At 42.7% G+C, this 1,108,895-nt stretch overlaps 13 protein-coding genes, 7 long non-coding RNA genes, 3 other non-coding genes and 1 pseudogene across 108 annotated transcripts; 11 read left to right on the top strand and 13 right to left on the bottom strand.

Annotated features, from left to right (window-relative positions):
* Window positions 1-43,713: 43,713 nt before the first annotated feature.
* LOC139080391 (U6 spliceosomal RNA) lies at window positions 43,714-43,820 on the top strand. The gene has a single exon (XR_011534877.1). It is a non-coding gene; the product is annotated as a U6 spliceosomal RNA (small nuclear RNA).
* Window positions 43,821-53,909: 10,089 nt separating this feature from the next.
* On the top strand, window positions 53,910-61,363 carry LOC139080238 (uncharacterized). Its single transcript, XR_011534565.1, has 3 exons — window positions 53,910-53,979; window positions 59,021-59,148; window positions 60,971-61,363. It is a non-coding gene; the product is annotated as an uncharacterized lncRNA (long non-coding RNA).
* An 18,878-nt stretch (window positions 61,364-80,241) lies between these two features.
* On the bottom strand, window positions 80,242-95,082 carry RBX1 (ring-box 1). 3 transcript variants are annotated; one of them, XM_070599531.1, is made up of 6 exons: window positions 94,985-95,082; window positions 94,658-94,771; window positions 92,661-92,739; window positions 87,717-87,787; window positions 84,480-84,565; window positions 80,242-81,293 (listed from the first exon to the last, which is right to left on the bottom strand). In XM_070599531.1, exons 2-6 carry the CDS (start codon window positions 94,733-94,735, stop codon window positions 81,281-81,283), a joined length of 327 nt encoding a protein of 108 aa, XP_070455632.1. In that variant the 5' UTR covers window positions 94,736-94,771; window positions 94,985-95,082; the 3' UTR covers window positions 80,242-81,280. The 3 variants fall into 3 exon arrangements, 2 of the variants coding, with proteins under 2 accessions (XP_070455632.1, XP_070455631.1); XR_011534564.1 differs by having other exon boundaries at window positions 81,106-81,293; window positions 86,190-87,787; window positions 94,985-95,074; XM_070599530.1 differs by lacking the exon at window positions 87,717-87,787 and having other exon boundaries at window positions 94,985-95,074.
* A 14,894-nt stretch (window positions 95,083-109,976) lies between these two features.
* XPNPEP3 (X-prolyl aminopeptidase 3) lies at window positions 109,977-184,951 on the bottom strand. Of its 18 annotated transcripts, none has more exons than XR_011534526.1 (12): window positions 184,730-184,917; window positions 169,610-169,726; window positions 157,623-158,030; window positions 155,094-155,296; window positions 149,753-149,815; window positions 148,800-148,913; window positions 144,176-144,261; window positions 116,575-116,755; window positions 115,120-115,240; window positions 113,415-113,620; window positions 112,983-113,094; window positions 109,977-112,490 (listed from the first exon to the last, which is right to left on the bottom strand). XR_011534526.1 is itself a non-coding variant. In XM_070599456.1 (12 exons), the coding sequence occupies exons 4-11, from the start codon at window positions 157,972-157,974 to the stop codon at window positions 113,454-113,456; spliced, it is 1,287 nt and encodes a 428-aa protein (XP_070455557.1). In that variant the 5' UTR covers window positions 157,975-158,030; window positions 168,092-168,237; window positions 169,610-169,726; window positions 184,730-184,891; the 3' UTR covers window positions 109,977-113,094; window positions 113,415-113,453. The 18 variants fall into 18 exon arrangements, 16 of the variants coding, with proteins under 16 accessions (XP_070455557.1, XP_070455559.1, XP_070455563.1 ...); XR_011534527.1 differs by having other exon boundaries at window positions 113,426-113,620; XM_070599456.1 differs by adding an exon at window positions 168,092-168,237 and having other exon boundaries at window positions 109,977-113,094; window positions 184,730-184,891.
* DNAJB7 (DnaJ heat shock protein family (Hsp40) member B7) lies at window positions 162,539-178,996 on the top strand. 3 transcript variants are annotated; one of them, XM_070599464.1, is made up of 5 exons: window positions 162,539-162,757; window positions 166,054-166,132; window positions 167,183-167,385; window positions 168,130-168,227; window positions 177,901-178,996. In XM_070599464.1, the coding sequence occupies exon 5, from the start codon at window positions 177,995-177,997 to the stop codon at window positions 178,931-178,933; it is 939 nt and encodes a 312-aa protein (XP_070455565.1). In that variant the 5' UTR covers window positions 162,539-162,757; window positions 166,054-166,132; window positions 167,183-167,385; window positions 168,130-168,227; window positions 177,901-177,994; the 3' UTR covers window positions 178,934-178,996. The 3 variants fall into 3 exon arrangements, with proteins under 3 accessions (XP_070455565.1, XP_070455566.1, XP_008508044.1); XM_070599465.1 differs by having other exon boundaries at window positions 162,581-162,757; window positions 167,174-167,385; XM_008509822.2 differs by lacking the exon at window positions 167,183-167,385 and having other exon boundaries at window positions 162,587-162,757.
* Window positions 184,873-213,324, top strand: ST13 (ST13 Hsp70 interacting protein). Its single transcript, XM_008519783.2, has 12 exons — window positions 184,873-185,520; window positions 191,086-191,143; window positions 192,926-193,001; window positions 194,967-195,037; window positions 199,106-199,172; window positions 203,845-203,929; window positions 204,066-204,176; window positions 205,889-205,991; window positions 207,234-207,350; window positions 208,552-208,600; window positions 210,633-210,766; window positions 211,227-213,324. The coding sequence occupies exons 1-12, from the start codon at window positions 185,411-185,413 to the stop codon at window positions 211,353-211,355; spliced, it is 1,110 nt and encodes a 369-aa protein (XP_008518005.1). The 5' UTR covers window positions 184,873-185,410; the 3' UTR covers window positions 211,356-213,324.
* Window positions 210,282-216,925, bottom strand: LOC103550734 (uncharacterized). The gene is made up of 4 exons (XR_011534528.1): window positions 216,682-216,925; window positions 215,959-216,092; window positions 213,701-213,804; window positions 210,282-210,824 (listed from the first exon to the last, which is right to left on the bottom strand). It is a non-coding gene; the product is annotated as an uncharacterized lncRNA (long non-coding RNA).
* On the top strand, window positions 216,786-255,240 carry SLC25A17 (solute carrier family 25 member 17). 12 transcript variants are annotated; one of them, XM_070599467.1, is made up of 11 exons: window positions 216,976-217,165; window positions 221,718-221,839; window positions 223,350-223,443; window positions 233,662-233,722; window positions 236,205-236,271; window positions 237,667-237,818; window positions 246,778-246,894; window positions 247,849-247,994; window positions 248,086-248,181; window positions 249,833-249,915; window positions 254,420-255,240. In XM_070599467.1, exons 3-11 carry the CDS (start codon window positions 223,426-223,428, stop codon window positions 254,565-254,567), a joined length of 888 nt encoding a protein of 295 aa, XP_070455568.1. In that variant the 5' UTR covers window positions 216,976-217,165; window positions 221,718-221,839; window positions 223,350-223,425; the 3' UTR covers window positions 254,568-255,240. The 12 variants fall into 12 exon arrangements, with proteins under 12 accessions (XP_008518001.1, XP_008518002.1, XP_008518004.1 ...); XM_070599466.1 differs by having other exon boundaries at window positions 217,003-217,165; window positions 223,316-223,443; XM_070599473.1 differs by lacking the exon at window positions 216,976-217,165 and adding an exon at window positions 217,492-217,619.
* A 39,349-nt stretch (window positions 255,241-294,589) lies between these two features.
* Window positions 294,590-296,721, top strand: LOC103550731 (uncharacterized). The gene is made up of 3 exons (XR_544869.2): window positions 294,590-294,993; window positions 295,517-295,571; window positions 296,190-296,721. It is a non-coding gene; the product is annotated as an uncharacterized lncRNA (long non-coding RNA).
* A 7,060-nt stretch (window positions 296,722-303,781) lies between these two features.
* LOC103550730 (large ribosomal subunit protein uL29 pseudogene) lies at window positions 303,782-304,159 on the bottom strand (annotated as a pseudogene).
* Window positions 304,160-312,651: 8,492 nt separating this feature from the next.
* Window positions 312,652-343,952, bottom strand: MCHR1 (melanin concentrating hormone receptor 1). 2 transcript variants are annotated; one of them, XM_070600173.1, is made up of 5 exons: window positions 343,832-343,952; window positions 335,643-335,731; window positions 317,754-317,818; window positions 316,057-316,333; window positions 312,652-314,793 (listed from the first exon to the last, which is right to left on the bottom strand). In XM_070600173.1, the coding sequence occupies exons 4-5, from the start codon at window positions 316,328-316,330 to the stop codon at window positions 313,814-313,816; spliced, it is 1,254 nt and encodes a 417-aa protein (XP_070456274.1). In that variant the 5' UTR covers window positions 316,331-316,333; window positions 317,754-317,818; window positions 335,643-335,731; window positions 343,832-343,952; the 3' UTR covers window positions 312,652-313,813. The 2 variants fall into 2 exon arrangements, with proteins under 2 accessions (XP_070456274.1, XP_070456275.1); XM_070600174.1 differs by lacking the exons at window positions 335,643-335,731; window positions 343,832-343,952 and having other exon boundaries at window positions 317,754-319,542.
* LOC139080408 (U6 spliceosomal RNA) lies at window positions 330,029-330,135 on the top strand. The gene has a single exon (XR_011534893.1). It is a non-coding gene; the product is annotated as a U6 spliceosomal RNA (small nuclear RNA).
* Window positions 343,953-350,021: 6,069 nt separating the features above from the next.
* On the top strand, window positions 350,022-544,263 carry MRTFA (myocardin related transcription factor A). 13 transcript variants are annotated; one of them, XM_070600158.1, is made up of 16 exons: window positions 350,022-350,383; window positions 350,688-351,251; window positions 384,779-384,840; window positions 433,764-434,025; window positions 504,376-504,441; window positions 524,119-524,174; window positions 526,536-526,611; window positions 527,534-527,695; window positions 531,714-531,889; window positions 532,358-532,489; window positions 535,037-535,290; window positions 535,532-535,707; window positions 536,816-537,834; window positions 538,809-538,961; window positions 539,293-539,353; window positions 542,735-544,263. In XM_070600158.1, the coding sequence occupies exons 5-16, from the start codon at window positions 504,435-504,437 to the stop codon at window positions 543,247-543,249; spliced, it is 2,787 nt and encodes a 928-aa protein (XP_070456259.1). In that variant the 5' UTR covers window positions 350,022-350,383; window positions 350,688-351,251; window positions 384,779-384,840; window positions 433,764-434,025; window positions 504,376-504,434; the 3' UTR covers window positions 543,250-544,263. The 13 variants fall into 13 exon arrangements, with proteins under 13 accessions (XP_070456259.1, XP_070456255.1, XP_070456260.1 ...); XM_070600154.1 differs by lacking the exon at window positions 350,022-350,383 and having other exon boundaries at window positions 350,958-351,251; window positions 538,809-538,970; XM_070600159.1 differs by lacking the exons at window positions 350,022-350,383; window positions 350,688-351,251 and adding an exon at window positions 354,628-354,756.
* LOC139080310 (uncharacterized) lies at window positions 447,705-493,210 on the bottom strand. Its single transcript, XR_011534723.1, has 3 exons — window positions 493,100-493,210; window positions 448,155-448,349; window positions 447,705-448,008 (listed from the first exon to the last, which is right to left on the bottom strand). It is a non-coding gene; the product is annotated as an uncharacterized lncRNA (long non-coding RNA).
* A 179-nt stretch (window positions 544,264-544,442) lies between the features above and the next one.
* SGSM3 (small G protein signaling modulator 3) lies at window positions 544,443-583,186 on the bottom strand. Of its 8 annotated transcripts, none has more exons than XM_070600165.1 (25): window positions 583,039-583,122; window positions 564,144-564,211; window positions 563,922-564,050; window positions 563,248-563,438; window positions 554,649-554,768; window positions 554,042-554,127; window positions 553,503-553,569; window positions 551,312-551,520; window positions 551,118-551,225; window positions 550,362-550,505; window positions 549,906-550,101; window positions 549,387-549,532; window positions 548,833-549,057; window positions 548,423-548,477; window positions 548,086-548,213; window positions 547,779-547,934; window positions 547,460-547,514; window positions 547,220-547,269; window positions 546,892-547,044; window positions 546,674-546,744; window positions 546,507-546,555; window positions 546,345-546,430; window positions 545,408-545,530; window positions 545,229-545,289; window positions 544,443-544,973 (listed from the first exon to the last, which is right to left on the bottom strand). In XM_070600165.1, the coding sequence occupies exons 5-25, from the start codon at window positions 554,653-554,655 to the stop codon at window positions 544,893-544,895; spliced, it is 2,256 nt and encodes a 751-aa protein (XP_070456266.1). In that variant the 5' UTR covers window positions 554,656-554,768; window positions 563,248-563,438; window positions 563,922-564,050; window positions 564,144-564,211; window positions 583,039-583,122; the 3' UTR covers window positions 544,443-544,892. The 8 variants fall into 8 exon arrangements, with proteins under 8 accessions (XP_070456266.1, XP_070456267.1, XP_070456265.1 ...); XM_070600166.1 differs by having other exon boundaries at window positions 563,248-563,370; XM_070600164.1 differs by lacking the exon at window positions 563,248-563,438 and having other exon boundaries at window positions 583,039-583,128.
* A 3,884-nt stretch (window positions 583,187-587,070) lies between these two features.
* LOC139080389 (U6 spliceosomal RNA) lies at window positions 587,071-587,178 on the bottom strand. Its single transcript, XR_011534875.1, has one exon. It is a non-coding gene; the product is annotated as a U6 spliceosomal RNA (small nuclear RNA).
* Window positions 587,179-589,094: 1,916 nt separating this feature from the next.
* On the bottom strand, window positions 589,095-605,999 carry ADSL (adenylosuccinate lyase). 2 transcript variants are annotated; one of them, XM_070600171.1, is made up of 13 exons: window positions 605,754-605,999; window positions 602,932-603,135; window positions 600,102-600,146; window positions 598,989-599,068; window positions 596,249-596,420; window positions 595,991-596,037; window positions 595,068-595,158; window positions 594,539-594,608; window positions 594,249-594,396; window positions 592,794-592,884; window positions 592,064-592,153; window positions 591,354-591,530; window positions 589,095-589,739 (listed from the first exon to the last, which is right to left on the bottom strand). In XM_070600171.1, the coding sequence occupies exons 1-13, from the start codon at window positions 605,922-605,924 to the stop codon at window positions 589,653-589,655; spliced, it is 1,473 nt and encodes a 490-aa protein (XP_070456272.1). In that variant the 5' UTR covers window positions 605,925-605,999; the 3' UTR covers window positions 589,095-589,652. The 2 variants fall into 2 exon arrangements, with proteins under 2 accessions (XP_070456272.1, XP_070456273.1); XM_070600172.1 differs by lacking the exon at window positions 600,102-600,146 and having other exon boundaries at window positions 605,754-605,983.
* LOC139080312 (uncharacterized) lies at window positions 597,843-602,918 on the top strand. Its single transcript, XR_011534724.1, has 2 exons — window positions 597,843-598,006; window positions 602,626-602,918. It is a non-coding gene; the product is annotated as an uncharacterized lncRNA (long non-coding RNA).
* Window positions 606,000-624,754: 18,755 nt separating the features above from the next.
* Window positions 624,755-862,452, bottom strand: TNRC6B (trinucleotide repeat containing adaptor 6B). Of its 7 annotated transcripts, XM_070600145.1 has the most exons (27): window positions 861,764-862,001; window positions 831,006-831,072; window positions 802,335-802,408; window positions 795,452-795,542; window positions 764,226-764,293; window positions 691,220-691,307; window positions 686,839-686,860; window positions 675,979-676,320; window positions 671,104-673,452; window positions 669,365-669,523; window positions 666,350-666,525; window positions 663,091-663,165; window positions 662,198-662,243; window positions 660,230-660,378; window positions 658,996-659,166; window positions 654,665-654,790; window positions 644,279-644,410; window positions 643,901-643,996; window positions 643,530-643,722; window positions 636,799-636,936; window positions 634,446-634,622; window positions 632,691-632,837; window positions 632,337-632,432; window positions 629,812-630,036; window positions 629,282-629,352; window positions 626,247-626,386; window positions 624,755-625,261 (listed from the first exon to the last, which is right to left on the bottom strand). In XM_070600145.1, the coding sequence occupies exons 4-27, from the start codon at window positions 795,494-795,496 to the stop codon at window positions 624,874-624,876; spliced, it is 5,619 nt and encodes a 1,872-aa protein (XP_070456246.1). In that variant the 5' UTR covers window positions 795,497-795,542; window positions 802,335-802,408; window positions 831,006-831,072; window positions 861,764-862,001; the 3' UTR covers window positions 624,755-624,873. The 7 variants fall into 7 exon arrangements, with proteins under 7 accessions (XP_070456246.1, XP_070456245.1, XP_070456248.1 ...); XM_070600144.1 differs by lacking the exon at window positions 831,006-831,072 and having other exon boundaries at window positions 861,764-862,452; XM_070600147.1 differs by lacking the exon at window positions 764,226-764,293 and having other exon boundaries at window positions 861,764-861,991.
* Window positions 862,453-862,596: 144 nt separating this feature from the next.
* Window positions 862,597-868,327, top strand: LOC139080308 (uncharacterized). 3 transcript variants are annotated; one of them, XR_011534719.1, is made up of 4 exons: window positions 862,604-862,759; window positions 863,158-863,571; window positions 864,196-864,268; window positions 868,081-868,327. It is a non-coding gene; the product is annotated as an uncharacterized lncRNA (long non-coding RNA). The 3 variants fall into 3 exon arrangements; XR_011534717.1 differs by lacking the exon at window positions 868,081-868,327 and having other exon boundaries at window positions 862,597-862,759; window positions 863,335-863,571; window positions 864,196-865,938; XR_011534718.1 differs by lacking the exon at window positions 868,081-868,327 and having other exon boundaries at window positions 864,196-865,938.
* Window positions 864,151-868,022, bottom strand: LOC139080309 (uncharacterized). Its single transcript, XR_011534720.1, has 3 exons — window positions 866,946-868,022; window positions 866,243-866,380; window positions 864,151-864,604 (listed from the first exon to the last, which is right to left on the bottom strand). It is a non-coding gene; the product is annotated as an uncharacterized lncRNA (long non-coding RNA).
* Window positions 868,328-873,633: 5,306 nt separating the features above from the next.
* On the bottom strand, window positions 873,634-905,527 carry FAM83F (family with sequence similarity 83 member F). 2 transcript variants are annotated; one of them, XR_011534716.1, is made up of 6 exons: window positions 904,949-905,527; window positions 884,107-884,274; window positions 883,469-883,590; window positions 881,773-882,467; window positions 873,723-875,346; window positions 873,634-873,678 (listed from the first exon to the last, which is right to left on the bottom strand). XR_011534716.1 is itself a non-coding variant. In XM_070600149.1 (5 exons), exons 1-5 carry the CDS (start codon window positions 905,441-905,443, stop codon window positions 875,297-875,299), a joined length of 1,530 nt encoding a protein of 509 aa, XP_070456250.1. In that variant the 5' UTR covers window positions 905,444-905,527; the 3' UTR covers window positions 873,634-875,296. The 2 variants fall into 2 exon arrangements, 1 of the variants encoding a protein (XP_070456250.1); XM_070600149.1 differs by having other exon boundaries at window positions 873,634-875,346.
* Window positions 905,528-923,229: 17,702 nt separating this feature from the next.
* Window positions 923,230-992,681, bottom strand: GRAP2 (GRB2 related adaptor protein 2). 6 transcript variants are annotated; one of them, XM_070600140.1, is made up of 9 exons: window positions 990,515-992,681; window positions 989,637-989,723; window positions 943,377-943,468; window positions 936,626-936,717; window positions 933,238-933,357; window positions 929,657-929,825; window positions 927,604-927,792; window positions 926,266-926,388; window positions 923,230-925,582 (listed from the first exon to the last, which is right to left on the bottom strand). In XM_070600140.1, the coding sequence occupies exons 3-9, from the start codon at window positions 943,452-943,454 to the stop codon at window positions 925,403-925,405; spliced, it is 951 nt and encodes a 316-aa protein (XP_070456241.1). In that variant the 5' UTR covers window positions 943,455-943,468; window positions 989,637-989,723; window positions 990,515-992,681; the 3' UTR covers window positions 923,230-925,402. The 6 variants fall into 6 exon arrangements, with proteins under 6 accessions (XP_070456241.1, XP_070456242.1, XP_008517971.2 ...); XM_070600141.1 differs by having other exon boundaries at window positions 991,534-992,651; XM_008519749.2 differs by lacking the exons at window positions 989,637-989,723; window positions 990,515-992,681 and adding an exon at window positions 985,344-985,749.
* On the top strand, window positions 932,961-1,087,175 carry ENTHD1 (ENTH domain containing 1). 19 transcript variants are annotated; one of them, XM_070600138.1, is made up of 10 exons: window positions 991,563-991,692; window positions 996,530-996,696; window positions 996,837-997,031; window positions 1,010,232-1,010,474; window positions 1,012,714-1,012,812; window positions 1,028,977-1,029,095; window positions 1,040,987-1,041,110; window positions 1,077,469-1,077,527; window positions 1,077,729-1,077,876; window positions 1,084,378-1,087,175. In XM_070600138.1, the coding sequence occupies exons 3-10, from the start codon at window positions 996,842-996,844 to the stop codon at window positions 1,084,977-1,084,979; spliced, it is 1,584 nt and encodes a 527-aa protein (XP_070456239.1). In that variant the 5' UTR covers window positions 991,563-991,692; window positions 996,530-996,696; window positions 996,837-996,841; the 3' UTR covers window positions 1,084,980-1,087,175. The 19 variants fall into 19 exon arrangements, with proteins under 19 accessions (XP_070456230.1, XP_070456227.1, XP_070456232.1 ...); XM_070600129.1 differs by lacking the exon at window positions 991,563-991,692 and adding an exon at window positions 932,961-933,313 and having other exon boundaries at window positions 996,530-997,031; XM_070600126.1 differs by lacking the exon at window positions 991,563-991,692 and adding an exon at window positions 932,970-933,313 and having other exon boundaries at window positions 1,077,469-1,077,876.
* The last annotated feature ends 21,720 nt before the right edge of the window (window positions 1,087,176-1,108,895 follow it).

Genomic DNA, 1,108,895 nt, shown 5'->3' with positions numbered 1-1,108,895 from the left:
CAACATTATTTTTATGCAACCCAGCCATGTTGATGCGTGAAGCTGTGATTTGTTCATTTTATTGCTGTATGGTTTTCCACTGTATTAATAAACCACAATTTATTTTTCCACTCTACTAGGAGTAGACATTTAAGGTTTTCCATTTTTGTTTTATTAGAAACAGTTCTGATCTGAACATTCATCTACATAACGCCTGGTGCACATGGGCAAGGCTTTTTCAAGGAGTATAGATACTAGGAGTAGAATTTCTGGGATATAACGCACTCATAGCCTCAGTTTTTCTGAGCAGTTTACCAGTTTACACTCCTGCCAGCAGTGTCTGAGAGTTCGTATTGCTCCACGTCATTGACAACATTTGGTGGTGTTAGACTTCTTCATTTTAACCATGCTGGTGGGTATGCACTGCTGTCTGGGGGTGATTTGAATTTGCATCTCCCTTAATGTCCACTTGGATTTCTTCTTTTGTGAAGTGCCAGTTCAAGCTTTTGTTCAATTTTTCATTGATTTGTTTGTTTTTGTCTGATTGATATGATTTGTAATTTCCCACTTCGTCATTTGTCCTTTAACTTTGTGAATGGATCTTAAGTATATGATAAGATGTTCACCCTCGATTATAAAAAGAGATGACAAAACTACGATGGCATTCTTTTTGTCACCGTCAGATTGGCCAAAGATCAAGGAGTTTGATAATACTGTGTTGGCAAGCATGTGAAGCATGTTGAAGCATGTGAAGAAGAACATTAGAGATAGGTGTGTAAATTGGTGAACTTCTACAGAGGTCAGTTTGGCATATCTTACACACTATGAAATGCGTGCACAGTTTGACTCAGCCATTTCATTTGTAGGAATTTATCATATGGCTATATTCAATTACGTGTGAAATGACATGTTCAACAATATTCAGGGGAACATTGTTTATAATAGCAAAAGATTGAAAACAACTAAATACCCAGTGTTAGAATAAATTAAATAATTTAAAAATGTTTTGAGCTCCTAGTATGGACCAGACTTGTGCTAAATCCCAGAGCCACGGTGGTGAACAAAACAGTTTGCCTCATGGAGCTCGCAGTCTAGTGACGGGAGACAGTCACTGAAACCATCATTGTGGTGACATGTGATGAGTGTTATAATAGGGAACGTTGAAGCACTTTGGAGGAAAGTGACACATAGCAGGGACAGCAACAGAGACTTGGGGGTGGGCATGCTTCCTGACATTTACGTGGGGAACAGAAAGAAGAGGGAGCCAGCCTGTGGAGGTGGCTTACAGAGACCAGGGGCCCCAGCAGAGGAAGCAGGGTTTGTGGAGGGAGAGCAGAGTTCTGTCCATTTGAGGAACTGAAAGAAGTTTAGCTCAGCCGGAAGCTGACATGAGCTGAGTTAGTTTTCAGAAAAAGCCACACCAGAAATAAGGAGAAAAGATGGTAAAGCGGAAAGAATGGAGTGAAGAAGTCTAGTTAAGAAGCTTCTGTAGTCATCAGACAATAGAGGACAGGAGGCTGGATTGAGAGGGTGGCAGTGGGGACAAAAAGGATGGGACAGATTCAAGAGAAATTGAGAATGTAGAATCTACAGACTTAGTGGTTAGACTGTGGGGCGGAGGAGAGAGAGGATCTTATAATAATAAAGGCTAATATGTGGTGAGGACATACGGTGTGTTAGCACCTGTCCAGCACTTGGTTGATTCTATCATTCAATCCTCTCAGTGATCCAGGGAGGTAAGTATTGCCATGAGGAGTCTACAGATTTAAAGTCTAAGGAGGTTAAGGAACTTGCTTGAGATCACATAGGTACTGTGTGGCAGAGCCAGCATTGGAAGTCATTTGTCTGGCTGCCGAGTTCATGCTCTTAACCCATCTTTAAGGGTGACTCCCAGATGTCAGGTTTGGGCAACTGAGTGGTTGATGACGCTATTTATTGAAAGAAAATACAAGACAGGAAAAAGGTTTCAGAAGGCAAATGGACATTTGACTCCTCGAGTTTAAGGTCCCTGCAAGACACCCAAGTAAGTAAGAACAGCTGGGCATTTTATATATAAAACTAGAGAAAGTTCTGGCCTGGAAATTTGGGCCTCATCAGCATACAGATAGTGCCTGAGGTCCAAGGAATGGATGAAACTAGACTGTGACAAATTAAGTGAGCAAAGAGGAGCTAGCACAGTTTTTTAAGCAGGGAAGTCACGTGATCAAATCTTGTTTCTGGGAGAATTACTGTGGCAGCCATGTGGAAGCTTGGCTGATTCGGAGAGATAGGTAAAAGGAAACCCAACACATGCATTCATGTTTTCATTTGGTCATCTTCCAAGCATCACCAAACTATTTGTGCCAGGGACCACCAAGCCCAGGAAACACAGAAACAAACCAGACCCTGTCCTTGACCTCATGGAACTTTGGGGCCAGGAAGGAATGAGATTAGTGAGCCTTGTGCTACGAGAGGGGCAGGCGGGCACAGGGTGCTGTGGGACCACAGAGGAGGGAGAGGAGATCTAAATCCACCTTGGTGGGGCTGGCTCCGTGGTTAAGTTCACATGCTCCATTTTGGGGGCCCGGGCTTCTGTTGGTTCAGATCCCGGGCACAGACATGGCACCGCTCATCAGGCTGTGCTGAGGCGGCATCCCACATAGCACAACCCGAGGTACTAACTACTAGAATATACAACTATGTACTGGGGGGCTTTGGGGAGAAGAAGGAAAAAAAAAAAAGAAGACTGGCAACAGATGTTAGCTCAGGTGTCGCTCTTTAAAATATAAAAATAAACAAACAAACAAATAAATAAATAAACCCACCTTGGGCAGGGGGTTCCTTGGTAGAAGATGTGGCTGGTAGTAAGCCTTGATGAACAAGTGACACCTAGATGAATAATGGGCAGAGCATTGCGGGCAGAGCATTGCAGCAGAGCACTGCGGGCAGAGCCTTGCAGGCAGAGCCAGCAGTGCGGGTGAAGGTACTGCTAACTTAAAATGATGCATTCAGGAACTGCAAGGGGTTCAGTGAGCCTGGGGCCGTGGGTGCATGTGTGAGGAAGGGAAGTAGATAAGGCTGGAGATCTGACTAAGCTCCTGAAAAGCTGGATGTGCTTAAACAAGGAGTTTGAATTTTATCCTGAGAATGGTGGTGAGACTTTGGAGGTAAGCAGGGAGGAAATGTGGTTAGATTTGCCCTTTAGAAACATCCCTGTGGCTGCAAGGTGGAGAATGGGCAGGAGCAGGCTGGATGACAAGCAAGGAGGGGAGCTAGGAGGATGTTGCCGTGAGAGTGGGGAAAGAATGGTGGCAGCGATCCTGGTACAAATGATAAGGACCTGAACTGAAGTGTAACAGCTTTAAAATCTCATGGCATATGGAAACATATACCTGATTTTTGCTCATATAATATGAAGGTTGCAGGTTGGCTATCCCTCCACGAGATTCAGCTGCACATATCTTTTCATTCTGGAACCCAGGTTGAAGGAATAGCCACTATCTGGGACATGTTCTCCTAGCAGAGGGCTGGAGTGAAGGTACCACAGCCAAGCTACACAATTGCGTTTGAAGCCCTGTTTAAGGGGCTGGCTGGGTGGCGCAGTGGTTAAGTGCGCACGTTCCGCCTCTCGGCAGCCTGGTTTCGTTGGTTTGGATCCCGGGTACAGACATGGCACTACTTGACAAGCCATGCTGTGGTAGGCATCCCACATATAAAGTAGAGGAAGATGAGCACAGATGTTAGCTCAGGGCCAGGCTTCCTCAGCAAAAAAGAGGAGGATTGGCAGTAGTTATCTCAGGGCTAATCTTCCTCAAAATAAAATAAAATAAAATAAAGCCCTGCTTGAATGTCACAAAGGTCACAAATACTTACATCTCATTGGCCAAAGCATATCATGTGGCAAAATCCAAAGTCAATAGGCCAGGGAAACATGTTAAATATTGGAGGGAATGAATGATTGTGAACATACAAGATAGTTTATAGCAACCTGTCATTAAGGACAGAAAGGAAAAATAGATTAGAATCTTGGAATTACCTCAGGTGATTAAATTGGACGGGGTACCACTCAACAAGAAAAGGCATACAGGAAGAGTAAGCTTGTAGTAGGTGATGCCCAGCATCAGATCTGCCTTCTTGCGATAATGGTACCCTGGTTTTGCTTTTAGGGAACCATTCTTTCCCCACTTTCAGCCATTATGCTTTGGGTGAAACTTCTTCCAACCCTTACCAAGGTAGGGCACGTGACCTAAGCCAGTAAGAACATTCTGTACTCTTGACCACAATAATTGGTTCAAGACACATATCTGACCAATCAGAGCCAGCAAGGCTCCACTTTAGGTCTTTAATTTTCTGACTTGAATGAGAAAGGTCAGAGCTATGGCAACATGAGGGGAACAGAACCTAAGGAATCTAGGAATGGAGTCAGCACAGAGAAAGCAGAGCAGGGAGGAGCCATGAGACTGGTTCCTGGTGACATCACCTGGACTTTGACCAAGCCATATGTGGAGCAATCTCAGGGAAATATTAATTCTAAGCATCCGAAACTCAGAGGAAAAAGCTAGAGAAAGAGTGGTTCACTGAGGTAAGAATAGACTAAGCAAGAGATAATGAGGGCTGGCCCCATGGCCGAGTGGTTAAGTTCATGTGCTCTGCTTTGACAGCCCAGGGTTTTGCCAGTTCGAATCCTGGGCGTGGACATGGCACCGCTTGTCAGGCCATGCTGAGGTGGCATCCCACATGCCACAACTAGAAGGACCTGCAACTAAAAATACACAACTGTGTACTGGGGGGCTTTGGGGAGAAAAAGGAAAAATAAAATCTTAACAAAAAAAATGAGATAATGAGAGGTTGAAATAAATCAGTGGCTTTGGAAATGGATAGAAACCCTGAATGAGAAATATATTTGAAGACCATAGAATTTGTTGGCTCATAGTATATGGAGGAAGGTGGAGAGAAAGGTAAAGATGGTGACATGTCAGTGTGTAGCTAGGAATATTAATGAAAGTATTGAGATCAAGAGTACAGAAAGTGGGGCATACTTGAGGGCCAAAGAATAGGTTCCACTTGGAATATGTTAAATCTGAGGTGCCTATTTCACATCGAGATACTGATGCGGAACATGATTAATAGGTCAAGAATGGAGATACAGACTTGGAAAATGTCAGCATAGAGTTGAGTCAAAGCTAAGGGGTAAATGAGCTTTCCCAGAGAAAGCTGATAAAGTTGGAATGCAAGAGGGTCATGGACCTTGGAGAACCACATCATTTAAGGAGCTGGCAATGAACACGGAGCAATGAAAAGGCTGAGAGGCATGGTCATGGAGAAGGGAAGCGTGAAGTGCCACAGAAGTCAAGGAATTAGGGAGTCTCCAGAAGTAGAGGGTCTTTTTTAATCCCTCCACTCCCCTAGACTCTATATTCAATCCATTGACAGATGTGACCAATTCTATTTTAAAGATACATCTCAAATCCATCTACTTTTCTCCATCCTCACTCCCAGCCTGTGGTCTAAGCCACCATTTCACCTTCATTACAAGACTTCTTCACTGGCCTTCTACTCTTGCCCCCTTTCAAATCCATTCTCTACACAAATGTCAGAGTGATCTTTTAAAAATGTAAATTGAATCATGTCACTCCACTGCTCCAAGCCCTCCAATGGCTTCCCACTGCACTTAGAACGAAGGCTGCAGATAACAGGGAACCATTGGAGGACTTTAAGTAGGGGAGTGACACAATCAAATTTTTGAGAATTTGGAAAGCATTTTGGAAAGTTACTCTGAAAGCTGGGTGGAGGATATAGAGAAGAGGAGCAGAGATTACAGTGTTAAAAAGTAAAAGAAAATGAGAGGGGATGGATTTGAGGAATATTTAGGCAGTTGAATCTGTCAGGTTGGTGGTTGACTGGCTGGCTCCCTGTGGGGCTGAGGTTTCCAATGAGGGGACAATAGCACTATTAACCAGCAAAAGGAGACAGGGAGAGGAGGCAGTGATGCATCCAGACAGCTGTTCACTGCAGAGGCAAACTGCTATGGCTTAAAATTCAAGGTCACCCACCTCCCTGGGACTTCAACGCAGCTCTGGTCAGCTCTCTCTCCTGCTCTCCACAAGACTATTGCTAATCTTTCTGCTGAACTATGCACTCTCTTACCTTTCTCTTTCACTCTCAGTAGATGGCCTCACTTTCTACCTCACAGAACAAAGATAAGGCATCAGAACACAACTCAGCACATCCCTGCTACCAAATCCATGCACCCCTATGCCTCTGGTGCCTGTCCCTTCTCCCGGTTTCAGTGGTGTGGTAGAATGAACCCAACCCTCCCCAGATTAGAGGAGAATCTGGAGATCAGAGGAGATCTGGTTCAGAGTGGTGCCATCCTTCCCTGGTAGCTCAGATGGGGGCATTTTCGTATAATTCTTTTTGTGAAAAAATCCCCAGGAGGAAAGCAAATTCATTTTTGGGGAAAAAAGGCCAGGGAATCTTTATCATTTCACGGGGAACAAGGCAAAATCATATCAATAGGAAGAAATTGTGTTTTTCATCTGAAATTGTGTTTTCCACTGTGGAGCTGGAAGAAAACGAATTCTATGGTGATATGGTGAGTTTCCCTTCAGGAACTGAGGAGCGAAACAGCCACAGCTACTACTGACAGGGAGAGATCAAACTGAAGAGGAAATGCCTAAGATTTTACACCTCTGGAAGAGTCCAGAGCTCCCTTCCAGCCCCAATCTTCTTGGAAAGCAGGAGACATCCAAGCAGAGGAAGGCTCCACTGACATCTATCTGGAATGTAATGCCAGAAGGGAGATGGGCTGGGCCTGCTGTCACACCAGGAGAGATGGGGAGTCTCAAAGAGCAGAGGCGGGGGCTCCCAGTGTGGACGGGCTTAGGGAGGAGGCTGGCAGAAGACCCAGAGGAGAAGGGAGGACCCACATGCCAGAAAGGGGAGGCCTTCACTCCTCCTCAGTCTCATTTCCTGGGCCCTCCTCCTCTGCCTTTAAACTGTTGAGCCCCCCAAGCCCAGTCCTTGGCCCTCTAATACCACATGCTATCCCTGGGCAGGCTTTCAGCGCCATCTCCACATATGTTCAGTAAATGTGCATTGAATGAGTTGTGAATAAATGAAGGTGAAGCTTTCTGGAGCAAGATGATGTTATAGGCTCAGTTGTGTCCCCTTCACATTCATAAAGTCCCAATGCCCAGTATCTCAGGATGTAGCTATACATGGAATAAGATCTCTAAAGAGGTGATTAAGTTAAACTGAGGCCATTAGGATGGGGCACTAATCCAAAATGACTGGTGGCCTAATAAGAAAAGGAAGCGATGCCAGGGATTTGAGCACACAGAGAAAGACCACATGATGATACAGGGAGAAGGCGACTGTGATATCGTGATATAAGAAAATACGTGTTTAGTCTTTATCCCCAGTTGATGGCACAGAGCTCCTAAAATCCTTGTAATTTCCTGAGGCATAGGGGTGAGAGGAGCATCTTTTGTCATTCCTAATTAGCCCCTTTCAAGCATACCTGAATTTATGGAAATGAGGTGATTCTTGGTAGGCCCCTCTAGATAGCTTCAGGATGAGGGCTCCTTGCCAGAGGAGCCAACCATGTGATTAGAGAGTTGGAACATTCAACCCCACCTCCTCACCTCAGGGAGAAGAAAGGGGCTGGAGATTGAGTTAATCACCAATGGCCAATTATTTAATCAATCATGCCTGGTGATGGAACCTCCATAAAAACCCTAAATGATGGTGTTTGGAGAGCTTCTGGAGAGCATCAGTGTGCTGGGGGGGTAGCATACCTGAAGAGGGCATGGAAGCTTTGAACCCCTCCCTCCACATCCTGCCCTATGCACCTCTTCCATTTGCCTGTTCCTGAGCTTTAGCCTTTACAATAAGGAGATAATAGTAAGTAAAGTGCCTTCCTGAGTGAGCCATTCTAACAAATTCTTGAACCTGAGGAGGGGGTTGTAGGAAACCCCAATTTATAGCCTCTGTCAGAAGTACAGGAGGCCTGGGAATTGCAATTGGTGTATAGAGGAGGGGGCGGTCTTGCAGGGACTGCCACTAACTCTGGGTGGTTAGTGTCAGAATTGAATTGAATTATTGGGCACCCAGCTGGTGTCCAGAGCGTTGGAGAATTGGTTGTTGGTGTGGAAAAACTCACACATATGGTGTTGTAGACAGTTCAGAGAGGCCATCTGCTAGCCAAGGAGAGCAGGCTCAGCAGAAACCAAACATGCTGACACCTTGGTCTCGAACTTCTAGACTCCAGAACTGAGAAAATAAATTTGTGTTTCTAAGCCACCTAGCCTGTGGTATTTTGTTATGGCGGCTCTAGCAAATTAACACAGATGACAAAGCCCTTGGGACAGAGAGACTTGTCGAAGGACCATGCAGTGATGGCAGCGGACAGTTGGATAGAAGGGTGAGTTCTGGGCTGGATAAAAAGATTCTGGAGTTGTTGGGTAGAGTGTATCATAGTCTGTTGTCTCTGTCTCCTACGGAGACTGTGGCAAGTGAGAAGAAAGAAAATCAATCATCACCCTCGTGTATTCAGTCTGGGAGGTTACTGTTGGTTGACTTCCTAGTGTTCATGTCCCCCTTCTTCCTTCCTACCAGAACCTTGGTTTTGTTCAGGTGTTTGCCCCTTCCCCATGCAGCCCATGAGAATCTTTGAAATCTGATCCCATCCCCAGCTCCAGCTTTTGATCCTGTTTAGTTTGAGCCAACTTGGCAAACTCATTCCTCTTGCCAGTGATTGGTTCCAGAATTTAGGCTTAAGCTAATCATCTCAAGCCATGTCTCTGGTCACTGTCATTGTTCTAGGGGTTGGAAGAAATTGTAGGTGGCCCTCAATATCCCTTCCTTCCTTAGAACTCTCTATTTTTAGCTAGGCATTTGCAACCCTCTCCATAAAGGTATTTTTCAGTACCACTTACATTGAGGTATGGTCATGGAGTAAGTTTTGACCAATCAGTCTTAGATATAATTGGTGAAGGCAAATTCTGGGAAGTATTCTTAAAGAGGATGTTTTCATTATCTATTACTGCATAAAAGATTACCCTGGGGCTGGCCCCCGTGGCCTAGTGGTTAAGTTCCCGTACTCTGCTTCAGCATCTCGGGGTTTCACCCCTTTGGATCCGGGGTGCGGACATGGCACCACTCATCAGACCACAATGAGGCGGCGTCCCACATAGCACAACCAGAGGCACTCACAACTAGAATATACAAATATGTACTGGGTGGGCTTTGGGGAGAAGAAAAAAAATTACCCCAAAGCTAAGTGGTTGGAAACAACAAACATTTGTTTCTTGAAGTTTCTGTAGGTTAGGAATCCAGGAGGAACTTAGCTGACTTAGCCAGGTAGTTCTTTCTTGTGAGGCTGCAATCAAGGTGTCGCTTGGGGTTGCAGTCATCTCAAGGCTCTGGGGACCAGGGAGGATTTGCATCTGAGCTCACTCATGTGGCTATTGGCCATTTCCAAATTCACTCACATGGGGCTCTGCGCACGACAGCCTCACAACATGGCAGCTGGAGTCCTCCAGAGTGGACCATCCAAGAAAAAGTGAAAGAAAGCACCCAAAAGAGAAGCACACCATCTTTTTATGAACTAATCTTGGAAATGACATCGTACTACTTCTCCTGTATTCCATTCTTTAGAAGTGAATAAATAAGTCGGGCCCACGCTCAGGGAGAGGGATTTACATAAAGATGTGAATACTGAGAGGCAGGGATAACTTGGTGCCATTAGAGGCGCCCACCACAGGGGGAATGTACTCGCCTCTTTACCTTTCCTTATGCCTCCTGACTAGAGAATGGAGATGGTGGCTGAAATTCAGGCAGCCATTTCGCACCATGAGGTGATCTTGGAAGTAGAGGGTGTAAAAGGCACAGCAAAAGGATAGAAGGAGCCAGGGTCCCTGACAATGTGGAGAGCCATTCCCTCCATGGTCTATGTGTTTCTTGGCTTTTATTTAAAGAAAGGCAAACTCTTATCTTGTTAAAGCCATTATTGTTTTGGATTTTCCATTTCTGCCAGGCAAACCTAATCCTAATTAATACAGGTTCTCTTAGTGTGGGCCTGGAAAATACTCCAATTAATAAAGGGGCAATTTCTTATTATTTTAGCGCCTTAGATATGATAATTACAAGGGTTGGCTCTTGATGTATGTTCACTGAAATCTCTTCCAGTCTCCCGCCCTCTCCTTTAAATTCAGCCCCAAACTGTTCTGTGTTCTCTCATCCTCTCCCTTTTCAGCTATTTTCCCCTTGAGGCAGAGACTTGAACATATTTCTAGAACATGGAGAAGAAACTGGCATAGAAGAAGAAATTGAAAATCCAGAGGGGAGTCAGAAACGACTGGGGGAAAATGCCCAGAGCGGGGTCAGCAAACTACAAAGCTGCCTGTTTTTGTAAATAAAATTTTATTGGAACACAGCCCCACCCATTCATTTACCTGTTGTCAAAGGTTGCTTTCTTGCTATAGGGGAAGAAAGGCCAGCAGACCCTAAAATATTTGCTATGTTGTCCTTTACAGAAAGTTTGCTGACTCCTGCCCTACAGGAGGAGGGGATTGGGAGCCTAGAAGGAGTCCAATATGCTGGTAAAGCTGGAGAGACAATAAATAGTTCAAGAAAGTGACTGTGGACCCAAGCCCAGAAGGAAAAGCAGCGTGATTAAGGTGAGGCCGAGAGAGAGAAAGGAGAAAGATGCAGGGAGAAGGAATGGGAAGCTGCATGCTTCTGAAAGGCAGAGGACGGAGTGGGACAACTTAGAGGGGATATCAGACACCAAGATTTCCAAGGGGCTGAGGTCCTCATGCTGGCGGTGAGTTTAGACTGGACCCACAGTCAATCTCTGGCACCATCAGCTGGCTGTCCCCTTTTCCTTCCACTGCCTGCCCCTGCCTGAGGGCTAGATGCTGAGTTCTCAATGAGTGTGACAGAGTGACAGGAGAGGGCATGAGGAGACTGAGGAATAATGGTGAAGACTATCAGGGAAAGGCTGCAGAGTTAGAGCCCAAGGCATAGGTGAGGGAACCAGGAGCCTCTGCCTCTGCGGCTGTGGGGACACAGGCAGGTTCGCCAGGTGCCAATGACAATGAGCTGCTGGAGGGAGTGGGCTGAGTGTGGATGCTGAGGGGCTTTGTTTGCTACGGAACGCGGACCAAAAGGCCAAGGGGAGAAGGCAAGGAGGAGGTGTGAAGGGTGAGGGAACTCAAAATAGTCTAGGGCTGAACAAAGCAAAGAAAGCCAGAGACTGGATTGGATTTCCACAAACTTACTCCAAGATCAGTAACATGCAACTACTCCGTTTAGAACGTGAAAATAATCAATGACTAGCTACTAAGAGTACCTGTAAGAATTAGGGTTAGAAAACCTCAAGACAAACAAACAAGTATTTATTTCTTTCTCCAATAAAAGTCCAGAGGTAGGTGGTCCAGCCCTTGTATCAGGGACCCAGCCTCCTTCGACCCCCTAGCGCTACCTTGTGCATCCTCCTTTCCCAAGTTATCTCTGCTCCAAGATCTAGCATCCATCACATTTCCCTTCCAGCCAGGAGAAGGGAGATATGGGAGACGGAGGTATGCCCCTCCGTGTAACAACTCTCCCCCAAAGCTGCACTTGCCTTTAAGTATCTCATTGGTCAGAACTTAGTTACATGGCTACACTTTCCTGCAAGGCAGCCTTGGAAATATAGATTTCATTCTGAGGGGCCATGTGGACACCTACATTTTACAGACCAAGTGGAGAACATATATTGGAAACAATTTTCTCTGCCACATTACATCCATACATCTATGTATATACAAAAGATGACCATGCATCCCAGTTTGCATGCGATACTCCTGGTGTACCATATTATTCCATATAACTAGTAACAGCATTCTTTTTTACTCAAAAGTGAAAAAAAGGAAAAAATTTCTCAAAAAGTTAAACACAGAATTACCATATGATCCAGCAATTCTACTCCTTGGTGCATAGCCAAGAGAATTGAAAGTAGAGACTTGAACAGATGCTTGTACACTCATATTTGTAGCAGCATTATTCATAAAAGCCAAAAGACGGAAACAACCAAGTGTCCATCAATAGATGAATGGGTAAACGAAATGTAGAATATACATATGATGGAATATTATTCAGCCATAAAAAGGCGTGAAGTACTGACACGTGCCACAACATAGATGAGCCTTAAAGCTATCATGCTAAGTGACATAAGCCAGTCACAGAAGAACAAATACTGTATGGTCCCACTTATATGAAGTACCTAGAGGAGTCACATTCATAGAGACAGAAAGTAGAATGGTGGTTGCCAGGGGCTGAGGGGAAGGAGGAAGGGGGAGTCATTGTTTAATAGGTACAGAATTTCTATTTAGAATGATGAAACAGTTCTGGAAAGGGATGGTGGTGATGGTAGCACACCAACATGAATGAACTTAATGCCGCTGAGCACTTAAAAATGATTAAAGTGGTAAATTTTATGAATATTTTACCACAATAAAAAAAGTGAAAAAAAAAAAGTTTGAGGTCTTTACCCACGAGAAAAGAAAGCATATATAGCTCTATAAATACTGACGGTTCAAAGCAGCTTTATTTGTAACAGCCAAAAACTCAAAACAACTCAACATCAACACATGAAGAGATAAACAAACTGTGGGTATATCCATACAATGAAATACCAGTCAGCAGTAAAAGGAATACCCTGTTAATATACACAACAACATAGATGAACCTCAAAATGCTTATGTTGAGTGAAAGAAGCCAGACAAAAGAGTATATAATGTATTTACATATAAATTTATCTTTATATATTTTATAAATTTATTATATTTTAAAATTATATAATTTATGTATAAATTTATATAGAATTTGTATAACATTCTAGAAAGTGCAAACTAATGTATAATGACAGAAGCAGATCAGTGGTTGCCTGGTGAGGGGAGTACAAGGAGGGATAGGAGAGAGAGACAAGAGACGTAGGAAGCTTTGGAAGCGGTGATAGATATGTTCATTATCTTGATTGTGGTGACAGTTTCATGGTTATACACATATGTCAGAACTTCTCAATTTGTATACTTCAAATATGTGTATTTTTCTATGTCAATTATACCTAAATAATGCTATTAAAATAAACACGCATGCATACTTACGTTAACATACGAGTAAGTAGTATTAAAAATAAAGATTTTTTTAAAATGTCCTAGTTTGGATGATAAAGTAAACAGTCACCCTATATCTATACCCTTCTTCCCACGTATAAACCGTCCCACGCTCACCTATACAGAAACCCCCAAACCCCACTGTGCCCAGCTCAAAGACGATACCCTCAAAGTTTGCAACTATCCATCAGGTCCAGATGTAGGTACAAGCCGTAAACTAAAAGACAAACTATCTTTAAATATAGTAGTAGAGTAGAAATAGTATAATTACAATAAAGACGACCATTCTGAAAATTAGAGGACATGAAACACACAGCAGATGCTGGTCCAGTGCAATCAATAACGTCCTCTGGGCAGGCACAGGGAAGAGTTCTCTCTCTGGCAGTAGAATTAGTTCTCGAGTGCACCTGTCTGATAGCCCCGAGCTCTGCCCTCTGGGAGGTGCTTCCTTTTTCATTATCCTTCACAGACAAGGAGAGGTGGGCCTTGAGGGGGAGACGGCCTATCGGGGCTGCACAATTTTCAGAGCCTGCTTCCTACTGGTGCAGGTTTTGGAGGCTGGGAGTGGCTTCAAGGATTGAGTCCTCACAGATTTTTGCAGGCCAAGCTGGTAGTTTCTTTGGTAATATAATTCTTTCAAACGCTTGGCAGGCTCCCGGATGACTGGCTTCATGTGCAAATGACCACAGCCAAAGGTCTCACCTAGATATGACTTTTAATCCTGGACACTTTGGTCTTCTACAAATCAGCCTCTTTGCTGAGCCCAGTGGCAGCCATCTTCAGTCCCCCTGAAACACAGGCGGGAAAGCAACACCCTTAATCCCATCTTTGCCTTCAGGCTCAGGCCTCTGCAGGGAATATTAGTTTTATCTCTTGCTACTGCTCCCAAGCTACCCCTTATAATTCCTTAGGTTTGAAATACTGAAGCACTTGGCTTCTTTCAGCCCTGAGACTCTCCATGTGGTGGAACTCATGGACAATTTGGATTGCGGACCACCAGCAGAGTATATTCCTTTCCATCTCTGCTGAAGACTGGAGTGCTTCGGCCTGTACCATCCTCTCCTAGGACTCTTGAAAGCAGCAGACAGCACGCAACACACATGAAGACTGAATTTTCCCTACCACTTCTCTGGTATTCCTGCCTTGTTTGATACTTGGCTTCCAAGGGCAGTTGGCACTTGTGACCTATTAGTGGGTTGTGAAGTCAAGTGGGTCACAGCCAACTTTTTTTTAAATTGAGGTAGAATAGAGTAGACAATATTGGATGTATGCAGTGCAGGGCAGGAATAGAAGCTCCGTGCCACTAAATTCCCTGCTCAGGCTGCTTCCAGCTCCCTGGTCCACCCTTTACTGCTAATGGGTGGCTTTCATCCTTTTGTCCAGACAGAAGTTTGGGGAAAGATGAAGAAGTAGGCAAAGGGTACACCAACAGTCTCTTATTTTCTGTTCCCAGAAGCTGCCATATAACACTTCTGCTTATATCCCACCAGCAAGAGCTTAGACACATGGCCACATCTAGTGCAAGGAGAGTAAGAGATGTTATTTTTATTCTGAGTAGCCATGTGCCCATCTAAAAGTTACATTACAATGGGAAAAATGGAGAGAGGATGTTAATTATAAGGCAACTAACAGGATGTGTTTGTGTGTGTCTAGATTAAAAAAAAAATCTTAAATTCAAAGCATCATGGGTGGTAACCAAACACGTCTTTCTGTACTCTCCAAGCTATTCTCACCTAGGAAGAAGTAGACACTGGGTTCTTGGTCTGCGTTTGACCCATTCCCATCTGTAGTCTCTCCAGACTCCCACCTCTTCAACCACCAGATATATTGATTGACCTTAAAAGTGTAGTCAAGATTCCCAGGTTCAAATCCAGACCACATCACTTATGAGCTGTATGACTTTTGTTGGTAAGTTATTTTAACTTAGTCTCACTTTCCTTGGCTGTAGAATGACAGATACCAATGGTGCCTACAGCCGGGTATTTTTATGAGGATGAGACATGAATTTGCTCGTAAGGAAGTAGAGTGCCAGGCACATGATAAGATCTTAATAAATGATAATTCTAATTTATTATTCAGTAGGTCCTTGATGCCCAAAGGGTAATTTCTCAGCACATGAGAGTCTTCTAGAATGTGTCTGTGGCGCCCCGAGTCAGCCCCATTCTCGATTCTTGTTTATGTATTTTTTTTTTAAGATTTTTTATTTTTTTCCTTTTTCTCCCCAAAGCCCCCCCGTACACAGTTGCATATTCTTCGTTGTGGGTCCTTCTAGTTGTGGCATGTGGGATGCTGCCTCAGCATGGTTTAATGAGCAGTGCCGTGTCTGCGCCCAGGATCTGAACCAACGAAACACTGGGCCGCCTGCAGCGGAGAGTGTGATCTTAACCACTTGGCCACGGGGCCAGCCCCCTTGTTTATGTATTTTTTAATGTATTTTTTAATACACTATTTTCCAATTAAAAATAATGTAACCCAACAATTCCACCTCTAGGAATCTATCTTAAAGAGAGACTCCCATGAGCGCACAAAGATGCACCTGGTGGCCTGGCATTGTTTGTAATAGTAACAAATTTGAAAACAACCATCAATAAGAGAATATTTAAAAATTAAGGAACAGACGGACTCTAGAATCCTATTTCAAAGATCCAGACTGACTTCCTGTTATACCACTCTCCCTTTGTCTCAGTCTCCAGCCTTCCCAAGGGGTCTCAAACCTTGCCCTCTTGTTCCTACCAGGGGACCTCTGCATGAGCTCTTCCCTCAGCTTGGTATGTTCCATCACTGACAGATTTCAGTTAGATGTGGCCTTCTCTAACCCCGCTCCCTAAAGGAACCCCCAGCCAATCTCTAGTATATCATTCTGTTTTATTTCTCAATATAGCACTTTTCCCTTATTTATTACCTCTCTGTCTGTCTGTCCATCTGTCTCTCCTAACTGGAACATAAATTCCAAGAGAGTAGTACCCTTCTCTTGTTTACCATTTTGTCCCCGCTGATGAAAACTGAGCCTGCTACATAGTGAGGATTCACGAAATATTTGTTGAATAAATAAGGTTAGCTACACTAATTGAGTGTTTTCTATTTTCTGGGGCTTGTTCTATATCCTTTATGTATCTTGATATACAGAGAACACTTACAACACTTCTATGAGGTATTTATTATTATTATCATATCATTTTACAGATGAGGTATAGAAACTGTCATTTCCCTAAGGCCAAGCAGCTAACAAGTAGCAGAGCTTCATTTCAACCCAGGAGTCTGAGTAACCTTAACCCCTACACAACTCTTCTCTTAAATGTCAAGGGCCAAAACGTAGAGAATGCACCTAAAGCAGTACTCAGACCAAAATTTATAACCGCAAGTGCCTGTGTTAAAAAAGGAGAAAGGTTTCAAATGAAGAACCTAAACTTCCTCTTTAAGGAACTAGAAAAAAAGAGCAAATGAAAAGCAAAGCAAGAAGACAGAAGGAAATAATAAAGACTGGAGAAGAAATAAATGAACTAAAGAGTAAAAAAATAGAGAAACTCAACCAAACCAAAAGTTGATTCTTTGAAAAGATAGACAAAAGTGATAAACATTTAGTTAGACTGACCAAGAAAAAAGAGAGAAGATTCAAGTTATTAAAATCAGAAATGGCAGAGGGGACATAATGACCAAACTTACAGAAAAAAAAGATTATAAGAGGATATGATGGGGAGGTGCTGGTCAAAGGGCCCAAGCCTTCAGTTGTACAATGAGTAAGCTCTGGGGATCTAGCGTGCAGCATGGTGATGACAGCTAGTAACACTGTGTTGTATACTGGAAATTTGCTAAGAGAGTTGATCTTAACTGTTCTTACCACACAGACACACACAAAGGGGACCATGTGAGGTGATGGATGTGTTAATTAACCTGATTGTGGTAATCATTTCACAAAGTACGTCAAATCATCACATTGTACACTTTAAATATATGCAACTTGATTTGTCAATTATACCGCAACATAGATGGGGAAAAAGGGAATGCTATGAATAATTGTACTCCAACAAATTAGATAACTTTGATGAAATGGACAAATTCTAGAAAAACACAAATTGTCAAAACTGACTCAGAAAGAAACGGAAAATATGAATAGGCCTATAACAAATAAAGACATTGAGTTAAACGCTAAAAACTTCCCACAAGAAAAGTGTGGTCCCAGATTGCTTTACTGGTGAATTCTACCAAACGTTCAAAGAATTAATATATCAATTTTGGTAGACTGAATAATGGCTTCCCAGAGACATCCATGTGCTAATTCACAGAACCTATGAATGTTAATTTAAATGGTAAAAGGGATTTTGCAGATGTGATTAAGTTAAGAATCTCCACATGGGGAGATCATCCTGGATTATCTGAGTGGGCCTGATGTAATTACAAAGGTCCTTATAAGAGGCTGATGGAAGAGTCAGAGTTGGAATGCCATGTGAAGAAGGAAGCAGAGGGAAGCAGAGTCCAAGAGAGAAACTGCTATTTAGCTGGCTTTGAGGATGGAGGAAAGAGCCATGAGCAGCTCCTAGAAGCTGGAAGAGGCAAGGAATAGATTCTTTCCTGGAGCCTCCAGAAGGAACCAGCCCTGTTATACCTTGATTTTAGCCCTTCAGATTAATTTTGGATTCTCAATCTCCAGAATTATAAAAGAATAAATTTGTGTTATTTTAAGCCACTAAGTTTGTGGTAATTTGTTACAGCAACAATCAGAAACTAATATACCAATCTTCTACAAACGCTTCCAAAAAAACAGAAGAGGAGGAACACTTCCCAATCACTGTGTGAGGACAATATTACTCTGATACCCAAACCAAAGACATCACAAGAAAAGAAAACTACAGACCAATAGCCCTTATGAATTTAGATATAAAAATCATGAACAAAATACTAGGAAACTGAATCCAACAATATACAAAAAGGATTATACACCATGATCAGATGGATTTATCCTAGGAATATAAGGTTGGTTTAACATCTTATGTAGAAAAGAGTTAACATGTCAAGCTTAGACTGCTGTACTTAGAAATGCCTGCTTTCAAGGTTGGCACTTGGCTGGCATCTGGGAACATGGATTTCAGGACTGGCCAGAGTGGTTCACTGTGCCTACACTGTTTGTACAAATAATGTGGTTTATACTAAATACCTGCTTTCCTTCTGGGAGTCTGGAATTTTGGTACCTGCTAGCCAGAGGGTGCCAACATGACCAGCCCCTATTAAAAACCTTGGGCACTGAGTCTCAAATGAGCTTCTCTGGTAGACGACATTTCACACATGTTGTCGTGACTTGTTGTTGAAGGAATCAGGCGTGTCCTATGTTGACTCCACTAGGAGAGCACTCTGGAAGCTTATGTCTGGTTTCTTCTGGACTTTGCCCCATGTGCTGTTTCCCTTTGCTGATTTTGCTCTGCATGCTTTCATTCTAATAAAACTTAGCTGTGAGTATGACCACATGCTGAGTCCTGTGAGTCCTCCTTGTGAACCATCAATCCCCAACACACATTCAAAAATCAATTAATGTAGTATATCACCTTAATAGAATAGCAGACAAAAATCATATAGTCATCTCAATAGATGTAGAAAAAAGCATTTGGGAAAATCTAACACCCTTTCATGATAAAAATACTCAACAAACTAAGAATAGAAGGGAACAGCTACCACCTCATAAAAGTAAGCTGTGAAAAACTCATAACTGACACCAAACTTAATGGTGAAAGACTGAATGATGCTCCTCTAAGATCAAGAACAAGACAAGGACGTCCACTGTCACGACTTTTGTTAACATTGTTTTGGAGGTTCTAGCTAGGGTGCTCAGACAAGAAAAAGAAACAAAGGCATCCAGATTAGAACAGAATAAGTAAAACTATCTCTATTTACAGATGACGTGATCTTGTATATAGAAAATCCTAAGGACCCCTCTAAGAAACTATTAGAACTAATAAGCGAGTTCCACAGGGTTGCAGGATGCAAGATCAATATATGAAAATCAATTGTATTTCCAAATGTTACTAATGACATTCCCAAAATGAAATTAAGAAAACAATTCAAGTTACACTAGCAACAAGAAGAATAAAATACTCAGTTACAGATTTAACAAAGAGGTGTAAGATTTGTACAGTGGAAACTACAAAACGTTGTTGAAAGAAATTAAATAAGATGTAAATAAATGAAAAGACATTGTATGTTCATGGATTGGCAGACTTAATATTTTAAGATTGCAATACACCCCAATGAGCTACACATTCAATGCAATCTCTATCAAAATCCAGCCGACTTTTTAAAAAGGAATTGGCAAGCTGATCTTAATATTTAAATGAAAATGCAAGGGACCCAGAACAGCCAAAACAATCTTGAAAAAGAAGAGAACAGTTGGAGGAATCAAACTTCCTGATTTCAAAACTTGCAGGGTACTGGAATGAGGATAGGCCTATAGATCACTGGAATAGAATTGACGGTTCAGAAATAAACAGAACCAGGCCTGGCCCAGTGGCGTAGTGATTAAGTTCACACCCTCCGCTTCATGGCCCAGGGTTCACTGGTTTCGATCCTGGGCATGGCCCTAGCACTGCTCATCAGGCCATGCTGGGACGGCATCCCACATAGAAGAACTAGAAGGACTTACAACTAGGATATACAACTATGCACTGGGGCTTCGGGGAGGAAAAAAAAAAGAGGAAGATTAGTAACAGATGTTAGCTCAAGCCCAACCTTACTCACGAAAGAAAAAAAAAAAAGAAGAAAAAGAAAAAAATAAACAGAACCATTTATGGTTAATTGATGTTGGCAAGGGTGCCAAGACAATTCAATGTGGGAAAGAATAATCTTTTAAGAAATGGTGCTGGGACAACTGGATATGCACATGCAAAGGAATCAAGTTGGACTCCTACCTCATACCATACACAAAGATTAACTCAAAATGGATCATAAACCTAAATATAAGAGCTAAAACTAGAAAACATCTGAGAAGAAAACATAGGACTAAATCTTCATGACCTTGGGTTAAAAAGTGTTCCTTAGGTATAACACTTAAAGCACAAACAACCAAAGAAAAGTAGATGAATTGGACTTCATCAAAAATGTAAAACTTTTGTGTTTCAGCATCTCTTCTATCAAGGGAGTGAAAAAATATCCCACAGAATGGGAGAGAATATTTGCAAATCATGTATCCAGAATATATAAAGAACATTTACAATTCAATAATAAAAAGACAAATAATCAATTTTAAAGTGAGCAAAGGATTTGAGCAGATATTTCTAAAGAAGATGTATGAGCCGACCATAAGCACATGAAAACATTCTCAACGTCAATAGCCTTTAGAGAAATTCAAATCAAAACCACAATGAGATACCACTTCCCACTGACTAGGATGGCTATAATCAAATACAGACAATAACAAGAGTTGGTGGTGGGGCCGGCCCAGTGGCACAGTGGTTAAGTTTGCACATTCTGTTTCGGTGGCCCAGGGTTCGCTGGTTTGGATCCTGGGTGCGGACATGGTGCCGCTTGGCAAGCCATGCTGTGGTAGGTGTCCCACATATAAAGTAGAGGAAGACGGGCATGGATGTTAGCTCAGGGCCAGTCTTCCTCAGCAAAAAGAGGAGGATTGGCAGCAGATGTTAGCTCAGGGCTAATCTTCCTCAAAAAAAGGAAAAAAAAAAAAAAGAATTGGTGAGGATGTGGAAAGAAACTGGAACCCTCATACTCTGATGGGAGAAATGGAAAACAGTGCAGCAGTGTGGAAAAGTTTGGTGTTCCTCAAAAAATTACACATAAAGTTGCTATATGATGCAGCAATTCCACTCCTAGTTATATGTCCAAGAGAAATGAAAGTATCAGTCCATACAAAAACTTATACATGAATATTCATAGCAACATTATTCAGAATAGCTAAAAGTGGAACCAACATGAATGTCCATCAATGGATGAATGGATAAGCAAAATATGGTATAGACATACAATGGAATATTATTTGGCTATTAAAAGGAAGGAGGTATTGATACACACCACAGCATGGGCGAACTTTTAAGATGTTATGCTAAGTGAAAGAAGCCAGTCACAAAAGGTCACATATTGTATGATCCCATTTATATGAAATGTCCAGAGTATGCAAATCCATAGAGACAGAGATCAGATTAGTGGTTGCCAGGGTCTGCAGAAGTTGGGGGGAAGTGGGAAGTGACTGCTAATGGATAGCAGTTTTCTTTTTGGGGTAATGAAATTGTTCTAAAATGGACAGTGCTGATGGTTGCACAACTCTGTGGATATACTAAAAGCCATTGAACTGAACACTCTAAGTGGAGGAATTGTATGGTATGTGAATTACATCTCAATAAAGTTGTTAAAAACGTCAAGGGGACAGTTGGGTGTGCCCCCTTAGACAGAGGTCGGAGCAGGAGAAATAAGTTGGAAGTTACCAGGCCACAGATAAGGATGGGTTAGCTCTCACTGGAAAAGATGCATAGAGGGGTAAGAAGATTCAGGATCAAGTCCTGAGGCCCTTGCTTGTTGGAGGGAGGGAAGGGAGCGGAATTCAGGAAAGAAGGCGAAATAGGAGCAGCCAACGGAGTAGGAGAAACTTGCATAATGTGGACCAGCTGAGGCCAAGAGAGAAGTTTTGGGAAGGGGGAAGGGTCAAGTGTGTTGAAGGCAGGGGCGGGGCAGGAAAGTGTGGGCAGGAAGGCGCCTGCAGGAAGCAGGGCCAACCCCAGACTGTCCTGCACCTTTGGCAAAAAGTCAACAGTGGGCCCTGCTGAAGCCTCCCTGAAGCATTGTCGGGAGGAGGGGCGGTGGCTGTGTGGATAGGCTGAAGGAGCAGGAAAAAGAGCACAGAGTTTGGTGTCCAACACACCAGGGACAATCTCAGCTCTGCCACTCCTTGCCTAAGTGACCTCAGGAAAGACACTGAGCTTGCTTCCTCAACTCCCAGCTGGGGGTAGTACTGCTGGCCTTCTGGGGTTGACAAGGCGATTGAATACTGTAGCCCATGCAAACCGTCCAACACATAGTGGGCACTTGAGTTGTTAAAAGCTCTGGCTCCAGAGATAGGCAGCTAGCTGTGTGATCTCGGTCAGTTTCCCTCACCCCTCTGAACCTCAGTTCTCAGGAAGTTGAGGGGAGTATTAGTAAAATTGACCTCCCTGGCTTGTGCCAAGAGTTAGATGAGAAAGTGTGAGTAAAGCGTTTGGCACAGGAACCGGGCACGGTAAGGGCTCCACGAAGATCTGTGTTCACTTCTGCTCTCAGTGCTTGCCCTGTCTGATACCTGCCCTGGTTGAGTGACAACCACGTGGTAGCAGGGGCAATGGGAGCAGCTCTCACAACCTGGTGTTCCTGCAGGGCTGGGCCAAGCTCCTAAACCACCGCTCAGCTCTGCCAGCCTGGCATCAGTGGGCCACCAAGAAGATTCAGACTGAGAGTGAGCACTGGGACTCAGCTGGAGTGCGTGAGTGTGTGCATGTTGTGGGGTAGGGAGCCTGCAGCCTCCTCGTAGCTTGTATTGGCTCCCAGACTGGCAACATGATAGCCCCCTTGACCCCCAGAGGGAACAACTGCACAGGGGCCATCTCATGACTCGTGTCCCTCGCACACGGCCGCTTAACCTTGAGCAGCTGCCGTGACCACGCCAACAGCTGGGTCCTGTCGGCCATAAATCACTGATGACACAAGACGGTCAGCGTGGTCGGCACTGCTCCTGGCATTGGGGGTGGGGTGGGGGAACAGGCAGGGGCTCAGAAACACTCTCCCTCGCCCCCTGCAAACCCTACCCGTTCCATTCCAGCCAAAGGTAGCAGCTTTATATCCTTGCTGGGCAAACTTTTTTTTAAGTAACCAGAGGTCTTCGCGACACTGCACAACGGAAGCAGTGTGGACTTATAGGGAGAGGCTACATGTATAAGCTGGATTGGAAACCAGAAAATTTGACATAAAAGTCACTCGTTCACAAACTATGGGGCAGCAGGGAGCAGCCGGCCCGCGCCTCTAGGCTGAGGCTCCAAATCCACCTTGCCTCTCCCCTCGCTTCGAAAACTGGAACGCACAGGAAGCCAACGAATCCGACAGATTCCCCTAATGCGTAAAACACATGCTCCTAGCCGCCAGGCCAAGGCAAGGGAGCCACAGCCCAGGGCACTAGGACACACGCCCCAGGGTATGCTAGTGCAGGACACCAGAGGATGGCCTGGATTCTTCCCTTATCTGATGAGAGTGAATTCCTGGCAATTCACCCACATGTTTACTTTGCTCCCGTGTGATTTGTCTAGAAACGTCTGAAATGGCATTTTTCCTTTAACATCATAATAGGCAGCGGAAAGGAGAACAGTATTAATGGTTATTTGCCATTAGATTTGTAACGGCAAAGAATTGGCAGGGGTGGAAACAAACATGGGTGACAACTATATTCTCGCAACCCTCAACATCACTTACATCTTAAAAAGACTGGAAAGGGCCGCCCGGTGACGCAGTAGTTAAGTGCGCACGTTCCTCTTCAGCAGCTCTGGGTTCTCCCAGTCGGATCCTGGGTGTGGACATGGCACCGCCTGGCAAGACATGCTGTGGTAGGTGACCCACATATAAAGTAGAGGAAGATGGGCACGAATGTTAGCTCAGGGCTGATCTTCCTCAAAAGAAAAAAAAAAAAAGACTGGAAAGAAAAGTGCAGAGGGGACAACAGTTGTTTCACGATGCTGGGATGATTTACTTGTAATTGTTCTTGGCAAAACTAATTGATGGGGTCAGGATACTGGTTGCGCTAGGGGCGTGGTGGTGATAGGGAGGGACTCCTTGGGATGCAGGTGACGGTCTTCCCTCCGTCTGGGTGAGGGTTGGTACATGGGCATGTTCATTTTATACCAAGCTGCACACACTGAGGTTTGTGCACTTTGCTCTGTGTTATACTTCAATAAAACGTTTGCTTTAACAAATGTTTGTGAATGATATCTTCTTTTTTGTAAACAATAAAATATTTTCAAAGGTATTCATAGGGTGAAAGGGACTTAAGGATTACCCAATCCAATTCCACTGTTGTGCCGATGATAAAGGAAGGCTCAGAAAGAAAGCCGTCACCAGGCGCCGGAGCCCCTGAGTCAGAGGCAGGACCAGAACTGAGAACTCAAAACCTCCCCCTTCCATTCCACCCAACTAGGTGACCTCAGCAAGCCCGAATTAAGGAACCTTTTAGAGGGCGCATGATTTTACCGACTTTTTTAAAAGAGTGGTAACATTTCCATCTTTTTAAATTAAAAAAGCTGTTATTTTTTTAGTTAGTTTTTGAATTAGTTACATGTGCAAAAGCTGCAAAATTCAAAAGGTACAAAAAAAAGTATATGGTGCAAAGCCTCCTTCTCACTGTTTCTTAGGGACCCTGTCCCACCCTGCCACGGGCGCCACTGCAGAGACTTCATGCATCTTCCTGGAGACAGTCTGTGCGAGATAAACTTTACTTTCTTATTCACACACAGGGGAACATACTGGACATGCTGTTCCACACCTTGCTCCTGTCACTTAATAATACACATTGAATCCTGTTCATTTTAATATGCTGAGCCTCTGTCCCCACCCTTCTGGAAGATTACAGAATCCTCTTTGGTCTGGACTATTTAAACAAATCCCCTATTAGTGAACATCTAGATTGTTTCCAATCATTTGGCATAACCCCAATATTGCAACACATAGACGTTTTCATATCATTTTGCATAAGAGTAAGTAGATCGTAGGCTCAGTTCCTAGAAGCAGAATTAGTGGCTCAAGGGCATGTCCATCTTAAATTTTAGTAAATATTGTCGAATTGCTAGCCACAAATTGTACCAATTTACAGTCTCATAAGCAAAGTATGAGAGCACCTGTTTCCCTACAGTCTTGCAACAGTCTTGTCAAACCCCGTGGACGCTGCCAATCTGATAGATTTGAAAGGATGTATCAGGCTAATTATGATGCACATTTCTCTTATTGTGAGGGAGGCTCAACCTTTTTTTATTTGTTTGACTCTTTTGTTTTTTCACAATGAGAAGCGCAGCGCCTCTCCATATCCTCTCTCCATTTCTCTGTTCCATGTTTGCATTGGTTTGATGGTTTAGCATTACCAGATTTTTATTTAGCGAATATAATTTACAGAGTGAAAAATATCCCACCCCTTCAGCGCAAAAATCACAGTTATTTTTGGAGTGGTCCCTTGATAGTCTTTTCCGTAGGCATGCATGTTTTTACATTGTTGCAACTAGTTAATAATAATATATACCACTTATTGAGTACTTCCTGGGTTCCGGGCGTTATGCTAAACAATCGTAGCAGTACATGAAATTTCTAGTTCTGCTTTTTCACATAACATAACAGGAGTGGTTTTTCGTGTTGCAACATTGTCTTTATGATTCTCATTTGTAATGCCTGCTTAGCATGCTGTCAAGATAGTGTATATATCATCATGTAATTAGATGTTCTCTAATTGTTAACTTTCAGTTACTTCTATTGCTTTATAATTTCTGATTAGCAAACACTTCAAACCTATTTTAAAAACGAAATTCTTACACTGATGTTGTAAATTGCATCCTACTTAAATGTCAAATAAGTATTCTTAAAATATTTATAAATATTCAATCATTGTAATTAAAATGTTTACCCTATGAAATAGAGGGAAATAAAATGGCAAAAGTAACTATTGGGTCTAAAGGACACACACAAACACACACACACACACATATGCACATATACTACCTACCACAACTTCTTCTCCATTTGGTGGAAACCTTCCCCATAATTTAAAATTACAGATGGAAAATTACATCACTCTACTTGCTGCAAAAAGTTTTAATTTAATACAAACTGTTTGTAAGTACTTTAAAAACTAAATTGAGACATGTACACACTTTTTAGTGTGACTTGATCCTCAATATCAATATAAAAAGCAACTGTAATTTCCCTTCACATAGCGTAAAACTGTAATAAAAGGAATTATTTTGCCCTCTGCCACCTTTAAAAGTATGGTAGTGAAACTGAAGCAACCACCATTACATATGCTTATGTAAAAGCTTATTTTACAGAAAGGCTTATTTTCTTTTATTTTTCTAAGTAAAAATGCTTTTATATAATGTGAAGTGAGAAAAGATAAAAATCTAAAATTGCGCATACAATATGATTGCAATTATATTAAAAAAATAAAATATGCCTAATAAAGGACAAAAAAGACTATGAGGAAATACAACAAAAAGTTTACAGTTGTGTGTTACCAAATTTTCTGTAAGGTAATACTAGTTTTACAATGAAAACCAAGAAATAAAGAAAATAAATTTTTTTTTTTTTTTAAAGATTTTTTATTTTTTCCTTTTTCTCCCCAAAGCCCCTCCAGTACACAGTTGTATATTCTTCGTTGTGGGTCCTTCTAGTTGTGGTATGTGGGACGCTGCCTCAGCGTGGCTTGATGAGCAGTGCCATGTCCGCGCCCAGGATTCGAACCAACGAAACACTGGGCCGCCTGCAGCGGAGCGCGCGAACTCAACCACTCGGCCACGGGGCCAGCCCCAAGAAAATAATTTTTTAAAATAATTTTTGTTTATTCTTCTTCTCCCCAAAGCCCCCCAGTACACAGTTGTATATTCTGATTGTAGGTCCTTCTGGTTGTGCCATGTGGGATGCCCCCTCAGCATGGCTTGATGAGTGGTGCTAGGTCCACACCCAGGACCCAAACCAGCAAAACCCTGGGCCACTGAAGCAGAGCACGCGAACTTAACCATTCAGCCACAGGGCTGGCCCCTAAAAAAATAATTTTTAAGGAAAGAAATAAGAACAGCTACTGCATAATAATCTGACTTATGGACCAGAACATTTAGGGAAGAACTTCTGGGGTCCACTTGTCCCGAACTATATAGCAGGACTTCAATTCACCCCTCACCCACGCACAGCCAGTGTCAGAATTCAGCCTGCGCAGCATCGGCTTCCCTTGTAATAAAACAGAGCAGAGTTGATGTCAGATGTGGGCAGGGACAGATCTGAAAGGAGCTCCCCATATTGGAGGTTAAGGTTTATAGCTCCATGGACAGACATCAAAATGATGGGGACAGTGTAACCCAGCACCACAAAAATATTGCTGTATTAAGAGGTTGTGATTGTAGGCGATTCCCCACTCCCATGTTAAAGAGCATATTTTGTTTAAAAAGCGAGGACTTGAGGAGAGCTGCGGGCAAGATGAAGATTCCTAGAACGTGAAACAGAGGGGAGTAGAATTCTGAGGAAGAAAACAGATTAAAAAAAACACAAAACCTAAGAGTGGAGATTGTTCTGGTCAGTGTGACACACAGTAAGCCCACAAGGGCATGTGACTTGATTTTAGCGTAGAAAGGCCCCAGCTCTTGCCTACACACCTGGATGGCTTCAGCCAAGAAAAGACGAAACCCTGTAGGTCCCCAGTACCTTAGACTGAGGTGGTCTGCCCCTCGGAGCAGGGGCCCAGCAGTCACGTGGGGTTATTTCTTTGCTGCACCGGTGAATGGATGCTCAGCACCCCCAGGTCCTCATATCGAAGGAAATCACCTAGCTTCTTCCTGGAAATTCCCTCCCCAAATACCCAGGACTTGACTAGATAAACCTGCGAACAGCTTGTAGTTGCAGTTTTCCCTGTGTTGTGGCTCTGAGGTTTTATCACTAATGCATTTGGTTGCCAAGGTAACCATGCAACAGTTTAGTCTCCTGACACCCATCCACATAGGCTGGCTTAAGTGGCAGGAGTTTAGGGTTGTATTTGGTGTTTTGTAAACTGTACCACTGAATCCGCTTTCTCTCAAACAAGCACATAGTTATGGCCACTCTGTGGCTGTCAAAGTTCACACTTTGTCCTTCTAGGTCCAGGTCTTGCCTTCCTGCCTACCAGGCAAACGCAGAGAGACCGTCAGAAGGAAGGGCTGGAGTAGGAAGAAGGAGGGGTGCGGTGTGTCCACAGAGAGGTTCAGCAATGAGCTGAGGGGTGACCCTTCACTCTTTGTTGCTCCTCATAACTTGCTGTACAAACCCTTCCCTTGCTGGTGCCAAGGCTCAAGGTCACACAGCTCAGGTGGTTGACCTAGACACAAGTTCCAGCGTTCTGATGCTCAATCTGTTGCCCTTTTCATTGTGCCAAGCCGGGGACACTGGGAAATCACAGAGGAGGTGGGCCTCCAGGGAGTGTAGGAGCAGCACAGGATGGCTGCGTGCCATCACGCTAGGTGCCAGGCCACACCAGCCAGTCAGGTTTCCTTCAACCCCAGCAAGAAATGACAGGTCTCCGGAGTCCCAACTCACAGAACCCAGTACCCACCACATTGTGTTGAAATAATCCATCATTCATCTGCATCCCTAAAGTTGGGGCTGTTTTAGTTCGCCTAGCATCTCTCTTCTACTGGGGAACTGACCCCATCCCATCCCATGTGGGATGTCACTCACAGGGCCTTGACCACCACCTAACTGTGGGACTGGGCCCCATCATCAAGGTTTGGACAATAATGGCGCCCCATCTCCCGTCCAGAGTGACTGCTCAAAGGGGCACATAACCCAATCAGTTCTTCCCAGTCCATCTTGCTGTAAGGACACTAGGAGGGACAGGGTGCTTCTTTTAGGTTGTGGCCTTTGAGGGTGGAGGCTGGGGGCTGCCAGCAGATGCCTTTCCCACCAGGTGGAGAGAGTCTGGCTATGGCCAAAGGGAATGAGACAAATACGCAAAGAGAAATAGGGACAAGCAGGGTCAAGAATTGGAGAGCCTTGCCCAATCTGTGACATCTAACCACACCAACAGCCAGTACCTTCCCTGGGCTTCACTGTTTCCTGGGTCAATACCTTATCACCCAATGTCTACACCAGTTCCTGATTACAGTTCAAGAGGAAGCCCTGGTATATCTCTTCTGGCTGGGTTCCGGAGTTACCAATTATTATTTGGGTAAGTAAAATGCCCCAGTATCACTGAATAAGTAGAGCATAATGCTTAGCAGCATGGTTCTGAAGCCGGATTACCTGGGTTTGTAAATTCACTAGCGGTATAAATTTGCCTATATTACTTAACTTCCCCTAAGCTTCATTTTCTTTCTTTTTCTTTTCTTAAGATTGGCACCTGAGCTACATCTGTTGCCAATGTTTTTTTTTCTTTCTTCTTTTTCTCCCCAAAGCCCCCCAGTACATAGTTGTAGGTCCTTCCGGCTCTGCTATGTGAGACACCTCCTCAGCATGGTTTGATGAGCAGTGATAGGTCAGCACCCAGGATGTGAACTGGTGAAACCCTGGGCCGCAGAAGCAGAGTGTGCAAACTTAGCTACTTGGCCATGGGCCAGTCCTTAAGGTTCACTTCCTTATCTGTAAAACGGCGATGAGAAAGATAATAATACATGCACAAAAATTGCTCAGTAAATATGGGTTTTTATTACATGATTATTAGTTTGGTAGATTGTAATAGTAACTGACACCTATAGTGAAGTTTGACTTTGGTAACCCTTTTTCTTTTATTATTTTTATATTGCTAATATTTTTATTTTTATATTTGTTAAATACATACTTATTATAATCGTTGGTTACTATTATTTGCTACAATTAACATTTTTTGAAGGCTTACCGTGTGCTGGACACTGTGCTAAGTCCTCCATGTGGATGACCTCACAGCAAGTGGCGTGGGAGGGGTCAGAAGGAATGTCTACCAGCCGCTCCTCGCATGGCACCTCCACTGCAAAGGAGGGCGCTTCCATTGCCATGCCCACGAAGAACACTTCCAGCCTTTCTCCCTCTTCACTGCTCCCTCCTAAGGGAAGAGGAGCTAACCTAATGGTTAGAGCTTGACAATCATTTCCTTAGTGGGTGAGGTCACTTTAAAATGATTGCCAGGTGCCCATTCCCTTTCTGTTCCACCTGTGACAAGCCGTGTGAGACAGGTGGCTGGTCTCACTCTTTTGCAGCTTTTCCACCTACACCTGGTGGAATGTGAGTCAGGCCACACCGTGGGCCCAGCTGTCTTTATTTCTGGGAGAGAGAGTTGGCAGGCCGCACACAGGCCCAGGCCTAAGCCGAGTTCTCAGCACAGTTAACCAGAGTCCTGGATGACAGTTGCAGATTGCCCAGGTTGACAGAGTACTTTTTATCACATGCTAAGGTCACTTATGAAGATTCTGGTATGTGGGCTTGTCAAACACAGAACAGAGAGACCGAGAGAAAAACTAATGATTCAAATAATGTAGGTGATTCCACCCGCCCATTCACCCCAGTGAGTCTCTGGCCCAGAGTGGGGGGGGAGAAGACCCAAATCTGTAGTTTCTCCAATCTCAATACGCATGCTTACTGGAGTGTAGACATTTTACCATCCTAAAAGTGATCCAAAGTCTAACAGCAGGAATTTTTCATAAAACATTAGCCTTCAGATGCAAGCTAACTGCTTCCTCTGCTGCTCACCAGTGATTTTCTTTTCTAAAGCAGGAGGGGAAATTGGCTGAGTTGGACTCATTATGGGACAAGACAGTCCGTCACGTGGCCCCTTCCCAGGGATTTTGAAGAGCGGTTTTAACCATGAACAACTTTCCCCTTAACTGCTAGCTTGAGTGCCTGCTTTCCACTTCCAGCTTAGCCTTTGTGCCCACTCTGCGCATCAGAGCCCTGGAGAGGAGAAGAAGGGAGGAGCATCCCACACCCCTAAACGGTAAGTTACTTGTGCTCAGAGAGGGTGAAGCATCCTGCCCACGGTTGCACAGCGAAGTGGCAGAGCCTGGAATCAAACCCAGGTCTGACTGGAAGCACGGCCGATGCTCCCAACGGCTCAACTGCCTTGGCGGCCTAATTTAGTAATTTACTCAGTTTTCTCCACAGAAACAGCAAAGTGCAGACCATGGAAGCTGGAGGGAACAGGAAACCATCCAGCACAACCTCTCATCCAACATAGCTCCCCTCTTTCCAGCATCTTCAGTGGCTGGTCAACTCACATCCATTCAGATACCTCTAAGGATGGTGAACTCATTTCCTCCCTCTAGCTCACCCACCTCATGGTGAGAAATGCTTCCTTCTAAGAAATCCAGACCTGACAGTAAGGTCCTAGCTCTGCCCTCTGGATCCTACCCAACCTGTTTGCCAAGTCCACAGGACTGTCTTTCACAAGGAACAAGGCCTGTGCTCCTCTGGAGGCTTCATTTATGAGCATCCATTGTTCTCTTATGCGGCAAATGCAGAGATAGATACAACACTGTTACGGCCTTCATGATGCTCAAAGATGAGAAGGGGAGCCAGTTATGGACACAGAAACCAACAAATCGGTAAGGGAAGAATAGAGTTAAAGGAGGCGCTGCAGCCAGTGGGGGCACCTGGAAGCTGGCAAGAGCAGACACTCCTTCACCGACACATTCCCAGCATAAAACACAGCTCCTGGCACACAGCTGGTGTTTAATTAATGCTGAATGAACACCTGAGCCAGGGATGCCAGGTAAGGGTTCCCTGGGAAGGTGTTCTCCAGGCTGGGGCTTGTAGGAAAGATGGTATTGGGCCAGGTGAGACTAAGTCTGAAAACACCTGGTTTTGTAAAATCTTGATTTACTTCCAACATTGGAAAATTCAGGAGATTTCATGTTAAAACCTGGACTTGTGGCCTTTCCTGAAAACTTGGAGGATCTTGCAACACTGGGCCCACAATTCCTCTGGGTGACCATCTCTTCGTGCTGAGTAGCAGCTGATCCTTCCAGACACGAGCTACATTCTCCTCCAATCAGCTTCTTACTAACGCTTTCTTGCCTGGTCCTTACAGGCGTCTGTGTAGACTCTTATACTGAACCTGCACCTATGGTTATTTAGAAAGCTTTTAATTCAGTGATTCTCAGCTTGAAGGATGAAGGAAAGATAGCCTCTTAGGATTTTTCAAACTACTCTCATATACCAGAAAGATTCTCACACAGCTCCCTCCCACGATCCTCCCTCTCCGCATGCACAATGAAAATCCCTGTTAAATGCCCCGCCTCCCTCCTGCCACATTGGCAGAGCTCAAGTGTGGAACTTCCACCCACGAAGTTTCTCTGATCCTGCAGGAAGATGTGTAGACGCTTACTCTAACTCACATAACAGCAGTCACCACGCTCTCCTCTCTAATCATCACTAGAGTTTGTCACCTAGCAACACAGCATCCATCGGGGTAGCAACTGCTCACCAATTCATTCATCCCTTCAACAGACATTGACTGAGCTGCTCCCACGCCTGGGATAGGCAGAGACTCAAAAAAGATGTGTTGCATGAATGAATGAAGATACCGGGATGAATGAGGCCCCAAAGGAGGTCATACTCTGGGCAGGAGAAAAAGATTTTTAAAAAGAGTTGAAATACAGGTCATAATAGACGTGAGTGTGCATATGTAAATTCCAAAGAGGAAGCCCCTGTCCTGTTTAGGGAAGTCAGAGAAAGAAGGGGGGATAGTTCAGTTAGGTCTCGAGAGGGGAGCAGGAGTTTGTTAGGACAGGAAGAAGGAACAGGAGAAACCACGTTCCAGGACAAAGGAACAGGAAAGCAAAGGCCTCGAAGTATGGAGCTGCATGATATGTCTGGGGACATAGGCAAGGTCAATATCAGCAGAGCAGAGAGTGTACCAAGATTCCTAAAATCTATATCCACAAAGGTTCAAGCCAGTCTCAAAGTTCAGGCAGCAACATCAGAGTTCTTTTTTGATAGTGTTCAAGCACGCATTTCTTCATGGCCCATTCTGGACGGCCCTGGTCAGTAGAATGTTTGCAGAATAAAGCTGAAGATGGAACAGAGACAGGAAGGGAGAACAGGAGCCATCTACATGCTAGCCATGGCCACAATGCTGTTTCAGTGGTTCCTGAACATTTTCTCACTTGTCCTCTCAAGGTTGTTGCCTGGCCCACAGGACTAGGAGGTGGCCACTTCCTGCAGTTACTAGAAGGACTAGGAGCACAAGGGGTGGTTGTGATGGAGGACCTGCAAGCCTGGAGGAGGGGCCAATGGAGCTGGGACCTAGACTTCTGAGGAAGCTGTGTGTGACAGCACTGTCATCACCCCTCGTGTTTCCTTGAAGCACTGACTGTTCCTGTGCACCCCAAGGCTTCCTACTGCCAGCACTCAGGATTCTCTGCCCGAAGGACTTTCTCTGGCCACAGGAACATGCTCAGCCTGAACGTGAGCCGTATGGAAGTGGCAGGAAGTTAACACCCCCAGGAGCAGCCCTCAAATGATGGGAGGTGGAAGTTAGCGGATAAACACCAAGCTTCCTTCCTCTTAGGGTAGAACAATCCTGAGGAGTGCTCTGCACACCTCCTGGAGGGAGTCTGAGCTGGAGTCCTGGTTGCCCACAGTGGTAACTGCTCATTAATGTGCCCTGTGTACCAACCACACCCTGTGCATCAGCTGCCTTACCTTTCCTGTCTCACTTTCCCACTGCTCTACTAGGCCTTCCTGGGATCATTCTCACAATAAGCTACCTGCTCTCAAATCCTTGCCTAAGGATCTGCACTCGATGGAATCCAAAACAAGGTGTTACCAGAAGTGGTTCCAGGAAGTAAGCTCTCAGAAAGGGATTTTGGAATTGGATCATTTGCCAGCCAGATGGCAACAAGGACCCTGTTAGTGATATTAAGTAGGATGGAGATAACCCCAAGCATGCTTTACCAGCACCATTACTAAGACTCTCAGCTTTGATAGCTTGGGATGGGGTACAGGTGTGAGAAGTGCACTGGAGTCTGCAACAACTCACTCCATCACTTAAAAAATACGAGGATAAGGGTTGTTAGAAGGATTGCGGAGCTAGTTAAACGTTTTAACTGCCATAAAAGTCCAGAAGGAAGAAAATAACAGGCTCAAATCAGTCAATTCTCAATTCAGAGCACCGTGTGAAAGCCAGAAAGTTTCCATGGTGGGGTCTAAAGAGAACCTCATCTCCTGTAGCCAGAGGACAGACAGTGCTGAAAATCAGGCCCAAGATTTTATTCCAGAGTTACAAGGAGACTGAATTCACAGCCCCAGCCATTCTCCTCTGCTAGATACTAGAAAGGGAAGGAGGGGGGCCAGGTGGTCTGGATGTGACATTTGACTATAGGCAGCGGAGAATTTTCAAGACCCAGATTCACCTTAACGATCTGGGACAGCAGAAGTGGCCTCTCCCCTTCACTGGGGAAAGCAGCCTCCCTTAGTGGAGACCATGCGAAGGCCTCATCAGAGGCAGCTGTCTTGCACAATGATACTTGCCCTCCCTGAGATCTGCCCTTTCCTGCCCTCAAGGCTTCTAGATCAAAAACTAGGGTCAATTCTTACCAAAAGAGCTTTAGGACCTGACTAATATGTTCCAGCAGGAACGAGGGGAACATGCCTGGGAATGGATCCTGAGAGTGATGGACCCGGGATTATAAGGCTGGAGTGGGGAGAATTTATAGATGTGGGGGAACCCTCTCATGATTCAGGATTCAATATTCTGGTAAGAAAGTCTGGAGCCACTTCTGATACCCTCTGGAATGGCCCTTCGAGCTTGGAAACAATGATATCCTACAGAAAATTTAATGGAAATGCTGGACTTGCCTTGGCAGAGTGTGGAGAAAAGGGTCAAAAAGCTGAGAGAGGTGAGAATGTTAGGATGGATTTATTATGTAAAACCAGAGAACTTGCCAGCTGACCACCATCTCTAGAAGACGCTGTCTTCATGAAAGCACTATGGAATGCACCAATGAGGGGTCAACATTGTTGAGAAACTCAATGGTAGCCATCCTCTGTGGATGGGCCAGGGTTACGTAAAGTTGCAGCTATGGACCTGGGCTCCCTTGTGCCAATATAGATGATAGGATTCTGAAATACTAGAGGCCAGGTGATAGCACTTAGCCATCAGAGACAAGGTAAACACAATGACTGTAATGGGGAACAAAACTGGAATGGCACTCAGGTGGCCTTTAATACAGAGGTCTGTGGTGAGGGTTTTGGCAGATGCTGCTGTCAGCCATTAAACTAGAAAACCTCAGTCTCTCACTTATTTGGCAGACATGAGCTGGTTCTTAAACCCAGACCCGTCAAATGAAGGGGAGGCCAGGTCCCCTTGAGGAAGGACTCTGCAATGCCACAACAATAGAGGTTCCCCAACTTCTCCAAAATGACTTTTAGTCATTTACCAGAGTAAATGTACACTACAGAACAGAAGAATACCCAGATCTTTTGAGAGATGTTAGATACAGGTCTGAGTTGCCACTGATACAAGGAGACCCAAATGCCTTCATGGCCTTGTTAGGGGACGCCGGTGATAAATGGAGTCATGGTCCTCTGGTCATTTCCCAAATCTTTGAGTGAGTAATCAGAATGGATATACTTAGCCAGCAGAATCCACACATTTATTCCTTGACTTAAAAGTAAGAACCGTTATGGGTAGAAAGGCCAAGTAGAAGCTCCTGAAACTATCTGAGTCCTTCCCTCAGCCAACATAGTAAATCAGAAGCATTCCTGCATCCTAGATGGAATGGTAGAGATTAGCATCCTGTTGAACTCACTGGTATCTATATCCCTTGCAAAGGCCAGACAGATCGTGGTAGATGACAGTGGACTACCACAACTTAACCAAATGGTAGTCCTAATCACAGCCACTGTGCCAGATGTAGTATCTTTACTGTAATAAAGCAACACAGCCTCTGGCACTTGGTACGCAGCTACTGACCCGGCAAGTGCATTCTTCTCAATGGCTACCAGGAAGGAGGTGCAAAGCAGACTGCATTCACCTGCGAGCAACAGCAGGCCACATTCGTAGTCTTACCCCAGGGCTAAGTTAACACTCTCACTTTCTATCACAATATAGAATCTTGATGGGGGGCCGGCCCCCATGGCCGAGTGGTTAAGTTCACGCACTCTCCTGTGGCGGCCCAGGGTTTTGCTGGTTCGGATCCTGGGCACGGACATGGCACCGCTCGTCAGGCCATGTTGAAGCGGCGTCCCACATGCCACAACTAGAAGGACCTGCAACTAAGATATACAACTATGTACCAGGGGGGATTTGGGGAGATAAAGCAGAAAAAAAAAAAAAGATTGGCAACAATTGTTAGCTCAGGTGCCAAGCTTTAGGAAAAAAAAAACAAAGAATCTTGATGGACTTGACACCGATCCTGCCACATGTCACAACATCTTGAAGCTGCTGTTTTGATAGAACGTTAGCATGGTCTCTAAAAGGCACAGCTGTGGTGCAGAGCTGCGACAACTCTCTGTATCAGGTCTGTAACTGCTCACAAGGCACTGGTTAGTATCTATTAATTCCTTCTTCCACTTCCCACTCTGTTTCTTTTGCCCTCAGCCAGGACTTCAGCAGGTTAGGGTTCTTTACCTGGTAGAGTGCCCAAAAACTTCATTTCTAAAGGGTCTGAATTCTCAGTGGTCCTGTTTTGTTGGGGTTGCTCAAATTTCCCATGAACTTTTACATTTGGACATGGAAGTAACAAGAGGTGCCGCATAGATTCCTCTGGGTTCCAGACACAGTTTTGCTGTCTCCATCGTAAGCAACAATTTGACTTGGTTAATTGGGGTGAATCATCCCAGCCAGTAGAGTATCCTCTTTCTTCACCAATTGGAAAGTGCAACATGTCCAGGTTCCAATTCAACGGAAGCATAGCTGTGTCCCCCAATATTAGGAAATATTCCTCCCTTGGGAACTAAGACCACCCGTCAAGCTTAAAGGTGTGGGAGCAGGAATTCAAAGTAGATGTAGCAGTGAGAGGAGCTACTCCTATTCCAGACCTTCAACCAGCATCATATACTGATCACTGGTTCAAAGCATTGTCTGAGACAGACGCCATCTTTTCAGGGTCTTTTTCTCAACTGGTGCCAGAACAGCATATTCAGTAGGTCATTCCACCATTCTTTCAGGTCAGATGCTTCCACATGATGGGGTACATAATAATATTAGTGAATTCTAGGCACACATGCTCACAGCTGTGATTTTTTTGCTAAAAAATTATTTCCTTGATCAGAAGCATTGCTGTGTTGAATACCATGAAAGTGCAAAAGGCATTCCAAAAGACTATGGATGGGGACACTAGCAGAAGCATTGCTGGCAGGAAAGGCAAATCCTATCCAGAAAGCATATTCATTCTAGTGAGGGCAAATTGCTCTCCCCTCCATGATGAAAGGGATCCAGTGTAATCAACTTACTGACAGGTGGCTGGCTGGTCCCCGTGGGGATGATGGCAAATTGCGGGGTAGTCAGTGTGGGCCTCTGTTGTCAGAAGGTTAAACACTCAGGAATGGCAGTAGCCAGGTCAGCTTGATGAGGGGATGTCCTTCTTGGTTGGTCCATGCATATCCTCCATTGCTGCCACATGGACCCACTGAACAAGCACCAGGTGGCTGAGGAAAGAGGCTGACAGCCACAGAACGTGTCATTTTGTCCACTTGGTTATTAAGAGCCTCCTCTGCAACAGATGTCCTTTGAAGAACATTCACACGGGACACAGATATGTCCACACTGTGCCCATTCTGAAGGGTCCATCCATATACCTCTACCCCAGATTTCCTGTTACCCATCTTCCAGTCCTATCCCTTCAAGTTTCTGTTAGCCACTGCCCCTAACTCTAATTTCAGGTCATCTCTAAGTCTAAGTTCAGGTCATGTGGACAATTAAGTATTCTGCTCCAAGTGTTCCCTCTTGGGAGGATTTCTCTACACCACTGTTTTTCAAGAATACTCATGATTAGGGTTGCAATGCTGATGGGGTGACAGGTGAAAGTTGGATGGGGCGCTTTATAATGGAAGGATCAGGCTGAAAACACCTGATCAAGTCACAAAGAGAGACAACCGGACTTTATATGATGCAATGGCAAGTTCACAGCACTATTATAAGGATGCCATTGGCAAAAGCCAGAATGTGAGAAATTCTAAAAGACAAATGATGTGGTTTCTCAAAAAAATTTTTTAAAGGAGAGGAAATGTTTTAGATTAAAAGAGCCTTAAGAGACATACCAACCAAAAGCGATACATGGTTCGGATCGTGATTGTAACAAACCAATTACTTTTTTTAAAAAATCATTTATGGGACAGTCAAGAAAATGTGAACACTGATGACTGGATATTAGACGATATTAAGGAATTATTAATTATTTTTAGGTGTGATAATTATGTTGTGGTTATGTTAAAAAACAAAGTTCTTGACTATTAAGAATGAATCCTTATGTGTTAGAGATACATACTGAAGTCTGTTTATGATTGAAATAGAATGAATTCTGAGATCTGCTTTAAAATAACCAGGCAAGCACAGATGAAACAAAATTGGCTGTTGACAATCATTGAAATCAGATGATAGGTATGGGTTCATTACATTATTCTCTCTCCTTGTGTGTAAACTTTACATTTTCTGTATTAAAGAGTTGTTTTTGTTTGTTTTGCTTTTTAATGTGCCTTGACCTCATGCCCTCTATGGCCTCATTCCTCTAGTTTCTCTTCACATCAAAATTTCTTCAAAGATTAGTCCATCACTTCCTCACCCCTGTTCTCTCCTCAACTCTCTGATTTGGTTTTCTGCTGTCACTTCTTTGAAATTGCTCTTGCCAAGGTCACCAAGGGTGTCCAGGTTACTAAATCCAACGGTCACTTTTTTGGTCCTCCTCTTCCCTGACCTCTCAGAGGCATTTCACACTGTTGACCCCTCCCTCTTTCTTGGAACACTTTCTTCCCTTGGCTCCTGGGAGATCACACTCACCTGGTTTCTCTCTAACCTCACTGGCCACTATCTACACCAGCTCCAGTCCCGTGATTTTGAATACACTACACACTCTCAACCCTCAGATCTATATCTCTAGTCCTGCTCTCTTCTCTGAGAATTCCCCTTAAACCTCTACCTTTGCGACATCTCTACTTGGATATCTACATGGCAGCTCGGAGGAGACATGGCCAAACCCTATTTTGATTTCTCCCATTCTCTCATATCTGCTCTTTGCCCAGTCTTCCCCATCGCTGTTAAAAGCACTGCCGTCCACCCAGTTTCTCATCCTTGAAGCCTCTCTTTCCCTCAAACCCCCTGTCCAACCCATCAGCAAATCTGGTCACTTCTACCTTCACCCAGTGCCCTGAATCTCACCTCTCACCAGCTCACTGGCTCCTCTCTGCCCAAGCTTTCACCTGGGCAACCTGATGTCCCAGAAACATTGCTAGTGCTTTCATCTATCATTTCAGTCTTTCCACTCCTTTCACTGTTTTTATCTCTTTTATCTCCTTCTCCACTCCTATCCACGTCTTCATCTCCACTCCTTAACATTTTAATCTACTTAGCTTAAAATTTTTTTTCTAAACAAACAACGGGCTTTTCATCAAAACCCAGTAATCGTTTCAAGGGGCACAACTGAAACATGACTTGATTCCATGGATTTGTTTCACAATAATAGGGAGGGGCGGTGCGTGGGGAGTGAGGGATAGACAAAACCAGATTGTCCCGAGTTGATACTGAGTGATGCGCACCCGGGGGCTCATTTTACCGTCTTGATTTTCATTCATGTTAAAGATTCTCCACAATAAAATCAATCAGAAAACCCAAGACTACCAACTCCTCTGTAACTGACTTCATGGACAAGAACTCGTTCATCGGGCTTTTAAAGTCAGACCTAGTTCCTGTGATCTACAACAGCGACAATTTAGTGAGGGCTTACTGTTATTAACAACGATTAGCGCGGCACTGATAACTCATCATTCCTGAGCTCCAGCACGGCAGAGACCAGGGGTGTTTCTAGCTGGATCACCACTGCACCTCCCGCGCCCAGGACACCTTTGTGGAAGCCGGGCGAGAACGCAGCCCGCCGGCCTGAGCTCCGCCCCCGGCAGAGGCCCTGCACGTGCGGCCGCGGGGACTCGGGCGCCTCCCTCCCCTGCCCCCACTGCGGGCACGTGACCCGCCGTCCTGCGGCCGGATCAGGACTGTTTCCGCGGTTTGGCGAAGAGGATCAGCGAAGGTTCAGAGTCGACGTTCAGATAGCGCCCTGGGGTTTGGGTGGATGGGCCTCCGGGATCCCGAGTCTAAGCGCTAACAAAGGTTAGAAAGAGAAGAGCCCGGGGGCGAGGGGGCCCATCCTGCCCCGGCTTGGGAGGACAGGTGCCGCCTGGGGGGCCGCCCCCACGACCTGGACCTCGGCCCCCAGGACGCGAGCGCGGCGGGGACGGCCCAGCGCGCCGGGCCAGGTGTCTGGGCGTGGCCGGACGGAGCCGGCCCGGCCGCCCCAACTCTCCTACCTGCGGAAGTCCCCTGGGCGCCGGCCGGGCCAGCGGGCGAGCTGCGGAGGGGGAGCCGCCCCCCCCGCCCCGTGCCCCGGGCGGGGCGGGCGGGCGCAGGGACCCGCGAGCTACGTGCGCAAACCCACGCCTCCCTCCCCGGGCCGATGCCTTTGTGTCTCCGGGTCCCGGGGAACGAAACCACTTCGGTTTTGCTTTCCCCATCGCGTTCCCTTTGCAATTCCGCCCCCACGCCCGGCTCTCGGCGGGGCAGACGCCCTGGGAGTCCGGAGAAAAGCCTTCTTCGTTTAAAAACAAACGCGTCCCAAGCTGGGCTGCGGGACCGTCCCCTTTACGCGCCGCCTCCAGAAATGGCGCCGGGGTCCCGACACCCCGTGTCACCCACAGGAGACAGGTGGGACCGTGGGGGCCTGACTGCAAAGAAAGGGGGCAGAAGGGTGGTGTGTGCCGGTGGCCGGGGAGCCCGCGGCCCTTGCGGACATTTCAGAGCTGGGCGCTGGCCGCAGCGTGGAAGGCAGGGGACTCCGGCAGGGGCTGGGGTTGCCAGGGTGGCCACTGCAAGGGAACCCCGCAAAGCAGAAGGCCGGCTGCCGGAGACCTGGGCTGGAAGGTTGAGTCTTTCATTCCTTCCAACCACAGAACGGATGCTCCTCCCCCACCTCACTATTCAGGGAATGGGGCCGAAGGTACAGGGACAGAATGGGCGGGATTCTGTCTTAGGGGCAGGCGGCGCTTGCACAGGATCTGTGTGACCTCAGCAAGTCGCCGCACTGAGCCTTAGTTTCCTGGTCTGTGTAATGGGAATGGCAGTTTAAAATAGAGCATTTGTGCTGGGCACCTGCAGGGCTCAGCAAAACGTCCCTCGCCTCCTTTCTCCCGAGGGAAATGCACACACAAACCTACCACAAGTGCCATAATACACCTCAGTATGGGACAAAGCCAGTCACATGGGTTTCCGCTCTTTCCTCCCATGAGATGTTTTGAAGCTTTTGGTCCCAGGTCTGTGCTGCCAGGAGGCTGCAGTGATGAAGGCAGCAGGCTGGGCCTGGAGAACCCAATAGAAGGCAGCCTGCCTGGGGCTGTATCCTGTCCTGGGTCCTTCTGTGTGTCAGGGCCCAGGATCTGCAGGTAGTGCCTACACACGGAGTTTTTGCTCTCTATGTTTTTAAAAAGGCCAGGTGGCCTGAACTGTGTTGGTGCTCCTCCTAAACGATGGCAAAATACTCAGTGTAATCTCTGAGAAGCTAGACTGCGACCCTTCAGGAAGTAGACTGAGAGATCCTTCTTCTTGACACCTCTGCGTTATGCAGAGTTCCGGAGGGCTCCCCTTTTCTCCCCAACTTTCCTAAGTCCTGTGGTGCTCAGTGCCTGATGGCTTCATCCGTCCCTCAGTCAGCTCCAGCACTTGTGGTTTCCTCCGCCCTGTTCAGGGCCCTCCCCGGCTGTGGGGAGGGAACAAGGGTGTTCAGTAGGTGAGTACTGAGTGAATGGAGGAAGTCTTCTGTCTCCCCTGAGTGTTCCCCGGGGAGCAAAAACAAATTAATAATCCCTGTTACCACTTACTGTCTGTGCTGTGCCAGGTTCTATGCCAAGTGCCAAGTTCATACTCTCATATAAGGGGGGCATAGACAGGTCACTCGGGCGGTTCAGTCAAGCCCAGGCTGGCCCCTCATGTTGGATGGACTCAGGGCAGTGGGACTCCCACCGTCTCCTCCTAGGCTGTACAACTCCAGGGGCAGCTGAGTGGCCTGGGATTCCAGGTGCGGAGGCTGGAGTGAGCACAGGGGCCTAGGCTGTCATTCTGGAAGCTTTCAGGACCGTGAGCTCAGCCAGGGTCCAGGTCCTATCAATTCTAGCACTAAATCCATCCAGGTCTCACCATTTGTCCCCAGATCACCACGCTGAGCCTCACCCCTGCAACTGCCAGCTCTCCTTTTAAAATTCTTCCCTACCTGGCATCTTCCAAAAAAAGCAAATTCCCTCCTTAAATCCCCCGAGGAGCAGGCCCTTTGCTCTCTGAATAAAGTCTACACCCCTTCAGGCGGCTTATAAGACTCTGGGCCACATTGTTAGCCTGTTCTCTAGCCACTCCACTGCGGGCTTTCAGATGTGGCCAAACCAAACAGTTCTCACTTCCTCGCCTGGCCGCAGCTGGGCCCTCCACCTGGGGTAACCACTGTCCACATCTGCCTCCCGAGGCAGGGCCGAATAACCTGGATGCTGCCAGATCACAGCTGCCTGTTCACTCTTCTGGTTCCTCTGCAAGGACCGTGACCCTCCTGAGGGCAGGACTGTCTTATGACACATGGACTTCCTGACGTGCAGCACAGCATATATTGAGCGAGTTGAATGAATGAATGAAAAAATAAATGAATGAAGGGGCTGCAAATTGGACCAGCTTATCCCTGTGGGCTCCAGGGAGTTTCCAAGATGCACTGCAAGGAAATCATCATAATGTGGTTGCATGTCCACCCAACATTAACAGAGAAGACCGATGGCAGGTCTAGGGTGGGAGCTGTGCTGGCCACACGAGGGTCCGGGAGGCCCCTGGACTTGTCACAGGGAGCTGCTGAAGCCCGTTTGAGAAGGCCTGCCTTCCCCTTCTCAGACCACCTCAGGCCAGCTCTGTTGACTGTCCCAGAAAACTGTCCTGCACCTCACTGTGGCATCACTGTGTAAGAACACCTGTGGGTTTCCTGTCAAACTTTTCTGCAGAGGACAGGCGAGAAGCTGAGGCAACTTAATATTAGCTAACGTTTACCACATGCCAGGTGTGTGCTAAGGGCTTTCCACATAGAATCTCATTTAATCCTCACATTCCCATTTTACAGTTGAGGAAAATGAGGCACAGAGAAGTTCAGTAACTTGTGAGGATAGAGTGTCAGGGTCAGAGCTGGGATTTGAACACAAGTTGTCCCACCCCACTATGATTTGAATTTAGATACACAGGCGGGCCTTTTCTTGGCCCCCTGGCTTGCAGAGGCCATGGGCCACCTGGTGATATGCTGGCCTTCCTTCGCTCTCAGTGTGGTTTAGAAGCAGAGTCTGAGGGAACCTGCAAAAGCGACCTTGTTACCATGGCAACAGCACTGTCGCTGCCGCTGCGATTTTGAAGGCAGACTGTCTGTGTGACCTGCACACCCCCAAGGTGGCCCCACCTTCTGGGATCCTGGGGAGGTGCATGAAGCCAGCCAAACTGGGCGGGCCCAGGGGTAAGGGGCCCCAGACCAGGCCCAGGGCCCTATTGCCATCACACTGAGGCGACTTCCAAAATACAAAGCGTGCAGAACAATGCCCATCATGGAACAATTGCTCTTCTACTCAAAACCTTCAGTGGTTTCAAATAGTCTGCCATGCTGGCGTGTTACTCCTTTGGGACAAATAGAATGTGGACTGGCCATCATGTGTTTTTTTCCCCATTAGAAACAACCACCTAGTGCTCACTTCGGCAGCACATACACTAAAACCGGAATGCTGCAGAGAAGATTAGCACGGCCCCTGTGCAAGGATGACACGCAAATTCGTGAAGAGTTCCATATTTTGTGCACTGCCTGCACCTTCTGCCACCCTTGGCTGATCAGCTCAGAAAAAAATGATGAGTTAAAGCACAATGTGTGGCACTCAAAAGTGAAATTGTGATTTTTCACCATAAAAATAAGTAAATTAAAAAAATTTTTTTTAAACAAAACCAAACCACCAACCACCTAAATTCTACCTGTGCAGATCGTCTCCCATCTGGGCTGGTTTCTCTCCCCTACTTACCACTCACCTCCACCAACCCGGTGCAGACCTACTTTAATTTTCACCTTGACCACTGTAATAACTTCACTGTTCTCCTACTGCAAACATCCATTTGCTCAGTAACTACTTCTTCAACCTCTCGCTCTTAGCTGGAGGCTGGGCTAGGAGCTGGGGACTCAAGAAGGAGCAAAACAGCCCCGCCCTGCCTCCTGGAGTTGTCAGTCTAGCAGGAAATGCACAAGAAATTAGCCATTGTCAAACCTAGTAATGCTGAGTGTAAAGATGTGGGGAGCTCAAGTGTCTCTGAAATGCCTAGGACAAAGGTGAGCTGAGAAAGGGATAAAGTAGGGGACAAAGAGATGAGAGAAGAAGTTTGAGGGCTGGGCAGGGCTGGAGCCTGGAGGGCACGGTATACACGAGTCTGCAGGCAGTGAATGCAGGGCACACTGAGGGCAACAGAAACAGACAAAAACTTTGTCCAGGTTCCCACCTGGCTGCGCCACCACAGGGTTAACCAGGATAGCCCTGGGACCCGACAGCACACTCCAGCCTCGGTCTCCTTTGTAAAAACATAGGACGAGGTGAGATGGTCTTTCAAGCCTTTCAGCAATTTTAAAGCCAAGAGAAAGGCCAGGTTTGCAACACAGCAAGTTTTCTCCTGCTGGAGAAAGGCTGCCCCAGGCCTCCCTCGATTCTTCTCCCTAATCTGTCCCTGGGTAACTGAGGTTACAATAAAGGACCCCACCCCCTACCCATTAACTTGGAAAGCTGGACTTTTTTTTTTCAAAGTAAATTGGAAGATTAATGTATAATGGAATAGAGTTTTCAAATGTCAAGTCACTAGAACACTGGACATAATTTAATAAAAGGTAGAGAACTGAAAAAAAATCTGGTCCTACATTGGAGCATTACAGCCAAGTGCAAACGGGTGAGCTACATCTGTACATACCAACCAGAAGCCGTCTCTAAAACAGAATTGAGTAGAAGGTTTCAGGATGGCCTGTGGAGTAGGATCCCATACATTAAAGGGCTCAGTTTTTGTTTTCATCTGTAAAATGAGGATAAACAATTGTACAACCTTACAAGTTAGTTGTAAGGATTAAATGAGTTTGTGCTCACACAAGTGTTCGGAACAACACCCGTCACATAGTAACGGCTCACTAAGTGTTAGGCATTATTACTGTCCTCGTATAAAACTATTTTGGAAATGGGTGGAAGTAGATACGCCACAATCGTAACAGCGCTTGGTGGCCCAGACATTATAAGCAAGTAAACACTCACACAAATACATAATTATAAATTATGATAAAAGCAAAGAAGAAAAAGGGAACTGAAGGACAAATGTGGGCGTCAGCAAGTAAAGGGGGAAGGGGCAAACTTTGGGGGCCTCCCACCACTCACGGTTAGTCAGTGTTCAGGAATTAGGAGGGATGAGACAACACTGAAGGGAAAATGGTTCTTAAAAAGAAGCTGAGAACTGGACATCGTTGGGCGGCATCTACGCTTCTTCAGAAAAGAGTAGATGGACTCTTCCCCCAAATGCAAGTCCCAAAGTATCATTTCTAGGCTTAAAACCCCTCTGTGGCTCTCTGTCCTGGGACTAAAGACCACATCCCTGCCCCATCTCTCTGATGCCTGGCCTTTGCTGCCCAGCTTTTCAAGGGAAAACTCCTCTGTACAGGAGTACAGGAATATTCCTTTGGCCCAGACAGCTTGTCCTCAGGCCACACCTCCTCCCCCCTTCTCCCTTCACTCACCTTAAAGTTACCACTCTCTGATACCAACCTTCTCTGTGCCTTCCTAGCACTTACTCTGTGTGGAATTAGACATTCACTCATTTAACTTGCTCATAGCTCCCTGGTGATTGCAGGGGCTGTTCTGTTTTGTTTGCCCCGCTCCTCTTCCCCTGTCTCCAGGGCCTGGTACATGGGAGGCACCAGACACACACAAAGTGCTGAGGTTCCATGTCCCGGCCATCCAGGCCATCCACAATCCCCTTTGAGTGACCTGTTCCCTCTCACCTGTTTCCTGAAAGACTTTCTCTCCCTCACACGCCTCTATTCACCTAACACCTGAATAACCTTGAACTCTAGATCTAGAGGCTGCCTCTTCTGAGAAGCCCTCCCTGACCACTCCTCTGGGTTTTCACACTGTGTTGTAATTGTCCCCCTCCAATTGTCACACTGTAGTGCCTTCTGCTTCTCCTGGAGCTTAGATTCCAGTGGAAGGAGACAGAAAAGGAAAAATCAAATAAGAAAAAATATATAGTGCTATGGGGAGAAGGAAGTGGGAGGAGAGGTGGCCATTTGGGGTAGGGTGGTCAGAGAAATTCTTGCTGAGAAGGGTGACATTTAAGACCTGAAGGAAGAGAGGGACTGTTGAGCCACATGGACATCTAGGGAAAGAGCAATCCAGGCCAGTGCAAAGACCCTGCCTCGATGGAGTGGAGCCAGTGTAATTGGAGCTAAGTTACCTGACCAAGGGGCAGAGAGGAGGAGAAGAGGGCAGGGAGGAAGAAGGGGTGGCTCAGAGTATGCAGACCCTGAAACCATTGTAAGGCCTTCGGCTTTTACTCTGAGTGAGGTGGGGAAATTGCATGGCTGTAGGCTCAGGAGGGGCAGGGTTCGACTTATGGGAACCAGCATTCACTGCACTTGCCGTGGCCAGGCTGAGTCCTGAGGACAGAGAGTTGCCACTCAGACTCTGACACAGCCCCCCGGCGGCCTCCCCAGGCAATGGGGTGCCCCTCAAACGAATCAGATTTGCACTGTAGAAAAGTCACTCCCACCAGCATGTGAATGGACTGGAAGACTCTGTCTGACTTGTATAGTGTGTTCTGATAAAGATTTATTAAATATAAATGAATAAAACAGACAAGTTCCACTTTCAATTTCTTCTTCTCCTTTCTTCTTCCCTGCTTGTCTTCCTTTCTTCCAGAAACATTTCTTCAAAGCCCATTATACTAGCAGTAGGACTAGATTATAACCCATTGAAGAAAATATCCACAATTCCATACTGATATAAATGAATAATTGAATAAATAAATAAATGGGGGGTAGGGACAGCTCTTTCTTACAGAGGATTCCAATTAATAAATGCAGAAGGTGGCCGGCCCCGTGGCCAAGTGGTTAAGTTCACGTGCTCTGGGGTTCGTGGGTTTGGATCCTGGGGGCAGACTTAGACGTTGCTCTTCAAGCCATGCTGAGGTGGCATCCCACATAGAAGAACTAGAATGACTTGCAACTAAGGATATACAACTGTGTACTGGGGCTTTGGGGAGGAAAAAAAAGGAGGAAGATTGGCAACAGATGTTAGCTCAGGGCCAATCTTAAAAATAAATAAGTAAATAAATGCAGAAGGAATGAGGGAAATTGAAACTCACCATTCGAACACCTCAATAATGATCATTGCAGACAAGATCCATCAATGGATGCAAAAATTAGTGGGCAAAAGTTTGAGGAGAAACAGAATATTTACATTGTCTAAAAATATCTCCCTGAAGATATTTATTAACTACAAAGGGGAAAATAATCATTGGACAGTAGACAAATGTGGCAGACACCATCATAACCAAGTGATTAAGCTTAACATCTCAGGAATTAAACATATCAACATTGTGTACCCCCGATGCACCAAGAAGAGGGTCATTTGTGTGTTATTTTTCCCCATAAGGCATAACCTTGATCTAAGGATGAGAAAACATGAAACAAGCCCAAAATGAAGGCAATTCTACAAAACACCTGACCAGCACTCTCCAAAAGTGTGAAGGTCATGAAAGATAAAGAAAGATTGAGGAACCGTTATACAGTAGAGGAATCGAAGGAGACGACAAGCAAATTCAATGTGGGATCCTGGATTAGATCCTAGAACAGAGGAGGCAGGGAAGACATTGATGGAAACATTGGAGAAATTGGAATAAAGTCCGTAGTTTAGTTAATAGTTTTGTACCAATGTTATTTTCTTGGTTTTGATAATTGTACTATGGTTATGCAAGAAGTTAACCTGAGAGAAAGCTGGCTAAGAGGATATGCGGGAACTCTCTGTGCCATTTCTGCAACTTTTCTGTAAGTCTAAAATTATTTCAAAATAAAAAGTAAAAAAAGAAAAAAATTTAAGAAGCCCATTTTAAGCCTAGCATCCAGCTTATGATCTCTACATACTATTTCCCTCTCAAAGGAACCAGAGCTCCTTAGAGAATGGCTGACTCCAGGTCCAGGACAGAAGATAAGAGGAGTCTGGAAGATCTGGAAACACCAGCTAGCAAAGAAGCTACCGAGACTTATAGGGTTGTGTCCAAAGGACTCAGGAGCCTGGTTGAAGAGGTTTCCACAGACCGAAAATGGGAGAATTTGAACATCAATAAGAATAATAATCGTAGTAGACTAAAGCACGTCAAATGTTTAAACCCATGAATTCACAATAATGCTAAAAATAAGATATTTCTAAAAACACACTTTGTCCCTTTTGATGGGTGCTGGAGAGCCAACTCACTATTTTGAAGACTGGTAAACAAAGGACAAGGATGCAGTGTCTATCCTGCCCTTCCTCTACGATTCGTACCTCAGAGGAGTCCGCTAGACGATGAGGGGGAGTTCTCTTTGTAGACGTAGGCCAGCTAACAGGAGAGGAGACGATCAAACAGGATGATTTCCATCCTGCAACCTGTTATGAATTAGAGGAGCTAAACATCAAGCAACAACGGCTGCTTCGTCACCCAAAGAGAGACAGCCAGGCATCATTTGCCTCCTAATGAAATCACACAACACCTCCTACGATGAATCCTGTCAAAAAACGCTAAGCTGAACCTAATCAGCCTCTAGACGAAGCTGTCCATTTACGAGAAATACAAAGGACAGAGAAGCTTGTTAAATTATACCACAGGGATGCAATCAGCAAACTGTGGGATATGGTAGGACAAATGATGTATTTGCAAAGAAAATAACAAGAGATGGAGGGGAAAACTATGGATAAGAGAGACCTAAATGACATATCATCTAATTGCACAGTGCGGTCCTTATTTTGATCCTGATTTTTTTAAAAAAGTAACTGTAAAGTGGAAACATTTATGCTATTTATGAGACTATGGGAAATTTGAACACTGACTGGCCACTCGATACTATTAAAGAATAACCGTATATGTCCTTTTAGTTATAATGGTATTGTGGTTATGTATATATATTTTTTAAAGGCCTTATTTTGAGAGATACACACTGAAATATCTCGGGAAGAAGTGGTATGACGTGTAGGATTTACTGCCGTGGAATACGTGATGTGGGTGTGAATGGCACAGGGTCAGGCATTGGTTGATGGTTGTTGTGCTGACAGAGGTTCATTGTCCTATTCTGTCTATTTTTGGTGTATGTCCAATATTTTACATAATAAAAAGACTTTTAAAAACATTCGCAATCTACAACCTAGAGATAACTACTCACATTTTGTAGTCTATCAGTGTCAATCGTTTAAAAAATGTGTATGTGCCCGTGTACTGTATAAAATGTGGATCATACACTATATATCCTTTTAGCAATCTGTTTCTACAATAGATTATCTTTTTTCTTTTATAATATATTATCAATAAATATCCTACCACTGTATAATTTTTATGTCTTTTATGCCCCAGGTGCTGCAGATGCTGTTTTCAGCCTGATTTCTTACCTCCAAGGCAGCCTGCCACCTAGAGAAGTGAGCAAGCTCACCTCTGTGACTCAGTTTGCTCCTCTCTACAATGGTAATGCCCTTTCCACCGCCTGGCCGCATGGTTTCAAGGACAGAATATTCACTCAGCTGCCCACGCCGCCCTTCCAAGAGACACCCGGACTTGATGTAGGCAGCAGCCTCCACTTCTCCGAAGGACAGATTCCACTGCTTAGTGGGCACTTACTGAGTTAGGTTAATGAGCTCCACTTCAGAGCCTGGGGTCTCATTTGATTATCATTCCGTTCTTGTCATTCACATCTTTCTCTGGACAGTGTCCCTGCCTTCCAGGCTGCATCAGGGACTTCCCCGGGGCCCCAGAGCCCCCGGCTTCTCCCACGGCTGCACTGGCTTTACCGTGGCCATGCCAGCTTCTCCGGCGGACCCCGAGCTCCGCAGGCGCCAGCCCCGGGCAGAGGGACCGGCGCAGAGGAAGGTCCCCTAAGCGCGTGCCGACTAAAGGAAACAAACAGGAAAGAAACGCCGCGCAGAGTGCGCGACCGAGGGTGTGTGTTCCATCAGGCCCCGGAGCCGAGCGCCAACTCCCTAGCGCCTTTTCACAAAGCGCAGCGCCCCGGCAGTTGCGGATGAGGCGGCGGAGTTGCTTCCCGTCCTCGGGAGGGAGGGCAGAGGGGCCGAGACGCGGCGGCGCGGCCAGGAGGGGCACGGAGCGCGGGGCTCCGGGCGCGGGGCGAAAGGGAGCAGAAGGGGGGGCCCACTCGGCTGAGCTCAGGGAGCCCTGTGGTTGAGAAAAGGGAGAGGAAGAGCCGGCAGGGTGTCCGGGGCCGCCGTCTTCCCGGTGTGGCAATCCTGATTGCTCCAGAGCGAGCACTGCCCCTCGCCCACACTTCCTCCTCGTCTTCCCGCCTCTCGGCCGGCGCTCGCTCCGGTCTGGTTTGCTCCGGGCCTGTGCCCACACCCACGGCCTCCCTCCTTCGGGCTTGTTTACCTGGCGAGGCGCAGGCTGCTGTGGGGTGTGCACCTGCGGCCTCGCTCAGCCTGAGGGCCAGGGCTTACGCATGGGAGCTGTTTTGTTTCTCGAAAAATGAGGGCCATCAGTCCAGACGGACTCTGGTTTAGTGGAGCTGATGAGGCGTTGCTGGAGAGACGGAGCCCCCAGGTTCAGTTTACAAAGCCTGCAAAGGCACTTGTTCCCAGGCGGCGGAATCTGAGATCCTCTGGGGAGGACGCGGGGCCCATCCACGGGAGGGTCCTCAGTCTGCAGTACCAGGGCCTGGGATTTTGGTGGGAGAGGGGGTGGAGAGGCTTGGGAAATATTTACTGAACGAACGAATGAATGAGTGGACCATGTTAAATACAACTGCGGTGACCACCGGGCAAAGTAGGAAAGAACAAGCGTTCCAAAGTCAAGCAGACAGACCTGGGTTCAAATCCTTTCTCTGCCACTTACTAACTGTGTGACTCCGGCAAGGTGCCTCGACGTTCTGAGCCTCGGGGTTCCTCAACTGTAAAATGGAAGCCAAAAATTCTACCTTGTTTATGAGATTTTTCCTGGGATGCTTGTAGGGCATGTGGTCACTATTGATGTTAGTATTGTTGCTAATTCTGCAAATATGCGTCAAGCGCCCACCATGTGCCAGGTACTTTTGAGGCACTCGGACCAGATCACTGAACCAAACACCCCCAGAGCCTCCGCCAAGGGGTTTACATTCAGGCAGAGGAGGGACAAATGAGCATCTGAGCAGCATGTGAGAAGGCGATCAATGCCGTGGGGGTGACAAAGTAGAGGAGGCGTGGGCAGGGGAGTGCAGGGGAGCTGGATTGTCATTTTAAATAGGGTGGCAGTAGGCCTCATTGCGAAGGTGGCTTTTGAGCAAAGGCTGGAGGTGAGGGAGACAGACGTGCCGGGTACCTCGAGGAAGAGTATTTGCACAGAAGGAACAGGCCCGAGCAAGGCTCCCCAGGTGAAACTCGCCTGCAGCGGCAGGAGGGGAGTGAGCCAGGAGATGCAGTCAGAGGTCAGGTGGCCAGGTCACACGGGGCGTTGTGGGCCACTGTGAACTTGGCTGTTACACCCAGTGAGGAACAGCTCCTGCAGGGTGTTGAGCAGAAGAAGGACAGGACCCGACTTAGATTTTACAAGGATAGCCTGTGCTCCAGGGTTGAGCACAGACTGTACCGGGGTGAGGGGAAAGGCCCGGAGAACAGCTGCAGAAACCCCGATGGCTGGTGGGAGTGGGGCAGGGGAGGGGGTGAGAAGTCATCGGAGTCTGGGTCTGTTTTGACAGAAGAGCAGCTTGGTTTCCTGAGAGGTTGGATGTGGAGTGTGAGAGAAAGAGAGGAGTCCAAGATGACTGCAGGGTTTTGAACAAATGGAGGCTGCAGGTGAAACAGGTGTAGGGAGGAGATCAGGAGTTCAGTTTGGGATGTACGAAGATCTAGATGTCAGTTACACATCCTCACGAAGATGTCTAACAGGCTGCTGATGCAAATTTGGGAGTCATTAGTAAATGTCATGACTACTTTTCCTCCACTCTCACACTTGGTCCTCACACCAGCCAATGAGGAAGGCAGGGCAGGAATTATTCTCCCAGCTTGATGGAATGGAAATTCTATGAAGGGTGTCTTACCCCAAATAATTGAAAACAGGTATTCAAACAAATACTTGTACATGAATGTTCATAGCAACACTATTCACAATAGTCAAAAGGTGGAAACAACTCACATATCCATCAACTAATGAATGGATATATAAAATATGAGATACCCATATGTGGAATATTATTTAGCCATAAAAAGGAATGAAGGACCAATACATGCTACGAGGTGGATGAACCTCAAAAACATTATACTGAGTGAAATAAGCCAGTTATGGGGGCCAGCCCTGTGATGGAGTGATTAAGGTTTGGCACACTCCACTTTGGCTGCCCAGGTTCGTGGGTTTGGATCCTGGGCTCTGATCTGCACCACTTGTCAGCCATGCTGTGGTGGTGACTCAGATACAAAATAGAGGGAGACTGGCATGGATGTTAGCTCAGGGCAAATCTTGCTCAGCAAAAACAAAAAAAAAAGCCAGCTACAAAAGGCCACATATTGTATGATTCCATTCATATGAAATATCCACAATAGGTAAATCTATAGAGACAGAAGACAGCTTACTGGTTGCCAGAGGTTGGGGGGAAATGGGGAGTGACTGCTTAATGGGTACAGGGTCTCCTTTGGAAGTGATGAAAATGTTTTGACACTAGATAGAGGTGATGGTTGCACAACATTGAAAATGTACTAAATGCCATTGAATTGTACACTTTAGGAGGGTTAACATTTTGTTATGTGAATTTCATTTCAATTGAAAAAACAAAAACACCTCTCTGAAGAACCTAATGTCAGGCTCGGTGGCATTGTACCCTGTACAGTGACTCCCACTGCTATTCTCCATGAAGGCCAGCAGTCCGTGGCCTGTGAAGGACTCTCAGGGCTTCTCCAGCCCACTTTGAGAAGAGAAGCCAAGGGATGTGTCCCCCTGCAAGGTAAGTATAGGGCAACTGGATTTCCGAAACCCCAAACCAGGAAATCTGGTCTGACAAGCATGGGATTCACATCTGAAGTCAGCCCTGCCCTGGAAACCTGTGGCTGGGGGCTGCTGTTGTCAGAGGGAGCCTGTATTTCCGGGTTTGTTCTGCTTGGGGAGGAAGCAGGAGCCGAGCTGGCTTCTCTGAGCTTCCATATTTAACCCTTCAGTCCAAGACTTGCAGAGCTGGAAGGGTCTTTAGAGATCAACTATGAGGAACAGAGGCTCTCAGAAGATAAAGACCCTCTCTCGAGTCACACAGCCAGTAAACGGCTGAGCTGGGACTAGGAGGAAGGGACCGACGTTTATCTAGCACCTCCTCTGTCCAGGAGCCTCTCGGACGTTCTAGCACCCTGCAAAGCAGGTGTTAGTAGTTCCATTTTGCAGTTGAGATTCAGAGAGGTTTAGTGACAGGGCTGACACACAGCTATTAAAAGGCATGGGGGTCAGTGGAATATATGTCTGCCTGACTCTCACAATCTGTAATTCTTGCTAGGCTCTTCTCTGCCTTGATCACGTAGGTATCCCAATGCCGAGAGAATGAATGGGTGAGTCACACCAAGCTCTTTCCACTCTCCCACACCTTCATCCAAGTTCACCCTGCTCTAAGTAAACAGACTGCCCAAAGTTATCAGAGCTCCGGGACACTCCATGGTTGCCATGGTAACTGAACGTATAGAACTAACAGCTGCAGGCAATCCAGGACAAAACCAGGGAACCCTTTTCCTGACAAACTAGGTGAGGCTTTTCTGTCCAAGCTGACAAGGGTTAACACAAAGCAGCAAAGAGCTGGAGGAGAGGTTTCCTCACTTACCTTATTGTTATTGACCAAGGACCCTTTGTTTGTCCCACCACTGTCACCTTCACCACAGATCCATGGTTTAAAAAATGATATCTACTGAGGACATCTGCCTCTAAGCAGTAACTAAATTGTAACTCCACTCTTTATACATCAACAATTACAGAGCCACCACGAGCTTCAGATCAGCAGGAGATAACCACCGTTCCCCACCATTCCCCCACCGGTTTGGTAGCGTTTTAACCCAAAGTCGGGAACTTGACAGTTTCGCTAAGTAGTACGAGCTAGTAGGGTTTGGGCTTGTTGAAATATTGAAAATAGCTTCTTAAGGCCATTCCAAATAAAACAAAAAATAAGAATGAGGAAATAACCACAGCTACAAAGAGCCTTAAAAGAATTGTGAGGATTATGCAAGTAAATGAGAAAGCCAGCACTAAAGGAATGGTTTTCTAGGGAACCATAAATTAAGAAAGTTGATCCTTGAAGACAATTAAATTCTAAACAGACCAAATATCACGTAAGAAAATGAAAACATTACCAAATAGCTATTCTTCTGCCCACAAAGGAAAGGGAAAAAAAGGACCAGGTCCAAACAAGTCTTCAGGTGAATTCAATCAAAATTTTAAGGAGGGGCCGGCCCTGTGAGTGGTTAAGTTCCTGCCCGCTCTGCTTTGGTGGCCCAGGGTTTCACTGGTTCAGATCCTGGATGCTGACCTAGTGCCGCTCATCAAGCCATGCTGAGGCGGCGTCCCACACAGCAGAGCCAGAAGGACCTACAACTAGAATATACAACTATGTACTGGGGGGCTTTGGGGAGAAGAAAAGAAAAAAAAAGAAGATTGGCAACAGATGTTAGCTCGGGTGCCAACATTTAAAAAAAAAACTTTAAGGAGTGATGAATAAAAGTACCATTCAAATGGTTCAAGATCCTAGAAATGATGATAATAATAAAGCGGCTACATTTATTGAGTCCCCTCATGGCAGGTACAGTTCTAAGCATCGTATTCATTTAATTCTCACAATAATCCTGTGAAGAAGATCAATTATTGTCCCCATTTTAGAGATGGAATAACTGAGGCAAAAGGAGTTAAATAACTAGTCTGGGGCTACACAGCTAGTAAATGGCAGATCCAAATTTGAACCTAGTGAGTTTAGTTCCAGAATTCATTGTCTTAACTGCCAAGCCAGGTCAACTCTTCCAAATTCCTTTTATGAATATTATCTATCAGTACCCAAATCTATCAAAGATAGCACAAGACGGGAACACTACAGACTGGTCTCATTTATGAATGTAACAGCAAAAAGTATAAACCAGATGTTAGCAAATAAAATCCAGCAGCACATAAAAAAATTATATACCACAACCAAGCAGGGGCATACAGGAATACCAAAAGGCTCAATATCAAGAATCCAGTTAATATTACTCACCGTATTGATAAATCATTAGAGAAAAATTGCATGATTATTACATAGATGCTGAAAAGGTATTTGATAAAATTCAAAAATCTATGCCTGATTTAGAAGGAAAATTCCTTAACAATGAGAATACATCCTTAAAATACTGTTACACACACACACACACACACACACACACACACAAACTTATACCTCAAGCCCAAAAGCCAATTTGTAAGAATTAAATGCTAGAATACTGAAAGCATTCTCATTTAAGTTAGGACAAGATAAGAATATCCACTACCATCACTTTTTAAATTTATTTATTTACTTATTTATTTTTTTAAAGATTTTATTTTTCCTTTTTCTCCCCAAAGCCTCCTGGTACATAGCTGTATATTTTTAGTTGTGGGTCCTTCTAGTTGTGGCATGTGGGACACCGACTCAGCATGGCCTGACAGCTGGTGCCATGTCCACACCCAAGATCCGAACCAGTGAAACCTTGGGCCACCGAAGCAGAGCGTGAACCTAACCACTTGGCCACAGGGCCGGCCCCTCACTTTTTTTTTTTTAACAAGATTGGCACCTGAGCTAACATCTGTTGCCAATCTTCTTTGTTTGTTTTTTTTTCCTTCTTCTTCTCCCCAAAGTTCCCCAGTACATAGTTGTATGTATGTTCTAGTTGTGAGTGACTCTGGCTCTGCTATGTGGGATGCCGCCTCAGCATGGCTTGATAAGAGGTGCCATGTCCTCGACCAGGATGCCAACCAGAGAAACCCTGGGCCGCCAAAGCGGAACACACGAACTTAACCACTCGGCCACAGGGCTGGCCCTTACCGTCTCTTTTTCTTTAAAATGGTTCTAGGGGCTGGCCCCGTGGCTGAGTGGTTAAGTTCATGCGCTCCGCTGCAGCGGCCCAGGGTTTGGCCAATTCGGATCCTGGGAGCGGATGTGGCACTGCTCATCAGGCCACATTGAGGCAGCGTCCCATGTGCCCCACTAGAAGGACCCACAACTAAAATATACAACTATGTACTGGGGGGATTTGGAGAGAAAAAGCAGAAAAAAAAAAAAGGAAGATTGGCAACAGTTGTTAGCTCAGGTGCCAATCTTTAAAAAAAAAATTGTTCTAGAGGTACTTACCAATGTAATTAAACAAATGAACAAACGAAAGAGGTATGAAGATTGAAAAAGAGGAGATATATTTACAGGTGAAATGTTACAATTATATCTTAGAAAACCTAAGAGATTCAACTAAAAAAACTGTAGTGCAAAGAGAATTCAATAAGGTGTCTGAGTACAAATTTAATATGCAAAAATCAATAGCCTTACTGTCTACAAAAAAGATTAGTTTGGAAATATAATGGATGATTTACATTTTGACCCAGAAATCCCAGTTCTGGGAATTTATCTTACTGATATACTTGTGTATTTGTTCATTCATTCATTTAGCAAGTATTACTGAATGCTCACTCGTTCAATGTCAGATAGCTTTCTGAGTGGCAAGAATACAAATGAGTAAACAGATTGATCAAAAACAAAAACAACAAAACCCTTACAGTCTGGTGGTAGAAAACAGATAATAAACATAATTTTAAAAGTAAATGATAAAGTGTGTTAGAAGATGATGATTTCCATCAGAAAAAAATTGAGCGGGACAGGGAGACTGAGAAAACTGAGTGGTCAGGATGGGCCCCTTGGAGAAGGAAGGAGGTAAGGGGGGGAGCCATGTGAAAATGGGGATGTGAGGAGGGAACACAAAGTCTCTGGAGGGGAACTGAGCCCGGTGTGTGCACATAAAATGAGTCACGTCTGTAACAGCAGAGAATAAGTATTCATCTATGTTGTTGTGATGTCCTGGCCACCCTGTAAATGAGTCATGCCTGCAATGTTATGTCCTCAGCAGTCCTACTCGGCTTCTGCAGACTCATGCCTCTGGCTTCCTTTACCAAGTCAATCCATCTCATATTTGGTCTTCTCTTTTCTTGCTGCCTTCTACTTTTCTCAGCATTATTGTCTTTTCCAAAGAATCCTGCCTTCTCCTGATGTGCCCAAAGCAGGACAGCTTCAGTTTGATCACTTTTGCTTCCAGCGACAGTTCAGTCTTAATTTGCTCTGACATCCACTTGTTTATCTTTCTGGCAGTCCAGGGTATCCATAAAGCTCTCCTCCAACACCATATTTCAAATGAATCAGTTTTTTCCTGTCAGCCTTCTTCACTGTCCAGCTTTTGTGCCCATACATAGTAATTGGGGATATGAGGGTGTGGATAATCTTGGCCTTAGTCTCTAATGACACTTCCTTATACTTGGCGACCTTTCCTAATTCATCTATGAGGGACCAGTTGAATAGACTAAGGTGTGGCTACCAGTGGAATACTATGCAGCTATACAAAAGCATAAGGAAACTATGACATGAGAGGGAAAGATCTCCAGGATATATTGTTTGGTGAAAAAAATCAAGGAGCAGAATAAATTATACAGTATTTAGCTTTGTATAACCAAAGAGGGAAATCAATATTAGAAAGAGGTCAATTCTTTCTCAATTAATTTATAAATTTAATATGGGCTCCCCAAAAGAAACAGAAAAGCTAGTTTTTAAAAGCTAAGAAAATTCTTAAAAAGAAGAATAAAGATGGGGACTAGCTCAACCAGGTATTAAAATATAGTGTAAAATGATGGTTATTAAAACACTTCTGTTTGGGAGCATGAGTGGACAGGTCAATAGAGTAGAATAGAATACAAAGTCCAAGAAGAGATCCAAAGACACACAGGAAATAATAGATTAGACATAAATTGTTCTGGGAATATTGACTAGCATCTGGAAACAAATGCATTTGTATCCTTCCCGCATTACTGACACCAAAATAAGCTTCAAACAGCTCAAAGATATAAATCTAAAATATGCAACCATAAAAGTATCAAATTAAAAAAAATTTATGATCTTACAGTGGGATGGGCTTATTTAAGCATAACTCAAACCTCAGAAGTCATCAACTTTGACCACAATAAAAGTTTTAAAATTTTCCATGGAAAAATAAAATCAAAAGACAACAAACCGAACAATAATATTTGTACCACATATGACAGACAAATTTCCGTAGATAAAAACAACTCATGTAAGTCAAAGTGCAAAAGACTAAAATCCTAAAGAAAAACCGTCACGGGGTATGGACAAAGAGTTCACAGAAAAGGAAATTAACACGGCTCTTAAATATATTGAAAGATGCTTAACCTCACTTAAATTAAAACCACCATGAGATACCATTTAGACTTAAGGATTGGCAAAGATAAAAATAGTTTGATAACGTGTATGGCTTATATTCTGTTTTTATTGGGCAGTGCTGATGTAGATTGAGACAAATTCCCCCTTGAGCCACTAAGTCACTGAGCTATAGGGCCCGGAGGCCTGGTCCTTCCATCTCCGCCAGATCCTCTTTAGGAGCTGCCTGGCCGCAGCCTCAGAGGCCGAGGCTAGGATGCTCATCCCGACATACCTGTTATCCTCGGTCACTCCCAAAAATATCAGCTCCTCTGGCCATCTTTTTCTCCACACTGCTCTGTAATTCCGCTCTTGTCTTAGCAGCCCTCTGCTCTCCACCTTCCTGAAACCTTGTACTTGGCCCTTTGGAAAGCTGCTTCTTGGTCAACAACATCACCTACCCTCTCACTCGTCTCTGGGCGCAGCCTAAGGTTTACGCTGGGGCCTGACAGGTAAGGAAAATGTGTGAAATGTGAAGGGCTAGTGACAAGGGGTCAGTGCCTGTGCCTGCACCGTGCATGGTGAGAACTAGGCAAGTTGGAGAGTCTCTGTGCCCTGACCCGGCTCAGGGGGACTGCTGGCACGCAGGAATGTGGGCCCAGGAGGTCAGACCTTCAGATGTTTCAGGAGAGGCAAGAAGCCCTCATCCACTGCTGGAGGGAAGGTGAAATTGTGCAGTGCTGTGGAAACAGTTTATGGGTCCTCAGAAAGTTGAACGTAGAGTTACCATATGACCGAGCAATTCCACTCCAAGATATCTACCCAAGAGAACGAAACAAGAGAAATTCACACAAGAACTTGAGTGTTCAGAGCAGCAAAATTCATTATGTGCAAAAAGTGGAAACAACCTGAAAGTCGATTAATGGATGAACGTATTAACAACATGTGGTATATCCATACAATGGCATGTTACTCAGCCATAAACATGAATAAAGTGCTGATGCTGCAACATGGACGAACCTTGAAAATATTACGCTAAGTGAAAGAAGCCAGACATAAGAGGCCACTTATTGTGTGGTTTCATTCATGTGAAATGTTCAGAATCAGTAAGTCCACAGAGACAGAAAATGGATTAGTGGTTGCCAGGGGCTAGGGGGAGAAAGGGAAATGGGGAGTGATTGCTAACTGGTACAGACTTTCTTTGGAGGATGATGAAAATCTGCTAGAATTAGATAATGATGTTGATTGTACAACTTTACAAATATGCTAAAAACCAGTGAATTGTACGCATTAAAATGGTGAATTTTAAGGTATGGGTATTGTATCTCAGAAACAAAATAGAAAGAGGCCAGCAATCTGGGTCTTTGTGAGAAACCCCCGATATTTTTCATTTTGACTTAATTTTTGAGCAAGCAAAGCAAACAAGTTTGATGGGTAGGCTACCGATTTGGAACCTCTGTTGGAAGTGAAATGACACTCTCCTCTGAGGTCACCACTTCCCAGCACCCTTCCCTCGGGCTGTTCCTTTTTCCTCATTCCCTGCCCCTCTTGCAACCACCCCAAGGCTTCTTCCAGACCTTTCTCCTCTACTGCTGTTAAAGACCCTGTCTCCTCTGCAGTTCCCGTCTCTCAGCTATACTCATTCACTGGCAGCCTGAGACCCAGACTTGCTTTCTATTTTCCTCACCTCCCCAGTCGCTCCTTTGTTCTGCAGTCTTTATGGCCATGCTTGTGCCACACAACAGACCACTCATCTGCTCCGCTCCTTGCCTTTCTTCTCCCTCAGTCATGTCACCTCCCTCCGTCTCAGATGCCCGTTAGCAGGGGCAACATCGGATCTTACAATCTCAGCCCTGAGTTATGAAATTCAGGTAGCCCTTTCTCACTGCGGCCTCTACTTTCCACTGTTTGTTTATCACTCACACTTCCCGTTCTTTTACCTCAAGCTGATCTTTAACCTCACTCCTCCTGTCTTCACTTCCTTCCCCTCCCTCGTGGATCCCACAATATCTCACCTTGACCACTCTCTTGATAACATCCTGACTTCTCTTGACCTGTCTCTCTGTTGTACCTGCCAGGAAACCCCAACTCGGGTCAGTCTGATTGTCCTTCTTCTCCTGGGTATAGCTGGCTCTGAGCTCTGCTGGAGAAAGTCATGTCACCACAGAGTCTGGTGCCATTAATTCATGGACGTCAACAGCAACTGGGCTCCCCAATACCACACACCAACTGCTCCGCCTTGCTCATCAGCTCACCCTGCCATCTTCCACAGTGGCTGTTTAAAACCCTCTCCGTTTGCCCCAAACCTCTGACCTCGTCTTCTATTACACACAGAAACCGGAAGCCTTCAGAAAGGACAGGAACTCTGTCGTCATCCTGCTATCAAGGTGCCCGCCTGATTGCACTCATCGCCTCACGAAGGGAGGACATGTCCTTTTTCCATTTGCCATGGTCTGAATGTTTGTATCCCACAGCACCCATATGTTAGATCCTAATGCCCAGTGTGGTGGGATTAGGAGGTGCAGACTTCAGGAGGTGGTTAGGTCACGAGGGCAGAGCCCTCAAAAATGGGATTAATGCCCTCATCAAAGAGGCTCCAGAGGGGTCCCTAGCCCTTCCCCGGTGTGGGGCAGTCTGCAGGAAGAGGGCCTTCACAGACACTGAATCTGCCAGTGGACTTCCAGCCTCTAGAACTTCAAGAAATAAACGTTTGTTGTTTAGAAGCTACCCAGTCTACGGCATTCTGTTACAGCAGTCCCAATGGACTGAGACACCTTCTAAGGCCAATCATCCCCACTCTGCTGGATCCCATACCCTAAATTCCACCTTTGGCTCCTAGATGCTGTCTCAGGATTCTGTGATCTCTCTCTCTGCTGATTCCTTGGCAACAGCAAACAAAAATCCTCACACATCTACCTCCTTGCCTCCATCTTGTGTCTTTTTCTAGCAACTAGCCTCTTCCCTTCCTAAGCCAAAGCACTTTGTGAAAGCGTTATCTACACTGGCTGCCTCACTTTCCTCGTACACCACTTGCTCCCCAAAGCAACTTGGCTTCTGCTTCCAAATTCCACTAAAACTTTTCTTTCAGGTCACCACTAATCTCCTTATCACTCAATCGACCGACACTTCTGAATCATTAGTTTGTTGGCCTCTCTGCAGCAGCTAACCCCCTGTGGGCCTGCCCTGTGGCAGGTGATATGTTAGAGGGATCTGTGGGAACTCACAGGAGAGACATTTAATCCAGCCTGGGGAGGGTCAAAGAGGCCTTCCTGGAGGAGGTGATGCCAGGGTAGAGCCTGAAAGGGTAAGTAGAAGTTGGCCAAGCAGAGAAGGGGAGCAAGGGCATTTTAAAAAGTGAGCGGAATCTCAGAATTTGCGAAACTGCTAGCAGTTCAATGTTTCTGAGGTTGAACTGGGTGACAGGTTATGAAGGTCAAGTTGAAGAGTTTGTTGTTTGGATTTTATTTTGGAGGAGATAGGGGTACCTGTGTGACCTAAAGAAGAGGTAGGCAAATTTTTTATGTAAAGAGCCACATAGTAGACATTTTAGCCTCCTGCAGCTTCTCGACTGGGCCGGTGTAGCATGAAAGGAGCTGTAGATATACATAAACAAATTAGTGTGGCTGTGTCCCAATAAAGCTGTATTTATGGACACTGAAGGTCAAATTGCACATAATTTTCATAGGTCTTGAAATACTATCCTTCTTTTGAATTTTTTCCAACCACTTAAAAACGTAAAAACCATTCCTAGCTCATGGGCTATAAAAAAAAAAAACAGGCAGCAGGCTGGGCTGGGCCTGCAGACTAAAGTTTGCCAACCCGGAAGGAAAGCAAGAGAGTGACATAATGAGGACTGGGTTTCAGAATGGTGGATCGCAAGTAAGTCAGCCAAAGAGACTGGTGAGCAAGCGACCTGAGAGAGAGAATAAACGACGAGGTAAGTGGCAGTGAGGATGGAGCTAAGTGAGTGGATGAAGGAGACGCTTTGTGCAGAGAGGGTTTAGAAAGCTCCGCTACACACCTCACTTAGGGAAAGAATTGAATAAGATTGGTGCCTTTCCTACCTGCCTCACCCCTCCAAAAAGAGCATGACCCTTAAAAGCTAAGTGGGCGTAGGTATCACCACTGTCTCTACAAAGGGAAATAATCCCTAACTAGTTCTGCATAGATTCCCCCAAGAACAAATTCTGGGAGCCTTCTACTACCATGAGCCCCCTAGGTGTCCAGAGACCCTCCCTGTTTGGGGGAGTGTTTATGTGTGTCGTGGGCTGTTGTTTACACGAAATACTTTGGATGGACTGAGTGAGGCTTCGAGGCAGAAGGTTATCACCAGCTGGGCAGCCAGTGAGTGTTGTGCAGGCAGCTGGTGATGGGAGGCCCTCCTCTGAGGGCAAGACGCACAGCTCACAGTCTTCCTTGACATGGGTGAAATGCGCATGCGGTGCTCACTCAAGTGGTTGGTGGCTGATAGCCCCAAGAGCTGGTTCAGCTCCCCTGTGGAGTGCTGGCCTCCAGAGAGGATTCCAAGTCCTGCTCTTCTCCTGGGTCAGGAAGGCACCACCAAACCCCTCTCAACTCTCTTTCTCCACCCGTACCCCAGATATTATCTCCTCTCTCGCTCCAGGTGAAGCCTAACCCTTTATCCCTTCTTTTCCTACGCTACTGTTGATGGATAAATACCAGATCCTTCCCCATTCATGGGCTACCTCTCTAGACTCAAAGCCCAACTTGTGCAAATCAAAACTCTAGCCTCAGCACTTCCCACAGCGGGATGGGTAGACAGCCCTCAGATCTCCTTGCCTGTCCTGACAGCCTGCCCACTTCATCCGGACGTGACGCCTAAGGAACGAGTGCCAAGGAGGAGGCTGTGTTTAGTGCTGATTATTTCTCTACCTCTAGGAGAGGTGGGAGAAGAAACGGACCAGCACTTCGGGTGGGGGTTGCATTGCTGAGCAGCACTCAGGCCCTACTTGAGTTTTGTGTGATACAGTCCAAGGGAGAACGTTCAGCACAGCTGAGTGTTTTCCTCCAGCCATATTCAGCTGTTCGGTAAGGAATAGGTTAAAACAACAGACCACGAATCTAACATGTGTAAGGAGGGATGTAAGGCTAGGAAAGGAAGAGATGACCAGTTAAAAGATGGAGAGCCAGTGGCTTAGGAGTTCCAAACATGAGAAAGAATTACCATCTCAGGCTAAAGGAAGGAGCTAGGATTATAGTTGGAGGTGGAAGCCCAAGACTGGGATGTTTGACATGGAAGTTCTGGAAGTGGTGCTGTTCTTGCTAATGACAAGGTCTAGGGTATGACAAAGGTAACTGATGGCCCAAGAACAAATCCTTGGCAGCATGGAAGTCAAGGAACTGAGAGTTTAGGGGTTGGATGGACTGTCTCCACGAATGCAGAAATCTTGAAGAAAGAAGATGGGAAGGATTAAAGGTAGAGAGAGAGAGAGTGAGCCCTGGGGATGAGTTAGAATGCCCGAGAGGAAGGCAGGTGGCCTGTAACCAGGGAGATCATCTAAGGGCCTGTGTACCAAAGGTGTTGGGAGGTTTGAGGAAGGAGAGAGGAACAATGGTCAGGAAGAGGCAACGAGCAGCATGGTAATCCTACCTCCAGCTCTTCGGTACCTGGAACTTGGAGGGAAAAACAGTCCCCATTTAAGGACTGAAAGGAAATGCTGTCCTCAGGGGAGAGTCAGGTTAGCAGAGAAGAGGTTGGGCTAAAGAGGGTTTTACTGAGGGCAGGCTGTGGGTCCCAAGACACGGTGGGAGCACTTGGCAGGTTGGGATGAGTATGAGACTGGGGCAGATGAGGGGATGTTCAGAGCCATGTGGGGCTGGGGTCCAGGTGATGAGGGGTGGTCTGGGAGATGTGAGCTTGGGGCAGTGTCGGGCATAATGGTCTCCTGTCCTCTACGTGTTCCTTGAACTCCTTCTCTTCTCTGTTGAAACTCACGCCGTAGGTGACCTGACCCAATCCCATGCCTTGAAATACTCTCTTCCAATGAGTTCCCAGTCAGACCTTCACCTCCAGCCTCCCCGTAGAACTCCCAATGTGCACCTGATGGACGTCTCCACTTGGGTGTTTAAAAGACCTTTCAAAATGGAAGGCGTGAACCCTCAAATCCACTATTCCCTCAGTACATGGCACCACCATTGACCCTGTTGCTTAGGACAAAAACTTAAAAGCCACCCTAGAAACCTCTATTTCCTTTACCCTCCTTTATCCAACTCATCACCAAGAGCTAAAAGCTCTAGCTTCAAAATCCACCTAGAAGTGAACATAGCTCACGGCCTTCACCGCTGCTGCTGTAGTTGTCGCTGCAGTCACTTCTCGCCTGGGCCCAGCACAGCTTCCTACCCACTCTCCCTGCTGCCACGTCTACGGTCTATTTTCATGGAACGGCCAGAGTGAATTTTCTACAACTGGCTCAGAGCAATTACTCCCCTCCTTTGGCCTCCCAAAGTCTTTGGAATAGAATTCCAAGCCCATGACTCCAAGTTCTGCAGGATTTGGCTGCCCTCTACCCTCATTTCCCACTAAGCTCACCTGTTGCTCACCCCACCTGAGCCACACTGGCTTCCGGCTCTTCTCAAAAACTCTCAAGTCTGTCCTCAACTCCGGCCTCTGCCTGGAGTGCACGTTCCCTGCCACCTTCAGGGCCTTGCTCCAATGCCACCTTCTCAGAGAGGCCCTCCTTGGCCATCCTGCCTCAAATAGCCCCTTCTTCCACTCTGCCCCTTATTCTTTGTTTTTCTTCATATACATCAATGTACTTCAGATAAATCAATACTATACTTACTTGCTTATTTGATGATTTTCTCTTTCCACTGGAATGGGTTCTCTGGAGGGCATGTGTGCAAAACTCCACCTTTTTCATGGCTGGATTGCCACACCTCACACTGCTCCCAGCTCACTGAAGGGGCTTAATAATATTTTTTGAATAAACAGATAAACTAAAGAAGGCTATTTTATAAGATGTGGGCCTCAGGAGCTCATTTTGAAAGTCAAAAGGTGAACATTGGCCATTTCATTGTATGCATTCCTGCTACAGCAATTCTAATTCTCCCCTAAGGTAATTAATCCTCTCCGTTAGCTGGAGAGTCAAGGAGGAGCAGCAGTGAAGAGTGTATCAGTGAATATTTTCTTTTTTGGGTAATAGCAGATCTTGGGCAGGGCAGGAAGAGAGCACGCGTTTCTCAGCATAATAACAGACAAGTCCTTTTCCTAAAGGGCAGGGGCAAGTTTCTGCCTTCCGCAGCCTTAGCCTCTGTTCATCTCTGAAAAGAAGAAGGAAGCCGGCCTGGAGCTCCCACCTCCACCCCGGCTCGTGGATTGTATTTCGGCGTCCAGGGCTGGCTGTACATCGCTGTTCCTCTGGCTGAACCTGGGTTCAGGTGGGGGGACTGTACCTGAACTTGAGCTTGGGGGTGAAGAAAGGTCATTCTTGCCTGAGAAAATGACATATGGTATCTTAAGGAAGTGGCATGGGGATAGAAGCTTTCAGGAGAGAAGGAGCCGTAAGCGAAAAGGCCTCCAGGAAATAAGGAGCAGGGGAGGTTCGCTCTGAAGGCTGATCTTGCTGGAGAGCTGTGGAGACTATTACAGGGGAGAAAGAGGCTCCTGTCAGACCAGGCAGGGCCTTGTGGGCCACTGATGCTTTGTGCAGGAAGATGTGACAAGATCCTGACAGAGTGGATTGGAGGGGGCCAAACAGAAGCAGGCAAACCGGCGAAGCTGTTGGCAAGGGTCTAGGTGAGAGATGATGGCACATTAGACCAGTGGGAGAGATGGAGACATGGATTTGACCAGTATTTAAGAGGCTAAGTCATAAGTGATAAGTCAGATGAAGGAGAAGGAAGATCAAAGGAGATGCCCATGTTTCCCGCTCGAGCATAGATGGATGTGGTGCCACTTATGAGACGGGGAAGACTTCAAGGGAAGAGGAAGAGGAAGAGGAGGAAGATAGATGCTGAATCAGAGAAGCAGGAGGAACACGGGGAGTTTTGAGTCACAGGAGTCAAGGCAGACATCAAAACCAAAGTTAAAACGTGTGTGATAGAGAGCAAACCTTGCCACATGTAAAACAGAGTCATCATGAAAAATGCAGAGGATCCTGAAAGAAACAGGAAGATGACAGTCCAATAGAAAACTGGGCAACAGATATGAAAGGGTGATTTGCAGAAGAAAGCATCCAAATTTCCAGTAAACATATGAAAGGATGTCCAATATCCCTAGAAATCAGAGGAACGTAAATGTTATGAGTTGAATTGCATCCCCTCAAAAAAGATATGTTGAGGTTCTAACCCCCAGTACCTCAGAGTGTGATCTTACTTGGAAATAGGGTTGTCACAGATGGAATTAATTAAGATGAGGTCATACTGGAGCAGCGTGGGTCCCTAATCCAATATGACTAATGTCCTCCTTATAAGAAGAAGGCCATGTGATGACAGAGACACAGAGACACTGCCATATGAAGACAGAGAATTGGCATGATACACCAAAGATTGACAGCCACCACTAGAAGTTAGGAAGAGAGAAGGAAGGATCCTCCCGTACAGATTTCAGAGGGAGCTCAGCCTTGCCGACACCTTGATTTTGGACTGGACTCCTAGTCTCCAGAACTGTGAGATAAATTTCTGCTTTTTTTTTTTTTTTTTTAAGCCATCTAATTTGTGGTGCTTTGTTACAACAGCCCTAGAAACTAATACAATGAATTAAAACAATATTGAGATGATTTTTTAATTTTTCCTGTCAGCCTGGCAAAACCCCAAAAAGATTATGATATCCAGTGCTGGCAAGGATGTGAGAAAATTCCCACAGCAACTGCTGGTTGGATGGGGATTTAGTGACACTTATTTGGAGGGCAACTTGGCAGTATACCATCAATCAAGAAGAAAAGAGCCCGTGCCCTAGAACTCAGAGGTTCCAGTTCTTTCTGTCTATCCTAGAGAAATACTTACACAGGTTCTCAAAGAATTGCGTACAAGAATGTTCTCTGTAGTACTTTTGGCAAAAAGCCGACAAACCAGTCATGTCCATTGATGGAGAATGGTTACATCAGCTGCTTCGTCTCTTCTCAGGAAGGATTCACTGTGAAGTTTATGAAGTTTAAGTGTCAGGGCCCCTCACTTGCATCAGCTCCTTTGAATGTTCAGGGCGGGGCTCTAGCAATTTCTCTATGTAACTTTGTCTTATTTTCCTTAAAGAAGTTCTTCCCAAATGCATAAGCTTCAGGCCCCGTAAAACTTGAATCTGCCCCTGTCATACTATATAACACGTGACAACAGTGACAAAAGAAATGAGTCAGATAACTAGAGAGTGGAGCGTTTCACCAAGTGCAGTGTCTGAATTCTTACAGAGAAGGACTGAAAGTGACAAGTCAGTTTGTCATCCGGAAGTTCCTGGTCACCTTGGTGGGCAGTTTCTGTAGAGTGGTGGGTAAGAAATGGCAGGCTACTGGGAGGGACAGTGACAAAGCGGGGACTGTGAGTGGGGACAGGAAACCTGGCTGCAAAGGGTGATGAGCTGCAGGAGGAAGACTCATGAGGGAGAGTGTTTTTAAAAGGAAGAAGCTTGAACCACTGTGTCAAGGAAAAAGAACCAGGGAGTACCCAGTGTTGAGGCTGAATAACAGCAATTCTGAAAATATTTGTCTTTTTGGCTGCCCAGCCTCTAAACACTCTTCCAGTTTGGGACATTATCTCAAGCCCCCACCTCCCATCACAGAAGCAGAGATAGATCAGACATCAGTCCCTTCCACTCACCCTGGGCAGCCAGCACGGGCACGTGACCCAGGCCAGGCCTGTCCTGGGCTCCTGAGTTGAGGGTGGAGTTAGAGCCCAGCAGTGGGCAGTAGGTGTTCCAGAGCCGCCAGCCCAGCAGGGCGTAATGAGTGTCCAGGGGTGGCATACCAGCCACCATTCCTGTGGTTTGGTCTTGGCTACCTGTTGCTCCTCTTGGTTCCAGCCTGTTCTCTAATCTGCTTCTTTAGCCTTCCTGCCATTCCGTGAGCCATCTGATAGCCTACCAATAAATCTCTTTCCCGCACAAGCTAGCCAGTTGGTTCCTGCTGTTTGCTGCCAGAAACGTGGCTGATACAAGCAGCTTTCCCCCAGTTCTCAGGAACATTGAAGGCAATGGACAGAATCCTTCTCAAGCTCATGCTTTTCTCCCACAAAAGATGTTTCTCTTCCAAAAGATTGTTCTGAAATCTTTGATGTCTGCTACCACTTGCTTCAACTAGAATTTCATAAAAGGTGGTATTTGGTCTGCCACAAAAGGTGCGAGTTTATCCTGAGTGTAGTATTACCCTCGATCTCGTGCTCTGCCATCCAGGAACCCAGAGCCCTGAAAGTCTGGGATTCCTAGGCAGATCTCACTCAATGGTGAGATAACACACCAAATAGGAAGATCCTCATAGCGCTCAACACTTCCAGATTTTGTTCCCTGCGTAAGAGGTAAAATGATTGAGTGGAAAGAACACGAAATTTGGAGTCAGGAGATTGTGCTCAAGTCCAAGTTTGCCCTTAACTAACCATGTGTCCTTCAGCAAGTCTCTCAAATGCTGTGAACCCTATTTGTAAAGGGGGACGATTGTACTCCTAATGATGAGCAATCTGGGAGACCCTGGGTGTTGTCACACCACAGCCCCTACTGGAGGTGTCAGAAATGGTTCTCATGAGCAAGTTGTTGTGCTTTATTCTTTGGCCCTCAGAAATGCGGACCAAAGGAAGATCGGGGCCTGAGGCAAGGGCATTTGGGCTAGTGTGAAGAGCCCTGCTGAATCAAGATGGTGACTCAACCAGCCACCCAAGCTTCTCTCAAGGACGGATTAAATGCAAGATTTCTCTGGAGACTTGGGCAGCAGAGTGACACAGAAACCCAGAGATATGCAGAGATTAAGGCCAAAAGAATAAGTCTGGTGCAGTAGAAGCTTTGAGCATGCAGGAGTCGTGAGTAGTAAGGCGGCGAAACTGTTGTTAAGCACAGGCCGTTGGTGCCCCGTCCCGTATCCCCTTGGTCCTTCTTAGTCCACCTGCAGGTGCAGGAGATGGCTCCCTGCACATGGACGGCTTTCACCTCCAGTACCTTCATTGCTTTGCTTCTCAGCCTGAGGGTTTTTTCTGGAGCTGTGGCAACTTGCTCAGCCCTTGTGCAGAGTAACCTGGAAAGGCCAGAGATTTCAAACCTCCAGGGCAGTGGGAGTCAGAGGATAGATCCCCAGGGCTGCAGTGTGCTCTGCGTGGGTCCCTCAGCCAGCCGCCAGTGAGACTGAGAGCCAGCTGCCCACAGAGGCAATGAAAGCACTTGTTGGCTTTCCTCACTTCCCTCTCCCTCTCACTTCCTGTCTCACTTTCGCTCTCCCTCGCTGTGCTTCCGGGAATCTCCTCCGAAATAAACTCCCAAGTTCTTGTCTCAGGGGCTTCCTTGGGGGAATCTGAATTTAGACAGTAGCACTAGAATAGAGAAGCAGAAATGGAAAATCTATTTCAGGTGCTGAGAGGCAGTGGACACTTGCTCAGGAACAACCAGATGAAGGCCTCTTGGCTCCTGAGCGGCATTCCAGTCTCCCCAGGCTGATTGCACGCTTGGGGAGGACTTCCTGTCAGCCGAACTTCCCAGTGCGTCTGAGGGAACCTGAGTGAGTCTCTGGTCCTTTCAATCTGAAGGCACCTAGCTGGCCTCCTCCTAAAGAGAGCTACTGGTTGTTAAGCAACTCCTACGATCCAAGCTCTGGGCTGGGCACTTCACTTGCGTTATCTCTCATCCTCATGACAACTTGTGATGGAGGTAATATCCTCTACTAACAAACAAAACAGTGTGGTACAGGCGTAAAGACAGACATGTAGACCAATGGACTAGAATAGAGAACCCAGAAAGAAACCTTCATATATATGGTCAATTGATTTTTGACATGGGTGCCAAGACCATTCAATGGGGAAAGAACAGTCTCTCAAGCAAATGGTGCTGGGAAAACTGGATATCCACATGAAAAAGAATGAAGTTGGACCTTTATCTTATACCATATACAAAAAGTAACTCAAAATAGGTCAAAGAGCTAAATCTAAGAGCTAAAACTATAAAACTCTTAGAAGAAAATACAGGGGCAAATATTCTTGACCCTGGATTTGACAATGGTTTCTTAAATATGACACCAAAAGCACCAGCAACAAAAGAAAAACATAGATAAATTGGACTTCATCAAAATTAAAAACTTTTGTTCATCAAGGGAAATTATTAAGAGAGTGAAAAGACAACCCACAGGATGAGAGAAAATTTTTGCAAATCATATTTCTGAGAAGGATTTAAAATCCAGATTATATAAAGAACTCCTACAAATCATCAAAAAACAAACAGCTCAATTAAAAAATGGGCAAAAGACTTGAATAGCCAGTTTACCATAGAAGATATAAAAATGGCCAGTAAGTGCATGGAAAGATGCTCAACATCATTAATCACTAGGGAAATGCAAATCAAAACTACAATGAAATACCACTACACACTCCCTATGATGGCTATTATTTAGAAAAATGGAAAATATTAAGTGTTGGCAAGGATGTTGCTATGGACAGAATTGTGTCTCTGCTCCCACCTCCCCATTCATATGTTGAAGCCCTAGCCCCCAATGAGACTGTATTTGGATATAGGAGATAATTAAGGTTAAATGAGGTCATAAGGACTGGGCCCTAGTCCAGTAGGATTAGTGCCCTTACAAGAAGTGGAAGAGAGATCAGACCTCGCTCTCTTTCTCTCACTGAGTGCACACACTGAGGAAAGTTCATGTGAGGACATAGCCAGAAGCTGGGCAACTACAAGTCAGAAGAGAGCCGTCACCAGAAACCAAATTTGCTATCACCTTGATCTTGGATTTCCCTGTGTCTGGAAGTATAAGAAGGAAATTTCTGTTGTTTAAGCCATCCAGTTTATGATATTTTGTTATAGCAGCCCAAGCGAACTGACACAGACGTAAAGAAATTAGAATGACTTGATAGTGGGAGTGTAAAATAGTACACCCCCTGTGGAAGGCAATTTGGCAATTCCTCAAAAAGCTAAATATAGAATTTACCATATGATCCAGCAATTCCACTTCTAGGTATATACCCAAAAGGATTGGAAATAGAGTCTCAAAGAGATATTTGTAGACCTGTTCATTGCAGCAGCATTCACGATAGCCAAAAGGTGGAAAAAAACCCAAGCATCCATCAACAGATCAACACACAAACAAATGTAGTATATACATGCAATGGAATACTATTCAGCCTAAAAAGGAGTGAAATTCTGACATATGCTACAATATGGATGAACCTTTAAGACATGGTGCTAAGTGAAGTAAGTCAGACACAAAAGGACAAATGTTGTATGATTCCACTTATATGAGGCACCTAGAGTAGGCAAACTCATAGAGACAGAAGGTACAATAGAGATTACCAGGGGCTGGGGGGCGGGCAGAATGGGGAGTTAGTGTCTAATGAGGACAGCGTTTCTCTTGGAGATGATGAAAAAGTTCTGGAAATAGTTGGTGATGGTTCTACAACATTTTGAATGTACTTAATGCCACTGAACTGTATACTTAAAATTGTAAATTTTATGTTGTATTTCACCACAATTTTTAAAAACTTGTAAAAAGAAAAACCAGACAACAACAAAAAAGAGACTCAAAACATAGGAAATAACCCAAATGTCCTCCTGGGGTGACTGGATGAACACACTGCACTGCATCCGTATGATGGAACAGAATGGGACAAACGAGCCACACACGACCACGTGGATTAATCCCAAAAGCATATGTTGAATGAAGGAATCGAGTCTCAAAAGGTGACATACTGTATGACTTCATTATATAACATTCTCGAAAAGACCAAACTAGAGGGACGGAGAACAGATCAGTGGTCGCCAGGGGTTAGGGGTCGGTGAAAGTATGTTTGTAAAGAGAGAGCACGAGGGAGGGTTTATGGGAGGTGGAACTGCTCTATCCTCCCATTGTGGTGGTGATTACACTTATCTGTATATACGTTAAAATTTATAAAGCTCTTCATTAAGATTTTTTTAAAAGTCAAGTTCATCGTATGATAGTTTAAAATAAAAGATAAGTGAGAGATTCAGACACAGGGAGTGACCTGCCCAAGGTCACGCAGCTCCTCAGTGGTAGGCCGGGATGTGGACCCAGGTTCATCTCCCTCCACGTTGCCTCCTCTCCATCGGCCCAACCCGCCTCTCCGAGGCCTAGAGTACGGGAAAAATGAGATAATGGAGTGAAAGCTCTTTGTAAATAGTTAAGGGCTATACAAATGTCAGGCCTCCTTATTAATCAGGGAACCTGGCTCTTCCTCCAAGGCCCAATTTAATGAACAGTGTTATTATTGATTCGTACACTCAACTCTGACCTTCAATATATTAAGAACTGAGGTTCTAAAAAGCAAAACAAAACAAAGTAAACAAACCAACAAACAAGAAACAACAGGCGGTGTCTTCTCTCTTTCCCTATAAAGGTCATGTCTTTTGAGGAGAAAAGATCTGAAAAGGAATATCTGGCCACAATTTGAAATAAAAAAATTACCTACTCTGGATCTGGATGGTGGCGCTGCAGGGTGGGCAGGCCTCTGCAAGGGATGGGCTGAGGTGGAATCATCATCGCCAAGGACCAAGAGAGGGTGAGCAGAATCCTCTGGGTGGAAAGGGGGAGAGGGCTTGGTGTCAGCCGTGCGCCTAGGGAGGAGCACAGCAGCTTTGGAGTCAGACAGACCCTGGTTCAAATTCTGCCTCTGCCATGTCCTACAACGAGAACTTACACAGTCACTTAAGCTCTCTGAGCCTCAGTTTTCTGATCTGTATCATGGGGGCAGTAACAGCACTCATCTCATAGATTCTATTTTTGTGACCATTAAGTGGACGATAAAGTTCCCATCTATGGCTGGCACATCATTGACAGTCAATGAATAGTAGATAATGATAATAATAACACTAACACTAACTGCCAGGCTCTTCGTCTTATATATTAAAAAATAACACAAAAATAATTTCAAAGTGAACCACTCTGTTACAGGGATCAGAAAAAGTGCTCACATCTACACCATCAGTTTAAGACTCTTTCCCAGTGGACCACCAAACCCTGCTTAGACGGCTGGCTTGGTCCGTATGAGCACAGTGAAAGCAAGGGCAGTTCATTTGTTCATTCCTTCATTTTATTTATCCAACCAATGAAGGTACTATGGTAGGTGCTGGAGATTCAGGGGCGAACGGGACAGATGAGGTGTTTGCTCTCCTGGAGCTTCAGAACCAGGAGGGTAAACAGACTGTAAACAAGTAATCACAATGGTGGCCAAGACAATTAGAGAGCACTAAGTGCTGTGGAGACGTTAAAATGGGTGAACTGGGTGGCCATTTCCACAGAGTGGCAGGGAAGTCCTCCTTGGGGAGATGACACTAAAGGTGAGTTCTGAGTCTTGAAGAGGCCAGCTGTGCACAGATGTGTGGGGACGCCCAGGCCACAGGTCGGATGTGACTCCCTCCAGGGCGGCTGGAGCTCTGCGAACACAGGAGGGAATGGCGTTCTCAGATGAGATCAGGGAGGAAGGCAGAGGCCAGCTCACGTGGAGATGAATTGGCCTCGGTGAGAAGTTTCGATTTTAAGTACAATGGGATGTCAGAGTGGGTTCTTTAAAGTTAGTTAGATGATGCAAATATTTAAAGTTATCAGGCTAAGATCTGCAAACTGAGCTTTGCCAATGGGCTGGTAAGAGTCAAAGTCTATTGGCCAAGGCTGCCGCCTCTGCAGGGAGCAGGGGTGGGTGCTGCCTATTTTTGCCTCAGCGATGCTCCAGTTTTGGGTTTCCAAGATTAATCCCTTTTAGAAGTCAATACATTATTTATTTGGCTATATTAACACCCTCAATCCGTTTACAATTCCTTCTTGCTTGCCTGGGATCCACTTTCCCTCTGTCTGCCGACTCGGAATCCCAGCTCTGATCTGTTTGATGTTCATTTCAGTGGGCAATCTAATTTTCTTTATTTCTCACTCTTCATAGTATCCCAGGTATACCATTTTCATTCTCATCCCTGTTTTACGATAAGGAACCCAAACTCAGAAACTTGTTCAGAGTCACCGCATGTGTTGGTAGCAGAGCCAGGATTTCAACCTAACCTCAGCAGGGGGGACACTGGGGATCAAGGCGGCCTTAGGAGGAAATCTGGGTAGGAGTGTGAAAATACATAGATAATGGTGGATGCTCAGGAGGACAGGGTTAACAAAGTGAAATATATTGATAACAGAGGAGACGCTTGGAAACTCAGGTAAAGCGAGGAGAGAGGAGGACTCCAAAGACTTATAGCTTCTGCCATCTTTATTGCAACACACAGTGGGTGAGGAAGGAACAGAGTGAGGTTGACAATGTGACACAAGGAGCTAAATATAGTCTCAGGTGTCTCTCAGATGAGCTGGGATGGGAGTAGGGACGAGGAGTCCAGCAATTGGCTTTGTTCAAAAGCAAAGATCTGCTAGGAGGAGCAATTAGGCGATCAGATGAGATTGTCCATAGGAGAGTGTTACGGAAGCGGTGAGTCGCGAGGATAAACTTTCAAGTGATTGAGTCACTGATCTTGGTAAGTGGAGCCTTCTGGAGACTGTAGACAGTTTGGCTTCTTAGGGGGATTATTTTTTTCTCATTTTAAATGCAAGAAAAAACATAGCAAGAATAGGTGAAAAATGGTTATAAATGACCCATAATTTCATGTGTCTAACTGCAATCTCATTTTTGCATGTTGTATATTTTTTATATTGTTGCAATCACTATACCCATGATAATTCTATTTCGTCTTGGCATCATATAATAAACACATTTCTGTGTTTCTTATTGGTTTTCATGATTTTGAAAAATAATTATTCCACCCTGTTGAAGTTCCACCATCTAATTATTATATCATTTGATTAGTGTTAGATTGTTTTCATGTCGTTCTCTCTTTCAGGTAATTGATTTTTGAGAAGCTCAAAACTTCGGTGAGATTTAAACATTAGTGGAATTAAAACAATAGCTGGCAGGTGTAACCTCCTTCTTCCACTGTCTTCGCCATTTTCGTAGCTTTGGATGAACGGACATTCCTTCTGCAGACTCTTGAGAATAGCTCAGAAGAGTCAGGGAACGTGAATTTGCTGAAGGGGCAGCATCTTTAGCTACTATAGAACTGGGCCTTCTGGATTACTCTTTTATGATACTTTCTATCATTAGGGCTCCTAAAGCTTGTAGGTGAGGGGATTAATGAACCCATTTCAACAATCCAGGTGATGTAAAGGTTTAAACTGGGTAGAGGGGAGAGAGCAGATTTAAGGGATGTAAAATTGAAGTAGAATAGGGGCTGGGCCCGTGGCCAAGTGGTTAAGTTTGCGCGCTCCCCTGCAGGCGGCACAGTGTTTCGTTGGTTCGAATCCTGGTCGCGGACATTGCACTGCTCATCGAACCACGCTGAGGCAGCATCCCACATGCCACAACTAGAAGGACCCACAATGAAGAATATACAACTATGTACCGGGGGGCTTTGGGGAGAAAAAGGAAAAATAAAATCTTTTAAAAAAAATTGAAGTAGAATAGATGGGACATGGACATGGACCACATGGATATTAGGCTTGAGCGTGACGGTGGCGTTAAAGATGGCTTGAAGGTTTCTAGCGTGTTTGACTGGATGGCAGCATCTTTCAGCAAGATAGAGGCTATCAGTTACAGGAGGAGGAGTTAGTTCGGCAGAAAATAGAATATTTAATTATCAAGACATCTGAAAAAAGTTTAATTCTTCTGTAAGTATAGGATGATAGGTTCTACTTTTGTGTAATAGATGGTTTCATGTCTCAGGATGCACAATGTGGACACAATTAGTTTGAAAAATTGCTGCTCTGGGGTTACTTCTGGGGTTACTAAAGTGGAAGAAAGGGGACGCTTTGGCAAAAGTGACCATGCTGTTGCAGACTCCATCATAGCTGGGATGTAGGCAGAAATATGGCCTCACTTTGTGAGAGATTTCACAAAGTTCAAAGAAAAGAGGAAGCCTCCATGATGGGGGCCCTAAAGAGAGGCAGGTGCCCAGGCTTTATCTGGAGGAGGCTGGGGAGGACCAGCCTCTCAGGGCCAACACCGAGGTGAAGGACTGGGGAGCTTGATGGATCGGGCAGGAGGTATTCTTGGAAGGAGTAGAGAGGGCCAAACAAGACCAGCTGAAGCTACAACACAGCACTGTGATGGGGTCAGAGGGACTCAAGTAAGGCTGGAAAGAGATGAGCAGAAATGGGGATACACTGTCAAGGTACAGGCCATGTAAGGCTCTGCACACCATGGGGTGAAGGCTCAGTTTAGAGGACAGGGCAGTGGGGTCAGCTGGAGCAAGAGGCCCTCAAAAAGTGTTCCAACAGTAGGTCAAAAATTGGTCCAAATTGGAGGAAAATAAGCAGTTGCTAAAGAAAATAATGTTATGACACAGGGAATCGACTCTCTAGTGAGTTCTGATTTGAAAAGAACCTGATCAAAACATGGGACAAAAATAAGGAATAGAAAAGACAGGCAGAGCCAGCCCTCATGGCCTAGTAGTTAAAGTTGGGTGCACTCTGCTTCGGCAACCTGGGTTCAGTTTCCTGGGTACAGAACCAAACCACTCATCTGTCAGTAGCCATGCTGTAGCGGCAGCTCACATAGGAGAACCAGATGAATTTATAACTATACACAAGTATGGACTGGGGCTTTGAGGGGGATAAAGGAAGGGGAACAAAAAGGGGAAGATTGGCAACAAATGTTAGCTTATGGCAAATCCTCCTCTGCAAAAAAAAAAAGACAAGACAGGCAATGGACTCTTAGAAGAGTGCTCTGTTGGCTGATGAAATGAGAGAGAAATGTCAGATGACATTACAATAAAACGATAGGCTTTTAAGGAAGGTTTTAAAAACAAATAAGGAAAAGATGTGGGCCCACTGGTAGGGACAGTGGGGTATAATGATGAGAGCTGAGAACCAAAGAGCTGGCTGATTTCTACAGCAGAGTAGATACGGAAGGACATTTGAGAGCTCCCAGAGGCACTAGGGATGATGGAGAATCAGGCTCAGAAAATGGCCAGCAACTAGGACCATAGCCAAAATTATGCTACAAAGCTAGTCTGGGAAAGTGCTGGCTGTTGAAGCTGTTAAGTGCCGGATGTCATAACCCATTTTGCCACCTGCACTGGGCCTTGGGTGCTGCCAGTGCTGCTGCCCACGGCCATGACGGATGGCACTGTGAGTGTCTCTGATGGAGGTAAGGTGACCTACCTCGATCCAACTGCAAGGAAGTTGGAGGAGCCGGGATTAGGGATGTCAAAGTCTATGATGGGAAATGAACTCTGCTTCCATCAAGGTGGGGAACTTCTCAACCAGTGGAAGGGGCATCAGACCAAATTAAAGACTCACTCGAAGTTGCAGCAAGGGGACTAATGACAGAGAGACCAGTCAGTGGGAACTGTGATCGTTTTAGAGAAAAATGAAGAGGACCTGGGCTCTGTCAGTGGCCGTGGGAATGAAGAGGGCACAGATTTTAGTGAGAGTGTAACAGTGGAACGAACAGAGTTTAATGATGAATTAGATGCAGAGGTGAAGGAGAGGAGAGTATCTAAAATGCCTTTTGGATGCCTGTGGCTTGAAATTGGATGAGTGGCAACGCCGTTAACCAGATTAGGTCATCCAGGAGGAGGAGTACGTTTTGGGGAAATGATAGGTCAGTCACTTTTGACATGCTGAGTTTCAAGTGTCAGAAAGACACACAGCCTGGGATAGACAATGGACACGTTCGGATGCCATTTTCCTCAAGATGGTAACTATGCAGTGGTATGCTGGTAAATGACTAACAGGGTCTTCAGGGCAAAGCAGCTCTGCTTTGTAGCATTTCCCTATTTCTGTGGTGTAAATACACCCACTATGGCCAATTTCAAGCTACCAATGTGAGGTTACTGAAAGTGGATTTGGGAGGAGACGCACACAATCAGCGATCAGGAGCCCACTGGAGGGTCCGGCACACTATCATGACTCTGTGTGAGGATGAGTTCTCCCAGACAGAGCAGAACCCCAAGAACAGAATCCTCAGGGGCAGACTGGAGACGAGGAGCCCCGACAGGGCACAGGCATTGTCAGAAGGAAAACCAAGAGAATGGGCACTTCAAGATGAAGCGCAGACGTGGGACCTGTCAAGCTCTCCAGAACTAGCTTCCATCTTTCATTCATTCACTTAGCAATCTCCTACTAGGCTATTAGAGGGAAGAGACTTTTTCTAACTCAGCTGTGCCCTCTAGGTATAGCACACAGTAGGCACTCAGCAAATAATTCCACTGTCAGGGAAGATTTATGTCCACCAGTTTCAGAGGCAACACAAGAATAACTGGATATACATGTGCAAAGAGACATTTTGGCTCAACTAAGAAAAACTTCCTAGCAAGTCTTTAAGCAGACACCCTTTTGTCTGTCCCACATCACTCTCGTTCTTCCGGGAACTGTTCCAACAGCGAGGTGCTCAAGGCAGTCACTATTTTCTACATGATTCTACCAATTAGCCCAGCGCCTGACCCAGCTGGGATTTTTGGAATCAGAACTTGTAGTCAGTTTCTCTCCCATGGCAAGAAGCCGTGTGACAAGAGATAGCAGAGGAAGTGTCAGCATCCAGGATTTTCCTGCCACGTACGAAGCGAGTCTGAAAGAGCAGCAGTGAGGATCCCCGCAGCAAGTCCCTGGGTCCCCTCATTCCTTCCTAGGCCAGCTGTGTCCTGAGCCCTTTCTTCAACTACATTACATAGCCCCGCAGCCCTCCGATAAATTTCCCCTTACCTGAGCAGAGACTGGGTTTCTGTACCCTGCAACCGAGAGTCCTGATTAACACCCAAGGAGAACTCTCCAAACGTGTGTTGTCATCTGTGCCAAAGTAACGTGTTCTTCGCTACCGAGAGTATTTGTGTACAGTTTCAACGACCACTTGAAAGGGGTTTAAAAGAGGAGATTTCTGCCAAGGGTAGTAGCCCTAAAATAACAGCAGTAGGAGCAGCTACCCCATGTGAGTGCCTGCTCCGTGCCAGGTACTGTGTGGGAGCGAAGTGGGGAAGCTAGGTTTGATTCAGGTTTGTTGACTTCAAAGTCCTTTTTTTTTTTTTGAGGAAGATTAGCTCTGAGCTAAGTACTGCCAGCCCTCCTCTTTTTTTTTTCAGATTTTTAAAAATTTTTTTCCTTTTTCTCCCCAAAGCCCCCCGGTACATAGTTGTATATTCTTCGTTGTGGGTCCTTCTAGTTGTGGCATGTGGGACGCCTACCACAGCATGGCTTGCCATGCGGTGCCATGTCCACACCTGGGATCCGAACTGGTGAAACCCGGGCCGCCGAGAATTGAACGTGCGAACTTAACAGCTGTGCCACCGGGCCGGCCCCAAGACTTCAAAGTTCTTAATTACTAACCTAAAGGTTCTCAAATATTTGAGTCTGAGGATCCCATATGATCTTAAAAATGGAATATCTCAAAGAATTCTGTTTGTGCAGGTTATAGCTATAGCTATTTACCATAATGGAAATCAAGACCAAGAAACTTAAAAGATTTAAAAAGAACAAAAACTCATCACATGTTAACATAAATATTTTTATTAAAAGTAATTATTTTTGAAAACAAAAAAACTAGAAGAGTGGCATTGTTTTACAATTTTGCAAATCTCTTTTATGTCTGACTTAATAGAAGACAGCTGGATTCTCATGCCTGCTTCTTCATTCAATACGTTGCTGTGGTTGAAGTATATTGAAAAAAGCTGGCCTCATACAGACACGCCGTTGGAAAAGAAACTCCATGAACGTCCCCCCGAAAGGGTTTCGGGCACTACGAGGAGTCTTTAGACCACACTTTGAGAACCATGCAGTAGACTATACTGCCTCTCAGTTAAAGACTCTACATAACCATTGAATTAGTGCTAGAACCGGCAGTTCCTTCCACGGCCAAGTCATTTTAAACAAACTGCAAATTGTGGCGGTGGCGAAGGAAACTTGAATTTCTTCTGTTAATTCAGTTTTAAGCGACACCAATTTTCAACTTAAGTTCATAAATTATGCTCTTGCCGGCCAAGATTGCATATTGGATTTTTTCATGTTTACTTTTCTAAACTAAGAAGAGAAAACACCATCATACACAAAGTTAACATTTATATAGCGGTTTTACAGTTTACAAAGCCAGTTTTTGTCCCCCACATGATGCCAATTAGTCCTCAGAAGCCACTTTATAGCGAAGGAAAGCTCGGAGCAGAGAGGTGACCTGCCCGAGACTGCCATCAGTAACCAGGCTGTGGACCAGCTTCCTCCTGACCAAGCGAGTCGCTCGCAGGACAACTCTGCTCTGGCTCTGCGAGCAAACATCTCACTTTCAAAAGCTGGCTTTCCAACCCAGGAGAAGGGGACCCTCTATTTATGGTCACTTTTCTCACATACACAAGAGACAGCATCTGTTCTAGAATCCAACTGGATTTTATTTGACACAGGATACAATATGGCTGCAGGAATCGCAAACTGAAAAGACAAAGCAGAAAAGACACGGTTCTATCTAACTTATAACTAACAAGAAGGCAACTCACTAAATGAATAACAAAAGGGTTGAGCTTGATGGAAGAATTCTCCTTTTCTAGTGCCCATACCTGAAAAATAAAGTAAATCACTTTATTAATGCCTTAGTAATTTCCTGTTTGAGACCATAAAACCTGCTGAAACATATGAGCAAATTTAATCAAACTTTAAAAGATGTAAGTGACCACAGTGTGCTCCGAGACTGGGTTATGACACTGGCCTCTCCCCCTTTCATCTTATCATCCTTTGTAACATCTTATCTACTACCCACTTCTAAGTGACAGTCCCTCCCTGGGACCCAACCATACCCACCGGACTCTCCTTCCAGTTGCCAGACAGATGCTGGGCAGTATGAGGGAGGTGAGAGGAAATGTCAGAGCTGGTGGTTGGGAAAGGGAGCTCCACCTGTCGGCTCCAGTCAGCGGCTCAGACGCAGTTCGAGCTCTCAGCCTCCCCTACCTATTTCTACCTGAACTCCAGGACTCAGGCAAGTTGGGGGTGAGGCAAATACAGAGAACAGTAATCAGCCCTCAATTCCAAAACCTATCACTGGTTCCACTTACAGCCCTGCTTACATTCACCGTAACAGCAAGGCAACTGTGGAGAAACGAGGTATGGATTTCAGGTGGTTTCTGATGTTCCCAGAAGCCAAAATTTGGCTCTAACAAGATTATAAAAATAAACAAGGCCAGGAAATTTCTTCCACATATAAAAAGATTTCTTGAACACAAAATCCTTCATTATTATCTTACTTAATCTTTTGTCCAGGTACTTTTGGGGCAGTTAGTCTCCGATTAAAATACTCTGTTATAGGGATGGAAAGCGGGGCACTAGAACTCTGGATCACTGCCTCAGTCATCCTGTAAGCACTTCTCATAGGGAATCCACTTGAACGTTGTCTAAAACATTCCACACAGGGGAGAGCTCCAGAGTGTTAGTGGGCTGCAGAACCACCCAGAAGTTGTCTACCAGAGTAAAGAATGCTGTAATTTGTTTCTTACGAATTTGTTTCCCAATACGCTGACAAACACTGCCTGGCAAAGTCACCGGGTGGATAAAGCGGCAGTGACAAAGTCCAGCAGGAGGAATTCCTCACACCCCCAACTTCTTAGGCTCAGCCCTGGGCATATTTAAAGGGCAACACGAGACAGTGTTGGTCCCAAACGGAACCCTGAGCCTGCTCTAGGGCAGGGCCAATTACAAAGAACTCTCGGGAACTTAGAAAACTGCTTCTGCCTTGACATGGATTCCTGTCATGGTTCCACTCAGAGAGCAAGCTCCCCAGGGAAGGGAAGGCCAGTCTCACGTTTTTCTCTCTCACACATTACTTAGCAGACATTTTGTTGAATGGTGCACAATGCTGGGAGTTAGGTACTGAGTATTGGCAGGTTTCTTAAAAAATGAACATGTATTTGATGAGACTCCAAAATTCTTTACCAAAATAACCAAGTTTAAAAGCAAAATAACTGTACCAATAAGGGGGATTTATTTCAGAAACTAAAGAACACGATTTTTTGTTTTTTTAAACCTAAGAATATCCTATTAATCAACACATATTTAAATAAAAATCTTCCTTCCCATAAAAAATTTGATAAAGAAAATGACCAAGAATTCAACAGATAAAAAAAGGGTGTTTCATAGAAAAATATGAGGCATAAAAACGTATGAAAATAGCCCAACCTCACTCAAAATTCAAAAAATGCAACTAATTTTCACCTATCAGAGTAGCTAAGATGGAAAAGTTTGATAACGGAGCCTTGGCAAGAAATGAAGAAAGGGCCATTCTGCCTTGCTGTTCAGAGGGAGTATAAATTAATACATATTCTTGGGAAAGGAAAATCTGACACTATCAAAAATAAAAATGTTCACTTTTTTTCTTTTTGGTGAGCGAGATTGGGCCTGAGCTAACATCTGTTGCCAATCTTCCTCTTTTTGCTTGAGGAAGATTCTTGCTGAGCTAACATCTGTGTCAATCTTCCTCTACGTTGTATGTGGGACGCTGCCACAGCATGGCCTGACAAGCGATGTGTAGGTTGGTGCCCAGGATCTGAAACTGTGAACCCCAGGCTGCTGAAGTGGAGCACACAAACTTAACCACTATGCCACCAGGCCAGCCCCAAAAGTGTACATACTCTTTATCCAGAAATTCCTCTTTCAGGAATTACTGCTATAGATATACTTGCACATATGCACAAAGGTTCATGTATAAGGATGTTCACCCCTAACACAGTTTTTAACAGCGAAAAACTGGAAACTGACATGTCTATCAACAGGGACAGATTAAATAAATTATGGTACATCTCCATAAAAAAATACTCTGCAACAATTAAAAAGGAGGTAGTTTGATATATGTGGATATGGAAAATCTCTAAAGGTATGAAATGAAAAAGTAAGGTGAACTACTCTATAGGACGCTCATATTTATGTTCAGAAAAAAATTATATATATACACATATATACACACATGCACCCATATATGTGCAATGACATATAAAGAGACAGTCAAGAAAGCTACTAAGAAGCTGTTGTTGACGGTTACCTCCAGAAGTGAGAGTAGGAGACTAACATGGGAGACTCATTTCTTTGGTATATCTTTTTATTTGAGGAAGATTAGCCCTGAGCTAACATCCACGACCATCTTCCTCTATTTTATATGTGGGACGCCTGCCAAAGCATGGCTTGCCAAGTGGTGCGTAGGTCCGCACCCGGGATCCGAACCCACAAACCCCAGGCCTCCGAAGAGGAACATGTGAACTTAACCATTGCACTACTGGGCTGGCCCCTGGTATACCTTTTTGACTATTTGAATTTTTAAAAATTTACTATATGTTTTATTTACATAATAATAATTCAGTTGAGATAACTATAAATGCTCTATCAGAATTAGTCGGCCCGAGATAAACCAAGGAGACATGATAGGTGGATATAATTCTAGCCCAAAGCAAAGATACCTGACATTGTTAGCCTATAGAGGCTTATTATGGATTTTGGAAATATTTAATAGTTTGTAGATTTTCTACTTTCATAGACCCCAGACAGTTGGGAAACTCTAGGCTGCAAACCTCTAAAGTTGGCCACGACTTTATGCATTTTCTAGATAGGTGAGTCCTTGTTTAATTAATCAAAAACTAGTTTATAAAACAAGGCACGTTCCGTGTCTCCATGTTCCAAGACTATGCACTCTCCAGCTGGAGGCAAGTCAGAGAATGGCACTGATCACAAAACCCAGTCTTACGTCAGAACAGCCAGACACCTACTTTTGGAATTCCCACTCTCTGTTGTCCAACGGACACACCTGCCGTGTTTTGAGCCAGCGAGAGATGCAGTGGAAGTGAAAAGCATGCTGAAAGAAAAGATACATTTTATTAAAATTGACTCTGCAGGCTCAGCCATCTACTGACAGTATGTCTCCAGGGCAGTGGAGTGGTTACACAGAGAACAACGGGAGACAACAGGAGAGGCAAAAGGTCAACAACTGATCACACCTTGGTCAGGGACAAGGATTCTTCCAAGGAAACATTTGTTGGAAGTGTCGTCAGCACTAAGGGAAGAAAGTCTTTAGGAAGCGCGAGGTCGGTTCTGGCAGGGAGCTCTCCCCTCTCTTAAGGGAAGATGCAATGTGGCTCCTGGTCCAATTCGGCCTGTAAGGGAGTGCTTCTACTTTCCCTGGACACATGCCCTTAATCACACGCAGATTTCAAACTTCCCATTCTTGGTTCCCAACTGCCCTCCCCCAATCCTTGGAGAACGGGAACCCCTGGAGAACGGGAACCCCTGGAGAAGAGCCTCTCCTCAGCCCTTGGTGGTGCACTGGCACTGCCACCCACCCAGAGTTGAGACAGGCACTTCCCCAACCTTCCCACACCCAGCTCAACTCTGTTCAAAGGACTTAATCTCCAGATTTGTTCAAAGACGTCTTGCTATTACAAGAGAACAGTACTCAGTAAGCCTTTAATGGGTGAGGGACTTTATCTTAAAAATGAATGAGATAAAAAATTAGGGTAAAAGGAAGTATCACGACGGGCAAACCGCACACAAGCAGCTGAAAGAGCATCAAAGGGCTTATTTCATGAACAAGAGAGGAAGTAAAAGGCAAGAGTCCCAAGAACACTGGTAACTGACAGGGAGCGAGGAGCTGGCTTGCAGATTTGGGGAAAGGAAAGCCTGTGTTTGGTTTCCCGACATGACTTAATGACATGCGATGCGAATCACAACAGCTCTGCAATATGTTTATTCTCCTCCCCCTGCTCGTATGAGGAGAGTATTAAGACAGAAGCAGCAAGTTCCCCCTCATCTAATCTGCGATGGGTGGTGGAGGTGGGGACAGGGGAGAAACGCTGACACCCCAACCAAACTATGAAAGTTTTTGCAAGCTTGGTTTAATAACAGCCTTGAAATTCAGTCAGTATGTCTCCCAAAACATGCATGGAACTGAAAGAAGAATCATGGTGTGGACTGTTACCTCGCGAACTGTCTTTTGAGAAAGACAAAAACAGAATTCAGTAATGAAGAGTGGAATCCACAGCTAACACACTATCGCCTCTCAACAGGACAAACGTCCTCCCAGCATGTGGAAGACCCCTCTCCTGTTGACTCTCAGGCAACTCACAGTGAAAGAGAGAAAAACAAAACTTCCCAGAGGCAGAAAGCTCAGGCAGTTTTCTCATTCACCAGGGGGTGGGGACACGTTCACTTAAGTGTATTCAAGGTACCCTTCTTCACTGCCCCCCAAGCCCATTGGGCGCTCCGCAGCAGCACCGGGTCTTTGTGTACCCCAACTACCTCCGAAGATGGAGGGAAAGAGGGGCTGCAGACAAGGCTGCAGGACAGGTGACAGCATCCCTGACACTCCTGACCCCCACTTTCCTCCCGTTAATAATCTAAGTTACATTATTGGGTCTATCTAGCAGTCTCAGAGCACCCTGACGAGTGCCATCCAGTTCACAGAAGACGTTAACACGTGTTACCTCATCTGAGCCGCACGGCAAGCCTGGCAAGCAAGCACGACAGGTATCATCATCTTCACTGTATAGACAGGAAACTGAAACCCAGACAAGGTAAGTGACTCGCCTAGTTCATGGAGCTGGTTAGCAAAAGACCCAAAACGAGACCTGGGAGTAGTCCAAAGGTTTGTGCCACACCACGCCAGCTCTTCTTTATGGCGGGCTCTCGGAGGTAGTCTCTCCTTAGCCAAATTTAAAGGAAAGTTCACTCCCTTTTCTTCCACCACAGAGTAACACGGGTCTTAGGACATGCCTGAATGCCAGGGAGAGCAAACAGCCCGACATATTTTATTTCTTTATCCCCATAAATGACAAAAGCTGGCCCTTGGCCAATACGTGCTACTGTGAAACTGTCCAAAGGGCCCTGACGGAATCAGGAAGGCGCACCCCAGCGTGGGAGGGAAGAGCGCCTCAGCCCGATGGGGCTGGTACTGATAGCTACTATCTCCCCAGTAAGCACCACCCACCCCCCAAATTTGTATTTATGCATATTTATTTTAAAAAGCCCTTACGTCTACTATGCGCCAGGAGGTACTGCAAGCACTTTTAAACAAAATCATTTCATCCTGATTACAGCTCCATGCAGTCTACCGTCAGCCCTATTTCACACGAGGGGACCTGGAATTAGGGATGTGAAATCCCTTGCCCAAAGTCACTCAGAAAGTCAGTCACAGAGACAGGGAATGGTGGGCCGACCCCAGCGCCTCTCAGGCCTGCACCATGTCGGGAGCCGTGAGTCCTCTGTCCCCTTGGCACAGGAGGCCCGGACAGGACAATTTTAGCTCGCGTGACTGGGACTGTAATGCTATAGGATGAATTTTTAACACATGCTAGAAATAACATATTTGACGTTCGTTATCCTTCTCAGCTGTCACACCCTGCAAGGCTGTACATTCAGTCCAATGATGCTGTACAAAACATTTCTGGCAGGAGCCATGTTAAAAACAAACAAAAAAATCCCAACTTAGTACATTTGCCACACTTAAAACACACACACACATTTCTGGCATGAGCCACGTTAAAAAAAAAATTAAAAATCCTAGCTTACTACATTTGCCACACTTAAAACACTCACACACACACACACACACACACACATTCTTGAAGACTCAATTTATTCACCAAACTTAGTTCCACAAGACCTTTAGCCTTAAAAAGAAATCTGTTAAGAAGGTAAAGATTTCCATCAACAGGAGAATATTCCAAAGATGGCCACAGACTTAGAAGGTAATTCCCAAAGATGAATCTCCAAAATGTTGCTAAAAGTCCACTTTATAATTAAGACAAACTAGTCCCTCTACAATATCTAATAATTTTTACCCTCTAACAGATGAATAGCACAAAGATTTAAAATCTATTTTTACAATTTGTGTACCTTTTGGGAGAAAGGTGGCCTAGTCATTTTTTTCCTAGTTATTCTCAAGACGGGCAAAGCAGGATAAGTGGTAATGTGTTTATAAGCCATGCTGATAGGGAAAGGTGTTTCCTTACGTTACAGACTCCCCACGCAACGGTGCACTCTTCAGAAGTAGCAGACGCCTGGTTCGCTTGACATTCTATGCCTGTGAGAATAAGAACAAGATGACTGGACCTCAGGAGCAACCGCCTTTCCATCTATAGCAGCCCTACCTGCACAATGACACCATGACATGATTGCGGTGGGGTGGGGTGGTGTACACCTGAACAAAATCTCAAGTGGTGCATTAGTCATAATCGCTTTCTACTGAGCGGGGAAAGGGGTAGAGAGCAGAGGGGTGGGGACGGGGCTCAACAGGAGGCTCTGCAGTGACTTCCTATCCTCGACCAAAGCAGAGCAAGGAAGGAAAAGGCACTTCTTAATCCTGAACGTAACCTGCCTTGTCCAAATGAAAGTGATTTCTCCTAATTCGGTAAATTTAGTAAATTCCTGAAGCCACCTCAGAACGCTCACTGTTCTGAGACCTGGCGTCTTCTCCCTATTCTTGGTGAGTGCTTCCTCTTAGGCCCTAGGACACCCAGGCTCGCCCACATGAAGGTCTAGCCGGGCACCGAGTTCCAGTCCCTAAAGTGGGCGCGCAGACACATGTGAACTGCCACAGAAGCAAAACAAATGAGGGTGCAGAGATCTGTGGCAAACTGTAGGGGATGCCATGTGAAGGCATCAAAACTCGAAAGTTTTTAAAACACTGTCAAACAAAAACAATCTGTTAAGCCAGTGCATTAGAGATTTGGGGCCCACCACATCATGATGCTTATCGCCCGAGGTGATTCCGTCTGGTGAATGGAGCAAATTACTGCAAATGTATCCAAATATCAGTTTCACAGAGGGGGAAGAGGGGGGAACCGAAACAGAATGAAAATCTGAGATCGAGAACTGATGAGTAAAGCTCTGTGGGGGATAAATATTCAAAGAGCAAGAATTACTAATGTATAATTTGCTTTCTCTGAAGGTGGTAACTAAGTGGGAGTCTCCCTTCTGAAGAATAAAAGCTTCATGAAGGACTATTTAATAGGAGACAATTACTTCAGACTTCCATAGGTGGAAACAGTGAAATTGTAAGAAAATAATGCTGAGATGTTAATGGGTATATTTGGTCTTAAGGGAAGAGATATACCATAAGGTTTAGGGCTTCTTCCCCCAATCTTCAAAAATATGAAAGGCAAAGGATCTGAAATCACAGAACTTGCTTTTGCTACCCAGATTCACACTACAAAGAGAAGAGCTAGGTTTTTCTTCTGATAAGAGTGGAGAATTAGGGTTTATGCAAGAATGATTCAAAAATTTATCGGGGCTATGAATGCACTACCACATTCAAAGGTATTGCAAAAAAAATAAAATCTGATGTCTTTCAAGTTGGATCCTCTTACTCAGAGGAGGACTGTGTATTATGAAATTAGCTAAATAAGAGGCACAATTATTATTATTTAAATAAATAACAAAATTGTTTCAAGGTACATTATCACATTTAAACTTGTCTAGGTCTTGGTATTTGTAAGGGACTCTGGCTGTCTATGTCAAGTGCACAGGAGGCTCTTAGTGCTTGAAAAAGCAAACAAAAACCACTTCCATAAACACAGAATAGGAGCCAAATATATACTTATTCTTTACCAGAAAGTTCCTAACGAACAACAAAAATATATAGGAGGAATAGGATTACAATCTAGAATGCCAGATAAGAAGGGATATGGCATGGAAAATTATTAAATGTGAGTATAAAGTGTTCTCAAATATAACGTTTTCAAGCTTTTGGTGCAAAGAGTACAGGGGTTGAGTCGTTAAACAGGGGAAGGAACTGTTCACGTCAGCCTAGAGCAGACAGACAAGGAGCATATAAAGGTTGCTGTCATACCCACGCAAAGGCAGCTTACTTCAAGGTGATGGATACAGCTTGGGGACTTTTAAACTTCAGTACCCCCAAAGCACTGCTAAGGAAGCAAGAGCTTCATCTCAGAGGAGGACAGATTTCTCACTTTCAACACATTGGTGGACCTGTGGTTCTAGGAAGAGGCTAACTTCTCATGGCCAAAGGCTGGACCTAAGCCCTTCTGAATGTCCTCTTCATCTGGAACAAGATTACTGAGATAACGGAGAAAATAACACCTGCAGAGTGTGTATTTCAGCAACTCTTTAAAGCAAGCAAGAAATGGGGCAACGGATAATATATATGAAGCTACAGTAGGGGACGGAGCATTAATCTGGACTCAGAAGTCTAAGTCTGCAGACCAACAACGCTTCGTAGGCGAGTCCACCTGGGGCACAGCCCTGGTCACTCTTATTTATTTACAGCTATGTATATAACTATTCATTTAATGCCAGACCAGAATTTATTAGAAATGGCCATTGCTAAACCAATTCTTATTTTCATCTTTTACAAAAAATCTCTTTACAAGAATCATAATCCATTTATTTTTAAAAGGAAGACAAGCCCAGCGCAGCAAACAGACTTCTCTTTAGTGTCTACAATAAACAAAAGGGTAGGTTTCCTGAGGGTAAAGACTTGATCTCAGTCATCATTTTATCCCGGTGCCTAGCAAAATGCCCAGGATATAAATATTCACTGAATGAATAAAAGACGTGACTTGAAAATGCTTCCGAAATTCTTTGTTATAAGAGTTCAATATTCTACTACTTCATCTGATATTTAAAACATACGATAAAGCAGGTTTCTAACTGAAAGGCTACGCTGATCCCTCAAGCATTCAACTCTAAGAGAAGACACTATATCAGTGGCTTTTGTCTGTCGTGGCCCTCCCAAGAAGTGCATTCTCTTGCATCCAGAGACACAATGACTTCAATATAGAGGTAAAAAAAAAATCAGCGTTATATAAAATAATTAATTATTTACAGAAGACAGCCTCTAGAAAGTACAATTTTCTCTGGGCACAACTCCTTGAGAGAATGCACGGTAAAGGAATTGGCAACACGTAATCAAAGACCCCACCCAAACACATTTAAAACTGCACATGTGTTTTTCTGTGATGAGTTCCTTCTATCCATATTAAACATCATGGTAGCCGCTGATCTGCTTTGACTGTTGCATGAAAAGGTAAACAGCGTCCAACTCAAAGAAACCAAGAGCAATAAACTCCCGACATATGCCATGATTGCTTTCCAACCTCAAACGCTTGATTTGTGTTTCTCGAGTTTCCATGATCAGCCTATTCCCCCATTTTGTGTTTTTATTATTCACTGAGAAAATATTTAGTGAGAACCTACTATGTACTGGACACTATGCTAGATGCTGGGAACACAGCAGTAAATAACATGGACGTGAGAGAACCAACTAAGTGAAATGACTGCTACAAAGGAAACTAGAGGATATCTTGGGAATACTTAACGGAACGGTCATAGCCTGCGTCTGTGTGTGTAAGCATGGTCAGGGAAGACACCTTTGAGCAGGTTCAAGGTGAGGCCTGAAGACCAACTATGGGTTAGTTCTGCACTGCCCAATAAAGTAGCCACTAGCCACATTTCCAGTGTCTAGTCTGAGATGTGCTGTAAGTGTAAAAACCACTTCAAAGACAGTACAAAAAAAAGGAATGTAAAATATTTCACTTCAAAATATTAATTACATGCTGAAGCGAAAATACTTTGGATACAGTAGGAAAAATAAAATACAAATCATCTGTTTCTTTTTACTTCGTTAATGTGGGTATGTGGAAATTCTAGATTACGTACGTGCTCGCATTTATGGCTCACATTTGGATTAGGCAGTGTTTGTTTAGACAAAGGTAGCAGGGAAAAGAGGCAGAGAACATTGCAGGCAGAGGGAACAGTATATGCAAGGGCTCTACAAAAGAGCATGGACACTTCGGGAATGGAAAGAAAGCCAGAGACACTGCCAGAGTGAGCAGGAGAGTGGCTCAAGATGAAGATGGAGAGGGAGCCGAGTGACTTAAAAAGTAAGCGCCTACTGTTTCAATTCTAGAAAGTCGAAATTTCTTTGCCCCATTTCTGATCTCAATAACAAACCATTTTAGTACCTCAACTGTTCCTGGTGTGGTCATTCTTGCCCCTAGTACTACAAGGATGCTAGGTCAGTCCATCAACAGCTACAGTTGTTGTAATGAAATATGTGGAAATTTAAATGAAAATTCGTTAGTGCAATTAATTGCCTATTTAGATGTTCGCAGTGATACCCTCTTAACTCTGTCTGGAGCTAACACTGAAAATCCTTCCTTCCTAGGATTTTCTTTATAAATCTTGTCCAGCAAAAACTAGCTCTAGAGAGAATATTTTAGCTCAATTTATTTTCTTTCTTTCACTATTTCTTTCTTTTCTTTCTTTTTTTTTTTTTTTCACAAATGGGGCCTCCCTCTGAGGTCTCCCTGCTGCACCAGCCACGCCTGGCACTCACCAACAGGATGGATCACAGGTGCCCCAAACTTTTTTTTTTAAAAGATTGGCCCTGAGCTAACATCTGTTGCCAATCTTCCTCTTTTTTCTTCTCCCCAAAGCCCCCCACTACATAGTTGTGTATCCCAATTGTAGGTGCTTCTAGTTGAGCTATGTGGGTTGCTGCCTCAGCACAGCCTAATTAGTTGTGCTAGGTCTGCGCCCAGGATCCAAACCAGTGAAACCCTGGGCCGCCCAAGTGGAGTGCAAACTGAACCACTTGGCCAAAGGGCCAGCCCTTCTTTCTATTTCTGCCTTTGAGTCCAGGTATAAGATGGGAAATATAAAGGAATAACCAACAGTGCCTCTGTGTCCATAATTCATTCTAAATGTGGCCTTGCCATCTTTAGATGGTGTAGATTTATTTGAGAGAGAGGTATGCCTCCAGGACATCATAAAAACTACTCTATTTCAAACATACCAAGGGACTACATGCAGAAGAGCCCAAGTCTTCTGACTATACTTTACATCTCCTCGTGAAGAAGAAAATTGGTCACATCAGCATAGCCACAATCTCTGTAACCTTCTCAACTCCCTCCCATCCTCCTCCAATTACTTACAAAGATCCATAATGTGGTTCCTGCAGATGGCACAGTTATCAACCACAATATCCCAGGCCCAGAGGGCTACTGCATTCCACTGCAAAGAGAAAAAAGACAATGCACTCTACTCTCCTTGTAGCACACACACACACACACACACACTCTCACACTCTAGGATTTCATGCTGCAGCTGCAATTATCATCTCTTTGACCAGAAGGACCACCAAACAAGAGTTTGGGGATATTACACTACTCTTATTTATTATTTCCAAGGGCAACAGTAGGCTACACATATGCTCACCCATTCTCCGAAGAGTTGAGCATATAAATACAGAAATTAATGAGTCATCTTTTAATTTTATTTTTTCCTACAGATTTAAATAATTTAGTCAGCCATATCAATGAAAGCAAATCAGGAATAATTTGTAAGTGCCTGTTTTAGGTTTAATAAGCACAAACTTGAATTACTGTGCAGGTTCCCCAGACATTTGCAGAAGAGCTCAATTTCTGCATAAATAAATATCTGCTCTTCAAGGCAGCTTTGGAGGCATGAGTGGCGAGGTGAGAGCTAGGAACAGAATGAACTAAGATGATGATTGGATCATAAAATGGGTAATCGTGGGATAAGCTGGATAACAAATTACCCGGTATCAGTGCAGAGAACAAGGTCATCGCTTGGCTCTTAGAAGATTAATTCACAACAAACTCTAGAATTCACTAGAATTTTGTTTAGTTCCTAACATGAAATAAACTGATGTTCTCAACTTTTACATGCTCAGACTCTTAAATTTAGTTAAAATAATCCCATTGAGAGTTTATTTAAAAGTGGTATTTAAGTAATTGAACCTTCGGGCTTCTGCAATTATAAATAGTCTCAAACTTCTTTTTCATCCACTAATTGGGTGCCACTTCCTAAACCTACATCTCTTTCAAACCCAATTCTCAAAGTCTAGTAACTTCTTCAGCGCTTTTCACACGACAGCTTCTCAACTTGAAGGAAAAAACTACTTCTATTATTCCCCAATATGGCTGCTGGCTCTAATAAGTGAGCATGCAGTGCCCACAATGAAACGCCAAAAAGCACTAGGAGGGAGAATATTGTCAGTGTTCAGCCAGATGTCCCAGGAATAACATTTTTCCTATTTCAGAGTCTTCATTTTGAACATATTTACTTTATCTTAGGTGGGAATCGGCACTTTTCTCCCAGTGTTGGCAAACCACCAAGGCATTTCATGCAAAGAGACACGTTCCACATTTCTGCTTGCCTACTTCCACCAGATCGTTCACAACTAGTACTCAACCCTCGTTAAATGACACAAGATTTGGGTTTACGTTTTCTTTTTAACAAATTCTACCATGCTTTTTTTTTTTTTGGACAGGGGGATTCTGGATATGACCGTGGGACTGGGGCGGCTGTGTGACAAACCAACAGACCTCTCAAAAGAGCAAGAGTTACACTCGAGACACTAACTCGGGGAGGGCGAGGGCCAAAGAGACGGCTAATGGAGGCCTCGATTAGGTGAGGACCGGGTCGGGGGGACCCCAAGCTAAAGAAAGGGGCGGGGCAAGGAGATCGCCAGCCCGGCTCCTCCGAGACCTCCAATGCGGTAAAACCTCAGCTTCCCAGCTTTCGCCGCACTGCCCCATCCTCCACCCACTGCACCGCTCAGACTCCCCCTTCCACCCACCCCACCCTCTGCCTCCCCACCCCTCCACCACTCCAGTGACAGCTCAAGCGCTTGGCTCCCGCAGCCAAGTCGGAACCCAGCGTATCTCAATAAGCACGTCCGTGATTGGCCCTTCAGCCTCCTAGCGAAACCAATACTGCAAATGACAGTGGGCCGCAGTCACGCCGATCAACCCTAAGACCCGCCCCCCGGCTTCCTTTCGTGGTACCCGGTCCCAGGAACGCCCTGAAATGAAGCCCTTTCCTCTGCGCCTCGCTCATCCTCGGGCCTGCCAGCCAGATCCGCGCCTCTCTAGGTTCCCTGAGGAAGGCGCTGGCGAGACCCGACCTTTTTCACTTCAAAGCGCTTCTTGCCCGCGCCGCTGTTGGTGCCGCTCGGGGTATCCACATCCATCGCTGCCGCCATTTTGGAAACACACGGTCTGTCGGCCGGCCACTGCGCCTGCGCACCAGCGCACGCCTCGTTCCCCGTCCCGCCCCGGCACCTCCTCCCGCACCCCACCCCTTCCAGGCGCGCGAGGGGCAGGCGGGGCGGAGCATGTGGCCACGCCTCTTAAAGGCGCTGGCGCGGGTCCCCCCCCCCCGCAACCCCCCGTGGGCTGGGGCGGGGCCGGGCGGGGCCGAGCCGACGTGAGCCAGCCGGGTGGAAACGTACGAGAGGACTCGCTCTTGTCGCCCTCCCCGGGGAAGCCCCCGGCCGCGCTCGCTCAGCTGGGGCGGCGGCTGCTTCCTCCGCCTCGGCCGCGACCTGCCGCCCCGGCCCCGCCCCGCCGCGTTCCGCCGGGGAGGGGGCGAGGGTGGGTGCCCCGCCTCCTGCGGCCCAAACCCCAGACCCTACACTGGCTTTTCGCAGATCCCGACCCGCTTCCGAGGTGCAGCAGCCTCCTGGGGAGGCTTGGGACCGGGGCCCAGGCCCCGTCTGGTTTCCCGAATCCGATTCGACGGGGATTCGACGGGGAGGCAGGAGCTCCCCAATGTCCTCGCCACGGCCAGGCTGAACAGGCAGGCATTCTCCAGCCCTGCATTCGCCTGGAATAAGTAGAGGAGGCTTGGAAGATGCCATCTCCAGGCCGCCCCAAATACCAGTCCGTCCTAGAATGGCCTTTGGTTAAGGTACACGATTTCAACTTCACGCACGTTCCCCGCTGAGCACACATTCCCCGTTCCTCAAGTGGTCATCTAACTGTGGGGTCTTTTCTCCCTAATTTCCGTCGTCTTCCAGCTCCTTGTGCTATAGTCACATTTGCAGTCGCTTTACTTCTTGAATTTGTGTGAGGCGTTACTGGTCATTCCTTCCCAGCCAAAGCTCCTGTACTTTATGTCACCCTCCCATCTCTAGACCAGGCCCCCCTTTTGCGTCTCTCACCTTGCAGAGGTATAACTCAGCTAGAGCATCGTTATTATTATTTTTTGCTGAGGAAAAGTGGCCCTGAGCTAACATCTGTTGCCAAGATTCTTCTATTTTGTATGTGGGTGTCCCCACTGTGTGGCCACTGAAAGGCAAGTGGTGTAGGTACACGCCAGGAACTGAACCCGAACCTGGGCTGCCCGCCCAATCGGTGTGCGCCAAACTTACCCACTGGGCCACTGGGGTCAGCCCCCTAGATCACTCTTAAATCTTGTATTGGCTTATTTAAAATCTCATATTTTCTCTTAAAAGAAAATCGGAGAGTGATGGAGTCTAACGCCGTTGATAAACCAGAACTTCGATATGTTTCCTTGTCTTAGTCATAAACAAGAACAACAAATCCGTGAAAACACCACCACAGCTTTCACCCCACTTGGAAAGAAAAAAGTTGTGTGAAACCTTCAAGCGTTATAGGAACCCTACAAAGTTTTTCTTAGCCCAAGTTTTGTTAAATTAATGATTCCGTGTTAAGATTTCTGACATCTAATTTCGTGTGTTTCTACAAGAATACTAGAAACCCATAGTAAATTAAGTTAGTGAGGGCATATTTATTCATTCAACAAATTCATTGAGTGTGTACCAAGTCCTATTATAAATAGGAGAGACACAGTGATGGAGTCAAACTCCTAATAGGGAAATAATGCGTAAGTCAATAAATACATCAGAAAAATCTCAGATATCAAGTGCTATGAAGCAGACAAACAAGCTTGTGAGATTGAGGGGAGATGGAAGCAACATTAAATTGGGTGATTCGGTGAGGCCTCTGTGAGAAGTGACAGTTCAGCTAAAGTCCTTACCAGGGCCTAAGAGTCCTGTGTGCTCTGTAATCCATTCGTTCTACTATGCTTTTCTTCTTTTTTTTTTTTAATAGTACATGTACCTTCTAACACATTTTTTCATTTACTCATTTGTTAGATTTATTGTTTTTTGTGTGTCCTCACCAAGAGAGGGGATTTTTGATTGTGCTGTTTATTGGTAACAAAGACTCCTGGAACAGTGCCCAGTCCGTTGCAGGTGCTCAGGCTGTGTTGAATGAAGAAATCTGAAGCTTGTTGAGCAGGGGATGTGCGGTAAGAGATGTTGGATAGGCAGGCAGGGGCCAGATCAGGTAAGGATTTCACTGCAGATGTTGAGAGAAGGTATTGGAGGGATAAAGTAGGGGAGGGGACTACCGGTGACATAACTGAAGTTTTAAAAAATGTTTAAGCTTTTCATTTTTCATTTTCATTTTTCATTCAGTTGAATATATATATATATATTATTTTCCTTAAAACTTCATGTGTTCTAGGTGTTTGCCGAATTTCCTGTTATTTTTCTGTTATTACTTCTTTGATTTCATCATGATTGGAAAACACACTGTAAGAGTTCAAGTCTTTTAAAGTTTTTAAGATTTTGTTTTATGACCCAGGATATGGTCTGTCTTAGTGTATGCTCCATGGCACTTTAAACAGATTATATATGCTGCTGTTATTGGATGGAATGTTGTAAAAACTGATCAGATCCCATTGGTTGATGGTGTTGTTGAGTTCCATATTCTTGCTGATTTTCTGTCGAGGTGTTCTGTCCATCGTTGAGAGAGAGGTGTTAAAGCCCCTAACTATAATGGTGGATTTGCCTGTTTCTGCTTTCATGTCTATCAGGTTTTGCTTCACATTTTGCGGTGCAGTTTTTTGGTACATATACATTTAGGATTGCTGTGTCTTCTTGGTGGACTGACATTTTTAGCGTTATATAATGTCCCCCTCCCTCTGGTAATTTTCTTTGCTCCAAAGTCTACTTTATCTAATATTAATACAGGCACTCTTGCTTTCCTTTGATTATTTGCATGATAGATCTTTTTCCATCCTTTTACTTGCACCCTGCTTATATCATAATATTTGCAGTAAGTTTCTTGTACACAGCATATTTTGAGTTATATTTTTTAATAAACTGTCAGTCTTTGTCTCTGAATTGGTATATTTAGGCTATTTACATTGAGTGTAATTAATGATATCTTAAGGATTAGATCTGTCATTTTATTTTTTGTTTTCTATTTGCTCTCTTTGTTTTCCATTTTACTGTTTTTGTTTTCCTGCCTTCCTGTGAGTTACTTGAACAATTTTTAGAATTCTCTTTTGATTTATCTATAGTGTTTTTGAGTGTATCTATTTGTATATTTTTAAGTGGTTGGTCTAGGTATTAAATTATATATACATAACTTATGGCAGTCTCCTGGTGTTGTCATGTTACCAGTTTGAATGGAGTATAGATATCTCACTTCCCTGTATGTTCCTTTACCCTCCTCAGTTTATAATATAATTTTCTTAAATATTTCCTCCACATTTATTTAGAACCAGATAAGACAGTGCTATAATTTTTACTTCCACTGTCAAACATGATGTAGAAAACTCAAGTGGAGAAGAAAAGCATATTGCGTTGACTCGTGTTTTTGCTTGCTGTGTTCTTGCTTCTTCCTGATGTTCCAAGGATCCTTGTTTTATTGTTTCCTTTCTGTTTAGAGAACTTCCTTTAGCCAAAGGAAGTTTAGCCATTTTGGGGGTAGGTCTGCTAGTGACAAATTCTCTGAGTTTCCCTTCATCTGAAAATGCCTTGATTGCCCCTTCATTGCTGAAGGGTATTTCACTGGGTATAGGATTCTGGCTTGACAGTTTTTGCTTTTCCGAGCTGAAAAAATATTTTGTCACTTCTTCCAGGCCTCTATGGTCTATAATGAGAAATCTGCTGTTATTCAAATGACTTTTCCTCAATAGGTAAGGTGTTATTCTTTCTGGCTGCTTTCAAGATTTTTTTCTTTGTCTCTAGTTTTCAAAAGTTTATTTGCAATGTTTCTTGGCGTGGATTTCTTTGGGTTTATCCTGTTTAGAGTTTACTCAGTTTCTTGAATCTACAGGTTTCTTGCCAAATGTGAGATCAGTACATGAGGTTTTCATAGCTGAATGGAACCGCCCCATGATCTCCCCTCTGTAGCCCTGTACAAAGCAGACAACTTGCAAATTGTTGCTGCTTCCTCTCTTGTGTCCCTAAATCCCTTCTTCACAAAGCTTAAAACTAGGAACAAAGCAAGGAGGCTTCTCTTATCACTCTTATTCAATATGGCACTGAAAGTTCTAGCCAGTGCAATAAGGCCAAACACAAAAAAATGGAAGTAAAAGGCACACAGATGAGAAATGAAGAAATAAAACTGTCCCATTTTTAGGTTTATGTAGAAAATCTCAAGGAATCTTAAAAAAAACCGTCTTAGGACTAATATGTATGATCAGCAAGATCGCTGGATACAAATAAACAGACAAAAATTGTCTATACAATTTTTTGTAAATACTAGCTATGAATGTGGACATAGAAATTAAAAATAATGTGCCATTTATAGTCATCAAAAAATTAAATAATTAGATATAAACCGAATAAAACATGTATAGGACTTGTATGCTTAAAACTACACAAGACTGGGACCAGCCGCAGTGGTCTAGTGGTTAAGTTAGGCATGCTCCACTTTAGCAGCCCAGGTTCAGTTCCCGGGCATGGACCTACACCACTCGTCTGTCAGTGGCCATGCTGTGGCAGTGGCTCACATACAAAATAGAGGAAGATTGTCAATGGATGTTAGCTCAGAGCAAATCTTCCTCAGCAAAAACAAACAAACAAAACTACACAACCCTGATGAGAGAAACTAAATAAAATTTTTAAAATAAATGGAGAGACACACGTGTTCATAGATTGGAAGATTCAACATAGCAAAGATGTCGGTTTTCTCCAAATTGATATACAGTTTAACACAGTTCCTGTCAAAATCCCAGCAGGTTTTTTTTTTTTTTTGTAATTATAGACGAAATTATTCTAAAATTTATATGGAAAGACAAAGGAACTATAATAGCTAAAACAATTTTGAAAAGGAAGAATAAAGTGGGAGGGATCGCTTTACTTGCTTTCAAGGCTTATTACATAGCTACAGTAATCAAGACTGTGTGGTGGTGGTAGAGGAATAGACATGTGGGTCAATGGAACAGAACAGAAAACCCAGGAAAAGCCCCACCCAAATGCCCAACTAAATTTTGACAGAGATGCAAAAGCAATTCAGTGGAGGAAAGACAGCATTTTCAACAAACGGTGCTGGAGCACTTGGACATCCATAGGCAGACAAAACAAGACAAAACAAACAAACAAAACCCTTGACTTATTCTCATACCTTACACAAACATTAACTCAACATTCATCATGAACTTAAGTGTAAAACATAAAACTATAAAGCTTTTAGAATAAAACGTAGGAGGAAATCTGCAAGATTTAGGGCCAGGGTTCTTAGACTTGACACCGAAAACATGATCTGTAAAAGGAACAATTGATAAATTGGACTTCATCAGAATTAAAAACTTATGCTGTGTGAAAGACTATGCCGAAAAGATGAAAAGAGAAGCTGCAAAATGGGAAAAAGTATTTGCAAACCACATATCTGACAAAGCACTAATGCCTAGAATATAGAGAGGACTCTTAAAAGTCAACAGTCAAAAACCAAACAATCCAGTTAGAAAATGGGCAAAAGACGCAAACAGCTATTTCATCAAAGAGGATATATAAATGAGAAATAAGCACATGAAGAGATGTTCAACATAATTAGCCATTAGAGAAATGCAAATTAAAACCACAATGAGATATCACTATACACCTATCAGAATGGCTAAAATAAAAAAACTGATGACACCAAATGTTGGCAAGAATGCAGGGAAATTGAAACATTCATACAGTGCAGGTGGGAATGCAAAATGGTACAGCCACCCTGGAAAACAGTTTGGCAGTGTCTTTAGAAGGTAAACATGCGGGGCCGGCTCCATGGCTGAGTGGTTAAGTTTGCATGCTCCGCTGCGGCGGCCCAGGGTTCGCATCCTGGGCGCGGACATGGCACCGCTCATCAGGCCACATTGAGGTGGCGTCCCACATCCCACAACTGGAAGGACCTGCAACTAAGATATACAACTATGTACAGGGGGGGTTTGGGGAGATAAAGCAGGAAAAAAAAAAAAAAAGATTGGCAACAGTTGTTAGCCCAGGTGCCAATCTTCAAGAAAAAAAAAAATGCTGTAAACACTCTGGAAAAAAAAAAAAAAAGGTAAATATGCAACTACCATACAACCCAGCAATTTTGCACTCTCAGGTATTTATCCCAGAGAAACGAAGACCTCTGCCACGTAAAATCCATACACAGGGGGCCAGCCCAGTGGCATAATGGTTAAGTTCACTCGTTTTGCTTTGGTGGCCAACCAGGGGTTCATGGGTTTGGATCCTGGGCGCAGACCCACACACCACTCATCAGGCAATGCTGTGGCAGCGTCCCACATACAAAATAGAGGAAGTTTGGCACAGATGTTAGCTCAGCAACAATCTCCTTCAAGCAAAAAGAGGAAGATTGGCAACAGATGTTAGCTTGGGGCCAATCTTCCTCATGCACACACACACACAAAATCCATACATGGGTATTGGTAGCTGTATTTATATGTAATAACCAAAAAACTGGAAACATCCAGTTGTCCTCCAATGAGTGAATGGTTGAACTGTGGTACATCTATACTGCTGAGCAATAAAAAGGAATAAACTATTGATACATGCAACAACTGGATGACTCTCCAGAGAGTTACACTGAGTGAAAAAGGCCAGTCCCACAAGGTTACGTACTGTACGATTCTATTTATTTAACAGTCTTGAAGGGATGAAATTATGGAAATGGAGAACAGATTAGTGCTTGCTAGGAGTTAAGGAGGGAATGGGGGTGGGAGGGAAGTGGGTGTCCCTATAAAAGGGCAACATGAGGGGTCCTTGTGGTGATGGAGATGTTCGGTATCTTGACCGTATCTATGTCAATATCCTGGCTGTGATATTGTACTATCATTTTGCAAGATGTTAGCTTTGAAGAAAACTGAGCAAAGAGTGCACAGGATCTCTTTGTGTTATTTCTTACAACTGCCTACAGAATCTACAATTATTTCAAAATAATAAGGTTAATTAAAAGAAAGTGCTAGGCACCATTTTAAGCTACAGACAGCGCTGAATAAGGTATTATTTCTGCCTTCAAGGAGCTCACAGTCTGTCTTGTGAGGAGCTGGGCACATAGCTGCTTTGCTCAATATACACAGCATTAACAGTTTTGAACTTTCCAGCATCCCCTGACTTTATTTTGGTAGAAACGTTGCCCCCTGTTCCCCTTTCTCCTCCCTCACCGCCCATTCCACGTGATCAGGAGCAGCTGCATAATTTTCAGTACCTTGTGCAAAATAGAAATGAAAGGTCCTTGTTCAAAAATTATTAAGACTGTCAAGACAGCAACAGTAGAACACTAACCCACATGCAAGGCCCTTCTGAACTCGGAGCCCTGTGTGACTTCACAGGTCACACTCTTGTGATGCTGGCCGTACTTGTGATTCTGGTAGAGCTGTCAATCACCATCTCACCTCCCTGGCAGGAGGTGGTCCTAAATTACCCAGGAGTGGTCATTCATAGTATCTCATCACCCTGGTTATTTCTACTAGAATCCTTCCAGAGAAGTCATATATAATGAAGCAGGCAGAGAGAGAGAACTCTCTTTTTCCTCTGGGATGAGTTATTTATTGAACAAGTATTTATTGGGTACCCACCATGTGCCAGGCCCTGTGCTACATGTTGGAGATACAGTGGTGAGCAAAACACGTATAGAGTGTCCTAGACTTCACGTACCTTATATTCCACAGGTAGATGCAGATAACAGCAATGAGTTACAAATTGGGTTAAATAAAAAATAAAAGAATAAATGGAGATGTTGTAAGCAAAAATAACTGGAGTGGCCAGATATATACGATTCCTGTTCTACAGATGAGAAAAGTAAAGGTAAGAGAAGGTTAAGTAAATTGTCTTAAGATTGGAGAGCTGCTAAATGGCCAAAGAGAAATTCTCACCCAGGTGTGTCTGACACCAACTGCACCATGCCAGTTTGGGTAATTGAAGATTTAAGCACTTAACTCGCATAAGGATGGGAAATGGCATCTTGTAGTAGAGTCCTTAAGGGCTCAGGTTCTGAGTCGTAGCTAAATTCAAATCCTGGTTTGGACAAGTTACTTTCACTTCTGTAAGTCTTGGTTTTCTCATTTATAAAATGAGGATAAAATAAGAATTGTTGCCGCAGAGATTAAATGAGACAATGCACACAGAATGCTCGGCCCAGCACATCACGCCTTTACTAAGCGCCCAGTGAGTGTTAGGTTTACAAATTGTAGTTTCAAGTCCGAAGAACTGAATGCCGTCCAGATCTTCTGCGCACCATATGGCGTTGGGTGAGTCACACCTTCCCTGAGCCTATTTTCCTCATCTGTAAAATGGGGATAATGACGTGCCTCGTGGGGTCATCGTAAGTATAAATGAGATAGTAATGTAAATGAAAGTGCTATCCAAATGTGGCAATATTACTGTAAAACTCAGGAGGTATCTTCTCTGACCAGTGGTCCCGACTCCCCTCCCAAATGCAGCCCATGCCTTCTCCTTGGTGCTGACGCCGCAACTCTACTTTGATGTGGTTTTACCTTGTAATGGTTTACAAGCCGGTGTCTCTTAGCAGACAAGAGCTCTTGGAGGGCAGGGACTGTGTGTTCCCTCTTCACCTTTGTACCCCTACCACCTAGCTGAGCTGCAGCCTAGTATAGGTTGAGCGACTGACGATGAGTATGGGCCCTGCCCGCTGTGTGTCCGCCCCATAGAGCACTGTGCTCTGGTCCTCCTCTGGCAGCAGCTTCATGTGGCTGCTCAGTCAGTCCTGAGCTGCCCTCACGTATTTCACCCATGGCAAAATTTCAATTGTAGGTGGGCTGCTTCCTGTTGCCCAGCAGTATACATCTGCACCACCTCTCTCTTCTGCCAGCTGTTTGTAGAGAATACAAAACCACATTTATTACTAAAAAAGCAAATCTACAGAGTTCTATGCTGACCCTTTCTATGTTGTTTCCTTTATGCACCGACATGTTTATTTATTAGGGATACATTTGGGTGTAAATTATTGCATTTTGTAGTTATGTTGTACTTACGTGTGTTATTGTGAGATTCTCCAGGCTGAGATTTATTATAGAGAGAAATGGACACTTCTTCATTATCTTGAACAAAGAGGGAGGACTTTCAGGCCCTCAGTCAACTGCATGTTCTCACCCTCCCTGTGGAGCTGTCTCCTGGGTGTGGACCTGGGGTTGCCCAAGGCGGCTCTTTCACTCTTCCCGTCTCTCCTCACCCTTCACCTAATTCACCCTGCTCTGGGGCGACACTTGGGCAGTCATCTTTGGGGCAATGCCAAGAATATCTGCATAATCTTCTCTCAAGGCCAGAATCAACATTTTAAAATTAAGAACGATCATGTCATTCAGAGAGTTTGGGGACAATTTTTATAAGTATTATATTGGATGCTAGCTGTCTAGGAACACAGCTAGGCTTTTTATATTAATTCTTATGAAAATAATTCCCCTTTTTGCTATAATGTGGAGGTTTCCTGGAATATAATCTCAACATAAAATGATATCATCCCATAAAAAATTTCAAAGTAAAAAACAATTGAATTGGGGATTGTTTGTTCTTTAGGATTACAGATGTCACGGATCCTCTCCATATACATTTTTAAACACATGTACATGAAGTCACTCATGTACTTATGAAGATGCGTTTTGGTTGTGTGTTAGTCTATCAGGGAGTGTTTTGGTTGTCTACAAATGACTTAGGTAAATATAGTCAAATTGGTTGCCCAGGACCTGAATCAGATCTAAGATGGATTCTAAACGGTCCCAGAACAAAAAGGCGGGAAGAAACTGGAGAAGGAACTCAACCAAGAACTTATTTCGTTTTCAGGATGACCTTTTGCAAGTTAACCTTTCCAAGGTGTGTTGCATCAATTAGCAACTTGCTGTAAAACAATAAAGCGGTGGAAAAGCTGTTAACTTTTAGAAGCTAAATTTCAGTTAGAATGGTATCAAACCTTGTTATTTTCTTCTATATCAGGAGATCTTCAGATTTATCTTCTGAGCTTGCATATTAATGAAAACACTCATGGATTTTCTTGGAAGAGGGTTCATACACTTTGTAACTTTATTATATATACACTCATAAAATCACAAAATCTGTTTGCCTTCAGCTGTATTCCTTGCCCTTTCCCTGAGCTGCTTCACATCCAGGGGTGGGGGCAGGGCTGACCTAGAGGTCGATGTCAGCTGACTTTCAGCTCAGCCAGTGGGAAGCACTGGCGGGAGAGGAGAGGACGGCATGAACAGAGAGTCAGGGTAGTTCTCGCCCTTTCTTTGCATCAGGTGCTGCCCCTGGACGCGGCCCAGTCTGTGATCTCAGTCCCTGGCAGCCGGCAGGCCTCCTGTGGGCCAGGTTCAGCAGTAGACCTTGGCTCCCAGACTTGAGAAGCTCCACTTCGTTTTGTTGTCCTCCAGCCTGGGGTTGGTAGAAGCTTCCAGCTGTTGCTAATCTTTAGGATGCCTCACTGTCCCTTTTGGCTGTTCCTTCAGCTCCTGTGAAACCTTTCCTGATATTACATTTTGTTTTTTGTTTTGTAGCTTCTATTTTCCTGACTGGACTCCGACTGATACATACGTCCCCAAGAATTCAGAGGTTAAACATTAGGATAATGAATGCCTTTTGTCACCCTGGTTGGTTTCAGAGTTGTAGTTAATAGCTTAGAGAATCCATTGATTTACTCAAGAAATGTGACTACAAAGAGAGCAACAAAATAGTATGGAGTCTAGAGAGGTTGAGTGAAATTGAAGAATGCATCAATCTGTGGATTTCAGTAGGGGGAGGAAATAGTCTTTGAGGGAAAGGAGGAGGAGCGTTATTGAGGGGGTAGAGTCATAGAGGAGATGGAGAGAGATTGGATCAAGGACAGAGGCAGAAGAGAGATGAGTGAGACAGGAGGAAACGGGCATATTGACCTCTAAGAGAGTGATGGAGAGAGGTCAGAATGAGTTGGTATTTTCATTGAAAATGGGGGGGGGGGGCGGTGTACAAATTTAGCTGAGTCTGAGAAGGTAAAGGTACTGAAATCTCGAAATGATTGGACATGGTTTGGAGTGGGCTGTGGGAAGCAGCATGCTGTTGTGAAAAGCACCCCGATCTTGGAGCTAGGAAACCTGTTTATAAACCCAACTGTGCTAACCAGCTGTGTGATCTAAGGCAAGTCACTATCTTTTTAGACTCATCTGTAAGGGGGTTGGACAAAGTCGCTAACATCCCTTTTACTTCTAAAGTTCTGATTCTATAAGAGTGCTAGCTTCTACCCATCAGTTCTGGTTCTGCCTAATACAGCAGCATAACATGAAATGTTCTACATGATAGGTTTTCAGATATTCGGAGCCAGCCGTCATGCTTCCTCTTACCTTTCTCTTCTCCACCCAAAATAGCCTCCACTCTTTCAACTACTTTTCATGACACTACTTCCTGGTAACTCTCACTTGGGTATGTATTTTAAAAAATAGGTACCCCAAAATACACATGATACTTCAAACATAGTCTGAATATCACAGGGACCATAAGATCACAAACTCCTGTTATTCGGTGATACTGATTTAGCATTTTTCTTCTTATTTTAACTACTTAAATGCTGTCAACCTCAGTCTGCCTTTAGCTCTCCTCTTTCCTTTGCCCACATGCTAACATAGTTCTTTTTTTTAATTAAAATTTTTTACTGTGGTAAAACATACATAAAATTTAATATTTTAGCCATTTTTAAGTGTACAGTTCAGTGGCATTAAGTACATTCATATTATTGTGCAACTATCACCACCATCCATCTCCAGAACTTTATCATCTTCCTAAACTAAAACTCAGTGCCTGCTAGACAATGACTCTCTAATCCTCCTTCCCCTCCCCCTGGCTCCTGGTAACCTCTATTCTACTTTTTGTCTCTATGAATTTGACTATTGTAGGCACTTCATATAAGTGGAATCATACAATATTGGTCCTTTTGTATCTGGCTTATTTCACTTAGCATGATATCTTAAAGGTTCATCCACATTATAGCACGTATCAGAATTTCATTCCCTTTTAAAGTTGAATAGGTTTCCTTTGTATATATCCATCACATTTTGTTTATTCATTCATTCGTTGATGAACATTTGGGTTGTTTCCATCTTTTGGCTATTGTGAATAGCGCTGCTGTGAACGTGGGTGTTCAAATATCTGCATGAGTTCCTACTTTCAATTCTTTTGGATATATCCTCAGAAGTGGAATTTCTGGATCATATGATAATTCTGTATTTAATTTTTTGAGGAACTGCCCTACTGTCATCAATATTTTTGTCGCGAGCAGACTCTTCAGGCTTCTGCAGGTGGACTCTGCCTGCTCTAGCTAGTTTATGCGATGAATGGCCAGTACAATTCATTATGCACAGTGATCCCTATTGTAAAGGAGAATCACTCAAGTATAATGTATAGTGCACTGCCCAGATTATAATCAGTGCAGGGATTGGCTATAGTTTATTAGCAATTTTAATCTATGTAACATGCAGAGGAGCATACCCAAACACTGAGCAATAAGATAGCGAATAACATTTTTTGAGATGACTATTCCTACAAACATTTTTGATAAACCATTGTAGGCTTCCCAGTCTCAAACTTCCTAGGAAAAGAAAGACGGCTTTTAGTGGCTACTATCCAGAGCCACTGGGGTTTAAAAACTGGTGGAAATCTGGATCAATATTTACATAGTGCCATGAATTTTTATGTTCGAAGTAAGCTCTGGTCAGTATAATTCTAGATTTTATGATCCTAAATTAAATACCCTAAATGTGCCTTCAAATTGGTGTGCTGGGAGATACTGATCCCCTCTGTCCTCAGGATGGCCAGATGGATGGACGTTGGGGCAGCCAGAGCCCCCTTACCTGTCACCTATCACCAGGAGCCCTGGACTCACTGAAACATGGCTAAGGAGGGGTGCTGTCCCCTGGTCATCTACTTCAGCAGCAGCTCTTGAGTTCACTGTGGCTCAGCAAAGACAAGGGAGCCATGGAGTTGCTGGAGCAGTTAGTTTCATGATATCCAAGGTGCTGCTGGCCATGAGTGTCATGGGGCTGAAGACTGGGCCGGGGCTCCTTGCAGGTGCAGCTCTAGGCAGCCTGGCTTTCTGCTTCACATACACTGGATACGTCTGATCTTTGTGGTCAAAGCTTTGTGCAGAGTGACTTCTAAAAATACATGTACAGTCAGTGAATTATATAGCATCATTATCTTGAGATATTTGATATAAATGATTTCAATTTGATTAGAAATCCACATTATAAGAAATTTCACATTAGTAGATGAAAGGAAGAGTATTGGGTTCTTTAAATTTCAATTGTAAATTATTGAGATTTAATTCACATGCCACAAAATTCCCTTTAAAAATATACAATTCAATATTATATTGAGTTGTGCAGCTACCACCAATTCCAGAACATTTTCATCACCTAAGAAAGAAACTCTGTACCTGCTAGTAGTCACTCTCCATTTCCCCTGCCCTCAGCCCCTTGCAACCAATAATCTACTTTCTGTCTCCGTGGATCTGCCTCTTCTGGACATTTTATATAAGTGAAATCATACACTGTGCCTTTCGTGTCTGGCTTCTTTCACTTGGCATGTTTTCAAGGTTCATCCACGTTGTGGCATGAATCAGTACTTCACTCCTTTTTATGGCTGAAATAATATTTCATTGTATAGATATACCACTTTTTGTTTATCCATTCATCAGTTCAAGCATAAATTTTTGAATGATCATAAAAATGGTTTAAAATTTTTTTTATTATGATTATGATAGTTTACAACCTTGTGAAATTTCAGTTGTACATTATTGTTAGTCATGTTGTGGGTACACCACTTCACCCTTTGTGCCCTCCCCCCACCCCCGCTTTCCCCTGGTAACCACCGATCAGTTTTCCTTGTCTATCTGTTAACTTCCACCTATTGGTTTTAAATTTTTTGTCACCTCCTTGTGCAAACAAGTTTCTTGTAGACAGTGATTATGAAGAATCTGGACATTACCACTTAACAGTCTGGATCAGGAGTTGTATAGATGCTTCACCCTGATATCATAAAAGTCATGTTCCCAGAAGTAAGCTAAGTCTTTCATTGACATTTTAAAAATTATTTTTTTGGAAGTGTTATACAAATTCAAAAATTTCTATGAAACTGTATATATTATTTTTCTTTTCTTATCATAATTATATAAAGGATATGTAATGAATTTTTTTCTTTCAAGTCCCATGTACACATTCCTAGGTCCCCTCACATTTATTCCATTATGCCATACAAAAAATATCTTTATATGTGCCAAGATGTGAAAAACGTTGGAAAGCATGCCTTAGAGAGAGAGCCTCAGATTTTAAAAAGGATTCCTAATACGGAGAGATGGCTACACTTAGAATTGTTTATATGCCTCACAGAGAAAGTTCACATATGTACAATTTTACAAATCAATCCTACTTTCCCACAAAATTCATTCTTCATAAAATGCTCATGGCTATAGTTTAGTTTTGAGTGCTACAGGGGCTGTCTGGAGACCTAAGGTCAGTTTTATGGAGAGTCAACCTTTTTTCCCCCAGCTTTATTGAGGTATAATTGACAAAACTGTAAGATATTTAAAGTGTACACTGTAATGATTTGGAGTATGTCCCCCATCTAGTTAATTAACACATCCATCAACTCACATATGTTTTTTTGATGAGAACATGTTTTATTCTCTTAGCAAATTCCAATTACACAATACCGTGTTATCAACTATAGCCACCAGGTTATACATTAGATCCTCAAGAGTCAATCTTTTTTTTTTTGGCTAGGGAAGATTTGCCCTGAGCTAACATCTGTTGCCAATCTTTTTTCTTCCCCTCCCCAAAGCCCCAGTACATGGTTGTATATCCTAGTTGTAAGTCCTTCTAGTTCTTCTATGTGAACCACTGCCACAGCATGGCAACTGACAGACAGGTAGTGCGATTCCTCAACCGGGAAACGAACTCAGGCCACTGAAGCGGTGAGAGCACTGAACTTTAACCACTAGGCCATCATGGCTGGCTCTCAAGAGTCAATCTTTTAATGGCCTGGATCTCATCCGCTGGTTTTTCCCTCTATGACTGAAAAGACCATCTCAAGTTTGCTACATGATTTTGTGACAGCAGTTAATGAATACTTTGTAAAATAGAATATTTTGTAAGACAAAATGTTCTCACATTTAAAGCTGCAGACTCTAGATTCAAAATAACACATACACGCTATACACTTTTGTATTGTTTTATAGTTTATTTTTAAAATGATAGTAACAAATGCTTTTCCCTTGTTGGGGAATGACATATCTATTTTCTGTGCATGGAGCCTTAAAAAGTAACAGCGTTTTGTCCAAAGTGAACTTCTATAATTGCACAAAAGTCACACAGAGCTTCACGAAATGCTAACGAAGACTGCAGCTCTCTCAGGTCTTCCCGAAGCACACCCCAAGAGGCCTTGATTTTGGTGAGGACCCCTGATCCCAACAACACTCATGCTTACCCCAGGCAGGGTAAGAAGAGCAGCCAGGAGGGCCCATGTGCTTTGTGACAGTGAAATTCTGCTCTAATGTTAGGGTTTAATGATGTATTCACCTTCTCCCTATACCAGAAGCATTAAACACTTCAGCTTGAAGTATATTTGCCCAGGCTTAAAAATTAACCCTATCAGCTTAAGTTTTAGACTATAGATCCTACCTCAGGAAACTAAAATTTAAAATTAACCCTACCATACAAACCTCTTCCAAGCAGGGCCCTTCATGCTGCCACTGTGCTGAGCCCTCACTTGGTCTCTGACATACAGACATAAGTTACATTATCATCTATCACATGCCAATTGAGGGATGGCAGATAGGGTCTACCTCAAATCCCAACTCTGTTTCATTGGTAGCAGTTATTGGAAACAGTGTGTTACAAAGGACTCCGAGGTCATAGCCAGACTGGTGGGACAGTCACTATGCTTTACTCATGATCTCTGACGTGGGCACAGGAGAGGGAGGCATCCCTCATGCTTCAGATTTGGAATCTTTCTATTATTAAAAAAGCTAAAGAGAGTATTGGTTATGTATGTTTGGAAAAATCACCAAGCTCAACATTTTCTATTTTGATGAGTTACAATGTCTTTATCTGTGGATTTAATTGTTTTATGGAGCTTAATCTCAGTGAAGATATGATGTCTATGGCAGGAATTTTCCCTGTCTGACCTTATAAAAATTCGCAACAAAATAACAATATTTTGAAAGAAGATACACACAGAGAACTTTAAGCCACCATCAGGAGCACCTTCCTAGCTTGGATATTATGAGTATGAGAAGAGAAGAGCTTTTACTCCAGTATTTCTACTGCTGTGTTTCAAATAAAAATCACAGTCACAGTTTCCTGATTATGGGGAAAAACAGTGATTCCTGAAATAAACACATAAAAGCATGCTTCCTTCATTTAGATAGTATCGTTAATGATTCAACCATCTCTCTCCAACTCAGGGAGAAAAATTCCAGTGTAACATTTAAAGGGTTTTTCCTTAAATTAAGGTTTTCATTAGAAGAGCCTGTAAACATATGAAGTATTTATTTTACTTAGACATGGAGGGAAAAGCGGGACATGTCTGTGGAATGGCTAAGAATGACTGAGATTCCTGCACTGTACACAATTATCTGCTCAACAAATCCTGAAAATTTCAGACAGCCCCTAAAAGGTTGCTCTGAGATGTTCACCATGTCATCTCTTGATGGTTCTATAGTCTGATTCAAATGCCTACCTGCTGTGGTTAATCAGGGACTCAAAGGACCAGATACCTGGGTCAGGAACTGAAAATCACCAGAAGAATTCCACCACAGCCTTAGATTCCAAGTACTACTTACAGCATCTGCAGAACTTGACTGGAATCTAACCAAAAGAAATCTGTTTCATGTTCAAGTATGCTACGATACATAAAAGCCACCTAGGCTTTTAGCTAGAAAGTTGAAAACCACAGAAAATGATTTGCAGGAAGAAAAGGAAATTCCTTATTTCAGGATTGTAAATGAACAAAGGAAACTCAATCCAAGGAAAGGGTGGTTGGGGCCACAGAGACCAGGGAGTGAGAAGCCAGCTGTGGATTTTATTTTCAGCCCCCTTCTCTTAGAAAGTAGCACAGGACTGAGAATTTAGAGGGAGGAGGGGAGGGCAGGCACGGGGATGATGACTCCAGCTGTGCAGCCATCCATTCCCACAGCTGCTTAGAGAAGGTCAGCGAAGCCAAGCATTCGTGGGTGAGCACTGTCAGGACACAACTTGTATCACTTTGGTTTACAACACTGTCTTTGTCTCCTGATGAAGTCACTGCCTGCCTGCTTTGGGCTCTGTACCTTGGGTTTTCCTGGGAAGATGGGCAAACCTCTAGCACTAGAGGGAGTATTAATCCCCTAGCCTGTGCTTCCCTATTACAAAAATTTTCTTAAAAACCCTCAAATTCATGCTTTAACAATCAGCATGTTTTATACATCTGGGGCTCATCATAGCCAGGTTTAAAGGAGGTGAACACACTAATTCTTAAAGCTTCCCTCTATGACAGAAGCTTCTGAATAAACCGTCTGCAACAATCTAGCCCCATTCACTCTGCAAACTGAGTTGCTGTAGAACTGCATCCAACGCTGGGTTGAGGGAAATAGGACTCTTTACCACCGCCCTTGCAGTGCGAAGGTCAGAGAAAGAAAAGGATTACAGGACGTGTACAGGTACTTGGTGCGTTCCAGAGTTTGTTTTATCAGCACCTAGAGGAAATCACAGAAGGATAAGAGGGGTGTCTCTCTGAATACTGTGTACCATTCCTCTGACTTTAACAGGGTAAGGAGAGGATCCGCCCTTGGCCAGCGCAGCACCTTCAAGGGTGTGTTATGAGGGTTAGCGCATTAAGAATCTATAAAGCAAGCATGGATGTCTGGGAAAGGATCATCTTTAGACTGAGAACAGACAGATGGAGGTCTGGATCTATAGCAGACACATATATACTTTTCTTTCTCTTCCATTTCCTTCCTTATCAAGAATCTAAATACTTTCTAGGGCCCAGGGAATCAAATAGCCAGAAAGGCTCAAAATTTTTTGTTCAATAGTTAGTGTTGCTGGGATCTGGACTGTGGCTGAATGGTGGGACTGCAGGGCACCAGTGCCCATGAGGGCTCATGTGGCTCCAATAGATACGCAGGCTCTGGAATAGGTAGGTAGGAGTTACGGAAGGTATATATTGGCCACCAACAATCACTCACGGGTGACTTTTAGTGTAGGCAGAGCCCTTGGTGATTAGCTCAAAATATAAGCATCACACAAACATCTTCTGATATCAGGTGGATCTCAGCAAAAGTGCAGAAAGGGAAAGACCTGCAGAGAAGGAGAGAATTTTCTGTACGTTTAAATCTGCCACCTGGAATGCATGGATATATGTAACCAAGAACTTTCTTTACGTTTAAAAATTAAACTTGCGTGGGTCATTAATTCTACAGAATTAATGATACTAAAGTTGCAATAACATACAGTTCAAAAATTCAATTTTTCAGATGTCTAGCTACTTAAAACAAAAAAAACACCAAATACACAATTACATACATTCATACAGCCGTCTCACTCCTAAGTGGAACGTGAGTATAAACGCACACACAGAGACACTCAGAAAGCACATGTGCACAGACGCCAACACACACCCCTCTGAAACCTGAGATGCACATGGGCTGCCATGAGGGTCAAGAAGCCCTGCTGCATATCTGCTCAATGTCGTTCATCTCTTTGGGACAATCTGCAGAAAGGATGAGAGGTGAGTCCTGAGTCACCACTACGTCATCCTCAATTCGCACACCAAGACCACGAAACTTCTCTGGAGCATCTCTGTCATCCTCCGGAATATAAATGCCTGAGAAGTAGAAAAAAGAATGTGCTGCTCATAAATGGCAGGAACTGGATGATTTGGGGCAAGTAAGTTAATGTCTCTGTTTCAAATCATCTGTAAAATTGGGATCTTAAAGAGTTTGGGAGATTAAACGAGATAATACATATAAAAGTGTCTGGGACATAATGGTCAATGGAGGTTGGCTATCATTACTAGAACGATTATTATACTTTGTACATTAGACTACAGGCTCCACACAACTGCAAGAGTGCTGGTCATGACTCTGTTACATTTTAGTGGCTCCAGCAGATCACTAAAGTTACTTAGCTTACGAGCATATCAGTATATGCTGGGAACCAGCAATAATATAAATGCATTCTTTCTCTGCCTAATAGGCCCCTGGAAAAACGGAACTTTCCTAAAATAAAGACATAGGTATTTTAAAATGTACTAATAAAACCCCACTTACTTAGCGATTATTAGCCAGAACAACCAGAAGTTGAGGAAATACTCAAATAAGCCCTCTCAAACAAGTCATAAATGTAATTGCTACACATGATGTAAAGTAAGAGAGAAACAGGATGACTTTAAAGAACATTTGGAACATTCTAAGACCCCTTAGGTACCCTTTCTAATCATGACGTCAGACAGACAACAGGTCTTTTCATATTAAAGAAACTGTGAACTTCCTCTGCTACACTCACAGATGCGCTGTGGGATGAAAAGGAAGGGATCAGCAAAGGAAAATGGAGTCGAAGCCCCCATGCACCAACTAGATGGGACTAAATAGCACACAAGGCCACAGAGAGCAACATATGACTACGTTCAAAAGGTGCCATGGAAGAGGTGCCCCAGCCATAATTTAGAGATGAAAACACCTGAAATATAAGATTGAGATCCAGTTTCATGATAAAAACAGTATCAGTGTTTAAAAATTGACTCTTGGAATATCAGTCTTCACATTCCGCTGTGGCCACTTCTCTGCTGAATTCTGCCCAATGCCAGCATCATTCCAGCCAGGGGGCCAATAGATTGCCAGCTTTCTCTGAAGCTGAGGAGAAAGATTTTAATACTAACAAGCAGGATAATGCAGGCACTTCAATGCAGTTTGCAGAGGAGTTGCAACTGAGAACACGGCAAGTCTGAGGGTCTTTCTGCAGGAAAGCAATGGGGGCTTCCGGAAGCATGGGCAGCCGCCACTGCTACATGGGAGACTAGTATAATTTGGCCCTGGCAAAGGCAGGGTTAAAAAGATTTATTTCCTAATATCTACTTATAGAAAGTAGTCCCCATCTGTTGTTTATTGGGGAAGTCAAATTAAACAAATTGTGTGATGTTAAATAAGAAAGCTCCAGAAAATCTAAAATAAAGTTCCCTTCTACACTGGAAAGATTCATTTTCCTGTCTCTCCTAACTTAATTATATTGGTTCAGGTAAAAATAAACCATGTTTATTTTACTGTTCTATCTGACACGACTACTACATGTCCCAAGGAGTCAGAGGCTGCTCGCACCTCCCCTTACCTGGCTCCACTGTGATCACCATCCCAGGCTGAAGAGGGAGGGAACGGGGCATGTCTGGAGTGTCGTGGACATCCATCCCAAGGTAATGGCCAACATGATGAGGGCAGTATTTTCGAGCAGCCTGGAAAAGATAGTTACCACAGTGTTATTGGAGCAATGACCCCTTAAGGAGAAAGTTGGGCATGTATTAATTAGTGAGATATGTGTTAATGCCTCCCCAAGGTTCTGCCACTTGTTTAACCTATCCTTGGGCTAATGCTTAAGAGACCTGATAAACTACCACCTCTTGTATGCAATTCTGCCAATGGCATTCCAACTAATCCACATTTGCATTCCCAGTATTTAATATACTACACACATGCTGACTTGGGTAACCCCAGTAATGACTATGGAAAATGAAAATCGTTTTTCTTGAGGGAGGGAGGATGATTATGTCAGAATAGTTCTCTTTTCAATGTTCACACATCCCTCAGGAAGCCTACTCTGGAGACCCTAAGTATCTCACAGCAACTTGTAGAGTAGACATGAAACACCAAATAACACAGTAATTATTAGGCATTTACCAGCTTGGATAGTTCTACCTGTTAACTAAAGGTTTGTTGGCCGGAGCAGGAGGAATTTATAGCTTCTGTCCTACCGATAAAAGAAACTCTGGCAGCCTAAACTTGGAGATGGCAGATGCCTTAATGGTCTGTTTGGCTTGACCACCCGATGTCTTAATTTAAAGCTGAGGTTTCAGGTTTTTACTGAACACCATCACATTTTGGATGCAGATGAAACTCACTAAAGACGTGGCCCTTAAGAATACTGTTAAGGTCTCAAGATCAATGAAGCAACAAACACCCTCCCCTTCGACCTCTACCTCTTCAAAATCACAAAAGAACTAAGAGGGGGCAGGCCTGGTGGCACAGTGGTTAAGTGCGCACGTTCTGCTTCTTGGTGGCCCGGCGTTCGCCGGTTCGAATCCTGGGTGCAGACATGGCACCACTCGGCACACCATGCTGTGGTAGGCATCCCACATATAAAGTAGAGGAAGATGGGCACAGATGTTAGCTCAGGGCCAGGCTTCCTCAGCTGAAAAAAAAAGAGGAGGACTGGCAGTAGTTAGCTCAGGGCTAATCTTCCTCAAAAAAAAACAAAAACAAAAACAAAAAGAACTAAGAGTTAATCTCTCCTCCTTTTTGTGTCCTTTGCCATCCTGTCCGCACCAGTCTTCATTTTATGTTTTCTGACAATTGAGCTAGTTATACACTATGCAATGAACCAGAATGTGCTGCCATCTTCTGGGAGAAATAAGTACTGACTCCTTTTGTTTTAATCCATGTTCAACCCAAGGCCCTCTTACAGACGAAGAATCACAAAGACCATTTCTAAATCTAATTAGCTTTATATAGGATAAGAACTGAGCAGCATGTCAGGTGTTCTTGAGAACTGGCATCAAAAGAAGTGAAGTACCTTGAAGGCATTATCTTCCTTAATGTTCTTCATGATCCCCAATTCTTTAAGCTTCTGTCCTATCAGTGTCAGCATCATGGTGTAGATGTTCTCCAAGCTTGTGCCAGGGGAGCAGAGGGTCAGACAACCTCTCTGGATCTCTAGGACAGCTTCATAGAGTTCTGCCTGAGGGGCCGTGAACCTGTGTACAGGAAAACCAGAGAATCTGAATTTGGAACTATCTGATATTGCAAGTTTGCTTCTAAATTTGATTAGAAAGACTCCGAGGGGATGATGGGGCATTGCTGATATTTAACCCGTACTAATGTATCATTACTGACAGAACCTTAATCATGCTCTAGATGCTTCACAGCAAGAGCAATACTCCTTCAAGCTGGGGCAGCAACAGCCTCTCCTTCAAATGGTCAGCAGATACCCCTGAGGTGAGGCTAGAAGACCTGCCCAGCCATGAATGCACATGAATGGAGGGCCATACCAGGCTCACCCTTGAGCCTTTCCATTTTTTTTTACCATTAAAAAAAAAAGGCAAAGCCATTTTCTTACAGGCAAAGCAGACGCCATGGGATAAACTAGAGAATACTTTGGCTACTAGTAATTTAGTAGTTTCTATGTGTCCTTAGAAGAATAATTTCTTTAGCAATGATGGGGAAAAGTTAAGCTGGGGTCATACACGATGTGTATTTTCTTACACCATTGATGGGAGTATAAATTAGTACAGACAATTAAATCACACGCCTTAAAGATAGTCATAAACTTTGATCTCGTAATTCTGCTCTAAGAATCCACCCTAAGAAAATAATTGAAACTCAAAAAAAAGCTAAATGTACAAAAATATACACTGTGATTTTTTTTTTATTGAGTTATTGATAGGTTACAATCTTGTGAAATTTCAGTTGTACATTAATGTTTGTCAGTCATGTTGTAGGTGCCCCACTTCACCCTTTGTGCCCACCCCCCACCCCACCTTTCCCCTGGTATCCACTAAACTGTTCCTAGTCCATAATTTTAAATTCCTCATATGAGTGGAGTCATACACAGATTATCCTTCTCTCGCTGGCTTATTTCACTTAACATAATTCTCTCAAGGTCCATCCACGTTATTGCAAATGGAATGATTTTGTTCTGTTTTGCAGCTGAGTAGTATTCCATTGTATATATGTACCACATCTTCTTTATCCATTCGTCTGTTGCTGGACACTTAGGTTGCTTCCACATCTTGGCTATTGTAAACAGTGCTGCAATAAACACTGGGGTGCATAGGACTTTTGGGATTGCTGACTTCAAGCTCTTTGGATAAATACCCAGTAGTGGGATGGCTGGATCGTATGGTAGTTCTATTTTCAATTTTTTGAGGAATCTCCATACTGTTTTCCATAGTGGCTGCACCAGTTTGCATTCCCACCAGCAGTGTATGAGGGTTCCTTTTTCTCCGCAACCTCTCCAACATTTGTTGCTATTAGTTTTAGATATTTCTGTCATTCTAACGGGTGTAAGGTGATATCTTAGTGTAGTTTTGATTTGCATTTCCCTGATGATCAGCGATGATGAGCATCTTTTCATGTGCCTATTGGCCATCAGTATATCTTCTTTGGAGAAATGTCTGTTCATGTCTCCAGCCCATTTTTTGATTGGGTTGTTTGATGTTTTGTTGTTGAGTTGCGAGAGTTCTTTATATATTATGGATATTAAGCTTTTGTCAGATATATGACTTGAAAATATTTTTTCCCAGTTAGTGGGTTGTTTTTTTATTTCAATCCTGTTTTCATTTGCCTTGAAGAAGCTCTTTAATCTGATGAAGTCCCATTTGTTTATTCTTTCTATTGTTTCCCTTCTCTGAGAAGGCATGGTGTCCAAAAAGATCCTTTTAATACTGATGTCAAAGAGTGTACTGCCTACGTTTTCTTCCAGAAGCCTTATGGTTTCAGGTCTCACCTTTAGGTCTTTGATCCATTTTGAGTTTATTTTGGTGAATGGTGAAAAAGAATGGTCAATTTTCATTCTTTTACATGTGGCTTTCCAGTTTTCCCAGCACCATTTGTTGAAAAGACTTTCTTTTCTCCATTGTATGCCCTCAGCTCCTTTGTCAAAGATAAGCTGTCCATAGATGTGTGGTTTTATTTCTGGGCTTTCAATTCTGTTCCATTGATCTGTGCACCTGTTTTTGTACCAGTACCATGCTGTTTTGATTACTGTAGCTTTGTAGTATGTTTTGAAGTCAGGGATTGTGATGCCTCCCGTTTTGTTCTTTTTTCTCAGGATTGCTTTAGAAATTCAGGGTCTTTTGTTGCCCTATGTGAATTTTAGGATTCTTTGTTCTAATTCTGTAAAGAATGTCATTGGGATTCTGATTGGGATGGCGTTGAATCTGTAGATTGCTCTAGGTAGAACGGACATTTTAACTATGTTTATTCTTCCAATCCATGTACATGGAATGTCTTTCCATCTCCTTATGTTGTCATCCAATTCTCTCAGAAAGGCCTTGTAATTTTCATTATATAGGTCCTTCACTTCCTTAGTTAAATTTACCCGAAGGTATTTTATTGTTTTTGTTGCAATTGTGAATGGTATTGTATTCTTGAGTTCTTTTTCTGTTGGTTCATTACTGGAGTATAGAAATGCTACTGATTTATGCAAATTGATTTTATACCCTGCAACTTTGCTGTAGTTGTTGATTACTTCTAACAGTTTTCCAATGGATTCTTTGGGGTTTTCTATATATAAGATCATGTCGTCTGCAAACAGCGAGAGTTTCACTTCTTCCCTCCCTATTTGGATTCCTTTTATTCCTTTTTCTTGCCTGATTGCTCTGGCCAGGACCTCCAGTACTGTGTTAAATAAGAGTGGTGATAGAGGGCATCCTTGTCTCGTTCCTGTTTTCAGGGGGATGGCGTTCAGTTTTTGCCCATTGAATATGATGTTGGCTATGGGTTTGTCGTATATGGCCTTTATTATGTTGAGGTAGTTTCCTTCTATGCCCATTTTGTTCAGAGTTTTTATCATAAATGGCTGTTGGATCTTGTCAAATGCCTTCTCTGCATCTATTGAGATGATCATGTGGTTTTTATTCCTCAGTTTGTTGATGTGGTGTATCACGTTGATTGATTTGCGGATGTTGAACCATCCCTGTGTCCCTGGTATGAATCCCACCTGATCATGATGTATGATTCTTTTGATGAATTGCTGAATTCTGGTTGCCAAAATTTTGTTTAGAATTTTTGCATCTATGTTCATCAGTGATATTGGCCTGTAGTTCTCTTTTTTCGTGGTGTCCTTGTCAGGTTTTGGTATCAGCATGATGTTGGCCTCATAGAATGTGTTAGGAAGTGTTCCATCTTCCCTAATTTTTTGGAATAGCTTGAAAAGGACAGGTATTAAATCCTCTCTGAAAGTTTGGTAGAATTCCCCAGGAAAGCCATCGGGTCCTGGGGTTTTATTCTTTGGGATGTTTTTGATTGCTGTTTCAATCTCTTTCCTTGTGATTGGTCTGTTCAAATTGTCTGCCTCTTCTTGAGTGAGCTTTGGGAGATTGTAGGAGTCCAAGAATTTATCCATTTCCTCTAGGTTATCCATTCTGTTGGCATATAGTTTTTTGTAGTATTCTCTTATAATCTGTTGTATTTCTGCAGAGTCTGTTGTTATTTCTCCTCGCTCATTTCTGATTTTGTTTATTTGAGTTTTCTCTCTTTTTTTCTTTGTAAGTCTCGTTCGTGGTTTGTCAATTTTATTTATCTTCTCAAAAAACCAGCTCTTTGTCTCATTGATCCTTTCTACTGCCTTTTTCGTTTCAATAGTATTTATTTCTGCTCTGATTTTTATTATTTCTCTCCTTCTGCTGACTTTGGGCTTCATTTGTTCTTTTTTCTCTAGTTCAGTTAGATGTGCTTTAAGGTTGCTTATTTGGGATTTTTCTTGTTTGTTAAGATGTGCCTGTATTGCGATGAATTTTCCTCTTACTACAGCTTTTGCTGTATCCCATATGAGTTGGTATGGCATGCTATCATTTTCATTTGTTTCCAGGTATTTTTTAATTTCTTCTTTAATTTCTTCAATGATCCATTGCTTGTTCAGTAGTGTGCTGTTTAGTCTCCACATCTTTGTGCCTTTCTCAGTTTTTTTCTTGTAATTAATTTCTAGCCTTATAGCACTATGATCTGAGAAGATGCTTGTTATTATTTCAACTTTTTTAAATTTGTAGAGGTTTGCCTTGTTTCCCAACATATGGTCTATCCTAGAGAATGTTCCATGTGCACTTGAGAAGAATGTGTATTCAGCTCTTTCAGGGTGAAGTGATCTATATATGTCTATTAAGTCCAATTGTTTTAGTTTTTCATTTAGCTCCATTATTTCCTTGTTGATTTTCTGTCTGGATGATCTGTCCATTGATGTGAGTGGGTACACTGTGATTTTTTTAATAATTAAAATAGATACAATCTAAATGTCCCCAAATAAGAATGGTTCAATATAACAACAGAATGCTACAATGAACACCTACATACCCATCTCCCAGGTTCAGCCACTATCAACATTGTTATGTTTGTATCATCTATGAGTGTTCCTATATTCCACCCCACCACAAAATTACTAAATATTTTTAAGTTCTTTTTTTTTATTTTTTTTTTTTTATTTTTTTTTATTTTTTTTTATTTTTTTATTAATGTTATGATAGATTACAACCTTGTGAGATTTCAGTTGTACATTTTTGTTAGTCATGTTGTGGGTACACCACTTCCCCCTCCGTACCCTCCCCCCACCCCCCCTTTTCCCTGGTAACCACCAATCAGATCTCCTTCTCAATATACTAATTTCCACCTATGAGTGGAGTCATATAGAGTTCGTCTTTCTCTGACTGACTTATTTCGCTTAACATAATACCCTCGAGGTCCATCCACATTGTTGTGAATGGGCCAATTTCGTCTTTTTTTATGGCTGAGTAGTATTCCATTGTGTATATATACCACATCTTCTTTATCCAATCATTAGTTTCTGGGCATGTAGGCTGGTTCCACGTCTTGGCTATTGTAAATAATGCTGCAATGAACATAGGGGTGCAACGGACTCTTGAGATATCTGATATCAGGTTCTTAGGATAGATACCCAGTAATGGGATGGCTGGGTCATAGGGTATTTCTATTTTTAGCTTTTTGAGAAATCTCCATACTGTTTTCCATAGTGGCTGTACCAGTTTGCATTCCCACCAACAGTGTATGAGGGTTCCTCTTTCTCCACAACCCCTCCAACATTTGTCGTTCTTGGTTTTGGATGTTTTTGCCAATCTAACGGGGGTAAGGTGATATCTTAGTGTAGTTTTGATTTGCATTTCCCTGATGATTAGCGATGATGAACATCTTTTCATGTGTCTATTGGCCATATTCATATCTTCTTTTGAGAAATGTCTGTTCATGTCCTCTGCCCATTTTTTGATCGGGTTGTTTGTTTTTTTGTTGTTAAGCAGTGTGAGTTCTTTGTATATTATGGAGATTAACCCTTTGTCGGATAAGTGGCTTGTAAATATTTTTTCCCAATTAGTGAGCTGTTTTTTTGTTTCAATCCTGTTTTCCCTTGCCTTGAAGAAGCTCTTTAGTCTGATGAAGTCCCATTTGTTTATTCTTTCTATTGTTTCCCTCAACTGAGGAGTTACAGTGTCCGAAAAGATTCTTTTGAAACTGATGTCAAAGAGTGTACTGCCTATATTCTCTTCCAAAAGACTTATTGTCTCAGGCCTAATCTTTAGGTCTTTGATCCATTTTGAGTTTATTTTGGTGTGTGGAGAAAAAGAATGGTCAATTTTCAATCTTTTGCATGTGGCTGTCCAGTTTTCCCAGCACCATTTGTTGAAGAGACTTTCTTTTCTCCATTGTAGGCCCTCTGCTCCTTTGTCGAAGATTAGCTGTCCATAGATGTGTGGTTTTATCTCTGGGCTTTCAATTCTGTTCCATTGATCTGTGGACCTGTTTTTGTACCAGTACCATGCTGTTTTGATCACTGTAGCTTTGTAGTATGTTTTGAAATCGGGGATTGTGATTCCGCCGGCTTTGTTTTTCTTGCTCAGGATTGCTTTAGCAATTCGCGGTCTTTTGTTGCCCCATATGAATTTTAGGATTGTTTGTTCAATTTCTGTGAAGAATGTTCTTGGGATTCTGATTGGGATAGCATTGAATCTGTATATTGCTTTAGGTAGTATGGACATTTTAACTATGTTTATTCTTCCGATCCATGTGCAAGGGATGTCTTTCCATCTCTTTATGTCATCGCCTATTTCTTTCAAGAGAGTCTTGTAGTTTTCATTGTATAGATCCTTCACTTCCTTGGTTAAGTTTATCCCAAGGTATTTTATTCTTTTCGTTGCTATTGTGAATGGGATAGAGTTCTTGAGTTCTTTTTCTGTTAGTTTATTGTTAGTGTATAGAAATGCTACTGATTTATGCACGTTAATTTTATACCCTGCTACTTTGCTGTAGTTGTTGATTATTTCTAATAGTTTTTCTGTGGATTCTTTGGGGTTTTCTATGTATAAGATCATGTCGTCTGCAAACAACGAGAGTTTTACTTCTTCGTTACCTATTTGGATTCCTTTTATTTCTTTTTCCTGCCGAATTGCTCTGGCCAGCACCTCCAGAACTATGTTGAATAGGAGTGGTGAAAGTGGGCACCCTTGTCTTGTTCCTGTCCTCAGAGGGATGGCTTTCAGCTTTTGTCCATTGAGTATGATGTTGGCTGTGGGTCTATCATATATGGCCTTTATTATGTTAAGGTACTTTCCTTCTATACCCATTTTACTGAGGGTTTTTATCATAAATGGGTGTTGGATCTTGTCGAATGCTTTCTCTGCATCTATTGAGATGATCATGTGGTTTTTGGTTTTCATTTTGTTAATGTAGTGTATCACGTTGATTGACTTGCGGATGTTGAACCATCCCTGTGTCCCTGGTATAAATCCCACTTGATCATGGTGTATAATCTTTTTGATGTATTGCTGTAATCGGTTTGCCAAAATTTTGTTGAGGATTTTTGCATCTATGTTCATCAGTGATATCGGCCTGTAGTTCTCCTTCTTTGTGTTGTCCTTGTCAGGTTTGGGGATCAGAGTGATGTTGGCTTCATAGAATGTGTTAGGGAGTTCTCCATCTTTCTCAATTTTCTGGAACAGTTTGAGGAGAATAGGTATTAAGTCTTCTTTGAATGTTTGGTAGAATTCTCCAGAGAAGCCGTCTGGTCCTGGACTCTTGTTTTTGGGGAGGTTTTTGATTACCGTTTCTATTTCCTTACTTGTGATTGGTCTATTCAGATTCTCCATTTCTTCCTGATTCAGTTTGGGGAGATTGTAGGAGTCTAGGAATTTGTCCATTTCTTCCAGGTTGTTCAATTTGTTGGCATATAGTTTTTCATAGTATTCTCTTATGATCTCTTGTATTTCATTGGTATCTGTTGTGATTTCTCCTCTGTCATTCCTGATTTTATTAATTTGCGATTTCTCTCTTCTTTTCTTGGTGAGTCTGGCTAGGGGTTTGTCAATTTTGTTAATTCTTTCGAAGAACCAACTCTTTGTTTCATTGATCCTTTCTATTGTCTTTTTTGTTTCAATATCGTTTATTTCTGCTCTTATTTTTATTATTTCCCTCCTTCTACTGACTCTGGGCCTTGTTTGTTCTTCTTTTTCTAGTTCTGTTAGGTGTCGTTTGAGGTTGCTTACGTGAGCTTTTTCTTGTTTAGTGAGGTGAGCCTGTATTGCGATGAATTTCCCTCTTAGGACTGCTTTTGCTGCATCCCAAATGATTTGGTATGTCGTGTTCTCATTTTCATTTGTCTCCAGATAATATTTGATTTCTTCTTTAATTTCTTCAATGATCCATTGTTTGTTGAGAAGCGTGTTGTTTAGTCTCCACATTTTTGCACCTTTCTCTGCTTTTTTCTTGTAGTTGATTTCTAGTTTAATAGCGTTATGATCAGAAAAGATGCTTGATATTATTTCAACTCTCTTGTATTTATTGATGTTTGCTTTGGTTCCCAAAATATGGTCAATCCTTGAGAATGTTCCATGTGCACTTGAGAAGAATGTGTAACCTGCTGTTTTTGGATGAAGTGTTCTATATATATCTATTAAGTCCATCTGGTCTAATTTTTCATTTAATTCTATTATTTCCTTGTTGATTTTCTGTCTGGATGTTCTGTCCATTGGTGTTAATGGTGTGTTGAGGTCCCCTACTATTATTGTATTGTTGTTGATGTCTTCTTTTAGTTCTATTAAGAGTTGCTTTACAAATTTTGGTGCTCCTGTGTTGGGTGCGTATATATTTATAAGTGTTATGTCTTCTTGGTGGAGAGTCCCTTTTATCATTATATACTGTCCCTCTTTGTCTTTCTTTATCTGTTTTGCTTTGAAATCTACCTTGTCTGATATTAGTATAGCGACACCTGCTTTCTTTTGTTCATTATTAGCTTGGAGTATTGTTCTCCATCCCTTCACTCTGAGTCTGTGTTTGTCTTTGGGGCTGAGGTGTGTTTCCTGGAGGCAGCATATTGTTGGATCTTGTTCTTTGATCCATCCTGCCACTCTGTGTCTTTTGATTGGGGAGTTCAATCCGTTTACATTTAGAGTGATTATTGAGACGTGGTGGCCTACCACTACCATTTTGTGTCTTGTTTTCCGGTTTTCTTCAGTTTCCTTTGTTTCTCGTCCCATGGTTTAATCTGTTCTGATGTAGAGCTGCTACTCTCTGTTGTTGTCCTTCTACTTATCTCCTCTGCTCTTGGTTTTGTAGTCCCTTTCCTTTTTTGGATTTTTCAGGAATGAGGGTTTTCCTGAGGATTTCCTGAAGAGGAGGTTTTGTGGCAATGAACTCCCTTAATTTTTGTTTATCTGGGAAAGTTTTTATTTCTCCATCGTATTTGAAGGATATTTTCGCTGGGTAGAGAATTCTCGGCTGTAGGTTTTTGTCCTTCAGATTATTGAATATATCATTCCACTCTCTTCTAGCCTGTAAAGTTTCTGCTGAGAAATCTGCTGATAGCCTGATGGGGGTTCCTTTGTAGGTTAGTTTCTTTTGCCTGGCTGTCCTTAATATTTTCTCCTTGTCGTTGACTTTAGCTAGCTTCACTACTATATGCCGTGGAGTTGGTCTTCTTGCATTGATAAAGTTTGGAGATCTATTGGCTTCTGTCACCTGAAGATCCATCTCCCTCACCAGATTTGGGAAGTTCTCAGCCATTATTTCTTTGAATAGGTTTTCTGCCCCTTTCTCCTTCTCTTCTCCCTCTGGTATACCTATAATCCTTACGTTGCATCTCCTAATTGTGTCTGATAATTCTCGGAGAGTTTCTTCATTTCTTTTAAGTCTTGCTTCTCTCTCCTCCTCTGCCTGCAACAATTCTATATTGCCATCTTCCAAATTGCTAATTCTTTCCTCCATATTATCGGCCCTACTGTTCAGAGCATCTAGATTTTTCTTAATCTCCTCTATTGTGTTCTTCATTTCCAGTATTTCTGTTTGGTTCTTCTTTATCGTATCAAACTCTTTTGTGACATAGCTCCTGAACTCGTTGAGTTGTCGGTCAGAATTCTCTCTTAACTCAGTGAGTATTTTAATGATGGCTGTTTTGAAGTCATCATCATTTAGGTTATATATCTCATTTTCTTTGGGATTGTTTTCTGTGTATTTGTTACTTTCTTTCTGTTCTGGAGATTTGATGTATTTTTTCATATTGCTTGATGATGTTGATTTGTGCCTCCGCATGGAGATAGAGTTTAGTTGCTCCTTTCACTTGTTTCAGCTGCTGCGGTGGGGGGAGCAGCTGTTTATACTTCACCAACCAGGAACCCTGTCCGTAGTTGCTAACTGGGCCTGGGCCCCTCTTCGTAGCCACAGTGGCCCTTTGGATTCCCTCCTCTGCCGTGGGGGCCGTCACGGGGGGCTTCAGACTGCAGGTGCCTACTGTTGTTGCCCACCTAGATGCGCTCTCTCCTTGGGGTCTGCAACGGTGTTATGGGCTTTTCCAGCGGCCAGGGGTGGGATCACTTTTATTTGTCGCTCGGTTGCTGTCGGCACCCACCAAATCTCACTTGTCCTCTATGGGTCGCAGGAGAGCTATTGGCATCTTCTACAGTCTGTGGTTAGTACACCTAGCTATGCTGCTTTTGCCCTGGGGTCTTCCAGCCTTGTGGCTGGCGGCTGGGTGCCTTCTACTGGTGCTGTGCAGAGGCTTTCCCTAAGGCTTCTGTGCGCCTGTAGGGTTTCCCCCTAGGCTACTAAGCTGGGTCTCTGGAACTCTCTCCAGCCCCAGTCCTCTCCGAGATCTCCGGCAATCCCTAGCCTCACCTGGTGGGCAACGGCAGCTGGGGGTCGCCCCGCCCTCTGGGCTTCTCTCCGGGCCTCTGCCGGGAGCTCTGAATGCTCAGCGTGGCCCCTCTGCTACCGGCAGACAGAGAGTTTTGTCTGCTGCCCGGGCGGAGCTCCGGCGCTTCTCCACCGGATCGCCGGACCCGCCTTTGAAAGTTCCCCCGCCCCGGTCCTCTCCGAGATCTCCGGCAATCCCTAGTCCCACGGGGCGGGCAACGGCAGCTGGGGGTCGCCCCGCCCTCTGGGCTTCTGTCCGGGCTTCTGCCGGGAGCCCTGAGTGCTCAGCGTGGCCCCTCTGCTACCGACAGACAGAGAGTTTTGTCTGCTGCCTGGGGGAGCTCCGGCACTTCCCCTCCGGGTCGCCGATCCGGCCTTTGAAAATTCCCCCGCCCCGGTCCTCTCCGAGATCTCCGGCAATCCCTAGTCCCACGGGGCGGGCAACGGCAGCTGGGGGTCGCCCCGCCCTCTGGGCTTCTGTCCGGGCCTCTGCCGGGAGCTCTGAATGCTCAGCGTGGCCCCTCTGCTACCGGCAGACAGAGAGTTTTGTCTGCTGCCCGGGCGGAGCTCCGGCGCTTCTCCACCGGGTCGCCGGACCCGCCTTTGAAAGTTCCCCCGCCCCGGTCCTCTCCGAGATCTCCGGCAATCCCTAGTCCCACGGGGCGGGCAACGGCAGCTGGGGGTCGCCCCGCCCTCTGGGCTTCTGTCCGGGCCTCTGCCGGGAGCTCTGAATGCTCAGCGTGGCCCCTCTGCTACCGGCAGACAGAGAGTTTTGTCTGCTGCCCGGGCGGAGCTCCGGCGCTTCTCCACCGGATCGCCGGACCCGCCTTTGAAAGTTCCCCCGCCCCGGTCCTCTCCGAGATCTCCGGCAATCCCTAGTCCCACGGGGCGGGCAACGGCAGCTGGGGGTCGCCCCGCCCTCTGGGCTTCTGTCCGGGCTTCTGCCGGGAGCCCTGAGTGCTCAGCGTGGCCCCTCTGCTACCGACAGACAGAGAGTTTTGTCTGCTGCCTGGGGGAGCTCCGGCACTTCCCCTCCGGGTCGCCGATCCGGCCTTTGAAAATTCCCCCGCCCCGGTCCTCTCCGAGATCTCCGGCAATCCCTAGTCCCACGGGGCGGGCAACGGCAGCTGGGGGTCGCCCCGCCCTCTGGGCTTCTGTCCGGGCCTCTGCCGGGAGCTCTGAATGCTCAGCGTGGCCCCTCTGCTACCGGCAGACAGAGAGTTTTGTCTGCTGCCGGGCGGAGCTCCGGCGCTTCTCCACCGGGTCGCCGGACCCGCCTTTGAAAGTTCCCCCGCCCCGGTCCTCTCCGAGATCTCCGGCAATCCCTAGTCCCACGGGGCGGGCAACGGCAGCTGGGGGTCGCCCCGCCCTCTGGGCTTCTGTCCGGGCCTCTGCCGGGAGCTCTGAATGCTCAGCGTGGCCCCTCTGCTACCGGCAGACAGAGAGTTTTGTCTGCTGCCCGGGCGGAGCTCCGGCGCTTCTCCACCGGATCGCCGGACCCGCCTTTGAAAGTTCCCCCGCCCCGGTCCTCTCCGAGATCTCCGGCAATCCCTAGTCCCACGGGGCGGGCAACGGCAGCTGGGGGTCGCCCCGCCCTCTGGGCTTCTGTCCGGGCTTCTGCCGGGAGCCCTGAGTGCTCAGCGTGGCCCCTCTGCTACCGACAGACAGAGAGTTTTGTCTGCTGCCTGGGGGAGCTCCGGCACTTCCCCTCCGGGTCGCCGATCCGGCCTTTGAAAATTCCCCCGCCCCGGTCCTCTCCGAGATCTCCGGCAATCCCTAGTCCCACGGGGCGGGCAACGGCAGCTGGGGGTCGCCCCGCCCTCTGGGCTTCTGTCCGGGCCTCTGCCGGGAGCTCTGAATGCTCAGCGTGGCCCCTCTGCTACCGGCAGACAGAGAGTTTTGTCTGCTGCCCGGGCGGAGCTCCGGCGCTTCTCCACCGGGTCGCCGGACCCGCCTTTGAAAGTTCCCCCGCCCCGGTCCTCTCCGAGATCTCCGGCAATCCCTAGTCCCACGGGGCGGGCAACGGCAGCTGGGGGTCGCCCCGCCCTCTGGGCTTCTGTCCGGGCCTCTGCCGGGAGCTCTGAATGCTCAGCGTGGCCCCTCTGCTACCGGCAGACAGAGAGTTTTGTCTGCTGCCCGGGCGGAGCTCCGGCGCTTCTCCACCGGATCGCCGGACCCGCCTTTGAAAGTTCCCCCGCCCCGGTCCTCTCCGAGATCTCCGGCAATCCCTAGTCCCACGGGGCGGGCAACGGCAGCTGGGGGTCGCCCCGCCCTCTGGGCTTCTGTCCGGGCTTCTGCCGGGAGCCCTGAGTGCTCAGCGTGGCCCCTCTGCTACCGACAGACAGAGAGTTTTGTCTGCTGCCTGGGGGAGCTCCGGCACTTCCCCTCCGGGTCGCCGATCCGGCCTTTGAAAATTCCCCCGCCCCGGTCCTCTCCGAGATCTCCGGCAATCCCTAGTCCCACGGGGCGGGCAACGGCAGCTGGGGGTCGCCCCGCCCTCTGGGCTTCTGTCCGGGCCTCTGCCGGGAGCTCTGAATGCTCAGCGTGGCCCCTCTGCTACCGGCAGACAGAGAGTTTTGTCTGCTGCCTGGCGGAGCTCCGGCGCTTCCCCACCGGGTCGCCGGACCCGCCTTTGAAAGATCCCCCGCCCCGGTCCTCTCCGAGATCTCCGGCAATCCCTAGTCCCACGGGGCGGGCAACGGCAGCTGGGAGACCTCCGTGCCCACCGTGTCTCTCTCTGGGACCCTCCGGGCGCCCCGAGCACCAGGCCGGGTCTCCCCGCCAATGGCGGGGAGAGACTCTCCCCGCGGGCTCAGGTGTGCAACTCCAAAGTTTCCCTCTGCGTTTAGGAGTAATTGCGGGGGGTTTAAGTAGGGTTCTGGTCACCTGTTTCCACCGTCGCTCCTCTGTTGTGTTCTCGCTCCTGCCCTAGATGTGTGTGGATCCTCTGGGGGCGTCCGTTGGAAGAAAGCCGCCTGCGGGTACCAGGCTGCCCGTCGGGGTCGGAGAGTTTTCACCTATTTCCACATCCTCCCGGAGGAAAGTCCGTCCGCCTTCTGATGTATAGTCGCGTGGGTGTCTCAGACGTCCTGAGATGCTGTCTGGATATCCTTTGTCAAGCGATAAGTGTCCAAATAATTGTAGACTCGAAGGGCGAGAGACAAAGAGGACTACTCACGGCGCCATCTTGGAAGCTACCTTTAAGTTCTTTTTTTAATATAAATCTTACATACATGGAAACGCACAAATTTGAGCTGTACAATTTTGACAAATGGATGTACCGATACTGATGAAGTTGGGGACCCTGAACCCCTAAATTCTGCTCAGTCTTCTTTGCCAATAGAAGCAGCCCTTCCACCCTTGTCTGAGCTAAACCCTGTTTTGACTGAGAACTTAGAGGTACCTGCCCTGGGGTAGATGCCTTGGTAGTTGCTTCTAGACTGATAACTAGACTACTCCTAGCAGGTCCTGAAAGGTTAGGTACAAAGTGTGACCCACGAGGAGGTGCACTACAATCCCAAAAGGACTGAATGATTCTTCCTATTTATATAGACAAAAATCTAGGAAAGTGTGTGGGAATGAATATTAACATGTGGGATAATGGTAGAAGGAACATAAAGTTGGATCAGGCCAAATTTATTGATATGGGTCCACTGAGCAGAGATCCTGGATTCAATGTTATAGCTTGAGGGGCCAGAAAGGCTCTAACAGTTTATTTGGTTGGTTGGCTGAAACACAGAACAAAAAGTAGCCTACACTGAAAGAATTCAAATGTCAGAACTGCCTTGCTACACTGGAGAAGGAATTCTGCCTCAAGACTGCAACACCAACTTTTGCTTGTTTCTAGCCTGCTTGCCTGCTCCACAAAATTCAGACATGCCAGCCCCCACAATTTTGTGAGCCAGCTCCTTAAAGTCAATCAATCAATATCAATCAACCTACCTACATATATATATATACACACACACACACACACACACACACATAATATATCCTATTGGTCGTGTTTCTCTAGGAAATTCTTTTTTTTTTTTTTTGGTAAGGAAGATTGTTGCTGAGCTAACATCTGTGCCAATCTTCCTCTATTTTGTATGTGGGATGCTGCCATAGTACAGCTTGATAAGCAGTGTGTAGGTCCATGCCCGGGATGTGAACCTGCGAACCCTGGGCCACTGAAGAAGAGCACAAGAACTTAACCACTACATCGCGGGGCCAGCCCCTCTAGAGAATTCTGACTGATCCACATCCATATTCCTATGATGCAGAACACTGTCATCCCTCTAAAAGTTCCTTATATCTATTTCTAACCAATACTCCCACATTCAGAGGCAAATGCTGTTCTATTTTCACCTTAGTGTCGCCTATTCTAGGGCATCACATAAACGGAATCATACAGTATGTACTCTTTGGTGTTCAGCTTCCTTCATTGAACATAATGTCCATGGTGCTATTTTGGTCAGTAATTTGTTCCTTTTTATTGCTGACTGGTATTTCATTGTATGAATAGACCATAATTTGTGTATTCATTCTCCTGCTGATAGACATTTAGGTTGTTGCCAGTTTTTGACTATTGTGAATAAAGCTGTAATGAACATAGTCTTTTTGTGGACATATGTTTTCATTTCTCTTAATACCTAGAAGTGAACTTGTTAGGTTAAAGGACCAGTGTTTACATAACTTTATAAGAAACTGCCAAGTTTTTTCCCAAAGTGATCGTGGCATTTTCTATTACTAAGAGCAATGTATGAGAATTCCAGTTGCACTGCATCTTTGTCAACACTTGGTATGGTTGATCTCTTTTAGCCATTCTAGTGGATGTGTAGTGGTTTAATTTGGATTTCCTCAATGACTAACAATGATGAATAAACATAGTTCTTCCTAATTTTATCTTACTATCCTTTGGTATCTGTAGAATTTATCCCCTCTTTCATTCCTGATTATGATAATTTGTGTTTTGTCTCCTTTTCTCTTGCTAGGGAGTTTATTGATTTGATTAATTTATTTAGGGAACAACCTTTTGTTGTTGAGTGTTTCTCTACTGTGTCTTTTTTTTCTATTTCATTGATATTTTGGTCTTATCTTCCTTCCTTCCTTTCTCATATCTACTCTGGGTTTAATTTGCTCATCTTTTTAATAGCTTCTTAAGGTGGAAAGCTTACATTATTGACTTTAGACCCCTTCCCTCCTTTTAATACAAGTATTTAAAGCTATACATTTCTGCATTAGCTGATCCCACACATCTTGATATGTAGTATTTTCATTATCACTCAATTTTAAATACGTTGTGATTTCTTCCCTTTCCCTTGTGGTTTCTTCTTTGACCTACAGGTTATTTAGAATGTATTCACTAATTTCCAAATATTGGAGATTTAAAAATATATCTTATTGGGGCTGGCCCTGTGGCCGAGTGGTTAAGTTTGCGCGCTCTGCTGCAGGCGGCCCAGTGTTTCGTTGGTTCGAATCCTGGGCGTGCACATGGTACTGCTCATTGAACCACGCTGAGGCAGCATCCCACATTCCACAACTAGAAGGACCCACAACAAAGAATATACAACTATGTACCAGGGGGCTTTGGGGAGAAAAAGGAAAAAATAAAATCTTTAAAAAATATATATATATATCTTATTGTAATCACATTCTAATTTAATTCCATTGTAGTCAGAGAACATACTCTGTAAGATTTCAATCTTTTGAAATTAATTGAGACTTGTTTCATGGCCCAGCAAATGATCTTAGTGAATGTTCTATGCAGATTTGAAAAGAATGTGTATTCTGCAGTTGTCAGGCGTAGCATTCTACAAATGTTAGTAAAATCAAGGTGGTTATACAGTCATATACCGCATAACAATATTTCAGTCAATGACAGATCACAAATATGATAGTGGTCCCATAAGATTAGTATCATATAGCCTAGGTGTATGGCAGGCTATACCATCTAGGTTTGTGTAAGTATATTCTATGATGTTCACACACCAAAATCACCTAAAAATGCATCTCTCAGAGCATATCCCTGTCATTAAGCGACGCATAACTCTAGTGTCATTCCCACCCATAAACTGATGTCTTTCACCAAATTTGTTAAAGTTTTAGCTACTATTTCCTCCCCATTCTTTCTTTTCAATTTCTGGGGCTCCAATTACATATATGTTAGATTTCTTGAAAATGTCTCATAGGTCTCTGAGGTTTTATTTATTTTTCTACAATATATTTCTGTTCTTCAGATGACAATTTCTCTCTCTTTTCAGGTTCACTGACTTCTGCTATCTCCAATTGCTAAATCCATCTAGTGAATTTTCCATTTCAGTTATTGTATTTTTCAGTTTTAGAATTTCCACTTGGTTTTTTTAAAAAAATCTTTTTATTGTAAAACAAAAGAGAAATAGAGAAAGCCAAACCAAATATATACCTTGAGAAATTATTATAAGGTAGACACCAGCCAAATCAAAAAACAGATCTTGGCTAACTATCACAGAAGCCCCTTCTATGTGTCTCATGACAATTACAACTTCTCCAATATGTAACCATTATCCTGTTATAGTTATCAATTCCTTGTGGTTTTTATGTATATGTACGTTTATCCTTTTTACCGAGATATAATTCACACGTAATAAAATTCACCCACTTTAAAAAGTGTACAGCTCAGTGGTTGTTAGCATATTTGCAAAGTTGTGCAACCATCATCACTATCTAATTGCAGAACATTTTCATTGCCTCACCCCACAAAATTCCTGTATCCCTTAGCAGTCACTCCTCATTTCTTGTGTTTTAAAAAATATTTTGTCACTCAAATATGCAAGCCAAGACAATTTTCTTCCTACATATCTTAAATAAATTTGAAATGCTTTTAAGTCTCTTCTAGTCAACAGGTTCCTCCTCCACCCCTTTTCATTTCCTTATAATTTATGTGTTAAAGAATCCAGGCTGTTTGACATAGAATGTTTATCACAGTCTGGATTTTGCTGATTGCATCCATAGAATGAATGTTTGTGCCCCCCTCCCAAATCCATATGTTGAAGCTCTAACCCTCAGTGTGGCTGTCTTAGGAGACTGGACCACTAAGGAAGCAGCTAAGGTTACATGAGGTCATCAGGGTGGGGCCTTGATCCAATAGGATTAGTGTCCTTGTAAGAAAAACACCAGAGACCTCGATTTCTCCCTCCTTCTCTCTCTTTGTTTTTTTGAGGAAGATTAGCCCTGAGCTAACATCCGCTGCCAATCCTCCTCTTTTTGATGAGGAAGACCAGCCCTGAGCTAACATCTGTGCCTATCTTCCTCTACTTTATATGTGGGATGCCTACCACAGCATGGCTTGCCAAGTGGTGCCATTTCCATACCAGGGATCTGAACTGGCAAACCCCAGGCTGCGGAAGCGGAACGTGCGCACTTAACCACAGCGCCACTGGGCCGCCCCCCCCCCCCCCACCTTTTCCTGTGTGAGCACAAAGAAGAGGTCACGTGAGATGGCGACTGCTTACAAGGTAAGAGAAAAGGCCTCAGGATGAAATCTACCTTGCCAGCACCTTGATCTTGGACTTCCCAGCCTCCAGAACTGTGAGAAATAAATCTCTGTTGTTTAAGCCACCCAGTCTGTGGTATTTTGTTATGGCAGCCAGAGCTGATGAATACATATACCCCTGGTGCAGTTCAACATAGTCCTTCGTCTTTTTATTTTCTGCAAATTGGGAGCTGGATCCAGAAAATGAATCAGACTCAGGTTGAATTCCTTTGGCAAGGCTATATGTAGTACTGGCAAAATTACAGGAGGCATCTAATATCTGACGGTCTCTCTTTTTGTGATCTTAGCAGCCACTAAGGCTTAATGTTTATATCTATTCATTCATGGGTTTTGCAAAATGGTAATAATTTTAATTCTATAATTTCTTTTTCATTCATTTCTTGGAATATTTGTAGAGAGACACTTCCCCTCATCTATTTGGTTATCCAGTGATAGTTTATATAAAAAAGGTAGGATAAGGGGGCTGGCCCCGTGGCCGAGTGGTTAAGTTCGCGCGCTCCGCTGCAGGCGGCCCAGTGTTTCGTTGGTTCGAATCCTGGGCGCGGACATGGCACTGCTCAACAAACCACGCTGAGGCAGCGTCCCACATGCCACAACTAAAAGGACCCACAACGAAGAATATACAACTATGTACCGGGGGGCTTTGGGGAGAAAAAGGAAAAAATAAAATTTAAAAAAAAAAAAAAAAAAAAAAAAAAAAAAGGTAGGATAAATGATTCTTTCTTTTACTTACCAGTTTTCAATATAATAAATTGGTTCTTATCATGCTCTGAAGATGACCACTTTATCATTATGAACTCTTGGATTTAAATATATTTGATGGCTTTAAATTATTGTAGCTCAAAGTGTCCCATCTTTGACCTGTGGGACCTCTTCAAGTTGACTCCCAAGTCTTTTTGACAGGACTCTAGTGGTTTTTGTTAATTTCCTTGCTATTTAGCTTATAAGATGTTCCAGGCCTATCTTGTAAATTTCCTGACCCAGGTCTGGAATTAGCCAACTCTCCAAGAAGTTCTCATTTCTTTTAGGGAAAAATTGAATTTCAAGATGACATTCTGGGGACTAGTGATGTTCATTGCTACTAAGTTGGTCATAATTTCTAGCCTTTTCAGTAGACAGACTAGGGGAAGGGAAAAAAAAAAAACATATAGAGAAGAAACATCATGTGAGTTCATACTGATACTTCATTTCACATTTGAGACCACAGCTTTTATGTAACCTCTCTACATTTCATTTGTTATCTTCTTCCATACCATGCATCCTGGTTCTCAAGGACACAGGGAATGACAGGATTAAAATATCTCTTACTCTTTTGTTTTATTCCATATCATACACACAAGAGTCTCAGGAAAACAATACAAATACTATAACCAATATATTTTTGAAAATACTGAGTTTTTTGAATATGCTCCTTCTGTTCTCTCCCATTTAAAAAGATATTGTACTCTTCTCATGATCAGAGCACACAGCTATTACATACTATACTCTCTTCCTCTTAGCTTCATCTAGTCTTGGTTCTACAATTAATTGTTTTTAATGTTCACAGTGGTCCTTATATCAATGTCTCTAGTCATTTTGGTCATCAGAAGCTCCTTCCCTATCACAGCACTGACCAATAAACCTTCCTGTGATGATGTGTTGTTCTATGTATCTGTGTTGTTCAATACGGTACCCACTAGCCACATGTGACTACTGAGCACTTGAGATGTGGCTAGTTCAACTGAAAAACTAAAGTGTGAATTTGATTCAATATTAATTAACTTACATGTAAATAGCCCCATGGGACTAGCGGCTTTATATTGGATCACAAAGCTCTAGCAGACTTCTAGTGGGAGCAATGTTCCTTGAGTTTTACATGACAATTTGTCTGTGCCCATTACAGTTGAAAGTTGCTTTTGCCACATATCAAATCTCTGGCTCACACTTTTGTTCTCTGAGCATCTTCAATATGTTAAATTCTATTTTCTTCTCGCATAAAGCATTGCTTTTGAAAAGTCTGCTGAGAATCTAATTTTCTTTCCTTTATAAACCTTGTGTTCTTTTCTTCTTGATCCCCGAAGGAATTTTTCTTTTTCTTGCAGGTTCAGAATTTTATTAGAATTTGTCTTGGTGTTGCTTTTTCTGGGTTGGTGTTACATGTGCTCTTTCAAGGTAGTTTCAAATGTTTTTATTTCAGGAAAATTTTATTGATTTATAGTTTTCAGTATGTGTCCTGTACCTCACTTCAGTTTTCTTCTTCAGGGCTTCCTGTATGTGTATGTTGTAACTTCTTTGCCTGTCTTTAGTGCTTGCCATTTTTCCTCTAATCTTTTTTCTCTGTATTTCATTTTGACTTTCAAAGTTTTCTTCCCTTTCATCTTCTATTTCTTATTATGTCTTTATTGTGCTTCATTGGTATCTTTCAGTCTAAGTCTTTTTCCTGACATGATTTTTTATTTTAATTCTTTCCTGGGTTCTGTCACTTCACTTCCAAGATTTTCTAATTCTGATTTATATTGTTCTTTTGTGTCTTCAACGATTTGCTTAAAAAATTTTAGCTTGTTTTAGAATAGTAGGCCACTATTTTGATCTATTTTGTAGCCACGCCTTTCAGGCACGCTTTCATTATCTGTAGGGATGTTATTCTGCTCCTTATTCTTTTTGCTTTTAATAACTGTGTATGAGATTTAACCTAGATACTTTTCTTATTGCTTTTTTTAATGTGAAATTAATTTTCCTGAACTTTTAGAATGAGGCAGGATTTAGAAAAGATTTGTTGACTTCACAGAGTGCACTCTTCTGTTGTTCTGGGGCAGTGGTAAGAAAACTTGTCAGCTGACTTTCTGCTTTCCTGGTTCAGTTCATCTCCTACTTTGATTTACATCATCTCCTTCCTTCCTCTCTTGTCTCTAATTCATTCAATTTTTATTTTATTTTATTGAGGACACAATAGTTTATAACATTGTGAAATTTCAGTTGTAGATTATTACTTGTCAGTCACCGTATTTATGTGCCCCTTATCCCTTATGCCCAACCCCTAACCCTTTTCCCTTCTAGTAACCATTAAACTGTTCTCTTTGTCTGTATGTTTATCTTCCATGTATGAGTGAAATCATATGGTGTCTTTTTTTCTCTGTGTGGCTTATTTCGCTTAACATAACACCCTCAAGGTCCACCCATGCTGTAGCGAATGGAGCATTTTGTCTTTTTTATGGCTGAGTAGTATTCCAGTGTGTGTGTATATACATACATACACACACACACACCCACCACATCTTTATCCTGTCATTAGTTGTTGGGTACTTGGGTTGCTTCCACGTCTAGGCTGTTGCGAATAATGCTGCAATGAACATAGGGGTGCATAAGTTTCTTTGAATTGTTGATTTCAAGTTCTTTGGATAAATACCCAGTAGTGGGATAGGTGGATCATATGGTATTTCTATTTTTAATTTTTTGAGAAATCCCCATACTGTTTTCCATAATGGCCACACCAGTTTGCATTTCCACCAGCAGTGTATGAGGGTTCTCTTTTCTCCTCAACCTCTCCAACATTTGTTGTTTTTTGTCTTGGTAATTACAGCCATTCTAACAGGTGTTAAGGTGATATCTCACTGTAGTTTTGAATTCCATTTCTCTAATGATTAGTGATGTTGAATATCTTTTCATGTGCCTGTTGGCCATCTGTATATCTTCTTTGGAAAAATATCTGATCATATCCTCTCTCCCCCTCTTTTTTTTTGGTGAGGAAGACTGGCCCTGAGCTAACATCTGTAGCCAATTTTCCTTTTTCTGCTTGAGGAAGATTGTCACTGAGCTAACCTCTCTGCTAATGTCTGTTTTGTAGGTGGGATGCTGCCACAGCATAGCCTGATAAGCAGTGTGTAGATTTGTGCCTAGATCAGAACTTGTGAACCCCCCGCCACTGAACTGGAGCATGCAAACTTAACCACTACACCAGGCTAGCCCCATCTTCTGCCCATTTTTTGATTGAGCTCTTTTTTTGTTGTTGTTGAGTTGTCTGAGTTCTTTATATATTTTGGAGATTAACCCCTTGTCGGATATATGATTTGCAAATATTTTCTCCAAGTTGGTAGATTGTCTTTTTGTTTTGTTCCTGGTTTCCTTTGCCTTGCAGAAGCTCTTTAGTCTGATGAAGTCTTATTTGTTTACTTTTTCTTTTGTTTCCCTTGCTGGAGTAGATATGGTATTTGAAAAGATCCTTCGAAGACTGATGTCAAAGAGAATACTGCCTATACTTTCTTCTAGGAGTTTTATGGTTTCATGTCTTACCTTCAAGTCCTTGACGCAATTTGAGTTGCCCTTTGTATGTGGTGAAAGATGATGATCTACTTTCATTCTTTTGCATGTGGCTGTCCACTTTTCCCAACACCATTTACTGAAGAGAATTTCCTTTCCCTAGTGCATGTTCTTGGCTCCTCTGTCAAAGATTAGCTGTCCATAGATGTATGGTTTTATTTCTGGGTTTTAAATTCTGTTTCATTGATCTGTGTGTCTGTTCTTGTGCCAGTACCATACTATTTTGATTACTATAGCCTTGTAGTATATTTTGAAGTGAGGGATTGTGATGCCTCCAGCTCTGTTCTTTATTCTCAGGATTGCTTTAGCTATTTGGGGTCTCCTGTTGCCCCAAATGAATTTTATGATTCTTTGTTCTATTTCCATGAAGAATGTCATTGGGATTCTGATTGGGATTGCACTGAATCTGTAGACTGCTTTATGTAGTATGGACATTTTAATTACGTTTATTCTTCCAATCCATGTGCATGGAATTCTTTCCATTTCTTTATGTCATCATCAATTTCTTTCAAAAATGTCTTAGAGTTTTTATTGTATGGGTCTTTCGCCTCCTTGATTAAATTTATTCCCAGATATTTTATTCTTTTTGTTGTGATTGTAAATGGGACTGTGTTCTTGAGTTCTCTTCCTGTTAGTTCATTATTAGAGTATAGAAATGCAACCGATTTTTATAAGGTGATTTTGTACCTTGCAACTTTGCTGTAGTTGTCAATTATTTCTAATAGTTTTCTGATGGATTCTTTAGGATTTTCTATATATAAAATCATGTCGTCTGCAAAGAGCGAGAGTTTCACTTCTTCCTTGCCAATTTAGATACCTTTTATTTCTTTTTCTTGCCTAATAGCTCTGGCCAATACCTCCAGTACTATGTTGAATAATAGTGGCGAGACTGGGCATGCTTGTCTTGTTCCTGTTATCAGAGGGATGGCTTTCAGTTTTTCCCTGTTGAGTATGATATTGGCTGTGGGTTTGTCGTATATGGCCTTTACTATGTTGAGGTACTTTCCTTCTGTACCCATTTTATTGAGAGTTTTTATCATAAATGGATGTTGAATCTTGTCAAATGATTTCTTTGCATCTATTGAGATGACCATGTGGTTTTTATTCCTCAGTTTGTTAATGTGGTGTATCATATACACTGATTTGCAGATGTTGAACCTTCCCTGTGTCCCTGGAATAAATCCCACTTGATCATGGTGCACAATCCTTTTAATGTATTGCCATATTCTGTCTGCCAATGTTTTGTTCAGGATTTTTACATCTATGTTCATCAGTGATACTGGCCTGTAATTTTTCTTCTTTGTGTTGTCCTTTTCTGGCTTTGGGATCAAGGTGATGCTGGCCTCTTAGAATGTGTTAGGAAGTGTTCTGTCTTCTTCAATTTTTTGGAATAATTTGAGAGGATACGTGTTAAATCTTCTTTGAATGTTTGGTAGAATTCTCCAGAGAAGCCATCTGGTCCTGGACTTTCACTTTTTGGGAGTTTTTGATTGCTGTTTCAATCTCTTTACTTGTGATTGGTCTATTCAGATTCTCTATTTCTTCTTGATTCAGTTTTGGGAGGTTTTATGAGTCTAAGAATTTATCCATTTCTTCTAGATTGTCCAAGTTGTTGGTATATAGTTTTTCATAATATTCTTTCATAATCCTTTGTGTTTCTGTGTTATCTATTGTAATTTCTCCTCTTTCATTTCTTTTTCTTTTTCCTTTTTCTTGGTGAGGAAGATTTGCCCTGAGCTAACATCTGTTGCCAATCTTTTTTTTTTGGCTTGAGGAAGATTAGCCCTGAGGTAACACCTGTGCCAGTCCTCCTCTACTTTGTATGTGGGATGCCTCCACAGCACAGCTGATGAGTGGAGTAGATCTGCACCCAGGATCCGAACCCCTGAACCTGGGTCACTGAAGTGCAGCATGCGGAACCTTTAACCACTCAGCCACCAGGCCGGCCCCTTCTTCTTTCATTTCTAATTTTATTTATTTGAGCCTTCTCTCTTTTTTCCTTAGTTAATCTGGTTTGTCAGTTTTGTTTATCTTCTCAAAGAACAAGCTTTTGGTTTCATTGATCCCTTCTGGTTTTTTTTTTTTTTGGTTTCAATTTCATTTATTTCTGCTCTAATTTTTATTATTTCCCTCCTTCTGCTGACTTTGGCTTGCTTTGTTCCTTTTCTAGTTCTGTTAAGTGTAGCTTAAGATTGCTTATTTGAGCTTTTTCTTGTTTGTCAAGGTGGGCCTGTATTGCTAGGAATTTCCCTCTTAGGACTGCTTTTGCTACATACAGTTGGTATGGTGTATTTTCATTTTCATTTGTCTCCAGATATTTTTTGATTTCTCCTTTAATTTCTTCAATGATCCATTGGTTGTTCAGTAGCGTGTTGTTTAGTCTCCATATATTTGTCACTTTCCCAGCTTTTTTCTTGTAGTTGATTTCCAGTTTCATAGCATTATGGTTGGAAAAGATGCATGATATGATTTCAACCTTCTAAAATTTATTGAGGTTTGCCCTGTTTCCAAACATATGGTCTATCTTTGAAAATGTGTATTCTTCTTTTTTTGGAAGAAATGTTCTATATATATATACCTATTAAGTTCATCTGGTCTAGTTTTTCATTTAATTCCTCTATTTCCTTGTTGAAATTCTATCTGGATGATCTTTCCATTGATGTAAGTGGAGTGTTGAGGTCCCCTACTATTATAGTGTTGCTGTTAATTTCTCCTTTTAGGTCTGTTAATAGTTGCTTTATGTACTTTGGTGCTCCTGTTAGGTGCACATATATTTATAAGTGATATGTCCTCTTTGTGGAGTGTCCTTTCTATCATTATATACTGCCCCTCTTTGTCTCCTATTGCCTTTTTTATCTTGAAGTCTACTTTGTCTGATATAAGTATGGCAACGCCTGCTTTCTTTTGTTTGGAGAATTCAATCCATTTACATTTATATGAGGGCTTAATACTACTATTTTATCACTTTTTTTCTAGTTGTTCAGTATTCCCTTGTTTCTTGTCCCATGTATTTCTGACTGCCAATTCACTTTGGTGGTTCTCTATGATGGTTTTCTCAGTTTTCTCTTTATCATTTGTATCTCTGTTCTAATTTCTTGTTTTGTGGTTACCATGAGGTTTGTATCAAAGATCTTGTAGATGAGATAGTCCATTTTCTGATAGCCTCTTATTTCCTTAGTCTAAGCAACCAACCTGCTCAATTTTGATTCTACTTCAAGCAGTTTCTCCTTAGTGTGAGCTCCTGTCCTAGAAGGGAGCCCACCACCTTCAAACTTCCTTAGGCCATTGGAGTGGCAAATCCTCGTTTTCAGCTTCTGTTCTCAAACTGACTTACTATCCTTTCCAGTGAACAGCTGGGTGTTATTTGGGGGTTCTTCTATTCTCAAGTTTGTCAGATAGCCTCCCTCACCATTGTTGCTTCCTTCCTTCCCTTCACATACATACTAATACCATCCAGGCCTTGTGGTTGTACATAGTATGTTCATAATTGTTTGTATTTTGTGGTTTTAGTCATACCCTATTATGTAGTATTTGGTTTTGCTACCTAATGCTGTTTTTATTTGACAATTTGGAGATTGAAAACCTATTTATTTTGCTGCCATTTCCCCAGAATCCTTGATTCTTTTTATTTCTTACTGAGATTCTCCATCTGTTCACTCATTATGCTTATATCTTCCTTTAACTCCTAAGTATATCTATTGTAGCTGCCTTAAAGCCCTTGTCTGCTACTTGGAACATCTGGGTTGTTTAGGATCTGTTTTTACTGACTATGTTTTTCTTGATTATGGGTCACAGTTTCCTGATTCTTCCCATGTCTAGTCATTTTTTTAACTGAATATTGAAAATCATAAATGATACAATGTAGAGATTCTAGAATTCTGTTATGTTCTTCTGAAGAGTGATTTTTATTAACTTGGTTGGATTCAAACTGCAAACTCTGCTCTCAGTGGGAAGCAACTAAACTCTCTGCTCAGTCCATCCAACTTCTAGCTGCTGGTATCCTGCTGAGCCTCCTGGGTCTCTCCTCAACACAGTGATCAGCCAAGGATTTTGCAATACTTTATATTAAGATTTTGGAGTTCACCCTCTCTGCAGCAACCTCTCTTCCAAGATTTTTCCCCCATTTTTCTGGCTATTCTGCCAGCACCTAACTCTGTCCTCTGAAACCTCAAGGCAATAAAGCTCTGGCTTTCTGTTGCCCAAGCTGTGTGGATTGGGGCGTGCCCTCAGGCAAAAAAACCCTAACCACTTATATCTTACCCATTATAGTTCTTCTTTCAAGGACAGACTTATGCAGTTTCTGCCAGTTTTTGGAAGTTCTCTGGTACCTTCAAATACTTGTTTTTAATATTTTATGCAGATTTTATAATTATTATCTGTGGCGGATGAATCCTGGCCAAACTATTCTACCACAGCCTAAATATTATTTTTGATTAGAAAATAAAAACTTCAGGGGCCAGCCCGGTGGTGCAGCAGTTAAGTGCACACGTTCCACTTCGGCGGTCCAGAGTTCACTGGTTCGAATCCTGGGTGCGGACATGGCACCGCTTGGCAAACCATGCTGTGGTAGTAGTCCCACATATAAAGTAGAGGAAGATGGGCATGGATGTTAGCTCAGGGCCAGTCTTCCTCAGCAAAAAGAGGAGGACTGGCAGCAGATGTTAGCTCAGGGCTAATCTTCCTCAAAAAAAAAAAAAAAGAAAAGAAAAACTTCAAATTTATTTTTTAAAAAAATGTGGGGGCTGGCCCATTGGTGTAGTGGTTAAGTTTGCACGTTCTGCTTCAGTGGCCCAGGGTTTGCTGTTAAGATCCCTGGTGTGGACCTACACACTGCTCATTGAGCCATGCTGTGATGGCATCCCACATACAAAAGAGAGGAAGACTGGCACAGATCTTACCTCGGCAACAATGTTTCTCAAGCAAAAAGAGGAGGATTGGCAACAGATGGTAGCTCAGGGTCAATTTGCCTCACCAAGAAAAAAAAAAAGTGTGTGTGTGTGTGTTAACTGGGTGTTTTTAGTTGCCTGATCCTGTGACATGATGAATAAAACAGTTTTAGAAAATAACCAGGGGCCAGCCAAGTGGCACAGTGGTTAAGTTCATACATTTCACTTCAGCGGCCCTGGGTTTGCTGGTTCAGATCCTAGGTGCAGACCTATGCATTGCTTGTCAAGCCATGCTGTGGCAGGCATCCCACATATAAAGTAGAGGAAGATGGGCACAGATGTTAGCTCAGGGCCAGCCTTCCTCAGCAAAAAAGAGATGGGTTGGCAGCAGACAGTAGCTGAGGACTAATTTTCCTCAAACCAAAAAAAAATGAAGAAAAGAACCACAAGTTTTGCAAAGGCAGTTAACCTGAGTTAGAGGGGACCTGTATATGTCTTTAGTCATTTATTCCAAATATATCCATATTCCAACTCATACTCCTAAGAAGCAGTGGGATTTGTAGAAGCCTTACCTGCCATTGACAGGCCAGGTACGGGTGATGTCACTCACATAGCAAGAAGACTCACAACCTCCATCCAGCAGCACCATTTCCCCATCCTGAAACAAAAGCAAGACAGGTCAAAATAGGTGATCTCATGATTGTCAGTTGTTTCTTCTTCTAAGTTAAGCTCTTTGTGCCTTTCATTTTATTTTTTTTAAAAAGGCACTAATTTGAAGGAGACTAATCTTCCCTGGTTCCTTCTCACAAAAAACAGCATCTAAATTTTTCAAATGAATTCACACTAGTTCAAGAAAGTTACCATTGCATAGTGGTTAAGTTTGGAACCAGACCGCTTGGGTTTGAGTTACTGGGTGTAAATATCAGCACATCACAAATGTTACCATTATCACTATTAATTTTAAAAAAGTCCTATATAAGTTGGTATCCAGGGCCTTATTCAACTACAATTATCCATAAACATTTAACTGTAGAATATCACTTCCCCTTCTGCTCCCCATCAAAATACATGTGGAGAAAAAAGAAAACTTTGGGTAAATTTCAATCTTACTGCTTGCCATGTTATATAGAAATTATCAATCTATGCCCCTGAAAACAGGGCATATCTTATTTTTATCTAAATAAGCACAGAACTTGGCACACAGGAGTATAATGGTCAAATAAGCACATATATAGTAATGGCAACCTTGAAGAAGGGATGTGGTTTTTGTTTCTGGCAAAATGATAGAATAAATTTCCTGTTAGAAAACAACTAGATCCTGGATAAAAAATATATTTTATGAAAAGCTGACATTACACAAGGTAAGAGATATCTTAAAGATTTTTTCTCTCTTGAAAAAAGACAACCCAGAACTGAAACTAGAGCTGGGAGTAGTGATAAGGTAAGTGTTACAGTATATAGGAAAGGAGGTGTTGCCCCGAGATCCTGTAGCAAAGTAGGGAAAATGAACGGGAGAGCCCTACATTAATCCAGGACACTCACAGGAGATAAAAGGACCATAGGTTGTTAGGACACATTTGGCTTCTGGCAAAAGCATATGCAAATAACCTTTGGAGGAAATTTCCTCCAAATTTGGGCCTGCACAATTTCCAAAAAAATCATCAAGCAAGCATAAGCTCATAATCAAAGGTCTTCAAGCACACAAGGAGGTAGGTCACTAGGAGTGAAGAGTTAACAGGAACAACAAATACCAAATTTAGATCTTCCAGGACTTCAGACAATGGAATTATCAGATATAGAAAGCAATTATGAAATGTTTAAAGGGATAAAGAATGGAATCACAAAGATTAATAAGCAACAAGAGAAAAACAAAAATAACTATGTAGATTTGAAAGGAACCAAATGAAAACAGAAAAACAACTGCTGAAATAAAACACTCAATATGGATGGTTGAAGTGGTAGATTAGACAACTGAAGATAAAGTTTCCAGGAAGAGAGACTTACCAAAATCCCCTAGAATGTGAGAGAGAGAGACAAGTAAATGTAAATACAAAAGAAAAGTTAGCTTACTCAAAACAGAAAGAAGTCTAACATACATCTAACTGACCTCCTTGAAGGACTGAATAGAGAGAATGTAGGAGAGATGATATCTAAAGAAATAATGTCTGAGAATTTCCTAAAACTGATGAAGACATGAATCCACAGATACAGGAAGCAAAAGATATCATAATGAGGATACATAAAAATATATGTATTTATATAGTAAATACTGAGAAATACCAAAGAAATCTTAAAGCAGCCAAAAAAAAAAAGAGTAGAGGGGTGAAAGAGTAAAGCAGCCAAAGCAAAAGAGATCTCTCTTAAGGAATGATAGTGGGTTTTTTTGCTTGTTTGTTTGTTTTTCTCAGCAACAGTGAAAGTCAAAAGAAAGAAGAATAACATATTAAAACTGATGACTGAAAACAACTGTCAATCTAGGATGGTTTTGCTGGCATAGCCATCTCCGAGAGTGAAAATGAAATAGACAGTTTGGCTAAACACACAGTTTAACAGCAGCAGACCTTAATCTAAAGGGTGCTCTTCAGGTAGGAGGAAGGTGACCCTTCAGAAAGCCATCTAAGATGCAAGAAGAAAAGGTGAACATGTGGGTAAAATCTAAGTAAACCGTCAGAAGGGTTCTGCTTTGACCGATTCCTGAGGACTCCATATAGCTGTAGTAAACTTAGAGGCAGAAACACAGGGCAGCCTGTACTCTCTGACAACACTTCCGCCAGCTGCCTACTACTTGGTCCACACCAGAGCCCTTCCAGATGCCCCAATAGGACGCTACATTTCTCACCACTTGTTGACGACCTTGCCCACTGACTTCAGTAGAAGGGGCCCTTATAAACTTTCAGATAACCAAAGCCAGACCATGACCCAGAAGTTCTCAACTTACTTTCTTATGCGCCATTTATCCAGTAATGAAATATCAATACTTTTCTCTCTCTATATAAAGCTAGATTTGCGCTTGCTCTCCAGTTTTTCAAGAATGAACATTGTTTAAGAATAGACACATGGGTGATAAAACTACGAAGAAAAACAAAAAAATGATTAAAACAAAAGTCAAGGTGGTAGGAGTGGAAAGGGAGATGTGCTTGAGATGGCCCAGGGAAATTCTAAGGTACAAGTAATGTTCTTTTTATCGTTGATGGTGGATACATGGCTGTTCATTTTATTATTACTATTATTTTTAAATGGTACATTACAGCTATTGTTTTTAATATATATTTAACAACTTAAAAAACTTGTAGAATATAATGAAAATGAGAAATTTATTCTCAAATACTCATAATTAGAAAAGAAGAAAGGATGAAAATTAATGAGTTTAGAATCCAATTTAAGAAGCCAGAAGAAGAACAAGAGAATAAACACAAAGAGTAGAGGGGTGAAAGTAATAAAGACAAGAGTATAGTGTAATGAGATAGTAAACCAAGACAAAACAGCATTAATAATGTGAAAATTGGTTTTAAAAGACTAATAAAAACCAATAAAACTCTTTATTTCTTTTTCTTTTTGAGATTTCTTTTTTTAGCCAATGTTGTTGAGGTATTATGTATACACGGTGAAGTGCACAGATCTTATGTATATAGCATTAAGTCAGTTTTGTTGAATGCATACACCCATGCAACCACACCCTCATACCCCTTCCCAGTCAAGCCCCCATCAGAAGCAACCACTGATCTCAATCAGAAGGCTGCAACTTGCCAACACCTGTTTTATTTCTTGACCTGGGTAATGTTATACGGGTGTTCACTTTATAAGGACTCATTAAACTGTTCCTTTATATTTTAAGTACTTTTCCAGTAGTACGTACATTTTACAATAAGAAATGTTAAAAAAAAGTAAAAAAAAGCCTAGTATAGGAAAGAAATTGAATCATACTTAAAAAATCCACAAGGAAAATATCAGGCCCAAAAAGTTCTACCCAATTTTCAAGAAATGGATTCAAATTATTTCACAATATTAAAGAAAAAAATTATTCACTTTATGAGCTTGGTTTGACCTTGATATGGAAATCAGAAGAAGACAGTATGAGAAAAATTATAAGCCAATCTCTCTTATGAACACAGATCAGAATATCCTAAACAACATTTTAGGAAGTTGAAACTAGTTGTGCTAAAAGATAAGATGCTTAATTTCACTGGTAATGGAAATTAAGACCACAATGAGATACTGTTTTATAGCAACTAAAATGGTGGAATTTAAGAAGTGTGATAATATCAGAAGATGGAGAGGATGTGGTCAACAGAATTATACACTGCTGCTAGGAGTGCAAACAGATAGAAATACTTGGGGAAAAATTTGTATTAACTTACTATACTTAGGAGTAAAAAAAAAAGTTAAGCTCCAAAAAACTACATATAGCAGTATATAATTTTTATATAGCTCATAAACAAGCAGAACTAACTAATATTGTTTAGGGACTCGTGTATATGTGACAAAACTATTTTAAAAAATCAAGAGAATGACAAACAAAAAATTGAGGATGCCAGTTAAGTTACCTTTGGGAGGGAGTCAGCTGGATGGCACAGCATAAGGGTACATAAGTAGATGCAAGGTATGGTAATGTTCTAGTTCTGGAGTTGAGGGATTGGTTTATGGGTATTCATGTAAAAAGAAATTACGCTGTATAATTTACATGTTTGTTACATTTATTCTTTTGAATTTATTGAAAATTGAAATAGATAATTAAGAGTAGACAATAAAGGAACGCACAATTCTTGTACAATCACTTGGGAGAGAAAACCATAAAAGATACGTTCCCTCATAGCTAATAAGGTATTCTTAAAATCAGTCTGCTCCCAAAATATGCTTGGCCCACTGATGCCACAAGTCCTCAGAGAAGGAGTGTTATAAAATGAAATGGGCAGAGGCTTTAGAGTGATATACTTGGCTTTGCACTAAGTTGCCTAATTCTTTTAAGTTTATTTTCCTCATCTATTAAACAGGCATGTTAATAACTGCTCCTATCTCACAGTGCTAATGTGAGGACCAAATGAAATAATGTCTGTAAAAAGCATTTTATAAACTATGAAGTGCTTTATAAGTGGCAGTTACTTTGTGAAAGCTGAAGGTCAGGGGACCATGAGGTTAGTGAGTTTTCTACTAGGGCATCTGGACTCAGAGGAAGCAGCACTGAAGGTATTTGTGTACCTTGATGAGTTGATTATTCTTCACATAGTGCAAAGTGTTTGATCGATTACCTCCAGCAACCACAGGTGGGTAGGCTAAGATGTCTGCGCCACGGGCCCGGCATTCAAATTCAAACTGAAAAACAACACCAAAGTATGACTGAACACAAGATTTCCTTAGGGCAGCCTCAGCCCAGGCTCTCTTCAACAGCCCATACCTCCATTCAAGTACTTAAGTCATTAGTGGAAAATTATTCATAATTTCTAACCAAACTTATTATGCTGTAATTTCAGTCCATTTCTTTTATTCTCATTCCAATCCGGTTCTTCACCCTTACTAATAAATCTGTTCTTTTCTTCTGAGTGCTCTAAATTTCCTATGATTTTCAAATTGTTAAGCCCAGAAGAGGACAGAGATAACCCACGATCAAGGCTGACCACAGAGATACAGTCATATAAAGTTACTGTTTGTTTATTCTTATTTAGATAAACACTGGCATAAGGCTTGTATTTTTAACAACAGCTCTAAATTACTAATTTCAACCTTTCAAAAAGCTACCACCCTATGTGCCTAGGAAAAGTGAAAAAGGAAGCTAGGCAAATGGTAAGTTTACTAATTTCACTATGTCCTAGGATGGAGCTGGAGACTGGCAAGTGTCTGTCACTACCTATAGCACGACCCCAGATCCCCAGATTCTCTTCCTTTACATTTACCTAAACAGTATTAGTATTCTCATCTCATATTCGTTTAAGTCTTTCCCTCTTCATCTGTTCTACTTTGCAATTTTCTTCATTTAATTGTAGCCCTGCATGTTTTAGACTCATCCAATAAATTATCAGTGACATTTAAGAACCAAATCCTCTGCACAGATGTCCTGGTCACTTCCATGAAAGCCAAGTGGACTCCATCTGCAAATCAATGAAATTACTTTACATTTGCCTCCAACAAGAGTTTTCCAACCATTTAAAGCTCACCTTAGCATAAAGAAAGCCTTCCTCCACAGGGGCTTTACTGGCAAACATGGTCTCTATGAAAGCCTGCAAAGAGAAAGGAGGATGAAAAGAACACAGTCTCATCTTAACTATATTGCTTACTCAAACATTCAAAATACTGGAGCTCAAATGAAAAGCACCCTTCTACCCAGTTTTGTTGATCTTAAGTTGTGACTTTGTGGGCATGATAATATAGATTTCGGAAGGGAAAAATACTGCTTTCAGGAATATTTGATGCCAAGATTTAGTGGAAGTGTACCCAATCTTCCCACTCAGAATATACACTGTATGCTAGAATAAGCTACATGGAAACACATTTGTAATCCAATTACACATTTATGTAATCCAATGTCTCTACTGCCCTGGAATGTATCAAATTATGGATTGAATGGTCCCAACCTCAGCACTTTTGACATTTTGAGCTAGATAACTCTGTTGTGGGGAAGTGTCCTGTTCAATGTAGGATGCCAGTAGCACCCCCAAATTGTGATAATCAGATATTGCCAAATGTCCTCTGGGGGACAAAACTGCCCCCAGTTAAGAAGCATTGCACTATAGCATAAGTACTTTAATTAATTCTCTGTGATAGCCACACTACATGTGTCTGTTTTTCCTATTTTTATAAGCATCCATGTTTATAATTCACCACTGTACCTCGTTACCAAAAGGATGTTGATTAGCATACATAGATTCATAAACCATTACAAGAGAATATAAATTCATGGTTGAGTTAAAGAAAAGCAAGGCTTGGGGTGAATGGAGCTCAAAAAAATAAAAGTGCACACATACTGCCCTTCACAGTTATTAGGCTACTGTGGATGGGCTACACATTTGTTCCTGTTTTCTATCAGCCAATGTGACAAGGGAAATCCTGTCAGCCATATAATTTCCAAGTCTGTGAGATAAAAACAAATCAGTTGCACAGGGATATGACTATAGATACTATAACTAGAAAGGAATTTCTCTCAAGTTGCTACATTCTGAGAGTGAATGCATGGAATGTGTGAAGGAATGGTTTAAATAACATTTCTCAATACAAGATAATGACATGACCACAAAGCTCAGTAGAATAAAAAGCAAAGGGGGTGGCAGCGGGAACACCTGCATCACTGCTCCCTTTCTCATTCTGATCTCCCTCAAATGTAGAGAGCCCTTTCCTGACCACTCTATCTAAATTAGCATTTCACATCACACATTATCCCCTTTCATTGCTTCATTTTTCTTCACAGCATTTAATTCCACCTGACTATATAGCTTAAGTTGGTTTATTGTCTCTCCTCAACTAGACTGAGGGCAGGGACACATGGATAGCCTGTTTTGCTCACCACTGTCTCCTTAGAACCTAGAGCAGTGCCTGGCACCATAGTAGATACTCAATAAATATCTGCTGTATGAATCAGCAACTAAAATTAGTTAAAGAATACTTATTTTTTCTTATATACAAATGTTGGTAAATAGTTTGCACTACACTTTTAGCGTGAAGCTAAAATGACCAAAAAGAAAAAAGGAAAAAGTGTGGTAGCTCTAGTGAGGCTCATTCACTTAAAAGAGGGACTTGTCTTTTTATTAATTTCCTTTCAAACCTTATGGAACAGCAGAGAGAATTTTTGAAGTCAAGGCCCTTTCACACTGCTATGCAGACTAAATATGACAGAAAAGTTCCTCTTCCTTCCTGGTGGTCAAATGCCTGACCTTGCTTTACTTTTTTCCATTATGAACGTGCCTCCTATCAACCCATTTCTTCACAGATGATTTCAGGTATTTATGGTAATGGTTCAAATGCCACCTTTCCTTACCATGTGTGTGATGTCCTTCCACTAAAGATCAATGGGCAGACTTTATGACTGCCACTTCTTACTGGGGTTGTCTTGTCATAATGTACCCCATACTCTCCCAATCAACACTTGACCCCCTTACTTAACTAGATACTACTTAAATGTTTGTATTTTGATTCTTTAAAAATGTACAAGGGTTTTTTTTGCATTTCACTGTGCATCTCATAATCAGAACACATCATGAATGGATACTGTAACAGCTTATAGAAAAGGGAAAGTGGAGAGAAAAAGCATTTCAGGAATTATTTCATAAAGGTTTTATATGTGTGTGTCCACATGGGTGTGATGTGAGAGTAGGGAGACTGCGCCATTTGGAAACGAGGGGAAGTGCACTCCAGGCAAAGGGATGGCATGACAGTATGGCCTATCTTGAAAGCTCAGTATGGCTAGAGTGTCAAGCACATATGGAATAAGAAGAAGAGATGAAGCTAGAACGGTAGACAGAAGAGGCCAGATCATGAAAGGCCTTACATGAGCATATTGAAATTTAATCCTAAAAACACGGAGCCAACAAAAAACTTTAAGTAGGAGGACAGTCAGATTTATAAAGATCACTCTGGGTAGGGTACAGTTAGACTTAGGCAATAATGGAAGCAAGGAAACAGCAAAGGGATAGGAGGTGGCCCACCGTGCTAGGCACAGGCCAAAATAACACAGCTTGGTAGGTAAACCCAGGTCTGTCTGTTTTCCACTACACTATTCTGCCTCCCCAGGAGTGGACTTGGGGGGTGGTTAATTAGATATAAGGGTTGGGGAAAAGCATTTGTCTAGATAACTTCTATATTTCTATCTAAGGTAGCTGGGTAGATGTTGCTATTATTAACCATGAAAAAGAATATGCGAGGAGAGTCAGGTCCGGTTGAGGGCAGAGCACAAATCTAGATAATCATGGGAAATTAAGATAGAGATGTCCAGGAGGTAGGCTATATGCTCAGCCATAGGAGAGATCCGACCTGGACAAAGTCTGACTCCTTCCTCACTTTTCCTTCTGCCTACGTATTCTACCAACTCTATGTCTGTAAGAGTTACTTAACTCTGATGGCAAGGTCCTTTACTTAAACCAAATCAGACTGCAACAAAATCCAATTGATCAGTAGCACACAGGCACAAATTATATTTGGCTTGTCCCCTAAAAGAAGGGCAACTTTCATTTGGGCTAACAATACAATTACAGTATAATTGAATAATTATTCAATTCCTCAAGAATTTAAGGAAATTACTTTGCCCAAATATCCAAAAATCTTACAGAAACATTCTGGCCAGAAGTGGGAACACTTAAGGAACACAATCACTGGCAGCTAGTTGTTCATTAAGAAAAGTAAGGCCAAATTCCATCTCCCTGTCTGATGTCATTACTGGGTTGGTAGATAAAGAGAGTATCATAGACTTAATACTTCTAAATTTTAGCACAACACTTAAAATAGTCTTAGGATAACAGTGTGGACAAGTGAGAGAAGTATGGATCAGAATACTCCTAGGTAAGGGCTGCCCTGGTGGTGCAGCGGTTAAGTTCGAACGTTATGCTTCTCAGCGGCCCAGGGTTTGCCGGTTTGGGTCCCAGGTGCAGACATGGCACCGCTTGGCAAGCCATGCTGTGGTAGGCGTCCCACATATAAAGTAGAGGAAGATGGGCACAGATGTTAGCTCAGGGCCAGTCTTCCTCAGCAAAAAGAGGAGGATTGGCAGCAGATGTTAGCTCAGGGCTGATCTTCCTCAAAAAAAAAAAAAAAAAAAAAAACCCTAGGTAGATTTATAACTGATTTTGCACCTTATCCAAAGACATCTGATCACTGGACTGGCATCAATTCCTCTGGAGCCCTCAACATTGTTCCACAGATCTGTTCTTAGCCTCTTCTCTTGCTCATCTTAAAAATCAATGATTTGGGGGCTGGCCCCATGTCTGAGTGGTTAAGTTCATGTGCTCCACTTCGGTGGCCCAGGGTTTCACCAGTTCAGATAGGCGCAGACATGGCACCACTCATTAGGCCATATTGAGGCGGCGTCCCACATATCACAATTAGAAGGACCCACTTCCAAAAAAATATACAACTAAATACTAGGGGGATTTGGGGAGAAAAAGCAGAAAAAGAAAAAAAAAAGAAGATTGGCAACAGTTAGCTCAGGTGCCAATCTTTAAAAAAAAAAAATCAATGATTTGAAGGAAGACAAAGACATATGCTTATAACATTTGCAATTAGTCTTTGCTGGTCCAGCTGTGGCTGGAGCACTGGACACTGTACTTGAAGAAGGACCCTGACAAACCAGAGCGCATACAGAGGACGGTTACCAAAATAGGGACCATAACATACGAGGAAGAGTTAAGGAAAACAAGAATGTTGCACTTTGGGAAGATCAAAGGGAGAACACAGAAGAGCAGCCTTCAAATGTTTGTGTGCTGTGATGCTGTGAGGTTAAATCCAGCAGGCCGGGAATTAGCCTGAGCTGTTTTGCTAAAGTTCCTGCCTGGCACTGATTCTGGTCAAGGCCTGAAACATACTGATTAACAGTGTTGAGAGGAGTTTCAGAGCAGCTTATATCAGCTTGTCAGTATTAATAACAGTGAGATTAATGGCTTGTACTTGGTTTCCGTGAGACCTCTGAAGGCATTTGCTGTTACATAGCAGGAATGTGCCTATGTGACCAAAACCCCAAAATCGCTAGCTGAGGTTCCATTTTGGGCTCCCTGGTTCTGAGGTGTTCTGTGTGTGTATATGTGATTCCTGATCCATGAGAGAAAATGCATCCTGCCCAGCCCATACTGAGACGGGACATTAGGAGCCTGCACCTGGCTTCTCTGGACCCTTGTGTGAGACAGCCATTGTCTGTGACAGGTATTCCTACTTTAATGCTGTTGCTATACTGTACTCTTTTCCTATAATAAATTGCAGATTTACAGCATTGTCATTTTGAGTCCTATGAGTCTTCTTTAGCAGTCAAATTGCTTAACTGCTACTATTATTGCAGTTATCATAAGGAAAGGAAATAAAATTAATTTATGCTGTTACAAGGAGAAACAACTAAGATCATGGGTAAAAGATACTAGAAGGCAGATTTACTTTGCCTTGTAAGGTATTGAGCAAGTCTCCAGACATGTTCACTAAACACTGAGGTAGAAGCCAGATGTTCATCTGCTGTGAGACAAATTCATTGGGTACACAACCTTAAGGTGCACTCTGAACCCTAAGAGCTGAGATTCTTTTTTTTTTTTTTTTGAGGAAGATTAGCCCTGAGCTAAGTGCTGCCACTCCTCCTCTTTTTGCTGATGAAGACTGGCCCTGAGCTAACATCCGTGCCCATCTTCCTCTACTTTATATGTGGGACGCCTACCCAGCATGGCTTGCCAAGTGGTGCCATGTCCGCACCCAGGATTCGAACTGGCAAATCCCAGGCTGCCGAGAAGCAGAACATTCGAACTTAACCGCTGCGCCACCAGGCCAGCCCCTGAGATTCTCTTAATTTGGAAACAAGTTTTTAGTAGGACTATATACCTGTGATGTCAGCTTCCCAGCGATCTGCATTCGCTCAATTTCTGCAGGAGATTTGACCAGCCGGAGGCGCTGTACCAGCTGGTGGACAGCCCGAACCTTGTTCTTGCTCCTGGCTTTGACCTCAGTCACATGCTGCATGTAGTCAGAGTGAAGCTGTGCATGAGAGGGCCTCATCCAGTCATACCAAACCATATTTGTCTCAGCTTAAAATAAGAAGCCAAAAAATAAATTTAAAATAAAACTAATAGCAACAACAAGAAATATCACCTGTCACAATGACCTTAACAAGGGTCAAAACTACAAAACCTGTAGTGAGGAACTCTAAAGGGTTGAACACAAACTCTCTCAGGGCTGAAGTAACTGAAGGGTTTGATCATAAGTCATTGGAAGGCCATTCTCTGGAAATGGCAAGATTTTCTGGGACTGAATATACAGCTTTTCTGCCCCTAAACTTCAGTGTTCTTTACAAAGATGACAGATGGGACTAAAGCTTTATTCAAGTTTTGATTTTATGTATTATTTATTAACTGTTAAAGAGCAATTATAAAAATTGTTCTCCCCATCACAATTGAGCTAGAGGCATTACTGATTAATTGAACAAAAAAGGACAGAAAGTACTCAGATCATGAGCTTATGGTTAAAAGTTTTCCATCCCTTAACAAAAAATTTCAGTATAAGTGAAAGGAGGTTCTTCTCTTATTTAGGAACAATTATTCATAGCTTTAGAAACACTATAGCCGATAACAAGTGTTAGTCCACACTTGTCCAGGAAATCTCTCCTTTTCCATCTGCCATGTATTATCATTTTAGACAATCACGGTTCACCTTTTAATTTTAGAGACCCAAGGAAATGGTCTATATTTGCCTGAGACATAAGATAAGAAGGCTCATCATGAAAATGCTTTGCACTTACACCAAGTCTCCATTTGTTCCTTTAGTTTCTTTCTGACAGTAGTCTACGAGGGACATTCCCAACAATCTAAGTCTGAAGGGCTGTATGTTTTACACAAAGTACTTTGGGACAGAAGAGGGGAAAAAGAATCCTAAAAATTTTGATTGGATATGTATTAGTGATACAATCTCCTAAATATTTTCATTTTAAAATAAAAATGGTTTTAAATGTACATTACATGTGAAACATTAATTCTATTCTTAATATAAATTTAACTGTTGTAATTTTTTAAAAGTAAAACAGCCTCTACTACCTGTTATCATGTATGAAATCATAGCCCACCTTTTCTAGGTTTTTAAATTTTTAAATAAATATGATTTCATTAATCTTTTCCTTTGCTTAGTGCTTTTATCTAATAAACCACTAACATTAAGAATGGTGAATGAGAACTGCTTTTGAAAAATACATTTTATGTAAGACTTTAATAATACTGGGTTAACGCAATTTAGACTGTAGAACATGACAGCCAGCAACTAATTCAAGAAATAAAAAAGCTACAAAGAAAATGATTCTGTGTCCCAAATTTGTGAAGACTTTGAAGATATAAGAAAGTTCCACTAGTTTAGTTGGGTATTTATCTCTATAAAATAGGAAATATTAGTATAAAGTAAAAGAATTCAAACATATTGGAACTTACAATTCAAATGAGTATTTTCTTTCAAAGAAGTCCTTGTAGGAAACAAGTCCTATTTGATTGTTGTAAACAATTTTGGAATTATGTTTTAGAAACTAAGTTCACAAATGGTTTATAAACCATGCAAATCAGGCTAAAATTTCACATTATTTTGGTCTAAAATCAGTATTTTTCACCTTGATCATGTAGCTTATTTACCAAATTTGGCTCCAAGTGACTTTTGGATACTTTAAAAAATAAAACACTTCCCAGAGCTGTAGATTTACAAGAATCACTAAGGACAGTTTATAATATAGTGTAGGTTCTGAGAAGTTCCAGAAAAGGAATTCAAAACATTCTGAGTGATCATAATTCACTAGAATAAACATAGAGAAAGTGACTATTTTGAAGGGCAAGAACTCAATTGCACATATGAATCACCTGAGAGTCTTGTGAAAATGCAGTTTCTGCTTTAGTAGGTAGGAGTGGGGGCCTGAGATTTTACAGTCTCACTATCTATTACGCATTTGTAATTGGAATATGCATCACCAGGTCATTCTGATGCTGTGATGATGGATCACCCTTTGAGAGTATTGCCTCCTTTTGAAGAGTTGGCAAAAGCAATAAGATAAGAAGCAGTGGTCAAGGGTAAATAGACTGGTCAGTAATCTTGAAGTGGCCCATGCCCATCATCCACCATAAAAAGAAATTCTCTCTCTGGGATTTCAAACTAGGATAGTTAACAGTCTCTGTGAATGAATAACCTAATGAAGATTTAGCAAATGAATAAATGAAATCATTAAAGTAGCACAGTCTTGTGGAAAAGACTTACGTTCCTTTCATGGTATTCAGGGAAGCATTGCTAAGACAATCATTTTAGAAAATTAAGACCTTTGTCTAAATAGGCAAGGAAGGTCTTAATGGCGATCTGACCTGTGGTTTGACTTCTGCTCCCATTTGTTACCTTTCAGTTTCGGTACCAGATGTTGAAATTCTTCCAGCGTGTACGCTTCGTCCACTCCAGTTAGAGCTATTGCTCCATCAGTGCCAGATCGTGGGCCATCCCAAAGTTCTCGACTGGGGTCCCTCCGAGGCACAAACAGCATAGCCTTGTGTGCTGGTAACTGCTTGCCAGGGAGGCTTTGAAGGACCAGAATGCTATCGGGCTCTTGGAATCCACACAGGTACAGAAAATTGTTGTCTTGGTGGAAAGTATAGGGGATATCATTGCTCATGTAATATGTAGGGTTGGACAGCAGAACCACTGTCTGGTCTGTCCCACTCTGCCCTTGTGCTTCCTTGTGGATCAGAGACATTAGTTTGTGTCTGCGAAGTGCATATTCCACCTGGGATAGTCCTGGTGTCACCTCCCCTAGAAACGACAAATAACAGTGACACTTTGCATTTCTATAGTGCCAACGTACTTAAGGTAGCTTAATATTAGACGGAGACACTCAAGTTCATTTCTTCAATTTATGCCAAATCTCCTCAGAGCACAGGAAGAATTAAGGAGAAAACCCAGGTTTCAAATTTCTATTCCACTGTAAAAATTCAGAAAAAAATGATAGTTAAATGTGGTCCTACCTGAAAACTGGGATCATGACTCCTTAAGATCTCTTCCAGCTCTTTGGTTCATTCTTTTATTCATTCAATCAAATATTTACTGAACATTAATATGTGGGAGGCATTGTTAGGCATATAATCAAAGTTTCCCTGAAATTTTAATACGTAAGGTGAGGAGAAGAATCACATTATCCGTGTATGACTTCCCCAAAAGAATGTAAGCTCCAAGAAGACACAGATTTTTATATGTTTGCTCAATGTTATATTCCCAGTGCCTACAATAACAACTGGAATATAGTGGGCACTTGATAAATATTTGTTAAATAATCTGCAGTTTTTAACATATTAGCATTTAAGGCCAAAAAGCTTTCCCCAATTTCAAGAACTAGAATAAGTTTCTCCTTCTGAATCTCCAAAGAATAATAATACCTTTCTAATAGGACTTTTTAATCTCTACTTTGTATTAACAGTGAACTGGGTATACACAACCTCCTTGAGGGTCATGGCCATCTCTGTACTCTCCAAAAACTCTAATAATATTATCTACCTCTTTGCGCTGTCATGAAAATCAAATCTGATGAAGTATGTGGTTCTTAAGAATTGAGGGGCTGGCCCAGTGGCACAGCGGTTAAGTTCACGTGTTCCACTTCTCAGCGGCCCAGGGTTCGCCGGTTCGGATCCCGGGTGCAGACATGGCACCGATTGGCACACCATGCTGTGGTAGGCGTCCCACATATAAAGTAGAGGAGGATGGGCATGGATGTTAGCTCAGGGCCAGGCTTCCTCAGCAAAAAAGAGGAGGACTGGTAGTAGTTAGCTCAGGGCTAATCCTCCAAAAAAAAAAGAAGACTCCCTAAAGAATCTTTTGAAAGTTATGGATTCATTCTGTTTGCTAAAGTGCATGTAGGCACATAGAAGCTTTTGACATACAATTTTTTTTTAAGAGATTTTATTTTTCCTTTTCCTCCCCAAAGCCCCCGGTACATAGTTGTGTATATTTTTTTAATTGTGGGTCCTTCTAGTTGTGGCATGTGGGACGCCGCCTCAGCAGGTCTGATGAGCGATGCCATGTCCACGCTCAGGATCTGAAACAGTGAAACCCTGAGCCACCGAAGTGGAGTGCAAGAACTTAACCACTCGGCCACAGGGCCGGCCCCTGACATACAATTTCAAGAGTCTCTGATTCCCTTAAGCCTACCCAAAAAACCCAGATTAAGAACCTCTGTTAAGAAGTGTTATGTGTTCTTAATATTAGTACCTAGCAGACTGCCTGGCTGCTGGCCCAGTGATGACTGGGTGAATATTTCCCTTCTGAAATGGAAATTATGCCTGCTTTCACTTCAGGTTCCAAAGAAAAGAATTACTAAAACAATCACTCACAAAATCTATATCCTTTGGCCTACACTTAGTAATAATAATAGTAAGACAACATCTAACATCTACTGAACGCCTACTATGTGCTTGATACCATTCTAATTATTTACATGTATCAACTCATTTAATCCTTACAATGACTCTATGACTCTATTATCGTTCCCTGCGGTAGCCAGTCTCCACATGCAAGTATGGAAAGATAGCCATGAAACACTGCTGTCTGGAATAGTTACAGAACCAGATGGATAATATGATCCCGTTTATGTTCAAAAAAAAAAAAAGAGAGAGAGAAAAGAATTTAGAAAAGAATCAATTTTTACAGTGGTAATCTCGGGAATAAGATAAGACTGAATTTTTTTATTTAACACGCTTTTTTACATTGTTTGAACGATGTTTCAATGAGTATATACTTTTATAATTAAAATCCCAAATAAAGAGAAAAAGAGGCTAAAAAAGGGAAACCATGGACAGTCCATTCTATACTCATAATGTACAATGGCTCTCTGTTGTCCATTAGATCACATTCAGACTCTTAAGCTTAGATTTTAATGCTCTCTACCAGGTAACTCCAATTTATCCAGCCAACTCTTTTTTTTAACAGGTTTATTGAGATATAATTTACACACTATACAATTCATCCACTTAAAGTGTACAATTTAATGGTTTTTGGTATATTCACAGAATTCTGCAACTATTACCACAATTGATTTTAGAATATTTCATCGCTCCAAAAAGAAACCCCATGCCCATTAGCGGTCACTCTCCATTTCCTCCCAATCTGCCCCAGCCCTTGGTAACCACTAATCTATTTTCTGTTTCTATGGATTCATCTATTGTAGAGATTTCGTATGAATGAAATCAAACAATATGTGGTGCTTGATGACTTGGCCAACTTTCTTCTAATCATTCCCCTAATTATTTTGAAATTAATTCCTTCTTATGTCTTACATAACTCCAACCTGTTCTTTCCCTATTATCTTGCTTACGATGTGTCCCCTTTCTGAAATTTCTTCTCCCTCCATAGCAATTCCTTTCCAAGATCTTGGGCTCAATATGTGTTGGTTTTTAGACTCTTCGCATTCAAAAAGCTTTCTTGATTAGCCCAGATCATGTTGATTTGTCCTTGTGAATTATTTTAAATTAACTATTTCATTTCCTATATACATACATCCTATAGTCTTTCAATAATTAAATATTCTTCCTCTTTTCCTTCGTTGTTTGACTCCTTGCTCCCCTTCCCTCCTCCCCACATCAGCACCTTGCTGTTGTTTGTAATGTAGTATGTATCTTTTCCTATTTTTCTCAATACCCATATAATCATATACACATATACCTGCATTTAGGGCTTTGTGGGTCACTAGTGCTTTACAAAAATGGGATACTACGCACTCTTCTCTGTATCTTGATTTTCTAACTCAACAATACCTCAGAGATCCCTCCCACCAAGTCATCTGGCATAGCTTCAATTCATTCTGCTTGATGTCTCCACAACATTTCTTGGGGTGATGTATCATAACTTACTGATATATTTCCATACTGGTGAGCACTCATATTTTTCAGCTTTTTGCTTTAATAATAAAAATCTTTGTACCTATATCCTGGTACTCTTATGCACTATGTACTGGTGCTTTTATTTCTATGGGATAGTCCTAGGAAGAGAAACTGCTGGATCAAAGACCTCCGAATTTTCTTAGTACTCACATTCAGCACATATAACTCAGCTGTTTATGATTATTTTGGAAGTGTCTAGTTGTTTTATCTCTACATAGTTTATCTCTCCAGGAAATTCTGTAGTTCGCATTCTACTAATAAAATATTAATTTTTATGTAAGTTTTATTTATCTACATACAAAAAAATTACATTTTTGTTGATGAAGTTGGTAAGAAATAAAAGAGATAAATAAGAGAGGGCCTTATAGGACAGTTTAAACCAGGCAAAGCAACAGTCAGTCCTAGAAGAGCTCACATCACATTTCTTTCTTTCACGATTGAGCTAAGAGTCCCCAAGGGCTCTTGGGCAGAATAGTGAACTTTGTACCAGAGCCCAAGAACAGCTTACCTATTTAATCTCTCTGATAATTATTCATGTTAAGAGTGCCTCTGTTACCCAACATTGGAAACTTCCCAATTTACCCAAGCAGTAAATACTCTTTTATAAAAGCAGAGGCTGGTTATAATCGGTGGATTATCTGACCTTTCCCTCTTGTCTTTTCACTTTCTCCTTCTCTGTGCTTTTCTTTTGGTTATTTCACAGCTACAGTCCATGTAATGAAACTAAATAAAAAGTCAATTCATTTTGTGTTTTTGTCTCACAATTTTAATGACTTTAATTAATCTATGTGTTATCTCTCATTTTCATTAATAACAGAGTATACATATACATATGTTAGGAAATACGTCTGAAAAAAGATATAATTATTTGGAAATCAAAGCAGGATTGGAAAATCATCTTTTATATCCTTCAAAGTATTCCTCTTTGCTGAATCCAATTTCATAGAAATGACTATATGAGAAATATTTAAAACACTAGCTACATTTTCCCAATCTTATGAATTATCAACATTATGGAGTGATCATTAACTAAATGCTTCCAAACTTCTGAAATCTCAAAGTGACACAGAACTCTTGGTCATGACAGAAAAATTATCCAAGGAAAAAGATACCTTTTCTTACCATTTGAAGAAGGAAAAAAAAAGGTGTGATAAAGCAATGAACTTTAACCCTAAAAGTAAACCTGGCAGTTGTTATGGCCTTTGATCATAGAACTAACCATTATAGTCAATCTGGCCTGAATTTCTTCTGATAAAACTGTATCTGAATAGACATTCTGGCAACTGTCACATTGTAAAGTATTAAGAAACAAAGTCAGCATTTTATATTGTGGAGTTAATAAAGGACAGAGGGGGCTATTCTAACAAGCTTCTTTAACCAATCAATGCCAAGAAGTCACAATGTGGACTCTGCAAATAGCAAAGTCTCACAATCACTTCCGAGATTCTGCAGCCAAGAAGAAAAGCTCTTCCAGGACATTTAGGATTGGGCCTCTCGAGAGACTGAGAAAGATGTTCATCATATTTTATGAGCTAAGAAGAAAACCCAGAAAAGAAAGTTTTATAAAGACTGAAAATGGATGGAAGGATGCAGGTCTTTCCTATAATCTAGGTATGTATTTTAATTATGTCCTGAAACTAATTAGATTAGGATTTTAATGTGGTCTGATTTTGAAGGAGTGTCCTTGAGAAGAATTCTGTTTAATGTTACGTACTTTTATTGTATATAACGAAGTAGTTCATAAACTGATCTATTACTATGTAGTTGGAAAATGAGAGTAAAGAAAAAGCTAATAAATGTTTCCTTTATGAGGTAAAAGAAAGACCTCTCTGAAGAAATGAAATTACCAAATAAATAAAAAATACTTTAATAGATAAATGGACTTCATTTGTGTATATTGAGGTAAACAAGCCAGACAGAAAGGGTACATAGGGTATGATTCCACTTACATGAAATTCAGGAACAGGCAAAACAATCCATGTTGAGAGGAACGAAAGCAGTGGTTAAAGAGGGAGCTGGGGTTGGACTGGAGGAGGCATGAGGGAACTTTCCAGGGTGATGGACATGTTCTGTATCTTGACTGGGGTGTGGGGTATATTGGTTTAGACCTTTGTCAAAACTCACTGAATTGCACATTTAAGATCTGTGCAATTCACTGTACATAAATTTTACCACATTAAAAAAAGCATACTACTCTCTAAACTTGAAATAACTTACACTAAGACTCCTCTCAGTTGAATTTCTTATCAAAAATATTGTAATGAAAAGAGAGCTACAAAATTCCCAGATAATATTCTTTGGCACAGGTGTTATGTATTGTTTTGTGGTCAAGTGTGGACTCAGAGTCAGGCTTTCCTGAGTTGGAACCCCGGCTTAAGAACACTAAGCGACTTGAGGAGAGCTACCAAATTGCCTTGTGCCTCAGTTTCCTCATCTCTAAAATGGAGATAATAATAGCACCCACTTCACAAAGGTGTCAGGAGGATTAAATAAGTTAATAAGATACTTAGAACAGTAAAAACTATATCTATATCAGTTATAACTATTACCACAATAATGAATTCACACTTGAAGAGGTTGTCATCCTGATGATCCAAAGCCAGGTGGGAGCTTGGAAGGGTAAAATTTACATGGACAACCACTATCTGTATCAAAGTAATTATTTATATAGAAGCCCTGAAAGTCTTTGGTTTTCTCACACAACAAGAGCCTTGGGGGGCTGGCTGGTGGCATAGCAGTTAAGCTCGCATGTTCTGCTGTGGCGGCCCGGGGTTTGCCAGTTCGGATCCCAGGTGTGGACATGGCACCGCTTGGCAAGCCATGCTGTGGTAGGCGTCCCACATATAAAGTAGAGGAAGATGGGCACAGGTCTTAGCTCAGGGCCAGTCTTCCTCAGCAAAAAGAGGAGGATTGGCGGCAGATGTTAGCTCAGGGCTAATCTTCCAAAAAAAAAGAATGAGCCTTGGGGCCGGCCCAGTGGCGCAGTGGTTAAGTTGGCACACTCTGCTTTGGCAGCCCTGGGTTTGCCAGTTCAGATTCCAGGTGTAGACCTATGCACCGCTTATCAAGTCATGCTGTGGCAGGCGTGCCACACATAAAAAAATGGAGGGAGATGGGCATGAATGTTAGCTCAGGGCCAATCTTCCTCAGCAAAAAGAGGAGGATTGGTGGTGGATGTTAGCTCAGGGCCAATCTTCCTCAAAGAAAAAAAAAATTAAAAATAAATAAATAAAAATTTTTAAAAAATCATTAACAAAAAAAGAACGAGCCTCAAGTGATTCAGGAGATTTTTTTTATTCAGTTCTTTAAAAGATTATTCTTGCCTGGGACAGATTCTTGCTAATCTTTACCTTAGAGAATTTCTCAGTATGAATGAGAAATATGCACAAAGGTTAAAGAGAAACTAAAAAGTTATTTATTTTTAACGTACCAGTATTTAAACCACATGAAAATTATTATATTTCAAAATTTTCTTTTTTCTCTCAGTATTAAAAAACAGAAATAACTATAATTCTGCACTAGATGGCAGTTTAAGGAATTTCTATAAGCTAGTTATCTGTATAACAGCACCTTGAAATGAGTAGTTAACATGTATCATACATATAGGTTAAATATATAGATTTATTCACCTATAAACTTATATACATAAAGACTAAAGTCTTTGCATTAAAATCTAATTCAGAAGATGAAGACAAGAGGAAAATGTATAATCGATATAAATATACAGATATTTTTAAAATTTGATAGGTACACAGAGTGAAGAAGAAAATACATTACTTTATAAAAACAGGTGAACTTCACGGTGAAGAATCTAGGGAAAAAGTAGGCCTTGAATTTAAATTAAAAATTCTAGGAATATAAAACTTTTTTAGACTACTACTCTGCCTATCAAGTATAATCTATACAAAGTGTTTTGAAATGACTAGATAAATGTAAGTCATCATTCAGTAAACGTTTGATGGTGGTGATGATAAACGTGAATGAATTTGAGAATTAAGGCTTTGGGCAGGAGGACATCTGAGAGCCATGAGGAAGGCATGCTCTGCTTCAAAATGTGGCCTGTGGCCAAAGATCTGGCTTGTTCCTGTAAGTCATCAGGCATCTTCATGCACCCAGCTAAATGACTACCCATTAGGCCAGTGGTGTGCACAGAAACACCCAGGGAGCTCTTGAAAACACGCGGTCTAAGCCCTTCCCTCCAGATTCTGATTCGGCAAGCCCATGGGATCCTGGCACGTACTGTATTTTGAAAAATCTCACCTAATTGTCAAGGTAGCTTCAAACCACTTTCAGTTTCTGTCATTTCTTAGACAAAATTTTAATCTTTGAAATAATATAAAAACCTCACCCCACTAAAATAAATCTTGATCTTTTAGATATTATTAAAGTCAACCATGTTTAAGAAAACAACAACAAAAAATACACCCCTTGCTCAAGGCAGAACTACAACTAAACTACCAGTGAAAGATGGATACCTAAGTGATTTTGAAACATTTAAAGGAAGATTTGGGAATTATTATCTATACCCACTCTAGAACCAATCTTTTCATCATTTAAAATATTATACTTGACAATAACTGTATAGTCTCAGCCATTATATTTGATGATAAGGGACAAAAAAGTAAATGGCAAAAGCATTTCCTAAACTGTGGGCCACACAGTTATATACCGATTACTTCCCAATGAATCTGTTCACTGCTGGAGCTGAAAGCAAACAATGAATTGGTTCTGGATATGTCAGACAATTATTGACAAGCCCAACTCTCTGAATAGCCTTTTCTTAAAGCACTCCAAACTATATCACATACTCCAAAGTTAATTTTGCTTAGGAATGCAAAAATGTTAGAAATATAGGTTTTTGAAAATAATGCTTCACTAGGCACTAATTCTTCCTATTCCCTGATAAGTTTCAGTGTTTCTTTGGGCTGAGCGCCTTGCTGTTCTGCTAATGACAGCATGACTCCTGTGGCAGTGTCAGAGAACTAGGTAAGTGTCTTTCTTGTACAGGTATTATAAAAAGTAGATTCACAGTTAATAATAGTATATAGCTAAGAATGCCACTTGCCTTTCTACATGGAATCAGTTTTCTTCCCTGGGTGATACGTGGAAGGCACATTAGTGATTAAGGAGGATGAAGTGACATTTTCTGTCTCTATAAACAAGTCCTTAGCACAAGGATGGCAATGTCATAAAAAGAAGAAATGGTCTACAATGTTCAGATTTCTTTAAGGAAATAAGTTTTAAAAATCACTAGGAGGACTTGGGGGAGTCAACCTGACTCTATTTCCATCTAAAGCAGTATTAGCAGAGCCAGAACAGATTCCCTTTGTCTCCCATGTCATTGTGCTGAACATTTTTCAAGTTACTGTTGCTTCAGAAAACTTACATAGGTATGGTCGAGAGAAAATCCAAGGGAAACAGCTCTCAAAAATTAAGGAGCTGATCCAGTAATTTCACTTCTAAGAATTTATTTTAAGGAAATAATTGATCAGTATACAGAACGTGTACACGCACACACACATACACATTTCTATATAAGAAATAAGTCTAGAAAGATACACATACCAAATCTCACTAGAGGTTTTCTCTGAGAGATGGGATTATGAGTAATTAAAAAAATTTATGCTTATCTGTATTCTCTAATTTTTCTATAATATATATGGAACTTGTGTAATAATTAGGAAAGGGATTGAGATATTTTCCACAAGTTTTAAGTACTGGCAAGTATTGGGAAAATAACTATGCCAAACATGAAAACTTTAGGAGCAAATCAAGTAACAGGCAAAATAATTTTATACCCCAAACTAACAAACTGACTTTGGTTCTGTAAAAGAGATTTTTAAAAAAAGTATTACATGCCTTTTAATTTTTCTTAAAAATTTACTCTTCCTCCATCCCATAATCATTTGTTATATGTGTTACTTCCATAAGTTTTGCATCTCTACATTGAGAAAGATGAATGATTCTTTGGATTCTTATATAGTTTTTGCGTCCAAAAACTGTACAGTAGTCCCCCCTTATCCGCAGTTTCTGCAGTTTCAGTTACCAGTGGTCAACCTCCGACATCGGCTGCTCCCGACAGTCACCCATCACATTGCCATGGCTTGATGATCCTCCTTCTGACATACTGTCAGACTGTCAATAGCAGTCTAACGCTACATCACAAGGCCTACGTCATTCCCCTCACTTCATCTCATCACATAGGCATTGTATCATCTCACATCATCACAAGAAGAAGGGTGAGTGCAGAACAGTAAGACATTGCGAGAGAGAGACAACATTCACCCGTTTATTACAGTATACTGTTATAATTGTTTTATTTTATTATTGTTGTTGTTAATCTCTTTCTGTGCCTAGTTTATAAATTAAACTTTACCATAGGTATGTAGGTATAGGAAAAAACACAGTAGATATAGGGTTTGGTTTCAGGTATCCACTGGAAGTCTTAGAACATATCTCCCACGGACAAGGGGGTACACTACTGTATACCTGATGGTTTCTTTAACATTGATAATTCTGTTTTAAAATTCCATCTACTTTTGTTCCTTCTCACTTACCCCAATGTCCAAAACCCTAGATCCAGGAGAGTAAAAATTAGGACGGGCAGCCCTTTTCCCCCATAGGTGACAGGACCATATGTATATGTATGAAAACGTATGTGTGTACATTTACTTACACTCACTTTTTGTATATTTAACATGCACATAACATGCATAGCAAACAGTCTAGATACAGGGCCATCGTCTTGACAATATGTTTACTAGTTTCTGGGCCCGGAAAATGCAGCTCACTATGTAAAAGCATCTCACCATGAGAAATCAATAATTTTCAAAGCTGGTAAAACTTAATACCAATTCCACTTCAAAAAAAAATTGAAGTTACAGGTAGGCAGATAGGGTAGGGAAATACTTAAACTAATACCAACTGGATTGCTATCAAGCTTACCTTACAGCTTTGAAAAACTGATTTCTTGTGTGTTTCAGTGGTGAGCTGCATTTCCTGAGTCTCAGCCAACTTCCCAGCAGGAATTCCAGTCTGATGAAGAATCAGCAAAAGGAAGCCCTCACTGAGAGACACACTGGTATCATTCACTAAGTGGAGATAGTGACAGAGTAACATATTTCTGAAGGCAATTTAGATTATTAATATATATATGCTTACATAGTAAATACAGATTTAATTTCCCGTGGCAGAAGAAACAACTAATTTCCCTTGAAAACCTGACTGCTTTTTCTACAAAGCATTTGGTTTTACCCTACCTATCTCTTTGGGATGATATTCATTCACCATAGTTCACCCCTTAACTGTTTTTTTGTTTGTTTTTTTTATTTTGGTGAGGAAGATTGTCCCTGAGCTAACATCTGTGTCAGCTTTCCTCTATTTTGTATGTGGGCTGCTGCCACAGCATGGCTTGATGAGTGGTGTCCAAGTCTGTGCCTGGGATCCAAACCTGTGAACTCTAGGCCGCTGCAGCAGAGTGCACGAACTTAACCACTATGCCACTGGGCTGGCCCCTTAACTGCCTTTTTAACAAAACAAAACAAAACAAAAACCTTTAGGTATGAATTTGAGCAAGAGTGATGACACATCTTCTAGGAGCAACACTGGACTCTTATAGCAGAAAAAAATTAGTGAGGTAAACCTTTACCAACTTTTTGCATCACCTTTATCACTGTTATCATCTCTCAAAGATGTGACAATCAGATCTGGAAATCTTGCATAATCTATATAGAAATATTTTTGTTAAACAAAACTTTGAAATGTGCATTTAACACTTTCAAGAAAAACATGTTTTCTAAACTGTCTTTAACACAGTAGTTCACAAGGAATCAATAATTAGAACACAGTGGTAGAAACTCTTAGAAAGCAACAGAATTTTTTCTTTAAAAACATCCTGAAAGGGGCTGGCCCCGGGGCCGAGTGGTTAAGTTCGCGCGCTTTGCTACAGGCAGCCCAGTATTTCATTGGTTCAAATCCTGGGCGCGGACACAGCACTGCTCATCAAACCATGCTGAGGCAGCGTCCCACATGCCACAACTAGAAGGACTCACAATGAAGAATATACAACTATGTACCGGGGGGCTTTGGGGAGAAACAGGAAAAAAATAAAATCTTTAAAACAAAACAAAACAAAAAAACCATCCTGAAATACTTTTCACTGATAATTCTGAATTGTAAGACTTATAGTATTTATTGCTCTAGATGGTGCTGTCAACACAGTACCTATAGCCACATGTAGCTATTTAGGTTTAAATTTAAATTTACTATAATAAAATTAAATTAAAAATTTAGTTCCTCAGTTGCACTAGCAACATTCTAAGTGTACAACAGACACTTGTGGCTAGTGCCTACTGTATTGGCCAGCACAGACCTATCCATCACTGCAAAAAATTCTATTGGATAGCACAGTTCTAGATTAAACACCTAAAGAGTGAGGCAGTTATTACAGTTAAAAGGCCTTACCTGGTCTGAGCAGGTGTGGGTGTGTAAAGGGGCTGGGCTGGCCTAAGTATCGGTTTGGAACCCTCCTCTCTGGGATGGGCTGGAGGGAGTACCTTCGCTGTGAACATGACACGCATCCTGAGGGAAAAATAAAGAGGATGAAGTGGAACAACAAATTTAGAAAGTCCTCACAGTATATATACATTTATCGATCTCCAGAAGTTGGATGCTTTAGAAAAATGTAAATGAGTATCTCCTTCAATATCTATATGGCCCTTCTTCATGCCAGCCAGAGCCTGTGTTGGGCTCTAGGAATATAGAATGAAATCATCTTCACCCTGAGCAACCTTAGTCTACTATTGCACAGTAGAGGTGTATACATACGTAGTATGACGGAGCTAAGAACAGGGACCTATGGGAACAGAAGGAAGTCAACAAATGAAAGCAGGGGAAGGGGTTAGGAAGTATCTCACAGAGGTAGGGTGAAGCTGTGACCTAAAATTCAGAAAAAGAATTAATGCTTTTATTGACGATATGTGACGTATGAAGAAACATGCACATGCTATCTCATTTAATCTTGGAATGTTAAAGCTAGATAAAATAATGTATGAAAACGCTTAATCACGGCATACAATAAACAGTATTATTAGCACTTGTTCAACAAGATTTATTAACATATGATTGGAATACATGCTGGGAAAGATACAAGAATAAGACAACTATTTGCCCCGGTCTTCAAAGAATATGCAGTCTAGTGGAGGTGAGACAAAACAGAGCATTATAATACTACATGGTGAATGCAGTAGTGGGTTCAAACACAAGGCTTTTGAGAGCACACAGGCTAATAAAATGCTGTGGGATGGTGTAATGACAAAGATAGGCGTACAGTGCTCTGGGGAACACAGAGAAGCACACAAAAGGTGTTTGTGTGGGACTGCAGAAGTAGGTGAGGCCTACTCTGAATAGGAATCAGTCAAGTGAAGGAGACAAGGGGTGGGAAAGGTATCATGAATGAGATTATGAAAGAGAAGATACAGTGTTTATAGGTGTGTATGTGCATGCAGGGGGAAGAGGGAGAGAGAGTTTCAGGTCGGTGTTGCTGGAGGGAGATGAAAAGATTAGAAAATCTTTTAGATTGGACCATTGAAGGCTTTGTATGGCAAAATAAGGAATTAGATTTTTAACTGCCATGTGAGGTAGGCATTATCATCACTTTTTTATAAATAAGTAATCAAACCCAGAGAAGTAATTTGTGCAATGTTACAGTTAGTATTGGGGAAGCTGGTATTCAAATCCAGGTTTAACTCCAAAATCTTTGATCTTATCCCTCCACCCTGCTGCTCAGTAGGTCTTGTCTGTTGAATCCCAACAACACAATCAGTACTATAGAATCTCCTTGTGAACATACAATCACTACAACAGCAGAATGTGGTAAGTCAGGATCAAGGTAAAGGTCATTGTAGAGATTATGAAGTATGAATGATGGTGTATGTATTTGGAGAGTCAGGAGTCTTAAATGTCAACTCTGAATTAAATTTACAGAGGATCATTGAGAAAAATTATAGCTTCTGGGATGATTAAAAAGACAGACAATGGTACAGGTTTCTGGCAGTATGAAAATACGGTTAATAGTGAAAAATGAGAAAAAAGACAAAATATTAAACAAGGATTTCCTGGAATCTATCTTTAGAAAATGTATAGAATACATAGTAGGGAATATGCCCAGTCTATGCACATTGACAGCTTAAGAAAGATGAGGCAAGCAATTTACAGAAACATAGAAGACAGAGGAACTTGCTAAATGACACAACAGGGATGCAATCAACAAAGTCCAGACTGCGGAATACTACAAGACAGACAACTCAGTTTCTTCTACATAAATTCCAGGGGAGGTAGGGGTGGTAAGAGATGGAAGAGGGAATGTATAGACTAAGAAAACCTTAAAAGTCATTATCAACCAATTATAACATGTAGACCTTATATGGATCCTGATCCAAGCAACAAAGTGTAAAACAAATACCAATTCGCACTATTTATTACATTTATAGGATCATTAGAAATTTGGAGAGTCTGCATAGTTGACGGTATTATGGATGTAACGTTTATTTTTTTAAGGTGTGATAATAGTTTTATGGTTATGTTAAAAAGAATAACCTTATCTTTTAGAGATATAAATTGAATACTTACAGATGAAGTGATGTGATCTGGGATTTGCCTCAAAAAAAATATGTAGCAGGGGTGGATTGGCGAGACGATGAATGGGGATTTGGATGAAATGACTGGCCATGAGTTGATAACTGCTGAAGCTGAGTGACAAGTACATGAGAGTTCATTATACAACTCTACCTACTTGTGTATATGTTTGAAATTTTCCATAATAAAAGGTTAAAAAAAGAGGTAAACAGAAGAATGAAGGAAATAAGTATGCACTCTGGAAGGCAATCTAAGACAAAGAGTTAAAGGCAGCATAGTACAGCAGAAAAAAGTGCTAGTTCTAGCTTAGTTCGATTATCTATGTGATCTTGGCATTTTACATAATTCCTCTGCACTTATTTCTTCACTTGTGAAATAAAGCAGTTATAGTAGGTAATGGCTTTCAAAGTTTTAAAACTAAGACCCACAGTAAGCGATACATTTTACACAGCAACATAGTAAATATAGACCTATATATGTAAAAATTTCACTAAATACTACTCTATGACTAATATTTTTTCTGTCCTATTTCATTAAGTAAGTTTGTCTCAGTGCACTAAAATGATTTTACTACTGTAATGTCTTGAACAGTAGCCCCTCAAAAGATACACCCAAGCTCTAATCCCCCGAACCTGTGACTGTTAATTTAGTTGGAAAAAGGGTCTTTGCAGATCTAATTACAGATCTTGAGATGAGAAGATCATCTGAGTAGGTCCTAAATCCAATAACAAGTGCTGTTATAAGAGAAACACAGAGGGAGATTTGAGATAGAAGAGAAGACAGAGGAAGAGGAAGCAATGTAACCACAAAGGCAGAGCCTGAAGTGATGTGGCCACAAGCCAAGGAACACCTACAGCCACCAAAAGCTGGAAGAGGTAAAGAATGGATTCTCTCCTAGACCTTTTGGAAGGAGTGCAGCCCTGCTGACACCTGATTTTGGACTTCTAGCCTCCAGAACTCTGAGAGAATATATTTCCGTTGTTTTAAGCCCACCATGTTTGCTGTAATTTGTTACGGCAGCCTCAGGAAACTAATACAATGACCTACTAAGATTACAACTTGCAATTGGAAAAAAACTGCACTAAACGTCTGTGTCTCTATACTGAGATCAGCTCCAGCTAAGGGACAGACGGGAGGGTGTGAGGAGCCTCAATAATTTCTAAGAGTACAAAGGGATCCTGAGTCCAGCCTCTGCCCCACCCAAACATCAGATTCCCTTCAGTGTTATCTGCAAACACCCTCAGACCTTCACCAATGCATAGTAGCCTTTGGCCCACTTAATTTTTTAGTGACTTGACCCTTGGCATTTGCGTTTCTTGAAAGTAGAGAAGGCACAGGGAAGAGACGATAGTGCTTTGTCCATGTACAAGAACGTGTTGGTGGAGTAACTCGGATGTAGTAGTATGAAGAAAAGGAATACAATTACAAGTTTAGCAGAAACACCTGAGCTTTTTTCACCTGTATGCAAACTCTTGTCCTAATCAAAGCTCACACAACATAGGATGTAGCTCCATTTTTCCTTATTACAGCAAACAGTAGAGGCACAATACATTTAATGGTTTCAAAGCGCAGCTGGTCGATGATAATGATGATGATCATGATGATAGTTAACATTTATTCCATTTTTATATTCCAGAAAGTATTCTAAGCATCTGTATGTATTAACTTATTTAATCCTTATAGCTGTGTGAGGTAAGTACTATTTTAAATTTTTAACTAATTTTTGAACTGGTAACATATTCATATGGATCAAAGTTCAAATGCTACAGAAGAAATTTATAGGAAAAAGCCTTCCTCCCACACCTGGCCCCAAGTTACCCTGTATCCCTTCCTTGCAGCAGCCAGTATTATCATTTCTTTGTTGAAATCAAATCTATCTATTGATATCCCCTTCTTTACACAAATAGTAGTATGTTTATGTTTGAGGTTATCTATTACACTACTTCCGATTTAAAGATGATAAAAACACACACAGAAAGGTTAAGAAACTTGTCCAAGATGAAGAACTAGGACTTGAACAACAATCAATTTATAGAGCCCATAACCATTAGACTACACCGTCTACATTACAGCTTCAGCAGTAAAATAAGTGAATGTAAAAAGTTAACCAATTTTCTCTTTTTTAATGTTCAGATGAAATAATACTAGAATACCCAATCCTTTAATTTTGTACCACTTCTAAGCAGAGGAAGCTTAACTCTAACAAATGCAAAACAAACCAATACTTTAATGAGACGTAAATTAAAATGTTTATTCTCAGTAAGTTAAAAAATAAAGTCTTGATAGCTTTTTACCCACATTCACATAAACAGGATTTTTTGCCCCCAAAATTATATATTAGTTAGTAGCAAAGCTGGTATGTCAAATCCTACTTCTAAAATATCCAACTCAGTTCAAAGGAGGGTCATTCCTTACTTTAGACCGTCATCAATCCATCTGGACTGCCGCAATAGTCTCCTAACTGATCTGCCTGTCTTGGGTCTTGTCTCTCTTCTTCAATTCATCCTCTATAGGACAGGCTATTTTCAAAGCCATCCTTCTAGTGCTTTGCCTCAATCTCTTCAAAGGTATTGTCAACCAAATCAGGTTTAAATTCCAGGATCTGTCCTTAACTTTCCAGTTTCCCACACTAACTAACACTGTATTCTTCGAATTCTAGCTTACCACTCTGCAATGATCTGGGCTCTGCTCACTCCTCTGGCCTGAACCTCAAAAAACATTACTGCAGCCACACTAAACTACTTGAAGAGACCCAACTAATTAGACTGTATTGTAATAGCTTTTGCCTTCAAAAATGCAGTTCTCTCGTCTAAAATGGCCTTTGCCTGCTTCTATGACTACCCAACTTCTCAAAAATCAGCTTAAACATCACTTAATCTAGGAAGCCTTCTCTTATAACTCCCCACTCCTACTGTTTCTGATGCAAATTCCCCTCTTCAATGCTCTTGTACTGAATTCTATTTTAATACCTACTACACTGCACATAATTGCTAATCAGTTTGCCAGTCTACTATAAACTTTTGGAAGGCAGGGATCATTTGTTATTTGACTTTATTTCCCCAGTGATTAGATTGGGATATATTTTGAAGGTCAAAAGCCAACAAGTATGGCCTCTGATTATATGCAGGGAGTAAAGAAAAAAGAGAAATTAAGAATGATTCCCAGGTTTTTGGCCTGAACAAGTGGGTGGATGGTTGTACCATTAACAGAAACGGAAAGGACTGAGATACTTATTCGATATTCTACTGGAGAGATCAAATAGGCAATCTTAAGTTCAGGGGGAAAAGTGACAGGCTGGATATATAAATTAAGATGTCATAAGCACATGGAGGGTATCTAAAGCCCTAGGACTAGATATTACCTAGGGAGATTGCGTAGATAGTCCAGGTACTAAAATATTTTAGTGTCAGAAGGAAAAGCACAGGAAACTAGAATATGGTATTTAGGAAGTTAAAAAACAAGAGTTTTAAGAAGAGGGAAGCACCCACCTGTGGCAAATGCTACTAAATAAGAGGAAGCCAAAAGGACAACTACTGGATTTGGCAACATGGAAGTCACTGGAGACCCTGACTGGAGTTTTAGTAGAGTATGAAAAGTAGAAGCCAAAATGGGTGAAAGTGGTCAGAAGATACAAAATTCCAGTTATAAGGTAAATAAGTTCTGGGGATGTAACGTACAGCATGGTGACTATAGTTAACAATTCTCTATTGTATATTTGAAAGTTGCTAGGAGAGTAGATCTTAAAAGTTCTTATCACAAGAAAAAAATTGTAACTATGTGAGGTGATGGATCATAACTAAACTTATTTTGGCAATCATTTTGTAGTATATACATTATATCAAATCATTACGCTGTACACCTTAAACACATGCAATGTTATACGTCAATTATATCTCAATAAAACTGGGGAGAGAAAAGAAGATAGAAGCCAGATTGGAATGTGCCAAGGAAAGCATGAGATGGAAGAAAGCAGGCAAATAGAGACAACAATTCTGAGAAGTTTTATTGTGAAAGCTTCAGAGAAAACGGCACAACAGCTGGAAGAGGCGAGGGATCAAGTGGGGGGGGATAATTACAGAAGCAAATCCTTGTCTTACACTTTCACACTCTACTGAAATTAGTTCTTCAAGTTTTTGTTTCCAATTACACGAATTCCTTGAGAGCAGAATTTTCTATTTTCTAACTCCTCTCTGTACCGTAGGTTCTCAATACACCTTTGTGGAACGTCTAGACCCTAACTTCTTAAGTTCTGGTCTAAGAAGTGCAACAGAGTGGAAGAAGCATAATTTGGAATCAGACTCAAGTTTAAAGATCAGATTTTTCACTGAAAAGCTAAGTAGCCTTAGACAAATTACTTTATCTTTCAGAACCTTAGGTTTCTTATGGGCACAAAATATTTATTTTGCTGGAATACTGTGACAATTAAACGAGAAACTGCATGTAAGTCGCTTGGTACAGTATCTGAGCCAAAGAGGGTGCTCAAAAAATGCTCAATATTATTATTATTGTTGTTATTTTCAACGGTAGACAAATATGATCATGTGTAACCCATACATACATACATGTAAACATATACGTTCTGGAGAATTGAAATTATTTGAGTTTAAAAGTTTTGCAATTCCTCTAGTCAACCAGCATATCAAAACAAACACAAAGCAAAAAATATTTAGAGCCGGCAGTCTTGAAAGACTGTCTAGAAACATACACTATTGTTTTACATCTCATTAGAATATCATTTAACTGAGGGGTTTACAAATGTGATGAAAAATAAAACAAATACAACATAGGGGAGGAAAACCGACACAGATCATTACAGGGAATTTCCTGGGACAACAAAATGAGCCAGGAATAGAATACAAGTCTTTTTAGTTAAGGCCTAGCCTATTGATAATTTAAATTGCCCCACAAGAAAATCAACTTTGATCTAGTTTGCTTCTCCCTGGGTTTTCTAACTCTGCTTTCCCACATACAACTGATTCTCCAAATAGCAGCTACTAATGTAAGTCAGATGCATAAACCCCTTCAGTAGCTTCTCACTATACTTGAAATGAACGCTAGCTTTATTTGTAATAGCTCAGTACTGGAAACAACCAAAATTGTCCGTCAACATGACTAGTAGTTAGTGCACTGGATCATCACCTGGCTGACTCTGTCATCTAGGTCTCAGCTCTGGTGTCATCTCCTTAGAGGTCTTCTAAAATCAATCCAAGGTGGCTCTCTGCCCTCATCACACTATTCTTAAATTTTTTGCAGCACATATCACATTGTCTCAAATTATTTTGTTTTCTTATTATTTGTACTCCATTATAATGTAAACACCATAAAAATTGGTATTTTTGTTCAATACTGTTATCACTAGTGGCTAAAATTGTGTTCTGCACAAAGTAACCATTCCATAATTACATACTGAATACATAAATGCCTAATTGTCAAAATGTTTAACTATGTGTTTTATAGTAGTAAACTTTAAGTGGGCAAAGATACCATCATCTCAAATGACTCACCACTGGCAGGCAGAAAGCTTGTATATTAGGTTACTTCCTCCAGGAAGCCTTCCCTGATACCCCAAAGTCTGAGCTAGGTGTCTCTCACATGATTGCTTACCATCCAGTAATTCTCCCATTATAGCTCTTATTATATTGTAATTGAGCTACTTGTTTGTATCTCCTACTGAACTGTAAGTCTCTTGATTGAAAAAAACAAATATGTCAACTGCTTGAATACTTTTTTCCACATAGTTCATGAATTCTTCATTTTTCCAAACCAAAACATGGAAGAACTGAGCAGTTATTAAGGCTCAGTAACCTAGAGGTCATATTATGCAAGGGGCTTGCAGTGGCCATCAACAATAGGTTCCGCTGGTTTATGAGGCATTGTTTGAGGCTTCCAGGGAAACAGAGGGGAAGTGGTCCAGAGGGTTCAGGATGGCCTGGTATCACTCTGGACTAGCTCCATTTGGAAGGTCTAGTCCCTACTCAAGCCCCAGAATGACACAATAATGCAGTCCTCTCTGACATAAGCTTATAACTCTGCTTGCCACATAATCAGTATCTTAATGTCTCCTAGCAGTGGCCCATGGTAATAACATTGTCTTCAATGTAAAAATATGCTTATTGCAGTCACTGCCTCTACCACCACCACCAGCAGAGCCTGAGCTGAGGAAACCACGGTTCTGACTACGCAGAGCACCACTTTCCAACAATCTGTTAAAACATGGTGGATTACTATGAAGTTCTAGGAGTGCAGAGATACGCTTCACCTGAGGACATTAAAAAGGCTTATCGTAAAGTGGCACTTAAATGGCATCCTGATAAAAATCCAGAAAATAAAGAAGAAGCCGAGAGAAAATTCAAAGAAGTAGCTGAGGCATATGAGGTATTATCAAATGATAAAAAGCGGGACACTTATGATAAATATGGCAAAGAAGGATTAAATGGCAGAGTCAGAAGTCATTTTGATGATTCTTTTGAGTATGGCTTCACATTCCGTAAGCCAGATGATGTCTTTAAAGAAATTTTTGGTGAAAGGGATCCATTTTCATTTCATTTCTTTGAAGACTCACTTGAGGACCTTTTAAACGGTCCAAGGAGCTGCTATGGAAGCAGAAACAGAGGTGGAAGATGCGTTTTCTCTCCCTCCAGTGAATATTCAATTTTTGAGAGATTTTCTTCATGTGATACAGGATATACACCATATGGTTCACTGGGTCATGAGGGCCTTAATTCATTCTCTTCCCTGGCATTTGACGATAGTGGGATGGGCAACTATGTATCTGTTACAACTTCAGGTAAAATTGTTAACGGCAGAAATACCAATACAAAAAGAATTATTGAGAACGATCAAGAAAGAGAAGAAATTGAAGACAATGGCGAACTGAAGTCTTTCCTTATGAAGAGTGTGACAGGTGAAGAGGGCTTTGTGGAAGAATGCAGCTGGAGAAGACAGTCATTCAACAAGTATTCACCAAAGTCCCACAGCCCAGAACATGTATGTCAGTACACTTTTGTGGACAATGATGAGCAAGCTATACCCTGGGTCACCAGCAACTGGGATCCCCTGATCTTCTCAGCAGGATTCAAAGAAGGTGGTAAGAGGAAAAAAAAGAAGCATAAAGAGGTGCAGAAGAAGAAGTCAACCAAAAGGAATCGTTAAATTGACTCTTGAGACACATTATGTTCATATAACATTTGAACACGACACTTTCTGTGTTTTGGTTAATCAGAGTTTTGTCATAACATTTGTTTAATACTATACTAAGATTATGTTTTTAACATGTTCAGCAGGATTGTGGATATTTGGTCAGTGGTTTTTGGATTAGGTATGTCAGAAAAAGATGAGTTTGTGGTGACAGTTATGTTAAGAATTTGGAAAACAGCAAAGATTATTTTACTTTTTGTTTTTGAGCTAAATGTTTACGTATCATAGTTTTCCTTTAGTAGAGTTTACAATCTATTTCATTCTTTTTATCTACTTAAAACTGCTATACAAACTTCTGAAATATGTATAGCATTAGGAGCGAAAAATGTGTTAAGATACAAAGGTTCAGACTGTATACTTATTCATGAAATGACTTTTTTCCAAGAGGCAGAACATTTGACACATAACTTAAAGACACTATACGTTAAAAATTAAAGTATAAAGTATCTTCTTTTAAGTTAAAAACAGACACAAATTTGTACACCCATGTTGACAGCACTACTTATTCACAATAGCTAAGAGGTGGAACCAACCCACACGTCAACTGATGAATGAATGGATAAATAAAATATTTATACATACAGGCACATACAAACAGTGGAATATCATTCAGACTTAAAAAGGAAGAAAATCTTGTTACATGCCATAACATGGATGAACTTTGAGACATTATCCTAAGTGAAATAAGGCACTCATAGACAAATGCTTTATGATTCTACTTATATGAGGTACCCAAAGTCAAATTCATAGAAACGGGAAGTAGAATCATGGTTACCAGGGTCTGGGGGAAGGGAGAGCTATTGTTAATGGGTATAGTTTCAGATTTGCAAGATAAAAAGTTCTGGAGCTGTTTCACAAAATTTTATATTTAAAAATGATTAACATGGTAAATTTTATGTTATGCGTATTTTACTGCAATTAAAAAAAAAAAAAGCCAGACTTACCCTGGATTCCCCAGAGCAATCTGGCTATAGCATGTGTGGTAGGCCTTCAGTGAATCACTCCAGATAGGAAACTTTCTATTTTCTTTTTGACTATGCACACAGGATCTACAAATAGATTACTCTAAAATATTATCTTTAGCCATTGTAATTTAGGGTTATGATGGAAGGAAAATAAATAAGTTACAGATATATCAGATATTGAGCAAGTAGTTTGAGCTGAATGTTTGCTTCTTTTAATGAACTTAGTTTAATTTCAACACGATTACTTCTTAGCCTCCTGTAATTATTTCATTTTCAAAATATATTGCTTCTCAGCCTATTGTTTTTATTCATTCTTTCATTCATTCAATAGCATTTTTGAGTACATACTGTTTGTCAGATAGTGTTCTGGGTACCTGGGATACAGTAATGAACCAACAGCAAAAATCTTAGCTATCATAGAGCTTACAAACTGGAGAGAGACAATAAACAAATATTAATTAAAATATAATGTTAGTCATAGGAGCTAAGGAAAAAAATAAAGTACAGGAAGGGGATAAAAGTTTTAGAGTATGAGGGTTGAAATTTTAGGAAGGTAGCCAGGGAAAAGTGGTGGTTGCACCTGAGTAAAGACCTAAAGGAAGGGAAGGAGTTAGCCACATGGACACCCGGTGAAAGAGAATTCCAGGCAGAAGGATTAGCAAGTGAAATGTCCCTATGTAAGGCGGGCTGCAGTCTGGTTTGAGCAAGAGGGAGGAGATTGGTGTGGCTGATTAGGACAGCAAGTAGACCAGGTAAGAAAGGTAACAGGAGGTCAGATTATGCTAGAGCACAGTATGGACTTTGTTATTATATATGGGACAGGAAGCCACTGGAGGCTCTGAGCAGAGCGACATAATCTGACATATTTAAACGAGCCCACTCTGGCCTCTGTCATTGAAAACAGACTCAAAGTAAGCCAGGGCAGAAGCAGGGAAATCAGGCTATCACAATCCAGGCAAGAGATTGTAGTCGCTTGATCCCGGGTGATGGTGGTAGGGGTGGTAAAGAGTGACCAAATTCTGGATATATTCTAAAGGGAGGGCCAAACAGAATTTACTGACAGACTGGATGGTGGGTACAACAGAAGTCAAAGTTTTTGGCCTTAGCAACTGGAAGAAGGGAGCTGCCATTCATTTGAGATGGAATTGCAGGTGTTAAATTTGGATGTGCCACATTTGAGATGCCTTGCATCCTGCATGTTCCTCTGTCATTGAATTCTTCCTTTTTTTAGCAAAAAGATATACTGATCAGATTATTTTAATCTTTTATCTCTTAGAAATGTAATTACTGTAAATTTTAATGTGACTTAAAGATAGCAGCAAATAATCTAGCAGCACTAAACCCCAATCAACTTTAGCAAAATACAGTTCAGGGATATTTAGCAATGCAACAAATTTGGAAACCAGAAAAAATTATAATGTCTACTAAGTTAAAATGACTGCTGGTAGTAAAGCGCGAGCTTTTGTTTCACTTTGTATGATTTTTAGGGGTAGGTGGGTGGAAAGGTCATTTATTCTATAGGAGGGACTGAGGACAATTAGCATTTAAAGCTTATTTTCAGAAAATAAAATCACGAAAGTTTAGCGTATTTTAAATGCTACTTGTATAAAATGTGGTATTTAGCAGAGTTTATGTGTCACCATGTAAGTGGGACTAATCAGAGTTGGAAAAAAATGCAATTTTCCAACAACAAAAGCAAAAACAAGTGTCTCTGAAAATTTAAGAATGAAATGACTTGCCTTCCAGTCCATTTTTCCACCCTTAACAGATAACTAAAAATTCAGATTTAATCTTACTCCACAGCTTAAAATTACTCAATGGTTTCCCACTGCCTAAAGGAAGAAGCTCATTGTTTCTTAAGATAATATATAAGACCCTCCAGGAGCCAGCCACCAGCTTTCTTCCCAACTTGATTTTCTACCACCTCTTTCTATACATCTTAGGCTGGAGGCCAACTTTTTCCAAAATGTGTTCCAAGGGATACCAGTCTAAGACCACAGAAAAAGGGCTCCACAGTCACATACATTTTGGAAATTACTGCCAAATACATTTCCTTCTTCAGAGACTTAGAATTAGTCTATTATGGGCACTATGGAACGCAGCATTCCCCATACTTATTTGACCATAGAACCATTCTGGTGCCAACACATATTAATATGCTCTAGAATATGCTTCAAAAAAGCTCCTCCAGGCTTACCAATGATTGCAAAGCCTTGTACCAGGCATTCTGTTTCAGAGTTCTGAGCCTATACATTCCCTCAGCCAGGATGGCTCCATTACTCTAGACTGCTTGATGAAAGCCTTTCAAGTCTCAAATCTTATCTCCTAATCTTTAAACGCATGCCCACATTTCCTCTTTGTCCCTCCCTGCTCCTGGAAAATATCACTTTTTCTTTCTCCTCACCACTGGACCTCTATCGGTCTTGCTTTTTTGTCTGTTTCCCGTGATGTTAGAAACTTTGTGCTCAGTACCCATATGTGGTGCTCAACTAATGTTCGTTGAATGAATTAACTGCAAACAGACTTTTTTTTTTTGAGAAAGATTAGCCCTGAGCTAACATCTGCTGCCAATCCTCCTCTTTTTGCTGAGGAAGACTGGCCCTGAGCTAACATCAGTGCCCATCCTCCTCTACTTTATATGTGGGATGCCTACTACAGCATGGCTCCCCAAGTGGTGTCATGTCTGCACCCAGGATCCAAACCGGCGAACCTCGGGCCACCAAAGCGGAATGCGTGTGCTTAACTGCTATGCCACCGGGCCGGCCCCACAAACAGACTTCTAAAAAATATTCTCTACTTATTCTTTAATATTTTCAATATGTCCCTTCCCCATCTCAGACTTATATTTATCTTAAACGATTTATATTTTTAAAATACAACTTACTTATGCATGAGGAGTGCTTTATTTTGCTTTTTCTCAGATGACTACATGGTGTAAATAACTGCATATTCCAACTAATGAAATCCCACTCTTAATTAGGTTAACCTTTAGCTAGTCAAAACATTTTCACTTTAGGAACACATGACTTTCACAGATGAGAAAGTTTCCTATGGTACTCAATACTCCGTACCCAGAGCCTTTCTAAAGAAGGGCAACCAAGAGCACCACAAACATTCAACGTTCTATTTTATGAGCACCTCAAGTCAGTGAAATTTTCAAATTCTAAAACTTAGTAAAATCCCAGAAAGACATAATATTTACAACCCATTACTGCCTTTTTTGAGCTCCCATGTCACTTGAGTCAAGACTCTATTACCATCCTTTGCTGTATTGTCATTTAGCTGTTGCTTGTCTATCACTCTGACTAGACTGTGAGCAACTCCAAAGAAGTGGAGACTCATCCACAATGACTACTAATTCAAAAGTTATTGAATGAACATACATTCTTTCTGGCTAAATAGTTCCAAAAGGACTCTTCTAAGCCAGAGTAAGACCTAGGGTGGTATAACAGAAAAACGACTAGACAGCAATCATACAACTGAAATTCCTGACTTGCTACTTGCAATCCCGTGTTAGTTTCAGTTCTTCATCAGTAAAATGAGGATATCTGTCCTAACTTATTGGACTTATGAAGATCCAAGCAGATTACTCATCTACTCAAAAGCTAATATATATTTTATGATGTTAGTATAAGAAGTGGTTAGATTTATTTATTCCATTGAGGCAAAACGAAGCATAATGAATATTTCTTTCAAACATCTGGGTGTGTACAATCCAGTATCTAGTCCTAAACCTTGATTATTCAGGTTTTACACAAAGCCTCAACAAACCCAAAAAGTCACAAGCAAAGAATGGTTCCAGCTCTAAATCATAGGTTGCAGCCTCTGTGATTGACTAATTGCACATCTATTCACCTACTCCCACGGAGAGTGACAGCTTTCTGCAGCTTAACTATTAAAAGGAAGAGCAAGGTCTGTGCACTGGACAATGCTTACTTTTTATTTTCTTTTATTTCTTAAAGAGTAAGTCTTGATATAACTACTATTCCATTTTCAATAAATCCAAGTATATCAACATAGGAAACATACGCCAAGACAGAGCTTTGATGTCAAATACCACATGCTCTGTTTCACACATTGTTCATATATCAGCCCACCAAAAACGAAATATGATCGAATGGCAGATCTGCCTGCAAGGTAAGTGATTTGGCTTTCACTGATCAGGCTTTATGTTCATCAGATTAATTGCTCGCGATAGAGCACACCCTATAAAATGGTCCCCCTCATTCTGGGACTCCTTCATCTTACCTTTACACACAGGGCTTTAAGACATAGAAAGCCCGAAGAGTATTTCCAAACATAACCTCTTCTGAGAGGAACTGCTCAAAGGATTTGTGTTACTCAATATACGTTTCTTGTACCTTTTGGACCCAGCTCTCGTTAACTCTGAAAACACGAAAATAGGATTTTAAGTCAACCCAACAGAAACAAGAGCTACCTGATGTGAGACACTCTGTCACCTAAGCGTGCGTGACAACTGACACAACTTCTATGAGTCCGAGTAACTTTGAAGTCAGCCCCTCTGGGGGACGGTACACGAGTGTGCAGCCACTTCGCTTCCAAGAATACCTCAACAGCAGAGCGAACACAGGGCCCACGCTTTTCCAGGAGCAGCAGGTAAAGAAGATATCCGAGGAGCGCACAGAGGGTTTAAGAGTGGAGACCCCAGCAGAAGAGAGCTCCGCCGAACCAGGGATCGCCTGAGACCAACTTGGATGCCTGTGGGGCGCCTCAGGCTTCTCAGAGAGCAAGCCCCGGAGAGGACACTGTGGGAAGTGAGTCTAACCTGAGAGGCTGCGGGCGCTTACTACAGCGGGAACCAGCTTAGCAGCCGAAAGTAACCAAAGCATGACCGACTCGCTCACGCGTCAGGAACTGAAAGAGACAACCAGCGGGAGAAGCTGCCACCCGGAGGCCTGCGTCGCCAGGAAACCCGGCCAAACGCCCCTCCTCTTCCGGCCCGCGCCGCACGCCGGGCTTTCCTCCCACAGCGGCGCAGAATACTGACGTCACTGCCAGAGCTGTGACCGCTGCTCCGGCCGGGCGGTCCTTTTGGCGTCATGACGTCGTGCTCTACTTAAATTCTAAATGACTCACTGTAGGGAATGATATCTCCCGCCTCCTTGAGAACACAATGTAGCGGGTTCAGCCATCCAAGGAACTGGTTCAGAGTTAAGAATACTGTAAAGAATGCGTGCGTAGAGAGGCAGGCAACAACGCGAACAGCCACGCTTCTAGAAGGTTCTAGCCAGTGCGCAAGGGCAGAGGTAGAGGGAGTGGGAATAAACAGGCGAAGGACCCGGGTCACGAGACCGTTGGGAGGGAGGGGCCGGCGGCCAGGGAGGTTCTAGTCTGTTCTGCCTCGCGGCAGCCGCCCCCTTCTACGCGGTCACGCTGAGCCAGCACCGGGGCCTGGAATCAGGCAGCAACGTCGGCCGAGCGCGCCGTCTCCCGCCGCCTGCGCACCATGGATCCCCGCAAAGTGAGCGAGCTTCGGGCCTTCGTGAAAATGTGTAAGCAGGACCCGAGCGTTCTGCACACCGAGGAATTGCGCTTCCTGAGGGAGTGGGTGGAGAGGTGAGAGCGGGGCCTGAGGACCGTTGGGGTGGGAAGAGGGACGGCGGAGGGGGAGCTGGGCCGCGGCTGGGAGCGGGGAGCGGGGAGCGAGGGCCAGCGGAGTCGCCGCCTCCCTGTGATTCGACTCCTGGCTAGGAAAGGGGGGCGGCTTCAGGGGCTAATGGAGGATCGGGAGGCTTAGATAGTACAGAGGCAGGGAAGGAGGAGGCAGAGCTGGGTTCCCTGCACCCTGAGGTCGCCAGGGGTGTGTCTTGGGCGAAATAGAAATGCAGACGATAGCGAGGACTTGGGCACTGTAGGCGTGAGGCGGGGTGAAAGGTGCAAGCGTGGAGTTGTCTTTACATCTCTGGTGGTCTGCCTAGGTCGCAGTGAGAGGAGATCCTTTACGCGTTGTGCCTTTAAATAATGTTGTAGTAATGATGTTATTGTTTAATGAGTTATAATGAAACTGGTAACTGTGTTTGATTATAACTTAGAGCGATTCTAACTGCATGGAATTATTTTGGGAATTACTTACTAAACCACCGCAGTGGTAGTCACTCCAAACGCTTAAAAAAAAAAGTGATTTTTCAAGGACCGGCGTGTTAGCATGATCTCTTCTTGTTACCCTTAAATTTAGAGTACTTCGCTACGTGCATGGAATTAATTCAACAGGCATTGAGCTAGATCTAGGAAAGAGTGTAAGTACTGTCTGTTTAAGGATACAGATGAGTAAATAGAGAATTTTTTTTCAAGACTTTATTTTTCGTTTTTCTCCCCAAAGCCTCCTGTTACATAGTTGTATATTTTTAGTTGTGGGTCCTTCTGGTTGTGCTGTGTGGGATGCCGCCTCACCGTGGCCTGATGAGCGGTGCCATGTCCGCGCCCAGGATCCGAGCCGCGGAAACCCTGGGCCGGCGAAGTGGAGCCCGCGAACTTAACCTCTGGGCCACGGGCCTGACCCCGAAGTTCGTTTTGATATTTACCATGTGATAGTGGTTAATATTCTACATATTGGAGGGGAACTTATGGGAGAAAGGGAAATCTTCCTGGAGATAGTTTTTAGTCACTGCTATTGGTGGGTAATTTAAAAGAGAGAACATACAAATTGCACCTCATGGTGGTGAGTAGTGACAGTGCAAAGCAATGTGACTCCTAAGAGGTGGTACCCTAAACTTTGATGTTTGTTTTAGGAACATTTCCAAGGGGGAGGAGGAACCCACGATTACGAAATATTTGAAAGAGTATTTCTTCCAACAGGCTAGTTGTAAGGAAGAAACTTTAGTTAAAATCTGTCAACATTGTATATGGTGGTATAATAATTTTTTTCCTGTAAGAAGTTTCTCAATATTCTTTTTCCCCATCAGTTTTTTAGCTACTGTAGTGTAGGATTTTTGTTCATTTTATATAGGTAAAATTCTGAACACTTACGATTAGTTACTGTAGTAACTTAGTAACTATTGTTAACAATAGTTAACAAGAATACCGTTTTTGCAAATTCCTCGCTTTTCAACGGAAAAACCCACAAGATGCTGTTAGATAAATTTCAGGACTAGGCATTGAGGAGTAGGTTTTAGTCATTTTCTCTGCTGAATAACTTGATGATCCAAATGTCTTACTTATTTGTAGGCTTTTATCCTTTCATATCTACTCATTACAGGAAAGAGCCTACAATTAAATTGTTCCTAAAATTCCAGGAAATACCTGGCACCAAGAATGAAGGTTATACTGAGTGGATACAATGTTTTGTTCCACTCCTAGAGAGGAACAGGGGACGCTGGGAAGAAAAAGTTGAAACCTATCTAAGAATGATGTAATTTGAGCTGGAGTGATTGTAGCTATGTGGAGAATTCCAATTTAAGGTCTGGAAAATATTGTCAGGCATTGTTTTCCCCAAAATGGCCGTGTATCTTACTTTAACATTTCCCATAGGGAATTCCAGGGGTTTTTTCCTGATTCCATTTATATTTTTCTTGTAGCATACTTAATTGTTAAGTATGGGATGAAGCACCTTGGCCTGTGTAGGGGGCCTTATTCTGAATTTAAATTGAGATATTAGCATGGAAGCTTTTGCTGTCTCTAAGTTTAAACTTAAATTTTTGTAGTCTGAGGGCTTTGCTCAAGGTGTATCACTTCCTCTCTTGTCTGCTTTCATGTCAGTCCTCTTAAAGCACTCCAAAATTGTAAGAGATTGGGCTGAATGTGGAGACTTCCAGGTCTGGGAATATTACTGGACCTAATCCTACTATTAGGGTTCCTCAACTTGAAACCATTGCAGAGTTCTCCTCTCGTCCCCACTAAATTAGTCATAAATACCCAGACTTAGACGTTGAAGAACAGAGTATTTGCATATTTGCCATAATTTTTACCATTGTTCTTAGCTTAAAGTTTTATTTGATGTTATGAATTTATTAGCTTAACAACCTTTTAAATTGGACAAAGGGAAATACAAAGAAAAAATTTTTTGGCCCAGTATCAGTGGAGATCCAGGGAGACAACAATATTTTCAGCAAATAAGTTTGGGGTATTTTTGTTTTTCTAGAGGGAGAAGCATTGTCTGTTTCTCCCATTCAGCACCTTTTGTCTGCTTTGTATCTTGTCTGTGCTTTAATCATTTCATTTTATGGTAATTTAAGATCAAAGAAAGTAACTTTGTATTCTAATCTCCTGCCATGGCACATGGCTTTTCAGTAAATATTTTAAATGAAGTGAATATTTAAATGAAGGATGCATTTCTACCCTCAAGGAATTTACAAGATAGCACCCAGGTTTTTTGTACATGTGCATAAGTAATTATAGCACAAAGCAGATTGTATATTATCAAATTAAGAGAATTATGAATGAAGTCTTGTGTAATCCCATATGAGGAAGGTTTCTGCACTAGCCCTAGTTATTATATAAAAGCCTATACTGGCGATGTCCCAATTTGCCATTTTTGGCGGAGAACTAGCTTGTTTTAAATCTTGGAAGCATTACGAGAAATTTCTGTTACCTATAAATTGGTGTTACCTTCCAGTAGTTAACTAGAATTGGAATGTGAGAAACTCTAAATCTAGCTTATGAATAAACCCTCCTGTGCGCTCCTTCAAGCTTTAAAATTTTTTATGTTTTTGAAACAATTTCTGGCTTGCATAAAAATTGCAAGTACAGTAGAAAGAGCTTTTTTCCTGAACTCTTTCCAACATTGCGCCCCCAACACCACTGAGTATGTATTTCTTACACATAAGGACAGTCTCTATAATACAACCATCAAACTTGGGGCACTAGTACTGACACATTCATACTATCTAATTCTCAGAATTACATGTTGCATTTTGTTGTCATGTCTCTTAGTCTCTTTCATTTTGAAACACTTCTTCAGTGTTTCATGATCTTGGCAATTTTGAATATTATTGGGCCAGTTAAGGGATTTCCCTCAATTTGGGTTTGTCTGATCTTTCCTTAGGATTAGATGTAGTTTAATATATTTTCTGGCAGGAGTATCACTTCCCAAAGTTTTCACGTAAGTTAGAACGTTATAACTGTTTGAACGTCATCCTAAATACATTCCTGGATGCTGTATTTTGAAACTTGGGAAAAACACAACTTAAGAAACCCTGTGTCTTCATTAAAATGTAACTGCAAAGAACTAGTGTTTGATTACTGTGCTCTTTCCCTTGGAACAGAATTTTAAAAAATTTTGTTGTGTTTACATGCCTGTTCCTTATTAAATCATCTTACTTTTCTGAGTTGCAAACAAAGATGTTTTGGATCATGTAGTAATTTATTTATTGGCATATGGGAGCCATTTTTCCTTATTGAGGGTAGTTGAGTAACAAGGTATTTTTTTATAACTCTCACATTAAACAGAATGGGAAAAGTGTGCACATTTTTGTTGATTCAATGGTGCTTAATAAGAAATTCCAAATGTTTATTACGTTTGCTATTTTACATTTATACTTTTGTCTCATGTTTCCTTCGTCAAAAGATAACCTTGAGAGTGAAAAGGGAAGCCGCAGGGTGGGAGACGATATTTGCAACACATAAGACTGACAGAGGGCTCAGATGCAGAATCTACAGAGTACACCTATAAATAAATATGATAGACAACCTAATAGAAAGCTGGATGAGGGTTGAACTTTACCAAAAAAGGCTATTCAGATGGCCAATAAACATATGAAAAGGGACTCAACTACAGTGAGATACCACTACACACCTATGAAAATGGCTAAAAATTTGAAAGATAGACAATAGCTAAGGGTTGGCCAAGGCGTGGAACAATTAGAATTCTCATACACTGCTAAAAGAGGTATAAATTGTTAAAAGAACTTTGGAAGACCAATATCCATTTAAATCTAATGTACACAACCCTATGTCGAGAAATTCCACCCACCTGAAATGAATGTAAATATGAATGTGATAACTGCAGTTAAAAAGGATCAACACTTAAGGTATTTTGAAGTAGGTTCCTTTCTGTTTTCCAGGTTAATATGGTCTCCTTGTTTGACATAAAAGTTAATGGCTTTTTTTACTTTTTAAGGCGAATTTTAGTTGTCTTTGTTGTGTACAGCTTTCACTTTCCTTGAGTGAGTGCCCTTAATCCATTGAACATTTTAGTCACTGGACAGTTGCATGCAGCCCATATGCTTCATTGTCTACCCCAAATGGAGCATATAGCACTATTTTTTTGTGTGTGAGGAAGAGGGGCCTTGAGCTAACATCTCTTGCCAGTCTTCCTCTTTGTGCTTGAGGAAGGTTGTCCCCAAGCTAACATCTGTGCCATTCTTCCTCTGTTTTGTATGTGGGACGTTGCCACAATGGCTTGATCAGCAGTGTGTAGGTGTGCATCAGGGATCCGAACCTGCAAACCTCAGGCCACTGAAGCAGAGAGTGCGAACTTAACCACTACACTACCAGGCAGGGCCCATAGCACTAAATTTTTGTAGTCTTTTTTTCTCGTTTTTAAGTTATTTGTATGTAATTCATGGTGTTGCCCTGGAATCTTTGGGGAAGAAGGGCTTGCAAGGTCAAGAGGAAGTACTAATGGGCGGATTTTGAATGATAACGAGAAAATTTAGAAGGATAACAAGAAAATCTATAATATGAAGGGTCTATGAATATAAGCAAGAAGAATTCTCAGGTCCGAGTCGAAACAAACATTTTGAATGATTACACTGTGTCTTTATAATTATTTCATAGACTATTTTAATGAATTGACCTATTCAAGTTTTGAATTCAGCTATACCTACTGAATTCTAAACTAAACAACTTACACAAAAGATTTTGTTGTTGCGTGTTTCTCTGCCTCTTTTCTGTTTCCTCTGGGAATGGGCACAGAGAAGCTGTGTAATTTTGTTTGTTAGGCTTATTGAGGCAAGGTAAGGGTTAGATTTTCATTAACGAGTATGCTAAGAAAATAAATAAAATTTTAAGCTGAAGGAAACTTACTAGTAATACTGAAGCATTCAGATGAATTCAGCTTACTCTTCAGTGTTTGACAAGGTAACCATCTAAATGTCTGACTTTTCTTCCAGCATAAATGAATGTTGCTTGGCTCAGTGATTTTTAGCTTTCTAAACAAATATCTTTTTTCTCATCTTCCTCAAGCATGGGGGGTAAAATACCACCTGCTACTCATAAAACTAAATCAGAAGAAAATATCAAGGTGAGTTATGAATTTTATTTATATGTTTAGTGATAAATTATTATAAGGCTTTTTAGGGTTTTTTAACTGCTACTCAAATTACCACTCCTGATTTCCCCAAGATCACTTAGAAAAAAATCTTGGTAAAATTTCTGTTTGGACATCAAGTCTCTGGAATCTGACTTAAAACTGAGAATTTGGGGTTGAATGTTTACCATATTTTAGAATAAATGAAAATAAATGCTACGTGTATGTTATACGCATGACCTATGAATAGGAAGCCCTGTAATTGTGTGCATTTGTAGTCTTTGTCATTGTGTCTTTGGCACCTAGTACAGTGTTTTATGCATTATAGGTACTTTTATTGTTTAATAATGTCTGCAAAGTAAATGAACAATTAGCCCAAATCAGTGATTCTCAAGTTTTTCTTCCCTGCCACTACCTGAGGAATGTTTGAGTATGATTCATGGTGTTGCTTTAGCATATTTGCCGAAAGGGTGTGGGAGATAGGAGGAGGTTACTGGTAGCCGAAGTTGAGAGATGGGGGGCTATACTCTTATGAATGCTCCCTTCAGAATTCGTATTTCTCCTATTTTCTGCCTTCATGTCTAAAAAGATTTTTTCCACAGTTTTCTAATTAACTGTCTCAAATTGATAAGAAAATTTGCTGTTTTATTATTTAGAACACTGAACAAGGTTTATCTCTTTGGATATGAAATTAGAAGTTTTATCTTTGAACAAGTGAAATGAGAGAAGTTAAGCAAAAGCCCCAAAAGTAGTTAGTCTTTTTTTTTAGATGACTCATCTCTCAGAGTTCGCTAGTTTGTGAGCCCTGGATAGGATATTTTGCCATGTGATAAACATGGATGAAGATAAACATGCAAAATTATATTAAGCTATATCTCTGCTAATAACTTTTTATTCGATTTAGAATATGACTGGTCTTACTCAGAATATACTAAAGCATCTAGCACCTTGCACATGGTAGGGACTCAACAAATATTTTGTAATAAGGTAGGGCTTTGATTTCGATTTTCAATCTAAGTAACTGGTTACGTAACTTATGAAATACTAAGACAGTTTGAATAAATAGATCTACGTGGGCTGATCGTGGCATAGTCGCTAAGATACACAGCATTGTTAAATGGAAAAGTCAAAGTGCAGAGTTGTCTTATATACTTAGAGAATATCTAGAATGGGACACGCAAGAAACCACACTGGTTGCTTAAAGGATGGGCAGGAAATTTGGTTTTCGTCATGTGTGTATTTAAATTCTTTGAATTTTCATCATTTGTGTATTACAGTTTCATAGTGTCTTATTTACAATTTCAAAACTCAAAAACTCTTGAAAATGTAAAGCATTTTAGTAAATTTGTTTGGTAATAAAATGTGATCTGAAAAGACATGAGACTGTTCAGTCTTTTTCCCACTTACTACAAATGCCAAACTTTATTTTGCAGAAATAATGTGTTTGATTATGCAGAGTTGTGGACCGCAGTGCCTATTGAGGGTGTTACATAATATATGGTATATGCATTGTATTAATTTTCTAGAATCCAAAAGTTTTTAAATTCTAAAACTCATCATCTAAAAGATTTGGATGAGGGACTGGACCTATACTTAATTTAAAAAAAGAAATGAAAACAGCAAACTAAAACTAATTTACTAAAACAAACCAAGAAAGGGAGCATTAACAACTGAAATATAATGGATGTGAATAGTTTGTGTAAATTTGTGTAAATTAGTATATATATTAGGTGTGTTATTAAATACTAATAGCATTGTTTGCCTTTCCTCTGCTAGGAAGAAAAAACAGATAGTAAGAAGGTGGAGGAAAACGTAAAGACAGATGAACCATCAAGTGAGGAAAGTGATCTGGGTGAGGAGTTGGTAGTTTGTATTTGATGACTTCATAAGATCCTGTGTTGATTTTTACTAAATTGACTAAAGCAGCCCTATGTAATAGAAATAGAATGTAAGCTACATATGAAACTTAAAGTTCTCTAGTAGTCACATTTTTAAAATACACAGGTAAAATTAACTCAAATTATATATTTAAACTAATATGTCTAAAATACATTTCGATGTGTAAGCAATATGGAAAAATTATTAATGAAATATTTTCCCTTTTTTCATACTAAGTCTTCAAAATCCAGAGTGTATTTTATACTAATAATGCAACTCAATGCAGGTGTTACATTTTTTTGGGGAAATATTTGCTCCATATTCAAACATCATGAAATTTATAGTTGAAAAAGGTCATATCCCAGGTTGTTCTAAACATATGTTTAGAACTGAATTGAATACCAAAATATTATTTTCCTTTAGTACTTGCATCCATGTTAATAAAACTGGTTCATTTTAGAAGAATTGATTTCTCTACCAAGTTTGGTTGTATTGTTTTTTAGGCCTCAAATTGACAAAATCTCTTTGTAAATTTGGAAGTCCTTTGAGACTATAAATACATACCTCAGTTATTAACTGGGCAATCTCTTAATTCTCAGAACCTATCTAAAAGCTAAATAAAAGTACTTGAATTTTTCAAATTTTGAATAAGTTGATCTTTGATATGGTTAGAATGGGCTTGTTTTTGGGGGGCTTAATTGAAGATGTGTCACTGTTTGTAAAATATTGTTTTTAGTCGTACAATTTTCTGGCAATTCCATAACTATAATTTTTTTTTTTAGCGCCACATCTCCATTTAAAGCATTTTCTTTTTTGTGAGTGAATCAAGCTTATTTTATAATTAGATATAAAGTTAGCAGCTCAGTTCCTGTTAAAAATTGATTAAAATTTTTTTGTTGGATGTTAATTCTGATTTCAGGTAGCTGATTTTAATTTCATCCTTTTTTGACCGTTAAGAGGAAACTCATCAAATTCACTCTTAATGCTAAAAATGTCTCTGAATATTGTCTGTTCCTTTTAAAAGTTTTTTTATGTGTAACTCTTATTTTGTTTTGCTTTGCTATAGTAAATTACAGTTGTCCATCATGAAATTTGCAACATTCCTTTTTCCAGTCTCTTTCTTTACTGTTTTGGTTATAGTGATAGCTTTGGGGCTCATTTCTGCATCAGTAATATACCTTTATTTTAAAATTAAAATTTATCCATATTATTTTTTTGAAACAAAAATAATTATATTAAAATTAAATTTCATTATGATTTACATCAAATTATCAGTATAACTAGTCCTATCTGCATAAAATTTTTTTAAAAAAATAGTACATTGGTATTTAAAACAAAATATTTGAACTGGATCAGCTTGTTGATGCTGACTGAATCAGTGGTGTGTCTGTGTGTAATATCTAGAAACTATGCACTTGTCAACGTTCCCACTACAACATGATGGTATATATCTTACTGATGCAGCAGTTGAAACAAGATGTAGTCTTACTGAAACAATAAAGTTTTGTTTAATGGAGAAATATTTTACAGTGCATCAATTTAAATAAAATTAATATAAAGTAAAATATTCAGTTCATCGGTTGCACTAGCCTTAGTTCATTAGTGGGTTGTTTGTTTTTTCCTGGTGTGGAAGATTAGCTCTGAGCTAACGCCTGTTGCCAATCCTCCCCTTGTTGCTTGAGGAAGATTGGCCCTGAGCTACCGTCTGTGCCAGTCTTCTCCTATATTGTATGTGAGTTGCCACCGGAGCGTGGCTTGACAAGTCATGCAGGTCCGCACCCAGGATCCGAACCCACGAACCTGGGCTGCCCAAGCGAAGTGTGCCAAACTTAACCACTACACCACCAGGCCGGCCCCATAGCTGATTAGTTTTTGATAGTCTCATGTGGCTAGCATCTACTGTATTGGACAGCATGAGTCATATCATTTTCTTTGGCAGAAATTGACAATGAAGGTGTGATTGAACCAGACACTGATGCCCCTCAAGAAATGGGAGATGAAAATGTAGAGGTAAGTTTAATGGCTTATTTTCTGCTTGTTGTAAGGGATGTGAAGGTCCCACCTACTGCAATGATTTTGTGACATAATTCTTCCTGGAAAGCACATGTTAAATCTTTCTCTGACTTAAGGCATTTAGGAAAGTATTTATTTTACTGCTTAAAATATTTGCGAAAATTCCCATTATTTTTAATCATACTCTCTAACACTCTCTGATATCCTTATTTTCTGTTTACCTGCTTTTTCAATTTGCATCTGGTTTGACTGCTCTTTAAACTATAGAGTTCAGCTAACATTTATATCTATAAGGGGAATTGCCTATTTAATGAGATATCTAATGCCAAATTGTTTTCCAAAATGGTTTTGTCACGACAGATACGATATTGCCTTCCAGGTGGTGAAAATGGTTCTTGGGAGTTTGGGCCTGAAAAAAACTTAGATATTGCAATGGTTAGTAGTGCTCCAAAGGGTCGTAACACATTAACATATATGCAGTGTATCTGTAGTATTAAAATGGAGGGGGTGAGAATTAAGAAAAAATGTCTGAAAAGGCCCTTTGGGGGTTGATAATGGAAAAAAGCTTGAGAAACAGTGTAATATAGTAATAGCAGCTTAAAAGGTTGGTCCATATCCTCACCAACACTTGATACTGTCAGATTTCATCTTTGCCAGTCTTATTGTGTGAAATGGTATGTCCTCATGGCTTTTAGTTTGCATTTTCCTGATTTCTAATAAAGTTGAGCATATTTTAATGTTTATTGGTCATTCACAGGTATTTGTGAATGACTTTCCTAACTTTCCCCATTTTTCTTCTTGGTGGTTGTCTTTTTCTTACTGATTTATAGTTCATTTTATGTTCTGGATACGAACAGTGTGTCATCTATATGTACTCCACACATTTCCTCCTAGTTTATGGATTGTCTTTACTTTCCTTATGTTGTCTTAATAAACACAATCTTTTAGTGCAGTAAAATTGATCACTTTTATATATTATGCTTTATTACCTCAAGGTTATAATTGCTGTAATGTATTGTTTTTCTTCTGAAAATTTTGTTTGGCTTTCACGTTTAATCCACCTGTCAGTCCCATTAGTGAAGAATTTTTTTCCTCACCAATGCCAAAATACACTTGTTTCCGTATATGTGTGGGTCGGTTTTGGTGCTCTCTTATTCTACGTGTCTAATTTTTTCCGTGTGCTGATGACACATTGTCTTACATAGCTTTATACTAGGCCTTGTTATCTGGTGGGGAAGGACCCCCAGTGCTTCAGGAGTATCTGGGTTGTTCTTGGCCCTTTGTTCTTCCACATAAATTTTAAAATCAGATTGTCAAGCCCCACCCCACCCCCCCAAAAAAAATTAGGATTTTTTCCCCCCATTAGAATTGTGTTAAATCTAAATCAAGTTAGGGAGAAGATACATCTCCTCACTGTTGAGATTAACTATCCATGAATGTGCTATCTAATTTTTATGTCTTTTTTTTTTTAATGTCTTTTAATAACTTACTAACACTTTCTTCATAAAGATCTTGTGTGTGTTTAAGAACATATAAGTACCTTTCGTCATTGTCTGTAAAAGGAATTTTTTTAAGTTGTGTTCTCTTTATTAATGGTGCTGTGTCACTTCAATGTGTCTAGGTTTATAATGCTTTTTATTTATCCTACTTGGGATTTATTTGGCATCTTAAATTGTAGGGTTGTTAATTTTCTTTGGCTCTGGAGCATTTTCAACTAATATCTTTCAAATATTGCCTCTTCCCCATTCTCTCTACTCTCATTCTGGAGCCCTAGTTAGACATATATTAGACTTTTTCACTGTTCAGTTCCATCTATCCCTCTGCTGAATTATGTATGCTTTCTTTTTATAATCAGCTGTTTCATTGATGTTTTAATTCAATGCCTACGATTTTTATTTTGATACTTTTCACTTCGATTCTTTTTAAACTTCTCTTGGTTATTTACAAGTCTCTTGCTCCTTACTCATTTTCAGAACTTGCCTTTTTTCTCTTAAACACATTAATTTCTTTACCGGTCTTATTCTTCTCCTGTTTTTCCTGACTCTTGCTCCTTCAGGTACCTTGTGTATTTGTGATGTGTGGATATTTTGACCGTGAGTTCTTTGAAACTTCACCTGTGGGAAGTTTTTGAGGCCTGGGTAGAAGGTGTGTTCCTCCAAAGAGGGATATGTTTGCTTCCATCAAGACACTGAGTTGGTGCTACCAACTCAAGAACCACTTTAAATTCTCAGCATGGTCTTGTTGTGGTCTGTTTAACTATACAAGTAATGTGAATTCCAGCAGAAAGGCTGATTTGTGGTTATGAATTTCCAGGGGAGATTTTTTTTTCTTCTCTACTCATTGTCCCTTTCTTTCGAATAGGTTTACTTTTGGTTTACCATTATGCTTGCAGGTATAGGCATTTAGAGTTCTAGATTTATTTTAAAGGGTGTCTGATTAGACACCATACATTCTCTTTACCTGAATCTAGACTTTGTTTCATGTGTCCTGCACTACCTTCAAAAACAGAATTGCAAGGTCACCAGGTTCGACTCCTGCTACAAAGGTGAAAGCAGATGGAGCACTTGGCTACCTCGCTGAATTTCAAGCCATTATTTAATCTTGTTCCCTGAGGATTTCTACATTCTTAGGTCAAAGATGGTTATTTTTTTTTTATTTTTTTATTTTTTTTTTTAAGATTTTATTTTTTCCTTTTTCTCCCCAAAGCCCCCCAGTACATAGTTGTGTATTCTTCGTTGTGGGTTCTTCTAGTTGTGGCATGTGGGACGCTGCCTCAGCGTGGTCTGATGAGCAGTGCCATGTCCGCGCCCAGGATTCGAACTAACGAAACACTGGGCCACCTGCTGCGGAGTGCGCGAACTTAACCACTCGGCCACGGGGCTAGCCCCGGTCAAAGATGGTTTTTAAAAGGTGGTTTTTAGACTTGTTCAGGGTATCATGTGCACCATATTCCCATACCAGTCATCTTTTTCTTTTTTTTTTTTTTAGTTACCCTGGCTTTGTAGGATATCTTACTATCTGGTAGTCTGTCTGTCTTTGTTCTTTTGAAAAGTTTTTAAAGTTTGCCTAAAACTTATAGGAATTTTTGTTGGAATTACTTTAAATTTATTGAGTAACTTGGGGATACTTGAAATAGTCAAAATCTTTCCATGAACATGGTATATATCTTGTCTCCTTTAATAGAATTTTACTCTTCCCACCCCCGTAAAAGTCTTGTGTGCTCTTATAATGAGCTCTTATAATGTGCTCTTCTTTTATATTTTGTAATCGATTTTTGCTGATGTGGAGGAACTCTGGGTTTGTTTTTATGTTGCTGTTAGTTTCTGAGAACTTTATTGAATTATCCTGATAGATCCAGTAACTTGTCAGTTCCATGGGGTTTTCTAGGCAAATTAAAATATAATTAAAGACAGCTTGGTACTTTCCTTCCTATTCTTAAACCGGTCAGCTCATTTTCTTTGTGAATTAGCCAGCACCTCCGGTAATATTTTACACAGTAGTGGTGATAGAGTGGACTTTTTTCCTTTAGTTAAAGAAACTGCTTCTTAACTTCCCATTTTAGGTAGGATGTTTGCTGTAAGTTTTTGTTACTATTAATCGTACTCTCAGCAGTCTTGCACAGCGATTGTTCTGTCTAGTATAGGTACTCAGTAGATGTTTGTTGAAACAAAAGAGTTAGATGTTTCTTTTCTGAAGAATCAAGCCTAAAAGGAACTAGCTTTAGTTAGCCCTTTGTGAGGAGATTGAGTTTTAGTGTTTGTGAATAACCAAGAAGGAGTTGGTAAGGGCAAAACCACTTGCTCAGGTTAGGATGGAGGGCAGCAAAAGTCATGTGTAAGGCAGAGTGTACGGAGTGAAATTTATTGTTTAGTGTGAAAGATTAAAGCTCATCCTGTATAATTTCTTACAAATCAGTTATCATCATTATCCTCTTTGCTCCTTGGAGACTGGGGAAAAGGAATGAAAGTGGGAGTTGTGACTACCCCTTCCCTAGGAAAGTCCAAGTTCCTTCCTCCTCTTCTGCTTTCTCGACTATTTCTAAGTTGACCTTCAATTTCCCCCTAGATAACCGAGGAGATGATGGATCAGGCAAATGATAAAAAAGTGGCTGCCATTGATGCCCTAAATGATGGTGAGTGATTTTTTTTTCTCTTTGCTACATTTCTATGGTAGTCTGAATATTTTCTTCTCTACTGCAGTAACTGTTAAATAGTGGGAAAGTAAACTTAAATTTATTGAGTATCTTATACTGAAGAAAGTGTTATTTTCTGTATCCACCCCTTCCCCACTGATAGACATAGATGCTGAAATCACTGAGGAATTAATTACCTTGCTCAGGGCATGGACAGATCCTGATGGGACTCAAAGACTCTGCTTTCCTGACTGTATCATGGTGTTTCTTTATGGAGAAAAGGCTTTTAAAAAGGTGAAAGGCTTTCAAAAAAAAGTGGTATTAGAAAAGTGGCCCTCAGCTTTTTATAGTAACACACTTAACAAATAATGTCCATAGGCATAACAGTCTTGTTCTAGTCTCTGCATGTTAGAGCCTCTTCAGAAAGTCCTGTAAGAGTGGGAGAGTGCTGATACTATTAAGTATAATGTTTAATCAGTTATAATGTATAAGAACAAATCATTTATTAACTTGGGTACTGTGTAAACCCCCCTCCTAGCTGGATGGTAGTATATCACAGTGCCGTCGTTGAACAGATGCTGTTGTGTAATGCTGATGTGCATTTGGCCTTCATCCCTAGACTTAGAAGATAACTGAAGTTTTATTTTAGAATGAATTCAGTATTCATTACTGTTCCAAGTTGGCAAATACATTCACTTCACTTTTTTGTAATGCCACCACCTTCTTAGTTTAGGTCCTTATCATATGTTTATACTATTAAAATTGCCTCAGTAGTTTGCCTACCTGAGATATGTTTCCTTTATTGCTTTCTGTTCACTGTCCCTAGATTATTCTTACTTAGAAGTACTTTTTATTGTTACACACTCCCTTGCTTTTAACCTGCAACTTTGCGTACGTTTTGAAGGTCGTCATTGTAGCATTAGACTTGCCAGAGTTGGAGCCCATATTTTGCCTTCCCAACCTTGTTCTTTTCTTCTTAAATATTAACCTTCCATTCTAGCCAGGCCTCACTGTCCTGGAATGTTCCTTTTCTTGTGCTCTGCTGCTTCTCTGTAAAGGTTTTCTTCACCTGTTTCGACTTTTAATTCACACCCATTAATTGATCTCCGTCACTTCTCTTTCTGACTATTCCTTTTCCAGACGCTTTTCTTCTTTCCCCTACCACCTAAGATTTCTATTTATCTAGCATTTATTTTGTGCCTTCAATATGTCTGGCAATTTTACTATGTTTTAATGTGCATTATTTCATGAAAACCTCATACTACTACCATTTTACAGATTAATGAATAACCTGAGGGCTCAGAGGGGTTTCAGCTTGTCTGGGATCTTACTGTGCTGTACTGTCAATTCATTATTTTTGTCACTTATTATGGCATATTGTCTTGTATTTTTTTGAAATTCATTTTCTTACTTATTGCCTTAGCAATATTTAACAAAATGAAAATGAACTGCCAACACCTAATAAGTCACGTTCTTGTTTTTTATATTTCTTTCCAAGCTATGTTCATGTGTAAATTTAACCTCATTCTAATTTTAGAATAAGCGCAATTTTATAGTATATCCTAAAGGGATAAAACACTAGTACTCTGAGGTAGGGATTGGAGGTTCAGGCCCTCCCTGGGGTTAGAGAGGCAGGAATATAGTTAGACACTGGACTTATGGATCCAGAGTACCTGGGTTTGGATCTCAGCTCTGGCACTTACTAGCTAGGTAAACTTAGAGAATTTACTCTCTCTGCCTCTGTTTCCTCCTTTGTAAAATAAGGATAATGGTACCTACCTATTAGAGTCATGAGGAGTTTATTATGCTTTTCAGTTAATATATTTATTCAACAAATATTTGTTGAAGGTTTACCATGTTTCAGATGCTGATAAACAATGGGAAACAACAGACCAAGTTGTTTATCTCATGGACCTCATATTACTGGGGAACAAAACAAAATTGATAATAGAATGTCAGGTGGTAATAAGTGCTATGAAGAAAAGTAGAGCTGAGTAAAGGGATAGTGAGTGATGGAAGCTATATTTTACACAGGGTGGTCAGGAAAGCATCTGACGACATGAGAGGAGCAAGCCATGTGAAGAAGGGCTTTTGAGACAGGGAAGAACAAGTAGAGGGGCTAACCGGGAGAGTGAGTAGGATGATTACATATTCAAGGAATAGCAGAAAGGCCAGTGTAGCTGGAGTGTGGTAAGTGAAGGGGTAAGAGTGTTAGAATTAAGGTCAGAGAAGCGCCTGGGAGTGGGTGATGGGTGATGGGGAGGTGGGGTAGTGGGAAAGTGGTGAGGAGGATAGATAGATAAATCACTAAAAGAACTTTTGTAGATCCTGCCGACGGACTTAGGATTTTAGCATTAAGGATGATGGGAAGCTATTGAGGGTTTTTTTTTGACAAGGGGAGTTTCATAGTGAGGTGAATTTACTTTTGAAAAGGATTATTCTTACTGCTTTATGTAGATCAGGTTGTAGGGGCCAGTAAGGGTATGTTAGTTCGCTGGAGAAGTAGAAGCCAAAACATGAGTGGATGTGCTAGAGATACATTAGGAAAATACCTGTGAGGGAAAATGGGGAAGCAGGGAGAATCAGAGGAGTCTGGGAAGGCGATCATGTAGGTCTTACTCCTTTGTAGGAGAAGTCCTCTGCTGTGGATATGTTTCTTAAAAAGTCTTGGCAAGCCAAAGTTGCCATTACAGGAGCTGCACGTCTCATAAGAATGGCCCTGCCTTGGTATCCTTGCTGTGTTCAGTAATTAGCTGGGAGCAGCTTATGAAGTATAGCCTTGAGCACAGAAGATGGAGTTCTCAATCAGTTATGCTCCCCACAACAGATCAAAGGTGTGTTTTCATGACCCCACAGAGGGAAAGCAAGAAAGTGAGTCTTATTTTGTAGTCTAGGTGGCTAATGATGGTGGCTTGGATTAAGGCAAAGGTTCTCAAACTTCCCCTATTTACAGTGCTCTTACTATCTTGACTTTTTCACAGCACCCCTAGGCCAAAAGAAATGCCTAAGAGTTTCGTTTATAGTGTAGTCAGGTCCAAACAATTTAATAAATATATGTGTCCTAACAAGTTAGTGATTGTTTGAAAAAATAATACATAATTTGTAAGCAAATATATTTAATTTCATTCTTAAATAACCATGTTTATTTTCTAAGAAGCGGTGTAGATATGTTGAGCACTAAGCAGCTTCTCAGATCTCGGAATCAGATTGGACACTGCCACTCTCACTTCCTGTTCCACATCTCTACTTTTCTGCAATTCTAGCTTTTTATCATAGCAACTACTAAAAAAACAGTTTTTCAAAGACATAAAACGGAATGTAGTAATCCAGTATTGAAACTGTGAACTGTATTCAACCAGTAGTTTGTGCGGTGCTAACAAACCAATGGTCCTGTGGCCTCCTTGGTGCACAGTGTGGAAACCTTGGGGCTTAGGGTGGTAATGTGAGAGGTGGTTAGATTCTGGATATATTTTGAAAGTAGAAATAAAAGGTGTTAGGTTTTAGACTGAGGAGTCAAGAATGACTCCAAGGTTTTGGGCTTCAGGTAGATCAGGAGTTGCCAAACTATAGCCTCCTGTTTCCATAAAAATTTAATGGAACACAGTCATACCTATTCATTTGTGTATTGTCTGTGGCTGCTTTCCCACTACAACAACAGAGGTGAATTGTTACGGTTCTTATGGTCTGCAAAGCCTAAAATAATAATTATATGTCCCTTTCCAGAAAAGTTGGCCAACCTCTAAACTAGACTGAGTGGAGGAGCCATTTACTTAGTTGGGAATATAAAGATGGGGAATAGATTTAGAGATGGAGTAAAAATTAAGAGTTCAGTTTTGAACATGGTAGGTGTCAGTTGCTTGTTAGATCCAAGTGTAATAACTTGTAATATACACTATTTTCCTAGACTCCTAGCAGCGACTAATAAGACTGCACCTTTTTCTGCGTTGTTTCATGAGTTCTCATAAGATCCTTTACACAGTTAGTCGCTGGGTAAATATATTTTTCAAAGTGAATTGTAGCATTTACTTTAAAATTCTGTGTTTGTCTTGCCTCCCTGTTTCCTGTGTCCAAGAATTAGACTTTGTGCAAAGTGCTGTTCTAATTCTATAGCACGTTTTATCTGTTGAATGACTTCAGTGAAGGGACTCGTAAAGAAGCTATGAGAATAGTATACAATAAATGAATTTAAAATGTGGGTTGTGGTGTTCATGAATTCAAGTTTTCTTGAATTTTTATGCTCTTCCTGTGAATTCAAATAGTAAAATTTTTTTTAATCAGCGCTAAGGATTTAATATGGATACATTTTCCTTCATAAGTTTAATTTTATCCTTTTAACTCAATGGATAAAAGACAGTTTCATTAATAGAATAAAATTGATTTATTTTATCCTTTTATTTTTTCTTAATTAAAAAAATCAATATGAGTCCTACTAAGAATGTTGTATTCTACTGGTTTTTAAGGGGTTGTGTACCAAAAATTGTCTCTGTCTTGAGTGATTTACAGTGTAAGTGTGGCAAAGTTTGCTTTGAAGAGCCAGTTTTGTGTATTTAGAAACTAGTCTTTTTTTCCTGGACTAAATGAAAAATGTGAAAGACTATTTGGATAAAAGAGCAACAGTTTTTATTAATATTTTTTATCCTCCTATTTTTCAATAACTTTTGATTTACTTTAGGTGAACTACAGAAAGCCATTGACTTGTTCACAGATGCCATCAAGCTGAATCCCCGCTTGGCCATTCTGTATGCCAAGAGAGCCAGGTGAGAACTCTAAACAAAAAAGCATCCCCTAGTGAATAATTTCTGCTCATTTATTTAAATAGAATTGCTTCTGTGGCGATTCCGAAGGTGTTATTGTTTGAAATGAATACTTCTTAATATCATACTTATTTTTTAGTGTCTTCGTCAAATTACAGAAGCCAAATGCTGCCATCCGAGACTGTGACAGAGCTATTGAAATAAATCCTGATTCAGCTCAGCCTTACAAATGGCGAGGGAAAGCGCACAGGTAAATAGTGGAGTTTAATTATTTTCAGAACTCTTTAAATTTAAATCTGATGTTTTGTTATGCTTTCTAAAAAATCCCCAAAATTGCCTAAAGATTTAATTTTAAAGTAATACGTGCTCAATATGGAAGAATTCATGGTTCATTTTAGTGGGGATTATATTTATAGAAACTAAAGTTTGGCCAGTAGGTGTGTTCATTTCTTCCTAGATAGCATTACTCTGTTCATTTCAATGACAGAGTTAGAAAAAACATGTTAAAAATAATGGTTTTAAGGAAAAAAGTTACAAAATTTTGAGTTTATACTGATATGTTCCATTAGGATTCAACATTAAGTATTTTTAACCCTATTCTCCTAGACTCAAAATTTTTGTCCCTATTTACTTACTTGCATTATCCTTGCATTCTCCTTCGATACACATAAAATTGTTTTAGAATCATGCCTTAAAAATGATATACCTTCTAAGTAAAGTTTAAAGTTCTTTTTGCAGTTCTTATCCTTAGGATATATTCCATTTAAGATATACAGTCACAATACTGTTTTAAAAGTTACTTGAATTAATTTTTTCTGTATGGTTTATGTTGTCAATGTGAAAAACAATTAGCCTCTTTTTATTTCTTTTTATATTGAGGTTTAGAGTTTGCTTTATTTCCATCCTTTCTGATTTAATTTTCTTCTTTGAGTATGTGAAATGTTTGCAGGTTTAAAGAGCCAAAACCAAGTTAACAAATATACCCAGAGAAGTCTCATTTCCATTGCTATCCCCTCTACTCAATTCTCACCTACCCCGACCAACCTTTAATTTTTAATTTAGCCTTTCTTTCCATTTTCAATAAAATGTGCACACATCTATTGTTTTATCTTCTATCTTATAGAAGGTAGCATGTTAAATATACATTTTTTTTTTCTTTTGGAGGAAGATTAGCCCTGAGCTAACAGCTGCTGCCAATCCTCCTCTTTTTGCTGAGGAAGATTGGCCCTGAGCTAACATCCGTGCCTGTCTTCCTCTACTTTATATGTGGGATGCCTGCCACAGCATGGTTTTCAAAGCGGTGCCATGTCTTCACCTGGGATCCGAACCAGCAAACCCTGGGCCGCAGAAGTGGAACGTGCGCACTTAAACGCTGTGCCACCGGGCCAGCCCCATCATCATGTTAATCCTTTTTTTTAAAGATTTTTTTGGTTCTTTTTCCTTTTTCTCCCCAAAGCCCCCGGTACATAGTTGTACATTCTTCGTTGTGGGTCCCTCCAGTTGTGGCATGTGGGACGCTGCCTCAGCGTGGGTTGATGAGCAGTGCCATGTCTGCGCCCAGGATTCGAACCAACGAAACACTGGGCCGCCTGCAGCGGAGCGCACGAACTTAACCACTCGGCCACGGGGCCAGCCCCATGTTAATCCTATTTTTGATGAGTTGAAAGTTGTGGCTTCACATAGTTTTTTTTTTATTTCATGATATTCTGAGTTAAGAAAGCTACTTTTTTAAAGTTTTTAAACATTTTTTAGTAGAACAGATTTAGAGTTATAAAGGAAATTTAAATTTCTTCAAACTTTTATAGAATATAACATAGAAATTAGTTCCTGAAAATTTATAGTTCAGTATTTAGCTTAAAGCTCTTCTGTAACAATCCTTTTCTATAATAGGGAAGAAAGACACTATGCCACAGAAGTGAATATATATAAAAGGCTCCTAAAATGAATTTAAATCTTTTTTAGACTTCTGGGCCACTGGGAAGAAGCAGCCCATGATCTTGCTCTTGCCTGTAAACTGGATTATGATGAAGATGCTAGCGCAATGCTGAAGGAAGTTCAACCGAGGGTATGTTAAAGTAGAGAAAGGGAAAGTCATTACTGTAATACTCCATGGCTCTAGTCTTAGCCCCAGCAGTGACTTACCTTCAAAACAGATATACAGAAGCAGACATTTGGAAGTTGTAATCTGTAATCCATGAAGTTTGTGCTCAACTCAGGAAATCTTATTAGGTTTTCATGCTTTCATTTCTCATGGTGTAGTATAGCAAGCTCTATTACTTTGTTTGTAAGCTTAGAGTAGAATTATAACCAGAAAGTTAGAAACGGAAAAGGGGGCAGCAAGTTTACAGCAAGGAAAGAAATAGAAAATCTATAAAATGTGACCCAAGATTGAGTCTGGTCTATCCTTATATTTTATAGGTGTATAAAGCCACTGAATAAAGCATGAGGGCTCCGTGGAACTAAAAAGTTTCAACCTTTTTAAAATGTTAATATTGAATCCAAAAGCTGGAATATTCTATTAAGATAATTTCTGTCTAAAATTGTTAGTTAAAATGATTTTCATGCATTTGCATGGTAAATCCCTCAGCTGTGTGGCAAATTATACTACCAGGAATTTATTCTCAAAGATTTTATGATAGCAGAAATTTTATTGAATTTCACTTATCTACCATCAGAGACTATTTGATTTCTTTTTTTTTTTTTTCATAATAGGGCTAACTCAGCAAGGTTATTATGTGAGATATTCTAGAAAAAATTCTAAAAATAATCATAAACAAGCTAAGGTAAAAGTTGAATCTGAGTCTCTGTAGTTTATTCTCTGAATAAATAATAGATTCCAAATATTTGGCACGGACTATGTACCAATACCTGGTACATATACTTTCTTTCTTAATCCTTATAGCAGCTCTGTAAGGCTTACATATTTCTCTTCCCCTCTGCCCTTATTTTACGGTAGACTGTGGCAAATAAGTGATATATGCGTTCCAGATCTCTGCCTTCCCATGGCAGGTATTAGGCAAGAATTGTGATGCAATTTGAAACTTGATTGTCATCCTTGCACTAGTTAATTGTTTGAGATTTATAACACTTCTAACTTCAAATCCCAGCCTCTTTCCTCTGTTTCACAGTGGACTGGTTAAAGCCTGAGTTGTGTCAGGTCCTTTTCTATAAGGTAAATCTAACTGTCATTATTCAGAACTATGTTGAATTGAACACCTCTCCACAAAGAAAAGTAATTCTTTAACAAAGCTGTTGATTTGTGTTCACCTTATTTAGCTTTTATTTTTCTGTGGCTCTTTTTTCCTAGGCTCAGAAAATTGCAGAACATCGGAGAAAGTATGAGCGAAAACGTGAAGAGCGAGAGATCAAAGAAAGAATGGAAAGGGTGAAGAAGGCTCGGGAAGAACATGAGAGAGCCCAGAGGGTAAAGTTTCCGTAGCTAAACCATTAAGGGGGAAAATATAGTAGATTAGAGTTTTTAGGATGTCTTTCTAATTCCTGGCTCTTTCTTAATGCTGGCTGCAGTTCTGTTAGGCTAATGATGCTACTAAAAGGGAGTTTTCTTTCCCTTCATTATCCCGAATTTGTGAGGCTATGTTTAGTCTTTAAATTCTTAAGTGAGCTTCTATTTCACCAATTTATATTCTTATGTCCTTCTAAAATCAGGAATTTTTCCCAGTCAAGTAAGTAAAACTTTGCAGCATTGTTTGTTTTCTTGCGGGTGCTTGCCTTGATTTATTAAGTTTTATGATTCCTGCTGTTCCAGCAGTGCATTCATAGCTATTTAAAATTGACTCTAGCTGTTTTTATTTTTCGTTACAAAGTCATATAAAAATTAGGGTAAAAGTTACCCATAATTCATTCACAGTATTGTTGCTGCTGTTCTTAAGGTTTCTCTTAGTTTTTTTCTGTATTAGCTTTTTGCATTGCTATCAGTTTTCATCTACTTATTTCCAACACTGTTGAATTAAAGGACATACAGTTGTATTATAATTATATAATATTATAGCCTTATTTTTTGTCATTTAATATTTTTAAGCATCATGCTTGATTTTTAGGATTATAGTTTATAATCTTCAAAAGTAATTTTTACATTTATTTATGTCCTTGTTATAACTGGTTATGAGAGAATTTATGTGTATTTTCTTCAATTTTGTCTTTAACAACAAAACAAATCAGTAAATCTCCAGTTGTATTTGTTGTTGAGTCATGTAGGGAGATTATGGAAAAGATGAACCTTGGAAGCAAAAGTCCTGACAGTCTTAGTAATCTAAGCATGTGCTTTCATTAGAGAGTTTTAAAAGCAGTAAGAATTTACAGTTTTTATAAGCATGGACAGACTGTAAATGGCTTTCCAGGTTTTTTTTCCTCCTCAAAGTAGAAATAAAATGGCTCTTGAAACTGTTATCGAAAGTAATGCTCACTGAGAATCCAGTTGGAGATTGTTTGAGGGTGGGGTGGGATGGCCTGTGTCCTTTAGTCCAGTATTGCCATTTGAAACTTGCCATTCTTGTAAGTCCTCTACTAACTTCTTTTGTAATTTTTTCATCATTGTTCATGGGTAGGGGTGGACAGCAGACTGTCCCCGCTCCACTTATGTAATTTATTTCTTTTTTGTATCAAAGGAGGAAGAAGCCAGACGACAATCAGGAGCTCAGTATGGCTCTTTTCAAGGTATTTTTAAAGAAAAATTAAAACTATTAGTATTGTTAATAATTGGAGAATATTCTTATTTGGAGTCTCAGATATGTCTATTATATTTGGCACCATTAGTCCCTAGAACACTGAAGAATCTTAAGAATGTTAGCCTCTAGAAAGTTTCATTCTCATTAAAATTTTTATGTTAGTGGAAATACAGTATATTATTTTCCTCACACTTTGAGCAGTATGCTTTCTCAAATTAGCTGACATTCATTGAGGCCTGAGCATTGTACTTTATTAAAAGACTGTAAGTATTGATTATGATGTATTCTAAGTATTTCTAAATTGCCATAATCATTTTACTCTGTTATAAATTGATATTCATGAGATAGTAGGTAAAAGCACTGTAGGCGGTTATTAAGCACAACAAATGTTTTGAGTCCAGTGTAAAAATAATATACACTCTTCCCTTTTCTTGCAAATGTTAAATGATCAGAAATTATTAGTGAGGCAAAGCCTGGAATGATAGCAGAGGCCTAATACGATACAGGTAGAAGGGCAGTTAGAAAGGCACTCAGACTAATTTTTGAATATTTCCTGAATGAGGCAGTGTGAAATTTATATGAATTTCAGGAGGAGCTTTTTAAAAGTTTGTAATCCCAGTGGGGAATTAGCAGCCTCCAGCTATTTAGTAGTAACCAGCTTTCTCTTAAGGAAGGTTTATAGACACAGGTACACACTGCTTCGCTTATGCCACTGGCTAGAACTTTAGTTCTATGGGCAGTGGCTAGAAAAGGTAAAGGTAGCCTCTTACTCTTCAAGGTCAAGCAAGGGCCAAGCAACTAAAAAGAAAAAATATTGGGGATGACTTGCTGTTTGAAGAAAAAGCAAGAAAATAAATTCTAGTTCATAGCTTACTTCCTGTTTAAAAAATAAATAATCTTATGTCAGGTACCTTTGTTTTAGAAAATGACCACTAATGTGGACTAGAACTAGAGATAATATTTTGTTTTATGGATTTTATTACCTAGATTTGACTGGTTAACTGGTTAACTGTTGTTGCCCTGGGCCAGTAATTTTTTCTTGGGTAGAAACTAGGTTTTCAGAGTCAGTCGGGGCTGCTAGAGAAGCCAGTTGTTTTCAGGCCCCCTTAGATTTCCTTATCTGTGATTGTTAGTTATTTATCAGCATGTTTGAATTGTTGAGCCAGGTGGAAGTGACTGTTATCTGTGGTTCTTTTTTATGAGGGCTGTACTTGTAGAGACTCTTGATCTGGAGAATACAGTAATGTTACCTGTATTTCCCTTTAGGATGTCCCTATATTGGCAAAATTGTGATTTCAGAATATCTCCTATGGACATAAAGGTTTATGGTAGTGGAAAACTGAGTAGAAAATAATTCAGGTTTATAATCCAAAATGATACTGGGAGAATTAAATCCTTTTCGCTCTACAGAGCGTTGTTCTCAATGTAAAGAAGAAACACCAGGGAGTGCTTGTTAAAAATGCAGATTTTCAGTTTCACCCTCAGATATTTTTATTCTCTGTGGGGTGGAGATAAAAATTCACGGCTTTTTATAACAAGCATTTCATAGAGTTCTTGAAGGAATAACTGCACTAGAGGAGTATAGTTAAAAAAAAAAGAAAAACATGAATTAACTTAGTTGAAACAGACAATATTAAAGAATGAGAAGATAAGATATAACATAACCAAGATGATTTGTTAGACTTTTTAATTTTGTAATTCCAAGGGACGGTTAGCTGTCTCTTTGTTTTAAGGTAAGATTAGTTTTCTTTTTTAACAGTTTTATCCGTAGGAAAAAAATGAATCCAGAAAGTAGCAAAGTCTGATTTCTAGCCTTATTTTTTAAGAGAAAATTTGAAGGTAAAAATTGTCTTGTTACATCCAGTTAGAATGGTCAGACTGCTTTGTGTTTAGTAACACCCTTGTTCTTTGTGCATGCTCATGGGAGTGTGTGTTATTTTAATCTGGAAAGAAATAGTACACTATCAGACTACTTGTGAATATGGTTGGTGTCTATACAGTTCTTTCATTTATTCTTGCAGGTGGCTTTCCTGGGGGAATGCCTGGTACTTTTCCTGGAGGAATGCCTGGAATGGGAGGGGGCATGCCTGGAATGGCAGGGATGCCTGGGCTCAATGAAATTCTTAGTGATCCAGAGGTTCTTGCAGCCATGCAGGTAAGACTCAGAAGAACGTAGTTGGACTTCATGTCACTAAGGCATTTCTTTGATAATTCTGTGTGGAAACAAAGGTTACTCTGTTAGCCAGGTGTTACTGATCTAAATTACCAAATAGCTAATTGTGCAGTTGCAATGCTCATTTTCTTAGAGTGAGTAGCTTAAGTTTTTAAAAATTGGTTTATAGGAAATACTGTGTAATAGTTGGTAATTATTGCCATTTGTCCTTTTCTATCAAAATTGTATATTCTTTTTTCATTATCTTGTTAAAGTGATATAATTGAGTTTGACTTTGAAGTACACATTAATAATATTTATACTTCAGGAACTTGTCCAAACCCCTGTTAACTTGGCCATGACAAAATTATAGATCTAAATAGAGATAGGATTTGGGATAATAAACTTGTTGGCCCATAGAACACTTTTTTAAATACTAAAAAAAAATAACTTTCATTTGCAGGATCCAGAAGTTATGGCAGCCTTCCAGGATGTGGCCCAGAACCCAGCAAATATGTCAAAATATCAGAGCAACCCAAAGGTTATGAATCTCATCAGTAAATTATCAGCCAAATTTGGAGGTCAAGCATAATGCCCTTCTGACACATAAAGCCCTTGCTGAAGGAAAAGCAACTTAGATCACCTAATGGATGTCGCAATAATCCAAACCAGTGTACCTCTGACCTTCTCGTGAAGAAAGCTGGGGTGCTTGGAAGATAATCCCTACCCCTCTGCCCCAAATGCAGCTGAAAGATTTTACAGTGGTTTGCCATTAGGGTATTCATTCAGATAATGTTTTCCTACTAGGAATGACAAACTTTAAACACTTTTTAAACCTTAAAAATATTTAAAAACAAATTAAAAGGGTATGTTAAATCCCTCCATTTTTCTTTATTAATCATTTCAGTTTTTTCCTTTGAATTAATTGGGCGAGAAAGATACTTCGGTATGGAAGAGTTATTACTCAGTTTGAATGAAATAAAGGTTTATTAGCAGGAGGCAAATACAACATTTGAGTAGATAAAGTCTGAGTTGGGTATATACGGTTGCTGAGGCATTTTGATTTGTCCTTTTAAATGCTTTATTTTTTCAAAAATGATTTATTTCAATAAAACTATTGGGACCACCAGTATTGCAGTAGAACCTGGGTAGGGACTGGAAGTACTTGGCAGGGCATCCACAGTCTTACTACATTTTATGTAGCATGTACCCTTGTGTCAATGTGTTTAGATCTCACACTGTGGTGAAGGGATGATTTTATAATGCTGCAGTAGAGTTGGGTTTCTTAGTTCTGTTCTTGTCTGATATATAAAATAAATGTTTCATATTATTTCCACATAGGGGAAATAAGGGGAGACTTTTCTTTTTATATTTCTAGGTTTAAAATGACTTTTCCTTATCAGAAAATGCCCAACTCTTTGTCTGCTTTCTACTTGTTTTCACATTTTTTTCTCCTTACTCTTCTTGGGCTAAAGATCGTCCTTTTTCACTAGCATCATTACTGCTATCATTCACAGCATAATTGTGCAAGCATATTTAATGCTGGGTTTAATTTAATATGTAATACATAGAGTGACTATGTAGCATAATATCCGTAACAGCTGTAGTTTCTTACTTGGCCAAGAGATTTCACATTGGAGTGTTAGATTTCCACTTCAGTGAAATCTTACCATATCAAAGATGTTGGAAGGAGGGATTCCCTTGGGTGTTTGGTCTTCTACTTAGGAAATACTATTGCAGTTAGAGTTTATCTTCTAGTATGCATCTTTCTATTTTGGAGAGTATGAGGTTCGAATTAATTGATATACATAGAGGGGAACCTAACTTCTTGATCCACCATGAATTATAAAATTGATGAGATCCATGGTGGTTGTTCATTGTGGAGTTGTTGGCATTATGAAAGATTCACTGTTCTCCAGTTCAGCTCTTAAATACTGCAACCATAGCCTCACCTTTACTTTCTCTCTTTCCCTCTCCTCCAAGGATAAAGAAAATGATACATTTTCTGTTGTACATTCAATTCATATGTTAAATAAGACGGTCCAGGCACTCTACCAGGAATTGCTAGGTTTCTACCTATCTTTGAATTTAAAGTGCTAGTGTTTAAAAGCAACTGCAAGGGATGAGACGCTCTCTACTTTGCTTATTTCAAGAATCAGTGGTAGGAGCAGTGAAATAAATTCCATGGAATACACATTTCTGAAATAGCACATTTCTGAAATCATAAGTAAGTTGATTCAGGTTCTGACCCTTTGCTGTACCACAAGCAGATAGAAATGCATCTGTTATATAAGTGAGAAAAAGCTGTATGCTAATTGAGCATGCTTTTTAAACCCTTTAAAAATACTCAGCATATAAACTTGCGTTTGAGCTTGCCAGTGTTCTTTTTGTTAATGTGTGTTCTCCTTTCTCAAAATTTCTAATGTGTGCTGTGAATAACTCAAGAAGACCAGTTGCTTCTGGATTCATTTGATTTACTGAACTATACGTTACCTAAGTACATTCTGACATCGCAAATATTACTGGAAGTGGGTAAAAGTAAAATTGGTCTTTGGAAAATGTGTCCTGTGCTTTTAGACTTTTTAAGTTCCACAAATACAAAATACATTCTTCATTTTCATAGAAACTCAATATCATTTCTAAACCAGAAATGTTCTTTTCTTGTGCTAATAATGCTATAAGAAGGGAAAGTAAAGGAGGCTTTCCCCCCTGCTCAAAAATATATAGTTATTGGATATTTCTAGCCATGTTAAAAATATACTTACGGTCAAACTGGATATTTCCTCTTCCCATTTTCTGCCCCCTTTTTTTTCAGCACATGTTCTATTTTATGTCTCTAGCATTCATGTTATTTACTGAGCATAGTATGCTTAAGATTATAAAGTGCTATTAACAAGCACCCCTAAAAATACATTAGCTTATGTAAAACAGCTTTACTTTTCTTTCAGATAGCAGTCCAGAAGTAAGCAGTTCTGCCATACTCAAAAGGTAGCTTCCGTTTCTGGGTCCAAAGGTGCTTGCTGTGGTGCTCATCATCTAGCCTGAGGAAACAGGAGAGGGCGCCAGGGAAGCATATGCTGAGATCCTGAGGCTAATACATGGATTTAATGTTTTATTACTTCTGTTCATATCCCATTAGTCAGCTTTTTTTTGTCTTGACCATATTTAGCTGGAAGAAAAGCTAGAAAATAATAGCCCATAGCTGTGTGGTCACGTGCCCAACAAAAAAATTACTACTATGAAAGAAATGGGAACATGACCTGAGGTAACAACTAGCCGTCTGTCACAATAGGAAATACTGGCCTAAGGGGATAAGGGAGAAACACTTAAATTTTTTAAAGATTTGCTAATCTCTAAAATTAATGCACACAAGTAGGCACATAAATCAGGTAAGGAGTACTCAGTCTGTGTCAAGCACTTTAATCAGTTTGCAAGTATTGACTGATGATTCTGATAATGACCATAATGGTAAGTACTCTTATCCCCATTTTATATAGATGAGGAAACTGAAGCACTGTAAGTAAATTGCCCAGGATAACACCCCTGATTATATCTGGAGCTGGGATTGTCACCAGGCTTGGGGCTTCAAAAGTCTTCCTCCTAAATTCTATGCCCTGCTCCCCCTCTCTGTGTACAAGGTTGCCTCTTGCAGAATTGTTAGTTAATTTAAGAAATTGAAAACAACTAAAATGTATACTTGAGGGGAATTGGTTAAATAAGGACTATCACACACCACTTGGTGTGTTGATGTGCGCCTCCAATGGGTTTCTCCTGATAATGGGACCTAGCATAATGGAAGTGCTTGGTCCACTTGTGACAGGGATGAGAAAAAACTAGTTTTAAAAAATATGGTGCGGTAATTTTAAAAGTTCAATATGTACCAATATTTACAACCAATATAGTATACTTTAAATAGAGTTCATATAGTTTGGGGAGGAAAATACCCTAAATAGGCAACAAATACAGATAATTAACAATAGCTGTTAAACTTTAAAGAGGGCAAACTTAAACAGTATGCCATGTCAAGTTGGCACAAATTTTAAATATCTTGGCAATTATTCAGGAAGATCTTGTGTGTAGTGCTGGAGGGAGTGTAAATTCACAATTTTCTATAAAGTTGTCTAACAAACTAAAAATTCTGACATTCTCTTTAGGTGAAATACTGATTTTAAAATTGTGGATTCTAAGTATTAGGTGGAGCCAGAATAGCAAGGAGGTAAATAGGAGTGGTACAAACACATGTATGGTGCTCTGGAAATCTAGGTATCTGGTATGCAATCAAGATGTCCTTTAGTTCACTCACCCGGGTCACTGGGACATTTTCAGGTGGCAGTTTAAGTAAGCTGACCGTAAATATGCCAGTGTAGAAGCAACATACATGAAATGATTAGTTCTGGCTAGGTTCCTTTAACTCTTATTAAAATGACTTGGGGTAAACAGAATCATGCTAAATCTTTTATATTCTGTTTAGACTGTGTGGGACTTGGTGCTTTTATATAAGTGAGGGAGCCCTCTTTTAGGAAAGTAATACATAATTATGAATCCTAAGCTGTAAAAGTGAATGTTTAGAACATGCAAAGTTAGAATTTTTAAAAATTGGAAATAAGCATTACAAATAAAATTATTTTTAAAAATTGGAAATAAACAACTACACAAATCGTTCCATTTAATAAGTGCTATACCTGTGTAATTGCTACATTTTTCGCTGCAAATTCATTATATGATAACTCTTCAGTTGAATGAAATACCATCTTGATCAAAATATTTTTTGATAGCTGGGATGCAAAAGAATTCACACAAATGGACATGCTCTCTGCTATGCGTTTGTGCCCTACCAATGGGAATTCTGATAAATTCTATTGTGTTCTATTACCATCATAAAGGGAAGATATTCAAAAAGTGTTCATAAATCTGTATGCTACATAATCCAGTATGTTCTTGACAGGAAAGAGCTTCCAGTGTGATTAAGGGTCAATGAAAACTTCTAGTCCTCTGCTTAAATTTTACAATGGACCAGCTCTGTCTGTCCAGTGCCAGAATCCTGTCTTTGACTCTTGGACCTCTGCACCTTCATGTCATGACCCTAGGGAATGGTGGGAGTATCCTGGAAGCCATTCTTACATCAGGATGTCTAGCAGTAACTTAACCATATGTATAAATAGATAGCACTAAATCCAACTGTCCCCCCAACTCACCTTTCAGTTAGCTTGCAGTCGCTAGCATCACCTTACATGAAGAGTTCATGTGGAAAGAGATCTTAATGGCGCTTAAAATTTTTTCTGCAAATTTTGTGAAAACACGACCAAGTAAACATTGTTCGGGCCCTCTCCTGGGGAGTAAATTTCATAATGGGCATATAGCACTGATCCAGGCATATAGTAAGCACTCAAGAATTATCAGCGAGGATATTATAAAAGTAAATTTGCTGGTACTTGCTGGCAGAGACACATGATCATGGTGCCCCAATAAAGAAGTGGAGTCCTGACACACGCCTCACAATATGACCTAGGTTAGAGGTGAATGTGCTTTTCCTAGTTCTGTGTAGTTTGGTTCTTCACTTTACAACATGGAAAAACCTTTTCTTCAGTGTTTATAAGTGAGTCTACATAAATTAGCTTTTGTAATCCTTAAAGTAGCAAGTGGAGTTGTTAATATTAACACTGTCATTTTTCAAAGGAAACCAAAAAGGGTTAAACGATTTTCCCAGTTGCCTAGTGTGTTCCCACCTACATCTGATCATTTTAATCTCCTGAAGTTCAAGTTCTCTCCCTATCACACCCCACGATTTTTCAGAGGGGAGAACCCTGTCCAATCAACGTTTATTTCCTCTTGACCAAAATGTGACTTTCAAAATACTAGTGAAGGAAAATACGAGATAAGTCGCAGAGAAACAGGAAAACCTGAGTCCCGCATCTTGCCTGTCGTCAGCTTGTCAGGTGAAGGAGGGAAGTGGAGAAAGGAGACCACGTAGACTTTCTGCCGTCCCAGTGGTATGGGTTAGTTGTGAACCACGACTGGCTGGGTCCCGGAGTGCAAGGAAGTCCCGCGAGACTCAGGAGGCGACCGCGGGATTTCAGGCTGTGCGACCGCTCCACGTGGCGGAGCCGGCGCCGCACGGCCCCGCCCCGCGCACGCCCCCGGGGCCAACCAGAGCCAAGGGGCGTTCCCTGGCCCGGTTTCCCGTCTTCCCGTCCCAGCTGCCTTGGGCCCGCAGACCCGGCGACCTGCGACCCGGAAGCGGTTGCTCTGGTGGAGGCGGGCCTCAGAGGGTGGAGAGCTTTTTTCCTCACTGGGCTGGCTGTGGCTCCTGCGGGAAAACTGTGGCTAGGTCTGCGGGGCGCCGCACTCATGGCTTCCGTGCTGTCCTACGAAAGCCTCGTCCACGCCGTGGCCGGAGCCGTGGTGAGGCGGGCTCTTCACGCCCTGGCCACTGCGGGGGGTGGGGCTTCTCTGGGGCCGGTCCCGGGTATGGCTGGGGGTGGGGGATAAGAGAGAGATCTTGTGGGCTGGGGTCTCCTGTCGTGACGATGGCACTGAGAGGAACGGGGCGTAGGCGAGAAGTTGCCAGAAGAATCTGTGGTGAGGGCCGGCACTCACCCTCCGCCCCTGGCTGCCGCTCTGGCCTCTTCGAGAACCTCCGGGATAGAGTGCGGTGGCCCCACACACCCCACAGGGAGGCGGGAAGAAGCTGGTTACTGTTTTCTTTGCCTCCGGAAGTTTAATACCCCGCCTCCGGGGTCATACCCCGCCCCCGCCCTCACAGACTTGGCCTCGGTGGGGCCTGACGAAAACCTGGGTTGACGCTGTTTGGCTTCGTCACGTGCTCACTGCAGCCTGTTTCGCACACCTGCTGCCGGTGAGCGGCAGGACCTGCTAGGTCTCGGGCCGGTGTTACTTTTTAATCGAAATCAGAGCTGCTGTCTCCCCTAGGGGTGGCGTGCTGTGCGGTGTGTGCGTGCTTCTTGGGCTTCTGGGTCTCGGTCCCATTCGACCCCGCTCGCGTGGGTCTCTCCGTTTCTGCTTCTCCTCTTCTCTCACGGCCCTTTGTTCGTATCCTGCTCTGACTGTCAACGGGCGCCTTCAGAGGAATATCGCTGAGTCCTGCTGCTAACCCCCAAAACTTCACCGGGAGCTCGTGTGCTGTGCAGACTCACCGGGCCTGAACCCCAACTGCATCATTTGTTGGATAGGTGGCCTGGAAACCTCACTCTCCTAGTCTAAGGTGGCGCTGCCCGTACCTACCTCGCAGGGTTGTTATGAGAATTAGGTGTCACAATAGTTCGTGGAAGTGCCTGATTCAGGATTCTTGGTTCATTCAGTTAAACGGAAGAGCCTTTCAGCCAGTGTAAAGGTGCTGAGATGGAATCTTGCTTGACAGGCTCTAGGATGGGCGTGGAGGCCTGTGTATCTGGAGTGGAGGGAACAAAGAGGCAGATAGCTTTCAGGGGAACAGATTGTGTGAGGCTTGAGCTGTGAGTGGGAAGGAGAGCTAGCTGGCTATTGGGGTTTTTGACCATGCAGCAACTTGCTCGTTGACATTTTAAACACGATCACCCTGGCTGCTCTGTTGAGAGCAGACTATAAGGGATCAAGGGTGGAAGCAGAGGAACTGTCAGGGGGCTATTACATCGTCTCAGGCAAGAGATGAGGTGGCCTGGCCCAGGACGGTAGCGGTGGAGGTGGTGAGAAGGGATCATTAACCTGGTATATTTTTGTAAGCTAGAGCCAGCAGGGTTTGATGGTGGATTGGATATGGAGTGTAACAGAATGAGGGTTGGTTGACTCCCAAGAGTTTTTGGCTTGAGCATCTAGAAGGATGATGTTCTCATTTACTGAGACGGTGAAGACTGTAAAGGAGCAAGTTTAGGGGGAGAGATTAGGAGTTTGGTTTTGGTTTTGAACTAGTTAAATTTGAAATGCCCAGAGTAGTCATGAGACCAGATGAGCTCACCAAGGAAATAAGTGTAGACTGAGAGAAGAGTCTCGAAGACTGAGCCTTGGAGCACACCAACATTAAGAGGTTGAGGAAATGAGATAGCACCAGCAAAGGAGACTAAGGAAGGGGCAGTAGAGTAGGAGAAAACTAAGAGAATGTGGTGTTCTGAAAGTCACATAGAGACCGGCTGGGGGTAGAGATGTTAGATCTCGACAGTCGTGTACCTCCTAATGACGCTTCTGATCAAGGACTGACCGAGTAGACAACAGTGGTCCCATAAGATTAATACCGTATAACCTAGGTGTGTAGTACTATCTAGGTTTGTGTTAAGTACACTCTGTGGTGTTTGCACAACGACAAAATTGCCTAGTGATGCATTTCTCAGAATGCGTGCCTGGTGTTAAATGAAGCATGACTAATTAAGGTGCAGAGACATTTCTATTTTTTTCTCTCCTTGTTAGCTATTTTTCTCTTGTTCTCCTTGAAATTATGCGCCCTGAATTTGCTATGGTGTGTTATCCATTAGACCCTTTGTTTAACCTATATATTTGTGTATAGGTGTGAGAGTTAGCTTGATTGTTATATCAGGGGAAAGATTTCTATTAACTCTGATTAGGTGAATAACATGTTTTTGAATATGAAAACCAGAGTAAGTGGCTTTCAGTCTTTGGAATTTCATTAGCTCAAGATGTACCACTGAAAATGTATTTTAGTCGTTCTTCTTTCTTTCTTGTTAAAATAATCCTGTCTAACAATGCCATGTACCCCCTTAAGAGATGCTGTACACTGATTTCAGTGATGCTGCTGTGCCCCTCAGCCACCATTTCTGGACTTCTCTCTGGAAATTGACTTTGGAACTGGCATTGCAATTTTTTTTTTTTTTTTTTTTTTTTTTACTATTGTTATCCTTTGAGGGTGAATTAGCATTTTGGAAATGGTCATTTGGTGACCGGATTGGTAGGCCAACCCAAACACAATTGTTTGTACTTATAAAGCATGATACCTGCTTCTGTGTTTATGTATGTCCCTGTCTGTTATTCCCGTAAGTTGCACATGGTTGGGGGACCGAGTCTTGACCAGGTTTACCTGACTATCTCATTCTGACCATGTCTGTGAGATTAAGTACTTCAGCTCAACTCCGTGGATGTTTGTGTTAGCCAAATTAAAAAGTAGACATTTATTGACCTTTTACAGGAGAGACATAGCCCAGAAAATGAATAAACCATCTATGTTTTGGGTATGTAACCTGAAATGTAGATGCTGATAGATTATTAAGGAATCTGGGTGCTGACTATGGGAGTGTTCACAACAGAGAGAGCCAAAAGTGCCCAGGAACTTAGGCTGAAAATGATTTATGTGACTTTGCTTGCCATTTTTATCTCTAGCTGTGATCTGTTTTCTGGGCTACAGTATGGTATTGCCAACTGCCTAAAGATTTTTTTCGCCTATTTAGTCATTAATTAATTAATTAATTGTTAGGTTCCTGCCCTTGAGGTATCCATAGTCTCATAAGGAAGACAAACTCATTAACAATTAAATACAGTACAGTGATTGCTGTGTAATAGAATTTTGTACACAGGATGCATACCATTAAAACGCAGATGAGAGAATGGTTAATTCATCATCATCATCTGAAATTCACTACATCCAAGATTGAGCTAGTAATTTCTTTTTTCTTTTCTTTTTTGAGGAAGATTAGCCCAGAGCTAACTGCTGCCAATCCTCCTCTTTTTGCTGAGGAAGACGGGCCCTGAGCTAACATCCGTGCCCATCTTCCTCCACTTTATGTGTGGGACGCCTACCACAGCACGGCTTGCCAAGCGGTGCCATATCCGCACCCAGGATCCGAACTGGTGAACCCCGGGCCGCCAAAGCAGAATGTGCACACTTAACTGCTGTGCCACCGGGCTGGCCACAAGAACTAGTAATTTCTTAAAACTAGGTCCCTCTTTTTTTTTTTTTAAAGATTTTATGTTTTTCTGTTTTCTCCCCAAAGCCCCCCAGTACATAGTTGTATATTCTTTTTTTGTTGTGGGTCCTTCTAGTTGTGGCATGTGGAACGCTGCCTCAGCGTGGCCTGATGAGCAGTGCCATGTCCGTGCCCAGGATTCGAACCAACGAAACACTGGGCCGCCTGCAGCGGAGAGCGCGAACTTAACCACTCGGCCACGGGGCCAGCCCCAAAACTAGGTCCCTCTTTTGATTTTCCTATTTCTGTCAGTAGTATCTTCATTTCTGTGACTCTCCCTTCTCTCTTGTAATCCGTATCCAATAAATCAGCAAATCCTGTTGACTCTCCCTTTTATAGTTCTTCTGGCAGTTATCCCTCCTCTCTTTTTCTAGCCACCACTCAAACTGATTCAAGGCCTTACTGTTGTAAATCGGATGTACTTTCCTAAAGCAGTGTTTGTATTTGTGTTTTGGTCTTTCAGGTTGAAAGCTCTTGAGGTTACTTGGATGGCCCCCTAAAAGACTTTTGGTGTGTCTTTTGATTAGATACCTGTGCAAAGGCCCTTACTTCAGATTTCTGGGTTTTTTCCTCATGGATTTTGTCATTTTCCTAATTTTCATATCCAGGGTAAAGTGGTAGCTATTTTATGTTTGTTTTGATTTGCTTTTGTTTAGTATTTGTTACTCTACTAAATTTTATAAATTTTTTGAAGACAGGAGGATTAAGTTAGGAATACATTTCTTAGTTCACTCGTTAAATATCCAGGGAACATAGAAGAGTGGTGTTAGGTGCTATCAGGTAATAGATTCAAAATGTGAATATGTTACCAACCTGCCCTTAAACGATTTTATCATGAAATAAGAACAAAATAGATAAACAGCAAAGGAAGAGACACATTTATAAAGATTGTAAAATATTTGTTTGCTAAGATTATCAGTAGTCCATTTTAAAATACTTGATATTTCTATTTCTAACTAAGGAGCTAATGAAACCTTCTCCCGAAAACTTCCCTTTATAATAAAAAAAATCTGTATAAAATATCTTTTAAAATAACACCTTCTTAAAAGCATTAATAGGGGCTGGCCCAGTGGCGCAGTGGTTAAGTGTGCACATTCTGCTTTGGCGGCCCGGAGTTCGCCAGTTCAGATCCTGGGTGCGGACGTGCCACCACGTGGCAAGCCATGCTGTGGTAGGTGTCCCATATATAAAGTAGAGGAAGATGGGCACGGATGTTTGCTCAGGGCCAATCTTACTCAGAAAAAAGAGGAGGATTGGCAGATGTTAGCTCAGGGCTAGTCTTCCTTGAAAAAAACCAGAAAGCGTTAATAAGGTGACAAGAGGTAAAGGAAATCTCAGACTGGAGAATGAATGAAGGCAGGACCCAGAGCAGAGGCAAGGAGAGGAGTCTTTGCCCTGCAGGAATTGCTTAACTGAGAAAACATGAGGTTTAGACTTGTAGCTTCTGGAGATACAGGAAAGAAGAGAAAGAACCCAGTCTGTGCAAGATGAGAAGTCCAGTAAGGGATCACCCAGTAAACCTGGAATCCCAAAGGAATATACTATAAAGGTGGATGAGAGATAATTTTAGCCTTCCCCAGGAAAATCAGCTATGTCCAACCTTGACGCCGATTTGCATGGGGAAGTCACCACTGAGACTTTGAAGCCATAAGCCCTCCCTCAGGTTGCAGCCAGAATTCTCACTACTTACATGATTTGAAAACATAAAGCCAATAATTTAACTTAGAGTGATTCCAAGTTGATGGAGTCCCAAAGTGTCTGGCAGAAATCCTTTCCAGAGGTACTTATCTTTATTAGGTTTAAAAAATGCCCAAAAGTAAAATTCTAAGGGCAATAAGCAGCTCAATGCAAGCAAACTAAACTCGCAGAAACAAGGCATTATGAATAAGAACAGTAGACAGCAGCAACAATCAGGAAATGGAATTTTCCGTTACAGTCTAAAAAAGCTGTTGAGTATGTATAAGAAAATAAAAGAGAGGCCAGAAAATATGTGCAAGGAACAAGAAGCTAAGATTAGCCCAGTAGATTGGAAAGTTAACCAAATAGAATATCTAGAAAGGACAAGTAAAATAACTAAAATTTTAAAATTGATGCATGATAGTCATAGGAACACTGAATATTGGTTTAAGTGAAAATCATAACTCCTAGACGGATGGGAGAAGAAACAGGAATATAACAGCCAAATTCTCATTGTCCATAATAGAAGGTAAATAGTGTTTAAAACTGATGAATCAAAAGATAGGATATTTTTTAATTATTTGGAGATAATAAACATTCCAAAAGAAACAGACAAAAGAACTTAAAATAATTGCCTCTGAGAAGGAAGACTGAGTAAAATGAAGAGTGGGCAAGAACTACTATAGTTTGTCACTTATATTACATTACTTTTAAACTGTGTGCATGCTTTGCTTTGACCAAATAAAAATTTAAAACTGAAAAATTTAATGCATAGCTATGAATTGATGATTGTTGATGCTGACTGATGCGTTCTAACTTAAGCACAGGTTTATCAGTATATTAGGCACTGAAGATAGAATTAGTGCAGTAAAAGATAGCTGACACCTGATTCTCATTTGCTATTATTGTAGTCAGAGAACAGTGGAATGTTTTCTTCATTTTGCTAAGAGAAAATAAACTTTCTACCTAGAATGCCGTATCCAATGAAAATCTTTAAAACATAGGTGAAATAGAGACATTTTTGAACCATCAACAACAGTTTGCCACTAGCAAGATCCTCACTGGAAGAAATTCTGAAGGATGTTCTTTGTGCGGAAGGTGAGTGGTCCCAGATGGAAGGAATGAAGAGTAGAGAAAGTGATAAATATTGCATGTGGCTAATCTAAACAAACATTAACTATCAAATAATAAAACAAATTAACCCAGTGTTTTGTGGACATTAAAACGAAATAAAAGAAGTTAGAATTAAAATAGATGATAACAGTAGCAGGAAGGTGGGTGGGAGTGAATGGAATTAAATTTATATTGTTTGGGAGGAGGATAATCATACTGAATATTTTTAGAATTGTTGAGTCAGGAATGTATGTTGTAATTACTAGATAGCTTGTAAAAGAGTGGAAACTATGCATATAACTTCTAGAGGTAAAAAATTAGGGGGCTGGCCCTGTAGCTAAGTGGTTAAAGTTCCATGTGCTTCACTTTGGCAGCCTGGGTTCTTGGGTTTGGATCCTGAATGCAGACCTACTCCATTCATCAGCCATGCTATGGAGGCATCCCACATACAAAAAATAGAGGAAGATTGGCACAGATGTTAGCTCAGGATGAATTGACCTAAAAAAAAAAAAATTCTAGTCAAATAGGAGGAAAGGATAGAAAAAGCAACATAGGACATGTATGACAGCACAAAATAAGATGGCCCTGTAAGTCCAAATAAATGTTAATGAACTAAATGCTTCAGTTAAAAGAGAATGCACTAGATTGGTTTTAAAAAGAGGAAAATGCTATTTGTAAAAAATATGTCTAAAGGAAAAGGATGCAGAAACTTTGAAAGTAAAATAGTGAGAAAAGACATACCAAATACTAATCAAAAGAAAGCTGGTAAAACTATTAACATCAGACAAAATAAACTTTATAGTAATGTCATTACTAGAGATCAGGAGAATGACATCATAGAGAAAAAGGGCTCAGTATGTCAGGAAAATTAAGCAATTTTGAGTTTGTGTTCATCTAATAACATAGTTTCAAAATGTTTAAAGCAAAAAATAATACTTTAAGAAGAAATATACCAATCCATCATCAAAGTGGATTTTAATATATCTCTCAGTAATTGATAGAACAAGTGGGAGGGACAGAGACAACAAAAATATAAAGGATTGAATGTCTTTAATGAGCTTGACCTAATAGACATATACAGAACATTGTTCCCAACAACTGCAAAATACACATTCTTTTTCAAGCCAAACATGGAAAAGGTATCAAAACTGGCTTACTGGTATCAAAACTTACTGAGCTGTAAAGCAAAAGTTAAATTTTGAAAGTTTTGAAATGGTGCAAAATGAATTCTTGAAACACAGTGCAATCAAGCTAGTAACAATAACAAAAAGTTAACTTAAAAAAACGCCCAAAACAAAAACATATATGTTTGGAAATTAAACACATTTCTGATTGATCTCTGGGTTAAAGGAGAAATCATAATGGAAATAAGATATTTAGAACTAAATGATAGCACAGATAGTGCATATTAAAACTTCTAGGTACAGTGGAAACTACAGGTCATCATTGAAAAAAATTAAAGACCTGAAGAAGTGGAAAGACATCCCATGTTCATGAATTGGAAGACAATATTGTTAAGATGAAAATATTTGCCAGAAGGATCTACAGATTCAGTGCAATCTGTCACAATTCCAGTTTGATTTTTTGCAGTAATTAAGCTGATCCTAAAATTCATTTGAAAATGTGAAGGATCTAGAATAACTGAAACAATCTTGAAAAAGAACAAAGTTGAGGATTCATACTTCCCAATTTCAAAACTTAGTACGGAGCTACAGTAATCAAGAGAGTGTGGTTCTGGCATACAGATAGACAGCTCAGTGGAATAGAATTGAGAGTCCAAAAATTAAACCTTCAGATTTGTGTTCAATTGATTTTTGGCAAGGATGTCAAGACATATCAATAGGGAAAGAATAGTCTCTTCAGTAAATGGTGCAGGGACAGCTGGATATCCACACGCGAAAGAATGAAGTTGGACCCCTACTTCAAACCATACAAAAAAATTAACTCAAAATCAACCACAGACCTAAATCTAAGAACTAAAACTACAAAACTTTTAGATGAAAACAGACATAATCTTCATGACCTTGGATTGGCAATGGTTTCTTAGATAAGACACCAAAAGCACAAGTAATAAAATTAAAAAATGTTAGTTGGACTTCATTCAAATTAAAAACTTTGTGCTTCAAAGACACTATCAAGAACGTGAAGACAAAAAAAAAAAACTTTTTAATGGAAAAAAAAGTGAAGACAACACAATGGGAGAAAATGTTTGTAAATCATATATCTGATAAGGGTCTAGTATCCAGAATATATAAAGAATGCTTACAACTTTAATAATACAAAGCAAATAACCCAATTAAAAAATGGACAGAGGATTTGAATAGACATTTCTCCAGTGAAGATATACAAGTAGCCAATAAATATGTGAAAAGCTGCTTGACATCATTAGCCATCAGGGAAATACAAGTCAAAATCACAGGGGAATACCACTTCACACCCACTAGGGTGGCTATAATCCAGAGGGGAGATAATAAATATTGCAAGGATATGAAGAAATTGGGAACCTCATATTCTGCTGGTGGGAATATAAAATTTTGCAGCCACTTGGAAAACAGTTTGGTAGTTCGTTAAATGTTAAACAGAGTTACCATATGACCCAGCAATTCCACTCCTAGAGAATTGAAAACATATGTCCATAGAAAAACTTGTACGGGAATGTTCATAGCAGCATTATTCATAAAGCCAAAAACTGGAAACAACCCAAATCCATCAGTGGATGAATGGATAAACAAAATATGATGTATCCATACAATAGAATATTTTTCAACCGTAGGACAGAGTAAAGTTCTGATTCTACAACATGGATGAGCCTTGAAAAAAGTCAGTCACAGAAGATCATGTATTATTTGATTCCATTTATATGAAATGTCCAGAATAGGCAAAATAGAGACAGAAAGTAAATTACTGGTTGTCAGGATGTGGGAGGAGAAGAGAATGGAGAGTGACAGCTAATGGGAACGGGTTTCCTTTTGGGGTGATAAAAATGTTCTGGAGTTAGATGGTGGTGATGGTTGTACAACTTTGTGAATATATTAAAAACCGCTGAGTTGTAAAGAAAAGAAAAACTTGTCAGATTAAGCTAAAATACCTAAAGAGAAATGAATAGCCTTTAAATCAAGTTTGGAAAAGAAGAGAGACTTAAAATTAATGAGCTAAGCATCCATCTCAAGAACTTAGGTAAGAATATCAAGATAAATCCAAAGAAAGGAAAAGGAAAGTAATAAAGATAAGAAATTAATGAAATAAAAAATAAAAACAATGTCCTGCCATGTAGTATGTTTTCAATAATTGTTGAGAATGAAATTTTGATTATAAAAATAAGAATATATAATCACATATTGTTGGTAAAATAATGATCCCATCTTCCTTTAAGTAAACAAAAATCTGTTAAGTCATGGTACAATCATTGTCTTAAAGGTGAGGAAGTGTGCTGTATTCCAATGACTTCCAAATCTATGTTTCTATCCCAGAATCTTTGGAACTACAGGCTGTCATCGGGCTACCTGTGGATATCTTCAAGTAGAAGTAGTCTTTGAGGCACTTAAAATTCAGTTAATTCAAAGGCAAAATCAGTATCTCTCCCCGCAAGTTTCTCCTCCTGCAGTGTTTACCATCTCAGTTAATGACAACACAGCCTTCCTGGTTCTTTAAGCCAGAAACCTGAAAGTCATCTTTGAAATTCCTCTTCTTCCTCTCTACATGTCTGTCCAGTTAGTCACTAGAATGGTCCTCAATATACTTAGCAAAAGCCTTTGACTTGACCCCTGCATACTCATAGAGGCTTTCATTCTTCTTTTGATTTTGCTCTCTGTATTCTGACAATAATAGCCTTTGAATTTCCAGAATGTCCAGCTCTCTTCCAGACTTGCACTTGTTTCCCCTTTCAGCATCCTATTAGATGTTCTTTATCAGCTTTCTGGTATCCCTGTCATAAAAGAACAAGCCTCTAATAAATTATTGCCTCTAGGGTATTAATTATAGGCTATATTTATTCTTCTTAGTTATTTGCTTTTTGAAGAGTTTCCTGGGAGGACAATGGCCACCCAAAGGTAGTGTGATGTTTTTAACTGCTTATATCACACTGGTGTGATAACCTCTGTAGGGGAGGAAGAACTATTCCTCTACCCTCTAGGTTCTTCTTGCTGGTCTAAGAATTAAATTGACATGAGACAGAATAGCAGGAGAAAATCAAAGTTTAGTAACATGTATGCATGGGAGAAACCCAGGAAAACTAACTTGCTGAAATGCCTGAAGCCACCACCTTAAATATCTTCAGCTAAAGACAAAGCAGGATGTTTAGGGTAGTGGTTTGGGACTTCAGAGAGGAGGAAGGCAATCACATGGAGATGGGAAAGCGAATGTTTGGTAAACAAATGTTTGCCATACCTTGCAAAGACAATGGGACATGGGTAGGGCTTTGATCAAATGGGCCTTGCTAGGTTCCTCCCTGTCTACCACACCTAGTTCATATTATGTTATACTGTAGTTATCTATGGTGATAGCTCCTTCATGAAACAGGACTTCTGTCTTAAATTCTTTTAGGCAGTTAGGGGGAAAATCAAAGTTTCTTCCTGACTCTTGTTCTTAAAAATAATCAAGCCAAGGAGATACATTCTAGGGTAGTAAATTCTGATCCCCCGACACATCAGCTTAAAGGAATCATTAGAAGTGATGTGTTAAATAATAAAGTTTGTTAATATACTGTTTTTCATATATAATGGTGTGTTTGTAACAGCACTTCTCAAACTATTTGGGCTCTGGATTTCTTTATACTCTTAAAAATTATTGCAGGGACCAGCCTGGTGGCATAGTGGTTAAGTTTGCCTGCTCCACTTTGGTGGCCCTGGATTCACCACTTCGGATCCAGGGTGTAGACCTATTCACTGCTTATCAAGCCATGCTGTCGCAGGTGTCCCACAATAAAATAGAGGAAGATAGGCACAGATGTTAGCTCAGGGCTAATCTTCCTCAGCAAAAAGAGGATTGGCAGCAGATGTTAGCTCAGGGCTAATCTTCCTCAAAAAAAAAAATTATCACAGACTGAAGAGCTTTTGCTTGTAGGGTTATAACTATCTATAGTTATTGTATTAGAAATTAAAACAAATCATTAAGATATTTGTTAAAAATATTAAACTTGTTAATGTTAACATACTTTTTTTTTTTAAGGATTGGCGCCTGAGCTAACATCTATTGCCAGTCTTCTTTTTCTTTTTCCTTTCTCCTCCCCAAAGCGCCCCAGTACATAGTTCTGTATTCTAGTTGTGAGTGCCTCTGGTTGTGCCATGTGGGACGCTGCCCCAGCATGGGCTGATGAGCCATGATGTTCTGTGTCTGCGCCCAGGATCCAAATAGTGAAACCCTGGGCCTCCAAAACGAGCACGTGAACTTAACCATTTGGCCACGGGGCCAGCCCCTACATAACTTTTGTTAGACTCTATTTTCCCCCAAATAGTAAGAAGAGTGGCATTGTTTTATATTTATTCTCTCGTGTTCTTATGTCTTTTTAAAAAAATTTGGGGGCTGGCCCTGTGGCCGAGTGGTTAAGTTTGCACGCTCCGCTGCAGGCAGCCCAGTGTTTCGTCAGTTCGAATCCCGGGCACGGACAGGGCACTGCTCATCAAACCACGCTGAGGCAGCGTCCCACATGCCACAACTAGAAGGACCCACAACTAAGAATATACAACTACGTACTGGGGGGCTTTGGAGAGAAAAAGGAAAAAAAAAATCTTTAAAAAAAAATTTGCTTTTTCTCCACTTCAAAATTAGCACACATGCTTATTGTTAAAAATAATTATTATATAGAGATGCACAATGAAGGAAATAGAAGCTACTAAGAATTTCTTTCATTTTCCCAGATTTGTCTGTGTTTGTTTTGTGTACACTTTTGTAAGTGGAAGAGAAAAGTGTGAAGTTATTTATGTCTTGATTGAAAAACGGTTGAGAACTGAGGTAAATCAGTGACCAGTAGAACTAGGAGGTTCCAGCTGCTGCTCAGGCTTTGGGCAGCCCTCTTAACTACCCTGGCACAGACTCCTCAGTTCTCAGGTGAAGGGACTCCACTTTTAGGCGATCTCTAAAGGCTTTGCTGGCTCCAGGTGCCAGTGCGGTGTAGGAATTAATTCATTTTCCCAGCACCAAATGGTTAAATGCTAGAGGGGGGTGGTAGAATGTTGTGACTAAAAATATTTGGTTTTGGTGAGATATAAGAAAGTTGTTTCTCTGGAAATTGAATTCTTTTAACCTGTAATTGTTGTCAGCATAGGACTCCCACTCAGATGGTTAGAATTCTGTGGGACTCAAAATAATGGATTTATTTTTATGCCTCTCTGGCACAACAGTATTGTGCATTGTGGTTATCTTGGTATTTTGTGCCTTCTAATTTTGTATAAGTGAACAGACAGTCCTAAAGAAAAAAAAGAAGATTGAGTATTTATGAAAGAGGAATTTATCAAATTCTGAAGAATCGTGTACTTATATAGCTTGACATAAGACTTGTATATATAATAAATACTTTGCTTCCGGTTAGTAGATGCTTATGAAAACAGTCATTTGTATGTTTGCTTGGCAAGGAGACAAATATGGCAAGTCCCCAAGGTACAGAAATAGCTATGTTCCAAATTTACCTTTAGCATTTGGAATACATTTTCTCATGGGTGTTGTTTATTTGTAGGTGCATACAGTCATACATTCATTAATAAGTTCAGGGTTTATGCTATGCCAGGCTCTATGCTGAGTTTCCAGACTAGTCCACAGGAAAGTTTTGAAAGTTTTACTTACAGCAGTGGTTAAGAGTGTGGACTCTGGAGCCAGGCTGCCTGTGTTCAAATACTGATCCTGCCACTTGGAAAGTGTATGATTGTAGGAAAGTTGCAAAACCTTTTAGTATTTTCTTCCTCATCTTTAAGACGGAGAGAATAATAGTACTTAACTTCATGGAGTTGTGAGAATTAAATTTTTTTTTAATTGAGATATAATTCACATAGCATAAAATTAACCATTTTAAAGTATACAATTCAGTAGTAATTAGTACATTCACAATTTTATGCAACCACTACCTCTATCTCATTCCAAAACATTTTGAATGGACAAAGTGTGGTATATACACAAATGGAATATTACTTGGCCATTAAAAGGAATGAAGAACTGATAAATGCTACAAGGTAGATAAACCTTGAAACGTTATGCTAAGTGAAAGAAGCCAGATGCAAGAGGTCATGTGTCACATGATAGTTTTTTTCTAATATTTTTATTTACTTATTTATTTATTTATTTATTTTATAGGAAGATTAGCCCTGAGCTAACATCTGCTGCCTATCCTCTTTTTGCTGAGGCAGACTGGCCCTGAGCTAACATCCATGTCCATCTTCCTCTGCTTTATATGTGGGACGCCTACCACAGCATGGCTTGCCAGGCGGTGCCATGTCTGCACCCGGGATCCAAACTGGCAAACCCCGGGTGTCCGAAGCAGACCATGCGCACTTAACCGCTGCGCCACTGGGCCAGCCCTGCATGATAGTTTTTATGGGAAATATTCAGAATAGATTCGTCCATAGAGATAGAAAGCAGGTTTGTGGTTGTCGGGACTGAGTGGAGGGGGAAATGGGGCATGCCTGCTTAATGGATACAGGGTTTTCTTTTAGGTTGATGAAAATATTTTGGAACTTCATAGATGTGGCGGTTACACAACATTGTGAATGTACTAAATGTCACTGAATGGTATACTTTAAAATGGTTAATTTTGTGTTATGGGAATTCCACTTCAGTTTAAAAATAATAAAGGCCGGTGATCACTTAGCTGGCAAAAATTCCTCAGGCAACCAGAGCTGAAAAGCCTGCTTAACCCTGTGAGTTTCTACTCTTTCTGGCCTCACTGGATTTCCTTTACTTTCCTGTGAGCTCAACTGATGTTTGTTATATTTTTTTAGTATATTTTATATTTTATTTAACAGTTCTGTAGTTTAGAAGTCTGATGCAGGTCTCACTGAGCTGAAATCACAGTGTCAGTAGGGCTCTGTTTCTTTCTGGAGGCTGTAGCGGAGAATCCATTTCCTTGCCTTTTCTGGCTTCTAGAGGCCACCCACATTCCTTAGCTAGTGGCTGCTTCGTCCATCTTAGAGCCAGCAAATGATGGGTTTAGTCCTCACTCCCACCAACTCTTTCACTTTTAAGGACCCTTGTGATTACATTGGGCCTACTCATATAACCCAGAATAATCTCCTTATTTTAAGGTCAACTGATTAGCAACCTGCCAAGTAATATAACGTGTTCACAGATACTGAGGATTAGGACCCATCTTGGAGGAGGGGGGCATTATTCTACCTACCACACGTATCTTCTGTGGATTTTGGACTGTGATTTCTTCTTTCAAAACAGCCTCACTCTGCTATCCTTTTAATTTCCGGTCCACCAATCAGACCCCTCTTTGTTTTTCTGCACAACACTTTTATGTATAAATCTTTTCTGTCACTATTAGTCATTGGAATGGGGAGCAGGCAGTGGTGGGTTTTCAGTTCACCATCCTGATCCAGTCTTTCCAGTACTAATAACTTAAAAAGTGTTACTTAGTTTTACTGATTTGAATTTTTTTTTATGTTAGTCCTTAAGGAGGTAATAGACCATTGAGCTCTTTGGCCCAACTGTTCTGTTTATCTTGGTATAAGATATACTTCACTTTAGAATTTCAAGGTAGGTAGGGGGTAGAACAGGGGCTTCTGAGTTAGGAACCTTCAGGTGTCTATTTAAAGCTGGCAGGAAAGAGGGATGGAGGTAGCCCAGTTGCTTGAAAAAGTAGTTTCCAGACAGAACTTTTCTGCCTAGAGATGCCCTGACTGCCTGGTACTCTGCATAGACAGGTAGTACCATGTAATAGGAAATAAAAAACGCAGCCTTAATAACCTTAATAAGTGTTCTCCAGCTTTACAGCCCCCATTTTTTGGGAAAATTGTGTGTAAGGCAAGCAAGGCTGTCAGAAGCATAGATTTGTAGACTATAAACCTTTTTGGGTCTGGTGTTTCTTGAGACATTAAATATTATCTTGTCCTTACTAGAAAAGAACATTTATGTTGGAGTCACCAAAAAAGCATAAATAACTGTGAAAGTAGAGTGAATTTAATAAGCATTTAATTAAGAATCCATGATATACAAAGAGATAGAATGAATATTCTTACAATCTGGTGAAAGTTCGATTTCATTGGAATATAAGTGCTGTAAGAGACATATGAACCCGTGGTGTGGGAACACAGAGGAATGAACAACCAATTGTAAAGTGATGGGTAGGAGGTGGTGACATTTAATCTGAGTTTTGAAGAATATTAATAGGACAATACAGTATTCTTTGTTGACAAACAGGCTGACCTATTTAAATGGATGAGACCTAGCAAATTTTTGTTCTTATCTATAAAGTTGACCTAGTTTCCAGCTGTTACCATGATTAGAATGTTGTATGTAACCATTATTAGATCAGTAACCTAAAACTTGATCTTGTGCCTGAGAATATACAGCAGTGGGCCTGTATCTGGGTTGAGAACGGTAAACTCACCTGGAGATTTCATCTGTATAATTTCATCCCTAACTATATTCTTGTGGTTTTTATCTGTCATAGGGTCTTGTGAATGGAAAGATTGTTGGCTTATTTTTTTTCCTCTGATAATTTTTGTCATTGTGTTACCTTGGATGAATTATTTATTGAATTTTTAGCAAGAAGATTGTCCCTGTTTTATTTAAAACAAAAGCAAACAAAACTAAAGAACAATATGATTCTTAGACCTCTTTTACTTTGTCTTGAATGTATTGATTAAGCGCAGAGAACATAAATATGTATCTATTGATTACTGGATATTTTGGTTTCTGAGGGTATCAGAGAGACAGCATAGGAGCAGCAATTGACCTGTAAAAGGTTAAAAATCCATTTACCTGCTATCTTGGACATGTGTCCTAGGTTGCAAACCCCTAAGTTTGTCGTCTTCAGGGACCCACTACATTTTCAATATCAGAGAGCTAGAAAGAGACTTCTTCTGGAAAATTAAATACTTCTGTTTAAGTACGTTAACTGTAGAAGTTTGAACAATAATAATCCCAGTAGATAAAAATATTGTGTATATTTGCTCACTGAAAATCTGATTTGACCCATTGTTAATAATGAAATTTTGTTCATTTAAAAGTTGTGGCTCATTATTTTTGTGATACTTTTTTCAAACTTTCCAGGGAAGTGTGACAGCAATGACAGTGTTTTTTCCCTTGGATACAGCTCGACTTCGACTTCAAGGTGAGTATGTTTTGTAGTGATCGTATTCCTGTTCATTTGGTGTCAGGAAGTAAACATGTTTCTCTAGTAAGTTCTAAATTAACAAAAGGATATTCTGTTTCCGTTAGAGATCAAATGTCCATTTTCACTGACTAAATCATGGTCATCATTGCTGTTTGTTAATTGACAGAGAGGTGTTCATGGATGAGTCATAGCCTCAGCCATTTTCTAGTCCATGAGAACCTGAGTGGGCTGGCATTAGTAGTTTAGAATCATTGCAATTCTTTCTAATAAACAAATGGCTTTTTTAAGATACAGTGTGAAGAGTTTTTACTAGAAGTAGATTTTCTCAAAAGAAAATAGGAAACATAGTGGAGTCAAGTACCCAGTGTCATTGTCAACCTCGGCATGTGGTCCTAGTTTGCCTCTTTCTCTTTATAGGATTGCACAGCTCTCTATAACTCCTGCTTGTTTTTTCCTCAGTATTTTTCAACTTGAAATTATAAACCTATGCCAGAAATGTGAAGAGATGAGTAAGATTAGCTTTGAATAAACTAATGCCTGTGTTAAAAGCCTTTATGACTAGTTTTAAATTAATTTTAGAGTTTTTTGGATAGGTAATAATTTCATATATAAAAAGATACACAGAACAGTGAGAAATCTCACTCTAGTTTGTCCCATTCCCCCTTTCTCTCTCCTGCAGATAGTATCTTTATTAGTCTCTTGAATAGCCTTGAAGAGTTTCAAAAAGCATACTTTCTCTCTGTTACATACCTTGCATTTTTCACCTAGCAGCATAGTTTGGATGTTTTCCAAATCAGTGCATTGGGAGCTTCCTCATCCTTTCTTCTAACTGTAGAGTATTCCATGATATGGATACACCATAACCTGTTTACCCTTCCCTTATTGTAGATTCTTGAGTTGTTTCTTCTCTTTTGTAGAATAGACTTGTTCATATGCCACTTTGTTTCTGTAAGTTCTATGGGATAAATTCACAGACGTGGGGTTGCTGGATTAAAGGGTGAATGTATAATTTTGATAGTTATTGCCAGATTGTCCTCTATAGGAGTTTCCTAATTTGCCATCCTGTGAGTCATACAGGTACCAATTTTAATTCTTAGGGAATTGGTTTGTTTCCATGTTTTTATGTTTTCAAAATATTCTTCAAATGTGGGTAGGAAATTTGAAGTTAATTGAAGTAGGTTTTGTTTTCAGTGAAAATGCCAAGAAAAGCAGAGTTCTCATCCTTTTGAGACCTTTTATTTTTTAGATTAGGAAGGCTAAAACTTTGGAAATTCAGGTTTTAATCCTGGCTCTGCTGCTAGATGCATGTGTCCTTCACAGCTTTTGTGTCTATAGCCTCTTCTCTAAAAGGGTGATGGTAATTGATTTCAGCAATGACTTGAAACGACTTCTCATCAAAGTGAAAGAAGTGCCAAAGCAGGGCTGCATTTGAACATCAAGAAGACAAAAATCATGTCTACAGAAGAACTACACAACTTTTAACATAGATAGTGAAGACACTGATACAGTTAAAGATTTTGTTTGCCTTGGTTCCGTCATCAATTTAAATGGAGACTGCAGCCAAGAAATCAAGAGAAGACTGAGACTTAGAAAGGCAGCAATGAAAGAATTAGGAAAGATCATCAAGTGTAAGGAAGTGTCGTTAGATACTAAGGCCAAGATTATCTACACCCTTGTATTTCCAATTACAATGTACAGGTGTGAAAACTGGACAGTGAAGAAAGCTGATAGGAAAAAAATTGATTCATTTGAAATATGGTGTTGGAAGAGAGCTCCACGGCTATCCTGGACTCCCAGAAAGACAAACAAATGAGTCCTAGAACAAGTTAAGCCTGAACTGTCGCTGGAGGCAAAAATAAAACTGAGGCTGTCCTACTTTGGGCACATCTTGAGAAGGCAGGATTCTTGGGGAAGATAATAATGCTGGGGAAAGTACAACGCATCAAGAAAAGAGGAAGACCAAATATGAGATGGATTGACTCCATAAAGGAAGCCGTAGGCATAAGTCTGCAGAAGCTGAGTAGGACTGTTGAAGACAGGACGTTGTGGACATCACTCATTCAGAAGGTCTCCAGGAGTCGGAGCCGACTTGACAGCATGTATCAACAATTTATTTCCTCGCTACTTTATAAGATGTTAAGATAAAAATGAGAATATGGAACTTTGAAAATAAATGAGAGCCTTATGAAATATGAGAAATAAATTTCTCCTCTCACATCTTTTCCAGTGGAAATTAGGTATTGAATTAAAATGCTTTATGGTTCGTGAATAACAGATTAAAACCAAGGAATCTACAGTTGGGAATTTAGCACATGAGAACACAGGAGGATCATTGAGTTCTGAGGCAAACTAGGGAGCTAAAAGAATAGGGTGGGAGATTGCTCAGGTAAGGTGAATGGCATTTTAGTGAAACTTGATATTGTTGAAAATAATAATTCTCAAACGATTTGGTTTAAACATATGCTTTTTTGTCTTGTAGTTGATGAGAAAAGAAAGTCCAAAACTACACACATGGTGCTTCTGGAGATAATTAAAGAAGAAGGCCTGTGAGTATGACCTTGTTCATCTTTCTTAGACAAAGCCATTCATTAGGAGATTCATGGGCTTCCAACATACCTACTCTCACTTTCTCTACATTTTCATAGCCTCATAGTTTTGTGAATTTGTAATTGCCTGACTTGTAAGTACATAGTGGTTTCATTTCCTTAAAGTTGTGTGTTTGGCCATTTTGATCCTTGATCATAGTCTTCCATGAAACCAGTATTTTTTTTTAATGTACAGTAAACTGAAGAAGGTTGTAGTTGTTTATTAGCTCATTCCTATCAGATGCATTTGATCATGTACCTTTTTTTTAACTTTTCATTTGGAAATAATTTCAAATTTACAACAAGGTGCAAAACTAAAAATAGTACAGAGAATACCAGTATATGTTTTACCCAGATTCACCTATTGTTAACACTTTTTCCCATTTGTTTTACTATTTGTGCTCATTCTCTCTCCCTCCATCCCTCCCTCCCCCTTTCTGTCTACACACACCACACACAAATTTTTTCAGAATTATTTGAGAATAAGTTATCTACCATACATCAAAGCCCCTTACCCCTATAACATTGATATTTTTAAAGAATATATGCCCCCCCCTTTTTTAAATAAGATGTTTCTCATTTTAAGTTTGCCTCATGTTTCTTCATGATTAGATTGAGGCTAAGCATTCTTGGCCAGAGTAATGCATAGGTGATACTGTGTCCTTCTCAGGGTATCACCTCTGGAGTCACATATTATCTACCTGCCCTTCTTTGGTTAATTATGATTTCTTAGATTCCAGTTAGCCACTGAATAATTGTATTTTTCCTCTCTTGCAACTATGAGCAGTCTATGAGGAGATATTTTATTTAGTTTCAGTATAGACTTAGAAATTTCTGTTTTTTCAGTAGTTTACAATTGATTACTATACTTTATTATTTTGGTGCTCAAGTTGTCCCAGGTTTGGCCAACGGATACCCCTTCAGTCTGGTTCCTGTGCCCTTATAACTTTCCTGTGCCCCATCACTTTTTTTCTTTTGCGCTATTTTCTATATTTACTTCATTTTAAATATTTAAATGTTCCTGCCCTGTAATAAAATATGAATGATGCTATATTAATAGCCATGGGGGCATTGTCTCTAATTTTACATAATAATTTACTAATGGAAATCAAGGGGGAAAATCAGTAAATCAGTCATTGTATGTGTGTTGTTTCTTTGGTCTCATTAATTCTAGAAAAGATTTCTTGGTTTAGGCATCCTTCAGAATGTGAGATAAGTGTACAGTTTAGAGTACATTGTAGTGTAGGAATGAACTTTGAGAATATGTGAATGATGATCAGCCTTTCCTAGGACTTTGCCCATTTCTAGTGGCTTTTTTCCAGCATCTTTACTTTGCTTTTTGTGTTTTTCCCCTAGCCTGGCACCATATCGAGGGTGGTTTCCAGTTATCTCCAGCCTCTGCTGCTCCAATTTCGTCTATTTCTACACTTTTAATAGCCTCAAAGCAATCTGGGTCAAAGGTCAAAATTCTACTACTGGAAAAGATCTGGTAGTTGGATTTGTTGCAGGTAAGAAAGTTTTCTGAGTATAAAATCTTTTTATATTTTAATATTTATCTTGTGGTCCGTATGAAATAACCTCTAAAGTTATTTTTGCACAAAGTAGTGCTACAAAGAACATAATTAGTTTTCTGACTTGGCTGTGCGTGTGTACGTTAAAAACACATAACATGAAATTTATCATCTTAATTTTTAAGTGTACATTTTAGTAGTAAGTTTATTCACATTCTTCTGAAACTGATCTCCAGAACATTTTCATCTTACAAATGTGAAACTCTATATCCATAGAACATCTCCCCTTTCCCCACTTCCCCTAGGTCTTGGTAACCACCATTCTACTTTCTGTTTCTGTGAACTTGACTACTTTAGATGCCTCATATAAGTGGAATTTTGCAGTATTTGACTTTTTCTGACTGGCTTATTTCACTCAGCATAATGTCCTTAAGGTTCGTTCATGTTGTAGGATGTAACAGGATTCCCTTCCTTTTTAAGGCTGAATAATATTCCATTGTATGTATATACAGTATTTGTTTATGCATCATCTATTGACGGACATTTGGGTTGTTTCCACCTCTTGGCTACTATGAATAGTTGCTGCTATGAACCTGGCTGTACATCTCTTTGAGTCTCTACTTTCAATTCTTTTGGATATATAACAAGAAGTGAGATTGTTGGATCATATGGTAGTTCTTTTTGTAATTTTGTAAGGAAACTCCATACTGTTTTCCACAGCGGTTGTGCCATTTTATAATCCCACCAGCAGTGCACAGGTGTTCCACTTTCTCCACATCCTCACCAACACTTTATATTCTGGTTTTTTGATAGCCATCCTAATGAGTATGAGGTGATATTTCACTCTGGTTTTTTATTTGCATTTCTGTGATGATTAGTGTTATTGAATATCTTTTCATATACTTGTTGGCCATTTGTATATAATCTTTGGAAAAATGTCTATTCAAGTCCTTTGCCCATTTTTTTATTATTATTTTATTGAGGTCGTATTGGCTTATAACATTGTGTAAATTTCAGATGTACATTATTATAATTCAGTTTCTGTATAAACTGCATTGTGTTCATCACCATCCTTGCCCATTTTTTAATCCAGTTACTTAATTTTTTGTTGTTAAGCTGTAGATATTCTTTATATATTCTGGATATTAGCTCCTTATCAGATAATATGATTTGCATATATTTTCTCCCATTCTATAGCTTGCCTTTCACTCTGTTGATTATGTCCTTTGATGCTCAAAAGTATCCACCTTTGTGGAAGATCAGTTGACTGTATACACAAAGGTTTACTTCTGAGCTGACTTGACTTATTTTTATCTTTTTAATCCAGAGAGGAAGATCAGTTATCCCTGTTTAGCAGCCTGTACCCAGAATTTATGGAAGTTAAGGTCTCTTTTTTAAAAAATGAAGACTATAATGCCTTCCCTTCTTACTTTCCATGATTTTTTTTGACTGAGGTTCACATGAGGTGTTTAACATGAACAGGACTGGCTACATAATTTGCATAAATTCTAGTACAAAATGAAAATGCAGGACTCCTTGTTCATGATTCATTAAGCATTTCAAGATAGTTGACACCAAAGCATTAAACCAAGCACAGGACAGGTCACACACCTGTGAAGCGCACCCTGAGTATGAAAGCATTTAGTCAGAGGCGAGAAAGATGTTTTAGTGCACAGACCAGTATAGGTAGTATCACAATAGTTTTAATGCTTTAGGGTTTCATAGGAAGAAGAGAGGTCACTTTTGGCTGGGAAGTATCTGCTTATAGAAAGTGGTGGCTCTTGAACTGAGCCTTAGCAGGATTAGTAATATTTGTAGACAAGTGGTGATAGTTTCCCAGTGGAGGGAATAGCAGGGAGTTGAAAAGATGCAGGATCATGTTTAGAAGTTAGTTTAATTTACTTAGTGAGTGAAGTGACTATATAAGAACATAAGCAATAAGGTTAGAGAGGTGAGTAGGAGGCAGATTTTAGAAGGCTTTGGATCCTTGTCATCTGAGACTTAAGAAGCACTAGGGAGCCGTTAACCTGATACTGTGAATATTTAGTTTCTGTCTGTCTCTACTTAGTGAATGTAAGTTCCGTAAGAGTAGGTATCATTCATATACATATATATATATATATGTTCATATATATCATTCATATCAATATATATTGTATATAAAATCTTAAATATATTATAATTATATATAAGATATGTATACTTTATATATGGTTGTTAAGACATCTGCTCTGCATTTTCTATATCTTGAAATATTTTCCTTTTTATTGTCCAAAGCTGTTTATTTGCTGTATCTGACATCTCATTATCCACCAGGTACACACACCCCTTGTTAATCTCTCTCACTGTGCTCTCTGGTCATTTTCTTTCTAACTTACACAATTTATCATTATAGTAGATTCTCCCATACCTAACACAGCTAGACTGGTATAGTAGGCCAGTTAGTTTTAAAAAGTCAGTTGACACAGAGAATATCATAAATAGCCTACTTACCTTAAGTATTTTAACGTAAGATGTATGAATATATACTTCAACTTTTTGATGTTTGGCCAAGGCATATCGGTTTACTGATGAGGGTTTTGTGCTTTTTTTCTTGCATAACTGATACCTATAATGCTTTCCTACTGTAATTGATACAACTGAAATAAGTAGGTTTGAGAAAAGACACAATATGCTCTTGTGGGATGGAAGTAGACAAGCATGGGCATGTCGGAGAGTAGCCTGCTAGCCACAGGGTATTCAGTGTGCTGTGGGCATCTGTCAGTATGTCTTAGAAAGGGAAAGAGGAACACAGGTGTATCTAATGACCCCATTATTTGGAGATGGTTAAAAGAAATCTCACTGTAATAATATCATTCTAATTCACTTACGTTTTGAAATGTTTTCTTAAATGTGTGAGAAAGGGTGGAATTCCAGTTGACATACTGGGGGAGCAGATGGGTCTATGTCAGTTGTGAGCATCATCTGTTACATGTCTTGTCAGAGATGGTTGAGAACTGCTGTTCTGAAACCCAAATCTAATTATGTTATCCCCAGCTTCAAAACCTTCAATGGCTACCACTTCCATATAGGATAAAGTCATGGTGCCTCAGCATACAAGGCCCCCACTCCACACAGGATAAGAGCCTCACGTACAAGATCTGCCTTGATACTCCTTACCTCTCTAGCTTGATCTTTACTGTTCCCATCCTCTTATGCCAGACTGATTCCTTGAATATACCAAGCCATTTAGTAACTCCATCCCTCTACAGCTACTGTTGTCTGTCTGAAACATTCTTACTGCATATTTCATTGCCTGTCTGAAACAGTCTTACTGCTTTTTTTCATCTTATTAACTCCCGTTCGTCCTTTTGTTCTCAGTTCAAGCTACCTCCTCTTCAGGAAGCCTTCCCTGTTTCCCATACCCACCACCTCCAGGTTTCATTCTGGGTTAGGTGCCCATCCTCTGTGCTCCAACATAGTGTATACGTCTGTCTCAGTGCTTACTTTCCTCTATAGTAATAGTCTGCATATTTCTTTTTCTTCTACCGGACAGTGAATTCCTTAAAGGCAAAGATTACATTTTTGTTATCTCTGCATCCTCAGTATTTTAATACAGTGCCTGGTACATAGAAAGTGCTGATTAAATATTGAACAAATGAATTAAATTTAAAGGACTGCTCCTCCTGTAATCTCCATTTTACTAAGTGGCAGCTCTAGTCTTCTAGTTGCCCAACCAAAAATCCTGAATTAATCCTCTCTCCCTGACCGCACCTCCAATCTATGAACAAATCCTTTTGCCTCTTTCTTCATATGGTATCCAGAATTCAACCACTTGTCTCCACTACCACCCAAGTCCAAACCACCATCAAATCTTGCCTGGATTATCTTCCGAGCCTCCTAACTGATGTCCTGCTTCCTCCTTTCTCCCCTTCAATCTATATTCATGTTAAAACATAAGTGAGATCATATTATTTCTCTGTTCACAGCCTTCCAGTTGCTTCCCATCTCATTCAGAGTAAAAGCCAAAGTCCTTACCTTGTCCTACAAAGCCCTATAATGATCTGGCCCCTGTTCTTCTCTTCATTTATACCACTGCCATCACACTGGCCCCTTCTCGCTGAACACGCCCGGCGTACTTCTGCCTCAGGGCGTGTACCTGCTGTTTCCTCTGCCTGGTGACTGTGTGGTTCACTCCCTCACCTCCTTTAAGGTCTTTCCCTAAATGTCCACAATATCTGAAATAGTAGCCACTTCTACTCCCAGTACTCTGTCTTCTCTGCTTAAATTTTCTCCTTAACTCTTATTCTCTAACGTATGACATATTTTACTTTCTTGTCTTGTCTTATACCATCAGAATGTAAGCTTCATGAGGGCAGGGATTTTCATTTTTATTTATTGCTGTATCATCAGCACCTGGAACATGGCTTATCACATACCAGACACACAATATATGTTTGATGAGCAGACCATGGACAGATGACTTGTGGAGGAGGGACTGGACTTGTTCTATTTTACCTAAAGGAACTGGGCCAGGATTGCAATACATTTACTTATCCTAAAATACACACAAAGTCATTTCAGAATTGCTAATGCAGACCTCAGGTGAAAAACATCTACTAGCTAATTTCATGTATGTTTCCAATTGATTTAAGAAGGTAGATTTAATATGAGTAAAAATGAAATTTCTAACAGCTCTTGGAAAAAATAGGCCATTGGAGTGAGGGTAAATTTCTGTCTTTGAGATTTTCAAAAATAAAGTGAATAATCACTTGGTGATTGGATTAGATCAGTGGTTCTCAACTGAGGCTGATTTTGACCCACAGGGAACATATGGCAATGTCCGGAGACAGTTTTGGTTGTCACAGCTAGGAGGTGCTACTGGCATCCAGTGAGTAGAGACCAGGGATACTGCTAAACACCCTACGCAATAGCACACCCTCCCACTCCACCCTAAACAGAGTTATCCAGCCCCAAATGTCAGTAGTGTCACAGTTGAGAGACCCTTGGTCAGATGAATTTTACAGTCCTTCATAGTTCTGAGATTCTCTGATTATAGCTCCTCTCTTTTCTGAAGGTAGGGAATCCTTGGAAATTACTTTTGTGAATTTTAAACTTCTGCTCATAACGTATTTTCATATCTTAATATCTATGCATTCTTAGGATAATTAGCTTTTATAATAATTAGCTTTTTCTCTTCCTGCTGTCAGCTCTGTCATTGTATTATCTCTGTAGAAATGTTTTCTCTCCAAGGATAACTAGGAACAGTATTATTGTTACTCAAATTCTGCTTGAAACTTAGAAATTTATTATTATTTATTGTATTTTCACAGACAAAAGTGCATATAGCTTAATAACTTGTGGAAGAATTTAGAAATAGATGGCTTAAATAAAGAAGGTACTTGCTGTTTTTATGAAATTGGGATTTTTACCAGTAATTCTTTTTGAATGCCAATGGTGTTACTGTTGTGACAGTTCAAATTAATTTCCTGTCCTCGGGCCTTAAATCTGGTAAGGCAGGTTTGTTCCTGTTATGTATCAAGTTGCATTCTTTCATAGGAGCCAAATGGTTAGCTTTGTGGCCTTGATCTTCCATTTTCCTTTTTTTTTTTAATGTTCGCTTAAGCTCACTTTAATTTTGCTCAAGTAACCTATTAGACATATCTTTTTTTTTTAAAGTGTGCTTCTTGGTGAGGAAGATTGGCCCTGAGCTAACATCTGTTACCAATCTTCCTCTTTTTTTTCTTCCCCAAAGCTCCAGTACATAGTTGTATATCCTAGTTGTAAGTCCTTCTAGTTCTTCTATGTGGGACCGCTGCCACAGCATGGCTTGATGAGCGATGTGTAGGTCTGCAGCCAGGATCCATCCAGCAAACCCTGGGCCACCGAAGCAGAGTGTGCAAACTTAACTGCTGTGCCACTGGGCCAGCTCTGATCTGCCATTTTCTCGTATCAATGATCACTGCACATATTTCCTAGAAGTGCATACCCAGTTAGCATACTGCTTCTTTTTTGTGTGTGAGGAAGATTGGCCCTGAGCTAACATCTGTGCCAATCTTCCTCTATTCCATATGTGGGACACCACCACAGCATGGCTTGATGAGCAGTGTGTAGGTCCACACGTGGGATCCGAACCCACGAACCCTGGGCTGCCAAAGCCGAGTCCGCAAATTTAACCATTATACTACCAGGGATGGCACCCAACATATTACTTCATTCTTGTTGTCTCTCCTTAACAAAGGAAACTCACTACTGATTTAAAACTATTTGTTTTCCAGATTTCAAAAGTAAATAGCTATGTTCCAATTATTTCTTGTATCAGTGAATAATTTTAGTGAGTGTGTCAGTAACTGCTCTTCATCTCTTAATTTTGGTTCTGTTTCCTTGTAAGTGATTTTTCACAAAAGAAGGAAAGGGAAAGAAAAGAGATTCATTCAAATTAGAAGAAAAACAATCTCCTGTCCTTAAGTAGGTAAAGTATGAGTATTCCCATCTTAGAGCCAAAGTAACAGCCACAGCTTGGAACTGGCAGAAGAATTTTCTACACAGGGTCATAAATAAGCAGACAGCTTTCTTTGTCCTTCAGCCATATCCATCGTGCGTTAGTAAGATTCAGAAATCACTCATCGTAACCGTTTATAGCTTGTTTTTCCTCTGTGGAATGTTGTCCTTTGTTTGCTTATATAGGTTGCAAGTTTTTACTAAAGTTTTGGATCCTCAAGTATTTTGAGTATCTTTGCCCAGAAGTCATAAAATTGTAGCGGTTAAAAAATACCTCTCTATCTATTTTGGCTTAGAGGATGAACAAAGTACTTGAACTTCTCAAATAAAAAGCTTTGAAATACAAAATGTTTTTACAAGGACTTTATATTCTCTTCTTTAAATGATGTAGTACATTTTTGTACTTGAGCTTGTCCTTAGAATCCTCTCAGTCTTTCAGCTCGTGTTATTGATGGGGATTATGAAAACAGAATTTTAAATAATGGTTAAATCTTAGTCTTGGCTTCATTGCCTCTGAAGTGTCTTGTGTGTGCCTGTCTCTTAGAGCATGAAGGGAATTTTGATTTCTAAAGAATTTATTTAATGGTCAGTCTATTTCATTTGTTTAGAAAGGTATATACATGGTGCCTGTCTACAGTATCCATGGAAGCTTGTGATCTCTGGTTCTAAGCTCACTTCTCTTCCTCTTCTTCTTCTTCTTCTTCTTTTTTTTTTTGGTGAGGAAGAGTGGCCCTGAGCTAACATCAGTTTCCAATCTTCCTCTTTTTGCTTGAGGAAGATTGTCGCTGGGCTAACATGTGTGCCAATCTTCCTCTATTTTGTATGTGGGATGCCACCATAGCATGGCTTGATGAGCATTGTGTAGGTCCACACCCAGGATCTGAACCCGCAAACCTGGGCTGCCAAAGTGGAGCACACAAACTTAACCACTACGCTGCTGGGCCAGCGCCTCTTCTTCATCTTAAAAAAAATGCAGTCGACTGCTCAGTAGCACTTTCTAGTCTGATTTTTCTGGCTATTGATTTTTCTGTTAAGTCTTGTATACCTTGCGTTAAAATGGGTATGACGTTTAGGCAAATGGGCATGTATTGATATTCTTCTGTCTTGGCCTCTTGGGCACTGGCACTTTTTAAAAATGAGACTAGCAAGAGTCTAGGTAGGACTTTTTCAGATTATGATCGATGCCTCAAGTGACATTGTATGAATATAATCAGTCATAACTAAAGATAACTCCTTGGTGTTATAACAAATACAGCTCGTAAAATTATTTGATAATGTATTTTATTTTGAGAAATGTGTTGTCATAATGTTCCTAAGAGTACATAGCAAAGTATCTTACTTTTGCAACTGTATGCAACAAATAAAGAAATAGAATTTTAATCTCTTGGCTATTTTACCACATTTATCCTTCATCATACTGTGTTTTCTGTATAGTATATTTTGAGATTCCTTAAATCAAGACTTTCTTTCTCCTATTGTGTTTAAATGACTTTTAGTAAAAGATTTCTCTTCCTTAGGATTGTGTGTCTTGGTTCTTCAGAGCATGGCTAGAGCCAGATACCTCGATGTATGGTGATTTGCTGAGTTTGTTCATTGATTCATTTGTTCAATATTTATTTAACAAATATTTATAAAGTATATACTGTGTGTCAGGCACTTTGTTACAACTCTGTCTGGTTTTCTGTTTTTTTTTTTTAACCATTTCAGGACTGATGAGGAATATTTTAATATCTCAAGATGGTGTTAAATTGTGATCATGTGTTTTCAAAAAAGAAGCACCTGGCTTTAATTGTTCCACTCTAAGGCAACCTTGGGGGACCAAGATCCCCATCCTTAAGCTTGTAAGGATCATGATGCTTGTGAAGCTGTTTCAGGTGTTTTGTGACAGTTCATAACTACTGCTTGCTGCCTGCCTATCCTAATTCCCTAAATGATGAGGATCTCTTCTATGAGCCTCTAGTCTCTGTTGAAGCACTTTCCAATATCACTACTTTGTCCCACCTGTCACCCGTTGTACCAGATCTATACTCACCAAAACCTTGTGAACTACTTATATGAGAGTTGTAAAATGTGTATTTTATCTGATATTGTCATGGACTTAGCATGTAATCAGTAAGCCACTTCCCCTCTCTTAAAGCTGTTATTTAAAACTATATCAAATTGCTACCTTGGATGCTGTATAAATTGACAAATAGATTGCCTCCTGTTATACAAATGAGGAAACTCATTACTCTTCTCACATGGAGAGAGACTGTGCCATCCATTTTGCTATCAGCAAGGCTTCTGAATTGCTTCTAACAGTAGTGGCTTGTGTTGTACCCTGTCACAGATAGACACTTTTCCTTAGGTCTCTAAGTAGGTCAGTGGGGAGAGGTATAAATGGAGCAGTGATGTGTAGCTTTAACAACGTAGCAAAGCTTAAAACGTTATATTTTGCTTTCCCTTTGTCTCTCACTCTTTTTTTTTTTTTTTAAAGGAGTGGTGAATGTGTTGCTAACAACTCCACTCTGGGTCGTAAACACCAGACTAAAGCTGCAAGGGGCAAAATTTAGGAATGAAGACATTGTACCAACCAACTACAAAGGTATTATTGGTAAGTGTCTCTTGGGTGAGTTCTTGTTTAAGGGTTTTCTCTTCTCTTTGTATCTGGAATTTATTGTCACAATAATGCTACATAAAAGACAACCTCATATCTCAGCATCCAACAGTAAGCATTAGTTTTGCCCATGTGTCTGTAGAATGACAGAGATTTGACTCTTCTAGGCTGACCCCAGGCTGGGAGTCTCAGCTCCACGGTCTCTCGTCCTCTTCTGGGGACCAGCCTGAGCATATTCTTCTCTTGGTGATGGCAAAAGTACAAGAGGACAGGCCCAGTCATACGAGCATATTTCAAGCCCCTGTTTGCATCTTGTCTGCCAACTTCCTCTTGGCCGAAGCACATCATGAGGCCAAGGTCAAAGACAAGGGGTAGAGAAGTAAACTGCTCCCACAGAGTATAGGTGGGAGGGGAGTGAATACACTTTTTTTTCCTAGTGTTGTCTTTGGATAAAGATACCAGATTAGGGTGTGATATCTTTGAGTTTAATAGTACCACATTGCCAGGTTCTCCTTTCCCATGTTTTCGTCTCAGGAATGAGAACATTGGTTTTCTTTTAAGTTGAATCCTATATAATGGACTCCAGGGAACTCTCTTATCTTTTGTTGTACTGTACTTTGTTATGAAATACATGTGCTATCAAGTCACAATTCTTTGTAATATAGAGTTCCCAGTGGTGGTGACAATTAGGAAAACTTGACATTCTAACCTCAGATTAGCAGGAAGAATTGCCTGTAACTGAAGTTGGTCACTCAATAACTTGATGACTGTCAGTGTCTGATGATTATCGAAAAGTGGTTACTGATGAACTTGCCCCTAAAATATCATTGCAAGAAGGAAATCTTAATAGAACCAGTATGGTTTGTGCTCCAGGTCCATTTGAACATAATTCACATTGTCTTCTTTAGTTAGGAGATTGTCATCAAAAGTCCTTGATTTCTTCTTGCTCAGATGCTTTCCACCAGATCATTCGAGATGAAGGAATCTTGGCTTTATGGAATGGCACATTTCCCTCCTTGCTGTTGGTCTTCAATCCTGCCATCCAATTCATGTTCTATGAAGGTTTAAAGCGGCAGCTTTTAAAGAAACGAATGAAGGTAATCCCTGATTTTGAAAGTAGCAAGTAATAATCTCTGACGCTTTCTTGTTGTTTGGATTGATATGGTTCATTCTTTCTTTGCTTTCCAGCTTTCTTCTGTGGATGTGTTCATCATTGGTGCAGTAGCCAAAGCGATTGCCACTACAGTCACCTATCCCATGCAGACGGTACAGTCAATTCTGAGGGTGAGTGCTGGGGTTCTTCCTGCACTTAGTCAAACAACATTCTAAAATGCATGGTTTCTCTGTTTAAGGCAAAGTTAATAAAGCAATAAAGCAGTCAGTTGGTAGGCCAGAGCATTCCTCATCCATTTTTCCATTTCTTTGATATTCTGGTGACCAAGCTGGCTCTCTGTTGGTTTCCTATTTGGTTTGGAACAAAGTTTCATTTGCAATATCTTAGGTAACACAGTATGCCAGAAAACCCAAATGTGGAGGAAGGTTCTTTAAGGAATTCAGGGAAAGTATAAGTTTACTTTCTTCTCCTTCAAGTTGATTTACTTAGATTATCCTGTACAAATCAGAGATTGATTCCTTTAGTTCATCAGGAGGAATTAATGATGTTTCTGAGCACTTTCAAATTTCTGGTTTTTCATTTATTCAGTTATTTATTCACTGAGATATTATTAAGCACCCCCTCTATGTGAGGAGCTGGGTACATGGTAAATAAAACAGTCCTAATTCCTGCCCTCATGGAAGTGACAGATGAGAGAGTGAACAGGTAAATAACCAAAATACATAGGTAATTACAAATTGAGAAACCATAAAGGAAGTGAACAACATTCCGTGATTTAGTTGAGAGGGGCATGATGGGGATCTTCTTAGACAGGATGATGAGGGATAGTCTCCTCTGAGGAGGCATATGTAAAAGCCTTAAAGGAAGTAAGGACCCAGCCATGCAAAGAGCATTCTAGCTAGAGGAAACATGATGTGCTGAGAGTTTGGCAAATCCGGGGAACAGAAAGGAGGCTGCTGCAGCTGGAGAGTGGCTCAGGATGAGATTGGAAAAGTAACAGGGAGGCTGTAAGTGAGGACTGGATTTTATTCTCACCGTAGTGGGAAGCCTTTGAAGGGCTTTAAACTAGGGAGTGATGTGATGTGATTTAAATTTCAAGAAGATTACTGGGGCTGTTGTGTGATGAATCGGTCAGTAAGCTGAGAGAAAAGGGGGGCGATCAGGTAGGCGGCCATTTCAGTAATACAAGTGAGAGGTGATGCTGGCCTAGACTTAGGTAGTAGCAGTGGAGAGGAGAGGTAAGATGTGGACAGATTCTTGATGAAAAAATTCAAAGGACTTATTGATAGATAAATGGAGGTGACAGTGAAAGGAGTATTTCAGTTCAAAAAAATTATTACCTTCTGTTAAAAGTATTTTTACCAATTTACTATTTTAAAATTGGTACATAATATAAAGGAATTCAGTAGCATCAAATAAATGTATTTTGACGCTTTTGTAATGTGAAGAGCTTAAACTGTAGTGGTTCTAATTGATTAGCGTTTGTCAGAACTTCTTAATGGACTGGAAGTTAAGCCATACCACCAATATTTAAATCTTCATCTTGGGCATGTTTTTTTTCTTTTGAGGTAGAATTTTCCCCATAATTCTCTGTGAGCTGAAAATTCTCGTGCTTGCTTCGTTGAAATTTCTTATTTTCACTTATCTCATTGAGATATTTCATTGAAAAATAGAGGATTAATGAAATCTGCATACTAATTGGATATTTTTATTACCATATGCTGTAAGATATTACTCCAACATAATTTTCTCTACAGGTAGAAATTAAGATAAAAATGCAGTATAATAAACTAATTATTTATCTTTCTTCTTCTTCCCTAGTTCGGACGTCACAGACTAAACCCAGAAAACAGAACATTGGGGAGTCTTCGTAATGTTCTCTATCTTCTTCACCAACGAGTAAGGTGAGCTTTGTAGATGCTTCACATTCTCTCCTCTCTTTCAACAGCCTTCTCTGCCAGGAAGTGGTTTGATTTGCTTATCTTGTACTACTGCCTTGGCAGTGGCCACCTAGAAACCTCTCCCTTGTGTGTCGTGCTCAGACATTTCTCATTTTAGGGGCTTAGTGCAATATGACAGCATTTGGGGAAATTATGGAAAATTCAGGTCCTTATTCTTTGTTAGTTGAATACGCAGAACTCCTTTAAAAAGGGAACCCTTATATAGTCTAATATAAAGACCATCTGCCTGAGTGGTGCTTCCATCACTGTGACCTCTTTTGTAGATAGAAATAGACACACATTACAGAGCAGTAGTTATAGAGGGAAAGGGAGCGGGGAATGGGAAGAATAATACAGTTATCACCATAATGATGACAGTGACAACAATGGTAAGAGTAGCTAACATTTTTTAATGTTTGTTTTGTGGCAGACAATGAGCTCAATGCTTTACCTGGGTAATCTCACTTAATCCTGACAGTAGCCCCATGAGGCAGGTATTATCATCATTTCCCTGGTTCGCTTAAAGAAACTGACCCTTAGGGATGTCGAGTAAGTCAGGGGCTTCCTTTGAAGCAAAAGCTGCTGTAACTTTGTTACTGTTCCTGGATGTAAGATGCTCTGGAGATAAATAAGTTCATTATAAAAATAGAATATACTTGGAATAAAAAATAAAATCAAAGATAAAAAATTGATATAAAGTAAAAAATAAATGCTCACCATACCAAGTGTTGGCAAGAATGTGGAGCAACTAGAACTTTCCTTTACTATTGATGGGAATATAGAATGGTACATCCACTTTGGAAAGCAGTTTGGCATTTTCTTAAAAAGTTATACATAATCCTACCATAGAACCCAGCCATTCCACTTCAAGGTATTTACCCGAAAGAAATGAAATACACAAAGACTTGTACACAAATGTTAATAATAGCTTTATTTGTAAGAGTCAAAAATGGGGAACAACCCAAATGTCCATCTTCTGGTGAATAGGTACACAAGTTGTGATTTCTACTCAGAAATAAAAAAGAAAGAATTATTGATACATACAGCAACTTGGATGAATCTCAAAATAATTATGCTGAGTGAAAGAAGTCAGACAAAAAAGAATTCATACTGTATGACTTCACTTGTATAAAACTTAAAAAATGCAGATAATCTGTAGTGACAGAAAGCAGATCAGTGGTTACCTGGGGCCACGGTAGGTCAAGGTAGGGAATAATTACAAAGAGACATGAGGATACTTTTGGGGGTGATGGATGTCTTCACCATCTTGAATGTGGTCTGGGGCCGGCCCCGTGGCCGAGTGGTTAAGTTCTCGTGCTCTGCTGCGGCACCCCAGGGGTTCACTGGTTCAGATCCTGGGCGTGGACATGGCATCACTCATCAGGCCACGCTGAGGCAGCGTCCCATGTGCCACGATTGGAAGGACCCACAACTAAAATATACAACTATGTACTAGGGGGATTTGGGGAGAAAAAGCAGAAAAAAAAAAAAAAGATTGGCAACCATTGTTAGCTCAGGTGCCAATCTTTCAAAAAAAAAACAAAAGAAAAGAAATATCTGCACTGTCCAGTACAGTTGCCACTAACCAGATGTGGCTGTTAAGCACTTGAAATGTGGCCAGTGCAACTGAGAAACTGAAGTTTGTAGTTTTATTTTAATTGCTACATACATAGCTGCCATATTGGACAGTGCAGTATACCATGCCAGGCCTCTCCTAACTTCTGAACAATTAATAATCACCTAAGAGCTTCTTGAAATACAGGTTCATGCCTCCCCTCTGGAGTGGGGCCTGGTAATCTTTATTTCTAAATAGACCCTGGTGATTCTGATGTAAGTGGGTATAAAGAAAACCTACACTACTCCTATATATCTATCCTTTACTACTCACACAGAGCACTTCACTTCTGATGCTTCTCATCACCAAATATGTGGGGATTTTTCCCACACCAAGCAACTTCTGTGACACCAGCTGGGTGTCCTACAATTTAACTCAATCCTGATACATCAGGTCCCACAGGTTAAGGGCTCAGTCCCATAAGACTGACTCCCACTTCAGATGCCAATCACAAGTAGTGGGTCCCCACATTAACCACAACTTCTGTCTTACTTGGCTACAACTCAGATGTTGCCATGACCTCCTCCCCCTTGGATTCAATTGTTTGCTAGAAGAGCTCACAGAACTCAGGGAAACACTTAGGTTTACCAGTGTATTAAAGGATATGATAAAGGATACAGATGAACAACCAAATGAAGAGATACATAGGGCAAGGTCTAGGAGGGTCCTGAGCACAGGAGTTTCTGTCCCCATGGAGCCTGGGGTGTATCCACCCTCCCAAAACATAGATTTTCCAGGTTTACCAACCTGGCAGCTCTCTGAACCCCATGCTTTTGGTTTTTTAGGGTTTTTTAAAGTTAATTTTTATTGAGTTTATGATAGTTTACAATCTTGTGAAATTTCAGTTGTACATTATTGTTTGTCAGTCGTGTTTTAGGTGTACCCCTTCACCCTTTGTGCCCATCACCCACCCCCCCTTTCCCCTGGTAGCCACTAATCTGTTCTCTTTGTCTACATGTTTAAATTCCTCGTATGAGTGGAGTCATACAGAGATTGTCATTCTCTATCTGGCTTATTTCACTTAACATAATTTCCTCAAGGTCCATCCATGTTGTTGTGAATGGGACAATTGTATTCTTTTTTTATGGCTGAGTAGTATTCCACTGTATATATATACACCACATCTTCTTTATCCACTCATCAGTTGCTGGGCACTTAGGTTGCTTCCACGTCTTGGCTATTGTAAATAATGCTGCAATGAACATAGGGGTGCATGGGACTTTTGGAATTGCTGACTTAAAGCTCTTTGGATAAATACCCAGTAGTGGGATGGCTGGGTCATATGGTATTTCTATTTTTAATTTTTTGAGGAATCTCCATACTGTTTTCCATAGTGGCTGCACCAGTTTGCATTCCCACCAGCAGTGTACGAGGGATCCTTTTTCTCCACAACCTCTCCAACATTTGTTACTTCTTGTTTTGGCATACTTTTGGGGTTTTTATGGAGACTTCATCATGTAGACATGATCTATCATTAACTCTGTTTCCAGCCCCTCTCCCATCGCTGGAGAATATGGGGTGGGGCTGAAAATTCCAACCTTATAATCATGGCTTGGTCTTTCTGGTGAGCAGCCCCATCCAGGAGCCCACTAACAGTCACCTCTTTGAACAAAAGGCACCACTATCACCCAGGAAATTCTAAGGAATTTAGGAACTCTGTGTCAGGAACCAGGGTCACAGATCAAATATTTGTATAAAAGATGCTCCTAGTACTCGTATTACTTAGGAAATTATGAAGGTTCTAGGAGCTCTGTGCCAGGAACCAGAGACAGAGACCAATATATATGTTTTCTATCTTGCAGTGGACCTCACCTTAAGAAACACTGAGGTAGACTTTCTTGGGTTTCTTGGGGGAACATAATTCATGTTAGTCAATGAACTAGAAATTCACGGGTCAAGGCTATTCATTTCTATATCACATGGTTTTCCCAAATAATAGATTTTCACGCGTAGCAAATATATAAAATGTAGAATATCTTCTGAATAGAGCACTTGGTTAGTTTAATATCTCAGTCTGCATGATGTGTGTAGCCCTGGAGTTACTGATGAACTAGCGTGAGATTAATTCACTCTCAACAAATAATTTTGGAGAGATCATTTACTCTGGACTCCTGGTTCTAGTTAAAGCGTTCTTGTCTGTAGTTGAGCAGTGGTTCTAAAGGGCTAGTCCCCAGGCTGACATCCTCCTCCTCATCACCTGGGAGCTTGTTAGAAATGCAAATTCTTGGGTCTCATCCCAGACTTAATATGAATTGGAAACTCTGGGGTTGGGATCCAGTAATCTGTGGTTTAACAAGCCTTCGGGTATGCTTGTATGCTAAATTTGAGAAACAGTGAGTTAGAAGATCAAACATAGGGGAAGGCTGAGAATCAGGTAGCTTTTTATTTCTATCACTTTCTCTAGTTCTCTTGAGGCTAAAATGATCCAAACCAACGGGCAGCTTTCCTACCATTTAGACACTATTAAGTTGAAATAACTGAGTTGGGAGAGCATTAAAGTAAAGACCTAAAAGTTACTAGATTTCAAATTTTAGCGTTAAGATGGTTGTAGGAGATTTTAGGACCTGCCTCCTATCTGTGGGATATTGTCAGCATTCTGTTAATTAATAGTAATTATATAGAGAGAGTATTGGTGGCTCATGACTACTAAACTTTAATCAGTCCCCAGATACCTTTAAAGATAAGAAGTAATTTGACAACAGAAGTCTGTTAATAGCTAAAACTTCCATTGCTTGTTTTGATCCTAAGAATAAGCCTTTGCAAAGTAGCTATCAGCGTAGTATGTTTCTTTCCTGCAGGAGTTGACTTCTATAAAGAAAACATTTTATGTTTTTCAAACCTCTTTCCTTTCAGGCGTTTTGGAATAATAGGACTCTACAAAGGCCTTGAAGCCAAGCTGCTGCAGACAGTGCTCACTGCTGCTCTCATGTTCCTTGTTTATGAGAAACTGACGGCTGCTACCTTCACTGTGATGGGGCTGAAGCGTGCACGAAAGCACTGAGACACCTTACCCTGAAAAGTGCAGAAAGGTGCTCAACGTGGGAGGCTTCCCTCTGTGTGAAGAGACGTGGTTCTCCGTTTACTCTTGCTCCTTCCACCACGTGTTTTACCCTCCTGGGCTTGAAATGCATCTAAGGGTAAACGTGGAGTTAGCCAGCTGGACCTCTCGCCAACTTAATTTTTATGATGGTTGGTTGGATTTTGCAGGGAAGGTTGGACTAATGAGCGTACGAAAAGAAAACATTGTTGAAACCTAAAAACGAAAGTTTGTGGGGGTTCATTGGTTTTCTTAAGGGGGATGGACTAGTGCTCTCATGTGTAATCTTTTCCAGTTAATTTTTCTTAAATTTACCAGCTGTTCTCTTTCCCTGAACCCTCCCCCAGGTTCTAGGACAAATTTAATGGCATGTAATTCTCCTCATATACTTTTGTATATCTTAATCTTGGTCTGTTCCTCACTAAAAATAATATTATGACTGTGCCGTGGGCATGACTTTATTTTTGTTGGCTTTTTTACTCCTGCTTAAGGAAAGCTGTCTTCTTTAGTATATAAGCTATTTATTGTGTGGGGAAAATGAAAATTGTTAATTCCAAATGATTCTCTTATAAACTATTCATAAACATTACTTTTCATTAGTATTTGACATAATTAAAAAATATTTATTTTGAATCAACCCTTTTATTACAAAAGGCTTGAGGTTTTATGTTCATCCATTCAAGCCCCGTTCAAATCAATCCTCCAAAAAGTGTCAGCACAAAAGACATTCTTAAAAGTTGCCCTTTATTAAGGTATTACATTGGGTTTACAACGATAAAAATCACAAAAAAAGCGAGAGGAAGCAGATGCCTTTTTTAGACTCTGGAATATTATCTCCCTTTACAAACTCTTGGTGGAGACTGTATATTTTGAGAATAAACATCTGATTAAGGTTCTATTTGGAAACATTCCTTAGAGTCCTGCTACTCCAAGTGTGGTCCATCAAGCAGTAGCATTGACATCACCTGGGAGCTTGTTGGACATGCAGTCCCAGAGCTTCTGAATCATATTCTACATTTTAACGAGATTCCCAGATGATTCATGCTCACGTTAAAGTTGGAGAGACCTTAGAGCCCCTGACCCAACAGGAGATATGATTGGTTTCAATTACAATTTCAATTGTTTTAATGTATTAAAACAATCTCTGAAAAGCCAGGAGTCTGTGTCATGTACTTGCACCTCATTGCAAATGTTAAGGTGGTAGGACTTTCATTATGTAGCTAGGAGTGAATTTAGACATCTCAAGCCACTCAAGGAGCAACTCTCTTGACATTAGCAGAACAACATTTTGGGTTCCTGTGACTGAGTTTTTTGTCCCTTTAACAAAATGACAGGTTTTTCATTTATAAGTCTAAGTCAGAGAGAGAGTAATAATGAAGTGTCTGTGGACTCTGGTATTTAGTTCAGTTTTGAGAATGGATATTTCTTTCTCTTATTTTCCCTCTGGTCCCTGTGGTAATTTCAAAATATGTGGTTATCAAGCTAGTAATAACTGAAAGATCGTGGTGGTGTTCTAGAAAACAAGAACTAGGCAGAGCTAATAATCTGGGAACTAGATTGGACACTCATCCCCTATTTAACCCAGAGAATTGGCCCCATGAGCACTTTTTATTTTACTTTAAGGTTTGCATGTTTCTGTGGTGAGGCTTTTGTGGGAAGCACAGAACTTATTTTGATTTCTGTATGGAAGAATGATCATAAAGGTGCCATGTGCACTTTTGTAATTGTTTTAATTATGCCATTTGCGTTGGAACTTGAATTTTGAGTTCAGGGTATTGTGGGTTGATATGTTAGAATAATTTCCAAATCAAATTATATAGTTATATTAGGTATTTATGATATGAGAATGTATTTGGTGCTCTTTTTCTGATTTTATGAGGGAACAGTTTAATATTGAGGTTTTATATTCCCTTGGAAGCTTATAGACTCACTAGGTGAAACTAGGTAATGACTCACCCAGTTTTGTAACCTTTGATTAATAATAAGTTATTTGAGAAAACTAAAGAGCTGAAGTCTATACTAAGGAAGTGGAAAAATTTTCTTTTTGATTCTTTATGCAGTTTCTCTAAAATGTAAGGATTCAGAGCCTTGGAGATTGTATCAGTATCATTGCAGTAGAAAATTTAATTTCTTTGAGTATTTAATCTGTATTTTGAAGTGGACATGAATATTTCTACCCTAGTCTATTTTATAATTAAGTTTGAAAGGCAGAAATAGGATTTACCATAATAATATAAGCAGTGGGAGTTAGATTCTTGGATTTTATTCCCAGCTCTGCCACTGGCTAGCAAATTACATCATCTCCTTGTGCTTCAGCTTTTTGATAAGTGGAGATAATAATACTACCCACTTCAGAGGATGTTTGAGAGCTAATGATGTCAGCTAAATCCCTTTATGATCGTGGGAGAGGGAAGATCTGAGTGAAACTTGTGACAGTGCCTAGATTTATATAGCAATTTCCCTTCTTAAAGCTTATACAGTTTCTCATTTTATAATCCCAGTATCTCTGTGAAGCAGGTAGGGATAAGTAACAAGATCCCCATTTAATTAACAGGGAAATGGAGACCGTACTATTAAATGGCTCACCTGGTTGGAGCCAGGACTAGAGTTGAGTTTCTTGCAGTCTAGTATAATGATTAAGAGAATGGGTTCTGGAATTAGACCTAGGTTCAACTTTGGCCCTACTCCCTACCAGCCATGGGAACAAAGTAATTACTGAACTTGTATAAAACTCCGTTTCCTCAGCTGTGACATGGAGATCTTGATAAACCTACCTTATAGGGTGATAGTGAATATTAAATGAGATCATATACATAAATTGCTTAGCACAGTGCTTGCCACATGAGAAGAACTGGATAAATGTTAGCCAAGGACTATTGTAATAATATTATTATTATTATTGATGAGGGATATGGCTGTTTGAATAGATATATCTGTGGTTCAGTGGAAAACACTAGATTCTGAGCCAGACCTGGATTCAGATTTTCATTCTATCACTAATAGCATTGTGGTCACAGACAAGTCACTTCTTCACCTTTCCGAGTCTTTATGCCCTCATCTATCCAACAGAAATGATTACCTCACAAGGTTGTTGGGGCAACGTTTTCTCTTCCTATTTGTTTTAATTGTGAACATTTCTGGGAGCCTTTCGATGTATCTCCTCAAAAGAGAAGCCAAATTCAGTAATTTTGCTTTATTCAGTACTCAAATTAAGTCCCCCGGGAAACATTTATCCCTTAATCATTAGAATAAGAACTGGTTCCATAGCAGAAAGTCACTGGCTGAGGTGGTATCTCATCTTGGCTCTCTGGAAAAGCTAAAGAATAGTGACTTCGTGGAGCCAAATGCCACACATCTAAGGAGATCCTTCCCTCTGGGCAGATGAATTACTTATTTGGTAGTGTCCAATGTCACCAGAATACCAAATATATACAAAGACTCATTTGTAGGATATCTGTGTGTGCAATAAATGTAACTGAATGTGACCTTGCAGGGTTTTTACCACCATAGAAATGAAAGGGCCTAGGATTAGTGCTATGTTTGTGGGGTGTACTGGTAGCCCCTGAAATGTATGTTCAGTGGGACATAATGGACAAGAAAAAAAGTTTTCCACGGGTAGGGTGAGAGAAGAAAATATTTAAAGACTGAGAGTGAAAAGGAAATTAGGAGATGGATATGAGGTTTGGCGGGCAGTGGGGGGACAAGGCACCAGTGCCTAGCAGAGCACTCAAAGAAGAGATGCTCAAAAAATGTGTGACAGTTACATAGACCGGGCAGTGAACTGTGGAACCTAGCCAGTGATTTAAGTCCAGTCTGTAATGATGTGAAGAGGGAAGGAAAAATTCCATTTGGAACTAATCATGAGAATGAGTAATGGAACTTCTGTGCATTGAATGCCTACTAAATGCCAGGCACGACTGGTTTGTATATATCTTGATACCCTTGTAATAACTCTCAGTATGTGAGGTTCATTCCCATTAACAGATGAGTTAGTTGAGGCTTCAAGAGTAATTTATCTATGGTCATATACCTAATAAATGGGGATCAAGATTTAAAATTTAGGCTGACTCCAGAACTTTCTACACTGCCACACTACATCCCTCAGATGTCCTTAAAAGTAAGCCTTCTAAGCCAGTTTGTGGTTCCCTTTTACAATCTGGAGGAGCATATGACTGAAGATGTGTAATTCTTTCTGTAATGAACTGTCTGTACCCCAGTGTGCTGCTACAAGGCTCAAGGGTGTTGGTGTCGCAATCCAATGTACACATCAGGATAGATGCGGAGAGGGCTGATGGCCACTCTGAGTTTATTATAACCAGCGTTTCAATATATACATAGCTTACATCTGTTAAACATACACAGGTGTTCTGGATGAAGTAATTAGCGAATGCCAAGAATTCTTAGTGATTTCTCAAGGAGCCCTCCCTTGGCCTCTGTTTTGATATTATCATGTTATTGCTGTGCTCCTATATTTTTATCTCGGAGCAGGCAAGGTCTCTTAGGCAACTGTCCCTCCTGCTCCCGATATCGATATCGTTTCTCCATCTGTGCCCCTGGCTTAGGTTGCCCCCCCAGGGGGTCTTACCTGTCATTGGCTAACCGGCCTTCTCACCTCCGGGTCACAGTTTGTTGGCAAGCTTTTTCCAGTGATTATTAACCCTTCCTGTGTCAGGGGCGGCTGCAAAGGGAAGCCTGTGGCCTCTATCCACGGATGGCTCATTGAATCCATGTTGTTTCTTGCCTCAGTCCCTTTGTTTATGCTTTCTGGTGTGTCAAGAATCTCTGCCTACTATTCCTGGTGAATTCCTGCCCAGATCAGGCATCAGCTCTTCTTGGAAGCCTTTCTGGAACTTTGCTCCCTCCTACCCACCCACCCTCAAAGACTTTTGTACTCCTGGAAGATTTTGTACTTATGTCTAATATTGCACCTACTACATTGTTGTTTTTGTTTTTGTTTTTTTTTGAGGAAGATCAGCCCTGATCTAACATCTACTGCCAGTCCTCCTCTTTTTGCTGAGGAAGACTGGCCCTGAGCTAACATCCGTGCCCATCTTCCTCTACTTATATGTGGGACGCCTACCACAGCATGGCTTGCCAAGCAGTGCCATGTCCGCACCCAGGATCCCAACCGGCGAACCCTGGGCCGCTGAAGCAGAACGTGTGCACTTAACTACTGCGCCACCGGGCGAGCCCCTACATTGTATTTTTGAATTGCAGTAGTCTATCTGTATCTCTTTCTTACCTTAGATGCTGAGTTCTTTCAGGGCAGGAAATGAGTCAAGTAGCAGAGTGTTTCTTTCACGGTAGGCACCAGGTTGTTGCATGAGTGTTTCTGGCTAAAGACAGTGCTGACCTTTCTCCAGTTAAATTGACCTGTTAATTAAGAGTTTACATGTTTTTAGAATTATTGCACTCCAGTGTTTTCTTCGTTATCAGTTTTTCAAATTTCTTTTTTTTTTTAGATTAATTAGTTCACACTTTTTTGAAGTATATTTTGCTAGTCATTTGGCTTAAAGATTCATTATTTCTTTGCTTTAATTGGAGTCACCAAAACTGTCTGCCTGGTATTGTTTATCTAATTCTTTCATGTGTACTTCACTCTTGTTTTGCTTTAGTTTCTGTAGAACCCACTGGCAGAGTAGACGGCCAGCTAAGATGATTCCCTATGTGGGTGTTGTATGGAGGACCTTATTAAATTGCAAATTCCTATTTTAGGAATAACATCCTATTTATTTATTCAGGAAGTCATTTTTGATTACCTACCATGCCCAACACTATACCAGTTGCTGGGATTTTCCAGACCTGTAATACTCGGTCTCTGCTGTCATGTAGCTCATTGTTGAGCATGAGAGCCAGACAAAAAACAACTTGGAGTTCTATCACTGATGAATTCTGATGAGAAATCAGTACAAACGTTCAGGAGCCTTTGGGAGCATGGAGAAGCCGGGCTCAACTCTGTCTTCGTCTATGTGATCAGCAGGCAACATTTGAATTAGGAACACACCAAGTAGCGGGTAAAGGAGCTTCTTGACAGAGGAAATAAATGGCACTTGCAAAGTAGAAAAATGATGATGCTTTATTATTTGTGCATTGGTTTGCATTAGATCCGGAAGCTTCCCAACCTAGATCTCTGAGCTGAACACATGCTGGAATGAGGGAGGGGGGAAAAGCATCAGGTCACTGAGTGCCTGCCACAAGTAAGAAGAGGTAATCAGTACCCCCATCCTACTTAACAGCTTTGTCTACAGTTAGACTTGGGTCTAAAAAAAGAAGACACATTCCCTGTGCTCTACAAATTTAAACTCTAATTTGAAACATACTTTGGAAATTAGGTGTAATAACATGAATTGTTTCCGTTCTGCCTCTGTGAGATCAGCCAGCAAGAGCAGGTCAGGCTCACAGTGAACTGCTGTTACTGTCAAGGTCAGTACTTGCACTTTATCTCGATCAGTATGGAAATGTTTACTTGGAAAATAGTTCAGAGCCTAGTTGAGGCTAAAACTCTGGGTACTTCATCATACATTTGTTAGTGTATTGAAAATTATCAAAGGAGTGAAGATTAAGGGAAGGGGAATTTAAAAATCGAGAAAGTCCTCTTTGTTTTTTAATTTGCAGCGTGTTCATAAGTATAACATATGCAGTCTTTTTTCTAACACATTCTGTCTCATTTTATTCTCCCTATTGTGAGATTTGTTTTAATTACTTTTATACTGTATAAATGGAGAAATAGAGACACAGATTTGGCTCAGGTCACAGAGCAAAGGATTGGGAGTCAGAAACAGGAATTTAGACCTCCTGATATTCTCTCCAATTATCTTTCACTGGCTTGTACTGCTTGGAGATATCTGTGTTTTCTATTTTGGTTTAAAATTTTTTTAGCTTTTCTTTTTTCTTATAAAAATAATACACATCCATAAAAATTTCAGAAAATTTAGAAAAAATGAGAATAAAGTCCTATATATATGTGTATAAATACGTACCTATATTCCTACTGCCTAGAAATTACTGCTAATATTTCAGTATATCTATTTTCAGACTTGTTTAAATGTATACATACACAGATATATTTATAGGTAGGGTTGTGGTTTTTTGAGGAAGATTAGCCACCAATCCTCTTTTTTGCTGAGGAAGACTGGCCCTGAGCTAACATCCATGCCCATCTTCCTCTACTTTTTAATGTGGGACAGCTACCACAGCATGGCGTGACAAGCGGTGCGTAGGTCTGCACCCAGGATCTAAACCGGCGAATCCCAGGCTGCCAAAGCTGAACGTGGGCAGTTAACTGCTGTACCACTGGGCTGGCCCCAGGTAGGATTTTGTTTAATGATATCAAACTATGCCTAAGTTTATAAATTTTCATCTCAAATATGTCAATACATGTCTATGTCACAATTTTACTTGCTTCATAGAATTGCATAGTGTAAATGTATCATTATTTAGTTAGACTCCTATTAATGGACTCTTAAGTTGTTGCCCAATTTTTTGCTGTTATAAATAATATGATAAAATCCTTAATATATGCATCTAACTTTTTTGATTATTTCTTTAAGAAAAGTTTCCAGGAATCCAGTCACTGAGTAACGGGGTCAAAAGATATGCCTACTGGGCATATCTTATTAAATTAAAACTTCATGCTATCTATTCCTTATGTTCATTGTCACTTTGGACTACATAAACGTTTCTTCCTCTCTTCACTTCTACTTTAGCAAGCTGCAGGAGAAATTCCATTCTGAGTGTCATGGGAAGGAAGTGTTGTACACCAGGGCCTGGGCTTTATATGCTTTTTCATTTAATTCTCACAACATTCCTATGAAATACAGAGTAAAGTGAAGCATATCAAAAGGAAGTGTTACAGGAGTTCAGAGCTGAAAATCAGGTTTCTTCCAGCAGGTGGCTGAGATAATTAAATATCACATAGTAAAGTATAAGAATAGCTACCATTTATTGAGCTCCTACTATGCACCGCTGATCATACTAGATGCGTTACGTATGTTATCTGATTTAATCCTCCTACAAAGGTTCCAAAACCCATGTACTTTACACAGCCTCCCCTTCGGGCTTAGGTTCCAAGTCTGCATCCTAGTTCCTGTGCCTTTGTTAGATGGCAGGAACTTGCTATAAATCATTTCGGGAATCATCATAAACATGACCTTACATCAGCCAAGGCCTCTGTAAATCCTTTATAATTATGATGGTTATGAAAATCAAAGAAGACTGTGGCAATTTATCTTCGTTGACATTTTAATTTATAAATAAGCTCCTGTTTGATAGAAAATGGCTGTATTTTTGTTCTTTTAATTTTGCAATTGCAGATATGCAGAAACTTTTAGGCCACTAGAGGGCATTGCAATCAGCCTCCTATTTCGTCTTCATTATAAATCACTGCTGTCAGAGATGCCTAGTGAAATTTGTTCCCAATTAAACCAAAAAAAGAAGCATTCTTAGACTCAAGGAGCAACCTGAATAGGAACTGTGGCTTGAACTTGGTGGACCACTACCTCCAAGCACCCTTTTTACCTAAAAAAGCAAAGAATGGAGTAGGTGGTATTTTGCTGAATTTATATTCTTTTATTTTTTCCTTTCCCTAAGTATATGCCTAAACTTTTAGTTTGTCCATAATTTTTTTTAATATTTTATTTTTTTTTCCTTTTTCTCTCCAAAGTCCCCCAATACACAGTTGCACATTCTAGTTGTGGGTCCTTCTGGTTGTGGCATGTGGGATACCGCCTCAGCATGGCCTGACAAGTGGTGCCATGTCCCCGCCAGGGATCCAAACTGGCCAAACCCTGGGCCGCCAAAGCGGAGGGCGTGAACTTAAGCACTTGGCCACGGGGCCGGCCCCTGTCGTCCGTAATTTATAGTCTTCTCTTGGCCAGATGGTAAAGTCAGTAGCTCTGAATATCAATAGGAATTGAAGTCAGAGACACAAAACTCAGTTTTTGGCCAGTAGCATCTACCTCTTTGCTGATCTTTATTGACACTAATAAAAACTTGCAAAACTGATTGATCCACAGTTGAATAACTCGCTTGTTTCTGTTCAACTGTCTGGTGGAAGTGCCCATAGACAGAAAAATGATTAAAAGGCAGAGCAGGAGGGAGAAAATGTAAAAGGTATTTTTGACAACCCATGAATTTAAAAATCAATTCAAATCCTTATTAAACAAGTGGTTTTGATGTAAACAGATAAATCTTTCCACATCGTTTGAAATAAATGTAACTATTGAGGCTTTTAAGTTGTAGGCAACTAGAGCTCTCATTAATCTGTGCTCCAGGAGCACTTGAGATACTAATTTATTTCACAAACATTTATTGAGTACATTTGTACCAGGCACTTGCTAAGCACTGGCATACAGATATGAATAATAATCTTTATATATTGTTTTGTAGTTTATAAAACAATCTGGCATTTACTAGCTTATTTGGTACTCACTTCATACCTCAGAGATGGATAGGTGATATCTCCATTTTATAGGTGTAGAGACAGGTTCAGAATGGTTAAATGACTTGTTCACAGTTACACAGCCAGTGACAGAGTAGGACTCAAACAGAGGTCTTCTGACCCCAAATCCCATCCTCTGCCACAACACCATACTGTCTTGCTAGAAGTGAGCCTATTACTCTCAAAGGAGGGCTTGAGGGGTATGATTTTCTAAAGGACCCAAGGTTAGAAATAGATAGAGCCACTTGGTTTTGATTGTTTCGTTTAATAAGCAACCTAGCAAATAAGTTCAAAAGCTTATCAGCACTATTTCTTTTTTTTTTTTCTTCCCAAAAATGAAAGGTAGATTCAGTATGCAGGCAATGAAAAAAGATTGGATTCTTTTTTAGTACTTGGTTGATATATTTACTAGGAATTTAACTCTTTGAAGGCTGAGTCCCCACATCTTCTCCTTAAGAGGTGATTTATGCAGTAATACCCATGTTAATAAGAATGGGCCCATCATTTGAGTGTCAAGCTTGAGTAAGGATGTCCCCAACACAAAAGTTTCTTTGGTGGTTTTTGGAACATCATACCCTGGGTAAGCTCTATCAAGTACCCTCCACATTAAGTTGTGTTTCTCTGTTTACTTACCTACCTCCTTCAATAGATTAAGAACTCCGAATCCTCATCACCATTGCTATGTCCCAGGCATTGTTGTAAGTGCTCTGTAAATATTTGTCCAATGAGTATATGTATTGAGGGAGGTTGGGTATAGTGTTGAATTTGGGTTTGCCTAAACCAGAGTACCTAGATTTATAATTCCTATGATAATATGTATTTTGACAAAGGTAGGACTAGACTTCCCTAGGATTTAGTGCCTTAGTGATTTCACCACATTAAATACAATGTGGTATATGCCCTCCTGTCTTAGTCTAAACTGAATAAAGTGTGGGATATGTGCAGGCTGAAGACAGCTGAGAAATAAATGCATTAGCGTTGAGGCTTGTAAGCAGAAAAAGTACTCTAATTAAAATAGGAATGCTGATACCATCCTTATCACATGACATTGTTATTATGTGTTGGTCTGTTCCTCCTATTCCCAGAGTGCAGGTTTCACTTTTGTATCTCCAGTACCTAACAGGGGGACTTAGTAATGGTGCCTAGTAAGTATTGTTGTTTTATACCGAAGACACACTGCTAACGAAGAAGTCAACAAATAATTTTTGGGCATCTGCTATGTGCCAGCTACTTTGCTAAGCAATAGGGATACCCTGTGAACAAGACAGACAAGTCCCTGCTCTTGTGGGACTTGCATTGGAATAGAGGCAGACAGACAATGAGCATATAAGCCAGGAAGGTGATTTTAGGTGTGGATAAGTGCTGTCAAGAACGTAACATAGGGAGCGTATTCATCTAACATACCTTGAGATCTTTTAGTTACCACTATCCATGTAAGAGAGAAAGAGAGAGAGAGTAGTTACACAATATGTGCATATGCTGATAGGAGGAAGGTAGGAGAGTATCAGAGCAGGAGAGCACCAAGACATTCAGAGATAGGAAAGGGCTGGAATGCAGCATAGGATCGCCAACTAAGGGAGTTTATATATATTAAATTCGTATGTATATATATGTATTATCATTATTGAAAGCTCTCTCAGCTTTGGGTCTTTGTATTTGGCCGTGTGACGGATGATAGGACACTGCCCCTTCTTCTGCTCAGACTTCATATGTTCCATTTCTGAAGTCGATTCACCATCCTCACAAATAGTATCTCCTTTATCTGAGATGCTGATTGGGCTTTGCATGCGCTAAACTAAATTCCAAAATACTGTTTCCCTCAAATTATGGGGAAGCCGAAAAGTAGTAGGGCCTCCCTAACTACTCTAGGTGCAGCACGTAGTGTCTACAGATTGCCATGATTCTGATCCCACTCGTGAAATGATGCCCTTTCCCCCACCTACATCAGTATGTACCAATATCCCCAGAATTAGGACTGAATTCAGGCGTGACCAATTAAAATCTATAGTAAGTTGAGCAGGCATTTTTGTGTTATTTATTTTTTCTTTTTCTTTTTTTTTCTATTTTTGTTTATGAGCTTATCCCTAGTAATGCTGCTGCTTTTTTAAAACAGCTTTTATGAGATATAATTCACATGCCACATAATTCACCCATATAGAGTGTACAATTCAGTGGCTTTAAGTATATTCACAGGTGCATGGAACCATCACCACATTCAATTTTAGAACTTTTTCATCATCTCAAAAAGAAACGCCATACCCTTTGGGTTTCACTCCCCCATCTCCCAATTTCCCCTCTCCCATCCATAAGCAACTACTAATCTACTTTCTGTCTCTACAGAGTTCCCCATTCTAGACTTTCATATGAATGGAATCATATAATATGTGGACTTTTGTGACTGGCTTCTTTCATTAGCATAATGTTTTCAGGGTTCATTGGCATTGTAGCAAGTATCAGTATTTCATTCCTTTTTATGGCTGAATAATATTCCATTTTATGAATATACAACGTTATGTTTATCCGTTTGTTGATGGGCATTTGGGTTCTTTCCACCCTTTGGCTATTATTAATAATGCTGCTATGAAAATTCATGTACAAGTTTTTGTGTGGGTGTATGTTTTCATTTCTCTTGGGGGTATACCTAGAAGTAGAATTGTTTCGTCAGGTGGTAATTGTATGTTTAATCGTTTGAGGAACTTCCAGATTGCTTTCCAAAGTGGCTGCCCCATTTTACATTCCCACCAGAATGTATGAGGGTTCCAATTTCTTCACATCCTTGTCAGCGCTTGTCGTTGTCTTAATTATCCTAGTGAGTGTGAAGTTGTATCTTTTTTTTTCCTCCCCTAAGCCCCAGGGCATGGTTGTATATCCTAGTTGTAAGTCCTTCTAGTTTTTCTGTATGAGCCACCGCCACAGCATAGCAACTGACAGACAAATAGTATGGTTCTGTGACTGGGAAGTGAACCCAGGCTGCTGAAGCGGTGAGTGCACTGAACTTTAACCACTAGGCCATCAGGGCTGGCTCTTGTGAAGTTGTATCTTATAGTGGTTTTGATTTGCATTTCCCTGATGACTGATAATGTCATTTCTTTGCATGTGTTTATTGGTCATTTGTATATCTTCTTAGGCGAAATGTCCATTCAGATCCTTTGCCCATTTTTATATCTTTTTATTATTGAGTTGTAAAAGTTCTTTATATATTCTGGATACAAGTCCCTTAACAGATATATGATTTGCAAATATTTTCTCCCATTCTGCAGATTGTGTTTTCACTTTCTTGATAGTGTCCTCTGAAGCCCGAAAGTCTATAATTTTGATCTAGTCCAATGTACATGTATTTTCTTTTGTTGCTCATGTTCTTGGGTCATATCTAAGAATCCATTACCAAATACAAGGTCATGAAGATTTACCTCTATGTTTTCTTCTGAGAGTTTTATAGTTTTAGCTCTTACATTTAGGTCTTTGATACATTTTTAGGTAACTTTCCTATATGATGTGAGGTAAAGTTCCAACTTCATTTTTTGCATGTGGATATCCAGTTGTTTCAGCACCTTTGTTGAAAAGGCTATTCTTTCCCCATTGAATGGTTTTGGCACCCTTGTCAAAAATCACTTGTCTGTAGACACACAGGTTTGTTTCTAGATTCTTAATTCTATTCCATTGACATGTATATCTATCCTTATGCCAGTACCACACTGACTTAATTACTGTTGCTTTGTAGTAAGTTTTTAAATCATGAAGTATGAGTCCTCTAACTTTGTTCTTTTTCAGGATTGTTTTAGTTATTTTGAGTCCCTGAAATTCCACTTGAATTTTAGTGTGAGCTTGTCAATTTCTACAAAAAAGTCAGCTAGGATTCTAATAGGGATTGTATTGAATCTGTGGATCAATTTGGTGAATATTGCCATCTTAGCAATATTAAGTCTTTGGATCCATGAACATGAAATGTCTTTTCCACTTATTTAGATCTTTTTAAATTTCTTTCAACAACATTTTGTAGTTTTCAGAATATCAGTTTTATACCTTTTTGGGTTAAATTTATTCCTAAGTATTTTGTTCTTTTGATGTTATTTTAAATGGAATATGGAATTGTTTATTAATTTCATTTTCATATTATTCATTGCAAGTGTATAGAAATACAATTAATTTTTGTATATTGACGTTGTATCCTGCAACCTTGCTGAACTCAATTATTAGTTCTAATATTGTTTTTCAGTGGATTCCTTAGGATTTTCTATCCAAGACTGTGTCACCTTAGCATAGAGGAGTTTTTACTTCTTCTTTTGCTTCCTTTCTAATCTAGATGCCTTTTTTTTTCCCCCTACTTGCTCTGGCTAGAACTTCCAGTACGATGTTGAGTAGAAGCAATGACAGCAGACATCCTTGTCTTGATCCTGATCCTTGGGGAGAAAACATCCAGTCTTTCACCACTGAATATAATGTTAGCTGTGGGTTTATCATAGATTCCCTCCATTGCAATCAGTTAACTCAAATGGAGCACTTACTCTGAACTCACCGCTTTTAGCCATTCTCAGAAATACTTGCTAGCACACTAGTACACTTTTTCTAACATCATTTGCAATGCTACTTCTTTATGAACTAAAATGTTTTCATTTATTGCTTTGTTTTGTTTTAACCATTTGTACAAGAATTCTTCTAAAATACTAAACATCCCTGGCCACTTTAAACATAATAGAATACATACAATTCAACTGTTGCTTTAAAACATGGACATCATTGTGATATGTTACTGTACTGGCTAATAATGTGGCCATGGCTTTGGGAGATTATTGGGTGGTTCGTCCCTTCAGAGAATCATGCCAAACTACCGTGCGTTTTGCATTTCTGTGTCTACTTTTTACAAATACAGATTGTCCTATCCCTAGTTAATTGGGACCTTCTCTGACTTTAATGTGCATGCCTCTGAGAACATTCTCTTCTCATAGGCATCTTCTAATCTGCTGAGGATTAGTCTGCCCGAGAACCAAAGTATTTAGTTTTTTTAAATGAGAGTAAATAAACTGAGGGAGACATTCCCCTGTGAACAAAGTGCATGGACTTTGCAATACCTTGTTGGGCTGCTTAAATTCCTCTTGTTTCCCAGATTCTCAGCACTGTGGTAAATGAATCACTGTCAGGTGTGAGATATTACTGTATCATAAATAAAATTATTTTTTAAAGCCTTGTTTTAGTCCCCTCCAATTCCCCTCCCTCCTAGTCAGTTTTCATTAGTTGAATTCTCCCTATTTCTCTTATTCCTCCAGTACATGAATGTTCATAGCAGCCTTATTCATAATAGCCAAAAAAATCAAAACAACTAATGTTGAATAAGTAACAGTTGTCATATTAATTAGTACAACAGAATACTATCTACAGCACTAAAAGTGAACAAACTATAGCTATATTCAACAACATGGATGAATCACACACTGTTGGATGAAAGAAGCCAGACGTAGAACTTTACTAAATGTATGATTCCATTTATATACATTTTTAAAACTGTTGAAGTCAAGATAGTAGTTACTTTTAGGGAAGAGGGTAGGCGCAGGAAGACACAACTGAAATAAAGCGGAAAGGAAGGAGATGAAAATAGATACACCAAGCAAATGCTAAACCGAAGGAGAGCTGGTTGATATTAAAGGAAAAAGCATTTTGCAGAACAGGAAATGTCACTAGGTAATGACAAAATGGGTAAATCACCAGAAGAAATAAAAATCCTAAACCTAGATGCACTAAGACCATAGATTCAAATGCATAATACAGAGATGATCAGAATTACAAAAGTAGACATCCTGCAATCAGGTGGAGACCTTAACATACCTCTTTCTGCAAGTTTGATAGGCTGAAGACTATTTGAGCAATATCTCATGATTGTTCACCCCCAAATTAGAAAATACATTTTCAAGCACACTTAGAATGCTTATAACAATTCACCAGCATGAGCTGAAATCTGGCTCCCTGAGGTTTCTATCTGCCGGTCCTAGTTCTGGCCACTGAAATTATAAAGACACGTTATTTTTCCAGTGACAGCACTTCTGATGTTTAAAGACGGTTGCCACGTGCCCAGTGAGTCGAGTCTTCTTATTAAACGTTTCCATTTTTTCTTGTACTGTTCCTCCCAGGACATGGATTTACTTTCTGTCACCCTCCAGGGGGTTCTCTGAATATATCCACTTGACTGTTCTCTTTGTCTAAGGCTCATCTTTCATTTTAGGGGAAATTACACTATGCTAGATGCTTTATACATATTGCTTCCTTTAATCTTTGTAGTAACCTTACAAGGAAGGGGTTTTATTTTACAGATCTAGAAAGTTGGGCTTACGGAAGTTTTCCCCGTGTCATATATATATATATGGTTTGACCAAATAGGAGTTATCAAAGGATGACCACCACATCTGGGTGAATGGTGGTGCAATTTGTTGGAATAGACAACATTGATGATTGTGCTGGAATAGGCAACAAAGATCTCCCCTTTGTTGTCTAGTAGATTTCTGAAACTTACCTTGTCCAAAATTGGTCTCTATTCCTATGTAAAAATCTCCTTCATTCCCAATATTCCTCATCCCTGTGAGTGGTTCAGGTCAAAAACCTTGGACTCATCCTTTCTCACTCACTCCACTATCAGCAAATCCTTGCAGAATATATTGCAAATCCTACCATTTCTCACCTTCTCCACTTCTACCACTAGAGTGCAAGCCTCCATCACTCTTGTCTAGACAACAATAGCTTCTACGATCCCCCTACACATTCTCTTCTCAACAATGAGCCAGAAAGATCCTTTTTTCTTTTTTTTTCCTGATGAGCTGACATCCACTGCCAGTCCTCCTCTGCCAATCCTCCTCTTTTTTTTTTTTTTTTTGAGGAAGATTAGTCCTGAGCTAACATCTGCTGCCAATCCTCCTCTTTTTGCTGAGGAAGATTGGCCCTGAGCTAACATCTGTGCCTATCTTCCTCTATTTTGTATGTGGGACACCTGCCACAGCGTGGCTTGGTAAGGGGTGTTAGGTCCGTGCTGGGGATCTGAACCGGTAAACCTGAAGCAGAGTGCTCGAACTTAACCACTGCACCACCAGGCGGGCCCCCAGAAAGATCCTTTTTTTAATATGTCAATCCGATCCTGTCTTTCTCCTGCTTTCATCCCTACAACGACTTCCAACAAACTTAGAATAAAGTTCAGAGTCCTTTGCATGGACCCAAAGCCCTTCATGATCTTACTCCCGGCTACCTCTCTAACCTCATTCCACCCTTGCTCACACATACACACACACACACGTACACACCTTTAGCCGTGTTCATCAGACTTGAGCAAGTTCCTGACGTGAGGTCTTTGCACTGGCTGTTCCTTTTTCCACTTTCCTGTGTTGTCTCTCCACTCAGTAGGGCCCAGGTATCATCTCTTCAGCGGCCTCCCCTGACCACTCTCTCTAAATAGTACCAGTGTTCCCTGTTCCCTCAGTCTGCCTTATTTTTCTCCACAGCACTTATCACATCTTGATATTTTATTAAAAATCTCCAATGGCGCCTCATTGCCTGGAGCAGGGTTTCTCAGCAGGGGCACTGTTGACATTTTGGGCTGGATAATTGTTGCGGGGAGACTCTGCTGTGTATTGCACAGTGTTTAGCAGTGCCTCTGGCCTCTACCTACTACATGTCAGTAGTTCCCACCCCCAGTGACCATCAGACATACAGCCATACATTGCTAAATATCCTCTACAGGGTAGAAACTCTCCAGTTCAGAACCACTAGCCTAGAGCAAGCCAATCTCCAAATGGGATTCACCTGGAGAACTGCTCCTCCTCCTCCTCCTCCTCCTCTTTATTGGCAAGTTATACATGAATACATTCTTGTTGTACAGGCTTCAAACAATAGAAATGTACAGATTTTCTCTGCCCTTCATCCAGAAATGACCACCATCAATAGTTTGGTATAGAGCCACCCTGATGGCCCAGTGGTTAAAGTTTGGTGCACTCTGCTTCAGCATCCTGGGTTCATCTCCTGGGCGTGGAACCACACCATTTGTCTGTCAGTAGCCATGCTGTGGCAGCGGCTCACATAGAAGAACTAGAAGGACTTACAACTAGAATATACCACTATGTACTGGGGCTTTGGGGAGGGGAAGAAAAAGGGAAAGATTGGCAACAGATGTTAGCTCAGGGCAAATCTTTCCCAACAACAACAACAACAACAAAAAGTTTGGTATATAACCTTCCAGTTCCTTCTATGAATTTAAAGTGGTTTATTTTCTACGTAGTCATCCAATGTTTTTGATTCCTTATTTCCTAAATAATGTTCATCTAGCCTTTTTTTTTTTTAAAGATTTTATTTATTTTATTTTTTTCTTTTTCTCCCCAAAGACCCCTAGTACATAGTTGTGTATTTTCAGTTCTGGGTCCTTCTGGTTGTGGCATGTGGGATGCTGCCTCAGCATGGCCTGATGAGCAGAGCTACATCCGCGCCCAGGATCCAAACCAATGAAACCTTGGGCTGCTGAAGCAGAGCACGTGAACTTAACCACTTGGCCACAGAACTGGTCCCTCATCGAGCCTTTTTTATTGAGGAATTTCAAGACACACTTTTTAAAAATATCATTCTCAGGAAAGAAAATCCTGAAATTTTAGGTTAGAAGAGCCGTGTGGAATGCACTGCTCTTTTAACTCCAATCAGGTGTCTCCTGAGTTTGAGCTCTTGTTTTCCAAAGAGTGGTGAAAGTTGATTTTTCTCCCCTAGTTCTCTAGTAGTCAGGTTAAAGTTAGGTCAATCTATTTTGGAAGATAACCAGCAATACAAGATTGCTTAATTTTATGAATTTAAAAATTAGTGTCTATAAATCTTCCTATATTATTTCATGTGTCAATATCTTACCAGGGCAGCTAAATTGTAAGCTCCAAGAGAACAGAGCGTGCATCCTGTGTTTCATTGCATATTCCAAAACAGAAGCTCTCGGTTTGGGTTAAAGAGGATACTGAGTTATACAGATGATACATAATGTCTTTGACTTTAAGCCATCTTAGCAAGGAACGATGAGCTTATTTGGAAAAGAAATAGCATGAGTTGCCAGTGGTTTAATGTGAGGATTTGTGGGCACTGTCAGGAGGCGTTATTGACAGAACTGGATCTGTTGCAGAGCATAAATGACGTCTGGTGTGCTTCCTTTTCCCTTCTCTGTGGCTCCAGCCAAATGGGCAGAACCATACACGGCAGAAATTTGAAAAGGAAAACTTAGATTCAGCCAAGAGGGTCACAGAGGTGCTCTCTTGGTGACTTGTGTGAAACCACCCTCTCTCAGCATGTTCAGCTCTGAGCAGAAAAAAGACAGACTTTCCCAGTTATTGGGGTCAACGTGACACCTGGCACTGCCACCCACTGTAGTAACTGTGTGGTTCACTGAATGACAATCAAGGTTGTGTGCAATCCTCATATCCCCTTTTTATTCTTTCTTCCAAAGCTAGGCCACTCATCTGAGGCCAAGTTCTGGAACCAATCCCATTATAGCAACCTGAACTTTGCAAAATTTTTCTAGTCCACACTCCTGACTCCCAGGCAAGTTTTGCCTAGATTACTTCCACTTGTGACATGATTTAAAATTTCATACCTTCATTATACAAATTTCCTCACTGAAGAAAACTTGAAGCAATTACATGAACGGATGAAGAAAAAACATCACCCAGAGTTGTACCACTCCAAAAGAACCATTGTTAATATTTAGTGTACTGTTCTTTTATTTGTCCATCAGTGTGTGTGCATAAAACTATGATTGAGGTGGGGCTGGCCCCGTGGCTGAGTGGTTAAGTTCGCGTGCTCTGCTGCAGGCAGCCCAGTGTTTCGTTGGTTCGAATCCTGGGTACGGACATGGCACTGCTCGTCAAACCACGCTGGGGCGGCGTCCCACATGCCATGACTGGAAGGACCCACAGTGAAGAATATACAACTGTGTACCGGGGGGCTTTGGGGAGAAAAAGGAAAAAAATAAAATATTTTTTAAAAACACAAAAAACTATGATTGAGGTGTACATAATTAGAGTTAAATCATAGTGTAAGAGGCGATTATGCGTCCTATTCTTGTCACTCGACATCACATTATACCTCATCTTCATGTTATGGCAAGGGTTGGTAAACATAACTTTTAATAGTCCGCCCCATTGTTGATGTGGTGCAGTGAATGTGGGAGATCTCCACAGATTAGGAGCCAATGAGGGGCCAGGAGAAAACCCAGAATTCTTCTGTCCAAACTGCTCCCCTCAGAAAGTAGAGTCAAAGACCTCTCAGACTCGGTCTCACGGCGAAGAGCACGGACGGGCCCCGAGACTACCCGGGCTCCAATCTCAGCTCCGCCACATCCTGGCTGTGTGACTTCAGGCTGGCTACTTTGCCTTAGTTTTCATCCACAAAGTCAAGTTGATAACAGTTCCTTCCTCCTAGGGTTTTTGAGAGGATTAAGTGACAATATATGTGAAGTGCATGGGACAGTGACTGGCATATGCTGTGTTATGTAAGTGTTGGCTATTTTTCTCAGCTTTGACTGGAGATCCTACAGTGAGGTTGGGGAACTGTAATATTTTTATCTTGTCTGCCTCTGCTATGATTTAACAGTTTTTATGCCTTTAGATGGGGTTTTTTATTTTACTTAGGAACAAATGTATTGCTTCAGTATGAATATTAGAATTTAATATATTCAGAAGGAAAGAAAATAGATTCAGGGAGAAAATGATCCTCTCCTAAACTTAGCATATCATTAACTTTTTTCCTTCAAAAATGCCAAAAGCCTGATTCCTCTTAGTAATACGCCACAGAGCTTTCCTAGGGCTCTGAGATAGTTGTGTGAGCTCTATGAGGATTTCCATGATATTTGCCTCTAGAAAATTATTTCATCTAAGTTACTTTCCCAAGGATTCAGACAGGAAAGTGAGTTATTTTTTAAACTGTCACTGGGTGCAATAGCAAGCCCACTGGACGTAGGGTCAGGAGACCTGGGTTCAAGTCCTAGCTGCTTCCTTCGTTCTTTCACTAATTGGCTGGCTTTTGGCAAGTCGCATGACATCTTTGAAGCCTGGTTTTCTCTTCTGTAAATGGGAGTGGGTGTTGCACATAACAGCCTGGAAGGATGTTAAAGGATTAGATGAAATTCAATAATATGCAAGAAAGTGTAGTAGACGTTAAAAGGCATCCTATGAATGTGTCATTCTTATTATTAGACGGAGTCACATAAACTCGTTGCTATGATTCCCCATCTGAATAGGGTTTTGTTTTGTTATTCTCAACATGTCTCCTGTGTGCGCCTTCTGGAAGCATGCCGTGTCCAATAGCCCAAGATGTATCACAATGAACAGATAATTGCAGGGCCTGGCTTTGTGTTCTCTCTTGGTTCCCTTGATGGACTAGCTTGTTTATTTCCATCTGAGGAAAGCAGACCCATTATTTTTATTGCATTTTGTTCTGTCATGTTCACACTATCGAGTGTCGCTTCATTAATTATAAGTTCCAAGAGAAAACATCTCTATTTAGGCAGAGATCTACATCTCATATGACCGGAATGGCCTATTGAGGGGGCCTACTGTGTGGTGTGTTGTGCTCCCTTGAGACAGAAGTGTAGCTGTAGTAACTGAAATCTCGTGCAAGCCCGTGGTGTGGATGAGGAGGGGTGCTGACCTTGTTGATTTCTCTCTTCTTTATTGTGGTTCTAAATCTACTGGGGACATTGGTGGGATTCCTGAGAGCTGCTTCCCCCAGCCCTCAACTGTGCCTTTTGTCCTTTAATATCATTAGATGTAAAACTAAAGAAGGTAGTAGGTAGAGAATTGCATGTTTTAATACCTTTGTGCCAAAATGATCTTCGGGACTGAACACAGCACCTACACCTAGCAGGAATCAGGCTATGGTTATTCATTTGTTAAAAAACATTTATTGAAGGAATGGCTTTTAGATGAGTGTGAACACATTTGTAACATCCACCTTTGCAGAAACAATTTTCAAGCTCTGTTCTTTAGTGGATTCCTTTTGCACCAACAGTAGAACATGCACTTTCTTTTTCACAGTAAAGAGAGAGTGGCCGTGGTGATCTGTTTCCCTCCCTCTTGCCCAGTCCTCTGTGGGCTGGCAGAAGTTGGGAGTGAACCCATACTAGGACCAAATCTGGACTTGAACCCAGTCTCATTCGATCAGTATTCATGAAATATCCTAACTACGTTCCGGGCATATGCCAAGTGCTGGGAATACAGAAATAAATGGGACATGGCCTCTGTCTGTGTGCTCATGATTCTGTGGGGAATACAGATATGCAGCCAATGACTGTGAGGGGCTTGGTCAGGGATATAGCAGAGCCCTGCGGGGACACGCAGCCATGGTCTAGCCTGCCAGGCTGTGCTCCACGCCCCTCCTTCTTCATCTGCTGGTCCCTTACCAGGGATGCTCTTCCCTACCTTTTCCACTTGGATAACTCCTCATCTGACCTTCCAAATTCAGTTCAAAGGTCACCTTCTCTGGAAAGCTCCCCTAATATTCTGCCAAGCCCCAAATCTGTTTCCTCAGAACCCTGCACTGAATCGTTGGTTTGCTTATCCAGTTCAATATTTTTTTTACTACATATTATATGTTTAGCACCCTGCTTAACACAAAATTAATTTGGCCCTTGAGGATTGACTCATCTGATTCACAAAAACCAAACTCACAGGAATATGATAAATTAATCAAAATGACCAGAGGGTCATTTTCCTCATTTCCCGGGGGTGGGGAGTACAAAGGGGAGAGCAGAGGAGGAGACCACACCTTTCTAAGGCCCCTCATCCAGACTCCCCTACTGTCCAGTGTACACCTCTGTTCCGTGGCGGGAGCATGTGGGAGCCTTCTCCTAGCTGGACTGTGAGATCCTGAGAGGCAAGGGCAGGGGCTTCATGAGGATGGAAAGAAGAGAACAAGATTCTACCTGAAGGTTATATTGGTGTGGTGGTTAATTTTACGTCGTCATGGCTAGGCTAGGATACTCAATTGTTTGGTCAAACACCCACTGAAATGTTGCTGTGAAGATATTTTTCAGATATGGTTAACATTTCAATCAGTAGACTTTGAGTAAAGCAGATTACCCTCCATAATGTGTGTGGGCCTCCTCTAGTCAGTTGAAGGCCTTAAGAGAAAAGACTGAGGTGCCCAGAGGAGGTAGGACTCCTTCTTCCAGACTGTCCTAGGACTCAAGACCGCAATATTGACTCCTGTCAGAATTTCCAGGCTGCTAACCTTCCCTACAGATTTCCAACTTGTCAGCCCCCACAGTCACATAAGCCAATTCCTTAAAATAAATCTCTCTCTCTATAAATACATCCTATGGGTTCTGTTTCTCTGGACAACCTGTATTAATACAATTGGTAATACATGGGGGTTTGTACAGGAATTAGTACTCTGAAAGTTTTGGACTTTTAATCAAAGCCATCAAATCTTAAATTTTTAGACTTAGAAGCACTCTAAAAGGTTATAAAAATTACAGCTTCTGGGGCCAGCCTGATGGCATAGTGGTTAAGTTCTTGCACTCTGCTTCGGTGGCCCGGGGTTCACAGGTTTGCATCCCAGGCGTGGACCTAACACTGCTCATCAAGCCATGCTGTGGCAGCATCCCACATAAAATAGAGAAATATTCACATGGATGTTAGCTCAGCGACAATCCTCCTCAAGCAAAAAGAGGAAGGTCGGCAACAGATGTTAGCTCAGGGCCAATCTTCCTCACACACACACAAAAAATTACAGCTCCATTTTATTGAGAAAACCAAGGCTCAGCGAGGCCAAGTTTCCTATCCAAGGTCACCCAGCAGAGAAGTAATTGTAATAGGTGAGACCGGTCCCTGCCTTCTGACTTACTCCACTTTTTATATATACAAAGAATGTCAGTGAAATAATTAAATATGTAATGTCCTTATACTGTGCCTTGATTTTATGATGGCATAAGTAATAAATATCCTTTCAGGATTTGACTTTCATGTAAGAGAATCATTCTGGTTCCAATATGGAGAATAGAATGTGGTGGGGGTGGAATTGTAGAAGCAAGGAGATAGGTTAAGAAGCAGATTCATAAAGTAAAATAGATCGTAAAATACTTCTGTTACCTAGCGAAACCTGCTTAAGGAAATCCTCAAACTCTCAAAGATGGTGAGTTTGTTTACCCAACTAGTTCTAAGAGAACTGACTTCCTACCCTCATACTAAAATGGGGGCAGGTCCTGGAGCCTCCTGATCCCAGTGACCCCTCTGCTATTCAACACTTGCCCGCAGGGCAAGCTGTACACTTGGTGACACCTGTGGGTTTTGAAGGACGCCAGGAAGACATCCTCTATCAGTTACTCTTGTTAATGTCTGAAATTCACTCATCAGAAGCTGGATCATCTGTGTCCAATATTGTCCTGTCCCATATATTTATCGGGCACCTACTGGGCACTGGCCCTACACTTGCTATTGGGAACAAAGAGACAAATAAGACATGGTCCTTAACCTTAAGGAGCTCACAGTCTAAAGGGTGTAGGAAGACACAAAAATAAATAATGACAATACCATGTAGTAAGTTAAATTGTGGAAGTATACACAGGATGAGCACTCAGGCCAGCCTGAGGTGGATGGTGAGGGTGACAGGAAGGAGACAGAGGATGTTTCCTGGGAGAGGTAAAGCCTGTGCTGAATCTTAAAGAGAGGCAGGAGGCAATAGCCCAGCCGGGCGGAAGGGGATGGTGCTGGCAGGAGACATGGTGTATATAGCAACCACCAGCAGTTCAGGGTTGTCCGTGTAACAGGTAGGACAGGGAGCGGCAAGAGATGCAACTGAAGGGGCGACAAGAGAAGATTGTGGAGAGCCGTGAATAAGGAGCTTGGCTCCAGTGAGGAGCTGCTGGGAGGTTTTAAGGAGAACAAAATGGTCATTTTGGATAAATCACTCTACTTGCTGAGGGAAGAGAGATTGCGGGGTTTGAGACTGAAAGCAAGGAACCCAGTTAGAAGGGGCCTCCAGGAAAAATGCCAGGATGGATTTGAGAAATATTTACAGATAAACCTACCTGGATGTGGGTGCTCCCCCCTCCCCTGATTATTCTGAAGCAAATCTCAGACCTCATAACATTTCATCTGCGAATATTTCAGAATATCTATCTAAAAGATAAGGATTCTTTTTAGAAAAATAACCACAATGCTCATTTCACCCTCCTGAATGAACAGTCGTTCCTCAATATCATCAAATATCTAGTCAGTGTTCAATTTCCGTCATTATTGTCTCATTAAGTTTTTAAGAGTTATTTGGATCAGAATCAATAAGACCCATACATTGTGATAGCTTGATATGTCTGATTCTCTCTCTGTGCATGTCCATTATTTAAGAAACTGACCAATTAGTCCTATAGCGTTTCCCACGGTGTGGACTATGCTGATTGCATCCCCGTGATAGTGTTACCGCCTACAAAGATGGTTCTTTACCTGCACATAAGAGGGGCCAGATAAAAACTGGAACGCCAGGCTTATGGCAAGGAAAGGGTTTTTATTTCAAATGACATCAGCTGGGAGACAAGTGTGAGCCCTCAAATTTGTCTCGTTTCATCTCATCTCCCCGAAAGAGGGGAGGCGAGGGGTTTTAAAGGTTTGTGAGGAATGTGTAGAGGGGCAGGGGGAGTCAGTGGCCTTGCTGGTCAGAGGCTTCCCACCAGCCTGCCTTCCGCCTTGGGAGGAGGAGCAGATGATAAGGAATCCAGGTGCTTGTCCTTGGCGGTGTCTCTCTCCAAGGCGGATGGTGGATTCTGGAGGCAGGAAGCCAGGGAATAAGCAGGGAAAGAGTGCTTTAGTTTTAACCCCTTATATGCTGGGTTTAATGTAGGGGAACGGATATCAGGGAGGGCATCAATGGCGCTTGAATCTGTTCCTCTGTCCCCTGCTTTTTTCTGTAAAACGTTACTTGGATACAGAGCCCTGATTACATTCAGGTTTGACTTTTTTTTGGCAAGACTAGGTGGTGCTGTTCTTCTGTCAGGCCCGATTGTCTCTCTTTTTGTGATGTTAGCCGTTGACAATCATTGCCTAGATCTATGAATTTGGTTAGGTTTTGCAAAACGACAATACCTCTTTTGAAGAGGCTGTAATATATTAAGTCTATGGCTGCGGTGTGAATAAGCCTCTCCTGGCCTTCCTCTTGAGAGGGACAGAGAAGGCAACATGACACCTGTGCTTGCCAGGGTTAGGGAGAAAGGTGGCACAGAATCATCCCTTGCCTCACTGACAGGTCTCCCCTGTGCCAGCTCCTCTAAAGGGCATTCCCTTCCTCCTGGGGAGGGGGCACCCCCGGAACTGAGACACCCAGTTTCTGTCTGAGGATTTAAACTAGTAAAAGCATTCCTTAAGGGGATGAGATGAGACCGGCTCCTTCAGGGACATGGTGTCTTCTAAATCAAAGCAGGACTTCGCTGGAGTTAATCATGGTTACAAGAGTGTTGTCTCAGTAAGACAAAACAGAATGTAAAATTAACCAGGATCTAATAAATAACACTGGCAAGCTGAAGAAAGACCACGTGCCCTTTAGGAGAAGACAGCAAAAAAGAAAGAAATTAGCAGTAATTCCCCAGTACTAGCTGATGGAGGGAGATGCCGAATCTGGTGGGTGAGAATATGGTGGTTACTAGAGCAGTACACACTGCCGTGGGGCAGAGATAATCATCTACTCATTTATTCAGCACACGTATATTGAGTGCTTACTGTGTACCAGGTCGTATGTATCACACCCTTGGAGTTGAAGGGTAGGCTCTCCCCTCACCTTTCCCATTCTGGTGGGGGAGACAGAGCAATAAACAGACTGTTAGAGCTCATTGGGCACAGCCCCCTGAGGAGCATGTGATTCCAAGCTCACTAAGCCCTCTGGGCAACTTGATCTTGGAAAAGGGTGTTGCCAACATGGGACCTCCACTGCCCCACCTGTATCCCCATCTTTTTTATTTTTAAGTAATTCTGACTTCTTAGATCCAGGGTAGCAGAATGAGACACACACTTGCTTTGGTCCAAACACTCTTAATTGATCCTATGACATCCATTTTGCTGTGTCATAGGAACTGAGCAATGTTCTAGTCCAGACTTGGCCCAGAAAGAGAACTTATACAGATTTGTTTGTTTGTTTGTTTTTATTGTGACAAAATTCACATAACATAAAATTTACTATCTTAACCATTTTTTATGTATACAGTTGAGTGGTAGCAAATACAGCCAAAATGCTGTATAACCATCACCACCATCCAACTCCATAACTCTTGTCATCTTGTAAATCTAGCTCATTAAACACGAACTCCCCACTTCCCCCTCCCCCAGTCCCGGGCGACCACCATTCTGCTTTCTGTATCTATGATTTTGACTCCTCTAGGGACCTGGCATAAGTGGAATCACACACTATTTGTCTTTGTGACTGGCTTATTTCACTTAGCATAATGTCTTCAAGGTTCATCCATACTATAGCATGTGTTAGAATTTCCTTCCTTTTTAAGGCTGAATAGTATTCCATTGTCCATATAGACCACATTTTGGTTCTCCCTTCATCCATGGAAGGACACTTGGGTTGCTTCTGCTCTTTGGCTATTGTGAAGAATACTTCTATGAACATGGGATACAAATACCTCTTCAAGATCCTGCTTTCAATTTTTTTAGTTCTACACCCTGAGGTGGAATTGCTGGATCATATGGTAGTTCTATTTTTAAGTTTTTGAGGAATCTCCATACTGTTTTTCACAGTGGCTATACCATTTTACATTCCCATCCACAAGGGTTCTAGTTTCTCCACATCCTTACCAACACTTGTTAATACTGTTTTTGTTTTTATTTTTATTTGACAGGAGCCGTCCTAATGGCTGTGTGGTAATCTCTCACTGTAGCTTTGATTTGCATTTCCCTAATGATTACTGATATTGAGGATCTTTTCAAGTGCTTATCAGCCATTTGTATATCTTTGGAGAAATGTCTATTCAAGTCCTTTGCCCATTTTTGAGTGGGGCTGTTTGGTTTTTTTCTTGTTGAGTTTTAGGAGTTCTCTCTGTGTTCTGGATATGAATCATATATTCCTTATCAGATATGTGATTTGCAAATAGCTTCTCCGGTTCTGTAGATTGCTTTCCCTCTGCTGCAATTTAGCGTTGGAGCCTTACCCTGGAACAAGCCTCCAGTAGGCTGCGGAGTTCCAGAATAGTTACATCAGACAGACTTGCCAGTGCAGCTGTTGTCTAGGAGGGGAGACAGAGTCCCGGTACTTCCTATTCCACCATCCTTCCCAAATCCTCCCACAGGAATTTTATAAATGAAAACATGACGACAATTTTTCTGACCTCTTCCCAATAGCTGCCACATTTTATCATTCTGGGGAGCCACGTAACACACCCCTTCCCCACCGTCCCTCATGCAAAGGAAAATATGCTTTCTGCTTTCCGTATTTTGCCATACAGTATAGCACTTTCTGAGTTTGGTCATGTGAGTTCGATAGGTGTGAAGCAGGTGAGTGGGTCCCTAAGAACCTGATCAGTTTTGTGTGCACTAGAGAAGGCGTGTTTCCTCCTTCCTTCATTCATTTGACAGACACTGACGGAACTTACACTGGGCCAGACCCCAGACCGTGCTCAGAACACAGAGAAGAATAACGTGGTCTCTGCCCCAAAGTGAAGGGGATCCTATGTTAAGTAAAGAGATGAACTGGAAAACCTTTAAAGCTCCTTCTATAATAATAGGTTGTGTGATTTTATAAAAATCACAATTTCTTGGTGCTGGCAAACCCCACCATCCCTAGGCCTGGATCACTTCTCTCACCCAGCAGTACCAGAATTGTTGACTTGCCTCTGTCAGGTAAATGACGAGGGAGTCAGGGTCCAGCGGTCCTGAAGAGAATTAATTTTCTCACTGATACGATGGGGAAAGCAGAAATTATCATACTGAATATTGCTTTTCAACCAAGTTTGCCAGCACATGAGGAAACTCTTACAGCTTTGGAATGAAAGTATCAATGGCCATTAAACTGCGTATAAGGTGAGGTAGTATTTAATTTTTGTATTGTGGTTATCTTTTATCTCAGACTTTCATTAGTTCTCTGGAGAGCTATCTGGTTGTGGCAATTTTCCTTAACATTTTTAATTTCATTTTCAGCTAACCCACATTTATCCACCATGGCATAGCTCCAAGGACAGTACCTGAGGCTTGCTACAAGACAGAAAGGGGACTGTCCCTGGGCTGGCCGCGCGCAGGAGGAAGGGTTTGCAGTCACACACACCTGAGTTTCAGTCTTGGTTCTGCTCCTTTTATTAGTGAGTGACTTTGAACAAGTAGTCCACGTTCCTGAACCTCCATTTCAACATCTGTAAAATGAAAGAAACCACGCCCACCTGAGAAGTTGAAGGAAGGTCTCTGGGCCCACAGGTGACATTTGTTGGTTGTCTACCAACAGAACCTTGATTTTAAGTTGGGGCTGTCCCACTCTTAGCCGTGCATTTTGAGTGGGGGCATGGTTCCTCCCGGCTTGGGCCAGCCAGCGTAGCCCACTCTCTAGTCACAGGGGTAGGTCTACCGATGGGCACGTACCTTAGTCACAGCTGATGGGAGGCAAAGAAACCTGGGCTGGGAAGGAAAAGCTTCTCTCATCCTTGTGGACTTGAACAAGGAATCGAGCGCCCCCAGGGGCTGCTGATCCACGTGGACTAGAAGAAGGAATCGTGCACCCCTAGACGCTGCTGATCCGTGTGGACTAGAACAAGGAATCGTGGACCCGCAGGAGCTTCTAACAGCCCTTTCAGACCATGAGAGAAGAGCCTGCTGAGAATGGAGCCAGCTCTGGACACCTCGCCTGAAGCCAGAGCTCCCCTGGATTGTTCAGCTCCGTGAGCCCATAGATCTGCTTGGATATTTCAGCCAGTTCAAGAGTTTTCTGTGTTTTACAACATCATAAAGTCCTAATTGATTGTAGTGCGTTGAATAGTGGTCCCCAAAATGATGGGTCCACATCTTATCCCCTGGAACCTGTGAATGTGACCTTTTTTGGAAAAATGGTCTTTGCAGATGTAGTTAAGGATCTTGAGACGAGATCTTCTTGGGTTATCTAGGTGGGCCCTGAATCCCATGACAAGTGTCCTTAAAGGAGACAGAGGGACACACAGTGAAGGCCCTGTAAGGACAGAGGTTAGAGTCATGTGACCACAAAGCCCAGGCACCCCTGGAGCCTCCTGATGCTGGAAGAGGCAAGGAAGGATTCTTCCCCTGGAGCCTTCCGGAGAGAGCACCGCCCTGCCAACACCTTGATTTCAGGCTCTGGCCTCTAGAAGTGTAAGTGGAGAAATGTCTGTTGTTTTTAAACCACCAAGTTTATTGTTGTTTGTTACAGCACCCCTAGGAATACACTGATCAATGTGCATTTAGAAATATTAAAATCCCTTTCTTTATATCCATTTAACTGCTTTCCATGCCTTTCCCATTCTCCTCCTTAAAGGGGCTGAGGCAGTCTAGGCTCAAGCCAGGCTGCCTCGGTTACGTACCAACTTGGTCACTTCCTAGCTGTGTGACTTTCAGAGAATTACTTAACCTCCCTGTGCCTCAGTTTTCTCTTCTGTAAAGTGCTTTCACTAGGACTCAATGAATGAATACGTGTTAAGTGCTTAGAATGGTGCCTGGCCTGTCGTAAGCCGTACACATAAGCAGTGGTCATTCTGTATTCTCCACTGCTCTTGGGTGATTCCCTTTCTTCATCGGAATGCTACTTCTTCATGGTAATGAGTTCAGTTTTGTTCCTGACTAGATTTTTCAATGTATTCTAACTTGTGATTCATTCACCTCATTATGCTTTTAGGCCATTAAAATGGGGGAAATGTCACTCAGAAAAGTATAAACAAGCCAGGCCCAGTGGGATCTCACTAGATGGCCACAGCTAATGATTAGGAAAGTCAAAAGTCCTCACCATTAGCAAAACAGAAAGACAAAGAGCCTGGTTTCACATGAAGCTGTTCAGTACTGTGGCTTCTAATGGGCTGTCTTTCTCCAGGCTTCCCTTTGAAATGCTTCTTTCAACAGGTATAAATAATTTAATTGATTTTCACAATAATTGGCTTGTTTTTGGCAGGTACTTCTATTTTGGTTTGTGGTGGGGGTACATCCTGGGAGAAGGAAGGATTTCTAGATTTAAGGCACCCTCTGACTATCCTATTTTCCAAATTCCAACACAGCACTTTTTTTTTTGAGGAAGATTAGTCCTGAGCTAACACCCACCACCAATCCTCCTCTTTTTGCTGAGGAAGACTGGCCCTGAGCTAACATCCGTGCCCATCTTCCTCTACTTTATATGTGGGACCCCTGCCACAGCATGGTGTGCCAAGTGGTACGTAAGTCCACGCCCGGGATCCAAACCAGTGATACCTGGGCCACCGAAGCAGAACATGCGAACTTAACCTCTGCGCCACTGGGCCAGCCCCCACAACACTTGTTTTTAAAACAATCGTTGTCTCCCTTTCTTTAAAGGAATTTAAGAGTAGGCCTTAGTTTACAAATCACTTAGCTCAGACTGGCACAGAGCTTTTATGATCGTTCCTCATCCAGACACTGGCAGTTTCAGAAAGTGTTGAATTTACTGGCACAGCTGGCCCTCCCGAGCTCGCCTTTCACGTGGCGTTAGCAGCTGAATGTCCCTAACTCTGCCCATCCACAGAGCCTGCTCATCTTAAGATTGGACTTCGTTCTTTTCCTTTCACTGTCTCTCCTTCAAATAAGTGGAAAGGAGAGAAGGACAGAGACGTCTGCTTCCCAAGCGATTCCTTTACCATGTTTGCAAAATCAAGAGTCTGTCACGGTACACCTTGGCATGGCTGGAAGCATGGATTTATGCAACGTTAGATTTCCTAAAAGGGGGAGACCCACGTGTGGCTCTCACCTAAGACCTTCACGGGCAATTCTTGAAGCAAGTGGGAAGAAAAAGACGACTACGATTGTGTGCAAAAAAAAGAAGACGGCCCGGTGCCATCGTATCAATGCTGTCTTTGGAAATGGAAACCTAACATTGCACAGTGATATTATGGCATCTGGAGGCTCTTATCAGTGTAGCAGGGGAATTACGCATTTTGGAAAAGGCGTTTGCATGGCTCTGTGACCTTGGTAAATTCTGCCTTCTCTCCCTGACCTGGTTGGCCACCACCGCTAAGTTTTTAGGAGCAACAGTTCAAGGCTCTGAGATGAGCCCTTGTACCATCCTCTCCCGAGGCCTCAGGGCCAGAGGCCAGCCGTACCTTCCCCTGGATTGAGCAGCATCCAGCTGGCAGGGTTAAAGGATGGGAGAGGGATACGGTGAGGAAAATAAAGGAGAATGAAAAAGGAGGGTGGAAGGAGGAAGAAAAAAATCAGATCAAACTTTAGAGAGAAAGAAGCGCAGCCAGGCCTTTGAGAAATCCCAGAGCTGCAATGACAGTCTACACTTCGTTGTGTGGGTGCAGTTAGAGCAACAGAAGGAGTCCAGGATGGTGAGAGAACATTTTCCTAATGAATGTAATTCTAAAAAAAGAAAGATTATAAGGATAAAAACTTCTGCTTAAAATTGTTTTCTTGCTCTTCTTGCTTTTCTCCTTGGGCTGAGGGTGGTTAGGGGAATGAGAGGTGGTCAGCATTTCCTGAAAGGCTAAGGTCTAAAGCGAACATAAATATTTACTGATCTGTTACTTTCTGCCTCTCCCCGGTCTGTAGACTGTCTGGCGTTCCCGGCAGACGGAAGGCAGGTGGTATCAGCGAGGATTGAGTTTGGCTGCACATACTAGAAATCTACTCATGGTGGCTTTACCAAAAGGGAGTTGTTTTTTTTTTTTTTTAAGGATTTTATTTATTTCCTTTTTCTCCCCAAAGCCCCGCGGTACATAGTTGTATATTCTTAGTTGTGGGTCCTTCTAGTTGTGGCATGTGGGACGCCGCCTCAGCATGGCCCGATGAGTGGTGCCATGTCCATGCCCAGGATCCGAACCAGCAAAACCCTGGACTGCCACAGCAGAGTGCGCAAACTTAACCACTTGGCCATGGGGCCGGCCCTGAGAGTTATTCTTCTTATACACCAAATCTGGAGGAGCCAGGCTACGGCTGGCATTTGGGCTTTCTATCTTCTATTTGACCATCCTTACCGTGCGCTTCCACCCACATGGTTGTAAGATGGCTGCTGAGCCTTCAAGCATTGCATCCAAGTTCCAGGCAGGATGCTTAAGGGCAAAAGGTAAAAGAAACATGTCAGCTGAGTTTATCCCTTTTCCAAAAGCTTTTTATCTCATTGTCCAGAACTGAGTCACAGGGCCATCCCAAGGTGCAAGGTAGCTGCTACCCCAAATAAACTTGGGGTTCTTAACAGGGAAAAGAGGAGAATAGAATGTGAGTGGGCAATTAGCAGTGCCTGTCACACAGCGGTCTTTAACCCAGGCTCCCTGGACCTCCAGAGAGCTAGGGGGAGTATCCATGGAAACATTTGCACAAACGTGCTTATGTGCATTTTCCTGTAAATTCTCACCTTTTATCTCTCCAAATATTTCCTCTCCTCCATTCTCTTCTGTTTTTCCTTTTTGGACCCCAAGTAGACATATATTAGAACTTTCTTACTTTTCAAATTGACTCTCTTTAATATTTTTCATCTCCTTATCGCTGTTTTGTATACTGTGTAACAGCCTAGGGTCCAATTCACTAATTTTCTCTTCAAATTGTCTATAATTTCCACTTAACCCATCCGCCTGTCAGACCTAGAGATCTGGGGATGGGGTTTGCGTCCTCCTTCTCCATCGCCTCCCACAGCCAGGTAACCATGCCCTTCTGTTCCACCTCCTACATGTCTCTAATCCTCCCCTCCGTCTCCAGCCCCACCACCTCTGTCCTACTTCAGACCTTGTCATGACTTGTCCTGATTATTGCGAGACCCTCCTCACTGCCTCTCTGCCTTGTCTGGGCCTCCTTTCCATTCTCCACACAGCAGGCCATTCCCAGAGCGATCTTTCTAGAAGCGTAGATCATGTGGCCCCCTTCACGGTGGTTTACATGTACTGGGACGCCTCCAGGAACTCCCCCCAGGCAGCTAGGGGCTCTGTCCCTCCCGCTCCTCCGGCACCCAGAGACAATCTGGGTCTCGTGCTACCTGTCATGTCCCTGGCATATCTATCGACCTTGCAGAGAGGGACCATGGAGGTGTCGCTGTTCAAAGTGCAGTCTGTGGACCAGCAGCTTCAGCATCACACGGGGGCTCATTAGGAATGCAGAATCTCAGGCCTCACCCAGACCTACAGAATCCTGATTGGCATTTAAGAAGATCCCAGGTGATTCATTGCACCTTAAAATTGGAGAAGCACTGATGACTGACGAGAAGCTTCTGCAAGGTGAGAGAGGGCAAGAGCATCTAAAGTTCAAGTTAGTCTGTTCATTGCCTTTGTGTTGGTGAGCTTGGGGAGGCGAGGGGAGTGGAGACAGCCCATTGAAATGACCTACACACATCCTAGACTGAACAAAATCTGTGCAAGCTTTGAGACTTGGAACAGGAAGAGAACTGATCATTGTGGAAACAGCTGATAATTTCAGGTTGATGCTGTGCTGCCCTGAATAAGGCAGACAGATGCCAGGGTATGTCAGCAAAAGAACCTGTCACAGCATCAATTAAGGGAAATGCTGAACACTCACCCCTTTGTTGGGGCCCAGCGTGAAGTGGGTGCAGCAGCAGGCGGGCGAGAAGGGAGACAGCTCTGTCCTGGCAACAGGAAATTGCCTTGGGAAGATTGATTTGTGCGTAGTGCAAAGTCATTGTTAGACCAGAAAGGGCGGTGTTTTGAGCCTTTTATGCATGTTCGACTCACCCTGGTTGTCCCACCTGATATATTCTTAGCACTCTTATGGCTCATCAAGTAGTCACAGGCAATGGCACTTAAATAATGGACCCTGAAGCCTAACTTCCCAAAAGGCCCCAGTCATCTTTTATTGATACAGAATAGATCTCTGGGGCAGATCTAAGCTCTCCTACGTGAAGGCTGCTTGGTGGGGTGAGGGGGAGGCCAGGGGCTGTAACAATAGCCTTTGGGTACCCAAGAGAGCGCCACTGAGGGGAGCATCAACATTTGTTGAACATCTACCTCCAGGTACCAGGCACCATGGCGGAAAATGGATGTACATGAACCCACTCATTCCTCTCTCTGGCCATATCACCCTGGTATTCCCGTTCCTACAGCTGAAGAAGCTGAAGTGGAGGGAGGTGACCTAACTTGTGGCATCCCACAGCTAACATATGGCAGAGATGAGATCATGGGTTGAATCACGCCCCCCAAAAAAGATATGTTGAAGTCCTAACCTCCAATACCTCAGAATGTAACCTCATTTGGAAATAGGTCCATTGCAGATGTAGTTAAGATGAGGTCATACTGGGTTATGGTGGGTCCTTAAATATGACTGGTATCTTTATGAGAAGAGACACAAAGGAGAAGACCACCGTGTGACAACGGAGGCAGAGACTGGAGTGATGCGTCTGCTAGCCAAGGAATGCTGGGATTGCTGGCAAACACCAGAAGCTAGAAGAGGCAGGGAAGAGTCTTTCCCACAGGTTTCAGAGGGAGCATGCCCCTGTCGACACCTTGATTTTGGACTTGTAGCCTCCAGAACTGTGAGGCAATAAATTTCTATGTTAAGCCACTTGGTATTTGGCACTTTGTTACGGCAGTCCTAGGAAACTGATACAGGTACGAGCATGGTTTTCCCAATGACCTCCCCCTGCAGAGAGGATGCTGCTGGAGCCACTTGGGATGCTCCCGATCAATAGCGTCCACACTCACAGGCCCCCTCCAGACCCCTCCCACGTGAGATGGGGTCAATGCTGCATGGAGGGCTTTCAAGGTGGAACTGACAACTTGAAAGCAGGAGCGCCAAACTCCTGTCTGGTGGGACCCTTTAAACCCCATGATTTTATAAAGAAAGAAAGCAGGTGAGAGTGTTGCAATCAAGCTCCGGAGAAGCAGAACCTGAAACAGGGATCCTCGGGCGAGGGGGGTGTTGAGGGAGGGCTCTCAGGAGAAACCTGGAAGAAGATGCTAGGGAAAAATGTGGTTCAAGCAAAGTCTAGCCTCAGCCTGACCCCATGGGTAGCTCTGGAGCATGACTTGCCCCACAGAGGTGGTTCCTCCTACAAGGTAAGGGGCTGGGGGGTGAGGGATGGCCATAACCTCCCAGGCGTCTCCTCAGCCAAGAGCAAGCCTTTAGAGGAGGGCACAGGTGTGAGCCATTAGCAGTCAACAGCTGGAGCAGCTCGGGGTGGGGCGGCCTGGGAAGCAGCAACATGCGGGGTTGTTGCAGTGAAAGGAATCCTGGCTCTGCCTCTCACTGGCTGTGCTCAGGCTGCTGGTGTCTGCACAGCGTGTGTTCACACGGTGATGGGAGAAGACGGGGCGAGGGGTGGGGGTGGGGAGGGGCGGGGGTGGGACTAACTGAAGGTATTCAAGGTCTCTTCTTTTCCCCGGAGTGACTCTGGAGGAGTCAGGGGCGTAGGGGGATAAAAGATGGTGCTGGCAGAATTCCTCATTGTTTAATGCTCAGTGTTCCAAGAACAACACAGCCTTTGACTTCTTCTTCCTCCAAAACTCATTATTTAAACAGAAGTTTGACTAAAAATCAAAATACCTTAAAAAAAAAAAAAAAGACTTGAGCCAATTAATGAATGCAGGTTTTCTTCAGAAGTCATGAGGATCCAGCACATGGTCAGCTCTCTGCGATGACGGGATGCCCTCCTCCTTTCCCATCCTTCTGGCTCAAAAATAAAGCCAAACGAAACAAGGCCTTCCTTGGTTCTACCATCAAGGATGAAGTCGAGAGCTGAAGCCCTTCCTTAATTGGAAGTCAGAGGTGCAGGGGGAGGGGAGAGAGGCTTCTGTCCGCAGTGCAGGACATTCCCTTGGGGAGACTGATTTTGGGGACTGCAGAGTCCCACTATGGAGCTTCCTCAGGGCTGCCCTGGTCCTTTGTCCCTGCTTATTCATCTGATCTCATGCACTGTATCTGCTGCCTTCATGAGCTGGGCAGCCAGCCAGTTTCTGCTCTCATCTCTCTGGCAATGGAAGGAAGGACGGGGCTGGCCACAGACCAACCACAAAATGCTGTCACAGTCCCCTGCCGCTCCCTCACGGTGCCACCCACTCACACAACCCTCCAGGTGCCTCTCCGAGCTCTCCCTCTCTGCTTACCCTGCAGGGCTTCTGTGTTCTCCCTCACTTCCCCCACCCCATGCCTTTGCCTCGGATCACCTGATTACCCGGTTGGTAACCAGCCCAAACTAGAAGTCAGGTTCCTCTCCATCCTCCCCAGTCTCCCTCACACTTTCATTCATACTAAAGTGCATGTGGCTAAGAGTCTGATATTACTCTCCCTCAGAGGAAATTTCATTTTTTTTAACATAGTTTTTTTTCCTGAGGAAGATTCACCCTGAGCTAACATCTGTTGCCAATCTTCCTCTTTTTTTCTTTTTTGCTTGAGGAAGATTCGCCCTGGGCTAACATCTGTGTCCTCTATTTTGTATGTGGGACACCGCCACAGCATGGCCATCAACAAGTGGTGTACGTCTACACCTAGGAACTGAACCTGGGCTGCCAAAGTGGAGTGTGCTGAACTTAATCACTAGGCCACGGGGCTGGCCCCAGAAGTTTCATTTTTATACATCCATCAGAGTACTAAGCTGAAAAGTGAAGCTTCCCAGGGAAGACTTCTAGAACTCAGGCAGTGAGCAGCAGAGACAGAAGGCGGGAGGAGGGAGGCGCTGGCTTTCCTGGAGCCCCTAGAACCACACGGTGACTGCTGACTCTTTCACAACACTCGTTGAGCCAGCGCTGTTGGGGGAGGGGTACAAATAGAGAATTGGCAAAATTTTATTTATGTTTTAAACGGATCACTCGGAAACTCTCCTGCTTTCAATTTGTACATCAGGCCAGGCCTGAGTGAGACTACTCCTGTGTGTGTGTGCATGTGTGTGGGAGTGGGAGTCTGTGGTGTGTGTTCATGGTATGTGTGACGTGTGTGTGTGAGGCATATGATGTGATGTGTGTGTGTGTGTGAGATATGTGTGGCATGTGTTGGGGAATGTGTAGTGTTGTGCGTGATATGTGGAATGTATGGGTTGGATGTGTGGTGTGTCTGTGATGTATGTATGCTATGAATGGTGTGTGTGGCATGGGATACATATCATGTGGTGTATGTGTGCATGATGTGTGGGGTTTGTGTGTGTGTGTGTGTAAAGGAGAACCTTCCATGGCACTCTGGCTGGCACAGGATACTCACCTTTTGTCTACACCCCGGGCGCTTAGTCCAGCTTCAACCCTACCTTCCCAAGCTGCAGCTGGGAGGACTGGGACAAGTGGGGACACGCAATCTCTGAGCACATATTTATCGACTCTCTGCCCCAGATCAAAGATGCCCATTTTGCACTAATTTTTTGTATATGGTGTTATGTAAGAGTCCAACTTGATTCTTTTGCACATGGATGTCCAGTTTTCCCAACAAAATTTGTCGAAAAGACTGGTCTTTCTCCATTAAATGATCTTGGCCCCCTTGTTGAAAATCATTTGACCGTGTCTATGAGGATTCATTTCTGGGCTCTCTATTCTATTCCATTGGTCCGTATATCTGTCTTTATGCCAGTACCATATTATTTTGATAACTGTAGCTTTGTAGTAAGTTTTAAAATCAGAAAGTGTGAGTCTTTCACCTCTGTTCTTTTTCAAGATCTTTTTGGACTATTCAGGGTCCCTTGAAATTCCATACGAATTTTGGGATGGAGTTTTCAATTTCTACAAAAAACAGTCAGGATTTTGATAAGGATTGCATTACATCCGTAGATTGATCTGAGTAGTAGTGACATCTTAACAATGTTACGTCTTCCAATCCATGAACAAGGAATGGCTTTCCGCTTCTTTGTGTCTTTAATTTCTTTCAACAACATTTTATAGATTTCATCGTATAAGTCTTTTGCATACTTGGTTAAATTTGTTCCTAAGTATTTTATTCCGTTTGATGCTATTGTAAATGGAATTTTTTTTCATAATTTCCTTTTAGGATTGTTAATGTATGGAAACACAGTGAATTTTTGTGTTGACTTTGTATCCTGCCACTGAGCTAAATTTATTAGTTCTAACAGTTTCTTTGTGGAAAGGGAAGGTTTTGAATTTCCCAGCTGACGAGGAAAGCAATGGATTTGAATCGGCAATTCAGATCTTCTGCTCACCAGGGTCTCAGCAGAGAACATACTGGGTAAATGACTTTCGTGGGGGACTCAAGCTTGAAGAATGCAGGGGCCTTCCATTCTCTTGGGTGATTTATACATTATCCTCAAGCTTGACCATAAGGAGCATCTATTTAGAGCCTCTTGTGTATAGCCCCTCTTAGATTATTTTTGCTTGGATGTTTTTAATGGATTATTTAATTATATTGACTATGTAATACACTCTCATGGTACAAAATTCAGAAGGCACAAACGTCCATATAACGAAAAGTCAGTCTCTTACCTCTATCACCCTCCACAGAGTCCTCCTGCCCAGAAGTGAGCATTGTTACCAGTTTCTTGTGATTCCTTCCAGAAATGATCTGGGACATATACAAGCATTTAAGTATATGTACCCTTCTTTTTGGTTATAGACATTTTTCTGCTTCTTGCTGTTCTTCACTTCCCAATATACCTTGGAGATTATTTTACATGAGTACCTAAATTGCTCCTCTTTCTTTTTTAATAGCTGTATAGTACTCCATAGGATGTTTGTACCTTAATGTGTTTGATGGACATTTAGGCTGTCTCCCACTTCTGATATTACAGCTGGTGCAGAGTGAATATTAGGATTACTCTTGAATGACATTTCAGTGCCACAGGTCACACTGAGGAGCCTTATGAGAAATGCTTGTTATCGTATCTATTGTCAGAGTGCCATTCAGGGCATCCATCACCTTCTACATCTCAGGGGGATCTTTAAGGGGAAGGGTGGAGGAATTCCTCCCACATTTCAGTACCAAGGCTGAGGTGGTGCTTCTCCTGAGAAGTTCTGATTTTCTTCATCTTATGGACTCGGTGGTTCATGTATTTGACTGTTGTTCACTCTTTGCTTTGGCCACCAGGGTGCTCAGAAACAAGTTTATGGGCCTTGTTAGCAACTCTACAGGACTATTTACTATACATTTATGGATACTAATCTTACTCCTGGTTTCATTATTTTCCCTCCCTTTATTTTCCTTTCACTTCAATTCCCAAAGCTATTTGTTTTATACCTTGACACCACGTGCATTTTTGTAAGCCATCTCCAGTTCTTTGTATAATGAAGTGGGTATAAATAAACACATACAGACATAAATATATCCATCATACATAAATAAAATACCAACTTGAGTCGAGTACCCAGAGGCAGACTTGATCTCTCTTCACCCTCCCTACAGCGTGATCCACGGGCCTTCCCCTCCCTGAGCCTCTTGCAGGATCCGCTAGAGTCCCTCCTCAGCCTGGCCCCGCGGCCCAGGAGCCTGCTTCCCGGTTGCTCCAGGAGACATTGTAGTCCATCAAAATTCTCCCAGGCCCTCCTGCCCCAGACGAAGGCTGAGAAGAAAGTCGGGCTCCCACGCTCTGTAATATCTTCACCTGGAGCAGGGGCGGAGGGGAGGAGGGGAAGAGAAGCGTTGGCGGCTGCACCCTGCCCCGCATCAGCACCGCGGGCATCCGGTTGCTGCAGCCGCCCTCCCTCCCGCGCCGGCTCAGCTGCACGCCCCGGCACTTCCTCCCACACATCAGCGTTCTTTTGCCTCAGTGTGAGAAAGCAATTTGCATCCAGCCAGCAGGATTAAGACAGATGGAAGCAGCCTGCTTTCTCGTCTGAGAAACCCCTCTCATCTTGCGGAGGCTGCTGTGCGGAAGGCGGAGGGAGCGGTTTAACGTGGCCTCTGCGGGCTGAGTTTCAGATCTGTGGGTCAGCTGCCTTGGAGACGCCGAGTGAGTGACCTGCTGGGAGTGCTCAGCCTGGTGACCAAACACACGTGAACTCTTCCCGCGTGGCCTGTAGCCCCTGGCCTCTAGCCCCTGCAGCGGGCAGCTGTTTGAAGTCAGAGGGAGGATGGACCAGGGCTGTTGCCAATACCCGGGCTGGGCCTGGGGCACCAGAGCAGCGCTCCCAGAATGGGATTCAGGACGCAGAGACGCATCTGGAGTGCTGCTCTCTCCCAGGGCTTCTCCCTTGGGATGGAAAGCGCCGAGAGAGAGCAGAGAATTCAAAAGCCTGCGCCTTTTCCTGAGCTGAGTGCGATGTTTGCCATCCTCAGTGTCTTTATGTGCAAAATGGGTATTTAATAGCAACCGTGCTCAAAGAGTTGTTAGGAGGATTAGATAATAGAGGATTAGATAAGAGGATTAGATAATAATAGCCCTTATTACAGTCAGTCATCATTTTAAGTGCTTTACATGCAATAACTCATTTAATCCTTACAAACTCTTAGTTATTATTATCCCCGTTTTGCAGAGGAAGAAACTGAGGCTCAGAGAGCTTAAGTAATTTGCCCAACGTCACCTAGCAGGTGAGTAACAGAGCAACGATTTGAACCCAAGTAATCTGGCCCCAGAGTCTGTGCCCTTAAACTCTAGGGACCTAAGGCTTATCTGCAAAGATCTTGGGGGGCCGGGGGTGGGGGTGGGGGGGTGGCTGCCACTGGGAAGGAAGACACTCGTTCAAAGGTAGCACCTTGTTCTGGTGTCTGAGCCACTGGAGCCGGTTTCCAGGCTCCACCTGGGAGGTGAGCTCCAGGAAGGCTGATCCTCTGGCAGCCCCACCCTCCCCTCCCCCAGGGTGGGGGCCCTTCTCACGCTCCAGGTACCTACCTCCATCGACGCATTTAATACCGTGGGCTTAGGCTACATCTTCTGCTTACATCTCTGTCTCCCCTGCTTGTCTGCCAGTGACCGTTCTCTCCGATATCCCAGGACTTAACATAGTTCTTGACATCTAATGGTGCTTGATGTTTACTTAAAGATCGTTTCTTCTTTGTTTTGCACTAGAGCCGTGACCTCACCCTCCTCCTGGGGGCCTGGGCCAGAGATGTCACCTTGTAATCTGTTCTGTTTTGTCTGCTCGTGTCTCAAGCAGCCTGTTTTGAGGGCCCGTTAAAAATATCTTTATAATTGTTGTTGTTTTCCAGCACAAAAGCAAATCATGCTTCTAAAAAAAGAAATTGGAACCTTACAGCAACTTGGAAAATGGACGTCCTCCCTAACCTGCTATTCCAAGTGGGGTCCTGGCTTGGCATCACCTGGGAACGTGTCAGAAATGCAGAGTCTCAGGCCTTCCCGCCCTGCCTGGCTGAATTGGAATCTGCATTTCATAGGATCCCCCTGACTCACAGGCACCTGCAAGTGTGAAGAGCTGGTGCAACCCTCCTCCTCTCCCACCCCCGCGAAGACCACAAGTGTCCCCAGTTTTGTGTGCATTTGAGAGCCTTTTAAAAAGCACACTCTTCTAACCTCTCAGTAATTACCTGCAATTTTGCAGCCGCATCTAAAACCAAAATCCTCTTCAAAGCCATTCAGCAGGGAGCTAACAAAACATCATCATCTTGTCTGTCTGCTCCCACTCTGCCCCCCTCCAACCTGTCACCCCCCCAGTTGCCACAGAGATCTTTTAAAAAAAAAAAAAGATAAATAAATCAGCTCATGTCGCTCTCCTGCTTAGAATCCTGTGGTGGCTTTCCATTGCTCTGGGAACAGCCCGGCATCCTCGCCACCGCCTGTCTCCAGCGCCCTTCCTCCTGCTCCTCACTCCGGACACACTGATCTTCTCTCTGGGTCTTTGCCATCTCTGCTCCTGTGCCCGATGCCCTTTCTTCCTCTTTCCCTGGCTGGTTCCTTTTCATCCTTCAGGTCTCAACTTAAATGTCACCTCCTCAGAGGTGCGAGAGGAAATGCCCACCCTGGGACTAGCACACCCTTGCCTGCCAGTGCTCTCTGCCACAGCGGCTATGGTCAGGACTGTCTCCCCATAGATGTGTGAGTCCCATGGGAGCAGGGACCTCCTGCCTCACTCAGTCGCTCTCCTTTGTACGCAGTACTTGGCAAATGGCCTGCACACGGTAGGTTAATAATAAATATCTGTTGAATTTATGCCTGCTTTCTGGAGATCAGGCATAGTAATATCATCACCCTGTTTTTATAGGCTTGTTGAAATTATAAAAATAATAGATGCTAATTATATATTTTTAAAAACTCTTCAGGCAGGAATAAAATAAAAGGAACACCCTTTTTTCCTTGATTCCTTTCAACTGCAAAAGTAACCACTGATAGCATATTTTGTCTCCTTCCCAAATTGGATAACCTTTTAAAAACCACACAAATAAGATCATGCTATAATTACTAATTCTGTACTGCAACTTGCTTTTCTTTGTTTTCTTTGGTGAGGAAGATTGGCCCTTAGCTAACAAGTGTTGTCAATCTTCCTCTTTTTTTTGCTGAGGAAGGTTGGCCCTGAGCTAACATCTGGGCCAATCTTACGCTATTTTGTATGTGGGACTCCACCACAGCATGGCTTGTATATGACAGTGGCGCTAGGTCCACACCTGGGATCTGAACCTGTGAACCCAGAGCTGCCAAAGCAGAGTGTGTGAACTTAACCACTACACCACTGGGCTGGCCCCTGCAACTTGCTTTTCTTTAAAATTGTGGTAAAATTGACCATCTTAACCATTCTTTAGTGTAGAGTTAAGTAGTGTTAAGTATATTCACATTGTTGTGCAACGGATCTGCAGAACTTTTTCATCTTGCAAAACAAACTCTACACCTATTAAACAGCAACTCCCCATCTTCTCCTTCTATTTCCTGTTTCTATGAGTTTGAACAACTTGCTTTTTGGACTTGATGATACATCTTCCCAGACGGGCACGTCAGATCCAGCTCGTTATTCCTCCAGCCTCATCGTATTCCACAGTGGCTGCAGCTCATGTTTAACCAGCCTCCCGTCAGGGGACAGGGAAGTTGCTGCCAGTGTTTTGCTGTTACAGACCATGCTGTGATGCCAGGGTTAAACCCCCAGAGCTGGGAGGTCAGAGGGTATGCGCTTCCATTTTGCCAAATTGCTACTCAGAGAAGTCAGAGCAGTCAACCGCCCCACCCACAGGGGATGAGGGCTTGAAGGGAGGGGTCAGTGACTCTTCTGTCTGGTTTCCCGGAAAAGCCTGGAGGGTGACCTGGTGGCGGGACCGGGAATCAAGCTCCTAGATGTATACACAGGAGGAAATCTCATTCAAAAGCCACATAATGAGTGGACTTAGGAAGGAGCTCGTTGCCATGGCAACCTGAGTCCCCTGCTGCAAGGTTGCGGGGGGAGGTTTCTTCTGTCTTCTCTCTACCTGGCAGGAGCTCCTCTCTTCTCAACATCACTTGAGAAAGAAAGACAGAGTGTGGCATTCTTTTACTGAGGTCAGTGCGCAGTTTCTGACAGGGACCACCCTGTCACAGACAAGGTGTGATTCTCAGTCGTCCTCTCAAGGTGGAGAGCTGGCTGAGCCCCATTCCCGTGGTGGACAGAGGCACCTGGGTATCTCGCCTAAAACACTGATGTCATGGACCCCACCGACCTGCACTGTCTTTTCTCATACTCCCTAGAGGAGCTGGGTGGGCCAAGCTCCCAAGGAGATTGTTCTGTTCCCTTCACAAGAAGAGGTTTTCCAGATTTTTGTTTTTTCAGAATGCCGAAAGTCAAGGTCAGGGGAAGTGGCTTGAGCAGGCCTCTTAAAACAGTCCCTGGGGTCAGCCCAGTGGCAGAGCAGTTAAGTTTGTGCGCTTCACGTCAGTGGCCTGGGGTTTGCCGGTTCAGATCCCAGGCATGGACCTATGCACCGCGTATCAAGCCATACTGTGGCAGGCGTCCCACATATAAAATAGAGGAAGATGGGCATAGATGTTAGCTCAGGGCCTGTCTTCTTCAGCAAAAAGAGGAGGATTGACAGCAAATGTTAGCTCAGGGCTAATCTTCCTCAAAAAAAAAAAACACAAACAAACAGCAGTCCCTGGCTCTAAGTCACTTTCCTCTGCTTCCTTCAGGGCATTTAACCCAGAAAATGCCGATTGGAATAGAGCTGGGGGAGAGGCAGCAGCAGGCCGGGCAGAATTCAATTAAATTAATTTTACCTGTTCCTGCATTAGGCTGTATGCCAGGCACACAGTGTACACGCCCTCGTCCAATTCTTTTAACCGCTCAGTAAGGTGGGAATTTTTATCCCCACTGTTATAAGAATGAAATCTGAGGCTTCAAAGCTTCAGTGCAAGAATAGGACCCGGGCTTTGCCTGAGTCTCAAGGTCATGCTCCCCACTCCCCACCGGGAGATAATTTGGAGATGCTAAATTGGAGATGCGAACCAAGCTGGGGAGGGACGGTCCCTTCTCTTGGATGTATGAGACGGCAGCCAACTTTGTCTCCCTCTAAGCAAAGAGGTCTGTGAGGACTTGACCCACCAGTGTCACCTATCCCTTCACCTGACGTCCCCTCCTCCCTGACTCCCACGCCCCTCCTTTAATCGGACAGTGGGCTACAGTGGGGAAAACATGGAATGTGGAGGTTCATGTCCACACTAGCTGTGGATCCTGACTCTGTCTGAACCCCAGTCTCAAAACAGAAATACGTGAAAACGATGCCTCTGGGTTTTATTTGTTTGCTGTAAGAACACCTAGCACCCTGGGGCGGATTCAGTGAAGGGAGGGGAAGGATTCCCAGGACGTGACTTTGCTGTTAGACTCAACAGCCCAGGCCTGCAGCCTCTGGCTTGGGAGCCCTTTCCACTTTCTCGTACTTGGGCTTCCCTGTGAGGCACTTCCCCTGGCCTCCAGGGTATATGACAGTCTTGATTTGTACCTTGAATTTGATTGTTTTGCATCCTATCCCAGAGGCAAGCATCCCTGAGGCATTCCCAGGAGAATCTTGTCCCACTCACACACACATTCTGTCTCCACATTCCAGGCCCCCGAGGAACCCTTTTCCTCAAGTCCACCCCCTCCGGCAAGCCTCAGAAATTTGTTCTGGGCGCTCTGTGCTCCCCAGGCTTTGGAGCACTGCCTGGTGACAGTGGCCTGGGCAGCAGGAGCAGAGATTAATCCTCAAGGAAAATTGCAAAGACAAATGTTGCTTCTCTGGTTCCTGTTGATGAGGATTTTTAGGCTGCTTAATTTTAAAACTGCAGATGAGAAGCAGGCTCTGGGGAATGGAACTTGCCCTTGTTGGACACATTTACCTTTGTAAGGTAAATCTCTATCTGTAAAAGGTGCCTCCCTCTCTGTACCAGGAAGAAGAAGAGAGATGACCTTATCCCTAGAAACTCTTAATGTGGAAGGCCAGAACTTAAGTTGGTTACTGTCTGGCAACCTCATGTAACTGATTTAGGGTGGTGGCTTCTGGCCTTTACTTAATCCGATTTGATTCTTATCTAAAAGTCGTGGGCCCACTCAATGGCCAGACCCCACCTGCACTGATGCCATTTTAACTTTTTTCCATGTTCTTTCCTTTGTCTTGGTAAAGAGATGACTCACATACCCATGCCTTATAAAATTAGCCCTAACCCTCAACTCGGGGCAGCAGCAGGAGCTCTGACTGCCCATGGGCCCTGTCCCCACGCACCAGCTCTGCCTGCCCATGGGTCCTGTCCCCATGCTATCCTATTCTCTAAATAAAAGAGCACTACTGCCAGATCTTGAGAGTCTAAGAAATGTTTCTTTCGACTCCTCGGCTCACCGACCCTGCATCACTGTGACTGATCTGATAGGCCCCTGCCCCACCATGGGGAGGTGGGAAGGAACCCTAATTCGGCAATTCATGTGGCTGCAGCATCTTCTAGTCTAAATCATCTCTCTTGGATGACTCAGTCTCTGGAGGGTAAATGCTCAGTCCTTTGAATTTGCTCTCCTTCCCACTACCACGCTCCATGACGCTGGGGGCCAGGTCCGCTGAGGGGTGCCCCGTGGGCTTTCTGGGTTGCCTGCTGACATCCAGTGCCAGAATCATCCCTGAGCATGAGGGCCCCACAGACAGTGGTCTCTTTTTCCTGACCCAAGACTCTGAGGCCCTCCAAGTCTCCTTGTGGGATCCCAGAGAATTTCAGGATCTCCTGCAGCCGTGGGGAGCCACCACCTCAGTGTTGCACTTGCGCTCCTCTGACTTGGTGGACACAATGTCTAGCCCGCTATGGGCCTCCTCCTGAGGACCTGAATAGGAAAGAGGGCCAGGGCTCCCACACTTCAGCCTCCCCTCCACCCTCCTCACTCACCCCTCCCTCAACTCCCGGCTTTGGCCTGGAGGAGGAGATAAGACCATGTGTGGGAACCACCTGTGACCCTTGCCTCTGCCTTCCTTCACGGTTGTCCTGCGGCCACAGCCCTTGCGTCGTATCCTGATTTCCTTCCACTCCAGGTTCGTAAGAAGACTCGGTGATCTAGACCACCAGGCCTGGCTCTTGATATTTTTTTTTTTTTTTTGAGGAAGATTAGCCCTGAGCTAACATCTGCCAATCCTCCTCTTTTTGCTGAGGAAGACTGGCCCAGAGCTAACATCCATGCCCATCTTCCTCTACTCTATACGTGGGACGCCCACCACAGCATGGCTTTTGCCATGTCCGCACCCAGGATCCGAACCGGTGAACCCCGGGACCGCCGAGAAGCAGAATGTGTGTGCTTAACGGCTGCACCACCAGGCCGGCCCCCTGGCTCTTGATATGTTAGTGTGTTTAAGTTATTTAGGAAATTCTTTCTCTCTCGGCAAAGACTCACTTTCACGGCTGCTCCCCTGCTTCACATCCGGGAATATTTTTTTGGATATCCAGAGCTGAGCACCGACTTCCTCTTCCTCTTTGCATTCCTAATCCTCTCTGGCGCCAATGGATGCCTCTGGCAGAAGAGGGCCGTCACAGGAAAAGGGAGGACAGAAGAGGAAAGCATATTAATGTGTTCAACGGACGTTCTCCCAGTCCACTCGCTTGTGACTAGGCCTGTGTAAGGGTCCTTCCAGCCCTGAAATTCTGGGAATCTGTGAATTCCGCCCTTTCAATCTCGTCGAGGTAGGAGCTCCTTTTTCATTAGCAGTTTTTTTGTTTTTTAAAGGCCTTTCCTTTAAGCAACATTGCTTTATTCCTGCCATCACTCCTCTCCCCTCTGTGTTAAAGCTTCCTGGGAAAGATGTTCCTCCTGACGTGGGCTCCATGAGCCCAGGAGTTGAAAGAAAGATTTCTTGGACTCTCAAGTAGTAGTGCTCCCAAAGCAGTAGGGCTCTTTTCTTCAGAGAATAGCATGGAGTAGCATGGGGACAGGACCCGTGGGCAGTAAGAGCTGCAGCATGGGGACAGGACCCATGGGCAGTAAGAGCTGCAGCATGGGGACAGGACCTGTGGTCAGTAAAGAGCTGCAGCATGGGGACAGGGCCCGTGGGCAGTAAGAGCTGCAGCATGGGGACAGGACCTGTGGGCAGTAAAGAGCTGCAGCATGGGGACAGGGCCCGTGGGCAGGAAGAGATGCAATGTGTTGAGGGTTAGAGCTAAATTTATAAGGCATAGATATGTGAGTTATTTCTTTACAAGACAAAGGAAAGATCATGAAAAAAATCATTAAAATGGTAGCAGTGTAGGTGGGGTCTGGTTATTGGGTGGTCCTATAACTTTAGATGAGAATCAGATCGGATTAAGTCAGGATGTCCTATGCTTCCCGGAAGATGATATCGATCAGTATGTAGGGCAAGACACCTTAGACTTCTCTCCCTGGGGCAGCCTGGATCCTCATCATTTCCCATCTGCTCCTTTGCCTGTTCCATTTTCCACGCCACCCTCTCTAACTATTGAGACCCTGTTGGGATAGCTGTTGTTTTTGTCTGCGTATCATCCTTCTCTCTACTTGAGGTAATATAAATTCTCTTTTTCATTCAGGAACTAAAACACACACACACAGTGGGCTGCCAATGAAATGGCCCCGCTAGGATGAACGTGTGATCTATACTAACCAATAAGAGTGTCCCATTTCTCTGGTTCTCATGCTTGGTTGGGTGGGAAGGTATGTAACACACACAGGACTAATCAGAGGCTTTTTCGGGGTTTGAAACAGATGTTAGGGGGAAAAGTGGCAAGGATGTATGAGATGACAGGACAGAAGTCCTGGCTAATTCCTGCAGCTGCTGCCCATGAGGAGAATGTAAGTTCACACAGCTGCTTCTGGCCATCTTTGCTACCACATAGGAGGACATCTCTTGAGAAGGAAGCCGACGGAGAGGAAAACTGAGCCAAGCAATAGAGAGAGAGGGTGTGCGGAGGAGAGAAGGGAGCGTTTGTCCTGATGGCAGAGCTTGAGCCCTCGGAGCCAGTCATGACTTAAAGCCTTAGCTAGCCCTGAACTTTCCCACTTAATAGGCCAAAACATTCCCTTTTTTTGCTCAAATCAATTGTAGTTAGATTTCTGTCATTTCCAACCAAAAACGCTCTTACCAATTGTCTTCGCTCGGGCTACTATAACAAAATACCATAGACTTGGGTGGCTTGAACAATACAGATTTATTTCTCACAGTTCTGGAAGCTGGCAAGTCCAAGATCAAAGCGCTGGCTGATTCAGTTTCTGGTGGGAGCTCTTCCTGGCTTGCAGACGGCTGCCTTCTCACTGTGTCCTCACGCAGCCTTTTCTTGGTGTGTGCAGGTGGAGAGAGAGAGAAGCAAGCTCTTTGGTGTCTCTTTTTCCAGCCAGTTAGTTTGTGTTTTATTAAGTTCACAACGCTCAGGCCTTGACCATGTTTTCCTACAGTGGGTACAGCTGCTCCTTCAGCTGCTGCGTCTTGGTCTTCAGGTTCTCTTTGTACTTATTGAGCCAGCGGCATGTGGCACGTGTTTTCTTGGGCCGCAGATCCAGGGGCTTGCACCTCTTGCCCTTGTAGAATTTCCTGAGGTTCTCTTTCTGCATCTGTTTAATGACAGTGAGAACACGGGTGATGGATTTGCGAGCATCTCTACTCTTGGACAGCTTGGATACCACACCACCAGTCACTTTGGTGACATGCAGCTGGGACAGCTCCACCTTCAGTTCATCCAGCTGTTTCAGCAGCTCTTCCTTCTTGCTGTGAAGGCCTCGAGGCTTAGTCTTGGCCATGGCACCATGAGCTGCCGCCACTGCCACCTGCTCGGAGCAGGGTATCTCTTCTTATAAGGCCACTAATCTCATCATGAAGACTCTTGATTTCTTGATTCTTTATGGAAGAACCCAATAGGGCTGTCAGTGCAGCTTCCACAGAGCTCTGTGGAGCTGTGTGCTTCCGGTCAAGTCTAGAGGGAGATGAGAGAGGGTCTACCAGCAGCTCCGTACAAAGAAGAATAAAGACTCTCCTTCCAGAAGTCCTGGCTAATGACTTCTTACATCCCATTGGTTGCTCTCACATCCCTGAATGAACCACTGTGGCCAAGGAGATTGGATATGTTGACTGGTTAAAGCCAAATGGGGCCCATCCCTGGATCTCGGGGTGGGGTCCATACTTCCTAAACTGAAAGATTGGAGGTTCAGGATATTCTCAAGAGAGTTAACAGAACAGTTGCTTAAACAACAGGGATTGATTTTTCTTGCACAAGAAGAAGCCTGGAGGATGGTGTTGGTTCAGCAAGTCAGTGATAGCCTCGGGGACCCATGCTCTTTCTGTCTTCCTGCCCCACCAACCTTAGTGCACGGGTTTGCATTCTCATACTTGTCACCTCATGATCCCAAGATAGTGGCTGCAGCTCCAGAAAATGCATCTACATTCAAGGCCGAGAGAAAGGAAGAAGAGCCCAGATAGTACCAACCTCATGCGTTTCCTTTAATCAGGAAAGCAAAACTTTTTCCAGAAGTCCCCACAACTGACTTCCTTTTTAGGTCCTCTTGGCCAAAACTGGAGCCCATGTGTGCCCTTGGGTGCAAGGGAGGCTGGGAGAGCAGGAGACAAGGTGGTCCGATGGGCTTAGACTAATCACGACCCATCACCTGGGGGTTCTGTTAGCGAGGAAGAAGGGGGCATGGGTATTGGGGGGCGTCACAAATAATGTCAGACAGAGTTCCTTAAATACACGCAACTTTTCCCACCTCTACATATTTGCTCAGGTTTTTTCCACCTGCCTGAAACTTGCTCTTCTCTACCTTGCTTATCAAAGTTCTGTCCACCTTTCAAAATCCTTTTCAAATGCCCTGAATCCCCAGGGAGCTGTGAAGGCTTTTTTTGGCTTCTCATAGCACCTTCTACCTTTATTCCGGGACTTAATTCTGTCCTCTGGATGGCCCTGTGCATGAGGCAGTATTCCACTGCACACAGCTCTGTGGTTAGACGGGCCTTGATTCAGCCACTTTCCAGGTGTGCCTTTGATAGGTGACCGAAGCTCTGTAGGGCCTCAATTTCTTCATCTACAAAGTGGGAGCAATAACAGAACCTGTCTCATAGAGTTGTTGTAAGGATTGAATAGGACCATTTATGTCAAATATTTAGCCTAGTACCTGTCCCATAGCCGTCACTTGATAACTGTCAGCCATTATTATGACTGCTGCCCTGCTCTCCCCATCACCACCCTCAGTCTCTGCCTTCTAAAGCTTTGCATACTCTGTCACTTTTCTTAAAATAGAGATATAACTCACACACCATAAAATTCACCCTTTTAAAGTGTACAACTTAGTGGTTTTTAGTATATTCACAAATTTGTATAACCATCACCACTTTTTAATTCCAGAACGTTTTTGTCACCCCCAAAAGAAACCCTGTCCTTGTTAGCAGTCACTGTCCATCTTCCCCTCCCCCAACCCTTGGCAACCACAGATCTACTTTCTGTCTCTATGGATTTACCTATTCTGGACATTTCATATAAATGGAATTCTACAATATGTGGTCTTTGGGCTTGGCTTCTTTCATTTAGTATAATGTTTCTAAGGTTGATCCACGAAATGGCATGTGTCAGTACTTCCCTCTTTTTCACGGCTTAATAATATTCCATCATATGGATTTACCACATTTTGTTTACCGATTAACTAGTTGATGGACATTTGGATTGTTTCCACCTTTCGGTATTACGAAGAATGCTGCTGTGAACATTTGTGCACAAATATTTGTGTGGACATATGTTTTCAATTCTCTTGAGTATATTCCTGGACTGGAATTTCTGGGCTTTATGGTAACTCTTTGTTTAACCCTTTGAAGAACTGCCACACTTTTCTATAGCAGCTGCACTATTTTACATTCCCACGAGCAGTGTTTGAGGGTTCCAATCTCTTTGCATCCTCACCAACACTTGTTATTGTCTGTCTTACTCTGCCACTTTTAGCCCAGTGACTCACATCGTAGGTGCTCAGTTTGTTGAACTGAAGCTCTCTGGGGCTCTCACCCCCGCTGACGTCCTGTGAGGCACGAGAGGCATAGTTTATCCACTGGTGGCATTAACTGTGACACTGTGGATTTGGGGAGGACTGCTATTTACAGCTTCACTCGGTGCTTGCTGGTGTCAGGCCCAGAGTTGGACCCTGTAGTCTGTGTCTTCGTGGAACCGAGAGTCTATGGAGGCACAGATAAGTCAACAGAGTATGGAATCACAATCTAGCGAGTACACTCCTGGAGGGCAGCCCAGGGCGTGGTGGAGAGACGATGGCAATTCCCCGATCTGGGAGGGAGGAGGCTGCTCAAGGAGCGCTTCCTGGAAGAGGCACTGCCCGACCTTTGTCTTAAAGACTAAGTAGGAGTTACTCAGATCAAAAAAGGGGGAGAGTGTTCCTAGGCAAGGAGAGCAGCTCAAGGCAAGTGTGGCCATGGGACACACCTGCACTATGCCCTGGAGGTAGGAGGGGAATAAAGTGGAGATTCAATGGTGAGGTGAGAATAGAGAGCTCTGAGTGTGAAACGTCTAGGTTCCACTCAGGAGAAACAGAACAGAGGGGAGGTCTGCCTCAGCCTCCTCATCTGTAAAATGGGGATAATGGTGATATTAGCTCCCTCGTAGGGGTCTTGTATGGGTCTACCGAGCTTGGACGAAAAGTCCGTACAGCATGTGAAACAGTGCCTGGCACCTGCTCAGTAGGTGTGGGCCGGGCCTGGTGCTGTCTGCTGGGAACTCGGTGAGAAGTTCTCTGCATGCTCCTCTCCGGCTCCGAGAGAAGTGAATGGGCAGGGGTGGGGGGCAGGAGGGTGTTCACAGTAGAGACATAATGCTTCCATTGCAACCGTAAGGGTGGAGGCCGACTGTGGAGGGACAGTGGGCAGTTCCCAGAAAAGGAAGGGGGACTTGGCGGACAAAACAACGTGTCCACTTCTGGGAAGAAGTGATCAAGCTACCAGTCAAGCATTATGTGTTGAATTCCTACTGTGTGCAAGGCAACGTGTAAAAATTGCCTCAAGGTTACAATCGAGTTGGAGAGACAAGGCAATAATTCAAGAAAGGAGCCATCCAAGTCACACGATAGAGCAAGAGTGATCATCTAATAAGTGGCATAGCTGGGAAGATTTATAGGAGCCCCTCCTACAGGAGGCCAAAGTGGGTTTGGAAGGTTTCCCCGAGAAGCAGGGAAACGAGCTGGCGGAGAGGGGTGGGCAGGATTCAAGCAGGCGCAGGGGAGGAGAGGTCAAATAAGGTGGAGGAAACCACAGGGCAGCGGCAGGGCTTTAAGTCACTTACAGTCAACCAGAGAAGGAAGAGGTTCCAGAGCACCCCACGGAGGTTAATGGAGGACAGCACAGGAAAAGGTGGTATAATTAATAACTAACATTTGTTAAGTGCTAGGCAGAGTGTTAAGTGCTTTCTGTGTTTAGCAGAAAGAAAAATCACGCTTTTAAAATTATGCTGCAAAATAGTACTTATTAATCTAGATAAGGATCACAAGTATAAATGCTTCCAGGAGCCACACAGAATAAATAAATGAGTGACTCAGGGCAAGTGTTAGATAATAGGGAGTGGTAAGGATTGTGGCAAACTAAGGAGTATTTCTCTTCCCCTAAAAGGGGCAGTCACTCCTCAGCCCCAGCCAGATGAAGTCCCCAGTGACCACTATGATCTTAAATCCAACAGGCCTTTCCATACCTCATCAACCTGACCTCCTAGGCATCTTTGGTCCACTCTTCCTTAAACCACTCTCTTTTTCTTGCTTGTATGATGCCATACTTTCTCAGTTTTCCTTCTCCCTCCCTGGGCATTCCTTTGCTGGCTTGGCTATTCCTCCTCTGTTCAACTTCTGCATGGTGGAATTTCCCAGGACTCAGGCCCAAGCCTCTTCTCATCTGACTCTGCCCTCCCTCTCTCCTTAGACCATCTCACCTATCTGTAGGCCAATGATGCCCAAATTTATATTTCTAGCCTGGCTTTTCTGAAATCAATGGGATACCTTTGCATCTCACACATAAACAAACCCCATACTGATCTTTCGATCTCCCCTCATAAATCTGCATCCCTTTCAGGTTCCCCATGTCAATAAGTGGAGCCTCCATCCTCCCAGTTATACATGCCATCAACTCTTTCTCCTTCGTCCTCCACATTTGGCTCATCGCAGGCCCTGTGACTTCTGCTTTACAAATGCATCTCACATATGTCTACCTCCCTCACCTCCACTGCTACCACCCTCTTCCAGGCCATAACCACTGCTTGTCCAAACAACTGCTGTACACTGTCCTTTGCTTTCGTTCTCTTCCCCCTTCTAATCCATTCTCTATATGGATTCCAGAGTGATGACTTTAAAATACAAATATAATCATATCAATTGCATGTTTAAAAGCTTTTGATGGTTTCTCCTGGGTTTGGTATAAAATCCAAAATCGTCAGTGTGGTTCACAATGCCCTACATGAGCTGGGCTCGGGGCTATGAAATCAAATGTCTGTAGGGTCCAGGTGAATGACTTAAATAAATGAAACTAGGTGAGTCAGGGATTAATAGGGAGGAGTGTAGACTGTGGCAAACTGGCGTGCATGCCTGTTGAAGGGTGTAGTCTCTCGAATCCAGCAGATTGTTGGCATGTGGGAAGGTAGGTTCTGGAGCCAGATCTTCTGATATTTCAAGAGAAGCTGGTCATCCAGATTTTTAAGTAAATCTATGAATTTAAAAGTTGGCAACTGATTCACAAACATTTTTATCTACGCAAAATAAAAACAAAAACCAAAAAAATCACACCTGTGGGTCAGATGCAGCTCCCCAAGCAGCCAGATGTCGACTTCTGCTCCAAGGATCACGGACAGAAAACTTCTCTTAGAAAAATTGCTAACACTTTAGTTTGAGAAGCATTTAATGGGGTTGGGGGTGGGGTTTGCAAAGATAAAGTGTTTCTTCTTCCCCTTTCCTCAGGAAAGACTGAGACACAGAGAAACGCATTGCTCTGTGTAATAGATTAAAAGGTGTCCTCCTTGGAATGAACGGTTTTGCGTTTTGCACTGGATTGTGGATTTTCTCCAGGCTGTCCAGAGGAGAGGAGATTTGGAGGCCCTAAAGCAAGGAGAAAAGAGGAGATGGGGAAAGGGCCGAGGTCCAGTGTCCATGGCTCAGAAACCAGGCAGCAGGCCAAGCCTGCAGGGAGACGGCAAAGGGCCTCGCCGTGACCTGGCACCGCACACAGACAGCAGGAATCCTGCGGCCTGCTGGCCAGCTCAGTCCTTTCCGATTCTGGGCTCTCCCCTCCTCTCCTTCCCTGCTTTGACAATCCCTGAGCCCCACTAACATAGGCTTGAGCCAGCCCTGGCTGCCTCGGGGTGAAGCCACCTGCAGAGAGCTGGAGCATCTTGGAGAGGTGGTGATGAGCCAGGCAGAGATGATCCGAGCCAGAGGGGGCAGGTGACACACAGGACCTGCCACAACCACTTACAGAGATGTTGAGAAGGCACTGACCTGCCCACAGCAGCCCCCGCAATGGACACTTAAGTTGGTAGACGTGGATATTTCAGGTTAAGGTGACCCTGGAACCCTCAGGTTGCATATGTGACATCTCATGTAATCGTCCCAACAGCCCCGTGACGTAGGTGTTATTCTCCTCATTTTACAGATGGGGAAACAGGCCCAAGAGAGGAGGTCACTTGCCGAGGCCACCGGGTTCCTAAGGGCTAGAACCAGAAAGTCCAGGAATGTACCAGCTCTGCCCTCGCAGGAGGCGAAGAGGGGACAGTACTTCTGAAGATGGAGGGATCTGAAGGAAGGCCACTGGAGATGGAAATGGCTGAGGGATGAAAACTTGATTTGCTTTGGCCAGTTTCTGCATCAGTGGTGGGCCTTCTCCAGAGCCCCCCGGACAGTTCTGTTCACATCAGGCTGCACTAGAAGACGCTGCCGGGCCCCCCAGTCCCGACTCCGCAATGTTGGTTGTGGATGACGCGTTTATTTTAGAAACAGGGCTTGAGCATTTGTGCTGGGGGCCCTGTGAGAGAGGCTGAGAAATCAGGAGTGAATAAGACACAGTCCGTGCCGCGCGGTCCTGGATGGGTGAATGAGGGCTTGTACAGCGCCCTGGGAACCCAGAGAGGAAGCCATCGATCCTCCCCGGGAGGCCCGGGTCCTCCAAGATGAGAACACGTCTGAGGCGAGCCTTGGGGGGTCTATTAGTTTCCTGCGTCTGCCGTACATAACAAAGTACCACAGACTGAGTGGCTCAAAACAACAGGAATGTGTGTCTTACAGTTCCGGGGGCTGGAAGTCTGAAATAAAGGGGTTGGCAGGCAGGACCGTGCTCTCTCTGAAGACGCTGGGGAAGGCTCTGTTGCATGACGCTCTCCCAGCTTCTGGTGGCCTCAAGCATTCCTTGGCTTGTAGATGCATCAGTCCACTCCTCCGTCTTCTTGTGGCATTCTCCGTGTCGTCACATCGTCTTCCCTGAGTGCGTGTCTGTCTCGGTGTCCAAATTCCCTCTTTTTATAAGATCAACAGTCGTATTGAATTAGGACCCACTCTGAGGGCCTCATCTGGACTTGGTTAAATCTGTAAGACCCTATTTCTAAAGAAGGTCACATTCTGGGGTAGTGGGAGTTAGGACTTCAACATATCTTTCAGGGGATTCAATTCAACCCATAACACAGATCAAGCAAGAATTCCACCTGGGAGAGGAGAAGGGGCTCTTCAGCAAGGGATGCACACACAAAGGCAGGGACATGTGAGGTCCAGGGTGTGGTCACTGAGGGGATGAGGCTGGGGCCAGTTTGAGAATACAGATGTGATCTGAGGGGAGACACTATGGAAGGTGAACTTTGAGTCAAGCACACCTGGGTTTTGATACTGACATTGTCAAGCTCTATAACCTTGGGCAAGTCATTTAACTTCTCGAAGTCACAATTGACCCATCTGTAAAATGGGCATAAAGGGCTATCTACCACAAAATGTTTTTGGGAGGATTAAATGAGTTAATAAATAAATATAGTACTTAGCATAGTGTTTGGCACAAGAATGGCTGCAAAAAAATATGTTGCTCTTTTTTTCTTTCTTTCTTATTCTTTTCTTTTGTGGTGAGGAAGATTGGCCCTAAGCCAGCATCTGTGCCAATCTTCCTCCATTTTGTATATGGGACACCGCCACCACATGGCTTGACAAGTCGTGTAGGTCTGCGCCCTACAGGATCCAGGCAGGCACACCCAGGCCACCAAAGCAGAGCATGCGAACTTAACCACTATGCCATGGGGCTGTCCCCTCTTTTTTTGTCCTTTTAACAAACAATGTTGCCCTTCTGTGTAGTGTGAAATCACCACTATTCACCACTAATGGAGGAGATAGCTTTGCAGATAATTAAGTGAGCGGCTTCTCCATCCCATCTCTGACCATCTGGAACATTCTTCCCTCGGTTGTCCTCTGAGAGTTGGACCTGAGGCTGGGGCACTCAGAGTAGGTTGCCCATCACTGTTTAAACAGAAATCCCACCTCAAAGGTGAGTCGCCTCACCTCGCCCGTCACCATGACCACCGCCCCCCCCCCCCCCCCCCCAGGAAATGCTGCTAATGGTGATGATAAAAAGAGCTCTCCAGGACCCAAAGAAGCTGCCCAGAAGTTTGTTAAACAGGCTACTTGCTGCAGCTCCATAGTGAAAAACAACCTGCAGGAAGAGGCTGTGCTGATGCACCTGCTTTAAGGATGCATCTGGATAAGTCAGGAGCTCTGCACTTTGCTCCCACTAACTCATCAACGTCTGCTGAGTGGTTCATGCAGGACTCCTGGCTCCCGGCCCCTCTCGGTGAAGAAGCTGAGAAGCAGCAGCCTTGGCTGCCGCCCAGCGGCCCCATCTGTAATCTTCCTGCTCATCGTGGCTCACACCAGATCTTTGCAGCAGCAAGCTGCAGGCTCAGGCTGCCAGGAGAAGGCAGCCCTGCGACTGGTGACTTAGTGGCAGGGAGGTGGCGGGTGGGACTTGGGGCCTGAGGGGCCAGCACTGGTGACAACCAAGCACTTTGGAACAGAAGACAGGAAACTGAGTCCTGAGAACAAGCCCAGCAGCAGAATTGCAATTTAATGAATTCATAGTAATTCCATTTGTGTCACTGAATCCTCCCCGTGGGTTTAGACAAGCAGAGCCCCTGCTTCTTGCTTCCTAAAAGGCAGCCTGAACCAAGGTCGAGATTCTACAGACAGGGGAACCCTCCTTCCTTTTCTGCCACCCACCCCCACCCCTAAGCCCGAGCAATTATACAGGAGCATCCAGAGAGATGTGGGTGGAGATTGTCCTTTATTGGTTTTTATTTTGGAGAGTAAGGGCTAGAGCCAAAAGATGATGCCAACACAGCAGGCATCAGAATGACCCCTGCACATGCAGGACCCTGGTGGCTGCTCACTCTGGATCTGGTGATTGACAAATGTGACCCAGGAAAACAATGTCCCCTCAGCTGCAAAAGCTCCCTGGCCCCTCCCCATTTTTCTTAATTTCAAGACCCCCCCACCCACACCCACCTCAGGTAGCCTTGTCGTTCTCAGTAAGCAGATCTAGCAAAGGGGGCTTTTACTCCTGTGGCCTCAGCCCCACCCCCACCCCCCAAAATGAACATGCATCCCCTGGAGATAAAGGGAAATCAACACAGGATGCTGGAACACGGAAAGATGGCATTCTTCATTTTTCATGATCCTCCAGCTTGGGTGAAAGGCTGCCCTCCCTCAAACCAATGGGACACGGGAAAGAGCTGAGGCCATACCACCTTTCCCGTCTCCCCAGGGCCCTGTGTCGTATGGCCCCCCCACCCACACCCTGGCCCAGCCTGATTTCAAATAAACTCAGCCAGAAGCCTTCCATCTCTTCTCTTGGGAAAAAGACATTTGGAGGCCCAGCCCCATGGCCAAGTGGTTAAAGTTCCACGCTCTGCTTCAGCGGCCTGGGTTCTCAGGTTCAGATCCAGGTGTGGACCTGCTCCACTCATCAGCCAAGCTGTGGAGGCATCCCACATACAAAAAATACAGGAAGATTGGCACAGATATTAGCTCAGAGCGAATCTTCCTCAAGCAAAAAAAGAGGAGGATTGGCAACAGATGTTAGCTCAGGGCCAATCTTCCTCACCAAAAGAAAAAAGACATTTGGGAGCTAGCAGATGTAGGGCTCCACTGAACATTTAAACCAAAATTTTCTTCTTGCACAGTTTCTTTCAACCCAAAGGTCTCATCCTGCTCTCCCCAGGGGATTTTTGATGTGTGAAGCCTCCACACCTGGCTCTGAGCCTCCCCCAGCAATTGGTGGGCCCTGTGGAATGTTTCTAGTTGCATAAACCCCTCATCACCCAGACTCCCTGCATTCTCCCAGAGGAGTCTTGGGTTTTTCTCAGCATCTCTCCCCACGGTCTGCTGTGGTGTCCTGAGCTGGAGGTACCCAGGCTGGCAGGGGGAGTGTCAGGTGCCCTTGCTTTCTGTCCTCTCCTCATCAGCTGTCTGGGCGTTGCTGACGGCTCGAAGCTGCCCCTGGGCTGCGGGCTTCACCGACAGGACAAGGCGCTTGCGGAAGGTCTCACAGAGCACGATGTACACAAAGGGGTTGAGGCAGCTGTTGGCATAGCCCAAGCTGATGGCCGCGTTGTACAGGTAGACGAAGGTGAGCGTCGGGCGACTGATGGACAACTGGGTCAGCTGTAGCACATAGTAGGGCGCCCAGCACACAAAGAAGACCAGGCAGATGGCAATGGCCGTGCGGGTCACCCTCTTTGTCCGCAGCCGGATGCTGCGTTGAGAGGCAGGGGCCACTGAGGATGTCATGCGCTGCAGGATCCTCACATATGCGGCCGTGATGACCACGAAGGGCAGGGCAAAAGCCAGGAAAAACTGGTACAGGGTGAACCAGTAGAGGTCAGTGTCCGGGTTGGGCAGGCGGATACCGCAGCCCACTGTGCCCCCTGGGAAGGGGATAAGCCTGGCATAGAGCCACACGGGCGTGATGCTGATGAAGGAGAGTGCCCACAGGAGGCAGATCACCAGGGTGGCCACAGAGGGCTTCCGGAACTTGGTGGAGGAGATGGGGTGGACGGTGGCCAGGTAGCGGTCAATGGCCATGGCAGTCAGGATGTAGGTGCTGGTGAACTGACTGTTGGCATCCATGGCCGTGATGAGGGTGCACATGGTCTCTCCAAAGTGCCAGACGCCATTGCCCATGAGCTGGTGGATCATGAAGGGCATGCCCAGGAGAAAGAGGAGATCGACCACCGAGAGGTTGATGATGAAGATGTCAGGGACGTTGCTGCACCAGCGCAGCTTGGACTTCTTCACCACCGCGAAGATGACCGTGGAGTTCCCAACAATACCCAGGAGGCAGATGGTGCCGAAGACGGAAGGCATGATGATGTTGATGTAGGAGATACTCCCTGTGCGAGCAGGTGGCCCTGGGGACAGAGGAGCAAGCGTCAACTGTCTGACATGGACTCTGCTCTCTAAGGGCTGACATCCTACTGGCAGGCTCAGCCTCCAGTCATGCCCTTGCTCACCTCTTCACCCTCCCTCATTTCAGCTCAGGGCCCACCATTCATCTGGAACCCTCTTCTGCCATTCTCCCTCCCCACACTGCTGCTAATCCTGTCCCCTTGCCCTCCTCCACCAGTCCCTGGTTAATCGGACCAAATTCCCCTGCATCACCTGTTAGTTGAAGAACTCAGTCCTTTGCCTCTTGCATTTTCTCAGAAGGCACAGAGTCAAGAACCACATTCTCTGCTGTCTGCAGAGAATTATGGTGTGAGCCCCTGGGCTTTACCGGGAAACCTCACCAAAATAGCCAGAAGGACATGAAAGTGTCTGTGCGTGTGTGCGTGCGCGCGTGCACATCTATGTGGTTTCTCTTTTCCTATTTGCAGCCCTGATCATTTCATTTTAGAAATCGCTGGTTGGAAGCTGTGCACTGATTCCTGGGCATCTCTGTGGGCGCCTGCCTTGTGGAGGCTTTTGCCCATGGGCCCCAGAGCCCCCCATCCTGGGTTCCTTGGTCAGTATCTCTGAGCCTGGGCTTTCCCCAGGAGTGAGCAGACTGAAGCTGTGTGTTGCAGCCCAGCCGCCTGAGAATTTCCTTCTCACAAACCTTTCTTCTTTTTCCTTCCTTCCCTTCTCCTTCAAAGATAGAATTCCAGGGCATCTTAGCTCTGGAAATGTCAGGAAGCTTCATTCACCAGGAAAGTTAATCCCCTCAGGGCTCTCTGAGTTACCCCTTCCGGCGGCCTTTTCCAGGGGGCAGTGAGGATGTTTCAGACCCCATTACGCGAGTTGGAGTAAAAAGCCAAGGGGATCCGTGAGTGAGCAAGCCTCCAGCTGTCTCCCCACACTCTATCCTCCAGCTTCTCTTGCTTGCTTTTCCAGCCTGGCATTTTTTCTGCAAAGCATTTTTAAAACTCATCCACAAGCTTTCCCCTGTCTCCCAGGCAGCTGGCCACCATCTCTTGCCAATTCTGAACGTGCCTTTGCCTTCTCGTCTGCTCCCGTCCCTTCTGCCCCTGCCTGCCCCGCCCCCTTCTCCCCTTCCCCTCCGGGCAAAGCAGACTGCAGATCTCTTCCCTAAGAACTGCAATAAAGTTTCCCAAGCAGTTTGGCTCAGAGGTGAAGCCTTCCCATTTCCCACCCCCATCGCAGAGGAGGGAGCACTCCCCTCCAACACCACTCACCGGCCGAGGTGAGGTTCTCCGGGCCGTCCGAGGTGTTGCTGGCATTGGGGCTGGTGGGCAGCAGCGAGGCTTCCAGGTCCATCCTGCCGGCGCCGGTCGCCCGTTCCCAGGGCCACCCACGCAGGCTGCGGCAGCCTCCAGCGCCCGCCCGCCTTGTCCCAGAGCCTGAGCCCCGCAGTCCGAAAGGGGGTCTTCCTCGGCAGCCGGGCAGCTTCTGCTGCCTCCAAGCCCCACTGCGCTCCCTACTCCCTTCTTCCCCGGCTCCTACTGACATCACCTAGACACATTAACATTCGGAGGCAGATGCACATTAACCTCTTCAGTCCCGGATGCAGCTCCCACTTTTGACTGCCTGCAGAGCCCGGGGCCCTGAGGAAGCCTGGAGGGCCGGCTCAGGCACTCATCAGAGAGGGGCTTCCTCCCCCTGCCACTGGGGGCTGTGTCTTCTGTGCTCACAGGGAGAGCTGCTGGCTTCATGGCAGGCTCCAGGTCTCTGCAAAGGTGGATGGGCTGCCTCCCTTTGGAGGAGAGAACCAGCCTGGCCCGGCCCCTAGCCCCAGGTACTGGTGGCTGGGCCATGTGGCAGGGGCCGGGGTGACTGTTCACAGAGCTTGGGAATGGAAGCCTTGGACCACAGCATGCCTGCCCTCTAGGCGACCCTCAGCCCCTTCCCAGTGCCCCCATGGATTCCAACCATCCCGCTGGCTAGACTGCCAGTGTGCATCAGAGGAGTTCTTGGCTGGTGAGCTGTGCCTGACCAGCACTCAGAGGTGACTCAGGTCACTTCGTGCTGGTGATGGCCAGGATCTCAGGGACCAGAAGGGGACAAACTCCCTTTTCCATGGGATCAGCATAGAGCAGGCTTATAGAGGTTTTATTTTTCTAAATGCTCTGAAGTCTTTGAGGTGTTACCTGGGACTCCTTGAGACAAATATCAGAGCATAGGCCCCCAAAGATGGTCAACCAGGAAGCAGCCTCAGAGGGCAAAGCATCGGGTGAATTCTCAGCAGAGGTATGCTGCTGCCAGCCTCCAGTGCCCTTCACAACTGTGGGGGATCAGAATTGCCCACCCCCAAATATGTCTCTTTGGCATAAGGATTATTTTGGGCTGGTTACTTTTAAAAACTGCACACGCGGGAAAAGCTCTGAAAACCAAGTAGAAGTAGAAGTTACCCTTGTAAGAGACATGTACATTTGTAAGGGAAATCTCCATCTGTAAAGGTGTCTCCCTCTCTGTACCAGGAAGAAGGGGGATGACCTTATCTCCGGAAACTCTTATCAATGCGGAAGGCAAGGACTCGGGTCTGCATAACAACCCTACTCTTGTTTACTGGGCTTTTCTGGGAATCTCCCATACCTGACTCTCCCCACCCCCAACATCTTACTTTGTCTTTAGCTGAAGATAATATTTCAGCTGCAGCTCAGCCATTTTGTTGAGTTACTCAGTTTTCCTGGGTCTCTCCCATGTTACATGTTATAAAGCTTTGTTTGATTTTTTCCTGTTATTCTGTCTCATGTCAATTTAATTCATAGACCAGCCAGAAGGACCTAGAATGGGTAGAGGATCTTCCTCCCCAACAGTTTGGCAATGAGGGTAGGATAAAACTTCACTGGCTGCATGCTGCTTGCTCCTAGACTCCAGCAGCTGAGAGATCCTGGACCCCTGACAAGAGCTGGCAGTAGCTAAGAGTTCTTACCACGTCAGTCTCGCAGATCTCTGCCTGCAGGGTCCATTGGAAGCAAGAGTGGTGAGCTTTGTTTCCTTTTCAAAAATATAGGAGAAAATATTGGTGAAGCCAGCTTCTTGGACTCAGTGACTCTAGGATTTGGTTGAGTACTCATTGGTTAATTGATCCGTTTCCTCCCTGAGATAGTCGCTATTTTTTCTTGTCTCTGCCTTTTTTGTCATTTGTCATAAGACACAGGCATTTCTATAATCCTGTTGTCTGGGAATATGGGCATGAGGTGAAAGCTGTTGCTAAGGGCATCTTGGAAGCCAAAAAGGCCACAAATTTGGTGGGTGCAGGTTGAGCAGTTAAGAGCCATTAGGGTGCTCACCACCTCAAGGGGTCTCCAGTGAAAGAATGAGTTGGTCACAGGATGGGGTGGATGACACAGTTCCCCCCCCCCCCCCCAACTTCAAGAATGTCCATGCAATGACTAGGTACTCTGTAAAGCACACACAATCCCCAAACCCGCAGCACCTCCCTCCTAGGTATTATTCTGGCTCCAAGAGACCCAAGGCTTAGCTAAAACTCTTAATGTGCATATAAGATGAGGTTTTTTCTTTCATCTTGTTCTATGTCTTGGGAGCTTGGCTTTGTGATCTTTCTGGTCTCTGCCATCCAGAGGATGTACAAAGTGGCATGCATCTCAGCAGCCAGTCAAGTAGACTGGGGTTCTGGGACACATTCTCTTTGTCTGACTGTGTTAGCTCTCAGGGCAATTTGTCATAAGGGGTCCCAAATGCTTTCATTAGAGACCTTTGTCATCTCAACCTTCATTGCTTTTTCACCCTCCATGTGCAATGAAGGTCTTTGCTTTTCTTAGACTATTTTTGGGAGTGAACTTTCTGGATCTCTTTTGGGGACGCCTCTTGCATCCATGGTTAAACTTATTGATATGAGTTACTTTAAGATCCTACTCATCACTGTGGCCAGATGATGGATCATTTAAATTGGGAAAACTTTTACATTGGGGAAAAAAATTTATGAGAGCTCTCATCATAATTGTTTTGTTGGTACCTAGGAAAAGGCCAAATTGAAAAAGGAAATACAAAAAGAAAAAAACCCAAAAAAAAACCCTAATAGCTAGGCTTAAGTCCCTGACTAGGGCTTCAAGTGAATTGAGAAAATGTAAATGTATAAGTGTTGATAAGATTATAAAGGTTGGAATGTTTGAGCTAATTTTAGATAGAGAGGTTATATCAACATTGTCTGAGTATGTTTTTAAATGTCTGTCTGGGAATACTTCCCCTGTCCAAAATTATAAGACCAGGACCTATTTATAAAGTCCTAATGAAAGCTATGATGGAATTGAGATGAAATTTTGTAGAAAAATTAATGTATTTATGAGCTTTTATGTGACATGATTGCATCTCTTTTTGCCTTATTGTATTATAGATCGTATTGTGGGGATAGACATCGTGTCTCACTGGGGAAAGGAACGTTTCCCCTGCCTGATTGTAAGCCAGCATATAAATCCTCCCTCAGACAGTGTTAATTAAACTTACTAAAGGGAAGTGAGTGGGGTTACCTGAGCCCACACAGTATGAGATAAAAACTAGAGGCTAATATCAGGTGCTAATAAAAAAGGATAATAAAAGGACTTCCCCCATAAATGGGTCTAAGGTTTAACTGTACACTTAGAAAGAGGGCCTTTGTTAAATGCTTTGTGCACACTTCTTAAGGTGTGATACACTGTCCTGAAGTTTTAGAACATAAAAAAATTTTTTTAGCCACAACTAGAAAGACCCACAACTAGGATATACAACTATGTACCGGGGGGCTTTGGGGAGAAAAAGGAAAAAAATAAAGATATTTATTTTCTCCTCAAAGCCCCCTGGTACATAGTTGTATATTCTTCATTGTGGGTCCTTCTAGTTGTGGCATGTGGGACGCCGCCTCAGCACAGCTTGATGAGCAATACCATGTCCTCTCCCAAGATCCAAATTGGTGAAATCCTGGGCCACTGAAGTGGAGCATGAGACCTTAACCACTCGGCCACGGGGCTGGCCCCTAGAACATAAAAATTTTTTGATTAATCTCTTAAGTTAAAGATTTCCCTGATATAAAGAGATTAGAAACGGATAAGACAAATATGCCCCAGAAACTCCATCTTGAAGAAAACTTGACTGCTTTCTCTGTGTCTTTATGATGGAGATTTTCTGCTCCCATCTTCTCTAGGAGCTAAGAGTCATTCTTTGAAATGCAAATGTTTCTCGGAAACTAGTGAGTTTTATATTATACCTGATTCATAACAAAAATTTAACAGAAGCTATAAGGTCTCTGTCTGTGTCTGCTTGTGTGTTTATGTGTGTCCATATGTATGTCATATATGTGTAATATTTTACATCCAGATGGTATGACCAAAATTAAGAGCTCTGTTTAATTGGCCTAAATTAAGCACTTAACATAAATTATTTCTAAATGTAATAGAATCCAATCCAAATGTCTTTCAAGCTAACATGATATGAAATAACCTTTGGTAGATAAAAGCTTGTTTAAATTTGTTGGTTTGATTAAAATAGGCATGTCCTGAGAGTTATCAGCATTGGATACAATGCAGACATGCAGGCTGGGTTTACTAGTAAAATAAGCTCATGCTATCCCTGTTACAAATTTGTCAGCAAAATAGCTATGAATGATAGCTAATTATGTCTCATGAAGTTTTCGTGGGTAATCTAAACATAATTGTTGGAAACAAATAATTTAGGTGTAAATGAGATAAGAGTTTAAATTTTTAGCAATATTTATATTTTATGATGTGTATTTAATAACTTCCAAATCTCTTTGGTAGCTTGAAACTTTGAAGTTTTGCTCAATTAAATGATGAAACATTCATTGAATATCTACCTTATTTCTAAATAAGGTAAGATATTAGATGTTAATTACTAAATGTAAGTTTATCTACTTTTGGCTTCCTATTACAGAAAAACTAAAAGGTGTTTTAGGTCTATTGGTGAACATGTCTTGTGTTTTATTAAAAGATTGTACTATGAAGTGACATGTTTATAGAAATTATGAAAAGTGTTTATAAATTTTCCAAGCTACAGACAATTCATAATTGCTTACTTAGTTTTCGCTAAAAATTAAGATCTCTAAAGGTTAAAATTAAGGTTTCTAAGGGTTAAAAATTCTAGCACAACCAGAAGGACCTACAACTAGAATATACAACTATGTACTTGAGAAGAAGAAGAAAAAAGATTGGCAACAGATGTTAGCTCAGGTGCCAACCTTTAAAAAAAAACTTCTAATATGTGATTAAAGCTACTAAAAATTAATGAAAATATGTTTGTATTCGAGGAAAGTAAAATGTATGTTTTCAAATTTTTCCAACATTTTTATTTGAAATCATTGAGAACTGAAAATACCCTTGTTCCTGAAGCCCTGCAAACTAATGTAACTCAGATATGATAACTTGATATAAACTTTGTAAAGATCACCACGATAGCACACCTGTTGCTGTGTAAGCCCCTCAAAAGGATACCTGAACACCCAATGAATCATCAGAGACATTTCAAGCTGCAAAAGATGCTTCAATTCTGACAACTAAAAATCTTCTTGACTGGCTGTCTCCTGAGCTCAAAAACTGGTTTATAATTTGCTCCAACCATTATCTTTGTTTTTCTTTTTGTTTCTGTAGAAATACTTCTTGTTAACTACCTGACTGCTTGCTTCCACAAGATAGGGCTAACTTTGGGAGCCCACCTGTATCACTGCCTTCTAAAATGAACTTAACTGGACTGACCTATTATCAGGACTAAGAGATGTGTTCAATGAGCTGGAACAATCTATCAACTCAGCTTCTCAACTTTGAAAATTCTTAAAGTTTCAAAGGACCGTGAAACTTCTTAAGGTTTCAAAGGCAGGACTATGGGGGATCAGAATTGGCCACCCCAAAATGTGTCTCTTTGGCATAAGGCTTATTTGGGGCTGGTTACTTTTAAAAACTGGACACGTGGGAAAAGCTCTGAAAACCAAGTAGAAGTAGAAGTTGCCCTTTGTAAGAGACATATACATTTGTAAGGGAAATCTCCATCTGTAAAGGTGTCTCCCTCTCTGTACCAGGAAGAAGGGGAGATGACCTTATTTCTGGAAACTCTTATCAATGTGGAAGGCAAGGTCTTAAATCTGCATAATAACCTTATTCTTGTTTACTGGGCTTTTCTGGGAATCTCCCATACCTGACTCTCCCCACCCCCAACATCCTCCTTTGTCTTTAGCTGAAGATAATATTTAAACTGGCAGCTTGGCCATTTTGTTGAGTTACTCAGTTTTCCTGAGTCTCTCCCATGTCTACATGTTGTACACGTTTGTTTGATTTTCTCCTGTTATTCTGTCTCATGTCAATTCAATTCATAGACCAGCCAGAAGAACCTAGAGAGGGTAGAGGATTTGTCTTCCTCCCCTACACAGCCAAGAGCTGCCACCACACTCACTGCCAGACTCAGAAGCAGGGGTTCAAGTTCTACACAGTCTAATCCCTACACACTTCTTATTTATTTATTTGCTTGATCCAACAAATATTTATTGAGCACTTACTACTTGTCAAGCACTGTTCTAGGTTCTGTAGAAAAAAAAAATAATAATAAAGTCCCTGAGCCCCTGTACTCCTGGAGATTACATTTAAATGGGGGGCACAGAAACAGAAAATATATCCCCCAAAAAAGCAATTTATGATACATGTGATCAGGGCTACAAAAAACTTATAGCAGTGTGAGGGGCCAGGGAACACCAGAGGAGGTGGAGGTTGCTATTTTACATAGGAAGTCCTCTGGGAAGTGTTTTCAGAAGAGTCCTGAAGGAAGTGAAGAAACATGCGTGGAAATATCTGGAGAAAGAGGATGTCAGGCAGTAGGAATAGCCAATGCAAAGGCCCTGAGGCAGGAGTGTGCTGGGTTCTTTGGAGAACTATAGTGGAGCAAAGAACCCTGGTAGTGGCTATAGTAGAGCAAAGAGGAGACTAGCAAGAGATGATGACAGAGAGGAAACAGCAGGAGGGGCAGATTCTGTCAGGCCTTGTCAGGATTTTAGCTTTTTCTTTAGGGGAAGTGGGAGTCACCAGAGGGTTTTCAGCTGAGGAGGGACATGATCAGATGTGTTTTATTTTATTTGTATGTGTGGGTGTGTGTGAGGAAGATTAGCCCTGAGCTAACATCTGTTGCCAATCTTCCTCCTTTTTGTTGAGGAAGATTGTCACAGAGCTAAAATCATTCCAATCTTCCTCTACTTTGGTGGGACGCCGCCACAGCGTGGTTTGACAAGCAGTGCTATGTCTGCGCCCAGGATCCAAACCTGCAAACCCCAGGCCACCGAAGCAGAACACTCAAATTTAACCACTATGCCACTGGGCCGGCCTCAGAAGTATTTTAAAAGGATCAATCTTCTGCTGGGTAGCAAGAGAAACAAATTGAAAGGTAGTTTAGCTTGGGTTTCCTTGACAGTAGAGCCTGAGACAAGGACTTACGTGCACATGGCTTTTCTGAGAGATGAGCCCAGGAGCGGACATGAGGGAGTGGGGACAATGAGACGGGAAAGGAGAACAAGCCAACGTAGGGTTCATTATCAACGTCGCTGCTGTGGACAACAGGAGCTTGAGTTTACCATCCTTGAAAAGTGCACAGTCTGTTTCTCAGAATCATTCACCTGAAGGATGGGAAGCAGGAACATTTATCCAGTTGCCCTGTCCTCCACTGGTTGAGAGTTGCCCCCAGGGTGTTGACTCTGCACTTCTGGGTACATAGGTAGAGCAGGCTCCTACAGCTCTGCGCTTCAAGGGGGCAGAAAGCAAAGAGACTTGCAGCTCACACTTGTGGCAAGAGGCTGTCAGCACAAGATGAATCTTGTGAGGGCTCTCACAGCATTGAAGTCCAGGGCAGAAAGCAAATGGACACGAGGTGTACACTTGAGGCAAGACACTATTGGCACAAGATCAGCTGAGCTCACACACAACTGTCTTCTGCAGCTGGAGCTGAAGTCAGAGGTGGCTGAGGGAAATGTGACATGGGTTACCAGAAGCATCTTATATAGAAGATTATTGAAATAATCTAACTGAAAAATGATGGTATCTTAGATTGAAGAGGTGGGGAGAAATGGTGGGTTTCTAGACACTATGTAGAGCCCAAAGGATTGGCTGAAGAATTGAATGAGAAATGTGTGAGAGATAGAGGCGTCGGGGATGACTCCCAGGTTTTCGGCTCAAGCAACTGGAAGAATGGAGTTGTCATTTCCTGAGATAGGAAAGTCTGTGGGAGGAGAAGATTTGGAGGAGAAAAGAAGAGTTCTGTTTTGGATATGTTACAGAGCGGAAATGTTGGGTAGTAGTTGGATGTGAGTCAGAAGTTCAAAGCAGAGGCCATGCCTGGAGATATGAAGTTAAACTGATGACACTGGATGAGCTCACCAAGGAAGTGAGATGAGTGGAGAGGAGTTGTGAGGACTTGGCCCTGGGGCATTACAAAGTTTACAGGTTGGGAAAATGAGCCTACGGCCCACTATTTCCTCCTCTTCCACCTAGGCTAGTCTTCCCACATCCATTCATCCATCTACCGATCCAACAAATCATTCTTGAGCCCTTGCTATGCACCAGGCACTGTGCTAGGCTCTGTGGGTACAGTGAAGAAAATCAGGGAAGGGTAGGTTTTAGCCCACTTGCCTTTGCCTGCTAGGTGGGGGTGGGGAGGGGTGAACACTGAGCCAGTCAATCCACAGTAGCAGCCATGTAGGCTGATTACTTGTTGTAGTAGGTGTCACCAAGGGAATTAATGGGGTAATGGGAGTGATTGGGGTCTTTAGTGACTGGGGGTCTTTAGAGAGGAGAGTTAAGGATGTCCTCTCTGAGGAGGCATTTAGGTGGAATCTTCAGCATCCATTCTGCTACAAATGATTAATTTAAACCAATCACAGCAACCTCATTCCCTTTGCCAGTGACTTTTTTGGATGGGCATGTCTACTGGATGCCCATGTGCACATCTTCAAACCCTCCTGGCCACACCTAGTTTATATTCCATCCATTGCTGCAATGACCCGCTCTGCACAGTCCCCAACCAAGTTCAGGTGCGGGTACAGGTGCAGGTATGACCTGACGGTGCTGTGTCTCAGGCCTGCACCATATGCCTTTCACCCTCTTCCTGGATCGTCTCTGTTGATGCCACAACTTAGACTATGGGAACCCATGAAATGCCCATGCGTGAGCAACCTGGAAATGCAAGGAGAGTTAACACCCCTTAGAGTGAACCTTTGACCAATAGGTGTGGAAGCCATGGAAGGACGCTTTTCCCTTTTTCACCCAAGACTTATGGTCCTGAGACACATTTCATATGGCCTCCCAGTGGTCCCATGGGATAGTGTAACTGCTCACATGTAGCGGCCGCCAACTCAAAATCCTTACATGATGCTCCCTGCTTCTCTGCTTTGCTCCTCTCTCCTCACCCCTGATTCCTGGAATCACTTCCCAGTAAAATACTCCAACACATACTTTGTCTCTGGCTCTGTTTTCTGGGCTAAGGCAGCACATGACCCATTCTTACCAACAACAGTAAAGGGGTGGAGAATAGGTGTGGGCAGTGTTTGGCAAAGTTTTCCTTGTTCTTACAAAGAGGGTGCAGGAAGAGATGGTCTCCTTTGCCTCCTCTGAACTTTGCTGGGCCTGGGCGTGATAGCTGGAACACTTGCAGCCACTTCTAGTCCTTGCAGCAGTTGAAAGTATCCTCACTGATTGAACCAATCAGGGTGTCAGGAGGACACAGTACAAATGGGGAACTCAAGTAGGGGAATGGAAGAGCATTTAATAAAGGGCTTCTTTACCAAGGTTTGGGCATGGTTAAGGGGACTGGGAAGGGATGGTGCAGCTGTGCCCTGGAGTAGGAACAATGGGGAGCCAGGACCAGTCTTCAGCCTCAGGGCCAAAATGAAGGGAGCAGTTATGAGCAGGGGCTGTCTCAGAAGCTGTGGCCTTTGGTTAAGGATGCCACCAGCCAGCAGCAACTTGGCGGGGAAGGAGCCAGAGGAAGAAATAATCTGGCCTCAAGCTTGTCTCGCCTTCTGACCTCTGCCTGTTGCTGCTGTCCTTAAGGGTCAGCCTCCAGGGGCTCAGAGCGGGGTGGATAAGGGTGGAAAGTAGATTTGAAGGGGCAAATGGGAAATCAGTCCATCAACCCAGGGGGAGGCATTTGAGCTGAGACAAGGTATTTAACATACATCACTTTGTTATGAATCCTTGAAACAACTGCTTATTTAGTTATCCTCCTTTGACAGATGAGGAAGCAGAGAATCACAGGTTGGGTTTTCTGGGAGCAGACGCTGGGATGGAGCGAGGCGTGTAAAATGTTTATTGTGGGGTGACCACTGGGAAAGAGGAGGGAACTTGCATTGGGAAGTGGGGGGCCATAGATTGTGATGCAGACCTGACAAGGGCTTTACAGCCTAGTGGGAAGCTCCGGGCCCAGGTTGGGTGGGAATGGTGGGGCCCTTGTCCACCACCCTGCCCAAGTGGTGGCTAGGAGCCCCTCAGAGAAGAGTGTGAGTCCAACTGGAAAGCTGAGGCTGACCCTGAAGGGGCCAGGCACTGTCCACTGAACCACACTCCTTGAGCTGTGCAGCAAGTCCTTTCTTGAAGCAACATCTGAGCGACACAACGCCATGTCGGCTGTAGCTTTGTCCTTGGCGTTGTGTGGGTGAACTAGGCTGGCAGCTCATGGTCCACTTTCTTCACCTACACAAAGGGCTAATGACACAGCTCAAAGATTTGGGCAAATGTGCAGAGACTTTAGATAAAAGAATGTTCCCGGCTTTGCAAAGAGCCATTTGGGGGACAGCGTGGCACATCCCCTGGCAGATGTCTCCAGCTCTGACTTTTCCTCTTCCTCCCTCCATGGTGCATGGTACAAGGAAGACAGTCCACAAAAGTTTGCCGCAAAGCCAGCTGCTGGGGTTCAGAGCTTTACAGAGGATATCACCAAAGCCGGGACAAGGCCACACTGCCTGCAAACTCCTCCTGAGAACAGAACTTCTGACCTACTCTCCTCCAAGCCATCTGGCTCTTGACCTGTCGCTTAGCCCTGCCCAGCATCGTCCTGAGGAAGATCAAGGCTATGTATAGCAATAAAGCCTTTTTTTCTGCCATCTACGTGCCCCCACTCACCAGGCCCAACCCAGGGCACCCCAAGGGTTTGGGGTACCTGTCTGACTCCGCCAGTGCTGATATCCACCTGCCCTGTACTTTTCAGGCTGCTGTCTGCATGCTGTGAAGGCTCCCTGGGCTCATTGCATCGGATTCCCACTTGCTACCCTCGCTCCTGCCTTGCCTCTTCCACTAGACTCTCTGCCAAATGGCAGGAGTATTCTTGTTAGGATGTGAATCTCATCACCCTACCCCACTGGTGAAAACACTTTGTGGCTCCCAATTGCTTTCAAAATAAAGTTAACCCCCTAACAGAAGGTAACAGACATGGCTTTTTTTTGGTTACCCCAAAGTTGATCCCCCAGAAAACCAAGGCCTTGAGAAATTCTTTGGGAGGGGAAGTGCCAGCACCTCTAAACAGCCCTTGGTGCAGCTGCTGGTGGGAGAAGCATCTTCCTTATTTCAGTGGGGATGCATAGACCCTGGGGCTGTAGAAACCAAGGAGCAGCCCTTAATTCTCAGAGGAAAGTGAGCATGGTCACTACAATAAGCAGGGCCAGTGGAGTTACCAGGATGTCTGACCTGCGGAGATTGATGTGGCTAATTGATCACAGAGTCTCTAAGACCAAAACATATGAGCAGCCCACTCACTAAGCTTCTATTTGATTTGTATATCTGGAAAAAGCTTCAGGTCTAGTAAACAGAGGTCCGACTTTAGCCACCATGATTGACAGCACAGTCCCTGACCCGATTCCCAAGCCCAAGTCAGTCACTGATTCAAACCCTTGGAAGAAGTGGAAGCTAGATGGATGCTCACAAGAAAGGACACTGACTTAACATGACTGGGATGTGCTGTGACTCTGCCCCAGCCTTTCCCAGAGGACATGAGGCCGTCTACAGGGTAACTCTGCACAATGAAAAGATTAATACTCAGGCCTTTTGATGATAACTAGGCAATGGCTCCGAGCTAATATCAATTCCTGGGGACCCAGAACTCCACTGGGCTCTACTGCTCAGAGTGGGAATTAAGGTAGGTCAAGTAATAAATGGGGTTTGACTAGAATGACTTCACAATAGGCCCTGCAGATCTCCAGACCTATTTATTTCCCTAACGCTACAGCTATAATAGATATCCCCAGCAACTGGCAGAAGTACTGTATTGGCTCTTGGACTGGCAGAGTAAGGGATTTGATGATGAGAAAAGTCAAATGGAAATCCCTCCTTACCAAAGTGATAAGCCAAAAGCAATAGTGCACACCCTGGGGAAGTGAAGAGATTAATAAGATCATCGAGGCCCTTAAAGATGCAGGGCCAGTGATTTGATCACATGCCCACTTCACTCTCAGTTCGGCCAGTAAAGGAGGCAGATGGGTCTTAGAGAAGGAGAGTGGATGACCATAAACTTAGTTATGTGGTGACTCTAATTGCAGCTGCTATTTCAGACATGGTACCATTGCTGGAGAAAATAAATAGTAGTCCCCGACACCTGGTATGCAGTTATTGATCTGGCGAATGCTTTTTTCTCTATTCCAAGAAGCAGAAAAGATCAGAAACCCTGCTTTCATTCATCAGGGTCATCAGTGCAGCTTTGCCCTTTGCCTCAGGACGTCATTACTTCTTTTGACAGGTCTCCAATTCGCAGACTTTGAAGGCTTTATCATTACACAAGACAGGATGCTATTCCACCATGTTGATGATGCCATGCTGCTAGGGCCTGGACAGCAGAAAGGATCAGGTGCCCTAGGTGTGATATAAATGCCTTGAAAACACAAAGGCCTGACATCTCAGTCAATGTTTTGGGGTCCAATGCTCTGATCATGTCATTATTTTCCCTCCAAAGTAGAGAACAGTCTATCTGACATCCCCTATCACAAAAGAGGTGCCCCCAAAGATGCACAGTTGGAAAAGGGAGCAGCAGTTCCCCAAAGGAGAAGGGAGCAGAGTGGTCCTGAGATCATAAAACCAAGGGGAGCCCAGTCCACCCAGTTACCCCTGTTAGACCCAGCGTGCCTTGAGCACAAGGACTATGATTCTTATTCTAGTGTCAGGAAGAGCTGCCATGTCAGTCAGTGGGTTGTGAGTACACCCAGGGCCTCTGCTGCAGCCCGGTGCCCCCATTTAGACATTTGCATTGTACTCTGCACTTTTCCTTCATAGCAGGAAACATGTGATCACAACTGTAATCATACATTTATTTATTCGTGTAGTTAATTGTTTAATGTCTTTCTCTCACTAAATTATACGCTCCATTGAGGCAGAAACCATGTCTGTCCTACTCCTTGCTGTATCTCCTGTGCCTAGCACAATGCCAGGCACATGATAGGCATTCAATAAATGTTGGATGAATAAATCACTAATAGAGGAAAATATGTGAAAGCCCCTGGAACAGAGGTGGGCAGAGGGGAGGGGAGCATGAGCAGTATTGCTCCCTGACCCAGAGGCTCCACTCAGCCCCAGTGCTTCCCGGCTGGCCTGGCAGCAGCGGCTGCAATGCCTGTGACCAGCAGTGTGCATCCCTCAGCTGTGAGGCAACCCAGAGGCCACAGTCAGCCTCCTTTTTGTTGTGAGAAAGACCAGTGAGATTGCCTCCAGGGATGGGGATTCGACACAAGGATTCATGGAAATCCCAAGGAAGCATGAGAAAGCAGCTGAGGTAAAAACATTCACCTGAAATTCTGACAAATGCTACAGCTTGGTTGAACTTTGAAGGCATTGTACAAGTGAAAAAAGCCAGAGGCAAAAGGACAAATATTGTATGATTCCATTTATGTGAGGTCCCTAGAGTAGCCAAATTCATAGAGACAGAAAGTAGAATGGAGGTTTCCAGGGGTTAGGGGAAGGGGGCAATGGGAAGTTGCTGTTTAATGGATACAAAGTTTCAGTTTGGGAAGATGAAAAATTTCTGGAGATGGATGGTGGTGATGGGTGCACCAAAATGTGGATGTACTTAATGTCCCTGAACCGTGCACTTAAAAATGGTTAAAGTTAATTTTATGTTATGTATATTTTACCACAATTTAGAAATATGTTAAACAGTTTCTTTAAAAGGGTATCACATACAGTAATCCAGTTCAAGTGCTTTTTATAAGATTTCAAAAGCCTAATATAAATCATGTTCTTATAAATTGCAGTGCTTGCTTCAGCAGCACATATACTAAAATTGGAACAATACAGAGAAGATTAGCATGGCCCCTGCACAAGGATGACACACAAATTCGTGAAGCGTTCCATATTTTTAAGTGACGTATGAGGTTCAGGTGTTTCCAATTATGTCCCTCCTATGAGCTGAGGTTTTCTAAATCCAAAACATGTTTCAGCTGAAATCGTTTTCCTTATATTTGAAGACTGTGTTGTTTCAGGAGAATTTCATCTACCTATCTCTGACTCACTGACACTTCATCAATAACGTAATACATCTCGTCTGAGCTCTTCTACACGATCATTCCCTCTCTGGGTGGTTGAAAATAGGTACATTTAAGTATTGATTACTTTGGCGAAGCACACACTTAGAAGGTGTATAACCTTTTGCCCTTGCAAGAAAAAGAGAAATAAATGCTCAGTGCCAGGGGGGAAAAAAGTAAAAGATAAATTGCAGCTCCATTGTATGTTCAGTTAAATATCTTTTCTTAATATAACACAAAAAAGCTAAAAACAACACCACCTTTCTGGGTCCCAGGGATTCCAAGACATCAGGCCACATGGAGACCTGGGGCAGCATTCCAATATCTTTGGGAGAACAGATTGGGTAGGTCACCTGTATTCTTGGTGGGCACCCAGCCCTTGTGCCATCCAAAACAGAATCTGATTTTTTTGTCTCTATCAAGTATTAGGAGTCCATATTGGACACCAAGTCACCTTAAACCATAGATGCTGGCCTGAGGTGCCTGTGACCAGAAGAGAAAAGCTGGCTTTACCTGCCAGAAATCATAAGAGTTGTACAAACTGTGTATAGAAAGAAGAGATCAAGGCCTGCTTTCCTGAAAAAGAAACTGTGTGATATTTGACGAGTGCCAAGACAATTCTGTGAGGGAAAGAATAGCCTTTTCAACAAAGGATGCCAGGACAAATGGATATCCACATGCGAAAAAAGAAAATCGGACCCCTGCCTTACACCATATACAAAAATTAACTCAAAATGGATCAGAGACCTAGATGAAAGAAGTAAAACTATAGAACTCTTAGAAGAAAATATAGGGGTAAATCTTCCTGATGTCGGATTAGACAAAGCGTTCTTCAGTATGACGTCAAAAGCACAAGCAACAGAAGAAAAAAATAGATAATTAACTTCATCAAAATTTAAAACTTTTGTATTTCAAAGGACACTATCAAGAAAGTGAAAAGACAACCCACAGAATGGTAGACAATCTTTGCAAATCATATATCTGATAAGGGACTTGTATCTAGAATATATTAAAAAACTCTTGCAATGAGTTTTAATATCAAAAGTAATATGAACAGACATTTCTCCAAAGAAGGTATACAGATGGCCAATAGGCACATGAAAAGATGCTCATCATCACTGATCATCAAGGAAATGCAAATCAAAACTACACTAAGATATCACCTTATACCCATTAGAATGACAAAAATATCTAAATCTAATAGTAACAAATGTTGGAGAGGTTGTGGAGAGAATGGAACCCTCATACACTGCTGGTGGGAATGCAAACTGGTGCAGCCACCATGGAAAACAGTATGGAGAGTCCTCAAAAAATTAAAAATAGAACTACCATACGATCCAGCCATTCCACGACTGGGTATCTATCCAAAGAGCTTGAAGTCAGCAATTCCAAAAGTCCTATGCACCCCAATGTTCATTGTAGCATTATTTACAATAGCCAAGACGTGGAAGCAACCTAAGTACCCATCAACAGATGAATAGATAAAGAAGTTGTGGTATATATATACAATGGAATACTACTCAGCTGCAAAACAGAACAAAATCATCCCATTTGCAACAACATGGATGGACCTTGAGGGAATTATGTTAAGTGAAATAAGCTAGTTAGAGAAGGATAATCTCTGTATGGCTCCACTCATATGAGGAATTTGAAAATGTGGACAAAGAGAACAGATTAGTGGCTACCCGGGGAAAGGTGGGGTGGGGGATGGGCACAAAGGGTGAAGTGGTGCACCTACAACACGAATGACAAACATTAATGTACAACTGAGATCACACAAGATCGTAACCTATCATTAACTCAACAAAAAAAATGTAGCATATCCATTCAGTAGAATATTATTCAGCTATAAAAAAGAATGAAGTGCTGATGCACACTACATCATAGATGAACCTTGAAATCATTATGCTAAGTGAAAGAACCCCACCACAAAGACCACATATCTTATGATTCTTATATGAAATGCCCAGAATTGGCAGATCTATAGCAATACAAAATAGATTAGTGATTGCATAGGGCTAGGAGCTAGATGGGGATGGGGGAAAGGGCATGACTGCTAATGAGTAAGAGTCTTTTTATGGGGTGATGAAAATATTCTAAAATTTATTGTGGTGATAGTTGTACCACTCTGTGAGTAGACTAAAAACCATTGAATTATACACTCTAAAAGCATGTATTTTATAGTATATAAATTATATCTCAATAAATCTGTCTTTAAAAGGAGGGTGGCCTGTGGACATAAGAAGCACCGAGAAATGCAGTCTTGAGTACTCATGGCAAATGTCTACTCTTTATCTCCTTTTTGCCTTGCCTCCTGGGAACCTCATCCACCTACGTCTTGCCAACCATTTGGAGGATATTGGGGCTGCCCACTGGGAACCGCCTTGAACACGCTTTGTGAAAGGGACTTCCTGGGAACGCCTCCGACATCTGAACTGCAGCATGAAGTTGGGTTTCGGCTGATTCTGCTGATGACGTTGGAGTCAGTCCCTCAGATGAGTTTACACCTTGGCGCTGCTGCTGACTTGCTGTGTCATCCAGTAAGTCCCTGACCTGCTGGGTGCCAAATGGTAACTGGAGTAAACCAAGCCTGCCTCAGGATTCTCCTTGTTGCGGGTTTTTTTTTTTTTAATTTTTAATTTTTTAAGGTAAATTATAGTAACTAACAGCTGTATGGCCTTTTTTACATACATGCCTTACCTTATCTGACTCCATGGAACGGAACTGATCCCCAGTGACAGATGTGGATACAGAGGCTCAGAGAGTTGGGTGACTCTCCCAGTGCCACGTAGCTGGCACAGTGGAGCTGGGCCCCAAGCCTAGGCCTTCTGCTTTTCTGACTTCAAATTCTGCACTCAATCCTCTGCAAGGGACTCCAGTGGTTGACTCTTTCTGCTTCCAAAATGCCGATGTTGAGAAAACTTAATTTTCATTTGGTCTCAACCCCTGTGTTCTCAGGCGTCAGAGACAGCCCATCTCTGGGTGTCCCCCTTTGGCCTTTTGCCCACTGGCGGCCTCTTCCCCACCTCAGTTCTGCAGTATTTGGGTCCTGATTTCACCCAACTGAACAGGGCTGGGCTGGCTTGTCCTGTGACATTGGTAAATGTAAAAGGACTGAGGTGGGGACAGAATGAGAATCCAGTTCTTTTTAGAAGAACTTTGATACACAGTTTCTTATGGTACAGAGGACCCTTTAGGATCTGGCCTCTGGCCACCTGTCAGGCCTCTCCTCCCACCTCCCATTTCCACCCTATGCCCAGGGTCAGGCTTCAAGATCTTAGCATGTCCTGAAAGTGCTGCACGCTCCTACAACTTTTGCACATGTTGACTCCTCAGATCTTTCTTTGCTTGGCTGCTGCCTAAGCTGTGCTTCAAGATGCCCCAGAATGGCCTTCTCCTCCAGGAAGCTTCCCCTGCCCTCCCTTCTGCTCCCTACCCCACCCTCCACCAAACAGCCCGCATGGCACATACTGCAGCGGATGTTCTTGGTGGCCTCCCAGGCGACTTTACCAGGATGGTGCACCCATGCTCCAGCTGCTCTGAGTGTTGGCTCCAAGGACCCATGGCTACCCCAGCTGTCCCCTTGTGTGGAGAATTGCCCTTGGCTGACTGGAGCCTCCTGGCCAGGGAAGTTACCACCCTCCACAAGCCTTAAGGCAAAGCCCGAACCAGAAGTAGAAAAGGCCTGTCCCTTTGCCTTAAGGGGAACCATTCCAAGGTGCAGCTGTGTCCAGAACCACCCCCACCCCCAGCCCTCTGGACCTGGCCAGGGCTACACTGACCTGAGACCTCCTGCAATTTCATTCCTCCCTCAGGGGTACTTTCCCTCAATAACCCCCAGCACCCACATCCGTGCCATCACATGCCATTGTAATTAACAATTTTCTTATTCACTCCCAGACTAGACTCTGCTTCCTGAAGGCAGGGATGACGTCCTATTTATTTTTGTGTCCAGACCTCCTAGTTGGGGATCTGGCAGAGCAGGTACTCCGAGTTGAATTCTGTCCAGCTTCTGAGCGGTTGTAAGAAGCACTCCAGGAGATTCTGCACCGTCCCTGCCGCCTTGCCTTCCAGTCTCTATCTCCTCTGAGATCCCCTCCTGACCATGCCTCCCTCCTGTTCTTCCCCTACCCCGCAATGGCAGAGATACATTCCCCTTGTCCTGCATCTTGCAATTTAGATTTGAAGGAAAGAGACCGGCAGAGCAGGAGGAGAGCCTGAAAGACACGGCCACAGGCAGACTCTCTGGCAGAGCAGGTTCGGGGTTGAGGGCTGTGGCAGCTGTGAGCAAACCCTGGGACTGGGCAGCAGAGGCAGTCTGCAGAAAGCGCCCACAGCCTTGGTGGGCAGCCTTTTGCAATCGCTGCTCTTGACGTTTCCCTCACTCTTTCTTTTGGTACATCTTAACTTTATAAATGCTCTAGGAACTGCGGTGTTCTCATTCTTTTTCATCCATTCCCACCCACGCACGGCACCAACCCACGTCACCAGAGGAATATCTTGCTTCAAAGACTTATTAACTTTCCAAGCAGCATCCAGCTCACGTAGGAGCTGAGTCAGTGCCATCTCAGCCGGCCCAGGAGGTGTGCAAGGCTGACTCAGACGAGCTGGTGGGTCTTAGCAGAGGCCTTCTCCTGCTGTGCAAAGCTGTCAGAGAAGCAGAGATCAAATCTACCCCTGGGAGTGGCTCACCCTGGGCCAGACTCTGGGTTAATGATCCCAGAGCTAATCTTCCCTAATTCCCCACATCCAACCTATAAGTCTCATCTTCTGTTTTTGCTGCCCCATATCTATTCTCCTAGCTTCCCTCTGGAGACCCAGCAGCCCCTGGACTCCCAGTAAGGTAATACAGCGCCAGTGCATAGTAACTGACCTGGTAACTATGCTGATTGGTCCAGGGCTGGGCATGTGACCCGTTAGAGCCAATGAGAGGCACTGAGACTCAAGTTAAAAATTCTGGGACAAGGGGCCTGCCGGTGGCCAGCAGTTAAGTTCCCACGTTCTGCTTCAGTGGCCTGGGGTTCTTCGGTTGGATCCCAGGTGCGGACATGGCACCGCTTGGCACGCCATGCTGTGGTAGGCGTCCCACATATAAAGTGGAGGAAGATGGGCATGGATGTTAGCTCAGGGCTAATCTTCCTCAAAAAAAAAAAAATTCTGGGACAAGACACTCATTCCTCTTCTCTGGATGTGAAACCCAAGAAGACACGGGCGTTAGAGATGCTAGCTCCAAGTTGCTACCATATGAAATCTGAGACTGAAGTCATCCCTATAAAAGAAAGAGTGAGAAATGGCCAGAAACTGAATTCTGATTATATCCTGGAGTCCTGAATCCAGCCTTACCTGAAGCTGGAATAATACAAGAACTTTTGGACTTCTGTGACTCAATGTATCCCTTTGCTCAAGTCAGTCTGGGTTGAGCTTTCTGTCACCTGCAATTGAAAGAATTCTAATCAACACCAGTAGTTACTACTATATTTAATTCTAAGACATACATTTTTCCACATTTTAACATCTCTGATATTAGGAGTGTATATTACAGCCAATGGCAACGCCCCGATGGAGCCATCATTGTTTGCAAATTTGAGATATTGAGCACAGCTGCTTATATTGTCTTCAGCTGTGTTAGATACTCTGCTGGTACTGCCAAGTCCTGAATTTAGTGCTATCTAAAATGTCTTCAGAAAAATCCTACTGTGATTTAGCATTCGGATAAGAAGTGATTACGTAGAGAGAAAGGCAGGGCTACGGGAGCAACAGGGAGTGAAATCGGTGTTAGTGAAACAGAGTTTTCTCTTTGAAGGACTGACAGTTTTCTTCTTATAAAGCAACAGCAAGTGCTTTGCAGAACCTAAGATAGAAAGATAAACCAGGAGCAGAAGTTGTGTTACATTTTGTTCCTAAGCTATGGGTATAAAGATTGACTCTCATTCGCCAAGCAAGGCAACAGAAGGCAGGAGTAATTGCAAATCTCACAGAAGATGAGAGGAATTTTGAAGCAACGAGAGTTGCTGTGATTGGTTAATGGCTCATCCAGGACCGCTGTTAAGATGTTTTTTTTTGTGGGGCCGACCTGGTGGTACAGCGGTTAAGTGCTCAGGTTCCGCTTTGGCTGTCTGGGGTTCGCCGGTTCGGATCCTGGGTGCAGACATGGTGCCACTTGGCTAAGCCATGCTGTGGTAGGCGTCCCACATATAAAGTAGAGGAAGATGGGCATGGATGTTAGCTCAGGGCCAGTCTTCCTCAGCAAAAAGAGGAGGACTGGCAGTAGTTAGCTCAGGGCTAATCTTCTAAAAAAAAAAAAAAAGACGTTTCGTCGTAACACAGTTGCTGGTGTGTTTTCTTTCTCTTTCTCAATGGTGCATCTTACAGCCAGTGGAACACATTATCACCCCCATGTTGCAAAAGGGCTGTTAAAGTCACCTGCTCAAGGTCACGGCTTCATTAAGTCAGATTTAGGCCACAGCTTTCAGTTCTTTATTGTAATTCCCTGTGATTACCCTAACCCTTCCAGAAAGCACGCAACACACCATGGGATCAGGAAACAGAAACACGGGGTGAGAAAGGGAAGCGAGAACCTCTGGCCTGGAGCCTTTTGGAAGGAGGCAACACGCTTTGAGGGGCCTGGAGTCCAGGTCTTACCCACACCAGGGTGCAGTGTGGCCCCCAACAGAGCTGGGAGTGACGGACACGCAAAGACAGTGAAGACTCGGGAGCGACCCGGGAGAGAACTTCCATTTTCTCACTGGGCCAGAGAGAGCCAAGCCCACAGTGGGGCAGAGGCAGCAGGTTAGTCACAATAGGTATGTGTAGCCCTCATTTATGACAAGATTGAAACTCAGGGACACTCAGTAAATTACCAAAGGTCACCTGGCCAGCAGGGCACAGCCAGGCTTTGAAGCCATGCCCGTCTTTCTGCCAAGCTGCCCAGCCCCTCTTTGCTGTGAGTTTTCTGTGAAGTCTCTGTTCTTTACTGCTATCACGAGGCCCAGTTTGTTCACCTGGAGGGAGCTGCCACCATGAATGTAATATAATCATTTTGCTTGACTCTAATAAGTGTTTTTACTGCCGCTGTTTTGTTCCACGCTCTAGTTTTCTAAGATTTGGGAGCAGTGGGGCCTTGAGTATCACTGTCCATTCAGGCAAGAAAAAGTAATCACTTCAGAATGAGTTGGTAGGACAGCAGCACACACAGGCATGTAAAAAATTACTTCAGCACAAAGTTCTCGTCAGGTAGAGCTTTGGCAGGGAGAGAAACCAGTATTACCTGTTCCACAAACTCAGAGCACAAATAGAGTGCCAGCTAATTCCTGAAGTCCTTACCTCCCCCCACTGCCCCTCTGTGATTGGCCCCCAGACGCTGAGGGCTTCAAGCACAGTGCCATCCAAGACATGAATGATGTCATGAAGACTGAGCCCCTCTCTCTTCTCCATCTTTTGGTCCTGCTTATCATTATTGGGCTCATTCCGAAGTCTTCTCTTGCCATCTGACAGCAAGACGGCCACCGGCAGCTCCAAGCTTACACTGTCTTTATAGCTTATGAAATTAGAGGAGAAGAGAGAGCATCTTTTCCTAATGACTATGGTAAAAGTCCCAGGGAGCACTCTGATTAGTCTCGTTTGTGTACGTCCCTATCCCAAGGGTTTGAAGTACTTTGGTCAGAATGTGATTTTGTGGCCTTCTTGGGGTATGGGGAGCGCTCAAACCCACTGAAATCACATGGACTGAGAAGGATTTCTGAGAAATAAGTGTGAGTTATTCCCCAGAAGTTTTACTGAGCTGACAAAATACATCCACTTGACCTTATGTGTGTCATCTCCTGGCAACATGGACACCATTGACCAATCTGTTTCAGCTTGACTGCTTCTGGCTTCAAATAACAACAGAAAATTCAAATGAGCTTAAACAGTGAGGAAATGTATTATGCCACACAACTGAAAACCCAGCAATGGCTCAGTCTCCAGGAGTGGTACAACCAACTGCTCAATAATTCCATAGAGGTGCCTGGTTTTTTCCGTCTCTTCCCACTGCCTTTCTCAGTGTCACCTTCATTTTAAGTCTGGTTTTCCTCCTGGTTACAAGATGGCTGCAGCAGATCTGGATATTACATCCAAATAACACCTTCAGTCTCTTTTTTAGACACAAGAAAACCTTTTCCAAATACCCCCCAGTGGAGATCTGTCGTGTCTCATTGGCCAGGATTGGGTAACTCCCCCATTCCTACACCAGTAACTGTCAGGAGACCCGGGACATTACTGTGACTGGCTTAGAACAAACATTTCAGGGGGGAAATGGAAGACTAGGAGTCAACCAGGAAGGCCACCTTACCCTCCTCCACGGAGGGAGAACCTGAAGATTAAGAGATTTAAGCATCAATAACCTAAAATGTGAGGGGAGGAGAAGTAAAAGTATAAAATTTCTGCATGCTATCAAAGTTAAGTTATCAGCTTAAAATAGGACGCTGTAAGATTGGTCTTATATTTTATGTAAGCCTCGTGGTAACCACAAAGGAAAATTCTGTAGTAGATACATAAAAAATTATGATAAAGGAGTCAAAGCACACCACCACAAAAATGATCAAATCACAAAGGAAGTCAGCAAGTGAGGAAGCAAGGAACAAGAGATCTACAAAAGAGAAACAATTAACAAAATGGCAACAGTAGGTCCTTACCTATCAATAACTACTTTGAATGTAAATGGAGTAAATTCTCCAGTCAAAAAACATGGAATGGCTCAGTGGGGAAAAAAGCAAGATCCAATGACATGCTGCCTGTAAGAGACTCACTTTAGCTTTAAAGACTCATGTAGGGTGAGACTGAAGAGATGGAAAAAGGTATTCCAAGCAGATGGCAATCAAAAGAAAGCAGGAGTAGCTATTCTTATATCAGACAAAATAGACTTTAAGCTAAAAATGGTCACAAGAGACAAAGGTCATTATATAGTGATAAACAGGTCAATTCGTCAAGAAGATATAACAATGGTAAATATTTATGCACCTAACGTTGGAGCACCTAAATGTATAAAGAATAACTGACAGAACTAAAAGGAAAAATAATCAGCAATATTATAACAGTTAGGGATCTTAGTTCCCTACTCTCAACAATGGATAGATCATCCAGATAGAGAATCAATAAGGAAACAGTGGATTTGAACAACACTATAGACCATGGAGGTTCCTCAAAAAATTAGAAATAGAACTACTGTATGATCCAGCAATCCCATTTCTGGGTACATATCTGAAGGAAATGAAATCACTATCTTTTTTTTTTTCTTTTTTTGTAAGTCAGGCACACTAGAGTTGCCTGCCCTATCAGGACAGGAACAGTCCATTCTTTCTTCCTTTTTTTTTTTTTTTGTGAGGAAGACTGGTCCTGAGCTAACATCTATTGCCAATCTTCCTCTTTGTTTCTCCCCAAAGTCTGCCCATACATAGTTGTATATCCCAGTTGTAGGTTCTTCTATGTGGGATGCCACCTCAGCATGGCTTGACGAGCGGTGCTAGGTCTGTGCCTGGGATCCAAACCAGTGGACCTCAGGCTGCCAAAGAAGAGTGTGTGAACTTAACCACTCGGCCACAGGGCCGGCCCTGAAATCACTATCTTGAAGAGATAGTGGCACCCCAATGTTCATCGCAGCATTATTTACAATAGCCAAGACATGAAAACAACCTAAGTGTCCATTGATGAATGAATGGATAAAGAATGTGGAAAATAAAGAAATGGAATATTATACAATGGAATATTATTCGGCCATAAAAAAGGTAATTCTGCCATTTTCCACAACAGGGATGGACCTTGAGGGCATAATGCTAAGTGAAATAAGTCAGATAGAGAAAGACAAATACCATATGATGTCACATATGTGTGGAATCTAAAAAAATCCAAATTCTTAGAAATAGCGAGTAGATTGGTGGTTGCTAGGGGAGGGGGGGAGGAGGTGGGGAGTGGGTGAAGGTGGTGCAAGGATACAAACTTCCACTTATAAGATGAATAAGTTCTGGAGATAGTATGGTGACCATTGTTAACAATACTGAATTGTATATTTGAAAGTTGCTAAGAGAGTAGATCTTGAAATTTCTCAACATGCGCATACACACACGCACAAATGAGGTGATGTGAGGTGATGAATGTGTTAACTAACCCTATTGTGGTAATCATTTCACAATATATACACATATCAAATCACCACACAGTACACCTTCAGTTCACACCTTCAATTCACAGTGTTATGTCTTAATTATCTCTCAAGAAACCTGGAAAAAATTTTATAAAACCAAGAGAGAATTAAAAGACATGCTTTTAAAAATGCACAAGACTAAACTCTGTCTAGATATAAACCTCTGAGTAATAGAACTATGAGGAAGTGATTTTGATAAAAGTGAGGCTAGTGTTTACTTTTGGGGGGTGATGGGGCTGTGCTTGGAATGGAGCATACAGAAGTGCTTCCTGGGAGGCTGCCAAAGCACTGTTTCTTGACCCAGAAGGCGGTCTCAAAGGTATTTGCCTTATAATCATTCATTACGCTCATCGTTTGTTTTGTGCGGTTTTCTGTATCTGCGTTTTATTTTATAATAAAAAAGATTTTTTAAAAAAAGTAAAAATTGTACATCTGCTCAGGTTACTCACTTTACTGAAAATTCTTCCCCGTCTCCCACTGCCCACACGATGAAGTCTAAGTTCTTAAGCAAGGCCCACAGGACTCTGCCTGACCCAGTCTGCCCCGTGTGCGGAGAGGAAGAGAATACAGAAAACAGGTCATATGGCAGGGCAGGGACTCTCGGAAGAGGGACAGGGCCTAAGAAGCCAAAGGAGGAGGCCTTGACACCCGGAAAGCCAGGACTGGGCTGGCGGAGCCGGGGGACTAGTGGTGTGAGGGTCAGCAAAGGGGTGGGGCTCCTCTCTGCCTCCCACGGCTGTAGTGTCAGGGAGAGAAATGGGGACACCCCTGTCCACGGGGTCACCGCCACAGCGTAAACCCTCAACGTTCAGCGTGTTCTGGTTAGACTAGCTGCCTGGGCTTAATCTTCTACTCTATATATTTTCCCTGATCTTTATTATTTGTCACCTGTTTATATTTTTCCATTTTATTATATTGAGTCTCGTGAGAAGGTTATGATCCTGCAGAACAAGAGTAGGTAAAAAGTATACACTAATTATTTAATTTTAAAATAACAGCTTTGGGGCTGGCCCCATGGCCGAGTGGTTAAGTTCAAGCACTCTGCCTCAGTGGCCCAGGGTTTCACCAGTTCAAATCCTGGGCGTGGACCTAGTACTGATCATCAGGCCACGCTGAGGTGGCGTCCCATGTACCACAACTAGAAGGACCCACAACTAAAATATATACAACTGTGTACTGGGGGGCTTTGGAGAGAAGAAGAAAAAATAAAATCTTTGAAATAAATAAAGAAATAATGGCTTTATTTTTCTCATGAATGTAATTCTGCAGACTTAGAACATGTGCACTCTTCTCTAGTATAGCATACGTCCATAAAAACTGTCTTACATTTTACTGTAGTAACTTTATAAAATATAGAACATAATTGCAGTTTAGAAATGATTTTTTTTTCAGAAGAATAAAGTTGGAAGACTTACACTGGCTGATTTCAAAATAATCACGACAGTGTGGCATTAGTATAAGGATAGAGACAAATAGATCAATGGAACAGAAGAGAGTGTACAGAAAAAAACCCACACATTTGTGGTCAATTGATTTTCAACGAAGGTTCCAAGGCAATTCAGCAGTGGAAAGGATGGTCTTTTCAACAAATGGTGCTGGGACAATTGGATGTCCATATGCAAAAAAACCCCCAAAACAATGTAAATCCTTACCACACGCCATGCACAAAAATGAACTCAAAATGGATCATCGCCCTAAATGTAAGAACTAAAACAACAAGGCTTCTAGAAGAAAAGGTATGAGAAAATCTTTGTGACCTTGATTAGGCAAAGATTTCTTAGATATGACATGAAAAGTACAATCCATAAGAGAAAAATTTAGAAATTGGACTTCATCAAAATTAAAAACTTTTGTTTTTCAAAAGGTACCACTTAAAAAATGAAAGACAAGCCACAGACTGGGAGAGAATATTTTCAAATCAAAAATCCAGTGAAGGACTTGCATCTAGAATATACAAAGAAGTCTTATAAGTCAATAAGAAGACATTCCCCATGACCCTTCCCCCTACCCCCACAGCTGCCTCCAATGGGAAAAGCTTGGAACAGATACTTTACTTGGAAAAAGTATACGGATGGCAAATAAGCACAGAAGAAGATCTCAAATCATTAGTCCTAAGGGAAATACCAAGTAAACCCACAATGGGATCTCACTACACGCTCACTAGAATGGCTGTAATCCAAACGACTGACAACACTAAGTGTTGGTGAAGATGTGGAGGGCTGGAACTCTCTTATGATACAGGTGGGAATGTGAAATGACACAGCCACTTTGGAAAACAGTTGGCAATTTCTTTAAAAGTTAAACATACACTTATCATATGACCCAGCAATCATACTCCTAGGTATCTATCCAGGAGAAATGAAAATGTTCACAGCAGCATTATTCATAATAGTCCCAAACTAGAAATAGTCCAAATGTCCATCGACTTGTGATTACTAAATAAGGTAGTGTAGATAATGTGCCTCAATTAGTGTTCAAAATAGTCATTTATGGAGTACCAATTTTATTTGAAGAATTAGGGGAAAGTCATATAATTTTAACAGGGAGTTAATTTAATTATTTACTTTTATATGAAAACAAAAATAGGTATCACACATATATGGTCCCCTCACATATGAAAAAAAACGTATTTTGACCCTATTTTACACCACACCAAAAATCATTTCCAGAAGGATTGCAAATCTGAAGCTAAAATAAAATTTTAAGAACAAAAACATAGAAGGACATCTTTACAACCTTGGAATAGGCAGATCTTTCCCAAACAGGTAAGAAAAGTGTTAACCATAAATGAAAAAAATTATCAAATAAACTATATTAAAACTAAGAACCTCTATTCATCAAAAGACACCATTAAGGGAGTAAAAAGACAACCCACAAAATAGGGTGAGGTATTCTCAATACATATATCTGATAAAGGTCTCAAATCTAGAACTTAAAAAGAATTCCTTTAAGGCCACCCCGTGGTTAAGTTCACACGCTCTGCTTTGGCGGCCCAGAGTTTCACTGGTTCAGATCCTGGGCGCAGACATGGCACCGCTCATCAGGCCATGCTGAGGCAGCATCCCACATAGCACAACCAGAGGCACTCACAACTAGGATATACAACTATGTACTGGGGGCTTTGGGGAGAAGAAGAAGAAAAAAGAAGAAGAAGAAGAAGAAGAAGAAGAAAAAGAAGATTGGCAACAGATGTTAGCTCAGGTGCCAATCTTGAAAAAAGGAATTCCTTTCAATCAATAAGGAAAAGAGACAATCCAACAGAAAAATGGGCAACAGACTTGAACAGATGCTTCACAAAAGAAGCTATCCAAATGCCAAATAAACATATGAAAAGGTTCTTAACTTCGTTACTCACCAGGGAAATGCAAATAAACTAAAATATGATGCCTCTCCACTTGACAGGATACAATAAAAAGGGTGGCGAATAACAAGTCTAGACAGGATATGAAGCAACAGGAACTCTCACTGAGTAAATTTCTACAACTACTTTAGAAAGCTAACTGGCAGCAGATAGTAAAGCTGAAAATATGCCTCCCCTATGACCCAGCAAATATACTCCCAACAGAAACATATGCATGTCTATTAACCAAAAGACATGCCTAAGAAGATTCATACCAGCGCAATGCGTGATAGCCCCATACTGAAAACATCAGCAGAATGGATACATTTACTGTAATCTATGCATACAAAGCCAGGAGAATGAACCAACCACAACCACACACAGAAGTATGGCCTAATCTCACTAACACAGTTTTGAGCAAAATAGGCCAGACTCAGAATACTTTAGATCGTATCATTTCACTTATATAAAAAACAAAAATTGGCAAAACTAATCTATGCTGTCAGACGTCAATGTGGAGGTACCTTGGGCTGGTAGTGATTGGAAGGGAGCATGAGAGGGACTTCTGGGGGCCTGGTGAAGTTCTCTTTCTTGATCTGGGTGCTGGTTAAACACGTGTTCCATTGGTGAAAATCCTTCGAGCTGTATGATTACGATATATACACATTTCTGTACATTTCTGAAGTATATGTACTTCAACAAAAGGTAACAGAGCAAAAGCAAGAACGGATATATTATGAAGTCAAATTCAAAATATGTCTAAACAAGCCTCAAAGAACTTTCTTGCTTGACGCAGGCTTTCTGGCTTCCCCTAGCAGGGGACGTTCTCTCTTCTTTGAAGGTTCTTTGGTGCAAAACTCTGAAAGGTGTCACTTCCGTTTTCACATGGTGAGGTTTTGAGGTGCCACCTTCAGGAGTCCCTCACGGGAGAGCTTCGCAGTGTGGCTGGGTGTTGGGCTCCTGAGCTGGTGCTCACAGGATTAGTGATTAAGATTAGGGGGAGGCAAGTGAGGCAGGGTAGGGCAAGTGCACGGTCAGAGCCTGTCTTGTATTTTAAATTTTTATATTTTGTTCGTGATGGGGCGTGGAGGGGATTAATTTTGATTTTTTGAAATATTGAATTGAAATATTTATGTTGATTATTGAGTTTGGGGTTTTTTTGGTATCCACTTAAATTTTGTGTCTGATTGTCCATATCCTAGATTGCGAGAGCCTGGCCAGATTTCATTTAAGAAAAAAGAAAGAAAGCTCCGTTAGTTTTTATTTTTAAAACAAAATCTTTACTCTCCCCAAGCAGTAAGAACTTTCACTTGGGTTCCATCTCACCCCTTTACCTGGGGTGCCTGGTCTCTGGTGTAGGGAGTAAAGAAGGGGGTGACAGCCCTGAACCACTAGGGGGCGCCAGAGAACAGTTCATAGAGCCAAACCCTCCGGTAAGGGTGTCCTCAGGAAAAGACATTCCCCAGCCTGGATTCCTTTTCTCTGACAAAAACCCATCCATTTTGTGATTCTTTGCCGCTTTATACGCTCCAGTCTCAAATAGGGTCCAAATACACGAGCCAAATTCAGTATGAGAGTATGCTTGGATTCTATCCCCAAAATACCCAAATAAGATATTTATATTGGCTGCGTTGATCAGAAAGCCAAAATAAAATCCCATGGGGATTTATGTTGGTCAGACTGGTGTTTGAACCCTGGTGTATGTGATATGGGGTGTCTTGGTAGGGTGACTAACCTTCTCGATTTGCCTAGGGCTGTCCTGGTTTTAGCACTGAAAGTTCAGCTGCTCAATCTCTCAGTCCTGGCAAACTGGGACCGTTGGTTACCCTACTTGCTTGACCCTCAGTCTTTCTGACCTGTAAAATGAAAATAATGTCAGTACCTACGTCTGGAAGAAATGAATGAAATGATGATGTACATAGTAAGAGCTGAATAAAAATACTAGTTTAGTTTTGTTATCAAGTAACACTGTAGATGGTTGCAGGCATGGCCTGAGTCCTATAAAACCTTTTAAAGAGAGCCCTAGCATTTTTACCACCTTGATCATACATCCAACTCAATTCCCAAAATATGTGATGAGTGCTTATTACGTCTCAAGAAATTATTAGCAGTTTAGAGGTTACGGTATATTTTTAAAAAATGATTGACACGTCTCAAGAATGTAAGGGGACACAGAGAGTGTTTACAGGTATAGGACAAAAAAGTAATCCAAATCCAAGCCCACTGCCACCACCCTCGTAGGTCCTTATTTCCTCCCAGCTGGATAATAGTACTGGTCTGACTTATCTCCTCACCTCCAGTTCAGTGTCCTTCTACCCAACCAACTAACCACCAGGTAAATCTCAAGACATAGTTTAGACCCTGTTCCCAAAAGCCCAATACCTACATCACCGTGGCATTCTTTACCTTTTACAATAGGGCCCCATCAAACTTTCGAGTCTTAGCTCTCAAACAAACCGGACAACTGCCTTGCTCAAACATGTCCCATGTTTTCCTTCCTCATGCTATTACTCCCAGTGTTCCCTAAGTTGGAGTGCCCCACCTCATTCCTGCCTGTCAAACATAAACTCCTTCATATGGCCTGACTGAGTTTTCCACCAGACACTAGCTCTCCCTCCTCTTATTTCATTTCTACTGTCCTTACCGCATTGTTCATATTAGTGTAATTTATGGACTCTGTTCCTGATTGTGGGCAAGGATTGTCTATATCGCCTGTTTGTATTTCCTCTAGTTCTTTGTATGTAGCCAACAAATGTTTATTGAATTACATCCAGAATTCTAACTTTAGTACCTGGACCCTGCCTTTGCTAGTTTTTAGTTATGTGATATTGAGTTACTTAATTAACCTCTCTAAGTCTTGGTTCCCTCATCTGAAAAATGGGAATCATAACAGCACCCACCTCATGGCTACCATAAGGATAAAATAAGACAGTGCATTCTGAATGTGTTAGCATTGTGCTTGGCACAGTAGGAGCTATGGATTCTCAGAGATGGAAAAGATCCACTTAGGCTGGAAGAATGGTGGAGGAGGGCTTCCTGGAGGAAGTGGAATGCGAGTTGGGGGGTTTGAATAAAGATAAAAGAGAAGACATTCTAGGCAGAGGGACCAATCTGAACAGAGACTTAAGAAGAAATAGGAAAGAGCAGGATGTGCTGATCAAATCAGGGCTGGTCAAATCCCGGAAAATACCTCTGGAGAGATTCCCCAGGAAGAGAGAGAAAGAGGAAAAGGACAGGGCGAGTAATTTTTGCAGGAGTATGGATTGGCAGGTTGGCAGGAGGGGAAATCAGTCTCTGGCAGTTTGCTGAAAGTTTTTGTCATTGCACTTGCCCCTTTCAGCAACAGCAACAAGATTAGAAGTGGTGGCCAGTTAGATGAGTGGCAGGATCAGAGTGTGTTTATAGCAAGTTGCAGCAAAGGATGGAAATGGACAAAATGACAACTAGTTGCTAATTATCAGCAGCAATATTAAAACCCTACACTTGTGTTAAAGGATTAATTACAGAAGTCCATGAAAGAGTGAATTTGGCTTCGTATCAGCTCAGGGAGAAAAAGCTCTAGAGGAAAGGGGGTGGAGAGGATTGGTTATAAAGTCAGTTTGAGTCACGAAATTTTCTAACGCAATAGTCTAGTGGATGGAGGGAGTCAGATCAAGGAAGGCCGGGGTCTCACTGTGCTCTGGTGGGCACATCACACCTGAGTATTTTAGGTAGTCGCCGTTTGGTTGCAAGGAACAGAAACCCAACTGGGAAGAGAATGTATTGGTCCACAGAGGTAGACTTGGTGCCCCAGATCTCTCAAATAGGCCAGTGTCCCCATCCCCCAGCTGCTGTGAGTGTTGGCAGCTAAGGGTTCCCAGATGCCCGAAATTCCAGAGAATTGCCCTCAGCTGAAGGGAGGGGCTTTGGGGACTTTAACCCCCTCATGGCCCACAGACGCTGGCTGACCGATACTGGGATACACAAAGCTGCTCATTGCCTCATGAGCGGAGAACTCCACGGTGCGATTTATGTTCCAGAGCTCTCTGCTGTGGATCAGGCCAAACTAAGATCAAGTGGAACCTGGCTGGGCTCTTTCCGTTTCCCTGTCTTGCTCAACTTCCTCCTTTACATGTTTTTCCTCCCGTAATAAATCCTGTTCACCAGATCTCTGTTACAGGCTGTTTCTAAGGATCCTGACCTAAGACACCCACAAAATCAAATAGCCAGAAAACAGCTGGATCCAGGTTCTCAGTCATCAGCCATTGTAGCCTTTATCTGTATCTCAGCTCTGACTGACTGTGTTAGTATTGACTTTATCCTTGAGCAACTTTGTTTGGTGATCCTCCCTGTCAACTTCAAATGAGTAGCTGGACAGTTCAGCAGCTTCAGTGCAAAGAGAACTTCACGGTCCCAGTAGTTCCAACAAAGGTCCCAGGACTCATTCTGGTTGGACGGCCTTGGGTCACATGGCTTTCCCTAATCACTGCAAATGGCCGTAGTGGTATGGAGGGGAGAACAGCGCTAGACTGGTCGGGCTGGACTGGGTTATGTGCTCATCCCTGGAAAGGTGAGTAGTGAAGTCAGCCCTGTGGCAGCCATATGAACAGCGCACGGAGAGGAGTGGTTCTCCAGAGGATGTTAGGGTCCCTTTATGAGAAGAAAGAGAACGTTCTCTGGAAGGACAAAAGTAACACATGTCCCCAATAGATCTTGACAAACTGAAGGATGTCCACATGAAGTTATTAGGATACTGAGGCACATGGAAACCATCATCTGAGGAACGGTGGCAAGAAGAAGGGATTTTATCTCTGTTGCTTTGGGGGATGGGTAGAGGGCATGGGAAAGGGGGCATAACAGTTATCTTCAAATATTTGGAATGTTGTCATGATGAAGTAGGATTAGATGCGTTCTGTTAAGCTTTAGGGGATAACGTTAGAATCTAGGGTCAGAGACTAGAGGGAGCCAGATCCTCCATAGGAAATAGAGAGAGCCAGCCCTGATGGGCTAGTGGTTAAAGTTCAGCGTGCTCTGCTTTGGTGGCCCGGGTTTGGTTCCTGGGTGCAGAATGGAAGCACACCACTTGTCTGTCAGTAGCCATGCTATGGTGGCAGCTCACATAGAAGAGCTAGAAGGACTTACAACTAGAATATACAACTATGTACTGGGGCTTTGGGGAGGAAAAAAAAGAAATACATATAAACACTTTATATACAAATACACATGTATATATGTACAAAATACATACAACTTAAGGTGTCCAGAAAAAGAAGAGGCCTATCTGAGAGGTGGTGAGCTTGCCATGTCTGGGAACCTGTTAATGGGCATATCACTCATCACATGACTAATAAGATACGCTTGTGCTTCCCTCTCACCTTGGCTTTTTCATGAGAGCTGTGTCTAGGTGGACTTTATCTGGAATGCCCCACCTTGACCTTGTCTTAGGGAAATCTGCCCCAACCCAATAATAATAATAATTCCAACCTGCAGTACTTTCTTCTCTAAGCTGTACCTCTGCACCCTCTTGTTAGTCATGACACTTGGGATATGCCGCCTGGCATCACACTGATCTCAGCATGTGCCTTAACTTCCCCCAGTTTGGTGAAAGTGCCCCAGGACAGTGACTATTTCATTTGCCTTACTCCTTCAGTGTATTACTCAAGAAACATTTGTTGAATAAATAATTTCATCAGGACTTTTGTGGAAGGATTCTTGCCTTGGGGGAAGGTGTGTGACTAAGGGGCCACAAGGATCCTGCTGAACTTCCAAGACTCTGTGACCAGTGTATAGTGCCGAACTCGAAGCTGACTTGTAGATGAATAATTGGGAATACCCAGGGCTGTGGGCTTTTGCAGCTGGAGGGGGGCAAGAACCCTCTCCTGCTTTTCCTCTGAGAGTTACAGCAAGGGGCAGTCCTGAGAAACCTTTGGGGGAGAAGAGGGCATCATAGTAAGAATTTCCTCTGGAATTTGAAGTGAGTTGCCCCTCTTCAGTCTTCGTGCCTTCCCACGGCTCCTCCTCAAACCTGGAAGAATGCCCTAGCCCCTTCTTCCTCTAACTACTGTTACTCCTCCCTCCAACCCTGCCTGGTGACACCATCCCCAGGAAGCTTTTGGGAAAGCACTTCCCCCTCTTTTCCACCCCGCCAAGTTGGAGTTATTTCTCCTTTTCTGGGCTCCCTCCCATTGGTGGGGGAGGGGAGCAAATGGCCAGCTTCCACCAAGGCACTTACACAGCGGCCCTTCCTTTGTTTCTTTTTCCCCTTTAGCCTGCTTTCTTTCTCCTTGTTGAAGTCATGGACTAGGTCCATGTGTGGCCTCTGTGCTTAATGCAGGAGACTCGAGCGCGTGCACACACACACACACACCCCTTCACTACATGAGTGGATGCTGGAAAGAGTAGGATATCAGCATTTTAGAATTGCAAGAGTGGTCGAGAGTCCCCTAGGGCAGCCCTCCCTTTTACAGATGCTCTTCCTGGAGTCTCCGGATACAAGCTTTTGGGTTCGTTCAGCTCCTTTTCTTCTCGAAGCCGAAAGCACTTTCTCTGCAGATGATCTCAACCTTCTAGGCAGGTAGGGAGGGGCAGGTAGGTGTCAGCATCCTGCCTTTTACCTTGGGGAAACTGACTCAGAGAAACGAGGCGACGGGCCTCGGTGGGGCGGGGGCTGTAACGGGAATTCAGGGCTCCAGGCCAGTGTGGAATTTATTGTGTCTCCTTTTGGGAAGCGTGAAAGTCAAGCAACCGATTTACGAGCTCCAGGCGGGGGCCTTTCAGCCTCCTGGAAGGATCGGGATCGGGGTCGGGAGGATTAATGCAGTAAAAGCTCGCGGCATTGACCCCTTGGCAACTTGGCGAGTTCCAGCGGGGTCCACCGCCCTTCCCTTGACAGGGTGACCAATGGGCTGCGGTCTGTTTAAGGCCCCAGCGCCCCGCCTCCGGCTCGTCGGCGACCTCCCACCCCCTCGCCGCCGCTCCGCCAGTTCCAGACTTCCCTCCGCGATGAGGTCATCTCCCCGCTGCCCATTGGCTGCACCGGGCCGTCAGTCACAGGAAGTCCCGCCGCCGTCCTCGCCTCCCTCGTACCCCTCCCTTCCCCGCCCTCCCGTCAGTCCGCCGCTCCCGGCCTCCACAAGGCGTCTGATTGGCTAGCGCCACTGTCACTCCCCCTGCGGGAGGTGTGGGAGGCGGGAGGTGGCTGTGGTGGGAGGGCCCGCAGCTTCCGTGGCTGAGAGAAGCCGGCGGCGGCCGGGTCTGTGGTGTCCGCGGCGGCGGCGCGAGCGACCGTTCCATCCTCCCCACCCCCTGGGCTGCGCTCGCCACACGCCCTCCGCTCGTGCCGACTCCTCCCCAGGTCCGCGCGCCTTGGCTGGACGCTGAGCCCCGGGAGGGGACGCGCGCGCTGGGAGCCGGAGCAGGGACCGCCGCGGAGCCGGGCCGGGAGGCGAGCGAGGCGGTGAGTGAGAGTCCGGGCAGGGACCCCTCCCCCACCGCGGCCCCGCCCCGAGCATCCTTTCTCCTCGCAGCCCAGCCGCGCGCGCCCTCGGGGGTCGGGCGGCACCGGCCTCGCGCCCCGGTGCCCTTCAGGCCGGGGTCGCTGAGCCGGGGCGGGCAGCGGGGGCGCGGCCGTGCACCTGTGCGCCGCCGGGCCGGGCCGCGCCGGTGGGGAGGCACCGAGGTTCCCGCCCCCGTGGCGCCCCGGACGTGTTTTGACTGCAGGGACCGGGTGTCGGCGCTTTCCCCGGGATCCTGGGCAAACCCTCAGGATCCCTGTGCAGTCCCGGGGTTCCCAGGCGAGGGAGGCTCCCCTGGACTTGTTGATGCCTGTGTAGCAGCCCGAGTGCCGCCAGGTGCAAGGGCGCTGGCAGGTTTGAAACTTGACGGCCAAGAACTTTACCCTCTAAGAAAGTGTCTGTGTGTCAGGACACTTTGATGACATCCCCCGCCCTGGCCGGTACCATAAGAAAGCCTTGATACTCTGGAGTGGCTGGGGCTGGAGTTTGGAGTCAGACTCTCAAACCTGCGATTGGCTAGCGGTGTAATCTTGGGCCTCAGTGTCCTCATCGGAAAAATGGGGATAACACCTGTCACAGGAGGTCGTTGTAAGTGGAGAACGACAGGTGGACCAGTTTGTATCTAAGCACCAGCCCAACTGGGCTTTGTCAGGATTTCTCTCTGTTTTCTCACTGTTACGTAGCATAACTACAGGGCAGTTGGGTGGACAGTTAACTACTTACCAGCCTGTACTTGGCATGAAGTGTGTGTAGACAGGAATGTGAAATACGTCCCTTAAATGTACTAATGAAATTACACCCAGCTTCGTGTGTTTCTACATACTTTTAAGTCCATAAGATGTCTGAAATGTCCTCAAGTTGCCAGTTTTTGAGGTCTTTTCAAGATCTTTTCTACCTGAAGCCAAAGCTCGTAACATAATCTTTATTTTCAATAAGAAGTTAAATTTATGCATTTTACTTTAGAAGACCCCCCAAAAGACTACAGATTCTCTTATGCAGTTTTGCTGTTGAAAAGCAGCCACCTCCCAGGGGTGAGGTGGTACAGCCAGCTGGCCCACAGCCCCATGCCTGCAGGGTGGGGAACCTTGGGCTGAAAGTTATTAAACAAAGTTTTGCCTAATGTCGTTTGCATTTTTCATAGTGAATCAAAGGGCTTTATGATGCTCAGTTTCGTAATGAAACAATTTAATAAGAAGCAAACCCTTACTGCTTTTTTCAAAAACACGTGCAAAGAAAAACGGACTCTAGTCTAGTTCTAGCGTTTGCTCCAGTTCTTTGCCAATAACTGTTAAAAAGAGCCCTGTTTGAAAAGGCTTCCAAAAGTCACATCCATTAGGATACATTTTTTATTTAGACTAAAATCATATGAGATGGGAGAGTAATATGTACACCATAATCCAAAAGTATTTATTGCAGACCTACCATGGCCGTAAGACTCTGCCAAGTGCTATGAGGAAGGGATTCAAAAGAGGTATAAAACAGCATCTCGGCCCATAAAGGGCAAAACCATAAAGTTTGGGTCACCCATTGGTAATTATGGGTACTACTTAAGTAATGACTTCATTCATTCATTGATTCACTCAACAAACTTTTGTTCCATGTTTGTAGTGTGTCAGGTGTTTTTCGAAAAGCCGAGGATATGAAGACAAGTGAGAGGGACTGGCCCCGTGGCCAAGTGGTTAAGTTCGTGCACTCTGCTTCGGCAGCCCAGGGTTTTGCCGGTTTGAATCCTGGGCATGGAGATGGCACCACTCATCAAGCCATGCTGAGGTGGCGTCCTACATGCCACAACTAGAAGGACCCACAACTAAAAATACACAACTATGTACTCGGGGGCTTTGGGAAAAAGGAAAAATAAAATCTTTAAAAAAAAAAAAAGATAAGTGAGATATGGTCCTTGCTCACGAGGAGCTCACAGTCTGGTGGGAGAGGCAGAAAGTGACAGACAGTTGTAACACTCTGAAATAAATTCTAAGTACAAACCCAGAATTGTATGGGAGAGTCAAGGGAGCTTTCCCTTTGACTTCAAAGAGAAGATGGTGTTTGAACTGAATCATTAGATGAAGGAGAGGAAGACCATTCTGAACAGAAGTAACTGAGCTTGGGAGAATTTCCTGACATCTTCTGAATGCAGGTTCAAACCCTAGCGAAGAGGAAGGAAACTGATATCCTTGATGCCCACTGTGTAACAGGCATTAAGCTAGGCTTTTAATGTATTACTTAATCCTCACAACAATGCTATGAGGTAGATTTTAGCTCCTCTTTAGGATAGGGAAACTGAGGCTCAGGATAGTTAAGTAATATTTCTAAGGTGACACCATTAGTGACAGCCAGCACCTGAATCTCTTACTTAAAAGTATAGTAAACCCTTTTCCTTTTAACATTCTGCTTTGTAGAAGTAAATATAAACGAGGTGAGAAAGTTCCACCTACACGTCATTTTGCTACATCTATTCACATTTATTTGTTAGAGCTTGTATAACAAAGATTATCTTTATCAAATGATATTTATTTTATGCTTATAAATGTGATGGCATTTGCTGAAAAGTGTGACCCGTGGAAACATTTAGTAAAAATGGAGGACATTGATACATACAAGGAATGGGATCTGCAGACATGTGGCCAATTAAATAGACAATGAAAGGAAAAAAATAGTTTTGAATAATTAATTTTTACGAAGGAGAAATTAGAATTTTGAAGTTATATTAACAACGATTGTTGTGTTATATTTAGAGAGACCACTATAGCAAGAGCATATACTAGATTGTAAGTTCCACAAGGGCAAGGATATTTGTTTAATTTGTTCCCAGCTTTAAGAGCAGTTCTTGGGACTAGTAGAAGCTCAGTAAATATTTGTTCAATAAAAGATGAACTTGAACAAATATATATTTACGGTGAGTGGTGTATGTGTGTGTGTAAATGTTAGGGTTGATAGAATTGACTGACATAAGGAGCATTTTCATCTGCTGAGAAAAAACTTTGGTCAGGTGCTTGTATTTCAGACGGTCTTTGAGAGAGAAGGGAGGACAGTGATTGAGTCCAGAGGAAGTGCTTTAGGCTCAGGGAGTAGTTTATAAATGGATATAATTTGGAAGAAAAGGAACATTGAACAAAGGGAATGGCTCCCCGGCACACTTCAACAAATAAAAGCACTGTGTATTTCTAAGGCCTTAATGGAGTTTTGAGAATCAAGCAAATAGTCTCTGCTCTCAAGGAGGTTACAGTTTTAGAGAGTAATTAGTTAGCTCTCTATCGCTGCATAACAAATTACCCCAAATTTAGTGTTTAAGACAATAATAAACATTTGTTCTCTCTCTCAGTTTCTATGAGTCAGGAGTTTGGGAACAGCTTGGCTGAGTGGTTCATGCCCAGAGTCTCTCAAGAGATTGCAGTGGTGTGTCAGCTGATCACCTGAAGACTTGACCTGGGCTGGCGGATCCTCTTCAAGGTGGCTACTCATATGGCTGGCAAGTTGGTGCAGGCTGTTGGTGGGAGGTCTCAGTTACTTTCCGTATGGGCCTCTCCGTAGAACTAGTTGAATGCCCTCCGGGCATGGCAGCTGGCTTCCCCCAGAGCAGGTTATCCAAGAGGCCAAGCTGCCTTGTCTACTTTGGAAGTTACATATGATCTTTTCTCCAGTATTCTGTTGGTCACACGTTATAGGAAGGGACTACACAGCATGTGGATACCAGGAGATGAGGATCACTGGGGGCCATCTTGGATGCTGGCTACTGTCGTGGGTAGTGTAGAAAAAAATTAATGTTAGAAGAAGGTACAGAGTGCTGGGGAGGGGAGGGAATGATTTGGAGGAGGGAAGGATTGCCTTTGGGAAGATGAGGGAATTGGGAAAGATTTAATTCTTTTAATTGATGTTCACAAGTATTTATTGGGTGCTTACTATGTGCTTCCACATGGTAGGCTAATATGTGGAAGTGGACATTGAATTAGGGCCACATGAAATGTTTTAAGTAGTCTAGACCAGCATTGACACTAAGGACAAATATTTGATCTGTGTGTGTAAAATGAGAGTGGAGTCAGTTTTCTGATATTGAAGAGAACAGTGACTTATCAGAGTGATAGACAAGCAGCTACAGAGTAGAAGCAGTTAGGAGCATAAGTGCTAGAACCGTACTGCCTGAATTTGAATCCTGGCTCCACCACTTGCCAGCTGTGTGACCCTGGGTGTGTGATATGATACTCTTGCTACTTTCTCTTCTCAGTGACTCACTAACTGTAAAATGGGGATAATAATGTGCCTGCTGTGTATTGTTGCTATGAGGGTTAAATAAAAATATGCCAAGTCCTTGGAACAGCTTTACATACATCATTATCATCATCATCGTTATTATTTTTTGGCAGTAGCATAGAACTGGCATTGGTGAATGAGGTTGGAGTCAGAGATGAATGAATGTGAGTATTCAGAAAGAGGCATTTAAATGTCAGTCATTGCTGCTTCAGCATCAGTTTTTCTAGTTCAAGTACCTACGTCTAGATAATTTTTATTTTGAAAAGTAGAGTGACCCAGTGATTTTATTAGTTGAACTCCACAATTAAAATAAGACCTTAGGAGGTGCACAGGTGCCTGTTAAGGGTGTCTCATATCCTCTTCTTGTCCCTCTTTAAGTTACTGGGCCCTCTCTTTGCAGAATGGGTTTAGCCAGAAACAGTACTTAAAGATGCATGTGCTCCAGAAGAGCTTAGAGGTGGAACTAGGGCTCATAGTAAAAATATCTAGAATGATGGGGCCGGCCTGGTGGCGCAGCAGTGAAGTTCACACATTCTGCTTCTTGGTTGCCCGGGGTTCGCCAGTTCGGATCCTGGGTGCGGACATGACACTGCTTGGCAAAACCCATGCTGTGGTGGGCGTCCCATGTATAAAATCGAGGAAGATGGGCATGGATGATAGCTCAGGGCCAGGCTTCCTCAGCGAAAAAAAGAGGAGGATTGGCAGTAGTTAGCTCAGGGCTAATCTTCCTCAAAAAAAAAAAAATCTAGAAGGAGAGCTTTTGTGACTGAGTCACAAAAGAATCTGCAGATTCTTAAAAATACTGACAGTGTCACTTCTATGAAGAGGGAAGACCATTGAACGCCAAGTTGCTGCAGGTGTTAAAGTGGAAATTGGATGACCTGCCAGGGTGCCTTGGGTGGAGCTAATTGCTTAAGTTGCCTTTAGTTCTACGGTTCGCTGACTCAAGTCCAGCTCCCATTGGTTTGTTGAACAGTGGCACTGATAAATTAAATGTTTTGAAGTGCTGCAACAATCTAGTGGGTGAGGCTAGACCAGTTCCGTACCCTGTGCTTAAGGCCGGCTTACATAGCAGTAATAGAAGATGTGCAGAATCCGTGAAACACTGAGCGTTGTGAAATTTTCTTTTTCTTTTTTTCAGATACTGTAGTTTTATTTCTGTGGTATATCTGGTTCGTTTGCCTCCCTACTCACTCTTGTTAATATGCATTTAGAAATCATTCCCTGTATAAATGAGTGCCAGGAATGAGTAATCTGGATAGTTCATTTTGAAATTTGGAGTGTTTCCTCTGTTTGTTACTGAATTTGAAGATAGGTGGGCTATTTACAGGCCTTTGACCTCTGAAATTGTAAGTGGGAATTAAGGGTGACTTTGGTTTTTTGAAAAATCTTTATTCTGGTATCAAAATTTAAAGTATAATGGATATAATTTGGAGAAAAAAATCTAAACTCCTTGGTATGAGAGTAAAATAGCTAGTGAGGTAACATGTCAAGTTTAAGGGCAAGAGCAGAGCTGGGTAATGATGATTGTCAGCTGAGTAACCATGGGTTCACTACTTAACCTTTTTGTGACTCAGTTTCCTCATCTGTCAAATGGAGTTATTCTTACAGTATGAAGTTGTTATAAGGATTACGGAGAAATGTAAAGGAAAGTAACAGTGGCATCTGCTTTACGTTAGTCATCGTGCTACCTCCTTAACCTTCACACTAGCTCTATGAAATAAGTAGTAGCACCATTTTGCAGATGAAGAAAGAGAAACTTGGAGAGATGAATTAATTTAACTTAGGAAGATCACAGTCAGGATTTGAACCCAGGCCTGTCTTTGAATTAAAACATGCTGATTCCCTACGATAATGTGTATAAACTGCCGAACTTTGCGTTCAGTAAATGTCTGTTCCTCTTTACCTTCTTTTGCATAGCTATGAATTGTGAAAATGTTAGTATAGTGAGAATTCTTTATGATAATAATCAGGGTGTTGAAGCTCTCGAGATATTCTTTGTAATATTCCTTATATGTATTTTGTTGCCATTCCTGAAATGGAAAGCTATAATAGTGACTTCACGTCTTAAGTTGCTCAATAAATACTTACTAAATAAGGCCATACTATAATGTCCAAATTTTTAAAATTTTTTTGTCAGTGTTTCAGTATCTTTGTAACTGTAAATGGTGTAAGTGATGCCAGAGTGTCTTAATCGTGGTTAATTTGTGCATTTTTTTCACTACCACAAAACTTACAGGAACTTGGAAAGTTGTCCTCTCTTCATACTTTAGGACGCACCATGTTGCATTTTGCTATTAGAGTGGTATCATGGTTGAAACTGGTTTTATTGTTGATTTTGTATTTTGTAATATGTAGATATATTTAACATAGTCTTTTAAAATTTGCAATTGATGTGTTGTCTTTTTCATTAAGAGGTAGAGATAGGGAAACAATTTAGAAATGAAAAGTAAGAGTCATTTTCTTTCTTATCCTCAATACATATGCTAATCACTTTTTATGAAAAATCACTTCAACTAGAGCTTCCATTCAGGAGCCTTTCACTGTTTAATTCTAACATTCCAGGTTAATGCCCTAAGGTTGTGGCATTGAAGGCAAAGATGTAGCACTTTAAATTCTATTTTATAGATTCAGTGAGTCATTTCACATTATCTTGTTAATATTTCCTTTCTGTTCAGATTTTTTTCTTTTTTCACGGGAGGCGGGGAATCTTGGAATGGGAATAGGGAACCAAAAATATAATGAGATCGGGGCTGGCCCCGTGGCTGAGTGGTTAAGTTCGCGCGCTCCGCTGCAGGCGGCCCAGTGTTTAGTTGGTTCGAATCCTAGGCGCGGACGTGGCACTGCTCATCAAACCACGCTGAGGCAGTGTCCCACATGTCACAACTAGAAGGACCCACAATGAAGAATATACAACTGTGTACCGGGGGGTTTTGGGGAGAAAAAGGAAAAAAATAAAATCTTAAAAAAAAAAAAAAAAAAAATATATATATATATAATGAGATCATAGACTAGCAATTTGAAATTAAATAAAGATTTCTTTTACTCAGTAGAAGTTCATAGGATGGTATGGTTCATTTGGTATCTGTCGTAAGTCTTTGTATACATTGAGTCAAATGATTATTTATTTAATCATTTTCCTAAATCAGTCACACTGTAGCATGATTGGCCTTTGTTTTTTCCCCTTTTCCCTTTTACCTGAAAGCTGATTCGGAAGGTGAACCTGGCAGAAACAATATGTATGAAAACTGGGCATGACCTGTACAATTTGGACAAGCTATTCATGACATTTTATTTTCAACATGGTTAATAACCTGTTGGGTGCCTAAATAAAACTGAGTTAATTATAGTGTAACCTTTTGTTCTATTTGGAGAGTGCTAAGGGATTTTTGAATACCCTCCAAAGTTCACCTTCATCAAGTGAGCTTAGAAAGCTCTTTCTAGAGCGGGGATCCTCAAAACTTTACCTGCGTGACCCTCTCTAGCTCTTCTGGCCACTTCTTTGTTTTGTTTTGAAAAAAGCTTAGTAGATTTCCCTATGTTTGGAGATGGTAGTGTGATGAGTTTTGCAGTTGAATGCACCTGTTTTCAGTCCTGGCTCTACCGCTCACTAGCTCTGTGATCTTGGGCAAGGGAATTAATCTTTCTGAATCTCTCTTTCCTCATAGGATAGTTGTGAGAGGTAAATAAAATTACTTCTAAAGCATTTAGCACATAATAGGCATTCTATGCATGTTAATTTTTATAGCACCCAGAATTTTCCTTTTGTAGCACTAGCTATAATTACAGCTAAATAATTGTGTGATTATTTATGTTTTTCTTCTTATAAGCTTCATGAGGCCGGAAATCATGTCTGTCTCTTCACTGCTGTATTCCCAGCACCCAACATGGTGCTTGGCATGGCATGTAATAGAATAAATGCTCAATAAATATTTGTTGAATGAATGAAAGTGACCCACCCCCTCTCCTTACCCTGTCCTCCCTTGCCTTAAAGGACGGTGTCCTGAACTTATTTTCTTTGGCCCACTTGAGAACTAGTCAACTTTTTACTGGAACTTTGGTCTATTAAAGATTGGAGCTGGATAAAGGGGAGGGCAGTGAACAGATGAATAACAACCAGAAAGAGAGCAGAGTAATAGTCAAAGTAACTTATAATACTGTAAATATAATCATAGTACTCTGAACTTTCTAGCCCTCTCTAATCTGGTTTCCAGTCCCCAATTTTACCAAAAGTTTTCAGTGACTACACCACTGACTTGGATGTTGCTGAGCCAGTGGGTTGTCCCAAGCTTAGTAAAATGTTAACTCTTCTAGTTACTCAGGCAGGAACCTTGGAGTCATCTTCTCTTTCTTTCCCACTTCATATCCAATCCATCAACAAATCCTGTTAGCTCTGTCTTCTGAATAGATCCACAATCTGATCACTTCTCACCAACTCCATCATAATCATCCTTGTCTAAGCCATCTGTATTAGTTTAGTTTCTTGTGGTTGCTGTAACAAATTACCACAAACTTGGTGGTGTAAAACAATGCATATTTATTCTTTTACGGTTCTGAAGGCCAGATGTCTGAAATCATTTTCACAGGGCTGAAATCAAGGTGTCAACAGTAGAGCTGCACTCCTACCAGAGGCCTTAGGGGAGGGGCTGTTCCTCACCTCTTCCAGCTTCTGGTGGCTGCTGGCATTCCTTGGCTTGTGGCAGTATCACTCACTTCCATCTTCAAGGCCAGCATCTTCAAGTCTCTGTCTGCAAATCTCCTTCTCCTCTGTGTTTGTCAAATCTTTGTTTGCCTCCCTGTTGTAAAGACCTGTGATTGCATTTAGGACTCATCTGGATAATCCAGGCTGATCTCCTATTCCAAGGTCCTGAATTTAATCACATCTTCAAAGACCCTCCTCCTCTTTTCTTTTTTTTTTTGTGCCAAATAAGGTAACATTTTCAGGTTCCAGAGATTGGGATGTGGAAGATGTGGCTGTCTTTTAGGGTGCCGTTTTTCAGTCTACCACAGTCTGCCCTTTGGCCCCCAAAGATTCACATCTGTCCCACATGCAAAATACATCCATCCCATTCCAGCATTTCTGAAAGTCTCAACCCATTGTAGCATTACTCAAGCCCAAGATCTTATCTAAATAAAAATCATCAGCTCAAAAGTCCACAATCTCATTATATAAATGTCTAGATCAGGTATAGGTAAGACTCTGGGTATGATCCATCCTGGGGCAAAATTCCTTTTCATCTGTGGACCTATGAAATTAGAAAACAAGTTGTATGTTTCTAAAATACAGTGGTGGGACAGGCAAAGTATGATTGTTATAGACTTTCCCATTCCCAAAAAGAAAATTCAAGGAATAAGTATGTCATTAGTCCCAAGCAATTTCAAAATTCATCAGGGAGAATTTAATTAGTTTTCAAAGCCTAGGAGTAATCCTCTGTGGCTTGAGACTCTATCCTCTGGGCTTTTGGCTGTGTCTTCTGCAATCATGGCTTTGGCTTCTGGATCCAAGCCTCAGCTCTTGGAGTTATCCATATTTTTTCTTGAAGAGTAGCACGTTTGCAACTGAGTAGTTTTATTAACCTGTTTTTTGCCTGAAGAATTTTGCTAGTCTGACAGCCTGCCTTTATTTTGTTTTCTCTCTGTCCCTTTCAGGCCAAGCTGTCAGTGTTTCTGCTGATAGAACATTCTCAGAAACTTTGTGAATCTCCTGTGTATATGGTTCGATGATTTTTGCATTAGACAAGAGGGTCCTTGGGGGCTGGCCCGGTGGCACAGCGGTTAAGTGTGCACGTTCCACTTTGGCGGCCTGGGGTTTGCCAGTTTGGATCCTGGTACGGATATGGCACCACTTGGCAAGCCATGCTGTGGTAGGCATTCCACATATAAAGTAGAGGAAGATGGGCATGGATGTTAGCACAGGGCCAGTCTTCCTCAGAAAAAAGAAGAGGATTGGCAGCAGTTAGCTCAGGGCTAATCTTTCTCAATTAAAAAAAAAAAACGAGTGTCCTCCATAGATCTTTTCTAGGTAATCTCATGTCTTTTCCTAGCTTCTCCTTATTAGATGGTTGGTTGAGGAGATCCCTGAGTAATAGAGTAATCTCTTCAGCACTAGTAAAAGGTTGTACAGCTACACCCTTGCCTTTTTGTCCACAGCAGTGCTTTCTTAATAATGCATCTCCGTATTTTAGCTTTTTTGTGATTGAGATAAGCTGAGAATTTCCCAAATCATCAAGTCCTGGTTTCTTTTGTTTAGCATTTCACCCATCAGTTTAGCTTTCCTCTTGCATTTTATTGCAAGCAGAAAGAAGAAACCAGGCTGTACCTTCAACATGTTGCTTACAAATCTGCTTAGCTACATATCCAAGATCATCACTTACAAATTCTACTTTTCTTACAACCGTAGGTCATATTTCAGCTAAATTTTTTCCCCACTATTTGAAAAGGATCTTCTTTCCTCCAGTTTCCAGTAATGTTCCTCATTTCCTTCTGAGCTCTCATGAGAAGAACCTATAATGTTCATGTGTTTTTTTTTTGGGTGAGGAAGATTGGCCCTGAGCTAACATCTGTTGTGAATCTTCCTCCTTTTGCTTGAGAAGATTGTTGCTGAGCTAACGTCTATGCCAGTCTTTCTCTATTTTGTATGTGGGACACCACCACAGCATGGCTTGATGAGCACTGGGTAGGTCCATGCCCGGGATCTGAACCTGCGAACGCCCAGCTGCCAAAGTGGAGCATGTAAACAACCACTGCACCACTGGGCCAGCCCCTAATGTTGGTATTTTTACAAGCATTCTGTTTATGATAACATATGTCTTCTCTAAAAACAATATAGGCTTTCTCTTCTTTGCTTCTCACTTCCTTCTGAGCTCTCACCAGGAGTGCCTTTGATGTTCATATTAGTCTAACAGTCTCTTTAAGGCAATCTAGGCCTTTACTCTTAGCTTCTTAAAATTCTTCTAGCCTCTACCCATTATCCAATTTCAAAGCTTCTTCTACATTTTTAAGTATTTGTTACAACAGCACTCCACGTCCAGATACCAAAATCTGTATCAGTCAGGGTTAAACCAGAAAAACAGAACCAGTAGGATGGATATGTAAATGTCTGTATAGATCTATTATCTATCTCTCTATATATGTAAAGGGATTTATTGTAAAGATTTATTCCTTATATGATTGTGGGGACTGGCAAGGCAAGTATGGCATCCATAGGCTAGGCTTTCATAAAGGACGGGTTGGAATTCTCAGCAGGAGCTGAAGTTGCTATCCACAGGTGGAATTTTTTCTTCTTCTGGGAAACCTCAGTTCTACTCTTAAGGCCTTTTTAACTGATTGAATCAGGCCTACTCAGATCAACTAGGATAATCTCTTTTACTTAAAATGAACTGATTATGAATGCTAATCACATTTACAGAATACCTTCACAGCAACTCTTAGAATAGTGTTTGAATAACTGGGGACTATAGCCTAACGGAGTTGATACATACAACTGACCATTACACTATCATTATTATTCTTGCCTGGATTTTTGCAGTAGCTTCCTTTGAACTGGATCTACTGCTTCTGCCCTTCATTTTTTATGATTTGCTCTCCACATAGATCATAGATCTTATGATCTGCTCTCCAGAGTCAATTTCATGATCTACCACTCTTCCCCTTGCTTACACTACTGCTATCCCACTGGATTCCTTGCTGTTCCTGGGTCACATCAGGTCTTTGTGCTTGCTATTCCCTCTGCCTGAAATACTCTCTCCCTGGATCTTCATATGAGTTTATTCCTCACTTATTTCAGATCTTTGCTCAGATGTCTCCTTATTAGAGAGACCACCATATATAAAAAAGCCACTTCACTCCCCAATCCCAGGCATTCCCCATTTCTCTCATCCTGCTTTACTTTTTCCACAGGACTTATAACCACTTGACATATATTTGTTGTCTGTCTCCTCCCACTACATGATAGTCTCTACAAGGACAGGGACTTTATTTTGTTTATTGCTGTATCCTCAGCACCAGCAGTACTTGACATGTTATAAGTGCTTAATAAATAAACAAACAAATATATATATTTTTTTATGAGGAAATATTGGCCCTGAGCTAGCATCTCTTGCTAATCTTCCTCTATTTTATGTGGGATGCTGCCACAGCATGGCTTGATGAGTGGTGCTAGATCCGTGCCCAGGATCCGAACCCACGAACTACCCCAGGCCGTCAAAGTAGATTGTGCAGACTTAACCACTATGCCACTGTGCCAGCCCCCTAATAAATATTTTTTGAATGGATTAATAAATGAAGGAATGGACTTTTTCATTCTTCTTCTTTTACCTCTCAAGTGGAATTTTTTTTTGAGGAAGATTAGCCCTGAGCTAACATCTGCTGCCAACCCTCCTCTTTTTGCTGAGGAAGGCTGGCGCTGAGCTAACATCCGTGCCCATCTTCCTCTACTTTATATGTGGAACACCTACCACAGCATGGCTTGCCAAACAGTGCCATGTCCTGGGATCTGAACCAGCGAACCTCAGGCTGCCAAAGCGGAACGTGTGCACTTAACCGCTGTGCCACCAGGCCGGCCTCTCAAGTGGATTTTTAACATAGTTGATCACTTTCTTTCTTGAACCATTTTATGTTCTTGGTATGACATATTCTCCTAGTTTTTCTTCTGGTACCTTATCCATTCCTTACACTTCTCCTGCCGTTCTTTCTCAGTCTCTTGCTAGATCTTCTTCAACTTGGACTCTGAGTGGGATTTTCTCAGGACTCAGCCTCAAAACCTCTTATTGTCTCTCTCTGTAGGAGATCTCATCTAGTCCCATACCTCTAAATACCACCTATATGCCAATGATTCCTAAATGTGTATCTCTGTCTTTTTTGAACAGGAGTCATCTTGTCACCTCCACTTGGATGTCTCACAGACATCTCAAATTTGTATTCCAAACTGAATTCTTAACCTCCATTCCAATTGCCAAAGTTGTTCCTGCTCCAGTGTTCCCCATTTCTGTAAGTGACAATTCTGTCCACCTAGTTACAGAAGCCCGAAGTCTGAAGGGTCGTTTTTGACATCTCGCTCTTCCTCCTCACATTCATTCCGTCATCAATTTCTGTTGGTAATCATTCCATAAATATTATCTCGTTTGTTACCTTCTCTTTTCTTTTACTAAAGCCATTCTAGCTAGTTCAAGCCATGCTCTTTCCAGGACCACTTCAATAAATTAACAGTTTCACTGCCTCCATCCTTCCTTCTGACCCTAATCAATTCTCCGCACTGAAGCCAGAGTTTTAAAATGCAAATCTAATTATATCATACTCCTCCTCGTTCCCCTAAGCCTTTCACTGACTATAGGCTCCAAGTAGGTAACTTAAATGAATGGAATTGGGTAGATCAGGGATTTTAATAAGGAGTGGTAGGAACTGTGGCAAATTGGAGAGGATATGCCCTGTCTAAAGATGGTTGCCACTTCTTAGTTCTAGTATATTGTTGGCATATGGGAGTGTAGGCCCACAATTGCTGGTCTTCTGGGGTTTTTCCAAGGGAAGACTGAAATCTAGATTTTTTTAAATTGTGAATTTTTCTCTATCTTAAAATGTTGGCAACCAATTTAAATTTTAAAAAAATTCTGTACTTAGGAATAAATCTAATGGAAGATATATAAGACCTTTGCACTGGAAATCACAAAACATTGCTGAGAGAAGTTAAAGAAGACCTAAGTAAGTGGAGATATACCATGTTCACGTTTTGAAAGACCCAATACTGTTAAGTTGTCCAGTCTTCCCAAAATAATCTGAAGATTCTGTGTGTTCACGATCAAAATCCCAGAAGATTTTTTTAATAGAAATTGACCTGCTGAATCTAAGATTTACATGAAAATGCAAAGGACCTCAAGTATCCAAAACAATCTAGAATTGGAAGAACAAACTTGGAGGAATTAAATTACCTGATTTCAACACTTTACAAAGCTAGAGTAATCAAGACAATGTGGTATTGGTGTAAAAATAGACATATGGATCATTAGAACACAGTAAAGGGTACTGAAATAGACACGTGTGTATGGTCAATTTGATTTTTTAACAAAAGTGCAAACATAATTCAATAGAGAAAGGATAATCTTTTCAACAAATATTGCTGAACAGTTGGATATTGGTATGTAAAGAAAAGAATCTCAATCTCTGTCTCACACTATATACAAAAATTAATTTGAAGTGGCTCCTAGACCTAAACATACAAACTAAAACCATTAAACTTATAGAAGAAATTGTAAGAGAAAATCTCTGAGACCTTGGGGTAGGCCAAGATTTTTTAGGACGCAAAAAGCAGTAACCATAGAAGGAAAAATTGATAAATTGGACCTTGTCAAAAGTAAAACTTTCTGTTCTTCAGAAGACACTAAGAAAATGAAGAGGTAAGCCACAGACTGGGAGGAAATATTTACACACACACACACACACACACACACACACACACACACACGATAGATCTATCTCAAAGGCCTTATATCCAGAAAATGTAAAAACCTTTAAAACTCAATGATATGGCAATAGCCCAATTAAAACTAAGCAACTGGGGCCGGCCCGATTGCACAGTGGTTAGTGCATACGTTCCGCTTCGGTGGCCTGGGATTCGCCAGTTCGGATCCTGGCTGCAGACACGGCACCGCTTGGCAAGCCCTGATGTGGTGGGCGTCCCACATATAGAGTGGAGAAAGATGGGCACGGATGTTGGCTCAGTGCTGATTTTCCTCAGCAAAAAGAGGAGGATTGGCAGCAGATGTTAGTTCAGGGCTAATCTTCCTCAGACAAAAACAAAAACAAAAACAAAACAAAAAAACTAAGCAATAGATTTGAACAGACACTTCACAGAAGAAAATATGTTTGAATGCCTAAAAGCATATGAAAAGATGCTCAACATCATTAGTCACCAGGGAAATACACATTAAAGACCACAGTGAGATACTGCTTCATACCCACTAGAATAGCTAAAAATTTTTAAAAATGGAGAATTCCAGGTATTGGTGAGGATGTGAAACAACTCGAATTCATGTATGTTGCTGCTGGGGAGAGGGGAGTGGGAAATGGTGCAACCACTTTGGAAAACAATTGGTCAGTTTCTTTTAAGTTAAGCACATACTTACCATGCAACTCAGCAACCAATCTTTGGTGTTTATTACCTAAGAGAAATGAAAACATGTATTCACGAAAAGACCATATGAATCTTCATGGCAGCTTTATTCGTAATAGCCAAAAATTTGGAAACAACCCAAACGCCATCAACAGGTGAATAGATAAACCATGGATAAACAAACAAGAATTGTCAATACATGCAGCAATGTGAATGAATCTCAAAAACATTACATTGAGTGAAAGAAGTGGGACACCAAAGAGAACTTACTCTATGGTTTCATTTCTATTGAAGTTCTAGAATAGGCAAAACTATAGTGGTAGAAATTAGATCACTGGTTGCCTGGGCCTAGGGTGGGAGGGAAGGTTGACTGAAATAGGGTAGTGGGGATGTTTTTTTCTTGATTAGGTGTGGTGACTACGTAAGAATGTACATTTGTCAAAACTCTTTAAACTCATTGAAACTGTATACTTAAAAAGTGTGCATTTTATTGTAAATTATATCTCAAAGTTGATTAAAAAAATACTGTGTGGGTCAGCACTATGTGGACTAAACAAAAGATTTTTGCAAACCAAATTTGGTTGAGGTCAGCCAGTTTCTAACAGTTTCTTTTCTTTTTTTGAGGAAAATTAGCCCTGAGCTAACATCGACACCAATCCTCTCCTTGCTGAGGAAGACTGGCCCCGAGCTAACATCCATGCCCATCTTCCTCTACTTTATATGTGGGACGCCTACCACAGCATGGGTTGATGGCTTGGGATCTGAACCAGTGAACCCCGGGCCGCTGAAGCGGAATGAGCAAACTTAACTGCTGTGCCACTGGGCCGGCCCCCTAACAACAGCTGATCTATCCCCACACATATACGCACACTACAAGAGTGCCTGGCTCATAATAGGTCTTCCGGTTTCTGTTGAATGAGTAAATGGATGAATACCGTGCCTTCTTGCCGCTCCATTGCAAGCAAATATCCCATCCTTCGTCCTCCTGCAGTTTTCTAACCCCAGTCGTTTTAAGGAGTTGTTTGGCTTCTCCTGGCTGTAGCACCTTGAGTACAAAAGAGGTCATTCATTCATTCAAAGAGTTACTGAGCATCTAGCAGTGTGAAACCCTGCTTAAAGAAGGTACTTGTTAACTGTGAGGAATTACACAAGTGTCGGCTGATTATGAATATGAAATTTACATTTGGTTTATAAAAGCAATGGCTGGGTAAGCTTTTCTTGCTTAGAATCTATTTCAGCTACCATTTCTTTGTCTTGTGCATTTGCACTCTGCTGTCTGTGGAAAAATAGTGTAGGCTTAGTAACAGACACTGTACATAATAACTTCTCAGATGAGAGGAAGCAAAACATTCAGAATATCCTTCTGGTATAGCTATAGGAATGACACATTCCTTCCTTTCCAATTAGAATCTCTGAGGGATGAGTGGACTAGCCTAATTTGGTTGCTAGAACCAAATTGTTCTAGGGCTTGTCGTTAGTCTATAGCTGTATGCTGTCCTCATCAGATTTGGTTATGTAGACTTTTATAGGTCACAAGCAGAATTATTACAGGTTTTTTTAAACCAGAACTTTAAAAAGCACTGGTTATCATTCTGTACTAATAATTGTTACTTTCCTGACTTTGATCAGGCTGCCTTGAATTCTCCAAACAGCCTTCTTCCTCCCATTCCACAAACTGGGTCTTTGCCCATTTTTAAAGTTAACCTGAGGCTTAACTCCTTTACAAAACAACTCTCCTTGATTAATACAAATGAGTCATTCAGCCTTAAACTTGTTTGCAGACTCTCCTCTTCCTATAGTGCCTTCTTTTAATTTATCTTTTTTTACTTCACATTTCTTTTTTTTTCACCAAGAGCTTTTCTTCATATTCACATCCTAGTTCATTGGGGGGGGGGGGGGGCTAACAGCTGCACCTAACACTGTTTTCTCTCCATGTATCTAATGTAAGATCTATACCAGGTGGGTTTAGTAAATAAAGCAAAGAAGATTGTTGGTACATTCTAGCAGGAAGCTGACTAACATGCAGTTCAGAGTCCATAATGGATAAAAATACAGTTAGATAACTGTGGACCTAGGTCTTTTCTCCTCCACCTTTTCTTGACACATTCTCCTGAAAAGGAAGCCAGGGAGATTAAGAGTTGCTTCTATCTGATAATAGCCCAGAAACTTAAGAGGAGGCAAGTCCCATACCAGCACTCTGAGTCCAGTGAGAGAGCTTAATGAACTGCCTTTACTTGTACAGTAGTCAGAGTTTGTCTCTGTGCTGAGACATCAGAGGAACTGACTGAGAAATTTAACAGGAAAATAGGAACAAGGAAAAAGAAATGAGCATTGGAATTGCATGTGTGTATAATCTTGATAGTTTAATTTCGAAAGATCTGTTAGCCTCCTTGACAGGTTTCTCTGATTAGAACTGTTTCAACTTATGCCCAAGCTAAAATTAATGTCATACTAAAGAAAGAAGACTTTAGTTTATCTGCCTTTCGGAATATACTGTTTCAAATACCTGTTATCCCTGATGGGATCAGTATCTTGTTTAGTCATTTTCGCTATTCAAGATTAAATTTACTTTCATTGTACATTCCTACCAACAGCACAAGGGTTCCAGTTTCTCCACGTCCTTACCAGCACTTGGGGTTTTTTTTTTTTTTTAAGATTTTATTTTTCCTTTTTCTCCCCAAAGCCCCCCGGTACATAGTTGTATATTTTTAGTTGTGGGTCCTTCTAGTTGTGGCATGTGGGACGCGGCCTCAGCATGCCTTGATGAGCGGTGCCATGTCTGCAGCCAGAATATGAACAGGTGAAATCCTGGGCCACTGAAGCAGAGCGCGTGAAATTAACTACTTGGCCATGGGCTGGTCCCCAAGTATTGTCTGATTTTTTAATAGTACCCATCCTAATGAGTATGAGGTGGTAGTATTTTACTTTTTTTTTTAAGATTTTACTTTTTTTGTTTTTAAGATTTTACTTTTTTCAAAAAGATTTTATTTTTCCTTTTTCTCCCCAAAGCCCCCCGGTACATAGTTGTATATTTTTAGTTGTGGGTCCTTCTAGTTGTGGCATGTGGGACGTGGCCTCAGCATGGCTTGATGAGCGGTGCCATGTCCATGCCCAGGATCCGAACTGGTGAAACCCTGGGCTGCTGAAGCGGAGCACGCGAACTTAGCCACTCGGCCACAGAGTAGGCCCCAGATTTTACTTTTATTTATTTATTTATTTATTTATTTATTTATTTATTTATTTATTTTTTGAGGAAGATTAGCCCTGAGCTAACATCTGCTGCCAGTCCTCCTCTTTTTGCTGAGGAAGACTAGCCCTGAGCTAACATACGTGCCCATCTTCCTCTACTTTATATGTGGGACACCTACCACAGCATGGCTTGCCAAGCAGCGCCATGTCCGCATCCGGGATCCGACCTGGCAAAGCCCGAGCCGCCGAAGCGGAACGTGCGCAGTTGACCGCTGCACCGCTAGGCCGGCCCCAGATTTTACTTTTATTTATTTTTACTTTTTACTTTTCCTCCTTCTCCCCAAAGACCCCTGGTACATAGTTGTATATTTTAGTTGTGGGTCCTTCCACTTGTAGCATGTGGGATGCTGCCTCATCCTGGCTTGATGAGTGGTGCCATGTTGGCACCCAGGATTTGAACCAGCAAAACCCTCCCTGGCCGCCAAAGTAGTGTGTGTGAACTTAACCACTTGGCCACAGGGCTGGCCCTGGTAGTCTTTTACATTTTTAGTGTTTCCATATATGATTGATTGCATAGTGTTGCCTCTTTAGTTATTTTCACATTACTGTTTTTTTTCCCCCAACAATTACCAGTCGTGCCTGAAGTGCTTATTTGACTTGTTACCATAAACTGTATGAGGGCAGGGACCTTATTCATCTTCATCACTAGTATCCGTGGGGCTGAGACAGTACCTGACATGTTACACTTCCTTAGTGAGTATTTGGTGAATGAATGAATGAATGGGAGTAGGCATAGTGTATGGTTAAAACCAAGGACTTTGAGGGCCTGGCCTGGTGGTGTAGTAGTTAAGTTTGCATGCTCTGCTTTGGTGGCCCAGGGTTTGCAGGTTCTTCCCCAAACAAAAAGAGGAAGCTTGGCAAGAGATGTTAGCTCAGGGCCAATCTTCCTCACCAAAAAAGACCCCCCCAAACCAAAAAAACCCCACACTAAGGACTTGGACATCAGACAGACTTGGACTTGAATCCTGGTTTCCTCCTTTATAAAATGGGCTTGATAATGCCTTCCTCATAGGATTTTGGTAAGATTAAATGAGATCACATATGTAAATCCTTAGTACAGCACCTGGCACATTGTAATGATCCAGTAAGTGGCAGCTGTTATTATTAGAGGTCAGCTGGTCACTTGGGGCATCTGTAAGTTTGGGGTTTAAAAATCCTTATTCTGTCACTAATAAGCTTGTAATATTGAACAAGTTGTCTTAAGCTCTGTGGTGTGAGTTTTTTTTTTTTTTTTTTTTTAGTAAAATAAGAGCACTAAGATGACCCCTAAGGGCCCTCCTGTGATTTTCATTTGATCCTTACAGTTGTCACTGCAGCAATCATTACCACTTCATATTATCTCAACTTTAATTATGGTAGATTGTTAATCCCAGAGAATGAATCTCAGAAGCATCTAAATGATAGGATTGATTTAGAAGAATTGCTTTTTTAAATTGAGGTCATAATAGTTTATAACATTGTGAAATTTCAGTTGTACATTGTTATTTGTCAGTCACCTTGTAAATGTGCCACTTCACCCCTTGTGCCCACCTGGCAACCCTCTTCTCCTCTGGGACCACTAAACTGTTCTCTTTGTTCCTGTGTTAGTTTATCTTCCACATATGCGTGAAATCATACTGTGTTTGTCTTTCTCTGTCTGGGTTATTTCACTTAACCTAATACCCTCCAGGTCCATCCATGTCGTTGCAAATGGGACGATTTTGTCTTTTTTTATGGCTGAGTAGTATTCCATTGTGTGTGTGTGTACACACACCACATCTTCTTTATCCAATCATCAGTCGATAGGCACTTGGGTTGCTTCCATGTCTTGGCTATTGTGAATAATGCTGCAATGAACATGAGGGGCCTAAGTCTCTTTGAATTTTGGATTTCAGATTCTTTGGATAAATACTCAGTAGTGGGATAGCTAGGTCATATGGTATTTCTGTTTTTAATTTTTTGAGAAATCTCCCTTCTGTTTTCTAAAGTGGCTGCATCAGCTTGCATTCCCACCAGCAGTGTATGAGGGCTCCCTTTTCTCCACATCCTCTCCAACGTTTGTTATTTTTTGTCTTGGTAATTATAGACATTCTAACAGGTGTGAGGTGATCTCTCAGTGTAGTTTTGATTTGCGTTTGCCTGATGATTAGTGATGTTGAACATCTTTTCCTGTGCCATCTGTATGTCTTCTTTGGAGAAATGTCTCTTTGTATCCTCTGCCCATTTTTTTGTTTATTTATTTATTTTTTTGCTGAGTTGTATGAGTTCTTTATATATTTTGGAGATTAACCCCTTGTCGGATATATAATTTGCAAATATTTTCTCCAAGTTGATAAGTTGTCTTTTTGTTTTGTTCCTGGTTTCCCTTGCCTTGCAGAAGGTCTTTAGTCTGGTGATGTCCCACTTATTTTTTCTAAAAGAATTTTTTAAAGAAAAGATCATTCCATTTCAAACGTTAAACCATTGAAACAGTTGGAGAGTAATTTGCCCTGGTGTGAGGGGTTTAGTAATGATTTAATATGCCAGGTTGTGTATGACCATTCAGTGGTCATAGAAATGGAGGACTGCAGATTGTAATGTAGATAGTTTTGTAGTTTTGCTGAGTTGTGTTGTACTTAGCTGTTGGGGAGACTTGCTTTAAAGATACCTTTCTGTCCATTTGCTATGCTGCTGATTGAAGAGGAAAGTAAAATAATCCTTAGGAGAAGACTTCTAATTTCTGAGATGTGGCTGGTTGTGTCCCTGTTCTTAGCAAATGTGGGACCAGATATGTAAACTCGGTCTGGCTGGGTATGAAAGAAAGAGCATTTCATCAGTTTGCCCAGCTAATGAGTAAATGTTATGACTCCATCTAGCACAATTAGTTGTTTTTTTGTACAAGTAACTTGGAAGAGAGGGTAGAAGAAACTACTTTTTATTGAGTATCTGTTGTATGCTAGCCACTGTTAGGTGCTTTCATTTATGCTCTCTTATTTGGTTTTAATTCGTTGACAGAATACTTGTTTTTGCATCTACACAGTGCTGAGTATGACTTCCCTTGATTACTTACAGACTTTCCTGGACTTGGGAATGGTCCCTGTACGTGAACCCCTATAGCTTTTGTTAGAAGTCACTGCTGCTAGCCCCAAGAAAGTATATAGAGCCTTCAAGGAGGAGCTCTTTTGGCTCCACTAAGAGCAATAACTCTGATAGCTTTTGCCACCAAACTCCCTCATCTCTTCAGAGGTGCTTTCTGGTAGTCTCTCTCCAAGTGGGAATCCTAAACACTTTCTCACTGAAAAATATTAGAGTTGATGATTAGACTTCCAGATGAAGCACACACTTGTATTGTGTATAAAATTATTTATCTATTAGCATATTGGTCATATGGAAGGATTTCTATAATTTACATCTTTATAAAACATTTGTTTAATGGAAAGAATATGGGCCATGGAAGCCTCTTAACAGTTGTGTGACCTTGAGCTAGTATCACTTTCTCTGGGTCTGTGTCCTCATCAATAAAATGGGGATATACTTATCTTGTGGGGATGTTATCAAGATTAAGTGAAATAAATAATGTAGGTAAAGCTCATGGATATTCTGCAGATGTTGGTACTGTCTCTTGCTTCTCCTTCCTTTCTCTTTTTTAAATAACTGAGTAAAATCTCTTTGAGCATAAATTAGTTTGTTATTGCCTTTATTAAGATTGCTTAGCCACATGCCCCAGGGATTGATAGTGAAATTTATTTTTCTTTTCTTATCAATTACAAATGCTATTAGACATTTATTCTTGTTTAGACGTTGGAATGAGGAAACTTTTATTAAGCAGAATTAAATGGATGCTTTAGGCGGATTTCTGAGATCTGGCAAATTTGGACAGGAAAATTAGAATTGCTTTCATAGTGGAGTTCCCACCTGGAACATAGCTGGCAGTGAGAAGAAAAGTTATGCAATTACATTCCTTATCAGATGTTCAGTAAAGTTTATTGTTGTCTGAAACACTCGAGGAAGTCTCTTACTCTCTTTCAGTCATGAAGCTGATTGTGGAATAGGAGATGAGTAAATGAAAATTAGTCTGACTTTGGCAATTGGAGAATGAGAAGAATGCTAACCCCCAGGCATCTGGGCTTATTTCACCTCCCCAGAGATCTCCTCAGAGATCATGACCTATTGGTTGTAAGCATTTAAAAAAAACTGTAGGTGAAGCCTGGACTATAGTCGGGCAGTTGAGAAGATTTTAGGTTTAGGGGCCAGCCCCCTGGTGGCGTGGTTCAGTTCGTGTGCTCTGCTTTGGTGGCCCAGGGTTTCACCAGTTCACATCCTGGGCACAGACGTGGCACTGCTCCTCAGGCCATGCTGAGGTGGCATCCCACATAGCACAACCAAAAGGACCTACAACTAGAATATACAACTCTGTACTGGGGAGCTTTGGGGAAGAGAAGAGGAGGAAAAAAAGATTGGCAGTAGATGTTAGCTCGGGTGCCAATCTTTAAAAAAAAACTGATTTTAGGTTGGTAATGGAATGCAGAGATGATTTTCACTGGCCAAAATCAATTTCAGTGTTTTAGTTTTACTCACCTGAAGTTCTTCTTGGTAAAAATTATTCTCTTCAATCCATTCTTTCCAGAGTCACAGGAATAATCTTAAAAACTTAAACTGAATCACGTCACTGCTCTCCTTAAAACACTCACCTCCAATGGTTTCCTGTTTGCATTTAGAGTAAAATCCAGATTTCTTCCCATGACTTGTGTTGCATGCATCCTCTATCTGTGCTGATTGCCCCTCTTTCCCCTTCAGTCAGTTACGTTATCATCTGTTGGTCTCTAGATCTTTCCACTTTTCCTTATCACCATTTCTAAAAAGTAGATATTTTCTGCCTACAAAGTCCCTTCTTTGTTTCTTTTATAACTCAGAGACGTTTATGATTAGTTTTTTGCTTGATGGCCTACTTATTTTTGTCTTCCTGTGCTCTGAGATTGTAAACTCCATGACAGCAGAGACCATGTTTTATCCTTTTTTATCTAGCACATTTTGGCACATGGTAAGTATTTAATAAATATGTGTTGAATGAATGACAGTTTGATAATTTCTGCTTTATAGAGAAATAGATACATTAGTTCATAAAGGAACAGGCGTTTATGTTGATCTGAAAGTCTGTGAAATGATAGAAGTCCACGTGGACAAAAAGAAATGATTCGTTTCTTGGGTTGAATCTTTCAGAATTAATTTGGATGATGCCTGGGAAGGTTTTCCTTATTGGCCGGAGTTGGATTAGATCTCCCTCTTGTTTGGTCTATGACATCATGTGCTGGCCTCTTTTATAACAGCAGATTCCCTAATTGATTCCTTGAGAGAGAGAGAATGTAGTTTGGTATCGTATCCTCAAGACTCAGGTTGGTGCCTGGCATATGGTAGTTGTGCTCAATAAATATTTGTACAGTTGAGAAATAAGTGTTAGAATAGAGGTATATCTTAAGAAACAAACAGTTTTTACTTTGGTAGATTTATGGAGCTCATTGGTCCCAAAAGTCTTTTGTCCTTTATTTGTTTTTCAAGTTCACCAGATTGTGACATAAGTGAAAAAAAATTTAAATCTTTATTATGGAAAATTTCAAACACGTATAAAAATAAAGAGAAAAATAAAATGAACCACCACCACGGACCTATCAAACAGTTTCAACAATTATCAACACGTGACCAGTTGTTTAATCTTGCTCCCCACTTCCTCCTCAATATTTTAAAATAAATCCCAGATATTGTATCACTTCATCTGTAAATACTTCAGAATGGTATAATCAATTTAAGAACTAGTTAACTCTTGGAAAAACCTGATATAAAAATTCCATTTGTCTTCTTGAATCTAATTGGAGATGCCAGCTGGTGAATTTCCATGTGCTAAACCACTCCCAGGGCCTGACTCACTATTGAAAACATATACTCCATTGTAATTGCCGAGATAGCAGTAGTTTGCTAGAATATGTTATTGTGATTATTTTTATTGGGTACAGAGAGGTTACCAATAAGTAAGAAGTCACGTTGGAGATAAGTTTTTTCCTTTGGAGATGTGTAAAGACAGATGACACTTTGACATTGTGCATTACAGGACTTTAAGATTTTGTTTGGAAAATGAAAATGAAATATGGTTTGTAGCTTCATAGAGTATATTCCCATAGTTCTTTGTGGGTGAATTCCTGCGAGTCACAATTAACAGTAAAGTGAAGAGTAAGGGTGCCAGAAGACTCAGAGCTAGAAAGACTCCTAAGACACCTAAGTCTTGGGAGGTCGAGGGTTTAGAGCTTGGGCCGCAGGAAGAGTCACATGGCATTGAAAGTGGTTATGGTTAGTTTTATTCTAGAAGTTAAAGTTGTAACCTAGACCTCTGTAAGTAGCCTAGGTTAAATAAAATTTCTTTTTGGAAGTGAAGAGAAGGCACTCTTTCAGCAAATATTTTAAAGGATTAGGTACTAGCTTGTAAAATTTGGAGATTGGCACTGAGTGAATGGTTGGACTAGAAAAGTGTTTTCTTGTGATCCCAGTTTTTCTGTGGAGAAGAATTGAAGGGGAGATGGAAATGATCGTAACCACCTTTAACTATTTTGTTTACCAACCACATAAGAGAACAAGACCCTGATTCTAAGAGGCCGCAAGTCCCAGCCTTGCTAGGCCTGCAACCTTGCTTTCTCCTTATCCTGAATCACCATGTGAGTCTTCTGCATGTACAATCGATAGGAGATGGTGGATCTGATTAAGTTAATTCTTGGCAATTTATTTTGAAAACCTGCTCTTTTGTTCCCACCTCTATATTTCCATGACCCTCAGTTAATTCCTCTACTAAAGTACTTGTTACACAATGCCTTGAATAGGGATTTTGTCATAATCATCTATGTATCCTTAGCCTCTAGCACATGGTCACGTGGAAAATATTTGTTGACATATGATGATCCCTTTCCAACCCTGAGATGGTGTGATTTTGTGATTTCTCCAGTGGCCTTGACCCGGAATATGGGAATAGTGCTAATCCTCTGTAGGCTCCTCTCTGTATTGTTCTTCCTAGATGCTGTTTGTTCTCAGGCTCTGGGCCATTCTCTTCTTTTGGGACTTTCCAGGGAACAGAGGAGAGAAAAATTTGTGTTTAGAGCAAGAGGAGTATGTCAGACTGAAGTTGATATGTTAGGATCACTGGAATCCTCCAGTTGCTGTCAGGATGAAGAATTCAGTGTTGGTAACAAGATGCCAGGAGCTCATTCTATTTTATTCTTGTTCTTCATTTGCTGAGGTGTGACCCCATACCCTTGACTGTGAGGTAGAATGGATTTCAGTCTTGATCTTTATGCTTTAAGGATGTGGTCAGCCATTGGGAATTAATCACCATCACACTATACTGAGTATTTCTTTTTTCATGTATATGGTAACTGCTGAAATTAATGTGTTATAAAACTGTAGCATCTAGACCAAATTAAACCTGTGGTTTATCATCTGTTACAAGAGAGTAAAATGGAAATGTTAAAAACCATTATTTCATCAACTTGACCCTATTTAGCTGTTGGAAAAGTTGGAAAACCAACTGTCTCAAACTCAACATGCATAGAACTAAAAGTAAACTATTCATTTTCCTCCTTTAAATTGTTTTTCCAGCAACAGCTTTCCCTGTCTTATGATGACATCTCTTTTAGTTGCTCTGGTCAAAACTTTGGACTCGGAGCCGGCCCTGTGGCTGAGTGGTTAAGTTCATGCGCTCCGCTGCCACAGCCCAGGGTTTCGCCAGTTCGGATCCTGGGCATGGACATGGCACCGTTTGTCAGGCCATGTTGAGGCGGCGTCCCACATGCCACAACTAGAAAGACCTGCAACTAAGATATACAACTATGTACTGAGAGGATTTGGGGAGATAAAGCAGAAAAAAAAAAAAGATTGGCAACAGTTGTTAGCTCAGGTGCCAATCTTTAAAAAAAAACAACAAACAGGGGCTGTCCTGATGGCACAGCACTTAAGTTCACACATTCCACTTCTTGGCGGCCTGGGGTTCGCTGGTTCGAATCCCGGGTGTGGACATGGCACTGCTTAGCACACCATGCTGTGGTAGGCGTCCCACATAGAAAGTAGAGGCAGATGGGCATGGATTTTAGCTCAGGGCCAGGCTTCCTCAGCAAAAAAGAGGAGGACTGGTAGTAGTTAGCTCAGGGCTAATCTTCCTCAAAAAAAAAGAAAAAACAAACAACAAACTTTGGACTCTTATCTGTCTATCATACACCATTCCACTCTGCCAGGAAGATTTACTGGACCTACCTTCAAAATTTATCCAAAATCAACCACTTCTCACTATTTCTACTGCTACCAGTGTGGTCTAAGCCACTGTCCTGTCTTGCCCAGCTTCTACCCTTTCCTTTATTCTCAGCACAGCAGCCTGAAGTGTTCTTGTTAGACCTCAGTCAGATTATTGTCACTCCTCAGTTCAGAAACCTTGCAGTGGCTCCCCACTCCGCTCTGAGTAAAAGCCCATGAGGCCTTGACTTGTCTGGTCTTTTATTCACTTCTCTGACCTCACGTACTGTATCCCTCTTGCTTGCTCTGCTGTAGCCCCACTATCTTTCTTGCTGTTCCTTGAAGGTGACACTCCTGCTTCTGCCTCAGGACCTTTGCAGTAGCTGTCTCTTCTCTCTGGAATGCTTGCCCCTACATATCTGCATGGCTAACTCTCTCACCACTGTGAAATCTTTGCTTCAGTCTCACTTTCTCAATGAGGCCTACCTTAATCATCTTGTTTAAAAATTATAACTCCTCTGCTCCACACACTTCTGATTCTCTTTGTTATGATCTATCTTTTCTTTTTTCTGAAACATTCATTATATTTTAAGATCTATATAGTTTACTTACTATCTTATCTATTTCCCCCAGTAGAATATAAGCTCCATGAGGGCAGGTATCTATGTCTATCTTGATCCCAGATCTATCTTATGCAACCACAGTGCATAAGTAAGTGCACTGGCATAAGTAAGTGCACTGGCATATAGTAGGCTTTAACTAAATAATTGTTGAATAAATGAACGAATGAATTGTGAGCTGTCGAACTGTTTCTTTTGGTTAAATCCATGCTTTTTTGGTACCTAGAGCCAGTACCAACAAAGCAGTTTATATATTTGAATATACCACCAATAACATCTCTTCATGGTCTTTTTGCAAGTTAGGTGGTATTATCCATCTGTTTTTTTAGGTGAGGAGGCTGAGGCTCAGGGAAGTAAAGTAACTTAGCTGAAGATCGTATGGCTAATAAAGGTAGGAACTGGGATACAAATCCAGATCTGACTCCAAAGCCCACACTTGTTCTCTGCTGCCATGTTAGCTCCTTAAAAGGAGAATCACATAAGAAAATAGATCTTCAGGTACTTGAAAATTATAAAGTGGATTTTGCTTTGCAGTTTCAAAAAGTGATAGGTGTATCTGCATGTCTGGAGCTACAGCGTCTGAGTCTTAATACGCAGTGAAATGGGAGATGCTTCCATGGCTTGTTGGGGGGTGTGGGCAGAGGAAGGCAAAATTGGGAGCTTTGATAGAATTTGAATGAGTGGAAGGTTTAAGACTTTAGTTTTTCATTTGTAAAATGTCCTGTATTTTCTAGCGCCTTACCAAGCATGTGTGAGGTTGAGAGCTGCAGCTGGGCTGACCAGCAGGCTACACAGATCGTCCTTATCCCTCCCTCCCTTCTTCCTTTCATAGTGTATATACTCTTCTTTCCTTTTCTCCCTTGTCGCCTTAATCAAATATTACAGTAACTGTTCTTTAAAGTATCTATCCAAGTTAAACTGATAATCGGGAAGGAAAGATTCTTGGTGGGTTTGAAAGGCAGCAGAGTATATTGCTCCTTGTGGGTTTATAGTCTCTTCTAGAGGAGGTTATAGACACATCTGGGAACACAGTAGGCTCTCTCGACTCTACTTTTGAGGCTCCATTACCTCCAACCAGTACCAGCTCTTGGAGGAGGCTACATAGATTGACATTTCTGACTTTCCTACTTGCTCCAGGGGGTCCAGTCCACTTAATGTTCTTTCTTGCAAGTGGAAAAAAGAGCAAATAGAGAATCAGGAAGAATGAGATTAAGATTTTTTTCATAGATGTTCAGTTTGAGGAGATATGTAACCAGATCCTGTTGAGGCTGATTGCTTTAAAACCACAGTTCATTCATTTAATTGGGAATTGTTTTTTTCTCCTTTTTTGATAGCAGAGTTAAACCTGTATATTGATTTTCTTTCTTCTTTCCTCTTTTTCCTTTTTCTCCCTTCCATTCCATTTTTTGTTACTTTCCTTTCATTCTTTGCATCCTTTCCCCCCTAAATTAAAATGAAACAATAGCATTCTTTCAGAAGAGATGCTTGTTTGAAAGAAGACCCCAAATTCTATGAAACTGCTTATTTTTTTTGTGTGTGAAATTTATTTTTTAGTAGATAAAGATAACGTTATCTTAGATTATAAACATTCTCATCCCCTTTGGAATGTAAGGAAAACTTTTTTTCTTTTTCTTTTTTGCTGAGGAAGATTTGCCCTGAGCTAACATCCATTGCCAATCTTCCTCTTTTCTTTTCCCCCTTGAGGAGGATTTGCTCTGAGCTAACTTCTGTGCCAGTCTTGCTCCATTTTGTATGTGGGTGGCCACCATAGCATGGCTGCCAATGAGTGGTATAGGTCCATGCCCAGGAAGTGAACCTGGGCTGCTGAAGTCAGCTGTGGTGAACTTAATCACTAGGCCACAGGGCTGGCCCCAGGAAAACTTTTTTTTTTCCTTTGGTGAGGAAGATTGGCCCTGAGCTAACATCTCTTACCGATCTTCCTCTTATTGCTTGAGGAGGATCATCCCTGAGCTAACATCTGTTCCAGTCTTCCTCTATTTTTTTTGTATGTGGGATGCTGCCACACCATGGCTTGATGAGCGGTGGGTAGGTCCATGCCTAGGATCCAAACCTGCGAACCCCAGGCCACTGAAACAGAGCACGAATTTAACCACTATGCCTCTGAGCCAACCCCTCAGGAAAACTTTTTATTTTTATTTTTTTAAAGATTTTATTTTTTTCCTATTCCCCCCAAAGCCCCCCAGTACATAGTTGTATATTCTTCTTTGTGGGTCCTTCTAGTTGTGGCATGTGGGACACTGCCTCAGCGTGGTTTGGTGAGCAGTGCCATGTCCGCGCCCAGGATTCGAACCAATGAAACACTGGGCCGCCTGCAGTGGAGCGCGCGAACTTAATCACTCGGCCACGGGGCCAGCCCCAGGAAAACTTTTTAAAGTTAAACTTCCAGCAAAGAGTCTATGTGAGTGTGTAGTGAGCCAAAAGCATTGAAAATAACTACCATAATTTTCTACTGCCCAAGCTTTGTTTTTGTTTTTTTTTGAGGAAGATTGGCCCTGAGCTATCATCTGTTGCCAATCTTTCTCTTTTTGTTTTTTCTCCCCAAAGCTCCTCAGTACATAGTTGTATGTCCTAGTTGTAGATCCTTCTAATTCTTCTATGTGGGACGCTGCCTCATCATGGCTTGATGAGCAGTGTATAGGTCCACACCCAGGATCCGAACTGGTGAACCCTGGGCCGCCGAAGCAGAGCAGGTAAACTTAACCACTATGCCACTGGCCTGGCCCAACTGCCCAAGTTTTTAAGGGACAGCATTTCCAGATCTTCAGGGCACGCTCTAATTTTAAAATTCTCTTCAGGGGCCGGCCCAGTGGCTCAGCGATTAAGTTCTCACGTTCCGCTTTGTCGGCCCGGGATTTGCTGGTTTGGATCCTGAGTGCGGACATGGCACTGCTTGGCAAGCCATGCTATGGCAGGCATCCCACATATAAAGTAGAGGAAGATGGGCATGGATGTTAGCTCAGGGCCTGTCTTCCTCACCAAAAAAAGGAGGATTGGCAGCACATCTTAGCTCAGGGCTAATCTTCCTCAAAAAAATAAAATTCTCTTCAGTTAGGGACTGGGTGTAGTTATATAAACTTTTCTTCTGTTGTAATTTCCCAAACGTTTTCTGTCGTAATAAAGCAGTGTGTTTAGTATGTAGTAGAATAAATACATTGGACTGTTAATCAGATTCTGGTTCCAGTGTTTCTGGTATCGAGTCACTGAACCCTTTCTGTACTGGTTCCTCCACTGAAAATGAAGGGGTTGAATGTATGAGTTTCTGAGGTTTAGTTATAAAAATTTAGTCATTTCAGGTTTTATTGGCATTTCTCTAAAGCCAATAAAAGATTAAAAGAACTTTGCTTATAATACTGTTACATAAAAATGTAATTCATTTCAATATAAAGTGAGTTCGACTTGGATTCTGAAGGGGCTTAGTCAGTGGATGACTAAAACAACCTTTTCATAAGACAGTCTCATGTAGTAATCAGTTTCAAGATACATTCTCTGACAACTTTGAACTAGAAATCCAAGATCTCATTTTGAAATTAATAATTTTGAGAAATCTCTCATTAGCTTATATCTTATTTCTATTCAGATATTTTAAAAAAGCAACCCATCAACATGTAGGAGTTGACTTTCTGTTATGGCTTCCGTTGAAGTACTGTTGCTTTAGTCATTCTCCCCTGACTAAGTTCCTTTTCCTGAGAATAAGAGATTGAGCTCATACCTTTGCATAACGATCTAGAGAGTATTTTAAGCTTGGCATGTTCAAACCTGGCTGACTCGATTAATATGTGGACAAACTAGCACATTAGAACATTTTTTAAGTTCCAAGCCACAAATTGTGCTTTAAATGATCATGGGCATGTATAAAATTAATACTTAAGCCTTGAATAGCACAGACATTCAAAATGCCCCTTGCTTTGGGTGACTGATTTTCAGTGAGGCTCCTCCTTGCCCTGCACATTTCTTCCTCTGCTCTAAGCAGTGCCAAGAGCAGAGTCAGGAGAGGGTTTGTTCCTTTGGCGCTCTGCTACCCTCTGCGTTCGGCAGGCAAAAAGGCTGCTGTTTTCCTTCTTAAACTCCTACCATATGGAAAGTTGCTATAAATAAACCTTGGATTTATGATTGGACTTCTAAATTTGTAACCTCTATGATCTATGACTAAAGCCAATATAAATATCTATTAAAACATACATACATACAGTATACAAAGCTGTGGCACCATTTCAGTGAGAAAGGTCACCAGCCACAATATCTGAATTATCAATTCAATTAATTTCTCTCTCTCAGTTGGCATGGATGAGGCCTCTTTTTGTTGTGAAACAAAAACTAGTCAGCTGATAGTTTTTACTGGTTCCACTTTGTTTTTTTTGTGCATGAATTGTTGGTGTAATTATGTAGCGGACATAGTCATGAAAATGTAAAAGTATAAAAGATTTTTTTTTTTAAGATTTTATTTTTCCTTTTTTCTCCCAAAGCCCCTGGTACATAGTTGCATACCTTTAGTTGTGGGTCCATCCAGTTGTGGCATGTGGGACGCCGCCTCAGCATGGCTTGATGAGCGGTACCATGTCCGCGCCCAGGATTTGAACTGGCGAAACCCTGGGCCGCTGAAGCAGAGTGTGCGAACCTAACCACTCAGCCATGGGGCCAGCCCCTATAATAGATTTTAAGAAACGGAGTCATTTAAATGTACTAAAGGAGCTGACTTTTTAGAAGAATCTTACCGTTTTTCATTTTGTAAATTTGAGTCTGTTGGGCCTTCAGTCAACAAGTACATAACGGGCACCTCTTATGTGCCAGACACTGTGCTTGGTCTTTGAGTATCAAGTTATATGTTTGCTGTTCAGACAAGTAAGAGAGAGAGAAGAAAGGAAACCTGAGGACAATAAAATGTTTTACCACTCTAACGGAGAAATGGACAAATGCCATGTGAGTGTGGTGGAGAGGCAAGTAGATTCACTCTGGGGAATTGGAAAAGGCTGTAGAAAATGTTTCTGTTGGACTCTGAGTTATAAAAATTACTGTAACAGTGGCTGTATTTTATTGAGTTTTGTATACTGCGATTAGTTATTGTTACCCACCAGGGAAAAGTGGGGAAGAACATTCCAGGCAATGGGAGAAACAATGGAACTATCAAAAATTGTACGTCCTAGAAGTAAGAAGTTTGGTATGGCTAATGGGAAGCAGGAGGGAGATCAGTGGCCAGGGCAAAGGCTGGTAAGACTGGATGGGATCAGATTATGAAGGACCTCAGATATACCGTTACTGTCCCTGCTGCCTTTTGTTCTTGTTTCCTTGCCTGAAGAGCTTGCTCCTCTCTTAGCTAATGTAGCCTATTTTTAAAAGACCAACTTTAAGGCACCTCCTGTGTGAAACTTTTCTCTCCTTTTCCCAAAGATTATTGATTTTTTACTGAATGATTGCACAGAGAGAGTGTACCTCGTAATAGCATATTCCATTTCTTGAACCGTTTCTTGTAGTTTAGTCTGACTCCCCAACTGGTTTCTCAACTCTTAAAGGGCAGAGAATGAATCTTCTTTAGCACCTGGTGTAGTGCTCAGCACATTATGGGGACTCAAGAAATACGTAATGAATGGATGAATATGGAAATTTGTAGATTCACCCATTGAGACAGCCCAGCTACGATGGTTGAGAGTACCTACATTTATTTAAAAGACGTTTCTTTATACCAGTAAGAGCAGTTTTCAGAGGTGTAGGTCAGTTGTCAGATGTAAAATGAGTTAAGAGTATCTGATAGGGTTGTTGTGAGGGTTAAATTAATTAGTACACTTAAGCACTTAGAACAGTGCCTGGCATATAGTAAGTGCTCACTTAGTGTTACCTATTCAACTCGAACTCTCTGGGCCTTTTTGCCAGTGACAGAGCTCAGCCACTGTTGTGCACATGGAGACGATAGCAAGGAGATAAGAAACAGCTTCTTACCTTTGAAACCAAATACCCGTTAGGAACTGAAGGAATTACTTATATTGCATGAACTTTTATTTTTCTGTTTGTGTTTTAGTGATCGAAGGGTATGGTTGGCATGGAATTGAATTTCGTCTGTCTGTGGGAATTGTAAACAAGGTAGGTCCCAGGTTTCTTTATTCTTTCCTGCCTCCTTTCCTAAGGCGTTTGTTAGTATTTTCAGTTCTAGGGAACTAGAATAGATCAGATTTGATTATTGTTTAGGGAAACACTTATCGTGGCCCCGTGATGGTCTGTCACCTGATTTATCTAATGTTGCAGACTACATCTAGTATCTTGTTAGGAAGTATTGAATGCCAAGAAACAGCCCAACCAGTTTAAAATTTGGTAGTCAGAACAGGACCATGAATTCAGACACATGCACACGCACACCATTATCCAGTCCTTAGAGAGCAGAAGGTCTTGTATTGGAGCCATTATGTAAACCAGCTTGGGGAAGTGGGAAGTGACAGGCCAGCTAATTCTTCTGGTCACTGTAAAATTCAGTAGCTTATGTGAGTGGCAGACTCAATACAGCACATGGCCTGTCTTGACAGTAGCCAGGCTGTCACTGACAACTGTAAATTTTGTTTCTGGTGATAGAATCTGTCCATCTGTAACCACTAGAGTTTGATTTGACACGGCATGCCTATGTTCCTATCTTAAGCTGCAGGGCCTGAACAAAAGTACACCAGATATGGCTTTGGCTCCTATATCTGTCTTGTGTCAGATGCCCGCAAAAAGAGCTATAGATGGCAGCTTCACTGAGCTCTGCAAACCTATTTCTGTCAGAACATTTCCTGTCAAAGTAAGGGCTAGTGCTAGTTCGTGCAGTTCTAGTTTTCCATGTTCTTAGGTGTGCGGAGACCCCACTGTATTGGTGCAGGAAACTAGGATCACTTGGAGAGTGAACTTGATAGCCAAAAAAACAATGACAGTACTCCCCACAACGCCCAACCAAGAATCCTGTGAACTTCTGCATAGGCTTCTCTGGGTTGATGGCAATCTTTGACGCTTGCTGCACCTGCACTAAGGAGCAGTGTAGGTTCTTGAGACTGGCTTTCACAGTCGCAAAGAACAGGAACTGTTAATACATTGCTACGAGGAAAAACAGTTGACCCACTTCCTAAAGCAGTAGGAACATAGTCCTTGGAATTGACACTGACTGCTGCCTAGGAAGAGGGTAGATTAAAGTTTAACTTCTGCAAATGAATCCTGTCATCCTCATTGGGTGGCCTGAATTTTAAGGGTCTGATCTGGGTGGTCAGTCAGGAAATTACCTTTCTATTCTCCTGCTTTATATTGGGGTAATAATAAACAGGCACTATTTCACTGAAATGCTGTAAGAATTGATGGAAAGGAAAGAAAGGAACTAACATTTATTGAATGCCTACTAAGGGTTAGGCATGGTGTACTGTAAGTTTCACATTCTGTTCTTTCATTGAAATATATAAAGTTCATTGATACTACAATTTTTCAAGTCTTGGTAGATAATATCAAGAATATCACTATCTTGAACTATTTTGACATTTATTATAGCCATTTAGAGGAAATAGAATTATATATTGATATATATTAGTTTCTTTGTGTCTGCTAGAATATTCTTTTATGGAGAAAGAAATACCTATATGAGTTAGTAGAATTTTTTGTTTTTGTTTTTATTTTGTGGGCTTGCTACTGATTTAATGGGCAGCAGAGAGGAGACTAGCAGGTCTGAAATTGGAGACACCTGTGCTGTTTTGGGAAGTTGAGACTGTTGACCCAGGGTTTGCTGAAGTTGGTACGGGAGAGGTCAGAGTAGGTTAATATTTTCATAGCTCAAAGCAAATGTGAAATGCATTTTTTTATAGGTGCAATTTTGCTTGATTTCTGTTTGTAGGTGCAAATGGGGTAAATGAAATATGGTCTTGCTGTTTTGGGAAACTTCTGCAAAAGTCCCTGAACCAATGCAAATTAATTTTCTCCAAAAATACCGAAAAATTCCCCATTTGGATGTTTTGACTGGCTGAGGGAATTGACTGTTATCATGCTTATAAAGAAATTACTGTACATTCTTTTTTTTTGAGGAAGATTAGCCCTGAGCTAACTACTGCCAATCCTCCTCTTTTTGCTGAGGAAGACTGGCCCTGAGCTAACATCAGTGCCCATCTTCCTCTGCTTTCTATGTGGGATGCCTGCCACAACATGGCTTGCCAAGTGGTGCCGTGTCTGCACCCAGGATCCGAACTGGTGAACCCCAGGCAGTCGAGAAGCGGAATGTGTGACCTTAATCGCTGCGCCACTGGGCCAGCCCAAGAAATTACTATACATTCTTTTAAAACACTTACGAATTTGATTTTCTGCTTTTAAATTTTCTCTTGAAATTCTTCTCTCAAAGGAGGTATCATCTCTACATCTCAGGCATTTGTAATAATGTGGGATCAGAGTAAATTGTTACCCCTCTCTTCTAGATGATAGGAAATTAAGTTGAAGTGTTCCTTTTCCTTATTCTGTATTTAAGGTTTCCAAATCTAGTGTCTTTCTACTCTTAAGATAATAAGCTTTTGTGGCCTTAGCAAGGTCTATAGAGTGTTACCCAGAGACACAATACTGTCCTTTATTGGTCTGAAATGGAGACATTAATATTTATTAATCTGTGAAAATTTTCATGTCTGTTGAATGAATTACTGTACTTTTCCTCTTGGCTAATTCTTTTCTGTAGTCAGAGAAACCCTAATAATATAATTTTCCCTTCTTGCTTCAGTGAACAAATATCACTTTTAAAAAAGTAGCTTTGTTGAATTATAAATGATATACTGCAAAATTCATGTGTTTCAAGTGTACGATTCAGTGATTTTTAGTAAATTCGTAGCGTTATGCAATCATTACCACACTCCAGGGTTACATTTCCAACACCCCAAAAAGATCCCTTGTAAACACCACTTTTTAGCTTCCTTTAAAGTCATGCACAAATTTTAAGTTGTGCATCAAATTTAATCTTCTTCCTACAAAGTTTTCCACCATTCTGCCTATTGCATGTCTTCTTTCCTCCTCTTATTTATATATTAATTTCTTTTTTTGTTTTAAAGGTATGCTTTTTGGTGAGGAAGATTGGCCCTAAGCTTACATCTGTTGCCAATCTTCCTGTTTTTTTTTTCCTCCCCAAAGCCCCAGCACATAGTTGTATATCCTAGTTGTAAGTCATTCTAGTTCTTCTGTGTGGGACACTTGCCATAGCATGGCTTGATGAGCAGTGCTAGGTCCATGCCCAGGATCTGAACCGATGAACCCCGGCTGCTGAAGCGGAGCACGTGAACTTAACCACTTGGTCATGGGGCCGGCCCCTATGTATTAGTTTCTTATTGCACGTCAGACATATCCCTCTCTTGTCATTTTTATTCCATTCTCTCACCACTTTTTGAAAGTATAACCTTGCTTGAAAAGAAAGGCTTTAGCTTTTATGCCAAGTTGTCTTTTTTTTTCCTTGAAAGATTTTATTCTATGCCTCAGGCCTCTCAGTAAAAGCTCTTGTATTATTCTTGGTTTCTGTTCACTTCACTTGTTATTTATTTACTTATTTGCTGAGGAAGATTAGTCCTGAACTAACATCTGTGCCACTCTTCCTTCACATTTATATGTGGGTTGCCACCACAGCATGGCTGGGAAGTGGTGTAGGTCTGCGCCTGGGATCTGAACCTGTGAACTGGGGCTGCTGAAGCAGACTCTGCCAAACTTCACCACTACGCCTCGGGGCCGGCCCCTTATTTATTTATATTTAAAGGAAATCATTTACCTGGTTATTTCCCTTTGTGTATACAGATTAGATATTGCTAATTTGGAGAATTCTGCTCTGCGTAAGTATTCAGATGGTTAGTAAATAGAGTAAATGAATATTCTAGTATACCTGAGCTTTTTAAAGTTTTATTAGTGTATTAGTTTATTAGTTCTCTATTTCAGTGTAATAAATTTCCCTAAAACTCAGAAACTTAAAACAACAATAAACATTATCTCACATAGTTTCTCTGGCACAAGAATCTGAGAGCAGCTTAAGTGAGCACTTGTGGCTCATGAGTTGCACTCATAATGTCTGCCAGCGCTGTGGTCGTCTGAAGGCTTGACTGGGGCTGGAGGATCTACTTCCAAGATTTAGCTCCCTCACATGGCTGTTGGCAGGAGGCCTCAGTTCCTCACTGGCTGTTGACTGGAAGCCTCAGTTCTTTACCAGATGAACCTCTCCATAGGACTGCTTGAATGTTGTCATGAGATGGCAGCTGGCTTTGCTCTAGAGCAACTGAACTGAGAGAATATGGAGGAAACCATAATACCTTTTGTGATTTCATCTCAGAAGTCACATATTGTCACTTCTGCTACATTCTGTTCATTAGAAGAGAGTCACCAAGTACAGCCCACACTCCAGGGGAGGGGAATTAGTTACCACCTTTTATTTTTTTAAATTTTTTTAAAGATTTTATTTTTCCTTTTTCTCCCCAAAGCCCCCTGCTACACAGTTGTATACTTTTAGTTGTGGGCCCTTCTAGTTGTGGCATGTGGGATGCTGTCTCAGCATGGCTTGATGAGTGGTGCTGTGTCCGTGCCCAGGATCCGAACCGGTGAAACCCTGGGCTGCCAAAGTGGAGTATACGAACTTAAGCACTCGGCTACGGGGCCGGCCCCAGTTTCCACCTTTTAAATGGAGGAGTATTAAAGAATTTGTGGGTATATTTTAAAATTACCACAATTAGTATTGGAATGACTTTTTTTTTTTTTTTTTTTTTTGGTGAGGAAGATTTGCCCTGAGCTAACATCCACTGCCAATCTTCCTCTTTTTGTATGTGAGCTGCTGCTGCAGCATGGCCACTGACACATGAGTGGTGTAGGTCCGTGCCTGGGAACTGAACCCCGACTGCTGAAGCGGAGTGCACTGAACTTTACCACTAGCCCACTGGGACTGGCCCTGAGTGACTTTATTTTTGCCTGTGAGAGTTCTATAGCTGTTGGCCTTGCCCTTTGTTTCTAGTAGAATTTAGGTTTTTAAAAAAATTGTATTGTTCATGTGTATATCTAGGTTATGTGTTTCTTTTTGGTAATGGAAGCTTTAACATTTTAGTTAAAATGACTAAATAGGTTATAAATAGAACATGTTCTCTAAAGGTTGGCTGAACCTTCTCCCAAAATACACAGTAAGCCATTTAGGTGATGAGAGTATATGGTGTAGTTTATTGGTGGGTTTTAAGAAGAAAGAATTGGAGAAACTCTTTCCTGGTACTAGAGGCTTCTGTATTTTCCTTCTCAGACAGGTTATAAAAGAGTAGTCTATACTTGGTGTTGTTACTTTCACATCTCTATTCCCTTTTACCCCACTGTAGTTGTTCACTGCACATGGGTGCCAGCTGGAGGGTGTATGTGGGGGGCTGAAATCCAGCCTGAGCCCTGCTTACCAAGCTGTGTGCCCACCCAAAGAAGACACCTTTTCTGAATTTGCCTTAAGGTACCCTATAGTCTCACGGAAGTCACCAGTCATTCTTGTTTCCATGTTGCCAAATCAATGAATACTTCTTTCTTTATATTAATTGGCTCATCAGATATTTATTGAGCACCTTGTATGTGCCAGGCACTGTGCTAGGGGCAGGGCCCCTCTGAGGCTGTTTTGACACTGTTAAGGATTTTATTTTCCTGAAACTTGCTGTCCTCAGCAGATTGTATTCTTTGCTCCTTCCTTTTTGGCTCTTGCTCCTCAGCGTCTGTGGTGGGCTTCTCGTTCTCTGTGTAGCTCTTCATTGCTGGTGTTCCCCAGGGCAGTCTAACCTTAGTCAGCCTTTAGCTTTCATCATTGTACTCTTTGAGGATCTCTGCATGCAGACGTCTAGTTTCAACCACTGCTTGTTTGCTGCTGATCCCTAAGTGATTTCTTCACCCCAGACCTCTAGTAAGCCCTAGACCTATCAGTGCAGCTGCCGTCTGGACATCTCCCCTTGGATGTTCCGTAGGTCCCTTTAACCTAACACATTCAAGCTTGATTTATCTACCTCTCCCCACCCCTGCCTCCTCCTTCACCTCTTTATTTATCCTGTTATCTCATAGTGCAGCATAAATCACTTATTCATTCGTGTTACTCATTGTTAGAGACCTGGGAAACAACTTAGGCCCCTCCTGTTACCACCTCAGTTTAGGCCTGTTTTTCAAGAAACTGGTTTATTGAGACATAATTCAAATACCATACAATTCACCCATTTAAAGTATACAACTCCATAGTTTTTAGTTTATTCAGAGTTGTGTAACCATCACCACAATACATTTTAGAATGTTTTCATTACCCCTCAAAGAAAGCCCCTAGATAGTAGCAGTCACTCCCCACGTCCCCCCTCCTCAGCCTCTCCCTTCTCCCTCAGCCCTAATATAACCACTAACCTACTTTCTGACTCTACAGACTTTCCTATTCTGGACGTTTCATATAAATGCAATCATATAATATGTGCTCTTTTGTTACTGACTTCTTTCACTTAGCATGATGTTTCAAGGTTCATCTATATCGTAGCATGTCTCAGTACTTTATTTTTTTTTTTATGGATAAGTAACAGTCCACTGTATGGTATACCACATTTTAAAAATCCATGTGTCAGTTGGTGAACATTTGGGTTTTGTTTCCATTCTTTGGCTATTCTGAATGATGCTGCTATAACCATTTGTGTACAAGTTTTTGTGTGGATGCATGTTTTTATTTTTTTTGGCTGTATATCTAGGGATCGAAGCCTATAGTTTTTATCCCTCTGTATTACTGCAGTAGAATTTTAACTGGTCTCCCTGCCTCTGGACTTGTCACCTCTTTAATTTACCCTCTACCTTCCTATCCAAGTGATCTTTCTGACATGGAGATGTAATCGCATCATATCTTTACTTCTTTACTTTACGTCATATCTTTTACTTCACAGTGGCTCCTCGTAGTTTTCAGGAAAAAGTTCAACCTCAGCTTAACACAGAGGCCATTTCTCATCTGACTCCTGGCTGCCTTTTTTCCTGCCATACTTTTCATTCTCGTTAGCCTTAACCTCAACTGTTGTCATGCTTCTTCCCATTAAGATTTTCCTGCTTCTGCCATTGTCTAGAATGGTTAATCACTGGCTTTGCATGGGAAGTAACTTCTTATTCTTCAGAAATCAGCTCTGGTCCCATTTGCAGTAAACTTTTTATTATCCTTTGTTTGATTTAAGTGCCCCTTCTCTCTGCTCTTACAGCACCTCTGCAGTAAGTACATACCTGCACCCTAATGCTTATCACACTCTTCTCTGGACATTGATTCTTTTGTTTGTTTCCCCAGGTAGACTGCAAAACCCTGAGGTAAGGAGCCATATCTTCTTTGACTTTGTATCTTCAGTGCCTAATAATAACAAAAAAAGTAGCTAGTATCTATTGGATTCTTTAATATATGCCAGGCCATGTTCTAGCATTTTACATGTATTATGTCATTTAGTCTTCATAACAACCCTTTGAAGTAGATACTGTTATTATCTTCCCTTTAAAAACGAGGCTATCAAAGCACACAGAGATTGGGTAATTTTCTAAAAGTTACTCAAATAGCAAATAGTAGAGCTGGGATTCCATAGAAGCTGAGATTTGAACCTGTGCACTCTGTTTCCAGAGCCTGTGCTCTTATTTATACTGCTATGCTGCTACCATGGAGTCTGACACTTAGATGTTTAATAAATATTGATGGATGAATGAATAATCACTTTTCTGCACGCAGGACTTTTGCTTCAGAAATGGTAGGTTGAGATTCCTGCCAGTAGTATGTTTGTACTTAGGGTTTAAGGAAAGGAAGATAAGGGTTTGAGTCACAGTGGTCTGAATTCCTATCTTATTCCCTGACTTCTGCTTCTTGATTCATTTCTTTTCCTACTTTTACCAAAGAGAATGATTCTGTTATTCTGTCTTAATCCCTTAGGTAATATTTACATTAAGATTCCTGAGCTTCATGTCTTGAATTATTATTTTCCACCTCAGCCTTTTATTTTGATAATATTTAAACCTTCAGAAAAGTTTAAAGAACAGTACAGTGATCACTCATATACCCTTTTGACTAGAGTTATCAATTGAACATTTTCCACATTTGTGTTCTCTCTCTTTCTTTACACACACACACACACACATATTTATATTTTGCTGAAGCATTTAAGGGTTAGTTGCAGATATAATGACGCTTTACTCCTAAATACTTCAGCATTCATTTCCAAAGAGTAAGAACGTTTCTCCTGCACAACCACAATATAATGATCACACTCAGGAACTTTAGTATTGACATAAGATCATCTAACGTACAGTCCATATTGTACATTTCCATCGTTATAATAATGTCCTTTGTAGCTTACTTTAAAAACTAAAATTCAATCAATTGGCTGGCCCTGTGGCATAGTGGTGAAGTTCAGCATGCTCTGCTTTGGCAGCCCGGATTTGGGGGTTCAGATCCTGGGTGCGGTCCTACACCACTTGTGAACCATGCTGTGGTGGTGACCCACGTGTAAAGTGGAGGAAGATTGACACAGTTGTTAGCTCAGGGCTAATCTTCCTCAGCAAAAAACCCAAAAAACAAAAACAATCAAGAATTACATTGCATTTAGTTGTCATGTCTCCTGCTCTAAAACAGTTCCTAGCCCTGTTTTAAGAAGGGAGAGATATCTTTCATGACACTGACATTTTGAGAGACCAGTTGTTTTGCAGAATATCCCTCAATTTGAATTTATCTATTTCCCCTTGAGTAGTGTCAGGATGAATATTGTGGACAGGATGTTTTGTCTTTCTTAGTGCTGAACATCAGGAGGCCCACATGTTAGTTTGTTCTGTTAACGGTGATGTTAAATCTCACATTTGGTTTAGTTCCTGTCGGCCAGATTTATCCATTGTGTGGGTGCCTTTGTCCCTTTGTGGTATGTAATTGATTAGGGTAATACTGATTATTTCCTTTTGATGTCTCTTGTACAGAAGTACCATGTGGTTGTCAACAATAGAAATGCCTCTTAAGCAACACGCTAAACTGGTTAACAGTGTTTAAGAAATTGAGTATTATGTGAAAGGCAATATGTACAAAATGGAGTTCAGAGTTCATATAATTTGAGCTTCTTTGCATTGTGAACTTTTAAGTGCAGAGTTTAAATACAATTGCTTAAGAGCCTTGGGATGAAACTCTAGTTTTTTTGGGTCATAGGAATTTTTGCTGATAACCTTTTCATAATTGCACTTTAGTGGAGTATTAACATTTTTCATAGTTTGCAGACAAGTTCTTTCCTGCTTTTAAAATCCCCTCTTCCAGTCTTCTTACGTGGGCCTTGAAACAATCCAGTTCTTGATGAGGGCTCTGGAGTTGATCTGGGTTTGATCCCTGGCTTAGCCGCTTAATCAGTGGGTGATCTTGAACAAGTTGTTTAACTTTTCTGTGCCTCAGTATTCTCCTCTGTGTAATAGGGAAAATAATACCCTCATAAGCTTGCTGCAAGGATTGACTAAGCATTTGCCGCTGTTTCTGGTCGCAGGTGTTCAGTAAGTGCTGTATATTCTTCTGGTATAACTTATCACGTATTACTCAGTGACTTTTCCCTTAAATCTCTGCACTATACATGTATACATCAACATATAAATGTACCTGTAGACTTGGTTCAAGGAAATAATCTTAGACATTTCTTCTGTAATTTTCTCTGTTCCATCCTTTCTTTGTGAAACTTGGGGGAAATGTAGATTCACTTTTAACTTAGAATACATGTAGAATCCATATGTTAACCTGTTTTTTTCTTAAATGTCTATATTTGCTGCATATCACTTTGAAAATAACACCCAAGGACTGCCTTGTGCTGGGAAAAAGGTGGTAAATATTCTTTCTACTTAGACCATATGATCTTTTTTTTTTGCTTTGAGGAAGATTAACCCTGAGCTAACATCTGCCTCCAATCTTCCTCTTTTTGCTGAGGAAGACTGGCCCTGAGCTACCATCTGTGCCCATCTTCCTCTACTTTATATGTGGGACACCTGCCACAGCATAGTTTGACAAGTGGTGCATAGGCCCACACCCAGGATATGACCCGGCAAACCCTGGGCTGCTGAAGCAGAACGTGTGAACTTAACCGCTGCACTGCCAGGCTGGCCCCTGATCTTTTCTTTTCGTTTCTTTTTTTTTTTTTTACTGTGGTGACGTTGGTTTATAACATTTATGTACATTTCAGGTGTACATCATTATATTTTGACTTTGTGTAGACTACATTGTGCTCACCACCAAAAAGTGTAATTGCCATCTGTCACCATACGAATATGCCTTTTTACCCCTTTTGTCCTCCCCCCACCACTCTTCCCCTCTTAGGCTGTATGATCTTAATGCTACCTTGGAAATGGTTAAATTCAAGGCACTGATAGCTGCCTGACGTCTCTGCTCTGAATCAGAGGCCACAATTCATTTTGTGACAGTCAGTTGATCTAAGGAGAGTATCAGCTAAATTTTTCAGTGTTTCTCAGTGGGAGAGGTACTCTAGCTCCAGAGCATATTTAGAAAAAGCATGGGGACGTTTTTCGTTGTCACAGTGACTGTGGGGGAGAGAGGAGATGCACCACTGGCATTTAGTGGTGAGGGACCAAGGATAACAGTCGAAAACGAAGAATTACTGACTCAAGATGCCGGTAACATTGCTGTTGAGAGACAGAGCTAGTTGAACCTAAAAGCTTGGTGAATTGGTAGATAATGTTTTATTTTATCTCAGTTATTAAAAAAAGTTATTGCTTAAGGCAGGAAGTTTACTGAAAGAATCTTTCAGAGCTGTGGTAAAATTCTTCAGGAATTAGGCCGTATTTTCTCATTTGAGAGAGTAAGGTATTTTACTGAAAATTCTGAAAGCGTTGCTATTATGAATGTGCGTTGGTGGTGTTAATACCTACTTTTAGGAGTAGTTGAATGGTTAGAATGGTTTAGTGGTTAAAGAAAATTGGCATTATATTTCTTTAGTAATCTGTATATCTCCATTGTTGGTAGAAATAACATAATTTGTGCCTGGCATTCCAACAATGCTTGAATATTGCTTGTACTGTTCTTTCTTTCTTTTCTTTTTCTTTTTCAAAGACCAAATGTTGTATTTTTTGGCAGATCAATAAGATTATATTAGGTATGTAATTAAACCTGTTGTAGCTTGTTTACTTGAGCCTGAAGTAGAACTTTGACAAAGATTTTAGAGAAGAGAAGTATTCTCAACTTCCTAGGGCAGTGTTTCTCAAACTTTTTTGGCTGTGACTCGTAATTGGAGACATTTTATATTAGGATCCAATTATACACAGAAGTATATAGATATCTGAAACAAAAGTTTCATGAAATAATACCCTTCTACATGTGGTACAATCTGATAGTTTCTATTTTATTTAATTGCAAAATGTTGACCTTGGTCTGTTAAACTGGTTCTGCGACCTGTGTATTACAAATTGCAATTTGAAAAATACTCCTGTAGGATATATGTTCATGAGATTCTAACCCAAGCTTTAAAATATATCCCAATTCTGACTGTTTCTTTTCTTTTTTAAAATTTATTTTATTTGTTACGGTAGGAACACTTAATGTTGTCTGTATCCCTAGTGTTGTACAGCAGATCTCTAGAACTTAGTCGTCTTGGATAACTGAGATTTTATACCCATTGGTTAGCAGCTTCCTCTTTAACCTTCCCCCTAGTCCCTGACCATCACTATTCTATTCTTCCATGAATTTGATAATTTTAAATACTTCGTATAAGTGGAATCATGTGGTATTTGTCTTTCTGTGGCTGGCTTATTTCACTTAGCATAATGTCTTTAGTCTATGTTGTTGCATATTGCAGGATTCCTTTTATTTTTTTAAGGTGGAGTAATATTCCATTGTATGTATATACCACATTTAAAAAAATCCATGAATCCATTAGGTTTTTTCCACATCTTGGCTATTGTGAATAATGCTCCCTTGAACATGGTAGTGCTTATATTTCTTTGAAGTCCTGACTTCAGTTATTTTGGGCAAATACCCAGAAGTGAAATTGCTGGATCATATGGTGGTTCTATTTTTACTGTTTTTGAGGTACCTTCCTGCTGTTTTCCATGATGGTTGTATTATTTTGCATTCCCACCAACAATATACAAGGGTTCCAGTTTCTCCACATCCTCGCCAACACTTGTTGTGTTTTGTTTTTTGAGTAATACCCATCCTAACGGGTATGAGGTGATAGCTCATTGTGGTTTTGATTTTCACTTCCCTGATGATTAGTGATATTGAGCATTTTTTCATATACCTGTTGGCCATTTGTTTGTCTTTGGAGAAATGCCTATTCAAGTCCTTGCCTATTTTTAAATTGAGTTTTTAGGTTTTTTGCTGTTGTAGCTGTTCCTTTAAAAATTTTAGAATTAGCTCTTTGTCATATACATGATTTGCAAGTATTTTTCTCTTGTTCTGTAGGTTGCTTTTTTCCTCCATTGATTGTTTCCTTTGCTGTGCAGAAGCTTATTTGTTTGGTATAGTCCCATTTGTCTCTTTTTGCTTTTGTTGTCTGTGGTTTTGGTATCATATCCATGAAATCATTGCCAAGACTAATGTCATGAAGGTTTTCCCCTGTGTTGTCTTCTAGGAGTTTTACAGTTTCAGGTCTTACATTTAAGTCCATAATCAATTTTGATTTGATTTTTGTGTATGGTATAAGATAAGGGTCCCGTTTCGTTCTTTTGCATGTAGATATCCAGTTTTCCCAACACCATTTGTTGCAGAGGCTATCCTTTCCTCATTGTATGTTTTTGGCATCCTTGTTAAACGTCAGGGGTTTTATGATTTGTGGTCAGTGGGTTTATTTCCCAGCTCTCTGTTCTTTTCCATTGATCTATATGTCAGTCTTGAGGCCCGTACCATACTGTTTTAATTACTGTAGCTTTGTAATATATTTTGAAATCAGAAAGTATGATACCTCCAGCTTTGTTCTTTTTTCAAGATTGTTTTGGTTATTTGGCATCTTTTGTGGTTCCATATGAATTTTAGAATTGTGTTTTCTATTTTTGTAAGAAAATACCATTAGGATTTTGATAGGGAATGCACTGAATCTGTGATTGCTTTGGATAGTATGGATTTTTTGTGTGTGAGGAAGATTGGCCCTGAGCTAACGACTCTTGCCAGTCTTCCTCTTTTTGCTTGAGGAAGATTGCTACTGAGCTGATATCTTTGCCAGTCTTTTTCTATTTTATACGTAGGATGCCACGACAGCATGGTTTGATGAGTGGTGTGTAGTCTGCACCCAGGATCTGAACCTGCAAACCCTGGGCTACCGAAGTGGAGCATGCAAACTTAACTACCGTGCCACCAGGCTGGCCTGGGATAGTTTAACAATAAATCTTCCAATCCGTGAACATGGGATGTCTTTCCATTTGTGTCTTTATTTCTTTCATTAATGTTTTGTAGTTTTTGGTGTACAAGTCTTTACTTTCTTAGTTAAATTTATTCCCTAGTATTTTATTCTTTTGATGCTTTTGTAAATGGTTTATTTTCCTAATTTCCTTTTTAGATAATCTATTCATTAGTGTATATTGATTTTGTATCCTACAACTTTACTAAATTCCTTTATTCTAATGGTTTTTTTTTTCTGGAGTCTTTAGAGTTTTCTGTGTATAAGTTCATGTTGTCTGCAAACAGGGACAATTTTATTTCTTCCTTTTGATTTGGTTGCCTTTATTTTTTTTCCCTTGCCTAATTACTCTGGCTAGGGCTTCCAGTAGTACCATGGTAAACAGAAGTGGTGAGAGTGGGCATTCTTGCCTTGTTCCTGATCTTAGTGGAAAAACTTCAGTTTTTCACTGTTGAGTATGATGTTAGCTATAAACTTTTTGTGTATAGCTTTTATTATGTTGAGGTCATTTCCTTTTATTCTTGGTTTGTTGAGAGTTTTTATCATGAAATAGTGTCAGATTTTATCAAATGCTTTTTCTGCGTCTTTTGAGTTGATCACGTGATTATTGTCCTTCATTCTGTTAATGCAGTTTATCATGTTAATTGATTTGCATATGTTGAACCATCCTTGCATTCCAGGAATAACCAAGTTTGACTGTTTCTGACTGTCTGCTCCACTACTGCACTTGGCTAAGCCACCTTCATCTCTGTCTTAGACTTCACCAGTAGCCCCCTAATTTCACTTCCTCTGTCCTCTCATGTTCTGCCCCCACCCAGCTCTGTTCTCCTTTCTGCTGTGTGAACGATGATTTTAAAATGTTATTCTGGGTGCTGGCCCTGTGGCCGAGTGGTTAAGTTCATGCGCTCCACTTCGGTGGCCCAGGGTTTCACCAGGTTCAGATCCTGGGTGTGGATGTGGCACTGCTCATCAGGCCATGGTGAGGCGACATCCCACATGCCACAACTAGAAGGACCCGCAACTCAAATATACAACTATAGACTAGGGGGATTTGGGGAGAAAAAAGCAGGAAGAAAAAAAAAAAAGATTGGCAACAGTTGTTAGCTCAGGTGCCAATCTTTAAAAAACAAAAAAAACGTTATTCTGGTCTTAATATCCCAGTGACTCTTGCTTTTTATTGTAAATCTAACCCATGTTATTTTAAAAAAGCTTATATAATATTTATATAAATATTTAAAAGTACTTATAAAAATTAAAAGTTAAAGTAGTAATCATTGACTTTCAGATATCTAGAACAAGTTATACCATGGAGCCCTCTTGCTCAGTAGCACTGAGGCCTAAACAGTCTTCTCATCCCTGTTTCCTTGTTTGCTGTCCTCGTAATCCTTCTATATTCCCTTTAATTCCACTGCATTGCCTGGCTCATTTTATTGATCTGCTTTTCCTTTCAGATTGGCAGAAATGGTAACTGCTCTGGATTTTGTTGTAACTTTTTTTTTTTGTAATCCGGTATGAGGAGAGATTTGGCATTTTAAAAGACCAGATAGTGTGCTGAACCAAACAGCCCAGAATCCTCCACACCTATTTCATTATTTGTTTACAGAAAAGAAATATAATAGTGTGGCAATGCTGAGTTGGGAGTAAGGAGGCCAGGGTTGTCCTCCTGGCTTTGCCACTAATTCCTTTGGTGACACGGAGCAAATTGCTTATAACTCTTCTGAGCTTTGGTTTCTTCATCATCTGAAATCGTTAGATACCCAAATTTCTTCACACCCTAAAATTCAGCAATTCTACCATCTTTTTGATAAGGGGAAGAGTCTGTTTCTCTACTTTGCTGTCCTGATTTTCTCCCATCTGTTGTAATCTGAATGTCTAGAAGAAGGAAAATAAATTTTAATCTATCACACTTGATTCTTGTGATGGAATAATTCCAGAAGTGTGATTATAAAATAGTCTGGATGTATAAAGTACTAAGCAGATGACAATTATATGTGCCACAGTGAGGGTGAAAAATGTAGATACAGAGCCCCTTCCTCTGCACTTTCGGTGAACTGCTCTGTGGTCACGATTGCAGGATCCACCTAGAGAGCCTTTTGAGCTCTGCCTCCTTTGCATGCTTTCCTTGAGTGGCAAGGCTAATTCCTTGCAGCGTTCTTTTGTATTATGTTTTATGCCTTGCGTGTGCATAGTTCAGCCAGAGGTAAAGCTGGGGAAGGCATTACTTTGATGGTTGGAAACCCTCCACTTTCATTCTGAAGCCCTATTGCAGGAAAGTTTAGCACCAGAAAAGATAAGGTTATTACCAAAGTTATGACTGTGCTGTTTGTGAGCTGGGCCCCTGGTGTCACATGGGGGGCTATGGTTTCCTTATTATACAATTTGTTTTTCGCTAAACCTTGTAGCTCTTTCTCCTAGGTGCCAGTGAGCTATCTGACCTGTGACTATATTTGCTTTCAAGTTATTGAGAGGATTGGTGGACATCTGTTATAACCCTGTGAAAACAGGCAAAACAAAGCTCTGGTGCTTTAATCAGGTAGAGTTGTTTGGGGGCACTCAGACTCTTCAGGCTGTTTCTCAACCCTATTTGTTAAAGACTTTTTACTTCACTAGGTAAAAGAGAGAGAACATGTGCCGTAAAATCTATTGGCTGCTTCCGTCCAATGAGGCACTTAACATTGTGGTGCCTAACTAAGGGCCTCGTGTTCAGCTCACCCCCGTGTAATCGTGGTCAGATTTCCTGTTTGAACAAAGGTTGATGGCAGAACAGTGATGTGATACTGTATGTGAACTGAGTTTTGGGCTAGTATAATTGTAATGTCAAAGGAGCTAATAGTATTCATATGTTGTTAGCTAGGTTTACCCTGATTTGTGAACAAATTGTGCCTTTTCCCAAGGGAGTCAAAGTTAGACTGCCTTCTATATAGAGAAGGGCGTGTGTGTGTGTGTGTGTGTGTGTGTGTGTAAGAGTTAAAAGCTTTATTCTGTGGCTGAATTGAAGGAAGTGACCTAGGGAAGTCTTTTAGACGAGTAAGAATAAATTGATAAATTTCTACAGAAATCTACAGAAAGTAGATTAATAGTAGCTGGGGGCTGGAAGAGAAGGGAATTGGAAAGTGACAACTAAATGGATACAGAGTTTCTTTTTAGGGTGATGAAAATGTTCTGGAATTAGATAGTGGTGATGGTTGTGCAACTTTGTGAATATAGTAAAACCCACTGAATTGTACACTTCGAAAGGGTAGATTTTATGATAGGTGAATTATATCCTAATAAAGCTGTTATTTAAAAAAAATAAGACCAAATTATTTGTCTGTGGGTAAAATAACTACCCTTTTTGCTAATTAGAGCTATATGAAATTCTGACACATGGGATGCCTTTATTAAAGATACCCTGTATCATCATTTTCCTAAAGGCTTATGCCAACTTGAAAATCATAATTATAAAGAAATTTTTTTTGTTCAAAAATTGCAAAGTTTAAAATTCTGTAGTATATGACTGTGGGTGAACACAAGAAAGGAATAAGTTGCATATTTCATATACGTAATGATCTAGAAATAGAAATATTACAGAAGGGAAAGCCCATTTGTCTAATAAAACTATAAAAATTGACTCATTCTCAAATAATAAGATACTGTTTCACACACTTCAATTGTGCAAACTTTATATAGTTGAATATTATCAATTGTTAACAAGGCTGTGGGGAGGAGAAACCCTAATACACTGTTGAAGGATGTGTAATTGTTGGCAAGATGTTGTGAAGTTGAAGATGAATAAATCCTATGAACCAGCAGTTCTAGGTAGATGTGTATATATACCTTACAGAGTGAGCCTTGCATTTATGCAAAGGGAAACATGTACAAGTATTTTTGTTTGTTATATTTGTAACAGGAAAAATTTGGAGACAAATTATCCAATATTAGAGGACTAGATAAGCAAGCAGTGGTATTTTAATGCAATTTATTACTATAACACAGTCAGAGTGGACAAACCAGGTCTGTGTGTGTCTACACAGATACATCCTGGAAACGTTATGTTGAGGAAAAAAGCAAGTTACAAGAAGTTACTTGTGATACCACTTATGATTGTGAAAAACAAAACAAAACAATACTGTTATCCATGGATCCATGTATATGTTACAAAGTTATTTTAAAAACATAGATTAGAAGAAGATATATTTTGGGGCCGCCGCATGGCTGAGTGGTTAAGTTCGTGCGCTCTGCTTCGGTGGCTCAGGGTTTTGCTGGTTCGGATCCTGGTCAGGGACCTGGCACCACTCATCAGGCCACACTGAGGCGGCGTCCCACATAGCACAACCAGAGGCACTCACAACTAGAATCTACAACTATGTGCTGGGGGGCTTTGGGGAGAAGAATAAAAAGAAAAAAGAAGACTGACAACAGTTGTTAGCTCAGGTGCCAATCTTTAAAAAAAAAAAAAGAAGAAGATATATTTTAGCAGGATTTTACTTGTGAAGGGGAGGGAAGACAGTGGAATGAGCAGGGAAACCAACTTACCTGCCATGTTCTATTTCATAAAAAAATCTGAAGCAGATGTGGCAGTATGTTATAATTGTTATATTTGGGTTTTTTATTTTTTTAAAATTGAGATTCATAATACTTTACATCATTGTGAAATTTCAGTTGTACATTATTTCTTGTCTGTCACCACACAAGTGCTCCCCTTGACCCCCTGTGCCCACTTTCCACCCCCCCGCCTCTGGTAACCACTCAACTGTTTTCTTTGTCCATGTGTTTGTTTATATTCCGCATATAAGTGAAATCATATGGTGTTAGTCTTTCTCAGCCTGGCTTATTTTGCTCTTAGCATAATACCCTCCAGGTCCATCCATGTTGTTGCAAATGGGATGATTTTGTGTGTTTTTTTTTTATGTCTGAGTAGTATTCCTTTGTGTATATATATACACACACACCACATGTTCTTTATCCAGTCATCAGTTGATGGATTGTTTCTGTGTCTTGGCTATTGTGAATAGTGCTGTAATGAACATAGGGGTACCTATGTTACTTTGGATTGTTGATTTCAAGTTGTTTGGGTAGATACCCAGTAGTGGGATAGCTCCGTCATATGGTATTTCTATTTTTAGTTTTTGAGGAATCTCCGTACTGTTTTCCATAGTGGCTGTACCCGTTTGCATTCCCACCAGCAGTGTATGAGCATTCCCTTTTCTCCACAGCCACTCCAACATTTGTTATTTTTGGTCTTGGTAATTGCAGCCATTCTGACTGGTATAGGTGATATTTCATTGTAGTTTTGATTTTCATTTCCCTAATGCTTAGTGATGTTGAGCATCTTTTCATGTGCCTGTTGACCATCTGTATATATTCCTTTGAAAAATGTCTATTCGTATCCTCTGCCCATTTTTTGATTGGGTTGTTTGTTTTTTGTTGTTGTTGAGTTATGTGAGTTCTTTATATACTTTGAATATCAACCCCTTGTCTGATAAATGATTTGCAAATATTTTCTCCCAGTTGGTGAGTGTCTTTCCATTTTGTTGATGATTTCTTTTGCTTTGTAGAAGCTTTTTAGTCTGATGTAGTCCCATTTGTTAACTTTTTCTTTTGTTTTCCTTACCCACGTAGACGTGGTATTTGAAAAGATGCGGTTATGACCAATGTCAGAGAGTGTACTGGTTATATTTTCCTCTGGGATGTTTATGGTTTCAGTTTTTACATTCAAATTTTTAATCCATTTGGAGTTAATTTTTGTGTATGGTGCAAGATAATGGTCTACTTTCATTCTTTTGCGCGTAGCTGTCCAGTTTTCCCAACACCATTTATTGAAGAGACTTCCCTTTGTGCATTGTATATTCTTGGCTTTTTTTGTCAAAGGTTAAGTGTCCATAGATGTGTGGTTTTATTTCTGGGCTTTCAACTCTGATCCATTGATCTGTTTGTCTGTTTTTGTGCCAGTGTCATGCTATTTTGATTACCATAGCTTTGTAGTATGTTTTGAAGTCAGGGATTCTGATGCCTCCAGCTTTGTTGTTTTTTCTCAAGATTGCTTTGGCTATTAGGGGTCTTTTGTTCCATATGAATTTTTTGATTCTTTGTTCTATTTTTGTGAATAATGTCACTGGGATTCCGATTGGGATTGCATTGAATTTGTAGATTGCTTTAGGTAGTATGGACATTTTGACTATGTTTATTCTTCTGACCCATGAACATGGAATAGCTTTCCATTTCTTTATGTCTTCCTCAAATTCTTTCAATAATGACTTACAGTTTTCAGTGTACAGGTCTTTCACCTCTTTGGTTAAGTTTATTCCTAGGTATTTTATTCTTTTTGTTGCAATTGTAAATGGGATTGTAATCTTGATTTCTTTTTCTGCTAGTTAATTGTTAGTGTATAGGAATGCAACTGATTTTTTAGAATTGATTTTGTACCCTGCAACTTTGCTGTAGTTGTTGATTATTTTTAGTAGTTTTCTGGTGTATTCTTTAGAGTTTTCTATATATAGAATCATATCATCTGCAAACAGCGAAAGTTTCACTTCTTCCTTTCCACTTTGGATTCCTTTTCTTTCTTTTTCTTGCCTAATTGCTTTGGCCAATACCTCCAGTACTGTGTTGAATAGGAGTGGCAAGAGTGGGCACCCTTGTCTTGTTCCTGTTCTCAGAGGGATGGCTTTCAGTTTTTCGCCATTATGTATGATGTCGACTGTGGGTTTGTTGTATATGGCCTTTATTATGTTGAGGTACGTTCCTTCAATACCCATTTTATTGAGAGTTTTTATCATAAATGGATGTTGGATCTTGTTCAGTGCTTTCTCTGCATCTGTTGAGATGATCTTGTGATTTTTATTCATTTTTTTAATGTGGTGTATCACATTGTTTGTTTTGCGGATGTTGAACCATCCTTGAGTCCCTGGAATGAATCCCAGTTGATTCTGGTGTATGATTCTTTTAATGTATTGCTGTATTCAGTTTGCCAATATTTTGTTGAAGATTTTTGCATCTAAATTCATCAGTGATACTGGCCTGTAGTTTTCCTTCTTCATATTGTCCATGTCTGGTTTTGGTATCAGGGTGATGTTGGCCTCATAGAATGTGTTAGGAAGTGTTCCTTCTTCTTCAATTTTTTGGAATAGTTTGAGGAGGACAGGTACTAAATCTTCTTTGAGTGTTTGGTAGAATTCTCCAGAGAATCCATCTGGTCCTGGACTTTTGTTTTTTGGGAGGTTTTTTGATTACTGTTTCAATCTCTGTACTTGTGATTGGTCTATTCAGATTCTCTGTTTCTTCTTAATTCAGTTTTGGGAGGTTGTATGGGGCTAGGAATTCATCCATTTCTTCTAGGTTATCGAATTTTTGGGCATATAGTTTTTCATAGTGTTCTCTTATAATCCTTTGTATTTCTGCAGTATCTGTTATAATTTCTCCTCTTTCATTTCTAATTTTATTTATTTGAACCTTCTCTCTTTTTTTCTGGGTGCGTCTGGCTAAGAGTTTGTCAGTTTTGTTTATCTTCTCAAAGAGCCAGCTCTTAGTTTCATTGATCCTTTTTACTATTTTTTAGTCTCTGTTTCATTTATTTCTGCTCTGATTTTTATTATTTCCCTCTTTCTGCTGACTTTGGGCATTGTCTGTTCTTTTTCTAGCTCTGTTAGGTGCATTTTAAGATGATTTATTTGAGATTTTTCTTGTGTGTTGAGGTGAGCCTGTATTGCTATGAATTTCCCTCTTATGACTGGTTTTGCTGCATCCCATAAGAGTTGGTATGTTGTATTTTCATTTTCGTTTGTCTCCAGGTATTTTTTAATTTCCTCTTTGATATCTTCAGTGATCCAGTGGTTGTTCAATAGTGTGTTTTAGTCTCCACATATTTCTGACTTTCACAGTTTTGTTCTTGTGGTTGATTTCTAGCTTCATACCATTGTGGTCAGAAAAGATGGTTGGGATGATTTCAATCTTCTTGAATTTATTGAGGCTTGCCTTGTTACCCAATATATGGTCTATCTTAAGAGAATGTTCTATGGGCACTTGAGAAGAATGTATATTCTGCTGTTTTTGGATGGAATGCTCTATATATGTCTATTAAGTCCACCTGGTTGAGTATTTCATTTAAATCTACTATTTTCCTCTTCACTTTTTGTCTGGATGATCTGTCCATTGAAGTAAGTGGTGTGTTGAGGTCCCCTCCTATTATTGTGTTGCTGTTAATTTCTCCCTTTAGGTCTGTTAATATTTACTTTATGTACGTTGTTGCCCCTGTTTTAGATGCATATATATTAATAAGTGTTATGTTCTCTTGGTGGAATGTCCCTCTTATCATTACATATTGCCCCTCTTTGTTTCTCATTGTCTTTTGTAACTTGAAGTCTGCTTTGTCTATAAAAGTATGGCACTACTAGCTTTCTTTTGTTGGCCATAGCTTGGAGTATTGTCTTCCATCCCTTCACTCTAAGCCTGTGTTTGTCTTTGGAGCTGAGGTGCATTTCCTGGAGGCATCGTATTGTTGAGTCTTGTTTTTGAATCCATCCAGCTACTCTGTGTCTTTTGATTGGAGAGTTCAGTCCATTTACATTTAGAGAGATTATTGTTGTATGAGGGCTTAATGGTGCCATTTTATCTCTTGTTTTCTGGTTGTTCTATGTTTCCACTGTTTCTCTTCCTTTGTGTTTCTGACTGCCATTTCATTTCGTTGGTTTTCTGAGAGGGGTTTCTCAGTTCTCTCTCTTTCTGTGAATTGTGGCTCTGCTCTGATTTTTTGTTTAGTGGTTACCGTGAGAATTGTATGAAAGATATTGGAGATGAGATAGTCCGTTTTCTTATAGCCTCTTATCTCCCTTAAACTAAGCAGGTTCCGGCCCTTTCCTCTCCCCTCTGAGTAGTTGCTGTTACACATTGTTGTTTTTAATTTTGTGAGTTTGTGGTTAAGTTGAAGCGTTTATCATTACTTTTGATGCTTTCTTTCCCTTTCTCTTTTAAGTTGTAACTGAATCTTTGCCTCCCTGTTTTCATAGAGAGCTGCAGGTTTCTGATCATGTCTGTCTATCTCTTTGCTCAGAGCTTTGTAGACCTTTGCCTTTTTGTTGCCGGTATGAGGGCATCTTTAATTATTCCTTGTAAGGGAGGTCTAGTGGTGATGAACTCCCTCAGCTTTTGTTTATCTGGGAAAGCTTTTATTTCTCCATCATATCTGAGGGAAAATTTTGCTGGATAGAGTATTCTTGGCTGAAAGTTTTTGTCTTTCAGTATTTTGAATATATGCATTCCCTCCTAGCCTGTAGGGTTTCTGCCGAGAAATCTGCTGAAAGCCGGATAGGGTTTCCTTTGTAGGTTATTTTCTTCTGCCTTGCTGCTCCTAATATTATTTCTTTCAAACTTTTGCCATTTTTACTATTATAAGCCTTGGAGAGGGTCTTTTAGCATTGATGAATTTGGGTGTTTGATTAGCTTCATTTATCTGTAAATCTGAAACCATCCCCATGTTTGGGAAGTTCTCAGCAATTATTTCTTTGAACAAGCTCTCTGCTCCTTTCTCCCTTTCTTCTCCTCTGGAATACCTATAATCCTTATGTTGTTTTTCCTAATTGGGTTGGATATTTTTCAAAGAATTGCTTCATTTCTTTAAACTCTTAGTTCTATCTCCTCCTCCACCTGTAGAATTTCTACATTTTTATCCTCAAGAAGACTGATTCTTTCCTCCATAAGATCAATTCTATTTCTTAATTATTCTAGATTATTATTTATTTCATTGTTCTTCATATCCAGAATTTCTGCTTGATTTTTTTTTATAGTTTCAATCTCTTTGGTGAAGAGATTCATTTTATTGTTGAGTTCTTTGAATTGTCTTTCCATGTTTTCTTGTAAGTCATTGAGTTTCCTTGTGATGGCTATTTTGAGTTCTCTGTCATTTATATATGTCTGTATATTTCTGTGTCTTCAGTGTTGGTTTCTGGAGATTTGTCATTTTCCTTCTTGTCTGAATTGTTGCTGCAGTTTCTCATCATGTTTGATTAACTAGTCTTTTGTCGGGGAATTTGTGGTATTCTTAGGACACAGATTCCCCCTGTTACTGCTAGGGAGGAGCAGGAGCAGTGTTTCTGGCCTACCCTGTCGGCTGGAAGCTGTGGGGATATTATGGGTGCTTGCTGCAGCCTGGGATGTGCTTGTTCACCACTTGTGTGTACTGTCCTTGTCGGGTGGGGCTTCCTTACTATGCGAGGGCCACTCTTTGGTGCCTCAGGGGTACTCTGTGCTCCCCCTCTCCACCAGAAAGTGAACACCAGTAGGCTCAAAGCTGCCACGCCTATTCCTGCAGCCACCTGGGACACATTCCCTCTCTGGAGGCTCAGTTGCACTATAAGTACTTGCACGTGCGCCTGGGAAGTGTTTGCCCTAGCACAGAGATCTGCTGAGGTCTCTGGTTACGGTCTGTGGGGCCGCTGTGCTTGGCAAGCTGGGCTTCCTTGCTGGGACCTGAGCTATGGCTGCTCCTTGATGGCCCTGGGGCATGATGCGCTCCACCTCCCCACCAGGAAAGTGAATGTGCGTGGGTTCAAAGCTGCTGTGCCTATTCCCACAGCCATCTGGCCCCATTCCCTCTTTGGGAGCACAGGTGCACCCTGAGCATTCAGGCGTGCCTGGGAAGTGTTTGCTCCAGCATGGAAATCTGCTCAGGTCCCTGTTTATGATCCGCAGTCTGCAGGGCTGCTGTGTTTGGTGGATGGGGCTTCCTTGCTGGGACCCGAGCTGTGGCTGCTCCTTTATGGCTTAGGGGCGCGATGGGCACCCTCTCTCTGCCGGGAGAGTGACCACGATCACAGGCTGAGGGTTACTGCTTCCTCCTCTTACGGTTGCCCTGCTGCGTGTTCCTACTTTCCAGGCGCTTACACCAGGTTGGAAAGCATTTATGTGTGTGCACAGGACTACTGGAGAGAGCAGGGTGTGCTCACCTGTCTGTGCCACTTCCCTGGGGGCCAGTCCATCCACCCTCAGATGTATAGCTGCGTGTGTCTCTCAGGCGTCCTGTTGTGCTTTGTGGGCTTCCTCCATTGGTCAGTGAATGTCCCTTTAGTTGTAGTTGTAAAGGGGGAGAGATGAAGGGAACAGCTCACTCTGCTGTGTTGCTGACATCCCCTGGGTTTGGTATATTATCCTTTCACTTTTCTGTATTTTAAATTCTCTCATAACTAAAAATTTAAAAAGAAAAGTGAGAAAAAATCATACATTGGTTTAAAAAAATCAGTCAGCTTACACATTTTTCCTTAGATGTTTTCATATTTTCTGTCATAGGAATGATTCATGCTAATGGTCATGAACATTTGTGTTTGAAGAAGTGCAATGTAACTGCTATAGGTTACATCATATTTTTATTTTAAAGTCCTCACATCCATATTTTGGTATTTTTTTCCTTGATTGAAAAAATGCTTGATTAACACAATAATATTATACAGTAATATATTAGTTATTGGCATGATTGAGTTCTTATGAAAAGTGCATGGATTTTTATGTTTTGTAGTTAGGACTTGGCTTTTCCTCTCTGAGAGCACCTGTGCCTTTTGGTGGTGATGGGAAAATGCTGCCCAGAAAGGGTTGCAGTGCTCCCTTCAAGATGTTCTTTCACATACTTTGAGTCCAAGGAAGGCTGTAAACTACTATGATATTGGCAGGCACTTATGACATTGTTTGATGACTTAAAAGTTTATTGTTATTATTTTTAATAAACTTCTATTTATAATAAGAAAATGTATATTACCAGAGGGAAGTGTGCTTTTGAAGAGCTTCTTGGAGTAGCACTTCTTAGAACTGAACGATGGAGTGAGGATAGATGATGTAACATTTTAACTACTCATCTTAAACAAATCTTAGAGAAATAGCACAAGATACGTGTGCCTTGACGAGACTTGGGAATTCCTTAGTGTTTATCTTTTAGGTAGCAGACTCAGCTCTGGATAGTCTCCCTAATAATATCAGTTTCCTTTCTGTCATTCTCAGAGGAAAGGATATTACTAAGATCTCTTCTGTTTAGTATAGAGAATGTTCCTTTCCTGGTTTTGTTTTTTTCCAAGAGATGATTTTTTGTATTTTAGATTGACTTTTAAGGTTAGACTTTCCCTAGAGCAGTGTTTTGTTTTTTATTTGTCTTGAATTGAGGTATAATTTGGCACATAATGTTATATTAGCTTCAATTCTACAGCATAATGATTTGGTGTTTATATATATTGCAAAATGATCACCACAGTTAGTCTAGTTGATGTCCATATGTTAATGTAACCATACGTAATTACAAATTTTTTTCTTGTGGTAAGAACTTTTAAAAAGATTTATGTTCTTAGTGATTTTCAAATATGCAACACAATATTTTTAACTGTAATCACCATGTTGTACATTACATTCCCATGACTTGTTTATTTTGTAACTAGTAGTTTGTACCTTTTTAAAATTCTTTTTGGGTGAGGAAAATTGGCCCTGAGCTAACATCTGTTGCCAATCCTTGTCTTTTTGCTTGAGGAAGATTGGCCCTGGGCTAACGTCCGTGCCAGTCTTCCTCTATTTTGTATGTGGGTCACTACCACAGCGTGACTTGGTGGGTGGTGTGGGTCCGCACCTTGGATCTGAACCCGTGAACCTGGGCTGCTGAAGCAGAACACGCCAAACTTGACCGCTGCCCACCGGGCTGGCCCCAGTGGAAGTTTGTACCTTTTGACCCTCTTCACCCATCTGCCTCGCATCACCCCTGCCTCTGGCAACCACCAGTCTGTTCTCTGTATTTATGAGCTCTTTTGTTTTTTAGATTCCACATATAAGTGAGGTTGTACTGTGTTGTCTTTCTCTGTCTGACTTTTTTCACTTAGCATAGTGCCCTCAAGGTCTGTCCATGTTGTTGCAAATGGCAAGATTTCCTTTTTTATGGCTGAATAATATTCCATTGTATATATATACACACACCATATTTTCTTTGTCTGTTTGTCCATCAGTGGACACTTAGGAGTTTCTGTGTCTTGGCTGTTGTAAATAATGCTGCAGTGAGTATGGGGTGCAAGTATCTTTTTGAGGTAGTGTTTTTGTTGTCTTTGGATAAATACCCAGAAATAGGATTGCTGGATGGTAGTTCTAGTTTTACTTTTTTGAGGAACCTCCATACTGTTTTCCATAGTGGCTGCACCAGTTTACATTCATATAAACAGTGCACAAAGGTTCACTTTTCTCCACATTCTTGCCAACACTTGTTATTTTTTGTCTTTTTGATAATGGGAGGTGATATCTCATTGTGGTTTTGATTTGTATTTCCATGATCATTAGTGATGTTGAGCACCTTTTCATGTACCTATTGGCCATCTGTATGTCTTCTTTGGAAAACTGTCTATTCAGATTCTCTGCCCACTTTTTAATTGGATTTTTTTTTGCTATTGACTTGAATTTTTCAAGTTCTCTCTATATGTTTTGGATCTTAACCTCTTATCATATACAGGTTTCCCTCACTATCTGAAAGTAGAGTGTTCCTGTGAAACTTTTCATAAGCCAAAATGGCATAAAGTGAAGAAGCAATTACCATTAATTTACATGGGGAAAATTTTTGAGTGTTCCCAGACCCAAAAAATAACCTACCAAATCATACCAAATAGCACATAAAACCTAAAAATAACATTAACATGTAGTAAAATCAGGAATGATATGCTATGTAAAGTAGAAATAATGTGTGTAGAGTGTAGTTTTACTTACCAGTATCGGGAAGACAGTGAGCGCACTGGAAGGCTGAGAGGTGGTGTGGTGGTGTTGGTGTGTTAGGCTGAGTTGTTGGAGGTTGGAGTGATGGGAGATACAGGAGACTGGGGCGGAGGAGAGAGAGGAAGAGAGTCATCTGTTAGCATCTTATTGTCTGAATCCATCAGGGCGGCAGCTCACTAACGTCTACACCTTCTGTGTCTGCTGCCTCAATGTCAAAGACTGAGGTTTGTTGTCTGCTGTGGCTGGTGTGGTTGATGTGGAAGGGTTGAAATATGACAGTATGCTTGACTGCTTAGCCTCTGTAACAGCTTGCTGCAAAACAAAAGCTGAATGCTATTTCTGTAAAAGCGAAAATCCTCCTCGAATTTCAGTTAGCAGAAACAGGTACTAACGTAGATCTTTCATAAAAGCTGAAATGATGTAGCGAACTTTTGTATAGCAGGGGGAACCTGTATACGATTTGCAGTTATTTTCTCTCGTTCAGTAGGTTGTCTTTTCATTTTGTTGATGATTTCCTTTGCTTTGCAGACGCTTTTTAGTTCTGTATAGTCCCACTTCTTTATTTTTGCTTTTGTTACCTTCGCTTTTGGTGTCAAATCCAGAAAATCATCTTCAAAACTGATGTCAAGGGGCTTAGTGCCTCTGTTTTTTTTCTAGGAGTTCTGTGGTTTCTGGTCTTACATTTAAGTCTTTAATCTATTTTGAATTAATTTTTGTGTACGGTGTAAGATGGTCCAGTTTCATTCTTCTGCATGTGGCTGTCCAGTTTTCCCAACATTTAACAGACTGTCCTTTCCCCGTTGTTTGTTCTTGGCCCCTTTAGAGCAGTGTTTTTTGAACTGGGGTATGTGGATGGGGGTAAGGAGTGCTGTTGAAAAGATCGTGACCTCTAAGGAGTTTTTCAGGGTGGTATTTTAAAGAGATCAGATTTAGATTGAACTGGGATGGTCTTCTCTGTCTCGGCTCTTTCCTTTTCTGCCTAGCTTTTGAAGGCGTGTCAGAGATAGGTGGTACCCTGGAGTTGTTTAGAAGTGTTTACATGAACATGCCAGGTTTGAGGCCAGGGTGGTGTTTTATTTGTGTGTTTATTTTGCTACGTTTAGTCATTACCAATTAAAATGGTTAATGTCTGCCATGTGCATAGCATTCTTTAAAGATGTTTTCTCCCCCACTCCAAAATGAGGTCCTTCAAGTTGGGAACACGCTCATGTCAGGAATGTTTGGGCTTCTCAGCTATAGCCTTCTGTTCTCTTTAATGATCTTAATGGTGACAGAAAACAAACTACGTTAGTTAAATATTGGAGTTTTTTCCTAGTAGATGTTTTTGTATTTTAAAGATACACTTAACACATTGAAGGTAGGGATCTGGTGGAGTGCAAAGAAAAGTTGTGTAATCTTCCTAAACCCCACTTTTGAAATAATTTGAAGTTTAAGCCAAAATCTGATTTGGAAATATAGTTTTTCTTCTTCTTTTTTTTCCCTCCCCAAATCCCCCCAGCACTTATTTGTGTATTTTTAATTGTGGGTCCTCCTACTTGTGGCATGTGGGATGCCATCTCAACGTGGACTGATGAGTGGTGCCATGTCTGCACCCAGGATTCGAACTGGTGAAACCCTGGGCCGTAGAAGAGGAGCGTGTGAACTTAATCACTGGGCCACGGGGCTGGCCCCGTTTTTATTCTCAAAGGGGTAATCTAAGGTGTTTTAGATTCTCTTGAATTGTCCCATTGAAGGGTGGGGAAAGTAAGTTTATAGTATAAATGGAAAACTTTTATACCATAAGAGGTTTATCAGCATTCACCCAAAAGTTACTGAGACCAGTAACTTATCAGAGAGCACCTTGTTTGTTTTTTTTTTAAAATTACATATATACATGTTGCCAGGATGCTGTATAAGAATGCTACAAAAGAATATCACTGGGGTATAATATATTTAAATTAGAAAAAAATTGTCTAAAAATAATATTTGTTGAATTCTTACTCTGTGACAGCATTGTTATAAGTGCTTCTCATGTTTTAGCTCATTTAATTCTCACAATAACTCTGTGAGAGTTATTATTATCCCCGTAAGAGTTACGCATTAGCCTGAGGTCACACAGCCTAGAGTGTAGTGTAGGCAGGTAAAATCAGGCTCTTTGACTAAAATACTTATGCTCTTTGGGGCCGGCCTGGTGGTGCAGCCATTAAGTGCACACGTTCAGCTTCGGCGGCCCGGGGTTCACCGGTTCGGATCCCAGGTGTGGACATGGCACCGCTTGGCAAGCCATGCAATGGTAGGCATCCCACATATAAAGTAGAGGAAGGTGGACATGGATGTTAGCTCAGGGCCAGACTTCCTCAGCAAAAAGAGGAGGATTGCCAGAGGTAGCTCAGGGCTAGTCTTCCTCAAAGAAAAAAAAAAGAAAAAACCCAAAGAGGTAAAATACTTATACTCTTCATCACCATATTGGCTTAATAAAGTCACCATAGATTATTTATATCACCTGAATTTCAAATAGTTGAGGTATAGAGATATGCAGGCCATAAAAATGTTTTTGAATCAGAGGTGTGGCCCAATGTCTAGCATTTGCTGTACCATTTCCCTTTTTGCTGATACTCGTCTGGGAAGCAAATAATTTTTTAAAAGTTGGACTAATTTTAAAGAATATTTTTTCAGTTTAAAATTTACCCTAAGGTGAATATAATATTTTTGTGAAAAATATTTGAACATATTATGAATATATCCAAATCTAGCATTTAAATTTCATTTTAGAACTTTGACTTATATAGATCTGTATGGGGTAGCTAATTCAATGTGTTGATACTTGCATTGATGATGCAAAAGCAATGGTGGGTAAGTCTGCTGGCACCTTAGCATGAATTGAAGGAGTGGCACCAAACTGTCCTCAGAGCCATTGTATTTTTTTACTGCCGTGTACTTACAGGGGAAAAAAAAGTAGTTTCACTTACAAGTGTCCTTGATGCAGCAGTAAAACAATTAATTTTATTAAATTTGGACCCTGTAGTGTACATCTTTTTTGAAAAATTGGGGTATAAATTACACATAAAATTCATCTTTTAAAAGTGCGCAATTCAGTAGTTTTTAGTATATTCACAAGGTTGTGCAACTATCACCACTATCCAATTCCAAAACATTTTCATCACGCCCCAAAAGATACCCTCTATCTATTGGCGGTTACTGCTCATTCTCCCCACCGACCCCCAGCACCAGGCAACCGCTAATCTACTTTCTGTCTCTATGGATTTTCCTATTCTGTATTATTCCATATAAATGAGTTTTGGTAGATTCCCTTGAATAAATACTTCTCTATTTGCTGTATACCTTTAGGACCATTTCTAGAGACTTTAAATTTTTTTTCAATAGCTTTCACCATAAAAATGGAATAATACATTATTTGGTCCTTTTGTATCTGGCTTCTTTCATTTAGCATGTTTTTGAGGTTCATCCATGTCATAGCAACTACTTCATTCCTTTTTTAAAAAAACTGTTGAACTATATTTTATTTCATATTCCCTAATGACTAATGATGTTGAGCATCTTTTCATGTGCTTATTGGCTATTTGTATACCTTCTTTAGAGAAGTGTATATTCAAGTCCTTTGCCCATTTTAAAATTGGGTTATTTGTCTTTTTATTGTTGAATTGTAAAGTGTTTTGTATATACTTTGTAAATATTTTATTCTTGTGGGTTTTCATTTTCACTTCTTTTTTCTTTCTTTCTTTCTTTTTTTTTTGAGGAAGATTGGCCCTGAGCTAACATCTGTTGCCAATCTTCCTCTTTTTTTTTTTTTTTAAACATTTTATTTTTCCTTTTTCTCCCAAAGCCCCCTGGTACATAGTTGTGTATTTTTAGTTGTGAGTCCTTCTAGTTGTGGCATGTGGGATGCTGCCTCAGCTTGGCTTGATGAGTGGTGCTGTGTCTGTGCCCAGGATTCGAACTGGTGAAACCCTGGGCCACCGAAGCGGAGCGCGAGAACTTAACCACTTGGCCACAGTGCCAGCCCCTATCTTCCTCTTTTTTTTTTCTCCCCAAAGCCCCAGCACATAGTTGTGTATCCTAGTTGTAGGTCATTCTGGTTCTTCCTTGTGGGATGCCTCCACAGCATGGCTTGACGAGCAGTGCGTAGGTCCGTGCCCAGGATCCGAACTGGCAAACCCTGGGCCTCCAAAGTGGAGCATGTGAATTTAACCACTTGGCCATGGGGCTGGCCCCCAATCATTTTCAGTTCTTGATAGTATCGTTTGATGCACAAAATTTTAAGATTTTGATGGTACAGTTTATCTATTTTTTTCTTTGGTTGTGTTTTAGGTATCATATGTAAGAAACTATTGTGTAATTGAAGGTCATGAAGATTTACACCTCTGTTTTCTTGTAAGAATTTTATTTTTTAAGTCTTACATTTAGATCTTTGGTTCATCTTGAGTTAATGTGTATATATGGTGTGAAATAGGGGTCCAGCTTCATTCTTTTCTTTTTTTTTTTTTTTAAAGATTTTTTATTTTTTCCTTTTTCACCCCAAAGACCCCCAGTACATAGTTGTGTATTCTTTGTTGTGGATCCTTCTAGTTGTGGCATATGGGACGCTGCCTCAGCGTGGTTTGATGAGCAGTGCCATGTCTGCTCCCAGGATTTGAACCAACAAAACACTGGGCCGCCTGCAGCAGAGCACGTGAACTGAACCACTTGGCCACGGGGCCAGCCCCGCTTCATTCTTTTCGTGTGGACATCTAGTTGTCCCAGCATCATTTGTTGAAAAGATTATTCTTTCCCCCATTGATTTTCTTGGCATTAATTGTTCGTCAGTCTGATCCAGTTAGATTTGGGCTGGGGTAATGTGTTAGGCCAGTCTTTGCAGTTTGTTTTGACCCCAGAAGAGGCTCTTCTTAGCTGACTCTTTCCCTGGTTCTCATTAGTGAGCTACCTGGCCTATGCTTTAGCTTGTTGTTCTTGATTAAGAGGAACTGTTTTTCGAGAACCTCCTTAGGCCTGAATTTCCCTACAGTCTGTCTCAAATAAAGTCAGTTCTTTTGGAGCTTTCTTTTCTTGTGGACTGCCTCTCCCCCTGTACAAAATCTCTGAGTCATTACTCAGGACGTTGGCCAGGGTGGTAGCTTTTGGTCTTCTTGGCTTGGCTCTGCTGGCATGGAACCTTTGCCCTATGAGCTGGGGAGAATATGATTAGGGCCCCAGTATTCTTGGATTGCTGCAACTTGGGTAGAGTCTCTGCCCTGTGGATGGGGGTTGAGGGGGAAGAAGAGAGCCCGTGCTCTCCTGGTCCCATTCACCAGGAATTTAGCATCTTCAATTTGGAGTTGTAGGAGATGAGAAATGCTGGTGTCCTGCCCCTTCTGGTGATTGACTGGGAGCTGAGGAGAAAAGAAACACCTTTTTAGCCACACCCACCTGGAGTGAAGCTTCCCTCAGGCTGAGCTGTGGAGTAGATCATGGCTCAAATACCACAGGCCTTCACTGTTCTGAGTTTTAGTAGATTCTCTTGACTAATGTACTTCTTTATTTGTTGTACGCCTTTAGGACCATTTCCAGAGACTTAATTTGTTTTGCTAATCGTTTCACCAGCTTTGCTTATTTTCCAGGACGTTGTGTCCCTGGAGCCCCTCATGCTAAGATCCCAGAAGTGGAACTCTATAATTTACATATTGTAACACTCTAGTTGGGATTAATACCAACTTAATTTCAATAGTATACAATAACTTTGCTTCTGTATAGCTCTGTTCCCCTCCTTCCTTTTGCTGTTATTGTCACAAATTACATTTTTATACATTATGTGCTTATCAACCCAGATTTATAATTCTTGCTTTATGCAGTTATCTTTTCAGACAGGAGAAAAAAAAGAAACAAAAAGGCATTTATATTGCCTTTTGTATTTACCTCTGTAGTTGCCTTTATTGGTGCTTTTTATTTCTTCCCCTGGATTTGAGTTGTTCTTTAGTGTCTCCTCATTTCAAATTGAAGGACCCCTCTTAGTATTTGTTGTAAGGCAGCTCTGCTAGCAACAAATTCTCTCGTTTTGTTTTTCTCAGAATGTCTTATTTTTTCCTTCATTTTTGAAGGATAATTTTGCTTGATAGAGAATCCTTGGTTGACAGGCTTTTTTTCTTTCAGTATTTTGAATATGTCATTCCACTGCCTTCTGGCTTCTGATGAGAAATCAGCTGTTAATTTGTGTTGAGGATCCCTTGTACATGATGAGTCACTTTTTTCTTGCTGCTTTCAAGATTTTCTTTTTGTCTTTTTATAGTTTGATTATGATGTGTCTAGGTGTGGATCTCTTTTATTTTACCCTATTTGGAGTTTATTGACCTTCTTGAATGTATAGATTGTTTTTCATCAAATTTCGGGTGTTTTCAGCTATTACTTCTTCAAATATTCTTTCTTCCCCTTCTTTCTCTCTTCTCCTTCTAGGACTCATTATGCATATGTTGGTGTTCTTCGCAGTGTCCCATAGGTCTCTGAGGGTCACTATCATTTTTCTTTATTATTTTTTCTTTCATTTCCTCAGATTGGATAACCTCAATTGATTGATCTTCAAGTTCACTGACTTTTTCTTCTGCGTGCTCATATCTGCTTGAATTCCTCTAGTGAATATTTCATTTGTTATTGTACTTTTTCAGAATTTCTGTTTGGTTCTTTTTTATAATTTCTGTCTTTTCATTGATATTCTCTATTTGGTGAGACATCATTCTCATACTTTCCTTTAGTTTTTTAGACATTGTTTCCTTTAGCTCTTTGAACATATTTGAAACAGTGATTTAAGATCTTTGCAATAGGTGTAAATCCAAAGTCTGGGCTTCCTCAGGGATAGTTTCTTTTTGCTGTCTTCAGCATGTATTTTTTACCGTATATTCTGAAATGACTGCTCAAGCTTCAGCCAATATAGTCTGTATTCCAGCCAGCAGAAAGGAGAAAGGACTGAAGACATGCTTACTCCTTTTAACTATACTTCTGCAAGTTGTATATGATACTTTTGCATATAGCCCATTGGCCAGAATGTTATCATATGATTACACCTAGTTTCAAGGGAGCCTGGGAATTGTAGTCATTAATCTGTGTTGCCATTTGCCTGTCTTTTATTACTAAGAAAGAGGAGCAGAATGGATTTAGGGATATAATTAGGATTTTGTTTTTTTACTGTTGTTCACCCCTTTGGTTGTTCTAATATACATACCCACCCTTCTTTCCACACACATAACATATTCGCCTCATCCCTAGAGAGACTACTTCAATGTTTCATTTAGTTACTGCAATCAGCTCAAATCCCAGGATGTCTAAGTAATGTGTAGTTTTCTCTGTCAGGTATGGTTCTGGGCCTGTGAACTAAAAGACAAGGTAACTGCTCCTGAAACAATTAGTGTACAATAGATGTAATAGAAATAGGATGATAGCAATAAAAAATTACCATTCAGAAAAGAGGAGAACTAATAATCTATAAAAGGCACTCGCCAGTAGCAATTATTAAATTCTCTGTAGGAAATTTGAAGACTTTCTCTCCTGACAGGGGAATAAATTTGTGGGTTAAGCATTGTTTTAAGCCTAATGACTTGGTCTTTTACTTACTTCTGTGCCTAGCCCATCTCCACCCCCCATTAACTTACTGACAATTACGGTGAGGCTATCTGAAGCAGCTGGCTTGTGTGAGAAGGCAACCCTAAGGCTCCCCACCCCCGTTTTGTTCTGGCACTTGGGTTCATCGCCTTCATATGGCAGAGCTCCAGTCTTATCTCCACTTGGCAGCCACTGCTTTTAACTGCACCACTTTGGAGTACAGAGTGGTTTGCTTTTTCTGCTCTGTAAGGCCCCAAAGTAAGAGGCTTTTAGTCAACTTAGATTGCAGGCCACAGGAAAGAGTGTACCTTCCTTAGGAAAGATGTATTCCTCTATATCTCTGCTTACTGACTGACTAGCTCTAGTCTGAGTTTTACTTCTCTGGTATAATTTTGTTGAAAGTTACAAGAAGCAGCCAAAACATACAATATTCTGAATCTTTCCTACTGTTTCCCTTAAAGCTATAGCATCCCAATATAATCAGGCAGTGGTTTAAGCAGATGTTTTGCCACTGCATAACAATGATTGCTAGCTTTTCATTCTTCTGTTTCTTAGTGCTCACCACTTACCACTTTATTAAGCCATTGCCACATATGTTATGCTCTTTCTCATGAAGCATCCTACTCCTGGCACCAAATTCTGTATTAGGATTATGTTCAATCATTTGTGACCAAAAAAAAGTAAAATAATAGTGGCTTTAAATATAATATAAGTTTATTTTTCTCTTACATAAAATAAGTCCTGAGATAGGTAACTCAGGGCTGCTGTAGTGCTCCACAATGTCAAGGAACCAGTTTCTTTGTATTTTTGTTGCCTTGCCATTCTCAACATGTGGCTTCTTCCTCGTAGTCTAAGATGGCTGCTTGAACTCCAGCACATTATTCACATTCCAGCCAGCAGGAAGGAGGAGGCTCCAAAGAATAATGTATCCAGTTCCTTTAAGGACGTTTTCTGGAAATCACACTTAATACTTTTACTCATGTCCCATTGGTTTGAACTCAATCACATGGCCACGCCTAGCTGCAAGAGAGGCTGCGAAAGGCAGTCTTCATTCTGGCACACACTTAGCTAAAGCTCAGGTGTTCTGTTCCTAAGGAAGAAAGGGATAGTGGATATTGGGCAACAACCTCCAGTGCCTGCCACGGCCCAGGTGAGGTTCTTTTACTTCCTACTTAGTGGTAGTCTTTGCTCATAATTCTCTTCCCGTTTATTCTTTTTTTATGCCATCTAAGACTTCTGAGTTACTGCGTTTAGATGCTTTCTTCTCTTTTAGATATAGATCACCAATGTGCTGCTTTTCTCCTAGACTGATTTAGAACCTTTCTATTTTAAGATATGCCACCAAGAAGACACTTGAAGATTTTCATGCTGGTGTACATTTTACCTTTTCTTTTTTTGCTCATCCATGTCATGCTTGTTGCCTACACAGAGCCCTTCAAAATGCACTGCCCTGACTGGGGCTGCTCTGTGTCTTAGCATTTTATAAATTCTACAGCAATTGCTTTTATTTTCTCTCTCTCTCTTTTTTTTTTCTTTTTGAGGAAGATTAGCCCTGAGCTAACTACTGCCAATCCTCCTCTTTTTGCTGAGGAAGACTGGCCCTGAGCTAACATCTATGCCCATCTTCCTCTTCTTTATAAGTGGGACACCTACCACAGCATGGCTTTTGCCAAGCGGTGCCATGTCCGCACGCAGGATCAGAACTGGTGAACCCTGGGCTGCCAAGAAGCAGAACGTGCAAACTTAACCACTGCGCCACCAGGCCGGCCCCTACAGCAATTGCTTATAGATGTGGTTGTAATGAGGAAACTCCCACAGTGCTTTGGAGAACACTTTTTTTGTGTTTTTTGCTTTGTTTGGGAAACAGATTTCTTTGCTTCTACTCTCTCTTTCCTCTTTATTTTAAAGCTTTAAATATACTTGAACTGAAGTTAAAATTGTATTTACTAATGTCTGTTACATTTTACTCCCTCGGAAATTCTCAGCACCTTTTTAGAATATTAATAAGTTGAGAGTAATACTATTTGAAGTACGAGGCTGTCAGAGGGAAGAATAATGAGCCATGACTTAGGAGTTGTTTTTATTTAAATTGCTGAGATTTATTATGTTTCTAGATATTCTACCTTGATTGAAGCTTTACTGACCATGAGAAACTGAAAATGCTTTTTTCTTTTTAAGGATTGGCACCTGAGCTAACAACTGTTGCCAGTCTTTTTTTTTTTCTTCTGCTTTTTCTCCCCATATCCCCCCACTACATAGTTGTATATTTTAGTTGTGGGTCCTTCTAGTTGTGGCATGTGGGCTGCCTCTTCAACGTGGCCAGACCAGCGGCACCATAGCCGCACCCAGAATCTGAACCAGTGAAACCCTCGGCCGCCGAAGCAGAGTGCGTGAACTTACCCACTTGGCCATGGAGCTGGCTCCCTGAAAATGCATTTTTAAACACAAACTCTGAACTGTATGCTGTGAAGGTAACGTGAAGAGCCAGTGTTTTTGTGTGGTAACTGATCTTGCCAGAGTAGATTTGTTTAATTAATGTTAGCTTTTATAATTAGGATGTAATCATAAGAGTAATTGATGAGTATGCTGGTGATATACTGTGGTGTTTCAGCTCTAATGTTGCAGTGCTGTTGTGGTTGTGTATGTTGTCCTGAGAGTCCTTCTTTGTAGCACCACTAGGTGTCTAGGAGCTGTATGTAGCCTGGCTTCTGCTTGACTCAACAGACACTAGTCTTTGAACATACGTTTTCTGAGTGTGGGTTGCTATATTTGGATGTTCCCACAAAGTTGCCACAGTTTCTGGATTTTTTTTCTTTTGTTTTTTTTTAATGGCAAGATCTTTCATTCACAGTGTTTTAAAATATTTGGTCAAGAATTTAGGAAAATATTCATAACTGCTCTAAAGAGGGAGCGTATTCTTAAGATATGGGGAAAGAGCTCATTGGGAAACCTAAGGATATGAGGCTCTGGCACTGGAAAATAGAGCTGCTCTTCAAATGCTCCATTGTAGTGTAGAAACAAAGCCCAGTACTGTAAACGTCTTCCCTTTCCCCGACTGCTGCCTGTCTTCGTCCTAGGTGAGGTTTGTCTCAACAAGTTTTTCATTCCAAAGTTAGTATGTTAAAAAATAACTAGTCTTTTTCATATTATTCATACCTGAACAAGATCACAATGGCAGATTTTCTATATTGTGGCCTGGCACCATTTCAGGTTCTGGCTTACTGGAGGGTAAGGTTTTGGTCTAAGAGTGGAAGAGCCTGAAGAATTCCTTACTTGAAGATTTGTCTCATGATGGATTACATGATTTTGTAGGTGAATATGCAAAATATGTTCAGATCATATTAAAATTTATTCAGGTCTTTTATACATAGCATGTGAACTTCTAAACATCCAACATTCTTTCTTTTAGAGAAGAGATCTCTAAAAAGACAAATAGAATTCCACATTTAAAAATTGGAATGCATTGAACACCACAGAAGAGGGATTAGGAATCATAAGAAAAGCATATCTGTAGTGTTTGTGGGCATGAATATAGTTCAAGGAATGTAACAAAGTCATCTTGCCAAAATAGCCCTCTTGCTTTAAATTTCAAGCAGCCTTTTCTTGGAGGGGAGGATTTAGGGTAAGAGTTAAGGCAAATTGTCAAATTTCTGTTAAATGTTTGCAACAAAGTACCACTTTGTAGTTAAACTCTCTGTTCTTTTCAGAATAACTTCTCACAAGACCAAGATAACAGGATAGGCGCTGGCCTCGTGGTTGAGTGGTTAATTAAGTTTGTGCGCTCTGCTTCAGTGGCCCGGGGTTTCGCTGGTTCGGATCCTGGCTGCGGACATGGGACCGCTCATCAGGCCACGGTGAGGCGGCGTCCCACATGCCACAACTAGAAGGACCCACAACTAAAAATAAACAACTATGTACCAGGGGACTTTGGGGAGAAAAAAGAAAAATAAAATCTTAAAAAAAAAAAAGATAGGACAGAGAATAACTCTAAATTTTTATTCAGAGTGACTTACTCAAGGTCATATGACCAAACTCAGTGATATGTCGTATTAAGATTCAGGTCCTATATCATAACTTTTCCCCAAAGTAATGTGATTGTAACTGTTACTAGGGGGCCAGGCAGAATGACAAAAACTCAGTCAGGTGGCAGGTAAGGTGAACAAGTTCCCCTGCAATCCCTTCTCTACACAGCTGCCAAAGTGATCTTTTAAAAACATGCATCAGATCATATCACTCCATTGCTTAAAACCTGCATCCAGTTTTTTGTATATACTTCTCCCCTCCTGCTCTGCTCTCTGGCCACGCTGGTCATTCAGTTCCTTGAAGATGCCAAGCTCATTCCCACCTCATGGCCTTTGAACTTGGACATGCTGTTTTCTCTGCATGGCTGGCTGCTTCTTGTCAAAGTCAGGTAGAGTCAGATTGTGTAGTGGTTAGGGGGTTGAGTTGTGAAACCTGATTGCCTGCATTCAAGTTATTATCCTCTCAGTGCCTCATTTCCCCAACTGTAAAAAATTCAATAATGTAAGTAAATAGCTCTTAGTGTTGTGAAGACTGAATACATACATATAAAGTGCCTGACTTACAGTAAGTGCTCATTGAATGTTGGTTATTATTTCATGTCTCAGCTCAGATATCACCTCCCAATGAGATCTTTCTTGACTATTTAATTTAAATTAGCCACTCTGCCCCACACACATAATACTTAAAGTTATCTGAAATTATTGTATATTTATTTACTTTTATTTTTATGTCTCTCCTACTAGAATGTAAGCTCCATGAAAGCAGGGATATTTTCTGTCTGTTGCACTCCCAGTGCCCAGAACGGTGCCTGATCAATACATATTTGTTGTGTGAATTAATGGAAGTCAGGTCCACCCTACAAGATCTTCTTAGATGACGTAAGATTGAAAGGCAGTTTGTGTCACTCAGTTAAGGGAAGATGTTCCCATGAGTCCCCAACACCATTAGGTTATATTCTGAACTATGGATATCTGGCAGGAGCTTGATGAGAATGGTGTAGAGATAATCAATAGAAAAGTAATTGAGCCTGGGGATAAAATACATATTTTACTTTTCTTCTGTTTTTGTTTATTTCTGCAGCTTCCAGCTGGTAAGTTCATGTCCTTTTATATAAGCCCTAGCTTACTTGTGTCTTTAAGTTTGGGGACAGCTGGTTGCCCCTCAGCATTATAAAGTTACAGCTTTATTGAGCTTCTAAAATAGCGTGAGTAGAAAGTACAGATACGTAATTAAATACTCAGCTGTATATGATAATTTTAGGAGTAAGAGAGATGGTCTAAGACCCAAAGTAGGCGGTCTGAGACTAGGAATTCCTGAGTTATCAACAGAGTCAGGTTTGGTAGCAGTTTCTCATTCCCTTATATCTATACCTCTGCATCTTTTTCTTACTGTTGTTCTCTTCCTATTCTTGTACTCTTTTTGTTTCTATCATTCTACCTTCATTTCCATGTGTTCTTTCTTATGTACCTAATGGAAACTCAGATGACATTTCTGTTATTTGGCTTTGGCTCCTGGACCCAATATCCAAAATCAAATACATCATCCCCTCAGATAAAATTCCTTCTCCTTTCTTCCCTGTTTCTCTTAGCAGAATCACTGTGCTAGCAGTCACTCTGGCTTAAAACCATGGAGTCATTTTTGACATCTCTCTTTCCTTCATCCTCCACAACCAAACACAGACACATCCTATCACGTATAAATTCTGTCTCATTCATTCAACGTTAATTCAACAAAGATTTGCCTTCTTGCTCTGTGCGAGGTATGATTCTGTGCTATGTGGCAGTCCCCTTTCTACTTTTAACTACCCAAATTCAGGATCTCAACATGTTATACTTTGCCTAATGAATTAGTTTTGTAACTTTTTTCCCAACCTCATACTCCTTTTTTCTAATCCAGTATTTACTCCACTACCAGACTAAGTCTCTAAAACATGGTTTGGTCATGTCACTCTCTGCTTCCTAGAGCTAAACTCAGCTTGCTGTTCCAAGCACTTCTCATGTAACTTGTACTTTTTTTTTTTTTTTTTTTTAAGATTTTATTTTTTCCTTTTTCTCCCCAAAGCCCCCCGGTACATAGTTGTGTATTCTTCGTTGTGGGTTCTTCTAGTTGTGGCATGTGGGACGCTGCCTCAGCGTGGTCTGATGAGCAGTGCCATGTCCGCGCCCAGGATTCGAACTAACGAAACACTGGGCCGCCTGCAGCGGAGCGTGCGAACTTAACCACTTGGCCACGGGGCCAGCCCCCAAGCTTGTACTTTGAACCATGTGATCTGCCAAACTGGATTGCCCTTTTAGAACATACTCTGCATTTTCTTACATCCATGTTTTTGTTCATGCTATTCTGTCTCCTGGAAGAGTATAAGCTCCCTGAGGGCAGGAACTTTTGTTTTATTCACTGTAGTGTCTCCAGCACGCTGTCGATGAAAATAATCCATAACCAATCTATAAATGAAAATTTGGGTGAGTTTATTCTGAGCTAAAATATGAGGACCATGGCCCAAAGGAAGAAATGGCACCGAAGAAGTAGGGTGCACAGAGTGGTTATATACCCCCAAACAGGATGTTTCGCATGATTGAAATGTCCCTTTTACAATAGTCCCGAGACAGCGATTGGTGGACACAGCAGGTAGGTCTCCTGTCTCAGTGAACACAGCAGGGTGGCAGGTCTGTTGTCTTAAGCTGGGTGGTCACAGGTGAGCTGGGTGGTCAAAGGGGAGTGCAGCAATCAGTTCCTAGCCTAAGGAAAGATGCTTATCCTTAAGGAAATGCCAGTCTAGGGGAAGTTGCACCTTTATCTTAAGGCCATTTGTTTTTGCCATAGGAAATGTTTCAAGCAGATATACAATGCGTGCTCAATGGGCACGGTCAGGACCTTTTGGAAAAAAACAAAGTCAGGCCGAATTAGGTTTACACCAAATGGCTTCCTCATATACTCCAATATATCCCATTGCTTGCCATTTCTATTTGTCAACCCAGAACAATACCTTACATGTAGTCGGTACTCAATGCATATTTATTGAAAGAATGAATGGAAAATAAGTGAATTCTGTCAGTCTTATCCATTTTTTATGACTGTTCTCTAATATTATTTCCTTTCTTGGAAAGTCTTTTCTGATCTTCTATATGTTTCTATTTTAATGTAAATACCTACCTGTGACAGACCTTCTTCCCTCTTTTTTTCTGTATCAGTACTGACTTTGATTGTGTATGTGATATGGTTGCTGTGAAGTTAATATAATCAGTAAATTTTACAAATATTTATGGAGTCCCTATTGTGTCAAGTATTGTATCTAGGTATTTGAGTCAAAAAGACAGTAGAACAGAATTCCATTCCTCAATGAACTTATTTAGTGGAGGATCAATCCGTTATAATAGTAGTAAAAAGAAGCAGTGAGAAAAGCAAGCCTGGGATCTTCTGGAAGCACAGCCTGTTGGAAGGGGATGGATAATAGAGAGAAAGGAGTAGGCTGGAGAAGAGGGAATTCTAGGCAGTCACAGGTACAGAGCCGCGTAACAGGTGCATGTACATATGATTGGAGTAGAGGGTACGTAAAGGAGAGCGGTGAGAAATGAAGCCTGGTTCTGTTGTAATTGAAGAGGCGGTGTCATATTGTTACCATGATCTATTTTGTTGGGAGAAGAGGAGAAACTTGGATGGCTGATTCCCTGCAGAATGATCAGAAAGAGTTGAAAACCTAAAGTGAACAAAGGCCATAGATCCATGGAGCTTCCTGGGAAAGACTACTTGGGTGGTAAAATTTTTGTTACTTTCCAAATGTCTTCACATTTGGATAGTGAGGCTATATAAACAATTCTTGTTTGAAAATAATTTTTTCCTCAGAAATTGAAGGCATACTCTACTATCTCAGTTTCCAATATTGATGTTAAGAAGTCTGATGTCATTTATCATATCTCACAATTTTGTGGGTAAGGAATATGGGGAGGGCTTAGCTTGGGCATTCTTCTGCTTCACATGGTGTTGAGTCCACATGTTGGCATTCGGCAAGTGACTGGACTTGTCTCAAAGGTCCAAGAGTACACATGCCTGACACCTTGGTGGGGATGTCTGGAAGGCTAGTCTCAGCTGGATCCCTCTTCTTTTTGGTATAGTCTTGAGACCTCTTTTTATGGTCTCTGCAGCAGAGTAGTTGGACTTCTTATATGGGGACACAGGGCTGCAGGAGACCAAGGTAAAAGCTGCCATTCCTCTTAAAGTCTAGACTCGGAACTGTACTCCATTGGTCAAGGCAGTCACAGGCCAGCTCAGATTCAAGGGGAGGGAAAACAGACCTCACCTATCAGTGGGAGAAGTGTCGGAGAATTTGCAGCCATCTTTAATCTGCCACACCACTCTTCCATGTGCTTTCCATTGTTTTGAGGTAACTTTTATATTTTTTTTGTTTCTTATACTTCCTGGTTTTGGATGATTTCTAAGAGGAAGGAGGAACAGAAAGGCCTTTTCTTTGCTATCTCTAGAAGTCTGAGTAGTTCTTAAGACATCTGAAGATGATGGGTGGTAGTGACAGAGACAAGGGCAGCTAGTTAGCCAAGACTTGATGTTTTCCTCATCTTCTACTATAGGACCTAGGACAGTACCTAGTACATGATATAGTAGGCTCTCAAAAAATACTTGTTCCAAAATTCCTTCGTGTCAAATTTTATATTTATGTCTGCTTAGAGTTTTAAAGATTTTGGTTTATCTACTAAATTGAAGATAAATCAAGGAAAATAAAAGTAAAAATCTGTCCAGCTGAAAGAGAGTTCATTAATTGATTAAAAACAATTTTTGTACAGAGAAAACTTTTTTCAGAAGAACCATACTATTTGATTGTATGAAACTAACTCTTTGTCATGAGTCATAATAAAGAATCCTTCTAGTATATGCTTTTAGAGTTATCAGCTGTCTGCCTGAGCTCTTCCATTTCTCTAACACATTTTGTGCTGTTGCTTCTGGTTACATATGCCACTCGGCACCAGGAGAAGGCATGCAGCCCAAAAAGCGGGTGGAGTGGAGAAAAGATGAGGCGGAATCAGACCAGCAAGAGAGGGAAACAGATGGGTTGTGGGAGATGACCCTGCCCCCATGTTGTTTTTGTTCTGGCTGCTACTGATCATATGCAAATTAGCAGCCAAGAAATTGGAGTTGGTGATCTTATGATGACCCTGCCCCCATGTTGTTTTTGTTCTGGCTGCTACTGATCATATGCAAATTAGCAGCCAAGAAATTGGAGTTGGTGATCTTATGATGAAAACAAAAGTTTGATCTTGGACTCAGTCGAGTTATAAATTTACAACACTAAAACATTACGCAGATTTTTTCTTTTCATTATTTTTTAATTACTTTCCTTTGAGACATTTCAGAAAGTATTTTGAAACTTTTTAATTTTTCTAATTACTATGATACAGATAATCTGAGATATTACTTTTTAGGTTTTCGTTTTCATGCAAGTTTTACAGTAAGTAAAATTTTCGGGGTATTCAGGAATTGGTAAAGGAGACTTAATCCATGATGGCAGTATTTCAGCATTTTTGCATCTTATCTCTAGTTTGTCGGAGTTTACCAGGACTTCCTTCTGTGGGCTATTTAAAAATGAGTAGGGGGCCGACCTGGTGGCATGGTGGTTAAGTTCACGTGCTCCGCTTCAGTGGCCAGGGGTTTGCAGGTTCGGATCCTGGGCACTGCTAGTACCTAGCACTGCTCATCTAGCCATGCTGTGGTGGCATCCCACATAAAATAGAGGAAGATTGGCACAGATGTTATAGCTCAGGGACAATCTTCCTCTCACACACACACAGAAATGAGTAGAAAGTAGTGTGTTTGCTAGAGAAAGAAATCTTCTCAATGTATATATTTTATGCTAAATATTCTCTTCTTTTGTCAGTGCTTGTACTTGACTTTTGTTTGGCTTATTTTCTAAGTTCAAGATTAAGGAAACCTTGCTTTATCTCTTACCAAGTCTTCACTTGGTTCTATAGAGGAATCTTATCTTTTAAAAAAATATTTTAAGAATGTTATCAAAACATACACAGATGTAGAGAGAATAATAGTATAATGAATCTCTGTATATCCAATACTCAGCTTCAACAGTTATCAATATTCTCCCACTCTTGTTTCATCTATGCCCCACTTCCCCCATGATTTTTGTGGAAGAATTTAATTGTAATACAGTTTAATACTAGCATTTTTAAAGGATATATTCTGAAACGTTTTCAATATCTCTGAATTAACAAATACCAGCATAGCGTATAATTTACTTAATAAAAATATGCGGTAAAGTATATACATAAAAATTTTAAGTGATCTCTTCAAGCCCTTAACGATCCTGTAAATCTGGAACTTAATCAGTTACTAAGCTATTAAAATAAAATCTGTGAAACACTCACTAAAACAGATTTTCAAATTGTTTGTTCTTTCATTCCAGGCAGTGGCAGGCACAATCATGGTCCAAGTCACTACACGGTTTGCTACTCCTTTCTTTAATCTATTGAAATTGTATATGTTCTAAGAAACATGACTTTTTAAACTTCTTTATTTTCTCTTCATGCCTAGCACTAGACTTGGGTTGACTTTCTTTGGGGGCCCATTTTCCACAGTTTCTTTAAAAAAAAAAAATCATTTTCTAGAAGTACTGGTTATGTGCGTGTTAAGTGCTTACCAGAATTACAGACCTGCAGTTTAACTTCATGGTTCATTAGAAAAATCATGATATCATGTGATGGATTTTTATTGTCTCTTGGGAGCAGAAACACATGTGAAAGTTGGGTCTCTGAATCTCAGCAATAATAATAATTATCTAATTCAAAATAATAGGAAGGTTGTTCTGAATTGTGAAAGTTAAAGAACATTTAAAGAATAGTTAATTTATTCTTTCAAGCTCGGTGAATAATATGAGTTAGCTTAGTAAATTATTTTTTTAGGCAGAGATCTTGCCAGGCCATTTAAAATTATCGTGGTAAAAATATATAACGTTAAATTTACCATCTTAACCATTTTTAAGTGTGCAGCTCAGTAGTGTTAAGTTTGTTCACATTGTTGTACAACAGATCTCTAGAACTTTTTCATCTTGCAAAACTAAAAGTCTATACCCAGTAAACGCTATTGCCAGGCCTTTTTAGTGAAACAGTAATTGATTTGAAATGAGAAATATTCATTTACATATTAACATTGACTGTGTTAATCTGTTTTGTAAAGAATTATACATTATGAAGGAATATTTTAATTTTTCTCTTAATCTGGTAAACACTATAAAATTGCTGGCACTCTTTTATTCTACCACCCCTCCCCCAAGTAGCATAAAATTTTACTTAATCTCAGGCTCAGTTATAGTATGACGGATATTAGTTAAGTCTGAAATAATGGGATTTTGCTGTTTGATTAAGAACTTTTTATGTGAAACTGATTCTAGGCCAGCAGTTTAACTGGAGTACTTAAATGGAATGAGGCTTGCTCGTTCCTGTATTTGACTGCCAAATATTGTTCTTAGTGCTACTGTATCTTTCTTGCAGTCTTCTTTATATCATTCAGATTTTTCTCAAGACCTGCCTGTGTTGGTCCTCAGATTATTTTTAGGTATCTTTCATTTGCTTCTTTCTTTGTTCAGACAACAAGTATTTATTGAGTGCCTGTTAATATGCAAATATATTTGCAGTGTCTATCTACTGCATACACAGTTGTTACCATCTCAGTTAAATTTCTCAATTTTCTCATGAGAGGTATGAAATCGTATAATCCATAATAATGTAACACCTGGTTTTTTAGTTTAATGAGGCATAATTGATGTATAGCACTGTATAATTTTGAGGTGTGCAGCATAATATGAAATGATTACATATAGTGTGAAATGCTTACCACAATAAGGTTAGTTAACATGCATCATCTCATATAGATTAAAAAAGAGAAAAAAAATTTTTTCCTTGTGATGAAAATTCTTAGGATTTACTCACTTAACAACTTCAAATATTCTGTACAGCAGTTTTAACTATAGTCATCATGTTGTACATTACATCCCCAGTACTTATTTATCTTATAACTAAAAGTTTGTGCCTTTTGACTACCTTCATCCAATTCCCTCACCCTCAGTCCCCACCTCTGGTAACCACAAATCTGATCTCTTTTTCCCTAAGTTTTGTTTTCTGGTTTTTTTTTTTTAGATTCCCCATGTAAGTGAGATCATACAGTATTTACCTTTCTCTGTCTGACTTATTTCACTTAGCATAATGCCCTCAAGGTCCATCCATGTTGTCGCAAATGGCAGAATTTCCTTCTTTTTTATGGCTGAAAGATATTCTGTTGTGTATTAACAACTGTTTATCAGAAACCTGTTACTGTTACTAGGTCTTGGGACTGAAGTTTTGATCCTATCCTCCTCCTACTTTTCTTTAGGACTCACTGAAGAGATTTTGTTTTTTTTTTTTTAAAAACACACACCTCAGTGCCATCATCTGTGTGTACATTTGTGCATGTGTGTGTGTAGGCATGCACATATGTATCAGGGTGGGGAAGGGTGTTGACAATTGCTTTCCTAAGGAGTTTTGGTTTCAAAGGATCCTTGAATATCATAAAATTAAATCTTTTTAGTCTGAAAAGGATGCTGTTAAGGAAAACAAAACATGCTCTTTCAGGGTCAGTGGCAAAGAATACTGAGCCAGATGGATTAATCCTGTGTAACAGTTGTTTTCTCCCAATACACACAGAGACATGGCTTAAATGATGGTAAGTCATAGACAAGATGGGAAAAAAATTCTTTGAAGGTTAGATTCTAGATTTTCTTAGTAAACATTTGTTGTTTTGTAGTTCCTAAAATTGTTCAAACTCTTAAAAAATCCTCTTCCTAATGTTTGCCCATAGTTAGAATATTGAGTTCTTAATATTTTTTTTCTTTAGAACTTGCCTCACTGAAGTCTTCTTCCAGCTTTTTTGGAGTAGGGAGCCCTTCTCATTGTCACCGTCTCATCTTAATTGCTCTTATCTGGGTCTTCTCCAGTTCATTTTGTATTTTGTGATATAGATCAACCAGAACTACAAGCAAGGCTATAATGAGCACTCTGTAGCCTTACATGAAGGTAGAATGTGATGGCCTTTCTAGTGTTCAATGCTTTCTTCATTTTGTAGCTTTCCAATAGTTTGTGGGTTTCTTCATCTGAAGCAAATTAGACTAAAGGCCTCACTAAAATCTTCAGGGAGCTCCTAGGTCCCTGTTCTAGATTAAGACCTATAGCCTTTTCATTATAAAAACAATATACATGTTTTAGAGAAAATCTGGAAACTAAATAAAATAAAAAGAGGAAAAATTTTCATGGTCTAATCAAACAGAACCCATTTTGTGTTTTGGTATACTTATAGTCTTTTCTTCTCTGTATAATTTTATATATGAGTATGCATCTTTATATCTCTTTTCTTAAACTTAACTTTAGATAAACATTTTCCACATTTTAAGTGCTTTATAAAAATTATTCTTGGGGCCAGCCTGGTGGTGCAGCGGTTAAGTGCGCACATTCTGCTTCTCTGTGGCCCGGGGTTAGCTGGTTCAGATCCCGGGTGCAGACGTGGCACCGCTTGGCAAAAGCCATGGTGTGGTAGGCGTCCCATGTATAAAGTAGAGGAAGATGGGCACAGATGTTAGCTCAGGTCTTCCTCAGCAAAAAGAAGAGGATTGGCAGTAGTTAGCTCAGGGCTAATCTTCCTCAAAAAAAAAAAAAAAATTATTCTTAATAACTGATAGGATTTTGTGAATGAATATCTTCTTAATTCACGTAACCATTAATTCCCATGTTGTTGAAAAGACTTTCGTGTTATATGTATTTGTCATTTTTAAAGATCTTGTTCTTCCTCATGTTGCCAGGTGTTTTGTTTTTAATGTCCATTCCCGGATACTATGATTAAATATTTATGTAGGTTAGAATATTTGGGCTAATATCTATCATCAAACAGACATCTCAATATTTATATTTCTTTGTGGAATCTAATGACTTGGGAGTTGTTTTCTTGAAGAAATGTTCTCCCTCAGATTATGTTGGTACAATATGATACTTTAATACCTTGTGGATACTTATTAAGTATTATTTCTCAAGATAACTTTCACTTAGTAGTTGGAATGTAACATTTATCTCATAGCTGTTTCTTGTTGGCCGCTGTTTTCTTTTATCCCATTATACGTGTGTGCTGCCTTTATTTTTACTGTGTTTTGTCCTGAGTGATGTGGATGAGGACAGTAGCAGACTTGAAATCTCATGTACTCTGTGAGCATAATAAATATTAATTTAATAATGATACTAGCTTACTTTACAAAAAGCTTTTAAGAGTAATGGTAGCTTGCCAGTAATATAATTTATAATATTAGTATTCAGCATATACTCAGTGGAATAGTCTCTTTACAGTGACATCTAAACTTTTTGTTTCTCCTTCCATTTTCAGGTTGCCATCACGAAAGCCAAAGTGGATTTCTCCAGTGTGGTGTGCCTGCCCCCTTCCGTCATTGCTGTGAATGGGCTGGACGGAGGAGGGGCTGGCGAAAATGAGGATGAACCAGTGCTGGTGTCCCTGTCTGCGGCACCTAGCCCCCAGAGTGAAGCTGTTGCCAATGAACTGCAGGAGCTCTCCTTGCAGCCCGAGCTGACCCTAGGCCTTCACCCCGGCAGGAATCCCAATTTGCCTCCGCTTAGTGAGCGTAAGAATGGTGAGTAGATAGGCAATTATTGCATTGCCTGCTTTGAACCACGGTCTTCATGTTAACAGTGTTACAGTCCTTACTTTATTTTTTGTCTCTTGAAAGTTTCTTACAATCTTACTATTTCTTGTGAAACAGAGAAATAGTAAGTTAGGTGATCATTGTAAACTCGTTTCCTGCCTGGGTTATTATAATTGCTTTCTAATTTGTCTTCCTACTTCTCTACTTCTGCCTCCCTACCCCTTCCATAAGTTCACTAATTCAGCAAATATTTATTGAATATCAACTGTATTATAAAGTGTTCTAAGATTAGGTAGTGGTAAACAAGCCTCTGTCATTAGGAAACTTAGCATATCTGATACCTTGTCAGAGTAATCTTCTAGAACTCCCTAGCTTAATACTTTTCAGTGAGTGCCCCATGGGTTAAAAACAAAAACAAAATAAATTTCCAGACATGTTTTATAAGGCTTGTTTTACAAGATCTGGTCTCTTTCTGTTTTTTTAGCTTCTTCTCTTATCGTTACCCCATTCCTAGTCTTTTATCCAGCTTGTTAACTGTTTTTAGTACTCTTTACAAACCATGTACTATTACTTCAAACTTTTGTTAATTAAAAAAAATTTATAATTTGTTATGAAATATTTAAAATTTCAGAAATGGTACGAAGAACAATGTAGCAAATACGTAGGTACTCATGTACCACTTGACTTGTGTATTCCCCATCCATCCTCAGAGGTAACTACTACCCTGAATTTGGTATTTCACTGCCAAATATCTCTGGGTTTTTCTTTTTACATATGAATGTATTCTTAGGCAATACATATTGTTGTTTATCATTTTCTAAACCCATATGTTCATATATATAATATATGTATTAATTGGAGAAAGAGTACTCAAAGAGAACTTGGTATTTTACACACAAAGTAAATTGTATGTATTCTTCAACTTGTTTCCATTGTTCAATATTTATTTTCCCTGTGAGTTATTAAAGATATTCTATAATTTCATCTAATCTAAGCTATGAATAACCATTTATTGAATTAGTCCTACTTTTCCCAACTAATCTTTTTTTTTTTTTTAAGAGTTTATTTTTCCTTTTTCTCCCCAAAGCCCCTCGGTACATAGTTGTGTATTTTTAGTTGTGGGTCCTTCTAGTTGTGGCATGTGGGATGCCGCCCCAGCATGGCCTGATGAGTGGTGCCATGTCTGTGCCCAGGACCCGAACTGGCGAAACCCTGGGCCGCTGAAGTGGAGTGCATGAATTTAACCACTCGGCCATGGGGCCGGCCCCACTGCTAGTCTTTAACGCCAGCCTTATTCTGTTTCTCTGTGTGCAGGAGTTAGTTGTTAGGCTCTTTGTTCTGTTTCACTGGTCTCTCTATTTATCTCTGTGTCATACTACATCTTAGTTACTATTGCTGAATAAGTGGTCTTGCTGTCTGTTAGGATGAGTCTCTCCTTGCCTTTTTCTTCTTCGAAGTTATTTTGGCCATTCTTGCCGTTTTAATTTTCCCTAAGTTTAGAATCAGCTTGTGAAGTTCTGTGAAAAAAACCTGTTGGATTTTTTTCTCCAATGTTTTATTATGAAAAATTTCAAACGTATAATGAAGTAGAAAGAGTTTTACACAGAACACCTTTATGTCCACTTCTTAGATTCTACTGTTAATATTTTATAATACTGGCTTTATAAAATATCTATCCATCTCTCTGTCCATCAGTCCCTCTTATTTTTTAGATGTATTTCTAAGTAAATTGCAGACACCAGTACACTTCCATTTGATTGAAGTATAACTAATACAGAAGAACACGCACGTTCTAGGTGTCCTTGTTGTTGAGTTATCACAGAGTGAATACACCTGTGTGCGATTACTACTTGGTGAAGAAGTGAAACATTACCAGCACCCTACAACCAGCTCTTGTGGTTCTTCCCAGTCAGTACTCCCTGCCCAAAGGAAGCTACCAGCCTGACTTCTAACACCGTAGGTTAGCTTTGGTGGTTTCTAAACTTTATGTAAATGGAATCATACTGTATGTATTCTGTTGGTGGCTTCTTTTATGTTACTGAAATTTATTTGTGTTGAATTGTGTGGTGTGGTTTATTTTCGTTGTTATATAATCAGTCCATTTTTATGAATATACTGCAATTCATCCATTTTACTTTTAATGGATATTTGGGTTGTTTTAGTTTGGGACTGTTATGAATCATGCTGCTGTGAAGTTCTCATACCTGTCTTTTGGTATACTTGTTGGGATTCTAATTTGAAATATATTATTTATAGGTTAATGAGAATACACATTCTTTTGTTTGTTTGTTTTTGAGGCAGGTTAGTCCTGAGCTAACATCTATCACCAGCACTCCTCTTTTTGCTGAGGAAGATTGGCCCTGACCTAATATCCGTGCCCATCTTCCTCTATTTTATATGTGGGGCACCTGCCACAGCATGGCGTGATAAGCGGTGCATAGGCCTGCACTGGGGATCCGAACTGGGGAACCCTGGGCTGCTGAAGTGGAGCTTGCAAACTTAACTGCTATGCCACTGGGCAGCCTCATAAGTGATATATTTTTATGAAGTATTTTCTGACTGCTGTTTGATGCTGGGGGGATAGAAACACCAAACCTTTTCAAAACTCCTGTGGCTTTTCTACATCTGTTCCCTCTGCTTGGGATACCCTATTCCCCCACTCTTCTTGCTGATAACTCTTTACTCGTCCTTTAGTATTCTGTTCAGACATCACTCCCTTTGAGAGGCCTGTCTTAACTCATATTCAGTGTTAAGTGTCCCTGTTTTGGTTTGCCCAACTTCCCTTTGTCATCGTACTTCATCGCCCTGTATTGTCATTGGAATTCTCCACTCAGCAACATGAGTGAGGCTTTGAAAACTGAAATCAGACATTGTTACACTCCTCTCAGAACGCTTCAGTGTCTTCCCATGAGGCTTATGATGTAATCATAGTTCTTAGGATGTGGCCCTGGTATCCTCTCTTACCTGATTTCTCATCTCTGTCCCCTAGCTCATTCTGCTCTGCTCCAGCCACACTGACTTTCTTGCTGTTTCTTCAACACTCCTGTCCCAGGGTCTTGATACTTGCTGTGTCTTCATTGAAGTTCCTCCACAAATGTCATTCCATTGAGGAGGCCTTCCCTGCCTATTTTATCTAAAATAGCACCTCCCATTACTCTTTATCCTGCTTTGTTTTTCTTCCAAGCACTTATTGTGATCCCTGTGTGTGTGTGTGTATATGATCTGTGTATGTGTATGTATGTATATATGTGTGTGTATATATATTTGTGTGTGTGTGTGTGTTTATTGTCTGTATTCTCCCCTTTTATATTTTTTTTTGAGGAAGATTAGCCCTGAGCTAACTACTGCCAATCCTCCTCTTTTTGCTGAGGAAGACTGGCCCTGAGCTAACATCCATGCCCATCTTCCTCTACTTTATATGTGGGACACCTACCACAGCATGGCTTTTGCCAAGTGGTGCCATGTCCGCACCAGGATCCGAACCGGCAAACCCTGGGCCGCAGAGAAGTGGAACGTGTGCACTTAACCGCTGCACCACTGGGCCGGCCCCTGTGTTTCCCCCTTTTCATAGTATGTTTCGTGAGCCTGGTAACTTTATTTTGTTCATGGGTGTATATCTGACTCCTGGCTCATTAGTGGGCACCCAATAAATATTTGTTGAATGGATAGCTGAATGGTTTACTTGTTTCTTCCAATAGAAGTAAGAACTCTATCTTTACATCCATAGTGGGAAATGTAATGGAAACTCAAGTGAATTTTATTTTGGGAAGTAATGGACGCTCAAGCTTTTTTTGTGTGTTCTTTCCCCATTTCTAATTCTACTTTTTTCCTCCAGAATGGCAGAGACTTAAGCTTATTTTTATGCTAAGGGGAAAGAGTCCAGAGGGAAAAAGTGAAGACAGAAAAAGAGAAAGGATAACTGATGGAGCAAGGTTCCTGCGGAGATGTGAGAGGATGGAATCTAAAGGGATTGGCTCTGCCTTGAGGAGGAGGAAGGCCTGGCGTTCCTCTGGGATAGAAGGCATGGCAGTGAAGGTGATGACAGACAGCAAACAACAAACCTCTAATATCCTGGGCAGGAAGTGGAGGAAATCGGTGCTGCCAGCTGTGATGGTCTCAGTGGAGTAGAGGGCACCGGTGCTGTTGGGGCAGAGGTGTGGTGGATCATCTATCTGTATCGACTCTTTGGCGCGTAAATCAACTGAATTTTTCCCCATTTTTTTTTTTTTAAAGATTTTATTTTTTCCTTTTTCTCCCCAAAGCCCCCTGGTACATAGTTGTATATTCTTGGTTGTGGGTCCTGGTTGTGGCATGTGGGATGCTGCCTCAGCGTGGTTTGATGAGCAGTGCCATGTCCGCGCCCAGGATTCAAACCAACGAAACACTGGGCCGCCTGCAGCGGAGCGCGTGAACTTAACCACTCGGCCACGGGGCCAGCCCCTGAATTTTTCCCCATTTGACCAACCACTATAACACTCCCTTTGTAGTCAAGCTCCTGAAAGAGTAGTTTACAGTCACTGTCTCTGCTTTCTTTCCCACATTTCAGGGACTTCACTGCATTCTGTCTTCTGTCCCTCCTCTCGTCAGAAACCGCCATTACTGAAGTCATTATTAGTGTTCTTTTTGTTTTAGAGCAAATAGGCACTGTTTATCCTGTTTGACCTCTCTGCAGCATTTGATATGGTTGGCCACTCCCTCCAACCTGAACTTTTCCTCGGCTAACATCTGTGACCTTACTCTTTCCTGGCTTTTTAAACTCTACCTTTCCAGCCACTCCCTTTTCTGCTCAGACCTTTTGTTCTCTTTCTCTCCCTTCCTCTTAAATTTTGTCACTCCCCAGTGTTCAGCTCTAGGGCTTCTTTAATTCTTACTCTATATCTTTACCTTTAATGATCTCCCCCAGAACATTGGCTTTAACCACTACCTTATGCTATTGATTCCGTTTCCTATCTCCAGGCCAAGTCTCTCCGCCGAGCTCCAGACTCACATTGCTTGGCTGTCTGTTGAAAACTTCACTGGATCTGCCACCGACTCAGTATGTTCAGAGTTAAACTCATCATCTTACCTGTAGTTGCAACTGAATATTCCATTATAGGAATTGACACCACTCTCCACCCAGATGTTCAAACTTGGGGGTGGTTTTGTTTTGTTTTCTTCCTAAATGAAAACTTTAAGAACTTTATTTATTTATTTATTTTTTTAAAGATTGGCGCCTGAGCTAACAACTGTGGCCAGTCTTTTTTTTTTTTTCCTGCTTTATCTCCCCAAATCCCCCCCGGTGCATAGTTGTATATCTTAGTTGCAGGGTTGCAGGTCCTTCTAGTTGTGGCGTATGGGATGCTGCCTCAATGTGGCCTGATGAGCAGTGCCATGTCCGCGCCCAGGATCCGAACCCTGGGTCGCTGCAGCGGAGCGCGCGAACTTAACCACTCGGCCACGGGGCCGGCCCCAAGAGCTTTATTTGTTTTATCATCGGATAAAGAGTAGGAAAAAAGAGAATAAAAATTCCCTCATAATTACACAGTTCAGTGATAGTGGCAGCAGTTAATATGTTTTCTATCAGTTTTTGTTTGTTCATTTGTTTACTTTACACACGTGTAGTCTGTAGAAATTGTTTTCATGTAATATTATTTCGTGAGATTTTCCTGTATCATTAAACAGTAGTAGAAAATATTTTTTCTCTGCTTGACCTTTGAATTGTGTACATACACCATTTAGCCAGTCTCCTATTATGAAACCCTCACATTGTTTTAATTTTTTTATGTAATGAATAATACTGCAGTAAACATCTTGGTACATAAATCTTGGTGCACCTAACTGTCAGACAAACTCCCAGAACTAGATGAGAAGATGGATATAAAGAAGATTCCCCCTACAGATTGCAAAAGTAACATGTTTGTGTATGAAATTTTTAATTTTTTTAAGTCAGTATTTCCAAATTACTCTCCAAAAAGATTATAACATACTATTTTTGGAAGTAATTTTTTATTCCATCTCCCTTTTACTCCTTCCATCTTTCTTTCCAGTTGTCAGTCACTAATTTTTGTAGCAGTGTTCATATCTATCGAATTCATTCTTTTCTTGCCATCTTTACAGCTGCCACTTAGTTCAGATTCTTAGTAATATCTTACTTAGATTACTGCAATCAGGGCCTTCTAACTGGTGCCCCATTGTTTCTAACCTTGTCCCTGTGGCCACTGGGATGATATCTCTAAACCGTAAATGAGGTTTCTGCTGTCCTGCTTGAAATCACCTCGTGGTTCCCCATTTCCTCTGGGATAAAGCGAAGGCTCCTCAGCATGGCAAACCAGGTCCTTCATAGCCAGCTTATGCCCCATCCCTCACCTTTTCCTACTCACACTAAATGATTTGGGATTTCCCATAAGAGACACACTTTCACATCTCAGTTCCACTTTATGTCCTGTTCTTTCTTCCTGGAATGACCTTCTTCTTCCTCTTCTGGCTAACATTTCTATCTAGTGAAGAATTGGGGTGCCGGCCCAGTGGCCTAGCAGTTGGGGTTACACCCTCTGCTTTGGTGGCCCAGGGTTCTCCAGTTCAGATCCCGGGTGCGGACCTGGCACCACTTATCAAGCCATGCTGTGGCAGGTGTCCCGCATATAAAATGGAGGAAGATGGGCACAGATGTTAGCTTAGAGCCAATCTTCCTTAGCAAAAAGAGGAAGATTGGCAGTGGCTGTTAGCTCAGGGCCAGTCTTCCTCAAAAAAAAAAAAAAAAAAAAACAAATCAGGAGAAGATGCTTCTTCCTTCAGAACTTCTTCCTCAGACTCCCAGCTTGGCTTAGGAGTTTGCTCTTTCACTGTTTTTCTGAAGTACCCTGTGATAATTATCTACTTATTTGTTATTATATTTGACAAATGACAAGCTTTGTGAAGGCAGGGATTGTGTCTGTCTTATTTATGTGGTATCCTTAGTGCCTAGCGAAAAACTTTTGTGGGCTAATGAATCAACTAGGGTGCTTGTTAAAGGCAGATTCTGATTCTGTAGATCTGGGTGAGGCCTGAGGTTCTGCATTTCTAACCAGCATCCAGGTGATGCCAGTACTTTTGGTCTGAGGACTACACTTTGAGTAGCAAGGTCTTAGAATCAAGTGTTTGATAAATGTTTGCTTGAATGTATGGGCAAATGAATGAATGATGAAACTGAACTATTAACTCACTGAAATAGTGACTTCTTAGATTTAAGCAATTAAGAAAAGAAAATGATCGTTGACTCTGTTGCTGGCCAGAAAAAAGAAAAAGCCTTGTTTAATTCAGGATTTAGATTATTTGGAAGGAAGGCTTTCTGAGTCCAGCCCTGCATAGGTGAAGTATTTTATTCTCTTTTTTAGTGATAGCATATTTAGACCAGAAGTTTTAGCTATTTTTTTAAGTTGAAGATCTCTATAAATTTGAAATTTCATATGTAAGCCCAATGTGTAAAACAGTTGCTTTGGTTGAATGAAACCTGAATGGAGGAGCCAGACCCCCACTTGCTTGGCATTCTTCCTGCCCCTCAGGTAGCTTTCGAAAGAGCACAAGTTGAAAACTTCTGATCCAGATGATCTGTCTCCTTGAGTTTGAGCTGTGTCTGCGCCAACCTTTTCAGTTGCTAGGATGGTTTCCTAACTGCCAGGAGCTCCAAACTGATTAATTGTGATTATGCTTATAAGGGAATATGGATGCTTGAAACCAACAGACAACATAATTATCATTTTGCCTGGAGAAGAGAAACCCAAGAAAATGAAATTGTGTTCAACGTTAGAAAGGAAACAGGGATGAAATACTGGTATTAGAACACTGCTGAAAGCAGGGAGAGGGGCTTAATAAAGAAATACTTTATAAGAAGTTTAGTGACGACAGAAAAATGCCTTATATGATAGAGTGTATGCCAGCGACCAGACATACTAATTGCTTAGCAAAAATCACTAAAGTAACTGTCAAAATTAGATTCTGTTATTATAGAGAGAAGATAGGAAATACTATCAGGTTAGGAGGACTAGAAAGTTGCCAAGCACTGTTTCCCTGATGAGACACGTTTATTTTCTTTTTTATTCCAGCAGCCGTCAGGTGAATGTCTGCACGGGGCAATACTGTTAGTGTCTAGTTGCAGGGTTTTCCTGGCCATAATAGGGTCTTCTATTTGTACTGTAATGCTGCTTCTTGTCAATGGGGGAAAGAGGCTGGATTTACCGCTAAGAAAATAATTGTTCTATTTTATGCTAGGTCTTCTTTGCATGATTATTTATAGAGAGGTAAAGATAAAAGCAGAAATGGAAAATCCCAGAGAAGATTGTGAAATTGGAAAGAGTAGAGTTCTAGAGCAGAGTAGTCCTAGAGTTAGAGGAGGTCATTTTTCATAAAAGGTGTACTGTGTGTTAAAATGGTGGAGTGAGAAATTTACTTCGTCAGATCTGTTTCATTTAGAAACATATCTTATATAGAAATTCAGTGATTTAGCAAGGGTCTGTGGGGCAGTAGGCAGCCAAGGTCTTCATACCTCTATTTCCTAAACAAAGGATGTTGGAGCGCTATTGGGAGGAGAGGCCTTTCGTTAACCCTAATTGGAAAAAGTTGGTAGAGAAGTTTCAAGGTGGATTTTTAATTATTATTCCTCTGTCTTCTTCTAGGCTGAGCACTTAGGTCTAAAAGATAGAATTGGTCTACCTGTGGATCCTGTCCAGCCTGGGCTTGGAGAAGCCTGGAAAAACCTCTCTAATGATCTAACCCCATCCTCTTTGGCTCCAGCTAAAGGAGTTCTGGCACACATGGAATGGATGTATCATAATGGAAAATTTAAGTTTCACTTTGCTTCTTCCTTTAATGATGTAGTGCTCTTTGGCTGTCTTTTCCTTACATATCCATCCCTTCTTCATATTAATCTGATATCAGTCTTTTAAGTATGAATGAGTTTTGGAACTGGCTGAGACTGCATAAAGCCTATTTTCAGGAGCCTCTAGAATAGGAGCTGAAATGCTGATTTGCCTCTTTTTCTCATTGTAAATATATTACATTCCAGTTATCCTATAGGCTTTTATGGGAAAGCCTGGGAATTTTGCCATAATCATATTTCATGGCTTCTGTGGGAAAGTGCATTCCATATTCCAAATGATCCTATTATGAGCTTTTGGAATATAATCCATTTATAAGTTGAGGACTTGCTTATATCTAAGAGATGTGTCTCTTGAAGTTTGGGAATTATAGATTTAAGATACAGCGAATAGTAGTTACATGGAATGCATTACTCAGAAGGCATTGCAGACAAAAGTTAGATAAATTAATGGGCAACAAGTTCATAAAGGTTTCCAAGAGAAAGGTGATATTTGGGGGATTCTTAACCTTTTATTTTGTCCTTGACTTTTAAATTAAATTTTATTTCAGGACAGTCATTCGTACCTTCCTACAATCCTACTACTGTTCACTGCTGTGGCCACTCTGGAAATTAGTATTCAGCAGATATTTATAAAGTGCCTATAGTACATGAGACTGCGGAAAACATTGAAGGTTATAAAGAAGAAGTTGTACCACAGCTATCAGATTTGCCTCCTTCCCTCCTGTTGCTTTAGTGAACAAATCATTAGCTCTTTTATCAGAGCGAATCAATATCAAATTTCTTTTGTTTTTCCTTCCCATTTTGGGTACTGCAAACCAGATTTGGGGCTAGTGATTTGTTTATGGGAGATAAGTTTTTGGTTCATGGATAGAGGTTGAATACCAGGCAGTGTTGTTGAAAATGGTGAGATTTATTTAGCTTTCCCCTTCTCTGCGTGGTCTCCCTTCCTAGCCATCCCCTGAATAGCTATCCTGCACTTCTTGTGTTCTGGTTAACAAATTTGTGCTTGGATATTAAAGCTGATGAGACCTTTGAATGACTTGAATTTTTGTGTTTTGAAGGGGATCTCGTTATTGAGAAAGTGCCTTTCTCCAGCCCAATGATTGAATGAATAAAAACTTGAAATATCACCCACAAAAAACTGCTTATATTTACACCTATAGGAATGTTCATTTTTGAATCACAGATTGTTCAGGACTCAATAGATATGAATATCCTTAGAGAACAATGGAACAGAACATTTGAAATTATGTCTGCAAAATTGAAAAAGCTTCTTATACTAATCATCCCCTTGAAATTAGATTGGTGAGATATGTATTTTACCATTCAAGTCCTTTTTCTTTTTTGGGAGGGAAATAATAACATGTATACAGAAAAGTATGTAAATCAAAAGGTAGTTTACAGCATAACCATAAAGCAAAGAGCTGTGTAATGCTCAGCTCAGCAGCAGCTCTTTGTGAACCCCAAGGATGTCTCCACATGCTCCTCTATGATCACAGCCCCATCTCTTCTTCCTAGGAGCGACCATATTCTAACTTCTTGAAAATAATTTTTTTTACCAATTATATATTTATTCATGAACAATATAATTTAGTTGACATTTATATGAATAGAATGATTCTGTATTCTTCTTTTGTTCAACATGTGTGGTTTTCATTCATGTATATAGCTTGAGTTCATCCATTTTCATTACTTATAGTGCATGCTCCCAAAGAAAATTATTCTGTAATTTAAAAAAAAATTCCTTCTTCTTGTGAACATTTGGGTCCTTTCCAGGTTTAGGCTATTGCAGTGTTACTCTGAATGTTCCTCGTGTATCCTGGTACATGGGTTCATTAGTAATATAAAATTACTAGTTAATAAACTGTTTTCCAAAGTGGTTGTACCAGCTTATGTCCTCTGTAGCAGTATATGGAAGTTTCCACTGCTTCATATCCTTGTCAAAACTTGGAATTGTTAGCTTTTTAATGTTTACTACTCTGCTGATTATATAAAGGTATCTTATGACATTCTTGATTTTCATTTTAAGGTTTTTCAGTGAGGTTGAACCTCTCTTCTTATATTTCTTGGCCCTTTGGATTTCCTCTTTGCCTGTTCTTCCTACTATATTGTTGTTTTCTTGTTGACTAATAGGAATTCTTTGTATATTCTAAACACTAGTTTGTTGTTGCTTAAATGTGTTGCAGATATCATCTTCCACTCTGATTTATCTTTATCATTCTCTTTTGGTACCTTTTGATTGAGAGTTTCTAAGTTTAATGTACTTGATTTATGAGTCTTTTATAGTTATGAGTTTTGTGTCTTAGTTTTTTGTGTGGGATTAAGGTAAGGCCCAATTTAGTTTTTTTTTTCCAAGTGGATTCTCATTTCTTGAAAATACTCTTGTTTCCCCAGCCATCAGCAGACCTCCCTCTTTTGCATATCAAGGACTTACCTTGTGTGTGGGTGTCTTTCTGAGCTCACTATTTGCTTCCATTCTCACTATTTGTCTATACCTGCACCAGTACCTCACAGTCTTAATTATGATAACTGTAATAAGCCCTGTTATATTGGGAGAAGTAAGTCCTCCCACGTTTTTCTTTTTCCAAGAGTGTGTTTCTTGCCTTATTCTTTGTCCTCTCCATTACCATATGAATTTTAAAACTACTGTGGGATCTGATTGGGATTGCGTTAAATCAAATAAGCCAATTTAGGGAGAATTAACATCTTTAGAATATTATACCGTGAACATGGTATATATCTCCATTTATTTAGATTTTCTATAAGGTCTCCCAATGAAATTTTATAATTTTCCCTGTAGTTTGTTAGGTTTATTTTTAGAGGTTTCATATATTTTAATGCTGTTGTGTTATTCTTTTAAAAAATTTCATTTTCTAACTGTTGTTGCTGATCCCATATGTTTTTCTGAAAGAAACAACAGATACAGTTTGTATGTGTCTGTTACCAGCTATGCTGTGTGGGGTGGGAAGAGTTACGTAAAGAGAAATAAGCAAGAGAGAATGAGAGTTAAAATGACATACTCTTTCCCCCTTCATAGGCTTTTCTCATCCTTTGAGTAAAACTTAGGAAGTGCTCATTTGTTTTCCACATGTATAGCCTGTGGAAGAAAGGGCAGATAATATATTCTTTTTCTCTAAGGGTATGCACTGTATTCTTTCATGCTTCAGCGTTGCACAGGAGGTACTAATTAACTTCTGGAAGAAGTAAAAATTTGAGTGGGCAGTTGCTGATCCAAATTACAGTATTTTCTTCGGGAAAGGAAAGAGATTTGTTGCTTATGTTCCTCAGGAAGCCTGGTTGTTGAGGATTTTCTAGATGAGGTCTCCCAGTCAATGTAAAAATGCCCAAATCTTAAGCATGTCAGTTCATTAAGTGATTCTGTTTATAATGTGGCTGAGAGATTTCACAACCTGCTTCATCTCAGCGCTCAGAAATAATGAATTTCCCATTCTTATGTATTCATCGAATGTTGTGCTAGGCTCCTGGAGAACAGATAACAGATAGAATCTCCCTCTTAAAAAAAATAAAAAGTGAAAAAACCTCCCATTGGATCCTATCTCCTGGAGAAAATTGCTATTAGCATATGGTTTACTTGCCTGCAGTCTTCTAAAATGTATGTTTTAAAAATAACTGAGCTAATACTATGCTTTTTTCATTTAGCATTGTAGCTTAAGATTTTCCATATGGCATTGAAATATTTTTATAACGTAGCCTTTTTAATGGGTGTATAACATTCCATTCCATACCATCATTTATTTAATTTCTCCCTGATTATATATTTGAATTATTTCCTATTTTTCAAAGTTATACTAATATTTGGATGAACATCTTTTAAAGCCTTTTCTTCATTTTGCATTATTTCCAGAGAAGTGGAAATATTCGCTTAAAGAATTTGACCATTTTAATGTTGAAAAATTTATTCAGTGACTATTCAGCACCATCTGTATGCTAAGTATTGGAGAGACAGTAAGGAGGAAGTCAGATAAAGTTTTCATTGTCATGGGATTTACAGTTAGTGAAAGAAAGATTAAACAAAGAGTTATACAAGGCAACTCATAGTTACAAACTTTGGTAAGTGCTTTGGGGAAAAAAAACACAAGTTGTTCAAACAGAATAGCGAATCTAATAGTGATAGTTCTACTTTAGGTGGAGGTACTGGTCAGGAAAGGCCTCTCTGAGTGAGAGACATTTAAGCTGACAGCCCAAGCTCATTCAGTGGTTGGCCAAACAAAGCAAAGAGGAAATAGTGTGTGAAGGCTGGGGGAAAGGGGAAAGGACACAAGCACAGGCAAGGGTCATTGGGGAAAACTTGGCACAAAAGAACTGAAAGAATACCAGTGTGTCAGTGGGGGAGTGAGAGAAGGTGATGTGGGGTAAGGAGATAGTTAGGGACCAGATCACGCAGCCTTTGTGGGCCTCGTTAAGAATGGAGGTTCCTGAGAAATACCTTGTCCAATTCCATTCCAAAGTGGCCTACCAATTTTTGCTTCTCTTACCCTGTATGAGTGCCTGGGTCACTTACTAGCATTGCTAGTCTCATTTGTAAGAGACTTTGCTAATGTGATAGATGAAATGTTTTCACTTGAATTTGTATTTCTTTGATAACTAGTAAGGAAGAACCTTTCCCTAGATGTTCGTAGCTAGTGGGTATTTCGTTGGTTTTGACCATTCAGTTCATTTCCTTGCCCACTAAAACTTTATTTTTAAGATTCTTCCACAAGTACTCTAGTAACAGACTCGGAACCACTTGTCAGGAATTTGTGGAAGAGTTTCTTATATGTCTCTCACTGTCTGTACAATACTCTGGATAAAGGGATGGATTAGGTCGAGACCATGCTTCTTTTAGCTTTATTGTTTTGTCATTCGTGGATATACAAGTCTGTGGAGTTGGGAATTTGGAAACTCTGGTGCCTGTATTTTTTAAGAGCTAGCTCACGCCATCCTCCTTCAGAACTAATCGCTGCCGCTTTTACATGTGTTTAGCTCATTGTGCTCTTACTTAGCACTTCATTTTTTTCTTTTCTTTCTTTAATTGTTGGTTAGAGATTTTTCTGCCCTACTTTATTATAAGGCCCTTGAGGGCAGAGGTAGTGTCAGTCTGCTTCGTCCTTGTCTTTGTGCTGCCATTGGCGTTGATACTGCAGAATGACAATATTTCAGACACACAGTATGAATGAGTTGGCTGTTTATCTTTATGGCATTACAGCCCTTAATATTTACTGTACTTTGAAGAGTTAGCTGAAAATACAGCTTTCATCTATCCTGAGGCCAAGGAATAGCTTACCTGTGATAGTGTGGGATCCTTCCAGCTTTGCAGGTCTTGACTGAGTTTTTCATCAGTAGTAGATTGTCGTCATAGGAAAAGGAGGCTGCCCAGGACCTGTAGAGACTTGCCTGGATACTGGGTTATGTTGTCTTTTGGGTGTTTTCACTTTGCCCAATACCAGGTTTCTGGGAGAGAGACTTAACTGGTTGGAGCCTGTAAAATTTCAGTATGATCATTAGATTTTTGTAGAGCTAAACCTCAGTAAACTGCATGCACTTGTGAGAACCCAAATCAGAAATGGACATAGGAACTAGATTACATTTCAGTTTTCTGAAATCCCACAGAGATCATAAAAAGACATTTGTTATTTCTGTGTATACCTGCCTATGCTACAGTCCACCGTAGAAATGGTATCAGTTCTTAGGTTGACAGCTTTCGATGGTTAAAGGATTGCCTGTTTTGTAGGTAAGCTAGGCTCTGTTCCTCTGGTTTCTCCTATTCATTGCCTACAATTCGGGCATTTTCATTGTCGTTAGCACTTAATATTCCTGAGGTTATTATTGTGAATGTCCTTATTTATGTTAACCCTGTACTTCAATGTTGTGGATAATTTTAGTCTTCTTCATGTAGTTTCCTAAATTATAATACCTTCAGCATGTGTTCCAGTGAAAATTGTAGCAGACTCCCTGCCTCTTCTTGGTAGGTAGGGATTCTTTTGTTGTTATGAACTTTTCCCCTGCTGTTAGAACTTTCTGCAGTAAATAGAGCTTTCCATTCCATTTGGCGTACCTTTATGAATGCTGTCACATGTCAGACACTGTGCTAGATCTATTTTTTTAAAAAAAGATTTTATTTTTCCTTTTTCTCCCCAAAGCCCCCCAGCACATAGTTGTATATTCTGGTTGTAGGTCCTTCTGGTTGTGGCACGTGGGATGCCGCCTGAGCATGGCCTGATGAGTGGTGCCATGTCCGTGCACAGGATCCGAACCAGCGAAACCCTGGGCCACTGAAGCGGAGCACGTGAACTTAACCTGGCCCCTGTGCTAGATCTATTAATGCAGAGGCATTAAGCCATCTGGTAAAGAGCAATAATAGAGGTGGGCACAGGTTCTGGGGGAACATAAATGAGGGGTATTTAACATTATCCCTGGAGGGAATAAGGAGGGTGGGGAGAGTGCCAGGATCAGGGAAGGGTTTCTCGAGAAGGCTGCACTTAAACTAAGTTTTGAAGAATAAATAATAATTAGTTGGTAACAAGGATTTTTTTTAATAGAGGCAAGGCTGGAGAGAAGGAGCACAGTTAAGAAGCTATCACTGAAGTACACACTACCGCCTGTGAAATATTCTTGTGAAAAACTTTAACTTGAATTGGATCAAGTCTCTGCATCTAACTCCTAATTTATTGGAAGTATAGGGGTTAGAGTAGCATGTTAAATGGCACCATGGGGATACAGTTAGCAAAATCCAAAATGTGGGGAAACAACCTGATTTCTTCAACAAATAAGCTATAACAAAAGAAAAAGAGGAAGGGGGAATCTATAGATTGAGACTTAAGAGACACATCAGTGAACTACAACATGTTTTCCCTGTTGGACGCTGATTTGAATAAATCAAGTCTAAGAAATTTATGAGACAGTTGGGAAAATTTGAACATTGATAGTTGATGATATAAAGGGATTTTTAAAAATTTAGGTGTGATAATGGTATTGTTATATTAAAAAATTAGTTCTTATCTTTTAGATATACAGAATAAAGATGAAATTAGATGATGCCTAGAATTTCCTTCACAGTGATTCAGTGTTGGCTGGGTACTTTGTGTATGTGGGGTAGAATAGATGAAAAAAGTTTGACCGTGTGTTGATAAATTCTGAAGCTAAGTGGCAGGCTACTTAAATAGCTTATTATGCCATTCCTTTCTACCTTTGTGTATGTTTGAACTTTTCTATAATGTTTTTAAAAAGCTGTTGCTATACTCCAAGCAAGAAATATTAAGGACCTGAAATAAAGCACTGGCTATAGGGATGGAATGAAAGGATGGATTTGAGGAATATGTTAGGAGATAATTAGTTATGCTTAGATGTTTAGGGCTGAGGGAGGGGAGTCTAAATTTATGGTTTGCGCCCTGAATACTGTTACCTAAGATAAGGAAAATGGAAGCAGTATATCTGGAGGGGTTGGTGCAGGGTGATGATACTGGAAGTTTGCTTTTGAACGTATTGAGTTTAAGATAGCCAGGTAGACATGCATGGTTGGTAGCTGACAGGTGAAGTCAGAGCTAGCGATGGATCAGTCTGTAAGTGATAGTTAATCTCAAGAAAGGATGAGATAGCCCAGGGAGACTATAAAAGGGGGAAAGGAGTGTCCCTGAGAGGGGCAAAGAAAGAAGAGCCACTTAGGATTCTGAGAGGAAAGGTCAAAGAGTTAGGAAAGTAGGATTTTTAAGAAAATCAAGGAAATAATAAGTTTTAAGAAGAGCATGGAGGCTATGACAAATCCAGTAGGAAAGTCAAGTGGGATCAGAACTTGTCTAGTTCCTCTTGATTATGAACATTAAAGGCCTTTGGGAGTCTTTAGGGGTGAGAAAGCCTGGTGAATAAACTATATTGGTATCCTGCAGTATCAGGCCCCTCTAGAGTAGGTTAGTAGAAACTGTGGCTCATATTCAATTTGTGTTGATTAACTGAAGAGTTATGATTAAAAGTAAAAGAGCTTTCATTTTATTGCAAATTAAGATCATTACTCTTCATTCCTTGGTGCCAGTAACTTGAAAATCATGTTTACTTGTGCAGAGACCTTGTCAAAGCTTATTTTAGTTTTCTGTGTATGAAATTTTGCTCCTTTGCACAGAAAATAGTGGAACTGAAGCTGCCACAGGAGTCAGACTTTTAGAAGTGTGAAACCTGACGTAAAGCCACTTTTCCCAGTGACTCTGTTGCTGTGCTGATATCCTTCAGGGTAAAGGCAAAAGCTTAGCAGTAGTCAGATTGTTGCTTGTTGTTTCCTTTTTTAAAGATTAATTTTTTAGATTTCTATTTTAAAAATTGTTTTTCTTTTCTTTAGCTCATTTTATCCCAAAGTACAGATGAGATAATGGATATGGAATTGCTGTGAAAAAGTTAACAGATGATTTGAAATGTGATGTGTGATTGTTCCCGCCACCGTGTGACTGTCTGTATGTCCGTGGGGCTGGCGTATCGGCAGCTGTGGCGTCGGAGCCCTCTTCTACAGCAGAGAGAAGTTTGGGCAGCAGGGAAGCAGCCCTCTGCCCTTCCTACGATCTTCTGTGCAGGAATCTTATCATTTGTATTTTATTTCCCCAGAGGTACAGAACTGTGAGAACTTGTTTCACTTGAAAAACCCTCACACAGCAAATTGTATGGTCCACATAGGGACGCAGGAATGACTCAACCTTTGAGGGATGCTTTTCCTTTAGTTGCTAACCTCTGACCAGACTATCATGTCTTCTGAGAGTTGAAATTTATGCATTTTTCGTATGGCAGTTTGAGAGGTTGGTTGCCAGAGGGGCCAGTGAGAATGCTTCTGTCTTCCTGGAGCAGCATTTAGCCCACACTGGCTGCCACTCCGTTGCCTGTTGAGTCATTCCCACAGTTCTATATAGAGCTTTTCTGGCTTTTCTTCTAAACAAGATGTTCTTGGAGTGGGAAAGAAAGGAAGTTTTTCTCTCCTCCACAGAATCTCCCCCACCCCAAATCTGCATTGCTTTCTCTTTTCTAATAACAGAATATTGCTCTCAATCATTCTGAGATTATTTTCTCTTTTAAGGTCTCTGAGTGCTCTCATTTATCATTTGTTTGACTATGTAATCATTAAGGCATTTGCTGGGCTGAGTTTGCAGCAGTAGGCTCTCAAGATACAGACTGCTACATAACCAGAAAGATGGAGGAATTCTAGCTAAACATACCAAACATGGATTTCTAGTTTTCAGCTATCTAAAAATCAGTCAAATGTGCTAAGGCATCTTAATATCCTTATTATGAATATCAGTTAGTAAAAAGTACTGTAAAGGGAATGAATGGGCTTTTAATTTTGGATAAATGAAAATTGCTATAATTTGAAAGGATTTTAGTTTGTTTTTGTTTTTGCGATGGAAAGTAAAATGCCCATGTTCATTCTTATTCAGAAGTTCCTGCTCTGTGCTAGTGGAAAAAGAGTTGGTTTCTTTATCAGGAAAGGGAAATTCGCATATATTGGAACTGTCTTCTGTGTTCCATACATCCAGCAAGATCATAAAGCATTGTAGAAAAGTCAGATAACAGCTGTCTATGCACAGATCGCATGTCTTACACAGGCACAAGTAAGGGGCTTTTTCAGGGGATGGGCAGATCTGAAAGACAGATTACAGTCCAGGAATGGATTCAGATGACTTTTTGAAACAGATATTTTAATTGGAGTAGGGGTGGAGAAATAGTTGAGCTTCTGTAGTTAAATATTCAACTTCCTTAGCCTGTTATCTATAAATATCACAAATGAAAAGCCGTTGGAGCTCTTTTTCAGAAAACTAACTCACTGTACATATTTATTTGTGTGTGTGTATGTGCCTAATCCCCATCCCCACCTCCCATTAATGGGTCAGTAATTGGGCTGTTTCTTTCACAAGATTGAGTTGTTTGGATTGTGTTTAATCTGTTATTCTAAGCTGCATTAGTAGCAGAGTCTGTTGTACTAAGGTTTTGAACAAAACCTCATCTTGTCTTCTTAAAAAAAGAGGAAAAAAGAAAAAGCAGTTGATCTGTTTTCTGAAGGTCTCTCTCTGTAGGTCTCTCCCCTCCCCCAGAGAGGAATGGCAAGGGGAGGAGCTCACTCACTGTTCTAACCGCGCTTCATATGTCTTAACTTGAGCACTTTTTGGTTTCCTGTCGGCAGTAATTCAACTCTGTGCCATCTTGACTTGCCTGAAGGGTGGATAAATTGGTAACTGCACTGAGAAGAGGAGTGAGTTCTCCCAGTCTGATTTGGGCATAAGGCACGAGACTGAATTTATGAACGCTTTGGTAGCTTCTGAAGACAGCATCTTTCTTCTGTGACTGAATTTCTTCTTTCTATTTGTGGGCTGTTGTTTCTGAGAAGATTTTGTCATGACTCTGCTGGAGCCTGAGATGTTAATGATGGCTGTGCAGTCCGGTAATTCCCATATTTCTTCATATCCTATTTGCCATAGGTTTCTTTAAAAAGGTTTGGCATATTTGTGCTAGGATTGGATGGAGAAGGGGAGGAAGATGGATGGGGGTAAACATCAATTGTCCAGTAAATGTACTGCTTTTTCAGGTTTTTATTATAAAAACAATAATTTTTTTCTAATCATAAATTCAAGTTATTCAGACGTAGCTTTGAATTGATACTTACTGGCCTTAAGTCTGAGAGACCTATGTGAGAGAAAAACCCAATTTGCCTTCTTTAATCAAGTATTTTATTGTCAGTGGTGCTGCTTTTGATGAAGGATAATTAAATTGCTTTTGCTGTTTTATACGTTACAGTCTTTAATCACTAATCTACACTCTATTTTTATGTCTCTTTGTGAAAGCGTGTTTTAAAATTTTTCCTTAGCTGTTCTTTCTCTTTTGTGGTGTAACCATTCTATATCATCTTTTGGTACTTTGGAAATGCTCTTGATAACACATTGGATTGGAACTCTAAGTTTTGGAGATGGGAAAGTTAGAGCAAAGAGGCAGTCAACAGAAAGAATATAAGATTTTTAAAATTCTGTCTCTAAAAACAGTTTTCCCAATTCAAAAGTGTTTTTTAAAACATTTTAAATTCCATTTTGTTTTTAATGGTTTCTTTTACTTTTAGTATTTTTAAACTTAAGTTAGATATCTAAAAATAGGGAATGTTCTTTTGTTATTTTTAGACTTCTGCTAAAATGTAGTCTGTAGTGTTTTCCTGTTTCAGACCATATCTTGAAAGATTCATACAAGTGGCATTTGGGGACCTCTTCCTATCCACTGGCCTTCATTCAAAGCAGGATGAGACTTCTTGGTTCTGGCACATAGTGTCTGTGGCAGAATTGGTCTTACTGTTCTCCTTGGGGAACACTTCATTGTGTGTTGATATCCATCTGAAGACAGGATCAGATGCTATCAGGTTAAGCTTTATGGACAGGGAAGGGTCAAAGAGGAAAGACACCCCTACCATTCTTTTCTTTCTGGTTTTACAAATAAGACCATGATGAGTCATTTATTAGTTGAGTTTTCTGTTCATATATGCTATGTGTTCCAGGTGGCGTTTCCTTTTCCTCCCCCAGATCTGTTGTACTTTGTGTTCTAAACAAGATAGTATGCTTATCTGAATGTTTCCCATCTGTCTTTGATAAAATAGCTCCCAATTAAACTGACTTGGATTTTTTTTCTGCTCTGTATTCTAGTTCTCTACTGTATGTGGGCAAATGCATATTTTATCTTAAGGAGTAGCCATTAGCATTTGAACCCTCTCCTTTCTTTGATCACCTTGTTATTTAGAGATCATCTCAGTCCAGTAACTTTTTAAAATAAAGGTTAAGGAGGCCAGGTCTGTGGCCAAGCGGTTAAGTTTCCGTGCTCTGCGTCAGCCGCCCAGGGTTTTGCCGGTTTGGATCCTGGGTGCGGACACGGCACTACTCATCAAGCCATGCTGAATTGGTGTCTCACATAGCACAACCAGAAGGACCTACAACTAGAACATACAACTATGTAGTGGGGCGCTTTGGGGAGAAGAAGAAGGAGAAGAGGAAGAAAAAGAAGTTTGGCAACAGATGTTAGCTCAGGTGTCAATCTTTAAAAAAATAAAAATAAATAAAATAAAAGTTAAAGGATTGTTTGCTTTCCCCTAAGGGAGTCTCACTGTTCATGGCTGGATAAGGGAAAGGGACTTAACATTTTCTTGTCTTGCCTAAGAGCTATTTTTCCTATGGCATATGTTGGGTAGGGCTAGCCACCCATCTGTTGGACCAGCTACTTCATAAAACTTTCAAAGGATAATAGTATGTAGACACTTATGGATGAAATTGACAAGAATTTGGATACAGGTAGAATGAAAGGTCTGCAGAGAATAGTATGTATGTGAACCTCTTTCTTTTGCCTGTTTTCGTAAAATTAGAGAAAATTAGATACAGGAAGGAGTAATAGCAGGCTGATTTCTCTAGTACTTGTGGTTCCTAAGTGTTCTGAAACTTTAATAATGTGTTGGTTGTGTAAAATCGTTACTGTTTTCTTCTAAAGCTGTAGCCATTATGCTGGATTGTAACAGTAATATGACAGCTGTATTTATGATAGGAGATGAAAAAGCATCTGTTATGAAGTCTTAATAAACTAAAAGCCAACCATTCTTTCTAAAAAGTCAAAGCTTTTAGACTATTTATGTGAGCCCTAGGTTTTCTAGCAATAAAATATTTTGACCTGCATGAGTGTATATGCTTTATAGATGAAACTTCTGTTTAATAAGCTTTTTAAAGTAATTAAACCCCTTTAGACAAGATTCAAGATGCAAAGTCTTTACCCTAAGTTAAACTTTAGGATACTGAATATTATAGCAAGGTACATTGTGTATTTGTTGACAGTTTTCATTTAGTATTTGGAGCTTGGAGATTTTGGTGGGGCATACTCGCACTTAAAGACTTTCATCCTCATCACTACCTGTGGTCTCTTACTGACCCCTTGAGATCCAGTTCAGCTGCTACCTTTCTGTGAAACCTCTCTCAATAGTCAGCCTTTCTTCCTCTCTGTTCCTGCAGGACCACCTTTCCAATGTAGACTAATTATCATTTTTACGTGTTTCCCTAGTTAGATTATTAGCTTCTCAGAAGCAATGTATTCATCTGTATATTGGCTCCTGACATTGACACATGGTAGAACTTTGGTGTTTTTTTTTTGAATGAATGAAGAAATCTGGTTTGGCATACTTTCCCTAATAAACAGGCATAAGCCTTTTCAATCAAGATTTTATCGAAATATTTTGCGATGTGTTCTCGCATTAAGAAATACTCTAACCACCGTCCTGTATCTTAGCCAATCTTTGCCCAAAGCAGGTGCTGTTGAAAGCATGGCTTTCAAAATTGAAATTCTTTCACATCTTAGGATGTGCAGTATGCCCAGTCTGTCTTCCTTTGATGTGTATTGCTAAATCTGTGTTCTGATCAAGCCACGATTAGAGGATTTAAAGCATCTGTCACCACTATGGAAACCTGTATAAGATATTGTGATTAGAAAACTAATTATCTGAGGTGGACATTTGGGATTTCGGAAGCTAAGACTAAGGGAATATTAGGGCACAGCAGTGACTCTGGTATATTTTAGAAGAGAGCAGTGCTGGGGCTCAGCTCTTGACTGCTAATAGCTGAGGCTTTCACCAGGCAGGCCCTGTCTGTGCATCTAGCCGGTGTAGTCTTCTTCTTAGTTCATAACTCTGCCACAGTGGGACAGAGTTCTGTTGTAGAGAAAAGGATTGAAGCAGTTCCCTAGGTGTGTTTTGGTCCTATGACATACATCTGATCTTAATGAGGCACAGTTAGGCAGTCTGTTTATTTTTTCTCTGTCTCTCTTGTGCGCCTATGTACACATACCCACCCACCCACGTGCACACACACCATACCTAGATACACACACTCCAACACACCCTACTCCCTCTACTTTCCTATGCATGGGATATCTCTGGGAGGATCTATTTATCTATGTATAGGACATCTCTGGAAGGACCATGAAAAACTGGTAACAGTGACTACCTCAGGTAAGGAGGATGGAGAGCTCGGGGCTTGGGATGGAAGAAACTTTTTGTTCCGCAGAACAGTTGAGCTCTCTTTTAAGTTTATTATCATTATGAGATACCCGATAAATGTGAAGGAATCTGTAGAATACATATTACAGCAATATGTGGAGTCCACAAACCCCTGGACCCATTACCCAACCTAAGAAATAGAACACAATGAATACATTGAAGGCCTCTAAGTGCCTTCTTTGATTTATCTCTTAGAAGATGTTTTTGTTTGCTTTTAACCGTATATACCTTTTGAATATTTTATGTTTTGTACCACATGCATGCTACCTACTCAAAAATATTAATTAATTAATAATTGATAATTTAAAAGTGTTTCCTCAGTCCATTTACTCTCTTGATGTCTATGTACTTAATTCCCGCATATTTCTTTAACTTCTAGTTCCCTCATCGTTACAGTTTGCCTCTGAACTGTGTGTTTTATAATAGTATGAGTTGAAGAGAAGGGAGTAGTAATTAATAAAAATAAGATTGAATAAGATGGTGGGCAGACAACTTTTGCTCTTTTTGGTAATATGTTAACTCTTTAAAGGAGGGCCCTCTCTTTGCGTTCACATCACTTGGGGGGTCTATAGAGCTGGTGAAAACTTTAGAACCTTCAGCAATACCTGCTCTTTGGATCTCTTCATACTCTAAATATTAATGTGGGCTTTTAAAAAACATATTTTCGTTTATATTTGAGACATTTTAGAGCTTAAAGGAAACCTTAGGTATTTTCTTGTTCTCTCCTTTATTTACATAAAGAAATTGGCCTGTTGAGGTAAATTTATTTCCTGAAGTCACATAATTAATTAGTGGCAGAGATGGAAGGACAGTTTGTTTCCTTACTCCCATGGAGTGGTCTTTCTGCTGTAACATACAAAGAAATCATCAGAGAACTTTGATGTATGAGATTGTTTATAATTTTCCCCGGAGATCTTGGTTTTCCTTGGGTTTTTCCATTGCAGGTTTCTATCACTACTCAGACTGACTCACATCTTAAGACGTGGAGATAAAAACCAGTGCTGGGATGTCCACCCTCCTGCCCCTGAGCAGTGGAATCAGATGCTGCAGGCCCCATGATTTCTGGGGGACCTCCATCTTGCCCTGCCTTCTCTGGCCTGGGGGATGATCTCATACCTTGATGGTGATCTCAGAAGACAGGTAGGCAGACAGACAGCTGGTGTCATCAGTATTCTGGATTATATCTTACTGCCCTTTTTCTGACTCATTGATTTATCTGGGGTCCCCTTAGAGTTAGGACCCAGATCAAAGGAATTTGAATTAATCTGCCTGTCTCTATCTTTTTTTCCCCCCTTTTGTTTCCTTTTCAATGAGGCAAGCTGTCAAGACCATGAACCACAGTTTTAGCTTTATTACAACAGTGCCAAATTAAATAAAGATGAGTCTCATACAGTCTTGTTTTTTTTGGAACTTTACTTTTATGATTACCACATGCATTATTTTTGAAAAGATTTTCTTTATAATAACAAGGAAAAAATACTAACAACAGAAAACAACTTTCTCAGCGTTACTCTCAACAAACTAAAGGGTAGTATCAGGCTGAACTCATGGTGTCAGGGGTCTGGGGCATCCATAATCTCATGGCTGAGTCACATAAATGAGGTGGTGGTGGCAGTTGAGTGAGTACGGAGGGCTTAGAAAAGAGGAATACATGGCAATTACATAGTGAAAATAAACTGAGTAGTGAAATTTTTGTAGTGTGTCATAATTTTAAAGTGTTTTTATGTATATTATCTTACTTGATCTTCGCAACAACTCTTTAAGGTATCTGTATCTTCACATTTTACAGAGGGGCAACCTGAGGCTCAGAGAGGCTTCAGGACACATAGTGAGATGAAACAGATATTTAAATTCAGGTTTTTTACTATAATTGCTACTTAACTTATGGATCCATTTGAAATGAAAGTCAGATCATATCCCTCCTCACATAGAACCTGCCGGTGGTTCCCATTCACAGAAAACACCCAAGTCTTTAGAGTACCTCCCAGGTTCTGCCTGATCCGCCCCCAGCCCTGTAACTCTCTGACTGCATCTCCTTACCTCTTCTCTCACTGATTCTGTCCCAGCTGTACCGGCTCTTCGCTGTCCCTGCAAATCTTAGGGAATACTCCTGTTTCAGGGCTTTTGTACTTTTTATTCCTTCTACTTGGGGCACTCTTTGCTGGGTTGCCTCATGGCTTGCTCCTTCATATCCTTCAGATCTTTGTTCAAATGTCACTTTCTCAGTGACATCTTTTATTTTTCTTCATACCACTTACCATCTGACAGAACGCATGATTTGTTTGGTTATTGGTTACTGCTGTCTCTCCCTACTAGAATATAAATATCTCAAAGCGGGGGATTTTTCTCTCTTTTGTTTTCTGCTGTGTTTCCAGTACTTATAAGGGTACCTGGCACATAGTATGCACTTAATAATAATTCTTGAATAAGTGACTTAGAAAAAACTTTGGAATATGTTTTAAGCAAGTATGTTTCTGAGACCATGCCTTTCACCCATTCTGTATAGCATGCACTACCCTAACTAGTGCAGTGGTTCTCAAAGAGCGGTCTGGGGCTCTGGGCATCCCTGAGACCTTTCAGTGGGTGTGAGATGAAAACTTTTTATATATTTATACTAAAATATTATTTGCTGTTGTCCTTTCATGAGTGTACAGTGTAGTTTTCCAGAGCTACATGATGTACAATATCTCCACAGATTGAACGCAGTATCATGTATGAAAATTCAGCCATCTTTTAGTAAATTATATGCTAAAGAGATTTGCAAAAATGGTAAAACCATGGTACTCTTTTTCCTATTTTTTCGTTTAGAAAAATAATCGTTATTTTTCATAAAAATATGTTATTTATGTTAATATGTAGTGGGCTTATTGCTTTTTTTAAAGAAGTAGATATTTTAAATGTTTTCAGTTTTAATTTCTTATGTGATAAATGTTCATAGATATAACCCACATAAACGAAAGCCCTTTGAAGTTCTCAATAACTATAAGAGAGTAAAGAAGTCCTGATATCAAAAAGCTTGAGAATAGTAGGAATAGTGTTTAATCATGGATTTCGGAACCCAGGTTTCTTAGCTCTGCCACTAACTAGCTATGTGACCTTGGGCAAATTACTTAACCTGTCCGTTACTTCATCTGTAAAATAATGATAATAATGGCAGTGCTAGTAATACCAACCCCAGGAAATTGTTGTAAGTATTAAATGAATTAATATATGTAAAATGCTTATAACAATTCCTGGCACATACTAAGTGGTTTATGTTTTTGATGTTATTGTGGTTGGTTTGTTTTTTGTTGTTGGGATTTTGAATACTATTAGATGCAGATCATTGTTTTAAATTTCTTCCTTGGATATTCTGACACCTTGCTACAGCTCTCTTGATATTTGGCAACTCATAAAAATTTTTAAAAATATGTTTCTTCTTTAACCTTGAAGTATTTCTGGAAATTTGTCCTAAGGAAATTTTAAAAGATACGTAAGATTTATATATAAAGATGCTCATAGCAGTATTATTATTATTTTTTTTTTTAAGATTGTATTTTTTTTCCTTTTTCTCCCCAAAGCCTCCTGGTACATAGTTGTATATTCTTCGTTGTGGGTCCTTCTAGTTGTGGCGTATTATTTTTAATAGTAAAAAATCAAAACCAAACAGAAACAACCTAAATCTTAACAGTAGGAGATTGGTTAAATAACTTATGGTACATTCATGTGATTGGATACTAATGTAGTCATAGATTATTTAAAAATGTGGGAAAATGTTTACCATTTATCCGTGTAATCCTAAAAAAAATGACTGTAAGGATATACACTAGAATATAATAGCTGTCTCCGGGTAGTGGGATTTCATAGCGTATTTTTTTCCTTCCTTTGAGTTTTCCTGTATCTTTATAATTTTCTATCGTAAGCTTACATTTCTTTTGTATTCAAATAAAAACTCGTATTAAATAATGTGTGTGTGCATACACATGTAGGTTAAAAGAGGGAGAAAATGGCTGGAAGTTTGAGTCTTGGATTAGGAGCTAGAGCTATTGATTTGAGAGCTCTGCTCAGAGCACTCCGCTGACCAAACAGTGCGCGGTAAGGAGGCACTCCTTCCCATCGACCTCTTCTCTCTGACCAGTCTAGTTTGTGTAAATCCCTTTTACACTTGTGCGTTTGTTTCTATTTTGTAAGATTTATTGAAATTTATCTTTGCAGTGTTTGTGTTAGGCCATGTTCTTGGAAGAGCTGTAGATCCTTCCTGTGCATGCTAACTTACTCTCAGTGTGCTCAACCTTTTGGAAGTTTTTTAAGAAACTAAAACCATACTAAGTTATTTCTTTGTTTTTGATGGTTAGGAATAATCTGAGTTCTCTTAGGCATAAAATAGTGGCATTGGTATAAAATATTTTAATGATTTGAAAGTACATTTCTCTAATATATTTTGTTCTTTGACCCCAGGGGATGGTGTGAAAATCCTCTTAACAATCCATCTACTCTATCAGAAAGCTAAAATTCATATTGCCTTATCTTTGCCTTGTAAGTAGGACTTGGAGTGCTTATGTTGAAGAACTAAAATGTTAATTAGATTAACCTTGATTTTCTGAACCATTGTGTTAGTGTATTCTCTTGAGAATCAATTAGATTATATTCTCAAATCAGTGCCATAAGTAAGACTAATTTATAAAATATTTTGTTGTGTAGAGTATTGAAAACTTATGGTGTTAACATTAATTAGGCTATCCAAACAGATACTATGACCTCAGTCTTCTAACACCTTGCTACTCAAAGTGTATTCCAAGGACCAGTAGCATTTGTGTCACCTGGGAGCTTATTAGGAATGCATGATCTCAAACTCCACCTCAGACCTGCAGAATCAGAATCTGAATTTTAATAAGATTCTCAGGTGCATATTAAAGTTGGGAAGTATTGTTCCCACAGATATTTTATTTAATTTATTTTTTTTCAAGATTGGCACCTGAGCTAACAGCTGTTGCCAATCTTCTTTTTTTCTTCTTCTTCTTCTCCCAAAAGTCCCCCCCCTCCCCCCTCAGTACATAGTTGTATATTCTTGTCGTCAGTGCCTCTGGTTGTGCCATGTGGGACACTGCCTCAGCATGGCCTGATGAGTGGTGCTGTGTCTGAACCCAGGATCCAAATTGATGCAACCGTGGGCCACAGACACAGCACTTGCGAACTTAACCACTCGGCCCTGGGGCCAGCCCCCAGATATTTTATTTTTAATGACTTTGTTTTTGAGGTGAACAGATAAAATAGAATTTGTTGGTGTATTTCCTGGGCAGTAAGCACTGGTCAAAATCATAAATTGAAAGATGAGAATACAGTGGTTGGAAAGATTATATGATGTCTAAATAGTGTGGAAGCATTTGAAAAAATGAGAAACAGATATAGAAGAAAACTTGCTCATAGTACAGTATTCTGGATTTGATAAATGTTCACAATTTGACACTTTTTTTTTTTTTTGCTATTTTTCTTGACTTTGGGAAGAAAGAATCAATAGGCTTCTTCTTGGTATTCTAGAATGTCTAATTGGAATGGGATCTTAGAGATGACCTGGTGCAAAACCTGCATTTTATCGATGAACACTGGGGACTAAGAATGTTAAGTGACTTGGGGTCGGCCTGGTGGCGTAGTGGTTAAGTTTGCATGCTCTGCTTTGGCAGTCCGGGGTTTGCAGGTTCAGATCCCGCACACCACTCATCAAGCCATGCAGTGTTGGCATCCCATGTACAAAAAATAGAGGAAGATTGGCACAGATAGCTCAGGGCCAATCTTCCTCACTGGAGAAAAAAAAGAATGTTAAGTGACTTACCTAAGATCCCATAACTTGGACTTCCCATGTCCTGATTTTCAAAGCACTATTCTTTGTACCTCCTGTCCTACCTCTGTGTTGCTGAAGGCCATATTTTAGTTGCTTCTATTGATGTTGGTTGAAACCATACTGAACAATTATGAGTGACATAACCAACTGACACACCTCACAGCATCTTGTGAAAATGGCCAGGGCTCACTCTCTTCTTTCTCTTCTATGTGAACTCATCTGTAATAGCTTCAGAAAAAGACATTTACTTGTTGTCTGGTAGTTAAACTACTTCTTCTGTGAGCTAGTGGGGCTTGATGCTCAGGCCTGTGCTCTCTGAGGTGGAAAGTGCTGGAGAAGGTGCGGGAATTTTCTGTTCTGCCAAAATGGCAGTGGTTTTGAGTATTTAAAAGTAGTGTTATTTTATTTTTCTTTCTATCCCTGGTTTAAATAAAAGCTTATAAAACAGGAAAGGAAACCTTTTAAACAAAGAATGCTAGAAGAATTGGCTATCTGTATACAAAAAACAAAAAGAAACATTGACCTTTACCTCGTACCATACACAAAAATTCACTTGAAATGGGTCATAGACCTAAATGTAAAAGCTAAAGGACACAAAAAGCATGAACTATAAAAGAGAGATTCTTAAATTGGACTTTATCAAGTTTAAACACATTTTTTTCCTCTTTGTACATTGTTGAGAAAATGAGAGACATTGTTGAGAAAATAAAAGACAAGCCATAGAGTAGGAGAAAATATTTACAATACATATATCTGACAAAGGGCTTGCATCTAGACTATATAAAGAGCTCTTAAAACTCAGCAATAACAGGACAACCCAATAAAAAATGGGAAAAGACTTGATCAGACACTTCAAAAAAATGTACGAATGGCCAATAAGCACATGAAAAGATCCTCAATATCATTGGCCGTCAGGGAAATGCAAATTAAAACCACAGTGGGATACCACTACACACCCACTAGAATAATTGAAATTAAAAAGACTGACAGTACCAAGTGTTGACAAGGATATGGAGCAATGGGAGTTCTTACACTGCTGGTGGAATGTAAAATGGTATAATCACTTGGGAAAATAACTTGGCATTTCTTATAAAGTTAAACACGTTTACCATATAACCCAGCAGTCCTGTTCCTAGGTCTTTACCCAAAAGAAATGGAAACATGTATGCACATCTGTACATGAAGGTTCATAGCAGCTTTATTCTTAATGGCCCCAAACTGGAAACAACCTAGATGTCCATCAACAGGTGAATGGATAAATTGTGGTGCATCCATAAAGTGGAAAATTACTTTCAATAAAAATGAACAAATTACTGATATGCTCAAAAACGTGGATAAATTTCAAAACCATTATGCTGAATGTAAGAAGCCAGACTCAAATGAGTACATACTGAATGATACCATTTATATAATATTCTTTAAAATGCAGGTTATTGAATACTACTCAGCAATTTAAAAAAATTAAGGACCGAACTATTGATACATAAAACACCCTAGATGACTCTCCAGAGACTTATTCTGAGTGGAAAAGCCAATCTCAAAAGGTTACATGCTGTGTGACTCCATTTGTATAACACTCTTGAAATGACAAAATTATAGATATGGAGAACACATTGTTGGTTGTCAGGGGCTAAGGGTGGGGTGGGCTGGGAGGAAAGTAAATGTGGCTGTAAAGGGTCAACAGGAGGGATCCTTGTAGTGATGGAAATGTTCTATATTTTGACAGTATCAATGTTAATGTCCTGGTTGTAATGTTGCACTATAGTTTTGCAAGATGTTATCATTGGGGGAACTGGATAAAGGATACATGGGATCTCTGTATTATTTCTTACAACTGCATATGAATCTGTAATTATCTCAAAATAAAAGGTTTAATTTAAAAAATGCAGACAGTTTGGGAGCTTTTCAAAAAGTTAAACATAGTTACCATATCATCCAGCAATTCTACTCCTTGATATATACCCAAGAAAATTGGAAACATTTGTCATCACAAAAACTTGTGCACAAATGTTCATAGCAGCATTAGCCAGAAGTGGAAACAACCAAAATACCGATCAACTGATGAGTGGATAAACAAAATGTGGTATATCCTTACAATGGAATATTATTCAGCCATAAAAAAGAATGAAGTACTGATATATTTTATAAAATGGATGAACCTTGAAAACATTGTGCCAAAGGAAAGAAGATAGACACAAAAGGCCACATACTGTATAATTCCATTTATCTGAAATGTCTGAAATAGGCAAATCCTTGGAGACAAAGTAGATTAGTGGTTGTCAGGGCCTCGTGGCAGGGGATGGGACAGGGATGGGGAGTGACTGCTAATGGATATGCGTTTCTTTTGTGGGTAATTAAAATGTTCTAGAATTAGATAGTGGTGATGGTTGCACAACTTTGGGAATATACTGAAAACTACTGAATTAATACACTTTGAATGGGTGACTTGAATAGTATGTGAATTATATCTCGATAAAAAAATTGTATGAGAAAAAAAATCCACGTTTCTCTAGAGTGACAGACAGCAGATCAGTTGTTGCGTGGGGCCGGAAATGGAAAGAGCAGTTAGCTACAAAGGGGCATAAGAGAACTTCAAGGGATGAAAGTGTTGTGTATCTTGATTGTTGCAGTGGTTATGCAGGTGTGATACTTTTGTCAAAACGCATTGAACTGTGTGCTTAAAGTGGATGAACTCTATTCTATCTAAATTAAACTCCAGTAATTGATTTTAAAAACTTATAAAATTATCTCTAATTGTATGCTTAAAGTGACCTTCAGGTTAAAACTCTCTTATCTTTTACTAGTATAAAGCTAACAACTGTTAGAAAAATTAACTAGGGACTCTGACTTCTATTACTAATTTCTACCCGCCTTTTTCATCTAGTCAGTTTAGAAAGTGACATTAGATTAATCAATTTTAGTTAGACTGTACTCATATGCTTCTGAACTAGTATGATTCTGTTGCTGTGCTTTTCAAAACCCATGAGTGGGTGTGATTGTTCTAAATTTCTTTTAAGTTTATGGAACATTCGATTGACTTTTATTGCATTTTTCCTTTTATGTACAACAGAAAAATGTTCCATTGGGTGTAACAAGTCAGGTTGATTGCCTTTCACCTCCTCTCTGGAGTACCTTAAGCTAATTTGGGCACTAGGAGGTTGGAATTAAAATGACTCTTGAAGGAAGTAAGCAAAATGAAAAAAGGAGGTAGCATTGCTAGGTAGTGCTAAAAAAACAAAGCCAAGTGTGTGAACCTCTTTCCCACCTACATCACCTCTCTCTTCAAAACCCTGATCTCTTGCCAGGAAGTGTGCTATATTACACAAAACCCTTCAAGGTTTGGAAACAGTTCTGGAAGATAATCTCTAAGTTAGAAAGACCAGCTCTACAGGTGGCTCCTGAGCTCTCTCCCTGAGATTTTCTTCCCCCTGCTCTCCCCACTTGTTTCTTGGGCCTGACCATGTGTAAACCCAGGGGTAGAGTATTTCCCATTTAAAATTCTGCTCCACAGGTGGACAGATCTTTTATTATTTCCCCTAAGCATAGTTGAGACAGCTTTATATTTTAAAAACAAACTATTAAAAACTAGTAGAGACCAAACAGGAGAATTCAAACAAAATAAAACAAACCCTAAAATGTAAGAGACACATTTCTAGAGTATGGAATTCTAAGTGGATTTTGTAACAATTCCAGCAAAAATATAAAAATATATTTAAAAGAAAATAATAGTAGCTAACACTTAAATAAGATTTGCCATGGGCCAGACAGTGTTCCGAGTTCCTGGCCTATGTTGACTCTTTTAATCTTTGCAACAAGTCTGTGAGGTGGATGCTCTCATTATTCCATTTTACAGATGATGAAATTGAGGGGCAAAGTGGATAAGAAACGTGTCTTTACCACTACACTATATTGCTTTGCGTGTGAACTTCCAATCCTTTTATCTCCAAATAATTATATAGTAGCTCTTGACAGGTTACCTAACTTGTCTAGGTTCCTTTATCCCGTTCTCTTATCCTACCTCTTTTTTTGCCCCCTTCCCTCCCTACCTTATTCCTCTCCTCAGAAAAGTATGACATAATCATTAAAAACAAACAGGGCCGGCCTGGTGGCACAGTGGTTAAGTGTGCACGTTCCACTTCTCGGCGGCCCGGGTTCGCCGGTTCAGATCCCGGGTGCGGACATGGCACCGCTTGGCAAACGCCATGCTGTGGTAGGCATCCCACATATAAAGTAGAGGAAGATGAGCATGGATGTTAGCTCAGGGCCAGTCTTCCTCAGCAAAAGGAGGAGGATTGGTGGTAATTAGCTCAGGGCTAATCTTCCTCAAAAACAAACAAACAAAAAAACCTTCTTTTTCCTCTTTTAGAATATCTATATTAAATTCCCTTGTCCTAGACCTCCTCTCTGCATAGGGATGACTTTTTTTCTACATTTAACTCTATTTAGAATGCTTTCACACAAGCCCTAACCTTTGCCTAGGAGCTTCCCTGTTTTTAACAGTGACTCTTGTAGCTGTTCATGAGGATTAGAAAGGATGCTATTTTCAACTACAGTATAGTAAGATTTCTGACTCTACACCCGTGGCCAAAACCAGCGTCATATGTTTGAAACTAAGCAAAACCTCTTGAGTGTCTTGCCATAAACGTGCATTAGAAATTTTTTCCGATGTAGCAAATAGTTTCTGTGGGTAGGAAGTAAATTTAAACCTGTGTATCTTTAGAGAAGGAACATTCTCCGTGTAAAGGTCCTTGCTGGCTCTGGTGAGAAAAAAGGTCCCTTGTCTCCTTTGCCCTTTTCTTCTGGGCTCTGTAGTACAGAGCTTTCAGGAACTTCTTAATAGCTGAGTTTTATTTCTGCTATGTCAGACCATTAGATGTTTGCAAATAATCTCCCATCAGCCTTATCCTGAAGATCCCTTGCAGTTAGGTTTTTGGTCAACTAACTCAGTGTCACTAAATTTATGTTTATTCACAACCAAGGTGGTTAGTATGAATGTTTTTAGAAAGTCTTGATAAATTTGAAGAAAAAGTATATTTTTTGATGTACTCATAGAATTTGCTAGGTGTTACATGAAAGACATTTGAGAATCTAGAAAAACTTATGGTTCCCACTTGCATTGGGCTTATATTCTAGTTTAGATAGTTTAGAGTAAGAGCTTAGATAATATCTATTCCTGAAGTCAATATTTGGACTCATGGAATAGTAGGCGAGTTTCCCAGTGTGCATGGTTCCATTTTATCCCTTCCTGTCTATCTATCCAACTTCACCTGCTCTTTTCCCTTTTTCTTTCTAGGTTCCATCCTCGTCTCTTTCCTTCGTTCCCTCCTATTTCCAACCTGCTTTATTTATTTCTACTTATCCTTCAGGTCTCAGAGAGTGCCCCTCCCTGATTATTTTCTTTCTTTCTCATTCTCTCTTTCTTCATGCACTTACAATTTGAGATTCTATGTTCATTTATGGAATTTTTTTGATTGTATAGTGTGTTCCCTTAGTAGATTATAAACTCTGTGAAGGCAAGTATCTTATGTCTTATTGTTAATTTTGTTTTACCACTTTAAAGATTTTATTTTTCCTTTTTTCTCCCCAAAGCCCCCCTGGTACATAGTTGTGTATTTTTAGTTGTGGCATGTGGGATGCTGCCTCAGCATGGCTGGATGAGCGGTGCCATGTCCGAGCCCAGGATCTGAACCGGCGAAACCCTGGGCTGCCGAAGCGGAGCACGCGAACTTAACCACTCCGCCACGGGTCCGGCCCCTGTTTTACCGCTTTATATCCAGCATCTGTCTAGCTTGATGAATGAATGAATGAGTGAAGTGAACATGAAGTATTGGAGAGACTGGGAAGAAGAAAGCCACTCCTGGAACGTTCAGTGTCCAGATCTCATCCAACAGTTTCTTGCAGAGCAAGTACAAACCATCCTGCTAAGGGTGACTCTCTCCTTCCTTTATAAGATGTAGAGATCCTGTTTTTTTCTGCCATCTTTCCCACTCATTCATTTGGAGAAAGGTCATTGTCAATTTTTGTGAAATTGTCAAGGCATATGAACTACAGAGTATTCGTATCCCTATCATTAGATACACTTCTGCCCAGGATTGAACCAAAAATCATCTCTTGTTTCAAGTAAGGAGCTAGCACTTATTTGGAAGCAGTGTATGTTTCAGCTGATTAATTAGAGATTTAAGTGTTTTTTTTTTAATGTATTAAGTTTTATCTCAGGCTTTGGGAGATCATCTTGGCATATTTAAGTCAAAGGACTTAATGGTTTTATTAAAATGGCAAGTATTCATTTTGAACATGACTAGCTTGGTTCAAACCAAGAGTGTTAGTGTCTCAATGCTTCTGCTTTCTGCCCACTGATTTCTTACCTCCTTCATCTCAGAGTATGTACTGTTAAGGTGAAGACAGACAATTTTTGTGAGATATGTGGTGCTCCTGAAAGCTCTTGGCTTAATGTACTCAATTTCAAAAATCATTGTCATAGGACGTCAGACAGCTTTGAACTTGGTGTGCCGGTATGGGGACTAGAGTACCACAAACAGACTTTGTGCCTTGGAAAATTTCCCCTTCTTGTAGTTTCTTTCTTTTGTTACTTAAGCTTTCTAAATTGTCTTTCTTCTTTGGAGGTGCTTAGAAATGTCTTTTCCTAGCAAAAAAATTATATAAAATAAGATTTAGAAAATGTATAGTTTAACAAATGCTCTTGTAAACTATTCATGATAAAGTTGGATCAGTTAAAGTTTACAAATTACTTTTAAGATGCAGATTGCTACGTGGTGGTGTTATGGATACGGGTTTCTTGAGTTTTCAGGATGTCGTCCTTCTCAGCCCTGTAGCTAAATATCAAGAGGCTACATGTTCAACCATAAAATGTTAGCCTCTGCCAACATTACATCAACTCCACAAAACCTCATTGGCTAATTATCCCCTGGGACTAGGACATGGATTTGGCATCTTGTGAAAGCTGCTTTTTCCAATTTCTCCCTTCCTGGCTGTGACATATCCCAAAGGAATGAAGTTGAGAAATAATCATCTTCTTTTGAAAGCTCTCAACCTCTCATTCCCACAGTGGTTCTCATGGTCAGGGGTAGAAGATCCCTTCTTCCACTTGAGGAGTCCTTGTGGCTGATGATGTGTTCTTTAAGTAGTGAGCAAGACACCCTGAATGAGCCAGCAAAGGGTGGGTGATGGCAAGGAACCTTAGATTCCTTGAGGTATGTTTCTGGGTGATTGTCTACAAGGATTCTAGTGCTTTTGTTAGGATCCTCTTTATTTTACCAAAATTGAAGAAGCTGGAAGACCAGGATTGGGAACCATATGTGGTCATTAGCTGTGTCAGCTGACATTTGATATAAGAATTAGCATAGACATTGAACATTTCCTTTAATGAGCATCTATAAAATAACTTTCTTGAAGGCAATCTTGGAGTAAAAAGGACTGTATGACCTTAGAAAATCCTCTTAACCTTTTTTATCCTCAATTTTTTCGTCCTTAAAATAAAGATATAGTACCTGCTTTATCTTCCTCAGAAAGTGTTGTAAGGATGGAATGAGATAACACGTGAACAATTTTACCAAGATCACCATGACCTACTAGTTACCCTATGTAGTGGGCCCATTTTAGCCTTCCTCTTACTTGACCTTTCTTTACCATTTGACCCTATTCGATGCTCTCTCCTCATTCTATACTACTCAGGGTTCTTTGTGTAATCTTGGTTAACCGAAGCATAAAATAAATTTTTTGGAAGAGTACTGATAGTGCACAGCCTTAATAAGAATGCTGGATGGGGGCCGGCTCTGTGGCTGAGTGATTAAGTTCACGTGCTCCGCTGCGGCGGCCCAGGGTTCGGATCCTGGGCGCGGACATGGCACCGCTTGTCAGGCCACGTTGAGGTGGCGTCCCACATGCCACAACTAGAAGGACCTGCAACTAAGATATACAACTGTGTACAGGGAGGGTTTGGGGAGATAAAGCAGAAAAAAAAAAAAAGATTGGCAACAGTTGTTAGCCCAGGTGCCAATCCTTTAAAAAAAAAAAAAGGATGCTGGATGACAAAGGTCAGAAAATGAGCAGAAATTAAGATTGGCAAGACATAGTAAAGACCATGTTACGGGCCCAGTCTGCTGAGGACTGTTACTGGCACTGCTCACTGGACCTTCTCTACCACTGCTTCTGGCCTTGGCTCCAATGAATGCTTGCTGCTGTTGGCACACCCACCAATAAACACTTGCCACAGTGCCATGAATAATTTCGGATTGTATTTTCCACCTTTGTGTCATTCCCCTAATTTTCAAAGTTCTAGGTGGGAGGATTGGATTGGCTGAATTTGGGTTGTATTTGTGAGCTAGATGCCAGAATGCTGCGAGAGGGACTATCTGTTCCTCTCAGCTTCTGTAGCAGGAAGATGGGCCTGCCTTCCCTTATCTTGGAATTCCCCCCAAATAGGAAAGATATTCAGATCCTGGGCAGCTAAACTATAGATACCATTCTGTCCCATGCTATCTTGCATGCTGTCTCTCTGTCTACTATTCAATTTCTTATACAGTCTTTTCTTCTTCCTGTTTCTTAAATGTCAGTATTTCCCAGGGTGAGTCCTTGCTGCTTTTTTCCTTCTCAGTCTTACATATTCTCCCTAGCAGTCTCATCCCAACCTGTGGCTTCAACTCTCATTTATTCAGGATGTCTGAATCTGTATCTCCAGCCTGAACTTATTTCCTGAGCTCTAGATTCATTTAATCCACTAATTCTTCCCACCTGTGCATCTAGATAAGTCACACGCACTTCAGATTTTTACATATTTAAACTTGATCTCACTGTTCTCGGCGTCTACTCCTGCATTCACTAGTACCACTTGCCTAACCAGAAAATTAGGAGTCATTCTCAATTCTTCTTTTCCTATATTTTTCACATCTATTTGGTCTCTCAGTTCTGCAGATTCTACCTCTTCTTTGACTTCTGGTATCTTGTGTCATTGCCCTAGATCAAACTCTCATAATTTCTCACTGTGGTTTCAGTAGCTTTCTTATTGGTCTCCCTGCCTATAACAGTCTCCAGCAATGCTGAATTGCTTTTAGTTTCCAGAACATTCTGTGCTTTTAAAATATTCGTTTGCATATAATCTTCCCCCTGCCTTGACCATTCCTCTCTCTGCTTGCTAGCCTACTAACTTCTACTTGCCTTTCAAATCCCAGCTCAAGGGCTGCCTCTTCTGAGATGCATGCTATCTTTGATTCCGGACAGACTTAGGTGCTCCTTTCCTGTGCTCTCCCTATACTCGGCAGACTCCAGAGCAGTTCTTTTGTTACACTGTTGTTCCTAGCAAATCTCATCGTTAGAAGTAAGATCCTTGAGTGTAGGAGTGGTGTCTCATTTCTGTATTTGCAGTTCCTTGCAGATAGCAGGTACATAATTTTTATTTAAGGACTAAATGAATGAAAGCACTTTGAGAGAAGTAAAGTGCTGTATAGATGTAACAATATTTTCATCATTGGCATTTTCTTGTAAGCATTAGGTCCTTTCTAACTCTAAAGTTCTATGATCTATAAAGCAGTTCTGGGGGAACAATTCTGATTTTATTTCATTCTTTTATCTGCAGGTGGCTGAAAATCCAAGAGCCCTTTCAGGCCCTCAGATGAGTTTGCCTTCTCTCTGATCAGCCTTATACTCTTTCCCCAAGAAGTTGATTAGACATCCTTTCCTTTAGTTTTCCCAGCCTTCTACTACATTTTAATCCTAAATAGTGATTTGCTTCATGTATGACTCCATTTCCTTACCCTACAACCACCACTTTAGTCACTTTGCTGTAGTTGCTCTAGTTATAAATTATATTGTGGCTGGAAACATACATGTTATTAATATTCTAGAGATTCTTAGAGAACCTAGAGATTTATCTGTTGATTTGTCTGGACTGCTGGTTCTGCAGTTACCTTTTCTCCCATCCCACGGCTCTCATCCTGATTCTGTGCTCTTTTGGGGGACCTTAGCAGAGCAAACAATATATAGTTTAACTTCACTCATATTTTGTTTTTTAGGACTTGGCCACTGTCTCTTGATTTACTGCGCTGGGAAGAATAAGTTTTGATATTTTCCTTATTCCTCCCTCTGCGGGAGCCTGCGTCATTGAGAAATGTTTAACCTCATGGCCTTGCACTGGGGCTGGAAATTTGCCTAAGGGAACTTGAAGCTGGCAGTGTTTTTACTCAAATTCCCCCTTATGGGGAGGGGGATTTCAGCAGGGCCTGCCAAAACAGGAAGATGTTGGGAAATTTTTTAGTAGCAAAGCTGTTGCCATTAGGTTACTGAAAGTATTTAAACAGTTTTCTGGAGATAAGCGTAGGCATTTTGAAATCTCTCTGGGAGAAAGTTGTAGCTTCTACCAGGTATAAACAAAAATTCAGGCTAAAAAACTTAGCTTTTCAGTTGTGTAGTGTGTTGTTATAAGAAAACTTTGACCAGTTGATAAGAAAGAGCAGCTAACCAGAAAGAGTTTTAGGAGTTTAGAAATTCTCACTTAGGGAAAATAGCTGTCTGCTGAGCCGAGGCAAATCTCTGTGGACTATGGGAAGAATTTGGCTTTTTATCAATTCTGGATTATCCTAAGAGTAGATCATCATAGAGATTTTCTTTGGCAATTCTCTCTTTCAAATTCTTATTGATATTGTCACTATGTTCTATTTACAAAAGCACTTTGTTGATACAAACAAGATATTTGCCCAGTAAGAGTTAGAATGGATGATCTTTTGTGCCCAAACAATAATCTCCCTATTAGGAGAAGGTGTGAACCAGCAAATGTTTAGAATATGACTACCTCTGCTTATTTTTATCTTTGTGTCACAGATGAGGAAAAGTTATATAGTTGTTCGCCAGTGTGGAATGATAAGCTGAGCAGGCTCTGGTCCCTGACAAGGGAGGAATTGTGCAGTTAGACCATTTGTGGCAGCTTTGTGACTTCCTGGAAAATTGGAAACAAGCATGCAGTACTTAATACAAATGTAGGTATTCTTGCCCGCCCTAAAAGAGTTGGTCTCATCTAGCAAGTTGTCTTTCTGTGCAGTGGCTCTACTCTTAGCATGGATGATTGAGGGTTGATAATGTGCAAGGCTATGTGAGGCCTTAAAAAATCAGCAAGTGTTTATTATTTATTGATTATATACTTAACACTCTGGTAGGTACTCTGGGGGGATTCCTGAGAAGCAGAAGGAATGATTGTGAGGCCCAGGAAATTTATATTCTTCTTGGAGAATACAAGGGTTACAAAGGATAATAAGATCCCAAGAAAAGAGGTAAATGAGGTCAGGAAAACGTCACAATGGAGAAGTGCAATTTGGATAGGTAAGGAGTCAAGGAGGGGAGGGTGAATCAGATGGTGTTCAGGTGGGAAAGACTATCCTAAGGCCAGACCCGGAAACTAGACCAGGTGTGGTATGTGAGGTAGAATAAGGTTTTCACCTTGATTGGAATAGGAAGTATGGGATAGTTGAAAGAGAAGATTGGGTTGATAGGTAATAAGGAGCTGGATTATTGAGGACTCTGCATGTTAAATTGGAGAGCTTGGCCTTCACTAGATAGTGGGGAGTCATTTTAAGCTGAGTAATTATTTATTAATCCATTTCTTTCAATAATTACTGTGTAAATTGAAATTTTTATTGAGATAATTGTAGATTTACAGACAGAAATAATAAGAAATAATACAGCAGTCCCTTCTACACAATAATTTTTTTAAGTGCTAAATTTATGAAAGTTGCTTCAAAGGTTGCATAAATGTATAAGATATTATATCTGTTTTTCACAAGCATACAGGGAAAGGATATGTTTATATATCCTTTTTAATAGATATATAACAAAATATGAAGCATAAAATATGTGCCAAATGAGCAGAGTTCTTAGAGAAACAATGAATTACTTTTTTTTTTTTGAGGAAGATTAGCCCTGAGCTAACATCTGCTGCCAATCCTCCTCTTTTTGCTGAGGAAGACTGGCTCTGAGCTAACATCCGTGCCCATCTTCCTCCATTTTATATGTGGGATGCCTACCACAGCATGGCTTGCCAGGCAGTGCCGTGTCCGCATCTGCGATCTGAACAAGCAAACCCCGGGTCGCCGAAGCAGAATGTGCGAACTTACCTGTTGCACTACCAGGCCAGCCCCAATGAATTACTTTTGGAAGTTTAGGAAAGGCTTCATGGTACTGGTACCATGTGAAGTTACTCACTCAGCCCCTCATATATCCCAGGGCCTGTGCCAGGTGCTAGGGATACAGTAGTGAACAAGATAGACATGATCCCTGGCCTTGTGCAGCCTAAATTTATTGGTGAAGGCAGATAAGTAATTATAATAAAATAGAATGGGAGTTATGACTTGAAATTCAGAATGCCATGGGAGAACAGAGCAGGGGAATCCAAACAATTCTAGGGAACATTGCAGGAAAGCCTCACAGAGAAATGGATGTTTAAACTATGATTTGAAGGATGTTCCAGCAGAGAGAACAGTGTGAAGACCTGGAGGTGTGGAGTAACCACATTCGAGGAACTGATGGACTTTTGTTACAGTTGGTAGAGAGAGGCCGCATAGTATAATGGATATGAGTGAGGGTTCCAGAGCCTAACTGCTGGGTTTACATCCTGGCCTTACCAGAATTGCCCTGGGTTGAGAACCACTGGGGTTTTGTGAGGATTAAAGGAGTGATATGTGTAAAGCACAAAGAACAGTACCTGGCACATATGCTGTTATTAAGATTAACATAGTGGCTTCTATGGAAAATAAGTGTTTCTCTTAGTAGCAATTGAGGACAGTTTAGTTTCCCATTTGATTAAGTAAATAACAAAATCTTAAAAATGGAATGTGAAAAAAATGGGTTTGTTTATTCCCAATAAGATTGATTTATGCATACTCCCACTTTCTATGGATGGAATGCCTTCCATTCATTCGGGAACCTCTGGCCCTACCTTTAGATACAAAGATGTCTCTCAACTGGAAGTTTCTTTAAGGTGGAGGAAGGTTAGTAATAGGTTCTTTCCACACTAAGTGAGATTTAGGAACACTTTTCTGTAACGTAAGAATTTCGTTTCTAAGATTAGAATGCTTCCCTTTGGGTGCACAGTGGCTTTCAACAGGATGCTAGTGGAGGCCATCATCTGTCCTACTCAGAACTCTCCAACCATAATAAGCATGATCAGTATTTATTGTATTTGGGCATTATAGAACTGAAATAATAGTGTATTCAACAATGTTTCCTCATTATATTTTATAGAGTAAATTTTTTTGCATGTCACTTGTGCTTGCTAGTAGCTAGTGCATTGGGTTAGCTTTTTGCTACTAGTGCCTACCTGCTGTGGTTCTTAACTCTGCTTAAGCTGTGAAGGGGATGATAATTGGAGGGGTCATTAGTTTTAGAGACATGGTATAGGGGAACGGCAGTTGACGAAGTAGCAAAGTCATGATTCATCATCCCCGTTATAAAAAATGCTGCAATAAACATCCTTTTAACGTATGTTTTATTTTTATATTTCTATGGTGTATATTCTTAGGAGTGGAACTGAGGAGTTAAGGAGAGTGTGTATTTTTAAGTTCAATAGATGTTGTAGCCAAATTGCTTTTTAAAAGAGTGTAACACTTTACATTTCCAAAGCCAGATATGAGAGTACCTTATTCCCTGCCTCTCTACTAAGTAGTGTTATAAACTCTTAAATTTTTGACTGGTCTAATGGGTGTGAAGTGATAGCTTCTTGTTACTTTTATCTCTCTCCAGTCGGGACTTTAATTAGGATTCTTAACAGTTTGATGAATAAGCCGTATGAAAGCTCAGCCTCTTTGAACACTGCAGCCGCATCTTGAAATGTCAGTGAGACATAGATTGTATGGGATCAGGGGATGTATACAACAGTTCATTAACAGTAAAAAGCTGGGCATTCAGATTCTAAGACATCTCTGTTAATGTGAAAATGTTGCATAAAACCGAGTTTTGCTTGGGAATATGTCTTTGCATCTGGGCAAATCCTTCTTTGCCAGATCCTTGGCAAATTACCTTGCAGCAGAGATAATTTTTCTGGGGAAGTTTATCACAGTGGTAAGCAGATCACATTCAAGAAGGGATTATATTTTATATACGATATTTTACCAGAGAATTGATGCCATAATGAGCTTTAATGTAATATAGCTTACGTTGTGAATAATTTTTCTTAGCTTAATCATGGTTTTAACAGTAATAATAGCTACCATGTATTGACTACCTCCCTTGTAGTGGGCACTTAAAATAATTGTCTCATTTAATTCCTAACAACAATCCTTGAAGTTGAGTGAAATTTGACTCAGGGAGAAACTGGAACCTAGCTGATAAGTGCTGGAGCTAGGGGTCACACCTTTGACTTCAAAGCACCTATTAGAACCATGTGTTCTCTTGACTAGATACAGTATGAAAGAACTTGGATAAGACTCATGGATAATTTTTTAAACTTTGTTTTAACATAAATATAGACCACTACAATCTAGGCCTTATTAGTACTAGGGGCTAATTTGAGTATGATCTTTTTCCACTTCCCTTTTTCTGGGATCTGGCAGTGATGATAAGTAACATTACTAAGACTTCAGTAATTAGCATCTGGTTGAAAGATAGTGGACTAGGTGCTGGGGGTATTTGATAATATTTATTGAGTATCCATTGGGTAGAGTCCTGTTTTATTTTGTGGCAAAGTAAAATAAGAAACAAGATGCTAATCCTTTTCTTCAAAGAATTTAGCATTCAGTTGGAGATAGATGTAGTCATCATGCTACAAAATAAGAGGAAGTTTTGTGCTGAAGGTACAGCATAAAAAAAAACCAAAAAACCCTGAGTTTTCAAGGTTAATTAGGGAAGGTTTCTTGGAATAGGTAAGTTTTGAGCAAGAGTTTTAAGATGATGGACGTGAACAGGTGGCAGATCTGAGTTTCCTAAAAGATAGGATACTCAGTCAATTCCAACTTGGAAAGTTTCATGATTTTAAAAAGAGTGGAATGTCTGTTGTCATACATGTTGAGATTCTGAGTTGAGGATTCTGTTATGATCAGACTGTTTTCCAGGCTCTTGCTTATTTCATTGCCTGCTTTGCTGTGCTTCCCCTTGTCGTTTTGATTGCTTGAATTTGTGGGGATGAAGTTTAAATATAAGATCTGGATTCAGAAAATAATTTTTGGTTCTGTGTTGTTTTTCATAAAAATATAAGGGTTCGAGATAATTTTAATTGTTCCTCACCATTCACCTAGTTTTATTAATCAGAAAAGTTACTGTTTCCTAACAGAAAGGCTGATGTATTGATATGTTCAGAACCATGGCCTGAATTCTGACCAGAAGCAGCATTTATCTTGAGATTGTCTGAAATTTTGAGACTTAAGAAATTTGAAAAATCCAGGTTAATTTTTTTCCAACTACAAAGCAAGTGGTGGTCGATTTTGAATTTTTAAAATTAATTTTCAGTTATAAAATAATATTTGTCTTCTTAAAATAACAAACTTTTACAGAGAAGGCTCATCACCTCCAGTCCATCTTTGAACTCTCTTAACTTCACTATTTACTTTTAAAACTATACAGTTATTTTCATGTAAATTTAACTGAATCTGTCCAGTAGGCTATGCAGCTGTAGATAGTTTATTTTTTAAAGCATCCTGGGAATTGTTGATACCTGTTTTGTAGTACTTGATAAAAATTTTTTCGGCTGAATAGTGTCAGAGTCTCAAGATGTGTAGTGAAGGACATCACTCTTTTTAAAATTGTGAAACATTCCAAATTGGAGTTGACTATGTCCATATAGTACCTTTTAGGGAGCTCGGTAAATTCACTCTCTTAAAGAGCTGAAACTTGTCAGATCCCCAAATTACGGACACCATGTAGTTAAATGGCTCTCCTGTTTGTATTGTCCTCAGATGGGAGCTTGTGTGTATCTCTGTGTACTAGAGATTGATGTCTGTGAAGCAAAACATGTAACCCTGTTGAGTGAGTGGCTGCTGGGCAACCTGATTTCTAGGGAAAACGTCTGCGTTTGCAGAAGAGTCAATATGCCGAATTCTTGCTTCAGAGAAGAGAAGTGAAGGGAAGCAGCCTGGTGCTGGAGGACTTCTGCGAGCAGCTTTTGACTTGGAAAGATGTGAAGAATCAAAGAAAGTAAAGTAGTAATGAGAAATGGCCAGCAGAAATGTGGGGCCGGCCCAGTGGCCCAGCGGTTAGGTGCACACGTTCTGCTTCGGCGGCCCGGGATTCGCTGGTTCGGATCCCGGGTGCGGACATGGCACCTCTTGGCAAGCCATGCTGTGGTAGATGTCCCACATATAAAGTAGAGGAAGATGGGCACGGATGTTAGCTCAGGGCCAGTCTTCCTCAGCAAGGAGAGGAGGATTGGCAGCAGATGTTAGCTCAGGGCTAATCTTCCTCAAAAGAAAAAAAAAGTAATTTGACACCATCTGATAGTTTTATCCCCCCCGAACTGTGCACTTCTAATTTTGTTGCCAGTTTGTAATGTGAAGAGCTTGTTTGGCTGGTGATACCTGGACCACTGAAAAAAAGGCATATGGTGGTATGTCATGGGGCTATCACAAGCAGTTATAGTGAAGCACAGATGAATGGATTTCTAGCCTCATTAGCTCAGCTTTCCTGCACCTAAAGGGAAGAATCTGTCTTTGTGGTTTCTTTAGACTCTTGCTAATACACAGTACAGCCTGGAGACCTTGAAGCAGAATGGAGCATAGCAGGGATGCTCAGGTTGTTCAGAATCTTCAGTAGCTGCTGGCTTCCCTGTGCATTGATGACAGGATGGAGAATGGAGGAGAGTAATAGAAAGGTGTCCTCTGTAGTGTTAGGTAGGCAAAAAGATCCTGGGATTCCCTGGAAGCATGATACTTATCTACAGAGGACAATCTTTATAAGGGAGAATGTGGACCACTAATAAGAAAAGGGATGTGAAACTGTGGTATTCTTTTTATTTACAGGTGCAGACGTTTACTTCAGTATAAAAAATTATAGACTGTACTTGAAAATCCTGTCCAGGTTCTCCTCTGCTTCTTAAATTCTTCTATTTGGGCTGAAGTATCACTGCCTGGTTTCATTGCAAAGGGAAATTTATGGGGGAAAGTTTCAGTAAAATCAGTTTTGGCCCTTAAGGTCTGGAGTCACAGAGAAGACATTTTGTTTTTATGTTGTATGTTCTGCCTTCAAAATCTTTAAATGACCACTAATGTTTTTGAAGTCATTTATAAGAAATAAACGTTTTAAAAATATGGTTAAAACATTTTTGAGTATGTGATTATAGGGAGGCAGCAGCCTTTTTTTTTTCCTTGAGAAATATTCATTGCTGTGCCTCTTTTCTCCTGGAAGACGTGATTACTCAAAGGCATAGCCTGTTGGAAAACTTTCTACTACTCTCCTCCATTCTCCATCCTGTCATCAATGCACAGGGAAGCCAGCAGCTACTGAAGATTCTGAACAACCTGAGCATCCCTGCTGTGCTCCATTCTGCTTCAAGGTCTCCAGGCTGTACTGTGTATTAGCAAGAGTCTTGGCTTTTGTGTTTCAGAAAGTTCTGCAGTGTGCTCTGGCAACTCTGTCCACAATTGTGTTCAGACTACTTAGTACTCTGCGTTGTTTCTGCTCTTTAAATGACTCAGTGTCAGAATGAGGAATCCCCGGAGAGATTGTGACTGGCTCTCTATTTTGGGTGGTGGTTTTTCTTTAATGTACTAGGTCATGTAATGTAGGCAGATACTAACAGTTTGAGAAATCCTAAAGGAATGTTAGTTCCAAGCATGCCATTTTTATAAGAAAACAGTTGTGAAGTCACTAAAATGTGAATTTAGTAATGTTAAACAGATCTTTTTTTATACCTTGCTCCCCCTATTTTCTATCTTGGTGAGTATTTTTGTGCTGTATAGTGGGAGATCATGGGCTGTCCTAAAGGTGGAAAATTAAAATTAAAGAATAATAAAATAAAAAGAACCATTTGCTGAACATTTTCTGTATACCTGATATGCTGATTATTGATAGATTGTCTCATTAAATTCATCCTAAAACCATATGAATTTAATGATGTTATTCCCATTTTCAGGTGACGTGAAAGCTCAAAAAGGTTAAGTCACTTACCCAAAGCCAGACTGGTGATAAGAGCAAGAATTTGAACAAAGGTCCGTCTGGTTCCAAGTGCAGAGTTCTCAGCCACTATATCACATTGCCTCTATCCTGCTTCTGAGAGGTTGGAGATCTCAAGAGGTCTTGGGCAGGAGAAAAAGCAATCTAGTTCTCCTGCTTGCTTTGGTTGTTCATTTGTTCACTGCCTGGGTCTAGCACCTACCACGTGCATAACACACAGTCAGTGAATATTTATTGAATGAACAAGTTTGTACAATTAACCATGGAAAGTGGAAGTGAAATGACATTTTTGTAAAATTTTTGTAAGTATATGCTATATTTGTAAATATTATAAAGTACATCCCTTATTATATAATTTATTATATAATAAAGTTAACCATCATTCATGGCATATATAGACATTTGAATAAGAGTAAAACATTTAGGGGCTGGCCCAGTGGCACAGCAGTTAAGTTCGCACGTTCTGCTTCTTGGTGGCCCGGGGTTTGACGGTTCAGATCCTGGGTGCGGACATAGCACCACTTGGCAAAAGCCATGCTGTGGTAGGCATCCCATGTATAAAGTAGAGGAAGATGGGCGTGGATGTTAGCTCAGGGCCAGTCTTCCTCAGCAAAAAGAAGAAGATTGGCAGTAGTTAGCTCAGAGCTAATCTTCCTCAAAAAAAAAAAAAAAGAAGAAAACTTTTACAGTCTCATATGATTTCTGGAGATTATCAACAGTCTGAATGCTCATTTCCCTTTTTCTAACTAGTCTCCCTCCTGATGGTCTTGACCCTCTTCATTTCCACACTGCTGTCAAAGTGCCCTTTCTCTAGTTCTCTTTCTCTTTATCCTCCATTACCTAAGAAATTGTTATTTTCACGCCTTTTGCTTTTGTACATTCCTCTCCTTTTGGTTGGAATTCTCTTCCCCATCTTTTTGGTTTGACTCTTTAAAAACTGTTCAGGACTCATCTCAGGTGTCTTCTCTGACTCCTCCAAACTCAGCTAGGCCCCCACTCTGTGTTTCCATCAGAGCATTTATCATGCTGATGGATTGTATAATTGGGTACAAGTCTGTCTCTGTTTCTTTGAACAGCCTGTATTGTAAGCTTCATGAGGGCAGGGACTTGCGTGTTTCATCTGTCTGTGTCACAGTGCCTGGCACATGGTAGACAGATAGTCAATATAGATAGAAAAATGAAACAAAATAAAGGGTGTAGCTTGTCTGGTCCCACCATAAATCTTAGAGAACCATTCCATTTTAGAGATGGAGGACAGCTTGTCTGCTCCAGCCTCTCCTTTTTAGAGGTGAGGATGACACCCTGAGGTCATAGAAGTAAGTAAGCACAGCTGAAAAACAGGACTCCTGAGTCCTAGCCCAGTGCCCTTTCTTTCATCGTTTTTTTGAGAAAAAATTTTTTTCTGCTTATTTTAAAGGCAGTGGTTGTTTGATATAGAAAATTTAGAAGAAACAGTAAACAGAAGGAAGAGAGAGAGAAAATAAAATCACCCTATTCTCAGCACCCAGATAGTGACCATCCTTCCACTGTGTTCCGTGCGTAGAGACGTGTTTATATATGTGTTAATAATTGTGTGGTGACAACAGTTTGCATTTACTGAATTCTTATAAAATAGGCACTATCCTAAGTGCTTTACGTGTATTAATTCGTTTATGACAGCAACCCTATGAAGTGAATACTATTATCCCCACTTTAAAGATAAGGAAATGGAGGCATAGAGATGTTAAGTATTTCAGGGTCACACAGCTAGTAAGTGGTAGAGCCAAGATTTAAACCCAGGCAGTCTAACTTCTAGAGCCTATTTTCTTAACTACTATTAGGTTCTGCCTCTGTAGCCTGCTTTTTTTAAAAAGTGAGATCAACTTATATACATTACATAATGGCCACCCTTTTTAGGGGTACAATTCAATAAGTTTTCATAAAAGGTAAATCACCACCACAATAAAGATATATAGAATATTTCCATCGTGTCTCTTTGTAGACATTTTCCTTCCCCATTCCCAACTCCTGGCAACCACTGATCTTATGTCTGCCCTATAGTTTTGCCTTGTCCTGATTTTCATATAAATACAATAATTCAGTACGTAGCCTGTTGTGTTTGTCTTCTTTCACTTAGCATAATGTTTTTGAGGTTTGTACATGTTGTTACCTGTAGCAGTAGTTTATGTTTTATTTTTTATTGCTGAGTAGTATTCCGTTGTATGGATGTACCACAATTTTTTATTTTGTTCACAAATTGAAGGACATTTGAGTTGTTTCTAGTTTTTGGCAATTAAAATAAAGCTACTACGAATATTCACATACAGCTCCTTATGTGAACGTGTTTTCATTTCCCTTCATTTAAATACTCAGGAATGGGATTACTGGGTTGTATAGTAAGTGTCTAAGTTTATCATTATAAGAAGCTTCCAAAATGTTTCCCAGAGTAGCATTATCATTTTGGATTCTCTCCACTTATGTCTGAGAGTTCTAGTTGCTCCTCATCCTTGCCAGCAAGTTATTTGTTGATGGTATTTGTATTCTGACACTAGCCAAATAATTATCACTGCATGGTCTTACTGGAAAAAGATCTTGCTTGAATTAAGGATTTCTGATATGTTTTTTCTTTTTCATTTTCTTTCCTTTCCATTTTATAAATATTTATTCAGTATCTTACAATGTCAGGGAGATAGATGAGCATGAGTGACTCTACTTTCAAAGCCCCCTGGTTGGCCCTGTGGGTAGAGGCTGTGGCAGATGACGGTGACACAGTTGATCCTTATACTTTATCTGTTTTCCTACTGGAATAAATTGCTCAGCATAAAGGTTTTTGTTTCCATGTCTATACACTGCATGTCTTGCTCAGCTTTCAAATGCTGAAGAACCTTGTGGGGAGAAGAATATGGTGGCACATCTGGCTCCAGCTCTGCTGCCAGCCTTATTATCCACCACCACCCCCATGAAGGGAAAATGCCAGTTGACTGTCATGGTGGCAGCTGTTTCCCTAATTAGCTGACTAGGTTGTTCAATTCAGTCTGTTGGTGTAGCTGCTCTGATTGCCTACCCAGTGATTTGAATGATGGAACTATGACATTTAAGGAATAATTAATCAAATGGTGAGGTAAGTTGAGGTCAACAAGATAAGGGTATGAATCGCGAATTTTTGGTGGGCTGCCACTATTGTTGCAATACATTGTCTCTAACACTAGCCAGCATCTTAAGAGACTTTCTTTCCAAATGAAAAAGTCAAATATATACTGAGCAATATCTTCTTTTAGAGATTTTGTCAGCAAAATATTTGCAAATTGCTTATAAGTGTCTATTCACTCCATTTGCCAATTAACCATTATGTTTATGGTGCCCTTCTCAATGCTGTGATATGGCTTGTTTCAAAGTAAATTCTTCCTCAGTTTTTCCCTTGGTGCCTCCCCCTCCTCCCGATTTGGTATCTTTCATCTATAAACATTTTAAAAACAAATGTCAAGTGAAATAAAGTAGTGCAGTGTTATAGCTCCTTGTTCCTCTTTGGTTCAGACTTTACACAAGAAGGGAGGGAGGCAGAAGAGAGAAGAGGGAACCTGGTCATGTGATACTGCTTGTCTGGCAGAAGCCTTTTGGTTCTGAGCAGAGAAACCAACTGTTTACTATTTTGGGTGAATGAGGTTGGTTGGTTGCTACGAGCATTTTCTCTAAGGGAACCCTCTTCTCTTCCAGCTCTAGGCATTGAAATCATCCCAGTCCTGCTTTTTGGCATTTGGTTAGAGGAGGGAGGTGTCTGTGTCGAGGCCCAGTGCTGACAGGAAGAAATGTTTTCCAGGAGACTTAGTGATTCTGACCTTCTGCTGTCACTGCTTTTAGTGCCCCACTCCCTAAGTAAACTTGGGATCTAGCTGTTCTTGCAACCCTTAGCACTGCAGAAATGAAGTACCCTCTTTAACTTAAAGAGCAATGCTCATCAGATCTTCAGCAAATAATAAATGGCCTCTTTAAGGAGTGAGGGAAGGAAGACAGGTTTATTGCAGCACTGGCCTTTGGAGGCCCATATCTCCCCCAGCATGCTGGAGGAGACCGAGATTCATCACCCCACCTGCAGGATTCTGCCTCTCTCATGGATTGTCCTGAAGCCGGGAAAGGACAGCTACTCAGCAGTGTGCCTGGCCCCTTATCACAGTTTGCGGGAAGGTTGGCATATTATCCCTTTGGGATTTGCATGGTTTTGTTTCCTCCTCAACTTACTGCTGTCTTTTATCCCGTCTCTATTTCTCTGTAGCCATCCCAGCTTTGACTGTGCATGGTTTATTCTCCCAGGGTTTTTATTAAAGCTTGTTGAGCACTCAGCAGATAAACAACTGAGTGTAGCACTGTAGAGTGTGTTTCATGACTGGATGGGACAGTGTTTAGGATGTTTCACTTTCTTATTCCTTTCCTTCCACCCATGCAGAGCTCGTATATAAAACTTAGATTATGGCAGAAGGAAGAAAAAACTTTTCTTGAGTTAAGTGGGCTTATTATTCCCCTTTATGTGAGTCAAATGCAGTGTTTTGTCAATAAAACATACTCTGGTCATAGGTACTATACAAGGAAATAGGAAGCTATTGATGATGACTTTGGTTTATTCTGTTAAACACTGAAAGGGGATGCATAACGTCTAAGATCTCATAACATTAAGATATCATGTTAAGATAACTCTCGGAAGGCTGTTTGCTTGTATTGCCTGTTAGTTTTGTTAGGTGAACAATTCAACTGGCCTTAGCAATCTTTTTAGTAATTGTAGAATTACATTAGACTTACATCCAGGTGTATGAAAGATACCAGGAAACTGTTTATTAGGTTAACACCCATAAAGGAGTTTTCCTTTGTGAACATTCCTCTTTTATAGTCTGAAGCTGCTGGAGAAACATATTCTTTGGGAATAGAATGGACACATTCGAGTGTTGCAGAAAAGTTCAGTTTTAAATTTGAGGAAAATTCTTTCTGAAGAGTTTTGGGTTATGAAAAAAAAGAGGGATAGAGACTTTATCTAACTTCTATCAAATATAAATGGAAAAGAACATTTTCCCTCTCCTAGCTTGGAAACCCTCTATTATCCATTATCAGAATTTGTATACAATCTCTAATATTGATTACGTAAATGCTACTTGTCTAAAAACTTAGACATTTCTTTTGAATCTTTGAGATCTCTTTGGGACTTTACTAATATTTGATGGTATGATTCGAGCTTATGGAATCAGCAATGAATGAATCCACTGAAGAGAAGATGAGTGATTATCAGTGGCCAGTTTGCAAAGAGAATAATTTTAAAAACTAGTTGAGAGGCAGTTGGTTTTCTTTGAATATCTAGAAGTGTTCTGAGCTAATGTCAAAGAAACACCATGGCAACATTAGAGGGAAGGTAGAGAGGCAGTATGGCTCAGGACTCAAAGCTTTGGGCTGCTACTGTTGACTTTTTGTAATCTGGAGGATTGTAGTGTTTCAGATTCCCAATCTGACCATTAAGAATATCTTTGTTTTAGGTGCAGGAGCCTGTAGGAAATAAAAATGCAGACTCGTCGTCATAAGTAGGACCAGAATGGTAATTTTAGGTAACTACTCTAAGTAGGTGACTGTATGTGTTTCTGGTTTTATGCTGTGCTTAGAACCTTTTACTTAGATTCTGTATGTCTACTGGATCTTGAGAAGACTCACATTATGTTTTATACAAATATATATACATTTTTTAAGGTAATTGTCATTTTGTAAACTGCACAAAAGAAATAGATTGTGTATTACATAGTGAAAGTATAAAGGATATCTGATGTTACTCTTTTTGGGCTGGAGCCGGTATTTGAGGGATAAAGATAGTTCTTCCTTCAAATACTCAAAGAAAACCCACTGGGAATGACTCTTTTTAGTTTTGTGTTTTATTATTATAGATAAATCCCTAATAATAATCTTTTTCTTCTTAGTTTTTTTAGTTCTTTCTTTTCTTTTTCCTAATAAAAAAAGAAAAATATTCTAAAAGCTGGCACACATGTTTAGAAATAATTATTTAGGATTATAGGAGACCATATTTCTCATTGTTTTAGTTGACAGTTGGAAATGCCTAGAAGGGTAGGGACCAAACTTTTTTGTTTACCTCTTACAACATTGGGACCTCTGGTTTTCTTATTAATAGACTTCGGCAAGGATCAGATCTGCATTTTTTAGGAGTGAGCCTTGAAAGATTGATGGTTTGTGGTTTAATACATCTTCTGGTACAGCACTGCCCAGTACTATATCTGTACTGTCCAATATGGTGGTCGCCAGCCACATGTGGCTCTTGAGACTTGAAATGTGGCTGGAGTGACTGAAAAACTGAATTTTTAAGTTTACTTAATTTTATTTCGATTCAGATATGTGGCAAGTGGCTACCATATTGGATAGCACACTTCTATACTCTTCACGGTCTGACCTTATCCAGCCTTTCCAGCTACCTTCTACTCCGCCCTTTCATAAACTTGGTGCTCCAGTTAAATTGGAGTGTGTTAGTTATGTTCTTAGCCTTGTAGTATTTCCTAACTCCAGGTCTTGGCTCATGCTGTTCATCTCTAGCTTATAAAGTCCTTCAAAGATGGCTTATGTGCTGCTGCTCCCACGAAGCTTACCTAATCCTTTTTGTACTCTAGTAATTTATTATCTGCAAACTCTTAAAGCAATTACAACACTGTCTTAGATTACAGTGATTTGTTTTACATTTATCTTCTCCATTATATTTGTAAATTTCTTGAGGGGCTTATATAGTTTTTATGATTGTATGTATGTGATAGGCTTAGTGTTTTCTCTTTTTTCCCCTCCAAAGTGCATAGCAAAGTGTATTTATACATGGTAAGTGGTTAATATGCTTTAGCTGACTCAGTCTCCTGAGGTTACTGTGCTTCCTGGCACTAGAGGGCAGTATCGTGCCCATAAGCAAAGTGTGGTGTTTATCCCATTTTGAGCACTCTGTCCTATTCAGTTTTATTCAGTCTCTTATTAAAAGTCTAGCCTTCAGGGGGCTGGCCCCGTGGCCGAGTGGTTAAGTTCGCGCGCTCCGCTGCAGGCGGCCCAGTGTTTCGTTGGTTCGAATCCTGGGCGCGGACATGGCACTGCTCATCAGACCACGCTGAGGCAGCATCCCACATGCCACAACTGAAAGGACCCACAACAAAGAATATACAACTATGTACCAGGGGGCTTTGGGGAGAAAAAGGGGAAAAAATAAAAAAAAAAAAAATCTGAAAAAAAAAAAAAAGTCTAGCCTTCAGAAGGAACACACATCTTTTAATTGTCAATGATATTAATAGCCTTTTCCCATAATTGTCTTGAATTAGATTCAGAATATGATGTTGGAAAATTGATGTAGGAAATGAGTGAGATTCTTACTGGGACGAAACTTGGTACATCTGAGAAGCACTGGCTGAGGCATTAGGTGTCAGATTAATTCCTTGAGGGCAGAAGCCTTTTTGTGGTAGGCAGTTAGTGCTCTAGCACTGAGCTGATAATCAAGAACCTGACGTTCTTGGTTTGATCTTGCCAGTGGTGAGCTTGGCTAAGTTGCTCTAAGCTTGGCAAACCAGTTTTGTTGTGTAATGGGTATAATGTCTGCTGTCCTAAGTCATAGGGTCAAATAAGATCTTACGTGTGAAAGTTGCTTTGTAAAATGTTTCATAAATGTATAGGGTTATTTTCCTTCTCACTTCTTACGTTATACCTAGTACCAAGGATGTACATAGTAAGTGATTGATTGTAAATATTTATGACATTAATTTTTTACATTTTAGTTAAAGAATGTACTCTGTTTAAAGGTTGATAGATACAATTAATATCAATGGTATTAATAGCCTTTTCACATAATTGTCTTGAATTAGATTCAGAATATGATGTTGGAAAATTGATGTAGGAAATGGATGAGATTCTTACTGGGAAGAAACGTTCTTGGTTTGATCTTGCCAGTGGTGAGCTCGGCTAAGTTGATACAATTACTCCCGCCTAGGCTGCACACAGAGAAGTGATCATAGTTACAGTAATTTGGTTAACATATATCCTGTACTTTGATGTTATGCAGCCTTAAAATGGACTGTATGTGAGATAGATATGTCTCCTTTCTAGTGGATTTATACATTTTTGTATATCCTCTACTCTTCTTAATACTAACTTAAAATAGTCAGAATGAGCCAATTATTGTGAGGTTTTTGGACTCATTATAGAAAGTCATGTTCAAATACAGTTACTTAGCCAAAACTGGTGTAGTTTGGAAATATGCATGAGCATATTTTCGTGCCAGGTTTGTGGGTTAGAAAAGAAGCAAGCCATTCTAGAAGAGGGTAGTGTAGTGGCTGCTTTTTGCTCAGAACAACCATCAGCCTGGAGCCTTCTCTAGTAAATCATTGGATGCATCAAATGTTCAGCTGAAGTTCGTGCAATCTCACAGTTACCAAACACTCTTGCCAAAGAGAGTTACAGTCATAATATCTGCAATCGAATCATTTCCTCTTCAAGCTTGCAGGTGGGGAACTGTGTGAAACTGCAGTCCAGTAAGATTAATTAGAAAGAAAATGTCTCAGTGGCAGAGGCTTTGATGTTAAATGACAGCCTAGCAAGTGTGGGGATGGAGAGGGTACCCCAGGATTCTGGGACTAATCAGACTTTAAAGCATAGATCAGGATGTGCAAGCCCACTCCCGTGGGGTGATCTGAGTAAAGCTTCTCTAGGGCATTCAGATATGTGCTGAACACACTCAAGCAGTGGGCCAGGCAGATGGCACATTCCTGTGCTGACTGTCGGAGGCCTGCCAGGTTACCAAGCTAGTATTGGAGGCGTGGCTGTGCTCTGGCGTGAACAGCCCCAAGAGCCTGCATTTCATCCAGCATTTGGTCCTCCCCAGTTGAGGGGATGCCTTGGGATTGGGTTGGTCTCTGAGTCCATTTAGGGGTTGGCATATATTCTCATATCCCTCACCCCTACCCCATCTTGGAGTTAATTTTTACTGTCAGCACAGCCCCAGAACTAACTCACACCCTCTAAGTGATTCCTCCAGAGTGGGGATGACCCAGGGTTAGCCTTTGAAATGCTTCAACTCCCCTCCCTGCCCACCCGCAGCCTGTCTTCATTGACCCACATTTCTAGATTTGACTAAACCTTCCATCTGAGAACAGATGGGGGCTAGGCAAGTTAGGCTGCGGTCACCTGTCCCTTCATTTGCTTCAGTGCATCCCTTCGGCTGTGTAAAGGGAATTTGGGTATGTTACCCTCCTTAGACTTCACCTTACCCCGCCTCCCCCTTTCCTCTTGCCCTTTTGATTTTATTAATCTGATACTGAGCCTCTCCTCTCCACACTCACACCAATGGAGTCTCCTAAGCTATTTCTGTCCGTTTAATGATCCCCAGCTGTTGCTGTAGTTCTGGCTGTTTCATGCCCCAGAGAGGCAGAAGAGCCGGAGAAAGAGGGGTCTTGCTGTTGTGTCACACAGTGTGTCAAACAAGTCTAATGCATTTTTCTGCAACAACTAGGATGAGATTTCTTAGGGAGGGATGTTAATTCTGGGGTGATTTGAAAATGCAGAAGAAGGGGAACTACAAGCTAGTATCTGGGACATTTTAAAAATAAGCCTTCTGCTGATAGGTGTGGCACCCTCTGCATTACTCACGATTATGCTGGGAAAATGTGGTATGTGGTAAACGGGTAATTGGTCACTTTGCATTCTACTTCATTTTAGCTTTGGAGCCGGAATGTCCCCTCCACCCATGGTGTGTGTTGAAGAAGGATTCTGTGATAGGAAAATACATGGAAGTCATTCCTGAAGTGGCCAGAAAAGGCATTGATTTCAGTTCTGCTTAACTTAATGCAGGTTTGTTTCGTAAAATTTTGTGCAAAACCTGCATAATGAAATGTTCCACTTGCAAATTCAACCACGCAAACTTCAGGAAATACAAAGTTGCAGTTCTTCTAACAACACGAACTCCCTTTCAGTTCCATATGCATTTACTTTTGAGATGTCTTTACTGTGCCTGGGTGATGGGGAGGGGGAAGAGCCAACAGGAGTTAAACGGGCGTCCGTGTTACGCTAGACTGGCTTTTCCGTTATGGATTCCGTCTTGAGAAGTTTAACATTCCAACAATCTTAGCTGATAGACTTGTATCTTGCACACCTCAATTGCTGCATGAAGTTTAATTTTATGGATTTCATTCTTCTACAGAGAAGAAAAATTTTGCTGTAGCCTTTACCAAAATTTATTTTAAAATATTCCTTTAGGTTTTTTTTGAAATAGATGAAATTTTATATCACCTAAGATTTAAGGCTGAGAAGTTGTTGTTTTTTTCTTTAAATATTCGTAGAGAACTTTACAAATAAATATTTGACAAACTTTCAGATTGTGTGTGTGTTTAACCCATTTGGCCAAATTTCTAATTTCTGTTCACCTCTCTGTTCCCTAATCATTCCCTTGGAAAAAAAAATTTTTCACTTAAACATATTTTTTAATCAGAATTTACCTGTTTATTTTTTTCTCAAAATGTCCATTAGATGAAATGTCATTAATTGCTACAAACACTGAAAGTTAATTTCAAAAATATCAAGAAGCTAAATAGGAAAAGCCTATCAGGAGAGTCTGAAATACTTTAATGGGGAAAAACCAACTTTCCAAGTATTTACAGAATTTGCATGAGGATTTGGGCCTCCCTCACTATTTCAGTCGTGATTATTCTACTGTGCTATATGTTTTTCAAGTCCATATTATAAAGATATAGAAAGAATAAGTACTGTAATATAGTTTTTTTTTTCTTTCTGCTTTTTCTCCCCAAATCCCCCCAGTATATAGTTGTATATTTTAGTTGTGGATCCTTCTAGTTGTGGTACGTGGGATTCTGCCTCAGCGTGGCCTGATGAGTGGTGCCATGTCTGTGCCCAGGATCTGAACCAGAGACACCCTGGGCCACCATAGCGGAGTTCGCGAACTTAACCACTGGGCCACAGGGCCGGCCCCTGTAATATAGTTTTAAGGGAAAAAAACTTTTGTCACCCTTGGCTTGCTGTGAAATAACTACCGTGTTCCAAGTTTTGAATCTGCTCACCTGTCACCTGCCCTCAACAAAGTTGGGTGTAGTATGTCAGCACCAGTAATACGAGCAGGAGTAGCTAATGAGATTTGAGGCTGCCTACATTTTCTGGGTGAACGTGCAGAACTAATGCAGCAGGGAGAATGCTGTTCCTGGTGCCTTTAGCTTTGGAAGGGGTTGTTCAGATGGCCCTGCCAGTCTAAAGGAAGTACATTCCTAATTTATCTCCACCCCATTCAGACGTCTGGTGCTGGTGCACATTGTGCTCGGATCTTATGTGATGGAGTTCTTTGAGCATTGCCTCATGGATCCTCAGGAAAGAGACTGATGACATTGAGGTAGCTGGCAGTTTGAGATCTGTCTGCTGCAATTAGAGAAGCAGATTACTTCAAGGGGGGAGATGAGCAACTACCCAAAATGAAATGGTGAGCCTCGGAGTTTTGAGGATGTGGGAAAGAGTTTGATTTATTCACTTACTTATTTTTGTATAATTATTAATATTTTTGCTATGACTTTGGCATTGAATGTGATGTAGTAGAAAAAGCACAGACTTTGGTATCAGGCCAACCTGTATTTGAACTCTGGCTCTGCCTCTTTCTTGCTGTGCAGATCGTTGCTTAACCTCTTTGAACCTCTGTTTCTTTGTCTATAAAATAGAGGTAATACATCCCTCAAATAGCTGTTGAGATTAAATGAGTCACTGCTGTGACTCCAGCCCAGTGACTGCATTGTTAGTTCAACATAGTAGATTCCACATTTCTTGTATCTTAGTTTCTTTCTCAAGACAAGCCTTTTCTCACCTCAGTGCCTTTGCACCTGCTTTTTTCTGCTGCCTGGAACACTCTTTCTCCAGATCTTTTCATGATTTATCATATTATTTAGGCTTCTGTGAAAGAGTGATCTGTCTCCTCAGAAGGGCCTTCCCTGTGTACTCTAAAATTACCACCCCCAGTCACTCTCTGTTCTCTTATTCCACTGCATTTTTCTTTACATAATGTACTGCTGGAAATTATAATATATGTAACTTATTATGTTTCCTCCACTGGAAAATATGCTTTGTGAGGGCAGGGACCTCATCTGTCCATTTTACTGCTATATCACCTAGCACAGTGCCTAGCCTGTAATAGGTGTACAATAAATTTTAGTTCAATAAATGAACGAATGCCCAGAATCTCCCTAGTACCAGGAAGAACCCCTGATAGAATGCAGGACGGAAGATGTACCAGGAAGTGGGTGCTCTCTACCTTTTTGGTGTGGATGTTTCTGCGTTGAGAGCCAAGTTGGGACGTAGGCCTGTGAAGTTGTCTTGTATCCTTCCAGCCTGCCTCCTGTCTCTGGGAGGAGCCCTTTTGAATGACCTTTACATGTGAGCGCCATTATCCTGTTAAGAGTCTCTATTCCTTTTGGAATTTGAATATAAGGAGCCTTTTCAGATTCTAGAATTCTGACATGTTACATACTGTTCACTGAAATCACCTGGATTTTCCCCTAGTTAGTAAGTATATAGATCATTTTTTTCCAGCCACATGATACAGATAGCACTATTAATATAGTCTTTTTTTTTTTTTTTTGAGAAAGATTAGCCCTGAGCTAACGTCTGCCGCCAATCCTCCTCTTTTTGCTAAGGAAGGCTGGCCCTGAGCTAACATCCGTGCCCATCTTCCTCTAGTTTATACGTGAAACGCCTACCACAGCATGGCTTGCCAAGCGGTGCCATGTCTGCACCCTGGATCCGAACCGGTGAACCCCGGGCCGCCCAAGAGTAACATGCACACTTAACTGCTGCACCACCGGGCTGGCCCTATGGTTTCCTTCTTAAACACAGGGAACTGGTGTGTCTTATGAAGGAAGAAAAATACGACATAGAATGTGGTTAAAGGCTCAGGCTGTAGATTGAGATGGAGCTGGATTCCACTTTCTCTTCTACCCTTTACTTACTCTCTGACCTTAAGCATGTTGCTTCATGTCTCTAATGCTCAATTTCCTCATCTACAAAATAGTATAATAATAGCATTTTCACATAGCTTTGTTTTGAGAATTAAATGACATGATGTGTGCATAAGTATTATAACACAATACAGAGACCTTTTATTCTGCCTATTTCAGTGGCTCAAGTTAGATATTTATAAGCTCATTTGTAAATTACTAGGTTACATGTTTAAGTAGCCCAGGTTTACCAACCCAGGAAAATACCTCATCTCTTTACCTGTATCTCTGATGATATTCAGATGAAGAGAAGACATTTATCATTTTTTGGTATTATTTCTGATTTATAAAGCAGATTATTTGAAAGATAATTTAACTCATGTTTCCACAGTATATACAGAGATGGAAGAAAAATTTATGGAGTTGTGAAAGGGTTGAATGATTGAGCATATTGATAAAATTTAAAATTTGAATCTCGTTTAGATGTTTTCTAGCATGTGTAATTTTAAGCAGAATTAGGGATTCCTCTCTTCAACATTACATTATGGTTCATTGTATTTGTTTATGCTACAAATCATTTTATAATTTGCGTTTATTAGAAGACTCATGATTACTTGTTCTACATAATTAATTAGTCATTTATAGGAATTAATCAGTAATTTCTTTCTGTCCAAGAGATGGCAGCATTTTAGTTTAAAAAACCTGACCCTTGATATGTTTAGTAATTGATTTGTGAATCTTTCTGAAGGGAAAGTCAAATGCTTGGGTTTTTTTAAATAAACTTTTTATTTTGGAATAATTTTAGACTTATGAAAAAGTCACACATAATATAGAGAGAGTTTCCATATACTTTTGACCCAGTTGCCCCTAATGTTAGCATCTTACATAATTGTACCTTTGTCATAACTGAGAGATTAACACTGGTACACCGCTAAATGAACTCCGAGCATTATTGGGGTTTTTGCACTGATGTTCTTTTTCTCTTCCAGGATCCGACCCAGGATACCACACTGCATTTAGCCATATGATTTTTAGATGGTGGATCAGTAGGATCCCAGAGAGAATTTGTTTTTCTCACCTCTACTTCCTCTTTCTTGTCTTAATTCTGTATCTGAATTTCTGCAGGTCTTTCTTTCTCTGGCAACAGAAGAATGGTCCTTTCTGGGTCCTTTAACCACTATTTCCGTATTGACAGCTTAGAATTTCAGGAGCGCGCTTTGAACACTCACTGTATATTTAACTTTATTAATGAATGGGTACCGACTCTTCTGCCGTTCTCTAAGTCTTCCTCTTTATACATACCAGGTTGTCTAGAGTCTGGGAACAGAGCGTGCTTCTTCACTGACTACGTGTTCCAGAATTGCCTTTCAAAAGGAAACAGTTCTTCTCCTTTCCCTTCCCTTCCCCTCTTCCCTTCCCTTCCTCTCTTCCCTTCTCCTTTTCCCTTCCCTTCCTCTCTTCCCTTCTCCTCTTCCCTTCCCTTCCTCTCTTCCCTTCTCCTCTTCCCTTCCCTTCCTCTCTTCCCTTCACCTCCCTTCGCTTCCCTCCCCTTCCCTTCCCTCCCCTTCCCCTCTTCCCACCACCTTCCTCCCTTCTCTTCCTCCCAGCACTTTCCTCCCTTCCCTTCCCCCAGAACAACCATCCTCCCTTCCCCCTGCCTCAGAACAACTTGGGATATGATTTTAAATAAGGGTGTTTTGATATAAAGCCCTTTACTTTGCAAAATAAAGCATCTCATTGGAGGTGTGGTACTAGATTACTAGCAGTTCTTACTCCTCTCCTAGAGAAAAGCTATCTGATGTAAAGGCCTCTAGTGAAACATTTATATTCTGTGTTATAGTTTTACAAAGCGTTTTTCACGTACATTGTGTTTTACTGAGCCTCGGGGCGGGGATTATTTTTCCAAGTTGTATTATAGTGAGAAGATCAAGGCTAAAAGAAGTTAAGTGATGATTAGGTAGCAACAGAGCCAGGACTGGAACCCATGTCATCTAATTCTTTCTGTGATGTTCTTTGCTCTCCCCTTAAAGGTCAGTTCTGTAATGTTATTGCATTCACTTGGAACTTATAAAATAGGCATACAACCAACCCAGTATACAATGCTTGCCCCTTTCCCCAGAAAGCGCAGTTAGATTGACAGTAAACCATTTCTGGTTAAGGGTAGGGCTAATTATAGAATACCTTGGGCTTTTAAAATGCTGTTGTTTATATTAAAAGCACAAGCCAGAAATACATTTCTGGTGCAGTGTACACTGTGCCATTCAGGCTGGTTTTCCAAGTTGAAGGAAGAAAATTAATCATGAAAAGGCCAGAGAACCTTAGAGTTTAGAAAGCTTGAGGAAATTATGTATAAGAAACAGGAGAAGAAAAAAATTCCAGGGATGCCATAGGACAGGGTAGGGATTGAGAAGCAGAGACAGGAGACGCGATGGAAAGGAGTGAGGGGACTCGCCTGTCTTTTACGTCTTTCTAGTCACTATCGGGAAGGACTTGCGGGAGATTACAATAAATAGGGGCCCACAGGAGTATTATTTTTTGGGAATGATACAAGGAAATAACTTGAAAGCTTAGTACAAACTGATCATAAAGATAAAATATTTTTAAGGCGCAGTTTATATGTTCAGTAGTCCCACCCCACATAGAAATGATCTTGTTTCTCTTTCTCTGTGATTTCCAGTGTTGAGTAGCATCATGTTTGCACTCCCATAGAACTTAAAAAATACATAGTTATTTGAATTTTTATTCTTCTTAAGAAAGCAACATTTCTTTTTATTATTTATGCATACATGTGTATCACACATAAGACTAAATGACTTTGAATTTGGCAGGGACCGTTAGTAGTAGGGCATGTGTACTAGCTATGCATTTTCCTATGACTTTTTAAGTAATAATTGATATTACAGACATCAGTATCTTTCTTATAGCATTGTAACTACTTATTTTGAGTCTCTTTTTCCCGTTGGACTTTAAGAATTTCATGAAGATGAGAGCCACGTCTTATTCACATATGTATCTCTAGCACCCAGCCCTGGCTTTGAGAATACAGAAGATGTTTCAGTGCGTGAACTGGATCATGGGAGCAGTCAGACTGCTTAGTTGGGTTGTGGTGTCTGAGTATGTTCTCCATGAAAACACTCTGCACTCCTATAAGTACTTATTTGATGTTTGTTCCCCCCATGAAAGCGTAAACTCCGCTGAAGGCAGCGACTCTGTATGGTCACTGCTCTATCCCCAGCAGCAAGCAAAGTGTCTGGCATCTGTAGTAGACTCTCATATTTCTTGAATGAATGCCTAAGAAAGTTTTGACAAGGAACTAAGGAAGAACTGAATAAGGCATGAATGTGAGGTGAATAGATGTGCTGACCAGCTAGTACGTGAACCCTGGAGCAGCTAAACAAATAAGCAAAGTGAATAAATGAAACTGTGTGCTTTACCTTACTTATTTTAATATAGTTCACCCTGAGGTCTCTGTTTTTCAAGGAGTTTTAGTATCTTAAACAGTTGACTGTATAGTAGTAAAGAGGAAATGTGAACAGTTATTACAGAACATTAGAGGAGGAGAAACTGTGGATTCCATGGTCTGATCTCTCATATCCTTTATTCTTTTCTTGTAAAATGTTAATCACAACTTGTACTTATTTATATGTGGTTTGATGTCTGTTTCCCTTCTGCACAGAAAGCTTTATGTGAGCAGAGACCATAGTGTATCTAGCACCTGGCACAGGGCCTGGCGCATATTAGTTGTCTAGTAATATTTGTTAGATGAATGAGTGAGAGAATGCATGGAGGAGAACTCTCTCCCACCCTGACTCCGAATCCCTATTTTGATGATAATCCTGTAAAGTAATCCAGGCAGCAGAATGTGAAAAATACCCTCTTCTGGTGATGTCCTTCACCTTCTCTTTAGAAAAATTAATTTTTCTGTTGAGATATAATTAACATGTGACACCCTTCACCTACTTTTAATCATACATTCTAAGAATGAAAATAGTAAGTGTTCAGAGAAGAGCCTTTGGTTCTAAGTGATAGGCAATATAGTTTACAATTTGGGTGTCACTAAATGATTTTTTTGGCATATGGGATAAACTGAGGTATGAAATAGACCAGTAAAATAGGTATGATTCACTACTGCAAAGAGGAATATTCCAGTTCTTAGCATGCTAAGCTTCACATAAGGCTAAAACCCACTCTGTTCCTTCTCTCATTTTCCCAGTGAAACCTATTGTCCAGTTTGAAGCTAGAGGTAGTGGTGTTTATTGCTGAATTGAATTGTATTTGCTTATTTATTCTGGGACTGGTACCTGAAGCTTAATGAGGGGAGAAAATATACCACTTATTGGGAGATCAGGTTTTGGGAATTTATAGAAGGAACAGAATTTAGAGTAAGAATGTACCATCTAAAATTACTTTTAACAAATAATATTTATTAAATACATATGCTAGGCGATATATAAAAGAGAACTTAGTATATGAAGCTTCAGGTCACATGCATTAAATTTGGATAGAAAACTTGCAGAAGTGAGTCTGAAGATACGAGATTTTCTTTCTTTATTGGTTGTTCTTTAGCCATTTTTCCCCCTTACAAACCTTTGGTGGTAAACAATAAATAGTTTTTGTGGAAGAAGTGTGTTAGAAAATGAAAGTTCTCTACTGTTACAAACTTTTTAACAAATTTAAAACAAAAATTTTAACTTAAAAAGATTGAACCATTGTTCAGTACACATCAAAAGATAATGTGCTTTAAAGCAGGGAGCATCAAAAGAAAAGCTGCTTGTTATCTACTGATGAATTAAATCTACTTAGTACTATTACTTGACATGATCTATAATTGACATCATGAACGTTGGCAGAACATGTTTAATTTTTCAATATAAAGTGAATTTAACTTAGGCCGAGGTAGCGTTAAATGGGGCAGCAGTTCTCAACCTGGCATTACATTGGAATTATCTGTTAAGCTTTTGAAAAGTGCTGATGCCCAGGCCCCACTCCAGACCAATTAAAAACCTTCTCAGATGATTTTATTTGTGAAGTAAGGGTTGAGAATCACTGGAACAAGGGCAGGAATACAAGGATAAAAATGCAGAAGATTTGGTTCCAGTTCTGGCTTCTATTTTCTAGTGTTTTGTTGAGGATTTTTGCATCTATATTCATAAAGGATATTGGTCTCTAGTTTTGTTATGATGTCTTTCTTTGGGTTTGGTATCAGAGTATCACTGGCCTCATAGAATGAGTTGGGAAGTGTTCTCTCCTCTGTTTTCTGGAAGAGTTTGTGAAGAAATGGTGTTAATTCTTCTCTTAAATGTTTGGTAAAATTTACCGGTGAAGCCATCTGGCCCTGGGTTTTTCTTTGTAGGAAGATTTTTAATTACTAAGTCAATCTCTTTGCTTGTTATAGGCCTGTCTGAATTTTCTGTTTATTTTCGAGCTGTGTAGGCTGAAAAGCTGTGGCCAAATTCATTGTCATTTGATGAGGTTTGATTTAAAGTTTCATATCAAAATTTAAAGAAATGAGAAAAAGACTTGTTAGTGTTCCTGAGTTAGGGCTGAATTAACTGAATTGTCCCTGCAGTCAGAATCTTCTTTGAAGGGTCTTACTGAGCAAAGGATGATGCAGAGGGAGGGTTTTTGTTCTTTCGCTGTCATTCCCATACTAACCCCCTTCCTGTTTTTTTCTACTTCCCTCATAACTTTAGTTCTGTATTCTAGAAGCCTTTGTGGGATCAATAATGGGTAAATATGAATAAGGTAGGAACAACCTTGCCAAGCTGCACATCTCCCTTTCCGGTGAAATCCATGACTGCTGACCGGTGGAAGCCACAGAGCTGGGCTTGAGAACACGCCACTTTGGTCTGTTTCTGTCCAAACGGTCCTGATTGACCCAATTGTTTGATGTGTCCAGTTCTTAGGCATTATCCCTTGAATGCCGTCAACATACTTCTGTGGTCTTACAGGGCAGAAATATATGCAAGTCACTCCTTTGCTTTGATTTCCCAAATACTAGCCAGTTATTCAAATAGCAGTTGATTACCTTTGTTTGAAAAACAATCAAGGTGAAAAACTTTATTATTTCCATGGGGAGTGGAGAACCTAGGGTTCTCTACTTTGTGGTTCGGTTTATTTTCTTTTTGTTCCAATCCTTTTCTGATAGACAACTTGGTTGATTCACCATCCATCAGCTTTAAAGACATCTGTTCATCTCTATATAGGCTGCTCCCACAGGCCGAATTAGAAACAGATTTAAAATATATTAAATTTGTGGAATTCAATAACAGTGAAGGTAGAAAGACTCATGCTTGTACACAAACGGTTATTTTTGTTCTTATTGACTTGGAGGTGGAGAGAAAATCTAAATGGTGATGTAGAATGAAATAGAGAGATTTTGTCAAATTCCCACTCTCTTGAATCTCCTTGGTCTATCACTGCTCTGTGAATATAATCATGAACTAGTGTCAGATATTTCTTGGTGAGAGTGGATGTGCATTAAATGTATGGCCTCTGAAATACACTCCTGATTTGGGTACCCTCTGTAGTGAATATAGAACATATGGCTCTTAGAGTATTTACTGAAAGTGAGTTACTAAACGATTTCTTCTAAAATGAATCATTCCTAAGGTCTGGAAAGATAAAGGCATTTTATTTAGAGTGTTTGGAGTTAAGAGGAATTAAGATAGACTAGAGAAGGGGGAAATTCATACAAATATCCATTTGCTTGTAGTCGAAAGTCTTAGAAGAAGGATCATTGTATATGTGCATAGCCAAACAGATAAATTTCAAAATAAAATGAAGTATGGGTTGACTGCTATAATTCTGAGTTTATTGCTTAGGTCTTTTCTTTTTTCCTCCTTATAAACATTGTTAGAGTTGGCAGAAGAGGGCTATGCAATGTATAAAACAATACATACCTACAATCAAATTGTGACAATACCCAAGATAGTACTGATCCAGGGTAAATTCTGTTATTTGAATGGGGAACTTGGTCAGATTTCAGATAAGCATATTTGGAGTTAACTGCTGAGAGGGACAAGATGGAATTTTTGGATAACTGAACTTTAATTTCATTTAGTTTTAGAGATGGAAATGGTTTATTAGATAAACCTTCCTCTTTGAACTAGAGCTGTTAAAAAAAAAAAAAAGCTAAATAGGCCTTTACTGTGCTGTCCATAAAAAACTTGAATCACAGACTTAAATTTTTGCTTTCATGAAGCAAGAAGTTTTTCAATCAAGAAGTTTGCATAGGGGCTGGCTCTGTGGCTGAGTGGTTAAGTTCACACGCTCTGCTTCGCTGGCCCAGGGTTGGCCAGTTCGGATCCTGGGTGCAGACATGGCACTGCTCATCAAGCCATGCTGCGGTGGCGTCCCAAATAGAAGAACTAGAATGACCTACAACTAGTATATACAACTATGTACTGGCCCTTTGGGGAGGGGGGGAAAAAAAAGAGGAAGATTGGCAACAAATATTAGCTCAGGGCCTGTCTTACTCACCAAAAAGCATACCTTTAAAAAGAAACAGAAGAAAAAATTTGCACAATATCCCTTATGGCCCTGTCTGTATATGGTTTATTTAGGAGGGCTGCTGATTGATATTTCAAAATTATTCTTGGGTAATAGCCATAATTTTCATTAGTTATTGTTTCTTTGAAATGTTCAGACTTCTTGAATTGCATTTAGATTTCTCTATTCTCTGAAATCCAATTAGTGAGATTTAATAATTTTCTAATAGCTCATGTTACAGTGGGCCTTAGAAACACTATTAAAGATGACAAATATTTGCCCTTTTTTCCCCTGTTACTTTATCCTGTCTGGCCCTCCTCTTTCTTTCCATCAAGGAGATGTGTGACATGGTATTAAGTGCCCACACTTTAGAGTCACAGCGACCTGGGTATGAATCCTCATTCCAGCACTTTTGAGCTGTGTGACTGAAGGCAAAATTTTAAAGTTCTGATCCTTAGTTTCCTCATCTGTAAAATGGAGATTATAATTGTACCATCCTCACAGGACTTTTTTTTTTTTTAATTAAAAGCCTGTCAGTCACTTAACCTAGGGCATGACACATCATAGCAACACTCAGTGACTCCTGTTATTTGTTTTATTATTATTATTATTATTATGCCGATTTGTGATTATAATTTATTCTGGAATCAAGTTCCTAGATTAATTAAATTTATTTTACTGAAGTTGATCACCCAAGCTCCTGGCCTGAACCATCTAGTTTCCTCAGCTCCTTTGTCTGTCTCCCAGAGAGTGAACCCAGGTGATCACATTCCATGCCTGTTATCTCAGTAGCACAGGCCTCCTGAAGACCCTGGAGAAGCAGAGAAGTAAGAGCCCAGGTGCTGGAATCAGAATGCTTGGGTTCAAATCCTGTTAACCTCTTGTTAGCGGTATAACCTTAGGTAAATTACTTAATCTCTCTGGGCCTCATTTTCCTTACCTGTGGAATAGGATTAATAATGCCCATGTGTCTCCATAGGGGTATTAGAAAGATTAATTGAGTTAAAACATGAGAGTACATAAGATGGTGTCTGGCTCAGAGCACATGTTCTATAAATGTTAGCTACTAGTGTAGCTGTTGCTGTTTTCATCCATTCTGCAAGTCTTTGTTTTTAACAGTGTTAATTTGTTTTAAAAAATAATAATAGTAAAAACTTCCTGATTGGATTTCTCAGACTGTATGTAATATCATTTTTAGATGCAGTTCAATTCAAGAAATAATTATTAGAGGTGCCGGCTCCGTGGCTGAGCGGTTAAGTTCACGCGCTCCGCTGCGGCGGCCCAGGGTTCGGATCCTGGGCGCGGACATGGCACCGCTCGTCAGGCCATGTTGAGGCAGCGTCCCACATCCCACAACTAGAAGGACATGCAGCTAAGATATACAACTGTGTACAGGGCGGGTTTGGGGAGATAAAGCAGAAAAAAAAAAAAGATTGGCAACAGTTGTTAGCCCAGGTGCCAATCTTTAAAAAAAATAATAATTATTAAATGCCTACTGTGTTTTAAGTGCTATGGGGGGCATATGTTAATAAAATATATTCCTTACCCTCCAGGAGTTTGTAAACTGAAAGGAGAGATAAGATATATTCAAGGGGTAACTATTACCCCTTGAAGGGCAAAATATTACTATACTTTTTATAGCATAAAAGGTAGCTCACAGAAGGGAAGCCTAGAGTAATTCTGAATGCTGGGGAGTGAGCCAGGAAGGTCAGGTGAAGAGGGCAGGCATTTCCAGGTGAAGTGAACAAAGAGCTGGGCAAGTACGTGGTACTTGAGGAAGAGTCATTGGGCAGCTTCGAGTGGGGTCACTTAGAATGGCGGAGACACAGCCAGTGAGCCGTCACTGCAACATGGGACAATGTGGTGTGGAAACTTGGTAAGAGAGGAGCGTGAGGAGGTGGAGAAGTTGAAGGTGGCTCAAAATTTTTAATATTAGTCCTGGGAGGGATAGGAATACCATTAAAGAGATAAAAAGGATGGGAAGTAGGTTAGGTTTTAAGGGGAAAGATAGATTCTGCTTTGGACCTGCTGAATTTGAGGTATAGTCAGGAGTCTAGTTATGGTTCTGCCGTTCTTGGAGATCTTCTTAAAAACTACTCTGTCAATGGAAAGGGCAGATATTAGGATAATATGATTCCTAACAGATTTGGGTCCCCCTCAGATGTGACTTGCGGGGACTTTATAATTGAAGACTTAGCATGTAAGGGACTTTCCTTGCCAGTGCGATCTTCCTAACCCTCCTCTGAACATTTTCTTGCTTAGCCGCTGAGTGCAGGCTGCCCTGCCATCATCGTTCTGCATGGTGTGCAGTGGTAATACCCTTTAGGTTTCACTGGCATTTGAAATAGAGATAATTGACTTTTAACTTAAAAAAAAATTCCCTATTAAGTTGTTTGATGAAGTGGTGTTGCCAGGGTGGAAAGAGGAGAAACACCTATCACCCTCCCCTAGCCCGGATGTGCTTTTGAGTCGTCTAGCCTGCTTGTTTGACCTCAACAGAGAGGCTGTAAGTGAAGAGGAAGAGAAAGAAAAAGAAAAAGAGTTAGATTAATGGTAGAATATTTTCTGATTTAGAGAAATGCAATGCTTGGTGAAAATTGGTATAATTTTTAGATACAAAAGAAAAGATTTCACAAATAACCAGTACTTCCTGATCTATGTGAATAACTGTATTATTCGTTATACTTAAACGGTGGTAAACATTTGCTACCAGGAAGAAAATGTAGAACATCCAGAAAGCTTTTTCTGCTGGGTTGTGGTCCTCATTATATTTTCTTTGAGGTAAGAATTTGTGTGTTTTTAGTGTTTGGAGGTGGACACTGTCTTGTAGGAGGTTTTGAGCAAGAGGCCAGACTAGGGTGCTTTGTGGATTGTTATCGCCCTGCAAGACCCTTCGCAACTTCCTCTCGCCGCCCACAGCAGAATACGGAAACCCTGCTGTATCAGGCCACTTCTGCAATTACAGACAGTCACAATTAAAGGGGATCCATCTTTCACACTACACTCTTCTGTTCTGAGACTTTCTTTGCATGTGAAAATGTGTCTTTTGTGGTGGAATGCCCGACTGAGCCTTCGTCTCTCCTCTCTCTTTGCTGCCTTGCAGTGCTGCAGTTGAAGCTCCAGCAGCGCCGGACGCGGGAAGAACTGGTGAGCCAAGGGATCATGCCGCGTAAGTACCACTCTTTCTCCTTCAGCATTTGGTAGAGTTGCTTTTAGGACATGATCATGTGTGCCCTACATGCCATGGGAAGCATCCACCAGAAAACGAGGGTGATGGGTTTCATTTTTCAGTCTTTTCTTTCTTGTACTTTTCCAAGTTCAGGGACTCTCAGTCACTAATAGTTAAGATAACTGCCCTAATTGATGAAGTTCAGTGAAGCAGACAGCATTAAGTGTAACAGTGCCATTGAATCATTCTTAGCTTTTGACGTGCACCTTTAGGAGAGTTTCTACGCCCTGTTGCACTTCCCTTTAGAGGAGGAGCAGATCTTGAGCTGGGGTGTTGTAGGAAGCACCCACTTCTTGCATATGTTTTGCCTTAGTGTTCAGGTTCTTGGAAAGAGAAAATAATTTTTCACTGGTATTTTGAATCAAGTACAGTTTTGTTTAGAATGAGATCGTCAGATATCCTAAGGCTGCCATGGGTATGAGTGTGCTTGAATGGAGTTGTTGATGGGGTTATCGCAGAGCTGGGCTTAGTGAGTACAGAACTGCATGCATCACTTGGGGAGAAAGGAAACCAACTTTGGGATCTGTTAGAAGTAAGAAAATTTGCTTTCAATACCAACAGCATTATAAACTGAATGGAAGCTGGAGCCAGCAAGGTTTTGCTCTTTTTGACATTTCTTTTTAAGTTGTCAGCAGAGAGCTTAGGCTCTCCCTCTTCTTTCTTTTCTCTTTGTATGTTATCACTACTTGGCTACACTCTGATGAAGAAAAAAACCCAAAGTCATACAACATATATGTCGTATGTCATACAGAATATTGTCATACAACAACTTCTAGCTTCATAGTGGGAGAACTAATGTTTTTTACCTTAACCCAGTGCCTGCTGACCCACTGCCACTGTATTTTACTAATTCTTATTCACTCATTCATTCAAAATATTTGAGTATGTAATATGTGCCTGTGATACAGCAAGATAAATCCAGCTCCTGCTCTCAGGAGTTTATATTTAGAAGGAGAAGACTGATAATAAACAAGGAGACTAATAAATAAACAAGATTATTTCAGAGCATGGTAAGTGCTATCAAGTAAATTAGCTGGTTGGTGTGTTAACAAGTAATAGGAATGAGATGGGGTCACTTTAGATAAGATGGTCAAGAAAGGCCTCCCTGAGGAGGAACTATTTGAGCTGAGATCTGAAAGATGAGTTGGAGTCAGCCATTCAGAAGCAGAAAGAGGGCCCAGGGAGAAGGAAAAGCAAGTATAAGGGCCTAGTGCAGACAAGAGCCTGGCATGTTTGAAAATGTCAAAGAAGCCAGTGTGGCTGGGGCCTGGTAAGTGAGAGGAGAGTGAGGGCAAGTTAAAATTGGCAAGGAGGGTGGGGCCAGAATGAGGGCCCTATCAGCCACATGGAGGAGGTGGGTTTTAAGTACAGTGGGAAGCCATTGAAGGCTTTTGAGCAAATGAGGATGGGGTTTGATTTATGTCATGAGAGTGGCAGGTCCATTTCTAAGAGGTAGAACGGTATGGCAAGTATAAGGAGTCTGCGGTCCGTTTCTCTCCCAAGCATCAGCCAGGGGACTTAAGTCTTGAATTCATTTACTGCAATTAACTACCAAACCATTTACCCATGTTATGCTGTACTCTTCTCTGGACTTCCAGGGAAGGACTCCCGACCTCCAACCCTTAAGGTGTCAGATAGAGCAGATGGCTTGTGCAGTGGATCAGTAAAGTGATGGGGTAGGGCAATGCTGTGCCTTACAAACCCTCCAGATCTGCCAATCTACAAACCTTTGTAGAGGAACAAGTTACCTTGTCCCTTTCACGAAGGACATCACATGTTTAGCATCTACATTGTGCCCAGGGTAGTCCTAGATGCTATAGAGATTAAAGAAATATAGGGCATGGTTTAACAGTTTATTTGAGTAGCTAAAATTTACCCATACAGAAAATAAAGAGCATGATCCATGGGGTGCTGACTGTAATGATAGTACTAGTTCTGAGAGCGTAATGCAGCTTCTCAGGATCTGTAATACGTTCAGGATCTAAAAGCCCTGTAGAGGGTAAATGCCCTGCATTCTTCTTCTTGCCTTTTGTTTGATACCAGGGGCTACTGGAGATACTGTTTAATAGGATTTCTCTTGTATAGTCTGCTTGCCAGCATTTCTTGTGGTATTCCATGTTAAGACAAGCGATGCTTCAGTTCCTGCAGTTATCTGCTTCTATGTTTGTTTCTCCAAATAGACTGTGAACTCCTTGAGAAAGTATCTTATTTATATTTCTGTCCCCAGTGTCTGGCACTGAATGAATGAATAAAGACAGCCAGTTGTAAAGTGTGATGTATGTGTGAGAGAGAGCGTGACGGAAAATGACAGACAGACAGACACAGATAGAAGTCTGTTGCAAACTTCTTGAAAATCTAGGCATGGAATTTGAAGCAATGCTCCTGTTCTGTCAGCAGCCCAGGTTCTAAAATGTTCTGAATATCTGACTGTATACTTTGGGTTGTTCTCTGTATCTGTGAAGTGAGAAAAGTAGGAATAGAAATGCCGCTTCTGTGAGAATATTGTATCTTCCCTCATACCTAGAGCCACTGTCAGCTGTGGACACAGTCTTGGTTTTCAGCTTTTCTAGTGAAAAAAGTAGGTAGCAAACTCTTAGATTCTGAAAGAGAATGTTGAGGCCTGGGAATAGTTTCATGTGTGAAGTTCTCTGCTCGTCTGCATACCTGGTGATACACAGGTAGAGTCCTGAGTTCCCAAAGATGAGGCTCTTTTTTATTGCCAGCCCCCCACCCTGTGAGTTATCCTATTTCCTCACCATGATGCTGTGCCCGCTACCCTAAGTCCTATTGTAGTCTCCCAATAGTCTGCCTTCCTGACAAGCCTACCGCCTGCCATCTTCTACCAACCCCACTTTTCACCGTCAACACCACATCTTTTAAGGAAAATATGAGGAGTGTTGGGGGCAAATCATGAATGATCAGCAAGTTGTTGTTATTGGAAATTTGGAGACCTGAAAAAGTAACATCTGGTTTGAAGTGCCCACTTCCGTTGCTATCTTGCTGGCCTGAGGAGTTTCTGAAAAGTGCCTTATATTTAATTTTGTTGTACAACTTAGGAAGCAGGTAGGGCCCGCAAGCCAGGGAAAGGAGCAGTGTAGTCATGGCTATATTCTGCCTTATCATTTCTGTGTTTATGTCTGTTATCAAATTCTTCTCATCCTAGTCTTTTTGTAGCTCTGGGAAGAAAAACCCACCTACCTCATTTCCCAGAATACTCTCGCACAGTTCCCATGTAGGACTGGCTTTCAGTTCTGACATCATATCTGTAGGACAGTGTCTTCAGTGGCTCCCTTGCCTTCAGTGTTGTTTATGTTTCTGCATATCATTCAGAGTTGGGATATGGCCTTTCCATAATGTTCAAGGAATTAAAGAATCTCCCAATTCCTACCCACCTCCCTCTGCTGCTTGATATGCTCTGTTCATGGCATCTAAACTGGAAGTTGGTTTCTGATGTGTTTTTAAACAGGATCATTTCTCAGAATCCTTCGTTCTCATTGTGTAAACATATGTCGCAAATTTAACACTACTTAAACCCTACCAAATGCAGAGTGCTAGAGAGTAAAAGATTATATATTCCAGGCTCTAAGCTTTCTTTAATGATCTGAAACTCTTCATATCTTGAGGAAGAGGAGAGATGGCACAGATAGGAAGCTGGTGTGTAACTCCAAAGATTAAGACCAGGAATGCTGCTGTATCCAGAATGAAGACTCATAGAAGAGTTGGGTCATGTGTAGTACACTTCGTTCTCTCTCTCTCTTTTTTTTTTTTTTGGAGGAAGATTAGCCCTGAGCTAACTACTGCCAGTCCTCCTCTTTTTGCTGAGAAAGACTGGCCCTGAGCTAACATCTGTCCCCATATTCTTCTACTTTCTATGTGGGACGCCTACCACAGCATGGCGTGCCAAGCGGTGCCATGTCTGCACCTGGGATCCGAACCCACGAACCCCGGGCCACCGAGAAGCGGAATGTGCGAACTTCACTGCTGTGCCACGGGCCAGCCCCCACTTCGTTCTCAAACAGGGCTTCCCCCACAGCCTTTTTCTTTGATGTTTAAAGGTGTACACGTTCATAATGCTAAGGTGAAAATTAAGAAAAATTTTCTGGCAATAAGAGCTGCTGCAGAGGAATAACCTTTTAAAAGAAATCATGGAAGTTCTCCTGATCCAGACAATGAGAAAAAAGTGTCCTGTAATCTTTCTGGATATGAGAGAAGAACCTCGTTTGTCTCTTCTCAGCCTTTTGTTATTCTCTTCTGAATCCTTGAGAAAGCATAGATAGCATGATTTTAATGCTACAGTTGGCCCTCAGTTCAGTATTTTCCCATGTGCATGTAGTAGAAGAATCTTGGTGCCTTGGCAAGCATGTGAAGAAGTCATTATTTTTGTCCTGTAGATTCTCTAATGAGCTTGTTCTCTTTCTTGAGTGAGCTTGTTTTATTTTTGTTCTTTTTAAAGATTGACACTTGAGCTAACATCTGTTGCCAATCTTCTTCTTTTTTTTCTCTTCTTCCAAAGCCCCCCAGTATATATTTGTGTATTTTTAGTTGTGGGTCCTTCTGGGTGTGCTATGTGGGACGCCGCCTCAACGTGGCCTGATGAGCGGTGCCATGTCCGCACCCAGGATCTGAACTGGCAAACACTGGGCTGCCGAAGTGGAGTGCGCGGACTTAACCACTCGGCCATGGGGCCAGCCCTGTGAGCTTGTTTTTTCATTTTAATGGTGTTTCTGTGCAGCCAGCCGGTACCATTGGTGACACTTAGCTCCAAATGGTTGGGAGAATTCAGAGGGTAAGGGCAGCACAACTCAGAGAGGGCAGCCAGTTAGTGTCAATCCAGAGACCTCTCAAATGACCTGGCCCCTGAAAGGTGCTCAGACATGCTGCTAAGTGAAAAAAGTGAACAAATTGGCCAGCTAGTTTTGACTAGTTCATTGGTCTACAAGTAGGCCCTATGAATCCCAGACTGAAACCAGAAAGAATGGCTTCATGTAATGAGTTCCAGCAGCTCTGTATTTTTAACAAGCTTTGCCACATCTTGACTCCCTGACCTTTTAGTTCTACAGTTTGATCCCTTTGTCATGCTTCAGCTGTCGGTGTTAGCTAAGTGGTCTACACAGTGTGGCCCAGTTGTAGCACTTCTTGCTAATCTAAGCTGTCATTTTACTGGGCCCCAGTAGTAGCTGAAAATCTCGTGTTCATCTGACTATAGCAGTCTCTGCACCAAGAGGAAATTTCTTCTAAACTCTCACAAGAGGTTATTTAATGGCTGGAAGTGTCTGGATTGATTACTCTGATCCCTTTTCCTCTGAAGCTAAAATTCTTCTTAATAATGTTTTTGTTATTTGTAACTTGGGAACTACTGCTTGTATTATTCTTCACCAAATGTACAAACTGAGTTTCAACATTCTCTTTCCTGAGTACATATGTATTAAATCCATTTTGGTAAAGCTCTTTTAAAACTAGTTTTTGTTGTTGTAACCCCTGAGAAGATAAGCCAACCTCCTGAAGCCTCGGAGTTTCTTGTAATGAGAAAGAAGCTATGATTTAACTTTGTCACTATCAGGGCATCTTTGTTAAATCCTGGAATGCCATGGGATCTTTTCCCCAAGTGACCATGAATTCAAAAGAACTAGCTTCCAGACCAGCCCTGTCCAAGAGCATTTCAGTGATGATGGAAATATTCTGTGCCTCTAGCAACATGTGCTTTTGAGCATTTGAAATGTGGCTAGCTTGAGTCAAGAGCTGAACTTTAATTTAATTTAATTAATTTAAATTTAAATAGTCACATGTGGCTGGTGGCTATTGTATTAGACTGTGGAGTTTTAGACCTCACTCTGCCGCTTAGGAACAAGGTGACTTTGGGCAAATCAAGTAACTTTTCTGAACTCAACTTCTACTTTTATAAAATGGGGATAATAACCCATCCTACCCACCGCATAGATTTTAGTTTGGAGATAAATTAGATGATGTACTGTTCATGCTTTTGAAATACAGGCAGTGTTATTCTCTGTTAAGAATGAGAGGAGCATTAGCTTGGATCTACCATCTTGTGAATTTGAAAGCAGCTTTTAATATATATATTTGTCATTAATTTCTATCAAAACCAACATTTAGGAATAGGAACTATTTTTCAATAAATAAAATCCTTCTGAATTCCACTTTCCTTCCTACCTGTGGATTAAAACACAATTGCTGAAAATTAAGAGTCAAAGAACCACTAGCCAACATGATACAGTCATTCATTGCGTAATGACAGGGATGCGTTCTGAGAGCTGTGTCATTAGGCGATTTCATCGTTCTGTGAACATCATAGAGTATACTGTCACAAACCTAAATGGTATAGCCTACTACACACCTAGGCTGTAGGGTACTAATCTTATGGGACCACCATCATATATGCGGTCTGTTGTTGACCAAAACGTTATGTGATACATGATTGTACTGCATTGAGATTGTTCCCTTTTTGGTTGTAATTTAACAGGACTATCATTTTATTGGCTTGCTTTCTCCATAGTCGTGGATGTTTCTTTTTTAACCTCTCTTAAAACTAGCAAACAAATGGCTGAGTTGGAAATAATGTTTTTTATTTCTGGGCAGCTTGCCAAGACACAGAAATGTTTACCAATGGGGACACGCTGGTTACTCCAGAGCAGATGAGGGCCTGGTTTGAGGCTGAATTACCCTTTTTTTTTTTTTTTTTTCTTTTTTAGCTTACAAAGATTTCAGATGACAAAATTGTAGGATTCAAGGAAATGTCATTTGTTTTGGGTTTAAGTGAAGTGTTACAATGTCCGAGATATTGTGTGTCAACCAATCAATACTTGGTGGATTTTGAGTTTTGGGCAGATCTTTACCTGGGCCTTGGTCATTTCCCATTTCCTCCAGTCCACGTGCGAGTTGCTAGAAACTGTGTGGTAGTCTCTGAACTGCTGTTCCTGTGAACCAAAGAAGTTTGGCCAAGATCCAACCAGTGCCCCTTTCTGGTAGGTACTCAAAAAAGGCGTCCCCCATACCCTGCAGTTTGCCAGCTGCTCCAGTTCGGTCAGTGCCCTCAGGCTCTGCTTCTTTCATGTGCTCACTTTCGCAAATGGTAGTGTGTGATCCATTTGGCTCTTTTAGATACATAGATATCTTTGGATGAAAGAGCCAGTTTCCTTTTTTTTTTTTTTTTTTTTTTGAGGAAGATTGGCCCTGAGCTAACTACTGCCAATCCTCCCCTTTTTGCTGAGGAAGACTGGCCCTGAGCTAACATCCATGCCCATCTTCCTCTACTTTATATGTGGGATGCCTACCACAGCATGGCTTTTGCCAAGCTGTGCCATGTCCGCACCCGGGATCTGAACCGGCGAACCCCTGGCCGCCGAGAAGCAAAATGTGTGAACTTAACTGCTGCACCACCAGGCTGGCCCTTTTTTTTTTCTTAGGAAGATTAGCCCTGAGCTAACATCTGCTGGGTTTTTTTTTGAATTGAGATACAGTCGGCACATAAAATTATATTAGTTTCAGGTATACAGCATAGCTTTTCTTTCTTAAAGAAGCAGAGAACTCTAGCTGATTGAGATGATGTATCCTCAGCACAGGAATGTGACTGTTTAACTGTAGTTGAATCCCAAGTTTAAGTGGCATTTGATAAACACCATAGTAAAACACCCGTTCTAGGATTGAGGCTAACCTGATCCCTAGATTTGAAGCTAAGAGAAAATTGTGTTAGGCATGTGGCCTCGGGCATCTTCTATCTCAGGAGAAGGGCAGCTGAGCACATCACTCCTAGGTGTTTTATGTTGCATTTCTGATAGATGTTAGTGTCCTCGTCTCTCTCCCTGCTGTTGTAGGGTGAATCCCTACCTCAGTGGTCATTGACTAGCATAGAAACTCCCTCCTTGGCCAGTTGCTAGCAAATCCTAAAATAAGACTCTAGAGTGAGTTGTGGGTTCATATTCTAAGCATATTTATTGTTGAATCCAAAGAAGATCCACCAGGGAGATCTGTCGAACAGGCCATCAGAAATCATCATCTTGATATGAGTTCTTGATACAATTTAATATCTGAAAAGTACAGTAGGTATTCAGTTTCATTTAATAATTAGCTCTTGAAGTGTCTGAGATATCCAAGGCCAACTTCTTTTCAGGATAATAAATGAAGTAAAGGAGATTATAAAGATGCTTGTTGAAGCTGCTGCTCACTAGTTTTCCCTAAACAATACAAATCCTAAAGAATTACACACTTGGGGAGCCCTGATAGATATCTGATGATGATGGTGGTGATTTAAATTCTTCAGCCTAGTGGGATGTTACTTGCAGAAGTGCAAAGGTGATTTGGAACTTGTATCTAAACAGATGACTTGGACATATTGACTGTGGGGCTTGAGAAAGAGGCAGTAGCTTGTGTGTGTGTGTGTGTGTGTGTGTGTGCTCACCAAGGAGTATATACTGGAATTATAATTGACTGATCCAAAGCGTTGGACTGGGCTGTGGTGTGAAAGCTAGATACACACATGGCTGGCATATATGTCAAAGAGAAACCTGGAAGGCCAAGTTCAAAATATTTCACCCTTGATATTTTAACCTTGTGGAATTCGCTGTACCTGTTGATATTCATGCTATACAAGACTGTGTGCTGACCTTTTTTCCCAATCTTGAGTCTCTTTCACCATCAGTGGGTCAAGGGTGCACTTCTGGTAAGAAAAAGATTTGGCATTTTTGAGTCTCCACTTTTTACATTCATTCTTGGTAGTTGACTTTCCTTGCTGGTTTGGGTGGAGGTGACAGCCCAAGTGCCAAAACAGGGGTGGTGGCAAGCTGCAGTACCAAAACAGGATGTGTGTGAAGCATGTTTTCTGACTGTTAGTTTGGATCCTTGCTTGCTCCCGAATGTATCGTCCCTTACCCATACCTCATCACCCAGACTTTCTTTGATTCATATGAACTTAGTTCTGGTTTTCACTGTCATGGCCAGTCCCTCGAACTGTTGATACAACTCTTTGGTTAATGGTCTTTGTTGCAGGATATTTTAAAAGACATTTTGGTATGACAGCTAAAAACAGTAAGAAAAAAATGGAAGTCAAGCTCAGTTAGCTCTCAGCATTTGGCTCTCCACACAGTTTCCTTCAGAAGGAGGATGGCACAGAAGAAAAATTTAAAAAGTAACAGTGCCTCAAGCTTAACAGAACTTCTAGCAGATGGCCAAGCACTTTCACTTTATTTCATACTAATGGTCATCAGTGCAGTAGTCTGTATAATTGCCATTTTGTGGATGAGGATACTGAGGCTCAGAGGGGCCATGTGACTTGCCCAAGGTCACGCCACCACTAAAAGACAGAAGCAGATTCAATCCAGGTCGTCTGGCTCCAAACCCCATGCCAATTCCTGAAGGTCACAGTCTGATGATTCTTATTGATATAGGAATTTTATGATGATAGCCTGATGTGTACTTTCTCCAAAATTTAGACTTTGAAAATTGAAAACGGCATCAGATCAGGACCCGTAGTTAGGGGTGTGAGGTGGAAGTTGGTGGTGGGGGTGAAGGTAACCCTGTCGTTTTTTAAGCCCTCCAGTAAAATTGCTAAGTTGCTGCTCTTGTCTGCTGGCTGTGAGGCTTGAAGGCCATGGGCATCTTCCTACTTCTGTCCTAATACTCCTTAGTTAAATCAGAGGTTCTTGATTTCTTTTGTGCCATTGATGGTCCTTTCAAAATCTTACACATCCTCTCACGAGACAGTTGCCTAAGAAGGTCCCCCAAATTCAGGCACAGTTTCTGGGAATTCATAGATACTCTAAAGCTGGTACAGTGTGCCCCAAGTTAGGAGCCCCTGCTCTACTTGGAAACAGAATGCTAAGAAAAATCATCTACCAAAATGCTAGTGTCATCCCTTACACACCAGTGACCTCTGTGCTTTCGTCACTCGGGATGTAGGTGACCCTCCCCATTTCCTTTATTGACACCCAAGAACCTCTGTGCTCCTCACCTGCTGCGTGCAGAGACCAGGGACTGCATTTCTGTAGCTGCCTTCCATTGAGGGGGATTGCCAGGCCCCAGGTACAAACAGCAGGGTGTGGAATCTGTCCAGCTGAATTAGGCCCTAGCCAGGGTGTGAGGGAAATGGCAGGAGGCCCTGATCCTTTGACTCAGAAATACACACTTTGCAACTCGAAGCCGTGACCCTGAAAGGGGCTCAGGAGACTAAACTCTTTACCAATTTGTCGGTACCTACACAGCCAGCAGAGTTGAAATTTTGTAAGCTGTTGAAAAAAATTATTAAGACCTTACTAGGTGTACTTTTTAGTCCCTTAGCCCCTGGTGGTAAAGAATGAGCAAATAAAAATCTTTAATTTCTCATCTGCAATGTCACCTTTCCTCTGCCTTTTGGACTAGGGTAGGGAAACAATGGTTTTTGAGTTTTAATGGCACCAGAATCCTCGAAGAGCTTACTAAAGATTAAACTTCTTGAAGGCAAGGAATCTGCGTTCCAGAGAGATTCTTGCACTGCAGAGACTAGATTTTAATGCGCATGGCTCTTGAACTGCACTAACGGCTGCTGGCATCTTTCCCCTTTTCATTTTTAGTGATGACACAGAATATTGTTATTCTCTTCTCCCCAGGAGTTACGAAGTAGAAAATGGCCCTGTCCATGTGATTCAAGAGTTGATGACAAATTTCTAAGACCGTTGAGGCTGCTACATGTAAAATGATTGGGTGTTGGCAGCTTATGAAGCCCTGTCTCCAATACTGGGAGCAGCCTGCCTCGCCTGCCCCTCTTCTGGCTTGTACCGTGTCAGTGGTCAGTTGGGCAGAGTTAATGAACTGCCTGGAGCTGTGTGACAAACTTCTGTGCTTGGGCCAAAGGATGTGGCAAAAGAGTCAGTTAACTTTGGAAGGAGTTTGATTATACAGCAACTCCCTCTTTTGCTGTGTTGGCCTCTTCAAGAGAGGGCTGGAGGGGAAAGGAATGGGAGAATGTGTACCCGCTTGACATTTTCTGAGGTTATGTCTGAGGTCCTCCCTTCTGTCCCATTGCCAATATTAAAGAAAAGGACAAGGCAGCATTTCTTTCCAGAGGAATAGCCAAGAGAAGAAAGCAAAATGTAAATGATCAGATTAAAATCAGTGGGTTTTTTTTGTTTTTTGTTTTTTAACTATCAAGTTTTAGAAAAGAAAAAGAAAAAGATACTTGATCAGTGAAGTATGTTTTCTTCACCCCACTCCCACCCTCCTCCCTCTGCATCTCTTATACTGAAATATACATAAATAAAAAGATCTGAATTTTTTGAACGGAATCAGAAGAACCAGAGTCTAGTCTTTGTTCCTCAATTTAATCAGTTGTGATCTCTGGCAAGTCAGTTCTCCTTTATAAAATGTGGGAAATAATAGGTACCAAGAAGCTCAAGTAAGGTAATTCCCAACACACTTTGCAAATATCAGAGGAAAACAAGGAAACCAGTTGCAGCAAATCTTTTTATTTATGTTACCCCCAGGAGCCTTTTTTTCAATGGCAAGGTTGACAGGCGCAGTCCTACTTTATTTCTTCTCCCGATTTCATTTCCTCTAGTACCACTTGAGAACAGAGTAAAGTCCGAAGTCCCACATGGCCCTTTGTGGCTAACCCCCTCACTGCATCTTCTCCCACTCTCCTCTTTGTTCAGTCTGCTCTGCTACCCGGCCTTCTTGACATTCTTCTGTCAGGCAGGCAGCTTCCCACTTAGGGCCTTTGCACTTGCCATTCTCCTTGCCTGGAAGGCTCTTCCCCACATGGTTGCAGGGCCTACTCCTTTCCTCCAGGTCTTTGCTCAAACATCACATCAGAAAGTCTTTCCTGACCACTCCATATAAAATGCTCTTACCCCATCACTCTCTCTCGCCCATGCTCTGCTTTATATTTCTTCATAGCATGTGTCTCCTCCTCCTGTTATATGTTTGTTTTGTGTGTCATTCTTCACTAAGCTGTAAGCTCCAGAGGAACATGAATAGTCCGGCACCACAACAGGGGCTGACAGGTGGGCTCTCAATACATATTTGTTGGGGGAATGAGTGAGTAGTTAACTGTTAGCACATCTTAACCTCTTAGGGGGCATAAACCTCTGGACTCCACTTCCTTACCTCTTACTCCTCAATCTGTTGCAGTTGGTTTCTGCCTCCACCAGCCCATTGGCAGAGCTCTGAGACCAGTGACCATGTCCTAAGTATCAGTAATCCTCTGGAAACTTTGCAAGCCTTATTTTGTCTGACCTGCTATTAACATCTCTCTCTTTCTACCTACATCCTTTTTCTTGAGGCTTACTCCTAAAATCAGCTTTGCCTAGCCCTCTCCTGCCTCTGTGACCCTCCTCACGTTCCTTTGCTGGGCTCTCTGCATCATGTATCCTTAACTTCTGGGATTCTCTTAAGATTCAGCCTGGGAAATATTGTCTTCTTTTTCTACATGTGTCACGTTATCCCTAGATGATGTTACACACACACGTGTGTACACAGACGCATACCCCACTTGCACATCTCTTAATAGGATGTCTCACAATCAACTCATATTTAGCATGCCCAAAACTCAACACAATCTCTCCTACCCTGTCCCAAGCTTACTCCTCCTGTATCCCCTGTCTGGGAGTGTTAATGGCACAACCATTCACCCAGTTACGCCATTTTGTTCTTCTAAATGGCCTCTTGGGTCCGGCCCAGTGGCTCAGCAGTTAAGTGCACACGTTCCTCTTCGGCGGCCCGGGGTTCGCCACTTCGGATCCCAGGTGCGGACATGGCACCACTTGGCACACCATGCTGTGGTAGGTGTTCCACATATAAAGTAGAGGAAGATGGGCACAGATGTTAGGTCAGGGCCAGTCTTCCTCAAAATAAATAAATAAATAAATGGCCTCTTGATTATCATTAGAGTGATCTTGTGAACATGCACTTCTCACTGTTTTGCAATTCGCAGTATAATAATTGATTTCAGGCAGGGATCAGAAATAGATGCTAAAACCATTAGGTAAATGCTTTCAAGTTTTTTCTGTGTCTTTAATTTTCAAAAGTTTAGTTATGGTATATCCTGCCATGAGTTTCTTTGAGTGTATCTTGTTTGAGGTTTGCTCAGCTTCTTGAATCTATACTTATGTCTCTTGCCAAATTTGGGAAGTTTTCAGCCATTTATTTCTTTAAGTACTTTTTCAACCCACCTTCTTTTTCCTTTCCTCTAGGGCTTGGATGACACAATGTTAGATTTTTTCCTGAATGGGAGTGACCTTCTTATCACTGGCCACGGTGAAAGTCCTGACTCTTTACCAGCCCTCTCCTCACATCAACTCAGCAGGGATGCGGCAGGAGGCCTCATTACTAAGTCCAGCCTCCCCACTTGGTCTCCACTTATTCCTTGGGCCAGGGGGAGGGTGTTTGTTACTGGCAGGTGGGAGTGAAAACCCCAGCTTCTTACTTGGCCTTCCTTGACACCCCTCAGGCAGGGGTATCGGAGTGCTTCATTGTAGACTTGCAAGGGTGGAAGTTGACACTCCCCGTTTGGCCTTTCCTGGTAGGGGTGGGATGAGGCCACTGTTTTTTCTTTTGGTGTCTCGCTGGAGTAGAATGATTATTGTCTAAAAGTTTTCTGTCTTGCTAGGCTGCCCTTTTCCTAGTCATTTGGGAAGCAGGAGTAGGTTTTGTTGGGGCTTTTTTGTCCACCTTTATTAGCATTTACAAGTTGCCATCTTCTTCAGCTCCAAGTCTTGGATGTATGAGGAAACCCAGGAACTCACAACTGTGTTGTTCTTCAGGTCCCAAGGTCACTAGCCAGTCTGCTTTCTCTCTGTGTTTCAGAGCCTACTTATGTTAGTTTTATACATAATGTCCAGAGTTTTTAGTTGTACTTAGTGGGAAGATATAAGAGAAAAGTATATCTACTCCATCTTCTCGGATGCAGAAGTCCCTGCAATAGCACATTAAAGGGCTAGGCCCTGCTTCCCCTTCCAGCCTCATCGTCCCCACATGAACTCCTTGGTCCAACCATATCAAACTACTTGTAGTCCCTTGACTTGTTGTGCTCTTTCGTACTTTCATGCTCTTGCTCTTCCTCAGCCTCAGATGACCTCCCCACTCCCTTCCTTGTCTGCCTGTAGTGTTTCTATTCTGTTCATTTGGGTTTTCTCTCTCGAATCTACATGGACAGTTCATTCAGTCTTTCCTCAGGCTGAATTTTGCATCTTCTGTCCTATGTAACACTTTAAATTACCTCTACAATTGTACTTCCATCTTGTATTGTAATTATTTGTCTTTTTCCCTAACTAGACCACGAAGCTGCCTTTGAGGGGTGGGACCCCATCCTGTGTATCCTTGTGCTCAGTAACTAGCATAGTTATTACTTAAGAATTGTTTATTGGATAGATGGATGGATGGATATATTTTTGGTTTCCCACCTTGCTTGTTAAATATGTTTGTTCCCATACATGCACACAGCCCTCACTGATGCACTGTGCGTTATGTCCACTACTCCTACAGTGGAAAAAGAAATCGAGCAGGCTTGCCTGAAAGAAAGACTCCTTGGACCATGGCTCTCTGTTGACCTCTGTTAGCTGAACTGTTCATGGCCTTTTGAGTTCTTCTAAATACAGAATTGTTGGTGAGCTTCTGGCATAGTATCTTATCAAGGATGGGAACCGTCATTTTTATTATGTCAGCACCTAATAAAGTGACATTCAGACCCAGGCACCTAATAAATATTCCTTAATGATAATGAGGAGGAAATGAGGCTTCATGGTTAATTGCTGTCGTTCCCTGATGAGATGCATTTCCCGTACTGCTTTGTGGATCCTTGAAGACTTTCACTTGCCTACATGTTTAAGTAAATCTGGGGCCAGTGATGGGAAAGTGCTGGTTGAATGCTCTAAATTAATGTGATAGGTTGGTTTAAGGGTCCTCATACTTACCCTTCAGTGCTAGATTGAATCAAGACCGCTCCATCTCAGTCCTCTTGCATTGTAAGCCACAGATCTTATAGACACACTGAGCACGGCAGTGAGCTCCCCCTTGGAAGTGGATGGCAGTATCTTTTTAAAAAGAAAATTGAAATGGGGCCAGCCTGGTGGCGCAGCGGTAAAGTGCCCACATTCGGCTTTGGCAGCCCGGGGTTCACTGGTTCAGATCCCAGGTGCGGACATGGCACCATTTGGCAAGCCATGCTGTGGTAGGTGTCCCACATATAAAGTAGAGGAAGATGGGCATGGATGTTAGCTCAGGGGCTGCCTTCCTCAGCAAAAAGAGGAGGATTGGTGGCAGTTGTTACTTCAGGGCCATCTTCCTCAAAAAAAAAAAAATTGAAGTAATTTTTCTCTTTTTAGTTCACAAATGACCTCATTTAGTTAGGGCAGCAAACATATAAAGGGAGAAAGAAAATGGGTGCTGGAGAGAGGGAACAGAATATTAATGGGTGGTTATAGCCAGCCAGGGGCGGGACTTGCATCTAGAACTGAAACTGTGATTAAGAACGCCACACCTCTTAGCCACTTCTGTTCATTGGATTTCCTGGGGAGCTTGGTTATTTTTCCTTTCAGTACATGCTGCACACTTCTCCTTGTTCACACAAAGCAGTACAAGTGTTCCAGTGAAACCAGCTCCCAGAGGGTGGGAGTTCCAAAGGATCAAGACTGCCCTCTGACACTGAAAATGTGTACTCTTATAAACAGCCTGCGCAGCTCTTGAGTTTCCGTTGGCCTTTGGGGGCTTCTCTTTCAGAGACTACCTTCTAGGAGTTTCTGGGAAAATGAAATTTCTGAGTAATATCCTGGCTTCTCTGGCAAAGCCATTAAGGCAGTGAGGAAAAGGGAGACGGAGGTGCAAGATGAATGCAGCCCTCCCAGCTGGACACACATTTATGGGTTAACTTTGAGTGTTTTGGGTTTTTCCACAACTAGCAGAGGCCTAAACTTTAAAATCTATTTTCTGCTTGCTGTGTTTCCTTGTGTCTCATTCCTTAGCACAGAGGCCTGAGGTGATTTTAACTGTACTTTGCCACTTGCTCCTACGTCAGGGAAGCGCAGGGCTTACCTTTATCTCCCTACATCTCCTTCATTAGCTTACCCTCCACAGCTGAGGCTTTTAACAGAGCTGTCTGGACATGCATAGGAGTGCCCTCCACGCCAAACCCCAGAGAACCGAGAGCACTGGCTGCCCCAGCGCCAGTCTCTCCCACATGAACCTGAGACGTGCCTTACGGGAGTCCTGACAGACCTGAAGAAAGAAGGGCCGCTGCCCGCTCTCGTTTCACCTGTTAGAACTAGCTGTTGAAACTGCTGACCTTGCCATCAGAGGGCAGAATGAGAAGTGGGGGAAGAGCAGCAGAAAGTGAGGGGGCTATTCAAGGACTAAGAAAAACAGACACACTTGTCAGAAGGTTTAGATGAAGGAAGAAAGGGAAGACAGAACTAGGCCTGAGCTGGGGACCCCTGCTCCATGGATGACCTCACAGGCTACTGCAGGGTTAGTTTCATCATGTAAAAGTTGGAATAATGGTCCCTGCCTCATGGGTTGTTAAGAGAATTCAATGAGATTATAATGTTTTTGTTGTTTTTATAAAATGAAACAGTCTTTTGGGATTGGTAATTATTGTCTTGAATTCTTTTCTTGGTCCTCATTTCTGGTTATCTTTATGGGGCCCTGAGCAGCTAATGACTTCCTCTGGTCTTCCCGTCGCGCTCCGGGCTTGCTCCGGGCTTGTCTCCTAATATCAGTGCTGAAGGCTGTTCCTTAAGCTCCATGGTGAACCCCGGGTTTCAGGTCAAAGCTTTCTGTGCCTGCAGTCACTTTGAACCCCTCTTCTGAGCCTTCCTTACACCTGTTTGTGCTCAGTCCTGTGGTCAAGCTGACCTTTCCACATTACCTGCACTTGGCCCTACATCTGAGAGTACATGTATTGAAGTCTCCTTGCCTCCCCATCCAATAAGATCTTTCTTCTCCACTTTTTGAAGAAGTTAAGAGTAGAAAGAACTCTGACTTGAGAGTGAGACAGAGTTAGACTGTCTAACCCTACCGTATACTGGCCTGTCCGAGCCTGTTGTTATCTGTGAAATGGAATGCTACCTACCACATGAAATCACTAGGAATATTAAATTAGGTAAAATTTAAAGTATCTAGAACAGTACCTGCCACATAAGTAGGCACTCTAAATATTAATCTCTTCCTTGGTATTATGTGAAAATTTCCTTGCAGTGGAACCAAACAGGAAGTCATGTACACTGCAGTAGTTCACCTGTCGCCTATCTCCTTTAGTGGTGCATCATCCTGACGTACCTGAAGATGGTACACTCCCCTTCCACCAGGAAATTCTGTGCTTTGTGAGTTGTTTTTCTGGAAGTTGGATTTGTGCCTTATGCCTTGGGATAGTCAATGGTAGGTTGCTGAGGCAGCAAGCCAGCCGAGGTTTTGACAGATAATCTGTGGCTGTGGCACAGAAACTAGCAGGCCTGTGTGGGAATTGGACCCACAGTTCAGCCAATCCCTGCGTTTGATGGCAGCACACCTTAACTCACCGGTGTGCACACCTCTTGCTTCTGAGCACTTTTGCTCTCACTTGATTCTTACAGGAGTTCTGGGAGGAGGCAGGTTCTCACTCTCCAGAAGGAGAGAATAAGCCCCAGAAAGCAGTCATAGCCGGTCTCACCCTAGTGGTCACTGGTAGGTCCCAGGAAAAGACCATGAATGTCTTGATTGTCTGGGACTTGTGTGAAGTTTTGAACCCAGAGGAGAGCCATAATTCTGGCTGTCAGATGAAAGTTCAGAGCTCTTCCACAGAATCCTCTAGTTTTCCTGTCATTAGTGTACACTTTGTATCCATTTCTTATAGAATAGTCATTCATTCACTGGAAGAATTAAGTGCTGGGGACTCGAGGCACTGGGGATACTGTCAGAAATGAAAGAAATAGATAAAACCCCTGCATGCCCTGATGGAGCTTATCTTAAGGGTGGGAGGTTGACAATAAACAACTGAGAAAGGTGTGGTATGACTGCGAAAGATAGATAGCCTAGGTGACAAGTGCTACAGAGAAAGATAAGGCAGAAAGGAAGCTGCGGGGAGGTGGGGCGGACACTGAGTTTTCTCTGATTCTTCGTACTTACTGTCTCATCTGTGTGATAAGCCCTCCACAGCAAGGCTGTGTGTGTTCATTCCCTGACGTCCATCACACCCAGTACAGATTCCTGTGGGTCAGGCCTTTGCGAGACTGATTGTGGAGTTGAGCCAGATTTATCCAGAGAAGCAGGTGCAGGGGCTGTCTGCTTACCCACTGAGATGCCCAAGACCTCCCCAGATTAGAGCTGGGATCGCAGGACGGCGCCCTGACTGCTCTGGTGGGTTGGGGAGGGAGCCTGTGGCTTTTCTTAGAGGTTGGCTGTTAAATCTAGCGCTCCCCCTGCTGTTGGAAGATGGGCTGGGCTCTCAACTGATCTTTTTAAAATGATAGTTTCTTTTTTATCCTGTTTAAAAAAAATTTTTCTTGTAAATAAATGCTGCTGGGATGTGTAGAGCAGCTTTTTCTTCTGGGACTGCTGCTGCTGAGGCCCAGCTCCTGGGAGTGGCATCGGGGGAGGAAACACAAAGGCCCAGGCAGGATAGGGTCATATCTATGCCCTTGCTACTTTTAGCGTCCCCTTGCCCCTGTACTCCCACCACAGCCAGCAGCCTGACAAAAGTTATCTCCACACACAGTTTCACAGCTGTTCTGAAATTCTAGGGCAGCAGAAGTGAAACTGACCACTGTCTTGTACATTTCTCTCTTGTTGCTGCTGTTCCCTGCTTGAAGTGACTCAGGCCTTTTCCCCTCGTCTCCTCAGGGTGTCCCAACTCATTATTTGTCCTTACAGCCGAGTTTTTGACACAAAACTCTCTTCATGGTGATGCCTTTGAAGAGGGTCCTGGCTTGGTTTCCCTACCTCAGCATCGTTTGCTGAGTCAGGAGCTGTGCTCGTGTGGTGCCAGCCCCAGAACAGCTGAGTCCCCTGGACGGGCTGCAGCGAGCCCTGCAGTGAGCTGACGCTGCTGCTTGTGTGCACCAGGGTCAGCCACACAATCACCGTGGAGTCCCTTTAGTCCTTAGAGATGAAATTCAAGTTAATTTTAGCAGCACTATTAATATCAGCTGAAGTGAAGAAGGAGCTGGCACCCAAGTAGACGTGTCTTTTTGGTTTAGCTGCCCCATTCAGACAGGTTGGTCACTTTGAGATTCCTGATGAGGCTGAAGAAGTAAGGTAGACCTGATGTGCAGCTCTGCCCCCGTGTCCCTGTCTCCCCAGGAGTAAGGCGAGGCCCAACAGGCATGCTTGGAGCATTGACTGATCGATAAGGATTGTGTAGCTAAGAGTCCTGTAACAGGTCCAGGATATTTTTCAAAGTTGCCTTCTGTGGGTGCACTTTATAGAGCCCAAGCTCAGGCAATAACTATTCCTATTAGGAATAAAGTAAGCAAAATTGTTTTACTGGGGCAGCTGAACCGTAAGGATACATGCTTACTCAAGTGCCATTTTCCTCTTCACTTCAGCTTATATTAAGAATACTGCTAAAATTAACTTGAATTTAAGATGCCTTCTCCACTGTAACTTGTAGTGGTAGGCATGATGCTTCTCTATAAAGTAATTCTTTTATGATTCTTTTCCCAACAGCTTTGAAAAGTCCAGCTGCATTTCATGAGCAGAGAAGGAGCTTGGAGCGGGCCAGGGTAAGGCGCCTTCTTCCCCCCGGGCCTCCAAAGAGCACTTTCAGAGCCTGTTGCGTTGTTGGTTATGTTCCTTCCTGTCTAGCCTGCCTCCAGGTCAGCCCTTGCCTCTCAGTTCTAAAGAGAAAGCTCTGCCTTTTCTACTTCATCCCCACCCCGAGCCATCTCCCAGCGTAATGATACGGAACATGGTCAGAATGAGTTTTCTCCTTTATTGTATTTAGGTGTATGTGCTGGTCACTGATCCTCCTCCTCTTGCTTTGGAGACCGCTAGTACTTTCCCATCTTTAATTCCACTTAAGCTTTTGTACATGGTTAGGACACAAACACCAGCCATGGAAAAGCTTGCTAAGTGGTGGTCCCTCCATATCGGTGGCTGCACTGCCCACACCTCTCCAGGATGGGCCTTTTGAGGGGCAGGAAACCTCCCTGGTCTCCATGTGCCCTGAGCAGCCAGTGTCCGCTTGAGGCTGTGGCAGCGGCAGCGGGGGCCCCCTCTGAGCCTAGGTTCATGCAGCAGCACCTGGCTTGCTGCGGTGTCTCCCCTCGGTTTCAGTTCCCTCAGGGGCCTCGGGGGATATTCTGCTGCCCAGTGTGGGTGGAGAAGGGGAAGTCGCTGGAGGCTGCTTCCGCCTCACACTCCCTTCACTTTTTTCTTTTACGTGAAAGACAAGGGAAGAGAACCTCCCCAAATGGAGGATCGTAGGCCATGGCTCCCGACCAACAGCTCTTTCAGAGACTCCGAGATACTGACCTCCAAGATTTTCTTACTGTCTTCTCTTTTTATTTTATTTTTAATTCTCTAAGAAAAATCATGGTTAATTCTTAGAGTGAATGGGAAGAATGAGATCATGGGTAATGGGAACCAAAGCAGTAACAAACTGCACTGTTTTACTTGCTGGGAGTGTTAGAGGATACAGCAGTGGGAGGAAGGAATGGCATTGCCTGTGCCCCCGACCCACTCGTAAGACTGGGTGTGATGTCCCGGACTGCTTCTCAAGGAGGCAAGGAGTAAATATGAATGAATTAGAACAGCTGCTGTTCTCTTGAGCACTTTTGTATGTGAAATAATGTCATTTTCTTGTTTATGCTTACATCAGCTCTTACAAATTAGGTGTTATTATCTTCATTTTATAGCTGCAGCTAAGAGAGGTTAACTAACTTGTCCAGCTAGTAAGTGGCGAAGCTGGGACTCAAACCTTGGTCTGTGGACTCCGGGTATTTTCTTAATCAATACTGTATTCTGCCTTGGCCTTGGCCACTGTTCAGAACTTCTGATGGCTGAGGAAATCTCCCTCCTCTGATGTCCATGAAGACCTCAGTGTCCGACGCCCGTTCTGCCACCTTCTGCAGCAGCTGCGGCAGTGCTTCTGTCCCCTGCACATGGGCTGACAGACCCAGAGCTCACAGCTTGAAACTGTCTCCTGGAGAGCTCAGCGTCACCCCTGGGCTGGCACAGAGCTGCCCCGTCAGAGCACTGAGGCAGCAGACAAGGGCCAGGTCTATACTGTTACTCCATGCAGTGTGCTCTGACATTTCATGTTTTGTTCTACTCTACTCTGCAGTGTCCTGTCCTGTGCTGGTTTTGATCCACTGATGGTCTTGACCTACAGTTTGAGAAATTCTGGTGCAGGGGTTGAGAGCACAGGCTCTGGAGTTAGACAGATCTAGGGTCAGAGATACATCAGAACATGGGCGCTGGGCAGTGGGCTGGCTCTGGGACTGTGAAGAGATTTATTTAGTTCTCCTGGAGTCTCAGAAATGGAGAAATGAAGATGCTGGACTTCAAGGAACTAGAGCTGTGATACTATGTGTCAAAATTAGTATTCTACTTGGCAGCCGTTCAGAATGAATGGAAAAATGCTCATGAGATCACACAATACTAGATTTTTTTAAATAAGATATAAAATTATTTTCAATATGATTATAAGTCTGCAAAATTAAACTTCTGCAGGAAGAATGATCAGAAACAAATATCTCCAAATACTAACAGTGGGATGATTAAAAATTTTTATTGTTGTTTTACTTTATAATTTTCTTTTATGAACATATATTACATTTATGATAAGAAAAGTAACTGATTTTTAAAAAATTTCTTTAGTAGTCCAGCCTCAGAGAGACAAGACAAGTGGTCTTGACAGATGATGGTGCCCTGGGCAGGTGCATGGAAATGAATGCATCCTCCCCAGGCCTGCCTCCGCCAGCCTCCCCTTGCCTCAGAACCCTGCAGTCTCCAAGTTGAGATCATGGGGGCTGCGGAGGTGACCAACAGCAGCCACTAAAGCGGCAGCTACTTTCTGGTCCTGTCCATGCTGTAACCTTGTGACCTGGATTTGAGAGCTTCCTGGTGTGTTTTTTCTGTAGACAGAGGACTACCTGAAACGGAAGATTCGTTCCCGGCCAGAGAGATCGGAGCTGGTCAGGATGCACATTTTGGAAGGTGTGTTATATTGGAAATGCTTCTTCCTCTAAACCATGTTCTCATTCTCTTCTCACTGTTGCACCACCCACCTTTCTTCTTCCCTCTTTCTCACCACTCCCATTTCTGTCAGCGGTTGGTAAGCCAGAGCCTTACCATAGTAAGACAGCAGTGCTGTGCAGTCACCCCTGGGTTTGGGAATTCCCAAAGATGCACAGTCACTTTCTCTTGGCTTGGCTTGCCGTTTTCTCTTGTGGCCATGCAGGGGCCCTGGGTCTCATCATCCCTTGGTATGAAATCTTTTCCTCCACAATCTGTTTTAAAATGCATTTGCTTTCTGTTTTCATTCATTCATTCATTCATTCACTCAGCATTTACTTGAGCACCTGTGATGTACAAGTAAGATCGTTGTAGACATACTCCACCCGGCCCCAGTACACACTTCTTTCCACACTCTAGTGAAGGAAAGGTTTTGGCTGCTGAAAGAAGCATGAATCTATCCATTTTTTGCTTACTTTTGAGCCACCTTTGGGGTTGGAAGAGAACTATCCTAGTCTGAACCCCACATTTTGCAGACGAAGACACTGAGACCCAGATCAGGGAGGTGGATTGGCCCCGTAACACAGCAAACTTGAGGGAGAGGGAAGACCACTCCATCGTCTGGTGCATTTTCAACTCTGTAGCTCCACCTCAGAAAATCCTCTGGGCTGGCCTGTGCCTGGTGACCATTGTTGTGTGTGACCACAGACTGTCCACAGTGGGGGCCCCTTCTTCTGTCCTTGTGACACTTCAAGCCAGGCCATTCTACTCTGCCGGGGATGTGCTTTCCATTCTGATGGTCTCTGCTCCTTCCCCAGAGGGAAGGAGGGCTGCTCTGGAGTTCCCAGGGCAGAACCAGGTCCATTCCTACATCCTCCTGCCCTGCATTCTCTCCCACGGACAGAGACGTCGGCTGAGCCTTCCCTCCAGGCCAAGCAGCTGAAGCTGAAGAGAGCCAGACTGGCCGATGACCTCAACGAGAAGATCGCACAGAGGCCTGGCCCCATGGAGCTGGTGGAGAAGAACATCCTGCCTGTGGAGTCCAGCTTGAAAGAAGCCATCATTGGTGAGGGGACCCCAGCCATCTGCGTGGACATGCAGGCCAGATGCAGAGGGAGGGGCTCTTGGCTTCTTGGTCTTTGACTTCCTGCTTAGACTTGGGAAACTGAAGTGTGGAGTGTAGAGCCTGATAAACAGGCCATATCATCTTGGGACAGTGCCCATGGTCTCAGAGATCAGTGCCATGCCAAAACAAATAATTAGGTCACAGAGAGGCCTCTGTCCACCTTCATCTCTGTAAACTCAGGACCTTACTCCTTTCTCACAGGGTTGACTGATGTCAGGATTGAGGTGTGTGAACACGTGGAGATGCTAGGGATTAAAAGTCTGTTCTTTTTCTTAGTGAAATCTCTTTTTCTAGCCTGGCACTTTCCACAGATATTTCACTGAACAAATATTGATTGATCCAAGCAGTATGCTGGGTGCTAGGACCACAGCCCCACAAAGTAGGCCAAGCCCCTTGTCCTTACAGAGCTCATGCCTAGGGGTGGATGTAGGTAGGTAAACAGGAACGACAAGACAGGCAGGGCTGTGCCGGAGGGAGCACGGGCTGCCTGGGCACACAGCAGAGGGTTACCCAGCCTGGCCTGGCAGGGATGTGGTGTCAAAGGAGGTGATGGCCAAGACTGAGGCTGCAGGGGAGTAGAAATTAAAGTGTACGTGGAGGGGGGAGTATGTGCTCCAGGCAGGGAGAGCAGCACAGGGCCAGGAGCAGCCTGGACATGAAGCTGGAGGAGGGGCTGTCAAGATGTGAGGTGGGAGGCGGGTGGAGTGCAGGGCCTCATGTGCCATGGTCAGGTGTTCGGATGTGATGCTCTTAGGTTTTGGTAATTCTTGGTACGACTTGTCTCCTTTGCTGCAGTGAGCCCAAGATCCGGTCCCAGACAAGGCCAGGCATTCCCATCCCTCAGAGGTAGCCCTGCCTTCAGGAGAAGGAGGCTCCACTGTTCCTACTGTAATAGTGAGTTAGCTCTTTGGGCAGAACGTGAAAGGGAACCACAGGAGCTGACCCCACAGCATGCCACCATGGGCCCTGAACCTGAGCCCCGAGTCACAGGACACTGTGGTTTCCCAGGCCTGATCTGCACTGCAGACGGTGGCCGGGCAGTGGAGGAGGTGGCCGCCGTGCTGGAGGCTGGCACACCCTGGGCCCCAACAGCCCTTTCCTTTTGGGAGCTGTAGTCCTTTTAATTCACCACTTTGGCCTGGCGTTCATCCTGCCCCATCTCAGTGTTTTCCTGTCTAGGTCTTCACAGGATTCCAAAACAGCCCCTAGTTACAGGGTCATGTTCGGGCCAAGGTCAGTTCTGGACTCTCCAGCCAGCCTAAATCTGATAAATGTTTGCCAAGAGTTGGCAACATGCCGGGCCCCGTGTGAAGTCCTACAGTTACAAAGATGAACAAAATATGATGCTGCTCTGAAAGAATTCAGTCTGATGGGAGAAGACTGATGTAGAAACAAATGATTTCTGAGTCTGACTCCCAGTCAGATGCCAGTGCCGTGTAATAGAAAGGCCATGGTCCTGTGACATTGTAGCTGAGTCACCTGGCTTGCGGGACAGTTGGCAGGCTCACAGGCAATCATGGATATAAAGGATCCAGTGCAGTCCTTGGCTCCTGGCGAGACGCACGCAAGGGCTGCTGCTGTTTGCAGTAATGTTCATGACAGGCCAGCTGACCGCTGCTGTGGTGGACAACATAGACTAAGGGGCGTGTGGTCAGGTGCAGTGGGAGCTCAGCTGAGACAGGATTCTTTCAGGGTTGGGCATGGTGGCAGGGGCCCAGGAAGTACCACAGACAATATGGCACATTTGGGGTCAACCTGGAAGTTGAATGAGTTTACCAAGTAGAGAAGGTACAGAAGGACATTCCAAGCAGAGGGGGCAACATGGGCAATGGCCTGAGGGCCTGGTGGAACACGGCTTGTTTAAGGACTGGGAAGTAGTTTAGTTTGCCAGTGAGATCGTGGGTGACTTGAGAGAAAGGAGCATTTACCAGCAAAAGCTAGATCCTGCAGGTCGAGGAATGAATAGGAGGAAAGGAAATGGTGACAGAAGATGTACTTGATTACTCAAGAGGTGAGTGGAGAAGGGACAGAAAGGGAGAGGGTGGCTTAGGAAGGATTTTTAGGCTGGGAGAGATGGAGCAGGTTTATGGGCTGAGAGGAGGGAGTCAAGGGAGAGGCTGAGGAGCTGGGAGGATAAGAGGAGGAGGAGGGAATCGAATCCAGGCTGAGGTGGACGAGAAGGAAGAGGCAAAGCTGAGTGTGGAGAGCAGGAGGGAGCCAAGACAGTTCTGAGGCCTGCTGAGAACGGGGGCATGGGAGTGGACTTTTCAGACTGCCTTATCTCCCACCGTCTCCCTGCACACTCTCCATGGCCACTCCCAGCACATACTCATATCCACTTACACGCTCACGCACTCTCACACCCTTTCTTCTAGGCCACCCCCAATTGATCTGTAAGATTCATGCCAGGGCTCTCTCCTCCAGGACATCTTCCCTGAGCCTCTCCTCAGTGTCCCCTCAGTGTCCACGTTTCCCTCTAGCAGAGCATTTACTGTGCTCCAAGGCGATGGGACCATAAGCCCTTGGAGGGCAGGGACCCTGTCTCTACCTCCATTTCCTGCACCTGGCCTATGCCTGGCCACAGTAGAGAGAGAAAGAGAGAGACTCTGCACTGACCCTAGCCTGCACCAGTCCTTGGGCTTCTCCAGTGTGGCTAGCAGCTTCCTGGGCTGTTGTCTCACAGCAGGTCTCCTTGCTGGGACTAAGAGATGGTGGGAGAAAAGCTAGATGTGTGATTAGCATGAAGTACATGGTGGTCAGCAAGCTCTGTCCCCTCCATGTACTGCAGGCATGCCCCTGCTAGGACAGGTGACCGAGAGTGTGTGTGAGCCAGCCCAGTGAGGGTGTTCCTGGCTCCATCACCCACAGTCAGTCAGTGGAGGGTCCAGCCCAGGTGCGTCCTTTCCAGATCCCAGGGAGGTGAGAGCCTCAGGGCATGGCCCTGGAGAGGAAGAGTCTGCTGGGAGAGTTACAGGCTTGTTCTTGTTCCTTATCTGTGGTCTTCCCACCACAGCAGATTTCCCGTGTGGCCAGCAGCTCACGTCTGTGCTGTGACCTCTGCCTCACTTCCTCCTGGGTGGATAGCAGACCGGTGCACGACCTCTTCCCCCGACAGTGCTGAGGCTGGGGTTGGGACATGAACCTTTTGAAATATCCTACTTGCCCCTGTTCCCATCTTTCTTTCCCTCTGTGTCCTAGGATTTCCACACTGGGCCCCTCAGGAGCACATGTGCCCATGGCCATTCTGGCCTTGACTGTGGGGCACGGCAGGGCAGTTACAGCAGCTGGGTGGGGTTTTCTTCTGGTGGCCACTGCTCCCAAGTCTTGGGTCTCTGGGAGTCACTGGCCACTAGTGGGAGGTCACCATACTTCCAGTGATCCTGTTTCACCTGTGCAGGTGGGCGCCCCTTTTCCAGGAGGTTCCTTACCCCGTTCCTGACCTTTGGGGAGTTCAGGCAGCCCGGGGGGGGAGCTGCACTCTCGAGGCTGTCACCTGCGCTCACGAGGTCTCTCATCACAGGCTCAGAGCCCTCACTGCAGGGTCCACAAGCCTCTGGGGGAAGAGGAGAGTTTTGTGCAGCTGTAGGATGGAATTAAAGTACTTTTAATAGCAAGGAAACAGAGGAGGTGGCGGAGGCGGCAGGCTGGTGGGAGGGAGGCTGGGACCTGACTCTGAAGGCTGAGTGCAGAGGCTAAAGACGAGGCCTTTCCTCGCCCAGGGGAGCGCCTTGATGACCGGTAACATCTTCCTGGCCCTTGTTTTGAGATCATGATGACAAGCTCTCCTAGAGCTCTTTTGGTCCCAGAAGGCAGGTTGGCTGCTGGGCACCCTTCTCCTGTCTGCCTCGCTGGGCGCCACAGAGCAGGCATCCTGCTGGGACAGCCTCTGGCTAGTGAGCAAGGCCTCTCTTCCCATGCTCTGGGGCCAGAGGTGGAGTCTTATGCCTTTGGCTTTCAGTGGGCCAGGTGAATTACCCGAAAGTAGCGGACAGCTCTTCCTTCGATGAGGACAGCAGCGATGCCTTATCCCCTGAGCAGCCTGCCAGCCATGAGTCTCAGGGCTCGGTGCCGTCACCCCTGGAAGCCCGAGTCAGCGAGCCACTGCCCAGTGCCACCTCCGTATCCTCCACTCAGGTGAGCTTACTTGTTCTAGATGCTTCCCCTGCTCCCCCAGGACTCCAGATTTGCCAGAGCTGCCCAGAGTGAGGTCTCTTGCAGGGAAGCTGAGGCCTGTTGTTATTAGGAGCCTCAGGAGCTGGCTGCTTGAGTCCCAATGGTGGGGAGGGAGATGTCAGCAGCAGGGCCCCGCTCCAGCCAGCCTCAGCCAGCCTGTCACAAGCCTCGGTGGCCCGCCCTGGGTTCGCGCATTCAGAACAGTCCATTTCTCCTGAGCATGTTCACTTCATGAATCTTTTTACCACCCTCAGTCTCTCCCTTTCTGGTGCCCTCTCCCCCTGCCACCCTGGGGGCTGCTCTTCTCATCCCCGATAGTGGTGGCATCCAAGGAGGTGACTGCCACCTACCTCTGGGCCACTTGGAGATGGCCGTGCCCTCCGGAGCAGCCAGAAACAGAGGGTGCCCTCTTCTCCCCTTCTCTCTCAGGTTGTGTCTCAACTCCCAGTGGGCCCGGATTCTGGAGAAACGCTTCTCCCGGCAGAGCAGCCTCCTCTGCCTCCCAGCCTCACCAACGGGACTGCGGCCCCCACCACCAAGCCTACCCCCACGCTCATTAAGGTACACTTCTCCAGCCCACTGCCCTCCCCTCCCTCTGCCCCGCTGAGCCCTGCTGTGACTTCATCCAGTGTGGGGACAACTGCAGGAGGTGGGCATGCATATCTTCTCCCCCTGGTCAGGGCCCAGCAAAGGTCCCTGAGGTCATGTGAGAGTTCTTCCTGTTCTCTCCATGTGCCACTGGCTGTCACAGTCATAGCCACGGTTTACTGAGCACAGTGTGCCAGACTCTGGACTGGGCTGTCCAGGCTCTTGTTCCTGCCCTCCCCATGGAGACATCCACCCACACCACCCATCTGGTCCACTGACAGCCTTGTGAGGCAGTAACAGAACCCTGTTTTACAAGCGACAAAACCGAGACGTGCAGACATCGGCCCAAGGTCACACAGCTGGCAGCGTCCGGTGTTTGTTTTTATTCCCTTCCTCCAAGCCCTCACCTGAAATACCTGAAGGGGGAAGGTTTACATCGACCCCACGAGACACCCCTGGGGACCTTTGTGTGGGGACATTGCTGGGCTCAGAGGTTAAGCTCAGCAGCACTGAGAGCTGATGCCTGTCCTCCCTGCCCTGCAGGGCCTCCTGCCCCCAGGGTCTCAGGGACCTTGGCCTGGACTGCCCCAGGCTGCATCTGTGCCTGCTAGGCGTGTCCCTTTCTTCCCGCTGTCACTTGCAGGGTTCCCTGTCTTGTTTTATTCTCTAGTCCGTGCAAACCTCGCCCCTGGTTGGGAATCTCTGGCCATCCGTGTTCTCCTCTTTCTGCTGTCACGGCCGCTCTAGAACCATCCAGGTTCCTGTTCTCTCACCTTGGCTGGGCCCTTGCTGTGCTACAGGGATCCCCGATGCCCTCCTGTGTGGCCCCCCTCCCCCAGGTCTGTCCTGTTTGCACTGTCTCTGCGAGGCCCTGCTGCTCACAGGAAGTTTCCTGGCTTCCCCCAGTCCCAGGGGAAGCAGTGAGCACCTCCTCCTGGGGCTGCTGGTGCTCTAGAGCACTCCGCTGGCTCTGGATGCTTCCCCATCAGGGGCACTTCTCTTGCCTCTGCAGTCTGTTCCTGATAGCCGCAGAGGTCAGAGGTTCCCCCATAAGATTCCTCCCTCAGACTTGCTCCTTGTCGCATGACTGCTGCTTGCCTTTGACCACCGCACGTCTGGAAGAATAAATGTGTGTATGTTTGTCCACTCTTCCTCTTTTCTGGGTGGCGACTCAGCCTGTGTGGGCTGGCTCCCCAGCCCCTCCAGTGAACTGAAACATCTCCTTCAAGGGTCCCTAATTCCAATCCCAGCCCCCATCTGCCTTTCATGCTCTCGGGTCACGCTCCCTCTCCACTCTTTGGCTTTCCCTTGCCTTTGTGGCTGCCCTTCCCTTCGCTTCCCATCCTCTTCCCTTTCAGTGGGTTCTTCCCGGGCCCCGCCCTCAGCCTCTGTGCTCCCTCTCTTGCACTCCACTGCTCCCGCAGCCTTGCTCTGGGTCCTCTGCGGGCCCATCTCTGTCCACTTTGGTGTTCTGTCAGCTCCAGCCTCAGCAGCTCTGCACCTTCTCCTCCCTCTTTCCATCCTCTTCGGGAAAACCAGAACCTCTTGACTTCCATGAAGGGGCTACCGTTGTCACAGTTGCCAAAGCTCAAAACCCTAAACCTTTGAACTGCTCACCTGCCACATGCTCCTGTCATCCATTCTTCCTCCAGTTAGTTAACTCTACCCAAACCTTCCCGTTGGCCCCCACTGCCACCTGGTCAAGACCCCAGCTGATCCCTGCATTGTCTCCACCTTTTTGTCTACCCTTCACTGCTCAGAACCTTCTAGGGTTTCCAGTCCTTGCCTGGCACACCCCTGCTTACTTTTGCCCTCATCAGACTCCACCCTTCCCTGCCCCAAGGACAGGCCTCACAAGCATGACCTGCTGGCCCTGCCTGGTCCTTGGTGACCCTCGAGACCATTGGGTGGCCACCCCGTGTGCCAGCAGGGAGTCTTTGGAAGCCCATTTGGTGACTAAACTTGAGCTTCTGGAGTCCTTGGTTTGGATTCCAGCTCCTTCACATGGTGAGATCAAGATCACTGTGTGACCCTGGGCAAGTGACGTCTCTGAGCCTGTTTCCTCCTTTTCAAGTAGACACACTAGTTCCTTCCTAGGCGGGGGTCTTGCTGGTCTATGTGACACGGCCTTTGTAAAGTACTAGTGTGGACCGCACGAGCTCCATAAGCCGGTGGTTTTTATCTTCTTGTCTGTTCGCTCTTTGCTCGGGGTCATGGTGACGTCTGCGTTTGGTTGATGTTCCCTCTGGGCTAGAAGCTCTTCTCAGAATTGGGCCATGCACAGCCCCCTCTGTCAGCCCTTCCTCCCTCCCTCGTACACATCTGGGCACTGATGAGGCCTCTGCTTCTGGAGGGGTACAGTCCAGCAGGGGTGAGTGGAGCAGGGCAGAGTGGTGGACGGGGCCTTCTCAGAAGCTAATCAGGCACAGTGGGAGGGCTGCCAGCCTCCCACCTGGGGGCCTCACTCTGAGAAGCCTGAGACTGCCCCCTGATGGCGCCCTCTGTCCCCTGTGTTCTCAGCAAAGCCAACCCAAGGCTGCCAGTGAGAAGTCACAGCGCAGCAAGAAAGCCAAGGAGCTGAAGCCAAAGGTGAAGAAGCTCAAGTATCACCAGTACATCCCCCCGGACCAAAAGCAGGACAAGGGGGCGCCCCCCATGGACTCCTCCTACGCCAAGATCCTGCAGCAGCAGCAGCTCTTCCTGCAGCTTCAGATCCTCAACCAGCAGCAGCAGCAGCACTATAACTACCAGACCATCCTGCCTGCCCCGCCAAAGTAGGAGCCCACCTCGGCACCGCCCCCATCCTGCCCACGGGCTCCCTGGGACAGGCACATGCCAGGGCTGGTGGGGATGAACCCCAGATCTTCAAGGCCCCTTTGGTCTGGATCCTGCAAGAGTGGTCCCCAGATGGAGCCTGCGGACAGGGCCCTCACCCCAGCCCCCTCTCTACCTCACCCTGCAGAGGCCGAGGGCGACACCTGGCAGTTGCTCATTTCTGCCTTTTCTTCCTCTCAGGCCGGCAGGTGAAGCTCTGGGAAGCAGTGGGGCCCCCCCAGTGCGCAGCCTCTCCACTACCAATAGCAGCTCCAGCTCGGGCACCCCTGGGCCCAGTGGGCTGGCACGTCAGAACAGCACCTCACTAACTGGCAAGCCGGGAGCCCTGCCTGCCAACCTGGACGACATGAAGGTAGGTGGTTGCCCCCTTCCCACTAGAGGACTTGAGCCACTGCCAGCCTGGCCTCCCATAGGGTCTGTCTGGGTGCTTGTTTTTAGGGAAAGCACCAGCCCAGGACCCATAGCTCTAGAAGGCAAAGCAGAGCTCCAGACTCAGGTCTCTTCCAGCAGAGGCACCTGGAACCTGCTCCAAGGCCTGCCTGGCCCTGGTCAGCCCTGACATCAGCCTGGTCCTTGTGGTCATTATCATTAATGACATCAGCCAACATCTGTCCAGGGCCTTGGGGCTTACCAAGCCCTTGTATGCCTCTTGTCTTCCTTGACCTGTACGGGGCAGTGTGAGAAACGGGGAGTGTTACCCCCGCCTAAGGATGAGCAGGCTTGCCTAGGGTCGCAGACCTGGCTGGTGGTAGAGCCCAGATTCAGACTCAGGGCTAATTTCAACACCCCCACCTTTTCCACTCTGCCAGTTAACTCGCCACCAGATCTGCTGTACAAGTGCTGTGTCTGCCAGGGAAGAGGGTGGGGTCATGCCTGGGCCTGGCCTGTTTTCAGAAGGTGGAATGGGCCAAAATCTCCCTCCGGAGCTTGTCCTTTGAACCAGGCTAACTCCTCTTGAGAGATGACCATATCCCATCACGTCAGTTCTTGTGGGGGCAGCTGGGCACGGGCTCGGAGTCCGTCAGACCTGAAGTTAACTCCTAGCCCTGTCGCTCACTAGCTGTGGATCTTGAAGAAGTTAGTTTCCTTTTGTGAGCTCAGTTTTCTCATCTGCACAATCCAGTCAGTCCTAATAATTGAGCACCACACCCCATGCTGGGGCTGGGGACAGCTGAGGGCGTGTCGTGCCCAGACACGGGGTTAGGGGATGTTTTAACTAGGCCCTGGTGTGGTGAGGATGGGGAAAGGTTGGAGGCTGGGCCTGGGGGACATATACCTCCCCGTCCAGGGCTGTGGGAAGGTCAGGAGGTTGATATCTCTGAATTGGCTAGTGGGGCCCGGATGGAAGAGGCCTGACAAACAAAAAGCTCATCCCTCTCATCCTCCCTGATTGTCCTCCTGCCTGGACCCAGTCACCTTAGTTTGTCCCCCTGCTGCCCTGACTCTCGACCCCCCTGCAGGTAGCAGAGCTGAAGCAGGAGCTGAAGTTGCGCTCACTGCCTGTCTCAGGCACCAAGACAGACCTGATTGAGCGCCTGCGTGCCTACCAAGAACAAGCCAGCCCTGCCCCGGGAGCCCCCAAGGCTCCTGCCGCCCCTTCCATCCTGCCCAAGGCTGGCGAGGTGGTGGTAGCCTTCCCAGCCACCCGGCTAAGCACAGGGCCTGCCCTGGTGGCAGCAGGCCTGGCCCCAGCCGAAGTGGTGGTGGCCACGGTGACCAGCAATGGAGTGGTGAAATTTGGCAGCACGGGCTCCACACCCCCCGTGTCTCCCACCCCCTCAGAGCGCTCACTGCTCAGCACAGGCGACGAGAACTCCACTCCTGGGGACACCTTTGGTGAGATGGTGACATCGCCACTGACCCAGCTCACCCTGCAGACCTCACCACTGCAGATCCTTGTAAAGGAGGAGGGCACCCGGGCCGGGTCCTGCTGCCTAAGTCCTGGGGTGCGGGCAGAGCTGGAAGGACGTGATAAGGACCAGATGCTGCAGGAAAAGGACAAGCAGATCGAGGAGCTGACCCGCATGCTCCGGCAGAAGCAGCAGCTGGTGGAGTGGCTCAAGCTGCAGCTGGAGCAGGAGAAGCGGGCCCAGCAGCCTGCGCCAGCCCCATCCCCCACCCCGGCCCTGGTCACTCTTGGCCCCCCAGTGAAGCAGGAGAACAGCTTCTCCAGCTGCCAGCTGAGCCGGCAGCCCCCGGGCCCTGCTCACTCCTTCAGCCCCAGCCTGGCAGCCTCCACTGCCCACCATGCAGACACTTGTGCCCTGGTGCCCCCGGCTGTGGTGGTGAAGCAGGAAGCCGTGCTACCCGAGCCTGAGCCGGCCCCCACCCCCCAGCTGCTTATGGGCCCACAGGGCCCCGGCCTCATCAAGGGGGTCACACCTCCCACCCTCATCACTGACTCCACAGGGACCCACCTTGTCCTCACCGTGACCAATAAGAATGCAGACAGCCCTGGCCTGGCCAGCGGGAGCCCCCAGCAGGTACCTGGGTGTGAGAGGGGCAGGGGCCACAGGAGGGTGTGGAGATACTTATAATGACAGCCCTGGTTACCACGTGTCCTCATGGCTGGGCAGGCTATGCTTGCTTCCTTTAGTCTTCCCTTCAGCCCTACAAAATGAGAGGTCACCATTTTCATGTCACCAAGGAGGGTACTGAGACTTGGGAAGCTTAAGGGGCCTGCTCAAGAACCCACAGCCATGAGGGTCTGGCCATTGATATCAGAACATTTGTGTACCTGGGTAGAGGGTTCCTGAGCAGCCCCCACCCAGGCCGGGCCCTTTCCTCCCTCTGCGCCATGGGGGTGGGACAGGGCCCAGGTAAGAATCAGGGGAGCCCCTGCCTGAGGGAGGCTGTGGGCCTGGCTCTCTTGCCCAGGAGCCAGCGGGGGCCACCAGGCTGAGCCTGGTTCTAGCTCCACTCCTCCCCCTCCCCTCAAAGAGGCCAGCTGTCCCCCACCAAGGTGTCATTGGCAACTGGCTCTCTGCTGCTGACACCCTCATAGCCCAGACCCTCCACCCAGCCTGCTCCAAGGGTGAGGCCGCTTCAGGCTTTGTGTGGCCTCAGCCCTGTGGAGCTTGGGGTGGAGGGGACAGTGACAGGAACCAGGCACTTTAGGAAGAGAGATGGGACTCCTGAGCAGCCTCAGGCAGAAAGGGAGGAGAGGGGGAGTCAGCCCAGGGCCCCTCCCTCGCCCTCACGTGGCTTGTACAAAACCCCAGGCAGCCAGTCACCCCATGCCTACCCTACTCTCTGCAGGGTCAGAGGTCAGGGTCTCCCCTATCCTGTATCCCCAACTCCACTGGCTTCCATGAAAGCTTCTTGGAAGCCAGCATGGCTAGCAAAGTTGTTCTGGCCCAGAAGGTAGGTGCCTCCCCCTTTGCTCTCCCAGAGTGTACGGGGCCCTGGGTCGCTTCCCTGACCCCGCCCCTGGTTCTCTGACCGTTTTCCTGTCTAGCCCTTGTCCCAGCCTGGTTCTCCAGCCCCTGGCCCACCAGCCCAGATGGACCTGGAGCACCCAGCACAGCCCCTCTTTGGGACCCCCACTTCTTTGCTGAAGAAGGAGCCGCCTGGCTATGAGGAAGCCGTGAGCCAGCAGCCCAGACAGCAGGTGAAGAAGGTAGACTGGAGCCTGGCTGGGGTGGGGGCTGCCTAGGCTGCTGGTCTGGGCTCCCACAGGCCCCCAGGGTCCTGCTGGAGGGTGGGGGCGGGCAGGAACCAGTCTCATAGGTAAAGAGGCCTTGGGGGCGGGTCATTATGGGTCAGCGTGCCAGGGCCTGGCCCAGCAGAGTGAGTGTGGCTCTGGGAGCTTGAGCACAGGCCGGTGGGGTCTGCAGGTCTGGCTGCTAGCTCAAGGGCAGAAGGAAGGGTTTATGCCCTGAGCCAGGCTGGGGGCCTCCTGTTCTAGATTTTCATCTTTTTTTCCTATTTTTGTCTCACAGGAGAATGGTTCCTCGAGCCAGCAAATGGATGACCTGTTTGACATTCTTATTCAGAGTGGAGGTAAAGCCCAGACCCCCGAGCTGCCACCCCACCTCCTCCTTTCTTCATAGGTTGTCTCCGGTCCCGGGCTGGTCGATGGATTGGTTTTTGTTTAGTTATTGAACACTTCATGGGTGTCAGGTCTTGTACTTTGCACATAGCAATGGCTGAGATGCATACGTCTCCAGGGCCTGGGCGAGAACACCCGTGGGGGCTGCAGCCCTCAACAAACAGTTGCTTTAGCCAGCGCCCACTGTGTGGGGCGCTCTGCCCGCAGCCTGGATGGAGCAGTGAGCAGGATAGAGACGTTCACCTTGTGGAGCTCACAGTCTAGCGTGGGGAGGTGAATGTAAGTAAAATAGGTAAATAAGAGGAAGTGCTGTGAAAAGCAGGGAAGGGTCTCAGATGCATGGGGGGTGGTCAGAGTCGGTCTCATTGAGCAGGTGCAGACTTAGCCATGGGCATCCCTGGGGGAGCACCCAGGGCGCCCGGGAGGGCAGGGCCGGGTGTGTTGGAGGAGTGGAGTGAGTGTAGGAAGGGAGCGGGTTGGGCGAGAAGTCAGAGGCTGCAGCAGACCCCGAGGCCTGTGCATGTGGGACGGAGGGGCCCTGAGTCTGGAAGCCCTCGCACAGCTTTGAGTGGAGGATCGGCCAGCTGGAAGGGTGGGAGCCGGGGGAAGCAACTGTAGTGATCCAGGCCAGAGGCCAGGGTGCCCGGACCTGGGAGGGAGCAGAGAATTGGAGAAGGGCTGGAGTCGGGTATATTTTGGAGAAAGCACGTTGTATTTCCTTATGGATTAGGCATGTGATGAGAGGACCAGAGGGCAGCCAAGGGTGACACCAAGGGTCTCAGCCTGAGTTACCTGGATGCAGCATGAGGCCGAGGGAGCTCCAGTGGGGCATGTGGGGGGCACAGCAGGGCAGCCTCTGTCAGCCTGACCTATGTCCCAGGGCAGCCCGGGCAAGGTCAGGGCTGAAGGCAGGAATTAGGGAGTCGCTGGCATCTAAATTGGCACTGGGAGCCGTGATGTTGGGTGAGCAGAGAGGAAGACGAGGTGGAGGCAGGGGCACAAGCAGGTGAGGCTGAGCAGAGGGTGGGAGAGTGAAGTCCTGAAGCCAAGGGCTGCTGATGAGCGGTCAGGGAAGACAGGGACCAAGAACTGGCCATGGGCTTAGCATTGTGGTGGCCGTCGATGACCTCAGCCAGGGTGCCGCACTGGGACTGTGGGCCTCTGCCTGCTGGAAGCCAGTTGAAGTGGGGCTGGGGTGAGGGAGGTGGCAAGTCTGGACAGCTCTCTGCAGAGGGCTCCCTGTGGAGGGGAGCAGGGAGCAGCATGTCATGGGAGGCCTGGGGGGAGGCCCTGCGTGTGAGGAGGGTGCAGGGTTGGGAGGGTTGGCTTCCGGTGGGGGCAGGCAGGGAGGCAGAGTGTGTGGAGGCTCCCTTCTGAGTGCTTTCATCCTGTCAGTGGGGAGAGGGTGAAATGAGATGGTACGGGTAAAGTGAGAGCTCAGCCATGGAACTGTACCCTTGAAAATGGTAAATTTTACCTCCATTTTTTAAAAAAAAGTTCAGTAGATGTTACTCTCGAGGTCATCACTTCTGATCTTAGGGAGGCTCCCTGGATTCCAGGGTCTACCATGGGGCTTCAGTGTGTTTCTCACAAGTGCAGGTGGACTGAGGCCGCTGGGCCGGGAGGTGCTCAGGGGCAGGTGGAGAGACTGGCCTGGAGCTCAGGAGAGAGACCTGGCTGAGAGTTCGGGAGCTCCCAGTGTCTAGACAGGAACTGACACTGGGAGGGAGGTGGCAACCCCGGAAGAGAGACTGTGCAAGCAGCTCTCGGAGAGGGAGCAGGCCTGGAGCTCTAGCACTGAAGAGATGGCAGAGAGGGGGAGCTGGGGGTGCTGCCTGCCCCCAGAAGGACACTGAGAAGTGGCCAGAGAGGTGGCAAGGATGCCAAGGGAAGGGGGCATCTGAACAGCATGGGTGGGGCCAACAGTGTCCCTGGTGGTGACAGTTGGGCAGGTTGGCGGGTCATGACGGGGAGGGAGCGGTTGTCTGGTGAGAGCAGCATGTCCAGCTGGGACAGAAGCAGAGCAGGAGGGACAGGACTTAGAGGGTCAGGAAGCAAGCCTGGCTTCTACATAATTTTTTTTCCTTGTGGTAAAATATACATAAAATTTGCCGTTCTAACCATTTTTCAATGTACAATTCAGTGGCATTACGTACATTCACAGTGTTGTGCAACCATCACCACTACCCATTTCTAGAACTTTTTCATCCTTCTATACTGACACTTGTTACCCATTACACACTAACTCTGTGCATTCCTCCCTTCCCCCTAGTGCCTGGTAACCTCTGTTCTGCTTTTTGTCTCTGAATGTGACTGTTCTAGGTGCCTCATATAAGTGGAATCATATAGTATTTGTCCTTTTGTTTCTGGCTTATTTCACTTAGCATGGTGCCCTCAAGGTTCATCCATGTTGTAGCATGTGTCACAATTTCCTTCCTTTTTATGGCTGAGTAATGTTCCACTGTATGGATATGCAACATTGATCCATTCGTCCATGGATGGACACTTGGCTTGTTTCCACCTTTTGGCTGTCAGGAGTAAGGCTGTTATGAACACACATGTACAAGTATCTTTTTGATTCCATGCTTTTGCTTCTTTTGGGTATATACCCAGAATTGGAATTAATGGATCATATGGTAATTTTATATTTAACTTTTTGAGGAACATAAAACTGTTTTCCACAGCAGCTGCTCCATTTTCATTCATACCAAGAAGGCACAAAGGTTCTGATTTCTCCCTGTCCTCACCAACACTTGTTCTTTTCAAATTTTTTTATAATAGCCATCCTGGTGGGTGTGACGTGGTATCTCATTGTGGTTTGATTTGCATTTCCCTGATGACTAATGATGTGGAGCATCTTTTCATGTGCTCATAGGCTATTTGTATATCTTCTAAGGGAAAAATGTCTGAGTCCTTTGCCCATTTTTCAGTTGGGTTTTGTTGTTGAGTTGTAGGAGTTCTTTATTCTGGATATGAATCACTTATCAGATACATGATTTGCAAATATTTTCTCCCATTCTGTGGGTGGTCTTTTTCACTCTCTTGATAATGTCCTTTGATGCACCAAAGTTTTAAATTTTTATGTAGTCCCATTTATCTATTTTTTCTTTTGTTGTGTGTGTTTTTGGTATCATAACCAGGAAATCATTACCAAATCCAATGCCATAAAAGATATTCTCCTGTTTTCTTCTTAGAGGTCTGTAGTTTTAGCTCCTAAAGTTAGATCCTTGATCCATTCTGAATTAATTTTTGTACGTGGTGTAAGGTAGGGGCCAACTTCAGGTCCTGTTCAGGCCTAGTTTCTGACATCCATTCATTTTCTTGACTGGCAGAAATTTCAGCAGATTTCAAGGAGCCACCATCCCTGCCAGGGAAAGAGAAGCCCCCGTCGACAGCGGCATGCGCGTCACCCCTGGCCGCACAGTCTCCACCCTCCGCTGAGCTCCCCCAGGCTGCCCCGCCTCCATCAGCCTCCCCTGCCCTCCCTGGGCGCCTGGAGGACTTCCTGGAGAGCAGCACGGGGCTCCCCCTGCTGACCAGCGGGCACGAGGGGCCAGAGTCCCTCTCCCTCATTGATGACCTCCACAGCCAGATGCTGAGCAGCTCTGCCATCCTGGACCACCCCCCCTCCCCCATGGACACCTCGGAATTGCACTTTGCCCCTGAGCCCAACAGCGTGGGCCTGGACCTGGCTGACGGCCACCTGGACAGCATGGACTGGCTGGAGTTGTCGTCGGGTGGCCCCGTGCTCAGCCTGGCCCCGCTCAGCACCACGGCCCCCAGCCTCTTCTCCACAGACTTCCTCGATGGCCACGACCTGCAGCTGCACTGGGATTCCTGCTTGTAGCTCTCAGGCTGCAGAGCCGGGGGACGGGCAGGCCTGGAAGTTGGGGAGCCTCAGGAACTCTTCGGAGCTCTCCTCTCTGCTGCCTGCCCAGCCTCTGCGCGTGGTCGTGAGTCCTGACAATCACGGGCCTTGCTTCCCCTCCCTGGGAGGCCGGAGCAGGGCGTCCCTACACCTGGCTCAGGCTCACTGAGGAGAGGAGTTGCCGAGCAGCAGCTCTGGGTCCCCTCCGGGGTCTGGGAGGCCCGCACAGACCAGGGGCAGTCTACCTGACCTCCTTGTGTGAGGTCGGAGGTGCAGTGTCTGGCTGCAGTTTGCTCAGGCAGGTGAGGCCCAGGGCTGAGGCGAGGGCGCGAATCTCCTTCCTTCTCTCCCCGCTTCCCTGCGAGGGAAGAAACTAGCTGGGCCTCCACCTCCCCGTTCCCCATGATGCCAACCCCTAGGCTCCCAGGCTCCCAGGTTCCCTGGGAGGGGGCTCCCTGCCATTTTAGTGTCTTGAGTAGTGTAACCCTTTAGTAGTTGGTGGAAACGTTTTCTGTACAGGTGTATATACCTCTATATTATATATCGCCATACATATATATGCATATATTTTTGGGGTGGGAGGTGGCTGCAGCTCCCTCCCATCCTACTGTGCACATAGTGGGGCTGGACGCCGCTTACCCGGCCCCACCCATCACGTGTGTTTGACATGTAGACACCCCGCCACAGCCTGTACCCCACCTGTCCTGCTTCCTGCTCCTTATCAGTGCCACGAGGGCAGACATGCTTCCTGGCCACCTGCCCACATTCCGTCCCACTGCCTCACTGCAGCCACCAAGGCCCTGGGACAGAAGGGATGTTGGCCCCGTGGTGGGGCAGAGGTGGCCCTCAAGCTGTGGCCTCCTCCTGCCTCGGGCCTGGCCTCCCTTCTGGCCTGTCACTCATAAAGGATTAGGGATGGCGTCACCAAAACCAGTGCTGGGAGCGAGGTGGGAAGCTGTGTGGACTTTTTAAAATAAAAAACAAAAACACCGACTCAGTAGTCCATCTTGTTCAACCCACTGAAGAGGTGGGTGGTACGGCTAGGGCCTGAGGCATTCTAGCATCTGGGGGTCACCTCCCCGACCTGGCTGTGCATTCTAGACCATTCCAGGAAGGGCAGAACCTTGGATAAACAGCTGTACAGCCCTGACTGGACAGAAAATAGAAGGTGCTTTCTCAAAGACACTATTTATTTACAAAGCAAAAAGGCCAAGGATCCTTTAGCCACCCCCATTCCTTTCCTGAGCAAAAACTGACAGAAAAGAGGTGGCTCCCACCTCGGGAGATTTCTGGTCAGTACCAACAGTGGAGTTGGGGTCCGCGGCCTCCGTGAAGACCCTGGCTGCCCTCCCCCTGGGGCCAGGAGAGCAGGCTGAGCTGGGCCCTGCCCTCCAGCGACGCTCTGGGGCACCCAGGGCCATGTCCCCAGTCTCCCCCCATGGCGCCCGGCCAGAGCTGCAGTGTCTCCTTCACTTGACCCCAGAGCCTGGGCCGGACCTTGGCCACCTCATCCAGAGACTGGCCAGGGCCATGCTGTTCTCCTGTTGCCTGAGGAAGGGGCCGCCCTGTAGCCGACGGGTTGGGGGAGGCCTCGGCATGACAGGGCCGCCGGAGGAAGACCGTCAACCATCTATGTCCCAGCTGAAAAGGTGGTGCTTCACCAGCATGTCCTGGACACCCTCCTTCAGGGGCTGCTTCTCCTCCTGCACACAGGACAGGCCCTCACTGTCATGAGCACACGGCAGGGGTGTTGGGGCACAAAGCAAGGAAGCCCAAGGTGGCAGGGCCAGAATGGTTCTACAGGCGATGCCAGCACTCAGGGTCTCCATGGGACCCTGCCTCAGCCACCCAGGAAGTGTTTGGGGTGATCTGCCAGCAGAGACACCTGGCCTGCCCACCCCCCAGCCCCCTGAGGGGAAGGCACGCTGCCCAGCCAAGCACCACCCCCAACCACCCACCTCTCTCTTGGCAGGAAGTTCCCAGTCCTGGGAGAGGCTGAAGGCGAAGCAGCAGAGGACGCTGCAGGGGGAGGGGGGAGGCTGTCAGTCGCCCTCAGGAGGCTCTGTCCCGCCCCTCCCCCCGACCCAGGCCACAGGTCGGGGCTCCAGAAACCCAACACTGGTGACAGAGTCCTTACCGGAGCTCACATTTGATCTGGACCCAGCCGGGGCTGCGCAGGAAGGACCAAGGCTGGTACCACTTCTCCACCGTCGGCAGGCTGGAGCAGAGCACCTCCAGCCACAGGTGCAAGACCTGCTCGCTGGGGACAGGCGGGGAGGAACAGCCGTCCACGGGGTCGTCTGAGACGGTGGGTAGGCTCCGCCCTCCATGCTGGACTGGGCCCCTAGACTCCGGGGCTCCTCCGACCCCACCCCCACCCCTTTCCCTCCACTTGGCTGCCTCCTCAGGCAACCCCACCTCCTCCACTCAGCCAGCTCTCACAGAGTGGCCTTGCTCCTCTCCTCCACACTGGGAGACACGCTCAGGGGCCTGCTGTCCCCATGGCTCCCACTCCCCTCAGTTCCGTCACAGCTCTTTCCTCGCTGTGTCTGAGACTCAGCCACTGCCTCCCTCTGCGCACAGGGGCCTCAGCCCAGCCGGTCAGTCCAGGAGCGAAGTGCACACTTCCCAGCCTGGCAGGCCCCATGGCCACGTTCGAGCTAGTCTCAGGGACCTTTGCCCCTCTGCAAACCCTGCCTCTGCCAGGTGGCAGACCCAGAAGCATCATGTGCACCCTGTCCCAGGCTGAGTCTCACCCATGCCTGAGTTGCCCTCAGGCAGGCCCCCTCCCTAGGGTGCTGTGGAGCCTCCTTCCTGGTGAGCCCCTTCAGCCGTCATCCTGCCGGTGTGTGTTCATGAAACTCCGGAGAGCCTTGGCCTGCCCGGAGCCGTGGCTGGTCCCACACTGGAGGAAGCCCTCGGGGAGCCGCCCTTGCTGCCTTCTCTGTCTATCGAGCTCCTGGGCCATGAAGGCCCAGCTCACAGGCACCCCGCGCTCCCCCAGGGCCGTAGCCTAGGCTGCCACTCATCTGACTGTGGGCTGCTCTGGGCCCAGAGCGGGTGCAGACACTCACTTGAGCCCCACACAGATAAGGGAGCGGAGCTTGACATCCATTTGCGCGTGTGCAGCATCATGGGTCACATTGACGGACTGCACAGCCTGGGAGGGCACAGCTGTCACTCAGGTGCCCCCGGCTGCCAAACCAGGAGGCCTGCCCCACCCACTGCCCGCTTACCCGGTAGAGCAGCTCCTCCGGGGTCAAGACTTTGCCGTCTTCATCCAACCTGAGGGGAGACCAAAGCTGCCAGTGCTGCCCTGGTGTGCCAGGCTGGGCCGCTCCCTCCCTGCACCAGGGCTGCCAGGAGACCCCGCCAGGAGGACGCCAGGCTGGGGGCTGGTTACCTGTATGTCTTACACAGCACTAGGCGTGAATACACGGAGTCGAAGTCTCTTTCCACCTCCCGGCCGGCCGCCTGGGGGACAGGGGATGAGTGTCAGGGACAACAGGATAGGTACCAGGTCAAAGCCACAGGGTCCAACTCAGTGCACATCACCACTTGATGAGCTCCTGTGCCAGCTCCGTAGGACCATGGGGGACATGAGTCCAGCCACTGACCTACCTCCTCGATAAACAACCAGGGGTGGCAGGCACCCCCAAGGAGGGACGGCTTCTTCAGTCCATGTTCAAACAGGGCCTTGAGGGCTGGGCAGAGGGTCCCTCGAACAAGGTCAGTGACCGCCTCTGTCACAGCGTCGTCCCCGGCGACGGAGTACTGGTGGTGGGCAATGAGGTCTGAGAGGCAGCCAGGCCCCCCCTCCCCATCCGCAGTCACTGCTGCAGCCAGTGCACGCTCGGGACCCAGGCCCTGGCTAGGAGGGTGCAGGCCTCGCCAGGTCTAGGCAGCAGCATCAGCTCCCAGGGACAGCCGGGCCCACGTGCCCTCTTACCTCTTTGCTCCGTTCATCCAGGACTTCCACAAACTTGGCTGGAAACCAGCCTGCGGGAGAAGCAGGGCCCTGTGAGGAGTGGACAGCCTGGTGTCCTGATACTTCCCCCCACGGGGCTGAGGACACAGAGCAAGCCCGCCCATTCCTGCTGAGGGCGAGGAGATGGGGGTGGTAAAGGGCGCCCAGCTTCACTGTCCAGCCCGCCTCCCACCACAGCTCGAGACTAGAGGGAGGCCTCACCTCTCAGGCCATTCAGCTCCCCGACCCAGCAGTGCTCATCCTTCTGGGAAATGATCTGCAAGGAGGAAAAGTGCAGGAAGCAAAGCTCCGGTTGTCCAAGCGCAGTGCCTCACATGCCATCAGGTTTTGTCCCCAGCCAGGCCATCAGAAGCTTTCGGCAGGGAGGAGGTTCGGGGGAGGAACCCCCTCGCAGCCTCAGGGCCAGCAGGGGCAGGCAAATGGCGCTGGCTCCCAGCTCCCAGGGCCCCCCTGCCACTGAGCGCCCCCATCCTGGGCCCGAGCCGTGGTCTGCGGACGCCCCGAGCCTCGCCCCACGCACCGTGATGATGTCATTCTTGCGGAAGCCCAGCTCATCGTCATCGTGTCGCTCAAAGTCCAGCAGGGCCTTGGCCCGGCGCCGGTGGCTGCGTGAGCATGCCACGTAGTTCTCGTGGTCTCGCTGATGGCTCTCCATGCTGTAGTCGGGGGTCAGCTCCTGCCAGAGCAGCACAAAGGCCCACCAAGGGGGAAGCGCCTCAGCCCAAGGCCCCCGTCCTCGCCAGGGCCTTGGGACCTCAGGATAGGGCTGGGGAAGGAGAGCCCCCAAGTCGAGCCATCGCACATAGGCCTGGGAGCCCGTGACTCACCACACTACAGTTTTTGGGGTCTGTGCACTGGAAATGGCGTGCCACGCGCAGAATGGCTTCCCGGAGATCAGCCACCAGTTCCGTCTGCTTGATGTTCTTAGCCTTGAGCGCCTCCAGGTCGTCCTCCCCTGGGAAGCCCAGAAAGTTGTGGCAGCCATGGCCCCTGCCCACCCCCTTGCCAACTCTGAGGAAGCTCAGAGTCCACACCAGGTATGAGGACTGACAGGCCCTGGTCTCCACCCCCACACCGCCCCCAACTATGGCGTTGAGCATAGTGAGCCTGGACTCGGCTGGCGGGGAAGGAGCCGCTGAGCTCAGCCCAGTGCCCGGCTCTCACCAAAGAGCAGTGAGGTGATGCCAGACTTCCTCCGCTGGGTCCTGCGCCGAACAACCTGCAGGCAGGGAGAGGGGTCAGCGGCAGCCCAGGCACCCGGCCAAGCGGAGGAGGCATCCAACGAAGCCCTCCCACGCGGAGGCCCGGTCCAGCCTCATGCTCAGGCAGCCGCATCTAAAACGGCCTCTGAGGGTCAGAAATGCACTGTCAGTTCAAAGCTGGGTCTGTCTTGCACTAAAACCAGGCCGGTCACAGCAAAGAGGCACGAAAGCCAAGGCAGCAGGTGCTGCCTGGGACAGGGGCAGCAGAGCGGGAAGGGCTGATGGGCTCCCTGTGGCCTCTTACTTGGGGCCTCCTCCAGGGAATCCGCCCCCTAGCTCTGGGTGAGGTGGGGCCTCCTCCCTCAGGCCCACCTGAGAGAGGCTGGTGGTGGCGCTGGTTCCCAGGAGTGGGCCCTGGTCTGCAATGAGGTAGGCCAGATGCTTGCGGCGCTGGGTCTCCACGGCCACATCGGTGAGGCAGCCAGCCAGCTGCATGGCTTCCCCCAGCAGCAGCTCTGCGTCCTGGATCTGTGATGGTATGTCTGAGAGCGTGTTGAAGATGGAGGCCGAGTTCTCGGACTGGATCAGCTCCTCCTCCTGGGCCATGCAAGAGAAGGAGTGAGGAGAGGGGGTGTTACTGCCAGGTGCCAGGCCCGTGAGCTGACCCCAATCACCATCAATCAGGCACTTGTGACTTCTCTGGATGATCAGGCTGAGCACAAGGAGTTGTGACCCCAGGAGACCCCCCACCAGGGGCCTCTCAGGAAGGGCCAGTGGTCAGGCCACATGATGCTCAAGCCTGGACCCCACTGTTTCCCCCAGGGGAGGGGCACCAGGACAGCTGTGTCTGGCACACAGGGCTCCTATTCTTCAGCTGGGAAGCTGGGTGGTGTGGCCCTGGGGTGGACAGGGGGCTGCAGCAGCACCTTGAGGCGCAGCATGCCCAGAGTGGTCTGGAACAGCACCAGGGAGCCCTCGTAGAAGAACAGGTCCCAGAGGCGCAGCAGCAGCCTGATGTGCACGACGCTGGCGAAGGCCGTGAGGAACCAGTGCAACGTGATCAGGGACAGCTCTGTGGACACAGACCACAGCCCTGCGGCTGGGACCAGGGCTGGCTGGCATTGGACAGCTTGGAAAAGGGGTGTCCCCCAGGCACACGAGCTGAGGAGGAGGTGGAGGGTAGCTCCCCCAAAGCAGCAAGAGGCCTTGTGTGCTCCCAGGGGAGAGAGGAGACAGGGTGTCAGGGAATGTCCAAGCACAGGAGAGCAACGAAGACTGCGTGTGCCGGCTCCATGCTCGGCCATCGTCAGACGAGCTCCTTCTTCCTCCCAAGACAGCCAGAGCCCTGGCCTCTGCTGCTGCGTCTGCAGGCCTCCGATCTGCAGGATCTGTGCCCGTCTCAGGACCCCTTGACCCTAGAGAAGGGTCTGGGTGCTGGCCCTTACCGATGTCATGCTCCTGGAGCAGCTTGTCCAAGCGAGGCAGGTACTGGACGATGAGGTGGCGCAGGACCCGCTGGTCTGTCTGGACACCCAGCAGGGTGGTGCTGAAGTAGGAGGCAGGGAGCAGGTCCTCGATGATGGCACACATCATCCAGAAGGCATCCTCCTCCTCCAGGAACAGCAGGAGGCAGGCGGCCACCTGGCCAGGGCAGGGGGACAAAAGGCCTCGACCCAGGTCTCCATGAGAATTAGAAGAGGCACCCTCCTCTGGGGGTCCCATCATAGACCGCATGCCTTCCTCGGGGATGGAACTGCCATATTTGGCAGCCCCAACCTCCTTCAGGACTCCTACCTCCTTCCCCACCTCTCGTCCTACTACCTGGATGGCGGGATCGTTCACCACTGGGAGCCTGGAGGACACCCGGGGGACACCCCCACCCCTTTCCAGGCGGTGCTCACCATGCCCGTGCCCTGGCAGTAGCCAATCTCCGGGTAGAGCCAGGCCAGTGCTCGGAGGACCCTGCGCAGGCGGGGCACCCCGATGCTGCTCACGTTGGCGAAGCAGGCGTTGCTGGGCATGGTGCGGAGCAGGTCCTTCTCAATCTGTCACAGCGCACCCACAGTGAGACCCTGTGAGACACAGCTGCAGGCCTGCGGGCCCACACCCTCCACACTGCTGACACCTGAGACCCCTGCGAGGGAGGCTGAGAGACCCCTTTGTGGGGCAAACCCCAGGCAGGCTTCTTACCCAGGAATGGGGATTCCTCATGCTCCGGGTCAAAGTGACCCTCCAGCCTTCAGGATTAGATTCCAGTTACCACGTAGCTGATCCCACCAGATTCACCACAGAACTTATAAAAATAAAGTTACAGGTCCCTGGGGCTCAAGCCAGAATGAGAATCTCTGAAGCGAGGCCTGGAAATCTGTATTTAAAATCTCTAGGTGGTCCTAATATGCACTCAAGTTAGGTGACCCTTTTGACAATTCTCTCTGCTGCCTACAGAGGACCCAGGAGGGAGCAAGCTTGTTCTGACAATATGTTTGCGGGTGAAACGATTGCCCATGGCTGCCACACGGCTGCCGTGCTCTCTCACGCCACCCCTGCCAAGGGCGGGTTCTGGTAACCCCAGGCAGCCCACTGCCGTCCTGTAGGTCCACAAAGTTTCTGGGCAGAAAGCGCTTCCCGAAGGGCGCCCCGCACTGCCCTGGCCTCACCTGTTTGGCAGCAATGGTCTCGTCGTTGGAGCTGTTTTTCACAATCTCTCGGTAGGACAGCTCGGAACCCCTCTTCTTCTGCAGGGCCCCGGAGAGCCGCATCCACAACTGAGGGGGAGCCAGCACGAGCACTCAGTCTCTCAAGGCACATCTGAACCCTTTTGGCCCTCTGCGGGTCCCTCTGGCCACCTCACCTGGGGCCTCATGCTGTGTGGGATGCCAGCCAGCACCAGGGAGCGAAGCTTCTCAGAGCGGGGTAGGGAGACAGCAATCTTGTCCCAGGTGAGATCCCCCACGTCATGATTATGGGTGAACTCCAGGTGGGCCTGCCACCGCAGCCTCTGTGGAGGGTCCTCCATCAGAGACACACCTGGCAGCTTGCTGGAACTGGGGTCAGCACCATCTGCCAGGAGAGAGTGAGCCCAGGGCCGCAGGGGTGAGCACAGCAGGAAGGAAACGACTCCTCACTGCACGTTCTCCCAAGCAGAGGGCCCTGGGCTTCAGCTCCAGCGATCTCGCGACCAAAACCCAGAGCCGCATTTCCAACAGCTTCTGTGGCTCCAGCTGCACGTTCCACAGGCATCCCGACCAGCAAACCCGAGCTCTTCACTTTCTCCCCCAAACCCGCCCCTGCCGCAGTCTCCCAGATCCATCGACCCCCCTCCATGCTCCAGATGCTCAGGCACCTTCAGCTCCTCCCCCACTGAGACCCCATGTCCAACCCATCAGCAAATGCCGCAGGCTTTGCCTTCAGAGCACAGGCACAATCCCGCCACTGGTACTACCTCGGACAGTGCCCTAGTAGGAGCCATCATCCTTCGTCTGGATCACCCCCACAGCCTTCTCCCTGGCCCATTTCCACCCCTGCCTCCCAAAGGCTATTCTCCACACAGCAGTCAGGGTGGCCCTTCCCAGACAGTCAGATCATGTCACTCTGCTGGGAGCCCTCTAGTCCCACCTGCCCACCTCAGGTGCAAAGCCAAAGGCCTTACAGGGCTCGGTGCCCCGCCTCCTCGTGGCCCACCCCCTCCTTGTCCTCATCTCCTACTATGCCACTCTGGCTCCCTCCACTCTGCTATTTCCCACCAGACCCACCCCCACTCAGGCCTCCGCACTTATTATTCCCCTTCCTTGGCTCCCCTCACTGCTTCACTTCCTCCTAGTTTCTGTTCAAATGTCTCCCCCTAGAAGCTTCCTTCACCACCTTATGTACAATCCACCACCCTCTTCGCTAGTCCCTGAATTTCTCCACAGCTCCTCTTGCCCCCAGCACTTATTTGTTTGGCCCTTTGGTTTTGTTCCAGGCACTGGGAGGCAGCAGTGGAGAGCACATAACCCACAGTCGGCCTCCTGAAATGCTTGCGCGAACGCCAACAAGGCTCTTGCAGCCACCGGGCAAGCAAGGTGCTAGTGGCCCCACAGCCAGCCTCGTCCCTACTCATCCTAAAGCCACGCCCTCAGCCTCAGCTTTCTAAAGCTTCTCCTTTCCTGAATTTACATACAGTAAAATGCACAAATTTTAAGTGTACACTTCAGTGAGCATCAATACACCAACGTCTAAACATCATTCCCATCAAGACAGAGAGTACTTCCATCGTGCTAGAAAGCTCCCAGCATTCCTCTCAGGCCCAGCTTTTAACTTCCAAATATCTGTCTGCAAACTAGAGGACAAGGGAAACTTCTGTCAGAACTGGAAACACAAGTGATCCGAGGACAACTGGTTTCAGCCAATTAAAATCTCCCAGTCACAGTCAGATGCTGGGACAGGCACCCTGGGTTCTGGCAGATGGCTTTCCCATCTCGGGAACCAACAGGTGTATGTATAGTAGAAAACAATGGAAATGGCTTAGAGGCCCACTTATAGAATGGTTATAAAAAGATTTTGATAAACCCATTATAGTGGGATATCATGCAGCCACTGAAAAATAGGCTTTTAAAGAGTTCTTAACTGACAGAAAAAATGCTCGTGGTATAATGTTAAGAGATCTAAGAGCAATATGAAAACGTGTATATGAGATAGTCTTAGTTATGAAAGCAAATACCGATACAAAGCCAGGAAAGGAATACACAAAAACGTCAGCAGTTATCTTCAGGTTGTGGCATTACGGGTTAATTTGTTTTAATCTTTACATTTTTCTGTATTTTTCTACTTCTCTTTAATGAATATTATTGCTTTTATTATCACATGAAGATCAATAAAATTAATCTAAAAAACACCAGAGGTCACCATCTACTTATAACAGCAGCACCCTCAGATGCAGCTCTGTGGGTCCTGGGGCGGGGAAACATCCGGAGCCCAGAGGCCACAGCTGCTCGATGAGTGTCAGTGGAGCTCTGTCCTCCCCAGAGGACAGAGGACACCAGCAAGATTACACAAAATATTACCTTCCTTGTCCACACGGAAGCCGAACTCATCATAATAGAACTCTGGTTGCTCCTCTGACTCTTCCTTCTAGAACCAGGATGGGGAAGAGTCAGTCAGGTGGCCCTGTCTGGGACTACAGGTTCTGGGATCACAGCCACCCGCGTTGCTGCCTGCTGAAATTCCACCCAGCCTTCAAGACTCAGATCAGAGGCCACCGTTCCCTGAAGCCTCTGTGGTCATCACTCAGCTGCAGGGGGCCACTACCTTCTGGAATTCTCCCAGCATTTTCCCTGTTCTTCATGGAGGTCAAAGACGGTAAGATCAAGGTAAGAGAACTGTTTTATGCATTTCTGTGTCTCCATAATACTAAGCACATAGTGCCATAATACTTTAACCTAATGACTTATTCACAGAGAAGGCGGAGCTAAGCTGCCATCTCTGAGGGTGGCCTCTGACCCTATGTGACTATGGTGGAGTGGCCACCTATGCCCTAGAACCTGTAGTGTGGGTCCCCTTCGGCACCACATCTTGGGAGCAGAGTGCTGGTAAATTGCTGTACCTGCGTGTACTTGGCCAGGATCTCCTGAGGCCACATGCTTGGAGTTAGGGCTGAGAAGGGGCCACTGGCAGAAGGCACATGGCTTCCTAAAATCAAGGAGGACCAGGAATAGGAGATGACGAAAATGCAGAGTGTTCAGGGGGAAAATTCAAGCCAGGACATTCCCCTGCCACCCCAAGGCACCAGCAGTGAAGGGACTGCCCGTCTCAAGCGGAATGGGTGAGGGAGGGGAAGAAACCTAGAGACATGCAACTTTCCAGAGGAGGAAAAGAAAAACAGGAGCATGCCAGAAAACATAACCAAATCTCATCTCCTTGCCTCCTCCTCCACCTAAGAATGAGGATTTGTAGGCCGGAAGGAGGGTGGAGGACAGAGACTCGGGCAAACGGGAGAGCTGAGCTCAGAAGAGATTGCAGCGACTCTCCCGACGCCCCATCAGAAGTCTTGCTCCTTTTTACCCCTCTTACCTGGATGGTCTTAGTGAGCCTCAAAGGTATATGAAAAACAAACAAGCCCACTTCCATCCCACGGGTGGGTCCTCCTGGGCAAGATGCCCCTGCTCTCTGGGGGCCTCTCACCCCATTTCCAGCCCAGGCCCTCCTCCCACCTGACATTGTGCAGACAGGCGAGGCGAGTCTTCTGCAGATCCAGACTCAGAAGTTTTCCTCTCCTAATATCTCACAGCTGGAAGGCTCCTCAGGCTTCATCTGATAAAGAAACAGCAGCCCTGGTAGGAGAGCAAAGGGGAAGGTCATTCTAAAGCGGCTCCTCTCCTGTGATCCTTTCCACCCACCACTCTAGTTTTGCCGGCCCAGAAGCAGAGGGGAGGGAAGTCCTGGCCACTGTTCAACAAGGGAAGGAAAAGTCAGACTTAAAAAGCCTCCTATTCTGAAGAGTTCATCTGAGAGAGGATACACTTTGAAGAAGCTACAATACTAACGTTCTTAACAGCTCTGTCAGCCAAGGGGGGTGTCCACTCAGCCCCCACATTATCCAGGAAGGAGAAAACCATACGTACAGACTTCCCGATGCACTATGCTCAGGCAAATGTTCCTTAAAAAAGAAAACAAAAACCAGCCACTACCAAAACCTCCATGACTGGGTTCCCCTGAGACGGAATCTCCGAGGATCATTTGGATGGAATTCAGCCGAGCTGCTGAGTCAATGCCTCCACTCACCCCGACACTGACATTTTCCACCTCGTCCAACAGTCTGCTCTTCAACGTTTTCCACTAGCCTTACGGCTGGGAAACTAGGAAATGGCAATATATCTCTCCTGTCGCTGTTGAAACCCCTGCCTCTCTCTCTTTTTTGTCCTCTTAAAAAATAAGCACTCAACATAAAAGGACAAATAGCCCAATTCAAAAATGGGCAAAAGATCTGAATATACATTTCTCCAAAAAAGAGATGCAAATGGCCAATGAGCAGGTAAAAAAATGCTTGACATCATTAGTTACCAGGAAAATATGAATCAAAACCACAATGAGATACCACTTCACACCCACTAGGATGGCTATCATCGAAAAGGCAGACAATCCTAAGTGTTGACGAGGATGTGGAGAGATTGCACCCTCAGCCATGGCTGGTGGGAATGTGAAAAGCTGCAGCTGCCGTGGAAAACAGTTTGGCAGTCCCTCAAAGAGATAAACACAGAGTCACAGGACCCAACAATCCCACTCCTGGTTATTCACCCAAGAGAGATGAAAGCGTGTATCCACACAAACACTTGCATATGGATATTCATGGGAGCATTATTCATTACAGCCAAAAGAGTAGAAACAACCCAAATGTCCAACAACCAATGAATGGATATACAAAATGTATGGAATATCTATACAAGGAAATTTATTCAACCGTGAGAAGGAAGGAAGAACCAACAAGGCTATAACATAGATGAATCTTGAAAACATCATGCTAAGTGAAAGAAGCGTCACAAGAGGATGAATATTGTGTGCTTCTACTCAAATGAAACGTCCAGGAGAGGCAAATCCTTAGAGACAGGAAGTAGATTGGTGACGGCCAAGGGACGGGGAGAGGGGAATGCAGAGGAATTGTTAACGGGGTTTCTATTTGGAGAGATGAAAAATGTTCTGGAAGTGGATAGTGGTGACAGCTGCACAACAGTACGAAATACTAAAACCACCATACTGTGTACACTTTAAAAATGGTGACTTTTATAGTATGTGAATTATATCTCAATTAAAAAAACAAATGCCATCATCTGGGGTGTCAGCACAAGTGGCTCCTCTGCCTTTCTAACTCTCTCTTTCTAACCTGCCCTATTAGAACCAGAAAGAGTCTATTATCACCTGCTTGAGCTTCAACAGAAATGCAGTTTTAGAGTAGTTTTCTCAGTCTTTTTCCTGAATAGCCTCTTACTTATAACTGTGAATGAAAAGCTTTGACTCCAGAAATAAATGTGAAGTAACAGTAAGGAGATATGGTTCAATATTTTAGGACAAGTTGTCTTTTCCTTGAAATCACATTTACCTAGAAGAAAAACCTCCTTTTGCCATTTTTCTGGTGACGAGAGTTTGGAAGTGACAGTTGTTACTCTGGTCCACAGCAGCCCCAGTCTTCTCCAGGCTATCTGCCACAGAACTCTGGTGTTGGGGATTCTGGGTAAGCCAGAAGGATCAGGTGAGAAAATAAAACCAAAAAGGAGGGAGGCTGGCCCAGTGGCATAGTGGTTAAGTTTGTGTGCTCTGCTTCGGCAGCCTGAGGTTCATAGGTTTGGATCCCGGGCACGGACCTACACCACTTGTCAGGTGCCATGCTGTGGCAGCATCCCACATACAAAATAGAGGAAGACCGGCACAGATGTTAGCTCAGTGACAATCTTCCTCTCTCTCTCTCACACACACACACACACACACAAAGGAACAGAGGTACAGAAAACCCATGTATATTAAGGGAAAGGTAGGTGATATTATAAATATATATATATATAAAAAAGAAGAAGAAACCAAAAAGGAAAGTCACAACCGCTTCAAGGGAGCTGTGAGGAAACATCACCCTGTGGGCCCTTAACTCGAGCGTCTGTTGAAAACGGGCACAGGAAAAAAAATCCCAGTTCTCTTTAAAGACATATTTGCAAATTTGGGGGCAAAAGAGCTCCTAAGGGCAGCTCAGCTGGGTCACCAACCTCGACTCCTACCCCCAGACACCTTGACCATGCGAAGTCGGGGCGAAATGCCCCTGGTGGAGGCTTTGGTGCCCACCTGGGAGAGCCCCTCCCTCCTGCTTCCAAGCCCTGCTGAGAGCCAGACGGAGAAGCCGCCTTCCCGACCGGCTCAGGCAGCCGAGGCTCATCTGTGCTGCAGGAGGACCACCGTGAAAGCATCCTGTCTCCCTTCGGTGTAACAGATACGTGGGGCCTGGTCTGAATCAGAATTCGGCGCTGGATGGAGCACTACATATTTTTACCTAAAAGGGACTAGCAGTTTTAAGAATCACGTCGTCATTCAATCCTCACGACACCTTTTGAAGTAGATCTATTCCCTATATACGAGAAAGTAAGCCTCGAAAAGACCTGGACCTGCACAGTTTTCCAAATAGGCTCCAGCAACGGTGCCTCCTGCAACACACGCTGCCCGCCACCCACCCTGTGAGACGACATCACAGCCACCAGCCAGGTAGCCCTGGGAGAATAACCTGTGCTCGGTTATGCCACCCATGGGCCTGGAGCCCCGGGAGGGCGTTTGCGCCATGGTGCTAGTCGAGGAGGGGGCGGCTTCAGAGCTCATCGCCTGCCCCGCCTTAGTGCAGAGGCTGGACAGCACTGCGGTTAAAGTGAAGACGTCTCCAGTCAGATGGAGGTGGATTCCAACCCCAGCTCTGTTGCTCCTCACTTGTTATAACCTCAGGCAAGTTCACTTCACCTTTGTTTTTTTTGAGGAAGATTAGCCCTGAGCTAACTACTGCCAATCCTCCTCTTTTTTTTGCTGAGGAAGACTGGCCCTGAGTTCACATCCGTGCCCATCTTCCTCTACTTTATATGTGGGACGCCTACCACAGCATGGCTTGCCAAGTGGTGCCATGTCCGTACCCAGGATCCAAACTGGCAAACCCCAGGCTGCTGAGAAGCAGAATGTGTGCACTTAACCGCTATGCCACCGGGCTGGCCCCTCACTTCACCTCTTTGAATCTGTTTTCTTATCCATAAAGTGGAATAAAAATATCTATGTCTTACGGTGGCTATGAGGATTAAGTGAGAATGCAAATAAGGCCCTTAGCACACCGTCTGACACACAACAAGTACTCAGGAAGCACAAGGCAATTAGTAGTAGTCCTCATAATTTCTAGAAATTTATTGTTAATGTCTGGGCCCTCTACACTGAGGTTTACTAAAAGCCATGTGATACCGCTGATGTCCCTCCATTACGACCTATACAAATGGTAATTTCCTATGTTTCAACATAATTTAAGCCAGTTGAGATCGTGAGAAAGACTCCTCCTCACTGAGGCCCCAGAGGTAGCGATCTTGTTGTTTCTTCTGGAAGGGTAGAGAAAGTGTGAAGGAAGCAGGTGTTGCTTGTGGTGAAGGAAATGAGCTGTCTCTGGCTGTGGAGGACTGAGGGGGCTGGGAAGACAATTCTCAATAAGCGGATCCCCCTCCTGACCTTAGCCTGCCTCCCACTCATTCACTCACTCAACAAACAGCTATAGAGCGCTGCCTTGAGCCAGGCGTGGTTCTAAGGGCTGAGATGCAACAGTGAAAAACAGAAGTCCTAGCCACTACATTACAGCAGAGAGTCAGACAATGAACACAAAAACAGCTGTGTCAGATCATGATGACTGTGTACTCTGAGAAAAGTAAATGAGGGTACAGAGAGTATTGGAAGAGAGGGGCTATTTATATAAAACGGTTAGGAAAAGCTCTTTGAGGATAAGGTGACACCTGAGCCAAACAAAGAGAAGTGAGGGATCAAGTCATGTGGGTATCTCAGGGAAAAGCGATCCAGACAGAAGGAACAGCAAGTGCAAAGCCTTCAGGGCAGGAGCACACTTGGCAGGCTGAAGCAGCAGCAAGGCAGCCAGGGGGCTGGGGTGAGGAGAGGAGAGTGCGAGGAAACGTGGGAGACGCAGCAGGGTTACAGAGGGCCCAACAGCACCAGACAGACCTTGGATCTTACTCTCAGTGAGCTGGGACATTACAGGAGGGTTCTGAGCAGAGGGAGCCTGAACCTGCCTTAGGTTCTGAAAGCCCTCTCCGGCTGCTGTGCAGGGAAGACTTCAAGGCCGGAGGTGGTGGCAACGCCAGCGGGAACGATGTTGGCTTTGCTACAGCAGGACCAGCGAGAAATGGTCAGATTCTGGATACGTTTTAAAGAGTCTCTACAATAGTACATATATGCCACGTCTCCCACTGACTGCCCTAGAGTCTCCACGAACAGGAGCCGGATGAGATACTGCTAAGCTGGGCAGGCAGGTTTTTCCTGCCTCTGGTTGCTATGGAAACCTTCCCGCAAGCAGCCATCTAGGAGGTGGCGGAAGCAGCTGAGGAGTTAGCCACGTCACTGGCTGCCCTGCTGCTGTCAGAGAGGTACCAAGAGGCAGACGCTTCTGAAAAACAGGACTGATGCAAGCAACTCTGGGTGCTCTAGAAGGAATTTTTAAACATTAAATTTACATGCTTAAAGGAGTCAGTCTTTTTACTCTGCCTCCAGTGCATTTCTCTCTAGTTTGCCGATGCTACACAGACAAACTGTATTCACAAGGGAGCCCGTCAGATGTCACTGTAAACGCCCGTGTGTGTGGCCTCTTGATGCACATCAGCGAGATCCAGTCCTTCATCTACTCTTAACCCCCTGTCCTGTTTTCTTTTTTTTTTTTTAAAGATTTTATTTTTTCCTTTTTCTCCCCAAAGCCCCTCGGTACACAGTTGTATATTCTTTGTTGTGGGTCCTTCTAGTTGTGGCATGTGGGACGCTGCCTCAGCATGGTCTGATGAGCAGTGCCATGTCCGCGCCCAGGATTCGAACCAACGAAACACTGGGCCGCCTGCAGCGGAGCGCGCGAACTGAACCACTGGGCCACGGGGCCAGCCCCCCTGTCTGTTTTCTTGATGATACAGCAGAGTTGCCACAACCACAGAGCTGGTCACGCATTTGCCAGGGAACATGAAAGCTGTAAGCAGCAAAAGCAAAAATACTTGTATTCTAAGAGGCCTCTGCAATCCTGAAGACTATTATTTTTCCACGAGGAAATGACAGGACACTGAAGTCTATCGGTAACTAACTGGGAGAGAGAAGTGCAAAGCCAGGAAAGTCCGAGAAAGGCTGGAGTAAGATGATAATGTGGCCACTACAGATGCTAAAAAAAATAAAATCAGACAATAAATGCTCAATGGGATATGAACATTTTATTGGAAAATACATGAGTACTTTTTTCAAGGTAGGGTACAAAAACATTGGGGTTCTTCCTGGCTTCTCTTCCTCAGCATACCTCTAAAATGTGTGTGGGCTCCACCCTCTGCCCTTGCTCTTCTCACTGGGAGCTATTCCTGGGCAATCTCGTGCCCTGCCAGAGCTTTCACAACCACCTGTCAACTCCCTCCTCTGCTGACACGTTTCTCCCAAGCTCCAGACTCCTATTTCCAGCTGCTTCCTACTGCCGACATTATCTTTCTCAAATGCAAATCTGATCCCTGCGTCTTCCGCTTCACTCTGGCAATGACGTGCCATATCCCCAGAACATGGGCCACAGTTTCTAACAGCATGAGGTTCTACAGGACCTGGTTCTGCTCCTCTCTCACCATCCCCACTCTACCCTACACTACAGTCATGCTGGCTGACCTATTCCAGCTGCCCAAATGCTGCCTTCCTTTTGTCTCTAACGGTCTTCTCCTTCCTGTCAGACAGACTCCTATTCATACTTGAAGACTCAACTCAAACGACGTTTTCACAGAAAGAAGGTTTCTGTGGTGGCCAGCCTCCACGATGGCCCCAAATGATTCAGCCTCCTGGTATTCACACCCTTGTGTAGGCCCCTCCACGCCGAGCAACAGCTAACCTCTGTGACCAACAGAATATGGCAGAGTGGCCGTGTGTAACCTCCAAGGACAGGCCATAGTTGGCACCGCAGCTCCCCCTTGAGCTCTCCTGCCACTCGTCCTGGGGGAAGTCAGCTGCCATGAGATGAGGACACCCAAGGAGCACCACGGAGAGGCACCAACTTGTCAGCCACACGAGTGAGCCACCTTGGAAGTAGATCCCCTGGTCCCAAACCTTCGGATGCCTGCAGCCCCAGCCAGCATCTGACTGCAAGGTTGTGAGCGACCCTCTTCTCAGAATCTGAACCAACACGCCCCTGAATTCCTGACCCCCAGAAACCTTGAGAGATAATAAATGATTACGTGGTTTTAAGCCGCTAAGTTTTGGGGTGATGTGTCACACATCAATAGATAAGTACTATAACCTGCACGACCCTTCTCCGCCTTTAGTTGAAGTTCTCTCTCTATGCTCCTATAAAGCCCTGTGAATAAGTCCATCACAGCACATATCACCAGAGCATTTTTATTGCTTTTTCTCTTTTGGCCAACTGACCCCTCTAGACTAGACTACACCCAGTTTCTCGTTACATCCTTGGCACTCAGAAGTCTCTTGATAAACATTTGTTAGATAAATTAGACGAATGAATGAAGAGCAGATGAGGAAAAAGTAAATAAAAGTCCTATTTCATACCATGGTAATAAATAACTAGCATTTTATGTACTCCATATTCTCCCTTCTTCTGGGTGTCTGGAAACAGCAATCCCCACCACACTTTCTGAAACTGTGTCCTTTTCTCACTCTTCCCCACAGCACAGTTCTGGGGAGCTGTTTATATCTGCACGACTTCATCTCCCTGAGCCTAGCTGATGGTTCTGGGCAAGCACAGACCTGGGTGTGCCAACCTTAAGACTCAGCAGCCATTGCCGAACAAGACCAGACCAGGCATGAGCACCTGATCCCAAACGGCCTAATGAACCCTTCTTGGAGGTGCTGGATTTGAGACCTAGAGAGCCAAGGAAGTGTGTCCCTTTGGTGATGGAAGCACACATTTATACACACACACAGACGAATGTATGCACCTTCATATAATTATATGTATATACATACATACAAAACTTTTTAAAAATAAAATACTCAATGTTGGTAAAAACTAATTTTGTGATTTAAAAAACCACTTCACTCATGAATTTCTGTAAATTGGAGAGCTTTGAGCAGGGGCACAACATGGTTTGACTTAGGTTTTAAATAAAGCACACTGGCTGCTGGGTGAAGAATCAACCGCGGCGGGGTGAAGGGCGGCAGCTGTAACAGTTGTCTAGGTTAAGACACGGCATCTTAGATTAAAGTAGTTGAGATGGTTACAAGTAACCAGATTCTGGATATACTTTGGAAGTGCAGAGGTAGATAATGAAAAGAAGGAATCAATGATGTCTCCTAGGTTTTTGACCTGAACAACTGTGCAGGTCCCATTAACCAAGATGAGGGAAAGCCGAGGGGAGAGCAGGTTTCAGGGTTAGAAATCAAGAGATCTGCTTTGGCCATGTTAAGCTGGATGCTTATTAGACCTCTAAGTGGAAATGTCAAGAAAGGAGCTGTGTGTAGGAGTATGGAGTTCACAGAAGCCCAGTTCACAGAACTGGAGATGTGAACTTGGGAATCATCAGGACTAGATGTCATGGCCGAGGAGAAAATGCAGAAGAGAGGGCCTAGGACCCAATCCTGGAACATTCCAACACTTAGAAGTCAGGCAGAGAAAGAAACAAGAAATAAAATTTGAGGAGAGGTCAGTGAAGTAGAAGGAACACAGTAGTATGTGGTGGTGTAGAAACCAAGAGAAGAAAGCTCTTCCAGGAGGGGGCGATAATCAGTGTCACAGGCTACCTAAAGGTCAAGCAGTATGGGGACAGAGAATTGGTCAGTGGTTTGGCAAGGTGGTGGTTGTTGGCAATCTTGACAAGAGCTTCAAGTTTTAATGGTGAGGGTGAAAGTTCAACTGGAGGGGGGTTGAAGAGGGATCAGAAGAAAAGTGGAGTCATCGGCATCAAGATAGTACATGATTTCAACAATTCAAAAGATAATACATACATGCTGAAGGTAACACAAAAATGAAGATGGCTGGGTTAGGTGGTAGGAGTATGAGATTTATTGGTCTTGATTTTTAATGTTTTGTTTTTGAAAAAGTATAAAGGTATTATGTTCAAAAATAATTACATCAAGAAACTTGTAGGGCCGACCCGGTGGTGCAGTGGTTAAGTTCACACGTTCTGCTTCAGCAGCCTGGGGTTCACCAGTTTGGATCCTGGGTGTGGACATGGCACTGCTTGGCAAGCCATGCTGCGGCAGGCGCCCCACATACAAAGTAGAGGAAGATGGGCATGGATGTTAGCTCAGGGCTAATCTTCCTCAAAAAGGAAAAAAAAAAAAAAGAAAGAAACTTGTACACAAATGTTCACAGCAGCATTATTTATAATAACCCCCAAGTGGAAACAATACAGCTATCCTTCAAAGGATGCACAGATAAATAAAATGTGTATATCCACGCAATGGAATATTATTCAGTCATAAAAAAGGAAGTACTGATCCATACTACAATTGGGTGAACCTTGAAAACATGTTCAGTGAAAGAGGCCAGTCACAGAAGATCACATATTCTATGATTCCATTTATATGAAATGACCAGAATAGGCAAATCCATAGACACAGGAAGTAGCTTAGTGGTTGCCAGGGGCTGGAGGGAGGAAGAAATAGAGAATGACTGCTAATGGGTATGGGGTTTCTTTTTGGGGTGATAAAAATATTCTGGAGTTAGATAGTGGTGATGGTTGCACAACACAGTGAATAGACTGGAAACTTTGAATTGTATACTTTAAAATGGTGACTTTTACCTAGGATGACAGATCCATGTTGCGAGGGACCCAGGCCCGTTCTATGTTATGTTCTAAGTTTGTCCATCCCTAAGGCACTGTCCTCATGTGAGTGGTCCAACATGGCTGACTACCACCATGTACAGGTTCCTGTTGATGAGAAAAAGAGGAGGGGAAGGGGAGGGCATGCCCATTCTCCAAAATGGCAAACCCAGAAGTTACACTTGTCATTTCTGCTCGTACCTCATTGGCTAGAACTCACTCATGTGGTGTCTTAGTCTGCTTGAGCTGCCATAACAAAGTACCACAGCCTGGGGAGTGTAAACAACAGAAAGTTTCCTCTCTCAGTTCTGAAGGCTGGGAAGTCCAAGACCAAGGTGCTGGCTGATTTGCTTTCTGATGAGGGCTCTCCTCCTGGCTTGCAGACAGTCACCTTCTTGCTGTGTCCTCACATGGTGGGGAGAGGAGGGAAGAAATCTCTTCTTCTTATAAGGCCCCAGTCCTATCGGATGAGGGCCCCACCCTTATGACCTCATTTAACCTTAATTACCTCCTAAAGACCCTATCTCCAGATACAGCTGCATTGGGGGCGGGGGTGGTTAGGCTTCAGCATACGAATTGGGTGGGGACACAAGTCAGTCCACAGCCTCATGGCTCACCTCAACATGGCCTCACCTCGTTGCACAGAAGCCTGGCAGGCACAGTGTGCATTCTCAGCAGGATTCCATTACTAATATTGGAGGTCCATTAGCAGTTTCTCATAGAACCCAACTTTTTACCTTCTAGGCATTTCCTTTGGCAACACTGTTTTAGTATCTGTTATTTTATTTGCATTTTTGTGAATCACAGCACCACAGTCCTACTATATATATATATTTATATACTATATAAAGACCAACATAAACGATATGTTTATTGCCCACCACAGCTCTCCCCAATGCTGTAAATGAATGTTAATTTAGCATCTCAGAGAACAAAAATGACCAGTGAGCTCATGTTAATTGTATAAAACCATTTTAATTTAATAAAACTACGTAAAACACAACAAAAAAAGGGTGACTTTTATGGCGCATGAATTATATCTCAAAAAAAAATTACAGCTTAAGGACAGAACACTGAGGAATATGAACGTGTCCTCCTTGAGCGTTTCCAAGGCCCACAAACGAAGGCCTGAACTTACAGCAGCCACGTGGCTTCTCTAAGCCTCGCCTTCCTCTTCCTCTGACAGAGCTCCTACTTGTCACCTCCAAGAGCCACCTCGGCAGGATTTAACGTTTAGACAAAACCAAGGAAAGCAAAAGTGAAAAGAAAAGGTGCAGACTATTAGAAACAGCTTATCTCTAACTGTGAAAAGGATCCCTTCCTGTCACACATAACTAAGACTTTCCTCACACCACTCAGCATGAATCTGACATCTTAGCAACCTGTGAAGGCAGGAACTCCCTGAGCCGCTAAAAGGTAAAGTCTGTCATCTTTCAAGTTATTATAACAAGTTTCCCCCTAACGGTCTAGCACTCACTGGAAAAACAACTGACGACACTGTTCTCAAGCTACTGTTGTTGTTTTGTTTTTAAAGGCTAAATAAAATCCCCAGGTGACTGACTTCACGTGGGATTGCAGCTGCTTTCTCTTACACAGAACTGCAATACTTTCCCCAAAGCAAAAGCCGCTGAAAGCAGTTTAAAGGAAAACAGAGGCTTACAAATCAGGAGACCAGAAAAGTACAGCAATTTGCAAGACAGGCTCTGAGGAAAAAAAATGCTATTTCCCGATCTACTTTTACAGAAACGCCTTCCTGTCCCCAGAGTTTTCTCCACAGCCCAGGCATTCGGTGCCCAGCCACCACGGGAGCTGAGGTCGGGGGACACGGCTGTCAGAGCCCAAGGCGCAGGAGTGCTTCTTCCCAGCACTTCTGGGCACTTTGCACAGGTCTGTTCTGTTCCACTGAGAACACAATAAGATGCAATCACAAATCATACAGTGCAGCCGGATAAGTCTAAGTTACAGGTCAGAAGAAAATCTCTGGAGTTTATAAGCACAGTCACTGTGTTTACCATGGGAAGAGAAGTTCTGGACTCTCCTCTGAGTTTTGCAATTACACTAACACAACAACATTAATGAAAATCAAAATTTTAAAAAATTCTGCCACATTTTTTGCCACCCCAATAAATCTCACTTTCCTCTCTTCTATGCTCTTTTGGTTTTTCTCTACATAAATACAGTTCTTAAAGATTTTAAAACATTTTTTCTCTACTTAACATTAAATTATCAGCCTTTTCCCCAGTAACTATGCAGTCTTTATAGCCATATGTTTTCATTTCCTAATCTAGTCATCTGTTGATATGACATTTAAGCACCTAACAGCAATATCTGTAATCAAAACAATGCTGAGGAACTCTCCCTTTGAAGACTTCTTAAATGAAATTAAAAAATCTGCTTCACTTGGGAGAGGATTTGTATAAAAAATCTGCTTTTTCTACATTACAGTGTCAGCTTTGTAAATAGAAATCAAAGTATGAGATTAGGTTAATAAATTACTGGTATTAGAGTTTAATATGATGCTACTTGAAGCAAGGTAATTAATCTAATGACCCTTAAACTTAAAATTTTATGTTAGGGGCCGGCCCGGTGGTGCAGCAGTTAAGTGAGCACATTCCGCTTCGGCGGCCCAGGGTTCGCCGGTTCGGATCCCGGGTGTGGACGTGGCATCACTTGGCAAGCCATGCTGTGGTAGGCGTCCCACATATAAGGTAGAGGAAGATGGGCACAGATGTTAGCTCAGGGCCAGTCTTCCTCAGCAAAAAGAGGAGGATTGGCAGCAGATGTTAGCTCAGGGCTAATCTTCCTCAAAAAAAAAAAAGTTCAAAAAAATTTTATGTTATAATTATAGCATAATGAAGAATTACTATTTTAATAGTGGTCTCCAGAATGCTTCCCAGAGAGGGGGGTTTATCTTTGTTTGGGAAAACACCTTGATAAACTCCTTAAAGGTGGAAGGTAAACCTTGAAAGCACAGATTAGAAGAAAGGAGAGATCTGTCAACTGCCTAGCAAAAGACATTAGTAGAAATTTAGAGGTAGGGGAGAAGAGAAAACAGAGGTGGCCTGGACCACAGAGGGGACAAGAAGAGAAGTCCAAAGACACGGTGAGGAGCTGCGTCCCCCTGGGAGACACTGATACTCGGCGTGTCTAGGGGTGCGGAGGCCGGGGGGTGTGGGGGACACCAAATGCCTCTTCAGAAAAAGACAATCTAAAACCCAATTTAGGGGCCGGCCCCATGGCCGAGTGGTTAAGTTCGCACGCTCCGCTACGGTGGCCCAGGGTTTTTCCAGTTCAGATCCTGGGAGCAGACATGGCATTGCTCATCAAGCCATGCTGAGGTGGCGTCCCACATGCCACAACTAGAAGGACTCACAACTAAAAATATACAACTATGTACCAGGGGGCTTTGGGGAGAAAAAGGAAAAATAAAATCTTAAAAAAAATAAAGTCTATCCTTTAAAAATAAATAAATAATAAAACCCAATTTAAGATATTGTGTTGTTGCAAGCTAAAATCCCCCTGCCATCCCGTATCTTCAGTAAAGCCTGCCCTACTCATAAGAGCCTGGAGGGTGGTTTGAGGGAAAATCAAAGAAAAGGTCTGAAAGTAGGGATAATAATTCCTACTTTATAAGGTTGTTATGAGGATTAAATGAGTTAAATTTGAAAAATTTGGGTGAGGGTGTTGGAATTCTCACATAATGTGGGATATAGGGCTTGCGTCCTTTTTATTAAAATTAAGTGATTTCCGCTGATCATGTCATGCGGCAGTTTTATTAGCTTATCTCATTTCTTTCTACAGGCATATAAAACAACTGTTTAAAAATGCGAGCTACACTTCAGCCATCATGGAGCTTACAGCTCCCTGACTCTACAGTGTTGTTCCCTCTCCTCAAAGATCTCGATCAGTGGTTCTCAAACTGCAGAGTAGATCAGAATCAACTGGAGGGGTCCTTACAACCCAGACAGCTGAGGCCCATACCCACAATTCCCAGCCTGCAGGTCTTAGAGCCTAAGAATGTGCCTTCCTTACAGGTTGCCGAGTGAGGCTGATACTCTTGGTCCAGGGTGCACACTCTGGGAACCACTGAGGTGAATGCCCCTTTGACGATCCTTCTTTCACATTCTGACTCAGATGTGACCTCCTCTAACACCTCCCCTTCCAACTTCCATGCCCCTACCTCCCCTCTCTGACAGAATTAATATTTTGTACCTGCTCCTATTGTTCCTTAGTTCATCCTGTAATCTATTCATGTGCACATCTGCCCTACATCTGGTACCTAGCCCAGCTGACTGAGGAGAGGACACCAAACTCCTGGAAGATCCTCACGTACAGCAAGCTCCTTTGGAAGTTCCTGTGCTGGGCTCCTTCTGCTTGCAACGCCCTCCACTCCACCTGGCTTCTCATTCCTCAAGCCTCAGCTTAGGCCTGTCCTCCTCCAGGAAGCCTTCTCTGACACTCCCCCGCCTGGTTTGTGTTAGGTGCCCCTATTCCTCTGTCTACCTACAACATATCAGACAACCTATCTATAACATATTTCTCATAATAATAGCTAACAAGCAGAGTTGATTAAAATCTTCAGACACCCTTTGGTCCAGCAATTCCCACTTCTGGAATTTTATCCTACACTTCAGCAAAATGACTCATATACAAGGACACTCCCTACAGCATTGTTTGTGATGGCAAAGTATTAGAAAACCTAGATATCTGTTGGTAGGGGACTGGTTAAATAAATGACAGTCTATCCACATAATGCAATAGGGTGCCACTGGAAAAAAAAAAAAAACGGTCAGCTATTTGTGCATTGATATGGAATGATCGCCAAGATGCACTGTCAAGTGGAAAAAACAAGGAGCAAAACAGTAAGAAGAATGGTAAACATTTGTACAAAAAAGGGGGAATTTCCACATAAAATTGAGAAAGCTGTATGTGAGAGGAACTGGGTGGGAGAGACTTTTTACTTAATACTCTTTATACCTTTTCAATTTTGAACTATTTAATATATTACCTATTCAAACAAATAAAGCTAAAGATGAAAAAAATTTTAAAGACCTTTAGATAGCCACAGAATAAAAATACTATGGGGCTGGCCTAGTGGCACAGCGGTTAGGTTCACATGCTCCGCTTCAGCAGCCCTGGGTTCACAGGTTCGGATCCCCGTCAGGGATCTATGCACTGCTCATTAAGCCATGCTGTGGCACCGTCCCACATATGAAATAGAGGAAGACTGGCACAGATGTTGGCTCAGGGTCAATCTTCCTCAAGCAAAAAGAGAAACAGTGGCAACAGATGTTAGCTCACGGCCAATCTTCCTCACAGAAAAAAAAAGGACTAATGTGTCCCCCTCCATTTAGTTCAACATGAAAATAAAAATAAGTATGAGGATGTTCAAAATTTGGATTTTTTCCAAGATGACTTTTGCCATGTTTCTATGAAATGTCCAATGTCAAGTTCTTTCCGTCTTCTCTCCTTATTTTTGTTTCTCCTTTATTCATGTCCTTAGCACATGCTTGGAGCTGATGTTCACTAGGTCCAAAGAGGACATCGAGTTCTCACCACGCCTGTCCCCTCAGTAGCGGCTCCTGCGGTAGTGCTTCTCCTTGAAGCACTGTCTCCTCAGGGTGCGCAAGTGTCCTGACCCTTTGGCTTTCCTCCTGCCTTTGTGGCCGCTCCTTCTGAGTCTCCTTTCCGGGTCCCTCGGCCTCTGCTGGTTCTTACCATACCTTAACGTTCTGCCCTAGACCCTTCTCTAGTTCTCTGCGCTCTCGTTTATGCTCATGGCTTCAGTGAGTAGCCACAGGCAGATGTCGCCGATTTCCGTCTCCAGGACACATTTCTCTCTGAACCTCAGGCCAGCACACCCAGCTGCCCATGGCACTGCTCCTCCACATTCTGCAAATTTACCACACTCCAAAATTAAGCCATCCTCTCCCTCATGAAACGTGCCCTCCTCCAGTGGCCCCTATCCCAGGAAACTGGCCTTACAACCTATTCACCCACTTTCTCCAGCCAGAACTGGGCCTCAGAGTCAACGGATTCTCCTTCCTCTTCCCACCTCCGCCCCTCGACAGTTAGGCCTTTCCTAATATTTTCTGAAACTTCCTTTTTCTCTTCCATCTGTTGAAGAGAAGGGGGCTGTCATCACTCCTCTCCATCACGGCTATTACAAGTCTCAGCGGGGATCTCTACCTCCAGTCTTGCCCCCCGCCTCCCATGCCCCATCTACTCTCTACTCAGTAGCCAGAGAAATCCTTTAAAAATGCAACTGATCATTTCCTTCTCTTTAAAACCTTCTCTTCCCTCTGACTTCAGGGAAAAGTCCAAATGTGTTAACGTGGCTTATAAAACCCTGCACGACCTAGTAGTGCTGACTAACCGTTCCAGCCTCATCTCTCAACAGCGACCTCTCACTTGCCCTCAACACAGGCTCTGTGCTCCAGCCACAGCATACCCCAGACCCTGGAACCCACCTGCCTTCTCTCAGCACGTGCTGCTAAATGAAGCAATTACTCAGCAGGATGTAAAGAAAGTCTTGAAACTTGGGCCCCATCAAACACCATGACAAGGCAGCTAGTGGTGGTAATCATCTAGAACTGGCTCCCTTCTCCAGTCATGCAGTCATTCTTGTTGAAAACATGTTTATCATTCACATCACTCTTCATTTCCGTTAGTGCCACAGACATCTGAAGTGAAGACTCATGATATCGTCCAAATTTCTCAACTATATCATGCCAATTTCTCCCCCAAAACTGGCATCAGCAGAAGAGCAAAATGACTCCAGTAATCAACTCTACCTTGAGCACCACTCCTGCACCCACAGGCTTACAGCTGGGACTGCTCTCCCTTCCCTGAGTCAATATTTTCTTTGTGACGAGAGATAGAGAGTGTTCCTTTAGGCAAGAGTTAGGTGTGATTGTGCAAGGCAGAGCACAGCCTGTGGAAACAGAGACCAGGGAAACAGGAACCTCACCCCAGAATTCCGCAAGCGCAGGTACGGCTCTCCCTTTCCTGCACAGCAGCCCCAGGGAAATGAAGCTCTCCTGTGCAGACTTCTGAACCGTGCTCATGCACTCTGGGTCTTCCTGTAAAATAATCAATCATCCACGCTAATCTGGCCACTTCCCTGAGTCCTTCCCAGGGTCCCTCCCCTAAGATTTACAGCCTGGCAGTACCTGGCGGGTGATAAGGAAAGCAAAGGCAAGGTACTGCAGGGACCTCCCATCACTCCCCCCACCAGGGATGGGGGCAACAACCCCGTTAGAAGTAACTGCAACTCAACATTCGGGTAGCTCTGAAAAATAGCAGACAAGAGTTTTTCAGGAAAATAAGGCTCCTTGAGGGCTGACTGGCAAAAAAGGCCACTGAGAAATTTATATTTAAAGTTTATGGGGCCAGCCCCGTGGCCGAGTGGTTAAGTTCGCGTGCTCTGCTTCAGAGGCCCAGGGTTTCGCCGGTTCAGATCCTGGAAGCGGACACGGCACCGCTCATCAGGCCATGCTGAGTCGGCGTCCCACATGCCACAGCTAGAAGAACCCACAACTAAAGTATACAACTATGTACTGGGGGGATTTGGGGAGAAAAAGAAGAAAAAATAAGACTGGCAACAAAAAAAATAAAGTTTATATAGTCGTCTTTGGTATCCATTGGGGATTGGGTCTAAGACACCCCACGGATACCAAAATCTGCTGATGCTCAAGTCCTTTATATAAAATGGCCTAGTATTTGCATATAACCTACACACATCCTCCTGTATACTTTGTAATCTAGATTTAAAATACCTAATACAATGTAAAGGGTATGTAAATAGTTGTTATACTGTATCATTTAGGGAATAAAGACAAAAAAAAAGTGTGTACACGTTCAGTACACCCAAACATTGTAGACATTTTGATCTGCGGTTGGTTGAATGCGCGATGTGGAACCCGCAGATACAGAACCCAAGGATACAGACGGCCAACTGAATTAACACAGGAGCCTATGGCACTTAAGAGGAGATCATAAATATGTATAGTCAACAAGGTCCCTATTCCTCATATGATTAAACTATAGAGGTCAACAAACTATCTTATCTTTAAGTCATTTATTTGGCCATACCATCTATACAATTACTGAGAATTTTTCATTTACAGATATGAAAATATGTAATAACCGAAAGTATAGTAATCCAACCTACTTACTTTGTGGCAGTGTGGATGGAGGTGTGAGATGGGAAGTACCAATGAAAGGAGGAAAAATAATATTTACTGAGTATTTACCATACTGCTAAGAAACCTAAGAAAACCAGAGCTCAGAGAGGTTAAGCATCTTGCCCACATCAAACATCAGTGAGTGAGGACTGATCCTAAGCTGTCCCTCTATACCACACTGACTAGTAAATTGTAGCTGTCAATTTTGCAGCACAATTTCCAGGGAAGACCATGAAGCTACTTGCATATGTGCGAGAACAAGACCTTGACTTGGGATATGGGGCCCAGGGGAGCCAGCCAGTGTTAAAACATAACACAAGCAACTGTATTAAGAAACATCAATTTCTGTGAAAATTCCAAATTAAACAGATAAATTAGGAGAGATTCCCACATGACAAGAGCACATGAATTTCTCTAACAGGCCTGCACCTATATTTAGAGGCCATTAGCTTCTTCTGGGTGCAGGGCAAAGCCCCTTAGAACAGAGAGTCATAAACAAAAGAGAGAGAAGGATCCTTTTGAGTTCATCTCCCTCTCATTTTTTTTCAAAAAAAGAAAGTCAGGTCAAAGACATCAAAAGACTGATTTAAAGCCATACAGAGAGTAGGTGACACAGCCAGACCAGAAGCTAAGTCTCCTATTTCCACTATTGCAACCTAAAATTGAATCAAAAACTTGGGAAAAACATGAGAACAGGCAAATTGGATTACACTCAGACCAGCATCGTTACCAACTAGAAAGCCCACCAAAGACGTCATGGGAGGCTGCCCTCCCACTGTAAACCCAGGGTTAGGCGGACCATACCTTTCGTTATGCCTTCTTCCGTTTCGCCTGCCTTCCATTAGAAAATCTACAATTTTGGGCGTAGCTCTTTATATCTAATACTTAATACTGCTGATTGAAACAACCAGGTCCATATACTTAACTCCTACCTAGCAGGAAGTACACCACCATTCTGAACTAACACTGCCTTGTCCAGTCCCATATCAGTTCTCATTGTTCTCTCTGCCCACGTTCCTCCTGGACAAAGTCAGCAAACACAGTATTTATCTTCACTTTGCTATTTATCAGCAACTTTCATTCATCTCTGACTTTATGTCATGTTCCGTAAAGTGCTACTTTCAAGCCTTTCCCACATTTCTTCAGAACCCCAAGTGCTCTCAGCTGCCACTCACTCCCAGCTGATGACCTGCCTTCCTGCCTTAATGAAGTTGAGGCCATTAAGCTCAAGCTTCCTCAACTTCTTCCTTCTCCATGTCAAAACTGCTCAGTCTTTTTACCTGCTTCTCTTTCTACTCTCCCTCTCAGAGGAAGAAGTAGCCTTCCTCCCTTCCCAGGTCAACTCCACCCACAATAACCTTTCAATCCACTTGCTTTACAACAGCATCTTCGGTCTTCTCCTCTTCACTGGCTTCAGGTCCAGTGCATATACTCAGATCTCCTGTATCCTTAATGAAAACAAACCAAAACAAAGCAACTACTGCTGGACCCACTCGAGCCTCCTACCCCTCTCTTTTACCTCTGCCTCACTGCCATATTTTTCAAAAGCAGAGCAGAATTCTGCACCCACGCCTCATCAGTCAACTCAATCCTTAAGCTTTTTCAACCTAGCTTCTTCTCTCACCACCTAGACTTTCTAAGGTCTCCAGTGGTTTCTTGTCACCACATGGAATCCTCTTCCTTTGTCCTCATTTCCTTAAACTCCCTGTACCATGTCGCTCTGCTGACGTACCCAGGTTTCTTCTGAGGGCAACGACCACCTTGGCTTTTCTTTACTTAACTGCTTCTGTGCTGACCCCTCGTCTTCCTCCAGACCCCCGAGAAAGACATTCCCCAAATCAATCTCCTCTTTTTTAACCCACTCCTCATGGATTCCTATTGGGGAATCCATTCCTGTTCCTAATGGGGATTTAACTATCACTGCTATACAGATAAGCTACAAATCTCTCTCTCTAGCCATAACAACACTCCTGATATTTCCAACTTCCTGTTGGACAGCTTCAGTTGACTTGTCACCTAACACATCAAAACTTGTATTTTTTAAATGAATCTATTCTTACTCCATTTCAGATGATTCTGTTTGGTTTTCCTATTTCTTCTTCCAAGAGACTCAGATTTTAAGCTTTAGGGTAATTTCTGGCTCCTACTTTTCTCTTATTCTCACACTGAATCAGTTGCCAAGTCTACTGATTTTACCTCTAAAATATCTCTAATCATCTCTATTTCCACTGCCTTAATCCAGACCCTCACTGCTCTACTTTTCTGGGCCACTGTAAAAACCTCCTAACAAGTTTCTGTGCCTCCAGATTTCCCATCTTTCCTTTCATGTTAAATAAACGCCAGATTAATATTCACTGAAGCACGGTTCTGATCACATGGTTCCCTCCTCATCTTCTTCAGTGGGCCCCAATCAACCTTTTGAGTCAGCTCTTATTTTCCCTTCCTGTACCCTGTGCTTCAGTCACCCAACCACTCACTGCTATCTCAACATGCTCCTGTACCTTTATATTGTTTCCTCTGCTTAGAAGGCCACTTTCCACGTCCGAATGTCAAGATTCTATCCATCTTTCAGTGCTCAGCTCAAATGCCACTTCTGTGAAGCTTTCCCTAATCCTTTTTCTCAATATTTACTTGCACCTATCCAATGCCACATACTTACACTTATCTCATTTAACTAGTTGTGTGTGCCTCATCTCTCATAGTAGACTGGAAGCTCCTTAAAGGCTGAATCCTATGCAGCATTTAGTACTTCCTAGGGATTCAATAAGTGTCTGTTGAGTGACTAAGTTAATCACGTGTTTTACAAGGTACCTACATGAATATACCTTCCTTAGTATTTTCAGATTCGGTGAAGAAATCTACGTTCACCTTATTTATACATGGTACAGTGGGAGCAAGAAGGCCTGGCTTTGACAGCTTGTCTGCCACTTAGCTGTGTGGCCTTTGAGCAAAACCTTTCCTCTCTCAACAGCCTCAGTTTCCCTATCAGTAAAATTAAGGTATTGTATCTACAGATTAAAGAACTGAAAAAGTACTTAAAATTCCTATCACAGTTGATACAAACATGGTGTAGAAACTGTATTTTCCAAAGATGGGCCACTACAATATAACCTATCCCGCATGCTCTTCTTAAAATGTGACACTGACACTCTTTCCACTGAGGGTGGGGTCCATGACCCCTCTCTCTGAACCCAGGAAAAGCTCTGTGACTGTCTCAACCAAAAGAATATGGTACAAGTGACACTATGTGGCTTCCAAGGTCATGTCATAAAAATGCCATGTGCTTTTACCTTGCTTCCTTGGGACATTCGCTCTTGGAACACATGTGCCACATGATGAGGTAGGTACGGTCACATGGACAGGCCACATGTGGGTGTTCCAGCCAACAGCCTCAGCTGAGATTTGGCTGATAGGCATCATCCACCCCAAGACATGTGAGTGAGGAAACTTTCCAGACGACTCCAGCCCCATCCAATGGCAACTGCTTGCAAAACCACCTGGTGAAGCCCAGTCAACTCCCAAGTGAGAGGATAATAAAATGATTACCGTTGCTGTAAGCCACTAAATTCTGGGGTGACTGTTACACAGCTACAGATAAAATAAAGAATTGGTGCTCAATATGTTAAAGCTATTATTACTATAACGCCATTTTAAATTTCAGTCAGTCTCCTCTTACCCACACTTTTTCACAATGACAAGTCCTAATCTTTCATTCTGACCTCACATGGCATTCTCTCATTCAACATAAAGGAGTGTTTACTCTGGGTCAGACCCCATTTTAGACCCTGTGACAAAACAGTGAACAAACCCAACCTCAGCCTTGCGCAACTTTTATTCTAGTCAGGTGAGGAGATTACCAAACGATCCCATAATATAAAACGATTATTAATATAATTTAATAAATTGCACAGAAATGTACATATTAAGTCAGGTAATGATAAGGGCTATCTCTCACGCTTATTATTTGGTCCTTTACGAGAAATGAGAGGAATCCATATTCTACCAGAAAAACACTAAGTGTTCAGAGCCATCTCAAATTTTAAAAAACGATGGGATAATATTTTCTGTTTTGTTTCCAAAACATTTCTGAACAACGCCTGACATATTTATTGGTCTTTCTGGCCATGACAGTCAAGTAGAAAAGTCTACAAACTCCCAGCTAACTTCGTTAGGTCATAATCTTTCATTTTATCAAAGTAATTTTTTTTTTTGTTATTTCAGTGAGTTTCCAGATTTACCTTTTAAATTTAGAATAATAAGTTAATATAATATTTTATTTTGAATCTTTCTAGCTCCTAAATATAGTATCTTGTGTTGTTCAAATACTTATGCCTTCTTCTGATAATTTATATAGATTAGTAAAATTTTCCTGTAACTTTCCCCAAAGCACTTAGTTCTTCTCAATATGAATGAATATAATGTTAAAACGCTGCTTATATTATGTGAATCAATGTGGAAAGAAAATATAATTTATAAAAATTAAAGTTGCAGCAACTTTTAAATATACACACTTCATAAAATTAAATACATATGCATTCTGCAATGTACATCTATTAAAAAAGAACTCACTTCCAAAGTTTATTATACTGCCTGTGTTTGCCTATAGCATTTTCTACCTATTCTTGAATCTCAAAACAAAAATAAACCAAAACACACACACACACACACACAAACCACTCACACAAATCCGGTAAGATTTAGGGGCACCACAGTTTAAGGAGATAGATAAACCACCAGTCAGGCATCACTCTCTCCCCAATTCTGTCATTAATGAGCTGTGTGACGTGGGGATCTCTAGTCCTTATGAAGGGGATGATCTCAGACTTCTAGTCCTAAAATGCTGTGATTCAGAGAAGAGTAAAAGAAGGTGTTACCAGACAGTAAGGAAAGGAACTGAAAAAGGTACAGAGTTCAAAGCAGACCCAGTGGTGATTTTGTGTTGAGGAAATATTTACTCACTCAACACATATTTACTGCATGCCTACTATGTGCCAGGCACTGTTCTAAGTGATGGGGATACAGCAGTGCTCAAAAGAGATAAAAATCTCTTCTTTCCAGGATCCGGCATTCTAGAGGGGAAACAAGTGATTAAAAAGATAAATAAGAAACTCAATTGTATGCCAGGGGACGAACAATGCTAGAGAACAAAACGATGCAGGAAAGGGGAGAGGCAGTTTCCAGAAGGTGCCATTTCCAATCAAGTGTTCAGGGAAGGCTCAATGAGACGGTGAAATCTGAGCAAAGACCTGAAGAAGGTGAGGGGCCGAGCGAAGCTGAGGCCTGGGGCAGACAGAAGAGCAGTAGATAGGTGGTGAGGCAGGGGGACAAGGTTGGCAAAGTAGAGAAGGGCAAGAACAGTCTTGTTCTAGAAAGATCTCTAGGTCTGAGACTCTGGAGACTTAGATTTCAATCAGAGAAGCATGACCTCAGAACTGGAGCGACCTTTACAGGTCATTTAGTACAACTAGCCATTAGATTATTAAAACCCACATTACTCCTCCTAGGGGACCATGTCGTCTTGGCTTGAACAATTCTAGCGCATATATCCACCTCCACAGACCAAGAGAGCCTGTCCACCCGTGGACAGCCCTGCCTTAGGCTTTAACTTCAGCAGAAATCTGTTTGCTAGTAATGTCTACTCTTCATTCTTTTTAGGGACACTTTGTACACTATATGCTTCAGACCTTTGAAGACAACCTCAGGTCTTCTCTGAGATGCCTCTTCTCTTCATGTTAAAGTTAAACAGTTATTTTAACTCTTTTCTAAGTGACATGGCCTCATGTCATGGAGCTGTGTGTTAAGGGAGTCTCAGCTACAAGCCACAAAAATTGACTTTGGGTAACTTAAATTACATACTATAGGAATGTATTGGAAGGCTATGAGGTAGGGCACACGACTGAGAAAAAGCTGAAGAATCAGGTCTTGAGAACAAATAACAGAACAGCTCCCGTGTCTACAGATTAGGAATTAACTCCTGACTGTGATAAGGGAGCTGCGACTGTCTTCACTGTGTCATTCCACCTCAGATTCAAATTAGAGGAGGAACACATCTATCTGCCTACCCCCTGCTGGCCTAACCGGGGGTCGTGTGACCACCACCTTCTTGGTCAGGGATGGATTGCGTCCTCAAAGCACCATGAGCTGCTATTCCCAAAAAAACCTGGACTGGAAGCTGGGCAGGCCAAAACAACATGTCCACTAACCTCTCTCAAAACGAGATGCCTTAAAATCAACATGAGAATCCAGGTGTGGCAGAGGAGCAGAGCCAGGGCACTGCCTCCTCACCTGCTCTGTGACTTCGGGCAAGCCACCACACTAGGCCTCAGTTCCTGTCTGTGAGCTGGTGATGATCACGACAACACTTGTCGTACTTACGACGCCAAATAAGAAAATACACGTGAAATGCTTTATAAACTCAAAGCTAACTGTGGTAGCCGGGACTCACTGCCTGCCTGTCACACACACTTTCCACAGATTATTTTATTTAAGCTTCAAAACAACCCTATGAAGGAGAAGGTTACGAGCACAAACTCTGGAGTCTGACTACCCGGGTTCAAATCCTGACTCTACTACTTATTCGTGTGACCTTGAGCAAGTTACTTAGCATCTCTGTGACTGTTTCCTCACCTTAAGTGGGTGTAACACTAATAATACATATGGTGGTTATGAAGATTGAGTTAATATACGTAAAATTCTTAGAAGTGTGCCTCATATATAGTAAACACCCAGTAAATATTAGCTATTATCATGAGTGGTGGTGGTGGTAGTAACTATCGTGATTTTGTAGATGAGCAGAATGAGGCACTGGGAAGTTATACCACTTGTGTTAAGTTTTCAAAGTTTAAAGTGGTAGACACAGAATTTAACTTCATCGTAGGTACTCTTAATTACTATACTCTACTGACTTCAAAAGTTAAAAAAAAAAAAAAAAGGTGGGGGCCGCACCAGTGGCATAGTGGTTAAGTTCGTGCACTCCGCTTCGGTGGCCCGGGGTTCACAGGTTCGGATCCCAGGCATGGACCCAGCACTGCTCATTAAGCCAAGCTGTGGCAGCATCCTACATAAAATGGAGGGAGATTGCACAGATGTTAGCTCAGCGACAATCTTCTCAAGCAAAAAGAGGAAGACTGGCAACAGATGTTAGCTCAGGGCCAACCTTCCTCATCAAAAAAAAAAAAAAAAAGGTGGTATTTGGACTTTAACCCTAACCTCAAGTCACATATATTAAAGATATTTACAAATGAAACTCAAACACAAGAGAGAAATGATCTATTGTTTCACGTCTTTAGAATGTTAGCTAGAAGGCTAACTAGATATCTAGAGAAGGCCAGGAACAGTCATATCATTTTGTTAAGAAAAAATCTTCTTAGTCCTAATTGGAAACCAGGCCTTTCCTAAAACCAACCTTCTGGTAACTTAATTGGGGCTTTCAATCTTATTTCTAACGTTACTCTTCTTGATAAAGCTATTTAATGGTTCCAAAGAAGTTAACTTCGCAAAACAATTCACATCATTAGCAGAGGAAAAAACACACATACAAAACCTACATCACAAGCACTTAGAAAAAGCAGGAATGTGTTTATAACTGGAAGAGAGGCATGATATTAGAAGCGAAGACAGGTAACAGCTAACTGTGCCTACAGAAAAGAGGTGAATGTCTCTCCCCCTTTATGAATTGTGACCATAAAGTCACAAACCTAAATGTTCAAAAAGAAAGGGAGGTGGGACCGGCCCCGTGGCCGAGTGGTTAAGTTCGTGCATTCTGCTTCGGCGGCCCAGGGTTTCACCGGTTCAGATCCTGGGCGCAGAAATGGCACCACTCATCAAGCCATGCTGAGGCGGGATCCCACATGCCACAACTAGAAGGACCCAGAACTGAAAATACACAACTATGTACTGGGGGGCTTTGGGGAAAAAAAAGGAAAAATAAAATCTTAAAAAACAAAAGAAAAAAGAAAGGGAGGTGATTATACATCTACTATTCAAACAATGGGGTCTTCAAAGTCAGTTCATAACCCACACTGAAAGTGAGCCTCATTATTTCGGTCATATGCTATGTCGCGAGTACTAGTACCAACTATGTGCTGAACACAACATCCTATGAGGTACTCATTGAACAAATGTTTCTTGACCCCCTTCCACTGTTCTGGGAGACAGGGTTGAGGTGGTGAAAAAGAGAAAGGCCCTACTTTCATAGAGCTTACGTTGCAGGCAGGTATTATAAAAGAGGAAATTAAAGCTCAGTTCCCAGGCCCACCAGACTGTAAGGCTTACACGGTGCATTTCAACTGTATCATCGCTCACTGGTGAGATACAGCTTCTCCTAAAACTCCAGACCTACACAAGCAACCCTGACACCGCCGTCTGGAACAATTTAGAGTTTCTCTCTGCCGGCAGCTCACTTCTCAGTGAAGTGTTCCTTCTCCAGCTCCCAAGAGCAAAGACTGCTCCATCAGCAATTAACACATCATACTGACACGTATGAAACTCTTTCTCTCTCTTTAGTCCCTAAGCTCCCTCAGGGCAAGAGCCATGTTTTAGCCTCTTTGTAAGTCTAGAAGATGGTACATACGACAGGTATTCAATAAATGGCTGAGTGGAGCTCATGAGAGCAATTTCAACAGAGTTGGGGGTAGAAGCCAGACAGCAGTGAACTAAGGAGTAAATGGCGGACAAGAGCATAGAGTTTGCTTTTTAAGAACAAGTCTAGAAAGGAAAAGGAGGGGAAATGGTAATAGTCTGAAGAAGAGATGTGATCACAGGAAAGTTTTATATTTTTTTAAGAATGAGAAGGACTGGACGGTATTTGCTGGAAGGCAGTACAGCACAAGAGAAAGAGCAGGGGTGTCAGAGTCAGGCAGACTGGAATTTGAATTCTGGCTCTGTCACTATGTCTGTAGGCAAACCACCTAACCTGTGTGCTTTGACTTACACATATACAAAATGAGAATGAACTACACCTCCCTGTTACAGCTACACCCCTGGCAAACGGAAGACATTCAATCAAGAGAATCGATGATTACTACTGTATGTGGAAGCCGGGACTCTCGTGTTCTAAGCCCTCCCACATAGCTTGTGTTCAGTCCAGATTTTCTGTCTCAGCCTGTGTGTAACATGTAATGGCAAAGAAACAGGATCCTTATTTCTTCCGTTTTTACCACCCTCTGTGCTAGTCTACTGCCATGTGACAGTCTGCATGAGTTCATGAATGGCTACTGTGGAAAATTACTGATGTCCCCAGCAGAGGAACAGGGACAATCTGGAGAATAAGGAGATGAAGCTGTTAAAGCGTCAACTGTACAAGATTTTTGGGCTCCTGCCAAAACTCTCATTGAGAACTAAGAAGAGAGAAACTAAAAACACAAACACTCAGAACACCAAGTTTCTAAGCCAATAAGGTGTTCCCAGCATACACTCCAGGCACAGAAAGATGGCTGTGTGCTAAAACAGACAATTCTCTCCTGAGTTCCCGTCTCCATATTTCACCCTGATGTCAGTTCATTTCTGTGAGCTATTATTACTCTAGTTCACTGACTGTCAACCTGACAAGTTCCCAAATCCACAAGATTAGTATGCCCTTTTATATTTAAACAGTTTTTGTTCACAGCCTTTTAAAGTTAATGCTCTGGTCACGGGTCATGTTCACCTGGTACCCATATCTGATCAACAGAAACCCCTTGCCCCCTCCCTGCTCTTCCAGACCCCTGCACACCTAATGTCCAGGCTAATGTGACAACTAGTTCTGAAAAGGCTACATGCATTTAGCATTATCAAAAAACTGGAATATCGACCTTTATTTAGAATCAGTTACCAACTAATCATGGAGAACAGAAACAAACATGTAAAACAAAGAAGATACTAACTATTGCTTAGCGTTCAGAGAGAATCAGAAGATAAGGAAAAGAGATGAGGAAGAAAAGTAGGAACTGTATGTGTATCTATCAACTTTATCACAAAAGCTACAAGTAAACAAGTCAGAGTTGAAAATTCAGTTTTTGTGAATCAGAGTCTGATTACGAACTTGAATTTACCAAGAAAGAAGAAGAAAGAAGGGTGAAGTATATTACTGGACACCTCTAAACATCCCACCAAAAAAGAGCCAGAACCCACCACAAACCTCACGTGCAGCACAAGGCTGGCAAATACGACACAGTCATCTGTCATAGAAAAGAAACTTTAAAACGCCCCCACCCCACCCCATATAAAAAGCATCCTGCATCATTAACCTAAGTATGAGAATAATTTTCAAAATTCCAATCCTAACCCCAGTCGGTGATCCTCGCTAATACATGCCTCAATTTCCCCAAAGTTGAAATACAAACACATTTTACAGCGTGCTCCGCGTCTCGGCCCGAATCTGAGCCTGACCCTGGACCCGACCTGAATCTTCAACCTAAGTCTCCAGTGACACCTGAGGAAGTGTGCTGTGTAAACGCGCCCGAGGCAGCCGTTCTTCCCAAAGGAAAAAGAAACAGGCGCCCGGCATGGGGTGCGCTCTGAAAGACCGCTCCCAGCTGCCGGGGTGGGGGATGCGCCGGGCCGAGCCCCCGGGCCTGAGCTCGCCCGCCGCGGCCCCGCCTCCTGCCGGCCCGGCTGCGCCGCCGGGGGCTCGAGGCCCGGCCCCCCGAGCGAGGACGCAGGCGGCGCGGGTCCGACCACCGCCCCGCCCGCAGGCGCCGCGCCCGGACCGCAGGAGCCCGCGCGGCCGCCGACAGCCGGAGCCGCCCCACGCGCCGCGCGAGCCAAGGCCGGCCGCGCCGCTCTCTGCGGCCGGGACCAGCGCTTGTCCCCTCCGCGACCCCTGCGGCCCCTCCGTCGGTCTGTCCACAGCCGCCCCCGCGTCCACACGGGACGGGCCGTGCGGGCGCCGGGCCCCGCAAGTCTCGGCCGACCTCTCGCCCCGAACTGACCTGCCCCACAGCGGATGTCCAGCTGCTCCGCCGCCTCGCCTCCGCGCCACCTCAGCGCCAACCTGCTCAGGCTGGCGGCTCCACCGCTCGGACCCAGTCGGCGCTCGGCGGTGCCAGCGCGCACGCGCGCCGGGCCGAGCGGGCGGCCGCGGGGCATGCCGGGGACTGTAGTCGCTGTGGTCCGCCTGGCGCGAGTGTCCGCAGCATCTGCGCGACCCTGGACCCGCATGTGAGTCTCATTCCAGAGCCAAGCCCTGGTCCCCGACCCATGGAAGCCCATTTTTAGCCTAGCTTATGCCCACTGGTCTCCCGTCTGCACCGCAGCCCGAGGACCTGAGGGCAATATGGGGTAGACCAGCCGTCAGGACGCGGGATAGATGGGGCAGGGTTCTGGGAAGGAGTGGCCCTTACTTGATGCTCATTTCTAAATATTTAAGTGTCTCTTTTCTTTTTTTTAAAGATTGGCCTTGAGCTAACATCTGTTGCCAATCTTTTTTCTTCTTCTTCTCCCCAAAGCCCTCCAGTACATAGTTGTATATTCTAGTCCGTAGGTCCTTCCAGTTGTGCTATGTGGGTCGCTGCCTTAGCATGGCTTGATGAACGCTGCTAGGTCCGCGCCCAGGATCCAAACCTGGAAACTCCTGTGCTGCTGAAGCGGAGCACAGGAACTTAACCACTGGCACAAGGCCAGCCTGTTAAGTGCCTTCATTACCAGCGTTCAGAATCAGTCCTAGCCCAGCCCGATCCATTCTTAGACAATTCACCAGCCTTGGAATGAGCCACAAATTGGAACAAATTGATTGAGGTCATGGCCAAGAAATTCACTCTCCGGCATGTATAATGCAGTGGGTGTAGTCAGAAGCCTGCATTTGAGTCACTCAAGCACGCTAACATTTAGCTCACCCATAAAATGAGTGTGAGCTTCTGGTTGTGTGAGAACTAGATGCTATTTGAGAAAATCTTAAAGCACAGTGCAAATGAACAGTCCAGGAAGGTAGCAGGCCCATCTCCATTTGATATCCAGGTCCTAGTTGACATCAGGCTCTACCTTGAAAAATCGTGCTTGCCACCTTTTAGAAAGGTCACCAAAAGCTACAATATTACAGGAATGTTCTCCAGAAATTTCACCCCACTCTGAAGAGATATAAACTTAGTTTTAAAGCTACTTATTATCCTAAGCACGGGTTCCAAATGGTGTTCCAAGCTGGTGATGCCCGGGTGAATGAATAGAAACCACAGGCAAAGCCTACAAAATAAGGCAGTCTCAGTCATGACCTTACTGTATTATGCTCACTTTACAGTGCACTTACACGTCATTCACAGGACTCCTCTGCTGAAAGCAGGGTGAATTTTATCATTCAAATTTTAGAGGACCTAACCAAAATTATGAAAACAACCTGGTTAAGTGGCAGAGCAGAGATCTGAACCGTCTCTGTGGCCAAGTTCATTTTTCTTCCCAACCACACCACCATCTTTCAAATTTTGATTTCCTTAACGAAAAAAGTGGGGGGAGGCAACCCCTTGCATAGTGGTTAAGTTTGGGGGATCCGGGCCTTGGACCTACACCACTCCTCAGTCATGTAGAAGCTGCAACCCACATACAAAATAGAGGAAGATTGGCAGAGATATTAGCTCAGGGTGAATCTTCCTAGAAAAACAAATTGTAGAGCTGAAAAATTTCAGCCTTTTTAGCGTGATGACATCCTTTTTCTCTCATCTCACAACTTGCAGGGGCTATATTTCTTAAATTTATCTTTATGGAAAATAATTTCTTTAGATAGCTGTAAGGTAAGCTGAGGTGTCAAAACTCAATGGCTGAGCTAGTTTCAGCACAGGCCCCTTAGGTTTTTGCAATAAACCATCAGCATTTCATTTTTGCCTTCTTTCCCTACAGATTTAATAGGGAACTAAGGATTTGTCAACACTGCTGCCAAATAAAGCTTCCAGTCCTCCCCTGGGTCCAGTGGAACATTTGACAGAGATCAATACTGGGCAGGTCTACATGCCATAGGGGACAGAAAACGAGTACTACCCTTTTAGGAATGGTAGACTAACAATTGTATGAAACCTTATTTGTAAATGCTGTGTAAGAATTCTATATACACATGTAGCCTCCATTAGTCAGTCAACAAAAGAAAAGAAAATGCCAAAATTCTTAAAAGCTTCCTAGGACAGCACCCAAGGCAGGGGGGCCCCTCTCAATTCACACCACATGAAGGGTGGATGGAGCCAGGTGTATTGAAGTAATTCAGCCAAGCACCGTGCAGGTGGGAAAAGCAGCTTCTGCATCATGAGTGAATAACAAGATGCTTAAACCAAGGGAGCTAAAAAAACCAAGGAAAGCAGTGTGGATTTCTGGTTGAATTTACATCTCAAGAACACCTTTTCTCAGTGGAGCTTAATGAAATTTACATGTGCTCAGATGTTCAATTATGTATGTCCCATTATTGAGGAGCCACTCACCACTCTGTAGTCTGTTTCCTGCACTGGAACCATAAGCTCCAGGAGGGCAGAATGTCTTGCTCACCAGTGTATTGCCAACACACAGTAGAGTGCTGAAAAAAATACTTGTTAAAGTATGAAATCTGGATCAGAAACAAAATATTTTGTAAATAGTTATTTCCTCCAGGTTATCACTAAAGAAACGAAACCTTCTAAATGTGAAGTATAAATACATTATTTTACCCTTTTTTCTTGAAAGAAATCAAGTCAGTTATTTAAGGAACTATGGGATGAATCCTTCTGAGATCTGTTCATGTTTGGATTTCTGCAGTATACTTGGCCTGTACTCTTAGAACCAGCGCTATCCTAATAACAACTTCTCCAAGTTTAAAGCCATGGGAGAGGTATAACACCTTCCCATAGTTTTAAACTTCTCACTGCCCTCAAGCCAGAGCAATGAAAGGCTAGGTCATTCGTTTGCGGATGGAAACTGACTTGCAGCATTCATGGCTCCAGTCTCCCTCCAGATCTCACATGTGACCACTTGAGACGCCCTATTTGATATGAGCTGGTTATTTCCTAAGAAACCTGTTGTGGGGATTAAGGACAAGAGGGTCTGCAGTAGTCCCCAGATATCCCTTCAAACCCCTTCTTCCACTCCAGCCCGGGCTGATGTGTTACCTAACCACAATTTCTGGCCCACTCTGAAGGGGAAGGCCCAGTACCATCACAAAGATAAGAGAACTTGCAGTACCAAGTGAGGCATCAGAATCCTAATGGGCGGTCAAACAAGGCTTTTCTAAGGCCAAAGGGCCTTGTTATAAGAAAAACGAGGGCCTCTTGTTTTCATTGGCCCAAAAACTCATTTCTCATTTGACCTAAAGGACATCTTGTCCTCTGAAATGCTCATCTTGAAATCTAGGCCAGAAATCCACCTCAGTTGAGTTTGGGCTTTTCATGAAGGTAAATTACCACCCATATTCACCACTTAAACTATTTTGTCATAAACTTGGCCTCTAAGAATTTCTCTGTATACAGCACTTAATGAGGTAAGGATAAGGCCACACCAGATCCAGACTGGAAAAAGTAAACTCTGCTTTAACTTCTAGTTATGGTGAAGACCAGCTAAATTTTGTGTCCATTAGACCACATCTCTGATAAAGAACACACCTTGTAAGTAATATATATGAATTCCGGTATTTAAAAAATAATGTTATAATGACCAAATGTAATTTCTGTTTCAGATAGGATCCTGGAACAGAAAAAGAACACTAGTTAAAAACTAAGGACTTTATTTAATAATGTATTAATATTGGCTCATTAACTGCGCTAACTGTACCATGCCAATGTAAGACGCTAGTAACAGCGGAAACCCAGCATAGCGTATGTGGGGACTCCGTACTCTCTTTGCAATTTTCCTGTAAATCTAAAACTGTTCTAAAATTTAAAGTTTGTTTAAATAAAAATTGCATTAAAAACTTGAGAAAATACACACAAGCAAAAAGAAAATAAAAATCCCCTTAAACTCATTATCCAAAAAAACCACACTTAGTATTTCATTATATAGCTTTTCAGCTTTTTTTTTAAAACAAAAATATGGAATGCTTCACGAATTTGCGTTGTCATCCTTGCACAGGGGCCATGCTAATCTTCTCTGTATTGTTCCACTTTTAATATATGTGCTGCTGAAGTGAGCACTTTTTTTGTTTTTTAACTTTTTACTTTTTTGTGTTTATCTTTTATGTTGACTCATTCCCCGTTCATTCTCTGGGTGGTTTAAATTCAGGAAATGCTCTCTTCCATGGGAGGCAAACTAAATCAACGGCAGCATCCTGTTTCTAACTGACCACACCGAAGAAAGCTGGAGAACCCTCCTGGGCTCAGAAAGGCAAATGACATCTTCTGAGTACCTTCTTCATGTCAGACCCTACATTATGCAATTTCAGTCAGCTAACCCTCACCTCCATCCAGGATTTACACCATCCTGGTGCACCTAACCTCTGTGCTTCTACTTTAAGGACATTGAGCTCTCCTCGTTATCAAATGGAATCTACCATCGGCCAGGAGAAGAGGGCAGTAGTACCTAGGTGACCGACTGCGCCTGAACAGAAGCTGATTGTCCCAGTCTGCCCAGACCCTGATTTCTAGATGGTTCAGATCCTGGAGTTTGCATCACTGGGTAATGGAATTCAATCTAATCTTCCAAAAGGCATGAGTGTTCTCTCTTCTGAGCCAAACTGCAACCCATACAAATGCCTTTAAATTAGTGTTAAATGGGAAAATAAGATAATAAAATTGCACTTAGAGTATATCACAAGTATATGAAAACAAGAGAGAATGGAAGAGGAAAGAAGATACAACAAACCCACCCAAACAGCCCAGGAAGAAAACCAGCCAAACCACCAACCATGAGTTAAGAATTGCCAGAACAAGACTGTTATCTTACTTCCTTATTTTCTATGAGGAAAACTATTAGTTAAAATCCATGGTATCTGATATCCCCAGCATGTCTGGTATGTAATATAAGTTCTCAGACTACAGATACACTGATAGTGGTGGATCCCTCTTAAGTGGTCCATACCACAGAAGGAAGTAGACAGCAAGCTTGATCAGAACCCAGAGACTTAATTCCTTGTGCCAGATCTAAAAGTTTCAAACGTCCCTTCAAGATTGTCACCAGAGAGGAACAGAGTAATCAAACTGCTTTTGGATCTGTATTTAGAACTTGGTTTTAAGAATTGCCTCCTTCTAGTCCCCTTTCTTTCCACTAGGCCGAGCTCATCACTTCTGGCTAGCTTTGCATATACAACTGGAGGCGATGCAGCCTCTCGTTCCTCACATTCCCATTCCTGATAACTAGGGAGTCTTCTGGCTGCTGCTTGACCCCAAGGGATGGGGGAATCATTAACTCACAGCAGCTCCCATGTCTAGCCTGACTCTCAACAATGGGTGGGGCATCAGTTTTGTCTCTTGGAGTAAAAATCAAGTCATTCTTCCTCCTCACAACAGTAAGTGAAGCATTGACAAGGTTTCTCCTATAGGAAAGAGTCGTAACATTCCTTCACCTCTCCCCCTCTGATAAGGGCTTCTCTGGAAGTTGGCCCAGACTGGGTGTCCATAATCGAACACAATGCCATGAGTGTGGAGCAGTTAAGACTATGTTGGCTTTCTGGACACATACTACCACCACCACATCCCAAAACTGTCTTCTCTCACTGGTGACCATTTCTGGTTCATACTGAGTTTATGTTTAACTTATGTACGTTTATCTTAATTTTTTCTTCCTGGTTTTGGCCACATCATTTCAATTTATTTAGGTTAGATGAAATCTTAGTTAACTCTTTTACCAAATAAATGTATTGGTTAATTGTCCTATTTTTGTGTCATCTGATAAATAAGCTTTCTTCATTCTTATCTATGCAGAAAAAGTATGTGGAATGAGACAGAGCTATGGACAGAGGCCCGCAGCACGACACCAGTGCTCCTCCTCCAGGTGGGCGAGAATTCGTAACTCGATTTTCTTTGTCTACAGCTGGTTCAATCGGCTATCAATCTGTGTAACCAGGATTAAAGATTGTCAAATGCCTTGATGAAATCAATACACTCAATTAGCATTTCCTTGATATATAAGCTTTATGAAAAGATGAAGTGAGGGTGGACACAACTCAGCTGAGTAAGCCTGATGATCACAGACATCAGTTTCTTTGAGAATTTATTGTAGCTCCCAATTTCCTTATTCTAGCTAAAGATACCTGAAATAAAGGTATCCAACCATACTGAATCACTGAGTCCAGGTCATTTTGCTAGGCCCAGATCAAATTCCCCTTCAGAAGAGAGGACCAGGAATTTGCTCACTCCCTCACAAGCAAGTGAACATGTGAAAAGAACCAGACTGGATGGAAAATATACCTTGAGAGAACAGAGAGAAGACTACCAGCTATATTTATTATGCAAGTCTGTGTTGCTGTGAAAAATGGAATCCAACTATAACGCAATTTATTTCTACCTTGTAAACCTTGAGAAATGTGAAAGCACCATGGAGAGAACACAGTGCTATATTAATTTGAGGTAACAATTCTTGAGGTAAAACAAGGCAGTAGAATAACAGTTTTCATGACTTGGCAATAAAAGTTAAAGCCAACAATGATTTTTTGTTTAGTTCTCTCCCAACTCTACAGATGTAATTCTGCTTTCACCTTCATTACACTTTCATATGGTTTTAACAGGGGATACACCTCCTCTTCTAAGAATCTCCGTACCTGCCAAAGAGGAAAGCAAATATAAGACAAAAGAAAACACTAAGATAGAGGTTTTTTTAAAGATTGGCCCTGAGCTACTATCTGTTACCAAGCCTTTTTCTTCTTCTCCCCTAAGCCCCCAGTACATAGTGGTATGTTCTACTTGTAGGTCCTTCTGGTTGTGCTGTGTGGGATGGGGCCTCGGCATGGCCTGAAGAGTGGTGCTAGGTCCACACCCAGGATCTGAACCGGCGAAACCCTGGGCTGATGAAGTGGAACGTGCAAACTTGACCACTCCGTCACGGGGCCAGCCCCCAAGATACAGGTTTTGATAATACTTTTTTCAATGTCAGTTTATATCTGACTTGAGACCTGATTTGATAAAGCTTTTACTCCACCATTGAGCTTCTATTTTTCTCAATTTCCTGTCAGAAATCTCTCCCTAGACACCAGCAGCTCAGCTTACCATGCCCACATAGCCTGTCCTTCCCCAGAAGCCAGCCCAGCCTGTGTTCTCTCAGTTGGGCCCACCATTCTCCACCCCGTTACCCAAGTTAAAATCGCTGTTTCCTCTCTCCTCCTCATTCAACTAGCTGCCAGGTGATCAGCCTCCGCAACAGCCCTCACATCCCCTCATTTGTATCTTCCACTGCCTTGGCTCAAAGCCCTCGTCAGTAACAGCCTGGCCACTGCAGCAGCCTCCTTATTGGTCTCCCTACTCCCTACTTCTTTCAAATCTCAAACCCCAGAGTGATTTGAATACAAATGATAAACTCTTGTCTGTCTTAAACTTTAAATCCTGTAACTAGTTCTGGGGCACTTGATAATCTGGCAATACTCAAATGATTATAGTTTCTCTCCCATATTGGGCATCTATGTGTTTGCTCTCTCCTCTCAGCCTGGTGTTCCCAGGCCAACTCCTACTTGTCCCTAAGATTCAGCTCAGACGTCATGTCTTCCAAGGAGTCTTTCCCAACTTCTCTTATTCTAGCATTGAATCCTCCTCTGTGATGCCAAAAAAGATGTGCTTCCCTCAATGCATGCATGTACTGCTTGGTATTACAGTGACCTGTTTACAAGTTTTCACCACTAAGTATGGAGAACCCTGAAGAAAAGAATTATCCAGAATTAATCACGAATTAACTGAACATAAACTGAGCACCTAGTCTGTACTCGATGAATGTTTTTGAATTAACTCTTGCAGTCTCCAACAGGAAAAATAACTAACATTTACTCAATATTTACTATGTATCAAGCACTATGCTAGGCCGTTCAATCCACATAACAATCCTATGAGATACGTATTTTTATCCTGTCGGCCAGTAAAAGCCAGAAGTCAGGACTGAACCCAGATTTACCTGATGGTAAAACTCAATCTTTGTCGATTTTACCACATACTCCAGACCAAAAGGGAATTCAGAGAAATCCACAGGGGGAAATAGTTAAGGCAGCTCAAAACAACCAAATCTTTACATTTTAGCCAGCAACCTGCTCTGGATTCTTTCTGACTAGCCCATTTTCATCATACCTCCTATACAGTAGAAATGTTCGAGTACTTCAGGTTCTGTAGCCCAGCAGTGTAAAAAAGGGCACCTGGGGAACACTGCAGCACCACAGGAGTGCTCTGACGCTTACCTGCTGGGGTGCACGACCGGTGAAAGAAGAAGGATCCAGTACTTGGTCCAGCTGGGAGTGAATGGGACTGAAGTAGGCATCAGCCTTGATACGCTCTATGAGGTCATTGTCACCCCCTTCCTGCTTGACCACAGCAGCCGCCTGCTGAGAAAGCACTCTAATTTTCTCATGGCAATCCTGGGAAGACAGTGAGGTATGGTTGGTTCACTACTAACAGGGCATGTGAACAACCTGAAAAGTCGTCTGACACTCCACATCCATGCTGTCTATGGCTGTTATACAAAGCCCCTCCAAGCGGAGGTGGTTGCCCTTACAGTCTGACTCACCAGGATCTTGACTCTCTGACCACATCCTAGGAGGAAGTGAACACCCACCTCGAGCTGGCTCCTCTAAGGCATCATGAACCATCTGCTCTTGTGTCCTGCCCACTTCCCATGAATTTTCTTATGAAAATTCAGACCTAATTCCTTCACTGAGAGTGGACCTTTTCTATAAGTGATTAAGAGAGTCACTTTTAATAAACTGAGTTCACCACAATCACCCTCCAGAGATAAGCCTGTTCTACGGCAGAATGTGGCCACGTTCTATACCAATATCATGACTGAAGGTAATGACAGAAACCCCTTCCTTCATCCATTCTTCTTCAGGGAGGAGAGAGGAGGACTAAAGGTGCACTTTCAATTTACCCAGGAGCATGAAAGGTTACAAACCTGGCGGTTACCCCCAGCTTTCACCATGGCCATGATGATGTTCTCTGTGGCCATGAAAGGCAGCTCTTGCTGAATGCGCCGCTCAATTACCTAGAATGAATGAATGAAGGGCCAAGAAAGATGCCTCAAGGTTACAAAGTCATACACAGTAAGATATCAACTATGATCAGCAAAACGCAGAGCAAGGACATGAACTACCATATTTATGAATAGAGCAGAATGTATTGTTTTATTCTACACTGTATTTTTCAGTTTTCTTACTAATCCAGAGTATTACCTGATTTAAAAAAAGAAAAGTTGATTTAAGTCAACTTTTAAAAATTGCTTCATCGAGATGATTCCTAAAACCTCAAGTTTGTTAAATTTCAGTGCTCAACCTCACGAGTTGAGTATATGATGGAAATGAACCCATCTGCTTCAGGTACTTAAAAACAGGCAAAGGGAACAGTCTGCTCTGCCAGTCTCACCAGAGCTGATGATTCATGCTGGGAGACAGTTTAAGCCAATTCAAGTACTTCTTTTTCCCTTTTCTATAGATGTGCCTATGAATTCCACAGTTAGTTCCCCAGAGCTTATGCCACAACCTGAAGGATGAGCTCTGGTTGGGAAGAACTCCTGCTGGACCAGAATACAGCTCCCTCAACATACTCCAGAGCAAGAAAAGGTTATACTCCCCTTCCCACAGTCCAACCCCTCCCTAATATTTTGCTTTTGAAATGAGGCCTCTTACTTTGGGGTATACCACCAATCCTTCAGAAATGTTCTGCAACGTATTCAATATAGTATCTGCAGTGAGAAATGCTTCGGCCAAACAGATACGTCTAGAAAACAAACAGCCTATTCAGTTATCTCTTTAAACAAAAACAATTTTAGTGAAATGTAGGGTGTGTCCCAAGAAGCTGCCCTGTTGACTTCTCATGCCATATGTACTATGTACTTGGACAATTTCCTTCAATCTCCTGACGTCAACTACCTCAATATCCTCATGACCCTCAAATCTATCACCTCTGGTCCAGACCACTTGCCCAAGCACCAGACCATATACCCAATTGGAGATCTCTATCTGGTTGATATGTAGGCACCTCAAACCCAAAACCGAATTCAGCCATTTTCCACTGCCTCCTGCTCACCATCTCAAACCAGCTCCTTTTCTCTCTGTAGCTCCCGTCTCAGTAAATGTCACTAGCACTCCATACATGATCTTAATACTCATTCCAGTCAACCACCAAGATCGGCCAGTGTGTCACTGATCTTATATCCACATTCTTCCTCTCCATTCACAAGGCCACTATGCCAGTGTGGACATGGACTTTTAAAGTAGCCTCGTAACTTGTTCTGACCAGATCCACATCCCTGTACAACTGATTCTCCAAACTGTTGCAGTGTGTTTTAGCGAGCACATCTGATTAGGTCACAGCCTGCTAAAAAGTATTCAACAGCTGACCTGTGAATGAATTCACATATCTTATTTCCATAGATAAACCCTGGGTTATGCACAAATCCTAGTTACCTTTAACTATATATTCTTTTCCACTCAAGAAATCCCAGTGCAAGCAAACAAGAGTAACGTGAATCTGCTTTAAATAAGTATATACACAAATTAGAAAACCATGTGCATGTTGGTACCTTATTCATAACTACAAATTACTTCTGACCCATCTCGTAACTAACCAACATGTCATTGTGCCAAGATACCACAGTTGACATCTACCTGCCTTCAGAACAGTATCTAAACTCCTTTTCAGGAACTATAAGGCCCTTCATAAACTGATTATGACCCACGATCGTGTCCCACCTCATCTCTTGCCACATAAACTTCATTCCCCAGTGCTACCCAACTATTAGTAACTCCATAAACTGTTCTTTCTTCTGCCTTTGAGCCTTGTACACTGCTCCTAACCTTGTCCTAAATGTCTTTAAAAAATGCCTATATTTCTTTAAGTCTTAAAGCATCACCTCCTCTTTGGAGCTTTCCCAACTTCTCTATCACTTCTCCCTCCTCTTTGCTCCCACACTTTGATCCTAACACTTAGCACACTGTTCTATATTCTTGCCTCCCTGCTAGACTCCACGCTCTTTGAGACAAAAAGGGAATACAGAGATGCTCTAAATGTCCTTCTGCTTCCAGGCCCCTCTTCTGGTCCTCTCCCCAACTTGCGATAGGTGACATTCCCATTCTACTGACCGATTGGCACTATCATCCAGCGTGCGTTCAAACCACTGCACAGAGGCTGTCTGCAGCGGATCCATGATAAGGGTCATCAGGTGACGGGCAAGGCTACAGCACCGCTCTGAGCGCATGGGGTTCCGCTTGTATGCCATCGCACTCGAGCCTGCCAATGTAAAGGACAAGAAGCAAACGCAGAAAGATTTCAGAGGTCAGTGTCCGAGCGTGCTGCTGAGTGAGCTATTAACACACACTTGCCAGCCTCCCAGCATCTCTGTGGTGCTCCCAGGTCTTCACACAACACTCACCAATCTGTTGTTTTTCAAAGGGTTCCTCCATCTCTTTGAGGTTTGCCAGGAGGCGTATGTCAGTGCAAATCTGGGGGGAAAGCAGCGGTACCAGCATCACTCTACATCTTTTGTGTAGGAACCTGGGAGCAGGGACTAGACTGAAGCAGATGAGCTCTCCAGGTGCGCTGTTGCTGAGCTGAAGGTCAGCACATCCTCCCCAAGAGCTCCTGGAGAGTATCTTACTCCGCCTCCTCTTGGCTCCTGAAGAGCTGGGGTGACAAACTCAGGGAGCATGGAAGTGTTTTTGTTATACACTGCTTAAGGTATCACAGAAGGACAACAGCAAGATGAACTTTAATGAGAAGGTCAAAACCCGTCCTTCCCCTTAACACACCTTAATTTAAGAGGCTTCATTTATGGACCCCAAACTGTTAAAATAATGTTTGACATCTCTTGAGAGACATGATTAAGTGAAAGTCTGAGGCTGATTCGGTCTGTCTGTGGTGTCCAAAGCTCTCACCCACCTCCACAAGCTACCACCACTCACCTTATGCACTGACGCCCCCAAGCTAGCCAGCACAGACAGCACCTCAATATCCACTTTTCGTGTATAGGTCTGCCCTGTGATGATGAAAGCCCTGAAAATAAATAGAAAAGCATCTTAAGGTGAAAATATTTCAAAATGTGACAGTGCCAAATAAATGAGCGAAAATGGACCGTAAGCAAAAGCCTGGCCTCACTGGTATACTTAGTCACATTGAGCCCAGAGGACCTCACTGATATCTGCTCCTGAAACAAACTATTCTCCCACTCTTTTTACTAATACTCAGACAGCTGTCCTGACCTGAGAAGAAAACATGGTCTAGCGTGCCCACCTTCTGCTGCAGCCCAATGGAAGTGCCCAGAAAGAGGAGCCATGGTGGAGCCTGGTGGCTCAATGGAAACGGTCAGATTTAGACTGACTCATCAGAGACCCTCAGTAAAGAAACAAAAACAGGGTCTGGCCCCATGGCCGAGTGGTTCAGTTTGCGCACTTTGCTGCAGGCGGCCATGTTTCGTTGGTTCGAATCCTGGGCGCGGACATGGCACTGCTCATCAAACCACACTGAGGCAGCGTCCCACATGCCACAACTAGAAGGACCCACAACTAAAATATACAACTGTGTACCACGGGGCTTTGGAGAGAAAAAGGAAAAAAATAAAATCTTTAAAAAAAAAAAAAAAGAAAAACAGCAACAACATGGGTAAGGCCATTCTAAAAATCTGATAAGTAAGTAGTTTCCTTTTTTCTTATAGATTATAAGGAAATAGAATCCAGACTATAAGAAAATAAAACCCAGGCCACAGATGAAAGAAAATGGGTAGAAGAACAAAGGAAGAAAAAGCCAAAAAAGTTAAGGTCAAATCTAGAGGTACACTGAACACAGGCCTTTGATCACTTAACAGGAGGCCACCACTTTTCCCACATACCTCTTAAATCCTGCCTTCTCTGTCACCATCTTGTCAAGCTGCTCTACCTTGGAAAGAAAAGACATCTCTGTAGAAATCCAGGTATGTCTAGCATGAAAATATCTCAACATCCTGCTCAGGTTCCAGCCCTCCATGGCCCTTCCAGTCCAAAGACTCCACTTGTCCCGAGAGCAATCTTTCCTAACATCCTGGAGGTCAGCTTTGTCTCTGGCGTCCCACAATTGAGTTTCTGTGTCCGCCAGGTCACTTTCAGAATACCTTTTGGTGGTCTCCCTCGAAGAGCTCCAGGAAGCTGGCCTGAGTGCCAGTGGTGCCCTTCACTCCTCGGAAGCGAAGGTCATCTCGGACACGATTTAAGTTCTGGAGATCCATGCAAAGATCTTGAATCCAAAGACAGCAACGTTTCCCCACCGTGGTCAGCTGAGCAGGTCTGAAAATAACCCAAAAAAGGAACACATGGAGGTCTCAAACCAAGGAGTCAACTTCCTAAAAGCGTCACTGGTTCTTCCAATAATCACTGTTAACCCTGGGAAGAGGAAGAATTAAAATAAGAAACGGAGAAACCAGTATAGACAAAACAAGAGCTAAAAAGTTTGAGTAAATAATAATTAAGGAAATTCAATGTCATTTATAAATATTCAAAGATTATAAAACTAACAGGTTCCTAACACAGTTCTTTCTTCATCTTCAAGAGGCAGTATCATATAAGGGCAGGGACAATGTCTGTTTTGTTCATCTCCAGACTTTGGCAAGAAATATACACTCACATAACAAACATTTGCCAAGTAGCTGAAGTGTTTTTGGTTTTGGAAAGACAAGAACAAAACAAACAAGGTCCCTGTCCAATGGAGCTCACACTGTAAACAAGTAAACAAACATGGTAATTGTTGACATTTTAGGAAAAATATGCAAAAAATAAAATGAGGATGCGGATATTGGAGAATGTTACTCTAGACTGGCAGTAAAGGAAGGCCTTTGAGAGGAGTCAAGATCTGAGGAAGAGCCAGCCATGCTGTAGAGAACAACCCCAAACACACATAACCAAAGGACTCCAACATCACAGCCAATGGCTTTGTTTCTAGTCCGAAGTCTAAATCAATTCATTGTAGGTCTCTGAACATAAAACATAATTATGAACAACTGCAGTAACACTGGAGTTCTACCAGATCACCCAGCCCATCCCAGAGGGAATGTCTCCATCAGACCACTGATACTGACAGTTGGCGACATCAAGGAACACTACTAGGAATGTCTATAGCAGGTACACCACAAGCTACCATGTCCCCAAATTAATCTCATGGCAGTTTTCCTTGCTAAATCTTGCTAATAGAGTATTAGTACAAGCAAAGAAATATCTTTGCATGGATCTGTTCACAGCAGCATTATGCATAATAGTCACAAAGTGGAAACAACCCAAATGTCTATCGACTCGTGAATGGACAAAATGTAGTATATCCACGTAACGAAATATTATTCAGCCATAAAAAGGAATGAAGTACTGATACAGGCTACGATATGGATGAACATTGAAAATATTATGTTAAGTGAAAAAAGCCAGTCACAAAAGGATGAATACTGAATGATTATATTTAAATGAAATGTCCACAAGAGGCAAATCCATAGACAGACAATAGATTAGTGGTTGCCAGGGGCTAGGGAATGGGAGCAACTGCTAATGGGTCCAGTTTTTTTCAAAGGGGGGGAGGTAATGGAAATATTCTGAAATTATATACCAGTGATGAGTGTACAAGTCTGTAAATATGTTAAAAACCACTGAATTATACACTTAGAAAGGGTGAATTTTGTGGTATGTGAATTATCTCTCAAAAAAGCTGTTTCTTTTTAATTGCAGGGACTGACACATACTGAGGTGATGCCTGCAAATCCACTTTCTGAGTTCCTAATGCCTGCTAACTGGCAGCAGATACCTCTCATTACGTTACCCCCAGAGGAATACTGGAAAGCCTGCATTCCCTGAGCACCTCCAACAGATGCAGGAGAGGAGCTGCAACACAGGTGAGGCTAAGTGTGCAGGGAGCCAGCAGAAGGCAGCATCTGTCATGGTCAACTCACACACACTGAGCACCCGCTCCTTCACATGAACAATTTCTTCAGGTTTCTGCTATCAACAAACACAGGCCCTAACTTTAAGGAAGATTAAATGCAACAGGTTCTCCTAAGTTATAGGAGATGATATCCTTGCTGCCATAGCAACATCCCATCAAAACATAAGGCAGACGCTGATACACCACTACTCAAGTATCATTTGAAACTTCCGACTAGCGTTCCAAAGACAACATCATCCACTTTTAAAAAAGGTTTTATTCAGTAATCACAAAAACACTTGCACATTTTAAAAATCAAAAGTACAAAAAATAAGGAAAAAATTTAACTTCTCTATTATCTCATAAACCAGAGTAATCAATATTTAATTCTTGGTGTAATTTCTTCCAATCTTTGTCCAATTTATATGCTGTCTTTATCTCCTAACATTAACCTAAGCACATTTCCACGATATTTGTCTTATACATATTATTTTAATGGCTGCATATTATTCCAACCCGTGGATATACTATATACTATATATTACTTAATTATTCTCTTATTGTTGGACACTTAGATTGTTTCCAATGCTATCATAAATAATATTTTAACAAAGATTTTCATATATAAGTCTTTTCCCATAATTTGGATTACTTCCTTGGACTAGGGTCTCAAGGTTGCAATTACCAAATCAAGGACTTTGAATACTTTCTAAGGGTCTTGATATATATTTCCTAATGTTTCTCAAATGAACTATTAGATTTACTCTCACCAGTATAGCTTTTAAGGTAAGTATCAGGTTCACTCCTCATAAGCATCCCAAGTTATCTGCTTAAGCTATGTTTTGAGATTCTTCACCTCAAGGTTTCTGTGAAGAAGGGAGAACTGAAGGAATAAATGAAAGCCAGATGCACACAAGCAAGCCCAATACCCAAGAGGTAACCACATCACTTACTGGAAATGTGTGAAACCTAAGGTGGGCAGATCAGCTCGTTCCTTAGCAAAGTCAGCAAGCCGGGAGATCACTCTGGCAAGCTGTAAGAGGGACCATGTGGTTTCAGAAAGAGGGTGAATTCAGGCTGAGTTCATTACATAATCAGGAAATAAACTTTTAGATAATTTAATATAAAATTAGACCTCCAGCTCATGGAAGGCAGAGGCCATATCTTTTCATCTTTGTATTCTCAAGCAGCTTGAAGAGTTCACAGCAACCAACCTTCAAAAATTGAGTTGACTACCTTAAAAGTTATGAACTTTTTCTGCACAATTTTAGGAGGACTGACATGTCCATGCAGAACAACAGAACAAAATCATAAATCTGACCCACATATTCCAGCAACAAGCTGCTGGTTACACCTCATTTAAAAGGCTATGCTTTAGGGGGCCGGCCCAGTGGCATAGCACTTGAGTTCGCACATTCTGCTTCACTGGCGCAGGGTTTGCCAGTTCGGAACCCGGGTGCGGACATGGCACCACTTGGCAAGCCATGCTGTGGCAGGCGTCCCACATATAAAAAAGTAGAGGGAGATGGGCACGGATGTTAGCTCAAGGTCAGTCTTCCTCAGCAAAAAGAGGAGGATTGGCAGCAGATGTTAGCTCAGGGCTAATCTTCCTCAAAAAAAAAAAAAAAAAAAAAAAAGGCTATGCTGTAAAAAGCATACAGGTACAGTGTTTTAACCCAAGAAGAGACAACTAGTTCTCCATAAGATACAGGATCATTTGCCTGAGTAAACAATAATCTATTTATTTATTTATTTTTATTATTTTTTGTTTTTACTTGATTTTTTTTTAAAGATTTTTTTCCTTCTTCTCCCTAAAGCCCCCCGGTACATAGTTGTATATTCTTCGTTATGGATCCTTCTAGTTGTGGCATGTGGGACGCTGCCTCAGCGAGGTTTGATGAGCAGTGCCATGTCTGCGCCCAGGATTCGAACCAACGAAACACTGGGCCGCCTGCAGCCCCAACAATAATCTATTTAGATATACATTGTGTTGATTTATGTAAGTGGTGCCCACCTTGTATTAGACGGAATCTAGGGCTGGTAGGAAACTTCTGCCAACTCCTTACCTTTGGCAAAAGCAGGTCAAGTGCATTTCTAAGAATAATCAGGTCCTGCAAAGGAAAATGCAATGGTCTTATATGAAACAGCTTTGCCCGAACAAAATTATGAGATAACACCTTTGGGCCATCACAACTGCTGGCTGCCTATCTCAGTGTTAGCAACCCACGGTACAAGCCAGAAGATACTAACAGAAGTTGTTCTTTTCTGATTACTGTTTTAAAAGCACACCAACTTAGCAGTACTACTGGGATCTGTAAAGAACAAAACCTTTATACTCATAAAGCCCAATTTGCATGGTATCTACAATGACTGAAAAACAGTTAAGGGGTAAACTCCCATCCTGAATACTGTGAAGATGTGCAGGTCAACAAGGTTTGCATCTTCCCAGAGAAAAGCGCTTGAATCTCTGAGAAGTTTCCATAGGGCACATTCCATTAGTTTCCTCTCCCTTTTTCATGTCTATCATTGCTAACAAAAAAGGGCATGAACCAGAAGATCAAGGTTTAGGAAATTTAAAGCTGTTCTTGAGAGAGGTAAGAGATGTATTTCAGGCAACTCCAGCACATGCTCATATGAGACAGTAATTGTTGAGCTCAACTACATACTGGGTACTTTGTTTTCCTTCTCCCTAAAGCCCCCCAGTCCAGCTGTATATTCTAGTTGTGAGTGCCTCTGGCTGTGCCATGTGTGGCGCCACCTCAGCATGGCCTGATGAGTGGTGCCATGTCTGCGCACAGGATCACCAACCAGTGAAACCCTGGGCTGCCGAAGCAGAACGTGCGAACTTAACCACTCAGCCACGGGGCCGGCCCCCCGGGTACTTTTAAAAAGTGTTATTTCTAATGAAAGGGTTGTTGTTCTTCCATTACTTGACTCACCAATTACACAGAGATGCCTTCAATTATGTACCATAAGACTAAAAAAGTCTTTGGGACAACTTAAAAATTAGTGGCTTCTTTCTGAACTGGAAGTGTACCTGGAATCCAGCTTCTGGTCCCACAGGTGCACTAGGATTAAGAGCAGAGTGTGGAGCCATTCTACTTGGGCTCGTATCCTTTCTAGCCACGTAACCTTGAGCAAGTTCTTCAACTTCTCTTTAAGTTTCCTCATCAGTAGAGATGGGAACAATAAAGCCAGATTTCAAAGACTACATATTCTGATTCCATTTATGTGAAATTTCTAGAAAAGGCAAAACTATAGTGACAGAAAGCAGGTCAGGGAGGCTTTGGGGAGAAGGAAAAAAAAAGATTGGCAACAGATGTCAGCTCAGGTGCCAATCTAAAAAAAAAGAAAGCATGTCACTGGTTGTTTGGAAGCAGGATTGGGGACTGACTACAAACAGCCATGAGAACACTTGGTGAGGCGTGCGTTCTAAAACTGGAGTGTGTTGGGGCCGGCCTGGTGGCACAGCAGTTAAGTTTGCACATTCCGCTTCTCGGCGGCCCGGGGTTCGCTGGTTCGGATCCCAGGTGCAGACATGGCACTGATTGGCAAGCCATGCTGTGGTAGGCGTCCCACATATAAAATAGAGGAAGACGGGCATGGATGTTAGCTCAGGGTCAGTCTTCCTCAGCAAAAAGAGGAGGATTGGCAGTAGTTAGCTCAGGGCTAATCTTCCTCAAAAAAAACAAAACAAAACAAAACAAAAAACTGGAGTGTGGTGAAGGTTGAACTACATAAATTTACTAAAACTCATTGAACTGTACATTTAAAATGGGTAAATTTACAGTATGTAAACTATACCTCAACAAAACTCTTTAAAAATGGAGATAATAGGGCCGGCCCCATGGCCGAGTGGTTAAGTTCATGTGCTCTGCTTCAGCAGCCCAGGGTTTCACTGGTTCGTGATCCTGTGCGCAGACATGGCAGCGCTCATTAGGCCACACTGAGGCGGCATCCCACATGCCACAACTAGAGGGACCCACAACTAAAATATACAACTATGTACTGGGGGGATTTGGGGAGAAAAAGAAAAAAGAAAAAAAAGAAGATTGGCAACAGTTGTTAGCTCAGGTGTGCCAATCTTAAAAAAAAAAAAAGGAGATAATAGCTTCTCTCTGTTATGGTTGTTGTGAAAAAATAAATGAAGCAATAAGCAATATAGATCAAGTGCTCAGAACCTGCCAGGCACCTAGTAAACTCTTAGGAAAATGCGTGCTGTTACTTTTTCATGTTTGACTACAAGAAGCTTTTGCTGGGCCAGCCCTGTGGCCAAGCGGTTAAGTCCATGTGTGTGCTCCGCTGCGGCAGCCAGGGGTTCACAGGTTCAGATCCTGGGTGTGGCCATGGTACTGGTCATCGGGCCATGCTATGGTGGCATCCCACATAAAAGAACTAGAATGACCTAGTTGTAGGGGCCTTGGGGAGGACATGAAAAGGGGAAGATTGGCAATAGATGTTAGCTCAGAGCCAATCTTCCTCAGCAAAAGGCATACTTCAAAAAAAAAAGGAGTAGCTTATTAAAAAAAAAAGCTTTTGCTAATTAAAGGTTTTGTTTGAGAGTTATAATGCAATCCTTTTTCTTTTCAGAAGTCACAGCAAAGAGTTATAAAGGACTTTGGAAAATTACCTTGGCCACTAAAACAGTAAGACCTTGGCTGATGTCCAGCATACCAGTGCATAAGCAGTATCTGCAGGTCTTATTTACAGAGGTCATTAGAGGCTTATAGTTTAGAGTGGAAGGATGCCAAAGGAGAAAATTCTTGAGTGTTAAGATGCCCCGAAAACTAAAGATCTATGGAGTCACTTCCTAAAACTGGACAAAATCAAATAAAGTTTGTAAAAGCATTATAAAGATTGAGTCCTACTTGGAAACCAAACAACATGGGCTCTTACTGTATTATCTCCAACATAGCAGGAGGTGGCGCCAAGATGAATAATGCCGGCAGCTTTTGGACAGCAGTGGCCAAACGTGTGCACATGAGCCATCACGTCATGTCGTAACTGTTTCTCTTCCTCAGCTGCCATCTTGAAGTCGATGTTGTCCAGGTTTGATTTCATCTCCTGGATTTGTTCATCTGCGATAGGCAAACCCAATGTCTGCAGAAGAGGCAAAATAAAATAAACTCAAGTGTCACAATTATTTGAACTGAAGTAACACCGAGAAAAAAGTTGGTTCATGTTGCCACTTATGCCCTACCTCTCAATTCTTAAATTAAAATTTGGGGCAACTAAAAGCACATGGTGAGGAGGGGACAACTTTCTCAATGAATCATGGTGAATCACATTCTAAGTAAACTCCAATACATGCAACAGTGTAATCCTGATCTTTGTGCCTTCTGCCCCGACATCTCTGCTTGGCTCACTCCCTCACACGTTCTGGTCTCTGGGCTCAAATGTCATCTCCTCAGAGGTCTTTCTTGACTTCAGTGTGAAACATCCTTCTTCTGTGTCCCTCTCTATCCCTTTAGCCTGATTTTAGAGTACTTATCACCACATGACATTTTCTACAAAGTATTAGCCTGTCGCCCCTCTCTACAACGTATATTCCATCAGAAGAGAGCTTTGTTGTATTTACTGTTTACTCGTTAGGGCTTGGCATGTAAACATCCAAACAGTCCAGGCCACAGCTTTACATTTGACCCAGATGGACTAACTCAGAGAAACCAAAATTATGAATGCCCTAAGTAGTTTCACAACCAATTATGTACAGGAATTCAGTGCAACTGAAAGGAATTCCAGGAGATACTGATTAGAAAATAAACACATCAACACCTTACATTCATTGTCACTGGAAAAATCAGGCTGGCAAAAAACAGCTGGCAGCCCACAGGCAGCTCAGAACCCTGGATCCAAGTAGTAAATATATACATCGGTCAAATTCATTCAAACCTCACTTGAAACTCCCAAGCCCTGGCCCTGGAGAGGATTTTGCATCAGAGGCCTTTCTTGTCCAAGACAGGAACTACTAGCCAGATGTGGCTATTACATGCAAACTGATTAAAATGGAAAAGTAAAAATCCATTCCCCAGTCACACTAGCCACGTTTCAAGTGCTCCGCAGCCACATGTGGCAGAACTGCCTTGGCTCTTTGGCCAGTAGATAGGACAGCTCAGGGCTCCTCCCAAACCAAAGCAGCAGGGGACAGTGTGGCCAAACTGCTTCCTATCCAAGAAGGGCATCTTCTCAAAATTCATGCCCTGCTCCTAATTCTCTGCACTCCTCCTAATCTTTCATTCCTCAAGGTTTTTTTTTTCTTAACTACTAAATTATTATGTAATTTATGCAGCTAACTTTGACGCTCTAACTAATACATAATCCAAACCCAGGAGATTATATCAAAATTGTATGCATTTCAGGCAATGCACAGACTGGGCAGAAGAACACATATTCAGACTCTACATTTCAATTCCAGCTTGAAGCCATGTACTAGCTATGGCGACCTTGGCAAAGTCTTTAAATGCCACTACCCTCATCTATATAATGGAGCATCAAATGAAACAGAAAGTAGGACACACGCTAGAACATAATTCACGACAACACACTATTAATGTCCCCTTCTACCATCCATTACTGTTATCCAAACCAATACTTTATGAAATCCCTCTGTGCCTCCATTCCAGCACCTGTGAAACATCCGGAAAATAGTACTTGCCATAAACGGTTGTTTTGATGATTAATGAGCTATTAATACGTAGTCTTAAAACAGTGCCTGTGGCATAGTAGGCACTATAGAAATGTCTGCCATTACTGTCACTTTATTTTCTTGAGCATGTGACAGTGAAATCTAGGATGAAAGTTCTCTTTTGAAGCGTTTCACTGTACCACGGTCCTAGGCACCGACTCAAGATTGGTGTTTACTAACGCCGTTTGAGGGGACCCTGCCATCTTGCTTGTTGTGGCATTTTCCTCTGAAACTTTATAGTTCTCTAGATCACCTTCAGTTTCCTTCAACTCCTCTGGGAAGGCCGCTTTGGAGCTATTTCTGAAACCGTTAGGCTGAATAGCTCTGTATGCAGTTCTTACCAAAGAAACCATAAATTCCATCTAATAAATCCCTACTCCGATTCTCCCTCCTCAGAGGAAAACGCGGACGCGTGAAGCAGAAAGAGTGGCCTAGAAAACACGGATTTGTAGCGACGGGCCTGCCACTAACTTCAGAGGCACCGTGGGAGACGAAGCGGCCAGGCGCCCAGGCTGTGCGCTGCACCCAGGTTCACGTCCCGGTTCGCTCTTAATGGCTGGGCGGGTGGCCTAGAGCAACTAATGCGCTTGCCCGTCATCGAGGCTTGGTTTTCTCCCCTATAAGGGGGGAAAAGCATCACTTAGGTTGCCAGGTCTTTATGGGTTTATGGGTTAAACGAGAAAACACGTGTAAAGAGACGAGCAGAGGAGCACGTAACGGGCGCGCCGGGAGCAGCGATCGCACTCCTGCAGGAACGGCCCAGATTCATTCCTCAACGACAGGCTGCCCTCCTCGCCGTCGCCTCCGCGCCTCTAACCCTCGGGGACTAGATACAGTGAGGCAACAGGTGGCGGCTCCCGGGCCTCCTGCCCCGGCCTTCCTGGGGCCGAGCTCCTCGGGAAAGGGAACACCCGACCGAAAACAGCGGGGCGGGTGCCCCGGGCGGCAGGGCGCACGCTCGGCGCCGAGCCCGGCACGTGCAGGGGCGGGCCCGCTTCTCCCGGCGGGGCCCCTCAGCCCTGCGGCCCGTTACCTGCTCGGCCTCCGCCAGCCACAGCCAGAGCTGCCGCCATGTCCGGAACTTGTACCTCTCGCTAAACACGAAGCACATTTCCGGGCTGGCGTAGCGGGAGGCAAGCGGCGAGCGGTAGCTGTCGTGCCCGCAGCCCGCCAGCGGCCCGCCACGGTCCCCACTCGCTGCCATTCCGAGCACGAGACCCCACCACAGCGAACAGGCCAAGCAAGGCCGGAAGCGGAAGCCTAGAGGGCGGGACTTCCTCCTCTTGGTCCCGCCCCCGGGTTCCGGGAGACCTGAGCGCTCAAGGTTGCGCGGCGTCGGCTGCTCGCTGCTGAGGGCTGACAAGTTTCTGTTTACTAGAGACGTGATCAGCGCTTCTTAAGTTACTTAGGTGCTCTGTGCCTCAATTTCCCTATCTGAAAAAAGGTGCATTAGGATCTGCCTTAAAAAAAAAAAGACCTGCTTTTAAGATTGCCTTGAGGACTGAGGCAATGCCAGGGGCACGTAGAAAGCCCTCTATGTGCTTGCTCTTAATTTATTATTGTCGCCTCCGCCTCCCTGACTTCTGCTACCTACCTAGCACCGAGAGGAGAAATGAAGATGCCCAAGGAAAATCGGCATTTATCGAGTTCCAAGTGAGCCTCTAGCATGAAACTGCAGCAAAAATGGATTTCAGTAAGCGCTGCAACTGAGACTCATAGAAGCTGAGTGAGTTGCCGAGGGTCACCCAGCTAATAAGTGGAGCTGCCCGACTTGAATTCTTCACTCTTAGCCATTATGCTGTGTAGTTCCCAAAACACGCCGTGCCGGGTCACACCACGGCTTGGTGAAGGCATTCCCCTCGTCCTGGAACACCTCTCCCATCTCACTACCTCCTACTTAAAATGTTCCGTGATGGTCCCGCTCCTTCCTCTGGTTGGCCAATAAGAATCGCTAACGTTTATGGAGGTCTTACTAGGTATCAGCTCCTGTCCTGACTGCTTTACACATGTGATCTCATTTAATCCTCGTGAGGATCCTAAGTTGTTTCGGTATTATTAAATAAAATAATACAAGTAAAGCGCTTGGTGCAATGTACAGAGTAAGTGCTCAGTAAATGCTAGCCATTATTCCCATTTTGCAGATGACAAAACAAAGACATGGGCAGGTGGAGTGTCTTTAGATTGCTCACGTAGAAGGAGGAGAGCTAGGAGTTAAATGCAGCTGATAGGCACCAGAGCCCTGGTTCTTTTCTCCAAATGTACACTTTCTTTTGTGCTACAGTAGCAGGTACTCTGCTGCTTTGAAATTGTTTCTGAGTTCCTCCCTCTGAAACCTCCCAGGGGAATTCCGTTTTGAATTCCCAATTTGTTTGCCGAAGTGAACTCCCCTCCCCCAGTAACCATAATACTTCAGGGATTTTAAAAGCTGCTGATTAGATCTGAAGGCTTCAAGATCATATCCTTGACAATAACTTCTTTTCCTGTCATCTTTCCATTTCTGCTTTCATTTATTCACAGATTCACTCAAAAACCTATGGATCCCCCCAGAAGTGTTCTCTCTCCCCACCTCTGGGATTTCATAGATGATGAGTGACCTCCTGGCTTCTTATAGGCCTCACTCATAACTCTCACCAGAGTTCAGTGTTGTTTGCCTTTCCCATTGATGGCGACTTGGTGGAGGCGGAGAACAACTCTGTCTTGGTCACCTATGTTCCTGGCACCTGGCACAGGATCTAGCATGCTGTAGGTGGCTAATAAATGTTTGCTGGATGAATGAGTGCTGCCCAAAGAAGCCTAGTCCAGAAAGAGAAAGGCCCACAACAACCAAGGAAGAAGTTAGATCCTGACAGTGCACTTCCTCTTCCCCCACCCTCTCATACCTCTTCAGTGTTCTAATTCCATGGATCCTTCATGTCTCCACCTGGACTCCAGAATTAGCAGTCTGAACTGACTGCAGCACCAATTCCAGAAGCCTTGGTCATCGAAGCCCATCAGTCAGCTGGGCTCGCCACCTAGGTCTTCCTCCTCCCATCTTGAGCTGCAGAGAATTGGTTTTGGGTTTGAGGGCAGACAATTCTGGAAAGACGAAGAATTTACTCCCTGCAACTTCCCACTCTTTGCAGACTGCTTCAGGCGTGTCCTTGCTTTGATGTGCCGAGTTCACTGTTCTCACTTTCCACCGTGACTACTGCAAACTCAGCTGTTTCAGTCTTCCAGCCCTCTCTCCTGCCTCTGCTTCACTTTGCTGTTTTCCTCCTCAAAATAGGAGTTTCTGCCACCAGTCTTCTCTCTCTTCTTTCAGGAAAGGTTCTTGTTCTTTCAATTATTTTATCTGAAATTTTTAATCTCTTCAGTTATGCCTCCCTTCTCCTCTGATTTTTTTTTTTAAATGCACAGGTTCTTTTCACTATAGAAACATCTTCACTTGCTCTGGTATCTCCTTAACATGGAAACCTGTTTCTGGCTGCCTCTTCACCAACCACTCCTGGCACTGCCAGTTATTAGTTGTGTGACTTGGGCAATTAGTTCATCTTTTGGCACTTGGTCTTCTCACCTGTGAATGTGGCTGATGACCCCCAGGTGTAGTCAGGAGCAAAGGCAGGAATAGATGCTGACTCCCTAGCTCGGTGTCCAGGACTCCTGTATTCAACAAATTCCTTCCCCTCCCTGCTTTATTCCTTAGCACTGCGATGCAATGTCTGCCCTTTCTCGTGACCTCCAAATCACACTCTCATTGATCACCAATAACTTCCTCTAATAAACAAATGAAAAGGCCCTTTCCCATAATATATATTTGCTTGCCTATATTTACATAAAGAATCACTAAGAAAGTCCGTGTGTGTGGCAGGGTGGGGGTGGGGGGGCGGGGACACGCAGGGAATAGGATAGGCAGGGAAAGAACTGGGAGCAAACTTCCCAATGTACATCTTTATATCATTTTGATTTTTGAGCCAAATAGTTTTTCTTTTTTCCTGTACTAAATCATCGCTCCTGGCTGACGGAAGTTTTTAGCATTTTTGACAACCCCTCCCTCCTGCTTTGAAAACTAAACTGTACTATTTCTCCTCCTTTTCTGACTTTCTTTGATGACCCTTCCTCCACTCACTCCTGGAAAAGGGAGCAGTAGGAGTTTCCTAAGACCTAACCCCCATGCCTCCCCTTGGAAACTGCTTGCACATCTGCAAGGCTTACCTTCTGAGTCCTCAGGTTCTCCAGAGTTTTGCTTCTTGATCTCCAAAGGCCATCTAGACACTTGTAGCTGGTTGTCACTGTTCCTAAAGCAACATCTCTAAATTGGGAGTTTTACTTTTGTATCTCTTTTTGCCCTAAATGTGTGAACAGGTCTTCTGATTGTTTTATTTTCTCTTTTGTAACTATCCTTCTGTGTTTATTTCAGGCTTTTAAAATACCTAGTTTCTTAAATGCTTGATGTAACATCCCGTTACCCATCAGGATCATTCATTCCACAATGGTCCACACCGACTGCCAGGCATAGTACCAAGCAGTGGGATACGAGAGTCAGCTGATGAGGCTGGAGTGGAGAGGACACCGGTGAGAAGAGAGGGAGGTAAATTTGGAGAAATAGATGGAAGCCAGACCATGAGAACCTCATCTTTGAAAATAAGGATATTTGGGGATTTTATTCTAAGCAATGGAAAGCCACTAAAAAGCTTTGAGCTGGAGGATGACTTCATGAGATTTGTTATGAAAAATATCATCCCAGCTGTTATGTATAGAATGGATTGGGGGCAGGGGAACAGGAGTGAATGCCAAGTGAGAAACCAGTTGGGCTAATGACGTGGGCTAGGTAAGACCTGGCGGTGTGGGTGATCGACAAGGGAAGTAGCAGAGGAAATGAAGAAAAGGAAGAGATTAATTTAAGAGATACAATCAATCCAGCTTGGTGATGGATTAGTTATGGGAAGTAAGGGAGTGGGTGGAGTCCAGGATGTTCCTAGGTTTCTAGATTTTATCACTGAATGGATGGTAATGCCATTTACCATAAGGTAAATGGTACCCCATGGGATGAGGGGCAAGCAGGCAGGATGGACTTATACTTTGGATTTGAGTTTGCAGTGCTGTTAACATATCCAGGTGTTTTGAAATGTTGAACAGACAATTATATGTACAGGTTTGGAATTCAGTGGTAAGGGTTAGAAACATAAATTTAGCAGTCATTAGCATATAGATGGTAATTAAAACCATAGGGGTTTTAGGCCCTGGAGCTGATGAACAACACAGAAAAGAATTCGGCCTTTTTTGTTGTTTACACCCCAGTGAGGGAGATGGATAATAAAGAAAAAACAAGGTAATTTTAGAAAGTGACGTGAACAGTCAGAGGGAATGAGATCTCATGGGGGATTTGCGTGGGGTTTATGGACCATGGCATGGAGTTCGGATTTCAATTGTAAGGAGAATCCATTGGAGGGTAGTGACACGAACAAACAGAGAACAGTCTGGGGTGGAGTTATGGGGAAGCTACTGCAGTGGTCTAGGTGAGCACGTAGGGTGGCTAGACCTGAGTTGGTCACGGTGAGACCTGAGAGATGTGGACCGTCTGTGGATATATGTTTAGTGGAGAGCTGACAGGACTTCCTGATGGGCCAAATAAGCGGTGTGAAGGAGCTGTGGGTTTGAACAATGAGGTGGTGCCATTTACCGAGATGGAACAGACTGGGGAAGTAGACTTGACAAGGAAGGTGGAGGGATCTGTCCAGTAGACTTAGAAGTAGAAAGGCAATGAATTAGTTGGATAGACAGATTAGAAAGGCCAGGGTTGGAGTGGTCATGTCCACTGGACTAGAGAGGTTGTTAGTGACCTTACAGACAGCTCTTTTAGGGGAATGATAGAGGCAGAAACCAGATTGGAAGAGACCCAGGATGGGGAGGAGAGAAAATTTCTCGAGGGGGAAAATGGGACAGTCGCTGGCAAGGCAGGGGCTGGAACATGGGCCCAGAGAAGGAATTTTACCCAGATGGACATGAGCACGTTGAATGGCAAGGGCCCCAGCTGAACATGTGGAGAATGGCTTAAGAGAGTTAAAAAGTACCCAAGGGGGCAGGAAGAGAAAGGATCCCAAGCACTGAAGGACCCAGCACTTGAAGGGGAAGCACCTCTCCCTGTCTATAGTCTGGAAGCAGGAACTTAGGGGAATTTTTCAGATTCCTCTAATTTTCTCGACGTATTAGGGGGCACAGTATGCTTGCTGCACGGTGTCAAGGTCTCATTACTGGTTGGTTACAGTAGATTACGAGTCCTTATTTGCCCTGTAGTGACATTTTTTCTAGCAATGCTGCTTTTGGGTGCCGGTGGAACACAGAAAATAGGTTTTTTTCCAAACTGGGGCTTTTGTCATGTACGTGTCAAGAAAACAAGAGGGGCAAGGGAATTTATAGGTATTAGCAGCTATGTCATTGAAATTATGGGCTATAAAATCTAAACTGGATTAGAAAGGAAGCGAGAAAAAGGAGAGGGCTGAGGGGCTGTTAGAAAGTAAACAGGTCAGTGTCCTGGAGTGGCTGATGACATCAAAATGCAGCCAAAGAAGAGTGAGAATCATTTGGGAGGACAGGAGGTCAAGGATGCCGAAACTGGTGGTTCTGGAGGGGGGCAATTTTGTGTACAGGAGTGCGTAGCTGAGGGGACTGGAGGAAGGAGCAGAAGACTGGCTGTTAGGACAGATTTTCCACGTGGACACTGAAGTCACCTAAGGTGACGGCAGGGCACAAAGCCGTGAGGAAGGCTGAGTCAGATGCTGAAGTCTTCACCACCAGCTTTAATTCTACAGCACCCCTCCCCGCCAGCCATTTATACATTTTTTAAATATCCAAAATTTAAAATAAAGCCTTCGGTGATAAAGATCTTCATAGTTTTTGCAATCATCTCTATTTCTCAGCAACAGCACTTACTCGTCATAGGCAGGTCGTCGAGGCGTTTCTGAACATCTAGTTCATCTCTTCCCATCTCACATTTCCCAGTGTTTACTCGTTTTATGAGTAAACAGAATTGGATGGTATATGGCCTATGACTGTGCAACAGACTTGCTTAAGAGCATTTTCTCAGAAATCCAGGCATTTTCAGCAGGGGCATTTTAGCACGGTAACTTTTGAATCCCGTCTGGGTTTCTATTACAGTTTTGCCAGTGACTGAGGCAAGTTTCAGTTACATGAGTGAGTATCTACGGCATGCTTAGAGGAGTGCCCAGCTCATAGTAATTATTCGGAGCCACGAGTTTCCTCAGGGAATGGGTTTGCTGCTACTTCACATAGCCTTCTGAGAATTAAGTCAGATACAACAGTACTTGGGAATGAGAAAATGTTAGCTTCCTTCCATTCTTCCCTTTGCCATTCTAGAGGTATTTCATGATCACATGTCTACAAGTCTCTATTTTAGCAGCTAACAGTAAATAAGAAACTGTTTAGATGGGGGAAACTTCGCCTTCACGGTCCAGCTCTAATGCTCCCCAGCAGCGTGGCAGCGCTCAGTGTGGGCCAGGAGCGCCGGGCAGGTGTTTTCCGGACAGAGCTAGCTTGCCGGTTATCTCCTGGGATGCAGCAGTCCCAGGCAGGCATCTTCTCTCTTCTCTCCTCTCCTCTCCCTCCAAATGCAAATAAGGATTAAACAAGACAACAACAAAAGGCAGAAGGAGGACATCAACTTCTTTCAGAGAATTTGAACCGTGCCCTGCGGCTGGCAGTGAGGAGCACAACCCCAACAACAAAAACATAAGACGAGATAGACAAAGTTGAGGCCCCATTCCAGTGTTGAATTTCGGACAGCTTTTATGTGTGGAGCAGGGAGAGAGAGAAGAGTAGACAAAATATAAACATTCAACAAATGAGCAAATTCAATTAGCAGAATAAAACAGGAAACCACAATAAATGCTTAGCAGCCAAACACATTTATTAGTCTTTTTTCTTTTTTTTTTCCAGGAACCCAAAAATATTTTGTAGTTATAATGTAAGCAACTGAGTTGCACATAATACAATCATATCTTTCCAAAATAAAATAAAATAAAAAACTAAACAAAAACAAAAATAAGCTGTTTAAAAGCCCAAAAAAACCCTTCAGAAAACTCTTATATCTGCATTACATCATCTCTCAGTTTAATGAAATGGCGGCGACTTAATCCCTTACTACTCGACCTGTCACAATCCAATAAAACACCACCCTTTAGTTTTTTTTGTTTTTGATTTTTTTTTTTTTGAAATCCAGCATGAGAAATACAGTACCTGCTATGGCAAAAAATACACATAAAATGCAACTTTTCAGCTTATTTGTACATTAGTAGAGTTTAACATTTTATTGTTTGTTTTTTAAGTGAACCAGTGATTTTAAGTACCACTATACTAAAAAAGTAAAATAAAATACAGAAAAGGGGGGCCCAGCCTGCCATGCAAGTGCACCTCTAAAGTGCCTAGTTTCTGTGTCCATGTAAAACCAGTAATATGAGGAGCAAATTCAACATATGGGAGTTTGATTAAACCTCTATGTTTAAGAAAAAAAAAAAAAAAAAAAGACAATGCCAAACCCTCCCTTTTCTCCCCTCAAACTTTCTTAAGTCCCATCATCCACTTTCTCTACTGCCCATCAGAAGAGAGAAAAGAAAGCCACCAAAACAATATTGTAAAAGCTATTTCAAGTATAAGAAAAACAAAACACTTCTAGGTAACTTGCAGAGAGCATCGATATGTGCAGCTGTTTCGTCATGTTACAGGTTTTGTTTCTGCTGTTTCGGATGAGAGGATTTTCGCTGTACCTTCCTGTTACCTGTTTGTGTGCAAAGTTGGAAAGCTGCCTTTTAAAAATCCAGCCTCTTTCTGATGCCCTTCTCTGCACCTTCTGTTTAAAGGGGCAAGGAGAGAAGTGAAGGGGGGAGAAAGGAGGAAGGGAGAGACACGTCCCAAGTCATGAAAATGCTACTTCTCCGTCTCTCCTCCTCTGCCCCAACCCCCATGTCCCCTCACTTCTCTTGTTCACCATCAGTGACCTAACTCTCACTGCAGAGATTCCCATTATTCAGTTTCCTGATTTGGTAGGATGTATTTTACTATGTAAACATAGCCCCCTAGGATTATGGAACCCAAAGCAGCATTTATATCTCCATCTAAATGGAGGAAGATAAAATAGTCCAGAAACATCTCCTCAGGTTGCTTTTGTTTTCTGTTTTTGGTTACTCAAAATAGGGATGGGATGGGGTGGGCACAGAATAAGTTGGAAGCAAACAGTGGAGAGTTAGGAGTGGGCACAGTTGAGCTGTTGCGTCTTTTTTTTTTTTTTCCTCCCAGAAGGGTTTTTTTGTTTTTTTAAAACCTGTTAAAAATGTTCCTGCACCGTAAGTCACACTGAGGTTAAGGCCAAGGGTGCAGAATCTTGTGCACGTGTCTCTGTGAGCACATTCATGGTGCGTGCACCATTTTTGATGTCTTCTGTGAGATCACTGGACACACTTTGGTCACTGGTGTGTGCAAAGAGTGGTAGTGGGGGAGTGTCCCAGGAAAGAAGTGCAGAGATCACCAAAGCCCTTTGGGAGCGTTGTAAGGGATATATGGTCAGGAAGAACGTATGAGGGATCGGAGAAAGGAGACTGATATAAAAGGGGCCTCCAAACAAACAACAGAAATAAAATCTGAAGGTCAACAGCGCCCAAATAAGAAGGTGGGTGGTGAATACGCGTGCACTTATTATCAAGCTTCTTTCCCTCAGAGGAAGTCGTCACTATACAAGATTGGTGAGCTCAAACTAAAGGGCTTCTTGACAGACAGAGGGTTCATCTTCAAGATGGGGGTAAAAGGGGTGTTTATGAAGAAGCTATTCAACATGGCCACTCTGACCCTGCCTCAGGGGGGCCAAATCTAGGAGAGCTGTAGCTGACAGACCCCTATCAGCAGCATCTGTTAAACTTATTTCCCGCCACCTAACGTCAGCTTTGAGCCTCACGGAGGGAGGGACGTCTGAGGATGCACTGGCCTTTCAGGGCAGTTGTTTACACGTCTCAGGTGAGTTTCCTCCTAAGTGAGAAACTGATACATTTCCAGAGCATAACAAAGTGACAAGGCTATGAATTCTACAGCGCCAAACTGAAATGCCAGAGACTAATTCCCTTTGTGAACTACAGAATGCTACTCAGTTATTCAAAGTGTGTGTGTGTGTGTGTATGTCTGTGAGCCAAGAGAAGTTGGGAACTCAAGGTCTCACGCAGAAAACATTCTGGAGTCCTGGAGGGGATGGATCTTCCGGAAGAAAGAAATTCACTCTCACCCTGGAACTAGAGCTGGACTAGACAGCATCTGTTCAACAGGGTTTAGACACTGGTCTGCTGTCACCGAGTTTGGGAGGCAATGGAGAGAACACCACCCTACAGATGCAAGTCCACTCCCCTGACCTGTTCTGCTTTCTTGTTTTAAACATGAAAGAATAAGATATGGAACTTCTGATGGCTTCAAAACAATGGAGAATAACATATTTTAGGGTTACTTTCACAGCAAAGAAAAAATTGTAAAAGTTATCCTGCTATTTACACATTCATATTTTAAAAAGGATAACCCACTGATGTCAGAAAAGGAGAGGGGAGTTAAGGGTCTACATTGCAGGGGAAATGTACCTCGAGGTATTGTTTTGTGTTAGACAGTTGAAACGTCAGGATTTTTTTTGTTTGTTTGTTTTGTTTTTTTGTCTAAAGGCAATCTAACAGATTGGAACCCTGATAAGATCGAGCCTGCGCAGCCTTGCACGGGCACGAGGAGACTATGATCAAGTCTGTTACTCGTTACAGTACTGTGACATCAACAAAAACTTCTGCATGGAAACACTGGATATGGGCAGAAAAATCTCTCGCTTACGACATTGTGTGTTGCAAATGACGCCTAGACCAGAGCAATGCAGGTGCCATGACTCACCACAGGCAAGATCGACAAAGGAATTCTGTTAGGACAAAGAAGAGGCTGTAGGCGTTCCCGTGTCAAACACCTCACTGCTTGCCCACTATATAGAGCTTAATAAATGCAAGGGAAGCAGAGATGACATTTGGCTGGGGGGTAGTGGATGGGGAAGAGAATCCTTTTTTGCCTGCCAAGCAACAGTCCTCTTCCCCATAGAGCAAGACAGTTTCCTTACAACTAAGGTCACTAAAAACGATTAAGAAAGAAGAAAGAAAAATTCAACAGGAGCGAGGAGGAGGAGGAGTTTTTGAAATTGACATCAAGATTAACTTTAAGGTCAGCACGAGTGAGGCATGGTTTCCTGAGCTTGAAAGGGTTCTGAATTCAGGAAAGGATGAGTACTTTTTTCCAGAGAACACTGGAGCCTTTGGGACCCCACTGTTGCACTGGTTAACACTGCACGGCTGGGAGGAGAGTCCTGTACCATGTTGGCTGATAGGAACTGCAGGCCCCCAGGGACTTGCCGGGCCATCAGGCGTGCCGGCGACCACCGGAGGCCTCAGAGGTCTCTGTCTACCGCACTGTGGCGACCTTACTGCTTCTTGCTCTTCACTCCCTTCCCCGCCAGGACATGGGGGCACCATGGACACAGAAACCGCAGAACAAGGATGCAAAGCTACTTCCTTCCCCTTTCTGCCCTCTCCTCCCCCCCTTTGCAGAATGCATAGTTACAATTCACGTTACAAAATAAAGAAGCAATGATGACCGCATATGGGACCTTTTTTTTTGAAAAAGGAAAAAAAAATCCAACAACCTCTTCTTAAATTCAGTATCAAAATTCACATTTGCATAATAATACATTTCAAGGCCATGAGAGAGGAATGAGAGCGAAGCACGGAAAGCGGCAGCATCTCTCCTCCCTTGTCTTCCTGAAGGAAGCTGAAGGAAGCTGGAGGAATCTCGTGGGAGGGACTGTTTTCCTCTTTGGGGAGTTCTGAGGAATTCTGGAAATGGCCCTTAGCATTCACTTGATATTTCTTTAGAAGATAGGGAGTGGGGAGAAGAGGTGGAATTGTTTAAAACAAATATAAAAACAAATGAAGAGACACTGCAGATTTCTATGTTTATAATAGTTCTGAAGAAATAAAATACGATTTCAGATTTTTCTCTTTTCTTTCTCAAACACTTCAATCTTATTCTTTCAAAAGCTTTTTCCTTGTGTGTGATATACCCTGTTCGCATAAACAGCAACATTATGTGACTTCCATTTGGGAAAATAATTGCCTTCTCAGGACACAGACAGAGGGTGGAAATGCGCTGCCCCCTGCACACAGCAGAAGCCATAAGACGACTTCTTGACATGCATGAATGTGTCACAAACATCACCATATTTCAATTCTCCAGTGCTTACAGAAAAACAAAAAATAAGACAGCCACACGCACACACACACATATACACGAAGAAAACTAGGCAATGCAGATAGATAAATTCAACCTGCACTCTTGGACTAACCTGGGTCTCTGACATCTGTGCACCTCACTGTCCCCTCTCCCAAGCCCCAGAATCTCTTCCAGACAACTCTCCACTGTGCAATATGGATTCTAACAAAAACTCACCAGCTGCCCCTGGGGACCGCCAGGAGAAACGCTGACTTCCCTAGACACTAAGCTGACCATCTTTCTGTTTTATCCCACTTAGGATAGCTCCTTCCTAAAAGAGATGGTCTCTGTACTCACAAAGGCACATTCAGAAATATTACAATTAAGTAATTTATTCCTTGGACAAAATTAAAAAGGGGGGGTGGGGTGGTGTTTTAAACACATTTATTCTAACATCCCAAAATTTCTGGCAGGAAGAATCCATGCCGAGTGCATCGCTTGAGGAGAATATACCACCTTTAAAAGGTGTGTCACTTCTTGAAGGGTTCCCGAGCTTTTGCTTTGTTCTGTATAAATACCCTCCTTTCTCATTTTTGGCGAACACCTTTAGGATACACTATCTTCCTTTCCGTGAAGCTCTGCCGTAAGGCTAGTCCTGCAGGAAGGCTGCTCCCTCTCACCTCGTCACCTCTTCCACCCCAGCCCTCTGAGAACTGTGCACACCTTTTAGCAGCCCAAGGAGAAGGAACGGCAGAGTCAGTAAGAGGTCCAGGAGAGCCGGGCAGGAGAGGGGCGGAAGAGCGCTGTGTCTCCCAGCTCTGCTACAGCAGCACTGGACGCTGCCTTCACCACTTCTCTTTTGCTGCTCACCATTTAGCAGTAAAGAGGCATTTCACTTTTTGACAAAAATGCTAACATTAATATTGGCTCAAAATGGGTCAATTACAATTGGGAATTTACCTCCAAATCAATGATTTATAGTTTGAAAATGAAACTGAGGCACAAAGTGCTTAGGGAAACACTATTTCTTTTTTACTTAGAACAGAACACCTCTTGCCTTTATCTGACCTTTCCCCTCCCATGAACAAAACAAGTATTTGCCACAATGAAGAGCCCACGACTCAGTCTTGCACAGACCCTTCGGGCAGGGCCGCACCATTTTCCCTGGTGTGCATAGTTGCTCATTAAAAACAAAGTCAGATGTATAGCGAACTGAAAAGGGAACTATTTAAATTCTGTGAGGCAAACACTGGCAGTTTCTGTCACTTTCGCTTTTTTTGGGTGGTGGTAGGAGTTTACTACAAGAGATTGACAGTTTAAAGACCACTCAAATGTTAGAATACTTGGTAATTACTCCAGATCTAGTCCAAGTGACCGTCAGTGTGAGGATGGCATGGATGCCCAGCGGTGGAGAGGAGCTCTCTGCTTCCTGACCAGTGTGCCCTTCAGCATCCTGCAGATGTTCACGGCCTCTTTTCTTTGTTGGTGCGGGCGGCGGAGAGGCGTTGTGGGCAGGGTAGGGAGTCAAAGTTCAATTTTTATTAAGTTATGATTCTGTTCATAGATTCTTGAAGTTGATAATTATTTCAGATCTAAAGAATGTGATGCCAGCACCTCCTTTGTCAAATTTAAGGTCAAGAAAATGACACCATCATTGACAAATGGGGACCATCTCTGAAAATACACACACTTTTGGCACTGGCCACAAATCTACAGACCTTATTCCAGGGTATGCACTCACTCTGGAAATACAGATAATATTCTATGTTTTTAAACAGCTTGACAATGTCCTTGACAACATCATGTATATTTGACTGTTTCTGGATTGTGTGGACACCCTGTACTTGCAGATAAGAAAGCAGAGGGGGTGTGGCATAATGTGCAGCAAAGGGTGAGGGCACCCTCTTCTCAATGACTGGTGAGGTCTAAAGATTGACAGTTCATTGTACACACACAGGCTAGAAGATTTTCACCTGCGCTATTACATGAAGCCTTGGCTGTGCACTCACAGGAGGGAGAACAATTAAAGAATAAGATTTCTTTTTGCGGTAACACTAAGAAGTATAGTTAATGCATAGACACGAAGTGTGACAAAACTTGCCAAAACACTGGAGAAGAAAAAGGCTAATTTTTTTTAACCAGCTAAAAATGTATCTCTACTCCTCAAGACCTTATAGATAACGAAAACAAAAGGAAAAAACCCAAACCCAAAACAATAACCTACAAGGGGTTATATGTTGAATTTGAACTCTGAGGACGGGGGAGAAGGGGACCTCTTCTACATAAAGACTCCATTGTTCCCTAATCTTAGAGATGGCAATTACAGCCAAGTCTGCTGAAAACATCCTGTTTACACTGCAGAGGAAAACAGGCTTGGCTTAAAGTGTTTTGCTCAGCACACAGACATCTTCATTCTGTTTAAGAGAAGAGTCAAGATGGCAGAATATAAAAAATAAAATTAAAAAGTACACAGCATCTGAGGTCAATATGGAATCTGGCTGGTAACCCTACAAAAACTGCCCCCCTCCCCCCAAAAAAGTGGTGAAAGTGAGTGAATATTTGCAACAAGTTAATAGCCTGTGAAATTTTAGTTTCTGCTAGATATATTAATAAAAGCTCTTCCAAATTCTGAGGCAGGAATTTCTTTTCCGTTCTTTTTTCTTTCTTTTTTTCGCATATCTTATATACCACATTCAACCCACAGGAACTTGGAAGAACCAACTGCTAACTTATGCTACATTCATGTCAGAAGAGGTGGGAAAGTTCTTGGAACAGGAGCCATAGGAATACAAAATCAAGCTTTTATGAATAAAACTAATTGAATGGCAAATCAATGGATAATGCTGATTTACTGGGGGACAATGATGAAAGAATTTGGTTTGGAACCTTAACTTGCAGCACTAAGTCAACTTCTGTGAATGTTGAAAATGAAAAATATCAAGGGCTAGGGACTGAGGGATCAGAGATGCCACATGTGCCATCAATTTCTTCACAGTGTCTCAGAGATCTGAACTTTGTTTTTTGCCCAACACCTAAGATTAGGTCATGGCACTGGATCCCCACTGCCAGCAGAGGTCCCCAGCCTAATGGAAAACAGCACTCCCCCACCAGTGGTTCTTTTCTTTTGGCTACTCATGTGGTAGACAGAAACCAAGTTCGCGATGTTTGAGAGATGGACACCGCTAGCCACTACTAATCAAATGTTTAAAAAAACAAAGGAAACTAGTAAAAAATGGAAAGCTCAAATTTACATGACCAAAATGTTTATAAAATAAATCTACATAATGAGAGGTGACCAGCAAGCCTCTGTCCACATGCCAGACTGTGGTGGGAGAGAAGATGTGCCCACCAAATTTTCTAAGTGGATTGAAGCCACCTAACCTCTCAGCAGACATGGCTCTTGCCAAAGAACAGCATGGAAAGAAGAGCTTTTTTCTTCCATTACATCCTCACTGTATCCTATTCTTAGGTCAGTGCTAACCAATAAAGCAAAGCTTCCAGCAAGTTGACAAAAAAGGGGCAGGGGTTGGGGGAAAAGGGAGGAGATAATGGAGGACAAGAGCAGAAAAATAGGAACCCCTTTCTACTGGCCCAACACACTTTCAACTCACTGTAGTTGTCCCAGTGACACAGCTGGAGAGTCAATGCACAGTAATGAGGGCAACGACACAAGGAAGGAACTTGGCATTCCACATTATTGAGACAGAAAAGCATGTTAACTTCCTTGATTTCTGTCTATAGATTTATTTTAAATTTAGCCCACTGCCTTTGGGGCCTGTCCAGAACCACTCCAATTTCCTTAATGGGCAAGCATTTAATGTCTGTGGAGTGACTGGAGCACATGCACATACACACGTGTTCCCCCTGCTTAGGATGTCTGGGTGTATGTTTGAAGGCACTAAAGCGGTTTTAGAGAAATTGCAGGCAGCAACCCCACCCACTCCCTTTACCTGTCGAGCTGGAGTTTCTTTCCCACTGGGAAGCTTAGATGTTTATAAGAAGCTGTGGTCATGCTTGGGAATTCTGACCCCCGGCCCCAGGAGGGAATACAAAAGGAGAATTCGACATCACCAAAAACTGAAAGGAAACACTCCACATCTCCGGCAGAGGGATGGGGATAATTAAGCAGCAGGTCTTCAAAACAGCAATGAAAATGAGCACTACAGTAGCTGGGAGCTAAAAGAGTAAAACCACTTGTTCCTTATTAGATTCTTCCATTATTTTCTCCTCCTCCCACAACAAATGGAGGTAAGACATTCTTCATTAACAGTCCATAGATATTTTTTCCTCTAGTAATGCCTATATTTAAAATTTGTTCCAAAAATTATTAACCTCTATTTCCTAACTCTTTACATAGATTCTCAGCAATCCAACCGTACTACTTTACAGATTAGAATTACTTTTTTTTTAAGCTGTTGTTTCTTTCTTCCTTTCTTTTGTTGCTGGGGTTGGGGAGACAGGGAGAAGGGTTCCTCTAAAAACAATTAAAATTATTAGGGGAGATTTCAGTTCAGTCTTAAATGGAAAGGAACAAAGTGATGGCATTCCCATTTATATACACCAAACACTCTCCCATTAAATTACACACAATTTCAAATGAATCCATGATAGAGCTCTTATAAAGCTTAATCCTTCTCCCATATTTTTTAAGATAACGAATTTACCTGTTGCTGCTAAATTGATAATTTTTAAAAAATATTTCTTTCTATGTGTTTTAAAATGTGTGATCCCCAGTATGACAATAACGTTTGGAGACTTTTCTTTTTACATTTTTTTTAAGTAAAAATTGTTTAAACTTTTTGAAGTTTCAGGAACTTGTAAAAGTTTGTTAACAGGAAAGAAACAGCCGTCTATCTAGGATAAGATACGGTTAAATAAACCTTCTTCAAAAAACTGGCTTCCTACCCTAGAATTCCTGAGAATGCTTGCAAATTTTAAAGCAGGAAAATAAATGTTAAAAACAAAAACAAAAAACACTGTTAAATGCTCCCAGAGTTAGTCTTCATCTAAAATATATATTTATATGTATATATATATGCGCACTTTTTGGTCTTTTTTTAAGTTTTTAATTTTTTTCCCTTTAAGCTTATGATGGAAGAACATTTTAGCTTCTCATGTTTATTTTTACATATTTCAAATCCCTCATTATGTCTTGTAAACAAGAGGGGCTCTAGCACCCGGCTTTCACCGTATTATCGTAAGGACTCAACTAACCCATAGTGTAGGTCCAGGAGCCACGGCAGGAGAGGGGGGTGGGGCAGGACACGGCAGGGAGCCAAGAGCGGCAGTGGACAGGGCCACGTCTGGCTCTCGGGACATGCTCCTGGCCCAGGGACACTAAGATTTAGCCTTCTGTAGAAGTCTAACACAGCTGCTCTTCACCTGGAGGTCACCACACACAGGGTTTTGCTCCACACACAAGAGAGCAGTCAGTAGGGGCTGGAAGGAGACATTTTGTACGTGGGCAGAAGTGGAAGGGGCACGGTGGTGATGAAAACCGGAGAGCAGGAGGAGGGCACAGTTAGTTTTCTACAAGGCATCAAATGAGAACAAACCAATGCTGGAAACTCAAGTTTGACCACCTACCCACAAAGGGTTCACAAAGACTTGTATGAGCGAATGCTCACTTGAATTATGCACGTCAATCTCTTTTGAGGCTAGGTTTATAATCAACAGGGTAAGCCGAGAGGACTACAGAATTCCCATTCTTTGTCTCTCAAAACCACTTAAATGCAAATAATTCGCTTTTGCCTTTTCCTATACACACCCACCCACCCACCCACCTACACACAGACACAAGCTAAAAGTCAAATACATTAGGCATTGTTGTATCCTTCACTGAAGATGCTAAAGAAAGAAAAACTCCCTTGTCCTCACTAGCAGCAAGTTATGGAGGACAGCAGAGGTCTGCTCCCACCAAGGGTTGGAATGGGCAGGTAATTGCTGGTACAGAATGTCGGCACTTTATGTTAAACAGTATAATGCAGACTGGGATGTCCACACAAGTGCTAGCACGTTACCGGCATACGTCCCCCTCCCCCCACCCCGCCCGCCCCGCCAGCCATCTGCTTTGTATAAAGGGGTACCCCTTCAGGGCTGCTGTAACTCTCTTCACAAAAAGCAGTCTGATACATTTTGATTCCAACATAAGTACATACATGTTGATGATAACTGTGGATTAAAAGTTGCCCCCTATTCGGCCCAGAGTACTACTACATTGATGCTTAAAAAAAAAAAAAAAAGTCTTTAAATACCGAAATAAAAAAAAGCAACATTACAAGGAAAAAAATAATAAGAGGTCAAAACCAAAAAAAGGTGCAATACTTAAAGTCTTTGCTAAGTTATACCTGCCTAAGCAAAACCACATACACAGGAAATACACAATACAGAGGAACCAAAGGAAACGCTTGAAGTACACACTGGTTTAAGAACATTCGTTACGTAAACGTTTCTGTCAGTGATGGCCCGGTGCTGTAACACGCTACGGCCTGGCACAGGTAACACTCAGCAAGAGAGAAGCAGAGAGGGAGGAGCTGCGCATGCTTCCAGGAGGCTGCTCGCAACTTATTTTGTTTCCGTTTTCTTAAAATGAAAAAGAAAAACTAATAGAAATATTTAATTCAGCATTACCTAACTTTCTGATCAATTTCTCATACCTGATTATGCAAGAAAGGGGGAACAAAATTTTTCTCCTTTGAGACATCACACAATTAAAAACTATCTCATTGTCTGTTCCCATTCAAACTAACGAAAAGGCCCGTGTGAAACTTAACAGGTATTCAGATATGCCTAGCGTCCACTTACTTCAAAAAACAAAAATAAATAAGACACACAGTTGCTCCAAGAGGTACCTCCTGCTCTCCTAAATTTGTGGACTTGGCAGTGCTCCACTTTACTGCTAGGTCAAAAGAAAAGCTAGAGAAAACTCACACTCAGGCTATTCTGCAAATGTACAGGAGTTCCCTGCTTTAATCATTAAAAAGCACTCTGTTCATCTTCATGCAGCCCAACGGAGTCGCTTTAGGAGCAGTGGCTCCCCGTGCTTGTGTATTCTCATAGTTTAAAAAAAACAAAACAAAAAGCAGATGGCCGGCCAGCCAGCCTGCGGACTGTCAGCAATGCAGCTTTCTGAGAACTCAGGGTGGGGGAGGAGGGAGAGGAGGAGGAGGAGGAGGACACAGGCACACACACACACACAGAGACAGAGAGAAGGATGCACGCGAATGCACATGAACACACGTGCACACACATACCAGAACGAGCATGCCTGGGCAGTTACATGTGCCAGAACACACTGGTATTTATCAACCAGCCAATCACAAATTTTTTCCTTTTTTTTTTTTTTAGGTTTTTTGTGTTTTTGTTTTTAAAGTGAGGCTCCGTCAAGTCTTCCCTCCCCCCACCCCAACAATTCTTTTGAATTCCCCTCCCTCCCAAACATGGTAGACCTAAGGACGGAAACACACCCAGTGCAAACAAAGTTAAAAAGCTATTTTTTTTTCAGTATATATGTTTCTTAGCAACAACTTCCATATAACATGAAAAAAGTGAAAAACTAGAAACTAATTTTTTTAATTTTTTTGTGTTTAAATTTAAATGGTATGTGTACTTGCTTCACATTGTCTTTCTAGGTTGGCGTTCATGATTCAAGTATTTCAAGAGTGATATGTTCTCTTTTTGGATTCGTATTCCAAACAAAAAAACTGAAGGTATAAGGGAGGCAACTATGTGCTCAGACAGTCTGTCAATGACCCACCTTTTTTTCTCTCTCCGTTTTCTTTTTTCCTTTTAAAAATGTATTTATTGCAAGTTGAAAAAAAAAACGAAAAGGTCAAGTTAGTGCTGCTGCTGTTCCAAAAAAGGTCACGAGGTCAGAGTTGAAAGTTCTAAGTTCAGATTGAATCCGACCCTCCTCCCAGAAGGTCACCAGGTAGTAAAGGAGCAGGGCTGCCCATCCTATGGGGATCTTCCACAGTTGGGACTCCCCACAAGCTAGAAGAATAGTTTGGGGGCCCCCACAACGAAGCGCCAGCAAGATCGGCCCCGCTGCTGCCACCAGCACTGCTGCTCCATTGCCCGAGCCCTGTGGACCCACCGAAAAGATTCAGAGCAGGTCCGACGGGATCTGACTGGGTCTGGCCGGTCTCCAGCGACTGCCAACCTGCTGCGGGTGCACTTGGGGTTGCTGCAGGTGTAGGGGGCTGAGCTTGTGCCAGAAAGCGGCTAACTTCATCATCGGTGGCAAACTCAGCCAGGATGGTAGTGTTTCCCAACACACACCTGGAAAAAAGGGAAGGGAAACAGCTATGGATTTCAGGGAAATCCTAAAGCACACATAGGGACTGAGAATTTTGAGTCCTCACTATTCAAAGTGTGGTCCTTTGACTAGTAGCTTCTACTTCTCCTGGATGCTTTTTGGAATGCAGACTCATGGGCTCCACCCCAAGCCTACAGGATCACAGACTGCATTTTAACCAGACCGCCAGGTGATTGAGAAGTACTGATTTAAAGCAATGAAGTATTACTAAATCCCAAGACATCCAAGCTCTATGAAAGGGTACTATATATCAATATCCCTTGGTATTTGGAATTTGTATGTCAAGAAAAACGTCACCTCTTTTCGTACCCCATGAGAGGTAAAAGATCACACCCTAAGCATCAAGGTGCCCAGCCTCAGACGCCTGGAAGTGCCACTGTGTCTCAGGGCTGGGCTTGCTGCCTGAGCCTCACTATCAGTAGCTTGCTTTGATTATAGCTTTCTGTCGTGGCATCTACAGCCACAGGGAGTCAGCTCTTTCCTGTCCACCAATTTAACGGTGGCTGGAAGGGGGATGGTCAAAGTCTGATCCAGTCCCACCTACTTCAGGCAAAACCTCTGTGACCCAAGCCAAGACCATAATATTTCAACATCACCCACAAAGAAGCCAAAGTAAGCAGCTAAATCCTATTATGAAAAGTGACAGCACTTACAACGCTTCACATTTTCATTAGTATTGGCTTTGTTTTATGGTACTTAAAATTTACTCACTACTTCACAAATTCTTTACTTTTGCAATTCTCATTATCGGCCTATGATACAAAGAGGACATTCCATGCTTAAGTAGGTAGAAAAAATCAGCCACCTCAGCACCTAAGCAATTGCTGATGCAATGATGCTGTTTTAGTGCATGGTCTTGTGCATCTTTGTTTAATGAAGCAGGTGCCAAATACTCACGTGTACATCTTCATGCGTGTTTGTCTCAGTGAGAGTAGCATGGGTACTCACATGTGCAGTGCAGTTTGGGCCTTGGCCGCCTCCTGTTTGGTGCTGTATCGGATCAGGGCGGTGCCCTGGGTTAGGTTCAGGTGGAATGTCAGCAGTGGGCCATGCTGCATGCAGATGGTTCTCAAGGTTGACCCATCAATCTAAGGAGTAACGACATTTGTGAGAAAAAAACTGGAGGTGGAGCATGAAAGGAAGTCAAGTGACCTTTCTTACATATGAAAATGAGAAGGACTGATGGTTTGTAAATAATAGTATCAGTAGTAAATAAGTCTTGGAAAGATGAATGAAGAACTCAAAGCAGGGAAGGGTGTATTGAAGAAGAGGACTTAAAGGTAAATTTGAAGATGTTCGACACACTGGGCTGAGATCTAATGTGCCCATTTTGCAAATAAAAAAGCCTGTATAAATACAGCTCAAAACAAAAAGCATATGATTCAATCTGTGGTCTATTTTCCATAAGAGGTTAACAAGTCAACGTGTGCTGATTTGTAGAGCTTCAAAAAGCAGAAATAAGATGGTACCCAAATTAGAATTTAAGAACACAGGCAAAGTCCTCAGCATCATTACTAATGCAGTATTCTTCCACCTCCCCAGTTAACAATCTCACAAAGAGCTCAAAAGAAAGACACAAACAACAAAAGCGCTGCTATCGATTTGATGATTTAAATGCTGATGGCTGGCCTAGCTCCAGACTATTCTGACATCCTCTTACTCCTATTCTGGCCACCTCAGGGTGAGACTATTTCTACCTACCTCTCTGTGTCTTCTGCTGCCCTCCCTCAGCCAACGCGACCTAGGGCTGTAGTTGCTCACCTTAGTCACACTAAGAGGTTCAGTGATTACAGATAACTGCCCTTACCTATGACTCAGATGAACAAATCTATTTACTCACTCTGATTAATTTATTTGTATCAAGATCATAACTAGGTTTAAGCTGCTCAGTCCAACATTTCAGTTCATTTCTTTCAAAGGGAAGCAGATTACTATTGGAATAGCCTTAAAAAGTTGTATAACTGGCGACAGAAGTAGAAACATTTCTGTGGTTTTACCATGGCAACGCTGCAGGATGGAAACCGTCCATTTCACCATAGTTCTTTACAGAAAATGATTGGAGAAACAGCTCTTAGCATTGTTTTATAAGTGACAATCAACTATATAAGCATGCCAGTGTATGCCACAAGTGACTTTTCCAGATACAAGTCCTCTAAACAATTTTTAGGTGATAAAAATAAATTTATCCAGGTACCAAAGATTTGTCCTTAGAACCTTATTTTAAGCTGTGATTGAGTTTAGTCTCCTTTTAGGTAGTTTCGATATTTAAAATTAATTCTTTCTAATACAAACACAGCCAACCCCTATATTCATTTCATGTATATATACACATGTACTTGCTATTTTTCATTTGATAAAACACAAGTGAACAGCTAGTTAGCTTGCCCAGTTCCTTTCAACACAGGACATCCCTCATTGCTTCTCTCATCCTAACCATATTATGCCCACCATACCGTGTGACAACTTAGAAATAAAGAGGCATATATAGTTTTGAGGATGGTTATATAAAATCTTCATACTTAGTCAACTATTAGCTAAAACAATAACCCGGAGTTGATTAGATACAGAGATTAAGAGCTGAGCCAGACTCCTCCTCATGTTAACTATATTTAGGAAACTGCCTTTCTCCACGCGTACCTTGAAATACGAGCCCTGGATTTACTCCCACAAATGGGTTCAATGGATAAATAAATTTAGGAGAAGCTCTATTTCCCCACAGAGATCACAATACATGTTAGCATATTAAAGGGTCTAAGGAGTCTTACGGTGAAGAAACCTGCGTAATTTTGTTTAATCAAGTATACATTCCAAACATACTAGGCCAGAGACCTGTTAATATCCCTTGGGAATACTCTGGAAAATGCTGGCTTAGTAAAGTATACATAAATCCACTTCTTTTTTTGAGGAAGATCAGCCTTGAGCTAACTATTGCCAATCCTCCTCTTTTTGCTGAGGAAGACTGGCCCTGAGCTAACATCCATGCCCGTCTTCATCTACTTTATATGTGGGATGCCTACCACAGCATGGCTTGCCAAGCGGTGCCATGTTCCACCCAGAATCCGAACCAGCGAACCCTGGGCCACTGAGAAGCGGAACGTGCGAACTTAACGGCTGTGCCCCTGGGCCGGTCCCAACATAAATCCATTTCTGAATTAAATGCTAGACAATCCATTCTATGTGTCAAAGGGAGAGAGGCAGAATTAACTCCTTTTAACAAGCTGTTGTAGAGGTTGTGCTGTCAAGTCCAAGTGAAGGTTATGGGCTCAGTTTCGATGGGTTCATTTAACCTCATTTGCGTGCTCAACATAATGCTGCTGCAAATACATCAGTTATCAAGCAACCGAGGTGAAGGGAGAGTGGCTTGGTGGGAATGAAACCCCTCCACTGGATAAACAACCCAGAGGGCATGTCCTAGTAAGAGCAAATGAGTAATGCCATCTACAGAGAGAGAATAACAGATGGAAAATTAAAAGCACCTATGTGGCATTTAAGCTATGAAATCGACAGATTCCTTCTACTGCAGAGATGGATGGTTAAATACTTATGAAGCATAAAAATGGTTAACATTGAGACTCAAGTCTTGTTGAATAACTAACACAAAAACAGGTAATTTTTCTGCACGTGGTTAAAACACTTGAAACATCCCTTTCCCACTTGGTTCCAGATTCTGACAGGCACATCTTACACACCAAGTTATCGCTGCTAAACAGAATTCACCGGCTAAGACCACCCCACTCTCATTATCTTATAAACTACCCATGTTAACACCACCTTGAAGACGGGCATGCAGCTGAGTAGCCAACATCCTCCATTCAGAAGCAGGCTTCAAGCCTTGGATGAGGAGACCCACCCTGCAGGCTGGACTCTCTGCAGCGACCAGGAAATAAACGAGCTCTTCCACCTGCCAACCTCCCACATCTCTGAGTTCCCCTCTCTTCACACAATCAAGTCCTCTCTAGAAAATCACAAGAAAGCATGATTACCTGCGGAGTGAGATTGTGAAGAACCAGCCAGTAACTAGGACGAACCGAACCACCATCACTCCAGGTAGAGGCTGTAAGCAACCAGAAAAAAAAGATCAGGAGGAGCTAGCAAAAATTGAAGACAGCACTGAGCAAGAAACATTTTCACAAGGCCCGCACGTTTCTTCTCTCCTTTTGTACACTGTCTTTCCTTTGCGACCTCACTCTGGCCTTCTGTGTCTCGTCACTGAACAGCCACTTCCCCTCTCCTGGACCTTGATCCCTGCACACTCCTGTGCCTTATTGTAAGACAATGCTTTTCTCCCAGTTCTCACTCCGTCATTCGTCATGTCTATTCCATCGCTACCTCGGGAGCTCTTGGGTCCCTCTGCCTTATACTGACTGTGACTTTTCATTCAGGAGATACTTTTTCCTCTACCAGACAACTGTGATTGCCTCTCTCATGAAGACTTCATCATGTCTTCACCATTTGTGTTAACATAGGCCCCTTGTGTTTGAACCCTGGTGCTCCTTAGGCAGATCCTTCTCACCCGAGGCAAGCCGTGAGTCCTGTGTCCCCCACCCCCTGACTGATCGGGGTGCTGTGCTGCTCCAGGGAGATGACGGTTTGGGGTTGGTCAGACCAGGAGGTGGGCGGGGCAGCGGTGTAGTGTTCCTTGAGGAAATATGGTTTTTCCACATCTTGTTGGAGAGATGAGTGGGGTTGTGTCCTATGGGATCTGGGGACCATGTTGATTTGTAATCAGGGAACTTTGCTATAAGATGAGAAAATCAGGAAGGAATAAGGTTAGATAGGTGACTTTTGTCAATAAATACACATAAATTTTGTGTGTGTGTATATATATATATATACACACACACATACACATAGATACATACACATTTATAGTCTAAAAAAAGTAAGTGCACATTTTAAGAGTAGCAATACAAAATAACATTGTTCTTTGAGCCAATGAAATACAAAATTTTCAATGACTATTACTCTGAATTGACCAATTAACACATAAACCAAAGATTTAATAAGATAACTAATTCTCTACTGCTTTCTTAGCTAGACACAAGCTGAAAGGGAAGATAAATTCAAGGAAAGTATTCCTAAAGCCATTAGTCTTACAGATACAGTAGAATATGAACCTTAGCAAAACTAAAAGTGTTTTATAAATATTTATTGACCAAATGGAAGTACATTAGAAAATTATACTTTTCTTAATCCAGAGTATTAGATGTCAACATTCAAACAGATTTTTTAAACACAATGAACAAATATTCACTAAAGGGATACTATGTCTTAAGGCGCTGAATCAGTGTTGTGGGTAATATAAACAGTTATTCTCAAGAACTGCAAGTTCAGATGGGAAGACAGAACAGATGAACAACAGAATTGGTAACCCCAGGCAACATTATATACGTTCAATACTCAGAGAAGAAAGACAAAGCTGGGCCGTCAGCAAAGGCTTTGCAAAGACAGGTCTTAAAGGATTGACATAAATGGATGGGCTCAGAGAGACAGGAGAATACAAACCAAGGTTCAACTTAAACTCTCTCTGTACTAAATATGTTTTTCCCCAATTCTGGCTAAACACTTCACAGGGCAGAGAGGTAAAGGAGGCCATAAAGACAGGCTGGGGGCTGATGAAGATGCTATCAGGAGTTTCTGCAGTAGACTGAGCAGGTAGTGTTTAAATGAGGGTCTAAACTGGGCGAGAGCAAATGGATGTGAGAGACACGACTGCAGAATAAACCACGCAGGAGACGTCATCACTGCCTGGATCCAGGGGAAGAGGAAAGAGTGAGAAAATACTAAGATTTTGTGACTAAGTGATGCAAGGGAACATCACTAAGAAAAATAAAGAGTTTAGTTAAGAAGGAAAGACAAATTTGGGGGTGGGAAAGCATACGTTCAGTCTTAGACAAGCCTGGAGTGATTTCTGGGTCATCTCTCAGGTGAATGTTCAATTGCAGACAAAAGATAAAATAGGTCAACCTGAGATATGGGCAGTTACGGGAACAGAAGAGCTAGATGAAAATGAGTTTTCACATGTGAAGGAGGAAGTATAATCTAGGGTGGTGGTTAGAAACACGGAGTGTTGAGTCGTTCCTTTACACACTCACTCAGACCTGAGGCAAATTCTATCAGCTCTTTGAATCTCAGTTTCTTCATCTACAACACGGGGATAACACCGGGACCGCCCCATAGACTTTGGTGAAGGTAAGATTAGAATTCAAGCCTGGTCTACAGAAGCATTCGATAAATGATAGGTTATTGTTGCACTGCTGATACAACACAGAGGTGGAAAGAAAAAGAAGAGACGACAATTTGTAAGGTCATTAACCTGCAGTGTCTTAGTAGGTAGCTAAGGATTTGTTTTATTTGTTTTTGCCTGGACAAAGATCAGAAGCCTTAATTACTTTAATGGCTTCAAGTTCAACTTCTGCAAGACCAAGGTGATTTGTCTACCAATTACTAATGATCTGTCCCCAATCCATAAGGCATTGTGTTATGTGAGTAACTTCAAAGGCTTTATTATATCCAGTAACTTTTCCATTCCCTATTATCTTTCAAAAAAACACAAGGAATTCAACAAATGTTGGTCGAATTAATCAAAAGTACTCTTTTTTTCCCTTGGCCATCTGCCCTTAGCCTTTGTAAGTGGAAGGATTTTTAGAGAAAAGCAAGCTGTAATTGGCTGCCTTGGGAATAACCACCTGGACTTAACTGCTTCTTCCCATGGCCTCTGAGGCTCCTGGCAGACTGGTTGAAAGAAAAGCACTTGTGTCGTCAGGATATAACCTCTGCCCTCTCAACACCCACAGCTCCCCGCAATTATGTCACCATCTGCCTTGTCCTAAAGCCATTTGTCTCATCCTACCTCTGGGAGACTGGAAGCTCCTCAAGGACATGACCAATACAAGAGGTGTGCCTCCATCTATGCTGACCCACGCTATTCAACTTCTGTAAAAGTATTCCGTAAGAAATAAACACCAATTTCCTTTGTAAAAGGGAACCTGATGGAAGAGTGCTAACCAAAGGGAAACAAACAGGTCACACTCGTACCTGAAGTGCTATGAACGTTGGTAAAGGAGTTGTCAGAGGCACTGTAGGGCCAGGCACCAGGTGAAGGCAGCGAGGTGTTGAGGGAAGAATTAGACCCTTTGGGTGAACATGAAGAACAAGACAAAAATATTGCAGATAGATGTCAATATAACCAGTGAAACCTTTAAGCATTTTATTTAACTTTCAATAGAGAGAAGAACAAAATATATCTAAAAGATAAATATGAAAAGCTACATATTTCTTATGTTTTCTGGTTAAATTATTAGGTACTGGCAAGTAGAAATGAAGCCACAGATTGACAAAAACAAAAATGTTGGGTGGTGAATAAACACAAGGGCTATCTTACTTACTTACCTGTGGTGTTATCCCGCAGAAGTTGGTGGTCAGTATCTACAATGGGAGATGTGGCTGTACCCCCCAGTACACTTCCTGGGGTGACATAGGGGTCAGATTCAGGGTCAATGTTTTGGATACCTTTCCATGGCACTCCTGGTTGGAATTCTGAGACAAGAAGAACAAATATTAGAGGTGGGCGTTTGTTCAAAAAACAGTAAAATGAAGTTATTGTTTGATACCAGAAATAGATCTCTGAAAAGTCTAAATACTGCATCTTTTTTATCTCAGACTTTCATCAAAATTCTTTTTTTAAAAGTCAGCCTAAACATATACTGTGCCAGCAGCACCTTTGAGTTATCACAACAGGTCGAACTTCTCTGTGTCTCTCTGCTTGTGAACTTGATGTCATTGCTCATCAGTGCCTGGCCCCAGTACCTGCTCTGCCTGCTACCAGGGAAATTCAGGCCCGAGGGCAGGGAGGCAGGATTAAGTAGTCTGGTGCTCAACAGAACCTTCCAGGCATCTACGATAAGAACCAGGAGAAAATCTGATTTAGAGATCAGTGATCTCTCCCATTTATCTCACTGGAAACTGGCTCAGATACATAAAAGAAAATGTAATATAAATGACCACTACTATGGAGAATGTCCAGGGGCAACCGGCAGAAATAATTTGACTTATCATGAAAAAGCCTAGAATATGTATAAGTGTTTTCAATTTTCTTATTGGTTAATTTAAATCATATTTAAAGCTATATGATAGAAATAATGAATTACTTTCCTAATCATGATCAGGAAGAGCAATATGTATTATATATGAACAATATGCATTGTATGATCGTATTTAAATAGAATGAAACTATACATAATCATACCACAAATACATCTGTAGAGAAAGAGAGTTAGGACATATACCAAATTTTTTATTTTTATTTCTGTTTTACTAAATTTTAAAATTTTTTCTACAATGAAAACAGATTACTTATATCAAATTAAAGAGAGAGAGAGAGAAGAAGAAAGCAACAAATAGTCTAATTGCACTCACTACTGTATAGTTGGAGCCTAACTGATAATAAATACTTGCTTAATGAATAAACAAATCAATTCAAAGGATGTTTCAGAAGAACCCAGGTTACAAGGCATCCTATGCATGGATGAATGCTGCTAAGTCCTGGCTCCAACATCTCCCCCCATCTTTTTTTTTTTTTTTTAGGAAGATTAGCCCTGAGCTAACTACTGCCAATCCCCCTCTTTTTGCTGAGGAAGACTGGCCCTGAGCTAACATCCATGCCCATCTTCCTCCACTTCATACGTGGGATGCCTACCACAGCATGGCTTTTGCCAAGTGGTGCCATGTCTGCACCCGGGATCCGAACTGGGGAACCCCGTGCCACTGAGAAGTGGAATATGTGAACTTAACTGCTGTGCCACTGGGCTGGCCCCTAACATCACCTTCTTTTACTCCCGGATTCCACTCCTCTGACTTCCTTTGGCTTATCTATACCTGTCCAGTACTTACTACGTGGTAACTTACCTTGAAGGTGATCAGTGTCCACAACCTTACCTTCCTGACTGAACTCTATAGAGCAGAGAACCCATCTAAAGAAAATTTTCTGTCTTCCCTGAGCATAGCACATGTCTTGCTTTTATCAGACAGTAATTACTGAAAGTGAGTGCCTTAGTAAAGTGGGTGGCAAAAGCAATCTGTTCAGAACCCGAAGTTAACAATTAAAAAACAAATGGTATCTCAGAAAAAACATCTCCTGGACAATACCTGGAGGCCAACTGGCATTGCTGGATTTACTTCCGATTTTATTTGTTGGTGGAGATTTGGCAGGTAACCAGCTATCACCAGCAGGACCCGTATGGCCACCCAGCGTGTCACCCGGGATGATATCAAACTGGTTATATGGTGACCCTCCTCGGGTCTTACCAGGGGCCACTATAGCGCCTGAGAAAAGAGACAGGAAATTAATTCACACCCAGAAAGGACGCCTGTGAACAGAACCAGTCAATCTTTCATTCAGAGGAACTCAAACCAATACAGTATTCTGAAGCTTACACAGTCAAGAGAGCACTGGAATGTGAGGTCCCACGCGAGAGCCAGTATATAATTAACGAGCAGTCTGACCATGGACAATCCATTTCACCTTTCTGAGCCTCTCCGTTTCTCACTTATGCACACGGCACTATTCTCCTTCTTGAATGTTTCTTTCAGTTTTAAAATTCCATGGTCTTATGAAATTAAGGAAACTTTCATAAACTACGAATCATACCATTATTCCCACAGTTTTTATACTAATGACTCAAGAATGAGAAATAGGAAAAATACAAAACAATCTGTGGCACATAGGAGGGTTTTATCTACTTTTCTGCTGACACTACCCACCCAAGTACTCAAGTGCTGATCAGGCCTAGCTTAGCTGGAAGCAGCAGTGTAAACAGGGGGAGTCCACTGGCAAGAAAGCATCTGCAATTGCTTTAAATTCCAAAGCAGTGAGATGGAATTCCCGCCTCGGGTCTCTGCCAGCACAAGACCAGCAGTGCACTCTGCCGCTCTGAGAGCCAGGGCCCCACACACGGAGAACAGCAAGCCCTTTGTCCCTGCCTTCCCGAGGGCATTTCAGCGGTTTTGTCGGTACCCCCTTCACGCATTTCATATGCCACAAGGCAGGCGAAAATGAAAAGCTTAAAACTCCCTTAAACTCACAAAAAATGAGCTTTACTTTAAATAAAATTTTCCGCCTCTGTGAGATACCATTCTACTTATTTTTCAAATGAATTTTACATGTTGTATTGTGTCACTTCATCTACTCATAGGATGCTGATTCAGAAAAGACAAAATTATTTCCAGGGTAATGTATTAAAACCTTTGTCTAAGTATTGATTAAAACAATCTGTTTGCTTTGGCCTAGCAGGAACATCATCAAAACCAACTCCATGTTCAGCTAGGAAGTCATTTTCTTTTCTGGAGTCACTGACAGCAATTTGACTCGAGGGTACATTACAGTGAAGGAGGAGAAAACGAAAAGCTACAACACCTTGGGGATTGCTAAGGAAATGGGGAGAACACTACCTATAAGCTCTACAAAGACAACTGGATGGTTTACCTGCAAGGTCTCCTCTCACATGCCATTTTGTATTTATCATCACCCACCTGTCATGTCTTCTGGGGACAAGGGGACTGATGAATCATCAGCCTAAGGAAGCAGGGTAAGTGCCCAAAGCAATAGATGCTGGGCTTGGCTTATTCAGTCCAGAAACAGATTTGATAGTTTCAATAAGTCATTCTTGATCTTGTAGCACAAAATCAAATGATAAAGCTTAGGGATAGCAGGCAGAGAGCTCCAGGCGGCCACTTCACTAGCCTCCCGGATGGGTTTATAAAGGAATCCTGAAAGGCCTCCTGACGGGCGGAGCTGCGGCAGAGGCAGCCCGACACCTATGTATATTTGGTTCTCATGGATACAGTTGAGTCCAAGTGAATTAGTGTCAAACAAAACAAACATTGAAACAAAGGCGGAAGGAAGCTTCTAATATCTTTTATCTGCTTTCCAGGGAAATGGAGAAGCTCTCACAGAGAATTATGGAGATGAAGGGCTGACTCACATTCACGACCCAAGCCTGCAACGCCCTCAATTGCTGTCTTGCAGATACCGTAATTCACAAAGAACTAGAAAGCTTTGTGGAGAGTTCACATCTCACACATCGATCTACTAGTCATCTTCTGGAGATTACAGGGTTCAAATAATTAACATGAAATCAAATATATTTGTTGTGATCTCTTGCACCTCAAAAAAACCTTATTCTATTCTTTCAGCCAATTTACTAGGGCTTTACCCTAATGGGCTTGCTCAAGTTCACTGCTATTACCCTCAATCCCACTGCCGGTGGGCAATTTTGCTCCCTTAATTAGAACTAGCACTTTAAGTTTCTTATAAGTTGGAATACACACAACCCCAATCTTCCTCTCATAGCTGATCATAAGATCTGGGGGAAAAAAAAATCAAGAGACTCATTAAGAAAGAGCTAAAGATCTGTGCTTCCGAATAATTTTACAGGACACTTCACCAAGGCCTGCTGAGGGTCAGAACAGTGCCAGCTCATAAGACTTTGCTTGCTCTTACCATTTTTGTGCATATTGGCTTCCTGTGTGGCTACAGAGGGCAGTCCCTCCATCATGGAGGTCCACTGTTTAAAGCGAGACTCTGTTCCAGCCTCCTTCCCACCAACCATGCCATAGTCCATGCCGCCAGAGCTGAAGCCTAAAACAGAGAACCACATTTTATGTCTTTCTATAAACTTCTACTATCAGTAACTAAGACTTCTGAGGCAGAATCCATGAACAGCTTCATCTGTCACTGAAAGACTAATTCACAAGAAGTTTCTTCACTCAGAAACAGATATTTTGATTCAAAATGCTGATCTTGGCTCTTGCTTGCTAAAAACATGATGACTCTTTGATAAGGTATGAAAATGTGTTATGACTGACATCTAATTAAGATCATCCCAGATCTTGTGCATTCACTTATTCATTTAGGGAACATCTGTGCCAGAGAGAATGCTGGGACCAGTGATTCCCCCCATGAAATGGAGATGTCTACACAACAACCCACTATGGTGGTATAACAGCAGCTACGAGGTTGTAGTAAGGATGCCTGGGGGAGGAAACGCTTTGCACAAGAAGGGACATATGATCTAGGGCCTAGGGCAGGTATGCGAGTTAGTCAAGGAAACCAAGTACAAAGCTCTGACGACAATCAGGCATAGTTAGGGAATGAGGAGGAGTTCAATGTGACTCCAGCGCTTGGCTAACTATGGATGAAGTAAGGCAGATGGAGGAGAAATGAAGAGTCAAGTCCTGAAGGGTCTCTAAGTGTTAGGCCAAGGAGTTCAGACCTTTTCCCCTTAAGACAGGAGATAAAGAAATTTTTAAACAAGGGAGAGAAGAGATAACTGGGTTTGTATTGTATTTTATTTTTATTTATTTATTTTTTTGAGGAAGATTAGCCCTGAGCTAACTGTTGCCAATCCTCCTCTTTTTGCTGAGGAAGACTGGCCCTGAGCTAACATCCGTGCCCATCTTCCTCTACTTTATATGTGGGACGCCTGCCACAGCACGGTGTGCCAAGCAGTGCCATGTCCACACCAGGGATCCGAACCAGCGAACCCCGGGTTCCCGAAGCGGAACGTGTGCACTTAACTGCTGTGCCACCGGGCTGACCCCAGTGGGTTTGTATTTTTAGAAAGAGAACTGGCAGTGTGAGAATCAGGTAGACGGAGGTCAAGGTAGAATCTGAGAGATCGATTTGAAAGAAGTCTTTATGCAACGACAAAGACCCCAGAGCTTGAACAGGAGTCAGCGAGAGTTCAGAGTTTACTTTGCCATGAGCCGCCAGGTAAGCCTTGGGTGTCGGGCTTTCAGTGAGAGTGTAGAGGGGTAATGTTTCCCACTGCACAGGTGAAACGAGTGTGAGAGGCTTGTTGATGGAGTCTCACAGGGTCCACCGTCCATTCTGGGTCAGAAGGTACTTAATACTTTTTCAAACTGTCAGAAAAGTAAAATCAAGGACTAAAATAAACACATGAGACAGAGGAGGGGGAGAACAATGAATAACCACAGGAAAAGGAGAAAGAGCCATAGTAAATGTAGCAACTACACACGCACAGGCCTCCCAGGGAGGTGAGCGAGCGGGGCTCCCCCAACTCCAACGCTCGGCCAGCCCGCAGGAGCCCGGGGCCAAGCCACTGTTACTAGAGAAGGTGTGCAGCTCTGCCAGGCCGACTCCACGCTGTACTCGTCTTACTCTCCTACCATCTGGGGGTGTCTCCCTGGCCCTTGAGTTCCATTTATCCCAATCCCAGAGGGCCCAGGTCACCTTTTCTCCCCCGTGCGTCTCCCAGTTGTCAGGGATAGTTTTATAAACACATAATAAATCAAGTTCAAATCATGTCTAATACCTTCTTGACCTATGTCTAAAACGTTGCTATTAATATAAAGAACACTGTGCCTCACACTGTCTGTAACTGCCTTTACTAGTCCAAGTGACCGCTTGGAGGGTGACGGTGGGGAGCAGAAATCCTTGGAACGAGCTGGAAATCTTTCAAATTAAACGATTTTTTAAAAAAAAGTTGAAGATATTTTCTTCTTTTGTCCTGTGTATCTGAAATGAAATGAGGCTGGAGGACAGGGAAGCTGAAAGGAACAGGAGCTTTCTCTGACTAAGCTCCAATGGCCTGAGTGCGTGGCTCCTCAGGCAAACCACGCCAGCTCTGACAGAGAAAACCAGTGCACGGTGCTGGGACGGCTGGCCCTCTGAATGCCCAGTTCCAGCCACTGGGAAAGAGCTTTTAAAAATAACCCAGGATTCTGGGGAAGACTAAAAAGAAGAAAAAAGTACGGATTAATAAAAAGATAAGGAACCATTCCTTACACATTTTCTTTTATTTTTTAAAGATTTTATTTTTTTCCCTTTTTCTCCCCAAAGCCCCCCAGTACATAGTTGTATGTTCTTCATTGTGGGTCCTTCTAGTTGTGGCATGTGGAATGCTGCCTCAGCGTGGTTTGATGAGCAGTGCCATGTCCGCGCCCAGGATTCAAACCAACAAAACACTGGGCCGCCTGCAGCAGAGCGCGCGAACTTAACCACTCGGCCACGGGGCCAGCCCCCCTTACACATTTTCTTTAAAGTTGCTCTAAAATTTCTTTAACTCACAGTGAATTAGAAATATTTAATTTCAGCTGCACACAGTTGTTTTGTGACACATGAAGTGTAGCAAATTAATAAGAGTTATAAATCTTGGGAGAGTTTGAGCAGTTCCATCTGAACCTTAGGCAAAGCGGGCATCTTTCGTTCTCAGAAACCTGGCGATCAGACACCACCAAAATATGGCAGCATTATAACTAAACAACAAAGGTTGGTAAGGAAAAAGAACCGAAGGAGGTGAGAGGGACAAAAGGAGATAAAACTGTCTTGAAAGGTTTAATCTACAAACCCAAAGCTATGAGAGGAAAACTCGATGCAAGGTTGTACACAACTCTTTCTTCGATGTCACACGGTAACTGGCACGACATTACATATAGAATGCGCTCAACAAGTCTGGATGGAGGGAATTCGGCAGCTCTGTGCTCTGGTGGCTGCATTCACAGAAAGCAGAGGGGCACTCACTTGTGAGCTGTTGGCTCTCTAGGAGCTCTCAGACCTCTAAATCCAGGAAACACCGCCTTTACTATACTTGCTATTTCATCAAAACCAAACTTCCTTCGTCCACCAAGCGGACTCCCTGTAACTCCAGCTCTCCAACACAGAACTTTAACTCAAATCAAATGACCCGTTTAGTTCAGTTCAATGACTATTTATGACGAGCCTAATTTGTGCCAGGCTCTGTGTTAGGAGCTGCGGAACAAACTAGAGATATGACATGCCCCTTGCCTCCCCAGGACTCACTTCACCAGTACATCCTTTTTTTATCTATCTTACCATTCTTACAAATACGAGCCTTTGCTACCTTATCTGTCCTGGACAGAATCACTTTCTCCTGCCTCCTCGCACCCTAATTTATCTTCTATTCCTCAGGACCAGTTGGCTCAGGGCTTACCTCCTTGAGGAAGCTCTTGAATTCTTGTCCTTAATTGATCACTCCTTCACTCCTTTTGTCTACAGTTCTCTGTTTTCTGCTACTCCTTTTGTTGTAGATTAAAACACAAACTACTGCTTTTAAAATAATTATAATAAAGAATAAATTATAAAAGAAAAAATCCCTCACAGGTGCCCATTTAACTCAACTGTTCTAATCCATGCCCACATGCACACGTGATATTCACACATTTATAACCCCAGCATACACACAAATTACTCTTCTGCTATTTTAATAATCTCTAACATTCATAACTCTACTTTTCATTGGGTATACTATATACATAAATATTCCAAATTTTGATAAATTTTAAACATAAAAGGTAAAATTTTATTGGAAATGTATTTTCTAATGAGACGAGTGTCTCTGTTTCTCGACTAGTTCAGATTATCTATGAATGACTATGACTTATTACTAGAATGAGTCCAAGTTCACGCTACTCTATTCCTATTTTTAAAAACTTGTAGACATGAAGCACTAAGAAATCTTATATAAATAAGGAGACGGGAAAAGGAGGAGTCTTGTTCTAACATTTGCTTCTCTGAATTCCTGTTTAGATATATTTCCTGTCCCCCAGCTCGATAACATAGATACTAAAACAATTTTTAGATAGGTCATTATCACCTGACAAGTCAATTAGGCATACTTTCAATTTTGCTAAAAGCAGAATTAGAAACCATCTATTTTAGAAAAACAATCATTTAAAGACTAGTTAAGCAGTCATTCAACTTTTTAGTTTTGAGAAAACATACCAAAAGAGGATTTAATCAAGACATTAGGAAACTTTCAATTATTCTCACTTCTTTTTCAACCACAGGTATCTTTTCTTAGTTTCATATACTCAGCATTAGAAAAATGAAATATACACTTTATTACATCTTTGCCATATAGTCTTTTTTTGAAAAAATTTTAATCTCTGTATATACTTTGAATATATTTTCATCTAAATCTTATAGGTACAGATTTAGTTTATTCAAAACAGGCAGCCAAATCAGACTTACTTTCAGTGCCAAAGTGTATTTTTCAATTCAAATAAATGTGGTAATATGAATTAGGAAAAATTATAGCTGTGAAATAAATTAGAAAATGCATCTTGTAAGGTAGATTCTAAGTGGTCAGATCACAATTAATACAATAAAGACCTAATGAAATTAATTTATCTATTACTTAATAAGTTATCAAATGTAAACAAGTTAGTAAGTCAATACGTTCTTTCCCTTACTTAATTTGGATTATGAAGCATAAGGCTAAATTTAAATTTACTTAAATTCACAAGTTACTTATGAAACAGGAGTATGATAAAAATCATGATATTTCTTTGGTAAATGTATGTATGTGTGTATTCTGAACTCTGATCCTTCAGCCATTATGAACAGTTAAGACTCGATTACAATAATGACACCACCATTAATCTAACAAGACATCATGATAAAATTGTTCAATATATTGAATAAATGAGAAAGAATATGCTGTAAAAACTAACAGATTGGCAGCCAACATATAGTTTTACTTTTTAATAGGAGGCAGAAAATATTAAAGATGTTATAAGGACTGTCATTGGAATAAATACATCATGATTTTAGGTTTTCAACAACTAATTGACTAATGCATACCCAGCCTAAAGGAAATCATGTAACAGTTTATTCACAGGCTTTACCTGATGCACTGTGAAACGTGTATTTAAGAGTCAGTGTCACTAAATGAGACTGCTCAAACTGTTTGAAGGTGCTTTTCTTTCTACCTAAGACATGCCCTAGGGATGAGTACTGAGAAGAGCTGAAAATAACTGTGTGTATTGAAACATGGAAAAGCCACTTGTGGCTTCCAGATGCTTTCTTTGCTCTGAATGGCCTGGGCTCTACTTCGGGAACTAGTACTCTTTGACTAAGGGGGATGGAAGAAGCAACGCGGCCCTGCTTTATCATCACACATGGTGTCTAAATCCAGAACAACTCAAAACATACCAAAATACCAAGGTTCTTAAGTCAAGCTTCATCCTTAATGGAAAACATGATTAAGAAGGTGAAGACTGGACACCCAGGGGTGAGGGCACTTTCATTAGTCATTACAGGAAGCTTCTTCCTTGCTTGGTGTCCCGTGTTCTACACCCTAGATGAGCATGCCCCAGTATGACATGGGATACTGTGGAGAGTTTGTCCTTCTTTTATGTCAAGTAGAAGAAAGCTTATTTTAATTTAAGTCAGTTCTCAGGCAGATCATTTTAAAGAAGAAGTACAGCTAATGGAAGTTGAGAATCTGGAAATTAACTCCCTTAAAACTATCCAGGATCAAGGAGCGCTTGAAGTCTTTGTTCTTTTCTGCATGCGGACAGCCCAGCAGGAAGTGGGCACCTCACAGAACTAAAGCACAGAGAGCAGGGCCATTTGTCCAGGGTCACTGTCACCCAGGAGACGGGGATTTCAGGTCTCCCCAACTCTTGTTTTTGAGTTTGCATTGAACAGTATCTTCTTTACCAAAATAAAATCTAAATGTTGCCGCTCTCGAAACTCACTGTGGTGTGTAGTGCCTTTTTAATTCTTAAATTTTATTTTTAAATCGCTATGCGTCACTGATTGGATTCTGCTTACAGCATGTTCCCCAGTTCTGAAAGAGCTACCATTTGCCTGCCAACAAATTCTTGATGAATGTCAAAGGGATAACCTTACTTGTGCTAATACTATTTAAATCAGGTGAAATACTAATATCAGAAGAATTTTATCAGTTTGCTTTATAATTTTAATTTTCCATTTTCTCAAGAGAAGGCAATTTTATTAGTAGAGCTAAACATCTCAACGTGTACATATTTTAATAGAAAATAACTTCAGACCTGTGTAGCACTCACAACATGTACAAACACGTAAACTGGCTTTTAAAAATTCCTGGTGGTAGGAGAGCAGACTGCCAATCATGAATAGTAAAAGACTGCTTTGGAGTCAGAAAAGCTAGTTATTTAGTAATACCAATTTATTACTAATAATATTTACTACTATTTACTAATTGTGTGGTGAGCTTCAGAAAACCACTGACACTCTAGATATTAATAACTCTGATATCTCATCTCTAAGACAAGGATAAGAATATTTATCTACCTTGTATGCCTTTGTGAAAACAGAGGGTAATGTAGGTCCAATTTCTACCATAGGCTTAGAACATAATCAGCAGATATAAAAAAAAGAAAAGAAAAGAAAAAGAAAGGTAGTTTTCATCACTAACAACTTACCAGAACCATAGCCAGGTATTGGCCCTTTGGTTTGAAGGTCTGGGAGCCCCACATTCAGAGCGTTGGGTACCATGTTGTCCAGATGTGGCTTGGGCCCAACAGGATGAGACGGCGAATGCTTCATGCTAGGCTGCCTTTGCTGCTGCTGCTGCTGCTGCTGCTGTTGCTGGAGCGCACTCACCATTCGAGCCAGCTGGAGGTGAGGAGTCCAGAGTGAGGAGGAGGCACAAGGGAAAACGGAGACATGATAAGCCAACATCCAGAACTTCATAGGAAAAGACTGCATATGATTCTTTTTTGCTATCAAGCAGGCTAAGCAGAGATGCACTCGTCACAAAGAGCCCTAGAGGGACCCTTCCACCCCCACATACCTGCTGCTCTTGCTGCTGGCGCACAGCTTGAGAAAGCTTCCTCTGGTTTTGTAACAATTGCTGCTGCTGCTGCTGCTGCAAGAGAAGCTGACATGCCTACAAAACAGGGGAGAGAGAGAGGACCAAAGTCTCCTGAGATGGACGTGCTGAGCACATTGGAAGAGTTTGTGCGTGAAAGTACAGGCTGCTGAATCAAAAGTGTCCATGAGGGAAGTACCATCCACTTCCTGGCCTATTGGTCACGTTTACCTCCAGTTGAGCTGATATCCCAACCCTTAGGCACACTCAACAGTTGGCATAAAATGAAGGAAATCAAAGCTAAAGGAAAAAAAAAGGTGAATAATCTTTTTAGCTACAGGAAGAAAATCTGTCACTTACCAACTGAAACTGGGGAATTTGTGGAAGCTGGCTCAGCATGGCAATTTGTTGAGGAGATAACTGGGGCCCCACATTGAAAAGACCTGGATTCAGGCCACTGTTGGGAAACTGTTTGAGCATTGAGGCAGAAACCTAGCCAAAAGAGAGGAACTTTCAGAATTTATCAAAATAAAAAAAAAATTTTCAGTAAAAAATATCTGGATAGATCTAAAGCAAGCATCATCAATTTTTTCCTTGAAAAATATTAAACGATTGGGAGAAATATACCACAGTGCTACCAGTGGTTATCTTTGAGTGTTGGTAAGAGCTTTTTAATTCTTTTTCTTAGACTCTGAATTTCTCTACAATAAAAATTATGAATTTTACAATCAAGAAAATACCTACAAGAAAAAAAAATTTAATGACTATGACTTTTGTCTGAGAGGTTATTACTGGAAATGTGCCATAAAACATCCAATGAACCCACTGAATCAGTTAGTGCCATGAAGAATAAACTTAATTCTCTTCCAAGAGCGGCAAGTAGCACACTAGTCAAGAATTTAGTCTGACAGGCAGATGGCCTGGCTCTGCTATTTGTAAGGGTGAGACTCAGAGCAAGTTATTTATTTAACATGTCTGAGCCTCACTTTCCTTATGTCCAAAATCAGAGTAATATTAATGTCAGTGGTTGGTTGAAGATTTCACGAGTTAATCCACGTCAAATGCTTAGAAATGCACTCCATAAATGTTCATATTATTCCACAGGGCAGGTCTTCAAATGTCTAGAGACAATGATTACAATTCCTTTGCGTCTCATCTTCAGGCTAAATATGATCAGTTCTTTCACCATATTACATTCAATTTCTCAATGCAGAGCCCAGAACAGAAAAGCCATTTTCTAGCATAGTCTAATACTGAGCAGACCTGGCCACTACTAACCATTCTGTTAAAAGCCATGCTTTTATTAACAATGCCTAAGACCTCAATTTCTCTGCTGAGTGCATCATAACTCCAAATTCACATGCTAAGCCTACTGTCAATTAAAATCTACAATATTTAAAATGTCTTCCTCCCCCATGTAATATTTAAGCAGCTGGGTTTATAAATGTTATTAATTCATGTTTTGATATCCAGGCTAAGTACCTTACATTTATCTTTATGTGCATGGCATGTAGTACATGCTTGATAAATACCTATTAGATGAAGGAATCTCTATTATATGTCACCTTTTTAACAGTCACTCCCCCAAGTTCTTTTCTACCTTATTGTTTCACTTATTCCCAGTCTATTTTTCCCCATCTAGTCATTTTTTTTTAAGATTGGCACCTGAACTAACATCTGTTGCCAATCTTTTTGTTTTTTCCCTTCTTCTTCTCCCCAAAGCCCCCCAGTACATAGCTGTATATTCTAGTTGTAGGCCCTTCTAGTTCTGCTATGTGGGACACCACCTCAGCGTGGCTTGATGAGCAGTGCCATGTCCGCACCCAGGATGCGAACCAGTAAAACCCTGGGCCGCCGAAGCGGAGCATGTGAACTTAACCACTTGGCCACAGGGCTGGTCCCTCTCCATCTGGTCATTGATGGGAAAGTTGAACTTGATGGAGTTGAGGATAATCTCGTAGCATGACACTAAAAACTTCCTTCCAACATGAAACTGATCAGCCTGGGAATATCAATGATTTACTAATACATACAACTATTCTCGCATTTAGCCTATATTTTTCCATCTTGTCTAAAACAAAGAAGCTTGTCAAATGGCTTGTCAAAATAGAGATACAAAAACTATATCATTCTCGGGGCTGGCCCCGTGGCCGAGTGGTTAAGTTCGCGCGCTCCGCTGCAGGCGGCCCAGTGTTTCGTTGGTTTGAATCCTGGGCGCGGACATGGCACTGCTCGTCAGACCACGCTGAGGCAGCGTCCCACATGCCACAACTAGAAGAACCCACAACGAAGAATACACAACTATGTACCGGGGGGCTTTGGGGAGAAAAAGGAAAAAATAAAATAAAGTTTAAAAAAAAAAAAAAAAAAAAAAAAAAAAAAAAAAAAAAAAACTATATCATTCTCATAATCCAAGATTTTTTTTTACCAGTCAATGAAGGAAATGAGTTAAGTTACAAACTTGTTAGCAAGTTATGATTCTTGATTTCTATATCACAGGTGCTCAAAAGCCATCTTTTTGATAATCTAGTCTAGAATCTTGCCTGGAATTGGCACCAAGTTCATCAGTCTTTAAGCCACTTTCCATATTCTTTCAAAAATTGTTTTAAAAACTTCCCCATTCTCCTCACTCCCTTGCAGGGGGTGTGCTTCTTTCCCATTTCTGATCTGAGGCTCCACACAGAGGGGCATCCCCCTTTATCACAAGGCTCTAGGCCTCTTTTCTTTTGTTCTTGGCAGCAAGCCTAGACAGAGGACTGCCCCATTCCATTACTGGGGGATAGGTTTGGAATTCAGTATTAGGAAGCTCACATTTTCCAGCACCAGCTTTCTTGGTAGTAAAGGGGATATTTTGGCCCTTGTATGCTGTCCTCTTTTGTCTTAAAAATTCAGGATTTGGGCAGGAAAGAGGGGTTGTGATCTTCAAGCTCCCCTTGAAGACTCCAGCATTCCTCAAAGATCATAGAAAGGACTCTGCAATTCTTTTCACAAATTGTTTCTCTGTTGTAGGATTTAATGTCTAAACCCTTTTAGTTGAACATCCTTGTTCTTAACACAGAAGACAAAAGTAGTAAAAATTTATTTTCATTGAATAAGTCAGCAATACAAATACAAATAGTCCAAAGCAATTACTCCTTTCCCAATCACCAAATTGCGCCAGAACTCCAGAGGCTCTTTTAATCTGCCTACTTTTTTGCAAGCCTCAGCTTATTTTGTGCTCTCATCCTTGAACACAACTCTTACACATATTCATCCTTGCTTGCATACCTTACTCTCCATCTTTGAAAATGCCCCTGTAAAAACTGAGTCATCAGACGACCCACTGGCTCTTCCTACTCTATTTTTCTTTAGCATCACAAAGTCCTCAGTTTCCTAATACTTTTGAGTCACTGCCTCTGCTACATTCTCAAGACTATCTGCCTATCTTTCCTTTGACACTTTCTAGTCTAGAAACATCTAAGTTCAGGTTTCCCATACTTGGCTCACCAATTCATTTTCTTCCAAGTTCTCAGTCACTTTCACTTAACCTATCAATTTCACCATTTTGGAAGGTTTTTTGGTTGAAAGTAATAGTTCTCCCAGCTGCTTCCGCTCTCTTCTTTGAGAGATGCTGAGTTTTGCCACCCAATTAAAAAACTTGTTTGATTTTCTGTTTTAACAAGTGGAGCTCTAGCAGATGTGAGCTTAAAGTGAGCACACCACTACAGAGCATTGTGCCTCTGCACCAGTTTTATGGCCGGCATGAGAGACACACTCTTCACAATTTCTCCCAAATGATAACTCTTCTTCTCCTCTCCTTTGAGTTCATCCATCGGTCACCAGTGTGACTCAACTTACTGTCTCTGATATAACAATTCTAACCTCACTGTATTAAGAGTATTGGGGGGGGGGGTGTTATGAGTTATATCCTACGTTATCAACACCATGTTCTAAACTGGAGTCTTAGTCCACTACACCTCAAAGACTTACGAAATCATATTTAGTACCTTCCGTGTGAATCCTAAATTTATGTGACTCAGCAACTATCCTGGGTTGAATAGTGTTCCCCCAAAATTCACGCCCACCTGGAACCTCAGAATGTGACCTTATTTGGAAATAGGATCTTTGTAGATGTAATCATGTTTAAGATGAAGTCATACTGGATTAGAGTAAGCCCAAATCCAATGACTGGTGTCCTTATAAGAAGAGGGAAATTTGGATACAGAGACAGAGAAGAGAAATTCATGTGAAGACAGAGACATGCAGGGAAGAACGCCATGTGAATATGGAGGCAGGGACTGCAGTGATGTGCTTACAAGCTAAGGGACACCAGGGATTGTCAGCAGCCATCAGAAGCTAGGAGAGAGGCATGGAATAGATTCTCCTTCAAAGCCTCCAGTAGGAACCAACCCTGATGACACCTTGATTTCAGACTTCCAGCCTCCAGAACTTACGAGAGAATAAATTTCTGTTGTTTGAAACTACCCAGTGTGTGGTAATTTGTTGTGGCAGTTTCTAGGAAAGAAACTAATACAAAACTATGTTTTGTAGGCCTATGCCATCCAATACGTTAACCACCAGTTTCACGTGGCTGTTGAGTACTTGAAACATGACTAATCAAATTGAAATCTTCTTTAAGTATAAAATACACCAAGATTTCAAAGACTTAGTATTAGAAAAAAAAGAAAGTAAAGATTTCAATAATAACTTTTAATTTAAGTATTGATTACAGGTTGAAAATGATAATAATTTATAATATATTGGGTTAAAGAATACATATTATTAAATTAATTTCACCTGTTTCTTTTTCTCTTTTTAAATGTGGCTACTAAGAACTTCAGCTTGCACCATGCAGCTTGCACTGTATTTCTATTGGATAGAGCTGCGCAAGGCCATCAGCACCGTTTCTACCTTCCTTTCCAATGTCTTCTACGATTCATGGGAAATCTCTTCCCCTTATTTTGATTCCTAACCTGGTGGCCTCCAAAGTAAACAGCCATTGTCTGAGCTCTCACTTCTCCCTCCTTCTATGTTCAGTTTTATAAGCTCTACTGAACAAATCAGCTGGTCTCTTGATCAACCCATTTCTCTACAGTCTTGAGAATGGACGCCATCTCTTACCAAGAGCCCATCATTCCTTCCCCTTACTATTCCTCAAAATTAGCTAAAGAAACCACCATTCAAAGTAAAATATGCTCATGACCCAGCAGTACTTTAGAAAAATTCATCCTCGGAGACAAACATAGGAAAATTCACAGCAGCCCTGCTCCTAAGAGCAAAACTCTGGCAACAACCCAAATGTCTATCAGCAGTAGAATCGGTAAATAAATGATGGTACACTGATATAACGGAATACTCTATGAACCAGAACTGCCCAAATCAACATGGGAAAATCTCAGAAACAATATCAAGTAAAAAAAGTCAGAGAAGGGGCTGGCCCCGTGGCCGAGCAGTTAAGTTCACGCTCTCCGCTGCAGGCGGCCCAGTGTTTCGTTGGTTCGAATCCTGGGCGCGGACATGACACTGCTCATCAAACCACGCTGAGGCAGCGTCCCACATGCCACAACCAGAAGGACCCACAACGAAGAGTATACAACTATGTACTGGGGGGCTTTGGGGAGAAAAAGGAAAAAATAAAATCTTTAAAAAAAAGAAAAAATCAGAGAAGGCTATCTACTGTATGATTTCATTACACAAAGTGCAAAAAGGGCAAAAGGGAACAACATATTGTTTAAAAGACATACAGATACAGAAAGACTGTAAAGAAAAGTAAAGAAATGCTAACACAAGGTATTTTTATACTTTAAATTTAAATTTGATTTAAATGCCAGCAGCTCATATGTTCCAAAAATTGACAGTTATAAAGACTATAAAGGTTATCCTTTGAGGACTCCTTGTCTAACTTTGCTCAGCTTCTCCCTTCCTCAAACTGCACGTGTACTGCCCTTCTCAACAAATACAAAAGGACCAGAGAGAAGCACCTCTAGACTCCTGGCAAAGGGCTATTCCTACCTGGGTTGCAGAGTAATTAAAGTGCAGGTTTGCACGCTCCTGTAGCAGGGAGTTAATTATTTTGGCTTAAAAGCCCTTCAGTCTCCAGCTGGGTTGGAGAAAGTAAAGATCTAGTTGGAGTCAATATGGCATTTAACGAAGCATTGCAGGTGCAAAACGACAGCAACTTAAAAGCAAGACAAAAGCCTGGTAGAATACGTTACTTTCTGGATATCTGAGTAACAGGAAGAAAAAGGCAAGGTAGAAAAACCCACCGCATGGAACATTTGTAATAAATCTTAACGAGTTTCAACATCATCTCTATGTTGACATTAAATATTAACTGTCCCTATAAAAAGTGGTTAAAATGGATGTAAAATTTGATAACCTTTATCACAAATTTTAAAGGTTTATGTGCTTTCATCCAGAAATTTCATTCTTGGCAACTAAATTTAGAAATAATGTGGGCAAAGATCTATGTGTAAGGATTTCTCTACAGTGTTATTTATAACAGCAAAAAATTACAAACAGTTTAATATCCAGTAATGGGGGAAGGGAGATCAAAGTAAGTCTACCTGATAGAACATTGTGCCTTGCTCATTAAGAATAATTAACATGAAGACTATCTGTTAACAAAAACAGCAAGATAGAGTGGCCGTGAATGCAAGCATATGAAGAGCATGCTTGTATACAGAGTCTGAATAGGAGATTGTGTAAAAATAATCCCTTTTATTGCATCCGGGTAGGGTGTTTCTGGAAGAATTTCTTTCTCCACTATCCAAACTTTCAGTGTGATTATTACATTGTCTTTACTTAAAACAAAACAAAACAAAAAAGAGCTACTCAACTGCTTTGTTTTTTAAAATATGTAAATAGGAAAAAAAATGAAAGATTCCATTGTTTAATATTCTGCTCCATTATGCATTAAATAAATGTTAACCATGTTTTTGCTAAATAAACAAATTTAAAAAATGTAGGAGAACACAAGTACTTTTCTTTTCCAAGTAGAGCAGATACTTTGGTCATAAAGAGATTTCTAGCCTCTAAGTCTCTTAGACTAGGTTAAGTGTGCTTTCCAGTTTCTAAACCATCCTGAAATGCATCTTCCCATGACTTGACGTAGATTTACTGAGCTCAAAATACACGCCCTGCACAGTTGTAGATGTTCAGGATCCAGCAGTGAACAAAGCAGACACAGATCCTGCCACTGTGAAGATTGCTACACTCCTGAGGGGGTGAGGAGGAGGGAGAGTAACAGTGGTGGTGGTGTACCGCGCACAGCCTGGCCTGAGAAGGTGGCACTGAAGCAGAGATCCAAAGCCAAGAAAGATGGAGCTGCGTGGCAATCTGGGAGAAGAGCATTCTAGGAGTATGCTGGGTGTGCTGGGGCCAAACGGCTGGAGAGGCCTGCACGAATGGGAAAGTAGTAGGTGTGGGAGGTAGGGAGATCACCAAGAGCCTCAAAGACCACAGTAAAGAGCAGGTTTTGTATTCTCAGTGAGAGAGGAAGCCATGAGAGGATTCCCAGTAATGTAGTAAAATGATTTACCTTAACTTTCTGCTGCGAGAGAAATGTTATACATCTGCAGTGTCTATATGGTAGCCACTAACCATGTGTAGCTATTTTAATTTAAATTAATTAAAATAAAAAATTCAGTTCTTCCGTCCCACTAGTCACATTTCAAGTGCTCATGTGGCTAATGGCTACATTGGACCATGTGGTTTTAGAGGATCAGTCTGAATGCTGGGTGGAGAACAGACTCGAGGCAGGCAAGTATTGAATGAAGCAGGGCTGGGATCGGTCAGGAAGCCATTTCTAGGAGAAGGATGGTGGGGGCTCAGCCAGAGGTTGTATCAGAGGAGGTGGAAAGAAATGGTCAGATTCTGGGTAATGTTTTGAAAGGAGGAAGGAGGATTTACTGATGAATTAGATGTGGACTGTGAAGTCTCTGGCCTGAGCACCTGTAAAACTGGGAGTGCCATTTACCTGGAGGAAGCGGATGTTTTTGAGGTGAGTGTGGGATGAAGCCAGAAGTTCTATTTTGGACATGTTAACTTGAGATGCCTAGAAGGTACGCCGGCAGAAAAGCCCATAAGTCTGTGGAGTTGAGAGGAGAGATCTGGGCTGAAGACACAATTTTGGAATTGTCAGTATTTAAAGTCATTCCTCTGGGTGAGATCATCTAGCCGTGGCTGTGAGATGGGGAAGTGAAGAGGAATTTGTAAAGGAGATGGAGAAGGAGAGGCAGGTGGAGAACAGATACAGATGTCTGAAAGCCAAATGACTTAAGTGTTTCAAAAAGGAGGGAGTGATCAACCATGTGAAATGCTGCAGATACACTGAATAAGTACAGACTGGAGAACAGACTACTATTCCACAACACAAAGATCATCAGTGACCCCACTGCCACTGCCTTCCCTGGACTCCTGTACAAGACTTGTAACTCATCTCCTTTGCTTTAGTAATTCTGCAATCCAAATGTGCCCTCTATATTATTGTCAGTGCTATCTTCTAAAACAAAAATTTTCATACATTGCCACTCAGCTGAAAAATCTTGCCTAATACCATATTATCTATAGCAGTAGCAGCTAAACTTTAGGGTGCACATAAGAATCACCTGGGGGTGACCAGGCCCCAACACCCAAGAGTGTGCTTCAGTAGATTGGGAAAGATGTAAGAACTGTATTTTTTTTTTTTGAGGAAGATTCGCCCTGAGCTAACATCTGTGCCAGTCTTCCTCTATTTTGCATGTGGGATGCCTCCACAGCATGGCTGATGTGTGGTATAGGTCTGCACCCAGGATCTGAACCCATGAACCCAGGCCACTGAAGGGCAGCATGCAGAACTTTAACCACTCAGCCCTGGGGCCAGCCCTTTGTTTTGTTTTGTTTTGTTTTGGTGAGGAAGACTGTCCCTGAGCCAACATCTGTGCCAGACTTCCTCTATTTTGTATGTGGGACACCACCACAGCATGGCTTGATGAGCAGTGTGTAGGTCCACAGCCACGATCCAAACCCACAAACCCCAGAAGCAGAGTGTGCAAACTTATACCACTATGCCACTCAGGCTGGCCCTGAGTATGGTATTTCAAGCAGCAGCCCAGATAATGGTTACAAACCATGCTGACCAAAGGACAAAGTCCAAACTCCTTAGCAAGGTAAACAAAGCTTTTCCAAATTTGGTCCCAAAATTCCTTACTAGTTTTTTCTATTTCACTCTAGATAACACCTATATGCTTCAACAAGCTCAGACTAATTATTCAAACAAATGCAATTTTCCAAAACATGCCACGTTCTTCCAGACATTATTGCCCCCTTGCACAAGCTGTTCCTGCTCCTTAGAAGGTACCTTTAACCTGCCTGTGCCTAGCAAACTCTGACTCATTCTTCAAGATCCAGCTTTGATATCACTGCTAATGTGAGGTCTCGCCCAGCACCCCCAAACTCTGTTAATCATTTCTATACAACATTTATCACACTGTGTATTTCGTGACTATTCTGCCATCACCACCACCAACTCCAGGAGGCTGCCATGGGAGAGATGGTGTTATCTTCATCTGTGCATTGCCAACATACTACCTGGCATACTGCAGACATTCAATAACCACAGATGACTGTTGGCCTGAGACCAAGGCACGCTGGAAAGTGTTCCAAGAGTTAAGACGACGCTGCCATTGTGGACTGCCGGGGAAGTCAGGAATAGCTCTGTCTAGAGGACATGCCACTACTTGGGACTTAAAGGATGACTAGAACTTAGAAAGGAAGGGGAAGGAGACAGACACTAAGAGGACTCTCAGACAGGACACGAAGATTACAGGAGGAGGAGATGAACATTTATTCTCCCACTAAGACAGATATAGACTCAACGTCAAAAACCGGATTTGAAATCAACAGATTATGGTATCAAATAAATATTTTACGCTTTTGTCTTAAAAGGCATTCCAAAATGACAAAACAACAAAACCTGACCCTTTACAACCTGTTGGTTGGATCCAGTAAGCGCCCCATCCTCTTTTATAGGATGGGATGGACTCAAAGCTCTTGATCTCAGTTCATCAAAGTAATGTTCTAAGGAGACCAAGGTCACACACTGAATCCTTACACGGGCTTATCAGGTTTTACTTTGCACCTCAGACTCGTTTTCTCCAAAGAGGTACAAGCGACCGTATGTTGTGGGCTAGCCCAAATCTCTCACATGTACCTCCAAACAACTCACTGCACGTCCCCACTAAGAAATGGATCTGAAGGGTTCCCATGGTCCCCAAAGGACGGAGTGCTACACAGAGCTGCGCTACGAATACAGCTCTGCCCCTTCATTAGTTCTAAAAGTCTCCCAGAGCCTCTAGTCAGTATTTTAGCATCTGTCTCCTCAAAACTTTTCAGAACAACTCAGAATCCGGCAGTTCTCCTGTTTATCTGTGGGTGAATCCCAATGAGGGCAACCAACTTCTGAATGTTGACACATCAGAATTTATAAAATAGCTTTAATTATATGCAATTAAAAAAAAATCAATGCAGTATTAGAAAAGTATACAGGAGATCTAAAATGAACAGAATCATAATGTTTTTCATGTGAAAACATCAACTTCATATGCACAATAAAATTAAAAAATGAGATCTGATATTTTGTTCTAAAAATCTTGGTCCTTTGCATCTGGGTTTTTCAAATTTAAGACCACTATTATTCCTTTTATGCCCACAAAACCAGTCAGTTGATAACTGGTAGCCACTTGGATAGGCAGGATTTTTGAATTGTCAAAACATCAAATTGCTTACCTGGGGGGAAATAAACTGGGGAGGCACTTGCGCCCGGAGATTAGGAGAAGAATTTAGCGGCTGCACTGGGGTGTGCATACCTCTCGATTGTGCTGTGCTATTTCCAAACAAACCATGATTGCCACCCTGTAAACAACACAGCAATGGTAAGGCTTTTTGTTAACATAAGAAAATGCAAATAAGAAACAGTTTAGGTTTTCTACGTCTCAGAAGAATCATATCCTGTGTTCTGTGGAATCACAGAAATTTATAACTGAAAAGTTCCTCATCTTGGAATGCTTGGGAAAATTATTCAAATTCAATCATGGGCATATCACCACCACCCCTGCAGTCTGATGCACTCTATAAACCAAAAGGGTTAAATTTAGTCAATGTTAGAAAAAGCACTAATTTTTTTTTCATAATTGAAAGGCAAAGGCAATATAACATTTAATTCCACTACTTTCTTTTCTAAGATTGGGTTTGCCAAATTTATTCTCAAACTTTATAATCTGAGGTCCATCTTAAAAGGCACCTAGTAAAAACACAGACTTATGAATAGTATCAATTGTAAAACAACACTATGATGTCACTTCTCTGAACTGGTTAGTTCAATCATAAAATCAGTGCCACTCAATTGTGACCCTAGCTCCAGGAGAACCCTATTCCAGATCTGAACACCTCTCCCTGTCTTGGGTCTACTTGGTCCCTTCTTTGCTAGATGAGGAAATCTGAATCAATCACAGAGCGAGGTGAAAAAGGAAGAAAGGGAAAAATTGAAAAATTATTACAGGGACATCAAAACAAACATTACTCACCTGTAACTTGTCATTCAAATATATGACTACCAGTCTAGTTAAAAACAAGTTTAACTCCCTGATTTCTTGAGGACCAACTCACTGGAGCACTTCTAGACTGTTCCAATCAAAAGAGCTATGGAAATCTGGGCTATACGATGGCCCTTCCTTTCTAATTTGTTTCTAGCTGAGAAAAGTCCTTGAGGAAGGAAACCGTATTTGATACTTGACACTGTGCTCCCTCACAGTGTAGTTTTCTACACCATCTTCACTTGGCCTCTTCAAGGCCCAGCTGAGAGGTCATCCTCATCAAGAAAGTCTTCCTCAAAACCTTCTTCCTCATTCCACATTCAAATTAACTGAGCCCACCTCTATATTCTCAAAACTCTTTAAAACTCTTTGATAGCATCCATCATCAAATCATCTTATAGTCATTTTCCAGTCTATCCACCACCAGATTAATATTTCCCTCTTTGTATTCCCAGAACTCAATAAAGCCCTGGTCTGGAGGATGAGCACATCATTTGCAAACATCCGTGAGCCACCAATTTCATATACTTGAAAACGTCCCACTGAACACCATCAGTGAGGACAGTTGCACCATTGTTTATACTAAGTACGTGCACCTTGAACAGAAGTCACTACCATCATCTTATCCCTGGAATCGTGGGGATTAAGGTAAATTTAAAGAAGAATGTTGTAATGGCACCATTAAGTTCTAGAACTCTAAAGATATTCTGATGGCTTAATGATTCAAAATAGATAAGGGACTGCTACAGGGAAATTAATGAAGTTAAAAGCATTGAAAATAAAAATGATTGTGAACGTAAAATAGAAATGGCAATCAAACTCTGTGTACGTCTCATAAAAGAGAACCAAAGATCCACTATGAATTTTAAATATCCCAAAGGAGTGTTTAAGCATACGAAGACCTTTAATTCTAGAAACTTTAATATCTCTGCTTCTCCTGTCCTAGGAATCAAGCTGTCACTCTCAGGTGAAATGGCCCGGCTCTAACTCTTCTGAGATTGTGGCAGTCAGCAGCTTGGCTGCTGATCATTCCCAGGAAAACAGGAAACATTTACTTCACTAAGAATGGTTCTGCTAAGATCGTTCTCACTTACACTTTACTAATGAAGTAATGACTTTGTTATTAGATGTTAATTATTCAGAGTGGTCCTTGGATGGTGGGGTTTCTGGTAGCTCAAGTCCTCACCATAACCCATGTTTCGACAGGCCCAAAACCGCTTTCTGAGGGCCATTTTTAATTTCAACCTCTCTTTTGGTAAGAAGTATTAAACGGAATTTGCTTTTCTAGTTTTCGGAAAATCAAGCACTAACTTTCCTACTCCCAGTAGACGGATTCCACCCCATTCCACTAAACGTTTTAGATTTTCATCATCAAGTGTCTCTAAAGCCATATGAAACACTTTGATATATCTGATATGGATAATAATATAGATAAGTCAACAGTAGTCTATCAAAACATACCTTCTCTATTTTTAAATACGGAACCTTGGCATCTCAAGCTGGTTATTTTTTTGGTTCAGAAGTAGCTACATTGCACAGTAATGTATTTAGTGCCCGTCATACAAATCTAGTGGTTTTTTTAGAATTATATTTAGAAATTAGGAAAACAGTCATCAAAAGCTTGTATATATGTTAATGGTGGTTTATCTGGCTATTTGTAGAGCTTTACTGTTATATGTGAGGCTTTTATGATGACCTGAATCCTAACAGCTATTGGTGATATTTGCCTCAACTACAGTGTTTAACTCAAGAGAAGTATATAAATTAAAAACAAAGTTACCAGGTTGAATGAAATCTTCTGTGATTTGAAAATAAAAACCTTAAATTTTATTTCTTAATTAGGAAGCATATTAAGTCTGCATGAAAATAGTGTGAAAAACCATGACTATATATGGATAGAACATGTGTATCAACTTGGTTGACAATGGACTCTGCAGCAATCCACAGATCAAAAAAATGAAGGGGAATGACCTTTTCTTGAGTCCAGTGCACAGCTAGTTTGGTTGGTCTATTATACTACAGTTTATGTACTAATAGAATTGGATAATCTTGTGATCCTGAAAGCATGTTTATAATTACCATTAACCAAGAGTGTTACGACTATTTTATATTTTCTATACCTCAATCCAAAAGAAAAGAGCCCCTAAAACACTGATATACAGTCATGTGACGTTTAACGATGTTTTGGTCAAAAATGGACCCTGTATGTGAGTGTCCCCCATAAGATTAGAACTATATAACCTTGTGGGTGTGTAATAGGCTATACCATCTAGGATTGTGTACATATACTCCGTGATGTTGGCACAACAACAAAATTGCCTAATGATGAATTTCTCAGAATGTATCCCTGTTGTTAAGCGACGCATGACTGCAATTGTTTCCCCTCTGTTTATGTGAGCAATACATAGCCATGTCCTCTGTGGAAACATTACGAAAAACATGAAATATCAAAGAAGAAAACAAAAAATTACCTATAATTCCAAGTCCAGAGATAACCAATCTGAACACATGGATATAATGTAATCCATTTTTAAAAATGTGCTAAGGCAACAATTAGAGCATATGAAGGACCTATAAGCAACTTGAGGACTATGGTGTAAGAGGTGTTTTATATTATCCTTTAATTTATATGTGACAGTTATCACGTGGAAACAGAATGGATACAACTAATAATTAAATGTCCTTCCATGACATCTGAGGGTGAAAGTCACAGGGACAAGTGGTCACGAAACTATGGCTAGGAAAATATCATCATTAGAGTCACTGTCACAAAGGAATTATCCCCAAATTCCTGGTTTTCTCCACAAAAATTACAAGGATCTACTGTGGGGGACAGACAGAGGCCTGCTGCGCCCTCTCAGGCCTGTGAAAGCAAGGAGTCCTCACCACACCTGCTCTGCCAGTCTTGTTTCTATTGCACAGCCCTTCCTCGGAGGACTGACAGATCCAGCCCTAGGAAAGGGGTGCTCCAGGCTGAATGAAACGCTGCCACATCTGAGCAATATCCGGTCTTCTCAAAGCTTCATTATCTAATATCAGTTACCTTTCTCTGAGTAATTATTAGATTTTATTCTTAAAGACACTAGATTTTAAGATGCTATAACTCTCAAACATTTAATCTTACTAGTTTTGCTGTATTTCTAATTAATTGAAAAGACCTCAAAAGTATTACTTGCCATTCAATCTAATGTTAAAAATGGCAAATATGTTGCTAAATTAGATGAGCGGAAGTACCTATGTAGCCTCCTTAACATTTTCCTAGGCCAGTTATTAGCTAACTTATTAAATGTGAACCCATGACCAAAAATGAGAAGACAAAAGAAACATTTAAAATAAAATCCATGTTGAGAAACATGAAGAGAGATGGTTCTATGGGCTGAAAGATCTAAAGCCTATCCTTAATATCATTCTGTGCATTCAGTAATCAACAAATTTCCCAAGACAGACAAATGATGCAATAAACTGCAGACCAGAGCCAAGGCGAGGCCACAGCCAAGCAGTTACAAATTTGAGAGGCCTCCTTACTTGTCTAGCAGCGAAGTTTTGGGGGTTGAGCCCTGTGCCGATTGCTCCAAGGCTGACGTTGGGTAGTGTGGAACCAGAGGGAGACAGCTTGTAGCTGGGAGAAGGGGAGAAGGGAGAGCAGGGAGCCTCATCCCCAAGGCACCCATCTTGATTGGAGAAAGGCAAAGTCAGCTGAAAAGCAGTAGTAGTTAGCCAATCACAATGAGTGTTGGTTAGTGAAGCAACAGAATGCAAGAAGGGAAAAGAGAGAAACACTAGGAATAAACAAAGTTAGAGTGTATTAGCAATAAACGAGGACGGAATTTGGATCCGATAATCATCATACTTTGCCCAACAGACACCATCTGTCATCCTCTTTGATATAGATTTTTCTTATCCTCTAAGTTAGTAACACATTCTGCCCACTGCACTAAGATAAAAATTACCAGACACCTTTTTTGGTATCTAACATTGATTACTCTAACTTTGTAGCTGCTGAAACAGAAGCCAGAGTAATATTCTTGTGAATATGCTGGACCAGCATCAGTGGTGTCAAAAGTATGCCAGATATAAAAATCCTGGTTTTAACTGGTTTCTGAAGACCAGGAGCACTGCAAATTGGTATCCAGAATCAAGGAATAATCTCCTCCGTTAGAAATGTGAAAAATCAAAACAAATATGTATAAAGGACTTATTTAAATCAGGTAGTTGAGAATTAGAAAAGTAAACCATTTTAACTAGAAATAGATCACTAGGAAAATGGAGAAAGATCACAAAAGAGCTCTTTAGAAACAGCAAAGGAGAAAGTTTTGGGTTATCTTGACAAAGCTGGATGGCAAGGCCTTAGGAGATCCAGAGTATTCGCACAAGATCCCAAAATTTAATTTGTAACTGCACAGTGGTAGAAAAAAAGAATTCAGAATAAATTTGTCTCTCAAATTTCTTCTATATGTTTCGAGTGTGCATTTCCCCCACTATAAAAAGTCAGACCATTTCTCCCCTCCAAACTTCATACATTTTCCAGAACTTAGACCTTCTTTACAATACTCACATCCTAAAGACAGATGGTTCTAGCTCCTGCCTAATTGCCTGTTGATATCAACTGTTTTCACGTCACCATTTAAACGCAGGTGATATTCGCGTTTTGCTTGTTAATTTAGTTAATTCTGTGCTTCCTCCTGGAATCAATTATCAAAAGACAAAGAGGAACCAAAGTGGTTCTCAGGAATTATCTGAAACAAAGGATTCAACTCACCTTCTCAAAATAAGGCCCACTATCTGTGGTTCCCATGTCTTTGGAATTAGGTGGACGGAACCCAGATCGATCCTTCCTCATGATATCATTAAAATCCCCGAGATTCATTGCTCGCTTGTCCACATCAAATTTTTTATCTGGAAGGCTCCCTGAAAAATAGCACAGAAGGAGTGAAAATTTCAAGAACCAATGTCTCCCTCATGACCAAGAGTGACCTGCCCACTCTCCCCACTAGGGTGCCAGATGTAAGGCCAGAAGAGCTGGCACTGGTTCAGGTGGTTCAGGCTGCTGGTGATCCTCTCTAGGACACATGTGGGTCTTTTTCTTTTTTTAGGGGAAAAGAAAAAAAAAACCACCAAGTATCAGTTGTAGCTTGTTTTCTATGGAAGCCTGAAAGAGAATCTTAGGGCTAAGCTGGTAAAAATCTGACTAAAAAAATATTCAGACTGATCATTGATATGTTTGACAAATACATCTTGTTCATAAATTCAAATGTCCTCAGTGAGAGAATCTATCTCTTGTGGCTATTTTAGCATCTATGGGATAAATGGTTGGGGTTGTGAAACACAGTTACTGGGAATAAAGAGATCCAAGAGGCACAGTTGTTGACCTAAAATTTAGACCTTGGAGTTGAACCAGGAGATGGTGTGCCATACCACTTGTATAATGTAATCTCCCAGGTGCACTGATTATTTCCACTTTTCTTTCACAGCTCTATAAATTTGCTGTTGTACAATGACATGATCAATGCCCCAGGAAGCTTATTTTTAGTTATCCTCACGTTTAAAAATATCATAGATCTGGGCCGGCCCGGTAGCACAGAAGTTAAGTTCGCACGTTCCGCTTTGGCGGCCCGGGGTTCGCTGGTTTGGATCCCAGGTGCGGACATGGCACTGCTTGGCAAGCCATGCTGTGGTAGGCGTCCCACACAGAAAGTAGCGGAAGGTGGGCACGGATGTTAGCTCAAGGCCAGTCTTCCTCAGCAAAAAGATGAGGATTGGCAGCAGACATTAGCTCAGGGCTAATCTTCCTCAAAAAAAATAAAAATAAAAATAGGGGGCTGGCCGCGTGGCCGAGTGGTTAAGTTCACATGCTCTGCTGCAGGCGGCCCAGTGTTTCGTTGGTTCAAATCCTGGGTGCGGACATGGCACTGCTCATCAAACCAAGTTGAGGCAGCGTCCCACATGCCACAACTAGAAGGACCCACAACTAGAATATACAACTATGTACTGGGGGGCTTTGGGGAGAAAAAGGAAAAAAAAAATAAAATCGTTAAAAATAAAAAATCATAGATCAAAGACTATTTCCCTTATTACCCATGATGGTTTTCTTTCCTTCTCGGTGTGATTCTTTTTTAAGTTCCTCAGGGTGAGCAACAGCATCACTGTGAGGATCCCACAGACTAGGGTCTGACACTGCATCTGCTCCACTTGGAACGGGAGAGTTTGTCAACAATGAAAAGTTTCTTCCGTGCAGACAAGACTGGCAACCTGAGAGCTGAGCCTGGCAGGGCCACAAACATGTTTTGTTTGGCCACACACAGCATTTTAAAAAAACTGAATTAGTTTCCAGTATTTAAAAATCAGGGTGTCAGTATACATCTGAATTTCTGGCCTCTCTTGAAAAACTGGAAGAGCTGGGAAAGCTGAGCCTGTGCTCCTCCACGGTAGTAACTGCTCAGAGCCAAGCACGGCTGACTCCTTTAGGTGGTACATACGCTCTCCATGGCTAACCTCCAAGGCCCAATGTCTTATACCTGGCACATTCCACGCATTTACATCACCTTCTTGGCTCTTGCAGTCATCTGAGTTTTCAACCCCTACCTAGTGTCTAACATGGTACTTTCCACAAAGTATGCAACACATGTCTACTGAACCGCACCCACCCCAACTCAAACTGAGCAGAGGATCCCAACACGGTATCATGGACAACAATGTATTCCATCCACAGTAGTGGAGTAATACACACCTCCAGACAAATCCATTTTGCTGCTTGGATTATCTTCAGTTTGACTCTGAAAAATAAAGAACAGTGAGGGAGGATTAAAGGTTTGAATTAAATGTTTGCATCGGAGAAGAAATGGCATTCTTCATGTGAGAGTCACATCTTACTACCGGCACTATAGAAGGTCCTTTGAAATGAACCTTAAATTGGAATGAAGACAATAACATTTTGAATACAACTAATTTGACTGCTGCTGGTGCCTATATTCCTCAATCCAAGTTTCACGCAGAATTAGCTTCGGTAAATCTACGGACAGAGCAATAGCTGAACAGCTGCTGAGAGACATAAACCCCTGTCCTCGAGTTCCCGTCGGCCCAGGATCGGATTCCACGAGCAGCAGCCAAACGATGACAACTTCTTCTCGTGACTTGTCAAGTTATCAAATCTCGAAATGTGCAGCCAAGTCACGTCATTTGTCTTTTGGCAACCAGGGACAGGGTGTCCCTATAACGTTCCCAAGAGATTAAAAAATTAGAAATTTTATAAGAATTCCCTATACAGTTAATCATGAATAGTTTCTCTAGTTATTTTGCTGCTGTTGTCTCTCTATTATAATACTAAAACTGGTACAGCAGTCAGTGAAAATTATTTAAACTGTAAGTCCTTGGCTTTTTCTTCCCTAACCTCCTAAGGAAAAGGATACAAGAATTATAAATTTAAAAGCTATAACCTTTAAATATTGGAGTATTTAATTAAGAATAAAAGACTAGAGAATAAATATTGCTTACTCCATATACGGAACATTGCTTAACCAGTTTCTAAATCTGTAATTTTGTACTATTTGTGGCAGTGGTCTTAAAATTTGTACTAAACATAAAAGTTGGGCTACATTACACATAAGAAAAAATAAAACTTACCAGCAATCCCATATTCGAAAACTGTTTGGCAAGAGGATTCATCCATGAATCATTGTTTCCTCCTTTTAGTGAGCACTACAGAAACGAAATACGTAACCTCAGAACCGAATAATTTATTTTATTTCAACTTCATACCTGACTTGCATTAACTACTGACTGGATATGTAGAACTAAGAGTTTACTTTTTTGAACCCTAACCATTCCTCCTTAACTACAGCTATTTTGATGTTTTAACTGTTAGTTGAAAAGATTAATAAACCTTAGTTATATCAATGTTTTCATTCGTTTTTTAAATGAGGAATATTGGCTCTGAGCTAAGATCTGTGCCAATCTTCCTCTATTTTATGTGGGATGCCACCACAGTGTGGCTTGACGAGCAGGGCTGGATCCATGCCCGGGATCCGAACCTGAGAACCCCAGGCCACCACAGCGGAGAGCACGAACTTAACCACTACATCACCAGGCCGGCCCCTCCATGTTTTCATTCTTATTTTGTCATGCTGAATTAGAAGTAACTGGAAAAATATACAGTCAACTCGTGTTTTTACCTTATAAACAGAAGGAGGTCAACATCAGATTTTCTAAAATATAATGTTTGAATGCCAGTACTTGACCTTTAAGTTTCTGCTTGTAACCCAAGCTGGTTTGTATTAGAAGAAAAGAAAGAGTCTGATGCCAATGCATGTTATTTGGAAAGGAGCCCACTTAAACTGGCCATTATTCTCTGTACGGATGCAATGAGGAACTTCTCCCTGTAGCAGTTCCATCTGTTTGTTTCACATTGGGCCGCAATGGAAAAGAGGCCAAACAGAAGACACCATCACTAATCTACCGCAAAGTAAGGCGGAGGTGGGTTTTTGCTTGTTTCCTAATGGGACAAACCAGTTTCTCCCCTGAACAAGACACCAATCAGCAGCTCTACTTTCACTTCTGTGGAGAAGGCAGGTGGAACTACAATGCGGAATCCGTAGGGGCAGCAGGTCATGGGTTTTGTGCATTCTACAGGTAAAAATTGTTTTATGTTGTGACGATATTTGTCATATCAATTTTATTATTCTTTAAAGGATACGGTACGTAAGCTCAGTTATAGGTCTTAGGATTAGAAAAGCCCTCACTAGGGGCTGGCCCAGTGGTGTAGTGGTAAGTTCATGCACTCCACTTTGGTGGCCCAAGGTTCACGGGTTCAAATGCCAGGCGTGGAACTACACACTGCTCATCAAGCCATGCTGTGGTGGCATCTCACATACAAAATAGGGAAAGATTGGCACAGATGTTAGCTCAGGAACAATCTCCCTCACCAAAAAAAAAAATCCCTCACTAGAGGGAAGGGAGGACTGGTGGCTATTGTTTAATGGGTATAGAGTCTGAGTTTTGCAAAATGAAAGAGTTTTATGGATAAATGGTGGTGATGGCAGCACAACAACGTAAATATACTTAATGCCACTGAACTGTACATTTAAGAATGGTTAAGATGGTAAATTTTAGGGCCAGCCCCGTGGCTGAGTAGATAAGTTCGCACACTCTGCTTCTGTGGCCCAGGGTTTCACCAGTTCAAATCCTGGGCATGGACATGGCACCACTTGTCAAGCCATGCTGAGGCAGTGTCCCACATGCCACAACTAGAAGGACCCACAACTAAAAATACACAACTATGTACTGGGGGGCTTTGGGGAGAAAAAGGAAAAATAAAATCTTAAAAAAAAAAGACGGTAAATTTTATGTTACCTGTATTTGATCACAATTGAAAAAAAAAAAAGGTCCTCAGTATGAAAGGTCAGAATCATCAGTCATGGAGCAGAAACATTTAATTCCCCACTAACTTAATTATTAAACCTTGGTGGTTACCTGAGTGGGGTATTTAGTACCTTTCACTCAGCTGCTTCCTTTCAATCAGCAGTCTTCTAAACTCTTTTAATTTGGTCTCACTGTTAACTTGTAAACAAAATGAAAGCCACAGCAGACCAGACAACATGAGTGTGCAAACCATGCTGAAAAGTTTACAAAATGATTTCTTTTGTGACTAGAGTAAGAAAATAAAGTCCTTAAAAAGAGAAAACTGTAAATGACTACTTAAACAAAACGTCTCTACTAGAAACAACCTGTATTCTTAGACTGTAGAAGTTATCATAGTCAGAAGAAAATTAACATCCTGTAGGCGAAGGGGAAGAAGGCACAGCCCTTAGCCAACTGAGGACCCTCTAAGATGGTGTCTGGTATTTGAAACCCAGAAGAATATTAGCTGTGAAGCATCTCACGGGGCAGCAAGGCTCCCATGTTTAAATTAAGTACACTGGGGCCGGCCCCGTGGCCGAGTGGTTAAGTTCACGTGCTCTGCTGCAGGCAGCCCAGTGTTTCGTTGGTTCGAATCCTGGGCGCGGACATGGTACTACTCATCAAGCCACGGTGAGGTGGTGTCCCACATGCCACAACTAGAAGGACCCACAACTAAGAATGTACAACTATGTACCGGGGGGCTTTGGGGAGAAAAAGGAAAAAAATAAAATCTTCAAAAAAAAATTAATTAATTAATTAATTAATTAATTAAGTACATGGCTGCCATTTCTTATTTCCATCAGCTAATTTGTGGAAGGAAAAAAAGAGTGCCCTGCCAAGAGAGTGGTTCAGGTTGAAAGACTATTGTTCTAAATTGAAAACCAAAATCCTCATCAAATTATGCAAATCAAAGAAGAAACTGAACTGTTCTTATACATGGGAAGTGAGAAGAACACACCCAGTACAGGACGCAGATAGCTCACCGAGCTGCTGCAGCAGGGTTACACACTGCTACTTCATTTTCTTGGGAGAGGAGTTCTGGGTCTCGGAATTTCCCAAATCAGAAAAAAACCCGTCATGCTGATTGCTACTGGAGGAGCTATCTTACTTTGGTTTCTCTTCTACATATTCATAGGGATTTACTCTAAAGATGTGTTTGACTTTAGAATGCAAAAGCATGCAACATTTATAAAGTATGTATTGAGAGCTTTCAAAGAATTATGATAATATGGAAACTAAAAACGAAAAAATCTCATCTCTGAAAATTCCATTTTACTTACAGCAATGTTCTGCAGTTCAAGGTTTCAAGGTCACAGGGAAGAAAGATGAGGGGTAAGGAGGAAGCAGTTATTTGTTCTTAAGAAAATATTTTCCCCTTACTTAGGACCTCAAGGACTCCAGCAGCCCCACTCCTTCCATTAAGGAATTCTCAGGTCTGCCTTCTAAGAATGAATAAGCAAGCTCAAACATTTCTAAAGCGAGCTACCTTCATTTGTTTCTTTCCTCCTTGTCCCCAGCTTGCTGAGTTGTGGGAGGAAGCACTTCCCTGAGAGCCGGCGGTGTTCCAGACTCCTCCATCATCCTCCTCTTCCCAGCTGGGATGGCGAGTGCCTGTCACTGGCCCGTCACTCTCCCCCCAGCCATCTTGCATAGATTTGGAATCTTTAAGAAAAGAATGAATCAACTGTATGCAGCAGGTATATATAACAATAACCAGAATAATCATTCCCTGCAAATGCAGTATTTTAGTATATTTATCATTTTCTCTAATCCATCTACGTGGCAAGGCAAACATTATTCATATTTTAGAGAGCAGGAAATGGAAACCCACTAAGGTTCAATGATACAGAGTAAGTTAACAAACCACAGAATCAAGACCTTCTGACTTCTGGTTCAAAGCCTTCTCCCTTACACCAAGTTGACAGGAATTCCAAAATTGAAAAGAATCCATTACTACTTATAAGAACTCTCACATCTCAGTTAAGAGAAATCTGTCCTCTGAACGAGGACGGTTTACTGCAGTCCTTAGTCTACCCTCCCCAAAGCACGTTGTGAGCTTTATTTATAACAGACATTACAAATAGGTATGACAGAGAACACCTGTCTACTTTGCTTGGGGTGGAGAAAAGAACATGAAAAAGGGAAGAAAAAAGAAAATTTTATTAGATTTTTAATATCAAAATTATGGTAAAAGAAGAGAAAATCACATACAGCCATGAAAATTTGAAATTTATTAGATTTATATACTTGAAATGTATTAGATACTAAAAAGATCCTAGGCAAAGACAATGAGTAAGTGATAGGTTTTAAAAGACAGGAGGAAGAAATGTGGAGGAGAGAAGGGGGAAAGGAGGAAGGAAGACACAGAAATCACAGATGAGGGCTCTAATGTTCAAGGAAGTAGGACATCAGTATCCAAAGGCTATTCCACCAAAATTCCCTTCTAAACAAAGACCTTTAATTTGGAGATTGGAATAAACCCTTAATTTCCCTCCAAAAATACTGCATAGAGCTGAAGGATACACTTTGCAGTAATGACATTATAAAATGATGGAAGAAGGGGAAATATACCACTTGCCTAGAAACCTCCATCCACACTTTCAGTTTACCAAATGAAGGGACACTTATGGAAGGAGCAGTTATTTGATTTAGATAGCTTCACGTGAAGAGTCTAGAGCCAGAAAAGTGGCTCTTTCAGGGCTTTCCTCAAGGACTGCTGCCATCTCCTGGGACCAGGCCTATGATAGCCACGCAGGCACCCATCAAGCACACAGGTACAAGGAAGTTGATTTCTAGTAACTGTGGCATCATCCTCCAGCAAGGGAACCTGATGGACCCTCCATGGGGTTCATTCAGCCTTACATGAAGGGGCTTCCTGACCCGGCAGCAAGAGGCAGGGCTGGGGGGATAATCTGCCTGCTGCTGGAAATGGCATTGATAACCGGGACTGGTTCTTCTGCATATGAGATCATTCATATTCTTTAAGCATAGGCTTTATACCATCCTCTGAAAAACAACAGGAATTAAAAACCCAATATAAATACCATACTGACCCCCTTATAAAAATGAAGACATCCATGTAACTCTTCTTTTAGAGAATGAAGCTAAACTTTTAACAAATGTCTTCTTATAGAAAAGATAAAAGAGACCTCTAATTTTTAATCCTAGGGCCCATGACACCAGATTTAAGATATCTGCAGACTAGGGAAAATCACACATTAACTACCAGCATCAATGGGGAGGCTGTGATATCTAGCCCCTTCCTCTGTGTTCATATTCAGATTACCCAGAGAAAAGATATGAGCTGTAACTATAGATGATCCTGAAGAGCAGAAAACATTTTTAGAATCTGGAGAAAAGCGAGGGTTTTGTGATAGAAGAAAGGTGATTCTGAGGTTGAGCAAGCATCTGAACTAAAGTGTCTCCTTGTGCCAAGGGTCTGGTTATTGTCTTCCAACAGGAATCTGGACCTACTTCAAGTCTACAGGATGGTATTTCCCATGGTGATACAACCGATTTTACAACGACAATCTCGAGGACAAAGTCTCTATAAAGCTATTTCCATGAAGTGGAGGAGACTTCTAACTTTTAAAATGCAGTCAAGTTTCGTAGGCACAAGAGTGAATTTCTAGAATGTAGCTAAGATCATATTTCTTCATGTGGCACTATAAGAGTCCTAAATATCAAGTAAAAAACTTGACAATGGAATTTTTTATTCTTGTTCAAAGACTGAGCATTCAGTCTAACCACATTTTTAAATCAAAAGACAATTCCTTAAGTTTGCAATATGGTAGAAAAAATATGTTGGAATACTTTTTAAGAAAACTACAAACAAGTGAAAATGGGCACTTAAAATTTAATTTTTCAACTGAGGAACATCCAATGAGACATTTCATAGCATCAGTTTACAAAGTTTTCCAAATCACTGTGACTACACATTGCCAGCTGGATCAAGTATAGCTTAGATTTTCAATGATTATGAATAAGTGTGACGTGCTTTGTTTATAAAACTCAAATGAAGAAATCTTTGTCAGGTTCAAGAAACCTTAAATGTTCCTATGTGGGTGGATGTATGAGAAGAGAGACAAAGGGAGAAAGAAGAGAATAATGAAGTCAGTGGGCAGTACGGACCACGTTCCACATTAAAAGCCAGAAAACCCTTTTCAAATTATACTAACAAAAGAGTAGAAATGCAAAATAGATAGGGTGAGCAATATTTAAGTTACTGGGCAAAACAAGTACCACATCAAAATTTCAATTCTGGCTAATTACTAAACCCAACTTAAAAATAAAATCAACAAAATTAACTTGGCTTTTAGTTCGCTGTAAACACTTTAACATATGCCAAGCCAAGTCACCACTATTTGCTCCTCTCCATTTATTAAAGGTTCAAGGTCCTGAATCGCATTGAAACAACAGTTTAAACACTAAACAGCTCTCACCAAAATGTCTGACCGCAAAATTAACAGAGAATCCCTCAAAAACAATGCTGTATACTTACTAGGTTTCATGGCATTTGGAGCATTGGAGGGTGTGTTCCCCCAGCCTGTGGTCGATGCTCCTGTGTCATCCATTTCACCCCACCCAGGACTGCTTTCATTTGGCTCACCCCAAGCTGAAGTACCATTATCTGGAGCAGGTGGTGTGCTTTTGCTCCAGACTGTAAAGGAAAGAAATGTGTTTCTAAGAATGACTTGTGAAATAAAACATCATAACATCCAGTGGGGGTAAGAGAAGGGGGAGCGGGCACTCCCGTATTCTGTTGGTAGGAATATAAATGGGTTCCACCTTCATGGAGGGCATTTGGTATTGTCACTTGTAAGAAGTCTGATGTATATAACTTTTGAACCAGTAATTCCACTGCCAGGAAATTACACCATAGATATGCTTGTAAAAGTAGATGAAATTACATGTACCTCAATGCTCAACTGCATCACTGTTGGAAAACATTTGGAAGCAATCTAAACATCTATCAAAAAGACACTGGTTAGACCAATCGTTGGTCATCCATAAAATGAATACTATATACGAAGCAATTAAAAGACAGAACCATATATGCTAATATGGCAAGATTTTAGGTATAATGAAAAAAGCAAGGTGAAGAACAGAACATGTAGTACAATCCCTTCTGAGTAAAGTTTTTAAAGGACAGCATACTTTGCTATGGGTATGAACAAAATATTTGAATGAGACATAAACTTCTAAGAGAATACCTGTGGGGAGAGACCCTAGGGGCCAAGATTCTTTTATTTATTACCTTTTGCTTTTCTGTACAGTTTGAAGGTTTTTATATGTGGGTAAATTTTTTTTAAACGTTAGCAGGTTTTATTCTAGACAGGGAATAATTAATGAGCAATCTTCATTTCCTTTCTCATTCTTTTTAATAATTGAGAAAAAAGAACTAGTTAAAAGTAATCATTTTCTCAGTGGCCATAATGGGACTCACTGAACATAGACTTCTTTGGGGAGCAGAAAACTAAATATTATGATTAATCTCAACTAAAAAACCACTTGACTGGTGCATACCCTTAATCTGCTGAACTATACGCGTTAGGGGGACATTTAAGTTGACAATGCCAAACTAACAATATTTTCAGCACTAATTTTAATTTACCATGAATGATGTTTCCTATCCAAATAAGGAGGGAAGAAAGTTTGATTCTGGGCAACTGATTATCATGAGATAACAATCTCTTATACAAAATATTCTACTTCCAGAGGTGATCATTGCAATCATCTGGAAAGTGACTGAAACTTTCAGATCCCAGCTTTGCTACAGCATTCTGGTGGCCTAGAATGTTCTGAAAGAACAACAAAGCATAATTCCCTTCGCTGGGGAAAGAGAAGCACAGAGGACATGTCCACAGGTGGAAGCAGAATGGAAATCAGAACTATTTCTGTGACTATTTTAACTCTTTATTTTTAAATCTAGAGCATAGTTTGTTTAGCAAGATATGTGTCTTTTGGATTCTGAAGACCAATACAGTTACAAAAAAATAATTTGAGGAGACTAACACAGGGTTGCCATCTTTTCCTTTTGCCAAGAAAGAACATTAAAATGAACTACCAGCATCTGTTATCACTATCATTTTATAAAGAGAGCTGTTAACAACAGAGTAGGGTTAATGTAGGAAACATTCCCAGAACAAAGCTATGTTGAATAAATATAGCTTAATAAAATTGTCTTGGTTTAGGATTTCTTTTTGTCATCAAAACCTGCGAGAAAAAGCCATTGCCTACCTGATGCTGATTTACTGGTCATCGGGGTAGGCAGGTTTGGTTCTCGAGGTGGTGGGCCCCCTTGGGAATTCTTATCCCACAGATTCACATTCTTGTAGTTATAACTGCTAGGGTCTCCCCACGCTGAAGTGCCATCATCGATGTCCATTTTCCGACTAATTGACTGCGGGGATGGCTCTTCCCAACCACTGGGTTCCTCATCCTTAGGGGTTACTGGCTGCGGCCCGCTGCTCCAGTTGGAATTGGAAGGTCGTCCATTGCCTGGAGGTGGTGGGGGTGGGCCTCCCCATGAACCAGAAGCCTCTGGTTGTGGTGGTGGTGGCTGCTGTGGTTGCTGTTGCTGTTGGTGCTGTTTATTCCAGGAACTGGGCTGTCTGCCTGTCTCAGTCCATGCTGGAGATCTCTTGCAATCCTCCCACCCGCCTTTTGAAGCTAGGCTTGCATTCCCACTGTTCCCCCAAGTTCCAATTTCATTCTGTCCTCCTTCACCCCACCCAGACACAGGTTTACTTGCAGAACTGTCCCAATTGCTGTTTTTCGCTTGATCAACTTCCTCTCCCCAGCCATTCTTTCCAGAAGTCCATCCTTGATTGGGCTGGCGTCCACCTCCCCACCCTTGATCCTTGCTGGAATTCTCATTCCAAGAGGAAGATGTCTTCTCATCTGGTCGTCCTCCTCCCCAACTGGAAGAGTTGTTGTTCTTATAGTCATTCCAGCCTCCCGTGTTCTTAGGGTCTTTCCACTCTGTAGAGGCTGAGAGCTCCCCCCATCCAGACTTCATTTGATTGCTTTGGCTGGGTGCATCTCCCCAGCCCCCTGAGTTCTTGGTCTGTGTGGCAGCGCTCTCCCACCCCTCAGTTCCTTTGTCAGATTTCCCCTCAGGCCTTGGCACCTCTTCAATATCCCACACTGTGTCCTGCTTAATTTGAGTTTGGCCCCAGCCAGTGTTTGAGAGCACCCTGGGATCCAAATCAGTTCGGCTCAAAAGAGTCTGCAAGACAGCCTGACAATCAGGATGTGTGGGCCTGTACGACCGACGGCCAGAATTATGGCTGTCACTACTTCCTGCTTTGTGGTTGCTTCCAGTGCTTTGACCTCCAACTTCACTTCCTGTGGAGCTGGAAGATCTTCCCCAACAGGGAGCCTGGGCATTGCCTTGGTTTTCAGGGAGGGGGTGGCCCTTTTGATTGTCCCATGCTCCAGTGCTAGAATTTGGTTGGTTTGGACCACTCCATTCTCCAATTTTCAACTCATCAGACCCAGTCGGCTGTTTCCATTCTCCCTGAGAGACCCCAGATGTCATTTTGTTCCCTTCACCCCATTTGTTGTCATTAGAGTCCTGAGGGCCAAAGTTCCAGGACCCACCCGTAGACCTGTTATTGTTGTCCCAAGAGTCATTTTTTGACCCAGTTGATTTCTGAACAGAAGCTCCTTTCCAGGAGTCCTCTCTATCCTTTCCATTGTTCCCATTGTTTCCAGAATTGCTTTGTCCAGAGGCTGTGTCAGTTCCAGAAGGCCCCCTAGCTGCACCCCAAGATCCAACACTCCCAGTCTTTCGATCTCCAGTGCTTTGTGAAGGGGCATCAGTGCTCCTGGAGGCGTTCCCCAAGCCCATTCCAAAGGGCATTCCCTTATTCTCCATGGGGTTTGGTGAACTTAAGTTCAAGGAGTTAGTGTTTCCATTTTTTGGTCCATCAGTGTTATGAATTTGAGCCTGTTCTCTGCCAGAGACAACAAAATTAACACCCGCATTTTCCATCTTTGACTGCTGTTCCCTGGATGCCTGACCTACCGTGCTAACCTGTGCACTGGAATTACTAGTATCCGTTTCCAATGCCCCTTTCCTAGAATTTCCTTCTTGGACCAGCGCTGGCCAGGCAGATGGGTTGCTATTTGGGTTAAAGTTGCTGAAGCCAGAGCCAGGTCCAATTCTATCCTGACCACTCACATTCCTCCAGTTTCCTAGTCCATTGTTGCTCTCTGTAGTAGAGTTGGAAGATTGAACAGATTTAGTCTTAGGGTCAGATTTCCAGACCCCAAGATTACATTCGTTCCCAGAACTTGCAGACTGGCACTGGCTCCCTTTTCCTTTGTTACTAGTGGTGCTTCCTGGCAGAGTGCTCTTCTCAGAGCCAGGGTTCGAGGCACTGTTGTTATCGGTGGTGTTTTCGGAAGAAGACTCAGTGTCTTTGCTGGCAATACAAGGCCACTCTTCCATGTCAGACCCGTCTACAATCACCTTGTCCCAGATGTGAATTGGGTTGGGGGAGGTGCCGTTGTTGGAGGAGGCTCCCGGGCCCCAAGTGGAATTTGCATAATTTGAAGCAGCAGCACCTCCAAGGGTTGACTCTGGGAAAGAGATTGTCTTATCAATAACAGCTATATATGCACGATCTATTAACATCTCAAGTTCAAACTGCCCCTAAGAGAGCTCATCACATTTCCCTACAAACTAGCTTCTCTACCCACTTGCCTGTCTTGGTTACCTGCATTACGTCTGTCTCAGTCATCTCTCGGCTTTCATTTTGCCTCGCTGGTGTATTTGCTGTCTTAACTCCATAGCATCTCTCACAGCTATCCCCTTGTCTTCCTATTGCCAGAGAAGGGTCTTCTTGTATCTTGAGACAATGCGATAACACCCTGAACTTGCTCTGTATCTCCAATTTACACTAAATACTCCTGGCTGGAGTAGTTTTTCTGAAGCGCACCTTTGATTATATCACTGTCATACTGAAAACCATTGACAGTTTCTCAGTGCACAAGAATAAAGCCAAACTCTTTGGCCTGGAGTTTGATCAAGATGTTCCACAACCTGGAACCAACTGACTTTTCTAGTTTTATCTTCCAGTACTTTCTAGGTAGATGTCTACATTCCACACTACTTGATATTCCACAGCCTGTGCCTTCTCACCCTGGCACCATTGAACATTGGCATCTACTGTTTTTTCCTCCTGAATTCACACACTGAAATTTACCCATTTTTCTGGGCCTAGTTCAAATGCCATTTCTTCTTTCAAGCCTTTTTTTTTTTGAGGAAGATTAGCCCTGAGCTAACTACTGCCAGTCCTCCTCTTTTTTGCTGAGGAAGACTGGCCCTGAGCTAACGTCCGTGCCCATCTTCCTCTACTTTATATGTGGGATGCCTACCACAGCATGGCGTGCCACAAGGTGCCATGTCCACACCCCGGATCCGAACTGACGAACCCTGGGCCACCGAGAAACGGAATGTGCGAACTTAACCACTGCGTCACCGGGCCAGCCCCTCAAGCCTTTTTTGAGTTCATTATTCGAAAATACTTTTTCCACTAGAGCCATTTCGCTTGGTGCTAGCATAGTGTGTTCATATGTTCCCTCCCCACGTAGCACCTTTTAGGCAGAGGCCCTATCTTGCGAACATTTCAATTCCACACAGTGGCCAGGGCACTGCTACACAGTAAGCATCTGCTGAATGATGAATGCCCACCCAGCTGGAAGCCAGGGGCAGACAAGCATGAGTCAGTCTGTATGCCCAAGGAACTTAATCTGATAAATTAGTCTGGCTCAGCACATATTTTGGTGGAATTTACCATATTTGGTGGGAAAAAAATGACATGTTTCTAACCCAATAATTTCTTCTAAACTTACTTTAGCTCCTTTAACCACGCAGTTTTAAATCAGTATGAAGTTGAAAAAAATATTACATAGAGCCATATAAAAGTAAGGAAGCATACAATCTCAAACTCCTGAGATTTAGGGGCCTCCTTGGTTTTAAGAATGTAAACAGGAGATTCTGACTCACACTGGACCCAAGTCTACGTCCAGGCCTGGCTAGACTCAGCCGCAGAAATGCCCAACCCAACCGCCCCTCACATACTTCCTTTTGCAACTGGTTACGAGGGGACAGGAAGGAAGGGCCACGACACCTTTCCCTGCCTGCTTTGGGCCTGGCCTGGCGGCCACCACAGGGAAGCCACACGGATGGGGCTTATCTCTATATGAAGCCTGTGTCATCACCAGGTCTCTTTCTACCCCTACTCTGCACACGAGGCAGTAACAGAATTTTCTAGGCAATTCTGTGTTCAAACTTAGAACTAGAATAAAGCATCCTACTGTTAAGAACCACCCATTCATTGTCCTCACCAATGCCTGACAGTGTTGAAACTCTGCATCTTAATAGAGCCTCAAAAAACATTTTAAGAGAGAACGTGAAATCTGTTAATAAGCTAAAAAAAAAAGGTATCTGGAAGTTCTTAGCTGTTAACTGACTTAGTATTCCTCTATTAAAAACTCTCAAAACTTCTAGTAGAACCCCTCAGCTCAAGATCCCTTGTATCTACATAGAGTTTTTAGTAAAGTTCAAAATCCAGGACCCTCTAAAGAAATACTGATTTTGAAAATCTAATAAAAGACTATATGAAAAGGTATTATTTGGTATCCTCCCAAGATTCTCTATAGTAATCTAAAAGACCATTCTCTCTACATGCCTAGCGTTCTGAGAGCAGAAACACGAGCATCTAAGACTCAGAACAAAGCACGGCACGAGCCCCACTCCCAAGCACCCTCTGAGCACACACTTGTGGTGAGAGCTGGAACTACGGAGGCTCAAATTTGTACCGTTCCTGTCTGTGAAGAGAAAAAAGGCTCCAAGGAGTGATGATACCCAGCAGCTATGTGAGCCCCTCATGCCAACAGTACACACTCACTGGACACTAAAACCCAGGTGCAGAAGAGAAATGCACATACACATTTTATATTGGGATCCTCTCCCATCTTTTGAATAACCATAAGAGTCTACATAATTCACACTTTTTGTGGACTTTACACCAGACATACAAATGAGCTGCTCTCCCTCTTCGAAGCTGCCATGAACTCGATCCACCGACAATGGTGCCTCACCTGGCGCAGTCCCACTCTCACTCTGCAGCAGCGTTCCTGTCACTTGTGCGTTGTTTGGGTTTGCTCCAGGTGCTGTGGAGGGAGGAGGCCCTGCCCCGCCCCCGAGGAGCATGCAGGACGGTGGAGGGGGCTGCCCACGTTTTAGTAACACTTTGTGGTCCTGCTGGCAACGGAATCGCGGCGGCACCTCCCGAGGCATGTAGCGGGCGGCGCTTGGCGGTTGTCCGTTCGGCACTGCCACCCTTTTGGCATTGTTGCCACCATTGACTGGTGGCGATGGAGAGCTGCCAATTGGGCTGGCGGCCGTTGGTTGGCTTAAACTTGGTTTCGTCACTTCGGGCACTGAAAGAGAGAGATTGGGGAACAGCCTTTGAGAGCAAATACATTTTTCTAAAGATTATTATCAAGAAACATTACATGAGATCGATTCCAATAAGGCAACTCGTCTTTCATCTGATTCTTGAGGGACACGGTCTTTCCACATTCCCAGCATCTTCAGTTTACTGAAGGTAGGGTGGAAGTGGGGAGTGATGGTGACAAAGATTCAAAGACAGCAATACCATGGAATTATAGTCCATTAACTAGGGGGAGAGGGAAGCAATCATCATTCACTCCCCTAAATCAACAGAGGAATTCCCTGAAGGGCTGCCTGGTAGGTCTAACGTACATATGGGCCCCAGGCGAAGTCTTGGTAAAAGTTCAAGGCTCTCAGCCCAAAGGCCCTTTCCTTTCATCCACATTCTTAAAGATCTACCTCTGGGAAACTTCCCAAAGGCCCTGGTCTAGGTACGCTAGGCACCTTTCATCTGGGCTCCTGGAACAGGCTGTCCATCTCTGGTTACCATATTGTACTGAAAGTCTCCATTTACAGGCCTCTCTCCCTCACCAGGCCATAAGTCCCTCAAGACAGGGACCCAATTTTCATCTTTTTTTCTTAGAGCATGACACAGAGTAGACTCCTACAGGGAACCCCAGGCCTGGAGAACCACGAAATCAACTTGTTGGTTTCTACAGCCACCTGAACTCAAAGACTCTTGCTTAGCACTCTGTAAATATTAAAAAGTTATAAACCTTTTCGCTTCTGTCAAAAAAAAAGTTTTTTTAAGTGTACCTTGTGTTTCTTTCCAACTGTTTATTAAAACAAAAATTTCAAAATGTAGCTACTTTTTCTATTTACTTTAAATAATTTAATATTTTACCTTACTTTTTAAAATGGCAAACAGGAAGTATGGGAACGTACGGGACAACTGTGAAGTTACACTCTGCAGGACCCTTCGGCTTTCTGCTCAACCCAACAGACAATGTTCTGGATCTGCGCCTCCCTTGCTTCATCCTACCAAAAGACTGCCACTCTTTCCAAGAAAATCTAGCTGGCGAATAGAGGCTGGCAGTCTTACAGAAATAATCATTGCACCTGAGAATTCAAATGATTCTGAAGCCAAAATCCCTGACATCTAGAGTAACGTTAGGGCCAGTGCTGGTGGCAGTACTGCTCTGACTGCTGAAATGATGCTGGGCCAGCAAGTCTTTGAATTGGCTCCTTTATGAGGAGAGAGAGACATCATCAGAAATCAGGGGGCCCAATGCATACCCACTGGACATTGGTAAGTACCGCTAGTAAGAGGAGAAAACAGTAGAAGCCTGAAGTAACTTCAAGGCAACCCCTGGGCCTTCCAGGAAGGAAAGGAGGTGAGAGGATCCATAATCCGATGAGCAGAATAAATGTGTGGCTTAAGAAAACTAACTGGTCATTATCTAATATTTATATAGTACCCTCTGCATGACCTATAACAGCTGATAGATAAATAACTGATAAATAAATGAATAAAGATGAATTATTTAATGATTCATTTTCTATCTATGCCTGGAAGATTCTGCACCATATGGCATTCCCAATTTCTTTTCCTCTTATTATGAGAATAAACAAGTAACTGGCAAAGGCTGGGAGGATTTTTCCCAACTAGCTTTCAGGATGGAAGAAGCTATGCTTCTGAGAAGCGAAGCTGTCCTTGTATAAAAGGGCTAGAATCTTCGCTTTAAGTCAACCAGGTCTGTTACATGTCTTGACTCATTTCCCTAAACTAGAATAACACACGGTTTGGACAGCCTATAGGACTGAGGTCTGAACACCACTTTGACTAACTTTATGACATGCACAGCACAACCAAAGAAATCTGGTGGGTATCATATACTGCGCAAGATTCCCAGCTAAAGCTCCTCAGGGCATTTTCCCAACCGCACATCAGAGACAGAATGGACCAGAAATAATAACGGTTATTATAAAATGGGACCACCTCTTGACCACTCTCCCTCCAATACGGTGCTCTAGCCTGGGAGACTGGTCATTCAAAACTCCAGGATAAGGTCAGAAAAAGCCTGCAGTACATGCTGGGAACGAACTGTGTTTCAGGACTTGAATGAATCCTCATTCTATTTTTTATTACACCTTTCTGTGAATTCAAAAATTTTAGGCATTTAAAAGCCAATCACAACTCTAGACACTAACAGGAGAGCAATACAGCTGTTAGACAGGAGGCCCAATCCAACCTGCTTCCAAGGTCCAATTAAAGCATCAGAATCAGTGTGTGCACCATGCCATGTTCTAGAATGTTAGACGGTAACAGAGGAGAAGGAAACTAGGATTAAGTATGAATTACTTTTCAGGCCCCCTCTTTTCTCTCCTGAACCATAACGATTTGTAGGTTATAGTGCAAATATTTCTAAAGATGAGCTGCTCAAAATAAGGGTATAGTTTCTTATTTTCCATAGAAAAGGTCTGTGGCCTTAAACATGATCTTTGTATCAAAGGGAAAAAAGATAATGTGAAAAATGCTGGGTATCCTCTTTTCTAATTTCCATTCATTTACTTCCAAAAACCATTTTTTCCTCTAATGATGGAATCTTTTCCCCTTCCCTGTTGCCGTTATCTTATACCATTCTTATCTTATTGTTTGAACTTCTAATTGCCTCTATTTCTGAAAAACTTCAAGATGCTACTTTTTCAGGTAAAAATATTCTTTAAGAAAATTCTGAAACAGGCAGGACCAATACAAAGTGTTTTCTTTAAATACCTTGATGGTACCAAACATTTAAAAAAAAAATCTAGAAATATTTTAAACGTAGTAGTTAAAATATAAATAAGCCCTAGAAAAGACTATTTTAGACTGAAAATTTCTTTCTTTCATTTTTTTTGGAGGAAGATTAGCCCTGAGCTAACTACTGCCAATCCTCCTCTTTTTGCTGAGGAAGATTAGCCCTGAGCTAACATCCGTTGCCAATCCTCCTCTTTTTGCTGAGGAAGACTGGCCCTGAGCTATGATCCGTGCCCATCTTCCTCTACTTTATACATGGGACGCCTACGATAGCATGGGTTGCCAAGTGGTGCCACGTCCGTCCACACCCGGGATCCGAAGCAGCAAACCCCGGGCTGCCGAAGCAGAACGTGCGAACTTAACCGCTACGCCACCAGACTGAAAATTTCTTGGTGAATAATAATCAGTTACAATGCAATGCAAAAAATCTCAAAGACTGATGACACACAGAATGGCTGATGTGCACTGAACAATTTCAGTAACCTCTAAGCACTGTCTCCGTTTCTTTACCTTCCACTCACTCCTCAAACTCAACGCACACTGGCTTTTGCCATAAACATCTCCCTGGCAACTCCTTTCCTCATTAAATCACTAGTGGTCGTCATTGCCAGTCTAACGGGCACTCATTGGACCTTTTCTTCTTGGACTTTTCTGCAACTTCTAACACTACTGGCCATTCGCTTCCCCTCTGTTTTTGTGAGACCTGCTGAGACCCACTCCAGCTAACTCTTCACCTCTGCCTTTCTTTCTTTCTCTGTGGTCTTCTCATACTCTTGATCAGAGGTCAGGAAACTTTTTCTGTAAAGGGCCAGATAGTAAATATTTTAGGCTTTGCTGGCCATACAGTTGTTGTAATGACAACTGCGCACTTGTAGGGCAAAAGCGGCTATAGATAATATATAAACGAATGAGTGTGGCTGTGTTCCAACAAAACTTTATTTATGACACTGGAAATATGAGTTTCATATCATTTTCATTGTCATAAAATATTGTTCTTTTGTTTTTTTTCCAACCACTTAAAAATGTAAAAAACATTCTTAGCTCACAGGCAGTACAAAAACAGTCAGACTTGGCTGGAGGGTCATAGTTGGCAACCCCTGCTTTGGACTATTCCCTTAATCAGAGTCGCAAAATGGCAGCTGAATTTGGTCATGAGTTGTGTCTTTTTAAAAATCTGAACATCAAGGTGGAGACTGCACCCTTCCCGCATTTAAGTTACTTGAGAACAAACTCTCCCATGCTCAGGCTTTAACTATCACTTATGTGTAAATGTTTCCCAAATCACTATCTCCAACTCAGATTTCTTTCACCCTTCCCCTCATCTTCAAACTTGTTCCCTTGCTCCCCTCACCCCCTTATCTCCTGGCTCAAGGAATGGAGTCATCACCCAGCCAGCTGCTCAAGTCAGAAACCTGGAAGGAGTCTTAGGCTTCGCCCTATGCCACCCCCCACCCCAACACTATTATCCAATCAATATTAAGTTCTATCGAACCAAAGCATCTCTCTACCTGATTCATTCCTCTCTACCACCACTGCTCCTAACCAGGTTCAAGTCCATACTACCTCCCATCTGGACAATTCTGTGCCTACCTATTTGAGCCACATGTCTTATAACACCTCACCTTTGTTTGCTCTCTAAAGGTAGCTAGTTCCATCTCTGAACAAATGACTCCCACCACAGTGCTAGAACACACAGGTGTCTATACAAGGTGTGAGGGATACTGCACATAGCTTAGTTTGTAAATTATTTACTTGGGGGAAAAAAGCCCACCTCAAATATTAATAAATTAGAGTAGACTCAAGGTTATCACAAGCACCACCATGCACTCACTGTAATATGCCTTCTGGAATAGGTCAAAAGACAGAGTGGTGGCCAATGTACAGCAAGGGTCCAGCACCCCAGGTATGCTAATGGGAAGGTGCTGTCCCTCAGCTGAGTCCCAGTGGGCTAAAGGTTATGAATTACTGCTTTGGACAACAACATTTAAAATATTTAACCTATATTGAGCTGGAAGCTTTTCCTTGTTGCTTTGACTCACCATCCATACTTTTGGGATCCGATGAAATCTCACAGAACAAAACATCCGAGAGACATTTACCAAGGAACTGCTCTGCTAAGTGTCGGGCCCCAGAGCCCTTCAGATCTTTGAAGATAGTTTCCTGAGCTTCCCCTGAGTCTTCCCTGGGGGCAAACATCTCCCAGTGTTTACCCTCCCAGAGGTGACACAGGTTCAAATTCCTTGACCCATCTGGCTCAAATTCCACATGGTCCACAGAGGTGTATCTCTGTTCCCTTCCACAGTACGGTGCCCATTACCGGAACCACAAATCCCTCCTAGATAGTGTATTTCTACTAAGGCAGCCTAAGGTCATGTTAGTTTTCATGACTCAGTGATCTCTTACTGATAACTCCCATCAAGCCAACCGTGACCATAACATCTTTTTAACAAGGCTAAATTGCTATGTTCAAATTCCTCCCTTACGCAGTCTACTGTTTTATCCTAACCTTATCCTTCATCCCTATTAAATCTGGTCTATTACACCAATCCCACAAACTCTTTCAATTCTAACATCCAGCGAAGGGGGAAATGAGCTTCTACTTTAAGTGCTTTTTAGTATTTGTGACCCAGGCAGCAGGCCTAGCTCTAGTCCATGGTTTCATATAACCTCCACTTGAAATCCCTGTCCTACTCTATCCAGAACTCCGCCTCTCCCTTTTTTTTTTAATGACAGATGATAAAGGAAGAACATATAATGAATCCACTTTTTTTCTGAAATATGGACAAAGCTTGCTTCAGTCCTCCGTACAACCAGAGACCTGGTACGAATATAGTCTTTCTTTTTTCTTATAGGGTCTGTTGGAGAAAGATGGGTAGATTCAGAGTCAAGGGGAGACTGCCTGAGGAAGGCACCTTTGGGAAGAGGAATAGGTCCCAGATACATCAGCTGAGGGAAGACAAGAATGGGATTTAGAACGCTCAAGCAGGGGCCGGCCCTGTGGCAAGTGGTTAAGTCCGCGCGCTCCACTTTGGCAGCCCTGGATTCGGATCCTGGGTGCGGTCATGGGACCGCTCATTAGGCCATGTTGAGGTGGCATCCAACATGCCACAACTAGAAGGACCCATAACTAAAAAAATATGTATACAACTATGTACTGGGGGAACTTGGGGAGAAAAAAAATGAGAGAATGCTCAAGCAGGTTCTTGGGAACAAAGACGAAGATGTGGTTGCAAAATGGGATTGAAAAAGTAGAAAGAGGGCCAGCCCAGTGGTGCAGCAGTTAAGTTTGCACATTTTGCTTTGGTGGCCCAGGGTTCACCGGTTCGGGTCCCAGGTGTGGACCTACAGACTGCTTGTAAAGCCATGCTGTAGCAGGCGTCCCACATACACAGTAGAGGAAGACGGGCACAGATGTTAGCTGAGGGCCAGTCTTCCTCAGCAAAAAGAGGAGGATTGGAGGCAGACGTTAGTTCAGGGCTAATCTTCCTCCATAAAAAGGAAAAAAGTAAAAAAATCAGGGCCTCCTTCTACTTATGGTCTAACATACCCCAGGGATAATTTTTATTTTTACTACCTGTCTACCACCTGGTTCTAACAATTAAATCCCTCAGGAGACCCAAAATAGGCTCTCAGTTCACTCTAGGATTATTTTAGTTTAATTTTTGATGGGGTGGGACGGTGTGTGGTGGGGGAGCACAGAAACTAGAAGGCTGTGTTCTGTTTTGTGGTAGGTATGAGAGAGACCCGAAACAGAGGGAAAATTCGGTACTAAGTAAAAAAAGAAAGTTCGCTTTTTAAGACTTTGGCAGAGGAAAGAGGAATATGTTTCTGAGAACAGACCTGGTACCAAAAAAAAAAAGAAAGAAAGAAAAATCTGAGAAAGAATGCCTAATGGATTTTCAGTTTTCCAATAGAAACACCACTTACCAAACAGAGCAGCTTGTTTCTATAGCATTTGGCTTCAGGAGCATTAGAGTTGTGGCCGGGCCTAGGAACCCAGCCACCCTGTTCCAGCAACCACAGAGCCTGGATTTTCCAGGAAAATGCCAGTCTTCTATCTGTTGTCCCCATAAATCATCAAGTCCTATAAATATACTTATATGCCAAAATCCTTTCCTAGACAGTATGCTGGTTTAGAAAATATGTACCAGTATCAATAACTCTATTTCTATGTAAAGTATAATTTATATCTCAAACAAGTAATTTACAAGGACTTCCAAACTAAACCTACCTCTAGGTTGAGAACTGGCTGAAAGTACAAGGGGAGAACACTCTTCTCTCTAACTAATTAAGATAATTCTAACTAATAATAGTTTCTCTCAGTTTATGTTACAAATCACTACAAAGTCCCAGACTACATTCCCCTTTGAAATGCCTTTTGACTAGAAATATATTACAGTAATATCTGGTCATCCGAGAATCTGTTTTCCAGAACTAAGTTTCCTAAGAAACTAGCACTGTCTTTATTATTCTTCCATCACTGTGTGACACGCTTTGGCCTCGTGGCCCAACAAAACCAAACAAAACCATGAGGAAATCAATCATTAGAGGGCCTCCCATCACCCTAATCTCTCCCCAAGATATCACAGTCACATCTGATTCCCTCCATCCACGGCAGTGGTTCTCAACCTGAGACACATATTGGGGTCACCTTGCAGAGCTTCTCAAAATACATCCACTAGGGCTGTGGCCTGGGACCATGAAGCTTTGAGAGGAGGCCTGAGCTTGTGTATTTTGACAAGTCTAAGCAAATGATTCCAGTGCAGATACTAGCTGAGAACCACATATTTAAGTGAGTAAGGACAAGAGCTAGAACACTGGTCTCAGGGAGTTAAGCCTCCCGTTCTTAAGGGGAACTGATGGAAAGTGTGACCATCACCAGACAAGACCACATAATCGAAATTAACAAAACACAAAGAACTGGAAACACATAGACCATTAGTTTAAGAATGACCTGAAGGGTGGGATTCATACCAGGGACACAGGGATGGTTCAACATCCGCAAATCAATCAACGTGATACACCACATCAACAAACTGAGGAATAAAAACCACATGATCATCTCAATAGATGCAGAGAAGGCATTTCACAAGATCCAACAGCCATTTATGATAAAAACTCTGAACAAAATGGGCATAGAAGGAAACTACCTCAACATAATAAAGGCCATATACGACAAACCCATAGCCAACATCATACTCAATGGGCAAAAACTGAACCCCATCCCCCTGAAAACAGGAACAAGACAAGGATGCCCTCTATCACCACTCTTATTTAACATAGTACTGGAGTTCCTGGCCAGAGCAATCAGGCAAGAAAAAGGAATAAAAGGAATCCAAATAGGGAGGGAAGAAGTGAAACTCTCGCTGTTTGCAGACGACGTGATCTTATATATAGAAAACCCCAAAGAATCCATTGGAAAACTGTTAGAAGTAATCAACAACTACAGCAAAGTTGCAGGTATAAAATCAATTTGCATAAATCAGTAGCATTTCTATACTCCAGTAATGAACCAACAGAAAAAGAACTCAAGAATACAATACCATTCACAATCGCAACAAAAAGAATAAAATACCTTGGGGTAAATTTAACTAAGGAAGTGAAGGACCTATATAATGAAAATTACAAGGCCTTTCTGAGAGAATTGGATGACGACATAAGGAGATGGAAAGACATTCCATGTACATGGATTGGAAGAATAAACATAGTTAAAATGTCCATTCTACCTAAAGCAATCTACAGATTCAACGCAATCCCAATCAGAATCCCAATGACATTCTTTACAGAATTAGAACAAAGAATCCTAAAATTCATATGGGGCAACAAAAGACCCCGAATTTCTAAAGCAATCCTGAGAAAAAAGAACAAAATGGGAGGCATCACAATCCCTGACTTCAAAACATACTACAAAGCTACAGTAATCAAAACAGCATGGTACTGGTACAAAAACAGGTGCACAGATCAATGGAACAGAATTGAAAGCCCAGAAATAAAACCACACATATACGGACAGCTTGTCTTTGACACAGGAACTGAGGGCATACAATGGAGAAAAGAAAGTCTTTTCAACAAATGGTGCTGGGAAAACTGGAAAGCCACATGTAAAAGAATGAAAATTGACCACTCTTTTTCACCATTCACCAAAATAAACTCAAAATGGATTAAAGACCTGAAACCATAAGGCTTCTGGAAGAAAACGTAGGCAGCACACTCTTTGACATCAGTATTAAAAGGATCTTTTTGGACACCATGCCTTCTCAGAGAAGGGAAACAATAGAAAGAATAAACAAATGGGACTTCATCAGATTAAAGAGCTTCTTCAAGGCAAATGAAAACAGGATTGAAACAAAAAAACAACCCACTAACTGGGAAAAAATATTTGCAAGTCATATATCTGACAAAGGCTTAATATCCATAATATATAAAGAACTCTCGCAACTCAACCACAAAACATCAAACAACCCAATCAAAAAATGGCCTGGAGACATGAACAGACATTTCTCCAAAGAAGATATACTGATGGCCAATAGGCACATGAAAAGATGCTCATCATCGCTGATCATCAGGGAAATGCAAATCAAAACTACACTAAGATATCACCTTACACCCGTTAGAATGACAAAAATATCTAAAACTAATAGCAACAAATGTTGGAGAGGTTGCGGAGAAAAAGGAACCCTCATACACTGCTGGTGGGAATGCAAACTGGTGCAGCCACTATGGAAAACAATATGGAGATTCCTCAAAAAATTGAAAATAGAACTACCATACGATCCAGCCATCCCACTACTGGGTATTTATCCAAAGAGCTTGAAGTCAGCAATCCCAAAAGTCTTGTGCACCCCAATGTTTACTGCAGCACTGTTTACAATAGCCAAGACGTGGAAGCAACCTAAGTGTCCAGCAACAGACGAATGGATAAAGAAGATGTGGTACATATATACAATGGAATACTACTCAGCTGCAAAACAGAACAAAATCATTCCATTTGCAATAACATGGATGGACCATGAGAATTATGTTAAGTGAAATAAGCCAGCGAGAGAAAGATAATCTGTGTATGACTCCACTCATATGAGGAATTTAAAATTATGGACCAAGAACAGTTTAGTGGATACCAGGGGAAAGGTGGGGTGGGGGGTGGGCACAAAGGGTGAAGTGGTGCACCTACAACATGACTGACAAACATTAATGTACAATTGAAATTTCACAAGATTGTAACCTATCAATAACTCAATTAAAAAAAAAAAAAAAAAGAATGACCTGAAGGACACCTGCTTCTGTTTATAATACATTACTACTTTTTAAGAAAGTTAAAATTATCTGTTTAAAAAGCCTATTCCAGGCTCCAGCTCAGAAGACAGTGTGAGAATCCTAGATAAAACACTTATTTTCAGACTCAATGAATGTCATGGATCAGGGTGTTGAACAATCCTCTGCAGTTCCCATCTGTAAATTAGGGGCTAGTGTTTTGTTTTCATCAAAGAAAAGTTTTGAAAAGGTTCAGTTCAAAATCACGCCTCCAATAATTTCAAAACAAAGTATTACTTTGTCTAATCTCCTTGCCTACTAAAAATTAAGGCCAACTAGAAACACTACTGTAAGTACTTTTAACTCATCATTACTGCTCTCAGTGACTGCAGACAACCAGCCTTAACTACTCTACACCCACTCTCACTTATCAGGCGAATTGGAGGCTGAGTTAGCAAGAGTGGAAAATCCACACACAAAAGAATATAAATCTAAAAAGGAAAAAGAAAAATCTTACCTTTGGTTTTTTGTTCCGTGACCTACAAAATAAATTAACAGACATAAGTAAATGAGATTTGCTTTTAAATTCAGTATTCTAAGACTACTTTAATTCTGATAACTCAAGTGATTCAAACTGTTAGATACACAGGCATAGTTAAAATCCAGAGAAAGTAGCTGGGAGTCAGTTCAGACAAGCTTCTAAAGAAAATGGCCATATGTCCAGCTGTAACTTACATGACTATTACTAAAAATTAAGACAAAAAGCATTCCACTCTCATTAAATGATGAGGTCCCTGTACTGGGAATGCTGTTTTCCATTTTGACTGCTATGACTAGAGAAAAGTAAATGAATGTGGCCCAGAAATTACATTAGCCATAGAGACAAAAAGATTCCCCTATGAGTATGGACTCAAACACTTGACGTCCATCATCAGAAGCACTAGAGGTCATGGTAGGAAAGCAGGATTCACAACCAAGCTGTGCCACTTCCTGGCTCTGTGATCTCAGTTTTCTATTTATCTGTTGAATGAAGATAATAATAGTATCTCCCCGCAAAGGGTTGTTGTAAGGATTAAATCAGATATCCTATGCCAATGCTCAATAATTGTTTGCTAGCATTATCAAAGTTTATATAACATGAAATAGAGAAATAAGGTTGAAATATGTAAAGTTTGAACAAATAGACTGCTTTGTTAAAAGTACTTCTTTATATAGTAACTAATACATCTATGAAAGTAATTAACCTAAAAGGTTGGATATGCTGAATACAATAACGGGCTTTTAGAGAGTTTGGAAATTATGATTAGGAGCCACATGGAAAACTTTTTCTGCTATTAAGAGGGGAAATAAAGGAGGGCACCTACTTATACATGCCCTATAATAGTAAAACAAAACGACAAAAGGTCGTACATGAGAAAAACATCCCAAAGGAAATGTGCCAGAATTCCAGTAGGGGTAAATATTACATTATTGAGATCACGAGTGATTTTGACCCCTTTCTGCCAACTGTTAATCTCCCAAAGCATTTGTATATTGGTTCTCTGACTTTTGTAACAAAAATACTCATACAGAAAAGAAGAGGTTTGATTATTTGTGGCTGGTACTCAGACTAAATTACTGCTATGGGTGTTCATGAAAACATGCAAATCTTTGGAGGGTATGTCCCATAGCTAACCAGCCCACTTCACAATGGATTCCAGCACACCACTGTCAGACGCTGACTCTGAGTTGAACAATCTGCTTGGATGTCCTCCTGGAGTATTTCTTACATTCTTGTATTTAAGACAAGCTCCTTCTACTGTATTGAATTTGTGGTAGACAGTGTCTTCAAATGAATCTATTTTCCAGTACTAATTGTTACAGAGGTCAATTCTACTGCATAATTTTTCTATAACCCCACTTATCCAAGAAGGACCTGATTTGTAGTCATATACCAACTCCTTAAGGCAATTTGAGGTTTATACCACTGTAAATATTTCTGAGAATGCCATTTTGAAGATCATTTATAGAGGAAGCCAATGCCTTCCCCAGAAGCAACAAACCCAAATAATGTCAAATGTGTCTTATAATGTGGGTTCTGTTGAGAGCTGTCCCCTGGACAGTGAAAAGCTGGATGATCAAAGCATGTGCTCTGCCAATACCAAACAACGACCCTTTAGCAGCATCAGCCTAATGAATGTGAATGAAATCCTTCTTTGACATCTCTCTCACGAATGGAAATCGAACGGTTTACTCAGTAATGGCTCTAGGAAGAGCAAACGCCACAACCACTGAACACAATGGAAGAAGCTCATGTTTAATTTCTGTGTGGAAATAATTTAATTTAGCTTTAAATAAAAGTCAATTCTTCAAGAAAATCACATTGTCAGCATTGATTCTTGACCATTCACTTATTAAACAAACATTTTTTCAGTGACTCTTACGCACCAGGCACTGCCCTGGTTACTGGAAATATAAATATGAATAAAACCTCAAGAAACTTAGAATCAGCCTAATGGGGAAGACAGACACGAAGACATGACTGATTATAAGGCAATGGGGTAAGCAGTGAGAAAGATGTGGAAGCACTAAGAAGAGACACCACAAATGTTTGCTGACCGACTGACTGAATGAATGACCGCATAATAGAACCTCTGGCATGTTCCCTACAATTCTTTGCATCATAGCACATTTTATGCCTCCTAGTTGGGGCGCTGTCTCTACAATAAGGTTGGAAACCACTAAGACAATCACATGGTACTTTGTGCTCTCTCCTTAAAACTGCTAAATCAGAATTTAATTCTGAAATTACACAATGGTTCAGTATGATAAAACAATATCAAAGGCCACGTGTCACCCTAGATCCTGTCAGCCGATCTAGAACATTTCTGAACAAAAATGACTGCATTTTTACTGTTCATAATTAATCATTTGAAAAGTTTTTTACGGTGATTTTCCTCTTTGCCATAACTTCTTGACCAGTTCTTAATGCAGATGCAAGCATACAGGGGAGACTGTCCAGCTGTATAAATGACTTTCTCTGCATAAAGAATCTCAATTCACTTTTGAATAAACCCACACCATCTTTTATTTTAAATCCTTTTTCTCTTAGTGGGGTCCACGATGAAAATTTACAAATGTGTATTTTCATATTTTACTAATCACTTCGAGATACTGATATTTTCAGGTTAAGAAATCATTGTTATCTATGCGAAGAACAAAGATGGAGCGTACATTGCCTTAAAAAAAAAATCACTCTATTTGGCATCTTGTTCCCAGCTTTTGCTCAAGTTCCCCAGACTATTAACCATCCATACCCTCAGACTGCAAAATCAATTTTTGTACCAATTTAGTTGATGAAATGTGAATGTTCTAAAGGAAAGAAAAGTCTTCAGAGGTTCACTCTCCCATCACTCCAGCTGGAGGGTCAGCACGTGCAGTACACAGAAGTAATGCCCCTAACACATTATAAAGCTAGTGGACCTGCATATTGCAACCTCAATGACATGGAATGTGGCTGCATAGCCAAAAGAAAGTTAAAAAAAAGCCTCAGGGTCATTATCTGACAACTTTACTCTGACTCTTACTATCATTTTAGACAATTCTAACAAGCTCAGATTAGAGGAAACACATGAGAAGCAGGTACCCTGATAGCATGAAGATGTGACGGTGAGCACACCACTATTAATAGAAACAGAAACACGATTAACAGCAGACGAAATCTTAAAGAGCACAGCAGTCTATTACAGCACCAAACCACAATGAATATTCCTTTTAATTAAGTCATGAAGAAAAGACAAATTAGATTTCATATGTTTAACGTGGCAGGTTCATATACAATCCAATTCAGAAAATATTTCCAGTACTGCTTTTTTATGCTGGCATTCATAATGATCTATTTCAATAATTCAGAAAACTAAATTATGGGAAACGCTACAGTCACCAACGCTAGGAAAATCTGCGGGGTCCCTTATACCTTACACTGGCTTGTGTTCGATTGCCTCGAGCCTGTTCTAAATCTAGAGTTCCCTCTGAACCTTGTAATAGTTTCCATCTCCCTAAACTTAGCTTCAATGACCTGGCACCTTAGCAAGGACCCTCAAACCTGACCCACAGAGAGGCCTGCTTCCCAAGTGCTTCAGGTAGTGGTTGTAAGAACTGGAGGCAAACCACTTTGCCTCCAAAAAAGGCACCAAAGCAAGCCTGCCAAGCCAGAGCCCAAGTCAGGTGATGCTAAAAGAGTGGCGAGGGGGGGAAATGAGACCAGACAGTGGCCAAGGCCGAGGGGCATGCTCTGCAGCCAAGGGGGCAGGGAAGGAGGTCTAACCACTCTCTGCTCTGGAGAAACTAACCACTTCAACTAACATCTGACAGCTCTCGGCCCTATGTCTTCTTTTTTGGCATCTCTTTTTCCCTAAGCAACTTCCTCAAAGCCATGTAACGCTATCTCCCCCAAAGCACTAAGCAGGCCCACGGAACCTCTTTGAGGGAAGTTTCTTTATGGAGTTATCAAAAGGCAGACTCATAGAAATAATGCTGGAGGTGGACCAAAAGGAGGACACAAACTCCGGCAAGCTTTGAAAAGTTATTCTATAAGTTTGCTTAAGAAAACGGAGACTGATTAAGATACAAATAAAGAAATAGGACAAGAGTTTAAGCATCTGTAACTCCTTTGCCTTTCTCAACATTGTTTACTGTTGTTTTCATAACATCAGCTGCAACATTTTATTTAATGTCTTTGTTAAAGGAACAGATGCAGCTCTTTAACTTTCTTTCTCCCACTTTCAAATCTTAAAACTTTTAAGTAAACTAACGTCTCACGTAGCATTATTACGACGACGTCAGGTATCCAAGCCAAGGCAGTTACTTGTTCTGGATGCTTGGTGGATGTAAAGACGGACTTAACTGATGAAACCTACCTTCTGAGTGGCTTCTTTTTTCTTTTTATCCTCTTTCTTCCTTTTCTTGTCTTCCATTAACTGTTCTTCCCTTTCTTGCTCCTTCTCTCTGTTAAAGTAATGTCATACCAGAAGGTTAGACATCTATATTCACGGTCTATTTGTGTAGCAAATTAAATGCTTGTAGATGGTGTGCAAGGAAACATTTCATCTCTGTGGCTGAGTGAACACAGTATTTTACTTAAACTAAGAGGATGCATAAAACTCACCACATTTAGTTATCCCTGTATTGTGGTTTGTCACCTTTTTTGCAAAACATGACATTAAGTTTGGTTTCAAAGAAGTCCATTAAAGTGAGCTTTTATAATGTTTTCCTAAAAGAAGACACACACACACGCAAGATTACTGTTTTTTCACTTAACAAAGAACCTGATTTGAATATATGACAACATCCAGCTAGCTTCTGGCAATATTCCTCACAAATAATGCAGAATATATTAATTCAATTATGGTACTCATGTATTTATCATAATTTAGGTGTTTTCCCATGACAGTTTCAGAATGGTGAACACAAAACCATGTTCTATATTCCATATTTTTCTTCTACATTATTAATATTATATGTTTTATGTGTTTTCTACTTGTGTTTTTAAGGCAGGACTGTGTCCTATAAATCTATGTATTCCCTATCGGGTGAATTCACAGTGACATCCTCCTGCGCACCTGCACTAAGACGATCAAATTTTGCTCCCCTCGATTAGAATAAAAACGATACGTAATAAACTTTCCAGTTGGAGAAATGTGCTGAATGTTAGCAAATTAAACAATTTACACCCCACATTTGAAAAGTAACTTTAAAATGTAATATTTATGCTAATATATTAAATAATATATTCTAATATATATTCTAATATTCTAATGTAATATACATAGAGAAAGCTGCCAACTTCCACTCAATGTATCAACTGGTAAAAATGCATAAGCAACCACTGGTGTGACTTCAGAGTTCAAAGCAGAAAACCTCAGACGCCACACTTATTGAATTTCCGAGCTGGAAGGAGAGCCAGAGATCTAGTTCCCAGTTCCCCAGAGTATGGAACAGGTACGCCTACAGTACTTGTGATTGTAGGTGACCCAACACATCAAATCCATGGTTTCACAGACATCATCTAGAACAAGGTGAAGTCAAAAGTCAGACAAATTAAAGAAAAATGTTAAGTAAATAATGCAGATGTGGCAAAAATCACAAAGATGGTTCCTGAAGGATTCAAGTTTGGGGAGTGGAAATCACTCAACCTGCACAAGAGGAACTGAGGACCAACGCTGAGGCGTGCCCTCATGAAGAGGTAATTAATGCTTTATTTGCAGAAAACAAGAACTAAACAAAAAAATAAGTGTTTTACCTACATGTCAAGTTTTCTGTGGCTCTGTCCAAATTCACGAATATTGGCCTTTCTCCTCCGTAACTCGGGTTATAAACATATAAAAGCCTAACATGCACAATTCTCACTCAAAAGGTAACTTCACGAAAACTTCAAAAATATAATCAAGGAAGAGATTTTATTGAAATTTCCTAGGTCTAATGTTGGATTTCTTTGGAGTCAGATTACGTGTACATCACGCTAAGTGTGAAGCTCTTGGTGAAAATCCATTTGCAGCAGTGCGCTACTTTAAGAAAATGGATTTACAAAAACTGGCAAGATGGATGCTGACCATCTAAGGTAGGCTGGCCACAGATCCCGTTATATTTGGCTCCTAGAGCCTCTTGCTTCCTCTAGCTGCCAGTGGAAGGAGAAGATGGGGTTCCTCATGGCCCAGTTACTTTAACTTGGTTTCCATATTTTAAAGTGCAACTGACTACAGAAAAGAGCAAACACAATCGGAATAGCTCCTCTTTAAACAGTCAATGCTTTAAAAAGTATTAAATTGCAATTTTTTCTAAATCTATTCCAAAATTAAAAGTGTATTTTAAAAATGCAATGCAAAAAAGAGCAGTAAGTCTTTAATGAGACATTCTTAAAAAATAACTAACCTTTTCAAGTATTTTTTCCTATAAACAGGTAATTCAGGGAAAGGGACTGAAATTCATGTTCACTACAAGCAGACTTATTTCCAAAACAAATATTTTTCAAAGCTTTCCAGGAGACAGCCTGTGCTTTCACTCTGATCTTTTACTGGGTATATTGGTAGAAATGAGTCTTCTCTCTAATTTCACTTCTTTAGGAAGAATTTATTTTCCCAGACCAAATCTGGCTTTAAAAACCTGTCATTTCATCTCAGATGAGTGAGGGCTGTGCTTTGGGCAGTAAGGTGGAGAGTGGTTAAAAGTTAAACAATGTAATATGCAGAACAACTGCTGACATGTATTCAGCAATTTCCTGTGTCTAGGGACTCTGTTGGGCATTTCATATGCATTATAAAATTTATTCCTCACACCAAAAAAAACAAAAAACAAAAAAACCTGCCATTCACTTAACAATAAATCAAAAAGTATGGGGTTCATCTTCCTTCCAATTCAGTTGTGCTCTGTCTTAGCTGTATGTTAGCATCATTTGGGGAGCTTTAAAATATCCCTATGCTGGGTCAGAGCCCAGAAGGAGGGAGAGGGCATCCAGGCAGGGAAGGTGTCTACGGTGGTAGTGATGGTGGGAGGTCAGTTACACACAGGGGGATTGATCAATAAATAAATATATTAAGGATGACAACAAATGAATGCAGTGGAGTTGGATCAGAATTAGTTATTGGCATGGACTCATGGTTTTTAATATATAGAGACATAACAATAAACATAGATGTAACTTTGTATGTATGTGTGTGTATGTTTCCCCATATATGCAAACACACACACACACACACTAGCTCTATCACTGAGCGGGCTTAGAACAAACAATATCCAAGTAGCTATGCACACACCTTGAACCCAGACTGCCACTTCTAAATACCATCCTTCACTAAAAGAACTACAACTCTTGGGAAAAAGAGCTAATTTTGCAGCTAGAACACGGGAAGTACAAAAAGAACCTGGAATATTTGTTTGCCAAGAAGCAAGGAAATCCTTAACAAATGATGGGACATGTCAAATGGTCAGAGGCCAGTTTGAAGGGGCTCATACAAACTAAACCTGGGACAACATAAGCATAAAAATAAACAGAGATTATAAGCCATTGCATAAAATAGGAAAACATAAGTCCCATATTGTAGAAATAAGGAAATGAAAAAACTGAAAATGACAAGGAATGGGATAGTCATAGTTATAAAGCACCACCCCACAAAAATATTTATTAATTATAAAGGAGAAAATAATAACTACACAGAGAAGCCTGGCAGATACCACCTTAATCAGGTAATCCATGTGAACAGCATCAGTAATGGGACAAACTGCAATTGTGAGTTACCTGATAGGGTGCTGTGAGGGACACAGCATCACTTCCACAATAGTCCTTTCGAATATGTGTAACCTGAATATCATCATGAGGAAACATCAGACAATGCCAAATTTAAACGCATTTCAGAAAATAATTGGTTTGCAATCTTCAAAAGTTTCAAGGTCATGAACATCAAGGAAAGACTGAGAAACTATTCTGAGTGGAAGGAGACTAAAGAGATACAATAACCAAATGCAAAGTGTGATTGAGCCTTTTGCTCTACAGGCCATTACAGGGGCAAGTATCACACTCTGAGTAGGGGCTGAACATTAAGCAATCTACCAGTGTTCATTTTTCAAATTTTGATGGTTGTAGCTACATAGGAGAATGCTCTTGTTTTTTAGAAATACACTAAAGTATTGAGGAAGGAAGGCAGGTGATGGGACACAGGACCAGCAATTTATTCTTAAATGATTCAGAAAAAACGTGTTATTTTTTCCATCATACTTGCAACTTTTCTCTAAGTTTGAGATTGTTTCCAAAAACAAAACAAAACAAAATCCAAAAACCAAACATCAACAAAACCATTACCCAGGCAGCACTCCAGAACAATTACATAGGAATCTCTGGGGGATTTTTTTAAAGTTCCCCACAGGTGGTTCTAACGTGTAGCTAGGGTTGACAATCACCGCTCTAAATTCTTATGTTTAAGCCCACACTTTAGAACATTATCAGTTTATATCTCAAAACTCGAACCTCCCATACAGCAATCAAATACAAATGCAAGGTGACGAGGTGGGTCCCACTTAACCATCACCTGCTTCTAAGTCTGAAAGCTGCAGAAATCATCTATAATCTCCCCTATCTCTAAACACACAGCCAGATGCAAGTGCAAATACTGTAATCTAGAATAAATCTAGAATGGTAAAAAGCTAAAACTGCTCTGAGGAATGTCTAAGGTGAAGAAATTACAACAGAGTTTTCTTTTCTTTCTTTCTTTTCTTTTTTAAAACAATAACCATTAGTTACAAGAAATACAAGTCACGTGTTTTGAGAAAGGCAGTACTTAAATAAAAGGGAAAATACCCAATAGTCGCCTGAGCTGAGGCAGAACGAGGCTCTTGTTCTGCATGCAAGTTCAGAACACTGAAGAGCAACAATGCTATTCCTAAAAACCTGCTGCATCACACATGCAGGCCTCCAAGGGTCTGAGACCACGCAGGGGGAAATAAGAGCTGTAACGTCTAGGTGGACAACTTCCTAGAGCTGACCTTCAAGGCCACTCACGGTACACTTCCAACTCCCCCACATCTTCCCTCATCCACTCTGCATACCTGACATAAAGACCTTACATCTTTTTGTTGCCCAATCACATCTTACTCTGTTGTCAAGTCCTGGCTCAACATCTATCTCCTTCAACGAAACTTCCCTGATAACTCCAACTCATAGGAAACTCCTCCTCCTCTGCACAGCCCACAACGGCTGTCCTGCCTCCCGTCTGGCATTTGAGGTGTCCCAGGGCAGATACGATCAGTTCCTGGCAGCATCAGAGGACGTGAAATGACTCCTCTGTAGCATGGCTGCTTTGACCAGGGCTCTAGGAAGCAGAGACTGGTTTGGGGGCTCCTCTGTGTTTACCTTCTACCAGGATGCCCAAGAACGGATCCATTCCCTTAACAAACATTTACTGGGTGCCGACAGGAGCCAGGCACTTTTCTAAGCACTGGGGATACAGCAGAAACAAAACCAAGCCCTGGCTCTCAGGGGCTTACATTCCAGGGGGGAGACAGGCAACAACCAAACAAGATATACAACAAAGTACGTGTAGAAAATATACATTTCTGGTGGCAACAAGTGCCCCGAAGAGGACAGGGTTGGGTAAGCTGATGGAGAATGAGAGGCATGGAAGAGGCCACCATCGTACACATGATGGTCAGAAAAGGCCTCTCTGATAAGGTGGCCTAAGAGTGGAAACCCACTGAGGCAAGGGATCTATGGATGCCTGGGAGAGAGCATTCCAGACAGAGGGAAGAGCAAACGTGAAGGAACAAGGCTGGCGTGTCTGAGGGACAAGGAGGCTAGAGCAGAGGTAGAAAGTGGTAGATGAGGTCACAGAGGAAGCGAGGGCTCTCCTTAGAAGGACTGCATTGTTCAGATTAACTGGAACACATCTTCTGATAACTGAATAAGGACCAACACTTCTGAAGTATCTTGTTCTGACCTCTAATCAAAAGGCTCATCTCTCCCCTCAGGTGTCAACATTTCGAGAGCTCCCACTTCTGTCCTCACAGGTGGCTGGCATGCCTCCCTCAGAGCACCCCTCACACTGTAGAAAAGTGAGCTGAGTGTGTCTGCATTTGCTACCAATGAAGTCTCTGAACACAGCGGAGTCGACCCTCCTCTTCTTATCTCATGTACTGAGCACAAGCATCAGGGACACAGCAGGTCCTCCACGTAAATGTTACTGAAATGCACGACTGCAGAGTGAGTGACACTTTCCTATCTCTTCCAAGAGACGTGTGTTCAAAAGAAAAGCCTCAAAACAATTAATTAAATCATTCAACAAGTCCACCCTGAGTTACTATTATGTGCCAGGTACCGATCTAAGCACTGGGGATCTAACAGTGACTCAAAGAGACAGCCCCTGCCCTCGGGGAGCTGACACCGGAGCCGGGAGACAAACACACAGTGCCAGGAAATCAGTACACATGCCACAAAGAAAATAAAGCTGGAAAAGGGGCTGGAGAGCGACCAGGCGGGAAGGGACAAGGAAGACAGTGGGCCACATCACACAAGATGCTCAGAGAAGGCCTCTCTGAGGCCGTGAGGAACCTAAACGAAGAAAGTAACCTGGGAGATGAGTGACCTACCAGGCAGAGCAAATAGTAAGCACAGGGGCCCTCAGATGGGAAGTGCACGGTGTGAAATGAAGGCTTTATTCTTTTTTGGTGGGAGTATTCCCCCTTCCCCTCCCCTCCCCTCTCCGCACAGCAAACACACGACACACACCCTTCAGAGTTTTCTGTGCTTACTATGTAAAAGCCTTCACTCACGCCAAAAGAACAGGGCATCCTAGTTCTTAAAAGTTTCCCTTCTATCTCATTCATTGATTCACTCACTCGTTATTTCAGTGCCTACTTGATGCCAAGCACTCAGCCGGAGAGCAGAACTCAGCAGCACACAAGGTGCAGTGCTGCCTGCCCTCCTGGAACTCTCATTTCACTTTTTAAACGGCTGTATCTCACCTCACAACCTAGACACCTTCAGGGCAGGATCCCATGTCCTTGCTCTGCCCTCCATCTTTATCAGCACTTTGGGGTATTCTGAAGACAGCTTGCAGTGCCTTTGGTGTTCTGAAAGTATCAGAACCTTGGACATGTGAATTCCTGGCCTGTGATAACTCAGATAATAGATCAACTTCTTTCCACAAACTAGAATCTTCTAACTAGTCCATCTTTTTTCCACAAACCAGAATCATGACCAATGGTTCCTAAACTCATGTGCCCAAACCCATCAGGCTTCAAACACCAAGGAGAAGCAGGACTGACAGTTTCATGCCTAAAAGCAGTAATCACCAATATGCTGACTGGAGTGAAAAGATTCTAAGAACCTCAATTGAGATAAACAGCCAGGGTTCATCTCGACAGGAAAACGTCTCCATATATAAAGAGCACCCTCCTTTTCTTTACGGTCTGGATAACTGGCCACAACAGCATCAAAACCTATCCCTGATACTCTGTGGTCAGTAAGTACGGCGGCACCTTTGGTCCCAGTTCATAATCACTTCCACACAATCAAGGCAGACAAACCTGAACAGATACAACAGATCCACTCAACATGTGGAACATGCCAGAAGCAAACCAATACTGTAAAAGAACAAACTATTACCACATCAACAACTTGGAGGACTCTCCAGGGAATTATGGTAAGTGACAAAAGCCAATCTCAAAGGTTACATACTGTGTGATTCCATTTATATAACATTTCTGAAATGCCAAGTGGTTGTCAGGCATTGCCAGGGGGTGCGGTGGGGTGAGGCACGTGTGATCATAAAAAAGGATGACATTGGTCCTCCTGGTGGTGATGGAACTGTTCTGTATCTTGACTGTGGTGGTGGATACAAGAACCTACATGTGATAAAACTGTATAGAACTAAACACACATAGACAAATAAGTACAAGTAAAACTGGGGGAATCTAAAGATTGGTGAGTTGCATCAATGTCAGTATCCTGGTTGTGATATTGTACCACAGATCTAGAAGAAGAAACCATTGGTGGAAACTTGGTAAAGGGTGCATGGAATCTCTATGTGTTATTTCTTACAACTGCAGGTGAATCTACAATTATCTCAATAAAAATTTTAATTACAAAAAAGGGCTTCAAACATTGACTCATCTTTTAGCCACCTGTTTAAAATTTTTTCCAAGGACTTCTATTTTAAACAATTTTTTAAGTAACTCTTTATGAAAGTCACAGAACGGTCAAAAAACATTTTAGAAATGAACAAGTGGTACTTCATCAGACTAAAGAGCTTCTGCAAGGCAAGGGAAACCAGGATCAAAACGAAAAGACAATCCACCGATTGGGAGAAAATATTTACAAATCATATATCTGATAATGGGTTAATCTCCACAATATATAAAAAATTCACACAACTCAACAACCACCTGACCAAAAAATGGGCAGAGGATAGGAACAAACATTTCTCCAAAGAAGATATACAGATGGCCAGTAGGCACATGAAAAGATGTTCAACATCACTAATCATCAAGGAAATGCAAATCAAAACTACACTAAGATATCATCTTACACCTGTTAGAATGGCTATAATCACCAAGACAAAAAATAACAAATGCTGGAGAGGGTGTGGAGAAAAAGGAACGCTCGTACACTGCTGGTGGGAATGCAAACTGGTGCAGCCACTATGGAAAAGGGTATGGAGATTTCTCGAAAAACTAAAAGTAGAAATACCATATGACCAAGCTATCCCACTACTGGGTATCTATCCAAAGACCTCAAAATCAACAATTCCAAGTGACTTATGCACACCTATATTCATTGCAGCATTAGTCACAATAGCCAAGACGTGGAAGCAACCCAAGTGCCCATCAACTGATGACTGGATAAAGAAGATGTGGTGTATATACACAACGGAAGACTACTCACCCACAAAAAAGACAAAACTGTCCATTCACAACAACATGGATGGACCTTGAGGGTATTATGTTAAGCGAAAATAGCCAGATAAAGACAAACACTGTACAATTCCACTCATATGTGGAAGATAAACACATGGACAAAAAGAACAGATTAGTGGTTACCAGGGGGAAGGGAGTGGGGAGGTGGCCACCTAGCATAAAAGGGTACACCTATATGGTGACTGACAAATAATAATGTACAAGTGAAATTTCACAATGTTATATACTATCATGACCTCAATAAAAAAAAATTGTTTAGTCTTGACATTCAGATGTATTTCCAAAAATATTCTAGAATCTATACTTCACCCTAATATGTTCAAACCATTACGCTTTTATCAATCAAGGTTCCTTGGCTTAAGTACATTAGATATATGATAAATATGACACCACAGGGGTATTTAAAATGTTCCTCTACCACATAATTCATAATATAATTCTTGTACTGAGAATTTTCATGATATAATAGAAATATAAGTTATCATTTGATTTTGTGGTGGAAAGACAGATCAGCTTGGTCAGCATCAATTCCAAGCCCCTTCTGGCCTATTTCCCAGACTCCCTTACAACTAGAGATCAAGATGTAATTTATGTTCTGCCAAAAAAGTGTGCTCATGTGTGACTTTAATATGGAACTGAAAGGGTGCATCTTCTCAGGGAGCACGGCAGAGATGATGTGGTCCTGGGGCTGCCACCTGTCACAGCAGTTTCCTGAAAGTACATGCAGAGGAAATAGCTCCTGTGGGCCCCCCAGTTCCATGGTGTGGTTCCCAAGGATCTATGAGATAGCATCACCATATAATAAAACCCTGGCACCAGTGAACGCTGCTGTCTGCGCACTAAGAACTCTGTCCAACACAGACTTATATAAGCCTTCCAAAACACGTCTAATATATGTGACTTGTATAGACATTTATTTCCTTAAAAGACAAACAGTAATCTTGGCAACTTATAAAACAGTAACAAAATAACTAGACTCAAAACCATTAATAATTGTAACCAATGGAAAAGGATACCACACGCATATTTGGGGTGAGGAAAACTAACAAAAGGAGTGCAATGAAAAAAGTTCAGCAAAGTGTTCCCAGTATCCATTTAGAGTGTTTTTAATTAAAAATGCACAAAAAAAGGGAGCATGTTGAACTATATCCATCCAAGCAGAGGAAATTACATAGTAGGGTACTCCAAATATCTGTGTTGGATTTGTTCTTAACATTTTTTTCATTTGCTGGATCTGACTGAGGGAATTTAATGGGTTGCTAACATAATTTGCACATGGTACTAAAATAGTAGACAAGGCCAAACAGCACTGGGGCATAAAAATCATTCTAACACTGAATGGCTCATGGGGAGAAAACAGTAACATTAAATCTAGAAAAATTAAGGTAGACGCATTTTTCACTAATTTGGAGGGATGCAGAAATTTCTCCTGCCTTCAGTTGCATCTTGTGACATGTGATAGGCAATACTTTTGTGTGCTGGCAAAAAATTTAACACATCTCCTTCTACAAGTTATTTTACTAAATGAAGTTGTATAAGGCAGTGCTTTTCAAACTTTAATGGGAATCTTGCTAAAATGTATATTCTTATTTAGTAGGTGTGGGTTGGGACCTACAATTCCCCATTTCTAACAAGCTGCTGGTCCCTGGACCTTCCTTTAAATAGTGTAGGTCTAATACACTTGGTTGTTCCATTCCTAGAAATTATGGAATTGTAGTCATTTCTCCACGGATAAATACTAACCTCATTAATATCAAGCCTATGCCTTGTTATTCCCATCTGTGTTTCAGTGTCAAATTACAGTGTAATCTTTATGAAGATATATTAAAAGGCAATTAAACAACTCATGTAGTAGCAAATATACATGGAATTCCATTAAAATGACGACAGAAATAGGACTAAATCTGTGCGTGCACAAAGAAATCTGGATGACAGCAAATGTAAGGCATCAATAGTTGAAGGATACCAACAACTGTAGGGTACATGCAGATTTCAGGGATGTCCAACATGTAAAAGAATACAAGTTTCGAAATCAATGAAATATGGCAATAAGACTTTTGCATACACAGCCTCTGACTTCAAGCTGCTCACAAATTTCCCACTTTCCATATGTGAGGCACATGTAAGGAATAGGCTTATTTGGAATGACTCAAACCAAATAAAGTAAGACAATATATTTAAAAGAAACTGTTTTCACTTTCAGAAATTCCATGTGGCAAAAGTTGTAACCAATGATACGGGGGATTTTTCCCTGCAAAGAATTTCAGGGTTAGAATGGTGCCTGAGGAACATCTAACCTGAAACCACTCTTCTTATGCCTTACACACTCTTGCCAGGCAGCCCAGCAGCCTCTAACGAGGAATCTCACAACCTTCTGTTCAATCTGACTGCAGCTGTGGAGGCGGTTCTTTGTATTGCCTTGGAAATTGTCTCCTTATAGCGCCCACCCACTGGTCCCAAGCCTTCCTTTTCAGACTGCAGAGAACAAGTCTAAACAGTTGTAGTCATCTGTCATGCATCGCTGAGACATTCTCAGTTTCTTCCAACATTCCACATGTGACCTGGCTTTCTAACCCCTCATCACTGGGGCCATTATCTCCTAAACATGTTCCAGTTTGTCTACACTCATCCAATTACTGGACAAGGCAGCATCAAATAAAGTAGGCCTGCCACTTCCTCGTCCCGGATAATATATCACTGCCAATACTGTCATACAGCCCAGTGGCCTTCTTGGAAATCACATCTTACTGAGTTACAGCCACCCAACATCCCTGTTTTTTCAGTCACTTCTCCAGAACTGAGTGCAGGATCTTACATGCATCTCTATTAATGTCCTCTGTACCAGATTGCCCGTCAGCCTGGCACCGCCACCTCCAACAGTCTTCCCTGCATTGCAGGGAAAGGCCTGGAACTACATTTCCCACAATCCCGTTCTCCCTTTGTTCTAGGTTAGACACTGCCAATGAGAGGTGCCCACTTGAGATCTTGAGATTTGGAAGGCAGAAAGGGAGAAGCCAACATTCTCCGAAAACAGATGCAAGCAGACACATAGGCAGCAGCAGACAGGACTTTCCACGTTCACAGCAGCTTCCAGATGACCTAAAGCCATACTGGAGCTGTGGGCAGCTGAGATCACTGCTTTCCTGCGAACCCGGCACTCTAGTTTCATCAACAGTAACAGCTGCCTCCCTGAATGTTTTCCTCCAACTTTCTAATGGTTCTGTGAGCCTTTAATTTCCTCTATTAAAACCTTTCCTTCTTGGAAAATACAATAGATCCTGCAAAAAAAGCTACCAGAATCAATAAATGACTTTAGCAAGGGTGTAAGATATAGATCAACATATAAAATCAATTTTATTTCTATATACTAGCAACAATCAAGGAAATTAAAATTTTTTTTAAATCCTATCTACAATACCATCAAAGCTTATGAAGCACTTAGGGATAAATCTGACAAAAAATGTGCAGTCCTCACACAGTGAAAACTATAAAACAATACCGAGAGAAAATTTTATTTTATTTATTTATTTATTTTTAAAGATTTTATTTTTGCTTTTTCTCCCCCAAACCCCCTGGTACGTAGTCATATATTTTAGTTGTGGGTCCTTCTAGTTGTGGCATGTGGGACACTGCCTCAGCGTGGCCTGACGAGCAGCGCCATGTCCGCGCCCAGGATCCGAACCGAGGAAACCCCCAGGCCGCTGAAGTGGAATGCGCGAACTTAACCACTCGGCCACAGGGTCCGGCCCCTTGGCCTCTAGATAGTGCTTAGTTTTTCTTTTTTTTGGCCGAGGAAGATTAGCCCTGAGCTAACATCTGTGCCAATCTTCCTCCACTTCATATGTAGGTCACCACTACAGTATGGCTGACCAGTGGTATAAGTCCACGCCTGGGATCTGAACCTGTAAATCTGGGCTGCTGAACTAGAGGGTGCCGAACCCAACCACTACGCCACAGGCCAGCCCCTGAGAGAAAATTTTAAAAACCTAAACAAATGGAGAGATATACTGTGTTCATGGATTGGAAGACTCAACATTGTTAAGATGTCAATTCTCCCAAAATTAATTTATAGATTCAACACAATCCCTATCAAAATCCCAGCAGGACTCTTGTAAAATCTGACAAAGCTCCTTTTCAAAGTCATAAGGACCCAGAATAGCCAACAACTTTCAAAAAGGACTAAGTTGGAAGACTTACACAACCTAACATCAGACTTATAAAGATATAGTAATCAACACAGTGTGATATTGGCACCAAGACAGACAAAAAGTTCAATGGGATAGAATAGATTCCAGTAATAGACCAACACAGGTATAGACAACTGATTTTAGAAAAAGGTGCAAAGGCAACTCAGTGGAGAGAGGATAGTCTTTTCAACAAATGGTGTTAGACCAACTGGATATAGCAACATGTAAAAAACAAAAAACCTCACCTCAATCAACACCCTGCACTATATACAAAAATTAACTCAAAACAGATCATAGAACTAAATATAAAACTAAAACTAGAAGAAAACATAGGAAAGATGATAGAAAATCTTTGTGATCTTGGGTTAGGCAAATTATTTCTTAGATACAACACCCAAAGTGCAATCCATAAAAGAAAAAATTTGATAAATTTGACTCATCAAAACTAAGAACTTTTGGGGGCTGGCCCCGTGGCCGAGTGGTTAAGTTCGCGTGCTCTGCTGCAGGCGGCCCAGTGTTTCGTTGGTTCGAATCCTGGGCGCGGACATGGCACTGCTCATCAGACCACGCTGAGGCAGCGTCCCACATGCCACAACTAGAAGGACCCACAACGAAGAATATACAACTATGTACCGGGAGGCTTTGGGGAGAAAAAGGAAAAAATAAAATCTTTAAAAAAAACAAAAAAAACTAAGAACTTTTGCTCTTCAAAACACACTGTTAAGAGAATGAAGAGAGCCAGAGACTTGGAGAAAATATTTACAAATCACTTATCTGATAAAGAATTTGTGTCTAGATATGTAAAGAACTCTCAAAACCCAGTAATAAGATAACAACCCAATTTTTAAAATAGGCAAAAAATTTGAACAGACGTTTTACTAAAGAAGATATATAGCTGGCAAATAAGCACATAAAAAAGATGCTCAATATCACTCATTAAGAAAAAACAAATTAACGCTGCAATGAGATGCTACCACACGCATACTTATTAGAAGGTCGAAAATTTAAAAAGACTGACCATACAAGGTTTTGCCAACTGGAATTCCCTCATGGTGGGAATGTAAAATGGCACAACCACTTTGGAAAACAGTTTCTTAAAAAGTTAAACATACACCTACCATATGACCCAACCATTCCACACCTAGGTATTTGCCCTAGAGAAAAGAAAGCACATGCCAATACAAAGACTTCTAAATGAATATTCATAGCAGCTGAACTGTAATAGCTGAAAACTAGAAACTACTCAAATGTGTAGCAGGAGGTGAACGGATAAACAAATTTTGGTATAGCATACAAGGAAATACCACTCAGCAATCAGAGGAATGAACTATTGATACACACATGGATAAATTTCAAAACACTTATGCTGAATGAAAGAAGCCAGAAAAGAAATACTGTATGTTCCATTTGTATAAAATTCTAGAAGATGCAAACTGATCTATAGTGGCACAAAGCAGATCAGTGGTTACCTGGGGGTTGAGGAGGGGCAGGGAAAAGTGGGGAGGAAGGCTGACAAATGGGCACAAAGAGACTTTGGGGGATAAAAGATACATTATCTTTTATATATATAGTTCAAAAATTAGTGTATACTAAACACTTTGAAGACAAGACGTTGATTATGAGTCAATTATACCTCAATAAGGGGCTAAAATAAAAACAAAAAAGAAAAGAAAGAAGAAAAGATCTGTTCTACATGGAATACCTAGAATGGCCTGTTTTCCTGGCAGAGCCTGGACTAAACACCAGTCTGAGTGAGATCTCTCTGCCAGTTGGAATTTCACCCAGGGTGTGCACACTGTTCCCTAAGTTGGCAAATCTTTAAAATGGAGCTTCTGCATGGACAACGTTCCTACAATAGGAGTAAAGTTTCATTTTTAAATGCAATGAAGCCTCCTGTGAAAGAAAGCTGAAGAAGTCAAATGTCTGAAGTTTCAGACCTTTGCATTTCATTTAATTCTCTGCATCACTGTAAACTATGGGCATCTTCAGTGGATTTTCTCCTGCAAGTTTCATTCAACTGGTAACACCTATATGGTGCGTGTTATGTTGTAACTCTGGATCAAATCTGCTAATTTTTCAATGATTCTTGTGGTTTTGCTCGCCTTAAACTAAGCTTCTTCAACCTCAAAGGAGCTCTTAGGTTTTAATGGGCTGAGATTTGGTGAAGAAATCTCTAACACCATCTCACATTTTACTCCTGAAAGTACTCTCTCATACACTGCAATCAGTATGCCAGGCTCCTGAAGACAGCCTGACACTAGACGTCGTTTTACAAACATCCAGGCAGGCCAAGGAGCAGCAGCACGATGAGGGCCAGACCACATACTCTAATATTTATATCCTGGAACCACTAAAAGCTATGTTTAAACTCTAAGGGCCAGACAAACCCACAAAAGCCAGAGAAGCACCCTACCCTTAGCATTCAAAAGCAAAGAATGCGAAAAGAAATGAGGTCTATGAGCCTAAGCCAGGGCTTTGGAAATCACCACAGAAGAGTGGCCAAATATGGTTCCTCAGCAGAAAAGAAAATAAGTTTATTGATCAGAAGCCACAGCTGTGAGGCATCTGTTATTTAGGAGAAGAACTGACAACTGAGTAGATAGTGAAGCTGCTTTCACCAACATTTAGGTGCTTCTCTTTTTACATTGTTTTTTTTCCCTTTCTTTGCCTGCTTCCATGTATGGTCTGACACAATTATTATAAGAATAAATAATAATAACTGGCCTTTGAAATCAATAAGATTGTTAGTAATTCAACCAAAACTACGGTTAAGTTGAAACTCCACTGAAAGGCAATATTAAAGCAATTAAAGTGTGTCATCTCACTTAGGAGTGTGTGGCGTCCAAATGCATCAGGGACAGACTCCGTGGCTGGGGCACCAAAATGCCTGAAGTGCTTTAAACGTGTCTCTCCACACCAGGGCCTCATCTTCGATGATGCTGATCTAGAAGCCTTGGGTTCAGGTTCAGATCCCGGTGTGTGCACTCCTAACGGACAGGTCGGGAAGGTTCTGGGAGTTCTGTTGCCCACCCACACAGGCGAAGGGAGTTGGGCAGCATGTGCCTTCAACAGTGAGCTGTTACCCTCAGGCTCTGGACCCTTCTCTCACTGATGAAGCCACTTTCTATCTCGGGGCTACACTTGCACACATAAGAAATGGGGCTAAATAATTTGCATGGAAATCTTGAAAAGTATTACTTAAATCTAAGGAATAAAAAAAGAAGAGGGGCCAGCCCAGTGGCATAGTGGTTAAGTTCACACACTCTGCTTCAGTGGCCTTGAGTTCATGGGTTTAGATCCAGGGTGTGGACCTACACCACTCATCAAGCCATGTTGTGGCAGTATCCCGCATATAAAATAGAGGAAGACTGGCACAGATGTTAGCTCAGGGCCAATCTTCCTCAAGCAGAAAAAAAAAGGGGGGGGATTGGCTACAGATGTTAGCTCAGGGCCAATCTTCCTCACAAAAAAAAAAGAAGAAAAAGAAGAGAATTCAAACAATACATTTGGCTCTCCTCTGACCATGTCCAGGGCTGATGCACACCACACTGACAAAGAGACAGGCACGGTCAGAAGGGCATTGTCATGATGCAGTCCATCAAGGAAAGTGATTTTTCCATACCCTTCTAGATCTGCGCCTTAAGAAAAAACCAACCATTTTATGTCAGAAATTAAATGAAAGAGATTTAGACTTTCCTCACAGATGACATAGTATCTACTGCAAAGAAGGAGTGCGACAGGGGATGTGTAAGCTTCCTGATTACAACACATCACTACCATTTTATTAAGTGTGTGCCTGTCATTCTAATTCTGGAAACCCTCGGAGAAAGGGTGCTATTTGTGACACTTATCTTGGTATTGAAAAAATTAGCAGAGAAGGAAATTAACTCTGAATTCAGGATTCCACAGGTGACAGTCGTACCCCACTTCTCAATGCTCTTAATTTGTGCTCTATTTTCAGAATAGTAAAAATGGAAAGTCGTGTTCTTGTGTGCCAGCAGTTGTCATTTAAATTTAGCAAGCTGAATGATAATAACTGAATTACCTTCAGGGAAATATATATTTCTGAAAGATAAGCATGTTTAACGGTAATAAGTAACTACAGAGTAAAGCTAACTCATGAACTTACATGAACCAATTCAACTAAAATTATATACCAGTAGGAAAACGACTCAAAATTTAAAATACGATTTATATACAGTCTTTTGGTAACAACTAAGCCAATGTGTAGCTGTGTTCAACTCTTCAGGATCAGACACAGGGTGCCTAACTCCATTTAAGACGATATTCAAACCTCCATATACAGTTTTGTACCTAATTTCTACTCAGGTGACCTGAGGAAAATTTTTACAGAATCATCTACTATTACAATCTTTAACAGATAATCTCAGTAATAGCTATGTGTGAATACTATGTTTTTCTGAGACAATACTTAAGTTTCTCTTAAGGCATCAAGAAGATCATTTTTCCCTTTTAAGAATTATGCAATAAGGTATCCATAATCATTTGAGTCCACGGACTCTCTTAACGAATGCGTGCAGTATTTCTGTATTTCTTTGTGTTTCAGGACCCTCAGTTGCCAACATCTTCAACGTTCCTTTGATTCCACCTCCTACAATCCCACATCCAAGCATGGTCAATTACAACAAGCAGAGTCCTCTACCAAGGTGGCCAGGTAAGGGGAGGCTTTGAAGTCTGACAGTTTTAAGATCAAACTGTATGTATCTTGCGTCTCAGACACTAATGGTAGAAACTTGGGCAAATTATCGGGCCTCTAAGTCAGTTTCTGTATCTATAAAATGGGGGTTATACTACTTACTTGAAGGGTGGCTGTGTTGGTTACAGATAATGGGTGGAAAGCACCCAACGACACCCAACCCATGGTTTGCTGCTGCTGCTTCTGGCAGCAGTGTCCTCCTCCTTCTCCTTCACATCAAGCACCAATTACGCACAAAGCACCAGAGAAGGGGCTTTGGGTATTACAGAGAGGTATGAGACACACCATTCCTGAGAAGGCACTCACAAACCACTATGACTGTCTCTATAAAATCAGATCCATATCCCACACTTCACATGAAAATAAACTCCAGAGGGAGGAAAAATTTAAACATAAAGGAAGGAAGGAAGGAAAGAAGGAAACCATTAGAGCACTCAAAGAACCTGTGGCTAATTTTTCTTTTCATAATTGCAGAGTGAATAAAGACCTTCTAATTATGATATAAAGTCAGAACCCATAAACAAACGATTGCTATATCTGTATAAAATACAGATATATAATAACTTTAAAACAATTACTATGTTAAAACCCACCAGGAACAAAGTAAGTATTTACTGGGAAAAACAACAGCAGTTTATATTGCAAAGAGCAAGGTTCCATAATATATAAAGAGCTCCTACAAATAAGGAAAAGACCAACAATCCAACAGAAAAGCAGGTGAAGGAAATGAACAGACAGCTACAGGGAAGGAAATAAAGAGTTCTAAAACAGATGAAAAGGTGATCAATTGTATTCCCTATAAGGGAACAGCATTTTAAAACTATACTGAGATACCACCTTTCGCTTATGAAACAGCGGAAGACAAAATTTAGTATAAAAACAGTGCCATAAAGGTATCAGGGAAAAAAGTATCCTATACACTGCTGGTGAGAATATAAACTGGTCCCATCTCTAAAGAGAACAATTTGACAGTTATCTATCAAAATTAAAGTGTTCACAGTCTTTGACCCAGCTATCTCACTTCTAGGAATATATCCCAGGAAAATAATTACACATGTGGGAAATTACGTATGTACAGGATATTCATTGCAACACGTTTGTAAAGGCAAAAGATCAGAAACAGTCCATCAATTAGACTGGTTAAATAAATTACAGCTTATCCACACAAGAGAATACAATGCAATTATAAAAGGAGCTCTTTATGTACTCATGAAAAAAGATCTTAAGATATATCATTAAATCTAAAAACCAAGATGCAAAGAAGTGTACTTTACACCACCATGTACGTAAGAAAAAGGGGGGCTTCTATGTAATTATATATGAATAAAGACTCTCTGGAAGGAAACATACAAAACTAGTAATCTGCAGCATCAGAGAAGGAAAAGTTGGGTGGTTGCAAGACAATCGAATACCTTTTTGACCAGACAAATTGAATTTTTAAAAAGATAATACAACAAGATGTTACCAATGGGGGAAACGGTAAAGGGTACAAAGGGTATGCAAGATTATTTCTTACAATCTTATTTTTTTTTAACCATGTTATTTCCTACAACTGCCTGTGAACCTACAATAATTTCAAAATAAAACGTTTAAATTAAAAAAATCCATTTTATTTGAATAAGCAATATAAAATGGATCTGGAAGTCAAATGTGCAGCCAAGGCAGTAATGCTATCGTGGGTTCAGAAGAAAGATCACCTTTAGGCTTCACCACAGGAGCCTCGATGCTCCCACGGGAAATCCTCCGTTCTGCAGACCAGCCCCAATACTCTCTGTTCCTCTGGCCCATTTGCACCCCCAGGCCTGGAATGCAATTCCCCTTCCTTTCAGTTGGTTCCAAACAGGGCCTTCCAATAGCCAAGAAATTTCCCCTTGGTCGTCTCCCCATCCCCTTTAAACCTCTTTTATTCCTGACACCTCCGCATTTTGTATAGTGGGACAAGAGGGAACTGTACGGTCCAGCAAACATGAAGATGCAGGCTGTCCAGATCAGCCATTGTTGGAGAATGAAACCGTCCTCGGCAACAAGCTGCAAATGGAGGACTAAGAGGTTTCAGGGACTCCCTAATTTCATCTCCATGAGCAGGCTATGAGATGGCGTGAAGAGAGAATATCATACAAGAGGATGATCAGGGGAGACTTCAAAGAGCAAGAATCTGTTGTCTCCACTTCTCCCAGGGCTGAAAGGGCCCCCAATATTAGGTATGAGTCATCCTGCCTCCTGGCTACACTTCAAACAGAAAAAGAGATGGACGCACCAGGATACCTTAACTTCAGGACACTAGCCATTACAATCCTTCAATTAAATTACCCCTTAAACGGACTCCACGCTCACCAAGCAACCACTTAATTCTAACAGAGAGGACACTCAGAACAAGGACAGGCCAGACAGAAGGTCCAGCGGGAGCCTTGTAGCAAGGGGCAGCAGGAAGGCAGATAGGACCAGTCAATAAAGGGGGTCAGAAGATAGCCAACAATCTTTACCTAACTGTACCATCTCCAAAGAAAAACAAGCAATGAAACAAATTTGCGTTTATCTATTTCCTGAGCCTTAGCTGGTGTAGAAACAAGGCTCGTGAAACATCAGCTGGGCACTCAAGATCCGTCTTAGGGATACAGGTAAGTACTTGTGTCAAACAATTCGTACACCCAAAAGGAGGAAACAGTCACCCTGACAGAAAGGAAACTACATGCTGCGTGGTGACACAGGGATGGTGGAAGAACTGGAATCCTCGACCCGCTGGCGAGGCCTGAGTGTCTAGAACACAAGAGAGAATGTACAGGCATCCAGAGAACTGGGGGGAGGTGGGCGAAGGGCAGGAAATGGGATCCCTCAGAGGGGAGCCACCAGCATCAGGAAACATAAAGCTTCCCAGAAACAGCCAAGCCCTTCTGCTAAAATCACACTAAGTAGGGCTTTCAGGTTAAAATACAAGAGTTGTTTGCTTTCCCCTACATGCCTGCTTTAGCTTTACCTTTTTCACTCATTTTATTTGACGCTCTGAGCCCTGACCAAATTAGACCAACGACTCCAGTCTTAAAAAGCTAACAACTGCTCTCCAAATATACCAGCTTCCTTTTTCCTAAAACAAAGGCTTTAAAAGGGAAAGGAAAGTGAAGAAGGAGAGCCATTCACAACCCCTGGCAATTCTTTGGCCAACTCGGGGCTTCCACAATTTGTCTTCCCACTGCTGTATGGGCATTTTTTGTTAAAAATAAAATAAAATAAAATAAAATAAGACAAAAGGAGAAAGGAAGTGAAACACTGAGTACCAAACCTAAACCACAAGGTGCTAACCAAAAGGTAAAAAAACTGCCAAGAAGATAAAACGATTTAAGCAAACACTTGAACAATAGTGCGTGCATATACTCACAAAACTACTTACTGCCTCCAGCAGGGTAGGTTCAAACAGTTCCTCCCTCCCTCTTCTAAGTCATTCTAAAGCTGACAGAGTGACAAAGGCTCCAGTAGGTGGGGGCAGGGAAGGGAGGGGGTTCAAACCTCCACCCCCGCTCAAAGGGAGAGGAGAATGCACCTGAGTCTCCCCACCGCCATGCCCTGAATCCTAGCTTCCGGTCATACTCGGGATTCTGGTTTCGGCTGCAGGACCAGTGGGGCCTGTACATGCTTACCAAGAGTTTGCGGATCCTTCCTCAAGGATTCTCTACTACACATCCCATAACCCACAAGTCACGAGTGTAGATTTGGAGTTCAGGAGGCCAGAGCACTCAGCCCAGGACATGTTAAAACGCTCACCGAGAAAAGCATCCCTCAGCTCCTGTAGCAGCAACTCTCAATGAGATCAGCTGTGAGCTGCAGCATAATTTGTTGCTAATAAAGTTCTTAAGTTTACAAACGATTTGTTCAAAACAAAGGTCCTGCCTCTGTAATAAAATCTATTTTTCCCCATGCATTCACTTAGTGCCTCCTATGGGCCACACCTTATTCTGTGTACTCAGGACAGAGCAGAAAAAGATGGAAATGGTGCTTACATTCCAGTAAGAGAAAACAGCAGTGGACCAGCAGACTAATGAATAATATGATTGTAGCAGAGTAGTGATCAACAGGATGAAGAAAATGGACGAGACAGGATAATGGGACAGAATGTGGAGAGGGCGGAGGATGGGTTCTTTTGGATAAGGTGATGGGAGGCTTCTGAGGAGGTGACACTTGAGGGCTCAATGTTGAAAACAAGCCACGTGGGGGAAGACTGACCTAGGGAGGAAAGAACCAGTCTAAGAGGCACAGAGTGGGAACCAACTTGTTGAGTGTGAGGCACAGTGAGAAGGTCTGTGTGGCCACTGTTGACACCAAGTTACTCAGCCAAAGTCTGCAGGGTAAACAGCAGTTAGAAGAGGAGGTGCTGGCATCAGGGGTGTGAGGGGTGTCCACGGAGAATGCCTGAAGAATACAAAAGGGGACAGCACCTGCCATCAGGTCCAGATCTTCCTTTTCTCTGCTGCAATCAAAGAACCTCTGGCCTCCTGCTGGGCCTCCTCCTGCCCACACTCCCAAGTCTGGACTTTTTTTTTTTTTTTTTTTTTTTAAGATTTCATTTTTTTCCTTTTTCTCCCCAAAGCCCCCCGGTACATAGTTGTATATTCTTAGTTGTGGGTCCTTCTAGTTGTGGCATGTGGGATGCTGCCTCAGCGTGGCTTGATGAGTGGTGCCATGTCTGCACCCAGGATTCGAACTGACGAAACACTGAGCTGCCTGCAGCAGAGCGCGCGGACTTAACCACTTGGCCACGGGGCCAGCCCCTCAAGTCTGGACTTTTGCTTAGGTTACTCCCACTTCCAGAAATGACTTTTTTGCTCCTTCATATACTGGTTCTATCCAGCTGAAGTTTCCCTACTCAAGTCTCACCTCTTCCACAGTCTTCCCGTTACATCACAAAAAGCAAGATTCCTAAAAACGCAGAGCACTTAGTCATTCTTCTAAGCAAATATTGACTGTCCACCTACAACATGCCAGGCATTATCCTGGCCCTGGGGATACAGAGGTGAACAGACAAGGGGCTCAGCCTGGTCTCCCAGGGAGAGGAACTGGTAAACAAACCATCTCTATACAATGGGGTAATTCTAACAATAAAGGTTCATTTGACTTTTAATCAGGGAACTGCCTCTGACAGCAACTTAACTCTTTTGTGGGTGTATATGATGTCATTTGCCCAGATCAGCCTGAAAACTCGGAGAGACAGGTAAACTTGCTTCCCAGAATGCCTAGGAAGTCTGGTTTATGCCTGGTGCTCCTCAGAAGAGTCTTGGTTCGGACAACGAATGCACCCTACCCATCAGGCTCAAAGCTCCACTCGTGCACCTGACGTTTGAAGCCCACCATTCCTGTGGCCTCAAGTGACATCCCCATCCCCTCTACCACGTCCCTGGCACAAACCTTCACCTCCTGTTACCAGAAGCCACTGTCACCCTCTGCCTTTTTCCTGGTCACCCTGTGTCACCCATGCTTAGTCTAAGAAAGGCTCTCAATAAAAGCTTGTTAAAACAAAGAAATAAAGGGGACTTCCTTCCAACTGTACCTGGGGTAACTTAAATCTCTTGCCCACAATCGCTTTCCTGGCAGCACTTCTCCTCCCCGCTCAGAATTTCTAGTCTTCACGATCACTTAATAATCAATAAGGTGCTACATAACAGGATTTTAAAAAATTATTTCCAATATTATTAAATTAGGTCCTTGTCTCTAAGAATATTATAAGCACCCTGAAAATAGTAGCCATAACTCTATAAACTATATTATAAAGAAATAAGCCTCAGATTTTAACAGTGGCACCAGAAATTACTGAGACAAAAGAGGTCTGTCCCCTTCAAACCACTTGTCTGGAAGGGTTATGTGCGTATTCCAATCACATTTTCTTGGCTCAAACAGTTTGGGGGACTCCTCTTTAACACTGCGCCAGTGTGAGGGCACCTTGTTCAGTGTCTCCACCGTCTCCTGTTTTAAAGCAATGCTGATGTGGCTGTGTAAGTCCCAGAGGACTGGCTGGGAAAGAAATTACTTAACACAATCACACTGCCTCACACACAGTAGGTTTGCAGTCCTCACTGTCACTGAACACGTGAGGCAGGGTGTTTGGAGCTTCCATGAGGCCTGGACAGGCCACTCACTCATTCTGGGTCACACATGTGACAGGGGGAACTGGCTAGATGATGTCAGGTTCAGCCCTAACTTTTTACCTGATTTTAGAGAATTAGTAAAATCCAATTTCAACAAAAGAATAATTTGGGAACTACTACGTACGAAAGTACCAAGAAATAGTCACTACTTTTTGTTTTCTTCTTCTTCCTCCCAAAGCCCCCCAGTACATAGTTGTATATTCTAGTTGTGAGTGCCTCTGGTTGTGCCATGTGGGACGCTGCCTCACCAAGGCCTGACGAGCAGTGCCATGTCCACGCCCAGGATCTGAATCGGTGAAACGTGGGCTGCCGATGCAGAGCACGCGAATTTAACCACTCGCCCACGGGGCCAGCCCTCTAATTTTTAACTAACTGCAAAAGAGTTCGTGCCAATAATGCAGTGATGGAAGACAAGAAGCAGGGAAGGAAATGTTTCCAAGGTCTGAAGGAATTTTCAGAGTATGGTAATGGGCTCCAGAAAGGATATATGTAGGTACACTTAGTATGGGTGGAAGGCTTTGCCCGCATGACCAAGAGCTTGCGAAGACTTTGAGGAAAGCCAGGCACAGTTGCATCAAACACAAGGCACCGGGGCCAGCTCCGTGGCCGAGTGGTTAAGTTCGCAAACGCTCTGCTTCGGTGGCCCAGGTTTTCACTGGTTCGAATCCTGGGCGTGGACATGGCACCACTCATCAAGCCACGTTGAGGCGGTGTCCCACATGCCACAACTAGAAGGACCCACAACTAAAAATACACAACTGTGTACCGGGGGGCTTTGGGAGTAAAAGGAAAAAAACAAAAGAAAACAAGGCAGTGAATGGATGAAGAACAAAAGTTTAGAAGAGCAAACGTCCAGCCACTGTGGGTTCCTGTTGAAGCAAAATCTCCAATTTGAGACTAAGGGTAACTCAAAGAAGCGGGATAACTTCATGCGTGTCTTCAAGGAGGGCGTGGCAATAACGAAACCACTACAAAAATGAGGCTTCAACGGGGTACACAGGTTTTCATATTCTGTCTCTTCATCTGAATATTACAGAAGGCAGAAACCTAACATATTATGACTTCCAGTTTACTAAGTGAATTTTTTCTCATGGTTTGGTTCTTTGTATTTTTACTGAAGTCCTTTAATGCAAGGCGAGAGAGATTTTCTCAAAAATTTTTAGTTTATAATAAAAATTGATATCATCATCAAGATATCACCAAATGGCCCTTTCCTACTTTTCAATCAACAAACGTTTATTGAGCACATAGAATGCGCCAGGCCCTGGGGACACAGCGGTAAGAAAAGGAACAAGAAAAGAATCAAACACTGACTTGGTTCTGGCCTCACGAAGCTAACAGTGTAGTTGGTGTAGACTCATTAGCAAAAAGTGCACATAAATGTCCACTAAGGCTGTGATAAGTGCTGTGCGAGGCTGGAGGTACTGAGAGTGTACGTGGTGGGGGACAGACCTGTCAGGGAGAGCAGGAGGGTGTTCCCCAGGAGGTTGGGGGAGGTAGTCCAAGCAGGGGAAACCCATGGGCAAAGGCTGTGCAGCAGGAAGGAACCTGGCTGCTGAGGAACTGAAATAAGACCAGTGTGGCCGGATCACAAAGACAGAGGAAGTGAAGTGTGAGATGAGACTGGGGTAGCAGACCGGGCCAGCCCACCCACCGTCCTGCAGGCCTCAGGAACGCTTTTCTTTTTTCCCTCAGAGCTTGGGAATCCATTGATGGATTGAAGTGGGCATAATATCAGATTTCTATTTCAAAAAGGTCACTGGCTGCAGAGAACAGAGCATGTGTGAGAGAAGCTCGGATGCAGTTGAGGCACGTAGTGCTAGTTCTGTTGACTTTACTGCTACCAGTCAAGGCCCACACAGGAGACAGATCACACTCATTTTAACAGAGAGGTTTTAACACAAAGAACTGTTAACTAGGTACAAAGTTATTAACTAGTCACTAAAAAGTCAAAGAAAGAGAGTAAACACTATGGTATTGCTGCCCTATAGCTGGAAACAAAGGGAAGAGGCTCCGAGGGGGGCCCTGGCCTCTGAGCAGGGGGCTCTTTTGGGGTGCCAATGCCTCAGGGGGTGCAATGAAGCTGTTCCTGCAAGAACTGGCAAAACCGGAAAATGGATTCAGCTGCTGCTACAGGAAGGAACTGCTTGCTGCTGCTGGTGAAAAGAAGTTCTGCTCAAGTGACCCTCATGGGAAGAGGAAGCAGACAGGAAGAGGCAGTCACCTCTCACACCCGCTGCCTGCACTGCCTGAGAAAGAGGCAGCAACCAGAAATGTGGTAGCATCCCAGCTTCAACATCACAGGACAGAGTAGAGAAGGATGGGCTCGGAGCTGAGAAACAAAGGCTTAGTAAGTCATACGGCAAAAAACATGTGCCTAACAAAACTCTCACCAGCCACTTTCTTTCCTAACATGGCCAAACGCTCACTAATCAAATGTATCGAATCTTTTGGGACACCAATATTTTAGGTGCCACTAAGAAAAACTGCTGCCAATTAAACTGACTCAATGCTAAGTCTCTGTGACTTGTAAGATGCCTCCTTATCTCAAAGATGTTAAAAGATGCAGAAAAAAGGTATATATCAAAATTGAGCAAACAGCTAAATATTCTTTAGCAATGAGTCAAATTTAACCAAAACAAGTCATGTCTGTAGAAAATTATTACTGAAGAAACATCCAGATAAAAGGGAAATACTGAAAACCAGGAAATTCAAGAAGAGCCCTGCATGGCAAAATACAAAAATACACAATTGAATAATGGAACCGACTTTATTCAGTTTTTCTGTTTAACTTTTTATTTTGAGATAACTGTAGATTCACGAGCAGTTGTAAGAAATCACACAGAGAGATCCTGCAGACTCTTCACTCAGTTTCCTCCAATGGTAAACCTTACATAACACAGTACAATCTCACAACCAGGAAACTGACACTGATGCAATCCACCAACCTTATTCAGATTTCAGCAGTTTCATATGCACTTATTTGTGTGTATTTAGTTCTGAGATTCGTTACAACATTTCCATCACAAGAATCCCTGTGCTACCCTTTGATAGCCACAGCCCTCTCTCTCATCCACCAACACCCATTCGTGTGGTTTTTTTAAGGAAATGAGCTTCTATGTTATTCTATCATTATTTGTCATATTAATTGAGAGTTCCTTTTTCCATATTTAAAGTGTATTCAAAGAGCAAGATACCTCAGTTGGCTGTGGGCTAGCTATCCCTATACAGCAGCGCACTGCAAAATGGGTAAAGACATCATCAATCAGGAGATCTGATTTTTGAAATATGGGATGGCATCTTTCCTAACCCCATCATTTACTAGCTGTAAGAGCATTGCATTCTCAGGCTCTCATCATCTCCTGAATCACTGCAACACTGAATATTAGCTGCTATTATTATCACTGTGATTGTTATTAGCCTGATTATTTCTCCCATGATCCAGATTTGCCATCCTCTGATCCATTTTCCACAGAGCAGAGAGAGTGATCTTTGTAAAGATAAAATCTAAACATGTTATTTGTTTAAAATTGCTCCATGGCTTTCTGGACCAAGCCTCATCTCCTTAGCCCGCCATGCAGGGCTTTTCAAGGCCTGGCACCTGCTTGCTCTCCAGCCTCTGCAGATCCAGGTCAGAAAGCCACTTGTCCTCTCTTTCCCTTGGGCCACGGCTCATACTTTTCAGACTAAGGGTGCTGCCTCCTCAGTGAAAACCTCCTGATGTCCCTCACTGTAGGTTTTGTGTCCCTTCCACGATGCAGCACTCTCTTTTTGTTTATTGTAGTAAAATACACATGAAATTCACTTTTTTTTTTTTGTGCTGAGGAAGATTAGCTCTGAGCTAACATCCACTGCCAATCTTCCTCTTTTTTTCTTTTATGTGAGCCACTGCCACAGCATGGCTGCTAACAGATGAGTGGTGTAGGTCCGTGCCCAGGAAGCAAACCCAAGTCACCAAAGTAGAGTGTGCTTAACTTAACCAATAGGCCCCTGGAGCTGGCCCAAAATTCACCATTTTCATCATTTTTAAGCATGCAGTTCAGTGGCATTAAGTACTTTATTCGATTTTAATACACGTTTATTACTCTAGATGCAGCAGGCACTGAAGTACAGAACAGTTTCCCATAAAAGACAGAAAAGAGAATATCAGAAATTACAATCAGAGAAGACTTAACGTCTCATTTAATAGAAAGGGTTAAGCTATTATCAACAGTTGAGACTTGAGCTGTCCAATATGGTGACCACTAGTCACATGGGGCAATTTAAACTAAATAAAATTAAATAGAATTAAAAAATTAGTCCCTCAGTCACATTTCAAATGTTTGAAAGCCACAAGTGGCTACTGGCTACTACACTGGACTGCACAGACATAGACTATTTCTATCACTGTAGAAAGTTCTACTGGACAGCATTGCTTAAGACTATTTTAAAAAGAAACTCGAAATACCCAGCTGGAAAAAGGCAAGGCATACAGGCAGGGGCAAAGCTGCAGCTACAAGGGAAGCTGATGCATCCTGGAAGCATGTGGAAACCCAGTAGGCAGAGACCACAACCTTGGCCTGTGTCCATGCCCAAAGGCCATAAAAACTCCAAGCTAATCTGCTCCCAAAGGTGTGCTTTTGAAAAACAATAAACGCTGGCAATGAGGATACTAATGAAAGTGCTGACAGCAGTATGGCACACAGGCTAAGAATGGAATAGTTAAGAGGGCAGAGGCATTAAGAGGCCAACAAGGCCTCTCCAGTCCACGTTCAGTCTAAAGACAGACCTCAGTTAGGGGAATAAGGTGAATACGGTGGGCAGGATCCAGGGCCACAGAGCTAGCAGGTGGTAGTGCCAAGTTTCAAACACATGTCTGTCTGTTTCCCAGTCATCTTGACCACTCCACCAGACAAGGGAAACTGGGAAAGCAGGACGTTTTTGAAGCAGTGGGTGGCTGGAGCCTTAAGTACAACTAGGGAAATGACAGGAGGTAAGTGTAAGATAAGCAGGGATCGATGCAAAAGGCTGTCTTTCAGGCTAAATTTGGACTTTATCTTCGTAAGGAACCAGTGAGGAAATCCACTAAGCAAAGTAATTAAACCAAATTTGCATTTTAAAAAGCTAACCTTAGAAGTGAAGGAAGGTTTCTGGCAGGAGAAGAGACAGACAGAAGGGCAGCTCAGTGAGGAGGCAGCACGTGGGGAGGGGAAGAGAAAAGAGTGAGGGTTTGGAGGCAGACTCCACCCACAACACAGCCTGGGCACAGGGTTCCCCTCCCACAGCCTCCGTTTCCTTACATGTAAAATGGGAATATCTCCCTATACATCTTTGTCGTAGGTGAGGAATTGGCCTCTTCTGAGGACTGTGGCCAGAGTGCCAGTGATACCCTCCTGCTGTCCTCTCTGGGACTCAGGGCTATAAGGACAGGTAGGCTGGGAGCTGCCAGGGCCTCTGGCTGCCCCACAGGGAGAGCCTGTCAGACTGAAGAAAGCACAAGCAAGCTTGGCCTAGAGATACAGAGAAGAGTCGAGTCCTGGGCTTCCTAGTAACACAGGCCCATAAATCCCTCTTTCAGTTTATCTGAGCCAGGTTTAGGTTGCTTGCAACTTGGAGACCTACAGTGAGTCCGTGGTAAGGATTACATACGATACATGTAAACCTCCAAGCATGATGTCTTATGCACGTCAGGTACTCAATACGGGTATTCTTAGTACTACGCAATAGTTCAGGCAAGAGAAAAGAATCTGACCTAAGACACGAGAAATGAGAATACAAAGGAAAAAGGAAATCTCAGAGAGATATTCAGGAAGCATATTAGAAGGGTTCGGTAACTGACAAAATGTGGGAGGTAAGAGAAAAAGAAAGTATAAGACAGTCATTTTCAACAGGAATGATTTTGCTCCCCAGGGGACATCCGATAATGTGTGAAGAACATATTTGATTGTCATGACTAAGAGGGCCTGGATCCTATAGCATCTAACAGGTAGGGGCCACGAATGCTGCTAAACGCCCTACAATATACACAGGACAGGCCCCCAAAACAAAGAATTCTCCAGCCCCAAATGGGAGTTCCAATGTTTAGAAACTCTGGTCTAGGGTAATTTCTAGGTTTGCAGACTAGGATGACTGGAACAGACTGGGCTGTCAATCAAGAGAGAGCACACAGGAGGAGGAATATAGGCCTGGGCTGGGGGAAGGAGGCACGGGAGATGACGAGTTCAGTTCTGGATGTGGTAAAACTTCTGTACCATGGGGCATCCAGATAAAGATGTCGATTAAGAGCTGGGAAACCTATCAGAGGAATAATCAAGCTGGTGACAAGAATCAGGAGTCCTGGGTGCAATGAGTTTCTCCAGGGAGCATGCAGAGAGGATGGCAAAGGACAAGTCTAAGGATGGCATGAAGTGTAGCAAATCATAGCTTAAAAAACTTCTATCTTCTTTATAATTTAACTGAGTTAAGTGCTAGGAAAGAAGGGTATCAAAGAATGTTTGTTACTAACAATCTGTTAGTAGCTTCTAATTTTCACCTTTATTTACAACTCTAACATTGTCTCTACGTAACAAAGAGGAACACTTAGGAAGTGTTAAGATTTTAGACTCCTCCACCTGTTTTAACCACTAAAAGCAATACATAACAAATGTTAGAGAAAATAATTTTGACCTAAGTTATTAGTTAATAGTTCTCATTGAATCTGGAAGCAGAAATGGATTCACAAAGTCTCTCACCAATTTTAAGCAAACACCGTTCAAGCCACATACCTTCAAAGCTATTTTATAAACAGCTCTGTCCGTTCAACGAACATTAACAGGCTTTGTCAGCGAGAAGGGTGGGGGGCCATGCTGGGTGGTGGTTAGGGAGAACAATCGTCAGTGCCTCTGTTTCCACAGTGTGCCACAGAGGACAGAGCCTTTTCAGGCCCACTGTCTCATCTCACTTGACTACAACTTGATCTGTGTAACAAAACTGTGACATGGATATTGCCATCGGTTTTACAGTTGAAGAAACCATTTGAAAGGTATTATGTGATTTGCCCCTGCTCACACAACTAGTTAACTAGCAGGAAGAGAGGACAGGCCCTGTGAAACCTGAGGGGTGGATGGGGAGGCGGGAGGGATGTCTGGCCAAAGGTCCCAGTGATATAAGAGCCCCTGCTTTTTATATGAAAAATCAGGTCAGTCCAAGAATAACAACAACAGGAGCAACCACGTGCTTTATACCTATTAGTTCCTTAAACTGTGAGACTGGAAGTCTTATCCCCATCTTATAAGTGAGAAAGAGGAGGTTCAGAGACTTCAAGTAAATTACAAAGCTTTTACACATACTAAGTGGCAGGGCTGAGGCTTGAACCTAAGTCTGCCTGATGCCCAAGTCCACAGTCTTAATTTACTCCTTTTCTTCGCTTAATATTGAATTTTCCATGTTGTTTTGGTGAGAGAAAGGTTTGGGCTTTTTCAACTACTAGCTGGATAACTATGTGTCCAGACAGGCTGAAGGAGTGAAAGCTGGTTTTCTTTCCTGGATTCTTACTCTCTATCAAGTATATGAATTGAATAGAAAGGGGCAGTTGTAAGCTATCATTAAAAGCTTCTATGCTGGAGAACTTAGTGGGAAAGAAAGTGTTCTAAAGGAAGGCTGCCCCAAGGACAGGCTGCTATCAACTCAGACTAGAACAAACCGGACTCTCTTAGTCAACTACTCACATTTTGAAGACTTATCAACAGGAGATTAGGGACAGTAAAATTAAATGGCTGACACGTTGAAAGAGAACCTAATGTGGGAAACATTTTCCATCTGGCTCAATTACTTAGATGCCAAGAAAAAATAAAATGAACAGGAGACGGGCACATTGTTGCTTCGCTAAAAATGTGAATATGCTTTCACAAGCCGCTAACACCCGCCTCAGCCCACTCTTGAGACACAATGTCACGTCTGCAGTGGCAGAAGCTTTCTCAATGCCAAAGTCATGGGACAAACAAGGATCACTGGGCTTGCCTTTCCCTTCTCTCTGTTTCAAGCATCTCTCATCTACAAAGAATTCAAAACACATGTAAAAATAAGTATTCGGCGCTTGAATTACTTTTTGCATGATGGAGACAACATTTCTGTTATTTTTTTCACTCTTAAAAACAAGAAAACTTCCGGAGGTAATTTTTTTTAAGTTTTTATTATTAAATATTTAGTACAAAAGAACACCCCGGTACCCACCACTCAGTTACATAACATTTCCAGTATGCAGAAGCCCCGTGTACCCCTCTATAATCCCACGTTTTCCTGCCCTTTGAGAGTTAACCCCCCTCGACTGAACACTTATCACCCACTTGCTTTGTCACCTAAACAATATATTTTTTGTTTTATACATTTTGAATTTCATAAATGGAATCATACGATTTTATTCTTCTGTGACTTGCTCTTCTCACTCAACATTATGTTCCTGAAATTCATTTGTTATGTTGTGTCAGAGTTCATTCATGTACTGTTAATATACGACACTGGATTTACGCAGTCTCCTTCTGATGGGCATTTAGGTTTCTGTTTGTGCAACGCTGCTGTCAACATCCTAGTACACGTCTCCTGTACAAGCGTATACGCAAGAGTTCTTCAGTGGGGTACACTCGTGCCCACAACTCAAACTGCTGGGTCACAGGGTGTCCACGTTTCCAACTTCACTGGATATTGCTACACTGACTTCCAAAGTGGTTACTACCACTTACACTCCCACCAGAAGAGGATAAAGATGCTCACTGCCCCATATCCTCAACAATCCTCACTATTTTCAAATCTTTTAATTTTTGCTAATTTGGTGAGTGCAAAATGGTATCTCATTGGTGGTTTAACCTGCATTTCCTTGATTACTATTTAAGCTAATTTTTTCCCCTATATTCATAGGCCATTTGGATTTTCTATACTGTGAAATTCTTATTTCTTTATTTTTTCTACTAGGTCTTTTTCTTAGTTTGTAGGAGTTTTTTATGTATTCTGGATACAAATCCTTTGTTAATCACATGTGCTGAAAATATTTTCTCCTAGTTTCTCTCTCACTTTCATTATAGTGTCATTTGATGAATGTAACTTCTTAATTATAATGAACATGAGTATTTCAACTTTTTTCATTCATGACTTGTGCTTTTTGCATCATGTTTAAAACATCCCTGTCCCAAGGTCATAAATACTCTCCCATATTTGTTTCTAGAAATATTGTATCTTTCCGTATTTATCTGAATCCATTTGGTCTTTATTTTTCTATATGGTGTCTGACTCGATCCCTTCACACAGAGGGAAGAGGGTCAGGTGAAGACAGAGGCAGAAACTGAAGTGCTGCAGCTACAAGCCAACAAATGCCGAGGACTGACAGCAAACCGCAGGAGCCTGGAACAGACAAGGGAAGATTCTTCCCCACTGCCTTCCAGAGGGAGCCTGGAGCCTAGAGGAAGCGCAGCCCTATCAACACCTTGATTCTGGACTTCTAACCTCCAGCACAGTGAGAGCACAAATTTCTGATGTCTTCAGTCACCTGGTTTGTGATATTTTGTTATGGCAACCCTAGGAGACCCATAAAATTCATATGGACCATCTCAGTGCCATTTGTTGAGGTCATCCTTTCTCCTACTAATCTGCAGTGTCAACTGTCACCTCTCCCCACTGATTGGTAAAGCCAATCTCATCACAGAGCCCACGTAGGTGTGGTGGTCTGAGTCTAGGCTTTCCACTCGGATCCACTGATGCATCTCCACCCCTGCATGATACCACGCCCCCTTCATGACTACAGCTTGGGGTAAGTCATGCTATCTAGCAGGTAAGTCCTCCTACTTGTTATTCCTCTTCTTTCTCTCTTCCATATACATTTTTAAATCAGCTTGTCAAGTTTCAGAAAAAAACTGTTGGGATTTTTATTGGAATTGCTTTGAATTTAAACACCAATTCAAGGAGAAATGACATCTTTTAAATTACTGAGCCTTCTTACCCACGATCATGACAGAGCTCTACGCTTATTTAGGTCCTATTTTAATGTCTCCAAATATAATTTTACATTTTCTTCCATGGAGGTCTTGTTAGGTTTAGTATCAAATTTCTTATATTTTCTGTTGCCACAGTAATGTTTTTAAAAATTACATTCTTAAAGAGAGAATCATTCAAATAAAAAAGATGAAACTCTGCTGACCTTTAGAAACAGCTAATCATATATTCATGCCCAGCAGTTTCCTGAATGAGCATCTCATACAGATGTCAGACATTTTAATAATGATATTAATATCTAATATTTCAGTGCTCATTACGTGTCAGACCCTGCCCTAAATATGTGATCCTCACACCTCTAAGGTACATTCTCCTAGCCTCGTTCTATAGTTGGGGAACCTGGCTTAAAGAGGCAAGAACCCAAGGAGGTGGCTCTGGAAACAGAAACGCGTATTTGTTTCCACTGCATAATCTCTTAAATACTATCGTGTGCACGGCCTCCTTGTATGGTGACAGATGAGAAGAATAAATCACCTTAACTTCAGAATCTGAGGAGAAATACAGTTTCCTAATAATCAAAATCCCCTTAGGCTGCCCAAATTCACTTGACAGGTTCACCAAATCAAAACAGCTCCAAATCAAAACTACCTTTATGGATTCAAAACTACTTTTCTGACTAATTTAGAAGACAATGCTCTATAGATGGTAAACATGCAATGCTCTTAATCATTTTAAAAACAGATAATAGAACAAACCAAGAATGTCACAAAACCAGTGCTTCTGCTTGTTACAACGATAATTTTCAGATAATTATTCAATTACTTTTAAAAAAATTCTCAGTGCTTAAATGTCAGTGATCAAATTAACGACTCACTTTCAAGATTCAGTAGTGGACCTCACTCAGATTCTAAAGTTTCTAGTTTGATGGTTATTACTGCTTCTGTGGGTAGACTAACGTTTGACTAATCTCGTGATTTCAGTGATTACATTAATATATTATGTGTAATTTCTTTCTTAATATGTAAGCCACAGAATCAGCATATCTAGAGTATCAGTAATCTTTTGACCTCTAATCAATACCAAAGAATCCTTTCCAGTATTGGCACATAAAAGTGTGATCTCGGGGGGCCAACCTGGTGGCCTAGCGGTTAAGTTCACGTGCTCTGCTTCGGTGGCCCAGGGTTCACAGGTTCAGATCTCGGGCGCGGATCTGTGCACCACTCATCAAGCCATGCCGTGGCAGGAGTCCCACATACAAAACAGAGGAAGATGAGCACAGATGTTAGCTCAGGGCCAATCTTCCTCAGCAAAAAGAGGAGGATTGGTGGTGGATGTTAGCTTAGGGCTAATCTTCCACAAAAAAATAAAATAAAATAAAAAGTTTGATCTCACTTTATATTAACAAATAATCTATGAACAGCATCTCTTTATTTAATTACATTTATTTGCTTACTACAACACTACAAATATTTATTAAACTCCTAGTAAGCACTTGGGGTACATCACTGAACAAAACAGACAAAAGATGCTGACAATTTCCTCTATGAGAACAAGCCAACCGACTGAAAAAAGTGGGGGCTCAGCACACTCCAGTGTGGTTCAGGAGTGGTCAGGAACAGGTGACCAGCCTACTGGATCACATCTCTGGAGTACACCTGTAAATTAACGTCACCATCAAAATTAATGTATGCTGGGCAAAGCACCCTTTGCTACAAGCTTGTATACTGTTTTCGAAATGAAAAAATTAAATAGTGCTGTTTAGTAAGATAAAAATGCATGAGTACTTTCAAAATAACTGCTGAGAATCTTCTTAATACCAATAATTTCACTGGCTAAATTACAATAAAGATTAGAAGGCAACTACATTTTTCCTAGGCCCATTTCAGTGAACTGTTGCTATCCTTACAAAAACTCAGTAATTGGCAACTTATTAAAAATAGAAAACACAGCAGCAGTGGTGGCCGAGAGACAACAATAGCAGGTGGTATAAGTATAGCAGAGCTTCTCCATAGCCGCAGGCAGCTCTGCAGTTACCAGAGTCAATTATTCTCACAGAAGAGCATCAATGAGGCCAGGCAGCCCCCGGGTCGGTTACACATGTTACCACTCAGAGATAGATCACACTTACAAATAGTGCAAGCAGTAAAACCTGAGTTCCACAAACTGCATTGCCACTCATGAAATTTCATCTTGCCACACACAAAATTTCCTCTAGCTAGTCACTAGGTAGCACTTTCTGAATACAATGGGACAGAGGAAGCAGAAGGGCAGGTCAACAGCCAGGAAAATGTACACTTTCTGGGCTCTGCTGGTCCCTGGGAACCAGTAGGTGAATCTAGAATGACTGGTCCTGGACACTGGCCATAGCACCTCCACAAGGAGAAAAAGAATTGAACCTGCATACCCAGTTTGCCCTAACAATCTGTGAAAAAATACTAGACTCCTAGGTTTCAGAGGACTGATCAAAATTTGCAAGTACATAAAAAGATCCTGCCCCTATACTTCCTTCTCCTATAATTAAACAATAAAGAAGCTACACAGTCTAAACACAGTACAGATGGCTTTTGAAATACAAGACAAAATATTCAGACCCTCTAAAAATTTAAAGAGATATGGCAACATATAAAGACAGAGTTAAGTATTTTGTTCAAAACTTTGCATTGTAAAATGTTTCTTCTCTTTTCCTGTCTTTCTTTTTGATTTCCTTTCATTTATTGAGGGACAAGCATGGGTGAGAAGTAGAGGGCTGAAGAAGGCAACATTATTTGGGTAGAAAGAGGGCAAGAAGGAAAACTGAGGAAGAGAAGGAAAAGTGAGATACACGTTATAAACGGCAATCATAGAAAAGATAGAGGTCCAAGTCAAGGCTAGTCACTAGCCTCCCACCCTGCAACTAAGAGCCCTTCTGGATTCTAGATCACTGCACCCTTGAGAAAGATGGGGCCAGAATTTTCAGCAGTTTCTGAAGGTACTTCTCAGCTGCACCTGCCATGTGGCAGGAAATGAAAACAAAACAAAACAAAATTGGCAGAAGCAGCAGGCCGCACCACATGAGAATGTTCTGGTGACTGAACCTAAGGCTATATAAAGAAAGAAAGAAAGAAGATATCAGGACTCAAAATTTCGTCTTAAATATAGAACTTATTGTAACTGTCCATAGACTGTCCATAAGTGGCATTTATCAAAGTAATCATTAAAGAATTTATCAGGCTATCTTCCCAATTCTGTTTCACCTCACATTTGTATATTTTTGCATTTTTTATAACCTACCTGGAAGAGATTAACGTAGAAGCAAAGAGTATTCTCATGAAGCGGACTTCTGTTATGGAAGCACAAACAGTGGGATGTGGACTGATGGAAAGAGGAAGGTGGGTCATACAGCTAGAAGCGATCCTGATGGGAATCCATTAAGGGGACTAGCTAGACCCTGGGCAGTGGGAAAACCTGGCATGTTGTGACATGGGAGGTCTTTGTGACATGCTGGAGTGCCTGACACCTCCGACACCTGGCTGGGGAGCACCAAGAGCTTAGGACCAAAAATGTTTTGTTTTGAGCTATCGGTGAAGTTTGTTAAATAACACTGTGAACACTAATAATTAGTTCTCTGTACTACACTCAACAAGACAGGCTGATAATCTGTGGCCAGCATTTTCTGAAACCTACTAGTAAGCCAATGCCAACCTGCAGAGGCGAAGCCCACTCAACACAGACCTTGGCCTAGTCACAGCCTAAGGCAATAGGCCTGATGTCCTCCTCACTACATTAAAAAGTGTTAGATCAAAACGTTAGTGAAAACCTGGGCAAGACCAAAGAGGCTAGCAAGAAAAGACAGTAATAGCGTGGAGGAAAGATAGGATGAAGGAAGGTTGATGGCCGGTAACTTCTGAGATACACAGCAGTACAGACTCTCAGATGGATCACCAGAAGAGAGTTCCTTCCAAGCTGCAATGATCCCTTCCACTCAGTCCACTCCTGTTCCTATTCCTGTAGGCATTCTACATATGGGCCCTTCAATACATCTGCAAGAACCTGAGATCTGTACGGGCCAGTGATACAGAGGGAACATTTTGGTCCTCACAAAGCTATGAGGCGATTATCTAACACTGTGGACTGTGTATCTTCAAACTGAGAAACAAGTCGTTCGTTACCTTGAGGCAATACATAAATCAGATTAATCTTTAAGAAATGGGTTGTCTCCTTTTGAAAGATAGACTCCCTTTTGCATCACACTTTTCAAGCATATCTCCCATCCTACACGAGTTTATATATATACTCATAGGTTTATTTATGTTCCTTCGCTGAGTGCAGGAAAATCACAATCTATTTGCAATTATAATATCCTAAAAATAAGTTATCTGATTCTTTCAAATGTGAAAGGTAAAAAGTGGAAACATTTTTGTTAAAACTCATAATAGAAAGTTGGTCACTTGCAAAATAGGTTTGCCAGAGGCAAAAAAAAAAAAAAAAAGTCAACTCCAGGAGCCAACACCTGCAATTCTAATTGACTGGAGGTGGGGTGGGTTAAAATGAGAAAGGGGGACTTTAAATTTTATATACTTGCCATGAGTTAAGTTTGGGCAAGAATCCTACTTTTTAAATTCTTTTTAAATTTTGAAACAACCTCAAACTTACAGAAAAGTCTTTCTCCCAGAACCACTGAAAGCAAGCTGTCAATGTGATGCTTCAACATGCCAAATACTTTAATCTGTTTCCCTTAAAAAAAAAAATTACCTACATAACTACAATTATCAAAATCAGAAAATTAACACTGATACTTTACTACCATTTAATCCTCAGGCCCCATTCCAGTTTCGCCACTTGTCCCAGCAATGGTCTTTACAGCAAAAGGATCCACGTCAGAATCATATGTGGCATTTAGTTGACATGTCTCTTTAGTCTCCTTCAGTTTGAAATAGTTCCTCAGTCTTGCTTTGACTTTTATGATCTTGAAACTTTTAAAGATGATCGCTGGCCATCTAATTCCTAGAATGTACAAATTGGGTCTGTCTGATGTTTCCTCATGTTTAGATTCGGGCCATGCACCTTGGCAGGAATATCACTGAAGTGATGCTGTATTCTCATTGCAGCCTATTAGGTGACATGATTTCAATGTGTCCTGTTGCTAGCGATATTCACTCAGATGACTCAGACATCACTTAAGGTAGTGTCTGTCAGGTTTCTCCACTGCAAAGTTACTCTTTTTCCCTTTCATAATTAATGGGTATTTTGTATGGAGATACTTTTAAATCTAAATAACCCATCCCTCAAACTAGGAATTTATTCATGAGTCCATACATAGGTTTTATTGTGAAGTAGGTGAAGTTGTGTGAGATCCCTCAGTTTTCTCTCTTATTCAACAAGTTTTAATCCATGACTATCTCTTCTTAAATTCTGATGATCAAATTATCCCAGATTTGGCCAGTAGGAGCCCCTTCAAACTGGCTTATGTCCTTCTGACATGTCTCCATCATTCTTTGAAGAATTGTTTGCTTTCTAGCACAAGATATTCCAGGTTCATCTTAAACTTTTCTGCACGAATCCTATAATCAGCCATTTCTCTAAGAAGCTGGGGTTCCTTTTAGTGGAAAATGGTATTTAGAAGCCAAGATCTGGCACAGTATGTGCTCCCTGCTATTGGGGTACTGCTGCTCCCAGGCACTCTCACTTTCTCTATGGACAGAGCTAAGAAACAGTACATATGTATATCTGTACATAAATACACAAGCATGCATGCGTTTTACATCTATATTATTTCTATATTTATCAATACTTATTAAAATCCATGAGTTCACACCAATACTTCTGATTCCAACCTAACATCATAGGGTTCATTCTAGTTTTTTTCCCCTTCGAAATTTTAACTCCCTTTTCCAACAGTGAGAGTTGCTGACTCCCATTATCTGGACCATACTTATTTATTTGGATCAACCCTCCTGTATTTAACCCATCTCCAGTGCTGCCGCCACCCCAGCCCCAAGTAGATGCCCTTCTCACCTCTCTTCAGCTGTGATACACCACATCAGACCCTCCCTTTATAGGAAGGCCTCCTCAATCTACTTGGGCTGACACCCCTCCCTGGCCAGGCCACCTACCTTCTCTGTCTACCCTAATAGGCTTTAGGATTCAATTGCTCAAGAAGGAAAAGAGGAAGAGAAGAGTAATACTTTCAAAGATTAAATGTAACAAAAATGTTTTTAAAAAAGAGCATCCATTAAATCGGAACTAGCGATAATTCAGACAGCCAAGCTAAAGTTCACTTTTGCATCGTCTATGAAGAACAGGTTTGCTAAGTAAATTAATAGTGTAAACAAGCTTCTAACCCAGATGTTTAACCTACTTAAGAAAACTAATTGTTTTCAAGCACTTTAAAATCACTGGGCATGTACTTGCCTTTAATTATTGTCTAATTACAAATGATTTCTATTTTCTTCATTATAGCTTTCATAAGCTCTCTATTTGATTACACTTTAAGAATTACTACTTAAATTTGAAACAGCTAAGATCCTTTTTAAAATACCTTTATTAATCAATTTGACTTTTCAATTAATCACTTGAAATAAAATTTTTAATCATTCAGCGATTTCTCTTTTTTAGTTAATTTATCATGCTGCTCAAAAAAAAAAAAGCCTTTGAATGACTATCCAGGACTGCCCCCAAGACCTCCTGCTCTGCACGCCATCAGCACTGGCCTCATTATCCTCCGTTATTTATTATGAATGCAGTGCTGAGGATCCCCATAAAGCCATGAGTTCCCATCATTTGAATCCGTATTTATTTAAGACACTCCATTTTACAAAAAAGGGATTCACTCAACCAATGAACAAATTAGTCTGCACTGCATTTAAGAAGGCTTGGAAAGAGAACACTGTGGAGTTCCAGCACCTCATTCTGCCACTTCCCTGTTTATGTGGCCTCAGATCAGCTACTAAGCTTTGGGCACAGGATCTTTCTCATGAAGACCAAACCATTCTCCACATCAGGTTGTCCTGAGGACTAACTGAGGTAATGGGAAGTATCTGCTATATCATGGGCACTCTATGAACGTGAGTTCACGTCCTTTCCCCACCACCAGAGCCTCATGGAAAAATTCAGTCTGATTCAGAGCAGGGTTTTCAATTTAGTCACAGAGAACCTCAGAGAGAACCTATGGAAGACATGGGTCATAAATGAAGCTTAAAGTGTGTCTGCCCCATCACCGCTCCTGATCAAAACAAGGGGAACATGAAAAAACACCAGAAGAGTTCCATGACCAAAAATTGAGCAAGCAACTTATCCCTTACCCAAGAGAATATTATTAGTATTCCTGGAAGAAAGAAATGAGGAATAAACAGGCTTTGTTTTCTACTTTGACTTCCAAATAAAAACGCCAACTAGAACCCCAATTAATCCTGGCCTGAGGGCACTGGGACCACTGAAGGTACTACCTCAGCAGTGAGCTATCTGTTTTTTGCCTAAGCAGCTCCTTCAAGAGAACACGTTCCTGTTTGTCAAAATAGGACGTGTAACCCCCTCACCCGCTGCAGACACTCACTGCCAGTACTTCTGCCACAGCCAAGACAGACGGATTCCCCTTCTTTTAGGAACCACTCACAAGCCAAGCCTTTCCTCAGTCTCGCCATCCCTCACACTGGTAGAAGGGTTCTGGCTCTTCCTCTCTGTTTAGTGTGAGGAGGAGAATTCACAGACTGATCTGCATTTAAAGTCCTCTCTAATTGTGAAACAGTCCTTCTTTGCTACTAAAGGACATTCAGGCATGAGCAAGGCAGGTGGGAAAAACTAAAAGTTCTATATAAAGTACACTGTTGCCGAAAACATACTTATTTTTAAAAGAGGAGGGGGCAGTCCACGGCTCCCTTCCATGCCGCCCCAAATATTTTTCCTAGAAGGAAGAGTGGCCTAGCAACGTCAGGAAGCTATCGCAAAGCTGCTGGGCCTGGGAGAAGCGTTCGTGCCGGGTGCATCCTAAGGCAGCAGAGTACAGTGCGCACGCACACAAACTCGGCCGCCGAGGCTGTGTGGGTCACTTCCCACCTGTGCAACCTGGGCAAGATACTTAACCTCTCTGTAGTTAGCTTATAGGCTCTTCATCAAGATTAAGTGAGTTAATGTATGCAAAGCTCTTAGAACAGTGTGCCTGGCATTCATTACAGGAAGTAATATTACTTTCCCTTTTATTGTATAAGTTCTCACCTCCTCCAACCCAGACCTTTTCTTTCCCTATTCTTCAAGTCATTTGCCTGACTCTGGTTTTATCTTGTTCCCAACCCAGCCTGGATTCTAGGGAACATTCACCAGCATTGCCCAAACACTTCACCCCCCTGGTTATCTCCCACTACCTATCTAGACCAATCCTTACTCAGCCTCAGGTGAATCCTAACTAACCGCATTCTTCACCTTGACTTGCTGGAAAAGGCCTGCAGGGCCACAGATCGCTGCAGCTACAAATAAAGGATCTCTCTTGGCTGGACCCTTAAACCTGATAGATGGCTCTTCCCCTAGTTTGTCTTTTTTTCTGTCTCTTTGGAGGTGGGGGAGTCTCTTCCAAATGTTTTACCTTTCTTAAGGCTCTCTTTTCCACGCAGTCGTCTCCTAGTTTACAGAGAGGAATGCTTCCCATTCAGAGGTGAATGTCTCCTAGGGCAACTCCCTCAAACATCACCTCCATTTCCAAATTTACTCTTCCCTCTCCAAGGCTAAGCTGTCATCCGCGCAGCCAATCTCTGCCCACACCTCAGTTCTCTTCTTCCACCCTCTCTCCCATGTTCGAGTCAACTACTCGTATTGAGTGCCTACTGGGTGCCAGGCTTAGTTCACCGAGAACTAAGACAGAGAGCTCATCCTCAGACCTTTGATCCTTACCTCTCTACTGGTTCCTTTCCCTTAGCCTTCTGATTCCTGCTTTAGAGTGTAAGCCCCACAACGAGAGGGATTTGCATCTATTTTGCTCACTGCTTTATCCCTAAAGGCTAGCATAGCTCCTGGAACACATAAGGCACTCAATAAATATTTGCTGAGTTACTTCAAGTCATCCTTGATTCAACATATGCTCACTGAGCACTGTGTGTACATCAGAAGCTGGGCTTACAGAGGTGAGCACAACTAGTGCCTGTCCTAGAGCTACTCACTGTGGTGACAGAGAGACCCCAAAACCCATGGGGGGACTTCCCAATGTGACACAGAGGCAAACAGGATGAGCAGTGTGTTGATGCTGCCCGGCCTCAATGAGACGCAGACCTGATGCCCTGAGCGCCTCAAGGCCAAACCTAACAGCCCACACTCTGGGCTTGTCTCAGCTGAGCCCCTGCGGCACCAGCCCTGAGGACTATCCTTTACTTCCCTAAACTCCTTCTTGTCTGACCTTCTCTTGCACTACCCTTTTTCCTGTTTTCATCCCACTCCTCTGATCATCTGCTAAGGGAGTACTGTCATGCACATGGCCTGATGACCATCTCTATGTAAACTGATGGCTCCCAAACTACTTCTCTCTTGAGCTCCAGACCCTTATTTCCACATGCCAAGTTCTACCACACGTCCAAACCAAAACCACAGTCTCTCAGCCCCTATCCTCACCCCATTCCTTACTCAAAACCCCTGCTCCACCCACTGAACCCAACCTGGGGCTTAACCGCAACTCCTCCCTCTTTCTCATCATATCAGATGGATTTCACTTCACAAGTGTCCCCAAAATCTGGTCTTTCCATCTTTGCTGTCACTGACTTAGTTTACATTCTCCAATCAGTCTTCTTGCTTTGACTGTCTGCCCCAATCTCTCCCCTCCATCAGATCCTCAACATCAACATCAATTGAAGCTGATTTTTTTGAACTCCTCTCTACAAGACAACACTCAAATTTCTTAGAGTATAAAACCCAACCAATCCTTCCACTCTCCTCCAAACAGCCTACGCGTGTCCCACTAATATCTCACCATTTCCCAGACGCTCCCACTCCCTAACTCCTTGCCTTTGTTTACTGCTATTTCTTCTGCCTGAAATGCTAACAATAAAAATAATGAGAACAGTAGCTAACATTAACTCCAAGCAATACGCTAAACATTTTAAACAAATTCTCCTTTAATCCTCCTAACTATTCTTTGAGGTGGGCACTGTTATTATTCCCCATTTTACCAGAGAGAAAGCAGAGGCACACAGATATGATTTGCCCAACACTGGGCTGACCTAACCACACAGTGTCCTGACTTCAGAACCTCAGTTCTAAACCACTGCACTTTATCACCCCTGCTGTACTCACCATCCTCTTCACCAGGCAACTCCAAATTACCCTTTAAGACCCAGCTCAATGTTTCCTCTTTGGGGGAAACTTCCCCATTCCCCTAGGCCTCTCTCTCCACTCTCTAGGACTCTGGGCATCACGCGTCTATCTTTATTACAGGCAGCCTCACTGACTGTTTATATTGCCGGATGAGTTCCAAAGATAAAAGTCAGTTCTTTTTATCTTTGTCTTCCCTGCACTATATAGGGCCTGATACATACAAACTTAGGTAATAAACAAATTCTTCCAAGTACACAGGACCTAGAGTCTATCCTGCTCAAACTCAAGTCTACCCAGCATGTTACTGTTCCCCAATGCCCTACACAGCTAATCCCAGCCTCTCCCCTCCTCCTCCTCGCTGTCCCAGGACTCTGGTGATGAAGAGTCAAAGCCCTTGCTGAGGCCACCGCTCCCACGTTGGCTGATAACATTATCACAGCCAGGGCAGGCCAGTGAGCTGCTGCCCCTGCTCCCCTTGATTAAAGGAGTAAAGTGCATCCAAGAAGCACTTTCTCTCCCTGGAAGAAAGAGGCGACATTTGATGTGGGGTTGCCAGATTTAAGGTCTTTGTCATTTAAAATGTGGGAGTGAGATGGCAGACATAAAAATGCACATAATAATATGACAGAAAATCTGCCATGGCCATTATTCATAACTCATAAAGAGCCAATAGCCTGGCAAAAATATACATAGGTAATATTATTTAGTTCTGTGACCTACGTGCCACCTGCACATAATCACTACAACTATATACCTCAGTAAATCAGATAAACTTTGCTATAGGTTTTGATTGTAGTTCTAGATTCTATGACTGATTGCTCAGTACCTAACAGAGTTGGCTTGTTTTTACTCTTTTTCTTACATTAAAGCAGAATGGTTATCTGCTTACGTTATATTCAGAGAGAACCAAGTACTTTTTTTTAAAAGTGTGAGTCAATGAAATCATCACCACTGTAGCCAGTAAACAAGAATGAAGGAAGGTTTATTCCTATGAGTGAGGCTCATAAAACCCAGCAAGCACATAGTTAATTGTCATACATGCTAAGAGATGGTCTATAATTAGGAGGTGGTTCCCAAACACTGAACTTTAGTACCTATGCTCATCTATATTCCCAACATAATGGTCTTCATAAAGCTATTTCAACTTAATGAGATGTCTCCTATTCTGAGATTGTCCATCTACTTTTTTGTTAACATATTTTTTCTTTGAAATGATGATAATAAATGGTGAGTTTTTAAAAATGCCTTTACTTAGCAAATTTAAAACTGGTAACACAGGTTGGATCCCAATATTGCTTTTGCACTGTCACAGTTTCCTGAAGCCCAAGTCTGGGAACCATCATGCAAAACTGTCTGAAGAGACTTGGCAAACAGCCAAATCCATCTAGCTTGACGAGGATGCAGTTTTAGAAAGGAATAATTGAAATGGAAAGCCAATCCTGAATTTCCCCAAATTGTGCTTAAAAACAAAACCCTAGCACTTTAAGATTTTATATATACATATCACTTAAGATTCCCAAGGCATATTCGCATCTTAAACACTCTTTAAGTCCAGTAGTAAGCAAAGACCAGCTTAATTCAGCTTAGTCAGGAGGGGAATCTTTTTCTGCAGGCAAACTTATTAGTACCCCCAACAAACAGTAGGAAATGCTGAACTAATGTACTGAAGTGTGTTTGAAAACAGAATGTGTTAACAGTCGAGCTATGTCCTCATGACACCTGGAAAAGGGGCAGGGAGGCGCCCCCCAAAAAGAGAATATGGCAGTGTTCCATGGGGCTTTTCGAAGAGAGAATACATAATCTGGTAAAAGGATGTTTTCTACTTAAGTTTCTCCAAAATCTGAGAGAAAAACATTTCCATTCCTCAGTATGGATGGCCAACTCCTTTTGATCTGGATGGAATGCTCTGGACAGGGAGGACAACATTCTGCTCAAGAATATCCATCTCCCACAGGCTGAAGTAACAAATTAACATTTTAAAAAACTGCTTATGAATTTGGTTAGTGTGATAACTGAGTGGACTGGCAAATCTGATTCTTCCGACCAGCAAAAGTGGGGATTCTATCCTGGAATATGGCGACTCATGAGTGGTTTCCTCAAACTTCTTCAAACCTGTGAGACAACCCCTAGTGGATCATTAAATCAATTCAGTGGATCGGGATCAGCTTTTCTGGTTTTGGTTTTGTTTTATTTTACAAAATGGACTTGAACAGAATATATCAGGATATATCACACACAGTATCAGAAAGTGAATGCTTGTGCTTCAGTGTATACATTCACCTAAGTACAGGGTCTCAGGGCAAACTGCATTTCTTACTGCATATCCAATCAAAAAGCTTAAAAACCGCTGTTCTAAGCTACCCAGTAATCTAACTTCAGCTTATAAATAGAACTTCTTGGCATAAAAAGAACAGCAATTATTTTCTGTAAGCAAAGGGGTAAAAGAAACAATGGCACCAAGAGGTACAGGATTCGCTGCTCTGGGCTTCTGGGAAGGGGGTAAGGGATCTTCTGCTAGGTCTCGGGCCTTATTAAGGCGTTCAAGGGCATTACTTAAGTCCACCACTATAGAGCCTGGTTTTTAAAGCAGCATGGATAGATAACCACAATGCACTTCTAAAGGAAAACAAAAAAGTAAGGGGTTAATTTTCATATTGATTAAAAAAAGAATAGGACTTCACCAAATAGTGACACTCCAAACCCTTATAGGGCACTCCGCAGAAAAATAAGCTCCCCTATGTTTGCTGAAATGAAATTGTGCAGCAACCAAAAACCAACGATTATTCTCCAATGTGAACAAGGTTTGGTTCCAAGCACAATTCAGGATCATTTCTATCTTTACCGGTTATTACTTAGAAGAGCTAACCAGTAATTACAAAACAGTCAAAATCAACGAGATGATTAAATAAAAATCTTTGAACCTGCTTTATGTAAACCACCCATATTTGATAAATATCGTACTGGCCCAGGATGGCAAGAAATACAAAATGAGTGTAATAGTCTTAGGCCAAACAGCCTGCTTATCACCAAAGAGAAATGAGATACAGGCACAAAATAATTAGCCGTTTGGGACCCCTTTTCTCCCCCATACACCTCCTCCCATGCTATAAGGCTGGGTGGGACCACTGACTGAAATCGATTCTGAGAACAACCTGAATCCTAATTTCCTACCTCCCCACCTGGAGCCATCTCACTGACTCCAGAGTTCAAACAGGTCAAATAAGGGGCTGGAGTGCTCCCACCACTCCAATTGAATCTCCTTGTAAATGTAAGTCCCGCACCTAGTATTTCTGAAATATGACATGAATTGGTATGTTCAAGAACTTCTGCCAATATACCTTCCTGCTGACCTTACCCAAAACAGTTTTTAAATTCCTGTTTTAAATTTGGAATCTGTGCACTTACATAAAAAGTTCATCTCACGTGCAAAATTAGGATCTGATCCTTCCAATTCTAAAAATTCCGTTAGTATAAGCCAACAAGTGTTCTAAGAAACACCAATCCTGTGAAATGCTTTGCGATGCTAAGAATGCCTTGAGTTGCTTTGGCTTTTTTCAATGCGCACGTTAGCTGTAAGTAATCCATTTTACTTTGCATGACCCTGTGCTGTCCAAAAAGGCAGGCACACACGGTGAGTGAGCACTTGTAATGAGGCCAGTACAACTGAGAAACTGAATTTTCAATTGTATTTTAGTTTAATTCATTTAAATTTTAAAGTTGACACTTATTTCCATTACTGGAAAACTTTTGTATGTTTGGAAAAACTTGGGTATGTGAATATACTTTTTCAATCGTAAATTTTCTGAAATCTAAATAAAGATCAAGCATTTCCAATGAAAATTTCATGTTCAAACTGAAATGTGTTGTAACTATAAAACACATATCACATTTCAAAGACTTACTATGAAAAAAAAAGAATGTCAAATCTCTCTAATATTTTTTAATTGACTACATGTTGAATTGGCAATATTTTGCACATACTGGGTTAAATAAAATATATATTATTAAAGTCAATTTCACCTACTTCTTTTTACTTTTTTTTTCTTAAAGATTGGCATCTGAGCTAACAACTGTTACCAATCTTCCTTTTTTCACCTGCTTTTTCTCCCCAAGTTCCCCCAGTACATAGTTGTATACTCTAGTTGTGAGTGCCTCTAGTTGTGGCATGTGGAACGCCACCTCAGCATGGCCTGACGAGCGGTGCCATGTCTGTGCCCAGGATCCAAACCAGCGAAATCCCAGGCTGACGAAGCAAGAGTGCACAAACTTAACCACTCGGCCAAGGGGTTGGCACCCTCTTTTTACTTTTTTAGTGTGACTTCTGGAAAATGTAAAATAACACATGTGGGCTCACATTCTACTGCTATCGAATGGCGCTGGGGTAACCTAATGATGCCCAACCCTTTCCCACTGGTACATCTCCCAACACCAGCTTTGGGAACATTGCCGGAACCAAATACAGTTCTTCCTGTGCAGCATCAAAGCCTGCTGCTCACACCTGAGATGGAGAAGTCCTTCCCTCATCTTCCGTAACTATTACTGACTGTCTTACACAATCACCTTTCTTTCAATCCTTTCCCAGGTCCTCTTTCTGTTCCTGTCCCCAAGGCCCCATTCTCAGTTCTCTTTTCCATTCTTTGCACTTCCATGGTGATCTCATCCACTCTCTCAGCTTCAACTATCACTTTTATGTGGATGACTTCCAATTCGTTATCTCCACTTCTGACCTCTTTCTCAAGCTTCAGCTCCACATTGCCAGCTGCCTACTAAACAGTTCCAACTGGAAGTCCTATCAACTTCTTAAACTCCATGCCTGACCTGGAATTCCTCATCCTCATTTCTGTTGAAGATTCTCATCATTCATGTGGAGGACCTGGAGTCTTTGGTAACTTTTCTGGCCTCACTGCCACAGTCTTTTAGCAGGTCCTTTCATAAAGTCCTTTTTCCCGCAGCCTCCTAACTGGCCTGCCTGACTCTAAATTCCCCCCTTAGTCCTCCTTGCTCCTCCAGTCCTCCTCTGCCCCACTGCCATATTAGTATTCTCAAAATACGACTTTGATCACATTACTATCGGACTTTCAGCAGGTCCCCACTATCTATCATGGCAATCCAAACTACTCAGAGCAGATGTTCCGGCTCTCCTATACACATCCAGCCTCCCGTTAATCCTCCCTGAACATAATTAACCCTCCAGCTAGAATGCCCTGTCCTCTAGGTCTGTTCTTCACAGTTCTGCCCAATCTTTAAGGCTCAGCTCAAATACAAAGTCCTCATAAAGCCTTCTCTAATGAACCCAGCTAAAATTAGTCTTTCTCCTCCCTCCAACTCCTTCTATATTCCTAATAGCAACCTCTGTAGAAATGGAAGTATGTGGGGGCTGGCCCCGTGGCCGAGTGGTTGGGTTCTCGTGCTCTGCTGCAGGAGGCCCAGTGTTTCGTCGGTTCGAATCCTGGACGCAGACATGGCACTGCTCATCAAACCACGCTGAGGCAGCGTCCCACATGCTACAACTAGAAGGACCCACAATGAAGAATATACAACTATGTACCCAGGGACTTTGGGGAGAAAAAGGAAAAAATAAAATCTTAAAAAAAAAAAAAAGAAATGGAAGTATGTGATCTTATCTTCCTTATAAAATAGTGTCCCCTTAGCAGCATCCAATAGCACCTTGCACTGCACACTGCCATCTTTGGACACCTTCCCAACTTAAAAAGGAAAATCTTGGTAAACTTAGGATTACTGATGCTTCTTAAATCTTTATCTCCAGCCAGATCTCTAGTTATTCCAGACCTTCATCTGGAGGTCCCAAGATTCAATAACGCCAAAATTAAACTCAGTATCCCAACCCCACAACTGTCTCTCATATAAATGGACCCTAACTCAGTGAATGTATGGCCATCCCACCAGTAGCCAAGGCCAGAGACAGGGGTGTCATCTTTAACTTCTCCAACCCTCAGCTTCTCATGGGCAGTGATTAGGTCCTCTCAATTATTCTTCCTAAATGTCTCTGGCCTTATCCACTTCTTCCTAACTCTGCTATCAGTTCAGGCCACCATTACCTGGGATTACTGCAATAGTATCTGGTTTTATACTTAACCCTCCAGCCATTTTCTACAGGGCAACTAGAGTCATCTTTCAAAAATCTAATCTGAACAGGTGATATTCCTGCTGAAAACTCCTTATTTGTTCTCAAGATAAAGATTTCCAAACATGGCCTACAGACTCGTGTGTATCTGGCCAGTGTTCACCTTTTCAGCTTCCCTTCCCAGCCCCATCATCTCTTCCCTTACATCACCCTCCATTCAAGTGCAAGTACTCTATATGCAGTTCTCCAAATCTGCCAACGTCCTCTCTGGCCTCAGGGCCCCGGCACAAGCTGGTCCCTTAGAGGTTTGGGTGTCCCTCCTTTGTAATCACCCAACACCCTGAGCACTGACCAGCCTCCCTGCATTTATACTCTTTCTAACTTCAGCAATGAGGCCTGGAGAAAAACCTTCATCCTACTCCTATGCTAGCACTTATCCCAATATCTGGCACGTAATAGGTATTCAATAATTATCTGCTGAATGAATAAGTAACTACACAATAATTTTCTGGTTTTTTAAAAAAACAAATTCCAAAGTCAATGAATGAAAGCCATTTCTATGTCAACTATATGAATTCGACAGTATTGTATAAAGTGGGCAATTAACCTAAATTTTTATTTTTATCTCTCTTTTGCATCAAAACTATTAACAGTTTGGTTAAGTAAATAGAATTTACAAGTGTAGGCTCAGAATCATCAAAATGAAGGAAAAAATAGTGTATTTTATGTTCTCCTCTGCCTTTCAACTGTAAGACCAATTCATTTCCAACTGTTGAGTACCTTTTGATACAAAACACGGAACGTATGAAAGCAGCCAAGCAAACATGATTATCACAGAGGCAGAGCCTGAAGGAAAGTGGAGCGTGAAGAGCCGACATCGGACCATAGGAACGCAGGGACTTCAACAGAAAGGAAAGGCTGAGCGCAGCTCCTGCCCCGTCCAGGCTGAAGCTCAGCGCCACCAGCGCAGAAGTCATGATGTTGGGAGCATGAGAAAGAACGGGGGCATCCGTAGGGCCGTAAAAGCCTTTCTGGTTTATTTAACAAAGGGAGATAGAGGAAAGGGGAAGGAAACTCTCACTAAGCAACAAGACTAGGTGCTGGCCCTTCCGTACAGCATTTCCTTTATGCTTTACAACAATGCACTATCCTCAGTTTACTGATGAAGAAACGGGTTTACTGTCCTGGTGACCTTATACTCAGGTCCAACTCAACTACATTTTTATTGAGCAACAAGCAAAACAAACTCTGCTCTCCTGAAAGCTTATGGTTTTGGGGGGAGTGAAGCACCCATACACAAATAATGTAATTTCTGATGCTGATACAATTATGGTGTATTAAAAAAGTAAAATGGAGGGATGTGATAGAGGAAAGAGGGAGGCCACTTAGACTGCAAGGTTCTCAGAGATAATTCAAAAGGTAACTTTGAGGAGGTACTTCTGCAGGGCTAAAGAAAATAGATTGAGTGAGTGTCTCGTCAAACGTTGAATGGAAGTCTCTAGAACTACCAGAAGAAAAAATTGCCATTCATTCCCTGATTATCAGCAGAGACAATCAGGTGAAAGGAAGTATAGCATTATCCTAGTCACAACCCAAAGCCATAGGTTAGTTACCAGATGGTGACTATTTCCACATGAACCAAGTGGCTGTTCAAGGCAATGGGCCGACCAAATTAATTTTTAGATCTCAAAGCACTTGATACACACCAGGGCACAGTAAACGACTGCTGAGTGAATATATGGAGGAAGGAAGAAAAAACATGTTGAAATGTCACTGTCATGGGTTAAACCCCTACTCAGGCCAAGTGGCTTCACTTCGCCCCACCCCACCCCACCCCACCCCTAGTCTTAATCACAAGAAGCAGGTGAGGGAAGTCGGATTAGTGTAAATCCACGAACAATACTGTACTAGGAAACAATCAGTATATGCTGCCCCTCTCCCTAACCAAAGGCCAGAAACCCCATCTTTAAATCACAAGTTCCACTTAAGGAAAATCTAATATCCAAATGATGACTAAAAATTAATAAGGGGTAATTATTTGGCTTCCTTAAAAAGGGGTTCTCCTAACGTTCAGGATACTTCCGTACCAGGGTACTTGTTCTAACTACCGCACAAATAGAACCAAGTGGTGAAGACCTCTTTATCTGAGTATCTCCCTTGCTAGGCTGGTACTCCTTGAGGGTGGGGACAAAGTACATACATCTGTGTTGTCGTTACAGAAGGTCAATGACTATAGTGAGTTATAAAAATTAAATTCCTCCAAAACTTTTCAGCCACGGGGCAGTTGGGTAGAGTAAGGCCCACCCCTTCCTACTGTTATCTGCTTGGCCTGCTCTGCAGAACCTGAAGGTCTCATCATCACCTATCACTCTTTCAGGGTCTCTTGTAGAGTTGAAGAGCTGGAAAAGCCTTGGAAGTCTCTGCTTCAAGTTTAAGAAGTTTGTTTTGAAGGACTGTCCTCGTGGCGATAGAGAATCACGAATGGCTATGGAAAGCACAACAACAGAGTTGAGTTTGCACCATCTATCAAAGACGGCAATGCGTCCTTTCTGGCACCCAGACGGAAGGGCTGCAAAACGCTTTAAAAATAAGAAACCACTTCTGATAGATAAACACCATCAATTTTTGTGATGTTTCAGTAAAATCTTAATAATGAATCTGTGACATTTCTTTCTGAGACAGGGTAGCAAGGATTGTTAATAATGACATTACTATAACATCACAAGTAGAGCCAGCATAAGGAAATATATTGGGGGGGGGGGGCATTAGTAAGGATTATACTCATTTTCTCCAGTAAGACACTTCCTCTGCACAGGTCGTCTCGTTTTAAAAAGTAAAGCTACAACATGTAAGTTATAATATCCCTGAGTTTTGCTCTTCATAACATCAGTTACATCTCTAAAGTTTTTAAAGCTTCCTTTCACACTACCAACAGAAAGGAAACTTCAACAAAAGGCACAAATGAAACACTATCCATCTGCACACTGATTTATTACTCATTTTTATTTGCTTCTGAATTACCCTAGTTTTGGTGTGCCATAGGATTGTCTCCGCAGGAACTTGGATCCAAAATGGCAGCTGAGCTTCTGAAACTCACCAGAGCCATAACGCTAACATACGTGAAACCAAGTCCTATTTACCTCGCTTTCCAACCTGTCTAGGAGAAAAGAATATTTATAAAAATGTTTCAAAGACTCAGATGGTATTCTGCTAACGTTCATTCTATCATTCTTCTTGCCTAAGAGAGCAGGCACCCTGCTTCTGCCTCCTCCGCTCTGCAAACCGAATTAACCTGCTATTCACATGTTTACACAGTCCACAAAAACAGACTAATGGCAAAACATGGAAAGCCTAGGTTTTTCTCACTCTTCTTCTGTAAAGCCAACTTAGGAAACGGGCGTAAAATGAATCATCTAACAAGTAAAGCCCCAAATACGCGCTTTCATTTTCAGAAAAAACAACAACAAAAATGAGAGCTCTAATTTTCCTTAGGTCCACCACAAAGCAGCACTCCTTATCACTATGGTAATTTCTATGTCTTTTCCTTTAAATTCAAGATGTAAAAAAATTTTTACAGACAAATTTGTTCCAGACTACCTTTAATGTAATGTTTCCAATCCCTCTTACACAAAAGCTGAACTTATTATCACCAAAAAATTTACATTGAATTTAAACCATCACTTCTCTACTTATTTCCATTACTAGTATAATAACATTAATTTTGGAAAAATAATTAAATCCTTCTCTTTAGAGACAGAGGACTTAATAATTATCTTTATGTATTCAAATGGCAAGTCTTTTTGTTAAATTAGCGTGAAAGTCCCTTCATCTGCACACAATTGGCCCAAAGAAACAGGCCATTTTCAGCACAAGAGGCCAATCCATTTTAACAGTGAATAAAGCTTTTGAAAGCACTACACACCCTCTTCCAGACTGTCAAATTTTCAAAATAGTCCAGCATTTTTTTATTTTTTTAACACTTTCAGGCCCAGCAAGCATCTTATAATTAGATTAATTAAAAAAGAAACAACGACAAAAATAACTGCTCCCTTCTAATCAAAATTATTCCATTTATGCTCAATTAGCTTTAATCCAAGTCTACATATTTAATGATGAGGATATGACAATTCGACTTATTTGCATATTTTAAATGCCTTTTCTAAACTATACTTTGTAACAGATTTAGAAGAACGGTCTCTTTCTCATGCCAATATGCCACAGCATAAATCAGGATACAAATTAGGGGGGAAAAAAAAAGAAAAGAAAACAAGGCCTCTCAGAGCCAGGGATGTGCTGAGGGTGTGGGGTAATTTACTCAGGGGTGGGGGCAATCTCCCCGCCACATCACAAACTACATCCTTTCAGCCCACCAGACCGAGAGGCATTACATCACACTCTCACAATGATAGGGGGAGGTGGCTCTGAGAAAGCAAGTTTTCAGCTTTCTTCCCTCCCTGCTCCCAGGCTTTCTAGAATCCTGCATTAGGAGTAATGGAATTTAACTTCAGGGCACTGCACAGTTCCAGGGGCAACATACATACACACACAGCTACTTATTCATGTGACCCTAAATGACCACTTCACAATGGATACATGGGCAAAACAGGCAACGACGCACACAGATGCTGAATTTATGCTGAAAAGCCAGGTTCATCTGCATAAAATTAAACAAAAATTGTAAACCATGAGAAATGGTGAAGGCCAATCTACAGGGAGACACTGATAAAGAAATAATTCCTAATCGGGGCGAATAGCTGTTTATATCTTTAAAACACCATGTTTACAAGATAGTCATACCATTTGGTTCAAACCACGATCAAAATAAAAGCGCATCTGGCTGCACATTTGAGAACACACACAGAGACCCAGTGCAAACGAGCGCGCGCAGGCAGGAGAGGGGTGATCCACACACTGCTTGGGAGGGTTTCAAGCAGGGGAATCTACAAACCTCAAACCTCCTGGTGTTCGCTCGCCCCCAGCCTAATGTTTAAAATGTATCAGGTCTTATTTTAGGTTTTACATCTCTCTAGGAAGGATGGCCTACCTTTTAAAAAAGAAGAAAAAAAAAAAAGGCTTTCCGTGGTAGTGCTTGCCCTCCCAGATCCTTTGTCGGCCTTAGCAGCCGAAAGAATGCAAACCCATTTATATTTATGCAAATTTTTGCAGCAGATTTAAGGGGGCAGGGAGAGGTCTGTGTTTTTTAAAAGCCTCTTTCTAAATATCAAATTTCCAATTACTCGCAGTTTCATTTATTTGCAAAACAGAAACGATGATGAAAATCTGCATATACATTAAAAGTGCAATTAAATCACTTCAAAATTTAAATATTTTACCAAGGCTTTTCCATTTCTAAAATGCCGAACCAAAAGTACATCACGGGTCTGATTTACAGATTCACGAAATGTCTGAAGCCAATCTCCATGCTAGACAAATGTCGATTTGCAACACGACCAGTGAAAACGGTTAGACAAGATCCATATAAATCAATTGGTTTTAAAAAATCGAAAATATTTACCAACCTCATAAAGTGCAGCAGTGCTTAAATCCAGCAAATTGAGGCATACAAGGTAGAAATGGAAATGAAAAAAGGTCCAAAAAATGATTTCTTTTTGTCTATCTGTTTTTTTGTATTTTAAATATTCAGAAACCAGCAGAGACTCTGTCGGCCATTTTGGCTTGAACTAACTCTCTCTCACTCACTCTCCCTCTTGCTCTCTCTCTCCCCCTCTGTCTCTAAAGGAAGCAGCTTTTTGTGACCTTCAAATAGAGGCGGATCATGTGACTTCGGGTAGGTTTGTCAATCAGGAAAGGGGCGGGAGCTGGGGAATGAAACCGCCTTAAAGGGAAAGCGGCCCTTTTCCACTCACTCTCGTTTGTGAAATGCTGTTATCTCATACTCTCCGCCTACACACACTGAATGTGAAAGTGGCAACAGCATAAGGGTAACAGATGAACAAAATATAAAAACCTTTATTGGTTTATAGAAATATGTTCAGCGCTAACGATTCTTGCAGATCCTGGAGCTTGGCTCGCTTGCTACAGTTATTCTCTAGATGTTTGGGCAAGCACAGGCTGGCAAACTGCTCTTTAAAAGGGGGCTTAAATAACACCTTCCCCAAACAAGAGACTTTGGTTTTTAAAGATTAAGGTGAAATATAGGGCACAACTGATCTCTAACAAGCTCCTAAAATGAATAGGAAAAGACTGAAAGGAAATACACCAAAGTATAAACTGTGAATGGCAATTCAGAGAGGTTAAGTGACTTATCCCAGATCACGCAGCTAGTCAGCTGCAGAACAGGGACTGGTTTCCCAATTGAACTCCACATTTATTGTTCTGGGTCTATGTGTCTTTGGTACCTCCTCCCCCACCCCAAATAAAAACTGTACTACAGCACAGCAAACTGAGTTCCTCTAGGCTAGGTCAGATGTGAGTCATCTTTAATCCCCTCCCCCACCTGAGGAAGTAGCTGGGCTGCTAACTCGGGGTAAGCCCTACATTCGAAACCTCCCTGGCCTCCCCCATCCCTGTCCCTTCTCACTATAGCATCTCAATTTCTACCCACCTAAGAAACCCATGCTGGGTTTGCATGTCTAGCCGTGGGGCTACCAGGCGTGTGATTTTAGTTAGGTAAATCCCTTTACCTCCCTGGGCCTCAGGCTTTTCATTGATGGAATGGAAAGCCTGGGTATCACTAGATGATATCTTTGGTTCCTTTCAGCTCTAAAACTCTGTGCTTGGCTTCTTTCCTTTAGCAGTTCTGTTCATCTTATCCTCGCCATCACAAAAGTCAGTCGTTACCCCAGGAAAGCTTTCTCTGACCCTCCCAGTCTAGACCAGGCCTTCCTGTTCAACTCTCCCACAACGTCCTTTACTACTTCTTCAGAGTACTGGTCATAAGTGCAATTTATTATTTGTGAAAGAATCTGCTTACCGTCGGTCTTCCCCAGTATGTCTAAGGACAAACATCCCATCTTCCTTCATTGCTGTGTGAGGCCCCACACCAAGCCCCACATAGTAAGTGAATAAATGAATGAATTAATCACTTGGACCTCCATTTAGAAGTGCTGGGCTGAACGGGAGGAAATCTGCCACCCAAATATAAGCAATGAAAGTCACAGTTTCTAGAAACTTGCCTCCAACTACTTGTTTTAAGGATTGCTTGAAGAAATAAAGTAAAATGATAGAAAGCAGACAAAAGTACCCTGTGATTACCAGACTCCGTCTGTCCTTATAAACCAGAAAAGGTGAGATTCCACATGGGGTTCTGCCAAATGCAGGAGGCTGACCTAGTGTCATCCGACATGCCAGCCCACAGGAACCGATGGATTCCTTAAACTCAGGATTTCTTGAAAAGGAACCTACGAACCCTTTCTAAATCCCACAAGTTTGTCATCCCGGCTTCTGGGTCTTTAAACAGTCTCCCTACTTTGCTTTTTCCACTCTGACAGAAGAACAGGAAACGAGCTGTTTCAGGGCAGGCAGAGGCCAATGCCTAGACAATCCGGCAGCCTGAATATTTATGGCGTAAAATGCTTCCACTGTCTTTAGACAACCCTGAGTGGAGTAAGAGCCAGGACCTGGACTGACAATTGAGATGTAGGCAAAAGCAGGAAACTCCTAGGATGGAAATTTTGAATATTTAGTCTATTTTTATCCTTCCAATACCTTCCAGATGAGTTACGGAAAGCTTACTTACGTGGAGCATACTCAACATGTTAAAATGCATGGAGATTGTACAAACTGCCTTGTTTTAATTTGCGATGGACACAATTTCTTTAAAAAACTGAATTTTGCTAAGTGTCCATTCCCCAATGCAGAATATTATTGTGTAAATGTGCATATGCGTTACCTTGTAAGTGTTAAATAACAAGCTACCCGAAAAGTCAGAAAACATAAACACGTTTTATGACAAAATATTAGTTCTATTTTCAAATAAAATAATATTTTTTCTTCAACCTCCAGATGTCTATTTTTCGTGAGATACTTCTAAACTTAGAGCAATTAGTCCAGTTGTCCATCTAAAAGAAACAAGTGCAATAAATACGCTATTTCTCCTATATTTCCAGACATTCTGGACTCTGCAATATATTTATTGTACTTTTTTCACATTAACAATTAAATAGTGTTGTAAATTATATTATTACAAAGTGAGGATACGAAGTAACAAGAGACGAGTTTACTTTTTTAAACAAACAAGGCAGTACTTAAATACTCAAATGAGGGGCCAGCCCAGTGGTGCAGCAGTTAAGTGCGACGTTCTGCTTCGGCGGCCTGGGGTTCGCCAGTTCAGATCCTGGGTGCGGACATGGCACCGCTTGGCAAGCCATGCTGTGGCAGGCGTCCCACATATAAAGTAGAGGAAGATGGGCACGGATGTTAGCTCAGGGCCAGTCTTTCTCAGCAAAAAGAGGAGGATTGGCAGTGGATGTTAGCTCAGGGTTAATCTTCCTCAAAAGAAAAAAAAGCCACTCAAATGAGTGTTATCTTTCAAAGTTGGTGCTTTTGGTAACAATATACTACTACTAAAATATTTTTATTAGAAAACAAGATTGAAAAATAATGACTAAAAAGTCTAGAAAACAAGTAACAAACCCAAAAAAGAAATTAATAATGATAGAAGCATAAAGTAATAGTCAAAAAAAGAGTAGACTGAATCAGTAAAACCAAAAACTTTTTTGTTTTAAAAGATAAAAGTAGATAATCTTTTGGAAAATCTGATCAATTAAAAAGAGGGAGAAGTCATAAGTTAAGATTAGGGCTGAGAAAGGGGACATTATATAGATTTGGAGAGGATTTTTTAAAATTGTAAGAGAATTATACGTAACTTTATGTCAATAAACTTAAAGATTAAATAAAATGGACGAGAGTCAAGGAAAACAAAAATTACCAAAATCAACTCAAAAAAAGTTATGAAAATAACAACAAAAACCCATAGCAGAAATTTGTAAGATATTCAAAGAGCTGGCCACTAAAACTACATCAGGCACAAATGGTTTTCTGGGTGAATTCTACCAAATTTATATCAAACAGACAATTTCCATTTTATCCCTACTATTCCCAAACTTATGGAAATAAAAGGGAAAGCTTCCTAATTTCTTCTATGAAGCTGCCCATATTCCTAATATCCATCTGAACTAAGATGGTACAAAAAATAAAACTATAGATCAATCTTCACTTGGTGAAGAATTTAGAATTTTTAAGATTTTAGCAGTTTTAAGAGAATAATTCATTATGAGTATGTAGGGTTTATACCAACAAGGCAAGGATGGTTAAATTACAAAATCTACTAACATAACTCTTCATTTGTTCAACAAATTGTACTAATTGCTTTTTATGTGTCCGGCTCTGAGCTAGGTGCTGAGGGTACAGCAGTAAACCAGAGAGGAAAGGCTCCTGTCCACATGGAGCCAACATCCTCAGGAGAGAAGGAAATCACTGAGAAGGAAATAGTTTGGTGGGATCTGGAATAACTGAAGGAGGTTCACTTCAGATAAGGTGGTTAGAGAAGGCTTTTCTCAGGGGGGACATTTAAGCTGAGATGAAAAGCAACTGCTTGAATGTTCAAAGAACAAGAGGGATGATCAGGAGGCTAGACCATGTGAGCAGGGGAGAGAGGTATGAGATGGACCTGAGGCAGTAGGAGCTGGATCATACTGGGACTTGCAGGCCACGGTAAGGATTTTATTTTACAAGCAGTGCAAAGTCACAGAAGAATTTTAAAGCACGAGAGTGAATGGTGCCATTTTATCCATTACTCTCTCTCCACTTAATACCTAGGGTCCATAGAAGCTTTTCGGGGGCCTAGGAAAATGTTTGGGACCTGAAAAAATATATCTACAAATACAAAATACAAAAAATAAAATTATAACCATAAAAATTAATAATGCTTAAATGTCCTCAAAACATAACAACCCAGCCATTTCATTCACTGTTAAATTTAGCATTTATAAAATTTTCATATATTTGGGGCCGCCCTGTGGCTGAGTGGTTGAGTTCGTGTGCTCCACTTCGGCAGTCCAGGGTTTTGCCAGTTTGGATCCTGGGCCTGGACATGGCACCGCTCATGAAGCCATGCTGAGGTGGTGTCCCACATGCCACAACTAGAAGGACCCACAACTAAAAATATACAACTATGTACCGGGGGGGCTTTGGGGAGAAAAAGGAAAAATAAAATCTTTAAAAAAAAATTTTTTTTTCATATATTTGAAAACAATTCTCACTTTGCAAAAATTCCTAAATATGTTAACTGTTAAGGAATCTTAGGTAATTATAAATTAAGTCAGTTATTTGTAGCCAAAAAATTTCAGAAGCAAAATTATTAAATTCTTTTAAGATGTGATAGCAAAAATGAACAAAACCACATATTTAATATGGGATGTGGGTACCTTTGACTATGTCTCCTATAAAGTGGGACAAAGTCTCCAAAACCTCCCAAAGTAAGTATTCCAAGGACCCACGGTGGTCTTACAACCACTTTGGGAGAAACAGGTTCAGATTTATATTTTCAAAAGCTCATCCTGGCTTCTATACGGAGAATCCACTACAAGGACCAAGAGGAGAAGCAGAGAGACAAGCTTGAAGGCGATCACGGCCATCTAAGTGAGGGTCGCCTTGACCAGGCAGGGGTGGTAGAGGTGGAGGAAACTACACAATGTATTTTGAAGGTAGAATTGATTCTATTATAAGATAACTGGTTGTTGTCAAGAATGCAACCTGTGACCATGAAATACAGTAAGACCAACTGACTGTCAAAAATAAGACTCCAAACTCTGGACTCACCATTCATTCATGCAGGCAAGACACATTTTTTGAGCTTCTACTATGAATTAGATACCGTGCTAGAACCAGGCCCAGGGGGATACAAAGATGATTGTTAACACCTTGAAGGACAGAGACATGTAAATCCATAATTAAAATATAGCATGGTAAGTGCCATTATTAATGTATAAATAGAGATGTAAGATAGTTATGCTATAGGAATACAAAGGACTAACTGCTGGGAGAGTCAGAAAAGATGTCACAGGGGAGGTGAGATTTTAAACTGAGTCTTAAAGAATGAGTAAGAGTTCATCATGTAGAGAACATAAGAAAGGCAAAGGCTTTTCTAAGTCTTATCGACTTCAACATGACCAAACAATGGCGATGAGGAAGGCCGATGAATAAATGTGAGAGCTTTTTCCAGGATTCTTACCCCAACAAAGTCAGAAGGTGGAAATAGTAGCCAAACTACATGGGACTCTCCAATGCAATGAAAATAGAATGTCAGCACTTAGACTGTTATCACATTTAGAAATTAGAAAAGACCTTTTAGGGAACATAGAAAAGAAAGTTCTCTGAGGCCGGCCCAGTGGTGCAGCGGTTAAGAGCCCATGTTCTGCTTCGGCGGCCCAAGGTTCACTGGTTCAGATCCTGGGTGCGGACATGGCACTGCTTGGCAAGCCATGCTGTGGTAGGCGTCCCACATATAACGTAGAGGAAGATGGGCACGGATGTTAGCTCAGGGCCAGTCTTCCTCAGCAAAAAGAGGAGGATTGGCAGCAGATGTTAGCTCAGGGCTAATCTTCCTCAAAAAAAAAAGAAAGTTCTCAAATTCTTCTTTTTTTTTAAATTTAATAAGCCTCTTTTTCTTTTTCTTTTTTTTGCTGGGAAAGATTTGCCCTGAGCTAACATCTGTTGCCAATCTTCCTCTCTCTTTTTTCTTTTTTTTTCCCCTCCCCAAAGCCCCAGTACATAGTTGTATATTCTAGTTATAACTCCTTCTAGTTCTTCTATGTGAGCTGCTGCCACACAGCATGGCTACTGACAGACGAGCGGTGTAGTTCCACGCCCAGGAAACAAACTCAGGCCGTTGAAGCAGAGCGCACTGAACTTTAACCACTAGACCATCAGGGCTGGCTCTCAAATTCTTTAGAACCAGACTCAAAAATCAAATGTGCATTTGGATGAAGCTTTCCTTGATACTCCAGTTTGAGTCGGGTGTCTCCTCTGTGCTGCCTGGAACCCTGGACATACCTCTGTGGTAGCACCTTCATACCCTAATATCATTGTCACTCGTTTCCTTGGTGCTTCCTCCTCTAAACTATGAGCTTCTTAAGGGCAGAGTATGTGGCTTTTATTCTGGATCTGTCACACAGTAGGAATTCAATGAATTGGCTGAATAAAAGACCAAACAAATATGCAAAGGAATGAATAGATAAATACCAAGAACGTAGGTATTTATAGAGTGTACAAGAAGACAATACTTAAAATCCTGTAATTGGGAGATAAGGCATATACACAGGAAAGTCAACAAGAAAGTGTAAGATAAATTGTTTACTATACGGTTCCACGCTAACAGAGAAAGAGTTAAAAAATAGAGACACTACAGCTCAGTTGAGCTGGCCTTCAAAGGAAGGACAGGACCAGAATGGTCAAAACAGAGATGTTTCATTATGAAGCTAATGAAGCTGCAGCGCAGGTCCCCTCGCTTTCACAGGGCTCCCCCAAAGCCTTAGGAGGGGTCCGAACACTATTCCCACACGATCTCTGTCTCTTTTTTTTCTGTTGCAATGTATTTTTTTTCTTTTTTTACTGTGGTAAAATACACATAACATAAAATTTACCATCTTAACCATTTTTAAATGTACAGTTAAATCATGTTAAGTATATTCACATTGAGGTGAAACAGATCTCCAGAACTTTTTCATCTTGCAAATGTGAAATTCTACACCTACTAGGCAACAACTTCCCTTTTTCTCCTCTCCCCAGCCCCTGGTAACCACCATTCTACTTTCTGTTTATATAAATTTGACCACTTTAGATACCTCATATGAGTGGAATCACGCAGTATATATCTTTTTGTGACTAGCTTATTCCACTTAGCATAACGTTCTCAAGGTTCATCCATGTCACAGCATGTGACAGGGTTTCCTTCCTTTTTATGGCCAGATAATATTCCATTGTGTATATATATATACCACATCTTCACCCATTCACTCGCAGATGGACACAACTTACTTCTACCTCTTGGCTATTGTGACTAGTGCTGCTATGAATATGGGTGTGAAAATATTTCTTCAAGATCCTGTTTTCAATTCCTTGGGATACATACCCGCAAGGGGGATTGCTGGATGATGTGGCAGTTCTATTTTTAAGTTTTTGAGGAACCTCCATACTATTTTCCATAGCTGTTATGCCATTTCATAATCCTACCAACAGTGCACAAAGGTTTCAATTTCTCCACATCCTTGCCAACATCTGCTATTTTCTGTTTTTTGTTTTATTTTGATTGTAGCCATCCTAGTGGGTGTGAAGTGATGTTTCATTGTGGTTTTGATTTGCATTTCTTTCATGATGAGTAATGTTGAGCATCTTTTCATATGCTTGTTGGCCATTTATATATCATCTTTGGAGAAATGTCTATTCAAGTCCTTTGCCCATTTTTTAATCAGGTTATTTGATTTTTTGTTGTTGAGGTGTAGTTCTTTATATACTCTGGATATTAATCTCTTTTTTTTTTTTTTTTTTTTTTTGAGGAAGATTAGCCCTGAGCTAACATCTGCCACCAATCCTCCTCTTTTTGCTGAGGAAGACTGGCCCTGAGCTAACAACCATGCCCATCTTCCTCTACTTTCTATGTGGGACGCCTGCCACAGCATGGCTTGCCCAGCAGTGCGTAGGTCTACAACCGGGATCTGACCCGGCGAACCCCGGGCTGCCGAAGTGGAACGTGTGAACTTCACCACTGGGCCGCCAGGCTGGACCCATATTAATCTCTTATCATATACATGATTTGCAAATATCTTCTCCCATTTTGTAGGTTGCCTTTTCACTCTATGGATTGTGTCCTTTGATGCACAAAAATTTTTAAGTTCGATGTAGTCCCATTTGTCTATTTTTGTTTTTTTGCCTATGCTTTTGGTGTCATATCCAAGAAACCACTGCCAAGTCCAATCTCATGAAGCTTTTCTCCTACGTTTTCTTCTAGGAATTTTATAGTTTTAGGTCTTAAGCTTAGGTCTTTAATCCATTTTGAGTTAATTTTTGTATATGGTATAAGAGAAGGGTTCAACTTCATTCTTTTGCAAGTGGGCATCAGTTTTCCTAACTCTATTTGTTGAAAAGACTTTCCTTTCCCCATTGAGTGGTCTTGGCGCCCTTGTCAAAGATCATTTGACACTGCATGAGGGAATTTATTTCTGGGCTTTCTATTCTATTCCATTGGTCTGCTACACCAGTACCGCATTGTTTTGATTATCATAGCTTTGTAATATATTTTGAAATTAGGAATTGTTGAGTTCTCCTTTGGAACTTTGGTCAAATGACCCTTTATTTTTTATAAATAATGTCTGTGCAAAGACAAGATAGTTTTATCTCAATCTTAACCCAGATTATTAAAACCACAGCCTCCTTCACCTCAACTTTCTCCCCATCATTATTGCCTCTGTGTCAGTAAAGTTAGAGGGGCTGCAGGCATTTTGGGAATCCCTAAGGGGAAGGTTAAATTGGCGATATATTTATTTTGGGTTTAATGGAATATATTTATGTGGTTCTCAGTCACTTCCATGTATGGTTGAGTTATTGTTAACCATCCTGTGTACAAAGATGTTACTGGGCCAGCTTACTCTGCATCATGACAGAAATGTGCAGGGCCAGGTCATATCATGATATAAAGGTGTCAATTCAAACAGTATTTCAGGGTAGTCAATATACAAGAAAAAAATGAAGCCTTGAAATCTTATAGCTCATATATAAAAGACACTTGATAGAGGTTTTCCTAAAGTTGATAGCAATCTTACAAATTTATATGATGTTACTAAAAATGAATTGTGAGGCTGAAAGGAACTTTTCTAATGCGTCAATAATAAAAGCTGTATTTGGTCAACCATGCTATAGAAAACACTGAATTACCTCTCTATTCTATTTTTAGAAAATATCACAGAATTGTTGTAACACAAAAGGGTAATCAAAGAGTATGCAGCCAAAAAATGTAGGGAAAAAAGTTTTACAGTGATGTGTTAGGCAGTGAATTAATACAAATATTACGCTATTTTTCTGAATTGTGCAGTATTTGTCAACTTGTGAAAAGTTGCCATTTTTGTGCTTTCTCCTCGTTGTAAATAAATATTCACTTTTGTATCTAATTTTGTATTTGAAATTGATTTTATTTTTCTTACAGAGCATTCCCACAAAACCTAGATTTGCTCCCGGTCAGAAAGGATCCTCTTTGCCTGAAAAGGCACGTGAAGGGGAAGGAAACCAGAAGTGCACAGAAGACCTTAAGGAGAGCCACTGGGCAGGGGCAGGAAATGCCTCTGAACAGTAGAGCAAATATGCATGGGTAGACTAAAGGCATCTTACGGAGACCCTCAGAAGCCAAGAAAAAGTTCAGACTTGGATAGAAAGGCATCTTCTACAAAATGAACGATACTCAACAACTGCCTTACAGGCAGGGATGCTTAAGGAGAAGAGTAGTGATAAAATGGGGTCTGTTGGAATATAAAGACAGCACTGAATATAAAGTCGACAAGACATGTTATCAATTCACTTTTCTTCTGTTAATAACAAATAAAATATTCTGCGTTTAGGATTTTTAATAATCCCATTTCGGATTTTCAAAGTGAGTGTGTAGAACAGGGATTCCTAACAGTTGGTGGGAGCTTACTGGCATCTGCATTCATTCAATACATAATTATTGATGCCTTCTGTGTGCCAGGCACTTTTTAGGCAGTGACCAAGCCAACAAAAGTCTCTCCTTGCAGAGAGGAAGATTTAGCAAAAAGCCTTAACTGACCTTTTCGCTGCCTGCCATCACATGGTGCCTCCTCTTTACTACATTCTCCTCCTCTACTTAGCACAAACTTTGGTTCACAGAGATTCCTAGACGGAAGGGAAACCCAGGCAGAGTGCTCAGGACAGAAGTTGTGTCCATGCCCTCTAGTGATCGTAAAATTTTCGGGAAATAAACACCAGCTTCTCTTCATTAAACCAATGGAGAATCCTGCAGCGAAACATGTATTTCTTTCCCTATATTTACACAATGCTATGCATATCAAAACATTTTGCAAATATATAATAACAAAACATCTCCAAAAAAGAAGCTTAAAGCACCAATTTCAAGGAGCAGAACAGATACATCTTGCCTTTTAAGTAATGTTTTTCCATAAAGGCATATTATTTGTCCATAAGTAAAATATAAGGTAAATAAATAAGACTTCTAGTAAATCAACTGCAGTTTTCTGAGAGCATGATCTACCCTATTCACTGTTCTTTAAAGTCACCACCTTAGCCTATAACTAACAGCAACCCATATAGTTTGCAGTCATTTTCAATTATGAAACATGTATCTCCTGAAGTTACCCTTATTATAATTAATCCATGGTCCAGAAATCCAAGAAAAACCTCATAAAATAAAATTCAGAACTTATTTATTATACTTTTGAGACGCTTGGGAACAAAAGACGTTTTCAGAAGATTAAATTTTTTAAGTAACTTCAATGCAAATTAGAACATTTGTTAGCAACTGAAAGTTTCGCAAAGATCTAGTACAAAACGTTTATGGTTAGACTCAAATTCCCAACAGCCAAAATTCCATGAGCATAACTATCATCTATTGAACTTCTTTGTGACATTTTCAAAATACTAATTAACTTGAAAATAAAATTCATTTCCTTTCTCCCAAAAACAATCTGAAAAGATTATATAGAAAAGCCAACAATTCTTCTGATGTCCAGCTTACGCTGCGTAATAGTGATTGAGTTTACAGGGGGTTCAATTTGGTACTTCTTCTTCAGAAGTTTATTTCAACATGTACATTTTTAGTGGTTCAAAGGAAAAAAAACTGGTGAAAAACTGATGGCAGAATACAGAAAATAAAACGTTAAAAAAACCTTTCCTATGGCCATATACCAAGGTTTGTACTTTGAAGATAATTATCTATAAAATAAGCGATTTGGAAATATTCTCATTCTTTCTGTATTTAGGAAATGCTATAGAGCTGCCCAAAGTTTTTAAACAAGCACCCAAAAGAATGGTTCCCAAAGAGTTTAGTGTTAAATTGGGTAGTCAATACGAAACAAGGAATATCCTAATGAAAGGAATCCATACTGGAGAGACGTGGGGAGGAGAAAACTTTAAAAGCGGCACTGCAGTATAAGACGAATCCGAGGAAGACAGAGCCGTAGGTTAAGGACTGAGAGCAAGAACAGAAATAAAGACAAGGAAAGGACAAACTGTTGGGACTTACGAAAGGTCTGTATAATTAATAATTCAGAAAAATTAGAAGGGCATTTTATAACTAGACATTTAACTTGGGAAGAACGTAATTAGTAAGAAGAGAATTTAATCAAGACAGCGGAGTTAAGACATTTAGAAAATAGCACCTCAAGCACAAAGCCAAATTACACAACTGGGTATGAAGAGCAGTGTCAACTCCGGAAATTACATTCTTCTCTCTGAATCCATACAAAACTGTCTTCAACACTTTGATCTCCTTACAGGTCTCCCATGAAAGCGCTGACAAGATGCTCCCTTAGAAAGGGAGATCAAAAAAGACGGCACCCCAAGGAAGTAGAAATATAGGAATTGACACAATTAATTCTATCAACAATCCCTAAAAAGGAGATATTGTCTATAGGGCACATTATTAAAAGACATGTTTTGTTTCTTTAAATTTTAGTATGCTTTATTTAACACAACATATAGAAAAGATGATCCTTTCAATATAAAATCAATAAAAAAGTTATTAATTTTACACATTCTTTTTTTTGTACTAAGTCTTTGAAATCCAGGCTATATTTTGCATTGAAAGTACATTTCAATTTGGTTGCTAATTTTTTTTGCTGTGGTAAAAAACACATAACATTAAGTTTAACATCTTAACCATTTTTAAGTATAAAGTTCAATAGTGTTAAGTATATTTACATTGTTTTGCAACAAAACTCTGAAATGTTTTCATCTTGAAAATCTGAAACTCTACACCCATTAAATACTAGTTCCCTCTCTTCCCTCACCACAGCCCTAGGCAACCACCTTTCTACTGCCTGGTTCTATGATTTCGACTACATTAGATACTTCATCTGGGTGGAATCATACAGTATTTGTCCTCTATGACTGACTTATTTTGCTTAGCATAATGTCCTTCAGGTTAATCCACGTTGCAGCACGTGACAAGATTTCCTCCTTTTTTAAGGCTTCATAGCATTGCATTGTATGTATCTACCACATTTGCCTTATCTATTCATCTGTCAGGGGACACTTGGGTTGCTTCTCCTCTCGGTTATTGTTAGTAATGCTACAGTGAACATGGCTGTGCAAACAGTTCTTTGAGATCCTGCTTTAAGAGATTTGTTTTTAATGATGACCTTTCATAAAATGAAGCAAAAGAATTAAGAAAATTCAACCAGCAAAAATTTACTAGAAAAACGGAATCATTTTAGTAGGTTAAAGACAAATGTCTTAGAAGAATATGAGTAAACTTTAGCATGGAGATTTAAAGCTTAGACTTGTTTGTTTGTTACATTAAAAAAGAAGAAGAAGAAGAAATGAAAAAGAGGCCAAACTCACTAATACACAAAAACTGATACTTAACTTCAAAATAATTTACAACAAATGGTCTGCCCATAAACTACAAGACTATCATTTATATTAAAATGAAACCAAATCAAAAGCCTGCCTGGGTAGAAACATTTTATCTGAAATGAGCTTTCAATAAGCAGAGTCAAACACAATCTATGAACAACTATCTGTTCATGCTTTTTGAAAAGCTGAAATAGTTTTATATTTACCCCTGTGTTAAACATCTCATGTGATTAATATTGTGTAAGTTTAATGTAGTAATTATATGGCAATAAACTTAGCTTGTCTGACTTGCCGCAGTAGCTCATAAAGTGAATATCCTCAGAAAAAATGATTATATTATACTAATAGTAAATCAACCTTATTAAAAAGCAACAATACTAAAACAATACAATAGACAAAGTGTTTAAAGCTATCCACTCTACCAAATGTCACTCACACATACACCAGAACTCAGTGCAACTGATCTCAACAGTAATAGTTCAGCACAGATATTCCCAGTATGAAAGGTATGAAAGTCGATTATTTTTCAAGAAAGCTTTCTACACGCATAGCTACCTTAATCTGCCTGTTAATAGAACTTAGTTCCATTGAAATAAACATCAGAGAAATAAAACAATTTTTTCAAGACTTCTAGAACCTATGGTAAAAACGTTAAATGAAGAAACAAGGAAAGTGGCACAGATCAGCTAACAAAATAATTTTAGACGTAAGCTTTATAAGAATTTGCTCTGCGACACTGAGCGAGTTCTATTAGCCCTGTGCTCCATCTACCTCCATAAGTGAACGAGGCTATTCACACAAGCTAACACCAATGAATGAGAACCATTTTGGAAACTAATTTGGAAAAAAAATTAAGTTAAATCTCTGCCTAACACCATACACAAAAATGAGTACCAGTTCAATTAAAGGGCTAAATATAAAAAAATAAAGCTGAAAAACTAAGAATATTTTATCATGTTAGGGTAGGGAAGAATTCCCTAAGCAAGCACAAAACATAGAAGCCATAAAGGCTCATCAATTTCACTCCATAAACATTTAAAAGGTTTATTAGTATTTAAAATTTTTTAAAAAATCTTTTTATTTCTGTTGCTTCACACCAAAGAACATGGCACTCAATGTTAAAACATAAGGACCGGGAGAAAATAATTAAAACATTTCAACAGACAAAGGTTAATATTAACACTTTATAAAGGGCTCCCACAAAGCTTCCAAAACAGACAATCCAATGAAAAATGGGAATAACATGTAATTAGATGGTACACAAAATAAAAATCAATGGCCTATAAACTAACAAAAGATACTCCATCTCATTAGTAAGCAGAAAGGTGCAAATTAAAACAATGAAATATTAGAGTTGCAAAAAATTAAAGATAAAAAATGTTACTGTCATCAAAGCTGTGGAGAAATGGGCACTCTCATCCGCTGTTGATGGAAATGAACACTATTGATATAGCGTTTCTGGAAGGTAATTTGATAGCAGCTACCTCCATGTAAAAAACACATGCCCATGAAGTGAAAAGCTCTGTCTCTAGATATCTATTTTAGAAACAAACACCTGTGTATAAAGATATAAGAATAAGGATGTTCAATAAAATATTATTTGTAATAATCAAAGAAGTGAAAGCCACCAAAATATCTATTAGAGAAGAATTACAGTACATCCATTCAACAGAATGTTCTGCAGATGTTTAAAAGAACAAAGTAGACTGCAAAAGATGTCAAATTAAAAAAGTGAATCTCAGGGCCCAGCCCCGTGGCCGAGTGGTTAAGTTCACACGCTCTGCTGTGGTGGCTCAGGTTTCGCTGGTTCGGATCCTGGGCGCAGACATGGCACCACTCATTAGGCCACGCTGAGGCGGCGTCCCACATGCCACAACTAGAAGGACCCACAACTAAAATATACAACTATGTAATGGGGGGATTTGGGGAGAAAAAGCAGAAAAAAAGGCGAATCTCAGAATTATGTTAGGAAAAAACCTATTTAGTTGTTGTTTTAAAATATACAGAAATGAGGGCCAGCCCAGTGGCACAGCAGTTAAGTTCGCAAGTTCTGCTTTGGTGGCCCCGGATTTGCCAGTTCAGATCCCAGGTGTGGACCTATGCACCGCTGGGCAAGCCATGCTGTGGCAGGCGTCCCACATATAAAGTAGAGGAAGATGGGCACGGATGTCAGCTCAGGGCCAATTTTCTTCAGCAAAAAGAGGAGGATTGGTGACAGATGTTAGCTCAAGGCTAATCTTCCTCAAAAAAAAAAAAAGAGAAAATATATACAGAAATGTGTAGGAAGGTTAGGAGGGGAAGGAGGGTAAAGAAGCGTCTCACTTTTACTTCTAAATTCACTTTAGAATGTTTTCTGACAATCATGTATTACTTTTATCGTTAAAAAAATAAAAGAATAAGTGGGAATTTCATAAATCATTCAGCAATGTGTCACTTCCAGAATCTAAAATGTAATATTCAATTGCTAGATCTACTAACCAGGATTCAATCATCCTTTGCCAACGGCAGTTCTGAGATACAAATTTTTTTTTTAATCTTTTTATTTCTGTTGTCTCACACCAAAGAACATAGCACCTTTGCTCCTCACTCCCACAGAAGAGTGGGCAGGTCTCCAGGAGGAACGCCTAGTGAGAAGATTCATTTCTGCTTTATCATTTCAGTATATGATAGCAGACAAAGCCCAGAAACAAAAACAAAAACAAAAACAGGACAGGATTCATCCGTGAAAAGGCAGTATGAGGCTTGTGAAACAAACCAAAGGAGCACGGCGAGGATACAACACAGGACAGTTCAAGAACGCTGGGGCTGTTTGAAGCTCTCTAAAAGAGGTACAGTTCACATAACATAAAACTTGTGGGAGTCTGCCCCAGCAATGTTTCCTTAATGGCTAAAGAAGCTGATCGAGGATAGGGGTTACTGGAGCAGGTTTTTAAAGATAAAGACTGGTTTGTTTGGGAAATGGATACCCTCCAGAGAACAGAACTTTCATCTGTGTTTTAAAAATAGGCTTAATGCCATTTTCATTGTTTCCCCCATCTCCCTCTTATCCATGAGACTTTGATCTTGACAACTGTAGTTTTGCTAACCACAGTACTTTTCAGGAACATAGCTCCCAAGGTTGGCAAAGGATTGGGATTCAAGAGATATTATAAAACACTTTAAAGTCAGAAAGATCCTGGTTCAAATCTTAACTTCCACTTGAAGCTGCATTACCATGGGCCAGTATGGGATCTCTGAATAAAATGGAGACACTGTAATAAGTGGAAATAACTCACACAGCATGTAAGAAAAGTATTCTGTGCACAGAAAACCCTAGTCAGATGGGAGGTATGATATGATTTTTATATTATAAGACCTTTGACCAGAGCGAGGGGGTGGGGGAGTAGGCATAGGGCGGGGAGAAGCACCTGAAGTGTTCCTGTAATTCCACTGGGACTAGACGTTTGGCATTCTAACTTGCTAAAGCTGAATTGATTCCATCAGCCCTGCAGAATATAAGTGCATTTGACAGAATACAGCAAAGTTAGGATTTATATTGTAAGCTATTTTTAAAACTGCCTGGTTAGCAAATTAAACCAGCTGTGAAAATATCCTGGTTTCCATTCACAACAAATACAAGACAAACATTCTCCTTTAATGAACCTGGCCTCGTGGCAGCATAGCATATTCTGCATAATTCATTCCTAAGGGTTTCAGAGACCTAATTTTCATAATACACACCAAAACTAAACTATTTTCTAGGAAGGAAAAAAAAGATGAGAGAAAGGAGTTTCTCTCTACAGATTTTCGGTAAATTCCATGAATCACTGTCCTATTCAACTTAGAAGACTACTGTCTGAATAAAAAATAGCAGTTATGTCAGTACTTTAAGCCAGTCCTAACTGTTTTTCCTTTAAAAGGGCATATGAAACACCAGTCTGCTCTGCAACACAATTTTTCAAGTTCTGTGACAGAGGGAGGAAAAAAATCTACTCGCTGCCACCAAAAAACTACTCCCAATTTCAGATTTAAGACTTATCACTCTTTAAGAAGTCAGGGGAGAGATCCTGAATTATTTAGAATGTTGGCTAAGTTATATTATTTATAATTCCTGTTCCTTTAGGGAAACAATTTGTTATTTAAACAAAGATCAGAAGTATAAATAACTAAATGGAGTAGAATTTCAGGAAGCACTATTCAAATAAATGCACACTTGGAGAGCAGGGAAACAGTCTATTAATTTAGTTCACTTCATAAAGACACTGCTAAGAAAAGGATATACCATTTTACACTTTCTTTGGAAATCAACCAGGCTGAATTAGTTCCATTTAGACCATCCTGAGCCTTAAAGCCTTTGCTAAAGCGTAACATAAATTTTGATTAGTCAAGCGTGAAAAACTACAAAGCCAACTTTCTTGTCCCTCCAGTTAGTCTGTCTATAAATAGAAGCAATGCATTAACAGCCACCAAAGCAACTGGTGAGTTCCACAATGTGCCCAACATATACATCCCCTACAAACACACTCTCAGCATGTTTAACCAAAGTGCTTCTGAAGATGTGTAATGAGACCCCTTTTTAAATACACTGTGACTCACTGTTTGCTTTCTTCACCAGGAGGTGGAGTCTTGCCATGCCCTTCCATTACAAAATCCTCCTGTTCCACCTGCAAAGGCAAGCACCACAGGTCAGCAGAAGTCAGTAACTAAGATGCGGCTCGCTCCACAGTGCCAGGGCCTTGCCCTTGCAGAACTGCATGGCCATTTCACTATAGTGCCTAGCACAGAACCCCAGGCCAATGGTTTTCTCTCCACGTTTAAGGCATCTCTCCTTGGGTGACTAGATTTGCAGAATAAAAAGGGAAGAAGCATGCTGATTTGCAACTCATATAACTGTGACAAAGAATTAGCATTCAGAATATGATAAAGAATTGCTATGATTTGATAAGAAAAAGACAATCTACCGGAAAAATTTACAAAACAACTGAGTAGAAATTTCATTGGAGAGGATGCATAAATGGTCCTAAACGTATGAAAAGATGTCCAATCTCATGTTAATCAGGAAAACCACAAAGAAATACCATTCCACAACTACCAGGTTGGCTAAAATTAAATAGTTGGGCAATACCAAGTGTTGACAAGGATGCAGAACAATAGCAACTTTCATCCCTTCCTGGTGGGAGGGAAAATTGGTACCACTACTTTTAAAAAATTTGCCATCATCTAGCAGACTTGAATGTGTATTTACTGATAAACTAGTGGTTACACTTCTAGGTATGCAGCCTAAACTTTTGCACAGACAAAAAATTATTTTTAATAGCATTATTTTTAACAGAAAAAAATACAGCAACAAACAAAAATCAACAGTAAAATAGATAAATAGGCTACGGTATTTTCAGCCAACAGAATATTATACTACATGAAAATGAATGAGCTACAGCAACACCCTCAACCTGGATGAGTTACAAAAGCACAATATTGGGGGAAACAGCAAGTCACAAAAATATACAGTGTAATTCTATTAACACAAAGCTCAAATATATACGTTTTAAAACCACGTGTGTGTGTGTATATATATAGACATACACATCTATATATGGTTTGTAAAACTATAAAGAAAAGGGAATGACCATTACAAAATTTAGGCTAGTGAATGTCTTAGGAAGGGAGGGCATTTGATCAGGAGGGGGCACATGGGGGGTTCCGGGGTCTGGTTATCTTCTATTCTGGGCCTATGTAGAAGATATATGAGTGTTTGTTTTATAATTATTCTTTTAACTGTATAATTATGTCTTTTAACTGTTTTCTTTCCTCTTGTATATGTTCGGTTTATTTCTCAATATAAATTTTCAAAGGGGAAAAAAAGCATTTTACTATTCCAGATGGTTTATTGATCAATAAATAGTGGAGACAGAGCTACCTCCACAAACGGGGACTGTCTAGTCCTACAAAAACTCCTCCAAAAGGCATAATTTTCAAAAACTAAACAGATGTATTCAAGGAGTAGATAGGACTATTCCCAACTCTGAAAAATACAGTCCATTTCTTACAGGACCTAATAATCCGGAAGACAGACAACGGCAACATACATACACACTGTAACGAAACCCAAATAAAACGGAAGGCTTTCCAGCTCTGCCATCCTCCCCACGGTCTTCATTTCTCAGAAATACTAGAGAAGATGGGATCGTACTCAGAGGCTAAGTTTCAAAAAGTACAGAAAAATTGAGAGGTTTGCTTTATTTCCATTACAAAGAGAAACTGGAGCAAGTGTAAGCAAGAATAATAAAAGACACACTGCATAGTGAAATTCAAACCAGGATTTGACTTTTCCTCTCTTATGGACTTCCTGAGTCTGCAGCCTACAGAGCTTTGCCAAGCAGAGGGAGGATTCTCCCATCCTAAATTTACACAGTGATCTAAAACCTCTAGAAGAAAAAACAGGGTTACAGACTTGCAGAGGGAAACTTATGAGGCTATCTTGATCTGGGTTGTGGTTACAGAAGTGTACACATACGTGAAAAAAAATCACTGAGCTGTGCATTTTATGCACTTATCTGTACAAATGTTATGCCTTAATTAGAAAAACAAGTGACAAATTGTTTAAATTTACTGAGTTCCTTGGAATCTCAAGCCTAAATTATTTGCTCAAGCCTAAATTATTTGCTCTATTCTCCCACCTATATATATTATGAAATTTTCTTGATTCTTTATCTTTAAAAGTCCTGTCCAATTAAAGAGCTCTAAATTGTGGACCTCAGCCACTGCTTGCTATTTAAAAAAAAAAAAAAGGCTTATCTATAATCAATTTTTAATTAGCACAATGAAAGCTATGCCACCGGTATTTCAAATACCAGCAGGGTCACCCCATGGTGGACAGGTTTCAGGGGAGCTTCCAGACTAAGACAGACCAGGAAGAAGGACCTGGCCACCCACTTCCAAAAAAATTGGCCATGAGAACCCTATGAATAGCAGCAGAGCATTGTCTGACACAGCGCTGGAAGGGGAGAGGATGGCACAGAAAGCCTGGGTAGGGTTCCGCTCTGCCGTACACAGGGTTGCTAGCAGTCAGAATCAACTCAACTGGCACCAACGAAAAAATTAGCACAATAGTGATGAGAAGTAATAATCAAAAAGTCCACAACTTCAACAACCTCCCCTACATTCGCTTCCAAATCTTTAACTACCCCACGTTTTGCCTAATAGTCTTCTTCACTTGGATGGCCCAGTAGGTCCAAAATGAAACATCATCTTTGTCCTCAAATTTCCTCTCCTTTTTATATCCCCTATCTCTGTGACTGGTACCATCATTCACTAAGCTCCTCAAACAGGAAACCTATAATTTCAAATAAACCTATAAACTTCAAATTCCTACTCATTCCTATAAATGCCAATTAAAATGCTTTTCCCCAGGAGACACCATCTCCTTCACCAAGGTTCACACCTTTCCTCCATCATCTCAGAAGGCAATAAAAATGGTCCAGAAAGATCATTGCTCCTTATTGCCACTTTCTGTTTTTCTCAAGTCCCCTTCTGGTCCTTTCACATCCTTATTTCTTTTTTCTACAAATTTCTTGAATACTTTTGGACTGAATTTGATGGTCTCCACCACTCCCCTTTCCCTTGACCTAATTTTCAGGGGTTTCAATAATTTTATTCATAAAACTTAAACCATATCCTCACCTTTCTCCGACTACCATTCCTTCATTCAACAAATATTTACTGAGCACATATCACAGGCCAGGTGCTGTGCTGAGATAATGGTGAAGAAGACAGTCTTTGCCCTCAGAAAACTTACAGATTAGTGGGAAAGACAAAAACTAGACAATTACAATACAGTGTGAGAATGCAATCAAAGAACAGGAAGGGCACTTCATTCAATCTAGAGGAATCAGACGCTCTAGAGCTATCTTAGGCAGGTGACCCATCTCCTTCCTACTTTAGCTAGGAAAGGCGCAGGACCCAGGGCTGGCCTCACCATCAGTCTGTACCGCTCCACACTGAGGTCCGTGAACTCCAAATCCGACTCAGAGTACACGCGCCTCCTCCACTCCCTCCCTCCATTTGAACCTGTCAGGAGTCCTCATGTAACTCGAGTTCTCCAGGTCTTCTGTTTCCTCAGAGTCCACTCAGAGCCTCGTCTGACAGGCGTTTCTGTGAATTTTCTCCTTAATGTTCTAGATTTGCTCACCACCAACCTGTTTGCAGAACATTGCTGTCTTGCCAATGCCTTCTCTTTTTCTCTTCTGCTCCTGGAGAGCAGAGCATGGCTGGAGAAAGTTACAAAACTGGTTCTTTTACAAACATAGGCCAGTTAACTTCTACTCCGTGCTGACGTTCCAGCACCTCTGAGTGGAAGGCCCTTCTTCACCCTGTTTTTCTGGTGAACTTCTCGACCTTCAAAGACTGGTTCAAAGTTACCTCTTCTAGGAAGCATTTTCTGACGTCTCCTGGCACTTCTTCCTCCCCTTCCAAGGTGCTCTTTCCCATTACCCAGCGAGGCTCAGCCATCAGCTGTGGTCCTTCATTCACTCACTTCCCCCCTGCTGGTGAGCCGAGGAAGGAAAACAACATAATCTTTGTCTTTATCCCAGAATCAAACACAGCCCTTCTTAGTGGTCATTCATTCATTCAGCACGCCTTCTGAATGCCTTCTACGCGCTAAGCACTGCATTGCATGACTAAGTGAACGTCTGACCTAGTACACCCATTCCTCACTCATTTATCCTACTTTTCCTCTTCTCCTCAAAGACTCCAGACCCATCCCTTAGGCATCCTTCCTAGTCCATCCTTTCTGAAGATGACAATGCCTATGATTACCTCGAGAGCCTATCTCACACCAAGCCCCTCACTTTTTCTCCTCATGTCTATATTATAAACCTGCATCTTCACCCATTTTTTTGCCCTCTCTACTGCTCTGCAAGGCTAACCTCACCCCCTGTATTCTAAACTCATGACCTGCACTACACCACCTCCTCCAGGACCTTACTATCTAAGGACTCTTCCTTCTCCCATTCCCGTAAATCTATCCCCTCAACCCACAATTTTTTTGGGGGGGGGTGAGGAATAATAGCCCTGAGCTCACGTCTGTGCTCATCTTCCTCTATTTTGTATGTGGGTCACCGCCACAACACAGCTGGATGAGTGGTTTAGGTCTGTGCCTGGCATCCGAACCTGTAAACCCCAGGCCACCAAAGCAGAGCATGCTGAACTAAACCTCCGCACCACTGGGCCAGCCTCGGACAAAAATTTTAGAATCTCTTCTATTCTGAAAAATTATTTTTGGCCTTGTGATACGCTCCAAATATCCTATTTTTACCCTTCCCTCTACTTTCCAAATTCTTAAAAGAATAAACTATACCTCATTACTTCCATGTTCTCATCACTGATCTGCTTTTTAAAAATTAAATTTTCATTGAAGTAATACATATATATGATTTTAAAAGCCAAATAATACCACCAAGCTTATAAACAAAAACAGCACTCTCTTCTGCTGCCCTGCCCTCCCCAGCACAGCTGCACCCCCTTCTCCCACTCTCCCAATGTAAGTTACCATTTTTGTTCAAATCGGTATTCAGTGCTGACAGTGCTATTACTAAGTAAATAATATATACAGTTGACTCATATGGAATAGTATAATTAAATTTCCTTTCTTGTTTAATTTTTCGTTTTCCCTGGAACTAACAATTACTACTTCCTCTTCTTATACTTTTGATTGATTTTTTTGGCTTAGTATTTATTATGTATTTTTCACTAAACTAATTCATCCTCAAACTCTCCCACACAGCTGTTAGTCTCCTCTTAATAAATTCAAACACTTCAGGTAATCCATCAATTTCACTCCAGTCTTGGAGACATTCCTCAGGGGTTTTCTCCTGTTCCAGTCTAGACTGTTTGCTCTCTAGGCTGCTAAATAGCTGACACCTTGCCAGGGATGTCTCTTCCCTTCATCTCTGGAATTCTCTGCTCTCTCTCCTAAGCTGCAGCATCTGTTTCCCAGATCTTTGTCTTCCTCTTTTATGGTTTACTCCCTGGTTTAGCAGGAGCATATATTCCAGTGATTTCCTAATAAAAGGTATACGGGAAGTGAATTTTTGGAGATCTTGAATGACTGAAATGTCCTTATTTTATGAAATGTCCTTATTTTAACCATACATATAATTGACATATAGAAATTTTTTCTTTTACTCACCTACATAATCGCATATAGAAGCTCAAGTTAGTGAACATTTTTCCCTCCACAATTTTGAAGGCCATGCTCCATTGTCTTATAGCTCCCAGAGCTGCTATATAGAAATCTGATAGTATTCTAAACCCTAATGTTTAGGATATGACCTTTCTTCTCTAGGAACTTTTAGGATCCTTTATTCCTCCTCAGTTTTCTAAAAATGCAAACCACTACGCCTGGTTCTTTTTTCACTTATTGAGCGGGTACTGGGCAGGTACTTGCTATCTAGAAACTGAGGTTCTTCAGGTTTGGGACATCTCCTCTACTTATTTATTTGAATATTTTATCCCCTCCAATTTCTTTTCTCTCCTTCAAGAATTCCTGTTATTCAATGTTGAATCTATGGGATTTATTCATTAATTTTCTTCTTTGTCTTTCCATTTTTATCACTTTGACTTTTCATTTTACTTTCTGGAGATTTTCTCAACTTTACCTTCTAATAGTTCTGATTAAAAAAAAAATCCCACTATTGTAATTTAATTTAGTTCTTTTTTACAGTTCTGTTCTTGTTCCATGATTATAATATCTTCTCTTATCTCTGAGGATATCATAGAATGCGTTTGATTTGTTTGTTTTAATTTTCTTTTGCTCCCTGAATTACCTGTATTTCCTCAAGTTCCTCTTTTACCTTTGGTTTGGTCAATTTCTTTCACTCACAGGCTTTTATCAAGTCTCTGATCATCTTTCACTATCCACTGATATTTAGAATTAAGCCCTAAGGAGCTTGGAAAGTGCTTCTTGTATGTGGAGAAGGGAGGGGAGCTTGCTTACCCAGCAGCTGGCTTCCTGGACTTCAGGAGGGGACTGAGCCATTTCACTGGGAGAACTCTCCTGTGCCTGCATCTGTATATTCTTTTCTTCCCCCTTGGGCTGTTCAGTTGCTCAGAGCGGTACCCTTCAATCCTCAGCCTGACAAGTATAAGGCTGGCTTCCTGTGTTCTGGGACTGAATTTGGGGAGAGAGCTGGCAGAGTCTCACATCAGCATACAGACTTTTCTGTTTTGTTTTTTCTTTTTGGTGAGGAATATTGGCCCTGAGCTAACATCTGTTGCTGATCTTCCTCTTTTTTTTCCTTCCCGAAGCCCCAGTACATAGTTGTATATCCTAGTTGTAAGTCCTTCTAGTTCTTCTATGTGGGATGCCACCCCAGCATGGCCTGATGAGCAGTGCTAGGGCCATGCCCAGCATCCAAACTGGCGAACCCTGGGCCGCAAAGCAGAGTGTGTGAACTTAACTACTACTACACCACAGGGCCAGGCCTGGTTCTGTTTATTTCTGAACCGTCAATTCTATTCCAGTGATCTATAGGCCTATCCTCATTCCAGTACCCTGCAAGTTTTGAAATCAGGAAGTTTGATTCCTCCAACTGTTCTCTTCTTTTTCAAGATTGTTTTGGCTATTCTGGGTCCCGTGCATTTTCATTTAAATATTAAGATCAGGGGTCGGCCGGGTGGCACAGCAGTTAAGTGCGCACATTCCACTTCTCAGTGGCCTGGGGTTTGCCTGTTCAGACCCTGGGTGCGGACATGGCACCGCTTGACAAAAAGCCATGCTGTGGTAGGCGTCCCACATATAAGTGGAGGAAGATGGGCACGATGTTAGCTCAGGGCCAGTCTTCCTCGGCAAAAAGAGGAGGATTGGCAGTAGTTAGCTCAGGGCTAATCTTCCTCAAATAAATAAATAAATAAATAAATAAATAAAAATAAAAAAATATTAAGATCAGTTTGCCAATTTCTTTTAAGAAACACTCTGACTGTTGAACTTTTCAAGAAACATTCTGACTACTTTCCAAAGTGGTTGTAACATTTTACCTTCCCGCCAGCAGTGTATAAGAGTTCCAGCTGTTCCATATTTCACCAACACTTAGTATGGAAGTCTTTTTAAATTTAGTCATTCTAATTGTGGTTTTAATTATATTGATGTTGAACATCTTTTTTGAGCTTCTTTGCCATCCATTCTCTGGTAAGGTATGGTTCAAATCTTTTTTCTCTCTTTTTTTTTTTTTTTTTTGAGGAAGATTAGCTCTGAGCTAACTGCTGCCAGTCCTCCTCCTTTTGCTGAGGAAGCCTGGCCTTGAGCTAACATCCATGCCCATCTTCCTCCACTTTACATGTGGGACGCCTACCACAGCATGGCTTGCCAAGCGGTGCCACGTCCGCACCCAGGATCCGAACTGGCGAACCCTGGGCCACCAAGAAACGGACCGTGTGAACATAACCGCTGCACCACCAGGCCAGCCCTGGTTCAAATCTTTTGACCATTTTTTTTAACAGCTTTATTGAGATATAATATACGCACCATAAGTTTCACCTGTTTAAAGTCTACAATTCAATGGCTTCTAATATATTTAGAGTTGTACAACTATCCCCATAAGCCAATTTTAGAACATTTTCATCATGCCAAAAAGGAAATTTTGTACTTATTGGCAGTCAATCTCCATTCCGCTCTCCTTTCGTCCTCCTTCCTGCGCCAGATAACCACTACTTCCTGTCCCTACAGATTTGCCTATTCTGAACATTACACACACAATTGTTCAGAATTCACAGTGAATGGAGTGATATAACATGTGGTGTTTTGTGTCTGTCTCTTTCACCTAGCATAATGTTTTCAAGTTTCATTCATGTTGTAGCATGCATCAGTACTCCATCCTATTTTATGTCCGAATGCTATTCCACACCACATTTTGTTTCATCAACATCATCAGTTGACGGACATTTGAGCTGTTTCCACTTTTTGGCTATTGTGAATAATGCTGCTATGAACATTTGTGTATAAGCTTTTGTGTGAACACATACTTTCATTTTTTCTTGGGTGAATAACTAGGAGTGGAATTGCTAGGTCATATGGTAACTTTATGTTTAACTTTTTGAAGAACTGCCAAACTGTCTTCCAAAGTGGCTGCACCATTTCACATTTCAACCAGCAATGTCCAAGCATTCCAATTTATTGTCTGTTCCTTTGATAACAGCCATCCCAAAGTGTGAAATGGTATGTCACTGTAGTGTTGATTTGTATTTCCCTAATGAGTAATGTTGAACATCTCTTCATGTGCTTACTGGCCATTTGTATATCTTCTTTGGAGAAATGTCTATTCCAGTTCTTTGCTCATTTTTTACTTGGGTTATTTGCTCACTTTTAAAATTGAGTTATTTGTTTTTTTATTTTTAAGCTTCGGGAGTTTTTTTTTAACGTATTCTAGATATGAGTCCTTAATCAAATATATGCTTTGCATATATTTTCTTCCAGTCTGTGGCTTGTCTTTTCATTCTCCTAACAGTGTCTTTCAAAGAGCAGAAGTTCTTAATTTTGATGTAGTATAATTTGCTGATTTTTTTTCTTTTTTCCAGAACAATGGCTGGCTTTATATGTGTGTTTTTTAATTGAGTTCATAATAGTTTACATCATTGTGAAATTTCAGTTGTACATTATTTCTTGTCTGTCACCACATAAGTGCTCCCCTTCACCCCCTGTGCCCATCTCTCACTCCCCTTCCTCTGGTAAACACTGAACTGTTTTCTTTGTCCATGTGTTTGTTTATATTCCACATATGAGTGAAATCATCTGGTGTTTGTCTTTCTCACTCTGGCTTATTTCAGTTAGCCCTCCAGGCCCATCCATGTTGTTGCAAATGGGATGATTTTATCTTTTTTTGTGGCTGAGTAGTATTCTATTCTATATATATATATATATATATACACACACACACACAACACATCTTCTTTATCCAACCAGCAGTGGATGGGCACTTGGATTGCTTCCATGTCTTGGCTATTGTAAACAGTGCTGCAATAAACATAGGGGTACATACTTACTTTGAATTGTTGATTTCAAGTTGTTTGGGTAGATACCAAGTAGTGGGATAGTTGGGTCATATGGTAGTTCTATTTTTAGGTTTTTGAGGAATCTCCATGCTGTTTTCCATAGTGGCTGCACGAGTTTGCATTCCCACCAGCCGTGTATGAGTGTTCCCTTTTCTCCACACCCTCCCCAACATTTGTTATTTTTAGTCTTAGTGATTATAGCCATTTTAACAGGCATAAGGTGGTATCTTAGTGTAGTTTTGATTTGCATTTCCCTGATGATTAGTGATATTGAACATCTTTTCATGTGTTTATTGCCCATCTGTCTATCTTCTTTGGAAAAATGTCTGTCCATATCCTCTGCCCATTTTTTGATCGGGCTGTTTGTTTTTTTGTTGTTCAGTTGTGTGACTTCCTTATAAATTATGGAGATTAACCCCTTACCAGATATATGACTTGCAAATATTTTCTCCCAATTGGTGGGTTGTCTTTTTGTTTTGATCCGAGTTTCTTTTGCCTTGCAGAAGCTCTTTAGTCTGATAAAGTCCCACTTATTTATTTTTTCTTTTGTTTCCCTTGTCTGAGAGGACATGGTGTTTGAAAAGATCCTTTTCAGTTCTATGTCAAAGAGTGTACTACCTATATTATCTTCCAGGAGTATTATGGTTTCAGGACTTATCTTCAAGTCTTTCATCCATTTTGAGCTTATTTTTGTATATGGAGTGAGATAATGGTCTACTTTCATTCTTTTGCATGTGGCTGTCCAGTTTTCCCAACACCATCTATTGAAGACACTATCTTTTCTCCATTGTATGTTCTTGGCACCTTTGTTGAAGATTAGCTGTCTGTAGATGTGCGGTTTTATTTCTGGGCTTTCAGTTCCATTGATCCCTGTGCTTGTCTTTTTACCAGCACCATGCTGTTTTGATCACTATGGCTTTGTAGTACATTTTAGAGTAAGGGATTGTGATGTCTCCAGCTTTGTTTTTTTCTCAGTATTGCTTTAGTAATTCGGGGTCTTTGGTTGCCCTGTATGAATTTTAGGGTTCTTTGTTCTATTTCTGTGAAGAATGTCATTGGGATTCTGATTGGGATTGCATTGAATCTATAGATTGCTTTAGGTAGTATGGACATTTTAACTATGTTTATTCTTCCAATCCATGTGTATGGAATCTCTTTCCATCTCTTTACATCATTAGCTATTTCTTTCAATAATGTATTATAGTTTTCATTGTATTCACCTCCTTGGTTAAATTTATTCCTAGGTACTTTATTCTTTTTGTTGAGATTGTAAATGGAATTGTATTCTTGAGTTCTCCTTCTGTAATTTCATTTACAATTTGTCAATTTTTAAAATTTAATGTATTGTGCTTTTGCTGTGTTATCTAAGAAATCTTTGCCTAACCCTAGGTCACAAAGATTTTCTCCTGGGGCTGGCCCGGTGGCGCAGCAATTAAGCACACACGTTCTGCTTCAGTGGCCCAGGGTTCGCCAGTTCAGATCCCGGGTGCGGACATGGCATCGCTTGGCAAAGCCATGCTGAGGTAGGCGTCCCACATATAAAGTAGAGGAAGATAGGCACAGATGTTAGCTCAGCGCCAGTCTTCCTCAGCAAAAAGAGGAGGATTGGTAGCAGTTAGCTCAGAGCTAATCTTCCTCAAAAAAAAAAAAAAAAGATTTTCTCCTATGTTTTTTCCTAGAAGTATTATAGTTTAAGTTTTACATTTAGATCTAAGATCCATTTTGAGTTAATTTTTGTATATGGTATGAGGTATAGATCTATGCTTATTTTTTTGTATACGGATATCCAATTGCTCTAGAACATTTGTTGAAATAATTATCCTGTCTCTACGGAATTGCCTCCACAAAACTGCCTTTGTCAAAAATCATTTGTCCATATATGTGTGGGTCTATGTCTGGACTCTCTCTTCTGTTCCACTGATCTATTTGTCTTTTCTCCAATACCACAGGGTCTTGATTACTGTAGCTTTATACTAAGTTTGAAATCAGGTAGTATTAGCACTCCAACTTTGTTCTTCTCAAAACTTGTTTTGACTACTACAGGTTGAATAGTGTCCCCTAAAAAAGATACGTCGGAATCCTAACCTCTAATTCCTCAGATTGTGATCTTATTTGAAGATAGGTTCTTTACAGAGGTAATAAAGTTAAGAGGAGGTTATCAGGGTGGGCCGTAATCCAAAACAACTGGTGTCTTTATAAAAGGGGGAAAATTTGGACACAAAGACAGACATGCAGCCAGGGAGAACACCATGTGAAGACTGGCGTTATGCTGCCATGAGCCAGAAGCTAGGAGAAAGGCCTGGAAAAGACCCTCCCTAGCCTTCACAGGGAACACAGCCCTGCCAGCACTTTGATCGCAGACCTCCAGCCTCCAGAGCCAGGAGACAAGACCTCTCCGTTGTTTAAGCCCTCAGCGTTCGGTATCTAGCTACAGCAGCCCCAGCAAACTGATTCAGCTATTCTGTGTCCTGTGCATTTCCATATGAATTTTAGAAGTCAGCTTTCTCATTTCTACAAGGAAAGTTTGCTAGGATTTTGATAAGGGCTGAATTGATTCTACAGATCAATTTGGGGAAAAGTGACATCTAAATAATACTGAATATTCTGACCTACGAACAAGGTGTATCTCTCCATTTATTTAGGTCGACTTTACTTTCTCTCAGCAATGTGTTGTAGTTTTCGGTGTATGGGTCTTGCACATCTTTGTCAGATTTACCTTTAAGTAGTTCATATTTTTTGATATGGTAATGGCAATGGTATTTACAAAACCTCAATTTCCAATTGTTCATTGCCAGCTGTGATATAACAAAAAGTATATGGTCATGCACTGCATAACAATTTTTTGATTCACAATGGACCACATATACAATGGTGATCCCATAAGATTAGTACCCTATAGCTTAGGTGTGTAGGAGGCTATACCATCTAGGTTTGTGTAAGTACATTCTATGATGTTCGTACAATGACAGAACTGCCTAATGACGCATTTCTCAGAATGCATTCTCCTTGTTAAGTGATACGTGACTGTATTTGGTCTTTGTCCCAGGTTTACAGCACAAAGATCCTAAAATCCTTGGAATTCTTGATAGGAGTCTCATTTGTTACTCATAAAGAGCACCTTTTGAGGGGCCGGCCCCGTGGCCGAGTGGTTAAGTTCGCGCCCTCTGCCGTGGCGGCCCAGGGTTCGGATCCTGGGCGCGGACATGGCACCACTCGTCAGGCCACGTTGAGGCGGCGTCCCATATGCCACAACTAGAAGGACCTGCAACTAAGATACACAACTATGTACAGGGGGGATTTGGGGAGATAAAGCAGAAAAAAAAGAAAACAAAAGATTGGGCCACAGTTGTTAGCTCAGGTGCCAAGCTTTAAAAAAAAAAAAAAAGAGCCCCTTTTGAGCACACCTGAGTTTATACTAATGAGGTGATTTAGGGTGGGGTCCCTAGACCGCTTCAGGATGGGGCTGGTCACCTGAAACACCAAGTGACTAGAAGGTTGGAATCTTGAGCCCTACCCACCGACCCCCAGGAAGGGGAAGTGGGTATAGGCTGCAAATTAAGCTCTATAAAAACTCTTGAACAAGGAGCTCTGATGAGCTTCCCAGTTAGTAAACTTATCCACATGCCGGGGGTGAGGAGGCCACCCTAGCTCCATGGAAACAGAAGCTCCTGCCCTCCAGACCCTTCTGGACCTTGCCCTATGTACCTCTTCATCTGGCTGTCCTTGTACATCTTTTATTAATATCCTTTATAATAAACTGGTAAATGTAAGTAAATGTTTTTTTGAGTTCTGTGAGCCGCTATAGCAAATTGATAGAACCTGAGGAGAGGGTCATGGGAACTTCCGATTTCTAGCCAGTCAGTCAGAAGCACAGGTAATAACCTGGACTTGCTACTGGTATCTGAAGTGGGGGCAGTCTTATGAGACCAAGCCCTTAAGCTGTGGGATCTGACTCCATCTCCAGGTGGACAGTGTCGGAATTCAGTAAAATTTGTATGACACCCTGTGTTCGCTGAGAATTGGAGAACTCCTTGGTGGTGCTGGAAAACACACTGAACTAGTATATAGAAATACAATTGATTCTTTTTTTATTGACCTTGTATCCTACAAGTTACTAAACTCACTGATTAGTTCTAGTAGCTTTTTTTGTAGATTCCATTAGATTTTCTACACAGACAAGTATGTGGGCTGCTAATAAAGATGGTTTAAATTCTTCCTTTCCAGTCTGGAAGCCTTTTTCTTTTTCCTTTTTCTTGCCTTATTACCACAGCTAGAACTTCTAGGACAATGTTGAATGCAAGTGGCAACAATAGATATCCTTCCTTTTGCTCTTCATCTTAGCAGTAAAGCATTCAGTCATTCACCATTCAGTTTAATGTTAACTGTAGGATTTTCATAAAAGCCCTTTATCATGTTGAGTAGTTCCTTCTATTCCTACTTTGCTGAGAGTTTTAACAGGAATGGATGTGGCATTTGTCAAATGCTTTCTCTGCATCTGTTGAGTTCATCATATAGTTTTTCTTTTTTAGTTTGTCAATGTAATGAATTACATTGACTGACCTTTGAATGTTAAATCAAGCCTGCATTCCCGGGATAAGCCCCACATGGTCACGTATTATATTGTTGGATTCAATATGCTAAAACTATGTTCAGAATTTTTGTACTTATGCTCATGAGAGATACTGTAGTTTTCTTTGCTTGCAATGTCTTTATCTCGTTTTGGTATCAGAGCAATGCCAGTCTCACAGAATGAGCTGGGAAGTATTCCCTTCTCTTCAAGTGAAACATATAACATAAGAACCTTAAAACAGTATTCTTCCATTTCCCCCTCCAGGCCTTTATGCTACTGTAATTGTACATTATACAGATGTAAATGTTAAAAACCCAGAATGCATTTGTATTATTTTTGTTCAAACAATCAATTCTCTTTTAAGGAGATTTAAATAATAGAAAAAAAGTTATATATTTACCCATGTAGTTTCCATTTCCTGAGCTCCTCATTCCGTTGCATAGATTCATATTTCCATCTGGCATCATTTTCCTTCTCCCTTTAACATTCCTCATAGGAAGGGTACATTGGTGAGGAATTACTTCAGCTTTTGTATGTCTGAAACAGTCTTTATTTAGCCTTCAATTTTGAAAGAAATTCTTGCTGCTTACAGAATTCAAGGTTAAGTTTTTTCTTTCAGTGTTTTAAAGATGTTGCTCCACTGTCATCTTGTTTGCATCGTTTCCAAAGAGAAATTCTTATCTTTGTTCCTGTTAATAGTGTCTTTTTTCCTCTAGTTTTAAGATTTTCCCTTTCACTGGTTTTGAGTAATTTGATTATGATGTGCTTTGGCATGGTTTTCTTAGTTTTTCTTGTGCTTCAGGCACATTGAGCTTTTTGGATGTGTGAGTTTGCAGTTTTTATCAAATTGGAAAAATTGGGGGCGATTATTTCTCATTTTTCTGCTCACCCCACGCCCCGTCTCCTTCAGAGACTCCCAATGCATATGCATTAGGCTGCTTGAAGTTGTCCACAGCAAACTGATGCTATTTTCACTTTTTGCTTTTTCTATTCTTTTTTCTCTGTTGGGTAGTTTCTTTTGGCATGTCTTTCAATTCACTACTCTTTTATTCTGTAACGTCTAATCTGCTGCTAATCCCATCCAGTAGATTTTTCATCTCAAAATTATAGTTCTCAACCCTAGAAATTTGATTTGGGTCTTTTTTCCTAATACCTTCCAAGTTTCTGCTTGACTTTTTGAACATCTGAAATAGTTATAGTTAAGTGTTTTAATATTCTCCTCTGCTAATTCTGACATCTGTGCCAATTGTGAGTTGGTTTCAGTTGATAGATTTTTTCCTCATTATGTTTGTATCTTCCTGCTTTTTACGTGCCTGAAAATCTTTGCTTGGGTAACAGACGTTGTGAATTTTACTTTGCTGGGTGCTGAATATTTTCGTATTGCTATAAACATTTTTGAGCTTTGTTCTTGATCTCAGTTAAATTACTTAGAACCAGTTTGTTCCTTTTGGGGCTTGCTTTTAGGATTTGTTAAGCCAGATCAGAGCAGTGTTTAGTTAGGGCTTATTATTCCCCACTGCTGAGGCGAGAACTCTAGTGGTACTACTACTGAGTACTCTTCCTAATGCTCCGTGAATTATGAGGTTTTCTAGCCTACAGCAACACGAACCATTACTGGCACAGTTTGAGTGCCAGACACTGTTCCCTCTAATCCCCTCTCATGGGTCCTCCTCCTGCCCCAGCCTTCAGTATCTCCTCATATGCATGTGCCAAAAAGTACTCTGCTGAAAACTCAGGGTGAACCCTCCACAGATCTCCAGAGTTCTCTCTCTGTGCAGCTGTCTTCTCTCTAGTACCATGTCCTGCAAACTCTAGGTGCCTTAGTCTCCCCAGACTCTCAGCAATGTCACCTCACCTGAGAGGGTCCATTGGGCTTTGCCTGGGCCCCCCTTCCCTGCACTGCAGCCTGGAAGCTCTCTCAAGGCAGGACGCTGGGGCAGTCAGAGGACTCACCTTATTTGTTTTCCAATCACTGTCCTTCATTACCTGATGTCCATTGTTTCGAAAACCATTGTTTCAAATACATTTTGTCTATCTTTAAATTGTTGTTATTTCCAGTGGGAGGGTAAATCCTGTCCCTGATACTCCATCTTGCCCAGAAGCTGAAGCCCCAATGACTTTTTAAAAAAATTGTGATAAAACATACATAACATAAAGTTTACCATTTTAATCATTTTTAAGTGCACAGTTCAGTGGTATCAGGTACATTCACACTGTTGTGCAGCCATCACCACCACCCATCTCCAGAACTTTTTTCACCTTCCCAAACTGAAACTCTATACCCATTAAACAACAACTCTCTATTCCTCTCTCCCTTCATTCCCTCGCAACCACCCTTCTACTTTCTGTCTCTTTGAATCTGACTACTCCAGGTGTCTCATATAAGTAGACTAATACAGTATTTGTCCTTTTGTGTCTGGCTTATTTCACTTAGCATAATGTCTTCAAGGTTCATCCATGTTGCAGCATGTATCAGAGTTTCCTTCCTCTTCAAGGCTGAATAATATTCCACTGTACAGAAGTATCACATTTTGTTTATCCATTCATCTGCTGATGGACACTGCATTGTTTTTACCTTTTGGCCATGGTGAATAATGCTGCTATGAACATGGGTGTGCACATATCTGTTTCAGTCCCTGCTTTCAATTCTTTTTGTTTGTTTATTATTATTATTTTTTTATTGAGGTCACATTGGCTTATAACATTATATAAATTTCAGGTGTACAGAATTATATTTTGACTTCCATATCCTGCTTTCAATACTTAATGACTTTTTATTACTAAATGGAATATCCTTCCTGGGTCCCCATTTCTCCTTATCCTCTAAGTGACATGTGACACAGTAGCCATCTCCACTCTTTTGAAAACCTCCTCTGCCTTGTACTGGACTACACTCTCCACTTTTCTTCTCTCTCACCCAATCTTAGGGCCTCCAAATTTGTTGCCATGACTTAGAAAGCTCTTCTCTCATATTGTTACATGAAAGCTTCCTTCATATGATTTAGGGATCAGCCCAAGTGCCATCTCTTTGAAGAGATTTTCTCTGACCACCTCAACTAAAATAGCTCCCACACTCAGTCACTCTAGCATAACACCTATCACCACCTGGAAGGATCACTTATTTATGTGTTTTGTTGTCTGACTCCCCCCCCCCCCCAAGAATGCAAACTCCTTGAGGAAGTGATTTTGAATGTCTTATTCATTATAAAGCCGGCATAAGAAGATGTTCGATAAATATTTGCTGACGCTCTAATTTGCTAATATTTACTTCACTTTCTCCTACTACTCTCTAAACATTTATTTCTCCAGATTCTGTCCTTGGGCCTCTCTTCACATTCTGCCACAGCAATTTCATCTAATCTCACAGTTTCAACTATTAAATCTGAGTGATTCCTCATTCTATATTTCTAGCCCTGGCTTTCCCTGACTCCAGCCCCATATTTTCACCTGGCTGACAGACACGGCCACGAGGATAGCATGCTGGCATCTCAAACTCTGTTCAGTACAAAATTCATCCTACTTCCCCCCAAACCTGTTTCTTCTCTTCTGTTTCCTATTTCTGACAATAGCGCCCCGGTCCTCCAGTCACTTAGCTTGAAATCTTGATGTCATCCTTAATTTCTCCTTTTCCTTTTCGTCCATATCAAATTAACTGCTAAATCCTAGCCATTTTATAAATGTTATACCTTTCCAACCACCTGCTCCATTCCAGGTACTGTAGGTAATTTAAAAAGAAAGCATACATATTTCCTGAAATACAAAGCTGAGAAGGACAGCTAATATATTGGATGACAGAATCAATATTCAAAGTGGTCTCAGTAGATTAAGAAGCAGTGTGGAAGCTCCTAAAATTGTTTTTTTTTTTAAATTGAGGTATAATTCACAAACAGAAAAATACACAAACCTTAAGCGTAGAGCTCAGTGAATTTTAGATATGGTTGCACCCATGTAATCACCACATAGATTAAGACAGCACATTTCCATCTCCCCAGAAAACTCCCATAGGCCCCTTCCCTTGAACACCCCCACCCCCACCCCCAGGTAACTATTCTGTCACCACAGATGAGCTTTACATGTTCATGAACTTTCACATAATTAGAATCTGGCAGGATGTACTTTTGTTTCTGTCTTTTTTCACTCAATATAATGTTTGAGATTCACTCATGTTGTTATGCACATCAGAAGTTCAGTTTTTAAAATTAGTAGTATTTCATTGAACAAACATGCTATAACTTATTAATTCACCTGTTGATGGACAGTTGGGCTATATTTGGTTTGGAGCTGTTATAAATAAAGCTACCATGGATATTCTCACATAAGTCTTTTTGTGAACATATGCTGTTATTTCTATTGGGTTTACACCTAGAAGTGGAAAGTCTGGGTTATATTACAGGCATATGTTTAACTTTATTAGAGATTTGAGAAACAGTTTCTAAAGTAGTTGTACCATTTCATGCTCTTTCCAACAACATATGAGAGTTCCAGTTGCTCCAAATTCTTGCCAACACTTGGTATAGTTAGTCTTTTGAACTGTGGTGAGTATCACATTACGGTTTTAATTTGCATTTCCCTCATGAACAATAATATTGAATATCCTATTTTCATGACCATTTGGATATCTTATTTTGTGAAATGCCTATTTGTGTCTTTCATATTTTTATTTGAGTTGTTTGACTTCCTTTTTTTTCTTTGGTCAGGAAGATTGTTCCTAAGCTAACATGTCAATCTTCCTCTATTTTGTACATGGGATGCCATCATAGCACGGCTTGATGAGTGATGTGTAGGTCCGTGCTCTGGATCTGGACCCATGAACCCCGGGGGTACCTAAGCGAGGTATGCAAACTTAACGACTATACCACCAGGCGGCCGCTGTTTGACCTTTTCTTATTGATTTTTAGGAATTCTTTATTCAGTCTAGATGTGAGACTTTTATTAGATAAGTGTATTGCAAGTGTCTTCTCCCAGTCTGTAGTTTTTCCACATTCTTAATAGTGTCAATATATTAGCAAATGTTTAAAAAATTTTTTAATGAAATTCAACTGAACAACTATTCTATTTTATGGTTAGTACTTTCTGCAACTACCTAAGGTCATAAGACATCTATTATGTTGTCTTCCAAAAGCTTTGCAGTTTTAGCCCTGACATTTAGGTCTACAATCCATCTCAAATTAGGTTTTATGTACGGTACGTGATACAGGGATCACGGCTCATGTACTTCCAGATGGTTATCTGGCTGCTCCAGCACCATTTATTGAAAGATCTTCCTTTCCCTTGTTGAATTACATTAGTCTTTTGAAAAACCTTTTTTTTAAAATTCTGATGTCTTATACTTGAAGTTCAAGAGAATCAGTTGTACTACGATAGGATGTAAGACCAGTATAACAGCAGTGTACTGGATAATGTAGGTGACTTTGAGACAAATAAGCACTTCCCCCATCCTTTGAAGTTTATTGTGACCATATGATTATAGTCAAAGAGATGATAAGCACAGTGGAATGTACAACTTTGACACAGTCTTTCAAGGAAATTGTCAAGTTGTCTCCTTTTTGCTAGATGGATTATAGACGTGATGGCTGGGGCTGGAGCAACCACCTTAGAGCACAAGGTGGAAGTAACATATTGAAGATAGAACAAAATAGAACCACAAGTCCCTGATAATTGGAGAATGACCATATAGGTCCTGGACCATCTACGGAGTTTTTTAAGAAAGATATGAGGGGCCAGCCCTGTGGCCGAGTAGTTGAGTTCGTGCGCTCCACTTCAGCGGCCCAGGGTTTCACTGGTTCGGATCCTGGGCATGGATGTGGCACCACTCATCAGGCCATGCTGAGGTGGTGTCCCACATGCCACTACTAGAAGGACCCACAACTAAAAAAATTATACAGCTATGTATCGGGGGGCTTTGGGGAGAAAAAGGAAAAATAAAATCTTAAAAAAAAAAAGAAAGAAAGATATGAGAACTGTCTTCACATATTTGAGAGAGTGGTTTGTAGAATAAAGGGTAATTTTTATTCTTCCTTATTCTATACAGCAGAAACAAGAATAAATTGTGTTGAAGCTACAAGGATTTTCCTTCAAAAAACACAGAATCTTCTATTTTTTAATAAGTTAGGAAAGGTTTTTAAGATAAAGGAAAAAAAGATGATAAAATAACAAACATACCCGTGTAACCATCACCCAGATTTAACATATCTGCTTTAGACTTCTCCCCCTCTTTTTTAAAGAAATAAAATACTGGTAAGGTTTAGAGTTGAGGCCACCTGTGTCGCCCACTCCAAACCCAACCCGTTCCTCCTCCCCAGATGTAACCTGACTCTGAAGTTCCTGCGTCTGACCTCTCAGAGAGACTTCTAACAATTCACTGGTTCTTCCTCCTCTGAGTGCCCCTTAGCTCAGCTGTGGTCTGCCTTCCACAGGCACGGGAGTCACCTGGGGTGCTTGGAAAAGATATAGATCCCAGGGGCCCAACTCTGGAGATTCTGTTTCAGTAAATCCAGGGTGGGGCCTGGTCACCTTCACTTTATTTTTCTAATTTTTAAATTTTTTTTCAACTTCATTCTAAAAAGCATGCAAGGTACAAATCAGAACCACAATGAGACAGCATTTCATATCCGCCAGAAGGCTAAAATAAAAAATACACCCAATAACAAGCTGACGAGTATGTGGACATATTAGAACCCTCACACATTTCTTGCGGGAATGTAAAATGGTGCAGCCATTTGGAAAACGGTTTGGCAGTTCCTCAAAAAGTAAAACATAGAGTTAACATATAGTCTAGGAATTCCACTCCTGGTTATTCACCCAAGAGAAACGAAAGCATATGTCCACACAAGAACTTAGACACGAGCATTCACAGCATTACTCATAACAGCCAAAAGGTGGAAACAACTCAAATGTCCATCAAGTGATGATGTCAATAAACAAAATGTGGAATATCCGTACAATGGGATAGTACACAGCCATAAAAAGGAATGATGTACTGATATATGCTACAACATAGATGAACCTTGAAAACACTAAGCTAAGTGAAAGAAATCTCACACACAAAGAACATGTATTGTATGATTCTATTTCTATGACATGTCCAGAATAGGCAGTTCTATTCCTATAGCTTAGTGGTTGCCTCAGGCCAGGAGGAAAAAGAATGGGGAGTGAGTGCTAACAGGTACAGGGTTTCTTTTTGGAGTAATGAAAACATTCCTAAATTAGATTGTGGTGATGGTTATACAACTCTGTGAATACAGTCACGTGCCGCATAACAACGTTTCGGTCAGTGATGGACCGCATATATGATGGTGGTCCCATAAGATTAGTACCATGTAGCGTAGGCGTGCAGTAGGCTACCCCATCTACATTTGTGTAAGCACACTCTATGATATTTGCACAACGATGATATCGTCTAACAACGCATTCCTCAGACGTATCCCTGTCATTAAACGACACACGACAATACACTAAAAACCACTGAATTGTGTACTTTAAATGGATAAATTTTATCATGTATGAAACATACCTTAATAAAGCTCTTAAAAAAAGAAGAGAAAAGAAAAGTACCTAAGACACTTCTTATGCATACTAAGTATGACACAGCCTTAAGCAGTTCCTAGAGTTCTACACTCAGGCCTTTTCTCATTTCCCAGGTCCCATCTATTCCTACATGCTGAAAACTCCCAAATATATACCTTGTTGTCCTCTCTCTCACTTTCTCTTCTTCCAAAATGCCCACTAAGTATCTTCTCCTGGGGTGCCTGAAGACGCCTCAATATTTCAAAATCCAAACCCTCCATACATACCTACTCAAAAACAACAACAGTAACAACAGCTACAACCACCCTTGCTCTCTCCTGGATTGCATGCTATCATTCAACCCTCTGTTTCAAACTAAACATTTCACCTTTGTCTCCCAGTGCCCCCATCCCATTCTTCCTGACCACATCTCCTGTGGGTCCTCTCCTCTTCAGACCGACTGTCGTTCCTTATTCCAAGCCTTCCTCAACCCTCACGAAGAGACTCCTAACTGGTCTCCCGCCTTCCACTTTAAACCCTGTCTGTAATCACTTCTGCAGAGTGCCACCACAGGGTCTTTCTAAGTCACATACCAGGCCAGGTTTCTCTCTTCAGCAGCTCCCTGTGGCCTGCATGGGATTCTGTCTCTAACCTCGTCTCCCACAGTCTCACACACACCTCCCAGTGCTCCAACATCTCTTCTCAAGAGAAGCGTATGACTGAACATACACAAAGCACTCTCTCCCCTCATACGCATTCTTCTACACCCAGGTGACATTCCTAAGAAGTTTCTCTGATATAAGTAAACAGAGCTGATTACTCTGCCTTATAACTTCTTCAGATGGAGGACTGAACTTAGCATGGCCTTTGGAGTCAGACAGACCTGGAATCCAATCCAAACTATATTATTTGCCAGCTATGTAAACAAGTGGGAAAAATACCTATCTTGCATGGTTTCTTTCACAGTCTGCTCTTAAAATATCAAAATCCATGAAATCTTGCTATAATTTGCTAAATCAGATTCAGTCTAAGGTAGAGATATCCTAAATTTAAAGAAGCAAAATACTTCATCTAAATCATCTTGTTTAACTCTCTTTAACATACAGCCAATCAACAGATCACTTTATTCTTTGTAGACAAAGACTAAGTTTACTCGTTACCTTTGATAACAATAAAGAGAATATTATAGCTGAAATGTTGGCTTCCTGATTCAGTAAAATTTTTTGTGTGTGTGCATGTGAGGAAGATTGGCCCAGAGCTAACATCTCTGGCCAATCTTCCTCTTTTTGCTTGAGGAAGATTGTTGCTGAGCTAACATCGGTGCCAATCTTCCTCCATTTTATGTGGGATGCCGCCACAGCGTGGCTTGATGAGTGGTGTTAGGTCCACATCCAGGATCCAAACCTGTGAACCCTGGGCCACTGAAGCTGAGCACGCAGACTTAACCACTACATCACTGGGCTTGCCCCTTCAGTAAGTCTTTTTTATTTGTAGTAATTAACAGAGACACAAGGGCACTTAAATCTATAGGTATAATTTTTAAACCCTAGAGCTCATTTACTTTTATTATTATAAAGTGCTTAAATATACAAAAAAAGAACATAGAATAAGATCACAAACACCCAACTGCTCAGTTTTATGATAATTTTCACTACACTTGCTTAGATATTGCTTAAAAAAATAAACATTCCAAGACTATAACTACAGAATCTCTACAACTAGTAAGCCAGTACCAACTCATTTAAAATATTAACCTAAATTATATTAAATTCAAAGTGAGAAGTAGCTGTGGAGTGGAAATTAAGAATTCTAATCCATCCTTGCTGGAAATATAATGGAAGATTACATCAGCATTGATTGGAGGCTGCCCCAGGAATGCTGGTTTTTGCCTCCCAATTCATATGTCTTTCTGGGATCTACTTCCTCATCTATGGTCCCTATCATCCTATTCTGAGAACTCAAGACCCAGTGGAAATCAGCCCAGGGGTGGGGTTGGGCCAATGAGACTTGCTTTCTTTAGAGAATGTGAGTGTTCAAGAGGCAGATATTCTATGTAGTCTATCCTCTACCTCAACACCAGTTATCACAAGAGAACAAATCAAAAAGCAAAATGCACATCTCCTCCCATGCTTTAGAAATCTGTTGCCTATTCTTGAAACTTGTTAGCCTAAGATAATCTGGTCTCCACCATGACCTCCTCTTCAACCTGGGCCTCAACACTCTCATCACCGTGTGGTGGATTAAAGACGACTCTAAATGTTCTGCCAGTCCTCCCATTGAGAGGTGGAATCTGTTTCTCCTCCCCTTGAATCTGGGGTGGCCTGTGACTTGCTTTAATTCAACAGAATGCAGAGGAAGTAAAGCTGTGTGACTTCTGAGGCTGAGCCTTAAGGCGTCTTGAGCTTCTGCATGCTTGGAATCCTCCCTCTTGGAGCCCAGTGGCCATGCTGTGAGAAACCCGAGCCATGTCGAGAGGTCACATGGAGGGGATCCTTGATGCTTGAGTCAACAGCCTCAAGCTGAGCTCCCAACTGACAGTCAGCACCGATTGCCAGCCATGTGAGTGAGCCATTTTGGACCTTTCTGGCTAGTTGGGTCTCCAGATGACTGTAGCCCTTGCTGATACCACTTTGGAACAGGAAAACTGCCCTACTGAGCCCAGGCAACAGCAGAATTGTGAGAGATAATAAAAGTTGTAGTAGCATCTTGTTTTTTAATATACACAACCTTTACTTTTTAGAATAGGTTTAGATTAACAGAAAGATTATGAAGATAGTGTCCCCAGTGGGGAACCCAGTTCCCACCATCATTAACATCTTACCTTAGTACATTTGTCACAATTAACGAACCAATGCTGACACATTATTATTAGCTAAAATCCATACTTTATTCAGATTTCCTTAGTTTTTACCTAATGTCCTTATTCTATTCCAGGACCCTAGCCAGGATATCCCATTCTATTTAGTCATCACATCTCCTTAGGCTCCTTATGGCTGTGACAATTTCTCAGACATTTCTCATTTTCCTTGACAATTTTGAGGAGGACTGGTCAGGTATTTTGTATGATGCCCCTCTATTGAGATTTTCGTGATGTTTTTCTCATGATTAGAGAGGAGCAATGGGTTTTTGGGAAGAAGACAACCAAGGCAAAGTGCCATTTCATCCCATCACATCAAGGGTACCTGTGGTAAATGTGACCCATCACTATTGATGCTGACTTCGGTCACCTGGCTGAGACAGTGCTCGTCAGGTTTCTCTACCATGCGAAGCCACAGTTAAGGAGTAGGGAGTTATGCTTCATCCACATCCTTGAGGGTGGAGTATCCATATAAATTATTTGGAATTCTTCTGCCCAAGAGACTGTGACGGTGGTTTTAAACCACTAAGTTTTGGTGTGGTTTAATGTATAGTAAGATATCTAAAACACACAAACCTTTTCACCATCTCCTGTTATACTTCACCAGTAAAATATGCTACATATGGTTCATTCTTCTTATAATGCCCTTCCCATCCCACCCACCTACTCACCAACCAACCAATGAAAATAAACAAAAAAACCCTGTTTTTCAACAAAACCCAGCTCAAGTGTTACCCTCTCTATTGTGGAGCTTCCTTCCAGGAAGAATTCATTGCTCTGACCTAGCTCCCAAGGCACACACTTAATACCACTATCACAGCCCTTATGATGCAGCTGCCTCCCTCCCCTAGACTAAAAGTTCCCAAGGTGCAGAGACCACGCTTTATGTAAATTTGCATGCCATACCTAGGACATCAGCACATAGTAGGTGGCCCGTGTTTGCTGAATTAAATAATCAACTGAATGACTATAAAAGTGTATCTTTTTTTTATAATATCTCAATTAAAAAGATTTTTAAGGGGCCAGGCTGATGGCGCAGCTGTTAAGTGCGCACATTCCGCTTCGGCGGCCCGGGGTTCTCTGGTTCAGATCTCGGGTATGGACATGGCACCGCTTGGCAAGCCATGCTGTGGTAGGCATCCCACATATAAAGTAGAGGAGGATGGGCACGGATGTTAGCTCAGGGCCAGTCTTCCTCAGCAAAAAGAGGAGGATTGACTGCAGATGTTAGCTTGGGGCTAGTCTTCCTCAACAACAACAACAAAAGATTTTTAAAGAGAAGGGACAATGTAAATAAATAGCTATGGTCCAAGATATGTCAGTAAATCCACACTAGAACTGAAAGCTCCCTTGTACTGTACAGTTCCACTATGTGACAGCTAGACCAGGCACGGAGAAACTGATCACTGCATCCAATGAGTCAAAGCCACATATGACAGATAAATAGTATCTGTTTTCAGATCCATGTGACATACTAAATACTAAATAAATCAGGTCACATGAGTCTCTCTCCGAGGAAATCAGGTCAATGAAGTACATGCCCCCACCTGTGGATTTCTTGATACGTCATCAAACACTTTTTACAGAACACAATTTTCATATTTAACTTTTGAAAGTGGAACAATAAGACGGATTCATGGGTAACTGTGTTAGTTCTATCCAATTTTCTCTCTCACATACACAGTAGGGAAATTAAATAAGCCCTGAAGTCGTCCTTGGGAAAAACACAAGGCGTAGTCACTGTGCCTCTGAAGGATATATTCAGGGGCTTCTCAAGTTTTACATTAATAATAACTCTGTCAACTTGTCTTCCTTCAGTATTTACAACAGAAGCTTTCAGTAAAATAGCAGAACTCTCTTGGAGAAAGTGATTAGGTCATACAAAATTGCATTCTAGTGACCGGGGAAAAAAGCTAGTTCTAAACTAATGTGAAACTTAACATTCTTTTTTCTTGCTTCTACTTAAAATTCTTAGAGCTCCAAGAATCAAAACAAAGAAAATCACAGTTCACTGAGGCAACTGTGTATGTCAGTACCCAGTACAGTTCCTGGCACAGAGTAGATGTTCAATAAATATTTGCTGAATTAATGAGATGAAGAGAAAGAGGGAGAGAGGAAGGAAGGTAAAAAAAAATAAGCAAGAAAAAAATGGAACGAACACTTGTACTTAATTAAAGAATTATCTATGGCCAATCTACAGCAATCTTTTTTTTCTTCTTTTCTTTCTCTCCTTCTCCCAAAGTCTCCCAGTACATAGCTGTGTATTCCAGTTGTAGGTCCCTCTGGTTCTGCTATGTGGGACGCTGCCTCAGCATGGCTTCAGGAGCGGTACTAGGTTGGCATCCAGGATCTGAACTGGCGAAACCCCAGGCCGCAGAAGCGGAGCGTGGGAGCATAACCACTTGGCCACCGGGCTGGTCCCCACAGCAATCTTTCAGAAGCCATCTTCTGCTTTTTATCTTTCTAGCAGAGAAATGCAGACTTCCTAACTTCACTTCCCAACTCTTGAAGAATATCTCATCCCTAGTCCACCTACACTTAAACACCTCTCTCTAAGAAGAACCTATGGGAGATGCTGCAGAGTCTCAGAGAACGTTTCTTCAAGAGGGCCATCAAAATTCACATTCTCCAAGAACAACTCCTTTGCCAATCCTGTCCAACCATAAGCATCCCTGATTTCCACTTGCATAACACTTTTATGGATATTTCTAAAACTGCCTTGATCCTTATATTCATTTAATAACTATTCTAAACACCTTCTCTACAACTGCAATTCCAAATTTTTCCCTTTAACAGGAAAACTAAATCCTTAAGGTCCTCAGTCGTGCACTCTAAATTCTCCAAATAACTATGACCTCCATTTCAGAGGCAATGCGAAGAAGCTGAAGCCCACTTTCTTTCCTCTTCCCAATACCACTCCACCACTGGACAGGAGTCAGAAGAGCGGCTTCAGCCCCAGCACAGGCACTGCTGCAGCACGAGGGGACCAGTCTCACTGATGCCAGTTCCCTCAGGCTCTCAAATCTGAGGAACCGTTCCCATAAATGCGCTCTGCCTTCCTCCACTCACTTCTTCCCTCTTTTCTCAAACATGCATGGCCTCCTGCACTTCAACTAATGCCTCCGTCTCGCTGCTGTTCTCTCCTCCATTTACTTTCAACATTCCCAAAATTGAGTGGTAGACTATAGCCACAACTCTTACTTTTTTACCATTTAATTTCTTTTTTACCCATAAAATTTGGTTTCTGACTCTCCTACTCTAATGAAATGGCACTCGAGCACCATTAATAAGTTATTTTTTAAAACTTTCTTACTGTGGAAAATTTCAAGCATATACAAATGAACCCCTACGTACCCATCACCAAGCTTCAACAGTTGTCAACATTCTGTCATTCTTGTTTCACCTATAGTTCCACCCATTCTCCATCTCTATTGGATTATTACTTAGGTTTTTCAGGTAAAATATACCTGAAAAATTGTAATTTTTATTGTAACTGTAAATTATAGCAGTATAATTTTGACAAATAGATGCCCATGTGACCCACACGCCTATCAGACACAGAAATCTCCATCCCCCTAGAAAGTTTTCTTGTGTCCCTTCTCCTCAATTAGTTTTTAAAAAAACAAATCCAGATGCCTTTCTCAATTACCAACCTCCTTGGCTTCTTGGCAGCATCTGACAATACTGACTGTATCTTTTTCTTGAAATTCACCTCTTGGTTTCTATAACGCAAAACAGTATTCCAAATCTTCCTCAAGTCACATCAGTTTCACCTCTTAAACACACCTCTAGTCTGTCTGTCCTTCACTTCTAGTGCCACTACACTAATCCAGTCCACCGTCTTTTCTCTCACCTGAATGACTACATCTGCCTTCTCACCTTCCTCTACCTGTCGTCTCCCTCCTTCACCTCTTGCCTCTCTCCAATCCGCTCTCCATATAGCAGCCAGAGTGACCTTTTAAAAACACAAATCATATCATGTTACTCCCCAACTCAACAGCCTTCAAGGGCTTCCCAGTGTACAGAGGATAAATTCACATTTCTCACCATGACCTTTGAGTCTTGCAAGGTCTCTGCCTCCCTCTCTAACCTCCTATTACCATTTGGCCACATGGGACTACTGACAGTTCTTGGCAGAGGCCAAAGGCTTTTGAAGCTGTTTCCTCTGTCTAGAACACTGTTCTTGTAGCTCTTAACATCGCTGGCTCCTCATTCTTTAGCTCTCAGCTGAAACGTCACCTTCTAAGACAGGTCTTCCTTGACTAACCTAAGCTTGTTCTCCCAGTCACCCTATATTACATTACTTTATTTTATTCATAGTATTGGCCATCATCCATAATTATTATCTTTATTTATATTTTTTTCTCCCACTAAAATGTAACCACCTTGAGAGTAAAAACCACATCTTTTTGGTTCATTGTTGTATCCTGATAACGTGTGCTCAAGAATTATTTATTGAAAAAAAATGGATTTAGCTCAAAATCACGGTTTTGTAGAAAATTCCCCATTTTTCCTCCAAACCAGCTGCCTTTCCTGATTTCTTTCTGTTAACAGGCAACCACAAATTGTGTTACCATAGTGCTATGATAAATTCCTGCACTGACATCAAATCATTCCAAATAAATAAGATTAAAACAAAAAGAAGCATAAGAAAGAAAAAAACATAAACTAACACTGACGAAGTTAAAGTTATAATCTAATTTCTACTTACTGCAAGTATAAAAAGAATGTTCTTTTATTCTTTAGTTTAATTGATTCTAAACTGATAAACTACTCAGCAATTGAAAAATCAAGAAATCCGGTCTTTTCTTTCTTCCCAGAATGAAGGTAGAAACTGAGCTTATGGCACCATAAAATATACTATATTGGTGTAATTACACGCTTGCCAAGTAATCTTCCAATTGCAACTTAGCTTTCCAGGGAGGGAATGTACTAGCCAGAGGATCCAAGAATCCACTCTTCCTTAACATTATATTTCATTATAAATTAGTCAATTAGGATCTTGGAGACCTCAGAAATCCTGGGGTCTATGTGTCTTGGGAGGCCTAGGTGTGTGTGTCCCTGTGTGTGTTTGGGGAGAGTCCTGGAGTGCGTGCGTATCTCACAGGTTCTGACTAACCCTAAGCGAGATTCAGGATCTAGATGATGTAGACTGATGAAAGTCTGTAGGCTTCTTCTTTGGCTACAGAAATAAGGAAGTGATCTGGTGAGTTGCCGGGGGTAAAGCCCCCAGCGGACAGGATGACATCTGTCCCTCCACCCAGCTCATGGACTGCAGAGAGGAGGGATTCTGAAAGAAGCTTCAGGAGCCGTTTTCACGAGGGACCCCAGACTCAGGGCATGAGCAGTGCTTCTCTGAAGCTCAGCGCACAAAGTGCAAGAGAACTGAGAAGCTGTGGGGGTGTTTCTCTAAAACTTGTGAAGCATTGCATGAGGCCAGTAGGCAGCAAGGACAGGTCTGAGGGGGAGCCACTGGCATTGTTTTTCCTTTTTTTAAAAAAATAATTTATTGGGGCTGGCCCAGTGGTGAAGTGGTTAAGTTCATGCCCTATACTTTGACAGCCTGGGGTTCATAGGTTTGGATCCCAGGCGCGGACCTATGCACCACTCATCAAACCATGCTGTGGTGGTGACCCATATACAAAACAGAGGAACACTGGCAACAGATGTCAGGTCAGGGACAACCCTCCTCACACACACAAAATAATAATAATAATTCAGTGATGTGAAATTCACATACATAAAAGTAACCATTTTAAGGTGAACAATTCAGTGGCATTTAGTATATCTACAATGTTGTACAACCACCACCTCCATCAAGTTCCAAAACATTTTCATCAACCTAAACAGAAACCCCACACCCATTAGGTACTCATTTCTCACTCCCCCTTGCCCTAAAACAAACCCTGACAACCACCAGTCTCTGTTCCACCTCTTTGGATTTATCTATTCTGTATATTTCATGTAAATGGAATCATACAATGTGTGACCTTTTATGCCTGGCTTCTTCCACTTAGCATGATGTTTTGGAGGGTCCCTGTGACATTTTGACACCTCTCCACTTTTGCTCTGGTGAAGGAATAAGCCTTCCCCAGAGAGTATAAGCAGCAGCGGCAGCAGCAAAGGATCCCCCTCAGGTGGATTCAGGGCAGCAGATAATGCCACAGGTGCTCGGGACTGTCCAGGACACCATGTGAGATGCCCTCAGAGCTTCCAGGAAGGATCAGAGACAATTTTGAAAGGAGAAGGAGGGATGTGAGGGTGATACTGAAGGTTCCATGTGACCAGCAGAGAAAGAGTTGCGGAGATTCACAGCACAGAGCCAGATATAGAGAGAGACAGATAAACCATAGATAACTTTTTATATATAGGGTTTGACAATAATAATATTCCTTCAAGCTTTAGCTTGAAAAACCAAACCAAATAAATTACCATTTAAAAATTTATAACAGAAAAATGTCTAAATAATGATCAGTGATGCTTCTGTGCAGCACGAACCAGGACAGGTTTTACTTTTTATCTTATGTACTTCTGATTTGTTTTAATTTTTAAAATAAGTATATGTAACTTGCATAATAAAATTTTAAAAGATAAAGTGCCAGTATTCTAAAAATGAATCATAAAGTTCTCTATGAGTTCAGTAAAATTTGTTTTAAATTTGTCATGTAGCGTAACAAAAATGGATATTGAGAAGAAAATAATCTTCTCAATCTTAGGTTAGCTTCTAATTTAAACCAACCTAGTTTCTAAATTCACCTAAAACAAAACACCCACGCGACTCATCCATTGCCTCTGTTGTTTAATTTCTACTCAAGTCGTTTGCACCCTTAGTAATTCACTGACCTTGGAACTGCTTTCTTCCGATACTTCTCCCTCATTGGTCTGCATGGGAACAGACTTTGTGCAAAACTCTGCAGAAACACACAAATACTGCCTAAAAGAGGTAAGAAGAAGAAAAAATACATAAGGAATTCAGTATGAAAATTTGTTTTTTCAAAGATTTAGATTGAAATTCTGTCATTGAGACCATGGATACTGTGAAACAATGAACTTTAACTTAATTGTGTGTGTGTGCGTGTGTGCGCGTATGCACACACACATACATGCATCTTAGGTAAGAAAGAAGGAAGGAGGGAGGGAGGGAATTTTCCCCACCTTACGGGAGAGGATAGTTAGGAAAGGTTTAAGACATTGGGGTATTAAATAGTTCTAGATTCCTTTCTCCTTTTTATTTGACTTTAGGCAGAGGTAAAAAATCTTCAGTAATTTCTATTGGAATTGACTGGGTTTCTTGAGTTTATAATTTATGTTCAACATTTTCGGTATTTTATAACTGAAATTAAGATGTAGTCTAATGGGTGATCTCATTATTTTTATTTTAAGAAAATTTGCTTACTAAACTAAATGTCAGTTTATTTTTATATGAGAATAGGCTATTCATAGGGCAAGACAATAAAAAGTAGTAATTTTTCCATTAAGGATAAAATGACTCAAACAAAAGTTTGTTAACATTTTATGATTTAAAATGTGCCAAAAAGAAACTACTAAACGTTTATGCAACATTTAATTTATTAAATACATAATTATTGAGGAATAATTACTCAAACTGACACAAAACAAATCTCCATTATAGTACAGGTATGAATATTTTAAAACCTTTCAAATATTTTAAAAGGCTTATAGCTACAAAATATAAAAGTTAAAAGATGCTTGACAGTGTATCATTTTTGTAGGCAGAGGAATCTCGTCATGAATGCAGCATCTCCTGGGCCTGGTGATCTGGTTCTGATGCAGGCTTCTCAATAACCAACCACAAGATGTGAGGCCAAGAAGGCACTTCCAGCAACCTGTTTCGTCATCTATTGGGTGGGAAGAGGGTATCGAGACACCTACTGTGCTCACCTAAGGTTTTCTGGTAACCAATGTGTATTTACATGATGTGCAAGGTAGAATTGGTACGGTGGAAGCTCTCTTAATCAATCACTCACTCCATATGACTGACATTGCCCATTCCGTCCACAAAACGTACAATTGATGCTCACAGCAAGTGAAACTTTCTGGAGGCATTCTCTAGTTGGTTTTGCCCCTCATCTATTTATGACAGTTGTGCAAAAACAGAATTGCTCTTTCTATGAAAATTAAACTGATGACACTGGAAAAACTCAAAAACATATCTAGAAAGATTTGGTAGGCAAATTGATTGCATGTGAGCTCAGCCCGTTCTTGTTCTCTTTCTTCCTTTTGGAAGTCAGCTGTCCCCAGGGAGCATGCATTCTCCTCTGCTCCTGTACTCATTAATGCAGGCCCCTCACAATTATTTGTGACTAGGCTTGTTGTTGTCAGTGCCTTCGAGTTAATGCCAACTTCTAGCTGCTCTGTGTACAGCAGAGTGGAGCTCTGTCAGGTCATTTTGCATCACCCTCTCATCCTCTGGCACTGTATCAGACAACGCTCCACTGCTATTCACAGGGTTTTCATGGCCATTTTTCTTGGAAGTAGGTGGCCAGGTCCTTCTTCCTAGTCTGTCACCTCTGCTGAAAACTGTCCACCATGGGTGACCCTGCTGGTATTTGCAACATTGGTGGCATAGCTTTTAGCATCACAGCACCATGTAGCTGCCACAGTATGGCAACAGACAGATGGGTCGTGTGGTTCCCTCACTGGGAAACATACCTGGGCCATGGCAGTGAGAGCGCCGAATCTTAACCACTAGACACTCGGGCTGGCTTGTGACTAGGTAAGTCTGTTGAATTCTGAGGTTCAGTGTTAAGAAGTTCACTTGCCTGTAAATGTAAGCCACATTCTCCAATATAGCTTTATTAGTAATAAAGATGATCCTTTGGTCTCCCAAATGCCCTGCTCTTTTATCTTATTCTCAATTGGTATATAACTCAGGCAAGGGAAAAATAATGCTATTTACTGGGTCTCTCAAAGACCCTAACATATCACGAATAAGACTAGATTCTTGATAAACAGACATGAAGTAAAATATGGGGAATAAAATACATGTGAAATTTCTGAGGCTTCTGTTGGGGCCAAGCCTTTGGGCCTTGGTCTTTAGTGAGGGGGCAAAGTGTTTTGACCTTGCAGAGGTTTACATTAGGCCTCATGAGTTTTTACAGTTGTACACTAGCTTTTAACTATTGAGGCCAATTAGAGGTTTATAAACCAAAGGGCACACTGTATTTTGACCTTAGTGGTGACTGTAGTTACGGCAGCTTTGTCTTCGAGAGAGTGGCTGTTTCTATAGAGACAAGGCTGCATGCACCGGGCACATAAGCCTTAGCAAAGGCTTGGGGGTTCTGCTGCCCTCAGCAAAGAAACAAGCCACAGTCAGTGGCGGTGGTGGTGCTACTGAAAGCTCATCTAAATGTCAGCTGTGCAAGTGGCTTCAGCATACATTGGCCCCTGTGGCCTAGTAAGCAAATGCCAGCTGTGCTGGCCTCAGCAAAGGGAATAGGGCATTAGCAGGCTTGGGTGGCTTCAAAGTACAGAAGGCTGCTGCTGCCTGACCTTGAATTATGCAGGCACAGCTTTTCCTAAGCAGGCATGGCTGAGGCAAAGATTAGAATTTAGGGAAAGAGACTTTCTTCATACAGATTTTTAGATATTAGCAAGTGGAACAATTATTTGCTGCATGTAAGCTGCAAGGCAGCTGAATTTCAAACAGCACATGCACTATAAAACCAGTGAAGTTCTATGCTTAAATTATTTGTGCTAGGCTTACACAGGCAATTCAAAGGGGAAATGGAAATTAAGAGGTTTCTCACTATACTTCACAGGAGGAAGGAAAGAAGGTAGGAGGGAAGGAAGGAAGGAAGGGAGCCAGGACACTTAGAGAGGAAGGGTGGGAATCTGGTAACTGGGGCTGTCACTACTATGAATCCATATATTTTGCAAAAAGGAGGTGATATTTCAAATATTAATCTTAAAAGAGAAGACCGTGTGCATTGGTTGAGTTTTTCCCAAATAGGGTAAAGGCAGAGTTCCAAATTTAAGCTCCTACTGGCAGATTTTTCCAATTTGGAAGTGTCCGAGTCATGGACTCTGGACATTGGCATGGACTAACTGGATACATTGGTGAAGCTGAAACCAAGAGGACCTCGTCCACCCTCCCTTCCTCAGATACCAGTGCGTGTCTGCTACAGTCTTTGGTAAGATTAAGTACCGCATTCTGGGAACATAATTTTATCAGAAGTGCTGCGCTTGGACTGTAGGTAGGCTTACTTTCCAAATTTGGTAGCTGTGGGAACAGTGCTGAAATGATTTTGTTTAGCCTTGGAGTTCACATAATTTATATACTGTTCTGATCCATTTTAGAATCTTCTGGGGACAAAATCAATTCTGCCCACCAATCATCCCTAGAGAATACCTGTGTGAACAGTGGTTGGTAGTGGGGGATTGTCCTCATGAAAGTGGGAGTAGGACTGTCCTGAGACCACTTCTCCCTTAAGGAGATAGGCACACCCCAGCTGACCCAGATTTACTGCTTAAGACCAATGGACCAAGAGACAAAAGCTGGAGAGTGTTAGGGAAGAAAACTTCTTGCCCACTCTTGATGCTTCCTTCCATGTGGGGCAATATGAATTTGTTTACTGTTCCTGGCCTTATCACATCCCTGACTCATGCTATCAGGGGTAATGTGACTTGTCTGATCACTGAGTCTGGAAGAGGAAACTGAGCTTGCAGTACAGCCCCTTTCTCCCCTTTCCCTTGGGGGTACCTATTCTGCTCTTCTCCTTCCTTCTTCTGGGAGGCAGGAGTATCCCAGACTAGTGCTGCTGAGTGGATAAACCTGTTAAGTTCCAGAGTTCAGTATTAGGAAGCTGACTTGCCCTTAGAGATGGGCCAGTTCTCCTGCGTCAATGTAATTGGTAATAAAAGTGAAATTTTGATCTCCACTTGCCTTACTTCTTCATCTTGTATCTCCACTGGTTCAGAAGTTGGGCAGGGAAGAGAATATTATTTATTGGGTCCCCTACAATTCCAATTTATATCTGAAACTTATTCTCTTCAGAATTGAGTTCAGTTTTCTGTATCAGTCTTACCTTTCCAATTATCCCATTACCATAATATTAATAACACAATTTTACTTCATAAGCTTTCCAATTCCATTTCCAGTTTCTCCCAATGCACACACTATACTTCACTTCACTCAGGCAAATACTCTTTCTATTCTCTCCACATAACTTGCTAATTTCTATCTATTCACTCCATATCCCATTTGAAATCCCTCCCATTCATCACCAATCCACGTCTCTATCCTTCTAATATCCAGTCAATTTTTATTTCTAAAAATCTTTCCTGATTAACACCATATAATCTGCCTACTTACTACATGTCATATCGATACCGATTTTTCTATTTGCCCTTTCTTTAATTTGCTCTCATTTTTCGTTATTCTGGAACTATTCTCAATATCTTTTAATGTGTTTCTTGAAAGAGCCTTGATGACATTCTTGTTTGAAGGCTTATGGTTGTGTCTAAGGATCTAAGTCAGTTTTACTGTCCTTTCGTCAAAATGGAAGGAGAATAAAGTGAGCAATGTAAAAGTATATGGTTAAGCTAGAGGTTTCACTTGGGAAGTGACAAAGGGTCCAGCATATCAGTGCCAAGAGAGTGATGAAAAGGTCAAGGCAAAGCCCACTTACGTGCAAAGTAACTGGAGGGCTGAACAAGAGCTGGTAAAGCTGTCAGGATGATGTGACAACATACGCATTTGATTTCTGCTTCAGTACATCATTGTGCCTCAGAGCTGTCACCAGTCTGCCATACGTGGTAAGTGACTGAGTCTTGACCCCGCACAGTGCTTCAGCACACACAGAACAGGACTCCACAAACGTTAGTGACCAAAAATGAGTAATGTCATACCCGGGCTAGGTCTTCTCTAAGCATTGGCAAAGCCCTCCAGGGTCTAGCCCTCACCTGTCTCTCCAGCATCACTGTCCAGGCCTCTTTGTGTGCCTTTGTTCCAACCATATTGAAATACTCAGCTTTGCAAACATGCCAGATTGTTTCAGGTTGCCATGTTTTTGTTCGTATTACTCTCTCTGCCTTTCCCTCCCCTGGGACTGCCAGGGAACACCCTCCTCCTCATTCAAGACCCAGCTATTATAAAGTATTTCCTGATCCATCCCTCGGTAGAACTGATGATTCCTTCCTTGGTATCCCCAGTACATCTTGTTTGAATTCTATTAAAGGATCTGTAATACTTTATTGAATTATTGGTTTACATAGATGCCTTCCCTATTAGATTGTCAACCCAACCCTCTGATACCACAGACTGTATCTCATTAATCTCCATATTCACAGTTTACTTAAAATTGTGACCTGGCATTTAATAGATATTCAATAAATTTCTATGTAAGAATGATTGAATTAATCAATTAAGGGCTTTTTATTTAAATTGCAATAGATATTAATTCAATAAATATTTACTGGGTTCCTACCACATGCCAGATGGTGCTGGGCTAGTGTGGTGTAGCAGAATGAGCTTTGGCTTTGACAGAGCAGAATCATTATTCTTTGTCATTGATTAACTCTGTAATCTGGGCAAGTTACTTAACTTTCTAATCTTCACTATTTTCATCCATAAAAGTGGTCAGAAGGAGGTGTTATAAGAATTAAATTAAATAATATATATACAGCCACGTGTTGCTTAACGATGGGGATATGTTCTGAGAAATGTGTGGTTAGGTGATTTCGTCCTTGTGTGAACAGCACACTGGAGTGCACTAATGCAAACCTAGACAGCACAGCCTACTACACACCTAGGCTATATAATACTAATCTTACGGGACCCCTGTCATATAGGTGGTCCATTGTTGACCAAAAGGTCGTTATGCAGAGCATGACTGTATGGCATTCAGCAAGGTGTCCAGGAGCAGCCAACAGGCACTAACAAAATAGTTTCTTTCCTTTCCAAGAAGTCTCAAAGGGCTTATAGACTAGTAAAGGAGAGAGACACAAATAAATAACTCTAACATAAAATAAGGAATGCGTTCTTACTGTAATAATAACAGGTGTTCCTAGAACACTGATGAAAAAGAAATTCTGCAGAGAGAGTCTGGGAGAAGGGAACAATAGGAAAGATACAAGAAGGAAGAGTAGATAGTTGCATTCTTCTCCCCTCTTCCAAATCTTAAGCAAAGAGAAAAGCATCAACCAAAGCACAAAGCCATGCAAAGGAACCGTATATCTGGGAAACGGAAAATGGTCTGGTAAGGCTTAGAGGTAGGAGTTCACTAAAAGAGAAGCCAGAAACACTGATTGGAATTAGGTCGTGAAGGGGTTTGTAGGATGACATCTGTAGCAACTGGGAGCCACGAGAGCTGTTTAAGCAAAGGAGTGACATGAGTCAATCTATCATTTAGAAAGCTAACCCTGGCAGTAATGCGGACTACAGCCTGGAGCAGGGAGAGACTAGAGGCAGAAAGCCAGTAATATGTTCACATAAACCTGTGGAACTGCTGAATCCTAATAACAAATTCACGCTTTAAAAAAGGATGGGGCGCCAAATGTCAGTATCAATCTAAATACTAGTGCTTTTTTAAAGGGACCTACTGAAGTAGAAATGCAAAGGGCTGATGTGATGGCCCCTTTAAACACCCTTCTGCAAGAACTCTGGAAAGGAGCAATAATGTCGAAATGTACTTTTCCTTCTTTTAAGATGAAGACTCTCTCATTTCATTGCCAAAACACGTGGATATAAATGTTAAAGACTTACCTTTGACAGTATCCTGGGGCAACACAAGCCCGTGAAGATGAGTCTAGACTACATTCAGTGCAAAAACCAAAACCCTGAAAAGAGAGAAAAATCAAAATGAACCACACATTCATAGCAAGATGCCACAGGAAGTGTTGGAGCACAAGTTCTGAATTCAGGTAGCCTGGTATAAATCCGGGCTCCTCTGTGTACCAACTATTGAATCTTGGGCCAATGGCCTAACCTCTCAAGCCTCAGCTTCCTCATTCAACACTGGGAACAGTAACAGCATCCTCATCATAGGGTTCTTTGGAACTTTAAATGAAATACATGTAAAACACTTAGTAAAGGGCAGGGCACCAACCATATGCTCAATAAAGGCAAGTGGTTATTAAGAATGTGAACTGAAGTACTTTTTGAAGAAACACTAAAACGTATATTAAACCTTTATCATATATTTTACCTTAACTGTTCTACTAGAAAAATACCAAATTGTCTTTTCAACTTCTCCATTTGACATGAGGATGTCTTATAATCACTTCAGATTCAATATGTCCCACACTGTACTCTTCATCCCCTGCCAGACCTCACTCTCCCGTCTCCACTGTCTTAATCAAGGGTACCATCCTCCATCCAGTTGTTGGGTCAGAACCTCAGATTCATCCTGGATTTCTCACCCTACCCTAGTCCCCTCACAGCCCATCAGCAGTCCGGTCATTTCTGCTTCCAGTTTGTATCTCAGATCTACCCATCATTCTTCATTTTCATTGCCATGATCATTTCCTGCCTGTGGAGACCTCTTAGCTGATCTCCCTGGGCCTACTCTTGCTCCTCCCCATTCCATTCCCAAATAATGGCTGGAATAGCCTCTTCAAAATCAAATCGGATCGTAGTCAGTTGCTAATAAATGCAGTGAAATGTTTTATTTATTCAATGATGGAATGTCTCTCTCTTTACACATGTGAAACATATATTTATATTTTTGTTAATATACATGAAATTATAGCCATTTGTTACTAGACATTTAGAGATCCCAAGCTACTCCCTTCATTTCACAATGGGAGAAACAAATGCCAGAAGGATAGTCAGCTCAAAGGTTGGACCTTTACACACGTAAAGGTGGTCAAAACACTGTTGAACAAGCCCAGCAGAAACTGGTCTGTGATTAGTGTCTGCACTGCTGTCAGAAAGCTTGTCACAAGAGGAAGATGGGCATAGATGTTAGCTTAGGGCCAATCTTCCTCAGCAAAAAGAGGATTGGTAGAGGATGTTAGCTCAGGGCTAATCTTCCTCAAAAAAAAAAAAAAAAAAAAAGAGGGCCAGCCCCATGGCCAAGTGGTTAAGTTCACACACTCCACTTCGGTAGCCCAGGGTTTTGCTGGTTCGGATTCTGGGCGCGGACATGGCCCCACTCGTCAGGCCATGCTGAGGCGGCATCCTACATAGTACAACCAGAGGCACTCACAACTAGAATATGCAACTATGTAGTGGGAGGCTTTTGGGAGAAGAAGAAGAAAAGGAAGGAAAAAAAAAGGATTGGCAACAGTTTTAAGCTCAGGTGCCAATCTTTAAAAAAAAAAAAAGCAAGAAAGAAAAAGAAAGCTCATCACTATTTGGAAGTTGGTCCCTTAGTTTCACAACCAACTCAATGTTTCTGTCCAAGAAAGTGCATTCTATTCCCCATGGCTACAGATTGTAAGTTACAGCTTTAGTCCCATATTATGTACGTCACAGTGTTTGTGGTGGTGCTTTAGTGAAACTTGAAAGCATCTTGTTGCCCTCGTATCTGTCACCACCTCTACCTTAAGCTTATTTTTTTTAACAATGTTTGAATAAATAAATCTCAGATGGAATTGTGCATGATGAGTATTAGTAATATTTTCATTATTATACCTATCCTCCTACTATACACACTGTTATCCCAGCAATCTTCCTTTCTGAAAAGCAAATCTGACCTCTGAGTATATCACTGCCAAAATCCAGTCAATTACTACCCATTACCTTTAGGGCAAAACTCAAGATCTCTCTAGCCCATCATTACTTCACATTCTATTTACATGGATTGCAGGTGCTTTCCTTGCCCACAATACATGCATAAATGTCTGCTCAGGGTCCTCTGCCTAATTCCCTTCTTCACCTGCCCCAGGTATTAGCTCCTGAAAGTTTTCTGTACCCTCCTTGGCTACACTAAGGGTCTCTCCCCGAGACATACCATACAATATTGCCAATATCCATGAGTCTGTTTTCTTCACTCAACAGGAGCTCCCTGACAAGGACTGTCTGTCTTATACATCTTTGAATTTGGTATCAGGTAAGGAGTTCAATAAAGATAAGCTGAATGGAAGGAATCCTGTGTGATCTCAATAACTCAGTACTTCAATGTGGATGTTTCTCATTAAAAGGCCCTGGTGGGGCCGGCCCCATGGCTGAGTGGTTAAGTTCACGCGCTCCACTTTGGAGGCCCAGGGTTTCACCGGTTCAGATCCTGGGCATGGACATGGCACCGTTCATCAGGCCATGCTGAGGTGGCGTCCCACATGCCACAACTAGAGGGACCCACAACTAAAAATATATAACTATGTACTGGGGGGATTTGGGGAGCAAAAGCAGGAAAAAAAAAAAAGGCCCTGGGGATGGTTGAAGAAGCTAGCTGCAACTTCCAAGACGGGTCTGGCCCTCACGGAGGATGTGAGCTGTGTGGTTAGGTGTGACCCTCAGCAACTCACAGAAAGACTGGATTCTTTAATTTTTTGTCAATCGCAGACTATCAAGATAACAATGCTAATTTTCAGTTCTCTATTTTGATTAGTTTCTGCCCAGGCTGAACATGCCTTCTTCTCTAGACTTAGCAGCAGTCTAAATTTTGTACCAGCTTTAGAAAGTAGCCCATTACTACTACATACCTTGTTAACAGATGAGCTGAGGACACAGTGGCCAGCTCAGTCCTTTGCCTGCTTGGCAGTTGGTCCCAAACACTTGCTGACGTTCAGCAAGAGAAAAGGAGTTAAAGCAGACGATGGGCAGGCAAAGGAAACTCGGCAGTTTTCCAAGTACTCTGGAAACCAGTTTTTACAGAACAGCCTCATTACTTTCTCTGCAGGGCTGTGAACCTCTGTATCAGATGCACTTGTACTCAAGATAAGCATAAAATTTAATTCTAAAATCAACATCTGAAATTACCTAGTTGAAGTTATCTACAGCACTATTTTCCTTTTAAGGTATGAGTAAGGGCAAATTCCTTCAAAACATCATTTTGAAATGGTCAGAGCTACACTAATCCGACCATCTGATCACGTATAGCTGCTGCAGTAAACTATTTGAACCACTCCAGTTTTCTCTGTTCTCTTGCAGTGTAACCAGACCAGTCCTGAAATTCACACAGAGGGTGGGACTGTTCAGTGGATCTTGGAAGAAACCAACCCCAGGCCCTGCTAAACTGCAGGCAGACTTCAAGAGTTCCTCCACAGCCAAGTACCTAACTAAACTCACAGGATGTCATTAGAACTGAGTCTTTCCTAGAGAATATGGCGAGTTGAAAGAGATACCTATTCAGTAAACTATATTTACTTTATTAATATAGGTTTTAATTTTCAAGCCTGATTATTTAGCATGATTCTTTTCAATTTAATTTTAATTCTCATTTCAAAAAATTCAAGCAATATGGATCAGGCCCTTTACCACTGTCCTCTCTCTTCCCACCCCAGTCTTCCCAGGACTCACCATTGTTAACTGTTTGATACTCAGCACAATTCTTGGGATGCAGACTATAAAGAATGTACTATAAGCTTTTAATTGAGTCACAAATAACCCTGAAAATCCTGATTGCCTATGTCATTGGCAATAGGCCTAACTTCAAGCAAGATGTCCGGAAGAGACGTCTTAAGTGAAGCGCCAGATGTGAGGGAGGAGCAAAACACCCGCACCAAGGCTGGGAAAGTCCTCTCAGGAGGCCAGCACAGACAAGAAGACTTGGGGTAGACAGGAGGGTACCGCAAGTCCTACTCTATAAGTGGGGCACCCAGCCCAGAAGGGCAAGGAGGAATTTATTTAATTAAGTAATGCAAATAATAATATCAAATGCCCAAGGAGCACAGGTGGAGGGAACTCTGCTACAGGCAGATGGGTTTACATAGCCACCAATACACAAAAGTTATTGTTGTTCCAAGATCTGGAAAGTCTATCTTTGTGGTTTCAGGTCACTTCTACTTCAGTTGAACGCTTTAGAAATTCTAGAAAAATATTCCAGTCTGCCCATTTCTAGAAACATCCCCTTTAATCCTAAATTCTCCTCAAGGTTTGTGTCCTCCCTCCCCTCTTTCCTTTCCTAGTCAAGCTTCTTAAAAAAGTTTTTCTTTGCAGTCTCAATGTCCTTATCTCTCATTCACTTATTAGTCATTGCAATTGATTTCTTCCCCTGTCAATCCTAGTTGTCAAATACGATGGATATTACTGTTTTGCTTTAACCTCTCTTTGGCATTTAAAATCAGAATGACCTGAAACTCCTGTCATTTGGGAGCTCCTTTCCTATCTTGATATCAAGGATACTACAGATCCAGCCATTGGACCAGGGCACCTTGTTTTACTTCCTGGTCTCTTGGCTGCGTCTGGGTCCTCCTGTCTCCCCAGGTTTGCAGCCAGCCCAAGGCCTTTGCCAATACTGTTGATTTTCAGATTCCCATCATGGGCAGGGTGGTGCTGGTTGAGGAGTTGCTGCTTCTGCACATGGGCGGTTGGGGAACAGGAGTTGTGGCGAGGGAACCAAACTCAACTGCTGGCTTCAAGGATTGAGCCTAGTTCTGAAGCCCAAACTGACATGGAACACGTTTAGTCCCTTTACCCCACAGAAGGGGCCAAATTCATTACTTTTACTACCTCTTAGACCATTTCTTTGCAGTCTCTTTTGCTGGATGGTCTCTCTGCTTGTTCTTTCATCACTGGTATGTTCCTCAGGACTTTATCCTCCCTCTCTCCTTTTATTATACACACATGTCTTTATCCTCTCCCACAGATTTCACTACGACCTATATCTTGATGACTCCCAAACCTCTCCCTAGTGCTGACCTTTCTCACAATCTTCAGACCCATCTAGACAACTGCCTAACATCAGTGGACTTCTCCACCTCATGTTCCACAGGTCCCTAAAACGCCTCATAACTAAAACCAAAATAATCCTCCCCTAAACTGTGTTCTTCTCCTTCTGCCTCACTTGAGAAAACTATCATCCCACTCAAATAAAAAATCTGGGACCATCATCAGCATCTTCCTTGTACCAAACTCTGTCAATTCTAATCCTGAAATACTTCAGTATGTTCTTCCTTCCCTATTCCTACTCCCATTGCCTTAGTTCTAGCACAGTTTCCCACCGGATTTATTCCAATTGTTTCTTTAATTGGTTTTCTTACCCTCAAGACCCACCCCACCCCTACCGCCATTAGAATTACCTTTATAAAGTGCAAACCCACACTGCCTTTCAATGTCTCTCAACCATTTTCAAGATAAAATCCAATTCCCACTGTGTGGTATACAAGACCTGGTACCTGTTCACCTCTCAGCTTCATCTCACAAAACCACATTGCTTTCAGTTTCCCTTAAGCACCACAAGGTTTCATGTGCCTGTGACTTTGTATGTGCTGTTTCCACTTGGACTGACTTTCTACTCGCATGGCAAATTTCTTCTTAGCTTTTAGGATGCAGGCTTAGGGAAAACTTTTCTATAAAGTCTTTCTTGATTCCTCTCTCTTGCTTCAAGTGGCCTGGATGGGCCCGTCCTCTGAGTTAGCAATTGTACTTGGTATTCCTAGGCTTGTTTATGCTGTAAACATAACATAACTAGGTCATAAGCTTCCTGAAGGCAGGGTCTAAGTCTTATTTATCCCTCTATCATCATCATCTAAAACATTGTAGTTAGTACAAAGGACATTCCAATAAACTCTTATGGAATAAACACATACATTTTGGGGAAAAGAAATAAAGTCAATTCAATACAGTATTCTTAGTTTACTGAAATAAGGATACTGCTTATCAGTTATAACGGTATATCCAGGGTCACAATACAGACTCCATTCATTCATTCATTCAGTGAATAAGCCCCCTGCCAAGCATGCTCTGTTCTAGAAACACCATGGTGAAGTAATGCTAGGCACTCATGGCAGTGTGCTACTTGCTTGGGACCCCCAGAAATCCAGGGAGAAGCTATGAAGGAAACTTTGGGACTAATAGCAGGACCCTGGCAATAAATATGTCAATTTATTCTTATATCTTGTAAGTCAGGGAGGGTTCCCTAAGAAAAACAAACTCGGTCTGAAACAGCAACGAAGAAAAAGACAAGTGCCTCACCCGCAGCTACTCATCCAGTTTGGTCAACTAACTAATGCCCTCTAGCTTAGTCCAGAACAATTCATCAATTCTTTAACAGAAAGGGCTTCAGAAAGCGAGGCTACCTTCTGAAGACCTAAACACAACTGCAAGGTGGGGGCGGGGATGGTAGGGAATAATGACTGCCAGCGACAAGCACCAGAACCGAAGAGGCAGCTACTGAAACAGCAGATTCAACTCAACCAGCTTTACCGAATGAACGCTTACTAAGCACCCAGCACTACACTCGGCATTTTCAGAGCAAGGGCCTGTGGGCAGGTCTTACTGCCACTGTTGGTCACATAAGAATTAAACAGACTAACATGTTCAGCTTTTGTACTCAATTTATTGACGACCTATGATCAAAAGCTTTTATTCTTTTTCCACATTGTGTATTAATTTTATATTTTTTTTAATCAAATAGCAATTTCTATTAAGGTTGTCCACAAAATTTTAAGTTCATATTGGTTCTCCAATAAGCCAGTGAGTTAGGGAAATTTTAATATTGATATTGAAGATAATAGTAATATGAATAATCATTAACAACTGTTCATGCTGTGCTCAGCAATACATATCATGGACATCTCAAAAAAACCCTCATTTAAGATATGATCCCTGTCCTTGGAAGTCTTACACTATTGATAAGGAGAAGTAAACTAGCACACGAGCAGTTCCACAAAAACTAAGCACTAAGCTGTGTGGTGCAGAAGTTTAGAGAATGCAGAGAAAACAGCGGGCTAGACAATCTGTGCAGCCTTCAGAGAGAAACTAGAACTCCAACTGGAATCAACAGGATTTCAAGCAGTGATTCTCAAATTTTTTGGTCTCAGGATCTCTTTACATTCTTAAAAATTATTAAAGACCCCCAAGGAGCTTTTTTTTATGTGGGTTATAATGATCGATATTTGCCGTATTAAAAATTAAGACTATGAAAAATTTAAAATATCTATGCATAAATATTCATTTAAAAGGACTAATAGTAAATGATCACATGTTAACATTTTCAAATTAAAAATAGCATTTTAAAGGAAAAAAAAACTTGAGAAAAGTGCCATGTTTTACATTTCTGCAAATATCTTTAATGTCTGGCTACAGAGACGACAGCTGCATCCCCATATCTGCTTTTGCATTCAATCTTTTGCAGGATCGCATGTCATGCAGCCTCTGGAAAACTCCACCGCACACTCAGGAGAGAATGAGTTTAAAGGGTATATATCATCTTAGTATTATTAAAACAGTTGTGACCTCATGGACCCCCTGAAAGGGTGTGGTTCGGGTGGGGAGGGATCCTTAGACAATCCTTTAGGCAATCATTAATTTTAAAAGAGAAAGAAAATGGTATAAGCAAGGGCTGGGCAGGAAGGAAGTGTGTGGCTCGAGAGCCATAACTTCCACATTCGCAACACTAACTCCTAACATCTTGGCTACAACCAAGCCTACCTCCACTGTGAACCTCAGAGACAGAAACGGCAGGGCAGGGTGGGGCACTGCGTGACGGCGGGACAAGGCGCCTCTCCCTCACCATGCGGGGTGTGTGTGCAGGCGGAAGAGGCTCTACTTTCCCCGGCAACATTCCCTGGAGGCCACGTCAGGTTTTCCTCTCTGGCGCCTACACTGTGCTCTCCTCCTAAAGCTGTAAATGGCTCACAAGAAACTGCCTTGCCATGGCTTCCCGAGGCTGTGTTTACTAACTGCAAAATCATCTCACTGCTACAGTCACAAATTCTTCAGACATTTCTTGATCCGGCTGTCTTAAAAAGCAGATTTAACATCAGCCACGTAGCCAGTTTTTCCTTGCCAATAATCATGTGAGTTTGCTCTCCCGTTCCTGTGCATCTTGCACGCTGTAAAAACAGTTCCTGGAGCATCATCTGTCATGGATCTAGTTGCCATAAACTGAAAACATTTTCTTCATATTTTGTGGCACAAACTAAAAGCATTCTGGATGCGGTTTGCATACAGTCCATGCCTGGCCAAAAAAGAGGTTTAAATATACGGATAGACAGAGAGAGGGGGGTGGCCATGACCATGGTTAAACTGTTTCATCATCAATGTTCTATAGTGAATATTTTTTAATTTAAAATTTTACCATGGTTAATGTTCTTAAATTATCCTGCACTAAGTACAATTGTTCGTTTTACGTGGCAAGCTTTAAGTTGTCTAACGGTATCTGACAGCTGAGAGAAGCACTGATGAAACAGAGGATTCTTTTTTGATCTGTTAAATAAAAAAAATAGAAAAAACAGAAAGAATCCACGAATCTATATAGTTTTTCAGTCTTTTTTATTTTATTTTTTTTAGTAAACATATTTATTAAGGCCTCTTTACAGAACAGAATAGATCATTTTGAAGTCAAAGTGAAACTAAAACTTAAAGAGATTTCTGCTTCTGGGAATGGTAAACTAGGTAATTCAGACCAACTCTCCTGTGGAGGACAGCCAGAAAACATGGACAAAATAGAGAAAATATCTTGAAGGCAGAGGGGCACTAACAAGTTAATGAAGAATTACCAGATACAAAAATCAATTCCAGGTAAAGGATATACCCAAATGTGAAAGATAAATAACCTTTTAGAAGATAATATGGGATAATGTTTCCATAACCAAGGGGTAGGGAAGGATTTCTTAAGCAGGACACAAAAAGCACCTATTATTAAAATACAGATAAATCTGACTACATGAAAATTCAGAATTTTTGTTCATCAAAAGATATTCTCAAGAAAATGAAAAAGCAGGCAACATAAAACCAATAAAGGGCTCACGCTGAAAATGACAAAGAGTTCTAACAAGTTTTTAAAAAACAAGCCAGATAACGCAACCGGAAAATGGGTAAGAGGCTAGACGAGACATGTCACCAAACAAACAAAAACTACATTATCTAAAAGACCAATAAACATATGAAAAGGTGTCGTCTCAATAGTAAGTGAGAGAAATATAAAAGAAAACCATAATGGAAAATACAAAAGAAAATCATAATTGTATACCATTATATACCAGAATGGCTAAAAATTTAAGTCTGATAAGTATCGCCAAGGATCAGGAACAATAGGAACTCTTGTATACTGCTTGTGTCAATGTAAATTGTTATATGGAATACAGTTTCCATTATTCTTCTACAGTTAAAGGCGGACACATTTCATGATCCAGTAATTCCACTCCCAGGTATAAACCCAGCAGAATTCACACACATGCATACCAAAAGACATAAACAAAAATAATCAGAGCAGTACTATTCATAATGGCCCCTACCTGGGAACAACCCAAATATTCTCAAAAGTAGAATGGATAAATATATTCTGGCATTGGGGCTGGCCCCGTGGCCAAGTGGTTAAGTTCATGCGCTCTGCTGACGCGGCCCAGGGTTTCGCCAGTTCGAATCCTGGGCACAGATATGGCACTGCTCATCAAGCCATGCTGAGGTGGCATCCCACATGCCACAACTAGAATGACCCACAACTAAAAATATACAACTATGTACCGGGAGGCTTTGGGAGAAAAAGGAAAAGTAAAAAAATCTTAAAAAAAAAAAAAATATATATATATATTCTGGCACATTCATAAAATGGAATATCAAACAGCAATGAAAATGAAGGAACAGCCACACATAACATGGATGGATCTTGCAAATATAATGACCAGATACAAAAAAATATACAGCAAGTGATTCTGTATTCAAAATCAGCCAAAACTATAATGTTTAGAGGCACATGGGTGGTAAAGGAGAAAGGAAAGAAAGAAATCAGAAGAGTGGTTACCTGTAGGTGGGAGGGAGGGACTACGACTGGCAAAGGTCACTAAGAAAGAGCTACTGGGTCCCTACAATGTCCTACTCCTTGAGCTCAGAGGTGGTTACTTTAAAATAATCATTAAGTTTTACATTTGTGTTTTATGCAGTTTTCTGATAGTGTGATATATTTTACAATAAGAATGAAAGCAAAACAGAAGTAAAATTAATACAAAGGGAAAAGTGGTATCTTTGCATAATTTTAAAAATTAGATCACAGAACCCAAATTCCTTAGATGGCATCTGGCCCTTCATTATCCAGCCCTGTCTCTCTAGTCTCATTTCTTGCCACCCACCTTTCCTACACGTAGTCTGCCAGACTTGCTCTCAACCCTGTGCTTTCTCTACCTTTACTTGTGATACTTCTCTATCTAGAAAACCATGCAGGCATATCCTAACCATCCTTCTGCCGGACTAAGTACAAACTGTCATTCAAGACACAGCCTGGGTGTCATCTCCTGTGAGAAACCTTTTCAGGAGACAGACTCTAGAACCACACTGCCTGGTTCAAATTCCAGATCTGCCATTTACTGGTTGTGTGACCTCTGTCAAGTTACCAAACTTAGTTTTATAGCTTCCTCATGTGTAAAACGGGATAAAAACATTACCTGCCTCACTGGGTTGTTGCGAAGATTAAATGAGCAGATGTATGCAATGTGCTTGGAACATGCCTGGGAAAAAGTAAGCACTAAGTATTAGCTGTTATTATTGTCTATTATTGGCTACTATTATTACCTAGTATTATTATTAACTAGGTATTAGCTATTATTAGTATCAATACACTCTGATAGCTTTGCCCCTATCCCCTGAAGCCCGTCCACATCAGATACTCTTCCTCTGCGTTCCCATGGCTCAGTATTATAGTTTGTTTTCTTGTACACAGCGCTTATGGATAGCTAATTCCTTGAGAGCAGGAACTAAATCTTTCACGTCTCAATCGCCAACATCTAGCACAGTGCCAGGCACGCAACAGATGCTCAGTGAAGGCCTGTGGAATGAACAAGCCACAAAGACTCCAAACACGGATCGCTGTCACATGTAAGAGCGGTCCTTCAGTGTTGCCGTATCCTGTGTGTACACCACAAACTGGAAGCATGGTCTTGATAAGATTCCTACAGCAATTACCTCAGAATATGGGTGTACACTCCCTCTGGTAGCAACCAAAGAGGGACAAGTAATAATACTTGTCCTACCTACCTAACATGAAGCTGCGCTGAGGCTCAAAAGATGACTACGATAATACTTTTTTGAAGTGTGAAGCTCTACTACATGAAGTTTTGTTGCCTCAGTGAAACAACAGGATTATTGTTGAATTCAAGTCTGGAGAAGCCTTCAAAGCACAATAAGGAATTAATATCATGTAAAAATGCAATCTGATATGGTCTAAGATAAGATTTTTATTTTAGGGTTAAAATACCTTGCAATGAAATTTCCTGATTCTCTCATTTAGTTATAGACAATTTATAGAATGTCAAAACAAACATTAGTATATGTAAATGTTCACAGCAGCATTATTCATAATAGACAAAAAGTGGAAACAACCCAAATGTCCATCAACTGGCGAATGGACAAACAAGCTGTGGTACCTCCACTCAGTGGAAAACTACTCAGCGATAAAAAGGAACCAACTACTGATACATAGTACATCGTGGGTGAACCTCAAAAACACACTCAGAGAAAGAAGCCATCTGTGAAAGACCATATATTGTAGCATTCCTTACATGAAATGTTCAGAAAAGGCAAATCTAGAGAGACAGAAAGCAAATTAGTAGTTGCCTGGAGATGGGAATGGGTACAAGGATTGACAGCAAATGGGCATGAAGGGTCTCTTTGGACTGATGGAAATGTTCTAAAATTGGGTTTGATGATGATTGCACAACTGTGTAAGTTTACTAAAAATGTTTCAATTGTATACCTAAAATGGGTGAATTTTATGCTACGTAAATTATACCTCAATAAAGTTGTTTTTTGAAAACACAAATATTTGGCACTTGTTTACAGCTAGTTATAATTCCCACATCTTTAAACTATCATCCACACATGGGGTCAAATAACACAAGAATAAAGCATAACAAGAAAAATCAGTTTTTAGAAATAAAAAATAAAAATATGTCATGTACTAAATATCTTAAAAACCCAATGTGTCATCTATACTTATTCTCTAGGAGCAACAAACAATGATCTTGATAAACAGGCTTTCACTGTCATTTGTTTATTTCATCCCACCTGTGCGAACATACAGTCTGGCTTCATCTGCATTTATAATTGCAAACACGAATATTTGGCATAATGCACCCCCCTGCTTTTATGGCCAAACAGCAAGCACAAAAAAGTCTATACAGAAAGCATAGTATCTAAGGAGATAAAGAGAATAATGAAATACATTCAATAAACAGGATTTGTAAGGTAGAGTTTAAACTAACCTTTATAAATTGACAGTTCTTTATACAAATGTACTTCAGATTAAATTCTACAACAAGCCCTAAAATGCTATCCAAATTAGTTTGCTGAACTGGAATTGTTAAATTGGATAGTGCTTAAAGTAGGTCACTGGCTCGGGCTTGAAAGTATTTGGTAATGCAGAGATCTACTTGCAAAGTCATTTGTCATAATGAGATTTGACTTAGACAAAACAAGAGAAACCACACTGGTTGGGTGTCAACCGTCAGTTGTATTTTATGCAAATGAATCTCATTTTAGATTTATCTCACTGCAGACTCTTGAACAGGGAAATAACAAGATGAAAGAAGTATTTTCTGAAGAGTAAATCCGGTGGCAATGTTTAGAAAAATGCCTCTTTTGCTTCCTATCCCTTTGTCCCTCACGTCTACTCAGTCTCCAACTCAGTCTCCAAAGACCACTCACCTTTCTTTTGATATGTCTTTCATGTGTATTCCTTTCTCTCCACTTCTACTCTCATCACTATAATCCTAATTTGTGTCAGGAGGCATTAAAGAACAGGAAAACTGGGAAAAGAAGCCAAACTAGAGACCATTAGAAAAATCTAAGATGGAAGTGAAGAGGACTTGGTCTCAAGCAGCGGTTCTCAAAGTGTGGTCCCCAGACTAGCAGCATCAGCACCTACCTCCTGGGAACTTTCTGGAAATGCAAATTCTCAGGCTTTACCCAGACCTATTGAATCAGAAACTCTGGGGGCAGGACCAGCAATCTGTTTTTAACTAACCCTCCAGGTGATTCTGATGTAGGCTGAAGTTGGAGAACTAGTGGTTTAGAGAGAAGCAGAAGAGGAAGGAATGGGCCAAGATGAGAAGAGAATTTGGGGACCTGCTAAAAATCCCATCACAATGTCCCTCCAATCTCCAACCCAACCTATCCAAAAAGAACTCTTCTCCAAACCTGCTCTTCCAAGTATTACTCATTTCTGACATCGTAACCCTCTACAGTGCTAACATTCAATCTCCCTTCCCACCAGTCCTCATCTAATACACTAATCTTGGTGACTCCACGGTTGGGGCTCTAGGCAGCCAAGAAAAGAAATGCAATATATATGGGAAATTATGATTAAAAAAAAAAAAAGGCCCTTCAAATCAGTGGAGAAAAGATGAATTATTCAATAAATGGTTTTGGAGTAACTGGCTAGTCATTGTGGGAGTGGAGATTAGAAAGCTATATTCTTTACTCTTTACATCTTACTCCATACACCAAAATAAAATTCCAGGTAAATCAAACACCTTAATTAAAAACCAAAAGGAATATGAAAGTAGTAGACAAAATTATCATAAAAATATTTTTATAATTTCCAATTGGGGAAGGTCTTCCTAAAAGAATAATAATTTCACCCATAAGGCATAAAATAACTTACTAATAAAGTTTACTATATAGAAATCTAAAACTTTTCTATGGCCAATCAAATGATCATAAAATAAAAAGACATACTAGAAAAATATTTGTAATGCATAACAGGTAGAGTTCTGTCATATTGTTAAGAAAAAGATGAATAAACCTGACAGATAACTGGAAAGAGGAAAAGAGTACACAATTCACAAAAAGAAAAAATATAGAGAATAAAAACATAAACAATATTTTTTAAAAATTCTTTTTTTACCTAGCAAATTGCAAAGTTTAAGAAGATTGACAATGCCCAGATATGGAGACAGTGGCACCATCATATACTGACGGTAGCTATAAAGTGCCTTTCTACAGAATAATACAACACCCAACAAAATGTAAAATATGCATTTCTTTCACACGGTAATTCCACTTCTAAGAATGAATTCTACCAAAAATACTCACAAGCGTACAAATGTATTTGTATAAAGATATTCATTGCTACTGGTGAGGCACCATATGTAATCCTGAACAACCTAATGTCAACCACTCAGGGAATGGTAATAGAAATAAGAGAATATTATGCAGCCATTAAAAAGAAGGAGGCAAAAGTAACATGGAAGATGTTTACAACATCTTATTTGGTTAAAATAAAAGAAGTGTCACAAAACATTATGTATAGTTTAATACATACATACATATAAAACATATAGATTAATACTGTATGTTGGGGCCGGCCCGGTGGTACAGCAGTTAAGTGCACACGTTCTGCTTCAGCAGCCCGGGGTTCACCAGTTCGGATCCCGGGTGCAGACACGGCACTGCTTGGCAAAAGCCATGCTGTGGTAGGCATCCCACATATAAAGTAGAGGAAGATGGGCACGGATGTTAGCTCAGGGCCAGTCTTCCTCAGCAAAAAGAGGAGCATTGGCAGCAGATGTTAGCTCAGGGCCAATCTTCCTCAAAAAAAAAAAACTGTATATATAATATATACAATGTATAATATATTATATGCTAGAATGAAAATATAGGGAGAAAAGTCTGGCAAGATATACAACCACCTTTAAAAAAAGGTACCGTTGAGGAGTGGGATGGGGGGATTTTCCATTTTCTACTTCATAAACTTCAAATTATTTACAAAGAATATGAATTGCTCTTATAATAAAAATAAATCTGATCACGTCATTCCTTTGTTCAAAAAGTTCTAAAGCCTCCCAGCCCACAGAGAATACAGTCCACACTGCTCAGTCAGAGGTAAGGATGGTCCAGCTATGTCGCCTGGCACCCCACCCACCACCAGGGTGAACTCCTCTGATGAGGCATGTTGGGAAGGGGTATCTGTCCCCTGTTCTGCATTGTGTCCCTCCTGAAGCCTAGCGCCACATGGCCAAAAGTGGTCACCTCTGACAACTTTTTCTGCCATTATCAAAGCTTTTATTGTGATGGAACACATTGGAATAGCATTCTAACTTGTTCTTTTCAGAACAATGTTGACAGAGCTGCTCAAATAAATTAATAGATTCCTTCAATTGCTTTTGTGGGAAAATAAGTTCACATGCCAATCTTCGGGCTGATCAATACAATCCCACCACTGAAAACCAAAATCTAATATGTTTTTTGGCTAATAAATATCAAGAAATAATGTTTTATTTTTCTCATTTTTCATAGCCATTTTTTGGCATACATCCGGCATCCTATGTAACACATGGATACAAAGTTTACAATTGTTCAGGAGCAAGGGAAGAGTGGGAGAAGACATGAGAGGTGGAGACAGTTTTGTGATCTCTCTGGCTGGGTTGTAATGGAGGTCCCACCAAGTACTCAGACACCATCCTGATCAAGTTCCACTACTCACCATGCAAGCCCAAACTCACTCAAGCTGTCAAGGCACAGCAATATCACACCATCTCTATGTCAGTGCAAGTTTGACCCAGGGTTCAAGTAATAGATACAGAATGTCTCTGCAAGAAATTTGGATGCTTCCAAAAAAATATGATGCTATGCTTGAGTGACAGAACCTCTTCTCTGCTCATCCATAACAGCAAGGGGTTCTTAGACTTTGCTGGGTAATATCTGAGCCTGATTCTAACCCACTCCTTATGGCTGACAGTCCTCACAGACCTCCTGAGAAAGAACTGACCATTTCAGTAGTACCCTGTGTCTAAAGATCTGGAATCTGAAGTCTCATAAAATTTTTGCCATGATCAGGCACTTAGTGGTTGACTATTTATTATGGACACCAATGTGTTCAATATAAGACAGACAGTGCTTTCCAAAGTCAGGAAGGTAGGCATGTTTATATGTTTCTAAGACAATCAACTTAATAAAATACAGACTCATGGGGTCAGGAATGAGAGGGGTGCTGTGGACCCAGAGTGCATGGAAGGCCCAGGCTAGAATCACAAGCTCAGTTACCTGGTGACAACATGGATGAACCAGTGTTTAACAGTCAATCACATCTGCCTTCAGCCTGTAGTTTATAGGTTATCGTACTCGTGACTTTTTGTTCTGACGTCCATCTCCCCTATCAACTATGAGAGGAACGGAGTAGCTTACTCATATTTGTATTCACAGCGCTTGGCACAGAGCAGGTAGCCAGTAAACGTTTGCTAAATTAATGAAGCATATGCTTTAAGAAATTATACATCACACAATAAAGGGGCATATGGCAAAAGCTGGTAGTTGCCCACACTTCCTACTGCAATCTAGATTTGGTTGGGAGTAACTCTGTACTCAGCTGTATTTCCCAACCTGTCTTATGGACAGAGGTGGCCATGTGTCCCAGCTCTGGTCAATAAGAGGCACATCATTAGATGAGGCACACCTTTTGTACACCACTCTTCCGCCTTCTTCCTGGGGCTGGGGTGTGGTGGTGTTGCGGGCGAAGCAGAGAAATGACTTTGCCACTATCAAGAGAGACACATCTAAGGATGGATAGAAGGAATCTGAGACATTAACACCTCTGTAGAGTGACTGCACCAGTCTTTGATTATTTACTTCTCAATTTTATGTTGTTTAAGAGAAAATAAATCTCTATTTGGTTAAAGAAAAGTTGGATTTTCCATTACCTGTAGTCGAATTCATTCCTAATTGATAAGTGTACATAGCAGTAGGAGGAAGAATTGAGGGTACTTCAATAATCCAAAGAACAAAAATTTTATCCTAATAACTGAATGAGTATACTTTTCTTCTTCTTTGTGGTAATGCAACTGTAAAGATTTCTAGAGTGCGTGATATCATTAAATGATAGCACTCTAGCTAGCAGCTCAATAATGATTTGAGATGATCTAACCAAATCAAAATGTTTGGAAAGAGTGTTGATGCTTATATGCACCAACACATATTGCAGTATCATCAGCAATAAGACCAACTAAAACAGATCAACTCCAAGATCACATGAAATTAGCAATAATCTCCTCTCAACTACATGGAAGTGGTAATTAAAACCCAAAGTGGGAGAGAAAATTGAAAGCATTTCAAAGAACACCTGCAGAAGAATGCTACGATTCTAGCAGCATATTAAACTTCTGCTTTGTCAAATATGTTCTACATTCAACATCTGGCCTTTCCACAGCTAGTGCCTACCAATCCAACGTTAAAAAAACACTGTTTGTTTAAGTAACAGCCACTGAGAAATTTTAATCCCTTTCAAGGGCAGTTCAGTTGTAGTTCGCATTCACTTCTGAAGAAAGCAAAGTAAAACAGCTATCTTAACCTTTGCTATTTTACACACAAAACTCTCCAGCCAGGGGTAACTCATATTTAATTCTTGATTTCAGAAGACTTCCATTAAGTTCCCCTTCAAACTGTTCGTTTTTAGTATTTCTCATATATTTTGTATATTTTCTCTTAGACTTAATGAGTATTTGCTATCAAAATATGGTATTTCATCAATTCTGAGATGCACAACTTTTTCTTTACATGTTAACATCTTTGGGGGCCAGCCTGGTGGCGCAGCGGTTAAGTGCGCACGTTCCGCTTTGGTGGCCCAGGGTTCACTGGTTCGGATCCCGGGTGCGGACATGGCACCACTTGTCAAGCCATGCTGTGGTAGGCATCCCACATATAAAGCAGAGGAAGATGGGCACGGATGTTAGCTCAGGGCCAGTCTTCCTCAGCAAAAAGAGGAGGATTGGCAGCAGATGTTAGCTCAGGGCTGATCTTCCTCAAAAAAAAAAAAAAATCTCTGAAATCCAGATAGGTTTTAAAATTAATGCCATCTTATATCTTACAATTAATTTGCAGCATTCTTTCTTTCTTAATGGAGCATAAAATAATGGTATGGCTTACAATTGATGGCATCTTAAGTTGAATAAAATATGATAGTAGTAACCCCTAACATTTATTGAATGCATACTATGTGCCAGTCACAATGCTTTACATGTAATAACTCATCTACTCATTAAAACAACCCATGAAGAAGGCACTACTGTAATCCCATTTCAGAGAGAAGGAAACTGAAGCCAAGAGCTTAAATAACATAGTCACTGGCAGTAGAACTCAAACTGACTCCAAAGCTTAAGCTCTTACTATCGTGTCATAACTGAAAGCTCAAAAACACGCTCCTATTTTCCTCCATTCATCATAAAAATGGTCTTTGTTTGAAAATGTTTTGATTTTGTCATCACTCTTGAAAGATGGTTTTTTCTTTTGGCACTTTGACAACAGCACTCTGTCTTGTGTCTTTCACTGCTGCTAACGAGAAGTCAGTTATCGGTCTGTGGTCTGAGAGCAGTCTGCTTTCTCTCTCTGCCCACTATTAAGACCTTATATTTGCCAATGTGTCTAGGGCATATTGTGTTTCTTCATCCTGCTTGTACTTACTAATTCAGAGGAATCAAGTCTTTCATCAATTTTGGAAAATCTCAATCATTATCTCTTCGAATACTGCCTCTCTCTCAATTTTTCTATTATCTCCTACTAGAACTCTGATGAGATGTTAGACCTTCTTAGTCTATCTTCCATGCACCTTAATCTTTCTTTTATATGTTTTCTTTGTCCTCTCTGGGTTTCAGGCAATTTCTTTAGCTCTATCTTCTAGTTCATTACTTCTCTTCATATGTATCTAATTTGCTGTTGTCAATTAACTACTAAGTTCAATAATCATGTTCCTCATTTCTGAAAAGGTTCTTTTTCAAATATACCTGGTTATTATTATTTTTTAAAACAGCTATTGAGATAGCTCTATAGCGACTCACAGCAGTTGAAAAACTCACCCTTGACATACAAGACTTTCAACCTAGCTATTTCTGATGGTCTCAATTACCTACTTACACTATTAATAATCTGCTTTCCTTTCTTTAAAGATATTAAGTATTTTTATTTTATGTTCAGTTTCCAATCATTGCAATATTGTAGTCTTTTCAAATCAGATGATTCTTGCTGCTTCTGCTCACTCACTCATTGTGGCTCGCTTCCTAAGTGTTTTGTGATTTTTCATTACAGGCTTCTGTTCTGTGGAATTTTATTTGTGGGACTTCTTTAAGTCCTAAGTAGGGTATTTTTTTCTTCTAAGAATATTTGTGTTGCTCTGGTAGGTTCCTGAAGGCACTACTAACCCAAGAACAATTTAAAGTAAATTAGCCTGAGTTTTTCGTTATACAGACAGGACAAATTCAAGTCCCACATCCATACGTGGGCCAGTTTATGGTTATGAATTTTCACGGGAGATTTAAAAAAAAATTTACTATGGAAAAATTTAAACACATAAGTAGACAGAATATATAATGAACCTTCATGTGCTCATCATCATCGTAAATGATTGTCAACTCCTGGACAACACTGTGTCATCTACATCCAACCCACATCTGTCTCCCTGCCTCTGCATTAGTTTCAAAGCAAATCCATTTCATTGAGAAATACATCAGTAATTATTTATTTTTTTAAGGTTTTTTTTTGTTTTTTGAGGAAGATTAGTCCTGAGCTAACTGCTGCCAATCCACCTCTTTTTGCTGAGGAAGACTGGCCCTGAGCTAACATCCATGCCCATCTTCCTCTACTTTATACGTGGGACACCTACAACAGCATGAATGCCAAGCAGTGCCATCTCCGCACCCGGGATCCAGACCGGCGAACCCCAGGCCGATGAAGCGGAACGTGCACACTTAACTGCTGTACCACTGGGCCCACCCAGTATTTATCTTTAATATATAAAGACTGTTAAAAACTCACAATACCACTATTACACTTAAAAATATTAATAATAATCCCAATACCAGCAAGTAACAGTGAGTATTTAAATTTCCAATTGGCTCATAAATGTATACAAGGTTTTGTTTGCTTTGATACGCTTTTTTTCCTTTGCAACTTATTTGTTGAAGAAACCAGGTGGTTTGTCCTGCAGAGTTTCCCACAGTCTGGGGTCTTCTTACTGGACCCCCATGGTGGTATTTAACATGTTGCTCTGTCTTCTGTAATTCCTATAAATTAGATCTAGAAGCCAGATCAATTTGTATAGGAAAAGGAAGATATATGCTTAATGTAGCACCTGCAAATGGTAACCAAAAAGGTTTTACTTTTTAAAGTATCATTATGAACTCATAAATTTTTCAGTCAATGTTTTTATTGGTATTCAAATAGTCTCATCACTGGCCAAAGGAAGTCTCTTCATGCGTGCTCTTGAGTCTTTTTGATGTGAGTCTTGTCATAGTCTTTGATGACTTCCTTGCTATATGGTATAACAAGAAATTCTAGGTTTATCTTGTATAATTCCTGCTGCAGGCCTAAATCAGCTATCCAAGGAATCCTGCTTCTTTTTAGTGAGAATTGCTATTTCAAGACCATAATTTGGGCACTAGGGTTACTTACGTACCGCTAACGGGCTGGTCATTGTTTCTAGGCCTTTTCACTGGAATGAGTTATCAGGTGTTTTTATTGTTTGTTTGGTTTTTTTTTTTAAAAGATTGGCACCTAAGCTAACAACTGTTGCCAATCTTCTTCTTTTTTTTTCCCCTGCTTTTTCTCCCCAAATCCCCCCAATACATAGTTGTGTATTTTAGTTGTGGGTCCTTCTACTTGTGGCATGTGGGATGCCACCTCAACATGGCCTTGTGAGCAGTGCCATGTCTGCGCCCAGGATCCGAACCCAGGAAACCCTGGGCTGTGGAAGCAGAGCACGCGAACTTAACCACTTGGCCACAGAGCCGGCCCCTGTTTGTTTTTTTTAAAGACAAAATATATCAAGAGTTTACTGAAACTTCAAATTCAAAATCAAGTTAATCAAGAGAATGAGAAGACAAGCCACAGAATAAGAGAAAATATTTGCAAAAGACATATCTGATAAAGGACTGTTATCTAAAATATACAAAGAACTCTTAAAACTCAACAGTAAGAAAATGAACCCAATTAAAAAATGGACAAAAGATGTGAACAAGACACCTCACCAAAGACAACACACAGATGGCAAATAAGCATATGAAAAGATGCTCAACGTTCTATGTCATTAGGGAATCACAAATTAAACAACAAGATACCACGACACATCTTAGAACGGCCAAAAACTAAAACACTGACAACACCAAATGCTAACAAGGATGTGGGGCAACAGGAATGCTCATTCATGGCTGGTGGGAATGCAATACAGTACAGCCACTTTGGAGGATGGTTTGGCAGTTTCTTACAAAACTAAATATAATCTGGGGCTGGCCCGGTGGCGCAGTGGTTAAGTGTGCACGTTCCGCTTCAGCGGCCAGGGGTTCGCTGGTTTGGATCCCGGGTGCGGACATGGCACTGCTTGGCACGTCATGCTGTGGCAGGCGTCCCGAATATAAAGAAGAGGAAGATGGGCATGGATGTCAGCTCAGGGCCAGTCTTCCTCAGTAAAAAGAGGAGGATTGGTAGTAGTTAGCTCAGGGCTAGTCTTCCTCAAAAAAAAACCAAAGCAACTAAATATAATCTTACAATCTAGCAATTGCACTCAAATATTTATCCAAAGGAATTTGAAATTTATATCCACACAAAAACCTACACACTGATGTTTACAGCAACTTTATTCATAATCGCCAAAACTTGGAAGCAAGTAAGATGTCCTTTAGTAAGCGAACGGATAAACTGGAACATCCAGAAAATGGAATATTATTCAGTGCTAAAAAGAAATGAGCTATCAAGTCATGAAAAAACATGGAGGAACCATCGATGCATATTACTAAGTGAAAGAAGCCAATCTGAAAAGGCCACATACTGTATGATTCCAACCATATGACATTTTGGAAAACACAAAACTATGGAGGTAGTAAAAAGATCAGAGGTTGCCAGGGACTCTTGGGGAGGTAGAAACAAATCGGGGGAGCACAGAGGATTTTTAAGGCAGTGAAACTATTCTGTACAATACCATAATGGTGGATACTTCTTATTATACATTTGTCAAAACCCACAGAATGTACAACAACCAAGAATGAACCCTAATGTAAACCCGATTTTGGGTGATAATGATGTGTCAATATAGCTTCATCAGCTGTAACAAATGTTTCACTCTGGCGCAGGATGTGGATGGTGGGGGTGGCTGGGGGATGGGGCAGGAGGTGTATAGGAACTCTGCACTTTCTGCTCAATTTTACTGTGAACCCAAAACTGCTCTAAAAAATAAAGTCTATTAAAAAAATCAGGGGCTGGGGGGCTGGCCCCGTGGCTCAGTGGTTAAGTTCGTGTGCTCCGCTGCAGGCGGCCCAGTGTTTCGTTGGTTCGAATCCTGGGCGCGGACATGGCACTGCTCGTCAAACCACACTGAGGCAGCATCCCACATGCCACAACTAGAAGGATCCACAATGAACAATATACAACTATGTACCGGGGGGTCTTTGGGGAGAAAAAAGAAAAAAATTAAAAATAAATAAAAATTAAAAAAATTTTAAAAAGCAGGTGCTGGCCCAGTGGCGTAGTGGTTAAGTTTGCACACTCCCTTCGCCAGTGGGGGTTTGCAGGTTTGGATCCCAGGTGTGGAACTACACACAGCTCATCAAGGCATGCTGTGGCAGCGTCCCACATACAAAATAGAGGAAGATTGGCACAGAGGTTAGCTCAGGGACAATCTTCCTCAAACAAAAAGAGGAAGACTGGCAACAGATGTTGGCTGAGGGCCAATCTTCCTCACCCAAAAAAGAAAAAAAAATCAGGGTTTTAATTAACCTCTTTTATTTTATATCTGTATCTCCTTTCACCCATGTTGAGAATTTGGGTCTCAACAACAGTGGAAATAATAAAATATCACATAATTACTCATTTGCTTTATCTGACAATACACACATGCCAACAATCTCAGAATAGTAATACTGACACAATCACCAATAGTATATGGGTACAGTTGAAGGGTTTTGTTGTTGTTGCTGTTCCTATTTCTTGCAGTTATTTTTTTGACCTGCTCCATTTCCGATCTGGGCCGGTTCACCCCTCCTTAGGCAACCTGGTGGTTCCCCAGTCCCGGGAGGTCACCATGTTGATGCTTAACTTCATGCAGACACCCTGTCAGCATAGCACCCAGCAGCCCAGAACCCCCAGGCTCAAGGGCTCCTCCTGCCTCAGCCTCTCAAATCAACAAATAAGCTACAGTCAGAGCAGTCTAGCTCCATTCCTGTCCTCTTGACCCTATTTCCCTTCTTTCCCCTCTCACAGTCAATCACTTTTTAAGCTTTTATGATTTATTCTTCCATTTAAAAAAATATAAACTGCAAATACTGACACCAAAGTATGCTAGAAACCCTGGCATTCACAGTGAATGGAAGAACAGAGTACAAAGACCACTGGTTTTGAGGTCAGAAGACTTAGTGTCCAGTTACTGTTTCACTACTTATTAGTTGACCTTGAGGAATAGTCTGATTTTTCAGAGCTTCAGTAGTCTTTTCTACATTATGAGGAAAGTAATAAATATCTACCTTATGTCGTCGCCGTGAGAATCAGATGAGACACAAAAAGCTTTTAAAGGTACAACTGTATATGGGTACATCCTTGGAATAAAGGTTTCTGAAGCTTAGCCCAAAATAATTCCGTTTATAATAAAAATCTATTTCACTCTTAGGTACAAAGTAAGCAGGAATAATTTTTAAATTATTCCTTTATTAAGGAAGGACCCTTAAGAAGCAGGGGGAGAAGCTCAACTCAGACGAAAAGTTCCCAGCATTCTCCCAGGAGGAGGACCAAGGGGTCCTGGGAAGTGTCACGTGGAAGCCTGGTCCTTAGAGTCTGGGTCAGCAACGGTTAAGGAGCTGAACTTGCGGATCTCTATGGGAGAGCGAGGCCCACAGTGCCCTGCAAGACCGGCCCCACCTACATCTATAGCTTTCTCCGCCCCTGCCTTCCTCTTCTGTCTCCAGCAAACCAGCCTTCCTCAGTGCCTCCAAGGCTTCAAGCTCTTTCCTCCCTCAGTACCTTCACTCCTGTTAGTCCCTTTGCCTGAAGGCTCTTGCTCCAAATGATCATCTGGCCAACGCCTACTTTTCCTTCCAATCTTGGCTTAAATGTTACTTTGTCAGAGAGGCCTTCCCTTGCCTCCCAGACTAAGTCAGATGCCCTAGTTAATCACTCTTACAGCTCCCTGTATTTTTCCTAAAAGGCGCTTCTCAGGGTTTGGTATTACATATGCAGTAACATGACTGCTTGATTGTCTTTCTCCCACTAGACAAAAAGTTCTGTGATGATCAGCATATGTTTTGCTTATTTCCTTATCCCCAGTTCCTAGGTCCATGCCTGGTGTAGAGTAGGTACTCAATAAGTATTTGTTGAATGAATCAAAGCGTCAATGAAAAGTTTAATGCATCATATATAAAACTGAACTAGATCCTGAATACTGAGAAAGGTAGAAGGATCAAGTTGTTAAATATTAGGAAAATCTACATTCTAGAGCCTTCTCATAAGGGACCAATATTCCATTCCCCTCTAACTTGATTTTTTTATTTAAATATACAATCATTCAAATTGTGTACTTCCCTCTCTCCATATAATAAAGTAAGTTTTAGGTCAAAATATCCAGAAACAAGGCTTACTTGTGCTTGTCACAAAAACTAAGATTTTTCACTAGTGATGTTGTATAAGCTGAAGGTATTGTGACAAAGCAAAAATTTTCAAAGTAAAATACTCTACCCTCCTAAAAATGCCAAAAAGAAGACGTGTCTGTGGGAGAGGAATTCACAGGGAGGGGGAATCTAAAGATACAAAGAGACTTGAGAAATATATCAACCAAATGCTATATAATGATAATCTTTAAACACTACTTGATTTTTATGTAGCCAGAAATATGAAAGAGGACTTAGCATTTCTTTTCACTGGACATCATAAACAAAGTATGGTAGACAGAATGCACAATTTAAAAAAGGAAGTTAAGATTTCATTTACTTTTTTCTATCCATAGCCTTCATTTTTTTATTTCCACGCAAACAAATGATGAGAAATACTCCACATTTCTTAGATCAAGAAGAATAGGATTTTTATTCACTTGAACTCAAAGTGAAAGACCTTTTTTGAATTCTACATAGATTCTGATCAGCATCTATTAAAAAGTCTGCTGTACACAACTAAGTACCCAAAATTTACATACAGCCTTTACCATTTAAAGGAACCAGAGCTCCTCAAAGAAATGGATGATTCAGGACTGGACAGCAAATGTACAAGATAAGCTTAGACATCTGCCATATCAAAAGGCAAGGATACTAGGGGCTGGCCCAGGGGTGTAGTGGTTAAGTTGACATGCTCTACTTCAGCAGCCTGGGGTTTGCCAGTTCGGATCCAGGCGCAGACCTATGCACGGCTCATCAAGTCATGCTGTGGCAGCGTCCCGCATGTAAAATAGAGGAAGATGGGCACAGATGTTAGCTCAGGGCCAACCTTCCTCAAGAAAAAACAAAACAAGGATATTATAAAAAGTCTTCAGAAGTCAACTTCAAGAGGTTCCTCTCACTAGTCAAGAATGAGACAACCTGAAGCATCAATAAAAATAATCATTGCAATGGGTTCACATCTATTAAATATGTTAAAAATCCATAAGTTCATAATGATATTTTAAAAAACTCATTGGTTTCCTTTGGATGATGCTAGGGAACCACCTTATTATTTTGAAAACTGGTAAGTAAAGGGAAAGAATCAAGTATTTAACTTCTTTCCTGAATGAAGTGTCCTCAGATTAACCACAGAGTTGATATGGGAAACTTTCTCTAGCTAATTAATGAAGACAAATGATAGAATTAGAACATCACCATTTTGCAACATAAGTTAACATAGCTAGGCATTGCTCTTCAATACCTGTTAACATGTACGATGAGACAACCGGTTATTAAATGCCTCCTAATGGAAGTAAACACCACCTTCTATAAAGTGTTCTTGCCAAATGAAAAGAACCTGAACTAGATCAAGCCTCTAGACATAACTGTTTACATGAAATACAAGATAGAGGAACATGTTAAACACACTGTGAGGATGCAATTAGCAAAATCCAGAAGGTGAGAAACTAAAGGACAGATGACCAAGTTTATTTTTAAGATAAATTGGGGGGAAGAAGAGAGGGGACCCTATAGATAAAAAGAGACTTAGGAAACACATTAACTACATGGTACCTTGGTCCTTGTTTGGGTCCTGATGCAAACAAATTTTACAAAGTCAGAGGAAATTTGAATACTGATTTTTCAGCGTGATATTAAGGAATTATTAATTTTTTAGATGTGATAATTGTATTATGCTTATTTTTTTAAATAAAAGCGGCCTTACCTTTTAGAGACACACACCAGAATATTTACCAGTGAAATATGTGTAAGGGGCTGCAGTCTTCTGAAGGTGTGTCTAGGGCGGGAGGATCTCCCTCTGGCTCCCTCACATAGTGGTTGTCAGCTGAAGGCCTCAGTTCCTCTCCATGTGAACCTTTCCACAGGCTACTTAAATGTCCTCACAATGTGGCAGGCTGCCTTCCCTCAGAGGGAGGGTCTAAGAGAGGAAGGCAGAAGCTGCAATGTCTTTTATGACTTAGCACCGGAAATCACACACCATCATTGCTTCAATATCCCACTCATTACACAGGTCAGCCCTACACACCGTAAGACAGGATTGCACAAAGGCATGAATACCAGGAGGTGAGGATCATCAGGCCGTCTTGGAGGCTGGCTACCACATCATGGCACTTAAGCTGCTGACTGTGACTTTCAAAACCCTTCATCATCTGGCTCCTACTGCACTCTAACCTCATTTCATTTCACCCTTTCTTGGTCCAGTAAACTCCAGTTTTACTGGCCTTTCTGAGTCTCAAAGGTGAGGAGTTTGTATCCAGTTTAGACCCTTTGTACTAGCTGTTCCCTCTGCTTGGATTATTTTCTCCACTCATCGTTTTATCATTCGGATATGACCAGAACTGTCACCTCCTCAGAGAGGCTTTTCCTGGCCACTAGAAGAAGCTGTCTATGCTCTTTCTAACCCAGAACCTAATTTTAATTCTTTGCAAAACACTTAGCATTATCTGATATTTTAGCACATCTGGCTCAGCGTTAAACTCTCCAGCACAATTAGTCATCACACTCAACATGACTTCAACATCCAAAAGGGTAACCCAGCCAAACGCCCTGGCCTCTTGGTTCTGTAAACTGCTCAGCTCCAAGGGCCTTTTATTTCACTCAGCCTCAGCCACACCCTCCCACTGTCACACCAAATTCAATCCACTGTTTGATCCTTCTAATTCACTTGCTCAGGAACCCCATGAAATCAACTTTTCAATTGTCATAAGACCTTCAATCCCTTGATTCCATCTTCCCTCTTCCGCCTTCCTTTTTCTCCTTATCAAGCTTAAATTTAATAGTTAAAAATTAGAATCACTCCCTTGCAAGAACCCTCAACTCTCTTCCAAGGTCTCTTTCTTTCAAACTCTATAATCCCAGACCTCAAGTAACTGCCTTCTCCATACCCAGACTACTAGTGAAAAAGCATTCAACTAGACAGATTATTTTCACCATAAATTCAAGGTCACTAAATGGGCACTCAATCTTAACTGGTAATCCTACTAGATTTCACTGGTAAATTGGCTTTCTAATTTTTCCCGTCTCCAAGAGGGCTCACTCTTATCCATTTTTCCTTCGTCTACATCCTCTCATCCCTTTTAGCTAATGTCTTTGATTCTTCAATGAGAACTAAGAAGCCAAAACCCAAACTAGAAATCCGTCATCTTCTCATGACCAGCTGTATAAACCTAACAGAATGTGTACCCACTTTCCCTTCTTTCCCATTTCAGCAGAAGTGACCCTCCTCCTCCTTTTGAAGAACAATCCCTTCGCTTATGCTCCTTATCCCACCCCTTCTTCCCTACTCATAAACTCCAATATTATAATTATCTCATCTTTTTCCTCCATCAACCATCACCCACTCTGTCCTGGATCATTCCCATCTGTATACATTTAAACACTAGGATGTCCCCTCTTAAGAAACAAAGATTCGAGCAGGCCGGTGGCGCAGCAGTTAAGTTCGCATGTTCCGCTTCAGTGGCCCGGGATTCACTGGTTCAGATCCCAGGTGTGGACAGGGCACCACTTGTCAAGCCATGATGTGGCAGGCGTTCCACATAGAAAGCAGAGGAAGATAGGCACTGATGTTAGCTCAGGGCCAGTCTTCCTCAGTAAAAAGAGGAGGATCGGCAGCAGATGTTAGCTCAGGGCTAATCTTCCTCAAAAACAAAAACAAAAACAAAAGAAACAAACAAAGATTCTTCTTTGACCCCCTATTCCCCTTAGGTACTACTCCATTTCATTACTCCCTTCACAGCCAAACTTTGTTAAAGTGGTAATAAAAATGCTATCTGCACTTTCTCACCTCCCATGTATGCTCTGTTCAATCCATTCCAATATGACTTCTGCCTCCATCACCAACAATATCCATCCTGCCAAAATAATGAAGTTGATGCCGTCATCTTACTGGGCCTCTCAACAACACTAAATTCTGTTAATCATTTCCTCCTTCTTGAAATAATCTCTTGATTTCATTCAACCAATATTACTGAACACTAGCCCTGGTATAACACTGTTCTAGGCACTGGCTGGGGATACAGGGCTTCTGTGGCACCTCACTCTCCTGGTTTTCCTTCTCTGTTTTTGACTCCTCTTCCTTCTCTTCTTCATCCTCCTCTGACCTGTTCTCTAAATGTTAGGTAACTCAGAAATTAATACCAAGCCCCTTTTTCTTTACTATCTCCTTAAATGACATCATCCATTCCCATGGTCTTAATATTATCCTTATAGTGCAAACTTTCAAATTCATATCTGCAGCTTGGAACTTTCCTTGGAACTCCGGTTCTCCTATATTCAATTACTTACTTGACATTTCTACTTGGATGCCTCAAAGCATCTGAAACTTAATATAACCAAAATTTAACTCTTGATAGTCCTCCCCAAACATTCTTGCTTTAGTAAATCTCAGTGAAAGACACAATATACAGCTCTCAAGCCATAAATCTTGATTCCTCTCTCTCCCTCCTATCCCATTTCTAATCAACCAGGAAGTTCCGCTGAGTCTGTCTCTAAAATATGTCTTGAACGTGTTCATTTTTCTCCATCTCTCTTCTATTATCCTCTCTTCCCTAAACTACTGCAACTGCTTCCCAACTGGCCTCTCTGCTCCCATCCTTGTCTCCCTCCAATCTTTTTGATACACACTTTAAAAAAAACCAGGAAATTAGATCAGCTGATTCCCTGCGTGTAAGTCTTCAAGAGCATCACACTGTAACAGGAATAAAATCTGAACTCCTTCTCTTGGTCTTCAAGATCGTAAGTGATATGGACTCTGCTTATCGGCTCTCTAACATCATCTCTCTGCATTCTTCCCCACTCTAATACAGCCGCATGGACCTTTCAGTTTTCCAACTACGCTCAGACTTGCTCTCCTATAGCTTGGAACATGCTAGTCCCTCTGTCAGGAACACTCTCCCCTCTGGCTGGCCCTTTCTCAATCTCCAGTCCCAGCTTAGTAAACTCCCCAGACCACTTTATCTGTGATAGTCCTCCCCAAAAGTTTCTAACACAGCCTTTATTCAATTTCTTCACAGCATTTCACACGTCTTATATTTACTTACTCATTTAAAAACTTATTTTGAAAATTTATAAACATAAACAAAAGTAAACAGTATAATGAGCCCAAAGATTCTAGCTTTTTTAAAAAACTACTTCCCCTGCTATACTGTAAGCTCCAGTGGATAGACACTATATCTTTTTTTTTTTACCCAGGGCCTTGCACCATCCCTGGCTCATGATAAACACTCAACGCATTTTTTGTTTTGAATGAGAAGGAAAGTTAAGGATGACTCTAAAAATGATGGCACCACTGAGAAAAGTGAAACAAGAAGGGCAGAGTTTTGAGGACAGCTGGTAATTTATTCATCAGCCTACTCCCTGCCAGGCTCTAGCCTAAGTATTGGGTTTCAGAGATAAATAAGAGAAAGTCTTACACAAAGTCTAGTGGAAATTGATATAATAAAAAGTAGTATTTATTCAGGGCCACCAATGTTCTGGATGCAGGGCTAAGCATTTCAGAGGTATTGTCTCATTTAGTCCCACAACAACCCCATAAGAAAGGAAGTGTTATTATCCCCATCTTGTACCTAAGGAAAGGCTTATAAAGGTTAAACAATTGGCAGCAGGTTACAAAGCTGGAAAATGGTAAAGTCAGGTTTAGAACTTAGGCTATTTAACTCTAAAGCCAAGCCACTCAACAGCGCTGTACTACCAGATGTGTACTATCCTACAGAGCACTATGAAAAATGTTAGCACAGAGGCCCGCACAAGGCACAGGAAGTAAGCAGAGAACTCTGCTGAGGAGAAACGGCAGCGTCTCCTCCAGAGGCCTGGAAGTTTAAGCAGGAAATTGCTGGGCAGTGTGGTCTGAGGAAGCAGTATGTGCAAAAAATACAGGCGCTTGAAGGAGCACTGTGCGCTCAGGACACTTAGAATTCCTCTTTTATTTTTTAAAACTGAGTATAATGAATGACACTGTGCTAGGAGCTTTGGATATGAGACAAAAGATGAAATATTATGAGAAAGTTATGCATGAAGCACGATGGAGGCATAAAGGAGGAAGGTTTTTTGCAGCTGAGGGGGAATCTGGGAGAGCTTCACAGAACAGATGAACCTCTGCTGCATCTTGAAGGACAAATTAACCACTTTACGAGAAGAGGGCAGGCAAAGGGAATGACTTGCACAAAGGTGTGACCGTCCGACAAAGCAAGGAGCACTTGGGGAACTGCGAGAGTTGGATATGGCCAGATTTGGAGGGAGGGGGTCACAGGCGAGTGGCAAGAAATGAGGCTGGCGGTTGGGGTACAGATGTGATCTTCAATGTCATTGTATATTATTATAAGATGAGATAACTGCCTAACAAAAATGCTTCAAAGCCACAGTTATTAAAACAGCACATTCCTCACACAGGAACACATAACTGAACAGAACCTAGAAACAGACCTACGGAGACATATGTTGGAATTTGGTGTATAATTGAGGTCGCATTTCAGATCAATGGAGAAAGGACAAACCATTTAATAAATGCCATGGGGACAACTGGTTATCCATTTGGAAAAAAATCAAGTTAGACCCCCTCCTTCATATCCTATGAGAAAATAAAATAAGAGCCAGCCCTGAAGGCCTAGTGGTTAAAGCTGGGTGCTCTCACTGCTTTGGCGGCCTGGGTTCATGTCCGGGTTGCAGAACCACACCACCCATCTGTCAGTTGCCGTGCTGCGGTGGTGGCTCCCGCAGAACTGGAAGGACTTATAACTAGGATATACAACCATGCATTGGGGCTTGAGGGAGGAAAAAAAGAGAGAGAGGAAGATTGGCAACAGATATTAGCTCAGAGAGAATCTTTCCCTGCAAAAAATAAAAATAAAAAAATAATAAAGACCCTAAAAAAACAAGAAAATTCTTTTAGATTTTGGATTAAATATAAATAAGAAAACCATAAAAATTCTTTTTAAAACAAAATAATATTATGGAATAGGATATAAATTCTATAGGACTTTCTCACTTAAAACAGGAGCCTTCAAAGGAATTTTGTTGTGGTGGCAAACTACTGTGGCTTGCTTACCAACATGACGATCATCAAGTTCACTCTGCTGGAAAAGCCCAGAAGCACCCAGAAGTGGTTCTCACCCCTTTCTGCTAGTCAGAACCATCTGAGGAGCTTTGTAAAAAGCCCCTAAAGGCGTACCAGAGCCTCTAGGCTGAAGGAGAGGCTTAAAAGAAGGACTTTTCTTTAATAAAGGTTTTCATTAAAAAAAATTTGACTTTCAATAGCAATTAATCAGTGATTAATTATAAATAATTTTATTAAGAGACTGGAAAAGTACTTTAATGAAAAGTCTTCAAGTAGTAAAGTATTATGGATACCTCAAGAGAGAAGTTTTCACTTAATATCTAAACTTACCTTTTGCTTGACAAAGTGTATTTTTAAAGCGTTAAAAAACACACATATACCCTGTGACCCAGCAATTCTTACAGAAATTTAGCTAATTAACTATGGATGTGTGCAAAGATAGATGTACAAACATTCACTACAACACTGTTGACAATAATAAAAAATTAGAAATAAGCTGGAACCAATATGGGAAATTATTATATATCCATATTAATACAGTGCAGCCATTAAAAGTGAAGTCTATTTATTGACATGGAAAGATGGTCACATTATATATTGAGTGGATAAAGCAGATCTCAATGCAATACGTATTATATTGCTCATTTTTGTGAAAAAAATATATAATATATAAATAGATATATATGAAAGATCATCACCAAAATGTCAACAGTGGTTATCTCAGTGTAGTGGGATTATAGTGATCATAGGCAATGTGTATTTTCTGAATTTGTCTACAATAAATATTTATTACTTGTATAATTAAAACATTCTTTTTTTAGTTATCTGTGTTCAATTCCCATTACACAAAGCAAAAGCAATGAAGATGGGGTGGCCCGGTGGCACAGCAGTTAAGTGTGCACGTTCCACTTTGGCTGCCCAGCTCGGCGGCCTGGGTTTCACCGGTTCGGATCCTGGGTGAAGACATGGCACTGCTTGGCAAAAGCCATGCTGTGGTAGGCGTCCCACATATAAAGTAGAGGAAGATGGACACGGATGTTAGCTCAGGGCCAGTCTTCCTCAGCAAAGAGAAGGAGGATTGGCAGTAGTTAGCTCAGGGCTAATCTTCCTCAAAAAACAAAAAAAAAGGAATGAAGACAGCAAATGCTAAATAGTGAATCACAGTATCTGTGATTCAAAAATGAAAATTTCAAATGGTTACTCTAAGAAAAAGTATGCGGGGGAAAAGTGAGCAAACTATTACTTTCTTAACAGACTGGAAGTAGAAAGTGTGTAGTATATGAGTGTGTGAAAATAGTGGTCCAGCTTCCTGTTGGAAAGGGATTATTTCCTTGGGCAGTCAGGAATTGCAACTGTTTAGTACTTCATTTAGCTCTCAAAATCATACAGGGTTAGCAAAAGGTCTGTGCAGACTGTGAAGGGCGCTTAACATGGAGGAGGAAGACATGAGTTCTAGAAATTACCACATAGTAGCTGTGCCATGCTCAACTATTCACTTAGTTACTTAACTTCTCTGAGCTGCAACCTGATCACCTGAGGACTGAGAATGATGATAATCCTAGACTCCTCTCCCACAGGGAGCCTGCAGTGGGAACAGAATGAGATTATCTTCCTTTGCAAACCATTCAATAAATATCTGTGGAATGAGTGGATGAATACACCATAGACAGTAAGTGTTTCACGTTTACTATAAATGTGAACAGTAGACAATATCCCACCAATCTTAGTTACAATAACCACCAAAACTACATGATATAGAGTCATATCTAAAAATCTATAGTCCACAGAACTCTTTCCATGCTTCTAAAATAAACATCAAAGACGTAACGGAGTCCTGGGGGAAAGGTTGTTCCACTCCTTTTGGTTTCTCCCACCTCTCCTTTCCACTCCCTTCCTCTCCTTATCCTTGCCTTCAGGAACAAGCAGAAAGCGAAGGGCTGGTTCTCTCTGAATGACTTGAGTCAATGAAAGAATCTCCTCTTTCCAAATATCTTGATCAAAGGCCGCATTTTAAATATCAAGGTATTCACCTTTCTTCTTCAAAATGGTGGTAGAATTTTAACACCATAAATTCAAAATTTCACTTTCTCGAATAAGCGTTCCTTCAACAAGCATTCTTTAATCTCCCAAACGGGTATGCTCTCCATCATCTCTCCACTTCATAATGTTCTGTTTGGTACTTCTCTTATAGTACTTATCACACTCACCCTTTGTTATAAATATCTGTATACCTCTCACCTCCTCTGTTACCTCACAAGGGCCAGGGGACTGTCTTTGACAGCTTGCGGGGCTTAGCACATTATATACTACACGATAAATACTCTAGAAAAATTTAGTGTATGAATGGATGACAACACACTAGAAATTCAATATCACCTTATGAGGTTGAAGCCTGAGTCAAAAGAATTGGCCTGCCAGAAACTGAGAAAATATACAATTTCACCTCAATCCTTTTATTTAGTAAATATTTAATAAGCATCTACTGTATGCCTGATACCCAAGGTATGCCATGATGAACAAGACCTAGTCTCTATCCCCTAGGAGTTTATAATCCTATTAACATTCAATTGCATATTTTTACTTTTTATTTTGATATAATTTTAGACTTACAGAAGAGTTCCAGACAATATAGAGAGTTCTTATATCATTTTCACCCAGCTTTCCCTAATGTTAACACCTTATATAACGGTGGTACAATCAGTAAAACTAGGAAATTAACATTACTACAATATGCTAACTACAGACTTTAATGTGATCTCCCCAGTTTTTGTACTAATGTCCTTTTTCTGTTCCAGGATCCCTCATTACACTTACTTGCCATGTCTCTGTCTCCTCTCAATTACATTTTTAGTAACTTACTTCCTGTTTATAGTAACATGTGTTTTCTGGAAAGTCAAAAAAATAAAAGAAAAAGAAAGAATAAAATCTCTGATAATCTCCCTACAAAGAGAGAAGCACTCCTCACATCTATAATCCTCTGGTCTTGTTTCCATGTGTGTATACAAATAATTTTACTTTTCTTAAAACCAGGAATCTAAGTATATAGTCTTTTGCTCCTTCTTTTCTCTTATCATTGTTTCAGAAACATCTCATGTCTTTAAAAATCTTTTAAAACATTATTTTAACAATAGCAGAGATTCCGCTCCTAAAATGAACCATAATTTGACCAGTTCCCTGATGTTGGATAGGTAAGTTGTTTCTCATTTTATACTACTATAAACAACAGCGCAGTGAATACCCTTCAACATGAAACAGTGTAACACACACTGTGATGGCTAAGCAAAGGGTATTAGTGCTGCGGTCGGAGAAACACCTAACCCAGCTCCGAGAAGCAAAGCAGCACAAAACATTTGTTGGAGGACACGTAGCTGCGACAAGCTCTGAAGAATGAGTTTACTCCTTCATTCATTAGAATTTAACCAAACAAAACTCACTAAGTACCTCTTACACCCAATTACTACATACAAAAGGGACTAGGGTCTGCAGGAGGAGCTCACTGTCTAATCAGAGAGGCAGACGCTTAAATAGAAAAACCACAACACAACGAGGCACATGCCATTATCACAGTGCTGTGTGTGAACAAAGTGCTCTGAGAGCACAGAGAATGTATTTTAAGAATCAACTGTAAAAGAAGAAGAAGGAGTTATTTCTGGGTTGATAATAATACCTATGAAAGAGGTTTTAGTGAAGTATGATTTTTAATGTGTATCAACAATATAAAGGAGTTCCTTAAAACAGGCAATTTATTACTAGGGGTGCAAGGTATCCAGAAGGAGAGAAGTAACAGTTCTATCATATCCTGTACTGGTGAAACCACAGCTAGAGCATCATGTTCATTTCTGAGAACTCTATATTTTTAATCAACTTTATTGAGCTATGTCCACAATGAAATGTACCCACTTAAGTGTCCAGTTTGATAAAATTTGACAAGTTTATACACCCATGTAACCACCACCACCATCAAGACACAGAACACTTTCATCATCTACAAGATCTCTTCGTGCTTCATCCCAGTCAACCCCCCTCACCCCACATCTAGCCCCAAGCAACCACCGATTTGCCTTCTGTCACTACAGATTTGTCTTTATTTTAGAGTTTTATATAAATGGAATCATGCAGTATGTACTTTCTTTGCTTCTTTTGGCTTCTTTTAACTCAGCACGTTTTTGAGATTCAGCTATGTTGCTGTGGTATCAGTAGTCCATTCTTTTCTATTGTCTGAGCAGCGTATTTATAAGATGATGGATAAACTGAACGAGGAAAGAGCCTAGGTGAATCGAAGCCAGGTTCTATGTGAAACCATTGAAAAACACCTGGTTAGGGGCTCGCCCGGTGGCCTAGTGGTTCTCGTGCTCTGCTTCAGCGACCTGGGATTCGCTGGTTCGGATCCTGGGCATGGATGTAGCCTGCTCATCAGGCCATTGTGGTGGCATCCCACAGAGAAGGACTAGAATGACTTACAACTAGGATATACAACAATGTACTGGGGCTTTGGGGAGGAAAAAAAAGGAAGATTGGCAACAGATGTTAGCAAAAATCTGTTAACACCGAAAGGGAGGGCATATGAAGATTTTCATGTGGAGAATAGACTTGTTCTCGGTTATTCCAGAAGGCAAGACCAAAACTCATGGCTGCCCACAGAGGCAGTCAAGCCCTTTAGCACAGCTGACAAGGATGCTGCTGAAGGGATTCTAACTTCAGCAAGAGTCTGCACTTGCTGTCTTTAGGTTCCTTCCAACCCTGAAGGACTATGATTCCATAACTCTCATAAATGAGAAAAACATGACGTCATCATTAACCGCTAATACCTTAGCATAATTTTTTTTTTTTTACCAAAGTAGCTATTCTGTCAGTCCTAGAGGTAATACAGCATATAGCTCCAAATGTTATGGGATGGGAGAGGATGGGCAGAAAGTCTTTAAAATCAGACAGATCTAAGTCTCTATCCTGCCACTTACTGTGTGTCCAGGACTTAACCTCTCTATGCCATAGTTCCTTCATTTGAAAATGGAAATAATGATGAATATGCTTGCCCCAAACCAAAAGCTGAATAAATCTTGTTGTTGGCAAGACCCTTGGGAACAAGATAGAGAATATATGAGTTTACTTAGGCAAGGGGGCCTAGGAGAGTCTAAGGCACGAAGGCACTGAGCAGAGCAGGGGCAGTAAACTATGACCCACAAGCCAACCCCGCCATGGCCTGGTTCTGCATGGCCCACTAGCCAAGGACGGTTTTTATGTTTTTAAAAAGTTATAAAAGAAAACAAAGAAGAATATGTGACATACGCTTTATGAGACCCAGAGAGCCTAAAGTATTTATAATCTGGACCTTCACAGAAAAAGTTGGCCAATCTCAGAGCAGATAGGGCTCAACGGGGCAACTGGTGAGTTATATGGCTTTAAAGAGACAAACACAAAGACTGTCCATGTGGTGAAAGGAGTCCAGGAGGAAGAATTCCTTAAACATCTCTGAGCCTCGGGTTCCTTCTCCATAAATTGAAGATAAAAACAGTACCCCTCAACTTCTGCTTCACACCATGATGAAGCAATTAGTACCAGACTTGCCCTCCCATTATAAACAAGTGGAAAATTGGGCAAAATACATGAAACAACTGTTTCAGGCACTGAACAACAGTTAGCACTGTGATCTCCAAGAGAAGGGAAGCAAAGAGGAGAGTTTGGTGAAGACTCTGGCTTTCTGCTTGGAGGCTCTCTCCAGACCGTGACAACGGGAGACAGATTGTAAGCAGAGCACAGCAGGATAAATGAGTTCAGGTGCGTGAGTTCAGGGTTTGGGGAGGCTGCTGTGGCTGGAATCTGCAGGGCAAAGTATCAGAGAGGAAGGAGCTATGCATACAGAAATAGCTCCAGAAATCCATATAGGGGTCTCCTTGAGTCTTCGGCAGAATATCAACGTGCAGGGTGAAATTCTCTAAGGCTAAATTATTGGAGAAAAAAATAACAATTAGGGAGCTTAACACTGAACAATTCCCAGTTGATACCCAGATGGGAGACATCTGAGTTCCAACCAGCCAGAGTGGAGAGACTTCAATGAATACTGCAGGCATTCAGCAGAGACCCTAGAAGGGCCAGGCCTCTGCAGAGGGCCAAATTCAGAAGCCTAGAATAAAGGCCACTCTGGATCCACCCTAAGAGTTTAAAAACTAGCCTAGAGAGAATCAATCTGACCCACAAGTGACTTAATTGCTTGCCAAAACAAAACTCAACTCTCCTTAAAGAAAGACAACAAAATCAAGATACCTAATGACGTAACATTCACAATATACAGTGTCCAATAAAAAATTACATGCAAAGAGTCAAGAAAATGTGACCCATAACTGAGAGAAAAAAATATCAGTCAAGAGAAACAGACTCAGAAATGACAACAATGATGGAATTAACAGAAAAGGATTTAAAAAGTTACTATAAATATGTTCAGGAATTTAAAGAAAAGCATCAAAAAATGAGAAAAGAAATGGAAGATATGAAAAATAATCAAATACAATTTCTAGAGATAGAAAACATAATAACTGAAAAGTAAAATTCACTGGCTAAACCTAACAGCACAATAGACACTACAGGAAAGAAGACCTATGAACTAAGAAAAATAAGCTAAGCCTCCATGACCCGTCAGACAATGTCAAGTAGTCTAACTTATGTGTAATTTCACACCCAAAAAGCGTGTAGGGGGGAGGGAGAAAAAATACTTAACAAATAGTGGTTAAAACTTTCCCAAATTTGTTGAAATTTCTAAGCCCAGAGATCCAAGAACCCCAAGAAAACCACGCCCAGGCATATTATTACCATCAAATTGATAAAAACCAACAAGCGAAAATCTCATAAAGCAGTCAGAGAAAAAAGGCAAACCACACACACGCAAACAAAACTAAGAATGACATCTGACTTCCCATCAGAAACATGACAAGATAGATGACAACAGACAGGCATCTTAAAATACAGAAAAACTCTTCAGCTAAAATTCGATAGCCAACAAAAACAGTCTTCAACAATGAAGAGATTTTTCTTCAAAAATGAAGGAGAAATAAAGAGATTTTTCAACAAACAAAAGATGAGAGGAAGGGCCAGCTCGGGGGCGCAGCAGTTAAGCTCACATGTTCGCTTCAGCGGCCCAGGGTTCACCGGTTCAGACCCCGGGCACCACTTGGCAAGCCATGCTGTGGTAGGTGTCCCACATATAAAGTAGAGGAAGATGGGCACAGATGTTAGCTCAGGGCCAGTCTTCCTCAGCAAAAAGAGGAGGATTGGCAGCAGTTAGCTCAGGGCTAATCTTCCTCAAAAACAAAACAAAACAAAACAAAGATGAGAGGATTTACTGCCAGCAGATCTTTTCTCAAAGAAATGTTGAAGCTTTTCAGCCTAAAGAAAAATGATACATAGGGACCGGCCTGGTGGTGCAGTGGTTAAGTGCGTACGTTCCGCTTCTTGGCGGCCGGGGGTTCACCAGTTCAAATCCCGGGTGCGGACATGGCACCGCTTGGCACGCCATGCTGTGGTAGGCATCCCACGTATAAAGTAGAGAAAGATGGGCACGATGTTAGCTCAGGGCCAGGCTTCCTCAGCAAAAAAGAGGAGGACTGGCAGATGTTAGCTCACGGCTAATCTTCCTCAAAAAAAAAAAAAAGGAAAAAAAAGAAAAATGATACATATAGATGGGAGCTTAGACCTAAACAAAGGAATGAAGGGCACTGGAAGTGGCAAATATTTGGGTAAATGTTAAAGACTTTTCTTTGCAAGATTTTTAAAAATTTCATTACAAGCAAAAACAGTAACACAATGAATTTGGGGTTTATAACAGATGTAGAAGTAAAAGGCATGAAAACAACAGCTTAAAGATATGAGGAAAATGAAAGTATACTTCCTAAAGTTTCACACTATAAATAAAGTGGCATATTATTTTAAAGCAGACAGTATTAAAGATGCATACTTTAAACACAAGAACAACGACTATAAAAATAAAATAAAGATTTATAGCTAATAGGCCAATAGAGGAAATGGAATAGTAAAAAAAATAGTCAAAAATAAGCCAGGAAAAAAGAAAAGCATAAACAGAAAACAGATGTGATAAATAGAAAAGAAATAGCAAAATCGCAGACTTAAGCCCAACCATATTGAAAATGACTTAAATGTCAATGGTCTAAACACTTCAATTAAAAACAAAGTGGGGAGACTGGACTCAAAAACAAAACACGAGATCTAACTATCTGCTATCTAAAAGAAACCCATTAGGAAAAAAAAGGACAAAGGCAGGTTAAAAATTAAAGTATAGAAAGAGATATCACACAAACACTGATCCTAAGAAAGCTACAGTGACCATATTAATATCACTCAATGTAGATTCCAAGACAAGGAATGTTACCAGAGAGAAAAGGAGTCATTTTATAACTATAAAGGACTCAATTCATCAAGAAAACGTAATACCTAAATGTGAATATACCTAATTACAGAGGCTCAAAACACATGAAGTAAAAATGAACAGAATTGAAAGGGGAAATAGACAAATCCACAATTTCAGTTGGAAATTTCAATGCTCCTCTCAGAGATCGAAAAATAAGTAGAAAGAAAATCAGTAAGGATATATGAGACTTGAACAACACTGTCAACCAACCTGAATTAACTGACATTAACAGCACACAAAACCCAAGGACAGCAGAACACACATTCTTTTCAGGTACACACGGAACATTCATTAAAGAAGACCATAACAAGTCTCAATAAATCCAAAGACTGAAATCATATAATATGTGTTCTATGACGATAATAGAATTTTTAATCAAAAATCAGTAACAAAAAAAAAATCTGGAACATCCAGAAATATTTGAAAATTAAGAAACAAATTTATATGTAACATATGAGTCAAAGAAGAAATCACAAAGCAAATTATATTTTTTAAATGATATATAAAAATGTATGAGTACAACTATAGGATATAGCTAAGTAGTGCGTAGAGGGAAATTTATAGTGCTAAATGCTTCCATTAGGAGACAAAAAATGTTTGAAATCAATGACCTAAGTTTCCATCCCTAAGAAGCTAGAAATAGAAGAGCCAATTAAATCCAAAGCAAGTAATATAAAATAATAAAGATGAGACTGGAAATCAACAACAACCAAAAAAACGTAAAATGACAGAGAAAATCTAAGAAATTCAAAGCTGGTTCTTTTGAAAAGATCAATAAAATTGATAAACTTGTAGCTAAAGAATAAAAGAAAGAAAATGTAAATTACCGTGTCAGAAATGAGGGAAGGGACATCACTACAAATCTTACAGGCATTAAAATAATAATAAAAGAATGTTATGAGCAGCTTTATGGCAATATACTAGACAAGGCTGATGAAATAGACAAATTCTCCTGAAAGACATAAATCACCAAAACCAAAACAAGACAAAAGAGAAAATCTGAGTAGCTTGATGATGCACATAAAATTTAGAGTCTGCGTTAGCTACAAAGGATATTCTTAATATTTGTTAATATCTTTTTTGAAATTCATAATGACAAATATTTCACCATCTTTAAATGTACAGGTTTAACATATTCTAAAGATAAAGTTTCTCCATATCTATATCCTTTATTTACACTTAAATTATTAGCTTGAATTCTTTACCATTTCCTATCACAGAGAACAATTACATTACTCTTCTAAGCTGTAACTGCCCAAACTTAGCTCTATTTTTAAATTTGATATTTTTCATTCTTTAACCTGTTAATGGGCCTTTTACTACTTGAGACTATTTTCTTTGCCTGATTTTATAGCAAACTTTTGCTTGTTATTCTTATGTAGGCCCCACATATAATAGTTACATTTCTACCACATTAATTTTATAAAGAAGTTTCCCTTCATCAACCAGCATTTTGTCCTTCAGTTAATGACTAGAGGCTCTTGGTAATGTCATAGACTGGCGTTCCCAGCCCTTCCAAAGTCCCACTAAAAGGAAAGAGGCCACTAGATTCTCATGCATACTCCACGAGCCAGAGCTTTGCCATAAGGTCCTTAGGAATCTCTAGTCCGGCTCCCACAATTCCTAGCCACATCAGTGAAGCTCCTGTTCAATGTAGAGTGTTGCATCCTAACAAGGTTCCATGACAAGAGGACAAAAAAAGAGTCCTTGACCTTCACTTACCAAAAAAAAGCACTCTACATGAACTCCGCAAAAGCAAGGAGTCTGAGTCTCTGAGCTGGAAAACAGGCAGCCTGGAACATCAAAGACTATTTATTTCTGCTGTCCCACATATATGGCACTAGGTACAAGGACTGGAAAAAAACCCAGACCCCAGGTGAAACGGGGTATGGGGACGGATGGAGTAGAGTCAGGGAAGTGCCACTTAGGGATTTGGACCAAACGATTGAGACTGAATGACCTTAAGTTGAATTCCAACATTTCAGCCAATACTTATTAGGCACTCCCTCATTTAAAAGGGTATATCTTAGGGGCTGGCCTGGTGATGCAGCGGTTAAGTTTGCATGTTCCACTTCAGCGGCTGGGGGTTCACCGGTTTGGATCCCGGGTGCGGCCATGGCACTGCTTGGCAAGCCATGCTGTGGTAGGCGTCCCACATATAAAGTGGCGGAAGATGGGCACGGATGTTAGCTCAGGGCCAGTCTTCATCAGCAGGAAGAGGAGGATTGGCAGCAGATGTTAGCTCAGGGCTAACCTTCCTCAAAAAAAAAAAAAAACGGTATATCTTACAGCCTCATTATGACTTAAGAAAAGTAGTTCTCAATTTTTTTTTCTAGCAATCTCTGGATGGTCCCCTGGAATGTCACAGCAATTTCTCTCTCTCCACTATGAAGTCAGTTCTTGATGTAGTTAGTACTCAATGTGTTTATTGAACTAAACAATAAAACAATCTGGATTCCACATAAAACAAAAATTTACACTTTCCTCAGAAGGACATTCATGTTTAGATGCAGTGTGCTCTCATATTTATCATGGATTTAAGAACATAAACAATTTCAACAGAGTTCTTGGGAATAATCACTGGGACCACATCTGCATCTCGCTGCCCACAGGCTTAACTTGAGAACCACTGACTTGGCGAATGAGCCAACACCCCAATTCTAAAAAAGTAAGTGCTCCTTAAAAGTGCTACAGAAGATTTTTGACTTTTAAAAAATTATTTTTTTGCCAAATAAATCAATGTCGTTGTATTTCTACTCCTGTGTGTGGATAATACTCAGACACTTTTAATTTGGAACAATTAATATTCCAAAAAATGTGTTGAACATTTCCAAACTATTCAGTTTGAACAAACAGCTCTAGAAATATGCCAGCTAGACCAGAAAAGGTTATCTCCATAGTTCAACATACAATGAGCACAAAATCAGTCCAACTCAGGTTATAATGCCTAATCAGAACTTCCCAAACTGCTCCCTGGAATGTCTGCTCTAAAAAAAAAAAAATTAGTTAAAAGGATCCAAACCCCTAGCTGATTTAGAAAACAAGAGGCAAAAGTTAGCTGCGGGAGGGGCACGGCAGGGCAGGAGAAAGCTTCTACTTTTTATTTATACTTCTGTACCATTGGAATTTTTGTTTTACCATAAGCATGTATTCCTTTTACAAAGATTTATTTTTTAAGCTAGTCCAGAAAAAGCATGCTGCTCCTTCTGAAACCTTACTACATGAGACAGGATATGTACTACGTAAAATACTGCACATTTTAAATCTCTTTTCCTTACTATTTATTACCACAAAGCACTTCTGAAAAGGAGAATGGAGAAGGGAACTATGAGGTTCTCAACGTAAAGCCAGCGAAGTGTAGGACGGGTCACGTGACAGTGACAGCTGCCTAAGGTATCAAGCTTTGTGAAGAGGCGTCCTAATTTCTATTAACTGGCCTGTAGAGAACAGATTTAATCTCATATCCTGTAGGAGACAAAAAGGAAAGCAGGTTTCATTTTCTGAAGGTAACAAGAGTAACCAAACATTAGAGCTAAGAAAGTAAATACAGATCTATAATCCCTTAGCCACAATTCCAAAACCCAAAAACTTCTGAAAATCAAAAGTTTTCTGTAACTCATTTGGTGGCAAAACTTGATCTGAATTTAACTGGCAGCAAAATCTGACCTGAACTGACATGAGACTATTTATAGGCTACCCACTACAGTAAGAATAGTCATAGCTTTGGCCGCCGAAATATTAATGTATTTGATTATGAAGTGCTGCCCCTGACTGCAGCGCCATGACATAATATATGATAAATGCATCTTATCAGCTTTTTAAAAATAAAAAAAAATTCTGATTCTAAAATATAGCTGGCCATTAGAGTTTCCAATAAGGGACTATGAACCTAAAAACAGATTTTGACTAAAATGGTCCTGCCAATCTCCACTGAAACATATAATTTTTCCCTACAATATTCCTATAAATTAATTTGAAAGAGTTAATTTCTCTTCTCTTAAAACTTATCACTATTAAAATATTCTACTTTGAATATCTACAAATCTATACTGGTATTATTGGTTAGAATATTTTATACCACTTTAACACTATTTTAAGTCAGCCTCTCTCTGAAGGCAACATTAAAATCAGTCTTTGGGTGACACCAGAGGGAGTGTGGTATCAGAATGGGGTAAAGATGGTAAAGTTAAAAAAGCAGACCTCTGTCAATATGCTTTGATTTTTCTTTTCACGTTTAAAAAAAAAACAGAAAAAGTGCCTGAGATTTTTTTTTAATGTATCAAAGAGGAACACAGATTTTAAAAGTTACCAATGTGAACCATTAAAAGAATCAAAATCAAAAAGAAGTCACAGAAACCAAGTAGCTATCAAGGAATAGAACACAAAATAAAGTCAGGGAATAGAACATGTACAAGTAAGGAAAATTATATATTTTAGCCAGTTATGTATCAATTCTAATACACGACTAAATGGCAAACGATAATAAAGCTTGCAAAATTCAAAGGTCTCTATTATAGAAAGGAAACTATAAAGCTAGATTAAAACAAGAATGAAGACATAAGACTACTAAGAACATATAATTAATTACAATGAAGAGTAATTTAGAAGATTCCACATGAAAAACAGACACAATGAACATTTTAATAAACATAAATACAGCACTATATTTTAAACTTTTGTATCTCCATAAAACAAAATTTTAATTTTCTTTTTTACTATACAACAATCCTCCTTCCCTCCCCCACTCTCACACTCACACACACACATACACACACACACACACACACACACACCCCTACTAACAAATGCTAGAAACAGCACTTCCACACAGAAACCTCATTTCACAACTGGTAGACATGAAAGCAGTGAAAATCTCTTTTAATAAATGTGTGGGGTGAAGAACCCTAAATTATTTCTGTTGAACAGAAGCTCTCACAAAGTTATACTCAAAGAAACTAAAGCCTAAAAAATAACTCAAAACACTCCTAAAGCAACGTTAGTAGCAAAATTGGTTGTTGCTACATCCTGGAAACAAAGGATAATGCTATCTTTACAAGTATTATTTATTGAATTGTGGTTTTTACTATTCAAGAAAAATATGCAGCCATCAGAAATAGTACATATGAGAATATCACTGATATATGGAATTCTAAATTCATTAAAAATAAAAATTAAAAACTTCATGGTAAATTTGGATATAAAAAGTCCATCCTATACATAAGAATTTAAAATAAAATTTTCCCATTGTGATCTTCCTTTTACTTGAACAAAACAGAACTGGAAGAAAAGAGGAGAAAAAATAAAAGAAGACAACAAAAAGATACTAAGGTACAAGAACATCAAGGATAAAGAGCAAGCCAAGAGGACATCATGGAAGAGTGTCCAAACTCTCTAGGACAAGATTTACTATAAAAGAACTCAAAAGCTATAAATTCTGTTAACTAAAAATATGAAATTAAAGGAAATCAAAGTTGAAAGCTAAAAATCTAAGCATTTAATCCATTAAGAATATTTTTTTTAAGTCCTTGTTTTCCTAATGGGGGGTGCGGGTGGGACTAACGGGACCTTCGGGTGCTAGAAAACAAAGACTGTGAGAAAAGAATTTCACCCTCCCTTCCCCACCCTAAAGAATTTACCCAGCGATTAAGGTTGCATATAATGTAGTGTGTATACCAATCTACTAAGTTCCAAGGATATTCCTTGATTAATTACATAACAGATCCAGATTCAAGGCATCTCTTTGAACTAGGTCATTCACGTTATTCCTACTGTGTAAGACAGATGCAGGTATGTGCTCATGCTACTGAAATTCAACATCTTATAAGAATAACTTTAATTTTAAATCATGAAGGCATTAATAATGCTGTACAGATATCAAAAACCAATTTTACATTCTTTATATCAAGCAATGTATTTTGACAGGGTGATTTTCGTTTCCTTACACAGAAATTAGTTGACTGTCATGATTTAAGGAGCTTCCGCAGTTGAGCGCAGGCAGTGAGGAAATGTACAAATGTATCCACACATCAGTGAGTTTATAAACAAGTTGGAGAGAGAATATCACATAAAAACAATTTAAGAAAGCTTACTAAGATGCAATTAAGTGGAAGTTTTAAATATAAATTGATACTAAATATATACTAATAAATATATAGAAATATCCAAATGAAAGTTATTTTTCAAGATATACACCCCCTAAGAAGTTTTATGATTACCTCAATCAGGTTGCCATTACTGAAAATATTTTGCAACTGCTATTTTGCTTCCAAACCAGGTTACAAATCACACAAGGAACTCTTTGTGTGAACTCATTACTTTGAACTCATTTTAGACCCCAAACAGTATTACCCAGACAAATCATTTAACCAGACCGGAAAGTGACTCTTGGTTGCTCCCCAAAATCAAATCCACCCTGAAAGAATGAATATTTTCCCCTACGGAAATTCCAAAGAATATCTCATACTCTGGAAGCAACTCCTAAATAATTCCTCAGATGTTTTAAGAAAAGGTAGGACTTCCACTTCCAGAAAAGATGGAGTAAGAGGGACCAGATATACCCTTGTACCTGTAACTACTAAAAATCTGGACAAAATCTATAAAGTAACAGTTTGCAAAACACTGGACATCAGGCAAGGAAGGACAGTGATCCCTGAGAGATGGTAAACAAACAAGGCGAGCCCTACACTTGCCCTAGCTTGCTGCCTAGGGAAAGTTTCCAGGCCACAGCGCAAGAAGGGGGAACCCAGGTGGAACTCAGAGACCTCTCTTAGTTGAGGAGATGGAGCTGAGATTCTGGGAAGGCCGAGGCAGCTAGAGTTTGCAGTGTACAGTATTGGAGAGGAAAGAGCTGCACAGAGAAAGAACTCCAGAACTCAGCAGGGGCCCCCTCAAGTATTCAACTGGGTACTCACTAAGTAACCAGGAAAACCACAGCTAACATCAGTGGTATAATGCTTTCCCCCTAAGTCTGGGAAAAAAGCAAGGATACCCATTCATATCATTTCTATTCAACATGGTACTCGAGGTCCTAGCCAGTGCAATAAGGCAAGAATTAGAACTCAAAGAATAGAAAGTAAAAATTGTCTTTGTAAATGATATAACTATACATGTAAAAAAACTCCAAACAACCTACAAAAAATGCCATTAGAAGTAATGAATGAAATTAGTGAAGTTTATTTATTTAGTTCATTAGAGTCACAATCATATCAATAAAAACAGACTGTATCCAAATGCAGAGGTCTTTAATAAAGAAACGCTTCCAGGAAGACAAAGTTTAGAAAAGGCTTTTTGAGAGTGAGAAGGAAAATGGTTTGGAAGCCAGAAACAGGGAGAATATTTTACGTAAGATATAGGCTTATAAAGTATGAGGACAAAAGGGAAAAAATCGTAATAGAGAAAAGATTGTATGGGAGAAGGCAAAGATTCAAAACTAGGGAATGAGAGTTGATAAATGGAAGCAGTAAAGGAGCTTGGCTCAGACACAGGCGCTTGGACTTCACAGAATAAGAAAGCACAGGATGATCAAGAAGGGAAAAGAAAAGAGTGTAGGAAATGTTTTCTGGGGAGAAACTAGGAACAGGACACTGACAGGAAGCTATCTTAATAAGCCATAAATAGCCTGAGGATGACTTAGAATCAGGATCGAGGCACAGAAACAAACATCAGAGGTTCAAAGTCCAGAGCCACAGAGGAAAGAACTAAAGGATATGGCAATGTTTCAAGGTTCAGTGTTTGAGGACTTCAAGACTCAGGTAGGGGGAGGAAGGGTTACCAATCCATCCAACAGAATCCACGACTCTTTAAAGGAGGTGAAGCAGAGGTCCCTCTCCAGCCTCTAGAGGTACCTTTTTGAAAAGCACCCTGTGTGATAAACCTAAGGTCTGAAAAATAGGAGGTTAAAGGAAAACAAGAGAAAATGATATTTTAAGTACAGTAGATGAAAGTCTAGAGAGCATCCGCCTCACAAGCAAACCCGCTGCCCTAGTGCTGACTGAGCCCTGGCTCTGGCAGGTTCCGGAAGCGTAGGGTGCTGTCACAATGTGCTGAGGCCGACTCACAAGCTGTGTGTGGGGCATAGGGTCCCCTTTTTAAAGTTTTCAAAGCAGCCTTTACTGGCTTGAAATGTGATGCCTTTTGCATTTTCATTCTCTTGTTTTGTTTTTGTTATTTCTACAAAGAGCTTTTTCACTAATTCTCTTGGAGTTTTAAAAGTAATGTTTCCCCCTCTGGGCCCATGTTTCAGCCATATATGGGGAATGTAGGGTCATAAACAGACCTCCTCTCTTTAAACCAATCCACAGACCCACCTGCTTGGTGCAAGTGGGTATCAGTCATTAGTGTGCCTTTTTTTCTAAGGGCACAGAGCCAAACTTCGAAATAAAAACTTCATAAATTTTAAACACTTTGGTATAGAAATATAAAATTTTTACAGCGAAAAGGTTGAAGAGAGCAGCTGGTGAAAGATTTATTTTAAAATCTGTTGTCCATGGTACATCTAAGTGGAGAGGGTCTATATTTAGAAGCTGCACAGGGATGTACCTCTGGGTGAAATATCTCCTCATGAAAAGGATATCACTGGGCATGATACACCATCAGCAAGATTTTCACAGGAGGGAAAACATCTAGCTCCGTGGAGGGCCTGTTTCATCTTTTACTTTGTACCTCCACATCAGAACCCAGCAGACACTCAAGACAGTTCTCTTGCTATCCTGTCCTGGGCCTAAGTTAGGGAGCCTGGGCCACTTCTACTTTTTGAGGTTCTTAATACGTTTTTAAATAAAGACATGCCAAAACAGCATTGTAAAACCTGTAGTATATTTTAAGTGTATACATTTAATAAATTAATACTTTTAGGAAAAGAATGCAGTGTAACTGTACTATTCACAAGATAGAGAACTAATAAACATGTTCATTTGTCATAAACCACAAATGGTGTGGTCTGGGAACTGGAACAAGTTGAAAGTTATAATCAGTATCTTCTTTCAATTTTGTGAATTTATCTCTTACACTGTTTACACCTACTATGTGCAAACTATTCTGCTGGGTTCCTCTAGCTGAGAACTATAGTCAAGCATCACTTAAGGACAGGGACACATTCTGAGAAATATGTCATTAGGTGATTTTGTCCTTGTGCAAACATCATAGAATGTACTTACACAAACCTAGATGGTATAGCCTACTCCACACCTAGGCTCTATGGTACTGATCTCCTGGGACCACCTTCGTATATGTGGTCCATTGTTGACTGAAACATCCTTATGCAGTACATGACTGTACAGGGAACTTCTACTGATTAGTGCTCCACCTATGCCCTCGGGAGGAATTTGGTGGCCTTGCCCCATCAGTTACCTGCTACCTTTTCCATTCAGGCAGCTTCAATTTTTCTTTCTCTCCTCAGTCCTTCCTATACAGCTTTAAACAGATTTTCTATCTCACCTTGAGATGTTGTTGTCTTCTCAGCCTCACCCGGCTTCCATTTTCTCCTTCCTTTCTTTTCCAAACATCTTGAAATAAACTACAGTCACTGCTATCCATTATCTCCTACCATCCACTATCTCCTTAGCCCCTGTAATCTAGGTCAATAAATAAATGCACAGAATTATAGCAATGGACATTACAATAGGTCAATTGGCATCTTCTGAGTGTGATTAGCACTATCAGAGCTTAATTATCTCTCATTCTGAAAAATATCAAGCTATGAATATGCAAACCTGAGAAATTAGCCAATAAAGTACAGACATCCCACAACTGTACTGGAAAACAACTTAGTGATAACAGAATGAAAAATGGCAAGAGATGGGGTGGATTTGGGAAAAGGAGGCACTGTACTTAAGAGAAACGGCCCAGAAAGAAGGATGGAAGGGGACACAAAAGCAAAGAGCTGTTGAACTAAAGAAGACTAAAAGGAAGGAAAATGGGTTAGATTTCCATTCAATGAATCTTCCTTTCTTCAATTTCGAGTGAGAACCAAATTAAACTAATGCTAGTTCAGTGAACCACTTGGAGACTTATAGATACATAAAGACCTTGAAGCTGTAGAAATCGCCTTTCCCAGTGCAGGTACCCAGAGGCCCTTCTAGGTAATCCGTTCTGATTTCATCCCTTTCACTGGTTCAGTACCTGGCCCTTGTGAGATGGATCAGCGCTCAGCTTGCCTCAGGTCACTTCCTTTATTCTCTGATCCCACAGATAAGCTTAAATGAGTCACCACTTTTTTTTTTTCCTCAGTCACTCCACCTGAAATCACTGGCATGGTTATAGGTACTATACTCAAGCAAACATATTCACTACAAGTGACAAGCACCATTCTGGTTTATGATCATCTTCTGAATTGTACTTTAGAATGCCTTTATGAATTCAAATATATGGAATTACATCATTTCTAAAGTCATTTCAAGTTCTAAAATGCAGTGTAATCTAAGAGCCTGGGTCTGACATGTCACAGTTAGCCTATAACCCAGCTGTTGGCCCTGCACCCCAAAAGCAGCTTCATAAAGCATACCCCTGCACCAGTCATCTTCTCCATACACTAAATATGCTCCTTCATGCCTCTGCACAGGCTGCTCCCTCTGCCTAAAATGCTCTTTTCCTGCATGACTTAGTGGGAGTGTCACCTTCCTTGGAAAGACTTTCTTGATCTCTAGTTGTGTGGATGGCTTTCCTTTTCACCCCTGTCCCATCCCTTGTACAGTCTATTATAACGCTTATTACATCAAATGGCACTCATCTGTGTCCATGTCTGCCTCGCCCACTTGGCTGTGCACTCGTTGAGAGCAAAGACCTCTTCTCATCCCATCCTTGTAGCTCTAGCTTCTAACACAGCATTCAGCACAGGGTGAGCACTCAAACGTTCTGTGAAATTGTAGTCATGTGAGTCCCTAGCATATAGAAAGATTTTTAAAGGAATAACCTTTCTGATCATTTCTGCTAATTAGGATCAAAAGGATACTCATTAAACTCTACAATGACTAAAAATTTTCAGACAAACTCAAATTTTTAATTACAATATCCTTTCTGTAATCTTAAAATATTTACCATTACAAGTAGAAATTAAGAAAAAAAATAGGGGCTGGCCCCGTGGCCGAGTGGTTAAGTTCACACGCTGTACTTGGTCAGCCCAGGGTTTCGCCAGTTCAGATCCTGGGCGTGGACATGGCACCACTTGTCAGGCCACGTTGAGGCTGTGTCCCACATGCCACAACTAGAAGGACCCACAACTAAAATATACAACTATGTATTGGGGGGATTCAGGGAGAAAAAAAAGATTGGCAACGGTTGTTAGCTCAGGTGCCGATCTTTAAGAAAAAAATAGAACCTGGAAACAGTTTAAAAAGGAAAACCCCTCCCTGCTCCCATATATTTAATTTATTTAAGCCATGACAATGACTAAGTTTTTTAAATTCTATTTTTAGTTCTGTTTCCTAACTTTATTGAAAAAATATTGAGGCCCTACTATATGCAATTTACAGTGCTAAATACTGGTGATACAAACATCAACAAAACAGACAAGATAATTTTACTTATGTAGCTATGTTCTAGGAGTGAAACAATATACAGATTCAACGATTAATTAAAATTGTATTCAGTGCTCTGAGTGTTTAAAAGGAGTACATCTCCTAATCTGGGGTGGGGTGATTAGGAAATCACTAAAGAAGTGACATATAAACTGAGCTCTGAGGATAGAAGAGGCATCGACCAAGGCTGGGGTCGGGGGGCTTCCAGGCCATGGGAACAGCAAGTGCAAGGAGGAGACCCTAAGTGGGGAGGAATACGCACTTCAGGAACCAGAAGAGGGTCAGTGTGGCGAGAGTATGGGCAGCAGAGGGGAGAATGGCAGGAAACGAGGCAGGGCCTTCACTGGGCATTCAGTGAACAAGACAGACCAGGTCCTTCTTCTCAGGACGTTTATATTCCAGAGAGAGGATAGTAGGGTTTTGGGGACTCATTAACAGTTTCAAGTAGGGGAGACATATGATCAGATTTACACTTGTTTTTTAAGTAAACATTTTATATTTGTGGTATAACATATACAGAACAGATATGCAGTTTTAAAAGACTATTCTTGCTGCAGTTTCAACAGTTTTCTGAGCAGAGAATTTCCTACCTACAAAAGAAAAACAATGAGGTTCTGCAAAGCTAAGTAATTTATTTGAGGTTATTCAACAAACATTCCAGTGCCTAGAACACGGCAGGCACTGTACTGTGTGTGCCTGGGGACGTAGAGACGAATGCAACAATCTTTCTCTTAAGAAACTCACAATCTAGTGGGAGAGACAGTCTAGAAACACAACATAGTGGTCCATGCTGAAATGAGTAAAGTATAAGGGAGCAGAGAGGAATTAAATCTGCCTAGGAAGAATTAGTCATTTTATCTCTGTGTTAAAAGGAGCATTTTTTCATAATATTATAGTTCTTAAATTCTCAATCATTCCCCGTGCCTGGCACATAGTAGGTACTCAAGCAAATGTCTGCAATACAAACCAACCCAGGACTTTTAACTCCTAGTTCAGAGCCTTTCCAGTAACCAGCTGTGCCCCTAACTCTGGAAGAATATGCATTAATTCCAGGGAAATCTTCTCTTGAAGCTACTTTTAAAGCCAGTTTACAAACCACAAAAGAAAATAAGTCTCATTAAATTAAAGCCAAACCTCATTTTTGACCCATCCGGAAAACTCATAACAATATCTAAACATAGTTAGTTTTTTAAAAGCAAATCTTCATTCAGAAGAAATGCTTCGATGAAAACAATGAAGAAAATATGCCATACTCCTTCATAATTCATGATCTCTGTCCTCAAAGGACTTATATTTTCGTTTCTAATTGAAAAGATAAAACAGTACTAAAAAGAGTAGAACAAAATACAAAGTAGCATTTGTTCACTTATTTAAAATATTTATAGACTGCCTACTACAGGGCAGGTCAGGAGCTGTCTTAAGGGACGCAAAGATGAGTAAGACAAAAAGATGGTCTTCAGGAAACTCTTAGTCTTATGGGAGAAGCCAACAGTACACAACCCAGGACAATCAGAGCTGTACCTCAGCAGGCGCACGGATGAGAGCACCGCGGCTGTGTACAGCGGCCGTCAGCTCTAATTCCTGCGGCACCTATCCCTTTGCTCAGTGCCCACGCCTTAACAGTTGTTAAATATTTTAATATTACCTCGGACTATAATACAAACATTCTAAGTACAGTCGTCCCTTGGTATCCATGGCAGATTGGTTCCAGCACCCCCGCAGACACCAAAATGCGCAGGTGCTCAAGTCCCTTCCATGAAACTGCAGAGTATTTGGACATGACCTATGCAGACCCTCCGGGATACGGCAAATCATCTCTAGATTACTTATAATACCCAATACAATGCAAATGATATGTAAATAGTTGTTATACTGTACTGTTTAGGGAATAATGACAAGAAAACAAGTCCATACATGTTTAGTACAAACACAACCATCACAGGCCTTTCGATTTGCAGTTGGTTGAGGCTGCAGATGCAGAAGCCGCAGATACGGAGGGGGGACTATAACAGCCTTATGGAAAAACCATGACACAAAAAATTAATGTTAAAAGGATTCAGATGAGATAGAAAGAACTGAAATTTAGGGATGGTCTTGGGATCCCCTGGGTTTCTGGGCAAGGAAGGTTGGCATACTACTTGGATAAGGAGCTGCTGGTTCTAGATAAGGGGAATAGTTATCAAAAGACCAGTGGCTGGAATTATCAAGGTAGAGCCCTTCAACTAGGCTGAAGATGTGGTTCAGAGCTGTGCTGTCCAACAAGGCAGCCACTAGCCACTAGCGGCTACTGAGTACTTGAAATGTGGTTAGTCTGAATCGAGATGTATTTAGTGAAAAATACATTCCAGATTTCAAAAACTTAACATGAAAAAAAGAATGTAAAGCACCTCAATAATTTTCTCTTTTTTACCGATGACGTCTACATAATAATATTTTGGATATATCAAAGAAAATAAAATGGTATGAAAATCAATTTCACACTTTCTTTCTACTTTTTAAAATGTGGCTACTAGAAAATTTAAAATTACATATGTGGCTGACATTTGTGGCTTGCATACTATTTCTATTGGGCAGTGCTAGTCCAGAGAGCTTTAAATAACAGACTAAAGAGTTTAAACCCTCTAGGTAATGAAACACCGTGGAAGGTTTTCAAACTTACATGCCTGTGGCAGATTTGGGGAGGGGGCAGGAAACATAACAAAGCATTGTTTCAGGAAGATTCGCGTGCAGGCAAGCTGTAGGGTCAAGACACTAGAGGCAGTTGTCAATGTCAAAGGCTAGCAAATGTCAAAGGGTAGGCAGGCTCAGCTGGCAAGCATACCCGGTTTTTAGAAGTCCTGCACTGGCTGGAGAGAGGAGGAAGAAATCAAGAGCAGGGTGAGGTGAGGGAAGAATAACAGCTGCAAGCTGCCCCCAGCCTGGATTACCAAGGTGCACAGCTCAGGGCACTCAGCAAGATCAGCCCTGGTTCAGGTTAGCTCCAGCCGCGCTCAGTGGTAAGGGCTTCCAGGCAGAGGTACAATTCCAAAGGAGAACAGGATCGGTGTCCTCTTCAGTAATTTCAGATCTATTTCTATGTGGGAAGACCTCCAACAGTGGGATCAAGTCCCAGAGAAGGTAGGAGGTACAAAGCAAGGCTACTAGAAACTACAAGATCGCAATAAATTATAAAAGCAAAAGCCCAGACTCACAACACAGCTAACAAATATTTACTGGGATTTTGCCGTATGCCTGATACTTGGCTCGGCTCTGGAGACACGGGAAACAAAACAGGCATGGTCCTGAATCACAAATTGTGGTGAGAGCTATGAAAAAAGAACAGGAGCTCTAAGAGACCTAATAGAGGGTGGATAGTGGGATGAGATCACAATGGAAAGCCTCTTTGATCAAGTGGGGATTCAATCAACCCTGAAGTCACATGGGTGAAGACTAGGGGGAAGTGGGGGAAAAACAGCCCAAGTTAGGAGAGTGGTATATACAAAACCTTAAGGCTGGAAAAGGCTTGGGTAATTCAAGGAACTGAAAGAAAGACCGTGTAGTTAGACTGTCAGCACGAGGGTGGGCCATAAAAGAGGTGAGAGAAGCGTGGAGAGGCAGGCAGAGGCCAGATCTTGCAGAGCAGTATAGGATAAAAAATAAAATCCCAAATGGGCCTGAGTGCAATGGGAAGCCACGAGGGGTTTTGACTAGGGAAGTGGTCTGATCCTGATGGGGTTCTAAGTGCTCCAAATACCTATGGTTCGCTCAGCATACTGAACTGGAGCCAGCTTGGCAGCCAAGAGGCAAGAGCCAGTATTTGTAGCTAAGTAGCAGGATACCAGGTCTGGGATAAGAGAGTTTATTATAAGGCCCTCCAAGTGTTCCAGGATTGCAAGCTTAAGAGAAAGATGGCACTGAAAAAGAAAAATCTGATGGAAGAGCTAGTTTGGGAGGCATTACCTGGGAGGCAAAGTTAGGCTTAACTTTAAACATACTGAATATGAAGGAGTAGTGAAGAATTCCAGCAGGTAAATATGGATGTTATTTTGGAGTACGGAAGAGGGGGTCACACATGGATATGCAGGTTAACAGATAAAGAGGCGACAGATAGTTTAAGTCTCAAAAGTAAACAACATTTTCAAGGAGTAGAAAAGAGAAAAATGAAACAATGATAACAAAAGGAGCCTGAGCGTGATCTTTAGTGTTTATTTATCCGAGACAGAAGTCAGGAGAAAAGGGTATCAAAAGGGATATAGCACTGGCCAACCCCAATGGCCTAGTGGTCAAGTTCGGTGTGTTCTACTTCGGCAGCCTGGGTTTGGTTCCTGGGCGCAGACCTACACTGCTCGGTTAGTGGCCATGCCGAGCTGGCAGCTCACATTCTAAAAATAGAGGAAGATTGGCATGGATGTTAGCTTAAGGCAAATCTTCCTCAGAGGGAAAAGAAAGGATATAGCATGAGGGAGTTTTTGTGGGGCGATGGAACTGTTCTGTATCCTGATTGTGATGGTGGTTACCGGAATCTATACATGGGTTGACCTTCACAGACCTGAACACAATGTTACTATATGTTATTTTAAAAATAAAAAAAAATTTTAAAGGGATGAGGATAGTCAAAAGGACTGACTTCCGCAGGGAGACAGAACAGGATAAAGCCAGAAAAGACGCTTTCGGAAATTTAACCATTAGGTAATTGGCAACCAGGGAAAAAGCCGCAGTGAGTGGTGAGGTTGGGAGCCAGGCTGCAGCGGTTAAAAGAATGACTGAGCAGTAAAGGGAAGCAGTCAGCGCAGCCGCCTCTGTTAGAACTCGAGAGGGGAAAGCAAGAGCAGAATGGCACAGTAGCTCAAACAGGTAAGCAGAACTGGAGGTTTAGCAAACTGGTAGAACCAAACTTTCAAGACCTTCTTCTTTTTTTTTTTTTTTTTTAAGATTTTTATTTTTTTCCTTTTTCTCCCCAAAGCCCCCCGGTACATAGTTGTATATTCTTCGTTGTGGGTTCTTCTAGTTGTGGCATGTGGGCCACTGCCTCAGCATGGTTTGACGAGCAGTGCCATGTCCGCGCCCAGGATTCGAACCAACAAAACACTGGGCCGCCTGCAGCGAGGCGCACGAACTTAACCACTCAGCCACAGGGCCAGCCCCCCAAGACCTTCTGAATTGCTCCATTTAAGTATTCCTGTAGAACAAGTGTTTTGCACATGAACTATTCACTTTATTGTCCCACTGAATTACAACTGCTAAAAAGAACCTGAAGTCATCACATTTTTAACTCTGCTCCTTAGTTAACTAACATTTACTGTGCTCCTACTACATGCCAAACTCTGTTAGATACAAAAGTGAATAACGCCTGGTCCCTGAAGAGCACATGGGATTTATCACAGCAGCAAGGTACTGCAGCAGAGATCAGCACGAAGGACTCTGAAAGCCTTGACCTCTGAATTAAATTCATTTATTTATCGTTATAAAAATCAAAGAGGGACAAAATAAAGCTTAGATGTACTCTGGTAAAAATCTTCTTAATTTCTAAAAACTAAGAATGGGTTTAATTTCACTTTAAATTCTTAAGTTAAGAAGAACTTAAGAACGGGCAACCTAATCAGCAGCATTTCCCTTTTCTACTCCTCTCTACTTTTCAGTGTCCTTTCCGCCTTCCTTCCTCTGGAAAATTTAAGGGGCAAAAGGGAACAAGCACAGATTTTGAAATCAGACAGACCTGAGACTAAACCTACGCCCTGGAGCTTCCTAACTGTGTGGCTGTTGGAGGCTCTTTTTCTCATGCATGAGACAGTAATGATACCTAACCCACAGGCTTAAAGACTAGGGAGAAAATATAACAAGTTGGCATATGGAAAGCACGCCATACACGTTAGCTAATATTATTACTACTATTTGAACAAATGGTACTGCTCTGATTTAAAACATTTTTAAGTGCTTCCATTTGAATGAGGAAAAATTTTTTTTTCAAGGGCAAGACATTTATATGCTACTTTAGAAAAGCAGCTCGGAAATTTCTTCTCCTTAAGCCGTATCAGAAACTATTCTGCTCAAATAATGATGTTTGAGACAAGTACTTAAAATGGTTCAGAACTAAGGAAACATAAAGGCATCATTATCATCCCTGCGTCGCAAGTGGGACAAGCCAGTTTGATTTGTGTTCTGGATGCGTGCGTAGTGGAGGGACCTGCTACGCGGACAGCTCTCCCACTACCTACCTAGAGCGATACCGCGCACTGTAGAGGTGCAAGACAATGCGCTGAAAGTCCTGCTTCTTAAGAGGCATTTACATAACCCTACCAAATGAATAAACATAGTTTCAAGGGTAAGATCATTGATGCTTCTCCAAATCAATAGGAAACTGTCATCCTATTGAAATTCCCAACAACAACGAAGGAAATAGCCTCTATTGTTAAACTTTCATAAAATGCTATGATGTAAGATTTCTATACACCTCCTTTCGGTACGCTTAACTGTGGGGGGGAGCAACTAAGGACGTTTTATTCACTATGGAAAAAATATTTCCGTCCAATTTTGTTTTACAATTTTGCTTACATTGTAATACAAATGACCGGCTTGAAATGCGCCTTATTCCTCGCTCCATCTCTATCTAGCACACATGCTTAAAAAAGTAATAAAACAGCCAAAAGATACATGAGAGAGCCAAGAGCCTGAAAGGACTCAGAGTGGTACTCTGTGCCCGAAGACTTGAGGATGGATGGCCCTTAAGGCGCCTGACAAGAGGCTACCGTTCTTGGGTGTCTCCAGCCACTACGCTGTATTTAGCCCACGGGGGGCTAAGAAACCCAACGGTTTGAAACCAAAAGGCGCCAGCTCAGGGGCAGGCAGAAAGCACTCCTGGGGCTGTCTGGTCCGCTGATGTGGCCCCTGCCCCAAGTTTCCTCGAGGCAAGTCTGAATCCGCTCTGGAAGGCGGCCACACACGCAGGGCTCTGGAGTGAGGGGTGCGGGGTGGGAACCCCCGCCCCGGGAGGCAGGGGGCGCATCACCCCGTCACGCAGGTCCTGCACACGGACAGGGACGCGGAGGCTCCGAGGCCTGACGCCTCGCTCCGCCGTCGCCAGGCAGGGGGCCCGGCGGGGCTCCACGGGCCTCGAAGCTCCGCGGCGACGGGGACCCTCCCTGCCCGAGGTCCCCGGCGATGGGAAGCTAACTCGACTCGGCCGGCCCACCCGGAAGCCCTCCCCCAGCTCACACCTGCCGGCGCGTGACGCCCGGAGCCGCGCGCGCCCGCCAGTCCTGGCCCTGCCATTCCGGGCGCCCCTTCCCCGCGTGCTGACGGCCCCGCGTCCCTCCCGCCTCGGGTCAAGCCCACCAGACGCCGGCCCCACGGCGCGCGCTCCCGCCGCCGCCCCCGCCGGGCCCCGAGCGCGCTCCCGCCCTCCCGGCCCTCTGGCCGCCGCGCGCGCGCTCACTCTCGAGGACACGCACACGCTGCGCCTCAGCTTGACAGGCCGGCCCGCGCCGCGCGCTCCCGCGGGCGTCCTCGCCCACCCGGCCGGCCCGCGCTGACTGGGCGGTGCGCGGGCGAAGGAAGGGCGGCGGGGGTCGGGGGTCCTCACTCACCGCCGAGCCGTGCCGGCTCCGAGTGCGCGGCGTTCCGCTGTGAGGCGATGCGCTGCGGTGCGCGCGGTCCCCGCTTCTCCGCAGCTATGGAGGCGACGTAGTAGGGGGACTGAGGGGCGCGGGGGGGTCACTCCCTCCCGCTTCACCTCCCAGAAACACGGGGACCCCAGAAACTAAAAACAAAATAAACAAACTTTCCCCTCCGCCTCCCTCCCCCAAAACCACAACACAAACACTCGGGGGCCCGCCCAGAGCCCCACTCCATTGGCCGCAGGGAGGATGCTTCCGGCTCTCACTGGCTGGCTTTTGTGCCTGTCAAGCTGCTGTTCCGCCCCTCCAATTCCTCGCCGCTGCCGTCGCCCCTCATTGGCTAAGTGCTTCCCGTTTGAAGAGCTAGGATTGGCTGAGCTGCCTGCGCCAATCACTAGGGGACACACCCCCTCAGCATCCCAGAGGCCGCTTCCTCGGTCGCGGACCGGGAGAGGCGAAGGGGAAACTAGAGTATGATGGCGGCCGAGCTCGCTTGGCGCAACCATTGTCTTTTTTCTTTTTTTAGCTCGTTAGTGCCTCGCCCTCGGGCTGTGTCCCCTAAGCTTTTCTCTCCATCCAGTACTGCCTAATAACGGAATCTATACGTGCCGGCTCCTTGATTTATCCCCTCCTAAGTGCTGAGTGTGGGCTGGTTGTGCGTCATTGGACTGTCAGGATGTCACTCTCTAGTCAAAACTTCAAACTATTGGTGGAACAGCAAGAAAACCCGTCCAACAAGGGCTGGTGCCATTGGTTCGACTCCACTGAGTTCTTTCCTGGTACCTTATTGGGCAAATAGGCGCGTCAGTCAGATCTGGATTCGCTGCGCTACAGTTGTTTGCTGGGGAGTTTGGGTCGCCTCTGGTCCTTTGGCCTGGAGTTGATGGTGATAATGACTGCCATTTGTCGTCTACTTTGTGCCAACTCCTGTGCTGAGTTCTTTACAGGGATTATCTGGTTAAACCTGTGAGTTTTACATTCTCTAAATTTTACAGATAGGAAACTAAGGTTCCAGAGTGGTTAGGAAGCTTGCTCAAGGTCATCCAGATAGAAAGCAGTTGGTGGACCCGGCATTCGGTCCTAGTTCTGTCTGACTCTAGAGCCTTTGCTCTTTTCACTGTACTTCAGTGCCTCTTAGCCCAGAATCGTACCTGTCAGCCAACCCAACATCTTAAGAAGGTTTCATTCAGAACCCAAGTTCCTCAGTCAGTTTCTGGAAGTGATATTGCTGGGGGCTAAAGCAGTGGAGAGGTTGTCACTGCCTCCACCACATCTTTCCAGCACCCATTCCTCTCCACCCTAAATTAAACAATTTTGGTATTTCCTGACTAGAAGGCCATCTACCTCTATGTTCATTTTCTCAGCTTTGCACATTTCTACCATCTTTGTGAGCCAAGCCTACCTCCCCAACCCCCACCATCTCCAGCTCACTCTTTGGAGAGAGTCCTCAAGAGCCAGAAACAAGGAGAAAGAGAGTCTAAAGAGAGAGAAAGAATAAATTGCTTTAGAGATAAATAATTTATTGCATGCAAATGGAACAGCCCTCCAGCTCTTGGAAAGCTTCCAGAGTAGCCCCCAATGCCGAGCAAGACGTGTGCTCCTGGCTCACGGCCATTGGATTCTTCCTCCGCGGCTGTTTTCAGCGAAGTGAACCCGACATTCTAGCCAGGGGAGGGCAGGATGCTCAGGACCCACTGCCAGAGAGCCACCCCTAGCCTCTGGGACAGCAGTGATCTCCAGGAGCACCGCGCTGGACTCTAGCCCGCATTCTGTCTCGGGTAATTAACTTTTTACCATCCCAAATCCCCATCCCCTGTAGCTTCAGTGGGATCACTGCCCTTGTTTCGCTTCCTCATCCAAGCTGTTGTGTAACCTCATTTGCACAGCTTTAATAATAAAACAACCACTGTAACACAGTAATAACACTCAATACTTATAGCCTTTCAGCAGAGGAAGACAAAGCATTTCACAAACGTCAATTAAGATTAAATGGGAGGTATTCCTCTTAGGACAACTGCCAACAGAAGAGCAGAAGAAAGATCATGAGGCAAATTCTAATAAAGGTCCTAAGAACCTGAATCCTTATAACCACTGCACCATACTAGCATTCCAATATGGAGATTCTGAATCAGAAAACACAATGAACGATAAATGTTTAGGGTCCAAAACCTTCCTTATCTTCACAGTTGGTTGTCTGTACCTCTATCTTAGCCTTTAAACTAGCGCTTGGTTTTATAGTTAATTGTTGGATGCATCTGTCTCCCCAACTCAGTTGTAAGTTCCTTGAAAACAAATGGTGTCATTTTTCATCTTTGTGTCCCTTAAATTGCTCTGATCATAAAAGGCCCCCAAATAAATAATTATCCAGTAAATGTTTATTGAGCCTGTTGGCACTTTCCTAGGGTACGAGGACTACACAGATGAATAAAACACGGCTGCCTTCAGGGACTTCCATCTAGTGGGAGTGGCCAACAGGTAAACAGATAATCACATGCAGGTGGCTTGGAAGAACATGGGAGGGACACAGGACTCAATCTTGGTGGCACAGGGATGGCTCTCCAGAAGTGACGTCTACAAGGAGAACTAAAGGATGAACCGTGGTTAGCTAGGCCAGAGGCCGGCAGTGTGTGGGGACCTGCAGCATTTGCTCTCTGGGGGCAGGGAGCAGGATAGGAACACCCAGGAGTGGCCGAAGCCAGTGCTTCCTATGATCTTCGTCTTTGAGGGCCTTCAGTTCTCTCTCTGATCCACCTCGTTGTCCTTTCCCTCTCCAGGAGAAAGCAGGAAGCCGGAAACTGTCACGCTTGCCCACTTGAGAATAGGAAAATAATTTCTAAATAAGATTTGTTTTTCTGATCATAAAAGTAACATTGAGTAAAGATTCCAGACAATATAGAAAGTTTTAAAGTAGAAAACAAAAGTTCCCCAGCATCCCACTACTGGAGCCAACTGCCATTAAGGAGAGTGTCTTCCCAGACTCTTCTATGAATAGACCCACACAGGGATTTCTTCTTCCAGCAAACAGTGGGGTGCGGTCTAGGGTCTTGTCTGCACTCTGAGAGCTCTCATTGCTCAGAACTGCAGCTTCGGATGGAACCTGTCCTCACTTTCTATACTTACGGGAAGGAAGCCAATAAAGCAACCAAATATTTATTGTGGAGGATGATGGTTTCAAATTCCTGTCACAGCAAATGACAAATTACCACCTGTTACAGGACTTTGGGGCTTGCTCTGACTAGTGTGGAGTCACTGGGGGGGGGGAGGGGAGTGGTCTGCTGTGCTCACTGCCCTAGGCCTTACAGGCATGCTTTGCTTTGGAGGCCTTGGAGTCAGTCCATGCCCTGAAAAGGCAGCCCAGGGCCGAGGATGACGTGCTAGGGTGTTCTCCTAAGCCCTGTCTCATTTCTTCTCTGCATGCTACTTCAGGAAAACATTTTTTGTTTATTTGTTTGTTCCAACCCACCCAGCTTTGAGAGCAAAAAGACTCATCAAGCCCTGCACACTTGTATGCAGGCCAAGTGCAGTATGTTCTTGGAGCGCTGTCCTATTCTTAGAGCTCTATATGTGGTGTTCTATACAGTTGGCGTTTTGCTGGAGGGGAAGGCAGATTAATGAGTGATAGCTACCTTGGATGGCTACCAAAAGTGCTCTAAGCCATTCCAAGCAACAGGCCTTCCTTTTTTCCCTTGAGAGATTGTTCTGTGATCCCTGAACACATTGCATTGGCCTGGACAAAATCCAGTCCAACGGGAATTTCTGTGAACGATTCTGCAATGACCCACGAGCTTGGGGTGACATAGCCAGCTGGATCTGCTCCAGCTCTGATTTCTGTGGCAGAGGAGAGCTCCCTCTACCCTTTGCACTGGCCTCTCATTGCTATGAGACATTTGGAAGTGTTTGTAAAGCATTCTCCAATTCTCCAAATGTATGACCATGGGAAGATCCCTGTAGAGGAGCCTAATCCGGAAGAAAGAGGACAGCCGACAGCTGACACTGCTCACTTGGGCAGTGGGTGTGGCCACAGCCAAGGCCAGGAGCATTAGGGGAGGGGAACTTTCTAGAGGGTGCTGATTACAGAAGACATGCTCATAAGCATATCTTACATGTCTGGTAGCATTTATTGTGCAAATAAAGCCCTTGTGACAGATGCTGTGCCACTTGTAAACCACCTCTCACTTCTTATGACCACACTTCCTGAAAGGCTCCTAGTGAAGCAGCAAACACTGAACCTTCCTGTGTGCTGTGTGCCAATGCTGGACCCACGGGGGTTCACAAGAGAACCAGGAGATGTGGCTGTTAATACTAGCTACTCTTTCACGAACACTGCTGTGTGTCACACACCGTACTGAGGCCTTTATGTGGATCGTCGTAGTTAATCTTCACAACAACCGTGGTTATTGCCATTTTCCAGATAGGGAAACTGAGGCACTGAAGGGCTGACTGACTTACCCCAGGTCACCACAGGTAATACCCTCGCGGCTGAACGCAGGCAGCCTGGTCCCAGTAAGCTCTTTTCCATGTCGCTGTGTTGCCCCTGAGATGTCTACCTTGAGAACGCCACAGTGCAGCTGGGGAGACAACCAGCCCCTGCAAATGAACAGTTGCCCGTATAGCCTTTATCAGCTCTTTCCTACAGACTCAGGGAAAGAGGTGCACCATCCTGGCTAAATTACTGCCTCTGAAGGTCCTGTCTCCTCATCCCAGTTGGGATCCAGCTCTCCTCCCACCCCCGTCAAAATAGCCTCCTTCCTCCCTGTCCTCTTTCCTCTATTTCCTTTTCTCATTTTCTTAAATAATGACCCGTGGCCATCTCCACCATCGGGGCTCCCTCATTCTTTAAACCTGGCTTCCAGCCCTAACTCTACTGACACTCATTTCTCTAAGCTCATCTATGACCTCCTGTGGCCAAGATCCAAGAGACTTTCTCAATCCTGGTTTCCATGGCTGCACCACTACATTTTACTCTGAGAATCTTCTCCTGGCTTCCCGAAATAGGCAGCTTCCCTCCTACCTCTACAACTGTTCATGCTCCTTTTCATACCACCTCTTTCTCCAAGCTCCTTCAGAGGAATCTGTCTGCTCCTCTCTCCTTATGCTGCCTTCTGGGGCAGTGGGGGTGGGGGTAGGGAGCGGGTCATTGTCCTGCCTTCACCTCTAAGATTGTGGTTTCAGCTCTTCATCTGCAGCCTGTTTCTTCACTTGCAGTGAGACATGGAGGAAGTCATGTAAACTCTCTGAGCTTCAGTCTTCTCATTTCTAAAGCAAATACATTGAATCAGATTTGTTATTCTACACTCTAAGGTAAATGATAAAACCTAAAGTTTTTAGGCATACGCTATGCCAGGCAGGACTGGCTATATAATTTGTGGCTGTGCAAAGGAAAGCATGGGGCTCCTGGTTCCAAAATTATTAAGAGTTTCAAGACAGCAACAGCAGAGCATTAAACCAAACGTGGGACCCTTTGCCTTCTGACTGTGGGGACCTGTGGCAGTGTGGAGGTCACATGCCTGTGAAGCTGGCCCTAGTGCCAGGCTTAATAAGAATTTTATATGTCTTAACTTATTCAGTCCTCATGACAACCTTATAAGGTAGATACAGATGAGGAAACTAAGGCAGAGAGAGGTTAAGTAACTGTCCAAGGTTGTGTTTTTTAATTGGTGGAGCTGAGAAAAGTAATACCTGTTGGTCGGGGTTGTTGTGAGAGTCACAGTAAAGCGCGGTTCCCTCCCCCGGACCCTCAGGAGGACTTACTGGCGGCCCCTCAGCTGGGCCACAGCCTCTCCTTCCTCAGTGAGTTGCCCGTGCAGTTTCTGCTGCCTAGGATGCCCTTCCTCCCGCCCGTGTATGGAGGGCTACACTTCCTGCAAAGCTCACCCAAGCTCCTTCTCCTCTAAGGGGCTTTGGGAGCAGAGAACCGAGGCCCACACTTCTCCTCTCCCTATGCTCTCAGCACCCTATGCGGAGTCAGACCCACTCCTAGCCTGGCCCTGGGGATTATTTATAGCCTTCAGAGTGCTTGCTTCCCATTGCTTACCCTCTTGAGGCTCACAGATAACCAGTCCTACAAGCTAGAGAGAAAACTTCTTTAAATCTCTCTCCACAACCTTACCACAGCTTGTGGAAGACTGGCTTGCCCGCCAGACTGGGAGGCCTCGAGGGCAGATACTACATCTGAACCTTCACTATGTCATGGATGCTTATAATTCTCTTGAAAGAGTTCTTTCTAGGCTCTGAAACTTTACCTGGAATGTCTTGCCTCATTCTCCCCTCCCCCATTCATTCCTCAGAGATCACCTCCTCCTCCAGGAAGCCTTCCTTAACCTCTACCCTCAGGTTGAGGTAAGTACTTGTTCTGGGCTTCCACACCCCCTGTGCTTCCCCATTATAATGCTTGCCTCCCTGTGTCCATCTTCCCAACCAGGTTATGAATACCCTCAGGGCAGAGACCAGGTCTGTCTTATTACAGTGCCTGGGACACAGTAAGTTCTCAATGTGTTTGTTTGAACAAATGAATGAATAAAAGTAAATATAAAATACATGTTGGTTAAAACTCCAGGCTCTTTTATGGCCCTCACCACAGGGCTGGGCATCTGATGGATACTTATGTAAACTTATGAAATGGATGAAAACCAACAACTCCAGAATTTCTGGTAAGAGGGCTTAGTGGCAGCAAGCTGGTTGGGGGAGGGGGACTGGGGGTTCCTCTTGAGAGAACAAGGCCAAAGTGAGGGTCCAGGTGTGACAGCTGGGAGCTCGTGTTGGGAGCGTGGAGGAGAGGTGTCCTGGGCCAGGGGTCGGCAAACAAGGGATCGTGCTCCAAATCCAGCTGCTGCCTGTTTTTGCATAGCTCGCGAGCTATGAATGATTTTACATTTTAAATGATTGGAAAAAATTAAAAGAAGAATATTTTGTGACACATGGAAATTATATGAAATTCAAATTTCAGTGTCCATAAAGTTTCATTGGGACCCAGCCACACCCACTTGTTTACATACTGTCTGTGATTGCGCTAGTGCTACCTAGCAGGAGCTGTGACAGACACTTCAAGTCTGCCAAGCCTAGAATATCTACCATCTGGCCCTTTACAGAAAAAGTTTGTGACCCCTGGCCTCTGTCGTCGGCTCTCACCCAGAGGAGGAAGGAGACACCCTGCCAGCTGGCCACAAGGTGTCAGCATTTCACCGCGGGGCTCCAGCCGTGTGCTCCAAGGAAGCACAGCCAGAGTTAGGGTCCGCCCCCACAACTCAGTGCTGGCCCTCGAGCTCCTCCCAGTCCAGCTGGGGAGATGGCCTGGGCCGTAGTCACCGGGCGAGCGAGTGAGTGAGTGAGCACCAAAGGCCAGAAGAAAGCTGGGAGGCTGTGGAGTCTACGCACAGGCCTGGCTTTGAAGCCCAGGGGCTTGGTCCAGGTTGGCAGGCTCATCTGGATGTGCTGTTTCTTTGGATTGGGTTTACTGTGTATTTGATATACTAAGGAGTCTCCAAACAAACTAAAACTGTTCATTTTACCCACAACTGTCAATCAAGAAAAGCTGTGGACTTCCGCACAACCAGGTAAGACTGCAGCCCTCCTCCAGGCCCGGAACCAACAAAGCCACAGAGCTGAGGCGGGGACGGGCGTGCAGGGGGAGGAGCCAGGCAGGGCGGCTCACAAACGGCAGCTCTGGCAGCTCTCCACCCTTTCAAACCTGGGCCTGAAACTTCTTCCAGGTAGACAAGCATTTAGACATGAGTGCCAGCAGCTCAACATGAAAGTGGCAAATACACGGGGAAGGAGCAAGAGAGAGGGTCCAGGAGAAAGTGTCCCAAGAGGGAAATGACTAACCACCCAATAGAACACACTGTCAGCAGCACGGGTGGGCTCTGAGCTTCTGGCTGTTAGCCATGGCGCTCAGCACTGTACCCCCAACAGCCGCCGGAAAGTGGGACCAAAATGATCCCCAGTTACACATCAGGGAACAAGTTCGGGATGTGAAGCAGCTTGCTGGCTCTTTTGGCTAACAGGTGGCAGAGTGGAGCATCCAGCCTGAGCCGGTCCGTTGTGAAGACCGTCCTCTCGCCACCACACGCCTCCGCTAAGACTGCAGCAAGTGGCGCCCCCACAGGGCCCTGAATCCATGAGCGCCACCAGGGCTTCCTCACTCACCCTTCCTCCCAGACCTAGCGCACAGCAAATGTCCACTGAATGGGCAAATGAATGAAGCCTTCCAGATGCTGCAGCGAAGTGCCTTTCCTTGTCCAATCACCTCACTTCCAAGACCTTCCAGGAAGAGATGAGCCAGGGAGCCCAGGCTGCACGCAGGAAATAGGAATCACCAGGCATGCTTCTTGGTTCTTGGTTCTTGGCACAGGCTGGGGTCTTTTCCTTGCTTGTGCCCAGGGGACGTGGCCTCTGCGGGCATACGGCCTGTTCTTGCCTTTTCCTCTTTCCTCCTCCAGGCTCCCCACACTCTTGCTGGCTTCCGTAGCATGTCCTAGTTGGTCTGCTACGACGTGGGCATCTGTTCCTGGAGCTGCTTTTTAGTGGTGCAGACAATGCCTAACATCTGGCCACTTTTCTGATGAAAACTTGTCTCCAGCTGCCTGTCACTTACAAAGGCCACATGATGCAGTGACAGTGCTCTAGGAGGGCCTGAAGAGCCAGATTCTAGCCCTTCCTATGACTTGCTGGGGGCCTTTGGACAAATTTCCTCACCTCAAGGCCTGTCTCCTCCCCTGCTTTTGTGTTAGCCTTTGAAAGAAGCATGCACACAGGTCATCCTTGAGCAGCCAGAGAAGCCTGGAGACCTGGGCCTGCCCCGGCTGGAGCGACTGGGAGATGAGGACTGTCCACTGGGGACATATGCCGAAGGAGAAGCCTTCCCAGAGGAGAGGATTCAAACAGGAAGGACTTTTGATAAACCCCGTCCTTGAGAAATTAATTTGAAGAGAGCAGAATCCTGTTTGGCTTCCACATGCAATCTCAGAGGTCAGAACAAGACTGAAAGGGTCACAATCAACTCTGGAGCCTCAGACAGCGCCCACATCAACCAGGCTGGCTTATCCTATCAAGTGGCTGACATGTTTTCAATCATTTTACAAATAGGTATTAACCAACAGTGGAGACAGCAGTGAGCCAGACAGACGATGTCCTGGTCTCCAGGCTCAGGAACCCCAAGGACAGAATGGGTACCTCGTGTGCCGGGCGGCAGCACATGCTGCCCGAGCCGGTATCAGGAAGCAGGGCCTTCCTCAGTTCATAGCTGGGAGGGCAGAAGCTTCACAGGCGAGGGGTGGGAAGTTCAGGCCTGCCTAACTCTGCGAGGCCTCTGGCTGATCTAGTCTAAGAACACCCTCACGTCTGCACCTGCCACCTCTCAGACTTCTCTGAGGTATCTCTCGACCTTGGTCTGGCCCAGCTTGTTGAGCCCGGGGCACCTGTTCTGCACCAAACCACCAAACCTCCTGTCACTACAACAGCAGTGCAGACAATCACAGTGACAGCCGCTGGGTCTTCCAGGCAGGGAGGAAAGACTGGTGCATAGCCAAACGATAAACGATACCCACTGTGCGTGGCAGGGCTAATTAGCTGCTAAGGGGGCTTTGTCGATGTTCACTCAGATTGTGGTTGTGACACTGCACAGAGCAATTCCCACCCAGCCTGACTGGAGGAGTGTGGAAGACTCTGTTGTCTGCCTTGACTGCCTTCTGAAGTGGGGACACTGCTGGGCACACACAGGTATGTCCCACGGTGCTTTCCATGCAGGACTGAAGGAAGGGGAACAGATTGGGACGAAATGTGACAGGGCACTGAGTGGAGTGAGGCAGATGTGTGCACATAAACACACCTGTTCTGGGGAGTACAAGGCAGGGAAGAGCTAAGCCAGGTAACTGGAACAAAGATGGAAGATGCTTTACGTCAGTCACAGAAAGCAAAATCTGGCAAGTCAACCAGCCTCTCTGGGCCAGAGCGTCCTGCCCAAAAAAGGTGACTGTTTTACACGGGCGCGCACAGGAAAGCAGCTCAGAGAAGCAGCTCGGGGGCCTTGGGGCTGCAAAGCAGAGAGCCGGCTTTGTCAACCGGGGTGACTTTACCCCCGGGGGACATTTGGCAGTGCCTGGAGACATTTTCGGTTGTCTCATCTGGAGGGGTGCTACTAGCATTAATAGGTAGAGGCCAGGGGTGCAGCTAAACATCCCACAGTGTGTAGGACAGCCCTTCCCCTAGCAGAGAATTTTGTGGCTCCAAAGTGTCACTAGTGTCAAAGGTGAGAAACCCTGAGCTGGAGGAGCAGGCTCAGAGCTGCGCTTTCTGTGATGTGGGATTTTGAGAGCCGTGTACTTCCTCATTTGAAACATGGGGACAGTAAGACCTGAACTGCTCAACACACAACTTTGTGAAGCTCAAACCCCAAATACACAGGAAAATTTTTTGTGAACTCTAAAGGGCTCTTTCCCAAGCTTTTCTTAGTTTGAAACCTGCACAGTGACTGGCATGTAATAGGCACTCAATAAATTATAAAAAGTGTCACAGTAAAAAAAAAAAAAAGCCCACTTCCCCTCTCTCCTGTTTCCTCCATATCTCAAGGCTGCCTTTTTCGTCTAGCTTTTCTATTAAGTTCTATACAGGCAGAGGGTAGGGGTGTTGGCAGAGGCTGTCTTGAGGGCACCCTTGAAGGATCAGGGATAGGACTAACCATACCCGAGGACAGCTGACAAAAGAGCCTGGGAAGTTTTGCCAAATCTCAAAGGAAAGGCTCCCAGTCCCACGCAGGAGTCCGGTGCTTCCTGCTCCTGTGGGGCAAGATCCAGGGTGGCGGCAGCCCCCGGGGTCTCAGCCCTTAGCTGCCTCTGCTCCTCGGAGGCCAGCCTTCCCAAGGAGCTGCACCAGTCATTGACACTCAACCTACAGAAGCTGGACTCAGAAAGTGGGCAGGTTGGGGGGACCGGGGGGGGCGGAGCAGGGAGAGCAGCGAAGCCAGGCCCCGCCCTGAGAGTGCCCTTCCACCCTGTTCCTCCCGGAGCCCTTCCGACATTACCAGCCTTGTGGAAGCTGCTGCAGCGGGACCAAGGGCATGATCTACCCTTGAACTTGTCATCCAACTGGGAAGGCCAGATGTACCCTTGAGATTCGATGAGAGAGAGAATCTTTCACCAAGTATGTGCAAGCGCTGGAACGGAGGGCAGATGTGCTAAAAACTGAGAAGCCAAGAGGCAGAACAGAGCGGGCTGGAGCTCAGGCAGACGAGCAAATGTTAGGAGCCGCATTTTAGGACTTCAAGATCCTCAGCAATCTTTGGACTGCCGTCTCTTCCCGAGCATCTCAGGGCTGGAGGGGGTCAGAGGCCATCTTGTCCCAACCTCTGTGAGGGAATGAGGAACCTGTGAGCGGTGCCCCGCCTCCCAGGCCAGCGCTTGTCCCATTCCACTGCGTTGCTTCGTCAACATACAGCCTCCCACCTGCCTTTGTTTCTGTGAAGGAAGTGAGAATAACCCCATCTTGGCACCGGGAAGAACTGCGGCAGGAAGGCAGGCCTGGCTCAAGGCTGCAGGGACTTGGAACTTCCCATCTGCGTCCTCCCACCCGGCAGGCAGGGGAGGGGAAAGGATGCCGCAGGCCTGCTTCTCTCCTAGGGGCGGCACAGGACGCCCGTGGTGGAATCCCTCAGGAGCCGGTCCCTTCCCCAGGCCTCCTCCCTTGTCCCCAGAGGCGTCCATTCTCCTCACCGAGGGTGATCTCTTTGCCCCACTGCAACTGACCCACCTCGTGTCCCACACTGTCAAGGTGACCACGCCCCCCGTTTCCCATGTCTCCCTTCCTTCCCCTCCAGAACAAGCATGTGCCACACTGCCAGGCCTTGGTGCATAAGGAAGCACTTCTCAGGAAGCGTTTAATCCTCACAAAAGCTCAGGAGGCGGGTCAGGGCCCCTTGCACCCCACCTCCCAACACCTCAGAAGCTAACCTCAGGGTGAACAGAGGAGCCTGGGAACCCGCTCACCCTTCCTTTCCCTGCCCCTCCCCACCGCCAGAGAGGCCAGGTTCTTCTCGACCGCGTGGTGCCGTCACCCTTCCTGCTTTCTCAAAGGACGCCTGGTTCACCTCAGCGCCGTCAACGCTCCCCGCTCGCCTCTTACGTCAGCCACCTCGCAGACATCTGAGGCCCTCCCCAGCTGCTGCTCGTGCCCCAGGGTTTTGCAGAAGGAAAGACACAGGAGAAGAGTTTGGTTCAGAGGGAAAAGGCTGAGAGAGGCTGTGCACGGTGCTTTCACAGGGCCCGCAGCCCTCGGCTCCCCTGGGCGCTGAGCCTCAGCACCCCAAGGCAGGGCCGGCTCGCACAGCCGCAGTTTGGCAAGTTCTCCATTGTCCATTCGAGAACTCTGTCCTCAGAGCCCCCAGTCCCACAAGTGGGGAGTGGGCAGTGTGCGATTTTAGGCTGGGCTCCCTGGCCCGGCGTCCTGGCAATTAGGCCAGGCTGCTTTGGGGAGGCTGAGGCTTCTAAATACAGCCTGGCTTTTGGCAGGAGGCTAAGGCTGGTCTTCGGCTGAAATGTAACTAGAGAAGGCACGGAAGTGCTGGCTGGTGAAGGGGACCAAGGGCCACCTCAGGGATGGGGGACAGGACAAATGCTCCAGTCTGCAGGGCCCAGCCTCCCACACCACCCTAACTGGCCCTCTGCCAAGCTCTCTCTCCCTGCCTTGGGCTGCAAATCAAGGCACGTTAAGGGGAGGTAGCGGCCCCCGGTACAGGCACGAGAAGAACCACCGTATGGGGTGGCAGCAGGCAATAGCCAAGGAGGCCGAGACCGCCTGGGGCAGAGACTGCCAAGACAGTACAGGCCAGGCGGAAAGGAGACCTCAGGAGAGGGCTCTCAAAATGGCAGTGTCAAATTCTGCCACTGGCTAGGGGGAGGGCTTCCCCTCCTTCATTCAGCCTAGTGCAGGAGCCTGCAGGGACCCAGCCAGGAAGGCCGCAGCAGCCAGTGCCCTAGCTGTCCCAGCTGCACCTTCCACCTTGAGTTCGGAGGCTGGAGCAAGACTGGATCCTTGGCTCAGAGCCCTGTCCTCTTCCCTTTTATTCCACCAAACCTCCTTGGGGGCCCAGAAGCACCAGGAAGCCCAGAGAAAGAGTAGTCAGGGGGCTTGGGCTGCTCTGGAGTCCCTAGCACATTAAGGTATAAAGACATGGGCTCACTCCCTCTAGGGACCTGCAGGGCGAGGCTGGCCCAGTGGAGGGAGGGGGTCAAGCATAAAGGAGAGCGGATACTAGTCAAACTTCCGCTTCATGTAAACAAGGAGGAGTGACCCCCGCCCGGCCACCAACAGTCTCGTGGAGGCGTGTGATTGTCTTGAGATGCTGCAGAGCCTCACATCTGGAATTCAGGGTCCCTGAGGCCAGGATGAAGGCTGCTGGGGCAGGAGGCCAGCAGGGGTCCAACGTGCAAACTGGTGCAGAGTTTGGCCTGTGTTCTCCACAGGACAGGACAGGGGGGCATCCACAGGTCCTGCCCACGGCTGGCCCGTGGCTCAGGAAATCACGCAATTGTTGGCCTTGGTAGGACCGGGGCTTGTTTTACCTGCAGAGACAAGGGACACAGGCAGGAAGGGTGTGAATGAAGTGCTCGGTGGACTCAGCTCCAGCCCCTCTCCTCTGCCCTGCCCACACCTCAGATCTGGGGGCTGGGGTCCCTGTCTCCCTCCCAAGCTGCTGATCTGGAGACCAGGTCAGTGGGGTCCCCAGGAAAGTACAAGGACTATCCTGACAGCCTCAGCAAGATTGCCCCTAGTCAGAACATCAAGGGATCCGCCATCTCCTGACCTCAGCAGGGTGCTGGGAAGGATCCATACCCCAAGTCAACAACTACAATCGATGACTTAAAAGTCTTGCCAAGAGGCGGTTTAGCTGAGACCACGCACAGCCTCACAGCTTACAAAGCACAGCCCCAGTCATTCTCTCAGGTAGTCCTCGTGGGCGGCTGCGCTGCAAGAAGGTATCATCAGTCCCCTCTTACAGGTGAGGGCAGCGGGGCCACCAGCTCCCAGGGCCAGCCAGTGCCAGCGCCACCACCTGGTCTTCCAAATCCAGTCTCAGCTCCCTCTGCCATGCAGGCTGCCTAAGATGGAAGAGGAAAGCTTGTGCTTCAGGAAGGGTCAGCAGGCTGACGGAGAGCCGGGCACTGTGGCGTGGACCACAGGCTTAGGGAGGCGGTGTGAAGGTAGAGGCTGGAGGGCACGCACTTCACTGAGAGGAGAGGAGGACGAGGGAAAGCTGTTCTTCTCCAGGCCAGAGAAGCACGTTTCTCCTCCTCCCAGGCCCCTTCCATCCATTTCTACTTCCTTTATATTCCCAAGCAGAGACCAGCAGGGTCTTGGGCAGGACTCCTGCTGTCGAGGGAAGCGGGGAGCTGCAAGGCAGACACAGGCACCTCCTGGCTTGCCTGCGAGGTGCTGGGCCGTTGGATCCGTGTCCTGGCGTGCTGGCTGCCTTTCTCCCAGGTGGAAGCTGCCGAGTTATGTCCTGCCGGTTCCTTCCCACTTTGCAAGGGTCATCTCCCCGGTGCTCACACCAACTTCTCATATCACTTCAGCCATGAATTTAATCAAGGTGGCTTCTGTCTCCTCTCCTGGGCCATTAGCAAGAGAGACACTGAGCAGGCCCGAGTGGAGCCCTTTCCCCCTGCCCTGCTCCGCTAACCACTGCCTTCTCTGGGCCGGACTGAACTCTCTCCTTGGGACTTGCTACAAGTCCAGCTGAGCCTCCTTAGAGGCCTCGCTGACAGCTTTAGAACTGAGAGGAGGCAGGAGGGGAGCCAGGTGACTGCGCCCCCCACACGCAGGGCTCCGAGGGTCAGGAGCTTCGTCGTGTTCCACGGCGGTGCTGTCTCTGGTGCAGCTCTGCTGAAGTGATCACATTCTGCTGTCCCACAGTCCCCTCTCTGATGCAATGGACACATCCGTCCCCACTTGTTCTCCTTAGTGGCTTGTTTTATTTGCTTGCCCAACTGAGCAGATGTGAGTTCCTCCCAGAGGCAGTGGCAGCATTTTGGAGGCGGGATTCTAAAGCAGGGGAAGGAGCGCAGCTTGGGGTGGGGAGGGCAGGAGCCTGAGAGGAGCCTGCTTCCCAAGCCTGAGCTCTGCCCGGCTCCTTCTCCCTTCCCGACGAGGCTGGGAGCAGGGGGCAGTGCCTGTGTTCACAGGGCGTGCGTCCCATTCCCCCACTCATTTTATTAGGCTGGATGAAAGCCTGGAGACATAACTTTATACTCAGAATTCATCTCTGTGCCTCTGACAGAGGAACCGGTTTGAGGAAAAATTCTGTGTTCCAGCATCCCTTCTGTGCACACTGATTGGGAGTCCACCATGTGCGGGTGTTCAGCAAGGATCTGAGGCAACTCAGACCTGCCAGATTAATAGGGAAGAATCCATAAACAGCCCCCAAATGGGTGGCTCAAAGGAGGCTTGGGAGAGAAAGTCCAGCTTCAAAGGGAGGTGACACTGGAGTGAGACTGAAAATGGGGGTGGGAAGTGGGAGGAGGGGGGTGGCAAGAAGCAAGGGCTGGAGGGAGAGCCAGCCTAGGCATCAGGACTTGTCTGTCATGCAGGGCTCGTCTGTCAGGCCCTGGCTAGTCTGGTTTAGCTGGCAGGAGAGAGGTGACAAGGACGTGGGCTCTACCTCCCTATAGGTTTCAGGACACTACATTCTTCCTTTCTGGGAGATTCTTCCCCTGGATGTCCACATAGCTCTCTCCCTCCCTCCCTTCAAGTCTCTGCTCAGATGCCCATCTGTCAGAGAGGCCTCCCAGATCACCCGTTATAAAAGGGTCACTGCCCTCCCCTGCCCCATCTCTCCAGTGCGGTATTCACTCCATAAGAGCAGGGACTTTGCTCGTTTTGTCCACCGCTGTACCAAGAGCTCGAAACAGTGCCTGGCACAGAGCAGACACTGCACAGACATGTATCTGCTGGATAAAGTGAGGACGAGGCAGTGCGCTACTTCAGGGTTCACCAATACCTACAACAATAGCGGCCTCGATAGGTGCTGGCTGGGTGACCTATGTGCCCTCACTCACCTAGCTGGGGATGTAAGCCCTGGATAGGTCCAAGAGAGCCCACGGGGCAGGGGGATTATGACATCTGCCAGTGAGAATAAGGTCACCTGCCTCTTCTCTAGAGCCGAGCGGGATCAGTTCCTCGAAGGACGCTCTCCCAGCTCCCCTGACCCGTGCTAAGTGATCGGGACCCGGCTGGGAACAGTGCTCAGGTTCACCGCATCAGACTGCAGCCTCCAAACACCAGCTGGGGCCTGACCCACGCTCCTCAGGAGCGACACTGAATTTTGAAATTCCGTCTTGACAAGATAGCTCTTGAGGAACTAGAGGCCGACAGGTCCCTTACAGAGCTCCAAACCCAGAAGCACTTCCTCAACCTCCCATCCCGGACAGGGGCCCAGATTTCCAGGAGAGAGATCCAAGACCTTCAGGCCCCAGGGATGACACAGGTGAGCCTGAGGTCCCCGAGTCCAGGAGCCCAGTGGCCATAGCACTAGGAGCCAGACCACACCGCCAGCCAGGGTGGCCCATCCACGCATGAATCAAGGGAACCAGGAGAGTTCTGGAAAGATAACTGCCACTGCAGTCGCTTCAGAGAATTCTGGGAAGAAAGCGTGAGCCCAGGGGACCTTGGAAGGTAGAGGCCCAGAGGCGCTCTGGGGCGTAAATGCCACTCTCCTCTTCCTCTCCACTGGTGGGATACCAGCGAGAGAGTCAATCGTATTCAGGCCTCAGCCCTTCCAAACAGTCTTTAAAGATGTAGGGAAATGGTGCCAGCCATAACCTTCCTGAGACAGTCATAATGCCTCATGCAAGACCCTGGGAGGGAGAGACCACACGGCCCTTTTCTCACTGTGTAACCATCAACTCAGGGGCTCACCTCTGCACCTCTAAGGTCTTGTCTGGGGAAGGATGTCAAAAGGCAGGGTGGTTGTCAGTTGTGTGTGAAAGCACTGAGCACTCGCCAGGTGCTCAGCAAAATTCTGGGCCTGCCTTCCTTCTCTTAACTGTGTTCAAGAGTGTTGGCCATTTCCCAGTGATTTCCCTGGGAGGACCAGTAGGGGCTTCAGGACATTACCTGGAACCTCCTCCCCCAGCCTTGCAGCCCCCTGAGGCCGGGGCCTTGTCCAAGTGTCACCTCATCTGCTGTTCTGGGGACTCCGCGTGCAGAAACACTCGGGGCACTTGTTTAATATGCAGACTCGTCACCGCGTTTTAACAAGGCTCTCCAGTGACTGCTGTTCCCTGAGGTGGGGATCTCCACCCCAGAGGGCCTGTCAGGGCTTCTGGATGGATGTGGCCGCAGGCTCGGGGAAAGGTGCTGAGCGCACCCAGTGCAGGAGCAAGGTCTCAGCGATAGAGAATCCAGAAGGAAAAGGTGCTCGCCTCCGCCAGTAGAGGGGGCTGTGAGCCTTCAAACCACGAGGCGGCCCCTGGCTGGATCTCCAAACCTAAAGGGATTTCCGAAGGTTCTCCCAAGGGCCACACTTGGGTTTGCAAAATTTGCACGCTGTTTGACAACTATATACTTCTTATCAAGCAATTTTACTGGCTGTCAGTGCCTAGCTTTTCTATTTTTCTTTCACGTACCCTGTCATGGGCCCAGCTCTCCCTTGACAAGAGAACAGCAGAGACAGTGAGAAAGGACAGAGTCAGACTCAGAGCTCAAAGGGACCTGGAAACCCTCCCTGGCTCAACCCCTCCTCTTCTCCACTAGGAAACAGCCCCTGGAGGTGAAAGGATGTACCCGGGGTATGGGGAACACTTTGATGTACTGGGAGCTGGGATCCACCCCATGTCTGTCCTGATGACGTTCTGAACGTTCACTGTAGGAAAGGGGGGCCCCTAAGGTAGCAGCTGAAGGGATTTCCTCCCCGATGACAGTTGCAAGTGTACAAGGATTACTAGTTCCAGCCTTGGGTCCCCATGCTGTCAGGAACCTGACTGTCTGGCACTGAGTCCTCCCGACTTAGCCTCTGCTGCTGAGAGGAGCCACAGAGACAGCCCCGCTGCAGTCAAACATTTGCGAGGCTGGAGGCCACTGAAAAGGACCTCTGGGGAGAGAAGTCCCCGCTTCTTGCCCTGCTTTTGAGGGAAGAGAGCAGCAGGGAGAGGAAAGGTCTCATTAGGGGCTTGAATTTCAGGCTCTCAGGTACTGGATGCCCGTCCAGGTGGGCAGAGGCTGTGCTGGGTGAGGCCACTCTGTGTTTCTTCTGAAGGATGGAGAAGGAATGGGGGACCTTGCTGGGCATCTCTCAGACTTTCCTGACGATGTGCCAGCGCACTCTCGTGCTTGCTCTTCTCTCTCTCTGGGTGTTGGGCTCTGTCCGGGTCTGCCTGGCTGGCTCCTAGGTGCCATGCGCAAACACTCAGAGAGCACCAAGTCATCCAAGCAGGGGAACCGATGCTGAGAGACTCAGGAAAGGCAGCAGGAAGGGACAACACAATGGGCCTTTCGTTTCTATGGAAACAGCACCTCAGGGTGAGGGGCTGAAGGAAGAGAAAGCTTCCACTTCACCTCCAGTCCAGACTCAGGAAACAGCCCCTTTTGTGGTTGGGCTCCCCCTCCCTCTTCCCTGCCAGGTGTTCACCATGGCAACCCTTCCTCCAAACAAGAGGTGCACAGCAGCAGCAGCATCTGGTGTTGGGGGAGCCAGGAAGCCTGGGGGGAAGGGACGGGCCAGCTACCCCTCCTTGTTAGGACATGGGCCCTGGCCTGGGTTTGAGTCTTGGCCCCACTAATACTTACTGTGCCCTAGGACCACTTAATTCACCTCTCTGAGCTTCCACTTATCACCTCCATGGTTGTTGTGAGGGCCTGGCACATGTGAAAGGACCTGGCACATGGAGGCGCTCAATAAATGCTTCCTGGACAAGTGGAGGTACAGCACTGGTGCTTCTGCTGTGCCCAAATGCACAGAGACTCCCAGGCCTGACCTAACTTTAAGGAGCAGAGACTGAGTGTGCCAGGCTCTGTAGCAGGGCCAGGGAATGAGCGGAGAAGAGGGCTGTAATCCTTGCACTCAAGCCACTCTCAGGTCAAAGCTGGGCTGTGGGGGAAGCACTCAGGCTGCCCAGAGCAAGACCGCAGGCTCTGCCATCACTACCTGGACAGCCAGGGAGCCCAGTCTCACCACTGCAAAGCCCCACAGCCACGGAGGGAGAAATCCCAGCACAGAAACTCCTTTGACTCAGAGATGCTGACGTGAGAAAAGGCACCAGCAGTGGCCTTGGCTGTCACCACCAGCCTCTGGAAAGGCTACAGTGGAAACTGCTCCAGAGAGAAAGATAAAGGCCAGGATCTCCAGGGGATCCCAGAGAGATGGCCAGAAAGATACCACCCCCAGGAACCATCTCTCCCAGAGGTAAGCAGCATGGTAAATGCCACTTATCAAACAAACTCAGGGAAGAACCAAGTCAAACTATTTACAACAGAAACGAGGAAGGTGGGTCAGGGCATTGGGGGGCACAGGTGAGGGTGTGGTGTGTTTGACCAGGTGAGGTCCTGATGACAGGTGATCCAGCAAGGAGCAAGCTTTGTAGAATGAACCCTAGACTCAGGGGCGGGGGTTGGGCCTTAGCCCTGCCACTGGGCTGCGCTGTGCCTCTGCTTCTTCATTTCCAAGGAGAATCTTTCCAAGCCTCTAGCAGGAGTAATCGTAGCTCTCAGGCCACCCCATGCCCACCATCTGAGCACTTACATCCTCAAAACAGCTGGGCAAGGCAGGCGCCATTCTCCCCTTCTAGAGAAGAGGAAACTGAAACTCAGACCTGAAGTGGCTGGCCCCAGGCCACGAGGGAGATGAAGGCCAGAGCAAATGGGAACTGGGGACTGTGTGACCCCAGAGCTCCTGCCCTCTCCACACCAGCGAGCTGCCTTTCTGCAGTTATGAGGCAACGCTCCTGATAAGGGCCAGGGGCCTGGGGGCACTGGGCCCGAGGGGGAGGGCTCACCTGAGACGTTGGCACTGGAGCCCTCGTTGGGCCTCTTCCCCATCATAAACTCCACTTCAGTAGAGGTCTCGGTGGAGAAGGAGCTCGCTGTGCCGTTGGGCGCTGCAGGCCTCTTGGCCCGTCGGCTGAAGAACCTGCTGCCAAAGCGCTTGCTCTCCCTGGCTGGGGGGGCCTCCCCATTGGCAGCTTCTCCCTTGCCATTTCGGGCTAGCGCCTCTCGGGGTCTGGGCTTCAGGTCCATGTGCAGGTGAGAGACCACCCTACCATCCTTCCGAGTCAGCTCTCCCAAGGGAATGGGCTCCACGGGGGGCAGCACCTGCTCCAGCGTGACCAGGTCATTCAGGAAGCTCTCCAGGCGCCGGGCAGACTCGCCGCCTCCGCTGCCCTCCTCCTGTCTCTCTGGGTCACCGCCGGCCTCCCGCTGCTGTCGGGCGGCCCAGCGCATCATCTCCCCAGGCGGGCAGCGGCTGCTTGACACCAGAGCGTACTTGGGGTTGATGAGCTTGCGAGCCACAGTGGAGGAGTAGTTGGGGCCGAGCCTGCCAGCACCTCCTGCCAGGCTCAGCTGCTGGTACAAGTTCACCTCCTCGGAGATGGCATATAGCTCGCGGAACTCCACATCAAAGGGCTCCACGTTCTGCCCTGTCAGGAGGAGGAGAAGGTTCCTGTCCACGTAGGAGGAACTCCAGGTGAACCTGGGAACATGGGGACAGAAAAGCAAGATGCATGTGCCCAGGCCTGCTGCCTTGCCCTGCCAGCAGCCCCTTGGCAGGCCCATCTCCACACCCATTGCCCCCGCCCCAACCCGATCCGTCGCCCGGGCCAGGTGCCTTTCTGCCTGTGGAAGGCACCTCTTGGCCTGTGCTCTGGGGTGCTCTCCCTCCACCAACCCAAATCTTCTCTTTCTTCCAGGTCTGGGCCTCAAATGGAGCAAGCAGGCAGTGGGTGCAAGGCAGGGGCATGAGAAGTCAGGCCTGGATTCAAACCTGGTTTATACCCTGTGTGCCTTGTAAAATGGGGCTCATGGGCCTACAGCCAGAGTTGCTGTGGAACTCCAGTGAAATAATGCATATAAAACATTTAGCTCAGTACCTGGTACAAAGACATTTAATAACTGCAGCTGCTATTATTGTTAATATCATTCCATCACTTATTGGGTTGTTTCTGAATTTTTAGAGCATTTGGTGTCTGCAAAGCCCCAAACTAACCACATAAGAGGACTTAGGCCATTTATTAATTGTTTCATATGCCCAGGTCTCTTTTTCTCACCTAGATGTTAATTTACTTGGGGGGCAGAGACTGCACAGTTCCTGTTCCTGGTGATTTACTTCTGAGTCAGAATGCGGGGATATTCCTTCCATGCCACAGCCTCACATTTCTTTCCCAGGTCTGGTGCATTTCGCTTTCTGCTTATCTCGCCTAACAGTTAGCTTCAAAATGCAGCTGGCTGCTGTGAACCATGAAAGGCAGGCAGTGCTGAATGGCCAGTAACAGCTGACCCTCTTTCTGGAGTAATCCAGGAGCCAGAGAGTTTGAGGGAAGGGACTGGCCAGGGGGCTCTTCTTTGCCATCGGGTCAGACAATACCTCTTAAACTCTCGACTATGGGGGCTTCAGTCCAGCATCTTCTTAAACATGAACAATTATTACCACGAATAAAGGCCTCCGGGGCCCTTCTCGGACCTGGCAAAACTCACCTGTAAGAGCCAGTGGCTACTTTTTCACCATCTACCATTAGGAACTTTGATGACAGGGTCCCCTTGATCTTCCCCATGGGCATGTAGAAGCCAACACCTGTCACAGAGCGGACACGGATGTTCTGTTGAGAAGAGGAGAAACGCACCGTCACACAGGTTGGGGGTCTACAAGGCTCTGAGCTAAATCCACTTGGCAGAGGAGCCCACTTGTCCACGGGACCCTGCCTGCTGGCTGCTGTTGGCACTAGCCTCTGCTTCCTGCGGCCTTACAGGTAGGAGCCCATTTGGACAGCAGGAGGAAGCCAGCAAATCATGCTCGGGGCATGGACAAGCCCAAGGTGGTTCCTGCCTGCTCCCAAAGCCCCCAGAAGAGAACCAGAGCCCTAGCTTGACACTAACGCTGAGCACCCCAGGACCGGGCCAGAGCTGCTTCCTTAGTCTCAGCAGCCTTGGGATAAAATTTAAGCTAGGCATGTAATTTAGGATTATCAGTTCATGAGGCAAGATTTCAGACAGAAGGGCTTGAGACCTTGATGTTCACCCGAGCCCATGAACTGGGAAGGAGGCAGAGGAAGCGGCAGAGGCAGTCTTCATCTCATCTCCTGCCCTCCCTCCCTACCCGCAGTGGTACAACTCACCCGAATACGGAAGTCAGTGAGCTCCAGGCCCTGACACATCTCTAGGAAATACTTCACGCCTGCCTCATCCAGGATGATGTACACTGGGACACGGCGCTTAGAGGCAGCATCCACAATGTCTTGGAAGATATCACCATCGGTGAAGAGGTCCATGACCACAGCAATGACCTGGACGGGGAGGGCACCGGTGAGGAATGCCATGTCTAAACACCTACAGAGACACATCTCAGCCCAGAGAGGACCAGCTGGGCCCTGGGTAACTGGTGGGCAAGAGTCAAGAACCCCATCTGCACCACCCCTGGGTTCTCCACGTCCCCACCTACCTCCGAGCACATCTGAGCCCAGGAGATGGGCTCTCTGCTCTGGGAAACGCCTGAGGTGCAGGCCATGCTGCTCGTACCTCATCCTTGACCAATCCCCACCACCCGACCCTGGGGATTTTCCAGCAGCTCTTCAGAAGCCGTATCAGGGGAGCTCTGGGGGCTGAGGAACGTTGGTCCTGGTGCCCTAGGGAAACAAGCAGGCTCAAGAGGATGCCACTACTGAGGCATGGAATGGACTCCTCTCCGCAAGCTGTGGAGCTGCTCACACGCCACCTTCTCTGCAGGCCTCGGTGCTTGCATCTCCCTGCAGCTGTGCAGGGCCGGCAAGAGCTCCCCTGGCCTCCAGCTGTCCAGGCCATCCCACTCCACCCTCAAATCACAGTCAGTACCCAAGACCCTTGATTTCCAAAGTCAGTCCTGATTACCCATCCTGGAAGGCGAGGCCTTCTGCAGCCTGAGGCAGATCTGCCTTTCCTTCCTTAGCATCCTCCGTTGTCCTACACACCCTTCCTGTGCTCCAGCAGCAGGGTTTTCTTGCTGGCCCCCAGCACTGTGCACATGACGCAGAGGAAAGGGCATGCTTTGGGGTCAGAGAGATCTGGTGATAACCGCCTTCTATTTATGTGACCTTAGGCAAGCCACTGAACCTCGAGGAGCTCTGTTTCCTCCTCTGCGAGGTGGGGATACGCTGTACTTTACACATCTGCCGTCAGGATTAGAGAGATCGTTTGTAAAGCCACACACGCAATGCCTGCCATGTAGTAAGTCCCAATCCACGGTAACCACTGTATGGTGGAGGGAGTCTGCTTGTGAAAGCCTGAACTCTGAAGTCAGGCGGACCAGGCCTGGTGTACCAACTCCACTGCTGACTCGTCAGAGCCCCGGCTTCCTTGGCAGCAAAGTGGAGCGAATAGTAGTGTCTATCTCAAAGGGCTGTCGTGCAGGCTCAGGGAGATAAACCAAGAAAGCACTTAGCATAGTGCCTGGCATATTGTAAGCGCAGTAAGTGGTACCCTCCATTACCATCACCACCACCTTCACACACGCTCCCTACCATCACCCTGCCTCTACAGACCAGCCCTCACCATTCACACAGTATTACTTAAGGCTCTTCCCAGCTCCTACATTTAATACTCAGCCATTCCTACAAGGAACATTTACTGCGCCTCACAGGCAGAGGGAGGATCTAAAGACAGATAAACTATAATCCCGAACTTCAAGGGGTTAATCCAGCTGGAATGATAAGATATTTGCACAAAATAACTAAAACATAAGGCAAAATGAGATAAATGCCTTAAGAGATACAGAAATGACATTTGAGGTGAGTTCAAAGGCTGGAGGGGAAGAGAGGGAGAGAAGGAGGGAGAGAGGGAGATTGGCCGATTACTTCCAGCCAGGGAAGAACAAGACTTCCCCAGGGAGGCTGAAACCTGAAGAGCGGGCAGACTGGGCACCATGAGGAACAGGCAGGGAGGAAAACAGCAGGGAAGTGGGCAAGGCTGCCATGCACGGGTACGCAGGTTGTGCACCGCACGTGGACACTGGGCTGAGCGGGTGAGTGGAAGCTGTGCCGGCCTGAGGAAGGGACATCTTTCTCTAATCTGCACAGGCCTGCCACACGGGCTAGCAGGGGCCTAGGAGGTGGGCATTTCAGGCAAAGGCCACAGCACAAACAGAGGCACTGAGGACGAGGATAACATGCACTGAGCACTTTTGATGTGCCCCACACTGTTCCAGGTGCTTTAGGTAAATTGCCTAATTTGACCCTCACAGTGCGGAGGACTGTTGTTCCATTTTACACCTGAGGAAGTAAATGCAAAGGGGCCAAGGGCACACAGCTGGCACGTGGCAGATCTGAACTCAGCTCTAAGGTATTTTAGAAACATCAAATCAAAACCTGTTTTTTTAAAAAAGATGAAACAAGATAGACAAACTTCTAGCAAGACTGATAAAAACAGAGGAGATGCAAACAAAATACTAAATGAAAAAAGAGAAATAACTACAGACATATTTACTTTTTAAGTAAATAACTATAGAAATAATTGCAGACATATTACTTTTAAACATTTTTAAAGGAATTCTTACTATTTAAGAAAGAGTAAAAATAGGGAAAAAAATTTAAGACCATTTACACATTGACGAATTTGAAAAGAAAAATTACATGGATAAGTCATTAAAAGTGAATTAAACATAATACAGCATAATCAAGGAAGGTTTATCCTGGGAATGTATGGATGACTCAACATCAGAAAATGTGTCATTTTGAGGCCAGCCCCATGGCCAAGGGGTTAAACTCACATGCTCTGCTTCAGTAGCCTTGGGTTTGCCGCTTCACATCCTAGGCGTGGACCTACACACTGCTCATCCAGCCATACTGTCGCAGCATCCCACATAAAAGAACTAGAACGACTTACAACTAGCACATACAACTATGTACTGTGGCTTTGAGGAGAAAAAAAAACAAAAAAAAAGGAGGAAGATTGGCAATGGATGTTAACTCAGGGCCAATCTTCCTCACCAAAAGAGAAAAAAAAATTTTTTTAAAAGAAAATGTATCATTTTAATTTATAACACTTATGGGGTCAAGGAGAGGAAATCATATATTATCTTAAAAGTTTTTAAAAGGATATGATAACACTAGATCCCTATCTGTGATTAAAATTCTCAAAAAACTAGGCCTAGAAGGGACCTTCCTTAACTTGATAAAGGCTATCTACTAAAAACCCACATGAAGCACATTTAACAGAAACTTCAGATGCATTCCCTTTAAGTCAGGCAAGGCAAGAATACTCGCTATCACCACTGCTGTTCAACAAGGTACTGGAGGTCCTGATGAATGCAATAAGACAAGAAAAAGAAATGAGAGATGGAAAGATTAGAAGAGACAAAACTACCAGTATTTAGAGATGATCTTTTTATAGAAAACCTAGTCGAATGCAAAGAAAAACTGTTAGAATTAATAGGAGAATTCAACAAGATTGCTAGATACAAGAAAAACTTATAAAAATCAATTGCATTCTTCCACTACGGCAATAAGCAACTAAAAAAAGAAAAGAAGAGCCATTCAAAATTGCAACTTAAACACATAGTATTCAGGAATTAATATCTTTATGGAGAAATTTTGAACACTCTATTAAAGGACATTTAAAAATACATGAATAAACTAAGAGAGAAATCATGTTCATGGATAACAGGATTTAATATTTTATCTCGGGGCCGGCCCTGTGGTGTAGCAGTTGGGTTTGGTGTGCTCTGCTTTGGCAGCCCGGGTTCGTGGGTTCGGATACCAGGCACGGACCTACACCACTTGCCAGCCACACCGTGGTGGCGACCCACATGCAGAGTAGAGGAAGACTGGCACAGATGTTAGCTCAGGGTGAATCTTCCTCAACAACAACAACAAAAATCCAATTCTCTTGAGCCAGCCCCAGTGGCCTAGTGGTTAAGTTCAGCACACTCTGCTTCGGTGGCCCAGGTTTGGTTCCCAGGGGCAGACTTACACCCCTCCGCTGTCAGTGGCCATGCTGTGGCAGCAGCTCACGTACAAAAAGAGGAAGACTGGCAACAGATATTAACTCAGGGCAAATCTTCCTCAGAAAAAATAATAAAAACTAAAATAAAAAATCCAGTTCTCCCCATATTAATAAAATCCAATGCAATTTCAATGAAAGTTCAGTAAATTTTCTCAAGGAACTCGAATACTTCTAAGAGGTAAGGAAGAATGAAGATCCACAATAACTAAGTCAATTTTGAAAAAGAAAAGCTTAACAGGAGACACGTGTCCTACCAGATAGTAAGACATACCGCAGAGTCATAGTAATAAGAACTGTGGTACGAGGTGGGAAGGAACTAAAAAATAGACCAATGAAGCAGAAGGGAGAGACCAGAAACTTACACGTATCTGTATATATACGTAAAACTTTCAAGTCTGATATGGGTAGAATCACAACTAAGTGGAGAAAGGATGCTGCTTAATAGATGCTTTGTTAAAATAGAGAAAAATAAAGGTGGAGCTCTACCTCATACCACATATAAAGGTGAACTTCAGGTAAGCTAAATGCCTAAATGTGAAAGTTAAAACTAATAAAGGAATTGATGAAATGTAGGAAAATATCTTCATGACACAGGTAAGAAAGGATTTCTTAAAATTCCAAAAGCACAAATCATACGGCAAATAAAATTTAAAAGGATGCATTTGACAAATTAGGGATTTCTGTTCAAAGAAAGATGCCATAGACAAAGGTAACTGATGGGTGACAGGGAGAAGATATCTGCAATGTCTACAATGAAAAGAAATTAATAATATACAAGGGATCCCTGCAAATCAGCAACAAAAAGACAGGAAATTAATTAGAAAAATGGGCAAAGCATATGAATAGGTAATTCCTAGAGGAGACATCTGAATGGCTAATAAGTATATAAAGAGAAGCAGACCTTATTAGTAATCAGAAAAATTCAAATTAAAGCAAAGAGATGAAAGAGAGAGCAATACCACTTTACAACTATAAGATTAACTAAAAATTAGAAAGGTGGACTAATTCTAACATTAGTGCGTGAGGAAAGGGGAGAGCTCATTTACTGCTGGTGGGAGGGGAATGGCGCAGCTATTCGCTAGAGCATTGTATAGAGCTTAGTGGATTTCAGGGTGTGCGTAACTACAATGCCACTCTCAGCTGTGCACCCAGGGAACCCCGTGGATCTTTACACAGGTCTATAGGGGGCAAGAACAAAGACATTCACTGCAGCTTTCTTTGGGATAGCAAGGAGTTGGCACTACTTAGATGCCCATCTCTAGAAGAATGGTGAGGAATGTACACGACAGAGTGCTTTGTAGCAGACAGAAGCAATGAACTAGTTCCATGCGCAGTAACTTGGATAGTTCTTTTTAAAATGGATAGTTTGACTTGAAATGTTAGAGAATGAAATCTATAGCCTAATACCATTTATGTAAATAAGAATGCTCTACATAAAATAATGCTGCATGTTTTTCAAGGATACCGACATGTCCAAGGACACATACTGAATACATTAGGGTGGCTGCCTATGCAAGGAGAAAGGAATGGGAGGCAAGAAGAACACAAGGTAAGAGGGGCCTTGCATGGCCCAAGGGTGGCAGTGGACCATGAACTGAGGTCCAGTCTGCTCCGCACTCGAGGTCCAGAACAAACAAACACAACACACAACAGGTGGCCTGGAGCAGTGGCCTGGGTACGGGGTAGGTACAACGAGGTTGGGGCCAGAGCACGGACAGTTTTAACATGACCCTTCAGGCTTCATTCCATTGGAACACGGCTTCCCACCATCTTGTAGGGCTCCTGATATCTTGTCTCCCAAGTGCAGTCTGGGGCCAAGAGTCCACTGTTGGCTCATTTCCAAACTCTCTACAGTGTCCAGCTTAAAGTCACCCTCAATACATTGCTGGGGATTGCTTCACTGGCTCATGGATGTGCTTCTCGAGTCACACTCCTGCTTTTGTTTTGTAACTGAAAAAGCAAGCAGGGAGCCAGCCAGCCCTCACCCCCCACCTGCCAAAGGATGTGCTACGAGACCGTCACAAACTGGATGGAGAGGCAGAGTCCTGAGGGCCCTGCCTTCAGGAGGCTTGGTCTGCGGCACCCTGGTGAGACCCAGCCACTGCGTCACTACCGATTAAACAATGAAAGATCTGTAGTGGGAAAAAATCAACTGCTCGCTGACTCCTGCAATCTCCTTGTGGAGGAGAAGTGATAATTACCCCGCGCTTTGCTCTCTGAGGGCACCACATGACATCCAGCTCCACAGCATCGGGCCCAGGAAACCAGCCCCGCCTTCGCTCTGGTGTTTAATGTACCACGTGATCCTCCCCGCCAGAGATAACTTCAAGACTCCCAGTGTAAATGGAAAGTTGGGTTTCAAAAGAAGGACGTCACAGGCTCAGAACCCAGGGAGACAGATGCCGCCAGGAGAGGAGTCACCTCCTCCTCCCGGCGGGCTCCCAGGGCCTTTACCTGGTAACCACTGATGGGCAGCACCCGGGAGAGGGGCCAGTCTGCGGTGGCAGGAGACTGTAAAGCTGTTGCAGTCCCACCAGCAAAGAGGCTCTGATGCTGTGATACTCCTCATCGGGCATTTGGTTATGTCACTGTCTCCTCCGTGGAGGGACTGAGCGGAGGCGGGGGAGCAGGGGGGAGGGGTAGGGAGCCTCAGAAGTCCCCTCTATCTGTCATTCGACTTTAATTACACTGCCAGCTTTTTGGATTCTCTTTCTGGACTCCTTAATTACCGTTAGATCACAAAAGTAATGGAAGGGAATCCACCTTCCCCATGCACTCCGCGCAGCTCTGCTCAATGCCGGGGACTGGCATCGCTGGTTTGGATCACCCAGACTAGACGGCCACCGCTGCGCTGGATCTCCACCCCACAAAGCCGCGTTCGCCAGCTTCCAAAATCAACATCTTCTCGGTGACTCTGGCCAGAAGCCTGGGTCTACTGGCTTCCTCCTTCTCCCCACTGACCGAATGCAACCGGTCCCTGACTCCAGCAGGTCCTATCCCTCTGTGCACCTTCTCTGGGTCAAGTTCTCCGTTCCCACTGCTCTGCTGCCCTGGCTCAGACCCCCCGCATTTCTCACCGAACTTCTGGAATAGCTTCCTCACTAAGAGTCTCTCCTGCTCCATCTCTGCCCTCCAATTCGTTCTTCACAGCAGTGATCGCCCCCAAACAGACTGGTGAACCAGTGGGTCCCTCAGCCCTTGAGAGAGGTCCACACTCCTAAACTTGGCATCTGAAGGCCTATGATCAGCCCTTCTCTCCTCTCCAGCTTCACCTTGCCACCTCACCTCTGCCCCTTGTTTTCAGCCGCACAGAATCACACACAGTTACCTTAACACAGGGTTTCTCTACCGCGACACTATTGACCTTTTGGGACCACTAATTCTTTGTTGTGGGGGGCTGTCCGGTGCATTGCAGGATGTTTAGCAGCATGCCGGTAGCATCACCCTGAGTGGTGACAACCAAAGATGTCTGCAGACATTGATAAATGTCTCCTGGGGGCAAAATCGCATCCCCTCCCCATTTGAGAACCACCGCACATATCAGGCAGTTTTAAGGCCCTTTATTCCTACCCTTCCATACCCTGGTGAAACACCTGTGCATCTTTCATGACTCAGCCAACAATTTCCTGAACTTCTCCCCACCCCGCAATGTTCCCCACTCTCTGCTTCCTGCCCACGTTGTATTCCAGGCAAACAGCAGAGTGCCTGACACTTCACTGTAACGTATGCTGACAGCTCTGTCCCTTACTGGGCTGTGGGCTCCTGTTGGCAGGGACCATGTGATTTTCTCAGAGTCTCCAACCTGGGGGACATCTCAACACAGAATCAGTTTTCCATGTTTGTGGAATGAATGCCTAAATGGAGGTTGTTTTATGTTCATTGTTTTATTTGTGGGGTGTGAATGTAGTTTTGTAGACATCTCTTTTATTTCATTAATGGCAAGGCACTGGGGTGGAGAAAGAAACAAACGCATGCTGAGCAAGATTCCTGGTTAGACCATCTTGTTGGAAGGGGAATTGAAGCTCGTCCTCAAGGGCGCAGAGAAGGGAAAAGAAGTTGGTGCCTCCCCAGACTGCTGTCTGAGCGACAGCTCAGAGGTCTGCTCTCTCTGCCTCTGCTCCACCACCCAAGGTCTTGAAGGAGCAGCCAGCTCATAAGTGAGGACAGTACTTAACCAACAAGTAGAAGTCTGCACCAAGGACATCAGGCCAGCAGGCAGGGCTGCCCCCTGCACATACAGCAAGCACCTTCGCACAAATCACAAAAATGATGCCGTCCTCCCTGTGACAGGGTGCACATCAGCCCTGCCAAGCCCCTGGGCTGTGCCCGCATGCAGAGCACAGGCTGCACCTCCATACTTGGTCCCCGCACTGAAGGACCTTCCAGACTCGGAGAATCTCAGAGCGAGGAGGAAGCTTAACAGCTGGAGCCCAGCACCAAGGCTAAGTTACCCTACTGGGTCTTGGCAGAGGTGGGACTAAAGCCTGGGCTTCTGACCCCAGTCCTGAGCTTCCCTATAACACCAAGCTGTCACCCCCAGATGATGGGGACATAGCCTCTGGGGATGGATCCACTCTGGCTAGGACCCTGGGCCACCTCCAGTCACACAAAACCAGGATGCACTGGTAGAGACGGACCCCACCACTCTCTGTCTCACTGGTTTCCCAGCTCTGCTGACGTGCAGCTCTAGGCACTGGGGCAGGTGTGGCTGCAGTTGCCGGCAAAGATCCACCCCTTTCTCGCTCAGCTCCAGGGTGGGAAAAAGCAGGAGGCCACGGGTCAAGCCTGCTGATCTCAGGGGTGTGCCGGCGATGGTCACTTCTTGCTGGGGAAGAAGGGATGGGAGCTCACTGAGGCACGGCGGCAGTTCCACTCCCTGCTTTCCTACTGATTACCCATGCAAGCCTGGGGCCCGACTTTCACCTCCCATGGCTGCCCTGCCTTCCTCCCAGGAGACAGTGTGCACCAGATCCCATGAAAAAGACGTGCAGTTACGAGGGGTCAGTCAACTCACTCGCTGTAAGCTGAGTGAGGGTAACTCCCCTCAAGCGCTGCACTGGTCAAGCTGCCGCCTCCCAGAATGGCCATCTGTCTGGCAGCCCAGAGGAGTCAGTCTGTCTGGGCCAGAGAGCAGGCCTTCCCTTCCCATGGCGGGTGGTGCTGGGTTGGCCTCCGGCTCAGACATCTCCACTGGCGGAATCTCCTCTCTTGTCTCCCCCAGAGAGGGACTGAGGTCAGCACGCAGCGTACAAACAATCCCCCGGGTGAGGCGGGTAGGGGTGTGCCTGTTGAACAGGTGACCCCAGGGCCCCATCCTCAGAGATTCTGATTCAGCAGGCCTGCAAAACCGCATCTGAACACCGCCCTTCCTCGGTGATCTGGATGCGGCGGTGGATGGATCACACTCTGAGCAACGGCTGGCGTCTGGAGGAGAATACGCTCCCTGGGAGCAGAGAGCCTTACTGGATGTGTGGCCGTGAGTGAGTCATTTCATCTAAGCCTCAGTTTCCTTGAGTGGGGAGGTGATGCCTTCACAGGGTGGTTCTGCGTTTTAAATGAGATAATGCAGACGTTGTGAGGAGCACAGGTTCCTCATGAGCGGTAGGTATGTGCCGGTGCCCTCTTCTCTTCTCAGCAACTGAACCCAGAACAAAGGGGCCATCACTTCAGAGAGGGGGTGAGAGGGCCAGTGTGGGGCGTGCCCAGCTCCTGGGGAGCCAGCAGCCCAGAGCCGCCTTCGAGTGGACAGCCAGGTGGAGGTGTTTGTCCTTTGCTCAGTACTGTGCCCAGCAGGCCCAGGCCAGGCGGGGATTAAGCCCAGAGAACTACACTTCCAGAAAGGTCAAAACTTGAACTAACTGAGGGGAAGGGCAGCTCAATTAAGGGAAGAAGAGTCTACACGATCCTCTGTTGTCGAGCAACACTGGGTGTCTACACCTGCACACTGGGCAACCAGAGTAGGGGGTACCAGAGTAGAGGACCTCCAGGGGGCTCCGGGAGCCCGTGCTGCTGGAGGACAGAAAGGATTCATCCCTGGGTGTGGGGCTCTCAGTGCCCTGGGTGCATCATGAAGACAGCTTTTGTCGTCAAGACTGCAACAGGCCCCATCGGAATTATCACCAATTTCTGCACCAGCAGGATGTGAACTACTAAATATGCTTTACCTTAAGCTTCCTGTTTATGCTCCCGGGGGTAAAAGAGGAGAGGAGAGCCGAGGAGGGGAGGTCTGCACAGCCATCCAGTGGAGGACGCCCAGGAACAGTGCCTGGCCCTGCCCCACCCGCCCTGCATTCTCCCACCCCTGGACTCAACGTCCATTTCAGTAAAGCCCCACAGTCCAAGAGCGACTGCAGTGTGGACAGCACAGCCCTTGGAGTCGGGTCCCACAGTGGCAGTGAGACCTGGGCAAGTTACTCAGGCTGCCTAACCCTGCCTGTAAGGTGAGGCTGCCTCAGGGTTCTTGTGAGGATGCAAAGAAACGCAGTGATGCCTGGAGAGAATGGGGTGTGGCAGCTGCCTGAGGCTGAGCTCTGCCCTTCCTCCCTCGCAGGGCCTGGTGTCTGCTGCTGCGCAGCGTCAGCTTGATGGGGACGAGCTAATGCTGTCCCGATACTTTCCTATCTCGGCAGGGGGTCTAATAACACAACCCTACACATGCCCCCTGCTCAAACGCTCTGGTCCCTGACCGCTGACACAATCAGGCCCGCAGCCTGGCTGAAATCCCTCCACGTGCTTCCAACCCACTCCCTCCCCTGACAATAAACTTACGCCTCCCGAGATTACTCTGTTCTGCAAACATAGCGGCAGGCTCCAGCCCTTGTGCCTTGACTCATGCTGTCAGCACCCTATCCCTGTGGTGATGGGAATGCCCTTTCCCTGTTGAGGTCCCTGTTTCACTCTTCCCCAAGACTGTCCCAGGATCATGCTCTGTGCCCAGCCCCCAGGGCAGCGTGTGACCTCCCCAGGACACATGTCTGTGTCTGTCCGAGCAGACGGGGGTAGGGGACGGAGACCTGTCATTCCTTTCTGCACAAGGCCTGACATGCAGTCATTGCTCTAAACAGAATACCTCCATAGGGGCTGGCCCCGTTCTGCTGCAGGTGGCCCAGTGTTTCATTGGTTCGAATCCTGGGTGCGGACATGGCACTGCTCATCAGACCACGCTGAGGCAGCGTCCCACATGCCACAACTAGAAGGACCCACAACGAAGAATACACAACTATGTACCGGGGGGCTTTGGGGAGAAAAAGGAAAAAATAAAATCTTTAAAAAAAAAAAAAGAATACCTCCACAGTAGGGCGCTCCCCTCGGGGAGCTGAGGAAGCAGTTTGGACCAGAGCCCTGGCCCACCAAGAGGGCAGAGCCAAGACCAACGGGGTCCTGTTCTCTGCCTGGAGGCCAGGCTGCCCCCACACCACCAGCAGGGCATCTGGGCTTTGTCAGCAGAGGCTTCCCAGCTGTCTGTAGCCGTGTTACATAGTTTCAGCCTCACTAATTAGACATCATTAGACACCAGGCTCCTTGGCTGCACTGGCAGCCACTGGAGCCCAATTCTGCCCAGCCCGGCTGCTTCCTCTCCTAGACCCCTTGGCCTTTGTGCAGGGCTCTGTTCCCGACTCTGCAGGTCACGTTTCCCTGCTGTGCCCCACTGGGGCTCATTTCTGTTGATCTGACCCTACAAGGCCATCACTCTTGACACCCATACCCCAAACTAGGTTGATGAAGGAGACACACAAAGGAGACCCTGGCTGGCTCTCCTGAGAGAGAACAGACTGTACCCATGTGAGCAAGGTCAACTAATTCAGCCATGGAGAACCCTATGTGACCCACCAGGGAGTATGCACAGCAGTTCTTTTCAAGATCCTAGGCCAGCTTTTCCCTGCCCCACAGCATGCTTCTGGGATGACTTCCCCTGCACTAAGTTGGTGTTAATTAGTGAAAATTATCTAATGCAAGCTCATTTTAACATTAGCTTAAAGCTAAACATAATTAGGAAGATAAATCAGCTACTAAAAAAAAAAAAAATCCAATGAAGATACACAAACGGTTTTTAGGATCAGCTGCTGGTTTGGGTTACTGGCCCGGAGCTCTGAGCACTAGACAGTAAGTGGGCAGAGAAAAGCAGGACTCAAGAAGCACCTGCCGAGATATTTCTTGATTGATCCATCAGGGCAAGACAACTGGAGTTGGCACTTTGCCCGGGAGGTTCTGCGAAGTAGTGAGGATGCCTTCACGGCCACTGCCAGGTGATGCTACCCGGGAGGGCGTGCCGGGAGAGGCAAGTGGAGAGTGCAGGGAGGGGTCTGGTTGGGGAAGGTGGTCACAGGGCGTTGGGGTGACGGGAATAAAGTGAGTCCATGCACTCCCAGGCCTCTGGCCTCGCACACACCTGCCCTCTGCCCACCCCCCGCTCCACATTGGCTGCCTCAGCTGTCAATCCCGGGGAGGCCTCCGCAGCCCTGGAGGTCAGTGGGAATCAGACTCTCCTCAGTTCCCACCCAACCCCACTATTTACCAGTGGTGTGACCCTACCATCTGTAAAGTGGAAAGTTTCCCTATGTGTAAAATGGAAAGTTGCTGGATTGTTGTAAAAATGAAAGGAAATAATGTATTCTAAAAGGGCTAGCATGAGTCTGGCATTTAAGCACTCAATAAATAATACCTATCAACCTGCCCCGAACAGTATTGCAGTTTATTTTCTTTTTATCTCCCCCATTGGATTTAAGGTCAGGGTCCACATTTTATTCGTCTGTATATTTCTGCAACCTGGTACATAGCAGGTCCTCAGTAAAACATGTTGAGTGAATGAGCAAATGTGAGGACTCTGCAGGCAGCCTGGGAACCCTCCTGGGAGGCAGGGGGACGAGTTAAGGACACTCACAGTCTGTCCTTGAAGACCCACCATTGGTAAAGAGCCCTGGTCCTGCCCCCGCCCCAACCATCTGCTGACTCACTGCTAGAAAACAGAACAAAAAGAACCTTTATCCAGAGCCTCCCACATGCCCAGCCAGTACTGCGAGGGGCCCAACAGAATGATGACCACCGTACAAGCTGTGCTGGGATGAGCTTACAGATTATTGGAAACTCGGGCCGGAGAGACTAGTAACTAGAAAAGCCACAGGCTCTTTTCCAGAGCTAAGATTCTGGGATCATTCCCAAGGCCACAGACTCCACGGATTTCAAAGAAGTAGAAAGAAAACTGCGAAAGGCGGCTAAGGCTGACTGGTCATGGTGCCTGGGGTGGTGAGGTGCATGGTGGGGGCGGGGAGCAGGGATTGCTAGAGTGACTCAGCCCGGGGGTGGGGGCTCAGGACAGTGCCAGGAGCCTCTAGAGGCAGGCCGTCAGCCAGTACCCATCCCAGGTTTGGTTGTTCTCTGCCCTGCCCCTCCACCACCCCCTCCAGCCAATTGGAAGCTTGCCCCAGAACTGGCACTCTGAGAAACGGGAGGCGGATCTGGCCACCAGCCAAGGTGAGGCAGCATCCTAGGGGGCAAGAACATGGAGGGATGCGGGGGGTGCTGGCTGGGAATCCATCAAGATCTCAGCTTGTCAGTAAGTGCACAAGTTCCAGGGGCCAGAAAGTGGCAATTGAAAAGGCAATATAGGTCCCTGGAAGCTACCTACACCAGAGCCACCAGGCAGAGAGAATTCTGCTTTTCCTGACTCACACAGAGCAGAGCAGCTAGCAATTGTGGACTTGTTTGTCTCCAGAACTTGTCTGTGAGATTCCCAGGGCCTGGCTGGCAATAAATATACGTTGTTTCTAGAAGTTTTAGAGGGAAGAGGTGGCCCCAGGGGGCAGTCCCCAAAGGCAACCTGCATTTGTTGCAGGAGGACACAAGCCTTGAACTGAAACCTGGGTGGAATCCCAGCTAGCCTCTCATGTGAGTTCCATGACCCTGTGCTTTCCCTGAGCCTCTAGGAACTTCCAGGTTCCCTTGCAGGGTGCTGAGGATTGGATTAATCAAAGGGAATAACATGCATAGCACCTATCTTTCAACAGTGTTAGCTCCTCATAATAGAAATCCTTTTATCTGCATACATTACTCATCTTTTTCAAAATGCTGTCTCATACTCTTGCATTAGAGTCTCAGAACAATCTTGTGAAAGTAAACAAGAAGGCAAGAATTATCCTCATTTTACAGATGCAGAGATGGAGGCCCGGCAAGGTCAAATGATTTGCCCAAGGTCACCTGGTGGGTGACAGAAGAGACAGCCAGAGCAAGACCGAGAACACGCAGGCTCCTGGCTCCCAGCCGTGTGCTCCTTCCCTGGCAGTTGCCTGGCCTCCTCGCACTGCTACCCCACAAACTTGGCCATGCCACCCATGCCACCAAGAGAAGGTCATGAAGAAGGCGCCCCTTTACTGAGGCCCCATCTTCTACTTTTGAACTCCCTGGGAAACACCCATCCTCAGAGTCTCAGGGACACAAAGTGTCAGATTTCAGAGGAACCAAGCCTAGCCTTCCCTCTCCTCCGAAGACAGAAACACAGCCTGTCCCTCCGTGCCCCACCCGTGAAAGCTTTAGTTCTGGGGAGTCTTTCCAGACTGCCCTCGGCGTCTTTGGGCCGGGCTCGGGCGGTCCGTGAGGCCCTTCTGGATGACTGTGTGAGGGACTCTCAGGGGTCCCTGGTTTGGGAGTTGGGGAGCCTCTGCGCCTTCCTGTCTTGTCTCCGCCCATGGCAGATCCCAGCAAAGATCCTCGGTTGGGGATTCAGACGCCACCACCTCTTGCAGACCAACAGCAGCTGTGACAAACCGCCACCACCAAATCAAGGCCAACAGATAAATGGGGTGGGGGGCAGTGGACAGCCGCTCCTCTCTACTCAGAGGAGGAAACAGGAAACAGACCTGCATGGGGCCTCGAACCTGAACCCGAACAACGAGAGGCGACCCCTAGCTCTCCTAACTGATCTCCTGGCTGGGGCTGCCCCACTTCCTGGGAGGAAATTGGGCCGCACTTCCCTCCCCTGCTCTCCTGCTCCTAGAGGAGACAGAGAAGGCAGCAGTCACTCTCCCCGACAACTCACCTTCGTACAATACTTTCTCCATCTCCCTAGGCTTCACACAGTTTCTCCTTCGCTTTGCAAAACCATCTAGAAATCTAGGTCTTATCCTCCCATTTTGCAGGTCAGGAGCCTCAGAGAAGAAAGTGATTTACCCAAAGGAACACAGCTAGTAAGTGGCCAGATTAGGACAGAAACCAAGACCTTTCAACTTCAGAGTCTGTCCTCTGTCCTTGACATGAAGCTGGGTCTCCACTGCTCAGAGATTCCGGCTCCTGGGATCAGTGATCGAGCGTAAAGGAGAGAGGCTCAGAATCCAATAGCCAAAGCGCCCGGGCTTGGCAGGGATGCTGGGACAGGCTGGGGCAAGCTTCCGGCAGGGCTGTGAAGTGCTCAGTCCCGGGAGCTGCAGCCACACCCTTATCCACCAGCCTCAGTGGGACAAGGACTCTCACACAAAGCCCATGTGGAAAGGTCACTTGTGGAGGGATGAAGGGTTGGGGGGGGGGTGGGCAGTGTGTCAGACCCTCAGGTCATGAACTGCCCTGAGAGGTTCCCTCTCGCACTGTGCATTGAAATCAGACTTTGAAAAGGCAGCTCAGAAGCTCTAGATAAAGTCAACGGTCCCTCTGAGATGGAACAGGAAAAGGTATCAGGAGCAAGTCAAGCATTGGGACAGGCTCTCAGACAAGGTGGTGAGGTGGCTAATGAATGGATTATCAGACTCAGATTTCACAAAGCAGTAACATTTCCAAACATTATACATGTAAACCGCTGGTTTTCTCCCTCCCTTTTCTTCACATCTATAGCCCGTGCCTAGCACGACGCCTGCTACAGAGAAGGTGCTTGGCACTATTTGCTGGACGCGCTCGAATGAGGGAAGCGCTGATTGAGGCTAATGGGGGAAGACAGTGGGCTCTACTCAGTGGCAAAGGCTGCCAGCTGCAAAGCTGAGTCTCCTTGTGCTGTGAGCTGGAGATGCCAAGACTTCGCCACATCCCCTGGGCACGTGTACCAGCTGTCCAACCCCATCAGCTGCCCAAACCTCTAACCAAGGCTGCTGACTTGGCCAACCATGCCTCTTGCTCTGAAACCTCCCCCAAATCCCCCCCCCCCAGGTTAGAGCATTTTTCTCTCTGCTGCCAGACAGCGTGTTACAATGGGGATTGAAGGAGTCCTCTGGGCAAATGCAGGTCAACAGGGGACTTCTCCAGAAACTTGCTTCTCTAGAGGGATGCAGAGGCACAGGTCGCCAATAGGAGACAGTTTCCAATCTTTTAAACGAATCATTGACCACCTGTGACTGTTGGGGCCCTGCGGAGGAGATGGAGAGGAATCAGATGGAGTCTTGGCTCCTCCAAAGCTCCCAGGCCCTGAGGATGAAACGGGCTCTCCCAAAGTGAGCTGTGTGCCTGGCACACAGGTGGCACAAACAAGGCGCCACGTCTGGGAACAAAAAGTCATTTTTGGATTGAAAATTTGATAAAGCGCCAAGGAAGAGGGGGCATCTGAGCCGGGCCCTGAAGGAAACGGGGCAAACCTGTCAGCAGGCAGAGATGGGTAGGGCCAGGCCTGCTACCCACAGCCCTCTGTCCCCCACCAATCAGGCAGGCGTGCTCCTCCCACTGCAACAGGAATAAAGAAGAGCAGCTCCGGGCTAATCAAAGCTCTTAGGCCATTAGCCTCCCTCTCCGATTGTATAATCTTCACGGCATCATCGGTAATTCTGACCAGGGACCTGGGGAAGCTGTGTAATCTCCTCGTCCTTGGTTTGAAAACAAGTCATCCCACCCCTTCCGACCTCAAAGGCCTCTTCTGTGAAATAAAGATAATATTCTCCCTTATACGGTTATCGAGGCTCAAACAGAATGGGGCAGTTTGTGATAAGCAATGAAGAGCTGGGTAGCTGGTGCTTTTGGGTGTGGGCCAGCAATGCAGGGGTCAAGGGTCATTCTTTGAGGTGGGGGGCCAGTAAGTTTTCCTCTGTCCCTGAAGCACAGGCAACACTCTCTAAACCCGTCCAGCAGCCTCAGTCATGGAAGCCGCCAGTCACAAGGGAGCCTGGACGCAAAGACGGGTGGATACTCGGTGCAAGCTCATCCTTCCTGCTGCGTTTGGACATGCTTGTGGACAGGGCCTCAGCACCACAGGTCCTCCCTAACCTGGCTCAGGGGCTGGGTTAGTGCCCCTTCTGCCACGCCCTCTGTCAAGGACTCATCATACTGTATGATAATGATGGCTTAGTAGACTATTAGGCTATTTAAGAGCAGAGGTGTGTTTTATATGTCTGTTTTCTCCTAAAGTGCTTAGCACACAATAAACCTCAAAACACTTGTTGAGCAACCAAATGGATGCCCTGTCCTTCCCAAGTGCTAGCCCATCCAAATGCAGTGGTTTGGTCCTCTCCCTGTGCCCTTGCAAACAAGAACCAAGAGTTTCCTAGTCTACACATGGTCTCCTGTTAACTCCACCTCCCCACATGCCCCACCTGCCACCCCGGTCAGTTACAGTGATCTTAGCAGCCCAGCAGTAGCAACCTCCCTGGTCGCCTGTGCCAGTGTAGGGCAGGCCTGGGACTCATTTCTGGGTCCCTGAAGGCACCCTTCCTGCCTGTAGTTTAAGCAGAGCACATCATTCAGTGACACTAAAATAAACAGATCACTCAAGGGGAAAAAACCAACAGGAAAACCCCCATCCCACAAGTAAACACGGGAATGTCTGAATGCTGGCTATCCAGCGCTGCCCAGAGGGCATTCTGCCATTTGCAGAGGTGCAGAGAGCAGATAACTTAAGACTGGCTGCCTCTGAGGCCCGCCTCCCACTCCACATGGTCTCACCTCCACACCAGCAGGGCTGTTTCCTCACTGGCCATCACCCTTTGCCCCTCGTCCCGAAGCCCTAATCATATTTTTAAAGTGTCCCCTAGTTAGGCTTCTTGCTCCGTCTCCCTGAGGCCCAGGTTCAGAACCTTCACTGATCTGCGGCCATCCACCCTGAGTCTTAGTTTCCTGTTTATCACTCGCCAATAAAAATAACAGTGCCAGGCCAGCCCAGTGGCCCAGTGGTTAAGTTTGCACACTCCACTTCAGTGGCCCAGGGCTTCGCTGGTTCGGATCCTGGGCGCAGACATGGTACCACTTGTCAGGCCACGCTAAGGTGGCGTCCCACATGGCACAACTAGAAGGGCCTATAACTAAAGTATACAACTATGTACTGAGGGGATTTGTGGAGAAAAAGCAGAAAAGAAAAAAAAAATGACAGTTCCTTAAGAGGTTATTCTGAAGATTACATGAGATAAAATACAAAACTCTCTGGCACACAGTCGGACCTCTGTATGTCCTTCTGCCTCCTCTCCACAATCACAGGTGTCTCTGCACAGAAACCATCTCAGTTTCCCCCACCCGGCCTGCAGCAGCCAGACTCTCCCTGGCAACAAGGAAACTCCTTCCCTCAGGGTGAAAAGGAAGGAGGAAGAATCCAATGCAACGGCCACGTAAGGGTGCTTGCCAGCTGGACAAGCTGGGTGGCGGGCAGGCAGTAGTCAGAGGGTGTAGCCTGTAGAAGCAGAAGTTAGGGATCTGGGTCTTTCTATAACCAACCATGTGACCTTTGGGCAAGCCCCTTTCCTTCTCTGTGCCTCAGTTTCCCCATCTGTGAAACAGGGTCAACCACTCTGATCTACCTACTTCACGGGGTCTTTGAGAAGCAGGTGCTGCACAGACGTGAGTGGCAGTGATTAAGGGTGGGGGCCCAGCGGGCCTGGGAATTGAGTCGGCACAGATGGGTCCGAAGCTACTTCTTTCACGGGGGCAGTCACCTGCCTAGGACCCAGTTTTAGGACGCTCACTCCAGGCCCCACACAGTACTCAGCTCCTACCAGGATGGCTTTCTTCCTGCCAATCAGAGCTGCTTGCTGTTTTGAAGCAAAAACCTCTTGCTCCTGCTCTTGAGTCTCTTATGGAGAAACTGCCCCTTCCAGTTTCCTTCTCTTTCCCCTTTTCACTCTGCAACTCACCTCTCTTGGGAAGCCTTCCCAGATTAGGCACATCCAGCCTCAAAAACTCTTCTCTTTCCAGCACATCCCCCAGCATTTGAGTTAACTTTAGGAGGGCAAAGGCTACAGCTTATATGCTCTGATGGCTAGTGCCTGGCACACAGTAGGTGCTCAGGAAATAACTACTGGCTAAACACATACATATGGGATTGGTTCACAATTGTTAAAGCTGTTAAATATTTAAAGAGTTAAGAACACTCCACCAGGCAGGAGATCCCACAGGGTCTAGAAGCCCCAGGGCAGGGGCCCTGTCTCTCCCTTCTTGTAACAGGGGTATACAACCCGTTCCCCAGGTTGTGATCAGGTTAGCGCCATTCACGCTTCTCATTCACGCTCCTCGGTTTAACTCTGCTGCACCATTATCAAACAGCAGGGCAGGGTAGCACAGTGGTTAAGAGCAAGGACTTGGCGTTTGAACCCTGGCTCAGCCACTTACTAGCTATGTGACCTTAACTGTTCTGAATGCAAAAATGAGGAAAATGCCCATCTCACCAGGTTGTTGTGAAAAGCCAAAGAGAAAATGCAGGTAAATCATTAGCACAGTGGCTGGCACATATTAAGTGCTAATAAATCGAGGCTCGTTAGTATTACATCATGAGACTTGACCCCTGACCCTAGCTGCAGCCTGCTGCACAGAATGGTCACCCACATCCTTTCCCCTCCTCTGTCCAAACTTGCTTCTTTATTGCAGAATGCAACATTCAAAGAAAGCTCAGGCAGACAAGGAGGAATTCCTCAGAGAGGGAGGGTGGAAATATGGAGAGTGAAGAGTTAACCCTTCCTTCTGGCAGCCAATCTACTTCCAGGAAGAGGAGCCCCACCACGGGTCTTTCTAGGTTAATCTTCCCTCCCCAGGTCATTCACCTCCAGGGGTAACCAGACTCCAATCACATGAACTGAACTGAATTAGAACAGTGACCCCAAGCCACTCCTGTGTATATTCTGAACGGGGCACCAAAGGTTGCTGGTGTTTCTTAACAAACCTCAGTGTAGGGGAGCCAGATTTACCAAATCAAAATACAGAATGCCCCATTAAGTTTGAATTTCAAATAACAAATAACTTTTTAGTATTGGTATGCACCATGCAATATTTGGGGCATACTACTAAAAAAATTATTCATTGTTGGTCTGAAATTCAAATTTAACAAGGTGTCCTATATTTTAATTGGAAACTCTACCCAGATACCCCTACCCAAGGCCACAGAGAAAAGATAAAAATCTTCCCCCTGCCCCACAACCTACAGGCCCCACAGATATTCTAACCAGCCACCCTGGAAGCATCTCCTTCCAACCCGCAATTACAGCAAACCAGTAAGTGAGAGCTTTTTCCTGAGCTGCTGAGAAGCCACCCGCCTTGTCCAAGTGTCCATCACAGCCAGGCACGTAGCAGGTGTTCAGAATACATTCCTCATTCATTCCAGACTGCTTGAGCTCTAGTGCTGGACCAGGCCAGCCTGGACTCTGGGGGGTCTCCTCAGAGCAGCATGGCTGGGGTGGGGCTGGGGAGGCCACAGCACCCACTTCCTGGGGTTGTTTTGAAGATCAAAGGAGGAAATGGCCAGGGGTATATTTTGTAAATCCCTGGGCAGCACACAGGTTATGATCACACCTCCGAGTGGCCTTTTTATCACAGGGCCCCACAGCCCCACTCTTCTCTAGGCAGCAGAACTCGACAGGGAAATAGAGGAACAGAGCGGCGGACAGCCAGCGCCTCTGGACACTGCAATAACGACTGTCCAGCACCTTGTACTTTACCAAACAGCTCACTTCCATCCTTTCTAGAGGCCTCACCAGCCCCGCGACGTGAGGGAGGGTTCGGGGCCCATTTTCCAGAGGGTGGTCAGGGCGGCCTCCGAGGTGGGGCCTGGTCCAAGGGGCTGGGCATGGGGTCCCAGCGGTGTGGGGGGCGTGGGGGGGGGCCTACCTTTTGGGCCTGTTGGATCATCTGCCTGACCACCTGCTTGAGGTGGGGGGCCTTCTCCTCCTTGGGGGGGTGGGTGAAGAGGGTGACGCGGCTCACGCCGCGGTAGAAGCCCGTGTCGGTCCAGCCCAGGTCCAGCGGGGGCACCTCAGTGTCCGAGCGGTCGGGCCAGTAGGCCAGGGACTCGCTGGGCTCGGCCGGGGCCTGCGCCGGGGCCTTGGCCTTGGCCTTGCTCTTGCCCCGGGCGGCGGCGGCGGCGGCGGGGGCCGCGTCCTCGTAGGGGCTCCAGGCGGCGCGGAGGGCCTGGCGCTCCGGGCTGGAGAGGAAGTCCCGCAGCCGCTCCTTCTGGACCCGCTCGCGGTAGGCCTGCTCGCCGCCGCCCAGCAGCGCCTCCAGCGCGGCCCGCCGCCGCTCGCAGTAGTAGAAGGCGGCCTGTGCCTCGCTCACCCGCTCGTTCACGTGCGCCTCGTCCAGGCAGCTCAGCTGGGACTCGGCCATGGCGCCCGGCCGCCCGCCCGGCCCGGCCCGGGTCCCGCTGCCGCACCTGGGGCCGCCGAGGGGCGGGGCGCCTCACCTGGCCGCGGGGCCGGCCAATCCGCGCGGGCCCGGGCGCGGGCGCGGCCGTCGGGCGGGGAGGGGTGGCCGCGCCCTCCGCCTCCGCAGGGCGCGAGCCGCTGGGGACCTCGGGGGTTCCGGGGGGGTTCTCGGGGGACGCGGCCCGGCCTAGGCCTGCGGGGCCCGGCCCGGGCCGGGGACTCCAGAGCGCGCAGGACCGCAGTTAGAGCCACGTGCGGCCTCGGGCCGGCTCCCGCCTCCCGGCCTCGACCCTCCGGTGGGGGAAAGGTCGGGGACCTAACCCTTCCCGCCGCCTGGCCGGGCCGGACACGTGGCAGGTGCGCGTTCATTTTCCCCGCTGGTGGGGCCCCGAGCACGTGTTCTGGCCGGGGCGCCTCTGGGGGGCAGATCTGACCGCTCCACCGCCTCGGACCCGGAGGCCCTGCTGCTAGACCGGATTGTGACGCTGAGGAGGGACGGTTGGGGTGCAAAAGCGAAATGCTAATAAAACTCCCAGTTCCCGGCCCACATCTCCCAGTTCTGAGATCAGAGGGCTCCGGGGGCTGTCAATCCAACACTTCAACACGATAAAAAGTTATTAAAAAAATAAAAAGCCACCCAAATACAGCAAGGATTAAGCAGCATGGTGGAATTTTTCCCCCCTTTTAATTTGAAGTGGGATGTGTGTGTGTGTGTGTGTGTGTGTGTGTGTGTGCGTGCGCGCCCGTGTGTTTGGGCAAGATAGGCTGCCAGAGGCCTGATTACTACATTAGTGATTCAAAATATATGTTTGAGCTCAAGGAAGGAAGCCACACACACACACACACACACTTCACAAGCAGAAGCAGCTCTGCTGTTTCCCATTGGATTAAATACAATCTTCTTAGTCATTAACATATTATTTTGTTCATGCACTGCTGTACAATTTGATTCTCCACATTCAAAATATTTTCAGATCATAGCAACCAAAGGTTCACATTTCTCTCATTTTATAGCACAGCATCTTGGAGCCGGAAGGAGCGTCAGAAACCAGTCCAACCCCTTCATTTTATGGATGAGGAAATTGAGGCCCAGAAACATGTGGTTGCCCAGGTCTCCCTGTAAGGGAGAGGGACCACATGGGGACTCCTAGGTTCTCGATGTCTCGGAGATCTTTGCCCTACATTACAGCCACTTTGCCTTCTCTACTCCTCCTGTGAAACAACAGAAAGTTATTGGGGACCTGGTTTTAATCCCGGGGAATTTGAAGAGGTTGCCTGCTATTTCTAAGCCTTCTTTTGCTGGTCTGGAAAAATGAGGGTTAGATTTCCAAATACCTGCAAATTTTGTGGCAATCATCTGGCGTCCTATGTCAGATCAGGGATGGTGAGCAGAGAGGTGCCCATGATATCACCTGTGTCTTCTGCTACCCTTGGGAACTGGAAGTCCTTGCTCCTAGTAACAATCCACTCTTAAGTACAGTATAGACGATTTCATCTTCAGGTGGGAGAGCATTTAGTTTGTTTCCTGACCTGAGGCCCTACAAGATGCCAGACTCTGTGCCCTGGGGACACAGAGGAGCTCAGGGCAGTGAGAGGAACAGACAAACAAACTCACAGGAGGATAACACAGATGTGATGAAAGTGCTTTAATGAACTCCATCAGCAGTGCTTTGGGAGCAAACATTCACCCAGTGCCTGCGATGTGCCTGGCACCCGCATGTGCTCAGTACATGTTTCTTTTAAAAAGAATGAATTAAGGCCAAGAGAAAGGTATGTGCAGGGAGCTGTGGGGACTATGAGGGAAGAAGTAATTAATCTGCCCAATGGCAGGTGGATAAGAAGGGCTTCACCCATCAGGAAGGGATTTTGAATGGAGCCTAAAAGAATGAGAAGAAATCAAGGGGGAGAGAGGAGTGAAAACACTCCAGGCAGACGAGTGGAGACTGGGTGTGGTCAGAGCATCACGAAGGCAGCAGGCACCCTGGGGTTCAGCTCAAGATACTTAACCCTGGGAGCCTTAGTGTTCTTATCTGTAAAGTGGGATAATAATGCTGACCTTCTACGACCTCCCAGATGGTTGTAGGGATTAAATAAGTTCGAGTACTTGATTTAATTAGCACTTGACAGGTAGGAAGTAGTTTACAAGAGTGCTTCTTAAACTTTACTGTGCACAGCAGTCACCGCTGGGGGTGGGGGGAGTGGGGATCTTGCTAAAATGCAGATTCTGATTCAGTAGGTGTGAGGAGAGGCCAGAGGTTCTGCATTTCTAGCCAGCTCCCAGGTAATGGTGGTGGCGCTGGTCCGCAGACCACAATATGCATAGCAAGGATTTCCATAGCAAGGTGAATAGGAGCCTCAACGTTCATGTCGGAGAGTCCTGATATGGAATCCCACTTTCCCGGCATAAGCTGTGTGTCTCTGGAATTTCTGAGCCTTGGTCCCATCACTGAAATATAGGCAATAATACAACCTACCTGATGGGGCTGTGTGAGAAGGGAAACAAGCTGGTGGATACACACCAATTAGCAGAGTGGCTGGGACAGTGTAACAGTAAAGGGTGCTTAAAGCGTAGGAAGATGGGACTAGAAAGAGAAGGATGTCGGAGTCAAATAGTGGGGACTTTGACTTTAGATCTTATTCTGTAGCTAGAGGGAAGCCACTGAGGGTATTTATTTTATTTTATTATTATTATTATTTAAAGATTGGCACCTGAGCTAACATCTGTTGCCTATCTTTTTCTTCTTCTTCTTCTTCTCCCCAAAGCCCCCCACTATGCAGTTGTGTATTCTAGTTGTGAATGCCTCTGGTTGTGCTATGTGGGACGCCGCCTCAGCTTGGCCTGATGAGCGGTGCCATGTCTGTGTCTGGGATCCAAACTGGCAAAACCCCGGGCCGCCACAGCGGAGCACGCAAACTTAACCACTCAGCCATGGGGCTGGCCCCTGAGGGTTATTTATTTTTATTTTATTTTATTTTTTTTTGGTGAGGAAGATTGGCCATGAACTAACATCTGTGCCAGTCTTCCTGTATTTTGTACGTGGGATGCCAGCACAGCACGGCTTGATGAGTGGTGTGTAGGTTCGTGCCTGTGATCCCAACCCATGAACCCTGGGCCACCAAAGCAAAGCAAGGTAACTTAACCACTACGCCACTGGGCTGGCCCCTGCCACTGAGGGTTGTTAAGAGACTGCTGTGGTCATAAAATAGCAGCAATTACTCTGTGCCAGGCTCCGTGCCAAATATTTTCTGTATATTTCAAATGAATTCATGTAATCCTATTAGAAAACTATTCTTAGCCCCATTTTACAGCTGAGAAAATTGAAGCACAGAGAGGTTCAGCAGCTTAGGCTAGGTCACCCAGCTAGTAAGAAGAGCCAGAATTCCAACCCAGACCATCTGACTCCAGAGCTGGTCTATCTACCCACCTTGCTATAATGCCTCAGTTAAGAATGCCAGAAAGGAACATTAGAAAGAGATAGTGTTCCCCTTGTTTAATAATTTATTTATTCGACAAACATTTGCTGAATGCCTAGCCTTGCCCTGAGGATTAGAAACCATGCACTCATTTACCAAATCCTTCTTGAGCCTTACTAAGCACAAGGCGCTATTCTCCATGCTGGGGGCGCAGCTTAGAACAAAACCAAGCCCTTGCCACGTGGAGCTTGTGTGGAAGTAGAGTGATTAAGACCCGGTGTTTGCTCTCATGGAGCACAAGTGTTATGTGACACCAGTTGCAATTGGACAGAAGGTTAGAATCACAGTAGAATGTTTTAGTAACAGTTCACATTGGAAAAGATCTTTCCTAGATCTAACACGAAACACACTAGATGTAAAACACACTGTGGCCTTTTCATAATATTTCTCTTTACATACAAATAACTTATTTATGCAACCAACATTTTTGAGTTAACGTGTACTAGGTAACATGCTTGCCACCGAGAATAAACAAGAGGAATCAGACATGAGAGCTAGCTGCCCTGGTGGCTCCCCCAATTTGGCTGGGAGTCAGATACCCACAGCCATCTTTACAAGGCAGGGTGATAAGGCATTCATGGAGAGGTTGCAGGCTATGGAAGCATTTTAATGTAGAGTTATCACATTTGACCCAATCTGGTAAACGGAGACTGTGAAAGGGATTACCTGAAGTGTTACAGAGGAATAAACTAAAGCTCTGGGAGGTGAGACGGCCCATTCAAGGTTATCAGCTAGCGAGCGGAAGTGCTGAGACACGCATCCACGCAGCCCGATCCCGGGCCGTCCACCCTACCACACAGCTGAACATGCTGTGCATTGTTATCGTGATTTTTAAAAAGCCTTACCAGCTGGGAAAATGATTTCTTTTAGGCACAGGCCCTATCTGCTTCGTGTCTGGGGACACTCCATGAGGTGGGGACACCCTAGGAAAGCCTCTGGTCCTCTGCTGGTCCCTCCGGTCCTGGGTCTGGAGTTTCCCTGAGGTAGGTGGGGCCCATCAGGGGTGCATTTCCAGCTTCAGAGGCCAGCTCGCCCAAGGTGACTGCGCCTTTCTGAGGAATCGTGCTTCCTCCAGCCAATTCCCCTCCCGCCTCCTTCTCCGGCACACGCCTCCCCCTCCTGCCTGGGAACTTGGCTCTCGTTTCCCTTCCTCTCGCCTTATGCAACTGCCGGCTGTGTGTGCGGTAAAGAAATGACACCTCACAGTCAGCATTAATTGTAGCTGTGTTCATCCCTGCACACGTCTATTTTCCTGGGTCCTCCTGTTAATTCGAGTCCCAAAATAGCCCGCTTCATGATATATTCTTAAAAAGGTTTCCCCGGGCTGTCTTTTTTCCCTCTGTGGCAATTTGTGTTGTGAGCACCTGCTATAAAACTTTGAGGGCTCTCTCACACCTCTGTAAACTTTGTGCTTGCTGCCTGTTCCCAGAGAGGATGAGAGAAGACGAGGAGGCCGTCACAGCCGACACCGTGGGGAGGAGGCGTGTAGATCCTAGAACTGAACTAGTTGAGCAACTCATCTCTGACCTGCTCTGCTGGCCTGGAGAAATGAATACACTGAGGCCTCTCCCCTGCCCCTTCACGACTTACCTGAGGCTTCCATCTGTTCAGTCTTGAGTGAGTTACTGAGCACTGACTATGTACAAGGCAAGTTCCTGCCCTCTAAGGCCTTCCAGACTCAGGGATGGTGTTCTATCTGCAACCTTGGAGCCATATAGGCTCCTCTCCCCAATCACTTTGCAACTGCCCCTGCCTCCTTCACACCCTGAATCCGTGGTTTTTCTGTAGCTTCCTCCCACTCCTTCTCAGTCTCTTTCGTCCATCCCTTAAACGTTGGTGTTCCTCAGGGCTCCTCCTGGGCCTTGGCCTTTAGACCTCACACGCTCCATGGGCAGTCTCACCTCCCTATGGCTAGACTCACTCTCATATTTCTATCTCAACTCCTCAACTTGCTCCTCAACTCCATGCCAGTTTATCAGGCTGCCTGCTGGTCCTCTCTACTCCGACGTCTTACAACCTCCTGGGCAACATGTCTCAAAAGGAACCCATCATCCACTTCTCCTCCACCTGCTCCCCAGCTGCTGCTCCTTCTGAGTCTCTCTCCTCCAGAATGACACCACCATCTGCCTGGCTGCCCGAGTGGGAAACACAGATGCATTGGGACTCTTCCTGTCTCTCTCGGCCACCACGCCAGAAGTGGCTTCTTCTGTGATGTCTCCCGTTAGCTGTCTTCCCGCCATCCCTGCTGCCACTCCCCCTCCCAACTCCCCACACCCCCACCCCGCCTTGTTGCAAGAGCCTCCTAGCTATTCTTCCTAACTTGATCCTCTCCCCTCAAATCCTTTCTAACATGCAAATATATTATGTCGTTTTCTAGCATAAAGCTCTTCCAAAGGTTCCCCGTGATCCCAGAGCTAAAGCCCAAGCACCATGAGGCCATTTACAATCCAAACCTGTTAGGGTCCTTCCATGTCCTCTCCCGCTTCCTTGACATGTCTTTGCTAAGGGAGCTCCCGCTGATGAAGTTCTTTCCTCTCCAGTCCACCAGCTACTCTTCTGAATCCTTGGGTCTTCAGCTTGGCCGCTTCCTCCCTGGCATCTTTCCTGCCCTCCAAGCCTGGCTTAGGTGGCCTTACTTCATGCTTAGCCCCAGTTTATCACTCAAGTTCTGTGGGTAATGGTTTGTCTCCCCCCACAGTGGGTAGGTGCCTTGAGGTCAGGATTGTCTTATTCATCATGGCGTTCCCAGGCATTATAACCTAAAAACCAGAATTTTACCCTCATTCCCCGCTCCTCCACCATCATATTACTTTAAACTGACCAAGAATTCCTTCTTAAAACTGGGTAGGATTTCCCCTCTTCCCCTGGCATAAAGTAAGAACATAAGAATAAGACCCTTCGATGCAAAAGACAATTCAGTTGAATGTGAGTCCTTCTTTTGGCCATTCAGTTGCACATTGTGACTGTGTGTATGTGAGAGGGAGAGAGAGAGAGAATATGATGTGTGTCGTAGGGCACACAAGACAGTGGACATTTTTGAGCATCTTTAAAGATAAACAAGGGTTTCGGCATCCACAAGGTCCTGGGAGGAGCAGACCTCAAGGCAGTTGGGGGTGGGGACCAGGATCTGGAAGGGAGCTGAGGGCAGAGGTCAACTGGAGTACAGCCCAGGAAGAGGCCCAGGGGGTTGGTGCTTCTCCTCACCTGGAGCCTCCTTCCCCAGCCCTCTCCCAACACCCTGGGTGCAGAGTCAGCCCATTGTGTGTTCTGGGGGTGCAGTGATCCAGAGCGAGAGCTGGTCACAGAGAGGGGACTGTGGCTGATTAGCTTGAGCCTTCTGCTCTTCAGTGCCTCATGCTCTGACTCTTCCTGCTGGTTAAGGGTCAGAAGAAGATTTCCGACCGTGAAGGAGATGGACCAAGACCACCTCAGACCCCTCTCTCTCATCTCTCGCTGCCCCGGCAGAGGCACTTGGCCTGACCAGAACGGCCCCACCCGAGCACTTCAGGCCTAGAGTCAGAGGGCAGCACGATCAGGAGCACACGTCGCCTCCGCCATTAGATTATGTTTCCAAGGTTAGGAACTAGTCTGGTCTGCCGCTGTGTCTCCTGCAGAATCTTGCCCCAGTGCGCTCCGTAATTATTTACTGGACTGAATTCTGAATGTTATTCTCAGTGAAAACAATCCCGTATCTGCAAACATACATGGAGCGCTATGCTGTAGGGGATTTAAGAAAAAACATGGACCTACTCCTGGCTCAAAAGGGGCTGAGAAAACAGAGGGATTGCCAAGCCCTCCTGTCACCCCGCTGTCTACTCTCCCTCGAAGATGCGAGGGAGGCAGGAATTCTACATTATTTCAGCCCAACTGAACACATTCTAAAACCTTACACAATATGGACTTGAGGTTCATGGTACATTAGGGATCATGATCCACAAGTAATTATTTAATTTCTAGAGATAAAAATTCAGATTCAACAAGGTGTCTGAGCATTTCCTAGGTACCAGGCATACATTTGCTTATTTCTTTCTCAGGTTATGTATTACAACCCGCTCATGATATAACCGATAAAGCTGAGGCTCAGAGACGTTTAGCAAACTGATCAGGGTCACACAGCTTAGGATTCAAACCCAAGTCCACTTGCTACCAAGTCTGTGGGACCCAAGGGCCGGATGGGTTATACAATAGAACTCCACTGTCCAATACGGTTGCTACTATTTAAATTTAAATTAATCAAATTAATTATTGGTCGGAAGTTCAGTTCCTCATCACACTGGCCGCATCTGAAGTGCTCAATAACCAGTGGGGCTAATGGCTATCGTATTGGCTCGTGCAGCTGTTGAATATTTCCTTCATCGCAGACATTCTTTTAGACAGCACTGCTACAAGAACTCAAAAGCATGAGCAGGGAGCCGAGGGCTGAGAAGCTGGGAAGACTTTTCCAAGGAGGTGGATCTTAAAGGACTTAGAAGCTCAGAAAGGAGGTGGGAGAGCATTCCGGGTAGTAGTGACTTCTAGGAGAAGAAGGGAAACTGTGCCCTTCATGTTTGCATTCCCAGCTCTCCTAGGGACCTGGTACTGAGGGAGTGTTGAAAGGATGAATGGATGGGCGAAGGAATGTAATACTCAAGGCAAATACAGGCTAAACCAACAAATTAGTTTGGGTCATGGTGCATGTGTGTATATATATGTGCATATGTGTGTGTGTATAAGTGTGCATTTGTGTATGTGTGTACACGTATATGTGTGTATATACACATGTATATGTGTATATAAGTGTGCATTTGTATGTACATATGTATGTGATTACACGTCTGTGAATACATACATGTGTGTGTGTTTCAGGGATAAGGAAGGACAAGGAGAGCCTTGGGCCAGAAATATAGGTTGCTCCACGGAAGTTCTTAAGTCCTTGAATTGCAGGGTGAGTTTGAACTTAACTCTGTTGGCATTTGGGAGCCATGGATGGTGTGTGAGCTGGGCGATGGCAGGATGCAAATGGTTGAGATGGATGTGCCTGGCAGAGAGTGCAGGATGGGCCAGAGACAGGGAGAGCCCACGCTGGCCTCCAACAACAACTAGTATTAGAGAAAGAAGGCTGCTCCAGTTCTGAGGTTGGGGAGGGTTGGGAGGAAAGCCGCGGGAAGGGCCAGAGTCTTCTCTCACTTCCTCTTGGCAGCAGCACAGAAGCGGGAGTTCCTGGAGCCAGCACCCTGCAGGCCGCGCGGTCAGCATGAGCAATCTTCACCCCTGTAGGGCAGAGCCCAGCAGACCGAGCGCCTCTCCCTCCCAATCTCGGGCAGTGCGGGGAACTGGGGTGTGTCTGAAACATTTGCAGACAAATTTTAAAACAGCTCTGACCCCAACCAAGGGACCTGGGCCAGAATTATTTATTTACTTAGTGTCTGCTCATCCCTGTGTTTGGGGACTGGAACTTGAGCATCACAGGGCACAGGCCCTGACACACACACCCCTCCAGGGCAAAGCCACAAGAGCAACGTCAGGAGATGGTTCAGCAGAGGGAGAGTTGCCCTCAGCTGAGGGTGGAATCAAGGAAGGCTTTGTGGAGGAGGCAGCATTTTCCCCGGCCTTGCAGGCTGACTAGGATGTGGACAGAGGTTGATAGAAAGGAAGGCGCACTCCAGGTAAAGGGACCAGCATCAGCACAGTCATGGAGGAAGGGAAATGCAGGACAAGTTTCAGGCAGAGGGTAGCCCAGAAGTCCTGCCTCTACTCACCCCCCATCTCCGGGAGGCTGCTCGAACCACAAGCCCGGGATGGCAGGTGAAAAAAGGTTTCTAGCAGAGAGGGTGCCCGATCTGGGTGGGTTGATGAGTAAAGTATCGGAAAGCCTGGAGGCCGGCAGACCGGCCAGAGGCAGTAATGGTGGCTCTGGGATGCTGCAGACACCTCTGCCTGGCCTGGCGCTCTCCCTTCGAGAATTACTCCTTTGTTTGGCCAACAGCCTCAGTAGTTTGTCCCTCCTGGGCCACCATTACAGGGCAGCCATCACCTGGAAGAGGATGGGCCCAGGGAGGGGAGCTCTCCTGAAGTCGATTTACTACATCAGCAAGCTATCAGTTTGATGGGCTCAGAGAGACTTACCCCGAGGACGGCTGAATACAGGACAGGCAAGTTTGAAAGGAGAGAGGCCTCTCCAGCAACATGTTGCTGGAGGTGGGGTGGGGTGGGGTGGGGTGAGGAACGCTGTTTTTGACAAGATGGAAGGTGTAGCGGCTGCCCACCATTTGCAGGGCCCTACCCACGCAGTTCCTATAATTTTGTTTACTTCTTGTGACAACTCAGTGCTACTGTCTCTGATTCTCTGGATTAGCTCAGAGAAGTCAAGTAACTTGTCCAGACTCACACAGTCGGTAGCAGTGTCTGGACTGGCTCCAGCCTATCTGACTCAAAGTTTGTGCCTTCGGTACTTTTCCACATTGCCTGCAGGGGAAGGTAGCGGATGGTTAGGAAGGAGGGGGGACTGGGGTGCACGGCTCTAGGATGGGCCTAGCCCTCTCCACAGGGCTGGGAGGTTCTAGAGTGCCCCAGGGCACAGCTGGCAGCTGAAAGGCCGCTTACCTGGGTCTCACTGCCTGCGTGCAAGGTATGAATTCCTCCTTCTGCCCCCGACCAGGGAGAAACTTGGCTGTTGCGTGGGGTTGGAGAATGTTCCCTGATGTGACTCGGGTGTATCCCATGTTCGCCATGTCTGTACGGTGGTAAGGAAGGATTCCGAGTGGCCAAGACTTCAGATTGTACCCTGGCGACACAGTGCAGGAGGAAAGGGAAAGAGAGACCAGCTACTGGGAGTGGGGTGGGGTCTAGCCTCTTTTCAGGGGTCACAGGGGCATCAGATGGTAGAGGTGGTCCATACAGCTGGCAGCCTTGAGGGCACCAGCACGAGGTCATTGGAGTTGAGGGACGCAATGCACACCAGGAAGGAGGCAGCAGCTTACAGTATTTGGAGATTCAGGCGGGCGGGCAGGCAGGCAGGATGGCAGCCGGTGTTAGGAAACTTGAGCAGAGGGAATTTGGATTCTGGGAAGGGGATTGGCATGAACAAGACAGGAGAGAGGAGGAGCTAGGTACTGCACCAGCCCCAGCATCTGGGTCTCGGCAGGGATCTCAATTGCGGGAATGAGGGAAGCAGGTGGGGCTGGGTCTCAGAACAAAGGCAGGATCAAGGAGGGACTCTCAGAGGCTTATGCAGAGCCTCGTAAGTCAGGAGTTGGCCCCAGAGCCCTGGGAAGGCCTAGGCCTGTGATATGGCTCCAGTGGGGGAAGAAGGGCCAGTATAGCCCAGGAATGGGTAAACCCTGTCTGTAAGGACATCATGCTTTAGCAAGCCGGGGTCCCTAAGGCGACATACCCCTAAGGGGACTTCCCTAGGAAGTCTAGGATCAGAAAAGGTCCTAGGGAGCCCCAGGAACTCATGAATATGGATTCCAGAAGCTAAATTTTTGCCAACAGAAGGGAGAATCTCCATAACTTTTATCTGTCCTAATAGAGACACAGGCTTGCTGGATTCTCTATTTTATTTTAAAGACAAATAACTCAATCCATTCCTTTCCTGCGCCCTTCTTGAGTCATTCTTACCTAAGAGGAGTCTGAGTCTTGGTGTTTATCTGGTTTATGCCATCTGCATGCATCAGCAGTTTAGAGCAAGAAGAGACCCAGCTACTCCTTCATTTGACTGAAAAGGAAACTAAGGCTTGGAGGGGTAAAGAGACTTCCCGAAGGTCCAGTGGCCCAGAGAGAGTGAGGACAGAGTCCAGGCTGTGGACCCCCAGCCAGTGTCCTGCACCCCCCACCTCATCTGGACTTGCCATGGTAACCGAGCCTCCTCCAGCGTGAGAAGCAGAGGCTGAGGAGCAGTTACCTAGCAACCCGCCATAACCAGGTCAGAGCAGAGGGAGGGAGGCACCACGTGCTGCCTACCCTGGGGAATTCAGACCTGTCGAAATGGGGTTGCCCATGTCAGAACATGGCCACAAATGACCCTGAATAGAGCCATACCTGTAGCACCTGCTTTGGGGAGTCTCACGCCAGGATCAGTGAATTGCCGGGACTGTGGCACAGATCTGGCTCGCTGGGGCCTCTGCCCCACAGCAGACACAGGGCCTCACTATGTACATGTACAGTTCTCATTTCTGTGAATAGCGTGGAACCGGTCCCCAGTGACATGCTGGCTTAGTCTGCACGTGGGAATCTATAGCGAAGGACTGATGGAAGGCTGTGTGTGTATGTGTGTCCATTTCAATTTAGGGGAGGAAAGAGCTGTGCTCCCTCACACTGCCCTCTTGTCCCTTAATTGTCCCTCAAAAAATGTTTATGGGATGACTTGGTCATAAAATTTATGAATCTTCTTCTAATGTTCTCTGTCATCTGGGTCTCGACAGCCGTTGCCCACAGGCACCCTACCTGCACCTGCGTCTTCCTTGGGGGCAGAGCCCTGCCTGGTTCCCAGGTTCTGCCTCCTGTGGGGTCCCATCAATTGGTCTAAGCCCATCACAGTGGTCTCATTCTCTTGGAAATGGTTGGTTTAGGAATGGAGTCTGATCTAGTCATTGCCGACGGGATCTGAGGGGAAGGCTGCGGAAGGACTTCTGGGAAAGGGTTTTCTTGCTAACTAAAGTTGAGAGGGAACGTGCCTCTTCTTCAGTGGGCATTGTCAGCCTGCGTGTGAGGTCTGGAGCTGCAACAGCCGCTAGGAAGAGACACCACTGACGCTCAGAGGATGGTGGTGTTGAGCCATTGAATTCAGCAAGTCGGGAACTGCCCTCCCTCTGGACTTTCTGTGTGAGATCTCATAAACCCCTTGTTCTTTAAGATGCTTCTGGTCAGCGTTCCATTTTCTCGCAGGCAAAAGTCTCCTAACTGAGACCCTTGCCTTCACGGCCTCAGGCTTGTTCACCTTCCACCAGTCTGAGTGGGGCGCTCAGTAGACTCCTGACAAGGCTTGGTATTAGAGGAAACGAATGTTCCTCTTCTCTTGACTAAGTCAAAGATATGACTCCTTGGTCCTTTATCTCCTGGTTTGGAACTGAAATTGGACCTGCAGCTGCATGCCCAGCTTCTTGCAGGTCTGAATAGGCTTCTTCCTAAAGAGCCTGGAGGCTTCTCTTATGTTCCCAGTGTCTAGCACACTTCATTCATTCGTTCATTCATTCATTCATGCAGTGGTGTGCTGGAGCTGGCTCCTACCTGCTCATGAGAACCAACTGTGCACATCTCTTCCCCACTCTGAGTTCAGCGATGTCATGTTGGTAGCATGAAATCAGCCTTGGTGGGAGTATTTTTTTTTAATAGACAACTTTTTTAGAGCAGTTTTAGGTTCATAGCAAAATTGAGCAGAAGATGGAGATTTTCCTTATACTCCCTGTCCCCACATGTGCATAGCCTCCCGCATTACCAACATCCCCACAGCCGATGAACCTACAACAACACATCATTACCACCCAAAGTCCACAGTTTACGTCAGGGTTCACTCCTGGTGTTGTACATTCTATGGGTTTTGACAAAGGGCTAATGACGTGTATTCACCATTATAGGATCACAGAGAATAATTTCACTGCCCTAAAAATCCTCTGTGCTCCACCTGTTCATCTCTTCTCCCCCCTCACCTTTGGCAACCTTTGATCGTCTTTCTGTCTTCCATAGTTTTGCCTTCTCCAGGACGTCATGTAGTTGGAACCATACAGTATGTAGCCTTTTCAGATTGGCTTCTTTCACTTAGTAATATACATTTAAGTTTTCTCCGTGTCTTTTTTTTTTTCTTTGAGGAAGATTTTTGAGGAAGATTAGCCTATTTGTGCTGAGGAAGCCTGGCCCTGAGCTAACATCCGTGCCCATCTTCCTCTACTTTATATGTGGGACGCCTACCACAGCATGGCTTGCCAAGTGGTGCCATGTCCGCACCTGGGATCCGAACCGGCGAACCCCGGGCCGCCGAGAAGCAGAACATGCACACTTAACCACTGCGCCACTGGGCCGGCCCCTCCTCCATGTCTTTTCATTGCTTGATATCTCATTTTCTTTTTTAGCGCTGAATAATATTCTGTTGTCTAGATGTACCACAGTTTATTTATCCATTCGCCTACTGAAGGACTTCTTGGTTGCTTCCAACTGTTGAATAAGTTATGAATAAAACTACTATAAACATCCATGTGCAGGTTTTTGTGTGGACATAAGTTTTCAGCTCCTTTGGGTAAACCCCAAAGAGCATGATTGTTGGATCATACATTAAGACTATGTCTAGTTTTGTAAGAAACTGCCAAACTATCTTTCAAAGTGGCTGTAGCACGTTGCATTCCCGCTGGCAGTGAATGAGATTTCCTGTTGCTTCACATTCTTGCCAACATTTGGTGTTGTCAGTGTTTTGAATCTTGGATTTTCTAAGAGGTATGTAGTGGTATCTCATTGTTTTAATAAGCATTTGCCTAATGACATATGGTAGTGAGCATTTTTTCATATGCTTACTTGTGATCTTTTGTCTTTTTCAATGAGGTGTCTGTTCAGGTCTTTTGCCTCTTTTTTAATCAGGTTGTGCATTTTCTTATTGTTGGCTTTTAAGAATTCTTTGTATAATTTGGATAACAGTCCCTTATCAGACATGTCTTTTGCAAATATTTTCTCCCAGTCTGTGGCTTGCTTTTTCATGCTCTTGACATGTGGTAGGAATATCTGCACCACAGAATTGGCAGACGTAACAAATCAGGGCTTTCTCTCAGAGAGCCCATTGTTAAACCTTTACCAGCACACCAGTGCATTCATGCATCATGCATTTGTTGGGTGAACTCAAAAATGTTCAGTCCGGTGGGGGAGGCAGGTCAATGACTAATGCAGAGTTCTGACTTGTCAGGATAGAAGCAGAACAAGGATGCTAAAGGAAAATTAACTAGAGGTGTCTACATCAGCCAGGAAGTTGGGATGGCTTCTCAGTGGAAAGCTTGAGCCCTGAGCCAAGTATTTCAAAGAGAGCAGTAGTTGTCTGGACCCAGGCTGCCCAAATAAGGTAGTTACTTGCCACATATAACTCCCTCGCACTAGAGACATTGCAGTACTCAATAGGCACATGTGGCTAGAGGCTACCACAGTGGACAGAGCAGCCATAGAATTTTCCCATCATCATCACAGAAAGTCCTATTGGACAGCACTGGTCTAGACAAAAAAGTGGGAGAAAGGTGTTCTAAGCAGAAGGAACAGAATGGGAAGACTCAGAGGTCTGAGACGACATGACTCGTCGTGGGGAGAGACGGAGTTGTGGCTGAACAAACAGACAGCAGTCAGATCACAAAATGTCTTTAGTGTGAAGCTAAGGAGTTTAAACTCTAGCCTGGGAACTACGGAGAGCCCCTGAAGGCTTTTGAACGGAAGCCTGATATCATCAGCCTTGCATGTTAATAAGATCTCTCTGGCAGTCGGTGGAGGCTGAATTAGTGGGGGCCACCAGGAGGCAGGGAGACTAGTTCTGAGACTGTTGCAGTCACCTGGGAGAGGAGTCTGAAATGAGGCAGTGACAGTGACACAGATGCAGAGAGAGGGTAGAGTTGAGAGACATGAGGGAACTGCTGGCTGATTGTGTCTGGCCCCTAGCAGGTACTTTGTAAATATTTGTTGATTTAATGAATGAATTATAGCTGAGCCCAGATCAGCTCATGGGGGCACATCCTCTGGGGCCCTAGGTGGTATCTATTACACAGATGAAGAGGTATGAGAGCATTCCTTTTCATCTGAAGGAGAAAGGGGCAATAGGAAGAGAGACAAACAAGAGATGGAAGGGAAGTTGGCATCTCCTGACCTGTCTGATGGAGAGAGAGCTCCAGTGAGGACGGAACATGCTGTGAGGGGCCCTGGAACAGCAGTGCCTCTCTGGGGTCCAGGGACAAGGGCTACTCAGAATTGGGTCAGGCCATTCTCCACTCCACCCCTTCCTCAACCCCCTTGCCACAGGGACTGCAGGGCAAATTTGGTTTCCTAAAGGGCCAGGCCATTTCATCAGCAGGCAGATGGAATGCACAGTAGATCCACCGCATCAGGAAGCCGTTGTCAGCAGAGGATGTTCAGGGGCAACTGAACATGGCCAGAGGAGGAGACAGAAGCAGACCAGTGCTTAAATACACGAGAGGTACCAGGCTTGGAAGTAACTGGAGGAGATTTTGAGGGCAGGTGGCTAAAAGCTATGGAACTTAGGCATCAATGATAATATCACCTTGTTTGCACCTGCAGGTCTGTGAGGCCGGGACGTTTGGGTTACGGAACGAATGAGAGGTGAGATGAGGCAGGCTGCACTTGTTCATTCGTTAAATAAATATTTACTGAGCCTCTGTGTGTCATGCATTGTGCCAGATGTTGGGCATACAAGGGTTTACAAAACAGAGATGACCTCTGCCTCCAAGGAGCTTCCGTCTAACAGTCATATGAATCAGTCAAGCACCATCGGCTGTGTATGTGCTGCTCAGGAAAAGCACTAGGAGCCACAAGATGGTCTAATGGGAAGCATCACTTTAGATTAGGGGTCAAGAAAGGACAATTTGAGAAAGTGACATTTAAACCAAGACCTGGAGATGCACAGGAGCCAGCCAGGTGAAGAGTAGCGGATATGCATTCCAGGTGGAGGGAAACGGCAGGGGTGAAGGATTTGGGGACAAATCCTTGGCCATGTGGAGAGAAGGCCAGTGGGGCAGGGGCAGGAAAACAAGGAGGGGAGAGACACAAGAGGAGGCTGGAGAGGGAGACAGGGGAAGACCTCACAGGGCCACATTAGGATTTTGGATTTAAGCCTAGGTGCAGTGGGCAGGGGAGTAATGCCATCAGATTCATGTCTTACAAAGAACGTTCAGCATCTGTGTAGAGAATGGATTGGGGACAAGAGAACTGCAGGGAGAGAAGTGTGGAGCCTCATCTAGTTGCCTAAGGGAGGGATGACGGTGGCATGGCTGAGGTGATGGAGAGAAGTGGAGGAACCTGAGAAGTATTTAAAAGAAGAATTGAAACAGTATGTTTTCCTCATACTGCTTGGTATAGACAGGCTGAAATGGTGACTTTACACAAGGCAAACAGCAAATATTTGGACCATGCCAATCTGTCCCCCAGGTGGTCTGTTTTGCTTTGGGTTAGCTGACGTCTAATGATGTCACATGGGACATTCCCCTGCCCTCAAGCAGGACCACACCTGATAGGAGTCAATTTTATATTTAAGGATTTCCTGAGAAAGCTTTCATAACTTCTTCTGTAACCTCTGCTCATGTTTAAAAGAATTACTATTAGGAAATCCCCGTTGGTATTTCATCTGAGTGCCTTTTGCCCTAAAGTTTCTAGATTCTTGATGGAGATGAAGATGCTAAACTAATAAGTCACATGGGCCACAAAATATGAATGATGTCTTAATGACAGTTCTGGATCACATCTGTTGCACAGCCAAAATGATTTGTTAGCAATGAAGAAAAATGCCTGAATATCCCCAGAAAAGTGATCCAATTAGGTTTTTGTAGCTGTTTGCTTCACTGCCAAGTTCTTTGCCCTCGCTACTGAAAGTGTGGTCCGTGGATCCAGCAACATCACCCCAGAGTTTGGTAGAAATGCAGGATTGAACCAGAATCTGCATTTTAACATACTCCCTGGGCAATTCATAGGCACATTAGTTGTGAGAAGCACCCCTTAGATCACCCTAAGGCCACCTAAAAGTGGGTGGGCAGCGGCAGGTGCCAGATGTCTGAGATGCAGCGAGCCTCAGCAAGCGGTTAGAAAAACCAAACTGGTCCAACAGGAACTGGATTTTCTCTGGAAGTTCCCCGCTCCCAGGTCACACAGAGCATTTCAGGGCAATTCAGAGACAAGGTGTTGTTTGCTGGTTGTGTGGCTGATAAGGGCGCTGACTGGACGCGCCCTTGGTGCCGAAATGCTGTCAGGAGGAAAGCAACGGCTGTGTGCTCCCCGAGGCAGCACCAGTGGCCAAATAGAGTCAGCCTCCCCTCCCCCACAGTGGGAACAGTGTGGTCCTTGTACTTTCGTCTTAGTCCCTAACGGCCCTTGTTCTCTGTGGGTGGTTAGGGTGACTCTTGCTTCCCTCTGTATTGGGCCACATCATGAGCAGGGGCGAAGCTGTTCTAGCATCTCAATTAAAAATACTCCCACAATGGCCTCTGGTGGAGCAGAACGCCCAGTTCCAGGGGCTCTGAAAGCTCTACCCACACTGTGTGGTCAGCCTCTCCAGGCAAGCGACCCCTGCCCCCACCTGAGGGGTGTGTGACACAGACACCAGACGCAGCCTGGCAAACAAGGGCACTTGTTTTATTCCTGCTTCTTGAGAAGTGTTTCAAGGCACAAAACCCAGACCGGAATCAAATCTTTTCCCTCTGCCTTCACTGGGGCTGGTCCTCCCACATCATTAGACAAACGGATGAAGTCTGTGGGCTGTTTAAAGCGTATGCTTTGTAAATACTATAAAATCAAACATTACTTTTGGCTTTTATTTACCGTAACATGTTCACGTTACCTAGCACCAAAATAGCTCATGAGGCCCCTCTGTCTTTGCTCTCTCCCTCCCTATTCTCCTGTCTCCACCCCTGCCTTCCTCGGTGCTCACTGCTCTGCTCTGATCCCTCCTTCCGCCTGCCTGGGTGCCCTGCGTGCCTGCTCGCTGCGGATGTGCCCTCCAACGTCTTCCTCGCCTGTCCCGCTTAACCTCCTGCTCCCTCTCCCTCCCTTTGTGTCTCTCATGCTGCTCCTTGATCTTTTGAAAGGTCTGGGCTCCCTTTTCCTCTCTGTGCTTTCATTTCCAAAGGCTGCGAGAGGCTCCTCACTCATGCTCGACTCCCCCCCCACCTGCCTCTCTCAGGCCATTTTCTCCCCCCTCCCAAGACCCACCACAGAGGCCCTTCTTGTTCCCTTTTTCTCTAATGGCGACGTGGGGATCAGAGAATCGCAGGATTCAGTGTCAAAGGGACAGAGCCTACGTTACGCTGACAGTTACTTCTGAGTCAGAAACTCTTCCTATTTTACCTGCGATAATGCGACAATGGCTGCCCCTGTCCCTCCTTAGAGCTGGAAGGACTGGGGAAGAGGACAAGGAACAGGCCCCACTCACTCCTGTGCTCCCTCACCAACACTTTCACCCCAAACCTTTCTTTCATGTCTTGGTACACACACACCCTCCTAAGTGCCCTCGGTGCAGACATGTTTGCTCCCAGCCTCCACTAAAACGCTGAGCTTCCTTCTGCCCAGCCCAGCTGGCCTGTGCTTCACGCCCGCAGGGTGAGCCCTAGGACAACCATTCTATTCTAGGTGAGGAGGAGACACAACAGCAATAGAGTTCCGGGGGGGCAGGGGGAGGCGTGGTACCAGCAGTGGCCCAACAGTCAGATGGAACAGGAAGTTCATCTCAGCTCCCTCCCAGGGGCATGTTCAATCAGTCAATCAATCAACCAATTGCTAGACAATGTTCTTGTGGAGTGGACTTCTCACTGTGCCACTTGGCAAAGCATCTTCAAAACACAGAAAACCAAGAGGAAAAACAAATAGAGCCCCAAAGAGACACGCTCGTAACATAAAACAATGGCTCTAAAATCCACATTCTGGGGCAGGGCTTCTCCAGGCACTTAACAGGATCTAGGCTGTTTCTTTCTTGGAAGCCAGGGGAACGGAGGTTAAACCCAAGTAGCCGCGGAGAGGTTTGTGAAAAATCCCTCCATTTCCAGATCTGGGCTCCTCACAGTGTCTCTGTTTCTCCGTGTCAGCCACAAGGAAGAGGATTAGCTGAGGAACATTCTTTTGAGCGAGATGAAGGTCTCGGCTAAGCACCGACCAGGAGGCCAGCCTTGCCCAGGCGTCGGGACACCGGCTGCTCTAGTCCTGCCTGCACACCCCTTCCGGCTCCCAGCTCAGACTTGTGTGGCTGCACCTTAATTCTCAATCCAGTGGTGCCCACCCTAGGAGAACAGGAGGAAAGCCGCCTACAAACCCTCAAGGTGAGCAGGGCCTGCAGGTGAGCCAGAACATGCCCCACCAAGTCCAGGTCCAACTCCACCCTCTTGTTCTGGTCCAATGCCAGGGTGTGGATTTCTGCTTAGCTCCTTTCCGTGAAAATTCCCCAGACAAGGAGGAAGCGGTGCCATCTTAAGGACAGGAAGAATTTCAGTTTCATTTCCCTGCCCCGTGCTTCCCAACTCCCCACTGCCTTCTGCATGCACAGCCGCTGAGGGGAGTAGAAAAACAAGTACGAATGTAATTCCCTACCTGAGTTCCTTTCATATCAACTAATTAACCAACTAAATTGCCAATAAATTACTATTGTAAAATGTGTGTATGCATAGGCATATCTCTATGTGTAGATGTGTAGACACACACACACATATGTACACGCAAACGTAGTCCGAGCTTTTCTTCCTTGCCCCCTCTCTTGCAGGCAGCTTCAGATGAGAGCCTCTGACTGCTCAGAAGGGCTTCACCGGGTCATGGGTGCCACGTAGTTGGCGGGGAAGAGGCCCAGTCTGTTGTGCAGGCGGCCGGTCCACCAGGACGGGTTGGAGCTATCCAGGACTTCCACCACCTCTCCGCAGCGGAACCCCAGCTCGTCGTCCTCAAGGGCCTCGAAGTCGTACAGTGCACGGGCCCACCGCACTCGCTGTCGGGGGAACACACAGAGAGGTCCTGCTGGGACGGGGGCTGGCCTTTGAAGTTACTGTCACACGGAAGGGGATCTGCTGACTCTGGCACCAAGACCAAGTCCTCCCTGAGCAGCCCACCCTGCAGGCTGGTATATGGCTTTCCAGAGACAAACCCTGCTGCCCCTGAAAGCAGACCCCTATGCACAGCCCTGAGCACGAAGTCATCAGAAACTATCAGAGTCATTCTTGAGACTCAGGACTTTACCGACAGAGATGTTACTCTCCAAGGCCGGAAGAGAATCCTTGAGAACTACTCTCCCTACATCAATCCCCAATCCTTTTAATCCCTTCAAGTGACAAACTGAAGGGTGGCACACCCAAACTAACAGCTCTCAGTGCTAGTGCAACCAAGTCAAGATGGATCTCAGGGATAAAGGCAATGAGATCTCCCTCTGCTAGAGCTGGAGCCAAGAAATGTGAGGACAGGCAAGGCCTGATGGCCAAACTGAGAACAACACACTGGATGGTGCTGGGCTGGGATCAGCTCTGGCCCAGAATTCTCCCTGCGCCTTCACTGCCTGGGTTCCCACCACTTCCATCTGAGCTTTGTGCAGTTTTACATCTCTCCTGGAGGACCAGCGATTTCTCTAATTGGCCCTCTTGCCTCCTCCACTGAGCCCAGAGAGGGAAGTTCACGTACCCCAGCCACTTGGAGTTGCACCGGGTCTGTGTGTCTCCTGTGCATGAGGGCGGCGTTCATTTCACTGCCCACGCCCATGCCACAGTGTCCATCGTTTATGTCAAGGCTGCCTCCACGGCGTTCCTAGAAACAGATCAACAGGGGACCCGTCACCACACTGCCAGAAGCATGCCACACAGGTTCCCGCGGTGCCTTTGCTCGGATGCCATGGACACAGCCAGTGTTCCAAGAACACTTACTGATGATAACAATAAACCCTAGATGACGGAGGGATGGGGAAGGATGACAAAGGGACCTTAGATTGTGAAGAGGATGCCAGATTTCATTTCAATCAAGGAATATTTATCAGGCACCTACCATGTGTCTAGTACCGGCTTAGTACTGGGGATACGTGACTGGAAAGAGAAGGTCCCTGTGTCCATGGAGCATTAGTTTAGAGAGGAAACCATACACATTTAAGTGATAAGTGAGCAGAGAGAAGAGTGTCTAAGTCTACCTGGTAATCAGGGAAGGCTTCATAAAGGAGGTGATTCTTGAACTCCAGCTTAAAGGAGGAGTAGGATCGGCCAGGAGAGGGCAATTCAGGCAGAGGGGACGGCATGTGAAAAGCCTCAAACGCGTGAGAGCAAACACCATGGGCCTTTCAGGTAACTAAAAGTAGTAGAGCATTGCTGGAATGCGTGTTCGCCTGCAGAGTAGGGGGAGGCAGCAGGAGATGAGGCTGGGGAAACAGATACCGGCAGCTACAAAGGACTTCGTATGCCCTGCTAAGGAATTTAGGAATGATGTTATCTGGCTGTATTGTCCATCTCGGTAAGCTGCCTAAAATCCCATCTGGAACAAGGCGGGGGATATATAAACAAATAAGCAAGGTTCCATTGCGGGTATTAATCTGTTTTTCTTGTGGATCTCGACAGCCAGATGGGTTAAGGGGCATGAATAGATTTGGAATTGTGCTGATAGGAAAATGAAGCAATTGTTCACTGAGTCCTCAGGGTAAGAATGTGTGTGTGTGTTCAAGCAGGGAGCCATTTAATTCACAGAGGCTTCCTTGCCAAGAGCAGTTTCCGTATCATATTTCTGCCATTTGGGGCGCTCAGATCTTCTTTATGAACTCTATGAGACCTGAGGAGGCTGGGCCAGGCCTAGGATGTTCCTCCCCTGGCCAACAGTCCTGGGACCACAACAGACCCCCAGCATTGATTTGCTGTGGTTGTTTCCAGCACTGAGGGGCATTTTCACACACTAAGTAGCAGTGGGGACAAGGTGGCCCAAGCCTGGGAGGAGAGCAGCTCCTCCTCCTCCCTCACTGCAGCCCACCTCATTCTTCTGTGATACCTGATGAAAATGGGGATGCTGCAGATACCGCTGCTGCTGTGGTGGCGGTGCCGGGGGATACTGCAAGGGAGCCGGTGGTGGGTGATCTGACAGCTTCCGGTTCATCGAAGGCCGGATTTCCTCTCCCATGGCCCCACTGAGGTGTGGGCCTCCCTGGAGCCTCCGGTCCAGGCTGCTGCCCCGGCGACCCTGGGAGAGAACAGAGATAATGCGGATCCATCCTCTTCCCGCATCTCCTCACCTTACCCTGGCCTTCAGGCAGCTGTTCTCAGACTTTGTTTACAACAGCTCCAAGAGACAGCTGATGGGGTCGGGGGCAGCTGGAAGAGAACCGATGGTTCAGACTCTCACATTTTCAAAGGTGGCCTCTGCATTCTCAGATTCTCCCAGTTTGGGGATTTTGGGTCTTTGGTTCACAGACTGACACTTTCCACGTGGTACCATTTAGCCCATTCCTCGTGGGCTTGTTTTTCTCTGCACAATCAAGCTTAAATATTCTATTTTACTGACGTAATGCCACCCCTCCTTATCACATGTTGCCACACCAGTGGACATCCTACTCTCCACATAAGCTCTGCTCTTGACTTTGCATGATTTTGAACTGTCATTTATAGCCTGGTGACAGAGACCCAAACAACAACACTTGCAAAACCATGGAAACTGGCCCGCGGCTGGGCGTGTCGGGAAGGAGCGAGGCCTTTCTCCTTAATGCCACCACAACCTGGTGACTCAGAGATATTCTTGTTATTTCTATTTAACAAATAATTATGCAGGGCCCCGGGCTTAGTATATGCCAGACACTGTTCTAAGCGCTTTACAAATATGAACTCATTTATTCCAATTTAATGCAGTTTTTTGTTGTGTCTTGTCTCTGCATGCACATCCTGGTAAATTAATACCTCTGTCCGTTTCCTGGTTAAAACAATTCAGAAGGTCTTGGTTAACCTTTGTTTTTCTCTCTGAACTTTTGTGTGCACTTGGTGGGAACACCCTTTTCTCTTTGATTGTAACTTCTCAGGCTTAAAATCAACTGATTACTTGACAGGGACGGCTGTCTCTACTTCCCCAAAGCACATGTTGCTTTGAAAGTCTCAATGCCTTTTCAGAGAACCTGTTCCTGGGATCTTAACTATCCCAGCCAGTGCTTCTTTCTGTAATATCTGTCTCTTATAACCATGGCATTCCCTTTGAAAAATATTTTGCAAATTGTGTGTGTGTGAATTTACTTATGAGAGGCAAGTTAACATTTCCTTAGTGCCTACGATTGTCCAGACTCTGTGGCAAGTGCTATAACTATATTATCTCCTTTAATCCTCATGACAGCCCAGTGAGGGAGGTATTATATGCTCTCCATTTTACAGACGAGAAAACTGATACTCAGAAAGGTTTCTTAACTTGGCTTAAGGTAATAAGGATAGTTAGTGCTGAAATCAGGATTTGAAGCCAGGTCTGTCTGATGCATTTTTTATTAAAACAGTATCTGTATTCCAAACTGCTTCAAGAGCAAGAATTCCAGGCCTAGTTTTCTTCTCCCATGCCCCCCACCTTCCTAATTCTGTCATAAAGCTGTAACTGTTGGCTTAGTCCTAGACTCCAGGCTGCTGTCTAATATCTCTGTGTGTAACCCCCTGGCTCCTTCACCTTCGGGCGACTCCTGAGCTAGGCTGAAAACGGAGATGGAGCAATGCCTGTGAATAACAAGATGACCGCATCCACAATTGAGAGCAAATGTTTACTGAGTGCTGTAGCATTGTTAGGAATGAGGCAAGCGGAGGGGATACGGCACCTTCTCCAACCTTCATAATCCTCCTTTGAGGGAGATGTCAGCATCATTCCCAGTTCATGGATGAGCAAACTGAGGATTGGAGAACTTTCCAAAGTCACATAGCTAAGAAGTGTTAAGCTAGGATTAAAACTGAGATCTGACTTCAGCGTTATTCTGTCTTTCCGAATACTCAGAGGACATGCCCATGAAATGCCTTGTCTGGATGGTTCGAGTAGGACTCAAGCTGCCTAAAATCTCTAGATTGGGCTGATGGGACCTGAAGCGTACCTGATCCTCTCGGGTCCTGTCCCTCAGAAAGATCTGCTTCTGTCTGGAGATGGAAGCCGTCCTGTAGTAATCCACCAGCTTATTGAGAGATGGAAACTTCTCTGTCCACAGGAAGTAATTACCCTTGTTGTCTCTCATGACCTTGAAGTGCTGAACATCATCCTCATGCCTAGAGATCAAGGCAAAGCTAAATTGTCTATTACATGGTGACGACGTCCCTGCCTCCAGGGCTGAACGCATGCAGGGATGCTGGAGCTCTGTTTGGGTAGGAAATCGAGATATGGCTGGCTTGCCCATCACTGGGCAGGTGGGCTGGTGCAGTCAAGTTTAGGGGGAGATTTGTGGAAGGGATCGCTCAGGACACAGCCCTCATTAGAAGGGATTTTTACATCAGCAGAAGGTAATCTGTCTTCTGACACTGGAGCCGAGCTTTTACAAGAGAAAAAATGTTCCTAGTGCTTTAAAGACTATGAGGTCAAGGACCTTTTTACAATGTTTATTTGAAACATGGCAACCCCTGAGTCCTGTACTATGCTAAGGACTCTGCCAAGACTCAGAGGGGAGAGGTTTTCAAGCCCCCGTTATCTTTCTGTTATCAGAAAACTTTGAACCAGCTCTTTTTAGCCCATAAACTAGCTCTGGACAGTAAGAGAGTGCCTTGAGAAATTTGTCACGTTTTGTTCTCTACATAATGGAGATCTCTTGGTCTTGGTTTATGTTTTGCATAAGTAAGCTTATAAAGTATTTTGAGCTTTTTGGGGAAAAAGTGTTATATAGAATTGTAGGGTTTTATTGGAAAGGACTTTAGAGATTATTTAACCTTGTGTCTGCATGTTACAGTTGAGGACGCGAAGGCTCAGAGAGGTGGAGGGGCTTGGTCAAGGTCGCCGTGGGTGAGTGGCAGAGCTGAGGCAAGACCCCTGGCTCTCTGATTCCTGTCTAGTGAGCCGGGCCTGCCACACCATCTACATATGCTAACTTTTTTAGATCGGCACCTTTTGACACAGCTGGACTCACAAGGGATGGGGCACATTTGCACCTGGGAGGAGAAATTGGATCTTATTCATCTGAAACGGGGAGACTGGGCCTTTATGAATAGCTCCAGTCTTTCTCCATCACCAAGGCGTTCTCTTTCGGAAGTCAAGTTAATTTATCAAACAGATATACCTTTATATCTAAAAGTAAACTAACACTAATGATACCAATTACCTGATCCAGTAGAAAGGTCAAGAATTTAAAGAGTGTTGGAGAATAAAGACACCTCTGATGGTTACTAGAGGTTTCTTAGGGATGGATTTAGTGGTCTGTGTTCAGAGGGGACAGGAATTCTGACCTTCAGTCTCATCTGTGTGCTGGGCTCTGCTCACAGCCAGATGAACCCATGCAGTGACCTCCGCTTGACTGCTTTGGGGTGGTAGCTAACACTCTGCAGTCACTGCATGGTCTTCCCCTTGGTTTTGGCCACTAACCAGTGCTTTCTTCATGCTAACACCAACAATGACATATGGCTCAACTCATAGTCATCACTCCTCACATCTGGGTGAGGAGGAGGAAATATTCTTGTGATATAATTATTCATCCACTGTGCCTTAGTCAAGGATCTCAGAGAGAGAAACATTAACCCTGTCACTATCATGAGCTGAGAGGATGGATGACAGGGTTGCAGTTGGTCATCTGGGCCTACAGAGAGAGAGTGGCTGAACCACTGTCTCAAGTTCTGAGAGGAGCAGGGGAAAAGATGTGACTCAGGGCTCCAGACTCTAAAGTCTAGTGTTTCAGACCCTTAACAAATGCTAAATGATAGGACTACAATTAGCTCTTAATTATCTGTGTCCATGACAGAAAGCAGATGCATAAATAAATATAAATGATCTTGCTTTGGAATATATTATATTACACGTCTGCAGAAGATGTAATAATCTATGGTAATCATCGGCATAACAAGAAGCTGCATTGCCTCAAGAGCAGGTGAAGACCGTGGCAGCAGTCAAGGCTGGCCACTTTGTAGAGTCCACCGTCATCAAAGAAATATAAACCATAATTCCTAGCTGAGAAAAACCAGAGTCAACTTCATGCAAACCAAAGGCACCAAGAGATGCTTCTCCATGTAACAATTTACTTGGTCCAGGCTGTAATCCGGGCACTTAAGAAATAGGGTTGACCTGTAAGATTTATTAATTAAGATCTAACAAGTTTAGAATTTGTGATATGTCAATATTGGCCTGAGCAAAAATTTGCTATCACCCTAGCTGTGGAAAAGACAGTTTTAGTTAAGGAAAATTAAGAGTTTCAGCAAGATTGCAATGGCAATGCTAATGAGACCAAGCTACTTTTGAGCACTTTAGAGGCACATGTGCATAGGAATGGTTGCCCCACTATTTGTAAGGCCTTCATACCTATTCCTTAAAATATCCATTCTTGGGGCCGGCCCGGTGGCATAGCAGTTAAGTGTGCACATTCCACTTTGGTGGCCCGGGGTTCACCAGTTCAGATCTCAGGTGCGGACATGGCACCACTTGGCAAGCCATGCTGTGGTAGGTGTCCCACATATAAAGTAGAGGAAGATGGGCACGGATGTTAGCTCAGGGCCAGTCTTCCTCAGCAAAAAAAGGAGGATTGGCAGCAGACGTTAGCCCAGGGCTAATCTTCCTCAAAAAGAAAAAAATTCCTTTTTTCTGAATGGTAAAGTGACCTCAGTTTATTACCTGAGATTGGATTTATGTACTTAAAGTACTAAAACTGCATGCCTTTCAAAATATGCTGAATAATCCAGCCCAGCATTTCCTGTCAATTGACTTGACAGTAAGGTTTCACTGTCCAGGTTGTCACGCCTTCCTTCTCGCAGCATTAATTCTTGCACTTTCATATGCGGTCACCAAGTCAGGTATGTGACTTGCATTCCCCGACACGCTGACCACACGCCGTGAGCTCAGACTTGGGGCTTCCGAGTGTGGGGCTAAGTCATGTTTATGCCTGGACTGAGTCACTTCCTTCTGAGGGCTGCACAGTTTTTGCTGTTACGGTCCCCACCCCCGCCCCCCAGCCCTCCTCGCTCTGCTCCGTCGCTCTCACTTTGCTGTATTACAATGGGTTGAGGTAGCCCTTCTTTTTATGCGGCCACCTTCAACTGTGTATGTGTCCTACCGCAGTGACTTGGGGTTTTCGTTTTTCTCTGACCCGTCTTCAGACATGCATCAGTAGTAAAAGAAAAGCTTAAGATTTAAACCCCAAGACAGAGGTGGACAACTGGGAGTTCTCCTTTCCTTCTTCCTCATTTCCTCCCACAAATACTCATCGAGCTCCTACTGGGCACAAGGCACAAAGGTGAAGTAGATAAAAATCCTGTCCTTCCAGAAGCACCTGGGCTAGAGGAGGAGGCGGATGAATGTACACATAATTTTGGCCACAAACCAGTGTACCAAGGAGTTATGTATACGTGTTAGAGGAAGGAAATGGATGGCAACATAGTTGGTAAGACGCCTGGGCCCCTTGGCCACCATGCTGCTGCGATAGGTCAGACTCAATAGGTCACCTCACGGCTTAGCAGTCTGGCTCAGGACAGCATCGGGCATGGCCAGTACCTGACGGAGATGGAGAAGTCCCCGGGGGAGCTCTGGCTGGCCCGGATGATGAAGAAACCGACCTCCTTGCCCATGAGTAAGTTCTCTGCCTGGTGTCTCGAGAGGCCTTCGTGAAACCATCTATTGGGTGAGAGAAAATCAGAGGATCTTGGTGAGACACCAGGGTGGCAGGAAGGAGAAGTGGAGGAGAGATGACCCAAAGGGAGAGAGGCTGGCAACTGGTCACTAGAGAGGAGAGAGGCGAAAGGGGGGCCAGAAGCTTTTGAAACCGAGCAGCTGCTCCAGGCACTTTCCAGGCGAGGCAAGTCAGTGTTCTCCTTTACGCATCCTCTTTGTTCCTTCCCTCTAGGAGAAATCTCTCTCCAGCTCAGAAAGCCTGAATTGTGGAAATGTGCCACTGCACCAAAATGGGACAGTGTGGGAGTGACTCACTGTGGGAAGCGGCCGCCTGCTGGCAGCCGTGTGAGGGATGTCGCTAGGAAAGAACTGCAAGGACAGGAGGGGACTGCTTCAGGCACTGAGGGCAGTGAGGCGGAGCTGGGAAGGGGCCTGAGTGCTCGTTCCCTGGCTGAGAACTCAGTAGCCCATGGGACCTGGGTGGCATGGAGCTCATAGGGTGCCCACAGAGGCTGCAAGGGAGTCCTGCACACACACGTGGACATGAGTGAGGCTGGCTGTACCCAGAGAGCAGTGTCTACACACTCAGCTCCTGGACCCTCCCTGAAAATTCAGGCTGGAAAATAATCTTTACTGTGGAAAAGGAGGAAGTGAGGAGGAACCGCTCTTTCAGGGGAGCAGGCAGGGTGGCAGCCTCTGGAAGTGTTGCTGCGGCAGCTCAGCTCGGCGTGTGTGAAAAGGCCAAGCACTTCCACAGCGGCGAGGCTGACGGCGGCTCCAGCCCCAGGGCAGGAGGCCAGAAACCGCTCTCCACCACAGAAAAGCAGAGTGTTTGCAATCACTCAGCGGCCAAAGGTGGGCCGCGTCCCATTTCTTCAAGGTGGCTGCTCTAATTGCTGCCGCTGGAAGGCTAGTATGTGCGTCCCTTTATCGTGGATGTCTGATGGGCTGTGGCTTTGGATTCCTTTGTGAGCAATGCTCTGTGCTCTCTAGAATTTAGGAACCTGAACTCCAGACGGGATGTCCTTATTCCAGAGCTGGAACTTCTGGGGAAGGTTGGTAGGGCTCTGAGGGACTGGAAACAGAGGGTTTATGGCCGTCATCTGGCTGGGGATCCTGCCAGGGTATTTGCCATCCAACCCTCAGGTCTGAACAGTGGCCACCACAGCAGGGCCTTGTGTAGGACACGTAATGGGGATGGGAACAAGAATGGGATGTGCTCCACAGCAGCCATGCTTCAAAGGCAAGATCTCAGAAGAGGCAGCAAGCAGCGAGGGGAGCGTTTAGAAAATACACATTTGTCCTCTGATTGGAATTTGATGTGACTTCTTTCGAGACCTGACAAAATGTCCACAGCCCACTCATATTACATGAGTGGCCCCGGTTTTATCATTACACACCATTCCAAAGCTATTCGCTCATTCATTTAGCAGCTTTTATTAAACATCTACTGTGTGCTGGGCCCTCTTCTGGGCACTGAGGATGTAGCAGTGAGCAGAACAGACAGGAACTCCTGCCCTCATGGAATTACACTCTAGTGTGTGGGGGACAAACGAAGAGGAGGGCTGGGGAGGGAGGGAGTGATTTAACCTATGCTGACGTGGAGGGCTTCACTGGCAGAGGGAGCTTCTAACCCTAAAGGAGACTGGGGAGATGAGGAGAAACCAGCAAAAGAGCCAGACGGGGAGCAGCCGGGAGGAGGGGGGACCCCAAGGAAGGGTGTCCCGGAGGCCAAGTGAAGAAAGTGTTTCAACGAGAGGGAAAGATCCCCCACATCAAATCGTGCCGAGATGACGGCAGAGAATCGACCACAGGGCTGGGAAGTTCACTATGACCTTGACAGAAAGGTTTCGAAGGAGGTGTGGGGCTTCCAGAGAGAATGGAAGGCGAGGAGTTAGAAACAGCAAATATAAATAATTCTTTTAGGGGCCGGCCCAGTGGCGCAGCGGTTAAGTGCAGATGTTCCACTTTGGCAGCCTGGGGTTCGTCAGTTCGGATCCCGGGTGCAGACATGGCATCGCTTGGCAAGCCATGTGGTAGGCGTCCCACATAGAAAGTAGAGGAAGATGGGCATGGATGTTAGCTCAGGGCCAGTCTTCCTCAGCAAAAAGAGGAGGATTGGCAACAGATGTTAGCTCAGGGCTAATCTTCCTCAACAACAACAAAAAATAATAATTCTTTTTGAAGAAGCAAGTGGTAGCTGGAAGCGGATTTGGGATCAAGAGTTTTCTATTTCATTTTGTTTTTGTTTCTTGGTAAGATGGGGGAAATTGCAGCATCTTTGTTGGCTAATAGGAATGATTCAGCAGAGAGGGGAAGAAAGTTCACTCGGGAGAGAGAAGGGAGAATTTCCGCAGGAAGCACAGCCAGTTCTTTCCAGACAGCTGCAGGGACGGCAGAGAATCTGAGCGCGGTTGCAGGAGGTGGGTGGATGCAGAGAGTCAGGTGGGCAGTGGGATGGAGGGCCTTCTCTGGTGGCTTCCATGGTCCCAGGGAACCCGGAAGCAAGGCCCTCAGCTGAGAGTGCGGCGGGGGAGGGGCTGGAGGTTTGAGGAGCGCGGAAGGTACCACTGACCTGTGCTGGTCATTTGGAAGGTCACAGGGCCCAGCTGAGGTCAGTGGTCATTCTATGGTTCAGTGGTCGGGACTGGTTTGCAATGAGTGGTGCGACTGCTCCTCACCGGGGTCGCCAACACCACTTAGGTTTTCTAACAAACCTTTGCTGTTTGAGCTACAGCCTGACTTTCAGACAAGATTAGATTTCTATCTAACCCTTGTGGTCAATTCTTGAGACAAACGAGACCCAATCTCAATTTTTCAGTTTCCTCTTTATAAAGGGAATTTCCCCTTTTCTCCCACTGACTTCTCTCATCGCTGTGAGCAGGGTGGGAGGAAGGCAGGGAGCATCCATCCTCCTGAGCCGTTTGGGATCCCGGGTTAGGATGGAGGGTGGGCAGGGAGAGCCGCGGCTCCTGGAGAAGGGAGGCCAACAGCGCCCCCACTGGAATTCTTGGGAACTGTGATTACAATTATAGATGATTTTAGTTTATAAACTTAAAATAGGCAATACATGCACATGGTATAAAATTCAAAAGGGAATGCAGGGAAATGCAAATCTCCCTCCCACCCCTGGCCTTCAGCTGCGTGGTTCCCCCTCCAGAGGCAACCATTTTTGACAGTATCTGGGGTGTGCATGGGTAATTTTAGCAAATACTGAAAAAATAAGGAGAGAGTGTTTGGGTAGGCCCATCAGCAGGCTGGAAATACTTACTCAGGAAACTGGATGTCTATAAAATTCTTGGGCACATATCCTTCTTGGCTCCCAAGTTCCGCCTTGAACCACTCCTCTTGGTTACTTAAGATCTACATGGAAGAGAAGGAAGGACAAAGACACTGCAGAGAGGACATCAAGAAGCAAGGGAAAGGGGCTGCAGGGCACAGAACGCCCTTTTGGATTTAGGGGCAAAGTCAAAGAAACCACATGGCTGCTCTAGTGGGCGAGCAGCGGGTTGATTTTCAGAGTTTGGCTTCTCTTGACCCCGAGCTGTTTCTGTCCACTTGTATCACCCATTCATGTGACCCCACCATGGCACGGCCTCCCAGGTGCAGCATCAGGGGCTTCCCTGAACTCCTTTCTCCTTCTATTTTGGAAATTAATGTATCCCAGATCTCAGCACCTTAAGCTCCTCATCTGGGAAGATGGCGGAGAGGCAAGAGCAGCTACTCCATGTTTTTTTCTTCTCTGCCAGGTAACCAGGAATCTTTTAAAAATTTAATTTGTTCTTATTTTTTTAAACGAGTGGATTAAAACTTAGACATCCAAGTGGGGCTAGCTTTGAAAACAGTAACTCTTTGTGTTCATACCCCATGTGTTTCACAAACAATTTCTACATAACTCAAGGAATCTGGAGTGCCTTTTCTAGACTTGCTTTTAGAGCCAGATCACAGGCAAAACCAGAAGTTCTGTCTTGTTACTATATGGTCCTGCCTTGACTTTGACCCCAAATGTTATCACCTACCCTGATTACTCATATGACTCTCCAGACTTGACTCTATGTGGCTTCTGGTTAATTCAGAAAATGAGTTTCACCGTTAAAAGACAACTATTTGCCCCCCACCTCCCACCGAGAATGTGTCAAAGTATGCCGAACAATAATTCCAGACGAGGATGGCAGAGCAAAAAGAGGGAAAGAGCCTTCACGAATGTCATGGAGCCACTGAATTCACTTCCCAGGAGCCCTCCTACTTCTGGACTTTGCGAGAGAAATAATGAATCTTCGTTATCGTTTAAGCCATTTTTAGTTTCTGTTTCTTGTAGCTGAAAATGTCTTAACTGATAGAATTACTATGATAAAAGGGAAAGCAGAAGATGGATAGGAAAGATTACCCAGAGGAGAGCCCATCAGGTTGCCCAGGCAATGAGAGCAGTTACCCAGCGAAGTCCGACGGCCGAAGGCTACTTCCGGGATAGGGGGACGTGCGGTGCATTCTGGGAACAAACGCCTCACGCTGTTGGGAGTTTAGCTGTGACCCCAGGACGAGGGAGAGAGGAACGCAGGTCCATGTGGAAAAGTTTGGAATTTTATCTTGAAATTTAGGGGAAGCCATTAAAGGGATTTAAGCAGGGAAATAGCACAGGAAGAATTAGAGTTAAGAAGAGAATGCTGTATCAGAGCGGGAGGGGGGAGTGGAGGGGTGAAGTCGGGGAGAAACTGTAGGAAGAGCGCAGCCATCCAGGCAAGAGAGGAAGGGGACCCGGGCTAAGAGGCGAAGATATATTTTAGACGAGTTCAAGAAGCCAAATGGGCAGGATTTCCTGACTGTTTTCAGAGCTAAGGGGAGAGCGGGGATTCTAGGATGGCTCCGGATTTCTGGCTTGGGAGACTGAGTGGGTGGTGACGCCTTTACTAAAATAGAAAATACAGGAGGAGGAGCAGTCTGAGGAAAAACTCACGGACTTCAGATTGCCTGTGGGTGAATCCCAGTTGCCCCTGGGACCGTCTGAGAAGAAAAGCTTAGTGAGCAGTTGGAGCCGTGTGTCTGGGCTCAGCAGAGAGGTTGCGATTTTGGAGTCATCCGAGAGTGGGCGGAGCTGAAGTCATGGGTCCCGTGGGTTTCTCTCTCCCGGAGATGGGAAGAGAATCAAAGGGAGCTAGGTGTCAAGAAGCAACGATGGCCTATTTCTAATATCACTCCCGAGGTGGAAGAAAGGGGAAAGTCCTTTGAGTTTGGAATGAGAAGACCTGGTTTCTAGCTTGGTCCTGTCACTAGCTGTGTGACCTTTGGCAAGTCAATTAGCTCTGAAAAGTAGGGACAATAATAACCAGCTAGCACCTCATGGAGCTGATGCGAGGATCAAATGAGCCCTGGTAGCTGAAAGACCTTCAGAAAGTGTACGCTCTTTTTAAAAATACGATTCTGTAAAATGTGATATTCTTACAAGGGAGGGCTCCAGCTCTGAAGGACATGGAAGGTTTATAAGTTCTTTAAAGTATTATATGTGTATGTTTTGAATTTAATCATCTGTTCTGAAGAAATAAAAGTGTGTCCCATATTTGAGTTCTAGAATTGCTGAGAACTGAAAACTTTATAGTTTCTAACATCAAATGTGACTGTTGGTATCACTAAGGACGTGTGGGTATGTGTATGCTGAAGGGGGTGGTGGAGGGGAGCAGAAAATCTAGGTCAAAAGAAGAACCAGGAAACTCCAGTGGCTGGTATTCACACAAAGAACACAAGGACATGCCCTCTCCCCCAATTTAGGGCTTTGGAAATCCTTTGTCCTGTCACGTGGGAATGCAGTGTTTGGCCTAGGTAGCTGATGTCGAATATGAAGGTGAGCAGGGATGAGGTAAAAGAGGCCATTTGGAAATTGGTTCATCATGGTAAGAACCACATTTTGTACTTAGCTCTCTGACCTGAAACCAGCTGTAATTTTAGTAATCACGGCTCCCACCCATCGACCTCCTGTAGCAACTGAAAGATTATCCCACAATGCCGGCCATTTCTCCCCGCCACCTGATGCTCGGTCTGCCCGAGATCGTGTTCCCAGAGAGGTGAACTTACAGGCTTTTTATGGTGGATACAAGGCAAGGTTTTAAAAAATCTCATTTCTGCAAAGTAGAATATTTGGGGGGAGGTGGTTTCCTTCTGCCGTTGTTGGCGCGGGGCCCCGTACTTCCTGTTCTCATCTCGCCATCTCTTCAGTTCCCCCTATCTCTTGTACGCATCGTGTAAACCTGAGCAAGGAGTTCAGCCTAACACGTGAGGTTTTACACTTAACTTTACTGTAGCTGAATTCTTATAATGCTGCCTATGAGGATAATTTTCTGGGTTACACGGCCTGAGAATAAGGCAGACGTGGGAAGAGGACAAAATGTGCGGTTGGAAGAATTTTAAAATTGGGTGGAATTGCAGCTCTTGGAGGCATAGCACAAAACTGAAGCCCTGAAGAAATTAGTGACGAAGGATTAACTCTTAGTGCTTTTAGGCCGCTGTTTTAGTAGGAAGAAATGCAGTCAAGTTAGACGTGTTACAGAAGCAGATAGAAATGGACTGGGTCAAGAGATGTTTTAAAATGACTGAAAAATTCAAATGGGGATTGTAAGTCTGGTGCTGTGTGTAGCTTCAGGTCTGGAGGTTTGTGACATGAACATGATACATCAACTCCTGATTTTTCAAATGTTTCACAGAAGTGGGATCAAGTCACTCGGCAGGAGTTCCCTGTCCACCATCTTGTACACCATTCTGTGATCAGCATCTAGCGAGCACCTGCTGTTTGCACTTAGGTGTTGGGAATCCAGAGATGAATAAGCTGTGGGCTTTGTCCTGGGGACTCACAGTTTGGGGGGGATGGGTTGGTGGTGAGCTGGTCAGACATTTTTTGTACCTTCTAATGAATAAAGTCTTTAGGTTTTTGGCCTTTAAGGCCAAACATGGAAGAATGTCCCAGGAGTGAATTGCTGGGGTAGTCAAGAGCTGGCTTTGAAAACAACTGCGAGGCTCCTGGGTCGTGTTACTTATCTCTGGAGGAGAGGGGCACACCTTGCAGTCGGACATAGAGACCCACAGGCAGGGCCACTAACCACCAGGATACAGACATTCTGTGAGGCTGGGCTAACAAGCCCCTCTCCACGCTTGTCTTTAATGTCACCACTGCAATGGACAGAATTTGAAAAGAAGGAGGGGTTTGGCTTTCTGATGGAATTCTAAATGAACACGGAGAAATGCAATTTAACAATTCAGGGAATGTGTACTGAGCCCCTATTTGGGGCTGTGGCTTGTGGTCGATGCTGGGAAGAGACAAAGATGAACCTGGCGTGGCTCTGTTCTCAGGGAGCTCACAGGCCAGTGGAGGAGTCAACCATGCATTCATTCATCAAACATTAGGGAGGCTCACCTTTCTGCTGTTCTAGACATTCCGGCAGACCTGGCCTCGCCCTTCCAGAGCTTTGGTGAGTGGAGTAGCCAACACTTAAACGGGCCGTCAGGATCCCATGGGGTAAGGGCAGCAAGGAGAGATGGATGAACAGGGTGCATGAGAGCACGGAGGCTTGGCCTGCTCATAAATAACTGTCATGTGAGGCGAGATCGTAAATGTCTGGAAAGGAGTGTGTGTGAAATGCTTTGGAAGGGCTGAAGAGGGAGAGATTGACTCTGCTGGGGAGGTATGGAGCAGGGAAGATTAGAGAGGGTTCCATGGCAGAGGTGGTCAAATATGTGTGTGAGGGAGAAGGGCATGTGGAATATGGAGAAGAGCCTGAGAAAGGACGGTGTGTATATTGCAGTGGGACTTGGGGGCCATTACATACACAAAGATGTGCATGTGTGTGTGCATGTATGTGTGTGCATGCATGTGTGTGTACATTGATGCATGTGAGCATGATGAGGTTGGGCAGTGGGTTAGGGCCCGATGACATAGATTTCAATCAATTGGTAAGGGGGAACCACTGAATGCTTTTGAGTAAGGAAGTGATATGATCTGATTTGTTTTCTAGAAAGATCCCTCTGGGACTAGTATGTAGAATGAAGGAAGGAGGAAGAGACAGGAGGCGATGAGGCCAGTTAAGGGGCTGTGGTATGGTCTGAATAGTGAGAGGCAGCAGGAATGGGTAATACTGATAATATGGTGACCATTTATTGAGCATCCTCTTTGGGCTGGGACTGTTACCTCTAATCTTTCCCACAATCCCACAAGATAGATATGGCCTCCACTTAAAGATGAAGACACTGAAGTTCAGAGGGGTCCAGTGACTGGTCCAAGGCTACCTAGCTAGGAGCTGGGATTCAAACTCAGATTTATCTGGCTCCAAAGTCTATGCTCCTTTTTACTGCATCAGATTCCTCTTTAGTGGAGAAGGGGATTGCTTGATATCGTGAAAGATATCGTGAAAAGATATCATGAAAGAAAAGTGTTCAGAGCAGAGTCCAGTTGTTGAGGAGTCAGAGAGAAGTCCATCCAGATCTAGGAGGGGGACAGTCAGCAAAGTCAGATTCTGCAGGCATTTTAGTGGAGTCCTTATGTTCCACATCAGGACGATCACTGGTGGACTTCACGGGAGTGTTGGGGGACAAGGGAGGATTCCAGTGGGTTCCAGTGGAATGAATGGGAAGTGAGGAAGTGCAGGCACCCCGCACAGAGAATTCTTCCCAGTATTGGCAACAAAGGAGAGGAAAGAAATTAGGAGCTGGATTGAGAAGCAGAGATGAAGAAAGTTCTTTTTTTCTTCTTTTTTACTTTTCTGGGGACTTGGGAAAACTTAAGCAAGATATTAGGTTCTGTTTGCAGTGGGAGATGGGGGTGGGGGAGTTGGCCCCTGGCATCTTTTGAGGAAGGATGCTCTAGAGTGGTTGATAATCACAAGGTCACAATACCCCATAAAGAAGGGAGGGACTTCCCACTATGTGGCAGATCCCTCTGTGACCTTGGTACGATCCCAAAGTGAAGGCCACCTTTATCTGGGTCAGCAGCCCAAGCAATATTTTCCCCTTGAGAAGCTCCAACATCGAAGGCATACTCTTTGCAACCACATTACTAGATCTTGCAAGGTGAGAACAGTTAGAAGGCTAAATACTGAGGTGTTCAGATTCCAAACCAAGTCATCCCACCTGGTTTGTATTCCATAGACACTTTCTGACATGTCACCCTCCCACATGCTGACAAAGTTCTTTCTATAGTGTAATTCTCAGTGCTGAGACAATGGTAGCCTCAGGGCTGCTGGGCAGTCTGAGAAAGTCCATCTAGGCTACTGAGGACCAGGGATCAGGATATCTGAGGGTGCTTGAGGCCAGGCATGGGGGCATTGGCATCACAGACTCCCCATTGGCCTCTTGAGGGGCTTGTGCTCTTTTGCACAAAACAGGGGCTAAGACGCTGAGTCTCTAAGTGTGGTACATGAAATGTGGAAGAAGTCCAAGGCCTCTTCAGCTCAGCAAGTGGCCACTACAACACAAGTGCGGGCGGAAGACAAGTTTTAAGAAGCCCCTGAATGGCCGGGCGTGCATGCCTTTGTTGAGCCGCGTCTCCTCCCGCTGCCTTTCCCGGGCTGTCTCCACCCTCACCCTCCTCTTGTAAGCCCCAGCCATGCTGAACCTCACAATGCTCACTGAATTCCGCATGGGCTTGCTCATCTCGGAGTTTTAACTAAAAACCAAATTCACTTTCATTGCATTCCCTGACAACAGACATCACCACACGTTCCTACAACCCCATCTTTCATTGTGGGATCACTTATTCCCTCACCTGTGCTCCCCAAGCACTTAAATAAGAACATCCGTGACAGCCCTTTGGCTGGATTTCTTTCCCCCTCCAGACCACAAGCATCTCAGGACAAAGATGGTGGCTTATGCCAACTGGATTTCCACCACCTGGCCTGATGGCTGGCACACAAGGAACCTTTTTGACTGAGGTAACTTCTCTTTTTGAAAGCAATTGTGTGCAGCTCTTAAGAAACAAAGGCGTGGATCGCCAGACCAGAGTAACCTAACCTCCCCGTGGCTCCCGCGGACCCCGCGTCACCCACCTTCAGAACATCTCCAGTGTGAAAGCTCAGTTCATCCTCCCCTGAGGCGGTGAAGTCAAACTTGGCGATGGCTTCCATGTTGTCCCGTGAAGCTGGAAGAGATATAATACGGTCATTGTGCCTTCCTGCCGGGGGAAGGGCAGCAGAGCAGTTGTTGGCTGTCTAGCAGTCTTAGCAGCTGGTAGGTGAGTGGCCGAGTGTCTCCGGGCCGGACAGGGAGGCACAGGTGCACAGTGAGGGCCTTTGTCTTTGGGAAGAGCTGCTGGAGCCTTTAGGATCTGGTTCCCGCATCATTCTCTGAATCCCCAATGCCAGGAGCAGGAAATGAAGGCCAGCGACCGCCTCTCCTTGCTCCTATCATCTCCCTTCGCTTGTTCTGGCCTGTCACCATTTCTGGGGCATCTCTGTTTCTGGTTGATAAGGACAGAGACTTGCTATCATCTCTAACTTGAGGCCCGAGGGGCTGGAAAGACTGTTCTGTAAACACTGTCCCGAGGCTGTCCCTTGGCAGCTATATTTAACCAGGCGGTGTTAATTAGACAGATGCCATTTTCTCTTTTACATCTGAATCATTTAAAAGAATTAGACAGCATTGGCCAGTGGGGAACTTAGCGTCCTTCTGCATGGTTTGAGAGTAGAGAGCATTCTGGTTTTAGAGTTGGGAGACTCAATGAGTCAGATTCCTTATTTTATTATTATAGCGTTAAGCCAAGTACATTCTGAAAATTTTTATTTTAATATTTCGGAATTGAGTTATAATATCAGCCCCTCCTAGTAATACATGAGACCTGTGTAAAGATAACTAAGTTAGCCTGCAAATGAAATACAGTTGGTTTTTTGAAGGAGACAGTAGGATGTAATAGAAAGAGAGCTGAGTCCGGGTTTTGTTGGTGAGCAGCTGTATGATGTTGTGCAAGTAACAAAAACTTTTGGAGTCTCGGTTTCCTCACCTATAAAGTGGGGATCATAATATTCAACTAATAGGATGTGAGATTAAATTAAATAATAGATGCAAAGTGTTATACAGGGTAAAACTAAGTAGTATTCATATTTTAAAACAATTTTGTGGAATGAGTTTATCCTCAGCAAAGGCGTCCTGGCCAAAAGCAGCTCAGGTGTTCTTCTGATTTCTCCCATCTCCTGAAACTTCTCATTGAGATTTGATGCTTATTCTCCATGGCATCAAATCCTTTGGTTCTCTGATAAGACAGCTTACTGTCAGGACACAATCTTGCCACTTTCGCTTGCCACTTATGTTTTGCAAAATTTGCAAAAGTCTGAAACCCTTTAGCTTGGTAACCCTGAAACCTAATTGACTTTCAGGGACCAGTAAACTGGGACCACAGTTGTCCTCTCAGTGGGAATTTCTGCCCAAGTGACAAGATTTAGGTAAATAAGGAAAGCGGCTACCGGTGGAAGGGTGCCACATGCGGGGATCGGAGGATTAAAGCCGACTGCAGTGGTGGTGATCGCAAGGGGCTCGTTTCTCTGATTTTCCACATTTGCTTGGTCTCCCAAAAGCAATTTGTGAAGATGAATGTTACCAGTCCCAAAGATAGATATTCAGCAGAAAATATTTCAGGAGCCAGAGTGAAATGTCATAGTTAATTCTGCGAGCTTTATCACCAGCCAAAACTTATTTCCAAACAAAAAATTATATATATTTACCTTTTGGACACTGTTTTCAAGATCTGTCCATCTAAGGCAAATTGAAATTTCTGTGACCTAGGATGACCCACTCAACAGGAAGGAGTATTCTGCCCTCCTTAGTGAACGCTAAATGCATTTGCTGATTTGATCCACCCCATTGCTTTAACATGCAGAGCTTCCCCTAATTAAGGCCTTGCCTCCAGTTTGCAGCGAGATGTGGCATCTGTGGGTCACCCACGTGGTAGACACTGGTCACCTCAGGAAATGAAGTGTCAGGTGAATGGTCCTGAAGACCAAGATGCCATTTCTATGCAAATTTACCTTAATAAGCAGGATGGAGACAAGGAGAGGGCAAATGCTAAACATATTAGAAAGTCACATAAATTCGTGATTAAAAAAATTTCCCAGGCGTGCTCTACACATGACCTTGAGCTTGGGAAGTTCTTTCTTTCCTACATTACATGTAACTCAGATCAGGCCCAGGTGCTCGGTCCCGGCTGGATGTAAGTGACCTCAGCGAAAAGCCGAGACAGAAGTAAAATTGCTTTTGAATCGTGGCTCTTTCTCTGCCTTCCCCCAAGAGGCAGGTGGTACGACAAAGCCAAGGACACAGACACATCACAGAGCTCCCCAGCTTATAATATTAATCCTGGCTCAAAAAACCCAATTAAGCAGGCCCACTCTTCATGAAATCACTTTAGAAAAATTTGTTTGCATCCTGTTTCCATTTGTGAAATGAGATCTGTTCTGATGCTGTTTGGCAGGGGGAAGAGGTGCAGGGGGCCTTGGGGTATGCCCTGCTTTCGTTCAGATCGTAGGGCTCGGCAATCTCTTCCCTGCAATGGTCCCTAATAGCAGAGGATGGTAAATGTGCCATCCCCAGGGGTCAGTCTTCTGTTTGATCGTAAAAATGCACGGAAATTTATATCCCATTCCTTTATAGACATTAGTTTTAATTTTGAAAAGTTTTAAATTACCACCAGGTAAAAAGAAAACTGAACTAACATAGTTTATTCAGTATTTATCCATTTGTTTTACAATCTGCACCTACTACCACTGCATATGGCCTCTGGGAGACAACAAATATATATGGCGGAGATAAAAACATGGTAGCAACAATTCCAAGAGAGAAAAGAGGAGAGAGAGAGTGAAAGAGAGAGCAGCCTCAAGAGTTCAAGAAGGCGATGGCGCCTTCTGGCTTCTGTTCGCAGTTACAGTGCTTCTGATCTCAGGGGACGATGAAGACAGAGACGCCTCTTCAGAGCGCCTCACAGATGGATTAAATGTGCTTTCCCTGCCAGTTATCAGCTTTAGAAATGGCTGAAATGCTACCTGTCATAGGGTGTGAGTGAGAAGTGACAGCATCCAGGTGCCAAGCCACCAGTAGCAGCCTCCTACTACCCACCCCAACCCTCTTGACGGTGCCATTTGTCGAGAAATCCCACTTAAGAACCACGCAGAGCTCCCGCCCCTAACGCTGGCTCTGCCGTTCAGCACCTCTGCCCCTCTCTCACTTCCCCATTTCACAGATTGCACATAATATCCATTAGCAGCCCTGCACAGGGCAACGCCACCCAGGACTTCCCCAGGTACAATTTTCTCTGCCCCTCCATTTCCACTTAAGCTTCTTTTACCACCAAAAAACCTGAAAAATATTCAGGCCACGTACCAGGAATGCTTATCTACTTCTAAAATATAGTCACCACAGCGGATGAAAACAAAAAGCCACAAGACAGTTCTTTAAAATTGCCTCCATTTGAAAGCCAGATTAAGTGGATGTGTTCCGAAACACGTAGTTAAGGCAAGAAACTTCTTGAACGATTTCAGCTCGTCCTAAGTTGGCTAAGAATAGCCAAGTTTTCCATTTTATGCGTCTCTTACAAAGAGCTATTGTGTAGCACCACAAAGCTTTTGGAAGATTCAGGCTCAGGATCCATCAAAAGAGGGAGCCGAGTCCTAAATCAAATCAGCGACACTACTTCCTATTTTGCTGGGAAGAGCTCTAGTTTAAAGATTATATGACTTGCCCCAGTTTATGTTGTAATTCGGTTAACATAATGTCGTGGGAAAAAAAGAGAAACATTGCTCTTTACAAGGATTGCTTGTAGCATATTTATCAGGACATTAGTAACAAACGTAATTTTTATTAATTTATCTTGCAAATAAAATGAAGTGATAGAATACTGGGGAGTTTAGATTTTTGGACTTCGGTCATAGATACCAGGAGGAGCTTAGCTAAAAATGTGGTGTTACACCAGCTCTCCAATTTCACATAACCTGGGGACCTGGAACCCACAGCCTTTCTATTTGTCAGGCAGAGCCCTTGAATGGACTAGGTCAGCTCAATTACTTTTCAGAAGTGGAGAACCTTACACTGCCAGGAAAAAATGCTTATAGCCAAGCCTCCCCGTACACAATAGATATGTTCTTGAAAAGTTATTTTGAATAGAGCATTTGTGAGTGGAAACATATTAGCATGCATTATGGAGGTTCATTTGTTAAAGGAACCCCATGGTGAATCACTTTACAGAATGAAAAGGAAAATTTGTTATGCAAATAACTACCTTTTAATTTATCTGTTTTAAAGCCTGGGTTTTCATGCATTGAGTCTTAAAACAGAGCACACCTGTGCATCCTTTCTAGCCCCTCACACAGAGGGTTAAATAAATATTAGCTTCCCCTCTTCTTAACTCTCAAAATCCTTTTTAAAAACCTCTCCTATTGACGCATCACATTCCACCTTGAACTATAGACCAGGAGTTGTTGAGCTTTTTCTGTAAGGGCCAGAGAGTCAATGTTTTTGGCTTTGCGGGCCATGCAGTCTCTGCCACAGCCACTCATCTGTGCTGCTGAGTCGGGAAGGCAGCCTGAGCGAATAGTGGATGACGGTCATAGCTGGGTTCCAATAAGACTGTACTTATGGACCCTGAAATTTGACTTTCATACAGTTTTTACATTCCACAAAGTATTATTATCTTTCTGATTTTCCCTCCCAACCATTTAAAAATGTAAAAACCATCTTAGCTCGTGGCCAAAAATATGTGATGGATCAAATTTGGCCTATTGGCAATAGTTTGCAAACCCCTAGCATAGAAGTTTCTATCTATATCTTATCTGCCCTAATAGTCTGTAAACCTCTTGAGGAGAAGGGTTGTGGCTTAGTAGACAGAGTGTGGGCTTATGGCTAGATGGACCCGGATTCAAATCTACAATGTGCCATTAATTCCCAAGTGTCTGTTTCTTCATCCATAAGATGGGAGTAACCACACTCACTTCATGGGGGTGTTGCATGTTAATGTGTTAAAGACTCTGGCACACAGTAGGCGTCCAAGAAATGGTAATGGTAGTAATAGAGTTGTTATTTATTCTTAGATTCTGTACAATACCTAGCTAGTGCTTAGTAGGCTCTTAGTACATGTCTGCTGAGTGAGTAAAAACATGATAAACGACCTGCTATCAGAGTTACAACCGTAATTGATTTTCCTCAGGGAAGGGGCAGCCGACAGGAGGACTCATTTACAAGCATAAATTAATTTCCCACTCAAAGGTGCCCTGACTTCTTAGCAAACGCAGCTGGAGATAATGAAACACACACCCACACTAAAAGTCTGATTTATTTAATCCAATAGAGGGCAATGGTGCACCCCAAACCGTTGATTCCACCTTATAACTTTTCTTTGCATCTTGAGTGCCCGCAGCATTTTTCTAGACGGGTTTGGCGATTGCTCTCATTGTCTCTTGTGCACTTTAAGGCGTATAAACTTTAGCATTTCAAAGAGTCTAAATCTCATAAAATACAGAATTGCTTAGACAGAAAAGTATTGGAAGTCACCTGCTTCTACACGTTTTCTGATGCTTAAATTCCCTCCCAGTATCCTGGACAGGTGGTCCCCGTTCATCTCAAAGTGACTAGACCCTCCCTCCTGCTTCTCATTCCAGGTTAACGATTTGTGTTGAAACCCCTGCTGTGCGTTTTTCTTTTATCTGAACCTTACAGCTGTGATCGGGGCCTTTCTGCCTTAGTTTATCACCTCTTACTGGGTACTGGACAGAAGAACAGGACACTAAGAAAGGTCACAGATGGTCCTTCTTGGAAACTCATAAGCCTAGGATGGACAACTACCTACAGCTTGGCTGTCAGTTGCTGCTTAAGTATTCTCCTAGAGACCCAGACCAATCTACTCTGGAAAAGAAAATGAAAGAAAAAAAAGCAAAACGACTGGGCATGGCCAAGAGATAAAAGGGTTGGCCTTTCTCCATTTTGGGCTCTCCGACGACAACACTTTTTGCTCTATTCTTCACCAGCAGAATCCCTGCTTACAGGATACCTCTGAATCAGCAGGCCACGTAGGAAAAGTTAACCTTCTCGCAGAATCCCTAACCAGCTCGCATATTTCTTTCCTGTGCCTGCTCTTGAATTACTTCTGACTCATTCTCTGGAGCCTTTATAATAGGGACCCTCAAATCCTGTTCTAGTAAGAGTCTCCTTCTGGTTTCTCCGGGGCTCAGATCTTCGTTCAGGTGCAGACCATAGAGTGGAGGTTGAATCATGGCAGCTACAACCAAGTGTGCAGATAGCCGTGTACTTGGAAATGGTCATCAGGAGCCTCTTTAAAAGACTCACAACCAACAGTTCCTATGCTTATCTGGACCTCCCAATGCGGAGATGCAGAACCATTTCTTTTTAGGTTCAGGATCCCAGGGGAATAAACATCCTTCTCAGGAGGGCCTGGCCTGTTTCCACAGGTGTTCTCTCCATGGGCTATAAAAGTCTCTGACTTTATTGCAATCAAAGGAAGCACAGACAAGCAAAATACATCTCACCAAACCATTTCTGGCTAGTCAGCTGAGGTTTTAGTCCCTCTAAAAGCCTCCATTTTAAATGATTTTGCATACATGGGACATCCTTATTTTCCTCTTGTCCCTGGGTGACTCATTATTTCCCCCTCCTAAGCCCCAGGGAAAGCAAAAATCCCCTGGCATGACCGGCAGGGCTGAGCCTGTGGAACTAGAGGGGCCCTCTGCAGTGGGTCCAAGAACAAGAATTCTTTGATGGTTGATCTGCTGACGCCCGTCTTGGAGGCCAGAAGGAAGTAGCTTATAAAAGAAGCCCTCAGGGCCTTCCCCGTCTCCCTGTGCAGACGTGTTTCCCATCTCACAGTTCATCCTCTGGCTGCTTCACTTCTGCGGAAAGCGACAACAGAGCTGTCTCTGACGACAGGTAACTAATGGGCCTCGGGTTCTTGAGTGAGATACGAGACACGGGCGGGAGAGGTGTGTGGTCCTCTCCTCCCGGTCTGGAATGGGCCTCCGGCTCAGCCCATAGCTACCCTTGGTGGGGCTGGCTTCACCCGCGCTGACCTGACGCTTTGTCTACCAACGGGCCTCCTGCAGACCCTCAGGGTTGGTCAGTCCGACCTGGGATCCCCAGCCCCACCCTTGGGCCGTGCCTTGAGATTTCTTCCTATTTTCCCCATGGGAACCATCTCCTCAGCTAGAAGGCACTTGGTTTCCAGGTTTGGAAGTCAAATAAATATATTTCAAAGACTTACAGACAAACTTCACACAATTGGAGAGTCCCTGCAAATCCCTTAGATCCTTGTTTAATCAAATCGCTGTCCTGCAGGTCCCAGTCTGTCACTGTGGATTAGGCAGATTTCATTGGTCTCAAGGATGCTTCCCTCTTTTTAATTAGCTCCTCTTTTCCTGCTTAAGGTTTCTGGTTTTTGAGGGGAGGGATGGCAAGGAGAGGGAAGTAAAAGAGGGGGGAGACAAATCAGGAGACCGTCCCTGGGCAGGTCCCCTTCCTGCCCCTGCCTCATAAACTGAGTGACACCCAAGACCAAGGGTCATTTACTTCTCCTTCCAATTATTTACTCCCTGACTCTTCTTGACTCGACACCAGTCCGGCTTATAAAACATAACTTTTTTTTAGTTCAAAGCATGTCACATAAAATCTCATTTGTCCTCAAACTTTTCTTTTTGTTTTTGAGGAAGATTAGCCCTGAACTAACATCTGCTGCCAATCCTCCTCTTTTTGCTGAGGAAGACTGGCTCTGAGCTAACATCCATGCCCATCTTCCTCTATTTTATATGTGGGACGCCTGCCACAGCACGGCTTGATAAGCAGTGTGTAGGTCTGCACCCGGGATGCAAACCAGCGAACCCCAGGCAGCCAAAGTGGAGGGCGTGAACTTAACTGCTACACCAATGGGCCAGCCCCAGTCCTCAAACTTTTTGTAAGAAAAATACCTTTTTCTTTAAGCGTAATGTATATGTTGTATCAGACTCAAGCAAATTCTATTTTTTCCCCAACTCACCATCTCTGCAAGATGAGGTCCCCGCAACAGCGGAGACTCACAAAGCTTGGATGTCATAGAGACCTGCTTTCAAATTTCAGGTCTATTCCTTACTTGGTAGCTGGGGAACCTTAACTTCCCTGTGCCTCAGTTTCTTCATCAAGAATTCAGATAATAGGGGCTGGCCCGGTGGTACAGTGGTTAAGATCACATGCTCCGCTTTGGCGGCCCAGGGTTTGTGGGTTTGGATCCCGGAACTGGACCTATGCACCACGCATCAAGCCATTCTGTGGCAGAGTCCCTCATACAAAACAGAGGAAGATTGGCACAGATGTTAGCTCAGAGACAATCTTCCTCACTAAAAAAAAAAGAAGAAGAGAATTCAGATAACAATCCTCACCCCACAGTGTTGCAGAAAAGTGGATGTAGAACGCTCAGCTCATCCTTGGTGTTTGACAGTTTAGTGTCTCTTTCTCAAAGCATTGTTGCATCTCAGCTATCTACTATCCTTTCTCATAGAGAAAAAATTTCAAAACGGTTTTTTTTTTTTTTGCTGAGGAAGATTCACCCTGAGCTAACATCTGTACCAATCTTCCTCTATTTTTTTTTTTTTGAGGAAGTTTAGCCCTGAGCTAACATCTGCTGCCAATCCTCCTCTTTTTGCTGAGGAAGACTGGCCCTGAGCTAACATCCATGCCCATCTTCCTCTACTTTCTATGTGGGACGCCTACCACAGCATGGCTTGCCAAGCAGTGCCATGTCCACACCCGGGATCTGAACCAGTGAACCCCAGGCCGCCAAAGTGGAACGTTCGAACTTAACCACTGCGCCACCGGGCCAGCCCCCAATGTTCCTCTATTTTGTATGTGGGTTGCTGCCACAGCATGGCTGACAAGTGGTGTAGGTCTGTGCCCGGGATCCTAGCCTGTGAACCTGGGCCACCAAAGTGGAGCACACTGAACTTAACCACTACACCAGGGGGCTGGCTCCTCAAAAATATACTTTGAAAGTGTAAATCCACCAAGCATATACTCCTCTTTAGCTTTTCAAGCCCTCGTTTTCCTTCACTTCCCCTGGGCAAGTGCTGGCTTCTCTCCACTTACTATGGAGCCCTGGCTGCAATGTTATCAGAAGGTACAACGCATTGTAATCAAGACGATCCAGTAGGTAAAGAGAAAAGATAACACTAACCAAAGGGAAGTGAGGAAAGGGAAGGTTGAGAAACAGGACACTGATTGGGCTTCTAAACATTGCTGTCTGCCCAGAGCTCGGTCCCCACATTGCTCTCCTCAAACAGGAAGCCTTGCAGGGAGCACACAGGGACCAGCCTCACCCGAGTCTAGAAACAAGAACCAGCTGAGACTAGGTCCCATGAATTGACATGGCCTGTCATGCGCCAAGGGCTTCACAGTCACCCTTTATTGTCTCAACAGCCTCATTATCATTATCATTCACATTTTATGGATGGGAAACTGAGGTGAGAGACTAGAGTGCGTGTCTGCTGGCTCGTGAGGCTGTGCTCTCTTTACTCACCGCGCTGCCTCTGCCGTCCTAGCAAAATCATGAAAAGTCCTGCACTAGTTCGGGATAATTCCTGACTAACTTAGGGCCCCCTCAACCTTCCTGGGAGGCTGTCCTTCAGCCAAGAAATTGACGGGAACAATTCTTACACACCCACAAAATTCAGGCCGGTTACTCCGCCGTCAAAGAGGCAAAGACTGCAATAAACCTGCTGACCTCAGACCAAGCAATCACGGGCTTTCAGGCAAAAGCAGAAATGGAAACAATCTCGGGTAATAAACTTACAAGCTATTATTCTTTTTCTTTCCCTTCTGCTCTCTCTTTGCCTCTCTCTGTCTCTCTCTGTCTCTCTCTGTCTCTCTCTCTCTCTCTCTCTCTCTCTCGATGTCACAATTTTCTAATCTTTTCCACCGGCTGCCTTCTCCACAATATATTCTACTTTTTTCAAGTTCTTTTTCTTTCTCCTAGAAACATTAGCACCTTCCCACGAATCTAGTTAGAAAAAGTGTCTCTAGAATGCTTTTGTTCTCAAATCTCTGACACTTTGCTTGTTTAAATAACACCATAGAAACATCAGTCCAAAACAACCACCAAAATGAAACAGGAAGGGCCCACCAACCCTGCCGCAGGTGTTCCTGCCAGCCCCACTCTGCCGTAAGACCCGTGCATTTCTTGCCATTTCCTCATTTTATCCTGATAGTTTCCTAGAGCGAGAGCAATTGTCTACAGAAACAGCATGAATCCTGCTGGCAAAGCCCAACGATGAATGAGCATTAAAGAGACCCACCCAGAATCACAAATTATTTAAATGCCCTATAACGAGGGTCGGAGGGGTGGTGGATGTGAGTGGAGAGCAAGAGAGAGACAGACATTTTACAAATCTCCAGGCTTCTTTTGAAAAAAAAGCTTTCTATTTCCTATTCACATCACGATTTCCCCTCGTTTATCACCAGATTTTATGGTGCCTTTGCGTTCTCTTTTCCTTCTCTTCCCTTCTGTTCCCTTCATGTTTGTTTTTATTGATTGGGGCTCCTTCATCACAGGTCTGAAAGTCTCCGTCTTCTCGCTGGGCCGTCGCCAGGCTGTGAGGTCTTTCAGCACAAACGTGCAGTGCGCTCGGGTCCCCTCCTCTCCCCTCCCCATCTGCGCCCTGCGCTGCCTTAATTTTCACTTGGGCAAAGCCCAGAGTAGACGACAGCATGACCACAGCCACTTTAATCTCCTTGTCACTTTTACTTATATTCCCAAGTACCCATTTATTATTGGAATGAGGGTCATTTTTTAGTTCATTGTTCTCAAAGCTTGCAAAAGTGGACGTTAGGGGCTGGCCCAGTGGCACAGTGGTTAAGTTCACAAGTTCCGCTTCTCCGTGGCCCGGGGTTCGCCGGTTCAGATCCCGGGTGCAGACATGGCACTGCTTGGCAAGCCATGCTGTGGTAGGCATCCCACATATAAAGTAGAGAAAGATGGGCACGGATGTTAGCTCAGGGCCAGGCTTCCTCAGCAAAAAGAGGAGGATTGGCAGCAGTTAGCTCAGGGCTAATCTTCCTCAAAAAAAAAAAAGTGGACATTAACCCGACTAACAGCTTGCCTTGCTTCATTCCATGTCTAGCCCTGAAAAGTTGGAGGTGATTACATTTTTATATAACAAGTCACCCCCTGAAGGTACTAAAAAGCTGCCAATAGAAGGGATGATGTTGCTAATTCCTGCCAGCAAATGAATAATAGTCTTATTTTTTTGGAAATTTAGCTCTTAATTCAAGTTTGCTTGAACTGAGGAACATCTGTGTTTGCCTTGTCTAAAATAGTTCTCGTTCTTTTTAATTGCCAGTTTTGATCAAGTAGGGCTCTAAATCTTAGATGGTCAAGGTTGGAAGCGACTTGAAAGGGTGGTCCAGTCTTTCCTTAATTTACCGAGATGATAGAGAACGGGCATAGGGAGTGACTAACAGCTGGGTGAACTGGTTATACTGAGCCAAAAAGTCTCACCGAATTTTCAGGCGAATTATGCCCCCCAAAGAAAAACAAACTGAATATATGAAGATGATGCTCACAAGTCCCAAATTCTTGTTTCTAAGCTTGAATAGCCCCTGGGTCCTTCACCACCCTCCATGTGACAGGGTTCAGACTCCTTGCTCTCCTAGTCATTTTCCTTAGGTAACATCAAAGTTTTTCAGTGTTCTTCTCAAAATGTGTTACCTGGAACTGAACCCAGTATTCAAGAAACGGTCTGAGCTGGGCTGGGTAGAACAGACTATTTAATTTCTTTATCTGTACGGTAGATCTTGAGTGATGTGTCACACCGTCAGCTGTTAGGGAGTTAAACATTCACTAGCACAAAAGCCCAAGTGTTTCCCAGCATGAAGAAGGGTCCAGCCAGGCCTCACCACTTCAGTTCTGCAAGGGGTTTTTTGAGACGAAAATGTGAGGTTCAAGTTTAATCTTTTCCACTTTCATCTCGTTTTTGTCGTCCCCCGTCGGCCGGTGCCTCAGTTCATGACAGTTCGTTGGGGCATAAATTTGTCATCCTGCCCTCGAGTTATCCTTCCAACTCCTCTTTCAGAAACAAACTTAATGCCTTTTTTGGTCTTCAGTCCGTCGTAAATGGAACTTGGGCGTTGGGGTCAGACAGAGCTGGGTTTGAATCCTGGCTCCTTCGTTCACCAGCTCTGCGATCATAAGCAACTTGGTTATCTCTGAACTCAGTTTCTTGCCTGAAGTCTCCCTCCAGGGTGACCTTAACCGATTAATCAACATTCTTAGAGTATCAACTCCAAACCCACCGGATTAAGTGGTTACCTTACGGCCTTTCTTCACTTTGTTCTCTAGGGTGAAAAATGCAACCAAATGCCTTGCTGAAATCAAACGGTGCCGTGCCTGGGGCCCTTTCCTCATGTGCCAGTCTCACAACCTTCTAGGAAAGGACGATAAACCAGAACGGGGCCGACTGTTGTTCAGGGCCGTACTGGGAATTGCAAAGTGGAAGGAAGTCATCTTCTCATTCACTTTCCCTCTTTTTTGTTTTCTGTTCCCTACTCCTTATCCTCCTTTCCACTCTGTTGAGTTTCCTTTTGTTATGTCTTTTAAACAGGCTGCTGTCACCTCATCTACCCTGCCCCCAGTCTCCCTCCACTCTGTCTTGCCTGCTTGATGGAACAAGGACCCTGTGTGTTGAAGCCTTCTGACACACACTTTCTGAGGGTCATTTTCCCATTCAAAACTCGTCAATGTCATCTTGTCAGGCTACCTCTCAGATCCACTCAAGACTCTCCTGTTGTCATCTCAGGCCCTCAGCAATCTCTCCCCAACCTGTCTCTTTAAATTGCCTTCAGAAAACCTATACCCCATGCAAACATGCTTTAGTAAATGGCTTCTCATCATTCTCCAAGCACACTATCTGTGTCCTTGCCTCTGCACTGGTCCTCCTTCTGCCATCTAACTCAGGCTGCTATGTACAGTTGTGCAGGTTGTTCACTGCACAAGGGCCCCTGGCTGAAGCTGCAGTAGGGGCTAAAAGCCATCCAGTGCTCTTCTCTCAAGCTCTGAGTCCTGGTGTGGGGCTGCATCTACCTAAAGTTAAGGGCACACTTTTTTAACTTAAACAAAGGCACCTGGTCTAACTTCAACTCCTCCTTCAAAGTCTTACTCAGGGCCTGCCCTGTCACAGGCTGTGCTCTCACTCTCTCTTATTCTTCCAGGGGACTCGCTGTATATGTCCCTTGCTTGCTGCTGCCACCATGTCAAGTGAGGTGGGCAAGCACATGGGCTTTTGGAGTCAGGCTGCCAGAGTTCAAATCCTGGCTCTACCGCTGGCTATCTGGGTGACCCTGGGCAAGTTGTTTAATCTCTCTGAGCCTCATTTTCCTCATCTGTAAACCAGGGATAATCAGAATGCCTGCCTCATTGGGTTCTTGTGAAGAATATTTGAAATATCCATCCTAAAGCACTTAGGACTGTGCCTGGCACACAGTTGGCACCCAATAGTTGTTAGTTATTGCTACTTTATGCATAGTCCTCAATCGCTCACACCGATTGAGACACGTGTGACTCACAGGAAGTTTGAATGAACGTATACCTCCCTAAGCAGGGCTGCTAGATAAAATACAGAGTGCCCAGTCCAATTTGAATTTCAGATAAATAACAAGTAGTTTTCTGGCATAAGTATATCCCAAATGTTTACTTTCTCCAAAGAAAATGGTGGAGTGGTGCATTGTTAAGAATAATGGCAAGGAATCATTTGACTTTCCACTCCTCATCTCCATATCCCCCCCTGCCCCTTCCTCTCACACAGGGTCTGCCCCACAACATCTCTGACACGAAATGGGGGAGTGGCTAACCTGTGGGATGAGACCTGAGGTCTTGGAATGGAGCCTTTAGGTGCTCTTGTGAAGCTGGTGGTGTGTGTGTAGAAATACATGTCTTCTCCTTCTCATATCCTGTGAGCCACATCATGTCATATGTCCTACTTTCTCTACCGTCCTTGTGTTATTTGCTACTTTTAATATTGTGTGAGTCAAAGGCATGCTTTTACCATGATGCGTTCTGGAATACTACATGGTTTAAGTGGGTTTTACATATTGGAAGTTCTGTTTTTACAAGTGAATTTTCTTGTAACGCATATTTGTGGTAAAGCAGAGATCCTCTAAGCCCTCTTGCATATTCAGATATTTCTCTTGTGATTATTATGGCATTTCACATCGTTATTGTCAAACTCACTATTTGCTTCTCAAATTCTCATATCTATAACTTGTCAAATTTTTCCATGCTTGGCACTTGCCCCACAGTAAACAATTCCCGGGCACCAGCCCCAGTAAGTTATCAGTAGTCCATCACGTACTCACCAGGTTGACATTTACTTGTTTCACTCGTGTCTGTGGTCCCGATGACAAATAATGCCGGAATCGGTGGCTGATCCCTCATCCTTTCTTTATGTGATTCGTGACTTCCTGGAGCCTGGTCTCTTCCTGGAACCACTGCAGAGGAAGCTACTACACCACCAAGAGTGCCAAATGTGGTTCTGTTCTTTTCACGATCTTCTCCTTTCTCCACTCCTTCATTTCAAATCCTTCATTATTGACTCCTTGCCCAGATTCTTGTCTCTCTCTCCTAACTCTGTCTGCATGGCCAAGAAGCAGCAATTTCTCCTCGGGCTAGTCTTCTGATTTTCTGCTGCTTGATCTCACTGGGCTCTCACTCTCTTTAGGTCTCTCAGGAGTGTCTCCTATGCTTGATGCATTCGCTTAATAAACATTTATGGGGCCCCACTTTGTGCCAGGCACTGTGCTCAGCATGGAGATCCAGAGTGGACCAGAGAGCTCGTGCTAGACCTCACCTGGCTCACAGTTTTGTAGGAAAGACAGACAAGTTGACCAAACAAGTAAAATCAGTGTGACGGTGGAGCCAGACCTCAAGTGGTTGAGGAGCCCAGAGGAATGGTTTCTAATCTAGCCTGGGATGGGTGCAGGTGCAGGAGGGACCATGAGAATCTTCCCAAATGAGGTGACAAATAAACTGAGTCTTGTGGACAAGTAGAGAGTATGTGCATCACAGATAGAGAGAATGGCACGTACACATAGGAATTGGAGAGCCCGATTGGCTCATCATGGCCGTTGTGGAGGCCAGAGATGGGACTGGTGACTTGGGTGGAGGTAGGTCATGGATGGCCTTGCAGAACATGCCAAGGACGTTAGATTTTATCCCAAGGGTGAAGTGGAATCACTAAAAATGCTGATAACCTTTGCATCAGGAAATCTTGAAGCTTTATGAAGGATTGGAGGGCAGAGTGAACTGGAGATGGAGAAACTATTGCAGTAATCTTGGCCAAAAATGATGAGAGCCTGAAATACGACAGTGAGAGACCACGCCCTTTCTCTTGACACTGGGCCTTTGCACATGCTGTTATCTCCATAGCAAGTGCTTTACATGTATCATCTCATCAAACACCTGCAAGAACCTGAGAGTGAGAACTATTGTTATATCCATCTGACAGATGAGGGAACTGAGGCACCAAGAAGTTAAATAATTGCCTGGGCTCACATGTATCCAAAAATGGTGGAGCCAGGATTCAAACTCAGCCTATGCACTTAAGTAACGTTGTCCCTTGTCTTGACTTGAGAGAATCACTGTGTCTTTTTGACAAATAGGGAGTGACTAAAAGGCAGGGAAGAACCTCGAGCAGTACCGTCGGTGGAAATATAGTGCAAGCCACACGTAATTTTAAATATTCTAGTAGCACATTAAAAATTAAAGGGAAATTTTTATTAAACTCAATACATGCCAAATATTATCATTTCAACGTGAAATCAGCATAAAATATTATTGAAATATTTCGCATTCTTTTTTCTGAACTAAGTCTGGTGTATATTTTATAGTTACAGACATCTCAATTTGGACCAGCCATATTTGAAATACTTAATAGCTAATTTTAATATTCCAAATAAGTACCAAGAGCTTAGTGTGGCTGGGGGCTACCATGTTGGACAGCATGGATCTAGAATGGCTCTCATCTTTCTTCTGTGGACAGCATGGTAGATGGCAATAACATTTTCAGAGATAAGGGAGTATAGGAAGAAAAGATAATGTGGAAGGAGTTTGAAATGCTTGTGAAACGTCTAGGTAGAGATTCTCAGGGCTTGGATATGTAGGTGTGGATCTCAGCAAAAAGGGCTGAGTAGAGATATAAATTTGAGACCTATTCCTGTGTAGATGGCTGTTAAGACCCCAGGTAGAAGGAACTCACACAGGGAGATGATGTAGAAGGATGGAGCCTTTGGAAACCACTGGAAGGAAGGGATGCCCCGTGCAGGTGGAGGAGGTCATCTGTAGCAGCAGGTGAGGCATCTCCCCTTGAGTGGGAAGGAAGGCAGGCAGGTGAGTATGGTGTAGGCAAAAGAATTGGGGAAAGGCAGGAAGTAGGCCTTCTAACCTGGCAGGGGTTCTCTGGGCTCATCCCTCTTTCTTCTCTTCTATGGAAAAATGAGCCCTAACTTTTATATCTGACTGCTCACAAAAGTCTGTCTGCAAAAAGTGGATGAAGAGGTAAACAAAGCATAAATATTTGTCCAGTCAGGGACTAAAACCAAGACAGCTACTCGTTTCTCCTATTGCCACCTCGTTCACTTGCTCTCTCTCATGAAAATTTTTATTTTGAAATAACTGTAGACCCACAGGAAATTGTGAAAGTAGTACAGAGTGTTTCCTTGCACTCTCCATCCTGCTTCCCCCAATGGCGACACCTCACATCACCATAGCACAGTATCAAAACCAGGAAAGTGACATTGGTACAGTACTATCAACTGGACTTCTACTCTCTCTTTTACCACTTCCTAGCAAGAAGTACCCTGAGTAAAAAGAATCAGAAGGATGTAAGAGGTAATGTACAACCAGGTCAAGAGCTTTTGTGCGTTCGAGAAGTTGTAGCTACCCCTATAGCTAGATGACATGCATCAGATACAACGCTAAATGCCACCTAAATGCTCAGGTCAAAAACACCTGCTTACAGCCATGTGTAATTTGCACCACCATTGCGTGCTTAGACCAGGCTCTTCACTGTCTGTTTGGCTTTATCTCATTACACAGAACAGCAAAGAAGAACAGACTGTTCCGTTGTTCTCAGCAGCATCTAGAATGAGGAACGTGTGACTCAGGAGCGAGAAGCGAAGTGCCCAAGCTTGCACTGCCGTACACCCCAGGTCTCACTGACCACAGAACTCAAGCCCCGTTGGTGACATTGCACTGTCTCTTGGTGGATAGCTGGTTCCTGCCCCCATCCACACAGCAGAAAATGGGTGGATTAGGAGGGAGTTAGCCTTCAGCTGAGGGACTCCGTCCAACTTTCCAGCAGGAAGGATTTTAGAGGAATCCACAGCACCCAACACAAGAGGCTCCCAGATAAATGCTGGGGGGTTAAGGGAACCAGCTCACAAAACAAACAGACCCAAGGAGACAGGCACCTTCCTCAAAAGCAAAATCAAACACGGAAAGAACCGAGAAATCTCATTGCTTCAAGGAAATGAAAACCAACAAGAGAAAATGAAGCCAACTTGAAGGGAAGAGGGGCTGTCCACCAGCCAGGGTTTGGCCCAGGCGAGTAACCCATTTATTACCGGGACTGGGAGCCTTCCTCTGTATTCCACTCTAAGTGGTAATTTGTTAACGGGTAAACGTGGAATGACTTTCTTTCTCCCTTAGAGAGAAATGAGCTCTAGTTCTCCAAAAACAGTATATCTGGTAAGAAGTAGAAGACAGAAAAAAAAAATGTTTCTTCCATTAAGATCCGAAAAGCAAAGGAAATCCATATTTCTGGTAGCTGGGTGAAGAGTTGGGACTTGACAATTTCTGAGCTGCCGAAGAAGGGAAAATGCAGCAGGAATAGGCTAGATAAAGGTGATCAGATGCCTTTAGGCTGAGTAATCTCTAAAATGACATTTCTCCGATGCCGGCTCCTTGTTTATTTCGTGTATCTACACCTTCCCCTATATTGTAGTGTATTATATCTGTGCTACCAGTAATAAAATAGTTTTTGTCAAATCCAAGAAGACAGGCTGAGAGCAATTTGCAGTTGTGAAGACAAACTATAGGCTGAAGGAAACGGGACACAGGGAAGGAGTTCCTTACTCTGTCGCAGCCATCGGTAAAAGTCTTCAACTCTCCGGTGCTGAGACAGAGCAGCAAACGCAGGAGGAGTGTAGAGGACAATAGCTGAAATCAACTCAGCTCCATAAATGCTGCCATCAAATCGTCAAGGGTGAGAAAAAAAAGTGATCTGTTTGATGGACTGGCCCTGCACTGACCGGAGGTTGAAATTCAGCTGAGAGACGGGATGTGTGGCCAACCTCTCCCGTAACAATGCCATTTGGCCATTTGCACCGACCCCAGCCACGTGTTTGGGGGTGATTACGTGCAGCCTGCATTTCAGAATCTGTGCAGAGGCTTAAACAGACCGGCTTTCTGGTCAGACAAGAACACCACCAGATGTGACTTAAATGCGCTTCCTCTTTCAGCCATTTAAAATGTGAGAAATTCCTCCCTTATCTCGTCCACTGTGGGGAACTATTTTTATCCTGGTCTTTCAACTGCAGCTCTGAGACACATCACAGATATTCCCACAAAAGTTCCACAGGTTGAGAATGAAATAAATCCCGTGCCAGACAGACTTGCACCCCCGGGCAGGCAGACGGGGCAGTGAGTCCTGTCACAGCAGTATTTCCTACGATCACTTTGAACTACAAATAAGTTAAGTGGGGGCAGCATGACCGACGGGGCAGAATTAAAATGTGATGAACGTGGCATCTGGTTTCTCTTCTCTATTCAGCTTTCACAGAAGTGAACACAATAAAAAGGGAAGAAGCAAGGAGGAAAAGTAAGAAGAGACAGGGCCCCTTCTGGGAAAATCGAGTCTACTCTTGAATTTTCAACTGTGCCTTCCACCTCGGAAAGCCAGTGACCACTTTTACTGAGCATCAGTTGACAGACACGCTGAGTTTGATGCAGGCTGGAGCCAGGCAAAGGGTGGCAGCTTCTGCCCAATCTTTCTGCTGTCTCCCTTCCCCGTTCCAATCATGATAAATATATTTATACTCACTTGATTATGTCAGCCAGACAATGCTCCCCTAATTGGCAGTGATCAGGGTTCCAGAATTGCTTGGGTGAACCTGCTGTCTCTCTATCAGGCAAAGCGATAAAGGGCTGCTAATGCGATCCCCATGAACAATTTCCAGTGGGATGAAAAACAAGCCCCCGACTCGTGCATGGCAATGAATTTTCCTAACAGCTCCTAAGAGCCAGCCCCTGAGGAACTCAGACTTACATGAACCTGCCCAGCATAGAATGCTTTTATAAATCTTCCCCACCCCCGGCTCGAGTGCATAGAAAAAAACCATAGCCACTTCCTTCTGCGCAAGTTTCTTTTGTTCTTTTGCATTTTTCTTTTATAGCATTTATGGAGCTAACTGTCATTTTTGGTTCTTCTCGGTTCTTTGTAAGTTTCAGGGACAGCTGGTGCACAGTTTACTGCATTTGCCAGCTCTGGTATTTGTAGATATGTATGGGATCTCTGCTGCGTGCGCATGTTAACACTCCACATGCATAATTTATGCATGCATAATTTGGAGCTTGAGTGCATTGGTATATTTTGACATTTAAGTGTGACTACAGTGCTGATCATAAGTAATTGCTCAATAAATATTTATTAAATGAATGGATGCACCAAGAAGGCAAGTGTCGTTCATTCATTCACCAGACATTTGAATGCCTACAATGTGCCAGACACTGGGCTAGATGCTGGGTGTTCAGTGATGCATACGCACAGTCCCTGCCCTCAGGGAGCTCGCAGTCGAAGGGCAGGAGGCAGGCACATAAACAGGCAATCATAAGACATCATGGAGTCTCACCCTGGTATCAGGGTAGCATGCAGCTCCAAGAAGGGAGACTTTCGTCCACTTAGGGGAGCAACTGAAGCCATGGGGGGTCTCCTGAAGGTGGGGAAGCCTAAGCTGGGGCCTTAAATGGTTCCAGACAAAGAGGACAGCACAATCAATGGCAGGAGACAAGAAGTAAGGGGATGTGAGCAGAGAACCAGAAGGCAGATGGTGCTTGAGGCAAGGAGTTGACAGAAACGAAGTGGGAGCTCAGGCAGGGACTGGCTCTTGGGGGCGCTCAGAGAGGAATAAGGAAAGGAGCTTCAATTGTCTCAGTTAGGGCCCAAATTCTTCTGGATTCTGCCAGAATTTGTGCACACATATCTCAAAGCAGAATTTGGACTGGCTTTGAAAGCATTGCTGGGGGGCAGTCAGGAGATGTGGTCACACCCTGAATCCATCGTTAACGAGCTGTGTGAACCTGAGCAAGGGCCAGCTTCCACACGGGTAAGCTGAGCAGGTGGACCCTGTGGGCTCTAAGATTCCTCCCAGGTTTTATACTCTAAGTTACCTAGATTCTCTGAGGTTTACATATACACCACAGCTGGGCCTATCCCATGTACAAACTGTGGGGCTCTAAATGAATGAGGCTACTTCCAAGAAGCACACAGTAATGTGTTATCACTGTCTTATAGTACAGAGGCAGCTGGGCACATTGAGCGCAATTTTACAAAAATCCACAGGAATGGATCGTTTGATGGAGATATCCTACTGTCCCCAGCCTGGGGGAGGGTTTCATCATCTCAAGTCTGTAAGACTCTCAATTAAATTCATAGCACGGACCCTTGCCTGATTTAGTCTCTCTAAAGGAATTCTTGGCTCACATCCCTTCTGCTCAAAAACTCCCAATGATCCCACTGTACTTACAGAATCAAGCCGAAGTCCTTAGAGTGGCATTCAAGGCCGTCTCCAATCTATGCCCTACCCTACCCACCACGATCCCACCTCAGCCGTGTGGGACTTCTAGCAATGGCATCCAGGAATGATTCTACTGCTCTGCCTTTTCTCACTCCAGCCCCCCACAAAAGGTCCAACTCGAATTCAAGTCCATCTCGTCCAGGAATGTTGTCTGGTTACCCCGATCCCTTCTGAATCCCTAACCACTTACTGATCATGTGATTCATTAGTGATTATTAATTTCACTCTGTGGTTTGTGTCTTACCTCCCCAGCTAATTTGTAAGCCCCGGAGGATAAGAACCAAGACTCACCCCTCTGTCGTCTATGGACCTAGCACAGTATCCCACTCAGGGTAAATATTGGCTGATGATGGGTTCCTATATCATAGCCTCTATGAGACCATGGAGTAAAATCCACGGGAAATATGATGATTATTATTATTGCTATCACAGCACTGTGGCCTGAAGCTCTTTTTCCCTCTTCTTAGAAAAAAGGAACCTCGGAGAGAGTGGTTTGCTGTAACAATTTGGAGTAATGAGAATGTGAAATGTTTCTCCCACGATTCATAAACAGTATTTTACATGTGTTACTTTGGAGCTTAAAGTTCATCCACGAATGAGCTATTTCGCAGATCAAAAGGAGCATATGTGCAAGCCACCAGAAGGAATAATTACTCTGCTAAGTTTCGGGAAACTGACCGAAGGCTCCAGCCTGAAAGTAGAAATGCTTTAACATCACATGACCGGAGAGGAACATGAGCGACTGACTTCATTTCTGGCCCCCACATTCAGTTTCTATTGTACATGTTCCACTGAGGAGCACAAGCAATTTTTCAAAGAAGAGGAACTGGCATTAAATCAATAAGGAAAATCACCATTTCCTTCCTGATCCAACAGCATTTAAGGAAGCTGAGCTCTGCCAATATGTACAACTGTGCAGAATTTGTAGCTGGGCAGTTAAAACCACCGTCGAAGCTGGCAGCTGTGATTTTCCCAGAAGCAGAGCTCAGGAAGAAAAATAGCTTTTAAACTTCAGTTCCATTTTTGCAAGTTGGATCTGTTCATGAAAAACTGTTCTAAGTCCAGGGTTTTTTTTTTTCTTTTCTTTTCTTTCTTCATTAGTAAAGAACATGACTGTTTCTTTTATCCACATGGAAATTCGTTCTTTTACTCAACATATATTTATTGAGCATCTATCTCGAGTCACGTGCTGGGGATGCAGATGTGGACAAAAGAGGCAAGGGCCCTGGTCTCATGGAGCCTGGCTTCTAGTGTAGAGAGAGAGATAACAAATAAGCAAACAAATAAGTAGACGTATGCTATGTCGGGAATAGATAACTGAAATAATGCCAATATCTTATTGTATTTGGAAAATTAATTTCCAGAAGATAAAAAATTAAGACCCCTCCCTGAACATTATCTTAGCTCATCTATGTCACATGTATTAAAGGTAGTTTTAAAAAGGATAACTAGTAAGGGATACATACACTGCTCTTTGCTTGCAATGTTGACATTCCCTACTGCCTTTAAGGGGGCATATGTCCCTGAGGAGAAATTTTAGGAGAAGGATTTGTGCCAACTTGTATTCGCTCCACTACAGCGTTGTATGGCATGATGGCCCCCACTGTGTCCTACGCTGGAAACCTGGGATTCCTGTTGGACTCCTCCCTCTCTCTTCCTCTTCTTTCCCAATCTGGCAGGACTCTCTAATGAGTCTTTAAGCCCCATCTTTTAAATATACCTTAAACCAACTCCCTTCTTTCCATCACCCTCTCCTTAGTGCAGGCTCTCTCCACAACCTCAGCATCCTATTTCTCCTCCCTGATTCTAGGCTCAAATGTCTCCAGGCTCCCCTCCTCATTGCTCCCAGAGTGATGTGTGTAAAACACGACCTTCCCTGGCTCCCCACGCCTGTAGGATGGAGCTCAGGCCTCTTGGCCTGGTCCCTGCATGCCTGGCCCCAGCTAACCTGAGCAGCTTTGTGTTTCTGCCTCTTTCCTAGATCCTGGGCCCCAGTCATACCAGCACCATGGAATGCTCCCTGGTGATATAACATGAAATTGTTCCTATGTGTTTCTTCTTTCTTGAATACTCTTCTTCTTTCCCCTCAATCCTTGCCATCCTTTAACATGGCTCAGAAGTTACCTTCTCTATGTAGCCTTCCCAGACCCACCAAGTAGAGCTGCATTCCCCCTCCTTTCTACCCAGAGCGTATCCTGGCCACCTCCTCCTTCAAGTACAGCATCTGATGGAAGACTTGCGATGGTTTGTTTACTTCTGTGTCTTCCCTCCCAAGCTGTAAGCTCACCCAACTAGGGAGGGTCTTATTTGCAATCTTAGAGCACAGCACTGTGCCCGCTCCATAGCAGGTCCTCAACAAATATTTGATGAATGAATGGACGAATGAATGAGTGACCTATGGTCTCTTCTGGTTTGACTTGTGCTAAAGTATGCATTTGAGAATTAGGTGACTACAGAAAAAGAACAGAGTAAAACCAAGGACTTAACTTGGTCTTGTGAACAACAGATTCTAAACATTTGAGTTAATGGACTGTAGATGATGAGGAATTTCAAAACCAAATTTTCCTAGACAATATTTCTGCGTGTACTAAATCTGGAGATTGTTGAGAAGTTCCAATAAATGATTAAAGCTTGTAAAACAGAACAATTAAGTAATCTGGATCATTTACTGCAGAAGAGTCACCTGAAGAGACTTAATAATGGCTTTTGATGAAAGGAAAGATTGTACTCCAAGGACGGCTACACATCATCCTTCTGCATGTACACAAAAGAAGAAGAAATGAGATTAAAGTGCTACAAAGATTAAAGTTAAAAACAAACAAAAAAGAACTCAGTGCTTTCTGACTGGGATATATGAGCCCATTTCAAGTTATTATTACAAATAACTCACGTGTGTCGAGGGCTCACTCTGAACCAGGCATTGTTCCAAATGCTTTACCATGTGTTATTTCATCTAATCTTCACAACAAACCCGTGCGAGTTAGTTTTACTTATCTTATTCCAGTTTTACAGATGAGGAAATGGAGGCACAGGATAGTTAAGTAACTTACCTGGGTCACACAGCTGGAAAATGGTAGAGCGGAAATTCCAGCCTGGGCTGTCTGGCTCCTGAGCCCTTGTTCTTACTGACTCTGCTTACTGCCTTGTGAGAGGCTGAGATAGATGCCAGACCTCCTAAGGATGGAGGCCTAACGCTAAGCTCACGAAAGTTCGATGAGTTCATGAGGCTAGTTTAAGTCTAAGTGAGAAAATCCCTGAAGACATTGATTGTGTTTCATGGCCAGGGCAACTAGCTATCTCGTGGGTTTCACTATACCAACGCATGGGCTCACGTGTATTTGTGTGCATACGTGTGCGTACGTGTGTGGACGTGTGCGTGTGCTGAAGTTAGAGCATCCATCTTCCTTTTCTTTCTCCTGGTGAGTTGGCCTACCAGCTCTCGTCTTTCTAATAAGACACTAAGTCACTTTTGTTTGTTTTAGGCAGTCAGCATACACGGTTTAAGCATCCATATTTGTGCATGTATTCATGAGACCTGACATAAATCAAGTCAGATTTAGATATTATGATTTTTACCTCCAGAATAATAAAATTTACTCTTGGGGCTGAAAAGCCAGCATCTTCTTCCCTGTTATTTTTCCAACGCAGTCTTGTTCAGCCTTGCTCAGGGACATAAGCAGTGGGGTCAGCACAGAACAGGGGCAGCTTGCAAAGCAATTCATGTGGCCGTTGAAAGGAAGCGCCTGCTCCTCTGATCCGCGGAGGAGAGAGTGATGGAGCCCTGAGCTGCACTCGGGCTGCACGGGGCCTGGAGGCTGTTTCGGGAGGACCTGGACGGCCCAGCAGGAGCCCCATGAAAAGGGTATGAATGAGTCACTAGACTTTTCAGGTTGACTGAGATGACTCTGTTGATTTTCTTTGAATTTAGATGTGTTATCAGCTTTCACACGTTGGGCATAACGGGAAGAGGATGGGCGAACACTTGACAGAGCCTGGCCTTCGGTGGGGTTGTGATAAGACTTGAGGCAAGATGTGACTCTGCAGGGATGTGCTGGTCAGTGCCTGTGGGCTGGGTCCCTGTGTGCATTCAGGGCCCCTCGGGGCCCAGCTTAGTGTCCTGAGCTCGGAGAAAACCCAATGTGACAGGCGCAAGTGTTTTCTGACACTGTGCACAAGTTGGCCTGGGTTGCTATTTGCTATCTTCGGGCCTCAGGAGGCACTGTTAATTTGTCACATTTTGCATTCATGGTCTGGGAAAAGCACTTGTTTTCCAGCATCTGGTGCCCCACAATAACCAGATAAATTCTTGGTGCCTTGGTTAGTTTTTTGAGTTCTAGAAGCTCACTTAACCTCTTAAGCCTCAGTTTCCTCATCTTTAAAATGGCTATGACAATAGAACTTACCCCCTTAGGTAGGATTAAATAGATTAATACATGTCAAGTGCTTAGAGCAATGCCTGGTATATAGTTAGCACTAAATTTGTATTTATGGTAATGCATACATTTTTGTTTATACAACTTCTGCTTGGCAGAGGACCAACTCCATTGTTTGCACAGAATAGGTGCTTGGTAAATATTTGTTAAATGTGGAAGGAACCAGAAGAATGGGTCTAGCGGAATACGTGAATGGTAATCCGTTCTGACTGCTCGGTAGCCTGCAGTTCAGGGACAGCCCGGCAAAACTGGATGTTAAGATTTAATCTCCTACAGAGAAATATTTCACAAAAAGGTGGCGTGTTCTGCAATCAAACATTGCTGCAGAAAAGAAAGGAACAGAGGTGACAATTTTGCATAAAGATCACAGAGGAAATGACATGCAGAATTTCGTTGAGGGTTATCACACTTGAAGACCAGGTAACAGGGTCCATGACTCTTGGTCAAATCGACAGAAGTATCGAACAGGATCAAAACCTTCAAAGCTACAAAATATATCGGGTCTTTGAGTCTATAAAAAAAATGAATATGGCAAACAGGAGTCAAATCTCTGAACTGTGTCTGCCTCCTATTGCTTTTCTGATAAGTTAGCTTCAACGCGAAATGAATCATTTAATTAAAAAATAGAAGACGAATAGTATAATGTTTTAGGAACTGGTACAGGATGACAAGAGGACCTTGTTATATTAGGTTGAATCCTATGAAATTGCCACTTCTTTTGGTAAAAAATGGTCAGACTGTCAATTTCATATGATTTAATCTAATATATTTAAGCTAATTGATACTAAATCAAAACATTTATATTACCTTGCCCTTCACTGCCTTCTAAACTTGACTATAAAACTGGCCAATTTTATTTGTCTTAGCCTCTTTTGCCTCTCAGAATTTGTGCACAGTAGGTGCTAAACAAATGTTTGTTAATTGAGTAGTGTTTTCTGTCATTGTCTCTCAAAAATTAGGCCTAAATTTTGCTACACTACCTAATACTGAGACTGCCCTTAAAATATAATTAACAAAGTGTTAGCTTCATTTCATGTTTCATGATTTAGATAAATCCTTTCTGTTCCTTGTTTGGGCAGCGCTGGGAAGCTAATTAATACATTATTAATATACTGTGGAGGCAAACGAGACTCTGCTTGTGCACACAGCCATGACAAGAATAAATTCAGGTCAGAGATATTTTTGCAATTAAGCAGCAATGTTATTATAATAAGGAGAAATTGTTGTTTATATGACACATCTCTGCACACCAAAACACTCTGTAGACTTAGAAACGAGCTGCGTGGCAGAGCAAGGCAAGCCTTCTCCCGAAGCTTCCAATCATTTAGCGTCCCATTGGGAGTGTCCAAAGTGCCCTGCAATGAACTAGAAATGATAACCCGCGGGATCCCAGGAAGGAAGAGCTTCATTATTATTCATCTAAGGTTTTAGGATCCCAGGAAGGAAGAGCTTCGTTATTATCCATCTAAGGTTTTGTAACAGTTGGGATGGGTCCCAAACTTAGGAGTGTATACTGAAATAGCTGAGCAGGCAGCTTGAAATGGTTTTCAATTCAGAAAATAAACAGCTCCTTCTACGGTCGAAGAGATGGGGAATGTTCAAGGAGGAGCATGAATAACCCATGAATTATCGCACCTCCTGGGGCCTCAGTTTTCCCATATTTGTTCATCACCTACTAGAGAATATTCATTCTCTATAACATCTGTTGTTGGAAGGATAAAGGGGATTATGCCTTCAAACACTAGGCGTTCTTGCAGGGAGGGAAAACTAGAGCTCTAAAATGTATTATTTTGGTTTTGGTCGGCCCAGAGCTCTGTGAGCTGCCACACTGTGTAAGCGGAGTTCTGAGAACACAGAGTTGCTTTCATTTTACAAACAGAAGAACCACAATCCTCTCTATGTTTGAATCTTTGTACAAATCAAATATATGAGCAAGAGAGGGCTCACGAAGTAACTTTTTCCCCACCACCAGGGATTTTTCTTAGAGGGTTTTTTTGAGCACAGAGCATGCACAATTCTGCTCGATTTGCGCCATCTAATGAGGTCCCAGCCCAAGGTGAGGTGCTCCTACAATAATGTCTTCATGCTAATTACATTCCAGAATGGCTGGGGCAAGAATAGTCCCAAACATACTTGAGGTAATAACTAGTCATATATCCAGAAGGCCAACAGTTCAATCAAAGGGAGAAAAAAAAATTAGCATATCTTAAGAAAGGTTCCAGTGGTTTTGTACAAGAGCTCTCATTTAAGTCTACAAGAATACTTAAAATACTGATAGAGTGAGGTAATTCTATATTTCCCTTTTTAACTCACTGAATGCCCCCGATTTCAGGGTGCAATGGCTGAGAACAAGAGGCAGCTGGCAGGTGAAAGGGGAGAGTGTGTTGTTAGGGAAATTGGCTGGAGTTGTAGGTTAGGGGCCTGTGCCAGGACTGCATTGCTCAAAGTTGGAGCGGGGGGGCCTGGGCTGCTGATGAAACAGCAGAGGCGATGCTGGAGAGTCTGGCATTGGATGAGGGCTCTGGGCCAGTCTGCTATTATAGTAACAACACAGCTTTAATCCATGATAACAAGAAATCCCTCAAACGACTCTGTATCAAATCACTATAAACAAGATTACAATCTGCTGTCGTCGTGCAGAGTCTGTAACCTTGTCTGATCTTTTCCCCAACTTCCCATTTTTCTATGATTTCCAAGGAACACAAAAGAGTAGCAACTGGCAACTATGCCCATGGCTGTCTGTTTGAAATGACTGAAGTCATCTTTTGTTTAGAAGTGCACAGTATTTTGCTTTATTTTAGACATGTTTACTGAGCACATGTTATGTGTTTGGCAATAGTTATATGGCTAATCATTTTAGTGATGATTCCCAAAAAAGATTTTCTGCTCTGCCAAAGGTAAAGCATTAAAATAAAAGAGCTCAAGGTGTCTTTTAATAAATGTGCTAAAAAGTGGTTCTTTTCCTCCTCCAAGAGCCCCACACTCTGCACAAGGAGTTCCTTTCAATAAGGATGCAGTGCAACATGGCATCGTGTGAAACACAGTCTAAGAACTAACGATTTCAAGGGGTACCGCTGTCAGTAGATAAAATACAACTAAGCTGGGACGTGAAGGATGACTTTTATAATTTAAACTACAGGAAAACTTTTAGGCTGAAAATCAAGTTGCAATGAAAGTTACTCAACTCACTAACTTTTAAATAGAATGGGGTCTTTTTATGTTCGTTTTTAAATATAAAACATTTGAAATGTAGAGAAAAGTACAGAGAAGAATAATCAAAAGTGTACGTGTACCCAGCACTCATAGGGTTTTTCTGAGGCTGTTTAACATGCCCTGTTCCATTTCAGAGGGGTCCAGAAGTTGCTCAAGTTAGAACTTTTCCACATCTGAGAGCAGCCTCTGGGGATAAAGGTAGGACATTTTTGGCCCATGGAATTCTCTCCTTTATCCTCAGGCTCCTCTACTTTGAGCTGTTACTGGTGAGGGAAGGGGAGGACCTGGCCGAGGCTAGGACAGCTCCTGCCCCTCAGCAGGTCACAGTCGATTCAAGCAGATCGGTACCCACATAAAGAGTTCTAACAGAAGGCTGACATGCGTGCTGAGGAGAAAGAGATTAATTCTGTCTGAGGAAGAGCCGGGGAGAAGGGGCAGGTCGGGGACAGCCCTTGAAGGTTGGCTGGGATTTTGGAAGGTGCTTATGTGGGGGATGTGGGAGCTCAAGCAAGAGTGAAGGCCTCGTTCCAGAATGGTGAGCAGACACGGTCTTTGGAACCGAGTGCATGTCCTCAATGAAATGGGCGTGCTCTGGCTGTAACAAATGTTGAAGGCTTCTAGCCTACTGATGGAGGGGTCAGTGCCTCAAATTCTCTGATTCTCTCTTCCAACTGTGCTACCGAGTCTAACCGAATTTTTATATATCATCCAGCTGCTTTTTAAACCCTAAAATCATCTAATACAGTAATAATTTACTTTTGGAGAGCATGTTAGAGTTTACAAACAGCTTTTTTATACACATTATTACATTTGCTCCGTATAACAGCCCTGTGACACCACAGGCTCATCTCCACAGCTATTTCCTTTGACAGTAAATACTAGTTATAGAAACTACTAGCTATGGAAATCAGAAGAATTTCCACTAGCAGCCTTATTGTGTTCGAAGTGCAAACCAGGATAAAGTCAGCAATTCGGGAGAAATGAAAGGAGGGGTCCCAAGATAGCCAGAGATTCAGGGTCCTGGGAGGATGACGAGATGGTGCCTTTCGAAATGGAGAGTGACGCAGAAGAGACGAGCACACAGCGGGAAGTAGAGGATGGAGTGAGGGGAGGGTGGTGGTCCAGCGCTGGGTGGGGGGGGGGGGGCAATGGTACTTAGCAGTGCTGAGCACACAGCAAGCTCATAGTCAATACCTGTTCAACCACTGGTGGGGCTGGGTATATATCTTGAGCAGTGCCACGTGAAACACAATTCAAAAATCTAAAATGGTGGTTTTTAGAACATGAGGATAGAATAACATGAATCTTTTTTATAACATTGAGGAACGAGAAGAGTAGTTTAAGCTCGAAGAAAGGGAGGAATGCTCACCTCATTTTATACATCTATGTTCTTTCTCATTCTGCAAATTCCTCTTCTATTGTAACTTTGATAAACTGTTTTTCAATGCACATACTGAAGTGGTGCACGTTTGCAATGACTTTCTAGAAGCTAAAACAACCACAACACCATGATGGTTGTAATCTAGTTGGAATAAATCTTCCTGACATTGGATGCATCAACATATCCATTAAGCCGGCTGCAAATCAATTTACTTTCCTACTTAGAGACATGATGTGAAATGAAATTAATCCAGTTGCAGCAAAGTGAGAGAATTCAGTTGACTAAATCCCTTTCCGAGGAAAGAACTTTTGTTTTGCAGCTCATTTGAAACAAAATCCACATGGCAGTATAATGCCTTCTCTGGAACTGAACAAATGCATTTATCCCAGTTTTATTTACAGTTAAATTCACTTTAGAGCTATTTTATTTGATAGTGTATTCAACGTCCTTAGGTGAGGGTCACAGGGAAAGCATTTGCAGGACAATCAAAATATTACAATGGAGCTTAGCCTGAGGCCTATTGCTCCAACTACATGATGAACTTGGCAAAGACTGATAACTCCTTGGAGAGAGAAGAGAGAGGCTAATAAAACCCAACAAAACCATGCATATTCTTTTATTTTCTCCCTTCTTTGCTTTCCATGGTCAAAAGGGCAGTCTACACATAGTGTATATTTAATAAACACATTTTGGTGGTGACGATCTCAAGCAGGCAAGACTTGGAACGGGTCCGGAGAGCCACAAAGGGATTAAGTGGTTGAGCAGAGACTCTTAGGGTGACGTGCTCATGAAATTGAGATTCTTTGGCCTGGAGAAGGGAAGGCTGGGTTTGGCTGTTGTCCAGGTAGTCTGTGTTATTTGCCGCTACAGAATGTTAGAAAGCTCATTGTGTGCAGAGTAGGATGAAATTAAGTCGACTTACATCCCAGTTAGGGGATTTAGGGTTACAAATGGGGAAGAAGGTTTGACTTGGATGGATTAGAAGGCATCAGTACAGGTCCTTAAGAAGGCTTTCTCTGGAAATTTTACAGCTGAAGAGTAGATAATCTTTCTGAAATGATTTAGGGGCCATGCAGTAGGGAGATGACCTGGAGGAGCTCTCAAGTTCTATTCCAGTTCTTAGCCCACGGGTTTTCAGCAGCCAGTGTCAGGACCCCGCTTGCTTCCTGCCCACCTTTCTCCATAGCTGGAAGCACCTGACCCCTTCCTGCGAGTCCACCACGCGGTAGACTCAGCCCTAAGCCTTTTCTTGGTTGGGAGGGATTTCAGAAGCTCACTCCAGCTGAATGCCCAGCTAACGCTGCTCAGGCCATCCCCTGCTGCTGGCCTGGCTCTGAAGTGTCCCAGTTCTAGCAAGTGGCATTTTGCCTTGATCCTAAGGCCACATCTTACTGGAGTTACCTGGAATCCGCTGTATACTCCTAGGCTAACACCTGAAATCCTTTCTTGTTTTGCAGGTCTAACACGATTTTGAGATTGTATCTGGTATCCACTCTAGGACTGAAGCTTTGTGTCTTCTCAGCCCACATCTCACCCAGCTCATAGGTGGGGTCCGGTCTCTGAACCCAGCCCTGTTGCCTAGAGCTGACTGTCTTTGTGCGCAGAGCACTGGTTGCTGGCAGTCCTAGATGCTTTTTCTCACCTGCAGCTGGATTCTCCACGCCCTGCCCGCCATGTCCCCATCATCATCGCTCAGGCCACTAACAGTCTATTTACGCTTTGCCTGCCCGTTTCATGACATGCCACATGGCTCCATTTTCCTACGGCATCTCATTATGTATGGTTGCACATCTGAATCTTTCTCTACAGACCACATCACTATTGACATTTTGGGCTGGTTGAATCTTTGTTAGGGGCTGTCCTGTGCATTGTGGGATCCTTAGCAGCATTGCTGGCCTCCACCCACCAGATGCCAGTAGAACCCCCCAACCTCAAGTTGTGACAACCCAAAATGTCTCCAGTCATTGCCAAATGTCTCTGGTGGGGAGGGGTATCAAAAATGACTCCCTGTTGAGAAACCTTGCTCTACAAGAACCCAGAAAGGCAGGAGTATTTTAAAGCCAGTTATATACACTTTGAGAAATAGCTGAATGTACACATAAAATTGAAGTCTGGTGAAAAAAAATTTTTTTTTAAAAGATTGGCACCTGAGCTAACAACTGTCGCCAATCTTCCTTTTTTTTTTTCCTGCATTTTCTCCCCAAATCACCCCAGTACATAGTTCATATTTTAGTTGTGGGTCCTTCTAGTTGTGGCATGTGGGATGCCGCCTCAGCATGGCCAGATGAGCGATGCCATGTCCACGCCCAGGATCGAACTAGTGAAACCCTGGGCCGCCAAAGCAGAGCGCGCGAACTTAACCACTCGGCCATGGGGCCAGGCCCTGGTAAAATTTTAACTAACAACTCTAAACTCTTAATAAGCACCAAATGAAATTTTGTAAGTTTTGTATTATGACACAAGGTAGATGATGGGTAAAGTGGGGTGAAATCTCTTCACCTGAGGTCAGTTCTTCTCAGATTTCATTGTACATAAGAATTACCAGGGGAATCTTCTTAAGGGTCAGATTCTGATTCAGTAAGTTTGAGCAGGGTCTAAGACCCTCATTTCCAACAGACTCCTAGGTGGTGTCAAGGCTACTGGTTCCAGATCTCTACTTTAGTAGGAGGGCCCTAGATCAAAATGATTGCTAAAGGGTGGGGGAGGGGCTATTTGAATCTTAATGATGACAAGCTCATGAGAGCAACATTAAAATTTGCATTAGAATGACAGATTAGAAAAATGTGGATGCTCCCTGTGCCTTTCTACAGTGAACGAAACTGCTCACAGGGATGTTTTGAAATGTGACATTTCCATTAACTTAAAACTATAAATATTACACAGTTAACTGTGAGTTCTCTGCTTTGGCCTGAAATGAAAACCTATGAACTGCTAAGCTGGTTTGGCAAGACTTTTAGAGGTTTCCAAAAGTCTGACAGAAACCCCAACCTTAAGTTCTTTGTAGTCCTTGTTTTACTAACGGAAGAGGCTGGGGTGAAGATGGGATGGGGGGAGGGGCGTGAGAGAGGAGAATTGCTTGAAACGGGGGCTTTGCAATGACACAGATATGCCTTAAGGTGTTTGCTCAAATTACAGAGAATTGTGCACTGAAATTATACTGACATCACATGGTGTTACTACAACCCCAAATCAGATAACACAGTTAGAGCTTTAAGCAGTTGCAAAAATGAATGTTATTTACTGTAACATATAGTGAGAGGGATATACTATATATACTGTAATATATAGTGAGAAGGATAATCAGATCTTTGGAAAGCTGCTGAGAGCCTGAAACGAAGTTTTCCTCCTTTCACATAACACCGCCTCTGAGGGACTTTCCCTTAGAGCTCTGCAGACCTGCCACTTGCGTGTCCTTGGGAAGGGAATGGCCATTCCCACTGGTTTCTATTCTACGGTGAGGAAGATTGAGGCTCACTAGTTTGTCTATAGATGTAGATTTGTCCAAGGTTGCTGAAAATTCATTGAGAGGGAGGAGATAATAAAGTCCTGAGTCTTTGGAGGCCTCTTCCAAGGGATCCAGACGGAGACTCGCGATGCCCTCCTCAGCAAGTCACTGCTCACCTGCTGGGAGGGAAAACTAATCTGCTGGCTCTGAAACATTTTCATAGATTGTTATCAATAGGGTCAAGTATAATAGGGATAAATTTCTCTACATTTAAACCTCTGTGCCTACTTTTTTTTTCCTTTAATCAATAGTGTAAGTACAGAATATGGAAGGTCTGGCTTAATGGTAGCGTATGGGAACTCATGGGTTTTAGTTGACCACAATTTCAGTATGAGTCAGCAGTGTGACATGAATGCCAGAAAGGCTAATGTAATCTTCAGTCGTATTAATAGAAGTATAAGGTATAGATCAAGGGAGGCAACTGCTCCATGGAGTTCTGCATTTGTCAGACCCCTCTTGGAGAACTCTTTCCCATTCTGGGTACCATGATTTAGGAGGGGCCTTAAACCGGAGTCCATCAGAGAGGAACGCTTAAAATGATGAGAGCACACAAAACCACATCATAGGAGAGTAGTTAAAAGAACCAAGGATATTTATGCTCGAAAAAGAAGATTGACAGAGAGACATAATTGGAAGGGAGAGAAGAGCAGGCTGTCTGGGAAAAGAGCTTGAGGTACAATTTCAGTGGCAGAAGTTTGATTTCTGGATCCCCAAGAAAAAAATTCATAGGAGTCTTCTCAACTCTTTGTCATTTGTAAAATAAACAGATCTTCAGCGAAGAAGACCCTGTTCCTCCTGTGATTTCCTTGATGTGTGCAAATTTGTGGGTGCATTTACGCCACTTTGCCTAGCCGTCCTCCCCTGCCTGCAGGGCACCTCCTTCAGGAAGGCCTCTCCGCAAAGCCTCTCCTCCAGCCACTTACTCCGTTATCTCCTCGTCATGAGTTCTGCATTGCGTTAGCATCTTTCGTTTGTCCTAGTTTCTCTAACAGCTTGTTAGTTCCTTAGGGAAAAGGACCCTATTTTCTTTTTGTTTTTATTACCCTAAATGTTTTCAGTACATCTGGGTACTGTGATTATGGACTGAGGGGATGTCTGCTGACGGCAGCCAAAAGATAAATTAAAGTAACCAGACAGGTAATTTCTTATAGTGTCTACATGACAAAGCATTACAGCTTGCTCTCTTGACAATAATAACACCTAATTGACCCTTCACTTCAGGAAATAATATGAGCTGACAAAATTGGCTGTGTAGTAAATCTTACTTTTCCCTACATCTTGCATTTTAAAATAAAAGTTGTGTATCCATGGTGGGGAAGAGCAAAGTTTGCTATCTAAAAGCTCCGTCTTCCTTGTTCCAGGTGTTGAGAATTACTCTCCAGCTAGGGGATTCCTTGACTTCACACTGTCTCCTTTGTTTATTTGGATATTCACAAGTTACCAAGAGTCAAGTCACATCCTCACACAGTAACTGGATTATAAAATGGATTAGTGGGCTATTTAACGATATTGGTCTAGGACGTAGAAATTCCACAAAACGAGTTTGTTTAAACGAGAAAGCACCATGTTATGCATTTTACACATGAGATATTGCATATGTATATTATATCGAAGATCTGAAAAAGCTTTCGGGGTAACAACACATATCTCATCCCAAGTGTCCTCTGTAGCAGGTTAAAGAACGGCGTCATTTCACTCAAGGACAGAGGAGTGGATGGGGGACACTGAGTCACCACGAGGCTGAGAACAGAACTTAGAACACAGGGGCTAAGTTCACGCTCCCCCACTCTCATCACTGTTCAGTCTTACCCCGCACAGTCCCACGACCTGCCACGGCACACAGCAAATGACACACTTCTCTGTGAGAAGTTGATGTAACTCCACTTACCAGCCTGAAGTTCACTTAGAAAATTCAAAGAGCAAAAAGACTGAGAAACAGGGCCCCCGATTTCCTATCCCTGGCTGTCAATAGCAAATAGAGACTGCCGCCTTCCTGGAATCGGGGTAGCCGGTCCGCGCTAGCGGTACTCCGCCCGGATCAGGCCAAAGGCCGAGAGCCGGCTGGTTCCTGCGAGGTGAAGCAGACTCTCGGTTCTGAGGTTCCATTGTTTGACAACTGATGTCGTCAAACCCTAGTTAATGACACACGGAGCATGAGAATCTTCTGCTTCTTTTAGCTTCCTGGAGAGACTCGGAATTAAACTGGGGCTGTGTCACAGATTTGCTGTACTTGGCAACACATGCTATGGACACTTTTTATAAATCTGAAACAAACGCTAACATCTAAGTTTGTCCTAATTATACGGACCCAAAGATTCTCCAAATACCTCCGAAAGTAAGGGACTTGGTCACGTCCTTTCTTGTCTCAGGGCTTCTGCAATCAGTGCCGCAGGCCCTCTCGTGAGCCTCCCATTTCCAAGCACATTTCAGGGACATTAAAGGAAATAACTCTTAATAATGACAAATCAGGCGGAAAGTTTGGGTCCTTCAAGAGGAATAACCTTTTTAGAAGGATAAAGTCTGATCAGCCCAAAATAACTCTATCAACATTATTTACTTCCATATTATGCTCTGAACTGCCCAAGAGGGTTAAGAAAATATCGTGGTATGTCTATCTGATGCAGAGCACAGAGTTAGAGCAAAATCGCTGTGAGACAGTCAGCCCTGCAGGAAAATGAAGCAACCAGCAGAATGACACGCAAGCAGGCCACAAACGCGCTGCTGATGTTGATCGTATCTAACAGGATTTGGACACTGCAAAGGAACCCATCGTGAACTGGACGCCAGCTCTTATGACCTACAGGGAAGGGTTGACATGTCTTGCCATCTATCACAGAAAAAGGAATTTCCCTCTGTTCTCAGACCCAGTGGGATTAGGTGGTTTGCAACAGAAAACTGTAGGGGCTTCAGAGAACACGTGGTCTAACCTCTCACTTGACTGAGAAGGAAACTGAGGCCCAGAGAGGTTCCAATGTCTTATGCAAGATCACATAGGTAGTTTCTGGTCAAGCCAGAATTCAGATTTCCAGAAGTGCCATCAAGGGTTCCTGTGTCTCCAGAATGCTGTGCCCAGAGCACGTAGTAGAAGGAGCCTTGGGCTACAACTTAACAGCCTTGGTACTAAGTCTCGGCAGATGGAGCAAAATTACCTTGAGCAGGTCGCCAAACCTGTGAGCTTTGCTTTTCCCACTTTGCAGCATGAGAGATAAACTATGTGGTCTGTCTACCTCAAAGATCGAAGCCAGATCAAATGAGATAATGTGTGAGACTCTTTTTAAAGCTACATAAGGCTCAGGGTAAAATAACTCCAGATAGAGGAAATTTTTCCTGTCGAGGGTAAATGGATGGACCCCAGGGGATCCAGGGACCATCAGAAATTCTGTGTGTAAGTGTGCACGGATGAGTGCTGGGCACAGTTTTTTTTTTCTGGGGAGAATTTCTATAGCTTTCATCAGCTTTCTAAATGTGTCTCTGATGCCCCCTCCATCCCCCACCTCACCACCGCCAGGAAGAACATATGTGCTGCGGATATCAACATACTGACACCCAGCTTAAAGGGTTGATGCAACGTATTAAAATATGACAGTTTTCTTAGATTTGATGTATGGCTGAGATCTTCCCACTAGCCTTACTGATTCAATAATCCATATTTTTAGGATATAAATCTACTTGGGGGGGGGAGCTAATCCAACCTCACGTTTTGCTCCATAAAGTGGTAAAAATCTATGACCGATAAAATGATGAATAGAAATTTCAAATTACAAATCAACCAGGTTTTTTCTACTTACGTACTTCCCTAGTATTATTTCCTAGTTATTTTAAAAGATTTTTCCTTGAAATCATATTTAACAAGAGAACTATCTACTCATTATTTACTGAGTTCCTACTGAGTTCTCAGCAGTTTGTTTCCAGTATTTTCCTGTAGAGCACTAGACAAAAGAACAAATCATAAGCCATTTGCAGGCTGCCACATGAAGCTTGTGGTTCTGGAAGGCTGAGAGGTGTGGATAAAAACAAATGAAAAAGTATTATTCATGACCAATTGATCAATTAGGCTGCTTTTCATTAAAAAACACAAAAAGGCAGGGCCAATTTAGCAATGACTGTGTTGGAAATGCAGAAAACATTATTAATACTGGATTTTTTTTTTCTCATTTATTTTTAGTTCTCTTTAGAAAATTACACTTGAGAGTTTTCTGGAGTGGCAATTGAAGGAGCAAATAAGAAAGCACTAGAACACTTTTTTACTGTTAATGAGGGGTAGGGACCAATACCCAGTCTGTAAGGCCTTTCCGTATGTAGTTGTATGTTTCAGGAGCCACAGGCTGACTTAAAGAATATCTGAGTCTATGAGATAACCAACCAGGCAACTCACCGACTAACAAGTCTCATCTATCGTCCCGAAAGAAACGCAATGTGATCTTTATAAATCTGACAGTGGCCATACTCTTCTGTTTTAGTGGTAATATGTTACGCAGCACAGGAATGTGAAAAATGAGAGGGATTTTTCCCCCTTGACTATATCAAAATATCATCTTCTGCCCCAAGGCTCTGAGGCCTCATAACTCCCCTCTTGTATTATTCTTTTCAGTTTTTTTCCTTCCTATTCCTTCATAGTTCTACATTTTTCAGCTTCTAGTATTATCTTTTACCTTTCAAGTTTCTTCCACAGAGCCTTAAGCTGTATAAATGCAGTAAATATACTCATCTATGCTTAATAGAGTGCTATTATTCAGACGAACGAGACCTAAAATAAACCTGGTAGCAACGCTCCCAGATTTTCAATAAGTTGAAACCTGACTGGTTGGGGGTGGGGGTGGGGGTCCTGTTACTGATTTCCATTCAGTTGCATTTGTTACCACTCATTACAGTGCCAGTCTTCAGAGAGAATGCTCTGGAATCAGACTGCCTGGGTTCAAATCCAGGCTCTACCGCATACTAGCTAAGTGACCTTGTGCAAGTTACTTAACCTCTCTGTACCCCAGTTTCCTTACTTTCGAAAGAAGGATAATGTAAGCACTTACTTCATTGTGCCATTATGAGAAGCCAGAGTGAATACCTGTAAAGTGTTAGACCAGGGCTCGGCACTAATAATAACAGCTCCTGTTTTAGGAGCTCGACATGGATCAATTATGTAATCTCCTAAGCAATCCAATGAGAGAGGTACATTGTTACTCTCATTCTATAGCGTAAGAAACTAAAGCACAGAAAGACCAAGAAACTTGTCTCAGCCGGCCCAGTTGGTAACTGGAGGATTGGCCTCAAACTCAGACCATCTGACTCCACAGCAAGCACTCAGTAAATGTGACAGTATTATTATTGTTGTTGTTGTTGTTATTATTATTACCTGAACTTATACACTCAATAAATATCTGCTGTTGTTGCTGATAATGATGAATTTGTATATCTAATCCTTCTTCAAAGTGTTTGAAAATGTATATGACCCCCAACGGAATAGGCAAGGTTATCACCTAAAGCCATTGGGTGAAGTTGTTGGGAAATCGGATATTACTACAGCGTCGAAGCAGCATCCCTCTAATTACTTGTTAATTGCAAAGGGCACAAAATTACCTTTACAGCAGAGCGATCCCTGGAGCGAGATCATCCCTTGAGCCATGATCACACTGATCATCGCAAACAGAGAGACAATCTGGCATTATGTTCCTCCTGACGAGATGCAGTACGGAGCACCTCGTAAGAAATGTTCAATCAAAACTGAATCAATGCTTTAGTCCTAACTTGGCGTCTACAGGAAATATAGGGGGTACGGGGACAATTAGATGACACCGTGAGACAGCAACAAATTCAGAACGGGAGACATTGTGCATGATAATTGGCCTAACCTTAAAAAAAATCCAATATCGAATAAAAAGACATAAAACCCAAATGCAAAAATGTGCTTTTCTTTTTAGAAACTTAGATCCTAGTTGTTTTTTTCCTTTTAAAGGGATGGAAGACATTCGGGGGACAAATGGCGAAGGTTAGATATGGCCTAGATATTAGACAATATTAGGGAATTACTGTGCATCTTCTTAGGTATAATGGTGATATTACGGTCATATAGGAGAATGTTCTTATTCTTAGATGTGTACTGAATTATTTAGGGGTAAACTGTCATTTTGTCGGTAGCTTACAAGTAGTGCAGAAAGCAATACATATCGATGGGACAAATGTGGCGAAAAGTTAACAACCGTCGAGTATGGAAGTATTCACTGTACTAATATTTCAACTTTTCTTTAAGTTTGGACATTTTCTTCATAAGATATATGTCTTACATCTTCTTTGGAGAGCACGTAAGACTTTTATCTTCATGTGCTTTGCTTCTTTTAATTCTCTAAAATGTTTGCCTGTGAATGCATACTTAAAAAGAAAACTGTTTTTAAAAATTATTTACCAGATTCCTATTGGCTCAAGCTTATTGAAACCTAATATTAACATTGTTGAAGAGAACTCAGCACCTAATACAGGGCCTGACACACAGCAAATGCTCAATAAATGTTTGTAAATGTTTATTTGTTAAAGGAGGCTATGCTTTCCTGAGAATTGTAAAGTGGCAAAAAAAAAAAAAAAGACAAAGACACATGAGACTGTGTTGTTGCTTTACAGATCAAGATATGCTGGGCAAACACTTGAGGTGGACAAAATGGGGGCCAATCGACCCTATACTTTGATTCAGATAACTTAGGTCATGAAGATTCTTGACCAAGTCTTGAGTTTGTTTTATGAAGGCAAGAAAATGAAAAATCTGTCCCTGGGACTAATCCAGCAGCAACTGCTACTTGTTTAAGAAATCCTGATGGAATCCCACTCAATGACACATTTTTTTACAACTGTAGACTTTTCCTGCTCCAAGAAAAGAGGCAAGTTCTGCTCAAGTTTAGACATGAACCCTATAAGTCAACACCAGCAGGTGTTAGTCTCTGGGAATTGATAAATTTGTGGGAGCCAGGGTCATTATCAACTCTTCCAGAAGGCAGTGGTTCTAAAAGAGATGGCTTCAGGCAGTAAGTGAGATATATTTGGTATAAGAGGTGGGAAGAAAATGATCAAAATTCAAAGACATCATTTATAACGATATCATCTTGCATTTTCATAGTGCCTTTTTCCTAAGGCATTTCATATCTACGTTAACTCATTTATTCTTACAATATCCCCGTGAGGTGGACTTAGAACAATTGAAATAAAAAAAGAAAAGGGATTTTCATCAGGGCCTAAGGTGAGGAAGATATTCACAAGAATATTATATTAGTCGTAGAGATATTTCTTCATATTGAACAAATCGATCACCTCCTTTCCCCCTGCTTCAGTGAAGTCATTTGAAAAAGATAAAATCAATTACAATTTAGCGAAAATAAGATTACGGTTTACTACAGGGAAGACATTCAAAGTTCAACCTCAAAAGATAGTTCTATTCAAGGATATAGGGTTGACTCTCTTTACCAAAAAAACACAACAAGTTCTCAAAAAGGTATGGATCAGAATTTTAAAAACTTGAAATTTAAACGCACTTAGATGTTTCTCCATTTACACAGTGTTCCTTATTTAACAGTGGGTCCTTTTTCAAAGAAGAGCACTTTAAATTATTTTATAAATGTGAAGTTTTATAAACAATACTAGGTTGCTAAAGCAGAGTGTGCTCATACTAAATGTTCTTTCTGAAACCAAAAATGAGAAAGAACAAAAAAGAGGAACCCACTAAAGAACTAAACAGTCTATGATAAATGCAGTTCTATGGAATGAAATATTCTTCACCTTGATGTTTCCCGTCCTTGGATGACATAACGTGAACACATGCAATCTTTTCCACTGAATTTTTAGATCCTAAACATTTTCCCTCCTCTTAATTTATCAGGGGATGCACATTTTCAGTAATGTGCAAATTAAGTTACATATATTTTATTAGCAAGGTCTAATTCCAGGTATTTAAATATGATATTTTTAAGTTAGTGAAATCTTTGGTGGGTGTATTCAATCCTCATGCTCAGGAACAGATGGAGCAAAGAGCATAAAGGAGTTGTCTTCAGACTCAGTCTCAACTGGAGACAGTCTTAGGATGTAGCGTTAACTATTAATAAAGAGACAAAGATAGACAATATCCCCTCAAAATCTATTTCAACATAAAGTTTTCTTTTTGTAAAGGAACCAAACGGGCATTCTTTGTAAAGATAACGTAAATACTAACAGAAGTAGAAATGAAAGCAACGCGAGAAATCCAGTCCTCACAGGACTAGTGTTCATTCATTGCTGCTCAGCCCTTCACCTCCACCTCCCAGTGTGGATTAAACGCTCGCTATGGTGAGGTGGAATTTCACTTCGGCAATCCCAGGGTCTACAGTCTCCCCCTGAGATGGCTCAGAGCCAATTAGTGGAGTTTTTTGCGTAATGGGCTGGGTAAAGAACAAGTCTTCTCCTAGTTCATTTGCCAGAAGTCGAACGCTATCACCACAAACATTGTTACAGCAGGAGATTCAGAGACCTTAGCTGATGGACCAAAATACTAAAAGCAATGTTTAGAAAGCCCATGGGATCCATTTTAATTAGATTTGACTCATAGAGAACATTCTGCAAATTACAATAAAACTGTTCAAGATCTCTAGAGTATGTGGACCAATGGAATACAATGACATACCTTTGAGAAGAGAAGAGGCTGACTCTGTGTCTTGGCTTTGACACCGAGTTGTTAGAATCCTCTCTTGCAAGAAGGAAGATGAATTCAAACATCAAAATTACTGCATTTCAGAGTACAGATCCACCTCGTGCTGTCTTCCAAGTACCACACTCAAAGAGGGTACACGCTCACAGCTCCATTAGTCGTGCGTCCTCCTCCCCGCTTCTGACTCCCTCCTCCAAACTCCCCCCAGTCTGCCCTGCAGTCTGTAGGCAAACCACACAGGAACTAGCAGATACGGGGCTTCGGAGAGTTGGGTGTGAGCCCTAGATTATGCGGTTTTGTTTTCTTGTTGCCAGAGTTAAAGTAAAATGCAGGAGGCTCACTGAAACACTTTTGCTTCTCTACGTTTGGTTTCAGTTTTAACGATCTCCCCCTTGAACGATTATGTTCACATAAGAAAATTTCTAATCCTGGAGATGGTCCATGAACAAGCTGCTGCTGGTCTTAAGGAAAACTCTCATTTTCTCTCTTAGCATATCCATGCATCCAGAGAAACATTAAGACTTCCTAGGGGAACTTTCTTGATGCCACCCTGGATCACTGCCAACGTTAAAATCCTAGAGAAAATGCTTTCTTAGCGCACTCAGCCCACAATATTATTCTTAGCCCATGATGTTACCCTTAGGAAAAAAAGGAGGAAAAGCTCTGAGCCACGATAACTTCTAACCACAGTTTTGCCACAGCCAGGCAGGAGCTGGGACTAGTTGCTTAGATTTTGGGGATTTTACTTTCTCTTGAGTTGGTTGGACTAAAGCATTTCTGGGATTTTAAGATTTTTTCATTGATCTAAAATTTTTGTCGCCTTCGACTTCCTTAGTTTTTACCTTCAAGGTTATAACTCACCGTTTCTTTCAGTTCCCTCCTCTCATACCAAGTACAACTTGTGAAGGCCTCTTCCTCTCTCTTTGCTCATGCTAGAAAATGAATTGCCAACGTTGCATCTTTTGCACAAAATTAGAAACATTGCTACTTGCTAAGTGGCACCATTCAGAGTTTGGGGACCAGACAAGATAAAGAGAGAAACGTTGGCTCACAGGATGTTCTTAGCATTAATCTCTTAAAGGCTAAGAAGGAGGGCATCACACAAGACTCAATTTCGGGTTCTAAAATTTAAACTTATTCCACACTGTGAAATGGTATCCTTTTCTATCTCTTTGCCCCTTTATACCTCAATCTCGCTCAAGACTTACTTTTTTCTTTTTTTAACTTTTTCCTTGGTTATAATTACTCAGCTTTTTTATTGAACTAGAAAAGAATTTGGTGTGGAATCAGCAGAGTACCTTGGCCATAGTAGGTGCCCAGTAAATATTTGTTGAATGCGTTAAAGGAAGTAATTTTTTACTCCTAACTCCTTAATAATGGACTTCCTTTTTATTAATGCAAGTTTGTCAAATTTTCTTAAATCCAAGTTGCATCTAAACAGGGTCCCCACTCTTTCTATATCTTATATAGATGGAATATTCAAGATAGCAACTTGTTGCTGATTTTAAAACAATAACATCTCAATGTTGGCCTCAGCTTTCTCGTCTGTGTGTTGTAAGGGCCTTCTTGTACCCCATTATTACACCCAACAGCTCCCTCGCCCATCGTTCAAACACTGAAATCCTCTGGCCACAGTCATTATCCCACATCAGCGCTTTGGAAGTAAACAGTGAGTCCCTAAACTTCCATGGCTGGGGAGTAGAGAGGAAGGGGGAAAGTTGAATGATGCTGTATAGGAACATCTGGTGTTTGCAGCCTGCACCCGACTGAGGAAGCCACTTTTCCACAGGACACTAGCCCCCCAGGGAGCAGAATATAATCTCTTCCCTTACAAGTACGAGTCAGAGTGCAGAACAGGAAAATCTCAAAGAGAAGTTATTTTGGTAGTATGTAACGATCGGCAGACATGTTACAGAGCGTACTGGGGGGGAAGCAAGGCCATCTTGGTGGTTTATTTCACAGCAGCTTTGTCATTGAATGAGTGTACAGGCAGAACCCAAGAATAAAGACTCTAATGTGATGATGCCAGCCTTTCAGTCCTCGCCATGATGGGACACTCAGAAAAATATCAGCAAAATTGGGAGGATTCAGGATATGTGAAATCTGGCCTTATCCATAATGGAGTAATTTTCTTTTAAAGCCACATTAGTTTTAAATTTTTCAGTAATTCCTTTTGAAGGGTCATTGTTAATATCAGAACTTCTTGCATGTGATTTTATCTAATTGAACTTTATGGTAAAATGTGTACTTCTCACTCAATAGTATGGGTTCAGACATTTTCTTTCTGTTCATTCAATAAATAACGTTTGAACACCTACTCTGTGTTAGGCCTATTCTGGGTGCTGGGAATGTATCAGTGAACAAAACATAGCCCCTACCCTCCTGGGTCTTACGTTCCTGTAGAGGAAGAAAGGGTTCGTACGTCAGATGGTTGTACTACCCCGGAGAATCACAAAATGGGGCAGGAGGCACAGGGAGTGTGGCTCAGCAGGTGGTGGGTGGAGGGGAGGTTGTTGCAATTTTAGTGGAAGATCAAAGGACATTTGAGAAAGCCCAAAACAAAGTGATGGAACCAGACTGGTAATTCTCCGGGGAAATAGCTTTTACTGGTATAGGGACTAGCAGGTGTAAAGTCTTAAGGTGAGAGCAAGCTTGATGCAGTGAGTGAGGTCAAGGGACCTTGGGAGAGGTCTCGGGATGGAGGTCAGAGAGGAAGCAGAGGCCAGAACACGTAAGACCTTGCTGGCCATGCAGTCTTGGGATTTTACCCTGAGTGAGATGGGAGCCAATGGAAGATTTTGAATTAGAGGGTGAATGATCTGACTTGGGTTTTAAGTTTTAAAGGATCCCTCTGATCATCGTGTCGGGATTAGATTCTAAGGGAGCAAGAGAAAAAGCAGAGATCAGTTAGGAGGCTACTGTAATGGTCCAGGCAAGAGACGGTGACTGAGGACAGGTGATGAGAAGTGGCTGAATTCTGAAAATACGGGGTGACCATAAAGCCTGGAAACATAGCATTATTTTGTGTATTGAAATGTGGTATCCATAAACCATTTATTACCTACCAACCACAAATTACCCAGACTTGGTAACCACCCTGTATTCAAAGGTGAGCTGATGGATATGATGTGTGGTGTGAGAGACAAAGAGAGGATTCAATGATGACTCCAATGTTCATGGCCTGAGAAACTAGAAGCAAGGAGGTGTCATTTACTGAGACACGAGAGACTGTTGGGGGAGCAGGTTCGTAAGATCAGGAGTTTGGTTTTGGGACATATTAAATATGAGATGTCTATAAGACACACCAGTGGGGATCTCAAGGTAGTTAGACATACGAGTCTGGAGGTCAGGAGAGGTTAGGGCTGAAAATAAAACCTTGAGAGACATTGAGAGAGAGAAAGTTGCTTAAAGCTGTGACACAGGATGAAACCACCTAGGGACTGAATATAGATAGAGACTAGATCCCTCCAAAGTTGGGAGGCAGAGAAATGAGAAGAAACCAGCCAAAGAGAGGAGAAGGAGCAGTGATGTCCTGGAAACCAAGTGAAGAAACCTTGGTTCACTTTTATGAAACTCTGGGTTCAGGAAGAAAAATCCACATCAAGTTACTATTATAAAAGGATCTCTGTATTTGGTGAATGCTACAGTATTGCAACTAAATTATGGTGCCCCCAAATGGAGGAAAGCAGATAAGAAGGACCTCTTAAATAACGTCACCTTAACAGAGTTAATTCTATAGGCTGACTGCCTTGCCTAATCAACTCCCTCACTGCTACTGGCCTCTCCCTCCTCACTGAGACTGTAATCTTTTAGCTTGCTCTATTCTCCTATTCCCGTTTGCCTCTTCAATCACCTTCTATATGCTGACTACTCTCAAGTCTGTGAACCTAGCCTAGGACCCTCTTTTTTATTCCAGTTCTTTCTACTTGTCTCCTGGGCATCTTCACCTGGTCACCCGGCAGGCTCCTCACATTTAAAATGTCCAAAACAGAATTCATTATCTTTCCTGCCACATCTGCTCCTTAGACTGTGTTCCTCATCTTGGTGAACCAGTAATAGCCACTTACATGCTCACCCAAAGAAGAAAGTTGAGAGTCACTATAGACTCTTCTTTCTCCTTCACTCTCCCATATATTTGGAGCCAAGTCCAGTCACTTCTATGCTTTAACATGATATATAAAAGCCCATGTGTAAGAGAAGGAGTGGGAGCAGAGGGGGCATCGTGCCACGCTCGTTACTTCTGCTTTGATTAAGGCATTCACCACTTACTGCCAGAACTATTATGACATTCTGTTCTTCTTCCAATCCATCTGTTCTGCTTCCAATCTATTTTTCAAAGGCACCCAGAGATCCATCCTAAAAGGAGAAAATGAATGGTTTTAAAAAGAAAAAATTGGGATCTCTGACCTTCTGAAAATATAAGTAGACTTATGACTGATCATGCCAATGGAGATCAACATCAAGGACCAAAGATTGATCCTTACGGTAGCGGAATGAGCATAGAGTTGTACACAGGAGATTTGGGTTCAAGTTTCAGCTAAATCATTTGCTACTTGAATACTTTCTGGGCAGTTCATGTAACCTATTTGTTCTTGAAAACTCAGCTCAGGTTCACTCGCTCCAGGAAGCCTTCCCTAACTACGTAGTTTAGACAAATCTCCTTTTTACTCCCGTAATGCTCTATGCTTGCCTTTATCATGGTAACATTATATTTGCTGATTTATTCCTGTATCCTCTATTAGACTATAACTTCCTTATATTCCCATGGCTCAGCATAGTGCCTGGCACATAGCAAGTGCTTAATAATGTAGGATGAATGCATAGTCCCCAAACTCAGCTTCCTCATCTGTAAAATGGAATAATAATACCTACCTTCCAGAGTTCTTTTGAAATTTACATAAGATATGCATATAAAAATATCTTCATAAACTGGAACTCAATGTTTAAAATATTTCTTGTTTATCCCTCACCACTTTATAAAGTCCAACACCTTACCATGGCCTTCAAAGCCCTAAACAATCCATTTCCAGGCCACATTTTCAATTTCCTTCTGGCTACTACCCTCACTACTCTATCCTATATGTGGCTAAGTTGGTTATAACACACCAACTTCTTTCATATCGCCTATTCTTTTATATTATACTTACCTATCTACATGTCAGGATCAATAATGTGGACTGTTGTCATAATAATTATGATTGAAGTAGTAGGAAGTAAAAACAAATGTTACTGTCATCTACTAAGCATTTTCCTATTCTCTGTCTTCTCCCTCTCCATTCTAGTCAATATTCCACTTAGCCATCAGTGTGCTTTAAAACATGGGTTTGATTGCATTCTCAATGCCTACTGGATAAAATCACCTAGTAGGATGGGACAAGATTCTTCACGATCTGACTTTCCCTGCTGCTTCTACCTCCCTCTGCTGTTTGGCTAATAGCCTTTGTGACAGCTGTAGTGACTACAGTGCTTGAAGCTTTACTGAGATAGCAGGCTCTCTCAGTCTTCAAGCCTTTACACTTGATGTGCCCTTTGCCTCTGATGGCCTCCTCTACTTTGTCTATCCAGTGAACTCCCTGTCATCCTCTAAGATTCAATTCAGATGTAAACTCCTCTGTGAAACCTGCCCTTAAATACTCCTTGGCAGAATCAGATGCTCTCTCCTCTCTTATTATGCTATATATATCTTGTCACAATCTTCTGTGGCGCTGTCTGTCACCTCCACTAGCCTGCATTTATGCAGCATGGGACTCTATTGTATCTCTGGGTTCTTACTGCTTGCTGGGGTGCCTGGCACATTGTGGGTGCTCACTGAAGAGCCATTGAATATTTCAACAACTACCCATCAGTGGTACCCAAGGCCCTCATTGGAGGTACTCCATCACTGTCCATCACACACACTGCTCTTTTCCTCTCTGGAGACTACTATTACATTCTTTGTCCTTGGAGGTGGAAATCAGCTGCGGGTGGCGTTTCTAGTCAGTCAAAGTTACACTAGTAACACAAATTACAGAATTCATTCTTCCAAAGGAGGATTAGGGCATCGCCACAACCCAGCAGACAGTGAAATGAAGACTTTTGCCTTCACTCCACTTGATAACCCCAAGCTGGGGTATTTCAACCCTCTGCATCCCCTTGGCTTAAAGCCGTGGGAGCAGCGGCGGCAGACCTGGGAGAGGCCGGAAGTGAGAGGCCGGAAGTGAGGAAGCGGAAGTGGGGGAGCCTGGGCGCTTGAGCATGGGTGGAGGAGGCAGGTCGGCCGGCCCACCAGGGGCTTGAGGTTGAGCAGGAGAAGGCCCCGACACCGGCGGCGGGAACTGCCCCTCAGGTAGCGGACGCTCATTTGGAGCGGGGATGGGGTGGCGGGACCTGAAGGCGCTGCTGTGCCGCCCCCCATCCAAGGCCCGCTCCCTGCGCGGTCCACGTGCGGGCGGGAGGGGGACGAGGCCGCATGGACTGCGTGAGGGAAGGCCCCTGTGTGTGACGCCATCACGTCACGCCCTCCTCTAGAAACTTCTCTGAGGCCCATCCTCCCCTTGAGTAAATTGCGGACTCTCTGAGGGCAGTCGCCGGTCTGCTTCCTCGGTGAGCCGGCGCTGCCACAGGGCCCACGTGGTGCTCAGTGGTCCTTTGGAAACGATTGTTGAATGAATGAAGAAACGGATGCCAAGGAAAGACCTTGTCCTTCCGGAAGACCCCTTGTCTACCGGAAGTTGGCTCTCTCTCGGCCTCCATCCTTTATGTTCCAAGTTCTTTCCCGCGCATCTCATTTCTTCCTCTCAACAGTCCTCCCGGTGTGGCGATTACTCCTTATGCTGCGGATGGGGTACCTGAGGCCCAGAGAAGTTGTTAAACCTTAGCTAGGAAATGGCAGAGCAGGACCTCAAATCCGTGCCTTTGGAGTCCTCATTAAAGCGATGAGGTGAGGTATGCGAATGCCTAGCTGTGAGCGTTCCCGAGACAGCAGCCGTTTACTCCAGAGGGCGAGGGCTGTGTCTTGTGCACCTGTTTGGCCGTTTCCTGTTATGGACCTTGTCACAGGGTAAACTCTGGAAAATCACCAGCTGGATGAATTGATGAGCGCAGGGGAGGGGCTCACAAAAGTTGGTTTCTCTGCCTCTTGCGTGTTCTGTCCATGAGCACATTCACCCCTCTTCCTGCCGTGATAGTCTCGGTAATCGTTCTCCTGTCACCGTCCGGGCCGGAGTTTATTTCCCCTGAGCTAACTCGTGTCTTGAGGCAGAACCCGTCCACACCCGAGAGCCGGCTCTCCCGGTAGCGCTCCCCGGAACGCCTCCCTCCAGAGCTGCCTCTGACGCAGCCTCTCTGACGCTCGTCGTTGTTGTCATTATTGTCCTAAGTCTTTGGGTAAAGTCAGTTCAGCTCCTCTGTCCCTTATTCTCAATTCCGGCATCCAAAAACTTTTGAAAACCGATTTTTCCCCCCTAACTTGTTTGGCAGCAAGACGTGAACTGAAATGAGCCATTTGTGTTTTTGTATTCCAAATATTTACAAGGTCTTGTCGCAGTCCTGTTCACGTGTTTGATTGCTTGCAGCACCCCCCCCCCGCCCCCCCCCCCCCCTCCTGTGGGTATTGTGTAGTATGGGACAGGCACGGCGCCACACTTCAAAAGTCAAAAAAAAAAAAAAAAAAAAATGGAATTGAAATCCCACAGCTCATCTGGCCTCAAAGGATTCCAGGGAGAGAGTGTGGACCAGTAGTTGAACATCACGTGATGACGTCGGAGGGGGAAGAGCCTTTGCCCAAGGTGTTGTGGGAGTGGGCAAATCTACAAAGAAAACCAAGAGACCTTTCTTACCTCCTCTTCTGTTTATTTTGGAATTATTTACGGGAGAAGGCTCCTTAACTAAACGATTTTTTTTTTTTAAAGATTTTATTTTTTCCTTTTTCTCCCCAAAGCCCCCCGGTACATAGTTGTGTATTCTTCGTTGTGGGTTCCTCTAGTTGTGGCATGTGGGACGCTGCCTCAGCGTGGTCTGACGAGCAGTGCCATGTCCGCGCCCAGGATTCGAACCGAGGAAACACTGGGCTGCCTGCAGCGGAGCGCGCAAACTTAACCACTCGGCCACGGGGCCAGCCCCTAAACGATGTTTTTTTGAATGTAGGAAATCATGTTTCTCATTTCATATATCCTCCAAAAACTGTATAAATGGTAGGTACTCAAGAAATATTTGTCGACTGATTTGAAAATATTTACTCAAAACTCTAGAATTTTACTTGACAATTACAAGAGCTGGATTATGTTTTTTAAATGTCGTGTTTGTCATGCAAAGCTGTAGAATCAGTGCAGGTTTATCCCAAAGCAGAATCATTCAACCATTTGGTCATTCACTCAACACCTGTTTTTTGAGTACCTACTATGTGCTAGGTGCCTGTTAGGCAATAGGAGTACAGTGGTAAATAAGAACATTCCTGTTCTCAAGGAGTTTCCAGTCTAGTGGTGGAGAAAGCCAAAAACCAAATAACGAATCCGAAAGTACAGACCATGACAAGTGCCGTGAAGGAAATAAACTGGGTGCTGAAGAGTATGATGGGGGGGCTTGAGTAGTTAGTGTGGTGGGTGAAGGCCTCTCAGAGGACGCCACCCAGATTTGTGACATGAAATATCTTACTTCCCTCCATTTCTAAATATTATAGGGATGTGGGTAGCCAGACAACGAAAATTCAGGTGTGAAAATTTACCCTCTTAGGCACTGCTTCTGTCTCAGCTGTCACATCACCACAATTGCAATCTCAAGTTTTTGATGGTACAAGTAAACTGAGCATTTGTAGTCAGGCATCTAAAACACGTAATAAACCAGTGTATAATTTGCAACTAACACCAATTAAGTGAACTTCTTGTTAGTCTGAAAGATATCTGTAGTGGGCCGGTGTCTTACGTATTCTGCGTTCATGTCACAAGGTCCTGTGCATTAGGAAATGACACCAGTTCACTTCTCCAGACTTGCTTCTCTGTGGTTTTTCCTGTGATTAGGAATGTGGTTAGTTTTGATATGATGTCCACCACATCCATTTTAAACTACTCTATTGGATTGAAGGCTATTATTTAGATACTTTTGTGGGGCATAAAATTCATTTAATCAAATATTTTTAAAAATGCAGGTTAAAGAATATGGGAAAACCTGAAAACTAGAATTTTTGTTCCCCCAAAATATCGATGGGTAGCTATCCAAAAAAGAAAAGAAGAAAAGGGTTTTAACAAGTGTTGTTCAACTCCAGCAGGTTACAATTCTAACAGGCTTTTTTTTTTAATAGACTTGTGGGGAAACAGATCAATATTTGCTGCTCTAAGCAGTGTCATAGTGATCCAGTGTCATAGTGCATCTCTGCCTTGAGTGAGCTTGGTAAAAGGGAAGAAGGGACAATAGAAAAAGAAACCACCATGATTGAAAATTTTAATAGCTTCTTGAAATGCATTATAAATTGAGTTTTTGCTGCAGGAGTGAGTCGGATAGAAACACCTGTATTTGAAGAGAGAAAATCAGACAAAATGTAAAAACACATAACTTCTCTTTTTTCTTCCTAGGGTTGATGATAGTGTTTCTCTGAGAAATCTTAATTAAACCAATACATTTTCTATCTTGCTTATTTGAGGATGGGTTGTACTTTTACAAAAAAAAAAATTAATTATCCCCTTCTCTTATTTTTTAAAAAAGAAGTGATAGTTCATTTAGGATGCTTCTGAAAATTTACGTCTTCCTTAAACACAGAAATAATCAAGCTGAGCTAGGAATTGAGAAGGTCAAAGAAGAGAAACAAACCCAAAAATAACAAACACGTTTGTTATGGATTTTAATATTTTTCTTCTGTATGTGCACAGTTTCTCTAGTAAAATCTGATTATAGATTGTTGAGGCTTCATTTGGTCTGGATGCTTGTCAGGGCTTGAAATGAATTTGGTACACTCTCTTGGTGGCCATCAGTGGTGACTCACTAGGGAGATTGCAAAGTTACTGACCCACCTCAGTGTAAAGTAATGAAAGAGAAGAAAGGGAATGGTTTCGTATAAACTGTGACTTGATCATTCAGAAGCATCATTTAAATTTGGGGGCTGCATACCACTTTTACGTTTTAACTTTTTTTTTCTTTTTTTGGCAAGGAAGATTAGCCCTGAGCTAACATCTGTTGCCAATCTTCCTCTTTTTGCTTGAGGAAGATTAACCCTGAGCTAATGTCTGTGCCAGTCTTCCTCCATTTTATCTGTGGGATGCCACCACAGCATGGCTTGATGAATGGTGTGTAGGTCTGCACCTGGGTTCCAAACCTGCGAACCTCTGGCTACCAAAGCAGAGCATGCAAACTTAAGCACTATACCACTGGGCTGGCTCCTTGAACGTATTTTTGTATCAACTTGGATGAGCCTCTCTTTGTATGTACTTGGTGTGAGATCTGACAGACACATGCTGATCACTCCAGGTTTTAGGGAAACCCTTACGCCATTTGAATCATAGTATTGACGTTGTTTAATCCTAAACTCATACTTCTTTTTCTAAAGCTGAGTAAAGAAAGTAATTTAACGTTTTCTTGAACTTACCAGCCTTCCCAGGACTAAAATATTGGTTTCAGGTACCATGAGTTAGGTGTGGAGTCCACTGAGGTACAGCTATTTGTCTTAATGGTTGATGACCCTCCCCCTTTTAGATTGACAAGAAAGCAGACCGTGGTTAGATTGGATTCTAATGATGTGTAGTTCTAAACAGAGTACAACCATAGAATCACTTGGTGATTCTACGACTCAATTTTCCTCTTAATTACCTTTGGGACATAACATTTTTATACATGACAACAAATCTTAAGCAAGAGATGTCAGAGGACAAATTCCATTTCTTTATGCTAACTTGTCCATTGTCCATGAAATGCTTTGGAATAATTTTATTTCTGGCCAGAGAGGTTCAATGCTATCTTCTGTGAAACTTTTCAGTCTAGAAAGACCACCTGTATTTCTTTAAATAACACAAGCCAATCCCTTATGAGAGTTTTTGCCATGCTGATCCTGAGAACATTTATATGGTACCCTCAGTTCTGGCTGATGTAAGTGAGGGGCTGAGTTAGAAACTAAAGCTAGATTTTTCAGGCTGACTTGGTCTTCTATAGACACTAGAAAAATATTTAACTTACATTTTTTTGTGTACTTTTCTTTGCAGGAAATCGATGCCTTGTCAAGATGGAGATTAATCATTTGTATGTGGGAGCAGCAGAACGGGGGGCCAATTACCTCTCAAGGGTTTTATAAACCCATCACGTAACACCATCCCAGTGCTCTAATCCTGCGTCTCCCCTTCAGACTTGTCTCACCTATGGCGTTCAGGAGGCAAGTGAAAAACTTTGTGAAAAATTACTCAGATGCTGAAATAAAAGTCAGGGAAGCAACTTCCAATGACCCTTGGGGTCCTTCTAGTTCTCTGATGTTAGATATCAGTGACCTGACTTTCAACACGATTTCCCTCTCAGAGATTATGAATATGCTATGGCAGAGACTCAAGGACCATGGGAAGAACTGGCGCCATGTGTATAAGTCCCTTACGCTAATGGATTATCTCATCAAGAATGGATCAAGGAAAGTTATTCAGCATTGCAGAGAGGGGTTCTGTAACCTTCAAACACTGAAAGATTTTCAACACGTAGATGAAGCTGGAAAAGACCAAGGTAACAGTTGAGGACGTTTATACAGCGTGCCAATGAAGATTAGGAGTTTGGGAGGGGATCATTTTAAACCAGGAGCTGGGGAAACATTGTTCTTAAGTGTTATTAGCTACCTCTCCTCTGGGACAGTTAAGGTTAATCCTTTGTGTTGACTCCAGAGTACCTTAGAGAACTAGATTTTTTTTTCAAAGGCATGTGTAAAACTAATACTCTTAGGTTCTGATAAAAGGATACCTCATAGAAAATGAACAAAGTGAATAAAAGAGGAGGCACTGCAATTTGGTATAATGATATCACTGTAATTCATAATTATAGTTAGACTGGAATTCAGTCACAAATGCAAGGCAGTGTTTCCAAAGACTATGGACTCTTCACAGACTGTCTAGATGGAAGTAGTTATATGAATACAAAAATTTAGGTCGTAAGATAATTTTGTCAGGGGTGGAGGGGAGGTGAAGCAGGGAGAGGGTCTGTGGAGCACCCGGCGGAGACGGCGCGGTGCAGCCTGGTTGTCTGCAGTGGCAGGAGAACCGGCACCTCCTCCCCTCCCCTGGAAAATTCGAATTTGTGTTTAGAATGAATAGTCCTATGAATCATGCGAAGAGGATAAAATTCAGTGCAGTCTCTGTAAGTGTACATTTTTAAAATAGACTGTTTTTTTTAGAGCAGTTTTAGGTTTACAGAAAAATTATGCAGAAAGTACAGAGTTCCTTCCCTCCCCACACGTGGTTTCTCCTATTAACATCCCACAGTGGTCTGGTAGGTTTGTTACGATTGATGAACCAGTGTTGATACTCATTTACTATAAAACCTTTAGTTTACTTTAGGGTTCACCCTTTGTGTTCTCCAGTTCAGTGGGTTTTGAAAAATGCACGTCATGTATCTACCGTTCCAGGATCATACAGAATAGTTTCACTGCCTTGAAAATGCCCTCCACTTCACCTATGCGTCTTTTCCCCCCTCCTCCAAACCCTTGGCAACCACTCCTCTTTTTTATTGTCTCCATAGTTTTGCCTTTTCCAATATGTCATATAGTTGGAATCATTCAGTATGTAGCTTTTTCAGACCGGTTTCTTTCACTTAGCAATATGCATTTAAGATTTCTCCATGTCTTTTTATAGCTTGAGAGCTCATTTCTTTTTTCCCCTTCACTCTTTGAAGAACAGCTTTATCGAGATGCAATTCACATACCATAGAGTTCACCTGTTTAAAGGGCACAGTCCTTTGGTTTTTGGTAGATTATATTTTTAAAATTGATAAAGTATATGTAACATAAAATTTGCCGTTTTCAGTGTACAATTCATTGGCATTAATTACATTCACAATGTTGTGCAATGATCACCACTATCTATTTCCAAAATTTTTCATCACCCCAAACAGAAACTCTGTAACCGTTAAGCAATAACTCCCCTGCCAACCTCTAATATACTTTCTGTATCTATAAATTTGCCTATTCTGGGTGCCTCATATAAGTGGAATCATATGGTATTTGGCTCATTTTGCTTGCCCTAACGTCCTCCAGGTTCATCCATGTTATAGGATGTATCAGAAGTTCATTCTTTTAAAGCTGATTAACATTCCATTGTATATATACATATACCACATTTTGTTTATTCGTCTGTTGATGGATTCTTGGGTTGTTTCCAGCTTTTGGCTGCTGTGAATAATGCTGCAATGAACATTAGTGTACAAGTATCAGTTCAAATGGCTGCTTTCAATTTTTAGGAGAGGAATTGCTGGCTCATATGGTAATTCAATGTTTGGCTGTTTCAGGAACTGCTAAGCTGTTTTCCTTAGCAGCTGCACCATTTTACATTCCCACCAGCAGTGTGTCAGGGTTCCTGTTTCTCCACACCCTTGTCAACACTTGTTATTGTCCATCTTTTTGATTGTAGTCATCCAACTGGATGTGAAGTAGTATCTCATTGTGGTTTTGACTTACATTTCCCTAAAGACTGATGATATTGAGCATCTTTTCATGTCCTTGCTGGCCATTTATATATCATCTTTGGAGAAATGTCTGTTCAAATCCTTTGTCCATTTTTAACTGGATTATTTGTTTTTTTTATTGTTGAGTTTTAGGAGGTCTTTATATATTCTGGATACAAGACCCTTGTTAGATAGATGATTTCAGATGTCTCCACCCATTCTCTATAGGTTATCTTTTTACTTTCTGGTTAAATTTTGATAAAGTCCAGTTTTACCTGTTTTTCCTTTGGTTACTTGTGCTTTCGGTGCCTCATGTAAGAAACCATTGCCTAATCTAAAGCCACGAAGATTTATATCTATGTTTTCTTCTAAGAGTTTTGTGGTTTTAGCTCTTACGTTTAGATCTGGGATTGATTTTGAGTTAATTTTTGTATATGGTGTGAGGTAGAAGGGCAGCCTCCTTCTTTTGCATGCAGATATCCAGTTGTCCCACTACTATTTGTTGAAAAGACTATCTTTCCCCCTTGAATTATATTGGCACCCTTACAAAAATCAATTCACCATAGATGTGTGGGTTTATTTGTGTATTCTTAATTCTGTTCCATTGATCTATATGTCTATCCTTATGCTAGTGACGTACAGATTGCATTGAATCTGTAGGTCAATTTTGGGAATTTTGCCATCTTAATAATATCAGTTCCTCCAATCCATGAACACAGGTGTCTTTCCTTTTATTTAGGTCCTCTTTCATTTCTTTCACAAATGTTTTGTAGTTTTCGGTATACAAATCTTACACTTATTTTCTTAAATTTATTCCTAGATATTTTTTTCTTCTTGATGCTATTGTAAATGAAATTTTCCCAATTTTGTTTTCAGATTGTTCACTGCTAATGTATAGAAATACAACAACTGATTTTGTATATTGATGTTGTATCTTAGTACTTTGCTGAACTTGTTTATTAGCTGTAGTAGTTTTTTTTGTAGATTCCTTAGGCCTTTCCACATACAAGATTATGTCATCTGCAAATAGAGATAGTTTTACTTCTTCCTTTCCAGTCTGGGTGCCTCTCATTTCTTTTTCTTCCTTAATTGCCCTGGCTAAAACCTCCTGTACAAGGTTGAATAGAAGCAGTGAGAGCAGACATCCTTGTCTTGTTCCTGATCTTAAGAGGAAAGCTTTCAGTCTTTCACCATTAAGTATGATGTTAGGTGTGGGTTTGTCATAGATGCTCTTTATCAGGTTGACAAGTTCTCTTCTGTTCCTAGTTTGTTGAGTGTGTTTACCAAGAAAGGGGGTTGACTTTTGTCAGATGCTTTTTCTGCATCTATTGAGATAATTTTGTGCTTTCCCACCTTGTCTCCTTTATTCTATTCGTATGGTGTATTACATTGATTGATTTCTGTATGTGAACAACCTTGCATTCCTAGCATAAATCCCACTTGGTCATGGCATATATCCTCTGTTTTACGTGTTTATTTTAGGTCTGGTTTCTTAAGGGCAAGAACAGTGTCCCTAGGACTTAGTACATTACCTGAGATTAGGATCACTCAGTAGATGTTTGATGAATGGGTGATTAATATCTTAATATTTTTACACTTTTAGCAAATTTTTAGAAATTGACTATCTTTTAGGAATATAAAAAATATAAATGTCAGAGTTGACTCCTTTAATAACAATATGCTGTTCCATTTTTTAACTATAAATTACTTTTTAAAATAGATTTTTAATACTAACAGTGCTTTATTGAGAAATAATTTATATACTATAAAATGCACAGATCTTAAGTGTTCAGTTTGATGAATGTTGATAAATGTGACCATCACCCATATCAAGATAAAAGAGCGTTTCCATCATCCCCGAAAGTTCCTTCATCTCCCTTTCCAGTCAATCCTCCCTCCTCCGCAGAGGCAACAACTATTCTGATTTCTCTCACCATGTAAGTTGGTTGCATTTATTCTTGAAATTCACATAAATGGAAGCATACAGTGTGTATTCTTTTGTTTCTGATTCCTTTCTCTCAGCATGATGTTTTTGAGACTCGTCCAGGTTGTTGCATATATCAGTAGTATTCCTGTTTATTTTTGAGTCGTATTCCATTATATGAAAATACCATAGTTGTTTACTCATCTTCTGTTGATGGATATTTGGGTTGTGTGTAATTCTTGGCTATTATGAATAAAGTCATTATGAACACTCTTGTGTAAGTCTTTTTGTGGCCATACATATTCACTTCTCTTGGACATATACTTAGGAGTGGAATTTCTCGGTCATAGGGCAGGTGTATAATTAAAATTTTCTGAGGTGGTTTCTACCATTTTATACTCCTGCCCTCAGTGTTTGAGAGTTTGTTGTTCTACATCCTTGTCAATACTTAAGTATTGTTATTCTTTTTAATTTAGCCATTCTGATGGGTGGATAGTGTTTCAATTTGCATTTCTCTGAGAGTTGTTCAGCACCTTTTTGTATGCTTTTGGTCATATGGACATCTTTTGCCTATTCAGGTGTTTTGCCTATTTTTAATTTTTTTGGTCTTTTTATCATTGATTTGTAGGAGCTCTTTATACGTTCTGGATATGAGTCGTTTGTCAGATGTATGTATTACAAACATTTTCTCCAAGTTTGTGGCTTGTCTTTTTACTTCCTAATGTTGTCTTTTGATGAAGTCCAGTTTGTTTTTTCTTTTATGGTTCATGCCTTTTGTGCCTTGTCTGAGAAACTGGCCTACCCCAAAGCCATGAAGGCCTTCTTTCTCCTCTGTTTTCTCTTAGACATTTTATAGTTTTAGCTAGGTCTGTAATTGATGTAGCACTAGCTTTTGTGTGTATTGTGAGGTAGAGGTAAAGTTCATTCTTTTCTATATGGTATCTAGTTGTTTGCCTGTTATTAGATTTTAATAATAGAGCATTTCCATGTGTGGTATCTCATTTGATCCTTACAACATCTTATGAGGAATGAAGGATATATATTATTTCTTTTACAGAGATGAAGAGCTAATCCTCAGACAGATTAAGTTATTTAAGTAAAGTTGCACAGCTAATTAATGTCTGAACATGATTAAAACTCATATATCCTAATACCATTTAGTCCTATTCTATTATTATGCTACACAGCCTCTCATAATTGAGTTTTTAAAAATATCCTAACAAAGTTTCACTGAACTACTAGAATGAACTTAATTAAAATTGTATGAAAAGTCCCCACTTGAATGTTTCATACCGTCAAATTATTTATTTACACAAATTATGGTATTCTTTTTATAAAACCAATTATGTTCTCAGAAATGTCTGCATTGTAGGTTTACGTACTATTTTATTTTCAATTACCTAAGTCATGAAATTGCACTTAATTTCCTTTAAATGGTCCATTTTATATGTACATACACATGTATTTAAATTAAAGGTAGATTTTTTTAAAGTACATTTTAAAAAGACAAATTTTCAGTGTTACAAAGTTATGTTAAGCTATTTTACTAGAAGTAGCATGCAATGGTGACATTACTGCCATTTTAGTTTTCCACTATCGTTCTCAGTCATCTAATTTAGGAAATTAGACACCTTACATTTATATGCACTGCAAATTTTGTATAGGCTGCCGCTCGTGTGTTTTCCAAAATCTGAGGATGGGCCGTTACCAATCACCTATGCATTTGTTCGCCAAAGTTCGAATGTCTTAGAGTAAGAAGCAAGGCTTTTAAGCCATAGTTAAGAGAGAAATTAAAATGTAAAAGGCAAATATTCTGGAAGACATAATATGTTTATTTATATTTATACTAGTTTTTAGATTATTGAAATCAATTTTTTTTTAGAGGGAGGTTGTTTTTTGAGTTCAGATTCTCATAGAAAGAGAGAAAAGACCAGGTATTTGCGCCCTGAAAGCGTTTAGAGAAAGAGGGAGCCTGGGCAAGTAGGAGAAAAAAAGGAATAATTGGGATTTTCCTTTTCAAGGTGACTGTAGTGAATTGAATAGAGCCAAAATATCTGGAAAGAGTAACTTCAAGAAAAAGAAAATATTCAAAAATGTAAAAAAATTACCTTAGATGTTGGTTAGCCATGTTAAGGCCCTAAAAGCCAAAGAACTGCAATTCGGGGGTATTACTTCTTTTCCAGCTGGGGCTGGATGTGGGGTGGTGGGAGGCAGGCAGTTCCTGGGCGGTACAATGTAGTGGCTATGCACCATGGGAAAAAATCTAGCTTCAAAGTGCATCGGACTTAATTTTTTTTCTATAGGTGTCAGACAGCAGCAGTCAAAATTCTCTAACCGTCGAACCCACCTGATAGGTGATGGTGGATTAATTATTGCAATGCAGATGTGCTCGTTTACAGAGGAGAGTTAACTAACACGAGGCTGCTGAGTTCATTTATAGCTCTTGTGAGCAAATGTGATTTCCTGTAACAGACGTTTTTACGGTCTTGATGAACAAATGAATTTCCTTTAACAAACATATATTATAGGCTTTGGGTTAACGTAGTCTGTTCTGTTATTAAAAGTTATAATACTGTGAGTTTAAACAAAACCTTTGTACCTAAAACAGTTGAATATTTTGGGTCACCTTTTGCTCCTTTTCAGTAAATATAGTTGTGTTGATAATCATGATAGCAAGGAGCAACAAATCATGAATTTATTTCAACTTAAATGTGCCCGTCCAGCCAGTATTCCCACAGTGCCATATTTTATTGTACTCACATGGACAACGGAGCACAGTAAACAAAACAGGAGAGTAACCAGTTTAGCACTTCAGTGCTATGTCAGCCGAGTCAGTCTCTTCCCAAGGTTCTCGTCAAATACAAGAGCTTACATTTGTATACTAAAGTCAGTCAAAGAAGTTAAAAGTCTGTGTTTTGTTATTTTTATAGAGCCAGTCTCTACTTTCTAGCTTGTTAACTTTATGACTTCGGGAAAGTTTCTTACCCTAAACTTACTTTTCTCATCTGTAATATGGCCTTCACGAACTCTGAGGGTTATTGTGAGGACTGGAGGTAATGTCTGAAAGTCAGGCACATGGTAAGTCATCAATGTTAGCTCATACTCTTGGTCCTTGACATTTTTAAATTTTTTAACTTTTATTTCCTGCAGTGTATATTCGTGTTCAGATAAAGCTCGGTGCACGTCTTCGCTAGGAAACTCTTGTCCGCTGCACTGTCGCACTCAGCAGTTTCTGCCCGTCCGCGGTCAGTTGCAGCACGTATCACCCAGCCGTGATGACTGCTCTGCGTGTCGGTCTCCATCGCTAGACTGTGGGTGTCCAGAGGGCTGTGATGATTGGATGTATCTCTGTTTCTTCACTGGGTTTGGTGGAGGTGTTGAATAAATGTTTGCTGACTGAGTAGCTAGTGGATTGTTGTGGGCCCAAAGAAGGGATTGGTAGCTTTTAAGAGTTTCTCTTCATCCTAAACGTTCTTCTGTTTTTCTAGGTATAGATTTATTTTTACTTATCCTGCTTGGTCTTTGGAGAGCATTTCTAATGTGAGGTTTCATGTCTTTTCTGTAAAATTCCCAGCTCTTGTCTCTCTGATTATTGCTTTTTTGTGCCTAATTTTCTTCTTTTGAAATCTTCTAAGTGAATATTGGGGCCTCTCCTTTATGAATTAATCTTTTTAATCTTGTTTCTCTGTGCTGTGTTTTGGAAGAATTCGTCAGTACTATTCTTCACTTACCAATTCTCTCTCCAACTGCTAGTTGCTGGAGTTTACCTTGGATGTTGAGGGTTTTTTCTTTATTCTCAGTGACTATAGTTTTGGTTTCTAGGATTTTTGTTTTTAAAGATTGGTACCTGAGCTAACAACTGTTGCCAATCTTTTTTTTTTTCTGCTTTTTCTCTCCAAATCCCCCAAGTACATAGTTGTATATTTTAGTTATGGGTCCTTCTAGTTGTGGCAATAGGACTTTTAATTGACTCTTTTCATATCCATCTGTTCTTGTTTCATTTCTGCCTATTTTTGTTTTGTTTTATAATCTCATATTCCTTGTTGTGGATATGATTCCTGTATTAATCTCTCTTAATTATATTTATTTTAAAATCTGTTAGAGGATTTTAAAATCCTGTAACAATATAGAATATTGATTTATAGAAGATCCTATAGAATCCTGTTCTCATTTGGAGTGAATTTATGTTTTGATTGCTGCTTTTATTGGCTATCTTTCTTAAGCATTAGGTTTTTTAAAAATCTATTTTGGAATTTTCGTTTTTAGGCTTATTTTAAGTGAGAAGTTCTTTCCCAACTACCCATCCCTGTTCGCTTTTCCCTTTATGTCGGTTTTTCAGTTCCCGCTGCCCGGCTCCCTGGCGGCCTCCGGTGCAGCCCTTGCAGAGGTGGCTCGGCTCACACCCAGCATGATACTAGGGTGTCGTAGATCCCATCGTAGATCCAGCCAGCAGGTGGCTTAGTTTAGTTCAAGCCTTAAGGCTGCATGTGTGTCCTCTTGCTTCTAGACCCACAGCTACAAATAACTTATAGCCCAGGAAGCAATTAGCAGCTGGTTTTTTTTGTTTGTTTTCTTTTTCTTTTCTCCCAGCCTTCTCTCACAAACACGGCTCTCCCCTCACATTAAAGAGTGAGACCAGCTCTGGTTCCCTAATACCCAAGTTGCTGAACTCCTAGCTGCCAGATCAAGAGCCCAGCAGCCCTGTGGCTTCAGCCCTGCTCCCTGCTTTTTCATTTCTCTTGTATTTCTGGTTTGCAGAGGTTTTTATCTTGTGTTTGAGACTGATGATGTCTATTATTGCTCTGTATTTGGAGCAGAACAGAGGAGTACTTTGAAGCATGAACTTACTGTGCCAACTTGACTGAAGGTTTTTGAACTTGAAAATGACTTAATCAGATCTACTGTTTGGGATGCTGCTTCTCTCCCTCCCCACACACCCCTCCCACCCCACCCGTGGAGGCATTGTAGAGGGTAGATTGTAAGGGAGTCTAAAGATAAGTAAATAATTTAGAACACCACAGGCACACAAAATGATCAGGGCCTGAACTAAGGGAGATGGAGAGGAGAGAATGGATCTAGAAGATATTTAGTAGGTACAGTCTATAGACACGGATTACTGATTTTGAAGAGGTGAATGTTCATATTTCTGGCTTAGAATGAAGGTAAACTTCACTGAGAAAGGAATATAGGAAGAAGAGTAGATTTTGGTAGGTCATTGGGTCAGGAATGGAGAGAGGAGTATTAAGATGTTTTGTGACTACTGTTTGAAGCCCACTACGTGTTTTTCCAAATGTCTGTGTCTTTCCTACTGGTGCATCTCAGTGCCCAAGATCTTTGAATTTATTATATTTCCAAATCTCTTTACATGATGTTCAGTTGTGGATTTATGCAGACTTCTCCCCTAGATTTGGGAAATTTTTCCTCAGCATATTTGTTCATTTATTTAACAAACATTTCTTAAGTAGCTCTTAAGCAACAAGTATAGTTCTGGCCTTCATGGATGTTATACTCTAATGGAGGAAAAAGATATTTATCAAATAAACAGACAATTACAAAGTGTGGAAGTCCTATAAAAGGCAAGTGTAGTGCTAGGAGAGTGTGTGACAGTGGGGCCTGACCAGGTCTGAGGCCCTGATGTACGCGTGGGGTAGGGTGGGAGTGGCTTGTTAGCTCTCAGTAGAAGGCTTTCCTGAAGGAGTGAATCTGAGCTGTTCCCTCTGCCAGGCGCACTCTGCCCGCCTGTCTGCAGAGCTGGCTGCTTTTTGCTGTTCAGGAGGACTCAGCTGCTATGTTAATTCCTCAGTCAGACTTTCCTTAGCCACACCCCAAATTAATGTTTAGCGTGTCGCTCTTCTTTATTTTCTTTAGATCATTTATTTTTATCTGAGATTATCTTGTTTAGGGACCTTGTCTCTTCTTTTCTCACCTCTGCCCCCACTACTGAAACTTACGTGTTCAAGAAATGATTAAATGACTGCACAAGTGAATACCCTTGGGTGGTTGTCTGTCCAGAGTTGTTCTAGTGATTTGTATGTCCTTGTCCTTTGCCTTGAGTTTGAGGAGACTCCTCAAGTTGGCCTTCTACTCGCTCATTTTTCTGTCCTGTTGACCCTCCCCTCGCTCCACTGTGTCTTTCTAATGGGAGTTGCCAGTGGTACCCTTTGGCGGTAGTGATGGGCATGTGACTTTCAAGCTGGGCCAATCAGAGTCGTTCTCCTGCATTTTTCAAATTTGAATGAAGGAAGAAGGAGACTTCTCAGGTGGCAGAGTGTGAGGTGGGAATCTGGAGCTGTTTGTGGTCATATTCATATCCAGATTGAAGAAGCCAACTGCAAGAGAAGAAAATGAAAGCATTACCCAGAGAAGCAGGGATGGGAGAGGGAAAAAGAGTCCTGGAAGTTTTCCGGTGCCTGCTTCATTTGTACCTGAGGCCCAGTTGCAACTCCTGGTTCTCCCACTGCCTTTGCCTTCGCCACTTCAAATTGAGTTTCTGTCACTTATAACCAGAGTCCTAATTAAAACAGTATATAGCTTTATTTTTATTTTAACCTTCACCTCAGCCAACAAGCTTTTCCTCTTTCTGTGTTTGATATAATATCTTTGCATATCGATCTGTTGCGTAATTTATTTCAGAGGACCCGTGTTTCCCCCCCCCGCCTCTCCTTCTCCCCCTCCCTTCCCCTTCTTCCTCCCCCTTTTTTCTTTCTTTCTCTTTTTCCGACACAAGCAGTTGCTGCCTAAGTTAATCTATTTCCAGTACTATTCTATTTTAGTACTATGTCCTCCTTCCTTTCTTTTCAGAAACATACTGGTTAGAAATGAATAGATGCCATTTTATTATTACTTATCCTTGAAGCAGATTATTGGATTCTTGGATTTTTTGCTTTCAACTTGGATGCTCTAGAATAGCCAGGTTCCTCCTCTTTGGCATCTCCAGGGTGGTGGGGAGGTAGCCGGGCTGTGGGCAGCCTTGAGTGGAAAGTTCACTTCCCTACTTTCTGTAAAATGCTATGGCCTGACCTTCCTGATGCTGCAGACTGCTGTGTCAGGGAGCAGCCCTGCTGTTCAGGGAGAAGGCCTCTATCGTTGGGGCTGGCTTTCTGCTTCATGTACCTGCTCCTCCCTTTGAACTGTTGCAGCTACCCTCACATCCCACCAATCCGTGTAGACTCCAAGTAGAATATTAGCATTCCACATCTTTCCCATAGTTTCTAGTTCTAACCTTTTCTAATTAGGGGGGTTGCAATAAATTGTTTTAGGTCAAGCAGCTTTCTCAGGCAGCTAAGTTGTAAATTGGCATTCAGTATGTTTCATCCATCTGGTTCCGCTTTTACTATGTCAAGGAGAAAATTGAGATTTTTTTAGTAATTTGCTCCTTTTATTGATTCGTTCACTCAGTAAATAGTGATTGAGCATCTACTGTGTGCCCATTGCTCTTCTAAGACACCAAAGATACTAGGTGAATGAGATTCTCTGCCCTCGTGGAGCTTATATTCTAGATGAGGAAACAAACAATAAACAAGTAGACGAATAAATACATAGTATTGTATTAGATAGTGATAAATACCGAGGTGAAAAATAAAGCAGGACAGGGGAATAGAGAGTGATGGCAGTGGGGCGACTTCAGAGAGAGTGGGCAGAAGGCAGGCTTCTCTGAGGAGGGGACATTTGGGTAGAGACCTGAACGAATCAGGGATCTAGCCATGCGAAGAGTTCCTAGCAGAAACAACAGCCAGCATACAGCTCTAAGGAGGTGAAAGGTGTGGTGCGATTGTAGACTGAGGCGGCCAGGGTGCCTGGAGAGGAGTAGGGAGGGGCACAGTGGAAGCGAAGGAGCGCGTGGAGTTAGGAAGGGGAAAACAAGCTTTCACCATCCCCCGCCCCGAACCCACCCAAAGCAAGCTGTGTCAGTTATCTGGAGGTACGTAGTGTCTGGCACATTGTCCCCAAAGGCTGATAGTCACAGCAGGCTTCTGTCATGTGACACTGAGTGGTAACCGAAAACACTGGGATTTTTTGGTTATGGACTCTAAGCTTATTGTAGGAAGTTAAGAGTGTTTAGAATGAGAAGGTTTGAAGCAGTTATAAAAGAAGTTTGGAAGGAAGAAATGATTAAGAAGTGAGGTTAGATAAAATAATCTTGGAAGAGGTGACAACTTGAGCAAAGGTTTCTGACACTGTCCATCTCAATCCTTAATGAAACGACTGGCAGTTAGAGAACATTGTTGGCCCCTGTCGTCTGAATATACCCTGACTTTGACCATATCTCATTACCTCTACTAATAGTAAATTATGATTGGAAACATTAAAACCTTAATTCCTCACACTTGGAGCCCGAAATGTGCATAGTACTGGATCTTTAGGGACTTTTCGGTTTACTTCTACAAGAAGCCTTGGGAAGAAATGAGATGTTAATATGAACTAGCCATAAGATATGGAGAAGTAAGGCATTTCCTTTATAATTTATCTTGGGAGAGGGTTAAGAATAACAATAATACTGTATATTTGAATGAGTATACTTTTATATCTGTGAATTAGACTGAACAGATATGCTTATACTGGTTTTTAGACAGGAAACTCAGGCCCAGACAGGCCACCTGACTGGCTGAGAGTCACACAGCTGTTTAAGGGCAGCACCAGGGCTAGAATTCAGATCTTAGACTGTGCTCTGGTATCTACTAATGGCATCAAGTTGTTATGATAGGATGTTAGTCAAAGAAGAGCCAATTGCCCTTCCTTCTCTTGTTCCACCTCAATTGTACCTCTCTAAGGTAACAGATACTGACAATCTTGTGGGTGCACAGCTGGCCATCTGCCTGCCCATCCATCCATTCACGCATGTATGCATGCATCCACCCATCCATCCATCCGTCCTGGTATTTCTCTACTGCTCTCTTCTGTATACCTATATAGTGGTTTATTTCTCTGTGCTTTAGAGATTTGAATCATGCTATGCATATTTCTTTAAATCTTTAGCCATATGTCATGGTCATACATCTTGGTCAGTGCATCTAGCTCTAAATCATTCCTCTTCTTTGTATGCCTATATTGTTTGATTTATTGCATAGTACATATTGCTTTTAAAAGGAAAATCCAATAGCATGTTTTAAGTGAAAAATGTAATGCCAATATATAATGTGATTTCATCATATATTTATTTGCTTCTTAAAGTATAAGAAAAGGAGTATAGTTATTGACAATTCTAATGAAACTTAGGTTTCCCCCTACATTTGCTACAGATTTTTTCACTTTACTCACATTTTCATTTTTTCCTAATTTTCTTTAGAATGAAAATTAATTGTAGCCTAATTTAATATTTTCTTTACTAAGCAATTTGATGTATTTTTCAGGTTATTATATCCGGGAAAAGTCTAAGCAAGTCATAACATTGCTGATGGATGAGCAGTTGCTGCATAAAGAGAGGGAAATAGCGTGTCGGACAAGACGGCGTACCTCCTACTCTATGACATTTCCTAAAAGAGTGCCTGGGACTGGCAACTCACCGACCGCATGCGCTTCTGCTCCTACACCAGAAATTCCTGCTTCAGAGAGGAAGCATAAGCTGCTTAAGGTTGCAAGGCTATGTAATAAAAGTACGTATAATGAACATTGGCCTAAAATGCAGTAGGTATCATTTAAGAACAACTAAAAATATAAAACGTTAGGTTTTAGTACTAAAGTATTAATACTATATTAGTACTGCTGTTACTATATTAGACCTCATAATATAGCGAACAAAGATGAAGAACAATATTCAGTAGAAAATTGATGATTATTTTCTGAATGCAATTATCTGGGATTCAAATAAACTGTTTTTGAGCTTTAAAGGTATTGAACTGGTGACTGCAGTATTTGGCATCATGATTCAATTTTAAGATTTAATCTGGAATGTGAAGGAGAACTGTTTTCTGAGACTGGGGGTCTGGGTGTGCATTTGTGCTATTTGATCCTACAAATCAAGAAGTTGACATTTGCTCATATGTGCCTCAAAATTCTGAAAGTGCTCTAAGACTCTTCCAGGATAGTACCTTGTGTTATATAATCCTTTCCTTTGCTTAAAGCTTTAAGTCTGGACTACTAAACTTTAAAAAAAAGGATTTATTTAAAATATAATGTTATAATAGAAATCAGCAAGAAAACGAAACTATCTTTTCTACCAAAGTTGCTAAAGCATAAAGGAATGTCATTTTGCCTGAACTTCTCCAGTTAAAACCCTGTTGAAAAGTTGTGTATGAGGAATGGACTGTTGGAGGAAGCAAAAACGTTGATGAAATGTGGCTTAGATAACTGCCCCTTGAAAGGAATTAAACTTCGTGCCATGAGTGAGGGCGTAGCAGGAGTAAGAGACAGCTACAAGTGTTTTCAGAGGCTTGCCTCCTGGCTTTATCATATAAATCTATTAATCAAGATCCTGCAAGAGCTGCAGGTGTTCAATATGAATAGATAGTCCAAAAGTCAGTTAAGTATAGAAATTTAAAAATGTTAATAGTGAGGCTGGCCCTGTAGGCAAGTGGTTAAAGTTCCGTGCCCTGCTCTCTGCTTTGGTGGCCCGGGTTCACAGGTTCAGATCCTGGGTGCAGACCTACTCCACTCGTCAGCCATGCTGTGGAGACATCTCACATACAAAATGGAGGAAGATTGGCACAGATGTCAGTTCAGGGCTAATCTTCCTCAAAGAAAGAAAAGGGGAGAATTGAGAACAGATGTTTGCTCAGGGTGAATCTTCCTCACACACACAAAAATATTAATAGTAATGCCTACAGAAACTAGTCCTGCTAAAAATCATTAAGGTACTTCTCTGACTCAGTCAGGAGTTCTCAAATGTTCACTCAGTTTGTACTTGTGTGCACTGGGGAGATAGAAAGACAGTAAAGGAGGTGGTCATTGTAATTATAATAATAAATACCACACAGATGCTTCTAAAAGCGATGGAACCTCTTTCTTTAGGGTGTCCATTCCTTTGAAATAAAACTCCAAAAGAGACATAGACCCATTCTGAAATTTCTCATGAAAGCTTTAAATTCAAACTGACACTAAAAAGGAGTAGAAGTAAAAGAACCAATTCGGACTCATCCAGAGTTTTCCACCCCTTTTGCTACTTCTTTGTTATCTTTCTTGCTCTTCCTTCCTCCATTTCTTTTCTCTTTCATTATAAACATATATTTATTGAGTTTGTTATTTGAAATTTGGATATCTAGCAGAAATTTAGAGCTACAGCAGTGAGTAAACAAAGACCCTTTCATCCTGGAGCAGATATTCCAGTGGCAGAGACAGATATTAAACACACATAAACAAAACAGATACAAAATACTGTGTCAGATAGTGACAAGTCCTGTAATGAAAAGGAAAGCAGTGTCAAGGGACAGAGAGTGACAGGGCTGGCTTTATTTTAGGTCAGGTAGTGAGGGAAGGCCTTTTGGAGGAGGTGACTATTTAAATAGAGACCTGAGTGAAGGGAGGGAGCAATCCATGTCTGTCTGGGGTGCTCCAGGCAGAGGGAACGGCAGGTGCAAACGCTCTGAAACTGGAGCAAGCTTGGCATGTTTCACTGTGAGCTTAGGAAATGAGTCCCTAAATTGCTGCGGAAGGAGCTCAACTCTGAGCCATTTTTATGATTCATGCAAGGAAATCTACTTTATTGCTTTATAGTCACTGCTTTTTTTTACCCGAAATGATATTCCCCAGCTTTATGACACATCTTATTCACCAGACTGAACTCTGAATGACTTTTGACTATTAAAAAAATAGCAGTCTATCTTCAAATGAAGAAGTTTTGCTGCAATTAATTTTTTTTATACCACACACATGCATTGAGTATCTGCTTTGTTCTAGGCCTTGAAAGCAAGTTGGGTGTATTTCTGCTCTCATGGAGGTTATATCTCGTGATGCATTTCAGTCTGTTTCACAAAAAGACGTTCAAAAAGAGTTTTGGTGAGTGATGGCATCACTGGAGTGAATCTATAGTAAGAGTGCTATTTAAAGTGAATAGTGAGTGTTTGAATGTAAAAGCTGTAGTAAATGTGTTAAAAATATGTTACATTAGCTTTAAATTTCATTTATCCATCTCTCTGTATACACATACATACTAGATATATATGTGTGTGTGTTTTATGTTCAGAAAAGAGTAATTGGGGGCTGGCCCTGTGGCATATTGGTTAAGTTTGGCGCACTTCACTTTGGTGGCCCCAGGTTCGCAGGTTTGGATCCCAGGCGCAGACCTACACCACTCTTCACCTATGCTGTGGCAGTGACCCACATATAAAGTGGAGGAAGATTGGCATGGATGTTAACTCAGGGCTAATCTTCCTTAACAAAAAAGTAAAAATAAATAAATAAAGAGGAATTGGAGTAAGTAAGTTTAGTGATACTAACCATTTCCATGTAGGCATTTGAGTCTGAAACTGAATTTTAAAGGAAGAATGAAAACCGACAGTTTGGTTGGAGGAATAGGAAAGTAAATTGGGGGGGCGTTCTTACTGTGACAGAAGTAGCAAATGAAAACTTGGCGATGAGTGGATCAGTTATGATTCAGCGCACCCACAAATGATTGTAGTAGGGGCTGCAAAAATGGTAGTGGCTTAAACATAATAGGAATTTCTTTCTCTCTTCTAAAAATAATCCAGAACTAGTATTCTAGGACTGATATGGCTCTTTATGTCATGGACCCAGGGCTCTTTCTGTTTTGTTACACCACCAAACTCAGCATGTAACTTCCACTTCATGATCCAAGATGGCTACTTGAGCTCCAGCCAACACATCTGCATTCTACCCAGTAGAAAGGAGGAGAGATTGAAAATAAGAATGCCCCTTCCTTTTAAGGGCACTTACTTAAGTTACTCATAACATTTTGGCTTACATATTATTGTTTAGCACTTAGTCACAGGGACACTTGTACCTGCAGGAGTGGCTGAGAAATGTAGTCTATTTACTGGGCAGCCATGTGCCCAGATTAAAGTTACAGAATCTAGTGTGAAGGAAGGAGAGAATAAATAGAGAAGGCAAGAAATAGTCTCTACCATAGTGGGAAAGAGTACAAACAGGAAATGAATTAATCATAGTAATACATGGTTGTCAGACTAAATGGAACAGAGACTATAAATTTAAATATGTAGAGGGGGCTGGCCCTGTGGCCGAGTGGTTAAGTTCGCCCGCTCCGCTGCAGGCGGCCCAGTGTTTCGTTAGTTCGAATCCTGGGCGCGGACATGGCACTGCTCATCAGACCACGCTGAGGCAGCGTCCCACATGCCACAACTAGAAGAACCCACAATGAAGAATACACAACTATGTACCAGAGGGCTTTGGGGAGAAAAAAAAAAAATCTTATAAATATGTAGAAAAATGTGGTTGAGAGTGCTCAGCGCAGTTCATAAAGGACATAATGAATAGTATTTGGAAATTTCAATTTGATACGACTAGCAACTAGGAACCATTGTGGGTCTTGGAGAACAGAAGGGATGTTTAGCTTAGTCACAGAACTTAGCTTTCTTATTACTGACAACAGCTGTTGGTGGAAGATAATTCTTAGTGCTTTGTGTAGAAATGAAGGAGATGCAAATTGGAGAGAAGCTTTGTAAGAGACAGTTGTTTCAATCCAGGCATCCAGGACCTGCTCTAAGGTTATTTCAATAAGGAAAAGGCAATGTTTAAAGATAGAATATAGAGAGGAGGTGGGCTAAGTAGATGATGTGTTGGAGAAGGAGAGAAATTGAAAATGACTCTAACATTTGAGTTAGAGAAAATGGAGGCAAGTGATGATATCATACAGGTAAATTTCCATCAGAAGGATTTAAAGATGTCTCTAAATTATTGAGTTATAATGAAATGTAAAATTGAATGCACTGCTTGAAATCTGATTCCCAGGCTTTAAGATCAGAGCTGAAACAGCTGTGCCTAGCTCTTTGTGGTAAATTTGCAAGGGAAAAGAGGTACTTTAGAAAAGTCTTGTGCACACATCAGTGCTTCTACTCCTTTTTTTCTATTTCTGGATGTTTTCCCCAAATTTTAATTCTGGTAGATATCCTGGGTAGTTTTTGTTTAGATGATTTTTATACTTGAAGGAAGAGATGAGCTGAAGGATAATTGCTCTTTGATGGCAAGACAGAAACTGTATAAAGCATAGTTATAACTCAGCTTCTCTTAGCTACAAGCATCAGAGTTAGGTCCTTTCTTTAGAGGTAATAATTATAAAAACTATCACCAGAGCCATTGCTTACAACCATGCTAGCAATGCATTACCTCTGTTGGTCATCCAGTCTTCTGTGAAGAGCTCTTTAGTAGTATTATTCTTTGCAATAGAACTTACCTGTATTAGAGAAGGATTAGTCTATGTTAAATGTAATAGCATTCTATATCATGGAAATATTTTCCTAAAAATTATGTATGATTCCTGTTGGACAAAAGTTATGCTTCAAAGAAGTTGTCGGCCCCATGGCTGAGTGGTTAAGTTCGTGCGCTCTGTTGCTGCGGCCCAGGGTTTCACTGGTTCGGATCCTGGGTGCGGACATGGCACCACTCATCAGGCCACACTGAGGCGGAGTCCCACATGCCACAACTAGAAGGACCTGCAACTAGAATGTACAACTATGTACTGGGGGGATTTGGGGAGAAAAAAGAAGAAAGAAAGAAAAAATTTAACTTAGTGAACTAGAAGATATGTCTAAAGTGAATGGAAAATATGAAAGCAATATTAAGACAGAGAATACATCTAGAGAGCAATTACGAGTTACCATGCCAATAAACTGTCCTCGTCAACTGCAGTGGAGGACAGATAACAGTGATACGATATTTTCAAAGTGCTGAGAAAATGATAGCCTATAATTGTATACCCAGCGAAACTGTTATCCAAGGATGAGGGTGAAATGGTCATTTACAGATAAATATGAAAACTGAGAGTTTACCGCCGTTAGGTCTACATTAAAGATTATGCTTCAAAAAGAAGGAAAATTATTCCAGAAGAATGGTTGAAGATGTGAGAGAAAGTAATTAACAAATAGTAAACGTGTATATAAAATAAACACTTTCTGTGTGAAATAGTAGCATCTAACTCTTGAGTTTAAAAAAAAGACAACGAAAATAGTGGGTAGCTGTGGTATATAAGTTGGGAGTTGATCTACAGAGTTATAGTGTTCTAAAGTCCTTGTGTTTTTTCAGAGAAGAGTAAGGATATTATTTGACCCTGAACTTTTTAGGTTAGATGTGCATGATAAACTTCCAAGGGCAAACACTAGAAGAAAAGTAGAGTGCATAAATTCCAAAGAAGTGAGAAAAAATGGAATGAAGAAAAAAATTAAAAATATTATAAAGGCCAAGAATCATAGGTAATGTGGGACAAATGGAAATAAAAAAATAAAATTGCAGGACTAAGTCCAAATATATTAATAATCACAGTAAATATCAATGAATTAAACTATTCTGTTAAAAAGCAGAGATTGCCAAGTTGGGGAAAAAAGAAATCCAGACATATGCTACAAGTATATGTTCCCATAAAGGTTGAAAGCAAATGGGTGGAAAAAGATAAAACAGGCATATAATATATAAAAAAAAGCTGATGTAGCTATATTAATATCAGACAGAGTAGAATTTAAAGCTAAGAGCATTATTAAGGACAATGATACAAGTTTAATTCCCCAGGAAGACTTAACATTTCTAAATGTTAATATACCCAGTAAAATAATCTCAAAGTATATAAAGCAAAAATTGGTAGAACTACAGAAAGAAATGGAAACACCTACCAATATAGTAGATGATTTCAAAACATCTCTCTCAATTATTCATAGGTCAAGTAAATAAAACATTTTTAAAAATATGGATTTTATAATTGATTATGTTATAAATAAAGGTTTAACATTTCAAAGAATCTGTAACACACAGACCACTTTTTCTTTTTTTTTTTTTTAAAGATTTTATTTTTTCCTTTTTCTCCCCAAAGCCCCCTGGTACATAGTTGTGTATTCTTCGTTGTGGGTTCTTCTAGTTGTGGCATGTGGGACGCCGCCTCAGCGTGGTCTGATGAGCAGTGCCATGTCCGCGCCCAGGATTCGAACTAACGAAACACTGGGCCGCCTGCAGCGGAGCAGGCGAACTTAACCACTCGGCCACGGGGCCAGCCCCCACAGACCACTTTTTCTATCAAAAAATGCAGTTGTTTGAATTAAAAAATTGCCATACATTTGAATATGGAAGTATTCTCTTTTTTAAAATCTATTTTATTGAGGTCATTTTGGCTTTTAACATTGTGTAAGTTTCAGGTGTACGTTGTTATATTTCACTTTCTGTATAGATTGCATTGTGTTCATCACCAAAGCCTAGTTTTTATCCATCACTGTACACATTTGCCCCTTTACCCCTTTCACCCTCCCCCCACCCCTTTTCCCCTGGTAACCACTAATCTATTCTCCTTATCTGTATGTTTGTTATCTTCCACATACCAGAGAGATCATATGGTATTTGTCTTTCTCTGTCTGACTTATTTTGCTTAGCAAGATACCTCAGAGTCCATCCATGTTGTTGAAAAGGGCACAGTTTTGTCTTTTTTATGGCTGAGTAGTATTCCATAATAAGTGTTATGTCTTCTTGGTGGAATGTCTCTTTTATCGTTTGTAATGACCATCTTTCTCTCTTGTTGTCTTTTTTATCTTGAAGTCTGCTCTGTCTGATCTAAGTATGGGAACACCTGCTTTTTTTTGCTTGCCATTTGCCTGGAGTATCATCTTCCATCCCTTCATTCTGAGCCTATGTTTGTCTTTAGAGCTGAGATGTGTTTCCTGGAAGGAGCATATTGTTGGGTCTTGTTTTTTAATCCATCGAGCCACCCTGTGTCTTTTGATTGGTGAATTCAATCCATTTACATTTAGGGTGGTTATTGACAAATGAGGGCTTAATACTGGCATTTTATCTTTTGTTTTATGGTTGTTCTATATTTCCATTGTTTCTTTTCCCTGGTATTTCTGACTGCCATTTCAGTTTGGTGTTTTTTTGTGATGGTTTTCTCTTTATTTATGATTTGTGACTCTGCTCTGATTTTTTGTTTTGCGGTTACCATGAGGATTGTATAAAAGATCTCACAGATGAGCTAATCCACTTTCTGATAGCCTCTTATCTCCATTAGCCTAAGCAGGTTCCATCCCTCTCCTCTTCCCCTTGTATGTTTTTGTTTTCGCAAGTTACTCTTTTTTGTGTTGTGAGTTTGTGACCAAATTGAAGTGGTTATAGTTATTTTGGATGCTTTGTCTCCCTTTATCTTTTATTTTATAATTAAGTGTTTGCTAACCTATTCTGATATAGAGCTGCAATTTTCTGGTTTTCTCTATTTATTTTCTTGCTCAAAGCCTTGTATACCTTTGTGGTTTTGTTTCAGGCGGGAACCTCCCTTCATCATTTCTTGTAAGGCAGGTCTAGTGGCAATGAATTTCCTCAGTTTTGTTTGTCTGGGAAAGCTTTTATTTCCCCATCATATCTGAAGGATAATTTTGCTGGATAGAGTATTCTTGGCTGATAGGTTTTGTCTTTTAGTATTTTGAATATATCATTCCACTTTCTCCTAGCCTGTAAGGTTTCTGCTGAGAAATCTGCTGAAAGCCTAATGGGTGTTCTTTTCTAGGTTATTTTCTTCCCTCTTGCTGCCCTTAATATTTTTTTATTTGTCATTGACTTTTGACAGTTTTAACATTATATACTTTGGAGAAGGTCTTTTGCATTGATGTAATTAGGAGTTCTGCTAGCTTCCTGTACTTGCATCAAGTTCCTTCCCTGGGTTTGGGACGTTCACAGCTATTATTTCTTGGAATAAACTCTCTGCTCTTTTCTCCCTCTTCTCTCCCTCTGGGATACTCATAATCCTTATGTTACTTTTCCTAATTGAGTTGGTTATTTCTCAAACAATTTCTTCATTCTTAAAAAATCTTAGTTCTCTCTCCTCCTCCACCTGGATCATTTCTAGGTTTCTATCTTCAAGCTCACTGATTCTCTTCTCCATAAGGTCTGCTCAATTTTTTTTGCTTTCCGCATTATTTTTTATCTCATTAATTGTGTTCTTCATATCCAGAATTTCTGTTTAGTTGTTTTTTAGAGCTTCAGTCTCTTTGGTGAAGTATTCCTCTGTTCATTAATTTCATTCTTGAGCTCATGGAACTGCTTTCTGAGTTTTCTTGTAACTTGTTGAATTTCTTTATGACAGCTACTTTGAGTTCTTTGTCAGTTAGATTGTAACCTTTTGTGACTTCAAGTTTGGTTCCTGGAGAGCTGTCGTTCTCCTTCTGTTCTGCTTTGTGACTGTAGTTCTTCATGGTGTTTGATGAATTGGTCTTCTAATGGTGCATTTGTGGTAGTAACCACCTTTCTTATTTTGGTACAGCTTCAGTGACTTTGGTTCTGAGCTCCTTCTGGTTGTATATGAGAGCCCGCACTTTCCACCCTCCGCTGCCTCTGCTAGAGGAGTTGTCAGTGCCCTCCTTCTGCTGCTTGTGCCTCCGAGGTTGCTAGTGCCTTGCTGCTTTTGATGTTGCTACAGTCTCAGGTGTTGCCACCGTGGTCACCAGGCTATGAGCACTTCTGCTGCTTGTGGGATCACCTTGGTCTTGTGTTCCCCCACTTGCTCTCTACAGGCTCTCCACGGGTGTGGGTGCTGCCACCACATGCACCACCTATGGTGCTGCTCCTGGGTTATCTGGGGGTGCTGGCAACACCACTGCCAGGCATGCTGGGTTCACAGGTCTCGCTGTTGCTGTTGGAGGCCCGGGTTCTTGTATGTAGACACTGCTGCTGGTAGAGCCATTGTCAGGGATGCTGCCACTGGGGGCTGGGTCTCAGGTTCTCCTGTGGTTCCTAAAGCCTCAGGTCACAGGTGCCACCTGCCACTGCTGGGGGAGGAGTAGGTGCTAAGCCACAAGTGTTGTTGCTGGCCCTGCAGTCTCTAGTCACTGGCACCTGCTGGTATGTTTTTAAGACCTCAGATCCAGACACCCTGTCCTTCCTGGGGAAATCCACATTTTGGTTGCTATTCTCACTGCTGGAGAGACCAGCGCCACTACCAGAGGAGGAGGGAATGGTGCTGGGTCTCTGGCTCTGCTGTGTCCTGGAGCCTCAGGACATGTGTGCCTCCTGCCACTGCCTGGGGGCAGGGGGGGGGGGCGGGTGCAGGCAGGGCCCAAACCACAAGTGCTGTGTTTGCCTTTGCAGCCTGTGGTTGCTGGCATGTGCACCAGTGTAAGGATCTTCATTTTGGATCACCACCACCAGGAGAGAGAGAGGGGGCTGCTTCCGTAGTTCCACTGCCTTCTGGAGATCCAGTCTACCCACCTTCAGATATATAGATGGATGGATCGCTCAAGCATTCTGGTGTGCTGCACAGGGAGTCCTTTGTTGGTCGCTGGATGGATGTCTGACTGGTTATAACTTAAGAGGGGAGAGACAAAGAGAATGACTCACTCTGCCGTGATGATAAAGTCAGAAGTATTCTTTTCAGAATCAGGTGGAAGAAAAGGTCCCCATTCTCCTTGCTTCTATTTATCTTTGAACTGGAGGGCCTAGCCATCACGATAAAACAAGTAAGAGAACTTAAAAGCATAAGTATTGAAATGGAAGAAACAAATTTATTTGCAAATGATAGGATTTTCATATAGAAAACTTGAAAAGATCTACAGACATATTAGAAATAATAGAGTTCGAGCAAGATGGCTGGCTGTAAGATCAACACATGAAAATAAAGTTGTATTTCTATATATCAGCAACTAACCATGAACGATTTTTTCAAAAATATCATTTATAATAGAAAAAAATCCTAATCTACTTAGGAATAAATCTTACAAAAGCTATACAAGATCTGTGCACTGAAAATTGTAACACTTAATTGAAATAGATTAAAGAAGGTCTATATAAATGAAAAGATATTCCATGTTTGTTTATTGAAATACTCAATAATGTAAATATCTATTCTTTCTGAATTGCGTAGATTGAGTGGAGGGTTTCTCAGCTTTGGAACTATTGACATTTTAAGCCAGATAATTCTTTGTCGTGGGGCTGTCCTGTGCAGTGTAGGATATTTAGCATTATCTCTGGCCCCTACCCACTAAATGTTATCAGCACACATCCCTTCCTGTTGTGAGAACCGAAAATGTCTGCAGACATTGCCAAATATCCCCTGGGGGCCAAAATTGCCCCCAGTTGAGATTGAGAATTGCACTGACTCAGTGCAATTACAATCAAAATCCAAAGAGGATTTTTAAAATTGAATTTGATGGGCTGATTCCAAAATTTATCTGGAGGAATCAAAAGGTCAAGAATACCCAAAACATTTCTGAAGAAGAAAAAGGTGGAGGGCTTGCCTTTCTAGATAACAAGACTAAAACAGTAGTAGTCATGACCGTATGGTATTGATGCATGGCCAGGTGCATGGACCAGTGGAACAAACTGTAGAGCCCGGAAAACAGACCTTTGCAATTATGTTATCTTAGTATGTGACAGAGCTGGCATTTCACATTGGTGGGCAAGAGATAAACTACTTAATCATACTGGGGCAATTATTTATCCATATGGAAAAAATGAAATTAGGTCTCTACCTCATATCGTGCACAAAAACAAATTCTCGATGAATTAAAGACTTAAAGGTGAAAAACAAAACTTCAAAATGTTTAGAAGAAAATATAGGAGAATATCTTTTTTACATTGGGATAGGGAAGGATTTCTTAAACATAACTGAAAAAGTGCAAACTATTTAAAAAAGGGTTTATAAATTTGACTCTTGTGATAGGCAAAATTCTGAGAATAAGCCCCAATGACCCTTGCCTTTATATAATCCCCTCCCCTTTGAATGTGGGTACATTCAGTATAATGAATTATCACTCGTGTGATTATATGTCAAAAAGGAGTATCCGGATTGGCTTAATGAAATCACATGAACCAGAGTTTTCTCCAGCTGACGGCAGAAGAGGAAGTCAGAGGTTCCAAGTGTGAGAAGGATTTGACACACCCTTACTGGCCTGAAGATGAAGTGATAAGGAATGCAAGTGGCTTCTAGAAGCTGAGAGTGACCCTGGCTGCCAGCCAGTAAGGAAATGGGGGCCTTAGTCCTACAACCACAAGGAACTGAGTTCTGCCAACAACCAGAGTGATCTTGGATGTGGATCCTTCCCCAGGGTCTCCCAGTAAGAGTTCAGCTTGGCTGACACTGGTTTTGGTCTTGTGAGACCCAAAGCAGAGAACCCAGTCAAGCCTGCCTGGACTTCTGACCTGCAGATCGGGGACGTAACAAACGGGTGTTGTTTTAAGCCACTAAGTTTGTGGTTGTTTTCAGCAGCAATAGAATACTAATAAAACTATATTAAATTTAAGAATTTTCTTTTCATCAAAAAACACCATATAAAAAGTAAAAAAGATAGTTACAAACTAGAAGAAAAATTCCAACACATGTAACTGACAAAGGATTAGTATCCAGAATATGCAAAGAATTCCTACAAATCACTAAGAAAAGGACAGCCCAACTGAAAAACAGGGAGGAGATATGGCAAGTATTTCCTAAAAAAGAGGAGGAAGCATGTAAGGCCAAGAAACATATTTTTCAAAATGCTCGACCTTGTATTGATATATAGTAGCAACAATTATAAAATGAAATATATGAAAATATGTAATTTACATAATTTCAAAAACCGTGTAATGCCATATTGTGAGGAATTTCCTTCGTTCCTGAGCTATATTTTCTTCTCCGTTTGGGATCTATTTTGTATGCCATCTTCCTTTCTCTCTTCCTCTCTTACTTTTCTCTCCCTTTCTCCTTCTCTTCTCTTTTCGTTTTTGTCTACTGGAATGTTTGTTTAGTTGCTGAATCATTTCTTTACATCTTGCTGATGCTTAGGTGGCTCTGACTAGGCACTCGATTTTGAAGGCAGTAGATAGTGGTGGTTAAGCCCTCAGGTTCTGGAGCCATACCTCCTGGATGTGAATCCTGATTCAAATTGTGTGGATTATGTGACCTTAGACACATTACTTAAACCTTTGTGCTGCAATTTCATCTTCTGTAAAATGAGGATATAATATAGTTCCTATTATACAGTTGTTGTAAGGAGTAAATGGGTTAATATAAGTATAGCACAATAAATTTGATGTTTATTTGCTCAGATACGCTTAGTGATTTCTTGACTCTCCCACTATATCTGAGACCTTGTTTTCTCCACCAAGTTGCAGTTTGTAGGCCATTTCTTATTTTACCCACTTTTCTGCCACAAAGAGGAGTGGAAGCTCTCATTAGGCCATGTGCAATCCTGTTTAGAATACCTGGACTCTGCTCCATCTTCTGTGTCTTTTGTACAAGATCCTGCTCATTCTGAGTAGTTGGGAAATGTGTCCTGTTCCCATGGGGTGGGGAGATACCCTCGAGCTTCAGATCATCCACCCAATTCAGTAGGAAACTGGCATTCACTTCCATTGAAGTGTTAGCATCTTTATTTACTCACTGTGTTACACTTTTTTTTTTTTTTAGCTAGTTCCACCTCTTCTCAGTCATAAGGAGGGAAAAAAGTATTGTCCATTCAGTTCCCTTTTTTTCCAGACTTGAGGATATTAATGAGAAATCTCAGATTCTTGTCAACTCATCAGTATCACCTTTGGGGGAGAGGGGATGTCCTAGATCTTGTTTCTTTTCTTGGCCACCAGTTCTTTCTTTCTTTTTTTCTTTTAAAAATTACTTTTAGTTATATCTGTTTCCATGTTAGATTGCTGTTGTAAAATTTTTGTATTAGTTTTACTTGGAAAAACGTCTCGTTAAGTATTGGGTGGTGGAAATTCTGTGTCGCAGTTTCACTCCGCTGTCTTAGCCCAGGAGTCAGCCATTGGATGCTTGAACCTGCTTCTGTAGTGGCTGTTTTTCTCCTCGTGCCTGGAGCTGAGCATTTACCACAGTGTGTGGGTTTTCCTGCTTCCCGTTATCCTTAAGTAAGAACTACTGGCAATGTCTCAAAGTTTGGACGCTATTGTTAGTAAAACACTAAAATAAAATTGCCTTAACTCCTTTTTTAAGGTCTCCTGCAACAAAAGTTAGTCCTTACTCACTTTTTCTTATCTACTTATTTCAAATTTAATTTTGAACGTCTGCTCAGACATCTCTGCTTTCTTGTTCTTTATCTTTTTACTCACACTCTATCTCCTGTCCCTCTGAAGCATTTCTCAGAAGTATATAGCAGCATAGAGGTTGTGTCTGTGTTGGATGCTGTGGTGCGGCCCAAATCCTGCTTCCAGACCAAGGAACTCATTCCCTCCGCTGCTTGGGGGGTTGGCGCCTGAGGGTTTCAGCTGAGTCTTTCTCTGGGAATTCCCAACAACTGAAGATAGCCTCTTTGCCCAAGGTCATGCCCCTTTCCTGAGGGGACCTACATCCAACCTGTAGGTATGGGCTAGCTCCCTTGCTCTAGGGCAGGACAACTGTGAAGAGTCATCCCAGCCCCAAAGTTCCTAATAGGATTGGCTGAGGCCTCTGTTGCAACCGAATTACAGTTCAGTTTCTCCCTTGCCCCAATTCTGCCTCCCATGCTCCTCACGGATGTTTCTGAGAGCACCCCCTAATGAATCTCCCTCGTACAAATCTGGGCCTTGGGGTCCGTGTCCTGGGGAACTCAGCCAACAACAGTGGCTTTTCCTCAAGGTTTAAAATATAGGACTATTAGAATATGTGTTTAAATGAAGAAAGAGAATTATAAAGCAGATGGGGAAAAATGTTAACAATTGGTGAATCTGGATGAAGAGTATATGGGAATTCTTTATACTATTCTTGCAAATGTTCTGTAAGTTTGAAATTATTATAAAATGAAAGTTTAAAAAATTAGGACAAATATCAATTACTTGAAGATGCTTAAGTGTAATTATGCTCCAAGACAGTGAAATTGTTAAGGTTCCAAACTCATAATTCTGCAAAAGTTAGATATAAACTTAATCACCTTGAGGCTTTATCTTATCAGTTCTTCATTAGTCCACTGAATATATTCTATGATGGATACATTTGTTTATTTTTAAAAATTAATTTTGTTAAATAAACGACTTAATTTACTTAAATTACACCTGAAAGGACACTGTCAGTACATAGCAACAATGTTTATTAGATGTTAAATAACAAATGGAACAATTTGGGAATTTATTCAGTTTATGGAGCATTTCAGTTCCAAAATGTGGTGTTGGCGCTGTCAGTGTCTGATAGTTTGACTGTCAGTTTGATATCTCATCTGAGAACCATCACAGGCTTCCCTAGTTCTGCTTTGTGCTGTTATCTGAGTGGTACAGGCTCAACAAGATCCACAGCTTCTCTCGAGATAGTTTCTACAAAGTCCCTACAACCTTGGTATCTGAGCACTCATCTTCAGATTACTCAAGAGCATCGTTTCCTGCACCATCTTCACTTTTTCCTCTGAGGTTTCTCATTCACATACTAGTTCTCCTTGGCTTGTGACTTCACAGTCTCAATTGATCGATATCTTATGATACCAAACAGATTTCCACTAAGGAACTGAATGTGTGTTTTCCCCTTCCACTTGCTTATGAAAATCCAGAAATAAATGTTGGGTTATCTTCTCATTTAATTAAGCACACTTCACTTCCAGTGTTCTGCTGTCTGATACTAAAAAAATTTCTAAGTGATTTTCCATAGACTCACTGTATTCTAAGTGCCTTCCTTCTTGCCCCGATAAGATTACTTAGTATAGGTTATAACATTTTAGCTGTTCTAGGCTAAAGTGCATCTCCAAATATGCAAGATTTTTTTTCTTTCACAATTCTTGCTATTCTTAAGTTTTCCTTACACTTTACTTCAAAATAGACTTGCTGAAATTTTTATTAATCTGCTTCTGTGATGTCTAAAGCTCAAGTCCATATCATCTCAAGGATAGTTCGTCGCTGAATGCTCAGAGTGGTAATATAGTTCCTGATCAGATCACATGAAAGTCCATAGATGATCTACACCTCAAACTACTACTGTTTTCCAGTATTAATTATAAAATCTCCAAGTCCAAAATAAGCTGATTTTAATTATTCATTTTCATGTGAAGTTACAAAAAAATGAAAAGTTAGAACCATAAATGCAAAGTTCTTATTCTTTCTGTGGTATCTTTAGCATATACCATACTTCCTGCTTTTGCCCACGTAGTTTCTTCTGCTTGGAATAATTTTTCCCTCTATATTTATCAGAATCCTAGCCATCCTTCAAAGCCTTGTTCAAATTTTACTTCCTATTTGAGGCTCTTTCCTGATTACTCTGGTGCACAGTGATTTTCTTCTTTCTTAGAATGTCTATTCCTAAAGTTAGTTAATCTAAGAAAGTTTAGCATGTCATTATTCTCCTCTAATCGTTTCCTGTAAGTCTATATGTTAGAGTTAGCTCCCTAGTCAGGCTATGAACTTTGTGAAGGCAAGGACCATGTCTTATACCATTGCTTTTCAAGCTGTTTTTCTTGCATAACCCCTAAAATGATTGTGAAAAATTTGTACCCCCTTACACATTTTTAAGTTAACATGTGAAATTTTATCCTAAGCATAAATAACTGCCAAGGATATAATGCAAATATTGACATTAAAGACAAAAGAAAGCAAAACAAAAAAAACCTGTTACATGAGTCTTTTAAGTGTATCTAAAGGAATCTAAATACTGATGTGATTGACACCTGTAGTCATTTATTGGAAAAAAATACACGAAGTCTTCTTTAACTGTTGGAAATTTTATACCATTGCCTTTTCTCCTTGAAGTCATATTTCTATTCCACCTTCCTCAGAGAATTGTATCCTAATAGAAAGTGTTTTTATGCTTGAAATTCTCTCTACATCAAATACGTATATAAATTGAAATTATTTTTCTAAATTTTCTGTGACCAGTGGCTTTAAGTGGTAAAATCTTCCTTCTAGACTGACTTATCATGATAATTATTTTTAGTACACAATCGATCAAAACCAAAACCACATAAATGTATGGTAAATTTTTCTAAATACTTATTAAACATAAAGAATACAGTTTATTGGAAATACACGTTTTTATAAGATACATGGAACTGTGCATTTACCCACATATGAATATTACTTATTGTTAGAAATAAGCAGGGTTCAGCGTAAATTGTTTCTATTTTACATCTTTATAGATGTAAATGCTGAGAAGACTTGTTCACATAAAATTGTAGGTGGGAATAGAAGATGTTTTATTATAGCATTGTCAATCAATTCTATGAATTCCTCCCAAGTAATATGCCAAAAATTTTATAGTGATTTATTATAAAAATGTTTTTCATCTCTTGTCAACTTTTAACTTGATTAGGTCTTTTTTCAATATTGTTGAAAGCAAAGGATTGGAAACACCCTACTTAGAAAAAGATTTGTTAAATAGTCATTAGGAGTAATTTACTTTCTCAATTTCTGGGAATAATACCAAAAAGCTTTTGCTAAGATTTATCAAATGACTGTTAATTATGCCTGTTACACTCTAACCCAGTGTCCTCAGAAATTGTGGGAAAAATGAAAACATTAATTGCAATATACCTGTCAATACAATAATTTTTTGAGAAAATGATTTTATTGTGTCATATGCTTTAAATAGATTTTCATCAACTCTTCAGGACTGCGGATTTGGTTCATTCACTTTTTGGAAAGTATTTACTGTATTTACCTAGTTGGCAAAGCCATCCTCACTGTCGAAACAACCAGCCAGATCAGATTTAAACATTCTTTCAGAAAACATCTTACCCTTTATTTATTCAAATAAACCTGTAAACAAACGTCACTCAGGTTGTATTCCCACTCCTGAATTCTTTTCCTAAGACGGATAGCTAAGGCATGGAGCCTTGTCGTAAGTCTGTTGCACTGATGAAATAAGGTGGGTGTCTTCCATGCTTTCTTTGCTTTCCTTTCATGGGACTCTTCCTCAGGAATGACGCATTCTTTGACAATAGTTGGGGGATGAAAAGCATAAGGACATTAAATGAAACTTGTCAAATATCCTGCTCCTCCAAACTGTAATATATCTGAATACCCAACATCCCAGTATGGACCTGAATACCCGATGACTTATGCCATGCTTTGCCGTTAAAAGAAATGTGTGTAAGACAGGGTGAACTTTGAAGCTCTAGTTTGGGTTTTTCGTGCCTCCATTATAGAAGGCTTCCCCATACCAGTCTTTTTTACTATTGTTTGGTGCCTTAGAGATTCTTAGGCTTGCGCCTGAAGGGAAGATGCACCATGACAAGTTGAGCAAAGAATATGTCTGTGTTCGTAAAGTGGGAGAAAATTGATTTTGAAAGGGAAGGGGAAAGAACTAGCATGATACTTCTACACAGCTGCATTCTCAGGCAGATCGGTTTTCGGAAACAACATATATAGAACTTGTGGATCTGGAATTGAGCCCTTTAAAACTATTTATGCCCACCTAGCCCTTGGGAAGTCTAAGTTCCCCCAGTGGTGTGCGTACACCAGCTTGAAGATTCTTATACTTCTGATTGTACCCAATAATATGCTGAAATATAGTTCGTACTAAAATACCTTTGTTTACACAGTAATTAACGTAGGAAGGAAAAGGATATTAAGGCAACAAAAACATTAAATTCGGCAAAAGTATATAAGCAAAAATAGCAGTTTATTTTCATTGGCATATTCTTTTATGTTTAAATTTTTTAAAATTTTGTTTAAAAGTTTTTATCAAATAGTCTACATTTCTGATTAGTTTCCCTTAGAACACGTGAAATTCACACTACAGTAATAAAGTTGTTTTAAATATTAATTAGAATAATTGTGGTTGCCATTCCTACTTTTCTAAAATTTCATTTGAATAATTTGCACACGCTATTTTCTAGACTCTGTTACACCTTATTTTTAAAAAGGTGTTTCAGAAATAAAGCTATAAAATAGAATTGTTTATGGGACAAAGGGCTAGAATTGAAGTTGTATTTTTAAAATGTCTGAACTTGTCAGTTATTATAAAAAGACATATTGAAGTGATTAATATTCATAGGTAACCATTGGCAGATGATATTTATTTTGTAGACAAAATGGATCTTTAGAAGTGGTTAACTTAAAAATTGTGAGCTAATGTAAAAACATTAGTATTTTTGCCAAAGTGAAATCTTAGCTTTATGTTGTTGACAGAAAACGCTTCCAAGGCAGGATTGAAACAACAGCAGTGCCAAGACGCTCAGTTGCCTAGTGGAACTGCGTTGTCCCAGGAGACACTACCCTTCAAGATCAATGCTTGGAAATCAACAGAGGTAAGTCACTGTAGTAGTTTCCTGTCGTGGCTCTTACAAATTACCACCGACTTAGTGCCTTCCAGCAACACAAATGTATAGTCTTACAGATCTGTGGGTTAGAAGTCTGACACAGGTCTCACCAGGCTCAAATCCAGGTGTCCGCAGGGCTGCCGTCCTTTCTGGAGGCCCTGGGGAGAATTCGTTTTCTTGCTTTTCCAACTTCATGTGTTCTGAGAGGAACTGTGCTTGTATTTTAACTTTGTTTTTGGTGTCTTTTGTTATACAAGGTTTTAAATAAAAATAAATTTAAGTTATCAAAGTTTTCTTTCATAGTTTGTGCTTTTAAAAAAATCTTATTTAAGAAATTCTTTTTTATCCTAATATAATAAAGGTCACGTATTTTTTTCTTCTAAATGTTGAAATCCTTATGCCCTCTAGAATTTTACTATATAGTATAAGATAAGGGTCTTATTTTATTTGTACCACTGTGGATGAGCAATGTTTAATTTATTGAACAGTCCATCTTTCTCTACTCATTTTTAAAAACATTTTATTATAAAATAATTATACATAATTATGTATAATTATATAATGTATAATTATGCAATGTATAATTACATAATGTATAATTATATCATGTATAATTACATTACATTGTGTATAATTATTATGTATAATTCATAATAATTATTATGAAATAATTACAGGAAGTTGCAGGCATAGTATAGAGCCTCACATACCCTTTACCCAGCTTCCCCCAGGGTTGACGTCTTCTATGGCTGTAGTACCATATCAAAACCAGGAAATGGGCATTGGTGTGTTACTGCTAACTAGACTGTAGACCTTATTCCGTTTTCAGATTTTTAATTCAGTATTCAGTTTTTTAACCTGCATTTGATTGTGTGTGTATGCGTGTGGGTTCTGTGCAATTTTATCCAAAGTATAGATTTGTGTAACCAGCACCAAAATCAAGATACAGAACTGTCCTATCCCCACAAAAGAAGTCTCTCGTGCTATCCACCCTATCTCACCCCCCACAGCCCCATCCGCTGGCAACCACTAATCTTTCCTCCATCTCTATAGTTTTGTTATTTCTAGAATGTTATGTAAATAGACTCAGACAATGTGTAACCTTTCGACATACATTTTTTTTCACTCAGCATAATTCTCTTGAGATCCATTCAAGTTGTTGCCTGTATCAATAATTCATTCCTTTTTATTGTTAAATACCATCACATTGTATAGATGTATGAGAGTTTATTCAACCATTCACCAATTGAAAGATATTTGGGTGTTTCCGGTTTGGGGCTATTTATGAATAAAGCTGCTGTGAGCATTTGTGTACAGGTTTTTGTATGTTAAGTTTTCATATCTCTGGGATAAATATCTAAGGTTGTATGGTAAGTGCATACTAAGTTTTGTTAAGAGACTGTCCCAATTTCTCTGAATCCTCACCAACTTTTGGTATTGCCACTATTTTTATTTTAGCTATTTTAATAGGTTTGTAGTGATATCTCATTGTGGTTTTAATTTGTGTTTTCCAAATGGCTAATGATGTTGAACATCTTTTCATGTGCTTATTTGTGTTCATACTCTCATCCATGAAGATGTCCATCTTCTGTTTGCATGACCATGTCTTTAATTTTCACACTTGTATTTTCTCTTTCATTGCTGTGTGTTTGGAGAAGGAAGATATCCCCAAAGTATGACCTTCTAGAACCATCTTGAATGGAAATCTGTGCCACTCAAGACCACATCAAATTATCTCATTCACACATTTGTTTCTCTGTTTTATGTGCATTTCTCCTGCTAGAAGGAAAGCTCCTTGAGAGCAGAGATCTTTTGTCTTATTCGTTACTGAATCTTCAACTGCCAAATTTTTGTTAGTGAATGAATAGTAGATACTCAATATTAACTTCCTTCTCTTATTTTCCCGAGAGCGAGGCTTACTTGGTCTCCTGCTCAGAGGGCTGTGTTTAGTGTTCCCTATCACAATTTCTTTGAGGGAGATTGGAATTATTTCTTGACCTTCTGTTCCCCACTGCTTTCCCCAACCCAGTTAGGTCTTGGATTTACCTGATTTTCTAGCAACTCAGAAAAGTACATAAAATTTAAATTTCACTGTTCCTTAATTGCATACCAGCCCACAGACTGAAAATATGTAGATTGTTTTTAAAGATATGACATTAAGTCAAAGTGATTTTTAAATTTGCAATCAATTTATTTGTTGCTGATGGCTTTTAAGGGAGAAAGTAGACTTGAATAATCTTACATACTTTGGAGTCGACTGAAGACGTAAAATGCCACCTCGGTTTTTTTGCATCAGTCTTTAAATTCTTCTTATTGTTTTTTCTTACTTTAGAGGAACCCACTATAACAGATTTACAACATTCCATATCTTATGTCAGTGAGCAAAAAATGGTGCCCTTCTCTTGAAAGAAGTTTAAAGCTGAATTTCCCTTTCTCAAAGCATTACTGCCTCGTAACACTTTTCCATCATTCTCTTGACAAGCATCTCCTCTTATTACTGTCAGGAACATTTGATGCAATCTGTGTCCTCTTCAGTAATCTGCTTTTGTTGCAGAAGACAAAACCTACCGAGATGAACAGTAAATCTAATTGTTGTCAAATGTACTGCATCCACATTAAAATTCTCATTTTCTTAATAGAGAATGAGAGAGAAATGATATTGTTGATTGCTTAGGCAGAATGAGAGGTGCTTAAAAATATCTTTAAAAACTTTAAATAGAAACCTCTTTAACTATTCTCTTTCTACAAATGAAAAAATTATCTAAAAGCAGTAAATAAAATTCTTAACAGATTAGGGCTTTCGGAAGGACAGTGCTTGCTGTGATAATTTCAAAACTAAGGAAAGCCTTTAAATTTATTACACTTAGACATGGATGTGTTTTCTCTCTGTATACTGTCCAGAATTGTTATTATTAAATGTGCTAATTAATAAAGCTATTTGTAGCTTTCCATCACCTCAAAAGACCTTCCTCTTTTTCTATTTGAGGAGATTCAACAATGAGGTTATGATTTTTTTAGTCACAGTTGTTTCCATAGCAACAGATAGGGATGCTATGAATTGGTTCACACAAAATTAAAGCTGACCGAAGCCTTCAGTCTATTGAGCTACTAAATTGCTCGTGCTAGAAGATAAATGTTTATTTCCTACTGCTTCCGTTTATTATTTTGCTAAATGAAGAGTAAACAATTTTTATCCTTGGGATTATTAGCATATCATTTATTATATTTGCAAAAATTTGAACTCATCAAAGCTGTTAGAGAAATGGAAATTATCTTTATTCTAATTATGTTAATTCATCATCCCTTTGCCTCTTTTCTGCATCATTGCTTTATGCTTAAAAGTCCTTTTTTATTTTCATGTTTATACTTTGCTTCTTTTTAAATTGAAAAAGACATTGAAAAAAGTTTAAACAATATGAAAGGGTAAAAAGTGAGAAACCAAGTTTCTTCTTACTTCTCTATACTCCTTCACTTCCTTTCCTCAGAGGCAACTATTGCTAACAATTTTTTACGAATTTTTGGGGGAAATTTTCTGTCTCCCTACATTTCTTTTACCTAAATGGATTCATTCCATATCTTCAGCATGCTTTGAATTAAACAATATATCTTGAACATCTTTCTGTATAATAAATGCAGTCATTCAGTGTATATTGCTCCAAAATATGCTTTCTCACTAAACTATATATTATGGACATGTTTCTATAACAGTAGATATGGCTGTGCTGTATTCTTGATGTATAAATGAATCTTTATTTATTTAACTGTTTCCTGTTGGTAATCATTTAGAGATTTTTCATGTTTTTGTCTATTAAAAGCAATGTTGCAATAACAACTCTTGTACATATATTTTTATGATGCTGTCCCAGAAGTGGAATTGCTGAAAGGTTATATTTATTTTTAGTTTTGAAAAGTACTGCCAAATTGTCCTCCTAAAAGTTGTACAATTTATAGCCACCAAAAGTGTATGCCCTCATCTTTGCGAATACTGAGTATTGTCAACTTTTTGTCAGTGTGAGAGGTAGAAAAATTTTCTTTTGTTTTATTGTGATTGTATGTAATATTGGGCAACTTTTCATGTGTTCATTGGGAATTTGTGTTTCTTTTTATTATTAATGCTATTTATCCCCTTTGCTCATTTTCCTGTTTGGTTTCTCATCTTTTTCTTATCAGTTTCTAAGAGCTATATGTCTATTAACAATCAGACCATTGTCTGGTTCTTTATCATTTTCAGTTTTTTATTTGATTTTTTATTTTATTTATGGCTTTCTTTTTTTGCCTTCATAAAGGAAAAACACACTTCTCCTCTTGTGTTTCTTCTTTATTCTCACGCTGCCATCACACTTTACTGCTGACACCAGAGGTCTGGGTTTTCCACACATCAAGCGGTTCTCTGATACCAGCTGGGTGTCTGTTTTGACACTATCTGCCTGGAGATAGCATCAGATCTCACAGGTTAGGGGCCTCGTCCGCACAACTTCCCTCCCCCTAGCCCCCACTTCTGCTGCTGATTGCAAGTCCCAGGTCGTCACCTGTACTTCTGACCCAGCGCTGTAAATCACGGTTCTCATGACCCCCTCCTTGGGTTTGATCATTTGCTAGAACAGCTCACGGAAACACTTGCTTATATTTACTGTTTATTACATGCTAAAGGATATGATAAAGGATACAGATGAACAGCCAGATGAAGAAATACGTAGGGTGAGCTCCAGAAGGGTCCCGAGTGCAGGAGTTTCTGTCCCCATGAAGTTGGAGTGTGTCACCCTCCTGGCATGTAGATGTATTCACCAACCCAGAAGCTCTTCAGACCCTGTACTTTTGGGGATTTTTATGGAGGCTTCATCATGTACACATGATTGATGATTAGCTCAGTCTCCAGCCCCTCTCCCCTTCCTGGAGGATGAGGGGTAGGGCTTAAAGTTTCAAGCTTCTAATCATGGCTTGATCTTTCTGGGGACCAGCCCCATCCTGGAGCTTTCCAGGAGCCCACACAGAGTCACCTCGTTAGAACAAAAGACACTCCTGTCACCCAGGAAATTCCAAAGGATTTAGGAGCTCCGTGTTGAGAAATGGGATCAAAGACAAAATATGAGAACAAAAAATGCTCCTAGTGCTTGTAGCACTTAGGAAATTGCAAGAGTTTTAGTTTTGCCAGGAACCATGGGCAAAGACCAAATATATATTTCTTACTATAAATCACAATATCATAGCCTTATGGAAGTCTTTAATTTTTGTGTCAAATTTGCCTGTCTTTCCTTTATGGTTTCTAGATTTTAAATCATTGTGAGAAAGACCTTCCCTAGTCTAAGTCTTTTTTTTTTTTTAAAGATTGGCACCTGAGCTAACAACTGTTGCCAGTCTTCTTTTTTTTTTTTTTTATTGCTTTTTCTCCCTAAATCCCCCCAGTATGTAGTTGTATATCTTGGTTGTGGGTCCTTCTGGTTGTGGTATGTGGGATGCCTCCTCAACATGGCCTGATGAGTGGCGCCATGTCTGCACCCAGGATTGGCACCGGCGAAACCCTGGGCCGCCAAAGTGGAGTGTGCCAACTTAACCACTCAGCCATGGGGCCGGCCCCAGTCTAAGTCTTTGTAAAATGTCACCCTGGCTTTTTATTTTTAGGTCAGTTTTAGGTTCACAGCAAAACTCAGTGGAAGGTAAGAGATTTCCCCATAAACCCCATGTGCATCCCCCTTCCACTCGCCCCACTATCAACATCCACACCAGAGTGGTACATTTATCAAAATCAATGAACCTAAATTAACACTTCCTTATCACCCAAAGACCGCAGTTTACATTAGGGTTGACTCTTGGTATTATGTATTCTATGGGTTTGACAAATGCGTATTGATATGTATCTACCATTATAGTATAGAGAATAGTTTCATTGCACTAAAAATCCTCTGTGCTCCATCTGTTCATTCCTCCCTCCTCGTTAACCCCTGGCAACCACTGGTCCTTTTGCTGTCTCTGAAGTTTTGCCTTTTCCAGAATGTCATGTAGTAATCATACAGTATGTAGCCTCTTCAGGCTGGCTTCTTTCATTTAGTAATATGCATTTAAGATTCCTCCATGTCTTTTCATGGCTTGATACCTCATTTCTTCTTAATGCTGAATAATATGCTGTTGTCTGCATGTACCATAGTTTATTAATCCATTAACCTACTGAAGGACATTTTGGTTGCTTCAACTTTTGGCAGTTATGAATAAAGCTACTGTAAACAATCGTGTGTGAGTTTTTGTGTGGACATAAGTTTTCAGCTCCTTTGGGTAAATGCCAAGAAGTGTATTTGCTGGTTGTATGTTAAGAGCATGTTTAGTGTTATAAGAAACTACCCTAGCTCTTTTATGCTTTAATTTAAAATATTTATTTAAATGTTATCAAGAATTTGTTTTGATGAATGGAGAGCATTAGAAATTCACTTTTTAAATTTTATTTTCACAAATGATAATCAGTTGTCTCAATGTCATTTGTTGAATAATCTATCTTTTTCCTGTTGATTTGAATTGTAGCTTCGATCACATAATAAATTCCCATTTATAGTTGGGTCTATTCCTGGATTTTCCATTTGTTTGTATTAAGGCACTAATATGTAAAGATAAGCCATAATGTTAAAAAAAAAGAAAGGTTTCTTATAAGAGGACAGAGGGAATAAGGTGCAAAGGAGGAATAGATGCTAGATTTCTTTGATTATACCTTCTTTTTAAATTTGCCATTGGAATCCTGGGAATATTTTGCATAATTATAAAACAAAATTAAACTAAAGTAAAAAAGGTAAAATAAAGTTAACAAACATACCTTGCATTCCTTCAGCTGGTGTTTTTATTCTGAGGTGTTGATATTTTTTATTTGAGACTATTGTGAGTATAATGTGGGTGAATCAAATGAATAATCATGTGATGCTCTGTTTGTATCATCTTTGGTGTCCTTGAGAACTGGGATTCTCAGCACGGGAGAAAGGAGATATGGACGTGAGATAGAAAAGCTTGTCATAACCCAACAGACTTGAATTGAATTGGAAGTATATCACTGTAAACTCATGATGAATTTTACCTTGAAGTTTTTTGGAAATAAACAAACTTCTAAATTACCTATAGGTCAAAGAGGAAGTCTCAGAGGAAATTTAAAAATACATAGAACTGAATAAGAAGGCAGCACAACATATTGAAAATATATGAGACATAGCTAAAGTAATAGTGAGAAGGTAATTTACGGCATCAAATGCTAACATTAGAAAAGGGGAAAGGTCTAAAATCAATAATCTAAATTCCTTCTTCAGAGAACTAAGAAAAGCAAAATAAACCTACAGGAAACAGAAGAAAGGAAATAATAAAGAGCAGAAATCAATGAAATTGAAAACAGTTAACAGAGAAAATGAATGACACAAAAAGCCAGTTCTTTGAAAAATGTAAAATTGATAAACCTCTAGCAAGACTGACAAAGATAAACAGAGAAGACCCAAATCACCAATGTCAGGATGAAATGGGATATCACAGCAGTGCCTGTAGCCGTAAAAGGACAATAAGGAATTACTACCAACAACTTTATGCTCATAAATTTGACAATTTAGAAGAAATAGAACAATTTCTCAGAACGCACAAATTACCAAAATTCAATCAAGATGAAATAGAACCTGAATAGTCCTATAACCATTAAAAAAAATTGAATTTGTAGTACAAGTCTCCTGAAAAAGAAATCTCAAGGTCCAGATGGTTCTATTGGAGAATACTACCAAACATTTAAAGAAGAATTAACAGACTTTTACACCATGTCTTCCAGAAAATAGGAGGGAACACTTCCCAATTCATTTTAGGAGGCAAGTATTACCCTGCCACCAACACCAGACAAAGACAAGACAGAAAAAGAAAATACAGACCACTATCTCTCATGAAATTAGGTGCAAAAATCCTCAAAAAAACCCCAAAAACCAAAACCTATCAAGTTGAATCCAGCAATGTATAAAAAGAATTATACACCAGGACCAGATGGGGTTTAATTCGGGGATGGAATGCTGTTTGACATTTGAAAATCAATCAATGTAATTCATCATATCAACAAATGAAAGAAGAAAAGTCACAGGATTATGTCAATGGATGCAGAAAAGCATTTGACAAAATTTAGTACCCATTTATGATTAAAACTCTCAGCAAACTAGAAATAGAAGGGAATTTCCTTAAAGTGGCAAAGATCATCTATACAAAACATACAACTAGTATTGTACTTAATGGTGAACGCTTTCCCTCTAGGATCAAGAACAAGGCAAGGACTCTTATTCAACATAGTACTGAAAGTTCTAGCTACTGCAATAAGGCAGGAAAAAGCATGCAAAATGTAAAGGAAGAAATCAAACCGTCCTTATTTACGCATGACACGATTGTTTAGAAAATCTCAAGGAAATGACAAAAGCAAACCTCATAGAAATGGTAAGTGAATTCGGCGAGGTTGTAGGACACAAGATCAACATACATAAATCAGTTGCATCTCTATATACTAACAGTGGACATGCAGAAATTGAAATTAAGATATATGCTATTTATAATCACTAACCCAAAACGAAATCCTTAGGTGTAATTGTAACAAAACATGTATAGGATCAGTATGCTGAAAATTATAAAATAATGATGAAAGAAATTAAAGGCCAGTCAATTAAATACACACCATTTTCATGGATTGGAAGCCTCAACATAATAAAGATGTCCTACTGAAGATACCCCTAATTACTCTCTAGGTTTAATGGAATTCCTATCAAGATTCCAGCAAAATCTTTTTGAGACATAGGTAATAAGCTTATTCTAAAATTTATATGGAAAGGCAAAGGCCCTAGACTAGCTAAAACCATCTTGACAAAGAAGAGAAAAGTGGGAGTAATCACTTTTCCTGATATTAAAGCCCACTGCATAGCTACCGTAATCAAGAGAGTGTGGTGTTGGTGGAGAGAGACACTTATGTCAATGGAACAGAATAGAGAACCAAGAAACAGACCCCACAAATAAGGCCAACTGACTTTTGACAAAGATGAAAAAGGGGGCCTGCCCCGTGGCGTAGTGGTTAAGTTCATGCGCTCTGCTTTGGCGGCTCAGGGTTTGCAGGTTGGGATCCTGGGCGTGGACCTGGCACTCTTCCTCAAGCTATGTTGTGGCGACATCCCACATAAAATAGAGGAAGGATTGGCACAGATGTTAGCTCAGGGACAATCTTCCTCAAGTAAAAAGAGGAAGATTGGCAACAGATGTTTGCTCAAGGCCAATCCTCACAAACAAGCAGACAAAAAAGATGAAAAAAAAATTCAGTGGAGGAAGGATAACTTTTTCAACAAATGTTATTGGAGCAACTGGACAAAACCATGAACCTCAACTTAAACCTTATACAGAAATTCACTTCAAATGGGTCACAGACTTAAATGTAAAATGTAAAACTATAAAACTTTTAAGAAATATTGGAGAAAAATCTTTGGGATCTAGGCCTGGCCAAAAACATGATCCCTAAAACAAAGAAAATAATGTCAGACCTCATCACAATTAAAAACTTTTGTTCTGTGAAAGATCCTGTTAAGAGGATGGAAAGATAAGCTACAAACTGGAAGAAAATATTTGCAACACATATCCAGCAAAGGACTAATGTTTGGAGCATATAAAGAACTCTCAAAACTCAACAGTTAAAAACCAAACAATCCAATTAGAAAATGAGGGAATGATATGAACAATCGCTTCAGCAGATACAGATGGCAAATAAGCACATGAAAAGATGTTCGATGACATGAACCATCGGGAATATGTAATTTAAACACACAATAAAATACAAAAATGGCTAAAATAAAAAGTAGTGACAACACCAAATGCTGGTGAGCATGCGGAGAAATTGGATCACTCATGTATTACTGGTAGGAACGTAAAATGGCACAGCTATTCTGGAAAACAATTTGGCAGTTTCTTATAAAACTAAACATACAACTACCATATGATCCAGCAATTAAAATCTTAGACATTTATCTCAGCGATATGAAAACTTATTTTCATACAAAAACCTGTACACAGTGTTCATAGCAGCTTTGTAACAACTAAAATCTGGAAACAACCCAGATGTCCTGTAATGGGTTAAACAAATTGTGATACATTTGTACTATGGATACTACTTGGCAATAAAAAGGAACAAACTGTTGATACATGCAACAACTGCATGAATCTTCAGGAATTATGCCAAATGAAGGAAGCCAATCCCAAAAGGTTCCATCCTGTATAATTACACTTATATAACATTCTTCAAATGTCAGAATTTTAGAAATGGAGAAGAGATTAGCACTTGTGGAGGGGCAGGGTTTGGTAGTAAAGAGGCATCAGGAAGAATCCTTGTAGTGATGCAAATGTTCCACATCTTGACCATATCAGCGTCAATGTCCTGGATGTGATATTGTACTATAATTTTGCACGATGTTACCTTTAGAGGAAACTGGGTAAAGGACACACAGGATCCCTCTGTATTATTTCTTAGCACTGAATGTGACTCTACAATGATTTCAAAATAAAAATTGAGTTATGAAAAGTGGCAAATCACTTGGAAAATGGTTTGGCAGCTTCTAATAGGGTTAAAAATAAAGCTATTCTATGACCTAGCCATTCTACTCCTATGTAAATACCCAGGAGTAATGAGTGCATTTGTCCACAAAAAGATTTGTACGAGAATGTTCATAGTAGCTTCATTCTTAATAGCTGAAATTTGGAAACAACCCAAATGTCCATATGCTGGAGAATGGATATACAAACTGTGATATATTTACACAACCGAATACTTCTTATCCTCCCAAAAAGAACTACCGATGCACACAAAATATGAATGAATCTCACAAACGTTATGTTAAGCAATGGCAATCAGATACAAAAGAATACATAGTGTATATTTACGTTATCTAAAGATCAAGAACAGGCAAACTCATTGATGGTGACAGGAGGTGGAATACTGTTTACAGGTGGTGGGGGGATGGTATCAACTGGAAAAAAGCTTGAGGGAACTTTCTGGAGTGAAAGAAATGTGGTTACATAGGTGTACGTGTAATGTTAGAAGTTACTGAACTCTACACTTAAGGTTTATGCATTGCATTGTATGTTCATTGTACCTTGATAAAGCACTATAAAAATATCCCCATTCATGGGAGTAACAAAGACGCATCAGCTAGTCCCGCTGTGGAGATTTAATGTGGATCCTCTTTCAGACAAGCTGTAGAAAAGCATGTTTATAATACTGTGAGAAATTGAAAATCTGAACAGTTTATCAGTGACGTTAAGGAGTTATTGTGAAGTTTATAGGTGTGAAATAATTATTACTATGTTAAAGAATTTTTATCATTTAGAGAGACATATTGAAATAATAAGGATTTGCTTCAAAATAAAACAGATGAGGCGTGGTAAGAGGTACATGAAACAAGACTGGCCCTGAGTTGATTGTTTAACTTGCATGATTAGATTGATTATTGTCTACTTTTGACTCTGTGATAAAAAATTAAAATTTTAAAGTGTGATTAGAAGATACACACAGGTAGCTGTATTATTACCAATAAAACAGAAAAATTGGCCTCTGAGATAGTATGCTCTAAGGATGCTCAAGGGGCGGTGGAGAAAGTTAATGCCGCAATGAAATCGTTGCATGTCTACACGAGGTGTCTTCACTAAGGAGTGGGGATTCCCAAGAGTAGAAACCCACCCTACCCTCAGTGGATACCAAGTGTATAGGTAACTTATGTGTAAGTTCTTTCAGTCAAACTGGGTTTATGATGACGTTAGCATATACAGACGCATTGTTTCTCCATAGCTTGTCCACCCGTTGTACCCAATTGAGGCAATGAGGTGAATTTTTCCGACTTTTCACGTGCTCTCTCGTTTTCTCTAAGGACCTGATGTTGTTTTGTGAGGATGATCCACAGCCGCTTTGGCCGGCGATTCCCCCTGCCATTCTCGCTCCGACTACGTGGTTGTCAGAAGGGCAAGCAGACATTTGTCACCTCTGGGATGCAGGTAAATTGGTTAAAGAAGAGGCACTTTACTCAGAAATGTGAATAAGAAACCCCGGGCAGGAGTTGTTTTTCATCAGGTTTTATTTTGTGAAGTATGGCAGCAAGGGCTTTAATGTCGCTCTGACAATGAGGGACGGGACTGGCGTGGATGAAGCCAACCCACACGTGACCCTGTAATCTTATTTTACCATACATTTCAATGGTTTTTTTCTCTATTTTGCTTTTTTTGTTCTTCACTGTTTTATTTAAAAATTATTAACTACAAATCTTAAATTTTTTACAAATGGTTAAAAAAGAAAAAATTAATTTTAGTTTTCTCATTTGTATTAACTTCTCCTTGATAAAGAGTTTAAATTATGACAGTTTTCAGAAGCAAGCGTCAGATGAAAATGTGAAAAAGAAGATGCACGGTATCCCACAAATTGGTTATTCATCGCTTGAATAATTAACATTAGAGAAAGGCACAGTATAAAATTATACAAAACTGGCCTCCGATAAATTACATTATCAGATTCCAACTGGGCTCTACTGCTCCTCAACATCTGAGTGATTTCCTGTTGAGCCCCTCCACCCTGTGTCTATTCTCCATGAACTCTCAATTTTCAATACATTCTTCTTCTTGAGTTTCTCAAAAAGTAGGATGAAAGATCTTCTGCCAAGATAAGAGTGAAGCGTTCTCATTAGTGTCTTTTATCCCCTCATACATCTTTGCTTTTATGTTCCTCCAGGCCTCCTTTCCCTTATCATGAGGTGGCTCCTTATGTTCTGAGTTTCATCTTTTCCCTCATCTTTGGACCATGTGCCTCAGTTTTCCCTTTATATAGGTCCTCAGTATCCAAAACGTAAGAAGTGTAGTTTATTATAGATTTATTTACAAGTTCATGTTTATATAGCTTTCTTATAAAACCAGTTGTGAGAATGATGAGGATATTTTAATAGGCAGAAAAACAATAAGTTGTGGGTTATGGTGATATTTGTAGCACAAGGATGACGTTATTCACATGGATAATTAGTTATAAGTGGTTACAATTTTTTAGACAGCTTGCTTTGTATTTTTTTGAATACACTTTATGTAAACTGATCCAGATCCAGAAGCTTGAAAGAATAACAGTAAGGAAAACATTTTTGCATTGTAATATCCCCTTACGTTCCCCAAACCCCTAACATTTTTAAAAATAGACTTTATTTTTTAGAGTTGTTTTAGGTTCACAGCAAAATTGAGCAGAACATACAGAGATTTCCCCATATACCCCCTGTCCCCAGACAAGCACAGCTTCCCCCACTGTCAACATCCCGCACCAGAGTGGTGCATTTGTTGCAGTCAGTGAAGCTGCATCGACACATCGTTATCACCCAAAGACCATAGTTTACATTAGGGTTCACTCTTGGTGTTGTATATTCTGTGGGTTTTGAAAAATGGATAGTGACGTGTATCCACAATGATAGTATCGTACAGAGTTTTTCACTGCCCTAAAACTCCTCTATGTTCTGCCTATTCAGTCCTCGCTCCCCAACCCTTGGCAACCACTGACATTTTAATTATCTCCCTAGTTTTGCCTTTTCTGGAAGGTCATATAGTCCAATCATACAGTATGTAGCCCTTTCAGACTGACTTCTTTCATCTAATAATATGCATTTAAGGTTCCTCCATGTCTTTTCATGGCTCGATAGCCCATTTGTTTTTAGTGCCGCATAGGGTACGCTGGGGTATTTATCTATTCACCTACTGAAGAACGTCTTGGTTGCAGCCACGTTTTGGCAATTATGAATAAAGGTACTGTAAATATCTCTGTGTAGGTTCTTGTGTGGACATGTTTCCCCCTGCCAACATTTTAATTCAAGTGAAATTGAGTATAAATGAGCATCACAGGCAACTCTTAAGAGGAAAAAGTCATAAAACATATCACATGAGGGGGCCGCCCTGTGGCCAAGTGGTTAAGTTCATGCACTCCGCTTCAGCAGCCCAGGGTTTTGCCGGTTTGGATCCCGGGAGGAGACCTAGCACGTCTCATCAAGCCATGCTGAGGCGGAGTCCCACATAGCAGAGCCAGAAGGACCTGAGCTAGAATCTACAACTATGTACTGGGGGGCTTTGGGGAGAAGAAGAAAAAGGAAGATTCGCAACAGATGTTAGCTCAGGTGCCAGTCTTTAAAAAAAAATGTCATGTGAGGAATGAGTCCACCATTTTACCTGCTTAGGATGCATCTTATATGGAGGAGCTTTTCCTATTTTTAAGTCGTTCTTTTCTCCAGTCTTTTCTTCATACTGATCTCGAGATATCTTGCTAAAATGCAGATCTTAGCATTTCACTTCCTAGCTTAAAAACTTTCACCAGTTCACCACTGCCAGTAGGATGTCTAATTTTTTTTTATGCCGGTGTGTAAGACTTTTCGTGGTCTGGTTGCAGCCAACCCTTTTGGCCTCATCACCCAATACTGTCAATATTCACAGTATTACTTGTGTAGTTTCTGCTCCGTAGAATGTCTTTGTTTCAGTTACTTCAGCTGTGTAACACATTGCTCTAAAACTTTGTGGCATAAAATAACCATTTATTCTGTTCATGGATTCTCTGGGTCAAGAATTAGGCCAGGGCACAGTAGGGATGGCTTGTCTCTGCGCCGTGACGTATGTTTGGGCCTCAGCCCAAGAACACAAAGGCTGGGGACAGGGATCATCTGAAGGCTCATTCACTCGTGTGTCTGGTGGTTGATGCTCACTGTTGGCTGGGGGCCTCAGTTTCTCTCCATGTGAGCCTCTTGCTGTGGTCTCTCCACGTGGGCTGGTTTGGGCTTCCTCACAGCATGGTGGCTGGGTTCCAAGGGGAAGCATCCTGTGGAAGGAAGGACCAGGCAGAAGCTGAGTAATCTGGAAAGTCGTGCTGTGATGCTTCCTTCCCATTCAGTTCCTCAAGGCAAGCACGAAGTCCTCCCCACATGCCCGGGGCGGGGCTGCAGACTCCCACCTCTCCATGGGCAAATGTCAGCGTCATTGAGAGAAAAGCACGCAGGATGGGGCGTGTGTTAGTACAGTCATCTTTGAAAACGCAGTCTGCCGCAGTCCTGCACCAGAGCTGACTGCTGGACTAAATGCTGTTCGAACAGCAGGGCCCAGCTCGAATGTCCCTACTGCGATAAACCTTTCTACACGGTAATTTCTCCTTTCACTGTGTTCCCACAGAACTATGTCCATACCCCTCGTATAGAATTTATAGTTTTGTATCATAATTATTGTTTTATTTATTTTTAATTACATAAGTAGTAAGTGGATATACTCATTTTTAAAAATTGAAACAAGATAGTTAGAATCCCACTTGACTGTCCCTTGCCCCAACACAATCCCTTTCCCAGAGTGAACTGTCATTGTCAATCTATTGGTTACTCTCCAGCCCTTTCTCTGAGCGTTTACATATGTACGTGTACCTTTAGAAGTATGTAGAATTAAGTTAATTTTGTTTTAGAACATTGTTGTGTACTTTTCTGAAACTTCTTTTAAACAGTATCACTTGGCAGTCCTTCAGTGTATGTCAATATTTAGAGATTTACCATAATTTTTTTTAACTGTTACATTGCCTGGATATTATAGTTTATTTCCCTACCGATAGATGCTTTGGTGTTTTGTATTTTCCATTGTTACAAATAATCCTTCAGAGAATAGCTTTGTGTATATATGTGATTGTTTCTTTAGCGTGGATTCCTAGAAATAGAATCCCTGGATCAGAATGTGTGCCCATTTTCACTTTAATTGATACTGCCAAATAGCCCCTCAAAATATCAATCCCAATTTACACTGGCTTGTAGTGTGTAATAGTCCCTATTTACTCACACCCTCCCCAACACGTGATATTTTCAGGTCTTCTGTGTTTATCACTTAGATAAAGGTTGTGTTGCATAGTGAGTATAATTTACGTTTCCATGTATTAATTGCATATTTCCATTCCCTCTTCTGGGAATCGCCTCCTTCTATCCTGAACCTCTTTTTCTTTTGCATTGTGTGTTCTTGTTCATTTAAACTGATTTTGTAGCGTTTTTGTGTGTGTTACTAATCTTGTCTCTTATTTGTGTTGCAAACATCATCTTCCAGGCTGTGAATTGTCTTTAAACTTCTTTCATAGAAGTTTCATGTTTTGTGTAGTCATATTTATTCCTCTTTCCCTTCAGAGCTTTTGTTTTTTGTGTTTTTAAGAAGGCTTTCCTTACAGCAAGTTCATAGTACATATTCATGCATGTTTTACTTTAATTGTTTTAGTTGTTTAATCTCTCTGAATTTAAAGTGTTTGTGAATGGTTTTAGATAAGGTCAGTGGGCAGTCAGTTGCCTCAACAACGTTTATTGACTAGTTCATTTTTCTCTACTGTTTTGAAATGACTCTTTAACCTGAACTAAATACTATCTGTTTGACAACTCTATTCTGTCCCATTGATCCATTTTTCTATTCCTGGTATGTTTAATTTTTTATAACTATTATAATAATATGCCATAGTATGAATATAACTTCTTTTTTCTTTGCTGAGAAAGATTTGTCCTGGGCCAACGTCTGTTGCCAGTCTTCCTCTATTTTGTATGTGGGTCTCTGCCACAGCATGGCCGCTGATGAGTGGTGTAGGTCCACGCCTGGGAACCAAACCTGGGCCACTGAAGTGGAGTGCTCTGAAATGAACCACTAGGCCACAGGGCTGGCCCCTGAATGTATCTTGTTTTATTTAACCAGTATTGTTTAATGATCACTTAGGTTATTTCTGTATTTTTACTATTATAAATAGTGGTGAAATGACATCTTTCCCCTCTCTCAAATAAAGTAGGCTTTTTATTTATATATTCCACAATTTGAAGCAATTCTAAAATACGTTATTCTGGGGCTGGCCCAGTGGCGTAGTAGTTAAGTTCGCATGCTCCACTTCCACGGCCTGGGGTTTGCAGGTTCAGATCCTGGGCGTGGACCTAGCACTGCTAGTCAAGCCATGCTGTGGCAGTGTCCCACACAAAAAATAGAGGAAGACTGGCAAAAACATTATCTCAGCGACAATATTCCTCAAGCAAAAAGAAGATTGGCAACAGATATTAGCTCAGGGCCAATCTTCCTCACAAAAAAGAAAAAAATTTAAAAAATACATTATTCTGAATTTCTGTTGGTGAATTCTGTCCAGTTCACTAACTTATGTCAACAGATGGTTCTAATTTCCATGTTATGGTTTTGGCAACTTCAGCCCAAGGAAAGAATAAAGTAGGAAAGTCATTCTGGTCCAGCATCCTCAGTTCTTCTCCTTTTCTTCCTTGCCTTCCTACTCCTTGGACACACAGTGATCTGCTGTTTACGCTCTGGCCTGCAGTACATGGGAGTACTTACTCACACCCTCCCCAACCCTCGTTCTTTGTGTCCTGGATCCCAGCCCTTCCTTCACTCTCTGAGTGACCACTTTCTTGAATTGTGTGCTCATCATTCCTTGCTTTTCTTTATAGTTTTACTGTGTATGTTTATACTCTAAACAATATATTATTTTGTTTTACAGGCATTTAAACTTTACCCAAGTGGAGTCATTCAGAATTTATTTTTCTGTGACTTTCTTTTATCACTCAATAATATGTTCTTAAGGTTCATCTCTGTATGTATATGGTTGTATTTGTTTTCACTGCTGTATAATATTTCATTGTATAAATGTATGAGGAAGTATTTATTTATTCTGCTCTAGAATAGCATCATCAGTACTGCATGTCCAGTTTTTTATATTGCGTATGTTTGGAACATACTTGTATAAGTGTCCTGGTGCTCATGGACAAGAGTTTCTCTGGGGCATATATTTGGGAGTGAAATTGTTCAGTATGAGCATCTTCTAATTTACTAGATAATGCAAATTGTTTTCCAAAATTCTAGTTCCTCCATGTCCTTACCAACCTTTGATACTGTCATTTTTGAAAAAAAAATAGCCAATCTATTCAGTGAGCATTGGTATCTCATTTGTTCTAAAGTGTGTTTTTATATAATGAGATTGAGCATATTTTCATGTGTATGGCTCATTCTTATTTCTTCATCTGTGAAATGTCTATTCATGTCTTTTGGCCATTTTTCTATTTGGTTGTTTGTCTTTTTCTTAATTGATTTGTAGGAATTCTTGATCTATTTTGAAGGCTAAACATTTCACTTTGTAAATACATTTTTCCAGTTTATGATTTGTCTTTTCACTTTTTAAGGAGTCTTTTGAATAACAGAAGGTCTCAATCTTAATGAGGTAGAATTTTATTCTTTTTTTTTTTTGAGGAAGATTAGCCCTGAGCTAACATCTGCTGCCAATCCTCCTCTTTTTGCTGAGGAAGACTGGCCCTGAGCTAACATCCGTGCCCATCTTCCTCTACTTTATGTGTGGGATACCTGCCACAGCATGGCTTGCCAAGCAGTGCCATGTCCACACTTGGGATCCAATCTGGTGAACCCTGGGCCACCAAAGCGGAACATGCGAACTTAACTGCTGCGCCACCAGGCCGGCCCCCTAGAATTTTATTCTTTATGATTTGTACTTTTTCTATCTTATTTAAAAAAATTTTTCTTGTCTCAAGACCACAAAGATACTTCTATGTAGGCTAAAATTTTTATAGCTTTACTTTCCACAATCAAAATTTTAATGCAGCTAGAATTAGCTTTTGTGTGTGGTTGAGGCAGTAGTCCATTTTTACTTCTAAATGGATAACTTGCTGTCCCAGCATCAGTTGTTGAAAAGTTTATCTTTTCCCTACAGAATTGCAGCGCCACCTGTATCCTAAAGCGAGTTTACATGTATGCATGGACTTCTCTCTGGGCTCTTTGTTCTGTTCCATAAGTTATTTGCCTATCCCTGCACCAACACATAGTTTTTAATCACTCTACCTTTGTAGTAATTCTTGATGACCTTTCCTTCATCAGGAGCGTTTTGTCTATTTTTGACCCTTTGCTTTCTCACATAAAAGCTTGTCACATTCCTTGAAAAAAACTTGTTAGAGTTTTGATTGGCACTGCCAATCTTTAAGTCAGTTTGGAGAAGTGACATCTTTATGCTATCAAATCATTCCATTTGTTTAAGTCTTTAATGTATTGTATTTTATAGTGTTTTTCCGTACAGGTCTTGTACATCTTTGGTTAGATTTAATCCTAGATACTTTATGTATTTTTTGTTGCTACTTATAAAAAATCATCTTACAAATTGCATTTTTAAACTATTTTTTGATGGTGAAAATGAATGGAATTAATTTTTGTATATTGATTTTGTAACCAATTTAACTCTTAACGATCTTCATAATTTATCTGTGGATTCTTCTGGGTTTCTTATGTTGAAAACCATGTCTTCTGTGAATAATGGTAGATTTGTTTCCTTGTTTGTAAACTGTACTTTGTATTTTGTTTTCTTACCTCACTGCGCTAGACAGAAGCACTCAGACAGTGCTGAATGAGAGTGCAATTGTGGGCTTCCTAGACAGGGCCTGTATCTTAAAGAGAATGATTTCAACATTTTGCCGTTAAGACAGGATTACTGTATGGATTTTTGCATATCTCAATCCCTACTTTATTAACAGCTTTATCATGAATGTATGTTGAGTTTTCTCCATTTTTAGCATCTATGTTAATGGTTATAAATTTTTCTCCTTTGAGCTGCTAATTTTGTAAATGAGGTGATTTCCAAATATTAAAACAAGCTTGAATTCCTGGAATAAACTCAATTTGGGTACGATGTATTATCTTTTGTATCTGTTGCTGGGTTTGATGGGCTAATGTTTTGTTTAGGAATTTTGCATCTGTATCTATGAGCGAAATTAAGCAAGATTGTCTTTTCTCATATTCTCTTTGTCATGTTTTGATACTGAGATTTTGCTGGGCTCAGAAAAAGAGTTGGGCAGTATTTGCTCTTTTTGTACTCTGGAGTAGTTTGTGTAGGCTCGTTTGTGAGACGATGTGAAAGTGGATAAGGTATTCTGTAAGTTCACTAATGGTGCTGGCAGAAGGGCTGCAGGCAGGGAAGGCAGATCTGCACCCAGAATATGTGTGTCTCCCTATGAAGACAAAGCGCTGCTCCCTTTATGATGGAGAGGTCCCATATCATCAACCGGGCACGTGGTACCTGGCTGTTTTCCCTAGAAAATGGTGCCATGCTAGGGATGTAGCATGAACCTCTACTCTTGGCAGGCTGGGCATTCAGCAGTTGTGGGAACCAGGTCACCTGGTGAGGGAAGGCTCATGCTGTTGAGCCCATGCATAGCCTCTATCCCTGCCGCGGCCAAAGCCTATTGAACGACCCCTGGAGTGACTAAGGAGGGAAAGAGCGTGATGCATGGCCAGTGAACAGCATCTTGCCCATGTGATTTTTGAGAGCCTCTTCCACAATGAATGTCCCGGTTATATGGGACATGAATGTCTTCACATAGTGTGCACATAGATCCTGAGAGGTCCGTCCACATAGTTCTGGTCACCAGTCTTACTCCTTCCAAGTCCCTGACGGCACCCATCAGCCACTGTCCATGATTTGCATCTTGCCTTCCACACGAAGTGTGCATCCAGATGGACTGTCAGCGCTTCTGTCTAACAGCGGGATTTTCCTGTTGTCTGTCGGGCGATTCGGAGTGGGGCTGTAATTTGGCAGTTAGCCACTTCTGTCTGGTGCTGGGATACCTTAAAGAGTCATCTGTAAAGCACGCCTGTGCTTTCATCTTACCTGGCAATTCTCCAGGCGTGTAGGCGTGGGTCGAGGGGAGGCAGCGGGAGAGTGGGGACAGGTCCCGCAGAGCCTGCGCTGCCGCTCACGTAGCTCCTGTGGGCCTTCTGGACCGGCTTGCTCTGTTCTCATGGATGCCGTTTTGATTTTACACTGCAACACTGCTGTGCTCGTTCAATTTGACGTTCTGTGCACCAGACAACACCCATTACATGATGGACACATAGTCATTTGGTGTCCTGTGGTGTAGGCAAAAGAAGGCACGGCCTTACTCCAAAGCCCTAGAGGTCAGCTTTGTGGTTTTCTTCTCGGGGCTCAGAAGAGGCTCTGTTTAGCATCTTTCCCTGCCTCAGGCACTTGCGCTGGTCCTAATTTACCCAGTCCGTCGGTCACGGCAGCTTGTACAGTGGCATGGGCCTGCTGCAGGACCCTTTCTTGCTCTGATCGCCACTCGGAACTGGCAGTGAATGGTCAGAGCAGCACACCCGAATGTGGTACAGACTGCCTCGAAAATACCAAGAGGCCCATGATTACTGTGATTTTTTTCTTTGTGTTGGACAGTTCAAGGTGCAGCAACTTCTCTGTCACTTTAGAGGAGATATCCTGACGTGCTCCGGACCACTGAATACTCAAAAAACTGCACAGATGTGGCAGGCCCTTGAACTGTCCCAGGACTCATCTCCCACCCTCTGCATGCAGGCAGCACCAACAGTGCTTGCTGCTCCCTGCTCGCTCAGTCCAGCTAGTACTGTATCGTCAGCGTGATGGACCGGTTTGACATTCTGTGGGAGAGCAAGAAAATCCAGGGCCCCCTGGTCTCTGTTAAAAGAGACAGCAGCAGAGTTGACAAAGCTGTGAGGCAAGACAGAAAAGGTATAGCCACATGAAGGCTAACTGATCCTAATTGTCTTTATTAATAGAGATTTAAGAAGAAACGTTTCTGGGCCGATAGCTGTACATCAGATGCTGGGGGCTGTGTTGATTCGCTCTAATAAAGATACCACAGCTGGAACTGTGGCTATGATTGGCATCACCACCTGATGATATTTGTAATAATCCACAGTCGTTCTCCACAAGCCATCTGGCTTTTCAGAAAAACAGGCGCGTTCTATGAAATGTGGTCTGCGTCACCGCGCCGACGCCTTTCAGGTCTTTGATGGTGGCACTAATCTCTGCAGTTTCCCCAGAAAGATTTGTGCACGTGAGGGGGTGTAATCCCAGGGGTTTTCTCCTGGTCCTCCTAACCATAATAGCCTGAGACTCCATGGATCATGGAATCAGTGGGGGGATTCTAGCGGTTATTAAGTGCATCTATTCCCATTATACATTCTGAGATCATGGAAATGACTGGATGCAGGTCTGCAGTTTTACTGGACCCATTGTGGGGCAGAGCCTAGGCCAAGACTTCCTGTGTCACCTGATTGCCATAAATCTCCACTCAGTGGACTATAGTGGCGTCATTGGATCTCCAGAGACGGCTGTCAGTTAGGAGCCAGTATCTGACAAGACCCGGAAGTTCTGGTCTTTCCTTGTCCAGGAAGCGTTGTTGTTGTACACGGCTTCAGGGGCCTCTCGGAAGGCGTGGGGAGATTCACCGTTTCCACCTGTGGCCGCCCCTCAGGCCTCTTCCTCAGAGCGCTCTGGCTGTCCCACCATCAGGACGTTCTGGCTCTGCACTGGCTTAGGGTTAGGCACCGAGTGAGAGGCCATGACTTCCCCCAGGACGAGCTACTTCAGTTTGCCACCTATTTATGTCAAGCAGCACTTAAGGGGCTGCTATTTCCTCTAGATCTTGTCATTCATTACCCATTACCATGTAGCCCTGTGGCTGACTATGGTTATTGTTTCCTAGCTTGTCTCCAAGAGCTAGGCACTGCCCTCTGGCTTTTACCACTCCAGGATGCCATTATTCTCACTGAGACCAGGAAACCCAATTCCACGGCATCATCCCTGTGGTCATCTCCAGCCTACAAATGCCAGCCCTTCGATAATGCTGGTGCCCATCACAGTACATTTTTTTAATACCTTGGTGAAGGGAGTATCCTCTGGAGCAATTAGAAGGTGGGTGAGCATGTTGTACGTGACAGATCCATCCCAATAGTCCATCTCCTGGAGTCGTTAAAGCTTCCTTTAGAGTGTGCTAGAGAAGTGCATTTTTTTCTGAAGGCCACTCCCAAGTCCAATACACATGGTGCTCTCTCACTCTCTCCAGGTCCTACTGAAATATTACAGTCTAGGGAGGCTTTCCTGAACATTTTATTAAAAACTGGCATCCCACCACTACCATTGGCGCTCTATCCCTCTTCCCTGCTTTATTTTCTCTGTAGCGCTTATCTTCATCTGCTGCATGTATCTGTTTGACTTAGTAAGAGAATAGCCTGGTACGGGAGTTCCCCAGACCACCCACAGGTAACACAGTGGATCTGCCATTAGCACAGCGCTGACTTAGGGCTCTGTCTTTGCCACTTCTAGGTGTATGCGATGCTTTTCAAGCAGTTGCATGCGATTTTTGTATGTTGCTCATGAATTGGATGCATTGCACTAGTAGAGTTGCTGTCTGCGTTCACATTTCCCTGAAAGAGTCTTCGTATCAATCATCAGAGCATTGCAAAGCACACTTCGAATTACTGAACTGACTATAGAAATTTGAGAGGTTATCAACATAGTAACTGTGTACTATGTGGTGGGTATTAAGAAATCCAATTAGAACCTTTTTTAACTTAATTGTTCTCCATTTTTTACTTGAAAAATAAGGGAAAACATGATTCAAGCATGAAAAACAGACATAAGTGAAACTATTACGGGTTTTCATTGAAATGAATGCAGTAAAGCCACAATCATTTGCAGTAGAAGTCAATTAAATAATTAAAAGATCAGAAGGATGTTAACTACATTGAAAGATGCCACCTTTTATTTGTCATGCAGTGGCCAACTTTGTTCATCATTGTGATGATTAAAAGAAATATTAAGAGATACTGACTTTTGAATAATTAATGAGTTTTAGGTCAAGAAGGCATCCAACCTAAATCCTTTGTACATACTAATGAGTGTGTGTATTAGAAAAATGTCATATAGCCCCTCTGACATTTAAATTAGGAGAGTTAAGCATAATCTAAACTAAGGTGACAGGTTCTTCATCAAAATGACTGTGACTTCTGAAGTGTATAAGTCCCAGGTTGACTTTATGTGAGTGAAACAAATGGCTGTACATCTATTTCCAAGCGTGAGTAAATTATTCATCCTACAGAAATTTACCAAATACCTCTTGTGTGCGAGGCCCTGTGCTAACTGCTGGACATCCAATGATGAACAGGATCTCCGCCTTGATGCAGCGTCCCGTCTAGTAGTCTAATCAGCTCTGATCAGGTCTTGTCAGACGAAGGAGCTAAGTGTTAGGATGGGACAGGACACAGAGTGCACAGGAGAGCCCCTGGCCCTGACCAGGAGAGCATCTCTCTGAGAAGGTGATGCCAAACTGGACCCTGAAGGCTAGGTAGTGATAAAATGGCCAACACTTACACTGTGTATGCTGGGTATACTTTTAAGCATTTTAATTTGTTTAATCTTCCTAACAATCTTACGAGATAGATGAGGAAAATCCACACAGAGAGTTTAAGTAATTTGCATAAGATCCCAGAGCTGGGAAGGTGCAGAGCCAGGATTTAGACCAAATCCCAGAGCCTACGCCAGCGTGTTTCAAACCTTTTGACTATGATCCAGTCAGAAACGCCTTTTATGACATGAGCGAGTACACACACACCTGAGACAATAGTTTCACAAAAGCATAATTATTGGCACTGTACTCTGATCTATTCTGTTTTATTCTAGACAGTTTTATTTTTTTAAAAGAATAGTGGATGTGACCCACAAAATTGATTTCACAACCCGCCAACAGGTTACAACCCAGTTTGAAAAAGTTACTACACTCTTTTGCCTACTACGCAAAATGAACCAGACTAAATGAGGGGAGAAGAGGAGAATATCTTAGGCAGAGTGAACAGTGTGGGAGAGACCACGGGGGTGGGGTAAGAGGAAGCTTGGTAGGTTTGAAGAGGAGAAAGAAATTTAGCAGGACCTTAGGACTAAGCGGATGGCAGGAGAGGTACCAAGTGAAGCGAAAAAAGTAAGCAAAGTCCTATCAGTAAAGGTGACCATATAATTTATTGTCTAAACCAGGACACTTTTGAAGTGAAAGTGGCACAATTAATAATTCTACCAGGGTAACAGATGTAAACCTGGAGCCTTTGGGCAAAGTGGCATTGCTCTGGGCTGAACATGTGTGTCCCTCTCAAATTCATGTGTTGAAAACCTAATGCCCAAGACTAGAGTATTAGGAGGGGGGACCTTGGGGAGGTGATTAGGTCATGAGGGTGGAGCCTTTGCGCATGGAATTAGTGATTTATAAGAGACCCCACAGAGCTCCCTCCCCCTTCCGCCATGTGAGGACACAGCGAGAAGCTGGCAGTCTGCTACCAGGAAGAAGGCCTTCAGCAGAGCCTGACTGTGCTGGCTCCTCAATCTCAGACTTCAGCCTCCAGAGCTGTGAGGAATAAACTCCTGTTGTTCATAAGCCACCCAGTCTGTGGTATTTTTTACAGCAGTCCTGATGGACTGAGGCAGGTGTGTATGCCCAGTCTCCTGATAAGCCATGTTGAGGAGTTGCAATTGTGTCTGAGTAACAATGAGGAACCTTTGGAGTGTTTTACCAGATCCGTGCTCTAGGAAGATGACTGTGATGCAGTGTAAAGGATTGGAGGAGGGCAAGTTAGGAAGAGCAGCCAGGGGTCAAAACAGAATTAGAGACTTCAGACATTTCTAAATGCAACTCATGCAAGTCCTGGCTCTGAGAAGCTCCCCTTAGGATAAAGTCCCAACACCTTGGGCTGGTGGATAGGCTCCTTCCTGGGTCAGCCTCTGCTTTCCTCTCCGGCTTGCCTTTTACCTCCTTCCTCCCCTCACATGCCCTGGTCTAGCTGTGGATGGGAACACTTGCCTTAGTCGAGTGTTCTGTTTCACGCTTTGCATACCCCACTTCCTCATCTGGGAAGCCCTCCCCTTGCCTCTAGCCTCCATTCCTATTCATTGTCTGGATCCTTAGGATTCAGCTAAGATGTCTTTTTCCTAGGAAGCCTTTTTTTTTTTAAATCTTTTTCAGTGAGGAAGATTGGCCTTACTTGAGCTAACATCTGTTGCCAATCTTCCTCTTTTTTTCTTTCTCACCAAAGCCCCAGTACATAGTTGTGTATCCTAGTTGTAAGTCATTCTAGTTCTTCTATGTGGGATGCCACCACAGCATGGCTTGAGGAGCGGTGTGTACGTCCAGGCCCAGGATCTGAACCGGTGGACCCTGGGCTGCCAAAGCAGAGTGTACGAACTTAACCACTCAGCCGTGGGGCCAGCCAGGAAGGCTTTCTTGACTTGCCAAAGGCAGGGGTTATTGCTCCTCCTCTGGGCTCTCATGGCACTCACTGCATGCTCCAGATCTGCTGTCTTCTCATTGCCTGTTATTTCCCCAACTGTCAAACCAACTAGACTGTGATATTTTTTATTTAAATATAGTTGACATATAGTATTTTATTAGTTTCAGGTATACAACATGACTCAATATTTGTATATATTGTGAAATGATCACCACAAGTCTAATTTATATCCATCACTACACAGTTAGAAAATTTTTTTCTTATGATGAAAGCTTTTAAGATTTACTCTTTTAGCAATTTTCAAATATTCAATACAGTATTATTAACTAAAGTCCCCACGCTGTACATTACATCCCTATGACTTATTTATCTTATAGCTGGAGTTTGTGCTTTTTAACCCCCTTCACCCATTTCATCCATTCCCACCCCACCCCCCACCTCTGGCAACGATCAGTCTGTTCTCTGTATCCATGAGCTTGGTTTTATTTGTTTGTTGGTTGGTGTTTTTTTTAGATTCCACATATAAATGGGATCATACAGTATTTGTCTTTCTCTGTCTGACTTTTTTCACTTAATATAATGCCTTCAAGGTCCGTCCATGTTGTCACAAATGGCAAGAGTTCCTTCTTTTTATGGCTGAATAATATTCCATTGTGTATATATACCACGTCTTCTTCATCCATTCATCCAGTGGTGGACACTTAGGTTGTTCCCATGTCTTGGCTGTTGTCACTAAGGCTGCAGTGAATATGGGGGTGCAGATATCTCTTCAAATTAGTGCTTTCATTTTCTTCAGATAAATACTCAGAGATGGAATTGCACAATCATACGGTAGTTCTATTTTTAATTTTTTTGACAAACTTTGTACTATTTTTCATCGTGGCTGCACCAACTTACATTCCCACCAATAGTCCACAAGGGTTCCCTTTTCTCCACATCCTCACCAAGACTTGTTATTTCTTGTCTTTTTGATAATAGCAATTCTAACAGGTATGAGGTGATATCTCACTGTGGGTTTGATTTGCGTATCCCTGATGCTTAGTGAAGTTGAGCACCTTTTCATGTACCTGTTGGCCATCTGTATGTCTTCTTTGGAAAAATATCTATTCAGATCCTCTGCCCATTTTTAAATTGGATTTTTTTGCTATTGAATTATGTAAGTTCTTTATATGTTTTGAACATTAATGCCTAATCAGATATATGGTTTGCAAATATTTTTTCCCATTCAGTAGGTTGCCATTTCATTCTGTTGATGGTTTCCTTTGCTGTGCAGAAGTTTTTAGTTTTACTTTTCTTGTCTTTGCTTTTGACATCAAATCCAAAAAATCATCACCAAGACCAGTGTCCAGGAGCTTATCCCATTGGTATTGGCCCATTTTTACTTAGCTTCTCGCTTCAAGTCTGATCTGAAACCAAGATCTGTCTGTGGTGTGGCAGGAGCCCAGAGACGCAGTGTGGATGATTTCTCCCCAGTTTCTCGATGTTGTTACTCAAGTTAGTGTGTTAGAGGGAGGAAGGTCTGGAAGGCAGAGAAAGGACTGAGAAGCTATCTTAGTGGTGAATTAGGAGAGGCCAGTGAAGAAAGACAAAGGGCCGTCAGGGAGATGAGAGAGCCCCTCAAGGCACAGGTGGCATCTCACTCACGCTTGTGTCATCAGCACAGTATTTTCAAGCCATGACCTCAAGTGTGCCAAGGAGTAGCTATACTTTTCTATAATTCAAGATCATCTTAAATTTCCTAATGTCAGAAAATGGAACCTTGGTTATTCTATTTTCTCAGTCGTTTGTAATTTAAATTCAGTCAAAGGAAAAGAATTTTGTTTTCTCCCTCCTCCTCTTGAGGATGGCATCAAAATTTCAGGACTGGCTTGGCATCATGGCTTTAGGGGTGGGAGAAATATCTGGTCCCTGGCTGCTGAGCATCTCTTCACACTGACTTCTCCTGAGAGGAAACTTATCCCATTGTTCTTCAGTGGTCCGCATTTCTGTCTGCCTGTGTCCACTGATATGTCAACAGAACTGCCCTGGTGTGAAGTTGGTAGGCCACGCACCCTGCGTTCTCTCCCTGCCCCAGTTACGAGGCCTTTCACTTCTGCCATCTCTCGGCCGATGCAGCAACCTTCAGGAACTGCTGGATGCTCTCCCACCTCTCTTGTGGCGCGTAGTAGGGGCCTCTGAGTGGCTGACCAAGATCCTCTCTTTCCAGACCCACCCACTTACATTTCTGCTCTGCTGCTTCCATCCTGTTCTACTGGTGTGAGGTAAAGAGGGCTGGGGGAATTCTAAAATGTTGCTCACTCTTCCAGGCTCCACCTGGGAGACAAGCAGAAATCCTCTTCACCCTCAGAGTAAAAGCAGCATGAGGGAAAGAATTTTTCTGTTTCGTTCCCTGCTGAGTGCTCAGTGTCCAGAAGAGTGGCTAGCTGATAGTAGGTGCTCAGGAATTACTTGTGGGGTTGATGGATGACTAGCCCCTCCCTGGTCTCCCCAGCTCCCAAGACTGGGCCCTGGACAGGCTTGGAGCACAAGACCTCCCTTACCAGAACCTCACTCTTGCATCTTCTCTTCATCTCCTTCCTCAGAGGATCTTCAGTCTGAGGTAGATGCTTAGAGTTGGGAGGGGGAGGGGCAAGCTCAGCCAGCATTCTTCCCAAATTCCCTCTGCTACAAGTTAATCTGGCTTTTGTTTGTTTGTGTTTAATTTACGTCTTCATCTCTGGACCCATCATGAAACTTCCTCTTGGACAACAGCAGCTCCATATTTAGGTCCTGTGCTTGGGGAAAGGGCCGTGGGGACTCAGTGTGTGTGGGAGTTGTGAGGAGGGAGACCACGTCTGTTAGTGCTTCTCTCATCATCCTTTCACCCTGTATCCCTTGTTCCTAGCACCACACCAGCACGTATTAAGCTCCCAATTAATCTTTATTGAATTGAATATTGGATGAGTCAGAAACCCATAAGATACTGAAAGAGAAGAGTAGAAGCTTGGGGACATCCTCAGGGTAAAGATGGAGTGAGATAGAGAAGGAATGTTCAATGTTGTTGATTCTTTGTTGAAAACAAATTCTTTTCAATAAAGCCACATTCGTTGTTAATTTTTATTCTAATAAGGAGTGTTGCTATTATTTTTATTCATTGTAGCGGTAGGTGCTCTCTCTCTAGACTCCAGTGTACTAAATTAATTCTCTAAATTAACGTCAAAACCCAGAGATTGTTCAGCTTTTTATAGGCATAAGCTGGAATAGCTGTCAACAACTAGATATCAATTGCTGACTAGTAGTACGATTCTAGAAGGGAAGATTGAGAAATTTGGTTTTGATTCAACAGATACTTATCGAGTTTCTACCATGTGTCAGGCATGGTGGTGGGCACAGAGATATGGCCGTGAGCATGGCAGGCCCCGTCGGCCCTCAAGGAGCTTCTGTTCTGGTGAAGGTAACCAGTAACAGACAAAATAATTATCGATTCTAACACGTGCTGTGAAGGAAATGAACAGGGTGCTTCAGGGAAGTGATGATGGAGTGTTGACTTTAGTTAGGATGGTCAGAGAACGCCCCTGTGCAGAGATGCTATGATGTGAGATGAGAAGGATGAAGAAGCCTGGAAAGAAATATTCCAAGCAGAGGGAACAGCAAGTTCAAATCCCTCGGGTGGAAAAAAAGGTTAACTTGCTTCTAGAACTGCAAGGAGGCCAGTGAGGCTGGAATGTAGCAAATGAGGGAGGGTGGTATGAGAGGAGATCAGAGAAAGGTGGGCAGGAGCCATAGCATACGGGACCGTGGGAGTCGTGGAGAGGAGTTGCAGACTGAGTTCTGAGTACAGTAGGAACATCTGAAGCAGAGGAGTGATGTAATCTGATTGATGTTTACTTAAATATAAACCAGGGGGAACGAATTCTGAGGGGAAGCAGAAGCATAAAGATCAATGAAGAAGCTTGTCGACTGTCCAAGTGACCACGGCTGAGGGCAGAGGCAGCGGCTGTGGAGAAAAGTGGGCAGATTTGAGATCCGTTTTGGCATTTAGCCTCAGGAGCTCCTGATGGTTGGCTGTCAGGGTGAGGAGAAGAATGGACACAAAGATGCTTCCCAGTTTACTGCCTTTGAGAAGTGAGTGTGTGATGGTGCCATTTACTGAGACGGGGAAGACAGGGGAGAGAACAGGTTTGGGGGCTATATTAAGAGCTGCATTTTGGATATGTTACATTTGAGATGCCCATGAGACATCCATGTAAAGTCTTGTATTTATTCTGGAAATATTGAATATCAGTACACTAAAATAACTAAATTGGAAATTAGATGATTGTTTTCCTATTTCTTTAATCAGTCTCTCTTTCCTTGAGACACCTAATTAAAAAAACATTCTGACTGTACCTTCTGGATGGTGGTTGTGTGTCTGCTGTGCATTTCAGAGAGCTGAGCTTTCCGTTACTATTAAAAGCGGCTCCATGGACCTGGAGTGCAGGTCATCACCAAACGTGCCTGATCCCCCACTAAGGCTCTGAGAGAAAGCTGGGAGTCCATCTCTTTGCCCTTGTCCTTGACCACAGTCCAGCATAGCCAGCACATTCAAACTACAGCTTCATTTTCCCTGAAGTTAGTAGTTTTAACAAAATGTGAAGAATATACTTGATTTTTTCCTCTTCATATTACTGTCTTCCATACAGCGGAGTGTGAACGCTTTAGAGGACTGGGCAAAGGAGACAGTAAGTGACCTAGTTTCTGACAGGTTGATTGGACTCCTGCAAATGTTCTTCTTTCCTTTCTAAAGATGTTGTGTGTGTGTGTGTGTGTGTGTGTGTGTGTGTGTGTGTGTGTGTGTGTGTGTAATATGATAGCACTATTGCACTACAAAGGGACTCTCAAAGTTCTTAGCGTTTTGCAGCAGATGTTTTTTGGATCAGCATGTGGTGTGGCCTTGAGACAAGACAGGCAAAGGGCTACAGCAGTACAAATCTTGATAGCTCACTTGTGTCTCGTGCCAAGGTCAAATGTTCTGAATAAATATAGATTAGAAAGGTGTTGTACGGGCCAGCCCCATGGCTTAGTGGTTAAGTTCAGCACACTATTCTTTGGCAGCTTGGTTTCATGGGTTTGGATTCTCAGCATGGACCTACACCACTCATCAGCCATGCTGTCGTGGTGACCCACATATAAAATAGAGGAAGATGGGCACAGATGTTAGCTCAGGACGAATATTCCTCAGCAAAAAAAAAAAGGTGGGGGGGGAGGGGGGTTTTGCTTCCTTGGAGGTATTTGACTCATTTAACTTAGAAAAGAAAAGCCCAGAAAGGAGTGCTTAATACTTTGATAATAGTTACCAGTCTTTTGCTACCTCTAAACTTGGAAAAAGCTTAACTATTCAGAAATATTTGATCACTAAATTGTGACAGTTCTATGTTAATCATATCTTAACTGTCATCTGCATCCCTGCTTTGTGGGCCTTTGTCATCTGCTGCCTGCACTGTTAGAATGCCTTTGGCAGTGATCTCTTTGCCTGAGCCTCCCTCCTTTCCACCTGCCACCTCATCTCCATGGTCATCTGTATAACACTCCAATCTTCAAAGCAGCCTTTAATGGCTTTTCATTATCTACAGGATAAAAACTATACTCCTGACTTCTTTTATTTTTTGTAGTGTTGTGGACTAGACACTCTGCAGGTCCTCCTGCTATTTAAAAAAACTAGGTTCTGGATAAAAGATACCTTTTAATGCATTGTTGGGTTCATGGGAGCTAAAGGAAATCTCTAAGGGCAAAACAGAACAAAACGCACAAGCCACATAAGCCCAAGAACTGAAACCTGATTGGAGCAGGGAGCTGTGGGTGTGATGGGATCAAAGGCAGGTTTCCCTGAAGGCAAACGCTGACCTCAGCATCTCAGAAAGGAAGCCAAGGCTCGAGCCCAGCGCGGGAGGAAGCACAGCCTCAGACTCTGCATTGTGTGTAGAGAGGGGCAATGTTTGATGAGGTGATGGGAGACAACTTTTCTGAAACTGATGAATACTTGAATCCAAACATACGGGAAGCATAGTGTATACCGAATAGAAAAATAACTTTAAAGGTGTGCAAATTCACATATCACAGTGAACATGTAGCACACCAAAGACAGAGAGAAAGGCAGATTACCTATGAAGGAATAATGAGGCAGACTTCTCAACAGCAATGTTAGAAGCTGGAATACAAGGAATGATACCTTCTGTGTTCTCCAAGAAGGCATCTGTCAACCTAAAGTGTGGGATCATTTAAGGACAAGAGTGAAATAAAGTCACTTTCCAAAAAAAGACACTTCAAATGGACAAAAACTGAGTTTACCACACAGACGCTCATTAAAGGAACTTCTAAGCATGTGTTTCAGGAAAAAGGAAATGATTCCGGAAGGAAGAAGTCAGGTATAAGAAGGAATGGTGAGCAAAGAAACTGGTAAACGTGTAGGTCAATCTAAACAAATGCAGTTTTAAAAAGTAATTCTAACATCTAATTTGTAGTGTTAGAAAAAGAACTAAAATGCTAGGAAACAATAGCATATCACAGAGGAGGGGAAAGTTAGAGTTACAGGGTTCTAGAGTCTCTGAGCAATAACTCAGGAGGGGAGTTAATATATTAACTCTAGATTCTGCCAGGCCACGGACGTGTATTAAGATGTCAAAATGGGGCTCTTTCTGACTCTCTGTTGCTTTAGGTGCTAATAGTAAAATTAATGTCAGATATCAAATCCATACGTGGAGATTTTTAAAGGAAATAGATGAAAACCTCCTCTGTGGGTCTTGAGCCTTGCCCTCACCACACACACGCACACATGCGCACACACACGGAGTCTGGCATATTGTAAGGGGGCAGTGGTGGAAGGGGAAGGAGCTGGTGAGAAGATGTCTCGGGAGGGATCTAATGCCGTGCTGTGCGTCTCTACCCAACCCCCTTTGGGCGAGCAGTGGGGAGACTGCTGCTTGCGGACCCCAACCCTAGTGAGAAGGGCTTTGAAATCTGTTCCTTGGAATTGGGGACTCCTGCCTGACTCCTGTCTAGAGTTGTAGTCAGGATGTGGCTCTGACCCAGGAGAGAGGAAAACTGACCGATAGCTTTGGTGGTAAAGCCACAGAGGCCTGGTGCATTGGGATTAGCCTGGGCCCCGTGGTTGATCAGAGCAACGGCTGCGCAGGAGGGAAAGCCATCGTGGTGATCTTGGTTCTCGTCCAGTAGGGCTGCCTGGAGGCAGAAAGACCTCAGCAGAAAGAGGCTAGAGGGCTGTGACGACAGTGTCACAAAGAGCTAGCTGGAACAGAGATGCGTCCAACCCAAACCTTAGAGTCACCCTTGGCTTTTTTCTTTCTTTCGTGTTAGCTCTGCCTTCAAAATATATCTAGAATCACATGACCTCACCGCTTGTCCTGGTCCTGTCTACTGTTATTGCTTGCCTGGGTTACTGCAGTTGTCTCCTGATTTCTGCTTCTCCCCTTGCCCCCCAGCCTGAGCCTTTTCTTCACATAAAAGCCAAAGTGATCTTAGGAAAAAGAAGCCGTATCATATCATTCCTTTCCTTAAAAACCCTCCAGGGACTTCTCATCCCCCACCAGGATGGTTCTCATCTGGCCCCGAGCTTCCTCCCTGACTTTCTCTCCTGCCCCTTGTCTTCCTTGCTCCTTCTGCCACAGCCGTCCTAGACCCCTTCCTGTTCGTGGCGCTCGTCGGGCACCTCCTGCCTCTGCGTCTCTACAGTGCTTTTCTCTCCAACTGGGACACCCTGCTCTCCACTAGTCCACATGTGTTTCTCTCTCACCTGCTTCAGTTTTCTGCTCAAATGTCACCTTAACAGTGAGGCCCGTCCCCTCCCCACTGCTCATTCCCTGGCGCTCCCTATACTCCTCAACTGCTTCATTGTCCTCCGTGGAGTTTACCACTGTCTGCCTTACTATATATAAATACTTGTTTCATTGTTAATCTTCTCTTCCCTCACTATAGTGTGAGCTCCAGGAGGGCAAGACTTTGTGTTTTTGTTCATTGTTGTATTTTTAGCACCTAGAACAGTGTGTGACACATTGTCTAATAAATATCTTCTGAATGAATGAATGTATGAAGTGAAGGATGCAGAGGGTGGAGAGACTAATCAATCTTAAATGCCACAGAGAAGTCTTGTGACATAAGGACTGAAAAATTTCCATTGGATTTAGCATCAAAAGGTCAGTGGCCTCACAGAAGACAGCTTCAGTTGAGAGGTAGGAATAGAAGCCAGATTGTAGTGTTTTGAGGAGTTGAACAGGAAAGAAGGAAGTGAATTCAATGGGGAAAAAAATAGTTTTTCGGTATGTTTAGGTGAGGGGAGCAGGAGAGAGAAGCAACAAGAGAGACCAGAGAAGAAGTATTTAAAATAGAAGAGATTAGGCACCTCTGTGAGTGGAGAGGAGAAGCTAGTGAAAAGGAAGTTGAAGACAAGAAAGAGAGGAAGTGACTTGAGTGGGTGTTTCAGTGACACAGACGGCAGAACAGGCCCGAATGGGCTTAAGAGGGGTTTCTGAGCTTCAAGACTGACAGGAAGGGTGTGAGGAATAGTTGTGGGCGTAGTTCACTTGGTAAGCAGGAGGATAAGAAGCTGAAGCAGATTGGTTTAAACGCCGCTCTTTTCTTGATGAAGAGAAGAGAAGACCGTCTGCTAAACGTGAGAGAAAAGGTCAAGTTGACACCGGTGTTTGAGGAGAGCAGTGAAGGTTTGGAATTGTCTGAGAGAAATGGGAGAGCTGAGGACAAGCAGAAGGATTTGTGGCACTCCTGAGGGCCCGGTGACTTGGAGACCGTGGATCTACGTTGTGAATTTTCTCCAGCAGTGCTCAGTCACCTGGGAGAGGAGAGGAGGGGATTCTGATGTGTGTCAGGCCCAAGGTGCTAGATGCGAGGATTGGAAGTCAGGAGGGAAGGGGACAGCGGGGAGGTGGCTGGAATAAGTTGAACCAGAACTGGATGTCCCACATAGTAGAAGGATACAGTTAGGGTTCCCAGGGTACACTCACATTCATCCCAGAAGAGAGCCAGCATTTGGGTACCTGCCATACAGAGGGCATGGATGGCCATATTAGTCAAAGAAGCAAAAACAACCAACAGATAAGTGACCACGACAGTGGCCGGGTGAGAAAGAGACAGGCGATTGTCTCGTACTGTCTCCCACGTCTGTTCTAACACTGGAGAGGAGCGGGGCTCAGAGGAGGCAGCTTTGACCCACGGCTGCTTTTTCCCATAAGTCCAGCTCGGAAGAGGGAAGGGAAGGGACAGCAGGAGAGCAGGCCAGGAGGAGGGAGCGGCGGCGCGGCGGCACAGAGGCGGGCAGCACCTGGGGTGTTGGCGAGTCTTTGGGGTGAGGCAGAATGGCTGACGTGTCCGGGGCAGGTAATCAGAGATGGAAGGAGAGCGCACCTCACCTTCCATGTCACGTTAGACCCTCTCACGCCTCACGTCCCTGTTCTCTTTCTCTTGGATCTCTGTGCTGTATGTTTGGATGATTTCTTTGTACCTGTCTCCCAGTTCCCAATTTTCTCTTCAACTGGAGTTAATCTGCTGTTTAAATCAACCAATTATTTTTTAATTTCACTTGTTTTATTTTTCATTTTTAGAGGTCTACTTGGATCTTTGTCAAATATACTTGGTTTTATTTTTGTAATCTCTTATTCCTCACTCATAGTTTCAAGCGCTTATTTCTTTAAACATATTGAATATATCTGTGGTTATTTTGTCTCCTCTATTTTGTAATTCTGATGAATTACAACGTCTAAAGGTTTTGCTCGTCTAATTCTGCTGGCTTTTGTATTTTCAGGCACAGTGCATGGTACATGTTCTGTCGTCAATATATTTGTTGCATAAATGGATGAATGAAAATATGTGGAAGGTACTGGAATAAAAAGAGCAAATGAAATATTAATAAATTACAGTATAGTGCTGTAAATCATATTATAAAAATATAAGCAAGGAGGCCGGCCTGGTGGCATAGAGGTTGAGTTTGGTTCACTCTGCTTTGGTGGCACAGGGTTTGCAGGTTCGGGTCCTGGGCATGGACCTACACCACTCATCAAGCCATGCTGTGATGGCAACCCACATACAAAGAATAGAGGAATGATTGGCACACGTGTTGGCTCAGGGACCATCTTCCTCAAGCAAGAAGCGAAAGATTGGCAGCAGATGTTAGCTCAGGACCAATCTTCCTCACCAGAAAAATAATAATAATATCTGTCTATAGAGAGAGAGAGAGATAAATGTAAGCAAAGAACCATAAGAACAAAGACCATACTGCCTCTGCCTGGGGGAGGAGAAATGGTATGTGCCATCGTAGGCATTCAGGAAGGTGTTTTTCAAAGGGGCATATATTATGTAACATATGAAGTTTTAATAGATGGAGTTTTTGTTCTGTTTTGTTTTTGCTTGAGTAATAGAACACTCTGCATGAGAAATAGCACTTCATCTAAATTCACAGTGTAAATTATATTTAAAAGTTTATTGCAGTGTTGCGGACTTAGACGTCATTTTTCCTTAGTATTGAAGTAAAAAAGTTTATTATCGGTCTGTACATCTAATGGGGGAAGTGTTTGAGAATTATAGCTCTTCATCTCATTGTCGTCTTTCCACAGCACACCAGTTCTCTTGGTCTTAAACACAAGAACCCGTGGGCCCAGAGGGCAGGTGTCATGCTTGTGGTCTACAAACACAGGGATTTCTGGGGGGAAGGAGAGTGCCTGGTGTGTTCAGGTTCGCATCTGCTCGAGGTCAAGGCCGTGGCGGGAACTCCCTCGTCATTCGCTTCTTCAGACTGTTCCATGATAACAATACCCTGTGACTGTATAGTGTTTACTGTGTGCCAGGAACCATTTCAGGCACTTCACATATTTAGCTCATGTCAGAATTAAACCTCTGGTCCAATTTAGCTTAATTTTTTACTCTCCTAGAGTCACCTGTAGGGTTTTATTGTCATTATTAGGATTATCTGATGGTCACAAATGCTTGTGCCTTGGGTACCTGCTCATCTCAGCCTGTAGTGTGCTCTGTTGAGCATGGAGCCCTTAACGTGCCAGAGACCAAATTCCACTTAACTTCTACCCCAAAAGACAGAAAACGTTGAATTAAGTAATGGTCACCAGCTTCCCAAGACGTTTTCAGCTTCAGTTTTTAGAATGAGAATCTATTGGTGGAAATTGTGATTTTACTTACGGTGGAACCGTAGCTGTCCTGTAAAGTTTAGTGATGAGCATCCTGTGCCTATGTTATGATCCATTTTCAGGGCCTACGTCTTCAGCTGTCCCACCTCAAGAGACTTTTAAAGAAAATCACCTTTAAATGTGTCCATATCTCCGTTTTCCTATGAGAAGTTAAACCATTATCTCAAATTTATATTGAAAGAAGTAGTAAATATACTTGGCACATTTCATAGCTACATTTTCTAAATATGTTTTCTTATTTTAATACTTAGATATAATATATACTGCAGTTAAATGTAATGATATATGATAAAAAAAACTCTCAGAACCTACCACTGTGTACACACACACATTTAACACACATCATAGTTATTCTAACTTGTCTTGATTATTCGGGGTTTCATGTATATACCGTACGGCAAATATATTAAGATTTTCGTGTCAAACGTTATTTAAATTTCATATTAAATATTCATCTTAGATTCATGGCTTATCTACTTTAAACTAATATATTAATGAGCAATTCAAATCACCCCTCTATATTAATAATTTATAACTGTGGCCTCTTAGCAAAATGGCCTTATTATCTTCAGATCCTATTTCCTTTGATTAACATAATTATGAAAGTAGAAGGTCCTTCAGTTACACATTTTAAGCTACAGCAAGACGTATTTTGGCATCTGTCTTTTGTCATGCATGCCAGCTCTCTGCTTTGTAGCTGTAATTGGATACTATGTATCAGACCAACAGGAGATTGATCACAGCAACAGCTCTGTTGGAAGATAACATCCATTATTGGATTCACAATATAATGGAATATGAAATAATTTGCAATAATTATAGTACCTGAAACAAAGCAATGGAATTATTGAAAAATGAAAAAGAGTTACCAGAATGGAATGTTCCTATCTGTAGGCAACATCTCTTAACTCAGAATTAAATCCGAAGTTCTCTCTCAAAAATGATTTCATCATCATCTCCAAACTAGCCAAGAACATTTTCGGTACCTTCGACAGCACAGCTCTTCTCTTGTCCCCAGGCTCAAATCATGGAGGCGCGTTGGTTTTTTCCTTACTTGGGGTGTTTTAGTGATAGTCTGTATTTAAATTTGCTGTCTGACATCTTACATAGGGAATAAGCTTCTTCCTAAAGATGACTATCAAGAATAATCACACGAGCTTTAATGTGAACGACATTCCAAGGCCCTGCTTTGCATTAGTCGAGTGTATTAGCAGGCGTACGTGGCTGTACAGGGCCGAAGGCTGGTGCGGTCCCGTGATGTCACAGCGGGCCTCCCATCCAGGAGCCTGCTGGATAGCTGCTGGAGAACGGAGCTCTTTGACATTCAGGTTTAAATTGAGAAAATGAGAAACCAGATAAGGCTAGCCAACCAAATTAATTCTCTCTGTACTCCTCTGCTTTTTCAGTGGAATTCGGAGAAATTCTCTCCCAGGGAAAGTTGGGAAGCCCTCGTGAAACAATTCCTTTCGTGTTTACAGAGTCTCTGTTTGTGTGCTTTGTGTCCAAACACAAAAAGACAAACTTGTTGCTGTCTTCCATCAAACCCCACAAGTTCTCTTGGGCTTCAGGAGATTTTCCGTGGATGCTGTCCTTTCTTTGTGTGAATCCAAAAAAAACGTCTTCCCCAAGCCCTTCCTGGGAGAAGATAAACAGGCACAGACACAGGCCAGCTGTATACTCGACTCAGTCCCCGCACGTGGCCTTGCGTCTCTAAAAGCAGCGCCAGGGACAAACGGGTGAGCTCAGGGTAAACTTAGTCGTGTCACACTTGTGAACTGTGGGAGCAATTGCTGGTGAAGTACTTGGTACGGCTGGTTCTCCCACACTTTTTATTCGCTCTTTTCTCCCCTAGTAAAGGCAGCATTGATTGAGAGTCTAGGAATCTGGGGTTCTGGTCCAGCGTCTGCCCTTCAGTCATTGTGTGCCGCTGGAAGGCTCAGGTTCTTGCGTGCATTTCAAAGCAACTGAATTAGGACATCCGCTAAGACTTCTCCTTGCCTACAGTCGAGTTTATTTTCATGACTAGATCATCCAAATAATGATGCACTGAACAGACATTTATCAAATGACTGTCAGGTCCTCTGCTAGTCGTCTGGGGGTTGAACAAGTGAACAAGACGTGTGCCCTGAGGGGTCTGCAGTCTCCTGGAGGTGACAGATGTGTAAACAAGAAGTTATAACACGCCGTGCACATGAGTTTGTTTACTGCTGCACCAGACCTCAGGGTAGCGCCTGCCGCATCCTTGTCCTTCATAAATATTTGTCACACGAGTGAATAATATTTGAAATAATGAAACAAATGAAACATGTGCGTACTTACCGTATATTATGCAAAAACAAAGAAAAGAGGGATTCATTTTAAGTTGGAGGATAAGAGATTTCACGAAGGAGATAGTATTTGAGTTGTATTTTTGGTAGAGAACTGAGGGGACAGAGCGGGCAGACCTCTTAGAGGCCGTGGCAGCATCTATAGCTCCAGAATAACCTGAGTGACTGGGAAGGTGAGGGTCGTATTAATAGAGATAAAACTAACACCCAAGAATGAGGAGGCTGGAGGATAGTAAGACCTCCCTGCGCAGAGGGAGACGTATGTGTTTGGGGCTAGAACTCAGCAGAAGTCAGAGGTGAGGATTAGAAATGTGTGAATTGCTTACATCCAGGTGACAGATCTAGTCCAACTTGAAGTCCAGTAATAGATGCCGTCACCCTGGGAGATTGCAGAGGCAGGAGAGAAACAGGTCAGGGACAGGCGGTCTCCATTTTAGAGGAAACAGAGCCAGGGAAGAGTATTGCAAAGATTGCTTGAAGAGATGGAGGAGAGCCAGCAAAGTGCAGCGAGGAATCTAGAGAGGAATGAGTTTCAAGGAGATGAGTTTCAAGGAGATGAGTTTCGAGGAGAGTGTCCTAACATTTTAATTTCGTTCTTCCTCGTCACTCCTGCCTGTCCACAGACCTGGCCCCTTCCTTTCTCTCTGCATTTCGCTCTTCCCCTCTCTGCCACACACTTTGCACTAGTGATACTGAATGGTTTCCATCTGCCCTGCCCTTCCCCCACACCTTGCTATCCATAATCTTCATTCCTTTGCCGAGGTTGTTGCATCTGCTTGGACCCCCTTCCTGTCTTCCTCATCTTGGCTGGCTTTTTCTCATCCTTTTAGCTCTGCTCAGGCATCACCATTCAGAAGACTTCCTTGAACCTCTTTTACATCTTTGTACCTCCAAACCTAACACAGTGTCTGAATGTGTAGTTTCTTGGTACTTGTTTTGTATTAAATTAACCTTGGAATATGAATTATTTTGTTGGTCTCCTTGTTGGTTTGCTTATAGAAGTAAAAATTCTCTCCCAGCCCCAGAGCATTTAATTTAAAGGCATAGCAATAATTTTCCTACAGCACTGTATCAGCCAGAGTCCAGTAAAGAGACAAAAACGTGCACCAGTTATGGTTCTACTAGCTTTATGAAGATATAATTATCATTCAATTAATGCACATATTTAAGTTGTATAATTTGATAAGTTTTGACCTATGAAATGACAACCACAATCAAGATAATGATCATATTCATCATCCCCAGAAGCTTCTTTATGCTCTTGGTAATCCTTCCCACCCACCCTTCCCTACCTTGCCCCATCCCTGTCCCTGTGTAACCACTGATCTACTCCCTGTCATTATAGATTAGTTTGCATTGTCTAGGATTTTCTATAAATGGAATCGTACAGGAGGTACTTTTTTGTTTGGCTTCTTTCACCATCTGGCATAATTATTTTGAACCTCATCCGTATTGTTGTGTATTTCAATAGTTCATTCATTTTTATCTCTGAGTGGTATTTCATTACATGGATATACCATAATTTGTCTATCCATTCACCTGTTGATGGACATTTGAGTTGTTTTCAGAGTTTGGCTATTACAAACAATGCTGCTATAAACATTTGTGAAGAAGTCTTTGTGAGAACTCAGGCTTTGTTTTCTCTTGGGCAAATACCTAGGAGTGGAATGGCTGGGTCAGCCCAACTGTTTCCCAAAACAGTGGCATCATTTTACATTCCCACCAGCAATGTGTGTTCCTCTAACCAGTGTCCTGTGAGTGACGAGGTGGTCCGCTGGCTGCTGGGAGCATGAACGCTAGCCTGTGTGGCTCTGAGCCTGTGGGGCTCTGAGCATCGGGCCTACTGTTCCTTTCAAGGGCTGTGCTCGCCCTGCCTTCAGGGAGTTCCTCACCCACATGCACTGATCAGCAGATCTCCAGACGTCTGTCTGGTACTCCAGCCTACAAACTCCTGTCACCTTGGCTGCCACAGACTCCCAGCTTCTTCTCCTCAACTCAGGGATACCACTGCACTCCACCTGGGTTCTCGCTTCCTCCTCTGTGGCCTGACACTGCCTCTGTGGCAGTACACTGGAACAATCCAGGGGCTCGCCGTGTTTATTTCCCTCTTTCGGGATTCACTGTCCTGCATTGCGTGATGTGCAATGTCTGGAAACGCTGTTTCATTAGTTTGATCCGGTTTTTCAGTTGTTTCAAGCAGTAGGTTAAATCTAGTCCCTGTTCCATTGTTCCCAGAAGAGAAAGTCTAATCAGCCGCGGTTATTTTAGCAAAGATTTTCTTCTTTGACCTATGGGTATTTGAAGTGTGTTTTTAAATTTCCAGATGTTTGGGAGTTTTTTCTAGGTATATGGTTGTTATTTATTTCTAATTTAATTCCACTGGCCAGAAAACTTAATATAAGATTTCAAGCTTTTAAAGTCTGTTGAGACTTGTTTTATGGCTCAGCGTATGGTCTACCCCAGTAAACATACCATGTGTACTTGCAAACTTGCAAAAAAGTGTGTATTCTGCCACGGTTGGGCGTGGGCCTTCTAGATGTCGATTCAGTCAAGATGGCTGGTAGAGGTGTTTAGTCTTCTGCGTCCTTACTGGTGCTTTGTCTATTTTATCAATAGCTCGGAGAGGGCTGTCAGACTTGCCAACTGTGATTCAGTTGGATTTGTCTAATTCTCTCTTTAATTCTATTGGATTTTGCTCCATTTATTTTGAAACTCTGTTATTAGGCACATTCACACACATAATGTTTATTTCTTTCAGATGACTGGCTCTTTTGTCATTATGAAATGTCTCTTTTATTCTCTAGTAATACCCCTTGTCTTGAAGCCTATTTTATCTGGTATTAATATAGCCACTCAGCTTTTTTTTGTGTTTATTGTTTCGTGGTATGTCTTTTTAAATCCTTTTACTTTCAACTTATTTGTGACGTTGTTTTAAACTGTCTTTTGGGGGGCTGTCCCGGTGGCACAGTGGTTAAGTTCACACATTCTGCTTCGGTGGGCCAGGTTTCACTGGTTCGGATCCTGGGTGCTGACATGGCACCGCTTGGCAAGCCATGCTGTGGTAGGGGTCCCACATGTAGGGTAGAGAAAGATGGGCACAGATGTTAGCTCAGGGCCAGTCTTCCTCAGCAAACAGAGGAGGATTGGCAGTAGTTAGCTCAGGGGTAATCTTCCTCAAAAATAAATAAATAAACTGTCTTTTGTATACAGCATGTAATTGGATCTTGTTTTTTATCCAGTCTGAAAGTTTATGCGTTGTAATTTGCATTTAGTAGAATTACTGCTGTGGTTGGATTGAAGTCTACTGTTTTACTTTCTGCTTGTCCCATCTATGTTTTGTTCCTCTTTTCTTTCCTTACTGCCTTCTTTTGGGCTAATTCAATATTTTTAAGAATTCCATTTTAATTTATCAATTGGTTTCTTAGTTATATCTCTTTGCATTAATTTGGTGGTTTCTCTAGGGATTAAGTTACATATCCTTAACTTTTTGTGGTCCCATTCTATCCTCACTTCACATAAAGTGTAAGAATCTTGCAACCATATATGTCTAACGTACCACCCATCATTTACGCTATAGTTGTAGTATAACTTATATTTACCTTTGTTGTAATGCTTTATTCTCAGTGTTATAATTTTTTAAACAGTCACATATATTTTGAAGAAATTAAGAGGAAAAACAATGTTTTATATTTACCTTCATATTTCTCATTTCTAGCATTCTTCCTTCCTTCTCAAAGATCCAACTTTACATCTGGTATAATTTCTCTTCAACCTGAAGTACTTCCTTTAGCATTTCTTGTTATAGAGGCCTGCAAGCAATTAATCCTCTTAGCTTTTGTTGAGCTGAACATATTTTTATTTTGCCTTCAATTTTGAAGGATATAATTGTTGGATATAGAGTTCTATATTGACAGTTTTCCTTTCAGCATTATATAACACACACACACACACACCCCCCTACACACCTGTTATTCCACTGTTTTCTAACCTCCATTGTTTCTGATGAAAAGTCAGCTGTCATTCATATCATTCTTCCCTCCTATGCAATGCATCATCTCTCTGTGGATGCTTTGAATATTTTCTTTTTTAGGTTTAGTTGTCAGCAGTTTGACTATGATGGTAATAGGTCTGGTTTCCTCTGTGGCTCTCTGTTTACTGGGATTTCACACCCTACTTTCCAGTGCTGTGGTAGCTTCAAACCCTGTCCTCTGGATCTTTAAGCTGGTGAGACCATAGGTTTAGTCAAATTTTAGCACCTGGTATAGAGCTGACTGGAACTCACGTGATGAGTTGGAAAAACAGGAAACTCACCCAGCCTCTTCATTTCTTCCAAGTGTTGACCCCTTCCATTTCTGCCTGCTTTTGGTCACTCTCCTAAACCTTCAGGTACTTGGTGTTTTATATATTGTCTAGAGTTTCTAGCTGTTATCTACAGGAAGATTGGCCCAGTAAGAACTACTCTGCCATTACTACAAAGATGTAATACAATAGAGAGAAATTAATATAAAGGATGTTGATTAGATATTAAAAAGTGAAAAGGGAAATACCAAGATATCATGAAGTAGCAATGCAGGGATAAACTACCAGCCCTAGGACTTGGGGAGCAAAGGGAAGAGGTTGGAATTATTAGAATTTAGCAGCTTGGAGGAAGGTCTCTGTGGAGTAGTGACCCCTCTTAGGAGAGGGTTCTGGCCGGCTGGTGCTAGTGTTCTTTGGGGGGCCTGATAAGGCTGCTTCTACAATTGTTGGGGGAAAATGCAGACTAGAGAGAATGTTGCTGATGGAGTGAAGGAGCATAGCAAGGGTGATGCTGTGAGGAGCAGGAAGCCAACAGGAAAGCGTAAGTCCGTCCTTCCTATTCCAGCCTTCTAATCTCCCTCTAACACCTCGTGTTTGCAGAACCTAACAAAAACTTAGCCAGTAATGCAGAAATGTGGTTTTTGGCATCCCAGCCCTAGTATCACAAAGCTAACAGACAATAGCTTAACAACTGACACAGCCCATCCATTGGCTACTCAGCATCCATACACATTCTTTTACATATATTTGAATGGCTAAGCAACAAAAATATCTCTAATTATCTTTTGTACAAATGGAGATCTTCTCCCCAAAATAATGAGCCATAAAATTCCCAGGCTCCCAAGATACCTCATCCTCCCATTCCTGAAACCTTTTGGAGTTCTGTGATGAGAATCGGTCTCTTTCACATTGGCTTTCCCTCTACACATGTTTAGGGTTTTGCTTCCTCACTCCATCAACTTTTCCTTTTCTAATAGTTTGTTGACATCTCTTATCTTCAGTTGTCCTCTCTTCTCTCCTGTTCTGTTTGTCCTTCGAGGTATTTACCTTTTTATTCCACTTCTGTCATGTCAGGGCATTTTTGGGAAGGAGAGGAGAGAAGTTGATACATCCTGCAGCAACAGCTGTTAATGCCCCACCCCGTGTTCTCCTGGCCTCCCTCTGAGCACAACCGCAGTCTGGTGACCAGTTCCCGTGTGTGCTGAGAGTGCCTGTGTCTCTCTGCTTCTCTACTTGAGAGTTTTCTCTGAAGCTCTGAGACTTATTCAGCCTAAGTGCAGGGCAGCCTAGGAGTGCCAGAGAATTAGCGCTTCAGGGACAACTCTCAACAGTGCAAACAAGAGTCGTTGAATAAACATTCCACTTTCCCACTAGGGAAAGGCCAGTGCTGAGGCACTCAGCAGGACTCACCCTCGTTTGCCCACAGTAGTGCTCTGGTCAGTAATGCACTCTGTTGGCTTTGGTCCTTTTTTGTCTTAACCTTTCCCATTCCCTTGCTTGTGCTCTTGGGATCACCAGCCAAATCAGCTATGTGCATCCAAGTCATTTTCTCAGAGTCTGTTTTTGGGGTAACAAACTGAAACATGTGCAAATTACATGTTATACAAATTTGTATGCAAATATACAAATTTTTTTCCCATGAAAAAGACCTATTTACTTAACAAATATATTCTTTATGTTCACTAATTTCTTGAGAACCTACAATCTCCTAGACATTGTGAAATTGAACTGGTGACTTGTATTATTAGTTATTTTTATGTGTTTATTATATATATGCTTTTGTGTGTGTATATATATATATGTATATGCGAGTATGTATGTATATTCTTTCTTTCTGTCTGTCTACCTGTCTATCTATATAAAATCCACACTTGCTCTTAAGTTCATTGACAATAGGAACTATTACTTCCGGTTATATATTTCTCCAGAGTCTAATGCAGTCCAGTGCAAACAGTAGGTTCTCAACAAGTGTTTCTTGATTGATCATTCTTATTCTTAAGCTTCACATACAGTATACGCTGTTATATGCAAAGTCAACACATACATTGATATTAGATAATTTACAAATTAAGGAATTATTAAATTTAACAGAGATTTGCATGCCTCCTATACACAAAAGCACAGTGGAGGCTATGAAGTCAGAACGTAGGAGCTTAACGTGATGTGTGGTGGGCTCCATACAGCAAATAACTAGGTGAAAAAAAGAGTTTACAGAAGTAAATGTTTATTATTTCAGAGGAGGGAAGGATTAGGACTGAGTGATAGACAGGATTGGAAATAGCTTCCAGAAGTGGTAATTATTTGAGACAGGCCTTAGGGAATTGGTAGCATTTAAATAAGCAGAGAATGGGGAGGGTGTTCCAGTGTGGGAGTGCAGGGTGAGAAATCAATGGTGATGAAGATAAAGAAACATGAAGTAACGTGGAGAAGGAGGGTAAAGGGACCTGGGTGAACATGGGGTACGTGAGGAATGAAGAGATGGCCTGACTGAGGGTTAGTTTCTGTTCAGTAGCGACAGGAAATAAGCAATGGAGGGCCTTTAAAACCCAAGGAATTTAGACTTTGTCACTGAAACAGGAGGGAGTTTTTGAAGGATTTTTGAACATGAACTATAAATAACTAGAATAGAGATTAAGTTGAAGAGGATTCATTTGGCATGTCGCACAGAAAGAGCAGGAGTGGAGCAAGGCTGGTGGCATATAAACCCAGTACAACTTGCTTTCTAGAATCTTCAGCCTTCTTCAGCTTTCTGTTTAAGTAAACATTTTTCTCTTTTTTAGGTACTCTACTGTGCATTTAGAATCACTGTTGATTCCTTGTTCTGCTTTCTCCTTTAGAAGACTTCTGTCACTTAAAAATAATTTTCTTTCTTTCCATATCTAACTTCAGATGAAACTATTTGAGAGCAAGCCCTAGCACTGAGAGTGTTGATAACATTTTGCATCTAGAAATTTGGACCAGGCTCATAATTTATAGATTCAATAGATTTTCCTATATCAGACCCACCTAAAATTTCAATTCTTTGCAATTCTTTCAATTCCTTCTATTTGTAATAAATATTATTTTGAGTATTATATTCTGGGTACTTTATCTGTTATATTCTAGGTACTATGGTGATATTAATGCATAAAATGGACAAAGATCCCTAAATTGGGTGTTCTGAGACTTAATTTCCAATGCGTTTGGGGAAGGTCCCCCCACACCTCCCACAGTTCTCAGACACCAGCTGGGTGTCCTACAATGCAACTCAATTCTGACACTGTCTACCTGGAGATAGCATCAGATGCCACAGGTTAGGGGTTCAATCCTACAAGACAACCCCCCCTACTTCAGATGCCAGTCACAAGCCCAGGTTGTTACCTGTGCTTCTAACCAACAGACTGTGGATTGGAGGCTTCCACGACCTCCTCCTTGGACTGCAGATGCCAGTTGCAAGTCTAGGTTGTCACCTGTACTTCTGACCCACTGGCTATAAATCAGAGGTTCCCAAGACCTGCTCCTTGGGTTCGATTAACTTGCTAGAGTGGCTCACAGAGCTCAGAGAAACATTTTGAGTACTCGAGTACCAGTTTATTTTCAGAGGATAATGGCCATTGGCGATTGATTCAGTCTCCAGGCCCTCTCCCTTTCCTGGAGGTGGAGGGTGGGACTGAAAGTTCCAACCCTCTAATCACAGCCATCCTTAGGTGGGTCCAAAAGTCACTTCATTAACGTAACAAGAGACACCTTTGTTACCGTCCACACTTAGAAAGTTCCAAGGGTTTGGGGAGCTGTGAGTCAGGATCCTTGGAGGAAGACCAAATATATATGAGAAACATATTTTGGTCTTCTGAATGAACAAATATGTATTTTTCTTATAAATCACAATATCACAATCCTTGACCTGATGGAATTTATATTTTAGTAATCATCACAATGACCCTGAAACATTGCTTCTTTTCTCCCATGTAGACCAAAGGATTTCTTAAAATTAGGCTGCTGCCTACAGGAGTGATTTTCTTTCTTGAGCATTGTATAGACACTAGGCCAAGAAGACATTTTTTATTTCAGAGGAAAGAGACTTTTTTTGTAGCTGGGGGTTCTGTAGGGATAGACCAGTATGATGTGGCGTATATTCTCTCATTTATCTTGTAGAAGATGAAAGTTGGAAGGTACTAAAAATACAATGGTTGCAGAGACAGATAAGTGGGTGAAGGGAGAAATATTTAAAGTCAAGTTATTTGAAGCTTTCCTTGGGAGAGAGAGAGATGGCAGCCACCAAATGATTAGTGCATCAGTTATGGCTTGGAGATGCTTTAAATAGACAGAATAGAAACAGAGTAAGAAAGTAGAAACAACTAAATAGGAGAGAATTCTGTCATGGCATTAAAAACTCTGATGTATTAAAATTGCAATGGATTTAAATAGAGTATTTTCAGTTTTATTGTGTGATTATAGTTCTTATTTGTTATTTTACAGATGCTGTTTCTCCTCCCTCCTTTGTTCTCTCAGAAAAAAGCCCATCTCTGCAGACAAATGTGAGTTTGGACAAGAAATCAGAGAGTACCATTACAAATACTGTAATAGAAAACCCTTTGCAAACACCTCTAGAAAAACAGTCAGCTGGAAAAAGTTTTGAAACGTTGACAGCTTTACCAGCATTTTGGCCATCGAATCAAGAAGAGTTGATCAGCCCTAATTTAAGGCTATCAAAGTCAGATTCTACTTTCTATAACCAGGCCTCTGTAGAGACACTCTATGTCTCTCCCTCATTCAACGTGTTCGACCCAGTGAAGGAGATGGTCATCAATAAGGACTGTCAGAAACCAGCAGAATCCAGCGTTGTTCAGATGGAGGAGGAAAACCTCAAGACCTTAACCGCGTGGGGTGAGTCTACAAAAAACCACAAACAAAAAAGCCTCTTTAAAGCATTCTTCTTTTACTTTTTGCTACTTTCTGTCTCATTTTTTTGTTCCCTCCTTTCACTCTGCATCTGGTGGTATTAAAACCCACGCTGGGGCTGGCCCTGTGGCCTAGTGGTTAAGTTGGGCACTCTCCGCTTTGGCGGCCCAAGCTTAGTTCCTGGGCGCAGACCTACACCTCTCATCCGCAGCCATGCTGTGGTGGTGACCCACGTACAAAATAGAGGAAGACTGGCACAGATGTTAGCTCAGGACAAATCTTTCTCAGCAAAAACATTTAAAAACAAAGCAAAAGCAAAAACCAAAACCTGTCCACGCCATAAAGGTAGTTCTCATTTAGGAAAGTGCCCCTTTTATTAAAATAGGGCTGATAGGCAGTTCCTCAGTATAAGTTAGGAGTCCTTGATTGAAGCACAAGTTCTGAGCACTTTTGATGCAGAACAAATTGGAAAGAACCAGCATTAAATAAGAGCTTCCTGTTAGACATCTAGGTTACTTATTAAGAGACTACTATATCTGAAAAAATTAGTTATTATGTATATAGGTGTGTATACACACAGTTTATATGTGTATGTGTGTCTTGTTTTAAAAGGGCTGTGTACTGATTGGGGTGGAGGATCTCTTCCTTTTTCTGTCTTAGAAAACATTAAGGGGGCTGCGATATTGTTTAGACTGGATGGGAAAGGATGAAGCCGGGTGAGCTTCCAGGTTGTTGGCTGCCAGTTATTAAAACCTACATTTTCTAATTATGCTTTCTTCTTTAAGTTAACTAGGAAAAGAATAATTTGTTAGCTCAGGCATTTTTCAAGAACTAAGTCGTTTTATTGGTTCTTATGTATAATAACGCTTACTAACTCATATAAATATAAAATTTTCAGTATAAATCTTTTAAACCGCTCCAAACTAGGATCAAAAGTACCATAGAAATACAAACAATGGAAGCCCACATGTTGAGGTTAAAGAAATTTCCCTTGCGGCTAGTAAGGTGAGTGAATAATAAAAGATTCTCCTTACTGCCCTTTCCAGAATTTTTGGGAATTGAATAGCCTAAAAATAAAACTGATGCTTAGTTTTGTCACCAGATTAACTTTTCTGCTGAGACAGCTGATGTACAAACCAACTAGTACTGGCTGTGATGGCCATGATGGCTTCTGTGCATGGCTGTCCTCTGGGAAGTTGTTTCTTTTAGTTCATTTTCATCACCCCAGAAAGTCCTGTAGCCATTAGCCGTCACTGCCATTCTTCCCTCCCTCTAACTCCTGAGACTAATCTACTTTCTATCTCCATGGGTTTGTCTGTTTTGGACATTTCATATGGTAAAATCATACAGTGTGGCTTTTGTGTCTGGCTTCCTTCACTTAGTGTAATGCTTTCAAGGTTCGTCCATGTTGTAGCATGTGTCAGTGCTTCATTCCTTTTTATGGCTGAATAGTATTCCATTGTGTAGACGAACACATTTTATTTATCTCTTCACCAGTTGATGGACATTTGAGTTGTTTCCACTTTTGGCTTTTATGATTAATTCTGCTCTGAACATTTGTGTAAAATGTAACATTTTTTTAACCACAGAACAAAATCAGAATATTTTAATTCATATGTGTAGTTAACTTGACAGCCATTATATATCAGCAAGGAAGACTGAAAAGAGATGAACCAGAGAATGAAAAAAAACCCCTCTGTTTCACAATGAATGGTTTAAAGTGTTTGGCTGACCAGGACCTTCAGCTCCCAGAAGAGTTTACATTTACAACTACAGCTAAATAGAGTTCAGATAGTTCTAGGAATGTACTTGTCATTTTATTTTTGCAGCACAGTTCTTCAAAATGTTTTTTAAATTTAAAGTTGTCATATAATAATTAACTGGTCCAATGTTATTCATGAGTATAAAATGTTAGAGATAACACATCAGCGTTTGGAATAATTTTATCAGTGCTGTCTTTAAGCAAGTGCCGCATTAATTGGCATGCGTATGTCACACAAGGAAATATTAAAATACAGCCATTTATTGCAGCCTATTTGCAATATTTGCTGCACGTCAGCTCTGGTGGGTAGACGGGATGAAGAAGGTGACTGTTAACACGATGCCCGGATCACCTGATAGCGAGCCAGAGAAGGGCGAGCGAGTGGGCCAGGCGATGCACCCTGGAGAGCGGCGGGAAGTGTCTGGTACAGCTGTGGCGTGTTTGGAAACAAAAGTAAATTGGTGTGCAGCAATTAGAGATGAAGTGGCTTTTTCTGAGCAAAAGCATCGTGGAGCCCGTGACTCAAAGCTGCACAACTGTAAACAATGATGAGCTGTTTAGTCAGCAGTTGCAGCAACAAAGCGGAGAAGGGTGGACATACAGTAGAAAGCGGTGATCCCAAACTTTACATGCTTCAGAAACATCTGGAGGCTCGTTAAAGCTCACTTTTCTGAGCCGCCCCCCCCCCCCCGCCCTGTTTCTGGTTCAGTTGGTCTAGGGGGGGCCTAAGAGCTCCATTTCTAACAAATTCCCAGGTGATGCTGCTACTGTTGGTTAGGAAGCACAACTTGAGGACCACTGGCATGAAGTTACATGGCAGGTATTTTAATCGTATCATATATACGTGACTGACATAACTGTGTTATCTTTAAATATATAACGTTATATTAATATTTATCTCAAATATTCTTTTCCTCCTGGCCTGCTCAAGTGTTTCTTATTAAATCATCTTATTAAATCATTAGACCAGAGCGAACTCTGCCTGGAAGAGTTTCTTAGCACTCTAACAGACATGTTTTGGGTCCTAGAATCTTAGAGTCTCATCAAAGACATATAGTTCTGTCACTTGATGCATAGATCTTGCCTGAAACATTCCTGCCAAATGGTCCTTCAGGCTGTGCACAAGCTCTGTGAGTATCAAGCAGCTCACCATTTCCCAGAGCAGCGCATTTCATGTGTGGAAAACCAGGACTATTATAAAGTTTTCTTTTTTTAATTGGGCTAAAATCTGTTTTCCTGTAACTTTCACCTGTTGACCCCAGTTCTAACTCATGCACAATATAAGAAATGTAAGATAAATATCATTAAGATTTTGTGCCTGTCTTCAAATAATTAAATACAGCCTCTTACCCTTTCTCCCACTATGCCTTTTTGGGTAAGGATTTGCATATTCATCAGCTATTCTCTATAGATAAGATGTCAAGTCCCCTCACCATCCTGGTTGCTTGCCTTATAAATTTTATACCCAGAATTTAACCTAATTCTGTAATAGAGTGAAAATCATTCTAACAGAGTGGAATGGTGTGGACAGTGTAGCGTAGTGGTTTAGGTCATGGACTCTGACGTCAGAGACTTGAATTTGACTCTCATCTCTGCCTCTTTTTAGCCTTGTGAGCTGGGGAAAGTTTTTTAGCCTCTTTGAGGTTCATTTGACTCATGTTTAAAATAGGGGTTATAAAACCTACTCTACATGTTATTATTGGAGGGTGGTGCTAAATAAAGAGAACTAGAAAACAGCCATTTGGAAAGCAGTTAAATCCTTAGCTTTCTCCTCCTTGCCAAACACGTGAACAGTTGCCCTGAATACCCACCCACTCCCACCACCTCTGGCTGAAGTCTAGAGACTTGTTTTCTGGAGAAGGTAGATGGAGGGTCTCTGGAATGAGAGATGCTAGGTATAGCTGAGCATGTAGGTACTATAACAACCACTATAGGATTAGTGACCAAATGCAAACCAATGCTGAATGCTGAGAACCCCGGGCCCCCTTCCCTGCTAGTCCTCCACCCTGGAGCCAGATCTTTGCCTTCTCTGCAGGAGACGGGAAAACTGTTCTCACAAGAACCTAACCCCCTCAGAGGCAGCAACTAAAGATATTGACGTTAGCAGCTCCCACACCAATAACCCACCTCAATGACTATACACGGAAGCTCTGAGTTGACGAGCACCACACGCACTCAGAGCTTCCAGTCAGCTTTGTAATCCTCCGTTCTTCACCATAAGCCGGCAGCAAGAAGTACCTTGCTTCAGACATCTGAAAGAAACTTCTAACATGCAACATTGAGATGAGAGATAAGAGGATTTATTGCATCTGTGAAACAAGAACAGGGTGTTACAAAAAGAATTTCTGAGAACCAAAAAAGATAGCTCCTGGAAATTAAAAATATAATAGCAGAAAGCAACAACTCGCTGGTAGGACTGGAAGCTAAAGTTGACAGAATCTCTTAAGGTAAAGCACAGACAAAGGTAGAGAAAACAGAGAGAAAAATAGAGAGAGAAGAGGACTAGCCCGGGAGATCTGTCTGAACAAGAGGAGGCTCAGAAAGAGGGAACAGAGAAAACACAGAGGAGACGAGAACTGAAGAAAGCATCCAAGAAAACGTCCTAAATCCGAAGGACGTGAGCTGCCTGATTGAAAATCAGTTGACTTTCAGTTGATCTCAGTGAATGAAAACAGTCCCCCTTAGGGCACGTGGGGAAGCTTCAGGCAATGGAGACAAAGGAAATTCTGTAATACTTCACAGATAAAATAGCTTATGTACATGAATAAGGGTTAGAGTGGCTCCAGCTCTGAGCAGCAATACTGGGAGCAAGAAGACAGTGGAATTTTGCCTTCAAAATTCTGAAAGAAAAGCATTTCCAACTTAGAATTCTTTATCTAACCAAATTATTATTAAGCCTAAAGGTAGAATACAGACATTTCAGACATGCAGGTTCTCAAAACTTTTACTTCTCCTGCATCCTTTTTCAATGAACTACTGGAGAATGTGCTACTCCAAAATGAGAGTAAACCAAGAAGGAGAAAGACATGGGATATAGAAAACAGGAGAGCCAACCCAGGAGGATGGGGAAGCAACATGTCAGATGGCTGCTGTGATGCAAAGGGCCCTCCCAGTCCAGAGTGTGGCCCTGTGACTCAGGACAGATAGGCTGAGGCTTTCGTCCCTGGCCTGCCCATGACCATCAGACCCTCCTTTTAATACAAGGATAGCCTGGGCAAGCTTGGCCTAGACTCTTAAGTGTACCTGTCTTGCCTTGACCGCTTCCTGATGAAATTCCTGCTTTCCTTTCCGTGTCCTCATCCCCAAAAAGTTTTGTGATTAGAATTTTTCCTGAGACCTGGAGATAGGCCTCAGAGAGCTTGGAAGCAGAAAACAGAAGCTGCCTTCCATTTTTGTAGGAGGTCCACTTTAGAGGCACATGAGTATGTGAAACAGGTAAAATAATATAGACAGGTAAGTCATGTGCTGAGTGGCAAGCATTAATTTCCCTGTTCTATGACTTACAGTGAATGTTTGTTTGTTTTTGCTGAGGAAGATTTGCCCTGAGCTAACATCTGCTGCCAATCTTCCACCTTTTGTATGTGAGCTGCTACCACAGCATGGCCACTGAAGATTAGTGATGTAGGTCCATGCCCCGGAACTGAACCCAGGCTGCCAAAGCAGAGCATGCCAAACTTAACCACTCTAGGCCACTGGGGCCTAATGGCAAGTCCAGAGTGAGATGCAGGGACTTTAGAACTGAATTTTGCCAATTTGTACCGCCTAATACATAAATGAATGTAAATAGATATTCCAAGGAGACAATAAAAAGCTCTGTATCCAAGAAAGTTTGGAAAACACTTGAATCAATTACTGTAAATCTCTCAGAACTTTAAATGCGCTAATGAACGTTGTTAACCTCCTAATGGGAGGCCCATATGCAGTTGCCCAGTCTGATTCGACTTCGAAGCCGTTTTCACAAAATGTCTTTTTACACGTCAGGGAACACAGTGTTCCTCAGAACACAGTTTGGGGAATGATGATTTAGAATGCAGTGTGAAAGAGGAGATTTATTATGATTTTACCTGAAAGGAGGTTAAAATGTTATCAAATCTATAATTTTATGGAAAACAGTTTTATAATGCTTTTTATTTTACTTGTAGTTACTTGGTGAGAAAAATGATTATATCTGTAGGTGTGCTAAAGTGTTCTGCGTCTCAGATGGTTGCACTTCAGTCTTGACTATATTTGACCATTGAGAGAAAAAGATTAGTGTCACAGCTTTTGGGTGCTTGTAGTTGGTTGTTCGTTTTGCCATAATATTCTCTATAGAGAAAGAGAAGATGAAGGAATCTAAGTTACAGGTTTTTCAGACTTTTTACTTTAAATGCCAACTTAAAATTCTGGCAGTCAGTAGAATAGGGTGTAATACTTTATTTTTCTTCTCTCTCTGATAAGTGTAGTGTAAAAATATGTTGGGCAAGGTTTGCAAGTCAAGATGAATATTGATAATCCTATTTTAGTTTCATTTCCATGGTGTTATTGATGTATAATACATCTTTAGATTTTCTCTATTTCCTGCTTTGGGTTTCTTTTAGGCTTATTATGACTATTTAACATATAAAATTCTAAGTAGTAGTTTTATGTTGAGACCTTCCAGACAGGATTTTACATTGTAGAGTTATTTTAGCTATTGCTCACCTTTGTGTGTTGCATAATCTTTCTCTCTCATTTGTACGTTTCAGTTTCAACGGCCTCAGAGGGGACATCCTCCTTTTCTACTTTATCCATGTCATCTCCTGATTCAGCCTCGCCAGGGAAGTCTGTTCATCTCTTACCCCCGATTTTGGCGAGACCTTCCTTCTGGACTTTGTCCCATCAAACATCTTCTTCTGCCTCCTTTAAAGATAAAGATAAGGCAACCAGTGCTCATCACCCCTTTGCTCCTGGAGGCCCAGTGTCTTCTGATGAAGAGGAAAATGACAACCTCAATCTACTGGAAATTCTTCCAGATAACTCTGATTCTGCTCAAAAGAAAAGTCACATTTCCAGCAGTAACTGGGTAGAGTTTTCCACCCAAACTGTAGACCCCTTCACCTCTATGTCCTGTTCTGGTTTTCAGACAAGCAAAGGCCTGCCTAGGGAGCCTGAAGTGAAGAATTCCATTAAGGGTCTTCTAGGGGAGGTAAAGAATGCGATAGTCAAATTACACGAAGATCTGAGCATGGTGATCCAGGAGCTGAACGTCATCAATAGCCACCTGGTGAGCATGGGTGGGGCTAGTCCTCAAATCAGCAGCTCTCTGCAGCTTCCCCAGTCTTCTGAGGGGGGCTCAGATCCAGTCTAATCATCCCAGTAGCCACTTTTGATGTAACTCATGGGGTTACACTTGCCAAAGACGAAGAAGTTAACCTTTTATAGATTCTCATCACTGTGGCGAAAATAGGGTGATGGTTTGATTTCTCTTTGTCAGGTTTGTTAACAAGTATCTTTCAAACCAGTAAATTCATTCAGGTGGTTTATTTTTTAAAGAGAAAAAGTATCCCCTTTGATAATATCATCAGATTTAGATATTAGTTCATTTGAAACTGAAAAGAATTTTATTCTTTCATGCTCTGTACTTGACCTCAAAATATAGTAAACAGTGAAATTTGTGGTAAGACCTCAAACTGCAAGTGACTATTGCAGAGCCTTTGGATAAGTAGACTATAAAAAGCCCTTTATTTTACAACTCTGTGGAGCTTCATTATTAACAAGCCTTTGCCTTGACTGAGGAGGAGTGAGTCTGGGGTGTACGTGTCACATGTTCTCGTGTCGGGTTTCAGGCTCTGCAAACCAAGGGCCAGAAATCTTTCTTTTCTTGTGGATGACACGGGTGGTTGGGAGTTCATTTGAGACAAGTAGGACATGGAACAGGTGTTATCGTTAATGTATATTGCAAAGTGAATTCAAATGTATACTCTTTTTTTTCTTGTATTTCAGAAAATAAATTTGGTATTTTTCATCTTATATGTATCGTTTTAATTCATTAAGACAGGCTTTCAAATAGATGTGTCTCAATTATTATATTTATGGACAAAATGGTCTAGTCTGGGGATGATAGAGCCGTGCTTCTCAACCTGTTGCACCTTAGGGTCACCAGAGAAGATTTCATTTTGTTTTATATTTATTTGAGAGAATAGTGTAAGGGGCTGCATGTTCCCGTCACTCTGTTTCAACAATTACCAACTCAAGGCTAAACTATTTATTTAAGCGATCATTTTGAAGAAATATGGAACATTTGAAAAATATTCTAATGCCCAGGCGTCACTCCTAAACCAAAACTGATTTTCATCATGCAATCTGGGTTAAGAACAAGAGGGAACTGTCAGTGCAAAGAACCTAGAGTGGGAGGATATTTGGCATGCTGAGGAGTGTCAAGGAGACAGTGTGGCTGGTGTGGAGTGAGGAAGGGGAGAGTGGGGATCTGAGGTCGTGGGGGAAAGAGCAGGGAATAGCGCCAGATGGCATGGGTTCTTGAACACCATCGTTAGAAATTTTGGCTTTTACTCTGTGAAGTAAAAATGATGACAGGAGTTTAGGGTGAAAAATGACGTGATGTGACATGTTCTAAGTGATCGCTCTGGCTTGAGGGGGAGAGAGACGCAGGGACTGAGGTGAGGCGGGTAAGCCAATTAGAAGGCTGTTGCAGTTGTTCAGATGAGAGCTGATGGTGGCTCAAACCAGGGTGGGCATAGTGAAGTTCAGTGAGAAGTGATTAGTTTGGGGATTTGCAGATGGGTCAGATCAAATACATGAGCGAAAGAGAGGAGTCAAAGAGGAATCCCAGGTATTGGACTGAGCAACCGAAATTCAAGATGAAGTTGCCATCAACTTCAAGATGAGGAAGGTTACATATAGAGAAACTTTTGAGGCATTCATTTTTGGAGAGGTTAAATTTCAGATGTCTATTAGATGATCAAGTGGAGATATCAAGTAGGCAGTTGGATATGAGAGTTGAGTTTGAGAGAGAAGTCTAGATTGGAATGGAGGCTGGGAGTTAGTAATTGGTTGTTATTTAAAGCTATGAGCCTGGATGAAATCACTAAAGGAGTGACTGTGATAGTAGAGAGCAGCTGAAGGCCTGAGCCCTGGGGCATTCTAACATAAAGAGATCAAGAAGAAACAGAGGAACCAAGGAAGGTGGCTGAGAGGGAGCCACCACTGAGGTGGGAACAAAACAATAGTGTGTGTTGTTCGGAAGCCAAACGTGGTGTTCTGTTCTTGGCCCTTTTCTCTTCCATGTGCATTTCAGAAGCACCTTGTAAAGTTCTTTCTAAAGCCCTATTAGATTTTGATCAAAGGTGATTTAAATCTGTTAACCAATTTGGGGACATTTTTACAAATGTAATCTTCCAATCCATAAGCACAGTATATCTCTATGTTTAAACAGGTCTATTCTTATAAATTTTACAACTTTAGTCTTCAAATCCATGAACATGGTATATCTCTGTTTGTATAGATCTCCTCTTACTGTTTCTCAATAAACTCATAATTTCCCCCACAGAGGGCTTCTATTTCTTTTTTAAAGATTTAATCCTTCATTCTTGATATTTTTCTGCTATTGTAAATGCTAACTTTTCACCAGTTTTTAAGTTTTAGAACAGAATAGTTGAAAGAAATACTCAATGTACATTTGTACACTGAACATGCATGTGCCCTTTACCTAGGATCACCAATTGTCAACATTTTGCCATGTTTGCTTATCTCCCTGTCTTGGTAAACATGTTCATGTCTATATACACATTATGTAGATAGACAGAAAGACAGACACACAGTTAACCAATTCTCTCTTCAGCTGTGTCTAATCTCTTGTTAAACCTTCCTATCAGGTTTTTAGTACCATTATTGTATTTTTTATTGCTAGAATTCTACTTGGTCCTTTTTAAATCTGCTGTGTTACTTTTTATAGGTTAATGCTTCTTGCAGATAGTCTCAAGCATGTCTTTACTAGTGACAATATTAAGCAAACCAGTATAAATTCTTTCTAGTAAGAATAGTAAGTAAATTAGAGAATATTCTTACTGGCAGACTATTAAGAATGGTTTAACATATGCATTTAAGGCTATAATCTTTTTTTACATAGCTGTAGCTCACAAATTTTTAAAAATTGAGATATAATTCACGTACTATAAAATTTACCCTTTTAAGGTGTACAATTCAGTAGTTTTAGTATATTCATAGAGTTGCACAGCCATCACCACTATCTAATTCTAGAACATTTTCATTATCACAAAAAGACATCCCATACTCGTTAATAGCCACATCCTATTCTCCATCCCACAAGCCCCTGGAGACCACTGATCTATTTTCTGTCTCCATGCATTTGCCTATTCTGGATATTTCATATAAATGGAATTATACGTGACTTTTAATGTCTGGCGTCTTTCACTGAACATAATGTTTTTGAGGTTCATCCATGTTGTAGTGTGTATCAGTGCTTCATTACTTTTTATAACTGAATAATATTGTTATATGGCTATACCACATTTTGTGTATCCATTCATCAATTGACACACATTTGGGTTGTTTACACTGTTTGGCTTTTGTGAATAATGCTGCTATGAACATTTGCGTGACCGTACGTTTTCAGTTGTCTTGGTATATACCTAGGAGTAGAATTGCTGGGCCATACAGTAACTTATGTTTAACTTTTTGAGGAATTGCCAAACTATTTTCTGAAGTGGCTGCATCGTTTTACCAGAAATTTTGGTATGTGATATTTTCATTGTCCTTTGGCTTAAAATATATTCTAATTCCTATCATGAAGAAGTTCAGAAATATGTTTCTTAATTTCCAAGCGTAGTGTACTCTCTGGTAATTCTAACATGTAGAGTTTTTGTGGGTCTGTTTTTGTTTTCTGTTGCCCTGCTGATTTGTGCTCATGATTTTAGGTTTCCTTGTGTACCTGATTATCTTTGACTATGTGCTGGTCATGACACTTGAAAATTTATTTGTATGATTAATACAAGAATTTGTTTTCTGCTTCTGCCAAGTGCCTGGTGCTGGTGCACCACCATACTGGTTAGATAAATCAAAGTCTAGAACGTTTCTAGAATACCCAGGTTAACCCCAGACTCAAAGTCCTCATAAGGGTTCATTTCCAATTCATTCTCACTGGGTAGCCATTGAGTTTCACTTTGTTGAAAGGAGCATCTCTTGTTAGACTTCCCACCTTGTGTGAAGTGATTTCTATTCCTATCACCTTTCAAGGCCATCAAAATGAAAGTTGGAATTTGTTGAACCCAACAAATTCTCTTAGGGGGAAGTGACTTCTGTGATCTTTTACCAATCAGGTCTCTATCTTTTGGAGTACTTGTTATTCAAAAGATTCTGTACTAGGCCCTGGGGATACAATGGTGAGCAAAACTACATATAATTCCTGTCCTCACAGACCTTGAGTTCTAGAGTTCTGGAGAAATTTGATAGATTAATCAATTTTTTTTTTTTAATGTTTGGGGCCAGCCTGGTGGCGTAGTAAAGTTCAGGGGTTCAGATCCCAGGCACGGACCTAGCACCACTGGTCAAGCCACGCTGTGGAGGCATCCCACATAAAACAGAGGACACTGGCAACAGCTGTTAGCTCAGGGCCAATCTTCCTCACACACACACACACAAATAAAAGGCTAATGATTCTGGCAAAGGATATGTAGGATTTGACCTGGTGAAGGAGTTCAGGGAGGGTTTATCTAAGGAAGTAACTTGAGCTGAAATATGGATTCCAGGATTATTGAGATAAATGCCGGTAATGCCATGTTGGGCAAGTAAACTTCTTTATGAAATAAAATAGAGCGTAAAGTAAGGATGAAACCTTAAGACATCTTCTGTTGGCTTTCTTCATGCCTCTGGGAGCTCCACCGAGGGACTCTTAGGGGATGGTAGGATGCAATAGCCCCTTTTCGTTCTGGCTATCAAATTCCTTAGTTGAACATTGCTGAGAGTTGAGAAGAAAAAACCTCCAGAGATGTAACACTGCTCCCTCCGCATCCCCCGTCACCAGAAGGTGCAGCATCGAGGGTCTGGAAATCTGCTCAGAGAAACCCCGCTAACAGCTGAGGCAGCAAAACCTCCCCTTTGAGAAACGGCCTCACTCACTCTGGGCTTCCTCCCTGCGCGTAGTAACTACAGATGGTAACTGGGTTTTACATAACTCATATATTTTAGTTCAGCCATTTGTTAATTAGTATAATTAACAAGCACTTATTTGAGTTTCTGTTTAGCCAACTGCATTAAATGAATAGAACAAACTTGGCTTAAATTAAGAGTGGGTCTATTCTGATTGTAATTATCTCAGATTAAAAATACTTCATTAGATATTATTCTCTTGAGTATTTTACTTGGAACTTGAGAATCTTATTATAAGGCTGTTATAGAAATATTGTACAGTTTACTGACTGTCAAATTACTCATGTGTTCATTCTGTAAATATTTATTAAGTACCTATTACGAGGAGGCAGTTTGCTAGGCATCGGGGACACAGTGGTGAACGAGATGGACGCAGTCCTGTCTTCAGCGTTTTAGTTTAGTGGAGACCCAGAGAGACGAACGGGGGGACCGCAGTCCTGTGAGAGGAGGAGCACAGGATGGCGTGGGAGGGCCTGGTGGAGAGTGACAGCCAGCTCTGATGTGGGGGTCAGGGCATGCTTCCTGGGGGAAATGGAGTCCAAGCTGAGTCCTGAAGGATAAGCAGGGTTAGTCAAGCAAGGAGAGAGAGGATTTTCTAGGCAGAGAGAACAGCAGGTACGAAAAGCTGGCAGCAGGAGAGAACTAGGTGAGTCTGAGGACAGGATGTGCAAAACTGGGGGGTCAGAAATGGGAGCACGCGGGGCCACGACACAGCAGGTGGTGGTTTGGCAGCATTCACAGACTGAATCAAAGAGAAAGACTGCGCGACAAGGAAATGGCTCATCCTTAAAAGAAAGTGTCATAGAAATTTGGAGGTTAAAGGGTTTCCAAAATCCATTCACAAACTGATAAAAATAGACTTTAAAAAGAGGTTTCGGAGACCTTGGCAACTCATCTTCCCACCAAACGAGTTGGTTGCAACAGTGGTTTCTCTGCAAGGAGTCCCTTTTTGTGTCTTCATTTTACAGAGAAAGGGAGCGCTGAGAAGAGCCGGGGAACTAGTTACATATTCGGTTTACCGGGGACTGTTTTTCTAGGTTTCACTCTATTTTTAATAGACTGGATTCTGAGATGTGATAAAAGGGTTTAGATATGTGGAATTGAGAGATTTTTATTTCTTGCAGAACACAATGTCATTTAAGGAAGCCAAGCACATTATTGTTATGCCAGAATCTGTGTGCCACCTTTTATCAGCAGGCAGGCTTAGAAAAGAGTAAATTGGCTCAGAAGAAATTAGGTTTTGCAAGATGATTTTGTTTCGTAATTTCAAATTCTGTTTTCTCACTGATGGTGCAGAAAGTTCTCAAAGATATGGTAATTATTGCAGAATTATGGCTTTCGGCATTGGGAGCTATTCAAACAGTAAAATTCCACTATAAACCATCACCATCTCTGTGTTCAACTGTGCTGCAGTTGAGAGCTTGTCCCCTGTGGTGTGTACCGCACCCTTCTTATCACAACACAGAACACCGAGAGCAAAGTGCAGACGTCCAAGTTCTAGGACCTGGTGATTTATGACAAATGGAGGGTGAGAGATGGGAATGAGTCAAAACTGAGCTCCAGAATTTTGGTTTATTATTTATAATAATAATAATAAAATAATCATGGTTGACATTTATTGAATGCTAACAATATTCTAAGTGCTTTTTTGCGGGGGGGAAGATTAGCCCTGAGCTAACATCTGCTGCCAATCCTCTTTTTGCTGAGGAAGACTGGCCCTGAGCTAACATCTGTGCCCGTCTTCCTCTACTTTATATGTGGGACGCCCACCACAGCATGGCTTGCCAAGCAGTGTGTAGGTCTGCACCCGGGATCCAAACCGGTGAACCTGGGGCCGCTGAAGCGCCACCGGGCCAGCTCCCTAAGCACTTTTTAATGCTCTCAACAACCCTACCAGGAAGGTCCTAGTACTGTCATGTGGCACATGAGAAAACAGAGGCTGAGAAAAGTTAAGGAACTTGTCCAGGGTCACCGAGGTAGTAGTAAGGCTCAAAGCCAGACCTTGAACCCTGGTGTATCTTGGTGTAGAGCTTGTGCTTGTAACCACTTGGCAACACTGCCTCACAATTCAAGGTAAAGGTCACTGGGTGGGCGGTGGTGCCGTTGGCTGGGATAGGAAAGTGGGGAAGATGGGTAGGTCCATCCTGCTCTCCAGTTTGTCACCCCCAACTCCCAGGACCCGTTGGCTGAAGCTGCCACCCCAGACCCTTTGGATCGTCTGTTGGTCCCCCCGTTTCTGAAGAGCTGTCTGCCTCCACCCACACTCCCCGCCTTCCTTGCGCTCTTTCATGTCTAGACCCCAAATCAGCAGAGGCTGGGGCGGAGCTGGAACATACGAAGCACTGGTTTGGAGAGGAAGAGACTGCCCCACTTTCTCTTTTTCCCACCTAATTAAACCTGGCAAATGTCATGTAGCCACACATTCACGATTTTAATTGGAGGCTGTTTTCACTGGTTCCCCCCAGCAGTGGAGAGTTTTCGTTTCTGTGATGGGCCTCTGCAGCTGGAGTGTGTGATATGCCCTTGAGAACCACACAGTACAACCCGGAAACAGCCGACAGAAACTGAAGGAAAAATTAGTTTTGAATTCAGTTACATATAACAGTAACATGTCCATACTTCATTTAAAAAAGCAATGGGGAGCACTTACTCAGTTGTGTCTCTTAGTGGTTAGTGTCATTATCTCTGGCGGAGGTGATGGGGTGTCTGCTCTGCTGCCACACCCCTGTGTAAGCATCCTGGGGAGCCACGGACCCAGGAGGAGCTGGGTTTATTAACTCTAAACCTGTCTGTTCCACCTATATCCTCCCCCAAAAAACAAACAAAAAAACAGAGAATGAACAGAACTAGAAACAGTAACACACTAGATTAAGCCAAATGTGAAAATAAATACACAGCTTGAAAAGCACACATTCCAAAAATAAAGAGAAAGAGGGAAAGATAGGGACACAAACGGGACGGACCTGGAGAGCCGGAGGTGGGAAAAGACGCGGCCCAGGGCTCTGCCCCTTTCGCAGCGCAGAAGGCCGGTCAGTGCCAGACCCGCTGTAGACAGCGGCGGCCAGTGCTGAGAACGCCTTCGGAGAAGGGGTCGGAGGGGACAGAACTGAGCAGCTGATTCAAGACTGACAGAGGTGGGAGGGGGGTCGTCGGAGGGGGGTCTGTGAGGGAAGGCAGGGAGGCGTGGTCTCCGCCTCAGCGGGACACAGCAGGGCCTGCAGGCAGGGACCAGCTTCCCTGTCATGGACCATGAAAGAGAGCACAGTCCCCTGGGGCTGTCAGGACACAAGAAGCCCAAACTTTCCTAGTTCGTGAGGCAAGAGGCCCTTCCCGAAGATGCACGAGCTGCGCCTTCCACCCTCCCCGTCAAGATCCACGTGTGTGCCCCCCAAATAAACAGGAGCCTCTGGAAGCCACGAGACCCCAATGGGAGGATGGACCTGCCCAGCCTTGTCTGAGCAGAAGCTCAGAGGGGCAGGGCTGGAGGCAGCCTTCTGGGAGCTCTGCGCCTTTGCCTAGCACAGCCATCCAAGGTGATGTGGTCTGTGGACGGGCACATCCACACCAGCTTCCCCACGCGTTTGCTGGGAACCACTGCTGAGCTGGCTCTGTGGCCTTGGCCTCTGAATCCTCGCTGCTCTACTTGGGGAGAGGCTGCATTAATCGCCTTACCCAGCCGCAGGCCTCATTAGGGGCAGTGATGGCGTTCGGCTTAGGAACAACTTGTCCGAAGGCTCTTTCACCTGCCGGGTAGGCGGGGGTTGGCTGACAAGCCACATCCCGGGGACTGTCGATTTCCTCTTTTCAAGTATTTTGGGAAGCTGCAGGGAGAAAAACTCAACACATGAGTTCGCTGTGCTTACTGGTTATTGATCTCAGAAGGTTTGTCCTGCTTGTTCTGTGCAAATCCCCTTGGCCTTGTGCTTCCTGACATTTGTGGAGCACTTTACAGTTGGCAAGCACTTGAGCACATCTCTGTTTAGTCTCATGGCTCTTTGGAGACCTAGGCAGATGAGAGATTGGGGCTTCAGAGAGGCTGAGTCACTGGCTCAAGGTCACACAGCTCTGAGCAGCCTCCCCCAGGTTTCTGATGCTAGAGGCATGCTCTCCTGCTGGCTGTGCCGCCTCCAGTCCCTCTCCTGAGGCACAGGGAAGTGTCGGGACTCTAATCAGCTGTCAAAAACTCAACACGGAGTCTCTGCCCTTAACATTGTCTTTTATATTCTTAATCTCGTAGATTAGCTTTGTTTAAGTCATTAGCATATTTCATCATCTCTAATATATGGAAATTAGTGTTTTCATGTGGCTCATTAATCTCTGCTTCTTCCCCTAAAAAGCCAGAGTTATTGAAAACACTATTACACAAAGACCAGAACACCTCACAGCCTTGAGATGAGCTGAGGGGGGGCGGGAGGTGATTGTCTCTCTGATTTTGTCTAGACGCCTAAATGACGCGCGCGCGCGGTAAGCGGGTGAATTTCAATGACTTGTCTTCTGCTGTTTAACATGAGAACGGAAGCAGTCTGTGCCGGCTCCTTAGCCCAGCACCTTTGCCACGTGGAAAAATAAAGTAAAGAGAGATGCTTGAATATTAACAAGCAATTGATCAGTTAATTAAAATTCTGAATTTTCAAGGGGCTACCCGGTGGCTGAGTGGTTAAGTTCCCGAGCTCCACTTCGGCAGCCCAGGGGTTCGCTGGTTCAGATCCTGGGCTTGGACATGGAACCGCTCATCAAGCCACGCTGAGTTGGCACCCCACATGGCACAACCAGAAGGACCCACAGCCAAAAATATACGACTATGTCCTGGGGGGCTTTGGGGAGAAAAAGGAAAAATAAAATCTTAAAAAAAAAAAGAATTTTAAAATAATCCTGGGGATAGGACAGGGCTGGGAGTGAGCGTGTGCCTCTCTGTGATTTCCCTCTTCTGTCCCCACAGCCGGCTCCCACAGAGCATGCCGCGCATGGGCCCTGCTCTTGTCTACGTGGAGCGTTAGTCGTGCGTTAGTTGGCGCCTTGGGCGGCACAGCAGTGCTGGAAATGAAATGAGATGAGACGAGAACAGTGTCTTTCCCACGGCTCCCTTGGGATGGGGGGGTGGGGGGTGGGGGCGGTGACTTTCAGTGGACTTACTGGTGTAACTGGAGACATCACCAAAGCCCTCGGAGGGAGGTCAGCTGGTTTTGCTGAGGACGTGGCCTGTCCAAGCTGGGGGCCAGAGCGGAACGCTCCAACGAGCAGGGAGCTGAAGCAACCGCCATGGTCCCTGGAATGGTGTCCTAGGGCTGCCAGAACAAAGTACCACAAACTTGGTGGCTTAAAATGACAGAAATTTATCGCCTCATCATTCTAGAAGCCAGAAGTCCAAGATCAAGGTGTCGGCAGGGTCGGTTCCTCCCGAGGGCTGTGAGGGAAGGGTCTGTGCCAGGCCGCTCTCCTGGCTTCTGGGGGCTGCCAGCCATCTGTGGCGTGCCTTAGCTCAGAGGTGCCTCCCTCCGGTCCTCTGCCATCACATGCCGTTCTCCCTGTGTCTTCACGTGGCTTCCCTCTGTGCGTGTCTGTCTCCGTGTCCAGATGTCCCCTTTTATAAGGACACACATCCTACTGGATCAGGCCCCACCCTAATGACCTCCTTTTAACTTGATGACCTCTTGAAGACCCTGTTTCCAAATGAGGTCACATTCTGAGGGACTGGGGTTAGGACTCCAACATATATTTCTTGAGGGACACAGTTCAGCCCGGGACAGTCCCCTTTCCCACACACAGCCTCTCCTCTCCTCTTACGGGAACAAACGTTCCAGTGAAAAGCAGGCCCCTCCCCGGGCACCCACCCGGCTCAATCCAGTCCTGATCCCGAGAGAACGCAGCAGAACCCAAGGCCGGCCCTCCTCGGACTTACCTTTGAACCATTCGGAGGCTGTGCAGGGTGTGGGAGGCAGCGTGGAAATGCACGGTTTGGGGGTCAGACCGTGCAGATCGGAGTCCAGGCTCTGGCCCCCGGGGCCCTGCAGCCCGAGGTGCGCTCCGAGCCTCTCCGGCCTCTGTTCCTTCACCTGCCTCCCGAGTTAGCAGCGCCCGCCCTGCTGGTGGTTGTGAGAGCTGCATGAGAGCGTGTCTACAGATGCCTTGCACACAGCAGATGCTCCCTTCTCCCACCTCCCACATGTCTTAATAGCCCTGGGACTTTCCGTTGATCCCACATTGTTCTAGAAGCAATTCTGCAACAAATATGTGCTTCTTGAGCTGAATCTGTGGTCCAATTAGTTGACAAGGAGAAGCATTTTTCAATGCCTGGGTTTTCAGAATCCACTAAGGGGTACCAAGCCAGCCAGTGGGCTGCTTTCTTTGAAAAGGACACAGATTGAACACCATGCCTGGGACGGATTGACTGTCGCAGCGTCTCTCCAGGTCCCACGTTGTGTGGGCCTTTTTGTCTGCCCTGCAGAAATCAATTGCCCAGTTCCCGGGAGCCTGCGTCCCGAGGAGCAGCATTCAACAGCTGCGCCAGCGCAGGCATCTCTCTGCTCCGGGCTCCGGCTGGCGCTCACTGTCCGGCCCCACCTCGGGCAGGTGAGACCCTAGCCTGCTGCAAAATGGCGCTCATGGGAGGGTTGCCTCTTGCTGGGGACACTGCTGCCTCCATTTGGTAGGTTCAGAAAGGCTTGCTTTGTCAGTTTCTCCAGAGGTGCTCAAGCCGGAGGGGACTGATTTGTAATAACCCAAATCAAAAGAGGCTGTTTCATGATCCAGATCATTCTTTGGCACCAGACTTTGTGTTTATTTATTCTTTTGTTTATTCATTCATTCATTCCACAGACATCTGTGGAGGGCAAGTCACTTTCCCGTGTTAATTCATTTAATCCTTGAAAGAATCCCAAGAGGTCTCATTGTCCCCCTCTGACAGATGGGGAAACCAAGCTTTAGGAAGACGAGGTCATTATCCCGAAAACCTGCTTTTGTGGTGGGCACAGCACAGAGACAGGAAAGACAGGGGGAGCCTAGAGAGAAAAGCAGCGGGGAGACGAGGCTGGAGAGGCAGGTTGGGGTCCCATTGTCCACCTGGGGGGTGTCCATTCAGGAAGACAATGCACTTGCCTTTTGGTGATTTTAAACCCAGACAGGAGAAATCGTCTGGCCAGACACTTGCATGAGTGCACACCTGTTGCCTGGCATCTTCTCTCCTTTTTAGGGTGTCTCCGGGTGACCACGGATGTGCTCTCCCCCAGAAAGCTTTCCCTTCTCAGAATTCTTATAACCTGCGTATGAGTCCGCTCTCGCTGTTATGCTGCAGTCACAAACAGCCCCGGGTCTCAGTGGCTTACAGCCACCAGGGGTTATTTCTCACTTGGGTTAAACATCAGCCGCTGGTCGGCCCAGGCTCTGGTTCACGCCGTCTTCTCTCTGGGATCCAGGCTGAGGGAGCGGCCCCTCGGGGGCCCTGCTCTCATGGCAGAGAAGGAGCAATGGTGGCACCACACGGGGACTTTTAAAACTTCTGGCAAGTGTTACTTCCCTCATGAGCCACATGGCCGAGCCTGCTGTCACCGTGGCACAGAAGTAGGAGCTCCATCAAGTCAAGGCAGCAGATAACTGGCAGCAATAACACCATCCACGACAGCGGGCTATCTACATTTATGGTCTCCATTTTCCAGTTTATACTATGGAAATAATAGCAGTTGCCTCTTAATGAGGCACTTGTAAAGATTCAATGAAATGCAGTGTGGATGGCAGCACAATAAATTGTCAATTTACTTACAATTTTGTAGTGTCCAGCAGTGGCTGCTCTGTGGAACTTTCTTCATCAATAACGTTTCCTGAGCACTGACTGTGCGCCAGGCGCTCTTCCTGGATAGCTTTTAGAATCTAGTGGAGAACGCGTAAGATTTCTGTTCTCATGGAATTCACATTCCAATTAGTGGGACGCAGACAATAAACAACAAAATGAGAATTCCAGAGAGCGGTAAGAGCTGTAAAGGAGATAAAACAGAGTAAATAAAAACAGGAGAGTGAGGGAGACTAACGAAGAAAGACCCCTCCAAAGAGGTAACTTTGAGCTGAGGCCTATGTGATGAGAAAGAGCCAGTCCTGAAAAGAGGTAAGGAAGGAGCATCCTGGGCAGAAAAAGGATGGCATGTGCTAAGGCCCTGAGGCAGGGGTGAGCTTGGCTGTTGAAGGGACAGAAAGAAAGTCCATCTGGCCACAGAGTCCTGAGTGCTCCCATGCAGAAGGAAGCTGGAGAAGAGGCAGACCCTCGCCTCTTTGCTAGTCTCTCAGTTTCAGCATCACCAGAACCTAGTGCAGTGTCTAGGGCACAGTGGGAGTCTAGGAAGCATCTGTTCTAGAAAGAACGAGTAACCACCAAGATGGGACAGTGGCCACACCAGAGGCAGAGCTCCCCGTCCCCAGGGGGCTGCAGAAGCTCTGCTCCATCTTTCTTTCTGGTCCTCCTTCCTGATTCCTCGTTGGCCCCTAGAAACTTGTCACGGTGCAGCATCGCTCCATGACATGCTACAGTTTCCAAAATCACAGCCAATTTTCTTTACATTCCACGGCGGCCGCTCTCTGACGACCTGGAGGTGTGCTTCATTCCTACAGATACGCTGGATCACAGCGTGGGCCGGGCTGAAACTCCTCCACCCCTTGTCCACGGATGGCTGTCAGCTCCTTCTCTGAGGCGCAGCAGCCGCCGACCTTGGCCTGGGTTCCAGGGCAGCTTTCACTCTGGGGACCCGGATCTCACGACGCGCAAAGGGTGGAGTCACACAGTGTACACATCTAACTTCAGCCACACCTGCGTGCGGAAGAGAGGGAGACGATAATCTAAGGCAGTGAGCTCAGGCCTCACCGCGAGCTGGAATAGGGGACGAGACTCAGTGGTCCCCTCGCACCCTGGTACTCTTGTGATGGGGACATTTTTCCTTCTGTGGTCCAAGAGATTCCAGTGTTGAAAGACCCAGGAGGTTTGGAGACTCCTGGCTCCTGCACAGAGACAGTCCTCCGGGCCAGTGCGGAGGACGCCTGGCCAGGCTTGCCTCCCTAGAGCCAGGACATCAGTCTCCACGTGAGGCCTTACCAGGGACTCTGGGTGGGGACAGGGCGGGGAGCCGACACTCTGGACGAGTCCGCTGTTTGGGCTCACTTCAGAGCAAACCCTGAGCCGCTGGTGCAGACGCGGCGCTGGAGGAGGCCTGTGTCCTTGGCTGGGAATCAGAAGACCAGATTCTGGCCCTGACTGGCCACCAAGCTGCGTGACCTTAGGCGCAGCTCCCCAGCTGAGGGCCTTGGCGGGGTGGTGTCGGTGGCCTCTCCCAACTCTGACATTTCCATGATTCCGCAGGGAGGGCCTGCTGTGGGATATGGAAAACTGAAGTGAATCCTTTTGGGGATGGATAGTGGGTGGAGACCACCTCTGGGTCAAAGGAGCCATGGAGAGGACGCCCACTGAGCCCCCCTAAGCCAGACTGGAGGAATTAGCACCCACCCAGAAAGGAACCCCTTCAAGAGGGGCTGTGCCCCAGAACAAGCCTGGTGATGGCGGCCAGCCACCTGCTGATCCCAGGGCGCCTCCTTAGCCAGGGGCCTCTTAGCATCAGATGTCCAGGAGACAGCGAAAGCCTGGGCTGAGAAGGTCAGGAGTGTGGGTGGAGCAGGACCAGAGCCCAGCAGGTCTAATTAGAGACAGTCTCAAATCTGGAGTCAGGGTGGGCCGTGGTCCTTCCGCCAGGGGTCTCCAGGCTAGGGGGGAATCGGGAGCAGGCTGAGGGAGACGCAGAAATGGCACCCTGAAGAGGCTGCCAGGCCAGATTTCCCAATGATTCCAAGAAGGCTGGGGGAGGGTCAGGGCACCATGGAGCAGAGCAGGCCCGGGAGGTGCTGTCAGAGACAGCGGGGCGGCCTGGAGTGGAGGCCAGCCCAGGACACTCCTGAGCAGGTGGCCACATGGAGCTGTGAGCGAGCGTCCAGCCGCCAGGGCTGGGGGAGAGCTAGGGTTTCCCGAGAGCCCAGCACGTGCAGAGCCCGTGGAGGAACCCGTGCCTGGGACAGGGTCACACGCGGCGGACTAAGCAGTGATCTGAGGGTGACGCTCTGAGTCGCGGATCCACATGGTCCAGCCCCCGAATGGAGCCACAGGCGGAAGCCCACGCAAACAGCAGAACGTAAGATGGGACTCCATTCCACCTTTCGTCTCCTACAGCTGATGCAGCCTGTACCCGGAGCCCGACTTTTCGGATCCCCTTTTTCCTCCTACCTCATGCTCTGGGGCTGCGCTTTGCTGACTCTCCATGCTCCACCCCCAACCCCAAGCTCGGCTTATCCCTCGTCCTTCCTCGTGGGGCTGGATCGAGGAAGGCGTCGCCTGGCGCCTCAAGAGTTGAGGTTTGGGGACTGAGGCCCTCCCAGTGCTGGATTGAGCCAGGGTGCTACGTGGTGAGTTGCCAGGGCAGAGGACACACAGGGGTTGGGGGGTCCCAGAGGAGGGTGGTGCTGGCCTTGAATGAGGACAGCCAGTGGGAGAGGGAGAGCAGAAGGACCGAAGTTCATCGTAGTCACACACCGACCTCTGTAAGCTCAGCTCAGAGAGGTTAAGGCACTGCCCAAGAGCACACAGCCAGTAAGAGTCAGAGGCAGGAATTGAACACGGGTCTGCCTGAAACCAAAGGAGTGTTCTTGCAGCTGCACTCCACCACACTTCCTATCAGAGAACAAGTGTAAAGAGAAGGAACCTAGGGCTCTGTGTGTGTGTGTGTGTGTGTGTGTGTGTGTGTGGTGGGGCTGGGGCTCGGGGAGAGCGGTGAGAAAGATCAAGAGAGCCTCAGCGGGGAAGGAGAAGGAAAAGAAAACATTGCAGAGGGAAGGGACAGGCTGAGGGAGAGAAGAAACATTGCAAGCGTAAACCCTGAGGACAGACATTTGGAAACTGTTTGAGGTTGTCAGAATCTTTCTTGACGAGTTTTTTCTAAAGCTCTGACATCCAACCTACGGCATAACTTTGGGCCAGGGACAGCAAAACAGAGCCCATTAAATGGGCACCCCACTGCCGAGGTTTTCCCAGAAACATCCCAGTCGCCCCTTCAGGGCCCCGAGTCACCGCGAATGGTCTAAAAGCCACAGTGTTCATGTCACGATGCAAAGACCCAGCACTTCCCGTCTGGAACTGTGCATCATAATGTGTTGCTGTCGGGCTCTGGGGCCCAAGTCTATTAAAATTCTGATGCCTCTGTGGCTTTGGGATTGGATAATGATAGAAATTTCAACAGAGGAAGCAAACAATCTAACAGCAGTCGGTACCTGAGAAGTCAGTGCAGCAAGCACACCCACGGTGCAGGGTCCGCTCAGCATCTTCTAGCCTGATGGGAGAGAAGGCCTCCCCCCGGCTCTGGGCTGACGCCACGGCTGATTTCTGGACAGTGTGAAAGACGAGGAGGATTAGTGATATCAGTCACGACAACAACAACAATACAGCAGTATTTAACGTGTGTAACTTACATGTGTCGCGGACTCGATGTTTCACAAAGTGCGTCACGGACCATTCCCTCTCTCCGTCCTGATGACAACCTAGGGAAGCAACCAGGAGAAAACCGTGTTAACTAAACACGCCTGGTTCCCCTCGTCCCCGGCACAGGGCAAAGCTGTGCTGCCCAGGCCCTGGAGGTTGGGGGGGGGGGCCACGTCACTTTAAACATGTGCTTGAAGCCTTTGTTACACGTCACAAGTTCCCTGCCGTGGCGGGGCCTGGGCCCCGAGGGAGGAGACGTGGAGCAGCGTCCCCGGCAGGAGACACGTGGTGTGAGTGTGTGTTGATAGATTGCGCTGATGCTGTCGCTGCAGCGGAACCCAGCCATACTGACTGATACAGAAATTATCCCATTTTCAAAATGAGCAAACGAACACGCACACTCACCTCAGGCCTCCTAGATAAAAGCCTGGAATAGAACCTCAGTCTTGCGTCCCCTGCCATCAGGCAGAGCAAGGACTGAATGCAGCTAGGCTGGCCTGTAATAGCTGACGACCCTGGGCGAGCTCTTTTAGCCTCTGTACGTACTGCACTGCTCATCTGGAAACCTCAGATAATGATGACGGCCCACTGGGTGGTTGGGAGAGCGTAAGTCACATGACACGCAGAAGCACAGACTGTAATGCGTGCTCCTTAGTGTGCTTAGCCCTCGGCCCTGCCCTCCACCTGTCTGACCGCTGCCAGATCTCAGAGGTGTTCGTGTAGCTTAGCAAGTTCGAAGATGATCCAGGGCTCCCCAGACGCCCCCACTGAATTGCTCTTCCTTCTGCCCTCAGCAAAGTAGAGTTTTCAGGCCCGTCTGGGCTCGGAATCCAGAATCTCCTTTGTGTCCAATTAGAACATTTTTCATTTCAAAACGTATTGTTGTCCAGGGACAATGGCATGCAGCCGAGCTGAGCTGCTCCTGAGAATAGAAGCAGACAGTGAAAGGCTTTCTGAGAACAGCGGCACCTCTGAGTGGCCCCTCTCGGCTCCGCACCGACTGAGCGGCACCCGGTGTCAGCAGGAGAGACCCTGTAATTAATTTTTAAATTTGCTATTATCGTGCGTTTAGTCAGTGGGCCGACGTTCCGCTTGGTTCTGACCTTTCAAAATGTTACAAGCAATATCAGCTTTTCTCCGAAGTGAAGGACACGGACCTAGAGGCTATAAAAACCACAGCCTCGTGGGCTGGCGACCTTCTTTTAAAGTTTTCTCTCATTTCCCTTTGTTTTACTTGTCAGCCGTGTAAAGGAAATCCATACACACACACCTTTTTTTTTCTGGAAACGAGGTGTACATTTCCATCCTTCCATTTTCCATTTCCAAAGTGGCTGTCACATATTTTTTTTATTCTGGTAAAATATACATAACTTAAAATTTACCGTTTTAACCATTTTTAAGCGTACAGTTCAGTGGCATTAAGTACATTCACATTGTTGTGCAACCATCACCACCGTCCATCTCCAGAACTTTATCATCTTCCCAAACTGAACCTCTGTGCCCGTTAGACGCTGACTCCCCGTTCCCCCGCCCTCGGCCCAGCGCCCACCATCCTACTTTCTGTCTCTGACTTTGACTCCTCTCGGTGCCTCGTCTAAGTGGAATCACACAGTGTTTGTCTTTTTGTAACTGGCTCACCTCACTTAGCGTGATGTCCTCAGGTTCACCCGTGTTGTAGCCTACGTCAGTTTCCTTCTTAAGGCCGAATAATATCCCATTGTATGAATAGCTCACATACCTTTTAGTGGTAAAAGATCTTCAATGGCTGGTAGTTATACACTATTTTTAGTTCAGAAGTGTTTTCTCTGCACATTATTTCGATGGATCCCCAACGAGGTTTGGAGACGAGCACAATGAACCCGTCGCACAGGTGAGGAAGCGGGCCTCTGAGAAGCCGGGGCACTGCCCTGGGCCGCGCTCCGCCTGGAGGAGCGGGACTCCGACCAGGGCCTCCCTCAGCGGGCTGCTCCTGCCTCCGCCCCACGGCACCTGGCCTCGGCTGGGAAAGACGACTTCCTTGTTCGGGCCGGTGTCTACTTTTCCATTACTTCACTCCCCACCTCTATCTGTTAATCAGGGTTCCAGTGGGCCTGGGACAAGGGGAGGGTGACAGAGTCTTGTTTCAAAAACACTGTGAGAAAGAAGGCAAAAATCCCACCCCAATCCCAGTGCGCCCGCTGTGGACCGCCGAGACTCGCCCCCTCCCGTCCTTTGGTAAGACAAGATCGTAATGATCCCAAGGGAAACCTAACAGAAGGCAATCTCTCATTTGCATTTAAAACCTCTCCCGTGGGACTGTGTCCAGGCTGCAGCAGAACCAGACAGGCCTGGGCCGGAGAACGCCCAGGACGTGACAAAGCCCTTGTGGGCAGAGCACCGGCCGTGGGCCAGGCCCCGTGCTAGGGCCTTTCCACCCGGTGTCTCCACAGAGAAATATTTGCCCCGTCTCAAAGACAGTCACGCAGGCAGGAAGCGACACTGCAGTTTTTGCAGTCCTTTGTCACCACACTGCTTCTCTGCTGCCAAGCTGGAAGAGGGGGGATTGAGGACGACCAATGAGACCACTCCAGAAGTCCAGCCACAGGGTAGGTGTCAAGCACAGCTGGGACCTATGGCAAAGCTCAGACTCTGGCTCCTTCTGCTGCTGCTTCCATGGGATGGCCAGGGGACCCCTCCCCGGAGACAGGACTCTGAATGTCGGCTGCCCCGTATTCTCTCCTGGACCACTTTCAGGAAGGGAAGCATTGACAGCAGTCCTGGGCACCAAGGTATCTCTTCACTGAATTTAAACGAGCTGTGGACGTTTCCTGAGTGTCTCTGCTGAGCGCCAGGCTCAAGGCCGGGCACCAAGGACACAAGGATGAAGGTGACCTTGTCTGTGACCTTGAGGGGCAGGCTAGAGACAGGTCCACTCTGTTACCACACAGTGGACTGTTCTAGAGACAGCTGTGTGGTGCTGGGGTGGAGTGACTAACTCTGCCAGGGATGGTAAGGCAACGCGCAATCCTGGAAGACTTCACAGAAGAGGTGCTGTTGCAACTGGGTCTTCAGGGCCGAACTCACCCCGTGGAGAAGTGGCTCACTCCACAGAGGGCCCAGATATGCATCGATGAGCAGAATGTCTGCAGGGACGGGCCAGCTGGTGAGTGACAGGAGATGTTCTGGAAAGCAGGCAGGTGCACCATCTGTGAGACCCTGAAAGATGACACACCCGGGAGCTGGAACTTTCTCTTGCAAGCAATAGGGAGCCAGGAAATGTCTGTAAGGGAGGAGAGTCAAGGAGCACGTCAGCGCCTGACAACAGACCCAGGGGAGTGGGGAAGGGGGTGAAGTTAGGGGCAGCGGCCAGGGAGGAGCGGGAACACTCAATCGCCCAGTCCCCCAGGGCAGAGAGGGCGCAAGGAGACGGAAGACTGTCGCAGGGTGTTCCCTGGCAAGAGTGCGTCCTCGGAGGCTTCAGGCCCTCAGAGCAGGTAGCATTTGTCAACAGCGCAGCCTGGACTGGAGAGGCCCTGCGCCCCAGCTGAGGGAGAGTCTGCACGGTGGGGATGGGGAGGCGCTCCAGGGAGGCAGGAAGGCCCGGCCGGCCGGCCCAGCCTTCCAGGAGAGCTTTGGGTGTTGCTGGAGGGATGGGGAGACGTCCTCTCCCCACCAGGCTGCAGAGGAGCCTGACGTGTCGTCGTTAGAGGCTCATTCCTCTGACAGGAGGTATTTCCAAGCGCCGGGCTTCAGAGGGGGCATCAATTTGCCCACTCCTGTTAGCTGTGTGATCTTGGGCAAGCCCCTTCAGCTCTCTGAGCATCGGCTCGTATAAGGAACTTACCACTTTCTTTAAAATGGTAAGACCTAGGTGCCCCAAGGTGGATAGCAAAGCCACTTCTTGGGGCGGGGGTGAGACAGCTCACCTGGGGACGGCTCCCTGGGCCCTCCTACCACGGCCACACTGACCTCACACACTCCTCTTAATGCTCTGGAGACAGGGTGACAACAGCAAAGCAAATGTCAGTACAATGTGTGCCCTGCAACAAAGGGACCCAGGTTACACAACGCAGCCTAGTCTCCGGGTTCGTCAGCCCCGTTCCGTTTGAACAAGTTCCTGGAGAAGGAGGTGGAGTGGTGGGCTGGAGCTGGTTCATGTGGACCCCAAGGTCTCATCTCGTGCCTCTCTTTCCAACTCCGGTGCGGTGACTTCACATTGGCAGCTGGAAATCAGCCATAGTGGAATCATTTGCATCATGGAAACTGGCCAACACTACAAATCAGGGATTTTTTTCCTCCAAAAAGAGCTGGTGGTTAAACATTTACCAGCACACCGCTAGTCAGTCCCATGTGCCTGTCCCATGGCCCAGCAATTCCACCTCTGGGAATGCACGTAAGAGGAAAGAGTCCATATGTCCCCCGAAAGACAGGGCAAGAATGTTCACAGCAGCCACGTCCGTGACAGACAGAGTAGGACAGGCCAAGTCCACAGAAGGAGAATGCGTAAACCGTGCTGTGCCTGGACGACAGAGCACCCGCTCAGGGACAAAGAGGACACACAGCACGGCCGAGTCTCACAGACTATGATAAGTGGAAGAAGTCAGACACAAATGACGACGCTGCGTGGTTCCATTTATCTGAAGCTCGAGAATGGGCGAATGTGGCGTCCGGTGACGGAGGTCAGAACAGCGGTGTCCTGGGTGGGAGGCAGTTGGATCGCAGGGAAGGGCCCGAGGGGCCTTGGGGAGGCTGGTCCATATCCTGATACGGGTGATGGGTACACAACTGTGCACGTATGTAAAACCAGTCAAGCTGTGCATTTAAGACTGTGCACTTTGCACCTTACATTCCTTGCTGTATATGTTACATACTTCACTTAACAAGCAAAGACGCGCGTGTGTGTGCGTGTGCGTGCGTGCGTGTCTCCCAGGAGATGCCTTCCTCCTTCCTAGCCACCGTCCATCTCAGCAGCCATCTCCTGGGAGCTCACACCTTCCTTAAAGTGTGGGCTCAGGAAAGACCAGCTCCTAAGTTCTGGTTTTCTGAGGGTACACGCGCCCCAGGGCAGCCGCCTTTAGAAACGCCCTCTCCATTCTGGGGACACGGGCTCTGCCTTCCCTCTACCAAAAGGGGGGGGACTTCACGCCACAGCCCTCAGCAGGAGGCCACTGTCAACACGGGCAGAACAACAGCCTGTGTGCACAAAATGCACGTGCACAGTAGAGGCTCGAGTGCGACACCAGCCAGGCTCCGATGTGTGGGGAGGAAATGGGACCCTGTGCGGAATTGCTCCCTGGTCCTTGGCAGGTGCCCAGAAAATGTTTGTGAAAGGCCAACCAGCCACCGACCAAGCCAAGGCATCTACCAGGACTGAAAGGCACGAGGCTCTGCACCAAGTGGGGACCGGGGTCGGCAAGGACAGTGCACAGGGACGAGCCGGTACCAGAACCAGCTGGGGCCCTTGGCTGTAGGCAGAGAAGCTGACTCTGAATGTGCGGATAAAAAAGGGCTCATTAAAGGGGATGGTTGGGAGCCAGCCCTGACGGCCTAGTGGTTAAAGTTCGGCACGCTCCGCTTCGGCAACCTGGGTTCAGTTTCCAAGCGTGGAAGCACACCACCCATCTGTCAGTACCCAGCTGTGGCATTGGCTCACATGGAAGAACCAGAAGAACTTCCAACTACACACAAGTACGTACTGGGGCTTTAGGGGTAGGAGGGAGGAAGAAAAAAGGAGGAAGATTGGCAACAAATGTTAGCTTAGGGCGAATCTTCCCCTGCAAAAAAAGAAAAAAGAAAAACAAAGGATGATATCGTTTAAAAAAAAGGGCATGGTTGAGAGAGTAGAATATTCCAGAAGCACTGCCTCCCACTGCCCCACACTGCCCCATACTGGGCCACTGGACTGGTTCAACGCAGAGTGTGCTCTCAGGGAGCCTGGGACCCGTAGTCACACCACAGCCACTTCTGCAGCCAAGACTATTGTCACCAGAGACAGAAGGAGAAAGGCGCCAAGTCAAAGTGTGCCCTGCACCCCAGGGGCAAGGAAAGCAGGCCAAGTGAGTTTCCAGCATTTTCAGCTCCTCTAGACGAGATGACCTTCGCCCTCCCCTCACAAACTCACCAGCCGCAGGACAGGGTTTGGGCAGCCAAAGTGAGTGACGGGCGTCCACCGCACCAACCCCGCCTTCCTCAGCCGTCGAGCCCCCTGGGGCACGAGGCATGCACAGTGGCCGGTGCCAGACGCACGTGGGTGAGCTGCAGAGGTGCACAGCGGGGCTCCTCTCTCTGCTCACTGCCATCTGCTCCCAGCGTCAAGGACAGGAGCTGGGGTGCAAACAGTCTGAGCCGACTGTTGAACAAGGTGGTTCATCAGGATGCTGCCCGGGACTGATGCCGAACCCTCAAGCCAGTCCAAGGAGCCCCGAAAGGGGCCCCTGCCTGACTGACAGCCAGGCCAGCCCACGTTACCAACGTCATTCATTCACACTCATTTATTCAAAATGCCAGGTGAGGGGTCCCTGGGTCAGGGGGACGGGCACAGCTTGCCAAAGCCACAGCTGTAGGACTGGGCCCAGAAGGAAGGTGGGACGCCGGGAGGCATGTGAACATAGTGCCCGGGGCGTGGCATCTGATAGGGTGACGGAGGACAAGAGGGAAGGACTGGTGGTGGCCGGGGGCTGGGGACCAAGAGGTTGGTCACGTCTCTGCCAGAAACCAGGAGGTTTGGGGAGGCCATTGTCGTGTCAGTCTGCCTGCCTCTGGGAGTCTTGGCTTGTGGGCTGCTCGGCTCTGTTTCCTGATGGAGTGGCCCTGAAGGGGTCAACAGTGACAAGGACTTAGTGTCTCCTGAGTGCTTGCAGGGTGCCAAGCGCGACGCCCAGTGGTTAACTCTATTGTTTCATTCGATTGTTGGCTGCTCTTGCCCACATTTGACAGATGAGGAAACTGAGGCTGGGGGTGGGTGCTCCTTTCCAGGTTCACCCAGCTAGGGAGCTAGGGTGTCCCAGGCTGAGGATCGGAACCTATTTCTTCCATCTAAGAGCTGGATGCTCTGGGGAAGGCGGGGTCCTGCATGCAGCGGAGGTCTGGGCGCTCCGGGTGCTGGGGAGAAGGGGACAGCACAGAGAGGCTGGTATGGCAGGATCCGTCCCACAGGACTCCCCGGCTGCGTCGTGTCTGGGTCAGCCCAGGGGACTCACGAGCGAGAAGGCAGTCGAGCCTTGGGAGGGATTCAAGACGTGGCCGAGCCCGGGGGAGGCCCATAGGTGCACCCAGCACCCCGACTGGGCCTCGGGCCTGCTTGGGACCTTCGGCGAGTCTCCTCAGCTCTCTGACCCTCCATCTCCTCACCTGCAAGGTGGAGTGATGACCTCACAGGCTTCTTATTTGGGTCATGAGAAGTGATGTTATGAAACACCAGGCGGAATTTAGGATGTATGAAAACCCAATAGGTGCTCAAGAAATATTGGTTGGATATGTCAAATCCAGCCAAGCTCCCCACAAGAATAAATGAATACTAAATCTTCCTGCTGATCCGCGCCCAAGCGTCACAGGGGGCGGGCGGCCGCGGGCGGGGGCAGTGGGGAGACGGCCCCACATGTTTCTGCAGGAAATTCACTAAAG

Source organism: Equus przewalskii, chromosome 29 (genome assembly GCF_037783145.1).
Source record: "Equus przewalskii isolate Varuska chromosome 29, EquPr2, whole genome shotgun sequence".
In the NCBI taxonomy this organism is placed as follows: Eukaryota; Metazoa; Chordata; class Mammalia; order Perissodactyla; family Equidae; genus Equus; species Equus przewalskii.
This window is presented reverse-complemented; position numbering and strand designations above follow the sequence as displayed.

Bases quoted from the DNA above. Each gene is read 5' to 3' on its own strand.
- RBX1 (XM_070599530.1), bottom strand. From the start codon at position 94,735: ATGGCGGCAGCGATGGATGTGGATACCCCGAGCGGCACCAACAGCGGC. The intron at 84,566-92,660 runs GTAAGTAATTGG...CTTTTCTTTCAG, and splicing joins GAACCACATTATGGATCTTT to CATGCTTTTCACTTCCACTG. The intron at 81,294-84,479 runs GTAGGTGTCTGG...TTTATTTTTCAG, and splicing joins AGAGAGTGGGAATTCCAAAA to GTATGGGCACTAGAAAAGGA.
- DNAJB7 (XM_070599464.1), top strand. From the start codon at position 177,995: ATGGTGGATTACTATGAAGTTCTAGGAGTGCAGAGATACGCTTCACCT.
- XPNPEP3 (XM_070599446.1), bottom strand. From the start codon at position 184,793: ATGCTTTGGTTACTTTCGGCTGCTAAGCTGGTTCCCGCTGTAGTAAGC. The intron at 148,914-149,752 runs GTGAGCTTTAAA...GTTGTTTTTCAG, and splicing joins AAGGCTTTCTTTATGCTAAG to TTTGAATTTGAATGCCGGGC. The intron at 115,241-116,574 runs GTACTTCACTTC...TATCTTTTCCAG, and splicing joins AGGAAGATAATGCCTTCAAG to GCTGCTCGAAAATACTGCCC.
- ST13 (XM_008519783.2), top strand. From the start codon at position 185,411: ATGGATCCCCGCAAAGTGAGCGAGCTTCGGGCCTTCGTGAAAATGTGT. The intron at 203,930-204,065 runs GTGAGAACTCTA...CTTATTTTTTAG, and splicing joins CTGTATGCCAAGAGAGCCAG to TGTCTTCGTCAAATTACAGA. The intron at 210,767-211,226 runs GTAAGACTCAGA...TTTCATTTGCAG, and splicing joins AGGTTCTTGCAGCCATGCAG to GATCCAGAAGTTATGGCAGC.
- SLC25A17 (XM_008519779.2), top strand. From the start codon at position 217,112: ATGGCTTCCGTGCTGTCCTACGAAAGCCTCGTCCACGCCGTGGCCGGA. The intron at 247,995-248,085 runs GTAATCCCTGAT...TTTGCTTTCCAG, and splicing joins TTTTAAAGAAACGAATGAAG to CTTTCTTCTGTGGATGTGTT. The intron at 249,916-254,419 runs GTGAGCTTTGTA...CTTTCCTTTCAG, and splicing joins CTTCTTCACCAACGAGTAAG to GCGTTTTGGAATAATAGGAC.
- MCHR1 (XM_070600173.1), bottom strand. From the start codon at position 316,330: ATGTCAGTAGGAGCCGGGGAAGAAGGGAGTAGGGAGCGCAGTGGGGCT. The intron at 314,794-316,056 runs GTGAGTGGTGTT...CTCTGTCCCCAG, and splicing joins GGAGAACCTCACCTCGGCCG to GGCCACCTGCTCGCACAGGG.
- MRTFA (XM_070600150.1), top strand. From the start codon at position 484,779: ATGGCCTCTTTAAGGAGTGAGGGAAGGAAGACAGGTTTATTGCAGCAC. The intron at 527,696-531,713 runs GTGAGGGGACCC...TTTGGCTTTCAG, and splicing joins CTTGAAAGAAGCCATCATTG to TGGGCCAGGTGAATTACCCG. The intron at 535,291-535,531 runs GTAGGAGCCCAC...TCTTCCTCTCAG, and splicing joins ATCCTGCCTGCCCCGCCAAA to GCCGGCAGGTGAAGCTCTGG.
- SGSM3 (XM_070600163.1), bottom strand. The intron at 549,533-549,905 runs GTAAGGGCCAGC...CTGTGTCCACAG, and splicing joins GCTCCAGGAGCATGACATCG to AGCTGTCCCTGATCACGTTG. The intron at 548,478-548,832 runs GTGGGCCTGAGG...CCCTGCCTGCAG, and splicing joins CCACCACCAGCCTCTCTCAG to GTTGTTCGGCGCAGGACCCA.
- ADSL (XM_070600171.1), bottom strand. From the start codon at position 605,924: ATGGCAGCGAGTGGGGACCGTGGCGGGCCGCTGGCGGGCTGCGGGCAC. The intron at 595,159-595,990 runs GTATGTGGGAAA...ATTTATTTTCAG, and splicing joins GAGAAGGCAGGATTTAAGAG to GGCTTTCATCATCACAGGGC. The intron at 594,609-595,067 runs GTGAGTGGTGGT...CTTTCCCCCCAG, and splicing joins TGGGGGCGTCAGTGCATAAG to ATTTGCACTGACATACGCCT.
- TNRC6B (XM_070600144.1), bottom strand. From the start codon at position 795,496: ATGCAGACCAATGAGGGAGAAGTATCGGAAGAAAGCAGTTCCAAG. The intron at 659,167-660,229 runs GTGAGTTGAATC...ACTGCTTTTCAG, and splicing joins GTGGGCCTTATTTTGAGAAG to CTGACTTTGCCTTTCTCCAA. The intron at 636,937-643,529 runs GTAAGTTGTTAG...TCTCTGTTTTAG, and splicing joins AATACCTGGCTATGGTTCTG to GCTTCAGCTCTGGCGGCATG.
- FAM83F (XM_070600149.1), bottom strand. From the start codon at position 905,443: ATGGCCGAGTCCCAGCTGAGCTGCCTGGACGAGGCGCACGTGAACGAG. The intron at 883,591-884,106 runs GTGAGTTGTACC...TCTTCTCAACAG, and splicing joins TCACTGACTTCCGTATTCGG to AACATCCGTGTCCGCTCTGT. The intron at 875,347-881,772 runs GTGAGCCCTCCC...TTGTCTCTGCAG, and splicing joins CTCCAGTGCCAACGTCTCAG to GTAAAACAAGCCCCGGTCCT.
- GRAP2 (XM_070600140.1), bottom strand. From the start codon at position 943,454: ATGGAAGCCATCGCCAAGTTTGACTTCACCGCCTCAGGGGAGGATGAA. The intron at 927,793-929,656 runs GTACGCTTCAGG...GTTCTCTCCCAG, and splicing joins ACAGGACCCGAGAGGATCAG to GGTCGCCGGGGCAGCAGCCT. The intron at 925,583-926,265 runs GTACGTGAACTT...TTCCCCCGACAG, and splicing joins TGCAACTCCAAGTGGCTGGG to CGAGTGCGGTGGGCCCGTGC.
- ENTHD1 (XM_070600121.1), top strand. From the start codon at position 996,683: ATGGCGTTCAGGAGGCAAGTGAAAAACTTTGTGAAAAATTACTCAGAT. The intron at 1,012,813-1,028,976 runs GTGAGTGATGGC...TGTTGTTGACAG, and splicing joins GACGTTCAAAAAGAGTTTTG to AAAACGCTTCCAAGGCAGGA. The intron at 1,041,111-1,077,468 runs GTAAATTGGTTA...GTTATTTTACAG, and splicing joins TTGTCACCTCTGGGATGCAG to ATGCTGTTTCTCCTCCCTCC.